General features: G+C 37.9%; 3 protein-coding genes and 1 long non-coding RNA gene across 15 annotated transcripts; 1 reads left to right on the plus strand and 3 right to left on the minus strand.

Annotated features, from left to right (window-relative positions):
- Positions 1-104,904: 104,904 nt before the first annotated feature.
- lpl.S (lipoprotein lipase S homeolog) lies at positions 104,905-131,227 on the plus strand. The gene is made up of 10 exons (XM_018243561.2): positions 104,905-105,175; positions 115,365-115,540; positions 116,658-116,837; positions 117,660-117,771; positions 119,488-119,721; positions 119,848-120,090; positions 122,335-122,455; positions 126,126-126,308; positions 127,184-127,288; positions 128,642-131,227. Coding segments are annotated over exons 1-10 (1,452 nt in total). The 5' UTR covers positions 104,905-105,078; the 3' UTR covers positions 128,643-131,227.
- Positions 131,228-253,882: 122,655 nt separating this feature from the next.
- LOC121398573 lies at positions 253,883-260,081 on the minus strand. Its single transcript, XR_005964398.1, has 3 exons — positions 259,956-260,081; positions 259,429-259,502; positions 253,883-254,961 (listed from the first exon to the last, which is right to left on the minus strand). It is a non-coding gene; the product is annotated as an uncharacterized LOC121398573 (long non-coding RNA).
- Positions 260,082-313,096: 53,015 nt separating this feature from the next.
- On the minus strand, positions 313,097-829,121 carry LOC108706826 (pro-neuregulin-1, membrane-bound isoform-like). Of its 12 annotated transcripts, none has more exons than XM_041579861.1 (11): positions 827,385-829,121; positions 379,810-379,996; positions 378,983-379,101; positions 339,487-339,610; positions 335,907-335,965; positions 327,004-327,027; positions 320,466-320,568; positions 319,290-319,416; positions 318,239-318,366; positions 317,093-317,293; positions 313,097-316,274 (listed from the first exon to the last, which is right to left on the minus strand). In XM_041579861.1, the coding sequence occupies exons 1-11, from the start codon at positions 828,403-828,405 to the stop codon at positions 315,602-315,604; spliced, it is 2,766 nt and encodes a 921-aa protein (XP_041435795.1). In that variant the 5' UTR covers positions 828,406-829,121; the 3' UTR covers positions 313,097-315,601. The 12 variants fall into 12 exon arrangements, with proteins under 12 accessions (XP_041435795.1, XP_041435794.1, XP_041435793.1 ...); XM_041579860.1 differs by having other exon boundaries at positions 318,239-318,369; XM_041579859.1 differs by lacking the exon at positions 335,907-335,965 and adding an exon at positions 336,402-336,469 and having other exon boundaries at positions 318,239-318,369; positions 319,296-319,416.
- LOC121399360 lies at positions 583,776-588,114 on the minus strand. Its single transcript, XM_041579866.1, has 2 exons — positions 584,796-588,114; positions 583,776-584,658 (listed from the first exon to the last, which is right to left on the minus strand). The coding sequence occupies exon 1, from the start codon at positions 586,905-586,907 to the stop codon at positions 584,883-584,885; it is 2,025 nt and encodes a 674-aa protein (XP_041435800.1). The 5' UTR covers positions 586,908-588,114; the 3' UTR covers positions 583,776-584,658; positions 584,796-584,882.
- Positions 829,122-852,130: the final 23,009 nt, after the last annotated feature.

Here is an 852,130-nt window from a genome sequence, read left to right on the forward strand (position 1 = left end):
TAAATGCACTATACCTGATCCAAAGCCTGCCTCGCTAACCCCTCCCCACTTCTGTTTTGAAGATATTGGTTAATGGTGTTTTATCATGTTGCAGAAATATGTAAAATGTTACACTTAAAAAAATAATAGGAAAGCTCCTTCCATAGAAGGTCTGCTCTGTTAATTAGAGAAGAATACTTGGCTGCAAGCAGCACCCAAAGCATATGGCAAATGGGTAGTGATTTGGCTTGTATAACAAACTTTTGTGATCTTTATTTAACTAAGATCAATGTAGCTATAGTTGATAAAGAGAAACGGTACAAAGAATAGCAGACAGCAAACCTAAGTCTATAGGTGGTATCCCTAGAGTCAATTTTAGTAGTTAGAAGAGAACAAGGTGCTCCAGAATAAACTGTAAATGACTCACTGAGTGGAAAATGTGATCCGGTGCACCAGCCCCAGACCCCCAGCTTTAGGAGCGGTACGGCAAAAGAAGAAGCAGGAGCTTAGTCATGGGCTCTCTCTCTCTCTCTGAGAGCCCATGACTAAGCGCCCTGAATGGGTGCGAAACGCGTAGGGTGGATGGAGATTGAGATTTAAATTTTGAAACTTTGTATAATTAAAAATGTTTTTTAATTGAATATCTCTGGTCCTGTGGATCCGTCTGAGTGCCGGTCGGCCCTGCTTCTTCTTTTATCCCTAGAGTCTAACTGTAGGCACTTGTGTTATCTAGTGCTGCTGTACAAATAAACAAAGAGTGGGCTAATTACCACCCGTCCAAAAGAAATCACTCTGATTACTATTGGTTACTACTAAAGGCGCCCATATATCTTCATTGGTGCAATGCTAGTGTAAAAATAACTCAATGTTCTCAGACCTGACGGGCCAAATTTACTTTTAGATGCTGAAAGGTTTTGATCAGTTGTATCAGTAAAATTCTAAAGTGTTAATTAGATCTGTAATAATTCTGGATATGTTTAATATGCCGTCTCCCTCTAAGAATTGTTTTATAACTAACTAATTGAGAATGTACTGTAAGGTTTGCAATCGCTAAGCAAATTTGAACACTGATTATTTCACATCTCAAAATGTATGATCTTCCTTCAAGTATTTTATATTAGCTTTTATTTTTCTTGCATATAAAGCAAACACTAAGCTGATTTTCAGCTGGCTGAGAAGCACCCAAGATCTTCCCCTGATGCCACCCACTTGAATGGGAAATGTCTGACACAAGCACGACTGGCACTTTTCAGAGGTTGTTATATTTTACATTCTGTATAGAAGGATGAATATGTCAGATATACTTTCATTTTGTCCTGAGAGACCACTTGACAGGCCTTTTATATATTCTGTGGGATTATCCTGCACTCCACTGATGTGGACTACATCAGTAGTGCTCCCATTTTATTTATTCCATAAAATATTGTACATCAATTTTTGTATATTTGACATAAATTGCATTTAAAGTACATTTTACAATAGTAACCCATTTCACTTACAAAGCGTGACAATTTCATAGAAATTAATTTGTTGTTTCCCAGTTGGCTCCCCTAGAAAACGGTGTTGGTAACACAAGTAATACTGTTAGTACTTGGGTACATTAGGTAATGTATTTATGAGACAATTACAAGCAAATCAGACATTTCTTCTGCTGTTCTAAGTGGAAATGTGTTGCATATAAGTATATTTACAGTGACTATTTAATTAGTATAGCAAATATCCATTACATACCAAATATTTAAATTCTTTTAAAATATTACATTTGAGTAATTAATCCTGCTTACTATATACTGTATGCTTATAATTGTTAATGCTTCCTAGTATGTAGTATATGGCTACAGTTACATGCCCTCCTTTAAAAATGTTATATATGCTTAGGAGAAAGCATTTAAGTTTGAATATCTTTAGCTTTTGAGAACAATGACTGCTTCCTTTGTGTCTTTTGTGGTCAATGTCAATACTACACATAGAGAAAACAATTTGCTATAATATAAAGGTAGCTGGGACTCAATTAATCTACGAAATGTACAGCTTTAAAAGATATATCCTGAGAGAATCTGGCTAGTGCTATTTCAAATGTATTTTTTCTTTAGTCTTCTGCTTTACTGGCCCCTTGACAAAACGGAAATCTTAAATAATAATTTGCTGTTTTTTTGTGTTTGTGTGAAATGCCCGTAAAGCTGCCTTAGCACATTGAATCCAACACTTGTTGAGGAGGCAACTGCATATAGAGTAAAGCTGGCCATACCATGCAAAATCCTCTCATAAGGAAACGTAACCAAACAAGAGGTAGTAGGGGTAAATGATTAGATTATACAGCAGGGCCTACAGAGACCCATCAAACAAGGACCACACTAAAGCAGCAACAGGATTTTCAAACCTGCTTGATTGATATCTGACTGATTTTCAGTGCAGTGCAGTGTAAGTGCTATTCCAGGCACTTTTGCTGTTTTACTTTACTCTCTCTCCACCCCCCAGATATTCCATTTATTTGCCTATTTTATATTCATACAGATTATCCAGTCAGTAACCCATTTTTCGTTTCCAGTTTCATAGTCTAGCAGGTTTTATTTTCTTTAAAAGTATCTATTTATTTTTATTTATATGCCATTACCTCTACTAGTAAAAGTGAAGTGCTAATTCTACAAATAATTATTTGTCTTCCTATTTTTTTTTCAAAACCTTAGGCTTTGGCAATCAGCGATTTTGAAAGGAAAACTAAGGCTTAATTTAAGAAGTAAGGCAGAAATATGATACATTATGTTTGGGATTCTATACAAGCCCAAGGCAACCATAGCCTTTTAGCAGTGAAGGTGTGTGCCTTCATAGATGCTGCAGTAGCTTCCCATCTTTTTTTCTGCTGATTCACTGCTCTGTGCCTCTGTTACATACCAACACACACAATATTTAATATATATATAATATAAATGTAACAATATAAGGCTGATTAGTAAATAATTCAGATTATTGGTACATCACAGCTCAGAAACTAGCACAATTAGCATCAGAGTGTAATAATCAGCCTGGTAGCATCAGCTTAGTTGCCAAGATATAAATCTTTGCTATTGTTGGAGACTAATCTCCCCGAAATGCCATCCCATCTGCATTCACATTCTTGTCGATGGGAAGGTGTCGCTTCGGTTTTCTGAAGACGCCCCGAAGTTGCCTCACAAGGAAACTTTGGGTAATTTAGAAAAACGAAGTGACAAGCATTCTATCCCACTGGCAATTCACATTCTTGCCGGTGGGAAGCCATTTTGGGGAGATTAGTTGCCCTCAGTAGCAAAGATTTATTGATTGGCGACTAAGGTCTCCGTGTGCCACCACCCTTTAGGGGAAAACACCAATTTTTCGTGGAAAAAAACAAATAAAAATATGTATCGAGATTTATTAAACCCTGAGGCTGCTAAAAGTCTGAGTAAAAAAATACTCCATCTCAAACCTGCAGAGGTTATGTAGAAGTAGATGGCAGATGATCCATTTATGAATGGAAGATACCATGATCTGCTCTTGGTTTCATCCGATAATCCGAATTTGTGGTTTTAGGGCGATAATCCAAATTTTTTCACACACCAGATTTTTATTTATTTTAGTGATAAATAAGGCAAAATTATGGAAGGGAGTTTGGTCAAAGTTGTTTTAATAAAATAATGAGATCATTTCCAGTTTTAGTAAGTAACCCCCTAAATGATATAAGTACTTTGACTAGACCTAGGAGGAGACCTAGACTAGATTTAAAGCTTCAATGATTGATAATGTTCATAAATTGTATATGCTAGATAAGAAAAGCATTTCTTGTGCAGCTTTACAGTAACACATATTTCTAATGACATAAGATAGTAGGAAAGGGTGCAGATGAAATTGGCCTTCTGTGGTTATGGGCATTGCCCTTAACATTTACAAGGTACAAATGTCAAATTGTACACAGCTTGGTTTCTGCACACTTGCTTCATTTTATTCCCAAACTACATAAAACTATAGTTCTTTCTATAAACCTACTCGCTTGTTTAATCTGACTACACTGAAAACAGCAAATTAAATTATGAGATTGTTGTTCAGCCAAGGCCAAACATTTATTTAAAAAAACATATATTATGTAGAAATATATTTGCAATAACCACAATCTATATAGTAAGGTAAAGCATAATTCCAGATACAGGTACTACATAATATACTGCTCATTTATAAAGCAGTGAATTCCCTTTCACACCATATATCTATCTATTGATCTATAATCTATTTTATTGTGATGTATCCATAGGGCTTAGATCATGGACTCATACTGTTTATAATGACAATCTGTACAATGTAGAGATGGAAACTGTAAATACCAGTGTATATATGTTGTGTGATTAATTTTTGTTTTTTAATGTACGTCTCCTCAATTCAATATTGAAGACCATAGGGAAAAATCAGTTTACATAGTATTTTAAAGGTTTTTTTTTTCTTTTTTCTTGTGTGCAGTGAAACATTTTTCCATCTCATTCATGATAGTATACAATATTTGTTACCTGGAAGTTCTTGAGATTCTTTGTATTGCTGCAAAATAGTGCTTTGCTTGGATTTGTGAGATATTTCTGATGCTGTATCTACTTTGTTTGTTGAAGACGAGTGTAAAAGGAGTCCTTGTTCAAGAATGGGATTTAAAGTGCAAGGAATAATTTCAGGTTACCCCATTAGATGTTTGGTGTCCCCCTAACACAATATAACTGAGATGTAATACTGTCAGACAGCTCAAAACATAAGGGGTCATTTACTGACACCCTGGACACAAATGCGAGAGAACTAAGCAACAGCTCCTATGTGCCTCTCCTGTGTCTATGTGCCGATCCCCACATTTCCTTTATGAATACAGTGCTAACAAACACAGACAGCACTGTATTCACTGGGGGATGCAGGTTTTTCTCTCCATTTTAGCGCACAAAGGCTTGTTGCAATTAATCTATGTAGTGGCAGGGCACAAAAGTATGGAGGATGGTGCCAATTTTGGACATACATAATGACCCAGTTATTTACTTAAAGATTTCTAATGCATTGAAAAGGTTATCCTGATACTTAATATACTTTGTCTTCCCACCTTCCATGATCACCTTAATAGGAGGAAGAGATCACAATTGTTTTTTCTACTTATTTTTACTTAAAAAAATTAGATCCCACCAAAATAAAGTACCTTAACCTACTGTGTTCCCATTTACGACTGAATACTGAATACAACAGTCCTTTAATATCCAAAGCTGTTCTTTAAATATTAGCATACAAAAAAAAGCAATTCCAATTTTTGGGTCGAATAGGTCTGCATTCACCAGAATTTGAATCGATTGAATTAATAACACATTCAATCAAATTCGATTGAATTGGTGGACTTTGAAAAATCGATGTTTTTTTGGGGAAAAACTTCGATTTTTCAAAGTCCACCAATTCACTCCAAATAGGTTCTAGGAGGTCCTCCATACGCTAAAACAGCAATTAGAATTTTTAAAGAGACAGTACATGATAAATTTCGACATTCAAATTTTCGATTTTTTTTCAAATTCGAATTTAATTCAAAGTACACAAAAAATAGCTCGAAATTCTAATTTTTTTCATTCCAAAATTCACCTCGACCTTTGATAAATCTGCCCCTTAACGTAGTTAGGTTTTTCTTTGGCTTTTGTTATTAGGCTTAATGTGCTGTAGGTACAGATCAATTACTAAATAGACTTTGGTACCAAGATATTTATTGTATATGTGAGTACAAAGTTATTATAGCACAAGTATAGCATAGTATAATATTATTAGTTATCATATCTGAGTTTATTATTTAGAAGATACTCATTTTTGGCCTTGTTAAAATAAAACTAGCGAACGCTGAAACCATTGGCCTAATATAATAAATGGCCCATGAATATTTGCGCTTATGTGTCCTGGAGATAAATGCAGCTTCTTAGTTATCGGCCTCTGTTTCCTACCTCATTAAGTAGAAGATTTATTAGCCTTTCTGTATAATATTTGCATGCAAAATAAAAGTATATATGCATGCAAATGTTATCTGTTTTCTAGTAAAGGCATGGCTTTGTTTACAACATATTAATAAGGGTTTGCAACAACAGATTAAATAATATTGCTACATACTATTTTCTATCTGCCATCAAAATCCTACCTGTAGTCCCCATTGACAGTTTGAGTATTCTTTATAAAATATTTACTTAAAGGCTAGGGCCCCATTCTCATGACCTTCCAATTTCTTGATTCACCGTAAGTAACCCCTTAAGGAGAACTGTATTAATTAGTATGGTAGTTTGTGTCATATTTGCATGTTCTATGTATCTTAGTGTATTTCACAGGAGAGCATTGAAATCTTGTTAAATATTGTTAAATATCTCATGTAAGCTATGGTGTTGCTCAGCACTTTTATTTAATTTATTTCAAAGCACCACAAAGCTATATGAAATGGTACAATATTGTTAATACATGATTTTTTTGGGAGAATTCACAGTTCATAATTTATTTGCCTGAACCTTGCTTACTGTCATTTTTACTATATGGTAAGTGCCATATTCTGCTTCAAGCTGAACAAGTGGTTGTAAAAAGCTCCTACTGTGCCAAAGGAAGCATTTCCTAGAGCAGACATCACTTTTGGTGCATTAATCAACTAAAAGTTTTTTAGTAACAAAAAGCAAGGGGTAACATATGGTTTAGCTGGGTTTGTACTGTACAGTTAAGACAAAGTACATTGTCCATATGGGCATTGCATCAAGTATCCTGCAGTTGTAAGGCTAAACCTTTTTCTGAGATGTTCTTTTAGCCCTAGAATAAAGAATCATAAAATCCTCAAAACATGATTTTTATTCCCTCTTTTTTCTGCAAGCAAATTAATGGTACTTTTTCTGGTACATTATCAGTTTTGTTAGGCAGTCATATTGTTCTGAACCCACACGGAGGCATATAGTTATTTCTTAAAGTAAGTATAACCTGCTTTTATGTCCTTGAACATACTGTATATAGACTTCTTGCTGTACTTTAAGAACTGTAGAAATACAAACCTGAGTTTGCATTTCTTACAGAGGCATTCTGTTAGAATATACTTTTTATGCAAATATCCCTTATTCTGTTGTATTAGTTATAGTATAATATTACTAGTTATTACACCACAAAAAATTGTGGTTTGTTGTAACAATATTCTTTTTTTATAGAGACATTTCTAGCTAGAACAGAGCTTCATAAAGGGTCTCCACAGGGCAGATGATGTTTATCTGTTTAATTTTCCATACAGCTATCTTACATAATCTATCAGCTTCATCATTAACATGAACAGTATTGATTTTAAAGACGTTGCTTTTTTTCTCCCATGTAATTGTTATTTTAGATACAGTAGATCAAAAATTTGTGCTGGGATAGAATTTGAAGTGTGTTGTCTTTGCTAAATATCAGCAATCAAGTAATGAAAGCTTGTCTGGTACATCTTTGATTACTAAAACTTCTGCAGTTTTTGCAGTTTTTAACTAAATAGCCATTAAGTATTTTTAATTTTTTTTCTTTTCCTTATGTATTTCACAAATTTTATTTAAAAGAAATGGTGTAGTGTATTGGGTTGAAGGAGCAAGTACAGTACTACAATTTTATCTGTGTTCTCTTTGTGTGCATTGTAAGACTGTACAGTTTAGACTGTTTAGATTGATTAAGAGTTGGATGTATGATTATTTTCCCTGTGTTTTATCCTGCAGTTTTTGTCATGCCTATACTATATACAACAGCTTCCCAGTGGTGTTATATTCTTATTAAAGGGTATCTATCACTTAAATGAGAATTTAATATAAGCTTCATCTGGCTGAAATAAGAATATTTCTAAATATAATCAATTAAAAATTCTGTACCATTTATAAAATAATCAAGTTACTCTTCACTCTCCCCCTCTGAACAACCTGTCTCTCTTCATTCTGTCTTCATGCAGAAGGTGGAGTCATTTTCTGATTGTCAGTTAGGTCTAATACATACTTTAGGGGGGGTTGCACCCTTAACCTAGGTGCTCACTCTTTACCGGCTCTGATGGAAATACTGTTTCTCTACATGCAGGGTGTATGCTAGAGTCTGTTATTTTGTTACTTTTTTGCTTGTGATGGAGTTGGTTATTTGAGTTAGCATCTGCTAGGAAAGGGAACCCCCCTAAAAGACAGACCTCAGCATGAAGAATGGCAGGTTGTGGAGAGTGAGATACTGAAGACTAACAGCTTTATAGATTAAATAACATGTCAGGATAAATACTGTATGCCCCAATGCCAGAATAATAATAAATATAAAAGACTTGTGTGCATCCGATTGACTATATGAGAGTTCTGATATACTCTGCTTTAGAAAAATCTGTTTGTGCCATTTTAGTAAATGGGAGAAATTCTAAATATTTCTGTTTCATGTCTGTATATTTGAAAGAATTCCATTTCCACAATATTGTCATATGAATGATTAACACAGTAGTGTCAGGTGAATATATTACTCAAATGAATAACCACAACAGGTATTAGAAAATATAACTGGTGTATAAGTTTCAGTTCCTGTTGAAGATGATCATACTTGGTAGCATGTGGAAGTTACAATATATCCAGCTAAGGGTGTTATAGGAATTTACCTGTGTTCATTAAAAATTTGTTAGAATACATTCGTCACATTCTTTCTTTAGTATATGCTTGCTAATTACCTAATTGGCTTACCCTGTGAGATGTACTGTAAACGTAATAATATTCTCTCTTGGTTTACTGGAAGGAACTCTAGTTTAGGAATTGGATACATCTATTAAAAGGTTATGGAACACATAATCATCTGGATTGGTGATTGAGTTTGAGTTTACATTTTATTTGCTTTTAATTTAAATATGTATATTATAAAATGTTCTCTTTTCTTTTTAAGTTTGATGTAAATTAGAAAAAGAAAAAACTGTGATATAGTACATTTTCTCTATTGTGTAAATGTTTATTAAATATTTCATTTCTTTGTGTTTTTATAGGTTGGGATATTGTTGCTTATAAAAAAAATATTTGCAGCATCAATTTTTTTGTAATGTAAATCATCCAAATTAATGAAGGATTAAAGAAACATTAAATGTATATGACATGTACATGTACAAACTTTAGCAGGAAATAAAACAAATGTATTGAGCCTGCAGAGATGGTTGTCGTTATTATCGGTTCTCACTTGAAAAGGTTTGTTGCAAACTAAAGCTACCAGCAATCATGATAAAGGAATGAGACACAACTCCTATATACTGTATATGGATGTTAATACAGTCCAAGGAACAATGTTAGGATAGAATATAACATTTATTATTATATAATTTTATTAATATGGAACAATTCACAAGAAAGATCAAATTGGATCAATCATGCTTCCCAGATAGTGGAAGTGATTATTATTAATTTATTGATATTTATGAACTTGGTGTTATCATTGCCCATAGCCTTTTATGGAATTCAACATGAAATGGCTCGTATGGAATAACAAATCCAGAAGGCTGGTACAATGATAAATATTGATTCCTATTGATCAGCCAATTGGATAAATCCATCATCTTTGGATGTGGAAAATGTGCTATACAGTGTTAAATTATCCCCTCAGCAGCACTTCAGAAATCTTTGTTTCACTGACCGAACCTTTGCTCATATGCCATGTGCTCCTGCTTTGACTCATATTATGCAATGGACACCTTAACGCCATTGGCTCTGACTCCCTAAAGAAAGGGACTATTTAAGCAAAATATTTGAGCACATACCTATAGTAGTAGATTAAAATAGACATCTATGAAGTTTAGCTGTTCTAAAATAGTCAAAAACCCTGCAAATTGATGCAAGGAAAAGCTGGCCAAATATAGGGCAAATAACATGGGAAAATGTTACACTAGCCTGGAGTCTCAATAGAAAATGTGATGTGATATACAATAATAATAATAATAATTATTATTATGCACAACAAGTGCATTAAAAGTACATGGATAGTTAGGGTCCCTAACACAAAGAAAGCTGAAAGCCTGCCTAACGAGTGCCTCCAGTGTTTCTAACTAGTTGAATGGTCAGGGAGAAACACCCGGGACTCGGTTTGATCTGATGTTTGATGTGGGAAAAAAAATTGTGATTTATTGCGACGTTTCGGCTCCTAAACTCTAGCCATCTGTGTGTGTGTGTGTGTATATATATATATATATATATATATATATATATAGAACAGGGAGAAGAAAAAAAAAACTTGCACTCACAGGTCTTAGCGATGAAAATAATATAGGTGTTTATTAGCAAAAATTGACTAACGTTTCGGCAAACACTCAAGCCTTTCTCAAAGTGCAAAAACAAACAATTAGCAACCCTTTATACCCCCAGTGGCGGGAAACTGTTAGTGGTGACATCACAACAATGTGGGTGAGGGGTAAATCCACTTTCATTGGTCAAACGACAATAGGGAAAATAATTAAATGCAACAATATATACAATAATACATCATAATACAATTGGATTGCAGCGGAGTTTGGGGAGGCACGCTCGCCTTGGCACATGAATACAGTGACCGCACAGCTATAATGTGTCCGCTCCACACCCAATTACCTATGAACAAGGTTGGTACATACGGCAAGGCTCTAGCCGCCATTACACAGCTGGATGCTGCTAGATGGGATAGGTCTGTACGCGGCAGATATATATATATATATAGATCATAAACAGATAATAATTTTTTGGTAATATATATCTTCAGTAACTTTTCACTGTACACAAGTTGAAAAAGATCTGAAACATTACAATAGAGAACAGTTACATAAATAGGGGGCGCAGGTGCAGGCCATGAAGCCGGGCTCCCCACCCCCCTCTGGAGGAGATTTTCGTGGGCATCCGCACGAACTGCCGAGGGGGTTCAGACCAGACCCTGGTGCATTTGCACCCCTGCACCCTCGGTAGTTCTGCCACTAATAGGGAACACTGAACTGGTGGAATCTGCTACAAACTGAATGAGGGACTGAAGCATACATATATGATTGGAATCTGCCCCTAATGCAATCAATTATTGCTTGAATGGCAAAGGCTAGATAGGCACAATGGTTCTGTTATGCTCATCTAACAACCAAGCAGTATGTGGGATCCTACAATGTCACAAGTGTCATCACATGATGTCAGCCTCCACCAGGGAGAGGTTTCATGTAGGATTAGCCTCTGACATGAAATCTTGTTGTGGTATATACTTGTTTTAGAATTCGATTTTAACAACCTTACTAATAAAATAGGAAACAAGTAACGGAATACTCACAAGTCAGCTTACCTCATACAAATTGTAGTGCTTTTATTTGCATACATTCTAATGCACAAATAATGGCAACACTCTATAAGCAGTAACAAGGACTATCCATCTTTAAAGAACTCAACAGAAATGATTTGGAACCACACTCAAAATCATCCAGACAAAGGAATATAGACTATTACAACTAGAAATTGTTGTAAAATAAATGAAATATGAATCATGAATACACTATTTAAACCTCAGGAATCATATGACAATTCTATTAATCTGACACAGCTGCTTCAAAACTTAATATAGCATATTAACTGTTGCCAAAGACCCATACGATGCAGGAGGATGAAACTCAGCAGTCAGACTATATTTAATTTAAAAATTGAAAAGTTTGTTACTGTCACAGGATTTTGAACTATTCCTGTCCTCTGCAATAAGATGTAATATGTACATGCTGATGCCAAAGCATTTTGATTATGCGTTGCTAAAAAATGCTCACCTTTTATGAACATTTTGGAGCCATGCCAATGAGCTTTGTCACCTAAGGTAAGGGGGGGTATTTCTGCCCCCCATGGCCCCACTGCACAATTACCTCCTTTTAGAGTAGAATTAGTGAAAGATCAGCCGACACAGAAGGATCAGTAGAGACAAAATAAGCGTGTTTCTGGACTTACTCCAATAAACATATTTTCTGTAATTATGTCTCCCCTTTCCCAAAAGTAAATGCACCCTAGACAGATGCCTCTGCTGGCTACCACTAATTTCTGACCTGCATGTGGGTACTGTGTGCCCATACATAGCTACGTTTTTAAATGTTTGGTCTTGTATTTAGAGAAGGACCCCAATGGCTGGACACAGTATGATTACTCTCAGTCTGCTAATGCAACAATTTCCCAGCCTTCTTCCTGATATCTGGACTATTACCCACACAAACAAGTGCCCTTAGTAGACACGCAGAGGAGAATCTGCAGATCAGTACCTGCTGCTGTAATGAAGAAGGGCAAGCAATGCTTAAGGGACATAACAAAAGCAAGGTCAGGTCAATTACTGAAATCAATAACAATCATGGGAAATCACCAAGGTAAACTTTGCAGGGGTAACCAAATACACTAAGAGGCCTATTTATCATGCTGTGTAAAACCACCACAATTCCTTTTTCTCTGTAAAAATAAAACAGTACGGTAGCTTGTACTTGATCCAAATTAAGATATAATTAATCCTTGGAAGAAGAACCAGCCTGTTGGGTTTATTAAATGTTTACATGATTTTCAAGTAAACTTAAGGTATGAATATTCATATTATTGGATTATCTGTAAAGCCCTAGGTCCTAATCATTCTGGATAACAGGTCCCATTCCTGTACTATAATGTTACCGCATGCATTGTCCTACCATCTTAGAACACAGGGTGGATATTACAAGTTTTTTTCTTAATTGCCCTTCCAAGGGCTTCCTCACTTACCCGACACTGCCATGGTGTTCCTGCCATCACGCTCATCTTTTTTGTATATTTGTTCCAGACTTTACTATGACACCAGATAGATGGGAACTATTTCAACCAGAAGGTTTAATGGTTAAATTTGTTTGGTATTTTGCAGATTTTCCCTCATATGTAATATAAGACACTAAGTTTGCCCAGGAGCAGTAGCCAATAACAACCAATAACATGTTTGCTTTTAAACAGGTGACTAGTTAATAATACCTGCTGATTGGTTGCTATTGGTTACTGCACCTAGGCAAACTTAGTGCCTTTTATTACACAACCCCATTCATGTTTTATTATATGAATGTTCATACTTGAATTGCAGAACTATAACTTTTTTATGGTGAGCTGGCTATGTGGGTCATGGAGGTCATCTGTCCAATGCTCTGAGGAGTTAGAATGCTTACATTACTTATATTTTAATATGCCTAAAATTTACATTAAACATTAACAGATTAAGTTCCCTGATTAAAACGAACATTACTTGATTGGGGATAAAAATCACTAGGTTCATCATATATTTATTTTTTTACAAGAAACCACAGATCATTGTTATGATAAACATTGAGACTTCCCGACTTGCTATCGAGCCTAAGGCCCCAGGAAGAAAGTAGAAGTGGCCATTATAATGCAGAAAAAAGGTTCAATTTACTTTAGGTTTACTTTTAGGTTCAAATTACTACTCTTGTTGTTGACCCACCAGGGCACTATTTAATAAATCCGTGAACCTAATTAATTTATATGTTTCAATTTAAGATACCTTTGTCCAAAATTAAAAAGTATTAGTTTAAGCTGTTTCTTTCAACACTACAAATCAGATACTAGAGGATTAAACATGAAACATCACCCTACAAAGGACAGACAAGCACTCACCCACTCCCTCTCTCTTTCTGTCAATGACCAAACTTTCACTCAATTCCAGACCATTTTGCCTTCTTACCAAATAGTTTTTCTTACAAACCCCAAAGTACAAAGATAAAAATTATGTTCTGAAGGACATGCCAACAAACAAAAACCTGTCCCAGATGGCCTTCTTAATGGATAATATAAGAGTTTCAGTGATTAACTCCATATATGGTAACATTATTTAATGATTGGCTCTCAGATTTGCCTGTTCCGAATACAGTTCTTAACTCATTCATTGCCCTTATCTAATGCCAGGAAAATGAAGTACAGTCTTTTCCAATTACCATCCCATTGCCTTGCATAATTCATTAAATTATTGGTCCCATGTCTAAATGAATCCGTGTCTCTTGGTAAATCCCAAAAAGGTAGGGTTTGCGTTATGGAGGAGGGCAAGAGATGATATACTCAGAGCAGTAAGTATAACTGATTTTATAAAAATAACTAAAACACCAGCAATGATTTGCAGTTTTGATGCTAAAAAAAGCATTTGATCACCCATGATGGAGCTTTATGTTTCAAACATCAAATTCAAAAAGGGTTTTTATTATACAATTACACTCATTATACTTATAACCCTCAGAGCAAGTAAGGCTTCCTGGGGCATCTTCAGGTTCAAATACACAATAGTTCAAGACAGTGCCATTAGTGATGGGCGAATAAATTTGTCTATCACAAATTCGCAGCAAATTTCCGCGTTTCGCCGCAGGAGAATAAATTAGCGAAAAATTCGCCTTTGTCAAAAAATTTTGGATGCGTGCCTGAAAAGTCACTCGCGGCAAAATCGCCGCACATCAACACTATTTGGACGCCCATTGACTTTAACACCAACGTCAAAATTGATGCAAGTGATTTTTCAAGAGCGCGTCCAAAATTGGACGTGGGAGTCAATTTCGATTTTCACGATTTTTTTAAATTTTTTTTTGTTGTTTTGCGAATTTCACAAGACGGGAGAAATTCACCCATCACTGTGTGCCATTAGTATCTAGCCATTAGCAGCAATCATATGACATTTACCTGATATACATGGTATTACAATGCCTACTTTTAACATAAACCTCCCCACAAACACCTTTACCCAATGTTCTAAAACTTCTATGAGAATATGAAAATGCCTCTAACTACAAATTTAGCAATGGTAAGTCTGATGCACTCCCATTATATATTACAGGGCCTAACTTGAAATAATTACAGATTAACTCCTCATATTTTAGACCATCTGACTCAATTAAATATTTAAGAATCAGACTTACTACTGACTATTATACCTTATATAAACAGGATAACCTCCCATTTTGTAATCTCACATGACATACAAACATGGCGCACCTATGGCCTCTACTGGTTTGGCAGGAATGACATTATTAAATTGGACTTTCTCCCATGATACTTTTTTGATGTGTTCCTACTACTTGTATCAAAACAGTCTTGGATATATTACAGACTACTATGCTGAACTTTATTTGGGCAGGTAAAAAACATGGTATAAACACTATTTGTGCACCAAATCAGGGTAGGCTTGTGGATTCCAAACCTGTGCCATTACTATAAAGAAGTTCAACTCAAGCATGCAATGATGTGGGGCGAATACATCCCACATATACAATCAAATGGGCAAGGTTGGTACTTTCATATGGACAAATTCCACATCTAGCATTTTACCTCTTGCCCAAACATATGTGAATCCCCCACAATAACATGCTTTGCTGAATCCCACTTTTTTATAATCATGGCAAAGGAGAATAGCAAATCAAAAAATGCTTACAAATTCTTTACTAATGATGAAAATCTGGGGAAACTCAGATTTTCCTGCAGGATCGATTTACAATTGTCACAAAATATTCCTTTGAATTAATTGTTTAGTGACAATTCTTCTTTGTGCATATTAGAGTATTTTTTTCACCTATAATTTGTGAACTCTAAAAGGTTGGATATCATTTTTGTGCACTGATAATTTCTGTGCCTTATATTTTGTAGGTTTCACTGTTCTGCACTGATGAGTGCAAGGAAGACCACCGCTATTATGGGATGATGTGGCTAGGTCATTATAGGAAAAAGCAAGCTTTGGAACCTTCCCCATAGTTTTTCAGGACACAGGATACTAGTGATATGTACCATGCCGTCTACAAATGTATTATTTTGCTATTTAGATATTAAAGTCCAGTCTCAGGCCATGACACAAGTCCAAGCACTTTCAGTCAGGCAACACAAGAGAAAGCTGCATGTGAAAGTTATACTCAAAAGTATGATAAAGGTATATGGCCTACTCAATCACACAAATCTGGCTATATTTCTGTAGACTCAACCCACAGGTATTGGTAGGCTACAGTAAAAATGAATTCATTTTAATGTCTTTTGCAACTGTTAGAGTGCAATAGGAAGGACAACAATGTTTAAATCCTCGGGATACAGGAAATATCATCTTTCAGATATTATTTTATATTGTAGAAAAATAAAGTTTTACTGACCTCAAAATAGATTAATAAATGAAGTATTGTAGTATTTTATCTTTTCCAAAGAGCGCATATAATAACTGTAATTACAGGTGCTTGCTGGAATTTTCAGAACTCTCAGTTCTGCAGCATACAGCTAACATCTGTGAAAGGTCATCTTTTTCACTCTTTGAAAAAAGAATGCATTATGGAAAATTTGAGCATACATACTGCATGTACAGTAATCATCTAAAAAGGGCACTTTTGAGTCATGTGCCTGTTTTCATTTTTGTATGTAAGGTAGTACAAATATGCATGTGTTTGAATTCTGTGAATTTTCTGACTTTTGTGTCCTCACTATTTAGTGGTAGGGCAAGATGTACCGAATTTATGGACAATGTTTTCAGCCAGTTACTATACATAGTGTAACATATAACAAATCTCCTAGGGTGAGTTATTAGAACACAATATGTAACTTCTGTCTCTGTTCCTCAGCAACATAAGAAGATACCATTATCTACTGCAAATATACCTTTGTACGTTGGATGGAAAATCACAGGAGCTTTTTTTTAATTTTTTTAATTAAGGAAAAGACCCATTATCTAGAAAACCTCTGGTCCTGCGCATTCTGGATAACAGGTTGAATACTTTTAATTTAAATGTATGCATCATAATTTATAAACCTTTTTCTTTACTTTACATGAACTTTTTATCTACCATGGCTACTCTTCCCCTCTAAAAACTATATGTCCCTTCATTCATGATTTACAGAATGAATAAGTGCCCCCCCTCCCAGTTATAAACAGGAGAATTAGAAGCAAGCCAGGCCAGGTTAAGGTATTACACACTGCTGAATGGATTCTAAGTAGTAACGGGCCAAATGCATGGATTCACGTCAAAAAATCTGCCGCAAATCTTGCGTGTCAGAATTTTCCCATTGACTTTAATGCATGTGGACAAAATAGTCGCACGTATAAAAATTGTTGCCCGTGTCAGAATTTCCGCCCATCAAAATTATTTTGACGCAATGCTTTTGCGAATTTTTGCCGTTTTGTGAATTTTTTCGCCATTTTGCAAATTATTGAGTGAAAAGGGAACAGATTCGCCCATCACTAATTCTTAGATGTAAAGCATATGCATTAAGTAACTGAAACAGTCAGTCACTAAAATAAATTCATTTTATATACACACGTATGCATAATATGTTTCTGTCAATTTTGTTGTTAATGATTATTGTGTTCACCTGTAAAGAAATTTAAAAGCAAGTATAATTTTTTTTTTACTAAAGAATAAATGAGAAAAAAAATGAACAGCTTCCTTCCAATCTCTTTAGTTCCCTATATCTGGAAATAATTATGAAAGAACATTTGGTGAGACATTAATTCAGCCATGTTGCTTTCAGTAGAAGCACAAAGTACTGCTAACCACTCTGCAGGGGCAGCGCTTGTTTCCATGGATGTTTCTATGACAACCGTACCGGATCAAAGTTGCACCCACACTATTGTGTGGGGGCACAAACCAACTGTAAAGCCTAAGACATGAGTATTGAAGCAATATGTGTGGGAAGTAAAGTACTGCACAAGAGAATTGGTTTAATTTACATAAGTTTTATGTATTCACAAAAGTTGTTATATTAAAGAGAAATAATTAATTTGTATTACTGTATCTTTATAATCCCAAAATTTAATGTAGTACTATCTAGTAAAGTGAAAAAAGGGGAACCCCCTCCCCCGTAACAAACACTAAATAAATGAATTCTGTTAAATTATGTAATGTAAATACACATCTAAAGTAATCACTGCATTAGTGGCATAGAATCAACGATGAGACCTCACTTTGCATATTGGGCTCTGCTTTGACTCAACCGATAATCAAACATATTAGCAGTTTGACAACTAGAACAATTGGCTGTTCTAATGCCAGACCGGGCAACAAAAGTTTTGACATTATTAAGGAAATTATTAAGAATTTTAGTTATAACCTTAATGTCAAAATAAAGTTACACTGGCACTTTCAGGGTTGTTGGTTGACAGTTATTTTAAGGTTTTAAACATGTCTAGTAACCCAAAGCATAGGCTCTCCTAGTGGGATGTTCTTTCTTTGATAACACATTTTATTTTTTTAAAATGGCAATTTTCTAATTATGAAAATGGCACATACTACTAAAAAAAGTATATTATTATTATGAAAATGGTTTATTTACATGAAACAGGGTTTTACATATGAGCTGTTTTATGCAATATTTTTTTTTATAGAAAACTGCATTGCTCGGGGGGGTATATAATGTATTTATATGATAAAGTTAAAATGTTATGTTTTCTGTTGTAGCCTAATTATCTTGATAATGATCATGTACGGTTTAACATTTCTAAATCCTTCTGCTGTGAGATGAAACTTGGCCTGCATAAACTTTTAACAGATGGTTGCCATCTGTCTATAAACAATACACCAAATCAAAAAGTGGAGATCAGGGTCTGAAATTTCTATATATTAAGTTTTAATGATGATATTTGTTTTGCTAAATCCAATAGCTTCTAAATTCATGTGTGCTTCCTGATACATATCATCAGAATGGTCACATGTCCTCAAAGAATATGTCAATAAAACATTTACCTTCTAGCTTCAAACTTGTTTGCTATTCTTGATGTGATAAGGAATAAGGCAAGACAACAACAGAGTATGTTTGGGCATTTGCAATAAGTGAATTCCCCATCTAACGTTTTCTATCACAGATTCACCGATATGGTAGCAAAAAAATCAAGAATAAAGAAACAGGTTAATCAATAAAAGAATCAGGCTACATATCAACCACCGATAGACACAGGAACTCACACTTGTCAGGTAGAACTTTTTAAAACTTAACCTTAGTAAACATCAAGTAAAGCAAACAGGCCTAGACTGGCAATCTGTGGGTTTTGGCAAATGCCAGAGGGGCTGCTATAAGGTCCCATAGAAAGTCAGTATTTAGTGGGCTGGTGTGGGCTGATTGAGCCTCTGTGTACCAGAAATGGCAGGGCCTATTTTAATTCTCAGTCTGGACCTGAAAGCAACGTTCCCCAAGTATTTGCAGTTTAACTTTAAGAACAATCCATATAAATGATTATGAAAGGAAGATTATGAAAAGAAGAGACCTTTCTTTAGAAACACTATTTACTTTTGTGCAGCTTCAGAGATGATTAGTTAGGTAGCTGGGGGCAATTGATTATTTTGCTATTCCAAACAAAATATAAATACATATTTGCTTATGAAAGTGTCTGCCATTGTTGCCTTAGTTAATATTACAGCATACATGTATGGGTCCCTGTATTCAGAACCCATTATACAGAAAGATCAGAATTGTGGGAAAGTCATCTCCCAGAGAGTCCATTTATGCAAATAAATATAATGTTTAAAAAAGATTTGAATTCCCTCTGTGTAGTTTGAAGGAAAATATTTATAAAATACTCCTTGGTTGGTATTATAACTCCCTGTTATTATCACAACTCTTTCTAGCTACTGCCTCAGTGACATGCTGCAGGTGTAGGTTAGACATAGGCATGCTACTCCACATGTTCTGGATATGCCCCAAGTTAACTGGGTTCTGGGAAACTTTCCAACAATGGGTGATAAGAGTGACCTTTAAAGATATCCCATGGAGCCCAATGGTGTGCATTCTGGTAGATGTAGTACCTAATGTGCATAATGCAGCCCTGTGTTTAATCAATAGCATACTCACAGTAGTAAGAGGGACAATTGCAAAAGCCTGGAAATCTACAAAACCTTCTACAGAAATATACCGTATATACTCGAGTATAAACCGACCCGAGTATAAGCCGAGGTACCTAATTTTACCTACGAAAACTGGGAAAACTTATTGACTCTAGTATAAGCTTAGACACAACTACAGCCCTGTCTCCCAGCAGCGCACATTCTGCCAAAGCGACCCCCCCAGCGATCAACCGAACTTCTTTGCAAAGTTGATGGTGACAGAGAATTGCCAAACGGATTACTGTGTGCATTGTCCCACTGTCCCACTACCATGTGCAGATGGCGCTGTGTGATATTGCAGTCACTGTTATTCTTTCATATAACCAACAGAGGGTGCTGTGTGATATTGCAGTCACTGTTATTCTTTCATATAACCAACAGAGGGCGCACTGTTATTCTTTCATATAACCAACAGAGGGTGCTGTGTGATATTGCAGTCACTGTTATTCTTTAATATAACCAACAGAGGGCGCACTGTTATTCTTTCATACAACCAACAGATGGCGCTGTGTGATATTGCAGTCACTGTTAATCTTTCATATAACCAACAGAGGGCGCACTGTTATTCTTTCATACAACCAACAGAGGGTGCTGTGTGATATTGCAGTCACTGTTATTCTTTAATATAACCAACAGAGGGCGCACTGTTATTCTTTCATACAACCAACAGATGGCGCTGTGTGATATTGCAGTCACTGTTAATCTTTCATATAACCAACAGAGGGCGCACTGTTATTCTTTCATACAACCAACAGATGGCGCTGTGTGATATTGCAGTCACTGTTATTCTTTCATATAACCAACAGATGGTGCTGTGTGATATTGCAGTCACTGTTATTCTTTCATATAACCAACAGAGGGCGCACTGTTATTCTTTCATATAACCAACAGAGGGCATTGTGGGATATTGCAGTCTCTCCCCAAGTGTACTGTTGGTATAGGAATGATTAAAAGTGACTGCAATCTCAGCTACTCGGGTCGGGTACTGCTGACCCGAGTATAAGCCGAGGTAGACTTTTTCAGCACATTTTGGATGCTGAAAAACTCGGCTTATACTCGGGTATATACAGTAATGCCTAGATAGGATACCATATATTTGTCGAATAAAATATCCTATGTCCCTTAGACATGATACAATGGTAAATTTTGATAAACTGTGAGTGAATTGGGATTATGTGGATAATACTCTGGAACACTATCCCAGGCCCTAAGACTGGCATGAGATGTGGTTGTGGTTAGTTATTGTCTCTGAAATATGACTTATCTAAATTGATCCACAACTCAATGGTGTTTACTTGGATTAAGTTAGGCCCATTTTTACTGTAGAACAGGCACACAGACAGTTGGGGACAGATTTATTAAGGGTAGAATAGTAAATTTGAATTTGCATTTTCAATTTTTTTTTTGGTGTCAATATTCACAAATTCAAATTTAAATCCCCCAATTTGAATGTAAATTCGAATGTGAAATTTATCACAACTCGACCATGGAAACATTTCTAATTGGAATATTCACCACCTAAAACCTGTTTATTTACAAGTCAATGGCAGAGGTCCGTAGAGCCATTTGAATATGTTAATTGCCTTCATGCCATTCAAGTTTTTTTCAGAGGGAAAATTCTACTTGAATTCGATTACAATTTTCAGGTCAGGATTATTCGATTGAATATTTGACATTCACATTTTTTCTTGATTAAACTTCCATTAAAGTTGTGAGTATATTCAAATTTATTAGAGTAAAAAAAATTCACCTACTGTTCATTCGAAATTCAACCTTTGATAAATCTGCCCATTTATGTAGAGCTTGGATATCTCTTCATGAACCCTGATGTTTCTAATCTTGATTGACCTTTTCCTTTAATTCTTGGTTTTGTCCATGTTAGACTCAAAAATTAAAACTCAAAAAGATCATGGGAACTAAGATGTATAAATCAATATTGGTGGCATAACAATCCTGTTGGGTTTATGTGGAGGCACATTTATCAAGGGTCGAATTTTCGAATTCATTTGAGTTTTTTAAAACTCCCATAAACTCCCATAAATTGGAAATTTGGCTAGTCAAAATTTATTAATAAGATCCAATTTTTTATACTCATATTTTTAAAAATGAATTTAAATGACCCAAAAATTCTAATTCGATCAAACATGATTCAAGTTTTTTATCCAAAAAAACTTGACTGTCAGGAAGGCTCCAAATTGATCCCTGCACCTCTCCCATTGACTCAAACAGTAATTCGGCAGGTTTTAGGTGGCAAATAGTCGAATTCAAATTCTCCAAGGGCCAGAGTATCATACATCTCGAAAATCAAATGGTTTTTAAAAAAAAAAAAAAAAACTCAGATTGAATTTGAATAACTCCCTAGTTGAATTTGACAGTTTTGACCATAAAAAATATTTGAAAACTCAAATTCGGATTTCGACCCTTCTGTCAAACTAAAAGGAGTTAAAAGTAGTCCCCTCCTTTTTAGAGGGACTCTTTTTAACATTACTGCAAGATGTTTAGTGTTTACAGTTAGAACAAGTGACAGCTTCCAGGCTGATGCTAATGATCTAATTGAAATCTATGAAAAATACTTTATTTTTAAAGTATTGTCAAAGCTATCAATTTCACCCTTTGCCTGCAACACATTTTAAAGAAGAAGCTCTCAGAATGCCAGATTGCCATTCTACAACTGGAAGAACTAAATATAGGAAAAATGTAATTATAGTAAAATATATAACATAGGGAAAACATAATTAATAACAATGGACAAAACACCCCCTTTCAAAGTTTTATACAAAAATAATCACACATATTTCATCTTAAAATGTAACCAAAGTACTTATAAAGCAAAACAAGTTTAGTAACGCCCTCTATAATCCATATTTAACAGTCAACTTTCTGCTAATTACATGCTACTTGATTGCAAAGATTATTATTTACTCTGAAATTGCAGGGTTTATATCGCTATACAGCAAATGACTAAAGCTGGCTTTTTGTTTCCTGGCAGCTCTGGAAACAAGTCTTTTGCTAATATTTCCTTAGCTATGGATAATTACCAATTATGGCCAATGCCTCCTTCCAACTAGATGCAGGAGTAAATTCAGCATTTATATATTATTGTACTTGATTGATTGTTAATGTCATGAGATAACCCCCATAAAAAAAAAATTGATTTCGATAAAAATAATTAGAAACCGAAATTGTGATACAGAAATTGATACTGGAAAGCACTACGCAGAGGGATCTATGAAATAATGTAGCTCATATTTCGCCTTTCTATTGCCTTGGGATAACCACGACAGAGAAGTCAGCTGTTCCAAGATTGTGACCAGTTGTTTTATGCTCTCACATATATCTCTTGGTAAGCCAGGCTTGGTGTTAGAAATAAAAGTACTGACAACCTGAATTTGTTGTGTTAAAAAAAATCATCTATACTAAATGATTGCCGAAAATATTGACAACCTAGAGTACACAAAAGCACCGACCTCAGGGATTTTGGAAATTAGTTTGATCTGGGTCAAAAATAAATTACAATTAGAGCACAGGTATGAGATCACTTATTCAGATACCCATTATCCAGAAATCACTAAGTTTTAATTAAATCAGTTCCTTTTTCACTAATAAAACAGTGCCTTGCAATTGATCCTAAGTAAGCTATATGAATCCACATTGGTGGCAAAAATATATTCATTAAATATTTCAAAATTCTTTGTAACACACATGAGTTAGACAACGCAAGCTGAAATGCTCAGACAAACATGCTAAGCCTGCACAAGTATGAGGTGTCAGGTAGTAGCCTACTTATTTGTATTTGATGTAATTTATTTTCTCTTCCCTTGTATAAGCAAAGATAATGTAAGCTGTATGTTAAAGGGCACCTGTTGGCAAAAAAACATTTTCCCCAGTTGCGGGCTAATAGAGCATGCACTCTGGTTGGGGGTAACGGTAGATTTTTTTTAAAAAAAATGCTGTCACCCACCAGTGCTAGGGAGGGAGGAGGGCAGCTACCTATATGAACGGCTAGGTTGGGGCACGTGCATGTGCATAATGCTGCGACTTGCTCATTATGCACATGATGTCAGAAGCGTATTATGTCAGAAGCATATTATGTGCAAGTGATATGTACGACATGGACACTCGCACCAGGAGCTCCATCCCGGTTCAAGTGTCCTATCGCTTGCAGGGGGCAATTTATAAAAAAAAACTACTGTCATCCCTAACTGGCGTGCGGTCTCTTTTAGCCCTTTCGTTGGGGATAATATTTTTGGCCAACATGTGCCTTTTAAGCTTTAGTAGAACCTAATATTGATATTACAGATGCTATTCTGCATCTGAATAGACTACTCCCATCTTTATACCTTAAAGGAATTGTTCAGTATAAAAATAAAAACTGTGTAAATAGATAGGCTGTGCAAAATAAAAAATGTCTCTAATATAGTTAGTTAGCCAAAAATGTAATGTATAAAGGCTGGAGTGATTTGATGTATAACAAGTCAGTCAGGACTCTACTTCCTGCTTTTCAGCTCTCTTGGTTTACACTGACTGGTTACCGTGGTTACCAGGCAGTAACCAATCCGAGACTTGAGGGGAGGCCACATAGGTCATATCTGTTGCTTTTGAATCTGAGCTGAATGCTGAGGATCAATTACAAACTCAGTGAACAGAAATGTACCATGTGGCCCCCCTTCAAGTCGCTGACTAGCTCAGAGTTATAGAGCTGAAAAGCAGGAAGTTGGATTCTGGCTGTTTTATTAGACATCTGTTCACTCCAGCCTTTATATATTACATTTTTGGCTAACTAACTATATTAGAAACATTTTTTATTTTGCACAGCCTATCTATTTACCCAGTTTTTATTTTCACATTGAACTCTTCCTTTAAGGGTTCATTTAAGAAAAAGTGCAAAGTTTGCTACAAGACTTGAAACCACCAATACTAATCAGAAGGTAGCCTTTTCTACTAGTAAGCTTTGAATTGGAATTGTTGGGTAAGCATGAAACGTGTTAGGATCCATGTGGGGATATGATATGTAATTTTAAATGATGTAATAAATTTATACTTTTTAATAGCATGATTATAGAGTAGTGGATTTATTGTACTTTACTGAGTTGAACTTGTGTTAAGTTGAATAGGGCAAACAAGGAAACCGATGCTACGCCATGTTTGGTCTGTCTCAGGTAAATAATTAGATTACAAGTTTATGTTTGGCACTTAACTTTAATTTAACAGGGGTTTACTGTCCATTTAAAAAAATGAAACTCCAACAATATACTCTATGTCCAAATGCAAATTGTATCAGAATGCTACCATCTTAGTAAACCAACCTACAATTTAAGTCAAACTAAAAGTATTTTTTTTAAGTTCATTTGAAGATGAACTTCTACTTTAACACACAGGCAACTGTATGCACAGCTCTGGGTGCAAGTGCTAATACACCAAGGTAAGTATTTATTAACATTGGAGACAACATATGGTGATGTTGTCCATAACAACCAATCAGCAATTACATTTCAACAGTCATCTGCAAGTTGGAAAACAAGATTGGTTTCTATGGGCAACATCACCTGTGATGTTTGTCTCCAATGTTAATACTTGCTGATGACTGCTATGGGCATTTTTTTCTTCAAGAACTATAGTGATATCTTTAGTTACATTTCTGAAACATCATTTCAAAATGTGCTTATAAGTTTCACTTTTATGTGATTGGAGTTCTGTTCTCATTATTGACAACCATCTGTTCTCTGCATGCTTCTCAAAAATATTTTCTAAACGTTCATAAGCAAACCTGTATAAACATTTAGTGAAATTATAAAGTGAAATTAAGCACAGCATCTGATGCTTTATTAAAATCCAGTGTGCATGGGATGAATTGAAAATGGCACATTTAGGGGGGTTATTTATCAAAATCCGAATGTATCTGATTTTTTAAAATAAAAAAGTCAGACTAAACTAGAATCCACTATGTGACCTTATTTATTATTAACAAAGCACAAATTAATTGGATCAGGGACAATCTCGATAAAAATTTTTTCTGATTTTTCAGATTTTTGCACAAAAAGTCAGAAATAGTCTGATTTTAGGGCTAATTCCAGCACAGCATGTGTATAGAAAACGGATCCGCACACAGTCGGGGAGTATCCCCTTTTATTTAGCTACCAACCAATGTTTGGTGGCTAAATAAAAGGGGATACTCCCCGACTGCATTAATCAGAGTGTTTGCAGAACCGTTTTCTGTACACATGCGTTGCTAAGGGACCCGGCCGGGTCAACGGAAGAAACGCACCACCAGTTGCAGGATTGGTGAACTACAGGTGTGCAGTAGGAGAAATTACATTGTAATTCCAGCACAGGCCACAGAAACTTACAAATAGGATAGGGACACTGACTTATATACAACCTCGGCAGTAGTGATGTGCGGGTCGGGTTTTACTTTTATAGACGCGCGCTACCGTGCCGATAATGTACCGTGCCGATAATGTCACAAAAGGGGTGGGGCAAGCAGGCACGCATCTATAAAAGTTGAACCCGGGAGTCAGAAGCCGGCATTGTAAATATGAAAAGGGGGGTGTGAGGTCGGCCCGACTCGTGGGTATCGGGCTGGCGCGCACATCACTACTCGGCAGGTCTGAGATGCCGTATTTTCAATTTCTTTTTTTTGTAACTTAAATTTTATTTGGTTTAGCATTTAAGTTTCCAAGCATAATAAAAGCACAAGGTACAGACATAACAGGAAAAAAAGTCATGTATATCGTTTTCACAAAGTTCTCAGTTGGTAAAAAAGAAGGAGTGTGGGAGTTAACATGGATGTCAGAGTAAACGTACAGAGTTACAGAGATGGTTGGAAAACATTGAACGACCAGAGGGCTTGAAGTATAGGTCAATGAAGCAATAGAGATGCAAGAGGCCTGCAATAGACAATCATCAGCAATACAATTATCAACATCCTTATTCTCATTCCCCCCCTTCCACCATACGCGTTTGAGATACATAATAGACCCATTTCGACCAAACAGCGTCATGCTTAGGTAAGGATCCGCGATGTTTGGCCGTCATTTCTTCCATTAATTTCATATCCCTGATACGGGAAATTGTCTCGCCTATGGATGGGGCACGAGAAGACTTCCAATTGGAAGTAATAGACAATCTGGCCGCAGTGTAAATGAAATTCAGAAGCTTCTGTTCTGGGGGGGAGATGCCTACATGTGGTAGGCCTAGTATTGCATTAGAGGCCTGAATTGGGATCTCATAGAAAAAGAGTTTCGTCACCAGATCCCTAACCGCTTTCCAAAATGCAGATAGTCTCGGACAGGACCACAATATATGGGAGAGAGAGCCCTCCTGTCCACAAGCCCTCCAGCACAGCGCTGAGGTAGTTGGATACATTTTGCTTAATTTCACCGGGGTATAGTACCAATGGAAGATAGCCTTGTAAACGCTCTCTTTCTGTCTTACACAAGTGACACTTCTCCTGGCATTCTCCCATATGTCCTGCCATTGTTCCAAGGTGTAAGTGGTGGAGAGCTCTCTTTCCCATTGTAGCATATACCTGTGTTTAGGAAACGGTTCCTCTAATACAGTGTTAAGTACAGAATAAATAGTCGAGATCAACGCTTTCTGTGGCAGACCCCGGAGACACGTGCTTTCAAAGAACGTCAGTGAGCGAGATGGAGGACGCCCCTGGAACACCCCCTTAATGAAATGTAGAATTTGCAAAAAGTCATAACACCAGGTCTGGGGGATTTGATACTTCTCTTGAAGTTCTGCGAACGAGTGGACTCTATTCTCCAATGGCTTGAGAAAATCATATATTCTAAAGAGGCCCTTGGAACCCCAACGGTTCTGGAAGGCGGGAGACATCCCCGGGATAAAGCGAGGATTAGCCAGAACGGATTGCATAGGGGACGGGAAATTGGTCAAGGGAGATTTCTTGGAGCAATGTTCCCAGAGTCTAATAGTGAATTTAGTTGCCTGCAAAACATTGGGAGGTAACTTCACCGGTTTAGGGGTCTGCCACAGAAGAGCATTCGGGTGAATAGGGGCCAGAGAAAGCGATTCAATGAGTGCCCATCTAGAGGTAGGGTGATATGTGGTCCAGCCTAACACCTGTCTAAGTTGTGCCGCTTCGTAGTATCTGCGGATATTGGGTACTGCCAATCCCCCCTGAGATCTATTCATAGACATTACCTTTCTGGAGACTCTGTGTCTCGACTTCGCCCAAATGAACTTAAAAAACATGGTTTGAATATTCTGCAGGACAGCATTAGGCACCGTCACAGGGAGGGTCTCAAAAAGGTATAACAGTTTAGGCAGGATAGACATCTTAACAGCTGATATCCTACCCAGCCAGGATATCGTGTAAGTGCCCCATTTTTCCAGGAGCGAAGAAATGGATTGCAGAAGGGGGGTATAGTTGTATTTAAATAGTTGAGAATAGGAGGCCGTCAACTGTACCCCAAGATAACGGAGCGAATGTTCCCTCCATTTATATTTAAAGTTGGCTTTCAACAGTTCCCTCACATGGGAGGGAGTATTCAAAGCTAAGGCCTCTGATTTCTGGAGATTCAGCTTATAACCCGAATAGGTGCCGTATAGAGTAAGCAATTTGTGCAGATTTGGGAGAGAGATTATGGGGTTGGTAATGGTTAGAATGACATCATCTGCGAACAGGGCCACCCGGAACTCACTATCCCCCAGCCTCGGACCCGTGATGTCAGGATGTTCCCGTACAGCTGTAGCCAGCGGCTCGATACTAAGGGCATAAAGAAGGGGAGAGAGTGGGCAACCCTGCCTGGTACCATTTGAGATAGAGATAGATTGGCTAGGAGCCCCAGGTAATTTAAGGGTCGCCGTAGGTATGGAGTAAAGAGCCTTTATTGCCGTCAGGAATGGGCCATCGAACCCCATGGTATGTAGCAGATTGAACAAAAAGCCCCAATCCAAGCGGTCAAACGCTTTTTCGGCGTCCAAACTAAGGACGACCGCTGGGATTTGGGCTCTATTAATAAGATCAATTACATCAATAGCTCTACGGGTGTTGTCACCTGCTTGTCTGCCCTGAATGAACCCAACTTGATCAGGGTGGACAAGTCCAGGCATTAAGGGGGCAAGTCTATTGGCCAAAATTTTCGTAAATAATTTAAGGTCCGAATTCAGTAGAGCAATGGGGCGGTAGCTGCCACACTGGTTGGGGTCCTTTCCCTCTTTAAGCAGTAAGGTAATATACGAGGTCAGCATTGTCGGTGGAATAGGAGAACCAGTGAGAAAGGAGTTAAAGAGTTGGGTCAGGTAAGGAAGAAGGACACCATGAAACGCCTTATAATATGCATACGTAAAGCCATCTGGGCCTGGGGCCTTCATTGAGGGAAAGGCTTTTATGGTAGCTGCAATCTCCTCCGCAGATATGGGAGCATTGAGAGTCTCTAAATCAGATTGGGAGAGCCGAGTTTTAACATTATCCCTCAAAAACGCCTCTCTTAGCTGATCCACGGGCCTCCCTGACACAGAAGGACGGGTACCTATGTTGTACAATTTGGAATAATAATTACTAAACGTCTCAGCTATGGCCTCAGGAGAATATACTAGCTGGTTATCTCCTGTATCTATCGATGAGATAGCCATCTGGGCCAGTTGTTCCCGCAATTTCTTGGCTAATAAAGTGTGAGCCTTATCTCCACTCTCGTAGTATCTCTGTTTGAGCCATCGGAGGGCCTTTTCCGTGTCAGCTAAAAGTAGGGTTTTAAGGTCTCTACGTGTCTGGGATATTTTTAGTCTGATCAGTCTGGTAGGAGTATGACTATAGGACTTCTCCCAATGTACCAGCTGACGCTCCAGCTGCGATATGCGGAGTGTTCTCTGTTTTTTAAGCTTAGAGGAGACGGAAATAAAGTGGCCTCTGAGGACTGCTTTATGAGCTTCCCATAAACATGTTATATCCTCTACCGACCCTCGGTTAGTGTCAAAGTATTCCGTAATGGTTTCTAAGGCCTTCTGTTTAAACTCTGGGTTATTCAGGAGAGTTTCATTTAAGCGCCAATGGGAGGACCTCTTAGGCGGGTGTGTTACCTCTAATTCTAGCATCACTGCAGAGTGATCAGTCCAAGATGTGGGGATAATAGTGGAAGTGGCCGGGACTAAGAGAAGGTCTCTAGACACAAGAAAGTAATCTATTCTAGTGGAGAGACTATGTCTAGCGGAAAAAAACGTATATTCTCTCTCAGTGGGGTGGTGCACCCTCCAAATGTCCCTAAGGTCAAGTTTACGGAGTAATTGGCGGAGTCCTTTGGAGTGCTCCGCCGTGTCCCTGGCAGTGGGCGGGAAGGACCGATCTCTCAACTCCGAACACACTAAGTTAAAGTCTCCGCCAATTACCGTGGGAACCGAATAGTCCCCTCTAGCTTTGCTCAACCTGGAGCGTAAAAACTTCAATTGCCTTCTATTCGGTGCATAGACATTCATAACGGTCAAAGGCTTGCCCCCCAGTGATCCCCTGAGAATCAGATATCTGCCGGCCGGGTCAGTATCCACCTGAGAAACCTGGAACGGACAATCCCTATGTATCAGAGTCAGCAAACCTGCCTTCTTAGAGTCTGCCGAGGCCTGATAAACCCTTGGGTAGAGATTAGACTTCAAGACGGGGCTAGGACCATCAGCACGCTTAATATGCGTCTCCTGTATCAAGGCAATATCAGGCCTGAGCCGATGAATCTCTCGGATGGTTAAATACCGTTTAACCACACTATTTAAACCATTAACATTAATCGTGAGAAGCTTAACCATTATGTACAATCAAGATAGGGATGCTCATATGAAACACTGACATTGTAACTCGTGCTATAGACCAAGCGTAGCAGTGAGAAGTATATAACCATTTGAGGAAAAACCAGCAACATATAGGCAGTGTAACAACAAAGTAAACCCACATGTAGCAAAAAAATAAGTGCAATAGAGAACCGGGGAGAAAAATAAAAAATAAAAAGTAAAAAAGATATAAAGTCAATAAAAAAGAAAAATAAAGAAAAAATTCCAAAAATAACGAACCCAAAGTCACGCAGAAAATCTGCAGGTGTATGTCAATGGGGTCAAGGTAGACCGTACACAGCCTTACTGGGTAGCGTCCCACAGGTGGTGGAAGTACACAAATATGAAGAACAGAGATAGTACTCACGGATCCTCCATGGCAACGGGAACCACCACATCTGCAGGCATGGGATAAGGCACAAAGAGAATGGGAAAAAATCTGCCGAATGGATGGACGGCAGGCTCACACAGATGCAGGTGAGGACGGAACATTCTTTGGCGATGATCCTCCCACCTTCGTCCAGACTGGATGAAGCTTGTCCTGGGGTCCAGAATCTGCAACCGAAGCCTCCTGCTGATGGTCTTTGGAGGAAATACCCAGATCCTTAAGAAAACGTGCGCCATCGGAGGGATCTTGGAGTATGTATTGGCGGTTCCCTTTCGTAGCCATCAATTTAAAGGGGAACCCCAGCGATATATTATCTTGTGGGCCCGGAGGGCCTGAGTAACAGGGCGCAGCTCCCTTCTTTTCCGCAAGGTGATTGGGGAAATATCATTAAAGATTTGGAGCTGATGACCCTGGTGTTCAATGTGGGGGGTATTGCGAGTCTTACCGGTAATAGCGTCCTTGCTTTCAAAATAATGGAGGCACACCACCACATCCCTGGGCCTGGTCGCACCTGGTAGCCTAGGTGCCAGGGCCCGATGGGCTCTATCAAACCGCCAGGCCTCCGCTGGGAGATCAGGGCAAATGCTGGAGAAGAGGGAGCGTAGGAAAGCTCTGATTAGTGATGGGCGAATTTATTCGCCAGGCGCGAATTCGCGGCGAATTTGCGCGTTTCGCCGCCAGCGAATAAATTCACGAATCGCCAGCGAAAATTCGCGTCAAAAAATTCGCCGGCGTCAAAATTTTTTTTTCGAAAAACGGACGCCGGCGCAAAAAACGGGCGCCGGCGTCGAAAAAACGGGCGCCGGCGTCAAAAACGGGCGCCGGCGTCAAAAACGAGACGCCGGTGCCGTTTCGCAAATTCGCCCATCACTAGCTCTGATGTCTTGAGGGCCTACCTCCTCCGAAATGCCTCTAATGCGTAGGTTTTGGCGCCTGGACCTGTTTTCCACATCCTCAGCGTGGGCTTTGAGAAACACTACTTCTTCTTGCAAAGTAGCATGGCTGTCTTCCAGAGCATTATAACGCATGATTAAATCGTCCAAGGCCGCCTCCAGCTTGTCTGTCCGGTCCCCCAGGCCGTTAACATCAGTGCGTATGTCATGGAGGGCAGCGCGTATCGTGCTTGCGACAGACTCAGCGATCTTTTCATGCAGCTGAGAAAGCTGTTGTGTGAGCACTGGTACAGTCACTAAGTCAGGTGAGGGTAGAACTTGCCTCAATCCCCTTGCGTCGCCAGACAGATCCCCCTCTGAACCTGGGTGCGCTGGCGATGAGGCCTGCGAAGGCGGGCGAGGATCCGCATCGGAGTCATCGGCGCCATCTTGGAGCGCACGTTGCGAGGCCGAGGGAGTTTTCTGCAAAAAAGGCGACATCGTGCCTGCCTGGTCCTTATTTTTGCGTTTTCGCATGCTGGGGATATTGTCCCACACTGGCTGCTGGACCTGGTGCAAAACAAAAACGGCTCAGTCACGCTAATTACCAGGGTTAGCTGTCCCGGTACACGGAGCTCCGTGAACTTGCGACTGCACTACTCCATGCCGCGCATGCGCCCCCCGTATTTTCAATTTCTGACTTTTTGCAGCATCAGGCTTTAAAAAATCATGAAAAATTTGAGGGTTTTTTTAATAAAAATTCAGATTTTATAGTTAAAAAACTTGAATTTTTAGCATTTAGATTTTAATAAATAACCCAATAAATGTTGCTTTGAAATTTTGGATTCACCAATCACCAGACAATTCCTTATAAAATCAGAGATATTTCTTTCTAAATAAGATTTGGATCTAAGGGTTATATCTATGGGTAAGGACCATTATTTCTCTAGAGCACCCATTTGATGTCAATATTAATGATAATTATTAGATTAATCAGCACAAATATTTGCAGTAGGTGGGTCTCATGTTTTTGCAGCAGGATTTGTCAAGAATGAAGGGTTATGTGATGACAGAATGTCATTTGTCGAGCAGGCACTCAAATGAAAGCCATCTTCCACCAGGTGAATGAAAACAAGTGAAGAAATGTATTTATGTAATGCCGCCTGCAAGCCCATGTTTAAATTGTCACATTGCTCAGGGAAGCGGTTCATGTCTCTTATATAGTCTTGGTTGCGCTTCCCTTTTTTTGCAATATGCCACCTTGAACCTATTTTTAAAACAATGGTGCAGCAAGGAAAACAGAGTGGCAATTTCTTTGTGAGCATTGTCTTTAATTTTGTCTCCATATAAATGTACATTTAAGTCATTTGTGTGATGTTCTGCATGACAGAATCCATTTTATGTGCCTGAACATAAATATAAAAATAAATGTGCTCATCTTTTTCAGGAACCACATTTTGCTATACAGACCATTGCAACAGAACGATAGATGGCAGTGATGTTTCACTAATCGTTAAATCACTGCAGCAAGAGATCACATGCAACCTGCTCCCTATTTTGCCTGTAAAAATAATGCGCACTTTCATGTGCATGGGATGGAGAAATCATTGAGACAAGGACACATTTTAATTTTTACATTTCAGCTGTCATGTTCTGTATGAAAAGTCATGTATTCATTACTTTAATTGTATGTAGCATGTATATTGCTTACAAATGCATGTATATGCAGTTCATTTATGTATGAACTAGATTTTAGAAATGTAACTGGTATACACAGCACATCATTGGGGAAAGGATATGGCTATTTCTGACAGATGACTATTTCTGTATCCTTAATACAATATGTATATGTAATATAAGAGAGGAGAACAGCAAGTGTATTGGTGCCAGTATATAAAAAATAAAAATATATGCTGCAAAAAGCATATATTTTACTTACATTACATTTCAGTCAGCAACAGTGATGTTCTTCAGGGACAAACAAACCTTTTTGACCATTCAAAACTAAAGGGTGATTTAGCATCAATGTTAATAAATAACCTAAATTAGCATTTAGAATGCAACAGCGAGACAGAGCTGCACCCATGAAGGTTATGTAGAAACAGGCAAATAGTTTCATACAGATTGTGAACTTTAAATCAAGCACATATAGAATATTTATTATATCTCTATCAGGGTTCCTAGGTCTGATCTGATGATTAATAGCCTCCCCTATGCCTCTCACTGGAACTCAGAGCCCAAAATGTAAACAGGAATAAGCCCATATGCAGAGTAACAGAGGTGACGGAATACAGTCTGTTAACCGCAGGCAGGATAGCAAAAATGGATTTGAGAAGCAGAGTCAGCCAGGCTGAGGTCAGAATCAGAACAACCAGGGAAATCTGAAAAATAGTCAAACAACAAGCCAAAATCAAGCAGAAATCACAATCAGGAAGAAACGCTCACTGTAAGTCTGTAAAACGATAACCTCGCACTGGAGTGAGGGCCTCATCATCTATTTACGTGCTGTGCACATGGGTTTGAATATGCGTGGATGTGTGTCAAATCGCTCGCAGCTAGACGTGAGATTGTTGAAGTGTATGCAAACACAAAGAAGAGTGCACACATGCACAAACTGCTTTGATTGACATGGCAAGCAAGAAGTGACTGACAATCTCTGAGAAAATGCTCCTGTTCAATACCATAATAACATTTAAGTTAAGCAATGTTCTACACATCCAGTCTCCCTTTTGACATGTATCTCTTCTGGGGAAAAAATTGAGATTTACATGGATGCAACCAGTCTAGGGAATCCTCAGTATAATCCCCCATTTTTTCCATTCTGCCCATTAAGAGTCCTTGGGGATTATTTAATAAAAGGTGTAATGTTGGCTACAAGCCTAATCACTTATAGCAACCAATGAACATGTGACATTAATGGTTGCTATGGTATAAGCTTTGTGCCTTTTATTACTGTTATGTTTTGGGTAGCCGAGGATGAGTACAGTATAACAGTGCTTTATTAGCAGAGATTCATGCAGCCATTACACAACAGTAACTTTCACTTTTAAGCTGTATAAGTCTGGGCACAGTGACATCTACAGGCCATTTGTATAAACACCACATATTTCCCCTATAGTAGCATGTAGCATTTGGACAACTATAATAACAGCAACAATTAAACAGTATGCATTTTAAACAATATTATACATAGGGATGGGTGAATTCTTTCGCCTTGTTTCCCTGCAAAAATGACAGCCATAGACTTGTATGGCGTCGTGCGTCAAAAAATGTTTTGGCGCTCGTCAAAATTTTTTTGACGCCCGTAGACTTTAATGGGCGTCGGCAACATTTTGCCGGTGGCAAATTTTAGGCGAAACGAAATGGGTCAAATTCGCCCATCCCAATTATACATTCTTCATACCACAAAGTCCTTGGTCCATGCAGGTAGTTTTCTGATTCTCTCAGTACTCCTTATAATTTCTTCAGGCCTATTGCAGTTGACATCAGGAGTAGGAAAATATCCTTCATCAAATGGAGCTTCTCCAAAGTCATATCTAACAGGAGCAAGACGACTAGCATTCCATATGCATCCATCAGACAATTCATATGTGTATGGTCCTCGCTGGCGTCTCACTTCAAGTGGTGTAGTAAATTTAGATTGTTCTTGTTTCATTATTCCTGGTTTCTTAATTCTAACTAAAGATCCAGGCTGAAAGTGTACTTCTCTAATCTCTGGCACCACGTTTTCTGTCAGTATAAGCCTTGCATTTGGCTTGTTGACGTTTCACAATGTCAGCAGTAGATGATTTTGTTGTAAGCATAGTATTTTGTGGAAGTTTGATGTCTGCAACATGTAACTTAGTGTAGGGATTGGATCCTTTAAGTAACTGACCAGTTTCAGGGCAGGTGCAACAAGCAGATCTTTTGCAAAGTATTTCAAGAAAATATCCTTTGGTAGTATAGAAACAGCAGAACCTGTATCAAGCATCAGGTTAATGGAGTGTCCCTTTTCAGCAGAAGCAGTATTGACACTGACAGTGCATATAATATTGGCTGGAATAAATGTCAGCTTTATCCAGACTTAACACTGTAACACTTGTAGTAGGGACTTCATGAACATCTTTAGCAGAACTACGGCAGATCTTAGCAAAATGTCCTACTTTTGTGCAGTTGCGGCACCGTTTAGCTTTTGCAGGACAGCGAAAGTATTTTTTATTTGTATTTGCTGCATGGTTTTGCAGTGTAGGTGAATCCCTTTCCTTAGCACTGTATTTTGCCTGTGACTGTGCATTATTAGGCCATAGTGTTGAATTCACAATCTGTACATTCCCAGAGTTTCAGCCTCTGCCAATGCTGTTTCAATTTGGCTAGCAACTGTAATAGCTTTTGCAAGGGTTAAATCCTGCTCTAGGAGGAGTCTCTCTCTAATGCGAGGTTAATTTAAAAAAAAAAGTAAAAAGTAACAACCAGCTCTCTCAAAGCTGCTACAAATTGTTCTGTGGATTCGCCATTATGTTGTCCACGTTAGCGGAATTTATATCTTTCAGCAAACACATTTACTCTTGGCACGAAAAAGTTCTTTATAGCAGTAAGAGCAGTTTCACAAGTATCATCAGGTAATGGTAATGTATAAATTATACGCTGTCCCTCTGCTCCCAGGCAGTGAATAAGTAAAGCACGCTTTCTAGCAGCAGAAATCTCCCCTTGGCCAGCAGCAATAATGTAATTTTCAAACATACAGATCCAAGCAGTAAAAGGTATGGTAGGCTCACCAGGGTTTGGAAGAAAAGGTGCAGGCTGCTGCAGAGTTAGAAGAGCCATCTCGTCGTCAATCTGTTATGTTTTGGGTAGCTGAGGATGAGTAGAGTATAACAGTGCTTTATTAGACGAGATTCATGCAGCCATTACACAACAGTAACTTTCACTTTTAAGCTGTCCAGGAAGTAAGCACAGTATAAGTCTGGGCACAGTGACATCTACAGGCCATTTGTATAAACACCACAGATTTTCTGTTGCCAACTTTAGCTTGTATGAGGCAGACTCCGAAAGGATGGGTTTTGGGATCTGTCGTTGTTGCTTGCTCATAAGAACTGAAAGATACAGTAGCTAGTTAGAAAGTTTTTCCACGTAAGAAATTATTACATTCACTGAGGGTTCATGAAAATATGTCTATGGTATGTTAAAATGAGAGACATGAGGGTGCATGTATGTCCACTTGTGCAGTTGCAGTCCCCACACTTTGACCACAGTCAGTTACACATGACACTTTCATTAAAGGTACTTTCATCAAAATACACTCCTTGTACTTCTGCATCGCTGTGCTTGGCACTGACTCGGTCCTTTCTGCTTTCCATTCCTTTATGCTGCTGCACATATTGACGCAGTGGAAGCCTAGAGATACCTCTGGACCAGATTTGAGCTCCAAGGTTCCCTCAGCACCCTGCATCAATTGCCACAGTTCAGTTGTGTGGAAAGGAGAGGGCACGCACATCACTTGCAGACCAATTACCAGAAATTAAGCCTGCAAACATTGCCTGGCAGACTTAGAAAATATTTTACATAACTGCACTCGATTTGTGACAAAGTGCATTAATCTTGGCCAATAGAATGCAATTGTCATAGGCACAGCACAATTGCATCAATCACTTTGTGATTGCAATAATGCTGGAATTCTGGAAAAATAATGATGTATTTTTGGGGGAAAACATGGTGATTATGCTCAAAATCATGCTTTGCTTACTGCATTTACAGATTATAAAATTTGTCATGCTAATCCAATGCAAGTAACTAACAGTTTAGCACATGGTTTGGGGGTGATTTTGTTTCTTTTCTCTGGCAGATGATCTTCATGCTATTCAGGTGCTGTAAGTCAGATGGCACTTGTACACTTACACTTACTTATCAAACAATCCACAGATTCTAAACTGATCTAAGATAAGGTCTTTACCTGGGCCTTTGTAGGTCCTTTGGCCTTGTGGTTGAGATCATTGTCCTGCTAAAAGAATGAAGCTGCCACCACCTTGCTTTTCTGTAGGTATGGGCACCTTACCAAAATGTCAACATAAAGCAGCCTGTAAAGTAGAGTGGGAAAATTACTCAAAAGAACCATGTCTGGATGTTGGCTACAAAGGTATTCCGCAAAGCTTCCAAGATAGTTACTGTACATTGTAGAATATGTTTTTGGTCACATTAGACTAAGACAGAGCATTTAATCAAAGTTCAATATATGTGTGTCTCCAACCCACACCTACTACCACCCCCACAACCTACAGTGCAGTACGGTGGCGGTTGCATTTTTATGTTTGGCTGATTTTTATTGCAGGTTCTGGGCACACTTTTACAAGGCACTGTAGTGGAGTTAGGTTCTAGTTAGAGTACTTGTTGGGCTAAACTTAATATCATTAAAGACAAATGTGTTGTAACTGTATCCCTATAAAAATATTTGAACATTGAAAGCATAAAGTTAACTAGACTGTATGAAATACAAATGCATTATATGTGACTTTATATCCATGGAACATGTGGGGAATCAGAAGCTGGAGAAACACAAATAAACTGACAGGTTGTAAAGAAGAACTAAGAAAAAGACACATTGGGTCAAAAGGAGGGAAGTAAACTGAAGGAGAAAAAGAACACAGACATCCTGAAATGAATGTTTTGTCTTGGGAAAAGTCCTCTTGTATTTTCACAGTGATGAACAATTGATCAGATGTCTGCCAACCCACATCCAGGTATTTGTTGTGAAGTTCAGTCATCTTTCCAAGCTTGTTTATCGGATGTAACAGGTGATTTGTTCAGTGACAGTGAGAAAACTGTTCTCAGTAAATGGGCTGTTAAATGAAACAGAAGGGGTGGGCTGCATATGATTTGCCACCTGGAAGCACAATAACCAATAATAATTCATGAGAGCTTTCCCCTGTTAAAATTAAATCAGTTATCAGATGAATGTTTGCTTTATATTGCTTGACCTATAAAGGTGAACCTTATTATTCTCCTCAGACAACATTCTCCTCCAGAGTACGTCAAGACATATTTTATTCTATTCTTCGAAGTACACAATTCCACTTATATTTTTTCTTGCTTCAGGCACATTCTATCTGATAAAAAAAGGATTAAAAGAAAATATTGAAATAACCAGTTACCATGGAGGTAGTGTAGGATTCTCATTGTTTTTGAAGCAGGTGCTGATATTGAAAAATGGAAAACAATCAGAACACGTACTGTATTTTCACTCATCCACTTCTGTTTATGCTGCTCTATGATCAGAATTTTTTAATGAAAGGGTAGTTCACCTTTCCATTAACCTTTAGTATGTTATAGAATGACCATTTCTAAGTAACTTTTTCGATCAGTCTTCATTATTTATTTTTACATATTTTTTAATTATTTGCCGACATCTTCTGACACTTTCCAGCTTTCACTGACCCCAGCTAAAAATAAATGCTCTGTAAGGATACAACGGGGGAATATAATAAAAGTTGTTAACGGAAAAACTATTTGCAATGCGCAAAGTTATGTCTTTGCGCAAACAAATTTTGCTTTATGCAAATTTAATATAGCTTTTGTGAACACAGAACCTGTTTAGTGACCTCTTCCGACAGTGGAAGACCGTTTGCGAATTTTATAATTTGCGCCAATGCGCAGTCAATATAATAAAACTTCTTACTGAAAAAGTCGTTATGTTTGCTCCAAAAGATTACGACATCTTCAAGCACTTCTTAAGAGTGCGCAATTATAATTCGCAATGCGTAATTATAATTCGCAATGCGCAAATACAATTCGCAATACAATAACAGTTTAAGGAACAATATTACATTGCGAGATGTGGATTTTTATTCTCATTGGGGCGAATTGTTTTGCTCTTTGCAACTTTAATTACATTCCCCGGCAAATGTAGTATTATTGTTACTTTTTATTTGCTATCTTTCTATTCAGACCCTCTCTTATTCATATTCCAGTCTCTTATTCAAATCAATGCATGTTTGCTAAGATAATTTGGACCCTAGAAACCATATTGCTGAAATTGCAAACTGGAGAGCTGCTTAATAAAAAGATAAATAACTCCACAAATACTAAAAAATGAAAACCAATTGCAAATTGTCTCAGAATATCACTCTCTACATCAAACTTAAAGTTAATTCAAAAGTTAAGAACCCCTTTAAAGGCAATTTATACTGTTGCTTAAGCACAAAACATTAATTTACTATATTATTAAGAGTTTAAGTGGAAATGAGGAAATGAGGTCCAGCAATATCAGAGCTTTATAAAGCAAAATTGCTTGGTAAAAAACTTTCACTTTCACTTTTTCATTCTTTAGGGCCAGTGGTCACATTAAAATGCAACAGAATCCTCCATTGAGAATGCCATCTCATCTTTGTAAAACAGTCTCCATGATCTTTGCCTCTGCAAAGCTGAAAATGTTTTAATATCTCAGGACTTAACAGAAGTACGTGCTCCTTCCTTATGTTTGATTATAGTTTAATAGCATGAAGCCTTCAAATACAAACAGCAGCTATTTTTTATACAGTTTGCTTGTTGCTAATACATTTCTGTAGATACTGTAGTACATGTACAGGATCTGTTATCTAGAATGTCTGGGACCTGTGGTTTTCTGGATAATGGATCTTTCCATAATATGGATCTCCACACTGTTACCCCGGTATGGGACTTGTTATTCAGAATGCTCGGGACCTGAGGTTTTCCAGATAATGGATCTTTCTGTCATATCTTAAGTCTACTTAAAAGACCATGTAAACATTAAATAAAACCAATAAGCTGATTTTGCTTCCAATAAGGATTAATTATATTTTAATTTGGATCATGTACAAGGTACTGTTTTATTATTTCAGGGAAAAATATTACATTTTAAAGTGTATTATAATGAACTCTATGGGAGACAGTCCGTAATTTGGAGCTTTATGGATAGTGGGTTTCTGGATAATGGATCCCATACCCAAATTATATAATCCCTGCACACACACTCGTAAAGACTAACCTGAATTCATTTGATAAACGTAAACAGCTAAAAAATACCATTTTGCACTCACCTGAATGTTTTAACTCTCTACATGAGTGTCCAGTAAATCTTTTGGTAATCTGTCAAAATACCTATCTCCCCTTTCATTCTTCAGGATACATCCATTTAAAACAAACAGTTATAGATTAAAATAAATAAATAAATAATTGAATAAAATAAGTCAACTGTTGAATATAGTATGGTTTACAGAACACTTACAGAATGTAAATGTAAACTTACTTTACACAAATTAACATGCCCTTTAATTTTTTCAAGCATGCTAACAATTCCAAATACAGGAACTGTTATGGCCTCAGGGACAATGTAAGAAGGTTAAAGAGATGCAGACAGTAACAAAAAACTTTCTTACATAATAAGAATAAAGTGTATTTTTGTGACTATGGCTGATGCATGCCTTTAAGTGCCCTTGATCACAATCAAGTGTATAAAGTACTGTGCTCAAATGTAAAATAAAAAGGTAGACAAAACATACCCTGGCTGATACACTGAAGCCATAATTGTTTAATTGAGCCAAAAAACATATCCTTTAAGATTCAAGAAAGAAAAGATTTAGCTGAATACCAAACTCAATCCAAAACCTAATTTGAATACTGTATTAAAATTTGGGACACATAATTGTCACATAATATTGTACATTTGCATTCAGTATCAGAGTAAGCCTTTCTAAGACTTGTGACCAGCGCCGGATTTCATTGGGGGGCCGCCCGGGGCTTGCGCCCACCTCACCTCCCCTTCCCAGCGCGCCGGCGAAAAAACACTGGCGCAGCTGCTGTAATTGAATGGGGGACGCACACGCCCCCATAATGCGGCTGGGCGGCATGCCGCCCCTATTTTTTTGCCGCCCTAGGCCCGGGCCTATGCGGCCTTGCTGCAAATCCGGGCCTGCTTGTGACACGATTAGTTCCTACCAGCCACAGAGTATGGCACACACAGGGAGCATAGGGCAGGCAGAATATGGCACACACAGGGAGCACAGGGAAAGCAGACTAGAGCTGGAGCTAGGTAAACCTATAAGGATAACTTTAAGATGAACAGTATATTCTGCGCTACGTACAGTGACACAGTGCTGGTGCCCAGATAAACTATGTGGGCACTTATAGTTTGGGTCTGAGTTGTGAACAGTCCAGGGCTTGACAGGTGTAAACAATGCAGGATAATTACAATTGTGAACAATGCAGGAGTTTACAGTCTGAATTTGAGGTGTAAACAATGCAGGAACCAGTTAATCCCAGTACTGATACCTTTTAAGAGCTGAACTCCACGGCGCGTTGATGTCCGATTCATCGCCATTTGATGACACTCATGCGACATGTTGGTTGTGCAGAAGGTAATGGAACTGAACGTAATAATGCAGGTACAATCTACAGGGCCGGATTTACATAGTGGGCACCCCTAGGCCTGCTGACGTTCATCACACCCGTCCCCTCCCTTTTATTTTTGGGCAAATTGTCATAATCAGGACCAGAACAATGGGGATTAGCACATGGAAAATTAGAAAAACGATTGTATCTTCTGCTCATTCCCATGTGTGTGTGGCTGGGCAGCATGCGCCCCAGTAAAATCCTGCCGCCCTAGGCCCGGGCCTTGGTGGCCTTTCCAGAAATCCGAGCCTGACAATCTACATGCAGTGTTCACATCTGACAGTCGGATACATGTAGTTTGTACCTGCGATTTCACGTTCAATTCCATTACCTTCTGCACATAGGACAGGTTGCATTCATGGCAACGAATCTGACATCAACGCACCGTGGAGTTCAGCTCTAAAGCTTGCAGGTAAGCAATCACAGCAGCAAGACTTTCAAGTGGGGGGGGGGGCAAGTAGGGTATGAGCTTTCTTATTTAGCTGACTATGATATTTTGGAAACAAATTCCTTTAGCACATCAAGAACATTTTTTGCATTTTCATTGCATTGCATTTTCAATCATATGTGAAGAAACTTGATGTGTTTATTGCTAAGTAAAGGAAAATCAGCTTTGAACTAGTTCCCTGTAGCTCACAGTTCTGCCTTTTAACATTCCAACTGCAACTGAAAACATCATAATGTTCCAGCACCCTGTGCTGTTAGCTCTCAGCAAAGAAACAGAATTAGCATTTTGTCTTGGTGCTACAGTAATTCTGCAACACAAATGTATTCAATTGTGTGTAGGAATTTCACACACACACACACACAACAAAATGATTCCCTTGTCTTTTAAAGCTTGCCATTGTCAGAAACAAAGGGGCCTGAATGTATCACCAGGGGCTACTAGCTCTTAGGAGTTTAAAGAAGGGATCAAATAACTAGTGATGAAAATAAGTTCTATAAACTTCCTCAATTTCAAATGATCACAAAGGGAACCTGTGGTGTTTATACAAATGGCCTGTAGATGTCACTGTGCTCAAGACTTATACTTTGCATACTTTCTATACAGTGTGTGTTGTTAGAGTTGCTTACTGTTGTGTAATGGCTGTATGAGCCTGCTAATAAAGCACTGTTATACTCTACTCATCCTCGGCTACCAAAACATTGTGAATTCAACACTGTGGCCTAATAATGCACAGTCACAGGCAAAACACAGTGCTAAGGAAAGGGATTCACCTACACTGCAAAACCATACAGCAAATACAAATAAAAAATACTGCTTTCGCTGCAACACAACACACTGCAAATTATATTACATGTCCTGCAAAAGCTGTACAGTGCCGCAAATGCAAAAAGCTAGGACATTTTGGTAAGATCTGCCGTAGTTCGGTTAAAAATGTTCATGAAGTCACTACTACAAATGTCACAGTATTGAGTGTGGATAAAGCTGGTACATTTATTCCAGACAAGTTTATATGCACTGCCAATGTCAATACTGCTTCTGCTGACAAGGGACACTCCATTAACCTGATGCTTGATACAGGTTCAGCTGTTTCTATACTACCAAAGGATATGTTCTTGGAATACTTTGCAAAAGATCCGCTTGTTGCACCTGCCCTTAAACTGGTCAGTTACTTAAAGGATCCAATCCCTGTGCTTGGCTGCTTGCCAGTGACTGTACAATTTGAATCAGATACTGCAAAATATGACTTTTACATTGTGAATAAGGGTACTGCTATACTTGGAAGGATCTCTTTGCTGCATTAAACCTACAATTAATTGATGGTCTCATTACTACAGCACCAGTGCCTGCCACACTGCCGGTGTCTAAAATTTCACCACAAAGCAACACTTCACTGGGCTGTGCAAAGAACTTTGTACACAAAGCTAAGTTGAGACCAGATGTAAAACCAGTACACCAGAAATTGAGGGGGATCGCCCTGCTCTATAAGGGAGACTGTCTCACAGGAACTAAAGAAACTGATAGAGCAAGATGTGATTGAAAATCAGAATGCTCTGAATGGGTTTCACCAATTGTTGTAACAATGAAGAAAACTGGAGGTATTCGATTTTGTTTTGCTCTCTGTGAACCTAATAAAGCAGTTGTTATGGATAATCATGCCTTGCCACACATAGAGGAAATATTTTCAGAGCTCCGAGGAGCTTCATCATACTGAAAATCTCTAAATACAATGAATTAAAAATTCTGTACTGTTTCTGAAATAATCAGCATCTGTTTCTTATCATTCAGTCTTAATTCAGGAGTTGGGTGTCAGATATTCATTGACAGTTAGATCCAATATGTCTTATAGGAGAGCTCCTTTTGCCTAGAATATGTATGAGAGATTAGGAAAGGGAGCCCCCCTATAAGATACTGTACATAGTAAGTTAGTGACATAGTAAGTTAGGTTGAAAAAAGACACACATCCAGTTCAACCTTTTGACTCTTTCTTTAACATGCCTAACTGCCAGTTGATCCAGAGGAAGGCAAACCAACCCATCTGAAGCCTCTCCAATTTGCCTCAGAGGGGGAAAAAGCCTTCCTTGGACTAGTCCCTGGATCAGCTTGTACTATGAGCTATCTTCCATAACCCTGTTCCCTCACGTGCTAAAAGCCATCCAACCCCTTCTTAAAGCTATCTAATGTATCAGCCTGTACAACTGATTCAGGGCGAGAATTCTTCACAGCTCTCACTGTAAAAAAACTCCTGAATATTTAGGCGGAACCTCTTTTCTTCTAATCGGAATGGGTCACCTTGTGTCAGCTGGAAAGACCTACTGGTAAATAAAGCATTAGAGAGATTATTATATGATCCCCATGTTTATTTACACATAGGTATCATATCACCTCTTAAGTGCCTCTTCTCCAGCGTGAACATCCCTAATTTGGCCAGTCTTTCCTCATAGCTAAGATTTCCCATACCTTTTACCAGCTTATTTGCCCTTCTCTGTACCCTCTTTAATACAATAATGTCCTGTTTGAGTGATGGAGACCAAAACTGAACGGCATATTCTAGATGGGGCCTTACAAGTGCTCTATACACCCCTTCCTGCCGTGAATTATACCCATTTAAATACAGCTCTTTGCCCTTGATGCTGCTGACTGGCATTGCTTGCAACATCCAAGTTTATCATCTACAAGGACTCCAAGATTCTTGGAGTGGCTTGAAAATGTTTACATCCCAGGTGCATGACTTTACATTAATCAAGATTGAATCTCATTTGCAGCATCGTACTTACCTCATCATAAAAAGCAATCGAATTTGTCATGACATGACCTATCCTTCATAAAGCCATGCTGATTGCTGCTCATATTGCCATTCATATATTGGATCTAACTGTCAATGACTATCTGATACCCAACTCCTCTTTGATGTTCTTGCATATATTCTACCCTTTACCCAGTTATATTTCATGTTCCTTCCCTATTTTATGCTGTAGCCTACATTTTACATTTTCTGTATTATCCCCTTTTATTGTATATTTTCTTTTTTCCTTTTTCTAAGGGGTATGCTGAAACCTGGTCCCCTTTCCCCCACTGAAGGAGGTTCCAGACAAACATGATAATTATTTTTGCTGATTTGTAACCTTGGGTTATCTGTTAATTTTTTTTTAAAAAAAACTGTAAAACACTAATAAAAAAAGTTTAAAAAAGAAACAATTTAATCCCATGTGATCTGTAATAAAGTAGCATGTTTGCCATTATACACAATGACTTGCCTTAAAGTGCATGTGTTCAGATATATCTGCAGCAGAATATATGGTGCACAATATGTACCCTGAGCACAAAGAAGACATTTTTATTAAATGCAATCCTTAAAATGATTTAACTGCTACAGTGAAATAACATATTAGTCTAACCTCTCCTGTACTAAAAAGAACTTTTAATGCGTTAGCAGGTCACACTGAGCAACGGCACTGCTTTTTTTTTTGAAACAGAAATTTCTGTGTAGAGATAAGAGTTCATTTTTCAGCATTCTGGAGAATATAACAGAAATGTGATAGGTGAGCATCCAATCTTCAAAGTCAAGCTGGATATTAGTGTTATCTTCATGCATGACTGAGATGTGGTAGTAAGGTTGCTATGACAATCAGGTAATCCTGATTTCTCATTGCAACTGTCTAAGAAGAGAAAGGACTAAAGTCTATAACTGATGTACATGAAAAATCTGTCCTTAAAAGGGAAATCCACCCACTTTTTCCCTAATAATATAAAATGTAATTGTAATCGACTTTCACAGTATATAGTAATAAAACAAAATTCTAATGATTTTTTAAATTATTTGGAGATGTAATTGCAATTGAAGGCAGTATTTGCCTTATACTCTCTTTCTTGTTCTGACTCCTAGGGGCAAATTCACTAAGCAACGAAGCGCCGAACGCTAGCGTTACTTCGCTAGTGTTTGGCATTTTCGTTACTGCGCAAATTCACTAACGAACGCTGGCATAGTTTCGCTAGTGTTACTTCGCACCCTTACGCCTGGCGAAGTTTCGCTAGCGACGTAACTACGCAAATTCACTAACGCGCGCAGTGTACTGAACGCTACCTTTTACGCTAGACTTCCTTCTCCACCTCAGACCAGGCAAAGCGCAATAGAGTAGATAGGGATTGCTTCAAAAAAAGTCAACATTTTTTCTAAGTCCCAAAGAACGCTGGCGTGTTTTCTACATTATGGGTGATAGGCTGAAAAAGATCAAAATTTTTTTGGGGCTCCCCTCTTTCCCCCCTACATCTCCTGACTCATGGCAACTTACCTAGACAGTGGGCACATGTGTAGGGCAAAATAAAATTTTTATTTGATGTTTTGAAGCTTTTCTAGCCATTTGTAGTGCAGATTTTTTTATATTCAGTTTTGAATCTGACATGGGGCTAGACATATTGTCAATTTCCCAGCTGCCCCAAGTCATGTGACTTGTGCTCTGATAAACTTCAATCACTCTTTACTGCTGTACTGCAAGTTGCAGTGATATGCAGTGAAAGGTAACCAGATAGCAGCTCCCTAACACAAGATAACAGCTGCCTGGTAGATCTAAGAACAACACTCAATAGTAAAAACCCATGTCTCACTGAGACACATTCAGTTACATTGAGAAGGAAAAACAACAGCCTGCCAGAAAGCATTTCTCTCCTAAAGTGCAGGCACAAGTCACATGACCAGGGGCAACTGAGAAATTGACAAAATGTCTAGTCCCATGTCAGATTTCAAAACTGAATATAAAAAAATCTGTTTGCTCTTTTGAGAAATGGATTTCAGTGCAGAATTCTGTTGGAGTGCACTATTAACTGATTCATTTTGAAAATTATCTTTTTTTCCCATGACAGTATCCCTTTAAGGGTAAACCAAGCCCTTTGAATTAACCTTTAGTATGATGCAGAGAATGATATTCTGAAACACATTCAAACTGGTTTTCATTTTGTATTACTTGTGGTTTTTATGCTATTTAGCATTTCATTCAGAAGCTCTTTAGTTTGTAGTATGAGCAATCTAATTGCTAGGGTCCAAATGTAACCATAAATTCATTTGAATAAGAGACTGGAATATGCATAGGAAAGGGTCCTAATGAAAAGAGTAGTAATTAAAAGTAGCAACAACAATACATTTGTAACCTTAACCTTAAAGAGCATTTCTTTTTAGGTGGGGTCAGTGACCCCCATTTAAAATCGAGAAAGTGTCATAAGAAAAGTTAAATTATTTAAAAAAATATAAAAAAGAAAAAAAGAAGACCACTTGGAAAGTTGATTAGAATTAGCCATTCTATCACATGCTATGGGGCACATTTACTAAAGGGTGATTTTTTTTTTTTTAAAGAAAATTCGGCAAAATGACAATTTGCTGCAAATTCACCAATTTACAAAAAGGCGAAAAAGATAATTTGCTAGCGAAAAAGCTCCTTGCTAGAGAACTTTCATCCTGCAAATGTTTCGCTTGGACGAATGATCATTAATCAAAGTGTAAACTATCAAATACGTTACCCTTTTCGCCAGAGTCTACTTTGCCTAGTTCTACCTGGTGAACTGTTAAGATGAAGCAACATTCTTGTCAATGACATCATATCCTGTATTCAAAAAAGTCATAGAAAAAGACAAAACACTGGCGTTTTTTCATATTTTAATGTGGGATTTTGTTTAAAAGTTGTAACTGTTAAATATAGTTAATTACGACAATAGAGAATCACTTTTGTCTTTATTTTACTTCCTTGGGCATTTTTAATAATAGGTGGCCACTTCCAGCAATTTGACTGCTAATATGTACTGTATGTAACCGGCATATTTAATTTGATTTAAACGTAAGCATGTCAACAAAATTTCTCTAGGAAGAAAGTAACACTAGAGAAAATTTGCTAAGAAACTTTTACTTTTTTGAATTTTTGCTGATGATTTTTCACTAAGCGTATTTATTTTGATGAATGTGTGTAATCGTAGCAAAATAATGTCTGATTAAGTTGCACGAAGTATGGTGCAGATTTCCGAAGTTAAAATTCAGACCTAAGTAAATTTGCCCTAAAAATTAACTGAAACGTGAATCACCCCTTCATCAGACCTGGAGGTCAGAACTGGCTTCTGCTAAATATATTTGAAGAGTGAGAACCAGAAAGGTACAAACAAATTATGCTTTTAGTTACATTTACACATACAAATAACTTTTAAACCAGTGAACAATTATAATTAATGTATATGTAAAACAAGCTTAGAATTACACTTTTAGGTGGACATGCTTTTTATTGATTTTGTATTTTGCACCCTTTATTTAAAGTTAACAGAAAAGGTAAAATGTAAAAAAAAGCCTCTGCCTTTACACTGCATTGAGCTGCTTTACAAAATTCATACCCGCTGTATATGCATGTAACGTATCTAAATCCTTTTATTTTAGGGTAATCTCTTGGGCATCTGTCATTGCCCTTATACTTGCTTTCTCTGCCTACTCAAGCATATGCTGATCAGTGGCTGGGGACATGGCCAGTGTGCATATGTAAAGCTAGAGGAAGTGACTGCTTTCAGCATATGACCATACATAGGAGGGAGGTTGAATATGGAATGTGAAAGTGAGGGTAAGGATAAGGATGGTTTTCTCAGCATGCATAATATGCACTTGTTTATCGCAAGACTCATCTTCAATTGTAAGGGACTGGTAAATTAGCTAAGAGAATAAAAATGTGTATCTTGCTATGTAATGTTCTTTATTAGACTTGTATTGCATTGCAAATGTTAATTGCACATTGCTGACTTTTAAGACCTGTTTGAAAGTGGTGTAAACTTTTATACAAGCTTAACAACTTTTCAGTAAGATGTTTTATTACATACACTGCACACTATCGCAAACTATAAAATTTGCAATCGCTATCCTACTGTCATGTGAGGAGCAAAGGATTTGTAAAATGTTTGTTACATGTGTGCAAAGGCAAAAACATTTTTCATTGGCATACTCTTTAATAAGTTGTTCTAGGAGCAGAAGACAAGTATAGGGTTATTTAGTGGAGCAGTATTAGTGGTGGAGCCTTAGTTGCTCTGCTAAATAACCCTATTATTATTATTTGAGTGTACAGACTCAGGAAATAGAAAGGTACCCCTGGTTTTCACTTAGGATAAGGCCTGAAAGCTGGGTGTGCCAATGTATAAGCTGCCCTGTAGGGATATGTCTGGCAACATCCTAACTTGCCGAGTTCCCCTCTTTATATACCCCCACCCTTTGTGACATCACGGAAGAGGGTGGGGCAATTCGTCTCAAGTTTATAAAATGGCATGCACGGAGGGGGAAGTAAAAGGGCCCAAGAACAACATGTGGAAGTTGGCCCGAACCCATGGGTCCTGCAGGCCTCAGACAAACCTGCACATCAATACTGCCCTGGTTCTCACTGCTAACCCTGTGGGGATATATGTTAACTGTTGTGTGCTGTGAATATATGCCTAACCACCATGTTCTGCTTTCCTCCAACATTGTGCACTATGTTTAATAAACCTTGTCTTGGTGGCACGCATTTACTGTGTACTACCTTACAATTCTAGTACAACACCACCCTGCCTCCACTACTTGCAAGGGCCTACTCCTGAATATAGAGAATCTCATCCGGGACAATTATCAGTAAGCTAAGGGTTTGGGAGCCCCGTGTAGTCCTATTTTACTATAGCCTTAAACAATCATAGGTGCTAAATACGGTTGCCACCTGGCCAGTATTTTACCGGCCTAAACTGAAAAGATTATGCTTTATTATTATGGAAGAAAGATTAACATATAGGAAGCCTAGTATTTTTGCAGATAAGGTGCCAACCTTAGTCATAAATGTCACAACTGCAGTTGACCAGAGCAATCAATGAGCAATTAGCTTTGATCAGTCTACTACTAGTTAGAGAATGAAAGTAAAGTTCTGACTGGCTGCCACAGGCTACTGCCCTGGCTGTACAGTACTACAAACCCTGCTATCTTCTGCTGTACCTCAGCTCTATAAAATGCAGGGAAGGCACATTCTGTTTGCCATTTTTTTCTCAGTTAAACATACTGAATTTTTTTTTAGCTTATGAAAAGTTTTCATAAGAGCACTATATCTTTTTTTGTATTTAGAGGATGGCCTTTGAAAGTAAAGTGTTACATTTACTCTAATGTATATTCCTTTGACAAGTACATTTTATTTCCATCTACTGACCATCTGAATTCCCTCAATTTTCTGTTACTTTTGTTTTTCTCATCTCCACACTCTACTAAGATTCTGCTTTGAGCATTTGTGAGCTTCCCTTTCACAGCCCAGTGATGGTTATTGGTTACTGTGTGTTCACAGCAATAGTAAGCTCACAATCATGGTGAAATAATCTTATTATTTTTACTATTATTCTTATTCTTATTAATAATAATAGTAATAATGTGCTGTATTTATATGGTAAACATAATTTACCTCAGTCTTTGTGGTCTTGAATATCCTTTAAATTACACCTTTATAGAGTATAGATTTATACATGCTAAGTAATAGTTATCTCTGATGTAATGTGAGTCACGGGACTCAATAAAACTTCTGTAATAGTGATGTCATGTATATTAGTAGTGATGTCAATAATTCCATGACCTAGTAATTTATAATCCTTATATTTTATACTAAGGGGTACATGTTTCCTTACACCTTTACTGCAAAAAGATGGCAATCGTTTTATACATAAATTACCTGCAATCTCCTTATTCATGGTAAAATACTTTTTCTGTCAATTTCTATCATATTCTGCCTTTGGTTTTGGCTCAGCTTAGACAAACAGGAAGTCCACAATATTCAGACAGAATTAAACAAAATTGAGCCAGCACCTCCCTCTGACACACTTGATTATAATATTTTTTACATTTGTAGATTTATGTAAAGAATGCAATGTTGTCATTGGTCTAGAGCAGTATTGCAAACTTTTAAAAAGACACCACTGGTCTGGATGTGGTGGACGGGCAGAGTGATGACAAGAATGGGTGGGTTGTTTACATAAATAAGTGGATCAATGTCATAAATGGATGGGTCATGGGGTGGATGCTGGGCCATACTGCCCATTAAGAGCAGAGAAGAGGTAAAATGTTCCTAGATTTGGATTAGATCATCTTACATAGGCAGGCCACAGGGCATATCAAGAGGATACTACAAATGTACCAGCAAGTAGCTAGGCTTACCATACCTCCAATGGACACTCTTTCTAATTATTGAAACTTGTTATTTAGGCCATAACCTTTATTTCCAATACCTGTTGTGTATTTTAAACAATTATATTGTAGATAATTTTGTGACACAAGTTTGCAGAAGGCTATTTCTAATTTCAGCAGGATATGAAGCCTATGCATAAGTATCCATAACTAACGGATTTGCGGAGATGGAAGTGGAAAAACTTACCTTGCTTGCACAGATACCTGACCTCAACCTAACTGAACACCTCAGCATAGGTGGAAATGTGGACTGTGAGACAGGCCTGATTGCCCAACCCAACCTTTTATTTATGAATGGAAGCAAATCCAGCCAACAATGTTTCTAAATCTGGTGGAAAGCCTTCACAAAAGAGTAGAGAGTAATACTGTAGATGTTTCAGTAGCAAAGAGAAGACAACAAAAGATGTTGGACGGTTACCCATAACACATTTGACCATTTAATAAATTTAAAATGTGAAACATTAATTTGACAAACAAACCACAGAACTCCATAGGAACTTTTAATAGCCTTATTATTTATATGTTGGTTTACTAAATGATTTCATGTATAATATGCTGTAAATACTGTTGTTTTAAATATTGTAAACCACAGTATATTAGAATCATTACAGGAATATACAAGCCCCATTTCTTATTTTGTATTTCAAGAAATAAAGAATAAACAGGTTTACAATAGATATGTAAGTATTATTTCAGACTGTTATACAGGCTTGTAAACTTTTGCAATTTCAAGATCACTTTTCTTAAAACAAACATATGAAGATAACGGGTAGTAAGGAGGATAAGAAAAGGGTGGAAAGGAAGTGGAAATAAGGGGGAGGGGGAGCTTTGAAGGCATATATCTTGCAAAACAGTAATATATTACAGAATCTGATGTGTCAAGCCCTATTTCTATGTAGGTAGTTGTACCCAACTACCTGTGCTGCCATTTACCAATAGTCTGTATTAATTACTAAACCTTATATTTTACATGTATATACAGTATATTTTGAGTATCACAAAAGCAGGCCATCTATCACACAGATATTGATTGTGAAAGCAGCACCAGTAGTTTTTGCTAAGAAAGTATTTTTCTATATGTAGTACTATATATTTAATTTTGTTAAAAGATAAAACATTTAAAAAATATTAAAAAAAACAACAAAACATATTAATATTATATTATACCAAAGTCAACCTTTGTCTGTCCTGATTAATTTAGTAGTGCTATGTTTTATTAATCATTTATTGGGAATATAGTAACCCTGTATGAAGGGCAAAAAATATGTTGCCGAACAATAGGAAAGGGGTAGTAGATGGGACCCTTACATCAGCACTATATTCGTACGTGGAGCTTCAGGTGTCTGCACTCCAAAATGGAGCAAAGAGACCTGCAGCAATTTGCACACAACAGAATGCAGTATGCAAACTATGTTTAGGTTCTTAAATAACGCCTAAAAAGTTTCCATTTAATATTTTTCTTGTGGTGTGTTGATTTTTATTTATTTAAATAAATGAAATCTGATTAACACTAATCATCTTCCCCCTCTCAGGAATGATCTGAAGGTCCCATCACACCCCAAGCTTTCTTGGCTACAGCATTAGGAATCATACTGATGATATGAACTACAGCAAAGCTCCCATGCATAATCGATAATAATGCCTTATGCTATTTTAATTTTAAAGTTTTGCAAGTTTTTGCTTGTATAATAAACCATATCTTCATGCAAGGACAGTTTGTGATCCAATGGGGGGGGCATTTATTTGTCTAAAGAAACAAATTTGTTATATGCAAATAAAGACTAAAGTGGAATACAATCCAAATAGAAACAAAACAAAATACTGTATGCTGTATAATGTGTTTTTGAATAGTACAGAACTGAATGATGAACCATTTACTGTATGTATTTATTTTTTAATTATACATATCTGTTAAATCTTTAACCTGAGAATGGAAGATAAATAGTATGAAATAACTAATGCCATGAAAAATACCAGCTGTATAAGTAAAGTAAAGAAAAAAACAGTAATCACTTTGGATACTCACTTCAGAACTTCAGCTTGGAAATTTATTATATACTGTATTGTAACAGTTTTTATAAAGGCACTTCTGAATAAATGAGGTGCCTAGGGTCACAGCAGGGCCCTAGGATCCATAGAGCAGGCGGTAAGGACAGGGCTGTCTTGCACCTGTCGGCCCTGCTGACTCCACCTAGTGCCAGCCTTCCAGTTAGGTAATAAGTGCACAGTACAGCCAGACCCCAGGTACAAATGTTTATAAAGTGAGCAAGTAGTGCCAGTTTAATTGTACTGCAGCAGACTGCCACAATCTGTCTCACTGTGTTGCTCTTTCATAACAGATAACAAAAGGGAAATGGCTTTCATGTACAGTATGTAGCACTGAATGTGTAATTGTTTTATGTGTTAATCAACCAAATACATCTTCTGTTCTTTATAGCATTATTAATTAACAGTATCTGAACATACATTTATTTGGACAATGAAATTATTCCATGTTTTTGTTAAAAAACAACTGCTACAGGAAAGATACTTGCTTCATTTACATAGTTGTCAAGTACGGTAGAATGCTATCCATCTGGCTTCGAGGAACAAGAGAATTCAGTATATTACTCAGATTACTATAATAGCTGTATCTATAGATTTAATATGTGTAAATATCAATGACCTATAGAATCTGTAATGTAAAATAAATTATGAATGTCAAAAGACAAATACTACCTTCACTACAGAAATGTTGTTTATTACATAATACACCTGTACATCCTCCACTGCTATGGGCACAGCTTGGCACTTGTGTAACTACTGACTGCATCCATCCCTGTCTCCCCCACAGGACCACTGGGGACACTGCAAGCGAGACATAAAGCTTGAAAGGTAGAAGCATGTGTGTTGGTGGAGGTGGCAGATAAGGGAGAAATGTGGGTGCCACCTCCTGCAGCCTGGAATAAATATTTTTCTTTTTGAACAAGAAACAAAGAAGGCTTTGTTCCAAAGAACCCAACTTGAATTACTGTGTGTGTCAATACAGTGCCAATCATGGTTTGTATTCTAGTGCATACAGACCTTGAGCCAGCTGGCTGCCACCTGGCTGTTAACATTTAGATGGTAAGAAAAATAAATTGTGATGTCACTGCTATTAGCAGGGAAAAATACTATAAACATATTTTCCCCTGAATGGTGGCACCCATTCCAGCCTGGAACTGGAACATCTCACTGCTCAGGAGTAAAGGGAGGGAGGTAGTACCCTAATACAAGCAGGATCCAAAAGTTATGGATAGGTTAAGACTAGCATTAGCCTTTTCATTATTATTATTGTCAGGCCAGATCTGGATAGAGACCTTATTATCATTATTATATTATTAGTTTCTATAGCCTTAATGTGCTAGCAGAGTGAGCAATACATACCTCTGCTATATACATATATCAGTAATTTTTCAGCTGCTTTTATGATATGTGGGCTGAAATGTGAAAGCAACGATTTGTTGTATCGCTGCCTCTCGAGAAAAGCCATTTTCTGACAGTAGGTGGCATTCTAAACACACACTTCCAAATCCTTCAGCATTTAGTTAACAAAAACTGACAAGCTGAATCAAAGGGCACAAATCAATAGCGTTTACACATTTTTTGAAGAGTTGATGCACTTAGAGTTGATTCCTTATTTTGATTAACCGAAAGTGTTTTGTGCCAAAAGACAATCTGCAATGCAGTGGCTTTCCTATGAAGACCCTTATGTAGGAAAGCTTAAAGGTCTAATTTATGCACCTGTGTAAAATTATTTGTCTCAGAGAAGGGCAATAAGAATGGATGTAAAACAAATGGTGTATTTATAGATGTGTATTTCTCCTTATGCTGTGTCTCTCTTTCACTGAAAATAGTCAGTGAATTTGACTGGGGTTACAAAGCAATTCACAATTATTTATATCAAATTGGGGTCTTACGATAATTTTACTGAGATTGGTGGGCCCTGCTCACAAGAGCATAGAAGCAAAAGGCATTTATAAATGTCTGTATTTTTTGCCATCAAATATCTATAATTTATGCCATTATTTTACACTCCCAGAGAACTGGTGTAAATGCACAGGACAAATCTGCACACCCTCTGAATTTCATGCAACAACACTTCCCTTGTTCAGACGGCAATTATAAAATTGATAAACTGGCCACTTTCAAGATACAGTTATATGAATACTCTACCGCCTATAGTTTAAAGACTTTGAATGCACCTTGGCCTTCAAAGAGAGCTGTAGAATTGGTTTGCCTACCTGTCTAAAACTGTTAATGCTTTAGAAAAGTGTGTAAATGGCAAATGTGCTCAAAGATCTACATTTGAGGACACCTGAATGGGTTCTTTCTTATGGTGAGGTTAAATTCACCTGTAGGGCTCTCACACACATTGGCGTTTGCTTGTACTTTTTTAAAGGCACGCTGAGTCCATAAAATGCATATATTGATCTTAAACACCTTTTTTTCCATTACAAACTCAACCCTCTGTTTTATTCATAGCTGAATGTGCATGAAGCTCAAGAAAATACAGTATGCTGCGTATAATCAACACACTCGAATGTAAACAAAGTAAAACACAACTCAGAATTCTAATGAATCCAGAACATAATGGAATCAATTAGCAAATGCATTTTTTCTGGTGCTCTGTGGTGTTTATACAAATGGACTGTAGTGCTTCTTTCAGACTTCTGTTGAATCGCTCGATTTCTCCATTTGAAACCTGTGTTTTAACACTCATCAAAAAAATAAAAAAACACAGGAAAAAACTCAGTTAGTGTATAAGTGCCCTTAAGAACTAAAGAACAACACTTGCCCATGTGTGGTAATCCACTTACTACCACCACTTAAGAACTGTAGCAAACTTTGCACTTTGTATATCATAACCCCCATATCCCTAAACTCTAAATAGACGAAAGAGACCTAAGGGGCCATTAACAGGGGCCATCCACAAGAGCAGTGTGCCAAGTGCCATGTCTTTTTCCCTATGCTCCTGGCTCTTTAGATGCAAGTGTGCTCCAGCAAATGATGCAAGGTCCTGGAAGAACACCGAAGCTACTATGTGGTCCGGAAGTGGCAGTAGCTCCAGGGTTCCTCTGTAACTGCACCTATTCACCCTCTAAGGTGTAATTTACAACCACAAGTGCAGTGAGCAAAGTGCAATTTCAAGTACAATCGTGTTTTTTTTCTCATTGCACCTGGCCTAGTTACAGCTCAGAATTCATAATTAACACATTTTTTCAAGTTTGGCTGACATCATTTCAAGTGTTCAGCGCGAGAGTGACAGGCATGCCCCTATTATTTAGAAGCAGGTACTCTGCACCTATTGGTGCAGGGTGCTAAGGGAACAATGCAGCTAACACCTGGTCTGGAGGTATCCAATTTGTCAGAATACTGAGAGAAAGCAATCAGAGCAGAGCTTGCTGCTAAGTGTTCTTTATTGGACACAACATGTTTCGGGCAGGTGCCCTTTATCAAGTGTACAAATAGTCAGTGTTAACAAACATTTAAAGGGTAAAACAGGAAGTGAGGTCATGTAACAAGATAAGCATTAGGGGTAATTAGTGAGTCCTTTATGCAAAATGTCCTTGATTTATTCAGTCCACAGTGTGACATTTCTGGAAACATTTCCAAATAGTCTCTTCAAACAAATGTTGAAAAAATGAAAAAATTGAAAGTAATGGGCATATCTTTTCCTTCCATAATAATTGAGTAATTTATCAAGATATGTTTGTGGTAGGCCCAGAAATGGGCAGTTCCTTGAGTATTATACACTTTTTTTAAATTTTTTCATTTTTTCAACATTTGTTTGAAGAGACTATTTGGAAATGTTTCCAGAAAATGTCACACTGTGGACTGTGGATCGCAATACTGTATATCAATACGGTCAGTTTTCCAATATTGTCAGTGTATTTGCAATTCAGTAATCTCAAAAATAGAATTGATTTCTGGGAATTCTTTGATCTTTTATTAGGGTTGGGCGAATTTGACTCATTTTGTTTCGCCAAAATTGTGCCGCCGGCGAAATGACGCTGACACCCATTAAAGTCTATGGGCTTCAAATATACTGGAACAGGTATTTACAATTTACAGAAATATCTGTTCCACTTAGATGAAAGTATATCTTTTATAAATATAAATAAATGTACATTATTTGAAAGACAGTGTGAAATGGAATTATTCCCATAATTGCTATACAGTTATATGGTTCATTATCCGAAAACCCGTATCCAGAAAACTCGGAAATATGGGAAGGCCATCTCCCATAGACTACATTTTAACCAAATCATTCAGATTTTTAAAATTGATTTCCTTTTTTTCTCTGTAATAATTAAAAGGTACTTGTAATTAATCCCAGCTAAAATATACTTAATCCTTATTGGAGGCAAAACAATCCTACTGGTTTAAATATATATTTATATTGAGATAATGTATAGAGATTCAAATTACAGAAAGACACCAGAAAAGCCCAAGTCATGAGCATTCTGAATAAAAGGTCCCATACCTGTAACTGTAAAACAATATCTAAACATACTTTACTTCACTCATTAACTCCCTTTCTAAAAAACCAGCACAACTTTTCTCCACCTTTAACACTCTCCTTTCTCCTTCTCCACCCCCTCCATGCACATCTGTCTCTGCTCAAGATATTGCTGAGCAATTCAAAAACAAAATTGACACTATCAGAAGGGACATTACACTACTCAACCCCCCTAGACCTCCACCACCCTCCCTCCACACGTCCCAGTCTCTCTTGTGCTCCTTCACCCCTGTCACTGATGAGGAAGTCTCAAAACTTTTGGCCTCTTCTCACCTTATCACCTGCCCGCTTGATACAATTCCCTCAAAACTTCTCCGCAATACCAATCCTTGTCTAATCAAAGCCTTAACTCACCTATTTAATCTCTCGTTCTCAACTGGACTGTTTCCTTCTCAACGAAAACATGCTCTTGTCACCCCCATTCTGAAAAAACCCTCTCTTGATCCCTCCAATCTTGACAACCTCCGACCAATCTCTCTGCTACCTTTCATCTCGAAACTACTTGAGCGCCTAGTCTACAATCGACTAACCTCGTTCCTCTCTGACAATACCCTTCTGGACCCCCTACAATCTGGTTTTAAGCTACAACACCCCACTGAAAATGCCCTGACCGTCTAACTAATGACCTTTTAAAGGAAAACTATACCCCCCAAACAATGTAGGTCTCTATTAAAAGATACTGAGTAAAACAGCTCATGTGTAAAACCCTGCTTCATGTAAATGAACCATTATCATAATAATATACTTTTTTAGTAGTATGTGCCATTGGGTAATCATAAATAGAAAATTGCCATTTTAAAAAATAAGGGCCGCCCCCTGAGATCGTAAGATTCACTGTGCACACATACAAACCACATGCAAGGTCACATGAGCCAATTAACAGACAGAGTTCTGCCGTTTGCTTCCTCACTTCTTCCTGTTACAGCTGGGGGCCGATTCACTAACTTCGAGTGAAGGATTCGAAGTAAAAAAACTTCGACTTTCGAAGGTTTTTTTGGGCTACTTCGACCATCGAATGGGCTACTTCGACCTTCGACTACGACTTCGAATCGAAGGATTCGTAGTAAAAATCGTTCAACTATTCGACCATTCGATAGTCGAAGTACAGTCTCTTTAAAAAAAAACTTCGACCCCCTAGTTCGGCATCTAAAAGCTACCGAAGTCAATGTTAGCCTATGGGGAAGGTCCCCATAGGCTTGCCTAACTTTTTTTGATCGAAGGATATTCCTTCGATCGTTGGATTTAAATCCTTCGATTCGAAGGATTTTATCGTTCGATCGAAGGAATAATCCTTTGATCGTACAATCGTACTATCTGCGCTAAATTCTTCGACTTCGATATTCGAAGTCGAAGGATTTCAATTCCCAGTCGAATATCGAGGGTTAATTAACCCTCGATATTCGACCCTTAGTGAATCAGCCCCCTAATGTTGTAGTATTTCTGGTCAGGTGATCTCTGAGGCAGCACAGATAGAGTCACGAAATGGTGGTTCAAGGCAAGAGATGTAAAAGGGCAATATTTATGTAAATATATATTCCAGTTTGGTTAGATTCTTTAATATGTCATTCAATTTGATATAAACTATCTGTTGCTTAAGTATTCATTTTGGGGGTATAGTTTTCCTTTAACCGCTAAAGCCAACAATCATTTCTCACTATTAATACTGCTTGATCTCTCAGCTGCCTCTTGGTCTCTTGACACTGTAGATCATCCTCTCCTCCTCCAGTCCCTCCATTCGCTTGGCCTTCATGACACAGCCCTGTCCTGTTTCTCTTCTTACATCACCAATCGTTCCTTCAGTGTCTCCTACAATGGAGTAGCATCTTCTCCCCTACTTCTTTCTGTTGGGGTTCCTCAAGGCTCTGTCCTAGGACCCTTACTATTCTCCCTCTAAACCTCGTCCCTCGGCAAATTAATCAACTCATATGGTTTCCACTACCACCTCTATGCTGACGATACTCAGATCTATCTCTCATCTCCTGATCTCAACCCAGAACTCCTAACTCGCGTCTCCTCCTGCCTGTCTGCTATGTCTACCTGGATGTTGCAACGCTACCTTAAATGAATCCCTTCCCTTTAGAGAGTAAGCTCTTTCTGCATAGGGCCTTCCTCACCTTTTGTTCCGGTATCGATTGTGATGTATGAAACTCCATATATTCTATGTATGTAATTAATGTGATTTAGTTGTATAATCACATTTACTTTACAGTGCTACGCAATATGTTAGCGCAATATAAATACATGTTAATTATATAAAAATAATCTAATGTATTTGTTTATACATTACTAAACCTGCATCCAAATGTTGTTTAGTGTGCCATTTAACTAAATAGCAGACAATACATACAGGTTTTCTATGCATCTAGAGGTAGCACAAATCGGGAGGCTAATTTTGGAACATAATGGATCATATACTACAGACTGGGGGAAAAATGCACCAAGGGGATCAACAGCACACCCATTCAAACTAATTCAGCAAGCACTTCTTCCCCTGGCTGTGGTCTCCACCTTGTGCAGATAAAAAAAATCCACCCCCAATGCCAACCCCACAACTCCCTTGAATACAGTGCTAGCTAATGGGGACATTGTTGTATTCAAGGGGATGGCTACAGGTTTCAGTGCTCTGAAGTGGATCGCAGAAACCTATGACTATTCTGCATAATAAGAAGTACATAATCTTGGACCTGGAGCTATTTCAGTAGAACAAAAATAAAACAAGTTAATAACCTTAGATAATTTATTGTTCTCTAAAAAAAACAGTATGAAGAAGAATATAATTTAACTGAATCTTGCCAGAACTGAAACTGAACCTAAGTTGACAGTCTGGCCCACAGTTTGAGAAACAGTGCATTGGTCCAGATTTGTTAAGTGATGCAATCTATTCTTCATATTTAATTTTTGCCATCCATTGGCAATAATTATAGGACCTAAATGTTATGCCCTCCAACTTTTCAATATCTTTCTTTTTTCCTATGAACTTCCTAACATCTGAATTGTCACAAATATTGATTTGTTTCCTCGAAGGATAAATTGAAACAGTAATTATTCAATAGCATTTTTACATGCTTTTAACCACATAAAGGGCAATGCAAATTCTGGAAAAGAAGAACTATGCAAATGCTGGAAAAGAAGACCTTTCCATTTTATCTGTGAAGTTGTTATAATTTATTCTGGGCAAATGTCATTTCAGTTAAAGAAAATGCATCCTGTAAATCAGTCCGATCTTGGCATTCAAACGGACTGGCAGAAAAGTGGAGGACCTCAAGAGAAAAGGGTCAGTAGAACCAAGGTCCAAGGGATATTTTTTCTGAAGAAAAGAGGATTAAAAGAAAATGACATGCATTCCCCAGGAACACATGCTCCCACTGTGATTCTAAGGTATTTAATAGAATGAAACAGGATTGTATATATCAAGGTTCATCTATGACTGCAAGTGCAGTGTGCCAAGTGCAATTTCTGGTGCAAATAACCACGTTTTGTGACCCACAATGTAATATTTTGTCCCATAATTCCAGCATTATTGAATCTGCAGTACTGGCATCTTCAAGGCAGTAGCTCCAGGGCTCCCCATCGCCAATACTTAAAGTATACATGATTCATCCAAACAGACTTTGGCACTTCTTCCAGTTATGCACGGAGTGTCATTAGACCAGTTGACCAGATGATAAGTCATATGTTTCCTCCACTAATGGGGTAAATTAGTGTAAGTGCTATACAAGTTATAACATTCCCTATTTGAGGGGACGGTATAAAAAAGCAGTGTGTAACAGAACAAGTGGTTGGGTTTCCCCCCAAAAGCTTGTGTTTTCACACACAACAATAACTGTAGAAGGGTTTCATGGCCCGTATCTTGGTAAAGGACTGATGCAGATATCACTATGTATGAATGAATATATATATATATATATATATATATAGGGCAAAGGCGCTCTTCTGTGCTTTATATAGGGTTCACCAATCCTAATTTACACTGCACATAATGCCATTTAACCACATCCCTGCATGTCATGCATATATGTGTGTATGTGGATAAAAGCTGCATGACCTTTATCATTTTCATTGAAGCCTATGTTAACTAAAAACTAATTTTCTTATTATTTCAGCTATTTATGGCTTGATATGTATTGGGATTATAAAAACCTGATGTAAGCACAGATATTATTATCTAAATAAACTCTTCCCCTTAGGGATATAGGGAAAGAAAAGTCATGTTTTTGAAATCTTGCCTCTCTTGCAAAACTTTTGTTCTTTTATAGAAACTTCTGTCTCAATTCTGCAATAGACAGAAAGTTCAATTTTTCTCTCCTTTCTGTATGCTTCTTCAGCAGTGCTATTAATAGGCATTTATATTTGATTAGCCCCTTGAGTGTAAGGATGGCGTGGAATAATCATTGGTAGAAAAGTGTTTGTAAACAACAAATGTTATTAAATATTGACATATTTTTTGTTGGGCTGTGAAGTCTGAAGATTCCATTATTGACTTAATAATTATGCAGTATTCAGTGTTTGCACATGTCGTAATGAAAAATGATTTGCCCAATATACAATGCTGCCCTAGGTACAATTTTAGATCCTAATGTATTGTCTGTCTTATAATATCTATAATGAGACCATGTCTAAAATAATGTAAAAAAGTAAAATTATTACTTTTGGCCTCATTTGTTTGTATTGCACTATGCAATGTATAAGTTAATGTATAGAACATATTAAGGTACTTTTACACCCACAAATGCATTACTATATATTTTAACCATAATATATTGGCATAGCCTTGCATCCTTCTAAGCTCAGGCAGTCTTTCAATATCAAACACAGAAAGAAATCGCCAGTGCTCTGTCTTACCCATACTGTGGAGTTGTCCTGCTGCTAGAAGCACCCTTCTGCAAGCACTCGGCCTAACCCACATTCTGAAGTTGTCCAGCTGCTAGAAACGATAAAAAGGCAATATTTGTACACAAAAAGAATGAATGGGGAGAGACTTAGCCTCCCCTACCATGGGAGTGCGGCAGCTCCCCCCCCTGTTTGCTGTATTTTCCTTACCTCGTGTATTTTCTGTTGAAAAACTTACCTGACTTCCGATTGGTCAATTTTCAATCCCAGGCCTTCGGATTGGTCGATTCAAAAAAGGGGCGTGGCTTCGCTGGAAAAGCCGCGAAAGCCGGCTATAAAAGAACGAACCAGCGAACACTCTTCATTCTTCACCGGCAGCCGACGCGAGAGGATCGTCTTGAAAATCCCACCCACCCACCCTGTTATTGTATAAAATATATGAATGCATATATAAAAAAAAAAATATTGTTGCAGTGGTTAATTGTTGTTTATAGTGAAGTTTCATGTGGAGGTATGCTCCTGGCTAGGTGGTAAATTGGCGGGGCTTAAGGATATTTGTGGTTAAGCTTTAAGGCGGTCCGCTGCAGAGATCTGATGCAGAGGCTGGCTGGGAAGATATGTATGAACAGGTATTAGTATCATTAGCAATATTAATGTTCTGATTGATATGATATTTAATAAACAACAGCTGCGGCCATTCTCCACCATGCAAGTGTCCGTGTCTATGATTGGTTGTTATAATTGGGTTTTGTAAGTAAGTAATGCTGTCTGCAACATGAGAAAAAAATTGCCAGCGCAATGAGGCGTAAGTAGCAAACTTTGGCCAAAATATGTAAGCTCACGTTCCACGTTAAGGCCCCTCATTGTACGTGAGTCCTACACTATCCATTAGCATTCTAAATATGTAGTGCATTTAAAATCAAATCCCTCAGCAAACAGGGTGACTGAGTAGTAAGGCCATGGGCTAGTGCGAGCTCTAGTGAGAAAGCAGGGAGTTTTTACAACGAGACAGAAGTAGACAGAAGCCCAAACAGCTAGACCCCCACCAGCCCACTAAATATTGACTTTCTATGGTGGCAGCTTACAACAGACCCTCTGGCATTTGCCAGAACCCACAGAGTTCGGGCCTGGGGCCCTGTTTAACCTTTCTAGAATGGTTTCCTGTTTAATAAAGGGAACACCTGTTAATTCAAGAATGACCTTGATAAGGATAATAAGTAATTTAACATATGCATATAGGAATGTAATCAATCCACTGAATCCTGAATCCTTTGTGAAAGCTTCAGCAGAATACCAAACCAAATCAGAACCCTCATTTATATATGGAAATTAAGTCAAGGAATTACATTTCTTTTACATTTTTTGTCTGTGTGACAAAGGGGCATGCAATTTTTAGAAATCGGATTTGGCACTTGAATTCTGCCAAATCCTGCTGAAAAAATCTGAATCCTGACCATATGCCGAACCAAATCCTGCATTTTGTGCATCTCTACAATCTGGTAATGCTATACATTCGCGCACACACAAATGTATAGAATTAGTTTACTTGCTCAACGTAAGGTCTGAGCTGTCTGTGCAATCCTCTGCTGCAGCTGTTGAGTGTATCCATTGTTTCATACTCTCACACAGCTTTTACTTAAATATAGAACACAGTACAACAAATACACATGAGAACACAACTGCCCCACGTTGCATTAGTCCTGTATATATATTTTTGGAAGCTGCCACACTGGTTCAGGGCCAGAAATAGGGGTAGGCAGAAAAGGCAAGTTTTTTTGGGTGTGCTAAGCACATACCTCTTCTGTTGCCTGCACATAATTTGGGCTTTTTTCCCACCACAACCCACAAGTTCCACTAGCGGCATCACCATTTGCACACTGGGGAGGTGGTTGGCTTGACACAGCACTGCACTGGTTGCTATAAGATCTCTATGTATAACATGTTTCATAGATTTTAGTGACCTGGGATCTTTTGGGCAAATTGTTTTGAAAAACAGTGCCTACTTGGATATATTAAGCAATTACATTTGAACAATGAACCTCTCAGACATTTTCCAGAGTTTTATTCAGCTTGAAGAAAAGGTTTTTGGACTCCTTAGTAGCTGTTGCCCCTTGATATCTGATTCTCTGGTCTGCCTTTGGTGCTCCAGTCCAATACATATCTATAAATTTGAGATTCTAGTGAATGTCAGTATTATCATATTAGCTGCAATAATATCCATGTCAGCTGGAATATTGTATACTCATTAATGAGTATAAACAAATGGAATCCCTCATCTCTGCAAGCAGGTGTAACCTGATTGGTGATGAAGCCAGCACTCATGCACTTTTTTAATGGCATGTCTTTAGTGTTTACATGTAGTTGCTACCGGTGCCCTTATTTACCAACATATGGGTCAGAGTGACCCACCAGGATACCAGGTAAAATACTGTTGTCCCTAGTTCGTCCATTACAGCCACTACATAGTTTTCCCCATTTTTGATGTGCATGATACACCTTATAAGGCAGTCAACCTCCCCCTTGGTTACGTTAATTCATGTTCAGATTGTCTGCACCTCTCCTACTGCTGGAGCATAAGTCTCAGAGGCAATGCAGCATTGCACAACAGCAGCCCTTAAAGGGGTGGTTCACCTTTAGGGCCAATTCTAAGCAACTTTTCAATTGGTCTTCATTATCTATTTTTTATAGTTTTATGTTTTTTTTGCCTTTTTGTTCTGACTCTTTACAGCTTTCAAATGGGCGTCGCTGATTCCCTTCTAAAAAACAAATGCTCTGTAATGTATTGTTATTGTTACTTTGTATTCCTCATCATTCTATTCAGGCCTCTCCTATTCATATTCCAGTCTCTTATTCACATCAGTGCATGGTTGCTAGGGTAATTTGCTCCCTAGTTACCAGAATGCTTACAATACAAATTAAAGAGCTGCTGAATAAAAAGCTAAATTACTCAAAAACATCACTCTCTACTTTATATTAAAAGTTATTTTAAAGGTGAACTACCCCTTTAAGTAATCCGCTATGTTAGTATAAGAGGCTTTTGAGTTCACTTTCTCTGCTGGGTCCCTGATACCAGTCTGATACTGTAAGTGCAGTAACTTATGCCAGCTATTCAACAATGCCCTCTCACTATCTAACCGTCACTAGATCAGCCAAACTAATTGATGGTAGGTTACTATGCAGATCAGGACCACCATCAGAAATCGCAGGGCCCCATACAACAAAATTTCCTGGGCCCCCTGGGCTGCACCCACTGCAAGCCCCACCTACAAGTCCGCCCTCCCCACCCCACAGGTCCGCCCCCCACCTCACAGTAAAAAAAAACAAAAAAAATATTGGTGGCTAGGGTTCCCACATGTTAATAAAAAGATATTGGTGGTCAGGGCCCCGAATAAAAAAAAAACATTTGTGGCCAGCCCCCCCCCCATTAAAAATTAATGGTGGCTAGGACCCCACATGAGAAAAAAAATTGGTGGCCAAAATTGGTGGCCAGGGACCTCCCCCCCCACATTATGAGAAAATTGGTGGCCAGGGCCCCTTAAACGTCCATGCCTTCCTGAAGTCAGCAGCTCTCAGAAAGATGGGGGGGCCGGGCTAATCAAGTAAGTGTGGCGTGGCCGGGCCCCCCTTACCCTCAGGGCCCCCTACAACTCTCCCCCCTGTCCCCCCCTGATGGCTGCCCTGATGCAGATTAGCATCTGTGTTAGTAAATGTAGTAATGTAATGACTCGTAGAGTGAGAAGCAGCTGCATGAGAAATACTTGATTATTTGGGGTATATTGTGCCTTTATATTGGGGTTCAAGTTGCTTTTTTAATGCTGCTAGGGCAGCCTGTACCTTAGTTGCTACTGGTTGTAGTTGAGTAACATATATCAAGGTTTAATCTATGAGTGATGCACTTCATTTGATCTTCACCGGAGCACCACTTCTACTGCAAGAGCCCATCATGAGTTGCATATAATTTCTACTCTGTGAGTAGTTGCTGGGAGCTGCTCCTTACCTGGACAGATTGAGCCAGGGGTTCAGTGAAACACAGGAAACGGCAATACATTTACAAATAGCATTACAGTTGCAATACAATTCTCTCATAGCAGCAGCAGCCTATAGAAGAACCCATATAATCCTCCTGAATATCCCTTCAGTATTGTAAGACTGAGATAACCGTTCTCTCTCTAAATAAAAGATCAGGATAGATACAGTATTTAGTGACACAGTATTTAGCCCCACTAGGTACCAGGGACAGCAAAAATGCCGCTCCTGGTACTTTAAGAGCCAAATTTCCGGCTCTTCTAGCACAGAGAGCGCGGTTAGGCTCTCTGTGCTAGTGTACTGGCCCTCTCTGCCGCCCTCGTGGACCCCCCTGGACCTCCTCAGGTGCAAAAAGGTAAGCCCATGGGGGAGGGGGGGCGGCGGCAACTGCTGCTGCCTCAGATGGTGGAGGGGTCAGGATCGTCCCTGCCTACTGGTAAATAAAGCATTAGAGAGATTATTATATGTTCCCTTATATATTTATACATAGTTATCATATCACCCCTTAAGCGCCTCTTCTCCAGCATGAACATCCCCAATTTGGCCAGTCTTTCCTCATAGCTAAGATTTTCCATACCTTTCACCAGCTTAGTTGCCCTTCTCTGTACCTTCTCTAATACATTAATGTCCTGTTTGAATGATGGAGACCAAAACTGTACGGCATATTCTAGATGGGGCCTTACAAGTGCTCTATACAGTGGAAGAATGACCCCCTCCTCCCGTGACTCTATGCCTCTTTTAATACAGCTCAAGACCTTATTTGCCCTTGATGCTGCTGACTGGCATTGCTTGCTACAGCCAAGTTTATCATCTACAAGGACTCCAAGGTCCTTTTCAATAATGGATTTGCCTAGTGCAGTCCCATTAAGGGGATAAGTGGCTTGGATATTCTTACATCCCAGGTGCATGACTTTACATTTATCAACATTGAATCTCATTTGCCACTTAGCTGCCTAGATTGCCAGTTTATCAAGATCGTGTTGCAAGGATGACACATCCTGGATAGGGATGTAGCGAACGTCGGAAAAAATGTTTGCGAACATGTTCGCGAACTTCCGGACAAAAATGCGAACGGTTCGCGAACGTCGCGAACCCCATAGACTTCAATGGGAAGGCGAATTTTAAAAGCTAGAAAAGACATTTCTGGCCAGAAAAATGATTTTAAAGTTGTTTAAAGGGTGCAACGACCTGGACAGTGGCATGCCAGAGGGGGATCAAGGGCAAAAATGTTTCTGAAAAATACATTGTTGACACAGCGCTGCGTTTTGTGCTGTAAAGGGCAGAAATCACACTACATTTCTAAACTTGTGTAATAAACTGCTTTAAAACGTCCGGCGTCTACATGCCAATCAAGTCGTGTAAAGGTTACAGCCTGTTCACACGCAAAGACAAAATGCGGCGCTTACTGCAACGCAAAAAAACGCAAAGAGCTTTCATGAATGATACCGTCAATATATTATTGCAATATATTATTGCTGCTTGAAAAACGTCACTCAGGTGGTGTTTCTGGAGACGGTATTATTATTGATATTTAGACAGAATGTGAACAAGCTCACACAGCTAGGTGGCCGTTGTTTGAAAATGAAGAACACACTGGGCAAACAAATTGAAACAATGCCTGCAAGGTCAACGTATACACTACAGCAGTGGATACGGAATATATTATTGCTGCTTGAAAAACGTCACTCAGGTGGTGTTTCTGGAGACGGTATTATTATTGATATTTAGACAGAATGTGAACAAGCTCACACAGCTAGGTGGCCGTTGTTTGAAGAACACACTGGGCAAATAATGCCTGCAAGTGCACTACTATTGGTGCACTACTATGAAGAACAGCAAACAGCACTGGACACGTTAAAGAACAGTGAGATAAGTAAAATAAAAAAAAATATATATATATTAAAAAAAAAAAAATTACTCTGGTTGGTGCTGAACTACTAGGAGCAGCACACCAGTCCCACTCCCCACCCCAACACAGCTAGACTATTAGCACTGGGCTCTTATAGTAGCAACTAGCAAAGTAAAAAAATAAAAAAGAAAATAAAAGCAGTCCTTACAAGGACTATTGGGTTATTACAGCAGTCAGCAGATGAGAGATCAGCAGCAGTGCCCACAGCAGCTACACACAGAGCACTGCAGTAGAAGGTAGATTACTAGCCAGCAAAGCTACCTAACCTAAAATGTCCCTCAAATCCCTGCAGAGTTCTGTCCCTACAATACAGAGCAGTATCAAGTAGATTACTAGCCAGCAAAGTTACTATCAACTGTCCCTCAAATCACTAACAACTCTCTCCCTACACTAGCTCTTCCAAGCACACACAGGCAGAATGAAAAAACGCTGCAGGGCTTCAGTTTATATATGGAAGGGGAGTGGTCCAGGGGGTGTGGGGGTGGTCCAGGAGGGAGAGCTTCCTGATTGGCTGCCATGTATCTGCTGGTCTGGGGTGAGAGGTCAAAAATAAGCGCCAGCTATGGCGAACCCAAATTGGCGAACGTCGCGCGACGTTCGCGAACATTCGGTGGACGCGAACACCCGATGTTCGCGCGAACTAGTTCGCGGGCGAACAGTCCGCGACATCCCTAATCCTGGATGGAATTAATTGGGCTGGATAGTTTTGTGTCATCTGCAAACACTGATACATTACTTACAACACCCTCCCCTAAGTCATTAATGAACAAGTTAAATAAAAGTGGACCCAATACCAAGCCCTCGGGGACCCCACTAAGAACCTTACTCCAAGTAGAGAATGTACCATTAACCCAGTTTCCTATCCATGTGCAAACGACTTCATTAAGCCCAACAGACCTTAGTTTAGAAAGCAGTCGTTTGTGGGGCACAGTATCAAACGCTTTGGCAAAATCCAAATAGATCACATCTACTGCCCCCCCCCACTGTCCAGCATCTTACTTACCTCATCATAAAAAGCAATCAAATTTATCTGACATGACCTATCCTTCATAAAGCCATGCTGATTGCTGCTCATAATGCCATTCACAAAATTTTGAAGGTGATCCCTTAACAAGCCTTCAAATAATTTGCCCACCACAGATGTCAAGATTACTGGCCTATAATTGCCAAGCTGGGATCGTAATCCCTTTTTAAATATTGGAATAACATCAGCTTTTCTCCAATCCATAGGCACCATACCAGATGAAAGTGAATCTGATTATCTGCTACTGTTTCCCCTTAGTGAGATGTCATCTCACTCTATAACAAAACATGACAAATCTGACAATGATGACAACAACACAAGAGGTTTACAATGCACACATCTGTACCAAGGTACTTACCTCTTTCCCTTCTCAGATGAATGATTGCTGCTCTAGTTGGAATATGGCATCCCAGGTGAAGGTGGGGCTGATGGTGCCATCAGAAGTCACAGAAGAAGGAATGGCCTTCTTGAAGCAGGTGGATATGCTCTTCAGTCCACTGCTATACCCTATATCTGACGATGTTATATACCTGTGCTAGATGGAATAACATGTTGTTATTATTAGTTGGTTTACACACTTAGATATACACTTACTTTAGCGGGATGTAACTTAGAAATGAGAAGTTGGGAATGATGTTTCTGTCCCCTGGTGCAGCTTCATCCTCCTGGGTGGTTAGGATTGATGGTGGTAGCTCCCCTTATATTGTTTGAATAGCTCCTTTGATGGCTGCATTTAAAAGGGAATAAAAAATATAGTCAACATGAAATACAAATTATCTACTATGAGCAATAAAATAATTAGTTTCTTTCCTTTAAAGGGATCCTGTCATCGGCAAACATGTTTTTATTCAAAACGCATCAGTTAATAGTGCTACTCCAGCAGAATTATGCACTGAAATCCATTTCTCAAAAGAGAAAACAGATTTTTTTATTTTCAATTTTGAAATCTGACATGGTGCTAGACATTTTGTCAATTTCCCAGCTGCCCCTGGTCATGTGACTTGTGCCTGCACTTTAGGAGAGAAATGGTTTCTGGCAGGCTGCTGTTTTTCCTTCTCAATGTAACTGAATGTGTCTCAGTGGGACATGGGTTTTTACTATTGAGTGTTGTTCTTATATCTACCAGGCAGCTGTTATCTTGTGTTAGGGAGCTGTTATCTGGTTACCTTCCCATTGTTCTTTTGTTTGGCTGCTGGGGGGAAAAGGGAGGGGGGTTATATCACTCCAACTTGCAGTACAGCAGTAAAGAGTGATTGAAGTTTATCAGAGCACAAGTCACATGACTGAAGGCAGCTGGGAAATTGACAATATGTCTAGCCCCATGTCAGATTTCAAAATTGAATATAAAAAAATCTGTTTGCTCTTTTGAGAAATGGATTTCAGCGCAAAATTCTGCTGGAGCAGCACTATTAACTGATTCATTTTGAAAAAAATTTTTTTTCCCCATGACAGTATCCCTTTAACAGGCCCACATAAAGGATTTTAATTTTACAGTTTGTGTTTCAGTCAGCTATTTATTTCACATCACTATAAAATAATGATCACAAAGGAAATATGCAACCTTTAGCGATGGAAGTGCCTTTGCAGAAACCAATGTTACATTACCCCTAGGGAACAGTTCTTGTTCTTGTAAGAGATATGGCAAAACTTTGTTCTCATTTTGTGACATACAGATTTATTGGCTTATCTTATTATATGCTTTCCTTCTTTTAGGAAATTGAGAAATTTTAAAAATATATAAGGTATTATATTATTCCATCTCATCCTCAAGGCTTCCTCTACTCAGGAACACCATTACATAGAAGGCATGATGCTGGTTACACAGAAAATAGAAAGAGTGAAAGAGAGGAAGAAATATCACAACACTTACAACATAGGGCAGTACTTATTTTATTAACTACATGACTAGAGTATGCTTTGATTCCGATTCAATCCCCAAACACCCCATAAATTACACTTGGTGAAAAGGCCGCAGCTTGTTTTATTAAATAACATTTGCATTAACTTAATTTATTTAACTAATAAAACATACGAGCATAAAATAATACTGCATAACATTTTGACATTTTTGGGTAAAACCAGTAGCCGCTGATGGCTGCACATAACCTTTAACAATGTTTACATAACTTAGCAAACCCGTCTTAATCAAAAAACAATTCAACCCGCCTAAGGCTAAGACTCCGCCACTTACATCCTCACTTACGGTACCTCCTTACCCCCTAAGTCTTGCCCCAGGCCTATCCAACCAACCTCAATTTACCTTCAATCCACTCTTTTTGGCTACCTATGCTAAAGCTGCGACAGAACCATACACCCCCCCACCTTCACAGGGTGGGAGGGAGAGACGTTGTTTCCCCTATGCCGTCTCCAGGTAATATGACTTTTTCTCCCTTATTTAAAGGTTAGGCCCTGTCCCCCCTTCTCAACTTCTTTCCCCACTACAACTCCCACAATGCATGTCACCACTACTCCTAACTTTCCTCTACTCTCCCCTCAGTCATGTGCCCCTTCCACTCCACCTGTCCCAGGCTTGCTATTTGGGCTTCTTTATTGCAAAGCCAAATAGTATGCAGTAAAAAAAAATATATATATATAATATGAATATATAACATCAGCTAATTAATATTATTGGTAGTTTATGCGTATCCTACATGGAGCAATTAATCTCTGCTGTACTAAAAATAATACAGAATATCGGGATCAGATGTAAGACTAAGCTATCAGCTAGGGGACACAGGAGAACAGTATTACAAACTAGACAGCAATATGGAACTAGTGTTGTACCTGAGTTTGAAAAGTGGCATAGTCTTGGCAGAGAATTTGGCAGTCCCTGGCAACTCATTCCTATTCCTTCCTGGGTTTTTTAAACCCAAAAAAGAGAACAAACAACCAAGGGCTGCACCTAATTAAATGGATAGTCCCTAGGTAAAACATTGTGATCCACTTGGACAAAACAATATTAAGATAACTAGTTTAATCTGATGCTATCAGATAAATTGTTAATCACAGGAGAGCAGAGGAGTGTATTGGATATCAGTTAATGGTCCAAGTAATCATTCAGTGTACTGTATGTATGATTGAGATATACTTCTTTATTTTGATAAACCAATTGCAGTCTCAACCCATCCAAAACATTTCAGCTGTTAGGCAATGATTACAAGTTTTTATTTTCATAGTTTGAACAGTTCTACTGGCATGTGATACTATGCTAATGTATTAGCATAGTGTATTTTTTTCAATCCCTGGGCAGTTTCTAAAAGGTGCACCCCTAGGATGCTCGCCCCCCCCTCGCCACTGACCTGCTCGCACCCTACTCTGACTTGCTTGCACACCCACTGCCCCCCACCTGTTCACATCCCTCCACACACCTCCTGCACACCCTGACCCTGTCGCAAAGCACCACCGCTTATCTCCTTCACTGTTCCTCTAATTGCTGGTACTGGCGACAGTCCAAAGTTAAGATGCAGCCAGCGGACGGAAAGCCACCTGGGCCTTTGTGGCCTTCTCACAAATCCAGGTCTAATTGTAAGACAATAACTGATGCCAACTGTGACAGAGAATACCATGTTATTTTGTGTAAACATGCAGATCTTTCATTATTAAAGGGATGGTTTAACTTTCAGTATGTTATTGAATGGGTAATTCTAAGCAACTTTTCAGTTCTTGTAGTTTTGTATTCTTCATCTTCCGACTATTTCCAGCTTTAAAATCGGGGGGCGCTGACCCCATCTAAAATAAAAATACTCTTTAAGGTTACACATTTAGAGGGTTATTTACTAAAATCTGAATTTATCGGATTATTTAAATAAAAAGAGGTTTTTCCCGAATCGCTCGATTTTTTCAGGCTTTTTCCTGAAAAGCCCTGATTTTTTGGATTTTTGCTTGAAAAGCTCAAAATAGTCAGATTTTTAGGCTAATTCCAACGCAGACCACAGAAACTTCCAAATAGGATAGGGACCTCTCCCATTGGCTTATATACAACCTTGGCAGATCTGAGATGATGCATTTTCGGATTCAGCTTTTTTGCAGAATGGAACTTTAATGAATCCCGAAAAAATCTAGTTTTTAACCAGTTTTGCATCAAAAAGCCAGACTGGACTTAGTAAATAACCCCCTTATTGTTACTACTACTTTTTATTACTCATCTTTCTATTCAGACCCTCTCCTATTAATATTCTAGTCTCTTATTCAAATCAATGTATGGTTGCTAGGGTAATTTAGACCCTAGCAACCAGATTGCTGAAATTGCAAACTAATAAACGAAAACCAGTTGAAAATTGTCTCAGAATATCACTCTTTACATCATACTAAAAGTTCATTTAAAGGTGAACAACACCTTTAATTGTATATAATCAGCTAAAAGTAACTTGCCATATATATTAATATGAAGGATTTCAAACGGTGATATGGTATAACTACATTTTTCAAAAATCAGTAATACAAGTAGAGGATCTGTTATCAGAATGCTTGGAAACTGGGGTTTTCCAGATAAGGGATCCTTCTGTCATTTGAATCACCAAACCTTAAGTTTGCATAAGATAAGGATTAAAGGGGTTGTTAACCTTTAAACGTTAACTTTCATTATGATGTAGAGAATTTGCATTGGCCTTCATTTTTTATTTGCAGTTTTTCAGTTATTTAGCTTTTTGTTCAGCAACTCTCTAGTTTGGAATTTAGCCAGCTATCTGGCTGCTAGGGTCAAATTTAACCTAGAAACCAGGCAGTGGTTTATAAGAGAGATAAGTATATGAAAAGAGAAGGGTCTAAATAGAAAGATAAGTAATAAAAAGTAATAATAACAATAAAATTGTAGCCTCACAGAGCAACAGTTTTGGCTGCCAGGGTCAGTGAAAGCTGGAAAGAGTCAGAAGAGGAAGGCAAATAAATTCTAATTGACCAATTAAAATGTTGCTAAGAATAGACCATTCTATAACATATTTAAGTTAAAATAGCATACTTTATTTAAACTGGGAAATGGCCTTCCTGTACTGCTGAGCTTCCTTGATAACAGGTTTTTGGATAAGGGATCCCATACCTGTACTTAGTGTGCACATGGGGGGTATTTATTTATTCAATAATAATAACAACAATAACAATTCTTTGAAAAAAACAGATAAAAAATACTCCAACAGCTATACAAGTAAAATCATTCCTTCAGGGCGAATTTATTCGCTGGCGGCGAATCGTGCAAATTCGCCGCGAATTCGCGCCTGGCGAATAAATTCGCCCATCACAACTTATACTGATGGACATTCTGCCCTGCTCTCTACTTGCGATTGCATTGGATGCGTCTTTGTGAGTACAGCACTATAGGGAAATACAGAGCAGTGTTCCTTTCTGTGCTTTCTTGTGGTGACACGCAGGAAAACTGACAACAGGGGAAATCGGAGTGAAACGCCTGTCAGCATGAGCCCTTATGGTCCATTTTATTTTCAACTCTTGGTATATAAGTAGCAAATATTGTTGATTGCAGCTGTTGAGTATGGGAGATTTAACAGCAGGAGATCACTGCAGGTTATTTCCAGTTGAGAAACACAGGAAGTTGTGGCAGCACTTGATCCTTTTCCCATGATAAATTAGACCTATGATTTACACCTAAGCTAAGCTGTACACTGCAACATCTGGCCTGATCTGACTTGAGTGATATTATTTGATTTGCTTGTTATTTCTATGTAAAATAAGGGCCACATTTTCTGTATGCATCATTACTTTCCAGCATTCTCAGATGAACAGCATTAGCATAGTATTACATTTCTGAAGAAATGGAAACTGCTCCATTTAGATTTTAATATCAAACATTTCAGACTTTCAAACATAATAAAATCATATTTTATCCCCAAGGCAAACTGAGTCCTGTGAAAAATAGATCATAGTTCATTGCAGCGAATGCTTTGGGGGTAGGGGAATGAAAGAAATCTTTAAATATAATTTCATAAACTGAAATCATTTCTCATCCAAGGATTTTTTTTTATCAGCTGCAGACTGTCTGTCCTTTTTATGTCTTGTCTTCATATGTCTGCATATTTCATGAACTCTTAAACATTAATAAACCCAAAATATTTTTTAAATCTAAGCTTAAACTTATAATTGGAGATTCTATTTGGATGATGACCAACTAGGATCAGCATTCCACTAACATTCAGTTGTCGGGTACAGTCACAAATGAAAAGGAGAGGTAAATTTCCAAAAAAAAACACATACATAAGTGCATAACATGCACTTTATTATATGTAGAATGCATATAAACGCGAATAACAAGTCATTGACTGATTTACAAAAAAGCCATGAGTGAGAGCAAAACATGTTGAGATGGAAGGGGATATCGTTTTTACTGAGTCTCTATTTTCTAATACATTGTACATGTATTTTTACAAGTCTAATAAACAGTTTGTTTACATCAGAAGAAGCAAATATGGAGTGGCTTCAGTTTCCCTGCTTAGCACAGGGACATAGAAATTTCAAAACATTTTAATTTTCTTCCTTTCCATGGGTGTAAGATAGCCTTTCTGATTTGCATTGTGAGCCCTCCAAATTTGGATGTTACTATTCTGTACACTTGATGCTGGTTTCATTGTTTAGTTAGTAGTAACAGGACCTCACGACAGCAAAAGACAGTTTGATATTTTCCTCCTGCCAACCTAAGGATAATGCCAGATGTGGAAACAGTTGACGCAATCCCATCCACTTTGTCCTGTATCTGAACTGACAGGCACTGTGTGCACACAGGGTGGATTTTAGAGCAGAAATGCATACGCTAGCAGTTCCGTCCTGAAATCTGCTTCTTGTGGCTGCACATAAGCCAATGCAGTGCCGATACATGACAACGTGGATGTGATATGGCTGTTTCTCTGCCTGTCGTTAAACAAATAACAATTGGGATGCCTCCTGGCTACATTCATTTATTACAAGCAAAATAAATGCACATGTTATTTTAAATGATGCATAAGTTGTGTCATTATACCAGGGGTGTCCAAACTTTTTTCACCAAGGGCCATATGCGGTAAAATATACAAACAGCCGGGCCACTCACTGTGGACACGCCCATTTTGTGGCCACACCCCCCGATTACCATGTTCATTTTACAAATTTTAAATAAGTAACACACACATACAAACACACAGACAGATACACACACACACACACACAGTGACACACACAGTGAAACACATACATATAGTAACACACATAGACACACACACACACATACAGACAGATATACACACACACACATACAGTGACACACACACATACACAATGACATACACACACACACAGTGACACATACAGACAGACACACACACATACAGTGAGGCACACAAACATACAGTGACACACACACACACAGTGAAACACATACAGACAGATATATACACACACACACACATACAATGACACACACACACACACAGTGGCACACATACAGATAGACACACACACAGTAACTCACACACTCGATCTGTAACTGACTCCCTTGCCCGACTGCAGCCTCACTAAATCCACCCCTCCCCCAAGCCAAGCACCGAACAGTTTTACTCACAGTTCATGAGATCATGCAGGAAATCCAGGCCAGGTTAGGCAGCAGTTGGAGCCATGCTTTCAGTTTGTTTACTGGCTCCCCCTCCCTCCCCGCACTACACTAAACTCCAGTCACGGGGAGGGGAGGGCGGAGTTTAGGACAGGCTTCTGTAGCTTCTGTGAAGCACTGTAGGTTCCGCCCCTCAATGACGCCGTGGAAGGAAACTTTTTTTTTTATGGATGCTGAGAGGGGGGAGGGATTTCTGCACTCTGCGGGCCAATTAAAAATGGATATCGGGCCGCATTTGGCCCGCGGGCCGTAGTTTGGACACCCCTGCATTATACTATAGTTACATGTTAAGCATATCTGTAGATTTAATATTTTTGAATGTATGTAATGCATCATTCTTTAGAGCTCATTCACTTATGGGTCCCATAAAATGCTCTATGCATGTGCCTACCCACCACACAGAGCAAGCTGGGCTCTGCCACTTCCATCGGACTGAAAAATAACCTATTTGCCTGGCTACCCAGGCTGAACATGCTGTCAGACAGAGGACATGGTGCTTTTAGAAGCACCAAGAGCAGCAAGTTACCGTAATTGGCCCAATGCAGATTACTAGATACAGTCATATAAAAAAGTTTGGGAATCCCTCTCAGCCTGCATAATAATTTACTCAATTTTCAACAAAAAATAACAGTGGTATGTCTTTCATTTCCCAGGAACATCTAAGTACGGGGGTGTTTTCTGAACAAAGATTTTTAGTAAAGCAGTATTCAGTTGTATTACATTAATTCAAATGGGAAAAACAGGCTGTGCAAAAATGTGGATACCCTTGCAATTTTGCTAATTTTTGAATGCATCAATATTGATTACTGGCAACACCAAATTGGTTGGATTAGCTCCTTAAGCCTTGAACCTCATAGGCAGGTGTGTCCAATCATGAGAAAAGGTATTGCAAGTTGTGCTTCTGTTTGACTCTCCTCTAAATAGTGACAGCATGGGATCCTCAAAGCAACTCTCAAAAGATCTGAAAACAAAGATTATTCAATATCATGGTTTAGGGGAAAGCTATAAAAAGCTATCTCAGAGGTTTAAACTGTCAGTTTCAACTGTAAGGGATGTAAGCAGGAAATGGAAGGCCACAGGCACGGATGCTGTGAAACCCAGGTCTGGCAGGCCATGAAAAATGCAGGAGCGGCAGGACCTGCAAGAAAATCTTGCTGCAGATGGTGTATCTGTACATCGTTCTACAATTCAGCGCAATTTGCACAAAAAACATCTGTATGGCAGGGTGATGAGAAAGAAGCCCTTTCTGCACTCACGCAAACACAAACAGATTCGCTTGTTGTATGCAAAAGCTCATTTAGACAAGCCACAATCATTTTGGAACAAAGTACTTTGGACTGATGAGACAAAAATTTTATTATTTGGTCATAACAAAAAGCGCTTTGCATAGCAGAAGAAGAACACTGCATTCCAAGAAAAGCACCTGCTACCTACTGTCAAATTTGGTGGAGGTTCTATCATGATGTGGGGTTGTGTGGCTAGTTCAGGGACTGGGGCCCTTGTTCAGTGTCAGACTGGGATGCCAGGGGCCCACCAGAAAACCCTAGACTGTGGGCCCACTTTTCAATTATTATTCCACCTTTCCTCACTCAACCTCTTTATTCTCCTAGTCTTTTATATCTACTTACTATATTCTTGCATTATTAAGCTTTTCCCCCCATAAAGAAATAGGGAATGACAATGAAATAGGCTAAATGGTTAGAAGCAAGAGGCCCACTGACACCCAGGCCCACCGGGATTTTCCTGGTATCCCAGTGGGCCAGTCATACACTGCCCTTGTTAAAGTCGAGGGTCGGATAAATTCAACCCAATATAGACAAATTCTCCAGGATAATGTTCAAGCATCAGTCACAAGTTGAAGTTACCCAGGGGTTGGATATTTCAACAAGACAATGACCCTAAACATCTACAAAGGCATTTATGCAGAGGGAGAAGTACAATATTCTGGAATGGCCATCACAGTCCCCCGACTTGAATATCATTGATAATCTATGGGATGATTTGAAGCAGGCTATCCATGTTCGGAGAGATTTTGAGAGATTTGGTATAGATGAAAAATACCTCCATCCAGAATCCAGACACTCATCAAGGAACAGTCTCAAGGCACTCAAAAATCTAAAGTACACTTAACTGTACTGCCGGCACATTGAACCTTCTCTGATGGCAAGCATATCATTAGTTCAAGCACAAAAATATCTGAAGTTCATGTGATCTGTATTACAGCCCAGTCACCTGATCACCACACTATGCAGTTAGCCAACTGGAAACCACAGATTAGCAACCCACTATAGGAGGTGTCTAGAGGCTGTTACATTTGCAGAAGGAGGCTCAACTAAGTGTTGATGTAATATCTTTGTTGGGGTGCCCAAATCTATGAACCTGTCTAATTTTGTTATGATGCATATTTTCTGTTAATCCAATAAACTTTAAGTCACTGCTGAAAAAATACTGTTTACATAGGGCATGTTACATATTAAAAAGAAGTTGCTACTTTGAAAGCTCAGTCAATGATAAACAAAACTGTAAAGAATTAAGAGGGGTTCCCAAACTTTTTCATATGACTGTATATTATAAAACACAAAAAGCCATGAATATCTTGTAAATTATATCCTTATAAATGGCTCTTAGTGATGTAATTTTTATCACATGCCTCACTTAAATGTGTGTATATAATAAAAAAGTACCCCTTCTTGGAAAATATGAGGATATTAGAAGTAACCTCAGAGTTCCATGACCTGTATGGAAGCACTTGACCTTCAGCCTAGTACGTTTATATGGTTATGGAACTCCTCTGTGACTTATAATATCCTTATATTTTACAACAGGGGTACTTTATTCACTAAACACACCTTAACTTTGACCTTAACTTGTATAATATATAAAAATAGTGACACACTGACACTACTTGCTTAATCTTGAATGTATTTAATGACCAGTGAATTCCCAGTGAAAAACCCTATGTAAAGAAGGCAATTTATTAATGTTTCAGCATTGTATTTTTTACAAAGCATTTTCAAGTAGCTGCTGCATTTTATTTTTTTGCCCACAATTTACACACAAATTGCAATACATTGCAGCAAATTTTAGTTGTAGCAATTTCAATTCAAATTAAATGTCTTTTTTTCAAATTCACAACATAATATGCACTAATTTCACACCAGTCCTGTGTTCGCAGGCTTTACTGCAGCAGACATAGACTGCTGACAAGGAACAGTCTCAAGGCACTTAAAATCTAAAGTACACTTAACTGTACTGCCGGCACATTGAAAATGTTTGCCTTCTCTGATGGCAAGCATATCATTAGTTCAAGCACAAAAATAGCTGAAGTTCATGTGATCTGTATTACAGCCCAGTCACCTGATCACCACACTATGCAGTTAGCCAACTGGAAACCACAGATTACCAACACACACCCACTTTCCACCCACTAATGGAATGCAGCCAAGTTGAGCTGGTCATAATAACATTTACTTCACTCAATAAGTGATAAGTATATGATTCAAGTACAGAAAAGGCATATCATACACATTCTGTATATAGTGCATTGTCTACACTATTTTGCACACGTGTACACTTCTCTTTAAGATTCTTCTGACCTGTTCTTTCACTGAGGAAATAATGCAAAGTTTATCATTAACATTTTATTACTTAGACAAATGCAGTAGGACGTAGGAAATTATAAGGGTAAATTGTAGTATATTAATCTTCTATAGACAGGATAATTCTTAGATTTTACAGATCTACAGGTGTAGTTTCAAAGGCTATTACAACTGCACAATCTCTTGTATTTTATTGTGGCAAATTGTTACAATAAAAACCTACTGATATCATACACATTTCACTAAAATATTTCAGTTTTGTAAAACTGGGCACTTTTCTGGCATGATTATAAATTTAAAAGAATACTTCAATCAAGTTCAACTATACTAAATTATTTTAAGTGGTCACCCTGTGAAATAAAATAAAATAAGAAACCCTTTTCTATCTAAAAAAAAACAAAAGCACTGCTTTTTTTTCAGGCAAGTGATACAGTGTTTTATATTTATGTTCATTTGCAGAAAATGGTAGCTCTTCCTAAATATAACACGTGAAGGCCTATTTATCAAAGGTATCAATTTAGTGGTTTTAGAGGTTTTTGAAACCACAGCTAAACTCGCTTCCTCTAAAACCATGAATGCCATGAAATTTATTAAAAGATCTGAACTGAAAAAGCATGAATGGGAAAAGTCGCAAAAAAGTCACAAAAAACACAATTTTTTTGATATGTTGCACAATTTTCGTTTTTTTTCATATAAAAAATAGAATAGGATAAAATAAAGAGAATTCCTTTTTTATCTGCATTTATTGGCACTCGCATAAATGCTTTTATACTGCATGGCTACACAATAGGGTTGCCACCTTTCGTGTTCCCATAAAACAGGCAGGGTGGATGATGTGGGGGGGCGGGTCAGTAATGGTGGGGACGGAGCTGGTGACATCGGGGAGGGGTTGATGACATCAGGGGCAGGGCTGGTGACTGTTGCACAGCCCTCATTTGCCTGCCTAGTATACTAAACAGTATGCTTTTTAATGTAGATTCTAATGCAGAATATTTATTATTGCTTTCACCCAGGCAAAGTGTATCTAATTGGAAAACAGAATTGCTTTTCTAAAGTATTTCCTTCCTCTGGCACCAGCCCAATTAATGAAGAAGATGTAGGGCCAACCAGCACTCAGACGGATCCACAGGACCAGAGAAAATTAGTTAAAAAGTAAATATTTTATTTGTACACAGCTAAAAAATGTATCATTTGCATCTCCATCCGCTTTACGTGTTTCGCACCCACTCGGGGCACTTAGTCATGGGCTCTGATTAAACCAGTAAGAAGTTAAACCAGTAAGAAGTTAAACTATTCTTTAAAAGAAATTAGTACCATTTACAGACAGTTTTCAAAGTGCATACAATAATATAAAAGGCATTTACAAATGCTTAGGGGCAGATTTAAAAAAAGGTTGAGGTGAATTTTTGAATGAAAAAAATTTGAATTTTGAGCTATTTTTTGTGTACTTCAACTAGGGAATAATCCAAATTCGATTTGAATTTGAAAAAAATTCGAAAATTCCAATATCAAAATGTATCATGTACTGTCTCTTTAAAAATTCAACTTTGACCATTCGCCATCTAAAACCTGCCGAATTGCTGTTTTAGCCTATAGAACCTATTTGGAGTCAATTGGTTGACTTTTGGGAAAAACTTTAATCGGTCGAATGCACTATTCCTTCAATTCGTAAGATTTGAATTCGGACGAATACAGACCTATTCGTTCGAAAACTGACCTATTCAACCAAAAAAACTTAGACTTAATTTAGGTTGGTCTTTTTGAATTCGAATTTCTAAGTTTTTTCAATTCGAAATTCGACCCTTGATAAATATGCCTCTAAGAGTTGCAGTTTTTTATAGTGAGCCCATTGTGATTTTAATCACAGCTGGGAAGTTGTTCAACATTACATATTTAGAGGCCACTTTCTGCATAAATGTGTTTTCATGCCAGAAGGATGGGTCTTTTCATGTGTGAAAAACTTATAATGTTCATCATAGAATAAAAAATCTTCAAATGATGAGGGCTATTAACACATCAGGAAAACTTGCGACGGCAGGAAAAGGAAACCTGCAAACAGATGTGTGAGATTATGCTAATTTTAATCAAAACTGAAACTGAAGAGTTGCACATAAGCGAAAATAACATTGTTCCATTCATTTTCAAAGAGGCTGAAAATCTTGAATGTTTAGGAAAATAAAAAACATTGTTAAAGACAATTCCCAATGACTTCTATTGAAACTCTCCAGCATTTACTTTTCTGTAGACTTTTTGTTTTTTTGTAATTATTAAATATTGGCTCTTACATTACTGGTGAAACTGCAACTATGCAACCAAATACTTACTTTTCATGTAATGACACAGAACTTCCTTAAAGATAATTAACGTTAGGGGTTTGCTCTTTCACATGAAGACTTACAGTAACTGCACCAAATCAAAGGTGGCTTTTTGGTTCTCTAAAGTCAAGATCTGAAAATTAACCCGGATCACACATGTAGGCATTGCACTTTCACCTACAAATTCAAGCTGTACTTCTTCCTGGGAAAGAGACATATAACTTGTGTAAAATTTGATGGGTTCAGTTTATAAGACAATAAGATCATAATTACTTTCCTTTCTTGGGTTTGATGATGTGCTGAAAGGACAGGCACAAAAACGTCTTTTAACTGCCTCATGAATGAATATTTGAATAATTAAAAGGGCACAAATAAGATCCAGCACCTGGTAGTGCAGGGAACAAAGCTGTCTCTGAGTGAAATGTAGTTTCAAAATACAGAAGGAACAGGCACAGGTTTCTATGCAAGACCTCGCCATTTTTGTCAATGCCAAGTACATTGAAGTGTGTGGTTTTGGCATAACCATGAAATACGCCGAGTATCCAGAGCTCTGAAATCCAGAGTTTTAAAGGACAAACTTTAGAAAAAAAGTTTTGCTTTTTTTTGTATACCCGCTTTTATACATTTGCACAATGAAGAAGCACATCATTCTTAGGCTTGCTGTGAATTTACAGTAATTTCCAGATGTACTCAGGGTCAGACTGGGGGGCCTGGAGCCCACAGAGGCTGCTGTCTCAGGGTCCCCCCTCTGACCCCGCAAAGCCCCCTCTGGGCTCCGGGACACACATACACCCCGCACACCCGCACGCTCGTACGCGCCCCCACACGCAACTTAACTATGTAACTATGTAACAAAGTTAAGTAGGGTTTAAAAAAGACCATCAGTAAATTCAATATGAGGGAATGCACAAGGAGATAAGGCATAACTGAATAAAAAAACTTGATTAAAATATTTGCAATGTTATTAAATTTACTTTTAGTATGGTACTTTTATGGATGATACATTAGATACTGTAGCTTTAATAAGTGGTTGGATCACTTTTTAGCAAGTGAGATAATACAGGGTTATGGAAGATAGCTCATAGTACAAGTTGATCCAGGGACTAGTCCGACTTTGGAGTCAGGCAGGAATCCCCCTCTGAGGCAAATTGGAGAGGCTTCAGATGGGGTTTTTTGCCTTCCTCTGGATCAACTGGCAGATAGGTTAAAATAGAGTTAGAAGGTTGAACTAGATGGATGTGTGTCTTTTTTCAACTTAACTTACTATGCGGTGCGGGCGGCCCAGCCTAGGGGCGCCCGCCACTGAAGTTCGGCTCTGCATGAGCGCCTAGCAAGTTTATGTGCATGTGCTGACCTGGTGTATTGATTTATTTTCAGTGACCATGTACCTCTGTGTAAGAATTCAGCATAAAAGTAAGCAGCTGCTCAAAATCATTTTGGGAAAATATTACATACATTCATCACCCTGTTGATGCGTTTTTTTCCAGAGTGACTCCTGCCAGAATTTACTCTGCTTGTGAATTTTTCCCATTGACTTTATAAATAAATTTGCTGTTTATTTAAGTTTTTTTACACAGTTTTGTTGCCGTTAATCATTTGACGCAGTATAGTTAATAGGCCCCTATAGCTAAGTTTAGGTATTCTGGACTTAGCTGTAAGTGACATTATCCAAGCAGCTTTGATTTACAGTTGCTGGAAAAAGGATGCACACTGAAACACTTAGTAAAAGGATCTGCATTGGTTTTTATTTACCCTATATGGTGGCTAGCATTCATAATTTGTTTTACCTTGTCCTCTAAAGGGGTGGTTCACCTTTAGGTTAACTTTTAGTAAATTATATAATGGCTAATTCTAATCAACTTCTCAATTGGCCTTCATTTTTTAATTTTTTTATTGTTTTTGAATTATTTGCCTTTTTCTTTCTTTTCTTTCAAGCTTTCAAAGGGTCAAACCCCATCTAAAAAACAAATGCTCTGTAAGGCTACATATATATTGTTATTGCTTTTTATTACTCATCTTTCTAATCAGGCCTCTCCTATTCATATCCCAGTCTCTTATTCTAATCAGAGCATGGTTGCTAGGGTAATTTGGACCCTAGCAACCAGATTGCTGAAATTTCAAACTGGAGAGCTGCTGAATAAAAAGCTAAATAACTCAAAAATCACAAATAATACAATTGTCTCTGAATATCGCTCTGTACATCATAATACAAGTTAATTTAAAGGTGAACATCCCCTTTAATATAGAACCTCCTTTCTTCAAACCAAGACCTTTTTAGCTAAAACTCACAATCTGAACTAGAGTATCAAAAATTCTAATTTTAGAGATTGCAATTTGAAAATCTCAAAATTTATAGGAATTTGGCATCTAAACCAAATGCTGCTGGGGTTTGATCCTGGGACCTTCTGTTTACTGGCTGCTTGCACTAAGAACCGGGCCAAGAGAGCAGAACATTCTTATTTTTACTTTGGCTGGGTTTTAGGATTAGCCTTCTAACCCCAGTATCCATGTTGATAGGTTGCTGTCAGCCAATCAGGGATGACCCTGCCCTATATAAGGCCAGCCCTCCTCATAACCAGTGACTGAGCATTAGCCTGACCTGAGCACTGTGGCATTGTCCCTGGCTCAGGTTCGCCAGTCCTGTTTGGTCATGTTCCTATTTCTGTCTGACTCTCTTCCTGCTCCTGTTTCTTTGCTCACACCATTTTGTTCCTGAGGCTTTGCACACTCCGTCCTGTCCTGATCTTCGTCAGCTCCAAACTCTTGACTCTTCATCCTTGTCACCCTATTCCTTCCGTTCACAATACTGGCTCTTGCCCAAAAGACTCACCCTTCCCTCCTCTACCTCCACAGTGCCCCCTACCTATCCTGGACAGGAAGTTGTCCTAGACAAAATGTATTTGATTTTTTTTCAATTCCAGTTTTTAGATTCAACATTTTAATGTATAACCAGACCCCGATTTGTGGAAAGGCCACAAAGGCCCGGGCCTTGGACGGCAGAATTTTAGGGGGGCAGCATGCCACCCAACCACACCTGCATTGGTACTTTTTAAAATTTCCTGTGCACCAATCCCCAGTACTCCAGACTCAATGCTGAAAATTTGCGCATGCACACAAATGAAGGGGAGGGGATGGGGGGAATGAACAGTGGCGGGCCTACGGCACCTGCTATGTAAATCCAGCCCTGTATATAAGTTTATTTAAATTAAAAAAGACTCTAAATTTAACAATTTCGAATTTTGATCTATAGGCCTCTGTGCCATGGCCTACAAACAAAAATGCATTGCAAAAAAAAACCCCATATTATATGAGTCTTAAAAAATGCATTGCAAAAAAAAAAGAGTTCCTCTTGAACTCTCAACATTGTGATTACCTGGGTGTTCTTATTTAGGAAACATGCATGGGCAGTTATGTTCCTGGTAACTTTAAGAGCTGAATTTCCGATTATCAAGCTGGAAATTTTTCTCCAATATACAGCGCCGATTCTGGGGCTGCTGCTGCCTGAGGCAGCAGCCCAGATGCCGCCCCCCTCCTCTCCTGCTCCGCGCTTAAAAATTAGAGTTGGAGCGGGTTTCAGGGGGCAGTATCGCTAGTGCAATAGCGCTCTTTGCACTAGCGGAGCCGAATTTCCGGGTTAAAACCCGGAAGTTCGGCTTTTTGCCGCCCCTTGTAACTGGCCGCTCGCTGCTGCCTGAGGCAAGGGTTTCACCTTGCCTCATGGCAGAAGCGGCCCTGCCAATATAAGACCCCCCCGGACCCCTTCTGGTGCTGGAAAGGTAAATGCTGAGGGAGGGGGAGACAGGAATAAAGCTGTCTTAGTGCCGTCTCCGGCAGCATCGAATTCAAGATGGCGGCGCCCATGACGCCTTGACGCTATCGCACAGACGGAGTGAAAATTTATAATAAAAGGACTTCCAGGTCATGGGTTCAATGCCCGATTTTAGGAATTGCTGATTCTTGCTGCCTTATGGAACTCTTGCCTGAATTTGACTAAGCTTACGCCTGACCCGTTTGGATACCATGAACTTGGACTTTAAGCCCTAAGCTTCCTCCTTGGTCCGGACATCTCCGCTAGTAAATAGGTCCCTGACACTCAGGGAGGCAGGGGGGTTAGAATACCTGTCCCATGGTAGGGAATCTTGTTTATTGTAGCAGTGACTTATTAGTCTATATAGCAATTTAATGTTTGACTAAACCTGTTTCATCTATTTATGGAAGGCATGTGTAGCAATAGTAACCATCTGTCAGGTCCCCTTTAACTGTTACTTATTGTTGAATAAATAGCATTCAAAGGCAAAGGAAGAAGTGATGATCTTGAAACCAGCATGGCAATTGTTACTGCTCTTCACTGTATTCATTGTCCTTTGCGGTCTAATCTTTACTTCAAGTTCCTGAATCCTAAATTAATTTCTGATACAATAGTGCCAATATCCTTTCTTATTTGTGCTTAATGAAGCACAATATCACAAAAGCATTTTAACTTTAGAGACACACATTCCTAGAGAAGCATTTATTTTAGTCAAGTTCAAGTTACTTATCAAAATTATGTTGTTGTGCAGTTTCCAATGTTTATATTGACCGGTTTATTATTCCCTCTGTGGAAATGAACACAAATTTAGTGTCTTCAGACTTCCCTCTTTACTTATGTCAGCTACACCATTAGTATGCAAGCTCTTGAACCTGTTAGACAAACTATGAATATGACATGTTGCATCCACATAGTATTTCACAGCACATATCCTGTGTTGGTACACCAATTTCTTAAAAGCAGCAGCTTAATTTACTACCTCAAATTTTACTCATCTGTAGGAATATGAGTGCTGAAGTGATGTGAGAATGAAAAAAATAAGACACTTTGGGACTCCAAGATATCACTATTTATTAATTTTTTTTAAGTTTTGATTTTCAAGGGAAGGGGTAGGGGAGTACAAACAACAACTTGATTCACAAATATCTGTAACAGATAACACTTGGTGTTTCTTTTGCACATTCAATAAAGATTACATAGTCATTACAGCATCTATAACCAGATTGTCAGCCCATTTTCTGAAGCTTTATGGGGGTAATATATAATTGATGAATGAATTTATATTGGATAAGTTTATCACGTAGGGAAATCAGGTCACAGTAGAGGACCTCAGTAGCTTCCTCCTATTGCTTCTTGCTCAGGGCTGGTAGGAGCTAATGCCCCCCCCCTCAAATTGAAGGGTGGGGGGGGCCACGGACATGAGTGCATGATACAATCTAGATATCGGTTTTGGGGGATCAGGGTTATGTAGAATAAGCTCAACTGGAGGGGTAGTATATGGAACCTCTAGAGAAGAAAACTGTGCACGAAATGCATGACGAAGTTGAAGATACCTAAACAGGTGCAGGTTCGGCTCATTCAGTTTTGTCTTTAGTTGCTGGTTTGAGAGAACTACCTGGTCTATTACAATATCCCCTAGAGATTTCAGGTCTAATCGTGGCTAGTATGCAAAATCCTGCAGAGATTTCAAATAGTTCAGATTAGAGTTTCTCAAGAGTGGTAAGTGGGGGGAGAGTATTGGCGGCTTGTGCCCTGAGTATGAACATACTATCTTCCAGGCTCTGAATGGGGTAGATATTGTTGATGGGTAACTGCTATAGTCTGCTAATTGTCTATATGGCAGATTCCTGATTGCCATATAGACGTATGGGGCCAGGATCATCTATATTTTCTGTAGGGTATACCAAACAGCCGCAAACCCATCTGGGCCTGGGGTTTTGCCTGGGGTTTTTTTCAGAGCGATAGCCTGCAAAAGTCCTTAAATTTTTTTTTTTGGCTAATTGGTTTCCCCCATACATTTTCTAACATATGGAACACTAACAATACATTGGGCTCATGTGTAGGGCATTATAACAACTCTAATGTCTTATTGTCTAATTAACAGTGGAAATGTAATGTATTTGCTGCTACATATAACATAAAGACGTCCATTCAGCTTTAAATTTCCCGCCGTATGCAAATTAACCTGAGCACATGATAAATTCGCTAGGCATAAATGAACGCTAGCGTATCTTCGCTTTGAATTGCTCACATTGGCGAAGTAACGCTAGAGAAATGTTGCCAGCGCTTGGCACCCACGATAAAACTCTGCACTTTAGTGAATTAGCGTTGTCTGAGTGAGTTTTCAACTTGTGTAGTGTGGCGATGGGTGTGAAGCGGTCGCTGGTGACTTTTTGCCGGTTAGTGAATCTGCCCCTAAAGAGTTTGTGAATCTCTGGTGGAAGCCAGTCTGTCCAGTAATTCCAGTAAAATTCACCCTGGTCAAATATTCTCTGTTTTCCGTATACAACAATCGTTTCCTAGTGAATGTGGTCTAACCAAGCTCCAGAGTCCTCTGTGCATGATAGTAAGGGCCTGATATGAGGATGTGGTAGGCGTGTGATTGTGTGTCTCCTCAGCTTCCACAAAAGCTGATTTGGCCATTGTAAACTCCTCTTTTGCCTGCTTCCTAGCATTTGCTATTACACTTATTAGTATGCCCCTAGCCACTGCCTTGGAAGCTACCCATAATACATTGGGGCTGCGGCACCTTGATTTTGGGCCCAGTTTGCAGTATACTCCTCTTGAAATCGTTCTCTGACCGGGGCATTGGCTAACCAGAGGGGGCATAGCGTCCAACTCACCATGCATCCATCTCCCTGGTCCCTGAAAGATATAGCTAAGGGGGAGTGGTCCGAGAAGGCTCCTGGGAGATATTCCGCAGTAACTACATGTTGGGCAAAGTCTGCAAAGGCTAGATCTATTCAGGAGAAGGGTGCTTGACCGGCAGAAGGGCAGGAGACTTGCCTTTCCTCCAAGATATCACTATTGAATTGAAAACACTGGTGCTGCAAAATCAGATCCTTCCCATCCTGTAGGACGGGAGGGGAGGGGCAAACTTTTTTACCCTCGAGTAACATTCATGTTGAGGAGCAACACAAGCAAGAGTTGAGAAGCAATGCAAGCATGTACCTGCTTGGTGCAAAATAAGTGCTTTGATAGCCCCCTATGTGGACTATTTGGCAGTACAGGTTGGAGTGGATATATCTTAAAATGCATATATATATCACTCTTTTATAGGTTTGAGTCATCCCTTTAAGGGCCACCAGAGGCTTAATCGGCCAGAGGTTTGGGCTGGACATCTAAGGTTTGTTTTAAGTAATTGAGCAGCAGGTGAAGGTGTGTGAGAAGGATTTTCACATGGTTGTAATTTGCTGTTTACCTGGTGAAAGAGCCTCTGAAAGACCAAACTATGCTCTGTGCATCCTAAATGAAGCAAAATGAAGACATGAAAATTTCCTAATATGTATTTACACATACGTTTGGCTTAGTATGCACTTTCCTAACAAGGATACAGTTGCATTTTTACTGACATCCATCAGTGATTCATATAAGATAGAAATAAAACTGAAAAAAATACAGGAATTAGAAAAAGGCTATAAAGCAATATCTAAGTTTCTGGATGTTCCAGGTGCTGCATAGAAAAGGCTGATTCTCTAAATCATCTGTGCAAACAAGAAAGATGTTTGAGAGAACTACAGAGAGGTCAACAATAATTTGAAATGAGTTCAGCAAATTATACTGGAGGAAATGGGCTCCAGTCAACCATATCAAGAGCTCTGCATAACACTGGTCTATACATGCAAATGGCACACTAGAATGCATTACAGAAAAAGATCTATGTGGATGTTTGCCAAAAGCATGATAGTGACCCAGCTGCTGTGTGGGAAAGATTTATAATCAGATCAAGATTGGTAGTTTTGGCCAAATTTCCAAGTAATATGTGCTCTGCAAATCTAACATTGCCTACAAACACCACAACTGTAATGAAGTAACGTGGTGGTAATTTAATGCTTTTCATCAAAAGGGACTGATAATTCTATTAAAGCAGAAGGAGCAAAGAGTTGGAGCAAAATACAGGCTGAGTAGGCTGTACTCATTAAGGCACATGTATGCACCAAACGCAGATGGAACACAACTTAATGTGTTCCACCTGCTTCAGCGTTTGCATGTGCCTTATTGAGATGAGGAAGCATGGGCTGTGTTTGTACCTGAATTCCCCAGTGGTAGAATGCATGAAGGACTGACTGCAGGGGGGTTGTAGAAATAAGGCCCTTATAGAAACCAATTAATGTTTGCCTTAACTCGGGAGCAAAACAGAATTTCATTGTGATATAGTACAAGGCCTTGTGGAACAAAAAGGAATGTGCTTTTCAGAACCAAATCTCAATATTAACCTGGGACTTGAGTGTAAATTCCCTAACAATACTTATTGGTATATAAAATGACACAAACAACACAATTTTATTGGTATTGTTTTATTGTTTTCACTTACAGTGCACTATATTTAGAGGTATAAACCACATCTTGAGAGATATGATACAGTCGGGACATCATCGGCTTTTGACATGGCAGCATGGCCGTCTGTCTCCTGAAGATTTTTTAACGTATATTAATAACAACATAATGTTGTCCTTTAAAATGAGTTAGAGTAATTGTAGTATTGACTTTTTGAATACTTTATGAAAAGGTGAACATTGGAATGGAGAGTGAGATCTATAGGAAACCTATATCAGGTAACACCTTGTTGCATGCTAGGTGTTGTCATCCATATCATACAACAAAAGCTATAGCATATGCTCAATTTCACTGTTAGGAGAAACTATATGAATGATAATACATAGTATTGACATGCTGATGACCCTAAAAATAGACTCCTACAAAGATCTTATCCCCAGGCAGTCACTTAACAGGCTTATGGAAGGACAACTATGTTTAATCAAAATACTATTTTAAATGTAAAAACAAATTAAAAGGACAACATACGAAATGTGGGGTGAAGGATATACTTTATTTTTCCACTGAATATAGTAAAGAATTTAATTAGCTGAAAGCAGTTTTGTACACAACTTCCAAATTACAAAATTTTCTACCTATTTCATATGAAGATTCTAAACTAAAAATAATTTTAGAAAGCACTGAAATTAAGTCACAGAAGGCTCCAACTCCAAAAAGTCTGTCCCCAGTACTTTGTGTTACAGATAGGTGGCCTAGTAAGCAGGTTATGATGGGGAATACATGGCTAGATATAACTGGTACTTTTAGATGTGGCAGCTGAAGATTTCTTTGTTGTAAAACCATTAATAGCAACATCAATTTTGTATCTCATACTACTGAGAGAGATATGATATTAAGGGACACTTTAACTGTAATAGTAGATCCAGCATAGAATAGCAGATCCAGCACATGAATGGAGAAGGGCCCTTGTATGCAGACACAGCTTTGTTGAAAAATCGGAAGTGTTTGAAGGCGCATGGCCATAGACTGAGCCTGGTGTTACAATGTTTGGGATATGATAAAAGGGGACCTATCTGGCTATGGGACAGATTTATCCTATGATGGAATTAAGCTACGTAACACCAAATTGTGATATTTTTGTTCCAAATAAGTTGGTTTGGATACACTGTAAAGGAGATTTCTACTAAATAAAACATGTTACACAGAAGCCAGTTTTTTCAGTATTCCTAGGAGCTCCTGGGAACGGTCCGTTAAAGGTGTATAATGATTTAAAACAATATGATACCCACCACCAATTAATAACTGCACAGTACCAAATGCAGCTATTAAAATAATGATTTAACAATTTTCCCAGGCCTTATGAAATTGCAATATGATATATGTATTAACCTGAAGGGCCCCTCCAAATATTGTTGTTTATTTTTTATGTAATAGGGTATTTTAACATGATTGGTGTAAAAAATAAATTCTGTATTACATCTTATGGGTTTGGTGCATATAGTCAGTTACTATGCTAAGATTTCCAAGATGGTAGTTGCTTTAGAGTTGTGACTGGGACTAGTACAAAATGCCAGATCTAGCATGTGTGCCATCAGCCAATGTAATAGAATGTAAAATATAGGGGGTCATTTACTAAAATCCAAAAATTTCTCACTATTCTCTAAAAACCACTTTGACCAAACTCCCATACACATTTTTACAATTTTTAAATTATCAATAAATTAACTTGATGAAATCCAAATCATACGATTTTTTTTGATTTCCCGCCGAAAACTAAAATTTTTTCAGATTAACCCCTAACTATAAATTAATCTCATTAATGTACGAATCCCAGCGCAGATCATGATATCTTCCAATTGTAAACAGGACATTTGACATTGATTTATATATCACCTCGGCAGGTTTGAGATGGAGTACTTTTTTTATTCTGACTTTTAGCAGCATTGGTCTTTAATAAATCACGAAAAAAGTATTTTTCCCCCTTTAAATGTCCAACCAATAGTATTTGTTATTAATAATAATCATCGTGTTTCTATAGAATGGTGCATGCTATGGTGTTCTTTGATGTAAAGGGTTAAGCTTTAAAGATTATGCACGACTTTGAGAATTGTCTTAGTAAAATTGTGTGTAGATCTGAAACAGACGTGATTTTATTGTTTTGCATTTATTCATGTTCCAGGATAAGCCGCATTATTTCTATGACTAAGGATCAGATGGGTCCAAAACACGTCAATAAAAAATTGATTTTTAATTCATCTTCTGAGTAATATTTTTTAGTTTGTTGCCTGGATTTGACTGAGGCCAACACTCCTATACAGAGCTGCACAGGAAGTGACAAGTTGGGACTTTGACTGTACTGCATGGCTGGAGAGTCGTTTGCTTGTAGCATGGCAATCTTGTGATTTAGCCAATTAGTTGCTCCTTCTTGTGCACAGCTCATGTACAGCTTTGCGCTATATTTCAGCAAACCTGAAACTTAGAAAATGCACCTGCTTTAAGCTTTTTAATTATATTAGTAACAGGAGATGTAAAGTGTTAATTCTCATCTGACTTGATTTGCCTGATTTGATTATTGTGTATTATTTTCGTGTGTAATATATTACACACGTGCAGATTTTTATTTAAACAAACAAAAACTGTTTCATATACAGTATTGCCATATACACGTACACTATATAATAAAACGAAAAAATTGTTGTAGTAAGGGCTTTTTTTTTGTTATGCCAATCTAATTGCCAATATTGTAGTGCTCAAAAGCTGCTTTGCAGTGGGGAGGTATTGATACTTATGAACCCTTTTTCAAAGGACTGTGAATGAAATTACTTATTAGTTCCTAACTAAGCATATGACCCACTGTCTTTGTTTGTAAGCTATAGGCATTTTCTTCCTCATACGGTATGCTCCTTAACAAATGGCACTTACTCTTGAATGTATTTCAATGTATTCAATGTATTATTTGTGTTTAATTTATTGTATTGATCTCCCACCTGTAGCATTAACGTATTGTTTAGAAAGTACAGTACTGTACAATAGCACTATATAAATAATAGTATGCATACATTTAGTGCAAATCAAATGTGTTTAGGTGTGCTCAAACCTGCATTTCAAAAGTGCATCAACGGCATAAGAAATACATGTGTGTATGAGCCCTAAATGAAATACAGCCTCCTGTGAAATTTTTCTTTGTTTGAATTCTTAATGGTTGCATGCATTTTCAACTTACATTCACTGAACAACATGGTTAAAATTCACACCAGCTGAATTGCAATGTATGGACAAATTTCCCTGTTTAATAGGTTAGCAGAGCACTATACAAATAAGGTTTCATTCTAAAATATATAAATAGATATTCCATCATCTGTGTTATAGTACAGTTGTCTTTCAGTTATTTCAGTTATCCCATCAGAACAATGTTATTGTGAACATGTTAAACTTGTTGTACTGCATCACTTTATGAATCTGGCTTAAAACTCCAAAAAATAAACCTGCCACTTTAACGTGAACAAGAGAAAGCTGTTATTTGTGTACCAATGTTGTAAAATACCCAGCAGCAACAAAAACTGAAATTGAATGGCGGTGACATTGAGACAAACATTCCAGTCTTATGTAGTGCCTGGCAAGGCTAAATTCACGTTATATCTACAATACTTTGGCTACTGAAATATTTAGTAAGAAAATGTAATAACTATAGACCTAATGTTCACATAAGTTCAAGTTACATGACAGAGACTTTGTTTTATTGGGAGACACTTCTGAATTTTATGTTTGTAGGCTTTGCAAAACCATAAATGTGGTAGGACTTTTATCCATTCATTGAGAACTTAGTGATATATTATTGCTGTGGGACTAAAATTCCAAAGGTTACTTTACAAAATACTTGTTTTTAATTCATGGCCAGTTTTGCAGATGAGGGATTTAACAATCTAACAGCTATGTACTAAATACTGTTGCAGGAAGTCTTGCTGAAATGATAAGCTCTCATTGTGTGTGTGTGTAATGGCTCTTACTCACTGGTGGTTTTTCCTGTGCTCATCTGCATACAGGTTAAATGCATTCAACTATAGGGGAGCGCAGGCCCAAAGGCAGCTGACCCTTCCTTAAACGATGCGTGTTAGTGTCAAACACAGGTGGAACGCAGAATGTTGTGTTCCACCTGCATTCTGTGCTTACATCAGATGTTGTGAGTACAGGCTGCTTTAAAATTAATTAATTGAGTTGACTGTTAAATGCATGACCCATATATACGGCTACATGCTCACCTAACTGATCAATGATCAAAAAAAAAAGCGTAACGACATCATTGTTGGATGATGATGGCCACAGCTTTATTAGAGATACAACAGTGCAAACATCAATAAAATGCAAAATATAAATAATCCATAATAACATCCATATATTGTTAAATACAAAAAATTATTGTACACAAGATTGTCTATTGAGTCCCCTGTCAGTCTGCCCTTCCACAGCCACCCTGAGCAACGATATCCTCCAGCCGCCAAAAGCTAGCTCAAAAGATACCTGCTGCCAACCTCGAGCCTCATTTAGTGCACATTTTAGCACTCCATCTCCCCCCATGGTCACCCACCTTAGGGGTTAAACCATCCACTCGACCTGATCTAGCATACAAGACCAGGTCGCCTCACCGGCAGACTGACAAGGAACCGTCATAGTATGCAGAGCTGGACCTCTTCAATTCTGCATACTCTGCCATGACTTCCACGCCAACGTAATGGCTTTCTGCATATTGAAATTGAATAAGTATAGCCCTACCTTATTTAGGTGCACCCTGTCTGGGAGAAAAAAAGGCGTTGTTGTACTCAAATTCCCTTTGTCTCACTATTACCCCCCCCCCCCCATTTGCCTCCACGAACATTGAGACTGCCTTATTTGTTTTAACTCTGGCCCTGTTTACCGCCTGATGTGAATGGGCCCCCCTTCAGTGCGCCCTTGGGATAATCTTAGACCATATGAGGCAGACCCCCAGAAACAAAGACCACAACCTAAGGCAGTCGATCCTGATGTTCTTTATCAGAATTTTCATGGGACACTGACCGAAGTCGTTTCCCCCGGCGTGTAAGAGCAAAATGTTAGGCAGACCTACCTCCTTAGCTTCCTGCACTACCATAGGTATAATCTCCTCCCACCTGAGGCCTCTCCTACTGACCCAGCTTAACATCACCTGATTCTCTTGGAAACCCAACTGACCGTTCATGTGGCAAATTGTGGCCCGCCGTTCAGCCCAGTGTATGAAAGAATGTCCTAGCAGCCAAACCTTGCAAGGACAAACACATGAAAAAGAAAAAAAGTCACCAACCAACCCACTGACCTGTTTTACCAACAATTTTTATTTTTTATTGTTCGACTCTGTTGGGCTTAATATAAGACATAAACCTGTTTGACTCCCATCTGTCAATTCTTTTAGTCACCTCCTCCCCCAAGCCCCATCTGGCTGCCTCTGTGGCAGCCCTGATTCTAAAAGAGTGGCTCCCGTATTCTGCCGCGGCGAGGTTTAACCCCTACAGCGCCTTTTTCAATATTGCAACAAACTGAAAGCAGGACAAGGCAGAACAATCCTGATGTATCAGACAGCTGCCTTGGTACTCGGCCTAACCCTGCAGTAATCCTCAAAACATTTTACTGTCAGCCCACTCCTTTCTTGTCAGTTTTTGACTCCCGTAGCCTTATTTTCACCATGCCTTCTCCTTTTGTTAATGTCCTCCCAATGAATCCCCCCCTGCCCCTACCCTGCTGGGGCTCACTAACTCCGATAGTGAGTTAGAGCCCATGAGAAGGCCAGTCTGAACAGTGTGAATACACCATCTTGTCCAACTGAGCATATAAAACTTCTAGCAGATTTAAAGTGACAGGCCTCCTGGTGTCCCTCACTTTCTTCCTCTTTTTGAAACCCTTCACTGCTTGTCTAATTACAAACTCCTTTATGAGATCAGGCCACCCACGGAATTTAAATAGGAAGGATAATACTGCCAATTTTCTTTCAATCCCACTGATGGACACATTGTTACTGAAGTCTGTGGCCAATTGCCAGGCCAATAGTCCTAGCCTGTCCTCCTTATACTCTTCCACCCCCATATCCAGCTCAAGCTGGCACCATTACCTCCATGTTGTAACTAGTGCAAGTGCTCGGGGCTATGGACCGCTGTATCCATTCCATCATACCTGACCCACCAGCTTCCACACGAGGTCCAAGCATCATTCTCCCTTCTGGTCCGATTCAGGTGCCAGCCCCCAAAATCTGGCCCACTGAAAGCGAGACAGAGCATCAGCAATTTCGTTAATTTCCCCTGGAATGTGCTTTGCCCTAAAATTCACATTAAGCTGCAGGCAGTGCAAGACCAGATGCCGCAGGGCAAGCACTGGTCGGGATGAAGAGGTCAGATTGATGACCGCTGAAACCACTGCTGTATTGTCCGAGCGGAACAAAACAGACTTTTTGGCCAAGAACTGCCCCCAAAGCTTCATGGCCACCACAATCAGGAATAGTTACAAAAAGGCCAAATTGCAGATGTTTCTGCCCACTCAGGGGGCCAACCAGCCGTGCACCACTTCCCCTGGAAGTACGCTCCAAACCTTGTGGACCCTGTGGCATCCATGAATAAGGTGATCTCTGAGTTCTCCACTGTTTCCCCAAGCCAATATACCCTCCCATTGAAGTCCTGGAGAAATATGCTCCAGAGCGCCAGCGAGCTTTGTGCTCTGCTGCTAGTCTAGTCTAGTTTTTGACGCTCCCGCTGTCGCAGGGCCAAAACTCTGGAGAAAACCACGGCCATGGGGATTATTTGGCATGCAAAACTGAGCTTGCCAAAAAGTGATTGAAGCTGTTTTAGGGTCATCTTTTTGGTCCTCATCGCATAGCCAATGTCTTCCCCCAGCTGCGCAACCTTATCCTTTGGCAGCCTGCATTCCTGCATAATGGTGTCTACTTCAATGCCCGAAAACTTCAGGCATGTTATTGGTACCCCAAATTGTCCCGCATCATCCTGCAATATCTGAAGGAGTACTGCGCAAATGTTAGACTAGCATGGACCCACACAAAGGAAATTATCCAGGTAATGACTCCACACCCGCTTTTTCGTGGACTACCCACTCCAGGAACGTGCTAAACGTCTCGAAATATCAAAGAGATTGAGAAACCCATGGGTAAGCTCCTACCCACATAATAGTTCCCATTGAAATAGCAGCGCAGCCGATGTAATGACTTGGGATGCACTGTAAGTAGTCTAAATGTGGACACTACATCCATCTTTGCCATCAACACCCCTTTCCTGCTTTTCAAGCTGCACGGCTTAATCAAAAGAGGTGTAATCTACCCTTACCAACCCCTTGTCTATCTAGTCATTGACCGAGTTCGCCTTGGGGTAAGACAGGTGATGAATGAGCCTGTACTTTTTCACCTCCTTCTTGGGCACTAGACCTTGGGGCGATGTCCTGAGATTCGGTAGGGGGGGTTCCCTGAAGGGGCCCGCCATGCGGCCCAAGACAACTTCCTTCTGTAATTTTTCCAGGACCAAGGCTGGATTTTCCATGGCTGTTTTTTCACGGCTGATTCTTGGCCCCACTCCCTCCTTTTGACCCTCCCCCCCTGAATCCTAAACCCTTTCTGAAACCCTTCAGTCAACAGAGCTGCTTTTTCCGGTAATTTACCGGAAATTTACTTAGCCATGGGAGCATCGCCTCTAGAATCACCTGTGTCAGTCCCTTTTCCAGGCCCCCTCCTGAACTCGCTCCCTGCACAGTGGCGTAACTACCGGGGGAGCAGGGGGGTGCGATTGGGCCAGGGCCCGCACCCCTTCAAGGCCCCCGGCAGCTCAATCGCCACTGCACACACGCAGAAAACAGCGTACGGAGGGGAGCGTGAGGGGGGGGGGTCCCTGCACCTTTTCTCTTTCTAAAGCATCTACTGAGGGGGTGATTCCCTGCTCATAATGAGCATTCGTGACGAAAACGGCAGGATGCCCCCCATTTGCATTGGCTGTCGTTAAACAGCCAACACGCTCTCTTTTTTGAGTGCTCCAGTCGGACTGAAAGCCAGCTTACTGGAGCTCCCGGGAAAGGGTTGATGCTCCCACCGACCCCTGGGTACCATAGCCCAAGTAACCCTTGCTTTTCATCAGCCTCATCCACAGGCCAATGTCCCTGTGGCCCCAGTTCAACTCCTGCCTAATCGGAATTCTTTGACAGAACTGCTCGTCGTACCGGAGCCAGCCTGCCCCCCGTAAACCCGGTGAGCCTTCCAGAAATTATCCAAGTATCAGAAGAGGGCCAAGCATTTCCCCGGGTGTTTTTATCCCACTATACTGGCCAGTATATCAAAAATGCCTGGGGTATGAGCCTAAAGCACCTCCTATCCTCCTCTTTCCTATGCTCCTTGCCTTTTTCAAACTTCTCTATGTTGAACCTCTCCAGGGGGAGCAATGTGAAAATATTCACGTACTCCCGCTTCCATATTTTCTCTCATACTTCCGGTTTCAAATGTGCGCATATCAGATGTACACATGCCCTTTAGCCGAGTCAGACATTGGGGCCGGCCAATCCCCATGTTTCCTTACTCACCTCTGCTGTCTCAGATGGCCCCCCCTGGCGTTGCCGCCGTGGCAGCCACTGCATCCTTGGGCCCTGCATTCGCTGGATTCCCCCTCCCTTTCCACTGCCCCAGCAGCTGGCACAGGCTACCAATAAACTCCACAAAGGAATCCCCCCCTGTCTGGCTGCTGCCTGGTATGCTAGTGGGGACACTGGGTATTGCTGGCTGCCCCTGCATGGGATGCATACCTTGTCCGGTGGCACTGGTAGAATAGTTTCTTGAGGCTCTGTTTGAGCCATTGCTGTCTTGGGTGATCCCCGTCTGGTCCCGCGCTCCTCCATCTTCCCTCTAGCTGGGTCCGGGTTCTGTTGGAAAACAAGTGGGGGGGCATACCTTGGCCGGCTGAGCCTAGAGCCGCCGCTGCTCTTTCCCTGCCCAATGTGGCACTGCTAGGCCCTGCCCAGCTGCCCGCTGCTACTGTCCCTGGGGCCCAGATCTGAAGCCCCGCCAAATTGCCCCCTGCTTGAAGCCCCTGCTACAACGGTGGTCCCTGACCAGGCAGACCAGTATCCCATGCTGCTCCCTGGCAGTTACCATCCAGCCCTCCCACCCATTCTTCCCGCCCTGTGCTGCTGTGCCCCGGCCGCCCCACTGTAGACCCTTGCCGCTTCCCCTGATGAGCTCTGCTCCCTCACTGCTCCTTCTAGAGGCCCACCTGACCGGTGCTCTCCCTGCTGGCTCCCCTCTGCCCCCCCTCTCAGTGACCCAGGCACTTCTCCCTGCCACTCTGTATTACTGCCGTCACCCCATGGCCCTCCATACTGGCCTACCTAAGGACCTGTGATGAGGTCACAGGATCAATGCTTCTGAGGGGAGAGGTGCTCCTCCCTGCAGCTGCTGTGCCGTCTCCTCTGCCACTGATCAGCCACCTCGACAACCCCCTGCTGCGCTAAAGAGGTGCTGGTGAGGGAGGGGGAGTCTTGTCTCCGCGTTGTGGCACCGCTGGTCACTGGTCTGCTGCTTCCTGCTGTCTTCTGAGGCCCGGGTCTCCTGCTGCGCATGGCCCTTGTCGCCTGGGGGGTTTGGGACTGGGCCATAGCTGACTGGGGGCTCTGGGACATGGCCCTTCTACACCGCATAGGGGGGAAAGGGCTGAGCCTGGGGGGTGGTCTGGACCTGCCGGGGGCTGAGGATCCTATTCGAGAATGAGCTGCCTAAGCCATTCGTCCCCCCTGTGCTCTGCCTCTCCCCTGATGTGGGCGGTTAGTGGTCATTCCTGTCACCCTGCTCTCACTCACAAAAGGTGCCTGACCTTTCTATTGTGCTATCCACCTAAAATGGTGGCAAGCCAAACCCTTCCTAATGCTTTTCTATGCCCTCTTATCCCCCCCTTTTGCTATGCCCCCTCCTCCCCCCGTTTGCTATCTATGCCCTTCCCATCATTCCACCTAACCTATCCCTCCTCCAACCTTGCTGCTCTGGGGCTCTCATTTAGGAAACACAGGAAAAACTGGGTAAGAACCATTACAAAGATCTGTACTAAATCCAAACACACCAGTGATTCCCTTGTATAATTGTACAGATTTTTATCCCTATAGTAACGCAGAGGTCTGACCTACAGTAAATCAGTGGTAATTCAGTTGAAATTTCAGAAAGAAAGAGAAAAAGTACCCCGCTTAATCACTCAAATAACAGCAGTCACAGATTGGACTTAAATGTAGCCTTATTCAATTACCTTATAAATAAAGATTTAAATTAAAAAGTGCAGTGCTATGATTGCATTTCATTCATTTAAAAAACAATTACTAAAGTTGATTCTTAATAAATTAATAAAGTGCAGTGCAGTATAATTCATTCAGTGCTTCGATTTTAAAAGGCAAAATAACCACAAATCCACGGCCTCCTGGGAAATTAGATATGCAGAGAGAAAGATACAGTTATGAACTGAGCAATTTCCACCACCCCTCCAATAGTTGACCAATAAGTTAAATAAGTTTACAAGACTAAAAAGATCTGTAGACACAGGAACATCGACGCGCGTATCGCAATGTCAGCTTTTTCAAGGCGTAATGCATTTACGCCTTGAAAAAGCTGACATTTTAATTTCCCAGGAGGCCGTGGTTTTGTGTTTTTTTAGGATATCTTAGCCTTCAACACCATTAGGGCCTAGCTAAAATTTGAGACCACAGTCCCGGTTGCTCTGCCTTCTAAGTCTATGTGGTGTCCCAGGGATAGAAAATATTAAGCAGTAGATTTGGGACAACTCCACCTTCCTTTTTTCCAGTTTGTCTCTTTCCTCATGAACTTGAGCATTGATTATAATTTTTATCCCAGTAATTGTGGTCACTCTTATTAACTGAATTACCTTTTACTATATTTAATTATTCAGCACTACTAAGCACTTTAAATCCAATGAATTAATTCCTCAAGCTTAATTGGATGAAGTATCCAATTTTCAAGCAATGTTGCTATTTACAATATTTTAGTGGGTTATATCCCAGCTAAGGGTATTTGGTGGCTTATAATTGGTTCAAGCTTGGGCATAAGCATCAATTTTTGCCTTTTAAAATCGAATCACTGAATGAATTATACTGCACTGCACTTTATTAATTTATTAAGAATCAGCTTTAGTAATTGTTTTTAAATGAATGAAATGCAATCATAGCACTGCACTTTATAATTTAAATTTTTATTTATAAAGTAATGGAATAAGGCTACAGGTTAGCCCAATCTGTGACTGCTGTTATTTGAGTGATTAAGCGGGGTACTTTTTCTCTTTCTTTCTAAAATTTCAAAGATCTGTACTAATAATACATCCCCTCATGCTGCAGATGAGGATGTGCAGTAAACTTAAAATATGTGGTATTATTTTTTTAATAGATTGCAATGGCTTTTCTCCAAAGAGGTGACTGCAAACTGCTACCAAATATAGCAACTTAAGTAAGGGGTCATCAAAAATTCTGATTGCAGGCTGATTGTACAAGTGGCATTTTCTCTGTCAGCATATTTCAATCAGAAGGAGAAGTGCCCAAAACTGGCCATGCAAAAACAAGAAAAAATGGGGCACAAGTGGAGGATTCAGGTACCCCCCCCCAGATGCAAAGCACCCTTTGGCCTCCCCAGCTGCTACACCCCTCCAGCCTCCCCATCCCAGCTTCAGCCCCCCTCTGCCCCCCCCCCATGTTGACTTGTTCTTTCACTCTGCAGCAACCAGGGGTCAGGGAGGTCGGGGCAGTGACCCGGGCCAGGCAGGGAGGTAAGGAGAGCGCAGTAGGAAGAAGAGAGCCGGGCCCTAACCAGATTTTTTTCAGATGCCCCACCGGCCCAGTTCAACCCTGTTCCAGCCAGTAAACCAGGAACCTGATGAAGGGATTGGGGGTTACACAACTCCCCAAAACATTGTGTATGTGAAATTTGGTGCCATGCTGAACCACATGAAATAAAACACACCTTTTTTTATTGCAAGTGTGCCTACGTAATTTTTTTATCCAGGTATCCACTTGACAGTACCAATGCTGGTGTTTTTTGAGTCAATAATGCACATATTCAAGCTAAAAATTTGGGCAGTAACCCATAGCAACCAGTGAGTGAATAACTTTTTTTCAGCCAGCTTAAGGAAGAACAAAATCTAACTGGTAGCAATGGGCTATTCCCCACGAGCAAATTTGTTTGTTTAACACTCACCGCTGCAGCTGTGTGCCACTAGAATAAGGCATTGGGCATTAGTCCTATTTAGCTTACAATGAGGTGTTTATTTTTTCCCTTTTCATTGTGCAAAAAAAATAAATAAATCATAGGTTTGCCGAAAGTGTCTGTAATGATAAACTGTAAAGGTATTACATTTGCAGGGCTACTTTTAGGGGAAGGAACATTTACTATTTAACCTGTGCCCCCAACCACAGAGGGGTCCCTTTGGTAACAGACCAAACCATACAATTTAGTGTATATAATAATATACTACACTTGCTTAATATTCCTAACATCATGCTAGCATTGTATAACATACTACTATTTCCCAGCTAAAGCCCAGCCAACAGCTGAAAGGATCATGGACGTTGTAGTTTATTATTCAGGTTGTGGCTACATTAACTAGAGCCCCTTTTCTCTAAAGGTTGCCCACTTATTAGAATTGAGACAAATCAGATATAACATTCTGCACCAGAAAAATAGCTCACATTATTTTTTTATAGCACTACAAAACTGAACTTATGTAACAAAAGAAATTCTTATGTTTTAAATTAATACCAGTCCACCTCTTACTTTATAAAAAAAAGTTTTGATTCTGATTTTGTGTTTTTTATAATATTCCTGGAAGTATTGCTTTAGACTTAACTTTGGGAACCTCCTTCTTGTGGGAGGTAAGAATTTGCATATCAATCACAACATAAGGAGACTACAGACGGCAGAGCAGACTCCTTCTGTAACAGGGAAATACTTTCATTCAGTGCACCGTTGTTTCTGCAGCATTAATCAAAGACTGCTTTCCCACATTGAACTATTAGGGAAATCTAGAGAACAGGACCATTGTCATTCAAATTCAAGTGAAGCTTGGAAAAAACATGAGCAGTGGGGAATTCCTTACATTGTTTTTGTGGATACACTGGCTGCTGACCTGCTGCAGCGGAACTTTAGCAACTACTGAACCACCTAAAACAAGTAAGTTATATTGTGCACATTTTTCATTTGCTATGTAGTTAATTCGATTTTCTTTACTTTTTATTATGGATTTAATGTACTTTTTAAACCATATTTCAAAATGATTATTACAGTCTTAGTACTCTCAGTTAAAATAGCATTTTAAAGTTTAAAGCCAATCCAGCGTATTTGTGCGGAAGTGAATTGTGTGCATATTTTAGAGAAGGCAGCAGAGATTTTCCTTTGAAACATGAGCTCTAACAGAGCCGTTTCTTTTTCCCTTACATGTTTTATTGGCAGTAACTCAAAAAGAGTGCATAGCTTAAGAACTTCTACAATGGAAGTTTTCCCTTTTTCATATGGGAAGCTTTGACAACCCAAGCCTTTCTGGGGCATGATGTAGCATGTACATGTCTGTTCTTGAAAGAACAGAGAGGAATGAATGAAACATGTTGTTTCATGTGTTTTATATAAATATTATATATATATATATATATATATATATATATATATATATATATATATATATATATACACATACTAATTTAGCAGTATTTTGAAATGGTAGAGAATAAAGTTAAGGCAAATGCAGAAACTAAGAGCAGACCAAGAAATATTACTTGAATGCATCTTAGGGAAATGTGCCTTGTGCAGACTGGTGGGAGGGGGAGTGACACGTGCTCGCAAATTGGGAGGATTTTTGCCAATGAATGAAGTTGCTCTTATTCCCTCTAAGGGTAGTACTCCACGAGCTATTTTGTCGAAATCCGACGCGCTCCAACAGTCAGATAGCGTCGGATCAACGCTGCGACACCATGCGACAATTCTATCTCTTGCCTTATTTTTGTCGCATGCGACAATTAGCATGCGTTTTGTCGCAGCGTGTCGGATTGCGACAAAATCGCTCGTGGAGTCCTACCCTAACACACTGTGCTCAGTTCATATATAGACACACACACATATATATATATGTAATATTATATTACAAACATTTTTCAAGGATAGGTTGCAACTTTATGTGTGTGGGTAACCACTGCATGCAAACAACTGATATTCAACTGTAAGCAAACAATAGAACCATTGAAAGCAAACAGAAAGTTCTGAGTGCTGTTGCACGTGTATTTATAGTGCCATGCACGCAACTTCGGTGTGGGCTGCCTTTTTAGCCACTGAAGTCAGGTTGACCGATTGTTACCTCTCTACAGCCTACAACTATGAGAAAGATTTAAACTTGCAAGAAGGTCAATGTGGCTCCACCTACATCACCCACCCCCTTTTTGGACATTCCGATTGGCTCTCTGCATCATCAGCTTGTGGGCTGGTTGCAAAAAAAAAAAAAAAAAAAAGAATACAGCAGATAGCTTGTTACTGTTGGCAGCTTTTTTGACATTTGTAAAATTGTTCAGCCTGGAAGCTTTACCAGTGTTATTGCCTCAGGACTGTTTATCTTTGACATGTTAATATGTTCATATTTCATACACTTTGTATTTATAAGGGTGTTATTTATTAAACAGTATTTTTTCTTTTACAATATATTGATTTCCTGTGCACACACTATATTAATATGATTGTTAGGAAACATTCACATTAGTCAGATGATATGGCAGTTTTTGCAGACAGTGCTGCTTTCATTCTCTCTATTATGTGTGTGCCACGTGTATGATATATTCCTTTTCATTGTTTATATATTGGGGAAAGAAGATGTGTAAGCAAATAGTGAATAAACACTTTCATTTAGCAGATGAAGGAACAAGATTCGATTCAAAGTTTGATTCTATTAAAATAAACTAAATTTTCTGTTTCAGACTATGAAAGCATAAACATTTACATTATTTTCTAAGTGAATAGCTTTTTTAAAATATAATACAGGTATGGGACCTGTTATCCAGAATGCTTGGGACTTGAGGTCTTCCAGATAACGGATATTTCCGGTATTTGGATCTTCATACCTTAAGTCTACTAGAAAATCCTTTAAACATTAAATAAACCCAATAGGCTGGTTTTACTTCCAGTGAGGATTAATTATATCTTAGTTGGGATCAAGTACAAGGTACTGTTTTATTATTACACAGAAAAAGGAAATCTTTTTTAAAAATGTGGATTATTTGAATAAAATGGAGTCTATGGGAGACAACCATTCCTTAATTTGGAGCTTTCTGGATAACAGGTTTCCAGAAAACCGATTCCATACCTGTATACAAAACATAATAACGTTAAAGGTTAAGTAAAGTGATATTCAGTGATATACACTTTTCAATGTACAGGAGTGGAGTGGCGACCCAGGGTCTAAGGTTGGCAATTCTATCCACAGAGGGGTGCCCACGTTTGCACCCTGAAGTGAATATCAGTTTATCCTTTAACCTTTGTACACTAGGATATTTTTTTACAAGATACATATGTATCCTATAATAAATTATTGTGAATAAACTATTTTTTTACAAAAGTTCCACTGTGCAATATGATAGGGATAATATGAAATATAATGATCAGTGTTTGTATTATCTTATATAATTTACCCTAAATACCACTTGTTAGATAAGTAACAGATATGGCCCACAGGTCCTTTAAAATAATTATGTATTATAAAGGATAATGCATCCCTATTACATTTTTTAAGGATACCACAACCAAAACATCTTCTGGATCTTAAGCTTTGATAGTCCCAAATAAGATGACCGACTAACATCCTTGCAAATCCTAGCAAGCTGTTTAATATAGTTATGCCCATCCATGCCATTGTTTACAGAATGCAATGTGAAGTGATTCTAAAGTTAGTTTTCTGAATCCAGATCTGTTCATCTTTAAAACACATCTAGAAGCAACATACTGTCAAGCTCAATGAACAGAGAATATGGCCTGCCTAAAAACATGGAGTTTATTTTTGGTTTGCATTTGGGGGCTTGTTGTATTCTAATTTAATAAATGTGTATTTCTTCAAACCTCTGCTTAAATCCAACTTTATTCGGATTTTTATTCTTAAAGTTTCTCATTTAAATAAATCACACAGGTACAGGATCCTTTATCTGGAAACCAGTTATCCATCATCTCACATAGAGTACATTTTACCAAAATAATTCTATTTTTTTTTTTTTTAAAAATTCCTTTTTTTTCTGTAATAATAAACCAGTTACATATAATTGATGGTAATTAAGTTGCCTGAACCCCTATTGGTGACATAAAAATAATTTTGTGTATATTTAACAATCATTTTGTGTATATTTAATGTGCTTGTGATTTTCTGCAGACATAAGATATGGTGATACAAATTATGGAAAGGTTACTTATACGGAAAATCCCAGCTCCCAGGAATTCTAGATAATAATAACTCCTATACCTGTATCTTATTTATAAATATACAAATACAGTATCTTTATAGAGCACATTTTGGATAATGGCTTTTTTCTCATCCCATTTATAGACTTTTGTAGAACAGATACACGTTGTCTAGATATATTAGATTAAATTTGTCTTGGACATAAATACACACATAGATACTTTTGTTCCCTATTCATTAGCACTATAAAAATTGGACAGCAACATCAAACAGTTATAAGACTCTTGAGTAACTTATTGAGTGTTATTGAATTTATTTTATTCTAAATATATGTGGGTTCTGATTGAGGGACCAATCTGCATTTTTCAAACTTATTTTCTCTGAACACAGATGCTTGACTTTCTTGGACAGATGTTTTATTAATGTAAGCTTATGGTAAATAAAAGCATTAGACAGAAGACCTTTTGTGTTATTATAGTTGTCGCTTTCCATTTTGATAACATCAACAGTTGTGAATATTCTACTGTGAACTAATGTTACTGGTTGTTCTTGGAAAGTGAACTTTGTTGGGATCTACCCAGCCAAGTTAAATACTAAGTAAGTGCATATTTTTCAGAAATATCCTGACTGCCTTTAATATTCAGAAACCATAAAACAGCTCTTTGTAGAACATGGTAGACACAATACATGTAAAACAAAGTACCTTTACATATAGAATAGACATATATCAATAATATAACTGTATTATTTTCATACAGATGATAAATGGTGTATTCATTTGAAGTGTGTATTTCTCCTTTCATGTTATTTTATGAAATCCATCACAATCCTTGCAATCATCCATTAAAAAGAACTAGTTGAGGTATTTGTACAGGTGTGTGTTTTAAACCACCTGGTCCTTGTAATTTTATTATTTTACACCACTTCAGGCACGGCATAATCCATTCATTCAAACAGGGAAAGTAAAAAAAGTAGTCTAAAAAGGGATGGCATGTGGTGATGCTTCTCTTAAACATTGACCTCTCAATGTTCCCACTTCAGATAAAGATATAGTTAAACTCCCCACATCTTACCTAGTATCTTGAATATGCATTTGAGAAATGTACTAATAATTTGGAACAACTTCTCAAACTATTCAATTTTAGACACATCAGAAGGGACAGTAACTCATTAATTGGGAGATTTATCAATCGTCGAATTTCAAGTTTATGGAAGTTTCTATAAACTCCCATAATGAAATTCGAAAAAAAAATGACCATTTGAACTTTATTAAATTTGGGTGAATAGGATAGACCCCCAAACTCGAATTGAATTCGATTTGAATTTTTTTCTCCAAAAAAAACTAGTTTTTCAAAAGTCCACCAACGACTCCAAATTGACTTTAGGACGTCCCGCCTTAGGTTAAAACACCAATTTGGCAGGCTTTAGATGGCGAATAGTCAAATTTTTTTATAATGTGGCTTTTTAACATTAAGCTGGCAGGAAAGTTACTGCTAGTAACATGTTTGACGTAGTTAGGAAAATTCTTCCCTTAGCCAATGGAAAATAATCATCTGAAACTCGATATAGGGTGTCTAGCATTCTGCTGTGTTATGCAAGCCTTTTAAATATATTACAAAATGATCCTTAAAATAGCACAACATATTTTGGTATCAGTGCCCATTTAATTTGGAGGACTTAATTGAAAGTATCCTTTATATAGTAGGTGCTTGTTTAATTTTTTACATTGTACTGAACATACCAATTTAAGCAAACATTTTTTTTTTTTGTAACTTAGATTTTTATTGGTTTTACAAAAGTCACATTAAACATTGCAACATTACACTTCTGTAGGTCAGCATATACAATGGATACAGATAAAGGTACAGACAAGCAAATAAATGAAACCAGGAGAGAAACCCAGTACACCACAGCAGTTGTCAGAGTGATTAGATGTGTGCTAAATCGAAATAGAACCGGTACTCTATTTCCGGGACAGACTGTACTAGTGCATTAAATCACCTTCACTAAGTAAAATTATATAACGGCACACCAAGCCTCTCACGCCTAGCTGGTAGATGGGGGGTGGATTCCTTGCGTCCCATTGGCAGCTAAATCTCTCAAATCCCAAATGTCCCAAATATCAGTGAACCGATCCATAGTATTAGATAGCATTGCAATACCTGCTTCGAAGGCTCTATTTGCATTAATTCTAGTAACTATCTCAGATAGAGTCGGTGGCATAGAGTTCTTCCAGTGCGAAGATATGGCTAGGCGGGTTGCAGTCAGAATTTGATTAACCAAGGCTTGACCACATTTACGCAGCCGTGGTATAGGTTTACCTAACAGCAAGATGATGGGGTCCATCGGTATTGGACTATGTAGTATACGGCCCAAAAGTTGAGAGATTTCAGTCCACAATGGTTGGATTCCCAAAAAATGTGGAGCATGGTGCCCCGAGCTCCACAATTCCTCCAACATAGGGGTGAATGTTGTGGAAACAATTTGTGCAATCTGTCGGGGGTGTAGTACCAACAGGTCAAAATCTTATAGATGTGTTCCTTCTGTCTCACACAAGTGACCATACGTTTTGCGTTGTCCCATATCAAGGGCCAGTCCCTGGCCTGAACTGGTTGTGGGAGGTCTCGGTCCCACTTATCCATATCTTTATGCCTGGGTTGATCCAAGTCTGGAGGGGTAGTCAGTATACCATAAATCCTGGAAATGAGGCCTTTCTGCGGCAATCCCTGGATCGCTACAGTCTCAAACATCGTGGGAGGATTTGACTTGAGGTACGTGACATATGGTGCAAGAAAATGTCGTACTTGAAAGTATTCAAATAGTTTTATGTCCGTTAGAGGTTGTTTCTCCCTGATCGCTTGAAAAGGTATCATCACTTGAGTGAGCGGAGTGAGCAAGTCTTTGACCGTAAAAAATTGTAGCTTGGACCACTTTGCACAGAATGATGACTCAGTGCCTGGTGGAAACGCCGGGTTATTTAAAAAGGTTGTCACCAGTGATTTAGCAGAAATCATTTTGTATTTAAGCCTGGTCTTCAGCCAAATGGAGTAAGAAAGCCCCGTTGCTGAGAGGGCGGATGGTGGAATCCGTTTAAAGGAGGTAAGGTCCCAGATGAGTGCGTTTAAGTGATAGTCTTTCACCATACAGTTTTCAATGTGACCCCAAGTGGTGGATGGAAGATGATGAGACCATGCTAGAAGTTGCCTCAACTGTGCGGCCTCATAGTACCTTTGAAGGTTGGGGACCCCCAAACCTCCCATTTTCGTATGTGTCATCATCACCGATTTGGCCACTCTGTGGCCCCGTTGGGCCCATATAAAATTATGAAATAAAGCCTGTAGCTCCCTAAAGACTTTGGGGGAAACCTGAATCGGCAAAGTTTCAAATAAATAGAGGTATTTGGGTAAAACAGACATTTTTAAAGCTGCTATCCTCCCGAGCCAAGAAATAGGATAATTAGTCCATTGCATGAGAGAGGCCTTTGTTTGCTGGATAAGCGGTTTGAAATTAAGATTGTACAACTGATCATGAGCTGCTGCCATCTGGGTCCCTAGGTATGTCAAGGAATCCACCCTCCATCTGAACTTAAGTTGCAATGCTTCAAGTTCTCTGGGTGGTATGTTGAGTGGGAGAGCTTCCGTTTTATTAATGTTTAATTTATAGCCCGAGATCTTACTATATCTGTCTAAGATGTGGTGGAGGTTTGGGAGGGAGATATGAGGGTTAGTCAAGGTGAGTAGGACGTCGTCCGCAAATAGGGATATCTTATAGTGCATGGAGTCCACCAAAACCCCTCCTATATCCGGGTGCATCCGTATGGCTGCCGCCAGTGGTTCTATGCTAAGAGCATAAAGAAGTGGAGAGAGGGGACATCCCTGTCTAGTGCCATTCCGTATTGGGATCGCCCTACGTGACTGTCCTGGGAGTTTAAGGTGAGTGGATGGGGTACTATATAGATTACGGAGAGCGAACAAATAGGGGCCAGAGAAATTCAAGTGTTCCAAAAGCTTAAATAGGTATGTCCAGTCCAATCTATCAAACGCCTTTTCGGCATCTAGGCTAAGAACTAACGAGCTAGCTTTACGTCTTTGAAGTATTTCAATTAAATCCACAGTACGCCTAGTGTTGTCACCAGCCTGGCGTCCCAAAATGAAACCAACCTGATCTCTGTTTATAAGTCTTGGTAGGATTGGGGCCAAACGGTTCGCAAGAATTTTAGCGAACAGTTTCAAGTCCGAATTCAGAAGGGCAATAGGCCTGTAGTTAGTACATAGTGTAGGGTCTTTTCCATCCTTGGGTAGCAATGTCAGGTAAGAGGTTAGTACAGAATAGGGGATGGGTTCACCGTGTAAATATTGATTAAACAGCTTTAACAAATAAGGTTGTAGAATATGTTGGTATAACTGATAATACTTATACGGCAACCCATCTGGACCTGGAGTTTTGCCAATAGGCATAGTTTTAAGAGTGGCTGTCAATTCCTCCATCGTAACGTCTTTATTCAGAATTCCCAAGTCGTCCTCTGTAAGACCTGGAAGTTCCAAATTCCCTAAAAAGTCAGTGATTGAGTCAGCATGTAGCCTATTGTCAGCTAAGGGCGGGGGCAAGTTGTATAATTTGTGGTAGTAGTTATAGAACAAAGAGCCTATCTGGTTGGGGTCGTAGGTTAATTGGCCGGTAGGCGACATCAGAGAAGTTATTCGAGATTGGGCTTGTTGGTCCTTCAATTTTTTGGCAAGCAACGTATGCTGTCTATCTGCCTTTTCATAAAATCGCTGTCGAGTCCAAAGTATGGCCTTCTCAGCTTGCTTTTGCCGCAAGGCGGCCAGCTCTTTACGCACTTGGCTAATCTGGGCCAGTAAAGAGTCAGTATGTCCTTGGTTATATTGCGATTCTAAATCCCTAAGTTGTCTATGTAGTGTAAGGTAGTTAACATTAGCTATTCTTTTTTTGTGCGCTGTCAGAGCTATCATTTGGCCCCTCAACGTGGCTTTATGGGCTTCCCACAATGTGGTTAAGGAGGCTACTGAACCCTCATTTATAGCAAAATATTCTTTCAGGTTATCTTTAATCTTAGTAAATGTGTCTTTGTCATGTAAAAGCGATTCATTGAGACGCCAATGCGGTTCTCGGGGAGGGGATTTAAACAATTCAATAGACAGGGTGATTGGAGCATGGTCCGACCAAGTGATTGGCATAATGTCTGAATCATAAGGCAAGTGTAGGCAAGGGTAGGATATAAAAAAGTAATCAATGCGCGAATGCGTTTTATGAGTAGGAGAATAGAATGTGTATTGCCTATCCCGAGGATGTTTAGTTCGCCAAGCATCAATTAGCTGAGATTGGCGCATAACCTGCCTAAAAGATGTAGACAGGCTATGGGCCATCTGATTTGGTGAGGGTTCTGATCTATCAGTCCCCTGAGAATACGTTAAGTTAAAATCTCCCCCTACTATTACGTAGGAGGAGTGTAACTGTTGGGTCTTAGTGATGACTTTTCGCAGGAAGCTGATTTGCCGTTTGTTAGGTGAGTACACATTGACCAACAACAGCTGCACATTAGCGTACATCCCTTTTAGTATCAAAAAATGACCATTTGGGTCTTCAAGAGTCTGGTCGACTAGAAAAGGGCAATCCTTATAAATAAGTATGGCAACCCCTGCCCTTTTATAGGGGCCGGAGGAGTAGTAGGCCTTCGGGTAAATTTTGGAACTAAGCTTGCTATGATTATCTTTATGAAAATGGGTTTCCTGAATAAGGGCTATGTCTGCCTGGGAGTTTTTGAGCTCTTTTAAGGTTAGATACCTTTTATGTTTACTATTAAGGCCCTTGACATTTATAGATATAAACTTAGCCATAATGCTTTAAAGATAAACTGAGCTCATCTGCATTGCGGCCCTGAAGCGGGAAAAAAAGGATAATTAGACGACCAGAGTCCTTCATCCCTCCGTAATACATCACATACCACTTAATGACATTATAAACAACCTGGCAACCGGGAATGAAAGCAATATAAACATTATGTACACATAGTAAGCACTCAAGTGAAAATTGCAAGTTAAGCAAACATTTTTGATAAATATCCAAAGAGAAAAATAAATACTCTTTACAGGCTATTTCTATATAAAATCATGTAATTATTGCTACATTATAGGGAACAACCATAAGTCATCTATACTTGCTGTATAAGCTAATTGGGCTCTGTATGCAAAAGTTTCACAGTTGGATTTATGAATCATATAAGTAGTGATACCGGAATATTTTCGCCACAAGTGAAATCGCTGCTAATTTCTGCATTTCGCCACCTGCAAACTTTTTTACAAAACTGCTGCAAAAATTTGCCGCTGAGAAAATTTGATGCAAGCAGTTACATTGTGTAAATATATTGTGTAAAAAATATTTTGACGCCTGTTTCTCAAAAACTCTTGAGAAAATGGCTTAGTCCACGAAACGCGTCAATCGTGCTTTTGTGATATATATCATCTGCTTAACCTTTTAATGAAGATTCAATAAAATATGGATCTTAACCACTGCTGGTGCTCCGTGTTCAATATATCCACATACAGTATCAGAAGCCCTGTTTTGTTAAAGGTAACTATTATAGAGCAGGGATGAAGTCAAAAAGCACATACAGTCTCACTTTTAACTGGTGCTGACATCTGTCATGCAGACACCCTAGCTTGTATTACCCTGGACTGCATACATAGAAAATGGAAAGTTTCCATCTGATGACTAGTTATTTTGTTCTAGCTGTCTGCAAAATGGGAGAGGGGGTGGGGCAGCAGGAGTAGGGAAAAGTTTGGCAAGAGCAGCTGTGCTTTTTTAACTAATGTACTCGTGTCCACTATGTGACCAAATAACATAAGCTTCTTTATGATTCAGACATTTTATACAGTATAAATTAGTGAATCCACATTTCACTTCTGTTTAATTTAGGTGCAACTACGTTAAAGAAAACTGACTTTAACAATATTGAGAGCAAATTTTCCCTAAGGACTTCAGAAGAGCCGGATGATGACACCTGCTATTTAGTACCTGGCCAAGAACACACCGTTGATCAATGTAATTTCAACCACACAAGCAAAACATTTGTTGTAATTCATGGATGGACGGTAAGATATTTATTAATCTCTTGGGAAGAGGGGGTAGCCCTCCTTTTAATCTATCATGATACTCTACCAGAAAACTGTGAACTGTAATGTAAAATTTGGGAACACAAATGAAAAGTTATTTTATTATCTATATCTGCCCCCTCTCATTTTTCAAAAAAAAAAACCTGTTTAAGGTCTCAAAAAGACCTATACTAAATAAGTCACATAATAAAACACTACCATGTAATTCAGTCCTCCGTAAAGACTGGGCACTGATTTTTTATAATGAGCAATTACTTCAATGTTACTTCACTACAAACAGGATCTACGAAGAGGGATGTGCAAGGCTGCTATTTTATAATGTGAATGCTAGGAAAAGGGTTTAAGCATTTGTGTATGTGCTTTTGTTCAATATTTCCCATCATCTTACAAAGTACAATGGGAAACGACTTGAACTATTGATATTTTAACCAAAACACCCCATAAGTTATTGCTGTAAAATAAGCCTTATTTATCATCTAAACACTAAAGCTTAGTGAAAATAAAATATGTACATTGTAAAAAGGACTAATTCCCATTTGGCGAATATTATCTACTGGAATACTACCATGGTTCTGTACATATTAATTTAATCTCACATTTTATAATAATTTAACTTTTGGCAATTACATTTTTACTTTTAATTTTTCTTTACTTTTAATCAGTATAAATAATGTACAGATGTAGGACAGTGTGCCTTATAGCAGCAGAATGTGGTATGTGAGACGTTTGTAATAGTTTTATTGAAAAGGAAAAAAAATACTATAAAATAGTTTCATATAAAAATTATGGTTTGGAAGCCCACATACAGTGATCCTAGGTGCAATGCCTAATAAAATTTATGAGTAGCCAACACAAATAAAGCTGCACTTACATGTCTTAAATGCTGTGCTAGAGCCCCTGTTTTGGCTGTAAAGGAGACCAAAACTGTCGGGTTCTCTACAATAAAGTATTACTTTAAAGTTTATAAGACCTGCAAGCTCAGCTTTAACTGAGCTTTTTTGCTACCTAAACATGTATTTAAATACATAAATATGGTATAATACACCTACTACTGGAAAATATGTTATATAGTAAATATTGCAAATTTGTATTTTAGGTTACGGGCATGTTTGAGAGTTGGGTTCCTAAACTAGTAGATGCCTTGTACAAAAGAGAACCAGATTCCAATGTTATTGTTGTTGACTGGCTGACTAGAGCCCAACAACACTACCCTGTCTCTGCAGAATATACTCAGCTGGTTGGACAAGATGTTGCAAGTTTTATAGACTGGATGGATGTAAGTATGATCTGAAACAGCTAAATGGTCTCAGTATATTTATATATATCTTAATATCTTTACATGACTATTTAGATATATTTTGAGCGATCAAACATTTGCACAAAATTATTTTGATTTCCTTAACCACTACAGGTTTATATTACATAAGGGGTTACAACACCTTGGCCTAGTTGTAACTTTGTAGGCACAACTGATGCAAGGTGCAGTGTTCAGAGAAAGGATACGCTATAGTTAACTGCAACTTTGAGGATGTCTTTATAATGACTGTTATAAGGTTTGGGGCATGTTGGGTCCTTAACAAGGTCATTTTTTTTTTTAAAAAAACAATTTTTATTTGAGCAAAAGTTAGATACAATTTCTACATCTCCGAAAGTGTACATTGATATTTCCGTTACAACAGTTGGCATAATTCAGGTGAACAGAATAACATTGTTATACAACAAATACATATACATGAAGCATTGTACATTGACATTGATGTTAGTTACTATCTTGTACAGTTAAAGTTACCAAAACGTCAAGTAGAAATGGAGATGTAGGCATTGATGCATGACATGAAGCCATACGAATGGTTTAACAAGGTCATTTAAAGGCACTTGTTCCCCATACTGGGGGCTCAAAAACAGTGGGGCCACAACTGATGTTCTTTTGAATATTTTTGATATAAGCTTATCTAGAACTGCCCGTGATAATCAATACTATTGCAAGTAGTTATTGTATCAGTCACATATTGGTGAAGGAGCTGCAGGCAAGTTTTTGCTATTTTGTCTGTGTAAAAAATGCAGATCAAAGATTGAGAAAATGTGTTTTTTTTAACAGGACACAATACAATATCCAGTAGATAACATTCATGTCCTTGGATACAGCCTGGGGGCTCATGCAGCCGGTGTTGCTGGAAGTTTGACCAATAAAAAAGTCAACAGGATAACTGGTGAGACACAATTTGTCATCTAAAAAGGGCACAAGGGATGAAGAAATATAGTTTCTTATATAAAGCAGGGCATCTGCTTTGTTCAAATTTTTTCTTACAAGTTTTTTTTAAATGCTTAAGTACTATATGAAGCCATTTGAATAACTCAGTTCATGGTAGCTAGAATGCTGACATTTAGCAATAGTATATGCTAGTCATACCACTGATGTTTTCTAGACTCTTTAATGCTAACTGTTGGTAGGATTATCTTCATTTAATGAACACTGCGGTCTGTGCAGTGTATGGAGCTGTTTTACCTTTTTTTGTGTTTATTGGTATTTTTACCATACTTAAAAAATGTACCCTGTATTTTCTCCAGGATTTGCAATTATGTACACCCATTTTTTTTCACAACAAAAGAAAATTGTTCAAAGAAAAACTATACCCCCGAACAATGTGGGTCTCTATAAAAAAAATATATTGCATTTCATAATAATATACTTTTTTTACTAGTGCCATTGGGTAATCCTAAATAGAAAATTGGCATTTTAAGAAATAAGGGTCACCACCTTGGCTCCTACAATTCATGGTGCACACAAACAAATCATACATGTTAGGTCACATGAGCCAGTTAAAGGACAAATTTCTGTCTTTTGCTTCCACACTTCTTCCTGTTACAGTTAGAGCTGTTGTATTATTAATGGTTAGGTGATCTCTGATGGAGCACTCACAAAATGGGGGCTCAAGTAAAAGATATAAAACACCAATATTCACTTAATATACATTAAAGCTTGCTTAAATGAGATGTAGTTAGGTACAGAGAAGTTAAGGGATTTGAAGGTTATGAGGAGGAGTTTGTAAGTTTTTTTATGGGAAACCATAAGGACTTCAGCGGGCGAGTGGTCTGTACCCTTTTGGATAAGAGAAGGCGAATTCTGGCAGCTGTATTTAACAGGCCCGGATTTGTGGCGAGATTGTGTTGGAGATTGCTAGGAAGCAGTTAGAGATTTGAATCTGCATCAGGAAAGAGTGATCAACCATATCAAATGCAGATGATGGGTCAAGGAGAATAAAGATAGAGACGTGACCTTTGGCAACTTCTAGAAAAGAGTTAATATGTTGATGACTTCTAATGTTGATAGATTTTTCAAACAAATGCAAGCACCTATGTTTTCAGATAAAGGTCTGTGGACTGCAGGTCCAGCAGTACTTATATTGTTGCAGTGCTAGGTAAAGCAAGTTAACATTTCCATAGCCTGCTGGATAAACAAGCCCACTGGCAGAATGCATTTAATAATTAAAGAAAAGTTGTATATTGCTGTATAGTGGTAGGTTATGGGTAGTGTGTTTCAACAATATGAGCTTTTGCACCACAAAACTTTGGCATGTAGAAAGTCACTTTACTGTTTGCCTTCACTGCCCCCCCCCCCAGAGGGCAGGCACATGGCTTTGATATACCTGTAGCTATAATCTAATCTCATCTAATAGGGCCATGTTGGGTAACATAGTTGTAACCTTCATATGCAGCATGCTAATGTTTCTTTATTGTTCATCTTACGTATTCACGTATTCTGTACTAACTGCTTGTAAGGGAAGTATATTATAATAGAAGACGAAATATAGTTCTTTTTTAGTCCAAATAATTATTCTGCTATAATTACTGAAACAATTATTATTTCATGCTTGAGCTTTATAATATATTAAACATGCATCTTTTCAATTTTCAATCTTACACAGGCTTGGATCCTGCAGGTCCTACCTTTGAATATGCAGAGAAAGATATTATCTTGTCCCCTGATGACGCAGAATTTGTAGATGTCCTCCATACTTACACCAGGGGCTCTCCAGACCGTAGTATTGGTATTCAGAAGCCTGTAGGACATGTTGACATTTATCCGAATGGTGGGAGCTTTCAGCCTGGATGCAATCTTGGGGAAGCACTTCGACTTATTGCAGAAAAAGGATTTGGAGGTAATATATTTAAATATGTCTGAAAATGTTGTAGCACTAATGCAATGTTAAAGCCTTGAAAGTGGCAGGTATAAAGTGACATTTATGTTAATAGACTCTTTTCCACTTTTAATTCTTTTTTCCCAGATGTGGATCAACTTGTGAAATGTTCTCATGAACGCTCCATTCATCTCTTCATTGATTCTCTCTTGTATGAAGATAAGCCAAGCATGGCCTATCGCTGCAGTTCTAAAGAAGCCTTTGAAAAGGGACTTTGCTTAAGCTGCAGGAAAAATCGTTGCAATAAACTGGGTTATAAGGTCAGCAAAGTTCGGGGAAAGAGAAGCAGCAGGATGTTCTTGAAAACAAGAGCCCAGATGCCTTTTAAAGGTGTGTGTGAATTGGGATATTTTATTTTTATACTTTTGGTAGAACAGTAAAATAAACTGCTTTATTTGGTCACAAGGCAGAAAAAGAAACATTAAACTTCATATGAGAAGATTTTATAGAAATATAAGAACTAGCAGAAAAATTTAAATATTAGCAACAGAATTGAACACAGTAATTTAGATATTCTGCACCAGCCTAAAGTTTCAGCTTGTCAATAGCAGCAATGATCCAGGACTTCAAACTTGTCACAGGGGGTCACCATCTTGGAAAGTGTCTGTGACACTCACATGCTCAGTGGGCTCTGAGCAGCTGTTGAGAAGCTAAGCTTAACTGTCATCACTAATTATTCAGCAGAAAATGAGGTTGGTCTGTAATATAAGCTGATGCTACAGGGCTGATTATTAAATTCTGATGCTAATTGCACTGGTTTCTGTGCCGCCATGTAGTAATTATCTGTATTAATTACTAATCAGCCATATATTGTGACATTTCTATTCTGTATATACTGTATATTGTGAGTGGGTTCCTAAGCTCAGTAAGTGACAGCAGCACAGAGCATGTGCAGTGAATCAGCAGAAAAGAAGATGGGGAGCTATTGGGGCATCTTTGGAGACACAGATCTTTACTGCTAAAGGGCTGTGGTTGCCTTGGGCTGGTACAGAAGCACAAAACACAATGTACAACATTTCTAATCTACTTCTTTAATTAGGCTTTAGTTCTCCTTTATTCCAGTTTTACTTAATTTAAAAAAATGATTAATCGAACATAACATAAAGTACCTTAAGGCCTCAGTTCAGCCCTTTTCAGCCAAAATATCCTGTTTCATAAGCCCAAAGGTATATGTAGTAGTTTTGAGTGTTTTGCCTGCCATGCTATTGTCCATTCCAAAACACACAGCATTAACATTACCCCATTGTTGCACCGATTATCAGAGACTAGAACTCATTTTGCAAAAATAACTAATGTCAAATCATAACAGACCTTTTAATGCAGAACTTTTTGTGTGGAAAAAATAACCAAACCTAGGCAGTGGCAGTGAGACAATTTCTGTGCTGTAATAGTCTGTCCAGTTTGTAGGAACATAGTTCCCAAAGATGCATCATTTGACACAGGATATATTATAATCTTTGGATGTGGAAAGACTTTTGGTTACACACATTTTTCGGTCATTTACCGTTTATACTGACAGGTATTAAGGAAATCTCAATTAAATGTTTGTCCTAGTATTTAAAGCCCATTGCAATGTAAAGTTGCTTTTAATATTCAAATTGCACTAGGCTAGCAATACTCATTCCTGATTGGATTATATGGGATATTGTAATTAGAACTCAATGTTTACCCAAGTCTAGTAATTCTAGTAAAGAACAAATCTGACCCTTGCTTTCAAACTACTGACCAGTAAATGCAGTCTGCCTAATGGACACTAATGTAAGTGTGGCATTTTTATTATAGAGCTAGGCAACCTTTATCTGAAACGTAATTCTAAAATACAGCTTTTATTAGCTGGTAAAACATTCTTAAAGAAATATGTGTAGAACAATATTTTTCTAAACTCTTTATTTTTGGATGTATAGTTGACATTACTAGCACTGTATTTCAATTATTGTCTGCTGCGTGTTGTGTTTCTACATACCGGCTGCAACTTTGTTGCTCTGCAGGGTCGGATTCTGTTTTTTCTTGTACATAACTTCAGACTGCATAACGTTATGGTAATACAGAATTTGCAGCAAAAACCATATAACCTCCATGGATCAGGGGTACTCACCCCAAAAGCCAAACAGTGTAGGAATCGAATTATAGTTTTCCTGCACAATCACAGGTTTTGTTGAAGATAATCATATTTCAGGGACTTATTTTGAGCTGATTAACATAATCTATATCTTTGTTTAAATCTAGTGGTAATTATTTTTAAAGATGGCATAAAAACTGTAAACAGAAAATATAAAATAATAATTTTTTAATTAGGTTCAACCAAATTAGAGCCATTATTGGCAGGATTCAGGCTCTGCTGAATCGCAGTGCTTGGTCAAACCAAATCCAAATCCTTAAAGTCATGTGACTTTAAGTCATACGACGAAAGATGGTGTATATTTTTTCCCCTGGTTTCACTAATTTGCATATGCAATGTATGGTTCAGGTTTAGACTGAATTGAATTGAATAAGTGAGTTTTTAGCGAAGCTATTAAATGTATTTTTAAATGGCTGGCTAGATATTTAATATACTATTTCTCAACTTATTTTCAGTTTTCCATTACCAAGTTAAAGCGCACTTCTTCGCAAAGAAGAACTTGACTGTAACCGATCAACCTTTATTAGTTTCTTTGTATGGAACCCGAGGAGAAAGTCTAAACATGCCAATTACAGTGTAAGTATTATGCTACACAGCATAATGATAACTGATAATGAAACCTATATATATATATATATTTATATATATATATATATATATATATACAGGTATATATATATATATATATATATATATATACATATATACACATATATACATACAGGTATGGGCAGGGCCGCCATCAGGGGGGACAGGGGGGACAAGCGTACCGGGCCCGGGCATGAAGGGGGGCCCGGCAGTGCTGCATTTTTTGAAGATCCGGGCCCCCCTTACGAGCGCCCGAGCCGTACGTCTGCCTCTTGCGTTGCCGAATGCGGAAGTGCCGAAAAGCCGAAGCCGATGCGCCGAAAAGACCCGAAGTCACGGAAAAAGCCGAAGTCCCGAAGCGCCGAAAAGACCCGAAGTACCGAAGCGCCGAAAAGACCCGAAGTCACGAAAACAGCCGAAGCCGAAGTCCTGAAGCAGCGCAAAGACCCGAAGTCACGAAAACAGCCGAAATTGAAGTCCTGAAGCTGTGAAAAGACCCGAAGTCACGAAAGGAGGCGAAGTTGAAGTACTGAAGCCATGAGTTCAATTCTACTGAACACCAGTTTGTGTTTTTTTTTTTTTTTAATCCTCTGGCCACCAATGTATTATTTTAATATTCTATAGGCCCCTGCCACCGATCTTTTTTTTTAAAACATTTTTTTTTGGGGCCCCAATTTTTTTTTTAACTCGTACGGGGCCCCTTGCCACCATTGTTTTTTTTGTTTTTTTTAAAAAAAAAATAATTATTTTTTTTGGCGGCCCCAATTTTTTTTAACTTGTAAGGGGGCCCCTTACAAAATTTGTTTTGGGGTCCCAATTTGTTTTTAACTGATAAGGGGGCCCCTGCCGCCAATGGTTTTTTTTTTCAAAAAAAAAAATTATTTATTTTTCAAATTTTTTTTTGGGGCCCCAATTTGTTTTTAACTTATAAGGGGGCCCCTGCCACCAATGTTTGTTTTTTTTTGTTTTTTTTTACATTTTTTTTTTTTGGGGCCCCAAGTTTTTTTTAACTTATAAGGGGGCCCCTGCCACCAATGTTTTTTTTTACGGGCGCCCTGATCATCAATAGATTTTTACAACTTGTGTGGGGGGCTTACTTTTTTAGCGCTGATGTCTGTGTGGTCTTTTAACTGCGATGTGGAGTGGGCGGGATATGGGGTGGAGCTTGGTCGTCAGTGTGGGCGGGGCCCAGGGGGCCCCAAAAATATAGTTGTACGGGGCCCCGTGATTTCTAATGGCGGCCCTGGGTATGGGACCTGTTATCCAGAATGCTCGGGACCTGGGGTTTTCTGGATAATGGATCTTTTCATGCCTTAAGTCTACTAGAAATTAATTTAAACATTAAATAAACCAATAGGCTGGTTTTGCTTCCAATAAGGATTAATTATATCTTAGTTGGGATCAAGTACAAGCTACTGTTTTATTGTTACAGAGAAAAAGGAAATCATTTTTAAAAATTTGGATTATTTGGATAAAATGGAGTCTATGGGAGCCATTACATAATTCGGAGCGAGCCCTCAACATACCTGAGCGAGCCCTCATTATGGGATTATTTCTTGTTATTACAAACAAACCTGTATTGCATACCTCACAAATATGCAATTATGTCACACCGTCATCCATCCACATATAATTGGTCAGAATATACAACCAGGGCCTGGAACTAGGGGTAGGCAGAAGAGACCGCTGCCTAGGGTGCAATAATAGGGGGGTTCATTCTACGTTGTGCCCACACGGGGGGGGGGGTTGCCGGCCAAATTTTCTAGGGCACCCACGCGGCCTGGCCCAGCCCTGCATACAACAAATAAATTATATCAGAGAAGCCAAATCACATTCTCATCTGGGATCCATTATCTAGAAACCCATTATCCTGAAAGATCCAAATTGCAGAAAGACCATTTTAAAATTATTTCCTTTTTTTCTGTGATAATAAATATTTGTACTTTATCTTACCTAAGCTGAATGAATCCATATTGGTGGCAAAACAATGTATTGGGTTTCAGTTCTCCCCTACCTCTTTCTGTTGGAGTTCCTCAAGGCTCTGTCCTGGGACCATTACTATTCTCCCTCTATACTTCCTCCCTCTGCAAATTAATCAACTCATATGGTTTCCACTACCACTTCTATGCTGACGATACTCAGATCTATCTCTCATCTCCTGATCTCAACCCAGAACTCCTAACTCGCGTCTCCTCCTGCCTGTCCGCTATCTCTACCTGGATGTCGCAACGCTACCTTAAATTGAACCTCTCTAAAACTGAAATGGTTCTCTTTCCTCCAACTAACACCAGTAACATCCCGGAAGTATCCATCATAGTTAACAATTCCACTATCACCCCCTCTCCCCAGGCCCGGTGCCTTGAGGTTATCCTAGATTCTGCTCTGTCATTCACTCCTCATATCCAGTCACTTATTAAATCATGTCAATTCCACCTAAGGAACATATCCAAAATACGATCATTTATCACCCAAGATGCTGCCAAAATTCTTATTCACTCTCTCATCATATCACGTCTAGACTACTGTAACTCCCTTTTAATTGGCCTTCCACTCCAGAGACTGTCACCTCTCCAGTCCATAATGAACACTGCTGCGAGGCTCATATACCTCAGCAACCGCTCCTCCTCTGCCTCGCCATTCTGTCAATCCCTGCACTGGCTTCCGTTACCTTTCAGAATCAAATTCAAATTAATGACACTGACTTTCAAAGCACTTCATAACTCTGCCCCACCCTACATCTCCGAACTCATCTCTATATACTCACCCAACTGCTTACTACGCTCCTCTACTGACCTGCTACTCAACATTTCTCTCGTTACCTCCTCACATGCTCGCATTCAAGACCTTGCAAGGGCTGCAACCCTCCTCTGGAACTCTCTCCCATGGTCTGTCCGACTTTCTCCCAACCTTTCTTCTTTCAAGAAATCTCTTAAAACGCACTTCTTCCGAGAAGCCTACCCTCACTCTGCTTAACTACCAAACGCAACACCACATACAGTACCACATTTCTCACCCACTTAATTCAATCTTGCCCACTCCCACACCTTGTGTATTACTCCCCTCCCTTTAGAGTGTATGCCTATGCATAGGGCCTTTCCTCACCTTTTGTACCTGTATTGATTGTGATATGTAACTCCATATGTTCTATGTATATAATTCATGTGATTTAGTTGTATAATCACATTTACTTTACAGTGCTACGCAATATGTTGGCGCTATATAAATACATGTTAATAATTATAATAATAATAATTGGGTTTATGAAATGATTAAATGATTTGTGACAGACAAGCTATTGTTATCAAAATTACAGAAAGATCAGCAGATTTAAGGTATTGTTATCCTTTGTCCAGAAAACCATGAATCCCTAGCATTTTGTATAATAGATCCTATACCTGTACTGCCAAATACAGCGACTTCCCACTCATAAACAAAAAGAGGCCATATCCATGTAAAATGCATCTCATAGACTCCTACAGAACACCTACTATCATCTCAGGCACAGAGATGGTAGCTGTCACCTCCACATTTTTTTCGGAATAAATTAGCTACTTGTTGTTTTGCTGAAAACCCCAGTTTGTATAACAGAGTGTAACAAAAAAGTATTATAAAATGTACATTTTGTCTAATTTTATATGTTTTCACTACTAATCTGCAGACCTCAAATTTCTACCAACAAGACTTATTCATACTTGATCTACACTGAATTAGATATTGGAGATCTTCTGATGTTGAAAATAAAGTGGGAAAAAGACTCCTATTTCAGTTGGTCTGATTGGTTTACCACTTATTCATTCGACATCCAAAAGATTCGAGTGAAATCCGGAGAATTCCAAAAAAAGTAAGAACCTGTGTATCGGTTACATATTTCATTGTATGCACTCAGTTTATCTGTAAAAAAATTGAATGATCATATAGGAAATTAAAATAAACTAACATGAAAATAAAGAAATATTTAATTTATAAAGGTAAAGGCATATAGTAACTTTTTAATTGCAAAGTTGCATTTATAGGGGGAGTCGTGATATGCCCATGTGCACATAAACTTTAGCTATCTATTTGGTTTGAAGCTTACCTATACCATCCATTGAGGCATGTCAATGGAGGTGCAACCTGAAAACAAATGTCTTCTTTATGCCTGGGGGGTCAGAAGGGGAGCATGGATATATCACTCTCTAGCTTCAAAAGTCAACAGACATCCTTCCCACCCTCAAACGAGTTGGTGCCATTTGTTAGTATGAATGCAAATATGTAGAAAAGTAACATTGAACTGGCCTCATTTTCAGTCTTATTTACTAAATTAAAATGCTCTTCTTGAGAGTGGATTATTTTCTCTTCTTTGTCATCATTTTTCATAACACAGACATGTTCTACAATTTTTTAAATAGATTATTCTAAATAGATTGTTCATTATTCATGTCCTTTAAACATTTTACGAGACCATGAGCCTGAAAAGCATGCTATAGGACCCATGTTCCTATGACGAATAATTTTGTAGTATTCCCTTTGTGGAGCAGTATAGATAATACCACACTCTGGACAGAGTGCCATTTTGAGCAGCAGTCCATGTGCAAAATATACTGTAGATGTATGTTATCAATACAGCTATAAGGAGGGACTTTGTAAAGGACCACAGAATGCTGTGCATGCAATATATTCCATTATATGCTTTAAGACTTTAACTATGTCTTTGATATGTTCAAATGATTTTTACAGGTTAGTTTTCTGTGCTAAAGAAGGCAATTTTGCCTCACTACAGAGAGGAAAGCGACAAGTGGTGTTTGTGAAATGTAATGAACACTCCAGAAAGAAGCAAGAATGGTAAGAACTTTCATTTAGAAATGTTTTCATGCAATCGTGTACTTTTCCCACAATTTTTAAAACTTTGGTAAAAAATCTCAAATAGGTTAATTAAGAATATGTTAAGTCTGTAATGGAAAAAGATTATAAACTTGCTTGATTGGTAGTGATACAATTACCATTGACTTCTATGGTAGCTAACCTAAACAGGTTCTTAATTTTTAATTCAATACATTGTCTCCTAAGTCAAATGCTGCATTCTGACAAAGAAATACAATGGGCTCCAAAATGCTAATAAATAAAAAACAGATTGAACGTCTTACACAAAAGTGTGTTCATGTGATTTCTTGCTGTGCATCTTTCATGTGTTCTACCACAAAGAACCACATGAAGAAATGCAGCCTGTTCATTACAATGAGCATGTACTCACTCCTCCACAAATAGAGGTGGAATGCAACTTGATGTTCTCCAGCTGTGTAATGCGTAAAAAAATCGACTGCAGGAAAAACACTCGTCTGTAAGAGCCCTTAATCAATACAGTATGCTTTATTAATGTGATGAAAAGAAAGCCTGGGGTAAATATAAGGTCATGAGTAACATAAGGTCAGGCATTAAAAGCCTGATCCTTTCAAAGAGGAAACCATACCAGATCAGGCTTAGTATCAAAACTTAGTATCATTATGAATTTTAACATTTTTATCTTAAAGGTTTGTAAGTAATTAAAAAACAAAATGTTATGCATAATTTTAAAATCAATTTAACAATCACAGTCCTTAAACAGCCAGTGCTAGGAGTAGGGCTGGCTAACTCTAGTACTGCCTTGTAGTACCTGTAGTAAACTTGTGCACAGCTGTTCTGAGTCTTCTGGTTTTCTGGAAAAGGTTTTTTTTTTTTTTAGCAATTTGGATTACCGCACCACTACTATGGATTTATGCAGCTTAGTTACCAAGTACAAATTACTGTTTTATTACAGAGAAAAAGGAAATATATATTTTTTAAAAATGTATAAATGTATATGGAGTCTATGGGAGATGGTCTTCCTATAATTGAAAGCTTTCTGGATATTGGGTTTACAGATCAGATATCAGTCTAATTACTCTAGTACGTAACTGTAAATGTATCAGTTCTCAGCATCCTATGTTTATTCTCCTTCTCTTGTAACACTAAACATATTTTAATAACCTTTGCCTGATATATACACAATTATATTTTCTATATGAAGTAATTCTGTTTCCTTTGTTCCTCCAAACCAGTGCTACTTTAGTACATCTGTGTTTAAAATTAATATCAACCATATATTTTATTTTAGTAGAATCACCTTATTCCAAGTTTATATTTACTTTTGGTTTACATAAATACTTGTTTGTTTTACAGATGTGAAACGGTTTTGCACAAAATATTTGCCAATACTGAAAAAGCCATCTTTGCAACTGGACCTACAATCTCTCTTTCTCTACTGAAAGAAGACATGAGTCTTGAATTTTAACCCTATATTTTTATGCCACTTACTGCAAATATTTATTATCTAAAATATTTATATAGTTAGAATATATACATATATTCATGTGGAAAATCTAGATATACATGCACTTAGTATAAGGAGGTGACTTGAAACTGCAGTCTTGCACTCCATGTAATTATTTGGAGATATTTGAGAATACACTGTGACAAAATACCTTCATGCTGGGCAGAATAAATACCATCTTTTAGTGGAGAAATATTTAAACAGGTTTTAAATACTTAACACATCCTTAGTGCACTTTCACCATTCCTATTTATTTAAACATTTGCAGTATTTGATTTTGGAGGCAGAATTATGCAGGGGATAGACAAGAACAAAAATTAATTCTCAGCTTAAGAGATGTTACTACTTGTTGCAAGTTTATTCTTTAAGCTTGAGTCATGTATACCCTTTAGACAGTGAAATGAGAATTGTGCTAACAATTGTAGATTTACATTGGTACACCAATTTTATTTGTGGTTTCCTTCATAGTTGCATTATTTATAGCGGGCATGATTTAATGTTTTTTGAAGAGAAAATATACTCTCTTGTTTGCATAAAAGTTTTTACCCTCCATTTAGTTTCTCTAAGACATCTAAGGCAATACTGAGGCAACAGGGTTTATTTACTAAAGGAGTACAAAATGCAAAAATCTAAGCAATTAACTATGTATTTTTTACTTTTAATGCAACATTCCATTTATGAAGTCCAACATAACAACTAGTTGAAATCAGGGACTACATTTAGTAGCAGATAATAAATGGAACAAGCATTAGCAAGAGTTAGTAAACTGTGCACAAATGGGTGAAAGCTGCACCTACGAGGAAATTTCTATGGTGAAACATTGAGAGCTTATTAGTACCAAAGGCAAAGGGAGTCCTGTATTAATTTCCTGCTCAAGGCACATGTTAGGTACAGAGCACCCTAGAGTTAAGTGCATTTTGTTCCCTGTACCTGATGCACAAAATGGCATATTGTACTGTACAGAACCAAAGCAGTCACAAGTGCAATCTGCATGGTGTATTTCTGCACTTATTTCAGTGCCTTGTGATAGTAAATGAGTCCTTTTATTTATGTGAACAGAAATGTATTTAACTCTATACTGTATATCTATATTAATGGTGAAATTTGGGCATTTTCTCAGATGAAATAAAATGAGAGCTCTGAAAAAATGCATCTGAAATTTCCCTTTTAAACAAATGGTCAATTTCCATATTTGCACTGGAGAAATGTAACATGCTTATAGTTACTGTTGTAAAACTGGCAATGCAATGATTCCCTGCATCCCTCCAACCTCCCTTAAGTTGTTCAACATATCACACTAGCTTTAAATTGGCTGATTACCATGTTAACTATGTATTAGCCTGTGTACGGGGCAAGGATCACATCAGGGAATGTAGTGCCTCTTGTAGGGCATGCACAAGCACCTTTTGTGATAAGATCGTGGGCCTGGGTGGTACATATCACATAGTAATTAAAGTAGAAAACAGACACACATACATAAAATACATTTTTTAATCTAACAAAAACCTACCTAACTACTAGTTTGTACAGCTACCTTACATAGTTTTTTTTTTTCTACTACACATAAAAAGGCTGCATTTGCACAGTTAATTATCAACTCGCTCTTTCCGTTATCAGACCCCATGATGTGTAACTGACAGTACATACTGTTTTTTGGTCAATGAATAAGATAAAATCTTTCAGTTGTTTCAGGTTACATGCAGTAATGGTACTAAAGGTTAGCAAATCAGTTCATTCATATCTCATTTAAGTTCAATTCAAGTTCACAATTCATTTGCATTTAGTGTATTAGCAAACAGAAATTACTGAGGACAGATTTGCATTTGATGAATCTGAGATTTAGATAAATTAATTGCTTTATGTTGCATTTCTTCTTTAATGTGGATGAGCCTTGAACAAATGCAGAATGCTGACACTTCCTGCATTTTCTTTTATATTGTTTATTTTTCAGATGATATTTTAGAATTTAATCATGAAGCAGCACAATGGGTATAGTTTATTACAAGATGCTGGAAATGATCACTCAATAGACTGTTGCTAAAGTCATGCACTTTTTAAAATGGAGCATGATCTATTATCTTGTGTTGATATTTGTAAAGTAGAATGAATAATGATCTTTCTATAATTGTATTTTTAAAGTCAAATAATAAACATAATTGTGTAGTATAAATGTTTTGTGTGTCTTCAGGCAAATTAATGATGAAAATAAATACAGAGGAGTTTATAACAAGTGTTATAAAGCGCCTTCAAGTCCAAATACTTGTATTCATAAGATTTAAGATTTGAGAAATAAGTGTTAAATAAAAAGGCACATTTACAAATGCAAGTGCAAAGAAGAGAATCAAATTGTTTTTTTACCTCAACGCACTTTGTTTTTTTGAATTCCATTGTTCTAGCTGGTGCCTGCTACACAGCATACAGCTCAAGTTGCAGCACAAGTATGTTAGTGTGCTTGGCATCACCGTGGATATCGACAACAATAACAACATTAGCAGCAAATAAGTGCCAAATTTCACTTTGTGAAATGAACCATTAGGTTATGATTAAATTCTGTATCACCAAAACAAATTGTGTTCTGTATATGTAATTTCAAAAATTGGAACTTGCTTTTGTAGTTAGAAATATAGATAACAGAATTAAACTGATTACATATATATCTACTTAAATGAAATGGTCTGACTGTTACGCAGCAATGAAACACTTGTTATTTATTTACTGTTTATATGTAGTTTAGTGTAAGATGCATTTGTATATATTGTAGAACTATGAAAACATGTTTTATCCTCTTGTATATATGTATAAATATATATTTAGTTATTTTCAAATCCCTGCATATATAATTACATATTTTATTATAATGTTTTTTTTGCTCTTTGGAAAACAACAAAAAAACAAATAAAGAATACCCGAAAAATAATTTATTTTGTTCTAATTCTATTTTGCCCAAGCTAAGATAATTCCTTCCCCATGAGGCCAGATATTTGAGCAAGTGTCTGATGGGAACATGTTGTTTATGAGTCAAAAAGAAATCACTTCTCATCAGAGTATGTAACTAGCGACTTAAATGAAAGGAAAATTGCTAACAATCATCAACCTATATATGAATATGCATTTTGATGCAATAAATATACAGAATATTAATTATCAATAAAACCAGAGTTTCATAGCAGTTGTGACATGAATTACAAAAAAGGCACATGCCCATAGACCAGCCTGCCTACTTTCTAACAGGGTAATCATCCTAAGAAATTTCAAAAATGCTCTGTTGAACACAGAATACCTAGAGACACACTTGCTAATGAAAATGTTTTAAGATCTGCTTTAAAGTGGACCTGTCACCCAGACACAAAAATCTGTATAATAAAAGTATTTTTTTAAATTAATCCATGAAATCCAATTTCTATTTTTTTATTAAAGCATTCATTGCTGTTGTAAGCTCTCTTAAAAATCTCTATGTCTTAGGCATAGAGGGGGGGGGGCAGACAATTACTTTCACTTTCTATTCAGCACTTCCTAGATGTCACTGCTCACCTCACATTCCCTCAGTTCTCTTCACCATTTAATTGTGTAGCCAGGGTATGGGGATGGACACCAGGTCCCCCATTCTGGTGCACAAACAAGATTCTGAGAGGATGCAAGGCTTGTCTTAATAACCATGTCCACAAAATGGCTCCTTCAATGGCTGCTTGCTATAATTCTTAATTCCCAGACTGAAGGAAACAAGATTCAGATAATTGATATAGTGTAATAAATGTTCATTTTGCTTGAATAATGTGATAAAATAGGATTTTGAATATTTTTTTGGGTGATGTGTCCCCTTTAAGAAGATTTTAATTCAAAATAATCACTTAAGAGGTTCTACTATACACACTGTGCCTTAATGTAACCTGAAAAAATAACAGTGGATGAGTTATTAAACACTAATGTATGCAAAATAAACACTTTTCACACAGAGAAACATTTTTCATAACAATTATGTTTCTGAATTTAACATCACAATGTGTCTCTGAAGAGTATGGAAATCAGGGTAATTTTGTGCACGGATGTTAATATTTGATTCTTCGACTCTTTATCAGAAGAGTATGCATATTTCTCTTAATAATACTATTGCACTTTCCACAACTATAACAGGATACTGCTAAACACAGAGCTCAGAGCTCATACTGTCAAAACACCCAATAAACTATTTATAATTTTTTTAATGTAATGTAAAGCCTTGTGAAGGAATTAAGGGAATCTCCCAGTAGGACAACCCACTCTCGTGGTCCAAAAGATCCCCTAATATCTATCTACAATATCTCCAAGATCAGTTATTAATAAATTAAGTCATAAATGTAGAAATCTAATAGACTAAATGCCTTTCTGTACTCAGGGCTGGGCCTAGGCCCACTGCTGTTCATCACTCCTGTCCCTCCCCTTTATTGGTGCAGATTGTCATCATCGGGACCGGTGCAATGGGGATTGGCACACGGGAAATATAAAAAATGATTGTATCTCCTGCGCATCTGGTGGGTTTAAACCAATGTGGGTGTGGTTGGGCAGAATGCCGCCCCCTAAAATCCTGCCGCCCTAGGCCCACAAATCTGGGCTTGTCTGTACTCCGCGTCCATTGGTAAAAATTTGAACAGCTGTACAAAACACTGTCAACATTTGCCCTTGTGTATAACAACACTGAAAATCCAACCCATTAGAAAAAAGTCTCTAGAAAAATTGTTTCTATAGCAAGTGACAAATGTACATGTGTGAAAAGGTTGTGAATTCTACAATACTTGCGAACATAACAGTCGAGTATCTATGACATATATATATATATACATGCACTAGAATAAATACAAATGCCTTCAGTATTTTATGGATGCAATGCTGGCTAGAACTCACTTACTGTACCAGACCATGACAAGACAATCCATAATTTGGAAAGCTATTGCCGGTGGAAGTCCACCTGGATATCTACACTATAACATTTAGAGGCACATTTATTAAAGGTCGGATTTCAAATTCATGCGAGTTTTTTTAAAACACTATTAAATTTGAATATACTCGAAATTCGACTGGGGGGTTATTTATAGTTTTTTTTCTCCAAAAAACACTTGAATGTCAGGAAGGCTACTAACGTCCAGATTGGTCCCTGCACCTCTCTCATTGACTTATACATGAACTTGGCAGGTTTTATGTGGCAAATCGTCGAATTCGGGTTCTTAAAGGACAAGAGTATGATAAATCTCGAAATTCTAATTTAAAACTCAAACCGAGTTTGGATAATTCACAATTAGAATTTCAGAGTTTTAACCATAAAAAAATTCGAAAAAATCTGAATTCGAATTTTCAATTCGACCCTTAAGGTAAGGTCACACTGGGAGATTCGGAGAGATTTAGTCGCCTCTTCTTTGGGGCCACTAATCTTCCCGAACTACTTCCCCCTGTCTTCCATCTGCTAGAATGAAAAATCACCTGTGACATGGCACTCACGTCATTTTCTGAAGTCACCCGAAGTTTCCTCGTGAGGCAACTTTGGAAAACGAAGAGCCACGAGTGCCATGCCACAGGTGATTTTTCATTCTAGCAGGTGAAAGACAGGGGGAAGCAGTTTGGGGAGATTAGTCACCCCAAAGAAGAGGAGATTAGTCGCCGGGCGACTAAATCTCCCCGAATCTCCCGGTGTGACCTTACCCTTAACATATCTGCCCCATAATTTAGCAAGGAAGAAATCTGGATAAACTTTGATAATCGAATTAATCAGTTACATTTTCGAGGAACTTTGAACATCTCAATACCTGTAGCACGTTGTATGCTCATAAATTACAACTGTTATAATTACTTATGACTGAATCATAGCAGATTTGCCTGTGAGTTCATGAAATCAAGGAAACTGACATGGAAATTGCATGTTGTTTCTGTCCACAGTCCTTGTGCTAGGCACAAGCATTGCTGTCATTTCTGTCTTCAATGCCAGGCTTTGCAGACAAGTGGCACATGCACATGCAGGAAATGCGATCCTGAACTTTTTCCTTGCACTTCCCGGGAAAATATTGCCAGAATTGTTGCAGTCACTGTCAAGCTTACAGATTCCCCTGCAAATTAATTTGTGGTAATTTTATTTGCTCATCCCTAGTTATAATTAGTCAATGGTTACTTTGGGATGATTTGTATACAATGTATTTTATCTCATAATAAGTATTAGATAATTCATTTTTGCCATACATAAAAAGTGGTTTGTGCTTTTGATGACATTTTTTTAGTTGATGATTGTTAAAAACGTAGCTAAATGATTTGGTGCAGAGATTGTAAATAATCATGTAGCGCATACAGTTAACTCAATGAGTTAATTTTAAACTTTACTATTTGAATATTTCTGTACTAATAGGTGAATACCAAGAAAGACTTGTCAAGGACTACAAGGGCATTGTGTTTATTTGAAAAAAGGCACATTTTACAGTATTACAATGGGTTGCTCTATTTGCATTTAAAACCTTGTTGCTCAAATCTTCCTTACTTAATAAAATTGGTTTTCGAATAAAACAAGCCTGAGATGCCTGTACGTGCAATCTCCAAACTTGTATTTGCAAAGCGTAAACATGGATAATGAAATGTGAAGTTAAAGGACTTGGCGTCATTGTATTCCTGACAAATATTGCATGTATCAAGTTTGACAGTGAACACGACTAATACAGATCAGTTATGTAACATAACTATAAATATTTTGTTATAAATGAACATTTACTGTAATAGACCAGTTTAACCAATAGGCCAAGTAAGTTAAACGTAAGTTTATTTAGCAATCAGCACAAGATGGTAGCATTTTTAAGACATTTGTTTTTCTTATTATTCTTAATATTGTTATTGTTTTTTTTAAGGAGACATTTTAGGACATACTCATCTTTTAATATAATATTCTACTTCTTAGAATGCATAATGATGCAAAATGAAAACTTTTTAGAAACATTTTACCTTTATTTATTGGAGCATTTATTTATTTAATTTATTAGAGCTGCAGAGAGATCCTCTCTCTTCAGTGTCTAGGGTGATTGTCTCTTTCTCCCATAGGAAGTGGCCATAAACCGTTTCCAAACTGCAAGTAGAGACATGAGTGTTCAGGCTGTGAAGGAACAATCAACTCTTTTTATCTGCTTCAAAAGAAACTCTTGGTGGTGGTGGAAAGCAGGGGAAAAAAGTATGTGTCAGACAATCACCCCTTTTTATCTGCTTCAAAAGAAACTCTTGGTGGTGGTGGAAGGCAGGGAAAAAAAGTATGTGTGCAGGAACCAGTGCTGAGGAGGACAGCCTTTACAGCTTCCCACTGGTATCCCCTTATTGTGAACAAGGGCTATCTAGTTTTGGTTAGGGTGTGAGAGCCAAAGGTCTTCGTGATAATAACAAGTCCACAAGGCTCTGCAGAAATAGCCATAGTCGGGAAAATTCAGGCTTGGGTCAGGACAGGCAGCAGACAAGGGGAGACAAGACAGGCCAGAGGTCAATAATGAACGTCAAAATAATACATTTACAAGGTAGGGAGACAGCAGCAGAGAAATAAGTGAGTCCAGGTTAAGGCCATGGCTCAAAAGCATGGTCAAGAATAATATGAGGTATCATGTGGGGTAAAATATTGGAAATGCTGTTTAGTAAAGAACATAAGTAGAATGTTGCACAACTGTACAAATATCTGCCATTATATTGTAAATAGTTTACTTGCATTTCCAGGGAGATGCATACTAATTGTTTTTGGGTAAACAATAGGTATAGAGAACAATTGCTATTGAGTGTAAAACATGTTGAGGCTGAAGGGGATTTTCAAATGTTGATGAGTCTTTTATTCATTTGCTTTGATGTAAGTGTATTTTTAACATTGAAAAAACAAATTTTTATAGTATCACACATGCAGCGTTCCTCTTTTGCTGTTTTTTTGGAGTTGTAAAAGTAAAACATCTGTTCTTATGCTGGAAGGAGTGGTTTCCCAAGGTTAATTGTGTATAAGAGATTCTAGATATCTTGACTTAGTGAGTAGTAGGGTTTTAAGGAACATCACTTAATATCTATCTGTGCTATCTGCCTGTCCATCTAAGGACAGTGCTACTGTTTATTTACTTAAACCTGTATTGACCATCTCTGATGTACCCTGTTCATTGGACTCAGCAATAGATATACTTAATTTTTGTATTAAAATATAGCCTGAAAATGATTATAACACCCCATGACATACACAAGTGAGTCAACACTAGCATTAGTAGTTGTACTATACTCCTAAATCTGTAAGCAGCAACCAGCTATTCCAACACAAGGGAGGCCCAAAAGCCAAATCATCAGCATCATCAATATATTTTGGCATGCCTTCACCAAGGTTGTAATACCCCTGCCTAGGAACTTCTCTGATCCACAATTTCACACAGAGATGGAAAGATGGATATGGTTATTTGCAGAACACTGTACATTTAAATAACCCTAAAACCTTTACAAAATAATGATTCTATCTCTGAGCTGATAGGGCCTGGGGGGAATCCTACAGAGTCCAGAGAAGGGCTCCTTTTGGCTTTCCATGCCCTGAGAAGAGCATGCCTTGCTATTCACAGCCCTAACAAATAGAGTGTGTTGTTTTGCCGTTTGGGTTCCTTACTGACTTTACATACAAAGTTTTCTCTGGGACCATGCATAGCCTTTCTTCCAGTCTACTGCTTCTCTCTCCTATCCCAGCACTTCCTGTTCAGGCCTTCCTGTCAGCCAACAGAGATGGGGACTACTCCCCCTCCTTGCACAGAACAACACACGAGTGACAACTATAAATAGCTCCCCTAGACAATACATAACGTATTACTTCACCCCTTTTATGACCCTTGAATCACACTTTATACCCCCTGGGCCCCTGCCTTCAGTACTTGCTGGTTCTCAATCAAGCAACAAATGCAAATGTTTGTTCTCATTTCTGCAACATTGTTGCTGTTCACAGCTTTTTATAATATCCCCTTATATGTGGGGTATTTCTCATTATTACAGAGCGAGAGTCATATAATCGTAATATTTGAACAAAAATGTTTTAAAAGTACAATTCAATATTGTCCTGTTCATACAAAGAGCTATTCCCTTTTGCAAAGGTCATTACTGAAGACATTCTTTAACTGACCACATGACTAATAAACACATGTCACTGGCACCAAGACAAAATGGTTGTAATTTATATAGTTAAAGACCTTGACTTTCAGGTATACTGTACATTACAGAGGAATTTTAAACAAAACAATGTTAGAAAAAAGATTGGATATGAATCAACCTTTTGTAAATGCATGTGGTACTGGCTAAAAATGGAAAAACATTCTTGTTTGCTGTGGCTTCTGACCCTAGTTTTACACTATATCATACTCCATGTGTGGAAATAAAGTAGAAAGAACCCTTTACCTTTCCAGAGAAGAAAGGGCCACACTAATATGTGGCAGCATGGTGTGTTTGGTCACTGATGTAGTGAACTGCTGTAAAGAAAGCTAGAAGTTTCTAGCTAGAGGGAAGCTATTGAAATGTAAATATGGTTAAATACTCATGTCTTTGTTTAAAACCCATTTTATTCTTAGCCCCAGTGGCGTAACTACCGGGGGAGCAGGGGGAGCGATTGGGCCAGGGCCCATTACCCTCAGGGCCCCCGGCAGCTCAATCGCCACGATTCCCTGCCGTTTACGGGTTTACGGAGGGGGGCGGGGGGCCCGGCAGCGCGTCCCGCGCCAGGGCCCGCCCCCCTCTAGTTACGTCACTGCTTAGCCCTATCCCACTCAGCCTCTTTAAAAATGATACTTTCTGTTAATGTTCTAAAGCATAATAAAAAGGAGTCTATGAAATCAAGTTATTGTGAGTTATGTGTTTTCTATTTCTACTTCAATTTGTCATAGTTTATTTTAGTGGTCCTTTCTTTCTAAGGGTGATATGAGAATTTTACCCTTTTTTTTTCCTTGCAGGTTAAACTACCACTCATGTACAAGTAGAATTATTTTATTTAGTGTTCTGGCATCATTTTCACTAATCACTAATCTAATCACTCATTTTCTTGTTGAAATGAATGATTTGAGTGCAAAGAGATGAGAAAATTATGTGAGCACTCTATGTAATAAGGCATAATGTTAACTTCTGACAATGAAAAAAGTACATAAGGTTTCATAGAGAAGTTGTACTCACAAGGATATTGCAACTTCAATTATTTTCAATTTAAAGATATGTTGGAACATTTCATGTAGGTGGTAAAATGCCCCGTGTATAATTATGCTTAAAGGGATCCTGTCATCGGAAAAAATGTTTTTTTCCCAAAACGCATCAGTTAACAGTGCTACTCCAGCAGAATTCTGCACTGAAATACATTTCTCAAAAGAGCAAACAGATTTTTTTATATTCAGTTTTGAAATCTGACATGGGGCTAGAAATTTTGTCAATTTCCCAGCTGCCCCTGGTCATGTGACTTGTGCCCACACTTTAGGAGAGAAATGCTTTCTGGCAGGCTGCTGTTTTTCCTTCTCAATGTAACTGAAGGAGTCTCAGTGGGATATGGGTTTTTACTATTGAGAGTTGTTCTTAGATCTACCAGGCAGCTGTGTTAGGGAGCTGTTATCTGGTTACCTTCCCATTGTTCTTTTGTTTGGCTGCTGGGGGGGGGAAGGGAGGGGGGTGGTATCACTCCAACTTGCAGTACAGCAGTAAAGAGTGATTGAAGTTTATCAGAGCACAAGTCACATGAATTGGGGCAGCTGGGAAATTGACAATATGTCTTTTCCTATGTCAGATTTCAAAATTGAATATAAAAAAATCTGTTTGCTCTTTTGAGAAATGGATTTCAGTGCAGAATTCTGCTGGAGCAGCACTATTAACTGATTCATTTTGAAAAAAAATGTTTTTTCCCATGACAGTATCCCTTTAATATGCACTTATAGTATGCAGTAAAGGATATATTGTCTGCTGTGTAACAAAAGTTGGCAGATGAGTTAGATTCATTTTGAAACTGGAACAGGGTGCATCTTAAAACATGTAGACTATTCTTAATACAAACAACTGACACAGCAGATAAAAGCACTTGAGATTAGAAGGAATGTGTACTCTACATATTGTTCTCAGTCCCAGTTCTATCCAACTATGACATTATTTAGGAGTTCATTTAAAGTACTTGTAACACAAGAGTGAACCCTCTTTAAGGCAGTATAGCCAAAATCATGTTTGTAATTGTAAATCTTTGGATTTTAAAAATGATTTTATTTTTCAAAAGCAAAAGAGTTTGTGTCAATACAGGCAAATTTTTGTACATAAGCACAGGACCATGCTTGATTTTATCCAAGTCACTTGGGAAGTTGCAGCACCCAGTAAAACATGTGTTACATGGAACGCTCTCAAACTGGATAATCTCTGGTTTAGAAGAATTAAAGGACCATTAACATCAAATTTTTTTTAAAAAAAAATTCGTTAGTACACAATGAAAAAAAACACCAAAACAAATTATACTTTAAAAAAGCAAAGTCTTTATTAAGAAATAACTTACAGAAACTCTGCTTCCTGTCTTGTACAGAAACGGCGAAAGGGCGACCATCCATTGAGCGGCACTTGATTTCTCCTCCCTGGCTCTCTGCTGCTGGATCATTTAGCTGCCAATTCTGTGCTTTCTGTAGTACAGCAGCGCTTCCAGCATGAACTTTCTGCAGATCTGCGGTGCCTTGCTCATCGGTTCCAGCCGCGGTGCAATTACCAACATCCCCGAGGCGCCTTCTTCATTCGCTAATTATTCCAGATCTATGGGTACAGGATGGGAAGGTCCGGACATTAAAAGCCGGCTCTGGATGCTGCTGCTGCCCTTCACCTCTTGAGCGGTTGATCTCTTACTGCTGCCCCTGCGCACCGGCACCATATCTTCCTGGCCCAGTCTCCCCTCTTGCTGGCTGCCCGGGAACAACTGCCAGCGAATTGCTTTGTTTGAATTCCATTTCCGACGCATTCCATTTCCCTGCGCACCGGAACATGCATTGAGTTGTGCACAGATATTATACACACGGTGGAAGATACGATGCCGGTGCGCAGGGAAATGGAATGCGTCGGAAATGGAATTCAAACAAAGCAATTTGCCGGCAGTTGTTCCCGGGCAGCCAGCAAGAGGGTAGACTGGGCCAGGAAGATACGGTGCCGGTGCGCAGGGGCAGCAGTAAGAGATCAACCGGCTCAAGAGGCGAAGGGCAGCAGCAGCATCCAGAGCCATCTTTTAATGTCCGGACCTTCCCATCCTGTACCCATACATCTGGGATAATTAGCGAATGCAGAAGGCGCCTAAGGGATGCTGGTAATTGCACCGCGGCTGGAACCGATGAGCAAGGCACCGCAGATCTGCAGAAAGTTCATGCTGGAAGCGCTGCTGTACTACAGAAAGCACAGAATGTGGCAGCTAAAAGATCCAGCAGCAGAGAGCCAGGGAGGAGAAATCAAGTGCCGCTCAATGGATGGTCGCCCTTTCGCCGTTTCTGTACAAGACAGGAAGCAGAGTTTCTGTAAGTTATTTCTTAATAAAGACTTTGCTTTTTTAAAGTATAATTTGTGTTGGTGTTTTTTTTTCGTTGTGTACTAACGAATTTTTTAAAAATATTTTTTGATGTTACTGGTCCTTTAAGACCCTAGAGTGAAGTTTATGTGGAGAGAGAGGCAGGAACTGAGCCTAGGGTTGCCACCTTTTCTGGAAAAAAATACCGGCCTTCCTATATATTTACCTTTTTCCCTATTAATAACATTGGGATCAACCATCATTTTTACCCACCAGGCCGGTAAAATACCGGCCAGGTGGCAACCCTAACTGCGCCCCAGAGTCAAGCATTAAGAAGAACTGGGCGAGCCACAAAAGATAAATATGTACCTTCTGTAGGAGTCACTGAAGGAGTTTAGGAAAAAAAGACAGGGGAAGAATTAAGGACAGGGCTTAAAACACTTCTAGGGGACACATCTGAAGGAGGGAAACACCTGAGAGTAAAAGGAAATTTAACACTTTTTTAGTAAAAATCTATTCTACCCTGCACTAAGATAAACTCTGTCCTGCACAAAGTTTACCACTTGCAATGCTTTATTTAAAAAAACCCATGATATAACTCTGCTTCCGGTCTTCTGCATAAAGGCGATGGGGTGACAATCTCTTTGCAAGATCAAACATGCAGCACTCAACATCTCCTCCTAGCCGACTTCTGCCCAAACCGGAAGTTCAATGTTCCTGCTTTATGGAGGATTTTTTCATCTGCCTAGTAATATATCTCTGTCTTCATTTAATTCAGATACTGGGAGATGGTGCGTCTGGGTAGTGTTTTTCTTTCTGCAAAGACTGTGCTGACCTGTGTGCTTCAGAGATAAATCAGTCTGACGCATGAAACAGGACAACCGAAAAATTCTCTGTACAGCTGTAACAATTGACGTCTGGTTTGAGCAGAGTTCAGGCTAGGAGGAGATGTTAAGTGCCAGCATGTTTGATCTTGCAGAGGGAATGTCGCCCCATTGCCTTTATGCAGAAGACCGGAAACAGGGTTATAACGCTTTTTTTAATAAAGCATTGCAAGTGGTAAACTTTGTGCAGGATAGAGCTTATCTTAGTACAGGGTAGAATAGATTTTTTACTAAACAATTACACACCTAAATCATCATCATCATCTTTTATTTATATAACGGTGTCAAGATACGCAGTGCTTTACTGCAGTTATAGCAAACAGGGAATAAATGGTGGATAACAAACAAGGATTACAGAGTACAATAGGGTTAGAAGGACCTAGAGATTAGAGTTTACAAACTAAAGGTTAGGGTACAATTGAGACATTAGGATTATATAAACACTTTGTAATTTTTGATACAGCAATGATTAATTAAGGTACATTGAATAAGCCTCTTTAAACAGGTGGGTCTTTAAGGAGCGATTGAAAGTTCGGAAAGAAGGAGAAAGTCTGACAGCTTGTGGCAGAGAGTTCCAGAGAAAAGCAGAAGCCAGAGAGAAGTCCTGTAGACGAGAATGGGTAGAAGTGATCAGAGGAGAAGCGAGGCGAAGATCAGAAGCAGAGCGAAGGTTTCGTGAAGGAGTGTATTTGGAGATTAGAGATGAAATATAGGGAGGGGTTTCATCATTAAGGGCCTTGAATGTGAGTGTAAGTGATTTGAATTTGATTCTAGAAGAGATTGGGAGCTAGTGAAGCTGATGTTGAGCGGCAAGATAGATGAATGAGTCTAGCGGCCGCTTTTGGAACAGATTGGAGTTGTGAAAGTTGACTTGTTGGAATACCTGTGAGGAGTAAGTTGCAGTAATCAAGGCGGGAGAGTGTTTTAGTTGATTCTGAACTGAGATATGGTCGTATTCGAGCAATGTTGCGCAGTTGAATATGGCAAGATTTTGCAAGTGTTTAAATGTGTGGTGAAAAAGACAGATGTGAGTCTTAGATAACTCCTAGGCAGCGTGCCTGTGTGGTGGAATGAAAGGTGGTGTTGTTTACGGTGAGTGATATCTGAGGGACAGGGGAAGATCTTGGAGGAAATATAATGAGTTCTGTTTTTGAAAGGTTGAGTTTCAGGTGGCGCTGTGACATCCAGGAGGAGACAGCAGAGAGACAGTCTGTGACTTGGTAAAGGACAGAATTAGAAAGATCAGGAGTAGACAAGTAGAGTTGGGTGTCATCAGTATAAAGGTAATAGTGAAGTCCAAATGACTGAATAAGTTTTCCTAGTGAAGTTGTATAGACCGAGAACAGCAGGGGGCCAAGAACAGAGCCTTGAGGAACTCCAACAGAGAGTGGGAAAGTAGTAGAAGTAGAGTTAGAGAAGGTCAGACAGATAAAATGTAAACCATGAAAGAGCAGTGTCCCGAATGCCTAAATAATGATTTATTTAGACTGCTGTCCCACATTCATTTTAACACGTTTACAAATCAGACTTAGATACTTATGGGCAGATTTATAATACTTACGTGTACCTGTCCGGGGTCGAGTCTATCGGCAGAAAAACGGAGTGACCCCACTCTGCTGACAAGCTTGACTAATCGAGTGTAGTAAAACAGATTGAGTTCAGGAAGTCACTCGTTTTTTCTGCAACCAAAATAACCTTTCTTTTTTTCTAATCTTTTTAAGTGTCTCCTACAGTAAATATCTTTCTTTTGAGGCTCACCTAGTCCTTCTTAGGGCTGGTCCTGGGGTACAGTTTCTGACTTTCTCTCCACCTAAAACTCCACTCTAGGGTCTTAATCCTTTTAACCCAGAGATTATCCAATATTTGGAGTTTATACCAAGTGGATTAAACAACTGGCACCTTCTCTTGTGCTGAAGACTTTTTTGAGGAGGAAGCTTTCTTGTGGTAAGGTATTTAACATTTGAAACAATATTCTTACCAGCAGTAGCTTCAAGTTGAATAGTGACTGAGCTGCAAGCTCTGGTAGCTGATCCTCCCCCACAGTTTTTAGCTCTCAGGGTGTTACCCTCTGACCAAGTTTTAGTTTTTTTTAGTTTTTTTGCCAAAAGTGGTTTCCAAATTTCATTTGAACAAACTAAAATTTTTCCCAGTTGTTGATTTAGAGGAGTCAAGTATACAGGAAAATATTCTCAGTACACTTGGGGGCCGATTCACTAAGCTCGAGTGAAGGATTCGAATGAAAAAAATTAGAATTTCGAAGTATTTTTTGGGTACTTCGACCATCGAATTGGTTAAATTCGTTCGAATTCGAACGAAATCGAACGAATCGAACGAAAATTCGTTCGACTATTCGACCATTCGATAGTCGAAGTACTTTCCCTTTAAAAAAAACTTCGACCCCCTACTTCGGCAGATAAAACCTACCGAAGTCAATGTTAGCCTATGGGGAAGGTCCCCATAGGCTTGCTAAACTTTTTTTGATCGAAGGATTTTCCTTCGATCGTTGGATTAAAATCCTTCGAATCGTTCGATTCGAACGATTTAATCGTTCGATCGAACGAAAAATCCTTCGATCGATCGAACGAACGTTTAGCGCTAAATTTCAATTCGAGGGTCGAATTTCGAAGTATTTTTAACTTCGAAATTCGACCCTTAGTGAATCTGCCCCTTGGTGTCAAGACATGTCTGGGTGTATTTAGATGCTTCTAAATCATCCTGAATGTCTGTTTTCCTTCCCTTAAAACAGACTGCTGTCGCTTGATAAAAAGTCTTCTCCTTCTCCCTATAATTTTATAATAAACACTTTTAACTGCAGGTTGGATTGCATGCTTTTTGGAATGCAGATCTGTGGTTTTGCATTCATGAAAGTAAGAGGTCCAAGCAACTGCCAAAAGTGTTTTATTATCAGCAGGTTTAGCAGGCAGATAGTGTGGCACAGCAGTTAGAGAACCTCCAGATCCACTACAAGATCTCTATAAGGGGGAGGCTTGCTTTCAACCGGGCAGACCAGGCAAACTAGTACAGCACAGTGTTCTAAACTTACATCACTGCAAAGCACTCCCATGTTTGCCCACCCCATCCACATTGGATGCACAGCTACTTTCTAAATGAGAAAGTGCAAGTGGTGCCACAGGTCATCAGTAAGCAGGACAAGAGCAGAAGTAAGAGAAAGGGACAGGACAAGAGCTCTTTTCAGTGACAACCAAAGGTTATGTTAAATAATGTGTTACTTTCAGCAATAGATTATTTATTTCAGCAATGTACAAAATTATGGTACTGGTATGGGATCCATTATCCAGAAATCTGTTATCCAGAAAGTTCCGGATTACGGAAAGGCCTTCTTCCATAGACTCCATTATAATCAAATAATCCAGATTTATTTATTAAAACGATTTCCTTTTTCTGTGTAATAATAAAACAGTATCTTGTACTTGATCCCAACTAAGATATAATTAATCCTTATTGGAAGCAAAACCAGCCTATTGGGTTTATTTAATGTTTATATGATTTTCTAATAGACTTAAGGTATGAATTTGGATCTTTTCCAAATTATGGAAAGATCTGTTATCCGGAAAACCACAGGTCCCAAGCATTCTGGAAAACAGGTCCCATAGCTGTATTTGTTTCCTTTAAAGGGCTCTTCACCTTTAAATTAATATTTAACTTGAGGTAAAAAACGACATTCTGAGACAATTAGCAATTTTTATATTTTGTATGTGTTTTTTTAGTTATTTTGTTTTTTGTTCAGTAATCTTAGCTTTTATCACTCTCAGCACTGTATCAAATATAAAAAATATGAGGTGAGCATAGCCAGAAACCAGCATTGCATAAGTATATTAATCACCTTGGAAACAATTTAAAGAAAAACATTCCATTTGTCACAAATAATGTGATAACCAGATCAGAGATACAATATCTGTTTTCACTCAGATATTCACTATGGAAAGCATACGTTTTCAGAATAGAATCAATACAAAGATCAATGTGAACAGTATATATTATTTATTAATATATATTATTTAGCACTTGGAGAAAATGTATTTCTTTACCAGGAAAAGTTATTGGTACAGGGTAGAAAAAATTTTCTGCCATTTGTTTGGCTACCTTTATTTCCTTTCTGGCAAACAACAGAAGCCTTGGCTTGGCAATTGATTCAAGATATGCAGAGCATATCTAGAATCCCACTGCAAGGTACAGTGGTGTACCAGGGGAGTGGGGGGTGCTGGTGACTACATCCAGGGGCGATCCTGGCCCCTCCGCCCAGTGTCGGACTGGCCCGGCGGGATACCGGGAAAATACCCGGTGGGCCCCGACCCTAGTGGGCCCCCGCCGGGCCAGTCCCCCTCTCCCAAACAGTTTTAAAATAAATAATTAAAAAAATTTCGGCGCATCGCAGCGCCGTTTGCGCATGCGCGCCGAGCACCGTTTCCGTTTGCGCATGCGCGCCGTTTCCATTTGCGCATGCGCGCCGTTTGCGCATGCGCGATGCGCCGCCTGGGCGCCGAGCAGGGATTCGCCTAACAAGTAGGTAGCGGGGGCCAGAGGGGGGCCCTGGACACCAGTCCCGGTGGGCCCCGGACCCCCTAGTCCGACCCTGCCTCCGCCGCCTGAGGCAGCAGCAGTTGCTGCTGCCCCCCCCCTCCCCCGGAAATTCGCTCTTAAAGTACCAGGAGCAGCATTTTTGCTGCCCCTGGTACCTAGTGGGGCTCTGCCGCCTCATTGGTGAAGCACCCCTGACTACATCCCAGCAGAAAGTAAGATAACTTTTTTAGCACAGGCAATAATGGTAAGAAATGTAGATCTTGAGGGGTGCACATCTTGCACCTGGGCTCAGGTGAAGATAGTTACATTACTAACAACATCTGAATGAATAATTTAACATATGTTACTACGATGCTTGGCAGTTTATTATCAGATATAACAAAGATAGAAAAAGATAAATCTGTTTAGCTGAGGTAAGGTAAATAAAAGCATTGCACTTATAAACGACATAAAATATAAAATCAGAATTCGGGCACTATTAAACCCTGTATACAATATTAAATACTACTCTAATACAAGATGGTAACTGTGTAATGTCAATTTAATACTAGAAAAAATGGTGATGAAAAAATACTTTAGAGGGACCCAGAGCAAAACAAATGGCCTGAACCATTATCCTCCACATTTCCAAAGCACAATAATCACCCTTGTTCCAGAAACAGAAGGCTCCTGAGTCATTGAACTGGCCAGATTTTGAGTAGGGCTGCCCTTGTACAACACTTTTGGACAAATAACCAGTTGATATCCTTTGAGACACTGCTGTCAAGCTGGCTGGCTACAACCTCACTTAATATGACAAAGCATAAATGTCCTTGTTCATTAATTATTTTAAAAGTCCCAATTGTGACTGGCATACGTGATGTACAGTATGTAAGTTATTTTGCAGGCTAGACAAATGACATAAATTAGGCAACATCTTTAGCAAAGTATCACACATTATTACAGCAAAGTGTGAAAGGAGCCAGACATTCAGGCTTTTTGAGACACTGATAGACACATATTTAATAGTTGGCACTTGGGACAATGTGAAATGTCAAGGCACAGATATGTAGGTTATACGATGTTTGGCATTTTAGATATAATTTTTTATATTTCATGCTGACAATATCAGCCATGGTGTCTGAATGGCCTTGTATTCAACAAAATACTGTGACAGGCTGAGACTGAATACTAGCTCTGGCATTTAAAGGCATTGTCCACTCAAAAACTACTTTTGTTTATAACACAGTATGTAATACTCAACAACTTGTTAGTATACAGTATTAACATTTTTTAAACAACATTTTAAAGGCAGCATGGTGGCACAGTGGGTAGCACATGTGCCTAACCTTGGGCTCCGAGTTCACTCCTAGACAGGGCACTATCTGCAAGAAGTTTATACAAGCAGAATAACTGGCTTCTGTGTGATAGGGTTCTTAGACTTTAAGCTTTGGGGCAAGGACTGATGCGAATGATGTATAATCTCTGTAAAGTGCTGCGAAAATGTGTCAGCGATATATATCAGAAAATTAATAAAAATCATTTTTTTCTAACTACTAGGTTTTCTCCAGCCAAGGACCTGCAAAGAAGCATAGCAAAAGTCATTGTCATTGGACAAGTAATTGTGGTATCAGGAGTCTTGGATGGAGTAGAGCTGTGTATGTGATAAATTATTTTACAGAGAATGCCAAGGGCAGACAGAAACTGCTTTCAGTTGCGATTTTACATACAAATAACTTTAAAAACATTATAATATATTGCACAAAGTTTAATTTCTACTATATTATTATACTAATTAATTTTTAGGACAATAACTAGCTAGCGGGCAGTTTTTCTGGCTAGAGGAACACCCAGTGTGAATTGTTGTTTTAGTGTTTTATATGTGTTATATGTGTCTTTGTTGAAACACCATTTTATTCTTGGTCCCTCTAAAACAGAGGGCTATGTACAGGCTACAGAGTGAATGGGGAGGATGCATCTGGCATGGCTAGCAAGAGCAGGAGGTGACATGTGATAAGAACCAGGAAAGCAGTGCTATCACAGCAGCTTGTTGGAACAATGTCCCTTTCTCTCGCCCCTTGTTGGGTTGACTGTTGGTTATGCTATAGTGCAGGAGTGCCCATACTTTACTAATTTGAGGTCTACTTTTGTTGATGTTGTCCCTTTATGATCTACAAAAGCATTGTTAGCATTCTTATCCTTGGAAAGTATTACTCAAATATTATACAGGTATAGGATGCCTTATCCGGAAACCCGATATCCATAAAGCTTCCGATTTACGTAATGGCTCCCATAGACCCCCATTTTATCTAAATAATCCAAATTTTTAAAAATGATTTCCTTTTACTCTGTAATAATAAAACAGTAGTTTGTACTTGATCCCAACTAAGATATAATTAATCCTTATTGGAAGCAAAACCAGCCTATTGGGTTTATTTAATGTTTAAATTAAGACTTAAGGCATGAAGACCCAAATTACGGAAAGATCCGTTACACGGAAAACCCCAGGTCCCAAGCATTCTGGATAACAGGTCCCATACCTGTATTGATTTGAGAGAATTTATATTGTTATATTTAAAAAACAACTATTTCTTATGTAACCTTAACATAATAAATATCTGAATGAAAAGCATGAAACAGTAGGGTGAATAAGACAACACCAGATTTTTGCCTGCAAATCATTAGGAATTCTGAGAAATCATCACAAATCGGAGCAATGAATCAAAGTGACGGGAGACCAGGGGACAGGGTGGAAAATCTGGTAACAGAGTTTGGGGCCATCCTCTCTGTGGGTAGAGGCAGCCTAATGGTGGCCATAGACGCACAGATAATATCGTACTACACGAATTTTCGTCCGATATTCGTTGCGTGTATGGTGGAAAAAGAGCCGACCAATATCGGCAGAAGACTTGGATATCGGTCGGCTCGTCGATCGGGCTGGATGGAAAATTTTGATCGGGTGCCTTTGAAGGGACCCAAACATCACCCATTGTTAGTGCTGAATCGTCAGATACAGGTAGAATTCTATTGTTTCTTCCCGTATATCTACCTGTATATCTGACGATTTAGCTCTACACGTGTGTATTGAAACGAACGATCTTTCTTGGAAAGATCTTTTCCAAGAAAGATCGTAATTGTTACGTCTATGGCCACCTTAAGACTCAGTGCTGGATATCTCAAATCTTCACTGATGAACTGTAGAGCATAGTAGTGGTCTCTTATGGAATTTTGTCTTTGGAATATTGCCTTGGGTGCACATGCGCACTTCGCTCCACTGACATCACTGAAATGTTCTGTGCACACAGGAGTTTTGCAAATCATTTGAAATCATCAGAAATGGAGTGGAAAATCTGGTAGAGATTGTCAGAATCAGATGTAGCTGTGATTAGGTGAGAATGAATGAGTTAAAGGGGCTGTTCACATTTGAGTTTACTTTTAGTATGTTGTAGAGAGTGATATTCTGAGACAATTTGTAATTGGTTTTCATTTTTTATTATTAAAGGTTTTGAGTTATTTAACTTTTTATTAAGTAGCTCTTCAATTTGCATTATAAACAATCTGGTAGCTAGGGTCCATATTACCCTAGCAACCATGCATTGATTTGAAGAGACTGGAATATGAATAGGAGAGGACCTTACTTGAAAGATGAGCAATAAAAAGTAGCAGTAATAATGTGTGTAGTCTTACAGAGCATTTGCTTTTTAGATGGGGTCAGCAACGGCCATTTGAAAGTTGGAAAGAGTCAAAAGAAAAAGGCAAATAATTATACCAATGGAAAAGTTGCTTAGAATTGGCCATACTATTACATACTAAGGGGCAAATTCACAAGCCTGCGCTGGCTTCGATCACATCACAACACTTCGCCAGGCGTAGATTCGCCAGGACAACTCTAATAGCTAGCGTTACTGCGCCAAGCGAAGCGAAGTTGCACTAGCATTGGCTAATTTGCATACGGCGGGAAGTTAAAGCTGAATGGACGTATATGTTGCAGCAAAAACATTACACTGCACAAGCCCCGGAAACCTTAATAAAATTAAATAAAGTTGTTATATTGCCCTACACATGTGCCCAGTTTATGTGCCATATGTTCGGAAATGTATGTGGGAGCCCGGGTACCCAAAAAAAAATTTATGGACTTTTGCAGCCTATCACCCTGAAAAGGTAAAAGACGCCAGTGTTTTTTGGGACTTCTTTTTAGGGATGCACCAAATCCAGGATTTGGTTCGGGATTTGGCCAGGATTCGGCCTTTTTCAGCAGGATTCGGCCAAATCCTGGTGTCAGATTTTTTTTCTTTCCTACCCCTTATTTGCATATGCAAATTAGGGTTCGGATTCGGTTCGGTATTCGGCCGAATCTTTCACGAAGGATTCGGGGATTCGGCCGAATCCCAAATAGTGGATTCGGTGCATCCCTACTTTTTTTCAACTAAAAGTTGAAGAAGCCCTATATAGGGTCGGACTGGGGGGCCCAGGGCCCACCAGGGCTTCTGCCTCAGGGCCCCCCCTTCTGGACCCTGGGGGCTGCTGCCTCAGGGCCACCCATTCGGCAACCCCCCATCGCGCATGTGCGCAATCACGAACTCGCACACATGCATCACAGCGCGAGCACTCACGGTCGTGGCAGGAAGAAAACCAGGATGCGGATCTGGGTCGGCGGGGCCCACTAGAGCTGGTGTCCCACCAGCCCAGTCCGACCCTGGTCCTATACATTCCATTGCACTTCCCCTGGTCTGAGCTGGCGAAGGCAAGTCCGGCAGAACAGGTAACGTTGAGTAAAAGGCACATCTTAGTGAATTAGTGAAGTAACAATCTTATGCCAGAGCGAAACTTCGTCTGGCATAAGAGTGTAAAGTAGCGCTAGAGTCTATCTCCTTCACTAGCGAAGTTACACCTGCGCCTACTAGTAAATTGACAAAGTCCCGAAATTACGTCATGCTGGCGAATTTTCACTAACGTTAGTCATTTCGCCCTTTAGTGCATTTCCCCCTAAAAGTTTACTATAAGGTGAACTACCCCTTTAAGGAAGGAGATGGCTGGGCCCAGGGGCGGAGAAATGCTTCTGAGGAAGTGGCGAGATGCCACGAAACGCGTCAAGTGTGGGGGATGTCATATCCACATGTACATTGATCTGATGATTTTAAAACCATTTTTTCAATAAAGAAGATTTGATTTTTCCACAACCACCTGTGTGCTCCATAGTACAATTGCTGAATCTATATTAATTCGTCTGGATCCGGGGACGCTCACTATGTTGTAGCACGGTGGATTAGTACCCGTGGATCTTAGAGGGTGAGTGCACGCAACTTGTTAATCCAGTACAGGGGCGGAGAAAGAAAGGATTGTTATGTCAGGGAAAGAAGGAGTTCACTTCCTAAAGCTGGCCATAAACGCAAAGATCCGATCATATGAATCCTCGATTCATATGATTTTCGGACTGTTTGTGGAGAGTCCCCACATTTTTTGTCCCATGGAGATCAGTCGTTTGGACGATCGGGCAGGTTAAAAGATTTCTGTCAGCTGACACTAATATCTCTGCAGGTATTGCCGATCTGATGATATCGCTGTGAGCTTCCCAGCAGAATTTGTCGGGCATACTTTCGCACGATTGCTGTGACAAGCAGGACATCGCTGGTTTGTTGTCTTTGCTGCTTTTTTTTTATCTGAATGGTTAGTGGCAGGTAGTGAAAGGGCACCGATCGTTCATCCAATATTCTGTTCGTCTATGGCCAGCTTTATCGTCTGAGCAGGTAAAAACATCTCACCCATTCTTCCCCTTCTTTCATATTCCCCAAAATATCAGGAGTTTTCTTCTTTATGTTCTCCTATAAACTAAATGTGGATGTTATATTAATTTTTTTGTATTTTTATACAGTTATGGGACCTGTTATCTAGAATGCTTGAGACCTGGGGTTTCAGATCTTTCCGTAATTTGGATCATGCAAAATTTAAACAAACCCAGTATCTGTTATTGCTTCCACTAAGGATTAATTATATCTTAGTTTGGTTCAAGTACAAGGAACTGTTTCATTATTACAAAGAAAAAGGAAATCATTTTTAAAAATTGTGGATTATTTGATTATAATGGAGTACATGGGAGATGGCTTTTCTGTAATTCAGAGCTTTCTGGATAACGGGTTTTCAGATAACAGATCCCATAACTGTACAGTAAAAACATGAGAGTCAGCATTGTATTCATTTATGTTAATTCCAAATGCTTGATTGAGCGAATGTTTCCAATCACCATTGGAAGAAAGGAATTTTTTCCCTCTTGAGGCTGCTGAACTTCTCTCATGGATCCTGCTAGCAGAGTTTGGGGTCATCCTCTGTGTAGGTAGAAATAGCCTAAGACTCAGTGGCATGTTAACATATTTGGTATCTGTTAACAATAAAAGCAATGGCCTTTCAATCCCAATAACAAATGTGTAGTGGTTCTTTGGTACTTGGAGGGGAGTGATCAGGATTTTCAGTGGGACTGGTATATGTTTTTTTTTCCTGCATCTTGACGATGCCCCTTTCAAATAGGTTCTGTTAAAATTCTAAAGAATGATAAAAAGGAGTCTATGAGATCCATTTAGTGTGAGCTATGTGATTGGTTTTTTTTCAATTTAAGTTACTGTTTAATTCTTTCAAAGAGGGATATGAGGTCTCCTGCTTCCCCTGGTTGTCATTTCTGTCACTAATGCTTGTGCCAAAAAGAAGAGATCTCTGGCTTGGTAAAGGTTTTGCTGGTAGAAATGACTGGTAGCGCCAGCAAGAGATGCATCAGTTAAAATTGATATGGCTTCCAGCACTGACCACATGCTTTACATACTTATTTGTGTGATATAATCATTTTACTACAACTCACAAGCACAACCATAGATATACTGGCTATTTGGCCCTATATGTGCAGGCATAACCAACAGTATTGTAGAACAAACATTGCAGTTTACATGAGGAAAACATATTCTGCAGTTGTTTCTTTAATTTGCCTCATATATTTTGCAACGATCAGTATTATGACTGCCAGGACAAATAACCTCCAAATTAAGTTTTTTTCACTCAGACATTGCTGCAAAGCTTTCGGACTACAAACAACAAAGCACAATAACAGTCCTTGGCATTTTTAATGTGTGAACTCAGAACCCTACTTGGCATAGACTTTGCATTTTTTATTCTGGTTTAACAATTTGAAGGAATTAGGTACAATGCTTAGGGGCTGATTCATTAAGGGTCGAATATCGAGGGTTAATTAACCCTCAATATTCGACTAGGAATTGAAATCCTTCGAATATCGAAGTCGAAGGATTTAGCCCAAATTCTGCGATCGTACGATCGAAGGATTATTCCTTCGATCGAACGATAAAATTCTTCGAATCGAACGATTCAAAGGATTTTAATCCAACGATCGAAGGAATATCCTTCGATCAAAAAAACGTAGGAAAGCCTATGGAGAAGGTCCCCATAGGCTAACATTGACTTCGGTAGCTTTTAGCTGCCGAACTAGGGGGTCTAAGTTTTTTTTAAAGAGACAGTACTTAGACTATCGAATGGTCGAATAGTCGAACAAATTTTAGTTCGAATCCTTCGATTCGAAGTCGTAGTCGAAGGTTGAAGTAGCCCATTCGATGGTCGAAGTAGCCCAAAAAATACTTCGAAATTCAACGTTTTTTTACTTCGAATCCTTCACTCGAATTTAGTGAATCGGCCCCTTAGTGTTGTATCAATTCTGATGATGACAGAAGAAAATTAGTCTATATATGTTTATGACTTTTTTAGAATAAGCAGTTAATAGCGTCTTACGTTACTCAGTATTTGCCATTTCTATATCTTTATCTTGCCATCAGCTCTGGTGTTTGTACAATATTGTTTTAATAAATCTAGGGAGTGCATTATACTGAGGTATAATAATCATTCTTGGATTTACAGTCTCTTTTACAGGCCATAAACTATATCTATTTTAACACTCATTTGTTCAAACATCTTTACTACACATCCTAGTTGTACTGGCAGGCATTCACCCCTATGCTTACACTGGCCGCTCCTACATTTACTGCAAGCAAATATTAACTTGTTGGGCACAGGTACAGTAAGTAATACTGTACATGATTATGGGGAAAATTCCAATGTAAGAATCAGTTTTCATATGTAGCTTAAATTGACAATACTGTATGTATTCTTCCTACATACATTAACCAGTGTTAGAACACATTGTAGATTGCAAGGCAATCACAGGCATCACCTGATCTTGAATGTGTGCTTATTTAAAGGATAAGGAAACCTTTAAAATTAGTGAATGTAAAATTGATGAGAATGCCATTCTAATCATGTTTGCAATGTACATTGTCTTTTTTTTTTTTTAAATATATAAATAATGAATATACATTGCAACATTTCTTAGAATAACACTTTCATCAATTTTACATTCACTTATTTTAAAGGTTTACTAATCATTTTAAAAAAATTAAAAGCTTAAAAGATGGTCGCTTAAAAAAATAAAACTGAAACACGTTCTACCCTTCATTTTCAATTCCAAATTATTCTCACAACCCCAAAATGGAAAAATTGCTTGAAATTTAAAAATACAACTCCTTTTGACATCTTTATTAATCACAAACTTTAAGTGTAAATATTTTTTGAGCCTGATAAATTGCAAAACTCAAATTTAATTTGGGAACTGATAAATCGGCCTCAAGTGTCATACTCAGTCAACTGCTATTGACTCGTTGCTGGGTCTTGATTTACTGAAGCTAATCGGGTATGGGTTACTGCCCACGTGCAAAATTGCCCGATGTTAGTAATTGTGTCTTAGTATGTCTTTTGTTTCCAAAGTGTAAATCATACAGAGAAAGAATATGAATGTTATTTGTAGGTAGTGTGCATGGTTAGGATCAATTCATGTTTGCATATATCTCTCCCTTTTGCTTATGTCTTTCTAAAACTTCTGCAGCTGACTGTTCATATTCTTCCCCCCCACTCTACTTCTTCACCCATTTCCCTTCTACCCCTATGATTCTCCTCCCTCGTCACTCTCCTATACAATACCCAATTTCCCATTAAAATATTTAGTTTGGTACCTTAAACACTTCAAATGCAATATACAATCCTACCGAAGCTGTGACAATTATGTTCTGTTTTGATGACTAATGTATCATGGTTAATTTCTTATTTTGCTTTTATACAAAAAAGTACCTGGTTAGTGCATGGGATCAGAAGCTTGTATGAGGGACAAACACTCACTTATGCCTTCTACTGTCCTGGACAACCACTTTAAAAGTTTTTATAATTTCTTTATGATTTTAAAGAATTTTGAACCTGACATAACATCTCATATAAATATAAGTGAACCTGATATTGTAAAGTACTGTATGTCATATCTGGCAAATCCCATTATTTCCCTTGGAAGGAGGAAGAACTTGTTGGTGACATAATGAAAAAAGAAATCATAGCCTGACAGCTCTTACAGGTGTTGAAGTCATGACCAGGGGCGTAACTATAGAGGAAGCAGACCCTGCGGTTGCAGGGGGGCCCAGGAGTGTAGGGGGCCCAGTGAGACCCTAATTAATTAGCAATTTTAGTATATCTTGGTAAAATAGGCCAACTTATAAATATTTTGGGGCCCTAAATTGAATTTGCTATGGGGCCCAGTAACAACTAGTTACACCACTGGTCATGACCAAGGAGTAAGCTGCAATACAGACAGATAAGAACAGTCCTAAATGCAGTACACAAGGGGTTAAGAGTCTCAAAGTTGGAATCCAGACAAAGGTCAGAGGCAAGAAGCAATCACCATAGTCAGTATCAAAGCAGAAGAAATCAATCAAAATAGGAATATTAGTGTACCCAGGAACTCACAGAAGCAAGATGTATATTCAGGCATTGAACACGGCTCTCTTGCATCCCTTTATTTAGAATTTTCTCACAAACGTTACAATGTCAGGTGGCAATACATCACTTAACGGTGAGCCAATGGGATGTTGTCGCCAAGGGTGCTGCTATCTTGAAAACAAAGAGATGCACTCATCAACAGAGCACACTCCCGACATTCTCTAACCTTTCATTTAATTTGTCCTTCTCTCTTTCTTTCCTTTTTTTATTTTCAGTCACTTCTCTTGTCCCTTATTTTCTTACCCTCATTCTTCTTTTGTTTCCACTGGCCACTTTTGCGCACACACCTTTTTTCTGCTTTGCTCTGCTTAGAGGTTTTTTAATCCACTATTAAACATTTGAAACAATATTTCATGCCAATGTTATTCATATATTCATATAGAAGTAATGACAGTGGCAGAAGATGTTACAGTATTTAAGGGAAAAAAAGTGGGAACACTAACTAGTCATGACATTACTGTATCCTATTTTAAGTTCTCTGTATCCTATTTTAAGTCCTCTAAGTATTGGGGAAATATTGTGTGGAATATGAAGCTAGCATCCATTAGCTTGTGCATTTAGCCTCATAGTTAGTTTTTCTCACAAGGCAATATTTCAGCTAGGTGCAGTCAGTATATAAATACATATATCATTATAGGAGATTATAAAGTAAAAGTCAAAAAATTCAAAAACTTACTTACTTACAAAAACTGTTTTTTTTAGATTTTACACTGGAAAATTATTATTTTTTTTGTTTCTTGTTCGAAAACCACAATTTTTTTACAGGATTATTGGACAAAACCCACAATATTCACAGCACCACCTTGTGACCATTTCACTGCAGCACACAAAGTTTAATCACAAATGCTGTTGCATATATTTCAACATTAACATCACAAGGTATTGTCTGCAGATAGGAAATGTGCTCAAGACCATCCATGCCACCTTCCATGGATTTGTATGGAAAGCACCCACTGCAACAGGCAGTTTGAGTGTTTTGGGGTAAAATCCATCTGTACCAGTGGTAACTGGAATTTAATGGGAGGAAGCATTGCTAATTCAGAATTGCAGATTCAGGTGTTTCTCTGCCAGAGGAGTATTCATCTGATATAGCAACCTAATTTGTACTGTGAAGTCTGCCATTTGTTTTGCACTTCCTTCCCCTCAAAATGGAGGAAACTGTCCTGGATTTTCTATGGTCTTTACAAAGTCCTGTAAACCTCAAAACATAAGTTTTAGCAAGTAAAAAAAATGAAGAGACTGGCAATATGTTACTTAGTATTCTATTGATTAGGCAACTGCCAATGTGCAGTCAAAAAGCCTTTGCAGAAAAATCTAGAGGCCACTTCAAATGGAGTTTTACCCTTTTCCTGACTTATATAGAAACTACATAGAAAGTATTTTGGCAAAGGATTACATTTGATTAACATGCATTTTTGTCAACTTCAAGTACTATGCTACAGCTATTGATTAGTTAATTCACCACACAACAGCAATAACATATCTGGTTGGCTCTAAACTGTAGCTAGGCACAAAGGTTATTATTAAGAATTAAGAATAGTAAATGAATGTCTGTCTGCTTAATTAAACATTTAACTTTGAAATCATTAAGAAACACAAATGTTTGTTAGGTTACAAGTCAGGCTATAATTAAAATTATATAAATTAATGAGGGAAGGAGGCATCTTTTTGAATGCTAGCATAAATACTGTATATACTCTAATAGGCTTTTAAAACTGGGATGTTTGAAATAACTCTTCATTACAATGAACAGCTTATTATAAAAGTGCTCAGCATAATCACGCTACTATCAAACAAAATAGGCTTTTTATGTAGAGGGAAGTCAGACCCTGAACGGAAGTTGGCAGACTAATCCAAAACTAACACTGAATTTGGAGATTTGGTTGTTATAAGCATGCCAGAGAGACATTTCTAAACCCTATTTAATAATACTCCTAAACTAATCACGTCACATAAAAGCTGATCTAGACCTGTGGGAGATAAACAACTTCCCCAGCTGAAGGAATGCATTCATTGAAGCAGCTTGGTGTAAAGTATACTCCAATGCCCTTGCTCTTGTATGCAGAAAAAGGGTGTTGATTGTCCAGAGTATTGTCCAGGAATAAGCAAAAAAAAATGGAGATTATATTTACTTTACTTGTTTGCATTTGTCTACTCTAATCTATATGTCTGAGATGTTTCTTTTTCTTTGTCATTCCCTCTGTTGCCATAGTGCTTGAGAGAATGCATATAAAATACATTGTTCATTGTAAATGAATTACATTGCTAATAAATATAAACCGATTATAAATATTGTGATAGGCATTCAGGTACTTTAGGTGATCCATACAAAGTACAGAAAACAAAACCATGTCTCATCAAAGTCAAATACCTGGTTTGTTTTGGAAACTAGTTTACGTGTGAATTGACTGTTCTGAATGCATTGGCAACCACTTAGAACAACATTCCTGGCACAAAGACATGTGCTGTACTATGACCTTCATAGATTAAAGAGAAGAGAACAAACGTAAGATAAATGTTTCTTAATTCCTGCTCCAATAAATGTAAACAGAATGTGCTTGTGCTTGGAAATTGCAACTAAAATGTCACTGAAATCAGATATTGTTTATCACAATTAGAAACACATATAAAAGGGACCACTCGAATTCAGTGCCCTACATCTGCCCTAATAATAATATTCAAAGACTTTCCATAAAAAAGCAATAGGGGCCACAGTAAGTAAAAGTTCTCTGGTAGGCTGAAGTCTAATTGCACTGACAATGGTTTAGACCCAGAGCTAGAACTACCTGGTAAATAATAAAAGTGTAATTAAAACAAAAATCAAATAAATACATAAATAAATAATGTGTAAGACCCTTTAATGTATATCCAGATCTAAGAAAGGGTTTAAGATATGAACTAGATCAGAAAGGAATAAAGCATGGGATGTAGGAAGGTTGATGGCAATATCGGGACTTCTTGGTCCTCCACTCTACCTTCCACAGAGTTGGGGGTTACCAAAGCCACTGAGAACTACCAACAACTACCAACAACCCCCTGGCTAAGGGCAGGAGTAAATATAAGTCTCCTACTTTTGACAACCAGAACACTGGACACAAAAAGTTTAGCCCCCCCCATGACAACAGGGTAGTAGGTGAGTCAAGGACATAACCCCTGTTACTTCTGGTTTGATAACCAATCTTAACAAAACAGCAAACATTAGGAATGTTAATTTGTACAGATTATCCCCAATACTGGTCTAGCCATTAATCCCACTAATAGTATAAAGTAGCACATTTATTGGCTGACAATAAGTTTACTGTATTCTAAATGAATTAATGAACCTCCTCTACTTCATACAATTACCACCAAAACAGGGAGCTTAGATTTCTATATATATATATTTCCAGCTGGACTTCAAGTCCTAAAACCTCTGGTGTAACAATATCATTTTTTTTAATTTGTTGTGTTTGCGTTATTTAGATTTATATTCAGCAGCTCTTCAGTTTGCAATTTCAGAAATCTGGTTGCTGGGGTCCAAGCTAACCTAGCATCCATGCACTGATTTGAATAAACGACTGAAAATTGTATGACTTTTTTCTCCTTTACGAAACAAAACCCTGTCTATGTAATACCATTTATCAACAATGCCAGCACATTAATCTCAAAAAATACATCTAGGACACAACATAATATGCCTACAATTAAAAGTAATAAGAGTCCACTGAAGTAAATCAGTTTCTTACAGGCATGTAATGAATTCCTAATTAGGCATGCTAATTTATACAGTGTGATATATTAAAGATTAAAAAAACAAAAAGAGTAAGTTTAATAAATGATATTATTGCAACTGAAAAAAATGAGGTGCAAAATGGAAAGTTTAAAAAAAAACTTGTATTTACTTTGCACTTGTTTTTTCTATTGTGTCAGGATAGCCTACAATGTTAAAGAGATATGTGCACAAATATGTGCATACACCACAGCATTGATATTTTTATGACTGGTAATTTGTGGCGTACTTAGATCTTGCAATAGAAAATGCGGTTTCCTGCGACACAAATGTAAGCATCCAAAGTAGCACATTAATTGCACATTTGTGCACTACATTATTAAATATACGCATGTGCTGGGCAAAAGTTCACTGCTTTAATAAATGAGCCATTGTGAGTTACTGTATACCAGGGGTCCCCAACCTTTTTTACCCATGAGCCACATTCAAACGTAAAAAGAGTTGGGGAGCAACACAAGCATAAAAAAGTCCCTTGGGTGCCAAATTTGGGCTGTGATTGGCTATTTGGTATCCCCTATGTGGACTGGCAGTCTACAGGAGACTCTACTTGGCAGTATACTTAGTTGTGAGAGCAACATCCAAGGGGTTGGAGAGCAACATGTTGCTCACGAGCTACTGGTTGGGGATCACTGCTGTATACAGTAGAAGAAGCTGTGTGGGTTTTTGTAGGGGCTTGAGAAATAGGCCGGCCAGCCTTAGGATATTATGTTCTATATTTTTTCAGCCTTGCATTAACTGATTCTGAAATGTGTTCCTACATGCTTTCTCTACTTATGAAAGGTAAAAACCCTAATCAACTGTGTGTGGAAATTTAGAAGGTTTGCATCCTTAATACAGATATGGGATTCGTTATCCAGAAACTCATTGTCCAAAAAGCTCTGCATTACGGAAAGGCTGTCTCAAATAGACTCCATTTTATCCAAATAAACTATTTTTTTTTTAAATGTATTTCCCATTTCTCTATAATAATAAAATATACTGTTGTGTTGTGTTCACAGTAAAAGTTGTGTCAGGACTCTTTGGTTATACTTAAACAACTGGTAGTAGGAAGAATATCAAAACATAGAGGGGAAAAGAGAAAATGAAGCTATAAAAGCACATCAGAGAGACTACATATCAATCAGTAGAGAATACATATCAATGAAAGACCATTTTGACCAGCAGCTCCCTCTAGTGGTAAACAACAAGTACTTTCTAAACTAAGATGCTGTATAATTAATCCTTATTGGAAGCAGAACCAACATATTGGGTTTATTTAGTAGGCTGATTCTGCTAGTTTCTAGTTTACATGATTTTATAGTAGACGTAAGGTACGAAGATCCAAATTACGTAAAGACCCATTATCCAGAAAGCCTCAGGTTCCTAGAATTCTGGATAACAGGTCTAATATCTGTAATAGTTTTATTACAAATTCACATAGCATAAGTATAACATTTCTCAGAACACCAAATATTCAGAGGAATGCAACACGCCATGTTTATCACATGCCTGCAACATAAACAGCGTAAATATGAAGCTATTCTGCCATAATCTGAAAAGTTTACATGGCCAAGCCAATGCTTCACCATCTACCCAAATTGCAGGCGAGCAAAAAGCTCATGCGCTGGTAGATCGTGGCAACAGCTCCTAATAATAGGTAAAAGCTGGTATATAGAACCATTTGACTATGCAGCACGAGTAAAGCTGTGCATCCTAGAATGCATTTAATTTGATTTGAACCTATTTTACTTTATACTTCCTGGCATATACCTACTGGATGTACAACCATTGTGTGGCAGTGGCTTAATTTATTGTTTCTTAATTTTAATGTTTCCTCTGTTCCTTTTGGTCTTAAATTGTGTCTATACCAAAAAATATTCAGGTCAGTAAGAACTGCCAAGCATTTCAGCACATATAATTTATACAGTATATATAGACAATTGTTAATTATTAATTTTTAACTCTGCTTACCGTGAACCATGTAATTATATTTTTTACATTTGTAACTTCATTCTTTATTCTATAAATATATATGACATTCTCTAGTGTGAATGTAAAGTACTACCAACTAGATAGCAACAAATTCTAAATATAACTGCAGAGAAACCTTATGAAACCTTACATCCAGGAAATGTAGCAGGCACAAGGCTTTACAGCAGTGTGGGAAACTTAGAAAAAGCTTTTAAGCTTGAAACAACACAATTGTGTTAGATAATACATCATGGCACTTTATGTCTGCATCTTGGCCCTTTTCTGTGTTTTTCTTTCTTAGTGATTCAACTTAGTAGCAGTGATTTGCAGTTAGCCAGATACCAGGGATGGCAAGAAATATTTCATATCTAGAGCATTTTTCAGTAGAACATGAAACATACATACATTTCCAGACTCTACAGACTTTGCAGTGTGACACAACAGCCTCTGCAACTTTCCATTTATTCTTATATACATCTATATTTCAAGTGAAAGATCCATGACATTTTATAAAGTAATTGCAGTTTCAATTGGAAAACCCATTGTTACTTCAGTTTAGGGAAAGTTCAGTACTTTGTGGATTTATTTGGTAAAAAAATATTTCCACCTAAAACAGATAAATATTTGGCATATATATGCTCATGTTCCAACAATGTTTTTGCATAGCTTATATCTGAAATGAACTAAGCATATTATCAGCTATTCGACATACCTATCCACACATAGCTTAATATGTACTTAAAAATAAAAGAGGTTCTTATGTAACTTCTTCATTAATGACTTAGGGGAGGGAATTGTAAGTAATGTATCAGTGTTTGCAGATGACACAAAACTATTCAGCCCAATTAATTCCACCCAGGATGTGGCATCCTTGCAGAAGGATCTTGACAAATTGGCAACCACAGCAGCTAAGTGGCAGATGAGATTCAATGTTGATAAATGTAAAGTCATGCACCTGGGATGTAAAAATATCCAAGCCACTTATACCAATGGGACTGCACTAGGAAAATCCATAATAGAGATGGACTTTGGAGTCCTTGTAGATAATAAACTTTGGCAAGGGCAAATAAAGTCTTGAGCTTTATTAAAAGGGGCATAGATTTATGGGAGGAGGGAGTTATTCTTCCACTGTACAGAGCATTGGTAAGGCCCCCGTCTAGAATATGCTGTACAGTTTTAGACATTTTTGTAATTAGAGAGGGTGCAGAGAAGGTCAATTTAGCCGGTAAAAGGAATGGAAAATCTTAGCTATGAGAAAAAGGCTGGCCAAGTTGGGGCTGTTCACGCTAAAGAAGAGGCGATTAAGGGGTGATATGATAACTATGTACAGTTAGGGCCATAAATATTTGGACAGAGACAATTTTTTTTCTAATTTTGGTTCTGTGCATTACCAAAATTAATTTTAAATGAAACAACTCAGATGCAGTTGAACTGCAGACTTTCAGCTTTAATTCAGTGGGGCAAATTTACTAAAGGGTGCAGTGACTAACACTGGCGAAAATTCGCCAGCATGATGTAATTTCTGGGCTTGTGTAATGTAATGTATTTGCTGCAACATATACCTCCATTCAACTTTAACTTCCCGCTGTATGCAAATTAGGCAACGCTAGCGCAACTTCGCTCTGCTTGCAAACTTGCAACTTTCGCTCTGCTTGCAACTTTGCCATCCTTCTGTGCCCTGGACGCAACTTTGCATGTTAGTGAATTAGAGTTGTCTGAGCGAATTTTCGCCTGGCGAAGTGTTGTGCTGCCTGCGAAGCCGTCGCTGGTGAATTTTTGCCACTTAGTAAATTTGCCCCAGTCGGTTGGACAAAAAGATTGCATAAAAGTGTCAGAAACGAAAGCGTTTTTTTAACACAATCATTTAATTCTAGGGGCTCAAAAGTAAATGGATAAATTAAAAAACTGAAAATAAAGTACTTGGTTGAAAACCCTTTGCTGGCAATGACAGCAAAGGGAACTCATGGGCATCACTAGATTCTGGGTTTCCTCCTTTTTAATGCTTGCCTCACACTGTCACTCACAATGCCTCTCACTGCCACTTTGTGAATGGAACCAGTGGTAACAGTTGAAATATACACAAATATATAAAATGTTCACCCCTGACAGGACTACTAAGAACAATTAGCTCCACAATGCAGATGACCATATTTAAAGGAGAAATAAACCCCCACAGAGACAAAAGCCCCCATGCAGTGCATGCCATCTCAGTTCATTTTGCCTGTTCATGTGCTTTTAGAAAGAACCAGTGCTGCACTATGGAATTGCTTTCTGATAGGCTATTGTTTATCCTACTCAATGTAACTGAAGGAGTGTCATAGATTTTTTACTATTGAGCGCTCTTCTTATATCTACCAGGGAGCTCTTACCTGGTTATCTTGCCATTGTTCTGCTGTTTGGCTGCTGGGGGAAGAAGGGAGGGCATGATATCACTCCAACTTGCAGTGACGGAGTAAAGAGTGACTGAAGGGGACATGATTACATTTTACAAGTACATTAGAGGACATTATAGACAAATGGCAGGGGACCTTTTTACCCATAAAGCGGATCACCGTACCAGAGGCCACCCCTTTAGACTAGAAGAAAAGAACTTTCATTTGAAGCAACGTAGAGGGTTCTTCAGAGTCAGGACAGTGAGGTTGTGGAATGCACTGCCTGGTGATGTTGTGATGGCTGATTCAGTTAATGCCTTTAAGAATGGCTTGGATGATTTTTTGGACAGACATAATATCAAAGGCTATTGTGATACTAAACTCTATAGTTAGTATAGGTATGGGTATATAGAATTTTAATTAAAAGTAGGGAGGGGTGTGTGTATGGATGCTGGGTTTTCATTTGGAGGGGTTGAACTTGATGGACTTTGTCTTTTTTCAACCCAATTTAACTATGTAACTATTTAACTATGTAACTTTGAAGTTTATCAAAGCGCAAGTCACATGACTGGGGGGACCTGAGAAACTGACAATATGTCTAAGACCATGTCAGATTTCACAATTAAATATAAAAAAAATCTGTTTGCTCTTTTGAAAAGTGGATTTCAGTGCAGAAGTCTGCTGGATCAGCACGATTAACTGAGGCATTTTGAAAAAAAACATGTTATCCCATGACAGTATTCCTTTAAGATCGCATTCACATATTGGTGGTAGCACACAGGGATAGCACTCATGACTCGTATGTGAAAAAAGTTTATTAAATTCTATTAAGACATATCCTTAATCCACATGCCTCATCCTCCCCTGTGGATAGCATGGCATCTCCCAGCACATAATGAAACACCCTAGGGGTCCATAACTATTTCCAAATGCTAGCAGACCCCAGAACAAACCATCACCAGGCTTACATCCCACAGACAGCTTAGGGCAGGAGTATGGCACACATAGACAGAGCATTGCACAGGCAGATCCAAGCAGGCACCAACAGCATACAGCAGGACCACCCAAGTAACAAGTCAGCACCAGTAAGAAATAATTAAGTATGACCTAATTTGAATGCCCTGAAACATAATACTGTATGTTGTTGCAAAAATAAGAGGCTTGGTTCATGTAGGCTGATTCTTGGATAACATTTTATATATGGAATATCCAAAGATGGTACCAATTTATGGGTATAGGCCCACTGTAGCAGCTGTCTGGGCAACAAAACCTTTACCCCAATTTCTGGACTATGAGTTAGTTAGAAAATTGTCATCTTATGTAAAGAACACTCAAAACTTTTTAACTAAATTAAAACATATTTCAACACATCCTATTGACAAATTGGTGGTGATGGATATCTCATGTTTATATACTAACATTGAGACAGAGATGGGCATTAATGTAATTTGATATTGTTTATGCATGAGAAAAGGTGATAATATTCTGGCATCATTTTTGATTGAAATGTTTTGTTTAACATTAGAATGTAACTGTTTTGGGTTTAAAAATTGCTATTATGCCCAATTAACTGGTACAGAGATGGGAAGTCCGGTAGCCCCAACATATGCAAATTTGTATGTTTTTTTTTTAGAAATTAATTTTACTAATACTTCTTAATTTTGCCAATGTGACGCCACATGCTAGTTGTACTATATTGGCATGGCATAGCAATGATAAAGATTTAGACATCATTGTTTTTGTCCCAAAAATTATTTTTAATCCTGAGGTGTCATCTGATTCCATATGCAGTATTTTCTGGATGTTTGCATAAAGAAACAGGAAAAAAAAACAGAAAAAAAGGCATTTTTTTTATAAATTTTTTATTATTTGTGCCTCTGAGGAAGACCACTAGGTGGAAACGCGTTGGGCTCACTTATTGTTTTGTAATTTTTGATAACCCCCTTTTTTTTATGTAATAAACAGTTTGGGGCAAATTTAGTAAAGCGCGAAGTGGCTAACACTAGCGCAAATTCGCCAGCGTGACGTCAATTCGTTACTTTACCAATTTACTAACGGGCACTGGCGTAAATTCGCTAGCGAAGTGGACCTACTCTAGCGCAACTTTGCACCCTAACGCCAGGCGAAGTTGCGCTATGGCGAAGGGACGTAACTACACTAATTCACTAACTTGCGGATTTTCATGAACGTTAACTCTTGCGCCAGACTTGCCTTCGCCAACTGAGACCAGAGTAGATAGGGCTTGCTTGAAAAAAAGTTGAAACTTTTTCTAAGTCCCGAAAAACGCTGGTGTCTTTTCCTTTTTTAAGGGTGATAGGCTGAAAAAGATCATTTTTTTTGGGGTACCCTCCTTCCCCCCTACATTTCCTAACATATGGCACCTAAACTATACAGTGGGCACATGTATAGGGCAAAATAACAACTCTATTTTATTTTATGAAGCTTCCCAGCTTGTGTAGTGTAATGTATTTGGTGCTACACATACGTCCATTGTACTTTAACTTGGCACCGTATGCAAATTAGGCATCACTAGCGTAACTTCGCTTTGCTTGACAAATTAATGCTAGTGCAACTTTGCTACCGTTCGCCTCCCTGAGCGCAACTTTGCATTTTAGTGAATTTGCGTAGCGCTGTCGAAACGACACCTGGCGAAGTGCGGCGGAGTGTGGCGAAGCTGTCGCCGGCGCAACTTCGGATCTTAGTGAATTTGCCTCTTTATTTTTTTGCTAACTGAGTGTGCAATCCTTTTTTGATTATTTAAATGTTTAATTTGTCTTTGTGTTTTTTACTAACGATTTTTTTTTTAAAAAAAATTATGTTACTGATCCTTTAAGTTCAGAGTGCATACCAGGGATTATTTTTGTTTTTTGTAAAAGAATATGCCATGCCATTATTATATGCTAGGGCAAAAATACACAACTGCTACAAAGAAATTCCTGTGACGAATGGGGGAGGGGTATTATATTAGTAGAGACTGCACACCTTAAATCCCCAAGGTCCTATTGGGATAAAAACAATTACGAAAAATAAGTAGAAGGTGGACTGCAAAACCAATATATTAAAAGTACAATTTATTACATAATCACAAAAACACTGGCTGGCCAGGAAATACAATGAATAAATTATGAATAAATAATTCGAAATTCAGTAATAAATACTATCCATGTGGGCAATCACTTTTCCTGTGGAGAAAATTCAAATGATTGTTCCTTGGTGTTGGTATATGCTTATAATTTAAAAAAGAAGATGGTTGCGAGTTGTAATTCAACAAGACAGAAAAGTTATTTCCCAGAAGTTAAAGCTGGAATTTTTGAAGCAGTGGAGGATGGTTGTGAGTTGTAGATCAACAAGACAGAAAAGTTATTTCCCAGAAGTTGGAGCTGGGATTTTGAAGCAGTGGAGTGTGCAGAGTATTTAATTAGATATAACAAACAGGCCGACCAGTAGATGGCTGAATTTAGAGAGCAGATTATATTGGGGTGTCCCCAACTCCCTCCTCCTTGCCACTTGCACAGGCCCCCCAAAAAGAAGTTGGAATAATCTCACCAGATACACAGTTCCGGAATTTCTCAGGGGCACAGCCGGATTTGAACTCTCAGCAGCCTTAAGCCTGTTTCACAAATTTCTTTGCAGATGCCCTTTTCACAATGATCCAAGATGGCACACTGTCTGTTTCAGTGCGTGCGCTCCATAGCGGAATGCAACCTCCGATTTCTTTTCACGAGCTCCCGCTGCTTCACCAATTTCATGATTTCACGAACTGGTGGATCACAAAGAACCAACAACTTGTACCTTTTCACGATTTTTTCGTATTTTTGATTAAAAGCATAAAAAAATGAAAGTCCACACCAAGGAATGATCCCACCTTTATTCATAATTTATTCACTGTGTTTCCTGGCCAGCCAGTGTTTTTGTGATTATATAATAAATTGTACTTTTAATATATTGGTTTTGCAGTCAACCTTCAAAATACGCAACTGAACACAATATGTTTCATAATCTCGCCCCAATGTCCCGGCATTAGTAGTGCCCATATAACTGCATGCCCATGATCCAATCCACCAAACAGCAATCCCCAGTGAATTTGGGGGGGGGGGGGGGGTTAGAAAAGAAATAGCAATTTCCTTGTTTGTGTGTTAAAAAGTCACATGACTTTGGATTCAGTTCAGCCTGGCACTTGGATTTGGCCAAATCCTGCTGAATAAGGCAGAACACTGTCCAAATCCCAAACTGGATTCTGGATTTGGTGCATCCCATTCTGACACAAACTTTCTTCCCTTATCATGAAAAGATTATGGTTATACTAATTTGACATGTGCCTGCTCATGTTACCCCACACCACAAGCCATTCAAATGGACACACAGAAACTCACATTTACATATATATATATATATATATATATATATATATATATATATATATATATATATATATATATATATATATATATATATATATATATATATATATATATATATATATATATATATATATAGTGATAGAATGCTGATGCACACCAGGATTTTCTTTTCAAAGTTACTTTATTTAATCGACGTTTCGGTCCACGTCTGGGACCTATATATATATATACACACACATATATACAGTATATATATATATCCATACCTCCATGGTCTCCCTGCAGACACATGTAGGGATAAATCAACCTTTTTTGACTGGTACAGTTTTGTGGTGAAATTCGCAGTTTCTCTAGCAATGGAAAATGATGTTGACATATGTTCTGTTTTGCTGGAAACAGAATGCATCATCACTAGACACATGGGTATTTTCTAAGAATGAGACAAGCACAATTGACTCTGTTGCAATTTGAATTGGCAGTTTCCATTATTATGAACTGGTATGTTGGCTCCACTTAACTACTCGGTTTCAGCTGCCAAATGCACCTTATTCATATGTTATGAACAGTTTAGAATTTCCTGTTAGCAAGGTATACATCAAATAACTTATTGGGTTCATTTATTTTTAAATTAGTAGTGTTACCAAAGCCAAGGACATTTATGGGACAGAGAGATTGTAGTCTAAATAATTTTATAACAAACACACAGCATGACATCAACACAGACAGCTGTACAGAATATCAAATTCAGTAAGGTCTTTGTAACCTTGACTCAGTCACAGTGAGCATATTTGTTCTGGAAGGTGTTATTTATATCTAGTGATAGTTCAATGTAAATTTAAATTAATTTAAAATGCATTTTTCAAATTTATATTAATAAAGGGGACATGTGGCATATATTTTTATAATGGCCATGTAAAGTAGTGTAAAATTTAAAAAACTGTTTTAATACTACTATGTTTTGGGTAAAAAATCTCTTAATTGGCTTGAAAACCATGCTCGACCCTAACCTTTCACATATTTCTGGTCCAGGAGTCTCCACTGTAATTAGGTGCTGCTGGCACTCAAGTGAGGGAGGACTGGGAGTGCAGGCATGGGTAATGCTGTGAGTAATGTCACTTTGGCTCAGTCCTTCCTTGAAGTTCAGTACTCCATCCCGCCCAACTTGCACTCCTGGGTGAAAGGAAAGGAAAGAAGGTCTTACTGTGTCCCTGCCCTGCCACAAAATCGTCTGATCTGCTTGCTAGAATCCTGCACTAAACCAATATTTTAAACCTGGACATAAGGACTTACAACCTGCATTTTTACCCGCTAGCCAACCTGCAACTGCCTTATCCGCAACCCGATCCATGACCCACTGACCACCATTAAACAGGAAGTGCTGTTGCTGCAAACCATGACATCCTCATTTAGGTGGGGACAGAAAAATCATCTAAAAATTGTATGAAGGAGTAAAACTTGCTTAGAGCCAGTGGTGATCCTGGGTATTTTGTCACCTGCGGCGGCCTTCCTTTTGCCACCCCCCACCCCTCCCCACGGCACTCCCCTTTTCAGCGCCAGAGGGGGTGGGAAGCGGTCCACGTCAAGCCAGAGGGGGCCCTGGGCAGTCCATGTCACACTGGAGGGGGTCGGGGTGGTCCAGGTTGCTAGTGCAGAGAGCATAATTTCGCTCTCTGCACTAGAAGACCTGAATTTCTGGGTTGAAAAATGGAAATTATGCTCTTAGTTATCAGGAGCATCATTTTTGCCGCCCCTAGCAACCAGGGGGGCACTGCAGCCTGAGGCGAGTGTATGTGAGTATATGTAGGCTGGAAACAGAGACACCCAGGCAAGAAGGTGGGAGGGATTTTTCCTGCTACTGCAGAGTTTAGTCTTCCAGCAAACCGTATATCCCAACAGTTCTTGATTTTTGCGGGACTGTCCCGATTCTTACAACTTAGTCAGCTGTCCAGAATTCTTATTCAAATGTCCCACAATTTTAATAAATATACCATATTATGGCTTATGGGTCCAGAAGGCCTGTTACACAATGGCCCTATGGATGAGGTATGCAGATAGTGATAGTTGAGCTCTCACTCAGTCTATCTGACATACACTCTAGGAGTGTAAAGCTGGCATTGATGCAAAGATCCAATCATTCGAATCTTCCCCATCTCCCTACCTGCCACTAACCATTCAGATCAAATAAATTAGTAAAAGAACAGATCAGACAATGTTCTGCCCCTGACATTAATCGTACGAAACTTATGTCCGACAAAGCTGGTGACAGTCTCCCACTGAAAATCGTACGATCAGCAATGAGGTCCGGACTGAGAATTGAAATAGGCCTTGGCATTTCAGGTACACAGAGGCCCAATCAACCCACATAGAGGCCCAAACAGCCCCCACCAGCCCATTAAATAAAACTTTCTATGGAACCTTATAGCAGCCCCTCTGGTATCTGCCACAACCCACAGATTGCCATTCGGGCATGTCGGCAATACATGCAGCCATCAGAAAACTTTTAACCTGGCTGATCGACCAAATGAGCGATCTCCGTGGGACGAAAAATGTTGTGACTCTCCACACACAGTCCGAAAATTGTACTAATCGAGGATTCATACGATCGAATCTTTGTGTCTATGGTCAGCTTAAGTCAGGTAGTTTGAGCTACAAATACCAGATCTATGATCCATTGTAGGCATAATAGATTGGATCTAGCTCTCCAGGTGATATGCCTGTTAGTGTAGGGATAATAGTGTAAACGAAAGCCCTGGAGCTATAAACGCAGGGGCTGCATGACAAGGGATCCGAATGACCAGCAGCCAAATTACACTGGTTTATGTTTAACCAGTCTCTGCATACTTTGGCGGGCCCTTGTCAGTCTGCCAGGGAGGCAAGCTGGTCTTGTATACCAGATCAGGTCGAGTGGATGGTTTAACCCCTAAGGTGGGTGAGTATGGGGGTGAGATGGAGCGCTAAAAGGTGCGCTAAATGAGACTGGGGGGTTGGGGCAGGTATCCTCTGAGCTAGACTGACAGGAGGCTCAAGAGATAATCTTGTGTACAGTAATTTGTTGTATTACCATTATATATATATATGAAGGTCATGTTTGGATTATTCATGTTTACAATTTACTGAATATTGATATTTGCACTGTTTGTATTTCTAATAAAGCTGTGGCCATCATCATTCCAATAGTGATGTCATCACACAGTTTTTATTGGTTAGTCAGGTGAGTCATCTATTGATAACTAAATGTGTATCAAGCAAATAATGGATATATGATAATGAATGTAGGGGATCAGACAAATCCTTCCCCTTTTTTTCTATCTGTGACATCATTCAGTCCAGTTACAGGCTGGAGAATCATCCGATTGGCTGGGCACCCTAGTGCATCCTTGGGAGAGGGGGGGGTGCCTGACGTTGGAGCCAAATGTACAGGATTTCTGACAGAACTTATAAAGGGATCTCTGCTGCAGCAGCCAGAGAGATTCAGATCTGTGGAGAGTGACAGTGCTGCTTGAAAGGAGTTTCCAAGAAAAAGGAGAAGGAAAGGCTGAGTTTTGCTCTGCTTGAGAAAGTATTCGAGCATCAGGTACCGACAGTTTCTATCTCCTGCCTGTGGATACTTTGGCCACTGTGTGTTTCCCCAGGGTGAGGACAGGTCTTGCTCGTGTACCTGCCACAAGGGAGCGGCTAGTACTTTCAAAGGGAAAGGTACCTTGGGGCAGGTAGCACTACCTGGAGACATAAGAGCTCTTGGGGAGGGGACATTGAACTGACCAGATTTTTTCTACATTTATCCACCCGTGTGGAGTGTGGGATTATAGCATTGAGAGAATGTGCCAGGGGTTGATAGTCCATACAGGTTCCCCAGAGTAAAGTTATACTGTGTGATTTGCATTTACAGTCACTAAACACAGTTTTACATAAAATATGTTTTATTGCAAACTGTGTGTGTTTTATTTTTCCTAGTGGAAATCCCCTGAGCTGTGCACCTCAGTGTTCCCTAGGTGGAGGTACTGCGCTGTAAATTCCAGTTCCTAGTACTTTTCATACGCAAAAGGGACTCAGGGACCTGGATTGCCATGGGTTAATTGCTATTTAAACAGACAGTAGCCAAATTAGGGTTAGATGTATTTAAACTTTTATTTGTCACAGCAGCGGTAAGACCTTGACAGAGTACTGTACAGGAAAATTTAGAAGAGGGACAAAGGAGGTTCTCTCCTGTGACTGCACAGTGTTTTAAATGATACAGATGCTACTACTGCTTGTGCTAGGTGACAGCCTGCTTGGATTTCCTATCATCGAGACACTGCAGATTCAGTACCAACAGCGAGGCTACTAAACGTCTCTCATGGTGGGAGATGCAGCAACTGCTGGTAGCAGAGTTTGGGGGGCCATCCTCTCTGTTGGTAGAGGCAGCCTAATACTCAGTGGTGGATATAATGACATAGTGCTAATCTCAAGTGAGGAATAGCAGAGCATAGTAGCAATCTCTTATGGAATTCTGGCTTTGAATATTGCCTTGGGGTGAGGCTGGTAAGGCCCTTTTTATTTGATAGAATGTGAATAAATTCTGTGGCCATTTTTCCCATTGCTTGCTCCTGGTGTTTTCCTTAAAATATGTAACAATGGGGTTCAGTGGGATGGCTAAAAGCAAAGGGTCAATTGAGAAATCCACTTATGAAGGGAATCGGGTTAGACGATTTCCCTGGAGGTTCTAATGGAGGTGATCCAGGTCGCTAAGTGGTGTCATGCCAAGTCTGACTGAGGAGTGTCTGTGTGTGATATGCTCTGCAGTAGTATTGCTGTGACCACTTTACCCCATCTCCATCTGTGGTAGTATGTGAGTACTTGTTATTGGTTTGAAAATGCTGGTGTTGTGCTGTTTGTGCAGATACATGTCTCAAAATGTCTCCAAGCATGAGAGATGAGAAGGCCCAGCTGAGACTGAGGGTCTAATGTGAGAAAACCCTGTGAGAAAAAATTATGGATGATGAAGTACCAAAAAAATTCTGTACAAACAAACTTTTAAAAAGTATGCACATTTAAATAGCTTGGTGAAAAAGAAAAACAGATGAAAAACAACTAATTTTATCAAGTAACTATTGAAAGGTCATCCGAAAAGTGCAGAAATGTATATAGACTGCAGTTATAACCGCATGCCTTTTTAATCAGCACAGTTTTCTTTGCTAAGTATCTGCATTGTTAAGAAATCAAGACACAACAGGAGGGTTTCAACAATGAAATCTCAGTGGCCAATTACAAACCTTCAGTCTAATCAAAACAGGAAAAAGCTTTCCGTAGTGTTGCAGCACCAGCTCGTGGTGATTTGGAAAAAGCTTTTCTCAAGCACTTTAATCATATCAATGCAGTACAATGCATATTACATACATAATATGTCCTACTGTATGTGCATAATATTCCCCAAGGACAAAGATGTTTTGCTGTGTGATGTTTACATTCTCTGGATAATACATGCAAAGTATTCAACTGTGTATCAACAGAGGAATATAAAGTAGTTTACATGTTTGCCATAATATACTGTTTTTTTTACAAGCTCACCATGTGATCCATATGAGTGCAACAATTATTTAATATAATAGCAAGGATTTGAAAATGTAAGCAAACAGATTTTTCATATTTAATTTAGAAATCTGACATGGGGCCAGACATATTGTCAGTTTCTCAGGTGCCCCCAGTCATGTGACTTGTACTCTGATAAACTTTAGTCACTCTTTACTGCTGTACTGCAAGTTGGAGTGATATCACTCCTCCCTTTTCCCTCAAGTAGCCTAACAATAGAACAATGGGAAGGTAACCAGGTAATAGTTCCCTGACACAAGATAACAGTTCCCTGGTAGATATAATAAGAGCACTCAATAGTAAAAATCCAAGTTCCACAGCGACTCCTCCAGTTACATTGAAGAGAAAATAGGAAGAGCAATGGCCTGCCTGAAAGCAGTTCCATTATGAAGTGGCTCTTTCTGAAAGCACAGGATCAGGCAAAAAGACTTGAGATGGCTGCCTACACACCAACATAACCAGTAAAAAATCTACAATTCTTGGTTCAGGAATAAACCTTTATATGGTAGAGTGAATTATTTCAGTGTAAACTATGTCATTTAGAAATAAAAACTACACTATAAAAATCATGAAAATCATAAGCTGTGCTGAAGCCCATTTGCAGTCTCGGCAATATGAAGGAGAAAATGGCGAAATTCCGCACACCAGACACCTGACTGTACTTTTAAAAATTGCAAATCGCGTTTCGGGCACGGCTGCCCTTAATCATAATCTTATGATTAAGGACAGCTGAGCCCGAAATGCGTCAAGCCAGCAGCGTGTTTTAATATGGATTGAATAAAGATTGGCAATTTTTAAACGTAATTTTTAAACGTACAGTCTGGTGTGTGGTGTGTAGAATTTCCTCGCTTTCGACTTCATACTTTGTACAGCATGGGATGCTGAAAGATTCCTTCACCCGACCGGATGCCTGAGGCTTCCAAACGTTAACTTTCCACTTGCAGTGAGTCTGAGCGTTTCTTTTGAACTCTCATATGCAATACACCAAAGCAGAGGCATAATAAATGTCTACCATGAAATTAGCTCCTAATCTTACACCAATGAAACATATTGGAATATCTGGATGTCATCGCCAACTGGCCAACCTGCTAGGGCCTTTATCTAGGTCTTCAGATTGCTTTTGCTCTCCTGGTGTGTGCCTAATTAGCAACATATCCATTCCTTTGGTGATCAGTCGGAACAGTCAGTGTACTGTCAGTTTCAGTTGTGTAATCTTGTGCTGGGATTATGAGGGTTATTTTCTATTCTGTATGTTTATCAGGACTTGTGTGGTGCTTTGTGCTGCAGAACTAAAACAGATGATAAAATTGGCAAGCTAGGCAGCAATCACACTAGGCAGGAGCAAAGTTAAAACAAAAAAATCTGGTTTGTTGTAAAAGGTAGAGAAATCCAACTTAGTAGACAGGGCTGTGGTCCAAATGTCTAGATTTTCACATTACTGCACAGTGGTATGGTTATAGTTAAGAATTTCTGTATGTTGGAGCATAATCGAAATAGACAGGATTAGTACTAATGTGGCCATATGGATGGCTGGAATTGTGAAAATGAAAACAATTACATAGTAACATAATAGCAGGTTAAAAAAAGGCACGTTTATCAATTTCAGCCTTTTATGTCTATTGAAAAGCTCTCTAACCTCTCTAAAGGAAGGCAAAAACCCCATCTGAAACATAGAAAATCCTTCATGTAGCCAAGATAGCAATGGGACCATTTTCTGTATCAACTTGGTCCTAAGAGCTAATTTAAATAACCCTTTATTTTCTCACTTGCTTAAAAGCCATCCAACCCCTTCATAAAGGAAATCGATACCCCCAAAATGAAACCTTAAGCAACAGATTTACAGGTTATATCAAATTAATTGGCATATGAAAGAATCTTACCAAACTGGTATATATATTTAAGTAAATAATACTCTGTTACATCTCTTACCTTGAACCACCATTTTGTGATGGTCTGTGTGCTGCCTCAGAGAAATAGACCAGAAATACTACAACTGTAACAGGAAGAAGTGTGGAAGCAAAAGACAGAGCTCTGTCTGTTAATTGGCTCATGTGACCTAACATGTATGGTTTGTTTGGTGTGTTTATGTGCACCGGGAATCCTAGGATCCCAGGGTGGCGGCTCCTATTTTTAAAATGGCAATTTTCTATTTAGGATTACCTAAATAATCTAATATTTAAAAGGAGCCTCCTTTCCTCTAATTGAACTACTGGTAAATAAAGCATTAGAGAAACTTTCAATACATCCAAGCCCTTCTTAAAGGAAAATTATACCTTCAAAATGAATACTTAAGCAACAGTTTATATCAAATTAAGGGGCATATGAAAGAATCTTACCAAACTGGTATATATATTTAAGTAAATATTGCCCTTTTACATCTCTTACCTTGAACCACCATTTAGTGATGGTCTGTGTGCTGCCTCAGAGAAATAGACCAGAAATACTACAATTGTGTCACGAATTGGCACACAAAATCCAGAACCATTTCTAGGCTCCCTGGTCTCGGCTCTTGCTTCCACCTTTAAAAGTCGCCTGGGGAGCCCTCAGCTAATCGGATGCCGCCAGGTCTTAATAAGAGAGGAGCCAAGCGAGGGTTCTGGACAAGCAGAGGGGCATGATCGTTAGCAAAGTCTTTTGGGCAGAAGGTCACAATACAAGGAATGGACAAAGACGTAGTCAAACAGGCCAGGTCGGTGCAGGCAGATTTCAAGCGGAGTCAGACAGGCAAAAGGTCAAAACCAGGAGATCAATCAGAAGAGTCAAGCAGGCACAGGTCGGATTACAGAAGTCAGAATAGTCAGTTACCAGGCAGGCTTCAGGATCACAGAAGTCAGAATAGACAATCAAGCAGGGGTCAAACAGGATTCAGATAACAGGAATACAGAGATAGCACCCAGGAACTCACTAGGAGGAACCAAATAACGGAAAATGAATACAGTACTGAAGTCCCTTTAAATAAGCTTTGAATTTTGCGCCATTGCGCGCTGGTGCAAGCACGTCCCAGCCAAAGAGGCGGCGGGCATCCCCGCCGGCCCACTGGACCACTAGGGTGAGTTTTTGTTACAAATTGTAACTGTAACAGGAAGAAGTGTGGGAAGCAAAAGACAGAACTCTGTCTGTTAATTGGCTCATGTGATATAACATGCATGGTTTGTTTAGTGTGTAGGTTTGGAATCGTAGGACACCGGGGGCAGCCCTTATTTTTTAAAATGGCAATTTCTATTTAGGATTACCAAATGGCACATACTACTAAAAAAGTATATTATTATGAAAATAGTTTATGTACATGAAGCAGGGTTTTACATATGAGCTGTTTTATATCTTTTTATAGAGATGTAAATTGTTCGGGCGGTATAGTTTTCCTTTAAAGCTATCTAATGTATCTGCAAGTACAACTGATTCAGGGAGTCCACAACTCACTGTAAAAAAAATACTATTCTAATATTTAAAAGGAGCCTCCTTTCCTCTAATTGAAATGGGTCCCTTGTGTCTGCTGGAAGGAACTACTGGTAAATAAAGCATCAGAGAAACTTTCAAAACCCTTTACCCATGGCATATTTCATGGTCATTCCCTATTTCTTTAAGGGGCTTATTAATGGTCTAAGGTTTTCTGGTGGGCCCCTGGCATCCCAGTCCGACACTCCTTTAAAGCTATGTAATGTATCTGCAAGTACAACTGATTCAGGGAGTCAACAACGTCACAGCTCTCACTGTAGAAAAAGTCCTATTCTAATATTTAAAAGGAGCCTCCTTTCCTCTAATTGAAATGGGTCCCTTGTGTCTGCTGGAAGGAACTACTGGTAAATAAAGCATTAGAGAAACTTTCAAAACCCTTTACCATTGGCATATTTCATGGCATATATTATATTAAGTGGCATATTAAAAAATCTTACCAAATTAGAATATATATTTAAGTAAATATAAATGAATAATGAATATAAACACTGTAATAAATGTTGTAAATCAGCAATTCGGAAGGCAAAGAAAGGAAATGAAGAGTTAATTGCAGTGGAGGTGAAAACTAGCCCTAACAAGTTTTTTAAAAATATTAATAGTAAAAAGATGCAGGTTAAGAGTGTTGCTCCATTAAATAATGGTACCAGTATGGTTGTAACAGATACAGAAAAGGCAAATGTGCTAAATCAGTTCTTTTCTTTAGTGTATACAATAGAGGAGTCTGAGTTCCCAGGCTCACTTCATAGCTGCACTAATGGCTCAGCTCAATCTAGTCAGTGGCTGACTCAGGATATAGTCTTGAGCTGTATTAAAAGAGGCATAGAGTCACGGGAGGAGGGGGTCATTCTTCCACTGTATAGAGCACTTGTAAGGCCTAGAATATGCCGTACAGTTTTGGTCTCCATCATCCAAACAGGACATTATTGTATTAGAGAGGGTACAGAGAAGGGCAACTAAGCTGGTAAAAGGTATGGAAAATCTTAGCTATGAGGAAAGACTGGCCAAATTGGGGATGTTCACGCTGGAGAAGAGGCGCTTAAGGGGTGATATGATAGCTATGTATAAATATATAAGGGGATCATATAATAATCTCTCTAATGCTTTATTTACCAGTAGGTCTTTCCAGCTGACACAAGGTCACCCATTCCGATTAGAAGAAAATAGGTTCCGCCTAAATATTCGGAAGGGGTTTTTTACAGTGAGAGCTGTACAACTGATTCAGGGGGAATTCTCTCCCTGAATCAGTTGTACAGGCTGATACATTAGATAGCTTTAAGAAGGGGTTGGATTGCTTTTTAGCGAGTGAGGGAATACAGGGTTATACAGGGAGATAGCTCATAGTACAAGTTGATCCAGGGACTAGTCCGATTGCCATTTTGGAGCCAGGAAGGAATTTTTTCCCCCTCTGAGGCAAATTGGAGAGGCTTCATATGGGTTTTTTTTTTTGCCTTCCTCTGGATCAACTGGCAGCTGGCAGATTAAAAAAAAAATTAAAAGGTTGAACTTGATGGACGTGTGTCTTTTTTCAACTTTACTTAATATGTTACTATGTTACCCTTTTACATTCTTGCCTTTAGCCACCATTTGTAATGGTTTGTGTGCTGCCTCAAAGATCACCTGACCAGAAATACTGCATCTCTAACTGTAACAGGAAGAAGTGTGGAAGCAAACGACAGAACTCTGTCTTTAAATTGGCTGACATTCTACGTTCTCCTACGGTGAAACTCAGGAAAACTCACTGCAGGTAAATGCATGGTGAAACGCCTTCTGCAAGAGCTCTAAATCTGAATCAATGGATTTGATTGGAATGGAAAAATAGAAAAAAATTCTATAATTTGTAATGACAGAGGATAGGTCATTTGCAAAGATTTTCTAAAAATAAATTCACTGCATACAGGCATCTACTTGAGGGGTTCAGAAAAACCAGAAAACAAAATGGCTCATCTGCCTTTACAAGTAAGATTTATTTTTCCACTTTTAATGATTCTGAAAGCAGTATTGTGAAAGACCCCTTATTGAGGGGCAAGATGGTAAGGAGGCACAAGGTGTGGGAATAGACAAGATCAGGAGATCAAGAGGTGCATGCATGTGAAGAGGTAATAATAAGTGAAAAAAGTCTGGGTTGAGATACATTTATGTATCATCAGCATAGAGGTGGTATTGGAAACCATATACAATGATTACTTTGCCAAGGTAGGAAGGACAAAGAGAAAATAATGAGGAGCTAGGAGAAAGACTTAAGCAACCGCAGTGGAAAGAGGTAAGGGTGAAGATGATCTCCCTTGTAGGAGACACTGAAAGACCAGTTTGAATGAAAAAAGGAAGACAGGGCAGTGTTGTTTATTAAACCCTGTTCATTAAAGATACTTAGAGGTACAGTAGCACCAAAAAATTCAAGTGTTTTAAAGAAATGACAATATCAGTTATCCTGCACCAGTTGCCCAGACAATACCAGTTCCCCTGAACTGGTAAAACTGGGGTGTTTGCTTTAGAAACACTACTATAGCAGTGCTATCCAACTGGCGACCCTAGTATGAAAGTCTGCCGGCTGTGACTGCTTTCCTTGTTAAAGCTCTAAATGTTATCAGTACTGAGACTAACTGGTCTCTGCATTGTTTCATTTCAAATTCAGACTGTAAACTGTTCACAACTTTAATGCCCCTGCATTGTTCACACCTGTAACATCTCAATTGTTCACACATGTAAAGCCCTGTACTGTAATTCGCAAAAGTAAAGCCCTGAATTGTTCACACCTCAGACCCAGACTAAAAATGCCCACATTGTTCAATATTTGAAACCCCAGACAAACTGCTGGGGGGGGGCAGCATTGTATTACTTTATGTAGCACAGTATGAACTGTTTATCTTAGAGTAGTCCTTATAGGTTTCCCTGTCTCCTGCTGTATTCTGGTTGCCCTATGCTCCTAGGGTGCCATACTCTGACTGCCCTATGCTACTTGCTGGGGGGGGGGTTGCTGTATTATTCACAGTGGAGGAGGAGGCAAATAGATTTAGGGGTATGTTTTAATCTAACAAATGTTCCTGCAGTGAGCACCAACCATTGTTTTTTTTTGGCGTGCTACCACCATTAATGTGGGCATGGCCAGGCCCGGATTTACATAGTGGGCGCCCCTAGGCCCCCTACTGTTCGTCGCCCTTGTCCCCTCCAGGGGCACAGCAGCAATGGAGATTGCCGCACAGGAAATTTAAAAATGATGGTATCTCCAGCGTATCCCCATTGTTTTTGAACCAATGTGGGTGTGGTTGGGCAGCATGCCGCCCCCCCTAAAATCCTGCCACCCTAGGCCCGGGCCTAGGTGGCCTTTGTACAAATCCGGGCCTGGGCATGGCCTTAAAGGACAAGTTACATCAAAACATTTATATTAAAAAACTCGTTAGTACACATCGAAAAAAAAAACACCAAGCCAAAGTAAACTTTAAAATCATAAAGTCTTTATTAAGAAATAACTTACTGAAACTCCGCTTGCGATCGGGTGGTCCATCGTGCGGCACTTGATTTCTCCAACCTGTCTTCTTTCCTTCCTTCTTTTGAGCACTTTACAATGGATCATCACCGGAAACAGTTTTGGTAAGTTATTTCTTAATAAAGGCTTTGTGATTTTAAAGTTTAATTTGTCTTGCTGTTTTTTTTCTATGTATACTAACAACATTTTTTAAACATTTTTTTTGATGTTACTGGTCCTTTAAAAGTACTTGTGGTAATATGGATGTGGTTTAAAGCGGGTGTGGGAGTGGTCAAGGTTGGTCTCCATTTTCGGCCCATCACTGTTTAGGCCAGAAAAATTCCGGCCCTCAGTACCACAGAAGTTGGACAGCACTGGTTTATATGAACAAGCTGCTGTGTAGCCAAGGGAGCACCCATTCAAGAACAGGACACACAGTAGATAACAGATAAGTTCTGAAGAATCCCATTGTATACCACAGATCTTATTTGTTATCTGCTGTGTATCCTGTGTGTTATTAAAGTTTGAAAACATAAATAAAAGGTATGGGACCTGTTATCCAGAATGTTCTGGACCTGGAGTTTTCCAAATAACTGTTATTTTCGTAATTTGAATCTTCATACCTTAAGTCTACTAGAATAAGTATTCTTCTTCCAATAATGATTAATTATATCTTAGTTTGGATCAAGTACAAAATACTGTTTTATTATTACATAGAAACATTTTAAAAATTGAGAGTATTTGGCTAAAATTAAGTCTATGGGATACAGCCTTTCCATAATTCTGAGCTTTCTGGATAAAGGCTTTCTGGATCTCACACTTGTATCAAGAAAATATGAAAAAACATCACAGTACAATGGTCACATTGAATGTACAGATATAGAGCAATATGGACAGTTTGTTATTCTGGAGAAAATCCCTATGTAGTTTAACAGTTGATACAAATGGATTGTAATTGTTTTTATTTATGCATTTATTATGTCTTATTGTAGACTGGCCAGTCTAAATGAGCTTAACAGACTAATGAGAATTCAGGAAAATAATTTCTGAGACATATAGAGAAGCAATGGAATGTGCAATACCTTATTTTGATGCTGGGCTTTGTATTGGTTTTCAGAACAAACAGAAAAGAATATTTTTACATTATCATTGGAATCAGAGAAGGAAACAACGTTCCGGAAGCCCATTTTTAGTTTAACGTGTAATGCATAAAAAATGTAATACATTGTTGCATTGCAGCTAAATCCTAGACATGATAAAACACTGTATCCCCGTTCTGTCTAAGAGCAGACAACTAAATATTATAAAGAAATGTACTGTAAGTACAGTGTATGTAGGCAGTATATTTTGCATTTTTTTGTAACAATTACAGATTTGTCCTCAATTCTCAACGGGAAGCATAATCAGTATGTTTCAGCTTTCTCTGCAGCGACATCTGGTGGTCAAATTTTAACATTTACATTTGAAAAAAAACACCTAAAATCTATAGTTGCTTTTTTTTTGTTTTAACATCAGTATCTTAAAGATAGTAAAAAAACAAACATAATAAAAACATGACAACATAACATAAACTTTTAAGACCATGTCCACATTAATGATGGTAGCACACCAATAAACCAAATAGTTGGTGCTCACTGCAGGAACATCGCTCATATGTAAAAAATTTGTCAGATTAAAACATACCCTTAAATCAATTTGCCTCCTCCTCCCCTGTGAATAGCAACCCCCCCCAGCACTTAAACCCCTTAGGGGGCCCTACCAAAAATTTCCAAATTCTAACAAATCCCGAGAACAAACCTAGCTTTAGGGGTGTGAACAATTGCTGCAAGTAAAAACTGGAAAGGTTCAATATAAGTCAAGGGGAACTGCCTCTAACAACTGGATTTATTTATTTTTTTCAGTTCATTAAAATGTGTTTCAGTTTCATTGAAAAAGAATTTCGCGGGTGTGCGGCTTTTTTATTTTTAAATGTTTAATGTTTGAGAAAAAAAAGTTCTGTGAGTTTTGCCGCATTTTGGGGGATCTCAAGAGCACTTGAGAGAGGGGGTAGAGCCCCCTAAATGCTGTGTGTGGAGATCTCAATAAAACAAGTATATTAAACACATTCTGCAGTGGTGAGTGCCATCTGACTCAGGATCATCATCATCATCATCATTTATTTAAATAGCGCTGTCAAGATACGCAGTGCTTTACGGTTCATAAAGATTTAAAAAATATTCATTTGAACAAGGTTCTATGGGCCAGATGGAATACATCTCCAGGTTCTAAGAGAACTTAGTGTAATTTAAATAGAGAATTTTGGGAAGTAAAGCATGAACTACAACTTCTAGAAATAAGAAAAAATCCAAATCAAATTAGTACATAATTTGATTAATCATAAATTAATTCAGTCTTAGAATAAAATTCATGAATGGACACCAGGACCTTATGCAATATTTAAATAAATTAATACTTATCAAATTAAATATTAACCAATTCATTTACACTGTAATGAGTATTTTTAATTCATTAAAGGATAATAATTCATAATATGCAGGGATAAGCAAATAGTGAACCTTTCAAAAACAGAACTCATTATATTTCCTTCAAGATCTTCCCCTGTCTCTCAGATATCACTCACAGTAAACAACACCACCTTTCATTCCACAACACAAGCACGCTGCCTAGGAGTTATCTTAGACTCTCATCTGTCTTTTTCACCACACATTCAAACACTTGCAAAATCTTGTCGCATTCAACTGCGCAACATTGCCTGAATACGACCACATCTCAGTTCAGAATCAACTAAAACACTGATTCAGTCTCTCATCATCTCCTGCCTTGATTACTGCAACCTACTCCTCGCAGGTATTCCAACAAGTCACCTTTCACAACTCCAATCTGTTCTAAATGCTGCTGCTAGACTCTTTCATCTATCTTGCCGCTCAACATCAGCTGCTCCCATATGCATGTCCCTTCACTGGCTCCCAATCTCCTCTTGAATCAAATTCAAATTACTAACACTCACTTTCAATGCCTATAATAATGAAGCCCATTTTCGTCTACAAGACTTCTCTCTGTCTTCTGCTTTTCTCTGGAACTCTCTGCCTCGAGCTGTCAAACTTTTTCCTTCTTTCCAAACTTTCAATCGCTCCTTAAAGTCCCACCTGTTTAAAGAAGTTTATTCAATATACCTTAATTAATCAATCATTGCTGTATCAAAAATCACAAATTGTTTCTAAAATCCTAATATCTCAATTGTACCCTAACCTTTACTTTGTAAACTCTAATTTCTCTAATCCTATTGTACTCTGTAACCGTTGTTTGTTATCCACCATTTGTTATAACTAAGGTAAAGCACTGCGTATCTTGTCGGCGCTATATAAATAAATGATGATGATAAATGATGATGAATAGTGGGGAGAATGAGAAGGCTGATTCCAAAAGAATGGGCCTATATATATCAACTGATCATAACAATAAGAGAATAGATAAGGCCAGGGAAAAGAAATACAAATCCAGGAGTATACAAATTAAATATGATTTTTAACTTTTTTTAACCTATTTATAATGATATTAACAGAAAGGAAATACTAAAGAAGCCAAGAGAGCGGAGGAACGAGCGGTTTCCATGGAAACCCGACTTCTGTCAGAGGAACCCGGAAATGTTTGAAAGCAGCAGACAGGTTTTGGAACGCAGTAATGAAGCACAGGGAACTGGAGTGCTGGGGTTTCCATGACAACCACTTGTGGAAGGCCCTTAAAGGAGAAGGAAAGCTCCAAGACAGTTTATTGTAAACAGATTAGCCGCAGTAGTGCAAGCTAGAACCCTATATTTATTCTGCAGAATGTTTTACCTTACCTGAGTAAACAGCTCTAGACACTGTCTCTGTTTGTTTAGGATAGAAGCTGCCACATAAGCTTGGTGTGACATCACTTCCTGCCTGAGTCTCTCCCTTCTCACTCATAGCTCTGGGCTCAGATTACAGCAGGGATGGGAGGAGGGAGGGGGAGAGGAGCAAACTGAGCATGCTCAAGCCCTGCCCTGGAGGTTTATGCTCAAAACAGGAAGTCTGATACAGAAGCCCATGTGTGCACAATAAAAGGAAAGAAATGCTGTGTTTCTTTTGACAGAGGGCTAAGAGCAGCATTACTTTGAAGGTTTACTGGTGTATTTATATAGACCTTTCTGATAAAGCTTACTTAATTTAAGCCTTTCCTTCTACTTTAAGAAAGGGGAACACATAGGCAGAGCAACATGCCTCTGAGGAAGCCGATTGGTAGGTGAAACGCTTCAGACAGGAAGTGACATCACACCCGAACACAGGGGAACCATGAGGGGAAACATATACGAAGGCAGGATCCCTTCATAGGAGTACTCAACTTGGGATACTTCTGTATTCATGTGACTAACTTCAAACAGCCAAATGTGAGTGCAAATTTGTTTTTTTTAACTTTTTAAACGTAATAAATTGACTTTTTTTTGTATTTGTATTTTCTGTACTGGAGTACAAGATCAGACCCAGAGGGAGAATGAAAACTGCAGCTAACACTGCGAGCAATATACTCAATGTTTGTCTTTTGAGTAGGAATTTTACATAAAGGTGGTGGCAATTGCTTGGAGGTAAAGAAATAACTGCATGTAATCTACCACAAACCTAAATTTTAAAGGGGAAATACACCTGAAAGAATATTTTCCAACACTGGGTGCTTTAACAATATCTCAACTTGCTGCACAATTTTTTGGTTTCTGCTTTCTCTGTTGCCATAGGCGCTGATCTATATACAATTTTCTAGATACCTTTGGATGCAGCTGAGAGACTGTGGGAAGATCGGCAAGAGAGAGAGTAAAACTAAAGGACTGACTTTTTTCCTAAAAAACAACTTTCTTTTACCTTGCATTGATAGATGCAGAGCACTTGCACCTAAAAAATTGGGTGTACACATAACTCTCACAGCAAACACAGAAAAGTAGTCAAACCAGACTTAAACACAATGCACTGATAGTTGTGTTAAATTTTATGCATTTGATGCATGTGCAAAAGGTTCAACTATCACTTGTAAGAATGCAATGCTGTTTTAACAACTCTCCCTGTATGGTTTATTAACACCTCATAGCTCTAATCATGCAATCAACACCTTACCTCCATGAAGTCTCTGACCCCATGCCGGTTCTGATAAACAGATTATGCTGATTGGATTGAGTAAGATTCCAGAGAATATAACACAAATGTTTTTGCACAGGTCATTCTGTCGAATAACAAGGTGAAAAAAAAATACAGATAGTCCAGATGATTTTTACCATAGATATGTGAGGATTGTTTTTTTTAACAAAAATGGCAAAAGTATTAATTCATGAAACATATCCAGTCCCCCTAGCCACATCCATAAAGTTAATTTCCCTTCTATGCTTATACTCCTGTGCCCACACCCAACCTTGCCATCAAACCCTCACCTTTACAACATGCCGCCAAAGATATTCTTTCTTCAGCGTTGCAGTGTGAGAAAAATTCCCTTTTTGCTGTCCACTTTTTTTCACCCCATGCATGTAACAGGGGTATCTCTGTTTGTAACATGCCTTTTCACAATTTGACCTACTCTGTCATTTAGTGAGGAAAAACAATGCAAATGTAGTCAGTTTACAAATTTTATATGCCAGTAACCTTGTTATACCAAAATCAAATATGTAATATTTTTGCTATGTATTTTCTCTTGTGTACTTTTGACAGGGCCTAAGAACTGATTCAGCGCACCTAAATTGTCCAGCCCCTGAAGCGTTTTCATTTTTTCCAGGTCATTCAGCGAAGTCCAGCATGAGGGAAATGTGGAAGCCTAGCATTGATCAATCCAAGAAAGAGGCAAAGGCACTGCGTACACAGGAAGAAAAATTTTACTACTATTGAATTCTGGAATCGTTCTTTATGCCATTTACAAGCATTTTCCTTCCTGTGGTTCCTGGTCAATTTTTTCTATGTCAAATTGTAGTTTATTTTTCAGAATAAACACTGCAAATTAGTGCCACCATCATGACTTGTGTATCATTCCAGTAGTGCAGTTTTTTTCTATAGAAGTCTTCTCACTTCTCGCAGATATCCTATGAGGCACTGGACCAATAGATCTAATTGTCTGAAACTACTCGTTAGAGTACAGATTTGTGCTTCTATTGCTACTCAACAGTCCTTTGCCTAAATCACTGGTGGCCGTGGCCTTGTCTACAAAGTAAACTATAATAATCTAACCCTGTGTCCAACTACCAAAGGCCTTACTAAAAGTACTAAATTACATCTTCATAGCAGAAGTAGTATAATAGTATCGGTTTATCAAAAAACCATAGGAATGATGATAGGCTGTATCTTCACTAATGTGGTCACAGTTTGGTAATTCAATCAGGTAATGTGCAAGCATGTGAACATGTTGGGTAACTTTTCCCTTTACATCTGCTCTCATAAAAAGTTAAACTGCAGTGCACAATATTTTGTACAGGTGTGGATCCTGGGGTTTTCCAGATTAGGGGTCCTTCTGTAATTTGGATCTGTAATTTGTGACCCATACAGTCTGGTTTCCTGTAGTAAATGTGATTTTACTAGTATAGTAGAACCATCCAAAAAACCCAAAATGTATCCAGCATTATTCATTTTTTCCCCTCTCTACAAAGATAGTTATCATGTAATGTCATAGTTATCATAATATTTGTTTTTTTACTTGCTTAACCATACTGATGTTAAAACAACAAAATGCAACTATAGATTTTAGGGTTTTTTTTTTTCAAATGTAAATGTGAAATTTTTCCACCAGATGTCACTACAGAGAAAGCTGAAATATACTGATTATGCATCCTGTTGAGAATTGGGGACAAATCTGTGATTGTTACAGAAGTCAAAAATGCAAAATATACTGCCTACATACACTGTACTTACAGTACATTTTATTTCTATTATTTAGTTGTCTGCTTTTAGACAGAAGTGGGATACAGTGTTTTATCATGTCTGGGATTTAGCCGCAATGCAACAATGTATCACATTTTTTATGCATTACACGTTAAGCTAAAAATGGGCTTCTGGGATGTTGTGTCCTTCTCCTTTCTGTAGACATTGATTTAATGATAATGTAAAAATATTCTCTTCTGTTTGTTCTGAAAACCAAATTAAAACCCAGTATCAAAATAAGGTTTGGCACATTCCATTGCTTCTCTATATGTCTCAAAAATAATTTTCCTAAACTTTCATTAGTTCAATGTTAAACTCATTTAGACTGACCATTCTACCATTAATACGCAACATAATAAATGCATAAATAAAAAACAATTACAGTTCATTTGTATTAAATGTAAAACTACAATTGGATTTTCTCCAGAATAACAAACTGTCCATATTCCTCTATTGTACTGTGATGTTTTTTCGCATTTTCTTGGTACAGGTATGAGATCTGTTATCCAGATATCCGTTATCCAGAAAGCTCAGAATTATGGAAAGGCTGTCTCCATAGACTTCATTTTTAGGGATGTAGCGAACGGCGGAAAAAATGTTCGCGAACTTGCGTCAAAAATGCGAACGGTTCGCGAACGTCGCGAACCCCATAGACTTCAATGGGAAGGCGAATTTTAAAAGCTAGAGAAGACATTTCTGGCCAGAAAAATGATTTTAAAGTTGTTTAAAGGGTGCAACGACCTGGACAGTGGCATGCCAGAGGGGGATCAAGGGCAAAAATGTATCTGAAAAATACATTGTTGACACATCGCTGCGTTTTGTGCTGTAAAGGGCAGAAATCACACTACGTCACTCAGGTGATGTTTCTGGACACGGAATGTGAAAAAGCTCACACAGCTAGGTGGCACTTGGTTAAAGACTGGGCAAACAATGCCTGCAAGGGCAACGTATACAGTAGTGGGTACGGAATATATTATTGCTGCTGTAAAAACATCACTCAGGTGATGTTTACGGACACGGAATTATTATTGTTATTTAGACAGAATGTGAAAAAGCTCACACAGCTAGGTGGCACTTGCATACCTCCCAACTGTCCCTCTTTTGACCACTCAACCCCCTGTCCCTCTTTTGTACTGGAAAGTCCCTCTTTTCTCTGAACTGAACAGCCAGAAAAAAAAACAGTTTCTAACTTAATTTTGGCAGAGAGCTCAGAACAGCTAACAGGTGCAAATAAGATACTTTGTAACAATTTTGACTCTGGTTGGTGCTGGTAGTGGTGAACTACTAGGAGGAGCAGCACACCAGTCCCACTCCCCAACACAGCTAGACTAATAGCACTGGGCTCTTACAGTAGCAAAGTAAAAAAAACAAAAAAGAAAATAAAAGCAGTCCTTACAAGGACTATTGGGTTACAGGCAGCAGTCAGCAGATGAGAGATCAGCAGCAGGACAGCTGCCCACAGCAGCTACATACAGAGCACTGCAGTAGAAGGTAGATTACTAGCCAGCAAAGCTACCTAACCTAAAATGTCCCTCAAATCCCTGCAGAGTTCTGTCCCTACAATACAGAGCAGTATCAAGTAGATTACTAGCCAGCAAAGTTACATCAACTGTCCCTCAAATCACTAAACAGCTCTCTCCCTACACTAGCTCTTCCAAGCACACACAGGCAGAATGAAAAAACGCTGCAGGGCTTCAGTTTATATATGGAAGGGGAGTGGTCCAGGGGGTGTGGGGGTGGTCCAGGAGGGAGAGCTTCCTGATTGGCTGCCATGTATCTGCTGCTCTGGGGTGAGAGGGCAAAAATAAGTGCCAGCTAAGGCGAACCCAAATTGGCTGGCGAACGTCGCGCGACGTTCGCGAACATTCGGCGGACGCGAACGGTCGATGTTCGCGCGAATTAGTTCGCGGGCGAACAGTCCGCGACATCCCAATTCATTTTAGCCAAATAATCCGAATTTTTAAAAATGATTTTTCTATGTAATAATAAAACAGTACTTTGTACTTGATATAAACTAAGCTATAAGTAATCCTTATTGGAAGAAGAATTCTTATTCTAGTAGATTTATGGTATGAAGATCCAAATTATGGAAAGATCAGTTATTTGGAAATGTTTTCAAACTTTAATAACTACCATTCTATTTTCAGCTAGTGGCTTTGACTCATAGCAACTGATATAACAACATTATTACAACATGTATAGCTTGCGTCTTACTGGATCATCCAAGTATACTTTGCAGTGGAGTAGGTATTACTTAATATTAAATGAATTGTTCAGTATGAGAATAAAAACTGGGTAAATAGATAGTGTGGGGGGAATCACTCTTTAGGTAGTAGCAGCAGCTCCTTTCACACAGATAAAAGACAGTACAACAGGTTTCCAGCTGATCTTTGCATATGATTTTATTAAACACAGCAGCTTACACACAAAAATGCAAGGCAGTAAAGCAAAATAGCAATCACATTTGTCTGACGTGACCTAAACTTCATAAAGCCATGCTGATTGCTGCTCATAATGTCATTCACTAGAACAAAATTTTGAATGTGATCCCTTAACAAGTCTTCAAATAATTTGCCCACCACAGATGTTGAAAGTTACTGGCCTAAAATTGCCAGGCTGAGATTATAATCCCTTTTTAAATATTGTAATGACATCAGCTTTTCTCCAACCCATAGGTACCATACCAGATGAAATTGAATCTGAGAAAATCAGAAATAGAGGCTGGTCTAAAACTGAACTAAGCTCTTTTAGAACCCGGTGGCGTATTCCATCTGGCCCTTAGAACCTTGTTCATATTCGTTTTTATTTAAGCTTTATGAACCATATCCTGAGTCAGATGGCACTCACCACTGCAAAATGTGTTTAATATTCTTAGTTTATTGAGATCTCCACACACAGCATTTAGGGGGCTCTACCCCCTTTTTCAATAAAGCTGAAACACATTTTAATGAACTGAAAAAATAAATAAATCAAGTTGTTAAGAGGCAATTACCTATTGAACCTCTCCAGTTTTTACTTGCAGAGTTTTTTCCAACATTAATTTTTTCTTCAATAAATATGAACTATTCAAAATTCTGAAGACTATTCTCAGGTATCTACTGTCTGTGGGGTTTTTTTTGTAAAATCGTGGTAAAAACTTTAATTTTATAATAATTCGGGCCCTAAGTACTCTTGCATTGGGGCTATATGTTAATGACTGTAGAGTAAAGAGGCCCACAAACTGCTAGTACCAACCTCTTAGGTGAAACAGAAGAGCCCTGGCAATACTGGTCTTCACCAATGCCGTTTTCGGGCTTTGGAACTTTCTGCTGCGATGTTGACAAGGATCCTACACACAGCTGAGGTTAAACCAAAAACATAGGGTTAGGCAGAGACAATGTGAGGGGCAGGTAGAAAAGTCAGAGGCAGGAAGTGATGATTCAACATCAGAAAAGGTAAGACGTCAAAAACCAGCAGGCAACAACAGTAAGGTTTAGCCCGGGACTGAAAATCACAGAGCTAGCTTAGGCAACCAAAATAAGAAAGGAATTTGGCACATCAGTTGGTATCACTATGCGACGCTAAATGGTGCCAAATGTCATTGCACGAACCTCTGAAGAAGGGATTGGTGTGCTTGGAGGTCAGAACAAGTGCCAGCAACTCCAGGCCAAGCCAGCCGGGCGCCCAAGGCAACCCGGCCGGCTGCTTCGCCCCCTTGCTCGCTGAGCATCTGGAAATGTGTATGCATCTGAGTCTAGAAATGTGCCTGCGCGCACGTCTGGACCTTTGCATGTGTACGTGTCCGGAACTGATATTTCAATTCACTCTGGAAAGCCGGTGGGAGAGAAAGGGTCTGGACCAGGGGTAAGCTGAAAGAAGAGGTACATGCTTGGCACCCCCACTTTGTTGCGCCCTATTCACATGCCTCTTCTGCCTACCCCTAGTTACAGCCCTGAGTGCCAGTCTCCCAGAGCCTATAATATTATAATAAATGTTCCATCAGACATATCCAAATAGGAAACCACATTGATATTAATTACTATAGATCAGTGGCTCACAAGCAACATGTTGCTCACCAACCCCTTGAATGTTGCTTCCAGTGGTTTCAAAGCAGGTGCTTATTTTTGAATTTCTGGCTTGGAGGCAAGTTTTGGTCATATAAAAACAAGGTATACTGCCAAACGCTTTTTTCATTGTTGTGTTACTCGCCAATTATTTTTACATTTGAATGTGGCTTACGGGTAAAAAAGGTTGGGGACCCCAGCTACAGATTATTAACTAGTACCAAACAGTTAAATTTTTATTACATTACCCCATATATATTTAATAATTACAAAAAATGTTTAGAAAGTGTCAGCTGCAATTCATCAACATGCATCTGTTTTGCCAAAATGTATATCACTTGTTCTGTAGCTTGCCAGCTTGACTTCAAGAGGTAAAAAATGCTTTCTGAATCCTTACTTAATGGTAATCAGATGTTTTTATTTTCTGGATCGATGTGTTAACTTGTTAAAATAGTTATTGCATCCCTGGATATTTTGATTATCCAAGAAAATAACTAAACCTTTGTGAAAGCTGTAAAGGAATCTGGTATAACAGCTTCACCTGCCAAAGCATTACATAACGTTAAAGCTCTCATGGCGAAGAATGCTTTACATTGTTGAAGGTGAAAATTCCTGGCTTCTAATCCAAAGAGTTTTGTTTTTTGTGAATTTCTTTGTGCAAAATTGCCCACCAGGATTTGGCCATAGGCCCCCTAATTTATTGAACTCTATTATCAATTTAATTACAAATCTCAATATTGTTTTCATGGCTATAATGGAGTTATAAAGAAGCTTAATACATGTGTATCTTTCCATGGTTTATTCCACTTTCATACAGAAAATACTGTGCACCAAAGTGCATTTGCTTACAAAAAATGTTATGTATAATAATACTCTAGTCATTCTTTGCTCAGCATTGTTTACTTAAATATTAAAATAAAAATGCTTTTTCTTGCCTTGCCTCTGATTTCAAGAAATTCAAACTTCATAGTTACAAGGCTATCACAAAGCTGGACAATCAAGATGAAGTAGTGCAGTTAAAAAAAAGTAAAGAAAAGGACAGTCTTGTGCTTTTCGCACCAAAGGGGCCTATAATTATGCCCCTTTGGCATAAAACGTGTTAGGCTGTCCCTTTTTTTGCTGCAATGTTTTCTCGCTAAAATAAATATTTTTTTTACTGGGCTACTTCATATTGATGGTCCAGCTTTGTGCCATTCTGGAAACTACGAAGTTAGATTTTCCGGGAAACCTCCCTTAAGTTGAAGATTTGAGGCAGGTGCAACTTGACCCACCACATATTTTGGTGCATTTACCCACTGAGTTATATTGGAATCTTTTTGAGCTTAATCCTTACCTCTGATTTGCCTTCTTTTCTTAGTAGTTCTTCCTCCATGTGTCATAACCTCTGCTGGCCATGCTGTCTCTTTGACCTGTGACCCTGTGCTGTGATGCAGTGCACTGTGTGCGGTGATTTATAGTGATTACTGATCATGTCTGCTTGGCCTTTCTATTTCTGATTGCACATATCTAATTTTTCTTTTGCTGTTAACATCACCCAACCAGGAAATCCCTTATCTCTATTAACTCTAGCATGGTTATATGTAAAATTACAAGAGTATTAGTTTACTATGAACTATTACATTTATGTGAACATTATTAAAATATTATTCATTCCCTTTGTATGTTATTTTATTTATATATGTCTAATTTTTAAGAGGTAAGATGGCACCATTAAGTCCATGGGCTAGATGGGTATTCAAGTAAAATATATACAGGGGAATGTAATAAAAGTCGCAAAGAGCAAAACAATTCGCACCAATAAGACTAAAAATCCATATAATTTTATTGTGTTGCACTAGCTGAGGTATTGCTATACAATGCCATCGCATTTGATGTTAGGTGTCTTAGAGAGTTTAAAAGTCCATGGTGCTTTCTTTCTACCTGGCATAAGATTTAAAGCTTTACCTTTTATTTCTTAAGGTTTTATAAATCTGAATCTATTACAACCATGTTTATTAGACATAATAATAACACTGAGAAATAAGAGTGTTAACTATAAATATTTCGTACAATGCATCTTTTTTATTTATTTTTTATTACTTTAGTCTTTTTTGGTTATATCTCTTTTTCAGCTATTAGGATTCCTTCAAGTATGATAAATGTATCTTTAGGTCAGATTGTCATCTGAAAAAAATTTCAGTAATACAGTTTTGCTGCCTCTTTCATTAGAACTATTATGATGAAATGATGCAATGGCAACTTCAGTGTGGGTAAATAGATTAGACTCCCTGGTGCCAGTTCTTGTGATGAATTTCTTCAGTATAGATTTTATTTCTTTAGATAAGTCTCTTTTGTCTGGGCTTTCTAACTACAGACAATGCACATCACAGGCTGAACTTAGTTATAAAGTGCACTGCATGTGGAAAGCAAAACCATCTAGAATATATTTCCTCTTTATGCTGAAAAATGTACAATACTTTTTCAGGCCATTAAATATTTATAAAGGTTTTTGAAGAGCAAAGTAAAATATCTGCACTGTTGTAGTCTATAACTAGTTTTATATTTTAAAGGGTTCATATAAATTTTAGGGTTTGGTTAATAAACTTGCAAAACAATTGTAAGATATCGCCTTTTTTTACACAGAGTGCACCATTATTGTTAAGAATTACAGCGTAACTGCAATAGTTAATAGTGTCAAGCTCTGCTGGGGTTTGATTCCTGGACTTTCTAGTTGCTGGCTGCTCACCCAAACCACTGGGCCAGAGCAGAGCAGCTGGCAATTCTCATTGCCTTGTCATCTGGGTCCCAGGTTTAGCTATTTCACCCTAGCACCATTATTTGTGGGTTGGGGTCAGCCAATCAAGACTCAGCCCTCCTCACAGGCCCTGCCTGAGCAGTGGCCTTACTTGAGCACTGAGGCACGGTCCCTGCCTCTCATTCCCTGCTCTGGCTTCCTTCTGTGCCCTGCCTTGCTCTGCTTTGTCTTGCCTTGTCTAGTTACCTTCATGTTTACCACTCTTCTGGTTCCTGCTGTAACAATAAGCTACCCTGGTGGTCCAGTGGCTTACCCTGGTGCTCTAGTGGCCTGCGGGGATGCCCATCGCGCCTCCTCGCATGCCGCACACGTCCTTCTCCTCTGTGTGCCAGTTTCCTCTATGGCGCACACTTCCGGGTTTCATAGGCGCAACGACTTTATTGCGCAATGGCACGAAATTCAAATAGTACTTAGAGGGAATTCAGTGCTATAGACATTGCGCAATGGCACGAAATTCAAATAGTACTTAGAGGGAATTCAGTGCTATAGACATTGCCCGTTGTTAGGTTCAATTCAGCTTGTTCGTGGGTGTTTATTCCTTGTGAATTCTACTTGATTTATTGTTATTGACCCTTGCCTGCCTGCTTAACTACTCTAACCTCTCCAATCCTGACCCTAGCCTGCCTGATTACTCCAAACTCTCCAATCTGACCTTTTGCCTATCTGCTGACTATTCTACGTTCTCCACTCCTGATCCCGGCCTGTCTGACTATTCTCTACTCTGCTTGTGCTGGCCTGCCTGTTCCACGCTTGTTGCTGGCCTGTCTTCCAAGTGGCGTTCTTCCATCCAGTATCCTTGGTGAGACGATTGTGCCCCTTTGCTCGTCCAGAACCTATAGCTGTGCTCCTCTCTTAGTAAGACCTGGCGGCATCCAATTAGCCAAAGGCTCTTCCCGAGGTGAAAGGCGTCTGTTAAAGGCAGAAGCAAGAGCCGAGACCAGGGAGCTTAGTGCTGGTTCTGGATTTAGGGTGCCGTTCGTGACACCTACACCTATTCCTGTCCTTGTCCTGCTCCTTGTTCCAGTCCTGTCTGTCCTGCTTTAGTCCTCCTGTTCACCCCCCACCCTGACCTGGTTTTGAACCCACCTCATCCTGCTCCTGTCCTGCTCCAGATTCTGCCACTTTGCCTGACACCGTCCCACTACTGTCCTGTCTCTGATTCAGTCCAGTCCTCTTTGACCCTGTCTTTATGCCCCCACCGCTCCTGTCAGCACAGTATCAGCTCCTGACTGAAGGACTCACCTTCCTACCTCTGTCTCAATAGCGCTCCCTACCTATCATTGACAAGCTGCAAAATATTTAAAGGGATACTGTCATGGGAAAAAAAAAATTTTTCAAAATGAATCAGCTAATAGTGCTGCTCCAGCAAATTCTGCACTGGAATCCATTTCTCAAAAGAGAAAACAGATTTTTCTATATTCAATTTTGAAATCTGACATGGGGCTAGACATATTGTCAATTTTCCAGCTGCCCCAAGTCATGTGACTTGTGCTCTGATAAACTTCAATCACTCTTTACTGCTGTACTGCAAGTTGGAGTGATATCACCCCCTCCCTTTTCCCTCCCAGCAGCCAAACAAAAGAACAATGGGAAGGTAACCAGATAGCAGCTTCCTAACACAAGATAACAGCTGCCTGGTAGATCTAAGAACAACACTCAATAGTAAAAACCCATGTCTCACTGAGACACATTCAGTTACATTGAGAAGGAAAAACAGCAGCCTGCCAGAAAGCATTTCTCTCCTAAAGTGCAGGCACAAGTCACATGACCAGGGGTAGCTGAGAAATTGACAAAATGTCTAGCCCCATGTCAGATTTCAAAATTGAATATAAAAAAATCTGTTTGCTCTTTTGAGAAATGGATTGCAGTGCAGAATTCTGCTGGAGTAGCACTTTTAACTGATGCGTTTTGAAAAAAACATGTTTCCCATGACAGTATCCCTTTAAGCACTGTAACTTGTGGATGTTGTGCCATTAGTGGCCACCATAATATAAATTAAGTACACATTCCACCTGTTGTAATGTGAGTGTGCCAAAGCATGCAGTAATTCCATTTGTGCATGATTTAGTTTGCAGAACACTCAACACTCAAGTTGTATATTTACCTCCTTCACATGTAGTTGTAAAGTACAGTGTTCTCCTTTAGGAGTGGTGATTTATAGGGCATGATTCAGCACAACATTTTTGAACCATGTGTTGTGCTTGGGATCATAAGTGAGCCATTTAAACCTGGTTTATGTTTAGTCTTGAGGCCCATATATTTTTGGTGTACATCTTCCTGCATCCTCTGATACACCAGAGAGTACGAACATTCAGTACATATCTTAACATCGTATAATGGCCTTCACATGCTGTGATTTTCATTAAAGTGGTAGTATACCCCCTTATCAACCTACATTAAATGAATGAGGCTTGTATTGAACATACTTTATGCCTACTATTTCAATAATGAAATTTTAAGCTACTCCATGTTTTCAGTGCACAGAAATTCCCCTTATGTAATGGACTTCTGCTAATAAAGCAGTCACAAAAAAGGGTGAATGTAGGGGTTGTGTTTTGGTAATATACTCATTTACTTCACAAGGACCAAACATGGAGCATATTCTGTTTCCCTGTTTAGCTCAAGAAATAACAAAAACAGATTTTTAAAGATTAAAACAATAGGCAGTTAGTGTGTTTAGCACTAGCCACATTTATTGAACTTATGTGGAACAAGGGGGGCATCAGCAGAGCAAAACACTCTAGTATTGTTAGAATTACAATTAAAATATAATATGCAAACTGTGCCCACTTCTTTGGCTAAAACACAAGTATACAACAATAGTAACATTTATGTACTGAAGACAGGATAAAGTCTTGTTTACAGCTACATCTGCACAACCTATGGGAGAGGAAAGTTGTATTAGAGGGTAAAGAATTGGTGCATAATATTTACTGTCAAAAATGGTGGTAGAAATCATCAGATAGGGATATTTTGCTTACTCTGTAGTTTTGACCATTAGCATATACTCTTCATGTAGTGTTGCTTTGGTTGCAAACTAGCAATACTTACATAAAATTGGGGCAAAAAATTATTTAACTACAGTCTCAGAAACCTACAAATTTGAAAGGAACAATCTGTTCATACAGACTAAATGATATATGCATTTTGGTTTAGATACAGTAGAAGTGGATGACACTTACAAGCTGCTTAAAAATGGTCTTCCATGCCACTAGCTAGAGTTATAGAATATACTGCCCTATTCAAAATAGACTTAAAATTCTAACCATGAATCTTGGATTATTGCCATTTTTCATTTTATTTTGCAAATGTAGTAAATTGAACCATATTTCTGGCCAGCAGACCAAAATCCGACAATATGCGGTGTCACGTAAATCTGTTCCAGTTTAATCAATTGGCTTTTACAGTTAATTTATTTTACTCTGGCCTTCACCCAAATATTATTCAGCAAAATAATTTAAACTGCAATTAATTTAATACTAGGTGGAATTAGGAATGGATAGTTTTGTTTTTTTTAAAGTAAATCCCCTTTTTTTACTTTTTAACATATCCCTGTGAAGGAATACTATAAAATCATACAATGTATATAAAATGTACATTATAATAAGATATAAATGTAAGGAGTATAAACCCTATGCATAATTACAAATAGTACAAAGACAACACATCAAATATTGAAACTGAGAAATGTTATTGTTTTCTTAAAAAATATGCTGATTTTGAATTTGATTCTAGAAACATGTTTCAAAAAGTTGGAGCATGGGCATGCAACCACTATGTTGCACCACCTCTTCTATTAACACTATTATTAATGTAAAATGTAAATAAAAGGAGTCTTGCATAGAGTGCTAATTTTGATTTTGATACTAGCAACATGTTTTACAAAAGTTGCTGTTACAGCAACTACAGCAATGCTGTAGTGTTTCTACAAATGTCCTGTAGGTGTCACTGTGCACATGAGTTGTGCTGTGCATGCACAGTACTTTCTATACAGCTTGGGATGTTAGAGTGAAGCTACTGTTGATGTATAATGGCTGCATGAATCTGCTATTAAAGCACTGTTATACTCTACTCATCCTCGGCTACCAAAAACACAACAAATTGGCAACAAGATGTCTCTTCTACCTCTGCAGCAGCCTGCACCTTTTCTCCCAAACCCTGGTGAGCCTACCATACGTTTTACTGCTTGGATCCGTATGTTTGAAAATTACATTATTGCTGATGACAAAGGGGAGATATTTGCTGCTAGAAAGCATGCTTTACTTATTCACTGCCTCTGAGCAGAGGGATAGCGTATATTCTATACATTACCATTACCTGATGAGACTTATGAAACTGCACTTACTGCTATAAAGAACTTTTTCATGCCAAGAGTAAATGTGCTTGCTGAAAGATATAAATTCCGCCAATGTGGACAGCGTAATGGTGAATCCACAGAACAATTTTTTAGCAGCTTTGAGAGAGCTGGTTGTTACCTGTGACTTTGGTAATCTAACAGATTAAATGCTAAGAGACCAAATAGTGGAAAAAACAAACTCACCTCGCATTGGAGAGAGACTGCTCCTAGAGCAGGATTTAACCCTTGTAAAGGCTATTACTGTTGCTAGACAAATTGAAAGAGCAGTGGCAGAGGCTAAAACTCTCAGTCAGAGAACTGCTGGGAATATACAGACTGTGAATCAAGCACTGGGGCCTAATAATGCACAGTCACAGGCAAAATACAATGCTAAGGAAAGGGATTCACTGCAAAACCGTGCAGCAAATACAAATAAAAAATACTGCTTTCGCTGTGGTTCAACACAACACACTGCAAATTATGCTACATGTCCTGCAAAAGCTGTACAGTGCCGCAAATGCAAAAAAGTAGGACACTTTGCTAAGATCTTCTATAGTTATGCTAAAGATGTTCATGAAGTAACTACTACAAATGTCACAGTATTAAATGTGGATAAAGCTGGTACATTTATTCCAGACAAGTTTATATGCACTGTCAATGTCAATACTGCTTCTGCTGACATGGGACACTCCATTAACCTGATGCTTGATACAGGTTCAGCTGTTTCTATACTACCAAAGAATGTTTTCTTGAAATACTTTGCAAAGATCTGGTTGTTGTACCTGCCCTGAGACTGGTCAGTTATTTAAAGGATCCAATCCCTGTGCTTGGTTGCTTGCCAGTGACTGTACAATTTGAATCAAATACTGCAAAATGTGACTTTTACATTGTGAATAAGGGTACTGCTATACTTGGAAGGGATCTCTTTGCTGCATTAAATCTACAATTAGTTGATGGTCTCATTACTAAAGCACCAGTGCCTGCTACACAGCCAGTGTCTAAAATTTAACCACAAAGCAATACTTCACTGGGTTGTGCATAGAACTTTGTACACAAAGTTTAGTTGAGTCCAGATGTAAAACAGTACACGAGAAATTGATTGGTCCTTTTAGAGATGCTCCTATAGACTGTAGATTTGCTTTAACCTTTATAGAATATTACAGTGAATGGCCTGAAATTGCATTTGTTTGTCATATAACATCAGTTACAGTAATAACATTTCTGTCTACAGTCTTCAGCAGAGAAGGTAATCCAAAGGAGTTAATATCAGACAACGGACCACAGTTTGTCTCATCTGAGTTTGAATTCTTTCTGAGAGAGAGGAATATTGTGCATCGTAAATCAGTGTATTACCCACAAGCAAATGGAGAAATCGAGCAATTCAACAGAAGTCTGAAAGAAACACTATAGAAAACAAATCTTACTGGGAAATTGTCACGGCCTGCACCCAATACCAGAACAAGTGCCAAGTACCCTGGTCTCGACTCGGCTTCACCAGTAGTGTGACCACCGTTGGGCTTCGGGAGGAGCCCTCGGCTTACTTGGATGCCACCTGGACATAACGAGGGGTACAAGGCGAGATGTTCTGGCTGGCGAAGGGGCGCGGCTGGTAGCAAAGTCTTTTGGGCCGAAGGTCACAGTACAAGAGGATTAGGCAGAAGGATGGTCAGACAGGCTGGGTCGAGGCAGGCGGATATCAGAATCATCAGGCAGGCAAGGGTCAAAACCGGGTAGCCAATCAAGGGGTTAAGCAGGAGGCAAGAGTCAGGATACAGAATGCAGAATAGTCAGGAACAGGCAGGGTCAAACACAGATAATCAGATCAGAATTTCAAAGACAGACACACAAGGCTCAGGAAAACCACTAGAACAAGTTCTATCACGGGCACTGGCTGGGGGTCAGAAAGACAAAGTTCGCGCCCAAACTTGCGCCAATCATGCCAACGTGCCTGTACCTTTAAGAGGCGCGCAGGCGCGACGCGCGCAACCTAATCATCCAAGATGGCGCTGGCCTAAGAACCACGCGGCGGGCGTCCCCGCCGATGGTGCGGCGGTCGCCCCGCCGCACAGGTTATTTTATTACAGAAATCTTGGAAAGTACTTACAACTGAGTTCCTACATAACTACAGAGTAAGGCACCATGCAATAACCCAATCATCTTCAGCTGAATTATTACATGGCAGACAGATGCACACTAAGTTACATGTTGCAAATATCAAACTTCCACAAAATACTGTGCTTACAAAATCATCTGCTGCTATTGTCAAACGTCAACAAGCCAAATGCAAGGCTTATACGGACAGAAAACGTGGTGCAAGAGCACTTTCGGCCTGGATCTTTAGTCAGAATTAAGAAACCAGGAATACTGAAACAAGGACAATCTAAATTTACTACACCACTTGAAGTGAGATGCCAGCAAGGACCATACACATATGAACTGTCTGATGGATGCATATAGAATGCAAGTCATCTTGCTGCTGTTAGATGTGACTTTGGAGAAGCTCTATTTGATGAAGGACATTTTCCTACTCCTGATGCCAACTGCAATAGGCCTGAAGAAAGTGAACCTATAGGGCATACTGAAAGAATCAGAAAACTACCTGCATGGACCAAGGACTATGTGAAAAATGTATATTATTGCTCTAAGATGCCTTGTTAATTTGCCCAAATGCTTTCCTATAGTGATGGGCGAATTTATTTGGCAGGTGCAAATTCGTGGTGAATTCCGCGGTTCGCTGCCGGCGAATAAATTTGCGAAACCGCTGCGAAAATCGCCGGCGTAAAATATTTTTTCCCTGTTTCACGAATTTTCGGAGAAGCGAAATTCCCCAAATTCGCCCATCACTACTTTCCTACTATAGGAAGAATATCTGGTGTTTATACAAATGGCCTGTAGGTGTCACTGTGCACATAAGTTCTGATATGCATGCACGGTACTTTCTATACAGCTTGGGGTGTTAAAGTGAAGCTACTGTTGATGTGTAATGGCTGCTTGAATCTGTTAATAAACCACTGTTATACTCTACTCATCCTCGGCTACCAAAAATAGAATAGTTGGGACAAGGCAACAAAGATTTAAAAACTTGTGCATTGCTAAAAACAGTGAATCCCAGGGAGGTGGGGTCTACCAGAATTAAAGATGGGGAGGAGAAGCCCACTCTGTAAAACACTGAACAGGCAAATGTTACAACAATATAACATAACTAAATAAGAAATGTAAAATTGCTAAGAATTTGTGAATTTCATAATCTATAGTACATAAAACTTTAAAAAGAAAAAAAAAAAGAATTTGGTCTATAGTCCATAATATCATTAAAAGATTTAGAGAACCTGGAGAAATCTCTGTATGCAAGGATGAAAGCCAGAACTGGATAGCCACAATCTATGGACAAACACAATTTTGGAAGTTGAAGTCTGCATAGGCTCTGGATAACTTCCCAAAACCATTGTTGTGAACACAGTTTGTCATTATATCCACAAATGCAAGTTAAAAACACTACAGTGCATTAAGGTGGACTGAAGTGGAAAAGTTCCCTCTGGTCTGACAAATCAAGATGCTAAATTTGTTATGGTAATAATGGGTGCAAGGCCTTCCGAGTTATAGAGGCGAAAGACCATCAGGCTCGATATCAGCGCACAGGTAAAATATTATCTATGATGCAATGGGGATGCATTAGTGCACATGGCATGGGTAGCTTGCACAGTTGGGAAGGCTCCTATATAAATGATACATACAGGTTTTGAAGCAGGGAGGCCTTGCTTATTTCAGCAGGAAAATGCTAAACTGCATTCTTCACTTATTACAACAACATGGCTCCATGCTAAAATAGTCTGGGTGGCAGTTTGGCCTAACTGATCTTCTCAGTTCCCAAACATTACAGAGTGTTGTTAAAAGAAGAGGTGATGGAACACAGTGGTAAGCATGCCCTGTTGCAACTTTTTTTAAAGCTATATTTATAAATTCATTAATTAATTTTTTCCAAGGATGGGTTGCCACTTGAGCAGAGAGACTTGTGTATTCCTCATGAACACAGCAGCACTGCTTGCGTTCAGCAGCTCTGTATTCATAAAGCATGGGCAGTGGGAGGCACATAGATTTCTTGTGGCACATAAAGAAACTATATGACTATAAAATATGTGACAGTGAGTTGAGCATAATGTATTTTGATAATTTTAGAATTTAATTAACTAGTATGACTATTGTACAGAGTAAAATCCAAGGGCAGTCTGGCAAAGAATTACATGTCACTTTACACCAGACTATTTCTATCCCAATTTTTTTAAATACAGGACAAGTAAAAGACATGCTAATTGGTCAAGTTTTATTGTGATGTCAACAACCTTCTGATGATGTCATAAACTGACCCAACCTTTTTGGCATAATCAAATTAGTTGCAGCTAACAAACCTAGTATACAAAACTACACTGAAATTTATACTTTTTTTTTTATCTGTCCGCAGGATTTAATTATTATTATGACTCACTCTTAGCTTTCTGTTCTCTCTAAGTTGTTGTTACACAGCCCACTTTTGGTTTTCTTCCTTCCAATTTATTCATACAATGTTTTTCTATAATGGAGCTTGTGTTCTGAAAGTTACTGAAAGTTCTGTATTCATGAAAGCAGCCAATATAAATTATTTTCCATTCTGCTCTGGAAAAGGAAGTGCAAACAGCTCTCTAGTACTGTTTTGTGTTCCTGAGCACACCTGTTTTGACACATACGAGATTTCGTTTAAGTCCGATAGATACAAAGCCTGATTTAAGTTGATTGTGCCAAGGAAGAAAATGTTTCACAGACTGTTTCTGCTAGTCCCTCATGTACATACTAAAAAGAAAAATGTACAGAGGGTGAATTGAAAGGGGGTGAATTTTTTTTTGTGGTGAGCTACACCCTCACATTTTCATAAAGCTGCACCTAATCAAACCTCTAACCTAAATCCATCTGAGAATCTTGGGTGCTATTTAAAAAATTACGTACGCTGTTATTGCTGCATATGGTGGCTCTACAAATTATTAAAGTCCTAGGTCTGGATACTTTTCAGTTCTGTGGTTTCTTAAGCTTTTTTCTAACATAAAATTATGTAATTGTAAAAAAATAACATTAAAATAACATTAAAATAAATGTATTATTCATTTGAAATTAGAGGACTGGTCAAGTCTCTGAATACATCAGGGTGCTGTATGTGATACTAACCCATCTCAAGTCAAAAAACGTATTGTTATGTTCCTCAGATCTCTTGCTGTACTAATCAAGTGGGTTCACAAATGTTCAGTCTGCCTTAGTTGGTTGATTACTATTATTACAATGACAATGATTTTTTGCCGAAAAATTCTCGAAAAATTTGTGAAACAGCAACAATTTGAGGTGCATTAAAGTAAATGGCGTGTTTAATTGTCGCCGGTGTCGGAATTGTCGCTGGCAAATTTTCACGGCAATTTTGCGAATTTATTCGCCGGCTCCGAGGTGCGGAAATGTGCCATGAATTCACGCCTGCCAAATAAATTCGCCCATCACTATAGCATTCTATTAAAGCTGGTGACAAGCTCATTCTTCCCTTCACTATTATTTTTCTTCTATAGCAGTTGTGGTTATGAAATGCCAGCAGTCAAGTGCACTGCATAATGTTCTTTTATTGTCCAAATAATATGCTTTATTGGACATAAATTTGTTTTAAAAACATTTATTTGTTTTGTGAGGATGATGTATTATGGCACTTTTATACCTAAATAAAAAAAACTAACAAGGTTTGATTCTTTCATTTTTATATTTCTATATATTCAGAGACTAAATTAAGTAATCATTCTTTGTAGTCATAAAGCTGAAGGATTAGCAGCACTTTACAGCAAACTGGTTTCATTACAATGGATATAGTCATAATTGCTATGATACATATCTCTCTCTCCTAGCTTTACTGGCTAAATACAATTTTTATACAGGTATAGGACCCCTTATGCAGAAACCTGTTATGCAGAAAGCTCCAAATTATTGGTAGGTCATCTCCCATAGACTCCATTCCATATGCAAATAATTCTATTATTTGTAATTATTTCTTATACTTATACTAATACTTTTTATGTAATAATAAAACTGTACCTTGTGCTTGACCTAACTAAGCTGCATGACTCCATACTAGTGGTAAAACAATCCTATTGGGTATATTTAGGGGCAGATTTATCAAGGATAAAAAAGAATAAAATAATAAAAAAAAGACCAACCGAAATGTATTTAAAAAATCAAATTTTTTTAACTTTGAGTAAATAGGCTGTATTCGATCGTTTGAATCAAATTAGAATCATTGTATTTTCAAAAAAAAAACTTTGATTTATCAAAGTCCACCAAATGACTCCAAATTGGTTCTAGGGAGGTCCCCCATAGGCTATAACAACAATTCGGAAGGTTTTACATGGCGCATAGTGGAAGTTGATTTTTTAAATAGACAGTACGGGGCAGTTTTACTAAGCTCGAGTGAAATTTTGAAGTTAAAAAAGTTCGAATTTCGAAGTAAGTTTTTGGGTACTTCGACCATCGAATAGGCTATATTCGACCATTCGACTTCGATTCAAACGATTTGATGTAAAAATCGCTCGACTATTCGACCATTCAATATTAAAAAAAACTTTGACTCCATAGTTCTCCAAATTAAAGCTACGGAAGTGCAATGTTATCCTATGCGGACCTTCCACAGCACAGTTTTTTTTGATCGAATAGAAATCCTTCGATCGATCGCTAAAAATCGTTCGAACTATTTAATCGTTCGATCAACCGATTTCTATTCGATGGAACATGCTAAAAATCCTTCGACTTCGATATTCGAAGTCGCAAAGATTTCAATCCGAGGGTCGAATTTCAAAGTTTTTTAACTTCGAAATTCGACCCTTGATAAATCTTGCCCCTACATTTTCGATATTTGAATTTCCGAATTTTTTTCAGATTTGAATCGAATTTGGACTACTCCCTAGTCAAAGTACACTAAAATTAGCTCAAAGTTCTAATTTAAAAATTTGATTTTTCAATTCGACCCTTGATAAATTTGCTCCTATATGTTTAAATGATTTTCAGCATACTTAAGGTATCAAGATCTACATTATGGAAAGATCCCTTACCTAGAAAACCCTAGGCGTTCTGGATAATAGCTCTATACCTGTATTTTATGAAGTTAGTAAATTAACCGGTTAGTAAATTTACAGTACTGTTTTATCATTACAAAAAGAAAGGAGGTTATTTTTAAAAATTTGGATTATTTAGATACATGGAGTCTATGGGAGACAGCCTTTCTATATTTCGGAGCTTTCTAAATAAGGATTTCTGGATAACGGATCCCATACCTGTACAGCATTGTCTGTAATTGTGTGCATTTCCACTTCAAGTTAATTCTGTCCAAAAGGAGTTGGTTGGTTACATTAAATTTTTGTTTACAATGTGCAAAGGTTTTAAGATCAAGAAAAGTGCAGTATTTGTGAGTCAACCCTGGGGAGTAATGCTGGTGGACTTAGTCCAACCCCACCCCATATCATTCCAGAATCCCAGAACATTCTGGACCTAGAACACAAGGGGGCAGATTTATCAAGGGTCGAATTCCGAGGGTTAAAAAACCCTCAAATTCGACCCTCGAAGTAAAATCCTTAGATCCTTAGCGCAAAAGCTTTGATCGAATAAAAATCGTTAGATTGAACAATAAAATGCTTCGAATCAAACGATTTTAAGCGATCGATCGCAGGATTTTTATTCGATCAAAAAAAAAACTTAGAAAAGTGCTCTGGAGGGTCCCCATAGGCTAACATTGTACTTCGGTAGCTTTAATGTGGTAAAGTATGAAGTTGAAGCTTTTTTTAAAGAGACAGTACTTTGATTATCGAATGGACGAATAGTCGAACGATTTTTACTTTGAATCATTCGATTCGATCGAATTTGACCAATTCGATGGTCGAAGTACCCAAAAAAATACTTCGAAATTCGAATATTTTTGCATTTGAACTATTCATTTGAGCTTAGTAAATCTGCCCCAATGTCTACTTGCTGCTGAATTTGAACTCTTCTTAACAAAGGTATGGTCTGCACAGCTTCACTTTTATTATACATTTTGTATGGTTCACAGTAAAAGCTGTGGTTAGAACCATTAGCAGCAACACAGTGGCAGAAGATCACTTACATTTTACATTTGCAGAGGAAGTGAATTAATACGATATTAAAAAATAATTTAAAAAAACGGAAGCATCCAAATATTTTTTCACTTAATATGACTGTTTTCCTGTTTAACGACAATGTAATCATTAGACCAGAAGTGAATCAAAATTTATGTCATAGTCTTGGCATCAAAGCTCCCATTCAGTGCATTTTGGGTTGGGTAAAGGTTTAATCTATTCGATTCATTCATACTCATTTGTTCAAATAACGTTTTGACATTAAAACACAAAAGCAACCGAAAGCACAAAAGCATCTTGAGTATGTGCCATGTTATGTCATGATTCAGTCTGCAAAGCAATATCATACAATGCAAGAATTGTCATTTGTTGACATTTGATTATTGACTCAGAGCTGAAGCATTTGGAGAGGAAGCTTGATCCCACAAACATGGAAAATCCAAAATACTTTTATAAAATGCCTTTATTAATAGTATCTTTGTTAATTTTGTTAGAAGATGTTGTGTAAGTTCAGTTACATCGCTTGCTTCTCTGTAAATTCTAATGAAGGACTTTTAGGGGCAGATTTATCAAAGGTCGAGGTGAATTTGCGAATGAAAAAATTCGAATTTAGAGCTATTTTTTGTGTACTTCGACTAGGGAATAGTCCAAATTCAATTCAAGTTTGAAAAAAATTAGAAAATTCTAAATTTATCGTGTACTGTCTCTTTAAAAATTCGCCATCTAAAACCTGCTAAATTGCTGTTTTAGCCTATGGGGGACCTCCTAGAACCAATTTGAAATCAATTGGTGGACTTGGAAAAATCAAAGTTTTTTTTGAGAAAAACTTTGATTAGAATTTGATCGAATGCGCAGCTATTCCTTTGATTCGAACGATTCAAATTCGGCCGAATACGGACCTATTAGATCGAAAACTGACCTATTCAACCCAAAAAAAACCTTTGACTTAATTTCGGTTGTTCTTTGTGAATTTCGAAGTTTTTTCAATTCAGAATTCGACCCTTGATAAATATGCCCCTTACTGTGAACTGCATGTTAATTTTTTGTGCAATTTTTAACACAAGCTTGTAAAATAATGTAACCCAGTCCAGTTATATTTAAATATATTTTGTGCTATTCCAAATAATTTATGGATATTTGATTATACAACACAGAATAATTCTCTGGTTTTAGGAAGAAAAAAAAAGGAAAACTGTTAAGATATGTACAGTATTAATGGATGTGCTCTCATACAGATCCCATACTGATCTGATACTGATACAGGTTATACCATATCTTAAAGGAAAAACAAACCCTTTACCAAAAAAAACCCTCTACCCCTCCCTCCCCCAGCCTAGCTCCCCCCCCCCCCGAACTAACTTTTTACTTACCCCGCGGTGCAGATTCAGGGATCGCAATTCACGGCAGCCATCTTACAGTCTTCTTCCGGTGCTTCGGCAATTTTCCGTCCATTTCGGCGCATGAGCAGTTGTCGCAAACCAGTAAATTTCTACAACTGCATATGCGCCGCTTCGCCAATCTCTGTCTCAGTTTACCGAAGACTCGGAAGATGACTGCGGTGAACTGCAATCCATGAATCTGCACCGAGGGGTAAGTATAAAATTAGGAGCATTTCCTCGGGGGGGGGGAGCTAGGCTGGGGGGGAGGGAGGGGTAGGGGTTTTTTGGTAAAGGGTTTGTTTCTCCTATAAGCAGAATGGCAACAAAAACACTGTGCCAGTATATAAATAATGTTGAATGTGTTGTTAATTGGCATCTGTTTTATATTTACAAGGTATTCCTCTTATCCATTAATCTTTGCAACAAGGGTTTTATTTGTATTTATGAAGCACGTGGAACATTACTGCAATGTATTTGTACAGGAAAACAAATTGCATTTTTTTCAAACTTGTTTTTTATTAAAGGATCTTCACATAATAGTTACATAGATATAGTTACATAGTTACATAGTTACATAGTTAAATTGGGTTGAAAAAAGACAAAGTCCATCAAGTTCAACCCCTCCAAATGAAAACCCAGCATCCATACACACACCCCTCCCTACTTTTAATTAAAATTCTATATACCCATACCTATATTAACTATAGAGTTTAGTATCACAATAGCCTTTAATATTATGTCTGTCCAAAAAATCATCCAAGCCATTCTTAAAGGCATTAACTGAATCAGCCATCACAACATCACCCGGCAGTGCATTCCACAACCTCACTGTCCTGACTGTGAAGAACCCTCTACGTTGCTTCAAATGAAAGTTCTTTTCTTCTAGTCTAAAGGGGTGGCCTCTGGTACGGTGATCCACTTTATGGGTAAAAAGGTCCCCTGCCATTTGTCTATAATGTCCTCTAATGTACTTGTAAAGTGTAATCATGTCCCCTCGCAAGCGCCTTTTTTCCAGAGAAAACAACCCCAACCTTGACAGTCTACCCTCATAATTTAAGTCTTCCGTCCCTCTAACCAATTTAGTTGCACGTCTCTGCACTCTCTCCAGCTCATTTATATCCCTCTTAAGGACTGGAGTCCAAAACTGAACTGCATACTCCAGATGAGGCCTTACCAGGGACCTATAAAGAGGCATAATTATGTTTTCATCCCTTGAGTTAATGCCCTTTTTTATGCAAGACAGAACTTTATTTGCTTTAGTAGCCACAGAATGACACTGCCCAGAATGATCAAAAATAGAAAGTATATGTCAGTTTTGTAACATTATGTTCATGTAATAGACATGTTGTAATTAGTGATGGGCGAAAAATTCGCGAAACGGCGCCGGCGTCTCGTTTTCGACGCCGGCGCCCGTTTTTTCCGACGCCGGCGCCCGTTTTTGACTTTTTTACGCGAATTTTCATGGGCGTTTTGCGAATTTATTCGCTGGCGGCGAATCGCGCAAATTCGCCGTGAATTCGCGCCTGGCGAATAAATTCGCCCATCACTAGTTGTAATAAGAGTAGCAATAACAAATTAAACTAAACAAACAGCTCAGACAAAGTACTTTGATAATCAGAGAGAGTCCCTATATAGGATTCCGTGTATAAGAGCCTAATAACCTGTTGGTGAGATGGCTCCCGGGGGGCGCTTGACTGGTGCGTAGTTGGTCTAGTTGTTGATCACTAAGATACTGGGACGACTCCATGACCCTTGGATGTTCCGTAAGTAGCGCTGTATCGTACCAGGTTGTGTAACGAAATGTGTTTACTGTAAGGTGCCTAAGTAACATAGGTAAAGATTCTATATATGTCGAACATAACATAAAACATTTTTCAGTGTTCAGTTCCTTTTTAATCGTAGTTTCTAACCAGTCCATGTGAAAAATGAAATGTAATTTTTGTTTTACTACTACCATGGAGGGGGAATCGTTATTAAGCCACTGTTGCAGAATCGTTTTACGGGCCGCCGCAGCCATTTTCCCCATGAAATCTTTGTCAGATTTCGAAAAACGTGCCAAAGTAGTAACGTCACTAAATAGTGCCCATTCTAATTGCGCATTAACTGGTTTACCAGTCATCTGAGCACCATAGTTAGCAACCTCCTTCCAGAAGGTCTGTAAGAAAGGGCAAGACCACAGATTATGTAATAAATCTGCGTTGGGGGAATGGCATCGGAGGCAGTTAGCAGAGGGCAGATATCCCATTTTGTGTCTTCTGATTGGAGTTAAATATGAATTATGCAATATTTGCAGAGACATTTCCTGGTACCTACTGACTGGAAGCAACTTCATAATTTTTGCATGTTGTTGGAAAATAGCGGAAGTTGTGTAATTTGGAATATCTAGGGTCCAGGCAAAACCTGGTCTTTGTATATCATCTAAGTTTATCAGTGTTCTGATCGTTTGGTACAGTTGTGACGTTGTCCGGTTCACCCGTCTATTATTCCAAAGTGAATTAAGCGGGTTAGTTTTATCAATGTCTGACATTTTCGTAATCACAGTCGTTGCGAAGTGAAGAAGTTGCAAAGTTAGGAAGACATGATGTGCTGTAAATGGAAATTTGTCCAGCAATTTAGCCTGGGAAAGGACAGTGTGATCAGTATCCATTATGTCGTGTAAATTTTGTAGCCCTTGTAGCCCTTTCCATTGCGATAAAATAGGATTTCGGACTCCTATAGGGAAATTTTCATTATCCAACCATGACAGGTAGGGAGAAACAGTCAGAGACAACTTTTGTTTATTCCTGACCGCCCGCCAAGCCTTGTATGTGTCAATAAACATAGGATTATCACGTAATGAGATAGGGATTTTGTGAAGTGGCAAATGTAGGGCATAATTGAGGGAGTGATTATGCGCTGTGTAGGAATCTAGAGATGTTGTGGTATAAAGATCCCTGTTTAGAACCCAATCTCCAGCATAACGGAGGAGTGCTGCTTCATTATACTCCCTGATATTCGGGAGGTTAGTTCCACCTAAATGTTTAGGCTGCTGTAGTTTAAAGAGACTAATCCTTGAGCGCTTTTTATTCCAAATGAACAGTCGAAATGCTTGATGCAGTTTTTTTTAGATCTGCATTCTTTATATGATAAGGTAACATCTGCAGCGGATATAGCAATTTGGGAAAAAGGATCATTTTGATAAAGTGTATCTTACCTAGAAACGTTAGGTTAGTATGTTTCCATTGATTTATCTCCCGCAGAATGGTATCTATTATCGACTGTATATTCAAGGCATAGGTATCTTTATGATGTGATGGCAATCTAATACCGAGATATTTGATACTATGCGTGGTTTTCTTAAAAGGGAAGTGAGAGAGCCAATCTGCCGGGTCCGAATGACACAGCTGCAAAGCTTCGGTTTTATCTAAATTAATCTGAAAACCTGCATGGTACCAAACCTTTCGATTAGTTGCAAGATTATTGGGATATCCGTTTTAGGCTGTCCAAGGAACAGTAGGATATCGTCAGCAAATGCCGTGACCTGCAATCTTGAATGGCCTATTACGACACCATGCAGGTCTTGGTGTCGCAACAAGTGCCTTAGTAATGGGTCAAGTGCCACATTAAAGAGGAGAGGCGATAACGGACAGCCTTGGCGTGTACCCCTATGAATTTGGAATCTGTCCGAATTGACATTGTTCACAGTCACAAATGTAGTAGGTGTCAAATATAAATTTTTAAACAGGTTAAGCATATGTATGCCAAAATGTTGGAACTTGAGTAATCGACGCAGGTGCATATGTGTTATTCTATCAAAAGCCTTATCCGCATCTAAATTGACTAACATGCCATGTTTTCTCTTTTCCAGGTTATGAACGTAGATTGTTGTAAGGATTTGCCGGAGGGCCCGGACTGGATATCTATGTTTCAAAAAGCCTACCTGATTTTCGGTGAGTATGGAAGGTAATATTCTTTGTAATCTATCAGCCATGATTTTGTTTAGAATTTTTAAGTCCTGATTCAAAAGCGAGATTGGGCAATATGATTTTGGATTAGTTGGGTCCCTGCCTTCTTTAGGAATTAAGATAATCCTGGCCACATTAGCTTCATGCCATAAAGGGTTACCCTGTAACGTATCTGAGTATAAAGTGTTGAGAAGGGGGACAACGTCTGGCAATAAAAGTTTATAAAACTCCGCGGTGAAACCATCAGGTCCCGGCGTTTTCCCATTTTTTAGGTGACGAATTGTATCAGATATTTCTTTTTCCGTTATAGGTGCGTCTAGAATTTCACGGTCATGGACTGTTAATTTTGACAAGTTGGCTTCCTGCAAGAATTTGAGACCATCATCTGGATCATCAATCGGAGCTTCATAAAGGTTTTTAAAATGGTCAGTCAGTATACATCCAATCTCATTAGAATCATGTGTCCAACCGTTAGCTGATCTAAGTTTTTGGATATACGTAGTTCTGGTCTGTTTTTTCATTATATATGCCAGTAATTTCCCGGATTTGTTACCATATCTATAAAATTGGTTCGCCGTATGGCTCAACGTGTTATAAGCTTTTCCGGTCAATAAAGTATCAAAAAGCGATTTTGTCTCCTTGTATTTATTTTTGTCCTCCTCTGCATTTGTTCTTTTAAAAATTGTGTAGTGTTCTGTCAATTGTTTCTGTAAAAGAATATATTTGTCTTGGTATGATTTTTTTTGTTTAATCAGATATGAGATTATCTGCCCTCTCAGTACTGGTTTAGCCGCTGCCCATAAGAGTTGCGGATTATCCCAATGATCAATGTTGTCGTCAACATAGTTAGCCCAACTCGTTTTAAGAAATAATTTAAAATCCGCATTAGTGCTCAGATAGGCTGGGAACCGCCAGTTCAATGATCTTATATAGGGAGTTTTCAGTTTAAGAACAATCGATATCGGGGCATGATCGGAAATATCAATATTTCCAATTGTGGCTTTAGTCAGTGTCTGCAGTATCGGCTGAGAAATGAAAAAATAATCCAATCGCGAATGCGTTTTGTGGACACCCGAGTAAAATGTATAGTCTTTTGTGATAGGATATGCATGTCTGTAAGTATCATACAATTGCAAAGTGTCGCATAGTGTGTGTAAAGGCCTAGCCCTATTCCGTGAATGAATAGTGGAATTACCCGATTTGTCCATGGAATCGTCCCAGACCACATTGACGTCACCTCCCAAGATAATGTTTTCTGACCCCCAGGAGCTCATCGTCTGTAAGACATTCATAATAAAGGGTTTATTTTCATCATTAGGTGCATATACATTTACTATCGAATAAACCGTGCCATTCAGGTCTAGATCAAATAACCGTCCACTTTTGTCTTTATGGGTACGTAATATGGAACATTGGAGATCTTTACTAATTAAAATTGCTACACCCTGTGATTTAGATTCGTAAGATGATTCTACAACAAATTGTAACCATTTACTTTTCAACGTTTGTTTATCTTTCCTCCGCCAGTGGGTTTCCTGCAAAAGAATTATCTGGGCCTGTTCCCGTCTTAAGCGGTCAAGCACTTTACGTCTTTTTATAGGGGTGTTAAGCCCTCCTACATTCCATGAGAGTATCCGAAAATGTGTAATGGACCTAGCATTCAAATCTACATTTCCATCAGTGTTTGACATTATCGTGGTTTAACCCACCCCCTGTTTTCGATGAGTAACAACTAGGAGTATAGAAATTGTAGGATGCGGCCTGTCCCAGCGAGCAGGCCAGCTTCCCTGGATCGAGCCTACATAAGGGAAAACAATGATCATTAAATTGCTGAGATTCCGCAGGTACGGAGTCTGAGCCATTGCAAACATTCGTAAGAAAAACAGTAATATAAACATGTTAAACACAAGTATAGTCAAACTTGTAAGTAAGTGAGAAAGGTAAGTAATTAGATCAGGTGAAATAAAAAAAAAAAAGAAGAGAAAACAGAAATCCAAAGATACTTCTCCAACTGCCCAGTCTTTCCAGTCCGAAGCAATATAGCACGACATGAGAGTCAATAGGTACAATTGAAGCCATTATGAGTGTTCAGAGCCAGCATATTCAGGGTTGACCAGATTTTTCTCTATGATACTCCATGGCAAGTTTCGGGTCCTCAAAGAACACGGATCTACCAGTGTCCTTTTCAATAATTTTCAGTTTCGCTGGGAACAACAAGGAAAATCTGTATCCCGAATTAAAAAGGGCTGTACAGACCGAGGAAAACTCCTTCCGTTTCGAAGTGACAGAAGCTGAAAAGTCCTGGAAGAGAAGCAGGCGGTGATCTTCGTACTGTACCGCTTTCATTCTTCTGTAAGCCGTTAAAATATTGACTTTATCAGAGTAGTTGAGCAGCCTCAAAATGACCTGCCGCGGTCTCGTAGAATCTGTGGCAGGAGGAGGACCGATTCTGTGAAACCTTTCTATGACAATGTTGGATTGAGATTCCGTCATTTTTAGTAGAATCGGTAGTTCTTTGGTTAACAATTGTTCCAATTCAGCACCCTTCACCGATTCCGGAATGCCAACTATTCGAAGGTTATTACGTCTGCTTCGATTTTCTAAATCATCCACTTTGTCAGCAAGAATAGTGATCTCTCTCTGCTGTGTGTCTACAGTCCGCTGCGTTTTATCCAGTTCGTCCTCCAAGGTGCTGATTCTTTGTTCTGCATCCGTTATTCTTTGAGTCTGGGCGGTCAGCTGTTGCAAAACTTCAGTTATAGACTCCTTAATTCCCGCCAGTTTTTGATCTAGCAGAGGTCCTAACGTTTGTGTTAGGTCTCGTAGGTGTATTTTAGGTGATGCAGGTGAATTGGACAGTTCAGATTCTGATTCCATTGGATCATAATCGGGCAGTTCTTTTTTGTCTTTTGGTTTTTGTTTCAATTGTTTCTGAGGTTTTGAGGTAGAACGGCCCACATATTTATCCATGGTGTGCAAGAGTTAACAGAGTAATCCCCGTTGCAATATGTGTTCGTCCCTCTTTAGCACTATCAGTACTAGGAAGGTAGAAGATATGTTGACTCTACGTAGGGGGTAGTAGAGAAGTATCAATGTGTTGTGTTACATTAAGGCATGAGTGAAGTAGAGCCTCGGTAAAATGATAGCGGCCACGGCCAGAAAGTATCAAGGAGTGTTGAAAAACCGCCTCAAAGCCCTGAGGTCAAGTTAATGCCAGTTACTAAGTACACAATAACGTCAAGCGGCCAACCGATACCGCTAGCCAGTAAATATAGTAGGGGCGGGGCCCGTAATAGTGTTGCGATAGCCTGGACACATCCTGGAATTGTCACCCGGTATATAGAGGCCGTCTCTGGTTGTGGCGTTGTACAAGTAGAAAACAGAGGTACAAGTCATAAGAAACAAGCCCAAGTCCACGAGGTGAAGATAGTGGCACCCCAAGTCAATGAAAACGATATGGCAACAGCGATCAGCTCGAATTAAAAGAGCGCCATTTGTTGCACTGCCCTCCCGTGACCAGTGTTGGGGCCTAGGAAACTCAAGGTGGGGATCTCCACTCACCAGCCCTGCGTCTCAGTGATGCGCTGCCTGGTCCGGGTCCGCGGGTAGGAATGCCGCCGGCCTTTGTGACAGGCAATGCGCGGCCTTACTGCGTACGTGGGCAGAAGCGCCGCGTGGTAGCTCCGCTGTCGCAGCGTATGATGCTTTAAAGATCCGGATCGGTAGGTTTCTCCGGTGAGATGATCAGCCCGCACCTCAATCTGCCCGAACCGGCTGAGCAGGCAAGGCAGGCACCGCTGGCGTGTAGCCGACAGAAGCGTGGTCTAGGCCCGTAGGGAAGTGTAAGGGCCACCTTCCGGGGTCGCTGATGGGAGGGGAGCCCGATGCTGGTAACAATCGTTACCCCTCTGTATCCTGTTATCCCGTCAATGTAATAAAGCCGCTTGGAGCAAAGGCAACTTTGTAATTACGGCAGATAGGTAATCCCCGTCAGGAGCTCAAATAAAATGCGGCCATCTTTGGGTCCGCCCCCCGGAAGTCTGACAAATTGCATTTTTAATAATGTCTAACATTGGGTAGAGACATAAAAGAGCACTTATTATTCCCTGTATTATTGATGTCGATGTTACCAAAATATAACTCTTGCCATTTTGACCATAGTTACTGCCATATGTAATAATAGGCAGGGTAGCAGCAACCCATAGCAACTAATCAAATATTTTCTTATACACAAGCAAATGTTACATGCTCATTGGCAGATATTGGTAATAAGACTTACTTTACTACCTAACCCCCATTTTAATATATATCTGCACTAGTAGGTTATGGTGTACCAATATCACAGAGCTGTACTTTTCCTTGTTTTTAAATTCTTGCCCCTCCACTGTAAAAAACTTCACTACAGTCTTGACCGTCTAATACCTACATATAGTACTTATCACTATGGCACCTCTCATGTCCCCAGAATGTATGACTACAATTGTGCTTGTGTGTAGTGCACAACTTTGAGCAGAGCTGAAAAAAATACAGTTTGCTGAATAAGGTGCAAATAAAGCCCATGGAATTAACACTTGACTTGAAAAGGTGTTACTTCTCGGGTTCTTTTTGTTATCTCTGTACATGAAACTAAATACTCCTACAGTAATGCTCCTATCAGCACTGCAAGTATTTCAGTGCAGGAAGAATGGCAATTTACATATACTGGTAAGATTCTTCACTTTACCACATACTGCATAGTGCACACTCAGCTTATGCTGAAATTATTGAGAAAATCCTGCATTGTGGGTAAAACAACATACAGATTTGCATATGATTTTGTTCTTTGCATTATGCACTTGTATTTGAAAAATAGTAAAATAAGCCTCTATTACAGCACTTGGTGGTGAATGGAATCTGATAATTTGAAATAAACAAAGCTCTTGCAACAGGTTTGGCATCAAAATATACTGCCTATACCAATATAGGCAATCTAAGGGATCTTTCCATAAGATTGGATCAAAAAACTAAACTAAAAACTAATGAAAAATAATTTAAACATTAAATTAACCCAAAAAGATTATTTTGCCTCCAATAAGGATTGATAGTACCTAGTACTTGATCCCAAGTAGGATATTGTTTTATTATGACACAGAAAAAGGATACTTTTTAAAATTTTATTTCTAAAATAATTATTTATTAATAAACATTATTTATTATAGGTTTTCTGGATATCAAATCCCATACCTACATTGCTAAAAAATACGACAATTTTTAAAAGCATTTTCAAGTGTACGGAATAATATATATAAACAGTGGCATTGGTTTTACATCAGTTTGCCTCCAATTTTTTCTGGGATTAAAATGCTTTGCTGCTATGAAATAAAAAAGATATTTACTTTCATGAAATGTTAAATTTTATTTTCGCATTGCTTAAACAATATTATTGTACGTTGCTTCATTAATTTTGGTTAAGCAATGCCAAACTTAATTTGTGTGCACAGAGCTGTTGAAAAAGGAAAATTACTCTTGGCCACATACTGGATATACAGTATGCTAAATAAACTGCATGTTTATCAGAGCATTAAAATAAAAAGTGGATAGAAATTAACTGAATGAATATGTATATATTTCATGCAGGTGGAAAGGTACTTTTATAGGGCTAAACTTTGATAAATGTTGTATAGCTGGATGTTGCACTTGTAATAATGGGTCCTGTTTACACTGGTTATTTAAAAAGATATGCCATGGTTCACCTAAAAATGGATTTCATGACATGGCTCATATAGCAAATGCATTCTGAGAAACTGTTTGATGTGGCTTTGCAGGGTAAGTGTATAGCATTAAACTTCTTTTGATAACTGCAAATATGGTTAGTTCTCAAATTGGCTGTTTCTGTCTTGGATTCTGCAGGAATCTTGGCACTTAAAAATACATTTAAAAAGAGTAAAGAAAGGGAGGTGAAAAAGCAAATGTTCTGTTTCACTGTAATGGATGTCTGAAGGGACATCTGTAGTTTGTCTTGCTTCCTTTCTTGGAAAAGCCTTAAACTGGCATAGGGCCAATTACCTTTGATAATAGCTTATTGCCGAAACATTGCTTTGGCTTTCTATTGTTACCTGATGAATCAATAGTTGTGCTTAAATGTACAGTGGCAGAGCACAAATGCTTTCTGCATGACGTTTATGGACATACTGTATATATATATATATATATATATATATATATATATATATATATATATATATATATATATATATATATATATATATATATATATATATATATATTGTGGTAGAGTGACTAGGAAAAGGTGGAAAAAGGTCACTCTAGCGTCTAGCCTTTAATTTCTCCCCAGGTACTGAGATAGGCTCCAGGAAGGGAGTTATTAAACAGAGAATCAGTGCTCTGTTTAAAGATTTCAGTAGCCAGGGACTCCATTCCATACAGCCAGTCCAGAGATTGGAGTTCACCTTCCACAGGAAAGCTGTCCTGTGGAAAGACTATTTAAAGTTAATTGGAATGGGAGAGTGTGTCTCTCAACAGGGCACAGCAGGTAGGAGACCTGGCTGTGTGAGGAACTCCCAGAGGAGCTGGGAGTGCTGCCTGTTACTGCAAGAAGCAGAGGGAGCCCGAGACTCTCACAAAGATATTGTGAAGAGAGTGAGGAAGCCAGAAGGCTGAATATTACCCGGGAGAAAGTCCTGTGAGTACAGGGGTGAGCCAAACTATTTTGTTGTGCTGGTTATCCACAAGGGGCCCAGTCTAGTCAGGGACTGCTTCAAAGTGTGAAGGTAGTGCCCAGTGGGCTAGGATTTATTTTTATGATTTATTTTGTATCCTGAAAATGGTCACCCCTGTGTATGTGGATTAATGACTGTTTGTGCAAAGTGGGAAAATAAACGTGTGTTTTCCTTGAAGAAGCTGTGTGTCCCTGTCTATATACTCCTTTTTCCTATGCTGCCTGCTTACCATTGACTAATCCCCCCCTAAAAGTTACGTGTCCAAGCCGCCAGCTTGTCACAATATATATATATATATATATATATATATATATATATATATATATATATATATGCATAGTAAAGATCGCACTCGCAGGACTTACTCTTAATAAAGTAGATTTATTGTGGACAGGTGCTGACGTTTCGGCTGAGACAACAGCCTTTCTCAAAGTGAAAAAAATGTCACAAACACGGATATAAATACACAGTGTGGCGGGAACAAAATCAAATTACAAAAAACACACCAGAGACAGAGGAAGTGACGTGTCAACAGGGAAATAAAAAAGGCTACAACAACTTCGGTGAAAGGCAAACTGTTACATGAATCCAAAAAGAAGGACATAAATCACAGCCAGGAATATCGAAAATAAAAAGTAAAAAATAAAAATAAAAATAAACTAAACAAATAAACAATAAAAATAAAAATAAATAAACAAAAACGGGATCACAATATATAACTCAGCGCAACCATTATACACCCGCGTGAATATACATACTGAGATGCAAGGACTGTTAAGCCCTATAACAGCGCTAATTGTGTGTTGCCTAATATAGAACTACATAGCAACGTGTTGAAAGAAGAGTGGACACAATGTAAAAACAATTACAAAATTACTAGGGAATATGTCAGTTACGAAAAACTGTTACATAACTACCGGGAGAGCGACTAGGTATGCTCAGGGATCTACACGGAGGTATAAAAGCAAAAGATCAGTGGAGGAACAACGAGTAACACAAAGTTGAAGAGACACGGAACAAGCGGACAAATAGAACATATAAAAGATATGAAAAAGAAAAAATATATAGAAAACAAGAAACGAAAAATCACAGAAAAGCAAAAATAAAGATAAAGATAGCGAGTGTTCCACTCAACCACCTCATACAAAAATAAATCATGAAGTGGCACGAGGCGAAAAAAATCAGAGGTATATTAACCTAAATTCGAATAAATGAAGTAAAGCCTTCATTGAGTGGTGGTGGCCCAGTCGAAACTTAGACACGGAAAAACATCAGACACGGGAAAACATCAGCCTCCTGTGGGACTTACCGTGTCCGTAGAAAAATGTTCATCAGATCAGTGTTGAAACAGCCAGTTTGACAGCAATCACAATGTTGTGGGGCTGAACAGAGGCCGTACACTGACCTAGTGGTCAGTAAGCTAGGTCAAGATCAATTCCAACGATATGGCTACCATGTAGCTCGTCTTTAGGATGCCAACGAAATCAAGTTCACAAAGTTCAGGAGGCATGCAAATCAATCAGATCCCATCGTTCCAGAATGATGCCGCACCACTGTCAGGGAAGCCGTTGGACCATACCAGGCTGGATGACAAGCTTGGACCCATAGGCCGGTGGAACGCTATAGGGATCATTGTTAGCACAGAACGACCGATCAAGTATAATGCCCAATCGTTGTCACTGTAGCAGTCGAACCATACTAAAATGGATGTCGAGCTGGAACAAGTCATCCGATGGATCACTGGTGGAATCAATACGTAGGTCCCGAACTGAGTGGAACCCGGTTACTACACCAAGGAGGAGTCCGTAGACGGTGTCATGCACCCTTTTTCTTTTCAATCTAGGACCCCACTGTAGGTGCGGAATAATGCGGGGCAAATAAGGGTCACCAGCCAGACGGGGCAAATCGCCAGATAGCGCTACCAGCAATGCGATGTATCTCATTCGTTCTGGTTAGAGCGCCGGACCACCGAGCTGGATATTTTCAAACTCATCCAAAGAGTGAGAGGGTACGTCTGCCTTTAATTGCTAGGCTGGCAGGGACGCCACAGGGTTCTTCCGTCAATGGAGCATCAAAGGTGGCTCATAAGTACATGTCCAAGTTTGGCACAACTTGGGAGTCAATACATGTGTTTCGTAGTGGGCCAAACGTTGGGAGTCCTCCGTCCAGGCTAGGGGGTGTTATCACTGTCCACCGACAGAGAATCAAAAAGCAAAACATATGAAAAATGAAAAAATAAAAAATAAAAAATATACAAAAAACAGAAATAAAAAATAAAACAGCAAAAATAAGACCAAAAATAAATCCAACTGAGGTTACATACATAGTAATAGGACACAAGAGAAAAGACAACATACGACAAGAAGAGAAAGTGTGGAGCGGTAGTAAAAACAGCAGCTTAAGACAGGGGAATATGTTCGCAAACGAATTTAGTAGCCCACCACATACATAAGTACGGGTAAAGTAATAAGGAAGCTCTACAAGGGGAGATAGAAGAACAGGGAAAAAGGACTATGCGTAAATATAATCACTGTGCTATAGTCAAAATTATTGAAAAACCAGGCTGTATATTACGTGTTCCAATAAATCAGAACATCACATATAAGTTAGATCAGAGCTTCAAAAATACAACATGGATCAGTGGGAGAGACAGGCAGCCACTAACTACATTGGATTGGTTAGAATTACTTATAAATGAATGGAGCATACGATATAAGTTCATTCAGTCCATATGGATTAATCGTATTAAGTCTGTGTATCCATCCTAGTTCACACTGGAGTAACATCTTTTCACGATTGCCACCCCGTGCTGGTTGAGGAACATGGTCTATCATCATACAGCGTAAGCTTGCCAATGTGTGTCTGTGGAGTAAAAAGTGAGCAGCCACCGGTGTGTCCGCTTTGCCAGATGACAGTGCTGTCTAATCGCGGACCGATGGTTGGCCATCCGTTCCCGAAATGTGGTTATTGTCTTGCCTACATAGAGCTGTCCGCACGGGCATTTAATAAAATAGACCAGAAATTTAGAGGTACAAGTCGATTTGTAATTGATAGCAATGGGCTTGCCCGAATGTGGATGATTAAATGTAGAGCCGGTGATGAGAGAGTTGCAGGTGATGCACGATGGACAGCGAAAGCAGCCCTTCCTCTCAGCGTTGAGCCATGTGCCCGTGTTACCCTGTTGGTAGCAGTGGGTAGGGTCCGTCTTTACCAGGATATCCCTGAGATTTCTTCCTCTCCTGTATGCAATCCGGGGCCTAGCACGAAAAATGGGCGGGAGTGTGGTATCTCTTTCAAGTACCGTCCAATGATTATGTATAGCCTGAGTCAGAGGTTTTACATCCGGGGTATAGGTAATCAAAAACACCAAGGATTCTGTATCAATGTCCTTTGATGTTGGTGTATTTGCTGTACCATGAAGTAAATTGTATTGTGTATGTAGTAAGGCTCTTTCTTTGCAGGAGAGTAGTTCATGCAAAGGGTAACCTCTCTGGGATAATCTCGATATCAGGTCATCAAGCTGTATACGAAGTTGCACCGGGTCAGAATTGTTCCTCGCCATCCGTATCATCTGTGAATAGGGGACACTTTTTTTGATATGTGGTGGGTGACAAGAAGTATGGTGTAACAGAGTGTTGCGATCTGTTGGTTTTCTATATGTCGTAGTGTTGAATCCATTGTCGGTCAGCGCTTAGGGATGTAGTGAACTGCCGATTTGGTGTTCGCGAACGCCGGCAAAAAATGCGAACGTTCGCGAACAGTTCGCGAACTTCGAACACCCGCTAAAATTCGAACGATCGAAGGATTTTAATCGTTCGATCGAAGGATTTTCATTCGAATCGAACGATCGAAGCCATTCGATCGAATGCTTTTCATTCGATCGAATGCTTACAATCGTTCGAACGAATGGAAATCGTTCGATTTTTAGCGGTCGAAGGAATTCGAATGGTCGAACGATCGAACGCGAACTCAAAATGCGAACGTTCCCAAATGTTCGCGAACATTCGGCGGACGTGAACGGTCGAAGTTCGCGCGAACTAGTTCGCGGGCGAACAGTTCGCTACATCCCTAGTCAGCGTTACCGTCAGATCTAGAAAGGAAATCTGCTTGTCATCAATGGTGGCCGTAAACCATATAGTTGTTGGTAGAGTGTTGAGTTCATCGACCATGGCAGTAAATTGTTCCGTGGAGCCAGTCCATAACAGGAACAGATCGTCTATGAAACGATATAATTTATGAATAAAAGAACCATACTTGGACAAAATGTATGTTTCTTCATATTTGTCCATATACAGATTCGCAAACGCTGGCGCGACATTGGAACCCATACTTGTCCCACTTATCTGTAAGAAATAGGAGAGTTCGAATTTAAAATAATTACAAGTAAGGCAGAGTCGAAGAAGTTGCACCAGGAACTCAGTAGGAGGTTGTAAGGAAAACCGTAAGTCCTTCCCAAGATGGCGTCCAAGATGGCAGCCCCCTGGATCCTGCTGGTCGCAGCACGATGACGTCAGCGTCTTTCCGTCCCCGGATTGGTCGCCGGCGTCGGAACGGACGCCGGCGTCAGAATGTGCGTCAACGTCAGGACGCTGGCGTCAGTGCGTCAGCGTCATGACGTCAGCGCGTCCAAAATTGGCGCCGAAACCTGGCCTATTTAAAGCAACTCCGGGATTCCCTCAATGCCCGATTATAGGTTTAGTTTACTACTCCTGGGTGTGATTCATTGCGAACTTCTTGATATTTGTGTACCGACCTTTGCCTGAAAACTTCGACCTTGAACCTCTTCTGCCTGGACTGATCTTGTTGCCTGTTTGACCATTCTTCTGTTTCATCCTTATCTGTACTGCGAACTTGGACATTGTTATTTCCTCCCTTGGTCCTCACTACTCCTGAGGCCTTTGGCCTTACATTATAATCGGGCCATGGACCCTTCGGAGGAGAATCCAGCGCCTCCTGATGACGGTGGAGCGCTTCGTGGTCTGGCTTCCCGGATGCAGTCCTATGAGGTACAGCAGTCTCACTTTGGCCAGGCTCTGGAGACCATTCTTGCTAAACTGTCGGCTTTAACACCCGCCGATCCTATTCCTGCACCTGTACCTGCGGCCCCGCTTCACGTCTCCGAGCCCCGCATTCCGGCCCCTCCACTCTACAGTGGTGATCCTGCAGCCTGCCGTGGGTTTATCAACCAGTGCGAGGTCCACTTTGCACTCGCACCCAGCCAGTTCGTGTCTGAACGTGCCAAGGTGGGCTTCATATTCTCCCGTCTGCAAGGGAAGGCACTGGAATGGGCTTCGCCTCTATGGGAGAAGGAGGATCCCATTATCGATGATGCTAGAGCCTTCGTTCGAGAACTTCGAGTGGTCTTTGATGCTCCGGGTCGTGCCACTGCTTCCTCCGCACGCCTGTTCCATCTTCAACAGGGAACTCGCTCAGTCTCGGAGTACGCCATTGAATTCCGCACCCTGGTTGCAGAGACTTCGTGGAACAATGACGGGTATCACGCTGCCTTTTACAACGGCCTGGCGATACGTATAAAGACTGATCTGGTGTCCAGGGAAATTCCATCCCGTTGGGAAGATCTAGTCGCCCTGGCCATAAAGGTAGATACTCGGCAGAGGGAGTTTCAAGCTGAACTCGACAGAGAGCGCTCCCCAACCAAAAGATTCCACAGGTTCCAACCTACTCTGGCTCCTCGTTTTCAAAGACCCTTTCTTCTCAACCCGGCTTCCACCTTGTCTTCTCCAAATCCTGCTGCTCCTGCTTCTTCTTCCCTGCCTTCGGAAGAACCAATGCAGATCGGACGGGCTCGTCTGACCGAACAGGAAAAGCTTCGGAGAAGGGCTGCTGGACTTTGCCTCTATTGTGGTGGAAAATCCCACTTCGCCTATGAGTGCCCAGTGAAGCCAGGAAACGCCAACACCTAGGTAAGACTGGGGAGACTTACCTGGGTGGAATTGGTCCCTCTCCCCATTCTTCTGCTCAACGCTTCCTCCTTCCTGTGCAGATTCGTTTTGGAACCCGGACGATTTCTTCTGAAGCTTTCCTTGACTCCGGCGCAGCTGGGAATTTCATGGATAAAGTCTTCGCTGAAAGCCACTCTATTCCCCTGCGACCTCTGGCTGTTCCTCTTCGTGCATTGGCAATTGACGATCGTCCACTTTCCTCTGCTACAATTTCCCACTCCACCGATGAACTTTCCGTTATTGTGGGATCCATGCACCTTGAAAGATTGTCCTTCCTTCTAATTGATTGTCCTTCTACCCCCATTGTACTTGGTTTGCCCTGGTTGAATATTCATAACCCAGTAATCGATTGGGCTTCGTCTCAGATCTCCCGATGGAGTTCCTTCTGCCAACAAAATTGTTTACCCACCAAATCCATCATTAAAGCTTCATCTGTGTCTTCCAATTCTTCTTTGCCCTTTGTTTATCAAGCCTTCTCTGATGTCTTCAATAAAAAGTCTGCCGAAGTCCTGCCTCCCCATCGTCCCTATGATTGCCCCATCGAACTTCTTCCTGGAACCATGCCTCCCAGGGGTCGCACCTATCCGCTTTCTCCTTCTGAAACCTGTGCCATGAAGGAGTACATTCAAGAGAACCTGCAAAGAGGTTTTATTCGTCCTTCCTCTTCCCCGGCTGGAGCCGGCTTCTTCTTTGTTGAGAAGAAAGATGGAGGTTTGCGGCCCTGCATTGATTATAGAGGTTTAAATAAAATCACAATTAAAAACCGTTATCCCCTTCCTCTCATCTCCAAACTGTTCGACCAACTCAAAGGGGCTTGTCTTTTCACCAAGTTGGATCTTCGTGGGGCTTATAATTTAATCCGGGTCAGAGAGGGAGATGAATGGAAGACCGCTTTCAACACACGGGACGGGCATTATGAACACCTTGTCATGCCTTTCGGTCTCTGTAACGCCCCCGCGGTCTTCCAAGAATTTGTGAATGACATTTTCAGGGATTTACTGGGCCAGTATGTGGTGGTGTACTTGGACGATATCCTTATTTTTTCCAAGAATCTTGCTGAGCATCGTCTTCAAGTTCAAGAAGTACTTTCTCGTCTTCGAAAGAACAACCTGTTTGCCAAGTTGGAGAAATGTTCCTTTGAAGTATCATCCATCTCCTTCCTAGGATACATCATTTCCCAACAAGGCTTCAAGATGGACCCAGCCAAGGTTTCGGCAATTCAAGATTGGCCTCTCCCCACCAGTGTCAAGGCTGTTCAAAGATTCATCGGCTTTGCTAACTATTATTGACAGTTTATTAAAGGTTTTTCGTCAAAAATTGCTCCAATTCTTGCTCTTATACAAAAAGGGGGTAAACCACAGCATTGGCCTCCTCTAGCCTTGGAAGCCTTCAAGACTCTTAAAGAATCCTTTTCATCTGCCCCAATCCTCAGGCACCCTGAACCTCTCCAACCTTTCTTCATCGAAGTAGATGCCTCGGACATCGGAGCAGGAGCAATATTATCCCAAAGATCCTCTTCTGATGGTAAACTGCATCCGTGTGCCTTCTTTTCCAAAAAGTTTTCCTCCTCCGAAAGGAATTATGACGTTGGGAACCGTGAGTTACTGGCCGTCAAGCTTGCTCTAGACGAGTGGAGACACTTTCTTGAAGGGTCATTGGTCCCTGTGACCATCTTCACCGACCACAAAAACCTAGAATATATCCAGACCCTTAAGCGCCTCAATCCCCGACAAGCCAGATGGGCATTGTTCTTCTCACGTTTTAACTTCATCTTAACTTTTCGTCCTGGTTCAAGAAACAAGAAAGCGGATGCTCTTTCCAGAAGTTTTATCCCTGAAGATCCCATCTCCGAAGACCCAGAATCCATTTTGCCTCCTACAAAGATCATTGCTGCCCTGTTCCCTTCCCTTGCTTCGCATCTCTTGTCCATTCAATCTTCTGCTCCTGTGGAAACTCCTGTGGGCGTAGCCTTTGTTCCTCCTGAGCTTCGTCAGTCCATTTTGATCCAGTCTCACAGTTCTAAGCAGGCCGGTCATCCGGGAATTCAAAAGACGACTGAACTTTTATCTCGTCCCGTCTGGTGGCCTTCCTTAAGAAAGGATGTTAAAGATTTTGTTTCTTCCTGCTCCACTTGTGCTGTATCCAAATCCGGACATTCTCCTCCTAAAGGCCTACTTTTACCTTTGCCTGTTCCATCCCGCCCTTGGACCCATTTGGCAATGGATTTCATCGTGGATCTTCCTGCTTCCTCTGGCTACACCGTTATCTGGGTGGTGATTGACAGGTTTAGTAAGATGGCACACTTTATCCCTCTCCGGAAACTCCCTTCAGCTCCAGAACTTTCTTCGTTATTTATTAAACACATTTTCCGTCTCCATGGTTTTCCTGCTGAGATTGTCTCTGACCGGGGGTCCCAATTTGTTTCAAAGTTTTGGAGGTCCCTTTGTAAAGCCCTGGACATTTCTCTCCAATTTTCTTCTTCTTATCATCCCCAGTCTAATGGAGCGGCAGAAAGAGTTAACCAGGCTCTTGAACAGTTCCTTCGGTGTCATGTGTCCCTGTGTCAGGATGATTGGGCTGACCTCCTCCCTTGGGCCAAATTTGCACATAATAATGCCATACACTCTTCCTCTGAAAAGTCTCCTTTTTTTTGTGTTTATGGTCTTAACCCCCTGGCCTTTCCTCAAGATCTACTGCTCACAAATGTCCCTGCCGCCAACGATCAGGCTGCCCACATGCTGGCCAACTGGCAGGCTACTACTGTCAACCTGGAGAAGAGCTCGCTTGCACAGAAGAAGTTCGCTGACAAGAGAAGGGTTTCTTCCCCTCTGTATGTTCCTGGTGACAAGGTCTGGCTGTCTACCCGCAATATCCGCCTCAAAGTTCCCTCACCTAAACTTGGTCCCAAGTTTATTGGTCCCTTCCCTATCACCGAGATCATCAACCCTGTGGCTGTGCGCCTGCAACTTCCTCCTGAGATGCGGATCCCCAATGCCTTCCATGTTTTTACTTAAACCTGCAGTTTCGTCTTCTTCTTCTGCTTCTTCCCCAGCTCCTGTCATTGTGGATGGGCATCAAGAGTTCGAGGTAAAGAAGATTTTGGATTCTCGAATTTCTAGAGGCACCCTGCAGTATCTTATTGAATGGAAAGGATTCGGTCCTGAGGAGTGCTCCTGGGTAAAAAGCTCCGATGTCCATGCTCCTCTCTTGGTCCAAAAATTTCATCGGAGATTCCCGTCCAGCCCAGGTGGTCCTGAGGCCCCCCCTGAGGAGGGGGGTACTGTAAGGAAAACCGTAAGTCTTTCCCAAGATGGCGTCCAAGATGGCAGCCCCCTGGATCCTGCTGGTCGCAGCACGATGACGTCAGCGTCTTTCCGTCCCCGGATTGGTCGCCGGCGTCGGAACGGACGCCGGCGTCAGAACGTGCATCAACGTCAGGACGCTGGCGTCAGTGCGTCAACGTCAGGACGCTGGCGTCAGTGCGTCAGCGTCGGCGTCATGACGTCAGCGCGTCAAAAATTGGCGCCGAAACCTGGCCTATTTAAAGCAACTCCGGGATTCCCTCAATGCCCGATTATAGGTTTAGTTTACTACTCCTGGGTGTGATTCATTGCGAACTTCTTGATATTTGTGTACCGACCTTTGCCTGAAAACTTCGACCTTGAACCTCTTCTGCCTGGACTGATCTTGTTGCCTGTTTGACCATTCTTCTGTTTCATCCTTATCTGTACTGCGAACTTGGACATTGTTATTTCCTCCCTTGGTCCTCACTACTCCTGAGGCCTTTGGCCTTACAGAGGTCTGCCGTGTTCAGGATATTTTACTAGGAAGTCCCTGATGTTTTCAATGCCCTCCTCTGTGGGGATGACAGTATACAAGGATGATACATCCATGGTGGCTAGTTTAGTTCCCCTTGGAAATGGTGATGCCGCATGTAGTTTAGTGAGGAAATCACCAGAATCTTGGATATAGGTGGACGTCTTCTTCACAATAGGTTGTAAAAAGTGGTCAACAAAAATGGCAAGGGGCTGCAGGAGCGATTCCCTTGCGCTAACAATGGGGTGACCAGGGGGTGATGTCAGGCCTTTGTGAATCTTCGGAAGGGTATAAATTATTGGACAGATAGGAAATTCCTGTATCAAGAAATCTCTGGTATCAGTGGTAAGTATTCCACTGGTGTGACCGGCTTGTATGATGACATCTATTTGACATTTGAATACGGAGGTGGGGTCACTGGGGAGCTGTTTGTAAACTGCTGTGTCAGATAACTGTCGGATGATCTCAATACGATAGTCTTTATAATCCTGTATCACCACAGCCCCACCTTTGTCAGCTGGTCTGATGGTAATGTTGGGATTCTTAGACAGGCTACAAAATGCTTCTTTTTCAGCTTTCGTCAAGTTAGGATGTATATACTGAGACCTCTTCAGTTTGTATGTTTCATCGATCAATAGCCTGGTGTAAGCTTCAATGGATTTAGGTGTATTAGTGGGCTCAAAACGACTCGGTCTCTTAAACAAGGATGATTGTCCACACGTGATCCTAAAATACTCTTTTAGCTTCAGAGACCTTTGAAATCGATGTATATCCGTCAAAATCCACAGTGATTGTGTATGATTGGTCGGAACAAAGGATAGACCTTTAGAAAGTAGGCACATTTCAGTTGATGATAGTGGATAAGTACTGAGGTTAAACACTACTTCCTCGGGGGTCTGTGTTGTTTTGTGGAACGGGTGCCACCTGCCACCCCTTCTTTTGTGCGGGCGTCCCGATCCCTGGAGTGAGGGCCTGATCCTAAAAAGGAGAGCTGCTTGAGAGAGGGGTGGTGATCGTGGAATGCGCGTCAATGTTAGTACTATGATGCGCGTACTGGCGACCTCGGCGACCCCTACTGTAGCCTCGTCCTCTGATCGGAGTGTCAATATCAGAAGAATTACTAGTGTAAGGTGAGGAATCAACTTGTGTTGCAAAAAAGGCTCCCCTCTGTCTTGACGTTCTGTTATAATTTGTGTCTCCCCCCGTCAACCACCTGTACACCTTCCTGTTCTGGTAGTCAGCATTAACAATGGTTACCTTGTGTTGTTTGAATTTATGCAGCTCGGACGTGTAGCGAGTAAGTTGTTGTTGTAGCTTATCCAGCCAGTTGGTATCACTGTCCAGCCTCAGATTAGGAAGATGTGCACTTTCGAAAGCCGCAATTTCGTTCCTGGTAGCAGAAAGACTCTTTGTGACCTCCTCGATGACAAGTAGCATCAAGTCCATAGAACACTTATTGAGGATCTGGCACCACCGCTTACAGAATTCAATGTTGTTACGTCCAATGGTGGGGATATTACGAATGCGAAATCCCCTGGGGATGTGCTGTTTCTTGTAGAAATCAGAAAGATAGATGCCGTGTAGTTTCAAGTCCGTTTCCCGTTCACGTAGTCTCAGTAGTTCATGGAAAAGGTCTGCGTGTGAAGCTGCTGGGGTGACGGTATCAGCTGTTTCAGTTAACAGTATATCATATATACAGTATATATGGTTGAATGTGCCTAGAATCTTGCCTGCTGGTAAGTGAATCCCCATGGTGAATACATTGTGTATAGTGGTGTAGCACTTACTTATAGTCTGTCACCATTGATCTGTTAAATGTAATAGTCCCATATTTTCTGAAAATGTAATTGGAATAAAAACAAGAAACAAAAAACTGATCGCACCTCCATGTAGATAATTAAAAAATGTAGCTTTATGTATATCACAGATAAGGGATAGTTTTGATTAATCTGCTTCAGATTAGTTACAAGTAGCCTAATGGTTTAGGTATTTCTCTTAGATACCAAAGGTTTTGCGTTCAATCCCCTTTTCCTCCTCAAGTTTTATTCAATACACATTAAGGTGTTGAGTATTGAAAATATATAGTGGAACCATATAACTTGATTTTTTATAACTGGAATTTTATTGGTGTCACTGAATGTCATGATATTGCTGTAGGCAGTCTGGTAAATTGACGGTGCCACTGTTTTTTCATTCATTATTTGCTTTAAAATAGAACATGATTGGGCTTAATGTGCTATAAAATTTAAAGTTCACGTTTAGGTAACAATTAGAGAATATTATAAAACTACAGGGGAATAGCGGGATTAAACTCTAGCTCACTAAGACATCACTGCCCTGGTATAAGTGTGGGGTTCAAAATATTTCCTTATCTCTGATTTACTTGAAGGCATGGTTTTAAAAAAAAAAACTGAAGGGGGCGTGGCCTGACACGGTGCTGGATGGTCGAATGAGCGCATAGCTCCGTGCAGACTGACCTGTTCCAGCTTATTGCAGCAAGTTTTCAAATGGGGAAAACCCACAGAACCAAGTCCAAAAAGGACAAACCATCTGGGCTCAAGTCTTAAGCATCTGGCAGCGATATAGCTCCTCTGTTCTTGAAGAAAAAAACGTTCCATGTGGATTCCAAGATGGCGGCCCCAGACCTCGAGGAAGAGGCAGAGTCCCACAGAGAGCAGTCGGATGCAGACAGTGAAGGAGAGGAGGGTATAGATATTCAATCATACATCTCTAATATCCCTTCGAAATCTGATATTAAAGAAATGCTGCATGAAGTCACTGCAGTGATTAAAGAGGAGATTCATGATATAAAGAGGGACTTATTAACCCTTGCAGCCTGCACAGATGGTCTGGAACACAACCAAAGTAAGTGCAATAGCAATCAAAAAGCTATATACCATAGCCAATCATATACAACAGCAGGATAATATTATACAGGAGCTCCAAAGATGATTAGAAGACCAGGAGCAGGAGAAATAATATTAGAATAAGTGGTGTCCTAGAATCTGTTCAATCTGAGGAAATATTCTATAATTCTATACTAAAAAGAGACACAGACATAAAGATTGAGAGGGCGCACAGGGTCCAAAAACCTAAATCAGCCCCACTATAAATGCGCCTATTTTATGCTGCATGCACTTCAGTGAAAGAGAACATCTTAAACAAGGCTAAAGAAGTGAAGCAACTTTCTTATGAGGATAGCACTATAAAACTGTTTCAAGACCACTCTAGAACAACATTGGTCAAGAGGAGAATGCTAAAACCTCTGACAGACATATTGAGAGAACAAAATATTCTCTATAGATGGGGATTTCCCTTCTCTCTCTCGGCTAGTAAAGATGGCGTTACTGCATTTATAAGAAACCCAAGCGACACAGAAAATTTCCGCAAAAGATTTCATCTACCTCCTGTGGAAATACCACCCCAACTCCAAAAAAATACCGTGGACCCCAAGGACCCAGAGAGACAGATCAAGATAACCTAACGATTATTTCCATATTTTTTGTTGAGCTCTTCACGGAAAAAACGCTGAACTATATCCAGTACTCAAGTAATATTTCAAATACTACACTAGCTTTTTGAGCTAGAATGTAAATGTTTATTGAATGAGTATTTTTTCAAACATTTTCCTCATGGTTATACCTCTATCGATATGGTTATTGAATGTTTCTCTTTCTAAAAGACTTTTTCAAGGTTGTATCTCTATCAAGATTGTGATTTTAATCAGTTATAAAACTTATTTCTAGTTACTTGTTAATTATCCCCACTTAAACATAAGGTGTATAGTATAGGTTAGTTAAAGCTGGCACGGGCCCAGCTAAAATGCTCGTTTACACACACTTATGGTGACCCATCTGAGCCCCGCTCATCCACTTACCCCGTAAAGAATAGTGCGGCTGCTCCCACACCATCACAGCAATGGGCTATCCCCATAATAAGTCTATGGCGGCAAATATTATTCCCCAACATCCCCCTTTTCCAGGGTTCCGAGATGACCCTCTTCTACTTCTATTCCCCGAAACTCTCCCCATTTTGCAAGCAAACAGTATGGGGCAGATTTACCTAGGGTTGAATATCGAGGGTTAATTAACCCTCGATATTCGACTGTCGAATGTAAATCCTTCGACTTCGAATATCGAAGTCGAAGGATTTAGCGCAAATAGTTTGAGCGAAAAGTCGAACGATTTTTCTTCGACCAAAAAAACATTAGAAAGCCTATAGGGACCATTCCCATAGGCTAACATTGCACTTCGGTAGGTTTTAGGTGGCGAAGTAGGGGGTCGAAGTTTTTTTTAAAGAGACAGTACTTCGACTAACGAATGGTCAAATAGATGAACGATTTTTAGTTTGAATCGTTCGTTTCGAAGTCGAAGTCGTAGGTCGAAGTAGCCAATTCGATGGTCGAAGTAGCCAAAAAAACATTCGAAATTCGAAGTTTTTTTTATTCTATTCCTTCACTCTAAGTAAATGGGCCCCTAAGTGTACAACAAATACTGTTATTCTTTCCAACACCATTGCAAGAATATGGCTAATACAAAGAGCATAGAAGGATTGATTTATTCTCTAAATGTAAACGGTATCAACGGACCGATCAAAAGGTCTCAAATCTTCCACCAATGCATAAAACATAAGGCTAAGATTGTAATGTTACAGAAATCTCACTTTAAAGAAAAGCATGTCCCAGTTTTGAACCTAAGACAATACCCTCAAATATACTGTAGAAACAACCCAAGGAAGAAAGCTACCGGGGTTATTACCGTGATACACAAGGATCTCCCATTTACATATGTTGACTCTATTACTGATAAAGAAGGCCGTTATGTTATAATAAAGGGTAAATTAGCAGATCAAATCTGTACGGTTGCAAACGTATATGTACCAAATACTGGCCAGGTTGCATATTTAAAAAAATTCTTGAATATTTTGGACAATTTTAGAGGGACCTTATAATCCTAGGGGGAGACTTTAACTTAACTTTGAACCCTTTAATTGACTCTTCCTCTAAAAAAACTACTATTTCATATAAGGGTTTGAAAGAAATCAAAAAATTGCTTGCAGAGTTGCAAGTAGTTGATATCTGTAAAGTCCTAAAACCAACAACGAAGGACTTCACACACTTTTCAAAAGTTCATTCAGTTTATTCGAGAATAGACTACATATTTATCTCACAACATTGATTACGGTTATTTACAAATGCAGAAATTGGTAGTACTGTCCTATCAGATCACTCTCCAGTACTTACTAAATTCTCAATTCCTGGCACATTAAGGGCGGAGTTCTCGCTCCCAAAAATAATTTCACTGATGGGAAGGTTTAGAGAGTTCTCAAACTTTAAGGTGAATTATTCTAAATCAGAGATTCTAAATATAAAGATTCTAGATGATAATAAAGCAACCAAAATCCAAAGGAGGAATTAAAATAAGGGCTGACCTCACTAAATTATATCTAGACAATTACTTACCCCTCTTAGTATCCTTTCAGAAACTAATAAAGAACTAAGAGAAAGCACAACTATCATGGTTTGGGAGGATACAAGCTGTCAAAATGACATTGATGCCTAAATTACTGTATTTCCTCCAAGTGGTTCCTATAATGGTACCTCAGTCTTTTTTCACCTCTGTGAAATCAACAATTTCTAAGTTTGTTTGGGGGGGAAAAAAACCCACACTGAAACATAAATTACTTATTTCTCAAAAAGATAAAGGAGCCTTAGGCCTTCCGGATTCATACCTGGTATTACGTGTCGGTTCATCTAGTGAGAATTCTGGACTGGGCAAAAAAGGAATCTGGGAAAGACTGGCGCATGCTGGAGAAGTCGATGGTTGACTTCCCATTACTCAATAACCTATGGATCGATAAAGAAACTACTCCGAAAAATCTTCTACAACAACAACTAGTTGGGGCTACCCTAAAAATATGGCATAGAAATAAAATAAAACTAGGTCTAACACGACTTCCGTATATATACCAACCTTTAATGTTTAACCCCGATTTCCAACCAAGCATGGAAAAAGGGGCCTTTAAGAGATGGGGAAAGTGGGACAACAACAAAATGAAAATTGTAGGCTTTATTAGAAACAACAAAATGATCCCCTTAGCTGATATCCAAAAGAAGTGCGGTATTCATCCAAGAGACACTTGGGAGTATAACCAATTACACGGTTTTATTCAATCTTGTGAAAATAAAGAATGGAACAGGCCTGATACGAGTTGGGAAACACTCCTGTTTAGTATACAGGATATAAATAAACCCCTTTCAAAACGTACAAACTGTTAATTGAGAATCAATTCCAAAGCCTTAGATCTATAGGTTTGGAATGAGAAAAATAATTAAAATTGGAATTGTCTGACAACATATGGCTTATGGCTTCTTAAATCAGTACATAAGTCATCCAGGGCAGTGAGAAATAGAGAGGCAATGTACAAATTAATTATGAGGTGGCATTATACACCTATAAAACTAAAAAAAATGTATCCTGCTAGTTCAGGATTGTGTTGGAGATGTAACATCTCAGATGGAACTCATACACACATATGGTTGACCTGCCCAGTAATGCAAGACTATTGGAATAAAATCCTAGCAGTAATAAACAAGGTGACTGATAGTAATGTTAAGGCGAATAATGAGGAGGTGATAATGTTGAATTATTCTCGAGAATCAAAAACAATAATATCAGAGTCTCTCGCTTTACACTTACTCCAGGCAGCAAAGTCACTGATTCCAAAAAAATGGAAAGCTCAGGAACCCCCTTTGTTCAATGAATGATTAACATATGTAGAAGAAGTTAGACAATTGGAGGAAATTTCCTACTTAATAAACAACCACAGCGCACAATATTGGAAAATTTGGAACCCTTGGCCAATGTATCTGAAATCTATAAAGTAAAACATGACTTTATGCATAGGGTTACACTTAATAAATAGAGTCATAACATCCAGATCTATGATTTACTTTGACGGTACCAGGTGCTTCTTAGATAACAAACACCAGACAATATCTTATTTGTCAATTTATGATATTGATACCATGAGCTAGTTCTTGTATTCTTTAATGGAAGACTCTCTATTACCTCGTTAGTTGGCTGATTTGTCATGTCATAGAGATATATGCTTATTGCCAAATACTGAGTCATGACTTACTGTTTCATGCTTGCTCTTTGTGATACATTTATTTTATTGTTTTTATATGCTTCCCTCCCCCTGTCCCCCCTTTCCTTCTTGCTTTCTGTTTCCCCTTCCTCATAAAACTCTTAAATAAATAAAGAATTTACAAAAATAAATAAATAAATAAAAAATTAGGGAAATAACCAAACCATCTGTAAAATCACTGAGTTTATAGTCTTTCAGCCCAATATAATTTAAGAGTGGAGGATAGTGGAGGCTGTAGAGTTAAATGTGAACGTATAATTTTATTTAATTTGTTTTACACATAGTTTTATTTAAATCACATTTAAATTGCTCTCCCATCAGAACTCAAGCTAAGAAGAGCCCCCTTTCTTCAGCTGCTTCCTGGGATTGCAGGATTCGTGGAAGCCTGTAGCTATACCAACAGCTAATGCTTGGCCTCTAGTGGTCAGAACCAGTATTGCATGCATACAACTGCAATAAAAGTGATGGGACATTAGATATCTCACTTGCTGCTACTTATCTAACATTACAGACAGTTAAATGCACAAAAAAGTGGCTCCACCTGTACTTCCCAGTCAGCTTCACTGCTGCACTTTCTCCAAATGCTGCCTTTGTCCAGACACTCTCTCTGTCTCAGACTTCTCGAGGCCCTTGGTTCTCTTATATATAGGCTTAATTCCACTCACTAGGAACAGCCAGGACCATTTGTTAGCCTCCACACTAACAAGAGAGACCTATCTCTCCGAGACATTCAAGAAAGAGCTCTTAGCTGTGGGACTACACCCCTTCTACCTCCAATAGCATCTCTGCTCTCAGCTGCTACCTAATTACCTGATTAGGAGGGAATATTAACTCTATCTCCACTAGATATCTCCCTGCAGCCAATATCATGCACCTTAAATGTAAACAGATAAGCAACAGTAAAGCATTCCCTGTACATGTTTAGGCAAGACAGATATGTTTTCTGTCAGAACATACAGTATAACCCTTAACAGCAACATTTAGGATAAAGGTCTCTATAGAGTAATGGAAATCACATTTAAATGATTTCGAAGCACTTCATTTGATTTTAGAATCCTGCCACCAACACCCACTGCCACTATTAGTAAAGTTGACTGACAATATATTGCATAATAGATTGATTTTCACTGCATATCTCTGTCCATATATCCCTAAATAAGTTGTGACAGGCTGCAGCTCAGCTTCTTGCCAGGGTAGTTGCTTTAATGTTTTTTCCATAGAACACGGTCTATACACACATTAGTTGTACATGAGAGACAGCTGGACACATTTGAGCTTGGTTGTTTGAGTACCAAGTTCTAAAACAGTGCTCCAAAGTGACCCAGCTATCACGAACTTAGCAAACTGCTCACTGAACTTTGCCACATTATTTGACTTGGGCAGTGTTAAGGCCACCATCTTACCTTCATTCCACTTGACCTTCCTCTTTATAACCGATCAAACCCAATAAAGACACTTGGAGCCAGGATGGAATTTAAAGGCTGCAGCTTTATTAAACATTAATAAATGTAAATAACCACACGTAACTGTAACATAACAGTAACCCAAACAAATGCTTGTCTAAACAGTTGCTCCACTGAGTGACCAAGCCACTGCCATGCTTCCTTTTTTTGCTTCACACAAACCTCTGGGTGGTATGCATATTATTGCTATGTAAACTGAATTTTTGCTAATACTATTTTAAAATGCCAAATTGTTTTTTAAACAGTAAAAGATTTTTTCGATACCACCCGATTTTATGATTGAATTTTATTTCTGAGAGTGCATAACCTACTCTGTGGTATATTGATTATGGTTACTCTATGTAGGGGTGACCTTAGTTTTTGCACCTGTAACGCATATTTTTGCTAAATATCTAATTGTATGGTGTGCCTCCGTTAATCCATATTTCTGTAATAAATAAGCTATGGTGTATTACTTTGAGGGGGATAACTCAGAATATATTTATATGCATTTCAAGCTAAAGTTGAGAAAGTTTGACAGAATATACAGATGATATTTCTTTGCATATTGGTTGTGTGCACTAATTAATGTTCACATTCACTAAAATAAGGCAGCCCTTATTTTTTTAAAATGGCAAATTTCTATGTATGATTACCCAATGGCAATTATGAAAATGGTTTATTTACATGAATCAGGATTTTACATATGAGCTGTTTTATGCAATATCTTTTTATAGAGACCTACATTGTTTGGGGGGTATAGTTTTCCTTTAATAACTGAATATGGATGTTTCCTGAAAGTGCTGTTATATTGTGGTTTCTGTATCCAGGGCCACCGTTAGAAATCACAGGGCCCCGTACAACAAAAAAAATTTTGGGCCCCGCCTATTGCCACCTTTTCTGGAAAAAATACCGGCCTTCTTATATATTTATCTTTATTTCCTATGAATAACATTGGGATCATATCACTGGCCTTCCTATATATTTATCTTTATTCCCTATTAAAAACATAATTTTTACCTGCCAGGTGGCAACCCTACCCCCAGCTGCAATACAGCATATTAACCCCTTAAAATAGCAATAATCCTATATACTAACCGAAGGCCTATCTATGTCCCGAGTGGAGGGGAGGCAGATGCGCACGCAACTTCGGTTAGGATCTATGAGATGCGCGCGCAACTTCAGCCGAAAGACATAGATGCGGCCTTCGATTAGCAGATGTGCTGGAAGGTTAGGATCAGAACAGGTTAGGATCGGGGAGGCAGATGCGCTGGAAGGTTAGGATCTAGGGAGGCAGATGCGCTCACCGTCTCCTTCTGCCTCCCGCCGCCTCTTCTTTCCTGCTCACTCAGGCGGCGACCGCTGGAAGGTTAGGATCTAGGGAGGCAGATGCGCTCACCGTCACACTAGGGGAACCGGTTGCGTACCTGCACGAAAGTCTGTATAAGCGTCGGCCATCTTGCTACTCCTCTGCGACTTTGTCATCCGCCCACTGCCAAATCCGCCCACTAAAGTCTGTATAAGCGTCGGCCATCTTGCTACTCCTCTGCGAGTTTGTCATCCGCCCACTAAAGTCTGTATAAGCATCGGCCATCTTGCTACTCCTTTGCAAGTTTGTCTAATGGCGGCGCTAGCGTCACTCTAGGAGGGGAACCGGTTGCGTACCTGCACGAAAGTCTGTATAAGCGTCGGCCATCTTGCTACTCCTCTGCGACTTTGTCATCCGCCCACTGCCAAATCCGCCCACTAAAGTCTGTATAAGCGTCGGCCATCTTGCTACTCCTCTGCGAGTTTGTCATCCGCCCACTAAAGTCTGTATAAGCATCGGCCATCTTGCTACTCCTTTGCAAGTTTGTCTAATGGCGGCGCTAGCGTCACTCTAGGAGGGGAACCGGTTGCGTACCTGCGTGGGTGGCCATTTTTAGCAAAACGGGCTATATTATCTCCAAAAAATATTGATGTTGACATGATAAACAACCAAGTGATTGCATTACTTCCTGGACAAAGCTGTGTCTTTCTGAGTACTGACTGTATTGATTCTGAAGACGAAAGTGAGAAACTTAACTTCCCATTAGAATATTTAAACACTATCAACAATGCTGGATTACCACAACACAATCTTATACTCAAAGTAGGAACAATAGTCATGCTGTTAAGAAACCTTAAGGGTAGGGGCACACGGCGCGATTTCGCCGCGATTCTGCGCTAAGCGAGTTGTCGCTGCGTTTTTTAAGCCGAAATAGCTTTGCTAACTTTGGCGCTGGCGTCAATGCAAATCGCGGCAAAATCGCTGCGCTAATTCACACGCGGCGATTCGTTTTCTATTGTCGTCCGAAGTTGCCTCGCTGAGCGTTTCCGGGCGACAGTAGAAAAAGAATCGCCGCGTGTGAATTAGCGCAGCGATTTCGCCGCGATTTGCATTGACGCCAGCGCCAAAGTTAGCAAAGCTATTTCGGCTTAAAAAACGCAGCGACAACTCGCCCAGCGCAGAATCGCGGCGAAATCGCGCCGTGTGCCCCTACCCTAACACTAAGCAAGGTTTATGTAACGGTACGCGGTTGGTTGTGAAGAGCATGAGACAAAATGTTATCAAGGCAGAAGTGCTTACAGGATCCCATAGCGGTGATACTGTTTTGATTCCCAGAATTGACCTTACCAGTTCTGACCAGGAATTACCTTTTAAACTTAAACGACGACAATTCCCCATTAAGGCTGCATTTGCCATGACAATCAACAAATCACAAGGACAAACATTGGATAAAGTCGGCATTTACCTATCTGAGCCTGTGTTTGGTCATGGTCAACTTTATGTTGCATTTTCAAGAGTGCAGCGTTCATCTGATGTTAAAGTCAAGATTTTAAGTACAGCTCACCAGGGAGAACTCATTCAAGGACAGGAGAACATTTTCACAAAAAATGTTGTTTATAAAGAAATTTTTCAGTAACACTTTACTACCAATAAACTCAAAATTTAAGAATTCTAATAGCAGATAGGTAATAACAAGCAATAGGCACAGATTCACTCTACATCCCCACAAATTAGCGTCGCCAGTTGCTGCCTGGGGATGCCGAGTGAATCAGCACCCATCGCATTTTGCTGCCTCACTGTTGTTACCATTCTTTCATTAACGATTCTTTAGAGAATCGGGGGTTTACTGGTGCTCACTAACCCAAAGCCACTACAACTGCCACTACCCTGCAAGCCACTAAACACACATCACATACAACACAGCACATGAACTCCCCGTATATTACAAAACATCACAACACCCCCTTTACAAAACTACACAAACCTCCTCCCACAACAAAATAACATTAGGCCCAACCCACAATAATAAATGACACCCCTTCCCTATAAAATAAATACCAGTGTAACGCAATACTCCCCCCCCACAATTACCCCACGTAAACTAACACCTCACACTACACTAAACCTACTAACAACCACCTCCCCCTCTCTCCCTGGCACTATAATAAAGGCACAATCCTGAGCTATAACACAATTCCCCTCTCCCTGGCAGCCCCAGTGCAACATTACCATACTCACCCTAGCAGTGCCTCCCCTCAGGGCCACAGCTCACCAGCCAAAGGGGTTTCCATGGTGACAGTCGGATCCACGCACACTCTCAGCGCAGCTTCCCCTGGATATGAGGTCAGAATGCAGGGCTCTCACTGAGCTTTATCAGTAACTGACACGGAACTCATTAGAGCGGCAGCGGAATCTTATGCATCTTATGTCGGGGAGGGATCACGGGCTGGGCACACTCCCTGCATATTATAAACGTGTATTCTCTGGCCAAATATTAACTCTCGCCAGTCAAGGGGGGCCCGGCTATTTTGAAAAGTGCAGCACGGCCGGGCCCCCCTTCAGGCCCAGGCCCGGTACAGCAGTGCCGCCTTGATGGCTGCCCTGTCTGTATCTTTACGCATTATAATTGTGAGAGCCTGTATTGAATTAATTTATGTTACATGAATGTAAAATGCTTGATCCGGGGAATATTTCCGATCGCCATTGGGGTCAGGAAAGAATTTTTTCCCTCTTGAAACATCAATTGCCACTTGCTTCACGCTGGGCTTTTTGCCTTCCTCTGGAACAGTGCACATATGATATTATATTTTAAGTTTTAATTGTCACAGCAGTGGTAGGACCTTGCCAGAGTACTGCACAGGTAAGTTTAGAAGAAGGAGAAAGGAGGTTCTCTCCTGTGACTGCACCGTGGATTGATTGATACAGATGCTACTACTGCTTGTGCTATGGGGCAGCCTGCTTGGATTTCCTATCATTGGACTATCAGGACTGCTGAACTTCTTTTATGTTTGTGGCAAAGCATAGTAGCAATCTCTTGTTAAATTGTGGCTTTAAAATATTGCCTTTGGTTAAGCTGGCAAGGTCTTATTTATTTGATAAAATGTGAATAAATGCTGTGGCCATTTTACACCCACCTCTGTGTCCTGGTTTTATTAAAGTATATAATAATGGGGTTCAGTGGGCTGGCTCAAGGCAAAGGGTCAAATTGAGGAGCCCCTTTGTCATGTCCAAACTACGGTAATTGCATTTTTACATATGTTTTTTTCATAATTACCACTGGATGTCACTGTTTTACAAAACTGGACTTGAATGTATCATTCCTATAATATAAGGTTAACTTAGAAAATATAGCAATAAGGGTTGAAGAGATTCAAATGGCAACTGATTTGAAAAGTAGCCACATTACATTTGGACCTATCTGGTGTGATTTTAAAATAAAATATTTTAGGGACATGCTTGAAGCTTGGAGAAGGATTGGAGAAGAATCTTGGGAATACAAAAAATTTAAGGGAGGTGGATAACTTTTATTGAGTGTGTGATATTATCTATTTCTTCCTGCTGTCCATCATAAATTTATTTTACAGGAAAAAAAAAATGTATTTTACTGTGTAATACTGAAATAATGTTTAGGAAAAAATCAAAGACTATCAGGTCTATTTATATATGGATAGAGATGCACATGCTGTAAAAAGGCTATGAGTCTTTAAGCAGTCCAGTAAAAGTCTAGGGAGTATATTTAAAGGTTTTACTGAACGCTTAACAAAAGGACTTTAATAAATAATACAACTTACATTCATGGGAGAGTTTTAACTCCAGCACTTAAGTATCATACAGACCAAAAGAACATACTGTAACAATAAGGATGTAAAGGTTCTGTGAAGTCATTATGCATCTTGCAAAGCATTACTGAGGGAAGAGAATCATTTTGCTTGGTGAAGTGCAGATGACCCCAATATTCAGAATGAAAAAAAACTGAGAAAATTCCATTAGACATACAGCAATAAAAAACATGTTTTTATGATGTTCTATGTACTCACTGAAAAAAATCTAGTTTCTAACAGAAAGAAATATGATAGCCTCTCTGTATTCATCAGCATCTATATGTGCCCATGGTTTGCCTGTGAGCAGAGCACAGAGCTTCAGATGAGCCAGAGAGATAAACATTAAAATGGCAGATTACTATCTTGGTGCCTACTTCCTGGTATTTTTCTGCTGGGGTGGATCCTGCTTATCTGCCCCAGGGATTCTACTTTAGTGGACATTTTTGACCTTCCAAGAATGTTTATCCCAGCACATACTACAGTGACTACCAAAAGCTGTTTCAAGGGCCTTGCTCTCCCTGCCCATGTCTCTTTTATCCATGTACTCACTGATAGTGATGGGCGAATAAATTTGCCTGGCTTGAATTCGCTGCGAATTTCCGTGTTTTGCCGCCAATGAATAAATTCTCGAATCTCCCGCTCAAATTTGCCGGTGAAAATTCGCCGGCATCAATTTCCAATTTTCATGAATTTTTTGCCAAAATGTCAGATTTACACGATTTTTTGTGAAAAACTTCAAATTTCACCATTTTTTTATGAAAACCTTCAAATTTCAACATTTTTGAGTGAAATGTCCGATTTTCATGATTTTTTTGTGAAAACCTTCAAATTTCATGATTTTTGAGTGAAATCCTTCAAATTTCACTATTTTTTAGTGGAATCCTTCAAATTTCCAATTTTTTGTGTGAAAACGTCAGATTTGCACGATATTTTCGTGAAAACTGTCGAATTCCACAATTTTTTGGGGGAACTTTCCAATTGCACGATTTTTCGTGAATTTTTCGCTGTTTTGCGAATTTCCATCAAAATTCGCGAAACAGTGAAAAATTCACAAAAAATCATTTCGACGAACCGAAACGTGAGAAATTCGCCCATCACTACTCACTGAGTGGCACTTATTTCCTAAGTGGAGCCCATGTTGCTCATCTAGCTGACTAACTTGTGTTACTATAGCCCTAGTACACACTTGTAACAATCTAAAGTAAAGTTAAAGTAACTACCCTAACTACTCAGAAGTACTGTGCTATCACCTAGGTATTGTGAATGAGGTATGTTCTCTCAGACCCTTGGAATTTTACTACTCTCTAGTTTACTACTCCCTACTACAAATTTTTCTACTCCCTAGTCTTCTCTTATCCTTTTATCCTCTCAGGGCAATCCATTTTCTCGGTCTGTCACTCGGGATCGACTATTTCTGTGACCTTTCAGGCACTGCCCATAAAATACTGGCCTTTAGTAATCCAAAAAAATATAACTAATATATAACAAATATGTAACTCAATTTAGCTAATAAAAAAACTGCTGTTACCCCTGTTACAAACTCTAAGGAAAAACAGTACACTAGGAGATTAATCGCCAGTGATACATCTCTGCTTCTGTGAGCGACTAATCATCTGTAACAGTTTTCCTAACAGCAATAATCTGAATTGCTGCTGGTAAAACCCATGTGTCACTTCAGTCTCCCAAAATCGCATTGCCTCTTGACTTTGACAAATAGGCAAGTTTTAAACACATAAACATTAGTAGACAGGAAGGAAGACGTAGAATAACAAATCCAGTTAAATTAAACTGAATGAGAACTAATTGTTCTGAACTGATCTACTCCTGATCAGTCATCTAGGAAAACTTCAATTTAGTCAATATTTATCAATATGGTAACTGAATCAACAACAAAAAACTAATAAATAAATAACATTGACTATTTTAAATGATTCAACATTTAGAGCTTTCACTTTTGAGGAAGTGAGATTAGGCATCACTAAAAACTTTGAAGACAAGGACAGACAATGATAAATATCTAATTTAATATTCCACCAATTAAATTGGTTGGATTGAAGGTACATTTGCATCAATTTTAGGGAAATTATTTAATATCTAGGAATCCTACAGGAAACCTGTATAATTTCTAGTCTGACCTTTGATAAATCTCTGCCTGTGTTTCCTTTTCCTAGGGTCACATTTACCTAGGGTAGAATATCGAGGGTTAATTAACCCTTGATATTCGACCGTTGAAGTAAAATCCTTCGACTTCGAATATTGAAGTCGAAGAATTTACCGCTATTCCTACGATCGAACGATCAAAGGAATAATCTTTCGATCAAACGATTAAATCCTTCGAATCGAACGATTCGAAGAATTTTAATCCATTGATCGAAGGATATTCCTTCGATCAGGAAATTATTAGGAAGCCTATGGGGACCTTCCCCATAGGCTAACATTGGCCTTGGCAGGTTTTAGGTGGCAAACTAGGGGGTCGAAGAATTTTTTAAAGAGACAGTACTTCGACTATCGAATGGTCGAATAGTCGAACAATTTTTAGTTTGAATCGTTCGATTCTAAGTCGAAGGTCGAAGTAGCCCATTCGATGGTCGAAGTAGCCATATTCGACCATTCGAAATTCAAACTTTTTTTCCTCTATTCCTTCACTCGAACTAAGTAAATGTGCCCCCTAATTTTTCTTTACCTTATGGTTTTGTTGCTTAACCAAATTTGTTCAGTGTAGCTGCATTCTGGGTCTTGCACTTACTGACTGGCCTGTCTAAACTGTTAGGCATCTATTTTGATAGATTTTAACATGAATGATTTCCAAATACATAGCAAAAATGTTAATTCATTATACAACAGATAATATTATAAAAGCAAGGACAAGCCACATATCTAATATTTAGGGAAAACTTATATAAATAGAAACACGGAGCTGTGTTTTTGGTAATGTTCAAAAAACCTAAAGCTGGCCTGTAGCTATTCAACAGGAGAGCAAAAAAAAGTAAAAATAAAAGTTACAGGGATAAAAAAAATAAGGTGATAAGGGAGTTTTGAAAAGAATGGAGTTGGGATAAAAAAGGTGAAAGCTAAGGATTATAGATAAGGAGATCAAAATGGGCACATCTTGTATTTTTTGGTATTGAAGTCATACTTTTCATCCTTGTCTTTGGAGGCTGACAACAGACATCACAAATTTATAAATTTTAAACCTTTTCAGGACTTTTCAGAAAAGACTACAAATTCAAAATGGACTGGGAAAAAGCACATTATGTGCAAACTTTTTAATCATATATTTATTGCCAATGTCATTGCTTGCACAAATAAACAATCCTTACCTTATATTCTACTGTACAAGTTGCAATAGAACATGGGCTAAAATAACATCACAGAGGAAATATCGTAGAGCCAATATAGGACACTATGAAGGAATGTTGGGGAAGTAGAAATTGAATGTGAGTAACCACACTACACAGGTATCTACATCTCTTACTAGGTAAAGTTAAGCAGTCAGAGTTACTTTTTTCTGCTGGATCAGTTTCATTATAATTTAATCCGAGCACAAGTAATGATGACAGCATAGCTTTCTGGTAATGTGAGAGTCAAAATTATCAGAGAAAGAGTTTTAATAGTTATACTTACGGTATTGGATTATTTGATTTAGAGATCTTTATTTTCTGCAACAAACTTCTCTGAACTGAGAGATAGCTGAGTCTAAAAAGTATCATCTGCCATCATTTTGTTAGAATTCCTCACACTAATGTTCAAATCTTGATCTTTAATTATTTTCCATTACATTATATTTATAGAAGACTTAGCCACTATTTGTATTTAATTTTGGACATTTAATATGATCACTACAAAGTCAGCATCTGAAATACTTTTAATCATTTAGACCAGTGCTGTCCAAGTTCTGTGGTACCGAGGGCCAACATTTTACTGACCTATGTAGAGGAGGGCCGATAATGGAAGTCAGTGTTGGCCACTCCCCCTTTTAAACCACACCCACTGTAAACCACACCCATATTACCACAAGAACTTTTAAGATCATATCCACATTAATTAACAGAATGGCACACACAGGGAGGCAGGGCCAGGCCAAGATATTGTTGCACCCTAGGCAAAGGTTTCAATCAGTGCCCCCCACATAGTCCTGCATTACCATTTCCCACCTTACCAGTCATATAGCCCCCTGTACCTGTGCCAGCACCTATCATATTGCCTCCATTTGTAGCTATACCAATGGCAGTCAATCCCTCAGATTGCCCCCAGGCCCCAATCTGTACCTGTGCAAGCATAAGACAAAACATCCATCATATTTTTACCCCCAATCTGTACCTATGCCAGTGGCAACCAAAAGAATCCATCATATTGCCCCAATTTGTATCTGTTCCAGCAGTAGCCAAAATTCCATCATATTTCCCCTAATTTGTATCTGTTCCAGCAGTAGCCAAAAATCCATCATATTGCCCTCAAACATCTGTGTACCTGTGCCAGCAGCCACCATATTTCCCCATGTACCTGAGCCAGCAGCAGCCAATCCCTTATATTGCCCCCAATCTGTACCTGTGCCAGCATCAGCCAAAAAATACACACTATTGCCTCCATATTTGTACTTGTGCCATCTGTTTACCTGTGCAAGTAGCAGCCAAGATATTGCCCACAAATGTGTGCCTGTGCCAGCAGCTGCCAAAAGGGAGCTGGGAGTAATTGTCTGGAACAGGGAGTTTATAAAGTTAAAAAAACGATTAAAGGCCAAGCAAATCAGGGTTTAAAAAAGAAAGAAAGGAAATTCCCCTTAAAAGTGTGCCCCCCCCATGATTGCGCCCTAGGTGGCCTACTCTGCCTGCCCCTAGTTCCAGCCCTGCAGGGAAAGCTATCATTCTAATATGTACTACATACAGTGACACAGTGCTGGTGCTCATTAGCATTTTGAATAAGGTGTGAACAATGTGGGCAGTTTCAATCTGGGTCTCAGGTGTGAACAGTACTGGGCTTTAGGATATAAACAATAGAGGTGTCACAAATGTGAACAATGCAGGGGGATCACAGGTGTGAACAATACAGGGGATTAGTCTGGATTTGAGGTTTAAACAATGCAGGGTGCAGTTTATCTCTACAGTGATACTTTTAAAATTTACATATGGTAAACAGAAACAGCATCTGGAGGGGGCCAAAGAAGGGGGGGCCGCCAGTTGGACAGCCCTAATTTAGACGATTAAGACCTAACACACTGATTGTTCTAGTTTGAAAAACTATTCCGAAAATACAAATATATCTACAGTATCTATCTATCTATCTATCTATCTATCTATCTATCTATCTATCCAGTGTCGGACTGGCCCACTGGGATACCAGGAAAACTCCCGGTGGGCCCAGGTGTGAGTGGGCCCTTTTGCCTCTAACCATTTGGTCTATTTCATGGACATTCCATATTTATTTATGGGAAAAATAGGCTTAATAATGGAAGAATAGAGTATAGTATGTAGAGATAAAAGACTAGGCGAATAAAGAGGTTGAGTGAGGAGAGTATAAGTGGCTTGGATATTTTTACATCCCAGGTGCATGACTTTACATTTATAAACATTGAATCTCATTTGACACTTAGCAGCCCAGGTTGCCAGTTTGTCAAGATCCTGTTGCAAGGATGCTGCATCCTGGATGGAATTAATTGGGCTGGATAGTTTTTTGTCATCTGCAAACACTTATACATTACTTACCCTCCCCTAAGTCATTAATGAACAAGTTAAATAAAAGTGAACCCATTACCGAGCCCTGAGGGACCCCACTAAGAACCTTACTCCAAGTAGAGAATGTACCATTAACAATCACCCTCTGTACCCGATCCTGTAGCCAGTTTCCTATCCTTGTGCAAATGACTTCATTAAGCCCAACAGACCTTAGTTTAGAAAGCAGTCATTTGTGGGGCACGGTATGAAACGCTTTGGCAAAATCCAAATACATCACATCTACTGCTCCCCCACTGTCCAGCATTTTACTTACCTCATCATAAAAAGCAATCAAATTTGTCTGACATGATCTAACCTTCATAAAGCCATGCTGATTGCTGTTCATAATGCCATTCACTAGGACAAAATTTAAAATGTGATCCCTTTACAAGCCTTTAAATAATTTGCCCACCACATATGTCAAATTTACTGGCCTATAATTGCTAGGCTGAGATCGCAATCCCTTTTTAAGTATTGGAATGACATCAGCTTTTCTCCAATCAATAGGTACCATACCAGATGAAAGCGAATCTGAGAAATTCACATGCATGTATCTTTCTTGTCTGCTAGGCTGAAAGTGTTTTTTCAAAATACAAAAGGCTCCCATTTTGCCAGTTTCTTAAAAACATGTCTGTGATTTTTTTCATTACCTCTGCTCGTAATGGTACAGTATCTACCAGCGGGACACCGGGAAAAAACCTGGTGGGCCCTGGCTCTTGTGGGCCCCACCGACCCAGATCCGTGATTCGGAGGCTTCTTCCAGCATCATCACCCAGCTTTTGAGCTCCTGGATACCAGAGTCCCCATGGGAATATTATATCCTGCCCTGAGCAGGAAACTTGTCATTTGGTTGGTTGATACTATTTTAATAATATTTCACTGGTTTTATCTTGGTGATTTTATTGTATTACATTTTACACAGTCACATGGCTATTCACGACACAATTTTAACATGGTTTTTGCAAATAAGAGTAACAAAGTTTTATTGTTTTAATAATTGTTAACTACTGTATTAACTAAGTGCTTCAAGAACTTGCACACGGTCATGGCGCTATTGAAGTATTGAAACAATTTTACTGACGCTAGAATACTTTTATGAAATTATGCACAATGATTTGCACTATTAAATGATTTATACAAGTTGTTTCACGACATTAATGTTAGTCACATACATGGTTTGTGCTACGTCACAGAGTGGGTCATGTGAAGGGTTACCGCCACACATTATTTATTTAGGGGTTGACTATTCTATACACTTTGTAACTTTGATTAAGGCTGGGGTAACAGCATTTAGAAGTGGCATTTTACTTAATCAATAATCTTGGTTTGAATAAACTATTTTATATCTGAAAAATATCAAAATATTATAAATGACAAAATTTATGGAATCCAAGAACAGAAAAAGTACCTTGACTTTTCAAAAATCAATCATGAAAATGTCATTGCCCATATAAAGGATGCAAAAGAATACAACAGTCTAAAATAAAATGATAATGACAGTAATTTGATAAAGAGAGCAAAAGTACTTATAGTTTGTAGTTTGTCTTGATCTTCAATAACTTAAATTGTATCTGTTTATAGCAATCAATAAAGGATGGTTGATGTATTGTTGGACACAACCGAGCTGTCAAGGGGTAAGCAATGAATAACAAATAACATAAGCATACCTATGGTAATGCTACTTTAAACTCTAAAAAGTAGTAATTAAAAGATAAACATATAAATAAAACATATAATTTTCCTTATGCCTTTGCTATTAATAAAAAAATTAAAACCAAATTACCCTGACACATAGGTCCACATGGGTTCCATCGTGAACATAAAAAAAATTAGATCCACCTCCTGCATTTTTTATATATATACATATTGGAGCTCATTTATAAACATATCACATTTTTGCATTTATTGTTCAACCAGCAGCTGCCCATGCAGGGGTATTTCAGCCTCCTTTGCTGGTGCCATATGGTAGGCAGGCTGATTGGGAGATACTGCAGGTCAGGAGCTCCCTTACTTTACTAATGCGAGGTCTACTTCTAGTGATGTTGGCCGGTTATGATCTACATCCATTGTTAATATTCTGTTCTATGGAAAATATTACTTAAATATTGATTACTGAGAAAATGTATATTGCTATATTTAACAAACAACTATTTCTTATGTAACCTTAACATAATAATTATCTGAATGAAAAGCATGAAATTCTAGGCTAATTTAGACAAGCTGTTTGTGGACAGTGTCTTGAGATCTAGTGATCATCAGCTAAAAGTCTACTGGTATTCCCGATCTACCTTTTGGGCACCCCTGCTGTAGGTTAAAGTTGCTTTAACTATTTGAGATGAGCTCCGTGAATAATTAGCATCCCCCAGGGGGTTGTACTAGACTTTTCAGTCTTACCTATTACTAATTTAAATTAAAACATTTTTGCATGATTGCAGATTTCTAATACCAACATATGTGTGTATGTGTGTGTGCGTGTGTGCGCACGCATTGCTTTTTATCATTCTATGCAGAGATCTTTGTATTAAAAGTATTTTAATTTGAATAGAAAATACAAGGGGTTCCCAAACCTCACGCAGCAGAAACCCAAAACCATAACCTTAATATTTCAGTGGAGGTGGTAGGCTTAATATAGTTTATTCTACCATATAAAAGAGGAATATACTGTAAAGTAATACAGAATATATTCTGCGGAATATAATCAGGAAGGAATAAAAATGTCACAAATAATTAAGATATTCAAAGTGGGATGACATTGTAAATTCTCTGCAGTAACTAACATACATTATTGTATATTATATTGCTCTGTGATCAGAGCTTTTAATCTGCATGTGTGTGTTTGACTTTTTAATATCCATATGTATGTATAGCACAAGAGGTTGCATTTGTTACATCTGGAATCATGTTATACTTGAATGTTACATGATTGGAACAGGTTTTTATTCCTCAGGAAGACACAAGTTGTTGAAAACTACTACTACTATTTCCCACTATTGAACTCATAAGCAGAGTGCCTTTAGTGTGACAGTCCTGCTTTACAGCATGAGAAAAAAACATTGTGCCAGTTAATGATTGAATACAGGCTGTCATTTGACATTTCTATTTAAATCCGTCCAAGGTTCATGCATTCTTTAAAAGAAATGGCATTCACCAGCAGTCATGTGAGCAGGTTTGCAATGAGCTAAGATATGACTACAGCAAATCACAAGTGTTCTCCATTCAGGTAGTTTCTGATGATTTCAGGTGATAGGCATTTCGAAAATGTACCTTACATAGTTATTGAATTAACCTTTAAAGCATGCCCAGACAAGAGCAAATGGATTGAATTTGAAAACTAGAGGGAGCAGCTTTACAATCAATGTACAGTATTTTGAGATTGAAAGTAGCCTGAAAATACTACAGTAGTTTGCATATGCAAATTAGGGGTGGGAAAACATTTTTTACTTCCTTGTTTTGTGACAAAAATTAGGATTCGGTTCCGCCGGGTAGAAGGATTTGGCCGAATCCAAATCCTGCTGAAAAGGAATTCCCGAATGTATAATATACACAATCTAAGGGCAGCACAGCGGTATAATGCTTGCCTCAGGTACACGGCAAATGGTTTAAATACCTCAAAAAAGACCAGCAAAAACAAGATATTTTGTGAAAAGTTCAAAGTGTATTCAAAATACTCTTTGAAGGAAAGCATTTCTAACATTTTGGATTATTTGATTATAACTGAGTCTATGTTAAAATGCCTGTCTGTAATTCTGAGCTTTCTAGATAATGGGTTTCCAGATAAGGGATCCCATACCTGTATTCTGTATTTGGCTTGTTTAAATTGTGGTTTGATCTATAGTGTAGAATAGATAGCTATGTAGATTAACATTTGGGCCCCCAGTAGATGGATTTACCAGCCTGCGCAGCGCATTTGTTTTTACATATTTCCATGTTTTTTATACTAGCACATATATACTATTTTACACATTTTATGAAGGAATATGTATGCATTATGATCATTTATAATTAATAACATATATTTTATACAATGGGTTGCATTTATGTGAACTTTATAAAAGCACTTGATCACTTTACATCACTTTGCACTTGCTTTACTGCAGCAGTCACTTCCTATTAATTGGTCTGTTGTGGGTATGTATATTTGTTTGTGTCATAAGCATGGTTGCCTTGAGAATGGTCCGAGCCGGGACCGAAACATTATGTTGAACTTTTTGCATAATATCTCGGTGTTTGCTGGTCTTTTTTGAAGTATGTATGTGTGTGTATGTATAGTATATATATACATACAAAGGAAAGTTGTGCTCTCCAATAATTTTAAATGCAGTGAGGCTCTCAGGTTTCCTGTTGTTTTGGAGGTAAAACAGCCATATAGGATTAAAATTTACATTTAACTTAAACATTTGTTTTTCAGCAGTGTAATATTTTTCCAGAAAAGAATTTCTTTCTTTTCTTTTAAATTATGTACAAGTTGGATTTTAAAGGAACAATTCAGTGTAAAATAAAAACTGGGCAAATAGCTAGACTGTGTAAAATAAAAAATGTTTCTAATTTAGTTAACCTAATCTATAAAGGCTGGAGTGACCGGATGTCAAACATAACAGAACACAAGTTCCTGCTTTTTAGCTCTCTAACTCTGAGTTAGTCAGCGACTATGAGAGGGGCCACATGGGACTTTACTGTTCAGTGAGTTTGCAATGATCCTTAACATGCAGCTCAGATTCAAAGGCAACTGTTTTAACCCATGTGCCCCCCCTCTCAAGTCACTGATTGGTTGCTGCCTGGTAACGAATCAGTGGAAACCAAGAGAGCTGCAAAGCAGGAAGTAGTGTTCTGTTCTGTTATGTTAGACATCCAGTCACTCCAGCCTTTATACATTCCATTTTTGTCTAACTAACTATATTGACATTTTTTTTATTTTGTACAGGCTATCTATTTAACCAGTTTTTATTTTTATACTGAACAATTCCTTTAAGTAAAGGAGTGAAGAATAATTACGGTATTACTCTGCAAGTAGATTTGATGGAAAGCACCTAGCATTATAGTGACACTATTGTGTTACAATCAGCAGTTGTGAAAGGGGGCAGTAAAGCAGTGGAAATTCCAATGATCTTTTAGAGAAGTTAGAACATGTTTTCAGCAAATAAACAGTCAGAAGGCGACAGTGGATTCTGACCTTAAAATATTTGTCCAGCACTATGTTTATTCTGTTTTCTTTTTTTGAAGACAGGAAAAGAATTTGAGATCAATAGAATTAATTGCATTATAAAAACATTTTGGGAACATGGTGAAGTAAGTACTCCAAATCATTAAATATTGGAATTTCTTTTAGTACCCATTATGTATTGATTTAAGTGTATGTAAAACTTCTCCATTCTTCCTATATCAAGTACTTGGCTTGAAATTTTCATAGTCAGTGCAGATTTTTTTTTGTCTCTCTAATACATTTATATATTCTGGTGACTAAAGCAATGCTGTTTACCAGATTCAGCTTTGGAAATCTCTAAATGTTGCATGCAGGAATATAATTACAGAACATTACTTATATTATATTTTTTTTACAATACCATCATTGTACCCTTTACACATTTAGGTCTACATTCCCATCAGCCCCTGTCCTATTGGGGTGTTCCTAACCACTCAAACATGTAAAAACTATAGCCAATATCATCTGGAGCCTTTTGACTTATCTGTAGGTTTTATGAATGTGAACATGAGAAATTTCTCAACTACCTATTAGGAGCATGTATTGTAGCACTTGTTATTTGCACTAACATCAACATGCTGACCATTTCCCTTCCTATGGTATGTCTTGTTTTTTATGTTACCTATTAAAATAAAAAGCACTTGCATCTGGGAAATCCAACAATATCAAGTGTTAGCCAGGAATAAATCTGTTGGCTCTACACACGCTGCACAGTGGTGTAACTGCCAGAGGAGCAGGTTTTGCACCCAGGCTCAAGGTCCCCAGTACTCCACTGAGACTGCTGAAATAAGTATGGCAAGGTAGGATCCTGCAAGAAAACAGGAGTAAAAAATGTCAGGATTTTCAAACAAGGCAAGACTTAAACATAGCAGAACTCAAATTATCGATAATATAATAGACTAGCAGTTATGGGGAAAAATGACCACCTTTATGGATCTCTAGCAATGTTGAATCAATTAGCTCAGTAGAATAACTTCACAGCATACCTCTTTCTCTACCTAACTCATGGTATATGCACAGATGCTTACTCTAATATCTACTACCGTGAAGGCTTATTTATTGAAGGTTGGATTTTAGAGGTTTTTGAAACAACAACTAAACTCACAGGAGTTTATAAAAGGGTTTATAAAAGTTTGTGAAGCGCATATTTATTTGCAAATGGTTGTATTGGAATGCTAACATATTGAACTGCAGTGCCCATCTTTCTGTTTTTTGAGAATTCACATTACAAAATATTTTTCCAGATGGCTCGCAAATGAGGGTGTTTGCTTTAGTGCGGCATCTGTGCGAGGGTGTTGTGCGCGAAATCAGCAGTTTAAATTTGCGAATATATTCTCCGCCACCAAAGTCGTTGGCGTAAATATGTGCATAAATATTCTCAATTTGCAATGTTTGCCATATTTTAAAAAATTCGCAATTCTGTTTGCACATTCTTATTCCTCTTATAAATATAACCATGCGCAGGGCAAATATATTCACTGTGTGAATCATTCTGCGATGTGCAAAGTTTATAAATGAGCCCCCCAAACTCTTAAACCACTATTGTCATTGAATTTATTAAATAAATATGATTATAAAAAGTACAGAAAAAAAGTGATGGAAGATCCAGAAAAAAATTTGAATACCAAAAAAACTCTAAAAATTCTAGTTTTTGGAGAATTTGTAGTTAAAAAAATCAGAAAACTTTTAAAATTTTGATTGGTTTAAAATCGTCCAATAGGATCTGCGCAACTCCTATTGAATTCTATAGCACCTCGCAACTTTTACTTGGTGAAGTTTGGCATGAAAGTCTTTAATGTTTTTTTCACTTTATAAATCTTGAATTTTTAGAGCTTTTTATAAAAATAGGAAGACTGCAAATTTTTCATGGGTTGTGGGAAAAATCTCAATTTCGATTAGTAAATGTGCCCCTAACTGTCTGTCTAAATTTATGCTATCCGCTCCTGCAGAACTGCCACATCCCCTTCATGCACAGCTACTAGTAATTGCAGCAATGTAAGTAATTCGAAAGAGGCACCTAATGTATGTTTCCCTCAGCAGATCTGAGATTTCTTACAATGAATCTACTCTATGCAATGAAAGCAAGGGCTTGTGTGGGTTTCTTCCCAAAACATGCAGACACATTAATTAGCTTGTGATAAAAATTACACTAATGACAAAAAAAGTATAACCAATGGAGAAAATTATTTGGTGAACATGTATAACCTTTTCAGAAAACTTCATATTCAAAGTTTTCATAAACTTTCAAAAAGTTATATGTCTAGTATCTGAGCCCCGTAATTGAGAATTGAATATGGATAAAACTGTCCATAGTGTTTGTGATAAAGAAACTGTAAGCTCCTTGCCTGACCACAATTCTTAAGGTACTATAAATATGCCCCCTATAGGGTATGTACTGTATATTATTTTAATGCTTAAAGTTGTGAAAAGTGTTGTACCTAGTAAAGCTGCTGCTGCTACTATTAGGCCACATACGTGTACATTATTAGCATCTCTGCAAATGCTTTTTAGTCCACAACATGATTAACCAGTGGAATCACAGTATCTCTTTCAGTTGTAACACAGCAGACAAAACATAATTTATTGCTGGTGTTTCTCAGAAATTAGCCTCAAGTTATTTGATGTGGCCTATTGTCTAGCTAGTGATATATGTTAGCAGACATAAACAACAGAATTACAGCAGAGCTACTTCTACATCAAACAGCACCCATGTGCATTTTATCTGGGAGCCCATGAGCATGCTCCAGTGAACACAAACATTGCCATAACTCATAGTTAAAATACCATCCCACTATTTCTTCCAAAAACAATTTCTGCAGTGATGCTGAAAATGCCTTGGGACTTAATTAAGAACACAAATTTGAAACCCTCTCTGTTTCCCTTCTGAAAAGTAACATTGTTATGGCAGCAACTTCTCAATTGCCAGTATCCTGAGACATGTTAAAGTTAACAATTTAATTGATTTAAGCCTTTGCTTTTGCTGCTGGGAGCAGAAAACTAATTATACTAGATTTAGATTAAGGGATTCACACAAGATGATGAGTAAACCCCAAAAGTTCAGCCTGCTCAAAGATTGAGCTATTTCTATTGTGTTTATATAAATTATGCATCTTGTTTCATCGCCACACATGCATTATTAATATATGGTTCTAATGTAGTTTTAACCCTTTGTTGGCTTTTCTATTCTTGCTCCATCTATCCATTCAGTAGAAATGCTGTACTGTATAAGTGTGAAATTGTTGGGGGATTGTACAGCAGTATATATTATGCATCCTTTAAACCAAGTTTATTGCCAGTGTTTTATCCAAATTCACTAAATTATCATTATCATAGGGCTAATTCAGCACTAAGATATAATTTTGAAGATCATTTATATTTGGCTTTGTCACACCAAGTTCCCACTTCAGAGGTGCTATAGGAACTTCAAAATGTATAAGGTTACCAATTAGTCACAGACTGATTTGTTACAACACACAAATTACTCAGCGAATGACTTTTTGCAAAACTGAGAAAAAAAGAGAGAACCATAGTCCTATGTTCTTGAAATACAGATACAAAATCCGTATTTACCAATACAGGAATGTGTAGAATCTTGACGCACACACACACACACAGAAGGCTTTGGTTGTAGGCTTTATTCAACAGGTTGTAGAACTGCCTAGCCAGCTCCACGTGGAAAGTGTCATAACCATAGAATCTTAGGATACTCTCTAGGATACTCTCTGGATTGCTATAGAGGGTGCCCTCTAGCGCCAGCAGTGCTGCATAGCAATAAACATAAACAAGGCATAATAAACATGTCCTTAAAAGGGCTGTTACTAAACAGTACAGAATGGGATGCCTTATCTGGAAACCCATTATCCAGAAAGCTATGAATTATGGGAAGGTCATCTTCGACAGACTCCATTTTAAGCAAAGCAAATTTTACTATTTAGAATTGATTTAAATTTTTTCTGTCATAAAACTGTACCTTGTACTTGATGGTAAAACAATCATTTAGGGTTTATTTTATGTTTAAATTAAGTTTAGCAGATGGTGATCCAAATTATGGAAAGATTCCTTATCTGGAAAAAGACATGGCTAAAGCATTCTGTATAATATAATCAATACCTGTAATAAATCTTCATATTGTAGGCCACCAGGACTACAGCTCTACAGTTCTAAGCACAGTTAGGGGGGGGGGGGTTGGACTATGTAAAAGAAATGTGGTTGTATGAGGGGGCAAAGGGGCCTGTTCACTGGAAGTGAAAGGTTCACCATAGAGACTTTACATGGTCAGACACACAGATTTTTACAGAGTGCATTTGATTTCTGTATGCTCTTTTACACATACATGGGTGCTTACAATTAACAGTTTACAGAGCTATCAACTCCCTTCGATTTTATCTGGAGTTACCAGACTTCCGGCTCTGTCCCTGGTCGCCCATCACTCTGATGCATTCCCCCAATTTCTGCCCAACACAATATCTAGTGATTTGTGGCACAAAATCCGGCATGTGCATGAGCAAACACTTCAGTGATGTCAGCGGAGCGAAGTGCGGTTTCAGCTACAGGAATGTTGCACATGTGCACATCACATCCAGTGACGTCACAAACCCAGAAATATTTTGCCACCTATTCAAAAAGTTGACTGCACTGAGTTTGGTCAATCAGGTAATGGTGCAATCACATCAATGTTGATTAGTCAAAAACATATAAATATGGGAGAAATCAATGACCTAATAAAGCATGTCACAAACTGTCCATGCCACGCAAGCTGAAAAATCAGCAAAATCATATGGCAATTCACATATGTAGCTATATTGCACTTATACACAGGCATTTTTTTAACATGTTTACAAATGCATGCTGAGCACATAAAATGCATATATTGCATTTATGTGTATTTTTAACCACAACTAAGTTTTTGTGAGTTACAAATACAACCAGTGTTGGACTGGGGAGGGGTCCAGGCCGACCGAAACAGCTGCATTAGGCCCCACCCCCTGCCCCGGTTTCAACCCCCCCCCCACTGTATTTTGAATGTGGGTCAAGCGTAAGAAAATGCAGAATGTTGAATTAAAAAAAACAATGACACCAAATACAGTAAAACACAACCCTGAACCCTAAGGCAGAATATAATGGAAACAATTATATAAACAATTATATAAATATAATGGTCTGAAAAAAAATATTTATATTCACAATTTATGAACATTTTTAAGCTCTTAAAATGTTTTTATTTTAAGAGCTTAAAGTAGGAACTTTCACACAGATATTTTATGAGATTACTTACATATGACTTGCAGACAGACTCTCCCAAAGGAATAAGATTAATGATGCTGCAATGCAGACTGCGCCGATTTTGATCTTTACATGAAAAAAGGTTAAATGACTTTATGATAAAAGGCAGCATCGTGATATTATAAAATGCCCACAGATCTAAAGATCAAAAGTCCCCTTGTAAATTATTTCTAGGATTATCATATTAAAGCAGAAAAAACATTTTACAGGGAAAGATTAATTTAGAATATAGGGCAACTATTTTAAGTACGATGGATTCAGACCTAAAGAGTAACTAATGTTCTCATTAATTATTTGGCAGTGGTGATACTATTTTGATATATTAATAATAATATTCCCCCTCTTACTAGGGTTTATGGTTCTTTTGAGCAAGCATACAAATAATCCACACCAATAAGTGTATAACAAAATGAACATATTGAATAATAAATAAATGGATTGTTACAGTACAACAACTGCACTAAAACAATATGTACACTATTTACAATTACAGATGATTTACACAGTTTACATTGTTACCATTAGAAGGCCATTATTGCATCTCACTCTGAGTCATCTGATGGTTCCTGCAACCATTTTGCTCCCAGGTTACTTTGTCATCTGTCCCAGGTTGCTTTTATCTTCATCTCTCTCTCTCCTCCAGGCTCCTCTTGTTTCTATTGAAAAAAAGGTATGGCTACCTTTTCACTATATGGAAGTGACGTTACAGATTCTGATTCAAATCATTTTCTTATGTTCACAGCCACTATGGGATACACATGGAAGATTTTACAATTGTATACCGCATTGCTAATAATTTGGTGAATGTCACAGGCAGGTACTTAATTGTTTATCATTGGGGGTATGTACTTTGCAAATGTTGGTTGTTAATTGAGGGGTGTGGAGTTTCTTCCTACATTACCTATTTATACCTGTTTCCATTTTACTTTTGTGAAAACACATGAGAAAGGGAGTATATCCCCTGAAACCAAAATTATTCAGCACATTTTGCATGTGTGAGTGCCATCTGATTTCCTTCTTGTTCTGGCTGTATTTGGAACCCCTGAGCAACAGAGTTCCCAGATAAAGCATCACCTAGGTTGCCACACAGAATCAGGATTTGCCTAAAAGTAAGATGGGGGAAAAAAAGTAAATGTCATACCCAAAATGGCTATTTCTTACAAAAGCAGTGGCAAAGTGCCAAATTATAAAAAAATAATAATAATTTGTCTTCCTGCATTGCAATATTTTCCCTTGATTTCTGATGCCATTCTTGGCACCCACTAAATATCATGCTCCATAATTACACATGATTCACCAATGGCAATAAAAATTTGGTAAATCACACACATGTTACGTCACCTGTTTTTCTTATTGGAATAGGTATCTCCCTGGCACTGATGCAAACAAGGTCAATCATAGCATTAGCATTAAGTGTACAGTGAAACCTATGTCAGATGCATGTGCAGGTGCAATGCTGCTTTATTAAAATCCACATTTAGAGGCGTGACTACAGAAGAAGCAGACCCTGTGTGCAGCAGCGGGGACCCAGGCCCATTACAGATCAGCAATGAAAAAAACTATAATGCGGAGACAGATTTCGTAATACAGATTTTGGCTGTTGTAACCTAGCATGCACACATGACCTTGGTGTGAGCACAAAGCCTCATACAGGGGCGGGACTATATTATTTGAAATGGCAACATTTCATTTTGATCTACTCCAATTATATCTTAGTTGGGATGAAGTACAAGGTACTGTTGTATTATTACAGAGAAAAAGGAAATCATTTTTTAAAATTTGGATTATTTAATTATAATGACGTCTATGGGAGACAGCCTTTCCGTAATTCGGAACTTTCTGGATAACGGGTTTCCGGATAAGAGATTCCATATATATATATATATATATATATATATATATATATATATATATATATATATATATATATATAATAATTTATAAAGATATATATTTAAAGGGCAGAATTTGGCTAAAAGGGGTTATTCATCCTTGAGTTAACTACAGGTATGGGACCTGTGAACCATCCCTTTTAATAAAACTATACCCAGCAGTACAGTTGCACATCCAAAAACACAGAGGTCTATTTTATTTCAAGCTATTAAAATCATATAAAGGGGACAGAGTATAGTCAGGTCTGACATTACCTTATACATTTCAGACCCTATAGGTTCTTGCATGTGTGGCTTTACTACAGAATATAGTGCGGTAATGTTTAGTAAATCCTTTCTAAGGCGCTAGAAACACATGGTTTGACTTTCAAAATCCAGAGAAAGTATTTCTGAATAACTGTAAGGACTGATGTAGGGACTGTGTAGAAAACATCACAGACCCTGTAAAGTGAGTCACTAGAACATACTGGGTTACTCTGACACAAGAATGTGACCCAACCTTAATGTATAGTTTTTCTTTAAAACCATTAACTCAAGAAAACTAATTTACAGTTACAGAACAATGAATGTTTTATCATAGGAAATGCCCTCACTGTTGGACTGTTTTTACGTTTTATCTAAAGTACACAGAAAAATCCACTCAGAGAAATGTGAAGTATGCTCTGCAGAAGCTGCATTCTTGACGAATGACTGTTTTGGGTATTGTCCATTAAGAGAAAACAAACAGATAAGCTATTTGCATTTATTTATTACAGAAGTGGAATAGCATGATGAATGTGTTGGAATATCTATTATCACTATTTTTTCAGAAAAGGTTTATACTAAAATCATACATTATATTTCATTGTGCTACTGATTTAATCACTGAAAAGATTTCTTTCTCATTTCTATGTTGTAATAAGTTGAAGCAGAACAATCAATAATCACCGGGCCGGGGTAATTTATTTTTTAAAATTTTCACAGTGTAATCTCCTTCCATTCCTATTTACTGAAAAAAATACTGGTCTGGGGTCCTATTCTTCTTTCTAACCCTTTCTATCCCTGGTATATTTGATATGGCCCTGGGCTGTACATTTTGACTTTTTGCATCAAAGTTCTGGTTGTATAAATGAAAATATGGTAGTGCAAAATTCACTACAATAGAGCATTTTTTTAATGAAGATGGGTATGGCCCAGGTTCTAAGGTAAGATATTATAATCACTGGGGGGATCCTAACAGATTGGTATACCCAGTCATTAATCCTTTTGTTCTACTTTTAGTTGTCAGTAAACAAGAATGTCTCCCATTTAAGGCAACTATGGAAATACAAATATGACCTTTGGCTCCTTTGTTATACCCAGCTAGATTTCTCAGGTAGCTCTGACCATATCTGCCCTAAAAATGATAAATAAAGTGTGAAATCAAAGGTTTAAGGAGCCAGTGACTCTTTGGGGTCTGGGTGATTTGGTCAGGAGGTAAATTATACCATAATATATTTGAGCAGGCACTCAAGCAGATCCTAAGATTTAAAGGTAAAGTAAATCTATTTCAATCAACTGTAGGACACGTCATAGACTTGATGATTTGGTCAGGAGGTAAATTATACCATAATATATTTGAGCAGGCACTCAAGCAGATCCTAAGATTTAAAGGTAAAGTAAATCTATTTCAATCAACTGTAGGACACGTCATAGACTTATGCAGTTTATGCACATGGGGACTTAAGCATAGCCATAACAGAACAAAGGGGAGGAAAAGGGAAGTATAATAACAGAGTAGATATATAATGTTAAAAAGGCAATTTTTGTATAACAGTCTAGTCATAGTAAAAAGATACATTGAAGTCAGGGGGTAATTTATCAAAACTGAGCAAATTTACCCATGGGCAGTAACCCATGGTAACCAATTGGATTGCTACAGTCATTGTTCTACTTGCAGCTGGCTTTAAAAAGAAGTTGCTGCTGCCCCCCCCCTCCCCGGTGTGCTTACCTTTCTGCACCTGAGAGGGTCCAGGGGGGTCCACGAGGGCGGCAGAGAGGGCCAGTATTCTAGCGCAGAGACTAACTGCGCTCTCTGCGATAGAAGAGACAAATTTCCAGTTTGAAAACCAGAAATTCGGCTCCTAAAGTACCAGGAGCACCATTTTTGCCACCCCTGGCACCTATTGGGGTGCTGCCGTCTGAGGTGACAGCCTCAACTCGCCTCATTGGCGAAGCGCCTCTGCTCAAAATTTAGACACTCCATTCGAGCTATCAGTTCTGTAATTCCAGATACTGCAAAATCAACACATTTTTTTGGTGGGCAAAGGTAGAAAAAAGTACATTCACCCCAGAAAACCATATGTTTTCAGAAAGTATACATTCTCCCAAATCCAAATTGGGTATGTGTGTCTTTCTACTTCAAAGCACCAAGCCACAAACTTTTCCTAAATTTGGTGACATTTACAAAAATCACCTTCCAACTTGCTACATCTTAACTCCCACATACTATTAGGTACCAAAATAAAACACCTCAAATATGAACACCTGGGGTCCACTGAGCAGTTTTATGTCCAATATGTATAGATTTACCTAATCATGTAGCATTTAGGGGCCCCAAAATGTAGATAACTCCACACGGTCTGTCATTTCAGGTACTGCAAAATCAACACATTTACAGCATTCAAATATAGAAAAAAGTATGTTCACCCCAGAAAATCATATATTTTTGGAAAGTAGACATTCTGCTGTATCCAAATTGGGTATGCATGTCTTTCTACTCCAAAGCACCAAGCTGCAGAATCCTGAAAACCATATATTTTTGGAAAGTACACATGATGATGAATCCAAAGTGGGTTTCTTTCTATTCCAAACTACCCAACTGCAAAGCTACGCTAAAGGCAGTGGTTTTTATAACATTACTGAAAATTGCCTAAAAAAATTGCAATTGACCACATTTAAATCACTCAAATTCTTACATACAATGGTAAAACACCCAAAATATGAACGCCAAGGGTCTACTGAACAGTTTGATGCCCAGTATGCATAGATATACCAAAGCAGCTGGCATGTGCGGAAAAAATTAAAATAGTGCATATGAATTTTCACGGCTGTCGTTTCACCTTCTGCAAACAAACTGCTACCTGCATATTATGCATCACAAGACCCCCCTAAAAGCAACAAGGCCCCAAAAAGCCATATATATATATATATATATATATATATATATATGTCTTTTTACACGAAAAAAATTGCAAAGCTATACTAAAAACTTATTAGGCAAAAACAATAATCAAAATGGAACATAAAAAATAGTGTGCTTTTGTGTACTCGTGAGAAAAGTGTGTGTGTGTACTCATGAGAAAAGGGTGTAAGTGTGTGTGTCTATGTGTGAGTGTGCAAATTTAAGTAGAAATAAAAACTTGGTGGAACAAATTAAATAAAAACAAATATAATAAAAGAATGTGAAATATGTGTGTGGGGTGTGCAAAACGTGTGCAGAATAGTGCAAATGTCAAACTTGGGAGCAGGCAAGGCAGATAAATCAGCAGGCAGACTACCAGACTTTCCAGGAGCAGCTCAGCAGGAAGGAGTCAGTGCTGGGGGTCTGCACTCACATTGCACAGCAGTAGACAAGTGGTTGTGTTGTGGGGTCATCTGACATCTGATCTGATCCGAGGGAAGAAGCCTCTGTTCAGCACCTAGAGCAGGGGTGCCTAAAAGATAGATCAGGATCTACCAGTAGATCTTTAGCTGGTGATCAGATCTCAAGACACTGTCAAACATCTTGTCTAAATCACCCTCCTGTTTCATGCTTTTTATTCAGATATTTATTACTATTATTTGTTATTGTTAAGGTTACATAAGAAATAGTTGTTCGTTAAATGTAGCAATATACATATTCTCAATATTTAAGTAACATTTTCCATGGAACAGAATGCTAACAATGCTTTTATGAATGTAGATCATGAGTAAAGTATGGGCAATCCTGGCCTAGGTTCCAAGGACCTGCCAGTGGCTGCCTGCAGCTCAGGGACAAGGTGGCAGCGCTGGGAGTCCATGATTTTCTTCCCCAACTGCAGACACATATTTATTACGTGTCTTGCTGTTTGGGGGGGTCGGGCTGCGACTGGGTGGGCAGGAGGGTTAACGAGTAGCCTTTGCTCATTACCTAGTGGTTTCTGTAAGCTCTGATACTCTGACTCGGTATTACAGTATATGCGTACTTAGCATTTAGAGCCTTTATATGCCAGCGCGTTTATGACCTGGAGGTGGACATTGAAAGTACTGTCTATTTCTGCTGATTATACTAAATTGTGCAGAACTATAAGTTCCACGCAGGATGCTGACACTTTGCAGTGTGATTTCACTAAAGTGAAAAACTGGGCAGCAAAATGGAAAGTGAATAGTGATGGGCGAATAAATTCACCAGGCATGGATTCACAGCAAATTTCTGCATTTCGCCACCGACGAACATTACGTTGAAAATTTGCTAGCGAAAAATCTGGTGCGTCAAAATTGGCGCACAAATAAAAATTGTCGCATGTCAAAATTATTTGGACACCCATTTTCATAGTTTAATACATTTGGACAAAATAGTTGCGCATATAAAAATTGTAGTTTGCTTCAAAAATTGTCATTGACCTCACTGCGTTTCGCGAATTTTCAGCATTTCAAAAATTATTCGGGACAGATTCACCCTTCACTAAAAATGAGGTTCAATATATAATATAAATACAAGTTATACACTAAATGGCAGTGTATTGGGAGTTTCCTTAAATGAGAAGGATCTTGGGTTTTTTATTGATAACAAGTTGTCTAATTCTGGGCAGTGTCATTCTGTGGCTACTAAAGCAAATAAAGTTCTGTCTTGCATAAAAAAAGGCATTAACTCAAGGGATGAAAACATCATTTTGCCTCTTTATACTGTAGGTCCCTGGTAGTGTGCAGTGCAGTTTTGATCTTCAGTCCTTAAGAGAGATATAAATGTGCTGGAGAGAGTGCAGAGATGTGCAACTAAACTGGTTAGAGGTCTGAAAAACTTAAATTATGAGGGTAGACTGTCAAGGTTGGGGTTGTTTCCTTTGGAAAAGAGAAAATAACTTTCATTTGAAGCAGAGTAGGTGATTCTTCATAGTGAGGGCAGTGAGTTTGTGGAATGCACTGCCAGATGATGTTGTGATGGCTGATTCTGTTAATGCTTTTAAAAAAGCACTAAACCGTAAAAATGAATATGGCTAAAAATGCCATATGTTATGTACTGAACATATAGCACCAGCCTAAAGCAATGATCCAGGACTTCAAACTTGTCACAGGGGGTCACCATCCTGAAAAGTGTCTGCGATACTCATGCTCAGAGGGCTCTGAGTAGCTGTTGAGAAGCTAAGCTTAGGGGTAATTCAGCCTATGACTAAGTGTCCGTGGTAGACATAAAACGCATCAGGCCGTAGTTCTTAATTATGGAAAATAAAATGTGAGCTTTTTTTAATCCTTTTACAATCTGACTCTGGCTTTACTATTTGGTGGGTCCAGGCTTGTGCCAGCCTCTTTTCAAGTTTCCTTAGGGGTCATTGCAAATCAAAGAAAAAATGAGGTTTGTCTGTAATATAGACTGATGCTGCAGGACAAATTATTAAATTTGAATGTTAGTTGCATTAGTTGTTTCTGTGCTGTCATAGTAATTATCTGTATTAATTACTAATCCAGTCTTTTCTTGTAACATTTATATTCTATGTGTACTTTATAGTGTAAGCTCTGTAACTGAGCATGTGCAGTGAATCAGCAGAAAAGAAGATGGGGAATTACTGGGGCATTTTGGAGGCACAGATCTTTGCTGCTAAAGTGCTTTGGGCTGGTGCAGAAGCCCAAAACATAATGTACAACATTTCTAGCCTACTTCTGAAGTTAAACTTTAGGTAGGTATCATTTAAGGGGGGCTTGGATGATTTCTTGGACAAGCATGATATCCATTGCTATTGTGATACTAAAATTTACAGTTAATATAGATATTTGTATGTACAGTTTAGGTAAGTGTATGGACGGCCAGTGTGAGTATGTGTATGTATGGACACTGGGTTTCATTTGGAGGGGTTGAACTTCATGGACTCAATTTAATTATAACTATTTTTTTTTTAGCACATAATAGATTTGTTTTTCATAATTTATGTCTTCATTGTATCTAATATTTTTGTAAAATGATTACAATGATTAAAAGTATCAGTATCAAGAGTTGGAGAAATATCACACAACAGAGATACAATTCCAAACAGACTCTGTTTCCACTACCTCTGCACTGATTAGATATTACAATAATACGGTTAAAAGTTTTATACCAACAGGGGAATGTAATAAAAGTCACAAAGAGCAAAACAATTCGCACCAATAAGACTAAAAACCCACATCTCGCAATGTAATATTGTTCCTTAAACTGTTATTGCATTGCGAATTTTAATTGCGCATTGCGAATTTTAATTGCGCACTCATAAGAAGTGCTTGAAGGTGTCGTAATCTTTTGGAGCAAACATAACGACTTTTTCAGTAAGCAGTTTTATTACATTTTATTGCATTGGCGCAAACAATAAAATTCGCAAACGGTCTTTCACTGTCGGAAGTGGTCGTTAAACAGTTTCCGGGCTCGCAAAAGCTATATTAAATTCGCACAAAGCAAAATTTGTTCGCGCAAAGGCATACCTTTTCGCATTGCGAATAGTTTTTCCGTTAGCGATTTTTATTACATTCCCCCGCAAATGTATTCTCCAGTTCGGTAACAGCGAAGGTTCTCTACAACCCCCAAAACAATAGTTCATAATTTCCAGAAGAAAGTCACCGATCGTACCTCAAAAGAGCATATGGAGAAAAAAACAAGAAAAAATGTATAGTGTAGCGTTCTTGGGTATATTTACACTTTTTCTTGTTTTTTTTCTCCATATCCTCTTTCGGAGTTCGATCGGTGACTTTCTTCTGGAACTTTTGAACTACTGACTAGATATTAGTTGCAAGTTCATCCTATACCAGTAAGCTGATGAATTGGACTGACTATATTGGTTATCAATGTGAGTCTGTTTATGACTTTATATGATATGTTTTATATGATATGTTATATGAAATGTTGTACAGGTATGGGACCTGTTATCCAGAATGCTCGGGACCTGGGGTTTTCTGGATAACAGATCTTTCCGTAATTTGGTTCTGTATGCCTTAAATCTACTAGAAATTCATTTAAACGTTAAATAAACCCAATAGGCTGTTTTTGCTTCCAATAAGGATTAATTATGTTTTAGTTGGGATTAAGTACAAGCTACTGTTTTATTATTACAGAGAAAAGGGAAATCATTTTTAAAAATTTGGATTATTAGAGAAAAGGGAAATCATTTTTAAAAATTTGGATTATTTGGATAAAATGGAGTCTATGGGAGAGCTTTCTGGATATTGGGTTTCCAAGTGCAATAATTGCCTCAAATGAAAATGCTCCGCCAGCGGAACTGAGTACTTACTTATAAGGTCCTGGGGGGTATAAGGTTTTGTTAAGGTATATAGGTGTCCCAAGTTCTGTATATTAGCAAGAGACCACCATGCAAAGGCCGTATTCTGCACACCAGGGTTAAATAAAGGGTTACCCAATAACGGCATGGCAGGGGAATGGGGTGCTTGTAACTTAAATTTTTTACTAACCGAGTCCCACAATTTTAACGTATGACGTAAACAGACGCTCCCTGTAGGTGGACGAAATTTAGGAGGGCACCAAATAAAAGCGGCCGGGGAATATGGAGCAGAATAAGCCTCTTCTAGAGAAACCCAAAGGGGGGTATCAGTATTAGAATGAAGTGCAAGAATCTGGGATACTTGGGCCGCTTTATAATAAAATAACCAGTTAGGGAGACCAAGTCCCCCTCTATTCCTAGGGCACATCAGTATCGACTGGCGAACTCTGGATGGCTTCTGAGCCCAAACAAATCGGAGAATTTTAGCGTTAAAACGGGATAAGTCATCCAAAGAGATTTGTACAGGAAGCGTCCGGAAAAAGTACAACATTTTTGGCAGAATCGTCTTCTTAATCCAATGGATTCTGCCTATCCACGAAATATGGTGGTGTTTCCATTTATCAAGTAGAGCGAACAGAGTTTTAAATAATGGGGGGTAATTATATTTGTACAATGTATCATGCGTAGCCGTCAATTTAACTCCCAAAATCGAAATAAAGTGTGGATGCCAAGTAAACTCAAAGTTAAGCTGCAATAATTTAACAGCTCCAGGGGACAGATTGATATTTAGAGCTTCAGTCTTATTATGATTAACTTGGAGACCCGATATGGCACCAAAAATATCCAACAGTCTAAACAAGTTTGGGAGGGAGGTGAGTGGGTTAGAGATCGCCAGGGTTAAGTCGTCCGCAAATAAGCTAACTTTGTGCTGAACACCAGCTACCTCCACACCTTTTATATCTGTATTAGCCCTAATCGCTGCAGCCAATGGCTCTATAGCCAAATTAAACAGGATCGGGGAGAGGGGGCATCCCTGGCGTGTTCCCCGGTAGATTGGAAAGACAGGTGAAGCAAATCCCATAATATTGACTATCGCTGACGGATTGTGATATAAGGACTTGACCCAAGTCATAAAATTCCCCCCGAAACCCCATCTCCCTAGTGTATAATACAAATAGTCCCAATGGATGGAGTCGAAAGCCTTACGAATATCCAATTTTAGCAGCATCGTTTTAAGACCAGATAATTTAGCATGAGCCAACAAGATAAGGTGCCTAATCGCATCAGCTGCCTGAAGACCAGGAACGAAGCCCACTTGATCCTTATGGACTATCTGGGGGAGAAAGGAATTAATTCTAATGGCTAGGATTTTCCCCAAAAGCTTAACGTCAGTGTTTAAAACCGAAATAGGCCGGTAGTTTTTGCAATCAGACAAATCCGAATCAGGCTTAGGGATAGCAGAGATTTTAGCTTTCAATGTTTCCTTTTGTAATTCCCCTCTTACTTTAAGCTCATTCAGCATGGTAGTTAAATGAGGGCCTAACTCAGTGAGGAATTTTTTATAGTAGACATTGGGGAGGCTGTCAAGTCCTGGAGCTTTACAAGTGTCTAATTGTTTTACGGCCTGTTGGACTTCCTCCAACGTAATATCGTCTTCCATGAACTGGACTTGATCAGGAGTCAAAGATGGAATAGTAAATCCCCTAAAGAATTTGTCATATTTCTCTACAGACACATGTCCAGGGTCAGAATACAATCTCCGGTAAAAATTAGCAAATTCAGTGGCTATCGTACTCGGATTTCCCGTCAAGGGACCTTGAGAGGACCTGTTCCTATGAATCTGAGGGGGGGTATTACGCTCATTCAACTTGCGGGCCAGCATCCTACCCGGTTTGTCAATACAACAATACATTTTATTTTTAGCCCATCTTAATTTTTTCTCAGCATTAGTTGTCATCAGTAAATCCAAATCTTTCTGGAGCTGTCTAATTTGCACGGAGTAGTCTAACAAGGGGGAGTCGGTCTGCTGGGAGATCAATTTATCTAATTCCTGTGTCAAGGCTTTTAGTTTGGATTCTCTGTCCCTCTTTCGCCTAGAACTAAGCTGGATAAATTTACCCCGGATGACTGGTTTATGAGCTTCCCATAACAGTACACTTGAGGAAACTGAACGCTCATTCTCAACAAAGTATGCACCTAAAGATTCCCGGATTGTAGAGACTACTTCAGGAATACTCAACAAAGATTCGTTAAGTCTCCAAAACCTAGATCTTGGTCTCTCCATGATACAAGACAATGTAATCAGAACCGGACAATGGTCAGACCACCCAATATTCAACATTTTGGCGGAGCGAATAGATGGCACCAAAGTGGAGGAGAGAAAAATGTGATCAATTCTAGTGGACACTTTGTGCGGAGCAGAATAGTGGGAAAATTGGAGAACCTCCGGATTACGTTCTCTCCATGCATCAATCAAGTTATGTACATTTAACAGGGATCTAAATGCTATTGGCTCTTTACGATATTTAGAACAGTCTGACTCCTGAACTCTAGTAACCACAAAACGATCCCGAGCTTGGTCCCAAATTAAGTTAGAGTCACCACACAAGAGCAATTGCCCTTTCTGCAGCTCCTGACATTTATGAAACAAGTTGTCTAGAAAATCTAATTGGTGCGTATTTGGAGCATAATAGGAAACAATAGTAAGCGGGGAATCAGCAATCAAAACCAAGGCAATTATATAGCGACCCTCTGGGTCAACAAAAGTTTTCTCAATAGTAACTGCTAGGCTAGAGTGAAAAGCAATAGCGACACCTTTAGATTTCGTTTGACTAGTAGCCAGAAGCACCCGTGGGTATCGTTTATGGAAGTATTTAGGGTAGGAGGAGTGGGAAAAATGAGTCTCCTGCAGGCACAAAATATCCACATGCAGTGAGGCGAAATATGTAAAGGCTTTGGTCCGTTTAACTGGCGAATTTAACCCCTGAGCATTAACACTAAGAATTTTAGTAGTCATGATGGGACTGGATAGAGAGCATTAGGTGAAAAACCATATAGCAGGGAGACTCAGCAGGAATATAAATCAGTGGGACTGTCACAGATAAAGCAAGCAGCGTGCAAACACATGGTAAGAAAGCATTCAGTGGGACCCAGAGTAGGCTGTCAACAAGATTAATAAACATATAAAAACAAATAAACCAACATTTTACAAAATACCAAAAATTTCCATAATATAAGGAGGATAAGAGAAACCATATTAGAAAGTCTCCTGGCCAGCCTGGGAACCTTCTCATGGCTCACTCCCATTGAGGGGGGAAGCAAAAACCAGCTGGCACTTACTGGTATAATATATAAACAGTGATCCAAAATGCGTAAACACCGCAAAAAACACCTGGCACGGTGAAACAAGAAAACAGCAAGCTGGAAACATCCCGAAGTAGTGCAGGCTTACACTTCAAGTTAAAACCTCTCGACGAGCCCGCAATTCTTGAGATCTAGACTTCATTTTTCCCAGAAAGGGGTCAATTTAGACTGGGATCTCTGAGCTGGCGAAGAGACTGTAGAAGATGCTTCCAATAGGCCTAGTTTAAGAAGCAAGTTGTGACCCTCTTCTGGGGTGGAGATAGTGTGCTGTTTGTTATGGAAAGTAAATAGCAGGCGGAATGGAAATAACCATCGATAAGGAATCTTTTGTTGCGACAAAACCTTCGTAGTAGGAGCCATGTTGCGTCTCTTCTGCAGGGTTAGAGGTGAAAGATCAGCGAAGACTTGATATGGATGTGATCGGAACTCCAACTTACTGCCACTTGCGTTTGATGAAAATGGAACCGCAGGATAATATCCCTGGGGGGGTCTTCCGGACGCCGTGGGCGTAAAGCACGGTGGACCCTGTCCATTTCCAACCGAGCCACTGGAGTGTCTGGCAATAGGGCCTGGATTAACTCCGTAACAGACTGTGGAAGATCCGTAATAGTCTCTGGTAAACCCCGAATCCGTATGTTATTGCGCCGTGATCTATTATCAGAATCCTCAATCTTTTCCTGCATCTCCAGGACCTGTGATTGTAGTGAGACAATATCTTGCTCATGAGAGTCTACAACTGTGATGAGATCATCAACCTTAGACTCGATATCAGAAGTACGTTGGCCTAATTCTGCCACCTGCTTTGTGAGGTCTGATGTAATTTTAGCTGCAGTAGCGTCGAGCTCCTGCTGTAATAAGAGCTTAAATTTGCCCAACAGTACCTCATCTGATGTCCGAGCCGTTTCCTCGCCCTCCTGGGCTAACGGAGGTTGACTGTCGAATAGGCTAGGTTGCGAAGCCATCGGAGAGGCCTGTTGAGCAGTAGCCGGAGGATCAGGCCACAATAGAAAGTCCGACACAGATCGTGACGCAGCAGGTGATGGTTGAGCTTTAGCCCGTTTGCGCCTGGATCGTCTGGACCGCTGACTGGCCATATAACAGAACAGAGTCGAGGGGTAAAAAAAAAGTTGTTGGAGGCTGTTGCGGCACGGTATGAACGCCACCGGATGCTGAAAAGTGCCAAGCTGGTGCGGAGCTGCCTCAAGGTGCGGCCATCTTGGACAGCGCGCGCATGCGCCCCATACCTGTATATATTTATATATATTTTATATGATATGCTTATGGCTTTACTGTTGTGAATTCTGGAACATTCCTGATGATTTTACAGACCTTTTACAGATGTAGTACAAGATATATTAAACTATATCTCAGGTTATTCTGGATTATATTCTAGACAAGAATACTGGGGTTAATTGGTCTGGATGAAGATAACATAAGGAAACAGCAGTGCACCAGCAGTAGTTACAGTAAGACAGGCTAGACTTGCAAACTCTGCAGTAGTAAACTCACCAGTAAAAAATACATTTTAATTTTGAAAAGTTTTAATGATTAGTTCTGAACTTTTAAAGTCATGTATACAGTATGTTGAAAAGGGGGATTGCTTTTATCACAAATATATGAATTTACCCACAAAGCTTTTCTTTTGCCAAAAATATTTTGCATAAGAAAAACTGAATGTAAAAAATTGTTGCCTGCACTGAAAATAAATCAGACTGAAAGAGGCTACTGACACATTTTAGAGTGAAGGAAAAGTGACTGATGAGATTGCATCCTGGTGCTGATGTGATATATCAGGTTATCTTGGGGCACCAGATATTTATGTTTTGTCTCACTGCTCTTGCTAGCTTATTTTCTTGTGATGGGTTGTTTTTGCTGAATATGAACATGACTGCTTACTGCAGTTTGCACAATTTAAAAACCCTTAAACAATTCTTAGTTTTATGGCATGAAGTCAAATGATGTCTTGAAAACAAGGATGTTTTATTCTGACACACAGTGTCTCGGTTTCCTTTATTCTAATGCAAAAATCCATGCATTCGCACAAGCCATAAGAAATGAGCACACCTTGTGTTTCAAGGCCATGCATTTTAAGGTCATTAATCTATGAGCGAGTTTGGAATTAGACGCTACTAAAAATAATGAATCATTATCAAAGTTTAAAATAATTACATTTCTGAAACAAATTATTATGCTGGTTTAAAGTGACATTTAAAACTGAACCAGCATGAACAGCACTTCTGCTTTCTTATTTGTTTAGAAGTACAGTATTGCATATTGATTTGAGCAAATCTGCAGCATGGTGAGGGTGTTTGGCAGATATTTTATTAACATAATCAATGTGCTTCCACACAGCTCAGCATGGGCTTCCTTGGCAATTTTTCAATATCAAAAACAATGTGTTGCTTTCATAACGTAGCCATATTGTGCTAAAGGGACTAACTGCACAGTGGGATAATGTCAGGTGTTGCTGGGATTCGAGCCGAGGACCTTTGGGTTTCTGGCTCGATACCTTAACCATTTGGCCAGGTGAGCAGCCTGTAGGGTTGCTTGCTATGTGTAACCTGGCCTCTGCAGTCCCAGCCCAGCTGCCGCCTGATTGGCCTCTCCAGCCCCAGCTCAGCTGCAGCCTGTTTGGCATCTACAGCCCCAACCCAGCTGCTGCTTAGTTTAATCAGCCAATCAGGGCTGACTCTTCCCTATTTAAGGGCAGCACTCAGCCCATTCCTGGCCAGAGCATTGTATGGTTTTCCTAGTACTGCGGCAGCGCCCCTAACTAGGTAGTTCTAGCTCTTGCCCCTTTTCCCTTATTTTTCTGCCTTGTCTGCCTGTCCTTGTCTTGTCCTGCTTTACCTTATCTTGTACCTTCCCAGCCTTGACCTTGATCCGATCCTGCCTTGCTTGTTCCTGACTTCTGCTTCCTGTTCCACCTTGTACCTTGCCCTGACTTCACCTTGTACTGATCTTGTCTTGCCTATTCCTGATTCTTGCTTTCCGACCCTGCCTTGTACCCCTCTCTTGCTATCCTGCTCCAGTCTCCTCTTGCTATATCTTGCTCCAGCCCCCTCTTGCTATATCTTGCTCCAGCCCCCTCTTGCTATATCTTGCTCCAGCCCCCTCTTGCTATATCTTGCTCCAGTCTCCTTCTGCACTCTATCCCCAGTTTGATCTGATCTACGCCCGCACCGTCCTGTCCCTTCCAGTCTGTTCCTGTTGAGTCGTCGCCCTCTTCTTCCTTCCTAGTCCAGTCCTGATCTTCGCCCTCTCCGTCCTGTTCTGCACCTGATCCAGACTGACTCTTCGCCCTCATCAACCTGTTCCTGCATTCCCTTCAAGTGTTCCCTAGGCACATACAGCTCCTGCCTCAAGGACTCGCCCTTTCCCTTCAGTCTCTACAGCGCCCCCTACCTAATCCTTGACAGATAACTATACAGAAGTGTGTCCCACTACTGCTCAAGGTCAACTAATGGCTCTTTAATTTAGTTACAATAATCTTTATTAAATCAACACTTTGGTCCTCACCTGGGTATCTTGGTAAAGGTCCCAGGTGAGGACCAAAACGTCAATTTAATAAAGCTTAAGCTTGAAGAAAAGTTTCCTATATATATATATATATATATCTCATAACACAAAAAGGTATTTGGTGAACCATCTATTATGTATAAAGTAATGGTAAAGACCAAAGTCTGAACCCAAATGCCCTCTCTGTATATAGGTAAAGTTAATTCATGATAATTTTTCCAGCGTCTAGGGATGAGAAATTTTTTAGGCAATACAAATCTCCCATCTCACATAGGGGCAAATTTATTAAAGGGTGAAGTGACCAATGCTGGTGACAATTCGCTAGCGAAGGAGATAGACTGTAGCGCTACTTCGCACTCTAATGCCAGGTGGATCTTCGCTCTGGCGAAAGGACGTAACAACGCAAATTCACTAAAATGCGTATTTTAATGAACGTTACCTCTTGTGCAAGATTTGCCTTTGCCACCTCAGACCAGATGAAGTGCAATAGAGTAGATAGGAGTTCCTCCAAAAAAATTTGAAAAAAAGTCACAAAAAACGCTGGCGACTTTTCGGTTTTTCAGGGTGATAGGCTGCAAAAGATCGTCAATTTTATTCAGGGTACCTGGCTTCCCCCCTACATTTCCTAACATATGGCACATAAACTATACATTTATATAGTTTATATAAACTATACATTTATATATGGGCACATGTATGGGGCAATATAACAACTCTATTTTATTTTATTAAGGTTTTCCAGGCTTGTGTAGTGTAATTTATTTGCTGCAACATATACGTCCATTGAAATTTAACTTCCCACCGTATGCAAATTAGCCAATGCTAGCTTTGCTTGCCGAATAAATGCTAGTGAAACTTCATCATCGTTCGGTGCCATGGATGCAACTTCGCATTTAAGTGAATTAGCGTTGTCCTGGCAAATTTTCGCCTGGCGAAGTGTGGAGAATTTCCACAGGTTAGTGAATTTGCCCCATAGACTCCATTTAATCAAATAATTCACCTTTTTTTTTAAATATTCAATTTTTCTCTGTAATACTAAAATAGCACCTTGTAAATAAACCCAATAGGCTGGTTTTGCTTCCAGTAAATATTAATTATATCATAGTTTGGATCAAGTACAAGATACTGTTTTATTATAGGAAAAATTTTTATAATTTTTAAAAACTTGGATTATTTGGATAAAATTAAGTCTATAGGAGATTACCTTTCCGTAATTTGGAGCTTTCTGGATAGGTTTCTGGATACCTGTGCTTTATATTATGATTTAAGTTCCGGGGCTGTATAAATGGGTCTACAATTATCTGTTATATTAGCTTATGGTATTTCAGTTGGCTGGTTGGTTGGGGATGCTATTTTTCACTTGACTTAAGTATCTAGTCATTATTATTTCATAATGCAGTTCACATGATTTCTGTAAATATGTTCTTTTATAAATTCAGCATTTCAGCCAACTGAGTAGGAGATTAATCACAAAGGGTTGCATTGATATATTTCTGACTATAAATAAGTCTACTATTTGGATTAACAAAAATGTAACAAGATTATAAAAAGCCCTTGACTAAATCAAGAAAGACCTCCCATGTGCCTTAATGGTTAAATAATATTTGTATGGTTGTTTTCTCCCTGGAATGCTTCATTATACACTAGTCATGGTGGCTAAATATCAGTCTACTACTGACAAAAGGGAATCCAGCTGTTGTAATGAATCCTGTTTCCAAACAGCATTACACAGTTAGTTGTTGCAGTTCTCATTCTGTCATTTAGTACAAGCATTTTCCACAGATTCATTTCAAACAAACATGGAGATAACTTAGGTCTCAACTTGCTGTGTGTTAAGAATCTGAAGCCTTCTTAAAAGAAATGGGGTCATCTATATGCTACAAATAAAATTTAGAAAATAATAAGAAATAGTGTTGTTAGAATAGTGGGGACTGAACCAAAGCAATAAAAAGAGGATTCTATTTTCCTGACAATTTATAAGCTTTATCAAATGTTCCCTTTGTAAACAAGAACTAATAATTCAACTATGAACTGTGATTAGTGTTAGCTTTCAAATACTGTTACTTTTTTGATTCCTTTACCTATAATTAGGTAATTACCTTTAAAGTGATACTGAGTGGAGTAAAACCGCAAAACTTTTGAGGTTCTGGGACTGGAGCAATGACTCCTGCTTGTAGTAGAGAGGATATTGCTAGATCTAATGCCTCCCTTCTTAGTGGGGATGGCACACACAAAACAAATTGCTTTGGAAAGGGGGCTGAGAAGGGGATTTTGTATCGAGAGGAAATAGGTTTTGAGGTGGCTGGTATCCTGGCTTGCCTCATTGGTTGTTGCCATTGTGGCCTATTTCTCCTTGAGCCTTGGTCAGTATTGGAATTGCGAAAGGAGGATCGAAAGTCCTGTATTTTCTATGTGGAGTAGACTATGGTTTCTTGTTTGAAAACCTAAGCGTCCTTTCTTTCCAATTGGAAGAAATGTGCTTTTACCTCCTGTAACCTCTGTGATAATCTGTTTTAAATCCGGTCCAAAGAGGTAGTCTCCTGAAAACTTGAGGTTGATTAGTTTGTTCTTAGAAGCCGTGTCACCTGACCAGTGATATAGCCAGAGAGCCCTTCTGGCAACAACTGTACTAGCTGTGGATTTTGAGGCTAGTCTAGCAATGTCCAATGCTGAATCTGCTAAGAAGGCAAGAGTAGTATGAAGTTTGTCCACCTCTGCAGCTAATTGTTGTGCTGATTCAGGTGGGTGATACATCAGTTCCTGAGCCCAGTGTTTTGCCGTACGTGCGAGTCCTGCAGCTGCGGTTGTTGGGCGGAGGATTGCTGCTGATTGTGTATAAGCCCTTTTGAGAGCTAATTCTACTTTTTTTGTCCATGGGATCTTTAAATGCTGCTTCCTCTGTTGAGAGGGTAGTTTGTTTTGACAGGTGTGCAACTGTAGAATCGACTTTGGGGGGGTCTATCCCATGTTTTGCCCTGTTCTTCCGGAATAGGGTATGTATTGTAAAATCGCTTGGTCAATTCTGCTTTACGCTCTGGCTGTGACCATTCAGTGTCTAAAGTTTGAGTAATTTGAAAACTGGAAAAGAGCGTGACTTTTTCTGTTGTACTCCTAGCACTTCATCTGCTTTTGAAACTGCTACGGACTCATCTTTAATTTCTACAGTCTCCATCATTGCCTTTAATAGTTTTGAAGAGACCTCTGGTCTGGCAAAAGTATGCAAGTCTGAAATATTGTTACAAAAAAGATACATTGATATTCACACTTTCTTAACAATAAGGCCTTTCACTTGTTAATTATTCTCTTAATGTCGCCTCCACGTGGTCCCAAATTGGGACCACGTGGAGGCGACATTAAGAGAATAATTGACCAAAGGGAAACATTTTGGATATTCACCCTAAGGACTAGGCAACAATGACTGGGAGGTAACATGCTTTTTTCAGCCATAATGTGTATATATGTATATTGAATGATTAACAAGTGAAAGGCCTTATTGTTAAGAAAGTGTGAATATCAATGTATCTTTTTTGTAACATTATATAATGAGAATATCAGCTGTGACCAATATGACTTGTAACAAACAAAATACATGTTGTTTGTTTATTTTATATTTGAGATTTTTTTAATGAACACAGGTATATAAGGCACAGGATATCCTGTGACCTCACCTCTGATGAAGTGCCAGAAGGAGGCATGAAACGCGTAAGGTGACCTAACATGTCATAGGGTAGGAGTACATCTGTAATAGATGCCTGTTTGTTGTTTTAATTATTCGAATAAAGCTGGACAGTGAATTTTATCCCACGTGTGTAGAATGGTTTTCTCACCTACCAAACCCCCTACATGTGATGTCTACTGGACTGGAGACCAGTATGAGGGAACCAACACACTACTGAGATTGGACACAATGGAAGAGTGGCCACAGTATGGGCACGTGAGTTTTTTTCTTCCTTCAAGTCTGAAATATTGCCTACTGCCCCATCCTCTCCTGGGAAGGAAGTTTCGGGCTCTGAGGAATCAGACATGGTGTCTTGGGCCCTCCTCTCCCTAGCATGTGGTGTTTGCTGAGGTGGAGGTTGGAAAGTGGCTTTTATCCATTCCAAAAAGTCCCCTAATTGCGGGGGCATTTGGGATGTGGATGTTTGTTCCCGTAGATTTGCACTGGGTTGTTGAGTTAACTCTGTAGGGGAGCTGGTAGTACCCTGCTCTTGCCCTTCATCATGGCAGGGAGAGAACAGGGAGTTAATATCTGGAGTAGCCATGATCTGTGGTGATAAGATTGGTGCATCTGTTGTAATACAGTCAGACCAATAGTCTACAATAGTCTCAGATGTCCTTATGGCGTGTTTGCATTTTTTGCACTTCACCACTTTCTCTGCCCTTTTTGTGGTTCTCTTAGAGGATTTGGCAGACTGACTGAATGTGCTCCCTGAGCTCCCTTAGGGAATCTGATCTTTCCATAGTGCTGTTATTATCAAGCTCCTATGGCACACTGGTAACTCACTTGTATGTAGGGTCTTGTTGTGCTTTGGTGCAAAGTGTAATATACTCTGTGCATTTTTGCTGCACTTCTCTGTGGTGTGTGACACAGCGTTGAGAAGTCCATGCAGTTTGTGCTGCAACATACACGCGACGTGCGTCATGACATTGCGATGTTTGACAAGAAACTGTATTTAGTTTTACTCTCACCTTAATAGTGTTGGCCATAAGGAGTAATAATAGGTAGCACAGCATAACTTTTACTCTTATGTAAGTGCTGCTGAATGGTATTAGGCCTACCAACAGCATGTTATGCACTGATTCCACTTGCTGTGTGTATGCAAGGAGGGAAATGCTGGCCTCTCTGGATCTCCTCTGTTCCATCCAGGGCTGATATCTTCAGGTCATTCCACTTGCTGCATCTTTGCTGCACTTCTCTGTAGTGTGTGACACAGTGTTGAGAAGTCCATGCAGTTTGTGCTGCATCATACACGCGACGTGCGTCATGACGTCACAGCGTTCGGATGCTCGCGCGCCAAGGTTTGACACCCACGTCAGGAGAAAATGGACGCCTGTGTCCATACTGATGCTGGTTTCGAAGTCGAGACGCCCACGTCCTGAATTGACACCTGAGTGACGCACGTGGCACCAAAAGCTCTGTGAGAGAGGGCGCCAAAACACACGTACCACACTGGTCGCCTTAAGGGTTAGGGGAGTAATTATAAGAAACTGTAGTTCGTTTTACTCTCACCTTATTAGTGTTGGCCATAGGGAGTAATAATAGGTAGCACAGCATAACTTTTATTCTAATGTAAGTGCTGCTGAATGGTATTGGGCCTACCAACAGCATGATATGCACTGATTCCACTTGCTGTGTGTAAGTAAGAAGGGAATTACTGGCCTCTCTGGATCTCCTCTGTTCCATCCAGGGCTGATATCTTCAGGTCATTCCACTTGCTGCACAACGCACTGCAAAGAGGGAAAGTCACCATACGTTGGGAGACAACAAAGCATGTCCCCATATTCCATGAATAACTGCCGAGCTGCAGTAATCTTCGGGTGATTTCACTTGCTGCACAACTCACTGCAAGGAGAGAAAGTCACCATACGTTGGGAGACAGCAAAGCATGTCCCCATCCTTGAATGTAGAAGTTGGAAGCTAAATAAAAAGAATTAAGAAAGAAAGAAAACTTTTCTGTCCTTCACCTCCGAGGCAGGACAAAGAACTGGCAAGGGGAGGTGGAGACACAACTGATATACCAGGGGAGGGGTCAAGAGTACTTTTCTTCTGTCCTGCCTCCAGAGATGAGATTGACATTAACCCACACGTTTGCACTGACAGGAGGGCCGACTAGAGAAATTGCTTTTTATCGTTTATAGCAGCTGGTCAACTCCAGGATGTGGGTTAGGTCGAGTGCTGGCACAATGGTGTTTATAGCAGCTGGTCAATGCGTGAGTTAGACTGATTGCTGGTGATTTCTTTCTATATTTTTATAGAGACCTACATTGTTCAGGGGTATAGATTTCCTTTAAAATGAGGATCAGATTTGTCAGACATGACCTATTCTTCATAAAGTCATGTTGTCAATGGTACATAGTTACATAGTTAAATGGGGTTGAAAAAAGACAAAGTTCATCAAGTTCAACCCCTTCATATGAAAACCCAGCATCCATGCACACAACCCTCCCTATGTTCACATAAATTATATATTCACATACCTATACTAACTATATAGCTTAGTATCACAATAGCCTTTGATATTATGTTTGTCCAAAAAATCATCCAAGCAATTCTTAAAGGCATTAACTGAATCAGCCATCACAACATCACCCGGCAGTGCATTCCATCAACATTGAACCTCATTTTCCAGTTTGCTGCCCAGTTTCCAAACTTAGACAAACCACTCTGCAAAGTGGCAGCATCCTGTTTGGAACCTATAGTTCTGCACAATTTAGTATCATCTGCAAAAAAAGAAACTATAAAAAATAGAAAATAGATAACTGCTCATAATGCCATTCTCCAGGACATCATTTTGAATGTGATCCCTTAACAAGCTTCTAAATAAATTGCCCACCACAGATGTTATTAGCCTAATCAGGCTGATGGTGGGTCTTGATTTCTTAATTGTAGGCAGTGAATAAAAGATTAGGAACATTTGCCTTTTCTGTATCCTTTAAAACGTCATTATTACAATCTTTTAACTATTTATATAGTAAACACTTTTGGGGGTTAGTATTAGCCTCTGCCACAATGTGATCCTCATTTTCTATCTTAGATATGATACATTTGATATGAAGGCCTATTTACAAATTTCGTGACTATTTCTGTGCGTGTTTATTCACAGAAAAAGTCACACACCAGTAGGGATGTAGCGAACCGCCGATAATGTGTTCGCGAACGCCGTTCGCGAACACCGGCACAAATTGCGAACAGTTCGCGAACTTCGAACATCCGAAAATCGTTCGATTCGAACGATCGAAGGATTTTAATCGTTCGATCGAACGATTTTCGTTCGAATAGAACGAAAATCGTTAGATTTTAGCGATCGAATGGTCGAATGGTCGAATGATTTTGACGCGAACGCCTATTGGCGAACGTCGCGCGACGTTCACGAACTTGCGGCGGACGCGAACAGCCGATGTTCGCGCGAACAAGTTCGCCGGCGAACAGTCCGCGACATCCCTACACACCAGTGAGAATCACATTGTTCCATTTATTTTCAATGAGACTAAAAATAAATATATAATTACAGCTGTTAGACAATTCCCATTGACCCTTATTGAATCTCGCCAGTTTTTTTTATAACTTCTCTTTATTTAATGTAGCAGTTATTTGAAATAGCAAAGGTTTTGCACACCCAACATAACACTGTTCTCACACTGTGTGATTGAATAAAGCCGAATTTGCTACTTAAACATTGTCGTCTCAGCGATGAAAGTGAAGAGCTCCGCCATCACCGCTTCTTAATTTTTGCCAGTATCCAATACAAACCCAACCTGATCTGGGTTAAATTGTGTTAATACACTGTGCTAATATTTTAGAGTAACGTTTTAGGTCCGTGTTCAGCAGGGATATTGGTCTCTAATTTTGGCAGGTGTCTGAGGGTTTCCCTAATTTGGGGATCATTGAGATGTGTGTCTGTAGGAATTCTGGATCAATATGGCCTGTTTCCATTATATTCTGAAAGAGATATATTGAATATCGAATTCGAAGGATTTACCGCATTTCGTTCGATCGAACGATTCAAAGGATTTTAATTCATCGATCGAACGATTTTCCTTCGATAAAAAAATACTTAGAAGGCTTATGGGGACCTTCCACATAGGCTAACATTGGTGCTCGGTAGGTTTTAGGTGGCGAAGTAGGTGGTCGAAGTTTTTTTTAAAGAGACAGTACTTCAACTATCGAATGGTCGAATAGTCGAATGATTTTTAGTTCAAATTGTTTGATTCCAAGTCGAAGTCATAGTCAAAGGTCGAAGTAGCCAATTCGATGGTCGAATTAGCCAAAAAAAACTTCAAAATTTCCTTCACTCGAGCTAAGTAAATGTGCCCCATTATGTGTACTGTATATTTTGAATGGGTCCCTAAGCTAAGTAACCGACAGCAGTGCAGAACATGTGCTATGAATCAGCAGAAAAAAAGATGTGGAGCTATAGGGACATTTTTGGAGGCAATTATCTTTATTGCTAAAGGGTTGTGGTTCCCTTGGGCTAATACAGAAGCCTAAACATAATGTACAACATTTCTAGCTACTATTTTAGTTAAGCTTTAGTTCTCCTTTAAATTTCTTCTTCAACACTATCCTTTCACATGTTTAGTACTACTTCAAGGTGTTGGCATAACAACAAATGTGTTAGTGCACACAAAGTGCTAAACAGCAGTGCATGAGGTGCAAAGACTAGTGTTTAGCACTCAAAATGATCCCTCATTGCAGCTCTAACCTTGAGTGCTTGGCACACCCACTATTTACATGGCATTGCAAATATTATGTTGTTTGTGAAAGGGTTAAACTATGCACTGCACCAATATGATTAATGACCCTTGCTAAGTTAAAACAAAGGACAACTCTTTCCCTAACAGTACTCTGCACAGTTGCATATGAAGCACACATGACATATTACTGTAATCATCTGTATTCTCATATGCTTAATATATTTTATTGGAAAAAAAATGACGTTTAAATGTATGATTTTTACTTACCATTTTCTGGGATATTGCATTAATAATGATTTATAGAAATATAAAACTGATGTTTCAAATCATTTGTTGTTGTGTTCAGAGAAACAATTTAGAGGCTAATGCGGCATAAATATTCATGCATTTTCCCCACTGATTCATCTTTGCTGTTATGCCTCACGCTGAATTAGGCCATTATGCACATTATGACTGTGGAGTATTAAAAGAGAAAACAAGATTTCCAGCATAGGACACAGGATTTAAATATCACTGAGAATTGACGATTCTTTAACAGATATCTTTTATATATTTTAATGCCTTTTGCAGAAAACTGTTCACTGTGATTTAGTGATGTGCAAATGATATTGATGAGTAAGGCTGCTGACGAAGAATGACCCTTTACACTTTCCATAATTATCAGCCCAGCATCTGGTAACAATTTGGCACATGCCTATGGAAATATCAAGTACATAACACTGCTTCAGAAAAAAATAGAATAAAGAAGATTATTAGAAAGTTTGGCAGAAAGTTTGGCACTTGTATGCCCAGTTTTGTTTTGTTTAATTGGAGGTGATGACTCATATTCAGTTTAACCGTAGTACTGTGGCAAATATTGAGCTGGAAATTCTATAAATAAATATAAAAATCCTGACAATGTTTAAACAGTTTGTAACAGAAAATTAAAATACATTGCTAAAGTGGAGCACTTTGATCATCATTTATTATAGACTGTTAGGGGGTTATTTATCAAACTCAGAAAATGTCTCACTATTTCTCCGTCCAAATTCCTGAGGACTTTTTTACCGTATTTATCAATAAATTTTCACCAAAAAAATATGATGCGGGAAAAGACTCAATAAAATCTTTTAAAAATCTGACTATTTGTTGCCTGAAAACTCCAACTTTTTCTGATTTTCGCCTGAAAATCCACAAAATCTTTTTTTACGAAACCCAGCTATCAGACCAAGATATCTTCCACTTGTTAATGGGACATCTGGCATTGACTTCAACATGACCTCGGCAGGTCTGAGTTGGAGTACTTTTTTATTTGGACTTTTAACACCATCAGGGTTTAATAAATCACATTTTTCCTCTGAAAAAATTGAGTTTTCCCCTTTAAAAGTCCAACCAGAAAAAATCTTGGTAAATAACCCCCTAAGTGATGGGCAAATCTGACCTGTTTCGCTTTGCTGAAAATTTGCAAAACGGCAAATAATTCTTCATGGGTGACAAATTTTTTAAAACACATGACAATTTCTTGAGGCACAACATTTTTTTCACCCTATATGGGTGTCTTTTTCACATTGAAACCTGGCAAAATATTTTGCTCATCACTGTAGAATATACATCCCCATAATGACATAATCATCTGCTGAATAATCCTGTGTACTCCAGAGCAATTAAATACAGTAGATAAAAAGTATTAGGTAAGGACATTAAGGGGTGGTCAATCTGTAAGTTAACTTTTAGTATGTTATAGAATGGCATATTCCTTACAACTTTGCAATTGGTCTGCGTTGTTTATTTTTATAGTTTGTATTATTTGCGTCCATCTTCTGCTTCTTTCAAGTTTTCAAATAGGGGTCACTGACCCTAGCATCCAAAAATCTATTGCTCTGTGAGGCTACTCTGTGAGGTACCATTATTTATATTTTTATTGCTTATCTGTCTATGCAGTCCCTCTCCTAGTCATATTCAAATCTCTTATTGTAACCATCAGCAGACAACATTTTCTTGTCACCTGTTTTAAAGCACACATCTTGTTGGTTGATATGTGTTACTGTGCCCAGCCAGACTTTGTGTCTTTTATTACATATGAGGGTTATTGTTTATTATAATTTTATATAATTATTTACAGTTACAGTTGTCCCCGTTTAAGGCTTGTGAGTGAGAGATGCAAGCTACTTTTTTCGCCAAATGTTTTGTTTTGCCAGAAAAAAAACATTTTGGCAAAAAAATTTAACAAAGATACATGAATATATTCCTTGTGGCTCAAAATCTTATGACATCAAGCATAAAGTAAATCTATGTAAGACTTAAATTCATTCAATGGTATGTTTTCTACCCAGCTACTATTTTACTCTGTAAGTGCCCAACATTTTATTTTAAAGTAGGCATATTTAAAACTTAAAGAGCATTTCATATAAAAATAACTTATTAAATTAAAACATTGTATGTTAGCATGTTGTGCTTTTTTATTACCAAATGTTAAAGCTACAAAAACAATAAATTATGTAACATAGACTTCCCTGATATCAGCACAAGTATTTTACATTTATAATACACTAGCCTGTAAAGCTGCCAACAGTCCTTAACATGTAGGGGGCGGGGCACAGTTATTAAAGTGAATTTTCAAATGTCAAAAACTTTGAATTTCGAAGTAATTTTTGGATACTTCCACCATCGAATAGGCCAAATTGGACTTTGACTTTGATTCTAAATGAAAAACTTTGACTTCGTAAATCGAAGTACTGTCTCTTTAAAAAAGTTTGACTTCGACACTTCGCCATCTTAAACCTGCTGAATTGCTGTTTAGCTTATGGGGGACCTCCTATAACCTATCTTGAGTGTTTGGGCAAGTTTTGAGAAATCAAAGGATTTTTGGTAAAATCGTTCGAACCAAACTATTTAATCGTACGATTTTAAAAATCCTTTGACTTCAAATGTCGACTACCCTATTCGATGGTCGAATTTTGAAGTTTTTTGCACTTCAAAATTCGACCCTTAAATCTGCCTCGTAAAGTACACTTCTGATGAAAGGTTGGATAGCTTAAAATGTTATCAATCAATCCAAGTAGATGGGTAAAGAAACCAATCAGCGCAGGTGTACTGCTGCAAGGTGCTTTTATTGAATACACGACATGTTTTGAGCTTAAAAGCTCTTTATCAAGTGTTAAGCTCGAAACATGTCGTGTATTCAATAAAAGCACCTTGCAGCAGTACACCTGCGCTGATTGGTTTCTTTACCCATCTACTTGGATTGATTGATTACGTTGTTTTGGATGGAAACAAGGGTTCGGAGATCAGAAATATAAAACAAGGGTAAATATACCAGTTTATGTGACTTTAGCTTAAAATGTTGTTGTTACTCAGCACATTGCCTTCATGAAAACAATTAAAGAGAAGTATACTGATTCTTACTTTTTTGGTTTGTGTATTTTGAAACTGCTGTCAGAATAAAACTCAAACAAATCCAGCTGAAAAATTTTGGACAATGGTCTATACTTTCTGTAGTAGACACAGTGTGATTAGTTGGTGAAGAATGTGGGGTTCTGTAAACAATGCTAGCACAAACAGAGAGAGGGGTTGGTGGGTGGAGTCAAAGATGTTTAGAGCAGTGTCAGGTATATAGCAAATCAGGTTTTCATACAATATGGCAAGGGAGCTGTCCAGCATCTGAAATAGCTAACTTAGTTAAGCTGCCTTCTTCAACTGCTGCAAACATGGATAATTTTGATGCTGGCTTTTCTAAGTTTCTCTGACAACAAAAAATGTTGATCTTCAGGGATATTTGTTAATATGCCTAAGATTATTCTTTGATCCATACCAATTTCGATATGTAAAATATATGCTACTTTTAAAGCATTTTTAATTCAAATCAACTTTCTATGTTTGGCAGATGTGGAATCACAGTATCCACCAGATAGATTCTTTTTACAACATGGATGTACTGGTATGGCATCCTTTAGGGGCCAATTTATTAACATTCATATTTTTTTTTGTCAGTCAAACTGTAGCTAAAAAAAATCTGAAAACCTATAAAAGTCCGAATTGATTTAAAGCGGTCAAATAAGATCGGCGCAGCTCCTGTTGACTTCTATAGTACATTACAGGTTTTTGTAGGTTTTACACTTAATACAGTTTAAATTTAGGAAAGCCACAAACTTTTCCAGATTGGTGGAAAAAAAACCACAATTCGGTTTGTTGTAAACGGGCCCCAAATGGGATCATAGAGGCCAGTTTGACAGGATAGGTGATGAATGGAGCAAATGTATTCATACTTAAAACACTATGTAAATAAAAAGAAGGGCACACTCCCTGGTGTAGTATTTTCACACAAATGTATTAAAGTAATAAAAATGCACCAGGGGATGCTATTTACCAATTGTGGCAAAACAGCTTGCAGACAGAATCTCCACCAATCTATATTATGTGCGGCCAAAAGAAGGGTAGGCAAGGGGAAGGTACCCCCCTATTAGCCTCTCAGAGATACTGTCTGAACTGGGCTGCACAGCAGAACCATCCAATAAAATTAGATGCGCAAACCCCGTTATGGTTCAACAAACAATTGGCCCCACTGGATAAAGTAATGCCCCCAAGGGAATGGCTCCAAGCAGGAATATGGGTGCTGGGCCAGGTGTGGTCGGGAACTGGCACAATACCATACAATGACCTAAAACAAACATACAATCTACCAGCTTCCCAATGGCTACTATATCACCAACTGAGATCCACACTAAATGGGGTGATAAGAGCTAAAGGTGTACAATTTGGGAGCTCCCCAATTACGGAACTGGTACACACGGAGGGCAGTAAGCACTCTATCTCCCTTTTTTACAAGGAGCTACTTAGCATTAACTCTGAAGAAAAAAACGGTGAAAGCAAGGGCAGTGTGGGAGCTCTCTATAGAGGGTATTACAGATGATCAATGGTCCCAGGTGTTGCAAATTCCCCTGAACATCTCCCCTATATGCAAATATAGAATACTGCAATTATTTCTGATTCACAGAGCTTACTACACCAGAGAAAGGTTACACAAAATTAATCCCGAGATCCCAGCAACTTGTTTGAGATGTGGGGTAGAGGGGGGTACCCTAATACATACATTCTGGTCCTGTTCTGTACTCAAACCTTTCTGGGTCTCCATACGAGACCGCATTACGAAAATGCTAGGCTTTGAGCTGGAACTGGATCCTAGGTGGTATGTCCTGGGAATGGACCCTCCAACCCAATTGACCCGTCCGACTCACAAAATGCTGCAGAAAATTCTTTTCCAAGCCAGAAGGCTAATAGCACAACAGTGGAAATCCACTCTTCCACCATCATATGCAGAATGGGTAAAAGCAATGCAATACATGTACAGGGTGGAACAGCTGATTGCGATAAAGAAGGGCAGAACTGAACAGTGTGGGAAAATGTGGCAATTGTGGATTTTGGAAAATGATAAGTAAAGAAGGTATAAGAAATGTTCACAAAAGCATTGTATAAAACTGTATTTGGATGTGAAGTGAAATGCCTTGTATGTATAAATTTTTGTTTTTATGCACAAATAAAGAACTTACCTGAGTTAAAAAAAAAAAAAGTAATAAAAATGCAGTTACAAGATTGTAGTGACAAATTTGCTCATTAAAAGTCAATGCAGCAATGCTTCGGCCATGGTAGACTTCATCAGGGGCAGAAAATGTTCTTCAAAGCTTGAATCTTGTATCATTAAGCATCACATAACATCTACATGTAAACTACTTTTTACAGTAACTCACCACCTTGTTCACTTTTTTTTAAAAAAAAATGCTCATCTTCTTTCTGCTCATATGGGATTTTGGGTGCATAAATAATAAAATGCTTTACATACAGTACTGCATAGTTAGCCCTATTGCAAACTACTCTTTGCAGCACAAATAGGAAGGGATTACAGTACAGTACAGATTATAGTCCATGAATAAATATTTCCAGATAAATGGAGAGAATGTTGTATAATTTAGCTGCAGGCTAAATTTCCATGTGGTTTGTAGCACCCCCACACCCGCCCCTTAAACAAATGTTGGTCCTATGCTTTTAAAAAAATGGGTTTTGGTTTGGGCAGTCTCTCTCTCTTAAAAGCTGCCAAATATAATGGTGGGGGAGGATCTAGCCTTAGACTGAAACCAATGCCAAAGTCAGGAGACCCTTATCCCAAGAAATGCTACTATGCAGGGAGGTACAAGTCTTTTTTATACTATGACCAGAGGTAAACAGTTAGGGACCACCATATGGGGTTAACCTTGACGTGGTATAGTGGCTTATACATTTTATGAACATAACTTTGTAACTTAAAACCCTGTTTTTGTAAATATATGCACTTGCATATATATACTGAATTACTTATGAGACAGGGGGCCAGGGAATGTGCATTGATTAATTGGCCAAATCAGTAGCACTTCCATTGTACTTAAACACATTTTTACCTAACCTTGGAGTGCACCCACAACCCTTTTCTTTTGCATTTTGTTAGATAATTTATGCTATTTTGTGTGTGATCTAATCCCCCAGAGTTATAATTGCAATTCACTGTCCTGTTCAAATTACAAAATTGATAAATGACTGAATTGATGCATTACTGTAACCAAGTAAAATTTAGATGCTATACCTTGCTATATCCTGCACTCTTTCTGTTAGACAAAGCACCATATATAGTAGAATAGAGCCCCAACAATAAAATAAACTGTACAGATCATTGCACAGGAATATCCAACTCTATTGTCCTTTAGAAGAAAATCACATTTAGATAATTTACTAATAAAGCACAGGTAACCCAGACCAATCACTTCCTTAAAGGCATTGGTTTTGGTCAGTAACATCGGGACATTTGTAAAATATTACTTTTTTATACATTACTTTTTCTGGGGTTTCTTGGCTATTTATAGCCATTCATTTACATTTTGCTATTTCATTTTATTTACTTACTTTCTTTTAGGACAGATGCTGTTGTCACCAGATGACTGCAAAATACATCAGTTACTAATGGAACATATGAAACATCAAGAAATTCTAAATCAGTAGTTTTTCCACCTGTCTACATACAGAAAAGCAATCAGAGCACAATCCTGAAAGTGAGGAATTTTTTTTGTGGGAACAACCATTTAGCACAATGACATCTGCTTCACATCTTGTCAGCAAGAGACCAGTGGAAAACAATATTCATTATCAAACTATAATTAAAATATACACTACCTCAATGGACAAAAATGTTACAATATTCATTCTTTCAATGTAATTATTTGTAATTTCTGGGTAAAAAAACATACAGCTACCCCAATAAAAACAACAGAAGCACCAGCTAAAACAATGTTTAATTCACTGTATTAAAAGTAGGGTCCAGGTACACAAGCCCCAAGTTCAGCAAAGGGAAAAGATAGACAATTTAACAAAGGGGCGAGCAGTCACAGAATCCATGCTCAGACAAAAACAAAAAAAACTGAAAAAAGATTTTATTTACTAAACAAAACATCCTGGAAATACCTTACACGTTTTGTGCTTAAGGTATTTCATCTTGGAAATAACTTCCCTTAACACTGGGGAGTGGTCTTAAATAACACCAGTCAGCAACATACAGTGTTATTAGCATGTTAATCCTACTGGTATTGCCCCAATAACACCAGCAATTAACATACACCTCAATAAATAATAAATGTTTTGAATGAATTGTAATATCTTCTTGATATCAGCCAGAGAAAACATTCGTTAGGACTAGATCTAGGCAACTGCAAGTAATGCAGCTGATATATATATATATTAGATCTAGATGTATTGTAACTGGTCTATGGCACAAAATCATCACTTAAACATTTTAGCATTTTATTTCCTGCATATTATTTTCAATTATAACTTTAGTAAGCAAATAACCCAGTATTGTTATTACTGTTTCTCAATGTTATTTCCATTTTGTACAACACAGCAAACTATGACAATTTTACTGCTATATAAATGATGATCCCTTATTGTAGCCAGAATGAAATAGAACTTCAACTAGCCCAATATCCCTAGGAGCTAGTTCAAAGTGCCCCATGTGCCCCTTGAACTGCAAGGGTTCTAATTGGCCATGGCTCTCCTTACAAACACCATTCCAAATTGACTTCAATGCGTTTTGCGAATTTTCACAGTTTCAATTTTTTTTTTGCCGTTTCGCTAATTATTCAGCGAACCAAAGGCCCAGATTTGACCATCACTACTCAACTGACTTCAGTGTCATTATTTCTTGTGCAGCTGATGCTTGATTGTGTAGTACATTGAACATTGGTGCTCTATATGATAAGAGTTGAGTAGCACTGGAATACACTATGTACAATGTGTCCCTTATCCAATGCTATACAGATATAACAATCCTGGCCACACTTTATGATTGTGTATTGTAATACTAAAAATTCAGATTTTATAGTAAAAAAAGACTCACATATTTGGCATTCAGACTTTAATAAATAACTCATAAGAGTTAATCCACTCTTTAATATTCTAAAATATTGTTTTGTTTAAGCAATACTTGTCAATACTAAAATGCAAATAGTGCATATTTTTGGCTGACCAAAAACAAATATTAGAAGTGAGAATTTTGTGAAATTGCATGCTTTGTGTTCAGTTTGCTAATCCTTTAATGCTACAAATAAAGCAAAGAAACAGGTGAGCTCTATTGTACATATGCTGAAAAATCAATTGAGTCATCAGATTGTCTTCCGTTTTATTGCACATGTAAAATAAAGTTTTGTATATGCTCATTTAATTTTGCAAAGAATCCTTTACATATGATTGTCCAGCTCTCAAATATAGACTGTAGTTAAAAGTAGAGCAGAGCCATCTATTTCTAGCAAATAGAAGCCTTCCTGTGGTTGGTAGTGATGGGCGAATTTGCGCCATTTCGCTTTGCCGAAAAATTCACGAATTTCCCACAAAATTTGCGAAACGTCGAAAAATTCGCGAAATGGCGCCGGCGTCTCGTTTTTTACGCTGGCGTCCGTTTTTTTGCTGCCGACGCCTGTTTTTTTGCCGCCCATGACATTTTTTTTTTTTTACGCCGGCGAACTTTCGCCAGCGAATTTTTGTGAATTTATTTGCCGGCGGCGAATCGCGAAAATTCGCCGCAAATTCGTGCCTTGCGAATAAATTCACCCATCACTAGTGGTTGGACCTTGGAAATTAGATACACAGAGCACTTTCAGCTTTTTATAAGTTTCATAGCACAGATCCCACTGTATACAGTAATACAATTTGTTATACTTCTTTAAGTACTATGAAACACAAGTATGGGGGATTTGCAATGTTGTCCATTTCTGCATTATGAGCCACTCAGTAGCAAGTTTACTAGTATCTGTTGCTAAAATAAACTCACCAAATGATTGGCAGAAACTCAGAGAATGCTAAGTTTAATGTATTAACAAGTTTGCATGTGAGAATTAACCCATAGAAGCCAATCAAATGTTTGCATACTAGCAGCTGCCTAAACACAGCTTATCACTAATTGGTTAACATGGGTTACTGCCCTGGTGCAAATTAGCTTGAAGTGTTTCTAAATGAGGCCAACTATATGCATTAAAAGGACTTTTTTTTAGTGTCTAGAACTGTAGTCTTTATTGAACATCCCCTCTACCAAGGTAATTGGTAAAAAAAAACACTATATTGCCATGGTTTTGATTTTGATTGCCCTCTTCAGAAATCCAAATGACACGTGTGCCATATTTTTAAGGGATCGTGAGCAATTAAGAGTGGTCTCTAATCATTGCTTGGTTTATATACACAATCTAAAATTTGCAGCAATATGTGAAGGTTTGCACCAAAAACACATTTTTTACTGAACCTGCAAAATGTTGTGGACACATTATACAGTATAGTGTTTGTAACTAGAGGCTGGACCAAAGAACTGTGAATCATTCTTGGATTTAGAATGTTTGACTTTTAGCTGAACTATTCAAACAATTTAAAGATATTTAAATATGATACTAGAAGGAAGCAGTTAGGAATAAACCAAACTCCATGAGGAAATACAGTGATATGTTCTGCTGCAATGGCAGAATATTCTATTTACTTATATTGTAATTGCAGTAAAACTGAAAGAAAATGTAGAAAAATTTATCAGCAAGACAGAGGATTTACAGTAAAATTTAGATCAAGCTACAAGGCTGCTGTTTCATAGCGTTCATGATTAATTAAACCTTTGATCATTTGCCAAATACAATCTAACCTATTAAGAGAGGGAAGGACCATGGAGTTCTATTTCATACTAATTAATCCTACTCTATAAGAAAGTAAAAAGAAGGCTTACACTGTACAAAAGAAGGGTTTACTAACATTAAACCCCACTAAATCTTTTAGTCTTTATGTAATACAGTATATATTGGTTTTGGCAATTTTGGTCATTCGAAGGCACAATTATAGTTCAAATGTATTTGCTTTGTTATTTTAATTTTACTCATTGATAGATGTACACATTTGCTGTATTGTGTTCCTATTCCCCATCTGATACACTCCAATATAGACATCATCCAAAGCTGATTCAGTGATTTGAATCATTGGCATTTATCCTCAGTTTGCTTTATTAATAGGATGCAGAACAGAAAACAGTATAACCTGAGCATTACATTAACAGTGTCTCTTCCCAATAAGGCAGCCAACTAAACCACACATCCACAACCAAACCTCCACTAATGATACACTAATGAGCTAGACCTGAGCTCAAAATATTTAATAAAATCGATAATGATTTTGGAAATCGTATATATATATATATATATATATATATATATATATATATATATATATACACAGTTCAAAAGGTGCACACCGTTTACTTCGGTACATACCTGGGTGCCTGCCAAGTTAGGTAAGTACATATATGCAGAAAGGCGGCACTCACAGGGTTTTTTGGTCAAAGGTAAAGAATCTTTATTAATCTCAACGTTTCGATCCCCCACAGGGATCTTCGTCAGGAGTACACAAACAAACAACCAGAGGGCCCCTCCACCCGCACCATTTAAAGCCATGTGTGAACAAACGGCGCCAAAACCAGTGCAAGTGGTTGCTAGGCAACCAGGGTAGTTGTCAAATTACCTGTGTAACATATATAGTAGAGGTGCAGGGTATGAAGGACATAGAGGACACAAGAAAAGAAGAAATAAAGCACAATAGTACAGAACCGTATCCAAAACGGTATCACCGTGCCCTTTAAAAGCCACATTGTTTCCCTTCATAAACCGTCCAATCAGGACACTCGCCTGGGACATTCAGTCCAATCCCGATGCAGCAGAGAGGTGGGCGTGCACATCCGTGCGCATCTGACTTCAGTATACCGCTATGTTGTTAGGGTCCCGTTGCCTAGATACCCTTGGCAGTAGAGAAGCCGAGCACCGGTTGTGACAGCCTGCGCAGCTCCCTGCGCCAGCTGTCACTCCTTAAAGCGCTGGATCCCTAGTCGCAGGATTGACAGCTATGGCTGTCTTACAGGTAGGGCTTGTTTGCAGGGACAAAGACATAGTACCTTGAGGCAAAATAGCAGTAAAACTTTAATATAAAAGCGGCATACTTCACTTGTGACTGCTGGCGAGGTCAAGGCTGCGCGCACAGCTTATAGTCAGACCATACGTTTGGGGTGATGAGTAGGCACAGGGCATGTACGGTGTCAGAAGAGCAAAGTGGAGAAGGTTAAAACAAAGTAGGCAGGAAGCAAAAGAGGGTATATGGAGGACTGCACACACATATGTACACCAATATATTGCATATTATGCTCTAATAATACAAACGGATGTTAGGGTCTGTATTACAACAGTTCAAATCAGGGGACAAAGGCCAAGATTATTGTCCATTAGTTCACATTACTGGTTAGAGGAAGCAGCCCAGTGGGAGAGTTTCGTTCAGCCCCCGTGGGGTAACAGTGTCAAGTCGATGGATCCATTTGGATTTCCGTCTTAGTAGGGCTAAGTCTCGATTCCCCCCTCTAGGAAGTGGGGGCTGGTGGTCGACTGCCATGCAGCGAAATGTGGGCAAAGTGTGGCCCATCTGTAGGAAGTGTCTGGCAACCGGTTGTTTGGCTGTATTTTCTCTTAGAGCCTTACTGATTGCCGATCTGTGGTTAGCGATCCTGTCTCTCAATACAGTGGTGGTCTTCCCCACATAATACAGACCACATGGACATGTGATAATATAGATCACAAAAGAGGAGGTACAGGTAAGTCTATATTGTATTTTTCCTACAGATGGGCCACACTTTGCCCACATTTCGCTGCATGGCAGAATAAACAGAAGGGGAAAACCGCCAAGAGGGAGACGCATGTGATATTTAACCTTAGTCAACACATTCTGACCCCGGGAGAACAAACTTTACTGAACAGAGGACTATCTTTTATCCCTAGCAGAACACCTGAACCAATAGAAATACTAAGTGACATTCGCAAATTCCAACGTAAACTCAAACTTAAAGAACACTTTAGACACAGTCCCAGGACAGACATCGCTCAGTTTAAATCTGCCAGTAAATTTGATCCTCCTAACACACCGGCATCTATCCGAACCTTCAGCAATATCGTTTCTAAAGAAATGGAACAGACCTTACAACAGACTAAACCTTATCATAACCTCTCCCCGGATGAAAGGAAGGCTATTAGGACATTACGATCGGACACTGACTTGGTAATTAGGCCCGCTGATAAGGGTGGAGGTATAGTACTCTTAAGTTATGACTACTACAGACAAGAGTTACTTAGTCAATTATCGGACACTTCTACTTACCGACCTTTACCGGGTGACCCTACCAGGACCTTTAAAAAGGAATTAGACAACAGACTGAACCTTGCTCTATCTATTGGCTGGATAGACCTTGATACTTTTAATTTTTTGACATGTGACTTCCCAAGGACCCCTATTATATACACACTACCTAAAATACATAAATCTCAATCTGCACCACCAGGAAGACCGATAATTTCGGCAGTGGGCTCTTTATTCCAACCTGTGGCGACCTACATTGACTCTTTCTTACAACCCCTGGTGTGTCTTATGCCTTCCTTTACCCGTGATGCTACACATGTCATCCAGATGCTGCAGACTCTCAACAACCTACCTGAGAAGTATCTTCTGGCCACCATGGATGTCAAAAGTTTATATACAGTGATACCCCATGACCCGGGCATACAGGCATGTAAAAAAGCACTTGAAACTAGAACGGACAAGACCGTCCCAACAGCATTCCTAATTGAACTACTTGAACTTACGCTCACCAGGAATTATTTCCGTTTTGAAAATTGCTTCTATCTACAGACATCGGGCACAGCAATGGGCAGTGCCCTGGCACCGTCTTATGCCAATCTATTCATGCTACAGTTTGAGCAAGAAAACATCATAGAGAGGGTGGCGGATAAGCTCATACTATACCTTCGCTATATCGATGACCTCCTGATAATTTGGGCAGGCGATACTGAAAGCTTAAACATATTTTTTGACACACTTAACAGCTTAGATTCCCCTATAAAACTGACTTTGAATTTTGATGACAATTGTATTGAATTTTTGGACTTACAAATATTCAAAACTAGGGATGGCTTGGGGACGAGTCTATATAGAAAACACACAGACCGAAACACAATCCTACATGCTAAAAGTGAACATCCACCTACCACTATTAGAGCCATACCCTACTCGCAATTTCTACGCATTATACGGTATAACAGCGACCGAAAGAAATCGGAGATTCAACTTAAGGAGGGATTCAACAGATTTCTGGAGCGGGGTTACAAAGAAGAGTTACTTATTCAACAACTCGAGAGGGCCTTATCCCACTCCCAGACCGACCTATTAGCAGGGAAAACTAAAGATGGACAACAACCAACTAACATGATCTTTACCACAAAGTTCTCTCACTTCTCCAGGAATCTAAAGAAATGTGTAGCACGGAATTGGCCGATCGTCGCTATGGATACCTCTTTATCCTTACACCAGGCACCCTGCCCCATGTTTGGCCACAGAAGAAACCAGAACTTGAGAGACATGCTGGTACAGACTGATTTTGTAAACAAAGTAAGCGGAACACCTAATTGGCTCTCTGGACAACAAAAACTGGGCTGCTTTCGTTGCCCTGACTGTACGACTTGCCGTTCAATGCTGACAGGTAAAGACTTCCCACATCCTCACACTGTTAAGCGGTTTAAAATACAATATAGACTTACCTGTACCTCCTCTTTTGTGATCTATATTATCACATGTCCATGTGGTCTGTATTATGTGGGGAAGACCACCACTGTATTGAGAGACAGTATCGCTAACCACAGATCGGCAATCAGTAAGGCTCTAAGAGAAAATACAGCCAAACAACCGGTTGTCAGACACTTCCTACAGATGGGCCACACTTTGCCCACATTTCGCTGCATGGCAGTCGACCACCAGCCCCCACTTCCTAGAGGGGGGAATCGAGACTTAGCCCTACTAAGACGGGAATCCAAATGGATCCATCGACTTGACACTGTTACCCCACGGGGGCTGAACGAAACTCTCCCACTGGGCTGCTTCCTCTAACCAGTAATGTGAACTAATGGACAATAATCTTGGCCTTTGTCCCCTGATTTGAACTGTTGTAATACAGACCCTAACATCCCTTTGTATTATTAGAGCATAATATGCAATATATTGGTGTACATATGTGTGTGCAGTCCTCCATATACCCTCTTTTGCTTCCTGCCTACTTTGTTTTAACCTTCTCCACTTTGCTCTTCTGACACCGTACATGCCCTGTGCCTACTCATCACCCCAAACGTATGGTCTGACTATAAGCTGCGCGCGCAGCCTTGACCTCACCCGCAGTCACAAGTGAAGTATGCCGCTTTTATATTAAAGTTTTACTGCCATTTTGCCTCGAGGTACTATGTCCTTGTCCCTGCAAACAAGCCCTACCTGTAAGACAGCCGTAGCTGTCAATCCTGCGACTAGGGATCCAGCGCTTTAAGGAGTGACAGCTGGCACAGGGAGCTGCGCAGGCTGTCACAACCGGCGCTCGGCTTCTCTGCTGCCAAGGGTATCTAGGCAACGGGACCCTAACAACATAGCGGTATACTGAAGTCAGATGCGCACGGATGCGCACACCCACCTCTCTGCTGCTTCGGGATTGGACTGAATGTCCCAGACGAGTGTCCTGATTGGACGGTTTATGAAGGGAAACGATGTGGCTTTTAAAGGGCACGGTGATACCGTTTTGGATACGGTTCTGTACTATTGTGCTTTATTTCTTCTTTTCTTGTGTCCTCTATGTCCTTCATACCCTGCACCTCTACTATATATGTTACACAGGTAATTTGACAACTACCCTGGTTGCCTAGCAACCACTTGTGCTGGTTTTGGCGCCGTTTGTTCACACATGGCTTTAAATGGTGGGGGTGGAGGGGCCCTCTGGTTGTTTGTTTGTGTACTCCTGACGAAGATCCCTGTGGGGGATCGAAACGTTGAGATTAATAAAGATTCTTTACCTTTGACCAAAAAACCCTGTGAGTGCCGCCTTTCTGCATATATATATATATATATATATATATATATATATATATATATATATATATATATATATATATATATATATATATATATATATATATATAATAGACAGGTTACCGGCACTCACGAAAATGTAGTATGTTCTGCCTAGGTGCCAACCTCAGTGTTAGTAGTAATGGTCATCGGAAGAAGCTGCACTCGCAGGTTTTAGCTTGAATAAAGTGAAATGTTTATTGTGAACGCCCTCAAAGCGCTGACTCCTCAGCCTTTATCATATACTGTATATATATATATATATATATATATATATATATATATATATATATATATATATATATATATATATATATATATATACACACACAGTGGTGTGAAAAACTATTTGCCCCCTTCCTGATTTCTTATTCTTTTGCATGTTTGTCACACTTAAATGTTTCTGCTCATCAAAAACCGTTAACTATTAGTCAAAGATAACATAATTGAACACAAAATGCAGTTTTTAAATGAAGGTTTACGTTATTAAGGGAGAAAAAAAACTCCAAATCTACATGGGCCTGTGTGAAAAAGTGATTGCCCCCCTTGTTAAAAAATAACTTAACTGTGGTTTATCACACCTGAGTTCAATTTCAAAGGTTATAAAGCCATTTCTAAAGCTTTGGGACTCCAGCGAACCACAGTGAGAGCCATTATCCACAAATGGCAAAAACATGGAACAGTGGTGAACCTTCCCAGGAGTGGCCGGCCGACCAAAATTACCCCAAGAGCGCAGAGACAACTCATCCGAGAGGCCACAGAAGACCCCAGGACAACATCTAAAGAACTGCAGGCCTCACTTGCCTCAATTAAGGTCAGTGTTCACGACTCCACCATAAGAAAGAGACTGGGCAAAAAGGGCTGCATGGCAGATTTCCAAGGCGCAAACCACTTTTAAGCAAAAAGAACATTAAGGCTTGTCTCAATTTTGCTAAAAAACATCTCAATGATTGCCAAGACTTTTGGGAAAATACCTTGTGGACCGACGAGACAAAAGTTGAACTTTTTGGAAGGTGCGCGTCCCGTTACATCTGGCGTAAAAGTAACACAGCATTTCAGAAAAAGAACATCATACCAACAGTAAAATATGGTGGTGGTAGTGTGATGGTCTGGGGTTGTTTTGCTGCTTCCGGACCTGGAAGACTTGCTGTGATAGATGGAACCATGAATTCTACTGTCTACCAAAAAATCCTGAAGGAGAATGTCCGGCCATCTGTTCGTCAACTCAAGCTGAAGCGATCTTGGGTGCTGCAGCAGGACAATGACCCAAAACACACCAGCAAATCCACCTCTGAATGGCTGAAGAAAAACAAAATGAAGACTTTGGAGTGGCCTAGTCAAAGTCCTGACCTGAATCCTATTGAGATGTTGTGGCATGACATTAAAAAGGCGGTTCATGCTAGAAAACCCTCAAATAAAGCTGAATTACAACAATTCTGCAAAGATGAGTGGGCCAAAATTCCTCCAGAGCGCTGTAAAAGACTCGTTGCAAGTTATTGCAAACGCTTGATTGCAGTTATTGCTGCTAAGTAGTGATGGGCGAATTTATTCGCCAGGCGTGAATTTGCGGCGAATTTGCGCGTTTCGCCGCCAGCGAATAAATTCGCGAAACGCCCGCGAAAATTCGCAGCAAAAATTCGCAGGCGTCAAAATTTTTTTCCCGAAAAAACGGACGCCGACGTAAAAAACGGGCGCCGGCGTCAAAAATGGGCGCCGGCGTCGAAAAAACGGGCGCCGGCGTCAAAAACGAGACGCCGGCGCGTTTCACAATTTTTTCGCCGTTTCGCGAATTTCGCGCGAAATTCGCGAATTTTTCGGCGAAACGGCGCAAATTCGCCCATCACTACTGCTAAGGGTGGCCCAACCAGTTATTAGATTCAGGGGGCAACTACTTTTTCACACAGGTTTGGATTTCTTTTCTCCCTAAATAATAAAAACCCTCATTTAAAAACTGCATTTTGTGTTTACTTGTGTTATCTTTGACTAATAGTTAAATGTGTTTGATGATCAGAAACATTTTGTGTGACAAACATGCAAAAGAATAAGAAATCAGGAAGGGGGCAAATAGTTTTTCACACCACTGTATATATATATATATATGTTGCAATACAGATATGGGATCTGTTATCTGGAAACCCATAATTCAGAAAGTCTGAATTACAGGCCATCTCCTAAAGACTCCACAACCATATACTGTATTTTCTAAAAGTACAATTTCCACAGAATCCAATATGGATAAATATGCCTTTCTACTGCAATTATCAAAGAATATAAACATGGTAATATTATGGTTTGGGGGTCTTCGTGTCTAAGTTGTCTTATCTAAACCACTTACCTACAGTACTTAAAACATTCATTGAGCACTACTGTACATTTAGCATGGAATAATCCAGAGAACCCCTGAATAGTACAACGTAAATTGTTTCTCAGTCCACTGTTATGCCTGCCTTTCTTCACTCATAGTCTATTGTGCCCACAAGACTGCTATTGCATTACCACATTTAGGGGCAGATTTATCAAGGGTCGAATTTCGAGGGTTAAAAAACCCTCGAAATCGACCCTCGAAGTAAAATCCTTTGAATTCGAATATCGAATTCGAAGTATTTTATAGCAAAAGCTTTGATCGAAAGATCAAATAAAAATCGTTCGATCAAACAATAAAATTAGTTCGATCTTACGATAATATCGTTCGATCAAACGATAAAATCGTTCGAATCGTTCGAATCGAACGATTTTAAGCGATCGATCGAAGGATTTTTATTCGACCAAAAAAAGCTTCAAAAAGTGCTGGGGAAGGTCCCCATAGGCTAACATTGGCAACAAGTATGAAGTCGAAGTTTTTTTTGAAGAGACAGTACTTCGATTATGGAATGGTCGAATAGTCAAACGATTTTTCTTCGAATCATTAGATTCGATCGAATTCGATCGAATTTGACCATTTCGATGGTCGAAGTACCCAAAAAATTACTTTGAAATTCGAATATTTTTTCATTAGAATTATTCACTCGAGCTTAGTAAATCTGCCCCTTCGAGTTTATTACAATTCACCTGGTGCCTCCATAAAATAAAGTATGTAGTCAATATATTGTCCACACTAATTTCATTTGCAGAATGTAATTTTGTTAAAACAAGTTTTATTTGGTGAACAAGGATGCAAAGGATTTTAACAAAAATAGGCAGGCAAGCACCAGGGGGCATTTATTGTGTTTCTGCTTATAAAGTTTGGAATGATTCGATTTCCCTCAGCATGTGTATCCTATATAATGTATAGAGCCATCAAAATTCTGGATTCATTACTAAGGACACCGAGGTGATTACAGCTGAGTAATTAGTGATGTGTGATTGTGAACTTAAATAAATTCAGCAAATGCATTGAGTTCTATGGGCAACAATTTCATTTTGACACAAAACAATCTTTTTCACCCTTTGGAGTCTATGGGCATCTTTTTTCACAGCGAAACCTGCCAAAAATTTTGCTATGAGTATTCAAAAAATTGATCACCCAGCTAAATCAAAGGATCAGATAAGTGCAAGAGTAAAGATATTTGTTAAGACAGCAGAGTGTTTTAACTACAAAGTTTGCAGAGGTTTTTATTAAAAAGCCATTAAATGTTGTAAGAACAGAGAAACACATACCAAAAATTCTTCCTGCAGAGGCACAGGATGTATTCAATATTTAAATGAGGCAGAAATATTATGAATAAATGTGCAAACATACATTGCTGGGCAGAAAAGCTCAATTATTATAACAAGTTGTCCAAGTTGGTACTGTTTACACAGGCGTAGAGATACTTACGATCAATATGTATAAAAATATATGGGGATCATATAAAAAACTTTCTTATGCTCTAATCACCAGTAGATATTTCGATATCCATAAGGGTAACCATTGAGCTTAGAACAGTGTTTCTGTAGGGTTGTCCCTCCTGTGGGGCTAGAGTTATGGATGAGGGTACCTGGACTGAAGGCTATTTAGGAAGAGGCATGGAAAGAATGCCTATTTCCTTTCATACAGTAGATACTCCCAGATGATGTCTGATCACTCAGGGTAGGATTTGGGTTGAGAGATTCTTGTGACTGTATAGATGCTACAGATGCAACATTTTTAATTTATACATTATAATTGGTTAATAGCAGCCAGATGATTTTTAGAGTATACATGGCATATTGACAAGCTGCATTGGTCATTGGCACGGCAATGATAACATTACAGTACATATTTTTCCATTGTCTTTTGTAAGGGGTTATTTATCAACATGTATATTTCTGCAATTTAAAATCATGAATGTGAATAATGGTTTCAAAAACACAAATTTTCCATATTTAATAAGATAAAAAAAAAAAAAAAAGTGGAGCTTGTGAGTTTATGTAAAAGTCAATAGGACCAGTCCAAGCCAAAATGTGAAATTTTGAGCTTGTATATTCACTTAAAATGATGAGTAAAACACAAATTCAAGGTATTTAAGTATTTTTTCTATTATTTTATTCATATAAGGTTTTTTATATATGTTTTTTTAAATTGTGAGTTTATTCCAAGTAGAAAAAACCCTTGATTTACACAAAATCCATTGTCTGGAGTGACCAGACAACATAATAGCCAGTCCAGAAGAGCTTTGGAGAAGCCGCACACCACACAAACCCAAAGATTCTTATCCTGTTGCCCAGCCATAGAGGAATCGGCCACCTCACAACAAGGGTAAGAAGAATTTCACTGGCACACAGGAGTTGCGGTAGCAGGGCAAGCCCTTGCAATTTTATTATGCAATTGTGCAACATTTCGGGGACACGCCCCTTTGTCACGTTTCGGGGACACGCCCCTTTGTCAAACAACATGCTTGACAAAGGGGCATGTCCCCGAAACATTGCACAATTCCATAATAAAATTGCAAGGGCTTGCCCTGCTACCACAACTCTTGTGTGCCAGTGAAATTCTTCTTAATATAATAGCCAGAACACTACTTCCTGCTTTGCAGTTCTCTTGGTTTCCACTGATTGGTTACCAAGCAGTAACCTTCAGTGACTTGAGGGGGGGGGGGCACATGGATTATAACTGTTTGCTTTTGAATATGACCTGCATGCTAAGGATCAATAGCAAACTCACTGAACAGTTATGTCCCATGTGCCCCCCCCTTAAAGTTGCGGACTAGCTCAGATTTAGAGAGCTGAAAAACAGAAAGTTGTGTTCTGTTCTGTTACATTAGACATCCGGTCACTTCAGCCTTTATAGATTAAATTTTGGGCTAGCCAACTATAATAGAAACATTTTTTATTTTGCCCAGCCTATCTATTTACCCATTTTTTATTTTTACACTGAACCGTGCCTTTAAGTGCTTAGCAACTGGAAATAATGGTCATTATCTGGATTGTAAAATGCCAGGCTACTGAAATGCATTTCTTTGGAACATTATTGAATTTCTTGGAGGGGGGAAACTGATTCATACATTAATAGATCAAGCATATTTCTATCAAGAAATAGCTTGTGTAGTTATCATATATAAGAGGGTTGATGGAATGCCATTAATTGACATGAAAGCACTATATTGGAGGTAATACTGCTGAGAAGATTCACGGAAACCCAGAGAAGGCAGATTTCCCATAGATTCAATTTTGAATCAAATAAACCACTTTTTTTCTCTGTAATAATAAAACAGAATCTTGTACTTGATGGCAACTAAGTTACATGAATCTACATTGGTGGTAAAACATTATAAATGAATTAGTATTATTATTTAAAGTTTAAATGTTTTTGATTACAGTGATTCTAAAGGCCCAAACATACTCCTACAGGGGGCAAACACCAACACTTCTCATATTCCATTGCTGGTGTGCTAGTGATTTAAGAAATATTACACCTTGTTTCACTGCCTACTCCCTTTGTATGGACATAAATATAAAAATGGGATGGGGTGCAGTGAACCAAGTGAATTGGATGTATTTTTTGATTCACCATCATTTTATTTGCCAATAATGGTCCAGTGAAACATAAATGGATAGGGCATTCTACAGAGAGATGTGTTTATCTCCAGACTTTTATTAATTAACAGCAGTGTTAGCTGCCTCCTGCATTGAGGTAAAATAGAATATCATAAATCGACAATGTCCCTGTTACCTAATTAAAATAAAAAATGGGTGCTTTATTAATTAATATATTTTTATCCAAGCAACTTTCAGAAACACAAACTATTTAGTATTACAATGAAGGAAAAGAAACATAAATATTATTTTAAAATCCATCCCTTTAGCTTGGGATTCTTAGAAACCCCAAACCCTATTGTGTGGTAGGTAGGTACTCAAATATATACTGCCATTTTTTTATCCCCTCCCCAGATCTAACCTTTTTCTTATGAGTCCCACAGCACTGGCAATGTGGCTTACATCCACTAGGCTACAAAATGCGTTAAAGTCAATGGGCGTCCAAATAATGTTGAAGCGCGGCGGTTTTGATGTGAACGACTTTCCCAACGTGTGTCCAAAACAATTTTTCACGGGAACTTCTAGAATTTATTCGCTGGTGCCGAAACATGCAAATTCACCACAAATTCACGCCTGGCGAATTTAGTCGCTCATCACTAGTCACAGTGTCTAAGTTTCTCTATTCAAGATATATATTATTCTTTATTGAAATAAATAAAATGTTTAGAATTTAGCACTTTTATACTGTACATTACGAAGGAATATGAGAAACAAATAAAATTGTCCCATATTGGTTTGCAAGCATTATGTACAGAAATAGTAAGTTAAATGTATAACTGTAACATAGAGACACAGAAGCTTATTTATTAAGGTCGAATTTTGTGGTTTAGTGATTTTGGAAACCACGAATAATCTCAAAAACTCTAAAACCACTGTTGTTGTTTAAATTATTAAAATTTCCAATTACGAATGAAGAAAAAACGCTGACTGATCTGAAAATTAAAATACCTCTAAAACCTTTAGCCATTTCAGTTTTTTGGACAGTTCGTACTGAAAAAGATCTGAAAAAAACTCTAACATTCTGATTGGATTAAAAAGGATCAGTCCTGCTCCCATTGACTGCTATAGCACCGCGACAAAACATTCTGATTGGATTAAAAAGGATCAGTGCTGCTCCCATTGACTGCTATAGCACCTCGACAATTTTTACTTGGCAAAGTTTTGTCTTAAAGGTTTCTATGGTTTTTACACTTACTAATCTAAAATTTTTTGAGCTTTTTAGAACTATAGGAAAACCACAAATTATTAGAGAATTTTTGAAAAAGTAAAAAGGCCCAGTGGAGGCTTATTTATTAAAGGTCAGATCTTTTAATAAATTCAATGACAGTTGTGCTTTTAGAGAATGTGAGTTTAATTGTGGTTTCAAAAACTTCTAAAACCACTAAAATACGAACTTTAATAAATAGGTCTCTTAGGGGGTTATTTATCAAAATCCGAATTTATCTCACTATTTTTCCCCTCCCCACTATTTATCATTAAAGTTTCTCCAAAAACTCTTGTGCGGAAAAATCTGAATCTGCAACTTTTTCGGATTTGACCCCCGTATACCAATACTTTTTCAAAAAGCCAGCGCAAATCTTCGGGGCATCTTCCACTGGTGAGCCTGATGTTGGATTTTATCATTCTCCGTTATTATCCTGATGTCTAGAGACTGAGTTTGGATAGTTTTTGGTTGATGGTGCACTAAGATGGCACTCGATTGCAGCTCTAGATCAGGAGCTCAGCTAAAATGCGGTCATCTTGGGTCCCTAAAAGTATTTTTAGTATTTTTAGTAATATGAAATAAACTTAAATTTTAACTTCATGGGTTGGCTCCAGGAGTGCGTGTTTGTTTTTTCTGGTTGTATCCTCACCTCAAGCTACGGGTTCGGAACATGGCACCCAAGCCACCTGCCGCCATTGATGAGTGTGAAATAAGCTGATTTTACCTTTATTTATTATATTGTGTAAATGATGTCCCAAAGACGGTGGACCTGGGGATTACACACCCAGGTCATCCTCCCCGTCGGGTGAGCTGCAGTTTAACTTTATTTACTGCATCTTGCTTAAAGGAGAAGGAAAGGTTAAAACTAAGTAAGCCTTATCAGAAAGGTCCATCTAAATATACCAGTAAACCCCCAAAGTAGTGCTGCTCTGAAGTCCCCTGTCAAAAGGAACACTGCATTTCTTTCCTTCTATTGTGTACACATGGGCTTCTGTATCAGACTTCCTGCCTTCAACTTAAACCTCATTGCCCTGGGCAAGAGCATGCTCAGTTTGCTCCTCTTCCCCCTCCCCCTCCCTTCTTTACTGTAATCTGAGCCCAGAGCAGGGAGAGAGAGTCGGGCAGGAAGTGATGTCATTAATACTGCAGCTCCTATCCTAAACAAACAGAGAGTTTCTCGGGCCTTTTACTCAGGTATGGTAAAACATTCTACAGAATAAATATAGCATTTTAGCTTGCACTATTTACAGCTAATCTATTGGCAATAAAATGCCTCCGTAGCTTTCCTTCTCCTTTAAAGGGGAAGGAAACCTAGTTGGCGCAAAAACCCTCCCGTTTGTTGCCCACCCTGCCTCCTCCCCCCTGTCCTACCCGTCCCGCTGGGCAAATGCCCCTAACTTGTTACTTACCCTTCTGCGCAGGTCCAGTCCAGGGAGTTCACAGACGACATCTTCTTCCACGCGATCTTCTTCCTGCTTTGACCGGCGCATGCGCAGTAGGAGCATTTCGCCGGTATGATCTACTGCACATGCGCCAAAAGTATATTGTGACTTTTGGCGCATGCGCAGTAGATACGTAGCGGCGAAATGCTCCTACTGCGCATGCGCCAAAACGCCGTTCAAAGCAGGAAGAAGATCGCATGGAAGAAGATGTCGTCTGTGAACTCCCTGGACTGGACCTGCGCAGAAGGGTAAGTAACAAGTTAGGGGCATTTGCCCAGCGGGACGGGTAGGCCAGGGGGGAGGAGAGAGGGTGGGCAACACACGGGGGGGAGAGTTTTTGCGCCAACTAGGTTTCCTTCCCCTTTAATGCTCGGAATGTTCATGTCTCTGTGCAAAAATTTTAATTAATTAGCCTGCACTTTCTTAGGGATTGGAGCTGGTTATGTATTTAGTTGTTAAGGTCCCTGGTAAGACCTCAACTGTATGTAGTGCAGTTTTGGGCTCCAATGCTTAAAGTGATACTGACAGTAAAAAACTACTCTTCAAAATATTAATGTGCATTAAAACTAGTTACCTATAGGCCATGTTTTTCAAAAATAGATCTGCTTTTGTAAGTAATTGTGGTTTAAAGTTCCTACATCTGACTGTTTTGCCAACCTGACTGCCCCTTCTCACCCTGTCAGTTAGAGTAACAGACAACTGCTGTACAAATATGGCAGCTCCCCAATAGAGGAACACAGGTGATCAGAAAGTTAATGTAAAAGCATTGAGCAAATATTTTTATGGCAAAATAATAAATAGCCTGCAAACACAATGTTATGATAAATGTTAAAAATGTTTAATTACTAGTGTCAGTATCTCTTTAAGCAGGATATTAATGAGTTGGAGAGAGTGCAGAGACGTGCAACTAAGCTGGTTAAGGGGATGGAAGGTTGAAATTATGAGGGTAGATTGTCAAGGTTGGTTGTTCTCTCTGGAAAGTGGACATGATTACTCCTTATAAGTACTCTTTATAAGTACATAGGGCTGCCACTCATCCAGTGCCCAGTTTTCAGAAGGGCTGCCCTGGGTCAAGAATGCCTGCCTGGTTTTCCAAATAAGAAAAATCAGGCATCAGCTGATCGCCACATCAAAGCCCACCTCCGTGACTGCACTTGCCACTTACCCATCCCTGTGGGGATGTCAGTTTTAACTCAAACTGAATAAGAAAGTTTAACTAGACAACTGAATAACATACACAAATAATGGACACATTAGTAACAAAAAAAGAGTAAAAGCTGGATTTCTATTTGCAAGTGTGAATTATTATTAGCAAATTATCCCATATATACATTTTTAAACAGTCTGACAACCATTGAATGCGTATGTTGGATGCTGCATGCAACTAGTAGTTTATATTTTGCAGAGTCTTATCAATAACCAGGTTGTTGCAGGTAAAAATGTGTCTGTTTCCATCTTGCACTGTACCTCTGAGCACTTCACTTGTGCGACAATTAGAAGAGCCTGCAAACTAAAAACCACCAAGTTGCATACACAGTTTCCATTTAGATATTTCCTATATTGCTCTTTTTTACATCCTTACCAAGGAGTCATCAAAAGCTCCCCTGCTAAGGATGCTGTGTGTGCAAGAGAAAAGGTAGTTATAGAGAATTTTTGAAAAAGTAAAAAGGCCCAGTGGAGGCTTATTTATTAAAGGTCAGATCTTTTAATAAATTCAATGACAGTTGTGCTTTTAGAGAATGTGAGTTTAATTGTGGTTTCAAAAACTTCTAAAACCACTAAAATACGAACTTTAATAAATAGGTCTCTTAGGGGGTTATTTATCAAAATCCGAATTTATCTCACTATTTTTCCCCTCCCCACTATTTATCATTAAAGTTTCTCCAAAAACTCTTGTGCGGAAAAATCTGAATCTGCAACTTTTTCGGATTTGACCCCCGTATACCAATACTTTTTCAAAAAGCCAGCGCAAATCTTCGGGGCATCTTCCACTGGTGAGCCCGATGTTGGATTTTATCATTCTCCGTTATTATCCTGATGTCTAGAGACTGAGTTTGGATAGTTTTTGGTTGATGGTGCACTAAGATGGCACTCGATTGCAGCTCTAGATCAGGAGCTCAGCTAAAATGCGGTCATCTTGGGTCCCTAAAAGTATTTTTAGTATTTTTAGTAATATGAAATAAACTTAAATTTTAACTTCATGGGTTGGCTCCAGGAGTGCGTGTTTGTTTTTTCTGGTTGTATCCTCACCTCAAGCTACGGGTTCGGAACATGGCACCCAAGCCACCTGCCGCCATTGATGAGTGTGAAATAAGCTGATTTTACCTTTATTTATTATATTGTGTAAATGATGTCCCAAAGACGGTGGACCTGGGGATTACACACCCAGGTCATCCTCCCCGTCGGGTAAGCTGCAGTTTAACTTTATTTACTGCATCTTGCTTAAAGGAGAAGGAAAGGTTAAAACTAAGTAAGCCTTATCAGAAAGGTCCATCTAAATATACCAGTAAACCCCCAAAGTAGTGCTGCTCTGAAGTCCCCTGTCAAAAGGAACACTGCATTTCTTTCCTTCTATTGTGTACACATGGGCTTCTGTATCAGACTTCCTGCCTTCAACTTAAACCTCATTGCCCTGTGCAAGAGCATGCTCAGTTTGCTCCTCTTCCCCCTCCCCCTCCCTTCTTTACTGTAATCTGAGCCCAGAGCAGGGAGAGAGAGTCGGGCAGGAAGTGATGTCACACCACATTAATACTGCAGCTCCTATCCTAAACAAACAGAGAGTTTCTCGGGCCTTTTACTCAGGTATGGTAAAACATTCTACAGAATAAATATAGCATTTTAGCTTGCACTATTTACAGCTAATCTATTGGCAATAAAATGCCTCCGTAGCTTTCCTTCTCCTTTAAAGGGGAAGGAAACCTAGTTGGCGCAAAAACCCTCCCGTTTGTTGCCCACCCTGCCTCCTCCCCCCTGTCCTACCCGTCCCGCTGGGCAAATGCCCCTAACTTGTTACTTACCCTTCTGCGCAGGTCCAGTCCAGGGAGTTCACAGACGACATCTTCTTCCACGCGATCTTCTTCCTGCTTTGACCGGCGCATGCGCAGTAGGAGCATTTCGCCGGTATGATCTACTGCACATGCGCCAAAAGTATATTGTGACTTTTGGCGCATGCGCAGTAGATACGTAGCGGCGAAATGCTCCTACTGCGCATGCGCCAAAACGCCGTTCAAAGCAGGAAGAAGATCGCATGGAAGAAGATGTCGTCTGTGAACTCCCTGGACTGGACCTGCGCAGAAGGGTAAGTAACAAGTTAGGAGCATTTGCCCAGCGGGACGGGTAGGCCAGGGGGGAGGAGAGAGGGTGGGCAACACACGGGGGGGAGAGTTTTTGCGCCAACTAGGTTTCCTTCCCCTTTAATGCTCGGAATGTTCATGTCTCTGTGCAAAAATTTTAATTAATTAGCCTGCACTTTCTTAGGGATTGGAGCTGGTTATGTATTTAGTTGTTAAGGTCCCTGGTAAGACCTCAACTGTATGTAGTGCAGTTTTGGGCTCCAATGCTTAAAGTGATACTGACAGTAAAAAACTACTCTTCAAAATATTAATGTGCATTAAAACTAGTTACCTATAGGCCATGTTTTTCAAAAATAGATCTGCTTTTGTAAGTAATTGTGGTTTAAAGTTCCTACATCTGACTGTTTTGCCAACCTGACTGCCCCTTCTCACCCTGTCAGTTAGAGTAACAGACAACTGCTGTACAAATATGGCAGCTCCCCAATAGAGGAACACAGGTGATCAGAAAGTTAATGTAAAAGCATTGAGCAAATATTTTTATGGCAAAATAATAAATAGCCTGCAAACACAATGTTATGATAAATGTTAAAAATGTTTAATTACTAGTGTCAGTATCTCTTTAAGCAGGATATTAATGAGTTGGAGAGAGTGCAGAGACGTGCAACTAAGCTGGTTAAGGGGATGGAAGGTTGAAATTATGAGGGTAGATTGTCAAGGTTGGTTGTTCTCTCTGGAAAGTGGACATGATTACTCCTTATAAGTACTCTTTATAAGTACATAGGGCTGCCACTCATCCAGTGCCCAGTTTTCAGAAGGGCTGCCCTGGGTCAAGAATGCCTGCCTGGTTTTCCAAATAAGAAAAATCAGGCATCAGCTGATCGCCACATCAAAGCCCACCTCCGTGACTGCACTTGCCACTTACCCATCCCTGTGGGGATGTCAGTTTTAACTCAAACTGAATAAGAAAGTTTAACTAGACAACTGAATAACATACACAAATAATGGACACATTAGTAACAAAAAAAAGAGTAAAAGCTGGATTTCTATTTGCAAGTGTGAATTATTATTAGCAAATTATCCCATATATACATTTTTAAACAGTCTGACAACCATTGAATGCGTATGTTGGATGCTGCATGCAACTAGTAGTTTATATTTTGCAGAGTCTTATCAATAACCAGGTTGTTGCAGGTAAAAATGTGTCTGTTTCCATCTTGCACTGTACCTCTGAGCACTTCACTTGTGCGACAATTAGAAGAGCCTGCAAACTAAAAACCACCAAGTTGCATACACAGTTTCCATTTAGATATTTCCTATATTGCTCTTTTTTACATCCTTACCAAGGAGTCATCAAAAGCTCCCCTGCTAAGGATGCTGTGTGTGCAAGAGAAAAGGTAGTTATAAAGCAAACAGCTCTTATTATGTTTACAAGTGAGGATTCAGAATGGCAAAACCACAAGACTTAGCAAGTCGGGAAAGAGGCACAGTTTATTCAGACATATTTTCACATGCAAGGCTTGTACAAATTGCAGTATCAGAGATTCACAGCATGACCAGAAATGTTTTCTTTTGCAGGGGAGAACAATTATATAGATTATTGTTTCTATATAAGGTAACCTGTTTTAATATCAAATATTTGAAAACTAGACCTATATTCATGTAGGACCTATTTTATGCTGACAAGTCAGCACTTTCTAATGAAATGCTTGGTTAAATATACGGCAGCATTTTATTGCATCGTCAGCTCCTTTTCAGAATTGAAAAAAAGAACAAAAATCATAATTAGTTATTGCTTAGTATTTGGGATAATAAATTTAGTTTTTTCCAGTACCTTGCAACAAATGACTTTCTTTTGCCAATTTCCAATACATTCTTCTCAACAATAAATTACTTTAAACAGAAAATAAAGATACATTATGTTCTGAACAGAAAAAATGTTGAACTATAAAAAAAAAATTAAAAAAAATAGACATTTAGCATAAATTGAAATTTCTCTTCCTAGCTTAAAGGCTAAAATATAAATAATAAGAACATATATTTAACTTTTTACACAAAAAACTAGAAGAGAGCTAATGACACAAAACTTCTTATAGACGGTAACTGAATAAGTAAAATATTCATTAATATGTATTTACACACACAGTTGGGAAAAAAACAACATACTGTATATTGGATTTTGTGATATGTGCCAATTGTGTTGTAACCATATACTCTGCAGCATTTTCCTTAAAGTACAATTAACAGAAGCCAATGTGGCTGATGAGGCAGGAATTGCCACTACGCACTAGAATGGGATATTCCCTTCAAAACTACAGGTGCAGATTGTTAAGAAGCAGACTTTTTTAATCCATAAAAGTTTTGCAGAGAGTCCCACAAATGCAATTGTAACATACTTTTCATGGCATAAAAAACAGAAAGAAAGGGGGGAAATTAAAAATGTTAGTTATGCAAAGCAAGACACTAAAAAACTTACTAACACCAAAGTTGCTGACATTTTAGTATGTCTCATTCTTTCAAAAAGCAAGCATTCAAAATGTGTTTTATCTGGAATTAGATTGCATTCTAGTTTTGTTGGCAAACAGAGGAAACGTAAACTGAATAGCATCATTCCCCAGCGACTCACAGTGAAAATGGTATGAAGACCAAGAGCCAGATGTTGCTGTCTATAAAATAATCATATTTTTGAGTTCTTCCAAAAATTTCCAGAGAAATTGTCTTTCAATCTGGAATGTTTCCTTTGATACAGGGAATCAAAGTAGTGGGACCTGATATAATAACACTAATGGTAGATTCATGCTTAGTCATTCTGGGAAAATAAAAATGCAAAATAATGATCCTCCTTAGTGTAAATATACAATATTTGCAGCATGGATCAAAAACTATAGAAACTAACAGTCACCAAGTCTCATTTAATCACTGTTTCATGCACATTCCTAAACAGATGCTCATGCACTTTGACAGCCTAACTAATGCAAACGTGCATTATACAGTAAAAGGGCTTTTCAAATAAATACATTTTCTTTATCAAAATAGGATCCCCAATTCTGACTTTATAAGGTTTTGCAATAATCAAAAAAAAAAACAATATTTACGTCTCCCCTATAAAAATTTAGAAGGAATACCTACATAAAATAATTTTTTTCCCATTTCATGTTTTTTTCTATTTTTTTGTATTTTCTAATATAGGGTATAACTGCTACATCTGTAATGTTTTTGTCTCTTACATACACCCTGTGATATGGAAAGTATTAAAAATCTAAGTTAAAGAGGATCAGTGGTCAAAGTGATTGCACCAATCATATATATGTTCCAGTCTCCTACTATGACTCTAATTTATCAGGTTAATTTATGGTTCTGTAAAATTATTTAGTGTTCTGAAATGCACATTTTGATTGCAGTTTGGAAAACATTATATCGGGGGGTTGATGCCTTCAGTGAACATGAACCTGTTTTCAAGGCTAACTAGAACAATTGACAGCCCTGCAATTGTAGATTTTTTCATAAAAGCCAGTTTTCACAGTAGCAGGTGTATTTCCATTATGTATTCTATATTAGTTATTTGCATTATCCTGATGTAGTTAGTTAACAGTAGCATGCTCTTCAACTACTCATTTAATTTACCCATAAAGCAAAATTTTGTCTGGCAGTGCAGATATTATGTTTTATATACTGTACTGAAAGCAAATGACTACCCATTGCAGAAGAACAGTATTTTTTAGAAGTACTGTATTCCAGGGATAGCTAATCAGGAAACTACAGTACAACAAGCAAATATAGGGAATAGTTGCAACTCTTGAAAACCACACATTCAGTCAACACCATAGATGCAATGCAAAGAAAGCCAAGAAAAAGGAAAAGTCGAAAAGTTCAGCAAAAATACAGTGGGACAGCAATTACTGGGACATACAAAATTGTTATCAACATAACATAACATAAAGGCACCATTGATGTCTCTTAGTTTGAAATACTGTAAAAAATTGCTACATATGGCACATAACACATTTGTACATATACTTAATTTATAAAATGTTTCCTGTTCTAATTGCGGAACTGTTAAAATAAAATAAATTGTTTAAGTTAAGGTGGAATACTTCATTATATAAAATAAAGTTTTACAGGTCATTCTTTGTCTTGTTTTATACAGCAATGGGGTCTTGATTCGTTATTACACTGGACAGTCTTGCTTGTAACTCTTCCTGTGTTGAGAATCGGCTAGGTGGGTTAGTCCTGCTGTCAGCATGTCGGTATATACTGGCTGACTCTAGGCTAGCTGCCAGTGGATTCTGTATACTCAGGAAAGGTGTTTCCTCGCCTATTCTTTCATCTTCTGTCTCACTCTCAGATGTACTGCTCTCTGAGCTTGTGTCAGTGTCCAGTTCTAATCTATTTGAAATGTGGCCATTGGGTTTTGTTCTTTTTGCCCTTCGGCTGTTGACTAATTTCTTTGCAGGCTCTTGTGATGGTTCATACTCCTGTGTGGTTTCATACTCCTCATCTTCTACTATTCTTAAAGGACTTGGTGGTAAGCTGCTGCTGTCATGGGCAGGATTGTAATGGTAGGAATTGTACTGCTGGCTATAGTGGTGATGGTGGTAATATAAGTCATATCTCTTGTCTCGTAACCTTGGTGGAGACACTAAAAGCAGAGGTCTTTCTTCTTCTATAAAGGGGCTTACAGCCACTGATGGAACAGATACAGCTAAACTAGATTCCGGTGGTGACATTTCCAAAAAATGTGATTTAGGAGAAATTGGTGTCTGGAATTCTACTGGTGACATGCGAGCTGGTGTTGTCATAGCTGAAACATATCTGCAACAAAACAGAAAAAACAATCCAGTAAGGTATTCGTTTAATAACTATATAATGCTACTGTTTTGTTCTAAGTTATTACACTTTGAAGAATGTGTTTCCATGTTTACAGAAGAACTATATACTACTGGCATGGAAAAATATTGATTGAAGAAAAATAAATTATTATTCATTTATATAGTAAAGGAATTAGAAGCTGTCTTTATTTTTATGCAAAAGGGTCAATAACTACAATGCTTATGAAAAACACACACTGCTGAGCTAAACTGTACTTTTATGTGGAGGCTTATTTATTAAAGGACAGATATTAATGTTTTATAGAGATTTTTGAAACCACAACTAAACTCACAAACTCTAAAACCATGATTGTAATTGAATTTATTAAAACACTGAATATAAAAAGTACAAACAACAAAAAAAGCACTGAATGATGTGCTAAAAATATAAATACTTTAAAACCAATTCATAGCAGATAAAAAAATCTGAAAACCTCTAAAAGTCTGAATTGATTTAAAGTGGTCCAATCAGATCACCGCAGCTCCATTGACTTCTATAGGACCTTGACAGCTTTTACTTGGCACATTTTGCATTGGAGGTTTTCGTGGTTTTTACACTTAAATTTAGAATTAGAGTTTTTTTAGAAATATAGGAAAACCACAAATGTTTCCAGATTCATGGAAATAAAATCAAAATTCAATTGTAAATGGGCCCCTAAGTGTTCCCTTCAAAGTGAAAAACTATAGGAGCCATATCCAACTAAATAATAATTTAACAACAATTATAAATGTGTAAAAGTTGTAAAACAATTATAGTATTACCTTTCACTGTGTGGTGAATCTCTGTATGAATCTGGAGTATCTCTAGCATGCCTGAGATAGCTACAGTCTCTAGGTCCTCCAATACCATTAAGACGCCCCCTTGGCCCTGTTGGGCTTGTGTGCCTGCTGTTTTCCACCGACGATGTAACTATTACTGAGTGGCTTTCTGATATAATGCTTTCTGAATGACCATTACTCCAGCTAAAAGAGAAAAAAAACCCAGAAAAGTAATATGCATTCATCATTATATCACTGAACATGATAATCTTAAATGTTAGATTGACAATAGTGACATTGATTTAATTTTGCTTACATGTCACAATTATGAGTTTATCTTAATAAGCATTATGGTGCACTTTTTTTTCTGTATTTATATAAGTATACTGTAATTTGCATCACCATATCTTAAGTCCACTAAAAAGCATTTAAACATCAAATAAACCTAATATGATTGTTTTGCCACCATTATAGATTCATGCATCTTAGTTACAGTCAAAGTGTTCTATCATTACAGAGAGAAAGAGGTTTGGAAAATAGAGTCTATAGGATGCCCTTCTTGTAACTATATATATATCAGGATTCTGGATGAGAGATCCCATATATGTACTTTTAAAATTACAAACAGGGCTTACTGAATCTGTAAGTAAACACAAAAAAACTGGTATTTTGCATTAGGAAAAAGCAGAAAAACCACAGTCATTCTTATTTGATCCTTGCCTTCCACACAAACCAATGGATCGGAGATCTCCCCAGCCCTCCCCACTATAAGGATCTATCTAAGGAGCTTTCTGTGCTCCATGTTTGACAGAAATTAGCAACACGGGAGCCTTTTTTTCTAACAATTAAAGTTGTAGCATAATGGAAAGGAGCTTCTCAACAAGGTAATACAATGTATATGCTATTGCAGAGCCAAGAATGCAATGTACGTGTAAGAAATGTTTCCATTGTTTTGCATATGTTTTTGGAGATGTAAAAACATCAGTTAATACACTACTGATAATTATAATTATTGATAATTATAAATGTGATAATTTTGTAGAGGGGCAGCTACAACTCAACAATTCTGTACTTTGGACAGATGTTATATCTGTATAAGGAAATGCTGCAAAGAAAATAAATTAACTTTACAGTAAAAAACTCACAAACCTGTGACTTGGTGTTGGTGTAACTGTTGTTGAGTGATGTGTTGTCGAAGTATAATGGCTTGTAGAGAAAGATGTTTCTGTTTCCCGTTCAATCACGTGTTCACTGGATATAACATTTTTTGAGACATACTGCTGGAAAAATAAAGATAAATATTATGCGGGGTAGCTATTTTACAACATTGCCAACACCATATTCAAGAACTAACTGCCATGAAGATTAAAGCAGTCATTCATAGTTCAATATGAACTCAAATATTTTCATGCAAAAGCTTTAGCTTGTGTGTTTTCAGATTTTCTAGCTGCAATTCAATCAGCTTGGAAAGGGCAAAACACATTGCATAAAATAGTTTCAGAGATGCTTGATATTGTGTCATTTATATGATGTAGGCTTTAACAAAAAAAATTAATCCATTTGAAACCTACTACAGGTATGGGACCTGTTATCCAGAATGCTTGGAACCTGGGGTTTTCCGCAAGGGCCTTTCTGTAATTTGGATCTCCATGCCTTAAGTCTACTAGAAAATCATTGAAACATTAATTAAAACAATAGGATTGTTTTGCCTCCAGTAAGGATTAATTATATCTCAGTTAGGATCAAGTACATAGTACTGTTTTATTCAAGAGAAAAAGGAGATCATTTATAAAAATTGCAATATTTGATTAAAATTGAGTCTATGGGAAATGGGCTTTACATAATTTGGAGCTTTGTGCATAATGGGTTTTCGGATAATAGATCCCATACCTTGACAAGAAGCTATATAAAGGCAAAGGAATAATTATTACATTTACATTTATGTTGTTGCAATTTTTAGCTACTTCAGCAATATCATGTACGGACATTCATTTGCTCTGTATACATAATTGTGAGTTATTTTTTAGCCTATTAGAAACTTCTGTCATGATAATGCTCTTTCACACTGTGACAGAGGAAAGAGAAAGCATATCCCTTAAGCGTGTATTGCAAAAACAGGGCCATTTTTGCACAACAGTCATGCTCCTGTGATGCTCACAGAACGGCACACAGACCACAAGAAAATCTCTTAATGACCTACATTTACCAGCTGGACATTTTCTGGAGGTGGGTTTGGATGGTGAGGTCCATTTGCCATGTTCACCATGTTGTTCCTTTCTGATCGGAGGCTTTGTCTTAAACGGTCATGCAACTTTTTTCTCTGTTTTCTGGAGAGGAAAAAAAAGACACAAATTCCAAAACAGTACATATCTACAGCTATATTAATGTTTGTATGGATTTGGTCACCATGTATTCTAAATACAATGTACTTTGATAGGGACAGTTTAAATGCATAGAGGCTTATCATGTAAACTAGACAAACTGTAAGCACTAAGGGAAAACTCAATAGTCAGGGCTGAACAATATTTTCAGCTTTATTGAAAATGAAATATACCAGTAAATCCTCAAAATAGTGCTGCTCTGAGTCCCCTGTCAAAAGAAACACTGCATTTCTTTCCTTCTATTGTGTACATATGGGCTTCTGTATCAGACTTCCTGCCTTCAGCTTAAACCTTCTTGCCCCGGGCGTGAGCATGCTCAGTTTGCTCCTCTTCCTCTCCCCCCCCCTTCTCTGCTGTAATCTGAGCCCAGAGCTATAAATGAGCAGGGAGAGACTAAGGCAGGAAGTGGTGTCACACCAAGCTAATACTGCAGCTGCTATCCTAAACAAACAGAGAGCTTCTAGAATAAATATAGCATTCTACAGAATAAATATAGCATTCTAGCTTGCACTATTGCAGCCAATATATTGGCAATAAAATGCCTCCATAGCTTTCCTTCTCCTTTAACCCTAATAGAACTATTCAATATTAATATTCTTGAGTATATTTCTATTTGTGTTTTTTGCCTCATTTTTTCTCAGATTGCAAGAAAAAAAACCCCAATCTTGAAGTTTAAAATATATGTCCCAAAGTGTTAAGCAATTACAGCTGCATAGTTGATTTCTGTTGAAAAAAGGCAAAGGCATAAATTCAATTTCTCCATTACTCCATGCAGTTAGAACAATTATACAAAAGCATTTATCATAATTATGGTTGAGGTCACTTAAGGCAATATCAATAACAGCAATTTAAAATTATTATTTTTTAAATTAGAATAAAGCAACTGTGCTATATTGCTATGTATAAAGACTGTAAAATACAAATATATCACTGATGTGTGTTTGCCTTGATTTTTATTTTGTAAAAAGTAGAAATATAATAAGGTGAAAGTTTACTTGGTTTTGCAGTAGGCCACAACACACATGATGCCAACTACAAGAAGTGCAATGCAGATGCCGGTTATGGTCAACACTCTTTTCTGGTACAACTCCTCAGCTTCTAGAAATAGAAGAAAAGAAAGGAATATACTCAACTCCTTCAACTTGACATATATCTAAATTAATGTTTTTCTAGGGTGTATATATATTTAAAATGATATTTTAATTTCTATAGTTTAAATTGTACATCAGACTGATAAAAAACAGCCACACAGTGTATATATATATATATATATATATATATATATATATATATATATATATATATATATATGCATTTAGACAATTTTAACACTTATGCGTTGAAAATGGGATTTCTGCTGTTGATCCTGTTAAGACAGCTGTTTTTTCAGTTTATTTGCAATATTAATATAACGTGAGATGACTTAAGCTACTTAAACAGAACACACATGCCACTGGTAATATCACACTGGAAAATGTACAGGTATGCCAGTTTCCCTAAAATAGTTCAAAGAAGATAAGTGATTGTCAATTATGACACTTGCTTGAAAAAAATAAGTCAATAAGTCAAAATTGTCAATGGGTTTTGCTAAAAAAAACTACTCTATAGAACAGGGTAATTTCATACATATATAAGACCAATAATCAGATTAAATCTAGCTTTCCTTTATTCTTCCCTGATACTTTATTGTAAAAAGGGAATAAAATATAATAAATTGCTACTTTTATTTATACAATTATTAAATTCTAGTTAATGATTTCTTCTCTTTGAATTTATTGTATCTACTATACTTTCATATAGGGGATAAATAAATAACAGTGTTGGGCTCATTTATCAAAGTTGAGTATCTGGATAGTAGCTCATGGAAACCAATACATTTTTGCTTTTATTATTCTGTCGGCAGGTAAAAAATGCACATTTATGTGTTGCTAGTAAATTAAAAAATTAAGACAAAAGTGCACTCACATATAAAGTAAATAATGGTTAAATGTATATAAAATGTGTAACTGTCATTTGTTTCATCTTTGTTAAAATAGCATTTAATGGCAAAAGTTGGGAGTAAATGGGGTGCACTTTACATTTTACTGTCTATGAATATATATTGCATCCTGCGGGTTTATAAGAGATGCCCTGGCTCACTTGCCTGCTGATTATGATGGGCTCCCATAACAACATGCAATGTAAGGATTTCATACCAGCATTGTTTTATATTTAAGTGAAAGATTTTGTCACAATGCATCCTGGAAATAAATCATTTACTTGTGGCGGTTTTCTATCTTTCCGTATGTAATGTGTAATTCCAGGCTCCCTGACACCACATATAACAAATATGGTGACTGTAAGCCCTACTGTGCTACTTCTATACTGAGCAAGTTATGTGACTGAGGAGTTGGGGAACTGTGCAAGTGGGGCTAATACTTAAAAACTGAACACAGGTTAGTCGTGAAAAAATGAACACAACAAATATTTTTTCTCATATAAAAAGGTTTGGGGTTTTATTAAATTAGAGTTCTGATTTAGTTTGGTATTAGGCAATTTGTTTTGTGACAAATTAGGTATTAGAATGAATCCAAACATTAAGGCACAAGGTTACATCCTTAAAATGAGTTTTTTTAAACACTGCTACATTTTTTTTTTGCACACTCTGCACAGTCATTCTGTACAGGTGATGTGGATGAAACTTATGTTTTGTAAATTCATTTTTTGAAATTGTATGAAGAAAATAAAAAGTCTAATCATATCAAAATGCTTTATAAATAAAATACTAAAAAAACTAATGCTGCACAAACTGATTTCTTTCAACCTACTTGTAAAACTAATATCTGAACAGTTTATATTACATTCAAATTACATTTCAGCAGTCTTTACAGGACAACTTCAGAAGTAAACAAGGACATTTGCACATTTGAAATTGGCTTGCACAAATCGCAGGAAATCAAAATACATTTGTGTCTATACAGAATCTTACAATGTGATCTTGCCTTCTCTGGCCCTTCTCTTAAGATTTTTTTCCAGTGTACTGGAAAATACAAAAATGCCAGACGTTACCAGGGCAAAATAACCCCAGAAATCTGATTCCAGAGCCCAAGTAATTTTTTCTTTCATAGCATGAAAATAAATAGTAAGGAAATGTTACATTAACATTTTAAACTGCTCTGCTTGTGTTAATGAAGGCAATAATATATTAAGCTTTAGATACAATGTTTTTTATTTTATTCCAAATAAATGTTATAACAGGAGACACAAATCTTTAATTTAAAGGAACAACTTATTGAGCAATTTTATTTTCATGCTGAGTAAAACAATTTAAATTAAACGTATTATTATTGTAAACATTATTTTTTTTAAACCAAATAAGCAGGCTAATATAGTAACTTGGTCAGAAGTTTGCCGTAATAGTTGATGATTTTTCAGGTCAGAGGAACCATGACTAATTTTTTGTGAAATATGCAGTCACAAGACTCGGTGCAAAATAATCTATATATGTTAATATTACTGAATAATTAAAGAAGGATTTCACTGTTATGATTTTGTTTATGATGATCTATCTTAAAACAAGACCATAAGCAGTACAATTAAAAGCACCAAGAGGGCTATAGCTTAGGAAACTATTCTTCATATACCTGAAGAGCTTAACTATTACTTGCTAATTATTTCAAATACATTGGCCTTATTGTAAAAACAGCTTAAGTAATTGTCAATGGTCTAAACTGTCAAGAAGCATTTTCTCAATCACACTATCCTATCATTAATAAATATTCCACATTCGACACTAATACATAGTTTCCTGTCTTCACTGATGCTATTAGCCCTAACCAATTTTACCTATTATTATTATCTTAAAATTAAGTACAATATTGTAACCTAATTGGCAGCTATAGATAGACATTAATTTTGCAACATAATCATTATGTTAATAATGAGGATTGTTACTGGACACAGTGCACTTTTATATTAAAAAAGGATTTGTTGCTAGCCAATGTCAAGAATATGAAACATACAGTTAACAATCATGAACAATATCAAACAAAATGAATAGTTAAGTTCATTAAGAAAGTAAGAGGTTAGCTTGTAATAAGGAAGCTTTGCATTGATTAACAGAAACATAAAGAAAACATGAATAGGGACACAGAGTTAGAAAGGGAAAGGTAAAAAGAGGAATATATAGGGCCAGAGGTTAAAGGTGAAGGAGTCAACTGTAGGCCTGGCACAGCATGCTTGATACTGGAAAAAACAGAGTGAAGGAATGCTTGAAAAAAAGGTTAAAGCAGAATTTGAAGGGATTTCTCATACAGCATAACGCCTGGCCTTTTCTTAGAAATAGTTCACTTATAGGCTAGCAGGTAATTATCACACTTTTTGTTATATAATTATTCAGACAGTGGTAGCTAAGAAGAATTCTAAGAATAATTAAACATATATTGCTCACACTCTAAACTGAAATCAAATTGGTATGATAGATGAACTGATAAACCTCATGTCAAGAAAATACTTTGAAATGTGTTTGTGCAAGGATACATCAGAACAGTACATTAGTTTTCTAAAATATTGCAGTTTTAAAGAACATACATATATTGTACTAATAAACAAATACTATTGATTTAGGTAATTTAAAAAATAAATATCAATAAACGTTCACCTACTACCAAAATAAATTATTTGTTTGTTACCATATAATATTGTTTTGTATAGCTGGAATACCACTGGTCAATTGCTATAATGAAGCAATAGAATTCTTAATTAATCAGATGAAAGTAAATGTAGGACTGGCCAGACCAGGGATGATTTGTTTGCACATCTTGAATATATTGCAATATATGGACAAATACTCCAAATTTTGTTTAAAGGGGAGGGCATATTTTAGTATCTTTATGCACGTCTTATATAGATAGATAATGGGTAAGTGCAGAAGATCACTTATTTTTGTCTTATGAATCTGAATGAATATGAATTTTGTGATCAAAGCCTCATTGTGCCCAAAATAATGGTTAGCAATTTAGTGATAAGCATAACGTCACCTTTTTTCCTATAATTGTTCTAGATTCTTAAATCTAATTTCAGACTCTACTGTACTAGTAGAAAAAACTTTTTTACTATTTACAGGTATTTGACCTGTTATCCAGAATGTTCGGGACCTGGGGGTTTCTGGATAATGGATATTTACGTAATTTGCATCTTCATACATTGTCTACTATGAAATCATGTAATCATTAAATAAACCCAATAGGCTGGGTTTGCTTCCAATAAGGATTAATTATATCTCAGTTTGGATCAAGTGCAAGGTACTGTTTTATTAATATAGAGAAAAAGGAAATCCTTTTGAAAAATTTTGATTATTTGATTTTTATGGACTCTATGGGAGATGGTCTTTCTATAATTCGGATATTTCTGGATAACAGGTTTCCTGATAACGGGTCCTTTACCTGTACTAGTTTGCTAAGGATATTTCCAAATGTACATAATGGATTTTTTTGCCTAAAAATGTTCACCTGCTCTAAGGTAATGTAAACCATTACAATCTTTGTCAAACTGTGCAAAATGTTCCAACTTACTATAAAAACCATCAACTGAAAATCATATTATATTTTTTAGCCCACAGTAAACATTCTTATTACAGGTGGTGTATAATAAAAATGTATCACTGTTCTAAATAAAAGATAAGTCATCCTTTTTGGTCTAATATTGTTATTTGTCTAGGACATTTATGCTTTAATATTCAGTTGTTGCCATCCTTTTTTACATTTTTGAAAATAAAAGTGTCAGACTAGCAGATAGCAAAACCTTTGTGAAGACTACCCCTTCCTAGAAACAGACAAGAGAAAATGAAGTGTAAAAGCCTCAAAGGGGGTTGTGAAATAAAAGGCACTTAGTTTGCACAGGAGCAGTAATCCATATCATCACATCAGCAGGCAGCATTTGCTGTTAGCATGTTTAAAAGCATACATCTTGTAAACATTGCTATGCGTTACTGCTTCTGGGCAAACTTAGTGCCTTTTATTACATATGGGGTAGAGGGTGTAAAATAACTACATTCTTAGTACAGAAGATAAATGACAATAGATTTTCTTATCATATAAGGGCAGCTCTAAAAAAGTTTGTAGCACTAAAGCACTAAGTAGCACCACTCCTTTGCTAAAAAAGCTAAGATCTCCACTAGTGTCTTTAGTATGTGGTCAATCACACTTAGGGGTTATTTACTAAACTCCGAATGCAAAAATCAGGAAACATTTGTGATTTTTTTAAATAAAATTTGACTTTTAAAAAATCACGAAAAGTGATGGAAAAGTCAGAATCTGAAAATCCAGCATCTCAGACCTGTCGATGTTGCATATAATTCAAGAGGAGAAGTCTCAATGATTTTTTAATGTGCTCTGGGTTTTCTGGAGTGTGACAAGTTCTGGTTCATTGCTGCTAGGGGTTTTTTTAGTTAAGGGTTGAATTCTGCTTTAAGTTACACCAAAGATTGGATTTTAACGTTTATTATTCGATATATTTAGAAGGTAATAAAATAACATTTTACCTGTCAAAATAGTATATTGGGGTCTGAAAAAGCATTATATATATTTATCTATATTAACTTAACAAGCAATATGAATGTCTGATGGCACTAAACAAATAGGGGCACATTTACTAAGGGTCGAATATGGAGGGTTAATTAACCCTCGATATTTGACCATCAAAGTAAAATCCTTCAACTTCGAATATCGAAGTCGAAGGATTTACCGCAAATACAAATCAAAGGAAAAAACGTTTGATCGAACGATTTTAATCCATCGATCGAAGGATTTTCCTTCTAACATTGATGCTCGGTAGTGCCGAGGTAGGTAGTCAAAGTTTTTTTTAAAGAGACAGTACTTCAACTATCGAATGGTCGAATAGTAGAACGAATAGGTGAATGATTTTTAGTTTGAATCGTTCGATTCAAAGTCGTAGTCGAAGGCCAAAGTAGCCTATTCGATGGTCGAAGTACCCCAAAAAAAACTTCGAAATTCAACGTTTTTTTAACTTCGAATCCTTCACTCGAGCCTAGTAAATGTGCCCCTACGTGTTCATAAAAAATGTCAATGTCACATTTGTCTTTATCGTTTAACTTTGAGATCAATATTTTTTCAGACACTATTTGATTCAATAAAGTTTATTCTCATCTTTAATCAATGAGAACAGGTACAATTAATCTATGTCAAAATGTAAAAGCAACATTTAAGGTAGACATACCTGCCCTTACATTCTTTCTTATTATAAGGATGTGTTTTTATGTATTGTCTATCAGTTCACTTTATTCAAAATATTACTTGCAGTATAAACAATTCGAATGTATGCTAGCATTAACTCAGTTTAGAAAAAGTGCAAGCAAATGCAAGGATATTTTAAGTCTAATCTAATTATTTTCAGCTATGAACTCTAGAAAAGTGTTATAGCTGTATGATCCCTTTCAAAGCACAAGGAAATTGGTTAGGAATTGAAGGAAAAAAAGAAGGTTTTAAGCTTTTCGGCTCTAATATCTGCAGGCTAAAAGGAATGATTGGTCCATACCCATAAATTCAATTCCAAGATGCTCTGCCAATGCAGAAAGTTGACAAAAAGAAAGAAAAGGGAAAAGTTTCAGAAAAGAGCAATACACTGTACTCAAAAACAAATTATACATAAATAATATGCCTAATCTATGTCTGCACATTGAAACAACACATATGATGAATGGTTAATGGCAATTTTAAAGGGGAAGGAAACCTCCTCGGCGCTAACCCCCCACCCCCCCTCCCGTGTATTGCCCCCCTCCCTCCTCCCCCCTGGCCTACCCCTCCCATTGGGCAAATGCCCCTAACTTGTTACTTACCCTTCTGCGCAGGTCCCGTCCAGGGAGTTCACAGCCGACATCTTCTTCCACGCGATCTTCTTCCTCCTTTGACCGGCGCATGCGCAGTAGGATCATTTCGCCGGTACGATCTACTGCGCATGCGCGTGACTTTTGGCGCATGCGCAGAAGATCCGTACCAGCGAAATGCTCCTACTGCGCATGCGCCAAAACGCCGGTCAAAGGAGGAAGAAGATCGCGTGGAAGAAGATGTCGGCTGTGAACTCCCTGGACGGGACCTGCGCAGAAGGGTAAGTAACAAGTTAGGGGCATTTGCCCAGCGGGAGGGGTAGGCCAGGGGGGAGGAGGGAGGGGGGGCAATACACGGGAGGGGGGGAGGGGGGTTAGCGCCGACGAGGTTTCCTTCCCCTTTAAATGTCCATGTTCTCTTGGGCTTATTAAGTGGTAACACAGACATAATATGTCAGAATGAACGCATGAAGAAATCTAAATGTATGCATTAAGATACAAGCAGAAATTCTTCTTCGATATACAGTATAACTAGTAATTTCTTTTCAACTACATGCAGAAAACCTACTGATGTGAAATCATGACATATATTTCAAGAATTTCATAAATGTTCTATAGTATAGTATTCTATATAAAATGGTCTTGCAATTTTTCTACATTACAAAACATTTATAAATATAAATTTGAATAAATAAGTAATATTTTACAAAATTATATACAAATTGTTTCCATAATAAATACAATGAAAATACATCTTGTTTTAGACAAATATAATTAAAGAAAATAGCTAGATCAGCTAGCTAGACTTCTAAGAAAAACATATATAAAGATAATTAATATATACACAGAAATACAGTTCACTTTTTTAAACTAGGGACTACTTATTAAATAATTAACACAAAATAAGTCAATGCCAATAAAACATAACCAACAACAAACAAAAAAAAGAAACTTTACTGTAAGGGGCATATTTATCAAAGGTCGAATTTCGAATTGAAAAAACTTAGAAATTCGAATTCAAAAAGACCAACCGAAATTAAGTCAAAGTTTTTTTTTGTCAAATAGGTCAGTTTTCGATCAAATAGGTCCATATTCAGCCAATTGGAATTGTACGAATGGAAGGAATAGCGCATTCAATTCGATTAGAAGTTTTTCCAAAAAAACTTTGATTTTTCCACCAATTGACTCCATATAGGTTCTAGGAGGTCCCCCATAGGCTAAAACAGCAATTTGGCAGGTTTTAGATGGCGAATGGTTGAAGTTGAATTTTTAAAGAGACAGAACATGATAAATTTTGATATTCGAATTTTCTAATTTTTTTCAAACTCGAATAAAATTTGGACTATTACCTAGTTGAAGTAGACTAAAAATAGCTAGAAATTCGATTTTTTTTTTCATTCGAAAATTCACCTCGACCTTTGATAAATCTGCCACTAAATGTAATTTTGTAAATTAGCTGAATTTTCTGGGGTTCAATCAGTAACACTTCAAGGTTATAAAATCAAATGGAATCCATCCAGATTTCTTCCAAAGAGAGCCATTATTAGAAGCCTACATTAACATTGCTAATGAAAATATTAGTTGCACAGAAAGCTTAGTTAGTGACATGCCCATGCATACATATTTTTGTATTTATGCTGAATATTTATCCTATTTGATTAATGTCATAGTATTTATTAGGTAGCTTCCATTTTAAATGAATTCCAAGAAAACATGCTGACAATACATGCATTAATTAAAATGCTTAGTATAATTGATCTTTTCTATCTAGATAATAACTTTACTATAAACTTAAATAATGAATGCTACACTTTTACTTTATTAGTTTTACTACAGACAAGTGGAGGTTTATTTATTAAAAGTCAGATTGTAGTGGTTTTAGAGGTTTTTGAAACCACGACTAAACTCACATACTCTAAAAACACGATTGTTATCGGATTTTTTAAAAGATCCTTCTATTGTCCCTAAGTTAAACAATAAAGCTCTAAGGTAGTGTAATTGATCATTCTGTTTGCTTTAGATATGTAAAAGGCCATTAAAAAATAGAAAGATTTTATTTTTTATCTAGACTACTATTCAGAAAAAGGTAGAAAATGAGCATCCATGGATTTTAGGTTGCACACATTTATATTGTAATAAACTATTTTGGTATGGGACCTGTTATCCAGAATGCTCAGGACCTGGGGTGTTCCAGATAATGGATCTTTCTGTAATTTGGTTCTTCTTACCTCAAGTCTACTAGAGAATCATGTAAACATTAAATAAACCCAATAGGCTGGTTTTCCTTCCAATAATTATCAATTGTATCTTGGTTTGGATCAAGCTACTGTTTTATTATTACAGAGAAAAGGGAAATAATTTAAAAAAATGTGGATTATTTGGATAAAATGGAGACAGACTTTCTGTAATTCAGAGCTTTCTGGATAACTGGTTTCCAGATAACGGATCCCATATCTGTAATTCATTTGTTTAATTAAAATGCTATACATTTTAAGGAGCTGTCTATTCAGCATCTGCATTAGGTATTTTTAATATAAAAAGGAGACTAAAAAGGTGACTTTCTTGTATTATCTGGTACATCTTGATTACTAAAATGCAATTTAATAAAATAGTAATTAAAAAAACATATTTTTCTCATAATTTGTAATATAAAACAAACATTATAAAGTAATATCTAGAATACATTGTAATACATTTACAAAAACAAAGGTATAACATATGGATTTAAAGTAACTTACATCGGTCTAAGGAAAGAAGATATTTAACAGATTTGTACTCATCACTGTAAATGTATTCCTATTAGGGATGGCTGAATTTTTTCGCCTTGTTTCGCAGCAAAAATGGCGCCCATAAAAATATTTTTGACGCCCATAGACTTTAATGGGCGTCTGCGACATTTCGCTGGCGGCGAATTTTTGTCGAAACGGGTCAAATTTGCCCAACCCTAATTCCTATCTTTATTGTTCCAAACAGTTGGACCTGAAAGTAAGGTCCAGCTGTTTATATTTACATGTAGACTACATGACAAGACATTAACATAAAATAGATATATTTTATTTCTGTGGAGTATTTTAAACATGAAAAGATACAGTACACGTAGAATAAGAGTAATTATGAATTTCTCTGAGTCTTCTTTAAAACGTTTCACCACTCATCCAAGTGGCTTCTTCAACTTAACTGACTGGTATGGAATTCCAAAGCATTTAAACACTTAGGGCAGATTTATCAAGGGTCGAATTCCGAATTAAAAAAACTTCAAAATTCGAATTAAAAAAAGACCAAACAACATTTATTAAAAAAATCTACGTTTTTTTTTCTCCCAGTGAATAGGCCATTTTTGGTTGAATTCAATCAAAGTAACAGCTCAACCGATCAAATTTGATTCTAAGTTTTTCCAAAAAAAACTTTGATTTTTCAAAGTTCAACAATTAACTCCAAATAGGTTCTAGGAGGTCCCCCATAGGCTAAAACAGCAATTCAGCAGGTTTTAGATGGTGAATGGTCAACGTCGAATATTCTAATGATAAATTTCAATATTCTAATTTTTGAATTTCTTTCAAATCAAATTTGGACTATTCCTGAGTTGAAGTACACAAAAATTTGCTTGGAATTCAATTTTTTTTTTGATAAATCTGCCCCTTAGTGGAAGCAAAGCCACATACATCCAATTACAATTGTTGTACAGTTGTTCAAGAATAAATATATGTGAAAGTGTGAGCCAGTCATGATGGTAACATGATCCTCATTGAGGCAGGTGTATTTTTTTCAATGCACATAACTGGAATTGTGAATTGCTGTGAAACCACCAGGGTAAGGAAATCAAAGCGGCACTGTACGTTGATCACAAGCAGTGTCACTGGACCCCTCCTCTGTTCACAGCTGATTTTTCCAGTTTGGCTTAAATGGCCTCCTTCACACCTCTTTCAAACCATCTGTCATCTCAGTCCAGCTGAACTGAAGAACTGCTCAGATGAGTTGTAAAACATTTTCAATAAAACTCAGAAGAGTCAAGTTGTCTAAGACTTTTTTACTAACTACTGTATATAATGACCTGGATAAATGAAAATCTTTATAGACAACATGAGAAGAAAAACAAAAATGAATATTAATCTAAATGTAAATTGCCCCACATTTAAAGGCCTATTTAGAAAAATTTTAATTTGTTTTTCTACTTGGAAAAAAATGCTAATATTAAAAAATAATGCTTGCTTATTTATAAAGATATCTGAATTTAAAAAATTTGATAGAATTAAAATCATGAAAAAAACTTGAATACCTCAGATCTGTACTCTATTTAAAATGTGAAAAACTCACATTAAAAAAATGTTAAATATTCTATAGACAGCTCACATTGACTTTTAAATGAACTTGCCAGCTTTTAGATGCCAAAGTTTTACATTTAAATTTTTTGCACTTATTTAATATCGAACACTTAGGTTTTTGAAAGCATAATAAGAATTCAGCATAAAATAAGAATTACAAACTGAATTCAAATTCAAAAAAATCTCCTCCAACATGTCAGTTCCACATGCCACAGAACTGGTGTGGTGCTTTTTTACAGCAGATCTGTGCACAACAATGTGAAATTACACTAAATACACTTCTACAAATCCCATAGGAATATATTGAAAGTGGGTGAGTTTTTCTGTGGTGAGCTCTAATCTCACATTTCTGTAACTCTAATTCGAATTTGTTAATTTTAGTGCAAAAAAATCTTGAAATTCATATTTGAACATTGATAAAGTTATTATAAATAGCCCACATTATTTGCCATTGTGAACTCAAATTAGTCCATCTCCATTTTATCAGATGGGGCAGATTTATCAAAGGTCGAGGTGAATTTTCGAATGAAAAAAATTAGAATTTCGGGCTATTTTTTGTGTACTTCGACTAGGGAATATGATTTGAATTTGAAAAAAATTCTAAAATTCAAATATCAAAATTTATCATGTACTGTCTCTTTAAAATTTCGACTTCAACCATTCAACACTGTTTTAGCCTATGGGGAACCTCCTAGAAGCTATTTGGAGTCAAATCGCAGTTTTTTTGGGAAAAATTTTGAATCGAATTCGATCAAATGCGCTATTCCTTTGATTCGTACAATTAGAATTCGGCCAAATACGGAACTATCCGATGGAAAATGGACCTATTAGTCCAAAAAAATTTCGGTTGGTCTTTTTGAATTTCAAGGTTTTTTCAATTCGAAATTCGACCCTTGATAAATATGCCCCTTAATATTGGTATAGTAGCCATAAATCATGTCCCTACATCCTGTAGTTTGCTCTATTACAAAGCTGATTGGGCCAATAATTTGCACATTTTGGGGGTCATTAACTAACAATTGAATTTTGATTTTTTTTCCACGAATCTCTAATTATTGGTGGTTTTCTCATTTTTTTTAAAAAAAAGCTCTAACAATTCAATATTTATTAAGTGTAAAAACCACGAAAACCACTAATACAAAACTCTAACAGGTAAAAGTTGTGGAGGTCCTATAGAAGCTGCTCTGATCCTATTGGTGGTTTTTATGCTAGTAATTGTCGAAAAGAATTGTTAGAGGTTTTCGAGGTATTTATCTTTTTTGTGCATAATTTTCCTTTCATACTGTTTCTATTTTGATTTTGTAAAAAATCTCATGATGTTCATAGTTTTGGAGTTTGAGAGTTTGTTTGTGGTTTCAAAATATGCTAAAAACACTACCTTAGTGTGTCACTTTACCTGTCAGGATTAAATCAGTGCTTCATTAGAGGCAACAACTAGAAACAGGTGAGCAAATTGCTGGATAAATATGAATGTATCTTACAAATGAATTAAAGCCATTCTTGCAAAATTGAGTATTGCATCCCAATTAAAAAATATATAAATGATAAGCAAGAAGATTTAATGATCAAATAGATAATGTGAAAAAAGTACATTTACCTGCTACTACCAATAATAATTTACTTATTTAAATCAATGTGTATTATTGCACAACATTTACGCATTTGCTGTTAATGCCACATATTTGAACATTACATATATAAACAATTCTCCTGACATTATTAGAATGGTAAGTGCTGTGGAAATATTGTTGCTATCTATATTTTTTGCCAGTTTTGGAATTGTTTTCATGGAACAGTGTTGGAGTTCTGCTGATTTAACAGAGCTGTTGGATTATCAAAAACAGGGACAAACCTATTCAAAGTGGCAACAGTCTTACAGTGTTCAAAAAGTAACTTCTAATACTGCACATGGCTCATTAGCATAGCATTAATAATATTGGCAAGCAATATGATTAACACTATGCAAAGAAAAAAGATGGAACATGAACAGCAGTACAAAAAGTTTCCCGATTATTGCTGGAAGAATTGCAAGGAAACTAGTACAGTCAAAGGCCAGTGACCATTCTCTCATTCTAAAAAAGTTAGAAGAAAAGCACCCAACTTATCAAGTTATAGTTCAAATCCAGTCACTATTAAACCACAATATTGTCATTTAGTCATCTTAATTAGTAGTCTATGTGATTTGTTGCATAAAATCATATAGACAACTATTAAGTGACAATATTAGTATTCACAACATATTTAATGAACTACTCCTGCACAGTTGAGTTAAATAGAAGGTGGCTTAATAGTCACCGGATTTGAACTGTAACTTGATAAGTGGGGTACTTTTCCTCAGACCTCAACTATAATCAAGAGGATATAATAAGAATTATAATTAGACATATCAAGGGCAAATCAAGGGCATTTTATCTTGACCTTTTTTAACATTCTCGCATTCTGATTTTTATTACATTGACAAAATGTTTATTTTTTCAAAAGAGACAGCATAGCGAACTACCACTAATAGTGCCCTAAGAATGCATTTTCTCCTATGTTTTGTACTCCTGATATTTGTTGATATACTGTATATGTATTTTGGAAAAGTTAAGCATAACCATTTATCCCAATCCAATGTCAAGTCATAGTAAAAATCCTGATTGGAAGTAAAGAAAACATTGTATTCATGGACATTAATACAGTAATGCTCCCCAGTACTTAAATATACATATATAATGTGATGGGCTATACAACTATCTGTCACAATATCTAATACAAGTAATTAAAAAAACAACTGGACTTGCTGAGTAATTATTGAAGGCGTTTCACTGCTCATCCGAGCAGCTTCTTCAGTTCAACTGACTGGTGTGGGAAGTTCTCGGCATGTAGACTCTTCCACCAATCCAATCGCAACGGCACACTGCAACTCTTCAGAGAGGTGACATCTGAAATTCACAGGTGTTGATTCTGTGTACTTACTGTGATAGGATTACCAATGTGTCATGCAACTCCTAGAAACAGGTGTTACTTGTGAGTTGCATGAATGTATATGTGAAGTGTTCTCAAATCGCCGGGGTACAGATGTTAGAACAGCATTGTATGTAGCAGACAGGTGGTGTCGAAGGCCCCCACCTCTGTTCACGGATGGTTTCTCCGACTTGACATGAATCGCCTCTTTCACGCCTCTTTCAAACCAGCGATCTTTATCCAAGATTTGGACATTGCTATATTTAAAGGAGTGCCCTTGTAGGTGTAGAAAGACAGCCAAGTCTAGCCCTGTTGAGTTCGCCCTCCTATGCTGATCCATTCGCTTGGTGAGCAGTTGTTTACCCAATGTAGAGATCAGTGCACTCCTCGCTACACTGGACTGCGTATACCACATTGCTTTGTTTTTCTTTAGGCATTGGATCCTTTGGGTGTACCAGTTTTTGTCTCAGTGTGTTGCTAGGTTTGAAAAACACAGGGACATGGTGTTTGTTACAAATCCTCCTGAGTTTCTCCGACACTCCAGCTACATATGGCATGACTATGTTTCGCCTATGTGTCTCTAGGCTGTTATTTCTTTTGGTGTTCCTGTTGGGTTTGGTTGCTGTTTTGACAAAGGCACAGTCTGGGTTGAACTGTTTTGACAAAGGCACAGTCTGGGTTGAACTGAAGAAGCTGCTCGGATGAGCAGTGAAATGTCTTCAATAATTGCTCAGCAAGTCCAGTTGTTTTTTTAACTACATGTCCTGGATGAATGGAAATCTTCATAGTCATATCTGTCACAATGTTTTATATAACAATATTCTCAGAAAAAAATTGCAAATATTTTCACAAATAATACATTTTAATTTGTATGGGGTGTATTCAGCTTTGCAATATCCGTAAACAGATAAAAGCAGAGAAGTATGATACAAATGAACTTTGTATTTCATTTTCTTATTAAATACATTTTTTTGTTTTGTCTATTTTTAAGTTTGCATCCTATTTTATATTATTTTAAAGTTTGCATCCTTATTTTATTTGTACTCTATACTCAAGTATTAACCATATGTTTTTTATTTTCTTACCTCCAAATCACTACAGTTTAAAAAACATCCTGTAATACCACATGCATGCCCACTGACAAAGTCAAAGAAGAATAGTAATAATAATAGTAAATATTATTATTATGTGGTGTCATGCTACAGGCAGAGGCAAACAGTACTAAACCTAGTAGAGAATGATAAATCAAGTACTAGATGAGATCGGAGAAAAGATTCAGCAACGAGAAAGCAGCACCAATTGAGCATGCTCCTATTCAGGCAGAGACAGAAAGGAAGTAGACGTACTGTAGAAGCTGGCCATTACGTAGTTTTGGCAGCGATCACCAGTAAATTCATTTGGGCACCTGAGAGTAAAGACAAAAAGGTAGAGAAAACAGAGAAAAGAGAAGAGTTGAATATATGCCAAGAAAGAAATCCTTCAAGTGTAAACTGATTGTTCTTGGAGGTTCACTATCAAGACACTGCATTTCATCTCTTTGTACTAGCATGACTTTAAATATATCAAAATAGGAACAGAATTTTCCAGTTTCCACCAGATTTTAACTTTTGCTTGCTGATGAAGATCACCTTCTAAAATATGTCCATGACAATATTATTAACTAAGATTTTTAGATTAAAAAGATTTTTTTGTCAAGATTTTTCCCCAGTCATGTGTATAACAAAAAGAGAGGTAACTGTCCTTGATAAGTGATGGCACCAAGCATAAGAGCTTTTGATTTTTTTTTATTTGTTGCTGTATTTGGGAAGGAAGAAATCAAAGATCAGATTATTGTGACATACTTTCTGATCTTACGACTCTCAATGGATCAGTTTCAGTGCATCTTGCTCCAGTGAATCCAGGTTTGCACCTAAAGGGTAAAAATTTCATGAGCAAAATAAAGCAAAAATAATATCTTAAAAATCCACCTGAATTTTAGCTTCTTTGGGGCATTAGAAGCTCTTTTTAGGTTCTGACACCAAGGTGGAAAAAAAATTTAAAAGGTGAACATCATGGCTACAGAATCCAGCACATTAAATCAAATGGACAAATCAGCAATATATATATATATATATATATATATATATTCAATAGTTTGGTTATAAAAAATAATGAGCAAAAAGGCAATGTGGTTGAATATGGGGTATAATGCATTTAAAAAAAAAAAAGAAAAGTCAGTGCAGAGCACTGTAATTACTCCGTTGGTTAGAATAATTGTGAATAGCTTTTATATACTCAGGCAATAAGTAGATGGTGCAAATACCTGAGCTAATTATATACATAATGCAAACAGCAGCTTAATAAGGTATAAAATACATGCTCAAATATGAAGCTTGAGTTGTGAAAAGAATCAATGAATATATCATAAATAGATTCCTGAGTTTATTGTCTGAAATGATACTGGCAAAAAAACATGTGACTTTCTTGACAGGAATCCCACTCTACCACTGGGATCCTTAATCAGCTGATAAAATCCACTGTGATCATGAATACATTTATAAAATCATGTTCATAAAAAAAAAGATAAACAATGAGTAGTACTTATGCAATATAAACATTAAATTAGTTAAAATAAATACAAGTCATTGTAAAAGTTTAAAACAAACATCTATTGGTTAACAAAAAATTAGATATGTTTGGTATAGATGGAGTCTACTGCTTTATAAAAAGGTTGCATAGCTCATAGCACTTTATATCAATAGTCTCTGTATTAAAATGGGTCACTTTAATAGGATTGTGGAGGTGCCTAATATGCATTAAAGAAGAAATGATTTTAACACTTACAATATTGAGTTGTTTTTCCTATAACTACTACAAGTGAGTTCAAACAATATAGGAATTTAAATGCACATCATTCTGCATGGTAGCATTAATTTAAAGGGTCTAGTTAAAAATCTCTCTCAAAAAAACACCATGGACAATCAACCTTGGCTCTGCATCTTTTGCAGAGAGCTGAAATGTAGTTAAGGACAGTTGGATAACGTAACTATAACTGTATTATATCTAATACAATATATATATAAAAAAATACAGTTTTGAATGATCACAGTGCCATGTAGGACATAGGAAATAAGAAAACACAAGAAAGTAATATCAAAGACATCAAAGTACTGCGCTTTTGTTACAGAAAGAAATTAGTATAGAAGGTTTACCACCTTATTTATACATGCTAGTATGGTTTTTATTACATGATTAGGTAATATTTGCTCCTAAATTAGGAAAGTTTTCTGAGACTTCTGAGTGTCAAATAGTCCACCTTCAGGAAAGGAGTACCAAGGTGCTGAAAGTTTAGCAGTCAATACATATGCTCATCAAATATGATGTACCTTATATTATCGAATCTGCAGTATTATTAAAAGGAAAAATATGCAATTATATGTAGAATGTAATTATCTGTTTTACATTTTACATTTCCTATATTCAATGGATATGAAAGTGAAGTGATTAAAATTGGATGGATTGGGAAGGGATCTCAGGGAATTTGCTGTTATTTTGTGAAATTCTAATGTATACAGTATAATGTATTCAGATATACTGTAATGGGGTTATTTACTAAAGTCGAATGCAAAAATCACAAGAAATTCGTCATTTTTTTTATAAAATCAGACTTTTAAAAAAATCACAAATTTTTTGGAATTTATTAAACTCAGAGGATGGAAAAGTTCCGAATCTAAAAATCCGGCATCTCAGACCTGTCAAGGTTGCATATAAGTCAATGGGAGAAGTCCCAATGACTTTTTGATGTGTGCTGGGTTTCGTGCAAAACCCCAAAGTTTTCGGGTGATTTTTCCATAAACACACATAATTTGAATTTATCCAAGTAACAACTTTGACAAATTCGATTCTTGATAAATATGTCCCTTTTTTTTTTTTAATTATAGCTATTCAGGTTCTATCAAAATGTGCTAAAATGATCTCTTAAAGTGACACTAACACTAAAAAACTACTTTTTAAAATATGAATGTACATATAGGGGCAAATTCATCAAGGGTCGTATATTGAGCCAATGAATTGGCCCCTACAAGTTACCCATAGGTCATGTTGATTGTTGTTTCCTGAGAGGTTTTTTTTGTAAGTTATTGTTAGTTGAAGTTTCTAAACCTGACTGTTTTGCCAACCTGACTGTCCAATCTTAGCCTGTCAGTTAAAGTTTCTAATGCTAACAGACTCCTGCTGCACAAATATGGCAGCCCCCTCATAAAGGAACATGAGGCATTAGACAGGTAATGTAAAAGCTAGGGATGTAGCGAACCGCCGAGTATGTGTTCGCGAACGCCGTTCGCGAACAACGGCAAAAAATGCGAACAGTTCGCGAACTGTTCGCGAACTTCGAACATCCGAAAATCGTTCGATTCGAACGATCGAAGGATTTTAATCGTTCGATCGAACGATTTTCGTTCGAATCGAACGAAAATCGTTCGATTTTAACGATCGAATGGTCGAATGGTCGAACGATTTTGACGCGAACGCCTATTGGCGAACGTCGCGCGACGTTCGCGAACTTGCGGCGGACGCGAACAGTCGAAGTTCGCGCGAACTAAAAGCATTGTGCAAATACTTTATGGCAAAATTATAAGTTGCTTTCAAAGGCAATATTATGATAGATGTAAAAAAGTGTTTAATTTCTGGTGTCAGTATCTCTTCAACTATAAAATGCAGTAGTACAGTAAAACTTATAAAAGAAAATGTAGTATGATAATTTCATAATACAGCATTACTCGACAATGTATTGGAACATGTCATTCAATAGGCCACGGTCAAGAAAAGCCTTGAAACATTAATACCAAGAAACTTCAAAGAGCAAAAGACTATAGGTTGGGTAATATCTTTACAGCCAAAATAAACATGTAATTCAAAGTAGTAATGCAGTCTGTAAACTTGTCTTACTTGCACATGAACTGGTTGCTGCTTGTTATACCGTTGAGTACATAACACTCTCCTCCATTGACACAGTAGGTCTTCTCTTTGTCTGAACACTTAATAAGGTGACCTGGCCCAGCTGTGGTGTCACCTGACAAAACAGAAAATACCATTAGTATACTAGTATACAGATTTATTAGTGATGGCATTTATGCTACTAGAATAGTCTCCCAGGCAATCCCTTAAAAATGATCAAAATAAGGATAATTTTATTACAAATTTTGTTTGTTGTATGCATGGGAGTTTTTTTGCACACATTGAGATTTGCAATGTCAGTTGCACAAACAGGTTTGGCATTACACTCACTATAACAATCATGTTAAACCTTAATTAATTACCTTTTCTTTGTATAACAAAAGTGTACTATAAAATTAAAAGGACTGTATCTTAGTTGGGACTGTCAAATATTATACTCTGTAACATAGTTATACACTCCTGCAATAGTCATATCAAAGCTATGGACCACTGTACTTGGGAAAATGTGCCCACTGTTAGAAAATGAGCAGAAATAGTCATACCACATCATACCACATGGTTGTATGTTTTGGTTTTTTTTTTAACAAAAACACGTTCTTTGAAAATAGATTAGTACAGGTATAGGATCTATTATCCGGAATGCTCGGGACCTGGGCCATTCCGGATAAGGGGTTTTTCCGTAATTTGGAGCACTATCTACCAGTTTCTTTAAAAGTTAGAAAAAAACACAGTACAACAGTTTTGGTAGCTACAATTAGCTTATATTGTATATTTAATACAAAATATTTTATCAGGAATGCAGCTTGGGGATTTTTGTTAATGATGGTCCACTTGAAAAAATGTTTTGGTTCACAGCATTGTTTCAACAGCATTGAATAAAGCTGGCTCACATGTTTAATTTATTAGCGGGGGGTAGAGACGGAGATGAAAGAGAGAGAGAGCAAAAAATAAATTTCATAGAAACTTACAAGCAAGCGGGAGGCTCTAACCTGTGACCTGCAGACGCAAGACGCACAGCTACACCAACAGTGTCACAAGTGAGAGGTGTCAGAGGGGAACCGGAACTAAGCGCATATCACAAGCAGCGAGAGGAAAGTCCAGTAATGATTTGTCGAATATGTAATTTCTTTACTAAGTAGGAAGTAGGAAGGAACGGATGTCCGGTTTTGGAGCGGGTTGCCGGACCTTTTTTTTGAGAGACCTAATTCCGGATTTTGGAGCGGGTGCTCCAGAGTGCCGGTTTTTGGAGCGTGCCGGATGTTGGGACACCGGATAAGGGGTCCAATACCTGTATATAAACATTTGACTCTTACAAAAGTAAATCTATTAGGATATAGCCTGAGTGATTTTCGAAATATTAATTGACCTAGATATTTATAGTGATGTGCTCTACAAGTAAGAAACACAAAATCGACTGCTGCAGAACCTAACAGAAACATTTCTAAAAATATTATCTTTTAATATTCATTGAGACGATGTTCTCACTTCTGAATACTGTTGATTAGAAAAAATAATTTATGCATCAAGTGAAATTATTAAAATTGTTTTTTAACATCTGAGACACGCTGCTTAAACAATGAAATTTCACAACAATTGAAGACATTGGTTCATGTTAAATTAACTTTGTTTTGAACCATTTTCCCGCTTGGGATTAATGGCTGCACAAGCCAAAGATAACATATCAAGATGACAGCATTCAGCAGATACTGTAGGACAATGTATTGCCTGAGAGCATGTTCAAGAAAAAAATATGTATTTACTACAAGAGACATTTTATTTTGTGATAATACAGTACCAAATGTCACAGAGAGAATGTTTTCTAGATAAAAATGTACAAACTAAAACGTAAATGCTGTAGTTTATTTACAGTAACGTACTGTTATGTCAGCAGAAGCACACACTACATTTTCTAGTTTGACACAGGGGCTCCTACCACACTGATGATTTTTTAACAACTAGTACAGTTGCCAGACCTTTTGTTTGCTCCAGAGAGCAAAATTAGCACACTATTTTGTTTTTTCAAAATGAATCAGTTAATAGTGCTGCTCCAGCAGAATTCTGCACTGAAATCCATTTCTCAAAAGAGCAAACAGATTTTTTTATATTCAATTTTGAAATCTGACATGGAGCTAGACATATTGTCAATTTCCCAGCTGCTCCAAGTCATGACTTGTGCTCTGATAAACTTCAATCACTCTTTACTGCTGTACTGCAAGTTGGAGTGATATCACCCCCCTCCCTTTCCCCCCCAGCAGCCAAACAAAAGAACAATGGGAGGGTAACCAGATAACAGCTCCCTAACACAAGATAACAACTGCCTGGTAGATCTAAGAACAACACTCAATAGTAGAAACCCATGTCCCACTGAGACACATTCTGTTTGCTCTTTTGAGAAATGGATTTCAGTGCAGAAGTCTGCTGGAGTAGCACTATTAACTGATGCGTTTTGAAGAAAACATGTTTTCTGATGACAAGATCCCTTTAAAGATGACTGCAAATGCATACTGTACATACACAAGGAACTACACAATATTAAAAAATACTTGACCAGAGATAGTATATGATACTATAGACTCATGCTGTTCATAAAGCATGAAGAATAAAAGCAAGCAAACCTAAATACCTAAAATACCTATGTGTGTATAGAACAAATATTCATATATTATTCCAAAGAGAATGTTTTTATAAAATATATCATGTTAGGACTGACAATCTTCTATTATAATTTTCTTTTTTCCTTATTGATAAATCAGGCAGTACTTTTACTGAAAAGTCCAATAAAACATCAACCATAGAAATCCCAGGGGATAATAGCAAATTAATTCAAAATCCAATTTTTTAGTGGAAAAAAAACTCTAATGTTTTTAGATTTATTATGCTCCTAAACTGCTAAAAATCCAAATCAGAAAATACTCCTAAAACCTGTCAAAATCATGTAGAAGTCAATGGGAGATGGTCCCTTTAACAGTTGGAACATTTTACCTTGAGGATTCTCAATAATTTCCGGCTGTTTGAGCTGGCTTTCATTGCATAATCTGATAAATTCCAGTTTTTGAGACAACAACTTGATAAATTTGAGTTTTCAGAGCGACAATTCCAAAAAGTCACATGATTCAAATTGACGCTCGATTTTGTTGCGACTTGTTTCTCTCACAGATTTTATCGAGAATAATTATTGGTAAATTAAGGGCATTCAGGTTTGGGAGTTTGGTTGAAAAACAACAGACTTTGAGAAAAAGTCAAGTTTTAGTAAATATGCCACACATTAGTTTTGTTAAAAAAAAAAATTTTTTTCATTTGAGGGGTTGGAAAAAAAGACATTTAAACTTTTTATAATTTCCAAGTGGTAAACATATTCAACATCCCCTGAAACAGTAACTTCTGTTAATGGAGATTAGCCAAATCTTTTATCACAGGATTTCCTGTGCAAAGAATAATGCTCGGCATCAAGCTTCTGTTATCAAACTGCCTCATGCATTCCTTGGTAACTTCAGCATAGCAGGTATGAACAGATTTAGCACCCATATTGTTTCCTAATTAGAGCTTATGTCTAATTTCTAAGTAATTCAATAGGGCACCTATCAAAATAACATTGTTTTCACTATCAGATATGATGTCTAACAAAGTCTGCACTCTCATTGGGAGAAATAATTCTTGGGCTAGAAATTTTTCCTAGCAAATAATATGCCATATGAGGACTCTGTGAATAATGTGAATACCTCAGCTCACTCATTATGCACATGCCTGCGACACAATCTTATGCACATGCAAATAATGAGTGAGCTGGAAGATTTGGTCAGCCCTCACCAGAAGACACTATGGGGCACATTTACTTAGCTCGAGTGAAGGAATAGAATAAAAAAAACTTCAAATTTCAAATGATTTTTTTGGCTACTTCGACCATCATATTGGCTACTTCGACCTTCGACTACAACTTCAAATCAAACGATTCGAACTAAAAATCGTTCGACTATTCGACCATTCTAAAGTCGAAGTACTGTCTCTTTTAAAAAAACTTCGACCCCCTACTTCGCCACCTAAAACCTACTGAGGTGCAATGTTAGCCTAAGGGGAAGGTCCCCATAGGCTTCCTAACAATTTTCTGATCGAAGGAAAATCGTTTGATCGAAGGATTAAAATCCTCCGAATTGTTCGATTTGAAGGATTTAATCTTTCCATCAAACGATTTTTCCTTTGATCGTTCGATCGTAGGAAATGCGGTAAATCCTTCGACTTCGATATTCGAAGTCGAAGGATTTTACTTCGATGGTCAAATATTGAGGGTTAATAAACCCTCGATATTCGACCCTAAGTAAATGTGCCCCTATGGGTCTTTTTTTATCAAAATCCAATTTTTTCTGATTATTTTAATTTAAAAAGTCAGACAAAACTAGAATCCACAATTGGACCTTATTTGTTATTAAAAAATCATGATTTAATCGGATCAGGGACAAACAGGAAAACAATAGAGAGAAAAGCCGAATTATAAGTTTTTGTAAGAAAAAAATCCTGAATCGCTTGATTTTTTTCTCTCTTTTTAGTTTTCAGTAGTAAGGAAATTGTCTGATTTACCAAAGGAAATATATGAAACCAAAGTCAGTATAAAATGTATTGTACTAAGGTGAGACAGAAATAGATTTGACTTTGCTATTATTTGGAGTATTTATTACAATCCTTTAAAGCTGACTTAGAATTTTCCTAGCTTTGCAAGAAATCAGCACTTCAATCAATGTATACACCTAAACCAACTCTGGGAACTCAATGTGATTAACAAGGGCAACCAATTATGCACACGTAAATCGACACAAATGTAATACATTAACATTGGTTTCTTACTTGTCCTTCATATATCTGCCTTGAAAACATAATAATAATAGACAATATTTGGAGCCACATGTATTATTTAACCAATATTAGAAGATTTGCAAGAAAACAATTGAACATTTTTGGTACTATTTATTACTCTATTATGTTTTATTGAATATTTTTTCCATGTCATTTCAAGTTGCATTTATTCATTTATATATTTTTAGCTGAATTGGTAACATACTATATTCTTAATATGTTTTTAACTGATACTGCAAAATCCTTGAAAAATGGCAAAGCTGCAAACACTCCAGACAACAATCCCTCTGTGTAGCACAATACTTATGTACAAACTAATACTACTGTACAAAAAAAGCTTATTTTCTGACATAAACATATTGTAGATTTAGTTTTTACCATTTTTTAAAATTAAAATTTGAAATATCAATTAGTTTAATTTTCACTCTCTTGTGTTTTACTATCAGCAAATCATTAAAAAGGCAATTGGTTGGTATAATTCGCGAATTATGCAATTTTGCACATCCATTTATCAATCTGGCTACTGCTAATGTTGCAATCATATTTCCACCTGCTATACAAAGTAAATGATCCATGTCATGAAGATTCTTGGAAATTTTTTTTAAATCAGTACAGCCAACACTGATTCAGTTTCTAGAGATAACAAAAAAGAACATTGTACATCCTTAGGAATTCATTGTTCAAGAATGTAGGCTCCTGAAAAACTAAAGACACACTATACATAACTATAGAGGATAAGCAACTTTCTGATTTCTTATTTTCCAGCAACTAGTTGGAAATGGTGTAATGTAATTTGTAATTAGAAATTAAAGATTGCAACATACTTTGGTTATCAAATTTTAAATTGATTATTTGGTCTATTTAAAAGTCATGCATTATGTATTATTTTGTATTCTTATATCACTTGTATATTAAACAAAAAATATTTGCTCTAATGGTAAGAAAACATGGCAACAAATGGGATATTTGATATCAATAATCTAACAAAATTTACTAAATTACTGAAAATTTGCATAGAAAATTGTACTTGCGGGAAAAGTCTTGATAAAGTTGTGCGACAATTTGAATGATGCGACTTTTTCACCCAAAACTCTCGACAATCATGAACAAAAAAAAAAGGTTTCAATTTTTAAATGGACCATCTGCCATTAAGTTTTAAATGTCTTAGAAAGGTTTTAGCTGGAATATTAAATATAACATTTTTATAGTTTTTCTCTTTTAATAATTCAAATTTTCCTCTTTCAAACTCTTTCAAACTCTACCAGAAAAATCTGAGGCTTAATAAATAGGTCCCTTTGATTTCTGTGATACTTTAAATATAATGAATCAGAGGGTTATTTACTAAAATCCAAAAAATTTCCAGTTTTCCCAATTTTATTAAAACAGCTACGACCACACTCCTGTCCACATTTTTACTTCAGATTCTAGTACGAAATCCAGCGTACTAGAAAAAAAGGCTTGAATTTTGCCTAGGACAACTTCCGTTGACTTCTACATAAACTTGTCAGATTTTAGATGTTGAATATTTGACATTTGAGTTTTCGAGTATTCTTTGCTTTATAAATACCAGACATTCAAGTTTTTGGAATATAATTTGAATTTGTGAATTTTTGAGCAAATAAAATTCAAATTGTGGCAAGAATTCAAATTCAAACTTTGATAAATCACTTCCTAAAGGGCACATTTACTTAGCTCAAGTGAAGGATTCGAAGGAAAAAAAACTTAAAATTTCGAAGTTTTTTTTGGCTACTTCGACCTTCGACTAAGACTTGGAATTGAACGATTCGAACTAAAAATCGTTTGACTATTCCATAGTCAAAGTACTGTCTCTTTAAAAAAAACTTCGACCACCTACTTCACCACCTAAAACCTACCGAGCACCAATGTTAGCCTATGGGAAGGTACCCATAGGTTTTTCTTGCAATTTCTGATCGAAGGAAAATCGTTCGATCGATGAATTAAAATCCTTCGAATCGTACGATTCGATTGATAGTAAATATTCGACCAATAGTAAATGTGCCCCTCTGTGTTGTGTTTTTATATTACAGAAGATATCTTTAAAAAAACTAGTATGCTGTTAGTATGTATTTAATCCCTACACTATGAATGCAAGATATGTAAGCTATGCAGTCTAAATTGTGATTTGTCCATGTAGATTTGCTTGGCATTGTTCCAATTAGTAAGATGACCCTTCACTTCCATCCTGCAAATGAGGAAGGAGAGGAACACCAATAGCAAATAAGGGAAAACTTGTGTGCTAAGGATTTTGCATAAGGGGTTTCCTTTAAGTTTGGATAATTTTCAATAAATAGCTATTTAGCTATGTATGCTCATATATGTCATATTTACTTGCATTTTAGGATAATTTTGATTTTGTTTTTTTGAAAGTGATTTGTCTTAATGTCAGTTTAATCGCCACCAAATAGCAAGTTGTTCTGGGTCCTTACAACTGACCTTATTTAATGATTTCATTTTGTATCAACACAGCCATGGAAAGCTACTCCATCAATGTCACCTAGAGACCAGGGCCAGTTTTATTTTTAATAATTACTTAATTTTCCCAATTGGTTAAGGAACAGAAATTTAAGGGGCCGATTCACTAACTTCAAGTGAAGGATTCGAAGGTAAAAAACTTCAAATTTCTAAGTTTTTTTTTGGCTACTTCGACCATCGAATGGGCTACTTCGACCTTCGACTACGACTTTGATAGTCGAAGTACTGTCTCTTTAAAAAAAACTTCGACCCCCTAGTTCGCCATCTAAAAGCTACCGAAGTCAATGTTAGCCTATGGGGAAGGTCCCCATAGGCTTGGCTAACTTTTTTTGATCGAAGGCTATTCCTTCGATCGTTGGATTAAAATCCTTTGAATCGTTCGATTTGAAGGATTTTATCGTTCGATCGAAGGAATTATCCTTCGATCATTCGATCGAACGATATTCGAAGTCGAAGGATTTTAATTCTTAGTCGAATATCGAGGGTTAATTAGTGAATCGGCCCCTAAGTGTTAAGTTCATAAATAAAGATACACATTTAAACATATAAGGGCATATTTATCAAGGGTCCAATTTTGAGTTGAAAAAACTTCAAATTCGAATTCAAAAAGACCAACCGAATTTAAGTCGAAGTTTCTTTTTAATCGAATAGGTCCGTATTCGATCGAATTCGATTTGAAGTTTTTCCCCAAAAAAACTTTGATTTTTTAAAGTCCACCAGTTGACTCCAAATGGGTTCTAGGAGGTCTCCCATAGGCTAAAACAGAAATTCTGCAGGGTTTTAGATGGCAAATGGTCGAAGTTGAATTTTTAAAGAGACAGTACATGATTAATTTCGATATTCGAATTTTTGAAAATTTCAGAACATTTTGTCTCCTTTTCAGAATCATAAATATCTGGAGGCACATTTATCAAGATTCAAATTTCTAATTCATGTGAGTTCTTTTTTAACTCACATGAATTTGTATTTTACTCGAAATTCAATTGGGGGGTAATTTATATAAAAAATCAAATATGTCAAAATCAGCTGAATTTTACCGACCCGAAACTTGAATCAAATTAGATTTGAATTCGACCAAACTCAATTCTAGTTTTTTCTCCCAAAAAACATGAATGTCAGGCAGGCTACAAACATCTAAAGGGCCAGAGTATGATAACGCTTGAAAATCAAATTTGAATATTTAAAAATACTCTAATCGAGTTTGGGTAATTCCCAAGTCGAATTTGACAGTTTTGACCATAAAAAAAATTAGAACATTCTAATTTTCAATTTGACCCTTAATAAATTTGCCCCATAGTGTATATGTAGCATTAATTTGTTGCCTTGTTGATAGGAAATAGCATTAACTTTATTGGCGATGTATATGTGTATATAATACACAAAAGCCATGAACATCTTGTAAATTATATCCTTATAAACGGTGAGTTCTGATGTCATCAGTTATAAACGGTGAGTTCTGATGTCATTTCTGTCACATGACTCACTGAAACTTGTGTATTATAATAAATAAAGTACCCCCAGTTGCAAAATATGAGGATATTAGAAGTTACCTCGGAGTTCCATGACCTGTATAAAAACACTCGGCCTTCGGCCTCGTGTTTTTATATGGTCATGAAACTCCTCGGTAACTTATAATATCCTTATATTTTACAAGAGGGGGTACTTTATTCACTATATATTTATATATATATATATATATATATATATATATATATATAGTCTGACAATGGGAAACGGCAAAGCTTCATTGCATGGGATGTCACTGAAAATAAACCTCTGCTGAGAAACTGTAGCATAGACAAATTGTTTACAAATTATTACTGATCCAGGGCATTATCTGCAAGGGCTTCCATGTCTACACTTGTCTATGTAGATGTCCTCCGGATACTCTAGTTTTCTTCCATACTACAAAAAATATATATAGGCAGGATAAGTGCTCCTCCCCTAAGAAATATACTGCTGAAGATGCAAAGTTGTGCATGCAAAAGGAACAGCCAGCAAGAAACTCAATTTACATTGGACACTTTGTGATACAGATTGGAGCAATTGTTGGGGGTGCATACATCCATCTGGTCATGTCATTTCCTATAGTGTATTTTTGAACAAACTACTCTTTATTTTTTACCGTTTGCTTTTTTTCTGTAATAAGAAAATCATATGGTTTTGTACTGGATTTTTTGAATCACGAAATCAAGTACATTTAATTTGAGTAATATTTATCAATTAAGATTTACTTATCATGAATCATTTTATGCAATATTTTTTTACAATTAAATTTCAAAACTACAGCTCAACATACAGTAGCAGTATTCAGTGAAGAAATTCCCATAAAAGCAATTAGGTACCATCACCCAGATTGACTTTGCAAAGAAGCTGAATGAAATTGACTCATGAGCCATTAGGCAGCTGGCATCAGGCCAACCTGCTAACAAATAGCTTCACATAGTAACTCTTTCAGACCACTGTATAAATAAATTTTGGCACATAAAAAAATATATACACTATATATATATATATATATATATATATATATATATATATATATATATATATATATATATACACAAACACATATTAGAGCATACTGAATTAGTAGGAATTAGTATGTCTCATAATTCAGCATTTATTTATTACAATATTAAGACTAAGCATATTTGATATTACAAATATTATTGTGATTGCTGTTATATTTAACAATGTATCATTATATAAAAATTATATAAAAATCTACATTTCAAATTTTGCAAGAAAAACATACTTTTTTCAGTTGAAACTTTAATTAAATATTTATTTGTTCATTAAAACTGAACTATTTTTTTCAATTAATTATTTAAATACATTCATCTAGCTTTTTAATCTAGATTTGTTCTAGTATAAGAAATGCTCATTATTGTTGAAAACTGTAAAAATGTATACATTAAAAAGAAAAAAGGAAAACCTTTCAGTATTTCTGCACTCTGTTGTCAAAAAAGGATATTCTCTGCAAAAATAGATTGCCACATGCAGCTCCAGAAATGCAGACATCACAAATGCTGTACATGAAACTGATATTCATACCTTATAGGGGCAAATTTACTTAAGGTCGAATAGCGAGGGTTAATTAACCCTCGATATTCGACTGTCGACGTTAAATCCTTCGACTTCGAATATCGAAGTCAAAGGATTTAGCGCTATTCGTTCGATCGATAGATTAAAATCCTTTGAATCCTTTTTCTTCAACCTTAAAAAGCTAGCTAAGCCTATGGGGACCTTCCCCATAGGCTAACATTGACTTCGGTAGCTTTTAGGTGGAGAAGTAGGGGGTCGAAGTTTTTTCTTAAAGAGACAGTACTTCAACTATCGAATGGTCGAATAGTCAAAGATTTTTAGTTTGAATCATTCGATTCAAAGTCGTAGTCGAAGTAGCCCATTCGATGGTCGAAGTAGCCAAAAAAAACATTCGAAATTCGAAGTTTTTTTTATTCATTCCTTCACTTGAGCTAAGTAAATGGTCCCCATAATGTTGGACTGGTTGTAAAAAATATATTCCCCCAAAACAGAGGAATTCCAGACAGATGATTTAATACATTTCAATTCCTCATGCAGTTTAAAGATTATATCTAACAACTATGCCCTTAAATTCCATTTGAATATACATCTTAGACATAAAACACAAGCTTGTTGACTTAACTTGCATATGGAAACAATGTTCATGCAGAAAACTGAAAGAAATCCAAACAGAGAATAATATGTTTACATTCTGGTTTGCCATTGATATAACACTTTTTGCCCTAAGAATTCCAGTAGTACTCTACAATGCTCACACAGCAAAGATGAGTAGAACATAAATGTTGGATAAAGTATATTAGTGATAAGTAATACCAAAACCAATTGGGGGATACCAATCATTAGAAATTTCTGCAAAGTGTGGAACAGATAAAATGTCTCTACAGTAGACATGTTTGTTCAGAGCTACATGAATGCTCAACAAGGTCAAAATCAAGAAATTAATACATGTTAGAATTTTCAATAACATGAGCATATATTAACTTCACATCTGACAGCAGGACCGGAACTAGGGGTATGGGGGGCGCATGGGGGCACCAGGCACATACCTTTTACTGCTGCCTACCCTAGTCGGTCTGCAGAGTCCTGCACTTTTCTGCAGAGTCCTGTGCTTGTTCATGCATATGGACCACAACATCAAGTTTACACGAGAAGATGTGCAAGATAACATAGTGGCGCTCATTTATAAAAACTGGGCAAATTTGCACATGGGCAGTTACCTATAGCAATCAGTGACTGGCTTTTTTAGCCAGCTGCAGGTTGAACAATAAAAGCAAACATTTGATCGGTTGCCATGGGTTACTGCCCAGGTGCAAATTTGCCCAGTGTTTATAGATGAGCCCCACTGGCTTTTTGGACTGTTTTGGTAGTAGTCAGAGAGGGTGTAAAGCTGGAAATAGAGGTCTACAGGAAACCTACCCACACAGACCAGTACCTGCTGTTTGACTCCCACCATCCACTAGATCACAAACTGGGGGTCATCAAAACTACATCACAGAACAGACAAGATCCCACCAGCACAGAAGCTAAGTTGAAAGAGATGAAACATCTCAGAGGGGCCCTGAAGACATGTGGGTATCTAGATTGGGCTTTTGTGAAAACCAGTGGAAAAAGAAGGAATAATACCACGACTACCAGTAAAGGTGGAAAACAGGACAGGAGAAATAACTTGGTCCTCCCATATGTAGCTGGGGTGTCTGAAAAATTTAGAACGATGTTTAATAAACACCACAACCCTATCTGCTTTAAACCCAGCAACACACTGAGGCAGCAACTAGTTCACCAAAAACCCCCACCCCAAAGCACAAGAAGACTAACATTGTGTATGCAGTGCAGTGAGGAATGCTCTGATTTGTATGTGGGGGAAACCAAACAACAGTTACACCAGTGTACGGAGCAGCTCCTCTGGTCAGAACTAAGCCGTGTACCTACATCTAAAAGAAAAAGGACACACGTTTGAAGACTGCCAAGTCCAGATTCTAGACCGGGAAAGTGACTGGTTCAAAAGGTGTTAAAGAAGCCATATATGTAAAAATGGACAACCCAAGTCTGAATAGAAGCGGGGGGGGGGGGGGGTTGCGACATCTATTGTCTGCCACATATAATGCTGTTTTGGCACCCCTCCCATCAAAGCTCCAATCTTGGTAATACATCAACACCTAATTTAATCGCATCAATGTGGATTATGATAAACAGATTATGCTGATTAGAGCAACATTTCAGAGGATATATATTCTCGAAGGAAGATTTACAAATTATTGTGAATTGAGCAAGCCAGTTGGATGACTGGTGAAACGTCTTCAAGGAAAAAACCACAGCAAGTCCAGTTGATTTGACTTATTTCTATAGATGTACAAAAGTTATGTTCAACAAATAGTAGTGACAGTCACCCACTGATATCATCAGATAAGCAACACATGCAGAGATCTTATCTGCAGCTGACATAAATCTATTAACCTGTCCGATCAATTTAACAAACTATTCCCATTGTAAGAGAAATGTCTGGACACAACACATGCAATCCAAACATTTTACAAATCTTTGATTCATTTAACTATATCTTTGCATCTATGGCTAGCTTTACTTGGAGCTTCTAGCAAGTGTAACTATCAGTTGTCCTTTTCCTGAGAGAAAAAATATTCACCAACCATATATTCTGAACCGCAGCCAATGGCTTAGGTCAAAGTCACACTATGTGACAAATGGCACATGCACAGCTTCAGCCTAAGTGCAACTACACAAAGCAGAGATCATCCAGAAAAAGCATGAAAGAAGGCAGGTAAATCTACTGTGTAGCTAATACACTGGCTAAAGCTGTGCCTGTAAGAGCAGCTACACAGAGCTACAGAAGATTGCAGATCTGCTTCTTTCCACCTGTCTACAAAATGAAGGCACAGAGACGCAGAGTGATGTAGAGCCAGTGTTTGGTGGGAGATTTATGAAGGTGTGAAACTAAAGCTCCTCCCAATAATTTAGAGGCATATTTATCAATGGGTGAAAGTTACACAAAAATCCCATAGGAATCAGTAAAGAGTGGTGGAACTTTACTTTTGTGAGCTTTAATTTCATACCTTGATAAATATGCCCCTTAGTATGACTTTGGCCTTAAATGTATTGTCATGAAGAGGTATAATACAAGAGTGATTGTTGCATTAATGTCATAAACAATGGGTGTCAACATCTGCAAATGATAATCCATGGCTTCCCCTAATGGAACTGCCCAAAGGGAATTTAAATATGCTTAGAAAAACCAAAATATATTAAAGTAATTTACAATAAAAGAAACTGTGTGTAATGGCAGAGAGCATCACCACTAATTTTAAAAATGAAACATAATTTAGGACCTTATCAAGTAACCCACATCCTGGTGCCATGGGAAAACATGCAACACTTCTTACTATAATCAGTGGGAAGCAAATAATGGTTATTGGAAATATTTTATCTGTAATTGAACTGTAAGCAAAGGTGTACCTCAGCCAAATCTGTACTTTTCACACAGGACTATTTTATAATTCAATCTTGATTTTTTTTTTTTTTTAATTTTTTACCTTGTTCTAATAAAAGCTGCTTGTAATATTTATTAAGCTTTGAGCCAGACAGACTGCATGTCAGCTATTGCAAAAATCAGGAACTGAACTTTAATATATTATGCCTACATGACTATTATGATTTCTCTTTTTCTTTTCACATCTAAGCAGTTAAATGCTGCCTGTCTTTAAATGGTGAGTCTGTACAGACACAATAAATCTCTTGATATTAAAGTAACATGGCAGCATCTCATTGACCTCTAGCATTACAATCAAAGACTGAAAAAAGAACGTAAGCCTTTTTCACATGATTTTTTTGTTCTGTGAAAACAACACAGATTTCAACATAACATCTCCATGTAAAAAACATATTGCTCATACCAGAGAAGCATGTTAAATATTAAAACATATGTATAAATGGGTTAACGTGTAATTATTACTGCATATTTTATCATATTGGTGTCCTTCTTGACATACCCTTTATATACAGGCATAGCAAATCCTACAGTCTGCAAAATCTGTTTAGTCTTCATAAACGCCACCAATTTAGGTTATTCAAATCAGGGATTCCATTAAGAAACAGATGGATGGATATACATTTCTGCATGGCTCTTTTAGTTCTTGAAAGAGGGCATTTCAAAGACTAATATTTATTGCCCCCAAATAACTATATCGGATCTGTCAGTAAAAAAAATATTACTGGAAACCTATTTAACTGCCATATCAAATCATATCAAAGGCTTACTTTCATTTTTTTTACATTTTGTTTCTTGGTTTACATTTTGTCTTCTCTGTGTAGGGGCCCATAGGGGTTAATTTGCCCCTATGGCTTTAAGTCCCTACCCTTTTCCTTAGTTACTAGGCAAAAGCCTGTGTATCCATTTGAGTTTAAGCTTAGTGTTATTGGCCAATAGGTGTAATGACAATTGCATTGTAAGGATTGGCATCTTCCTCTTTGGCTGCTGGATGCTGATCCAGCTGGGTGTGCCAAGGGGAGCCTGGGTACAGCAAGGCCCAGAGAAGCAAGTGTTCTGGAGAGAAGTCAGGTACCAGGAAGTCCCGTGAATGAGGTTTAGCTATAGTAAGGCAGACTTGTAATAGTCTCTCTAGGAGAGAAAGGTTGATAGCAGTTGATGCTCCAACAAGGATTTGCAGTAGGGAGTAACTTCCCAGAGGCTCTGTGTGAATGCCTCCAGTGCAAGGACCTCAGTGAAGAGGGTGTTAGGTTAGCTGTCAACTTCCTGAACAGTGCACTGGATGGGAATGGCATACTGAATACTGCAATTGCCTATTACCTGATGTGACTGTGTGTCATGTGCTAACACTTCATCTTTGTACGTGAGTAAACCTGGGGATATTGTCTTCGGACTAATAAACAGTTTATTGTTTGGATCATAAGAACCTCCTGGCGCCCAATCATTTTGTATGTTTTGTAAGCACAGTAGCCTGAGTGTTGTAGTTGCACTACACCTTCGAGGGAATGCTTCCACTTAGCGAAGGCTCTGATCCTGAAGTCTGAGTCCAAATGTAACCATGCTCTGCTAACTAGCTGGAAAGTGGATAGCCCAGAAAGGCGTTACATCTGCATTTCCAGATCTTGCAATGAGCATTTACATTTGGCTCAGGACAATATCATTCCAGTCCCACCTCTAAGGGCTGCATTTTACAGCTCCACATTTCCATTACACATCTCACTTCTCTTATTTCTCCTTCTTTTTCTGTTCGGTCTCCTCTACCTAAGATTTTTAAATTAGGAATAGGGTCTCTTTCCTGTGTGATAATGAGTTCTTAGCACTTATTTACTTAATTTTATTTACTGAACTATTTAATACATTTTTTCAAGCTCCCCCATCTCCCACTAAGCTGCCATTTTTATTTTATTATTTATTTAATTATACATGCTTATGAAGCCGGCATTGACATGTATTCACAGAACACGCTCTAAGTGGCGTGTGCCACAATGACAGCCGACAGCAGTGGTAACTGGTGGGTTTTCTTAGGCAGAGCTAATATATACCACTACAGCTGAAAAAGACTGAATTAAACACACATCAAAGCATGATAGCATATAATCATGTTTAACTGGAAGTGTGAAATAAATAACTTGGCTTCTTGCATTACAGCATCATGATTCATTTGGAATAAACTGCACCTTTATCATCAAGCAAATCATGTTAAACATGAAAAATAAAAAGTTCATGTAGAAAAAACCCACACTGTGATTTTTTTAACTTTTATGCTTCTGCATACTACACAAATACAGAATTTTCTGGTAAACTATTTGAAAGCATATTTGTGATTGCTACAGGTTACAAGACCTAGTGCAGCTTTACATTACCTAAATCCCAGTTGATTAATTTCTTCTCATTATATAGTAATCAACATTACGGGAGTTATTTACTAAACTCTGGTCTGGCTTTTTGGCCCAAAACTCAAATTTTTTGAGATTTATTCAAGCTTGACGCAGCCCGAATCTGAAATCCGCCATCTCAGACCTGCCGGAGTAGTGTATAAATCAATGGCAGAGGTCCCTATCATATTTTGTAGTTTATGTGGTCCACGCTGGAATTTTCTGGCAAAAATCTGAAAAATTTGGGCTTTTCAGGAAATTGCCCAAAAATCATACGATTCAGGTTTTCACTCAATTTTATTGAGTTTTTGCCCATATAGATTAAATCTATGATTTTTTTTAATAAAAAATAAGGTCAAATTGTGGATTCTAGTTTAAAACTTTTTATATTTAAAAAATCTGAAACATTCAGATTTTGATTAATACTAAGATAATATTATGTAAAAATCCTTCCAACTTGCATTTCGTTAACATAGAAAAGTATCCTTATGTGAAACGCATGTGATCCTTCCCAAGGGAGCAAAGGGTTGATTTAAATAAAACAACACCTGGATAGGACATATGAGCATTTTATTGGTCTATGGGGAAATATGTTACATCAGTTTCTCTAGCTACTATTTAATTCTTTGTTGGCACATGTATTGCAGCTAAAATCAAGCGGATACAATCAAATTCTGGAATTACCACTTGTTAAAGAAAAAAAATGTATTTATTATGAAAAAGAATGCAAGTACAAGTTTTCATAAAAGGTAACTTCTCAGATATGCATCAAGGGCACTGACTGTCCACTTCCTGAATTCTGCCTCCAGCCACTAATTAGCCAGATTGATTTGATGCTCACAAGCACTTACACCAGTCAGTAGGGGTGTCAGCATTCACAGCAAGCACCCATGCACATTCTATCTGAAAGTCAACCCAAATACAGCACAAACCAGACTATAACTATCTTGGAAATCTAAACAATTATGTAGATACTCTTATTAGGAATAAGAATTTGAAATTGTTAAATTGTATAAGAAATGTAAATTGTTTCATGGTGCAGGCTTAGCTATAACAGCTCTTACAGACAAGCATTTCTTCATGAGGTTCGTTGTGATGGAACGCATGAAAGATTCACCACAAGGAACCACTTGATGAAAGCAATCTTATATTAATGCAAGTGAGTTTGGAGCAGCCAGAAAAACAATGGGGATCATTTATAAATTTCTCCCAGCACATATTTATTCGCAGATGGTCGTATTACCCATGTTTTTTCCTTAATGCTAAAATATTGCATTGCTGTGCCCATCTTTCTGTTTTTTGTGAAAACAAATTTTCACAAATGAGATGTGTGTTTGCATGATTTATACTCTACTAAATGCTTCTACTTGGAAAAACATGCAAGTATTGTTGCAATGTATTGTTGCAATGTTAAAATAATTAAGCCAATAGACACGTTTGAGTCCATGATGTTTCAATACATGAGCTACTAACCATTTACATAAAAATGAGTAGCTAAAAAGCAAGTACAGGCAGCAAGTAAATACATGATATTGTCAATGACCAGTTATAAGAAAAAGTTTATGTAAATACTATTTAGGAATGAATCTAAACTCTAATCCCCATATGTAACAAAAGGCACTAAGTTTGCCCAGGAGCAGAACCCATAGCAACCAATAAGATGTATGCTTTTAATCAGGTGACCAGAAAATACTACCTCTGATTGGTTGATATGGTAAACTTAGTGTATTTTATTACATAACCCCCTAAAACTGTATAGACCAAATACTTTTGTAAAGAAAAACAGCGATCCCGCACATCTATTTGCACAATTAATGCAGCTTCCAAAAAGGTCAAAATAAAGCATGATGAGTTTCAGTTCAACTGCTGTATGTAAATTATTGATCTGGCTGGAGGAAACAGCATATCAATATTTTGTAATGAATGTCCTGCTTACTGAACTGTGCTGTGAAATATAATAGTACTTAAAAATTAAAGATAATATTGTCCAACATCCCATCTGTGTCTAATTAGACAAATGTGCTTGTTATCTTAATAGCTGGTAAACAAGAATGAGAACATTGATAAAAAAAATTGCCTCTACAGGATATAGAACATGGCTGATATATATGTGATATATATATGTGATCTATATATGTGATATATATATGTGATATATATATATGTGATATATATATATATATATATATATATATATATATATATATATATATATATATACATATATATAGATATTTATAGATATGTACTTGATTATATACAAAATTGATCAATAGGAACCACATTTCACATTACACTAGCCAACATCCACCCCATACTATAAAATCAATCCCTATCAGCCAACTTTCAAGGGTACAGATATTAGTAAGTGAGAAAAAAATAAAGGATAAACAAGAACAGGTTATGTGTCATACATTTAGGGAAAGGGGATACCCAGAAAAGGTAATTCAACAAGCCCAGTATAAGGTGAGATATCTCCAGAAAAATTAAGAAATTTTAATAGGATACCTTTGGTCACCCAGTTTCACACAAATAGTGAGTCTGTTGGTAAAGTATTACAAAAGCACTGGTTTACCAGTGGTACTGCATACCCATCGATACAAGAATTCAGAACACCACTTTTAATTTCATACCACAGGGCCAGATAATTGGGGCCCATTTTACTTCATCCCAGATGAAAGTTAAATCCATGGAGGTTAATACCTTTTGGGGTGGTAGGTCAAAAGGCATGTTCCCCTGTCTGGGATGTGTACAATGCCCATATGTACTAAAGGGTAAAGAATTTACTCATCCCCATACTGGACAAACTATACAGTTACGGGGACATTATACTTGTGTTTCCAAATTTGCAATCTGTGTGCTGACATGTCCGTGTGGTCTCATCTATATAGGTGAGACCACACTTATGGTTAAGTCACGCATTTCTCAACACTGCTCGATATAAATGTAGGCAACACTACATTACCTGTATCAAAACATTTCCTAGATAAAGGGTATACTGTGTATTATGATTAATGATACTGGAAACGGTGCCTATTTTATAAAAAGGGGGAGATAGAGAACTTAAGTTAAAGAGAAGGGAGGTAAATAAACTCAAATCTTTACATCCATTAGGTTTAAATAGGGATTATGACCTTTTTTGTATTTATGAATGCTCATATATCAATTGATTTGAAGTAATTGTAATGCAAGCTTTGAGGCCATTTCCCTTTTACTGCCTTAAACATGTTTCACCTGTGTAATGCTGTTGTTCATTTGGCTTGAGAAAGGACACACAGTCTGTCGCTGCTACGTGATGTATTAACTTTTGATACACTTTTTGCATTAATCGAGTGCTGCTTCCTTTGTTTTAATTTTTTGATATATATAGATATAGATATATATATACAAAATTACAAAAAAGTACTGCACTCAGTTACAGTAACTGATTTTAATAAACAAACAAAAGAAATCAGAATGTTTTGATCACATCATAGAGATCTTCCTCGGGATTGAGGAAGTCTATCAAATTTATAGCTATGAGCATTCATGAAAGTCAGAAGTCAGAAAACTCACCAAATCCAAATGTGAGCATATTAATGAAAAAAACGCAAACCTTGAAAACTTTATTCTGAGTTCCTGAGTTTTCAACATATTTGAATTGTGGAAAAATTTGAACATTGATAAATGTGTGCCATAGTCAATTAAAATAGTCTGTTAAAATAATTTGTTGAAATTTCTGGAGCAGAATACTGGGATTTGCATTCAGTGATAGAATGCCACTAAAAAGCTTTGGAAATACTAAGTGGATTAGTCTGCAGCTAAGATAATTGATCTTTTGAAGACATCAATCACTATAATAGAATTGTACATTTCAACGTTCACTAAAGATTTTCAAAGGATTTATTATTAGTGTTTCTTAATAGGACTAAATTTAACAGAAGTGAACATTTCAAACTTTAATAGAAAAACACATGTATGTGTACTTTATAATTTTAACAGCTGGAACTATGCATGCTCAGTTTTCCTAGATAATCCAGACAGGACATAAGTAGCTATGTATCTTGGTGAGCAAGTACAATTACATTAGCAGACCATTAAACCTGTAACCAAATAATAACATTACTCCCCAAAGGCCAGCTTTAATCTTTATTGCTATCTTCTTATATTCATCCCTTCCGGTGTGATAGCAACCCATCCAAGAATATGATTAATAGACTGGAAGAGGTTATACTTTAAGGGCTGTATATTTACAAAGTGAATGTTACCAGACTATAGGGCTCATTTACTGAATGAATGTGGAAAAATGTATCAAAAACTCGAAATCTGTGAACAGGCATGCTATGGATATGCATGCACTGGCCAGAGTGGGGGAAAGGGAAAGAATATGAGGCTGCAATACTAATAAAAGAAGCCTGTATTTATTTGGGAGTTTACTTGCACTTTAAGTAAAATGTATTTACAAGCTTGTAAAAAGATATGCACACAGCAAGCTTATATGGTGCATTTAGCAAAAAATGTGCAACATGATACACCCTTATTACCCTGTAAGGGAAATTTTCCAGTTCAATATGTTGCACTATATCAAGCCATTATGCACTCTATCGCTATCTCTCTCTCATGGGCTATATTCTAAACAGCAGACTTCAGAAAAATTATCTATATAGTTATATGTAAATTAACCATGTTACAAGTGTGCATTGACATTAGGACTATTATGTATTTTTAGATTATGGTGACATAAGAGGGTACCAAAATAAAAGGTAGTACTCATGTTGAAGGGTTATAATAAGAACTGCAGAAAATGCAACTGTTTTGGAAAATATTTATTATTAAAAGAGTAAATTTAGCTTGCAAGGTTTGTAAAAAAAAACATCTGAATTCAACACCCACAGCTAAAATTATTTCTTACCAGGAATAAACAGTTTGGCTCAACAATAGTAACTGTTTGCGTGGAAAAATGCTAAATTAGCAAAAACGCTAAATTAGCAAACTTCACTTTTTCTCATAGTGTAAATGATTTTATTAATCTATTCACATTAAAAAAAGTAAACCTGACCACTAAAACAGCTAAAACAAAAGATCTTCAAATGTCTTATTATAGAGGTCTGATGATATAAGAAATGATCATTAATTAATGTCCATTCATTAACATTAATGTACTAAATTATAATAAATGCAAACTATAATCCCTTCAGTCTAAAAATGAAATGCATTTTGTTAAAACAAACAAAAAAAAAAAGTACACATACCTCTTCTAAAATCCAGCTGCCAGCAAGGAATCAACTATTGAGTCATATGGGAACAAAGCTAATTATGGCATGCAAAGTGTAACAGAAGGGATGCAAAGTGCTGAATGCTTTTAATGGTTTTGTTAACAATGAACAAGTACTAAATCAGTGTAGGATACAATCCAGAAACTGAGCCCTCCTGGTATTGTTACAACAAATACCAAATGTGAATTTGTTTTGCCAAAGATATAGTATATGTAAAGTAAAGCTAAGTCAAAAAATTGTTTGTCCAGAGAGCCAAGGCTTCAGATTTGTGCATTTAAGTTTCAGTTACTATATATACTTAATTCATTCTTTCTGTGGCAGTGCAATTCACATAAATAAGAAAAAAAAATATGCCTGACTACTTGGGCTAATTTTGACATTTTAATAGTGCACTATTGCTTAAAAATAGCAAATATTTTATATGCCTTTTCTTAAATAAGTGAAGTGTACATCAATGTTGGAGACATACTTTTTGTAAGGGTAAAAACCAAACTGAAATTCTATCACATACCAGGATTCATTTACTCCAGTAATCTGGGATCCATAGATGAACTAAGAAGAATGAAGTTTTCAATACTGATTGATAAATATATATAAATTGTATGTGACTTTTTGTGTACCCAGGCATTCATTCTACTATACTATAGTGTGTTTGTTACGGGACTATGGCAGTGGGATGTTATATGTAATCCTATGCCCATACATGCTAACTAAACCCTTTGGGGAAATTTATACAGTGCTGTGCTTTAAAGGGGTGCTTCATCTTCAAGTTAACTTTTAGTATGTTATAGAATGGCAAATTCTAAGCAACTTTTCAATTGGTTTTCATGGTTTTTATGTTTTATAGTTTTTTTATTTGCCTTCTTCTTAAGACTCTTTTCAGATTTCAAATGGGGGTCACTCTGTAAGGTTACAAATGTATTGTTGTTGCTACTTTTTATTACTCATATTCCTATTCATATTCCAGTCTCTCTTTTTAATCAGTACATAGTTACTAGGATAATTTGGACCCTGAAGGTGAACAACCACTTTAACAAAGTTATGCTGTAGCAACATACTTGTGATTTTATAGAGAGAGAGAGAGTCAGAAACAGAGAAAAACAGTAATATTGTAGTAAGACTGTCACAGACTGTTATTGACTCTGGAGCCTGAGATCGTAATAGTTATTAGTTGTCCCTGTTCCTTCCACCTTTTGGATTCCACTTGCACGTGAATATTTTATAAAATCTTTTCAATGTTCAGCAGATTAATAATCATTTCTATCCCTGAGAATTGGCCATATTACTATATATATATATATATATATATATATATATATATATATATATATATATATATATATATATATATATATATATATATATATATATATATATATATGTAGCACACTCTCAGTATAATAGAATGAATGCCTGGGTGTACAAAAAGTCACATAGAATTTATATTGAAGGATATATATATATATATATATATATTAATTAAACCACTTTCATATATTCAATAAGCAGAAGAGAAACAGATACAACATATAATACCCTTAACTGATAAATATTTATACATCTGTATAGTAATATGGCCAATTCTTGTAATAACAGGGATAACTATGTTTATTAATCTGCTGAACATTGGAAAGATTTAAGATAATATTCATGTGCAAGTGAAAGGCAAAAGGTGGAAGGAACAGAGACAACTAATGACTATTATGATCTTAGGCTCCAGGGTCAATAACAGTCTGTGACTTACTACAATATATCAGTCTTTCTCTGTCTCTGACTCTCTCTCTCTATAAAATCACAAGTATGTTGCTACAGCATAACTTTGTTAAAGCACAGCACTGTATTAATTTCCCCAAAGGGTTTAGTTAGCATGTATGGGTAAAGGATTACATATAACACCCTACTGCCATAGTCAGAGAAAATTATAAAGCCCAATATATATGTTCTACCAAGCCTTCCGACTGATTTACAAGAGCCAGCTGTCCCACCAAATGAATATAGATTCAATATTAAGTTTCTGAAAGAAATATTGATTATCCATTTGACTGCACAGGAAGAAAGAAAGAAAAGAAAGGGAAAGGAAACATATCAAATACTAGTAATAAGGGCCCCAACATTTGAAAGCAATGTAATGAGAGCCTGTTTGAATTCTTTAAAGGTTTTTTTTTTTTTAGAAGAATTACATGTTCCTTTTTAAATCAAAATGCAATCTCCTAAAATCTCTCCAAGCCATGCAAAGACACCCAAGGTACACTGTCTAGAAGATTACTTAAAATTGCCCCACACATTGCTTTTACAAGTTTGGAGAACTTGGAGAATGTTGAAAAGTATGAGTCCTTTCCCACTAGCTATGTCAGTATTTGATGCTATATCAGACATTAGAAATTATTGTTGGACATTTATATAATACAAAAAAATAATACAAAATAAGCATTTTGTGAGCTCCATTTGAATATTTTTATGGCTTTTGTGAAGAAGCTGTTTTATGAACCCCACTACCAGTCCCTGAACTGCTATGAATACCCTCTTACTGAGTCATTCACCTTACAAAAATATAGCAAACACCACAAATGTAAGCACTGCTTTCTCTGCATCCTTTCTGGGGTATTAATAATGCATGCATGCAGGAGCATTAGGCAAAGACAGAAAGTAGACACTGCAATGATATATAATATAAAACCACATGTACTGCACCACTGTTCAACACCTTACAAAAAAAAATATATATATTTATATATATATATATATATATATATATATATATATATATATATATATATATATATATATATATATATATATATACATACACACACACATGTATGGTGTGCAGTATCTGTTAATGTTCTATTGTAGGAATATACTGATGAACACTTTTAGCTGAGTTCTCTTCCTATGCCTTTCTTCGACCACAGTCTCTATCTTTGGCTCCCCCCTCCACTCCCAGTCTTGACGATAAAGTAAAATCAATTATACATTATCAGGCTATGACCTTGAAGGATATATTTACAAGGAATCTGCTAAATATGTACTGTACAGAATAATTTAAGATAAACAGAAAGATATATTTTGTTTCTGCAACTAAAGTGTGTTACTTACCCATTACCTATAAATTCAATTTAAAGTACCTTGAATATTACATGTAAACTGATCACAAATGTTTCTGTTTAACTGTGCTTTCATAGCTTTCAAAAAAAGAACAATTGGATGTTTTCACTTCACCATATAATATTCTTTTGGCCAATACCAAAGTAAAAAAGTATTTTTACATAACTATCTAGTTTGGTTCCTTGGTTTGAAACAGACAAGGTCATCCTTTGGCCATCTATAATGTGTTTTTCAGCATCACTTCAATAGATGAAGGCAGAGAAGGAGGGATGGGTTGCCATTTCGGATTAAACAAAAGCATATTGGTTTCTCTATTTCAAAATGTGGATAAAACTTTGTGAAACTGGCATATGCTATCCACCCATTTCTAAAAATGGGTGGGTAAAACATCTCACGAGGTAATCAATTAAAAAAATATATGGACACACAGCCACACATACAAATGAAAAACAGAGTTAACTATTCACAATATAATTATTAGCCTAAAAGAAATTCCAGAGCTTGGTACAGTTAATGCACATGGTGCCTTGCACCAAAAGTGTCCCATCTTCAAAAAGTTGTGTACCAAATAAATTACATAGTTACATAGTTAAATCGGGTTGAAAAAAGACAAAGTCCATCAAGTTCAACCCCTCCAAATGAAAACCCAGCATCCATACACACACCCATACACACACCCCTCCATACTTTCACATAAATTATATATACACATATCTGTACTAACTATAGAGTTTAGTATCACAATAGCCTTTGATCTTATGTCTGAAAATACTGTATATTTAACCAGTTTATAAAGATCAAGCAGAATGGGTAATGCAAACTAATGCTGTATTACCTGATCTTTAACCTGTTGTAGGTGACAGAAAACAAAAGCCTGCCATCACCTCTGAAATCTGTGTGTATATGTGAGGGTTTGCAACATACCCATCAAAATCTAATTGTCATGCCCCTGTGCAGTAATACATACAATGGTTCAGGAGTATTCTACCATTTAACTATATGTTGCTCCTTAAATCAATGCCTAAAGGGCAACAGTCCTGTATTTAAACCTGGTCAAAGGCAATATAATACAAAAGGGCTTTTTGTCATTTCTCTTCAGTATGCTAAATATATATTTAATAAATATAAGGGCTGCAAATCCACACTCAGGAATACTGATTACTTTTATGGGTATGCACTGTGACTGCAGATTTGTGGCATGTTCTCAATAAGTGATGAAGCCCTTAGTGTCTTTATAGATCCAGCCTTTGTCTTAGTCCTAAACTGGATTTAAGCAGAGGGGAGACTGCAAATGAATAGCACTTACAGTACTTAACGTTGTAAAGCTGGTAATCTATTAACTGGACAAAAATATGCATTACACACCCTTTCTTAAAGTGCAAGTGTGCAAGTATAGATCAGTCATTAAAAAGATAGCTAGATACACGTGTTCCAAAACAAAGACAATTACAGTATATTAGGAGTAAATCCATTGATACATACCCCTTTTGGTTGTAGCAAAATGACCTCTTTCTGTGATTCCAATTAGGTTTAGGGTAGAAGGCTCAACTGATTTTTCTACTGATGTAACTTTTAGTAAAATTTCATCAGAAGTAAATGGTTGTAAAGTGGGTTCTGTGGGTAAAAGAGAAGTTCCAAATTTGAATGTAACTGCAGCCTTAGAATCAGTTGTAGGAATAATGACAGGTAAAGTACGAACAGAGGATGGCACCAAAGTAGATGGAGCTGTGTCAGTATAAAGGATAAGATCTTGGCCTCTATGGCCAGGGTCCAAATGTGTAGGAGAGTCATACTCAAATATTTTATCTACAAACACCCATTTAAGGCCCGCGATGCAGAGACACAGACTAATCAGACATGCCAAGATAGGGATTATGCAAATCTTCTCAGAGTTAAGGCAGATTCTCAGCCTGTCTGCCTCAAGACATACACAGCAGGTAATAGCAAGGCCTGTAATCCCATGGGTCGTTTCCTCCTCATCTTGAGTCTCTGGCATGCTTTCTTCATTCTGAAGTTCAGCAGAGGGGGGGTCTGAGCTCTGCTCAGAGCACTGGTTCTGCAAACCCTCTGCAGTATCTTCAGACATCTTAAAGGCATAAATTTCAAGCAGCTTGCTTTATTGAAGCTTGGATCTTTATGTGTTCCATTACCAGAAAAAGCAGGGCTACATGTTCTAAAAACGATATCTGCATTTTATCCAGTAAATCAGAAAGTCGTCTCAGCAGGTTGTTGAAAAGTGTAACTAAATTATATTCTTTACAAAAAGAATATAGCAGCTATAATATCAGATTATCTTCTTTAGTTTTTGTTAATTAGGAGACTCTCCCTTTCAGACATGTTTTCTATGAGGTTGCAGGATACAGCTAGCTGTCATTTAGTTAGGTAAACCAATAGCCAAGAGTAAATTGCTGTTCTCTCACCTGCAGCATCTGAAGATGGTATCTGTTTGGTAGAAAATAACTGTCATGAAGCAGCAACAATAAAAAAGCAAGTAACAACGGAAACAGCAGTAAACGAGGCAGCAGTGACAGCAGCAATACCATCCTGTTGTGTTGAGGCTGCGAGTGAAAGAGGCTGAATCATTACAGAGCAGCAGGTGCCTGCACAGTGAACATCACTGCACACAGTACTATTATAAGCTGGTTCCAGAAAATAAGGATACCAGTTACTGGGTGGTCACTCCCTTTGTCTTCACTCCCTCTTTAGTCTTCTTCAGTGCGCCTGTATCTTCTCTCCCATTTTGCACAGAAGCCCTATGTCCTTTCATTCTCTGTCACGTACCATTTCACTTAGTTTCCCCTTTCTCTTCTGACTGCTCTCCCCCACCCACTGCAGGGTTGGACAGAATAAAATCCAGCAACAGAGTGCTACCAGTGACTTCCTACTTTATCCAATTAGAAGAAATGAAGAGCATCAAATCAAAGAGAAGACAGCAGGCAACATTTATGATCTTTCATTCTCTCTCTTCGTTTTTAGCTTCCACTGTGTTTAATTACGGAAAGGCACAGTAATCGATTACAGCAATGTAACTAGACTAAGGATAAAGAGGTGAAGAAGGTAGCATTATGGGCAGAACCTAGAGCTTAGTGAGTCTGATATCTGATTCCTCCCAAGAGGCAAACTGTTGTTTCTATCATCCTGCTGTTCTAGGGAGTTTATCCATCAGTGAAATAATACTATTCATGGTGTGGACAGTACAAGGACAAATGAAAAAAAAAAATACACACACACACAATTGAGACAGAGAGGAAGTAATAGATCAATTCAGACTTAGCAGAAACTGCTTAATTATTCCACAAAACAATTATACATTACTGGACTATTTAGTGAATGTTCTAGAGTGGAGACGTATGACCTCCAATGTTTAATAAACAACGCCCAGCATTCACCTAACAGCCTTTAAGGTTCATTTCCCATCATGATTTGTAGAATACACTAAAAGCATTAGTAGTCATCAACGAGATGGCAGGAGCATGCACAATAGTATCTTTTTGCAAAGATTTAAAAATGTCTTTTGAAAAACGAAAAAAGAAGAAAGGATTGTTTCTAAAAAGTATGAAATGTCAAGATAGCATTGAATTCAGGGAGAGGTGTGTTCATCGGTGCAGTTTGGTTTCACTTCTAGAAGGAAGGTGTGGCAAGGATTCTGCACAGTCATGTTACATTTACTCTGCGCTGATTTCTGCTGTGTATAATTTTCTACATGTGGGATGCTGAGGCAATTGTTGCTATCATAAAACTGCCTTAAGAAAGTAGCTGCTTATTTGATTATATGTGCTGGTGATTAATTGAGAGGCAATCATAGTTTTACTGCTAAGGAAACAGGCATGGCTAACGGTTTTGTTATTTTTACAAGATTGCAGGCTGTGATATGTTTAATTATCCAGAAATTAAGCATGTGAAGAACAGTTCTGTAACATATTTAACTCAGTTTGTACCACAGAACATTTATATGTATCAATACTGCTTTTGAATATATGTATCAAGGAATTTAATTTACAGAAAACTGTTACTGCAACCTGCTAAAACATCATAGACAAATACATATAATATGCAGCATATTAATGATAGTCTGTGTCTGCAGGCTGTCTGTAGGCTGTGGAGAAGTTGTTACAATTTGTAACATCATTGTTTTAGTCCCTCCTTCCCTCCCAGGATTTCAAATGATGCAGAAAGAGAAGAACTGTTAACCAGCTGGATTGCAGCATAGAAAATTGCATAAATTCATTCTTTTTGAAGAAACCAATAACGGTGATGGGTATATTAGGGGTTTCTGTGTTATGTGGGCCTGTTTAACAAATTTTGGTTTGGAAGCCGGGGTTCCCCTTTAAATATTAAATAAACCCAATAGGCTGGTTTAACTTCCAATAAGGATGAATTATATTTTAGTTTGGATCTAGTACAAGGTACTGTTTTATTATAACAGAGAGAAAGTAAATTATTTTTTAAATATTTGGATTATTTGGATAAATTGGAGTATATGGGAGACATCTTTGCATAATACAGAGTTTTCTGGATAATAGGTTTCCGGATAATGGATCATATACCTGAATTAATTGAATTTTCTGAGTGCTGTCTGAAAGGAGTATTTATGAGTGCTCCTGCATATTTGTAAGTTTCAATGAATGGGTAGCAGAGCTGTTAAATATTCAAAAAGTCAAAACGTGCCACCTCTTTCTGACCCTATACAAGTCTATTTGCCTTTGATTTCATCAATAGTCACTGCCAGAAAATACATTTTATGATGTTCAAAGTCTTGTATACATTGTAAACAAAAAAAGGGAAATAAAATAACTACAGTACTGCCACATTAGATTATGACAACCTGGCCAATACATTCGTCAATTTTTGTACTTCATATTAAATTTTCATTTACTTTGTATGTTAATTTATGTTACTTCAGCTACTACCAATCAAGCAACAAATGTAACATTTAACAGGGAACCATGCATTTTAAGTTAATTCCATGTGGGATAAGCAGGTCTGGTGGTGTGTACTCAATAAAAACTGCCAAACACAAGGTTATTGCTAAATGTTTAGAAAGATATAAGTGAGGCTGCAAATAACATGGCAAATGTAAATGAAAACTAACATTATGTCTTAAAAAAATCCTAAAGATCCTGTAAAAAATAAATTTTAACATTTAAACATTTTAACATTATTTAGATCTTTGACCCAATTATTTAGATCATGACCCCAAGCTGTGCTTATGTAAGAACACAGGCAACAATGAGCTTGGCTGCAGTTATCCTGCAATGGGATGATTTGATAGGGTCTGTTCTTTCAACAAGGTCACTAAATGCATTCAGCCTCGTCATTTTGACCTCTCATATGGGCCTTGTATGGTTAGTTTGTTTTATAAAAATTGTGTTTATAAAACTAGGAAGAGGTAGTATTTCCATATTCTAAGATATACATTGAAGTACTGACCCATATGCACCATAACAGTTTGTATGTATTACTTGGCAGAATAGCTACAAAGATATTCATTAAATCATTATTATCTTATATCAGAGATTGTTCATTATATTTTATTGGGCAGAATAGTTAAACAGATATTTTTACACATTCACATCTAGATATGTTTCAGACTAAGTAGTGGAATGACACTTATTGAGATGCTATCAACACACCCACACAAGCAATTAATAGAATATAGTGTCAGTTCCACCTCAAGGTACAAAAATCTTTCTTTTGCACCTACTTGGAATGAAAATGCAAATTATGAATATCAGGAATTCTTAAATGCACTGCAACAAACTGCTCACTCACTAAGCTTTGGGAACTAGATGCATTATTTTAGAGTGAAGAAACCCACATTTCAGTACAACAACACTGCAAAACTAACTTCAACATTAGTGTCACAAAGGGTAAAAAAATCAATACTGACAACCTGAGATACTAACTACTGTGCCACCAAGTTTCTGACATACTTCACAATTTCACCATCTTACCATTACATATCAATTAATATATATATTGGGGGGTTGCCTTGGTTTCCACATGAATCTGAACAGACTGCAGACATAAGAATTTTCTTCAGTCCTTCCATGTTATGAAGTCAGACCACATGAAAGATTCTGCAAAAAGGTTTGTAGACCCCTAAACTACTGGGGTGGTCAATATCCCAAGCAGTAAACTTTCATTTAAAGGAAGTTCAGAAATGGCATTGTTACCATATGAGGGAAGCAATTGACTGACCAATATCCTTGAAATTAAATGTAGACAGGACATTTGATTTGAAGTATTGCTGGCTGTGAAACCATAAATATTTAGAACTTTCTTGACTTCTGCTATGTTAGATCCAAATTATTATTTTTACCCATTTTCTACCTGCAGCCAATTAAGAAAACTCCCTGCATCTCATCACTTTAAGTTCTGTAGATACTGCAGATGTAAATTCCTTTTCTGGCACAGAGCCAGACATTTCACTAGCAAGCTGACTGCTGAGCAACCAGAAAAACTGCTGTCAGAAGATGATATTCATATTACTAAGTGAGCAATCAATCTAAGAAAGCCAGCATTTAGTTGCAGATACATGCAAATATTGGAGGAATCCATACAAATTCTTGAACACATTGTATGTTAACATGCAGCTCACTTCATAGGGGGCATGGTGGATGAACTACATCTGAATTCCCTAATGACTGCTGCATCATATAAGCAAAGCTCAAACAACAACTATGCCATTTGCAAATTACTACAAATGCTTTGACAATCTTTGCCAAAGTGTCCAACAATGAATGTAGAGAACCCATTTTACATGTTCACAAATCATAAAGAACTTAATGAGATCTATTTTATTCTGATGTACAGAAAATGTACACATCCCAGAGATTAAAAAAATACATTAATAAACAGATTATAATCTATATTATACCTTTGAGTGAGGAAATAGGTTTGTAATGTCAGAAATATAAAATATAACCAATATTTTCCCTAGGGGTTCAGCAACATATTTACCCCTAAATATATGAGCTGCTGTAATATGATACAGTGATATTTTAGAATGATCATAACTACCACATTACCACACTCTATACTCTACGCTCTATAAAATTGTGCAATGTCTGCTAGTTACTGTTAACAAAATGAATCCCTTCTGGATTCAAGAAATATCCTAACTTCAGCATAAATATGATACTTTTCAGATTAATAATGAAACCCTTTAGGGCAATGAGTAAAAGAAGTAGCCAGAATTTTGCTCATAAAGCAGATATTAGTGAGCAAATATAACTTTGCTTTGCCCATGTTTATTGAATGTTACAAGCAACGAAAGTGCTGGGATTGCAGACAATGGAGGTCAATGGAATTACTATTCTCTGTATAGAATTAATGCATTCTCCTGTGAAATATAACAACCTACAGTTAATGATCAATCATGTGTGAGTTATAAAAGATGCTAATCAAATGAAATATAGGCTTCAGCATGCAAATTGTATTTCTAATCTACAATTCAGTCAGACATTGATATAAATATTGTCTTGCTTATTGTACCCTGCTATGTTGTATTTTCCAGCTGATAAAAAAACTAGAAAAGAGGGAGCTTTTTCAAATTATTAAGAAAGATAGTCTAAAATGGGACACATGTATACAGTTAAATACACAAAGAAAATTACACCATGATTGTTAATATGATTTGTCTGCCACACTGCATTCTGAAAATTCATTTATACTGTAATAAAATATTGAAATTAGTCTGCAAGCTCGTGTAGTTACAGGAAGTGGGATGCATAATTTAAATGGCTGCAGAGGCTATCTTACTTACCACTGCAGTGGTGAGATTCAGCTATTGGCAGAAGGAAGATTGCCAGTGCATTAATACCGTAGATGGGATACAGCAGAAACATGCCAGAAAAATGCATAGTAGTAATAATAATTCTATAAAAAGTGCAGCTCTCACCTCAAATATGGCCAGTACAATGCAGTTTGCTTGAAAAGAAAAACTGCAAGTCATTGTTAACTCTGTATCGTATATATATCCTGTTAAATTATGTGTAAAACACATAGAAAATGATGTCTGCTGGAACAGGGGATTCACAAATATACATCTATTTAGATCTATTTGGTAAAGTTTTCAGCCACCGTAAACATAACTGAATAAATGTAACTGTATTAAATAAATTGGCTTAATGAATCTACTTCAGAAATTTAAAATAATTTAGCAGTAGCAGTATAATTAGATGCAGTTTGCTTTAATGCACAAATAAGGATACTACACCATCACTTTAAAAGAGCTGTATATGAAATATACATGTTGCAGGTCTGATTATTTACCAGAAATAAAAATAGCTATTGCAGGCTGGCTTGTAAAAGCAGGCAGTATCTGAACAGATTACTAATCAGCTATGCAGCAAGCAGCATTCATTAGTGATGAGTATTAGAACAAGGAACTTCTGTACAAAAGTATCAAATAACAAGTGGCACAAATATATGGTTAAGAATAATATATATATATATACAGTGTATATAAACACACACATATATAAGAAGAATGTTACATTTTACAGAATCAAATGACATGTGACATAAATATATGGTTAAGAAGCACGGGTATATATATATATATATATATATATATATATATATATATATATATATATATATATATATATATATATATATATATATATATATATATATATATATATATATATAAACAGTGTATATATACACACATACAAACACATTTATAAGAAGGTTACATGTTACAGTAACATCCAGTTGCCTATATAATTGCTGAGTATCATTTTAATTGTTTGCCTTGCTATCTGCCCTTAATGGATTTCCTGGCAGGAAGAGCAGTAGCCACAAATCTGCAGGCAGCTCCATCTGTACCAACTAGTTATCAATTAAAGGGAACCTTATTAAGACAATTCTATTGTTTGGCAGCTTTGCCCTTCAGCACCACAATGATGAACAGCACCCAGCAGACCTATATATCCTTTTTAAATGAGTTAAAATAACAGGGAATGGGAAGATCATGCTTTCTATCTGGTACTGTCAACAGTATGGCAATATCAGAGCAGATTCACTGATTTTACAAACACAGACGGGCTATCGGTGACAAAGGTATACAGAATATAAATGAAACCACACATAGTAATAATTAAAATTACTATTACTAATAACAATATATAAAATATAATATATTAGGGGGTGTAACACCTACAGCCCTAAAAAAACCTGTTGAACTATAATTCTTTGCATCCCAGTGCTAAGAGTAGAATGACAACATGGCTGAGGGTGGTGCAGAGATCCCTGAACTGTTGGACCAGTATTGTTTATCACTATTGGCATGGTTTTATTGTGAGACAAAATCATTCTGAGATATTTTTATACAAACAAATTAAAAGAGGCCCACAACTTACAGCAATTCATAAATGTATTTACAATGTATTGGCACAATTTCTTTTTTACATTTGCAGCTTAAGCACTGCAGTGACACTTCATTGCAGTGCATAAAAAGCCTTATCGTCTCATTTCCCAGATTGCTTCCGGAAAAGCTTTTGTCCTGTCAAGGTTAGAAAGTAGATGATGTGGGAGTTTGATAGGTCTCTAGTTACTCAGCATCATCAATTCCTAGGAGCTAGGAGCTGAATAACTCTTGTACCTTCACAATGAGCCAGAGTAAAAATAAAACTATCTTTGATATTTAGGCTGTTTACCATTGTTCTGTTAAATAACCTAAAGATCCAGTTTTATTTACTAATATAAAAGCAGCATTACAGTAAGTATTTAATAACTGTTACACCACCAATGAAGTTTCAAAAGCATTATATAAAACATGTTACAGTTGAAGATTCAGACTGGGTACATCAGTGGCACTGGAGACAGAATCTACTTGTACTTATCTATTATTAATGGTGACGTCCCTTTTTGAAACTATATGACCCACTATGTTTTATCAGTATGAGTAGAATTAAGATTCTAACATAACACATCTATCTCTTTTCACCATTTTACAGGAAAACTATCCCCCCCCAACAATGTAGGTCTCTATAAAAATATATTTAATAAAACTGCTCATATGTAAAACCCTGTTTCATGTGAACAAACCATTTTTATAATAATATACATTTGTAGTAGTACATGTTTCATTGGGTAATCCTAAATTGAAAATTGCCATTTTAAGAACTAAGGGCCGTCCTCTGGGATCCTATGATTCTCAGTGCACACAAACAAATGATACGTGTTAGGTCACATGAGCCTATTAACTGACAAAGTTCTGTTTTTTTCTCCCACACTTCCTGGTAAAGCTGCAGTATTTCTGCTCAGGTGATCTCCAAGGCAGCACAGAGAATATCATTAAATGGGGGCTCAAGGTAGAGTCCTGCGCGGAACCAGTTTGTTAAACCCGAACCTGACCAGTGACCCGCAACCCACATACTAACCCGCTTGGACCCGCTACCCGACACGACGCCATCAAGAAACAGGAAGTGCTGTCATAGTAAACCAGAAGTGACATCATTAGAAGTAGGCGTGATCAGAAAAAAAGGAGTAAAACAGGAAGTGCTCAGAAAAAAAGGTGTTAAACTCGCTATTGAGAAGACACGCAACCCGACCCACAACCCCAAAACACGGGAAGCCGCCGACTTGTGTCTATACCCTTGTGTCTATATGTCTAACTTCTACCTGCAACCCACAGGGTACTGCAGGTTTTTGCGGGTACCCAAACCGCTGCAGGACTCTAGCTCAAGGGAAAAGATGTAAAAGGGCAATATTTACTTAAATATATATTCCAGTTTGGTAAGAATCTTTAATATGCCACTTAATATGATGTAAACTATCTGTTGCATATGTATTAACAGTGTTATGGAACCCTGATGAAACTCTTCAAAACATATGTTAGCATGTAGGGCATGTTTAATTGCTTATAATATAAAATGACAAAGACTATGCAGACTTTTCAAAATTATGAAAATGTTTAACATGCTATTGCTATTTGTATTTAACATCTGGTAATCAAAAAGGAAAAATAAAATAACCTATGGGCACAGTTCCTAATTAAAATGTATAACTGAAACAAATCAGCTTTGCAATGTGGCAGTTCCAAATTCATTTGTCAGTGTACTTCATGCCAACACACCATTAGTAAAAATAAAGAACCTCCTACTTTAATCTGTTGAGAAGTCTAGCAATGAAATAGTGAAAGAGATTTTAGGGTTCATTTGCCATGGTCAAATGTGCAAATGTTTCTCTTAGAGCCCATGCACAAAGCACTTACAACCTACCTGCAGTGAGAACTGTGCTTTGGATTGAAATTTGGTGTAAAGGGCATAGCAAAGCACTCACGGTGAGCCCTGTTCTTAACACCTGCCTTGACAGTTATCAAAGAGCCAGTATATTGCCTTGTCTATTAGTAGATTAAGGAATACTGCTTGTGTTGAGGATGCAAATGTATGGATTTTGTCATTTTTGAACTCAACAGGGCAAACAAGTGAATGAAAGAAATCTACTTAATGTTTGGTCCTTGCAAATGATGTGGTTAGATTGCCAGTATCAACACCCCCCCCCCTTCACATACAGTTTTGTCTTACAGCTAGGCAGGTGTCCATTATGTTGAGGGATTATTTGTACATTGGTAATCTAATTATCTACATCAAACGTAGGTCACCCTCATGCACAAATGGAAGGTTGTCACAAAACTGCTGCCATGCAAAACTCTGCATTCCATCTGGGGTGTAAAGAGTTTTGCCTAAAGTGTATTGTGGGTAAAAATTGTGGTGATTTACACCAGTCATTTGGACTTTGGACTCCAATTCAGTTTATATCTACTGTTGTTTTACTTGACCTCTGCTGTTCCTATAAACTGTTGTAGCAAGGGTGTCAATTACCAAATACTTCTTTCCTTACTTCATTGAATTATGTAAGGAAATATTTTTTCCACTGACATAAACAAAACACAAATCAATAATCATTATAATGTGCCTCCTTTAGATGTTATAGCATTATTGACCAATATATTTAAAGGGATACTGTCATGGGGAAAAAAAATTTTTTCAAAATGAATCAGTTAATAGTGCTGCTCCAGCAGAATTCTGCACTGAAATCCATTTCTCAAAAAAGCAAACAGATTTTTTTATATTCAATTTTGAAATCTGACATGGGGCTAGACATTTTGTCAATTTCCCAGCTGCCCCTGGTCATGTGACTTGTGCCTGCACTTTAGGAGAGAAATGCTTTCTGGCAGGCTGCTGTTTTTTCTTCTCAATGTAACTGAATGTGTCTCAGTGGGACATGGGTTTTTACTATTGAGTGATGTTCTTAGATCTACCAGGCAGCTGTTATCTTGTGTTAGGGAGCTGTTATCTGGTTACCTTCCCATTGTTCTTTTGTTTGGCTGCTGGGGGGAAAAGGGAGGGGGGTGATATCACTCCAACTTGCAGTACAGCAGTAAAGAGTGATTGAAGTTTATCAGAGCACAAGTCACATGACTTGGGGCAGCTGGGAAATTGACAATATGTCTAGCCCCATGTCAGATTTCAAAATTGAATATAAAAAAATCTGTTTGCTCTTTTGAGAAATGGATTTCAGTGCAGAATTCTGCTGGCGCAGCACTATTAACTGATTTATTTTGAAAAAATGTTTTTTCCCCATGACAGTATCCCTTTAAGTAATTATAATCTGTAATGTCCCTTAGTATAATACCAGCACCTCAAAGTCCATGGTAGATGTAGAAAATACATCTTGTTTAGCAGAGACTGAGTGAGTTGATATGGCTATTCAGACTGAAGTCTGTCCCTTGACAGCTTTACTCACTTAACAATAAAAAGTGCAAAGTTTGCTTCAGGTCAGCAGGTAGTCTTTACTGATCCCCATCTGATTGTGTATTTTATTACATTACCATGCATGCCACTGATTCTGAGGACTTAGCATAGTTAAAACAAGCTGACTTAACCGGTTGGAGGGATATTTGAACATTTACTGTGGTATAGCATCACAAACTGAATGGGGTATGGGATTTATTATACGGATATGCTTGAGAACTGGGGGGTTCTTCTGTAATTTGGATTACAATACCTCATCTACTAAAAATCATTTAAATATTAAATACTGTCAATATCATTAGTTTGCTATTACAGAGGAAAAGGAAATTGTTTAAAGTGATACTGACACAAAAAAAATAGTATTCAAAATATTAATGTACATCAAAATGTACCTATAGCTCATGTTGATATTTTCTCACTCATAGGGCTGCTTTTGTAAGTAATTGTCACTTGAAATTCCTAACCTGACAACCTAACAAACTATTGAAGCTCAAATATGACAGCCCCTCATAGAGGAACATGGGAGATCAGATGGGTAATGTAAAAGCATCTGTTAATACTTTTATGACAAAATTATAGATAGCATGTGAAGACAATATTATGATAGATGTAAAAAAGGTTTAATTTCTGGTGTCAGTATCTCTTTAAAAATACCTGTACAATTATTTGCATACAATGGATGTCATATAAGAAAACCTTCCTTTAATTTGGAGCATTTTGGATATTGGATTTCCAGTACTTCTGACCAACATATGACATGATATCATATAATATATTGAAACATTAAAATAATCTTAAAATATGTTTTTAGCATACTGTATTTGTGATTCATGTACTGTAGATTTGGGGGTCTGTTATTTTTTTCATAATTGTTACTTTTATCTTTTATTTAACAAACTGTTCAGTCCATTACTTTAAAGTATTACTGAAGAAATACAATATCAGTTTTGGATGAAAAAACTTTTTTACTAGATCATACTGCATGCATCTCACAATGCAGGAGTTTTAAAATTGCTCTTTAAATTTGATGAATATTTCTACTAGTTCTAAACTAAAACTAGTTCTTATCTGAAAAATAAGCTCCTGCGTTCATGATTTCCAGTAGTTAACATGCAGAGTTAAATCATAAGGTATGGTCACTCATGAATTATGTGTATTATTGGTAAACTTTGGTCTCATGCCAGAAGTTTTTCTTAGGTGTAGACTGAAAACTCCCCCCCCCCCCAAATTATATTTTTGCATGTAGTTTTGCCTTGAAAGCATTTTAAAATCTCACATATAAATAAAACTTATTTTATAGATAAACCATCAGTGCTGTAATATTAAAAAGCATTTCTTATCTTCACAGATAAGCTATTAGTACAGGTATGGGATTCCTTATCCAAAAACCAAATTACAATGCAATATACTGTAGTTTGTGAATTACAAGTGACATATATTTATTATATTAATTTAACTAATATACTACAGATGTTACAGTTAAGCAAACACAGACCAACGCACATTGCAAAATTTGAATAGCATATGCTCAAACAGCATTATTTATTTGAGGTTTTCAAAAGGTTGATGGTATTATACAATACAACTATAATATTATATACCACTCTAACAGGGGAATGTAATAAAAGTCGCAAAGAGCAAAACAATTCGCACTAATAAGACTAAAAATCCACATCTCGCAATGTAATATTGTTCCTTAAACTGTTATTGCATTGTGAATTTTAATTGCGCATTGCGAATTTTAATTGCGCACTCATAAGAAGTGCTTGAAGGTGTTGTAATATTTTGGAGCAAATACAACGACTTTTTCAGTAAGAAGTTTTATTACATTGACTGCGCATTGGCGCAAACTATAAAATTCGCAAACGGTCTTTCACTGTCGGAAGTGGTCGCTAAATAGTTTCCGGGCTCGCAAAAGCTATATTAAATTCGCACAAAGCAAAATTTGTTCGCGCAAAGGCATAACTTTTCGCATTGTGAATAGTTTTTCCGTTAGCGATTTTTATTACATTCCCCCGTAAATATATATATAACATTAAAAAAATGAGCTGTAGTGGAGAGTGGCAAATTATGCAAAATGAAATAAAATGTCCTTACTTGGGACTATGGTGACATTGACGGTCACGGTGTCATTTCCAAGCTGGTTTGACACCATACATTTGTATTCACCATTATCTGCACTGGAAGCTTTGCTAATTTGGAGTTCTGAAGACTTTCTGTGGAACAAACAGCAAATGCTTACTTTTTCAGCCAAAAAGTGTGATCTATTCCTGAAAAATGTAAAACTGTATCATGGGGTATTGTACATAAAAATATATAGATACACAGCCTGCACAATCGCACTGTGGTTCTAGATGTTTAACAGCTTGATAAGTTAATAGGCTGATAATGTATAAACCAGGCAGTTTTGAGGTACTGTTAAAATAAAATAAGTATCAAGAACAAAAAACATCTGCCTAATAGCAAGTGGGCATCCAGGGATCAGTGAGAGAGAATAAAATTCTGTGTATGCAGATTCCCCCAGGAGCCCCCCCCTGACTATGGGGCAAATAAACACCACCTAACGCTCCGCCACACTTCGTGCCACTTCGCCAGACGTAAATTCGTTACCAGTGCGCCAATTCACTAAAGTGTGAAGTTGCGTCTCAGCAGCTGAATGCTGGCGAAGTTTCACTAGCGTTAATTCGTCAGCGCGAGCATTTCTTAGCGATCTTTATCCTTTATCCTATTTCTATCCATTTTTACTTTTCACTAGATAATTGTAACATATTTTTGCTGCTACATTACATACATTTCTCTTGTATCTCTACCTGTTCAATCCTGTTATTCTATTATGGTGCTATCATTTTCACAGCACATATGCAAATATATTAACAACATTTTGTATATGCATTTTACCTCAAACAACAAAATAGAAAACTTACTTTTTCCCCCTTATTTTAATGTGCTCAGGCTTGCTGTCTGGCTTGTTTTTTGCTCCAATTTCTTTTTCTCCTTTAAACCATCTAAATTTCAAAGATGGTTGTTCAGAAACTGCTTGACACTTCAGCACCAGCTTTTTTCCCTCTTGTACACTCTGAGTCTTGATTTCTTTTAGTTTTGGAGATGCAGCTGAGGAAATAATAAAAAATATATTCAGTATTCAAATGTAAAAATTCACTATATCTATCTATCTATCTATCTATCTATCTATCTATCTATCTATCTATCTATCTATCTATCTATAGTCCATAGAGGCGCACTCGTAATCCTTGATGGGCAAATGCCTGGGTGGTGGTAATAACATCTTATATGAAACCAGAAAAGAAAAACTGCACTCCAAGGTCTTGATATGGTGAAAAAATTTAATTTTCACCTTTTTTCACCATATCAAGACCTTGGAGTGCGTTTTTTTCTTTTCTGGTTTTATATATATATATATATATATATATATATATATATATATATATATATATATATATATATATATATATATATATATATATATATATATATATATATATATATATATATACACAATTGCCCCAAAAAAGCTTCCCTGCTATTAACAGCACCAGGGTACCCAGTAGTAAATACTTTATAACTTGTATTGACACAAACCACAAATGAAATAAAAATAGCAAGCACATGAGTATGAAAACACCTCCTCACTTGTTTTATATCATACTGCCCCATTCATTACATGGAAACAAAAGCACATCACTTATATCATTACAAATGTAGAAAGAAGACAACAATAGCCTACAGTGAGTTGCTGCTGACCCGCTTTTTAAGGGGTGGTTCAATATGTTATAGGATGTCCTATTCCTAGCAACTTTCGTTATTTATTTTTTATAGTTCTGCAATTATTTGCCTTCCTAGTATGCTTCTTGTTTCTTGTTTGCCTAGCTTTCAAATGGGGTTCAGTGATCCTAGCAGCCAAAAACCTAAAAAAATAGCTCTGTACGTTTTATTACTTATCTTTGTAATCACACCCTCTGCTAATCATGTTACAGTCTCTGATTCAAACCACAGCTGGTTGCTAGGTTGAATGAGATCCTAGCCACCAGATAGGTTCTGTAATACCAAACTGGTGAGCTGCTGAACAAAAGGTAAATAACTGAATAAAAACACAAAAAAATTAAATAAAAACAAATTGCACATTGTCTCAAAATATCAGTGTCTACATCATACTAAAAGTTAATTCAAATGTAAATACCATTTAATGTATAAACAGAAGATAACAAAACTGAAATGGGGTTATGTAGTAACAGACGCTGGGGTAATTTCTAATGTAATACCTGGACTAACAAATGCCACTTTTCATAAGAGATGCAAGGCACTGTTCATTTTCAGTTAATAATGAGTTATGGAAATGGAATCTGCTCTTGCCAGTTTAGTGATATAAAGTGCATAATACACTATGAAGTTGAAATTATATGAAAGCATGAAAGCTTATTCAGTAATGGTTTCTATTACAAAATAACCTTTCAGAAATGAACAAGTTGTATTTAGCCTTCCTCTTCTTTTATTGTCATTCAATTGTAGCATGGTGGTTTAGTCCATCATAATGATCACTGTTCTTGTATTTTTAGACATTAAAAAGAAAATAGAATGTATGAAGGCAATCTTGGAGCAAAAGCAAAGGCAATCAATATATCAATATCTAATTTCATTGACTCTTCTTTTTAATATATACAGATTAGTAAACCTACATGGGCACCAAGGACTCCTGATATGCAATTTAATTGCCAAATCTTCTACTGTGTTTCTGCTTTCCTATATAGTTTAGATGCAGATTTTAAAGGTAATATCAAGCAAAACAGGCTGCATAACAAAAACATTAATGCAGACTGGAAGGTGTGTATTGATGCATATTGTACTATGAAGAAACTATGGTACTGTGCAAGATGAATTTTGTACTGTGCTACCACAACTAATCCCAATCTTGTGAGCAGCTCAAAAGACATGGCATTAATCTGATGTGCAGTATATCATTCCGTTATTTCACAGAGCTGTGATTGGTTACCCATATCTTACTTTGCTCCTGGGGAATAACACATCCACTGCTTATCTGCAAAGGAGCTTTGATACATTTTTATAAAGTAATGATTCTTTTTTTAGCTCAAATTTAGGCACCTTATATGAGTATTATTTAATAAGGGTTACATAAGTGTAATTTTCAAAAAGCGCTGTATTTTACCTTTACTGCATAAGAGTAAGGCACTCTTTACTTAAAACATATACTATTTTTTTTAACAACAAAACATAAAAAGAACACCAATTTTAAAAAAAAGTACTCTCTTCTTTGGATAAGTTATTTTTAGTCTAATAATGAGTAATGACACCAGAATAGGGATGTAGCGAACCGCCGAGTATGTGTTCGCGAACGCCGTTCGCGAACACCGGCAAAAAATGCGAACAGTTCGCGAACTGTTCGCGAACTTCAAACAACCGAAAATCGTTTGATTCGAACGATCGAAGGATTTTGATCGTTCGATTTTAGCGACCGAATGGTCGAATGGTCGAACGATTTTGACGCGAACGCCTATTGGCGAACGTCGCGCGACGTTCGCGAACTTGCGGCAGACGCGAACAGTCGAAGTTCGCGCGAACTAGTTCGCCGGCGAACAGTTCGCTACATCCCTACACCAGAAAATGGCCCATTGTGGGTGGTTTGTACCTCCACCAATCTGTATATGTTTATGCATGTTGTGCTTAAACAATCTACACCATGGCATCTAAGCATGTAAGTCTAATCATCTAAACATGCTGGAAGTAAAATCAAATGTATTTATTTTTCAAAAAAAGACAGAATGCTTTTCTTCTTAATATACTGCCATTAAATGTGTTAAGATAGTAGATCAAGAATACATGAAATTATATTGTCTTCATTTACAAATTTGCTATGTTTTTACTAGGAAATACTGTGCCAATTTTTATCTCTCTCCCTAACAATCAGTTTATCTTTTCAGTTTTAGCTACTTAGGCCTAATTAACTTGCCATCTCACATTTGCAATGATATATTTTTCAATCTATTAAAGAAGCATACATTTTAGTTCAATAAATATAAGCAGTATTGTAGATACTTTTTATTAAGGTATTTCAACAACACATACTATAGCATGGGTCCAACAATCCATTTAAAATTACAGGCAAAACTCACATCTGACTAAAGTAAATCAATGTTTAACAAACACTTTGTAACGTTCAAGCCAAACATTCAATGGGTCAGTGATACTCAATGTCCACCCCATCATTTTATTCACAAGTAGATGATTGTTCATTAAGACATAGGTATTAATTAATCCATTGTAACAGAGTTCAGCATATAAAATAATGTTTCTAGGCAAATGTCCTGCTACAAAGGTACAGCAGCTAAACAAACTAAGCAAGATTACTTCCATTATGTAAGCAACAGATTGCTGATGAGTGCAAGGTATCCCTGCAATGTTGCAACAGTCTTGGTTCCTCAGCAAAGACAGGTCTGTTAACCAGTTGCTTTGTCTTATGTTGTATCAACAGTCTTAGACATCAGGGCAGAGAATAGAAAGGGACAAACACAGCTTTCAATAGTAATACATATACAAATAACTTAAAAACCATAGAAAATTTGTAATGAGTGTATATTGAAGAGTTGCTTAGAATAATGTTTTCTTTTATTAGACAAATTTTTATTTTGGGGTTGCCTTGCCCTTTAAAAATCTCAAAGATACTTGCAGGCTCATGTAGTAATATAGCAAGCATTTTCTCTGTTCATTAGTTTTGTAACAGGGTGTTACAGTTCTCAGTACAACAGTTATTAATATACTGTGTATTACTAGAAAGCGGAATAGCTTTTCCTTTAGATTATTACAGGTATAGAATCTATGCTACGATTTTGCGGATTAGGAATCTTTCTATAATTTGGATTACATAACAAATGGAATGTCAACCCAAAAAATTATTTCTGCCTAATACCTAATAAAAGAAAACATAATTCTAAGTAACTTTGCAATAATTTAATACAAATGTTCTATAGTTTTAAGATATGTGTATATGTCTTGCTATTGAAAGCATTGTTTGTTTGTCCTTTTCTATTCTCTGCTGTGATGGCTCAGACTGTAGAAACAATGTAAGACTAGGCAACTGATTAACAGACCTGTCTTTTGCTGGGGAGACTTTTGCAATATTGTTTGAAAACAGTTAAGCACAACCATGAGTTAAGCAAATGCTACTTTCAATAGCAATTGTTTTTACAAATAACGTTAAAAGCACTGAAGATTTTTAATACATGTATATTGGAATGTTGCTTAGAATTATGTTTTTGTTTATTAAAGACATTTTTATTTTGGGGTTTACTTGCCCTTTAAGGCAACTAAAAACATGTAGCTTACAAGGTAGTACACAAGTAAAATGCACTGTCTTGTTATTACATAGAAAAAGAAAATCATAAGAAATAACACTTATTTGCTTAAAATGGACTATATGTGAGATAAATTAGAGCTTACAGGATAACAGGTTGCAGAAAATAGCCACTATACCTACACTTTTACTGTATTATTGGAAATCTAATTAACACCTAACTGATATTGCAAGTGATAGCCTAGCAGTTTTTCCAATTGCAGATCTCACAAAGGTGCTGCACAATAGTGATGTGTAGGTTTACCTATATTTTTTTTTTTCTTCATGAAAGTTCTGAACTACACCAAACTGAACAGATTGCTGTTTCAGCCAGCTAAGATAATTTTAAGACTGGATTTTGGTTTGATTTTGGTTTGGGGAGGCTAAGCCTCCCATAGATTATAAAAAAAAAAAAACATGTCCTGTACCCAAAAATTTTAAGTTCATCTATATGTGCTTTAATAGAAGGTTCCCAACTTTTACTACAAAGTTGACAAATACAGTACTTGCACCACATTTTGTGTTACACAATAATGTAGGGTTTATCCACATGGGCCAACTGTTCATTACCTAAAGTAATAGATATCAAAGCATTATAAGGACACAATATGCTCCCTCAAAGCTCATACCCTTTCACTAAGAATGTTCAGTGTGGTTTAATTCCAAAACAATTTATTTATGGGGAAATAGCAAGACTTAACCATATTTATTACTAACAGATTAAAGGCAAATGTGGAATTAACAGAATATTCATTTTCTTTGGCATTTTCGTTACTAAATTCAAAGCAGTAAACCAATTTAATTCTAATTCTTCCTGGATGCCTAACCTTCAAACAAAAAAAATGGAAAGCATTTAGAGCTATTGATTTTCAAGACCTCTAAAAGATGTAGTACTATATTTCATCTGCATTTTCTTTAGATGTACTGCCTGTGCAGTATGTAATTAAGCCTCAGATGTCTATGCTGCAAGCAGAGAAATAGAAACATAAAGTGAATAAGTCCTGACACTACTTATTATAAGCCATTTACACGTATATGTTTAAGAGAATGTAACCCTTTTGTCCTTGGGGGTGTTTGGGGTCATGGATTCTTTTAAAAAAAATAGTTGAAGTTCAGTAAAAATGCGAAGAGAACCCCTACAGCATCAATAGTGGTCTAAGTTGAGTAACAACCATTGCTTCTCCTACCAATGCTGTGGTGCTTCTGGACATTTTGTTAACAATTTTTGTTTAACAATGCAGCATTACTATTTCCAAGTACAGGCCATTATAATATAATTTCATCAGTTAATCAGTTAAACGATATCACTTCCAGAAGATTTTGATTTAACTTTACTTACATCCAGCACTTCAAGAATAATTGCAATTTTATAAATGTACCCATTTTCGATACCTCCCAACATTTGAAAAATGTAAAGAGGGACAAAAACATCAGCCGAGCATAATGCGACAACATTTTTGTGACTATGCCCATTTTATGGCCACACCCCCTAATTACCATGTCCGTTTTACAAATTTTGGCAAGTTATGAAAGTTTGAACACATTTCAATTTTAAGGCCATGTTTTATGTGTTATAACATAATGCTAATGAAGCTAAAATTGAGTCATAGTTTCCCCAAGAGACTTGTGTATCTTAAATAGTTACAATTGTTTCTTTGCTTATCTTAAATTGTTACAAATGTATCTAAGTGCAGCTTTGCAATTTTGTGGGTTCTCTGCTATTGATTCTCTCTTTAATTAATTACTAGGCAGAGAGTCTGAACTCTTTCAAGGGGGAATAGTGGTGGAAGGGCGGGCTCCGGGTGGAGGGAGGTCGCGGCACTGTCTAAGGAGGGGTGAAAATAGACCGTTAGCCAAGCTACCACCGATTCAGCAGATTGTGCTCTGGTTAATAAGGGGACAATTTACTGGTAGAAGGGCGGGCTCCAGGTGGATTAGGGCTGTGGATAGGTCCATTGGTGTGGTGGATTAAACCAAGAGCCTCCGAGGTACACCTTCATAACTGCCGATATAGCAGAAACGGCTTTGTAAGAGCTGGTCAGCCTCAATACTGATTGTAACACAGCAGAACTGATTACGGTGAACTGCTGTCTCCTCTTGTGGTGGATGTGGGCTGTGGGTAAATCCAGTGTTAGGGTGAATTAGACTAAGAGCCTCCGAGATACACCAACTAGTAGATTTGGCAGAAACAGTTTTGCAAGAGTTGATCAGGCTCAATACCGATTGCAACACAGCAGACCCGGTTCCGGTGAACTGCTGTCTCCTCTTGTGGTGGATGAGGGCTGTGGGTAAATCCAGTGTTAAGGTGAATTAGACTAAGAGCCTCCGAGATACACCAACTAGTAGATTTGGCAGAAACAGTTTTGCAGGAGTTGATCAGGCTCAATACCTATTGCAACACAGCAGACCCGGTTACGGTAATTTGCTGTTTCTTTGTGTTCCATAACACGTAACTGTCTATGGTTGTTTAATTAAATGTATTGGACATTGGTTATTTTACATCATTATTAAAAGTTACATTTTATCCATTCAATAGAGTGTTGGGATACACACGGTGGCATGGTGCAGCATTACTAGGGTCGCTCCTCTCTGCTTTTCATTTACAATTAGGGATGTAGCGAACGTCGGAAAAAAAGTTCGCGAACATATTCGCGAACTTGCGCAAAAACGCGAGCGGTTCGCGAACGGTTCGCGAACCCCATAGACTTCAATGGGAAGGCGAACTTTAACATCTAAAAAAGACATTTCTGGCCAGAAAAATGATTTTAAAGTTGTTTAAAGGGTGCAACGACCTGGACAGTGGCATGCCAGAGGGGGATCAAGGGCAAAAATGTATCTGAAAAATCTGCCTGTGTGTGCTTGGAAGAGATAGTGTAGGGGGAGAGCTGTTAGTGATTTCAGGGACAGATGATAGTAAGTTTGCTGGCTAGTAATCTGCTTGATACTGCTCTGTATTGGAGGGACAGAAGTCTGCAGGGATTTGAGGGACATTTTAGCTTAGGTAGCTTTGCTGGCTAGTAATCTACTGTTCTCTTTAAACAACTGCCATACGTTGACCTTGTAGGCATTGTTTGCCCAGTTTTTTTGGACGCAGCCACTGAAGCACAGTTGCCAGAAAAAATATGCCATATAAATGCTGAAAATAGTAATTTTTCGCCACTTTTCGTCACTTGTGGTATGTTGGTAACATTTCTGACACTTTATGCTTGTACCGAGGGTCTAGTAGCGTTGCGACCCAGTACAGGTCCTTCTCCTTAAGCCTCTTGATACGGGGGTCCTTCAACAGGCATGACAGCATGAAAGACCCCATTCTCACAAGGTTGGATGCAGAGCTATCCATCTCCGCTTCCTCATTATCAAGGACTGCATCATCCACGGTCTCCTCCCCCCAGCCACGTACAAGACCAGGGGTCCCCAAAAGGTCACCACTAGCCCCCTGGGAAGCCTGCTCCTGTTGGTCCTCCTCCTCCACAAAGCCACCTTCCTCCTCTGACTCCACTTCTGGCACCTCTCCCTGCGTTGCAGCAGGTGCCTGGGTTCGTTCTGGTGATTCCGACCAGAAATCGCGCGCTTCCAGCTCCTCGTCACGCTGGTCTACAGCCTCATCTGTCACTCGTCGCACGGCACGCTCCAGGAAGAAAGCGAAGGGTATTAGGTCGCTGATGGTGCCTTCGGTGCGACTGACCATATTTGTCACCTCTTCAAAAGGTCGCATGAGCCTGCAGGCATCGCGCATAAGCACCCAGTAACGGGGGGAAAAAATCCCCAGCTCTGCAGATCCAGTCCTACCACCCAGTTCAAAAAGGTACTCGTTGACGGCCCTTTGTTGTTGCAGCAGACGTTCCAACATAAGGAGCGTTGAATTCCAGCGAGTCTGGCTGTCAGAAATCAAACGCCTGACTGGCATGTTGTAGCGCTGCTGAATGTCAGCAAGGCGTGCCATGGCTGTGTAGGAACGTCTGAAATGGGCCGACACCTTTCTGGACTGGGTGAGAACGTCCTGGAATCCTGGGTACTTGGAGACAAAACGTTGGACTATTAAATTTAACACATGTGCCATGCAGGGCACATGTGTTAAATTGCCCAGTCTCAACGCTGCCAACAGATTGCTTCCATTGTCACACACCACTTTTCCGATCTGCAGTTGGTGTGGGGTCAGCCACCGATCGGCCTGTGACTGCAGAGATGACAGGAGTACAGATCCGGTATGGTTTTTGCTTTCCAGGCACGTCATCCCCAAGACAGCGTGACAACGGCGTACCTGGCACGTCGAATAGCCTAGGGGGAGCTGGGGGTGCACAGGTGTGGAGGAGGAGAAGGAGGACCCAGCAGCAGAGTAAGAAGAAGAAGAGGAAGAAGACGAGGTAGAGAGCGATGGAGGAGTAGAGGTGGTGGCAGAACCGCGTGCAATCCGTGGCGGTGACACCAACTCCACTGTTGTTGTTGAGCTACCCATTCCCTGCTTCCCAGCCATTACCAAGTTCACCCAGTGGGCAGTGTAGGTGACATACCTGCCCTGACCATGCTTGGAGGACCATGCGTCAGTAGTCATATGGACCTTTGGCCCAACACTAAGTGACAGAGATGCGGTAACTTGGCTCTGCACATGTTGGTACAGGTGTGGTATTCCCTTTTTAGAAAAAAAATTGCGGCTGGGTACCTTCCACTGCGGTGTCCCAATTGCTACAAATTTGCGGAAGGCCTCAGAGTCCACCAGCTGGTATGGTAAAAGCTGGCGGGCTAAGAGTGCAGACAAGCCAGCTGTCAGACGCCGGGCAAGGGGGTGACAGTCAGACATTGGCTTCTTACGCTCAAACATGGCCTTCACAGAAACTTGGCTGGTGGCAGATGACTGGGAATGGGAACAGGTGGTCAAGGTGGAAGGCGGAGTGGAGGGTGGTTCAGACGGGTCAAGGAGAGCAGAGGTAGAGCAGTAAGATGCTGGACCAGAAGGAGTGTGGCTTTTAGTTTGCCTGTTGCCTTTGAGGTGTTGCTCCCAAAGTGCTTTGTGCTTGCCGCTCATGTGCCTTCGCATAGAAGTTGTACCTATGTGGCTGTTGGGCTTACCAAGGCTCAGTTTCTGACTGCACTCATTGCAAATTACAATGCTTTTGTCAGAGGCACACACATTAAAAAAATCCCACACTGCTGACTTTTTGGAAGTGTGCGATCTGGCGGTAACAGTAGAAGTTGGCGGCATTGGCGGCAATGGCGGGTGCGTTGGCCGGCTGAACACAGGTGCCGATACATGTTGTTGCCCTACTGATCCCTGCGGGCTGTCCTCCCTGCTTCTTCTAAGTCTTATTCTCCTACTGCCTCTCTGACTCTCCGTCTCTCCATCTGAACTACCCTCCTCTTGCTCTCTTCTACTAGGCACCCACAAAACATCAATCTCCTCATCATCATTCTCCTCAGATGCATCAATTTCTTCTGACACATCACAGAAGGAAGCAGCAGCGGGGACCTCCTCCTCATCACTCATTATGTCCATCTCTATCGTGTTCTCTGCCAGAATTAAATCTGGTGTAAGGTCCTCATCTCCTTCATCTTCTTCTGGCAATAATGGTTGCGCATTACTCAGTTCAAGAAACTCATGGGAAAATAACTCCTCTGACTCCAGTGAAGAAGGGGCACCGGTGGTGGAGGAAGTGTTACGTGGGGTGGCCATAGCAGTGGAGGATGAGGAGGATGTTGTGGTAAAGTTAGAAACGGTAGAGGATGGGGTGTGCTGTGTAAGCCAGTCAACTACCTCTTCAGCATTTTGGGAGTTCAGGGTCATTGGCTTTTTAAAACTGGGCAATTTGCTAGGGCCACAGGATTGCATAGCAGCACGGCCCTAGCACGGCCTCTGCGTGGCGGCCTGCCTTTGCCTGGCATTATTTTTAAAAAAACAACAACAACAAAAACTCAGTTGGTTTTTCTGGAAACGATAATACACACAGCTAGATGGCAGTTTGAAGAAAACAGTGTGCAAATAATGCCTACAAGGTCAACGTATACACTACTACAGCGGTGGATACGGATTACGTAAAATATATGAATGCTGCTTGAAAAAAAGTAACTCAAGTGGTTTTTCTAGAGACGATAATATTATCAATATTTAGACAAAATGTGAACAAGCTCACACAGCTTGATGGCGGGTTGAAGAAAACACTGTGCAAATAATGCCTACAAGGTCAACGTATACACTACTACAGCGGTGGATACGGATTACGTAAAATATATGAATGCTGCTTGAAAAAAAGTAACTCAAGTGGTTTTTCTAGAGACGATAATATTATCAATATTTAGACAAAATGTGAACAAGCTCACACAGCTAGATGGCGGGTTGAAGAAAACACTGTGCAAATACTGCCCACAAGATCAACGTATACACTACTACAGCGGTGGATACGGATCTCGTAAAATTTATTATGGCTGCTTGAAAAAAGTCACTCCGGTGTTTTTTCTGGAGACAGTAATATTATGGATATTTAGACAGAATGTGAACAAGGTCACACAGCTAGATGGCAGTTGGTTGAATAACACACTGGGCAAAAAATGCCTACAGGGCAAATAATGCCTAAAAGGTCAACTTATACACTACTACAGCGATGGATACGGATTACGTAAAATATATTATGGCTGCTTGAAAAAAGTCACTAGGAGCAGCAGATTAGCACACCAGTCCCACTCCCCAACACTGCTAGACTAATAGCACTGGGCTCTTATAGTAGTAGTAGTAGTAGTAGTAGTAAAACAACAAAAAAATAAATAAAAGCAGTCCTTACAAGGACTACTGTTATTGCAGCAGTCAGCAGATGAGATCAGAAGCAGGACAGCTGCCCACTGCAGCTACATACAGAGCACTGCAGTAGAAGGTAGATTACTAGCCAGCAAAGCTACCTAAGCTTAAATGTCCCTCAAACCCCTGCAGACTTCTGTCCCTCCAATAACAGAGCAGTATCAAAACGATTACTAGCCAGCAAACTTTCAACTGTCCCTGAAATCACTAACAGGCAGCAGCTCTCTCCCTACACTATCTCTTCAGCACACACAGGCAGAGTGAAAAAACGCTGCAGGGCTTCGGTTTTTATAGGGAAGGGGAGTGGTCCAGGGGAGAGCTTCCTGATTGGCTGCCATGTACCTGCTGGTCTGGGGTGAGAGGGCAAAAAAAAGCGCCAACAATGGCGAACCCAAAATGGCGAACGTCGCGCGACGTTCGCGAACTTCCGGCGAGCGCGAACACCCGATGTTCGCGCGAACAAGTTCGCCGGCGAACAGTTCGCGACATCTCTATTTACAATTAGTATACATGACCCTGCACATGCTTCTCCTGATGGTTTGTCCTCCCACATACACTTTTTTCCTCTCTGTCAAAAAGCTTCTTATTTTAATTTTCAGAATTTTCAGAAGCTTTGTATCTTTTGGGTGATAGTGATATTAATTCCGAGATTAAATCCGAGATAATGTATCAATTATTTTTATAATTTTTATAAAGGCACCTGAGGACCCTTTAAAGCTGCCGACCTAAACACTGGCCCTCAGATGCCTATATATAAATACAGCCTTGGTCATTAAGAATTCCGTTTGAATGTGCAGTCTCTGCTCAGTACAGTATACAAATTTTCTTTAGGACACCAACATTTGCTCAGCTACAACTAGTAAAGCACTTATACTGTACGTATACATTAAAAATCTATTTGTAATGTATTCATTGGATCACTACAACACTACAACCAGATAGAAAATATCCATCCACCTACACAAAAGATTGTTAAAACTGTGTGTTTATGTTTATGGTGCTCTTTTAATTTCTAAATTACACTAAATTACAAATAATTAATTCTATACATTTTATATACAGTTGTAATATTGGTGTGTACAAAGCCATCTCAGGTCATTGTGCCTGATCCTTTCAGCAAGAGCCAACACAATGGAACTGCTTTCAGATAAGCTATTGTTCCTCCGACTGAAGGAATCCTGGTGGGGCTTGGGGTGTTTTACTTTTGAGAGCTATGTACCACAAGGTGAGGCATGGGAGCATTTTTAGAAATGCAGGTGTCAGGGAACTGTTAACCTGTTACATTCCCATTGTTCAGTAAATCGGCTGCTCAGGTGGATGGGAGGGGGTGATATTACTCTAACTTGCAGTGCAGCAATAACTGAAGCAGAGTAACTGAAGTTTATTAAAGGTTTATCAGAGGTTTATCTACAATTTTTTGTTATTGTTACTTTGTACAATATCTTTCTATTCAGGCCCTCTACTATTCATATTCCAGTCTCTCATTTAATCATGCCTGTTTGCTAAGGTAAATAAGCTCCTGGCAGATAACTGCTGAATTTCTAAGCTGCTCAAAAAAAAGCTAAATACCTCAAAGCCTTCAAGCAATAAAACTTAATACCAAATGCAAATTGTCTCAGAATATCACTGTCTATCATCCTAAACTTAATTCAAAGGTAACCTCTTTTAAGTTGCTAAAGAAAAATTATGCATTGTGAACATTGGTTTGTAAATGTGTATTGATCTAGTTAAGACTTCACAGACCAAGGGTCATTACACTAGAATAGTTACAGTTTGGCCTTTAGGTCATTTAAGTAACAATACATTTAGAGACTAACATTTGGTCAATAATAGACATGGAACACTATGCAGCCACCTAAACTAATACAAGCCATTTAAGAAAGCAAAATCTTCTGGGATAATAATACTTTAAATTGTAACTTGGATTGCATCTTAAGATTTCTTTGATTCTACCATACATAGGGCCTCCATATGTACCATTTCTCTGGGTCTGCCTCACCTTTTAAACATTATCCAGACAGTTTGTCCTCAGGACACTGTAATGTCTCAGATTACCATGTGCTCCATTGTAAGGGGTTATTTTAATAACTGTGAATGTTGGTAAACGATACAATTCACAATCGCTATCTTAATGTCATGGGGCAAAGTGTTCGCAAAGGCAAAAGTTTTCACATTGCGAACATTTATTCGCATTGAAAATGAATTGCAAATGATTTTTGCACTAGCGACCAATATTACATTCGCCCCTTGGTAGGCTGCTTGGCAGGGCAATGCTAAATTCTTCTATTTTATTCATTAATTGTTCTTGTTCTTCAAAAATGTGAATATGAAAGTATGAATTCATGAAAACAGGAAATTTTATGTAAAGGAAACCTTAAAGAACTAAGTTAGGGTGCAAATGTACACAGGGACATTAAAAAAGGATATATTAAGTTATGTCACTGTTTCTAAGCTCTAAACTAAAAGGACATCCATGTCATGGAAAAACCTTTATATTTGAACTAATTACATATTTATTTATATATGTGGCATAAGCAGGTATTGGTCGCATATGGATCACTTATTTACAAAGTTGCAGAAATAGAAAACAAATGACAAACATAGGAAATCAGGAAGCTCATCACTTAGAAATGTGTCATTTTGGATAATCACTTAAGAACTTGGCAGGGCAACACAAAAGCTGGGTTAAAAATACACTACATTTCTTGCTTTCTAAACAAAGTCTTCTCTGGATAGCAACTTTACACAAAATCTTTGCCATCCAGCTGTTGCAAAATTTCACAGTGTCATTCTCTAAACACTCTGTAAAATTAAATAAGGAATGATAAATTAGCCCCCTAGTATTTAGGAAATATTGTTTATATATGTATTATGCTATCTCACCAGAATTATGGTCCTGTTTTGGTACAGCTTTGTAACATATACTTTACATGTGCATTACAGTGATGAAATTGAGACCACTCATCCTTTTCTTCAAATTGCACAGAATTAGAGAAAGGCCAGTCTCCTCCTACTTTTATATCTAGAACCCAGATTTATAGATGACACCACATTTATCCTTTTATTCATATTTAGAACTTAGATAGGGATAAATCTATCAGCTGTGTTTTGGTATTGCAAATCAATTCATCTAGATGTAAATCTAAAAAATGACTCGGTATACCACATAAATCACTGCAAAACAATGTGCAGCAGTTCAAAATCAATCACAACCCTGGTCCGTATTGTGAATTGAATGCTTTATTTAAAATATGTATCTTAATAAAACAAAAATGTTTTTTTGCAAATGTTAGCGAATGCTCATTTGTGAATGGTAGCAACCATGTTTGCATCCTTTTTGACTTATAACCACCACCTTGCAAAGTTTGCTACCAAATGGCTTTTGTGAACATTCGCAGTGTATGTAATAAAATTTCTCAATCACAAAGTGTATTTTACAACTAAATATTGAACAATATTTTACAACAGGTGCTAACCTTTGCTTCTCAATGTAAAATTCACCAGCAATTGATTTTACATTGCGAGCAGCACTAAACATTTGCAAAAACACAATTTTTTCTTGCGATTTTTTATTACATTCCCCCTTATATGTCTTAAAATCTTGTACTTCTCAACCATATAATATAGAAGCTTAAAAGGCCATTTCCTTTATTTTTATGGCATTCCTGTATGTCTATCCTATGGCCAAAGGATATCGACACAGACACAAATATATATGTTCATACTGAAGGCTACCACACTGTCTAATTTAACAGTTCATAAATAGCCTGAACATTGTGTATAGAGGCCGGGATTAATGTCTTACAGGTATGGGACCTGTTATCCCTGTTTGGGATCTGGGATTTTTTGATAATGGGTCTTCCAATAATTTGGATCTCCATACTTTAAGTCTACTTAAAATAATTTAAATATTAATTTAACCCAATAAGATAGTTTTGCCTCCAATAAGGATGAATTCTATCTAGTTGCGATCAGTTTAAGGTTATTTCATTATTATGGAGAAAAGAGAAAATCATTTTTAAAAGAATAAATTAATGTTTAAATAAGTTGATTATAAAAATAAACAGGTTTCCAGATAACAGATCATATACCTGCTTTATACAAAGTCATTGTGCATACTATAGAATATTCCTACATACAAAACAATACCCCTTGCTGTCACCGGAGTATAAAGCACAATAAGTGAGCAAAGCACGCTAACATCACACTAGATTTCTATATGACACAGTAGCAGCCTTGAGTATTTTTATTTCCAAAAACAAGCAGATGTAATTGTAGGTTGATCCTTGAATTCCTGTAAGAATATTTTCATCAGTTCATCAGCACTCCTATACACTTGAGGCCTCTGTTCCCAGAGCGCAAGCAGCACATTTCTTTATCACTCATACTGTAACACCACAAAAGGTGTTCTTAATTCATTCTATTTTTGTAACATAATAAGTAACATAGACACAGCAGCTATTTTAGGAATCTAATAACAAAGAATTTTAAAGCTGGCTCTAATTTCTAAATGGCATGTGTCAATGTGGATTGGATTTATTGGTGAATACTGTAGTGCAGGATGTATTTCTATAGCATGATGTGACGGGTTAATGCATAATGCACCTTTAACCCGATAAGTGCTAAATATAACAGTTTGAATTGCAACCTACTGGAGCGTGGGTTCTTTTGAAGAAATACTGCATGTTTATTTAACCCTGCACCCATAACCATTGAAGACAAATCTGAGTGTGACTACTTATATGATCAAGTATGGGAGATTTGGGTGTTATTCGGGAGTGTGGGTGGTGAAGCTTGGGATGAAAACCTCTGCAGGTACCATATGATGTAAACAGCACTTCTATTCACCTTTAGGCTGTGTCATACCAGGAGAGGATTTTGGCGCAGAAACACAAGAATATTAATTTTTGTGCAGAAATCTTCCTCTTGTGTCTACCATTATGACGCTATGCCTGTAGGTGCAGAACCATCATGGAAAGATGTTAAAAAAAGTCTCAAAAGAGCAAACACTGTTGTATTAATTACTTTATTTATGAATTAATCCATAAAATAATTAAAAACTATTTTAAATTATATAGTAAACTATAAAAATATATAGTAAAAATGTGCAGTGAATTTGTACAATGCATACATTATATATATATGTGTATATGTGTGTATATATATATATATATATATATATATATATATAATATAATATACACAAAAGCCATGAATATCTTGTAAATTATATCCTTATAAACGGTGAGTTCTGATGTCATCAGTTATAAACGGTGAGTTCTGATGTCATTTCTGTCACATGACTCCCTAAAACTTGTGTATTATAATAAATAAAGTACCCCCAGTTGCAAAATATGAGGATATTAGAAGTTATCTCGGAGTTCCATGACCAGTATAAAAACACTCGACCTTCGGCCTCGTGTTTTTATATGGTCATGAAACTCCTCTGTAACTTATAATATCCTTATATTTTACAAGAGGGGGTACTTTATTCACTATATTTGTACTGTATATATCATACCTCCCAACATTTTGAAAATAAAAAGAGGGACATGTTTGACCATGCCCATTTTTGTGGCCACACCCCCATAATTACCATGTTCATTTTACAAAATTTGGCAGGTTATGAAAGTTTGAACATATTTTTGTGGTTTTCTTGAGTTATTACAGTTTTGCTAATGAAGGTGAACTGCCCTTTAAGCTGTGAGTCTAACTTTTCCCAAGGGACCTGTTATCTTATATTGTTACAATTACATATTTGCTTATCTAGAAATTGTTACAAAAGTATCTTATCTGCTGCTGTGGCTGTTCTGGGCTCTCTGCCAAAAGCCAATTAAGTTAGAAACATTGTATTTTTTTTCTGGCTGTTCAGTGCAGTGAAAAACTGGACTTTCCAGTACAAATGAGGGACTACGAGTTGAGCTGTCAAAAGCGGGACTGCCCCTCTGAAAACGGGACAGTTGAGAGGTATGATATATTATATATATATATATGTATGAAAAAGAGAAGATATTGCCGCACAACCCTCTTAGTTTTTGGGTGCAAGTAGTCAAAAAGGCACTGCCAAAGTAGCCAATATCATAGAAAAAAAAAAACTGACACAGCACTCCAAATTTTGTATGCAAAAAAGATATATATTGTAGAAAAACATACCAAAGCCCATAGGGCGACGTTTCGGGGTATACGAACCCCTTTCTCAAGCCAAGGGCATCATTCAAGTAACAAGCATTAGTTTACACGCTCTCTGCACAAGTGAAGCGCCCCCCTCAACCCGCTCTGGTGCATGGAAAGTTAAGGTGCGAGGGCGGCATCCGAAAGGCCGGCTCAGGCTGCAAAGACCACAGAAGCTCCCCTGATGTTAAAAGAGAACTGTCATGAACAATAAACCATACCACTTTTCTCACTACATAGAAATAATGATGTAAAATGTAGGGTTCACTTAAGTGTTCTTGGGCCAGGAGATAATGAAACCAATAATAGAACTCAAGGCACCTGGGAAATCTCTTGAATTTTTAAATATCTCCATAAAGCATTTTTTATTGGTTAGTTCATTTATTGCACTAGTGCAGCTGTGTTTCATCTGTATGCTGTGACAAAACGGAACATAGCAGGTGCAGATGGTCCTTTACGTGGCTTGTGATGTACAAGAGGCTTTTTTACAATAAGCTGAGTGTTGACCCCCCCCCAGAGTACACCGGATGCATTGTTAGCACACTTGTAGCCTGCTGCCGGAAGAGACATCTGTCAAATATCCTTCTCCAGAAAAATGTTCTGCCACCAACAAAGCTATACTTTTCACATCACTTGGCCTGGCAAAGCAGTTTTATAGGTGAAAAACCTTTGTAACTAGACTGATTTTATAAATGTCCCCAATGTGTCTTTTTTGTAGCCTTTGTTTTTTACTGCAGGAGCTGCATACGGACATGCACTGTACTAAACTGACATATGGTAAGATTTTGATCAGGGCAAATTAAATGCCCATATGTAGCAAACCTAAGAGGCATTCTTGGAGTTACATGAGCCGGACATATGGGTATACCTTCCTTTATCTAGTGGTATAGGTAGAAGGAGCCTTAATAATTACTGAATATACAGATAAAGCCAGCTTGGTTCATGTGTTTAACAGAGAATATCTTAACACATTTAACTCATTTATCCCATTTAACACCGAAAACTGCGTCACAGCATACCATCTAATTGAAGCATTCACCATTTTTAACAATGGTGCTTTGGTATGCTAAAAGGTTAAATGCATTAAATGAGTTTAGATCACTTTAGATAATTTCTTCAGTTAATTCTGAGCTATGACGCATTTAACACACAAATCCAAGTGGTTTCATCTGTATATGTTCTATACAAATTTTGATGGAATTTTTGATGATAAACAAATTGCTTGCATTTTAAAGTAAAATAACATGAAATGCAATGTGCCTTCTAATTATAGGCAAGTTATTTTACTAGTAATTACATGAATGTAGAGTCCTGCGTGGAACCGATTTCTAAGACCCAGACCCGACCAGAAGCGCGACCCGCATATTTTCCCACTTTGAATTGCTACCTAACCTGCAACTGCCTTATCTGCAACCCGACCAGTGACCCGCCGACCGCCATCAAACCGGAAGTGACGTTGTGGCAAACTGGAATTGACATCATCAAATGTGCCCGATAGCCAAGAGGGAGAGGGACAGAAGTGTGCCGTGTGATGTAAGAGAGCTGTGCCTAGGGTTGCCTTCCTATATATGTGTCTTTTTTTCCCTATTAATAACATTGGGATCAACCATCATTTTTACTGGCCAGGCCGGTAAAATATCTGCCAGGTGGCAACCCTAGCTGTGCCTGAAGTCAGATGGGAGGAGAGTGGAGGAAAAGCTGCAGGGAGAGAGCTGCAGCAGGAAGAGACCCGCAACCCGACCCACGTCCCTCAGACCCGCGACCCCTGCATCTATACCCGCACCTGAAAAGCTTACCTTCGTTCCGCAGGGTACCCGCTTTTTTTTGCGTACCTACGGGTATCCGACTCACTGCAGGACTCTACATGACTGTATCTACTTTCCTCCTGTCAATAAAACAGCAGTCCTGTAATGCTTTATGACTGTGATTATAGATATCCTAACAACAAAGCATGAGTCCTAATAAACTAATGGCAAAATCAATAATTCTATCTTTACAACACTCCTGGCTTCTAATGTTTAACTTTACACTCTGTGTAATGACATTGGGCAGTTTCTCAGTGGTGGTAAAAAAAAAGCGATTGTTTTCTGAAATTCAAACAATTATTCCCAATGGTATATGTACACAAATGATTGTCTATGGTAACACTTTCGTGCCTTTTAGCTTTTGTAGCACATGGCCTGAAACATCTATTCTTTAAATGTACCATTTTTTTGATCAGAGGGCAGCTATTATATAATACGACATGGAGAAAAGGTCAGTATAGATGTACAGCCTCTAGTCCCTAGTGTGACATTTGCTTAAAGGTAATTAAGTAGAATAGATGACTTTGATTTAGTTGAGCACACAGTAGACAATAGACAGATATCTGACTAACCCTCATGTCAGCCAGTGACACAACACATTAAATCTGGTTTTCCTTTCAGACTGATCAGGTCAAAAGTGATGTTTGGCCAAGGGGTGTTTACATATACCCAAAGATCATACAATGTAGTTAGTTAGTATAAAAAATGATTGTGTGTTACCAGCATTTAGCTGAAACAAATCAAATTGCCTGTGGTATTTTAGAAATAATTATGAAACCACAGTACTAACCAAACCTGTGTTCAAACGAAATGGCATGATAAAACATCTTATAGCATCTTAGAATCTTTAATATTTTAAAAAAACAATTATTACTGAATTTAAACAATGTATATTGCAATAAATGCATTTTGAATTGTGCCCATTTGCCCAAGGCATTTGTGTTAATATTTACTAAATATAACTTAATAGTACCAGAAAAAAAAACATATATATATATATACTGTATCAAGTCATATTTTTTCTGGGTATGCTCCCATCATTCCAGAGTGGTATGCAGTGCTGCACATATGGCTCTGTTAGAAAGCATAATGTTACCAGTCAGAAAGTAAGCAGACAAATACGAGTCCTTTGTAAAATCAAAAGTGCCCAATACAGATCACTTAGCCTGTTTACAGTATGGACCTGAAAAGATGTGTACCGCCTTAAAAGCTATGTATCATTTTTCATTGTTTTAACACCCTGAAATAACACTAATCAAAGCATTTTAAAAGTTGTTAAGCTGTTATTACTCATGGTTCATTGCAATATATCTAAGGTGCTAAAAAATAGCTCTTCTCCCACGTATCAATGCATAAAGAGCAACAGCTGTCTGAAGGGAGCAGCTGCATTTGCTAGCTGTGAAATGAAAAAGTTATGGGAATTCAAAAGAAAGTTTCTTTCACTAGGATTCCTCTCGGAATCTACCATGTTCAACCAAGAAACGGATGGACAGAAAGAAGCTAATTATTTCTTTGAACTTGATTTGTTTGCCCACAATGGCATGACAAGATGTGCCATGGAGCACATTGTGTACCACATAATGTCAAAACATAGTCTGCTTCATCTAAATAGGATATGTTGGAATTTTTTTTGTAATAAAAACCAAGTTTGTAATACTTGAATCCATATATATTTCTCTGTGCCTGATAGATCCAGTGTGTTCTATGTGGTATGCTATGTGGCATATGTCTTTTAATTATATAGTGCTTTTGATAAAAAATTAAAAACATAATTATGAACATGCCCCTTAGTATAATGCCCACATTTTGAGAACCACTGCTCTAAGGTGTTATGAAAAGATGATATAACAGATATAATACATTTTACTATGTAAACTAAAAAGACTATGCAGGCTAACACAAACATCAAGGAAGAAATCAAATGTAAAATGTAAATGTCTTATTTTTCCTACTGTGTGGAAAATGCATATAATTTAATATGCTTCCTTCATCAACCTTTTCAAAATCAACATATTAATGCATGTGAAGTTATCAACTGCTGCTCCTCTTAAGATGTGAGTATGATATGGTGAAAATATGCACTTATGAAGTCATGGTACATAAACTCAATAACACAGAAGGAAATAACAAGCAGTGCAGAAGTACAAATATGTGTTTTGCCTGTTACAAAGTAACTTTCTTATTTTGTACTGGGTGTAGCATAAAACCCAGGGCCAGTTTTGAGCTTATGTCTATGGACTTTGCAAACTCCATCGAAGTGTATGATTTTGCAAACCACACGGTATCCCCCCCAGCCACTCTCCTATTGGAGAGCGGGGACAAAGATGTTTTGTGGGGGGAAGGCACACAGTTGTTACGCCACTGATAACTAGGGTCAGGTAAAGAGCATTCTGAGGATTGTCAGTGGCACTTACAGGTGCCTAGAGGAAAAACTAAACATGACATCAGAACTAAAGAGGAAAGGATTTTCTGGGATGCTCAGTTTTATAGTAGAATATATACAAGTAGAAAGACAAATAAAGGTGATGGACATAGAGCATGCATACATTATTTGGAACAGCTGGAACAGCTCACACAATTGTGACATGTGTTTTGTTTTCCTCAACCCGAACGGAACCCGATAAAGTATCAACTCTGTTAATGTAGCATAGAATCTTTAATTTCTAACAAAACAATGACTTGGGGTAAAAGTTCTTATGCTTTCATGGGCCAGGATTATTGCAAGCTTTACTATTGTTTAAGCTAAGTTTTCATTTAATATAATATTAAGGAAGAAAATGCTGCTGACTTTACAAACTGTACTTCCTTTTATTGGTTCACCTTTTTGGTTCAATAGAAGTGTTGGTATTGAGGTGGGTAAGCAAAGATGTGATTTTAAGGCTTTCAAGTTAGCTGGGACAGCCAAATCATTTATAAGGTACAAAGAGGCCAATAAATCATGCAAAGAAACTACAAGGAAAGCTACAATGGATATGGAAAAGGATATTGCAGCAAGCAGTAAATAGAATCCAAAATTATTTTTTCTCTCTAGAACGTGTTAAGATAAACAAAGGTCTGGGCCAGATGGTATTCACCCCAGAGCTAAGCTCTGTGATTGCCAAACCTCTTTACTTAATTTTTCAGGATTCAATGAGGTCTGGCATAGTGCAGAGAGACTGGCGAATTGCTAATGTAGTGCCTCTATTCAAAAAAAGCACCCAGTTCTCAGCCTCAAAACTACAGGCCATTTAGTCTGACGTCAGTGGTAGGAAAGCTTTTCAAAGGGTTAATAAAGAATAAGATACTGGACTTCATAGCAAATCATAATACCATGAGTGTGTGCCAGCATGGTTTTATGCATAATAGATCTTGCCAGACTAACTTAATTTCTTTTCATGAGAATGTAAGCAGGGACCTCCATTCTGGGATGGCAGAGGATGTGATTTACTTAGACTTTGCTAAAGCATTTGATACAGTGCCACACAAAAGGTTACTGGTTAAATTAAGGAACGTTGGCCTGGAACATAGTATTTGTACCTTGATAGAGAACTGGCTAAAAGATAGACTACAAAGAGTGGTGGTAAATAGAACATTTTCTAATTGGACCAGTGTTGTTAGTGGAGTACCGCAGGGCTCTGTACTAGGTCCCTTGCTTTTCAACTTGTTTATTAATGACCTGGAGGTGGGCATTGAAAGTACTGTTTCTATTTTTGCAGATGATACTAAATTATGCAGAACTATAGGTTCCATGCAGGATGCTGCCACTTTGCAGAGTGATTTGTCTAAGTTGGGAAACTGGGCAGCAAATGGAAAATGAGGTTCAATGTTGATAAATGCATGGTTATGCACTTTGGCAAAAATAATATAAAAACAAGTTATACACTAAATGGCAGTGTGTTGGGAGTTTCCTTAAATGAGAAGGATCTTGGGGTTTTTGTAGATAACAAGTTTTCTAATTCTGGGCAGTGTCATTCTGTGGCTATTACAGCAAATAAAGTTCTGTCTTGCATAAAAAAGGGCATTAACTCAAGGGATGAAAAGATACTTATGTCTCTTTATAGGTCCCTGGTGAGGCCTCATTGGGAGTATGCAGTGCAGTTTTGGACTCCAGTCCTTAAGAGGGATATAAATGAGCTGGAGAGAGTGCAGAGATGTGCAACTAAACTGGTTAGAGGGATGGAAGACTTAAATTATGAAGGGCGACTGTCAAGGTTGGGGTTGTTTTCTTTGGAAAAAAGGAGCTTGCGAGGGGACATGATTACACTTAACAAGTACATTAGAGGACATTATAGACAAATAGCAGAGGACCTTTTTACCCATAAAGTGGATCACCGTACCAGAGGCCACCCCTTTAAACTAGAAGAAAAGAAATTTAATTTGAAGCAGCGAAGGTGGTTCTTCACAGTCAGGACAGTGAGGTTGTGGAATGCACTGCCGGGTGATGTTGTGATGGCTGATTCAGTTAATGCCTTCAAGAATGGCTTGGATGATTTTTTGGACAGACATAATATAAAAGGCTATTGTGATACTAAACTCTGTATTTAGTATAGGTATGGGTATATATAATTTATGTGAAAGTATGGAGGGATGTGTATGGATGCTGGGTTTTCATTTGGAGGGGTTGAACTTGATGGTCTTTGTATTTTTTCAACATGAATTAACTATGTAACTATTTATGGGTATGGGTTCTATCACCTAGAACGACCTAGGTTTTTCATAAATGTATGCATGCTACAAAACAATATTTTAGCATTTTGTGATCAGCATCTGTTCATGCTAGCTTGATATTACTTTCATTTACTTTTCAATGAAGTTGTTGTGTTTTGAAGCTTTGATATAATGTTTTCTAGATATATATGTCATCCTTGTATATTAAAAAGCAACGTAGACCTACAGTTCTTTAAACGTGAAAATTAACATTTTATCAGCATAAAACATAACTGAACAGAAAACACCAAAACAGTAAGACATGTTTAGCATTACATCAAAACAACATATTAATTAGATATTTTATTGTATAGAATGCTTCACTTTACTTAATCAACATTAGAAATCCAACCTATATGTGTATACAAATGACCCTAAAGTTACAGTTGGCTTTCCTCAAGTTTATTCTTGGAAAACCTGATTACAATTTTCCATAAAATTCACCATAAACATCATTCAAATATGCACCATGTAGCTCCACATTGAGGCCAAGAAGCACACTGCTGGTGTCCCAGGATGCTAGCCAAAAATGTTGGCTTTCTTATTTGCTAGATTTATTTAGCATAGTAGCATCATGATGTCATGTGGATAGCCTGTTGTCAGATTTCAGTAATTTGCAATGCTGACTTTCTCACTTTTTCCACCACCTGTACTGGCAATGTCTTCAAGTACCATATGAAATGAAGACACAATAATTATGGAATTGGGACAAGAAGGAAAAAAGCAATTTGTTCCACATCATTTAAAAGTGAGAATATTGTTCCTTTCTGGGGAGTTGGTCATACTAAAGCTATACCAACTACACTAACAACCTAATAACTAGTGTTTAGTTCTTAGTAAGGCCTGAAAAAATGTTTTCATCGTTCTCAATCAAGAAAAGGTTGGATTCTAGACGTAGTTTTCTTTTAAGGCAACAGGTTTAAATACTGGACATAAGTTAATTTTCAAAGTTGTTTCAAAAAGGTGTTAACACCTCTCAAAAGCTAATGGGTGTTTGTCTGAGCATCTTTCACAGCAGATAGGTGTTAACAGTTACAATTTTCAGGAACTTCAAACGCCTTCCCTAATTAGATAGTAAACAATTTTACTTTGAGATATGTTAAAAGTCTTTTCAACCTGTCTGTTATAGTTACCTTTATGACCCTAATCTGGGGCAAAGCATAATACTTATACAATATAAAATAACTATTCTTAAGAAAGATTAATGAAAGAGCTATTATAAAAGGTTTCCTGAAATTTTAAAGAAGCTTCATTTGTAATTGTAAAAAGCAGAACAAATGCATAATTACTTTAGGTTTGTGTCACATGGGAAGATTAATGACTGCTATTTGTGCTAGAGCTAGCCAGAAATAGGTTCCAGCGCTTCCTTTAGGGGCATAATAGACTACTTATTGCACACAAAATGTACTATTAGTAGTATTCGCTAAAACTTTTTGTGCAATATAAATTAATTTAAAGTGAAGGAAGAAAGGAACCGTTTGGAAGCAGTACATAATTTTCTTTGATCCATAAAAAATATGCATATATATAGAGAGAGAGAGAGAGAGAGAGAGAGAGAGAGAGAGAGAGAGAGAGAGAGAGAGAGAGAGAGAGAGAGAGAGAGAGAGAGTATATAGGGGAATTGAGAGAAAGATAGAGAGTGTCAACACGAGAGGGCACATACAACCAAATTGCCTGCCTTACTCATCCTGTCATGCTGTTTTTTCATCCTTGAAGTCCTCTCTCAGCAGCTCACCACATATATTTACATTAGGGATGCACCGAATCCACTATTTTGGGATTCGGCCCAACACTGAACCCTTTGTGAAAGATTAAACTGAATTCCTATCTGAATCCAAACCCTAATTTTCATATGTAAATTAGCGGAATGGGGGAGGGAAGAGGGAGCACAGCATGAGGTTAAAACATTTTTTTACTTCCTTGTCTGTGTGACAAAAAGTCATATGAGTTTTTGGATTTGTTTGGCCAGGCATCTGAAAAAGGCTGAAACTTGACTGAATCTTGAAACAATTGCTGGATTTGGTACATCCCTAATTTACAGGACAGTTCATCAAACACCCCTTATAACTGCTCCGCCAATAATAAAGCATAATTTCTCACCTTCAACATCTGGGAGGCAGAGATAACAGTCACATTTTCAAATTCAATACTATTTTAGTAATACAGAGTACACAGAAAAATGCGCTCTCCAATAATAAAGCTAATGTTGTACCAGCAATGTAGCTTTGGGTGGTCACTACTGAAGACAATTGTACAATTGGTTTCTTGCTGAGCAGTTAATCTCTTGTGTAACTAAGTGATTTTGCATGATACCATGTACCTAATGGATCATTGCAAATGGTTGTCTTTGTGAAAAAGGGGTTGTGGGATCACATGCACACATGTGTTGCAAGCAGGTGTTATTTATACATATTGATTAATGTAATTAAATATTTTTTTCCATGTAAGGTAAGCTTGAGGTATAGTACCCCCTTTAACAAAGAAACTAAACTAAAATGTTGTTAAATTGGTACTAAACCAGCCAACACAGATCTTGATAGCAGTAAACAAGCATTAAAAGGAAAGAACTGCAATTAGAAAGGACCCTGGCCCGTCTCTCTCACATTTCATAAGCAGGTCATTGTCCACTGGAATGCTAGCCCTGGAGGCTACTGCTCATGTTTTGTCCTGACTGAATTACTGTCAACATCTTTGGGACTGAGATAATTCTGATAAGCCACTGAAACATAAGAGTCAGGAGCAATAAAGGAAGTAACAACTATCAAAGACTTAAAAGCAAGGACTCAAGTAAGAACTCACACTCACTTAATAGTTGTAGGCCAGCAAAAATAACAATGAAGTGTTTTGTGCTATACACACAAACCAAACTGAAATACAGTTTGAGGTTCTGTGTTTCTGCGGTAAAAAATATTATCAGTGCTCATAATGGGAATGCTTAACTGACTATAGTTTAACCTAGCAGTGCCACCTACTCAGCAGGCAGCTTTATTGCATGCAATAAAATGACTAGCATCTCATCTGAAGATGCCTACTTGGAGACATATGGAAGAGCAGTTCTGAAAGCCACCTAAAAATAGTTGTTCCCTGAGCAATTAGAAAAGGCACCCAAAAGCCATTGAAGTGAAGAGTGCAATTAACTATCATAACATTGTACAACACAGGACGCAGCCCTGACTTCTATTTAGTTAAACATGCATCTCTAGCTACACTATTCACAAATTTGGATAATGAAAATCCATCAAAATACTAGCACTGTCTGGTTACAGTGGTGAATTAAACAGTTGTAAGTGATTTCATATTGTTTTCCACAAGGAAATAAAGTGTAAAAAGAAAATGAAAATAAAACAGGGTTTTCCTGAAGTTTGAGCACATGCTCTTACTGCTCCAACAACTCATATGTTTTCTAAAATAAAAGCTATACACTGTAAGCTCTTTGCTACAGAGAATCCTGTCTGTGAAGAAATGATTCAATTTAAATTTACATTGCCTCGGTCCGTTACTCTTTTAATTATTTTGGCTCTGTAAAGTGCTGTGTAATTTATGGCACTTTAGAAACCACCAGAATCTATATACGCACTAGCAGTATCACTACTAATGCAATGAAAACATGCTGATGCATTAGAAACATATATGTAAGTGCTGGCTAATGCAATTGAATGAGTCTTTTTCAACGGTAAAGAGTTACAACATTGCATACTACAAAAATTGTAGTATGCAAGGTTTTCCAACTTTCCCCAAATTACAGCTCCAGAAATCATTAGCTAGCAGATGGGGGAAGCAGCAGAGCAAAAGATGACCATTGATAAATTTCAGATATCCGGCACTAGAGAATATAGGTGAAAAAACATATGTCAGTGGATAATCAAATTAACTGCATTCCATCAATTGGGAGTCAATTCAGCCATATCCATCAGGTATATAGTATTCTGCCTGAATACACACAATTTACACTTTAAGATGAAAAAAGGCACCGGTATATCATTTATATTGTATCAAGCCTGCTAGCATCCCTGATTCTGTCCTAGGATATTACATACAGCCCTGTGCATAAATCAGTGGTTTTACTTGTCTGTGATAAATGACTCCACCATGGATTTTCCACAAAGTGAAATGTCACCCTTGAATTAATATTCTTTAAGTCCTCCCTAACCAAATGGACCTGTCTCAGATGTAAACCATCATTAAATGACCCGGGCTACAAATCTTGATTTCTATGACTGCTACAGCATCCACCCTACAAAGGCATGATCGCTCCCTGTTACGACTGATCCCTAAGCAAAATATTCTTGGACACGCTCTAAAAATATATGTTGAAAATAAATATTTGAACAGTAGCGGACAGAAATATCCCCAATGAATTGGCAGCAAGCAGCAGCAGACACAGGAATGATATACTAGAGGTGAAAGCATAAACCATGCGTATGGGTGTGTTTGTGCAGGGCAGGGCTGCAACTATCAAATGCCTTGGGTAAATACAGAGAAATACAGAGATCCCTGAGCACCCCCCCTTTTTTTTTTTAAAGGAAAGCAGCCATTGCATAAATAATGTTCACCCTATGAGCCAATATTGATCCTACAGTCAGACATATCTAGCTCAAAAAAAAGCAGTGCCTGCACATGTTTAAACTAGCAATAACGTAACAAAGGCTGGTGGGTGACTGGGAGTTGTAGTTCATGAGCATATGACTCTTTTATGAATATAGACGTATCTATCAGCTTCTTTCTATCGCTCGTTGCTGATGTTTCTATGCCTTTCCAGCCACTCATGATAAAAGTACCTAGGCAACCACTTACACACACACACACACACAAAAAGAACACACACACACACCAGGTAATTGCTGACGTCAGTAAGCGTGCCTCTGGGTTTCACTTGATTTAGCGCAACAGCAGGGAAATCCCTCTTTTCAGCTTCTCTTTCCCCCGTGACGTCGCTAGGGGGCAGCCTGAGAATAGAGATTGAAGCCTGAGCTCCGAGAGCCGGATGGGTTTCTTTTTGCCTGTAAAGAGGCAGGAAAAGCTGTCAAAGTAACTGACCTAATCGGAACACGCTAAAATGGTCATGAGAACTGCTTTTAAATACCTTCCGCTGAAACAAAAGAGAGGCGAGAGGCATTCGCATGCTCGGCTATTGCTGTGTTCCATGCTAACCTGAATAAGTACTGCGCCTTTCAGGCAGGGTTGTTGAGGGTGGTGGTACTGGTAAGCGGCATGCCCTCACTCACACTGGAATAAGAAACCCCAGCTATGATTAGATGAAGTGGAAAGTGCCACATTACAGACATCAAAGCAGAGAGACACTCACCTGCACCTTGGTCACTGCCCTCCGCTTTTTTTCCTTTCCTGTCCTTTTTCCCTTTGCCCTTTCTTCCCTTCCCTTCTTTTTCTTTCTTCTTCTCAGCCATGGTGACGGACTTTAAACTTCTCGAGTGAAACCTTTGCCAAATAAAATCCAGTTTTTTCCTTTTCTGCCTCTAGTTCTCCCCCACTGAAACGTGGTATTTCCTTATGCAGTTGTGGGAGCCGACTCGCCGCGTGACCCGAGGCTCTGGGGACTGACCCCAAACTCGTTATCCCTGGTGTGTCAGCAGCGCCTGGACTCACACTGTCATTAGCCTCCCCCTCTTCCCTCGGCCAGATCACTAGGACACGGCTAATTAGATCAGGCCACGAGAACAGACTACGGACAAGTAGCAGATAACAATCCAAAAGCAAATCCCATATTCCTTTTCTCTGAAATCTCAATTATACATAAAAATGATATATACGTGTTTTTTTTTAAAAAAAAAAAAAAAAAAGCTAAAGTCAAAAAAAAAGTTCCTATTGTGCCCTTGTATGTGGAATGGTTGCTTTTTCTGGGTCTTCTTACTTAGTTCCTCCAAGTTTTCTAGTTCTGTCAGTGGTGGGCTTCCTCCTCAGTACGCTCTCTCAGAGAGGAGGGAACTTTCTCCCATGCTGGGTTCCTGTCACTTTTGTAAGCTGCGGCACCCACCCACATAGGTATTTCTTTTACCACACCCTTTCTCTAGGTGGAGCAAAGGCACTCTATGCACTGCCAACTGAGAAATGCTTTGCAGCTCCCCAAGAGTCCCTAATCATTTACTTTAATAGACTGCACACAGCTTAACTGCTTTTTAACCTGGATGTATTGGAGCAGTATCATGGCAGGCAGATACTCCACATGGCATATGCTATTTATATGTATTGTAATGCTTTCTCTCTGATATTTTTTATATGGGAAGGATTTTATTTATTACATGAATGTGATACTCACCTTCAGAATACTTACTTCAAAGCTACCAATTTTGAGAGGCAGAACTGTATTCCTGGTGCGATTCACTATGAGTAGGGTTGCCACCTTTTTTAGAAAAAATACCAGCCTTTGTTTCTTTATATCTTTCTTCCCTATTAATAACATTGGCATCAAATAGCAACCACATGGCAGCCCAGCTATGGGGCACTTAGGAACAGTGGCATGACATAACAACAAAAAATCATTGGAGGTGCCCGGGCACACAGCAACGCTACCCACCCTCCCACCACCCATCTGCAGGCACATAACCACCTCGCTCCAGTGAATTGTGTTGAAATAGGTAAGAAGGCAATTGGGAATAGCAGATATTTAAGAGAACGTAGAACTATAGAGGAAGCAGAGCCTGCAGTCCAGCCCCCCTGCTAGAGTTCTGCATCGGGTCGGGTACCTGCAAAGTGGTCAGGTTTCGGCCAAAAAGTAACTTGGCCATGCGGGCAGTCCACAGGTAACCTGGCTTGGTACCCAACAAAGGTGTGGGCTTGATCCCTCTCACCCACCCTTTCTTCCAGTTTTTAATTTTTTTTGGAAGATTTGGCACATTGACGTCACTTCCAGGCAAATGTGGCATCACTTCCAATTGCTAGTGTCCCCCGGGTAGAAAGGTTAGTTGGCCATTTGTGGGTTGGGCAGCGGGAACATGCAGTTCAAATTTCAGGTTGCTGGTTCGGGTTGCGGGTACGAGTTGGGTATGGGTTTCAAAAAATGGACTCACACAGGACTCTACCCCCTCTGCAACCACGAGGTCTGCTTTCTCTATAGTTACACTACTGTTTAGGGAGCTAAGTTGCTGTTTACTTCCATAGTGCTTCTTAGGGCATAATGTTCTTTAAAAAATCACATTTTAGTCAGATTTTAGGGATGTACATTATAAAGGTTTCAGTCCTTAAGAACTGTCCTGAGGTCTTGTGGAGACTTACGTTTAAGGAATATTGTTAATGTATGTAAGGAAGATGTAAATTAGTGATGAGCCAAATTTTTCGCCATGTATGGTTTTAGGGTGAATTTCTGTCCTGAGGTCTTGTGGAGACTTACGTTTAAGGAATATTGTTAATGTATGTAAGGAAGATGTAAATTAGTGATGAGCCAAATTTTTCGCCACGTATGGTTTTAGGGTGAATTTCTGAGTTTCCTCGCCAGCTAAAAGTTTAGTGGAATGGCGCCAAAAATTCACCACACGGTCAATTTCACGCTCGACAAAAAAATGTCACACATGCATCAAAAATGTTGTGCGGTGGGGGTGTGGTCTGGATGGCAACCTAGCAGGACGTGCGCACTAGGTGCTCCGCACTACATTCATCCTGAACTTTACTTTAAAGTACACTGAAGGGCTGCAAGAGGCTCATCCTCTCTTCCCCAACGTTCCTTGGACTACGCTGCTGAGGATATGGGGAAAAGTACCCAGAGAGTGCGCTCAGAAGCCGCTACTAAGTTGGAACAATTTGCACGGCAGCAGGCCCAAGATGGCGGCGGGCCCTCGCAGAGTCCTACGCACCAACCCTCCATGGAACAGCCGACAGACGCAGGCGCGATAGAGTCTGACCTGCAGCCAGCGCCAACACCGTCTGACTTAATGACGGCTATTTTGCAATGCCAGACCACCCTGACTACCACCTTTACTTGCAAGACAGAAGAGCTGCGGGTGGACCTCTCCCTGATTAAGCAGGATCTACAAAATGTCCGTGAATGAACCAACAGAGCCGAAAGCAGAATCGGCGACCTAGAGGACCACACTGCCTCTTTGCCAGAGGATCTGAGGCTTCTACGCCGCCAATTCCAAGCCAACACAGACCGCCTTGATGATATGGAGAACAGGCTGCGTAGGTCTAACATTAGAGTGGTCGGGCTGCCGGAACGGAGCGAAGGGACATCTCCTGAGCAGTTTGCGGAGGCCTGGCTCAAAGATCTTCTAGGCCCAGCTATCTTCTCGGCGCAATTCGTGGTAGAGAGGGCGCACCGTGTCCCTACTAGGCCCAGTACACCTGGAGCGCCACCATGCCCTTTCCTGATCAAGCTACTGAACTACAGGGACCGGGACGCAGCCCTAAGAGAGGCTCGGAACAGGGAAGCCCTGCAATACTCGGGAGCCCGTATATCGCTATACCCTGACTTCTCCGCTGCAGTGCAGAAGAAAAGAGGCTCCTTTATCGAAGTCAAGAGAAAATTGAGAGATCGGGGCCTCAAATACGCGATGCTGTTCCCGGCCAAACTGAAAGTGGTGGAGGGCGACAGATCCCTGTTTTTTGAGCACCCAGCGGATGCCCATGACTGGCTGGAAGCCAGGCCCAGCAGGAGCCGCTCGCCTCGCGATCCGTGAGTACTCGTTTCACTATGACATGGATGTGTGTGCCTCGCTACCTACCATGTCTTTCTATACCCAGTTTCCACCCGGTTATACCTAGGGGCTCCCCCTCCTCTCACGATGGTGTTTTGCTGGACCTACTCTCATCACGCAGAGCCGCGACACAGTCGCTTGATACCGCTTTTTCTGCGACCAGTCATTTGTGTGATACTACCATTATTGGGAGCCCTACTGTGTATTACATCGGCTGCTGTTTTGCCGTAACCCTCTTATTACTCTTATCCTCTGCTGCATCCGCGGCATTGCGTAACTTTGATCGACCCTGGGCCTCTGCTCTGGATTTTTCTCCTGAGTTCAGGATGTGTCACTAATCCTGCTCGTCGGCCCTGTTTTTTGCTGAATGGCTTTCTGAGCGCGCCAGAGGCTTCCTGAGCTGACCCCCTAATTCACAGCCTCCTTTTTCCAGCACACGAGAAGCTTCAGCGGCCTGTCACTCTGTTTTACCCAGGCCCCTATGGAGCCCGTAATAGTGCGTGCACCTAGATGCTTTTTCTCTATTTACAACGCCCTTGTTTGACGACAGACTAGAGACTGGAACTGCCTTAACCACGTTCTGAGTTTGAAACTTCTTCTGTTATGGGATACAGGTATCCCCAAGTTGGGGAGGGGATGCGGGGAGGGGGGAAAATGTGGGTGATATGTATGTATTTTTTGTCCTTTCTTTTCTTTTCTTTTCTTTTTCTCTCTTCTGGGAGCAGGTAATGAGTACCATGCCTATGTCTTGTATATGCAACTGCTATGATGTGCATGCACCGGGGGGGCGAACTGCCCTGGGCCTGAAACCCATGGCTACATACCGCACATTACAGAAAGATACCACAGCTTCTGGGTGGCGGCTCCCGGGTTGCGACCCCCCACCGGTGCTGGTTTATTTTATACCGTAACTTATGTCAGTGAAATTCACAGTGTTGCCCTGGAATACCCGGGGGCTCAATAACAAGATTAAATGCTCTGTAGTAATGGGTCAACTACGGAAATCTGGAGCAGATCTAATCTTGCTTCAGGAAACGCATCTTATAGGTCAGCGAGTGCTAGCTCTGAAACGTAACTGGGTGGCGGCTGTATATCACTCGGAATATTCCACATACTCAAGAGGTGTGGCTGTTTTGGTTAGGAAGTCCCTCAATTTTGCTTTGGAGCGTGTGATCACTGATCGGATGGGCAGATATGTAATTGTTAAATGTAGACTGAATGGCCTGTTATACATTTTGGTGACTGTGTATATCCCCCCCCCCCAGCAGAGACTACTCTCCTTAACGACATTTTCCAAAAAGTGGCCACCCTTGGCCCTTATCCCACTATTTGGGGGGGTGATTTCAATATGGTACCTGACCCTAGCCTGGACAGGTTAAAGCCAAGTGTTCATGACTCCCAGGCGTTTGGAAATTGGCTCGATTCCACGCATTATATAGACGTTTGGAGATGGAAATATCCACACCTCCGACAATATACATGTTACTCAGTTGCTACATCTGCCCTATCCAGAATTGATCTCATTCTGACCACGTCAGATCTTCTAGCAATGGTTTCTAACATTCACTTTGGCACCCGGGTATGCTCAGACCATTCACCAGTGCTTATGACTATTGAGAAAGGTGGGGACACCCACGCCCAAGCCTGGAGACTCCCCACAAAGTGGATCTCCAACCCTAAAGTAAAGGATAGGTATACTGCCCAGTTAAAAAATTATTGGGAGATTAATGCGCACACAGCCTCTGACCAATCGGTTTGGGACGCCTGCAAGGCACATACCCGAGGCCTGTACACCTCATTAATCTCTGCAGCCAGGAGGGAGGTCGAGGCGGACCTGACTGTGGCTAAATCCAAGTTAGGAGAGGCAGAACAAGACCTGACCAATAACCCCAGTGAGACCGCTAAGCAGGCTATGGCAGCTGCACAGAGAGATGTAGACCTGATACACATAGACAAATACTCTCAAAAAGAATTATACCGTTCTGCGACATGGTTTAGCCAGGGAGACAAAAATGGGAAACTTCTCGCCATCCTGGCCAGGGATGATACCCCGGCTTAGCAATTGCAGGAGTCAGGGATGTCTCTGGGGCCCTTCTCACTGATAAGACTCAAGTCACCAAGAGATTTGGGGAATACTTTCAGGAAATTTATGCTGCCCTACCTCCTCTGCCTGGCCAACTGCTCACGGACTATCTGGGACAAATAGATTTCCCATCTATCCCCCTAGACATGAGATACTATTTAGATTCCGACATCACGGAGGATGAGATAGGGGAAGCCATAGCGGCCATGCTGACCGGCCGATGCCCAGGGCCCGACGGCCTACCGACTGAGTGGTACAAGGCACACACCCAAATACTAACCCCCCAGCTTCAGCCCATTTTGAACAACGTCTCTGAGGCATACCCACTCCCTGATACATGTTATATGGTGCATGTCACACTCATTCATAAAGAAGGCAAGCCCCCGGAGAATTGTGACTCTTACCGCCCCATCTCGCTCCTAAACTGTGATGTTAAGATCTTTGCTAAGGTGTTGGCCAATAGGCTTAAGAGAGTGGTGAGGGGGATAGTCCACCCAGACCAGACAGGTTTTATGCCAAACAATGTGTCACATGGGAAGATTAATGACTGCTATTTGTGCTAGAGCTAGCCAGAAATAGGTTCCAGCGCTTCCTTTAGGGGCATAATAGACTACTTATTCCACACAAAATGTACTATTAGTAGTATTCGCTAAAACTTTTTGTGCAATATAAATTAATTTAAAGTGAAGGAAGAAAGGAACCATTTGGAAGCAGTACATAATTTTCTTTGATCCATAAAAAATATGCATATATAGAGAGAGAGAGAGAGAGAGAGAGAGAGAGAGAGAGAGAGAGAGAGAGTATATAGGGGAATTGAGAGAAAGATAGAGAGTGTCAACACGAGAGGGCACATACAACCAAATTGCCTGTCTTACTCATCCTGTCATGCTGTTTTTTCATCCTTGAAGTCCTCTCTCAGCAGCTCACCACATATATTTACATTAGGGATGCACCGAATGCACTATTTTGGGATTCGGCCCAACACTGAATCCTTTGTGAAAGATTAAACTGAATTCCTAGCTGAATCCAAACCCTAATTTTCATATGTAAATCAGCGGAATGGGGGAGGGAAGAGGGAGCACAGCATGAGGTTAAAACATTTTTTTACTTCCTTGTCTGTGTGACAAAAAGTCATATGAGTTTTTGGATTTGTTTGGCCAGGCATCTGAAAAAGGCTGAAACTTGACTGAATCTTGAAACAATTGCTGGATTTGGTACATCCCTAATTTACAGGACAGTTCATCAAACACCCGTTATAACTGCTCCGCCAATAATAAAGCATAATTTCTCTCCTTCTACATCTGGGAGGCAGAGATAACAGTCACATTTTCAAATTCAATACTATTTTATTAATACAGAGTACACAGAAAAATGCGCTCTCCAATAATAAAGCTAATGTTGTACCAGCAATGTAGCTTTGGGTGGTCACTACTGAAGACATTGTACAATTGGTTTCTTGCTGAGCAGTTAATCTCTTGTGTAACTAAGTGATTTTGCATGATACCATGTACCTAATGGATCATTGCAAATGGTTGTCTTTGTGAAAAAGGGGTTGTGGGATCACATGCACACATGTGTTGCAAGCAGGTGTTATTTATACATATTGATTAATGTAATTAAATATTTTTTTCAATGTAAGGTAAGCTTGAGGTATAGTACCCCCTTTAACAAAGAAACTAAACTAAAATGTTGTTAAATTGGTACTAAACCAGCCAACAAAGATCTTGATATCAGTAAACAAGCATTAAAAGGAAAGAGCTGCAATTAGAAAGGACCCTGGCCCGTCTCTCTCACATTTCATAAGCAGGTCATTGTCCACTGGAATGCTAGCCCTGGAGGCTACTGCTCATGTTTTGTCTTGCCTGAATTACTGTCAACATCTTTGGGACTGAGATAATTCTGATAAGCCACTGAAACATAAGAGTCAGGAGCAATAAAGGAAGTAACAACTATCAAAGACTTAAAAGCAAGGACTCAAGTAAGAACTCACACCCACTTAATAGTTGTAGGCCAGCAAAAATAACAATGAAGTGTTTTGTGCTATACACACAAACCAAACTGAAATACAGTTTGAGGTTCTTTGTTTCTGCGGTAAAAAATATCATCAGTGCTCATAATGGGAATGCTTAACTGACTATAGTTTAACCTAGCAGTGCCACCTACTCAGCAGGCAGCTTTATTGCATGCAATAAAATGACTAGCATCTCATCTGAAGATGCCTACTTGGAGACAGATGGAAGAGCAGTTCTGAAAGCAACCTAAAAATAGTTGTTCCCCGAGCAATTAGAAAAGGCACCCAAAAGCCATTGAAGTGAAGAGTGCAATTAACTATCATAACATTGTACAACACAGGACGCAGCCCTGACTTCTATTTAGTTAAACATGCATCTCTAGCTACACTATTCACAAATTTGGATAATGAAAATCCATCAAAATACTAGCACTGTCTGGTTATGCAACAAACCTGTACCTGAGGGTAGTTTTATACTGGACAGTGGTGAATTAAACAGTTGTAAGTGATTTGATATTGTTTTCCACAAGGAAATAAAGTGTAAAAAGAAAATGAAAAGAAAACAGGGTTTTCCTGAAGTTTGAGCACATGCTCTTACTGCTCCAACAACTCATATATGTTTTCTAAAATAAAAGCTATACACTGTAAGCTCTTTGCTACAGAGAATCCTGTCTGTGAAGAAATGATTCAATTTAAATTTACATTGCCTCGGTCTGTTACTCTTTTAATTATTTTGGCTCTGTAAAGTGCTGTGTAATTTATGGCACTTTAGAAACCACCAGAATCTATATACGCACTAGCAGTATCACTACTAATGCAATGAAAACATGCTGATGCATTAGAAACATATATGTAAGTGCTGGCTAATGCAATTGAATGAGTCTTTTTCAACGGTAAAGAGCTACAACATTGCATACTACAAAAATTGTAGTATGCAAGGTTTTCCAACTTTCCCCAAATTACAGCTCCAGAAATCATTAGCTAGCAGATGGGGGAAGCAGCAGAGCAAAAGATGACCATTGATAAATTTCAGATATCCGGCACTAGAGAATATAGGTGAAAAAACATATGTCAGTGGATAATCAAATTAACTGCATTCCATCAATTGGGAGTCAATTCAGCCATATCCATCAGGTATATAGTATTCTGCCTGAATACACACAATTTACACTTTAAGATGAAAAAAGGCACCGGTATATCATTTATATTGTATCAAGCCTGCTAGCATCCCTGATTCTGTCCTAGGATATTACATACAGCCCTGTGCATAAATCAGTGGTTTTACTTGTCTGTGATAAATGACTCCACCATGGATTTTCCACAAAGTGAAATGTCACCCTTGAATTAATATTCTTTAAGTCCTCCCTAACCAAATGGACCTGTCTCAGATGTAAACCATCATTAAATGACCCGGGCTACAAATCTTGATTTCTATGACTGCTACAGCATCCACCCTACAAAGGCATGATCGCTCCCTGTTACGACTGATCCCTAAGCAAAATATTCTTGGACACGCTCTAAAAATATATGTTGAAAATAAATATTTGAACAGTAGCGGGCAGAAATATCCCCAATGAATTGGCAGCAAGCAGCAGCAGACACAGGAATGATAAACTAGAGGTGAAAGCATAAACCATGTGTATGGGTGTGTTTGTGCAGGGCAGGGCTGCAACTATCAAATGCCTTGGGTAAATACAGAGAAATACAGAGATCCCTGAGCCCCCCCCCCCTTTTTTTTTTTTAAAGGAAAGCAGCCATTGCATAAATAATGTTCACCCTATGAGCCAATATTGATCCTACAGTCAGACATATCTAGCACAAAAAAAGCAGTGCCTGCACATGTTTAAACTAGCAATAACGTAACAAAGGCTGGTGGGTGACTGGGAGTTGTAGTTCATGAGCATATGACTCTTTTATGAATATAGACGTATCTATCAGCTTCTTTCTATCGCTCGTTGCTGATGTTTCTATGCCTTTCCAGCCACTCATGATAAAAGTACCTAGGCAACCACTTACACACACACACACACACACACACACACACACACACAAAAAGAACACACACACACCAGGTAATTGCTGACGTCAGTAAGCGTGCCTCTGGGTTTCACTTGATTTAGCGCAACAGCAGGGAAATCCCTCTTTTCAGCTTCTCTTTCCCCCGTGACGTCGCTAGGGGGCAGCCTGAGAATAGAGATTGAAGCCTGAGCTCCGAGAGCCAGATGGGTTTCTTTTTGCCTGTAAAGAGGCAGGAAAAGCTGTCAAAGTAACTGACCTAATCGGAACACGCTGAAATGGTCATGAGAACTGCTTTTAAATACCTTCCGCTGAAACAAAAGAGAGGCGAGAGGCATTCGCATGCTCGGCTATTGCTGTGTTCCATGCTAACCTGAATAAGTACTGCGCCTTTCAGGCAGGGTTGTTGAGGGTGGTGGTACTGGTAAGCGGCATGCCCTCACTCACACTGGAATAAGAAACCCCAGCTATGATTAGATGAAGTGGAAAGTGCCACATTACAGACATCAAAGCAGAGAGACACTCACCTGCACCTTGGTCACTGCCCTCCGCTTTTTTTCCTTTCCTGTCCTTTTTCCCTTTGCCCTTTCTTCCCTTCCCTTCTTTTTCTTTCTTCTTCTCAGCCATGGTGACGGACTTTAAACTTCTCGAGTGAAACCTTTGCCAAATAAAATCCAGTTTTTTTCCTTTTCTGCCTCTAGTTCTCCCCCACTGAAACTTGGTATTTCCTTATGCAGTTGTGGGAGCCGACTCGCCGCGTGACCCGAGGCTCTGGGGACTGACCCCAAACTCGTTATCCCTGGTGTGTCAGCAGCGCCTGGACTCACACTGTCATTAGCCTCCCCCTCTTCCCTCGGCCAGATCACTAGGACACGGCTAATTAGATCAGGCCACGAGAACAGACTACAGACAAGTAGCAGATAACAATCCAAAAGCAAATCCCATATTCCTTTTCTCTGAAATCTGAATTATACATAAAAATGATATATACGTGTTGTTTTTTTTTTAAAAAAAAAACTAAAGTCAAAAAAAAAGTTCCTATTGTGCCCTTGTATGTGGAATGGTTGCTTTTTCTGGGTCTTCTTACTTAGTTCCTCCAAGTTTTCTAGTTCTGTCAGTGGTGGGCTTCCTCCTCAGTACGCTCTCTCAGAGAGGAGGGAACTTTCTCCCATGCTGGGTTCCTGTCAGTTTTGTAAGCTGCGGCACCCACCCACATAGGTATTTCTTTTACCACACCCTTTCTCTAGGTGGAGCAAAGGCACTCTATGCACTGCCAACTGAGAAATGCTTTGCAGCTCCCCAAGAGGTCGCTAATCATTTACTTTAATAGACTGCACACAGCTTAACTGCTTTTTAACCTGGATGTATTGGAGCAGTATCATGGCAGGCAGATACTCCACATGGCATATGCTATTTATATGTATTGTAATGCTTTCTCTCTGATTTTATATTTTTTATATGGGAAGGATTTTATTTATTACATGAATGTGATACTCACCTTCAGAATACTTACTTCAAAGCTACCAATTTTGAGAGGCAGAACTGTATTCCAGGTGCGATTCACTATGAGTAGGGTTGCCACCTTTTTTAGAAAAAATACCAGCATTTCTTTCTTTATATCTTTCTTCCCTATTAATAACATTGGCATCAAATAGCAACCACATGGCAGCCCAGCTATGGGGCACTTAGGAACAGTGGCATAACATAACAACAAAAAATCATTGGAGGTGCCCGGGCACACAGCAACGCTACCCACCCTCCCACCACCCATCTGCAGGCACATAACCACCTCGCTCCAGTGAATTGTGTTGAAATAGGTAAGAAGGCAATTGGGAATAGCAGATATTTAAGAGAACTTAGAACTATAGAGGAAGCAGAGCCTGCAGTCCAGCCCCCCTGCTAGAGTTCTGCATCGGGTCGGGTACCTGCAAAGTGGTCAGGTTTCGGCCAAAAAGTAACTTGGCCATGCGGGCAGTCCACAGGTAACCTGGCTTGGTACCCAACAAAGGTGTGGGCTTGATCCCTCTCACCCACCCTTTCTTCCAGTTTTTAAATTTTTTTGGAAGATTTGGCACATTGACGTCACTTCCAGGCAAATGTGGCATCACTTCCGATTGCTAGTGTCCCCCGGGTAGAAAGGTTAGTTGGCCTATTGTGGGTTGGGCAGCGGGAACATGCAGTTCAAATTTCAGGTTGCTGGTTCGGGTTGCGGGTACGAGTTGGGTATGGGTTTCAAAAAATGGACTCACACAGGACTCTACCCCCTCTGCAACCACAAGGTCTGCTTTCTCTATAGTTACACTACTGTTTAGGGAGCTAAGTTGCTGTTTACTTCCATAGTGCTTCTTAGTGGCATAATGTTCTTTAAAAAATCACATTTTAGTCAGATTTTAGGGATGTACATTATAAAGGTTTCAGTCCTTAAGAACTGTCCTGAGGTCTTGTGGAGACTTACGTTTAAGGAATATTGTTAATGTATGTAAGGAAGATGTAAATTAGTGATGAGCCAAATTTTTCGCCATGTATGGTTTTAGGGTGAATTTCTGTCCTGAGGTCTTGTGGAGACTTACGTTTAAGGAATATTGTTAATGTATGTAAGGAAGATGTAAATTAGTGATGAGCCAAATTTTTCGCCATGTATGGTTTTAGGGTGAATTTCTGAGTTTCATCGCCAGCTAAAAGTTTAGTGGAATGGCGCCAAAAATTCACCACACGGTCAATTTCACGCTCGACAAAAAAATGTCACACATGCATCAAAAATGTTGTGCGGTGGGGGTGTGGTCTGGATGGCAACCTAGCAGGACGTGCGCACTAGGTGCTCCGCACTACATTCATCCTGAACTTTACTTTAAAGTACACTGAAGGGCTGCAAGAGGCTCATCCTCTCTTCCCCAACGTTCCTTGGACTACGCTGCTGAGGATATGGGGAAAAGTACCCAGAGAGTGCGCTCAGAAGCCGCTACTAAGTTGGAACAATTTGCACGGCAGCAGGCCCAAGATGGCGGCGGGCCCTCGCAGAGTCTTACGCACCAACCCTCCATGGAACAGCCGACAGACGCAGGCGCGATAGAGTCTGACCTGCAGCCAGCGCCAACACCGTCTGACTTAATGACGGCTATTTTGCAATGCCAGACCACCCTGACTACCACCTTTACTTGCAAGATAGAAGAGCTGCGGGTGGACCTCTCCCTGATTAAGCAGGATCTACAAAATGTCAGCGAACGAACCAACAGAGCCGAAAGCAGAATCGGCGACCTAGAGGACCGCACTGCCTCTTTGCCAGAGGATCTGAGGCTTCTACGCCGCCAAGTCCAAGCCAACACAGACCGCCTTGATGATATGGAGAACAGGCTGCGTAGGTCTAACATTAGAGTGGTCGGGCTGCCGGAACGGAGCGAAGGGACATCTCCTGAGCAGTTTGTGGAGGCCTGGCTCAAAGATCTTCTAGGCCCAGCTATCTTCTTGGCGCAATTCGTGGAAGAGAGGGCGCACCGTGTCCCTACTAGGCCCAGTACACCTGGAGCGCCACCACGCCCTTTCCTGATCAAGCTACTGAACTACAGGGGACGGGACTCAGCCCTAAGAGAGGCTCGGAACAGGGAAGCCCTGCAATACTCGGGAGCCCGTATATCGCTATACCCTGACTTCTCCGCTGCAGTGCAGAAGAAAAGAGGCTCCTTTATCGAAGTCAAGAGAAAATTGAGAGATCGGGGCCTCAAATACGCGATGCTGTTCCCGGCCAAATTGAAAGTGGTGGAGGGCGACAGATCCCTGTTTTTTGAGCACCCAGCGGATGCCCATGACTGGCTGGAAGCCAGGCCCAGCAGGAGCCGCTCGCCTCGCGATCCGTGAGTACTCGTTTCACTATGACATGGATGCGTGCGCCTCGCTGCCTACCATGTCTTTCTATACCCAGTTTCCACCCGGTTATACCTAGGGGCTCCCCCTCCTCTCACGATGGTGTTTTGCTGGCCCTACTCTCATCACGCAGAGCCGCGACACAGTCGCTTGATAACGCTTTTTCTGCGACCAGTCATTTGTGTGATACTACCATTATTGGGAGCCCTACTGTGTATTACATCGGCTGCTGTTTTGCTGTAACCCTCTTATTACTCTTATCCTCTGCTGCATCCGCTGCATTGCGTAACTTTGATCGACCCTGGGCCTCTGCTCTGGATTTTTCTCCTGAGTTCCGGATGTGTCACTAATCCTGCTCGTCGGCCCTGTTTTTTGCTGAATGGCTTTCTGAGCGCGCCAGAGGCTTCCTGAGCTGACCCCCTAATTCACAGCCTCCTTTTTCCAGCACACGAGAAGCTTCAGCGGCCTGTCACTCTGTTTTGCCCAGGCCCCTATGGAGCCCGTAATAGTGCGTGCACCTAGATGCTTTTTCTCTATTTACAACGCCCTTGTTTGACGACAGACTAGAGACTGGAACTGCCTTAATCACGTTCTGAGTTTGAAACTTCTTCTGTTATGGGATACAGGTATCCCCAAGTTGGGGAGGGGATGCGGGGAGGGGGGAAAATGTGGGTGATATGTATGTATTTTTTGTCCTTTCTTTTCTTTTCTTTTTCTCTCTTCTGGGAGCAGGTAATGAGTACCATGCCTATGTCTTGTATATGCAACTGCTATGATGTGCATGCACCGGGGGGGGGGCGAACTGCCCTGGGCCTGAAACCCATGGCTACATACCACACATAACAGAAAGATACCACAGCTTCTGGGTGGCGGCTCCCGGGTTGCGACCCCCCACCGGTGCTGGTTTATTTTATACCGTAACTTATGTCAGTGAAATTCACAGTGTTGCCCTGGAATACCCGGGGGCTCAATAACAAGATTAAACGCTCTGTAGTAATGGGTCAACTACGGAAATCTGGAGCAGATCTAATCTTGCTTCAGGAAACGCATCTTATAGGTCAGCGAGTGCTAGCTCTGAAACGTAACTGGGTGGCGGCTGTATATCACTCGGAATATTCCACATACTCAAGAGGTGTGGCTGTTTTGGTTAGGAAGTCCCTCAATTTTGCTTTGGAGCGTGTGATCACTGATCGGATGGGCAGATATGTAATTGTTAAATGTAGACTGAATGGCCTGTTATACATTTTGGTGACTGTGTATATCCCCCCCCCCCCCAGCAGAGACTACTCTCCTTAACGACATTTTCCAAAAAGTGGCCACCCTTGGCCCTTATCCCACTATTTGGGGGGGGTGATTTCAATATGGTACCTGACCCTAGCCTGGACAGGTTAAAGCCAAGTGTTCATGACTCCCAGGCGTTTGGAAATTGGCTCGATTCCACGCATTATATAGACGTTTGGAGATGGAAATATCCACACCTCCGACAATATACCTGTTACTCAGTTGCTACATCTGCCCTATCCAGAATTGATCTCATTCTGACCACGTCAGATCTCCTAGCAATGGTTTCTAACATTCACTTTGGCACCCGGGTATGCTCAGACCATTCACCAGTGCTTATGACTATTGAGAAAGGTGGGGACACCCACGCCCAAGCCTGGAGACTCCCCACAAAGTGGATCTCCAACCCTAAAGTAAAGGATAGGTATACTGCCCAGTTAAAAAATTATTAGGAGATTAATGCGCACACAGCCTCTGACCAATCGGTTTGGGACGCCTGCAAGGCACATACCCGAGGCCTGTACACCTCATTAATCTCTGCAGCCAGGAGGGAGGTCGAGGCGGACCTGACTGTGGCTAAATCCAAGTTAGGAGAAGCAGAACAAGACCTGACCAATAACCCCAGTGAGACCGCTAAGCAGGCTATGGCAGCTGCACAGAGAGATGTAGACCTGATACACATAGACAAATACTCTCAAAAAGAATTATACCGTTCTGCGACATGGTTTAGCCAGGGAGACAAAAATGGGAAACTTCTCGCCATCCTGGCCAGGGATGATACCCCCCGCTTAGCAATTGCAGGAGTCAGGTATGTCTCTGGGGCCCTTCTCACTGATAAGACTCAAGTCACCAAGAGATTTGGGGAATACTTTCAGGAAATTTATGCTGCCCTACCTCCTCTGCCTGGCCAACTGCTCACGGACTATCTGGGACAAATAGATTTCCCATCTATCCCCCTAGACATGAGATACTATTTAGATTCCGACATCATGGAGGATGAGATAGGGGAAGCCATAGCGGCCATGCCGACCGGCCGATGCCCAGGGCCCAACGGCCTACCGACTGAGTGGTACAAGGCACACACCCAAATACTAACCCCCCAGCTTCAGCCCATTTTGAACAATGTCTCTGAGGCATACCCACTCCCTGATACATGTTATATGGCGCATGTCACACTCTTTCATAAAGAAGGCAAGCCCCCGGAGAATTGTGACTCTTACCGCCCATTCTCGCTCCTAAACTGTGATGTTAAGATCTTTGCTAAGGTGTTGGCCAATAGGCTTAAGAGAGTGGTGAGGGGGATAGTCCACCCAGACCAGACAGGTTTTATGCCAAACAATGCCACGGACATAAACATCCGGCACCTTTTTAATAACCTTGAGGTTCCCCATGACAATGCAGGGAGTAGGTTAGTCGTGTCCTTAGATACTGCGAAAGCATTCGATACGGTCTCCTGGGCCTATCTTTGGGAAGTCCTCCATCACTTTGGTATAGGTCCTCGATACATCTCCTGGGTGAAGGCACTTTACCTGAAACCACAGGCCAAGATAATCGTAAATGGTAACCTCTCAGAAGCCATCCAGCTGGGAAGGGGAACTAGGCAGGGTTGCCCCCTCTCACCCCTGCTCTTTGCACTTGCAATCGAGCCACTGGCAATACAGATTAGGGACTCCCCGACCATACTTGGGTTGCAAATAGGTAGGCTTGAGGAAAAGGTCTCCCTGTACGCAGACGACATGTTATTAAATTTGGCCAATCCTAGGGGGGCCTTTGATGCTGCCTTAGACCTCATCGACAACTTTGGAAGGTTCTCTGGTTTAAAGGTTAACCGCGATAAGTCTGTGATTTTCCCCATTGATCCCCTCCCTGTTGAGTTTGCTGCAAACATTGGCCGTCTCAGGGTGGTGCAATCCTTTAAGTACTTAGGGATCACCATAGCGAAAGATTGCAAAGGCTTTGAGGAGGCTAATTTGTCCCCAATAACCAAGGCACTGGCCAACAAAATAGATGTATGGACGCAGTTACCACTTACCCTCCCTGGCAGGGTGAACCTATTTAAAATGGTATTCCTCCCTAAATTTTTGTATGCCCTCCACAACTCCCCCATCACACCTAGATCCCAGTGGTTCAAATATGTGGACCGGCTTATCAGGAGACTTGTATGGGCTGGAGATCGCCCCCGTTTAAATTTTAGAACTCTACAAGCCCCGGCTGCTAGAGGAGGACTAGCCCTTCCCAACCTAAAGCTGTATTTCCTCGCAGGCCAGTTGACATACTCGCATTGGTGGCTGGTTCCCTGCCGGGACAACACGGCTAGAACCCTGGAAGCTAATATAGTGGGATCATTGGAGGCCCTAGCAAACCTCCTCTATAGGGGACCTTCTATAAGACATAACACCACGACCCCCATGCGAACAGTGCTCGATGCATTTCAGAAAGCACTTAAACTGGCACACGGGTCTCGGACAACATGGTCCAAGTGGACGCCACTCTGGGGTAATAGCCATCTTCCTCAATTTCTCACTATTCCTGATGTCTCTCAATGGGCTGCTAGTGGTATCAAACAATTGCAGGATGTAGTAGTGGGAGGGGACTTAAAGCCATTCCAAGCTTTGAAGGATGAATTTCACCTGCCCCAAAGTATGTTTTTCAGGTACCTCCAGCTTTCCCACGCCTTTCGTTCCCAATTCCCTGAGAGACCGATAGAAGTGTCAGGTACTACTCTAGAGAAATATCTACGTAAAGATGGTCTAAACAAACCTCTCTCCCACTCGTATACACTGCTGTGGTTGACCTCCCCTGACCCACTTGTCCATGTTCTAAGAAAATGGAAAAGGGATATCCCTGAACTAACCGATGATATGTGGCAGGACAGCTTAAGGCAGATCCCCGAGATAACTATACCTGCTAGGGATCGGTATATTCAAATGACATTCCTGAATAGGGTCTATTTGACTCCCTATAGGCTGGGCAAAATGTTCCCTAATGCATCCGATGTTTGCTTTAGATGTGGAGGGGATGTTGGTTCCTATATGCACATATTTTGGCATTGTCCAATTATACAGAAATTCTGGAAGGACATTGTGTTTTATTCCTCTGAAGCCTTAGACCTGCCTCGTATTTTGTCCCCACTGATCTGCCTACTGGGTATATTTGAGGATCTGGATCTGGACCACTGCACCAAAATCTGCTATCTCCAACTTCTCTACTTCGCAAAGAAAGCCATACTTCTGAATTGGAAATCTACTGCCCCTCCGTCCCTGCCATTCTGGCTGAACCTAGTCAACGGTTCTCTGTCAAACCAGAAATTGACATACCTTTCCCGCGGCTGTCCGCAAAAATTTACTAATATCTGGGGCACGTGGCTGACCTACAGAGAAAACCCGGTCACTCCGCTGAGAAATGTGAATTGTTAAAATGTGGTATTCCTGATTGCTAGATGTGTTAGCATGCCCTGCTCCCTTTGCCTTTGCTCTCCTATCTTTTCCTTTCTTTCTCTGTCTCTCTCTTACCCTATTTTCTTTTGAAAACCTGAAAATAAAAACTTTAAAAAAAAAAAATAAAAAAAATGTTGTGCGGTAGACAAAATTGATGCTCGGTAGACTCAATTGTTGTTGGCCATAGACACTAATATATTTTGCTACAAAAAGTTGCTGTGACAAAAATCTCGACCATAAACTTTAATGTGTCTCGCAAAATTTTCGTTGTTTTGTGCATTTTCTTGGAATTTTGCGAATTTTGGCGAAACAGGACAAATTTTCTCATCACTAGTATAAATTTACAGTATAAGGAGATCATATAATAAATTCTCTAATGCTTTATTTATCAGTAGGTCTTTCCAGCTGACATGAGGACACCCATTCCAGTTAGAGGGAAGGAAATTCCATCTAATTATCCGGAAAGGATTTATTACAGTAAGAGCTATGACATTGTGGAATTCTCTCTTTGAATCAGTTGTACTGGCTGATACATTAGGTAGCCTTAAGAAGGGGGTTAAATGGTTATTTAGCAAGTGTGGAAATACAGGGTAATGGAAGCTAGCTGCTGATAAAACTGTAAACCATGGGTGATTTGATGCCATAGGGCGAGAACACACGGGTATTTTTAAAAATGCACGGTTAAGCATAAATATACCAGTGAAACCACATGTGCATGTTTTCTTTTCCCAACATGCGTTTCTGTTTTTTCTCGTTCCCCAAAATTCCGCTCAGAAGAGTTTTATTAAACTTTTGTGAGATAATCCAAGCAGAAAAACAATTCACATGCAAAATGTAGCCGGACTGATTGTCAATACGTATAATTACATCACCAGCAGACAACACTGCAAATACATATATATGTGCATTCCATTTGGCGAGAGTTTGGACGCCATATTGAAAATACACAGCGTACTTCAGTGGTGTATTTCATAGAGTTCAATAATATGGTGTTTCCTTGGAGTATAGGCATTTCTTCTGAAAACCGCAAATACTGGCATCCTTTGGTGGATGTTGGCTCGCAAATGCTCAGTGGGAATTGATATAGTTTGTAGTTCATTATTTTCATAATGCTCATGACTGACATACAATTAAAAAAAACTCTAATTAGAAACTATAAATTTACTTCATTCAGTTCATCAGTGTACTGTCACTCTTGAAAAATCAAAAACAATAAAGTAGAATTTTGTTGTTTTTCTATAAGTAGAGTATACAGTTAAATTAGTATCTAGTTTAGTTACTTAATGAATGGGCATATCATCTGATGGTGAAGGATGCACTTTTCAGACACAAATAAGAATTTGTATTTGAGTACTGATTTACAAACTAATATGCAAAATTTACATGTGCTCCACCATGTTTTCACCTAAAAACAAATGGGCTTCTAATAGCCTCATATTTTACAACAGGGGTTACTTATTATATTATAATATACAAGTCAAGTCACGTAATATAAATGACATCACTAAGCACAGATTATAACTAATGACATCACTAAGCACCTTTTATTAGGATATAATACACAAAAGCCATGAATACTCTGTAAATCATATCCTTATAAACGACTCTTAGTGATGTCATCAGTTATAAATGGAGCTTAGTGATGTAATTTTTGTCACATGACTCACTACAACTTCGACCTCGTGCTTTTATATGGTCATGGAAGTGACTTATAATATCCTTATAGTTAACAATAGAGGGTACATTATTCACTATATAATTTACAGGATATTCATGGCATGGCATGTATTATAATCGCATTAGTTATCACTAGTGATGAGCGAATATCCGGCAGGCGCAAATTCACCTTTCACACCAGCTAATAAATTTGCGAAACTGTGACAAAAATTCACCGGCTAGAAATTTACCACAGCAAAAAATCTTGGGCGATCGTCAGAATAGTTTTGCGCATAAAAAATGTCACGCATCAAAATTATTCAGGCACCCATGTTCATGGCGTGCATATAAAAATTGTCACGGGCATCGAAAATTGAAGGGCGTCAGAATTATTTTGACAGCCATTGACTTTAATGTGGTTAGCAAATTTTTCGCCGATCAATTTTTCATTAAAGAGTTCTGTGACGTGTAAAGTCACAGTTACACAGAGGGTAAATGTATTAAAAAGGTGCAAAGTTTGCCCAAGTCAAGCAGCCAATAATATAGTTTCTTTTTAACAGCTTGTCTTAACATTATTATTATTATTTTAATAAAAAATGATATTATACTCCACCAATGTTGAATGTCATTTCACCCTTAGCCTGGTTAGATAACCCAGTTAATATAGTTGGGTGATGAGCTACACTCTAAGGTTAGCTGCTGAGTTATTTATCAAAGTCCGAATTTATCTCAGTATTTTCTGCTACAAACTCCGATCAAATCCGCTCTGGTTTTTTATGCTTATTTATTATTACATTTTCCCAAAAATTTGCTTTGCGGGGAAAAAAAAATCGAATTTTCAAAATGTTTGGGATATTGCACGAAACCCAGCACACATCAAAAAATCATTGGGACTTCACCCTTTGACTTATATGCAACCTTGACAGGTCTGAGATGCCGGATTTTCTGATTCTGATTTTTCCTTCCTCAGGGTTTAATAAATTCTGAAAAATTTGTGATTTTATTTAAAAAAATTGCGACTTTTTTTTGCATTCGGAGTTTAGTAAATAACCCCTAGGTGTCAAGTTACACTCTTTACTTATTCCATTAGCTGCAGTATATTGCATTATGGAATTCAAAGCCATCCACCTTATCATGCTTTAATTACCAGAAAAAACCAAGCAATCAAAATATTGCCCTTTTTGTCAATCGTTCACTGGTATTTTGTGGTTTCATTTGCTAATGTTTATAGTGCCACAGCTGCAAGTTTATGTTTGCTCTGTTTTCTCTCACTATCCCATGTCAAATATGTCCTTGGTCTTTTAGGGACGTCCTTGATTTTATGTCCAACTTTTGCTATGCCTTATTATGATTGGTGACATTCATCATGCAGTTGAAAACAAATGCAAAAGAATGTCTAATTATAAAAAAAAGTTGGAATTTTTATTACCAGCCTCTCATTGTGGACATCAGTTTTTCAGCTTCAAGCATATCAATTTATTATGTTTACGGTTAGGGTGGTAATATTGTTTCTGAGCAGAAATGATCTGTTGCCAAAATAAACTTATTCTCATTATTTGGAAGCATATCAGTAAATGGTCTTATATAATTGGGCCAATCATTTAATTCACTAAGATTTCCCTGCAATTTTTTACTCTTTGCAATGCATGTTTGCACTAGCCCAACAATTAAATAGGAATAAAGGCACTCACCAAAGAATTAAAGCTGGGAAATTGCCAGTCAAATAAGAAGACATTTTTTCAGTATATAACTTTTGCCTACAGCTTTTATGAGCTCCTACAAGCAACATTTGTATAGTCACAGGAATTACAAAGGTATGAACTATCATTTACAACCACAGCCACATGAATTGATGCCACTCATTGAAGGCACTAAAGGTGTCCAAACACACTCATTGCACACTCTGTGTTATTTTGCTTTATCCTGTTTTTTCCACCGTACTAGATCCACCTACTGACACAAATGGACCCTAGTGCTAACATGAAGGTGGCATTATTATGTGTAACAAACATGGCAAATTGTACACTGCATTTACAGTACTAAATTACCTTTATAGTATTGGACTTTTGAGTGCCACAACCACTGCCCTAATCTAATTTGCATCTTATATATTTTTTTTAATTTGTTTTTATTGAAAAATCACATGGTACACTTGTACATTTTTCCATAAATTGAAAATCATTATGACATCAAATATAGAACATTTTAATAACTTGTAGAACTTTCAGATCAATTGTGGTTAAAAAGTGTGAGGATATCGATCCTATGAGGATTAGTTTAGATAGGAGGTTAGCAATCTGTTAATCTGATGATTCCTGGGAGGCACATGATCAGGTTGTAGTTGTTCTTGTTGTAGAGTTTCTAGGTATTGGGATGATTCCATGATCAAAGGGTGTTCTTTCAATGTTTCCATATCGTACCATGATGTATGTCTAAAGGTATAAATCGTAAGATGTTTGATTTGTTGTGGAAGGTGTGTTATGTAGGTTGTCTATGTATTGAAGAATTTCAGTGTATTATGTTCTTTTCTGGTTATTGTTTGTAGCCAGTCCATATGAAAAATATGATGTAGTTTTTGTTTTACCAATGTTAATGGTGGAGGGTCTGTATGTAGCCATTGTTGCAGTATTGTTTTCCTGGCTGCTGCCGCTAGTCTTCCCATTAAATGTTTTTTGTTTTTTGTGATTTGTGTGAAGGAGATTGTGTTACTGAATAGTGCCCATTCTATATGTGTTTGGAGGGGTTGTCCAACCATCTGTGCACCGTATGAAATAACCTCCTTCCAGAAGATTTGTATTACAGGACATGACCATAGGGCATGTATTAGTTCTGCTTTAGGAGTCCGGCATTTTAAGCATTCATCTGAGGAGAGGTTACCCATCTTAAATCTTCTAATTGGAGTTAGATATGAGTTATGGAGAATTTGTAGTGACATTTCCTGATACCTGCTTGCTGGAAGTGATGTCATGATTTTAGTATGTTGTTTTAAAATGTCTAACTCTGTTGTGTTAGGTATCTCAGTAATCCCTTTGAAGTTAAGTTTATCTTCGTTATTTATTTCTATTAATGGTTTTATGGTTTGGTATATGTGTGAGGTTGTGAGTTTTTTGTTCTTTTCTTTCCAGAGTTGATTTAACAAGTTGTTTTTGTCTTTTTGTGTTAAGAGTCTTATTGTGGTATTTTCAAAGTGAATGATTTGTAGACTTAAATATATATGGGTTCTTGTGAATGGAAACTTTTCTGCAAGTTTATTTTGGGAGAAAACTAAGTATTTATCGGACTCTAGTATGTCATGTATGTTATGAAGACCATTTTCACTCCATTGATAGAGAATAGGATTTCGTATACCTGTTGGGAAGTTTTTGTTGTCTATCCATGATAAGTAAGGGGAAGTGTGTTGTGATATATTTTGTTTTTTTCCTGACTGAGTGCCATGCTTTATATGTATCTAAGAATAACGGATTATTTCTTACGTGTGTTGGAATGTTTTGTATGGATGTATGTAATAGATAATTTAAAGTATCGGTTTGATATTGATCTAAAGACAATGATGTGTATAAATCTCTATTAAAAACCCAGTCTCCTGCATACCTAAGAAGTGCTGCTTCATTGTATGATTTAATGTTGGAGAAATCGAGTCCACCTAGAGTTTTGGGTTGTTGTAATTCGTGGGCATTTTTTATTCCATATAAAAGTTCTGAATATTTGGTTTAATCTTTTCTGATCAGTTGGCTTAATGCAGTATGGCAGCATCTGTATTGGATATAAAAGTTTGGGGAATAAAATAATTTTAATGAAATAAACTCTACCTTAGAATGATAAGTTGATGTGTTTCCATTGCTGTGTTTCTTGTTGTATAATGTCTATTGTCTTTGTAGTGTGAAGGTATTTTGATTCTTAAGTACTTAGGGGAACATTTACACAGGGTCGAATATCGAGGGTAAATTAACCCTCAATATTCAACTGCCGAATGTAAATCCTTCGACTTCAAATATCGAGGATTTTAATCCATCGATCTAACGATTTTTCTTCGACCTAAAAAACATTAGAAAGCCTATGGGGACCTTCCCCATAGGCTAACATTGCACTTCGGTAGGTTTTAGGTGGCGAAGTAGGGGCTCAAAGTTTTCTTTAAAGAGACAGTACTTTGACTATCGAATGGTCGAATATTCGAATGATTTTTAGTTCGAATCGTTCGGATCGAAATTGAAGACGTACTTGAAGGCCGAAGTAGCCAATTCGATGGTCGAAGTAGCCAAAAAAATCATTCAAAATTCAAAGTTTTTTTTTATTCTATTCCTTCACTCGAGTAAATGGGCCCCTTAATGTTTTGTTTCGTTTTTTGAAAGGGGATGTGTGGGAGCCAGTCCGTGTTTTCTGTATGATGTAGTTGGAGGGCTTCTGATTTAGAGAACGGGTTGGTTGACAAAAGCATGATATAATCAGCAAAGGCTGCCACTTTAAAGGGATCCTGTCATCGGATAACGTTTTTTTCAAAACGCATCAGTTAATAGTGCTGCTCCAGCAGAATTCTGCACTGAAATCCATTTCTCAAAAGAACAAACACATTTTTTTATATTCAATTTTGAAATCTGACATGGGGCTAGATATTTTGTCAATTTCCAAGCTGCCCCTGGTCATGTGACTTGTGCCTGCACTTTAGGAGAGAAATGCTTTCTGGCAGGCTGCTGGTTTTCCTTCTCAATGTAACTGAAGTAGTCTCAGCGGGACATGGGTTTTTACTATTGAGTGTTGTTCTTAGATCTACCAGGCAGCTGTTATCTTGTGTTAGGGAGCTACTATCTGGTTACCTTCACATTGTTCTTTTGTTTGGCTGCTGGGTAGGGATGTAGCGAACTGCCGAGTATGTGTTCGCGAACGCCGTTCGCGAACACCGGCAAAAAATGCGAACAGTTCGCGAACAGTTTGCGAACTTCGAACATCCGAAAATCGTTCGATTCGAACGATCGAAGGATTTTAATCGTTCCATCGAACGATTTTCGTTCGAATCGAACGATCGAAGCCATTCGATCGAATGTTTTGGGCATTTTTTATTCCATATAAAAGTTCTGAATATTTGGTTTAATCTTTTCTGATCAGTTGGCTTAATGCAGTATGGCAGCATCTGTATTGGATATAAAAGTTTGGGGAATAAAATAATTTTAATGAAATAAACTCTACCTTAGAATGATAAGTTGATGTGTTTCCATTGCTGTGTTTCTTGTTGTATAATGTCTATTGTCTTTGTAGTGTGAAGGTATTTTGATTCTTCAGTACTTAGGGGAACATTTACATAGGGTCGAATATCGAGGGTAAATTAACCCTCAATATTCAACTGCCGAATGTAAATCCTTCGACTTCAAATATCGAGGATTTTAATCCATCGATCTAACGATTTTTCTTCGACCTAAAAAACATTAGAAAGCCTATGGGGACCTTCCCCATAGGCTAACATTGCACTTCGGTAGGTTTTAGGTGGCGAAGTAGGGGCTCAAAGTTTTCTTTAAAGAGACAGTACTTTGACTATCGAATGGTCGAATATTCGAATGATTTTTAGTTCGAATCGTTCGGATCGAAATTGAAGACGTACTTGAAGGCCGAAGTAGCCAATTCGATGGTCGAAGTAGCCAAAAAAATCATTCAAAATTCAAAGTTTTTTTTTATTCTATTCCTTCACTCGAGTAAATGGGCCCCTTAATGTTTTGTTTCGTTTTTTGAAAGGGGATGTGTGGGAGCCAGTCCGTGTTTTCTGTATGATGTAGTTGGAGGGCTTCTGATTTAGAGAACGGGTTGGTTGACAAAAGCATGATATAATCAGCAAAGGCTGCCACTTTAAAGGGATCCTGTCATCGGATAACATGTTTTTTTCAAAACGCATCAGTTAATAGTGCTGCTCCAGCAGAATTCTGCACTGAAATCCATTTCTCAAAAGAACAAACACATTTTTTTATATTCAATTTTGAAATCTGACATGGGGCTAGATATTTTGTCAATTTCCAAGCTGCCCCTGGTCATGTGACTTGTGCCTGCACTTTAAGAGAGAAATGCTTTCTGGCAGGCTGCTGGTTTTCCTTCTCAATGTAACTGAAGTAGTCTCAGCGGGACATGGGTTTTTACTATTGAGTGTTGTTCTTAGATCTACCAGGCAGCTGTTATCTTGTGTTAGGGAGCTGCTATCTGGTTACCTTCACATTGTTCTTTTGTTTGGCTGCTGGGTAGGGATGTAGCGAACTGCCGAGTATGTGTTCGCGAACGCCGTTCGCGAACACCGGCAAAAAATGCGAACAGTTCGCGAACAGTTCGCGAACTTCGAACATCCGAAAATCGTTCGATTCGAACGATCGAATGATTTTAATCGTTCGATCGAACGATTTTCGTTCGAATCGAACGATCGAAGCCATTCGATCGAATGATTTCATTCAATCCAATGGCTTCGATCGTTCGATTCAAACGAAAATCGTTCGATTTTAGCGATCGAATGGTCGAATGGTCGAACGATTTTGACGCGAACGTCGCGAACTTGCGGCGGACGCGAACAGTCGAAGTTCGCGCGAACTAGTTCGCCGGCGAACAGTTCGCTACATCCCTACTGCTGGGGTGGGGGGGAAAGGGAGGGGGTGATATCACTCCAACTTGCAGTACAGCAGTAAAGAGTGATTGAAGTTTATCAGAGCACAAGTCACATGACTTGGAGTGCAACACATCAGAGTGCTGAAGGAAACTGGTGTGAACATTTAAAGCAATAACAAGCCAGTGTTGTTTAAACTTAACACATGAGCAGAATGCAAGTTTAAGATTGTTTCTTACTATGGCCACCACATATCACCATTAGGCAGAATATCACTGTTTTGTGAATACAAAAAGCAAGAGCATAATATCAGATTTGAAATCATATAGCAAGATGCTTCAGCAATACTTGGTAGAGCTGCATGTATCAAATTAAATGTAATTAAAAAACGGTATGATGTTACAAAAAGGGATTAAAGTGATATATTTAGTGATCTTGGCTGCTTACTGGGACAGCACCATATAGAAATTGATCACACTATCAAGCCTGTGGTACATGCTCCTAGGAAAATTCCTGTAGCTCTCAAAGGTAAAGTGATTGAAGAGTTATACATAATGAAAGAAATGGGAGTTATAGCAAGGCAATCTGCACCAACTGAATTAGTTAATAGCATGGTAACAGTGATTTCACTGAAGAAGATCAGAATTTGCATGGCCCCAAGAGACTTAAACAAAGCAATCAGCCAAAAGCACTATCCACTGTTAACCGAGGAGGAAGTTGCGTCATGCATGCCAAATATTCTCAATGTTTGATGCCAAAGTTTCTGAAAAAGGAGAATTCCAAGCTATGTACTATCAACACAACGATTACCTTTTGGTATTTCATCAGCATCAGTGTTTCAAAAAGCAGATAATAGAAGGTCTAGATGGTCATCATAATTGATGACGTACTAGACTGGGGAGATTCCATTGAAGAGCATGATGCCAGACTAAGAAAAGTGCTGGAGAGCAAGTAAATGCAACTTAAAAATGAACAAAAGTAAATGTAAAATCAGAACAAATGAAATCAAATACATAGGTCACATACTCAGTTCTGAAACCAGATGAACAAAAAGTGAGAGCCATCGCTCAGCTTCCACAGCCAACCAATAAGCAAGAGCTAATGAGATACATGGAAATGGTGCAATCCCTAGTTAAATTCATACACAAACTAGCTAATCTAGAGCAGGAAGGACTGCGCCAAATGCAGGTGGAATGCAACATATTGCGCTTGACATATTGCGTAAAGACACACAGAGCTACTAGTAGCAGCTACTTGTCATGGCTATAAAACATGGGAGCCTTATTTATCAAAATCCGAATTTTTCTCAGTATTTAAATTAAAAAAGTCAGACCAAACTAGAATCCATGATTGGGCCTTATTTATTATTAAAAAAGCATGATTTAATCAGATCGGGGACAAACTCAATAAAATTGAGTGAAAACCCCAAATCGTATGTTTTTCCCAAATCGCCTTATTTTATCGGGCTTGTTGCCAAAAAGCCAGAATTTTTCAGATTTTTGCCTGAAATGTCCAAAATAGTCGGATGTTCGGGCTAATTTCACACAGAAAGTTCCAAATAGGATAGGGACCTCTCCCATTGACTTATATACAACCTCGGCAGGTCTGAAATGCCAGATTTTCAGATTCTGATTTTTTCCATCCAATAATATAAATATGAAAAAGGAATTTCCAAAAAATTTGGATTTTGTAGTAAAAAAAATATTTTTTTTGAGTTTTTAGCATTCGAATTTAAAAAAATAACCCCCTAAGTGTGTGAGACAATTCTCAGTATTGTCTATGGCATGGTATTTTTTGCCTTTTTGTAGCCACGACTAGTAACTCTGTGTGTCTTCACCCACAGTGCGGCTCGAGCAGACATGTCGCTATGTGACGTATCGGGTGTTCTGCAGGTACAGGAAGTGAAGGAGGAATCGCAGGTAAGAACTACATTTATCCGACTGTCGGATAAAAACGCAGCGTGCATAGTTTTCATCTGACAGACGTATAAATGTAGTTCCTCCCTTAGGTAGCTAAGTGGGAAAAAAAACTGACAGGACAGGTACTGTACCTTTTTAAAATTAGTGAGTGGCCACCTCACTATTTTTCATACAGGTAAACTAGATATAGTTACATCTCTAAATGCTTCCTAAAGCACAAGCTGTGAGAAAGCCATGGGAACCATAAAATTGTGCACACAATATATGTGAACAGGGAACTGTAAAGTTGCAGATGGTGATATTTGCTGGAATAATACCACTTGAATAATATATTTTGTGGAGGAGCATACATGCTGGCATACATGCTTATCTAAGTTTCCCTAAAAAAAGCTTTATCAGTTACCCCTTACTTCCACTCAGTGGCAGAATTCCTTTTAGCACTGCCTTAAGATTTATTGAAAAGCAACCTGTATAACACCTATAGCAACACACTTCTGTATGCATTATATTTTTTATATTTGCAACATAAATCCTAATATTTAGCATTATACATCAATATCTGCATGTGTCAGTACTGGTGGAGTATGACACTGCAAGATATCAGCAAAAACCTCAAAGTACCCCACTCCAGACTTCCCCACAGGGTCACCTAGTTACCTCACCTGAATAGTTTCCTATTCAAGTGCCAAATATTTGAACATGTTGTGAACACTTCTGAGGTTCCCAGAGCACTTTTAATGACGTGTTCACCAGACTCGGCACTCATGGAGAGAAAGCCTAAAGGGATATAGTGCAGATGAAGATCAGTGTTCAGAAAGAAGTGTTCTGGCACATCTACTGCTAAAATAAAACTCATTTTTATAAAAAGAAAAAAACGAATATAATGGACTGACTTTAGAGGTATGAAATAGTAGTGTGCTTATCTGATTTTAGAGAGGGTTGCTTTTTTAACCTGTTACCTAACTCTTGGCGTAGTTGAAAATAGGAATTATTGGTTAAAAACCTAAAGGAACCTTAACATAAATATCAATAGAATAGATGACATCACTGACAATGTCTGTCAGTTAAATGTGTAATTATTATTTGACCAAATAAAGTATACTAATACTATTCTTGTATTTAAGCACTAACGCTAAACAATAGCAAGCAAAAATGTATCTAGGGGTAAAGAGACTAATCAAGAAATCTCTCATATGAGCTAATGATCTGCCCAATGGCAAATAGAATGTTTTAATTTTTAGGACAAGTGGCTCATAGGATTTAAGCAGAATTCAACCTCTTTGTAGGCTGTATCTTAAGTACTGGGGACAGTTTTTTGAGCACTCACCTTCAATCATATTTAGGATATATACAGTGTATGGAATGTTTGACCATGTCTAGTAACCCATAGGAACCATTAGACAAAAAGTTGTTTCAGAAAATGCTCCCTGCTGATTGATAACTGGTGAAGAACAGAAGCAAAACTTTACTATATTTTATTACATTAACACAATGGTATAATATAATAACTCCTACCAGCCAATAAAGTAGGGCAATTAAAGGTATAAATAATGTTAAGGGTTCTTACACACGGGCGTTTTTTCGTGCTCTCCCCTGCTTTGCAATTTCTTCCGTTCAGCCGCAAGGGAGTCCAGGAGTATACGCACAATTATTGTGAAGGGGGCTGTACTCACACAGACGCATGTAAGCACCAAAGGCAGGTGGGACGCAGTATGTTGCATTCCACCTGCGTTCGGCACTTATATGCGTTTGTGTGAGTACAGCCCCCTTCACAATAATTGAGTGCGCAACGCAGGGGAGCGCACGGAAAATGCACATGTGTAAGAGCCCTTAGGCTTGACATGTATATAGTAGGTTATTCACTCAAGGTCTATGCAAGGTCATTATACAAATTTGTCTGATACATAGGTGCAGGTGACAAAAGGACATTCATTTTAGAAAAAAGGGAACATACATAATCTTGATTTAAATTGGTTGTACACCTTAAAAATGTTACTTTAATATAGCATAGATTGAATAATTGTAACTGGTCTTTATTTTTTTGCAGGATTTCACATAATTCATTTAATGTTTCAAAACATTTACAATAGTAATTTTAATGGTTAACTGATTGCTACAGGTTGGTGCTTTGGAAAATGAGAAATAAAAACTAGCATACATTGCGGAGGTCAATCTATAACATACTAAAACCTTATTTATCAGTTAACTTCCCCTTTAACCATGTAGTAATTTATCATGGGAACATGTACTGCTAAACTGACAGCTGGCCTGCTAGCAATTTTACTTGCCTTTAAGGGATAAACTTACACTTTTTTTCAGCCAAAGTACTAGATTAGAAAAAATAAATGAAAACTGCAAAACATTTTGTTGAAATATTAATAAAGATCTCTTGATTTATGTAATTACTTATTTGTTCATTGTTGTTTTGATATTTTAATCAAGTAGACATTTGTGTTATTGCCTTACTGTATTTCTGAGAATGAATATAAGAATAAATTGTGTATGTATCCAAACTTCTACTGCACACAAGCCTAGCTTGCAGATGTAAAATCAGGAACAGACCGGGAATGGAAGTGAATTCTAAGACTAAATGTATTCAGAGATTAGAATATTTCTCTTTAATGGAACAGTAACACCAACAAACAAAAGTGTTTTAAAGTAATTCTAATATAATTTAAGGTTGCTACACATTGGTAAAAGTTATGTTTGCTTCATAAAAACGACTATATTTTACATACCTCCCAACAGTCCCTCTTTTGACAGCTCAACCTGCAGTCCCATGCTGTACTGGAAAGTCCCTATTTTCTCTGCACTGAACAAAGTTTCTCACTTAATTGGCTTTTAGCAGAGAGCACAGAACAGTTAACAGGTGCAAATACGATACTTTGTAACAATTTTGAGACACAAAAAAAACTGTTTAGAAATATTTTCAAACTTTCATAACCTGCCAAATTTTGTAAAATTAACATGGCAATTAGGGGGTGTGGCCACAGAAAGGGCTTGGTCAACATTTTTTGCTGTTCTACGTATGAAAAAAATTTTTTGTCCCTCTTTTTACTTCCAAAAGGTTGGGAGGTATGATTTTATATAAATAGACTTCTGTATAGCCATGTGAGCAGCTATTCAAGCTAAAAAAGAAGAAAAGGCACAGGCTACTTAAGATCTGTTATAGAATACAGTGGGATTCTTCAGAGTGCATATGTTATTTGCTATTTAACCTGTGCTTTAAATGGCTGCCCTCAGCAGCTTGTTGACATAAACTATAGTAATGTTTCTAAAGTAAACACATAAGTTGTACCACTGCTGGGAAACACTACCTCATATTTTAATTACTTTAAAGCAATCACATTTTTTGGAGTTACTGTTCCTTTAATGCACGAGTGACACACCTGTTTCAGGAGAGTTTAATGTGGTGGTATTACCCCAATGGCAGGAAGCCAGGTTTCTGTATCAACATATTTTAAAACAGCCTTGATCCATCAAGTACCTGAGCTATTTGTTTTCATAACCTAGTTTCCTGAGAGTAATTTTCCTCTTTACAAATGCAGAAATATGATAAAAATGCTATGGATATGGATGAAAACACAGAAAGCAAAATACTTTTCCGATAGAATTTGCACAGTGACTAGAAATATTTAGTTTTTTCCTCCAACTTATATCTTAAAAAATAAGAATATAACCCAAGATACAACTCTCAAATTTGGCCCTGAAACCTATGAAATTTACCTACAATATATGGAGGCCGTGCCAAAGAAAATATGGGATTAGCAAACATCCATCGGCCCTAACATTACTCCGGGGGGAACCCAGATTTCCAACCTGGTCAGATACAAACATACCAATCTCATTGGGAGGCTTATAACTTTGTGAGAATGATCGATTTCATAAACCAACTTAGATGGAGGTTTTATACCTACCAGGAACTAGCCAACAAATGTAACTGAGAGTCAGGGAAGGAGATGGAATTTCTTCAAATCAAACACTACATCACCACACTCCTTGGGCAACAATACCAGACGCAACTTACACCGTTTGAAAACTTTCCATATAAGGGCCTAATTTCACAATTATATACTTTAATGAACACCCTACCAGAGGACCCCTTTCCTGACCATACATACATGCATTATTGGGATTCGGTATGGGACCGTGGTTTTACTATATCCCAATGGAGCAAAATATGGGAGAACGCTCGTACAATAACAACATGTGTCCAACAAAAAGAGAGTGTTTACAAAACTATGATGAAGTGGTACCTAACCCCTGATAGACTCTCCAAAATGTACAAAGCAGTCCACTATGCTGGAGAGGATGTAACCACAAAGGTACATTACATCACATTCTTTGGGCTTGCCCCAAACTGATAAAGTTCTGGCAGGATATTGTGGACCTAATAATAGCGGTCTTTAAAACCCCAATGAATATAGAAATGCCTCACTTACTATTAGCTCTTCCTATTCCTAGATTGAAAAAAAGCAGCCCAGAAATGGGTTAACCAGATATCCACGGTAGCCAGATTAGCAATTACTTCCAAATGGAAGACTCCGACAATCCCAATCATCCAAGAAATAATCCTTAGACTAGAGAGCAACAAGAAATTTGAGGAAATGACTGCTTGCATCAACAATACATTACAATTGCATGGCAATATCTGGGGCAACTGGGACTATTACATGTCGACTAGAATCGACCGCTCTTAAATTATCTGGTAATTACTGATAGGCCAAAGCTATGACATATGACCACGAGCTACATCTTCCCCTCCCTATGACTTTTCATTTGTTTATATTGTATTTTCTCCCCCCCTCTTTTTTTTATATTCCTTTTTCTTTATTTCTCTTTGTACAATTGCTGTACTACCTTACAATCATTGTCAAATCCAATACTTAGGCACAGTCTATTACTGTATTTGGAAGTATTGGAAGGAACAGCTTGGACCTTGAGTAATGATGATGTACACCTTAATCTGTTATGTCTACTTGTTTATTCTGAAAATAAATAAAAATTTAAGTTACAAAAAAAAAAAAATTAGAATATTTTTCATGCAGAACTAACAGTATTATCATTTAGGATCACTAACTCAAACAGTCACTCTCAGCCTGTGGCTCTTTTTACAGCTTTTGCTTGACTACAACTCCCATCATTCCCAACTACCCTGGCATGTCTGTATTAAACTAATGTTCAGCTAACATGAACTGCAGATCACACAGCGTACTACTGAAAATCTGATCTGCAGTAGATGAAAACAGGTGACAAGGTTGATTAATCAACCTGCTGCTCATCAAATTTAACTAAACCTAAAAACAATACATTCCATTATTGTTTACACTATTGGATATACAGGTATGGGATCTGTTATACGGAAACCCATTATCCAGAAGGCTCCGAATTACGGAATGGCCATCTCCCATAGACCCCATTTTAGTCAAATAATCTAAAATTTTTTTAAATTATTTCCTTTTTCTCTGTAACAATAAACCAGTAGTTTGTACTTGATCCCAACTAAGATATAATTAATCCTTATTGGAAGCAAAACCAGCCTATTGGGTTTATTTAATGTTTAAATTACTTTTTTGTAGACTTAAGGTATGAAAATCCATATTACAGAAACATCCATTATCCGGAAAACCCCAGGTCCCTAGCATTCTGTATAACAGGTCCCTTACCTGTATATTGATAAGGCTAATGTTTTTGTGAATGATGGAATGGGAGTAGTTTAAAGGTGTGGCTAGAATAGGTGTGCAAGACTTTGGGATGATGCTTTCAATGTATTTATAAGGTATAATTTTCCTTAATGGCATTGTGCAGCACAATCTATGAATGTATCCTTTGTAATAAGTAGAAATCTGTAGTTAAAAATAAAAGCGCAAAGAGAAAAGAAATCTTTTCTAAGTGCAGTATTTAGTTGTAGTTCAACATATCCCCGCATACAAAATTACACTCACAGGATAAGTATCGCATATAAATTTCTTATATGTCCGTGTGTTTCGCTCTCTGTTCTATTCCGTGTGTGTTCAATGCTCAGAACCAGTCCCATGCTGGCAATCAGTCCCTCTGTGGTCCAGATTTCGAGCTCTCTCAATTCACACTTGTTTTTAGGTAGTTTTGGGTGAACGGACAGACTCCTCACTCTTATCCCTTATCTGTCTGTGTGTTTTGCTCTCTGTATTTTAAAACAATATTATACATTCTTCACATCACAAAGTCCTTGGCCCATGCAGGTAGTTTTCTGATTCTCTCAGTACGCCTTATAGGTTCACTTTCCTCAGGCCAATTGCAGTTGACATCAGGAGTAGGAAAATGTCCTTCATCAAATGGAGCTTCTCCTGGCATCTCACTTCAAGTGGTGTAGTACATTTAGATTGTCCTTGTTTCAGTATTCCTGGTTTCTTAATTCTGACTAAAGATCCAGGATGAAAGTGCACATCTCTGGCACCACGTTTTCTGTCAGTATAAGCCTTGCATTTGGCTTTTTGACGTTTCACAATGTCAGCAGTAGATTATTTTGTAGGCACAGTATTTTGTGGAAGTTTCATGTCTGCAATATGTAACTTAGTGGGCATCTGTCTGCCATGTAATAATTCAGCTGGAGATGACTGGTTTGTTGCATGGCACGTTGCTCTGTAGTTATGTAGGAACTCTGTTGTAATTACTTTCCAAGATTTCCCAGTAAGATTTGCTGTCTGTAATGCTTCTTTCAGACTGTTGAATTGTTCGATTTCTCCATTTGCGTGTGTGTAATACAAGATTTCCTATGCACAATATTCCTCTCTCTCAGAAAAAATTCCAACTCATATGAGACAAACTGTGGTCCGTTGTCTGATATTAACTCTTTTGGATTACCTTCTCTACTGAAGACTGTAGACAGAAACATTTTTACTGTAGCTGATGTTATATGAGAAACAAATGCAATTTCTGGCCATTTACTGTAATAGTCTATCAATGTTATAGCAAATCTGCAGTCTATAGAAGCATCTGCAAAAGGGCCGACAATATCAATAGCAAGTTTTTCCCATGCTGAATCAGGAAATGGAACTGGTTTTACATCTGGTCTCAACTTAACTTTGTGTACAAAGTTCTTTGCACAGCCCAGTGAAGTGTTGCTTTGTGGTGACATTTTAGACACTGGCTGTGTGGCAGGCACTGGTGCTGTAGTAATGAGACCATCAACTAATTGTAGGTTTAATGCAGCAAAGAGATCCCTTCCAAGTGTAGCAGTACCCTTATTCACAATGTAAAAGTCACATTTTGCAGCATTTGATCGAATTTGTACAGTTGTTGGCAAGCAACCAAGCACAGGGATTGGATCCTTTATGTAACTGGCCAGTCTCGGGGCAGGTGCAACAAGCTGATCTTTGCAAAGTTTTTCAAGAAAACATCCTTTGGTAGTATAGAAACAGCTGAACCTGTATAGAGCATCAGGTTAATGGAGTGTCCTTTGTCAGCAAACACAGTACTGACACTGACAGTGCATATAAACGTACCAGCTTTATCCACACTTAATACATTTGTAGTAGTGACTTCATGAACATCTTTAGCAGAACTACGGCAGATCTTAGCAAAATGTCCTACCTTTGTGCATCTGCGGCACCGTATAGCCTTTGCAGAACATGTAACATGATTTGCAGTGTGTTGTGTTGAACCACAGCGAAAGCAGTATTTTCTATTTGTATTTGCTGCACGGTTTTGCAGTGTAGGTTAATCCGTTTCCTTAGCACTGTATTTTGCCTGTGACTGTGCATTATTAGGCCACAGTGCTGAATTCACAGTCTGTACATTCCCAGCAGTTCCTTACTGAGAGTTTTAGCCTCTGCCACTGCTGTTTCAATTTGGCTTGCAACTGTAATAGCCTTTGCAAGGGTTAAATCCTGCTCTAGGAGCAGTCTCTCTCTAATTCCACTATTTGGTCTCTTAGCATTTCAACTGTTAGATTCCCAACTCACAGGTAACAACTAGCTCTCTCAAAACTGCTACAAATTGTTCTGTGGATTCGCCATTACGTTGTCCACGTTGGCGGAATTTATATCTTTCAGCAACCACATTTACACTTGGCATGAAAAAATTCTTTATAGCAATAAGTGCAGTTTCATAAGTCTTATCAGGTAATGGTAATGTATAGAACATACGCTGTCCCTCTGCTCCCAGGCAGTGAATAAGTAAAGCAAGCTTTCTAGCAGCAGAAATCTCCCGTTGGTCAGCAGCAATAATGTAATTTTCAAACATACGGATCCAAGCAGTAAAAGGTATGGTAGGCTCATCAGGGTTTGGAAGAAAAGCTGCCGGCTGCTGCAGAGGTAGAAGAGACATCTTGTCGCCAATTTGTTATGTTTTGGATGAGTAGATTAGAACAGTGCTTTATTAGCAGGCTCATGCAGCCATTACACAACAGTAACTTTAGCTCTAACACCACAGGCTGTTTAGAAAGTATGCACAGTATAAGTCTTGAGCACAGTGATATCTACAGGCCATTTGTATAAACACCACAGTTCAGTTTTTTCTTAAGATTCTGTACTACTGTGTAACACATTGAAAGGATGATTGATCCTAGTTAATATATATATATATATATATATATATATATATATATATATATATATATATATATATATATATATATATATATATATATATATATATATATATATATATATATATATATATATATATATATATAGGTATTGAACCGGTTATCCAGAATGTTTGGGACCTGGGGTTTTCCATATAATGAATATTTCTGTAATTTGGATCTCCATACCTTATGTCTACTAGAAAATCATGTAAACATTACACAAACCCAATAGGCTGGCTTTGCTTCCAATAACGATTAATTATATCTTAGTTGGGATCAAGTACAAGCTACTCTTTTATTACTACAGAGAAAAAGGAAAATAAAAATTAAAACATTTTAATTATTTGGATAAAATAGAGTCTATGAGAGACTTCGGAGCTTTCCGGATAACAGATACCAAACCTGTATATATTTTTTAATTCTTAAACATAGATTAAATAACAACCACCTTGTAGATCAATTTCTCCAATTTTTCATTTAAAAGCAACCAAAATATTTCTAATTAAAAAAAAAGCTCAGCATTCTTTTGACATAGTAGTATAAGCTAATGATTATAAGCGGTTTGAAACCTCAGGCAAAAAAAGGTGGAAGCTATATAGACACTAACTACAGACACTGAAATGCATTAGATTTTATCCTAATTTCTCAGTTTCATCATGTGGATGCTTGGGAGTTTAAATGCTTGCCTTTGAGATCCCAGAAGAGGTCACTGCTCAGCAAGAAGGGAATTCTGTACAGCTGTTATATAAAATCTCTCGACCATTAACAATAATTTGCTTCTGTTAACCCTTTCACAAAATTTATTTTAAGAAGATTCCCTATGTAAGGCTTTACAAATTACTTTTGATTTAGATGCATTTTAAAATGTTGATAGTAGGAATCAGTAATAGTGATGGGCGAATCTGTCTCATTTCGCTTCACTGAAAAATTTGCGAAACGCTGAAAAAATTTGTGAAACAGCCAAAAATGTGCGAAATGCATTGAAGTCAATGGGCGTCAAAAATATTTAGATATGTGACAATTTTTACACTAGTGACAATTTTTACATGTGCGACTTTTTGTCCAAATGAATTGAAGTCAACGGTGTCAAAATAATTTTGACGCACAACAATTTTAATGCGCTGGACAATTTTTACACTTCCAACTTTTTTGTTCAAATGAGTTTAAAGTCAATGGGGCTCATTTATAAACAGTGGGCAAATTTGCACCTGGGCAGTAACCCATAGCAACCAATCAGTGATTAGTTTTAATCAGCCAGCTGCAAGTTGAACAGTGAAAGCAATGGTCTGATTGGTTGCCATGGGTTACTTCCCAGGTGCAAATTTGCCCACTGTTTATAAATGAGCCCCAATGTGCGTCTAAATTATTTTGATACGAGACAATTTTCACACAAGTGACTTTTTAGTCGCAGCTAATTTTTTTATTGACAAATTTTGCCCAAAAACCACAAATTATTTGGATTATCACACAAAACCCAACACAGATCATCTCTCCCAATTTTAAAAAGGACATCTGCCATTGACTTCTACATGACCGCGACAGGTTTGAGATGAAGTATTTCTTATTCTGACTTTTAGCAGCCCCAGGGTATAATAAATCTAAAAAAATTTCAGTTATTTTTTATTTCCACGAAAAAATGGTGTTTTCCCCAACCAGCAATAATCAGACCTTGGTAAATAACCCCCTAAATGTACTGCTGACAGCCATGGACGTGTGGGTGTTATTAGTAAATTGCATACCAAGTTTATTCCTGTTATAATATTCACTTCCTGTTCCACAATCTTAGAAGTTGTATGTACATGTTGGTTTTTAATCCCATAAGTGCAGAAATCTATTTTCTCCAGTTTAAATCAGTGGTGTACAACCTGTAACTCTCATAATTACAAAGAGCTGAAAGTCAGTAAACTGTGGACTCAGTGGCAAAGAGTGAAATACAACATCTAGGAAAGAATACTTTACCATAACATAACATGTATCAAAAGACTTGTCTGCTTACATATAATTCCCCTAATAGATGTCATACATACTAAAACCATTTAAAGGTTGGACCCACATATAATTATTAGTAGTACATAGTTATAAAGGGCCAACGTATTTAAAGGAGGAGGAAAAATAGAATTACGGGGTGCTTAATTTTTAGGCCACCCTCCAATGATTATAGTTAGTGTAATAAAAAGTTGTTTCTTTACAGGAGGACACATTACAGTTTACACATCTGCAGTTTAGACAGGAATGGTTCAATCCAAGAGTTAATATAGGTCAGCAAGGTACAAGACAGTATCAGTTGGTGGTAACTTAATAAAAGTTCACTGTTACAGTGAGAGACAGGATATTAAGCATAGGCAGTTTAATGCTACAGCCACGACCAAGAGAAGGGTTAATTCCCTGGCAGACATCCTGCCAGTACATGAAAAAAAGTGGGGTTCCGCTGCGGAGGCCCAAAATGTGAAGGTCCCAGAAATACCTTCTAGACACCAGTTGGTGAGAAATGCTTCAAAGTGATGTTGTAAAGCACATTGTAAAGCCTGAATGAGGGAAAACAAAAGAATATTGTCAGTCTCACTGGCTTGATAAAGGCATGATAAAAGGCACAATAGTGCCAGAAATATTACCTGTTGACATTTCAATTTGAGCTAAATAAATAACTTTTTTCATAAGAAAATATTTATCAGTTTGTTGCTAGATTATTTTGCTGGTATACAGTGACCCCCATAAAAAGTAGGGCAATTCTAGTACAAGTACCTCACACCTACCTAAGTGCACTTACAGTGGGTTAAACTTGTCATTCTTATGAACTGCAAAAGTATAGAAAAAAGCATTCTGAGCAAGGATACTTTAAGTAAGCAATGATTTTTCTATTTAACACAATTAAACCCTTTAAACCTTTAAAACCATTGTAATGGTATTGTCATTCCTTTAAGACTCTTTCATTTTTTGATGTTACTGTTCCTTTAAAGGGCAGTATACACCTGTGTGCATGAATTTTATGAGCAGGGCTTGTGCTGAACATAATTATTGCATATTTTTCTAATCAGGAAAAAATATATAATTTTTTTGTTATTTCTCAAGATAAGCATGGCATACAGGGAAGTTCAAGATACTCCATTTTTGGTCCTAGTGAGGCAGATAATTAGATTACCAGTATACAACCCCATCCTTTCAGCTGTGATTGTTCTGTTAGCAGGAGTCCATTATGCAGGGGAATATCTGTGCACTGATAATCTAATCCAAATAAGGAGTACCGTATATACCCGAGTATAAGCCGAGTTTTTCAGCATCCAAAATGTGCTGAAAAAGTCTACCTCAGCTTATACTCGGGTCAGCGGCAGCCGACCCGAGTAGTTGAGATTGCAGTCCCTTTTAATCATTCCTATACCAACAGTACACTTGGGGAGAGACTGCAATATCCCACAATGCCTTCTGTTGGTTATATGAAAGAATAACAGTGCGCCCTCTGTTGGTTATATGAAAGAATAACAGTGACTGCAATATCACACAGCGCCATCTGTTGGTTATATGAAAGTATAACAGTGACTGCAATATCACACAGCACCATCTTTTGTTTGTATGAAAGAATAACAGTGACTGCAATATTACACAGCACCCTCTGTTGGTTATATGAAAGAATAACAGTGACTGCAATATCACACAACGCCATCTGTTGGTTATATGAAAGAATAACAGTGACTGCAATATCACACAGCGCCATCTGTTGGTTAAATGAAAGAATAACAGTGACTGCAATATCACACAGCGCCATCTGTTGGTTGTATGAAAGAATAACAGTGCGCCCTCTGTTGGTTATATGAAAGATTGACAGTGACTGCAATATCACACAGCGCCATCTCTTGGTTGTATGAAAGAATAACAGTGCGCCCTCTGTTGGTTATATGAAAGATTAACAGTGACTGCAATATCACACAGCGCCCTCTGTTGGTTATACGAAAGATTAACAGTGATGGCAATATCAAACAGCACCCTCTGCACATGGTAGTGGGACAGTGGGACAATGCACACAGTAATCCGTTTGGCAATTCTCTGTCACCATCAACTTTGCAAAGAAGTCCGGTTGATCGCTGGGGGGGTCGCTTTGGCAGAATGTGCGCTGCTGGGAGACAGGGCTGTAGTTGTGTCTAGGCTTATACTAGAGTCAATAAGTTTTCCCAGTTTTCGTAGGTAAAATTAGGTACCTCGGCTTATACTCGGGTCGGCTTATACTCGAGTATATACGGTAGTTTCAGTTTTCCTGTTTAATTTGATAATTGTAAAAAGTGTAGTGAAACATTACAGTGATGTTGCTCATAGCAACCCATCAGATCTTTGCATTTGCTCTGGGCAACATCACCAGTAATACTTCACTTCACTTTTTACACAGCATGATAAATAGGCCCCTTAATCCAAGGAAAATAGTTGAATCAAAACAGCTCCAGGCAGTAATTTTAAACTGCGATTTGTTTATTTAGCAGTGTAGGCACACTACATGTTTTGGGCAGAGCCCTTTATCAAGTGGCTAAAGTGATCAAGTATCAAGTGATAAAGGGCTCTGCCCGAAACATGTAGTGTGCCTAGAGAGGAAAAACAAACAGTACATACCAATTGAGACAGGAGAAATGTACAAAATTTCTAGCTAACTTTTTAGTGAGGCTCTAGTTCTCCTTTAAGTTTTTATTTAATATATTTCTTTATGTATTATATTAACATATTATATCTTGCATAAATTTAAAACATAAATGGGGGAATGTAATGAAATTCGCGAAGAGCAAAACAATTAGTACAAATTAGGGATGCACTGAATCCAGGATTCGGTTGGGGATTCGGCCAGGATTCGGCTTTTTTCAGGAGGATTCGGATTCAGCCGAATCTTTCATGAAGGATTCGGGGGTTCGGCTAAATCCAAAAAAGTGGATTTGGTGCATCCCTAGTACAAATAAGAATTAAAAGTCTCATTTCGCAATGTAATACTCTTCCTTAAACTGTTATTACATTTCGAATTTTAATTGCGCATTGCGAATTTTAATTGTGCATTGCTTACTTTTAAGAAGTGCTTGAAGGTGTCGCAATCTTTTAGAGCAAACATAACAACTTTTTTAGTAAGAAGTTTTATTGCATTCACTGCGCACTGGAGCTAACTATAACATTCGCAAACCTTCTTCCACTATTGGAAGTGGTCGCTAAACAGTTTGCGTGTTAGCAAAAGCTATGTTAAATTCACACAAAGGCAAATTTGTTCACACAGAGGCATAACTTTTCGCATTGTAAATATTTTTCCATTACCGACTTTTATTGCATTCCCCAAAAAGTGATTAATTGGCCGTTAAAGGAAAAGGGAAATCATTCTAAAAAAAAATGGTTGGCAGACCTTATATATCCGACCTATGTTATATGACATCATCAGTGTTCTAGAGTGTTGTTGCCATCATCTGCAACTGGCTCATTCCAATCCACTGATCTCAAAAGCATTAACAGCAGCTTTGGTCTGTTAGCAGGGTGTGTGAGCTCCCAGGCTTTAGGAAAAGATGAGCAAATGATCTGTAATTTCACTGTCAGTGAAAAATGTATACTAGTTCATAAAATTAATGTTAGATCAGCGAAGAATTTGCCATGGGTAACCATTTAAACAATTAAATAATTATGTAAGCTGTTTTCTGGTGGATAAGTCAATTTTGTTCAAATGCACATATGTTTTCCTATAACAAGTTTTATCTGTCCCCATTAGATTCTTTGGAATCCATTCAATCATCTCTAGCTTTAAGCTATATTGAGCCGGCTCCATCTAACAAAAGACATAAGAACAGGGATGGGCGAATTTGACCCGTTTCGTTTCGCCAAAAATTCACCGCCGGCGAAATGTCGCAGATGCCCATTAAAGTCTATGGGCGTCAAAAAAAATTTGCGAAATTATTTTGTCGCGCATCTTCTTTTTTTTTGACGCACGTCTCCATACAAGTCTATGGGCGTCATTTTTTCGGCGAAACGAGGTGAAAAAATTCGCCCATCCCTACATAAGAATGCTACCAGTAAGATCCAGACATCTAAGTTCCAGTGAGTGTTTTTAAATGCTATAGTAGTAAATTAGCAAACATAACAATGTACAAAATATATGATAAATGAGTCTTCCCTAGAAGAATAATGCAGAAAATACAATGCAAAGTGCAAAAATCAGGCACAAATAGTTTTTTCCTTTCTGTGTAAATTAATATTTGTATGCATATACTCTTCTATAATATGGCACTGCAGAATACATAGGTGCTTTATAAATATATGTTAATATTAATAATAATGATAATACATTATATATCTAAGACACAGACATATTTAGCAGCAGTTTTCAGAGATTATACATCATTTCATATTGCAGTGGACTAGGGTCCCTAAGTACATCCACTATAGTCAATTAACCTTCTATGTTTTTTAAGTGTTGGTGAGAAAACCCTGCCTCCTTACAGATAGTCCCATACCCGCACATAGCACCCCAGCACTGCAAGCTAGCAATACTATACATTGTGCCACTGTGCACCTTTTTGCACTTCTGTTCAAGGGTGGCATTTAAAGGGGAAGGAAACCTCGTCGGCGCTAACCCCCCTCCCCCCTCCCGTGTATTGCCCCCCCTCCCTCCTCCCCCCTGGCCTACCCCTCCCGCTGGGCAAATGCCCCTAACTTGTTACTTACCCTTCTGCGCAGGTCCAGTCCAGGGAGTTCACAGGCGACATCTTCTTCCACGCGATCTTCTTCCTCCTTTGACCGGCGTTTTGGCGCATGCGCAGTAGGAGCATTCGCCGGTACGGATCTACTGCGCATGCGCCAAAAGTCACGCACATTCGCAGTAGATCGTACCGGCGAAACGATCCTACTGCGCATGCGCCGGTCAAAGCAGGAAGAAGATCGCGTGGAAGAAGATGTTGCCTATGAACTCCCTGGACTGGACCTGCGCAGAAGGGTAAGTAACAAGTTAGGGGCATTTGCCCAGCGGGAGGGGTAGGCCAGGGGGGAGGAGGGAGGGGGGGCAATACACGGGAGGGGGGGTGGGGGGTTAGCGCCGAGGAGGTTTCCTTCCCCTTTAAGTATATGGCTCCCTTGCCATACTACATGACCTCAGGAGACGGCCCTTAGTACTTAAAATGGCAATTTTCTAATTAGGATTACCAAATGGCACATACTGCTAAGAAAGTGTATTTTATGAAAATGGTTTATATAGATGAAGCAGGGTTCATGCAGGGTTCATGAGCTGTTTTATTATCTATTTTTATAGGCAATATCATTGTTCAGGGGGTATAGCTTTCCTTTAAATATATTATAGAATGTCCTATTCGGAGGAACTATTCAGTTCCTTTTTATTTTTAATGTTTTTCATAGTTTTCAAATGATTTGTAATTGTTTTCTGCTTCTTTCTAGCTTTCAAATGCGGGTCATCAACAAAATCTGTTTGCAATATATAGGCCCACTTATATTCATACACCAGTGTCTTATTCAGAATCACTGTCTACATTATACGAGTAAAAGTTAATTTAAAGGTGAAGTAACCTCCAACAGCTACTGTGAATAATTTATGTTCCTTTCAATATTCTGATGTCCGTTTGTGGCTGTTTTTTAAAAATACTTTTTCACATAAGAAGATGACATTTCAACAAACCCGTTGACCTGCTGCATCTCAAAAGTGTTCCCATATGCAAGCCTTTGAAGATAGAGATGTGGAAGGCTATACATGTGTTATACATGTGTGTGCTAAAATTATGCCTTTTGTTCAATAGTTTTTCTTTTGGGTACAGGAGTCCTAGTGAAAGAGCACAGCTTCAGCACACTATGTACACTGGTTTAAGTTGCCTGATCAGATACTCTAGACCAATTCCATTTATCGTACTCTTTAGGCCCAAGCATTTGCACTTTGTCATAAATATGAATACCTTTAGTTTATTAATTAGCATTTATATCTACCTATAATGCTGCATAGCAAGATTACACAGGACAGGATTTTAATTTCCCTTTCATTATTTTCCCTCAGCATGATCAGATCTATGTATATATATATATGTCTACCCTAGTTGTTATCATAATTATATAGATGTAGGAAGTATAGGAAGTGCAGAGTCCATTTTGTGACCCTTATCGCAGCTACTTAGACTAATTTACTTAAAATGCAGCCCCCTACAGCTAACTGGCTAAGCTTCATGCTGAAGCAGAGCATGAATACTACAGCTTATAGGGATGCTTTCAATAAGATGTTTTACACGTCATAGTTTTTCAACGATAAAAAAGGTTTTTTATTAGTTTTTTTTTTTTGATAGATATTGATTGCAGCTTGTACACCTTTGGTCAAAAGTGGTGATTTAAACATGTTTTCAATATCTGAAAACGTTTTCACACAGTTTGAGGCAATTTCAATATAAACAGCTACTCATAAAAATGTAATTCAATAGACTAATGGTATCTCTAGCATGTCTTATTATACATTGCATTAATCTTTTTATAATTCAGAAAAATATCCATTGAAATAAGCAAACAAAAATGAGTGAGAGTTTCATGACGCAGAACAGTTATGTTTGTTGTAATTTTCTATGATAAATTTTCATAACATTTACTTTTAATAATCTACTTGTTGTCGTGTTGTTTAAGATAACTATTACGCATGATATGCAATGATAAACGTGCTTTAGGTGCAGAATACTTCAGCCTTTTCTTGTAATGTAAATTCTCAATATTATTGTATTTACTTCATTGTTATTATTTTTATGTTGTTGTTTTTGGATGTAAGTTGCAAAGGGTCATGTATATGTTTAAAAACAAAAATGCCATTTAATTTCTTATATGTTTTATATGTGTTTTATATATTTTATATAATATAATATTCACCTTTAAACAAAGTTCGAAGGTGAAGAAAGAGCAGGTTTATTAGAATCCAACGTTTCAGTTCCTATCTGGAACTTTCATCAGGGAATACCCTATATATGCCTATATATCCTTATTTTGGTTCAAGCTCCCAGGTTTTGTTTATATATATATATATATATATATATATATATATATATATATATATATATATATATATATATATAGTTTCTCCAAAGTAAGTGCACTCAAAACACAAAAACATCAATGTCTAGGTGCAGTAGGTGCAGATTAAAAAATGTTATACAATCTCAATGATCACAAACCGCACTCCAAGGACTTCATATAAACACGAAAAAAGTTTATTTCAACATTTCAGTTCCTCTACTCTACTCCTGAAGACGGCTCGAGTAGAGGAGCTGAAACGTTGAAATAAACTTTTTTCCTGTTTATATGAAGTCCTTGGAGTGCGGTTTGTGATCATTGAGATTATATATATATATATATATATATATATATATATATATATATATATATATATATATATATATATACACTTTTGATAAAGGTCAGATTGCAGGTCTCCCTTCATTTTGAATAAAACTCCATGGAGGATGGCCCCAAACTCTGCTACAAGTCGGAGCTGCATCTCCCACCATGAGAGAGGTTCAGCAGCCCTGTGACATTTCACAAAATATGCAAAAAAGGGGAGGGTGGGATGTTTGTACCTGCTCAGAAGATAAGGAAGTGAACTGCTTCTTCCCCTGCTTCTCCACCCCCAGCCTGGCATTTCCCTGCCTTAACTCATTCCTTCTCACCCACCCACTCACAGCTACATCTGATTTTGCCAGGCTTTAAATATAAACCAGTGTAATTTGGCTGCTGGTCATTCGGATCCCTTGTCATGTAGCCCCTGCATTTATAGCTCCAGGGCTTTCCTATAGTAAAGTAGATATTTATGCCAGGAATAGCGACACTCATCTGTATATGTTTCTGCATTATCATTCTTTGTATTCATCGCATTTCCCTTTATTTCTATTACAGTTTCACCTCTACTCTATTCCACTTGCCTATCCAGTAAAATCTACAGACTCCACGCTCAGTCTCTTTATTGGATTGTGGCGAGGTTTAGCTGCATGTCGAACTACACACTGCCCCAGGGTTATACGTAGGGAGGACAGAACACACATCAATGTACATGTGCTGCAGCAATTGAACCCACCTGTACTCTGACTTTTGCTGACATTATACAGTATTTTATCAGCTAGGCTTATGTAGATAATTTAATGAAAACCAGAGACTTCTTAAAATAAATTACAACCGCTACAATACTGTTGTTTGCTCTATGAGAACAGCACGAAATTCCTGAGTCTGACAGAAGTGACATCTTACAGGCAATTTACAACAAAATAACTATGCACTTTGCTGTAAATCTGTGAAGTATTGTCTCTAATTTAAGTCCCTTCCTTCTGCAAAGGTAGAAATGTATAAATCAAGGTAACAATTGCAGAGAACAAACTCCCCTTGCATCAGAGAGCAACTGTTCCTAGAGCAAGATTTAGCCCTTGCAAAGGCTATTACAGTTGCTAGCCAAATTGAAACAGCAGTGGCAGAGGCTAAAACGCTCAGTCAGGGAACTGCTGGGAATGTACAGACTGTGAATTCAGCACTGTGGCCTAATAATGCACAGTCACAGTGCAAAAATACAGTGTTAAGGAAAGGGATTCACCTACACTTTCCAAACCGTGCAGCAAATACAAATAGAAAGTACTGGTGGTTCAACACAACACACTGCAAATCATGCAATGTCCTGCAAAGGCTATATGGTGCCGCAGGTGCACAAAGGTAGGACATTTTGCTAAGATCTGCCGTAGTTCTGCTAAAGATGTTCATGAAGTCACTACTACAAATGTCACAGTATTAAGTGTGGATAAAGCTGGTACATTTATTACAGACAAGTTTATATGCACTGTCAGTGTCAGTACTGTGTTTGCTGACAAAGGACACTCCATTAACCTGATGCTTGATACAGGTTCAGCTGTTTCCATACTACCAAAGGATATTTTCTTGAAATATTTTGCAAAAGATCCGCTTGTTGCAACTGCCCTGAAACTGGTCAGTTATGGGTACTGCTATACTTGGAAGGGATCTCTTTGCTGAATTAAACCTACAATTAGTTGATGGTCTCATTACTACAGTACCAGTGTCTGCCACACAGCCAATGTCTAAAATTTCACCACAAAGCAACACTTGGTACACTGGGTTGCGCAAAGAACTTTGTACACAAAGTTAAGTTGAGACCAGATGTAAAACCGGTACCATTTCCTGATTCAGCATGGGAAAAACTTTCTATTGATATTGTCGGTCCTTTTACAGATGCTCCTATAGATTGTAGATTTGCTATAACTTTGATAGACTATTACAGTAAATGGCCTGAAATTGCATTTGTTATAACATCAGCTACAGTAATAACATTTCTGTCTACATTCTTCAGCAGAGAAGGTAATCCAAAGGAGTTAATATCAGACAACGGACCACAGTTTGTCTCATATGAGTTTGAATCCTTTCTGAGAGAGAGGAATATTGTGCATAGGAAATCTTCAGTGTATTACCAGCAAGCAAATGGAAAAATCGAGCGATTCAACAGAAGTCTGAAAGAAGCACTACAGACAGCAAATCTTACTGGGAAATCTTGAAAGTATTTACAACAGAGTTCCTACATAACTACAGAGCAACATGACATGCAACAACCCAATCATCTCCAGCTGAATTATTACATGGCAGATAGATGCGCAATAAGTTACATGTTGCAGACATCAAACTTCCACAAAATACTGTGCCTACAAAATCATCTACTGCTGACTTTGTGAAACGTCAACAAGCCAAATGCAAGGCTTATACTGACAGAAATGCGGTGCAAGAGAAGTACACTTTCAGCCTGGAATACTGAAACAAGGACAATCTAAATTTACTACACCACTTGAAGTGAGATGCCAGCGAGGACCATACTCATATGAACTGTCTGATGGACGCATATGGAATGCAAGTCGTCTTGTTCCTGTTAGCTATGACTTTGGAGAAGCTCCATTTGATGAAGGACATTTTCCTACTCCTGATGTCAACTGCAATAGGCCTGAAGAAAGTGAACCTATAGGGCGTACTGAGAGAATCAGAAAGCTACCTGCATGGACCCAGGACTATGTAATGTGAAGAATGTATATTATTGCTTTAAGATGCTTTGTTTATTATAGTTGTCCAAATGCTTTTCCTACTATAGGGGGAATATGTGGTGTGGTACAAATGGCCTTTAGATGTCACTGTGCCCAGACTTATACTGTGCATACTTCCTGGTAGCTTAAAAGTGAAAGTTACTGTTGTGTAATGCCTGCATGACTCTGCTAATAAAGCACTGTTATACTCTACTCATCCTCGGCTACCCAGAACATAACAATACACAAAAACACACAATGAAGAAATTAATATCTGGCATAAACAGTAGCATTGTAGATTATAAAAGGCCAGGAACTTCTGAGCTGGTGCTTCACTAGTGGCTATGACTGACATCAAGACCATCTAAAGCATAAAGAAGCCCTTTGCAAGAAATGGATACCCCCATTTCTGAACTGTTGCTGTGTTTACATTATTTCTCCACCACCAATCCTACATTTTTCTGTGGTCCATTACCAGCTTACTCTGCTGCTTTCCTGCCTCTGCTCCACTGCAGATATTTCTGACATAAAGTTATTATTGTGTTGTGTAAGTAGTGGATAAGTACCTACATTTTGGGTTATATATATATATGTCCCAAAGGTGCACTCACTTACTATGAATATGCTGGGTGCCAGCATGACAGTAGGACGCCTCAATTGACCCTTCGCCTTCAGCTATTCCATTGAACCCCATTGTTCATACCGTAATGAGACACCAGGAGTCAGAAATTGTGAAAATGGCCACAGAATTTATTCACATTTTATCAAATAAATAGGACCTTGCCAGCCTCGCCCCAAAGAAATATTCAAAGCCAGAATTGCATGAGATCGCTACTATGATTTCAACTTTCATTGAATTTTTTGTAATTTTTTTGTATATTATACGGATAAAAATTCTACAACATGGGTTTCCTGTGCAAACATTCGTTAACATTTTCTATTCTTATAGTCAGGCTTTTAAAGGCTGTAATATTTTTGATATTAAACTTAATTTTTATGAAAAAAAAGAGAGAATATTTTACATGTTTTCAAAAATTTAATGCAAAATGTTAATTCCAGCTCAAGTTCAATGACAAATTAAATGTGTATGACAAAGACCAACTTGTAATGGATAAAGCAATATATGATTTTCACTTGAAGCTTTCAAAAAAACAACCAAAAAAAACCAGATGCAACTATCGTGCAGGTCTCTTGACAATTGGCACCTAAGAAAAGAGTTAAACTCAATGATATTAAAATGTTTCTGTTGACCCTTTATGAAAATTTTTACACATATTTCTACTTAATAAATTGCCAACATAAAATGCAGAAAGCCTGACCATTTTCATCTCCTTAGCTGTAATAGGTACCTTCCTATGTGTAGAATGCTGAACATCTAAAGTTTGTCTTGCTGCACAGGAGCACAAAACATCAGCTTTAGCTCTGCTGATACTTTAGATGTTACATTTCCAGATTAAACAGTGTCCAAACAGAGGGATTCTAAGGTTAAACTTGACAGGCTGGACAATCTGACAACAGTTCCTTAGTGGCAGCAATGACTTTTTTTATGTTTATTTCTGCTGCAACCAAGATTTCAACTGTTTGTATATGTATGTGTTTGTATATACACAAGAGTGAGCAGTATCTGACAACATTTGATTTGTCACAGGCTTTATGGCCTCCAAAAAAGTCCAGGAAAATGTCAAGATGTGGGAATGTAATGCATTGGTGTTTATTATTTTTGTGCTTTTACGTCTTACAAACAGCAAACCAGTAGTCACGTTAACAAGCAGGAAATTGAGACATCACATGGTATGAACGTGGGAGGAAGTAAATGGCATTACATGACAAAACTGTAACATTACAAAAAAGTGGATTTCTTTTAGAAATGTGGTGCTTTTGGTGCACAGTATATTAATTGCAGCTGTTAAAGCTACTGAATGCATTGCATTTAATATAAATGGTTAAAAAAAGAGTAAATGGTATTTTCTAATTAAAAAGTTACCTTTATATATAGCACTACATCTTATATAATGTGGTATTGCATTGAACAGCTAGTAACATTGCTAAGAAAAGCCTGTCGGATTTTATGTGAAGCAAATCCCTCACAATTGCTGTATAATGGTAATACTTTGTAAGGGCTTAGGTAGCTGGGATCAGTTTTCTGGGGGTAAAGCAGCCCACGGCACAATCAGAATTCATAAGGGGGTTGTTTCTTTCTGGCAGTTTATTTTCACTTGCAGCAAAACAACATAAATAATTCAAAATAAAATCCTTGCCACTTAATGGGCTTCTAACTAATACAGGTCAGTTTTCCTAACTACCAGGAGAAGGCCTACCGCCTGTCTCCCCAAAACAAAGTACATACAGGAATATATAAAATCCCACACCTTTTGGTGATTTCAATCCCTCTCACACAGGCAGCTTTCCTGTGTCTTTTCCCCAGCCAGAAACTCCCCACTCTGGCTTGAGCTGCCATTTTAATTAACCACCTGAGATACTTCAGGACAACTCAAAACACCCTGGCTGGACTAGCAGTCCCGGAACCACTCTGTTAGGAACCTGGGGCATAAATAAGCTCCGTCCTGGACTTTCCCAGGTATCCTGGTAGTGACCTCACCACATACCCCCCCTCCTTGTTTCAACCCAATGGTTGGAACAACTGAGGCCCAACAGAAATGAACCCGGGACAGGGCATCAACATTGCTCATTTCTGACCCGGCCTATGTTTCACTGTGAAACAATAGTCCTGCAGCGTGAGGAACCAACGATTCACTCGTCTATTGGTCTCCTTCTTTTGGGCCATCCATTTTAGAGGTGCATGGTCAGTAATAATGTCAAATTTTGTGCCTAAGAGGTAATACCTTAAGGCACCTAGGGCCCATTTTATGGCCAAACACTCCTTTTCAATTGTGGCATACTTCCTCTCACAGTCATTGAGCTTTCTGCTTAAGTACACCACTGGATGCTCTTCCCCATTATAAAGCTGGGATAATACTGCCCCTAATCCCACATCTGATGCATCTGTCTGGACCACAAAGTCCTTTGAAAAATCTGGGGAATACAAGACTGGTTGTGCACATAACGCATCTTTGAGGGCCTGAAAAGATTTTTCTGCCTCGGGGGACCACTTGACCATGACAGAGTTTTGCCCCTTTGTTAAGTCTGTTAAGGGAGCAGCCAGGGTGGCAAAATGAGGAATAAACCTCCTGTAGTAGCCAGTGATACCCAGAAAAGCTCTAACCTGCTTCTTATTAAGAGGGTGTGGCCACTGTTGAATAGCTGCTGTTTTATTTACCTGGGGTTTTAAACACACCTCTGCCAATGGTGTAACCTAAATACTTGGCCTCCTCCAAACCAATGGCACATTTCTTGGAGTTGGCAGTAAGGCCTGCTTTACAGAGGGAATCCAACACAGCCTGAACTCTGTGCAGGTGAGACTCCCAATCTGTACTGTGTATCACCACATCATCTAAATATGCAGCCGCATACTGTTGGTGAGGTCTTAATATTCTATCCATAGCCCTTTGAAACGTGGCAGGGGCATTTTGAGGCCAAAGGGCATTACTCTGGTAATGGAAAGAACCGCCTGGAGTGACAAAAGCAGTTTTTTCTTTGGCCTGTTCCGATAATGGTATCTGCCAATACCCTTTTGTTAAATCCAATGTTGTCAGATAACGAGCAGTACCCAGCCTTTCTATGAGCTCGTCTACCCTAGGCATTGGGTAAGTGTCAAACTTGGATACCGAATTAAGCTTGCAAAAATCATTACAGAACCTCCAGCTACCATCAAGCATTTTTGCCACTTCATCAGCCACAGCTTTTCGTCTAGCTTCGGGAATCCTATAGGGTTTGAGTTTAACACGAACTCCTGGCTCGGTTACAATCTCATGCTCAACAAAGGGAGTCTTTCCTGGGAGGTCAGAGAAAGTATCCCTATTCCTGTAAAGAATTATTTTACCTCCTGTTTTTGGGAGGTGGACAAAGTTTCTGCAATGGTAACCTCAGGGACCAGATGGGTCTCGTGAGTGTCCTTAGAAACAGCATAGGCTGGTACTGCAATTAATGATGTCCTGTCTTTCCAGGGTTTAAGTAAATTAACATGATAAATTTGTTCTGGCTTCCTCTTGCCAGGTTGGTGTACCTTGTAATTTACCTCCCCAACTCTCTCAATTATTCCAAAGGGTCTCTGCCATTTTGCAAGGAACTTACTCTCCACCATGGGGACCAAAACTAGTACTTTGTCTCCAGGTGAAAAGACACGTATTTTAGCATTACGGTTGTATAGCCTTTGTTGGGCAGCCTGGGCCTGGGCCAAGTTTTCTCTTACAATGGGCATAATTGAAGCAATTCTGTCTTGCATTTGTGATATGTGTTCAATTACACTCCTGTGAGGTGTCACTTCCCCTTCCCAGGTTTCCTTAGCTATGTCTAAGAGCCCCCTAGGATGTCTCCCATAGAGTAACTCAAATGGAGAATAACCTGTAGAGGATTGTGGAACTTCCCTAATAGCAAACATAAGATAGGGTAAAAGGCAGTCCCAGTCTTTCCCATCTTTTCCCACTACCTTTTTCAACATACTTTTTAGTGTCTTGTTAAAACGTTCCACAAGACCAACTGTCTGAGGGTGGTAGACAGAGGTTCGCAATTGTGAAATTTTAAACAATTTACAGAGTTCCTTAGTTACTCTGGACATAAAAGGGGTACCCTGATCGGTGAGGATTTCTTTAGGGATCCCTACTCTACTGAACACATGAAGCAATTCTTTGGGCAATGGTTTTAGCAGAAGTGTTGCACAAAGGAATAGCTTCCGGATAGCGAGTGGCATAGTCCGTGATCACTAATATATATTGGTGACCCCGGGCAGATTTTAATAAAGGGCCCACGAGATCCATGGCTATCCGCTCAAAGGGTATTTCAATAATTGGTAATGGGATTAAGGGACTACGAAAATGTGGCCTTGGAGTGGAAATCTGGCAAACAGGACAGGACTCACAGTAATCCTTTACCTGCTGATATACACCAGGCCAAAAAAATCTCTGCAAAACTCTTTCTGTAGTTTTTTTCACACTAAAATGTCCCCCCATTACATGACCATGGGCAAGATCCAACACCATTTTTCTGTATGGTTTGGGTACCACTAATTGTTCAGTCACCTCATTTGATTTTTTTGATACTTGGTACAGAAGATCCCCTTTTAAAGCCATATGAGGATAGGACAACCTGAGCCCTGGCTCAATAGGTTCCCCATCAATTATTTTCACATTTTCTCTAGCTTTTATAAGGATAGGGTCTTTTAACTGTTCTGTACCGAAATTCTCTTTGTGTACATTCAAATCAGAGAAATCCACAACATTGTCAATATTACCTGACTCACTGGTTTCCCCACTAGGGTTTTGACCATCTTCAGGGGGCCTCCAAGTCTGCTAATACAGAGAAAGGGAAAGCTGGGGTTTCCTGAGGAGGATCCTCTGAACCTGTCAGCTCTGAATTTTCTATGGGCACAGGTCCTTCAACCAATGCATCAGAGCAGGGAGAAACTGATTGATTCCAGAGATCCCAAAACTGGGGAAAATCCCTCCCAATTATTGCATCATGCAGAAGGTGTGGTACTACCCCTGCAGACTGAGTCACTGTACCAAGGCCCATTTTAAACTTTAGGGTTGCCACAGGATACTCCCGTGTGTCACCATGAATACAAACCACACCAACCCTTTTTGACTGGAACTTAACAGGGCCTACTGAGTCTAACTTTACCAAAGTGACTAAACTACCGGAGTCTAGCAATGCAAGCAATTGTTTCTCATTCACACTCACGTTACACATTTGCTTTTCTTGAACCGGCACAGCAGTGCAGGCAACTGTAGCAAACAGGGATTGGCGTCTATTCCTGGAAGAAAAATCACATTGCATGGGATCATCAAGCAAAGGGCAATTTGCCGCAATATGACCAAAATCATGGCAACGGAAACATTTAACAGTCTCAGAATTAAACCTAAGAGTCTCAGACTTTCCAGTCTTAGATGGCCAGCCTCCCAGGTTTTTTCCAAAAGTCTCTCCCTTTAAGGGTGATTTACTTTTACCACCACCCGTTTCCACATGAACAGTCTTACCAGGTGCCAGAGGGTACCTCCCTTTTAGGTGTGGAGCCCTAAATGATGAGGAAGAGGTGCCAAAATTCTCAGAGGCAAAGTACCTTTCCAATAACTCCACAAGGTCATCTGCTGTTTTAGGGTCTCCATGGGTTACCCATTTGTGCAGGGCCCCAGGAAGGGACCTCAGGTAGGGACCCTCTCAATAATCTCCGGTCCAGTCAGGGACTCCGGTTGCAACCATTTTCTCACCAGGTGGATCAGGTCAAACATCTGGGAGCGTGGAGGCTTGTCTGGGTGATAAGCCCAGCTGTAGACTTATTGGGCACGAAGTGCCAGGGTAACTCCAAGGCGGGCCAGAATCTCTTTTTTCAGTTTCTCATAATCCCTGGCAGTAACAGAGTCAAGATCAAAATATGCTTTTTGCAATTCACCGGTTAGCAGGGGTGCCAAAAGACCTGCCCACTGCTCTTTAAACCAACCCTCTCTTTCGGCGGTCCGCTCAAATGTAGTGAGATATGCCTCCGGATCATCCTCTGATTTCATCTTTTGGAGGAAGCGGCTTACATTGATTTTGGGTCCATTGCTATGTACTACTGCAGGTGGCTCCTGGGGTCTCTGTGCCAACTGTTGGACCAATCCTTACAGTACCTGCCGATCTTCCTCTGCATCTTCTGCCAGCTTTTTAAACAAGGCCATCACCTGCTGTTGCTGTGCCTGTTGCTGAGCCATTGTCTGTTGCTGCAACTGTAGGACCAGCTCCTTATGGCGGACTTGCGCTTGCTGCTGTGCATGATGATGGGAGGCATTTGTTGCCTTCTGTTCAGCATTGGTTTGCTGAAGTGCAGCATTAGACAGCATTAACTGTTTCACAATCTCCTCCATGCTGCACAGTTCTTAAGGGATCACCACCCCTTTATTTTCACAGTCTCTGCAATATTATACTGCCTTTTGTTGCTTTATTTTGTGCCAGAGCACCCTCCACCATATGTAAGGGCTTAGGTAGCTGGGATCAGCTTTCTGGGGGTAAAGCAGCCCGCGGCACAATCAGAATTCATAAGGGGGTTGTTTCTTTCTGGCAGTTTATTTTCACTTGCAGCAAAACAACATAAACAATTCAAAATTAAATCCTTACCACTTAATGGGCTTCTAACTAATACAGGTCAGTTTTCCTAACTACCAGGAGAAGGCCTACCGCCTGTCTCCCCAAAACAAAGTACATGCAGGAATATATAAAATCCCAAACCTTTTGGTGATCTCAATCCCTCTCACACAGGCAGCTTTCCTGTGTCTTTTCCCCAGCCAGGAACTCCCCACTCTGGCTTGAGCTGCCTTTTTAATTAACCACCTGAGATACCTCAGGACAACTCAAAACACCCGGGCTGGACTAGCAGTCCCGGAACCACTCTGTTAGGAACCTGGGGCATAAATAAGCTCCGTCCTGGACTTTCCCAGGTATCCTGGTAGTGACCTCACCACAACGTGTAATAACATCTATTATACAATGTTAAATATTTACTATACTATGAAGCAAAAGATACATACGTATTTTAATCTTTACAAAATGCATTGCTATTTCAGATAAACGTGTATCTTATGCTTACTTGTTCTTTAACCTTTACTTCAACTTACTTTAACTTACTTATGGGAAACTGGTTTTATGATTGAAACTGATTGAAATGATTAACTACCCCAATTTAATTTGTTTGAAGGCTTATTCTACAAATATTTTTTATTACTATTATACAGTAATATCTATAACAGGTAGGAAGGACAGGGTGCAGTTTAGGGCCTGTGTCCTCTACTGCTCCCTAACTTGCATGTCTGAAAGATTAATAAGTTTGGAGAGGGAGTGGAGGGGGGATGCCTACTTTGCACACTGCCCTGGTGGTCATAAATGACCCCTACTGAATTTATATGGAGGGCTCATTTTAAGAAAGTTTTGCTTGTATATTGTCTTTGTTTCTTTTTTTCTGATTTGAAGCCCTGTCTTTAAATCACCTCAAAAATAAGTATGGATTATTTGAGCAAAGGGTTAATGGCATGTTCATCTTTTACCATAACTAAGCTAATATTGTTATATGTTATTATAAATTAAGCTAAAAAAAAGCAAAATAAAAATAATTCATTTCAATTATTGACTTGGCATTGTCAATACATGGGTTGGTTATTTAAAACCTGAGAGTAATGCCGGCCATAGACACAAGGATACAGTTGTATGAAATGAAGATTTGTGCAATTTTCTGATCATGTATGGAGTGTGTCAACATTTTTTATACCATGGCAATCAGTCATTTAGTCAGTTGGACAGGTTAAAATATATGTGTTGGCTACAGATAAGATCTCTTCATGTATTCATTGAGTTGCCTATCTGACAATATCAATGAATGTCATTACTATTTGTCTCGCATGACTTTTGTACAATTGCTGTCTGTCAATTAATGGCCAGAACATCATCTGATTTTTTATTCTTCCTACTTATTTTAATCTGGATAGTTAATGATAGATTGTTAAGCCTGAAACAAACAACCGTTTGTTGCACAACGAATAAAATCTGCACGTCTATGGTCAGCTTCAAGTATACAGAAGTATAAGTAAGTAATAGGAATTAGGAGTAGTGATGAGTGAAATTTTTCTCCAGGTTTCACTGCAAAAAACACACCCATAGATTTCAATGGGTAATAGAAATTGTCTCACATCAAAAAAAAATTGTTGCCTAATTAGGAGTAATACAGTAGTTGCACAGCCACTTCTCATACAAACAGGTGCCGTCTACCATGCAGATTCCCTGAAAATAACAACACTTTACTTTTATTATCAACAGGTATTTATTAAGTGCCAACTTATCCTGCAGCTTCTATAATGGCCACATTTTAGCAGCTTTCATTCTGTTTCCTCCAGAGGCAGAAGTGTGCTTTTACCATGAGGCAAGTAGAGAATCGGCTCAAGCAACAGTGCTCAACATTTTTTTGAGGAGTGGCTTTTTGCTGAATTTTTAAATTGGAATTTCTGCAACTGCACTCTCTGCACTAGCAATGTGCCACCCTTGATCCACACCAAAGCTCTGAAAGGTAAGTGTGAGCGGTGAAGAGGGGATGGCATCGGAAAGGCTGCCTCAGGCCAGACAGGTGCCCAGAATTGACCCTGCAGTGCCCAGATTGTCCTCTATAGTGTTTGCTATAGTTTAAATTCTCCATAGCATAAAGCTATTTCCTGTAAACATTTCATCAGGCCTGGACTGGCTGTGGGTTCTGGCAAATGCCAGAGGGGCTGCTGTAAGATGCCATAGACACTCACTATTTAGTGGGCTGGTGGGGGCTGTTTGGGCCTCTGTGTGGCCTGTTGGAGCCTCTGGGTACCTGAAATGCCAGGGCCTATTTTGATACACAATCCAGACCTGCATTTTATGTTAACATTCTAACCAGCAGCGTGAATCACAATTACACCTCTTGCTTTATCTATACTTGGAAATTACCTAATTGCTTCAGTTAAAGGTTTTAGAGTCTGTATAATGTTGTTTACTATACACTAACTTAAATATGGGAGAACAATTCATCACTTAATAATTCAATTAAATCAGATAAACTAACTGATAGACATTCTTATTCCTTTAAAATAATTGAATATAAGTAATTGCATTAATGTGACAGTAAACAAAATGCATTAGAACTAAACTACTGTATATTTCTATGTAAAAATGTAAAAAGAGATGTGGAATTAGCAATACAGACAAAACAGAATTTAGTAAACATTCTTCTTAATTCTTATGGAGTTAAAAGTTTATTTCTTCGTTGTTTGAATAAAGAAATAAATATACATTAAAGATATATTTATTTCTAAGCATTGGTGGAACATATCAGTGTGGTTTAAACCTTTAAAGCCACGTTTTATTTGTTTAAAGAAATAGGAAATATGTCAGGAATTTCTGGGCATGTTGCAGCAAAGAAATTTCCTAAATGTGCCATGAAATCTTTTTTGGACTTTTCTAAGGATTTTAAAAAAAATTGTATTAAATCTCATTCAAAAAATTACAAAAGATGAGCCACAAATTTCACATCATATTACACTGAAGAGAAGTTCATAACCCTACATATTGTATACATTTTCTAACATATTCTAACTTATTGTAAACTCATCAAAATAATGACTGCATGTATAAACTGTGTGCTGGAGCATTATTTGTCCTGCTCATGCTCTTTTAAAAAGGGGGGGGAGGAAATACACACAAAAACAATATTATATATATATATATATATATATATATATATATATATATATATATATACAGATCATTTGTCATTAACATTGCTTTAAGACTGTGTTAATTGAAAAGATTTAAAGAGCAAATCAAATTAACTTGAGATTTTTACACATGCATCGGAAGTTGGCCACCTTATAAAATAAACACAACTGTCTCCCCCTCTGCACACAGACACTGCAATATTTTCCTGCCCAAGGCAGTTCTGAACTAATCTATAACTGGAGTAAAGAATGATGTAATGGCAGCTGTAAGAGACTGTATTTATGAAACTAATAGTGAAAAAAAGAATTTTCAAGATGAAAATTTAGTTTTAATTTTAAAAAAGTATTTACTTTTTTTTTGTAGTAATGATACAGTACCTTGTACTTCTTCCTGGCTAAGAGATAATTAATCTTCATTAGATGCAAAACAATCAGGGCTGGGTCAAGGGGTAGGCAGGGTAGGCAACTGCCTAGGGCGCAATCACTGGGGGGTCGCACTTCTCAGGGGAATTTTTTTTTCATTTTTACTATTCAGTTCAATTGGTTTGTTGGCCTCTGGGGTTTGTTTTAGCCTGGCAATATTCGCCCCCCCCTCCCCCACTCTGGAGCGAGAGTTGGCGCCTTCCATGCTGAAACGTTGGGGCGCATGTGCAGTAGGCTGCGGCGTGGGCGCAAGACATCAGTCACGTCAGTACAAAGGATCATTGGAGCGTTGGGCAGCTGCAGAGAGGACTGCTGTGCGTGCTAGAGAGGAGCACTCAAAGTCGTACTGAAGAGACCTGTCTGTCCTGCTGTCTGGGGCACTTTTGGCAGCTGCACCTACCTTTTACATTTTTACTTCTGTCTTTGACGCTTGCTGCTGGCACAGGTACAGATCATGGGGGCTTGGGTTAGGCACAGCCTGGTGCAGGTTGGGGAGTGGGCTTGGGCCTGCAGTATTAAAGGTGGGAATGGCTGGGCCTGGGCTCATTGTTGTCTGCTGGTAGTGGCACAGGTACAGATGGGGGGGGGGCTTGGCCTGCTGCCTTGAGGCAATATTGATGGCTAATGGCTGCTGGGCTGGCACAGGTACAGGTGGGGCTTGGTCAGTATTGATGGACATGGGCTCAAGCCTCATTGGCTGCTGGTATATGTACAGATGAGGGGGACTTAGGGACAATTATTGATACATAATTGCTGCGGGCACAGGTACTGATGGGGGGCTTGAGGCAATATTGATGGCTAATAGCTGCTGGCACAGTTCTGGGGGCAAATATAGGATGGGGGCACTGGTTGGAACCCTTGCCTAGGGTGACAAACTACCTTTGTCTGGCCCTGAAAACAATCCTATTGGGTTTAATTAATGTTTAATTGATGTTTAAGTAGACTTAAGGTATGGAGATCCAAATTACAGAAAGATCCCTTATATGGAAACCCCAGGTCCCGAGCATTCTGGATAACAGGTCCAATACCTGTAACATATTAATATTATAATATATAATAAATTATAAATGCAAATATAATCCTTTACTACATGCCTTTGGTGATCTCGGTAAAAGTCCTAAGCCTGTGCCTTTATATGATTAAAAAGTAACGATATCATACATGACAGGGCTATATTAGAACATCTTATATTATATCACTAATAATTATATGCAGTGTTAGGTATTAAATGTTTTGTAAACTACAATCTATTAACCATGTTTTGATGTATAAAGCTCCCATAGGCTCCATATTTTATCCATATAATCCAATTTTTAAAAAATAATTTCCTTTTTCTCTGTAATAATAAAACAGTACCTGGTAACTTCTTACTAAGATATAATTAATCCTTATTGGAAGCAAAACAGTCCTATTGGGTTTATTTAATTATTTAATGTTTCAATTATTTTCTAGTAGACTTAGGGTATGAAGATCCAAATTACAGAAATATCCCTTATCTTACCAGGCCCCAGGTCCTGAACATTCTAGATAAGAGGTTCCATACCTGTAGTAAAAGCAAATAAGATACACTGTAGGTATTATACCTTTACAGAATATGTTATCAGGAAGCAAAAAACCGTTTTATGTTCAAGAAAATAAACTTTGTATTGCATTTTGGCACCTAGTAGTGCCACCTATTTTGGTAAATTAAGGCAAGAATTTTCAAATTTTGGTTCTCCTGGGGCATGATTCAGGTTGATAATAGGGCATGGGGCATTGCTGCCATGAGGCGAGCTGAGATACTCAACTCAGGTGGCAGCAGCACGCAAGTCACCAAGGAAAGCAAAAAGCCACTCTTTAAGAGCCCAAATTTTGATTTTTGAATTGCAATTTCATCTCTTCTAGTACAGAAGGAACTATTGCACTTACTGCACTAGTAATGAGGCCCCACTCTGATGCTCAGAAAAAGGGAGGCAGCATCTGAAAGGCTGCTTCAGAGCGGCAAAGTCACGAGAAACGCCCATGTACAGAAGTACATTTGGTATATAAGATATAAATGTATACACAGCGCCAAAACATACTGTACTGTATATTATCAAATAATAATGAATCACTTTATAAAGAGCAGGCAACCTATGGTGGCACTTCATGTGTAACTGGCCAGTGTAGTCGCCAAGTCAGCAAATCCAAGCTCCAAGCAGAGAATAACTTAATGGTTTCATGTTTTTTTTTAAAGGATATTTCATCACTGTGTCTGTAAATGTTTAGAAAGGCAATATTCAAAACACAGTAACTGGTTGTAAACAGTTGGATACAAGTTTTATTTTCTGATTTTGTGTATTTCACAAAGCACTTTTTACAATCAATCAATAATTTTGGTCAGTGTCAGACTGGGGTGTCAGGGGCACAACCTCCAAATTACGAGTGCCACTAACAACCCTCCCCATTGGGAATTAAAAAAAAACCCAACCCCGCTGCACACACACATACCTTACATGATCGTGCACACAGGGGTGAGCACCTTGGTCAGCACCTGGAAGCTGCAGTTTCCAGGGGAAGAGGTGGACTTGGGTCAGTGGGGGCCCATCAGCTCTGGGGCCCATTGGGTTTTTTCCTGGTACCCCCCGGCCCAGTCTGACCTCCCACATTTAGTTTATTAATAACCAGTTTTTCATGCTCTTTTTTCAGTTTGTGTTCCAAAGCAAAAGCCAAGAGGTTCCACACCACCTGTTAGCTGCTTGGCCATTGATCTAACTCTAGCTGTGTGATCCAATCTGCAATTTGTACAAATTGTTGTGGTTCAATATAGAGACATTGGGGCAGTGTAAATTCCTTACCACTACGCTAATTCACAGCAGGAACGTTTGGAAAGTGGTGAACAATTTTTAAAATACATTAAAAGCGCTGACTTTTTCAGTGCAACATACATTGGAGTCAATAGGAATATTTAGCAGCAACTTCTTCCTTGCATAATATATTGGTTAATATGTGGGTGGTTTTGCGGTGACTTGTTCACATAAAATACATTATAGATGTTGGCTTTTTTTTTTTTTGCAAAATACATTGGGTCAATAGATTTTCTGTCACAGCGTTTTTTTGTAGAATTTATCTGGCAGTAAAGGAGTGTGGAGTTAAGAGGTTTCTATAAAAATGAGGCTCTCTTAAACCCATTTCATTTTCCTTCTTTCAATTAAACAACTCCTTATGTTTTATGGTGAAATATGATGGATTTTTTTTAGTTTTGACAATTACTGATTCTAGCTTTGGGCTGGTACAGAAGCACAAAACATCATGTATAACATTTCTAGCCTACTTCTTTAGTTTAATTAACTTTCCTTGTCCTTTAAAGGGGAGCATTTTAGTAGCAAAATGGATAAAATGTCTTAATGTGAATTTTGAGATCACAGCCTTGCTGCATCCTGCCTAATAAATGTGTGCTGAGTACAACTTTCACTTTTTATTACAAAAGACATGTTCACACATAAAAATGTCAATAGTGTTCTCTTACTGTCAAGTTGTAGGTTTATGCTTCCCCTTCCTGTGTCTATCTGCCATTATACCCCATCATCTGCCAGACAGTTGCTGCACAAATAATGTGAAGCCATGCAATACAAGGAGGGCACATATAAAGCCTAAATAAAAACACATGCATGTTTGAGCCCATTCCTAATGTAAAAAATAACCTTCACATAATTGTAAGCATACCAAAAAAAAAATACAAAAGCACACCAAAATGTAATTCAGGGTATTTTAATGCCATGGTACTACGATCTTAAACATTGAAGGAGATTATTAAATGGAAGACTTCGAATCAGCTCATTAACTACATAGATTAAATTCTTTAAAATCTGATTTTAAGTAACTTTGACATATACTGTAAACTACACTAAACAAAAGAGAAAGTCAGTTTAGTTGTGGTTCAAAAAACCTCTAAAACCACTAGAATGAGAATGCTGATAAACCATGTATGACCAAAACCAATTAGGGACCATCCTCTCATCCAAGAAGAAGTCATCAACTTATTTCATGTTACCACATATAATTTGGGGTTTTTTGGACAGAAAAACAAATCCTTTATGGACCATCCTGTCAACTAAGCGGGGTTAAATGGACCTTTTTGCTTACAAGACATTGGTCCTTAGTTAACAAAGGCCCACCAATCTGTCTGGCATTGCATAGGAGACAAATAAATACAAAAAAATTGTCACAATTCGCTAAAAATCTCATCCGCAGGGACATCACCAATACACTAACAGGCGTAGAGGACAATTGCTAAATATAAACCAAAGCTACATCATCCTTAATCTTATGTCAGTGACATCATATCCTGTATGCCGGAAATGCATTAAAGTTGTAAAAAATGCTGGTGACTTTTTTTTATGTGTGAACACTTTTTAAAACTAATCTGAGGGGCATGCCACATTTGTTTAAGGGTGGGCTCATGTCTAGGGCGTTAGAGCATCTCTTCTGTCTTTATTATGGCTCATTGCACATGTGTTTGAAAAAGTGGCCACTTCAAGCATTTGCACCAACATTGCTATTAAAGATGTCTATATTTATATATATATATATATAGGCACAACAGAGGCTCACACTCACAGGACTTACAAAAAAATAAAGGTGTTTATTAGGCAAAAACAACTGACATTTTGGCTAGATCCCTAGTCCTGTAAGTGCGATCCTCTGTTGTGCATAAATATATTCAAGAATAAATCGCACTCACAGGACTTATAATGGAAAAATGACAATAGTTTAATATCATGTGTGTGTATATATATATATATATATATATATATATATATATATATATATATATATATATATATATATATATATATATATATATATATATATATATATATATATATATATATATATATATATATATATAGGTACAAAAGAGGAAGGAACCGCACTCACAGGTTTTTTTTGAAAAATTCAGTGGAGATCTTTGATTGTTTGTATACCATCCCCAATAGCTTATATATATATATATATATATATATATATATATGTAAGTTGCCCAATACTCGATCACTATATCATCGGATTGTCGTACCTGATGCGTGCCCATATGGTTTTCCCTTCCCAGACTTTATCAATTGGGCACGTACAAGACTATCATGTTCCCACACTACGATGTGTTATTTACTGTTTGGACACTATGTTACCACCCTAATTGATAATGTGTCACTATCGGGTTATCTCCCCTATTTGTTACATAACAGTTACTTGTTACCATGTTACATTATAACTACGTGCGGTCAGAGACTCATTCCACTTTCCCTAATTGATTACTTTTGTGATGTTTTTATTGTTTGTTTACTTATATATACACAAATTGCACTGTATATTGTTTTTCACTCCCCCTGTTGCCTGATGACGTCAGCACTGATGTTTTCAAGCCACTGGGTGTTTAAAAGATTGGTTTACATAATGTGTTGTACTTTGAAAAAGGCTAGAGGGCTAGCCGAAACGTCAGTTACTTTTTTGTTCAAATAAACTTCACTTTTTCATCTTTAAGACCTGAGAGTGCCTTTTCCTGTGGATACCTATTCTTTATGCTGTTAGCACCCAGGCACTGTACACCTTCTACATACGGACTTATATATATATATATATATATATATATATATATATAGAAGTATTCATAAATTCCGGATGCACACAAGGATTTTTAGAAAGGTAAAAACTTAACTTTTATTTAATATATAATTAAAAGAAAACAGGCCAACGTTTCGGTCCCCATCTTGGACCTTTATCAAGACATTGTTTTCAGATTAAAATCACAATAAATAGGTAAAAGCAAATTGGTAAACCAATCAGCATACAACAGCGTCAAATGACATCACTGGACCACGTCCATTCAAATCATTAGAAAATACTATTAAACTTAATGGGTGTGTCATTATTACAATGTGGCAAAATATGTTAATAATGGATCTCAGTTAGTTGCAAAAAATAAGTTATATATATATATATATATATATATATATATATATATATATATATATATATAAAAAGTCTGTGTGTAGAAGGTGTACGGTGCCTGGGTACTAACAGCATAAATATTTATATATATATGTCGAATTGTCCAGAAGTGTCCGCACTTTGAGTTGCCAGAGGCGCACGATCAAGGATTTATAATATAAACAAACGAAGGATCAGCACTCTCTGTAATTTGTGAAATTATGCTCTTTTATTGATACAGAATCTCATGCTCATCCTATATAAATATATATATATATATATATATATATGTGTGTGTGTGTGTACACCAAGTGCCATGTGGTAAGCAAGACAGTAGGAAGGATGTGCTTGACCCGTAGAACTTGCAGTCTAAGTCTAATATTCCCACAACACAGGTGGGATAAATATAAATGCATTTATCAAGTGCTCCCAGAATACATGGCACAGTGCATACACAGTGCAGATTTCATTTATTACAGCCCAGAACACACGAAAAAATAACATTGATGCTTGTTCCATGTGTATTACAATCTCTCTCTCTCTCCATTACTAACCTAGTTATATATATATATATAGTAGTTTGCAGACAATAGTGTAACTATAGAGGAAGCAGACCCAGCAATTTGGGGAGCCCAATTGACTGGAGGCTGGGACTTCGTCGTCTGCTTCCTTTATAGTTGTTGAAATCCTCCCTACCCATCCTCTCTCCTACCGATTGCAATGCAGGCAGGGAGCAGGTTAAGGCAGGGTAGGGTGTGCTGTTCATGCTTAGCCTCTTCAATGATTTTTTTTCAGGTGGGGTGGTGCATTGTAGTTAGACTGCTGTTTTCAGGGGTCTTTGTACTGTTAGAAGGGCTTACGACACATAATTTGCAGGCAGGGGGCTTATTAGCCAACAAAATTCACATGCACAATTTTCATTTCCGGGTCCCCATACCACAAATCTACACACACTAGGCATAAAACTGTTCAGTGGACCTTTGGCATTAATATTTAGGGTGTTGAAACGTGGGTGATAAGATGCTGCAAAGAAGAAACTTTGTGGTTATTTTTTAAACATTTCAGTTGCAGTTGAATAGTTTGGAGTAGAAAGACATATTTACCAATTTTGGATTTGCCAGAATGTGTTCTTTCCAAAAGTTTATGGTTTGCTGAGGTACACACGGGGGCCGATTCATCAATAGTCGAATATCGAGGGTTAATTAACCCTCGATATTCGACTGGGAACTAAAATCGTTTGACTTCGAATATCGAAGTCGAACGATTTAGCGCTAATCCTACGTTCGATCGATCGAAGGATTTTTCATTCGATCGAACGATTAAATCGTTCGAATCGAACGATTCGAACGATTTTAATCCAACGATCGAAGGAAAATCCTTCGATCAAAAAAAGGTTAGCAAGCCTATGGGGACCTTCCCCATAGGCTAACATTGACTTCGGTAGCTTTTAGCTGCCGAAGTAGGGGGTCGAAGTTTTTTTTAAAGGGAAAGTACTTCGACTATCGAATGGTCGAATAGTCGAACGATTTTTAGTTCGAATCGTTCGATTTCGTTCGATTTCGATCGAATTCGAACGAATTTAACCAATTCGATGGTCGAAGTACCCAAAAAATACTTCGAAATTCGAATTTTTTTAATTCGAATCCTTCACTCGAGCTTAGTGAATCGGCCCCCTACTGTTAATGGGATTGTTGTCCTTGATATCTTAAGAATGCTGAGTTCTGGAATGGTGGAATTTGGTACTGTGAATTTTTAACCCATACAAGTAAGAGATTCCTATAAAACTAAACATAGCACTTTTTTATTTGTCTAAATCTTGTCACAGAATTGAAATTACACAACAATTCCAAAATTTTTTCAAGTATAGGGTGCCCTGAAAATAAAACAAACAAAAAAATATATACATTTTCCTTTGTAAAGTAAAAGCGCCCCCCTGGAAATGCTGCTATAGAGAACAAAAAAATGTTAATTGCCTGACAATGCAAGTACCAGAAGCACCAAATTGTTTTGGCAATAAAAGGGTTAATATTGTTAAACCTTTTTACATGAAACGTCTTCTATATTAGATCAGTGTTATTGCAACATCAGTTGAGATAACATCAGTGAGACACAAGATTACAGCTAATTAAATTTATCATGAAGATATTACACAATAGATACATCAAGGAATCAAATATATTTTATCACACAGTATATCTAATTAATTGTCTAAGGTAGGTTAAACTACTCATAAGTCTGTGTTTTAGTACATTAATATATTGCACTTTTAAGAGTGCAAATGCATAATATATGGAAAATGCTATATTATACTAATAAGAATCGAACTTTATCATTTATAAGAGACAGAGAGAGTGAGGAAATTCTGACAGAATCATTTGCAGTGAAATGTAAAACCAATTTGTTGTGATGCTATGATATGAAGAGGTCAGTTTGACCTTATGATGAGCCAGGTTGGCTGGAAACTATGTCTATCTGTCCACTTTTTGTTCTTTCTGACTACACAGCAATTTTTTTGGTATGTTTTCATTTTCTTCCTCCTTTTCCCAGAAATGGCTTGTTTTACAATTGTAGCTGCTATCAGATTCTAATTGTCAGAACATGACAGCACCCAAGGAACAACCTGTGCAACGACAGATTTGGCTCATATACTGATTATTAAACAAAGGCAAAATATGCTTGGGGTCAGTCTACTATTATGTTGCAGAAAGATGAGCTTGTTTGCTTTCATAAATATCTTTTATGCAAGTAGCTGTATCCTTTATTCCATACACAGACATTATATTGTGTTTGACAACATAACTAGTCAAAGTAATGTGGATAAAGTACACTGAAGCAAGCATATTGATTGTACTGCATTTATAACAGGTATTTCAGCTTGTGGCGCTGTAGCTACCATTGAGTGACATTTGCCAATTACAGCTATCATCACATGTTGTACTTCATCAGCGGTTGAAGGGTTTTAGGTTGAACATCCCTGATTTATCAGTCTTTAGAAGAAAGCTCTAAGCAGTTAGACTGACAATTTCAGACAAGCAGTAAAATGCTGATCTCTCCCTGTCTTAAAAGAAGGACATGCCATACAACAACTTGTTTTTACATTGTTGGGTAGATTCAATTTCTTTGTTCTTCTCTGTTAAGGGGTTATTTATTAAAGTCCGAATGCCAAAAACTTTTTACTTTAAAATTCAAATTTTTAGTGAAAAAAAAAACCCTTGAATGTTTCGGAATTTATTAAACCCAGATGGTGTTGAAAATCGGAATAAAAAAGTACTCCATCTCAGACCTGCCGAGTTCATGTAGAAGTCAATGTGAGAAGTCTCAAAGATCTGATCTGCACTGGGTTTTGTGCAATAATATGAAGAATATGAAAATCCGCTCTCCCTAATATTTTGTTAGAGCTTCATTCATATGGGAAATTGTCTAATTATAAGATCAATATGGGGAAGTCGGAAGCTTTATCCATTAATCTTACCCCGACCCTCCAGAAGCAGCTCCAAAGTTCCTTCCCGTTTAAATGGCAAAAATCTAGCTTAAAATATCTGGGTATCCATATTTCAGCAGATCCCAAACTCCTCTTTGAATTGAACTATGTGCCACTTCTTAAGGAAACTAAACAGTCTCTTTTGAGCTGGGGTAAGAAAACTCTAACATGGAAGGGAAGGATTAATAGTATTAAAATGAACATTCTGCCTAAATTTATCTACCTCTTCTCTACGCTTCCAATAGCTATCTCAAAAATGTTTTTTAAAGACTTAAATGGGGCTTTGTTTTCCTTTATTTGGCAATCAAAGAAAGGGAGGTTACGTAGGGACGCTTTATACAAACCTATCTCGTTGGGTGGCCTAGCCATGCCAGATTTTGAATCCTATTATCACGCAGCAATCCTTTCTCTGATACTAGAATATAGTGCCCCATCTTCGCCGATTCAATGGCGTGCCATGGCGAACGTGTGGACTGACAATATCTTAGCCTGCTTGCCATGGCTACATAAAGACAACATCACTCCACTGGCAAAGGCACATGTTTTTATTGGTAATAGCTTGACTGTATGGCATAAACTCAATAGTAAATACTTATTAGCGCCCTATCCCTCGCCATTGATGCCCCTATATGATAATATAGAATTCCCACCTAGTCGCCTGGACAAAGGTTATGTTACAGCCTTTGGGCTAATCCCTTAATTAAGTGTTTCCTACGATTACAAGCTCAGGGAGAGGAGATAAGGGATACTTGGGACAGCAAGGATTCATGGAGATACTTTCAAGTGAGCCATTTCTTACAATCACTCCAATCTAAAGGTTCTCTCACTAGACCTTTAACTGATTTCGAACGAATCTGCTCTATATCGGCTCCATTAAAACATGTTTTATCGCTTCTATATAAAATCATTATCAATAAAAAGTATCCTACCTTCCCTGCCTTTACTACGAGATGGGAATCAGATCTTGCCATTTCACTGACTGATGAGGAATGGGGTAAAATCATCCGGACTGTATCTAAGTGTTCCATTAGTAACAGGATGCAGGAATCATCTTACAAATTACTATCTAGGTGGTATAGGACGCCTGTTGTTCTTAAAAACATGGGCCTTATAGACAATGCATTATGTTGGAGGTGTAATAGTGAAGTTGGCACATTGGAACATCTATGGTTCACATGCTCTTTAATAAAACCCTATTGGATAGATGTAATGGAGGTTTGTTCTGAAATTATTGGGGAACAAGTTCGATGGAATGCTCCTGCTGTCCTCTTATTCCACAAGTTTGAACCTAAAGATTTTTCAAAGACAGACTTATTGAGACAATTACTTATGGCAGCTAAAGCCCAAATTCCCAAGTTATGGAGGCTGAGGGATATCCCAAGTCGTGACACTTGGTTCCGCATAGTTAGTGATATTTGCCTCATGGAAGAACTGACAGCCTTTCTGAATAATAAATATGGTACTTATATGGCTATCTGGTTACCTTGGCGGGATTATATTGCGAAGCTTGGTTAATTTGGATTATATATGCATCAGACGTTTATCTTCATACTTGCTCTTCTGCAATATCTCATTATTGGACTTTTTGCTTTATTGACTTACCTGTATATATGTGTATGCAATCCGCTCCTGAAAATGGCAATCCAAATACTAAGGCAATTTTATCTTTATATATGGTTCTGATATTGGACACTTGAAGCAGCGACAAAATAATGTTTGTTCTACAAATTAGTTCGATCTATGATACGTGATGATGATAACATAGGAGGTTTGCTGCAATTATGGTACATTTGAACCTGCTATTTCTATGCTTATTTTCTGTACTTATCGATGTTATTTGATTGTCCACTTGATACGTATTGTATTGCACTTTTGTTTAATAAACAAAACTTGATTACGAAAAAGAATATGAAAATCCGAAAAAATCTGAGTTTTTGGACATCAAATCCCAAAAATTTGTGCAACTCAAATTTTCTCATGATTTTTTCGAGTTTTTTCCTGCACAGGAAATTTTGTGGAAAATGTATTGACAAATAAGGGGAAAAAACCCATGTGAATTTGGTCAGAGTAGCTTTCAGAAAATAATGAGATATTTTGAGATTTTGATAAATAACCCCCTTAATCTTTATGTGATTTATGTGAACTATCCCCCCTACAGCTAAAAGCCCCCATTTGCCTTCTCCACTGGCCCCCTTCCCTGTTTCCTTCCCACATAGTATTCTACAAGAATAAGTGTCCCATCGGGCAACACTGACCTAAATGTGCAGAGTAGTGAAGCAGAGCTCATGGCCGTGTTCAGGTGCTTTGGTGTCATCCAGATCCTCTTCTTTCTTTTCGGTAATATACAGAGCTTTCCGACTCCAACTGTGCATGTGTCAAAATCTGAATTGTTGGCGCTAACTTTACGAAGATATCGAACATGGTGCCTCTGAGCTTCGCTGCTAAAGGGAGGAATCTATATTTTCTTTTATTTTCTCATGTATAATATGGCTCTAATCCCTCTAGACTGTAAGCTTTTATGCAGAGAGCATCTATAGAATTCTGTATAATACAGTAGAATGTAGAAATGTTTTATCCCATGTACCATCTATACCATGACCACAGGTATTGCACTTTTGAGTTATGAAACCATATCATATATGTATATAAATCTATATATTTTCTATATAGGGTTTGCACTCCTTACACTTCTCCATGTATCTATCTATCTATCTATCTATCTATCTATCTATCTATCTATCCATATATATAGTTACCATAAAAGTGCTATGCCTCACAATGGCACGGCCATCCTATGGTATTGGCTTAAGCTATATGTATTGGTTGCTAACAGCTCTGTATTGCAATACAAGATTTAGATTCCATTGATTGTCATGTACAGGTAAATATACCCAGTAGTAGATGTTTGTGTTCTTTTATGCATATTCATATCTATGCCTTTTTTTGGGGCTTGCCACCATTTTACATATTGCCTGATTCTAAATAGACAGCAATTCTGACCACAGAAAAAACATTTTTAACAGATAAAATTCACATTTGTAATGCAGTCTAAGCAACATAAACGCATATCTGCATTTCCCTTCCTTGGATGGATATATTAACAATACAAGATTATATAAATATTGTTAAATATATTTTAGCACAACTTTGGACATTGCATTGTCCCATGCTTCCCTATTTAAACGGGATTCATCAATCAGGTCTCTAAAAAGCAGTAGATGTTAAATAAATCTGTTTCACAAATTATTTTTATTAATCATTTTTATTATGTTATTCTTCAGTTTTATTATGTTTTTCTTCAGTTGTTTATATAGTCAGCAATTTATTGTTCCTAAATTGAACATTTTTTCCAGCTGCAACCAACCCCCTAATGCTGCGATGTCACTAGTTTATTGGCTTGCTCTAACTGGCTTATGAATCAGCAATTTGTCATGTACTACTGACAAACTGCATAGTTCGGTAGTTTGATGTAGGGAAAAAATGTTAGGTTGAGAAAGTGTACTACAGACCATTATTATGTCGAAAACTATAAGAAAAATAATAAAATTTGTTTGTCAATAGAAGAGTTGTTAAATATTCATTAAAGTAGTTGAGTGTCACACCTATTATTATGTCTCCTTTGTCTGTATGTGATACTTTATACTTTTATCCAGTGCAAATTGCAGTTTGTGTCTGCTTTGATGCTTGTGATGCCTTGGGGCTTGCAAAAGTGCAATGGGTGAATGTAATATGTGTCGTTGGTGTAAAAACTTTCACGGATACCTTTGCAAATGTTAGCGACCATGTTTGCGTCCTTTTTGACCAATTACGGACCTTTCTCAATTGCAAAGCAGTTGTTAACGCTAACCTTAACGATAATGCATGATTTAATATTTGCTCAGGAATGTTTTTTCATTGCGAGCACCACTTAACATTTGCAAAACACCATTTTAAATAATGCTTGCAATTTTTATTACATTCTCCCCTGTGTAAGCATTTGAATTACTGCCTGTCTATAGAGGATAGTACTGATCTTTTGCCCTTATATAGGTCAGTACTTTGCTTTTTTATTGTAAAGGAAGTACAGTAAGTGAAAAAAGTGCCAGATAGAAAATGTTTGAATGTAGCAAAAGTATGATGTTATAATATGCCTTTGGTATAATATAATAAAAAAATTGCTAGCTTGCACCTTATATATGAGTATGTCATTTGGCTGGTACATATCAGACAAGGTTATACTAATAACAGCAATATGATGATGTTCTTAGATACTAAACATGTAACATGTCTAAAGGATCTCTGTTAGCCGTGGGACATTTGTTTCATTGGTGTAAGCTGTCTAGATATTTAAAGTCTGACAATAGCAGCCACCCACTGCATTTTTTCAGCATAAATGCAAACATATGGAAACTGATTCAGAATGTAAGCACAGATGCAAGAAAAAAAGGTTAGTGTACATCACTGCACACATTACTCAGTTACATTTTGGCCACATGTTGTTTTTCCAAAATTGTACCAACCACAAGCTGGAAGCTTTTAAAATTTGTTAATGTGAGAATTGCATTTGAAGAGAAACACAGATTCAAGCTACTCTTATATATTAATCCTCAGGCACGCAAAGGCCATACTTCACACAGCATCTGAGCTAACTTCACTGCCTAGGGCAGATGGTGGTAAAGGTCAAAATTACCTAGTTTAGGGATTTAAATTGGGTTTCTTTTCTTGAGGCACTTTCAGCAAAGCACCTGATATTTTTTCCTTGAACACTGTAAAAATGAGCAATCCATTGTAATGCATTGTGGCAAACTTACAAAATATTGTGCAAGAAAGTCAGATGAAGACCAAAGTAAACTACTGTAGATATAATATAATGGCATGGATGTAGTGATAATGCGGTAGTCACTGGGGGATAACTAGGGTTCAAATGGATGCTTCTGGTGTGAGTAATATTTTTCATTGAAGAATGATTCAAAAAGTTCAAAGCGTATGGGCCATCATGCAACTTTCCCAAGGTTGTAAAGTTCATAAATCTAAGATTACTTAATTTCAAATCTTAATTACCTAATTAATAGTATATACAGTATTTATTAACATAAGTTAGTAGTTCGCTCTACCTGCTTCCCTTGTATGGTAACACATCCTTTCCTCTAAAAAAAATTCAGTACTGGCAGTTTAGATGGGTGCTGTATGTCTATGCTGTATGTTCCTTCAAGTTTTCCCTATTCATGTCTTGCACAAATATAATTATAAATCATAAATGTTTAATTTTTATTGCAGACTTTGAACAGCCCTGCTCTAAGGCATGATATTTTTAGTGAAGGTAGAATTTTACCAGTACTGAGGATAATGCCAGAGAACCTGAAGAGGAAACAGGTCCAGGGTAGTGTATGCAGTATATTACATGTGGCAAATAAAGAGATTGTGCTCAAAATTCACATTCACACAGACATGCAGGCCCCCAATTTACATTATGACCACCAACAGTATTAATGTACAAATACATAGATAATTTTCTGTTAATTTTACCGGGTAAAAAACATAAACACATCTGTTGAATAAATGGTAATAACATAAAAGGCCTAATGTTTACAAGACACTTAAATGCTGGATTTATTAAAAACTGCCCTTTGTTTGGCAGAATCAAGAGACATCCATGGTTTTGCGCTTGTGTTCTGGAAATGACAGCTGTTTGCATTTTACTGTTTCTCCTCTGGGCAAGCTGAGACCTGATAATGCTTTTCTTTCGTCTTTCTTATGCTTAGAAAGGAAACCTACTTTAAACAGGCATGACAGATAGATTACATTATTTTCCTACCAGAATTCAAAAACACGAAGGCTTATGAAACAATCAGAAGTATTTTTCTGTACTGATGAAACTACAAAATGGAGTCTAAGTTTCACCTGGAAAAGGTAGAAACTAGCATTTAAAGTGTTACATAGTTCAAGGTTTTTAAGTTCCATGTAAGTTATGTGGCATAAAACTGCAAATTGGTTAAAATATTTTTGTCATTGGCTTGATTCTCCATATTGGTTGAATTGTTCAGTGCAAAAATTAAACTGGATAAATAGATGGACTGTGTAAAATAGAAAAATGTTTCTAATATAGTGAGTTAGCCAAAAATGTAATCTATAAAGCCTGGAGTAACAATAATAATTCTGAAGTTACTCACCACATCAGGGAAGAGGCCCAGGTGCACCGCCCTGAGCCCTCAGCACTGGGAGCAGACAATCCGAGAAATCTTTGGCATATTTTAGACATCGGTTTACTCCAGCCTTTCAAGAAATCTTTGGAGCAAGCACTCAAAGAAGGCAAACTTCCACTAGGCAATATATTCAAAGTGAAAAGAGTTGATTGTGTCCACAGCCTTACGCGTTTCGTGTCATAAATACTTAATCATAGCCTATGATTAAGTGTTTATGACACTAAACGCATAAGACTGTATACACAATAAACTCTTTTCACTTTGAATATATTGCCTGGTGGATGTTTGCCTTCTTTGAGTGCTTGCTCCAAAGATTTCTTGAAAGGCTGGAGTAAACCGATGTCTAAAATAATAGCCAGAACTTTCGCCTTTGCTCTCGCTAACCTTCTATCAGTCAGTAACCAATCATTGACTTGCATATGGGACATAAATATTCTGTTAGTTTGCTTTTGAGCTGAATGCTGAGGATCTAAAGCAAACTAACTGAACATTTATGTCCCATGTGGCCCCCCTTCAAGTCACTGACTAACTCAGAGTTAGAGAGCTGCAAAGCAGGAAGTTGTGCTCTGGCTCTTACATTAAACATCTAGTCACTCCAGCCTTTATAGATTACATTTTTGGCTGACTAACTAATTAGTCATTTTTACTGAACAAAAACATGATAAAAATGATTTGTGAAACAGATTTAACCATGATTTCTGGGGGACTTACAGTATATAGTGATGATGATTCCCATTTAGATAAGGAGGCATGTGCCAATGCAGTGCCCAAAATTTAAATTATGCAGCCTTGTATTTAATAATATTTATGTATCATTAATATATTTTCCCATCCATGTAAGTAATATGCAGATATGTATTTATATGCTTAGATTGAGTTACAACTGTTGGTTTTATCTGTTAAAAAGTAAATGGTTCTGTATTGCTGTCTATGTAGAATGCATCAGAAGAGAAAAGGAAATTATCACTCATGTGTAAAATGGTGGCAGGCCCCTAAAACACAAATATGCACAAAGAAGAAAACAAACAGCTGCTGTGTGCTTAAAAGAATATTACATTACAATTAATGGAATTAAAATAGTCTACCATTTCATGCCAAAATAGAGACTGGGAAATAGTTTAATTGGAATCCATACGATTAATTTTTGCCTCATTGGACAGCAATATGAGAGCTACCAATAATAGTAATTAGCATAATGGGTTTAAAAATTAGCCATACACATACAGTACATATATATCAGCAGACATAAATGTAGGCACTCATGTATATCCACAAAAATCTTTCCTGAAAGTTAAATGATGACATAGTCTGCACTAAAGGGTCTTAACAATAAACAGCTAATTGTATTAAATTGAAGACTGACTTTTGGCTGGGTACTGAACAGGCATCTTCATTTCATAACTAAATTTAAAAGTAAGAATCTGTGTTGTAAAAATACATTTGTATTTTTTTGCATTTTGCTGCCAGCTGTCCCCATTTTGTCCTTGAAGGCAACTTTGTTTTTCTGAAATTGCATAATGAAATACTAGAACTGTAAATGATGAACAACAGGGCTGGCTTTTTAGTAGCTGGATAACTGGAATGTGTTGCAATATATGGACAAACCATTCTGAGCATTTTAGTAGTCTTTGCATGGGCTTTAATCCACTTAATTTCTTGACATTAGTGTTTGCAGAGGATCTCTTTTTCTGTCTGTATGTAATAAGTACAGGTATAAGATCCATTATCTGGAAACCTGTTATCCAGAAACTCCATTTTATCCAAATAACCCAAATTTAAAAAGAGTTATTTAATATAGATATAATTAATCCTTATTGGAAGCAAAACCAGTCTGTTGGTTTTATTAAGGGGCCGATTCACTAAGCTCGAGTGAAGGATTCGAATGAAAAATACTTCGAATTTCGAAGTATTTTTTGGGTACTTCGACCATCGAATTGGTTAAATTCGTTCGAATTCGAACGAAATCGAACGAATCGAAGTAAAAATCGTTCGACTATTCGACCATTCGATAGTCAAAGTACTTTCCCTTTAAAATAAACTTCGACCCCCTACTTCGGCAGATAAAACCTACCGAAGTCAATGTTAGCCTATGGGGAAGGTCCCCATAGGTTTGCTAACCTTTTTTTGATCGAAGGATTTTCCTTCGATCGTTGGATTAAAATCGTTCGAATCGTTCGATTCGAAGGATTTAATCGTTCGATCGAACGAAAAATCCTTCGATCGATCGATCGCAGGATTAGCGCTAAATCCTTCGACTTCGATATTCGAAGTCGAAGGATTTCAATTCGAGGGTCGAATTTCTAAGTATTTTTAACTTCGAAATTCGACCCTTAATGAATCTGCCCCTAAATGTTTACATGATTATCTAGTAGACTTAAGGTATGAAGATCCTAATTAGAGAAAGATCTGTTATCCGGAAAACCCCTGGTCCTGAAATTTCTGGATAACAGGTTGCATACCTGTACTTGTGATCTGATCTTGTCAAAGAATTAGGCCTGCCAGGCCTTTTATGATCTTTTATGTTCATTTCCAGATTCTTGATGCCATTTGATATGTAAGTAACATCAAAGTATCATTTCTCAGCTGACATATATTTATTCGCTAATTACATTTTGAAATGTAAGGGTACATTGGTTAAGATTTAAAAATCAGAAATGCTAAAATGATTGTGCATTTTTTCTTACTGCTTAATTTTAATTTAATTGACTTACAGAAAAATACTAGCCCCCAACTTATGAATATTTTTAAAACGAAGAGAGAAAGAAAAGGAGATAGATTAATTGTATCCAAGACAGTACCAAGACTGAATATACTGGAACACCTAAGGAGTTATGACATAAAAAGTGCAAAGATTGCAACATGTTTAATCACCCATAGCAATGATTTAGAAAGTAGCATTTACAGTTGACCTTTTAGTATAATATGGGTTACTGCACCTTTTATTAAATATACGGACTAATTGTCTTGTGGGCTTTATTTGTGCAGTGTCAAAAAAGTATACAGCATATTCAAATAATAACAAAGAGGGGACTTAAAATAAATTAATAAATAAGGCTTATAAAATGAAGGTAGAGGTCCCTGCTAGAAGAGCTTACAATCTAAAGGGTTGGGGGACCACTGATTTAAGGTTGTTGGAGAATATTAGTGCCTATCCATTATAGAATGTTAACTTTTTTTCTGGCCAAATCTATTACATTCCCAACATTGGGTTTCCCTATACATGATGTACAGTAGGGCTTTCCTCATCAGTAGAGAGATATAAAAGCACAGTTATACAGGTATGCGATCCGTTATCCGGAAACACATTATCCAGAAAGCTCCAAATTATGGAATGGCCATCTACCATAGACTCCATTATAATGAAATAATCCAAATTTTTTAAAATGATTTCTTTTTTCTCTGTACCGGTAATAATAAAACAGTACCTTGTACTTGATACAAACTAAGATATAATTAATCCTTATTGGAGGCATAACCAGCCTACTGTTCTTTTTTAATGTTTACATAATTTTCTAGTAGACTTAAGGTATGAAGATCCAAATTACAAAAAAGATCCATTATCCGGAAAACCCCAGCTCCTACCTGTACTTAATCAGAACCATATTTTTCCCAAAGCTTCCTAATTTTTTTTAAGCATCACTGGCTATCACTGGCTCTAAAATTCACATGGCGTTCACATGGTGAAAAGTAAAACACACCTTGATACATTTTCCATTTCCATTACACAGCTTCTTATACCATTTTTCAGCAAATTTCTTTTTACTCGATTTTGGGCTATTTAAGACAATGGGATTAACAACCAGCTAGTATACTAGAGCATGGGTTACATTTGACTCTAACACTTAAGGCTGGGCCTTCACAAAGTGGAAGAAAAGGAAAACGTGGTGTAGTGCTACTTCCAATCCAACAGGCTACTGTGCATAAACTGAAAATCAAACAGGTTCTTGCAAATCCCACAGAATATTTTATTTGTCAGAGACAAATGATCCATAGGGTTACTTACAGTGCAGAGTAGATATGCATAAGGCTAGGACAGTCCTCAGAGATAACAGCATGCAGATAACCTGAGGTTGTAGTCAAGGGAGTACAGCATACCTCCAGGCAGAAATACCTCACATGTGGTCTGGATCTCACCCAGTGGAGTGGTCAGGGAGAAGAACCTAAAGCCTGACACCCTATCCACAGTGTCCCTTCACTGTAGGCAAATCTTATAGCCTGTGAAGCTATTCCCTGCAACAATCCTTGATGTGTTTACAAAGCTGCTCTTTCTCTCTTCCCTCACTGTCTTACTCTCCTACAGAGTACTATAACAGATAGTAACCCTGTCACTAACTAGCCTAGACGAACCCTGCTCCCTGACTTATCTCTCTTTAGAGGTACAGGTCCCTCTAGGCCAACTTGGCTTTACTTGGCCTTGGTGTACCCAGGCTCAATGGAAACATCCAGATGGGTCAGACACCAGAATGAGTAAGCTCCACCCCTTCTCACTCACTATACCAAAGTGTGACAGGAAGTGGTCACAACACCTCTTGGCCAATTACTGGGATATGTAAATTACAACTAGCTACATGGGCATATGCCCAGCAACTAGTGATATCAGGAAGTGTGGGGATTTAAAATCATAGGGACACATTAACCATATGGGAACCTACAAAGCATAATACTGTAATTAGGCCCCTATATCTTCTTGTATTCACACCCATGGAAAAGACCAGCGTTACCGCTCTGCAGGGACATCAATGTTTTTACATAGGCGCCAATTCGCTAGAGAAAGAGATATGCGCTGGCGCTCATTCGGCTTCTATCACCAGGTTTCAATTCGCTCTGGCGAATGGACGTTACTCCTCAAATTCACTAAAATGCTAATTTTACTGAACGTTACCTCTTTCGCCAAACTTCGTTTGATTTGATAGTGAAAATGTGCTTTCATTCATTTCTGCCTAGTAAAACTTTGCTAGGGATCTTGCACTCAGGTCAATTTGCATAGGGCAGGAAATTTAAAGTTGTATGGACGTCTTTATGTTAACTGTTGGTACATATACTTACAAATGACACTTTTTAAAACATATGTCCAGGGAACCTAAATAAAGACAATAGAGTTGTTATAATGCCCTAAACATGAACCCACTGTATAATTAATGTTCCATATGTATGGGGGAAACCGGTTAACCCAAAAAAAAACTTTTAAGGACTTTTGCAGGCTATCACTCTGAAAAAAGGAAAAGACACCAGTGTTTTTTGAACAAACACATTTTTTTTCCACAAAAAAAGATGTACGTAACAGAAGATTAAGGAAGAGTTATGCACAACAAGTGCACTGTGCCTGGTCTGAGCTGACGAAGGCAAGTCTGGCAAAAGTGGTAATGTTCTGTAAAATCCGCATTTTAGTGACTATGCAGAATAACGGGCATTCACCAGAGTGAATTATCGCCGGTGATAGAGTGTGAATGAACACTAGCGCCTATCTCTTTCGCTAACGAATTGGTGCCTGCGCCCATTAGTAAATCTGCGATGTCCTGCCCTGCAGGCGGTAACACTTGTGAATTGTCACCAGAGTTTGCCACTTCGCTCTTTGGTAATTCTGCCCCAAAGTGAGAGTGAGTGATCCCCCCCATTCCTAGCTCATTTCTAAAAATAAAAGACTCTCCAATGATCTTCCTTCAGTAACTTCGGTAACCTGAATCCACTTACCTCCCTGCTTCCTAACCCTGTCAAAGCTCATCTCTATATGCCTAGCTACAGTGGAGGACTCAACTTCAATTAAATCCTGGTTTCTGTTCGTTTTATGGCTGCTCCAAAACACACCAATTATAGCATACATATATATATATATATATATATATATATATATATATATATATATATATATATATATATATTTATTTTTTTTACAGGAAATTCGTAATATTTCGTAATGTATTACTGTATATACGGTGTATTTGATCTGAATCATTCTATAAAATAAACAAATATAGTATGGACCATTGCATCATAACTTCATTGCAAAATGTTTTGTTTATAGATAGTTATATTCAATTCTATTTCAGAACTTCTGTTTTACTTTTGAGGCATTTATTGATCAAGTAATATTTTCCTTTGGTAGTAATATTAACTAACACTAGTTACCTACCCACTTAGACTGTAACCTCCTTTCTCTTGTCCTTCCTTTTGTCTCTTTAATACTTAACTATTTATCAAAGTTTAAATTTGTGAAATTCTTTGAATAAACATTTAAAAAATCAAATAATGAAACACTTGATTAAATAAAATCATGAAAAATAACTTGAATACCTCAAATTTGTATTCCATTTATCATTTTCAATGGGTTCAATTCGATAAACTTCAAATAAGAAATTTTAAAAAATGCTTTAAATTTGCCATAGACAGCTCCCATTGACTTTTACGTGAACCTGATAGCTTTTTAATACAATAGTTTTACATTCAAAAATTTTGATTTTTTAACTCAACAAATATTTTGCAATCAAGTTTTTGCAAATATAATTTGAGTTCAGGAATTTTAGCACAAAACAAAAATTGAATTGGGACTAATATTTAGATTTGAAAAGTTATAAATCACCACCTTAGCACTTAACATTCAGGGCCTTATTTATCAAAGTCCGAATTAAATAAAAAAAAAAAAAGTTTGACCAAACTAGAATCCACAATTGGACCTTATTTATTATTAAAAAATCACGATTTAAATCAGATTGGGGACAAACGTGAAAAAAATCAAGCAAAAATCCAAATCATACGTTTTTTTCCTGAATCGCTTGAATTTTTCGGGCTTTTTCCCGAAAAAGTTATTTTGATTGTTGCCCAAAAAGTCAGAAATAGTCGGATTTTTGGATTTTCAGGCTAATTCCAGCGCAGACCGCAGAAACGTCCAAATAGGATAGGGACCTCTCCCAATGACATATACAACCTCTGTAGGTCTGAGATGCTGGATTTTCGGATTTGGACTTTTTCCATCCTCGTGGTATAATAAATTTTGAAACATTCTAGTTTTTTCCACTAAAAATTCAGATTTTATAGTAAAAAAAATAAAATTTTTATAGTTTTTGGCGTCCGGACTTTAATAAATAACCCCCTCAATGTAAAAGTGCTTTATATTTATGTTAATTTATTATTGTATTGAACTCTGGTTGTTCCATTAATGTATTGTTCTACTGTACAATGCTGTATACACAAGTAGCATGTAATATATGAATATACATACATTCAAACTCCTGTGGGACCTAAGAGATTTGTTATTTTTATTTGTACATTATTTGTATTTATTGTAGTTAAAATCTGTGTCTATAAATACTCTCTCCCCCACAATTGGATTTGGTGCATGTTTGTACACAATTTTTGCATGCAGGTTACTCTTAAATTTGTACTACATTTTTATTTAATAGAAATCATTTCTGAAACATTTATCATTTTAAAATGCCTGTTCTAAAAGTTCGTCCTCCAGAGCTAATATTAATACAATGTAAAACTAGGTAGCTAATTTGCTTAAACTCACTCGCATATATACCTTTCAGAATTATTGAGGGGGTCACAGAAAAAGTTTGACTCCCACAAAACAAAATTGCCATGCCACTTGCATGACATGAGCCTATGGCACAACACCGCCAGGGACTCAGTGTTTCCGAGTCCAGTATCCTTTGCCCATTAACCGAGCTCAGAAAATGCTGACATCAGGAAGTAACCTGGAAATTGTTTCATTTCATCCCATCCCAACTTCAGAGCAGTGGGAGAAGTAAAAATGAGTGACTGTCATGCTAAATACTGGCCTTTTAGTTGCTCATGCTACCTGCTATGAATGTTTATTCACCAAGTACATCTTGGCATAACAGAATGACTTAGCATTGTTTTTAGCTAGCTAGATTCATCTATCCATACATACATAGAGAGATAGATAGATACCAGTAGATACACCCAATCCTTTATCCTTTAAAATGATCTCCCTTGAGTAAAATCAAAACAAATCATATTTGTAGAAAAGGAATTCACATGCAATGTGGACATATGCATAGACACTGCTATAAAGATTCCCCTAGTTTCTTATTAAAAAGCATGTTTATTTTTGCAGCAGCGGTAAACATGTTTTTATCCTTCTTCTTTCCTATAATCAATATGTACCTTGCAATTTGTCTTCCTTGAGAAAGTGTTCTAATACCATATTCAGTGTTATTTTCGTTTAGGATGTTATTGTTCCAGTGTGTTCCAGTGTGAGCACAAAGTTTATAGGGGAGTTTCACATACATTCTGTGAATTGATTAATCTGCTCCGTCGTGACCGGTACAACATCTGGATTCCTTCATTGTTAATTCCTCTAAATCTGTGATCTTTCATAGTAACGAAGGCATGATTTTGCTCTGAGGAAAATATCAGTTCAACCGACAGCATATGTGAAATGTTCTCAAACCTTTGTGGCAGTGAAGTATTGGATACATATCCTTATTGTTCATAAAGGAAGTATTATATTTTGTTATGGTTGTTGTTTTGTTACTTTTCTCTTGGCCTTGAATACAGAAAGCAAATAAACTCACCCTGAACTATGAAAAAAAATCTTAAACATAGTCCCTTCAAAAGAGCCTATTCCATCCTCTAAAGTTTCATTTAATGTTTAAGCTGCAGGTATTCAGACCGCAGGTACTAACATGTGAAAGGTGCATACTGAAAGTGTCCACAACCTGAAAGAGAAGCTGAAAAAAGCACAGTGGCTTAACCCCTTGGACATTAATCTGGATATAATTCACAGTATAAGCAGCACAAGCTGAAATACATATGCAGGAACAATAATAAGGAATATATACTGTAATCAATGCTTGTTGACGGAACTGTGGACAGTGACTTTTACAATTTCGGAAAGGTGCTATAGTGTGAGCATTGAGCATGTTCCAGAGGCCTCAGAGGAAAACAGAAGTGTCTTTTTTTGTTGTTAAACAGGCTTGTGTGGTCCAGGGAGACCTTTAAAGGCGTATATCTTACCTATAAAAAAACTACAAATTCAAATCTCCTGTTTTAATCGGATATATTTATATATATATATATATATATATATATATATATATCACTATTTTGGGCTAAATTAGACCAAAAGGAGTAATGTACATCTATAGCAATAGAGCATAGGATACACTGGACTCTTAAAGGAGAAGGAAAGACTAAAACTAAGTAAGCTTTATCAGAAATGTCTATATAAATACACCAGTAAACCCTCAAAGTAATGCTGCTCTGAGTCCTCTGTCAAAAGAAACATCACATTTCTTTCCTTCTATTGTGTACTCATGGGCTTCTGTATTAGACTTCCTGTTTTCAGCATAAACCTCCAGGGCAGGGCTTGAGCATGCTCAGTTTGTTCCTCTCCCCCTCCCTCCTCCCATCCCTTCTGTAATCTGAGCTCAGAGCTGTAAGTGAGCAGGGAGAGCCTCAGACAGGAAGTGATGTCACACCGTTTATATGGCAGCTTCTAGCCTAAACAAACAGAGACAGTGTCTAGAGCTGTTTACGCAGGTATGGTAAAGCATTCTGCAGAATAAATATAGCGTTCTAGCTTGCACTATTGTGGCTAATCTGTTGGCAATAAACTGTCTTGGAGCTTTCCTTCTCTAAAAAGACAGGTGGGGCCTTCACTATGTGGACGTTATGAAGGAATGGTGTAATTGAAATACAACTCACTTAGGCTACTGCGCAATAAAGTAAAGAAAGGACACCAGGAGGTTCTTGCAGCAAACAATAGAACAAGTTTATTTTCAGAGACAAATAATCCACAGGGTTAATACTCACAAACACACAGTTCAGTTTAGTGGTTAAAGGTATAGGCACTGGCCTAGCTACACACCAGCAATGAATCCAACAAGAAAAAAGAATGCTAATACCTTATTTTGCTGCGATCGGGGTGTTCCCAAAGTTTATTCCATGGTGCTGTAGACACTTTAATCAGTGAGGAAGGGCCATGTGCTCCCAAAACGTTTGATCTTTGTAAAGTGTCTACAGCACTGTGGAATAAACTTTGGGAACTCCCTGATTGCAGCAAAATAAGGTATTGGCATTCTTTTTTTCTTGTTTAATATTTACAAATCCACAGAGGCAAGGCATTTCAGATAAGCACCTTACCAGGACAGTTGAATGGAGACAGCACAATGTGGTACCATGTGTATGTAGTCTGGCTAGTTTAAGATACACCTCTAAGATGGAATGCCAAGACATAGTCTAGATTCCTTCACTTTAGGTAGACTCAGTGGGATAGCTACTCCATACTACACTCCTGGTTGGTACATAGGCTGCTCGTGCTATTTAATCTCTCTATCTCAAACTCTTAGAGAGTGCTATTAAAGAGTTAACCTGTCACTGGCTAAGCCTCATTCATGGGGTCCCTGCTCCCAGACTTTCCTTAAAGGTACAGATCCCTCTAGGGCAGAACAACTTTACTGGACCGTGTTGATCCCAGGCTCAGTGGAACAGATCCAGCTGGGTCAGCAACCAAAGGCCAAAGAGGAATATCCACCACTAACCAGACAGGGTGGCAGGAAGTGGTCATAGGCCAGTGAATATATGCTATTTTATTTAATGTGATAGCATAGCACCTTAATAAGATGTTTCTTGAATGGAACGTCAGATCAAGATGCTATACTATCACGTTAAATGAAAAAAGCATATATTCACAACAAACTGAGAGTGCAGATCCTTCATATGTATATATCATATTTATATTTTTATATTTTCCAATGCGGGTACTATCTTTCTGCAGCAAAGAATGAAAGCTTTTGACTAACCTTTACACATTTAACTGTAAATTATAATGAATAATGTAACCTGCTAAACTTTATAAGTGTATGCTGCCTAATTAAGGAAGCCAGGAAGGTAAATGTCAAAAAAATATGTGCATGGTCTGCATCTGAGTGGTATTTTAGCATAAATGATGTCTTGATCTCTTTGTTAGTGTGAGATAATTAGAGTGGCCAAAACAGTCCAAGCACTTTGTCTTAGCAAACAAAAGGTATGGCAATGAAATGAAAATATTTGAAATAACTGTTATGTGGGTAACATCCTGCATGAAAAATGCAGAAAAAAAACTCAGACACTGGGGGAGATTTACTAAAGGGCAAAGTGACTAATGCTGGCACGTCATTTCTGAACTTCACCAATTTACTAACGGGCGCTGGCGTAACCTTGCTAGCAAAGGAGATAGACTCTAGCAGTACTTCACACCCTAACGCCAGACGAAGTTGCGCTTTGACGAACGAATGTAACTACGCTAATTCACTAAGATTGAGATTAAGGAAGCCAGAAAGGCAAAAAAAATGTGCATGGTCTTGCATCTGAGTGGTATTTTAGCATAAATGATGTCCTGTTAGTGAAATAACTGTTATGTGGGTAACATCCTGCATCTTTGCTATACACAAATGTAGGGATTAGGGAATTTTTTGAATCCGTGCTAGAATTTGACATTCTAGCAATGAAAAATGCAGAAAAAAACTCAGACACTGGGGGAAATTTACGCAAAGTGACTAATGCTGGCACGTCATTTCGGAACTTCACCAATTTACTAACGGGCGCTGGTGTTACCTCGCTAGCGAAGGAGATAGACTCTAGCGGTACTTCGCACCCTAACGCCAGACGAAGTTGCGCTCTGGCGAACGAACATAACTACGCTAATTCACTAAGATTGAGATTTGACTGAACGTTACCTCTGGCACCAGACTTGCCTTCGCCAGCTCAGACCAGGCGAATTGCAATAGAGTAGATAGGACTTGGTCAAAAAATAGTTGAAATTTTTCTAAGTCCCAAAAAACACTGACGTCTTTTACTTTTTACAGGGTGATAGGCTGCAAAAGATCGTAATTTTTTTGTGGGTACCCGGCTTCCCACCTACATTTCCTAACATATGGCACATAAACTACATGTATACAGTGGGCACATGTGTAGGGCAATATAACAACTCTAGTTTATTAGGGTTCCCTCGGCTTGTGTAGTGTAATGTATTGGCTGCAACATATATGTCCATTTTTAGATAGAAAGAGGTATAATTAATTTATACCAATACCGCGCCACTGCACAAGCAGTTTGATTTATTCATTGATCACGGATATTGGAGCAGTTTGATTTATTCATCGATCACAGACGCAACAGGAGAAACTTTCCTGGACCCAGAGAATTCTGGACTTTTATTTTGCTTTGGGTACTACGTGCTTTATTATCTGGTGATCCTTGTGAGTAGAAAATCGTTTGTTTTATGGTGATTTTTAATATTTATTAAAGCAATATTATACTATATTTTGCTTATATCTTCATTATATTACTTGGTGGATGACTGGAGAAAACTTATAAGGTGAAGAACGAACATTACTATTAGGGATGTAGCGAACTGCCGATTTGGTGTTCGCGAACGCCGTTCGCGAACACCGGCAAAAAATGCGAACGTTCGCGAACAGTTCGCGAACTTCGAACACCCGCTAAAATCGTTCGATTCGAACGATCGAAGGATTTTAATCGTTCGATCGAACGATTTTCATTCGAATCGAACGATCGAAGCATTCGATCGAATGCTTTTCATTCGATCGAATGCTTACAATCGTTCGAACGAATGGAAATCGTTCGATTTTTAGCGGTCGAAGGAATTCGAATGGTCGAATGGTCGAACGATTTGTATTCGAATCGAACGCGAACTCAAAATGCGAACGTCGCGCGACGTTCGCGAACATTCGGCGGACGCGAACGGTCGAAGTTCGAGCGAACAAGTTCGCCGGCGAACAGTTCTCTACATCCCTAATTACTATATGCATCAAAAATCCAAGAAATCTTGTGAGTATATACCCGAAAGGGGGAATCTTGAAGAATATCACACTGGTGGATCTTCTGCAATATAGCTCTCCAGGCACCATTTTTAAACACTCTGTGGCTCTAGGGGCTTAATTGCTTATCTTAATTGAGACAATACTACTCTATGTGTGCGCTTCCTTTTGCATTCTATTTCAGATTTCCTATATATGTCCATTTAACTTTAACTTCCCGCCATATGCAAATTAACCAACGCTAGCGTAACTTCGCTTTGCTTGCTGCAGTAACGCTAGCGCAACTTCGCAAGCGTTCAGCGCCCTGGACGCAACTTCAGATTTTCATGACTTAGCGCTGTCCTGGCGAACCTAATCCTGGCGAAGTGTTGCGATGTCAGCGAAGCCGTCACTGGCGCAATTTTGGAGGTAAGTAAATTTGCCCCAGTTTGTTTCTATGCAGAATAGTTATAGCATAGTGGAGTGCTTTTGAACTTTCTACTGGGGCATACACGAGTCCTACAATGGGAACAGTCATTGTATCAAACTGAGAATATCACCTATCTGCATAATGATTTGTAGTAAAACAAGTAGGCTTATGTAACGCTATTTTGGTTACTGTCCCTTTAAATAATAGCTTCCTTGGCAATTCAGGGGCCCTGAGTCCCTTTTGCAAGTCGAAAAGTACTGGGAACTAGGAATCACAGCGCAGTGCCTCCACCTAGGGAGCACTGAGGAACTTACCTCAGAGGAATCCCCTAGGAAATAATAAACACACACTTTGCGGATAACAATATTTAACTTTATATAAACTGTAAAGTAGTAACTAATACACAAGTCACGCCTGTATGGGAATATAAGGGACACCACCTAAATCCCTATTAGGTTTTAACTATCGGTTCAAACACAGTTCTTATAGTATCACAGTCCCACTTGTCTGGAAGGGTTAAAAGCACACAGTTCAAATTGCAATGTCCCTTTCCCCAGAGCTCTTATTCCCCTGGTAGCGCTACCTTTCCCCAGAGTACCTTTTCCCTTGGAAAATAGCAGCTTCCCACGTAGCAGGCAAAATCACACAAGGCCTGTCTTCCTGTTAGGCTCAGTACTGTGGCAAATCCTCTCTTCAAGGGATTTATTCAGCAATCTCTCTCAGAGGCAGATCACAGTGGAAACTCTTCTCAAATGGCACTTTCCTCCTCTGAAGCTTTAGCGGCCTACACACACAGATCCAGCAGGGCCTACACACACAGCTTCACAGTCTGGCACACCCTCTCCTCCCAGGATGCACTGCGGTGTCCAGCCAATCAGGTCGCTCTCCAGCCTGTTACTGGGCTGAATGATGTCACAGACAGAAAAGCAGGGGAAGGATTTCTCTTCTCCCCTACATTCTCCCCTTGGACAAATCGGCAACGTCCTCGCTTGCCGTATGCCCTGGCATGCCTGGACAGCAAAACAGTCAAAAATGTCTTTATCACTATTGTTACCTGGGACCCTAACATTGGCCTTACCTGGAGACCTGCGCTCACCCAGACCCAGTACTTTAGATCTATCGGGGGTATCAAAGGTTTCAGGGGCCACCTTCATGCCAATAGGGTTCTCCACAGTAGTCTTCTCTCGACTCAACACCCTATCCTCTTCAGGGGAGTCACTCTCACAGACAGAAGGCTCATAATAAGACTTCTGTATGGTGGAAATTTTGTAAGTCTTACAACTTCGGGCCTGATGACCCATCACTTGGCACTTGTAACATCTCCCATGGAATCTTCTACGCCTACGGCGTACTTTACACAGTGCAGATTGGGTTTCACCTTCATCAGGAACTGGGCAGTTTGACTGGATGTGGCCAAGCTTTCCACACCGGTAACACGTAGGAACTCTCTTAGTTTCAGCTGGGGGTTTGGCTCTCTCAGACAGTTGAGCTTTTAACTCCTCCAACTCTTTGCGAAGCTTCTTGTTTTCCTCCAACAGTTTAGCATCAGCAGTGGATTTCTCTGTATGCCCTGAAGTGGGACTTCGTCTGACCCTCACATAGGCATCCGCCTCTTCTCGCCGCACTCTCTCCATCAGAGCAATGTACCCAGGGGGGAGCTTATCCTGGTAGTGTGCTCTAATTGTCATGGCAACAGGGTCACTATTCAGGGTCCCTCTCTTCAATTGGCGAATTCTCAGAGGATCCATTTCACTGTCTGTAATTGCACCACGGCTCACTAGCAGTCTCAGGCCTTGTTCTAGCCGCACAAGATAAGCAGACAAATCTTCCTTCTCTTTCTGGACGGTAGAGTGGAAGCGATAGAGCATCTCTGTAGCACTCTCTACAGGGCCAAACGTCACCTCCAGGACTTCAATCAGATCACCCGAAGTAGCATCGGGGTGACCGACCATATAGGACTTAACAACATCCACGGCAGGGCTGCGAAGACTTTCAAGGATCTTCCTTCTCATAGTAGTCTCGGGCCCAGTCCAATCTCTCACGGACACAACAGTGGAGTCTCTCCAACACTCAAAGGACTCTTCACCTGAGGGTACAGGATTGGTACCTGAAAACACTTTAAGTCTCTTAAAATTACCATTCCAGGCTAGCTGTGTCAGTTGGTCAGTAAGTTGTCCCAGCGCGCTCACAATCTCTGGGGTATCCAGCCGGCCACCAGAACTATGGCGACTCCCCTTGGAGACCACGCTCTCACAGGATGGACATCTCTTTATGTGACTCTTTTCAGCTGGCGAATCAAACAACGTCTTGTTCAGCTGCACACTCTCCGGTGCCTTCACTGCATACTGGGTAGTAAGGGCATCACCCTGGGAAGTTAACTCATCTGCGTCATCAGACATATCAGGCAGAACAATCTTCCAGGGCCCTTCACTTTCAGCATCAATATCAGGGGGAACACGGTCACGATCTATCTCTCTGGGGCTGTCTATAAGAACATTCAACAGGACCCCGGCAGAATCCCGCCGTGACGCAGCCACCCTTGGGCGGTAAAAAATCTGTTCCCCATCCAGAACTTGATAAATAAATTCTTCCTTCACTCTGGGCACCATGGGCCCAACAGCGGCAACCTTTCGGGGGTTAAGTCCCAATGCAGTACACCATTGGCGAACACTTTGTGGAGTTTCAAAGGCAGACATATTTTCATCAAACATCCCCAGCTTCCCAGTCGACATCTCAGCAGTGCCTCCAATGTAACGCTATTTTGGTTACTGTCCCTTTAAATAATAGCTTCCTTGGCAATTCAGGGGCCCTGAGTCCCTTTTGCAAGTCGAAAAGTACTGGGAACTAGGAATCACAGCGCAGTGCCTCCACCTAGGGAGCACTGAGGAACTTACCTCAGAGGAATCCCCTAGGAAATAATAAACACACACTTTGCGGATAACAATATTTAACTTTATATAAACTGTAAAGTAGTAACTAATACACAAGTCACGCCTGTATGGGAATATAAGGGACACCACCTAAATCCCTATTAGGTTTTAACTATCGGTTCAAACACAGTTCTTATAGTATCACAGTCCCACTTGTCTGGAAGGGTTAAAAGCACACAGTTCAAATTGCAATGTCCCTTTCCCCAGAGCTCTTATTCCCCTGGTAGCGCTACCTTTCCCCAGAGTACCTTTTCCCTTGGAAAATAGCAGCTTCCCACGTAGCAGGCAAAATCACACAAGGCCTGTCTTCCTGTTAGGCTCAGTACTGTGGCAAATCCTCTCTTCAAGGGATTTATTCAGCAATCTCTCTCAGAGGCAGATCACAGTGGAAACTCTTCTCAAATGGCACTTTCCTCCTCTGAAGCTTTAGCGGCCTACACACACAGATCCAGCAGGGCCTACACACACAGCTTCACAGTCTGGCACACCCTCTCCTCCCAGGATGCACTGCGGTGTCCAGCCAATCAGGTCGCTCTCCAGCCTGTTACTGGGCTGAATGATGTCACAGACAGAAAAGCAGGGGAAGGATTTCTCTTCTCCCCTACACTTACTTTTAGTTTTTTCATTATTTGAGAAACGAGAAACCATTAATATACTTGAAAATACTGTATTCTTTGGAAAATCAAATAGTCTGGATTTATTAAAGAATAAAACCATGAAATGTCACCAGAAAAAACTTGGCAAATAAAAGCTAGCGAGGTTCAGTATATGAGTCTATCATGAGTGTAGGCAAGGATTAATAATCTGACTCAAAAAATGTTTTCCCTGCATTTCCTTATAAGAAGATTCTGTAATGGAATTTATTGATTTTAAAATGACCAGTTAATAGTGCTGCTCCAGCACTGAAATCCATTTTTCAAAAGAGCAGATCTTTTCATATTTAATTTTGACATTTGACATGGGACTAGAAATGTTGTTAGTTTCCCAGGTGCCCTCAGTTACGCAACATGTGCTCTGATAAATTCTAGTCAGCCTTTACTGCTGCACGGAAGCAAAAACTGGTGTGTTTGCTTTAGAAGTACAACTACAGTTCATTAAAAAAGCTGCGATTTAGTCATGGAGTCAGCATTCAAGCACAGGATATATAGTACTTTAACAGTTTCCTGACACCTAAAAATGATGCCATGCTCTCATATCTACACCTAATGGTAGATATGAGAAAAGCACTCCACCGTGACGCCTTCAGTTATATTGCGTAAGGGAAACAATAACTTATTTGATAGCAGTTCCAATTTTTTTAAACAATACTGTTTTAAACAGATTCCCAGCTGCCAACTGAGGCAGGGACTACTGCCAACTGAGGCAGTAGCCCTGATGCTGCCCCCTCCCGCTCCACACTTTCAACTTTTAGCGTCAGAGCGGGTCCAGGGGAGGCCTCATCGCTAGTTCAGTGAGCACTATTGCGCTCACCGCACTAGCAGAGTCGAATTTCCATATTAAAAAATGGTAATTTGGCTCAAAGTTACCAGAGGCAGATTTTTGCTGCCCCTGGTAACTGGCTCCATGCCGCCTGAGGCAAGGTTCTCACAACTGCCACGAGCGGCGCTGCAGATTCGACATGCAGCAATAGAAAAACAGAGGTTAGATTAAACCTATTAGAACAGTCTTGGTTGAATGATAATAAAAGTTCTAAAACAGGGTTGGTCTTAGGTCAATTTTACCTACTGGGCTCAATTGAGCTCATCATCCATGCTGCCCTGCACAGTTGGCAAAATCATCAACATTATGATTCCCACATCCCTCTCTCTTTGCAGTGGTAGGTAACTATAGTGGTACCCATTATAAAACTAATCTGCCTGTCAATTATCTGACCGTGATGATTGACAGGCTAGTGGTGAGCAGCTTACAGGAGCTGATTCGCTCATTTTGCATTTTTTCTGCTTTTTTCCCACACCCTTAACAATAATTCTAGGTTCAATGGTGACCTATATGCTTTCTAGTAGGTGCCAATGCACGAATAGGGAAAAGACCACTAATTCATTTATTGTTGTTCTAATAGGAATTCAGAACAGTGCAGTGCAGATTTTTCTAGATTTTTCTGAGTTCAGAAAATGCCCCCAAATCCCAAGACAAATATACAAATAGATAGTACAGGATTCTTTAAAGGGAATTTTTGTTTTCTTAAGCATCTGCATTAATTCCTTTTTAATCCTTTCCATATTTGTGTGCTTTTACGTATTAAATTGAAGAGAGAGGTAGGGCTCTTGATTTTAAAGGGCTTACCTTTGATACGCCAATATCCATAACAGGTGTGAACTGTGCAAGACCTCTCTTGAAATCTATTTATAATATGTAGTCTTTCGGCAGAAGGAGGTTATTATGCGTGAGCAATGAAAAGGGTATGGTTTTCCCACACACGCCACCTACATGAGTCTTGCATGAGTAGGTGGGGACTACCTTTCCATCTCAACAAAACTTGTACTTAATCTACTCTTCAAATTTCTGCAAAGCTCTGAAGGTGAGCAGCGGAATCAAGTTTAGGCAAGCATCTCTCTGAGGTGTTGTTCAAGTTCAATTATGTTTTTAATAGTGCCCATACAGATGCACGCACTCAAAGCACACACACACAGTTTCTGTATGTGGGTGTGAAATGAAACCTGGAGTAGATGATTGATTTTCACATTCTTATATTTCTATATCTAGACTTGTTCTCCACCTTTATTTGTTGCATCATTTTGGGCGTACATTCTAACTGTTAGTGTGCATTACGCTTTCCTGTTGTAATATTATATTACCAGAAAGATAAATAAAACTTGTATTTGAAGTTATACGTTAGATAACTCCTTCAGAGTTCTGTTCTGTGTTTATTTATACACTAAAAGAATAAAGGTATAGGAGAGAGAGTGCACATACCCTTACAATACATGCTAACAATGTGGGTTTTTTATTGCAATAATAATAATAATAATATTTCCGCCATTTTTTAATCCCACTGGTATTTTCCAATGAGATAGGCTAGCTCACAGTTAGCATAAACCACCTGAGTTTACATGATTTCCTGCTGTAATTTGGTATCATTGTTTTCCTTGCTTATTGTTTACAAGCTGTACTGGGGAATACAGCATTGAGCTAATAAATGACTGATGCTTATGATACAATCTTAAGAGCTTGTTTGTACCTGCTGCATTCAAAATGCAGATGGTTTGCGTACATGTATCCAGGAATTCAGTTATATTAAGGTTTACAGAAGCAATTAGATCGAAAGTCAGGTTCCTGAAATAGCTACAGTCTAAAGACGAACATAAATAAAAGGATAAAAACCCTCATTTACCCTGATATTGTACTGTAGAGTAAATGAGACTCCATAAAGTAGAACTAAAGCTTAACCAAATAAGTAGCTTAGAAATATTGTACATTATGGAGCATATTTATCAAGGGTCGAATTTCGAATTTGAAAAACTTCGAAATTCTAATTCAAAAAGACCAACCGAAATTAAGTCAAAGTTTTTTTGGCCGAATAGGTCAGTTTTCAATCTAATTGGTCAGTTTTTGATAGAATTCGAATTGAAGTAATAGCGCAGTCAATCGAATTTGAATCAAAGTTTTTCCCCAAAAAAACTTTTTATTTCAAAGTTCACCAATTGACTCCAAATGGGTTCTAGGAGGTCCCCCATAGGCTAAAACAGCAATTCGGCAGGTTTTTAATGGCGAATGGTCAAATTAGAATTTTTAAAGAGACAGTACATGATACATTTCGATATTCTAATTTTTGATTTTTTTTCAAATTCGTATCAAATTTTGACTATTCCGTAGTCGAGGTACACAAAAAATAGCTCGAAATTCAAATTTTTGGAATTCGAAAATTCACCTCGACCTTTGATAAATCTGCCCCTATGTGTTGGGCCAGTAGCTCCCCATCTTCTTTTCTGCTGATTTACTGCACATGCTCTGTGCTGCTGTCACTTACTGAGCTTAGTGACTGACTCAAAATATATATCTTTCCCGAGAAAGACGATGGTGAAACATCTTCAAGAAAAACACAGCAAGTCCAGTTGATTGACTACTGCTACAGATAAACAATACACAAGATGAATGAGAATCTTGACAGACTCAAAATATACAGTATTCAAGAATATAAATGTCATAGTTTAAGGCTGGTTATTAATTAATACAGATAATTACTACATGGCAGCAGAGAAACCAGTGCAACTAGCATCAGAATGTAATAATCAGCAAAATAGGATCAGTTTATATTACAGGCCAACCTCATTTTCTGCTTGAAAATTATCAACAACCCCTAAGCTTAGCTTCTCAACAGTTGTTCAGAGCCCACTAAGCATGTGAGTGTTGCACACCTTTCAAGATGGTGACTCCCTGTGACACGTTTCAAGTCCTGAATCATTGCTGCTATTGAGAAACTGTAGCTTTAAACTGGTAGAATAAGTCCATGTATAACTACACTTATAAAATGTTGTAGTTTTAGCCATATCCATTTTTTAGGGGTTAGTTCTCCTTTAAGGACTAATTGAGAAACTCTGGAAATGTTTATGTAGGCTTCTCTTATATTTATGAAGATTTTTAAAGAATGAATTTGGATAAACTGAACAAAATGTTGGTTTACGTTACTTGCTGTTAAAGGATAAGTAAGCCTTTTATTTTAATATCCTTTAAAATGATTCTAAACAGACCCCAGAATAACATACATTTCTCCCTCCATTTAGTCTTATTTTGATTCTCTCATGCAGCTATTTTACCATACTACCTAGTATTTAATCTAGTGTGAAGCTTCACCCCTGAGCTTCCCTTCTTTTTCCAGTTATGAACTGGCATATCTTATTGATTTCTTATTGATCTGAAGCAAAGGCAATGAGTATGTGCAATAAGCACCTCTTTGAGGTGGAAGGAGAAAAGTATGTCATGTTGGGGTCTGTTTAGAGTGATTTTAAAGGATATTTTAAAAATGGTTACACTGATAATAGCTAATTCATCGTAAGCAGAGGTAAAAGAAAAAAAAAGTAGCAGTTTTTTTAACTATGCGGAAGTGACGTCACGTGTGCGGCATGCTGATGTCATATCACATCACAGCATGTGACATCACGCACACAACTAAAGGGGCATGTTTATGTCCGGTGCCTTGGGCAGCGTCGGACCTAAATACAGCCCTGTTTATGACTGAAAATGGATACCAAACTGAGTGCATATTGACCTGCTTTTAATCTCTCTAAAAGTTACCTTCTGTATTTACATTACTTGCAGTTACTTCTGACGAGCAATTGCATGCTGTGTTAGGATAAGGATAAGTAAGCCTTTTATTTTCTGTTCATAGTAGCTACTATTCCAAGGTCTGCATAAAACAATATTGCACCATTGCAATCTCTTTTCTGTTTTACATATAAAGTACCATTTTTTGGAGAAATAGTGGTTACCATAGGGACAGATAAAAGTCACTAGTTATGAAATATTGTGCTGTGTGCATGTATTCCATTAAGGTTTTTGAGTATCCACTTTCACGGACAAAGTATGTTTTATATTACAAATTGCATTCCATGTTGATGAATGTGCATCACAATAAATTTACCATTGCAATAAATTCTCCTACTGTCTATATATTTTGATCCTATGTCATCCATGAATGCCTAACCATACACACAGCTCTTTCATTGACACAGAAACCTGGACATACAATAGTTTTGTTTCTTTGCTTTATACAGAAGCCCTATATTGAAGTGCATAAAACAAATTTCCCCTGAGTATAATTAGTGATGGGCGAATTTATTCGCCAGGCGCGAATTTGCGGCGAATTTGCGTGATTCGCCGCCAGCGAATAAATTCGCGAAACGTCCGCGCCAAAAATCCGCCGGCGTCAAAAAATTTTTTTCAGAAAAACATTGACATCTATAGCAGCTCAACAACTTATACTTTTGGTATTTAAGGTTTTCAAGCTCTTTTTTACTTAATAAATATCACATTTTTAGAGCTTCTAAGAAATCTAGGAAAACCACACATTTTATGAAATTCGAGGAAAAATTTGCAATTTTATTGTTAATAAAAGGGCCACTTATTTATCAGAGTGAAAGTTACAGTTTGCCATTTGAACAGTGATGGAATTTTATTGATGATTTGTAATTACACACATAAATATAATAAATTTGCCTCTGGAGAATAAATTTGCGAATCTCCTGCGAAAATTTGCCGGTGAAAATTCGCCAGCGTCAATTTCCGATTTTCATGATTTTTTTCGTGAAAACTTTCTAATTGCTAGATTTTTTCGTGAAAACGTTCGAATTGCTAGATTTTTTCGAGAAAATGTTTGAATTGCTCAATTTTTTTGTGAAAACTTTCGAATTGTTTGATTTTAGCGAAAACGTTCGAATTGCTCGATTTTTCCATGAAAACATTTGAATTGCTCGATTTTTTTCATGAAAACGTTCGAATTGCATGATTCTTTCGTGAACTTTCTGATTTCATGATTTTTCGCTAATTTTTCACCGTTTTGCAAATTTTTTCACTATTACACACTTTGATAAATCCGTCCCCAAGGTTAATAACAGTAAAGAAAATGCAGACATTTTCTAGATGTTACACCAACACTTCCTTCGCCACCTCAGACCAGGCTAAAATGAAGCTACTCTTCCTCTATCTTATGTCAGTTACATCATATCCTGTCTGCTGTAAATGCATTAAAGTTGTAAAAACACTGGTGACTTATTCTTTTTTTAAGCGAGATTGTCTGCAAAAGTCCTATCTATTAAAATTTTTTGTGTTAACATTTTTCCACAGACATTTGAGGTTCAATGAACATTCATTTTAGGGTGGGCTCGTGTGTAGGGCATTAGAGGATCTCTGTTGTCTTTATTCAGGTTCTTTGGACATTTGTAATAAAAAGTGGCCAGTTCAAGTATTGGTACCAATATATCTAGTAAAGAAGTCCATATGAAGTGGCACGAAGTTTGGCGTTTGCGTTTGCTGCCAACAATTCACCCTTTAGTGAATTTGCCCTTTGGAGTCTTGTTAGAGAAGTATACATGGATCAAAACACAGAAAAACACTGCTGGGCAACCAGTTGGTGTCTGCTAAAAAGGTCACCTTAAAGTGGGGCAATGATCCCAACTAGGCCACTGGAGTGGCTCAAGAACAAAATAATGCATGTCCTACAATAGTCCAATCATTGGCTCTCAATCCATGTGTCCTAGTATGCAAAGTGAGGTGCACACGCATCATCTGATTAATCTAAATAAACCTAGAGCAAATTTGATTGGAAGAATGTGTCACAATTACTCACAAATAGTGTGCCAATACTTATCCCAAAGTCTGTTTTTGCTGCAAAAGGCAATAACAATACTACATTTAAAAGAAATATTTTGAGTTTAGTGCTTTGAAATAACAAATATCGCAGTGAACACAATTTGTAATTCATTTTAATGAGACAACTGGTCAACCATATACATGCCTATGTTTCAGTATGACTAACATGCTATTTTTACAATACAGATGCCTTATTAGAATGCGTTTTCCTTAAAATTCACAAATAAGCATGGCTCCCTCACACAAGAACAAGCTGCACTTTGCATATTGGGCTTTATTCTACAAGAACATTTATTCATGGTTATATGGAGGATGCAATTATGTGCTAATTTGTTTGACAGTTTTTGCCCTAATGATATTCCTTCTTTTGTAAAAATTTTGTGAGCTCTTCATCTTTTTCATTCTATCTTCAACAATACAAAATGATGCATGTCCAAATCAATATATAGGAAAAGTGTATAGGTCAGTGTATGCATGGCTAAAAGAGTCAAACACCTGCCATTTATTCTATTTAACATTACTGGTCCTAATCCCTAAACACGTACTATGCAGGAAGAAATGTTTCAAAAATAACAAAAGCCTGGTATGAATGCCACAGTGAAAAATAATAGAAGACAGCGGCAATCAATCTTGTTGCATTATTCTGAAGGTCAATAATTTTCTAAGCAAGCTGGCTAATCAATTATCCCCTTAAATTGACCAGAATTAAGACTCGTAATTCTTAACACTTGCAAGTTGTTGTTGCAAATCATTTATCAGATCTCAGCTCTTCCCTTGTAGAGGCATAGTGATAGAGTGCCACATACAATATTTAGAACTGTAATTGAGAGATGCTGTTTTCAAGAAAAGAATTTGTCCTATTTGCCATTAGCTTGACATTGGATGTGCTTTATTGCAAACCCCTAATGCTAACCTAACAACTTTCTTTCTAATCCACCATATCTCATCACAAAGACCTCCAGTTTGTCACAAAACTATCAGAGCATGTTACATTACACTCAATAGAGTTTTTATTTTTTTAAATTTTTTACAGTTAGGTAACTGGGATACATGATAAGTATGGGATAGACAGTCAGAGTAAGTGCAGGTTGTTACTCCCTTGTTTCTATCATCCGTACTTCAATTGATCTCAAATACACAGGAGGGAGCATGCCATTCCTTAGTCATAAAAAGAGCAGTTACTGTACTTTAGATGAACCCTTTGTCTTCATTATGGCAGACAAAATGTCATGCCTTATAATCTCTAATATAATAAAAACATCCTTAAGTGTATTTCTTTTAAAACAACAATGGCAAAGACAACACAATTTGAATATCTAACATAAGTTGAATATTCACTTCTTAAATGTGGTATACTGTAAAATAGCATAAGGGTAATTTACTGTGACAAAGCTAAAGCACTATGGGGCCGGATGTGCTTCCCTCCACCCCCACCCCTGAATACAGCACTCCAGAACACCATGTTTTTTGCACTGTGTACCTTGCCTTGTACTTTGTAAATGACCCTTCATGTCTTACTGCTCTGGACTATGTAGAAATTAGAATACTTCAGATTTAACCATAATTCAAAGCTCTCGGAGAGCATGCAATAAGTTTTAACCTCAATTTAACCAACTATAATTTGAAACAAATAGATAATCTTTACTCGCTATTACAAGTCCTGTATATAGTGAAGTACTAGTAAAATGCTTTCCCCCTTAAATAAAATAGGAATTGTTTATCCATATATTGCAATATATTTAAGCCAGCCAAACACATAAAAGTTATCCCTGGTCTGACTATACCTATACTCAGTTTTATCTGATTCATTTAAAATGGCAATATTTCATTGTGGATTTAATAGGGTCTATGTTTTTTGCTTTACCAGTATTAAAACTCTCAAATGATTGCTCTTTTTAATGGGCATCACAGGGAACCAAAATAATGGGCTAATATAGGAATTATGTGATCAAACCTTCATTTCATCTATCTTTTATAATTATAAACATGGAGTGCAAAAAAGCAGGGCTTTACTGTGAATGTTGTGTGGGTGAGTACTTGTTGTGTCCATCATCCAAAGGCTGGTATGAGTGAGGGATGTAGTCATCCCCTTGCACACCCCTTCATTGTGCAAGATTTATCTGGTAAAAAAAAGAGCATGAGTGGGCAGAAGGTACAACAGCAGTCCTGTATTTATCTATTTTCTTTTCATTTAGTATATCACACACAACGACTTTTTCAATAGCCTTCCATCTACCATTTTCCTATTTTTCTTAAATGCATGTTTTAAAAATGAGTCTGATTGCTCCCTAACCTGTTAAACTTTGATATATTTATTACTTTACACATTATACTGCAGCATCATAAAATTGCAATCAAATTGCAGCAGTTCAGTGGAAAGGTATAGGAGCATGCTAAGCATGGGGACATGGCTCAGATTGAAGTTTGCACAGAGTAGATGCAACTGCTATGTGTATGCCTCTCAAAGGACTGCAATATTGTGCCCATTCTTCACTGCATCACATACACACACTTAATGCTCAATAAAAGCCACACATAAAAACTCACACACATATACATATACATTGAGACAAACGGGTCAGTTTAGTTAGGCCATTTTGTGTTGACAAGATGCATTAGATTAAAAACAGTCAAACCAAGATCTTAACTTTCATTCTTTTTTCTTTATTGCTACTTTTAACTGAAACTTTCACAATTTGAAAATTACAGTTTTTAGGGTGGTCCAAATGCCAAAAACTTTAATAATTTGAGGGTTTTTTTACTATAAAATCCAAATTTTTAGTGGAAACAGAAAAAAAAAATTTTTCAGGATATATACCGAGGATGGAAAAAGTCAGAATCCGAAAATCAAGCATATCAGACCTACCAAAGTTATATATAAGTCAATTGGAAAGGTCCCTATACCATTTGAAAAGTTTCTGTGGTCTGAGCTGGAATTAGCCTAAAAATCTGACTTTTTCTGACTTTTTAGGCAAAAATCTGAAAAATGGAGCGATTTGGGAAAAAACTTTTTTGTGTTTGTCCCCAATCTGATTAAATCATGATTTTATATTAATAAATAAGATCCAATCATAGATTCTAGTTTGATTAAAATAGTCAGAAAAATTCAGACTTTGCTAAATAAAGCCCTTAATCTCTGGAAATTGCAAATAAAAATTCAGATTGTACTGGACTGTCGTTTCCAGTGTCCAATGCAACATTAAAATGTTCACTTATCTGTAACACCCTCACAGACACAGCTGTAACTGCTTCATCATTCCAGTCATAAAAAAAGAAACAAAAAAAAAGTGAAGGAGAAAAATTGCCTTTTTTTTTGCCAGTCCTACTACATATTAACGTCACAGAGCCTCAGCATTTCAAGTGTGTAATCAGCTGTCACCGAAACACAACCTGCAATGAATCTTCTGTGTTAGGAAAAAGGACATGTCAGTTCCTGCCACTGAAATCTTGTTAATAAATACTTCAGAATATCAAAGAAAAGACTTCTGTAAAGATGGTTATCTTCCCTTTCCATTTGTACTAAAAACTAAAAACAGGTAACAAATATATAAAGCACTGCGTATCTTGACAGCGCTATATAAATAAATGATGATGATGATGATGATATATATATATATATATGTGTATATATATATATATATATATATATATATATATATATATATATATATATATATATATAGACAAATACAAGTGTCCTCTGCACTCAACCCATTATCAATATATTTAAGACAGAGACATTTTGTGCATACTGCACAAAGTATGCACAAAATGTCTCTGTCTTAAATATACTGATAATGGGTTGAGTGCAGAGGACTCTTGTATTTGTCTATATGTATTTTGTGGTCACACCCTCATTGGACCCCCGCCTAATGGTTTTAAAAATTAGTGGTGAGCACAACTTTCCCTTGTTTGTTATATATATTTTATATATATTGTTATACACCCTCTCTCATGCAATGTGGCCACCTAATATATAAAATGGCTCCGAATTTCCTGTTTGGCTTCCAATGCAATAGTATTTCTGCTGTGAAAATTCTAGGGGAATCTTTTAACAGCTCAGTTTTATTTTAGAATGTGATGGATGGGTTTATGGTGATTGATTTGACAGATGAAGAAAAGAGCACAGAAAGCTCTGTCTGAGGGACTCTATACTTATATAGTGAGCTTATTCAATATTAGACTTGACTCTTATTTTAACAATTACAATTTAAAAACTTTGGTTTACTCAACTCAGCATGTTTACTCACCACTTGCTTTGAAGAATCAAATATTTGTAGTCTGTGCACGTTTTATGGCAATTTAAAATCATTCTTCCTTAGGGTAAAGCCACACTGGGCGTTTTGGGGAGATTTGGTCGCCAATCTCCCCAAACGCCTTCCCTCACTCTGCGCCGGCTAAATTGAAAAAACGCCGGCACTAATCACACGCGGCGATTCATTTTCCAAAGTCGTCCGAAGTTTCCTCGTGAGCCAACTTCGGGCGACTTTGGAAAACGAACCGCTGCATGTGATTAGCGCCGGCATTTTTTCATTTTAGCCAGCGAGTGAGGGAAGCTGTTTGGGGAGATTGTTTGCTGCAAAGACGAGGTGATTAGTCGCCAGGCGACCAGATGTCCACAAAACGCCCAGTGTGGCCTTACCCTTAATTCTGTTTTCAAGATTGTAATATTTTTTTTTAACTTTAAGACCAATTACTTGAAGATATATACAATTTTACATACATACCTAGCAGCGCATACTAGCAGTGAAAAGTTATTCTAAACCTTCTTGAAGCTAGCTATTATGTGACTAAGATTTTTTGGGAAGGAAATAGGATGTAATACTGCCTGGTGCATATCTGAATCTCCATACAAGCTAAATGAGCCTGGTATTTAGTTGTGCAGCTGCAAATACTCAAACCTTTTTCCTGCTTGCATGAACAGACCTCTTTAGAACTAATGGAGCATTATTGCTACTAATACAAAAGTGCATTTGTAGCAATTCAAGTCATATAAGGTCTATGGCACAAGCATTTTAGTTAAAACGCTGGTGAAAAAAATACCTTGACTCACAGGCTCAAAGGACCAAGTATTTGTTTCAAATAAATATGGGCGCCAGCTTTTTGCATTTTAATGATTTCAGAGTGCAATAGACTGCATACCCTCCATGCACTATAATGATAAGCAGCTGCCAGTGGCTCAAGGCAGTTTGCCTTGATGACCATAAAGCAGCAAGAATGAGGGTCACAGTAAAAATTGGCTTCTTGCTTCACACTAAGCCTTCATAGATTTTAACACAACCCCTCACATTGCATTGTATAACAAATGTTAGCAATAAAAGGCACATGCTTTGTTTTTTTTAAAGCAACATATGATTTTATGCACTTAGAAATAACTTGGTTGCATATGATGAGTACCGGGAAAACCCCAACTGTATCACATTGCCTTATATGTTTGTCTTCTCTCTACTTATAAGTGCTTAACAGGCCTGAAAATATTAGTTGTTTCTAAATAGGCAGAACAATATTTTCTGGTGGCAATTGGTGTTTGTAAGACAATCTGTGCCCAAGTTGAAATTTAAACACAACATATTTACATTTAAATCCTTTGGACAGGGGTAAGATGTTGCACATAAAAAGCAGGAAGAATTCTTGTCAGCCATGCTGCTTGCTGCCATTCAACTGCACATATAGTCACACATGCACACCATTCTAGTCCAAGCTGGATCAGCAAAAGTAAAAGCAACAATCATGTACAAAATGCATAAAATGTAATCTACTGAGCAGATGTGCTATATTTAGAAACCTTTTTGTACAGAACGGTGTACAGTGTAAAGCCCCACAGGAAATGTTCCAAATGGAATATTTTAAAAATGTAAGGGTATTTAAAGTAAGTATGATGGTGGAGTGTTCATCTTGGATATGCAGGAAACACAGTTATCTAAATGCACAGACAATGTTACATCTTTGGTTACAGAAATAAAATCTGCTCATAAAGGTTTTATTATCTGGAAACCCGTTAGCCAGAAAGCTCAGAATTATGGAAAGGCTGTCTCCCATAGACTCAAATGAATCAAATAATTTAAATGTGTAAAAATAATAAAAAAAATAAAACAGTACATTGTACTTGATTCAATCTAATATATAGTTAATCCTTATTGGATGTAAAAGAAATGTATTGGGTTTATTTAACATTTAAAATATTTTTTTTAGCAGACTTAAGGTATAGACATCCAAATTACAGAAAGATCCCTTATCCAGAAAACCTCAGGTCTCAAGCATTGTGGAAAACAGGTTCCATACCTGTAAATTTTTTATGTGTGTGGTATCAGGAAACAATTTTTTTGGAACTTTTTACAGAACATAATATATGGTTGGTTGATGCCTTCACACCCCATGCAATTTCATCATCTAATCATGTTTGGGTCACTTTTCTATGTACATTGAAATTGCAGGACATGTGACAAAAAATCCTTTCCTGCTACAGTACATTACTTATCCTTCAGTAAAGATCACAATAGTATATCATAAATAATACTTATGCAACTAGATAAACTTTGAAATCTGTTTTTGAAATATAAAAGAATGCTGTTCAAATTTAAATCTAGTTTTTTTTATGAAGATCCTGCAAAAGCAACAACTTTCAAACCAATCTATGTTTTCTAGTAGGTTTTTTTTTTCTCACCATATGGTTCTGTCCAACAACTCAGGGTCATTAATGTGCTCTCCAATATATAAACAATTTAAATATGCCTCGATAAACATCCAAGGTTAAACCTAAACTTGCATTAGCTATGCTCCTGTGGGTTATTAGTGACAATGCTGAAATGTTTATCAGTACAACCGCACAGTTTATATAAAAGACCCCCACACAGTTACCTCTTGCACAATGATTAATTGCTAGTTTATGTAGAAAAAGAAGAACAGCGAGAAATGTTTTTTTTTTGTAGAAGTTTAATACATTCTCTGACTCCAGTTCCAGAATAGTGTGCGTTGGTGAAAAATGTAAATGTAATATGCTTCCTGTATCTTAGGCCATGACATTTACCCCTGTAGTAGTGACATGTAAACAGGAAGCTATTACTTTATGTACAAGATACTACCTACCAATTAAAAAATACAACTGCTGCAAAGGACAGTACTAGCTGACAGTTGTAGATGGTTCTGCTTTCAAACACATAATAGCTAAAGGCGTACCAAATAATACTGTGGGAAAAAGTTGTCAAAGTCTTTTTAGTAAAGTTGGTCAAAGAGCAGCGCATTCGATTCATGAGTCTATCTATTGAAGGATGCTGATATAGATGTGATAGATGAGCCAAATCTATATATATGTTATGCTTTCTGAAACAAGCTTTCCGCACTTCTTTTAACATTGTATCTCACAACCACTACTACTGCACTTTAATTACTACTCCCTTGCTTTTAAAACTAGTACTGTACTAATCAATAATCAAACTGTCAATATTGTGCCATAGATCTGTAATATTTTAATTCTAATCAGAAAAAGATGATTTCTTTGCTTTATGAGTGTAAAACTCTCAACCTCCTAAACCTCTTTAGAGCTTTGTAAAGCTCCAAGCAATCCTAGACACCTTGACATTCACTCTATTGCTCTACATTTTTCCTACTAGTACTAGGAGGGGGTTATTCTGCCACTGTACAAACAGGACATTATTGAATTAGAGAGGGTACAGAGAAGGGCAACTACGCTGGTAAAAGGTATGGAAAATATTAGCAATGAGGAAAGTCTGGCCAAGTTGGTGTTGTTCACGCTGGAGAAGAGGCATTCAAGGGGTGATATGATAATAATGTATATATATATATATTAGGGGATCATATAGTAATCTCTATAATGCTTTATTTATCAGTAGGTCTTTCCAGCTGACACAAGGTCACCCATTGTGATTAGAAGAAAGGAGGTTCTGCCTAAATATTCTGAAGGGGTTTTTTTTACAGTGAGAGCTGTGAATATGTGGAATTCTCTCTTTGAATCATTCGTACTGGCTGATACATTAGATACATAGATATATAATGAAACATCATGATCCCATGCACCTATGTATCCAAAAAATACGTTAAGGTATCTCCATGACTAAAACCAGCATCTGCTTTCAAGCACAGCCAGTTTAGGCTTGGAAATTTTATTGTTCCTAAAAAAGTGTAACCTGATGTGAACCGAGTCTTTGATCCTGCTTCAGCTCTAAAACAGAAGACTTATGAATGGCACTACATATGTCAAACTTCAGGTTTCTAGAAAAATCCATGTTCTGTTTTTGAATTTAGCTGTTTCTTTTACCATTTATTACCCCATAGCTCAAAATGCTTTGTTTGAACTGCTGTCCAGAAACTATGACTTTGACATAGTTGGTCATCTTGAATATACATTATTGCAATATATGGAAGAACAATCCCTGTTTTGTTTAAAGGGAAGGGCATTTTTTAGTAGTTTCAGGCACGAAATGTGTCAATGCCCTTAATAAATTCATAAAGGCTTCAGTCCAGGCGACCTCTTGTATTTGTCAATATGATTAAAATTTAGTGGGGAACACGACTTCCCATTTTTTTGCTATGTTGAATTATCCATTCATTTTATTTTTGAGATGAGATAGCTAGATATTGCCATCTACCTAATCATGGCTATGAGGGTGACCACATCTTGAGAATATAAATGGATTAGGCACATAGCCCATTCAGGCAAATAATTTAACTGGATTTTCTGCATCCCATTCCGGCAGTATTCTAGTGTAGGGATCTGAAGCGACAGCGTCCTGCCAAACGTTAAAACATCAATATGCAGTTTATTATGGAGGCTGCAATACTACTGCTGCTTTTAAGCAGACAGGTAGGCATGTAGTGCAAGGCTTTGTTATGCTTTATTTTTCAGGTAAGCATAGTGTTCTCATTGTAGGTCAATTCTTCTTGTTCCTAGGCTATCTGATTCATGTTTCCAGAATCCTGCTGCAATATTCTAGCTCCTGATTCCTAACCTGCTCTGATCTTGTCTTTTGTATTGATTTTCTGGTTTTGATCTTGCTCTTTTCCAGGTCTTCCTGGTTCCAAGTTTACAACTATTTGTCTATTTATCTGGTTTTACCCTAGCCCATCCAACTATACCTAGTTCTATCCTTAACAGCTCCTTTTCTGAGTTTATAATGGACTACCTTGCTTGCCCAAGTTGGAGACTTTGGATTCTTGTGTGGTAAGACTTGGGGGTGGGGGTACAAGTAAATCATGACCAGAACCATAGACAAAGGTGTCTTAAGCATGCCTAGACTGAAATCTAATTACTCCCCAGGGGTTTTGGTTTGCCTTTTGACAGCGTCATTCCTAAATGAAAAATTCCTTTTAATTTTTGGTTAAATTAATATGGCAGCAATATTTCTAGTGGACAACCATTAGACTTTATCAGATTAACAAGCCACACAGGTGAGCTGCTTCTTATACAAAAGAGCATAGCACCATCTAGCGGTTGACATACACAATTCATAATCACAATTCAAATAAATTATAGCTTATAGGCATATTTATAAAAACAATGATGTTTTTTAGCTACTGTTAATATAACTTTGCCATTCTGGTAAATAGGGAGCTAATGTGGTTTTTCCCCAGTGCAGTAGTAACACATGTCATTATATATTATATTTTATTAGAGGAAAACCCTATTATCTGCAGCCTCCTGTCATGCTTATATAAAGACAATATTTAAGAAAAGTGTTTGGCTCTCTGTTGGTTTGTAGCTTCTTGTTACACAGCATATTTATGATTTTAAATGTAGCATTTAGCCATACATGTAGCCTACCTACATCTAGACTAGGTAGAAATTCTGTTTGATAGTTGTCAGTTATGTTTTCCTGTGGTCTTTGGTTGGTTAGCAAGAGAAGTAGAAAAGGTTATCACAGCATGAGTTATGCTCCAGTAAAACCCTATACATGTTTGTTCTAAATAATTGACTTGAACAATAAAAAAATTCTAAATTTGGATGTATGTAGATGTATCTAAACTCTATTGTCTAATTGTGAAAATATGGTATTGGTATATGTGAATGTGTCCATAAGTGCTGTTGTCCATTTACATACTACAAGCTAATTGTGACTTTTAAAAAGTCCTCTTAAACCTAAACTAGATTTAAAGCTGTAAATGCTGCATATCGAGGATTCAGGTAAAAGGCTCATTCAAAGGAATGGAATGAACCAAACATAAGATATAATTAATGCTTATTGGAGGCAACATCAGCCTATTGGGCTTATTTATTGTTTACATGATTTTCTTGTCGACTTGAGGTATGAAGATCCAAATTAAAAAAAGATCCATTATCCAGAAAACCCCAGGTCCAGTGAGAGAGAGAGAAAGAGAGATGTATAATCTCCACCCCCCCCCCCCTCTCTCTCTCTCTCTCTCACTGCACACCAAAAAGTCCAAAATTAAATCCTGGGTGCCAGTCCAAGAAAATTGTTAACATAGACAGCAGCTGACAGCACACCAAGGGAATTTCCAACCAGGTAAGTAAATGAAGTGTAAGGCTTACATTTCATTTACTTACCTGGTTTGAAATTCCCTTGGTGTGCTGTCAACTGTCTCTCTCTCTCTCTCTCTCTCTCTCTCTCTCTCTCTCTCTCTCTCTCTCTCTCTCTATATTTCTATTGTAAAGATATATATTTCTATTTGTAAAGATTCTTTAATAGGGTAATTTTTATCATAAAAATAATGTGTTGGTTCTTGACAAATAGAAATATATATCAGTAAATATTTGTCTCTAGAAGAATTAACAGTATGGAAACCAAACAGCATTCTTGTTCATCACAATGCAGTCAGTTAACTGACAATTAACTGTCACCTTTACATCCACTGGACAGCCTATGGAGAGCCTCTTGTCAATGCAACAGTTTTAGTGCATACACAACATGTTTCCAGCAGAAACTTCCTTAGGGAATTTTACATTATTGTCTCAAATCATATAACCTACATAAAATTATTTTTTGTTTGATGGTCTGAACTTTTATGTATTCTATTATTCTGAAGGTGTATTTGTCAAGAACCAACACATTATTTTTATGATAAAAATTACCCTATTAAAGAATCTTTACAAATAGAAATATATATCAGTAAATATTTGTCTCTAGAAGAATTAACAGTATGGAAACCAAACAGCATTCTTGTTCATCACCATTCCTCTAAATGCAGTCAGTTAACTGACAATTAACTGTCACCTTTAAATCCACTGGACAGCCTATGGAGAGCCTCCACAAAAATTCCAAGTTAGAAATAAAGAAAAAAATTGTTCCATTATGTGATCTAGATTGTTGCAGAATTTCTGTGTTATGTATTGGTGGGCAAGCCCTTACATGTTTCATGTTTCAGCATAAAGCCATTTATTCTGGACTTAAAGAAATTCACACCCACTGATTCCACAACTCTGCAAAACCAACAGCTTTAAATACATTTAAATACTCATATTATAAATTAATTAATGGGAAAAACACGATATAACAAAGCTTATGTGTTCCTGCTGCACATTAGAAGAGTTCCAATGTTCAGGTTAATTCTGTATAAAATCTGAGATATTTACAGCCTGAGTATCTATGATCTATCTTCTGCCAGGTGAAGGGCAATGTTTTCTTTCAAATGGGCAATAAAAAAGCAGCAGTGCTGGGAAAAAGAGAGGTAATGTTTACACGTATTTAAAGCTTAAATGTTCATTGTTTTAAATTTAAAAATCCCAACCCAGGTCTTTACACAAGAAACAAAATAATTTTCCAAATAATTGGAGTCTAGTGTAATAGATTTGGTGATGCACTGGGGCTCATCTATCAACACTGGCCACATTTGCTAGTCAGTAGTAACCCATAGCAACCAATCAGTGACTTTTTTTAGCCAGTTGAAGGTACCACAGAATAATGAATGCAAATTTTCATTGGTTGCAATGGGTCACTACACAATTTTGCACAGGGTTGATAAATGATCCACAATGTGTATTGCATGTATATCTGCATTCTGTGATCTACTGTAGCAAGAATGCCAACACAAATTTTTGCATTTCATGCTTATACATCAATTAATAAAAGAATTACTTTTTTGTCTCTTAATGGCAATAAAACAGCAGTTGTTTGCACAACATGCGATTAATGTTTAGCTGTTGAAAAAAGGGTTCTCCTTGAAAAGAGAGTACACCGTTTCTGAGAATATGAACAGTGTCAATATGTGCCTGCTTAAAGGATTAGTTTCAAAAAAGTAAAGTTTAAATGTTACTTATCTGTTTACAGTCACTCCAGATGTGCAGGAGGAACAGATGAGTTGCCTTATATGTTTTGTGTGCTTGATAATAAAATGACCTCACGGTCTATTTAGAGAACAAGAGCTGCTACACTTTGGCTGTTTATAGCTCTGGTAACATCCTGATAAGCAAACCCAGACAGTTCAAAGCAAAGATAAAATTAACAAGTGGATAAATAATGGCCAATCTTTGCTTTAAAAAAAAAAAAAAATACTGTGACTGTTGTATTGTAATGTAAACACTGATGACCTTTATATTTGTTTAACTTTTTGTTAGTCACAGGAAACAGAAATTGATACTTGGGGTGAAACACAATCTTCCACTAGGGTCACCATTTTGTATTCATTTCTGTGAAAATGTAATTTAAAAGAACCTTTTACTTATCTTGTTACCTAAATAACCATCGTGTCAAACTACTGGAAAAATCCATTTGTGACCCCAAGTTCTGACTAACGTACATAGCAGACTGGACAGAGAATATGTTCCTTAATTAAATAAAAGAATCAGCTTTACACTGTTCAGATCCAGAAAATATTAATCATCAGTGTGTTGCATCTGTGATATTATTTGTGGTGCAATGTTTGTTTGATCATACTGCTCTTAGACAGCCAGTAAAATGCCTTAATACAATAAGTAATGGATAACCATTATGACCTGCTGATGTTTTATTTTATGTATTTTGGGCCACAGTGCTGTTTTCTTAGCAGAATGAAGTAACATTAATGCCACCATGTTCATGTATTTTACAACATATTTTTTGGTGAGTCATTACCTCAGAAATTCAGTTTGTTGAAAGGCCTTATTGATGTCCTGTGTGTTTTAAAATTCACGTTCCTGCTTTGCCAGATCCATTGGTTTGTTACATTGCCCTTTTGCCTTGATTATAGCTTTGGTCTTGCTACAATGTATTATGTATCAGCTTTGCTGCATTTCTCTTGTGCAGTCTTCAATTATACAGATGTGGTTAGTCTATACTTGCCTTTCTACGATCTTGCCAGCAATAGTCTGAGTCTTTCCTGAGAAAACCTACTGTTTTATTCACATCTTCTTCTTAAATCCCTAGGATTCCTCCACATACTACCTTATCTGCTTTGATACTAATCATTATCCCATTGTCAATAGGTGTCAATTATTTTTTTTACGTTCTCAAATTTTTATGTGCTCTACTATTTTTTCTCACTCCAAATGCATTAAAGAGATACTGACACCAGAAATTTAACCTTTTCCTAACAAAATGAATACAAAAAAATCTAGGTGCTTACATTTTGCTGAGTGTTTAAAATCATCATACCTTTCATAGCATGTTCATGGGAAAAAAGCCATGGGACATATTGTCAACAGGACTTAAAATATCTTCTGATTAACAAGTCTTTTATAGATGAAAAGAAAAGAATGATTTTTTTCAAAGGGATTTTTAAAGGAATATTATCAACTAATAGCAACATTCTGTGCCATTCTGTTGACAGTAACCCTTTAATAGAGAAATATTGACAATCTCCTCCTACCTCTGGCCTGTTCTATCATGTTAGTTTCTGTTGCAATAACGGCAAATATTCCTATAGTCCTACAGATGCAGTAATTTCATTCAAATAAGCAATTTCTTCATTCTATCCTATCGTCCTGCTGCCATTCGTATCCAAATATCTCCTCAATTCTTTGATTTCTCTCTGTATAGCTAATACAAACTCTGAGTCAGTTGTTTAGTCTTGTCCTTGCTGCTGGAATACATTTTTGGATATAAACATGAAACATGTACATCTGATCACACAAAAATCATGATCCCATGTTCATTATTTGGCTAAATAAATGCACTGTACAGATACCATATGTGTGTAAGCTTATATTGGCAGAAATGGTTTTGATAAAGTTACCCTGCCTAATCATTACTCACTTGCAGCAATGTAATCTATATCTGTATAAATATCACACTGATTTCCTGTTCTGACTTGGTTTATGGTCTGGACAATGAAATCATAATATGTGCATTGTGGAAGGGCTGTTTTATGTCAAAGTGGGGTGAGGTTCATTTGCTAGTAAATCAGTAGCTTAGGGAAAAAAAAAGCTTAGAAAAAAAAACTTTGAAAAAATGAAAAATACTTTATTAGTACATACAAGAAGCCTAATGCATTTCGTGCTTAAATGGGCACTTACTCATAGTCCTATACGTAAATGCACATTAGGCACAAAACGCATTAGGCTTCTTGTATGTTCTGATAAAGTCTTTTTTACTTTTTCAAAACCTGAGCTACTGATTTACTAGCAAATGGAGCTCACCCCACTTTGAATTCTACAGTTTGAAAAATTGCTTGACAACCCTTGGACTGGGGGCTGTCCCAGTGAGGAACCGTTTATCAAGACTTTTCTTTTTTTCTTTTCCTTTGATTTTTGATTTACAATCTTTTTTTTCAAGTAAAGAGGCATGCACCACTATTTGTATGTTTACCTGTTTTATGTCAATACATGTTTAAGGAATCATATAGTGTTTTTTGGGTGGGGAATCTCCTGAATGGCTGGTAAATGACTAGGATTCGTGACAAACATTCTGGCTCACACACTAATTGTTTATCACTGTTGAATGTCCTTGCTGTAAATAATCTAAAATAACCTCTAATGCATAATTCGTGGTTGTAATTAGACAAAAAAAAAATAGGATATTTAAGAACTTTTATCATACATGTTCACCCTAAATTGAAAAAAACACATGTCCTTGATCAACTTTTGAACTTTATCCATCCAGCTGATCTGCCAGCACCCAAAACCACAGGCTCCTTCTTACATTCAGGGAAACCAAGCCACAATCCAAAATTTATAAAACAGCAGCCCTTGCAATGCCGCCCCACAGTGCTTACCTTTCCTGTGTGGCTGGGGGCGCATTGGTAGTGTGCGATTGCACACTCTCGCACTAGAAAAGCCACATTTCCTGTTTAAAAAGGTACTAGGAGCAGCTTTTTTGCCAGCCCCGGTAACCTGCTGGGCACTGTTGCCTGAGGTGAGTTTTCAAACGGGACTCATTGGCCCCTGTTTATAAGAAATGCGAACTACTGTAAGTCTTTGTTTCCAAGAATGTTATTTAAAGGAAAACTATAGCTCTCAAACAATGTAGGTCTCTATAAAAAGATATTGCATAAAACAGCTCATATGTATAACCCTGTTTCATGTAAAGAAACCATTTTCATAATAATATACTTTCTTAGTAGTATGTGCCATTGGGTAATCATAAAAAGAAAACTGCCATTTTAAAAAATAAGGGCCACCCCCGGGATCTTACAATTCACGGTGCACACAAACATACCAAACAAACTATACATGTTAGGTTACATGAGCCAACTAACAGAGTTCTGTCTTTTTCTTCCACGCTTCTTCCTGTTGTTACAGTTAGAGCTGCAGTATTTATAGTCAGGTGATCTTTGAGGCAACACACAGAACATCACAAAATGGTGGTTCAAGGCATGTGATGTAAAAGGGCAATATTTACTTAAATATATATTACAGTTTGGTAAGATTCTTTAATATGCCACTTAATTTGATATAAACTATCTGTTGCTTAAATGTTCATTTTGGGGGTAAAGTTTTCCTTTAAGGCAAGGTTTGCTGCCATAGATATTCTTGAAATAACAGGTGACATGTTAAATGCATAATTGTTTTCCTATTTAAGTATCCTTATTTTGTTTTAAGGGGAGGGTATTTTTAGCAGTTTAATGCACAAAATGTCTCAATGTCCCATATATATATTGATAATAAGTGAATGCAGAAAACTTTTGTTTTTCTTTGTATGAACCAAGTGAGGCCCTGATGAATGTTTATTTATCTGCCTTTTTGTCTTGTCTGTGAAGTTTAGGGGGATCCCAGCAGGATTTTTCACCATAAATGCAGGCCACTCCAACGTGAAAGGAAAACAGTCAGTTTATTTTGAAAACAAAATGCTTCCAGCAGTAATCAAATTGTAACAGAAAAAAACAGCTTCAGTCAGCAACATAAAGTCCAGCAATAAACAAAATAGCTTTCTTCAGCCTTAGCCTTCAGTACCCCCAAAATATTAACCAGGCTTGGTCTCTGGGGAAAAACCACTGGCAAAATATCCAACGGGTTATCAGGCTCCCCCAGGTCTCTGAAAGTTTTGCCGGTGAAAACCAATACAGGGCAGCTCTCCTGTGCAGCTCCTGCTCGATTTCTGCACACCTGCTGCTCACTCCCTTAAACACCTCTTGGATGTCCAGCCCACCCTCTGGCTGCTTAACCTTCTAGTGTTTCTTAAAGGGATCAATCTAAACTGGATGGCTCAGAACCTAAAAACAAGGGATATATATCTGCCATCCACAATGTATTCCCTCCGGCTTGTACAGTCTTCAGAAAGAAAATCTTTTTTTTTTCCTTCAAATATGCTTCAAGCTCTTCTTGTTAGGCTGTCCCACCACATGTAAATAATGTATTTAAAAAAAACTAGACAAAAAGCTTTACAGCAGTAGAAAGAGTAAGGATTTATTTTGACATCAACATTAATTAATTGCACATAAAATGGAAGCTCTGAGGATAAGATATGTTTTTTTATTATTTTACTATGGAAACATTTTGTATTGAACCCAGGACCCTGTCACTCAGTAGCCGAAGATTTGTCCGCGACACAGAATAGCTTGCTTTTTACATGTTGGCAGCAGATATAAACCAGAATATTTCTTTTAATTTGCAGAAACAACTTTTGTCTGTATAATTTCCCTCTTGGCAAAAGTCCTGCATATGGCACCTCAATTTACCAAGTTGCCTTCTGGCACAAAGCTTAAATTGGGCACTGTTTTGAAAAGCTTAGTCGTCAATTTAACCACAAATGGTGTACCTTCCTTTGTCCTCTCATTAAGCCTAGGGTTTCATAAAAGTGGACACAATATCGTGGGGGGGGGGGGGGGGGTGCAAGACAGTCCTTGGCTTTCCTGCATTTTAAACCTGATGGCATGCCCTAGCTGACAATTCTGAATAACGCACAAGCTGGGGGTGCCCAAGGTGATAACCACATGCCGCCCACTGCCTTATGTTTAAGAATACAACACTGTAGAATGCAGGCAGCATTGTATGCATAGGAAGACACAGATCCTTTCTGCTCCATTGTAGAAAAGCTAAGAGATGTGCCTTCAGTCACAAACCTTGGGGCAGCGTATACATAGCATTGAATTTTTCGCACATTTGCACCCTGCCCTGCACTTTGCAAAACAGGCATTTTTTCACATCTACTGTAGTTAGGGAATGCAGCTGGACAGGGCTGCCTTGCTCCCACTGGCTCTATGCACCTCACACCACATTTTGAATCTTATTTTGCATCTGCTCTTTTAGCAAAAGCAAAAGTAAATACTTGGTACCCATTTTTGGGACCTTGCACCATGCCCATTTGGGACCTTGCACCATGCCCAGTGGTTTGTAAATTATGCTTCATTGCTGATATAGCAAATCTTCTTCCGACATTCCACATAAAAAGATGGTCATATTTTTATTATATGGGAAATATAATTTTAGTTTCTTTAAGGTGCATCATTTCAGTTTACAGCACATAAGCCTTCTTTCCTCACCTAATTCTCACAGGAAGGTAATTAAGAAATATTTAGAGGGTTGGATAAATCATTCTCTTACAATATTAAAACCATGGCTTCCTAGGAGTGCAGTTGCTAAACCAGTCGATTCTTGCTGAAGTTTCATAGATTTAATTATATTAAAAAAAAAAGATGTAACCACTTTGACAATTCTATGTCTGCACTTGAAAGAAGAAAGGGTTGCAACTTCTCTTTTCTGACAGCACTGACTGCTTTGTGCATTGTACAATCAAAACCTCCACCTGCTCTGAGAGATATAATTTGCCTGAGACAGAAGAGCAGTGGCCTTTCATGGTTCCTAATGCTTGTTCTGCCCAGGGAGAGACTGGTAAGGAATAACAGCAAGATGATGCAGCCACAGTGGGTCCATATAATAGAAAGGTATTTTTTAATAAGACATTAGCAGTCATGACATTTTAAACTTAGTTAGTAAAAACTAATGACAGAGGAAATTCTTATTGTTACCATTTTTTAGCAAATTCGGAAATTAATAATTCATAACTTCAAAGAGTGTTGATTGAATGCAGTTTAATAACACCATTAATGCCAGAGGTGTCAGCAATACTCGGTGATGCATTGTTTACCCCTCTGACACTCAAGGGGTTAATACAATAGACGCTTCAAGATCCCAAGAAACGCATGTTACCTACTCACATACAGAAGCAGACACTCATTTAGTTAAATACAGAATGCAGTTATATACAAAGAATGATAATATGTAGGCTGTTTTGACTAGTTATGTTAAAACCGTGATTACTTTTACATTTACCCTTCTGGTATTATTTCTTTATTTCAAATTGAAGGATACATAAATGAAGAAACAGCTTACCTTGACACAGTACATGTGTTATCTCTCCTACTTCTGAGATGCTGAATAGGGATGTAGCGAACGTCGGAAAAAAAGTTCGCGAACATATTCGCGAACTTGCGCAAAAACGCGAGCGGTTCGCGAACGGTTCGCGAACCCCATAGACTTCAATGGGAAGGCGAACTTTAACATCTAGAAAAGACATTTCTGGCCAGAAAAATGATTTTAAAGTTGTTTAAAGGGTGCAACGACCTGGACAGTGGCATGCCAGAGGGGGATCAAGGGCAAAAATGTATCTGAAAAATCTGCCTGTGTGTGCTTGGAAGAGATAGTGTAGGGGGAGAGCTGTTAGTGATTTCAGGGACAGATGATAGTAAGTTTGCTGGCTAGTAATCTGCTTGATACTGCTCTGTATTGGAGGGACAGAAGTCTGCAGGGATTTGAGGGACATTTTAGCTTAGGTAGCTTTGCTGGCTAGTAATCTACTGTTCTCTTTAAACAACTGCCATACGTTGACCTTGTAGGCATTGTTTGCCCAGTTTTTTTGGACGCAGCCACTGAAGCACAGTTGCCAGAAAAAATATGCCATATAAATGCTGAAAATAGTCATTTTTCGCCATACGTTGACCTTGTAGACATTGTTTGCCCAGTTTTTTTGGACGCAGCCACTGAAGCACAGTTGCCAGAAAAATTATGCCATATAAATGCTGAAAATATAAATTTTTTTGGTTGCAGCCACTGAAGCACAGAGGCCAGAAAAATTATGCCATATAAATGCAGAAAATATGCATTTTTTTGGTCGCAGCCACTGAAGCACAGTTGACAGAAAAATTATGCCATATAAATGCTGAAAATATAAACTTTTTTGGTTGCAGCCACTGAAGCACAGAGGCCAGAAAAATTATGCCATATAAATGCAGAAAACATGCATTTTTTTGGTCGCAGCCACTGAAGCACAGTTGACAGAAAAATTATGCCATATAAATGCTGAAAATATAAATTTTTTTGGTTGCAGCCACTGAAGCACAGAGGCCAGAAAAATTATGCCATATAAATGCAGAAAATATGCATTTTTTGGTCGCAGCCACTGAAGCACAGTTGCCAGAAAAAATATGCCATATAAATGCTGAAAATAGTCATTTTTTGCCATATACGTTGAGTCAACGTATGGCAAAAAATGACTATTTTCAGCATTTATATGGCATATTTTTTCTGGCCTCTGTGCTTCAGTGGCTGCGGCCAAAAAAACTGGGCAAACAATGCCTACAAGGTCAACGTCGTTGACCTTGTAGGCATTGTTTGCCCAGTTTTTTTGGCCGCAGCCACTGAAGCACAGAGGCCAGAAAAATATGCCATATAAATGCTGAAAATAGTCATTTTTTTGGTCGCAGCCACTGAAGCACAGTTGCCAGTAAAATTATGCCATATAAATGCTGAAAATATAAATTTTTTTGGTTGCAGCCACTGAAGCACAGAGGCCAGAAAAATTATGCCATATAAATGCAGAAAATATGCATTTTTTTGGTTGCAGCCACTGAAGCACAGAGGCCAGAAAAATTATGCCATATAAATGCAGAAAATATGCATTTTTTTGGATGCAGCCACTGAAGCACAGTTGCCAGAAAAAATATGCCATATAAATGCTGAAAATAGTCATTTTTTGCCATACGTTGACCTTGTAGACATTGTTTGCCCAGTTTTTTTGGTTGCAGCCACTGAAGCACAGAGGCCAGAAAAAATTAAACCAGTAGGGTTTGCACCCTAGTTTGTAACGGTGGCGGAGGGAGGAGGAGGACGCTAAAGGACAGCTGTGTGTGGAGTCATGAGGCTTGAAGAGAAGGACAGCTGCATAGAAGTCAGAACAAGTCTTCCGGCGTGCAGTAACCCTCCGAGATCCACCCCTCATTCATTTTAATAAAGGTCAGGTAATCGACACTTTTGTGACCTAGGCGAGTTCTCTTCTCAGTTACAATCCTCCTGCTGCACTGAAGGTCCTTTCTGAGAGCACACTTGAGGCTGGGCAAGACAAGAGGTTCATGGCAAATTGTGACAGCTCTGGCCACAGATCAAGCCTGCGCACCCAGTAGTCCAGGGGTTCATCGCTCCTCAGAGTGTCGATATCTGCAGTTAATGCCAGGTAGTCCGCTACCTGCCGGTCGAGGCGTTCTTTGAGGGTGGATCCAGAAGGGTTGTGGCGCTGCCTTGGACAGAAAAACATTTGCATGTCTGACGTTACAGACTGGCCAAAGGGCTTTGTCCTTGCAGGTGTGCTCGTGGCAGGATTACTGGCACCTCTGCCCCTGGAATGTTGATGAGTTCCTGAAGTGACATCACCCTTAAAAGCATTGTACAACATGTTTTGCAGGCTGGTTTGTAAATGCCGCATCTTTTCGGACTTGTGGTATGTTGGTAACATTTCTGACACTTTATGCTTGTACCGAGGGTCTAGTAGCGTTGCGACCCAGTACAGGTCCTTCTCCTTAAGCCTCTTGATACGGGGGTCCTTCAACAGGCATGACAGCATGAAAGACCCCATTCTCACAAGGTTGGATGCAGAGCTATCCATCTCCGCTTCCTCATTATCAAGGACTGCATCATCCACGGTCTCCTCCCCCCAGCCACGTACAAGACCAGGGGTCCCCAAAAGGTCACCACTAGCCCCCTGGGAAGCCTGCTCCTGTTGGTCCTCCTCCTCCTCCTCCACAAAGCCACCTTCCTCCTCTGACTCCACTTCTGGCACCTCTCCCTGCGTTGCAGCAGGTGCCTGGGTTCGTTCTGGTGATTCCGACCAGAAATCGTGCGCTTCCAGCTCCTCGTCACGCTGGTCTACAGCCTCATCTGTCACTCGTCGCACGGCACGCTCCAGGAAGAAAGCGAAGGGTATTAGGTCGCTGATGGTGCCTTCGGTGCGACTGACCATATTTGTCACCTCTTCAAAAGGTCGCATGAGCCTGCAGGCATCGCGCATAAGCACCCAGTAACGGGGGAAAAAAATCCCCAGCTGTGCAGATCCAGTCCTACCACCCAGTTCAAAAAGGTACTCGTTGACGGCCCTTTGTTGTTGCAGCAGACGTTCCAACATAAGGAGCGTTGAATTCCAGCGAGTCTGGCTGTCAGAAATCAAACGCCTGACTGGCATGTTGTAGCGCTGCTGAATGTCAGCAAGGCGTGCCATGGCTGTGTAGGAACGTCTGAAATGGGCCGACACCTTTCTGGACTGGGTGAGAACGTCCTGGAATCCTGGGTACTTGGAGACAAAACGTTGGACTATTAAATTTAACACATGTGCCATGCAGGGCACATGTGTTAAATTGCCTAGTCTCAACGCTGCCAACAGATTGCTTCCATTGTCACACACCACTTTTCCGATCTGCAGTTGGTGTGGGGTCAGCCACCGATCGGCCTGTGACTGCAGAGATGACAGGAGTACAGATCCGGTATGGTTTTTGCTTTCCAGGCACGTCATCCCCAAGACAGCGTGACAACGGCGTACCTGGCACGTCGAATAGCCTAGGGGGAGCTGGGGGTGCACAGGTGTGGAGGAGGAGAAGGAGGACCCAGCAGCAGAGTAAGAAGAAGAAGAAGACGAGGTAGAGAGCGATGGAGGAGTAGAGGTGGTGGCAGAACCGCGTGCAATCCGTGGCGGTGACACCAACTCCACTGTTGTTGTTGAGCTACCCATTCCCTGCTTCCCAGCCATTACCAAGTTCACCCAGTGGGCAGTGTAGGTGACATACCTGCCCTGACCATGCTTGGAGGACCATGCGTCAGTAGTCATATGGACCTTTGGCCCAACACTAAGTGACAGAGATGCGGTAACTTGGCTCTGCACATGTTGGTACAGGTGTGGTATTCCCTTTTTAGAAAAAAAATTGCGGCTGGGTACCTTCCACTGCGGTGTCCCAATTGCTACAAATTTGCGGAAGGCCTCAGAGTCCACCAGCTGGTATGGTAAAAGCTGGCGGGCTAAGAGTGCAGACAAGCCAGCTGTCAGACGCCGGGCAAGGGGGTGACAGTCAGACATTGGCTTCTTACGCTCAAACATGGCCTTCACAGAAACTTGGCTGGTGGCAGATGACTGGGAATGGGAACAGGTGGTCAAGGTGGAAGGCGGAGTGGAGGGTGGTTCAGACGGGTCAAGGAGAGCAGAGGTAGAGCAGTAAGATGCTGGACCAGAAGGAGTGTGGCTTTTAGTTTGCCTGTTGCCTTTGAGGTGTTGCTCCCAAAGTGCTTTGTGCTTGCCGCTCATGTGCCTTCGCATAGAAGTTGTACCTATGTGGCTGTTGGGCTTACCAAGGCTCAGTTTCTGACTGCACTCATTGCAAATTACAATGCTTTTGTCAGAGGCACACACATTAAAAAAATCCCACACTGCTGACTTTTTGGAAGTGTGCGATCTGGCGGTAACAGTAGAAGTTGGCGGAGTTGGCGGTATTGGCGGCAATGGCGGGTGCGTTGGCCGGCTGAACACAGGTGCCGATACATGTTGTTGCCCTGCTGATCCCTGCGGGCTGTCCTCCCTGCTTCTTCTAAGTCTTATTCTCCTACTGCCTCTCTGACTCTCCGTCTCTCCATCTGAACTACCCTCCTCTTGCTCTCTTCTACTAGGCACCCACAAAACATCAATCTCCTCATCATCATTCTCCTCAGATGCATCAATTTCTTCTGACACATCACAGAAGGAAGCAGCAGCGGGGACCTCCTCCTCATCACTCATTATGTCCATCTCTATCGTGTTCTCTGCCAGAATTAAATCTGGTGTAAGGTCCTCATCTCCTTCATCTTCTTCTGGCAATAATGGTTGCGCATTACTCAGTTCAAGAAACTCATTGGAAAATAACTCCTCTGACCCCAGTGAAGAAGGGGCACCGGTGGTGGAGGAAGTGTTACGTGGGGTGGCCATAGCAGTGGAGGATGAGGAGGATGTTGTGGTAAAGTTAGAAACGGTAGAGGATGGGGTGTGCTGTGTAAGCCAGTCAACTACCTCTTCAGCATTTTGGGAGTTCAGGGTCATTGGCTTTTTAAAACTGGGCAATTTGCTAGGGCCACAGGATTGCATAGCAGCACGGCCCCTAGCACGGCCTCTGCGTGGCGGCCTGCCTTTGCCTGGCATTATTTTTAAAAAAACAACAACAACAACAAAAACTCAGTTGGTTTTTCTGGAAACGATAATACACACAGCTAGATGGCGGGTTGAAGAAAACACTGTGCAAATAATGCCTACAAAGTCAACGTATACACTACTACAGCGGTGGATACGGATTACGTAAAATATATGAATGCTGCTTGAAAAAAAGTAACTCAAGTGGTTTTTCTAGAGACGATAATATTATCAATATTTAGACAAAATGTGAACAAGGTCACACAGCTCGATGGCGGGTTGAAGAAAACAGTGTGCAAATAATGCCTACAAGGTCAACGTATACACTACTACAGCGGTGGATACGGATTACGTAAAATATATGAATGCTGCTTGAAAAAAAGTAACTCAAGTGGTTTTTCTAGAGACGATAATATTATCAATATTTAGACAAAATGTGAACAAGGTCACACAGCTCGATGGCGGGTTGAAGAAAACAGTGTGCAAATAATGCCTACAAGGTCAACGTATACACTACTACAGCGGTGGATACGGATTACGTAAAATATATGAATGCTGCTTGAAAAAAAGTAACTCAAGTGGTTTTTCTAGAGACGATAATATTATCAATATTTAGACAAAATGTGAACAAGCTCACACAGCTCGATGGCGGGTTGAAGAAAACACTGTGCAAATAATGCCTACAAGGTCAACGTATACACTACTACAGCGGTGGATACGGATTACGTAAAATATATGAATGCTGCTTGAAAAAAGTAACTCAAGTGGTTTTTCTAGAGACGATAATATTATCAATATTTAGACAAAATGTGAACAAGGTCACACAGCTCGATGGCGGGTTGAAGAAAACAGTGTGCAAATAATGCCTACAAGGTCAACGTATACACTACTACAGCGGTGGATACGGATTACGTAAAATATATGAATGCTGCTTGAAAAAAAGTAACTCAAGTGGTTTTTCTAGAGACGATAATATTATCAATATTTAGACAAAATGTGAACAAGCTCACACAGCTCGATGGCGGGTTGAAGAAAACACTGTGCAAATAATGCCTACAAGGCCAACGTATACACTACTACAGCGGTGGATACGGATTACGTAAAATATATGAATGCTGCTTGAAAAAAGTGACTCCGGTGTTTTTTCTGGAGACGGTAATATTATGGATATTTAGACAGAATGGGAACAAGGTCACACAGCTCGATGGCGGGTTGAAGAAAACAGTGTGCAAATAATGCCTACAAGGCCAACGTATACACTACTACAGCGGTGGATACGGATTACGTAAAATATATGAATGCTGCTTGAAAAAAGTGACTCCGGTGTTTTTTCTGGAGACGGTAATATTATGGATATTTAGACAGAATGGGAACAAGGTCACACAGCTCGATGGCGGGTTGAAGAAAACAGTGTGCAAATAATGCCTACAAGGCCAACGTATACACTACTACAGCGGTGGATACGGATTACGTAAAATATATGAATGCTGCTTGAAAAAAGTGACTCCGGTGTTTTTTCTGGAGACGGTAATATTATGGATATTTAGACAGAATGGGAACAAGGTCACACAGCTCGATGGCGGGTTGAAGAAAACAGTGTGCAAATAATGCCTACAAGGCCAACGTATACACTACTACAGCGGTGGATACGGATTACGTAAATATATTATGGCTGCTTGAAAAAAGTGACTCCGGTGTTTTTTCTGGAGACGGTAATATTATGGATATTTAGACAGAATGTGAACAAGGTCACACAGCTCGATGGCGGGTTGAAGAAAACAGTGTGCAAATAATGCCTACAGGGCAAATAATGCCTAAAAGGTCAACTTATACACTACTACAGCGGTAGTAAAATAAAAAAAAGTAAAATAAAAAAAAAATGAATATTAAAAAAAAAAATTAAAGTTGGTGCTGCTGAACTACTAGGAGCAGCAGATTAGCACACCAGTCCACTCCCCAACACTGCTAGACTAATAGCACTGGGCTCTTATAGTAGTAGTAGTAGTAGTAGTAGTAAAACAACAAAAAAATAAATAAAAAGCAGTCCTTACAAGGACTACTGTTATTGCAGCAGTCAGCAGATGAGATCAGAAGCAGGACAGCTGCCCACTGCAGCTACATACAGAGCACTGCAGTAGAAGGTAGATTACTAGCCAGCAAAGCTACCTAAGCTTAAATGTCCCTCAAACCCCTGCAGACTTCTGTCCCTCCAATAACAGAGCAGTATCAAAACGATTACTAGCCAGCAAACTTTCAACTGTCCCTGAAATCACTAACAGGCAGCAGCTCTCTCCCTACACTATCTCTTCAGCACACACAGGCAGAGTGAAAAAACGCTGCAGGGCTTCGGTTTTTATAGGGAAGGGGAGTGGTCCAGGGGAGAGCTTCCTGATTGGCTGCCATGTACCTGCTGGTCTGGGGTGAGAGGGCAAAAAAAAGCGCCAACAATGGCGAACCCAAAATGGCGAACGTCGCGCGACGTTCGCGAACTTCCGGCGAGCGCGAACACCCGATGTTCGCGCGAACAAGTTCGCCGGCGAACAGTTCGCGACATCTCTAATGCTGAATTGCATTAGAAAATAATTTTATTCAAGCAGTCCATATTTCCTTTTTTGTAGCCTCCAGTGAGCAAATTGCCTCTTAAAAGCACAATACGCTATAACTTCATACATTGATGGACAATACAATTACCCTATACTGAAGGTGAGTACAACATTTTTTAAAAAGTTACAAAATGAAATACTGTACGAAATAAAGCTATTTGTAAGCAACTTTCCAATATATATCAATACAATATACCTCATAGGCATACTTGCCTACCTGATTGGTATGAAATAGCAGCTTGACCCAAGGACCATAATAAACCAATTAGAGTAATGTTAAATGGTTAGATTTTTACAGGTATGAAATCGTAGTACAATTAGTCAAAATGAATGTTTTTCCCTGTAGATCAAATCGGAAATATAAAAAACAGCGGAATACACTATTCTAAAACAACTAACTCTAACTGCCCAGGGAAAAATGTTTAGAGGCATCTCTGTACCATGTGAATGTGCAGCAGCCAATCTATAGGAGCTTGTCTCTCTGTACACAATTGTCTCTATAAAGTGTATTACAGAAGAGGCAAGCAATATGTACCAATTATCCACTAACTTAAATTAATTTAGTCAGGATTAATTTGTAAAAACTACTGACAATAATGCAAACACTGTCTTTCAGCTGAACAGCTACCTGCATGTGCTGGAATTTCCTAAATAAAGATAATTTTAACATAATCAATTTAAACATTCATATAATGTGAGTAATAAAGGTGTTTTTAAAAAGCCTTACTAAATGAAAACAATCTAATAATAATATTGTCTTAGCCAAGAGATAATTGTCCATGAGACAACTCATCACTAAAGTAATAATGGCCATGAAATAACAGAAATGCACTTGTTTCCTGTGACCGAGGTCAAAAGTCTGTGCCTGTGCAGTATACCTTCATAAACAAAATATGAATTCATTATTTTAGGGGGTTATTTATTAAAGTCCAAATCCAAAAAAACCCAAAAATGTTGTGTTTTTAACTATAAAATCAGAAATTTTAATGCAAAAAAACATGAATTTTTCGAGATTTATTATACCCCCAGGATGGAAAAAGCCTGAATTCGAATATATTCCATTTCAGACCTGCCGAGGTTGTATATAAGTCAGTGAGAGAGGTCCCTATTCTATTTGGAAGTTTCTATGGCCTACGCTGGAATTAGCCTGAAAATCCGACTATTTAAGGCATTTTGGGCAAAAATTCGAAAAAAGTCGGGAAAAAAAAACCTGGCGATTCGGGAAAAATGTGAAAAGAACCTACGTTTTGGATTTTTGCTCAGTTTTATTGAGTTTTTACCTGATCCGTTAAATTGAGCATTTTAATAATAAATAAGGTCCAATTGTGGATTCTAGTTTGGTCAGACTTTTTATTTTTAATTTAAATTTGGATTTTGATAAATAAGGCCCCCCATGTGTATAAAATAATATTCTTCCTTTTCTTGTTTGTATTTATAGACTTTTTTTTAGATTTTTTAGATCAGTGTATATGTTTTTGAGAAAATGAAAGACTGCAATTTAAATGAACAACTATGATATGTTTTTATTTTTTGTTACAAACAATTCTTTGGCTATCCGAATGCCATCAAACAGTGAATTCCCACTTTGTGTATAAGAAAAAAATATGGAAACAAAACAAGTGTCAATGGCCTGCAGTCGCTTTATGTTCAAACCCATGTCTTAATAAAAGTCCTATTTTTTTCCCTCAAAAAGTTTTTATTAGGAGAAGGTATGTTTTCCTAGTGTTGCTTTATGTCATGTAAAGTATTCCATCAAAGGCAATACAAAGGCAACAATAAGCAAATAACTGACTAAAGGTAAATGCAATAGTGGGGAAGGAATTATTGCAGTAAAAAGGCCAAACATGCTGATTCTTGTCAATTGTTGATCATTACGCTCAATGACCATAGTTCTGTTTCCATGAATGGAGCAAATCATTTCAGAGGACCAACGCCCTCTTTTAAAAATCATGTTACATGACACTGTATCAGTATCAGATTACTATGGGATCTGTATGAGAGCCTATCCATTAATGCATATCTAAACACCCTTACTTGCTCTCATATTACAGAAAGACATATTTAGCATAAATGTATAGTACACTGGTTTATACCCCAAATATGTAATGTACAAATTCTCCCAGTCTAAACTTTGTTACTGGCTTAGTCATAACATCTGCTCTCATTTTATTTGTGGAAGAGTACTCAAGAGTTATCTTTCCCTCACTCAGTACAGATCTAAATGGTAAATGGTATTTGATATCAACATGTTTGCACCTTTGACGGCAAACTGGGTTCTTTGTGAGAGCTATTGCACTCTTGCACTTTTTACTGTCTCATATTGACATTCACTGTCAATTTCTTTGAGTAACTGCACAAGGTATAGACTCTAGGGACTCTAGGGATGGGCAAATTTTTTTGCCTTGTTTTGCCTCAAAAATGACGCCCATAGACTTGTATGGTGTCGTGCGTAGAAAAAAAAATATGCGCGTCAAAAACAATTTCGGCGCGTGACAACATTTTTTTTGATGCCCATAGACTTTAATGGGCGTTGGCGTCATTTCACCAGCGGCGAATCTTTGGTGAAACGAAACGGGTCAAATTCGCCCATACCTAGACTCTTCTGGTAGCAGCCAGTGCTATATTTTCAGCCTGACTTCCAAGAAATCAGTGCACCATTCGTGAATAGACTAAAACAATATCCTGTTGTGCTTCTTCTGTCTTTTAGGTCTGAGGCCCAACTAGCATCACTATATGCCTCAAGTTTAAAGTTCTCCTTACATTTTCTGTATCTTAACTCAAAATCAATAGTACTTTTCACAACATATCTAGTTTTGTATGTTTCAGATCCATCTGTATTGCTTTTTATTGCATAGACCCATCTAACCCCGACTGCATTTTTACTTCTGGTAGAGTGGTCAATGTGAACGTAGCATTCTCTTTTAATGAACCTATTTAATTTTTTTTGCATTATGCCATATCTGTGACTGCGGTGAATTTATGGCTTCTCTAAAAGTTTTTGATACATCATTTGCTCTGTAACAGTGGTCAATGTTTGTCAGTATCTGATCATTACAATTTGCCTTTTGTACATATTCATCTAAGTACTGAGGGCTTTTCTCTCCCTTTTGGGGTATCTTGTACAATGGCTGTCCTGTATTTGGCCATTTGGCCATTATCATTGTCCCTGCACTCTCAACTTCAGATACTGGGACCTCCCCTGGATTTGGGTTTAATATAGAGTATAGATATAGAAATACCTTTGTATTTCTATATAAATATAGAAAGTCAAAAGGTAAAGTGCCACACTCACACAACTCACTGTTTGTAGTCTCGGGTGCACGCTGGACTCCTCTCTGCACAGGTTCTATACACGTAGATAAACAATTGCAGCAGCACTCCGATATGTGAAAAAAACTTTTTATTCGTGCAACAACGGCAACATTTCGGACTATTCCAGTCCTTTATCAAGCCAGGCTTGATAAAGGACTGGAATAGTCCGAAACGTTGCCGTTGTTGCACGAATAAAAAGTTTTTTTCACATATCGGAGTGCTGCTGCAATTGTTTATCTATATAAATATAGAATACCTTTGCCTGAAAATGTTAATATCAGTATCTAACACTAGGGATGGGCGAATTTGACCCGTTTCAATTTGCCGCCGGTGAAATGACGCCGACGCCCATTAAAGTCTATGGGCGTCAAAAATTTTTTGGTGTCATTTCCGCAGTGAAACAAGGTGAAAAAAACAGTTTGAGTTTGTCTCTCAGTCACACTCTTTGTAATGAACTTTACTAGCCTGTGTTTAAATACATTTCCAGTGCTTGGGTAATACACCAGTTATGAGAGACTATTTATTGTCATATCCTACAAAAATTCCCTTTTTACACGTTGAGTCTATTTTCTTTCTGTCATACTGGTATGCAAAGCATTCTGACCCAAAAGTTTTTATCTTTGATAGATCAGGCTTTCTCCCAGTTAGCATGTAGTATGGTGTTTGCCTTAAACGATGGTTAAAACAGCTATTGCAAATAATAGCAGCAGTCATTACTGCATATGTGTCAGGGCCGAAGGCTCAGTTTGGAGTTGCAGACCAAGGAGGAAGCTGTAGGCTCCAATACACAGTTTGTGGTAACAAGGGGTTAAGAAGAAGAGTAGTCAATCCAGGCAAAAGGTCAGTTCAAGCAGCAAAGGTTCAAAGTCAGGATACAAGCCGAAGTCAAGATCAAGAATCAGAATATCACAAAATCTCACCCAGGAACACAATGAAGTAGAACGTATAATCGGGCAATGACTGTAGGCCTCTGGCGTCCATTTATAGGAGAGTTTTCACGCCAAAGTATGTGTGAGGACATCACGTGTCACGTGCTTACGTTGCGTGATGACGCTGCACTTTTTGATACCGGCATCATGATGCTGCATCCGTTCTGATGCGCTGGCGTCCTACGTCCACGTGGTTCCCCCTGAGTGCTGCCATGTTGGAGAGGACGCCGGCGAGTAAGGACATGCCGCCGAGTGCTCCTTACAGTACCCCCTCCTCCACGGGGGCCTCCAGACCACCAAGACTGGGTTTAAAAGAAAATCTCTTATGGAACCTCCATACAAAAAGTGGAGCGTGGATGTCAGAATGTTTGATCTAAGAGCATTCCTCTGGTCCGAAACCTCTCCATTCCACCAAATATTGAAGGGAACCTCTGGAAAAGTGACAGTCCAAAATCTTGCAGGCTTAATAAGGGACACATGGAATCTGAATCTCTGGTGGTAACTGAAGACGAACTGCTACTGGGTTGATGAGATTGATTATGGTAAAAGAACCAATGATTTTGATAATTTAATAAAGATATTTTTTAACTAAAAATAATTTGGTCCTGTGGATCCCTTTAAATGCCGGACAGCCCTGTTCTTTTTGACTTGTATTTTGAATATCAAAACAACCATGACAACTGTCACCATTCTCATCAAGAGTGTTCTGATAATACAGTCAATTATATTTCTTGATGGTCAATTTGGCACCATTCTAATGGATCAGTTCACTCCCATCTTGTCGAAATTTAAAGCTGTTGCTTGATGCTGCTTCACCAGAGAAAATGTCCTGTGGATATGTGGGGATATACAATGCATTTAGTACCATTGACTTTACTCTGTTCCCCTTGCTGTCAGTCAGGCACATTTCTGTGTCACTTCTTCTCAGCGCTACACTAGAAGTCTTTTCACCATCTGCCAACTCCATGCAGTGGTTTTATGGGTTGAATGTCTCATCAAATCTTTTAAACTTTTTAATGTTTGTAATTATATGTGATGTTGTTCCTGTATCCACCATTAATTCCTTTGGTGTTAAACTGTTTGACTGCCTCTCACTTATTTTGAAGGCAAATGTTTGCTCTGTGTCATCAGCTGCTTGCTTTACATTGTCCTGCCCCTTGCGTTTATAGCCCTTTTTGTTGCAGTTGTATTATACAGGGTTATTGATGCTTCTCTCCCTTACTATTGTACAGTGGTGCTGATCTGCATCACATTATCAGTGTTTGGGCTGACATGGTATTTTTCAGTGTCCTCAAAACTCCTTAAATGCGTTTTAAACTCAGTAAAAGTCACTTTTCCATCACCTTGTGTGATATGTATAGCAAAGGGTTTAAATGATTCAGGTAGGCCCTTAAGAAACATTACAATCAACAGTCCATCACTAAATGTATCTCCAGCATTTCTCAGTGCTGTAATGGCTGTCCCTGCATGTATTATATAGTCTGTGACACTTTCATTTGCAGCTTTCTGAAGAGATGTTAACTATGTATAAGCTAATTATTCGTGGCTTACCTTTGCCAGCATAATGGTTTCTCAGGATTTGAAGCGTTTTCCTTTCATCATTAGCTGCTTCTCTCATAATCAGAGACAGACTTTTAACATCCAAAAATGTAATTAACTCAGCATAAGCCTCCTCTTTCTTACTTCTGTCCTCATCCAAGTCTGTGTCCTCTGTGGGTTCATGCAGGATGGTTTCTTTAAGATTCATCAGGCGCATGTGGCCTTTTAACTTTGTCTCCCATAGCTCATAGTTCTTTTCATAAGTGATACACTGTTGCATCTGAATAAACCATTGTCGTATAAATATACTGTTCTAGTAGAATATGCCATTGGATAATTCTAAGCTGAAACTGCCATTGTAAGTACTAAGGGCCATCCTCTGGCTCATATGATTTACGGTGCTCACACAAAATCCAAGGGCATATATACATGCTAGGTTACATCAGCCAATAACAGGGCTGCTTCTGCCATAAGGCAAGGTGAGAACATAGTAAGTTAGGTTGAAAAAAGACACACGTCCATCAAGTCCAACTTTTTAACTCTTAACTCTTTTTAACTATTTTAACCTGCCTAACTGCTTATTGATATAGAGGAAGGCAAAAAAAAATACCCATTTGAAGCCTCTCTAATTTGCCTCCGAGGGTGAAAAAATTCCTTCCTGACTCCAAAATGGCAATCGGACTAGTCCCTGGATCAACTTGTACTATGAGCTATCTTCCTTAACCCTGTATTTCCCTCACTTGCTAAAAAGCCATCCAACCCCTTCTTAAAGCTATCTAATGTACCAGCCTGTATGAATGATTCAGGGAGAGAATTAAACATCTTCACAGCTCTCACTGTAAAAAACCCCTTCCGAATATTTAATCCCTTTATAAGTTTATACATAGTAATCATATCAACCCTTAAGCACCTCTTCTCCAGTGTGAGCAACCCCAATTTGGCAAGTCTTTCTTCATATCTAAGATTTTCCATACCTTTTAAAAGCTTAGTTGCCCTTCTCTGCACCCTCTCTAATTCAATAAAGTGTTTGAGCACTGGAGACCAAAACTGTACGGCATATTCTAGATTCTTTCCAGTGTGCTATACAGTGACAGAATGACCAATTCCTGCTGTGAATCAATGCCCCTTTTTTATATAGCTTAAGACCTTATTTGCCCTTGATGCTGCTGACTGGCATTGCATGCTACAGCCAAGTTTTTTATCTACATTATGGATTTGCCTAGTGCAGTCCCATTAAGGGTATAAGTGGCTTGGATAGTTTTTCATACCAGATGCATGACTTTACATTTATCAACATTGAATCTCATTTGACACTTAGCAGCCCAGATTACCAGTTTGTCAGGATTCTGTTGCAAGGATGCGTCTCCCTGTAAGGAATAAATTGGGCTGGATAGTTTTGTGTCATCTGCAAACACAGATACATTACTTAAAATACCCTCCCCTAAGTCAGTACTGGACAAGTTAAATAAAAGTGTACCAAATACCGAGCCCTGAGGGTCCCCACTAACAACCTTACTCCAAGTAGAGAATGTACCATTTAAACCACCCTCTGTACCTGATCCTGTAGCCAGTTTCCTATCCATGAGCAAACGACTTTAAGCCCAACAGGTCGTTTAGTAAGCAGTCGTTTGTGGGAAATGGTATCAAATGCTTTGGAAAAATCTACTGCTCCCCCACTGTCCAGCATCTTACTTATCTCATCATAAAAAGCAATCACATTTGTCTGACATGACTTATGCTTCATAAAGCCATGCTGATTGCTGCTCATAATGCCATTCACTAGGACAAATTTTTGAATGTGAACCCTTTACAAGCCTTAAAATAATTGGCAAGCCTATAATTGCCAGGCTGAGATTGTAATCCATTTTTAAATATTGGAATGACATCAGCTTTTCTCCAATTCATAGGTATCATACCAGATGAAAGTGAATCTAGCCCTGGCACCATTAATTAATTTTTATTAAAGCTTTATGAATCATATCCTGAGTCAGCCACTGACTAGACTGAGCTGAGCTATCAGTGCAGCCGTAAAGTTAGCTCGGGAACTGATTTAGCACATTTGCCTTTTCTGTATCTGTTACAAACATACTGGTACCATTACTTAAAGGAGAAACACTCTCAACACACATTTTTTACTATTAATATACTTAAAAAGTTTTCTGGGGTTAGTCTTAGCCTCAGCTGCAATGCACTCCTTATTTCCTTTCTTTGTTTTTTGGATTGCTGTTTTACAACATTTATTATAGTGTTTATATTCATTAAATGCAGCTTCTGTCCCAACAGACTAGTTTTTAAATGCCTTTCTTCCGATTAACTTCTTTCCTTCTATTTTAAGCCACATAGGGTTTATTCTTAGCGCGTCTACATTTACTCCTTAAGGGAATAAATTGAGAACAGTAATGATTTAATATAATTTTAAATGACAACCATTTATTTTCTGTGTTTTTAGCTGAAAACATAATGCCCCAATCTATGCTCTGAAGGCCAGCCCTCAAGGCACTAAAAAGAGCTTTTCTGAAATTCATGGTTTTTGTTACCCCAGGGTATATTTGTTTTTTGCACCAGACATTAAGGGGCAGATTTATCAAGGGTCGAATTGAAAATTCGAATTTTGGATTTTTGAGTTTTCTATGGCCAAAACGTTCAAATTAGACTAGGGAATTGTTACAATTCGATTCGAGTTTTTTTAAAAAAAAATCTAATTTGATTTTAGAGATTTATCATACTCTGGCCCTTTAAGAACCCAAATTTGACTATTCGCCACCTAAAAATTGCCAAATTGCTGTTTTAGTCACTGGGAGATGTCCTGGGTTCAATTTGGAGTTGTTTGCATCCTTCTTGACATTCAAGTTTTTTTTCAGGAAAAAACTCGAATCGAATATTAAAACTCGGATTGAATTTGAGTTTTTGGGTCGATCCTATTGAGTTTTACAAATATGATTTTTTTTTATAAATTTCGATTGGTTGAATTTAGTTCAGTTGAATTTAATTCATTGTAGTTTATGAGAGTTTTTAAAAATCGACATGAATTAGAAATTCGAATTTCGAATTTTGATGGAAATTCTCCATCAAAAAATTACTTCGAAATTCAAACTTTTTTAACTTCGAAAATTCAATCGAACCTTAGTAAATCTGCCCCTAACTGTCCAGTCATGCAACTCATTCAGCAATGTTTCAGCCACACCAATCACATTTTCCCTCCGGCACCAGCACCTTCAGTGGTCATGTGGTCCTCCATATCCTTAACAGTACCAACAATATAATATTTGGAGATAACGTCCCTACTATTTTTACTTTTCTGAATGTTTTCCTTGATTCTGACATCAAGCATTATGATAGCACAGCTAAACAAATCATGCTATTTAAACACTTCTTCCTTTTGTTGAGTGAAACTATGAATAGGGACCATTTTAGCATGTTATTCCTATCCTGTCATATGTCATTTGGAGGCATGTGTTCATGTCACAGGACAGTCATCATTTATAGCCCAAAGTCAATCTTTGTAGTGTACACAGCAAACATGGTTATCTCTGTAAAATAAGCATGCACCATCAAAATATAATGAAAATGGAATAAATGAATCAAATGCTGATTTGATAATTTTTAATGGAGACCTAAAGCTTAAGTAAAGATGTAGGGCAGAAATGTTGCATACCTCCCAACATCTAGGAAATGGAAAGAGGAACAAAAATATCTGCTGCCCGAAAATATTTGACTACACTCATTTAATGGCAACACCATCTAATGAAAATGAAATTGGCCTTTAAGCTGTAAGTCTTAGTTTTCCCATGAGACTTGCTTATCTTAAATAGTTACAATTGTATTTGAGAAGCTGAAACTTAGTCTGGTACAATAAGTTCAATATATAAAATATGGTATTTTTAACCTCATTTTTAGGGTTTAGTTCTCCTTTAAGCTACTAACAATTCTTGTTTCTGGAAAACAAAGGATTGACAAAAGTAACACAGAAGGGCAAACAAGGGTTAAACAATGTTAAGGGACTTTCAAGGGACTATATTAATTTCTTTCAATAGTGTTTTAAGCAATTTTTTGAAGATTGAAAAGTATGCTAGGAATAGGCTGTTGACGGTAGGACAGATGAAAGACTGGCTCTTAATTGGTGCTGAGCAAGATATTAATAGGGAAATTAATAGGAATCTGATGTCAGGTAATTTCTTATATGGATTTTAGATGTCAGATAGGCAATATTGTAGACTGTGATGTCTGGGGACCTTTTCTACAAAATGCAGGGTTTCATGGAAAGTTATTTCTCAGGTACTTAGATGTCAAGAAGATGCTAGAAATCTTTATTACAGCATCAGTGTATCTGTGATCTTTTGGTGGTTTCACAGCTACCACATACTAGGAGCAAGATCATTATCAGACTAGCCAACTCCTTGGCCATTAAGTGTCAGTTGCATTCACTTTCCCTTAAATCATATTAAGGTAATGATGACTGTTTCTAGACTGCATAATGTTTATTATCAATGGTGAAAACAAAGAAAGTGATATATCTGCAGTGATGGTTTAGATGTAACTGTTTTAGAATCTTGTTAAGGATTATTTGAAAATATGGCACACAACAAAGAAAATTCAGCCCTCACTACAGTCACAGAACTTTTGAGATTATATATGCAGGGACCCCGCAGGGTTAATTTCCCCTTCAGTCAGACCTCATGGCTGAGATACAGGGTTTCTTAAGGGGCAGAGCCCTTGTGATTGGTGCAGCATGGCTGATCCCAAAGGCGGCCACAAGGTGTCGCTGTGCACCAATATAAAAGGAGTATGCCCTGTGCTCACAGCCATTACAGTTTTACAGTTTTGCTGCTGAACCCTGTTTCACTGTGGAAATAGTAAATCCTATCCAGCAAAATGTAGGCAAAAAGGGAGTTTGATAGGCCTGCCAAGGCTGGGCATGATCCTCCAGTGCCTGAAAGCTCAACCAAGGAGGGTTTGGAGTGCCGGATTTTCATGTTCACACTATGGAGAGTGTTGAGAGCTGCAGTTCAGCAATGAATGTTGCATGCCTGTCAGCTCTGTGTGAGACTACCCATCTGTGTGACTCCTTCGGGGTGAGTGTTACCTGAGAGAAGGGGTATGAAAGGATGAGGATCTAGCGATCTCCTGTTTGGAGAAACAGGCTGTGTGTGTACCTGCCACGTGGGAGCAGCACATTTTACTCTTTGGGGAAAGGGAATTAAGACTCTTGTCTGCCAAAGGAGTTACAGGACTTTGCCTGGCAAGGAGGGCCAGGTAATGAGAAATGTAAATGTGTTTACTTGACCTTTAATGTTATATAAAGTTATTTGTTACGTCGTACAAGTGTGTAAGTGAATGTTTTTCCTAATGGGCCAACCGCAGGTTTATTCCTGGATCCCATTAGGTGGAGGCACTGCCACCTTGGCACCAGGGGGTTGGCCAAAAATGTGTTACATATTGATCAATATTATCTATAAACTTCAAGGCTAAGTAGACAATATAAACCTGTGGAAGTAATTTTATCAGACCAAATATATTTATCTATATTTAAAGCAAAGCATAGTTTTATAAAGTAGACTAGATTCATGTACTCATACAGGGTCGCTGTGACAATGAGGTGAGTTGAGAAACAGTACCTTGTACCTCATGGTAAACCTATATTATCAGAAGGCAATCCTATTGGGTTTACTTAATGGTTATATATTTTTTAGTAGATTATGCAAGTTATGTAAAAAAAACTTGCATAGAAAACCCTCAGTCCCAAGTGTTGTGGACATAGATCCTATAACCCAAATAAATAGCTGTTTATCTATTAAATTGACTATAAATACAGTATATGAAAGTATATGAAAAAGGGTCGAATCCCAAACCGAATCCTGGATTCGGTGCATCCCTAGTAATGACATTGTTTTGCAAAAGCTGAAACATAAACGTTGTAAAAGAGTGTATAGCTGCGTACAAGAAAATAGCAAGAGGGAAGATGTTAAGCTGTAAAACAGAAGTCAAAGAGAAGAGATCAGAAGCCTGATGAAAGTGAAAAGACACAACTCACTGAAAACCCATCTCTTTATACTATTTTGCATGGGCAGATTCAAACTTTCCTGACAGTTCAAAAAAAAGAAAAAGGGGAAAAAAAGACTGCTTTACTAACTGCTGATCTGTCTCAAGACTCCAGCTGGGGTGAAGGATAATACTAGCAGCCAATTGTGGGATATGTGTTACTGCTTACCTCTTTAAAAATTACTTTGGAGCAGGTCAACTAGCAGCTTTGTTTTTCATCTTCTACAGCTTCCGGTTCCCTTTAAAGCTTAATTCCCAGCCAGTATAGTTTTGGAGAACAATATTGGCTGAAGTCAGCACTCTGAAGTTCTCTCCAGCCAATCAAATTTCTGCTCTCCTGGGAGTTCAACTTTCTGGGCAGAATCGGAAGAGACACGCAGTAACAGTCCCACTGCTCATATCTCTTACACATATAACTACAGCAATCAAATTACTGCCATCAGCACCCCTTTAACACTACCACCTTGAAACAGCATTTGCAGGTCAGTAAGAGAGCTTTTTGTGTAAAATTAGAATCTAGACAGTGGGACAGAATATACAAAAAATTAAAAAGGGCAGAAAAAAGTATTAAACTGAAGAGGAATAAAATGGGTTAGGGAAAGTTATAGAAAAGCTGAAATACACAGTAATGGAGAGTAAATAAATGTCCAGAGAACCTGAAATTGAGAGGCAGTGGATTTGGGAAAGATGGCTGACAAACTGGCAGATGTGAGAGGAGTGGGAACAAGAAAAATTTAAGAATGAGATATGAATAAGTGTAGCACAAAAATTAACTAGACAGATGCTGGATGAAGATAAACCAGGACATGAGAAAATGGGAGAGAGGTTATATATAGAAGGCAAATAATGTACTTAAAAACAAAATTGAATATGAATAGTGTTTGGTATATAATGCAGTATGCATATATATATATATATATATATATATATATATATATATATATATATATATATATATATATATATATATATATATATATATATATATATATATATATATATATATATATATAAAGTCTTTGTGTGTATGCACTCTTACCAGATTTAAGATCACTTCGGGTGCGTAGGTCAATTTTCGTCATACAAGTAGATAGAAGGACTCGCACACCATTTTTAGTGAATAAAACAGTGTTATTTTATTCTAATGCATCTAAGAATAAAATAACACTGTTTTATTCACTAAAAATGGTGTGTGAGTCCTTCTATCTACTAATATATATATATATATATATATATATATATATATATATATATATATATATATATATATATATATATATATATATATATATATATATATATATGTATACACACACATCGTAAAACTCTGCACACGTCGTCGTGTAATCATTCACCGGGTGCTGTGTATAGATTGTAAATTATGGCATCTTGAGAAAGGTTCTAAACCAAGAACCGAAACGTCGATGCAATGTTTATTACCTTTTCTAAATAAATTATGACTAAAGAAACAGTGTGCGTGTACCTACTGGAGTTCTATATATATATATATATATATATATATACAAATAAGGACCTTTGTAAAATGTATAATGAAGCAACAGCATTCTTAATGAATCATATGAAAATTGAGCATAGGACTGGCCAGATATGGGATGACTTTGACGTAGTTGGCCAGCTTAAATATATTGCAATATATGGACAAACAATCCCTGTTTTGTTTAAAGGGTAAGGCATTTTTCAGTAGCAGTATGCACAAAATGTCTCTGTCTTAAATATATTGATAATGGGTTGAGTGCAGAGGACTCTTGTATTTGTCTATATGTATTTTTTGGCACAGCCTCATTGCTCCCCGTCTAATGGTTTTAAAAATTAGTGGTGAGCACAACTTTCCCTTGTTTGTTATATATATATATATATATAGATAGATGATAGATGATAGATAGATAGATGATAGATAGATAGATAGATAGATAGATAGATAGATAGATAGATAGATAGATGATAGATGGTTGTGAACTTGTGTTGCTTTGTGCATAGCAGAGGCCATGTTAACAGTGGCACAGTGGTTAAAGGAAAACTAAAGCTTAACTAAAGAAGTAGCTATCTTGCCCTTTAGCAGGGAAGATATGTGCCTCCAAAGATGCCCCAGTATCTCACCATCTTGTTTCTACAGATTCACTGCACATGTTCTGTGCTGCTGTCAGTTACTTAGGAACCCATTCACAATATACAGTACCTCCCAACTGTCCTGTTTTTAGAGGGACAGTCCCTCTTTTGACAGCTCAACCCGCAGTCCATTGTTTGTACTGGAAAGTCCTTTTTTTCTCTGCACTGAAGAGCCGGAAAAAGAAACAAAGAGTCTAACTTAATTGGCTTATGGCAGAGAGCCCAGAACAGCCAGAGCAACAGAAAAGAAGATACTTTTGTAACAATTTCGAGATAAGCAAACAAGTAATTGTAACAATATAAGATAACAGGTCCCGTGGGAAAAGTTAAGCTCCCCATAGATGCGATGATTCTTCTTGCCAACGACCGATTTTAGGGAAGCCCGACCAATCCTTCGAAATTATCGTGCGGTTAGTGGGATTCGAACAATCGTACATCTTACGATTTTTCGGCTGACATCTGTCAGGAAATTGATCGGCCAGGTCAAAAAATCTGTGTCGGTCCCAGTGCAATCTATCTATGTTTGCAGGGCCAAGCAGGCAGCTCCCCTTTGTTTTCCTGGCAAATTGGTCTTTTTAGTTGATGGTAAATTCGTACGATCGTACGATCATTCTGAGAAGATCGTGGTCTCATGATCAGGATCTGATCTTTTAAAAATCTCAACATCTATGGCCAGCTTTAGACTCACAGCTTAAAGGGCAAAACTGTAATAACAGAAAAAAACCACAGAACTATGTTTAAACTTTCACAACCTGCCAAATTTTGTAAAATGAACATGGTAAATAGGGGGTGTGGCCACAAAAATGGCTCTATAATTTTACGCGCTGCAACTTTTTGTCCCTCTTTTTATTTCCAAAATGTTGGGAGGTATGAGTACACATAGAATATAAATGTTACAATATAAGGCTGATTAGTAATTAATACAGATAATTACTACATGGCAGTACAGAAACCAGTGCAATTAGCATCAGAATTTGATAATCAGTCTTGTAGATCATCTTAAATTACAGACAAACCTTAATTCTCTGCTTGTAAATTTGCTACGACCCCTAAGCTTAGCTTCTCAACAGCTGCTCAAAGCCCACTGAGTGAGTGTCGCAGGCACTTTCCAAGATGGTGACCCCCTGTGACACTTTAGGCTGATGCAATAAGTTCAATATATAAAATATGGCATATTTAGCCACATTCATTTTTAGGGTTTAGTTCTCCTTTAAACTGTACCTTAATTATAACCTAACAGCATTGTGTTGGGGTGCGTTGGGTGCCAGTATCTACTGTCTTTCACTGTATAACATGCTTGTGGTGTCACTGCAGCACAAGCAACATGAATAATTATACCCTATGGGTATACTCTACTTGTGTTGCCAGTACTCGCTGACTTTTATTATAAAGAATGTGCTTAGGACAGTACCTCAAACCCTTACTGAAAAAAATGTGTATGATACCTATTAAGAGTGCTACGCAATATGTTGGCGCTATATAAATACATGTTAATAAAATGTTAATATTAAATCTCAGTACACACATGGCCTGCATCCACTTTATACATTTCCACTGCTCCCTGCTTCTGGGGATGAGGGACTGTTCACGCCAGGTCCACTCCGAAGATTTTTTGTGGGTGGGGGGGGGGGTGGCATGTCCGGATTAAAAATGATGTAAAATGTATTTGGCTACTTTTAGCCTCCACAAACAAAAAAATATTAAACTGACCATAGCAAACTTTTCAAAAAAGAAACAGAGGAACGTCTAGTCACTATAATGCAATATAATAGCTGTAGGTGTCTCAGGTTCAGAGAATGATTGAAAGTAAATCAGCTAAGAGGTCAGTTCAGTGAACAACCAATTTATTGTTTCACATTTCACAGCAGAAGGAGCAAGGCACATTCTGAGAACGGCTTATCCTTCCTCTGACCCCCCACACTGATTGAGGGAGGTAAACAATGCAATGCATATTAACTGCATATTCCAGCAGATACTTGGCAAGATACAGTTACTTCTAAGGTACAGAAAAGTAAAGAATGTGAAGCCTGTGCAGAAATGCAGATAACATTTTTCGGAAGAGTATTGCTGTAAATGGATTATTCCTAATACATCAAGTGTGATTAAATGTTATAATATTAATATGAAAAACATTTCCAGTTGTTTGACCATACAGAATCTTTTCAATCCTAGTAATGTATATACATTTGTGTAAGACAATATGAGCCACATTCAAATGAAAAAAAGCAACACGTACCTGGGATACCAAGGTACATAAAGACTGTGATTGGTTATTTGTTAGGCCCTATGTGAGCTAGCAGCATGTAGGAGGCTTTTTTTGGCAGTACAATTGTTTTTTATGCAACTCAAATTTGACTCCAAACTAGGAATTCAAAAATAAGCTCCACTGGAAGCAACATCCAAGGGGTTGGTGAGCAACATGTTGCTTGTAAGCCACTTGTTGAGTTACATTAATAATGCAAGCTAAAATACAGATCGTGAAGCTGGCTTGACAAGCGAACTCCTCGATTTGGCCCTTTGCCTTGAACCATCCCACTGAACCCCATTGTTACATCCCTTAAAGGAACACCAGGGGACAGAGATGGGTAAAATGGCCACAGCATTTATTCACATTTTATCAAATAAATAGGACCTTGCCAGCCTCATCCCAAGGCAATATTCTAAAGCCAGAATTACATAGGAGATCACTACTATGCTTTGCTGTTCCTCAGTGAAGACTTGTTCACTTGTAATTATATCGACCACTAAGTATTAGGCTGCCTCTACAAAAGGAAAGAATGGCAGAAAACTTTACTACCAGTAGGAGCTGCATCTCCCACCATGAGAGAAATTCTGACTCAGCAGTGTCTCGATGATAGGAAATTCAAGCAGGCTATCACCTAGCACAAGCAGTAGTAGTGTTTGTATCAATCAACCCACCATGCAGGAGAGAACTTCCTTTCTCCCTCTTCTAAATTTACCTGTGCAGTACTCTAAGCAAGGTCCTACCACCACAACGAGCCTCTCAGCCCCACTATACCTTTATAATTATTGCTTAATAAACAATAACATAGAAAATGAATTCAAAACAAAAAGTCATACAATATACAAAAACATTCTCTTTGGAATCAAATTGACCAATAGCCATATGATATAAATATTTTTAACCTATTTATGAAAAAAACAAATTCCTTTGTTTAAAATAAACAATGACTGCGTGTAACTGCTTGCAAAGCTAGCCATCTCCTGTGGATGTACAGTATATGGGTTGGGTGAATTAAAGCAATGCGAACTGCCATGCCAGACCAAAAAGTTCCCTGCTAGAGAACTGGAAAAGCACAAAAAGGCAAAGCAACTAAAACCTTCCATTGGACAGGAGACTTGGCCTAGGAAATTGTAGTATTATCTTGCTACAAATTACTATTTACTCTGCCCATGTAGTAGACTAGGATTCTTACATGGGCAGGAGTGACCCTGCTCTATAGGGCGATTTATGAACATTTGTAGAATGTTTGCTTCTTCAAATCTTTTACGCACTTTTTAGCCCAAGCAAATTTTTGGTATAGTTACATAATCCACAATTTGTTACTAATTTATCAAGCATAAAAATCATAAAATCTATGAATACAAAAGTACTGCATGTAAAAGCTGTCAAGGCCATGTCCAAGTCAATGAAAACCGCCTCTTGTAACTTTAAGAGTCAAATTTCCAGGTTTTAACTGGGAAATTCGGCTACACTAGTGCAGAGAGCGCTATTGCTCTCATTGCACTAGCAATGAGGCCATCAGGCAGCAGCATCCCCAGGATCAACCCCTGCTGTAGAGTCACCAACCAAATGACAATTTAGCTTTACCAATACTCTTGGCCTTCAAAAAGAGCGTCATACCCTAAGTCTACTAGAAAATCAAGTAACCTGTAAATAAATCCAATAAGATGGTTTTGCTTCCAAAAAGGATTACTTTTATCTTTGGACTATTTAAAATTGGACTATTTAATTATAAGGGAGTCCATGGGAGGTGGCCTTTTCATAATTCAGAGCTTTCTGGATAACGGGGTTCTGGATAAAGGATGCCATACATGTACTGTTGAAAACTACTAATAACACAGATACCACTTAAAATAGGAAATGTAAATTGGAAATTGCTCACAGAAGCACCCTGATTAAGTTTGCAGCAATTTCATTTAATAGCCTTAGCAGAGTCTACGTTTTCTATGCTAATTTTACCAGATATGTTTTTTTGTTATCTTAGGTAGAGCACACATGATTTATGAATCTGGCACATACCACAACTTCATAGCTCAGAGTTTGTTTTAGAAGGGAAAAGGGTTTGGCAGTGTCATATGCACAAACCATATACTGTATGTCTATTCTGTTGGTTCCTCTCATCTTTAAGCATTGCAATTTGAATTGATGCCAGTTTCATGCATTTCAAACCCATATAACCATCTGCTCTGCTGATCTTTCTGTACAGTTGGTAAGCGCTCTTAAATTTGTAAATGAATTAGATAAAGGTGTCAGATGCTTGAAAGCACAACCCATATATAATCATACAATTGTTATTCACTTTTCTATGCTACATTTTATATTGTGATTATTTTTCAATTGATGGACTGAGTTTCAGAGCATCAAATAAGGTATTATGGTAGCTCATGAAAATAAATTTCTTGGCACATCTTTCAGAATTCCATAACTGTCCATGTTCATGATAAGCAGCACTAAGAAGGTATATTATGACTCATTTAGATCACCTGAACTTTTAGCCTTATGTATATTTGACTGTTCCAAATAGCAGATGGTATCTATGGCCTGAAGGGGTTGGAAGCTGCTTGAGAAATCACTTTAAGCATTAGATTATATCCTTTGCCAAAACATGAAAGATGAAATAAAAAACTGTCAAAATGAAATAAGGAAAATAATGAAAAAATACTATCAATACAAATGATGCGTGCCCAGGACACAAATACAAAAGTTTTAAGGGGTGCTTAAAAACCTAAATTTTGAACTCCATTCTAGGAGTGTAAAGAGTTGCACCTCTGGGCACAGCCCCAAGGGGCAAGGTGCAAAGTGCAAAAAACACGGTTTTTCACTCACAATAAGGGATTAGTGAAATATGCTGCTGCATTTCAATAATAAAAAACACGCTTAGACTCTAATTGATAGTAAAAAATGTTGTGCGGTTTCCTCTGTAGTTACACCCCTGGTTTCACCAAATATTTGTTGTCAACCTTTTATAGAAGACATCTTTTATAAATCAAATTAGTCCACCAATAGATTATTCACTGTTTAAAATAATTTTAATATAATGTCATTTAATACAATTTTATAAAATAGCCATTACTAACTAAACAAGTTAAGATGATTTCAGTGTTTTGGCCATGCGGTAGCATAGAAATATACTGGCAAGTTACTGAAAAATTTCCTTCTGCTCAGTTTTAAATGCCATTCATCTCTCCCCCAAATGTTTAATATTTAGTTTGATAACTGATCTTCATGACTGCCCTAGGGCCATTAAAAGTCTTCTAAATATGTCTGCAATAACCCACAACATGTTGTATGTGTATCAAACTATTCCCACTAACTGTATTTCACAAAATACAACCACACATTAACCCAAGAAAGTACAGTATAATTTATTTATGACTTTTATACATGGTAAGCATGATTGACAGCCATTTTACTTTTTGTTATATGTATTTCTATATAGAGAAACATGGCAACATCCTACATTTAAATGACCACTTTAAAATACCACTTTACCCTCCCTACTGAATTATGCTTTCTACAGTGGGTATCATTATAAACCAGAATAAAAAAACATAGTGGTTATCCATTTTTAAGAGAGTACAATTGTTATGTTTGGGTAGCCGAGGATGAGTAGAGTATAACAGTGCTTTATTAGCAGAGTCATGCAGGCATTACACAACAGTAACTTTTACTTTCACTTTTAAGCTACTTTCACTTTTAAGTATGGTCACAGTGACATCTACAGGCCATTTGCATAAACACCACACATTCCCCCTATAACAGGAAAGCATTTGGGCAAATGTAATAAACAACAACAATGCATCTTAAAGCAATAATATACATTATTCACATCACATAGTTCTGGGTCCATCTAGGTAGTTTTCAGATTCTCTCAGTACGCATTATAGGTTCACTTTCTTTAGGCCTATTGTAGTCATCAGGAGTAGGAAAATGTCCTTCATCAAATAGAGCTTCTCCAAAGTCATATCTAATAGGAGCAAGACAACTTGCATTCCATATGCGTCCATCAGACAGTTCATATGTGTATGGTCCTCGTTTCAGTATTCCTGGTTTCTTAATTCTGACTAAAGATCCAGGCTGAAAGTACATTTCTCTTGCACGTTTTCTGTCTGTATAAGCCTTGCATTTGGCTTGTTGACATTTAACAATGTCAGCAGTAGAACAATGTCACAGTTTTGTGGAAGTTTGATGTCTGCAACATGTTACTTAGTGCACATCTGTCTGCCATATTATAATTTAGCAGGAGATGATTGGGTTGTTGCATGGCACATTGCTCTGTAGTTATGTAGGAACTCTGTTGTAAATACTTTCAGATTTCCTAGTAAGATTTGCTGTCTGTAGTGTTTCTTTCAGACTTCTGTTGAATCACTCGATTTCTCCGTTTGCTTATGGGTAATACACTGAAGATTTCCTATGCACAATATTCCTCTCTCTCAGAAAGGATTCGAACTCATATGAGACAAACTGTGGTCCATTGTCTGATATTAACTCCTTTGATTTACCTTCTCTGCTGAAGACTGTAGATAATGTTATTACTGTAGCTGATATAATATCAGAAACAAATCTAATTTCTGTCCATTTTCTGTAATAGTCCATCAAGTTTATAACAAATCTGCAGTCTATAGGAGCATCTGTAAAAGGACCAACAATATCAATAGCAAGTTTTTCCCATGCGGAATCAGGAAATGGTATTGGTTTTACATCTGGTATCCACTTAACTTTGTGTACAAAGTTCTTTGCACAGCCCAGCGAAGTGTTGCTTTGTGGTGACATTTTAGACACTGGCTGTGTGGCAGGCACTGGTTTTGTAGTAATGAGACCATCAATTAATTAATTTCATTAATTTAATGCAGCAAAGAGATCCCTTCCAAGTGTAGCACCCCCATTTTTCTATGTTACTGTTCTACTTTGGACTAATAGCACTGCCATGAAAGAGATACCATCCTATATTATTGAGTTGGGAAATGGGTAAAACTGCCCATACTACCTCCCATTCATTTTAAAGGGGAAGGAAACCTAGTCGGCGCAAACCCCCCACCCCCATCCCGTTTGTTGCCCACCCTCCTTCCTCCCCCTGGCCTACCCGTCCCGCTGGGCAAATGCCCCTAACTTGTTACTTACCCTTCTGTGCAGGTCCAGTCCAGGGAGTTCACTGACGACATATTCTTCCATGCGATCTTCTTCCTGCTGTGAACGGCATTTTGGCGCATGCGCAGTAGGATCATTTCGCCGGTACGGATCTACTGCGCATGCGCCAAAAGCCACGCGCATGCGCAGTAGATCATACCTGCGAAATGATCCTACTGCGCATGCGCCGTTCAAAGCAGGAAGAAGATCGCGTGGAAGAAGATGTTGTCGGTGAACTCCCTGGACTGGACCTGCGCAGAAGGGTAAGTAACAAGTTAGGGGCATTTGCCCAGCGGGACGGGTAGGCCAGGGGGGAGGAGGGAGGGTGGGCAACAAACGGGAGGGGGGGTGGGGGGTTTGCGCCGACTAGGTTTCCTTCCCCTTTAAGGGCAACAGAAGATGGGTCACCATATAACAAACACAATTATGTGCAAAGTTACTTACAGAATAAATTATGCAGACTGCATGTTGGTCCCCAGTCTCTGGAGTGAAGAAGTCACCAAAAGAACAGCTGCTTTTCCCAATAGGTCCTCTTTGATTGGCATTTTTTTAAGGAAAAAAACACGGAGATTGTGCTTGAAACTGCTTTTTGCATTGTCTTAATGTCACAGTTGAATTGTCTGTGGAACTGGATTCTAAATCTTAATCATCTGAATACTGCAGTGTTTTACAAATGGCTTTAGAATTTAATTAGTGCTTATAAATAGGGATGAACCAAATCCAGGATTCCTTGTGCCAGGCCAAACCGAATCCTAATTTGCATATGCAATTTTTTGAACTACCTGTTGCTAATTTGCATATGCAAAGGATTTGGCTCTGTATTTGGCTGAATCTTCTATGAAGGATTCGGGGATTCAGCCGAATCCAAAATAGTGGATTCTGTGCATCTCTACTTGTAAACTAAAGTTACCCCTTCACTTTTCACACCACAGTTCTATTTGTAAATGTTTCCCTTTTCCACCTTGTAAAAGAAGGGCTTATTTAGTAATAAAGTAGAAACTGCAAAAACAAGCATAGTTCACAATAGTTTCCTTAACATTAATCCAGCATAACTGCTTATTGTAAAATCTGTTTGCACCAGACACTGCACCAGGTAGTAATTGCGCCCAGATGAAAATGCTGCCGCAGTGTACAAATGGGACAGTAATCAGACCTTTATCTGAGTGCAGTTCAGGTGGCACATCAGATAAAGAGAGTGAGAGTGATTGGTGCAATGTTCCTTTGCACATGCAAATCTTTCACTTTGTGCTTCATATACCCACGGTGCAGCCAGAACATGGGGCTTGTATAGGTAAACTCAAATAGCTGTAAGAACTTTTACAGATGACATTTTACTCGATACAATTTAGTCTCTACTACTGTTCCAGCCACAATTTTGTGAACTTTAGTGGAGGAAGATCCCCCAGGAATGGACATGGGAATTTTTACCTTTGGGATATAGCACAAAATAACCATTGTCACCACAAACAAACATACAGTATAAATCATACAGAATCATCTTGGAATTAATTTATTATGGAATGAACATCAGAAAATCCCACCCAAATTGGAGAGGCTTCAAATGTTTGTTTTGCCTTCCTCTGGATCAACTAGCAGTTAGGCAGATTATATGTAGACTTAAAAGGTTGAACTTGATGAATGTCTGTCTTTTTTCAACCTAACTTACTATGTAACTATGTAATAAACTTGTAATGCTAGGGACATATATAGTGGAGAAATGCAGGTCAAGAATCTGCTCCTCCACTGTTTTATGTGCCTGCACCGGAATACAGTGCCTCCACTTGGGCAGGCAGACGTGGAGGATTTCAGTGCCAAAATGTGCAAGTTGCAGTTTGGTGCAGAAATCCCCTGTATCTGCCAGGCTGTGATCCTCTACATCTATCCCTAGCCTTAGGGGCCTATTTATTGTGCTGTGTAAAATTTAATTTGCCCCAAAAAATGGTGCAAAAAGCTGTGTAGCATAAATGGCGAATTTATCAAGGTGTGTGATATTTTACACCATGCGAACGCCAGATTTACCTCCATTATTTGCCTCCATTATTTTACACTGCTTCAGACTTTTGCAGTTCTGGTGGAAGTTGCTCAATGAAAGAGCATGTAAAAAAAAAATATTTTTATGCAATTTTTTACACAGTGATGCCTGGCGATGTGTAGCAAATTATTCTGCAGTTTTTTACACCACCACCATTTGCCCCTTAGTGTCTCTTATTTCTTAACTTTATCCATAATATTTTTTCTTTATTTTGTTCCCACATATTGTTTGATTATTTATTACTCTTTCATGCCCTTTCATCTTCCTTACCTATATGTTATTCTTACCTTATCTCCTTTCCATCATCACTAAATCTTTCCTGAAAAATATTTTTTAGAAGGCGCACACCCTATATTAATTTGTGGGGTGCTTATCCCAAGGAGACCGCCCAAATGAAGCCTCCTAAAAACGAATACAAATATATAATATAAGGATCACACACCCAATTTTAAAAAAGCAGTCGTAGTATCCTATTCGATGGTCAAAGTATCCAAAAAATTACTTTGAATTTCAAATAAACAGAACTACATATATCATAATTGTTCTTCTATAAAGTGTTTTCACTATTAGGGGGTTATTCCCTAAAACTTGTTTTTTCTCATATTTTACCAGAAACAAACTTGACCTAACTCCCATTCATGAATTTGGCTTATCTACTAATATTTCAGGTCAAAAAAATTGGATAAAAAAACTCACATTTTTCAAGTTTATTTTTTTAAAAAAGTAGAAAATTTCAAGTTTCAATTTGAATTGTACAATATCAAATTGCCAACTGAAAAACTTGAATTTATCAAGTTTTACAGTGAAAAGCTGTTTCAAACACCCTAAAACTTTTACACAAATTCGACAAGTTTTTGATGGAGTATTTACAGATTCAGACTTTTAGAAGCTTCGGGACATAATAAATCTCAAAGAAATTCAAGTTTTGTGTACATTAAGCACCATTCAAAACATCAGTAAAAAAAATTAAAATTGTTTGTTTCAGCTGATATGATTTCAATAAATTACCTCAAAAAATGTATCTGCCTTCCTTCCATCTTACTCTGTATGAATAACACCCTGCATATTATACTTTCTAGAGTTGCAGACTGGCAGCATATTTTTCAGCACAGAGATTATACTGATACATCAGTTACATTAGTCTCTGTCCAAGTGAAACTTGAAACAATTCAAGATCCCTATTCAAGGTCCCTACTTATAATCATTCTATGCTATTTATATATTGTCTCACTTTTCCTTACCATTTTATAGATATAATGCTTAGACTATACTTAGACTACATTATAAACAATACATTTCTCCAGAAACATTGGCTGAGCTATCTTGTTAAAAGTGACCAAAAGACCTAATTAAAAGTCACACAGCTGCTGAGAGATTGTTAGTCTTTAAAGAAAATAAATCTTTATGACAAGCCACTGACATTTGTTGTAAGACAAGATGATGACAGGACATACAGTATGTATATGGTATATAAATAACTTTGCGTTTATACATTAGTCCTCATGCTGTGCATATGCACTATGCTGAGCACAATGAGAAAAAGCTATCATTCTTTTAAACAAATAAACATTGGGGCACACTTGAAGTATAGCAGTTGTCTTGACTCTAATGTTTTAGATCTGTATAGAAATGACTTTTATAAATATTTTATCCAGCCACAGTATTGCCAAATATTAAGAATCAGCCTTTTTTTTTAAAAAAATAAGAACTATGCAAACAATTCTATAGCAGTATTTGTATAATGCCAAATGCCAACTTTGGCACTACTTTATATTATAAAAGTCAATAGTATAGGTAGAAAGCATAGGTCAATGGCACACCAGGACATTTCTCTGTCTGTGTGGAAATCATGGTGAAGAAAAAGCGGATCAAAGATGATAATCTCCCATTCATCTGTTCCTTGCTGTGCACTGACAGGCATGGTTTAGCCTGGTTGCACTCACATGGAGCAGATTATGGAACGAAAATTTATACAGCACTTTTGACTTTCTGCACCACCATTCTGGTATGCCATTGGCCTTGGACTAATAGTCAAAAAGAGTATCAGAAATACTGTAACCTTTGTACATTTTGTCTGCTTAGGCTATGATTATAGATCAGATCTTTAGTTACTGAGAAACCAATTTACTCAAATAATCACTACCAAAACCCATTCTGAAGTTATGGGTTTAAGATACTTATTCCCCCTCTGAGGCAAATTAGAGAGGCTTTAAAGGCCTTTTTAACTTCCTATGGATTAACTAGCAATTAGGCAGGTTTTATATAGACATAAAAGTTTGTACTGACTGTATTTGTGCCCCATGTAAGAAAACTAGTATTGAGCAAATTATTACCCTGTATATGGTCTCACTATCAATTTCAGAGTTTTCAATCCGGTGAAAAGTATCTTGAAACATTGCCATGAAGTCAGTTGCATGACAAAAATGATGCATATTAAACAGAAAAGTTGTGCATAGTGATTGGCGAATCTGACCCATTCCTGCTTCTCCTAAAATTCGAAGAAATGCATTAAAATGCATTTTTTAATGTGCGAGACTGAGCAACACATTTTTCTGACGGGCAACAATTTTTTTAACCCATTGGAAATTCTATGATCGTATTTTTGTGGAGAAACTTGGCAAATAATTTTGCTCATCGCTAGTTCTGCATCATATTATCCTCCCCTCTCCTTCCACATTAACCAATGTTTTCCAATTATATGCAAGAAATTGGGTGAGATAAAAGTGGCCAATTGCAATATTTGTAGGCGATTTTCAGAAATGTCATAAAAACTGCTGCCTTTAATGTAGCTTTGCAGTATTGTGGTTTGGAGTAAAAAGACATAATTACCTATTTTGGATTCGTCAGAATGTGTACTTTACAAAAATATAAGGTTTTGGGGGGCTTTGTGCTGTTAGGTGGTCTTGTGGCACATAATACGCAGTCAGGGTTCTTGTTCACGGAGGGTGAATTGGCAGCAGAGAAAATTCAAATGTACTATTTGTATTTGGGGTCCACACATGCCAGCTGCTTCGGTATATCTATGCATATTGAGCATCAAACTGTTCAGTAGACCATTGGCATCAAAATTGAGGGTGTTTTACAATTGTATTTAAGAAATTGGGTGAGATAAATGTGGCCAATTGCAATATTTGTAGACGATTTTCAGAAATGTCATAAAAACAGCTGCCTTTAGCGTAGTTTTGCAGTTGTGTAGTTTGTAAAAGAAAGACATAATTAACCATTTTGGATTCATCAGAATGTGTACTTTACAAAGATATATATTTTTTTGCACCTTTTATCCCACATAAAAGTGGCATTGTTTTTACATTAGTGTAAATGTAGATTCTGGGGTCTTTACATGCCATGTACTTCGATAAACCAATGTACATTGGGTATCTAACTGTTCGGTGGACCCCAGGCTTTCATATTTGGGGTGATTTATCTTGTTACCTAATAGTATATGGGAAATAAGATGCTGCAGGGTGGAAGTTTTGAGGTGATTTTTGGAAATGTCACCAAAATCGCCAAATTTAGGAAAGGTTTGCGGCTTGGTGCTTTGGAGGACAAAAAAATGCATATCCAATTTGGATTCAGGGGAATGTGTACCTTCCAAAAATATATGGTTTTCTGGAGTGAACTTACTTTTTTCTACCTTTGCCCCCCTCAAAATTATGTAAATGTGTTGATTTTGCAGTACCTGAAATGACAGACCATATAGGGGTCTTCATTTTAGGGCCCCTATATGCCACGTGCTTAGGTAAACCTATACATATTGGACATAAAACTGTTCAGAGGACCCAAGACTATCATATTTGGAGTGATTTATCTTGATACCTAATAGTATATGGGAAATAAGATGCAGCAGGTTGGAAGTGTTGAGGTGATTTTTGGAAATTGGAAAATTTAGGAAAGGTTTGCAGCTTAGTGCTTTGGAGGAGAAAGAGATACATACCCAATTTGGCTTTGGGGGAATGTGTACTTTCCAAAAATACATGGTTTCCTGGAGTGAATTTACTTTTTTCTACCTTTGCCCCCCCCAAATGATATAAATGTATTGCGTTTACAGTATCTGGAATTACAGAACTATAGCTTGAATGAGGAGTCTACATTTTAGGGCCCCTATATGCGACATACATAATATGTATTGGTAAACCAATACATATTGGGCATCAAACTGGCATTCATATTTAGGTGTTTTACATTGGTACCTAATGATGTGTGGGAGATATGATGCTGTAGATTGGAAGCTTTGAGGTAATTCTCGTACATAAAATAAATTATGTTTCTGCTATATGTGATTGTACTATGTGAAACATGATTTTTTTCATTTTATTAGACACTATAGTTTATTTACAGATGGATGGAATATTTTGAAATCTCAGGTTGTCTGGGTAAACTAAAATACCCACCCCCCCAGGAAAGGCCCTTAAAGTAAAATGGTCTGGCACTAAAATGACCAAATCAGCCAAATCGGCTGGCAGGGAAAGGGTTAATACACTTTGCAAAGTTTTTAACTGAACTGGGCAGATTTGCTCATCACAAAAGATTGGTTTCTATGGACTACCAAAACTGCCTAAATTTATTAGGCAACTAGACACAGAAAGATTAAAAAAAATCAAGTATCTCTTAAATTCAAGTAATCCATAATATGTATTTAATCACATTTGTATGCTTGATAATGTTTGGTAATGTATCTGAATTCAACTCTTTTATGACTAAAGTGAAAAATTATACTTCATGAGCTTTCTATCCATAAATATATTTTGAATGTCTGTGAAATAATATGTACATGGTAAAAAGGTATACAAATATCATACAAAGCATAATGGGCTTGGATCACAAAAATATTAAACACTTACGTGGCATGTGAAGCGATATTTCTTTCAATTATATTATGATTTCTAGGACAAAAAGTCCATTAGAGATGTGAAATATCTAGCTGATGAGGATGCTGATTTTGTAGATAATGCACATTAATGTATTAGACTGGTTTTCAGCAGCTAAAGCTTCTCAAGGTTACACCTGGTTAAAATAATCATATGGTGATCGGTCCTTTGGAAAAAAATGGCCCTGGCTGGAATCAGAAAAATCTTTTCTTTTTTTTTTTTTAAGAAAAGTGGCTTAATTGCTTTATGTTTCAAAGTGGTTTTGTCTTCTTTGGATCTATATAAGGTTGATCTTAAAAAGCTTTCTTTGTTACCTGCTTTCCCTAAAACTTCAAATTAAGCGTTATTTTTGGTCTTAAATGTTCATTTCAAGGTTGTAAATGGGGAATATTATTTATAGGTTTCTAATTACAGTTTTTATCTTTTTTATGGGCATTCTAATATAGAAGTTTGTTAGCATGAGACTCTGCAAATAGACTCTCTTTCATCTTTACTTATATATCCAAACACTTTTGTCAGTTAAATTGTTTAGTACTGTATGCCCAATTTGTTAAAGCTTCTACTTTTTTCTATGGTTTAAGTCTAAAGTTACATTTTTCTCATCTTTCCAAGGACTATATCAGTAATGATGGGGGGGAGGGGTAGGAGTTTGAAAATTGTCTGGAGCTGTTTATCTTCTAAACGCCACAAATAAATCCTTTTTTGCTAAACATTTTCTATTTATAACCATTTTTCTAAGAAGTAAGTAGAGTGTTGCATTTTCCACCCTTTCATGTTTCCCAAGAGCAGCTACATAAGGGTGAATGCGATGGTTGATGACTCTCTAAACATTTTTCGGCATCAGCTTCAGCCCCTACTTTGCATGTTCCCCAAGCTGGGTTAAAATTAAATTACACTAATACACTAATACATTAGTTGGTGGTAGAAATCGTATGCTGGCAAGAATCTGCTATCATACCAAGTTGTGGGAGTGTAGAGTCAGCAACCTGGTCTGCTACTGGAAAACAATAAATGTATAGAAAAACAACTGAAATGGGCTAAAAACTAGAAAAATTGTTGTTGTGGAGCAGTTCAGGATATCATGCACATATTGAAAAGTTTCTAAATAATGTGGCTATAGGTTTATAAATTAGGTTTACATTTTATAATCAAAATTATATAAAGAAAGAAAATTACATTGATTCACCATACCTAGTACTTTCTTTAGCATCTTAAATGTGTAAGGTAGAGTAAGTACAATAATTAATGTTTTTATGTCCCTTTTCTAGTGCTCTGTCATTATCCTTTTGCTTCTTGTTTTATATTAAAACTAAATACAAATACTTTAAAGAAAAAAAATAATATAGCTAACTATTATTGCAACAAAGTCTTATTGTAATAATGTATAAAATTATATAGCACCCTCTGCTGCTTTTCAAGCAAAAAGTGTTCACCTTTTATAATAAAAGAACCTGTTATCATTACAAGCACCATGTTAAGATACAGTCTTTCATTTAATATGATGGACAGTTGTCTTTTTCAATCTAACTATGTAACTTGTTGAGTGTCTAATACTTCTTTTGAACATACACACTACCACCATACACAAACTAATATATTCTACTTGATTAATGTAAACATATTTCAGTTCATTCAGTGGGTATAGGTGGATTTAAATGAATATCTGAGGAGGCTAAGTTTTCCCAAATTTAGCTTAACTAGCTCACTGATACATATGAGGGAAGCAGCAGGTATATAGGGGATTTGTTAGACAATCACTACAGTTTATATTCCCCATTCCTTTGGGGATCCAAAGATAGGAAGAGGCTAAATGTGGGGAGGTATAGGAGCTCTCCAAGTCAACCCGGAAATTCAGCTCAATAAGAGCGCTCTCTGCACTAGCGAAGTGCACCGACCCCCTCCAGCGCTGAAAAGGTGAGCGCCGCGAGGAGGGTTGGGGGCGGCAACGGAAGGCCGCCTCAGGCGGCATAAAGGCAAGGATCGCCGCTGCCCCCAGTGTCAGCTTATTGGTACTGTGAAGTAAAACATGACTATTCGACTATTCGATAGTCAAAGTACTGTCTCTTTAAAAAATACTTTGACTTCATACTTCGCCACTTTAAACCTACCGAGGTGCAATGTTAGCCTATGGGGACCTTCCCCAGCACTTTTCTAAGTTTTTTTTGATCGAATAAAAATCCTTCGATCAATTGCTTAAAATCGTTCGATTCAAACTATTTTATCGTTCGATCGAATGATTTTTATCAAAGCATTTGCACTAAATCCTATGAATTCGATATTTGAATTCTAAGGATTTTACTTCGAGGGTCGAATTCGAGGATTTATTAACCCTCGAAATTCGACCCTTGATAAATCTGCCCCTTAATAAAATATATGGCATTTACATGCAGAAAGAGTGGTTATCTGCATATAATACAGAAGAGCCGTGAATATCCTGTAAAGGATATCCTTATAAACAGTGCTTAGTGATATCATCGGTTATAATCGGAGCTTAGTGATGTCATTTCTGTCACATGACTCACTGAAACTTGTGTATTATAATAAATAAAGTACCCCTTGTTGGAAAATATGAGGATATTAGATGTAACCTCGGAGTTCCATGACCTGTAAAAAAAAGCACTCAGTCTTTGGCCTCGGTAACTTATAATATCCTTATATTTTACAATAGGGAGTATTTTATTCACTATATTATTACTTTGATATTAATAAAATCTGAAAGTCTGAAATTTTAGCCAGGCAGTGGTTTGTTTTCATCCAGGGCTTTGCAAATCACTTGAAGAAATTCAAAAAAAAAATTCTACTCTAATATTTGAAGCTTAAGAATCAATTTAATTGGAAATAAAACTAAAAAGTAAAAATTATTTTAAAAAACATACAATTATTAGTGATGGGCGAATTTATTTGCCAGGCACGAATTCGCAGCGAACTATCCAAAAAGTCCCAGAATATGAGCTAAGCAAATTAAAAACCACAACTACAGTCAGTTAATAGCTGTTAATTATAAATAGAATATGAAAACCAAGATCAGGTGCAGTAAAGTTTGCTTTGCCTTCCATAAGGATTGATTATATCTTAGGATAAATTATAAGGTATTGTTTTATTTTTATTATTACAGTGAAAAAGGAAAAAAAAAATTAACATTTTATTAATTTGGTTAAAATTTAGTCTGCCTGAACAACAGAATTCGGGTCATATTGTACATGTATTTATGGCCAGTTGTGTGATATATAGCAATTAGCAACTAATCAGATATTTGATTTCAATATCCTAATTTTACAAAAATGTAGAAATGGTGTCATTGTTGTCATTACTAACTACAAAAACAAAAAAAAGTTATAGACAGTTACTTAATCAAAAAAGTCATTAGATTAGTTGAATAACTTTACATGAAAGAAATTAAAGCACTCTCAGCAAAATTACACAACTGTACCTGTAGCCCACAAGCTTTACAACTACAAATTAAAATGTAATCTCTTTTAATTTATTGGGCACATAAAATGAAATGGCTAAGTTGCTTTCATGTTTGCGTTAATTAAATATTATTGCTACAGCAATTATTTTTTTTATGATTATATTATCCATTACTGGATGAATATGGTACATCTACTTATTAAGCATTTACATATAAATAATCACAACATAAGTTCTAAATGTCAAAACATCCAATTTCAGTGGTAAAATTTACTTTGGGGAAGTATTTAGGAGATGGATTTATGTGTAATTAAGCAAGTTAACTGCCACACATTTTTGATAGTAAAATTACAGAAGAGCTATATAGCAATTAATTTGTAAGGACATGAAGTCTACCCCTGTTCTACGTACTGCTTGGAAAAATAAGGTATGATAAAACCTGTTTTTATTTTTTCTGTTTACATCTTTGTAAATATGCATTGCACTATGAAGCCAATATTATATATTAACACATCTCCTTCCTTTACCCCCACCCCAGCAACCGAATACATGCAATCATGCATTGCTGCTATCACCTATAACTGTCACAAGAAGCTTCAAATGCTGTCCCTGCTTTAGTAAGAACACCAAAACTGTGGAGTCAAGTGATGGGCGAATTTGGGCCGAAAAATTCGCGAAAATGCGCCGGGGTAAAAAAAACAGACGCCGGCGTCCAATTTTTTTTTTTGATGTCGAATTTTCGTGCCAGTTTCGCAAATCGCGGAAATTCACTGTGAATTCACTCCTGGCGAATAAATTTGCTTGTCACTAGTGGAGTCAGGATCCTGCTCCAGGAAACACGTACAAACAAAATCTTGCACTAAATGTACATGTCTTTGAATGTCGAAGTGAGAAATATTAGGACAAAACACATTAAATCCATTAGTCAAAATAGAACCTGAGCTTGCTAGTGGGAAATATACAAAAGTACAATACCTTTCTAATTTCAGTCATGCCAATGTGATTCATTACAAAGCTATGCTTACTACACTGACTGTGCCCACCTATTTGGCACTACAGAACAGTAGTTCCCATGCTTTGACTTTATTATTTCTGAAACAGTTCAGTGATTTCATTAAGGTAAAGCTAGTGGAAATAGAAAAAAAGCATGAATGTGAGAAAACACACCTTTAGGAAGGCATGTTTGGACAGATAGACTACCAATGTATTTTACAGATAAGGTTCCTTCCAACTTTTATTTTTTCCCTAAAGAAGTATTATGCTATATACAATAAAAGTATCATATTACACAGCTGTTTTTTTTTTGGGGGGGGACGGGACATGCCTTTATTGTGTCCCTCTACAATACAGGTTGTTTCTATTCAGTTTTAAGTGGCAGCTACTAATCTGCTTGTGTTATATAAGACTAAGAACCCCACTCACACAAAACCACGTGTGCAATTCATGAATATGAAACTGGTGGAACAGAACTACATTCCCACTAGTCTACTTTTCATATTGTTTATATGTGTCAGTAGGCAAGCATAAAGCACGTGTTGGATTTGTCTCTGGTTATTGATACAATTTCGAAAATAGCCAAATAAGTAGGGATGGGCGAATTTGACCCGTTTCGACAAAAATTTGCCGCCGGCCATTAAAGTCTATGGGTATCAAAAAAATGTTTGACGCGTCTTTTTATTTTGACGCACAACACCATACAAGTCTATGGGCGTCATTTTTTCGCCGAAACAAGGCGAAAGAATTCGCCCATCCCTACAAATAAATTCGTTCTGATTATCTTACATTTGATCCATGTCTGTAATTAGAGCTAATTAATTTCCAATGCATGTTATTAATTTTGGGAAAGGAATTTTTATTGCAATAAATAAATTATTTGCAAGAGGAAGCCACTTAAATCTGTGGGCAGACACCTAGGCAGTTACATGTTAAACAATTTGTTTTGTGACTAATACATTCAGCCCAAAATTAATTCACACGCACCAACAGAAAATATTTCCTTTTCATCCCACATTTTCAGGTCTTGACATGATTTACCAATACAACACTTTCCAAAACAGTCATCAGATCTTGCAGTGAAAAATAACCCTGAGCTTCAAAACACCTTTTATGCACAACATGATGATGGGCATCAGTTCAATGTAATATCTATGAATGCAGCTTATACACCAAATAAATTGAATCATGGCAATAAGGGTAACTGCTCATCTGGAGTATGCAGTGCAGTTTTGGACTCCAGTCCTTAAGAGGGATATAAATGAGCTGAAGAGAGTGAAGAGACGTGCAACTAAACTGGTTAGGGGGATGGAAGAGTTAAATTATGAGGGTAGACTGTCATGGTTGGGTTTGGTTTCTCTGGAAAAAAGGCACTTGCATGACATGATTACACTTTACAAGTACATTAGAGGACATTATAGACAAATAGCAGGGAACCTTTTTACCCGTAAAGAGGATCATCGTACCAGATGCCACCACTTTAGACTAGAAGAAAAGAACTTTCATTTGAAGCAACGTAGGTGGTTCTTTACAGTGAGAACAGTGAGGTTGTTGGCTGATTTTGTTAATGCCTTTAAGAGAGGCTTGGGTGATTTCTTGCATAGATATAATATCAAACGCTATTGTAATACTAAATTCTATAGTTAGTATAGATATGGGTATATATACAGTAAATTATCTGAGAGTTGGGAGGGGTGTGTGTATGGATGCTGGGTTTTCATTTGGAGGGGTTGTACTTGATGGACTTTGTCTTTTTTCAACCTGATTTAACTATGTAACTATGTAACGATGCTAATCTTTGGCACAAAATGCCCCTAAATAACTAGTGATTTAATTATGTAAAATGCAACCACCCCTACATATGCAATTACATTTTTTATTGTAAATAAGGATCTTTGCAAAGTTAATAATAGGAAGAAATTATGCTATTGGTCTAGTATACCATACCAAATCAGATGTTTGCTATAAAATAGCAGTTACTACTGATTGGTTGCTAGTTACTAGTCCTCACACTGGAAGTAAGAACTTCATTATAATGCTATAATACTGTATACTATATGTACTTTTTATGTTAAAGGAATTGTTCAGTATAAAAATAAAAACTGGGTAGAGTAAAAACAAAAAGGTTTCTAATATAGTAAGTTAGCCAAAAAGGTATTCTATAAAGGTTGGAGTGACTGGCTATCTAACGTAATAGCCAGCACACTACTTCCTGCTTTGAAGCCCTCTTGGTTTCCACTGATTGTTTACCAGGCAGTAACCAATCAGTGACTTGAGGGGGACTACATGGGTCATAACTGTTTGCTTTTGAATCTGACCTGCATGCTAAGGATCAATTGCAAACTCACTGTTGCAAACAATTATGTCCCATGCGGGCCCCCTTAAAGTCAATGACTAACTCAGAGCAGGAAGATGTGTTCTGTTATGTTATGTTAGACATCCGCTCACTCCAGCCTTTATGGATTACATTTTTGGCTAACTACTGTAAATATATTAGAAACATTTTTTTATTTTGCACAGCCTATTTACCCAGGGTTTTTTTTTTACACTGAACTGTTCCTTTAATCTGGTGAAATTGCTTCTTCTAATTATTTTTTATTAATGTTTCCATCTTAATAAACTGACCTGTGTAAATGAACAAATTAGCTTAGTGCGTGCATCTACTCTATAAGTACCCACTGTCAGCACTGTATTGGTCACAATATAAAAGAGAATATAGCTCTTAAATATCTTGAGAATATCTTCTTTATTTCCTTAAAAAAGAGAAGAAATACACGGAACAATTTGAATGAATGTCAGTCTCCATTCATAATTTTTGTCATGCATGTTTTACTATGGGGGATTGAAGGATTGCCGAGAAAGGAAGACAGTATGATTCATTTCAAATAAGTTCCTAACAGGGATAGAATGTGGATAATGTTTCAGATGAGTCTGTGTGATGTATATCCCCTGCTATTATGTGAAGTGCCAGCACTGAAAGCATTAAGGTGTGGAAGTGCATTTTATGATGAAAGATTCATATTTTAAAGTTTCACTTACATAGCTGGCATAGCATTTGATTTGCTTCATCAGATGCCTTACAATTGGGAAGCCCTGTTGTAATTTAGTTTTTTTTTTTTTTCAAATAATGTTAAAATTTCCTACAGGAAAAGTACAAATGTTGGTTTAGAGTTTTAGACTCTGGGGCTTGCTTCCCATGTTCAATCCAGTAAATCCAGCACCAACCATTCAAAGGTAAATGTATATACTCACACCTGAAGGGAAAAAAACTTCAGTTGTATTGGTTAGGCATAGTCAGAATATCCGTGCCATACCCATCATAGAATATCAGTTCCATTTTAACAGGTTGAAGTTTAGCCATCCCTATTTACCCCCCTACAATTATTGTCTCTCCCATAATGGAAGATCAGGCTTGACTACCTGATTGAATCTGCTGGCAACCTGGGTTAAAAATGAATAACTGTACCACACAAACACCTTGGGTACTATGTCCCTTTATTAATAAACCCATCTGTTCCCTGAGTCCCTTGGCTGGACCTTGAACAAGCACAACAATTACAAGCACAAGGTCCTCGTGTATATTTTAAATACTGAAAATATTTTTAAAACTAGGAGATATTTAACTGGCAATGGCATATAAAATAATCTGTAACATTTGTAAAACATACTGTAAGTGGTTCATCTTGTAGCCATATGAGATTCAAATTTGTTTACACTGTGATAATTATGATATTTAATTAAAAGTGAATAGAAAATGTAAAAGGAAATAAAATCTTTGGAAAAGCATAGTTTAAGCACCTTCAGAATTGTATATTTAAGCAAGAATGATTTCTTGGGTTTGGCTTCCAAGTCTCCACCTTTCATTACCTTTCATCAGTCATTGCATCTATCAGTCACCAAACTTATTTTCTTAGGCAATCAAAACCATCTAGGAAACCTATTTGAAACTGAAGCCTTTCCCTATCATGGTAATAAAGTTACATATTCCCACAGCAGGAAGTTTACTAAGTATTCATTTTCTCAACCTATTTCTGCCTCTTCTAATACACACTTTGACTGCTAGAGCCTTAGGAACAGCTACTCTCTAATAGCCCATTTATCTTGTAGACAAGTGGAAAAAAAAAAGGAAAAAAGAATTGGTTTTGGTGACAGTGGTCATGATATGTTACTTATAATGCCAATTCAGTTTTGTTTACTTTGCCTAGAAGCAGTGCATCTTTTAAAAAATCTGTAGCGAAATTGTATTTGGCTATAATAACTATAAGGTCTATCAGTATTATACATCATTAAATTATCATTTTAAAGGGCCACTTACCTCAATGTTTTATGTTCCCTGTGGTTCTGCCACATGCATATATTTGATGCTGGGTGTATACATGTGTTTTCATGTGTTTTCAATGTTTTCAATGTGCTTTATCACTACATGTTTCAGCCTTGTCTGAGCTGCAAGCTTCTTAAATCTGCTCATAGTGATTATGTTTAATATCCCACAAAAATATAACAGGAGTGACCATGGTCTACCAGTACAGTATTTCAAATATGAGTTTATCTTTTTTTTAAATTTTATTTGCAATTGCTAAAATAAACAACACAACACAACAGCTGCAGACAGGTGTGAAATGCAAAATCCACCATGTCTGCTTGCACGAGTGGTGAGTAATGTTTTCTGGTGCAGGCACATTGGGCAGAAGGGCAGCCAATTCTCATTCTGCATTTCTCTGCAGGCCAAGATCCAACCCGACTGGCCCTAGTGACAGGAATACCCTCATGGGGAAATATCCTGTTTTCAAATTACTTAAATAAGTAATTTACTTATAACTAGGAAACCTGCAGTACATATTAATGTATGCATACATTTATGTTACTAAATAATCATACACCATGGGATCTAAAGCAGTGAAAAGCTATAGTAGCATCAAACGCTGTTTCTAGAAGTTCTTTTATTAATACTACTTTCGTGTGCATTGGGTGGCACACGCTTGTTGACCACAATCATGCTTGCAGTTTTTCATTTATAGAATTAAATAAAATGATTTTTTTTAAAAAAAAATTAAATTTAGTGTTAAGCATGCTTCAAGGGTTAAACCAAGCTTACTAAAACACATCTCCCAGTTAATAAATCAAGGTATTAAAAGCACACGTATTACACTCTTGCATGAAAATGATATATCTAGACATGTTCCAACCCATAGCTGCTGTCTCACAAATCGAAATCCCAGTTCCTACACCTCCACAGAAAAATTGTGCAATAGAGATATTCAACAGTATCATGATGTTTAATATGTGTCCAATGAGTGTCATGTACATTTAACAACTGTCTAAAAGTTAGCAAAATTTTCTGTTTATGATTGACTAGTAAATATTGACTAAGAGAATAGACTACCAGCATTTTGTTTTTTTGAATCCTAGTCCTTTAACCCTTCAAGTGTCCCACAGTGTAGAATCTGTACCCCATGCTCTAAAGCTAATGACACTTGGGGGCTAATTCACTAAAGGGCGAATTTTCGCCTCTGAAGGCTTTGTCACACATCGCGCAACTTCGTCAGGCGTGAGGGGCCGACCGCTAGCGAAGTTTCGCTAGGGTAAATTCGTCAGCGCAAGCATTTTATATCAAATTTCACTAACGTTCATTTCTGCCTAGAGAAACTTTGTTAATACACTTACCCTTACGTCAATTTGAATAGGGCATAAACAAATGCATTGCCATCACAAACCTAATTTAGTACTTGTGTTGAACAGAGTTGAACAGAGTTGAACAGATGTGCATATTCCATTTTAAGTTGGCCTACTTCATGATATTTGTATGAGTGAGAGGAAGCCACATGATTTTCGTATAGTGACCTACTTGTCCTGCCAGCATCTCTTTTCTAGACACATCTACTAAAAACTGTCTAGACACTTCTACTAAACTGCTTCCTGAAGGTTCCCATAGATGCACCAATGGTCAGGAATTTCAAATTCAATAAAACTGGCTGAACATATTGGTCCTTCTATGGTCACCATAACACTTATTCAGGTGTATAAATGTGTACATAGCCCTCAACACCCACACAGATGGATCAATCACTGACGCAGGATGAACAGTAGCAATAACCGTTAGTGATGAGCTAATCTGTCCCATTTCTATTTGCCAAAAAACAGAAATAGACAATTTAAGAAACCTTTTGTCATATTTTGTTGTGCGATTTTTTTGTCATGCATCATTTTTGAAGCAAGCTGCTTTAGAATTTATGTGCATTTTTTTTAATGGCATCTTGTTTCTGTTTTGAGGCTACCACTAATAACTGGGAAGGTAAAATCACATGCAATTTTTCACTCAGTATATTACTACACGCATACCCTAAATCTTTAGAGAACCTTTAATCCACTAGGCTACAACGGATTGGCATCATTTTCCATGATGCCAATTTCTTAAAAATGTGTCTGAGTTTTGACATTACCACTGGCTGACTGATTATGGTATCTACTACACTTAGTAACTCTGTTGCTATTTAAGCAACAATTATCTTTAGTTTATATACAGTATTACTACTAGCTTAATAACACAGGCATGAGTAAAAATAAATCTGACCACAAACAGATAATATCTTGATGCTTTGTATCCCACACTAAAGGGGAAAATGAAAAGCTTCAACATACTGAAATGAGATTTGTAAATACAATCAATTAAATATTCTGCATAATTTCTGAAATAATCAAGTTTATCTTCACTATCCCTCTCTCAGCATCTGTTTTTCTTCATTAGAGTTACAGTTAGATCCAATATATCTTATAGGGGGGCTTCCTTTCCTAGCAACTGCATTCAAGCTCACTCAGATAACTGAATCCAGTACAAACAAAATCTAACAAAATAACTGCCTTTTGCACAAATTCTGCATGTAGAGAGACAGGATTTCTGGTGATTTTAATAGAGTGAGCTCTAATATTTCTAGGCAAAAGGAGCCCCCCTATAAGATACATTGGATCTAACTGCCAATGACACCCAACTCCTGCATGAAGACAGAATGAAGTAAAACAGATGCTGAGAAGAATAGTGAAGATGAACTTGATTATTTCAGAAACACTACAGAATTTTTAATTGATTGTATTTAAAAAGTTTCTTATTTCAGTATGCTGAAGTTTATATAATATTCAAATTTTCTCAATAATATAATATGTCCTTATAAAGACAGTAGGATGCCCCAGATCCCTTTGGCTGACGTGGAAGGAGAGGGGAAGAATAAAATGACGAACGTGTTTGTTGAGTCTTTTCTTTTTTTGTTGTGCGAAATGAGCCACTTGGTAAATTTTTTACACAGTTTTGCGAGAATTTTCTCCACCAACGAAACACAGAAATTCCCACCAAATCTATACATGGTGACATGACTAATAATCAATGCACTTACTCAGGGCCAGATTTACAAGCAGGTGCCCCTAGGCCTGCTCTTAAATTCTCTCAAATTTTCATTATCGGGACCAGAGCAATGGGGATTGGCGCACGGGAAATTAAAAAAACGATTGTATCTCCTGCGCATACCCAGTGTTTCTGAACTAATGTGTGGGAGGTTGGGCAGCATGCCACCCCCTAAAATCCTGCAGCCCTAGGCCTGGGCCTTGGTGGCCTCTCCACAAATCCGGGCCTGCACTTACTAATTCTCCTGAGCAGCATTGAGGATATACAGACAAAATGCTCCTTTGAACTGGGCCTTGAGAAAGGTTAAAAACACAGCAGTTTTTACTCTGTTGGTAAAATTTCCGTCATTCGTATTTGATGCATTTAAATGCATTAACATTAATCTTTGGGAAAATATCTCTTTTGTGTAATTTTAAGTAAAGATTATATATAAAAAGGAAAGATTCATTGTTTGTTTCATATATGTAATGACGTCAGACCTTTTCTGTCTAATTGTAATATTTACTTATAAGAATTTCTTTGTATACCCTGTAAGGATTCTTTAGTGTAAAACGATAAGCAAAACATGTTTAAATGAATGTTGGGACCCTGACTCCTTGAAAATATTTAGCTGATGCTTTTCCTAAGGACTAATGCATATGCTTGTTTAGCAGAATGCTTTTGACTTTGTAAAATATGTGAATTCTAAGTACCCTGAGCCCCTTTCTCACTATGCTCCCTTTTTTTGAACCAGTGAAGCAGAATTTCAGAGGAGTCATTTATAATGGTGGACTACCCCCTGCCTGTCTGTTTTGATACATTCTGCTTATCTGGTAAATGCAATAAATCTCCAGGGTAACTTGTTATTCACACTTGATTTCTTTTGTTTAATAGCTTGTACAGTATCTTGTAACTGCTGTCCTGACCTTGTAGACATTGTCATATACGGTCATTAAATCAATAAATTATATATATATAATAATATATATATATATATAATATATATATATATAAATATATATTTGTTGAGCGATTTGCACAAGGAAAATGTTTGGTGTACTGATATATTAAAACTAAAACTTAAGTCTACATATTAACAGGTTTTGGCCACATATGTATGTCAGATACTATAATGTATGGGGCAGATATATTAAGGGTCGAATAGTAAATTCGAATTTTTTAATTTTTTAGTTGGTTAAAACTCTCAAATTCGAATTGTGAATTATCCAAACTCAATTTAAATTTTAGTTAAAATTCGAATTCCGAGATTTATCAGACATATACCCTGGGAATCATTTGAATTCGACTATTCGCCACCTAAAACCTGCCGAGTTCATGAGCTCATAAGTCAATGGGAGAGGACCAGTGACCCATTTGAAGATGTTAATAGCCTTCCCGACATTCGAGTTAAAAAAAACTCACATGAAATCGAGATTCAACCTTTGATAATTGGGCCTCCCCATGTAGAATATACTGTATGTATGTGTGCTTGAGTATTATAAAAAAAATAATATATTCCTATTTACGAATTGGGTATAACATATTCCAAACAGACAGCATTCCATCTACAGTTGCCACCCATTAACAGGGTAAAAATAAATTAGAAATTTAAAAGACCGGCAACTCCCGGAATCTAATCTTCAACTTGATGTTTCTTAGTACAGGTATGGGATCAGTTATCTGGAAACCCATTATCCAGAAAGCTCCAAATTATGGAAAGGCCATCTCCCATAGACTCCATTTTATCCAAATTTTAAAAAATGATTTTCTTTTTCTCTGAAATAACAGTACCTTGTACTTGATGCAAACCAAGATATAACTGAACCTTATTGGAAGCAGAACCAGCTTATTGGGTTTAAATAATGTTTACATGATTTTCTAGTAGACTTAAGGTATGAAGATCCAAATTAGAAAAAAGATCCTTTACGTGGAAAGCCCCAGGTCCTGAGCATTCTGGATAACAGGTCCCATACCTGTAGTAGGCTGGCAACAAGTGCCTTATCACTTCCCTGAAATATCCAATTATTAATATAATTTTATCAAGTGAAATCACAGGAGTGTGTGTCCAAGGTGCAAAGTGTGATGTCATTTAGGCTGTCACTTGATGAGCGGTGTCTTAAATGACTCTTTTCATGGCTCGGACAACTAGCTAGGTTTTTTGTATTAACCTGTATTTGCCCTATACTGCTGAACAATTTGATAAATAAGATAAAATATTTTGACCACAGAATTAGTGGTCTGAATTTTATTGTTTGCATTACTCCAGGATTTTGGGCCCCTAAAATGTATGATTAGAAAAGTGATTAAGAGAAGAAAACTAAGCAACCATAGGAAATAATACCATTGGTGTTTTAAAAATTAATTTTTGTTAAATCTTATAAAAAACACATTTGTAACATACATCTTAGAGCCTTTGCAGTGCCGGGCTAAGGACTCCTGGCCGACCACTTCGCCCTTACTCCCCGGTGTAAACGGACGCATACGCGAATATGTGCTTCTACGTATGGTTGGAATATGGGGGAGCAGAACACAGTCAGGGATATGGGACCAGACTAGGGTTAGGTGACAGTGTAGGTAAGCCTCCTAGCATTGCACCCTAGGCATGTGCCTTTTCTGCCTACCCCTAGTTCTGGCCCTTAGAGAATGAAAATGATTGCTTGCCCATCTTGACACCATGGTCTGTGTGTTCAGTAGTGCACTTTTTATTCATTTCTATTTCTATGAACAATGAGAAGAGGACCATGTGACTGTGTTTTGATAATCTCTATTTAAAGCCAGATGACAGAAGCAGTCAAACCGCAAGTGTTCTAAAGTCCTTGAAGCAGAATACAGGTATGGGATCTGTTATCCAGAATGCTTGGGACCTGGGGCTATCTAGATAACAGATCTTTCTGTAATTTGGATCTTCATGCCTTAAGTTTATTAGAAAATAAGTTAACATAAAATATACCTAATGTTCAGGTTCTGCTTCCAATAAGGATTGATTATATTTTAGTTTGGATCAAGTACAGGTATGAGACCTGTTATCCAGAATGCTGGGGACCTGGAGTTTTCCAGATAACAGATCTTTCCATAATTTGGATCTTCATACCTTAAGTCTACTAGAAAGTCATGTGAACATTAAATAAACCCAATAGGCCAGTTTTGTTTCCAATATGGATTTATCACATCTTAGTTTGGATCAAGTATAAGGTACTGTTTAATTATTACAGAGAAAAAGGAAATCATTTTCAAAAATGTGATTATTTGCATAATATGGAGTATATGGGAGATGGCCTTTCCGTAATTTGGATCTTTCTGGATAACTGGTTTCTGTATAATGGATCCCATACCTGTACAAGATACTGTTTTATTATCACAGCGAAAAAATGAAAATAGTTTTTTTTAAATTTTGAATGTTTGGATAAAACAGAATCTATGGGAGACGGCCTTTCAGTAATTCCGAGCTTTCAGGATAACGGGTTTTCGAATAACGGATTCTATACCTGTATTGATAATTACGAATATCTACAGTACCCACATATATGGATTTGTACCAAAAATTAAGCAAGTCTTATTCCAGAAACATATGGTATAACATATTATAACAGTAATATAAAATACACCTATTTAGAGTCAGGTATCTCCACAGCATATAATTATATCACTCCCAGCTTATATGTTATTTATTTCATATAATATGACCTTGCTGCTTTACCATGCAAACTACCTTTCTAATAATAGTGTTGGCTCAATATAGGATCACGTTGGCTGCAGAAACATCACATGGCTTTCTGATCTCTAACAATGCACTTACCAATCTTAACTTTCTGACCTATTTACTATGTCTGTATCTGTGGCAGTGACATGTTCATCTTTACAACCGTGACACTCCCTTTTTTAAAGGAAGTAACTGTGCTGGGGTTATACTGTATATGATGTGTAGCAACAAACCCATCAATCCAGCAAGTTCAGACAGCAGGGAAACACACCCTGCTGGGAAGAACAAAGACTTGACAATAATACTGTAGTATCGCTGATTCGGTCAAGTTAGGGCAGAACACTATAGATGAGTATGACCTGTCTGTTGCAACATGTTCTGGCCCTTTTCAACTAAGACATTTATAGTTCTGCTGGAACTATGAAACAGAACATCTAACAAATGAAATGGCTTCTGCAACATCAAATCAATAGACCTTCAAAATGCTGCATAGTTGATATAGCCGCATTAGAATTTGAATGTTGGTATTGGTTACTGCCCACATTTAAACATTGATACCTAACAGGAGCTGTTAACTGGAAATGATTGAGTAACTCCATGTTATTCCTGCCAAATCCAAATCCAGTTAATAGGTAAATATTGGGAGATTCTATACTTATGGGAATGTAAGGGGAAAAAGCATTGTGCAGTTCATACCACCAAAGTAGTTCTTCCTCGCAGGACCTTCATGAGCAAAATTTTTCAGGGTGATATCTGTTGGCAGATGGTTCCTCTGACAGGCAGCTAACTGGCCCATGTGTGATATAAAATGCTTTCCTTTGCCATAATACTAGATTAACATCATTCTGATATAAATGTGGCCAAGTAGAAAATTAAGTTAGCCTAGAATAACATTGAGCTGCACACACAGTCCCCATACAATCACTTCAACCCGTTCAACACTTGGGCAGCCAAATCAAAGATTTATTCTTTTGGCTACAGAATTCCTGTATATTAATACTAAAATATGTGCCAACAGCCATATAGCTAATGTTTAAGGAGAGCTTTGAAACAGCCAAGGTATGAAGTACAGGTGTTCAGAAATGAGAAACTGAAATTCACTAGAGTCTAATTAATATATATCACTAGATCACTAGAGTCTAATTAATAGATATATATATATATATATACATATATATATATATATATATATATATATATATATTTATATATATATCTAATGATGAGTGAAATTACGCATTTTGCCATTGGTGGAATTTTTCTCTAAACTGTAGCAAAAAATTTTCATGAAAAATAGAACACATTTTGCATTTTCAATGCATTTGGAGTGAGAAAGAACTTGAAAGAAAACACACACATTGACATAGTGAGAAAACAAGCTTTGCTTATACACATATATTTTGTAACAAAAAATTTGCCCATAGACTTTCGTGAGTTTTTCGCCATTTTGCAAATTTTCAGCAGTTTGCGAATTTTTCACCGAAGTAAAACATGACAGATTCCATCATCACTAAGGGGCACATTTATTAACAATTGAATCCTGAAAAAAGCATTTTTTTTTTCATACGAATATCGAAAAATTTGTGGTTTTCCTATATTTCTACAATAGCTCTAAAAATGTGAAGTGAAAAAAACGACACAAATCTTTTATACCAAACTTGGCCAAGTAAAAGTTTTCGAGATCCTATAAGATTTTATTTTTTGCTAGGGATTTGCTAGGCACATTTTTAGAGGTTTTCAAGGTATTCGTATTCTTCAGTGCTTTTTTTTCATTCACACTTTTTTTATTCAGATGTTTTAATAAATGCAATGACAATCATACTTTTAGGGGCAGATTAATCAAAGGTCGAAGTGAAAATTCAAATTTAGAAAATTCGAATTTTGAGCTAATTTTTGTGTTCTTCAACTAAAAAATAGTCCAAATTTGATTTTCAAATATCGAAATTTATCATGTACTGTCTCTTTAAAAATTCGACCTTGACCATTCTCCATCTAAAACCTGCCGAATTGCTGTTTTAGCCTATGGGGGACCTCCTAGATTCTATTTGGAGTTAATTGGTGGTCTTTGAAAAATCAAAGGGTTTTTTTTGGAAAAACTTTGAATCTTATGATTCCAATGCACTGTTACTTCGAATCGTACGAATGAATACGGACCTATTCACCCGGAAAAAAACCTTGATTTTTTGATAAATTGCGATTGGTCTTTTTTAAATAGAATTTCGAAGTTATGGGAGTACAAAAAAATCCCATTACTTTGAAATTTAGATAAATCTGCCCCTTAGAGTTAGTAAATTCAGTTGTGGTTTCAAAAACCTGACCTTTACTAAATAAGCCTCTAACTTTATCTTATTTAGAGTGACAAAGCACAAAAGTCCAATTGTGTGGAATTGTGATGGGCTTTTGTGAAGCATGACATGCAGACACTCTTTGGCAGTTTTGATTCATTTGAGTTTTATTTGATCTGTGTGTTCCTGCCATAAGTGACTAATGTTAAAGTGTTCATCATTTACACAAGAAGCAAAAGTGCCTCCTTGTGTCAAGTTAAATTAAATATGCATTCATGGGCTAAATCAGTGGAAAATACAGGTATCCTCCATTTACCCTGAATATCTAAAGTGTTTTATGCAGTGATTAACATTATTGTAGTATGGCTATTATTATGAATAAATTATATATTTTATAATTTAGAGTTCAAGTGGCTAAGTATGCGGCTATAGTACTTGGCTTATTTCATTTTTGATCACTTCTCTCTGTTCATGAAATTGTCTATTATATATTTTTTTTCCCTACACATACGTAGCATAATAGACAATGGGGGGAATGTAATATAAGTCCGTAACGGAAAAACTATTCGCAATGCGAAAAGTTATGCCTTTGCGCGAACAAATTTTGCTTTGAGCAAATTTAATTTAGCTTTTGCGAACGCGGAAACTGTTTAGCGACCACTTCCGACAGCTGAAGACCATTTTATAATTTTATAGTTTGCGACAATGCGCAATGTAATAAAACTACTTACTGAAAAAGTCACTTTGTTTGCTCCAAAAGATTACGACACCTTCAAGCACTTCTTAAGAGTGCGCAATTACAATTCGCAATGCAATAACAGTTTAAGGAACAATATTACATTGCAAAATGTGGCTTTTTAGTCTTATCGGCGCAAATTGTTTTGCGCTTTGCGACTTTAATTACATTCCTCTGATAAGCTTTAAACCAAAACATATATTCTTTCAAACAGTGCTTAGTGATGCCACCTGATATTCAGTGCCTGGTTATTTAATGAATCAATTAAACATATAACTTGCCTTGTTTGCACTGTAGCAGACCAAGCATTTATGTTAACTAAAATAATCATCCACTTTTTGAAGGGATCTACAATAGGGAAAAGGCATAATAACTATATAACAATTGTTGATGTTGGACATGCAATGTATTTTATTATGCAACAAACTGTTTTTGAAGACATACAGTAGTTGTAAAGCAAATTAGCAATTTTCCCTTTATATAATTGCTTCTGTAATATATATATATATATGACTAATATTGAAAGTTATTTAATCATCTCTTATAAGAAGATACTTGTTTCATAAATATTAATACAGTATTCAAGCTTGCAGCTGCATCACGCATTGTCCAACCAAGCAATACAGTAACTCATGCTGGCTTGGTCTGGAAAATGGCTCCTATGTGACTGAACCCCTTTTTAAATTGCATTGCTGGAATGGTTTTTCTTGTTACAGAGAATGGTGTAATTTCTGTTTTTAAGCATTAAAGTAAATGCTTTGGACTGGTTTGTTATCTGGATATCATCAATGACAGTTCTCTGTATACATATGAAAAAGGGATTAGCCTATTGTCACATTATCAGATAGGACAGACAGATTGAACACAGACAGATAGATAAACTGAAATGTTATTGGACTACAATTACTACTACAGGTCTGGAATCTGTTAGCCGGAAACCTGTTATCCAGAAAACTCCTCATTATGGGAAGACCATCTGCCATAGGCTCCATTTTATCCACAATTTTCTTTTTCTCTGTAGTAATTAAACAGGACCTTGTACATGAGCCAAACTATGATATAAACAATCCAATTGAGTTCATGTATTTATGGAGTTATTTATCAAAACCCAAACTTTTCTGATTATTTTATTGAAAAAAAAATTCCAACCATGCTACAATCCACAATTTGACTTTATTTATTATTAAAAAAGCACAATTTAAAAGGATCAGGGAAAAACTCGATAAAACCAAACAAAAATCCGAATGGTATGATTTTTTCTGAATTTTTTCCTGGCTCGATTTATGCAGCTGCTACTGATATTGCACACTCTGACTTTCAGTTTCTGCTCTCCTTTAGTGGGAGCAGCATTAATTTCAATGTATGGAGCTCCCAGATAACAGGTGATACTCAAGCATTTTATTCTAATTGTCCATGGTGTACTTACATGTCTTCCTTCATGGGATTTAACAGGCATGAAAAAGTGACACCAAATTGTTCAACAAAGGTATATTTGCCTAAGCCATGGGTGCCCTAGAGCTCTTCCTGCTTGGGTAATCTTTCCTCGAAGCATTTTACTTACTCTATGGAATTGAAGCATTTAGCATTTCTTTGAAAACTGCCACATGCACGGCTTATGCAAACCACTTCTTTTTTTCCCTGACATGCCTCATTAAAGCAATGGGGATTGTGAACACCTTGAGAATTCCCACAGGTAAGTGAAAAATTACAATGTCTTTTGTACAATACAATGGCTTGAAAATCAGAGTATGCTTAAGGAGACAGCAAATCTCTCCCTTCACTTTGAAGGTTTGCTTGTTCAACGATGAGCACATTAACTAGAGACAAAAAACATTATTGAACGTGCTTTAATTTATCAGTGTAATGTTTTTTCTGCGTTTGCTGTTTTGCACTATATACAGATACTACGTTGACAAATGGGTTTAAAAAAACACCACATTTTAATAAGGTCATTTTTTTAAAGGTGAAACTGCATTCCATTGATGATATCTGTTACCTCAGTTTCCCCCATGAGTGAAAATGCTTTATGTCTACACTATCTCCATTTTATGTCTTGTGAAGTGCTGCAATTGCATCAAAGCCTTTCAGGGAGGGCATGTGTGCACTACATATCCCATGATACATTGCTCATAAATCTTGTTACTGCTAGTAAACAATTTATATTGATGCACACTCCTTTTTGTAATCTTCCATGACTAATGTGCAGAAAGCCTACAAAGGTCATTTACAACTGCAAGTGCCGTGTGCACAGTCAAATTTTGGAAGCAAATTGCCATGTGGTTTACCCAGAATTCCAGCATCATTGCATCCACCAGAATTGCAACTGGAATAAGACTCAAGTACCTTTAATGAAAGAGACTGCAGTTGTCATTAATGCACTTTCAGTTGGGCTCATAAATGTACCCATAGTGCATTAAAACAAACACAACTGTGGATGTGTGTCTTGACAAACGTCTTTTGCACCTATTCAAATAGCCAGCAGAGGGAACCCTGGAATTAGCACCAACCTGAAGGTAGCAATAGCTCCAGGGTTCCGAAGTGTCAGTAGGTGCACTTAATAATTAGGAGGCATGACAGATGCAGTGGTGCCAAACACAACTCAATGGATGTACATGGAGCATCTTTGGGTGCAAGTACTATGGCATGTCCACAATGACTGCATCTATTAATTTTTCATGAAATTAATAAATTTCCCAAATAATTTTTAAGTTAATTTGTTACATAGTTTGTGTTTCAGCTAGTAATGATGTCATACTTTTATGTCACAATGTTTTCTAATTGAGTTTTATCGACCAATCATGCAATACATTGTAGCAAAGTCATTAAAGCAAAGTCATGTGCGTGCAAATGAGGTTTAAAAGTGTTGAAGACAAAATGGAACTGGATAAAACAGTGATACCATTGCCAGAATATTAATGAAATTATAATGATGCAATTAAGTAAATAAAGGTAGAGTAAACAACAATAAAACAAAGCACAATTCAGTGGATTACAAAGGTTTTACAAGAAGTTTGAATCAGACAATGAAAAATCACCATATACATTAGATGTAACTATATATCTGTATCAAACCAAAAACTTAAGATGTATACCTAGAATCCACATGGTCTAGAAATGGGGACCTGGTGTCTATAAAGACCTGTTTTAAATGAGGTTTTGCAATGTTTACCCTAATTGTTTCTTGCCAGCATAGAAGTATGTCATACTTTTTGAAATGTGAAATGTGATAAAGGTTAAGTATTTAAGTCAGTTTAAGTCAATGTTAAGCTCTTATGAAATATAACTTATAGCACCAAATAGAATGTATGGAACCTGGAGTTCCCATAGATTTAATGAGTGAATACATATTAAGGTTTCCTTATACCCAACAGTTCAATATTTATTTTTCAATATTTTTCCCCCGTTATCAACAGTTTTCTGACTGTCAAGACAGCATTCCATAAGCTGAAACATTCTTCAGACTTTATTCAACTGCTTTGAGCATCCTAACACCCTTGTGTCATATGGGCAGTAGCTCTAACATACCTCCAAATCAAAAGCAACCAAAAGCAATTGGAAATTAATGAGGGCTGAAAAGTATGTATGTTTTTCTGCTGAGAGATAAACATCATAACTGCTTGACTAAAAGTTGAAAAAGAGGAGAGCACTCATACGCAGATTAACCGCTTGTGATTATTTATTATTCATGCTGCTTTACACGACATGTTTCGGGCAGGTGTTGCCCTTTCTCAAGTGTAAACATACAGGTACACAGTGAACCTTATAAACACACCCCTCACACCCATGTGATCTTCAACATCCAATCTTGGATAATTAGATACAATTAAAGGTAAAAATCTAAAAAACATTTTCCATAAAAAACTTATAAAAGATACTTTTCTCCATGTCTTTTACTTGTGGGTTAATGTCCAATCTTATTCATAAGTGCTGTTCTGTGCAATGTTGCCAAAGAATGATACAATTAGTATCAGCTGTGCAAAAATTCAGTTTCAAAGTGTCCATTGTGCATATGTCATTCAATAAATACATAATATGATACAATCCACACGAAAACAACACCTGTTAAAAATACAGATACATAGTATCAAAACAACTGATAATATTCTCCATTGTAATTTATTACCTTTAAAAACTTTAAAATCTAATAGAAAACCACTTGAGACTATAACAAGTTACTTAGAACATTAGATTCTTACCCTACTTCTGCCGTTAATGTAGTATTTTGTTCCCTTTAAATTTTCTAGTTTCAAGGTCTGCAAAGTAAAAGATTCCATTAAGCAAATTTACAAAAACGGTTTTAAACTCCAAAAATCATTTAAACCGTCTGGGTGGAGTGTACCTAATTTTTTGATCCATCTCCCTTCAATTTGTAACAATCTGTTAATTCTATTGTCTCCCCGTTTATCTATAGCTGCTTCATCAAGGACACACCAACGCAGTTGCATCGAATTGTGTTTACAAATAAAAAAATGTTTGGAGATAGAAGTATCTGTCTGTGTGTTTTCCTTGTAATTTTTAATGTTCCTTTTATGCTCTTGAATTCTCATTTTTACTTCCCTTGAGGTTTGGCCTACATACCCTAAACCGCAAGGGCATTTCAACAAGTAAACCACGTGAGTAGATTTACATGTTGCGTACACGTTTAGGTTAATTTCATATCCCTTACTAGGGTGATTAATCTTAGAGCCTTTTATTATAGACGAGCAACAATTGCAGCTCAGACAGGGATAGGTACCTTTCTTTTTCCTGCCTTGGAAAAGTGACTTCTTTTGGCGTGTGTCCGATGGGCAGAGTATATCTTTGAGACTACGACCTCTTTTGTAACAAAAACGAGGCTGCTCAGTAAATAGATGGCCAAATTGTCTATCTGCCTGTATTAAAGGCCAGTATTTTTTAATAATATTCTCCATTTTATTACTATTAGAGTTAAACGTAGAAACAAATGTTATTTTCTGATTACTACAATCTTTCTTTTTTTGGCATAGTAATTCACTGCGAGGGATAGTGTCAACCTCTTTCATGGCATTATTTATGGTATTAGACTCATATCCTCTTTCTTTAAATCGTTTAGTTAAACTTAATTTTACTTCATTATATTTTGCTGTACGTGAGGTAATTCTTTTTGCACGGATAAACTGTCCTTTCGGAATTGCCTTTTTAACTTTTGGACTATGGAAGCTGCGTACATGTAACATATTGTTCTTTTCCACACTCTTTCTATATAAATCGGTGTTTATTATCCCATTAGTTAGACTTATTGTTACATCTAAAAAATTAATTTCAGAGAGAGAATATTCGTATGTAAACTTAATTGTACTATGACTCTCATTTGCTTCATCTATCATTTGTTTAAGCAATTCTACAGGGCCTGTCCATAATAGCAATATGTCATCGACAAATCTAAAGTAGGCCGAAATATATTGGCAAAAGGGCTCTTTTTTAAGGAAAAATTTTTTCTCCAAATAATTAACAAATAAATTTGCATAAGAGGGAGCTACCGTAGCTCCCATTGACGTCCCTTGCGTTTGCCAGTAAAAATTATCTTCAAATGAAAAATAATTTTTAGTGAGCACCATATTTAGACAATCCATGATAAAGTAAATTTTTGAAGTGGATAAATTGGTATCCAGCAGCACTTCCTCTATGCAATCTAATCCTTCATTATGGGGAATGGAAGTATATAAACTCTGAATATCAATTCCACATAAAACAGTTTCCGGTTGAAGAGTCCCCATATCATTAAGTTTACAGAGTAAATCAGTAGTATCTCTAAGACATACATCTATTTTTAACATTTCTTCCTGTAAAAATGAATCTACAAATATTGATAAAGGTTCCAGTGCTGACCCTATACCTGAGACGATCGGTCGCCCCGGAGGATTAATAAGCGTCTTATGTACTTTAGGTAATAAGTACAGCACTGGAACCCTTGGAAAATCCGTAGTCAAAAACTCTTTCTCTATAGCATCAATAGTTGAGTTTAGCCATGCTTCTTCAACCATATTGTCTATTTGTTTTTTAATGTCTAGGGTGGGATCATGATCTATTCTAGCATAATGCCCTGGCATCTCAAGTTGTCTTATTACCTCTGTATTATAATCTATTTTATCTAATACCACAATACTGCCCCCCTTATCCGCTTTCCGAATGATGACATCATTGTTAAATTGTAGAGATTTTAATGCAGTATACTCGTTATAGTTAAGATTAGTGGCCCTGGGTAATTTGCTATCCCATATTTTCTTTGCCTCAGTTAACACTATATGTTCAAAGGATTGTACAGCATCATTATTTACATCTGGAATCATTTTGCTTGGTTTTTTATATTTATTAGCAGGTAGTATACTAGGGCTCTCTGCAAAATTTATCTTAAGTTTAAGTTTACGTGTGAATTTCAAAAAGTCAATCTCCCAATTTTCAGTAGGTAGCGTATGTGTGGGTACAAAGTTCAACCCCTTATTAAGTAAGGAAAGTTCACTGGCCGATAGTTCATGTGATGAAAGGTTAATAACCAGGTTATTTACCTTGGCAGACGTCTGTCCCTCCTCGGGTAATGATCCCGATTGATCGGGTCCCTGGGGTTGTTGCGCTGTTTTGCTCTTCCTTCGTCTCTTTCCTCTGTGTATGAGACGTATGTCTTAGAGATACTACTGATTTACTCTGTAAACTTAATGATATGGGGACTCTTCAACCGGAAACTGTTTTATGTGGAATTGATATTCAGAGTTTATATACTTCCATTCCCCATAATGAAGGATTAGATTGCATAGAGGAAGTGCTGCTGGATACCAATTTATCCACTTCAAAAATTTACTTTATCATGGATTGTCTAAATATGGTGCTCACTAAAAATTATTTTTCATTTGAAGATAATTTTTACTGGCAAACGCAAGGGACGTCAATGGGAGCTACGGTAGCTCCCTCTTATGCAAATTTATTTGTTAATTATTTGGAGAAAAAATTTTTCCTTAAAAAAGAGCCCTTTTGCCAATATATTTCGGCCTACTTTAGATTTGTCGATGACATATTGCTATTATGGACAGGCCCTGTAGAATTGCTTAAACAAATGATAGATGAAGCAAATGAGAGTCATAGTACAATTAAGTTTACATACGAATATTCTCTCTCTGAAATTAATTTTTTAGATGTAACAATAAGTCTAACTAATGGGATAATAAACACCGATTTATATAGAAAGAGTGTGGAAAAGAACAATATGTTACATGTACGCAGCTTCCATAGTCCAAAAGTTAAAAAGGCAATTCCGAAAGGACAGTTTATCCGTGCAAAAAGAATTACCTCACGTACAGCAAAATATAATGAAGTAAAATTAAGTTTAACTAAACGATTTAAAGAAAGAGGATATGAGTCTAATACCATAAATAATGCCATGAAAGAGGTTGACACTATCCCTCGCAGTGAATTACTATGCCAAAAAAAGAAAGATTGTAGTAATCAGAAAATAACATTTGTTTCTACGTTTAACTCTAATAGTAATAAAATGGAGAATATTATTAAAAATACTGGCCTTTAATACAGGCAGATAGACAATTTGGCCATCTATTTACTGAGCAGCCTCGTTTTTGTTACAAAAGAGGTCGTAGTCTCAAAGATATACTCTGCCCATCGGACACACGCCAAAAGAAGTCACTTTTCCAAGGCAGGAAAAAGAAAGGTACCTATCCCTGTCTGAGCTGCAATTGTTGCTCGTCTATAATAAAAGGCTCTAAGATTAATCACCCTAGTAAGGGATATGAAATTAACCTAAACGTGTACGCAACATGTAAATCTACTCACGTGGTTTACTTGTTGAAATGCCCTTGCGGTTTAGGGTATGTAGGCCAAACCTCAAGGGAAGTAAAAATGAGAATTCAAGAGCATAAAAGGAACATTAAAAATTACAAGGAAAACACACAGACAGATACTTCTATCTCCAAACATTTTTTTATTTGTAAACACAATTCGATGCAACTGCGTTGGTGTGTCCTTGATGAAGCAGCTATAGATAAACGGGGAGACAATAGAATTAACAGATTGTTACAAATTGAAGGGAGATGGATCAAAAAATTAGGTACACTCCACCCAGACGGTTTAAATGATTTTTGGAGTTTAAAACCGTTTTTGTAAATTTGCTTAATGGAATCTTTTACTTTGCAGACCTTGAAACTAGAAAATTTAAAGGGAACAAAATACTACATTAACGGCAGAAGTAGGGTAAGAATCTAATGTTCTAAGTAACTTGTTATAGTCTCAAGTGGTTTTCTATTAGATTTTAAAGTTTTTAAAGGTAATAAATTACAATGGAGAATATTATCAGTTGTTTTGATACTATGTATCTGTATTTTTAACAGGTGTTGTTTTCGTGTGGATTGTATCATATTATGTATTTATTGAATGACATATGCACAATGGACACTTTGAAACTGAATTTTTGCACAGCTGATACTAATTGTATCATTCTTTGGCAACATTGCACAGAACAGCACTTATGAATAAGATTGGACATTAACCCACAAGTAAAAGACATGGAGAAAAGTATCTTTTATAAGTTTTTTATGGAAAATGTTTTTTAGATTTTTACCTTTAATTGTATCTAATTATCCAAGATTGGATGTTGAAGATCACATGGGTGTGAGGGGTGTGTTTATAAGGTTCACTGTGTACCTGTATGTTTACACTTGAGAAAGGGCAACACCTGCCCGAAACATGTCGTGTAAAGCAGCATGAATAATAAATAATCACAAGCGGTTAATCTGCGTATGAGTGCTCTCCTCTTTTTCAACTTTTAGTGGATATCCTGGGATGATTGGTACATCTCTGTGAGAGGATTGATGCATACAACTGAGAAGGAAGTAAGGCAGAGCGCAAATCTACACAGTTTCTACTTTGAAATCATAACTGCTTGGTTAAGAATACAGATCCTTCCTAAATATAATCCAATGCGTTTCCATTGTGTTGTTTCTAAACCTGGCATTTAGATGGAGTGAAGAGGGTCTTTTTTCACCTGAGATATCTGGTTTCAAAGGCAAAACATAACCTGAGGGCTATTTTGGACCGTGGCAAGCTGTTTTAATCAACTCATTACTGAGATTTGGAGGACAATGAGTAGATTAGCTGTCCAAATCTTTCCATGTTTTCCATGGGTTGAAAGCAATTTCTGTCAGCGATGGTGATAAATCTGTTACATTCGAAATGGGACAGAATGCTGAATACTGATTTTCTGTTGTTTTTGTGGAGAGGAAAAAGCAACATTGGTGCTGTCTCTGTAACTGAAAAGAAATGAATTGGAAAAAAAAGAATGTCTACAAACTGGTTGGAGCAGATACACTTATCAAAATACTCACCAGGATTAGATGTTTAGGTGGTTGTACAACCAAAAATGTTTTGTTTGTTCATTAATGCGGCCATGACTTTAAAGAATATATCCAGTATCCCTTTAAATTTTTTAAGTGTTATTGTACGTTTGTTCATATGGTACTATGATACAGAATTGTTATTGTTTTATACATTTAGATCTGCATAAAGTTATTAACACAATTAATTGCAACATATAAAAGTATGAGAAGAGGATTTTCTCCCCTGGAAGAAAACATTTCTTGTCTTGTTTTACTGGGTTGCTTTCCACAGTATCATCAATATCATCATGTAGCGATGCTTCAGTGGTTACAGTGCAATGTCACAGAACAGAGATAATCACAATGCTTAACATTTATGCCAATAGGAAATAACCTATGATGACTAACAAGCATTTGCTGCAAAATAATTGATTTTTTTTTTCTGGTGAGTACTGTAAAGTTGTGGTAGTATAAAATAAATAGATTGGTGCACTCTTTTGGCAAAATGTAAGGCTAAACTTAATTGAAAAGATGCAAATTACAACACAATGTAACATTTTCCCCAAAAATAGAAAATAATTATGGGGTCACTCTAATGTTTAGCCACTGTAACTTGCACTATGTCCTTTAACATGGAAGCAAATTAGTATCTGTTCTGGAGAAATTTGTGGCATCTTTCATGTTACCTATGGTAAACATTAGATTTTAAGGGGAATTCAATGTTACAACAAAGAATTGGTACAACTGCAAAACAGGGGTTCCAAGATTAAATAATTTAAGTCTTATTTACTGTGCTATAGCTCTATGATGGTTTCAACATGCAAACATTGTTTTCCTTATGTGGTTTGCCACTCCAAGAGAGCAACCAGTTATTTACCAATAAATTAATGTATGGTTGTGTTACTTTCACTGGAAAGAACAATTCAGTGGCATAATATAAAATATTTCTGTGGGATTTTTTCAAATACACTTGTAAATTTTGCATCAAATGGTGGTTGAATGTGCAAATGTTTTGAAAAGTGGTTTGCATAATAGTTCACTGTAATAATAAACATTGTTTAGGGGGAGTAGTGATTTCACCTATCCTTTCCCTTCCCGCTGTAAAATATATCTCCATCCAGGCTGAATCTGTAGAGGCTTAGATAGGAGCAACCCATTCAGATGTAAAGCATGCCCTGCGGGAAGTGGACATTTCCTAATGTTGGCCCTGATATTTTAATTTATAATGACATGGACTAGCTAGTGTAAGGGATATGCCCTTCAAACTGTATAGTTCACTCTAAGACTGTGAGAGGGATTTGGGTAATAAGCATTTTGAAGTATAGTGCATGCAATGCTGATAAATCTAGATGACCCTGAACACCGAGATACATATTCTAGGAAATAAAGGAATTTGTTAGAATCTCTACTTCATTGTATGTACTACCAGGCACAGATTTGTGGAAAGGCCACCTAGGCCCAGGCCTAGGGCAGCAGGATTTAAGGGCTGCGGCATGCTGCCCAACCACACTCACGTTGGTTCAAAAACACAGGTGATGCACTGGAGATACAATAATTTTTTAAATATCCCATGCGCCAATCTCCATTGCTCCAATCCAGATGATGAAAATTTGCACGAATAAAGGGGAGGGGACAGGGGCGATGAACGGCAGAGGGCCTAGGGGCGCCCACTAGGGATAGGCGAATTTGACCTGTTTGGTTTCACCAAAAATTTGCCGCCGGAAAAATGTCGCAAACGGCCATTAAAGTCTATGGGTGTCAAAACATTTTTGTTGTGAGGCAAAAATTTTTTGATGCGCATCCTTTTTTTTGACGCACAACGCCATACAAGTCTATGGACATAATTTCCGCGGTAAAACAAGGTTAAAAAATTCCATCCCTAGCGCCCACTATGTAAATCTGGCCCTTTGTACCATGCCAATATTTTTGCAAATTTGCTCAGGGTTATGATTTAAAACTTTGTTCACGAAGTGCCTAAATCAATTCACATGTTTTTTTATCTAGGATACATGACCAAATATGTATTAAAAGGCACAAGTATGCCCAAGTCAGGTAACAAGCAAAAACTCAGATTTTTGTATAGTAAGTTGTGATATTGTGAGCAGTTTATCACTGGAGGGTCCACATGCAGCCAGACAATCAGTTAGCCTTTATTTATATAAACCAACATGTTGTACAATGTTTTTTAGAAACTGTTCATTATTCACATCAATCATTGCCACAGTGGACCTTAAAATCTAAGGTCCCTATCACATAATACACTTGGGTCAATTTCATCAGAATCCAATCCTTATGTGAGAGTTAAAATCTAATTTTTGGTATTAAGGCAGCACTATGTATATAGCATGAGGCAAGTAAATACATTCTGTTTTCAGAAGGCTTTATGCTGCATATCTTGCGTAAACTAGGGCATTTTGGCTTCTTTAAGACCATCTCACCCTCACCAGATTAGGTTCTCTGCTTCGCTCTTCACAAGTCCTACCCACTCAAAAGCCATGTTCCAATATCTTGCACTGATGAGATCTAACAAAATCAAAACAGTCTGTCTGCAAGTTTGGATATATGGCTCTGGAAAAATGTAGTTGTTATTTTTCAAATGATTTCTAATTAAGGTAAGCAATATGTGATAGTAAATTTACAGTCAAAAGTAATTTTAAAAATCCAAAAATAGATTTTTAAAGCAAAATCTAATGAACGATATTCAGGGGGTTATTTATTAAAGTCCAATTTTTTTATGGTCCCAAAAAAATGTTTTTTTGTTATGCCACTGAATTGTTCATGGGAAAAATGTATTATATCCCAAGGCTGCAAAAAGTCAGAATTAAAAAATACTCCATCTCAAACCTGCCGAGGTCATGTAGAAGTCAATGGCAGATGTCCCTGTTACAATTGGATGATACCGTGATCTGTGTTGGCTTGCTTACGATAATCTGAAAAATTCATGGTTTTTGGGAGATAATCTGAAAAAGTCTGAGTTTTTGGGCATCAAATCAGAAAAGTCATACAATTCAAATTTTTCACAATTTTATTGAGCATTTATAGAGTCTTTATAGTCTTTATAGAGTCTTTTCCTGCCGCAAGATGTTTAAAAACTGGTAATCTCTTGTTTGGGAATAAATATATAGCTATGTAAAATGTGGTACAGGAATACAGGTTTTGACAATGCTTTTTGCATCACCATCTAATGCACAGTGTATTCAATGTAATGCATAGCAGCTGTGAAAAATATTTAAGATGCACTTTTATAAATAGTGCTTCCAGAGCTTTAACATACAAAATTTGCCCTAAAAACGGGGGATCATTTTTACCATTAAAAAGATCTATGCACCAGAGGCCACTCCCAGAGCTTTAACATACAAAATTTGCACCAAAAGTGAGCATACATTTTTTGGCATAATCTTAAAAACATATTTTTTCTCTCTCTCTCTCTCTATATTGTGACAACTAGACCTGTAGGGGTACCTGGGTCAGTGTCTTGGGGCCGCTTTCCACAGTCTTTTAGGGTAAAAACAGTCACAGTAGTCGCTCCTCTTAACCCTTTACCTGCCAGCCGTTTTGTCCTAGATGCGAACATCTACTGCCAAGCAGTTTTTAGATATTTTGCACTCTTTCACTTTAAGGGCCTTTCCTGGGGCGGTCTTTTAGTTTACCCAGCAAAACAATATATTGTTTTTTTCAGGACAACCTGAACTTTCAAAATATGCAGGAATTTTGGTGTAATCCTACTTCTGTAAAAAAATATTGGCTTCTAAGTGTCCAATAAAATGAAAAAAATCATGTTTCACAAAGAACAATCACATATATCAGAAACATCATTAACTTTATGTATGAGAACACATCCTATTTGGAAAGGTCTATGTCTCCTGAACGCGGCAATACCAAATATATATAGTTTTATGGAGATTTCTCACTTGTATAGATCAAAATCTACAAGCAGTACACAACCAAATTTCCAAAGCTCCGCTCCCCAAACGGCATACTTCTGCTTTCAAGGCCAAACATTCCACTAACAGTAGGTTTACCCAAGAAAACTACCCATTATTAGAAAGAACAGATTCTGGTGAATCAAAAATGGGTAAATATATCGTTGTACTCCAAACTACCAAGTTGCAATTGTTTCCTAAAGTTATAATGTTTTATAGAAATTGGTGAATTTTTTGAAAAATTACCTCAAAGCTTCCAATCTACAGAATCATATCTCCCACAAATCATTAGGTATCAATGTAAAACACCCCAAATATGAAAGCCTGGGGTCCGCTGAACAATTTGATGCCCAATATATATAGGTGTACCCAAACATGTGGCATATAGGGGCCCTAAAATGTAGACACCTCATTTGAGCTATCAGTTCTGTAATTCCAGATACTGCAAAATCAACACATTTGCATCGTTTTGGGGGGGTAAAAGTAGAAAAAAGTAAGTTCACCCCAGAAAACCGTATATTTTCTGAAAGTACACATTCCCACGAATCTAAATTGGGTATGCATGTCTTTGTACTACAAAGTACCAAGCTGCAAATCATTCCTAAATGTGGTGATTTCGGTGACATTTCCAAAAATCACCTCAAAATTTCTACCCTGCAGCATCGTATTACCCACATACTTTTAGGTATCAAGAGAAATCACCCCAAATATGAAAGCCTAGGGTCCTCTGAACACTTTGATGCCCAATATGTATAGGTGTACTCAAGCACGTGGCATACAGGGGCCCCAAAACGAAGACCCCCATATGGTCTGTCATTTCAGGTACAGCAAAATCAACACATTTACATCGTTTTGGGGGGGGTCAAAAGTAGAAAAAAGTAAGTTCACCCCAGAAATCCATATATTTTCGGAAAGTACACATTCCCACGAATCTAAATTGGGTATGCATGTCTTTGTACTCCACAATAACAAGCAGCAAACCATTCCTAAATATGGTGATTTTGGCAACATTTCCAAAAATCACCTCAAAATTTCTACCCTGCAGCATCGTATTGCCCACATACTTTTAGGTATCAAGAGAAATCACCCCAAATATGAAAGCCTAGGGTCCTCTGAACAGTTTGATGCCCAATATGTATAGGTGTACCCACGCACGTGGCATATAGGGGCCCCAAAAGGAAGACCCCCATATGGTCTGTCATTTCAGACACTGCAAAATCAAGCCATTTACATTGTTTTGGGGGGGTAAAAGTAGAAAAGGGTAAGTTCACCCCAGAAAACCATATATTTTCGGAAAGTACACATTCCCACGAATCTAAATTGGGTATGCATGTCTTTGTACTCCAAAGTACCAAGCCGCAAACCATTCCTAAATTTGGTGATTTTGGCGACATTTCCAAAAATCACCTCAAAATTTCTACCCTGCAGCATCGTATTACCCACATACTTTTAGGTATCAAGAGAAATCACCCCAAATATGAAAGCCTAGGGTCCTCTGAACAGTTTGATGCCCAATATGTATAGGTGTACCCACGCACGTGGCATATAGGGGCCCCAAAAGGAAGACCCCCATATGGTCTGTCATTTCAGACACTGCAAAATCAAGCCATTTACATTGTTTTGGGGGGGTAAAAGTAGAAAAGGGTAAGTTCACCCCAGAAAACCATATATTTTCGGAAAGTACACATTCCCACGAATCTAAATTGGGTATGCATGTCTTTGTACTTCAAAGTACCAAGCCGCAAACCATTCCTAAATTTGGTGATTTTGGCGACATTTCCAAAAATCACCTCAAAATTTCTACCCTGCAGCATCGTATTACCCACATACTTTTAGGTATCAAGATAAATCGCCCCAAATATGAAAGCCTAGGTTCCTCTGAACAGGTTGATGCCCAATATGTATAGGTGTACCCAAGCACGTGGCATATAGGGGCCCCGAAAGGAAGACACCCATATGGTCTGTCATTTCAGATACTGCAAAATCAAGACATTTACATCGTTTTGGGGGGGTCAAAAGTAGAAAAAAGTAAGTTCACCCCAGAAAACCATATATTTTCTGAAAGTACACATTCCCACAAATCTAAATTGGGTATGCATGTCTTTGTACTCCAAAGTACCAAGCCGCAAACCATTCCTAAATTTGGTGATTTTGGCGACATTTCCAAAAACCACCTCAAAATATCTACCCTGCAGCATCGTATTGCCCGCATACTTTTAGGTATCAAGAGAAATCACCCCAAATATGAAAGCCTAGGGTCCTTTGAACAGTTTGATGCCCAATATGTATAGGTGTACCCACGCACGTGGCATATAGGGGCCCCAAAACGAAGACCCCTATATGGTCTGTCATTTCAGATACTGCAAAATCAAGACATTTACATCGTTTTGGGGGGGTCAAAAGTAGAAAAAAGTAAGTTCACCCCAGAAAACCATATATTTTCCGAAAGTACACATTCCCACGAATCTAAATTGGGTATGCATGTCTTTGTACTCCAAAGTACCAAGCCGCAAACCATTCCTAAATTTGGTGATTTTGGCGACATTTCCAAAAACCACCTCAAAATATCTACCCTGCAGCATCGTATTGCCCGCATACTTTTAGGTATCAAGAGAAATCACCCCAAATATGAAAGCCTAGGGTCCTTTGAACAGTTTGATGCCCAATATGTATAGGTGTACCTAAGCATGTGGCATATAAGGGCCCTAAAATTAAGACTCCCCCCCATATGGTTTGTCATTTCAGGTACTGCAAAATCAAGACATTTACATTGTTTTGGGGGGGCAAAAGTAGAAAAGGGTAAGTTCACCCCAGAAAACCATATATTTTTCGAAAGTACACATTCCCACGAATCTAAATTGGGTATGCATGTCTTTGTACTCCAAAGTACCAAGCCGCAAACCATTCCTAAATTTGGTGATTTTGGCGACATTTCCAAAAACCACCTCAAAATATCTACCCTGCAGCATCGTATTGCCCGCATACTTTTAGGTATCAAGAGAAATCACCCCAAATATGAAAGCCTAGGGTCCTTTGAACAGTTTGATGCCCAATATGTATAGGTGTACCCACGCACGTGGCATATAGGGGCCCCAAAACGAAGACCCCTATATGGTCTGTCATTTCAGATACTGCAAAATCAAGACATTTACATCGTTTTGGGGGGGGGGCAAAAGTAGAAAAGGGTAAATTCACCCCAGAAAACCATATATTTTCCGAAAGTACACATTCCCACGAATCTAAATTGGGTATGCATGTCTTTGTACTCCAAAGTACCAAGCCGCAAACCATTCCTAAATTTGGTGATTTTGGCAACATTTCCAAAAATCACCTCAAAATATCTACCCTGCAGCATCGCATTACCCACATACTTTTAGGTATCAAGAGAAATCACCCCAAATATGAAAGCATAGGGTCCTCTGAACAGTTTGATGTCCAATATGTATAGGTGTACCCAAGCACGTGGCATACAGGGGCCCCAAAAGGAAGACCCCCATATGGTCTGTCATTTCAGGTACTGCAAAATCAACACATTTACATTGTTTTGGGGGGGGGCAAAAGTAGAAAAAAGTAAGTTCACCCCAGAAAACCATATATTTTCGGAAAGTACACATTCCCAGGAATCTAAATTGGGTATGCATGTCTTTGTACTTCAAAGTACCAAGCCGCAAACCATTCCTAAATTTGGTATTTTGCCGACATTTCCAATAACCACCTCAAAATTTCTACCCTGCAGCATCGTATTATCCACATACTTTTAGGTATCAAGAGAAATCACCCCAAATATAAAAGCCTAGGGTCCCCTGAACAGTTTGATGCCAAATATGTATAGGTGTACCTAAGCATGTGGCATATAAGGGCCCTAAAATTAAGACCCCCCCCCATATGGTTTGTCATTTCAGGTACTGCAAAATCAAGACATTTACATTGTTTTGGGGGGGCAAAAGTAGAAAAGGGTAAGTTCACCCCAGAAAACCATATATTTTCGGAAAGTACACATTCCCACAAATCTAAATTGGGTATGCATGTCTTTGTACTCCAAAGTAGCAAGCCGCAAACCATTCCTAAATTTGGTGATTTTGGCGACATTTCCAAAAACCACCTCAAAATATCTACCCTGCAGCATCGTATTGCCCACATACTTTTAGGTATCAAGAGAAATCACCCCAAATATGAAAGCCTAGGGTCCTCTGAACAGTTTCATGCCCAATATGTATAGGTGTACCCACGCACGTGGCATATAGGGGCCCCAAATAGAAGACCCCCATATGGTCTGTCATTTCAGATACTGCAAAATCAAGACATTTACATCGTTTTGGGGGGGGGGGGGGCAAAAGTAGAAAAGGGTAAGTTCACCCCAGAAAACCATATATTTTCGGAAAGTACACATTCCCACGAATCTAAATTGGGTATGCATGTCTTTGTACTCCAACGTACCAAGCTGCAAATCATTCCTAAATGTGGTGATTTCGGTGACATTTCCAAAAATCACCTCAAAATTTCTACCCTGCAGCATCGTATTACCCACATACTTTTAGGTATCAAGAGAAATCACCCCAAATATAAAAGCTTAGGGTCCTCTGAACAGTTTCATGCCCAATATGTATAGGTGTACCCAAGCACGTGGCATATAGGGGCCCCAAAAGAAGACCCCCATATTGTCTGCCATTTCAGATACTGCAAAATCAAGACATTTACATTGTTTGGGGGGGGGGCAAAAGTAGAAAAGGGTAAATTCACCCCAGAAAACCATATATTTTCGGAAAGTACACATTCCCACGAATCTAAATTGGGTATGCATGTCTTTGTTCTACAAAGTACCAAGCTGCAAATCATTCCTAAATGTGGTGATTTTGGTGACATTTCCAAAAATCACCTCAAAATTTCTACCCTGCAGCATCGTATTACCCACATACTTTTAGGTATCAAGAGAAATCACCCCAAATATGAAAGCATAGGGTCCTCTGAACAGTTTGATGCCCAATATGTATAGGTGTACCCAAGCACGTGGCATATAGGGGCCCCAAAAGGAAGACCCCCATATGGTCTGTCATTTCAGATACTGCAAAATCAAGACATTTACATCGTTTTGGGGGGGGCAAAAGTAGAAAAGGGTAAATTCACCCCAGAAAACCATATATTTTCGGAAAGTTACACATTCCCACGAATCTAAATTGGGTATGCATGTCTTTGTACTACAAAGTACCAAGCCGCAAATCATTCCTAAATGTGGTGATTTCGGTGACATTTCCAAAAATCACCTCAAAATTTCTACCCTGCAGCATCGTATTACCCACATACTTTTAGGTATCAAGAGAAATCACCCCAAATATGAAAGCTTAGGGTCCTCTGAACAGTTTGATGCCCAATATGTATAGGTGTACCTAAGCATGTGGCATATAGGGGCCCCAAAAGAAGACCCCCATATGGTCTGTCATTTCAGATACTGCAAAATCAACACATTTATATTGTTTTGAGGGGGGCAAATGTAGAAAAAAGTAAGTTCACCCCAGAAAACCATATATTTTTGGAAAGTACACATTCCCACAAACCCAAATTGGGTATACATGTCCTTGTACTCCAAAGTACCAAGTCGCAAGTCTTTCCTAAATTTGGCGATAAAAGCAACGGTTTTTACATTTTTGTAAATCGCCTAAAAATATTGCAATTGGCCACATTTATCTCACCCAATTTCTTGCATACAATTGTAAAATAACATAAATATTGATGCCAAGGGACGACTGAACAGTTTGATGCCCAATATGCATAGATACACCAAGGCAGCTGGCATGTGCAGACCCCAAATAAAATAGTGCATATGAGTTTTCTCCGCTGCCGATTCGCCTTCTGTGAACATAGACCATTGACTTCATATTATGTGCCTCAAGACCCTCGTTACAGCAAAGACCCCCCAAAACCATATGTTTTTGGAAAGTACACATTCTGACGAATCCAACAAAGATAAAGACGTCTTTCTACACCAAACTACCAAACTGCAAAGCTTTTCTAAACTTAGAGGTTTTTACAACATTTCTGTAAATTGCCTAAAAATGCTGCAGTTTGCCGCATTTTTCGCACACAATGTTTTACGTACAAAGAAAAATCACCCTAAATATGGACGTCAGAGGTCTGATGAATAGCTTGATGCCCAATATGCATAGATTTACCAAAGTATGTGGTGTGTACGGACCCCAAATGAAAAACATGCATATGAATTTTCACACTAGCCAACTAAGCTGCTGAAAACAGTACCCCAACTTTGCGTTATGTGTTGTAAGACCCCCAAACTGTATAAAGCCCCCAGAACAGCATACATTTTTGGAAAGTACATATTCTGACGGATCAAACAAAGTAAAATCTATCATTCTATACCAAAGCACCAAACAGCAAAACTATACTAAAGATACATAAGGAAAAATAATGCAGGGATAAAATTGCAATAAAACCACAAAAATTGTGTAAATCAATGAAATAACAAAATTACTGATCCAACAGCATAATTAGTGGCCAAAATCGATTACCCAATAGTCATGCTGCCAAAACAAATGGTTTTTAGGGGTAAAAAAACACAAATTAGTAAAATGAAAAAGTAAAAAAAAAAATCCCTCTTTGTGAGTTTTTTGTGTATACATGTGTATACACTTCTAAAAGTGGTGTGACAGTGTGTATATAAGTGTGAAATAAGTGCAAATAAGTGTACATAACTTTCCAAAAAAAATTAAAAAAAAAAAAAAAAAAATCTTTACTAAAATGATTGTGTAACTGTGTACAGATCTATACAATGTAGTGTAGTGTGTATGTAGTGTGTAATTTAGCAAATAAAGTCCACTTACCATTGCTGGAGCAGGGGAGAGAGTCTAATCCTCTTTCAGCAGCGTGTGTGCTGAGTCACTGCAGTCAGGAAGTGCGTGGGCGTCGCCAGAGCAGCAGAGAGCAGAAGGAAGACGGAGGAGCTGGTAAGTTGCTTCTTTTTGCGATTTTAAGTCGATCCTGCAACAATCCTGTTGCAGGACCGACATGACAGCCCCCCAGCCTTGTTGCCCAGGGGGCTGTCAGCACTGCTAAGTCTCTGCAGAGGCGGCTAAAGCCGCTGATGCAGAGTACAGCATGTTAAACTGCAAGAACGTACAATGTACGTGCTTGGCAGTTAAAGCCCTTGCCTGCCAGAACGTACAGCGTACGTGCTTGGCAGGCAAAGGGTTAAAGGCAAGTGCCTGCAGTTTATTCTGTTACACAGTCTTTAGTAACAAGCAAAACAAAACAAGGAAAAATAAACCCTTGCACCAGAGCGCTGACTAAACACAGTTGGCAGCCTAACTACAGTTGGATGGCTTGCCCAACACCAACTTAAAACAAAAGAATCAAAATATAACACAAAAGTTTGGTAATCAGTACCTTCCTTGTGCAGTGCAGCTTCTGCTCTCTCTCTCACTCTCAGGTGGGAGGGGTCCCTCCTCCCAAGGTCAGTCAGGTACTTTAGCTGCAGCAATTACCTTGCAGCTTTGGTCTGTATTAATTAATCCATGTTCCAGGGTGTTGTATTATATAACACCCTGGGAGAAACATATCGCCCATCTATAACTAACCCAGCTGCTTTGTTACACATCCTCCCCCCCCAGCTCAGACCTAGAGGGGTGAGCGACCATGGACATTAAAGAGTATAACCTTGACAGCCCATCAGCATTGCCTTGTTTTATTCCAGCCCGGTGTTCCACAGTGAAACTGTACGGCTGCAAGCTCAGAAACCATCTGGTAACCCTTGCATTTTTGTCTTTGTTCTGGCTCATCCATGTAAGTGGGGCATGATCTGTAATAAGCCTGAACTGTCTGCCCAAGAGATAATATCTCAACGATTCCAGAGCCCATTTTATGGCTAAGCATTCTTTCTCCACAATTGAATAGTTCCTCTCCTGGGAACTAAGTTTTCTACTCAAATAGTTCACTGGGTGCTCCTCCCCATTCACTTCTTGTGACAGAACCGCCCCTAAGCCAACATCCGAGGCATCTGTTTGCACGACAAATCGTTTTGTGAAATCAGGCGCCACCAAGACTGGATGTGCACAGAGGGCTTCTTTTAACCTAACAAAAGCTTCTTCAGCTTCTGCTGACCAACGTACTATTACAGGAGCTTTTGCTTTAGTAAGGTCAGTTAAAGGACTGGCAATAGTAGCAAAATCAGGTATGAACCTTCTGTAGTAGCTTGTTAAGCCCAGAAAGGTCCTAACTTGTTTCTTAGTGGAAGGTCATGGTCAGCTCTGAATAGATTCCACCTTTGTGATTTGTGGTTTAACTAGACCCCTTCCTATGGAAAATCCCAAGTATTTGGCTTCCTCAAGCCCAATAGTACATTTTTTTGGATTGGCCGTTAAGCCAGCTTTCCTAACTGAATCTAGAACGGCTTGAACTTTTGGTAGGTGGGATTCCCAATCTGGGCTGTGAATGACTATGTCATCAAGGTAAGCAGCAGCATACCTACCATGTGGCTTTAGGATTCGGTCTATCATTCTTTGAAAAGTTGCAGGGGCCCCATGTAAGCCAAAAGGTAAATACTTTATACTGGAACAGCCCCTCGGGGGTGGAAAATGCAGTTTTCTCTTTTGCTTGTTTCGTAAGAGGAACCTGCCAATAACCTTTTGTCAGATCAATAGTTGTGAGGTACCTTGCTTTCCCTAACCGCTCTACCAGCTCATCAACCCTGGGCATGGGATAAGCATCAAATTTAGATACAGCGTTTAACTTGCGATAGTCATTGCAAAATCGAATTTCCCCATTGGGTTTTGGGACAAGGACAATGGGACTACACCATTCACTTTGGGATTCCTCAATCACATCAAGCTCCAGCATTTTTTTTACCTCCCTATTAACAACCTCTCTACGAGCTTCTGGTATTCTATATGGTTTGAGATGTACACGTTGCCCTGGCTCTGTAACAATGTCATGTTCAATTATTTTAGTTCGCCCGGGCATTGTTGAGAACACATCTTTATTACGGTTCACAAAATCTTTGACTTCACGTTTCTGGGGAGTGGACAGGGTATCGGCTATGTTTACCTCTGGTGCTTTCTCCACTTCAAGAGGAGATTGGGATGCCATTAACACCTCCCTGTCCTTCCACGGCTTTAGCAGGTTAACGTGATATATCTGTTCCGGCTTCCGTTTACCAGGTTGTCGTATTTTATAATTAACCTCTCCAATTCTCTCCATTACTTCATATGGGCCATGCCAAGTTGCTAGAAACTTATTTTCTACTGTAGGGACTAGAACAAGTACTCTGTCCCCTGGCTGAAATACACGCAATCTAGCATTCCTATTGTATGAGTCTCTTTGAGCTCTCTGGGCTTTTAGCAAATGCTCACGTACAATCGGCATAACGGCCTCAATCCTATCCTGCATCTGAGCCACATGTTCTATAACGCTTCGGAAAGGGGTAGTTTCATGCTCCCAGGTTTCCTTCGCTATATCCAACAACCCTCTGGGGTGCCGGCCATATAATAATTCAAATGGAGAAAACCCTGTTGAAGACTGGGGAACTTCCCTGATTGAGAACATTAAATAAGGCAACAGGAAGTCCCAGTTTTTCCCATCTTTGTCATTTACTCTGCGGAGCATGGTTTTTAGAGTTTTATTGAACCTTTCGACAAGGCCATCTGACTGAGGGTGGTAAACAGATGTCCTGAGATGTTTTATTTGCAACAACTTGCACAACTCTTTCATGACCCTAGACATAAATGGTGTCCCTTGGTCAGTTAGAATTTCCTTTGGGATACCCACCCTACTAAACATTAACATTAACTCCTTTGCAATAGTCTTTGCTGATGAATTGCGTAGGGGAATAGCCTCAGGGTATCGTGTGGCATAGTCCACAATAACTAGAATATATAGGTGTCCCCTAGCAGATTTTATAAGTGGGCCGACGAGGTCCATGCCTATCCTATCAAAAGGAACATCAATTATTGGAAGAGGCACAAGGGGGCTTCTATAAACTTTCAGGGGGGCAGTATGCTGGCAATCAGGACATGAGGAACAATAGTTGCTAATGGAGGCAAATACACCAGGCCAGTAAAACCTCCTTAAAACCCGTTCCTTTGTTTTCTCTACCCCTAAATGTCCTCCCAATACATGACTATGTGCCAGCCTTAGAACAGCATTACGGAACACCTGGGGAACCAGCAACTGTTGGTGTACAACATCATTTCTCTTTTCTACACAATACAGGAGATCATTAGACACTTCAAAATAAGGATATGAAAGTGAGACACCTGGGTTATTCACAACCCCATTTGTCACCTGAACATTATGCCTTGGTTCCACCAAAGTGGGATCCTCCCACTGAGCACTTTTAAAATTAAGAGGACTGACTTCTAGGTCAGCTAATTCCTTATTTGTCTCATCAGAAGTATGGGGCTCAGTATCACTACTTGTGTTATCCCCTACCAAAGCAGGGAGAGGGGTTGGGGCCTCATCACACTGTACATCAGCAAAGGGAAATACATACTCGAGGTTATCTGCAACCCCCACTGATTCTTGTGACTTACTATTAACAAAAGCCCATAAATCAAGGAAATAAGGGAAATCTCTTCCTAACACAACTTCATGTGCAAGTTGGGGAACCACTCCGACTTGGTATTCCACAGACCCACATGGGGTTGCCAGGGTGACTTGCGCAGTAGGATAATCCTGTCTATCCCCATGAACACAGACAACTCCCACACTTTTTGTATGATCAATTTCACACTGGGGTACAAGGGACCGGGTTACTAAGGTTACCATACTCCCGGAATCCAGTAACGCTTGTACCTTTTTCCCATTTACTTTTACAGTACACCATTGTGGTTTCTCAGCATAACAGCAAACAACATCCGCCTCTGCTCTTTTTGAAAGCAAAGAGTAAGGTTTACCCCTGTTACTCATATCACATTGCATAGGTTCAACATTTAAAGGGCAGTCTTTAGACATGTGTCCATACTCAAAACATTTAAAACATTTTACTGTATTATCAGACCACTGTCTATTGTCTTTGCCACCCTGATCTTCATCGCCCTTTAACCTTGGGGCAGTCTTAACAGACCTTGTGCGAAATTTGGAGCTGGGGAATCTCTCAGCACTCGGTGGATTAACTAGCTCTCCAGCAGCAACATATCTTTCAACCAAGGCAACAAGCTGGTCAACATCCTGGGGGTCACTCTGACTTACCCACCGTCGCAATGAAGCTGGTAAAGCCCTCAGGAAACGATCCATCACAAGCGACTCTACCACACGTACAGCGGAGTTGAGGTCAGGCCGTAACCACTTCCGTGCCAGATGTATCAGATCAAACATCTGCGACCGGACAGCCTTGTCTGGAACATAAATCCACGAGTGGAATCTTTGGGCCCGAACAGCAGCTGTCACTCCCAGACGTGCAAGTATTTCCGCCTTCAACTTGCTGTAGTCACTGGCATCTGCTGGCTCCAAATCATGATAGGCCTTTTGTGGTTCTCCACTCAGGAAAGGGGCCAGTAAACTTGCCCATTCACCAGTTGGCCACCCTTCTCGCTCAGCGGTGCGTTCAAAGGCTAGTAGATATGCCTCAACATCATCAGTAGCCGCCATCTTTTGCAGGTAATGGCTTGCACGTATGAGCTTTTTCCCATGCTGGGTGAATTCAGGGTTTAGACTGACTTTGTCTGACAAGGCCTGTATTTCCTGCTGCACCATTCTGGTAGCCGCATGCTGTTCCTGACGGGCCTCGGCCTGTACCTCTGCCAGCTGTCGCACTAGTGTTTCAGTACTTTCTTGCTGGATTTTGGCAAGAGTAGCAACACTTTCTCCTTGTTGTAGAACCAGCTGCTGCAAAGCAGCAACACTCTGGGAAGCATGTCTGTTTGTCTCAGCAGCATGTCTGTTCGTTTCTTGCTGCACTGCAGTAGACTGAATGAGAGCTTTTATCACATCCTCCATTTTGGAAACTGCTGTACTTTTACCCTCAGACTTTAGTGTGGTGCCCAATGCATCCTCCACCACGTGTGACAACTAGACCTGTAGGGGTACCTGGGTCAGTGTCTTGGGGCCGCTTTCCACAGTCTTTTAGGGTAAAAACAGTCACAGTAGTCGCTCCTCTTAAAGGCAAGTGCCTGCAGTTTATTCTGTTACACAGTCTTTAGTAACAAGCAAAACAAAACAAGGAAAAATAAACCCTTGCACCAGAGCGCTGACTAAACACAGTTGGCAGCCTAACTACAGTTTGGTGGCTTGCCCAACACCAACTTAAAACAAAAGAATCAAAATATAACACAAAAGTTTGGTAATCAGTACCTTCCTTGTGCAGTGCAGCTTCTGCTCTCTCTCTCACTCTCAGGTGGGAGGGGTCCCTCCTCCCAAGGTCAGTCAGGTACTTTAGCTGCAGCAATTACCTTGCAGCTTTGGTCTGTATTAATTAATCCATGTTCCAGGGTGTTGTATTATATAACACCCTGGGAGAAACATATCGCCCATCTATAACTAACCCAGCTGCTTTGTTACAATATATATATATATATATATATATGTCTTGAGAAAGGTCCAGACTGGACTGAAACGTTGACAAATAAACTTCACTTTGCTTGATCTCATTATGAAGTCCTGGAGTGCGTCATTCCTTGGAACACGACTATCTGCACTACTGTATATATGACAGCACCCAGGCAGTAAAACTCTGCTGGATTGGAGTGCACCACAGCCTGAACTGTGTATATATATATATATATCTTTTTTTAACTCCTTTAAATTCGAATATTCAAATCAGATTCGAATCGAATTAGACTAAACTCAATTCGAGTTTTTTCTCAGAGAAAAACTTGAATGTCCGGAAGGGTACTAACATGTCCAAATTGGTCCCTGGACCTCTCCCATTGACATCTACATGAACTTGGCTGGTTTTAGGTGGAGAATAGTCAAATTTGAGTTCTTAAAGGGTCAGAGTATGATACATATTGAAATTCTAATTCGAATTAAAACTCAAATCGAGTTTGGATAATTCACAATTTGAATTTGAGTTTTGACCATAAAAAAATGTAAAATTCAAATTACAATTTTCAATTCCGCCCTTAATAAATTTGCCCTTTAATGTAATGCAATACTTAGGGGGTTAGGTGAGTTTTGACCCACAAAAATTTAACAATTCAAATTCGAACTTACTATTCGAACCTTAGTAAATCTGCCCCTGAATTTTCGCATTGTGAGGACACCCTGGGGCAGATTTATCATGGGTCGAATTGAAAATTTGAATTTTTAGATTTGAATTTTGAGTTTATTTTAGTGTGATTTGACTAAGGAATAGTCCAAATTAGAAATTGGAATTTTGAAATTTATTGTGTACTGTCCCTTTAAGAATTCAAAGTCAACTATTTGCCATATAAATCCTGCCAAATTTGTGTTTTAGCCTATGGGGGAACCTCCTACAATCAATTTGGAGTCATTTAGGTGACTTTTGAAAAAAAAAATGTTTTAAATATTTTTTTTTTATTTTTTTGGTGAAAAAAATAGAATCGAATTCTATCGAATTTGATATGAATTCGATTTGAGTTTGCAGCTTAATCCTCGATCCTATTCACCCAAATAATTTTTTTAAAAAAAATCTATTAAATACATTTCGATCGGTCGTTTTTGATTCTAGTTTATGGGAGTTGATGGGCGTTTTTAGAAACTCCCGTGAACTCGAAATTCGACTCCTGATCTGCCCCCCTATGTACACTTTTTTAATTGCACGTGTGCAACTTGACCAATTTGGGCAATTGCATCCAAAACCTTTTTTTGTAAGTTGGGGATTTCCAGCGCTTGGTCTTATAATAATGTTTTTGCATGATTTTATGAGCAAAAAAAAAAGTTTTTTCAGCAAAATTCTTAAAAAAAACTTAAAAATTCTTGAGTTGCATTAACAAAGACAGAAACAAAGACAGACCTGGTGGTAGGAAAAAAAAGTATTACAGTTTATTTGCTATTTTATGGCCAAACACATTCTGCTGTGTTGGTCAATGATAAAAAATATAAACAGTGCCATTTGAATGGTATGCGTAATGGCAAGAGTTTGCTAAAAAGCACAAAAGCACAAAAGCACAAAAGTAAAAACACACAAACACACAAGCATACACGCAGAAGAATTTAAGCAGCAACAAGTTAAGACTATACAGAATTCTTAGTGAACATGCCAGTATGCCATATGTAATTATTTTCTTATTCTCTTTCATATTCTAATTATTTTACTCATAATTTATAATGAATCATACATTTCTTTTACACCCTGTATCACATTCCTGGAATCGATTTAAGACTGATAAAAAAGATATAAACATGCTTTTCCCAGCTGCTGCCTATGACTCAGTTTAATGGATAAGGGGGACTTCACTGTAGAAAAACCAAGCATGCAGGATCTCAAGTGTAAAACAAAAGAAAGAAGAGGTCATCCCAAATCTCGCACGTACTGGAATAGAAGGTGATTAATGGATGTAAGGCTTAGGGCTATTCCACACGGGGAGATAGCGACGCGTTTGCGGTCGCGGCGACAAAGCGCCGCGACAGTCGCCGCGACCGGCGCAGGCGACAGTTTTGTATGGGCGCCTATGTAAAAACGCCTGTGCTAACCACACGAGGCGATGCGCTTTTCAACAGTCGCCTGAAAATGCCTCGCCAGGCTTTTTCAGGCGACTGTTGAAAAGCGCATCGCCTCGTGTGGTTAGCACAGGCGTTTTTACATAGGCGCCCATACAAAACTGTCGCCTGCGCCGGTCGCGGCGACTGTCGCGGCGCTTTGTCGCCGCGACCGCAAACGCGTCGCTATCTCCCCGTGTGGACTAGCCCTTAGTCTTCACCAAAAGAAACATACAGTACAGTACTACTGCTTGTAAGTATATATAGTTATAAGCTCTCCACTGGAAGCCTTCTACTGGTAGCCTCCCCAAACAACATTTCACAGTGCTTAGTGGCATTCAGGCTGGATTTCCAGGAATATCTAGGACAGTAAATAACCTTTGACCACAAACAGAGACCTGATGAGTTTTTAAACTGTATTCCAAGTCAATGCCTTAGGCTAAGTACTAGGTAACCCCACACTCTAGAAACCATATAATTGCTGCCAATAGTATTATTTTTTAATGACAGTGTTATGACATTGCTAAACAATGAATAAGTCAGGAAAAATAATAGCTTACATAAAAAGATTTCTGAATATTAATTAACTAACTGCTTATAAAAATCCTGAATACATTCAGTTGCAAAAGAGCAGAGTTATACTGCTATGACACATCCATACATTGTTGCAGGGTGCTTTTTTATGCCGGATTAATTGAAAAGGTATAATTGCTGTCTGGATGCTTGCCACAATAATAATTATTTGACATGCCAACAAAAGTAAAAACATATACAGGTCTGGGTATGCTAAGGGGTGAATCACTAGCAATTAAAATGATTGTAACATGAAGCTAATTTTAATAAGCATCACCTATAGATTACCTAGTTTCATAGTTACAGATTAATAATTTATGTTTTTGTGTTTGGGGTTGAAAAAAAAATCAAAAGCATTGATATGCTTGAAAATGTTTATGCATAACTGAAGGAAGCAATATTTTGTCTAACTTTTGAATTCATTGCTTCCTCCTTTATTATGTCAAATAGTGATGGGCGAATTTATTCGGCAGGCGCGAATTCCTGCGATTCGCCGCCGGCGAATAAATCTGCGAAACCGCTGCGAAAATTTGCCTGCATTAAAAAAAATGGATGCTGGCGCCGTTTCGCAAATTTTTACGCCGTTTCGTGAAATTCACGGGAAATTCACAAATTTTTCAGCTAATCAAAACGCCCCAAATTCGCCCATCACTAATGGTAAACCACAGTATTGCATATTCACTAGAAGGCTAAAATGTATCTTTGGAATAGCTGACTCTGAGCCTCTGAAACACAGGTACATTGGAGAGGAGAGGAAATGATCAGTATTGATATCTGGGTATTTATTATCTTATTACATACAACACAGTGAGCTTTTCTTGCCTGGAACCCCCTACACTTAATGCAATAAAAATTAAATTTTTATAGCAATAAACCTAAAAATACATGCTAATACATAAAATCAGGGCCATGATTTCTTTAACTGACATATTCCAGTACATGGCAAGAAGACAGAGGTAAAAAGAATGTTTCACCACCACCAAAGTCACCTTGATTTCTATCATCTTTACTGATTAGGTAGCCGTTCAAGGCCATATTTACTATACGTTGTGAAGTCACATGTGTAATGGAAAGTGTAGAACTTTCCCCACGGGACATCCAAGATGGCGACCTCCTGCCCCACCATGCGGCTCTTCCTGGTCGTAATATGACTGCGTCATATTACGAAAGCTCTGGAGGGAAAGCTCTGGAGTGGGCTTCTCCTCTTTGGGAGAAGGAGGATCCGGTAATCGACGATGCCAAAGCCTTCATCCGGGACCTTCGCACAGTGTTCGATGCTCCAGGTCGGGCTACTTCTGCCTCGGCTCGTTTATTCCAGCTGCAGCAAGGGACTCGTTCTGTTCCTGAATATGCCATCGAATTCCGAACTCTCGTGGCAGAAACTTCGTGGAATAATGATGGATACCATGCTGCCTTCTACAACGGTCTGGCGATGCGCATCAAGAATGATCTTGTATCTCGTGAGATTCCTTCTCGATGGGAGGACCTTGTTGCGTTGGCTGTGAAGGTTGACACCCGACAGAGGGAGTTCCAAGTCGAACTTGACAGGGAACGTGCTAGGAAGTTTTCCAGGTTCCAACCCACCCTGGCTCCACACTTCCAAAGACCCTTACTCCCCAGTCCGGCTTCCAACCTTTTTCCTCCTCCTCCTGCGGCACCTGCTACTTCTTCTTTACCACCTGAAGAACCAATGCAGATCGGTCGGGCACGCCTTTTCGAACAGGAGAAGCTCCGGAGAAGGGCTGCTGGGTTATGCCTCTACTGTGGGGGAAAAGCCCACTTCGCCCAGGAATGCCCAGTGAAGCCGGGAAACTCCAAAACCTAGGTAAGCTTGGGGAGACTTACCTGGGTGGAATTTGTTCTCCTCCCCATTCCTCTGCTCAACGTTTTCTTCTTCCTGTTCAAATCCAGTTCGGCTCCAAGAAGATCTCTTCTCAGGCCTTCCTCGATTCTGGTGCTGCAGGCAACTTCATGGATCGTGCCTTTGCTGATAACCATGCCGTTCCGCTCCAACCCTTGGCAACCCCTCTTCGAGTCCTGGTGATTGATGATCGTCCTCTTTCTTCTGCCATCATCTCGCAGTCTACTCAGGAACTTTCCTTCAAGGTGGGCACTATGCATTTGGAAAGACTGTCTTTTCTTCTTATCGATTGCCCTTCAACTCCCGTTGTCCTGGGATTGCCTTGGCTGTGTGTTCATTAACCGGTCATTGACTGGTCCTTCTCACAAATTTCCCGTTGGAGTCCATTTTGTGTACACAACTGTTTACCTGCTGTTCCTGTTGTCAAAGTTTCTTCAGTGTCTTCAAGTTCTTCTCTCCCTCCTGTGTACCAAGCCTTTTCCGATGTCTTTGATAAGAAGTCCGCTGAGACTCTCCCACCTCATCGTCCCTATGATTGTCCTATCAAACTTTTACCCGGCTCTATGCCTCCCCGAGGCCGCACTTATCCGCTTTCTCCCTCCGAAACTTCTGCTATGAAGTCTTATATCCAGGAGAATCTTCAAAGAGGTTTTATTCGTCCTTCTACCTCCCCTGCTGGAGCAGGGTTCTTCTTTGTTGAAAAGAAAGACGGTAGTTTGCGGCCCTGCATTGACTACAGGGGGTTAAATAAAATCACCGTAAAGAACAGATATCCTCTTCCTCTCATCTCTGAACTTTTTGATCAGCTCAAGGGGGCTAGTTTCTTTACTAAGCTGGATCTACGTGGGGCCTACAATCTTATTCGGATTCGTGAGGGAGACGAATGGAAGACCGCTTTCAATACTCGTGATGGCCATTACGAGTATCTCGTCATGCCATTCGGTTTTTGCAATGCTCCTGCGGTCTTCCAAGAATTAGTCAATGACATTTTTCGTGATCTTTTGGGACAGTGTGTGGTCGTGTACTTAGACGACATTCTTATTTTTTCCAAAAACCTTTTTGATCATCGTTGCCAAGTGCGTGAAGTTCTTTCCAGGTTGAGGAAAAACAATCTCTTTGCCAAATTGGAAAAATGCACCTTCGAAGTTTCTTCCATTCCTTTTCTTGGCTAAATCATTTCTCCACAAGGTTTTAAGATGGATCCCGCCAAAGTTTCTGCAATTTTGGATTGGCCCCTTCCTAACAGCGTCAAGGCTGTTCAGAGATTTATTGGCTTCGCCAACTATTATAGACAATTTATCAAAAACTTTTCTTCCAAGATCCATCCAATTCTTGCCCTGATCCGTAAAGGGAGTAAACCTCAACTCTGGCCTCCTCAAGCTCTCGAAGCCTTCAAGACCCTCAAGGAAGCCTTTTCTTCTGCTCCAATTCTTAGACACCCTGAACCCCTTCAACCCTTCTTCATTGAAGTCGATGCCTCTGATGTAGGAGCTGGAGCAGTCCTGTCTCAAAGATCTTCTTCTGACGGTAAACTCCACCCTTGTGCTTTTTTTTCCAAAAAATTTTCTTCCCCTGAGCAGAACTACGATGTGGGCAATCGGGAGCTACTTGCCGTTAAGTTGGCCTTGGAAGAATGGAGACATTTGCTTGAAGGTTCATCTATTCCGGTGACAATCTTTACCGACCACAAGAACCTTGAATTTATTCAATCCCTCAAGCGCCTCAATCCCCGGCAAGCCAGGTGGGCACTTTTCTTTTCTCGTTTTAATTTTATTATCACCTTTCGTCCTGGCTCCAGAAACAGGAAGGCTGACGCTTTGTCCAGAAGCTTTGCTCCTGAAGATTCCTGCCCCAAAGATCCTGTACCCATTGTGCCCTCTACCAAGATCATTGCTGCCTTGTTTCCCTCATGTGCCTCTCAGTTACTTTCTGCTCAGTCTTCGGCTCCTGTAGAGACTCCTCTTGGTGTTGCCTTTGTCCCTCCGGAATTTCGTCATGCCATTTTATCCCAATCTCACAGTTCCAAACAGGCCGGTCATCCAGGGATTAAGAAGACAACCGAGCTCCTGTCTCGTTTGGTCTGGTGGCCGACCCTAAGGAAAGATGTCAAAGACTTTGTTTTGTCCTGTTCCACTTGTGCTGTTTCTAAGTCCGGACATTCCCCCCCCCCAAGGGTTTACTCTTGCCACTTCCCATTCCATCTTGACCTTGGACTCACTTGGCGATGGATTTCATTGTCGATCTCCCTGTTTCGTCTGGTCACACTGTCATCTGGGTGGTGATCGACAGATTCAGCAAAATGGCTCACTTCACGCCTCTTCGGAAACTGCCTTCTGCTCCCGAACTCTCTGAACTTTTCATCAAACATATATTTCGTCTCCATGGTTTTCCTGCCGAGATTGTGTCTGATCGGGGTTCCCAGTTTATTTCCAAGTTCTGGAGATCTCTTTGCAAAGCTCTTAACATTTCTCTTCAATTTTCTTCTGCCTACCACCCACAGTCTAATGGAGCCGCAGAACGGGTCAATCAGGCCTTGGAACAGTTTCTTCGTTGTCATGTGTCCTTGTGCCAGGATGATTGGTCGGATCTTCTTCCCTGGGCTGAATTTGCCCACAACAACGCTCTGCACTCTTCTTCCCAGAAGTCTCCTTTCTTCTGTGTTTATGGTCTCAATCCTTTGTGTATTTCCCAGGATTTTCTTCTTACTAATGTGCCTGCGGCCAATGACCAAGCTGCTCACATGTTGGCTATTTGGCATGCTACTGCGGCAAACTTAGAGAAGAGTTCCCTGGTGCAGAAAAAGTTTGCTGATAAAAGAAGGATTTCTTCCCCTCCATATATTCCTGGTGATAAAGTTTTTCTTTCCACACGCAACATTCGTCTCAAGATTCCTACACCCAAGCTTGGTCCTAAATTCATCGGCCCCTTCCCTATCATCGAAATCATCAACCCTGTGGCTGTTCGTCTTCAACTTCCTCCTGAGCTGCGGATACCCAATGTTTTTCATGTTTCCCTGCTTAAACCTGCTATGTCTTGCCCCTCTTCTTCTTCCTCTCCAGCTCCTGTTTTGGTTGACGATCATAAGGAATTTGAAGTCAAAAGAATCTTGGACTCTCGTATTTCCAGGGGCTTTCTTCAATATCTTATCGAGTGGAAGGGGTTCGGTCCAGAGGAGTGTTCTTGGGTGAGAAGCTCTGACGTACATGCACCTGTCCTGGTTCGTAAGTTCCACAGACTTTTTCCTTCTTCCCCTAGCCTCGGTGGTCCTGAGGCCCCCCCTAAGGAGGGGGGTACTGTAATGGAAAGTGTAGAACTTACCCCACGGGACATCCAAGATGGCGACCTCCTGCCCCACCATGCGGCTCTTCCTGGTCGTAATATGACTGCGTCAGAAACGTGTCGCCTCAGGATTGGTCGCCGGCGACGGAATGGACGCCGGCGTCAGAATGTGCGTCGGCGTCAGGACGTCAACGTGAGGACGCCGGCGTTGGCGTCATGACGTCACCGCGTCAAGTTTTGGCGCCAACCTTGGACTATTTATTCCCAATTGCCCTTTCTGTCTTTGCCCAATTATAGGTCTATCTTGTATAGTTCCTGGGTGTGATTTCTTGCTATTCTGATTATCCGTGTACCGACTTCTTGCCTGTTTAACGATTCTGATCCTTGCTGCCTGTATTGACCATTTGCCTGCTTACGACTATTCTCCTGATAAATCCTTTTGTACCGCGAACTTGGTGTTGTTGTCTCCTCCTTGGTCCACACTACAACAGAGCCTTCGGGCCCTGACAACATGAATGTGCGATGGGTGGCACCAGACCAGAATACACCCCTGTAGTCGTTCCATGTTGTTATTCAAAGTAAATGTGAAAATTGTACAATTTTACACTAATGAAGACATTACTTCATATTAAAAATAATACCAAACACAATAACCCTAGATTTTACTTAATAAACCTCTCTTATATTGGCCAGAAAATAAACACAGGCATTCATTCTTCCCATATAATGTAAAGATTTTATCCAGACATTTAACTCTTTCTGAGGGCAGTAAATATAGTAAGCATTTGGACAAGGAAATTAAAAAAGGAATTGTGTGTGTATGTCTTTTTGTGTATATGTGTGTGTGTCAGTGATGCTTTGCAAACAAAATTATTTTAAAGAACATGAGAGCTCTTACATTATATCTGATTCTCTCAAGACTGAAAAATAAATACATATAGTTACATAGTTACATAGTTAAATCGGGTTGAAAAAAGACCCTAGTCCATCAAGATCAACCCCTCCACATGAAACCCAGCATCCATACATACAGTACACACACTCACACTGACCCCTACATACACTCACATAAATTATATATATACCCATATCAATGCTAACTATAGATTTTAGAATCACAATAGCCTTTGATAATATGCGTGTCAAAGAAATCATCCAAGCCATTCTTAAAGGCATTAACTGAATCAGCCATCACAACATCACCCGGCAGTGCATTCCACAACCTCACTGCCCTGACTGTGAAGAACCACCTACGCTTCTACAAATTAAAGTTTTTTTCCTCTAGTCTAAAGGGGTGGCCTCTGGTGCAGTGATCCTCTTTATGGGTAAAAAGGTCCCCTGCTATTTGTCTATCATGTTCTCTAATGTACTTGTAAAGTGTAATCATGTCCCCTCTCAAGCATCTTGAGGAAACTCCCAACAAACTGCCATTTAGTGCATAGCTTGCATTTATATTATTTCTGCCAATGTGCATAACCTTGCATTTATCAACATTGAACCTCGTTTTCCATTTTGCTTCCCAGTTTTCCAATTTAGTCAAATCAATTTGCAAAGTGGCAGCATCCTGCATAGAACCTATAGTTCTGCACAATTTGTATCATCAGCAAAAATAGAATCAGTACTTTCAATGCTCTCCTTCAGGTCATTACACATAAACAAGTTGAAAAAGGACCATGTGCAGACCTCTGCAGTACGCTACTTCTCCAATTAGAAAATGTTCCATTTACCACCACTCTCTGTAGTCTATCTTTCATTCAGTTCTCCAGGTACAAATACTATATTCTAGGGCAACATTCCTTAATTTAACCAGTAACCTTCTGTGTGGCATTGTATCAAATGCTTTAGCAAAGTCTAAGTAGATCACATTCACTGCCATACCAGAATCAAGGTCCCTGCTCACCTTCTCATAAAAAGAAATTAAATTAGTCTTGCAAGATCTGTTACGCATAACGCCATGCTGGCACAAATCATAGTATTATGATTTGCAATGAAGTTCAGTATCTTATCCCTTAATAGCCCTTAGAAAAGCTTTCCTAACACTTATGTCAGACTAACCGGCCTATAGTTTTGAGGCTGATAATGGGATCCCTTTTTGAATAGTGGCACCACATTAGCAATTTGCCAGTCTCTTAACACCATGCCAAACCTCAATGAATCCTGAAAAATTAAGTAAAGAGGTTTGGTAACCACAAAGCTAAGATAGCTAATTATCCAAGGATGAATACCATCCGCCCTGGACCATTGTATATGTTAACATGTTCTAGTCTTTATGTACATTTGGTACATAAATACATACCCTGAGCACCACTAAACAATTGTTTGCTGTTCAGCTGGTTGTGTATTGTATGTGACCTGCTCTGTGGAATTCCATGCAGCAGCATTGCTGTCAAACTAAGGATTTTCTCTCTTCTCTGATTGCAGGTTGTGTGCAGGGTAGGGCAGTCGTCGACATCTGAAAAATCAGAGCTGTGACTGGGAACTTCTGGGAGATTACAAACACATACTGCAGCAGCAACTGGGTTGCGTGTAGAGTGTATGGGAAAAGATTGCTTCTGTGCTTTATATAAGGTTGTTTCCATGTTTTGTATATCACTGTAGCTGTATCGAGCACAATGTATGCAATAAATTAATTTCTTTGTGACTATTATTTGTGACTATCCATTAACAGAAATATGTTCACAGCGGTTCTGGTTTGTATCAACTGGCTTGCTCTATGCGATCAAAAGATCAATATTACATCATTACACATGCTAACTATTCAGTATCTATTTAGAAATGGAAGATGTCAGTACTTCTATTTAAGCATGTAGTAAATGGAATGCTGGCCTCTGCATGTAATATGAAATTGACAGTGTTGTACTTAAATTTGTGTCCTCCCATATTGGTGGAGACTTCACTCATGTAAATATGTTATCCCTCTTCCATAAATAATATCACAAGTAATGGGGTCCCAGATATCCCTGCAGTTTTCCTAATAAATCGTGTCTGATACTAATAGGCAGGGTACCTTTCTGTTTTCTGTATTTGATTGCTAGCACATATTTGTACCAAGAACTGTGCAGATATTGTGTGCGCTACCTGCAAAAGGTCATAGCTGCTAAAAAAAATAGCTCAAGGTGCTTTGCTTCACAAATGACATTCTAAGGCGAACATTTACTTAGCTCGAGTGAAGGAACAGAATAAAAAATACTTCGAATTTCGACCATCGAATTGGCTACTTCGACCTTCGACTACGACTTCAACTTCAAATCGAACGATTCGAACTAAAAACCGTTTGACTATTCGACCATTCGATAGTCAAAGTTCTGTCTCTTTAAAATAAAACTTCGACCACCTACTTCGCCACTTAAAACCTACCGAGCATCAATGTTAGCCTATGGGGAAGGTCCCCATAAGCTTTCTAGCCAATTTCTGATCGAATGAAAATCGTTCAATTCGAAGGATTAAATCGTTCGATCGAGCGATTATTCCTTCGATCATTCAATTGCACCGATAGCGCTAAATCCTTCGACTTCGATATTCGAAGGATTTTACTTCGACTGTCGAATATCGAGGGTTGATTAACCCTCGATATTCGACCCTAAGTAAATGTGCCCCTTTGTGTATGGCTGTGCTGTGCATCACACACTCTGCTTCCACAAGGAACCAACAGTACAATTGCAAATCATTCTGTGTCTCGCTGGTTTGTCTTCTCTGCAGCCTTGCTTTATAAGCATAGGAAATCAGGAGAAATATAATGGAACAATCTAAGGTTTAAGAAAAAAATTTAAACAGTTCTTAATTGAGACATCCACACTGTACCCTAGTCCTGGGATATTTAGTTTAGCCACAGCTGGAGAATATATCCTTGATCAATAAGAGGAAAAAAAGGCTATAGATAATTTCTAACCCTCTGAAGCTAAAAGCCTTCACATACAGACCCTATCCTAAGCATTTATGATTAAGGCAGACTGGGCATTTGTGGCCTCCCCCCATATATACGAAGAAAACAGAAGCCATATCAAATCATAGATGTAACAAGCAGCTTCCCCTCTGAAACGCATGAGTGCAGCAGCGGTCAAACTGTGCCATAGGCCAAATGTCTTGTAAACATGATTCAGCTGTCAGAGCAGCATTTATTGATTTTACAGACCCATGTCTGTGGTAGATTCCCTTTATCACCAATAAAAACTACAAGGGTGCCTTGCAAATACAAACACGTATGGGAGCCGTTATCTAGAAACCTGTTATCCAGAAAGTTTTAAAACACAGTAAGGTTTTTTAAAACTGTACAGATTTCTGAATTTTATTTTTGAATTTTGAACAATGCATTCTGTGTTATGTAAGTTGCCACAGGCCTCTGCACTGCATTGTCCCTTGGGTAGAGCTCTGTCTGTATTAGATCCAATGATGGGTGGAACATGTAGGCAGGCAGTAAGGACATTGCTCTGCTGCGCCTCATGATGGTTCTCTATGCATTAAGGACTGCATTATTGATCCAGTGCTTGATGGAGAGGCAACATTTCCTGGGGTGCAAGTGCTCAGTAAGTGAGTACTAAGAGGCATGTTTTACACCTCTAAGTCCATGGGGATTAATAATGACCTCTACTATCTTGTCCTTCAACCTAACTAAGCAGCATATTTGGTTGCAAAAGAATCCAACTGTGTTTTTTTTATTTTAAATCTAATGTAATTGTTATCAGAGAAAGATATTTCATTAAAAAAACACCAGAGTGACAAAGATTACAGATAATAGATCCCATATCTGTATATTAATTACAATTAATACTAATAGTAATAATCGTACTCTATTTACTGCTGTCTTCCTTAAAGGGGCTGTTCACCTTTGAGATAACCTTTAGTATGAAGTGATATTCTAAGACAATTTGCATTTGGTTTTCATTTTTTATTATTTGTGGTTTTTGAGTTATTTCGCTTTTTATTCAGCAGCTCTCCAGTTTGCATCTTAAGCAATCTGGTAACTAGGGTCCAAATTACCCTAGCACCCATGCATTGATTTGAACAAGAGACTGGGATATGAATAGAAGAGGGACTGAATAGAAGTATCAGTAATTAAAAGTAACAATAACAATACATTTGTAGCCTTACAGAGCATATGAAAGCTGCAAATAGTCAGAAGAAAAAGGCAGATAACTATAGAACTATAAAAAAAATAATAATGAAAACCAATTGAAAATTTGCTTAGAATTGGCCATTCTATAACACAACAAAAGTTACCTTAAAGGTGAACCACACCTTTAAATACTAGTATGGGTAATCACCTCTAAGGGCATTGCTTATTTAATATTGTGTGACAAGTATCTACAGGGATAGAGAGCAGATAGGGATAAAGTGTCTCTGCTCTGTGGAGTAAACATATGCATACATATTTACGTTTGTCAATATAGTGCTATTTGTGTACAGTATATTTCAACTGATGCTATCCATTGCTGGGTAAGACTAATGAAGTGATCTCTACCTTACCAGTACCACTCAATCCATTCTAAAGCATAAGTGCTATGAAGAATGAATCCTGACCCTACCTTGTATGTAAAGGCATCAACTATTCTATGTATTTGTTTGTCTTAAATTTGTCTATTTATTTCATAAATGCAATTCCCACACTGCATGTCCTTTGCATGACAGATAAGCAATCTCATTGGTTTAAACAAATATTTTATTGTTGTATCTGTTCCTTTTTTAAAATAATGTTGTCTGTAGTTTGTCATCTATCCCCATTATTTTATGCTGCTTATAGGTCACATTCTATTCTGCCTTAGAGAGAACAGAAGCAGAACAGAGAAAAGCAGGACAATTGTGTTAAGATAAGTTAATTGTGAAGGAGGGTTGATGGTCACAGACAGATATAAGACATATGAAACATAAAACATGGGGTTGTCAGGTTTGCCTTTGTGAAGAACCAATTAAATATTAAGTCTTATTTCTATGCAGAAAGGGTATGGTGTATTTATTTGTACACATTGCAATGCTATGTCATCAATTTGCTCCTGTCTTCTTTATGAACATTCAGACGCTTCTTGTCTAGCTGAAAAACTTCAGAAGAGTATATGCCATGTGCATAACAAGTTGACAGTGTTATGGGAAGTGCCATTTATATCCCTTATCATTCAGTTTCTAGAGTCCTGTGAGGTTTCTTATATAGCTTCAGTGAACTATTAACTGGAAGAATATACCACATGGTAAAGAAAGCAGCTGTTTGTTCCTTGTAGGACCCAAGTCTGTAATATGGTGACATGCTCATGTTATACTGTGCCTTGCACTGCAGAAGTAAAACTTTGTTCCGTCATGTGCTAATATTACTATTTGAAAACAGCTGCAACATGATAAATATTAGTAGAGAAAAGTCAAAGGATACATTAAAATTGATAAAATGCTGACATATCAGTGAAATAAAGGCCTGGCATATGTATAGATTCATTGCATGCAATAATGGCAAAAACAGCCAAATGCAAACATAAACATGTACATTAAGAATGTGAAAGCAGGCCAAATACTATCATCTGTGTTTAAATAAAAGTACTGTACACATCTTTCAAAGAAGCTAAGCATAAAAGGAATCTAAAAGTCAAATTTGTTACAGCCTGTAAAGTTTTTAACACAGTTGGTAGAGCGTTTCTATGAAAACATACAGAGACGTTTAATATGTCTGACCCCAATTTTGACAGAAGAACAGGATCCAATAAATGTGTTCAGTGGCAAAGAATTGATCTTCGTGTATTATTGGATAGGATAAAACAAACTGTTTTTAAAAGGGGAAGCAAAGCCTGAAGAAAAGAGCAAGAAATACTGTGTTATATATATATATATACAAACATGCTGTAGTAGCCCAGGTTCATATCCAGTTTCATATAGCTCAGTAATGATCCATCCATGTCCATTACAGCATATTTCCAACAACAACAAAAACGCACTACCAGGACTTTATCTCAAAAAACAAACTCAGGTTTTATTCAACGTTTCGGCTCTATCCATATGTGTTTTTTGGTGATACTTTGCACACTTTTTGTGTGATAATTTATGACTCACTTTCAAACATATAATCTGGCCCTTGGGTTGTAGGTTGTAGCTTGTAGATGCTCATAGCAAACAGTCGGTATTTTTTAAAATATCCAAGAGTGACAAACTGTGTTTTTATATCTGCTAACTTTTATGACTCATAAAAGTTAGCAGATATAAAAACACTGTAACAGGTTGTCACTCATGGATATTTAAAATCATTCATTTTAATGTGACATGGTGAGATGTATCTCAAGAGATCATGCAAAGAGAACACTACAAGCTACCAGCCCCACAATATACTGATAAACGATTAGGAAAAAAAAACTTTTTTTATAAAGGTCTGTCTAGAACATGAAGCCAAGTGCAAAAGAGAAAGTTTGGAAAAGCCAGAATTTTAAAACCACTTGTCAAACTAAAAATTATATAACACCTGAAATGGTCCTTTTAGGTTAAATGTGTGATGCTAGGCGTAGAGTGGTGTAAATTGCAGTGATCACGAGGCATGCTATTAATTTTCAACATATATTATCTCACTTAATTTATGTTGACTTTACACCTGTTTTAGTATAAAATATTTTACTCAACTTTATATGCCATAAAGACGTTTCCGTAAAGAACTTACAAAAGGGGACCTATTTACCCATAAAGAGGATCACTGCACCAGAGGCCACCCCTTTAGACTAGAAGAAAATAACTTTCATTTTGAAGCAACGTAGGTGGTTCTTCACGTCAGGACAGTGAGGTTGTGGAATGCACTGCCGGGTGATGTTGTGATGGCTGATTTTGTTGATGCCTTTAAGAATGGCTTGGATGATTTCTTGGACAGACATAATATCAAAGGTAATTATGATACTAAAATCTATAGTTAGTATAGATATTGGTAAATTTAGTTTATGTGACTTTACAGAGTGGTCAGTAGGAGTATGTGTGTATGGATGCTGGGTTTTATTTGGAGGGGTTGAACTTGATGGACTTTGGACTTTTTTCAACCCGATGTAACTATGTAGATACTACTTATGTACTGCTTATAGGCCTGTAAAGATAATGATTGTCTGCTTAAAACAGACATGGTAATCCATTACTTTAATAGAACTGTAATTTCTACTTACTATGTGGTTCTTTGACTTATAAGAGTATCATAAATTTCACTGGCAACAGATGTTCGATGAAATATAAATATTTAAACAAAAAAACACGATCATGCAGATATATTTACACTGAATATTTATAGAAAACCATATAAGGAATTCATGTTTTCTAAAAATATTTTTTTCTAAAGAATCATTGACGTTAAAAATCATACCGTTATTTATAGCAAAAAAACCAAAAACCAGTTTGGCTAGTTGAACTTTTGAAGTAACCCATAGCAACACATACGACTCACATAAGACACTTCTGGAGTCCTAACTGGACCATGTACCCCTCATCCCCAGCTGCCACCTGATTTCAGTGGGAAGTCGTGGGGGATTTTTAAAATTTTATTTAAAAAAAAAAGTCAAATATATAGGCACCCAAGGGCCGGCCCCCAAAAGTTGCCTATATATAAATACAGCCCTGGTGACTAGGCCTGTAACTTTTTTCTCTTTTTATCATCCATTCAAGTACATTTTTACACTTATTTACATGTATTTATGTTAAATGTGTTGAAAACTATTAAAATTGGGACTTAACCCCGAAGCAAGTCAACTCTTGAAAAATGTCATAATATAAATAGTCCAAAACTCAAATGCTAAAAAGGCAATATTTATTCACAACCATGCCATGAAATAAGAGTTAAAAACATATTAAAATCAAGCAGTACTGCATCCTGAAGGAGGGATCCCTCTCTTATATGTGCTTAATTACACCACCTGAATTGTGTATCAGGTGTGTGAAAAGCAAATAGTTGGAATGGACACTGACTAACGTGCTAAAATGGGCACTATATGTTAGATAGCTAAGGACAGATCTGTCATATGCATGTTATTCACATCTGAATGGTGCCTTAGAAGATTGAATCCACATACGTCATGTTAGTCAAATGTTAGGTAACTTGGAGGTAGTCCCAAAATGGGGAATCATGCGATGTTTAGGCACTGGTATAACTTATCACATCAAAGACTGTTGAATAAATGGGACTAATTAGGCACAGCGGAACCTGTGATATCCAAAACAGTATTGGTAGTGGTGGTATAATGAGACCAGATATGCTGTCTAGGTGGGAGTTCAAGCCACAAAGTCAATATATAATGACCAATGTACAATCCAAAAGTATACGTGTGTGAGCAAATGTCTAGTCCAACGACATAATAAGCGATACAGCGATCGCAGTACAGCAAAAGTTATTTCAACACACTGGTATGGATGATGTAAGTGCTAGGCCACAGAAACTCACAATATTATCCAGACTCCCACTAGGGTCGGAGAGAATAAATAGGATTTTATACCGACCGTGCGTGGAGATGCGTCACCACGCGTCATTGGTTTTCTTGGCTTAAAATTTTTTTTTGTTTTTCTTATGTTAAATGTGTGCGTTGTATAAACATTAATTTTGAACAGATGCTTTCTTACATATGCTTTATGGCCAATATAATTACTGACTGTCCAACATCTCAGTTGCACATCATTTGGGATTAGGAAATGCAACAGGCATTCATTTGAAATTTCTCTTCTATTTTCTTCTATAACTGCTACTAGTCTTCTGCTAGGGTGTTGCTCCTATATTCTGGAACATTGTTGCTAGGATTTGTTTCCATTCAGCCACTAGAGCATTAGTGAGGTAGGACAGTGATGCCCGCAATCAGGACTAGCCCACAATCTTTTCACTATGTTGGGTTGAAGTCTGTACTCTATGCAGGCCAGTCAAGTTATTCTACCCTTTTCAGAAAACCCATTTGAAATAGGCAGAGAAAGCAGATCAATCTTCGGAATGCCATTGTATGCTGTAGCCTTATTGTTTCACCAGAAGCCTTAGTCCAAAGAATGGAAAATATGCCAAAACCACCATTCCTCCTCCACTACATTTGTCAGTATTATACATTCAGTATGATAATGAGTAGTGAAATATTTCAGAATTACTCAGAAAGTCCAGTTGCTTTCAGCTTAACATCACTGAATGCTTTGTATCATTCTCTGGATAAATGAAAGCCTTTTTAGCAGCTCTTATAATTCCATTTTGCTTAGCATTTCTGATGGACAATGGTTGTTTGACAACTTTGTATTTTAAAGATATAATGCTGACAGAAAATATTAACTTTTGACCAAAACAATGTAAATATTATTCATTTATATTAGAATAACAGAGTCCAGGGAGGGGGGCAAATGATTTATTTAATATAGGAAAAGGTATTGGTATTTTGTGCTGCCTGGGTGAATCCATTTCCTGGCACTGATATCTCACTTTGAAACAGGTATTCTTTTTTCTCAAAGGCTCATGAATATTTACTACACTGCTGCTTGGAATGTCTGTAGCTGATTTAACGATGAGAGTGAGAGAGTCACAGTCAGATACTGTAGAGTGAAATACCGCCTCTCTCCATTCATTTCTATGGGATTTTTAAAGGTGTATTTATCAAATGGTGAAAGTGAAAGTTCACCCTTTGATAAATACGCCTTTAAGAATCCCATAGAAATTAATGGAGAGAGTCTGTATTTCACTGTATCGGACTGTGTGATTGAGTCCAGCCAAACTTATTCACTACTTTTGTTGTCTTATATCCCTGCATAACATATATAGATACTGTAGTATAGTGTGTATTTCCTGGGTGATACATTTTATATAATTGCTGCAATTTGGGTGCTTGTTGTTTTGCATTGTTGCTAACAGTCCTCATATTGATGAACATATTTTATGTTGCACCATATTTTCATAATTATTCTTCCACTTTTGTCTTATTGATCTAGACAACAAGGAATGTACTTAACCTGAACTGACAAAATCATACAAAATATATTTCACATATTCCAAACAGATGTTATGTGATTTTCAAAAGCCTTTAGGTTTCCAGTCTTGTGTGCAGATGTGCTGAAATTCCCATATGGATTTTTGCGAACCGAAAATCTAAGCACGTATGATATTATTGAATGTATAAAAAAGTTGAGGGGTTGGAAAGGATAAATAAGAAATATGGTTGAGGAGGTGCAGAAATGGTATTGGGATTGCGTGAGCAAAAGTAATGCAGGAACAGCCATACCTGGGAATTGGTGAAGTACTGTAAGTGAGCATTGTTGTTTTTTAGTTCAAAACCACCTTGAAACTCCCTTAGTTCATCAAGCTGACCTTTCAGATGCATTTTTCAGGCTATCACCACAAAATTTACCTAAGTTAGTCTTTAGGCTGAGCTCTGCCTACAAGTGTTCCAGGATTGCCTATAAGAGGGCAGTCTTACATTTTTAAAACCACTGAGATCTGTAAGTGTGGGCACAAAGGAGAGACTGAGATTGTCTCTAGGGTAATGGACTTTCTTTATACAGATCTGAAGGGGGTAGCTAAAGTAATACATTTGACATAATCTCATCTTAATAAAAGGACTATCCTTGAAGGTATTTTTGCATATTGTGTATGCAGGGTCGCCATCAGAAATGACTTGGCCCCATACGACAAAATTTCCTGGGCTGCTCCGACCCCAACACAAGCCCCACCCACTGGTCCACCCACCTCACAGTAAAAAAAGAACATTAGTGGTCATGACATCCCATACATTAATAAAAAATAAAAACATTGGTCGTCAGGGCCCCCATAAAAAAAACATTAGTGGCTAGGGCCCCCACATGTTAATTAAAAAAATTGTGGTCAGGGCCACCCAATAAAAAATATTCGTGGCTAGGACCACCAAAAGTTACAGAAAAAAATCGGTGGCCAGGGCCCCCCAAATGTTAAAAAACATGAGCCCCCTCAGACATTTGTTTAAAAAAATTGTGGCCAACCTACCCCCAAAAGTTAAAAAAAAATTGGCAGCCAGGGTTCCCCCCATACAATAACAGGGACCACTGGGTTAAATTTAGGGGGACCCTGCCATGTTGCACTTACTTTATTAGCAGGGCCCCCTGCTGTCAATGAGCTGCCAACTTCAGAAGGCAGGGGTAGCACAAGTGAATGCATCTTCTGTCTAGTAACAGCAATCTTCCCTTATTCACAGTCACAGAATATTATGTCCCAGTCAAGCCGCATGTGGATTGGATGAGCTGAAGGGGAAGCTATCCAATCCCTGAGCAGGACTTTAACTTTTCTGACCAATCAGGGAAGAGTATGGACAAAATGCAGTCATCTGTGCTCCCGCCCTCCCTTCTGAAGTCGGCAGATTTATGACAGGAGGGGGGCCCAGATAATCAAGTAAGTGCAGCACAGCCGGGCCCCCCTTAAGACCTAAAGCCCTCCAGGTCCGGGACAACACTCCCCCCCTGTCCCCCCCTGATGGCGGCCCTGTGTGTATGTACAATACACTAAGGGAAGTAACACTGAAACTAACACCTTTGGTGTTAATGCCAGAACTCCCTTGCATCCATGGACTCAGTACCTGCATGCAGTTCACCACAGCAAACTGAACTGTTGCATACCTCCCAACTGTCCCGTATTTTGACAGCTCAACATGCAGTCCTGGATTGTTACTGAAATGGCCCTACTTTCTGCTGCATTGGGCCCAGAACACACCTCATAAATATTAGCATGCACATTTTACATTGTTGTTTCTATCTGTATTACTTTTTTCATACCAAATAACACCATTTGCTGTGCAGATGCTGTTGTTTTATTCATTCCTCTAGGTAAATCAAACTTGATGACTTGTATCTAATAACCATTTGTAGATACCTATACATATTATTGGTTAATATATAACACAACAATGAAGCCTTTCATTTTTATATCGATACATTTCAAGTAGAAAACAACATCATTTGTAAATGTTCAAACAAATCTTATTTCCTCCAGAGTAGTGAAGGAACGTAATTGGGTAGAAAAGCACACCCTATCTCAAAAGGCACATAAAAGGCATAGTCGAGTGACTTCTGAATAGCTTCTACTGTCTTATTTATGTTTCATATGAACCAACACATTCTAAAGTGCTGTTTCATGCATCATATGGACATCCAGCAACATCTGTTCTAAATATAAATAACTTTTTTTTATTTGGAGGCTTTTAACTTTTCAGTAATATATTACTATTCAGAGACAAACCAAGCACATGCTTTATACAGATACAGACACATACAAACAGTATGAACAGAGTTAAGGGTGTCTGCACCTGCAATGTACATTAGATATCACTGATCTTCTAAAACTATATTTAAGCGATTACTTCATTGAAAACCAATCGCAAACTAAGATCAGTCAGTGATTGGCTGGATAATCTTATCCATCACATCTCTATCTAAGTTAAATCAAAAACTTGTGTATTTGGCCCTAACCATTTAAACTTTGGCGTTAATTGCTACAAGACAATCCTTTCTCTGTGTTGCTTACTGAAGTATAAGAAAATTGCACATTACTATATTGACCTCAGTTTGGCATTTGCAGAAACCAAAGTAAACACATCTTATGCAAAACAACTGCATCTCAAATGAAGCAGAATAATAACAGGACAGATACATATATACAAAGTAACACACAGTAAAGAAAAGTATGTTGGATAACAATTTTTTTACATTAAAAGGAATCATTTCACATAGGAATAATACATTTCCTGTTCTGCGCACATCTTTATATGTAACCTCAGATTAGATTACAAAAGGCAATTTTATATTATCAACTTCCAAAATTAAATTCAGTGTATTTCAGGACAAAATTAAGGTATAATGGGACATTTTAAGTAAATTCAACATTTTGTTGCATTCATGATTAGTTTTTACATCTAACACTAATGAAACACCACTACTCTGAATGCTTGGTTTTTCCAGGCCAAGTCTGTGCATAGTTTATTATTATTATTGTATCACGGTTTTGAAAGCTGTGCCATTTCTTGGTACACTGCCTTTTCCTTCTCTACACTGGCCTGGCAAGTTACAACTCTATGTAACTTTCAGCAGAGCATATGTTACACAGGACTCCTTCTCTTTTGTAAGCTGTTGCTGTAGAAATGGAGGAAAGGGGATTTTACACATAATGATCAGATCCTTTAATAACATGAGTGCCAGTCATTCTTTAACAAACCAGTTAACCATGGTACCGTATTACAAAATTTTATTGACCCTGCTGAAAAAAACAGCATCTTGAATACTGATAAATAAACCCTTAATGATTTTCATTAAAAAACTCCATCAGTTTTTTTGGCCCTCTGTAGTTTTTTTTTCCAGCAACAAAGATTCTACACTGATCACCTGAATACATAAGCCGAGGGGTTACAAATACAAGTCTGGTTGCACTTAGGGGGCTCCTCAGTGACACCAACACTGAGGGGCAGAAAATAATTGCCCAATTCTTCTTCACTGCAGGGTGGTGTTATGATTACTTTACTTACTAAATTGTATAGCGTTTTTAGCCAGTATGGTTTTTTAATAGCCCATTTCTATGCTATTTTTGGTTTTTGAATAAATAAGGCTGAACCAATTTGACAAATGGATATCTAAAGGGGTTGTTCGCCTTCTAAATGCTTTTTTCAGTTAAATAGTTTTTAGATTGTTTACCAGAAACAAAGACTTTTTTCAATTGATTTCCTCATTTTGTTTTTGACCGTTATTCCAAAATTGAAGTTTAATGTTCCTGTCACTGGTGTTTCAGTCAGGCAGCTCAGCAATCCAGGTGCAGATTCCCAACTGCTACTGTTGATACATTTCAGCATCTATTAAATATCAGCAAATATTGCACACATTATAAATTAATGAAACTCAGGGATTCAGCAGGACCAAAAGTACCGTAAGAAATGTATCAGTATCAATTTAGAACAGTTACAGAGTCTAAGACTAGTAACGCAACTACCCCCGCGGGGCAGTGGTGCAGGCCGTGCAGCCCCCCCTCCAAAAGCGCCCCCCCCCCGGACCTATTTCAGAAAGATACAAGCAGGTGTAAAATGAAACGTTAAAATGTAATATTTGAAAATGGTCACAAACAGAAAATAGAAAGTGGTTGCAAAAGTGCAGCACCAAGGAATATATTCATAGTAATATTGAGAAACTGGGATATGCTTAACATCACTTTTGTGCTTTTGTATACTTACATTTCGCCATTTACCTGCACAAGAGTAGTCATTTACTGTGACTCCAGGCAGAAGCACAAGCACACTAAGGGATGCAACAGGGTCCCCCTTAGATTATCTGGTGCGTCTGTAGGTTTGCTCCAAAGCAAATGTAAACAAGGGTGGGTTGCACCCATTTTTTGTACTGCCTTCCATATCAAAAATGAACCCTGTGGTCTTCAGGCAGCAGCAGCATGTTACTATTAAGTATTGCAGCTTTTTCCTAAGCAACAGAGCAGTGTTTTCACCTTAGAACTAATTGATATAATTTAAAGTACAGAGAGTGACAAATTTCAGTTTGAGTTTTCGCTTGCAATAACACTTAAGGAATACAGTGACACATTTACTATTAACACAAGCACCTAAATTAGGGTCAGGAGGACAGGTTCATTTAGTCTGCTATATATTTGTAATGTTCTAATAGTCTAGCAAAGCAAAGTGGCTATTGAGCTTGTCACTGAGCCAGCTGTTCTCTAAGGGAAATTGAATTCAGCCCAGAACCTGACTGTGAATTCCTTGGGGAATGCGGGGTCTAAAAGCTTCTGTAGAATGTTTTCCCAGCTGCTGCCGTCAGATCTGAGAGGCAGCATAATATTCCTGATGATTTGCACAAGATATGATCATTTCTCTGAGAATAGTAGTCCGAGAGGTTTCAAAAGTAGTAATAATATTGCTCTTAAGTTTCCTGCACAAGGGCTCTACATATAATATTGCACTGATACTTACAGAGAAATAGCTGAATCCTTCCACAGCCACAGACAATGCACATTTCTGCTCCTGGGTTTGATTATTATTGCTATTATTAATAAGGGATATTAGTGTTATCTTATACATCATCGCAATCTAGTATGCCCAGTTACACTCTGGTCTTGAATTTTTATGTTTAGGCCAGAAGCAGTTCTTCTGTATTGCAATATTTTAACATAGATGTATATTTTTCATTATGCTTTGGCTTTAAACTGGGAGATATAAGCATTTAAAGGCCAAGTTGTCCATAACTCTAAGCTCAGACATCCATGCACTTTTCATAAAGTGTATCCTTTTGGTCCTTAACATATGGCCAGGCCCTGCAGTATCATGGCTTTCTATAAAGCTGTGATTCTCATTCAAGACAAGACACTGTCAATAACTCTTCATAACACCAAGCACACTTTGCAACACAAAGCAAGACTGCCCCCAGGTGGCCAATGAATTTCAAGAATTGCTATATATGCTACAAAGAGAGACTGGAATATGCTACAAGTGCCTAATAACTGGTCTTGAGTATTTTGCAGGTTCATTGCTTTTAATATTGCATTATTGTTACTCATAGAAATGGCTGATATCCACATGCTTCCTCTCCTATTTAGAGGTTAATATTTAATGGAAGAATATGTCCTATTTATAAGAAGGGTTTACATGTATTTTTTGATTATTTAAAAAAAAGTATTGCTGTAGTATGCTACACCATGCTCTAAGTCTTGTTTATGAGCATGTTGATTCATATACTGTATATACATATTATATATTTATTTTTTTCACTTAGGATAGGACTGACGCATGTACAAACTTTGTAACTAAAAGTGTCTCTTTAAAGAAAGTTACAGTTCACTTGTGCAAGAATATTTTTTCAGGGGGGTTATATATTGCTGGGGCTACCTTGTTTAGTATGTAAATTAAGCCTTGCCCACGTGCACTCAATAAGAAAGGTGAGGAGCGGCATTTCAGCTTGTTTGTTTAAAAATTATATATATATATATATATATATATATATATATATATATATATATATATATATATATATATATATATATATATATTGCTCTTAGAAGACTCCAGTGGCCAAATATGCATGAAAATTGGCAAAGAAAAGATGCGTTTACATGATTTATAAGTTACACTTACCGGAAACAGTCACTGACTTCAATTTATCATATAGAAAAAATAACATAAACCACAATGTTTCTTGGGGTCAGTTCTGTAAGTCCCTATAACTATCATGATAAATCCAATTGTTAGAGCACCTACTAGTGAAAGTCCATATTTAGGGTCGAGTTTTTTTAAGTGAAATTCGACTAGAGAATAGTTAAAATTCGATCAGAGTTAAAAAAAAAAAAAGAATTTTAATTTTCGAAATTTATCATGTACTGGCCCTTTAAGAATTCAAATTTGAATTAAATCTGCCAAATTGCTGTTTTAGCCTATGGGGGACATCCTGGAATCAATTTGGAGTTGTGTGCAGCCTTCTTGAAAATCTAATTAAATTCAAGCTTGTGGGTCAATCCCATTCACCCGAATTTTAAAAATTAGATTTATTTAAAAAAAAAAATTTTAACTTGAATTTCTAGTTCATTGGAGCTTATAGTTGTTTTTATAAACTGCCATGAACTCTAAATTCGACCCTTAATAAATCTGCACCTTATTGTTAACTGAATCAATCATAATTGGTTAGAATAATGTCCATATGAGGTTGAGCCTTGCAGGTTGTGTGGTGCATTAATTATCACAAGAACAAATTATACATGGGGTCATAGAAGGTTTATTGCCCAGGCCAGATGATCAGCACTATACATTCAAAGTAAAACCATCTTCATTTGCTTGTGAAACTGCAGGTATTATTAGTTTTACAGCTGGAGATGCTTTTGATGTTGTTCTTTCATGTTATTTTTGGTTGTACCTAACAACTCAGTCTACAACTGTTAGCACACCTTCCTATATATTTTTTTCTCCACAATCCAATCATTGAAGACTGTATAAGACAAAAAAATTAAAATTAAATAAAAACATATAAAGAAAAGCGCTAATACAACTGTGTGTGTCACAATCACAGATTTTCAATGTCTACTTTCTTTTTTCTTATTTTTTTAGTTAAAAAACATATATAAGCAGTAAATTAAATAGTTTGCCTTAAATGGATATTACCACAGAAACAGAAGGCTAATGCCATAGTAGTTTCCTAATTTATTTTATAGACTGCTATGAGGTCAGACCGATGAGCCAGTTTCAACTAACACTCCTTGCCCTGAACATGGCCACAGGAAACTTCCCAGAATATTTAATTCACTGTAATAAACAGCCTAGTCTGCATTTAGTCTCATGAACAAGTGATTAGTGAATTCTAACGCAGCCACATGCAATCCGTTCTAATGCAGGCATCTGATATGAGGCCCTATGGGCCCTTGTCTGTGTCAGGGCCAGGCCAAGCCAACCGAGTGCCCTATGCATAGCCTGGCTTCGTCACTCTCCCTTCCGTTGCGCACTTGCTTGAACAAGCATGCTCTTTGTGGAGCGTGCAGAAACAAGCACTCTTGCTAGTGATACCTAGGGGAGTACGCCATTGCTCTTAATAAGTGGGAGCAAGGTCCCGTGCTAAGGCTAGGCGACAGAAGAGATATGTGCCTGGCACCAACCCCACCATTGCGCCTTAGCCACATGTCTCTTCTGCCATACCTCTAGTTCCGGCCTTGGTCTATGTTGTATAATACTGACCTGTGGGGTCTCCCATTTTTACCCCAGTCCCTCCATAAAGTAATGAACTCTGACCCTTAAAGAAGGCAACCTCTGATTGAAAAAGCCAGAATCATCCCAGCCACAGGTCTACACTAGCAAGCTAATGACCTCTACTAAAGAGCTTAAAGGAGCTGGTAGTCGTCTTTAAGGAAACTGCTACAGAAGAGTGCTAGGGAAAAAAAACCTCTATGTATGTATGTATGTTTTATTTGTATATTATATTTGTATAGCACTCCTTGAGGGCAAAGCAATGTACACGAAAATAATAAATTAGTAGTAACAAACAAAGGGTCACTGCAATAATAAGTAACAATAAATGCATTATTACAAAAACAATTCACATAAACATAAAATATAATTACACTAAGGCTAAATGGAAGGGTAACTTACAGACACAATTCGGTGTGGTTTATTAAAGTGATGTAGGTTACAGTGTGTAACACTGTCCTATAAGTTAGTGTTATCCAGGTGATGCCAGAGGTAGTCTTTGAGTTTAGTTCTAAAGACATTGAAGAAGGATTCTCCCCAGAGAGATTCAGGAATGAAATTTCAAACATAAGTAGCAGCAAGACAGAAGGGTTTGACAGTAGTAGTAGTGGGGGGTGCAACCAAGCTGTTGCTGTGCAAAGGAGAGGAGGTTTCGGCCAGGAACAAATACAGAAACAAGAGATGAGATGTAGTTACTGTAGGTGCAGAGAAATGAAGGGCTTTGAAGATTATGAGGTTTATAATCAAGATTATTGTTTTATAGGAAGCCATGATAAGGACTTCAGCAGGAACCCTTTTGGATAAGAGGAGGAGAATTCTGGCAGCAGTGTTTAATACAGGCTGTAGAGGGGAGAGATGGGAGCTAGAGAGGCCAGTTAGTAGAAGGTTACAGTAATCTCGTAAGGATAGGATGAGAGCATGCACAAGCATCTTGGCCATAGCAGGTGAAAGAAAGATATGGATTTTGGCAATATTGTGTAAGAAAAAGTGACAGGTTTTAACAGTGGTATTAATATAATCAGAGAAGGAGAGAGAGGAGTCAAAGATTACCCCAGACAGCGTGCTAAATTGACAGGGTTAATGAGCATGACATCAATAGAGATAGTAAATAGGGGAGTAGGACCAGGCTTAGGTGGAAAGCTTAGGACCTGGGGTTTACTGGATAAGGGATTGTTCTGTAATTTGGATTGCACACATTCTGCTAAATTCTGTAATTCTGCTAAAAAAATATTTAAACATATTATTTTTTTATATTAGCTCCATTTTGGAAGTATGGAGTTAAATTATTTTGTGATCCTGCAAATGAAAAATACAGTTTAGCACATGATACAGCATAATTCAGAAACACATTGCATTCCATAGTTCTTTTATTGTGTAGCATCTATCCGATTTCCCTGTAACATTGAGGATTTTTCATGAATCAATTTGAAATGCTGCCCAGGAATATCTGGTTGTTGTTGTTTCATTAAGGTATATAAACTTATTTTATTTTTAAGATTCGTCCATCATATGAAGCAGCTACACAAATTGATTGCAATTTTGTGCATGAAATCATTTACATATACAAAAGGTGGTGGTAGGTACTAAATATAGATCCTGTTTTTCATTCAAACATATTTTTTTCCCCCTTCCTTTAAACCTAAACGTGAGAATGTGAAGTGAAAAACAGCCATCACATAAATAAATTTGTTTGCAACCAAAATATTATGATGTAGGACTTGCAGCTGGGACTCAGATGTGGCAGCTGTTGCCAAAAAATATCTACACAAGAAATGTCAAGAAGAAATAAATTTGCTCATTTAGTAAAGTAAATTTTTTTTCCTGCTAGCCATTTACATAATTCTTTAAAATGTCCCTGAAGAAATAAAGTCACTTTGTGCAATTAGTCTTCAGGGCAATACGTGATCGCATTAAGACTCCTGGGGTCACTTGTGTGAAATGCGTTGATTAAAATGCTCCTTTTAAACTTCTTGATGATAAGTGGATAAGGGAAGAACTCATCATCGGTCGATGGAATACATAAAATATTTATGACTTCTTATATCTTTATATCTTTCCTTATCCTCTCTTTGCCCTCTACAACAGTGTCCTCTAAATGTTTTGCCACTTTGACTATTTATTTTCAAACTGAGACCATCAGCACTGCCCTTTGATGCCTTAACCTGCCTGCACTTCACGGACTTATTCCCTACTCTGATTGGAAACAGGTCATACTGTGTCACTCTATACATATGCGGTCCCTACATCTCAAATATTCCGTGCAATCTTTCTAAAATAAATACACGTGCTGTTTCTATATTTTCAACACGTGCTTTAAATTTAGAAAATTAACCAAGGATCGAATGCTGTTTTATTGTAAACGTAAACCACAAAAATATGTATTTACATTTGAATACTTTGAATGTTTAATTACGTGTAACGGATTTTTATAACAATGTACGAAACTGATACAATGGCAGTATACATGGATAATTCTCACCATACTCTTCTTTAAGTAAGTTAGTTCCTTTATTTTAATATCACTCTAGGCATCTCTGTTGAAGAACAAAAAGTAAGGGCATTTGAGCAAATTAAGATCTTAAATATAGATACATTTGCTGGTGGCCATTTACACATCTTAGAAGGATGCCCAGTTTTCCATACTACTGTTATTCTTGCATAAAGTGGAGTGATTTTAATCTTTCAGCAGTATTGCATCTGTATTTTTGGACTGGACATAACACTACTGTGATAAATCAGTATATTGTAAGTTATTTTGTAGGCCTTTAATCCTCTTGCCCATAATGATTTAGTTACTTCAAACTAATTTTAGCGTAATGGGAATCAAGCATTATTATAGAAGCTCACTCCTTTCAATGGCAAAAGAGAAAGTGGAGATTTTAACCGTCTGTAGTATATATTTATCATTGCTACTTAAGCCAAGCCACAGTTAAATAACAGAAACATGAGAGACAATTTTGACTCTTATTTCTCAAATACTTCCCATTAGTTCTCCATTACATTCCTCTTAAAAGCTTACTAATTGCCAACTAATGTTTTTGTTATGCTAAATATCCATTAAATCAGTGTTAAGTCAATTCTAAATGAATGTACCCATTTGGCACAAGCCACAGGAATCAGAGGCAGTTCACAAGGAAAGGAGTAACTTATGCTCTGAGGATAGTAAGGATTGGTAGCTATTTATAAAGCATGCTAGAAAAGGCATGTTATAATGAATTTCTTCATCAACTACAACTACCTTACAGGTCCCTTGCAATGGTAAGGTCGTTCTACAATGTCTGTGATGGTATTTCTAAGCATGTCAAAAAAAACATTTCTAAGCAAGAATAAGATCAAAGTAAGGTAAGGGGAAATAGCTTAAAACAAAAATGGGTGACTGAAGTAACACACCTAGTAATTATATCCAAGAAGTTTAAAGTTCAACAAGGAAATGACAGTATGGGGCACATTTACTAAGCTCGAGTGAAGGATTCGAAGTAAAAAAAATTCAAATTTCGAAGTTTTTTTGGGGGTACTTCGACCATCGAATAGGCTACTTCGACCTTTCGACTTTGACTCAAACGATTCGAAGTAAAAATAGTTCGACTATTCGACCATTCGATAGTCGAAGTACTGTCTCTTTAAAAAAAACTTTGACTACCTACTTTGCCACTTTAAACCTACCGAGCTACAATGTTAGCCTATGGGGACCTTCCCCATAAGTTTTCTAAGCTATTTCTGATCGAAGAAAAATCTTTGATCGATGGATTAAAATAGTTCGATTCGAAGGATTTAATCGTTCGATCGAACGATTTTTACTTTGATCGATCGATCAAAGTATTTGCGGTAAATCCTTCGACTTCGATATTCTTAGTAAATGTGCCCCTATGTATAGCTCTATAACTAAAATCTAGCATACCGATTATAAAAAAATTGAACAGAAATGGGGATCTACAGGAAGCCCATCTACCATAGAGTCCATTTAAAGCAAATCATTCTTAACTTAATTTCCTTAATATTTCTTTTTCTGTAATGATAAAACAGTAACTTCAATAATCAAAACAGCTTCATGAATCCATATTAGTTGCATATGCAGAAAACAAGAGTGTATTTAGGAATTCACTTGATTTTCTGCAATTGATTTGCCTGACATGGATGCCCAAGGCATATTGAATCAGCCCAAAAGTGTTCCATGTGTGCTGCTTAATGTAACAAAAAAGTTTGCTCCATCTGTACTAATGGCCAATCTGGCTTCCTGTAATGGAATGTATTGTCATTGTCTTTGGTTTCCCCTCCGTGCTTTTAACCTTAGAACAACATATTTACGAAACAGCAAAAACAAATATGCATGCATATGCTGTTACAATTTTCCATTTTCTTCATATTAGGGATTAATGTTTATAGAGATTGAAAAATATTTATACTGTAGGCACATTTTATGATAAATTCTGCTAACCAAAGTTAACACCAGAGGAGTGCCAGAAAACACTTCTACATCTGTATTTCAAAAGCATATTGGTGAATGAACTGTTCTAAGCTTAGACTGCATTAGGATCTCACCATATTTTCACTGCATCAAATAAAAAATTATAATCAATATCAGTATGTGTCAACAAGTTTGACAACTTTTGAGATTGATAATTTATTATCTTTTGAGATTGGGTAATTTAATGACAGACACGTAGTTTGCACTAGGTCTAATAACTAGTGATGGGCGAATTTATTCGCCAGGCGCAAATTCACGCAATTCGCCGCCAGCGAATAAATTCGCGAAACGCCCGCGAAAATTCGCTGAAAAAAATTTCGAAGTGTTTTTTGGGCTACTTAGACCATCGAATGGGCTACTTCGACCTTCGACTACGACTTCGAATCTAAGGATTCGAACTAAAAATCGTTCGACTATTCGACCATTCGATAGTCGAAGTACTGTCTCTTTAAGAAAAAACTTCGACCCCCTAGTTCGCCATCTCAAAGCTACCGTACTCAATGTTAGCCTATGGGGAAGGTCCGCATAGGCTTTCCTAAGTTTTTTTGATCGAAGGATATTCCTTTGATCGTTGGATTAAAATCCTTCGAAGGATTTAATCGTTCGATCGAAGGAATAATCCTTCGTCGTTCGATTGAACTATCTGCGCTAAAATCCTTCGACTTCGATATTCGAAGACGAAGGATTTTAATTCCCAGTCGAATTCCCAGTCGAATATCGAGGGTTAATTAATCCTCGACATTCGACCCTTGATGAATCGGCCCCTAATTAATGAAATCCAATAGGATGGTTTTGCCTCCATTTAGGATTTGTCATATCTAAGTTGAAATCGAGTACAAGGCAGGTCCGGACTGAGAATTAAAATAGGCCCTGGCATTTCAGGTACACAGAGGCCCAATTAGCCCACATAGAGGCCCAAACAGCCCCCAACAGCCCACTAAATACTGACTTTCTATGGCACCTTATAGCAGCCCCTCTGGCATTTGCCAGAACCCACAGATTGCCAGTCTGGGCCTGGTACAAGGTACTGTTTTATTATTGCAGACAAAAAGTAAATCATTATTAATAATTGCAATTGCTGTATTTGATTAAAATGGAGTCTATGGGGGATGGCCTTCCCGTAATTTGGAGCTTTCTGAATAACTGATTTCCAGATGACTGATCCTTTACCTGCACTAGAAAACATTTAAGAAAACAAAGTCCACCCCTGCAAAAATTAGTCTACTGTATCTTTATATGTTCCTGTTATATTTATGAACTAAAATACACTTGCCAGATATAATGTAAACTAATAGCATTTTGTAAACATGTACATCTAATTGTGATGGAGCTTCCTTAAAGCGGTTCAATATGGGTTTTTTTCAAGTGCAGTCTAGTAAAAGCTTAAAAATCCAATTATACAGCCTGAAAAAAGACAGCATGGGCTAAAAATATCGAAGTGTTTGAGTCAGCACAGGAGAGAATGGTTTATAGAGCAATCATTCATTGTGAATAGGACCTGCATGGCATAACCATAGCTTCTCCAACCCATTAGAATAATCAGCTTTCAATGTTTTAACTGCGGCTAATGCTTTCTACTTAATTGTACATTTTTTTAAATCTCTAGGCCAGTCATTGTTATTGAAATTCTATTTTTAACTATAAGAATTTTTTGTAAAATTAATTTACCCTTACGCTGATTATAGAACTGCACAATCAATTAGTTAGACTATGCTGCTTGTACTTAGGGACAGAGTTCGAGTATAGTGCTCATGTTATATAGTGCTATGCCATAGAGTTAAATATCACTTCCTGGGAAGTTGCAGAGTTAGCCAGAAAAAAGCAATTGCTAAAGCTAATATGGACTAAGCAATAACCCACTAAAAAAAATCAGTCTCATAGTATTTAAATCACACCACATGGGATTTATTTAACAACAACCACATTACCACAAGCTGCATTGACCTGTCTTTGGTTCCAAACAACTCTGTAATACTTTCATTATTTATTTACTTCCTTGTTATTGGAACTATTTCCTGAAGCAACAGCTTTTTTCCATGGGAAAAACTATAGCCTGAGGTATTTACAGTACTTAAGAACCAAGCAAAATTAAAATCAATTATGTAGGGGTCATTTATCATTCATGGGGCAACATGCCATGTTTTCTGTTCTTTGGACCCTGCTCCATGGATAGGCCCCCACAGATGGGGGTCCCTGCGTCCCTTTGTGCTCTAACACCTGGGGTCATCCTAAATGGTTACTTATGTGTGGTGACCTGTATAGCTTCACTTAATGACAGAGCTTCAACTGTAGGTGCAGTAAAGGAGGCACAATTCAAGTAATAAAATAAGTAGCAGAGGTTACAGAGTCAAATGGAGCCAAGTAATGCATTACACATCAAAGTTATTTGGGTTTTCCACAGAACAATCATATCCTCTACTTTAAGTTATCCTAAAATCCATAAAGCATAAAAATCTATTATTTCATTTCCTTAATGCTCACCTAGAGATCCTCAGCTACCATATGTTCACAATTACTGCTGCCAATCATGAAAAGGAAATAAAGCCAGACAAGTGCAGGACATGAGCAAAGTCTCAAGCCTCCCTAGAAGCAGCCTATACAGGCAATGGGTTTTTTACTTTTTTGTTTCTTTGTGATGGCAAAATTAGGGTCAGCTAAATGCATTCATAACAAGACTGAAAACAATATTTTACAGCACACTAAAAATTATTTGAACACTAAAAATTGGATTTGACTTTGTATATGTCCTGATTAAAATCTCTATTTATAGCAGTATGGATTTTTATGCAGCTTCTTAAATGGCGACTTTCCGGTTTATGAAACAGCATACAGTCAGCTACTTAAGTCAAACTTAACACAATCATTTGATGTTGGAAAAACACAGCACATAAAATTATGCAATAGAGAGATAGTTACAGTATGAATGGTTTAAGTAGGAATACAACTGACAATTAGTTACTGCAAAGGAAATTCCAGCACAGATTATTAAAAACATAGGGCAAATGCAATAAAGGGAGAATTTTTGCCTGCAAAGGCTTTGCCACCCTTCGTGCCACTTCGTCAGGTGCAAATTTGCTACCAACTACACTAATTCACTAAAATGCAAAGTTGCGTCTCTGCAGCTGAACACTGGTGAAGTTTTCATCAGCGCAAGCATTTCCTAGCCAACTTTTCCCCAACTTTTCGTGAAACTTTGTTAGTACACTTATTCTTAGGTCAATTTGAATAGGGCGGGTACATATAGGTCATATATTTGTCTTTATTAAAGATGTTGGTGCAAATGCTTGAAGTGGCCACTTATTATTAAAAATGTCCAAGGAAGCAAAATAAAGACAAAACAGATCCTCTAATGCCCTAGACATGAGCCCACCCTAAAATAAATGTCCCTCAACTGGTTAAAAAAATGTTCAAACAAAAATTTTTAATAGTTACAACTTTTAAAGATAATATGAAAAGAAGTTAGGGACCTCCATATGGGGTTTACCTTGACGTGGTATGGTGGCTTTTCAACTTTATGATCATAACTTTGTAACTAAAACCCCTGTTTTGTAAACTTTTGAGACAGGGGACTAGGGCATGTGCATTAAAACTAGCACTTCCATTATACTTAAATATACTATTACTTAGCCTTTAGAGTGTTTCCACACCCCCTATTTTGTACATTGTAATATGAAAAGACAATATAAAAACATGCCAGTGTTATTTTTATAATTTTTATGACTTTTCGGCATATAGGATATGATGTTACTGACATAAGATTGAGGAGGATGTAGCTTCATTTCACCAGGTCTAAGGTGTCGAAGGAGACTCTGGCGAAAGAGGTAACGTTGTGTAAAATTCACACTAGTGAATTTGCGGAGTAATCATCGCTCGGTATTGATAGGACTTGAAACTAGAAACAGTTTAATGTATTGTTTTATTACCACTGAGGACTATGTTGGAGGCTAAACTGGGAATCTTGTGAACTTATGCAGATGGTACAAATTCTTGAAGGCTTTGTAGACACAAGTTCAGATATTTTCACCAGAACTATCCTGTGAAAGGCAACAAAACCTGTTAAAAATGTATGCAAATCTAGTATAGCTGATCTAATCATGTATTGCCATATCCACACAAGAAAAGCTCTGTCACAAAGTTAAATGGAAACTATGGATATATATACTATGAATATCTTTTGGACCAGTCACCTTTATTACAGTATTTCCCACCATTCACCATGCTACTTGGAATCCACATGTTTTATCTGTCATTACTGCAGAGACAGTGAGGTAGTACTCACTTAACAGTTTTGTGCAATGAATAATGTCCTTGATTGAATGTCCATGCTTTTGCTTTCTTCTTGCATGATTCAGAAAAAAGAGTATACCATTGGCACACATTAAAGCCTTGGAAATGCAAATGGGATCATAGTATTTTAAATAAGCAGTATATTTTATACTTGTCTATTATAGCTCTTTATATATTTAGTGGTTCTGTACATTATCCCATGTCTGTTCTGTAAAATAAATATCTACTTAACACCAAACAGGGGGTCTACTATTTTTCTCACTATTTGATCCTTTCAAGAACAGAGAGACACTTGATAAGATCAGATACTGCCTTCTTATATTGTCTATTTATCTTTTATTCCACTATTATAGCTCCTTCTGTGAAAGAAGCAATTCTGCTGCAAAGTGATTTCTGTTCGAGAGCATACCTCAAGAAAGAAATTAAGAGACAAATTCAACATCACAGAGTTTTGTATATATTTTAGAGCTAGATTGCCATCCTATAAACCCTTTAGCCAAGTAGCTAACATAATAAACGATCATATCTATATCCTTTCATGTTCAGTCGTTGTTTATGAAAACAAGTAAAATGTACCTGTAAGGCTACATTTAACACACATTTAACTGAATATTTTATCCATTTGGAAAAAAGACTATTTTTGTTGGGAGACCATAGGGGTTTATTTGCTATGATTACAGATTTATGCAATCTGAAACTGCAGCAATTGATTTTTGCAAGAAGGCAGTATGGAAAATGCACCAAAAAAAATGGCTTCCTCCCTGCTTGTAAAGGACTCCTACTGTACCTGTAAGGAATACACTCACTTTGACTGTAAACTCTATTTTAATTTTTATCACAGTGTAACTATATATATATATATATTATTTATCTGTACTGGGATTCTGTTTCACAGTCTAATCAATATACTGTAGAAAATCATTTTGGCTATCTACATTAGCAACATTGTATATATACTATTTACGTACAATACAGGACACTCGGTTCCTTCCACTAATGCCACTTCAATTTTAAATTCTATAAACTTAATTTGGAAGGAAAAAAAGCTAAGTATCTTGGGAATATGGCATTGTGTATTTATAATTATCTCATAGCAACCAACACAGACACCAATGTGTTCGATTGATCCATGCATAAATATAAATCAAGCAAGATTCTTTATGCTCTATTTATTTTAAGCATATAAAGCATAAGCAAATTCCCATAGGGTATAAAATCTATTGAACTCAATCTTTTATGATTCACAGATCTCCAGTTTTAGAACAACATATGTAAATTATCACATTAAGGGACAACCTATAGATGTTTAAATTACAAGGCATTTTATCTTTTCCCACAGAGTAAAGTGCAACACACCTTATTGTGCATTGAGATCACCCTCTCCTCCTCCAGTCCACCCATTCGCTTGGCCTTCGTGACACAGCCCTGTCCTGGTTCAATTCTTACCTCTCTAATCGATCCTTCAGTGTCTCCAATGGATTAACATCTTCTCCCCTACCTCATTATGTTGGGGTTCCTCAAGGCTCTGTCCTGGGCCCCTTATAATTCTCCTTCTATACTTCCTCCCTCTGCAAACCAATCAGCTCGCATGGTTTCCACTACCACCTCTATGCTGACGATACTCAGATCTATCTCTCCTCTCCTGATCTCAACCCAGAACTCCTAACTTGGTTCTCTTCCTGTCTGTCTGCTATCTCTTATTGGATGTTGCAAAGCTACCTTAAATTAAACCTCTCTAAAACGGAAATGGTTCTCCTTCCTCCCAACTAACACCAGTAACATCCCGGAAGTATCCATCATAGCTAACAATTTCACTATCATCCCATCTCACAAGGCCCGGTGCTTTGGGGTTATCCTAGATTCTGCCCTGTCCTTCACTCCTCATATCCATTCACTTATTACATCATGTCACTTCCACCTAAGGAACATATCCAAAATACGATAATTAATCACCCAAGATGCTGGCAAAATTTTTATTCACTCTCATGTCATATCACGTCTAGACTACTGTAACTCTCTTTTAATTGGCCTTACCCGCCAGAGACTGTCACCTCTCCAGTCCATAATGAACACTGCTGCAAGGCTTATACACTTCAGCAACTGCTCCTCCTCTGCCATGCCACTCTGTCAATCTCTGCACTGGCTTCCACTACCTTTCAGAATTAAATTAAAATTAAAGACCCTGATATTCAAAGCACTTCATAACTCTGCACCACCCTACATCTCTAAACTCATCTCTATATATTCACACAACCGCTTACTACGCTCCTCTACTGACCTGCTAAGCAACTCTCACTCTGCTTAACTACCAAATGCAATACCATATACAGTACCACATTTCTCACCCACTTCATTCTGATCTTGCCAACTCCCACACCCTGTTTATTATTCCCTTCCCTTTAGATTGTAAGCTTTTTTTGCACAGGGCCTTCCTCACCTTGTGTACCGGTATTGGTTGTGATGTATGTAACTCCAGATGTTCTTTGTATGTAATTCATGTGATTTAGTTGTATAAACACATTTACTTTATAGTGCTGCAAAATATGTTGGCGCTATATAAATACATGTTAATAATAAAATGCATTACGCCAAAAATATTCCTCATTGAGCACGTCCTTCTCAAAAAAATGTAGAAAAGGGCTTTTAGCAACATTTAGAAACATTATGAAAGATAAAAAGCATAAAGGGGAACTATTATGAAAATATAAACTTCAGCATAACAAAATAAGACATTCGCTAAATATAATCAATTAAAAATGATGTACTGTTTCTGAAATAAGCAAGCATCTGTCTCTGTCTCATGCAGGAGTGGGGAGTCTGATTTTGATTGACAGTTAGGTCTAACACAGCATTTGGCCTTTCATTTTGCCTAGAGGTTGTATTAAATCTCACTCTTTCAACATTAATAGAAATCCTGTTCCTCTACATAAAATTTGTGCCAAAGTCAGTTATTTTGTTAGATTTTTTTGTACTGGAATACTAGGAAAGGGAGCCCCCCAAAAGATATATTATATCTAACTGTCAATGAAAATCTCACTCCCGACTCCTGCATAAGGAGAAAATGAAGAGAGGGAGATAACTGAAAGGGGAATAGTAAAGATAACTTGGTTATTTTAGAAACGGTACAGAATTTTAATTCAGTATGTTTCTTATTTCAGTACAATATGAAGCTTACATTACATTTTTATTATAGTTTCCTTTTAAGATTCTTTACAATTCTTAAAATATTGTAAGAAAAAAAAAAGTGGTGATAGATTGGAGTGGAGGATTTAGGAAAAATTAGGATTTATAAATTATTATAAATACATATAAAAATTATAAACTTTCAAAAAAAAAAAAACATTACCCATAGTGGTCATAAATAATATTGTGTTATGTGTTAATAGTTGAAATAGCCAATGCAGATACTGTCTTATATCTTTATTTCTCTCTACTTTATCCTTCCACTTGCTTTTTTTCACTAAAACTAACGCAAAATGATCTGACATTAAAATAAAGCAAAAAAGTCAACCAAAATGAATAAGAATCTGATAAATAGCCATAATGTTTTTACCATATACATGTCACTCATCTAATATAGCAGTAAAAATGAGAATTACAAGTCATTAATGTACATCACAACCTGGCAGTATTTAATACGTTTAAAGCATAATGATGTCCTTAGCTGCCATAAATATGCCTAATGGTACTCTACTTAATTAGACACAGAATCTTCCCAGAAATTGTAATGTTTTCTTTTATATAGTGAATTATTTGGAGATTGACTTAAGCCTCTAATGCAAATGGGAAGCACATCTGACACAATAACCAGTTTATAGTAAATGTTCACAGCCACTGAGAAAAACAGTTGCTGAACTGTTTTCAGAAAATTGCAAAGAAACAGCTATATGTCCTAAATATTTAAATGCCCAGGGTCTGACTAGACCACTGGGGACTCCAGGAAATATTCCAGGATGCCCCAGGCCTTTTAGGCCCTGCTGCTGCCAAAAGACCTCTGCTGCTGCTGAAAAGAAACTGGCACCTTATTTTCTGAAACGCTGAAATAAAATCAAAGATGGTCAGGCGTTCGACTGTGGAACACATATGTCCAACTTTTGCGTAGAGTTTCAGTAGAGGGAAGCAGAGAATCCGAATGAGAGTGCTCAGAGTTAAGTAAAAGTTGTTGGCTTATGCAACTGTTAGTAAGGTAATCCTTCCATTCATTGCTATATATTTTCTGCACTAATCTTTCTAACATGTCTAACAGGTAATGTGCTCATATTACCCATAATGTGCAGCGATCTTACTACCATATCTGGGTAATTTTTAGCCAAGGGCAGCGACAAAGGTCCAAAATATGATGGAACTGCACTATGTTCTGTTAAATTTCCGGGCCATAAGCTTCACTTTCACTTTAGTCTCCATATTTGTTAAAATGCCCCATTCATCCATATGCATAATGGGTGGTGCATGACAGCAACTAGTAGGTGCACTTATGTGATTGGTTCAAGGTGTTAGGTTCTTTGGTGGTCCCCAGAAAACCCAGTCCAGCACTGCCTGGCTTTCCTAAGGGGAGCAACTATCAGTGAAGAATTATATAAGGTGCTGAAAATAATTATTGGTCATTCATAAAGGTCCTCAAAAATTTCATTCTCTGGGGCTCAGTGATGCTAAATGTCTACTGGAGTTCCACTCCCATTTTATGAGATATAATTATGCTTAAACCTTACTGAACTTGCATGAACACAAGGAAACAAGGGTGTGACTCATAAGGAGGAATGTGATGAAAAATTGCAAGTGTTATTTAAAATGGCATTCTTGTAAATGTTGAACGCTGCTCGCAACGTACAAGCATTTGCTGGCAAATATTAGATTGCTAAGAAAAAGTTAGCATTAACACCTGCTTTTGTTAAATATTTTGTTACAAAATATGTTTTGCGATTGTGAAATTTTATTACATCCACTGTGACTGTTCACAAAAGCCATTTGGTCAGAAACTTTGCGAGGAAGTAATTGAAGTCTGTAATAGGGCAAAAAGTATGCAAACAGAGTCACTAACATTAGCAATGATCTTTGTGAACATTTTTTGCACTTACGAAACATATTATATTCCCTCATTAGTGCTCTAGCAAACAACACTTCTGCTTGGTATTGCTCTGCACTTTGTGTTTGCAGCATGAGTTGTAGAGCAAAGGATTTGTGGACACAGGTAAGCCCAGGCCTTAGGACATGTGGTAAGTGCAAGGCCTCATTGCAACAGGATGCATTCCACTTGCACTGGCACTATAGGGGAATACCGCTGTTTTTTATTCTGCCTGTGGCTGATTGTAGGAAAACTAACCATAAAGGGATGCAGGGCGAAACTCGCATTATTATGAGCCCTTCCTGTTCCTTTAAAGGTAATCCATACTACCAGAAAAACTGATATCAGTGCCAATCCCTCCACACAGTATGATTCCCTATATGGCAGAAATGGATGCGTAATTAGCAAGAACAACATCTGTTTTATTTGTAATGTAATGTACATTTTATGCTGATTTGAACTAATTTATGGATTTATTGGATTGGAAAGATTTCATGGTTGAAAAATATGTTATTTCAGGTTATAAGATTTCAGAAATGTGATTAAATCTGGAAAATAAGCTTGAAGAGAAAATGTTTTGTATTTGTTTGGGTTCAAATACATACTAGGATAGGTTGATGAAATATATTTTGGAGACAAAACAACATTAATACTCTGCTTGGATTATTCAGTGCTGTGTTTCTTTATTATATGCTTATTTGTAGTTTAAGAAGAAAGAACACTAATAAGACAACATTTTAGGAGTTTTTACCTTAAAAGCAAGTTGAGGGTAAAACTTGGTCCCTGTGTAAAATTAATAAAGTAAGATAATTTTTCATGAATCAGATGAAAGTGAGTGTAGGACTGGACAGACCAGGGATGACTTTGATGTAGTTGGCCACAGGGGCGTAACTATAGAGGAAGCAGACCCTGCGGCTGCAGGTTGGCGCAGGAGGCATAGGGGCCCAATGAGGCCCAAATAATGAGCAATCTCACTCTGTATATGTTGGGGTACCTAAAATGAATGTGCTATGGGGCCCAGTAACTTCTAGTTACGCCACTGATTGGCCATCTTGAATATACTGCAATATATGGACAAACAATACCTGTTTTGTTTAAAGGGGTAGACATTTTTAGGTAGCTTGATGCACAAACCCCCTTATTGTACCTGGGCACAATTGGCACTTACTATTACATATTCCTACAGTTTATTGTTTTTCTTTAGGGGTATAATAGGAACTTGACATATATATTTCATCACATTTGAAGTGTGGGGAAGTCAGTTAGATACAAAGACCTTACAACTAACAGGGGATTATTATTTATTTTTAAATTTTGTTTTATATACAAATTTGTTTTTGATGCCATTTGGCTGGATATGTACCGTGTTTATTTTTTGATGGTTGACGAGTCCCTAGGACAAGGTGATGATGAAGTATACAAGTGTGTCTTACTCCATAGGTTCTTTGGAGACGGGGCCAAAGTAGATTATTATTCTCCTTGTTCAATGGGGGTTGGGATACCAAGTGATTGTGTCATGTGATACCTTTAGTGTTTAAATGTTTGATACACTTCTTAGTCAGGAAAGCTTGAGGGGGGGATACCTAAAACATTAATTTTGCCTGGATTGAATGAATTGTACATAAATATATATAGATATATATATATATATAGATATATATATATATATATATATATATATATATATATATATATATATATATATATATATCTATATATATATATATATATAAACCATCACCCCCACACCTCCTTCAGTAATACTACAAACATAACACTGTCTATATCATTAAAGTTTATATAATTTTTTTGAACACAGACTGGTCTGGATGTATTTTGTTTTCAAAATGAATAAAATCATATACAGTAACTGAGACTTGGTTGATCCTTCACTGCAATTGTGTCATTTAGTGACTAGGTACAGTTTCTCTAAATAAATTTATCCTAATTTATAGTATGTACTTTTCAAGTTATTCAGTCTGGTCTGTTATTATACATTGAATGTATGCACTGAAACATTTGAAGTTTGCTTACAGTATTTCCATCTTCTGGAAATGTGACTTTTCCACTTTATGAATATTTATAATATCTTACATATGCTACTTGTCATGCCTTCTGATAGATGGTATCATAACATGATACCATCTATCAGATATTATTCTGCATTTTGGCATATTAGTTGATAAATACACAGCTGGATCTAGGCTACTTTATGCAATTGTTTTATCCTTTATTTGAATAACTCCAACATTTTGTGCAGCACCTTACAATGTTTTATAGAGATTGTTCATCATTCACTTTGTCATGTCTATTAAAAAAAAAGTTAGATATAAAAAAATCCACTATTTATTTAGTTTCTACATGACTGAAAAGCTTAGTCTTTATAATGTGTAAAGCCCAGTAAATCCTGAAAATCCTATCCATTTTAGGTCTCTGCTGCAGATTGTATGCACATGATATATTGTTGCAAAATAACAGTACATTCAGATTATAACAGAATCCAGTCCACAATGTAAGGTATAAAAGATAATGAGCTCTATAAATAGAAGAAATGGGACAGTGTAGTTATCTTGCAGAGTAACAGACTTCTGATGGAAATAAATTGTCTTTAGGTTATGTACAGTTGGCCCTATATTTAAGCAACTGTTTGTTCCAGTGTGCTTTACAGAGAACTAGCTGCCAGGTGAATGCAGGGGTTTTACCTAACATGGTGAATGCAGGTTTTCTGCAACATGAACACATATTTATGTACTGTTGAATATTGCATATTAGCCACCCAATGGACCTGAAGTAATATACTTTGACATTTTAAATCCGCAGTGTCATAATCTGGAAAACTATTTGTAATTATATTGTCTAATTGAGCTGTTTAAAAAATATATGATTGCAAAAATTACATATTTTGTGGACCAAAGAAGAAACCGTAGAATACTTTAAAAAAAAAAAAACTATATTACACTTCCTACACTCAGAGAAGATTGTTTTAGAAAATGCTGCTTGCAGTACACAAGTCCCATGAGGAACAAAAACAATTGCGAATAACTAAAGTCTAAATATCATTAATTTCATGCTTCACATAAACACCTTGCAGCTAGCCTGAAGAGAAGAGTTCTACAGGTAAAACACTCATAAGATTTATGTGTTTGACATATTAATCATTAGAAAGTTCCTACTTGAAATCTTTGCTTTGCTTTTCTATGCGGCAGTATTCATACACTTTAAGTGCATATTGAGCTACCTCAAAGTGTTGGCAAATGAGCCTTGAAACATTGTACAATGTATTCTCCAGTCATTTATCATCTTTATTTCCAGTGTCTTTATGCAGAGAATATATGGTGTCTACCCTGCAGACTGCATTTCTATAGTAAAAGCATACACTAAAAGTACATTTTTTTCAGGTGACACTTCTAGACTGATGAATAAGTATAGGGTGCTTACAGCAGAATACATAAATTAACAGGCAAGTATGAGATCTTTTATATGGAATGCTCTGGACATGGGGTTCTCTGTTTTTTTCCCTGAACGCGGTGTTATTTGCCAGGGTAAATCTCCCATGTAACATTCTGTAAAGAATTTATAGATGTCAGAATACGTACAGTATCCTTCTGGTTAATGCAGTGCACAAAATTAATTTTTGGTATCTTTTTACAATAAGCTTCCCAAACTTTAGTAGTTGGGGGGGGCAGGTCCTATCATACACAATGATCATTTCAATGATAAAAAAAAAAAAAAAATTTATGCTACAATATGCAATTTATTACTGTTTAAAAACTGAAGAGTCATTTCAATATAAAGTTTATACTGGTGCGCCATTGATGTTTTTCCACATTATTTTCCATTGCTATTTTATGCCTACCTTACTTCTCATCTGTGCTTCATGTATGTGTAGCTCTATTCTGCTACTGCAGGAAATGCAGCACTCATTCTCTTTCTTGTGGTGCTACAGGAGTTGTATGTCTCCTACAGGGTAGAATAGGTACACTGTGGTTTGGTGTGCCTCCACCCAGGATCAGGACAAGTTGGGATGTAATACCCATCTCTGGGAACTTTCCTGATCCAGGAAAGGTTGATGACATTTTTTGCAGGACACTGCACCTTTAAATAATCATGATACATACAGCCTGCCAGCCAGGATCAACTTTACATTATATTTTAGATGGTTTTATTTCTGTCCTGCTGGGGGAATCCCTACTTATGTGACATTTTCTCCTGAGGAGGACTCCTTTTGGCTTTCTGTGCCCTGAGACGAGCATGCTTTGCTGTTCACAGTCCTGAAAGGGATGCCCTTTCCTTACACACCCTAAACAGAGCACACTTTTCTGTCACTGGGGATTTCCTACTGACTTTACATACACAGTTCTCTCTGGGACCTTGCAGCACTTCATGAGCAGGCCTACCTTTCTGTCAGCTCACAGGGGGTAGGACTCCTCATGCAAAACAATACAGAGGAGAGACAAATATGCATAGCTTTCCTACATATGGAAGTTGAAAGTGTATTATGGATAGTCCTTAAATTCCTTACGTTTCTAATTTAAGTAAAAGCCCAAAGGACTAGGACACAGGACATTTGCCAGACAAAAATGCCCAAAAATCAAGCATGACACTATAACTATGTTTATTCTATTAGAGCCTTGCACTCTGGATTCTAATGCCTTTTGTATTATACCTACTACCATGTACCATAGGACACAATATCCTACTAACGGTAATAGGAAGTTAGATGTATGTGGCTATTGATAGACATACAGTATAGTAATTAGGGATGCACCGAATCCAGGATTCGGTTCAGGATTCGGCCTAGGATTCGGCCTTTTTTTAGGCCAAAGCGAATCGGAATCCTAATTTGCATATGCAAATTAGGGGCGGGGAGGGAAATCGTGTGACTTTTGTCACAAAACAAGAAAGTAAAAAATGGCTTTCCCTTCCCGCTCCCTAATTTGCATATGCATATGCAAATTAGGGTTCAGATTCGGTTCGGGATTCAGCCGAACCCCCGAATCCTTCTTGGAAGATTCGACCGAATCCCGAACCTAATCCATACATTTTTTACTTTCTTGTTTTGTGACAAAAGTCACACAATTTCCCTCCCCGTCCCTAATTTGCATATGCAAATTAGGATTTGGTTTGGCCTTGCAGAAGGATTCGGTGCATCCCTAATAGTAATAATCCCTAAAAAACTACCTTTTATGCAGTGGATGTTATTTTAGTAATTTTATAAGGTACTATTAGCACTGAGCAGTTTTCTATACCTGTATTACTAATGAATATTTTGATGTATGTTCCCTATACAATTTGACATCCAATAACAACTAGAAAATAGCATAAGGTGTGCTGTATGTGTTTATATAGGCATTCCATGGCATTCAAAATTGACCTTACTGAACAATCACTGTAAAATAACACATGCATCTGGAAGAACTAAATACTTTCAACAGAGATACTTGCCATAAAGACAAGCTTTGCTCTGCATTCCAAAGGAAATCAATGGCATTGTGTAAATTATATATTTAGATATTTTTGCCATTGTTTCCCCTTTACCCAACAAGTATAGGCATCCTGAAATGATTTCCTTCAATGGTATGCAGAAGTGGAAAGTTCCAAAGACAAGTCCAAACGGAGCAGTTGCTTCCTCTTGCGAAGCTGCTGTTGTGTTATCATTTTGTGCTGAGTATTCCAGCCCCTCCCTGTGAAATACCTTTCCCTTGTCATTCTTCTATGCAAAGTGCTTACTAGTCAGCATGCGTGCAGCATTTTATTTGTTTAAGGTGATGAAAAACAGAGTCAGATTTCAGGCACATAAAATTGCATAGTTCAGTTAAAGGAAAATGCTCTCGGTTTTCATAAGCAAACAACAAATAGAATTCCTTATGAAGTGCTAATATATTTATGCACGACACTCTATAGAAGTTAAAATCTTTGTAAAGATTGTAAAAAGCATGTAAAATAAAATGGTAAAGGTATGTACAGATATGGTAGTTTAGACAACGAGGTACAATACAGTGAATGTGAAAGGAATGAGAGATACAAAATATATTTAGATATGACATTGTCTATAAAGCTTATGAACATAAGCATGTGTAGATAGAATAGCTTTGTCATATGAATAAAAGTACCACATATTCTGGGCTTGTTACAGGTATAATTTTCTTATAGTGGTTAAGCTGATGTGTCCATAAAATGTAGTTTTCATTCCATGTTGTATGATTGTAACAGTTAAGAATCCTACAAAAATTCACTGAGCGTGATTTGGTAGTTTAGTTGTTGGTTTTGGTTTCATTTACTTGTTTGCAATCTAGTAAATTGTTTAGGTGGCATCACCAATTATAAACTAGATTTTTCTTTCTGTGCATTTAGCCACAACACGTAGTATAGGTGTGCCTCATTGTATAGCTTTTGTTCTTTGATCTTTGGTTTGAAATCCTGCTTGTTTAATATGAAAAACAATAAAAACATTTAAACAGTAAAAATATAAAAAATAAAACAGAGTATATGTACTAGGAGTGAAATGGTTTGGGTAGAAAAGGCCAAGGATAACTCTTTAATACCATATCAAATTAGGAATGACAGACTTGAATGTCATTTGCAGGGTTTATATTTGCCGTGGGCCCAGGGCAAAGACTCATTGGTGGGCCCCCACAGCTGCCTCAAGGATTCTGTGTCAATGTGCATGTCTCTTTAAGTTATTAATGGCATGTTCTGAGGTTAGACTGTAAAGTTTATAAGGAACTAATTTACAGCTTTGCCTATAGGAAAATAGAAAAACTGATGATTACATAGGATGAATCAACTTGGTCTGTTTTTAAACAGAACCAAGCTTACCGCAATTGCTTTTGTTTGCATTATATTTAATATTACACATTAAACCTTGCAGTTATAACCTCCATCAAACTTTTAGCAAAGAAAATTGCATCTTTCAGTGAATAACATTACAGTTTTAATATAGCTGCTTTGTTAGGATATGTGCTGTTTTTAAACGAGTTCTTCTAGGTCTTATTTATTCCTCAAGCTATGTTTCTGTCTAGGGGCGTGCGGACATGTGGACTTTCCCTCTCAATGGGATGCAGAGGTCATTAGCTGGAAAAAGTGTTCTACATACTGATTTAATTCAAGGTGAATTTGCAGCTTCTCAAAAGACTTAGGCCTGCAATTAGGGCTATGTGTCAAATAAATGCCCCTCTTCTAGATTGACCTCCTATGCATACACTACCTTTTCAGTTCAGCTGTCATGGAATACTAAAGTGGTAAGCCCCAACAATAATAGTGCTGACTTAACAGTTAGTCTCAAGGCAATTTTCCTATGACACCAATTATTGCAGTATAATCATCCTCTAGTGTAGATGGGTAATTACAGTAAAAGCATACCCTGCGACTGCAGGGGGGCCCAGGGTTATAGGGGGCCTGACAAGGCCATACTTAATGAGCAGTTTTAACATATATTTTTAAATAGGGGCAACCTCTGGATATTTTGGGAGCCATAAAATTAATTTGCTGTGGGGCCCAGTAACATCTACATCTACAGCTGCAGTCATAAGGGAAAGCTGCAGGTAACGCCATACAATCAAAAAGCAGTGGACTGCAAAGAGTATGCAAACTAGAATTTGTCGCCATTTGATTGTCAAGAGGAAACCTCGCAATACATGCCCCCTTGCAAGGAGGAGCAGCAGGTTTATATAGGCCAAGTTACACATTTGTTTTTTTTTAACCCAGAACACATCACTATCCATTTAAATGTCCATAACAGCTTTTTAAATTATTCCTGTGTTAAAAGTATATGTTGTACTCATTTTCTTACCAGTCATCCAGTCATATATAACTGCAAAATGATTCAGGTTCTTTCCTGCTAACATGATAATGCCACAGATACTTTTGCTTAATATCCTATAATCATCATAAAAAAAAGGGCCAACAAATTTCTAAAATGTCTGTTAAACTAAAAATGGATACAAGGTTCAGTGGGTTAATATATGTAAAATCCATTTTATCCAGTTTCTTATTCTTATTAGGATACAGGGATGCCTAAGACATATTTCTTTATGGCACATTCTTTGTGCTTCTAACCTGCGCACTTCTAAAGATCAAAATGAAACAATGTTGTGCAATAAATCTAGGAGAAGAAATAAGTTATAATACTCAAGTTTATCATCTTTCCTGGAAGATATTACAATTTAAATTTTAAATAAAAGCAGTGTTTAGGATGTGCTACAATCAGAATAGCAAGTGTTGTCTGTAGTTTTCAGATTCGAGATGATGACACAAAAATATAACACCCAGAAATTCACTAGTATCATAAATAGTTCTGGCAGTTGTAACCAGCTTGTAATCTCCGGAGAGGCCTTGTTGGGAAAATGTCAGTGACGTAACTACCTGGGGTACAGGGGGTGCACCACCCCCGTGTCCTCATCCAAGGGTACAGCTGTACTAGTTACCACACCGGCATTACATAAATGAGTGTATTTATTTATACATATACCTTTTGCAAATATTACTTTTCTTTCACCACAAAGTTAAATGAGTTCAGAGCCCTGCCGTCTATAGGAGAGCGTCAGTCTCCCTCTCACATGACCTACTGCAATCCCCGCCCACTCGTAGGCGGAAACGGAAGAGTTGCTGTAAAGTGCCGTCTGTAGGACATCGTCAGCCTCCCTCTCTCATCACCTACAGCGATCCCCGCCCACTCGTATGCGGAAGCGGAAGAGTTGCTATATCAGTGTGAGGCGTGGGGAATTGTTGTCATCTGACTCATACACAGGCACTCAGGTGTGAGGGACTAGTCTAATCGATAACTGCTGAACTATATCCCTGTCCCTGCAGCATGGCCAACCCTTTGTCCCCACTACTGCAGCAGTTCAGATCTCTGCAACATCAATTGAGGACTGCCCAGTAGGGATGTAGCGAACTGTTCGCCCGCGAACTAGTTCGCGCGAACTTCGACCGTTCGCGTCCGCCGAATGTTCGCGAACGTTTGGGAACGTTCGCAGTTTGAGTTCGCGTTCGATCGTTCGACCATTCGACCATTCGAATTCCTTCGACCGCTAAAAATCGAACGATTTCCATTCGTTCGAACGATTGTAAGCATTCGATCCAATGAAAAGCATTCGATCGAATGGCTTCGATCATTCGATTCGAATGAAAATCCTTCGATCGAACGATTAAAATCCTTCGATCGTTCGAATCGAACGATTTTAGCGGTGTTCGAAGTTCGCGAACTGTTCGCGAACGTTCGCATTTTTTGCCGGTGTTCGCGAACGGCGTTCGCGAACACCAAATCGGCAGTTCGCTACATCCCTACTGCCCAGGAGCATGAGAAGAGGGACCAAGTGGTGTCATATTACTGTGAGTGCTCCTTATCTACTGTGACGCCTAGGTTACACGAAACACTCACTCACCTCCAGTACTTCTCACTCACCTCCTGTCGCTCTCACTCGCCTCCTGTCCCTCTCATTCACCTTCTGTACCCCTCTCTCAGCTAGTGTACCTTTCACTATTCTCCTGTACATTTCTCTTACTCCCTGTACCTCTCACCCACCACCTGTAGCTCTTGCTCACCTCCTGTACCTTTCTCTCTCCTCCTGTAACTCTCATTCACCTCCTCACTCTCCTCCTGTCCCTCTAACTCGCCTCCTGTCCCTCTAACCCTCCTGTCCCTCTCACTCACCTCTTGTCCCTCTCACTCACTTCCATGCCCCCTCACTTACCTCCTGTCCCTTTCACTCACCTCCTTCCCCCTCACTCACCTCCTGTCCCTCTTACTCGCCTCTTGTCCCTCTCACTCGCCTCCTGTCCCTCTCACCTCCTGTCCCTCTCACTCATCTCCTGTCCCTCTCATTCACCTCCAACCCTTCTCACATGGAATTGTAACTGTGCCACCCTTCTATTAGTTTTGGGGTATTTATACATGGAATTGTGACTGTGCCATCCTCCTATTAGTTTTAGGGTATTTATACATGGAAAAGCCACCGCGCCATCCTTCTGTGAATTTTGGGGTATTTATACATGGAATTGCCACTGTGCCATCCTTCTATTAGTTTTGGGGTATTTATACATGGAATTGCCACTCTGCTACCCCTCTATTAGTTTTGGGGTATTTATACATGGAATTGCCACTGTGCCATCCATAGTTTTTATGTCTGTATACATGGTTGTGGCCCTGGTCTGCTTTTTGCCTATTGTTTCTGGTATTATACATGAAATTAATGTGTAATAATATTTGGACTGTATACAAGAATACCATATAGAGTAAAACTTCAGTTTTATATACCCTTATTCCCAGGCTTATTTCACATTGTGAGTAATAGGCGAGTTGTAAAAATGTTTAGATGTGCCTTGCAGGGCCGGGCCGCGCCGCACAGGCGCCCAAGGCAAGCCGGCGGACGCGGCGCCGGCTGAGACCAAGTGCGCATGCGCAAGGTGGCGTTCGCGTGCGCATGCGCAATAAAAGCTGCAGTTTTTACTTCTTTTGCGCTTCTGCGCATGTGCGAACTGGCGCGAATGTGCGCATGCCGAGAGATACATTCGCGCGCATGCGCAGGAGCGCAAGAAGCCATAAAAACTTCAAAGAGTCGGGCACCGGACTGGGGGTAGGCGACAGAGGAGGTGCGTGCCTGGCGCCCACCCGGCTTTGCGCCCTAGGCACGTGCCTACTCTGCCTACCCCTAGTTCCGGCCCTGGTGCCTTGTCATAAAAGTAACTGAGAATTAATATCTGGCCACCACTAAAGGTGTTTGCAGACCATCCCAGCTTCCATGATTTTTTATCACTGCAGTTTGTACCAGATTGTTTTGACAATACCGTTACAGTGTTATAAAATTTTAAATTTAGTTGTACAGCACTTAAAAAGTGTACCAGTTTCAGTAATTAAAATAACTTTTTAAATTCAGTTCTAGGACATTAGATCAGTAAATGTGGTTAACTGCCCACAACACGGGCTGGGGGGGCAGTTGCAAAATTTTGCACCAGGGCCCCTAGGTGTCTAGTTACACCACTGGAAAATGTATATTTACAACTGCTACTGATCCTCAAAACAGCGGCATTGCTTATCAGGTTAGGCTTGTACCCTGCAACTCCATCATGAATGTACAATGTAATTACTGTATGTATAGTATAGATGCAATTAACATGGGATGATGGGGGCAGGAAGGACTGATCAGTGCTGAACGCAAATATACAGAAGTCTTGATGAATGAACATTTAAAGAATGGGTTTAATATGCAACTCACTGCGGGAAAATGTGCAGGAGCACAGTTGCACTTATGAACATAAATTACCCTTCTAGATGAGAACTGTTATATTGGTTTAAGGCCTTAACAACAGAACAGAACAATATACAAATACTGCATTCAATGACAATTATATTTACACATAACTTTAAAACAGTATAAAACGTTACTAAATATACACTGAAAAGTTGTTTGAATTAGATTTTCTTTCATTTTACAACGTTTTTGGGTACAGGCGCTCCTTTAAAATACTTCCAATCATATTTAAGATAGATTAACAGATACACACCTGTTCTGGACCTGGCATAATTGGCTGTCCAGAATCCCTGATTGGCTGCTTTACTGACTGTCCTGTTGTCTATTTTGTTGGCACCTTAACCAGCACAGCCATGTGATACTGCACGTATCTACACTAAAATCTAAGAAGATGATCAGCTGCTGCCATTGGCTGTAGCTACATTAGTGTGCATGGCATACAACAGCATAATGTGATCTTTCCTTCTACACATGAATATTTTGCTAATAACTTACTTCCATAAATAGAAAAGATGTTGCCTAATAATCAAAATATTCTTATTTTTAAGACATATTCTATGCAGTGCTATTTAGGAGCTGTACATTGCTGACATTGCCTTGTCCTTTCCCTTGCAGGCCTGGCAAGTTATCACCTGCAGAGCACACATTACACAAGATTCTGTCTCTAAATTGGACCCTCACTGTAGGAAGGATGGGTTTTCTGTGCTGACTTCATAACTGTGCTGACTTCGATAACTTGGGCACCAGGGGTTTTGAATCACAGTAAACTGATTAACAGCAGACTCTCAAATGTTACATCAGGATGTTACAATACAATTAGACAGAGTTAGGGCATTAGTTACTTCCAACGGTAACGCTCACTACTAGTGGGATCTCTCTGTTGTTGAGCCTATCTAGTTGGTGGGTGACACTCAGGGTACTAACCCTTGGCCTCCTACCACATGCTATTCAGCAGCATACACCTGCTCCAGCAGGTGTGGTACAAACAAAGAACATCATGGTGTCTCCCATTTTAAAAACTAAGTACACATAACACCCTAGACCAGTGATCCCCAACCAGTGGCTCAAGAGCAACATGTAAAACTTGAAAGTTGCACCCAGTGGCTCAAAAGTAGTTTCTTATTTTTGAATTCCTGGTTTAGAGACACATTTTGGTTGCATAAAAACAGATCTACTGCCAAACAGAGCCTCCTGCCAGTCTACATAGGGACTACCAAATGGTCTGCCAGCACTTATTTTGCACCACCATGAAACGTTTTTCATGCTTGTGTTGCTGTCCCTAACTCTTTTTAGACATGAATGTTGCTCACCGATAAAAAAGGGTTGGGGACCCCTGCCCTAGACCAACTAATAATTCAAAGAGGATACCATTTCATGCAAAGGGTAACAGCTCGCTCCCAACTCTAAACTAACCCAGCTCACTTGTGCACAATTCATCAGACAATCTGGACTGGAGCATCAGCAATCCATCAAGTACAAAGATGTGAAAGGAGCATATTTGGTCATACTTGCTGTTGTGCCACACTTTCATAAATGTTTTCCCCTCTGGTGAAAGCTAGAAAGGCTTCAGTGTGTTTTTCCCTACCTAGCTGCAGAAGCAGGCAATAGGGCATTCGGCAATCATACTGTATGCAGACAAGAAAATTAATGTCATTCGAACTAATGTGCTAATTATAAATTAATTAGAATAAAGGAATGACTGGGGAATTATACAGTTCTACTTTTTCTCCTGTTACAAAAAAACATGTCAAATGTCCCTTTATATTGTTCCAGAGCAAGCATTATTATTGTTTCCAGAATTGTCAGGGGCTATCTCTCCTCATCCATCGGCAAACAGTTAATATATCCAAGTCAACCACAAAGGGAATTTAGCATCTTTCATTGGTTACTTACCTTGACCACTAAACATACGCCCCACCCACATGTTTTTAAATGATCCCCTTATATAATCTAATTGTTGTAGCCCATTTTCAGTCTACATTACCTTATATAAAACTCACAATGCCACTTTATTAACCTCTACATTTTTATCTGCTTCTGCACTTTAAACTTAGTGCATTTGAATTTAATTAGCCATTGAATTTCATTCACGGGAGCTTTTAAAAAACTGACCAGAGAATGGGTTTTATTGAACCCTTAGCTTAAGAATCCTAACAAGATAAATGATAACTTACATTGAAGTCTCTGTTCCTTTCAAAGACCTTTAAATTCGACCCTCCTGACAGTATAATTTATTACAACCACAGCTGTTATAAAAACCTTGCAAAGGTTTATACACATTGACTTAAAAGCACGAGCATCATCCTTTATCCCATGTAGATTACATTATTTCTCTTGTTTTCTGTTATTTGGATGTGGAAGAATATTTATTCTCACCTGGGAAATGGGATAGCAGGACCATAATAGTGTATGTTCTTTTCATTTAATAATCTATTATGATTATGGTGGGGGTGTGTGAGTAGAATCAAGGGGAAATCAATTAGGTAAAGAAAGAAGGGTAAAAGTGGAGATTCTGAATTATGTGTCTTCTGTCTACACAACTGAGGAACAGTTGATGAAGGTTTCCCTTTTAATAGACTCAATTCTAACAATACAACTATTGATGTATGGGTGACTCAGGACGAAAAATTCAAAAGCGACTAGAACATTTAAACATTAAATAAAACCAATTGGCTGGTTTTGCTCCCAATAAGGATAAATGAGATCTTAGTTTGGATCAAGTACAAGGTACAGGTATGGGACCTCTTATCCAGAATGCTCAGGACCTGGGGTTTTCCGAATAACAGATCTTTCTATAATTTGGATCTTCATACCTTAAGGGGCAGATGTATCAAGGCTCGATATTCGACTGGCAAATTAAAATCCTTCGAGTTCGAATATCGAAGTCGAAGGATTTTGCGCAATTCGTTCGATCGAACGATTCAAAGGATTTTAATCCATCGATCGAAGGATTATCCTTCGATCAGAAAAAACTTGGAAAGCCTATGGGGACCTTCCCCATAGGCTAACATTGACTTCGGTAGCTTTTAGGTGGCGAACTAGGCGGTCGAAGTTTTTTCTTAAAGAGACAGTACTTCGACTATCGAATGGTCGAATAATCGAACGATTTTTAGTTCGAATCATTCGATTCGAAGTCGAAGGTCGTAGTCAAAGGCCGAAGTAGCCAATTCGATGGTTGAAGTAGCCAAAAAAAACATTCGAAAATCGAACTATTTTTCCTCTATTCCTTCACTCGAACTTAATGAATGGGCCCCCAAGTTTGCTAGAAAATCATGTAAACATTAAAAAAAAAACAAAAGTTCAGTTTTGCCTCCAATAAGGATTGATTATATCTTAGTGTGGATCAAGTGCAAGGTACTGTTTAATTAATACAGAGAAAAAGGAAATGATTATAAATAATTTGGATTATTTGGCAAAAATATAGTCTATGGAAGACAGCCTTTCCGTAATTCGGAACTTTCTAGATAATGGGTTTCCTGATAATGGATCCCATACCTGTACTATTTTATTATTACAGAGAGAAAGGAAATAATCTTTTTTTAAATTTTGATAAAATGGAGTCTATAGGAGATAACCTGTAATTTAGAGCTTTCTGGATAATGGTTTTTCAGATAACACATCCCATACTTGTATTTGACATCAATAAAGACAAAGCTGTGTTTTTAAATGTATTGTTATGGCTTGAAATCAAAATAAATTATTTCTGAAATCATTATATGTACCCCATGCTATTAATAGAAACAGTCATAACACATTAATAGATGCATTTCACTCAGGAGTACAAATATCATTTGATCAATTATAAGTTACAAGGAAGTATTTATTATTCTTGAAACAATATTGTGTTAATGTGTCTATAAGTTCAAATGTGTCTCAATTTTTAAACTTTTTATTATGATTCAGATGGAAATGGCAAAGGTGTTTTTCTTTATCTTTAAAAATAAGCATTATATTTTTGAGTCTTAAAAACCAAGTTGACCATATAATCATTTGTACATGATATTAGCCCCTCTATATGATAAAAAGGTCCAATGTTTGCCCAGGTGCACTAAGCCATAACAACTAATAGGATGTTCGCTTTTTAAAAAATGACAAGTAAATGCAACTTGCTGATTGGTTGCTCTGGGTGATTAGACCTGTAGCAAACTTTGCACTTTTGATTACATAGCCCAGTTAATAGTTTTGCTAAATTACCAATGGAATAAAATCCACAATAATTTAAACTTACTTTGCTAAATTTATTATCTTATCATTTGTCCAAGTGCATACACTCTGGACCTTGGCTCAGGTTTAAATTCTAACTCCTCTCCTTGTGAGCCTGGAAAATTATCTTAAAGAGATACTGACACCAGAAATAAAAGTATTTTTTACATCTATCATAATATTGCCTTTGAAAGCAAATTATAACTTTGCCAAAAAGTATTTGCACAATGCTTTTACATTACCTGTCTGATGCACCATGTTCCTGTATGAGGGGGCTGCCATATTTGTGCAGCAGGAGTCTGTTAGCATTAGAAACTTTAACTGACAGGCTGAGATGGGACAGTCAGGTTGGCAAAGCAGTCAGGTTTAGAAACTTCAACTAACAATTGCTTACAAAAACAAACCTCTCAGCAAAAAACGATCAACATGACCTATAGGTAGCTTTTAATGCACATTCATATTTTAAAAAGTAGTTTTTTAGTGTCAGTATCACTTTAAAAAAACCTCAACTTATTCACGCCATAAATTGATTAAATTGTAATACATTATTATATCATTATTTAAATATAAATGAATACTGTAAATCTCATTTAATGCACAAATTCACTGGTATGTCCACCTTTTAAAGTAACATTAACAAAACCATCTCAATTAAATCATAACTATTTGTTTTAAGCAATTACTTTTTTTTACTACTTACAATTTTCGTTGATTCTGCTGCATTCATGGGGCAGAGAAGCCCTCAAAAATCCTGAAAACCCACATAAAGAAAAAGTTTATTTTTGTATGTTCTAATAAACGATAGAAGAACTGTATGGACTACATACTAGATTAATTGTATAATTAGGTTATTGAATTCCAGTTGTTGCTTTTGTTTATGTATCAAACTTAAAGGAACATGCAACAAGGTCAGGCTCACCTCACCTCACCTGGCTTGTAAACTGTTGCCTGGCAGCCTGATTACCTACAGAGCAAGGTCCTCTGTGGCAGCCAATCTCCAACAACAAAGTATCTCAGTAATGTGCAAACTAAGTTTCAGGGGTATGCACTAAACAGTGTAAATGATTTGGGTTGAATTTGGATAGGAAATTATTTACTAAATTGGCAAATTAATTAAACCAGATAAATACGTCAGTTGTTTGGAATGTGTGTGACTCCATTCAGGAGAGAAACCTCATTCTGTTCAATTAGGTGTTAGAGCTCAGTGACAATGCTAAACACTTAACACACTTGCAAATACCTCATCCCAACTGATGTTTTATTAATTATATTTCTTTATTCTATACAAAATTTTTTAAATAGCATTGCTTTACATACTATGGACAGAGAAAAACATGAAATGGCAACCATGGAATGCAAATATGCATGCTAATTTTACTTGAATTTTACTAATTTATTAACAGTAAAAAGAAAACAACTCACTGGGGGTCATTTATAAAGTTCGCACAGCGCATATTTATTCGCAATGGTTGTATTGCCCATGTTTCTTACTGAATGCTAAAAAATTGCACTGCTGTGCCCGCCTTCCCGGTTTTTGCAAATTCGCATTGAGAATACGTTTTCGCAAATGAGATGGGTGTTTGCATGAGTGCGCCCACTGTGCGAGGTTGTTGTGCGCAAAATTAACATTTGACAGTAACTTGAATTCGATATTTGCGAAAGGGTTTTGAACGGTTTTCTCCGCCACCAAAGTTGTGGCGTAATTTAATCGCAGAATGTGCACATAAATATTGGCAATTAGTGATTTTTGACATATTTAAAAAGCTCTTATAGATATTCACTTTGCGAACCAATCTGCCTTGCGTGAAGTTTATAAATGCGCCCCACTGTGACAATAAAAACACAGGAAAAAATGAATGTCAGCACTTTATTAAATGAAAGGTGAAAATCACCAATTATACAAAAAATATTTTTATACAAAAAATACCAAGTGAAATTTGGTTTCTGAATCAGGAAGAAGGTGAATGATAAGGAAACATTTGAAGACATCATTTAATTCCCTTATTAATGGAAGATACAAAGTGTGCTTCTTGTGTTAATATATAATAAATCAAATAACTTTTCAATATGCATTCATTATGCTTCTTTACAGTTTCATAATTTAACAGCTCATTATTGAATGGATTTTAAAAAAAAATGGTTGTGATCCACTGTATGTGAAGGAGGACAGTCATACAACATATACTAACCATTGCATTAACCAAGATGAAATTTTATTAGTCATGACAATTCGCTACATGATCTATCTATAGAGACACCTTCTTAGTTTATATAAGTTTCTGCTTCAGTAATTACAGAGTATGGCCACCAGCTGTCCTACCAGTTCACATTTTTGCCCTCAGCAAATATTCGTGCAAAATATCTCAGGATTTTGCAGTGAAAAAACACAGGGACAAAATGCCCCTTGACCACAAAAAAGTTGCTGTGAAATAAAGACCAAGCAATGACTTAAATGCATTTCTCATATTCTCCCATCATCATGTAAACATTAAATAACCCAATAGGCTGGTTTTGCTTCCAATAAGGATTAATTATATCTTAGTTGGGATCAAGTACAAGGTACTGTTTTATCATTACAGAGAAAAAGGTAATCATTTTTAAATATTTGGATTGTTTGCATAGAATGGAGTCTATGGGAGACGGTCATTCCGTAATTCAGAGCTTTCTGTATAATGGGTTTCCGGATAACGGATCCTATGCCTGTACTGTATATTTGGGGAAAAAAAACACCTCCCGTTGGTGGTAAAATCAGAATTCTGTATGTCTGAGTGTGAAGTATGAATCAACAAAATATGTTTGTATTTTATGCTATTTACTCTAGTTCATAAAAAAAACAATGAGAAATATCATTAAAATGACATTGCACAAATACTTAAGACCTCCTGGAATGTATAGTAGACAGGTCTGGAAATAGCTGCATTACTCCCTGATTAACTATGCAGTTCACGAAAAAGTGTTTACTATAGAAGGTATGCAATAAGTTGAGAGTGATATCAGTCTATCACTTGTTTGCAATGGTATATATATATATATATATATATATTCCAGTTATACTTCCAGCCAAAACATATTTATAAAATAATTACAAGTACGAATTAAAATGTCACAACTGTACTGTAACAATAGCAATAGGAACCATATACTCAAGTGTTTATCCAGTTAACATTTAAAATCTATGTATTAATGTATTATTTTCTCCAAAATCGTCAACATTTATCATCAAGTAAAATTTCAGTGAGCTATTTTGTATGAAAGCACTACCACTGGGGAAATTAAAAAGAAAAATGATTCGCCGTTACATAAATAAATGTTCAGTCGGCAAACTATATATTGTATTTTATTTCATTATACACTGTAATAGCATCATGAGTGCTCGGTATCTGGATCATGACAAGTTTCAACTTTAATTAAAAAAATAGCTTTAATTAGCCAAAGCAGTCACATCTACATAAATATATTTTTTAAATTATACATTTATTATTTATCTGGCTAAAACAATTGGATTTAGCAATTCCAGTCTCCTGTGGAATTACTTATTATCTATGTGTGATGAGGTATATTCATAAACATGGATCCATTATTACTATCTCAGATGAATTAACATTTTTCTGGCTTAAACACCCACATCCTCCATTCTTACTCATCCCTTCATTTCATCACTTTGTCATCCAAAATCAATTTATCACATTTACTGAACCCTATCTCCAGCTCCAAATTGCACTTCTTGTCATTGAAATAAAATGCAGAAAACGTACTAGCCTTTTCTTCTCTGCCTCAGTGCAGCAGCCTTATATGGGAAAACCAGCCCAAAAAACTTAGATCTATGATGGCTGTCAGCATAATTTTAGAAGTTATTCCATTGTTCTTGTTAGTATATTTTTAGGGGTTATTACAATGGTCTTGCTACTGTAAGGCTAAAGTAGATTGAGTGGCACCAATACTCCAATTCATAGCTTTACCCCAATATCCAGATAAGACCTATTGCTCTCAGGGGGTGAGTTCTTACAGTGTGGAGGCAGGATGTTGTACAGCTGTAACTGTATGCAGTGCACAATAATTGGGTGCCAGTTGTTCTTACAACTTAATCATAGATCTTATTTATTAAAGAACATAATCCACATAGGAGTTAAATTAGAGATAAGCAGCAACATAGATCATCAATGGATAGGCATATAATCACAGCACCAATGGTCAGTATATATCCCCGCAGTGTACAAGAGAATATATAGCATCCACTTAAGTACTCCCAACTTTCAGCCTTTACCCTAAGCTCCAAGGGTGTCTCTCTAAACACTAGCTCTAACACTTAGTCCCTACTTCTGGGCAATTAGTACCTACGATAATTACCCCACTCAATACTCCTCAGTGGAGATTGTGCTCCTTGGATAAATAGCCCTTACTATCTATCACTCCTAGGGTGACCTATTAAAGTGAGTAGCCTATTCTTACTATACCTGACCTTGTCTAGGTTCCACTTAATCTTTCCTGCTTGCTCAGGTTAGTGGACAGACAAAATTAAACCTGAGCACATGTGTGCTCAACTTATATATTATTATACACTGCCATCTAGTGGCTAAACTTGGGAAAGCTAGGAGTCATGCTTTGAACCAGGAAATGTATAAAGTAGGGGGGGAGTTAATAGCTCTTTATTAGGGTTAAGGACATTGTTCTTATTAGCATACATACTATTAGGGGCTTTAAGAATGTCCTCCTATTACAGAATCACAAGAGAAGCGTGCAAACCATCTCATTGACCATTGTCATTGTAGATTCACCACAAAATCACAATGATAATACTTTAGACCTTGGTCCAATTGATTTGGTTGCTTTGCTGCAAAGATGTGCAGTAAACATGCATTTTCAGGCTGACTTGTGACCTCGTATCATGTCAATATGTCATACAAAGGGGAACAGCTGGAATTTCTTTTTGGGTAATAAACAATGGAGTTATTACTTCATATTTTGTTCACCCAAACACTAGTTCAGAGCTGACACTATATTAACTAGATTAACTATTAATTAATAGGGTTTGAGTAACTGTAGTAAAAGTGTGTAGTAAGCTTAAAAAAATGTAATGTTCTCAAAAATAAACCAGAGTAAGAGGAAATGTGCTATATAAAAAGAAGGATTAAGAAATAATAGCAAATGATTTACTCTAAATTAACAATATATGCTGATGAACTACAGAGAGTAGAATCCTTATACAGGAAGTGAATGGAGGTTACAGGATGAAAACTTGTATTGATTATTGGTTGTTGTTTTTCGTATGTAATCTATATTTTCAGTGTACACAGCCAATTACTATACAGTTATGTAGAATATGTTGGCACTTTATACATTTTAAAAATAATATTAGTAATAATAATAATTGTACCTAGGGGGTGAAAGGCAAGGCAATAGCTCAACTTCAGTGGATAATTTTGTACATATACATTACAGAAGGTTTTGACCCATATGGGTCAAGTGGAGCCACATGAATAACAGCCTTAGGTAGAATTTAATTATATCAGACTGTGATTTTAACCTTATAGGGATAGCAGTGTTTTAAGAAAATATTGTACAAGTGTGCTGCAGCTTGAAGTATTTTGTTCTGTGTTACTAAAGTTCACAACATCAGACAATGGAATACAGGTCTTACATGCTTCACAGATTCATCTTTCACCAAACCCAATTTATATTGCATTGCATAATATTTTTTCACTAATTCCAATTACACACATTATACTGTGCTAAACACTGTGAAATATGCTGGTGTTCATAAAAAAATGATTGTCTTTAGCAACAAACATGACTCTTTAATTGGCAGTGTGGATAGCCTTTTGTAATTGTTCTTTGCTAACATTTGCTTGAATTTAAACTGCAATTCTTAAATAACCATAATGAGCTTGAAATACAAATGATGCATGCTCAGGGAAAGTGACATTTAAAATGTTAAATAAATGTTTCTAGGTAAAAACAACATAAGTCAATGACTATTTAATTGGAGCAATTTGTGATGTGTATATCTCCCTGACTTGACCGATTTAGAAAATGAATGGTCTTATTTTCCTCTACTGTATAAACGAAACCTCCTTTGGGCAATCTTCCAATATAGTATTGATCTCGATCAAACAATTTTCTTCCAAATGAGTATTCTTCATGGGTGGCTTTTAGTGATGGGCGAATTTATTCGCCAGGCGCGAATTCGCGGCGAATTTGCGCGTTTCGCCGCGAGCGAATAAATTCGCGAATCGTCCGCGAAAATTCGCGTCAAAAAAATTCGCCGGCGTCAAAATTTTTTTTTCGAAAAACGGACGCCGGCGCCAAAAACGGGCGCCGGCGCCAAAAACGGGCGCCGGCGCCGAAAAAACGGGCGCCGGCGTCAAAAACGAGACGCCGGCGCCGTTTCGCGAATTTTTCGCCGTTTCGCGAATTTCGCGCGAAATTCGCGAATTTTTCGGCGAAGCGAAACGGCGCAAATTCGCCCATCACTAGTGGCTTTATTAATGCCATTGCAGTGAAATAGTACACTAAACATTAAAGTGTAAATGTAACATTGCGTATTAGGTATTAGAGAAAGAAACATATAAAACAAATTAAAGCCAAAAAAAGTTCAAATATTTTGTTGTTCTATAGCTGAACTTTATTAAAGGGGTGGTTCACCTTAAAGTTAACGTTTAATATGTTAGAGAGTGACCAATTCTAAGCAACTTCTCAATTGGTCTTCTTTATTTTTTTATAGTTTTTGAATTATTTGCCTTTGTCTCCTGATTCTTTCCAGCTTTCAAAACGGGGATACGAACCCCATCAAAATAACAAATGCTCTGTAATGAAACACATTTATTGTTATTGCTATTTTTTATTACTCATCTTTCCTATTCATATTCCATTCATTAAAGTCAGTGCATGGTTGCTAGGGTGATTTGGACCCTAGCAATCAGATTGTTGAAATTGCAAACTGCAGAGCTGCTGAATAAAAAGCTCAATAACTCAAAAACCACAAATAATAAAAAATGAAAACCAATTGCAAATTGTCTCAGAATATCACTCTCTAGATCAGGGATCCCCAACTTTTTCTACCTGTGAGCAAAAATCGGATGTTAAAAGAGTTGGGGAGCAACACAAGCATGAACAATGTTCCTGGAGGTACTAAATAAGTGCTGTGATTGACCATTTAGTAGCCTCCATGAAGACTGGCAGTCTACAGGGGACTCTGTTTGGCAGTAAACCTGGTTTTATGCAACCAAAACTTGCCTCCACGCCTGAAATTCAAAAATAAGCACCTGCTTTGAGGCCGTGGGGATCAACATCCAAGGGGTCGGAGAGCAACATGTTGCTGACGAGCTACTGGTTGGGGACTACTGCTCTAGATCATACCAAAAGTTAATTTATAGGTGAACGACCCCTTTAATATTTGCTGCTGTGAAATATAGGTGCCTTCAATAGGTAAAATCCATGTTCTGAGCTCCACATTTTGCACACCTACAGCTTCACTAGATCCCCTGGCTAGATGGCACTGGTAATGGTAGTTCTGCAAGTGCTAGAGGAAAATCTATGTTTTAATCTCTTTATTAGCAGATGTGCATTCTACTGCAACAGTTTAATTATGCTTTATACTGTTTTCGAAACGTATTTGAATGTACAGATAGTATACTTTAACATTACGGGTTAAGTAATTTTAAATGTAGCTCAATGCAATATAATAAAAATAGAAACAATCACACATTATATTTTTAGCTATGTTTAATAAAACTTTGATTCATGCCTCTGCTGTTGAAAATAAATCCTAAAAACAAAAAGAAGTTTACATATTGCCCTTCAGTTCAACATTATATATATGATGTATTGCCATCTAGATTAAATAGATGATACATTGCACTTCACAAAGCAATGATATTGTGTCTGTGTGAGGGATTAAAACCATACACATCTGCACTGAGGCTGCAGTGGAGGAACAATGCCTTCCAATGTAAGGTTTTGTGTATACAGAATGGAAATAATAGTGGTCCTATTTTTCTTATTGGCAGTAACTGCTCCCTAGGGTTGTACATGACATTACTCAATTTGCTGACTCTCAAAAACACTAATGAAAGAAAATTGGGAAATGATGGATAATCACTATTAACATTCCATATTGTTCAATATATATATATATATATATATATATATATATATATATATATATATATATATATATATATATATATATATATATATATATATATATATATAGTGATATACTATATATACACACACACACATATATATATGCATATAGGGTAATTGTATTGAAACTATAGTAAGTTTCACGTTGTGTTGCTGCATTGTGACAGCTATTTACAGCATTCAATTCGCAATGAATATAGAGCAGCCCAATGCATGCAACTTTAAGGGGGTTATTTATTAATGTCGGAATGCTAAAAACTAGAAATATTTGAGGTTTTTTTTACTATAAAATCCAATTTTTTAGCGAACAAAAAAACTAGAATTTTTTGAGATTCATTATCCCCCGAGGCTGCAAAAAGTCAAAATCCGAAAATCTTCAACATGTCAAGGTCCTGTAGAAGTCAGAGGTCCTATTAGTAATTTGAAGATGTTGTCTGCACTAGGTTTCGTATGATAATCTAAACATTTTGGGTTTTCCAACAATTTCACGAAAAATTCTGACTTTTCAGGTGTCAATTCCGAAAAAAAATTGAGCAACAATACAAAAAATCCATGCAACAATCTGAAAAAGTTGCAGTTTTTGTCAATCCAATTTTTCATGGTTTTTTTTATTGATAAATATGGGTAATTGTGGATTCTAGTTTGGTCTGACTTTTTTTATTTAAAAATTTGAAACCTATTCCCCAAGCTCCATTAATTGTCGATATCCACTTGACCTTCATTCTGCATTTGTGGCCATCTGCATGATGAGAATGATGGGAATTTGGGGCAATACATATAATTCACTGCTTTACACTGAACTCTAAAGGCAGTTTCTACAGGAAAGCTATGTCTCAGAAATATCAGAAAATCTTCTTTAAAAAACCTGAAAGAAGTCACTCATGAATTGTTATCCACCATCAACTAAGGCAAAATCCTTTCCTCACTAACTTAAAAACATATTGTAGGTGGGATCCTGTTTCAGACAATGTTTCTAATTTTCTCATAACATTAAAGCATTCAGGTCCTCTACCTTAAACTTGGTGAAAGCCAATATTTCCTGAAAGAAATAAATCAACATTTACCAACCATTTAATAATGTTGATAGGGATTGGGTTTCAACAATATTTTAATATGTTGATGTCATTTTCATTCCAATATTAATGATTGTTTCATTTTCTTTTCTTTTGTTTTACAAATATTTTATAAACAATTAACGTATAACTTTATAAATGAGCCATTTTACTTATTTTTATGTGTTATAATTAAGCCACAAATGTAAGCCTTATTTTCAATTGTCTGTTCATTTGTTCTAAAAAATAGCATTTCCCACTGCTGTAGACACATATCATTAATTTGGTAACATGTCACCCATAGAATGTACATGGCTTAAAAAAAATCTAATTTGTTGCTGATTACAGAACATGGGCAAATTTAGGAGCATAATTATTATGCTGTGTAAAATGAAATTCACCAAAAGAAAACAGGGTAAAACGCTGTGTAAAATAAATGGCGAGTTTATCAAGGTGTGTATAATTTTACGCCATGTGAACGCCAGAATTGAGGCCGCTATTCTATATTGCTTCTGACATAAAAAAGATGTGAACATTTGTTAAGCTGTTTTTACATTGCGTTGTGTGTGGTGTATAGTGATTGCCTAATTGTACCTATTTTGCTTTGATGAAATTTGTGAAATGTCGAAAACTCTTCTAAATGCATTGATGTCCATTGGCAACAATTTTTTTTTTTTTTGATGCGAGACAATTTTTTTTACCCATTAGAATCTATGGAAGTCATTTTCGCTGTGAAACTTTCCAAAAAAAAATTCACTCATCACTAGTGGAATATTGTCCCACTGTTTTTTACACAGCATAATATGCCCCCTAATGTCTTTATTACATATTATTGTTAGTGCCTTTATTACATATTATATTACTTATTACATTATATGACTAAGAAGAACTTCTGACAAAATTAGTTTTCAATTCATATAAATTAATGCTGGGTGACCTGCTAATCAGTTTCTGGTCAATCAAATCTCTCCTGTTTCAAAATTTGTAAAATGGTGCAAATGTCAGGAGCGCTCTGCAATGGGCAAGATGATGGCACCCATGGGTGTGCACTGTCATTGACCTGGGTCAACCTGGGTGTTTTCCTCCGGATTTTGACCTTCTGCTTCGACTGCCATCTGCCTGTCTTGATCTTTTTGCCTGGATAATAAACTTTTAGCCTTCTTATCCCTTTGGACACCTTGAATTAGACTTTTTTTGCTAGTGGCTTCCTCCTTGGTCCCTCCTTAATGAGACATTGAAGTCAATGAGCGTTTTTGTGCAGCTTTCATGCAAAATGCATTAAAGTCAATGTCCATTTTTGTCTTGTGCTTTTTTTTTGCACAAAATGCATTAAAGACATGAAATCATCATGAAGTATTGTTTATATAGTGCCACAAGGGTATTCAACAGTTTACAAAATATAAAAATATATATTCGAATTGGGTATTAAAATTCAAATGTGTGAATTTTATATACATGCAAAAAGTATGTAATCATAAGCCCTGTTTAAACAAATACTGAACCTTTTATAACAAATACAATAAAAAAAGAAATTGTTAAATAACGAACAATTAAAGGGTGCCTGTACGCATATCATGATAAATACCCTTTAAAGACCCTTTAAAATAATACGATTTCTGTCACAAAGACGCCATACAGGGGAGAGTATGGTGCATATTTATCAAAGTGTAATATTAAAGCTCACCAGAGTACAATTCCACCACTATCTGGGATTGAGGGGCATTCATCAAATTGTGAACTGTAACTTTCACCCAATAACTTTCAGAGCAGAAACTTGCAGATTGCAGCTAGAACCTAGTGTAGTGTATTAGGCTGCACATCGGGCCAGAAATAAGGGAAGGCAGAAGAGCACCTGCCTAGGGCGCAAAGAGGTGGGGGTGCTGGGCAGGTACCTATTCAAAAGTTTTCTGCCTACCCCTAGTCCAGGTGACTTGTTCTGCTGCTGCTTTCATCCTCCCCTCTAGCACCCCCCGTCACTAACTCCCCTTCCCTCCCTCCTTCACTCCCTCGTCTGGCCTTTCCCTTCGTTACTGTGCCTTGTCTTCTTTTGGCAATTGTGCACTCGCGCATGTGCACAGTTGCGAGTGCGCGCACGCGGGGAGGGGTATCCGACCAGGTGCCTAGGATGCCCTGTCGCCATGGCCTGGCCCTGCTGCACATGATTCTAAAGGGATTTGTGTGTAAGAGGCACACAGGTGCCCTCCCCCCACCCCTAACTTGTGCTTCATTTGTAAGTTAGGGAGAAGAAGCAGATGCAGCCCACAGTGAGCTAAGTGCCTATATACAGGGCTGGGCTGCATCTCCAAACACTACTCTCTGCAACAAGCCTGGGGGAACAAGTGCTGTTCAATGAGCCCTGAGTTGTGTGTTCTTTCAGGTTGTAAAGGACCTCTGAGGCCTATTTATTAAACCTCAAATTTTTCTGGTTAAGTTTTAAAGGGGGAAAACTTAATTTTTTTTAGATTTATTATGCTCTGAGGCTGCTAAAATCCGAATCCGAAAATACTCCAGCTAAAACCTAGTGCATGTGTGTGCTCCAACATGGCTGGTGTTCCCATCTTGGTGTGTGTTGTCTAGTGCTGGAGGGGGGAATTTTTTTTAAAAAACTATGTAGTATGGGCTCTATTAGCCCGTTCCTTTGGTTGGGGATAATATTTTCGCTCTTTAAGGGAATTTAAGTATGGGAGATTGTCAGTTTTTTTAGTAAAGAGAGAAAAAGTCGAGTTTTAGTAAATAACACCTAGCAGTTTGTAATAAAATGGAAAATGTTTAACAAAAAAATAAAACATGATAGTGCTATGGGATTTTTTTTATGCATATCATTGGGAACCTTGTTTTTCAGTTCAGAAAAATCACCCTGCCTTCAGGATACTAAATGGTATTAAAACAACAACAGTTTTGTTACCAAACTATTTTGGCTTATGTCAAAATGTCAACTTTATTATTACACAGAAGAAGCAAATGAGTCTGAAATATACATTTTACAATGGTTTATGGATAATAAATCCCATTTCATCAAGTAGTGTAATGTGATCAGTTAATGTGTGCCTTTACTTTATAAGTATCAACTTTATCATAGATTGAGCTACCTATACATACAGTAGCTTGTATAGTAATTATTTTATATACTACAATATAGAGAAGAATAAAGTCAGTGCAGTCTTATCTCCAGCACCATGGACAGTGCATCTTTTTGCACATTGCTGCCTATAGAAAGCACTTCTGCATGCTTTGCAGCATCTTTATTATACTGGACATGGCAAGGCTAGGGATATGTTCTTACAAGAGACTCTCTCATATGTATTTTATTTTTAGCTTTCATTGAAATAGCTTTCCCTCAGGTTGAGTTCATCCTTTCAACTTATGTTTAACATCTTTTTTCTTGTTATTTTTCCTCTGGCAACTTAATCTTATCTTTAAATAGTTTATAAATACAAATTGCTTATTGGTAGTGATAAGCAGCTTATTTGCCAGAGTTGAAAAAAATTGATCACAGCTTTAGAATGATATATGTCATGGACAAACAAAGGAATGTATTAAATCAAGTCATGTGATTGTCTATGACAGGGGTGTCCAAACTTTTGGCTCGCCGGGCCACATTGGAAAAAGAAAAATTGTCTGGGGCCACACATGAAATACACAAACACGTTTGATTTGTAAAAGTAAAGGAAATACACAGAAAAGAACTACAATGCCAGTTGGATAACCAGATGGAGCTATACACTGGAATATGGGACACCTGGATATTAAATAGGCGTATTATTATATTATTATGACTAACTGGGCAATGGGCAGAGTCCCCCCTCCTCCTATTTCCTCAGGAACTAAGCATTTCAAGCTGGGCCACATGTGGCCATCGGGCCGCAGTTTGGACACCCCTGGTCTATGATATACTGTATATACTGTATAATACACAAAAGCCATGAACATCTTACATAGTAACATAGTAACATAGTAAGTAAGGTTGAAAAAAGACACATGTCCATTTTTATTAACTACCTATCTGCCAGTTGATCCAGAGGAAGGCAAAAAACCCATCTGAAGCCTCTCCAATTTGCCTTAGAGGGCGAAAAATTCCTTCCTGACTCCAAAATGGCAATCGGACTAGTCCCTGGATCAACTTGGACTATGAGCTATTTCCCATAACCCTGTATTCCCTTACTTGCTAAAAAGCCATCCAACCCCTTCTTAAAGCTATCTAATGTATCAGCCTGTACAACTGATTCAGGGAGAGAATTCCACATCTTCACAGCTCTCACTGTAAAAAACCCCTTCCGAATATTTAGGCGGAACCTCTTTTCTTCTAATCGGAATGGGTGACCTCGTGTCAGCTGGAAGGACCTACTGGTAAATAAAGCATTAGAGAGATTATTATATGATCCCCTTATATATTTATACATAGTCATCATATCACCCCTTAAGCGCCTCTTGTAAATTATATATTTGTAAACGGTGACTACTGATGTCATCAGTTACAGTAATATGAAAAGGTTTGGGAACCCCTCTCAGCCTACATAATAATTTACTCCACTTTCAACAAAAGAGATAACAGTGGTATGTCTTTCATTTCCCAAGAACATCTGAGTACTGGGGTGTTTGTGAACAAAGTTATTTAGTGAAGCAGTATTCAGTTGTATGAAATTAAATCAAATGTGAAAACTGCCAGTGCAAAAAAATGGGTACCCTTGTAATTTTGCTAATTTGAATGCATGTAACTGCTCAATACTGATTACTGGCAACATCAAATTGGTTGGATTAGCTTGTTAAACCTCGAAATTCATAGGCAGGTGTGTCCAATCATGACATCCAATCCAATCATCAAAGGTATTTAAGGTGGCCAATTGTAAGTTGTGCTTCTGTTTGACTCTCCTCTGAAGAGTGACAGATGGGATCCTCAAAAGATCTGAAAACAAAGATCGTTCAATATCATTGTTTAGGGGAAGGCTACAAAAAGCTATCTCAGAGGTTTAAACTGTCAGTTTCAACTGTAAAGAATGTAATCAGCAAATGAAAGGCCACAGGCCCAGTTGCTGTAAAAGCTAGGTCTGGCAGGCCAAAAAAAATACAGGAGTGGCATATGCGGAGGATTGTTAAAGGCAACCCAATGAACACCTCCAAAGACCTGCAAGAACATTTTGCTGCCGATGGTGTATCTGTACATCGTTCTACAATTCAGTGCACATATTCTATTGCACAAAAAACATCTGTTTGGCAGAGTGATGAGATAGAAGCCCTTTCTGCACTCGCGCCACAAACAGAGTTGCTTGTTGTATGTAAAAGCTAATTTAGACAAGCCACAGTCATTTTGGAACAAAGTGCTTTGGACTGATGAGACAAAAATTTAGCTATTTGGTCATAACAAAAAGCGATTTGCATAGCGGAAGAAGAACACCGCATTCCAAGAAAAACACCTGGTACCTACTGCCAAATTTAGTGGCGGTTCCATCATGCTGTGGGGCTGTGGGGCTTTGGGGCTGTGTGGCTAGTTCAGGGACTGGGGCCCTTGTTAAAGTCGAAGAGTCAGATGAATTCAACCCTACACAAAGTAACCTTTGACAATTAACATTCCTTTTCCCTTCCCCCTTTCTTTGATTCTTTGGTTTCACAGTTTTTGATACATTGTTTAGACACATTGCTAATTCTGGAACTGTCACCTCTGACTTAATACTGAAAGGACGGTGGGTGGTAGAACGTTACATATTGTGAGACCATGAACTTCTGCAATGCTGCCTTTTTTCCTTACAACATACGCTTTATCAGATGAAAAGAGGGGGTTATTGAGCCTGATCGTTTAGCAATATGAAGACATTAAGGCTACTTATTAATTATGTTCACGTGACCAGTTTTTATGCTTTTGCCATTCTATTACAGGATCTGCTCTAAATACCCCGATTGAGAGATGATCTCACCTTATTACACATCCAGGTCCCTATGCAAAAGTGCGGTACAATGTGCGGGCTACCCTAGGACGGATAAAAGGTACATCAGCCAGAAGTCCTTCCTTGGTATAATATCGATGGGACTGAGTGTGAGTCTGGGATGTGGTTTGACCACTAGGTGAGTGGCTGAGGCACGGAGAATTTGGCACCAGAAAGTACTTGAGCGACGGGTGCACTCCAATAGACTACCCCATAAGCATTGGTTACAACCTACAGTAGGAGCGCTGCCTGAGGTGGGACTACCTGTACACGGGGGGGGAGCGGCGCAACGTGTTATGCATCACGAATGGCCAAGTCTTGACACAGAACTACCGCTAGTTACCATGGGGACCACACATGCAATTGACAGGGAAGTCTGCGCAGACTCCAGGACGCAATGGCAAGCTGAAGCGCAACAGGTAGCTCGCCATGTACGTTGGATCGCACCGGCACTGAAGTGTTACAATGGCGAATACGGTAAGGGGAGTCTCCCTAATGATGGTAAGGAGAGATACTATGCAATTCCTGTTTAACAATAGATGGATGTTCTTTTAAATAAGAAGGAGGCCCTTGTTTTATGTTTTTATCCCACATTTTTTCACGGTGAAGGATGGATATTATTCACAATAGAAAGTATTGGGTTGTCTGATAATTACATAGCACATAGGGATAGGTCGATCACGAAGGAGGGGATGACATCATGAATGCAGCACGCCCACAGATCACGTCACTATGGGGGCTTTTTGGTGCCACTTGGGGGTTTAAGAGTCACTGTTTGTTTTTGGTTTGTAACTCCCGAAGACAGCCCGAGTGAGGGGCAGAAACGTTGAGTGAATAAAAACTTTTTTTTCTACCACTATACAAGACTTTTCAGCACCAATCGGCGCAGCACACAGTTCCCATCCAGTCACCATTCTTATGACATCAATGTAGGGACCACTCACTTTTTCATACATATCTTGTAGGGCACATAATTAGGGAGCTTGCTTGAAAGTCTGGGCCATAATCGTCAGCTTCACCTGGGTCGGGCCCGCACAAGACCATTACAGACCTCGAAAGAGAGAGGTGATAACGTCCTTCCACTATGAGACTTTTCAGCGCCAATCGTAGTATTCATTTTGTCTAAATAAATCATGAGATAGATGTTACAGAAATGCTTTAAAGTATATTACTATAATGGCTACAAGTGATATACTGAATGAGTGTACAGTTTTTTAGGATGTGTATGCTAATTTTGTGACGTATACTGATGATTATGCTGACACGTCTATTCCAACTTTGACCTTTTTTCCCCCGCCTTTCTGTGTATTTAAAGCATTTCTGTAATATCTATCAGTACTTTGAGAAAGGCCTCTGAAGAGGTCGAAACGTCAGTCTCCTTTGTGAACATGAGACGCTACTTTTAACATGATGGAAACCTCAATTGCCATGGCTGCAGGAGTGCGTGCATATTAATTTTCGAGGATTTGTTTCGCCTAAAGCTATGGGTTCGGGGGTTCGGGGGTTCGGGGGTTATAAGCAAAATTTTTCTTCATGGAAAATTCCCATTATGCATCACTCCATCAAGACCAAGACTTTCTGGCATGTGTGGAATGCCTGAGGACAGGCAGCACATGCGCATTTAACAAACAATCTTTGTGAGAGCATCTTCTAGTTCTCAAGAAGGCACACTGAACCCTAGAAAGCCCTGCCTTCAAGTGCGCACAAATGGCAGCAGCCTATGTATGAAGGTTGCCATAGTGACACGAAACTCTACAGAAGAAATACACACCAATCGTTAAGTTCTTAAAAGCAAGTTGTTGTGTTTCAATGCTGCTTCTGCATCCTGCTGCTGTCCTGCCCTGTTCTGCTAGTGCTGCTGTCCTCCGCTCCCCTATAGTTTTACGCATTAAGTTCCGCAGCAACATATTGATGATGTATTAATAAATAAAATGGCAGCTGTGACAAAGGGGAAATTGTGTGAACTTTGAAAAAACACTGCATAATTAAAAAAAAATAAAGTTAGCGAACAGGTACAGGAAAAGGGGCTGTATGATATTGCGTGGGATGCAGTTGAAGCCTTTCCTTGTCCTTTAAAATTTTACCCCTCTTAATTCTTTGGAGTTTTGTTTATCATTGACTGAGCTTTCAAAGTAGCAACTTCCTTTAACTATATAATATGCCTTATGGAAACAGTAATACACGTATTTCAGCAGTGACATAAAGTTTATTGGATTAACAGAAAATATGCAATATGCATAACAAAATTAGACAAGTGCATAATTTTGGGTACCCCAACAGAGATATTACATCAATACTTGAGCCTCCTTTTGCAAATGGAACAGATGTTCCTGGGAAATGAAAGACGTACCACTGTTATCTTTTTTGTTAAAGTGGAGTAAATTATTATGTAGGCTAAGAGGGGTTCCCAAATGTTTTCATATGACTGTATTTGGTGGGATAATATCACATTGTGGAAATAAAAAGAAGTGTTACTTTGTGAGAAAGTAAGTGGGTTTTGGGGATTGTGGGTGTTGGGTAGAGAACTAAGCTTGGATGGGGTGGAACAGGGAACTGACCCAATTTGTCTCTTTGTTTAGTCAAATGTTGTGATATGGATATAGGTTCTAAAAGATAGAGGAAAACACCAGAAAGCTTATTTATTAGCATAAGTCATAGCATGACAAAATAGTGTACACAAATGTGTAAATTGTGCAAGCAAAGTTGCAGATTAGCAGATTCCTGAATTCTGGATTCCTTCTGTTTGAAAATAAGCCTTCAGACCTCTTTTTCTAAAGCTGGCCATAGACGCAAAGATCTCATCATACGGATCAAGGATTCGTACGATTCTTGAGAAAGGGTCCTGCGAGGCCCGAAACGTTGCCACATGTCTGCTTGTATTTGAGCCAATAAAGCACATCTTTATATTTACACAAATTACAGTGTGCTGCAGTATATTGGATTTCTATTGATCTGAATGGTTAGTGGCAGGTCGGAGGTGGGAAAGTTCGCTTGTACATTGATTCGTACGATCGGATCTTTGCATCTGTGGCCAGCTTAAGGTACTATTGTCTGTAAGTAAAAAGAATATATTTTGCACTAACAAGTGTTAGAAGATCCATCCACTGCCTGAGAAAGCACCAAATGTTAGCAAAAAAGTTGTCTCAGGAGTGATGTGGCTCTCCTGTTACTTGGACTACCAATGCATGTTAACACACACACAGTTCAAAGGATTTAGGATCTGATCATGTGAGTGGGTTCATAACAGACCAGCCTCAGGTCTAAGAAGAATATATATACATATACAGAAACAATGAAATTTAATACAAGGTATATTTTAATGGGCAGAGGAAATTCGAAAATATGTGCCTAAAACCAAACAACATCATAGTACAGTAGGTTTATAACATTATAAAACATATGACTTAAACAGAGGGTTGCTTATTTAAAGCATTTAAAATGAATAAAGCATATTGTAAAAAGAAAACACATTTTCGTACTATATTTCTAAAACACAAGTATAGATTAATGTAACATCAACAGATCAGTATGAGTAGATCATGTGCAATGTCATAATGCATGCTTGGTCTCTGGAAGCTTAGATAACAGACTGATTTAATACTGTAAATCTTATTTTTCAGAGCTTATTATATTAACCTTTGATGCCTCGTATTCTTCACATAAGTCGCTAAAGCATTTGATAACTTGTAAAATAATACACCATAAAATATGGACTTCAGAAAGCTTTAAACTGGGGTGTAGTTTATACGCTTACTTCTTATTTATCTGAATTCTGACAAACCAGTCTTCCCTTTGTATATTTCAAGAGACATGCAAGTATACTGTATATGTACTAATCTAATATTTGCCTACTACTAAAGATCAGCAAACAAAAAGTTACATTGTTGCAGTGACTGTAGTACGTTTTGCACATTTTTGGTGATTCACAATTTTTAGCGAAGTGAAACGGTGCAGATTTGCTCATCAACTACCTACAAGATACACAGAGACTGTCTGCTTAAGACATCTGAAGGAGGGGGTGGGCAATCTATTCCCCTGAAGAAGCTAATGATCTAGCATACATGTCTTGGAAAAGCTTGCGATCCAATACGGCTAGTTGTGTAAAATAAGTGACCATATTTGATTTCAGAAAATGAGAGGTTTAATAAAATTACTGATACACTGATAGCCAAAATAATCCAAATGGAAAAACTCGTCTCAGGTATTGGTCTGTAAGTGTTCAGTGAACAGGTTACAGGTATGAACTAATATAACTGCATGTCAGCAAAAAATAGATGGAAAAATAGATTAATAAAAACACCTATTATTTGTCCACTGAAGGAACAGGCATAGGGAGGAAATGTATAAATACCATTTGTCTGTTTGTCTGAAACCTGTCAGTGTGCTTAGGTTAGCTCTTGGATGTAGTGAGCCTGGTTATAAAAGGGAGTAGATGTAAGATGAACATGATATTTAACCCTAATTCACTAATGCATTGTTTTAGCACTGTACTAATGAAATCATGGACTCTGTATCCTTTTTAAGTGATATAAATTATGTTTGTCCACTATGAATTTTGGATTTGCAATGAATAATTGAGGGGAATAAAATTACATGCATTTTTTTCACTAGAACTAACCAGGCATGAAGCCAATCTTGTAAACTGTTCTACCCAGTAAATCAAGTAGGTTAAAATATTGGTCAAATCCACACATGCATGCACCAATGTTTAAGTCTCTTTCACCAAATGATCTATTGTGTGAGGAGAGAAGCCTCATCCTCTTGCTGGTTAAAGCTAGAATGCCCAGCATTGGTTGGGATCTTCATCTAACCACATGTGTTGCTTGAGAAATCCCACACATTGCAATCACAACACTGTTAGCTCTACATGGAGATTGGTGTTTAGTAATTTGTTCAAATTCACCACAATGGCCAACCATGCAGATGTGGTCTGTCTAATGCCAAAAAATGTATAACATTTTTATTACTGTAGAACAGTGCTGTCAAACTCCTGTGGTACCGAGGGCCGGACTTTTTCAGGCCAACATGGTGGAGGGCTGATAATGGAAGTCAGTGTTGACTACTCCCTGTTTTTAAACCACACCAACTTTAAACCACACCCATGTTACCACAAGACCAAGTCCACATTATTGGTGCTCGCTGTAGGGATTATCACTCATATGTGAAAAGTTAAGTCATATTAAGACATATCATATAATCCAAATGCCTCCTCCCCTGTGGATAACACAGCACCCCCCCCCAGCACATGATTAAACACCTTAGAGGCCTCTAACAATAATTTTCAAATGCAAACTAACCCCCAGAACAAACCCTACCAGGCTTATATTCCATAGGCTGAGCAGGGCACACATAGGAAAAATATGGCACACCCAAGAAGAATAGGGCAGGCATAGTATGGCACACCCAGGGAGCATAGGGCGGGTAGAGTATGGCACACACAGGGAGCATAGGACTAGCAGAGTATGGCACATACACAGGGAGCATAGGACAGGCAGAGTATGGCACATACACAGGTAGCATAGGCCAAGCAGAGTATGACACACACAGGGAGCATAGGGCAGGCAGATTATGGCACAGATGCGGAGCATAGGGCAGGCAGAGTAGAACACACACAGGGAGCATAGGGCAAGCAGAGTATGGCACATACACAGGGAGCATAGGGCAGGCAGAGTATGGCACGCATGCAGCCAAGTTGGACAGCCCTGCTGTAGAAGATTGCTATTTGTTTTGTGAGGGGAGAAAGATGTACACTATGTATGTTCTAAGGTTCTTCCCATCTCTTACCTTTATAAGTCCCTATCAGACATACTGTATATGTACATTATGCATAGCTTGAAAATTACAGAATGGTAGCAAGTAAATCAAAATGCATCAAATATTATCATAGCTGCAAAAATCCCACATAGGAAGTGACCTTACAAGTAAAGTATTTTTTTCTCCTTTTTGCTTTAAAAAATGTTTAATATCCCTAAAACCACTTCACAACAAAATATATTTCTTTGATTGTGGCTATGCTGTCTCTCTATTGTAATGTATTTTTAGCAACAGTTATGACAGTGCACTAATGTTGGGGCTTTACAACTTTTCTCATCAATATTTAACACTGGATGTCTGGTCTCTTGCCAATTTTCTTGTTATTTTTACAGGTCCTTGAAGTGATGGCTGGTTTTATTTACACATGCACTTGTAAGCATGCAGTAGTAGCGGTGTGGTATAAATAGTGTACTTCTTTATTTGAAGTGACAGGTACAAATGTGAGGGATAGATCTACTTTGGCAGAAGTTCTGTTCTCAAGTTCAGTGTAGGCCAGAAGTAGTAATCATACAAACAGAGATAGGAAGGGAAAAAATAAGTATATATTGCAGCAGCTTTTTAAGATTTTCAGGTTTTCATTGAAAGTGTTATGGGAAGTTGTGTTGTAAGTGTTAATATGTGTTGGTCTGTTGACAAAATGGCTATGAAATCTCTTACTCATTTTGTATTCATATGGCTTAATTTGCCACTTAGCTTTGTTATGAACCAGGGTAATTAGCGTAAACATTCAGAAAGATTCAAGAATACTTTCTTTTGTTCTCCAGGAAGGCCTATTTATCAGAATTCTTTTAATACAATCAAATATTTATAAAAAACTTGAAGGTTGCTTGATTATTTAAAAATCTGAATATAAAAAATATATTGAATACCCCAAATTTGTCAGTTTACAAGCTCATAAAACATTTAAAAAATTTGAAAAAACTTGAATTAAAAAAATCTCACTTTAATTTTGCCTAGGCCAGAACCTACTGACTTCTGCATAAACTAAGCATGTTATGATGCTGAATTTTAAAACTAGATTTTTAAAAATGTAATAAAAAGTAATTAATCATTTTGAATTTGTGAATTGTAGCTTATAAAAAATCGATGGAATGGAAAAAATATGAATCTGAGTGAGTTTATTTTGCTCCAGGGAGCAGTGAACAGAGTCTGATGTCAGTTCTTGAGGGGGTGGTACCGGCCTAGGTTCCCTTATCCAGAAAGCTCCGAATTACAGAAAGGTCATCTCCCATTTTAGGCAAATAATTCTAATTTAAGTATGATTTTCTTCTCTGTAATAATAAACAGAACCTTGCACTTGACCATTGCATGAATCCATATTAGTGGCAAAACAATCCTTTACAGTAAATCATGTATAACAAATCTATCGGACAAGCTAAAATCGATATTGAAATTATTTTTTAAATATTTATCCCTCGCATTTGCAACTTCAGAATAGTGTGTGTGCATGCACGCTGACTTTCAGAAAGTGGCGGAAAAATTTCTGCAGTTCTTCCAGTATATCCTACCAGGGTATTTTTGGTGATTTTCAGATTTTAGATTTTAATGAATGTTATTTGCAGTGTGGTATAAATCCCTGTGATCTCAATTCCCCATGAAATATACACAAAACTCTGCTAATGCTGCAAATGGTAGAATAAATAAATGGTAGTTTTTCTATAGCAAATTCTATGGACATACTGTAGATTATTCAGCGAAGAGAACTGTATATATTAACATATTTGTGTTGAAAGGGGTGCTGCCATATTGATTCTACTGTTAAGGTCAATTGAAGTATTATGTTTTGAATTAAATAAAAAATAATCCTATATAGCCAGATTATTAAAAACATTTTTTTTTACTTCTGTGGACTTCTTAGTTCCTAAAGGTGAGTGTAGTAGTAGTTACTGATAATATACAGTATATCAGGAGTACAATTTAATAAATTCTAACCACAGTCTAGCACTTTTAGAGAATAAACTTAATTTCCACTTAATATGGAAACCATTTTGGAATTACATATATATACATATAGTGTCTTAAAGTAATAGATTCACTTGAAAATTGAAATATTGTATACATATTGCATGTGTCCCACATTATTCTTCATATACAATATGACATGGATTTGCTGTGAAACTAATACTATACAGTATTTGACAATTATGATGTGAATATTATTAAGAACATTATATACCATATATTTATTCAATACTCATACAGCTATACATCATACTAAGTTCTAATGAATGTACTGAGCAGACGGATGGCCTGCATGTTCAATATCCTGTGTAATATCAAAAAGATGAAGCTAAAGGATGAGAATAACAAACAACAAAATGAGATTCCAATGGAAACATGCCAGATAAGAACTGTGGAATAATAATGCGAAACAGACACTGGCCACTATGAGGTCATTTCCCTCATCCTGTTTCTAAAATAGATTAGTCTGGCCTATTTTTCCCCTTAAAAAACTAGGCTGATGCCAAGATATGCAGTTGATCAATTCTTAGTCTTTTTTCCAGTTTCCTTAAAGTTAAAATTGCTTAAAATAGCATATGTGTACATATGTGATTGTCTTTGTTATCAAACTCTCATTAGCTCTGCCTATCCCATTGTGAAAAAGATACAATAAATATCATCAGGGTGGAACAGAGTCTGGTGTTAACTATTTTTAAATACATCATTCTGCTGTCCTGTTTGTATTACGAATGTGTTACTAGAGCATTATGCAATATAAATGTAATAATACCTATAAACTAAATTTCATATTTCATTATGGGGAAAGTGCCAATTTACAGTTAATAGTGCCGAGGATAAGCCCTGCTAAAATGATAACTGTTGCATTCTGATTTACATAGTAACATAGTAAGTAAGGTTGAAAAAAGACACATGTCCATCGAGTTCAACCTTTTTTTTTTTTTTTTTTTATTATTAACTACCTATCTGCCAGTTGATCCAGAGGAAGGCAAAAAACCCATCTGAAGCCTCTCCAATTTGCCTTAGAGGGGGAAAAATTCCTTCCTGACTCCAAAATGGCAATCGGACTAGTCCCTGGATCAACTTGGACTATGAGCTATTTCCCATAACCCTGTATTCCCTTACTTGCTAAAAAGCCATCCAACCCCTTCTTAAAGCTATCTAATGTATCAGCCTGTACAACTGATTCAGGGAGAGAATTCCACATCTTTTTACTGGTGCTATGTGCTAATACCGCCTGATTAAAACCATAAGAGTTGTTATGTATGTTAAATGAGAATGAATTAATATTTTCAGTTTGTCAGCAAATATTTGGGGCCATTCAAGATTCCCATGTCTCTGATTTCTGTGGTGCCGCTTTATGTGACATTATTCTATCTGGTATTGCACAAATCCTAACTGTGTATCAGGGTTCGAATTGGCTTTACATTATTTTACATATAGGGTCAATAATGAAAGAATTAAGGAACAGTAGTAGCAATCAGGTAACTTTCATGCTAGTTGTGTGTGGGTGGAGAAAAATGCAACCCACAACCGTCTGCACCCGACTTCCGCCCTCCATTTATAGACTGCCCGCCCCGCTGATGATGTTACAAATGGGGAGGGGAAGGCACACGCCTATAACACCAGAAGTCAGCAGTTTAAGGTCGACCCGAACTCACCCAACACATGGGTAAACCTATTTCATACTATAGTGAACCGTGCAATAGACCAGCTCATCCATAGGTATGGTGGTCCACCAATCAATAAAAAAGGCAATACAAACCAAAGAAGAACCTGGCTTTCTCCTGATTCTATTTAAATCACTTGTTTGTTCCATTGGTTGAAGAAAATGGTGATTGCAATAGTTAAGTAACACCTGAAAGACTTCTCTGATACAGTAAGTAGCATATACGTATATATATAAATATATCATAATTTGTCTTTTTTGAATATTACTTTTACTATAATTAGATATACCAGCCATTGCACACTCTTTTAGATTTGTGGAATCCTTTATTTAGAAGCATCTCCTAGGATAACTGGAAGGAGCATTGCACTCTCTCACTTGCCACTCTTGCTTTCCCTGTGCAGTGCAAGTCACTATGATAGGCAGTCTGAAGAGCTGCTAGAAGTGTGACTGGCTCTAAGCATCAGCTGCTAAGCAGTAGGAGATAAATTCACAGCACAGCACATCTTTAGCAAATATCATCCAAATTAGTGGTTTTCTTCAACTGTGTTTGAACTTTAGAAACAGTAAGAACAATGTAACCCCTCGGCTCAGTTACAAGTGGAACACAGGCATCAGTCTCTTCTTCCACATGAATAAAGGGACAATTACAATCACCCCAACTGGCAGTTTCAACCAAACTCATAGAGAAGAGGTCTGAGAATACCTACCATACTACCAGTGGGTAGTATGCATGAATAAGCTGAAAATATCAGAGAAACCTTCAAGCTAACTTGAAACTGGCTTGAAACTGGAGTTGCAGCTATGGTGGTGGTATTGGGTGGTGTAAGGTTATCTGAGAGAAGACAAGGAAAGAAGAACAAAGACGGTACATCAGTGGGCACAGGGTGTAAATAAATATCAGGGTAATCATGCCCAACACTGAGACCCTCCTAGCCCCTATGGTGAATTACAGATCACATTTGAATCTGCTTTGCAAAAAACTCAGAGGAGGGAGTATCACAGTGGTTTGACCTAGCATGGCTCATGCGAGGAGACAGTGGGGCTCATTTATTAACGCAGCGCAGCGCTAAAAAGAGCGCAGTGGCCTTACATTTGCCCAGCGCATGCGAGTATTTAATAATGTAGTGCACGATACCTTAACAGTGCAATTTGTGCGCTAATGTAGACACAGACAGGTGCGACGTGTGAAACTGCGTATCAGCTGTCGCAGTGCTTATAATAAATTGTGCGCACAGGAAGATACCGCAAAGGTAAGGATTAGTTGTGCTCATGTATGAATGCGCTGCTTTAATTAGTTGCGTCACATATTGCGCATATTGCGTTCACTTAGACGCATCTGCATTTGTTTCTGTGCTAATATTTGTTTGGTTGCAAAGGTGTTTAGCCTACCTGATACCCTTAAAGGAACCTTGGTCAATATAAACATGTTGGGTGGAAGGCGTGGTTAATATGCACTTTAAAGGGGTTGTTCTTTGAGTTAACAAACATCCCCACCAACAGCAGCACCATTGTATTTGCCAGAACCCAGTTTAGCAGTGTGGCTCTGCACACATATATAAAATTCTCTTTTAAGCAACATGAAACGCAAAAATGTGAATATACTAGCGCAGCTGGGCAGGAATGCGCATTTTGAAGAGCGTTACTATTACGCCACGAAGAGGCAGTCGTAAAAATTGTGGTGCTGTTGCCCGAGTGCAGTTTTGCACATATACAGACGTAAATCTGCGACGGCCGCAGTGCAAGCGCATTGTAGCCACGCCCACAGCCACGCCCCTAACAACCACGGCATCGTTTGCAACATAAATGCCCAATCTTTTGCGCAATGCGCATAAACAAAACCGTCGCAAAAGCTCTGTGTTATGCGCAATATCACGCAAATATATTAGCGATCACGCTTGTGATGGCGCAGACAATCTTTTGCGTCCACTTATGCGCTGCGTTGCTTTAATAAATGAGCCCCAGTATTATTATGCTTGTGTAATTGAGAATGAAGAAAAGACCAAGGGCTGTCTTGGTAAACAAGGAGATTGTTGGCCATATCCTACCTCCCTATCCCTAAAGGGAGGTAGGCTATGGCCACAATCTCCTTGTTTACCAAGAAAGCCCTTGGTATTTTCTTCATTCACAATTACACAAGCACAATTACTAGCCAGCAGTTTGGAAAAAAAATTTCCTCTAGGTTTCTAGTTAAAGCTGGATAAATACAGTGAAGCCTCCATTTTACATACTCTAATTTTAAGTTTTTCCATATTTTATACCATTTTTTTCTGGTCCCATTCATATATAATGCATAATACATTTCCCTGACTTCACCATTTTTTCTGGTCCCCTGAAAAACTTAAAAATGGTGGTTCTACTGTACATAAAGTAGAGTATAAATTGCAGGAAGAGGCTGTGCACAAAAAAATATCACTTGCATAGAATATATATTTATACATTATATTTCAATTTAGGGGAAAGTTGCTTTATTTCCAAAATGGCAGAAGGGCTAAAAAATTAGAGCCGTCCAAAAAGAAGCAATGAGGTGGATACAGGACATTAGCAGGAGGGGGGGGGGTGAGGTACAAAGAAAATATATAATATTATAAATATTTCTATCTATTCAAATATACAGAGTGAGGCAGAGGGTTATTAGAAACAGAGAGGTGAGGAAATAAAGAAGGCCAATTACTTTCTATTTTCTATGTGCAACCGTTTCTCTAATATTGAAGTGCAATGTTTCATTTTTCACCTTCTAAAGCAGCTCTGGGAGGGGGGGGTTGCCGACCCTGTAAACTGTTCTAAATGGATACATTTAGTTGATACATTTCTTATCTTTATCCCTGCTGAGCAGAATCCCTGAGTTTCATTAAAGGCAGCTGTTAGAATTGATACAATAGTTGCTAATATTCCACAGATACTGCTGAGAAATGTATCAACTAATTGTATCAACTAAATGTTGCAAAAATTGAAGTCTAAAGTCTGCACCTGAATTACTGAGCTGCCAGACAAACACCAGAGACAGAGACATTAAAGGGATCTTGTCATCATCATTTTTTTTTCAAAACACATCAGTTAATAGTGCTACTCCAGCAGAATTCTGCACTGAAATCCATTTCTCAAAAGAGCAAACAGATTTTTTTATATTCAATTTTTAAATCTGATATGGGGCTAGACATTTTGTCAATTTCCCAGCTGCCCCTGGTCATGTGACTTGTGCCTGCACTTTAGGAGAATAATGCTTTCTGGCAGGCTGCTGTTTTTCCTTCTCAATGCAACTGAATGTGTCTCAGTGGGACATGGGTTTTTACTATTGAGTGTTGTTCTTAGATCTACCAGGCAGTTGCTATCTTGTGTTAGGGAGCTGCTATCTGGTTACCTTCACATTGTTCTGCTGTTGGGCTGTTGGGGGGAAAGGGAGGGGGTGATATTACTCCAACTTGCAGTACAGCAGTAAAGAGTGATTGAAGTTTATCAGAGCACAAGTCACATGAATTGGGGAAGCTGGGAAATTGACAATATGTCTAGCCCCATGTCAGATTTCAAAATTGAATATAAAAAAATCTGTTTACTCTTTTGATAAATGGATTTCAGTGCAGAAGTCTGCTGGAGCAGCACTATTAACTGATTCATTTTGAAAAAAAAAAATATTTTCCCATGACAGTATCCCTTTAAACTTAGATACGGAAAATCTGTAAAAAATAAATAATGGAAAGTAATTGAAAAAAGTCTTTATTTTTGGTAAACAATCTGAAAAGAATTGAACTGAAAAATGTATTTGGAAGGTTAACGACCCCTTTAAGAACAATAATGCTGAACTTGCACAGAGTTCACCAAAGTTGTGCATGCTGACATTCTAATAAGTGTCCCTATTTATACAGAAACATTAGTAATCCTAACTCCTCACACCAGCCCAGATGCATCAGTGGATGTGCCAGACAGCTCCACCTGTGCATATGACAACTACTTCTCAACTTGTCAGCCTATTCTCTTATGGTCCCTGGAGTGTAACGATGAAAACTCTGCTCTGTCGTGTCAAAGACTCAACATGAAGAAAAAAATAACAAGGAAGATTGTTTCTCTGCCAAAAGAAAAAAACAATAAGAATGTTACATTAACATATATTGTAAGTTTTTTTTTTTTTTTAAATAGAAGGTTGTACTAAATATAAACATTCAAAGGTCCTCAAGTATGTTAGGGAGTTGCTGGCAGGCTGCATTTGTGGGAAGGCCACAAAGGCCTGGGCCTAGGGAAGCAAGAATTTAGGGGCAGTATACTGCCCCTAAAATAAAAATAACATAAATATTCTATTATTTGACTAAACAATTATAGCTCATTGCATTGGCAATTAGCCAATTAGGGTATGACTTCAAGGAAAATTTCCACGCGATCTGACGCGCTGCACAAAAACGCAGGCGTCACGTCGGATGTGACAGAAATAAGGTAAGTAATAGTTTTGTTGGATGGTGTCGCAGCGTTGATCCGACGCGGCAAGACTGTCGGATGCAGACGCTGCACTACATTTCGATTACTTACCTTATTTCTGTCACATCCTACATGACGCCTGCGTTTTTGTGCAGTGCGTCGGATCACTGGAAATCGTCTGTGAAGTCCTACCATAATAAGAGCTAAGTCGCCATTAGCACAAAACAGAGCCAGCTGCCTTACAACCAGATGAAAATATAACTTTTTTCAAAAATGGTGCCCAAATCTGAGTATAAAATCATGCATGTAGTTTTTTTTCCTGCTATTAATACACATTTTACTTGCAAAACCAGGCATCATAAGTCCATTGTGTTGTTTTTTCTTTCACCTGTTTTTATTCAGCATCTTTTTTATGCCATTGTAAATAACCTTTAGCTATTCCCCCCCAAGGAATGAAACTTATGTAAACATTTGGCATGCTATATTAAAAAAAAAATCCTTTTATGACAGGGAATTATTTTGCTTTATCATTAATGTTTCTGTCTTACCTTGCTTAATATTCATATGGAATACATTATAAGACTGGCTAACAGATTAATGATAGATGTAGCTAATAAGTGTTTACAAGTTTCTAGACAGTTTTTCTACAAGGAAATAAAGGTCAGCAACAGACCCACCACACCTGAGTAAATCCAGCAGAGAGTAATATGCCTGTGGTCAAGTCTATGTTGTATAAATTCCCTGCACATTATAGATTTTCAGCTGTATGGGTAAGTGGATCCATGTGTGGGCTTAAGGAGCCATTCCAAGCTTGGCTTCAGTACAATCAGTCCCTCAAAAAAAACAAAAAACTTCAACATAAAACCCATTGGGGGCTTCAGTATAATCAATCCTTCAAAAAAACAAAACTTGAAAATAAAACCCATTGGGGTTCTGTGACCTGCTGAATACACTGCTAAGGCCTCCTGTAGTCACAGTCAATGCATAGCCCATTATTTACACACAGTGTAAGGCACCATTTACCATGACATTTCAAATTAAAACAGGGTTATATTTCAAGCACAGGTATTTCTGTGTTGTTTTAGAGTTCTCACTCAACATAGTTCACTGAAATTCTGTGGAATCTTTACAGGAGAACAGTTAAATTAGCACGGCAAGGCAAGCTGAAACTTGGACTCGTTTTTCTTGCCAGCATGATGTAGAAATCTAAGGGACATGATGAACCCAGCAGCTTATTCATGTAAAAGGAAATGATGTACAGGTGAAATGTAATATGCAAACTGTATTTGGAAAATTAGCTTACACTGTCTTCTGATATTAATTGATATCAAATCAGTTCGAACAGGCCTTATATTATAAATAGTAGTCTGAAAAACTGCTTCACAGCACTAAGACATTCTGTGCTATGGAAAGGTAGCACAGATATGGGATCTGTTAGCTAGATTACTAGCTAAAAGGAGAATCCTTATAATTTGAATCGCCATATATTATGTCAGCTGAAAATCATTTAAACATTAAATATACCCAGCAGGATTCTTTTCCTACCAGTAAATATTTATCATACCTTAACTGGGATCAAATAAAATGTACTATTTATCACAGAGAAAAAGAAAATATGTTTTGAATTTGAATTATTTGATTTGAATTGATTCTATGGAAGATGAACTTCCTGTAATTTTTTTTTTTGTCGCGCAACAATTTTTTTCACCCATTGGAGCCTATGGGAGTCATTTTTGCAACTAAACTGTCGGAAAATATCGCTTATCACTAATAATAACAGGTTCTTTTTAAAGGAATTGTAAGCTGTCGGGTCAGGTGCTTTCTCTTGGATCTTCAATACTCAACACAGTAATTACTTAATATTTCGTATTTATCTTTTATTGTATCACTTTATTAATCTCTGTTTGTTCTATTAATGTATTGTTTTGCTGTATAGCAGAAGAGCTTTAAAAAATAAAAATATACAATTATGCTTTTAATTAGTTAGCCCAGAACTAGAACACAGAATGCATTCAAAAGAAATGGGGAGGGGCACAAGTTATACATGGCATAGAAAGCTCATTATTAAAACCACAGTGTAGGTTTTAAGTGTTCAGGTGTCTTCTAATTAATTGTGTTTAACCAAGCTGACCCTTAGAGGGATCGGCAGGTTACATTAACTGAACTACCATGTATCCCTTTGTTTTTGTTATTTAAATGTTCCTGTAATTTTCTGAATTGTTCCATCCTGACATAGCACAACACAACTGGTTGTGTTACGGTAAGGAAATGTGATTTGTGTCATCCAGACAAACCCACCTATTCTCCCATGGAAAGTATCATATTGCAGCCGATGTTAGAATCCCAGCCACGAAAATAAGGGGAATAATAAAGTAAAGATAAAAAGAGCTGACAATTAAATAGACTGATGGAAAGGCAATGACAGAACAATGAAAAGAATCACAGAGAGGCAAACTGTGTGTAGTGTAATTGGGGGTTGGAATCATATATTTATACCCAAGGTCACCCACGGAAACTGAATGCGCATTGCTACTGTATAGTTGTGTAACTTACAGAACCGAGAAGGTAACAAGTTGACCTTTCAAGCACAATGCAATCCCATGGCAGCTTTTTTTAGTAAAGATTGTGAACTAAGATTTTCTGTAAAATCTATATCTATATCTATACGGAATCATGTGCATCAAAGTCACAGCATAAATGAATTGTACCAAGTCAATAAATTACAGTTAGTCTTACTGCATCAGCAAGAACAACCAGAGCACATTCTATTTAAGTTTTCCCTTCAGGCACCAGACTTCCAGTATATCTTCCCATTAATTTACTTGCTATGACTATTAGCTGTTTTATAACTCATGGAGCTATTTTCCTGGCTTGACAAGCTTAAACGGATCCACTTGAAGCTTGCATTTTACCTCACTTGCTTTATTTGTCATTCTTTTCACTCCAATTTCTGTAAAAAAAAAAAAAAACTGACATATTATTTCATGGCAGGCAAACTAAGACATTCCTCTGGAAAAAAAATTAAAGTTTTTCTTCTGACTCCCCTGACTGATACTAGAAATGGCAAACATAAATTTGACACTTTTAGTTTTCAGTGCAGTAGTGTAGCTTACTATCAGAGCAGAGCAACTGGAGAAGTAACCATTACCAGCCACTGTGATGTATAGAAATTTAAAATAACTTAATAACTTAATGCCCCCTAACCTCCAAAATCCAAGACTAAAGCCCCAGTTGCCAAAAGTAAACCCATTGGGTTTAGTTAATGTTTAAATGATTGTTGAGGAGACTTAAGGTATGCAGATTCAAATTCAAGGAAGATCCATTATAAGGAAAACCCCAGGTCTCGAGCAGCCTGGATAACAGATCCTATACCTGTACCAGCAACTCATGTCTACAGAGGCCTAACTAAAGCAAAATAAGTTAGAGGGGTCTGTTGGAGATGCCTTGGCTGCAGTTATCAGTGAATCTGTTTTACTTTGCTGAAAAATTGCAAAACAAAATTGTGAAATTGAAGTCAATAAGCGACAACATTTTTTTTATGCAAGCAATTTTTTTCTCACTCTAAATGTCAATGGGTGCTTTTTCTTGTGGCCACATGTTTGCCTTGTTTTGGACTTTTTGTCCAAAAGCATTAAGGCAATGGGCATTTTTTCTTATGGCGACTTTTTTTCTTGCAGCACTATTTTTTTCTTGAAATCTCTTTCCGCAGTGACCTTTTACCCGTAGTCTCACAAAAATCTTTGCACAAATCCATGGCTGCTTGTCTTGGTACCAATATGGGCTCTCGCTGTACACTTGTGCACATAACCTCCACTAATCTGTTACTTTGCATTTGATCCTTGCTCTCCATGTGCATATATAATATTGGCTATTTGTCTGAGTTGATTAAACTTGTGTATATTTTTTTTTGAGAGGTTGCTAGCAAACCATTTTTATAGCAGTTTTACAACACCTGTAAGGCTGGTAGTTAAAAAGCTTAGAACCAATGCATTGATATCTTAGGTTATGTAACCACTAGAGGTCACATGATTTCAAGATCACAGGAGGCTGGAGGAGTTGAAAATGTTAATCCATTCTAAGCACATTTGGGAGAGATTTGGAGGTTGAGGTACCACCCAAAAATTGCATTTTCCTGTACACCTGACACAAAAACCACCCTCTACCATCAACTTGCATTGTTTACTTATGTTTAATGCTGTTGTTGGCTTGGAATGCTCTGCTTTTAGGACTACTCTAGTGTATCCCTTGTAAACCCCATTGTCAGTCCCACCCTACAGTTCCCATGGGAGCAGAAGGAAAATGCTCTTGACTGATTTGGTAAACTGGTTGAGAAAGGAAATCTGCTGAGGCAGTTTTTTGTATGTGGTTCTGATCAAGACCTGCAATCATGGATGTAACTACAGAGGAAGCAGACCTTGCGGCTACAGGGGGCCCCTGAGGCCCGAATGATCAATCAATCAATTAATTTCAACATCTGGATATGTTGGGGGTCCTAAAATTAATTTGCTGTGGGGCCTAGTTGCATCTAGTTGCACATCAAGTTAACAGAAGGAATAAAGGCTGGTGAAAAATTCAGGGGACCCTAGGTGAAAGTTCATCTTTAACACAAATAAGAACAAAAAGGTGAATGTCCTAGATTGGCCCAGTTGAAGCCTTGATCTTTATTCAGTTGGGTATCTGCAGCAAACATAGCATTTAACTAACATGAATCCTATGTAGAGACCCTGGGGAGTTGCCCGTAGCCTTAGGGTGTCCGGGATACACTGGCAGCAAGTAACACTATTTCCACATTTCTCAGGCTCATCTACAGGTGTGCTATACATATATGCCTGGAAAAATTTAAAACTTATTCCTAAACAGTATGTAGAGTTGATATGTACTTTCTCAAACAGACCTGAAGCTGATATTGCTACAAATAATTTATTTACAAAATACTAAAGTTCATAGATTTTGTAGGATTGTAGGTTGTAGAATTTGCTATTCAGTAAGAATGTAAAATATTTTTTTAAATACTAACTAAACTGAAGATTTGTTAACTGTAATTTTTTACAATTACAGTTTTTAACAATGGATTTATAATCATTAGTCCATGTATATACTGTAAGTATAAGTGCCAAAGAAATCCTGTTGAAAAGGGCTGCTACAATGTAAAAATGATCTTTTGATTATACACAACCATTTAAGAGTACAGATTAAATGAGTGCACACCTAAGCTCTGCTTTACAGAGTATTCCCTCTAAAATTAGTCCATTTAGACCCAGCCAGGTTATTAAGTCCAATGCCACCATAACAGCTCCCCCCAACATACAGAATAATGTCACTTGCTCAGGTGCACTTGACGTCACTTCTCTAAAAAATCAGTTCTGGATTTAATGCAATGGGCCCTCCAGATCCATAGTAAGCAGTAAGTCTCCCATGGCAGCTGAAGGGGGATTTTTTTCTTTGAAAAATGTATTCACCCAAGTGCCGCCCTCAAAAGCTGCCACAGACTCTTGGGTGTTTATATATAAATAGGACTCAACCCATTATCAATATATTTAAGACAGCGACATTTTGTGCATACTGCTACTAAAAAATGCCTTACCCTTTAAACAAAACAGGGATTGTTTGTCCATATATTGCAATATATTTAAGCTGGCCAACTACGTCAAAGTCATCCCATATCTGGCCAGTCCTATGCTCAATTTTATCTGATTCATTAAGAATTCTGTTGCTTCATTATACATTTTACAAAGGGACTTGGTTTTACCAGCAACTTAACTTGCTGCTTTCAAAGTAAACCTCCATACTTGGCTGCCCTTTTATTAGACACCAGTGGGATCACCTGACTATAGCTGGGAAGGGTGGGAGCTACAACATGGAGCTGGTCACTGCTCCTGAATAAACTATAACAAACAAGGGAAAGTTGTGCTCACCACTATTTTTTTTTTTTATTTTTTAAAGTCAAGTCCCTTTGTAAAATGTATAATGAAGCAACAGAATTCTTAATGAATCAGATAAAATTGAGCATAGGACTGGCCAGATATGGGATGACTTTGACGTAGTTGGCCAGCTTAAATATATTGCAATATATGGACAAACAATCCCTGTTTTGTTTAAAGGGTAAGGCATTTTTTAGTAGCAGTATGCACAAAATGTCGCTGTCTTAAATATATTGATAATGGGTTGAGTGCAGAGGACTCTTGTATTTGACTATATGTATTTTGTGGTCACAGCCTCATTATTTTTAAAAAATAGTGGTGAGCACAACTTTCCCTTGTTTGTTATATATATAAATAGGACCCTGGGCCGCGTTCTGAATTTTAAAAACAAATTTGGTGGCTTCCTGCAATCATCAATCACTATAGGGAAATGTTATCAGGAATCGTCAATATACCAATTGTTAAAAATTAGTAGTACCTAGATATGTAGAATACAGCCACTTCATAAAACAAGCTGTTCTGAAAAATGAAGAGGCTTAAACAATCACTTCATGGCTATGACAGTGGTCTACAAAAATCTATCTTTATTAAAGTCATGAATAATGATCTACACCATATTCAATGTCTTTGCTAGGGATGTAGCGAACTGCCGATTTGGTGTTCACGAACGCCGTTCGCGAACACCGGCAAAAAATGCGAACGTTTGCGAACAGTTCGCGAACTTCGAACACCCGCTAAAATCGAAGGATTTTAATCGTTCGATCGAAGGATTTTCATTCGAATCGAACGATCGAAGCCATTCGATCGAATGATTTTCATTCGATCGAATGCTTACAATCGTTCGAACGAATGGAAATCGTTCGATTTTTAGCGGTCGAAGGAATTCAAATGGTCGAATGGTCGAACGATCGAACGCAAACTCAAAATGCGAACGTTCCCAAACGTTCGCGAACATTCGGCGGACGCGAACGGTCGAAGTTCGCGCGAACTAGTTCGCGGGCGAACAGTTCGCTACATCCCTAGTCTTTGCATACAATGGCTGTGCATGCAAAGTCCAAGGAATTGTCTGTTATCCATAATGATTCATACAAATGTTGCCTCCTCAAATAAACATTTCTACAAATTCTCTGCGGGGGCAGTTTTTTAAGCAAACAAACAAACAAAAAAAAAAGACGTCAGACATATTACGCAATTTGGTCAACAGTGCTAATATTTTGGAAGTCTTTAAAAAGTAAGTTTTGCCTGGTGCATTATACTTACACACAGTGAATTGATGCATTAAAATTATACAAAACAGCTCTGCCTCTAACAGGGCTGTTAGGCAGATCTCACTCATATGCTTAAACCAAACAATTGAGACACAAATTGTAACTACTCTAAGACAACTTCCAGAACACACAGAACTTGTATAAATACAGTAGGCTACAAACATACACAGCAGCTGAGATTAATGGGCATATTTATCAAAATCCAAATTTTTCTGAGTATTTTAATAAAAAAAAGTCTGACCAAACTAGAATCTACGATGTGACCTTATTTCTTATTAAAAAAAAGCACTATTTACGAAAAGTCGAATTGTACGACTTTTTCGGCCTTTATTCCCGAAAAGCCCAAATTTTTCAGATTTTTGCCTAAAAAGTCCAAATAGTCAGATTTCTGGGCTAATTCCAGCACAGACCACAGAAACTTCCAAAGAGGATAGGGACCTCTCCCATTGACTTATAAACAACCTCGGTAGGTTTGAGATGCCGGAGTTTCAGATTCAGGCTTTCTCCATCCTATGGGTATAATAAATAAAACTCAAAATTTTGGCTTTTGGACTTAAATAAATAACCCCCTAAAAACTTCACTACTTCAGCCATTTACTCAAATAATTCCTACTTCAATTTCACTCATACAGAGTAATGTGAAACCCCCATATGAGGCTCAAAAACAGCAACTAGACCCATCCACACCCTTTCCATATGTAATTGGGTTGCGTTGCCTAAAAGGTGTCCAACACAAGTGTATCAACTGTTCGGGGGGGGGGGAATATTTTTCCACCTTAAGATGAAGGCTCTTTGATGATATTTTTGACTGCTCTAAAGCTTGATCAGAAACAAAATAAGTCATCAAAAAAGATTGAAGCAGTATTAACAGTATGGTGTAATCTAATGTTTGAGCTAATTGTGCCTACAAATTAATATGTGAACTAAATGCAGAACAGATTGGATTGACAGAATGGATAGAAAGGGGGTAATCAAAAAAGAAGGTGACTATGAGAAAGAAAAAAATATAGAAGACAAAAAAATTACAACAACGTTTCTTTACCAACACAGCAGCCTGAGTGTTTTTTGGTGCAAAGTCTATTCATATAGACTCAAATTAAGTCTGGATATGAACTTTGCAAAGCAAAACATGTGGGTTCATTTATTAATGCAAATGCAATTCCAGATTTAAATCTCCATTTTTATCTATATATATATATATATATATATATATTTTTATCTATAATGCTGTGTTTCCACTATTAAGCCTAATGCATAAAAACAGGAGCAGTTAAACCTTCCATTTTGATGGAAATCAGCTGTAAGTTGCAGCTAGTATTGAATCAAGCGCAGGAGTGTATTTGAATACCAGTGCCTTAATTAATTATGTCAATATGTAATCTCAACTGTATTTCATTAATAAACATTTTGTAGGCATTTGTAAATTACCCCTATAGTCTAATTATAAGTTCTATTTCAGGAGAACATTTCATAAGAATGGGGACTATAACCCTATAGAGCAGAATATTGGATTTAAGGGTTCCAACTCATGAAATTGAAATGTAATGTAATGAAAATGTAAGCTTACAATGTACAATACTGAATTCATTCTCTTCATATTCCAGTTTAGCTCAGTCTCTAAAACTATACGTTTTTTTTTTTTTTTTTTACATCAAAAACAATGTTTTCAAACAAAGATCAATAAAGCAAAAGTGAGTTGCAGGCTGTTACATTAAATTACAATGAATTACAGAACAGCACTTCATGGAAAAATGTTTTTGGACCTGTTGGCTTTATACCCATTAAATAAGTATTGTGATGGATAAGTTATTTGTTTAGCTAATGAGTTTTGTAACATTTTTGAAAGTTGTAACAAATCTACAACTTTATTTATATAGTGCTACTTGTATACATCATCATCATCATCATTTATTTATATAGCGCCGACAAGATACGCAGTGCTTTATACACAGCAATATTCAATATTTTTAATACTCAGTATAAGCACAACGACATTATAAGTATACTTAAGATTCTGATGGCTTAGGTAAATAATGCTATACATACATCATGGGTTTATAATTACTAACTTGCCTTGTCATATACAGTATATATAGCAGAGCTCCCTTATGTTGACTTCTTCTTTATGGGTCATCAGCTACTGAGTCTTTGTATAATGATAAATGCATTAGGGAAGTCATCACATTTTTATTTTGTTGTTTTGTGATATTGATTGGAAGAAAGTGTTGTATTATTCTAATGTTGTATACTACATCTTGTCTATGTGAAGATAAATCCGCCATGATATGCTTGGCTGAAAAGATTTTTTTTTATTATGCCTAGAAAAGCTGAGAGCAGTCAATATCCTATTAGTATTCAGTATGCTATAAAACAAAATAGAGCAATGAACAGTTTAGTCTTCAATATAAGGTGATCTATTATGCCAGGCACAGGCTCAAGTTAAGAGAGTATAATATAATGTTTTTCTACTTTTAAATGCTCTTTTAAAACTGATGTATGTGCTTAGACAGCATACAGCATGCCCTTTTAAGAAAGGATTTATATAAGGCCTTGGGACACATGACTTTGTAGTCACACTAAGGGGCAGATTTATCAAGGGTCGAAGTGAAAATTCAAATAAAAAAATTTGAATTTTAAGCTATTTTTTGTGTACTTTGACTATCGAATAGTCCAAAATTCGATTTTTAAAAAAATTAGACTATTCGAATATCGAAATTTATCATGTACTATCTCTTTAAAACTTCGCCTTCAACCATTCACCATCTAATACCTGTTGAATTGCTGTTTTTGCTATGGGGGACCTCCTAGAACCTATATGGAGTCATTTGGTGGAAAAATCGAAGTTTTTTGGGCCAAATTCTTCAATTTGAATTAGATCGAATGTGGTAAAACTTTTGATTACAGCCTATTCACCTGAAGTTAAAAACTTTTATTAAAAATATTTTTTAATACATTTCTATTGGTCTTTTTTATTTGAATTTTGAGTTGATGGGAGTTTAAAATAACTCCCATCACCTTGAAATTCAACCCTTGATACATCTACCCCTAAGGGATTTTTTTTATTTAGGCGTGAAAACCTGAAAAAGTTGCAGTAAAAAAAGACGCAATTTTTTGTGATTTATTATGCCCCCAATCTGTTCCAAGTCCGGATCCGAAAATACCCCATCTAAAACCTGCCGAATTCATGTAAAAGTCAATGAAAGATGTCCCCTTAACCATTTGAAGATGTTTTAATCTATACAAGTTTTTGGGGTTGCAACGCTGGTTTTTCCTCAGAAACTCAATTTTTTAGTGGTCTTCCGGCATTCACTCGACAATCCTGAAAAAATGGTGACTTTTCTCAATCTGATTTTTTTTTCGGTCTCACTTTTTTTTATTTAAAAAATCTGAAAACTTTGGATTGTGATAAATAACCCCCTTAATGTTCTATTGCAGTATAGCACAGAAACGTTTCTCCTAGTCTGGTATTAAGTACCACAGTGAAAATATGGCCAGGCATCTGCACCATCTTTGATGGTTTAGTGTTCACAAAGTCGTCTGGAAACTATGGACTGCTGGAACAACACATTCTTTCCAAAAAGCTCATGTCTTATATTTGTACACACACAAGTTCACACAATAATACATTATTATTATTATACGGGCTCTGTATTCATTCCATTGCCTGGAATCATATTAATAAAAAAGATGTTTGTAAGCTGTATGTAAGGGACTGGTGATCTAGTGGGGGTGTGACGGGGACACCCATTTCACCCACGGGTAGCGGAGGGCTCCTCCCAAAGCAAGAGGTGGCTGTTAAAGGCAGAAGACTGAGCTGCGACTGGGACCTTGTGGATTGTTCTGGGTTTGGTATACTTAGTTCTTCTGTTTATTTTGTAGTTTAATGCACTGCTCCTATATTTGAACCTAAAGTAACTCTTAGGGTTATGACACACGGCCAGATTTGGGGAGATTTAGTCGCCTGGAAAACACGCAAAGGTAGTTCGGGGAGATTGTCGCCCAGAAGAGGATTCTCCCTGAATCTGCCCGTGTGTCACAACCCTTAGAAAGCAGTTAATATATAATATGTAGATATATATTTGTTAAAATGACCACTGCTAAACTTAAAAGTAAAACTACTTGTAATCATAAAGCCAAAAAAAACAGGTAATCCCATTAAGATGCCACTTGTTATATTTTAACATATACTTTTATTAGGTCACAGATGAACAGCAAGTCATGTAAATGGGCAAACAACAATATATTTTATTGACCAAGCACCAAGAGTATTTTCCATCAGGACAGAGATTACATTTTTGGGTAGATTTCCTATTTATTGGTTTTGATACTCTCATTTAATTTCCCATATGTATATGACGGCTAATATTTGTAGGCATACACAAATTATTAGTGATGAAATTACCTTATAAAAAGGTACTGGTTAAGAAAGATGATTGATATTATTGATAAGGATTTCAGAAACAATACAGCATTCACGCATAAAGAGAAGGCATAAAATTGCTGATATTCCTCTTAGCAAATGATGCAGGTTATTGATCAGTTCTACAATAGCTGAAGCCTGAGAGTAATTTTCTCATTTGGGCCCACCTTCTTGTGTTTCCTGACATGGCATAGCTATTAAGTTCCTAAAATCTATGTGTTAAAATTCATCCATGTGTCTGTAGACTCATTTTTGTTCTATATTTGTATAGTGGCTATACTTTTAATGCAGAAAATATTCAATATTAACATCAGTTCATGGACCAGTGGAGGTTACAGCCTAAGGTGCCTATCACATTAAAGGAACTGTAACGTCAAAAAAATAAAAGTGTTTTAAAGTAATGAAAATATAATTCAGTGTTGCCCTGCAATGGTAAAACTGCTGTGTTTGCTTCAGAAACACTACTATTGTTTATATAAATAAGCTGATGTGTAGCAATGGGGGCAGCCATTCAAAGGAGAAAAGGCTCAGGTTACACAGCAGATAGCAGATAAGCTCTGTCTGTCTAATGGTGTTGTCTGTTATCCATTCATTAACCTGTGCCATATAGCCGTTTTTCAATTTCCGCCATTGCTCCACAGAAGCTTGTTTATATGAACTATAGTAGAGTTTCTGAAGCAAACACATCAGTTTTACCAGTGCAGGGCAACAGTACATGAACTTTTCATTACTTTAAAACACTTACAACTTTTGGTGTTACTGTTCCTTTAAAACAACATGCTAGAGTTCATTTAATTTTTTTATCTCACAGCTAGTTTCAAAAGTTGTATTTCATAGCAGCTACACACCTGCAAATCTAACACCAGTAGGGTGAATAAATAACAACAGAGTGAGTGCTGGACGCCAGACATACTGTAGAGGGGGGTGGCTAGAGAAAGTCTTGCCTGATGCAATATACAGTATAGTGTAAATGTTTAAAAACTGATTTCTGACTTCCTAAATGTTTTAGCAGAAGTAGGGCCCTAAAATGGTTTGTTGTGGGGCTCAGTCAAACAAATGTAGTAGCACTCTAAAGGGGGAGAAGGTTAAGTGCAATTATTCTGCACTTACACATGGGGTCAGTGTGCATATGCCCCAGACCTGCATCTTAAGGAGGAAAACAACACCAACAAGGTTTTCTGGCAGGTAAAAACAGATTGAGCAATTTAGCTCCATACACACCCCATTTAAAAAAAGAGTCAGCATACAATGTTATTTAGCTTGTGGCTTACAATACATATCTGTTGGCTTTTTGGACACTTTAGCCTCTAGTAGCAGCTACCTAGGAGTCAGGACTGTCCAACAACTGATTATTTTCCGCAAAAGAATATAGCTTAATGAAATGACTTTAAAAATGAGTGGAAACAAAAATGTTTTGTAAACTCATTGAGTCAAGATGATCTATAAAAACTATTGTACCATTTAAACATGTAAATATATGTACTGTATATGTGTGTTAGTGTACAGTGTTTTCCTAACCTAGGAAGTTGTATTGTATTTCTAAAGGTACAGGTCAGTTAGTAATCATAAAAACACAGATACTGTATATACAGAAAGAATTCTGAAAAACTGACATCTGAAAAATCCTTACGTTGTGTAAGAAAATTCTTTTGGATTTTAACTTTATTTAAGTGCCTTTATTTGAGTCAAACCATGCAGAGGCAATAAAAGATTTCTTAATCAAACCAATTGCATGTCTTGACATTTTCAGCAGGGAGTCTGGACAGCTGGCCAGATACTTAGATTTATAATTTAGGTTTATTGTTGCTTCTCTGCCAAGAAGCCACAACAGACTGAAAAAAAATTGTAAAGGTTTTTGCTTCAAATCCTCATGGTGTAAAGAGTTCAAAACAAATGTGTATACTAAGAAGAGAAAAGGGTCTTCAGTGTTTTAAATTAATTTGCCAGTTCTGTTCCAATATTTTCTTTCTTATGCAATAATATGTGCAAAGTTTGTCACAGGTCTAGTCACTTACTGCAACAATACAACAGATAATACTTGGAGGCACATTTATCAAAGGTCAAATTTCGAATTCATGTGAGTTTTTAAAATCTCCCTCAAACTCCCATAAATTTGAAATTCAACTAATCAAAATTTATTGATAAAATATAATTTTTTAAACTAGGGTGATCATGTAATGTAATATGTGATTGCATAGTCCCGACCCAAAAAATCATATCGAATTTGAATGAGTTTTCCCTCTGGAAAAAACTTGAACATCAAAAAGGCAATTATTATATTTAAATGGTTTACAGGACCTCTGCCATTGACTTGTAAATTAACTCACCATATTCATATTCGAATTAGAACTGTTTCCATGGTCGAGTTGTGATAAATCTCACATTCTAATTTACATTCGAACTGAGGGATTACAATTTCGAATGTGTAATTTTGAGACCAAAAAATTTGAATTGACTATTCGACCCTTAAAAAATCTGCCCCTGAAATTTCCATAATAATGTAATAATAATAATAATAATAATAATAATAATAGCACATAAGGGTCAAATCTGAAATTCCAGATGAAGTTTTTTCCAGGATTTCATAAAACTGCAGCAAGAAAATGTGCTCTCTAATTTTTTTGAATGAAAGTTTTCAGAATATTTTCAATATTATATTCGGCAGTAGTGATGTGTGAATAAATTCGGCAGGCATGGATTCACAGCAAATTTCCACGTTTGGCCGCAAGCAAATACATTCGCGAAACTCAGATAAAAATTCACAGGGGAAAAATCCGTCACAGCAAAAAAAATTGGTGCGCATCAGAATAGACTCTTGCATAAAAATTGTCACACGTCAAAATTAGTCGGACGCCCATTGACTGTAATGCATTTGGACAAAATAGTCACCATAATTGTCATGCATCAAAATTATTTTGACGCCCCTTGACTTCATTGCGGTTCCTAAATTCTTAGCCGTTTCACAAATTTTTCTGTAAATTTGCGGATTTTTCATCGGATTGAAACGCCACAGATTCCCCATCACTAGTATATTTAATCTCTTTCATTCTTCATGTTTTTTAAAACAAATTTTTCCATTTATGAACAAAGTATGAACAAGTATGAAAAGGACACTGCAGACAAAGAAATAGTTACGCCAGCAATACTAGTTTAAAATATGCGGTCATACCTTCCAATAATCAAAAATTATCTCTGGTTTGCTTCAGTTTGAGACCAAGTTAGGGATCAGGTTGGGGTTGTTGGATGCACTAAACATTCACTGTCAGTGACAAAAAAAGCATTCATGGAAGCTATAACATTGGACCAGGCAGAACTTCAGGTTTCTGGGACTTACCCCTCCCTGGAGTTTGTAAAAATGTTCCCATATGCAGTCCATGCTGTATGCTGCTGGATTACTGGGAGACAAGCAGCAGATGGGGACTTTAATGACGGTTTTAGAATAAAGCAGAGATCTGATTAACTATTGGTTAAGATGGTGCAATGTACCAACAAAAAAATTAGCTCTGCTTCCTGCTGTGGCGTTAGAGCGCTGTTACATCACACTTAAGACTCGTATTGGTTGTGTGCATGCAAAATTATATTTGCCGCCAATATGAAAGACTTTCTGCAGCTGTTTGCCTGCTAAATCTCAGTTCACCTCTGTAGCGCTGCCTCAACTTCAGCCTAGAGTAGTCTCTAGACATGACCTCTGCAGCTTCCTGAGGTAATTAAGTTTCTTGCAGTTGGTGGGTGGGGGTTAGGAAAGCAGGGGCTTCGAGTTCACACCCCATGATTTACAGGTCTGCATCAGTTCCTTATCTTTCTGTGTTGTGCAAACACGATCCACACAAGAAATGGATAAAGGGTTCCAAAGTTAAACCAGGCAGGCTAAGGGGCTATCTGAACTGTAAACTATAATGGGAGAGGTAGAAACTATGCACCAGCCCATTACCTTTCCTTAATTTAACCCTTTGTTTGATTTCATACTACTACAGAACTATTCCACATTAAGTCATTGTGAACTATAATAAAAAATGAATGCCTGCACTTTATATGCAGCTGGAAACTTGTTCAAAACTAAATGAACTGCTGACCACATAAATACATTCCTAAACAGTTTTACTGTATTAATAGATTTGTCGGTCAGCAATTTGCTTACATGTGATTAACTGTCCACAGAGCAAACTGTGCAATTTGATTTGATACATCATTTATGAGGATTGGTTATACCAAGGATGCCATTGTGTTAATATCTGAATTGTATATTTAAAATTCAGCTTGAGCAATTTTTAAAAAATGGCAAGATGAGAATAGGAAGGTGCACATAGTTAGAGGGACCATTGTAGTAAGACATTGTGAAGAAGGATGCAGGGAGTAATCATCCAGAGAGCTGGATGGTTGTCGGCAACGTTATGTGTTTTGGGCCATTTGGGTTTCTAGATGTGCTTCACACAGATTGGATTACATTGCAGCCTCTCTAGGAAATATGCACATTACATTTTTATTATAACAGAGGAATATTTGTGTGTGTGTTTGTAAATTCATGTGTGTTAGTGTCTATGTGTGTGAGAGAACCTGTCAAACTCATACTATTCATGTGTGTCTGTGAGAGACAGAGTATAATTGATCTTGTGCATCTGTATAGTTATTCATTATATCCCACCAAACAAATTGGCGATCCTTAAGTGCTACATGTGCAATTTATTACCCTCTAGATTTGTGTCTTTGTCACCAAAATATTCGTAGAAGTATTACTTTTAATACTCCCCCCTCCCGGAAAATTTTCTGCTGGCTCCCATGCCCCCCCCCCACAAAAAAATTGGAGGGTCTCTGCTCAAACCTCTATACCTAACTGCCTACTCCCTGTCCTCCGGCCTGGCTGCTTGTGCCCTTAACTTCCAGCCCACTGCTCAAGAGGAGGAAGGGAAGGGGGATTTCACTACTGGTACAGTATAGAGGAACCAGACTGCTTGAGTGCCACCCCTTTCCACCGTGGCAAAGAATGCATGTCATATATCACCTAGATCCCTAGATGAAGCAGTGATCACTGGAGGGCTCCTTTACTAATGGAGGGGCAGAATGCATAGTTAAAAAAACACAAGTACATGACACCTTGTTTTTTACACTCTTCAACCTTCCTCACCATGAGGGCCTGCAGCCTTGGGTATCTGCACTCAAGAATAGAGCACTAAGAAATTGGTTTTCCCCATGAATATAGGACTGTCCATGTTGAGCTGCACTGTGTGCAGAGGGACATTATCCCTACCTGTCATATAACTTGCACATCATTCAACTCTAGAGTTACCCAGTATTACACAAGTTGGAAATTGAAACAAAGATAGGAATGGTTTTCTATAAAATCCATTTCAGCTTTAATATAAAGGGCACACTCAGGGCACAAATAGCTTTTTGTGGGGCACAATTTCTTTTTATTTTAGCTCTACAACTATTATTGATATAGTACCCCCTGTTTTCCCCTGACAGGTTGTAGTTGATGAAACACATGGAAACTGCACAAAATTGATATTAATATGGTGTTCCAGAAATAATGTTCCATTAAGGAAGGTGGCAGACACATTAATACAATTCTCTAAGAATATTTTATAACCCACATGTCTAAGGCTATATTATAACCCACAAACTGTAAGAGGGTATTCAATGCTTATAGCAAAATAAAACATCAAATATACTATACTACAGTCTTGTCTCTCACATTTACTTTTATTATCTGAAAACCCAGAACTGAGATCTCACCCACCCCACTTCCAGTAGTTACCACATACAATGTCCTACTTGTGAACAATCAATCGAAAGCCTATTTTGTTTTCTCTTGTATGTATTTACAACACTCGTCTTATCTTTTAAAACATCGACATGTCATGTACATCAGCACATTAAGCAAAATAAATACTATTTTGTAGTATGCATTATGCCATCTGTGGTTAGACCTGCAATATAATGATGTAAACCTGTACTTTGCATACAGTGCAAAGAAAATGTAAATAGATGGCTTTTTGATGAATGTTATATATACCATATAAATAGGGCATGTCTGTCGGTATATCCTTTTATAGGCTTTCATTGATAAACTTTAGTTTGATACCTATACACACCATTAATATCAATGATACTTCTCTGCCTTTTTAACTCTCTTATAAACAACTGAAAAAAATCTAATTTAACAGATTGTATTTGCAACACAGAATGACCAATCTCTAATCTCAATCTCTTGATAAGTGTTCCATCAAAACTCAAAGAATCACAATAGTTATTGATATCAAAATCAAAAAAAGACATCGAAGCAAAGTTGTGTTACTGGTCCACTTACTTTTATATATCTTAACAATAAAAGTTGAAGATCAACTCATGCAATTGCAGCAGAATTCTGTGAGAAAATGTTTATCAACAGCATCAACCTATTTTATGAGAAGTATCACCTCAGCAGGACAAACACAAAACGTGAATCGAGTAATCTAGTTAGCTATTTTCAAGCAACATAGCCCTTTCAACTTGATTGAATTTTCATTAACAAATAGAAAACCCACTTGGCAGATGAACCAATTCAATGCTAGGATTTTTAGCCAACTTGAAATACTGAATATCCCTGTAGTTGCATTTCAACTGTCTTTTATTTACCTGAACCAATTATTGACTACATCACCATCTCTCTTATGGTTAAACAGATAATGGTTTGTATGCACAATTCATGTCTATCTATCTATATGTCTCAGAGTTTCTTGGTGCATTTGTCAAGTTAGTTTATTTGGCTTTGACTTATTTCCTGCCCCCTTTTTCCTTGTTTGGACTACCAGTCCTTACACTTACATCAAGAGATGACTGTTGGTCTTATAATGGCACCTTTAAAAAAGATGAAAAACATATACACATAGAGGAAGCGAATCAAGCCAAAAGACATAATGGGTCACAATGTCATAATAATTGCAAGGGCAGTGTGCAAAATTATTTCAGATGGAGTTCAACATATTTTATATCCAAAATGCAACATTTCCTCCCACAATTCCAACATAATTGCAGGAGCAAATAATAATTATTTCTGCCATAATTGCTGAATCCTCACTGTAAATCACTGATATCAACTATAAACATATAGTAACATGAAATCTTAAACTATTGCGACATCTTAGATACTATAATACTTAGATTTTGTGCCAAAAGCTGTGGAACATCTTGACTTTATGATTAATGTGGAGAATTAAGTAGGAGACTAATCATCACTGATTAGTTTGCAATAAATCATCACAAGAAGCAAAAATATAATGTATGTAACAAATTATTGGGTGCTTTTTTTTCTTTGGTTTTCAAACGAAAAGTAATGGTGTTTTTAGGATGAAAAAATAACCTTGGGGCTTTTATAAGTAGTTTATTACATCAATGAACAGTTAGCAGGTAAGAGAATTATCAAAATAAATATATGACAAGCTTATAATACAACTTGTCAGGATTCACCTTCATGCTCAAAAAGTACGCAGAAGCAAACCACTTGATGTCCAAAAGTTCACCGAATGGAATCAAAAAGACCTACTTCTCAGTTTCTTATTTTCAGAACTGACAAAAACATTTACTTTAGGATTTTCAAACAACAATACAAATTGGTAGGTAGATTTCTGAATTATAAAATGATATAGTCCTACAGGTACGGTATCTAATATGTGGAATGCTTCAAATCGGGGGTTTTCCAGATAAAAGTTCTCTTAATGTTAAGCACCATGGCTTAGGGGTTGATTTATCAAAGGTCGAGGTGAATTTTTGAATGAAAAAAATTCAAATTTCAAGCTATTTTTTTTGTACTTCGACTAGGGAATAGTCCAAATTCTATTTGAATTTGAAAAAAATTAAAAAATTCGAAAAGATTGAAATTCATCATGTACTGTTTCTTTAAAAATTCTACTTCGACCATTCGTCATCTAAAACCTGCCGAATTGCTGTTTTAGCTTATGGGGGACCTCCTAGAACCTATTTGGAGTCAATTGGTGGACTTTGAAAAATCAAAGGTTTTTTTGGGGAAAAACTTTGAATCGGATTTGATCGAATGCACTATTCCTTCGATTCGTACGATTCAAATTCTGCCTAATACGAACCTATTAGATCGAAAACTGACCTATTTGACCAAAAAAACAACCTTCATTTCGGTTGGTCTTTTTGAATTCGAATTTCAAAGTTGTTTCAATTCCAAATTCGACCCTTCATTAATATGCCCCTTACTTTCACTATAAACAATGAAAAAAAACAGGATTGTTTTGTCATTAGTATTATATACTTCAACTAGTTTACTTAAGATCACCTAAAGTTACTTTCCTAACAAAGAAAAAACAATCAGTCTAAAATGAGTAATTGTTTCTGAAATAGGACATTATGGCAAATGCCATTTTTTGGGTGTTTGAAGCTTTCTGGACAAAGGGCACTATTTTCCATCTATACAGCACTTGTCTAGTAGGTTTGTGTAATTTATGTACATAAACCATGGGAATTTTTCCCCACGGGAATTTTTCACCACAGAAATTTTTCACCACGGTTTGTGAAAAAATCAGGTTGGTGTATGCCTCCATTTTAATAATACCTGTAGAAGACCGTATTTTTCAACTTCATGCACACATTTAAATGCATGAAAATTCACCATGTCATCCCCATTTTACTAATACACAAGTATAACAAGTATTAGCTTAATAACTTTACATTGATAAACATTAAAGTATTAATACAGGGCACCAATCATAGCCTTTCATTATATTTCCTTCTTGGTATTATCCCACATACGTTATTTTTTATATGGGTGTGCAGGCCAACCCTGACCCGTGTATTGGGCGGGGATCAGTGCAGGTGGTAAGCCAAACTGTAATGACAAATAGTTTCCCTGGTGGTCTAGTGGCTTACCTGTTGGCATGCGGGGGCGCCCGTCATGCCTTCGGCGGGGACGCCCACCGCATGCGTCTGTTCCCTTCCAGCGCCGGTTCTCCTATGGCATGCACTGCCGCGCGCTTCCATGTTTATGCGCCGGCATGATGACGTCTTTGCACAACGGCGCAAAATTCCAATTATTTAAAGGGGCTTTGTAGTTAAACTCATGGCCCATTGTTAGGTTCAATTATGGTGTTATTGCTACTTGTACTTGCTTAGCCTGACTATTCTGAACTCTGTATCCTGACACTTGCCTGCCTGGTTATCCTAAACTCTCTTAGCTGACCTTTGCCTATCTGACTATTCTACTCTCTCCAATCCTGATTCAGGCCTGTCTGACTATTCCACTCTGCTTGTGCTAGCCCTGCCTGCCTTCCTGGTGGTATTCTTCGATCCAGTATCCTTGATGAGACGATCATGCCCCTTTGCTCGTCCAGAACCTGTAGCTTTGCTCCTCTCTTAATAAGACCTGGCGGCATCCAATCAGCCGAGGGCTCCTCCCGAGGTGAAAGGTGGCTGTTAAAGGCAGAAGCAAGAGCCGAGACCAGGGAGCCTAGCACTGGTTCTGGATTTAGGGTGTCATTCGTAACACAAACTTTTCTATTGACAGTTTAGCTGCTTTATGGCATTAATTCAACAGTATTAATTCCATCTTGCTAACACAGTGCTGGAACCAATATAGCCATTTGAACAACACTAGAGGCCCATTTATCAAAGTCCGAATTCAGTTCATTATTTTCTGAAAACGACTTCGACCAAATGTGCACAGGTTTTTTCCACTTATTTATCATTACATTTTCCTGAAAATTTCCTGGGTGGGAAAAAACCTGAATTGTACACATTTTTCGGATTTTCCACCCGAAAGGTCAGATTTTTTCCGATTGTTGCATGAAAACCACAAGATCTTTGCATTATTGCACGAAACCCAGCACAGATCAAGATATCTGTGGGACTTCTCCCATTGACTTATGTGCAACCTCTGCGCATCTGAGATGCCAGATTTTCAAATTCTGACTTTTTCCATCCTCGGGGTATAATAAATCCCGAAAAAAAAATCAAGTTTTTTTTGCCACTAAAAATTCTTTATAGTAAAAAAACACAAATTTTTCATGTTTTTGCCATTCAGACTTTAATAATTAACCCCCTATAATTTTCCTAGCAATATTTTTGAAGATTGCACTCACAATATTTACTAAATACACATTATTTCATTGCATATTATGTACAGATATAGCAGCATAGCTGCAAAGATCAGATGATCAGATTAAGGAAAAGTTGGAAAATTGCTGAGAGCTTTTTGCCTTTGAAAACTTGCATCAAACATAGAGTAATTAATTAAGTATTGATTTATGGTAAGAAAAAAAATAAAAAAATAAAAGTCTCTTTAATCTGTGGTAGTTTAGAAGAAGGATTAGAAAGTGATGTTAAATTAGAGGAGAATGGATTCTTAACTATTTCAATTAAGTAAGAGTGAGGTGATTTACAAGCAGTGAAAAAAGAAACGGAAATACTTATATCATCTAGCCTTGTAACAGCAAGCCTGGAACTCCTGCACATTTAGGGGCACATTTACTTTGCTCGAGTGAAGGAACAGAATAAAAAAAAACTTTGAATTTCGAATGTTTTTTTTTTTGGCTACTTCGACCATTGAATTAGCTACATGGACCGTCGACTATGACTTCGACTTCGAATCGAACTAAAAATAGTTTGAATATTTGACCATTTGATAGTCGAAGTACTGTCTCTTTAAAAAAAACTTCGACTCTCTACTTGGCCACCTAAAACCTACCGAGGTGCAATGTTAGCCTATGGGGAAGGTCTACATAGGCTTTCTAACAATTTTTTGGTCTAAGATTTTGATCGTTCGATTGAACTATTTGCGGTAAATCCTTCGACTTCAATATTCGAAGTCGAAGGATTTACGTTCGGCAGCCGAATATCGAGGGTTAATTAACCCTCGATATTCGACCATATGTAAATCTGCCCTTAATTGTCCCAAGTAAGCTATTAAGTAATAAAAAATTCTAATTAATCAGATGCAATATTGGTCTCAGCTTCATTCAAATACAGGTACTGGTCACAAATATTTTGGATGTAATAAAAGATTTTTTTAAGGTACTGCAAAAAGTGTGTATTTTTAAATGTGTCTGGTTTTACCAGAGCTCATTGACAGTGATGATCTAGATTTGTCACCAGGTTTCGCCGCAAAAATAACACCCATAGAGTCCAATGAGTGAAAAAAACTGTTATAAAAAAGTGTAGCCCATAGACTGCACTGTATTTTGCGAATTCTTTCGTGAATTTTCGGTGCAACTGGTCAGATTTGCCCATTTGCCCAAATATGCCCAGCATATTTATTATTCTGTGTAAAATGAAATTTGCAGAAAAAACAGTGTAAATGTAAACAGTGAATTTATCAAGGTTTATGTAATTTTACTCCATGCAAATGCCAGATTTGATGCTGTTTTTTTACATTGCTGCTGCCGGAAGTCACTCTAAGAAAAAAATACAGTAAAAACTGATGCCGATTTTTACACCTTTTCTTTTTTACACGGAGAAACCTGTATTATCCCACTGTTTTTTACACAGCATATTGCAATGCCAACATAAAAACGTTCACTATTTCTTTCAGCCAAACATCATATTTGGGGAGGCTGCCAGTTTTGTAATCAGCTGCAGCAGGTGCTATAAATGAATGCTGGAATCTTTTCATTCCTCTGGGATGAAAAGCTTTTTAAACAGATTATCTTGAATGAGTAACTGGGTGGCAAAACAGCAGCACAAGCACATAGCACTAATTCCACCTTATTATAACATCGTTATTGTCCATCCAAAAATAAATCATGGCTCATCACCAAAGAGCATTCTAGCAAGAATGGACCACCACGACTGCTGCAGTGTACAGGAAGTGTCACTAACTACAATAGAGAACGCATTCTATTACGTATTATATTTGCATTCCAAAGTGGAATGCAAAGACAAGGCAATTAGATTAAACACAGGCATACAGTAAAAGTGGCCATTGCTTAATGTGTTTATTTTTATTAAGATCAAGCTGTTGTCCCAAAATAACCTAGGGTCAATTGATACAGAAATGAAAGACGTTTGTCACAGCATTGATTTTGCCAGCAGCTATGTACAAAGGGAGACATTTACAGAGCTTTATTTTTATTTTAGACATCATTCACAATAAAAAAGTTTGACCATTTACAAATATAGGTTTTGTAGCTCTCTTTAATAAACAACAGGGCCTTGACTCATACAAGGAAAAAATATCTTCCCCCCTTATACAAAACAAACAACTGGCCTAGAGTTAACTGGGAACTACACATTAACACTTCCTATAGAATAAATATAATGGCCGCAGCTGTATTAAATAATGGTAACAATTAAATATATGACATAAATATTAACACATTATAAATATTAATTCATTAAATGATAACAACAACTCAAAATTAACTTATTTAACCCTTACGTCCCTGTCATTGTGTGAAACTCATACACATGCCAACTGTACCATGCCACCAGACACTTATTTCTCCAGTATGCCGGGTACACAGGATTACATCCCTGAAATATATATATATAGCCATACCATCTGGACATCAAACTCAGACAGAGATGAAACTGAGTCAGATTGTATGCTAACCAAATTGTTAAAGGAGAACTAAACATCTTAAAATGAATATAGATAGAAATGCCTTATGTTATATATAGTGAATAAAGTACCCCCTCTTGTAAAATATAAGGATATTATAAGTTACCGAGGAGTTTCATGACCATATAAAAACACGAGGCCGAAGGCAATGTATATGCCCAGTGGGCTCTGGGCAACTGTTGAGAAACTTAGCATAGGGACTGTCGCAAATCATCAAGCAAAAATGAGGTTTGCCACATGGCAGATAAAAATCAAATTTCTTTAAAAAAATTTTTGACATGCAGTTCTAATAAAGTATTGTCCTTTTTCTACTTGAGTGCCCGGCTACTACAGGTATAGGACCGGTTATCCAGAACGCTCGGGACCAGGGGTTTGCCGGATAATGGATCTTTCTGTAATTTTGATCTTCATACCTTAAGTCAACAAGAAAATCATGTAAGCATTAAATAAACTCAATAGGATTGTTTTGACGCCAATAAGGATTAATTATATCTTCGTTGGGATCCAATACAAGGCACTGTTTAATTATTACAGAGAAAGCATTTTTAAAAATGTGGATTATTTGGATGAAATGGAGTCAATGGGAAACAGCCTTTCTGTAATTTGGAAATTTCTGGATAACTGGTTTCTGGATAACGGATCCAATACCTGTACTTTATTTTGCTTTACTACTAAAGGACTGTGGTTGCCTTGGTGTGGTAAAGAATCCCAAAACACAGGGGAAGATTTATCAAAGTTTTAAATTAGAACTCACTACAGAAAAACTCATGCACTTTCTTTTCATTCCTATGGGAATTTTAGAACCAAATATATTACTGGGGGAAAGTTAGAGTTCACATTTGATAAATATGCTATTTATTAATGGGTGAAAGAGTTGAGCAGGTCCAATAATCTATCTTTGTGGTTAAATATGTTTTTCAAGGAAAAAAAAAGAATTACCGACCTTTTCAGTACTTAATCTTTTAACACTGACCTTCCACTGCCAAGGATAATCTGCCTGCTCTCAGCACTCCCCTATTTTCTATTCCAACCTTTTGTCATTTATACATTTTACACCCATGTCCTATGGAATATTCATTACACCGATATGCCTAAATCTAGATATGATTGATTTCCTGAGTCCCTGCAGATATGCGGAATGACATTCTAGGCAGTGGCCACTTGTTTTCGGAAAAGTTATTTCGCTGCTGTGCTGCTGTACATTAAACATTTACACGGTCATTGGGTATGAGTGTTAAATTATTCAAAGCATTTTCTAAGCTTTTCCACAGGAGTAATGGAGCAAATGGTATGGTTGTAACAGGTTTCTATTTCAAGAAACACTGATAGAGGAAATCCGTAGCATGAAGGTTGCCTTGAGTTGTGAGCCTAAATTGTTTCCCATACTATATGAGCTGACTTTAAGTGGCACCTGTTGGGTAAAAATGTTATCCCCAACCAAAGGTGCGTGCTAATAGAGCCCACATTCCGGTTTAAAAAAAAAGATGCCCCCTGCCAACGCTACACTACCCGCACCTGGAGGGAGCTCCTGGTGCGAGCAGCCATGTCCAGTCACTCGCATGCGCATAATGAAAATGTGCCACAAATTGCTCATTATGCGCATGCGTGTGATGTCACTTGTGCTTTATGCGCATGCGAGTGGCACAACATGGCTGCTCACACTGGGAGCTCCCTCCCGGTGCGGGTAGCGAAGCGTTGTTGGGGGTCGCATTTTTAAAAAAAATAAAACTACTGTTATCTCCAACCAGAATGTGGTTTCTATAAGCCCACACCTTTGGCTGGGGATAACATTTTTATCCAACAGATACCCTTTAAGCCTCATATATTCCATAAATTAATTGAAAGAGCTGGACATTTTATCCATACCAGATCATACTACAGTATATTATCTGAACTTAAGCTTCATATATTCCGTAAATTAATGGAGAGAATTGGGCATTTTACCCATTCTCATTTATTTTTTTATTCTACAGCCTTGCATACTTTTAACTTTAACAAAGCAGGAGCATTATATGATCATTAGTCACTATGGTTAAATAATTATTGTTATTTCGTGGTAGTGATCATTTAAAAAAAAATAAAACATAGTAAAGGCAAAAAGATTTTTGAACCGTTGAATGCTATAAATGAAAATAAGGTTACATGGGTTGCTTAGTACATGATGCCAAGGTGCAACGTGCAAGGTCAAATTTTTTCATTCCTTAGGATTTGTACCCATCAGCTGTGAATATTAGAGGGTCTAATAGAGGGTTTGCTGTAGATCAACATTTCATTTGAAACCTGGAAGAAAAATTGTTGCTTATTACTGATTACTGATGAAATGTTGACTTAAATTGAAACTTGAATTGAATAGGTCAGCTTCCATTGACTTGTGCATAACCTTACAAGCTTTTAGTTGCAGAAGTTTTAAATTAATTCTTCCAATTTTTTATGTAATAAATGTTATTATTATTATTAATATATTAATGTAGACCATTATTCAAATTCACAATATAGCACAAAAACTAATTATAAAGTCCAAAAAAAAGAATTAAAAAAAAAAACCCAAGCATTGAAAAATAACCCCTAGGTGTACAAAAATGAAGGTACAAGAATTAATCAGTAAAAGGCAAAGTAGGCATTTTCTGTATCAAACCAAAAGCTCTTGGTGCTGCAGCCAAGATACAGGCTGTAGAGTGCCAACAGGTTGTTTCATGCCCCCCAGTAAAAAAAATAAGAGACATTGAATTTTACAATTTCTGGTTAAATTTGTGATTTTACTTAAATTATATTAAATTACACAACATTGGCAGAGAGCGCCCTGTTTTATAGCCAAAAAAAGTGTGAAAGCCCATTATCAGCCTTAAGATAAGCAGAAAACAGTTGATAATGATAGATGATAAATAGATAGATAGATAGATGATAGATAGATAGATAGATAGATAGATAGATAGATAGATAGACGTAAACAGTTGTACAGACAAGTAGACAGGTAGAATGTAGATACTGGGACCCAATGACTAGTAGGGGAAGCAGGGACTTGACGGGGCCTAGGAGTAGCGCCAAGCCCCGCCCCCTTCTTTTTTGTTGCAGGGTCCTGATTGGATGAAAAAGGTTCCCGGGCTTGCGGAAGGATCAAGGCAGTGATTGTACTCACCATTCGGCTCCGGGACGTAGAGGCAGCAGGACGCAGCATCCCGCCCGCCCTCCCTGTATACGGGTTGGTTTTGTCGCAGTTGTCGGAGGGTAACTTTACAAGGGGAAGTTAAAAGAGGGTGTTTCATAGGGAGTGGAAGTAGCCTGGTAGACCTGGGCCCCATGGTAAGGTTGACAGCCCAGTTTGGGGCTTGGGAGAAATGGAACAGGAACCTACCTTGGCAGTTTGGGTACAGCCATCCCCACCCCCATTCCTCTTTCCCCCAGATGGGGGAGTAATATTATAAAGAATGTTAAAAGTTTGTTATACAAACGGTGTGTAAAATGTTAAAATGTTATACAGGTTAATTATTATTATTCTGTTTAATAAACAACTGCGGCCATCTCTGTCCAAACCAGTGGCGTGCCTGTGTGTTATTGGGGTAGGGAAAATGGAGTGGTGCAGAAACAACACTGCACCCGTCATGTAATTACATGAATAGAAAGCAGTGCTTGAATTGTAGTAAAAAAAAGTGGTGGGATGCCATGTGCATTTTATTCTGCTATCCACCCCACTTATCTTTATTTATTATCTCTGCTTTCAGTCTTATGTTTTAAACCCCCTCCCCTTCATCTACTTCAGTCTCTGTTTTTATTTTTGTATTGCACTTTTAATTTTCTTTGGTTGTTGCTTCATTAAGAATACAATATTACCTGGAGCATTAGCATTATGTTTCTCTCCTCAGACTCAGATATGGCTCTTTTCTCAGAGTCCAGGTACTGCCGCATGGGAATTCAATAGGCTGGAGGGTGATTCAAAGTTTACTTTCCAGCCTATCCAATCTCTTACACTTAAAAAAAAACAAGCAATTTGGGAATTGGTAGAAAGAAAGAAAATGGCAGTGCTGCAGGTTATATATTCTAGTAAGCAGAAGTGGAGAGTTTCAGTATTCGCCACAATTCCAGCACTGATCGAAAGATAATAAACATGAAAGTTGTTGGGGGTGAAATTATTTTACAACACATTACTAACAAATATATTATAAATTTAGCATAACAGAATACGGTTTTATAAATAAAAAAAAATAATAATATATGTAGTGATGGGCGAATTTGCGCTGTTTCGCTTTGCCGAAAAAATTTGCTAATTTCCCAAGAAATTCGCAAAATGGCGAAAATTCCCCGAACCGGCGCCGGCGTCTGGTTTTTGACGCCAGCGCCTGTTTTTCCGATGCCAGCGTCCGTTTTTTTCCGAAATTATTTTGACACCGGTGAATTTTCACCAGCGAATTTTTTCGCCGGCGGAGAATCGCGAATTCACGCCTGGTGAATAAATTCGCCCATCACTAAATATATGCCTTAAACCTACAGATATAACGATTTCAATGATTTTATACAGTCTCATCATACATTAAAATATAATAGATCATAAATCCTGCTGCTCATGTGTTGCAAAAAGCTACTGACACGTTGCTTTAGGCTAATAAAAAAATTATATGTTAGTGTAATAGAGAAGGTTCTTATGATGCCATTTGCAATTGTTCCATGTCATGAACTGTATGTATACTGATTGGTGTCTGACCTCTTGTGAAGCTTTCAACTCAGCCAAAGCCGAAGGAACACAGAACAGTTGAAACTGCATTATTTATATTTGATGACTAATGAGATATTCCTCAGCTGTAATGCTACGTACACAAGGTTAATATATTCAAAGGAAAACTGTCAAGAATGTGGCTTGTTATATAAAGTATATTCATGTGAAGGTTGTATTTATTCAAAACAGTATGTCAGTTGAAACTAAAAGAACATGCAATCATTTATACCAGTAATACTGAATATCAACATTCTCATTTATTTAGATATTTTTTAATTTTTCCAAAATCTAAGTTTAAAGTTGAACGTTCCTGTCTGTGGTGTTTGAGTCTGGCAGCTCAGTAATTCAGGTGCAGACTCTCTAAACTGTTACGATTTTGCAACATTTAGGGGGTTATCAAAGTCCGAATTTATCGCAATATTTTCTGAAAAAAACTCAGACCAAATTCGCATGGGTTTTTTTCGACTTATTTATTAATACACTTTCCTGAAAATTTTGTTTGCAGGAGAAAAATCCGAAAAAATCTGGAAAAATCTGATTTTCACGATTTTTCCGGATTTTTCATTTGATTTTCACGATTTCAAGATTTTTTCTGAATTTTCATCCAAAAACTTCACGGTATTGCACGAAACTCAGCGCACATCAAAAAATCATTGGGACTTCTCCCATTGACTTATATGCAACCTCGACAGGTCTGAAATGCTGGATTTTCAGATTCGGACTTCTCCCTCCTCAGGGTTTAATAAATTCTGAAAAATTAATGATTTTTTAAAAATCCGATTTTATAAAAAAATTCACGAATTTTTCATGATTTTTGCATTTTGAATTTATTAAATAATTCCCTTAGATGATACATTTTTCAGGAGTATCTCTGGAGTATTAGCAACTATTGTATCAATTCCAACAGCTGCCTGTAATCAAACCCAGAGATTCTGCTCAGCAGGGACAAAGATGTATCAATTTAGAATGTTTTACAGGGACGGAGACACCCCCCCCCCCCCCAGAGCTGCTTTAGAAGGTGAAAAAAAGACACTTTACACTTCAATATTAGAAAAACAGTGACACATAGAAAATACTAAGTAATTGGAAAAAGTCATTATTTCTGGTGATCTATCTAGTTGTTTCAAGGTGAACAACCCCTTTAAGGTCTTTTCAGCATCACTAAATTTTGCAATGGCTGCCGAAAAAATGTTCTGAGCATTTGTTTTGTCTCAATATATCACAAATGCCTCATATAAATGATTATATCAATGTGCCATGTTTGCATTTGATCAAACTGTTTCTGTTATTCTCAGTCTACATAACAACCTTTGTATATAAAATTCAGTCATATTTTTGCAGCCTGTCATCCCACCCATATTGTGTTTGTCACTCATATTTATACCCTGATGGAGAATATGCTGATACTATCCACTTAAGTGTGCACTAACTGGAATGAATGGCATCTGTCTGTCGCTTCACACACAGGACAGATTTTGGGCTGAAAATATATGCCAACATGTTTGTCACTCATTTTTCAACCAAGAAAACCATTCCCTTTTTTAAGTTAAATTTCAATGTGGATTTAAGGGCTCATTTATTAACAAAGGTGCTAAACTGCACGTGTGTATTTGCCAATAGCTACCGAACAGGTTGGTAGACTTTTCAAAATACAAATTGGTCACAGTTGCAATGTGGCAAGTTTTTATTCTTTACACATAGACATTTGAAGCAATATTACTGTAATAGTTATGTAGCTTAATTCTTGACATGCTAAACTAAAACAGTAAAACAATAATATTTCAGTTACATAAAAATTACAATAGCCTGAATTACAACTATTTTCATTGTAGAAAAGAGAAGTACCTATTTATTAAACCTCAAATTTTTTATGCTCTGAAGCTGCTAAAAATTAGAATTTGAGAATACTCGCTAAAACCTGTCAAAATCATATAGAATTCAATAGCAGATGGTCCCTTGAACAAATGGAACCATTTTTTACCTTCAGGATTCTCAACAAAGTTTTTGGGGTGATAATTCAATAAAATCGAGTTTTCGGAGAGAATTAAAGAAAGTGACATTATTCGAATTGATGCTTGACTTTTTGACACACCGATTTTTTTGGAGTTTGGTTGAATATTTTTTTAATAAAATGAATTTTAGTAAATAACCCCCAAAATGTGGAGTAAACATCAACTGAAACCCTTTGAGAGCATTGGGCTGAATGCTAGTGGCAACAAATTAATCACTGCTCCCAATTCAGATTTGTGCTTATACTTGCTTCTCAACAATATCAAGAATATCAATATCTATCAATAACAATTTATTAACATTTGTGTGCATACCTGTTTGAGTGTGAACTCCAGGAGCTAGCGTTTTACCTTAAGGGGAAGGACATTTTTTAGAATTACGACTTCTTAATATTAAATAAAATATTTTTAAAAGCTGAAAAAAGTTTTTTTTAAATGTATGGTATGTTTATTATTTGCATTTTAAAATTGCATAATGTAGAATGTCCTTCACTGTACCTGCTTTCCCATGCCTTGCTTAATCTAGGTGAGTGACCTTGCTAATAAACTCACTTTGACAGCAGTGTGCTTGAGTGGCTAATTCAAAAAACATAAAAAAAAATCTACAGAATCTCTTCTCATAGCTGCTGCCTGAGGTTCTAACCATGAGGAGCACTGTGAATGTTTCCATTTCGTTGGTGCTCTTACACAGGCCTTTAAGGCCCATATCACAGTCAGGGTGAGTTTGTTTGCAAGGTGCTGATGTCGATTCAGTGGGAAAGTGGGGAGTGGGGAAAAAGGTACAATGAAAGTGAACCTGCATTTTGTGATTCTACACAAATGGTAGATACTAATTTACCAATTACAAATGTTTGTTCTAAGTGTTTACCAAAACCACTACTATAAAAAAAACCTAGTGCAGTGGTGCATTGGGTCAAAAAAATAAATATAAACCAATGTAGAAAATAGGGCTCTAAAAATACAGTAGAGAAACAGATCCTGAGAGAGAGATAGTGAATATAAACTTGATTATTTCAGAAACAATGCACAATATTTAATTATTGTATTAAGAAAGTTTCTTATTTCAGTAGATGAAGCTTTGATTATATTTTCATTTCCGCAATCGTCCCCCTTTAAGTTGAGTAGTATACTGTATGTTCAATAAGTGTGCAATAACAATATTGCCTTTAATGCTCTTTTTCTTTTGCTTGTTTTGGGAACTCCAACAATCCTTCAAGTCTATTTTTATTATTTTTTTTTTTTAACAATCCTTTTATTGAAACAAACATATATCCAGTTAACACAGCTGTTGTAAACACAATGTTTGTTCCTTTTTACTATTCGTTACATGTAAGCATTTCAGTTTTAACAATAAAACTTAAACAAATAACAATAACATGGTGTCTTTGTCGTTCTTCAGATTCTTGTCATTGTCTTGTCTTTATTTTATTATTAATATTTTCCCTATGTTTTCCTTGTCATATTTATTAACAAATAGTACAATACAGTTCTATCTTGATACATCCAGTAAATCACAGTGTATCTACAACATTACATAGTACTGCCATAGTTTCACAATTTATTACCGTATAAAGATATTGTTATATTCCTACCTCACTTGTTTCTCACACATTATTGACCTCTATCCACGTTAAGGGTTAAATTCTGCAAAGTAGTATTAAACCAATAGATTATCCCCTGACACTCCCACATCTCATTAGAATATTATGGACAGATAAAGGATAACGGGAACTCAGTGTTTTCAGTTAGAGAGTCAAGGGGGATCTAGGTCAGGGTCCTCCTCAAGCCACAAGCCCCATATCTTATTAAATTTCTCAGGGCAGCCCCTTTTCATGTATGTAAATTTGTACAATGGTAGGGATTTTTCCACTAACTGTTCCCAGTCTGTAACATTGGGTCCCTCCCCAGACTTCCATTTAATTGCAATCGATTTTTTTGCATACATACAGAGTACAGATAGTAATGTACGATGTGCCCTCCTCGGGGACAGGTCCTCTAACTGACCCAATAAAAGTACTCTAGTCTCTAACGGCACGAAAAGGTCAGTTTTAGCTTCAATGAGCTGTACAACCGCCCTCCAATACGATTTAATCACAGGGCAATCCCACACCATATGAAAAAAGTCCGCTGGGGAGTGGTGACATCTGGGGCACTCTGAGCTAATGGCCGGATTCATTTTATGCAGTCGTTGTGGGGTAAAATAAACTCTATGCAAGTAGTTAATTTGTGTCATTCTGTCTTTACTACTGATTACTCCTTCGAAGATGGAAGTCAGTGATTCTTCCCAGTGCTCCTGCGTGATCTCAGGGATGTCCTGCTGCCGCTTTGTTCGTATTTTATTTAGAGGGGCACCCCTAACAGTCTGTAATTGTGCATAAAAATATGAAAGAGGCTTGCCCAACACCTGTTTATGTATCCCTACTTGTAAGCCATTCGGCGTGGTGTCTACCGTGTCACCCTTAAACTGAGTCACAAACGCGTGTCTCAATTGCAAATATCTGAAAAACATATTATTCGGTAAAGTATAAGTTTCTTTTAGGGCTTGAAAACCAATGAGTTTACCCTCCTCTGTAATATCCGACATATATTTTATATTATACCTTGCCCAGAGCTGAGGGTCAGGGATCAACTCTAACTGCTTTAGATAGGGGTTACACCATAGCGGGGCAAAGCTGGAGCATTGAGGTTGTAGCTTAGGGTAATATTGATTAGCCAAACGCCAGGCCTTAAGTGTTTCTTTCATCAGGAAGGAGACCCTAACATTATAAGTGGCTCCTCGGTAAGGTAGATTCTTTAGTCCTTCAAAAGACCCTGCCAGTTGAGCCTCAAGTATTACAGACGCATTGGTGTCATCAGATGTGGCCCAATTCCGCACAACTACCAACTGAGACGCTAAGTAATAAAGGAAAAGGTTAGGGGCCGCCAATCCTCCCTGTTGGGACGGGAGTTGTAAAGTAGTGAGAGCTAGTCTAGGAGTAGTATTATTCCAGTACATCATAAGTGTGAGGCTTTTGAGTTTAGAGAAGATCGTATGAGGAATTATTGTGGGGGATTGTCTAAAGATATAGGTTAATTTCGGTAGTATCACCATTTTAAAAAGGTTTATTCTACCCATTAGAGATAGTGGTAGATTAGCCCATGCATTTCTTTTCTGTTCCATATACCTTATTTGAGGCAGAATATTAAGGTCTGTGTATTTATTTAGATCCGCATGGATCCAAATCCCTAGATATTTGAAGGTGTTCACCCAAACAAGTCCCAAAGTCCTTTGAGGGTTATCCGGTGGGAGAGTATCTATAGGAAAGAGAACTGACTTGGACCAGTTTATCTTGAGCCCAGAGTAGTTAGTGTGATCGTTTATAATGTTTAGAGCTTGTGTTAGTGCCAGTTGGGAGTTAGGCAGGTATAACAGAGTGTCATCAGCATACATTGAAATGACCTCAGTTAGGTTCCCAACCCGGAGCCCCTCAATGTCCTGGGAGGCCCTGATGCGGCAGGCCATAGGTTCCATGGCCAGTGCAAACAAAAATGGGGAAAGGGGGCAACCCTGCCTGGTGCCTCGGAGGATTGGAAATGGGGTGGATAATTTGTTGTTTGTACGGATTTTCGCTACAGGCAGCTCATATATTGCTCTTATCCAGTTAATGTACGATGTGGGTATACCTACTCTGTTCAATGTGGCCCACAAATATTCCCATTCAACTGAGTCAAAAGCCTTTTCGTTATCCAAAGAGGCAATCAGTCTACTACCTGAGTTATCATGTGTAATGGAGATATTTGTGAACAGTCTCCTGATGTTTATATCCGTGGAGCGTCCAGGCATAAAACCTGTCTGGTCCGGAGAGATTAAGTGAGAGAGCAAGGGCGCCAGGCGGGTTGCCAGGACTTTGGCTAAAATCTTTGCATCAGCATTAATGAGTGCTATGGGCCGGTACGAAGTACAGTCTAGCGGGTCTTTACCTGATTTCAATAATAAAATTATTAGAGATTCTCTCATCGAGGTTGGCAATAGCGTCCCTTTTTGTACCCCATTATATAGGTCCGTCAGGAGAGGTGCAAGTAACTTAACATGTTGCTTGTACCACTCCATTGGCAAACCATCTGTACCTGGAGTTTTCCCTGTTGGGAATGAAGCTATAGCAGCCTCAACTTCTGCTAATGTGATATTCTCAGCCAGTCCCATAGAGAGGTGGGGTGCCAGTTTTGGGATATTTATGTCACGTAGATATGCTCTTATTTCTTCTGGAGTAGTGCATATTTTGGGGCTATATAAGGCAGAGTAGAAATTCGCAAATCTCTGATTTATTTCTTCTAGTGAGGATACTACCGTGCCATCCGATAACCTAACAGCAGGAATTGCCATGGTAGTTGTCTCATCCTTTGCAAGCATTGCCAGTAGCTTCCCATTTTTATCCCCATGCTCAAAAACATTGCCTTTCTGATAGAGTATATGCTTTTTGGTGAGCTCTACTTGGGCGAGTTTCAAGGCACTCTGACTAGCTTGCCATCTCGGGAATGATTGGTTTGTAGGACATTTGATATAGGCCTCTTCCTCTATCTGAGCTGCTAACGTTTTTTGGGCTATGTCTACTTGTGTTAATTTGGTTAAAGCTGCAATATTACAGATAAACTCACCCCTGACATAGGCTTTTAGTGCATCCCACTTTACATTTAAGGGAGTTTCGGTGCCATTCACAGCCAAAAAATTTATTATACTGGCATTGATGATGTCGTTTAAATGGGTATTTTTCGCCCAGTAAGGACTCAGCCTCCACACTCTATCTATGGGAGCTTGTGAGTATACGAAAGTAAGTAGCAGGGGGGAATGCGTCTCAACCGTTTTTACCCATTTATTCATCTCTGAACAACCCAGTGCGAGATCTATTCTTGACATGCTGTTGCAACCAGGGGAGTAACACGTAAATTGCCTGACGTTAGGGTTGCGCACTCTCCATAGATCCACGGCAGAGACCCATCTATTGAAATGCGCCGAGGAAACTCGAGGGGGATGTAGTTTATCTATTTCCGCATCGGATACTGCATTAAAATCCCCGATAAGGAGAAATGGCGCCATGGGCAGACTTAGCAGTTTCCCAGTTACTTTGTTGAAAAATTCAGCCGTAGGTGGAGGAGGGGCATATATGTTCGCTATATTATATTTTTTGCCATACACGTTACCATGTAAGAGGATAAATCTACCATGTTTATCAGAAATTACCTTTTCTACCATTAAAGGGCAAGTTTTGGCTAATAAAATAGACACTCCCCTAGAGTAACTGGAGAAGGATGAGTGATTTATTGAACCAATCCAGGGCTTTTTTAAGGATAACAGCTTAGTACCCACTAGATGGGTCTCTTGAAGAAAAATCATCTGTGGTTTGTACCTTCTGATAAAGTCAAAAACCAGTCTACGTTTTATCCCATCCCCCATACCTCTAACATTCCATGACATTACACTAATGGCAGCCATCAGACATACAGATAGGAAATGTGACGGATTTGGGGGGAGGCATATTAAGAATAAAACTGCACATTGACATGAAAACACAAGAGATCATGAATCGTAAAACACCAGAAAAATTAACATTACTAGCAATACCCATAACTTTAACCCCTACCCAGACCCATCCTACCCACTCCATAACCTTGGAAGAGTGAGTTTCGTCTTTTCCCCTAATAAAAGTAAAATGAACTATGAAGGGAGGTTAGTGTGTACACTTCGTCCTTACTAGACAGAACTAAATGTCCATGGGCCTGTCGCTTCCGCACAGGGATAAAAGGGTTAGTCAACAACTGTCCCGCATAACAACATATGCTGCATCATTACCTGCCCGGAGAAGTTTCTTCTTATAGAGTCAGTGGGAAAGTGTCAGTGTTCAGGCCATAACCTCCAGGGCGGCATAAGAAACCTAAGGATAGGCTTGCGTCAGACCAGCCAGATGTAGTGTAGAAAAGTTCATTGCTCTCTCCGCGGAGACTGTCTGGGTCTCTCCTCTAGCCAAGTGATGACCTCCTCCGGTGTAGTAAAGAAACTGGCCTTGCCTTTGTCTGTTACTCTCAGTCTTGCCGGAAACATCATAGCGTAAGGGATTTGCCTTTGTCTGAGTTGCAGCTTGGCTTCATTAAATTTTGCTCTCTGCTTCCGAATTTCCGTAGAGAAGTCTGGATAAAGCGATATCCTGTGATTTTCAAAAAATATTTCTCCAGCCCTTCTAGCCGCTTGTAAGGCCGAGTCTCTGTCACGGTAATTCAGAAGGCGGGCAATTAATGGGCGTGGAGGGGCCCCCGGTGGCGGCGGTCTTCCCGGCACCCTGTGCGCCCTCTCCACGTCTATTTTTATTATAATTATTATTATTATTAATATAATTACATGTATTATGATTTTTATTGAGCCACCATAAACAATAGTTGCACATGGGAGGTATAAAGGTAATTACTTATTGTTTGTTAAGGATTAGAGTCCTGGTGTAAATCTGAGCAGTGTTTTATCAACTGAGAAGCTGCAAATAGCAACTCAAAAATACTGTACCTAGCTAAACTAAAGCTCCCCATAGACGCAACGATTTTTCTTGCCGAACGACCGATTTTACCGAAGTCCGACCAATCCTTCGAAATTATTGTGAAGTTAGTGGGATTCGAACGATCGAACATCTTACGATTTTTGGCTGACATCTGTCAGGAAATTGATCGTCCAGGTTAAAAAATCTTTATTGGTCCCAGTACAATCTATCTATGTTTGCAAGGCCAAGCAGGCCACTACCCTTTGTTTTCCTGGCAAATTGGTCTTTTTAGTTGATGGACAATTTGAACGATCGTACAATCATTCCGAGATAATCGTGATCTCACATTATGTTTTGGTATTTCTCTGGTATTGCTGCCATAACAATAGCTGTAATTTAAGTAAAGCTATATATAGCAATATTGTCAATGTACTGCATCTGTGTGACAATTTATATAATGAAGGGCAAGTTTCTAACTATTGACCCTAACATTGGCTGAGAATTTGAATCCAACTTTACAATGTAAGCTCGATTGGGACATGGTAAATAATGAACAACAGGCCTGCACAATATCACACCTTCCAACTTTCCCAGTTGGTGACCTATTAATTGGTTACTATGGGTTACTAGGCAACTAGCAAACTTAAAGCAATTTAATACATTACCCCCTTAATCTCCTCGATTCCCAAATTTAGTGCACCAATTATGTTTGCCTTGATTGCTGTAAAACTGTTTTGAGCTTCATGAGTGAAAAATGCTACATAAGAAATTCCCATTCCATATTGCACACCATTTTGCATATCAAATGAAAAAAAGTTCAAAAAGAGCCTAAAATTATTTAATGGACCACAAAATCTGGGTGGTAATCTAATTACTGGAATTTAGAAGAAAAATAAAATCAAATAAACGAATGCTGACTATGCAGGCATTAAGTACAAGGCTAATGAGTGTTTTCTAATCTTCCAAAATCCAGCACAGAGAATAAGAACAAAATGTAGCCTCCTTTCTAACACATTTTAATTGAATGGGTTTATTTTAAATGTTTCATACCTGAGCACACTTGAACTTCTACATGCTTGTAGCTTTTTAATACTGACAATTTTACCTTGAGAAAAAGCACTTAAGAATAAACAATGAAAAATTTCATGAACCATTATGCAAAAAAAAATAATCATCTTCAAATGCCATTGTTTCATACTATCAAAAAATAACAAGGAAAAGTTGTGCTTAACACTAAATTTTAAAACCATTAGGTGGTGGTGCAATGAGGCTGTGACCACAAAATACATATAGACAAATGCAAGAGTCCTCTGCACTCAACCCATTATCAATATATTTAAGACAGAGACATTTTGTGCATACTGCTACTGAAAAATGCCTTACCCTTTAACAAAACAGAGATTGTCCATATATTGCAATATATTTAAGCTGGCCAACTACGTCAAAGTCATCCCATATCTGCTCAATTTTCATCTGATTCATTAAGAATTTTATATATATATATATATATATATATATATATATATATATATATATATATATATATACCATGAAATATTTTACTTGAGTCATTTATCTAATTTTGTAAAAACATCACTGAGCTGAGTAACATATTAGAAATGAGAATCAAACAGAGAGCAGAAAGCAGATGGGACACAGGAAGTACCTTACCAGATGTCGGCATGCATAATATACAAAGTTTTTCCAGTTTCTTGAAATTGCCTATGTGTACTATTTCTTAATCGGTGATGTTAACAAACTTGGCAGATGCAGTTCACAAGAGTTTGTGTTTATTGTTGTGGTGTCTTTAGACTGTAAGCTCAACTGCTGCTTTCCCATTACGAGATTTCCTTTGACCTAAGTGATTGAGCAAGAATTACACGTACATGCTTGCATCCCTTTTTCATCAATCAAAAAAACATTTTTAGAATTTTTATAAAAAAATTCATATTCACACACTATGGATCATTGTGTAGCAGTAAGCCATAGTAACCAATAAAATGTTTGGTTTAAACAGGTGACCAGTAAGCGCTACCGCTGATTTGTTGGGTTGAGTTACTGCTTCTGGGTAAATGCGGAGGCTTATTTATTAAAGATCAAATTTTAGTGGTTTTAGAGGTTTTTCAAACTTCGACTAAACTCTTTTTCTCTAAAACCACAAATGGCATTGAACGTTATTTAAAGATCATAAAAAGTAAGAACAAAAATAAAGTTGAATGGTGGGCTAAAATATGAAAACCTCCAAAAATTTCAGTTTTTTGGACAATTACTAGTGAAATCTACAAATCTGTAAAATTCCGAATTGATTAAAAATGACCAATAGGATCAGCACAACTCCCACTGACTTCTGACTTCTCAACAGCTTTTACATTATAAAGTTTGGTATTAGAATTTTCATGGTTTTTACACTTAATATATCTCAAATTTTTTGAGTATTAGAGAAATACAAAACACTTTTAGAATTTTTAGAACACAAATCATATCTACTATGGGGCAGATTTATCAAGGGTTTTATCATACGCTGGCCCTTCAAGAACTTGAATTTGACTATTTGCCACCTAAAACCTGCTGATTTGCTGTTTAAGTCAATGGGAGATGTCCATTGATCAATTTGGAGTTGTTTGCAGCTTTCCTGACATTCGAGTTTTTTTCCGAGAAAAAACTCGAATTGGGTTTTTTGAATTTGAATTAAATTCAATTCAAACTTGAATCAAGTTTTCGTGACGATTTAATTTAATTTGAAAATTTCTATTTTTTTAATAAATTTTGATTGGATGAATTTCAAATTTATGGGAATTTAGGAGAGTTTTTAAAAACTCAAATGAATTTGAAATTTTTGATGAATGTGCCTCTATGTATCACTGCGATCCAACTAACCTGGGTGGGACAGAACCCAGGACCTAATGCTGCCCAGAAATTAGATTTCTGATCTTTTTACTTAGGAAACAAAACTAAGGAATACTGGTTATAGCATGTGAAGCAACATCAATTATACTTTGGTACTTTTTATAAATCCTCTCCTTTAGTTTTTGCTTAACTCTGAAATCAAGCCATTACTTTTACCATTAACAGACAACTACACATAAGAGAATGTATTCTGATGAAAACCAATTATTTTCTGTTGCATGTTTTCAAGGACAGACAAAGCAAATTATGGATGCCTACAGGAAATGTGAATTATTTTTTGACATTATAATAAGCTTTCTTGTACAGACACTGTTTGCTGAATGCTCACTGACAAGTGAGGAGCATCAATCACAGACACCACTGACAGGATAATAGAAAAATGATGATAATGTATATGGTGTGTTGAATAAATGCTATACAATTTGAGCATGATATTATAGGTAGCTCTAGGTGAAGTGTCCAGAGCTTCTTCATTTTGACTTACATAAAGGCTATAGTGCTGGTGATTAAAAGGCTGTCTACACAGCTACAGCTACAGGTTGCTTTCCACTGATGTCAAAGTGGAAAGCAAAACCATGTCTGGTGAAAAAATTCACTCATTACTATATATATATATTTATGATTTATTTTTAAAAAAAATGTCAAAATTATTCCAGTTCCTCTTGAAGAAACTGCTGTCAAATACTTACAGAAACTGTAAGGCTAGTACTGAAAAAATCACTCTTTGAATTGCAGTGGATACCTTGGATATCTATGGACCCATGGTTATTATTTAAAAATGTAAATTGTCTGGACCTTGATTGTAGATCATTTAGACAATTTACATTTTTAAATAATAACTATGGGTCCATAGATATCCAAGGTATCCACTGCAATTCACAGTGTGACTTTGTCAGTACTAGCCTTATAGTTTCTGTAAGTATTTGACAGCAGTTTCTTCAAGAGGAACTGGAATAATTTTGACATTTTTTTTAAATAAATCATATATATATATATATATATATATATATATATATATATATATATATATATATATATATATATATATATAGACAATTACAATATATATAGTAATGAGTGAATTTTGTCGCCAGACATGGTTTTGCGGCAAAATTCCACACATAAAAAAGTCACCAAGACAAAAAAAGTCTCAGAGACAAAAAAAAAGTCATCACAAGAAAAAAGCCTATTGATTTTAATGCATTTGGAGTGAGAAAAATTGTTGCCTACGTAAAATAAAATTTGTACACCTATTGACTTAATAATTTCACAAATTTTTTATTGTTTTGCAAATTTTTCCACAGTTTTGTGAATTTTTGTGGGAACTGAAACGGAACAGATTTGCTCATCACTAATTATATGTATCAAATCTATGCTTTTTTTTATTAAAACATTGTCTAAATTTATAGATTCTAGATTATAGCAAATCAACTGAAAACCTTTCTTGTATAAATTAAAAAATTCATAGTCCCCACAAGAATTTACATAAAGGAGCTTTTTAGCTGTTAATAGATGCCAAGCTCATGAATTATGGTGGAAAGTGTCAGTCTACAATGATTAATCCTAGTTAATAAAGAAGTATTGACTTAGCATTGACAAGAAAAAGCAAGTGCAAATTGCTAAAATGGATGCAAAATTTAGCAAACGCTGAAAGGGTAGAACACACAGGGGCCTATTAAAGATTGATTGTGCCTTTCAGCTCATGCAATCTTTTAGGAAACCCTGCGTTAGTTTTCTAACTCATGCTGGATTTCGGACTGAAAACCCTCAGCAATTTTTGTAATTTTACCTGAACAGATTTTTAGGCATGAAACTCAGCATGAGTTAGAGAACTTACGTGGGGTCTCCTTAAAGGAACAGTAACACCAGCAAATGAAAGTGAATTAAATGAATTAAAATATAATGCACTGTTGGCCTGCACTGGTAAAACTGGGATGTTTGCTTCTGAAACTCTACTATAGTTTATATAAACAAGCTGCTGGGTAGCTGTGGGGGCAAAATCCAAATATATCAGGTTCACCAAAGTCCAAGGTTACTGAGGAGAGAACAAAATCCAAATATATCACCACTTTCATTTTTTTGGGCACCACTTTCATTTTTTTGGGCTCTCTTCTTCTAAGTTAAATAAAAGAACACTATTATCACTGTTAATAATCACGGTGGGTCTTAACAATTTTTTAAAAAAACAAAAAACAAAAAATTTTTTAAAAAAAAATACTATACTATATTTTATTCTTTCTGTTAAATCCCCCTCCTCAATGAATTTTTGAGGATTCTAGCACTTTATTTTCTGAGCTGTGGGGGCAGCCAAAGCTGAAAATGGAAAAAAGGCACAGGTTACACAGCTGATAACAGATAAGCCCTACAGTACACAATGCAATTCTACATGGCTTATCTGTTATCTACTATTTGTGTTGTACTGCTCCCTTGGCTATACAGCAACTTGTTTATATAAACTATAATAGTCTTTCTGAAAAAAACACCCCCGTTTTACCATTGCAGGGCAACACTACATTTTTTATTTAATACTTAAAAACACTGTAATTTTCTGATGTTACTGTTCCTTTAAAGAAATTGTTCAGTATTAAAATAAAACTGGGTAGATAGGCTGTGCAAAGAAAAATATTTTCAATATAGTTAATTCATGTAATCTGTAAAGGCTGGCGTGACTGGATGTCTAACATAATAGCCAGAACACTACTTCCTGCTTTGATAGAGGCGGGTCAGATGCAGACCAAGCTGGTTGGGTGCCTTAGGCAACCCGGCTGGCCAGCTCTCTGCCCCTGCCTTGTGTGCACGCAAGTGCATGATTGGCTGTGCGCTGTCAATCTGCCTGCTGCGAATGCACACATGACTGAGCGTGTACACTCATTAGTAGTGATGGGCAAATTCATTCGGCAGACGCAAATTTGCACCGAATTTGTGCGTTTCACTGCCGACGAATACATTTGCGAATTTGCAGCGCAAAACTTGTCGTAGAAAAACTTTTGACAGAGGCAACGGTTCTGAAGCCGACACCAATTGTGCCGTCTGCGCCAATTAACGGACGCCCATGGACAATGGGCGCCGGCGTCAACTTTGCGGGAAATTTGCAAAATTTGCGGTGAATCGAAACAGGACAAATTCGCCCATCACTACTCACGAGCAAGCAGTGAGGGGACAACGGCTTGGAACAAGGGTAGGTGGCAGAAGAGATATGTGTCAATCTGCCTGCTGTGCATGCGCATATGACTCAGCTCGTACACTCACGAGAGAGCAGTGAGGGGACAAGGGCCTGGAACAGGGGTATGTGGCAGAAGAGGTATGTGCTTGGTGCCCCCCTGCCACTGTGCTCTAGACCATACCTCCCAACAATTTGTAAATAAAAAGAGGGACAAAAAAAGTTGCTGCACGTAGTGTGGTCACACCGCCTAATTACCATGTTCATTTTGCAAAATTTTGTAAGTTTTTTGTGGTTTTTTTCAGTTGAAATTTCCCTTTAAGCTGTGAGTCTAACTTTTCCCAAGGGACCTCCTTATATAAATTGTTACAATTACTTATTTGCTTATCTCACAATTGTTACACAAGTATCTTAGCTGCACCTGGTGGCTGTTCTGTGCTCTCTGCCAAAAGCCAATTACGTTAGAAACTTTGTATCTTTTTCTGGCTGTTCAGTGTAGAGAAAGTCGGGACTTTTCTGTACAAATGCAGGACTGTGGGTTGAGCTGTCAAAAGTGGGACTGTCCCACTGAAAACTGGACAGTTGGGAGGTATGCTCTAGACACATGCCTCTTCTGCCTACCGCTAGTTCCAGCCCTGCTCTTGCTGACTTGAGGAGGGGCCACATGGGTTATAACAGTTTGCTTTTGAATCTGAGCTGCATGCTAAGGATTAATTGCAAACTCACTGAACAGTTCTGCCTTTTTATTCTGACTCTTTCCAGCTTTCAAATGGGGGGTCACTGACCCCATCTAAAAACTGCTACTTTTTATTACTCATCTTTCTATTTGGGACCTCTCCTATTCATATTTCAGTCTTTTATTCAAATCAATACATGGTTGCTAGGGTAATTTGGACCCTAGTAACCAGATTGCTGAAAGTGCAAACTGGAGAGCTGCCAAATAAAAGGCTAAATAACTTAAACCCCACAAAAATTAAAAAATTAAACCAATTGCAAATTGTCTCAGAATATCACTCTCTACATCATGCTAGTAGTTAACTTTTAAGGTGAACAACCACTTTAAGATGTATGACTGTATCCCAGAATCACCCTTTATCGTACGCTATACTGATGTCTATTTAACAGTTTTGAAGGTCTAAGCAACTTTTCATTATACTTTCATTACACATTTACAATACAGTAGAACGGTTTTTACGTTTTTCAGGGGACCAGAAAAAAATGGTTTTAAATCCAGAAAAATGTAAAAGCAGGGAAATGTATTATACATAATATATAGGTGGGACCACAAAACAACAATGTAAAATAAGGGAAAACTTAAAATCGGGGGATGTAAAATGGGAGTTCTACTGTATTTGAAAATGGGATTGTAAATGTAATTGCTAAAAAAACAGCATGTTTCTGACTGATTACATGCTGTGCACTCATGACTCCTGAAACAATGTGGCAGAATGCAGCTGATTAACAGACCAAACACTTGCTGAACTATGTTACCTATCAAACTTTTTCAGGAACCAGAAACAAAGTAATTCTAGAGCTAGATTTATTGTTATTGTTATTTTCTATGTCTCTGTTTAGGTGTCTGGATAACAGTATAACTCCAACATGGAGTGATTCCAAATTAAGAAAATAATTTAGAACCAAGGCCAGTTCTTCCATAACCCTGGAATATTTTCATTTGAAGGTGGACTGTCCCAGAAATGCAAATTCTACAGAGATTTAAAAAAATGTAGTTCTCTTTTCCTTAAAACTTCTTTGTGCATTCAACTGCAAAGGTATTTTAAATGTTTGAAAGTGCTGGATGGTTGAGTGATCATACCATATCAAAGGCCCCACACAATGCTGCTAATTTGCACATTTCTGTTCTGTTTCAGGCAGTTTTCTTTTCACCCTATTTATAGGATGATTAATTTTTTCCCATTCCCTTGTGGGAACAGCCTTAATTAAAGAGTAAATGTTTGAAGTTACTCCCCTCTAGAGTAAATACTTTAGAACTACAGTTAACAATCTCCAGTTTTGGTCAATATTTTATATGATTTGTTTTTCTTTTACAAAATATTATCACTACCCACAGCTTTCTATGAGATTTGTAATCCCAGACCAGTTGTTCTCTGCACTGGTCTGTGATAACAAGTACATAAGACTCAGACAGTGATACATATTGATCTTGAACAAAATTTATCGAATCAATCTTTATGTTCACAGGGTTTAGTAAATCTTTTTTGTATTAATTGTACTCTACTTTTTCTGTATTTTAAATACATTAAATACTTGCAATAGCTGGTGAATTAGATGGCCTAGATGTTAAGTGATGAGCCTTTGATGTGGCATCTCATACCAGACTTCCTGTTTCGATCCCTGGATAAGTCACTTAATCTGGCTATCCTAGCATTTTTAAGATACTGTATTCCTGCCTATACGGCCTGCGTTGTTCAAGTCCTTTGAGAAAAGCATTATAGAAATACTTTCATTAGTGCCTCTTATATGTAACTATTCCCATTTCTAAAATTCTCAATTCTATACTGTGAAATGTAAGGTAATTCACAAATTCTAAAAAATACTGCTTTGCTTTAAATTAGACCATCAGCGGTGATTAACTTGGGTTCCATTCGCTATAAGCCAGTATAATACTTAAGGTGAGTTGATTGTTAAATATTTATGGCCACTAGAGTGTGGTAAAAACAATCCTCAGCACTAAAAAGGAATGGCCAGTAAATGATAGTAATTAAGAATGTCCCTAGTTAGTAGGGAAGGTTCCAGAAGTCATAAGTTCCATAGACCCAGCTCAAGGGATGGGAGACTGCAGGGCTGGATTTAATCTGAGGGCACTGAAGGCCAGCTTCCTCCTTCGCGTTTGTCTGCCCATAGGATCGAGCACATGCACATCCTTTATTTCAACAGAAGTGGCCTTACTGTACAATTTCTAAAAACAGATTATGAAATATGGGAGATGCAGTTTAGCAAAAGTTATAGGTCTTCTGAATCACTATCTATGATTTATTTACTGTTTTTTTTTTTCAATCCCAGTATTTCATAAAACATGCCTGATTGCTCAAAGTATGTCAAAGTCGCAAAAAAATGGTTAGCAGAAATGAAAAATTGTTCATGTTGCACGCTTCTTTTTTTCTTCAAAGCATGTGTTACATCCCTCCAGCAGTATGATCATCAACTACAGTAGCCTTCTGTTATTAATCGGGAATTTCATGGTTATCCAGGTAGGCCAAAATGACATGGCTGGTAAAGGAATTCACGCAGCAACCTGAAAATGCACTTGCACTGCAGATATGAAATATTACAGCTGCTGATCTGAAGGCCAAACATTTTTCTTAAAATTGTGGTTAATAGCAGGTACTATTTATCAAAATGGCTGTGACAGCTTAATAAATGATACAGTCTCAGAAGGTAATTGCCAGACTATACAAACACCCCAGGGGTTTGAGGAAAATTACCCTTTTTAATCACTGAGGTAATTAATCACTAGTGATTTGGCCACCAAACAGTTACATAGATGTAACGTACATAGATGTTGTCTGACGCAATTTTCCTTTTTCATCAATGTGGTAAGGCAGAAGAAGTGTTGATACATAAGCCCCCCGAGGGTGGCAGCTATTAAGGGGCAGCCATTGGGTGCCTATATCAAACTGTAATTTGTAATTACTATCCCCCCAGCTACCGCCAGTTAATCCAGCAGCAGAGCTGGGTAGTGAGGGTAGCCCTGGTCTTTGGCACATATGAGGTTCAATGTTGATAAATGCAAGGTTATGCACTTTGGCAGTAATAATATAAATGCAAGTTATACACTAAATGGTAGGGTTTTTTGTAGATAACAAGTTCTGGGCAGTGTTATTCTGTGGCCACTAAAGCAAATAAAGTTCTGTCTTGCATAAAAAAGGGCATTATGAAATGAAAACATAATTTTGCCTCTGTATATGTCCCTGGTAAGGCCTCATCTGGAGTATGCAGTGCAGTTTTGGACTCCTGTCCTTAAGAGGGATATAAATGAGCTGGAGAGAGTGCAGAGATGTGCAACTAAACAGGTTAGAGGGATGGAAGACTTAAGTTAGACTGTCACGGTTGGGGGGGGCATATGATTACACTTTACAAGTACATTAGAGGACATTTTAGAGTTAGACAAATAGGGGATGTTTTATCCATAAAAAGAATCACCGCACCAGAGGCCACCCCTTTCGACTAGAGAACTTTCAATTGAAGCAGCGTAGGTGACAGTGAGGTTGTGGAATGCCCTGCCGGATGATGTTGTGATGGCTTATTATATATATATAGTTTATGTGAGTGCGTGGAGGGGTCAGTGTGTGTATGTATGGATGCTGAGTTTCATTTGGAGGGATTGCACTTAATAGACTTTTTTAGATCTTTTTTCAATCCCTTTTAACTATGTAACTGTGTAACTATATGAAAGTGATGTTATGTGCATGCAAGTGACGTCACATACACATGAGCAGTTGGCAGACTGGGGGTGTCCATAGGTACGGTGCCTAGGGTGGCATGAGACTGAAATACCACACTGGTAATCATCTATAGGGTTAACTCCTCTACTTGTCTGGGAAATTCTCTATTTGGTTTTCCTCGGTTTTTTAACCTATATACCGGGATGGGATGTGTTCCCTGTTGGTCTGGTGGGTGGTGACCACATTGTGTGGTTTGATATAATAAGTGATAGCAGGATCTGTTGGTATAGGAGTCCAACTACTGACAGAATACCCTTTTGGTGCAGTAGGAGAGCCTCACCTTATTCTGGTTTTTACAGATGCTTTTTTGGGGCCCCGGACTTTCTGCTGTGGAACACACGAAGATCCTAAACATGGCCAAGGTATTCGGAGTAAAGGTACAAGGATCAGGGAGAGACGAGTCGTGGACAGGCAAAAAGGTCAAAAGGCAGGCATCAAGATGTGGAGGTCAAGAAACAGGCAAAAGGTCAATATCAGAAGATCCAAACAGAATTAAGGCTTGACTGAGTCAGAAAAACTGAGTCAGAGAACCAGCTTGGGCACTCAGTTCAAGCAAAAAAAAAAAAAAGCCTTTTAATTTCAAATTTGGAGCCCTACGTGACGTCAGCGTGTCCACCGACATCACATTGCATCATAAATGCGCATGTGCATAGACGCACATGCGCGTTTCCTAATTGTGGCCAGAGGAACCCAGGGACCTGCACGTCTAAAGGTAGGAATGCGCGACGGTCTCCCAGAGCGAATTACATTTACACTTCCACTTCAGGTGAGAGTAGATGGAACTGGGGAGTTCCATCCCACGTTCAATTCCCACGACAGGCAGACAACCAAGAGTGTTTTGTGAGTAGAACCGGTTATGTACATTTACCCCTGAAAAGAGCGTATTACACCATATATAGTATATCTTTTATTCAGGAACTTGGGAAGGAGCGTAACGAGTATCAGCACACTAAAATCCTGAACACATTGTCTCTTTTACCTGTGGACAAGTGGGTCCACAATCACTATTGGTGCTGCTAATCATAACGTAAATTGGACTTTGCGCAGAGTTCACATCCAACTGTTACCCAGCAAAGGAATGCCCCAAGAAATGGCGTAACTTTAGAGGAAGCATGAGGAGGAGGCCCAGAGAATGGGGGGAGGGGGCCATGGGGGGATGGGGCCCAGTTAGGCGGGTTTATTTTAATTTAGACAAAAAATGTAACCCCCGATTTTAAAATTATCAGGGGACCAGAAAAAAATGTACAAAAACTTTAAATTCACATAGAAAACAAATGCTTTTAAGGAAAATGGGGCAAAATTATTAAGTAAAATGCAGAAAAACATTCACAGGGAAAACAGGTGGTTTTAAGGACAGTAGGGCAAAACTATGATGTAAAATAAAGTTCCCCTGTCACAGAAGCTAGATATTAATGTAAATTGCACTGTTCTTCTGGGAGAGGGATGTAACTGGAGGGATTAATGGGTTGCCATCCTCTTTGCAGATAGTACTTCCCTACCCCAATATTGGTAAACCAAATGAAAGTACTATCCTTGTACTTGCTATTTGGAAATCTACTGTATTAGTTCTTGCTCTCCCATCTCCACTGTGCAAAATCTTCCTGAGAAACTCCTCATGCCAGCTCTGTATATTAAACAGCCTCCTTTGATTCTCCTTCTTATCTGTGACTATAAATTTGGCTTTGGCCATTTCCCTGCCACATTGGAAAACTCCTAATCTAACTCTCTCCTATCTTTCCCACTGCTGCAAATAAATGAAACACAACAGAACTTGGACAATATAGAAAGAGTTGGATCTCACGCCACAGACCTTTGTTTGGTTCACTGTTCCTTGAGTCTTAAACAGTGTATAACCTTAAGGGTACCTAGTGAAAAATTGTATATTGTACTGTACACTGCATTCCTAATATCCTGTAGCTGCAGCTCAGCTTATCTGGTTATGCACATCACAAAGTATAAATTGGTATCCTCAATTAAACAATCACAATGCATGTTTTTCTTTCAGAACATATAACTGTGTATGTTTAAATGACACCCAAATGCATTTTCAGGTTATAGCAGGGCATTAGCATGCCACTTACAGAGCAGTATTCAGTTTTATTTTGGCACTGTTCCGCACAAGATATGCAGTGTTTAAAACAACTAGTGAGCTACTACCTAATTAATATATGCCGGGTTATCCTTTCCCTTTAGCAACCAATAAGAGTTTTGATTTCATAATTTTTAATGCACTAGGCCAGCAAATGTTACTGCAGACATGTTAGAGAGTTAAAGCAAATATGTTTAATTTTTGTGTATTCAGGCTCGGAAACAGGGAAAAAACCCGGGTCTACGGCGGCAAAATTTGAGGGATGGCATGCCATCCAGCTTCATCTAAAGGAGCACTGGGGAGTGCACAATCGTGGGGGGGATGTGCACACATTCACGGACGGGCACTAGGACCTGGCATCCTAGGGTTGCCAAAGGAGGAAATCCTGCCCTGCATTTACATAACTAACACTAACCTATGCAGAGATATTGTTACTGTTTTTTTTTCATTACAGATATAGAAGTGTCTCCTTTAGGTCTAAATCACAAAGGGAATCATTTATTTTACCATGTTTAGCATACAAAACACTATGTACTGTCTGAACAGAATGTTATTCTGTAATTCAGTTAGACTGACAAAAAGTTGTAATTGCCTAAGGAACTCTGTAATGTTAGGTGGTTAGCGGTTTGTTTCATGCTGCAATATATCAATTCTTCTGGGTAATAGAGATATTGATGCCTTCAGTATAATATTTGTGGTTTTACAATGCACAAATTCCCAAAAGAGTCATTTGAAAACTGAAAAGACAGTAGAATGAAGTACAAGCTGTGTTAGTGCCAGAACATACTGTATATTTAGAACTGATCTTTGTGGAAAAAAGATAACTTTGAATTATTTTAAGTGAATATTTTGATGGGCATGAAATGTAGCTTACTGTTTGCCTGAGGTTTGTAGGGTGCCTTAGATTTTAATGCTAAACACCACAAAATTTAGAATGCATGTTCTGGAACAGGGATCCCCAACCTTTTGAACCCATGAGCAACATTCAGAAGTAAAAGGAGTTGGGGAGCAACACTAGCATAAAAAATGTTCTTGGAGTGCCAAATAAGTGTTGTGATTGGCCATTTGGTAGCCCCTATGTGGATTGTCAACCTACATTGAGGCTCTGTTTGGCAGTGCACCTGGTATATATGCAGCCAAAACTTCTCCTCCAGGTCACCAAGCCTGGAATTCGAAAAAAAGCACCTGCTTTAAGGCCACTGGGAGCAACATCCAAGGGGTTGGAGAGCAACATGTTGCTCACGAGCTACTGGTTGGGGACCACTGTTCTGGAATATTCTGAGCTTTATTTTTTCAAAGAATGTCTCACTATGATCAAGATGAGATCATCTATGTGTCCATATGTAATGCAATGATAATGGTAGTTCGACATTCATAGCTGGGAGATATTGGCTACATGTACTGGTGTAGCTATTGCTCAGCCATACAGACATACAGTATGCACAGTTGCAAATAGCAAACAGCATGTGAGTGCACCTAAGCAGAGATGGAGATATAGGCCTTAAAGGAGAAGGAAACCCCCTGGGCGCAAAACCCCTCCCCCCTCCCCTGTGTTGCCCCCCTCCCTCCTCCCCCCTGGCCTACCTGTCCCCCTGGGACTTCGTGACATTCGGCACATGCGTAGTAGAGCCGTACCGGTAAATGTTCCTACTGCGCATGCGCCAGAAGACGCCAGGCAAAACAGGAAGAAGACGCGCGTGGGAGAAGATGGCGAGAAGTGAACTCCATAGACAGGACCTGCGCAGAGGGGTAAGTAACAAGTTAGGGGCATTTTCCCAGGGGGACAGGTAGGCCAGGGGGGAGGGGGGTTTGCGTCCAGGGGGTTTCCTTCTCCTTTAAAAGTGTCGATCTCCGCTCCATATAGTTGCACTCAGGCCAATGCTGGGCCTATTAGTGCAGCTACACATAAAAGCATTTAGGTGCAGATCCGCTTTTCTCTGCCTGCCTGCAAAATATAGGGGGAGAGAAGCGAGACATATGCCCAGTGTGCCCTGGCATTAAAATGTTGTCATTATCATAGAGAAAATATGTTAAGAAACACAAATTACTGCACACAAGCTCTGAATTGAATGTTAGACATCCATCCAGCAACTATGTAGCAAGCCAGCCAGTTCAGGTTATGATCGCAACAGTATATTAAAACTTAACCTTTAATAGTAACTATGCTTAGTAAAAACCAAATAGGCTCAAACCGACATAAACACACGCAGCATGTTCCAATCACAGCTGTGCAGGACAATGTCCTTAAAAATAACACATATTAAAAACTGAATGTGTAGGCGGATTAGGTAGGCTAGTGGTAACCAAATGTTTAAATGCACTTCACTGTTCACACAGCGTTAATGCCAGTAGCGCTCTTAAATGTATTCCACACCTTCCAATGAGCCACCTTTGAGCCCCCCACCATTCCCTCCCAATGCTATAGTTTCTGCCTAGCTACGTTGGGAAGCGTGGGAACTAGCCTCACCACCTTCCACCTACACCACCCAACGCGTTTCACTGCTTGGCAGCTACGTCAGGGGCATAAGTCTAAGGTTTCACTGCTTGGCAGCTTCGTCAGGGGCATAAGTCTTCTTAGACTTATGCCCCTGACGAAGCTGCCAAGCAGTGAAACGCGTTGGGTGGTGTAGACAATTCTTCAAATCTAGATATTTTGATTATTATAAACACCCATTCTTTTGTGGTGGGGAGGTCAGTTTATTTCCATCTGGAGGGAATAAGAATCTTTGCAGCATTGAGAAGTAGTAATCAGCGAACCTGTCCCGTTTCACTTTGCTGAAAAAATTGCAAAACTGCGAAAAAAAATTGCGAAATTACGAAATTTTGCGAAACACATTGAAGTCAATGGCCATTTTTACGTGTGACAAACAATTTTTCTCACTCCAAATGCATTGAAGTCAATAGGCGTTGTTTCTTAACGTGATTTTTTTTTGTCCTAATGCATTAAAGTCTATGGGCGTTTCTTCTTGTAGCGACTTTTTTTTCCTAATGCATTAACGTCAATGGGGGTTTTTTCTCTGCAAATTTTCCCACAGCGAATTTTCGCAGCAGTTTTGTGAAAAAATTAGCACATGGTGAAATTCGAAATTTCGCTGCAAATCCATGGCTGGCTGACTATTGAGAAGGTGTCACTCAGTGCTTTGTCTGAAACAAATATGTCACTTTCACTATCCTTAAATAATAAAATTATTGTAAGATCCTCTATATAGAGCATAATTATTGAGTACCCTTTGCGAATATGTCTTAAAATATGTATAAGGGTGCCTATTTTTTCATACATCTCCACCAGACCAGGTTATTAGAGGGAATATCTGTTTAAGTCTGTACTCAGTATAATACTATTTAGGTATTATTTTAAGCTACTGGATTCTGTAACACTGAGAGCAACCGAGGAAATGTAAGAGTCCCTGAGGTCAATTTCTTTGAGGTTTAGTCCTTTTTCTCTTTCCCATTCTCTGATAAATGGGAGTCTTTTGAGATCCTTGTGTGGGGTAAGGAGCTCGTACAGCATAGATATGATGGGTTGAGGCAATGGTTTAGCAGCAGAGTTTTTCAGATGGAAAAAGATCTCCCCCCAAGCTGTTGACCATGTTTATTAACACCTTCCTGACTATAGGCGAAATGTTTCTGTGTTTTTAATGAATTTGCACATACAAATGTGCAAATGTCCTCAACTGCTTTGAGCAATTATATTAAATTATTTTCCATAGGGTGTCTGAGTACAGCTACAATGATGAATTTTATCACTCACAAAGGAACAAGCACTTTGTTTAAAGCTTGTTAATAGGGACTTACCAGATTGATGCAAATCATTTTTCTCATTATTATAATTGAGTATTAAGGCTGAAGATGACTTGTGAATAAGAACTGCTTTTAAATTTTTTTATGCTAATGTCTTAAAAAGATGAGAAGTGATAAATCTGTACCTAGATTTTGTATTTATGTTCAGCATAAAGACAGCTCTGTATGGCATAGACACTGACATTATGTCACTTATTGGCAGAGGCATCTGTCTGTGTGACTAGCAGTTCTTTGCTCATGCCCTTTTTTCGAAAGCACTGATACAAAACATCTCCATATCTTTAAAACCATAACAGATAATGTTAACCTTTCTAGAAATAGGAACACAAATTGGTATAACCTTATGTATATATATATGTATATAATCCTTATTTAACCTGAACTATAGGTAGAGGTCTGACAAAGTCAGGTGAGATAACGGATTAACAATTTTTTAGAGAAAATTGGTCTCCTAATAGGATATTCTTATTCTGATGAAATACTTCCCTTAGGGAAACAAACTGGTTATAATATACTGGATGTGGGTTGCAATTCTGGTCTAATCCTCTTTTCTTTACTACTTCTTAATCTTCCTTCCGTTCTAAGGGGCCGTGGGTTTGTGACTTTTTAGGTTTATTTAGCCTCTTTTAAATTACTAGGGCAATTTAAATACCAAGGCCACAGCTCCGGTTACCCTGTCCTGCCTTTACTTTGTGGTGTCCCAGGCCTTAGAAACAAAAATAGGCAGTTAGTTTTTGGGACAACTCCACCCTCTATTTTTTCAATTTTCAATGAATTTTATTTATGGATTGTGACCGGATGACTTTTTAACCCACACTGAATTTTTGGTCATTTTTTAATTCCTCCTTTTTAACTAGTTAATTAATTACCAAGTTTAATTTTTACCCTATTTATTGCACTGCACTTTACCGGTAGAATTCAATTGCAACATTAACTTGCTCACTCTGTTGATTAATTGAGCCTTGCTAATTAATTAATTAATTAATTTGCATCAAGGGGTGAAATTTGAATGAATTGGTGGGGTAATATTCACTTTTAGTTTAGAAACAATCAACTATTTTTTATTGATTTCACAGTATTTAGTTGCACTAGCACTTTACTTAATTTATTACATAGCACTTCCTTATCAATTACCATTATTATTATTAACTACCTCAGTCTTTCAACTTAAGGTTTGAATTAACTTGGTTTTGATATAGTATTAACTATTTGGTGGGGTTTCTTTCTCTAAAAAATTGTTAATGTCAACCTTTCTGTTATATCTAGGAATATTAGAAGTCATGAAGTTCTGTGATCTGTCTAAACACATTAGAACTGTGGATTTAACATGACCATTTTGCCTCTTCCTGACCAATATTGGTCTTAAAAGAACTGAATTTCAAAAAACATAAAATCCTTTTAATCCTATTATAAATAACATTCTCAGTAGCTGGTTCACATTTGTTAATGTGTTTTAACCTTGGAACTCTCTGTCCTTGGTTCTATTCCTATGTATTATTCTAATTTGGCAATAATATATGACTTCTTCTAAAGCACTAATCTCATTTTCACTCTAAAGTCATGTTTTAACAAGTAGCAGAAATAAAATCCTGCTTCTCTTAATAGTTTAATGGGGTAGTTCGCATTCCAAACACGACATCCCTTTTCTGAACTGCTCCTGTGAAACACATGAGAGTGAAAAAATGAAACTTAAATCTTAAAAAACAGTCAAAATAAGATAGAAAGCAATTGAAATGTTTTTGTGGTGTACTTTTTAGTGAAAAAGTGGTCTGAAAGCAAATTATCCCAATAAATGCCAACTCATAGTTTTTAAAATATCTAAATCTATTCATCTATTGGGTTCGATTCAAACGATAAGAAAATATATCTCCTAATTCTGTTCCAGATTTTCCAGATGAAGAGACTGACCAATATGTTTTTCATCACGTTTCACTACAGCCCCATAGACTTTAATGCATGAAAAAAAATTAAATGAAAAACATTTGTAGCGTGTCAAAAAGAATTTGATGCCCAAAGACTAACGCATTTGGTGATTTTCTCGCTGTTTTGCGAATGTTGGTTAAGCAAAATGGGTCAGATTTGCCCATCACTACTAGAGAGTCATTTGCCAATAAAATACACATTTGATTTCACTTATTTTTGTTTAAGTTTTAAATCAAAATACTACGAAAATAAATAGAGCAAATAAACAAGAAATAGACCCTGATTTATTAGCTACATATGCCATTCAAATTCATTAAAATCAATATTTATGGTGATTCATGAGTGTGGGCCTTTTATTTTCTGGATTCATTACTAACTATAAATAATCATGATTTTGGTAATTGTTTTCTTCCAATTGTGAAAACACATCCACTAAATGATATGCAATTTATCCAACGGCTCCTGTGGGATGTAATTCTGAACAAAAAAAACGAAGAAACAATAATTAAAACTCCTCCTTTATATTATTGTCTTTGTTTGTAAGTTGCAATAACGTGTTTACATTTGTGTAAAAACATAAACCAATATTGTGTAATTATTCTGTTTTTTCCAGTTGGACCAATATATAATATATAATATATAATAATGTGTATGCAAATAAAGCAAAGCTTTACAAATGTTTTTGTGGTTCTTGTCTTCATCTACTTTATACCTTACATTTGCAATTTAACACAGTTTTTACAATATTTTTTTGTGACAGCAAGCTTATGAATTCAAAGCACAGCATGTAAATCAAGCAACACAATACAGTATGCACTGGGATATTGCATAGGACTCTCAGTGACCTATTTATTAAACCTCAAATTTTTCTGGTTGAGTTTTTAAGGGGGAAAACCCCAAATTTTTGGAGGGAAAAACTTGAAATCTTTTGAGATGTATTATGCTCTGAAGCTGCTAAAAATTCAAATCCAAAAATACTCCAGCTAAAATCTGTAGAAATCATATAGAAGTTAAACGCAGATGGTCCATTTAATAATTGGTTTTTTGACCTTCATGATTATACTTTCAGGCTGTTTGTGCTGGTTTTCATTCGACAATCTAATAAGTGTGAGTTGTCGGGGCAATAATTCTATAAAGGCAAGTTTTCATAGAGACAATTAGAAAAAGTTGCACGATTAGAATTGACACTCAATTTTTTTAGTAAATAAGTAAGTTTTATCGGTAAAATGAAAGGGTTTTGGGTTTAACCTCTTCAGACATCTTGACTGAAAACCTTATGAACTAGATGCATTCTTAAAGTTAACACACAGTTTGTACAAATCTGCTAGTACACAAATAAGTGGTATACTCAGTGTGTCACAATGACATACTTTAGCAGTTTTTCTAAGGCTGATTTGTAATTAATACAGCTAATTACTACATGGCAGCATAGAAACTAGTGCAACGAGCATTAGAATTTAATTATCAGCCTTGTAGCAACAGCTTATATTACAAGCCAACTTTTCTGCTTCTCAACAGCTGATCAGAGCCCACCGTTTTTGCCGCCGGCGTCCGTTTTTTCTAAAAAAAAATTTTGACGCCGGCGAATTTTTTCCGCGAATTTTCACGGGCGTTTGGCGAATTTATTCGCTAGCGGCGAATCGCGCAAATTCGCCGCGAATTTGCGCCTGGCGAATAAATTCGCCCATCACTAGTCTTATCTAACTGAATCAACCCCTTTAAATGATATTTGTCCTCAATGTTAACACCTACATGTATATGCTTACTCAAAAACAAAATCTAATCATCAATAGCAATGTGGGCCAAACCCTTTCTACCCAAATGCATACATCTATGTATCCCCTATTTTAAAAAAATTCAAATACATTTAGAATTTTTAATTCAATTAGCAGAAAATACCAAATGTTAAAGCATATTAGAGCTACGAAAATTGAATTTTGGTTACAGTAGATATCAACCTTGAGGAAAGAAAGCATTTGATAAGCCAATAATTATAGCTGTTCTAGCCAGCTGACAATGCATGCCTAGAAGCTAAGACACTGGAAAAAAAATAACATTTAATCAATAACTGCTTTTCCAAGCTTCAAGGTTATAGTTGCTGTAGCGATGACCTATCTTTCCTTGTTTTGTTATTTAATCCTATCTTCCACATACAGTGTGTCACTCCAGTGGCACAGTCTGAAGATCAAAGAATCTCAAAAAATCAGAGGATATACCTGCCTTATTATCATGTACTTCATTAAACCTGTTGGGCTTTGCTGATTTGCTTATCCTTCCTTTTCCTAGAAGCCAATAATTAGTGAACGGATTTCTAAATAATACATTAGAACTCCCATTTTACGATTTCAGGGGACCAGGAAAAAATTATGTAAAATCCAGGAAAATATAAAATCAGGGAAATGTGTTAAAGTAACTTTTTCTTCACGTACTAAAAGGATATAAGCACAGGAGTCTGTTTTACTTTTAGATACAATATTTACTATGTTAATAACAAGTGTTAAGCATTGCAGCATTATTGTTACACTATGGGGGGCATATGCAAGGCCTCTCTGTAAGTCACATACACAACCTAAAGCAATAAGTGATTGGAGCAGGACTGTATAAGGGGCAGACTTATTGGAACTGACCATTTACAGATTACCTTTGACAGAACCATGGCAAAATATACATCTGGTTAGTATTTTAAACCTATTTATTTCACAAATTTTTGAGCACATCAGGACAAAATTGTAATGTAAAATCCGGGGAAACATAACTTAAAATCAGGGAAATGCACCCATTGAAATGCATTAGAAAATTGGTGGAACCACAAATAAAAAATGTACAATGCGGGAAAACTTAAAATCAGGGTATAAAAATTCAGTATAAAAATAAAAACTGAGTAAATGGATAGGCTGTGCAAAATAAAAAAATTGTTAGTTAGGCAAAAATGTAATGTATAAAGGCTGGAGTCACTGGATGTCTAACATAATAGCAAGGACACAACTTCCTGCTTTCCAGCGCTCTTGTTTCCACTGATGGTTATCCTAATGACCAAGCAGTAACCAATGAGTGACTTTAGGGGGGACCACATGAGACATAACTGTTGCGTTTGAATCTGAGCTGAATGCTGAGGATCAATTACAAACTCACTGAACAGTTATGTCCCATGTGGTCCCCCTTCAAGTCGCTGACTATTTCAGAGCTAGAGAGCTGAAAAGCAGGAAGTTGGATTCTGGCTATTATTTTAGACATCAGGTCACTCCAGCCTTTACGTAATATTTCCATGGAACAGAATGTTAACAATGCTTTTATGGATGTAGATCATAATGAAACAAGATCACTAAAGGTAGACCTCCCATTATTAAAGTATGGGCACTCCTAATTTAGCAAGACATATTGAAGGGTCCCTTATAAGACAAGTGATAACAGTAACAACAATGTCTGCTTAGACTTGCCAGTAAATATTGCACTCACTAAACAGAAAGATCCAAAATTTATCATCATCATTTATTTATATAGGGCCGCCCTTTACAATCATTTAAATCAAACAGGGGTCCTACAGCAGTAAAAAGTAGAAGAGCTTACAATCTAAAGGGTTAGGGTACATTTAAAACATAAGGAATATGAAAAATTTGGTAATTTGTGATCTAGGGGCCCATTTACTTAGCTCGAGTGAAGGAATAGAGGAAAAAAAACTTCGAATTTCGAATGTTTTTTTTGGCTACTTCGACCTTCGACTACGACTTTGACTTTGAATCGAACGTTTCAAACTAAAAATCGTTCGACTATTCGACCATTCGATAGTCGAAGTACTGTCTCTTTAAGAAAAAACTTCGACCCCCTAGTTCGCCACCTAAAAGCTACCGACGTCAATGTTAGCCTACGGGGAATTTCCCCATAGGCTTAGCAATCTTTTTTTGGTCGAAGGATTTAACTTCGACAGTCGAATATCGAGGGTTAATATCAATATTCGACCTTAAAGGAAAACTATACCCCCAAAATGAATACTTAAGCAACAGATAGTTTATATCAAATTGAATGACATATTAAAGAATCTTACCAAACTGGAATATATATTTACATAAATATTGCCCTTTTACATCTCTTGCCTTGAACCACCATTTCGTGACTCTATCTGTGCTGCCTCAGAGATCACCTGACCGGAAATACTACAACTCTAACTGTAACAGGAAGAAGTGAGGAAGCAAAAGGCAGAACTCTGTCTGTTAATTGGCTCATGTGACCTTACATGTGGTTTGTATGTGTGCACAGTGAATCTTACGATCTCAGGGGGCGGCCCTTATTTTTTAAAATGGCAATTTTCTATTTATGATTACCCAATGGCACATACTACTAAAAAAGTATATTATTATGATAATGGTTCATTTACATGAAGCAGGGTTTTACACATGAGCTGTTTTACTCAGTATCTTTTAATAGAGACCTACATTGTTTGGGGGGTATAGTTTTCCTTTAAGTAAATTTGCCCCTCAATGTCTGATTAATCACGATATATGCATAAATAGGTGAGTGTTTGAAAGTTTGGAAGGAAGGGGAGTTTGCTCCTACGATGTACATATGTTGATTGTCTTGAGTTCTATTTGACTTTTTGTTCCTAAATTATAACTTTAATAATCTTTGAGTTTGGCCAAAGAACGTTAAACTGCAATTACTAAAGCATTTTGAGATTAAGGGGCCCATTCGAGTGAAGGAATAAAGGAAAAATAGTTCGAATTTCGAATGTTTTTTTTGGCTACTTCAACCATCGAATTGGCTACTTCGACTGCGACCTTCGACTTCGAATCGAACGGTTCGAAATAAAAGTCGTTCGACAGTCGAAGTACTGTCTCTTTAAAAATTTCTTCGACCTCCTAGTTCGCCACCTAAAACCTACCGAGGCCAATGTTAGCCTAGGGGGAAGGACCCCATAAGCCTGCTAACAATTTTATGATCGAAGGATAATCCTTCGATCGATGGATTTAAAATCCTTCGAAGGATTTAATAGTTCGATCAAACGATTATTCCTTCAATCGTTCGATCGAACGAATTGCGCAAAATCCTTCGACTTCGATATTCGAAGTTGAAGGATTTTTATTCGGCAGGCGAATATGGAGGGTTAATTAACCCTCCATATTCGACCCTTGATACATCTGCCCCTAAATGTTTGGCAATTTTAACAGCAACAGTGTTGACCGGTTCAACGGCTCATTTAGAAGCCCAGATTTAAACATTCTATTAACCAGGGTTGTCCAGACTTAAGGGGCAGATTTACTACAGGGCGAAGTGGCTAATGCTAGCGACTTTTTGGCAGCGTTGCCACCTGCAGGAACATCGGCAATTCACTAACAGGCGCAGGCACCAATTCGCTAGTGAACGGGACCATCACTACTGTTCATTCGCACACTATCGCCAGGCGACTTTTTGCTCTGGCGAACGATCATTCACTAAAGTGCAGATTGTATTGAATGTTAACTTTTTCACCAGAGTTGACTTTGCCATCTCAGACCAGGCGAAGTGCTAAAAAGAATCTAGATCTTCCTCAATCTTCTGTTACTTACATCATAAGTGCCGAAAATGCATTAAAGTTTAAAAACGCTGGCGACTTTTCCTTTTTTTAAAACGGGATTGTCTGCAAAAGTCCTAACAAACTTTTTTTGGGTAACCGGTTTTCTCCAGATTTCCTAACATATGGAACATTCATTTTACAGTGGGCTCATGTGTGGGGCATTATATAAATTCTCTTATCTTTATTAAGGTTCCCTGGACATTTGCAATAAAGCATTTGCACCAACATTTATAATAAAGACCTCCATACAACTTTAAATTACCTGCGGTATGCAAATTGACTTAACTGCCGAAGAAACGCTAGCGAAAAATCACCAGTGTTCGTCGCCAAGGGCTCAACTTCACATATTAGCGTAGTGGTAGAGAATTTGCACCTGGCAAGTGGTGAGATGTGTGCGTAGCGGTCGCTGGTGACAATACGCCCTTTAGTAAATCTGCCCCTAAGTGTTACGCTGATTTGGTAAATGTACCTTCTTTGCATCATTCTGAGAAAAGACAGGAGGTGCACAACTAGCTTGTGAATTTACAGCACCCATTTCTCACGTCATTGTTTCAAAAATCTGAATAGGAGTTACCCAGAAGGGTGATATAATGATACTCTATGTGGACAATACAGATTTTTTGTGGTCTACTGCTCAACAGAGATCTACATTTTGGGCATCAAAATGTGGTAGTCCACACAGAACCAAAGCTGTATGTAACATTTCGTTATTTTAAAAATGCTGCCAATGTTTAATCTTCTGATCATTTACATATTTTTTCAGCCCAAAATAACTAATGCTGCACTAAATATTTTGGTTTCTCATTTTCATAAAGCTAATATGTTCATGTACAATGTTCAGTAGGAAAAAGGTATACATTGATTTGTAAGCATACAAATAAGCCACAATGTTGAAATATCAGGGCCTGCTTACAAGCTGGCATACACAATGTGATTTTTTTTCCCAGCATTATAAATGCCCTGAGCTACAACAATTAAATAACACAGAAATACGTAGGTAAAGAAAACAACAGCTGAGCTTTAAACACTTATAAATAAAATATATGTTGCCTTGCAGACACCAAACAAAGAAAAAATTAATAAGGATATGTAGGATCTAACAATCATAATCCTATAAAGGATGAATGTTTATAAGCCCTGTCACTGAGGTAATTTGGAATGTATTATTTAAGTAGAGAAATAACATTGTAGGTTGTTAGTAGAAGTAATTAAAACTACGAGGCCTATTTATTAGAGGCTGTATTTTAGTGGTTTTTGGAGGTTTTTGAAACCACAAACTAACTCTATTTCTAGTGATAGGCGAATAATTTTGGCAGACATGGATTTGCCTCGAATATCTGTGGTTCGCAGCCTGCCAATGTTTTCGTGAAAATGCGCTGAAAATCCTCAGGTGAAAAAACCCGATGCGACAAAAAATTTTCCGCGTGTCAAAATTGTCACACGCATAAAAATTGTTGTGTGTCAAAATTATTAGGACACCCATTGACTTTAATGCATTTGGACAAAATAGTCGCCCGTATAAAAATTGTCACTCAAGTCAAATATTGTCCTGCGTCAAAATTATTTTGATGCCCATTGACTTCAATGCATTTTGTGAATTTTTCACCCATCGCTATCTTTTTTTCTAAAACCATGAAAGCCATTAAAATTATTAAAAGATTCAAACATAAAAAGTACAAACAAATGTTGAACGGTGCCCTAAAAAATACAAAAATCTCTAAAACTAAATTTTAGTTTTTAGGAAAATTACTAGCAAAAAAATCTGAAATCCTCTAAAAGTCCGAATGATTATTTAAAACGTTTTTGTGGTTTTTAAATTTCATAAATCTCAAATAAATTTTTACAGTTTTAGAAGAATAAAAAACATGAATTTTTAGAGAAAAAATACAATTTGTGAAAAAATAGAAATCCAAATATTAGTAAATTGTCCCCAAAGTGTTACAAATGCCGTAGTACTTTTTAAAGGAACAGTTCAGTGTCAAAATAAAAACTGTGTAAATAGATAGAAAATGTTTCTAATATAGTTAGGCAAAAATGTAATGTATAAAGGCTGGAATGACTGGACGTGTAACATAATAGCCAGAACACTACTTCCTGCTTTTCAGCTCTCTAACTAGTCAGCAACTTGAAGGGGGGCCACATGGGACACAACAGTTCAGTGAGTTTGTAATTGATCCTCAGCATTCAGCTCAGATTCAAAAGCAACAAATATGAACCATGTGGCCTCTCCTCAAGTCTCTGATTGGTTACTGCCTGGTAACCAGGGTAACCAGTCAATTGATGCTGTCGGCAAGTGTTTTTTTTTTGCCCTCGGATTTAACATTTTCCCAGAATTTATACCATTTGAAGCTGCCCCATGGAAAAATGTAAAATTGGGTTCAACTATATTTTCTTAAGATTTGTTGATATTAGCAATTCTTTTACTGCAAATATCATAAAATCTATCCAGGACACCATCTGCAGCTTAGTCCAGACAACAGCCAGGCAGACCAGTTAAAGCTGATTTCCCTACTAAAGGAAACATCTCTTTACATTTATCTGATTTGTTCTAGTACTTCACAAGTAATTAAGGTTTTGTTAATATACATTGCAAAAGTGCTTTAAAGAGAACCATAAACAATTTTACAGTAATTCAGTAATAATTTAACCTATATCTCTCCTTTAAGATGTATTAGATATGCATATGCATACATATCTATATAACACTGTCTGTCAATTGAGGGGCAACGTTCCCTTCAGTAATAATCATTATGAACTTTCCTTCAATTTGCAATGGAGCTGAAAAAATCAGCATCACAGTGTGTCAAAGGGGGCACCATCACTAGTGCAGTGAGCACAATAGTGCTCTCTGCAGTAGCGGAGCCAAATTTCCAAGTTAAAACCCAGAAATTCGGCTCTTAAAGTTACAAGAGGTGGCTTTTTGCCGCCCCTTGTAACTGGCTGCTCGCTGCTGACTGAGGCAAGGTTCGCACCTTGTCTCACGGCAGGAGCAGCCCTGGTAATAAGGCACTGGTTTGGGAAATGTATTAATGAATTATGTATCATGATTTATTTATTGTGAGAATTAATAATTTCTGGCTACTGATGAATTTAGTACTCAGTTTGTGGTATGGAAATGGAATTAGTGATTCTATGGAAATTTTGAGTAATGTGCTTATAAAGGGCTCTTGTGTCTGGTTAGTTAGGTTACGAACAACCCAACTTCTCAATATTTTATTAAATTATATTAAATGAAATACAGTGCTCATACAGGTTAATGTTCTTTGACTTTTGCTTTTCAAATAATAATAATAATGTATGCTTTGGTCCACCTCTTTTGATTTCCACTTTGCTCCCTATGTGGACTGCTGTAAAAACTAGAGATGTCGCGAACTGTTCGCCGGCGAACTTGTTCGCGCTCGCCGGAAGTTCGCGAACGTCGCGCGACGTTCGCCATTTTGGGTTCGCCATTGTTGGCGCTTTTTTTTGCCCTCTCACCCCAGACCAGCAGGTACATGGCAGCCAATCAGGAAGCTCTCCCCTGGACCACTCCCCTTCCCTATAAAAACCGAAGCCCTGCAGCGTTTTTTCACTCTGCCTGTGTGTGCTGAAGAGATAGTGTAGGGAGAGAGCTGCTGCCTGTTAGTGATTTCAGGGACAGTTGAAAGTTTGCTGGCTAGTAATCGTTTTGATACTGCTCTGTTATTGGAGGGACAGAAGTCTGCAGGGGTTTGAGGGACATTTAAGCTTAGGTAGCTTTGCTGGCTAGTAATCTACCTTCTACTGCAGTGCTCTGTATGTAGCTGCAGTGGGCAGCTGTCCTGCTTCTGATCTCATCTGCTGACTGCTGCAATAACAGTAGTCCTTGTAAGGACTGCTTTTATTTATTTTTTTGTTGTTTTACTACTACTACTACTACTACTACTATAAGAGCCCAGTGCTATTAGTCTAGCAGTGTTGGGGAGTGGGACTGGTGTGCTAATCTGCTGCTCCTAGTAGTTCAGCAGCACCAACTTTAATTTTTTTTTTTTAATATTCATTTTTTTTTTATTTTACTTTTTTTTATTTTACTACCGCTGTAGTAGTGTATAAGTTGACCTTTTAGGCATTATTTGCCCTGTAGGCATTATTTGCACACTGTTTTCTTCAACCCGCCATCGAGCTGTGTGACCTTGTTCACATTCTGTCTAAATATCCATAATATTACCGTCTCCAGAAAAAACACCGGAGTCACTTTTTTCAAGCAGCATTCATATATTTTACGTAATCCGTATCCACCGCTGTAGTAGTGTATACGTTGGCCTTGTAGGCATTATTTGCACACTGTTTTCTTCAACCCGCCATCGAGCTGTGTGACCTTGTTCCCATTCTGTCTAAATATCCATAATATTACCGTCTCCAGAAAAAACACCGGAGTCACTTTTTTCAAGCAGCATTCATATATTTTACGTAATCCGTATCCACCGCTGTAGTAGTGTATACGTTGGCCTTGTAGGCATTATTTGCACAGTGTTTTCTTCAACCCGCCATCGAGCTGTGTGAGCTTGTTCACATTTTGTCTAAATATTGATAATATTATCGTCTCTAGAAAAACCACTTGAGTTACTTTTTTTCAAGCAGCATTCATATATTTTACGTAATCCGTATCCACCGCTGTAGTAGTGTATACGTTGACCTTGTAGGCATTATTTGCACACTGTTTTCTTCAACCCGCCATCGAGCTGTGTGAGCTTGTTCACATTTTGTCTAAATATTGATAATATTATCGTCTCTAGAAAAACCACTTGAGTTACTTTTTTTCAAGCAGCATTCATATATTTTACGTAATCCGTATCCACCGCTGTAGTAGTGTATACGTTGACCTTGTAGGCATTATTTGCACACTGTTTTCTTCAACCGCCATCGAGCTGTGTGAGCTTGTTCACATTTTGTCTAAATATTGATAATATTATCGTCTCTAGAAAAAACCACTTGAGTTACTTTTTTTCAAGCAGCATTCATATATTTTACGTAATCCGTATCCACCGCTGTAGTAGTGTATACGTTGACCTTGTAGGCATTATTTGCACAGTGTTTTCTTCAACCCGCCATCGAGCTGTGTGAGCTTGTTCACATTTTGTCTAAATATTGATAATATTATCGTCTCTAGAAAAAAGCACTTGAGTTACTTTTTTTCAAGCAGCATTCATATATTTTACGTAATCCGTATCCACCGCTGTAGTAGTGTATACGTTGACCTTGTAGGCATTATTTGCACACTGTTTTTCTTCAACCCGCCATCGAGCTGTGTGAGCTTGTTCCATTTTGTCTAAATATTGATAATATTATCGTCTCTAGAAAAACCACTTGAGTTTACTTTTTTTCAAGCAGCATTCATATATTTACGTAATCCGTATCCACCGCTGTAGTAGTGTATACGTTGACCTTGTAGGCATTATTTGCACAGTGTTTTCTTCAACCCGCCATCGAGCTGTGTGAGCTTGTTCACATTTTGTCTAAATATTGATAATATTATCGTCTCTAGAAAACCACTTGAGTTACTTTTTTTTCAAGCAGCATTCATATATTTTTACGTAATCCGTATCCACCGCTGTAGTAGTGTAATACGTTGCCTTGTAGGCATTATTTGCACACTGTTTTCTCAACCCGCCATCGAGCTGTGTGAGCTTGTTCACATTTTGTCTAAAATATTGATAATATTATCGTCTCTAGAAAAACCACTTGAGTTACTTTTTTTCAAGCAGCATTCATATATTTTACGTAATCCGTATCCACCGCTGTAGTAGTGTATACGTTGACCTTGTAGGCATTATTTGCACACTGTTTTTTCAACCCGCCATCGAGCTGTGTGACCTTGTTCACATTTTGTCTAAATATTGATAATATTATCGTCTCTAGAAAAACCACTTGGAGTTACTTTTTTTCAAGCAGCATTCATATATTTTACGTAATCCGTATCCACGCTGTAGTAGTGTATACGTTGACTTTGTAGGCATTATTTGCACAGTGTTTTCTTCAACCCGCCATCTAGCTGTGTGTATTATCGTTTCCCAGAAAAACCAACTGAGTTTTTGTTGTTGTTGTTGTTTTTTTTAAAATAATGCAGGCAAAGGCAGGCCGCCACGCAGAGGCCGTGCTAGGGGCCGTGCTGCTATGCAATCCTGTGGCCCTAGCAAATTTCCCAGTTTTAAAAAGCCAATGACCCTGAACTCCCCAAAATGCTGAAGAGGTAGTTGACTGGCTTAACAGCACACCCCATCCTTACCGTTTCTAACTTTACCACAACATCCTCCTCATCCTCCACTGCTATGGCCACCCCACGTAACACTTCCTCCACCACGCGCTGCCCCTTCTTCACTGGGGTCAGAGGAGTTATTTTCCCAATGAGTTTCTTGAACTGAGTAATGCGCAACCATTATTGCCAGAAGAAGATGAAGGAGATGAGGACCTTACACCAGATTTAATTCTGGCAGAGAACACGATAGAGTGGACATAATGAGTGATGAGGAGGAGGTCCCCGCTGCTGCTTCCTTCTGTGATGTGTCAGAAGAAATTGATGCATCTGAGGAGAATGATGATGAGGAGATTGATGTTTTGTGGGTGCCTAGTAGAAGAGAGCAAGAGGAGGGTAGTTCAGATGGAGAGACGGAGAGTCAGAGAGGCAGTAGGAGAATAAGACTTAGAAGAAGCAGGGAGGACAGCCGCAGGGATCAGCAGGGCAACAACATGTATCGGCACCTGTGTTCAGCCGGCAACGCACCCGCCTTGCCGCCAATACCGCCAACTCCGCCAACTTCTACTGTTACCCGCCAGATCGCACACTTCCAAAAAGTCAGCAGTGTGGGATTTTTTTAATGTGTGTGCCTCTGACAAAAGCATTGTAATTTGCAATGAGTGCAGTCAGAAACTGAGCCTTGGTAAGCCCAACAGCCACATAGGTAAACTTCTATGCGAAGGCACATGAGCGGCAAGCCACAAAGCACTTTGGGAGCAAACCTCAAAGGCAACAGGCAAACTAAAAGCACACTCCTTCTGGTCCAGCATCTTACTGCTCTACCTCTGCTCTCCTTGACCCGTCTGAACCACCCTCCACTCCGCCTTCCACCTTGACCACCTGTTCCCATTCCCAGTCATCTGCCACCAGCCAAGTTTCTGTGAAGGCCATGTTTGAGCGTAAGAAGCCAATGTCTGACTGTCACCCCTTGCCCGGCGTCTGACAGCTGGCTTGTCTGCACTCTTAGCCCGCCAGCTTTTACCATACCAGCTGGTGGACTCTGAGGCCTTCCGCAAATTTGTAGCAATTGGACACCGCAGTGGAAGGTACCAGCCGCAATTTTTTTTTCTAAAAAAGGGAATACCACACTGTACCAACATGTGCAGAGGCCAAGTTACCGCATCTCTGTCACTTAGTGTTGGGCCAAAGGTCCATATGACTACTGACGCATGGTCCTCCAAGCATGGTCAGGGCAGGTATGTCACCTACACTGCCCACTGGGTGAACTTGGTAATGGCTGGGAAGCAGGGAATGGGTAGCTCAACAACAACAGTGGAGTTGGTGTCACCGCCACGGATTGCACGCGGTTCTGCCACCACCTCTACTCCTCCATCGCTCTCTACCTCGTCTTCTTCTTCTTCTTACTCTGCTGCTGGGTCCTCCTTCTCCTCCTCCACACCTGTGCACCCCCAGCTCCCCCTAGGCTATTCGACGTGCCAGGTACGCCGTTGTCACGCTGTCTTGGGGATGACGTGCCTGGAAAGCAAAAACCATACCGGATCTGTACTCCTGTCATCTCTGCAGTCACAGGCCGATCGGTGGCTGACCCCACACCAACTGCAGATCGGAAAAGTGGTGTGTGACAATGGAAGCAATCTGTTGGCAGCGTTGAGACTAGGCAATTTAACACATGTGCCCTGCATGGCACATGTGTTAAATTTAATAGTCCAACGTTTTGTCTCCAAGTACCCAGGATTCCAGGACGTTCTCACCCAGTCCAGAAAGGTGTCGGCCCATTTCAGACGTTCCTACACAGCCATGGCACGCCTTGCTGACATTCAGCAGCGCTACAACATGCCAGTCAGGCGTTTGATTTCTGACAGCCAGACTCGCTGGAATTCAACGCTCCTTATGTTGGAACGTCTGCTGCAACAACAAAGGGCCGTCAACGAGTACCTTTTTGAACTGGGTGGTAGGACTGGATCTGCACAGCTGGGGATTTTTTTCCCCCGTTACTGGGTGCTTATGCGCGATGCCTGCAGGCTCATGCGACCTTTTGAAGAGGTGACAAATATGGTCAGTCGCACCGAAGGCACCATCAGCGACCTAATACCCTTCGCTTTCTTCCTGGAGCGTGCCGTGCGACGAGTGACAGATGAGGCTGTAGACCAGCGTGACGAGGAGCTGGAAGCGCACGATTTCTGGTCGGAATCACCAGAACGAACCCAGGCACCTGCTGCAACGCAGGGAGAGGTGCCAGAAGTGGAGTCAGAGGAGGAAGGTGGCTTTGTGGAGGAGGAGGAGGAGGACCAACAGGAGCAGGCTTCCCAGGGGGCTAGTGGTGACCTTTTGGGGACCCCTGGTCTTGTACGTGGCTGGGGGGAGGAGACCGTGGATGATGCAGTCCTTGATAATGAGGAAGCGGAGATGGATAGCTCTGCATCCAACCTTGTGAGAATGGGGTCTTTCATGCTGTCATGCCTGTTGAAGGACCCCCGTATCAAGAGGCTTAAGGAGAAGGACCTGTACTGGGTCGCAACGCTACTAGACCCTCGGTACAAGCATAAAGTGTCAGAAATGTTACCAACATACCACAAGTCCGAAAAGATGCGGCATTTACAAACCAGCCTGCAAAACATGTTGTACAATGCTTTTAAGGGTGATGTCACTTCAGGAACTCATCAACATTCCAGGGGCAGAGGTGCCAGTAATCCTGCCACGAGCACACCTGCAAGGACAAAGCCCTTTGGCCAGTCTGTAACGTCAGACATGCAAATGTTTTTCTGTCCAAGGCAGCGCCACAACCCTTCTGGATCCACCCTCAAAGAACGCCTCGACCGGCAGGTAGCGGACTACCTGGCATTAACTGCAGATATCGACACTCTGAGGAGCGATGAACCCCTGGACTACTGGGTGCGCAGGCTTGATCTGTGGCCAGAGCTGTCACAATTTGCCATGAACCTCTTGTCTTGCCCAGCCTCAAGTGTGCTCTCAGAAAGGACCTTCAGTGCAGCAGGAGGGATTGTAACTGAGAAGAGAACTCGCCTAGGTCACAAAAGTGTCGATTACCTGACCTTTATTAAAATGAATGAGGGGTGGATCTCGGAGGGTTACTGCACGCCGGAAGACTTGTTCTGACTTCTATGCAGCTGTCCTTCTCTTCAAGCCTCATGACTCCACACACAGCTGTCCTTTAGCGTCCTCCTCCTCCCTCCGCCACCGTTACAAACTAGGGTGCAAACCCTACTGGTTTAATTTTTTCTGGCCTCTGTGCTTCAGTGGCTGCAACCAAAAAAACTGGGCAAACAATGTCTACAAGGTCAACGTATGGCAAAAAATGACTATTTTCAGCATTTATATGGCATATTTTTTCTGGCAACTGTGCTTCAGTGGCTGCGTCCAAAAAAATGCATATTTTCTGCATTTATATGGCATAATTTTTCTGGCAACTGTGCTTCAGTGGCTGCGACCAAAAAAATGCATATTTTCTGCATTTATATGGCATAATTTTTCTGGCCTCTGTGCTTCAGTGGCTGCAACCAAAAAAATTTATATTTTCAGCATTTATATGGCATAATTTTTCTGGCCTCTGTGCTTCAGTGGCTGCAACCAAAAAAATTTATATTTTCAGCATTTATATGGCATAATTTTTCTGGCAACTGTGCTTCAGTGGCTGCGACCAAAAAAATTACTATTTTCAGCATTTATATGGCATATTTTTTCTGGCCTCTGTGCTTCAGTGGCTGCGGCCAAAAAAACTGGGCAAACAATGCCTACAAGGTCAACGACGTTGACCTTGTAGGCATTGTTTGCCCAGTTTTTTTGGCCGCAGCCACTGAAGCACAGAGGCCAGAAAAAATATGCCATATAAATGCTGAAAATAGTAATTTTTTGCCATACGTTGACTCAACGTATATGGCAAAAAATGACTATTTTCAGCATTTATATGGCATATTTTTTCTGGCAACTGTGCTTCAGTGGCTGCGACCAAAAAAATGCATATTTTCTGCATTTATATGGCATAATTTTTCTGGCCTCTGTGCTTCAGTGGCTGCAACCAAAAAAATTTATATTTTCAGCATTTATATGGCATAATTTTTCTGGCAACTGTGCTTCAGTGGCTGCGACCAAAAAAATGCATATTTTCTGCATTTATATGGCATAATTTTTCTGGCCTCTGTGCTTCAGTGGCTGCAACCAAAAAAATTTATATTTTCAGCATTTATATGGCATAATTTTTCTGGCAACTGTGCTTCAGTGGCTGCGTCCAAAAAAACTGGGCAAACAATGTCTACAAGGTCAACGTATGGCGAAAAATTACTATTTTCAGCATTTATATGGCATATTTTTTCTGGCAACTGTGCTTCAGTGGCTGCGTCCAAAAAAACTGGGCAAACAATGCCTACAAGGTCAACGTATGGCAGTTGTTTAAAGAGAACAGTAGATTACTAGCCAGCAAAGCTACCTAAGCTAAAATGTCCCTCAAATCCCTGCAGACTTCTGTCCCTCCAATACAGAGCAGTATCAAGCAGATTACTAGCCAGCAAGCTTACTATCATCTGTCCCTGAAATCACTAACAGCTCTCCCCCTACACTATCTCTTCCAAGCACACACAGGCAGATTTTTCAGATACATTTTTGCCCTTGATCCCCCTCTGGCATGCCACTGTCCAGGTCGTTGCACCCTTTAAACAACTTTAAAATCATTTTTCTGGCCAGAAATGTCTTTTCTAGATGTTAAAGTTCGCCTTCCCATTGAAGTCTATGGGGTTCGCGAACCGTTCGCGAACCGCTCGCATTTTTGCGCAAGTTCGCGAATATGTTCGCGAACTTTTTTTCCGACGTTCGCTACATCCCTAGTAAAAACAAATGACTGTGTTGCTTGGCCTTAAGCTGGCCATACATTCCGAGATTTAGTCAGGCAATTCAACCATACTACCCCACCATCTGGGATGATTGGCTGGATTTTATGAAAGAATAGCCACTTTATCATCATAATCTTGGTTGAGAGCTGTGCGAGATTGGTGAAGACAAAGGACCAAGGTTCAAAATGCTGCTATTTTACACTAAAATTGTGTAGAGATGAACATACTGTATTTCCATGTTTCACAGTGTTAAAGTTTATAAATTCTTCTAAGGCTACCCTTTACTGGCTACTTTATATATTCAGTTGGTTTACAATTCTTTCATTATTTTCATGGAATTAATATACATTTTGTGTATGTAATTTCCTTCCCTAGTAGTTGCCAAGTCATCTGTAAACGAAACTACCACATACCCTTATCTATATATGACAGTAAGATTGCTCTTATTCTGTGCATTGATCCAACTAAGCACAGGTTCAGAATCAACAAATTCAAACACCATACATTTAAGTCTTATATTTAATGGTTATGCATCTGAAGTAAATTACGTTGTTGTAATTTAACAGTTGCTTTTGAACAGCAGCACTAAGGCTAATATCACATGGAATTGAATGCAGTGTTTATTAACATTCAAATAATATTTGGAATCATATTTACTAAATAAAATATGCATAATTTTTAGATTAGGGAATAGAGTAAGAATATAAAAGTCATATCATGCCATATAGAAAGAAGCTCACACAAGATTTAAATACCTAATCATATTATAAATATTAATCCCACATGGTGCAACAGTAATAATAAAATCAATATCCAAGATGACTATTAATACCATTTTATATGTAGAGGTATGGGATCCGTTTTCCGGAAACCCATTATCAAGAAAGCTCCAAAATTATGGTATGGCCATCTTCCATAGACTCCATTTTATCCAAATAACCCAAATTTTTCAAATTGATTTTGTTTTACTCTGTAATAATAAAAGTGTACCTTGTACTTGCTTCAAACGAAGATATAATTATTTATGGACTGCATTATCTATGGCCATCATTGTGAAAAAGTATGAAATTGATTTTTCCAGTACACTTTAGGGTGCAGTGATCCTGTGTCTGTCAGCAGAATACAGCAGACCCGTATGCCATTAGCCTTTAAATCCACCATTTTTTAGATATTGCAGATAAAGAAAAACACAAGATAGATAAAAGCAAATTCACTTTTCCATGTTCTTTGTATGAATTTTTGTCTAAAGTTTATGTCTAAACCTCCATTCTAAAACTACACAGGGACTGGTCAGAACACAGTCACTAGGATATCCTCTAACTGATCACGAGTAAGTGACTGTAAGGATACCTGGCGGTCCAGTGGGCGGCAAGGACACCATACAGTATCTGTGTCTTCTTCTTCTTCTTGACGTGCAAGTCAAATGTGCGCATGTTCTTTTATATTTAGCGTGCCGCATTATGTATATGTATGTATGTATATCAAATATTTAAAGGTGGTACGACCTAATTACCATCACCCAAAGTAGGTCTATTTCTAGATAGTTTCTGGGTTTATTTCAAGTATGATTATCTGTTCTTTGACCTTTGCCTGTCCCTCACTTCTGCTTGTCTGCTGCCTTTACTGACTTTTGCCTGTTACTGACTATTCTCTCGGATCCTGACTTTGTACTTCGTTACTGATGAAGTTGTGTGTCCTCGACTATGTCTCTGTCTCCTGATTCTGTACTGTACTGTCTGATTGCTTTTGACCTTAGCCTGTCTCTCGCCTAAGCTTCCTGTTCTCTGTCCCACATTAAAGGTTTCCTGTCTGCCCAGAGTTCTCTCCTTAGTTCTCTCACTTTAAGACCTGGCGGCATCCGAGTAGCAGAAAGCTGCTCCTGAAGCTAAAGGCAGTCGGTATAGGCAGAAGTGTGAGCCATTACCCGGACCTTGGCATTTGTACTGGGTTTAGGGATACCAAGAAACTGTATTTCTGAAGGGATACACAGATCTTTGGAGACATGAGGATCAGTGTAAGCAAAAATCTAATAAAAAAATGCCTTTAAACTTGCAGAACCGTTACATGTTTTTGAAATATTAGTATAATTTTAAAACTGAAGATATTTTACTAGACTGCAGTTTACCTCTGAAGTATATGGATATATGTTTTATAGCTTTTTCCATTTTTATTACAAAATACATATAAATACATTTCTCTGGATTTTGCCACTTCTTGATCAATATGTTTGAGTTTAATACTAAAACACTGTCCTGTAGGGATACCTTTCAGCCTGAATCTTTGTGAATTTTAGTGAAAGAATGCTCTGCATTTATTAATCTTTTTTCCAGGGGCTTACTTGTTTAAGAATACATTTCTGTGATTGTCTCCATTGGAAGAACATGTTTCAGTAAAAAATATCGTGTTTTTGCATTACATTGTAATAGTTATGGGGTGTGTTGTTTGTCAAATATACATTCTCTATTTTTTGACATATAAGAAACTTTTATCAGGGTACATATGTAATATACCAAAGCCGTATTTTTACTCAAATCCCTGTAGTGATGATTATACTATATTGATATATATCTTTCTTACCATTCTATAGAATTCTTTTGTGCAGTTAGTTAGTGGGGGTGCTTTTGGTACATAAATGACTCAGGGGCTCCTTTATGATTGGACCAAATATTTAAAAGAATGAACTACTACTATATTACATTTTATTTCAAGTGTACTGTATATATCATATCTAGAAGGAAACCAAGCCCACAACAATTTGCATATTACTGTATTAAAAGAGAATTAAAGTCAATTTTTTTCAAAATTTAGACCTCATTCTATTAACCCCCTGGCATGTGTGTGCATCACTACAAATTTAGAAATACTTGCTGTGCCTCTGCATTATAGAAAAAAATATATATCTTAAGTATTATTGGCCACAATCTTGGCCTTCATCACTTTGGTTGCCTGCTTGCATCTCCTGATTAGTGACCCAAGTGCATGCTCTAGACTAGAGGCTGATCTAGTCTTTAGCTTCAGTGTGCAAGCTCTGGTCACATATTATGGCAATTCAAGCAGGTAACCTGGAACTTAAGTGAAATCAATGGTTGACTAAAACTTTGCATTATTTCTTCAATTCAGGGGCATAGTGAAGATTCAGGAGGGCACCTAGGGGTCAAAATGTTGGGGATGCTTTAGTTCTGAATTAAAACACCACACAATTTTATCAGAACAAGAATACCTAGGCAGAACACTAACCTATGATGAAGGAACCACAAAACTCTGGTTAAACTCTTTTTCACAAAGGGAGCACGGAATTTATTTGTGTGATGTGCATCTAATTCATGTAAATAGTTTGGTATTTGTGATATAACACATACATAAGAGCTCATTATATCAGAAGTAATTGATTAGCTGTATGACTCAAACTAACCAAATTATGAGCAGAAGACACATTTACCCTGCCTTATTCTGCAGCATATGCACTAATGTAGGGGATGGAAAGCTACTGTATGCACTGTAAGGTTAAAGGTCTTAACATATCAGCTGCAGGAATCAATGAAGGTACTAAAATGACCTATAGCTTTGAGGTTCCTTGTTAAAAACAAGTGTTCAGGAATATGACACCAAAAAAAGGGGGAAGGGCAACAGTGTACTTGCTTTGCAGTGGTGCTGTATGATACACTTCAGCTAAAGTAACACTTCTACTTCCGACCTTGATCATACATGTAATAACTGTTACAAAAGTCTCCCTATTGAAGAGCAGAGAGGTTTAGCTTTGAAATATGTAAGGATTGCCTTCTATGGCTGATAAGCTAATAATTAATTTATGTAATTTATGTCATACATAGGGTAGTGCTACAGAAAGGCATAATTACTTTTATTTATTTCTAACTTTACTAGTAATTGGATTGATTGTGGGCTTCTTCAAATGGTTTCCTTATGGAAGTCTGCCACCCGAGTGACCTTTTACTAGATTCTGCTTTAAGATCCTGCTAACACATTTTTTTTTGCTGAACCAGTAATGGATTTGACATGGAAGTTTCTTACAGGACTTACGCTTGGCTAGGAAGACAGAAATAAATACATGCATACATATAAAATCCATATTCTGCTATTCTCAAGGAGGGTCTAGTTTATGTCTTATAGCCTGTGTCATATCAAAAAGCACTGTATTATGCACACACTTGCAGGCAAATCACATAGGTTCTCCTGTTCAGTATGTTGCTTAAAGATTTCCCTGATTGCACTGGAGTTACTGACAGCCTATTTCCCAGACAGTATTTAACACTGTGACCTGTGCCTGGTGGTCAAACCAACATGTGAATTGATATTATTCTGAACTAAAACAGGAGGGAATATGGAATGATTTAGACCGAACAGAAAAGCAAGAGATGTTTTACAAAATATTTCCAACCCATTTATTTCTAGTTATGGCAATCCCAGAAGTGCACTTCTTGTTTACAGTACTGACAGCAACAGGAAGAGACTAACCATTTCGGTTTTACAACTAGCAATATACATTTAAAATATACTTACGATGATTATTTCAAAATCTACAGTAATAAATCCATGTTTTCCTAATGTTATATTCTATTTAGGTTCAAGGACAAAGGAATTAGAGCAATCCATTTCCATTTTTCAGTTACAGGTAAAATTACATGATTGCACCCAAGTTATTAGAACATACACAAATAGGCAAGTGAATCCCCAACATTTTGACCCCTAGGTGCCCTCCTGAATCTTCACTAGTGTTAAAATGATTTTTTTTTTTTTTGCAAATTGATCCCCTTAAAATAAACAAGTTAATGAAAAAAGTATACACTCACAGCTTCTGTCATACAAAATGAAATATTTCGGAAAAAGATACAGGCTCTCTTTCTGTGCCTCACACAGGAGTCATTTACAACCGCAAGTATTTTGCACCTGCGCACACTTTCCTGTAGTGAGTTGCACGTAAAACTGTAGGTCATTCTGTCCTGTTTCACCAAAAATCTACAAAATAATGAAAATTCATGCAATGGGTGTTTTTTCATGCAATAATACATTTTTAAATACATGGGCATTTTTTATAGCAAAACTGAGTGATCATCACTACAAAAACCCAGAAATGACCCAGCCAAAGTTTCAGTGCAATTGTGATCAATTTATGGTGAAAGACGAGTGTAATCGTGTTAGTTTTTTGACGCATCAGATGCTAGAATTTTTGGGGAAAATGTTACATTATGAGGGGAAAACACATGCCAATTGCACTGGAAAAAGTTTTATTAAATACACTGCACTATAAAATTTACAATCGCTACCTTAATGTCACTTGAGGGGCAAAGCGTTCACAAAGGCAAATGTCTTCACTTTGCGAACATTTATCCGGATTGCGAATGAATTTGAACATTCTTTGTGTTATCGAACAATATTACATTCCCCCATATGACTTTTAGCCTACAACCCTAATCCTCCTCAACAATTCCCTATCTATCGCAGTAATCCCTTTATCAGTCCCCATTGTTGGACATTCCACCCCTTTTGCTGCCAGTCCTAGCAAATTTTAGATGCTTCAGGAATAAGGAAATTAGCAATATAAGAATCTCTTGCTCTACTTGCAAATGTCTGCCATATACAGAACTTTTAATGGTATAGTGTTGTGTTATATTGAGATAACCCTACCAATCAAAAAACTCAAGTGACACTGGATATATCAACAGCTATAAAATGCAGATGTTTGGAAGGTTTAATTTGCTTGCAAAATACATGGAATGGTAAAATATATGATACATTGCATTTAATATTGCTTCTAGTATGGTAAAAGCTAGTAGACTATATGTATAGCTGTACCAATTGTACTCAGTTTATGAGACGTGCCCTTGTTTTTTTAAATTAATCAATTGAATAAGACATGGAATCAACAGCATTCGGCATGAACTATTCAGTAGCAGTGCCACAGTGAACTACCATATTGCTATTTGCTGGGCAGATGATGCTGACGAACAGAGCATGACAAGAGTTCATGCCAGCAGAGACCATCTGGAGACACAATCAGAACTGAGAGCTATGGGGGATTACAAGAGCTAGCAGAGCATGAAAAAGAAAGATTTCTGCTTGCAGCTATTTGATTTGGTCGTGACCTTAGGTCTCTGCAGGATAATTCTGAACTATCAATCGAACAACATCTATTAGAGGAAGGGTGGCTGGCTGCATTTTGTAATACACCCATATATACTGATTATACATATAACTACTGTATATAGTGGCCATCCTTCTCTTGAAAATTCTGGAAATCCCAAATTCTACATCTAATATGAACTATCTTTTTGTCAAATGTTCAATTTCCTGTATTTAAAAATATGTCACAGTCAATATTCTAAAACAAAATAATTTTACAGTACCTTTTTTATTCGCTGGTGTGCATTAAAGCTGTGCCAAATTTAGTTTTTGTGATCACTTTTTTATTTACAGTAGCTTTTAGTTTAAGAACTGGCTCTTACCATTACATCTATCCTCATTGTTTAAAAGAATAAACAGACAGAAACATTACCTCTACTTAGATTTTGATGAAGCTTTCAAACTAAAAGCCTATAGGGTAGTATAATTGATTCTGTAGAAGAATCACATACCCTGTTGCTTATATCAGTGTTTCCACCCTCTAACAAAACACAGTGTGATGGCTAAACTGAAAAATGTGATTGCAGTGTAATGGAGATACACAATTGCAGTTTGTAGCCATTTCTATCACATTACACCTGCCATCTGATTGTTACCAACCATGCTACCACATGCAAAGTTGAGTTAAAGGGCCAATCACACCCAAAATCAAACACATATTAACAATCTGACCAGTACAACATTAACACATTTAATCAAACTACATATATAGTTTTTTTTTAAAAAAAAACTGCAGGTTTTAAAAAATCCCTTACATTGTCAAATAGGTTCTTTCACTGAGGGAGGCCATACTGAGACTATAACAGAGACTATAATATGCAAATTTCAGGAGCATGCTCAGATTGTAACAATGCTTTGAGTATTCTACCCAGAATGCCTTGTTTTAGTAAACTCCTCCACTAGAAATATCACGAGATTTCCCTATCTTGTCCCATGCTGGTGATGTTATTATGCAAATGAAGGGCACACACTAACTTCCAGCAGGTGGCAGCACTACTGTACAGCAGCTAACACAGAGGTTTGGCTGATTTGAAAATAGCTTAAGTCAGGAAACAGTTTCAACTGTGCATACAAATTGGTGTTGAGAATTTTTAAAAGGGTTTTTTTAACACTGAAGCACATCGCGGGGAGGGAGAGGGGAGGTGGGCAATGCCTGCAAGATAAGGGAGGGGGCTTTTGGTAGGGGGGGTTAGTTCTCCTTTAAGGGGGATCGACTGTTACTATGGGGCCCATTTACTAAGGAAATCTCGAAAAAATTGATGGTTTTTCTGTATATCTAAAAATCTCTAAAAATTTTAGATTTATTAAGTGTAAATACCACAAAAACCTCTAAAGCAAATTTCGCCAAGTAAAAGCTGTGGAGGTGCTATAGAAGTCAATGGGAGTTGCGATGATCCCATTGGACCATTTCTAATCCAATCAGAATGTTAAAGGTTTTCAGATTTTTTTTTTCAGTATGAATTTTTTTTGGATAGTTCTAGCACTCTTTTTCATTCATACTTTTTAGAATCAGAAGTTTGTTACTTTAGTTGTAGTTTTAAAAAACCTCCAAAACCAAAAACATTTTACCTTTAATAAATAAGCCTGCACGTGTTAAGCTGAAAATAAGATATCCCAGATTAATAGAACTGCAGTTCGCTGTGTGTTTTTCTGATAAGGATACCTAGATCAGATTCAAATCTGTCTAACAACAGCCTACTGTATGTGGCATTTAATTAACAATTAATATTGAAGGCTTAGGTAATATAAATATACCGTATACAGACAATTACCTATTATTATACAGTAACCTGTTCAGCATGGAAAAATTACAATGTACTGTAGACTGAAGACTGTACATGACAATTATTTACTTTACGGAAATGCATCTATCTTGCAGTCTGGGTCCTGTTTAAAGAAAAAAATCTCTTTTGTTTGGTGTAGAATAGATGTTCATAACCTGTGAAACTGGTTCCTAGAGTGGAGTGACCACCAATACCCGGGGGGGGGGGGGATCAGCCAGATATTTGGCAGGTTTAAAAATGACATAATGAAATCAAATATCAAATCAAATATCATCCACAAAGAATCGTTTCATAACACTAGATACAGTTCAAAGTTCAAAATGGCTATCCATTCAGATGCCCTTGTTGTATGTGCACTTTTCACTTGGCACTTGCTTTGTAAATGTTCAGCAAAAGTCACCACTCAAAGTTCCCACAACAACCAGATTATGGATAATCAATACTTGTGCTAAGTATCTCTTAATGATAAGTTCCTATTCTCACTCAGCCAGAAGAACAGTAATATAGTAAATGTTAATATTTAAAAATTCTAATTTGGTCAATGTTAAATAAATGAAGTTGGTTAGTCTGTTTATTAACATATGGAATATGTGTAGTTCCTGTTACAAGAGAAAAATATGCAATTTATAGATGTAACTAACTGTACTTTTTTATACCCTGTTATTATTATGTATAAAAAGTACTTCCTGCCATGGAAACACTGGAATCCCAATAGCATTAAAAATCCCTTGGAGGCCTTCCTCCAGAAACATGTAAACACAGTCATTCTCAAACAGTAAGGTGGCAGCTTATTTTTGAATCACTTTTTATTCCTCAGGAGACATACCTTCAAGAAAAGACAAAGATGTGTCCTCACAGCCCTATATTATTATGCCCAAGGAATTATTTTTGTACTGGTATTCTTGTTTATTGCAATAAAAATAGGTGTACATTTTTGCATCATGGAATAATTATACCCTTGGCTGCTGTACACATTTAACAACCCAGTTTTAGGATAATTGCAGTCTATAGTAGATAAGTGATTACTTATTATAAACTACAAACTGCAAAAAGTCTGCCTCATTTTGAAAGTAAAAACAGATTTGTATGCTTTTATGGGTGCATTTTTAGTTGAAAATGTTTTGCTGATCTATTCTGACTGATTTGAAAATGTTTTATATTCAGGCGCCTATATTCAGGGTTTCTAGTACAACTTTTAGGCAAGCTGAATTTAGCAAAGTTTGCCTTTATATTAGATGGACGTTATCTAAGAAGTGTGCTGTTACACCATAGGTAAACAACACAGTGATCCCTGTTGTTTGTGTTAACTGTATATTACTGAACTATAAACTTAGCTAGTCATAAATAGAAATAATGAATAATATAGTAAAGCAACAAATCTTTGCCCAACCAAGTATTCATTCCATAACACTAAGCAAAACATATCAAGTATACTGTAAAGTATAAACACCCTTGTAAGTACTTTATTTATTTTACTGTAATTTTGATAAAGTCTCTCTGGTCTGCAATAATTTAATATTTGAGAAAAAAATCAGATTCTTTTTCTTTTAGTTACAAAGGTATCTTTAGCTAGAATCTCATATTCAACACAACAGAAGGAAAGTGGAAATTGTCAACTCACTAATGTCAAATATACATTACATCCTAATGCAAAATGCAATATAGTAATTATCCCCATAGTCCATCAACTGGCTGGAATCTGCTAAGTATACAAAGTCTGAAGGTAGTATACCCTTTAAACAGGTAATGGGAAGAGACAATTGCTGGTTTTGCATTACCACAAAGACAAAAATTGATACATGCTTATTTTTACATGGGAATTTGTTAAAAAATGTCCTGCTTTCATTGACCAAGAAAGCAATAAGCAAGGAGCTTCATATCTAAAGCAAAATAATTGAAAAGGCCTATTTATCACACAGCCAGTTAAAATGCCCTATACTGGGGTTTTTTGGAAGTGTAAAGATTACCACAATAACCCTTACATTTTGTTTTGCTTGTATTCCTGTATTTCAGGGAATTGGTTTAAGAGATTTATGGCTGAGATTAACTACCCCATTCAGTTTACCTAGCATGTTACTTCAAACATAGAAAAATGAAAGCACTGTGATTTAAGATCATGTTGACTAATGCTTATTTCAGGTAATAAATATAATTAGCCTCTACAAAAGATGGATATTCATTCCCACAGTATGTGGCAGGCACTGGAGTGAGACTACTGCAGAAACAGCATTTACATAGCAGTGGTTGGAAAATAAATGATTAAGATTTGATATTTATTTCAAATATATAATTATGTATCAGGATCATTAAGATTAAACAAATGCGGATGGTTACATTATCGTAGATGCTGAATATTTAAAGGAACAGTTCAGTGTAAAAATAAAAACTGGGTTAATAGATAGGCTGCGTAAAATAAAAAATGTTTCCAATATAGTTAGTTAGCCAAAAATGTCATCTTTAAAGGATGGATGTCTAACATAATAGGTCAGGTCAGATTCAAAAGCAAACACTTATGACCCATGTGGCCCCCCTCAAGTCACTGAGTGGTTAATGCCTGATAACCAATCAGTGAAACCAAGAGAGCTGCAGTTTTTATTTTTTTTAAGTCCTTTAAAAACAGCAAATAAAGAAACAGGCCATTTATGCCTATATATATTATATTATCGGCTGTTGTCCAGGGCTTTGAAATATGTTAATATGTTAATATTATTATTAATAATTATAATAATAATAGTAATAATAATAATGAATTGTGTTGAATAATCGATACAGTATACTGACAAATATCTATGCACACATCAAACACATTCAAGTCGTTACATATGGATCATCATAAATATGCCTTTAGCTTAGTGTCACAAGGATCACAAGGTAAGATCAGCTTATTGACATATATTTACATGCACACCATACAAATCAGCATACATGGACACATATTTCTAGTTCTCATACAACATTACTTATTTGCAGTGGCGTAACTAGATATTACAGGGCCCCACAGCAAATTATTTTTCAGGCCCCCAAAATTTTTAGCAGTTGACTTGTTTTACCAATATTTATTGAAACTGTATATGAATTAGGGCCTCGTGGGGCCCCTATACCTCCTGGGCCCCCCTGCAGGCGCAGGGTCTGCTTTCTCTATAGTTACGCCCCTGCTTATTTGTAAAACCAACTGTAAAGTAAAATAAGGGTATTAATTAACATTAATGAATGATATTTTTCATTGATATAAATATAACTATGTAATGTTAAACAAACAAAAATAAGGTACACTAAGGGGCCGATTCACTAAGCTCGAGTGAAGGATTCGAATGAAAAATACTTCGAATTTCGAAGTATTTTTTGGGTACTTCGACCATCGAACGGGCTACTTCGACCTTCGACTACGACCTTCGACTTCGATTCGAACGAAAAATCGTTCGACTATTCGACCATTCGATAGTCGAAGTACTTTCCCTTTAAAAAAAACTTCGACCCCCTACTTCGGCAGATAAAACCTACCGAAGTCAATGTTAGCCTATGGGGAAGGTCCCCATAGGCTTGCTAAACTTTTTTTGATCGAAGGATTTTCCTTCGATCGTTGGATTAAAATCCTTTGATTCGAAGGATTTAATCGTTCGATCGAACGAAAAATCCTTCGATCGAACGAACGAACGTTTAGCGCTAAATCCTTCGACTTCGATATTCGAAGTCGAAGGATTTCAATTCGAGGGTCGAATTTCGAAGTATTTTTTACTTCGAAATTCGACCCTTAGTGAATCTGCCCCTAAAAAATGTCAGAAAAACCAAAACAGTACGATAGTTTTATCCTGTTAAACAAACAAAGAGCAAATGAAGGGTTTACTTAACACAGGAATGTCCACACTTTTAACGCAACTCTCAAGAAAAGTGCAATATATATGTCTAAGCTGAACCTCATCATCAATAAGGTAGCCCTTCCACTGCCAGCATGCCCATTTTTTTGAGGTAGCTTGATATGTAGCTGCAGAGTTTTCAGCCAATTTATCTGCCACTATTTATACATTGAACTGTGCAAATAAGAAAAGTGCTGTGGCAAAAAAACAAAAAGTAAAAGAGATAACAAATACAGTAAAATATTAAGACGTAAATTAAAGTGCAATTTTTCTTGCTTTTATGGCAGTAACGTGATCTATAACATCATCAAAGTCTATTTTCTTTGCAATATCATGCTCCATTAAAAAGATGCTTACTGAAACTTCTTTTGCATGATGCTACAGTTACAGGTAAAGTCAGGAATATATGAAGTGCGGTATCGATGTTTGGATAGCAATCTGCAAGTGAATAGTTCTGTATCATCTGGCAATATGGCTTCCACTTAATGTCTAAAGCTTTCAATCTCTGAGCACAATTCAGGAGCAAGCAAATCCTTGCTGTATTTTAAATCAAGGTCAGCTGTAGCTTTCTGTAATTGTGGCAACTCAAATGTGACAAGGGCAGGGCAAGAAAGAAACTCAAAATCCACTGAGGTGTCTATTGGTGTTTTTGATTTCCAGGTCAAGTCAGAGATCAGAACATCAAAAATGTGATTAAGGCTCATTCTAAAGGTATCTCCAACAGAAAGGATTGCTCCTTCATCAGCTGATTCATAGGATGCTCTGGCTTTGACTTTTCCTTTTCTCTTTTGGGGAAATGTTGTTGGAATGGTATATTACATCAGCACTGATGCCTTGCATTTTTTGTAATGTTCTTCTCAGGCCATCAATAATTTTTGAAGCATCAAGGATGGATATGTCTTTGGCTTGCAAGGCTTGGTTAACTCTATAAACCTGACCTAAAATCTTATTCCATACAAAAAAAGTGCAGAGAAAATGATTGTCAACTTGCAAGAGAAGAGATTGTCCTGTAGACACAGAATCCGAGTTTAAAGAGTTTTCTCTGATATCCGAGTTTAAAGAGTTTTCTCTGATATCTTTATCATGCTTGATAAAGAGTGGAGTGCCACTCGAAACGTTGCACTATGTTGCTGTACGGCTATGCAAAGTTTTGCAAACAATAAAGGTGGTTTTAATTAAAATTGTAGTGCTATCGATGGATTTGTATTTACGTGATATGAAGAAGCCTTTGTGAACAGGCTGAAGGACTTGCACCCACAAAGAAAATTGGGCCTAGATAGTAAGTGCGGTTTTGACTGGAAGTGTTTATACATCTGGTGTACAGTCAAAGAGCAATGAGTAGTATTTAGCTTCTTTTATTTTTACAAAAAGCTGAAAATAGAGGTGAAAATGTGTGGGTATCCAGATTGGGCCTTTGTGAAAACGTTAGAAAGAGGAGCAATAACACCATGACCACCAGTGAAGGTGGTAAACAAGAAAGAGGAGAGAACTTGGTCCTCCCATATGTAGCTGGGGTGTCGGAAAAGCTTAGAAGGCTTTTTAATAAACACCACATCCTATCTGCTTTAAACCCAGTAGGGATGGGCATTTTTTTTCCGGAGTTTCCCACAAAAAAAAACACCCATAGACTCCAATGGAAGAAAAAAAATTACACACACCAAAAAAGTTTGTCGCCCATAGACTTTGGTGAATTTTCGCAGACGAACGGGTCAGATTTGCTTATCCCTAAAACCCAGCAGCACACTGAGACAGCAACTAGTTCACTTAAAAGACCCAACCCCTACACAGCTAAACAGCTACACCCGCATATGGTGCAGCACAGCAGAGCCAGCTCCTCTGGTCAGGACTTGTACTTACTTCTAAAAGAAAAAGGACACGTTTGTAGACTTCCAGGTCCAGATTCTACACCGGGGAGAGGGACTGGTTCAAAGGAGGTGTTAAACAAGCCATACAGTATATGTAAAAATTGAAAAACCAAGTTTGAATAGAGGGGGTGTGCGACATCTATTGTTTGACTTATTTCTAAAGCTATACCGAATGAGAATCTTCACAAAAATATCGATCAATATTGTCCCCAAGTCCCAAGCCACCCATCTGTACTTGTGCCAGCAGCCAATATCCATCAATATTGCCCCCAATGTCCAAGCCCCCCATCTGTACCTGTGCCAGAAGGCAATGTCTATCAATATTGCACCCAAAGCCCAAGCCTGTGCCAGGCAGAAGCCAATATCCATCAATACTGCCCAGGGCCCAAGCCCCCCATCTGTACCTGTGCCACACTCTGCTTACCCCTTGTTCTGGCCCTGAAAGAGATAGTCCCAGATGCTGCTCCTCTATTCATTCAGCTGCAAGTTGATACTTCTAGAAGCAAAGCAGTTTAGGGGTCAGAATAGTAATTCATGGCTTAATCAAAATTGCTTCGTTCACCCCTGTTAAGCCATTGTTCTCAATTAATGAAAATTTACTTAAATGTATGTGCTGCTGCTGCATAAAAGCAGTGAAATCATGTTATTTGGCTGACTCATTGCAATAGCAAGTAGATTCATTGTACAGTAAATAAAAATCAAGTTGTCAAACTGCCCTATGATGGCTTAAAGGTCACCTGATCACAAAATATATAATCCCCAACCAAAGGTGTGGTACATAAAGCCTGCTTTCCAGTTGGGGATAACATTTGTTTTTGTTAATTTTTTTTTTAAATGACCCCCACTAGTGCTAGGCCACCCATGAGGGAGCTCTTGGTTCGAGTGACCATGTTGAGGCACATGCATGCTCATAATGAGTGAATGCCGTAACTTGCTCATTATTGCGCATGCGCTCTGACCGACATGACCACTCACACTGTTACCCCCTACCGGAGGGCAGGCTCTATTAGCCCACACCTTTGGTTGATAATATATTTTGGCAATTGATGCCTTTTAGCATCAGGCCACACAGGGCATTCTGGGGAGATCTGGTCACCTGGTGACTAATCGCCTCGTTTTTGCGGCGACCAATCTTCCCAAATGCCTTCCCTGACTTCCCTGGGCGTTTTGCAGAGATTTGGTCACCTGGCGATTAACAACCTAGTTTTTGCGGCGATGAATCTCCCCAAATGCCTTCCCTGACTCTGCGCCAGCTAAAATGAAAAAACACCAGAGCTAATCACACGCGGCGATTCGTTTTCCGAAGTCCCTGAGCAACTTCGGGTGACTTTGGAAAACAAACCGCCGCGTGTGATTAGCGCCGGCGTTTTTTCATTTTAGGCGCAGAGTCAGGGAAGGCATTTGGGGAGATTCTTCGCCGCAAAAGCTAGGTGATTAGTCGCCAGGTGACCAAATCTCCTCAAAACGCCCAGTGTGGACATACCCTAAAGCATATGGTAAGAAGAGGTTACCACCTCATATTTCAGATATTGTGATAAATAAACTTAAATATACACAGTTACAAAAAGTCAGAGAACCCCTGTCATAATCCTTCTCTTACAGTTTCAGTTTACAGTAAATGCTAATTTATATGTCAGTTAATTTAAGTTTAGGACTGGATTGGATATGATAGGACAGAACAGCATATTTGTCAAATGCAACTGCAAGAAAAGAAATACATTTTTGGTCAGAAATATTCTACAGGAAATTCTCAACAGCTCTGTTCATTTTCTAGATAAAAATAACTGAAAGTATGAGCAACTTTTTATTGACCATGGCGGATGACTTTAAAGAGCTGTGTCAAATAACAGATAGATAGAAAGATAGATAGATAGATAGATAGATAGATAGATAGATAGATAGATTGATAGATGATAGATAGAAAGATAGATAGATAGATAGATAGATAGATAGATAGATAGATGTAAGATATAAATTAAAAGAAAAACCCTTTTAACTTTCAGTTATTTGATTTCTTGTGAATTCCCATGGCCCTTCTGTCAAAGCAAAAAAGAAGGAATGTAGAGCAAGTTTATTTAATAAATACTGTATTTTGGACTCACAATTTAATCTTCTTACGTATAGAAGATTACAGAAAGCTTTTCTGAATTATATAGCATCTCATCACAAAAACTGAATCCTCTTCAGAATATCAAGTAGCTTCTTCTGCATTACAAAAAAGTTAAGAACAGTAGAGATTGGGCTTTTCGAATACTGCTTTTATTTAGTAGATTTACTGTACTTGTGAATGCAACAGCAATGTTTTGGACAGCTGTTAGGAGCCTGTTGGCTCATGGTTTCAACTTACTTAAAATAAAACCTGTGTTGCTTGGCCATCCATTGGCAAAGTGTGTAAGGACGAGTTATACAGTATTTATAATAAGATTGTTTTCATTTATTTCTGTTTCTTTCCCCCCTGTAAATATTTAAATAAAGTTGTTAGCTTCTATACAACCTTGGCAGCTTTTGTTTACTAAGCATCTTTTTGGTGACATTGTGCAGTTATTTTCTCAACTATTTGAGGCATCGGAAAATATTTTCCTGTATTCCTCTGTATCTAAAGATCATTTACATGATATAAAGAAATGTATATACTGTGGGTGCTATAGGCCATACTGCTTTTAAAAACTTTGATTAAAATGTATCAGCAGGCTATAGGTACCAAAGATTTGCTGTATTTAAGTATTTCCTCTCTAATCATTAAAAAGTACTTTTTTGTCTAAGCCTCACCACTGCCATTTTGCTACCTGTTCTTAATATCCTCTACACTGCCTGGGTGATAGGGTTGTCACCTTTGTGCGGCTCACGATCTGGGCAGAGGGTGGGGCCATGATGTCACAGGGGTGGGTCAGTGACATTGTTGGTGGGGCATGATGCATCACATGGGCGGGGCTATGAGCAATTGGCTAATGTCAGTCAAGGGAAATACTGTCGGGTTTTCCTTTTTTGTCTTGACCTGGGCAGCCCTTATGAAAACTGGCTGTCTGAGTCAAATCCAGACAGATGGGAGAATCTAGCTCGCCAATCCACCCAAAGCAATCCCAACCTGTGTTTATTTTAATAAAGCGGAGCACTGGCTCCTTCACAAATTTGCTCCCCAGTGATTTGGGGTTTAGTTCTCATTTAAGGTTGAGAGAATTTCAGTTTTGTTCCCTCTACCCTATCCAATAACAGCTCAAATTAGTTAATTCAGAAGAACCATATATTGGATAGAAATGCAATTAATTTGCATTGTTAGACACCAAAGACAATTTTGAAGTAATTTTATTTTAGGCAGCCACACACCAAATCCATGGGAAAAAAACTGAAGCAGCGAGATCAAGTAAAAGATATAACATATCCAAAATGGAAAACAATTGCAGTAATATATATATATATATATCTATATATCTATATATATATATATATATATATATATATATATATATATATATATATATATATAAATATATATCTATATATATATATATAGATATATATATATATATATATATATATATATACATATTTATATATATATATATATATAAATTGCAGAACCCTACACATAGCAGTGTTTCAATTGTCTACAAAGTTTTGCTTACAAAATTCAATAATAATCCCTTCGTAAACATTTTTTTATAATATGCTACAGCCTATTGTGATTATTCTGCTTTCTGTATTTCTCCAGTGTAATGTAAACCCTTTTTTCTTCTGTACATTATAAACTGTCAAGCAGGGTTTTCTGCCAAAATGTTTCAGTCTACTATATGTAGCATTACATGTACAGGTATGGGATCCATTATCCAGAAACCCATTATCCAGAAAGCTCTGAATTACGGAAAGGCCTTCTCCCATAGACTCCATTATAATGAAATAATCCAAAAAAAAAAAATGATTTCCTTTTTCTGTGTAATAATAGAACAATAGCTGGTACTTGATCCCAACTTAGATATAATTAATCCTGATTTGAAGCAATACTAGCCTTTTGGGTTTATTTAATGTCTACACGATTTTCTAGTAGACTTAAGGTATGAAGATCCAAGATCCGCTATCCGGAAAATCCCAGGTCCCAAGCATTCTGGATAAAAGGTGCCATAACTGTACTGCGATTGAAGTCAGGCATGGCATTTGTAGGCCCAGTTGTGCAGCCATGCTCTAACATGCTCTAACACAGTAATTTGTAATACTTTTAGTGATGTTGTCCCATGAGGATCTACATCCATAAAAGCATTGTTAGAATTCTGTTTCATGGAAAATATTACTTAAATACTGATTTATGAGAAAATGTATATTGTTATATTTAACAAACAATATTTCTTATGTAACCTTAACGTAACAACGTAACTGAATAAAAAGCATAAAATAGGAGGGTAATTTGTAGAAGCTGTTTGTTGACAGTGCCTTGAGATCTACTGATCACCAGCTAAAGGTCTACTGGTAGATCCCGATCTACCTTTTGGGCACAAATTCAGATAGATGACTTTTATCTTAACTATATACATTATTCATTGATATAGCTATAACCTACCTGGGCTTTTTGTTAAAGGGAACATTAACAAGGCAGATGATTAGCAGACCTGTCTTTGCTGGGAAACTAAAGACTTTTGCAACATTCTTTAAAAAGTAACAGCCAGGAGTTAAGCAAATGCTACTTTCAATAACAATTGTTTTATATATAACTTTAAAAGCACTGAAAATTAGGGATGTAGCGAACTGTTCGCCGACGAACTTGTTCGCGCGAACTTCGACCGTTCGCGTCCGCCGAATGTTCGCGAACGTCGCGCGACGTTCGCATTTTGAGTTCGCGTTCGATTCGAATACAAATCGTTCGACCATTCGACCATTCGAATTCCTTCGACCGCTAAAAATCGAACGATTTCCATTCGTTCGAACGATTGTAAGCATTCGATCGAATGAAAAGCATTCGATCGAATGCTTCGATCATTCGAATCGAATGAAAATCGTTCGATCGAACGATTAAAATCCTTCGATCGTTCGAATCGAACGATTTTAGCGGGTGTTCGAAGTTCGCGAACACCAAATCGGCAGTTCGCTACATCCCTACTGAAAATATTCAATACATGTATATTGGACAGTTGCTTCAAAATTATGTTTTCTTTTATTAGGCAAATGTGACTTGGCCTTTAAGTACAGGCCCTGTGTAGAGTATGTACACATGGCCACAACACAAGACATCCACATGCCTGTGTGCTAGAATTGGATCTTTAATAACTCATACAGAAAGTTCCTAAAAATTATCATATCCCTGCCCAAGATTCAACTATGCAGGCAGTGCACACCTGTGACATGTTCATGATCAGGACTTTTAAATCAAGTCTCATGAAGTCAGAAGTTCTTGCAGTTAGAAGAACCAAAACACATTAATGTAGTGATGGGTGAATAAATTCGCCAGGCATGGATCTGTGGCAAATTTCCGAGTTTCGCCAGCTGCAAATGTTTTCATGAAAATGCGTAGAAAATTAGTCTACGAAAAATCAACCGCACGTCTTCTGGCACTTTGGTAATCTTCGGGTCTTCTTCCTTTCCTTCGGCTATTTCCGTAACTTCTGGCACATGTGCAGTTGTTCAGGAGCAGAATATTGCTACAACTGCACATATGCCGATACGGCGCTTATTTACTGAAGATTCCCGAAGCACAGAAGATGGCCCCCTATGAGCGCCGCTGTGCTGAATCTGCAAATAGAGTTAAGTAAAGACTTTGGTGCAATTACCGGAGTTACACCTAGGCTGGGGGGGAGCAGGGGGGGACTATGTAGGGTAGGGGTTTTTATGAATAAGGATTTTGGTTCTCTTTTTGCATTTGGACAAAATAGTCATGCATATAAAAATGGTCGCTCGCATCAAAAATTGTCGCTCGTCAAAATTATTTTGATGCCCATTGACTTCAATGCGTTTCACAAATTTTTGGGACAGATTTGCCCATCACTAATTAAATGGAAGTAGGGCCAACAGATCCTATTGGGCCCATGGGGCTCCACACAGTGGCATTCCTTTTGGTTATTTCTTCCAAGTGCTTATCACAGTCTCCCTAAATGAGATGTCACTCCCCACATTGTATAAACCATCAAGGCCTGGGAATAGCTAATATTAAAGTATGTGCAGGGGGGCTACAGTGTGCCATAAAGTAATGCATCACAGTGTTGTAAATCTTCCTTTGAGAACATATATATCCTCTGGAACGTTGCTCCAATCAGCATAATCTATTTATCATAATCCACAATGATGTCATTAAATTAGGTGTTTAGTGTATTAGCAAAATTTGATCTTTGATGTGTTATTAAACCTTCCAGAAATAGGTGCCAAAACAGCATTGTAAATCCTGGATGAATGAGAATATTCACAAACAAGCATACAAAATCTTTACAATTTCAATAATTCAATTAAGATAAGTCTGTGTAATGTGCAATGCTGTCACTAAGCTGAATAGCTGGAGAAGATCAATAAATGATCAATAAATGTTCAATAAATGTTCATCACAATGGATTATCCCAGACAACATAGGGTTTTGGGTTTTCTTTTTTATAGATAAGCATTACTAACTGCCAAATCAAGTAATGTGTTTGTAAACTAAAAGGAACAATTTTACATGACAAAGTTTATAATATACAGTATACTGAAGTTTGTTATAAATGTGGAAGGAATTAGGTGGGCAAAGGTATAAAGAGCACTAGAGATGTCGCGAACTGTTCGCCGGCGAACTTGTTCGCGCGAACATCGGGTGTTCGCGCTCGCCGGAAGTTCGCGAACGTCGCGCGACGTTCGCCATTTTGGGTTCGCCATTGTTGGCGCTTTTTTTTGCCCTCTCACCCCAGACCAGCAGGTACATGGCAGCCAATCAGGAAGCTCTCCCCTGGACCACTCCCCTTCCCTATAAAAACCGAAGCCCTGCAGCGTTTTTTCACTCTGCCTGTGTGTGCTGAAGAGATAGTGTAGGGAGAGAGCTGCTGCCTGTTAGTGATTTCAGGGACAGTTGAAAGTTTGCTGGCTAGTAATCGTTTTGATACTGCTCTGTTATTGGAGGGACAGAAGTCTGCAGGGGTTTGAGGGACATTTTAGCTTAGGTAGCTTTGCTGGCTAGTAATCTACCTTCTACTGCAGTGCTCTGTATGTAGCTGCAGTGGGCAGCTGTCCTGCTTCTGATCTCATCTGCTGACTGCTGCAATAACAGTAGTCCTTGTAAGGACTGCTTTTATTTATTTTTTTGTTGTTTTACTACTACTACTACTACTACTATAAGAGCCCAGTGCTATTAGTCTAGCAGTGTTGGGGAGTGGGACTGGTGTGCTAATCTGCTGCTCCTAGTAGTTCAGCAGCACCAACTTTAATTTTTTTTTTTTAATATTCATTTTTTTTTTATTTTACTTTTTTTATTTTACTACCGCTGTAGTAGTGTATAAGTTGACCTTTTAGGCATTATTTGCCCTGTAGGCATTATTTGCACACTGTTTTCTTCAACCCGCCATCTAGCTGTGTGACCTTGTTCACATTCTGTCTAAATATCCATAATATTACCGTCTCCAGAAAAAACACCGGAGTGACTTTTTTCAAGCAGCATTCATATATTTTACGTAATCCGTATCCACCGCTGTAGTAGTGTATACGTTGACCTTGTAGGCATTATTTGCACAGTGTTTTCTTCAACCCGCCATCTAGCTGTGTGACCTTGTTCACATTCTGTCTAAATATCCATAATATTACCGTCTCCAGAAAAAACACCGGAGTGACTTTTTTCAAGCAGCCATAATATATTTTACGTAATCCGTATCCACCGCTGTAGTAGTGTATACGTTGACCTTGTAGGCATTATTTGCACACTGTTTTCTTCAACCCGCCATCTAGCTGTGTGACCTTGTTCACATTCTGTCTAAATATCCATAATATTACCGTCTCCAGAAAAAACACCGGAGTGACTTTTTTCAAGCAGCCATAATATATTTTACGTAATCCGTATCCACCGCTGTAGTAGTGTATACGTTGACCTTGTAGGCATTATTTGCACACTGTTTTCTTCAACCCGCCATCTAGCTGTGTGACCTTGTTCACATTTTGTCTAAATATTGATAATATTATCGTCTCTAGAAAAACCACTTGAGTTACTTTTTTTTCAAGCAGCATTCATATATTTTACGTAATCCGTATCCACCGCTGTAGTAGTGTATACGTTGACCTTGTAGGCATTGTTTGCCCAGTTTTTTTGGCCGCAGCCACTGAAGCACAGAGGCCAGAAAAAATATGCCATATAAATGCTGAAAATAGTCATTTTTTGCCATACGTTGACTCAACGTATATGGCAAAAAATGACTATTTTCAGCATTTATATGGCATATTTTTTCTGGCAACTGTGCTTCAGTGGCTGCAACCAAAAAAACTGGGCAAACAATGTCTACAAGGTCAACGTATGGCGAAAAATGACTATTTTCAGCATTTATATGGCATATTTTTTCTGGCAACTGTGCTTCAGTGGCTGCAACCAAAAAAACTGGGCAAACAATGTCTACAAGGTCAACGTATGGCGAAAAATGACTATTTTCAGCATTTATATGGCATATTTTTTCTGGCAACTGTGCTTCAGTGGCTGCGTCCAAAAAAACTGGGCAAACAATGCCTACAAGGTCAACGTATGGCAGTTGTTTAAAGAGAACAGTAGATTACTAGCCAGCAAAGCTACCTAAGCTAAAATGTCCCTCAAATCCCTGCAGACTTCTGTCCCTCCAATACAGAGCAGTATCAAGCAGATTACTAGCCAGCAAACTTACTATCATCTGTCCCTGAAATCACTAACAGCTCTCCCCCTACACTATCTCTTCCAAGCACACACAGGCAGATTTTTCAGATACATTTTTGCCCTTGATCCCCCTCTGGCATGCCACTGTCCAGGTCGTTGCACCCTTTAAACAACTTTAAAATCATTTTTCTGGCCAGAAATTTTTTTTTAGATGTTAAAGTTCGCCTTCCCATTGAAGTCTATGGGGTTCGCGAACCGTTCGCGAACCGCTCGCGTTTTTGCGCAAGTTCGCGAATATGTTCGCGAACTTTTTTTCCGACGTTCGCTACATCCCTAAAGAGCACCCTGTAGCTATTTCTACTGACCGTTGGGAGCAGTTCCGCTAAGAAACTGCATGGACTGGAATTAGGGATCTACAAAAGCAATAGTAGAGTGGTTCCAACCATGAGCTTATACATTTTGCAGGGGGGGGGGGACCACGCCTGCCACAGGGGTCAGTGGCATACTGAATTTTGAAAAAGTGCAAGGTTTATTCGCCTCAAAAACATACAGAGAAAAGGCAACATTTTGGGCCACCGGGCCCTTTATCAAGCCTTCTGTATGTTTTTGGAGTGAATGAACCTTGCACTTTTTCAAATTTCAGTGTACCACTGGTATTTTTCTGCATGCAATTAGGGATCTGAGACTTTCTATAACAGAGGGTGATTTGTGGTCAAATATAAAGGCTTAGAAAACCTGCAAAGGTCAAACAAAAAAGTGACAGCAAGGGAGGCATCAGCCCTAGGATTATACACAAAAGGGCTTCTGATTGCTGCCACAACAAATAGGATCGACTAGGATTACTTAAGATTACTGTGATATAAATGGGAAGTACTGTAATTAACTTGGGAAATAAGATCTGGATTTTTTTTTACCATTTAAAAAGAAAAATAATTGGATCTGACCTGTGAATAAAACCTTTGATAAAACTGCTAAGTAACCACTAGATTGGAAAGTTGCCTTTGTGTGAACTGCATGTTTATATTTTAGTAAAATGGCAGAAAGGAGAAAAAATTTAATTCCTTAATATTTTAGTTTTTATATATTTAGTTATTCATATTTTGCAGTGTTGCTTAGGGCACATTGATTTCTTTCATGGTTATCAAGCTAACTGAGAAGAGGCACTTTAATTAAATGTCAGTCTGTTTCCTTTGTCAGCAAAACAAAGGCTTTTAAAGACAATGGCTATTATCCCTTGTTATTATTATAAAAGATAAAGTGAAAAACTTTTTTTTTAAAGCAAACCATCTGAATCAGTAAATATATACGATTCATATGCCGAATGAGCTGTTCAAAATCTAAAAAGGTTCATTAAAAAGAACTTACATAAAATAGCATATCCAATAAACATTCCATTGTGTACTGTAATGTCATATTAGTATTTGTTAATTTTATTATTCCTTACCTAACAATGGGGAAAAAATTATACACATTCCAATGTACTCAGTTTTGCAGAAAAGTTAAACCCATGTCCTGGGTCACATGCTAATACAGGTGCAGGACCCATTATCTGGAACCTGTTATACAAAAAGTTACAAATTACAGGAAAGTCATCTCCAGTAGACTCCATTTTAAACAAATAATTCTAATTTTTAGAAAGAATTTCCTTTTTCTCTGTAATAATAGAACGATACCTTGTACTTGATCATATATAGTGAATAAAGTACCCCCTCTTGTAAAATATAAGGATATTATAAGTTACCGAGGAGTTTCATGACCATATAAAAACACGAGGCCGAAGGCCGAGTGTTTTTATACAGGTCATGGAACTCCGAGGTAACTTATAATATCCTCATATTTTACAATTGGGGGTACTTTATTTATTATAATACACAAATTTTAGTGAGTCATGCGACAGAAATTACATCACTACTCACCGTTTATAACTGATGACATCACTACTCACCGATTATAAGGATATAATTTACAAGATATTCATGGCTTTTGTGTATTATATAATGAATAACAATCTTTTTTAGTTTATTTTATGTTTCCATGATTTTTTACTAGATATAAAGTATGCATATTCTGGAAACGGAAAGATTCCCTATCCAGAAGACCCCAAGTCCCAAGCATTCTGAATAATGGGTCTCATCCCTATATGAGGAACTGGCAAACCAGGATTTATTCTGTACCATTTACGCCATGCGGGGCAATAGCCTCAACTGATATATATATTTCATCAGTTTATAAAACTGGATTTGTGCATTTTTGCATCCATGTTGAAAGTTTATAGCTAAAGGGACATTGCATAACTATGTATATTTTTGTATCGCCGTTATGAAGTCTCCTGTTGTAAGTGAAAGGCAAGTGATTCAAGCTCTTGACTTGTCTTTTGTTTAATCTATAGTCCTATAATGATTTTTATGGTTCACTTTTTATTTCTAGGATTTCAGTGCAGAATTCTTCTGTAGCAGCACTATTAACTGATGTGTTTTGAAAAAAAAAAAAACATGTTTTTCCCATGACAGTATCCCTTTAAGTTCCTGAGGGGTAAATGTAATAAAAATTTCAAACAGAGAAAAAAAGTGGACAAATAAAGATAATGTAAATGATAATAATAATGTAAATACTCACGTTTCACATACTTTGTTATACATTTGCCAGTACCCTGACTATATGGAGATTTCTGGTATATGTTTACAAATTATATAGATTTAGATTATATTATATTTAATTATTTGGCTAATGTGGTTCTCTTAGCTATCTACTGTAAATAAATGACATGTCACAACCTAAAAAGAATTTTATGTATCTATACTAAATTAATACAGCTAATAGAGAGTGTTCTGTTCACATTTAAACTATGGGAGCAAGCATGATAAAGGACTCACTTCTGAAAATTCTGCCATCAAAGTTCTGTGTTTTATCATTGTTGATTTTGTCAAAGCTTTTCTTTCTTTCAAAAACAGAAGAGTAGGTAGTTAGGAGGAGCAAGGGAATCTTATTGGGCCAGATAGTTTTGATATGCATAGAAAGTGGTGCGCAAGCGGGGGGGTTTGTGTATTGTAAAAAGATATGGAGAGACCACGGGTTAACGGAGACATGGTGTAGAGTTCGGGTTTAAGGGAGGTTAATAAGTATATTCTAAAACTAAATATTGCTACTGTGTGTCTTTGTTTTTAACTTGCGATTTTAACCATTTATTAGTTGCACAAATAATAGATGAACTGGTTTTAATGTAATCTATTTAGGAGCTTTGGGTATATAAATAGTTATGGGACTTATGCAAGATTGAGGAAAGGATGTATAAAACGTAGTATATTTATTGGCAGTCGCCTATTTGTGACGATTGCCATCACTACTGCTATTTTCCCACAAGATCATGTATATATTGCATGTTCAGTGTTAAGTAGTTACTTTGAGAAAGGCCTTAGGGTAGGCCGAAACGTCAGTCTGTAGTTCTGCAATAAAAAACATTTTTTAACTCAAAAAGACCTGTGAGTGCGGATCTCTTTGGAATTGGAATGGATGATTATGTGGATGCTGCACCTAGGCACATAAACTATCTTTCAAGAGTACCGGCATTACGTGGTATTAGTTTTATATATATATATATATATATATATATATATATATATATATATATATATATATATATATATATATATATATATATATATATATATATATATATATATGTGTGACATCACATGAAGGGGAGTAGCTGAATGGGGGAAATTTAAATCCGTGCCTGCTCATGGAGGATGTAATACCTTTATTTGTGATAAATCGTTTGGCATTGTCATTTCATGTCTCCCTGATAAAGGAAGATGATTTAATGTATTGTACATATGCATTTTTTGCATATTTTCCTGATATGCAGAAATAAATTGCATGTTACATTTACCTACTTCAGCTGCCATTTTGGATAATCAGGCCCAACCAACAAATATAATGACTTCATTTCTGTCAACCTTCTACTTCAAGTGACGAAGGCTAACGACTCCGCCCATATTAATTAATGTAAAACAAGAAGGCCTAGATAATAAATTCTTGCCATCAACATAATTCCCGAACTGGCAATTTGTGGATTCTGACAGATGCCAGAGGGGTTGCTGTAAAATGGGATAGACAGTCACTATTGACTGGGCATGTGAGGGCTGTTTAGGCTTCTGTATACATGACATGGCAGGCCCTCTTTGTCGCCTAGTTCAGACCTGCTTGTAACTCTTATTACTTCCTAATTAGCTCTAGAGAGCAGCTCTATTTATTGGCCAAACCTTTAACCATGTGACCAGCCTAAGCAGATTTCACCACAGCTGCACTAGCTGACCTAGCCTGAAAATCTCTTCTAATGCTATATCCTCCCACTGTACATGTTTGTGTCAAATTTCATCCATGAAGTCAGGGCTGGATGTAAGGCTAAGAAATCCTTTTGCGGACATTAATGCTAAACCTCACTTTATGTAGCACTTTAGTAAATATGGTTGTTGTAAAAGAGCCCAGGACACAATCCACAACTTCAGTTTCTGCCATTGTCACCTTCTCTAAGAAAAAAACAGGGAAGATTATTCAGGATAGTAAAAAATGGGTCTGCCCCTTTCTTTACTCATATTTCCTGTAAATCTAACTGTATTTCACCCCTCTTGTGCAAAAAATTTAGACAATTTATTAAATGAGGTAACTTTAGGAGATCCCACGGAGGAGATCTCTTAAATAGAAGCTTGGTCGCTTCCCTGTTTTTTGTGGAAAAGGTCAGCGAGTGCTGAATGTGAAAAATACATATTACCTGCACCCAGACAACCTGTTGGACCTGTCATGTGCATGCAAATCCTTCTTGAGATATATATATATATATATATATATATATATATATATATATATATATATATAGACCAAATACTGTACAAAAACCGCACTCTCAGGACTTCTTAAAGGTGCAAAAAAGATCTGTTTATTTCAACGTTTCGGCTTCTATACTGAAGCCTTCCTCAAGAGGTGGAAGGCTTCAGTATAGAAGCCGAAACGTCGAAATAAACAGATCTTTTTTGCACCTTTAAGAAGTCCTGAGAGTGCGGTTTTTGTACAGTATTTGGTCTACATAATTTTTGAATACTGCACCCAGGCAGCTGTTTTTGTATACATGAGTGCTCCAGTCTCGTGGAGATATATATATATATATATATATATATATATATATATATATATATATATATATATATATATATATATATATATATAAAACAACAAAATGGAGTGGAGATTAACCCTGGTCTGTGACCTAGTCCAAAGGACAAATTATATATCAACCAAAAAAGTCCAGACAACTTGCTTGTTCATCAAGAAAAAACTTTTATCAAGCAAGTAATAAGTACAACGTTTCGAAGCTCCCGCTTCTTTATCAAGCAATCATATAGCACAATTCAGAATAAAATGCTTTATAGATCTTAATAGATCTTCCAATTGCTACCCAATGAGCAATAAAAATAGAATTGCCATTAGACAACACTAGCTACAAAGCTTCTATTGGAATATATATCTATACAGATGGTATGTCATGTTATTCACCTCTCAAACTTTCAAGGATTATTAAAGCAGTAGTGGATCAACTACACCAATGGGCATTTCTTATCTGTGTTACTGGGATTATCTTTCAGTATTTGATCATTCCAGAGGGTCCTTGATAACTGTAGATCAGACCAACAGCAGCCATTTATGAAGCACAATTGTAACAGGTTGATCGTAACAATACATAGTTACAATATTCTAGAAGCAATTTAAATCAATCTAAAATGACTTGTGGCATTGCCTATCTTCTGGAGGTAGCCCAGTTTTCTACAAAGACCCACTGCAGTGCAGAGATTTCCAAGTTCTCCTGAACGTTCTACTTAATGAGTGAGGCTAGGGAAAGAATATATAGAATCTAGATACTGTAGTCAAAAACAAAATGAAACAAACATGTGACAGTCCCCTTCCATCATAGATGGATCACTAACATCACCTTGTAGTTTCAAGCAGATCGAGCCAGATCATTGAAAGAAAACTATTCCTCAGATCCAAAAGGCATACCAGAAATGCAATCTATAGTAATCTATAAACATATAGAATATATATATATATATATATATATATATATATATACGTTGAAAATTAGCAGCGCACACTGGAGATTTTTAAAAGGATTAATTTATTTATCAAATATTAAAATTAAAATCAGGTATATGGCATACTATATGTAGTGTAAAAATCTAGAGTCTAGTCTATCCTCACTATGGATACATATAGGACTAAAGTTCTCTTTCCTATGAAAGGTGTCTAATAACCCTACAGATTTGAGCTCATTGTCCATTAAATTTGCTTGTCTTCTAGCCACAGTTCAACACAGTTGGCACTGCAGATTGTTATCCATTCAAACATAATCCCATTTCCATGACTTTTGTGCCTTGGAATTGAGGCCAGTACAGTTTACTCTCTGCATTTAGAACATGTGTAGCAGTAACATGTATCTGGAAAAGATGCAGAGACAAATCAGAGGGCCTGGCATGTCTGGAATGGTGGTGTGGCAGTGGTGGAAAGGATGTATGGTATGGCTGGGGGGGCAAGAAGTACCCAAATCTGAAGGAATCCAGGTTCAGGAGAACATTGCCTACATTTGGGCTCCTAAACCTGTACAGTAAGTTCAGCACATAAAATTCAACATTGCTACCCATACTCATTTTTAAGATTGACTTCTCTTTTAACATGATATTGTTGTGAACATCAGTTCCTAATAGCACTAGAATATATTTACACACCGGCTTTATTTACAAATCCCATGGGTACAAAAGCAATCCATGCAAGGGCTGTAGGAGTTTGGTATTGGCTTTACTTAGTACTTTCCAGCAAAGTGGCACACGGTGCAGGACACAAAACAGAGGCCTGCATCTTACACCCTAATGCTTTCTAGCTTATGTATTCTGAATGAATACAGAACTGCTAGTCGTGAAAGTTGCTTGGAATTACATTTCCTTTCTTTAGGCATTTTTGGTTGTATATTTCTTTGCATAGAAATTAAGCATGATTGCCCGAAATCCCATCATACTGTATACCCACTAGACTAATTTCATATAATATATTGCAGCCACAAAAAATGTTCTAATTAAAAAAACAATAGAGAGTTCTAATTTTAAAGCACCTTGATGATCTCATGACATCCATGTCTTGTTTTTTTTTTTTTTACTTCTGACAGGCTTTTTATAAAGCCTAAATATTTTATCTTAGAGACAAGAAAAAACCTTGGGACATGACTTTATGACTTTGGATACTGTTTAACATATTACCTGTATTTAAAGTTTGCGTCAATCCCACCAACTTTTTGTATTTCACACCAAAAAAATACATAGGTGCAATAAGCATCAGATGATTAATTGTTAAACAGTACCCATTATTTAAAAAAAAAAAAGGAATTTGTTATCTGCTCCCCAGCTCCCTGTCCCCCCCCCCCCACACAGTTACTTCTTGGTAAAGGCTTTGATTAAAGTGAGTAATTTTCTTGCAAATTTTAAAAGTTCAATAACAATGTCTTCATTATTAGGTTCGTTAGATAATGTAACCCTTTCTGTGCTGCAGGGTTTGGTAATAGAGACCAGGCAACACCTTATCCACAATAGGTTGTAATATACCTTGTAATATGGAAATGTAAAATCTATGTCTGCCATACTTATACTTTCATGTCGAAACCATAGCTTCAACGGCATAGTACAGGATAAAATCAGATGAAAAATAAGGTCAGTTAAAAAAAACTAGAAAAACGAAAAATGTGAACATTTGAAAATAACATAGTAAATGCAAATGATACACAGACACCCCTTCACTAAACATTAACATTCAGACCCAGATCTCTAACTACCTCAAAGCTATTTCATCCTAGCTAAACAAAGCTCATAGTCTTTCCTCCCAAACTGGGCTCTTTACCTTCTATACATTGAATAATCCTTAACCCTGCTGATTCAGCACACTATCTCGGGTTTTTACCAAAACATATCCTTTTCTAACCAAATCAATGCCACTGCCAAAACCTTCTGCATTTTCCTCCATAATATTGCAAAAATATACCCATTTCCTTCACAAGTAACTGCTAAAACATTAATGCACCTCTCTCAGACTAACCCTCACCCTTGAAATCAGTTTTCAAATCTGCTACTAGAATCCTCTTGATGTCTCCTCAGAGGGAACCCAACTCATTCCCTGGTAAAATTAGCCCTTCACTCCTCAGCTCCTTACTACATTTCTTCACTTATCTCCCAGTTCATTCCTGTCTCTTCTGCTCCTCTCCAAAATTCTTTCACACCATCCACACAAACGGCTTATTGTTACTGTCTAGTGTGGTGACATTTTTTGATCATGCCCATTTTGTGGTCTCAGCACCTAAAAACCACATCCGTTTTACAAAATTTGGCAGATTATATATATTGTATGTGTTATTACAGTTTTGCTAATAAAGCTGAAATTGCCCTTTAATTGTCCAGTCAATGCTATATTCACAGGGTTTAGTGGGCGAGAAAAACATTCCGCAAGTAGGAGTTAAATTTAAAAAAAAGACTTTATTTTGTATTATTAAAATAACAAACAGGCATCAGTAAAAGAAGTACTTCCTATTCTATGACATGTGTGGACAACTGATGCGTTTCATGCCTCTTTCTGGCACTTCATCAGAGGTGAGGTGACAGGATATCCTATGCCTTACATACCTGTATCCATTAAAAATAGTAGCAAAACCCAATTTGCATATTACATGTCATATAATTTACAACAGCTGTTATAATAAGTTATCTGACACTTAGAATATGATAAGCATATTTTAAAGTATATGTATTTGTAATCAGAAGAAACAAGTTACTTCCCCATCATTATTAAGACCATATGGGTGCCGTGTTAAATATATCCAATATACTTCTCTTTGATCAATGATCCTTTTGACATCTCCTCCCCTTGGTCCTAATTTAACGCTCTCTATGCCTTGAAATTTAACCTGATTAAAGTCACCCTCATGTTTATACATGATATGTTTACCTATGGCTGAAATTCTTTTATTATTGGAATTTGTTTCCTCTATTTTATACACGTCTAACAGTGTAAGGTGCTCTCTGGCTCTTTCTTTGAGGGATCTATATGTCCTACCCACATATTGTTTACCAGAATTACAGGTGGCTAAATAGATATAATTATATAATTGATATAATTATTTATGGGAAATATCTCTACTATTATATTACTTTTAAAGTTGCTTTGAACCAATATGTGTTTGCACACTTTACACCTATTTTCCCACATCTATAAAATCCTTTCTTTTCTAACCAGTTTTTCTCCATCTCTTTCTGTTTTAGGTCGATTTAGGCTAGGAGATACATCATTGGAGATGGTCCTTCCCTGTTTAATTACGTACTTCAATTCTTCTAACACCGTATTATCCAATAAACGATCCATTTTAAGAATATCTTGCCTTTTGTCAATTATCTTTCTTTTCTGTTTAGGTTGGTTACTATATTTTGTAATAAAAAGCATATTTTGTGTATCTTGTGTTTTATTGGGCCTTTTTATGTCTACCATTCATTGGATATAATAACTCTTGTCTAGAGGTTCCCACTGCCCTTTCATATGCCTTTTTGATCACCACAATCATATTTTCTCTCTAACAATTTGTCCCAAAGTATCATTGCTTGGCACTGGAGGGTATCCCACATGGTACATATGCTTCTAAGTCTCAAGAACTGACCCACTAGAACCAAGCGCAGCTCTTAGTATTGTGTTTCTGGTTTTATGTAAAGATCACATTTTATCTTAACTTATCCATGATATGCAAGATGTGTATTATACAAATCAACCCCCCCCCGCCAGCTAGACCACCAATTTTTTTAATAAAATCTTCATTTTATTCATATTTTCCACAAAAAAGAAAAATAAAATATGGATACAGAATCCAAATAAGAGCCACAGCAAGTCTCTGGCTCCAATTTTTATTGCAAAAAATGTAATATAATTTATGTAATATATGCACCCAAGGGCTGCTTTATAAAGCTATAACAAACAAGGGAAAGTTGTGCTCACCACTAGTTTTTAAAAACATTAGGCGGGGGTGCAATGAGGGTGTGACCACAAAATACATATAGACAAATACAAGATTCCTCTGCACTCAACCCATTATCAATATATTTAAGACAGCGACATTTTGTGCATACTGCTACTGAAAAATGCCTTACCCTTTAAACAAAACAGGGATTGTTTGTCCATATATTGCAATATATTTAAGCTGGCCAACTACGTCAAAGTCATCCCATATCTGGCCAGTCCTATGCTCAATTTTCATCTGATTCATTAAGAATTCTATGGTTTAATTATACATTTTATAAAAGGGACGAATACGTTTTACCTGCAACTTACTAGCTGCTTTCAAAGTAAAACTCCCAAACTTGGCTGCCCTTTTATTAGACACCAGTGGGATCACCTGACTATAGTTGGAGGGGGTGGGAGCTACAACATGGAGCTGGTCACTGCTCCTGTATACAGGAGCAGTGACCAGCTCCATGTTGTAGCTCCCACCCCCTCCAACTATAGTCAGGTGATCCCACTGGTGTCTAATAAAAGGGCAGCCAAGTTTGGGAGTTTTACTTTGAAAGCAGCTAGTAAGTTGCAGGTAAAACGTATTCGTCCCTTTTATAAAATGTATAATTAAACCATAGAATTCTTAATGAATCAGATGAAAATTGAGCATAGGACTGGCCAGATATGGGATGACTTTGACGTAGTTGGCCAGCTTAAATATATTGCAATATATGGACAAACAATCCCTGTTTTGTTTAAAGGGTAAGGCATTTTTCAGTAGCAGTATGCACAAAATGTCGCTGTCTTAAATATATTGATAATGGGTTGAGTGCAGAGGAATCTTGTATTTGTCTGCTTTATAAAGCTGCCACACTAGGCACGAGCCCTGGAACGTAAGGGCTCCCTTTGTCCTCGGAATGTGCATGTATGTTACCCACCCACTAAGAATGTGAGCTTTACCACCAGGTTGAAAGTAAAGTGTAAATCACTTGGGGGTAGGCTTTTTATTCTAATGCACATGTACACCAGTGCAAAGAAAATGCAGGATTGCTCTGTGGTGCTCGGTGAGAAGTATCCCTACTATTTACTATTTATGATAATATTGTTCTCCCTGTGTGTTATTCTCTATATTTTAAAATTATACAGTGCGACATATCCTAGTAGCACATTATAAAGAAAGTTATACATACATGCATTTTCATGAAGATGTACTGCTTTGAAAATAGCTATGGTTGATTTATGCATTTTCAGTATAACTGAACTGAACCATACTCTTGTTTATGTACATATAGGGCCAGATGGTATAAAATGGATAAACAATCACTGAACTGAACAGCGCTGTTTGTTTTCTGTTTAGAAAAAGATTACAACTTTGCATCTTTTATACTAACGTAAATAAGACAAATATTAAGCCAGATAAAACATAACACATAGTTACTTAGTCAAATTGGGTTAAAAAAAGACCAAAGTCCATCAAATTCAACCCCTCCAAATGAAACCCAGCACACATACAGTACCTACACACACCCACTGAAACTATATATAAAATTATCTATATTAATTGTAGATTTTAGTATCACTATGGCCTTGGATATTATGATTGTCCAAAAAATCATCCAATCCACTCTTAAAGGCATTAACAGAGTCAGCCATCACAGCATCATCCAACAGGGCATTCCACAACCTCACTGTTCACCTACATTGCTCCAAATACTAATAATTTTACTCTAGTCTACAGGGGTGGCCTCTAGTCTTATGATCCAGTTTATGGAAAAATAGATCTTCTGCTAGGGGTCTATAGTGCCCTCTAATGTAATCTCAAGTGTTTTTTCTCCAGAGAAAAACAATCCCAACCTTAACAATCTACCCTCATAATTTAAATCTTCCATCCCCTTAAACAGTTTAGTTGCATGTCTCTGCACTCTCTCCAGCTCATTGATATCCTTCTTGAGAATTGGAGCCCAAAACTGTGCTACATACTCCAGAGGAGTCCTTACTAGGGTCCTATAAAAAGGCAAAATTATGTTTTCATACCTTGAGTTTATTCCCTTTTTTATGCAAGACAACACTTTATTTGCTTTAGTGGTCACAGAATGACACTGCCAGAAATTAGACAACTTATCTACAAAACCACTAGATCCTTCTCAATTAAGGAAACCTGCAACACACTGCCAGTTAGTGTATAACTTGCATTTATATTATTTCTGCCAAAGCGCATAACCTTGCATTTATCAACATTGAACCTCATTTTCCAGTTTGCAGAGTGAAGGCAAAGTGGCAGCATCCTGCATGTAACCTAAAGTTCTAAACAATTTAGCATCATCAGCAAAAAGGAAACAGTACTTTCATTGCCCGCCTCTAGGTCATTAATAAACAAGTTAAAAAGAAAAGGACCAAGTGCAGACTTCTGCAGTGTTCTACATACAACACTGTTCCATTTAGAAAATGTCCCATTAATCACCACTCTTTGTAACCTACCCTTCAGCCGATTCTCTATCCAAGTACTAATACTATGTTCCAGGCCAATGTTCCTTAATTTAACCATTAACCTTCTCTGTAGTCCTGTATCAAAAGCTTTAGCAAAGTTCAAGTACATCGACTGCCATTGCAGAGTTGAGTTTCCTGCTCACCTACTCATAAAAGGCAATTACTGGCAATATTTTTTATGCATAAAACCACGCTGGCACAAACTCATAGTATTATGACCTGCAATTAAGTCAAGTATTTTATCTCCTAGTACCCCCTTGAGAAGCTTTCCAACCACTGATGTCAGACTAACTGGCCTATAGTTTTGAGGCTGAGAACAGGATCCCTTTTTGAATAGCGGCACCACATTGGCAATTTGAAGTCTCTTGGCACCATGCCAGATGTCAATGAATACTGAATAATTAAGTAAAGAGGTTTGACAATCACAGAGCTAAGCTTGTTTAGTACAGTGGGATCAATTCCATTGGGTCCTGTACCCTTCTTTATATTTACATGTTCTAATCTCTTTAAATTTCTGTTTGCATGAACCATGCATCATTTGTTGCAATAATATAATTGGGACTATTTAAAAGGAAACCTTCATTACTTGGTTTCTCATTTGTGTAGACAGATAACAGTTAAATAACAGTTCAGAATCTCTGCTTTATTTCTGTTCTCATCAAACAACTGACCCCCTCTGGAAACAAGGGTCCCACCCCATCCTGCTTCATGTTTTTTCTTTTTCATATTTAAAAATAATTGTGTGTTAATTTTAATCCTTGCTGCAACACCCTTTTGCATATTGATTTAAGATTGTCTTTTTTGCATGATCTATTGGCCTCCTTATCCGTGACAAAGTTTTAGCTGTCCCGCTAACATGAAAGCCTTAAAAAGCAACCTACACCTCAACACAAACACTTCTGTCAAACCACACAGGTTTTGTTTGCGACGACGTCCCTTGCTTACAAGGGGAATATACTGGCATGTATATTTATTAAGCATCTTTTTAATCCACCACTGACTGTAGAAATCAATTAAAAAAAATTCTGAGCTACAAAAGTGAATTAAGCTGAACAGCACAATGTACAGTATTATATGGGACAGAGAAGAGTTGATAGTATGGATTAGCTTACTTTAGTACAAGAAAAACCTGTTTTAATTTTTAGGTCAGTTTAGACTGACCTTGTTATTTTCCCTAAATGCCTTAGGCACTAAAAGCATACCTCCCAACATTCTGGAAATCAAAATAGGGACAAAAAATTTTTTGGCCATGCCCATTTTTGTGGCCACACCCCCTAATTACCATGTTCATTTTACAAATTGTATGGTATGTTACACACACACACACTAACACACACTAACACACATACAGTATAGTAACACACATGCAGTAACACACACAAACTAACACACACACAGTAACACACACACTAACACAAGCACACCCACAGTAACACACACACAGTAACACACACTCTAACACAAACACACACACAGTAACACACACACAGTAACACATACACACTAACACACACACATACTAACACACACGAACAGACACAGCGCATGATGCAAGTGCACCGGCCCAGTATCCCTGCCAGTCAGGTTCGCACAGCTGCAGAACACGTGTTCGTTGAATTACCTGAAGGCTCGGCATGTTGGATAGTGGGGGGCATGGTATGGGCTCTGCAGGCTCTCACGGCCCTCTGGTAGCGCTGGACTCGGCAAAGCAGGAGGCGGATCGGTGGCGGTAGCAGCAGCGCTCTCTCTCAGTGCAGATCTGGCTGGCTCACACACTAACTGCTTCCTATAAGATTCACCGCTTGACTTTCCCCAAGTTCCTCTGCGTATGCTCACTACTATCCTTCTACGTCGGCTGCCCTTAACTTGACTATAGCCCGCTGCACTGCGCCGTAGGGTGGACTTGCTTTAGCGCCCTTACTCATGCCCAGTAGTGGGAAATTAAGGCCACATTCCGGGACAGCAGAAACTGAGGTGGAGAGCTTAAGGCCTTGGACACATACCTTTGCGGTACCAGGTGCTGTACTGAAGGACCCACGCCTGTTACAGGGTCAAGTTATCCAATCAGAGCAGATATCAGCAGCACACCATAGATATGAATAAACGTGTATTTTATTGCATCAAATTATTTCAAACAGGGCAACGTTTCGGGCAGGGCAACGTTTCAGGCCACCCGGGCCCTTTATCAAGCCACATTCCGGGACAGGCGGATAAAAGCGGGACTGTCCCGCGAAAAACGGGACAATTGGGGGGTATGCTAAAAGGTAAAACTGAAAAACTTGATAAATAATGTGCACTGAGCTACAAAAAAACACAAACAAATTTTCAGCACCTTGGGCAGTACTGCAGAGTAAACTGTCAATAACTTGTCTGCAGTATTTTGTGCTATTGGACATTATTGCCATAAGGCAACCTAATAACCTAGTAAACCCCAATTCCACTATTTCATCTCTGGTTACTTTCGTTAGCAGTTAGGGTCCCTATGGTTGGAATTTGGACAAGGATTAATAGTGTCAACCTCTTTGCTTTGTGTGCCCTGAATACTAGATACAAAGGGACTAATAGGGTTATGATCCAGTAGTGTCTGTCTATATTACTTGAAAGGACCTATTGTTATTTTTATTTCTATACTTGTGCATAGGAACATTCCATTAGTTGTTTAAGTAAAGAGGAACTGCACAATGTCTTCACTTGCCTATCTGATAACATGCGTCCACCAACATGGTACAATGTGTACAGATCATATTCAATCTGGCAGCTTTGCAGCATGGTCTACAAAAATCTACTCTTAACCAACCATAAATGTCCAGATAGTAGAGATGAATGTGCAAAATCAACTAGGCTCCCACACCAAATATTTGCATGCAAGGCCATCTTAGGTATCTACCGAGCCCAGTAGACCCAGTGGGTCATTGTTAAGACAAAATATATAATGGGTACAGAACACATGATCTGAGAAGAGTAACTTGTGATTTTTACCATTGACTTTTCTGGGTAAGAGAAACAATAACCACTAAACATTTGGGGGACGATTTTAGCTCAAACCCTCAGCTACTAAAAACATTTTCTTTAAATTGTGTTGTGCAATTGAATGATAATAGTGCTTTTTTACTTTTTTTACAGTATGCATATATTTTTTAGAAATGGTGTCAGTTAGGTAAAACGTGGCTGTTATTACCATACCACAATAACTCACCCTACTTTACTTATTTTCTTCCTCCACTGAACTCTTCCTTACTCTCCAGTCTGCAATAAATAAGGCTTTGCTTGTACTCTATGCATTTGTTTGTTTGGTAATGCTTTAGTAATAGAGTGTTGTATTCTGTCATTAAACAAGAGATTGTAGAGAAAGTTATACCTTTTATTAGCTAGTTGATTGTATTTTAGATTCTACTAAATTAGGCAATAAATGTTAAAACTCTTTGTTTTTCTTTAGTCTACATTTTTATAGTATGTCTCTCTAAAAATTTAATGGTTATCTAGCCTTTTGATGCACGTAATATATACTGTTTCATATGGAAAAAAAGAGATGCTATTCGTTCAGTAAGTTGTCAACAACTGTGACACTATAAATACATTATTTATATTCCATTACTTCAGCAGCTATATATTAATGCAAATCAGGGCATAGTATAGCAGACTGCTGACTAACAATATTACATTTTTACACATTATTATAGAACAAAGATAAAGAAAGTTAAAGAAAGTAAAGATTGGAGGAATTATTTTTGCATTGCGAACATTTTTCCATTACTGACTATTATTACTATTAATATAAATGATGTTATATATATATATATACTGTATATTACATTATTATTATAATAATGTATATTATTTATTATAATATTATCTTTTATATATATATATATATATATATAAACCAACAAAATGGAGTGGAGATTAACCCTGGTCTGTGACCTAGTCCAAAGGACAAATTATATATCTATCAAAAAAGTCCAGACAACTTGCTTGTTCATCAAGAAAAAACTTTTATCAAGCAAGTAATAAGTACAACGTTTCGAAGCTCCCGCTTCTTTATCAAGCAATAAAGATTTAAATGACATCACATCCTTTTAAAGCCATAAGTTCAAGCCACACCCATAAGTGGGATGTGGTTTATCATGTAATACATATAGACCAATGACCATATACTTAAACAATATAACACATCAGTGTCAGTTAGACCATAGTAATAGAATCATTCAATATAAAGAAACACATTGGTCAGAAATAACAATATGATAAGTGAAACGAAAGTTTTAAAGGTTATAAGGACTGTGCGTGAGGTCATATTCAATTAGCCCCAACAACCCAAAAGAAATGTGTTACAGAAATTCTTTGCAATCACATGAAAGCATACAGATCATACTCTCTGTTAAGCCCCTTGGGGGACAATGTTTGCAATGTATGTATCCAAAATTTTTCTCTTTTCTGGAGTTGTAGAAGTCTATTGCCCCCCCGACGTGGGGGGGCAATAGACTCCAATACAAGAAACCTGAGGGTTGCCACGGAATGTCGTGCCGAATGGAAATGGGCTGGTACTGGTAATTTTAGTACCTCCTTTCTGATCGTGGATTTATGCTGACTAATACGATCCTGTATTGGTTGAACCGTCTCCCCAACGTATGCAAGCCCACACGGGCACTTAAGCATATAGACCACATATTCGGTATCACATGTGTAGTGGCCTCGTAATTCAAACTTCCTTCCTGTATGTGGGTGGGTAAAGACGTTAGTGCGTATAACACTTGAACATTGATTACACCTGCCACATGGGAACATACCATTTGTCAGTGGTGCTAGGACCCTTTGTGTATTGACCCGTTGAGTGCCCAGATCGGCTTTGACAAGCCTATCCCTGAGATTTCGTGGCCGTTTATAGGACAGCAGTGGGGGTTCCTGAAATTCTGGGATATCTGGATATACTGTGCGTAATAGGGGCCAATGTTTGTAGATTACATGGTGAATTTTCCTAGTACAGGGATGGTAAGAATGTACAAATGGTATACGGGAACTTTTTGTCCTATCTGGTAATTTGTCCTGTATAATGGACTCACGATCAAGCCCTTGCACACGCATCACTTCCTGTGCAAGCATCTGTCGTGGATACCCTCTTTGTTTGAATTTTGTGGACATCTCTGTCAAGCGTGTAGAGAGCCGTTCCTCCTCCATGACTATGCGTCTAACACGTAACATCTGCGATCTAGGGAGAGAGGAAATATTAGCCCTTGGGTGTGCACTATCAAACCTCAATAAATTATTGCGGTCGGTGGGTTTAACAAACAAATCCGTGTACAAGGATCTGTCTCTGCGATACACAGTAGTATCTAAGAACGTAACTGATTCTTCACTATGTGTGAGAGTAAACCCAATGGTGGGAATACAGGAGTCTAGGTAGGTTTTAAACTCCAATAGGGAGCCAACGTCACCCCTCCACATGACCAACAAATCATCGATATACCGCCACCATTTTAGGCAATTTTGTTTGTACAGTACATGGCCATATACATACATGTTCTCAAAGAAATTCATGAAGATGTTGGCATAGGTAGGGGCGACGTTGGACCCCATGGCAGTCCCCTGTATCTGGAGGAAGAATTTATCCTGAAACAAGAAGTAATTCTTATGCAAAACTAGGTATAACAATTCCATAAAGAAATCAATCTGTGCCGAATCGTAGTTTGATTCCTCCAGGGCCAGTCTTACTGCTGCCATTCCCAATTTGTGGGGTATAGAGGTGTATAAGCTGTTAACATCGAATGCCGCTAGTAATACCCTGTCATCGCCCAGGTCCAGACCTTGAATACACCGTAGGAAGTGAGAGGTATCCTTGATGTATGAGGTTCCTGACGTGACAAAGGGGGCTAGTACTTTATCAAGAAAAATTGACAAAGGGGATAGAACAGAGTTAAGGTGGCCATACACGGGCCGATAAAAGCTGCCGACAGACCGTGTCGGCAGCTTATTGGCCCGTGTATGGGGGCCCCCGACGGGCTTCCCCGATCGAGATCTGGCCGAAAATCGGCCAGATCTCGATCGGATGGGATTAAAAATCCCGTCGGATCGCGGCCGCATCTGTTCGTTGATGCGGTCCCGCGATCCGACCGCCCGTTTGGCGAACGCTAGGATTCGATCGTTGGGCCCTAGGGCCCACGATCGGATCAGCCCGATATTGCCCACCTCAAGGTGGGCATATCGGAGGGAGATCCGCTCGTTTGGCGACATCGCCAAACGAGCGGATCTATCCGTGTATGGCCACCTTTAACCCCTGCTACAATTGGCCGCCCTGGGGGAAATTGGAGATTTTTATGCACCTTGGGCAGGATATAAAACACAGGTATGCATGGAAATTCCTGCACAAGATACTCTTTCAGACCGTCTGTGATGGTGCCCTGTTCTAGGTATTGATTTAAAACTCCCAATATAAAGTTTGTAATTTCACCTGTGGGGTCCCTGTCGAGTGGAACATATGTGCTGCTATTATTCAATTGACCCAAAATCTCCTGGATATAGTAATCCTTATCAAGGATTACTAAAGCTCCCCCTTTGTCAGCAGGCTTGTAAATTACACTTCTATCACCCATTAAAGCATTAAGTGATTCACGTTCTATTTTGGACAAATTGTTATTATAACGCATATGCTTAAGTCCTTTAGAATCATTCACAAAATGGTTAATGTCTCTGGAAATAAAGTTTATCACTGTTTCCACAGGATGAAAGGAAGTAGGAGGAAGATATTTACTTTTTTTATGTAAATTGAACCGTTGAGGAGTTAACCCCCTCATCTGGGACTGCGTGTCAGCAATTCCTTTATCCTTAAACTGCACCTTAAGTCGCAGCAATCTGAAAAACCGTTGCAAGTCTATATCCAGGGAAAACGTGTCTAGTTTGGCAAAGGGGCAAAAAGATAAACCCTTCTGCAAAACACTTAGTTCAGAAGGTGACAGTACCTTTTTGGAGATATTAATCACAGACGATGTGCCTTCCTGGGCGCTGCCTTGCTGTTGTTGCGAACCTGCCGTGTCTGGATGGGTCCTAGCACCACTGACAAATGGTATGTTCCCATGTGGCAGGTGTAATCAATGTTCAAGTGTTATACGCACTAACGTCTTTACCCACCCACATACAGGAAGGAAGTTTGAATTACGAGGCCACTACACATGTGATACCGAATATGTGGTCTATATGCTTAAGTGCCCGTGTGGGCTTGCATACGTTGGGGAGATGGTTCAACCAATACGGGATCGTATTAGTCAGCATAAATCCACGATCAGAAAGGAGGTTCTAAAATTACCAGTACCAGCCCATTTCCATTCGGCACGACATTCTGTGGCAACCCTCAGGTTTCTTGTATTGGAGTCTATTGCCCCCCCACGTTGGGGGGGCAATAGACTTCTACAACTCCAGAAAAGAGAAAAATTTTGGATACATACATTGCAAACATTGTCCCCCAAGGGGCTTAACAGAGAGTATGATCTGTATGCTTTCATATGATTGCAAAGAATTTCTGTAACACATTTCTTTTGGGTTGTTGGGGCTAATTGAATATGGCATCACGCACAGTCCTTATAACCTTTAAAACTTTTGTTTCACTTATCATATTGTTATTTCTGACCAATGTGTTTCTTTATATTGAATGATTCTATTACTATGGTCTAACTGACACTGATGTTTTATATTGTTTAAGTATATGGTCATTGGTCTATATGTATTACATGATAAACCACATCCCACTTATGGGTGTGGCTTGAACTTATTGCTTTAAAAGGATGTGATGTCATTTAAATCTTTATTGCTTGATAAAGAAGCGGGAGCTTCGAAACGTTGTACTTATTACTTGCTTGATAAAAGTTTTTTCTTGATGAACAAGCAAGTTGTCTGGACTTTTTTGATATATATATATATATATATATATATATATATATATATATATATATATATATATATATATATATCTTGAGACGGGCAGCACTCCACATCAAATTTATTACCCGGATGCACGGTAAAAAGTCCATAGAGCAACGCCAGGATTTCATATAACCAGTTCAAGTGTATTAAATAGTGCACATACAGCCAATGTGATGTTTCGGTCCCATCTGGACCTTTCTCAAGGCAAAGTGTTAAAAATCAAATCACATACATATACCCTAAGTAAACCAATCACAGAATAGTGACATCAGAAACATCTATGGTTACTGCTTTTAAACAAGTTAAAGTGACATGTGCCATTTAAAATAATCAATTTAAAGTGCATTTAGTCTTAAAAAGTTGTTGCAATAAATGCTATTAATCAAATTTGTGTACTTGTCTGACTTCCATATTTTTTGTGTATTTAAGGTGCTAGTATTAGTGCAAAGGTTAAAACTAGTTGCTTTATTATCTAAAAGTTCACATATCTCTCATTGATTAATAACAAATCTACTGACTCTATCAATGGGGAGTATCTATGGCTACATAATCACACTGTTACCCTTCCTATCAATATATCTTGGGGGACGGGCATTCCATGTGCCTCGTCTTCCACCTGTTTTTTACTATTCACATTAAATAATAAACCATTCTCAAGTCCCGGATAAACCTAATGGAAACAGACTTTTATTTTGTTGCCATGGATGTACATAGTTTGTATACAAGCATCCCTCACGAGGCAGGTTTAGAAGTGGTGAGGGATCTAAATGGCAATGGGGAATACGATGGCCCACCGGCAGAATTTGTAATCTCACTTTTGGAGTTCATACTGTATAAGAATTATTTTAAATTTGAGGATACATTTTACATACAGAGGTCAGGGACTGCAATGGGCTCTAATGTCGCCCCCACATATGCCAACATTTTCATGTACTGGTATGAGACACTGCATATATACAATCATCCTCTGTTTCGGAAACATGGTGCATATTACAGATGGTATATAGATGATTTGTTTTTTCTATGGTATGGAACTGATGAGGAACTAGATAACTTTGTAACAGACCTTAATGCAATACCTTCAACCATTAGGTTTACGGTGCACAGAGATCCACAAAGTATTAACTTTCTTGATGTACCAGTGTATAAAGACATGGATAAGCAACATTTGCATACTAAGACTTTTCAAAAGCCCACTGTTGCACTATACCAGAAGCCATTCCCGGCACTTATTGAACTTTCTGCCCAGGTCACATATGTTGAGGGTGGTCCGGTTAACTAGCATGGAAACTGAGAGACATGCCGCTCTGGAGGTTATGGCACAGAGCTTTTTGGAAAGAGGGTACCCTGTGGAACCTATTATGGAAATTAAAAATTGGGCTATGACATTGGACTGAGAGGAAGTTCGTAAGGGTCACAGAAACTGGATGCACACAGGGAGGATTCTTTATACTATGTAATTACACATGATGCACAAACCCCACTGGTAAAGAAATCTGTAATTCAGCATTGGCCCATTATTAAATCGGATGTGGAATTGACATCAATTAATCACAAACAGATCCGTTTTGGACATAGGAGAAATAGCAATTTGAAGGAACTTCTTTCACCTACTGATCCGGTGAGCAAGTATACTACGCATATGGGAATGGAAAAGCTGGGAGTGTTTATATGTGGTGGCTGCACGATGTGCAATTCGCTCATTACGGGTGATTTGTTTAATCATCCACATACAGGTAAATCATATACAATTAAGCACAGACTTACATGTACATCCAGAATGTCATATATATCATAAAGTGTCCATGCGGACTGTTGTATTGTGGAAAAACCACCAGGCAACTAGAAGAAAGAATTAGTATGCATCGCTCCACCATCAGGGCTGCTTTGGATCCAAAACCAAAAAAGGAAAATAAACAACCTGTGGCACAGCACTTGCTTTTGGCCAAATACACAGCTTCTACTTTCAAATGCATGCCTATTGATTGTATTTCAGGTTTACCAAGAGGGAATCGTTTTGGACAAATGAACTTAATTGTGTCGCTCCCAGGGGCCTTAATAGCTCATTATCCCTGAATTGTTTTTTGTAAGGATAAAGAATCCAGGACTTGAGAATGGTTTATTATTTAATGTGAATAGTAAAAAACAGGGGGAAGACGAGGCACATGGAATGCCCGTCCCCCAAGATATATTGATAGGAAGGGTAACAGTGTGATTATGTAGCCATAGATACTCCCCATTGGTAGAGCCAGTAGATTTGTTTTTAATCAATGAGAGATATGTGAATTTTTAGATAATAAAGCAACTAGTTTTAACCTTTGCACTAATACTAGCATCTTAAGTACACTAAATATTCGTAAGTCAGGCAAGTACACAAATTTGATTAATAGTATTTATTGCAACAACTTTTTCAGAATAAATGCACATTAAATTGATTATTTTAAATGGCATATGTCACTTTAACGCGTTTAAAAGCAGTAACCATAGATGTTGCTGATGTCACTATTCTGTGATTGGTTCACTTAGGGTATATGTATGTGATTTGATTTTTAACACTTTGCCTTGAGAAAAGTTCCAGATGGGACCGAAACGTCACGTATGTGTATGTGCACTATTTAATACACTTGAACTGGTTATATGAAATCCCGGTGTTGCTGGTCTTTTCTTGATATATATATATATATATATATATATATATATATATATATTCTTATGATTAAATTATTACTATTATTATTATTTATTACTTTTATAATAATACCCCCCTGAGGCCTGTTAATTGCACTTTGCCGTCTTCCTTGCCATTGTAAATAAGCAATATTTTCAACAACTTTTTTGCGACATCTTTTCTTAATCTATTAATTTGTATTGAGGAAATGATCCAGAGAAACACTGTATTATTGTGCGACGCATATTGGTTGATTTTACAACTGGAAAGGGTTAAATATTTCTGATTTATGATTCATCTACTACCAAACAATCGGTCTTACTACAGATAATATGTTAAGGACAATATCTTCATATCCATGGCCATATAAAAACATACTGCCAAACCCATTGTTACCCATTAGCAATTATACATACGTTTCTGTGTGTGTGCCATGTGTTTTGGTGATTCCCATAGATTATAATTGGAAGCAAACAACAATTCTCAGTGATTAATTATTCCAAAGAAAAATCTCAGTTCTCAGTAAATAGCTAGGAAATCTCTTGCTATGACATTGCCCTCCCTAAGGGCAATGAGAACAAAATAATGTAAACATCTTTCTTTACTTCCAGCACTAAAGTTTAGTTTTTAGTGTCTGCAAGTTAAAAAAACTATGTATTCAACATAGTAGAGTATTAGTAGAACTTAGCTATGAATACTCATAAAAATAGCAGTCATAGATGAATATAATTTCAAATTCCCTGTGATATTGACATAAATATATTTATTTCTATATGTGTTTGCAGCACAAATGTAAGCACTTCATATTTTTTAACAAATGTATTCATTTGCTCATTTCACTTACTTATGTAGCATGCAGTTCTTGATTCTATGGAGCACGTCAGCACGATATTATTAAAGATTGTGTATATACCTTTTATCTTTCTATTTATGCTAATTAAGGCTAATTGGTTTATTTCTGGAAGATAAGACATTAAGTCACTTATGATAGAAAAATATTTGGCTAAAGGGTTTGAGAGAAACAAATTCTTAAAAATTGTATAGAAAAGGCACATTAATAATCAACTTTCAAACTGTGCAGGTTTATTTGAATAAATAGACATACAGTATGTAATCTGGAAATAAGTAAATGAATAAACCTAACAAACTCATAATTCATGCATGTATGCTTTAGGGTTATAGATAAGTCACTCGTATGGGGAGGCTAAAAAAAAAAATCTTAAAGGAGAAGGAAAGTTGTTTAGCACTTGGGGGTGCCAAATGTTAGGCACCCCAAGTGAATGTATTTACTTACCTGAAACCCTGGGCCAGAGCTCCTATCAGCAGAAAACTCCCCGGGGTTATTTCAGTGAGCACCACTTAGCGCTCCTCTTCCAGCTTCTTCTTTCTTCAAATTTCCTGGGGCAAACGCATGCACAGTAGAAAGAAAAAGCCAACTTTTTAGTTAAAGTTCGGATTTTCACTCTAATGCGCAGCTGCGCGAAGAAAGAAAAAGCCGAAAGAGGAGCGTTCCGTGGTGCTTGTTGGAAGAACCCCAGGCCAGTACAGTTATTTGCTGATAGGAGCACTGGCGTTTCAGGTAAGTAAATACATTCACTTGGGGGTACCTAACATTAGGCACCCTCAAGTGCTAAACTATTTTCTTTCTTCTTTAATGCTTCCTCTCTGTTGTTTTAAAAATGTCAAATGCCAAGAAATTGAATTAATCAAACTGTCAATGCCAGATCTGGACCAAGAAAGAACTCTGGAAATACTGCGTATACACTTGGCATACAAAGTAAAACACCCATATAATTGTTCAGGACTAGCTGATACTCAAAGGAAAACTATACCCCCAAAATGAATACTTAAGCAACTGATCGTATCCATCATATTTAGTGGCATAATAATGAATCATACCAAACTGGAATATATATATATATTTGAGTTAATATTGCCTTTTTGCATCTTTTACCTTGAGCCCCCCATTTTGTGATGGCCAGTGATCACCAGATATACTGCAGCTCTCATTGTAATAGGGTAAGTGTGGAAGCAAAGGATGGGACTTTTTTGGCTCATGTGACCTATGTATGGTTTGTTTGTGTGCACCATGAATTGTAGGATATGGCCCTTATTTCTTAAAATGGCAATTTTCTATTTAGGATTACCAAATGGCAGATATAAAAAAGCAAATCATTATAAAAATTATGTATTTACATGAAGCAGGGTTTTACATATGTGCTGTTTTATGCAATATATTTTTATAGACACCTACATTATTCTGGGGGTATAGTTGGCATAACAGAAGTACGGTACTGCACCACTCCATTGTGCAGAGTTTTGTCATCAGAAGGAAACCTTGCCTGCAAATTACAAACAGTTTGAAATATGCAAGCAAAGAACAACAAAAAAGCCTTTGAAACAATGGTGATGAAAAGTTTTAGCTGCCTACAACAAAAATTAGAGGCTGTGATTCTTGTTAAAGGGGACATTAATAAGTTCTGACTTATTTGTGGGAAGACCACAAAGGCCTGGGCCTAGGGCGGAAGAACTTTAGGGGTGCGGCATGCCACCCAACCACACCCACTTGGTTCAGAAGCCCCAGGGATTTGCAGTAGATACAATATTTTTCAAAATGTCCTGTGCACCAATCCCAAGTACTCCAGACTCAATGGGATAATTTGCACATGTGCACAAAGGAAGGGGAGGGGATGGGGCAATGATCGGCAGTGGGCCTAGGGGCACCTGCTTTGTAAATCTAGCCCTGCGTATTAACTTTTTCACTTAGAATTTTTTTTAAAAGTATCTAATTCGACCAGGGGTAAACACAATTTAGAACACAGACGTATTTGTATTATATTATGATAATAAATATATTTATATTATTGTATTTTATTATTCCTACAATGTTTGCCATGACATACACTGATCTACACCATCTAATACATCAACAAGTACAACCTAACACCCCATACACCAGTATCTCGCTCACAGATCACATCCATATCGTACTCTACCTTTCTAGTTTTACTGAACATAGCATTGAACAGCTATTTTGCTATATAAGAAATATGGAAATACAGTACAGGCATTAGAGTGAGTGCTCATTTGCATGACTCAATGCAGACATACCAACTTTACATAGTAACATAGTAATTTAGGTTGAAAAATGACACGTTCATCAAGTTCAACTTTTTAACGCTTTTTTTAACCTAACTGCTAGTTGATCCAGAGGAAGGAAAAAAAACCCATCTGAAGACTCCTCCAATTTGCCTCAGAGGGGGAAAAAATTCCTTCCTACTCCAAAATGTACTAGTCCCTGGATCAACTTGTACTATGAGCTATCTTCCATAACCCTGTATTCCATCACTTGCTAAAAAGCCCTCCAACCCCTTTTTAAAGCTACCTAATATATCCGCCTGTACAACTGATTCAGGGAGTGAATTCTATATCTTCACAGCTCTCACTGTAAAAAAACGCTTCTGAATATTTAGGCAGAACCTCTTTTCTGACAATCGGAATGGGTGACCTCGTATCAGCTGTAAAGACCTGCTGGTAAATAAAGCATTAGAGAGATTATTATATGATCCCCTTATATATTTATACATAGTTATCATACCACCCCTTGAACACTTCTTCTTCAGCGTGAACAACCCCAACTTGGCCAGTCTTTCCTCACAGCTAAGATTTTCCATACATTTTACAAGCTTAAAATGACCTGTTTGAGCACTGGAGACCAAGACTTCCACCAGTGCTCTATACAGTGGAAGAATAAGCCCTTCCGGCCGTGAATCAATGCCCCTTTTAATACAGCTCAATACCTTATTTGCCCATTTATGCTGCTGAATGGCATTGCTTGCTACAGCCAAGTTTATCATCTACAAGGACTCCAAGGTCCTTTTCCATAATGGATTTGCCTAGTGCAGTCCCATTAAGGGTATAAGTGGCTTGGATATCTTTACATCCCAGGTGCATGACTTTACATTTATCAACATTGAATCTCATTTGCCACTTAGCTGCCCAGATTGCTAGTTGTCAAGATCCTGTTGCAAGGATGCCACATCCTGGATGGAATTAATTGGGCTGGAAAGTTTTGTATCATCTGTATAAAAATGAATACATTACTTACAATACCCTCCCCTTAGTCATTAATGAACAAGCTAAATAAAAGTGGACCCAAAGCCAAGCCCTGAGGGACCCCACTAAGAACCTTATTCCAAGTAGAGAATGTACAGTACCATTAACAACCACCCTCTGTACCTGATCATGTAGCCAGTTTCCTATCCATGTGCAAACGACTTAATTAAACCCAACAGACCTTAGTTTAGAAAGCAGTACGGTATTAAAGGGGCACGGTATCCAACGATTTGGCAAAATAGAAATAGATCACATCTACTGCCCACCCCCCACTGTCCAGCACCTTACTTACCTCATCATAAAAAGATTTGTCTGACATGACCTATCCTTCATAAAGCCATGCTGATTGCTGCTCATAATGCCATTCACTAGGACAAAATTTTGAATGATCACTTAACAAACTTTCGAAAAATGTGCCCACCACCGATGTCAAATTTACTGTCCTATAATTGCCAAGCTGACATCATAATCCATTTTTAAATATTGAAATGAAATCATATTTTCTCCAATCCATAGGTACCATACCAGATGAAAGTGAATCTGAGAAAATCAGGGGCTGGTCTAAAACTGGACTAAGCTCTCTTAGAACCCGGGCCATCTGACCCTGGTGACTTGTTTACATTCATTTTTATTAAAGCTTTATTAATCATATCCTGAGTCAGCCACTGACTATATTGAGCTGAGCCATCAGTGCAGCTATGAAGTGAGCCTGGGAACCCAGACTCCTCTATTGTATACACTGAAGAAAAGAACTGATTTAGCACATTTGCCTTTTCTGTATTGGTTACAGTTATACTGGTACCATTATTTAAAGCAGAAATACTCTCAATCCGCATCTTTTTACTATTACTATACTTAAAAAACTTTTTAGGGTTAGTCTTAGCCTCAGCCGCAATGCACTCTTCATTTCCTTCCCTTGCATTCCGGATTGCTGTTTTACAACATTTATTATAGTGTTTATATTTATTAAATGCAGCTTCTGTCCCAACAGACTTGTAGTTTTTAAATGCAATTCTCTTCTTTCCTATTAACTTCTTTCCTTTTATATTAAGCCACATAGTGTGATTCCTAGTGCTCCTACATTTAGAACACTTCTACAATTGAAAACAGTAACAATTTAATATCATTTTAAATGACAACCATTTCTGTCCTGTGTTTTAGCTGTGTTTAATCAAAGCACTATATATGTCCATTATTTTATAGATTACTTTAAAGGGTTGTGTACCAATCAGCATGTAGTATTTATTAGTCACCTGTTCAAAAGCATCTTATTGGTTGTTATTGGTTACTGCACCTGGGCAAACATTGTGTCTTTTTTTTACATATAGAGGTTAAACTTTCATTCTCAAGAATTTGACCAATGTTTTTTAACTGAAAAATAAAATTCAGATGTTTTCTAATGCACCTAGTCTTCTTTTACTTGAATGCTTGGAAAATTCTGAATTTTTGGAAAACAATATCATGATGCATTGCACCTACAGCTAGTAAAAGCATTCTTTGTCCCCCAGAAAATGTCTCTAGCTACTCTTATTTTTATAGTCAAATATATAGCATATATACACAGCTTTTTGAGTTCTCCCCTCCCCAAATAATTGTTAAATAAATTACACAGATGACATATCAACACAGGAAATAGGGGAAATTGTAATTTAATTTGTATGTTTCTTAATATTTGGTTTAAAACCACATTACATTTCTGATGCTTCAAAACTGTAGTTAGTCCCCATTGTAGTTGCATAATATACTGTTTGGCATTTATTAACTAGTTGCAAGAGAAGACCATTCCTTATTGAAAAAAATACACAATCCTATTTGATGTCACTATACCAGGCCGATGGGCCTACTAACTGCCTGTATTAAGTCAGATTATCGATCTGGTCAATTGATGATCCCAAGTGACTCAATTTTATGCAATGTAACACATGTTCATGTCAGTCATCAGGATATTTAGCCACAGATGCATGCTGTGAGTGGTCCCAGAGAGCAAAATGCACAAAGGAACTGCAGTTGAAAGAAGCTGATTACATACTATGGATTAGGACTGGCAAGTATTTTATGATAACTGTTGTGCTATTGCTCTCAAACAATCTTCTGTACCTAATTACTATAGGTAAAAGAAGATTTAATTTGAAAGTGCATGTGGTTGTTGCAAAAAGAAGTACTGCATTTATCGCATTTATAATATAAGTTATATGCATGCACTTTTAAACACGTTTAAAATGCATTCTATTTTATATCTCTCTTTATGGAAAACCCTTAACTTTATATATAGGAACAACGTCACAGCAAATAAACTCAACGAGATTGGAAGACACAAAAAGTTTATTGTCCATTTTTTCAGTTGCATTTTCTGCACTATGCGTACAATAGAGAGCTAATCAAGTTACCTTGTGTATCAAACTTATACCTGAAAAGGAACTGAAAGAAACCTTGCTATGATATTGTTTTCTGGGGTGATTTTAATCCAAGCAGCATGTATGGAGCTTAAAGCTCACTTAGAGAATATTGAATAAGGACAACAGAGTCACTTACAGTTGTAATTATATAATGGTTATAAAATGTGCATTTAAAATAGAAAATATATGTTTATGCATCTATGGAAATAATCTGCATTTTTGATACAATGGTTATCATTATATATATAAATTATAGTTTTGTAATATTTACTCATATTGACATCTCCTAAATGCTTTCTTTTATACAAACCACTCTTTTTCATACAACTTTAAGAGGATTTAAAATCTCATTTATGAACACAATCGTAAGTTTGTTCACGCAAACATGGACGCAGGCATTGCATGTACACCATTGCTTAATGGCACTTTGTATGAATTTTCCCCAAACCCTATGTTGTCAACCCAATGGTATATTGTTAAAAGTAGATGCAACTCTAGGAGCCACATTAATTAAGCATTCAGACTTGAGTTTTCTGCCAGGAAATGAAGCGGAATGCTCGAGCTTGAAGGCTTCATGAATAGCATGCAAACAAGAGCACACAGGTAAATATCCCTGTGCAACCATGTATCACCACTTATATAACAGGCACTACCTAGTGCAAATGATCCCAAGTTGGAGCAGGTGCAATTAAACTGGGAGGGTGATTCATCGTCTAGAAAGCATCACTGTGATGGCACTCTGGCCTGGGGGTAGTAAAATGACCCTGCAATGTTTTTTGTATTATATTTTAAGACCATTAAATATAATTTTTGCCAAATATTATTCACGCTACACCACAAACAATGTTTTGTTAAAAATGTTGATGGTAATTTCAAGGTAATTATAATTGTAGCTGTCAGTACCCAGGCAATAATATAATCAATGCAAATAATGTTTAGCCATTTAAGATTATGAGTAACAGATACATCATGAAATTTGAAGATCAAATAAATCTTATAAAATATTTAGCATTTTATGTCAAATCTAGTGCGTGGAAAAGCCAGGCGTTTTCTAGCAATGTCAGTTTGGTTTAACATTCGGCTAGGGGCTATTTATTACTGTATTATACAACATTACAATGCCTCTCTCCACTGTAGTCAAGGGTAGGAGAAATGGGAAAAATGTACTTATCATGCTATGGATCAAGCTTTACAAGGTAATTTGCAAAACCTGGCCTCCATCTGTAAGCATGGTTAGTTTTAATTTATCAACTTGTCTTCAAATAGGAATTCAAGAATCAGCTAAGCATGCATTGTTCCAGTTTTCTCACATTAGTACTAATGACATCTATACTTGGAATAATTATATAAAAAAGATAAGCCCTTACAGATGAAGATTGCAAAAATAAAATCATCCAGATGGAAAGAATCTTCTTCTGTAGATTGCAATAGTACATCCATATCTACATTTAATTCAAAAACTGGTAATGGTGCTTAACATTTGCTAGTTAAGAAAGCCAAGCTATATGGCATCTTTTATCCACTCTATAAAAATGTTGGAATGCCAAGAATGAATGTTATGCGAACATTTTTTAAAAAAAATGTATTTTTAAACCTGTAGCTAGCTGAAAAAAATTAGCCCAGAGTGATTATATGTCACCTTTAATATGACTTTAACATCTTTATGTAATATTACCACTTTATAATATCTCTCAAAATAAGGTGCAGCATATAGAAATGGAATGTGATCATTCAATTAGTTCATAATATATTGCAGTTCGGGGGTATAACAGATGACCATTAGACATCAAATAAATAGCCCATCCCCATGGAAAACCTTAGTTTTATAGATATGTTTATAAATTGGATTAATGTTGCTCTGATATTTCATTACAAACTATTAATAACCAGGGGATGCTTTAAGGTTTCTTAATGAGAGGTTACATCCTCACCTATGATACAGTACAGATTGCTCTCAGAGTGCTTTTTCAGGGATTTCCAGATTTCCAAATGTCTTAACCATAATATGTTTTGGCTACCTCTGGCTTCCTGCCATACCAACATAAAGATTACAGGTTTTATTGAGTTAGCAGTATTGTATGTGTCCATATGCACATATTAACCACAAACAGTCTAATATAACATATACTCTTATACCAATCCATAGGTCCTTCCTATTGAAATGTTGTCCTATTGTTTACTAAGCTGTTAAATGGCACACCGCAGAACGTCAAGATACTGGAAAAATAACAACCTACAAGCAAAAACATTTTTTACGTTTCCCTTCAAGGGACCCATAAATAGCTAATGTGTGTAAAAAAAGAACTACTTTTATGAGAATTTTCTCTCAGTCTGTATTATGAATTGTTTTATTTCATTTGGTGGTTATTCTATCACCTGTTTATTGCACAGGTCATGTTTCATAAAGATCCTCTCCTTCAGCATTTTTCTTCAGTAAGCGAGTGCATATCAAGAAAACAAAATAATAAATCTTACTACAATATAGCACTTGACAGCTCCAGTAAATAATACATTTGGGACAGTTTAAGTATCATTAGAGAACATTTTCCCCAACAATATCTGCATAGATTAATGTGGTTGTTTTATTTTAATACTGCATTTCATGTATAGTTTAAAATATCCTCCATTTTATCACAAATGAAAAGCTAACTTCTGACATCCTGCCTTAGCACATACAGGGGGCAGTAGCGAAAGAGTTGAGTTCCATTCAGATATCTAAACAGAGCCTGCATAGGTTAACTCTAATTTCCTTCACACACTATAACACACAGGGTGGTTATGTGCTTATTGGTAAAATTGACCAAAGTTGGTAAGAATGTAATTCAGACTGTAGATTATAAAATTCACTTGAGAAGGAAATGATTTATAATCTCTGTTAAGTGCTTTAAAATACAGTATGAATAAACAATTATAATCGAGGCACTAATGGGGGAATATAATTAAAGTCGGTAACAGAAAAAATATTCGCAATGCGAAAAGTTATGCCTCTATGTGAACAAATTTGCCTTTGTGTGAATTTAATATAGCTTTTGCGAACCCGGAAACTGTTTAGCGACCACTTCTGACAATGGAAGAAGGTTTATGTAGACAATAATCCAGAAGCACACCAGAATCTTGCTCAATGAAATAGGTACTTTATTTAGCCCATGTGTATCCGAAAAGAAGGCAACTTTTCAGGCCCCTCTGGACCCTTTGTCAAGCCTTGAAATAAAAAGCTAAATAAAGCACCTATTTCATTGAGCAAGATTCTGGTGTGCTTCTGGATTATTGTCTACATGTACCTCTGACCCCGTGCACGGGAAGGGTGTTCCGGGTGAGCACCAAGCACTTTCAACAAGTGGATTTCGAAACAGGTAGAGCACGATTATGCAGAGTGGAAGAAGGTTTGCGAATTTTATAGTTAGCACTTGTGCGCAGTGAATGTAATAAAACTTCTTACTGAAAAAGTTATGTTCGCTCCAAAAGATTAAGACACCTTCAAGCATTTCTTAAAAGTGGGCAATGCGCAATCAAAATTCGTAATGTGCAATTACAATTCGCAATTACAGTTTAAGGAAGAGCATTACAGTTTGAAATTAGACTTTTTATTCTTATTTGTGCTAATTTTTTTGCTCTTTTCGAATTTTATTACATTCCCCAATAAAGCTCTTAAGGGGTGATATGACAACTGCATAGGTGCACTCAGAAAACAATGGAAATGCCTAGGTGCTTGAACATATCTCAATATCAATAGAGAAAAGAAATCCGCACTCATCTTTTGTGATGAAAAAAATGGGTTTATTCATCATTTTTTTCATCACAAAAGACCTATGAGTGCGGATATATATGGGATTAAATAATAATCTCTCTAATGCTATATTTACACGTAGGTCTATCCAGCTGAAAAGAGGTTCCGCCTAAATATTTGGAAGGGGTTTTTTACAGTGAGAGCTGTGAAGATGTCTCTCCCGGAATCAGTTATACAGGCTGATATATTAGATAGCTTTAAGTAGTGCTTGGATGGCTATTTAGCAAGCGATGGAATACAGGGTTATAGAAGATAGCTCATAGTACAAGGTGATCCAGGGACTGGTCTAATATTGGAGTCAGGACGGAATTTTCCCCCCTCAAATTGGTCAGGTTTCAAATGGCATTTTTTTAATATATATAGACTTAAGGTTGAACTTGATGGCCGTATGCCTTTTTTCAACCTAACTTACAATGTTGCTATATTAAAGATATGGCCAAATCTAAATATTAAAAAGTGGCGGGATTCAGCTGAATTCTGGATTTGGTGCATCCATAGAAGGGCCCAGTGGTTAAAACTTACTAGACTGTGTTTGGATTTGGTTTCTGTTGTATGTCTGCTTCATATGCATGAGCTAAGATATTTTCCTGAACCTCAGGCCAAACAATTGCTAAAGATATCCTCCAAACATCTTCAAGATTAGTGGGGTGATAGAAAAATGCATAACAGTATCAAGGAGAAACCATGAACTGGTTCTAACCACTCTGTGGAATAACCTACTGCCACCACACTGGTATCTGTGTTGTGGAAAATTCATACCGTCCAAAACCGATATTTGTATCTCAGTTTAGCCACCAGGCTTTTGTTCAGTAGAAAAAATGCTTAAGTACTCTGTACCCTATTAAAAAAAATAGTTCATTTTAGCAAATCGTCCCCTGAAGTAACACAAATGTGTTTTTATAAACTTTTTCCCCAGAGTGTATATGAGAGATTTAAATGTATTATGTGAACTTGCTACAAAAGATTAGTTAACAGAAACATAGTATTACCATGATGAAGCTGTCAGGACTCTTTGTCACAATTTGACAACGCTGTCTCTATCACTCGGGATTGGATTGTCTCTGTTTAATCAGGAAACAATGAGCCTAATTCAGCAGTTTTCAAAACCTACTGTCTCTACTGATATATATGCAGACATCAATCACCAACGCCTCCTATAGCCAATTAAATGTACGGTGGCTCCTTTCCAATCCACCACACAGAGTGGGAGAGGAAGGCAGATTCACCGATTGTGTGGCTAAATATGAACTGTGAAGTGTTGTATGAACTTTTGCTAAAATGCCCAAAGAAGAACAAATGTTTTAGTAGAAGTGCCTAGCAATTTAATTAATACTATAATAAACAGTATGGTGTTAATTCACCCACCTAAGTACCAAGTATAGCAGAAACATAAAAACTCATATACTGTAGTACACGCTGTTTCCCAAGAGTATACTCCGGGAATTGTTTTATTAATCGGGACCCATTAGGCATTTCTGTGCAACAAAGTAGAAAATGGAAAAAAGAAACTAAGGCTCATTCCATTTAGAATGGAATACAAAAAGCTATGCATTGTTTGTAATATGAAGCTGTCTGCATGTGGCAGCACTGCATTGAGTGGGAAAGAGTGATGAACACACCATGGAATACTCCCTAATCTGCACCTCATTCAGGTGTGAAGGCAAGGTAGAATAAGGGACAACAATACACAGGTGATGCTTATATTAATTCCTTAAAGGAAAACTGTACCCCCCAAATGAATACTTAAGCAACAGATCATTTAATATTAAGTGGCATATTAAAGAATCTTACCAAACTGGAACATAAATATCAATAAATATTGCCCTTTTACATCTTTTTTCCCTTGAGCCCGCTTTGTATGATATTATCTTTGCTCCCTCAGAGATCACCTGACCAGAAATACTGCAGCTCTAACTGTAACAAGAAGAAGTGTGGGAGTAAAAGACAGAATCTTGTCCAGTAATTGGCTCACGTGACCTTACATGTGTACCCTTAGTTTGTTGGCATGCACTGAGAATAGTAGGATCCCAGGGAGCGGCCTCTAGTTCTTAAAATGGCAATTTTCTATATAGGATTACCAAATTACTAATAAAAAAGCATGTTATTTATTTTATATATGAAATGTTGAAAGCAATATTTTTCTATAGAGTCCTACATTGTTTGGGGTTAGAGTTTTCCTTTTAGTTTTAATGTTTCCCTGTATCCAACAATGATGCATTCTGCAGTTTCTGCCAGATTTTTTATCCTGTATGCCTGCACAGACTATTGCCTCAGTTTAAGTACTGCATGGACTCAAACAGGTACAAGCCTTTACTGCTTTTTCACATGGGTAATATTAAATTACTTATTATAAGTTATACATACGGGGTCCTATCTACCAAAATTCCCCAGTATTTTGTTTACTTCATCTATAGGAAGATATCCTAGTGACTTATCCAGTATATATAAAATGATGTTGGAATGGGTGTTATAGTGAAAAATGTCACAAGTTAGCAAGTAAATACATAAATAAAAGTACATTTTCTGCATCCCATCACAGCACAAGTTGCCCAGCCATGCAGATTTTACAGATAGCAGTAAAATAATTCAGCTACATGGCTCCCAATGTAGCCCCAACTGAAGCTGAAGCTTAGGGACACCACTTGAGCATAAATGAGGTTTCCTAAAAATATATTGGTGTACTTAATTTCAACTAAATGTTATGTAGAATGGGTTTACAGCATTACTTTATGTTAAGTGTGCTATTATACAAAAGGCATTTTAACTGTCAAAGTTTGCATTGGGAGAACAGTTGTAATCAATTTCCATTTGGTAGCCAACAGTCAGTTATCATTTGTCAGAATGAGAAACATTATCTATGGGACAAACTTGGACGGGGCTGCTCAGAAATATAGAATTCAGTTAAATGCATGCATCATCATGGCGAGTTACCATTCACATCTTACTGTCAACCCAAAGCATATTTTGTTGTTTGCATTTGGCTGGTAATCATATCTGGAATTACCCTTTGTACTTTTATGAGTGTTGCATATATTTTACTACAAGCAGTGACTGTTAAAAATCTTTGTAAGCCACAGACAATAGTATTCCAAGATGTTTGCACTACATGCAAAGAAGATGTACAATACAAAATATTGTCTCCATAACAGTGATCACATTTTATTGCTGTGCATTTTGAAATAAAGTTTAATAAATTAAAAACAAATGACTTTATATATACAATTATTTTTGTATGCTGAAAATATCCCAAATATGCAATAATTTTCAAATTTGCACTTTAGGCACAATTTCTGTCATTCTGTTAATGAAGTGGGGACCCTTCTAATAAACACAATCAAACTATATGATACATGAACATATTATTCAGGAAGTTACTATCATTACTTCTGATTTAACTATTTATTTACAGGTGCTTACATGTATTATGCTGATCTTTTAGAAAAGAAGATCCCTGTGTAATAGAGGTTAATGAGATGCATTGTTCCTGCAGCACAGAAGGTCAGAATCCCTACTTGTTATAAAACAGCAGTTTTATGGCATCTCCCTAGAGGTGTTTGGGTTATGGTGTGCTGTTTGGGAGTTTGCTTGGATCAACACTTAAGTGAATGGGTTAGTAATGTCATTTAGTGAAAAAGCAATAGTGAGTTAACTAAAATAGATGAGGTCATTTTTGAGAAGAGGTAAATCAATCAATGGCTCGATCTGCCTTGGCATAAGAAGGGATATTATTGTAGGACTGTAGGTCTCCAGATTCTTTTCCCTGCAGATAACAAGAATCATTTGCCTTTGGGTTTTTACTACAAATGGGATATTATGTCTCTACTGGTGTTCTAAACTCCTACAATACAAAACGAATACAAAACAGTTCTAGCTAATTGTAAAAAGACAAATGTATATCCATTAACATTATCATATAAAGTATTTTTTCTTATATACCTGTTATATAAAAATGGAGCTAAGTTAGAAAAAAAAAATCCACACTACTTCTAGTACCTGAAGACTACTAGGTAGTCTTGTGTGTTTTTATGCCAGCCATGTATAACTATGAGTATCTCCTCACTTTAATGCCTGACTTGCACCTGAGTACAGCCAAATATATTCAGGGTCTACCATTATATGCACACAGCCTGGGTGCAAATCTGTGTATTTTACACGTGTTTGTTTTAAGTGATAAACCAACAAAGTGGTAGGCCCTATTTTTGAGGTTTCTCAACTGTTCTGTAGCAAAACCTTTTTTTCTTAACTGTGCCACTAATTACAGTTAGCATTTTAACCTGATGGTGTTGTTTCACCAACAGGATGTTCACCAGTAATTTAGATCCCTTCCAGTGAGTGAAAGCCCCTCGGGGATTAATAGATGCTGAGTCCTTTTCCAACTGTAGTCTTTAAAATAAGATGGATGTCATCTAGGAGAGTACAAAACCCACTACTTCTCCTTAGTGGAGCTCACTAGAACCTACTCTGTCACTTACTACTTATTACATTTATAAAAGTGATCAAACAAAATTGCCCACCCTCCACTGGATAAGTAGAAGTTCCAATATGCTAGATATATTTTATACATGTGTGCTCGAGCCTATGAAATCTTTCCACTTTTATCCAACCAATGATCATTAAATGTTTAGTGTGGCAGCTGAAGGTGAAAGTGGGTTTAGCGCCTGGCATGTATTGGAGAGCCCTTTATAGTTCACATACTGTGTTTTTCACATTTTACACAAAAAAAAGCAATTAGCTAGTTAACGAATACATTAAAGATCTGTTAAGATATGCATGACGACTGCATATTTAAACATCTGCTGATTTTGAAGTCTAAAAGCATATCAGGATGACAAAAACCAGATTGGCTTTATTTATGGCATAAATCATATAACATGCATTGACTGCAGTTACATATATAAACAATCAAAATTATGCCCGACAGAGTAACAATCCCTGTCCCTACAGCAGACCCAGTAGATTGAGGGGCCTAGAAGTAGTACATATCCTGTAGGGAGCACTGACATCTACAAAATAAAGGTTATGGGCAACACTTGAAAGTTTTTGCTGATTTACTGATCTGATTATCAGCACCACATCCTCCCTACAACCCAACAGTGACAGGTTTATGTTTCATACAGAACTAGACCCAGCAGTAACAAAAAATCGGCTCGGTTTATTCATAGAAAAATGTAAATGACATACACAAAAAATGCAACTTAACCAAAAATGTTCATGTAGACAACACTGCACTATATTGTATTCTAATAGTATAATGTCCAGTACTATTAAACCTATACCTTCTAGCAGAGTTAATGCATATTATTTTGTATATTTGCAGCTAGATGATGATGAGAATATATATAAAAATATGCTTCATCATTTTCATTTGCCATAAAAATGCCATAAGACCTGCTCACCAGCAATGTTTTCAGAAAATAAATGCTTCCCATGGATCTCAAGCTGCTAAACTACATACCCCAGGATACTCTAGCAGCCAGTGGGTAGTTTAGAGACAGCCAGAAATATTCTTAAACATCCCTGATTATACAGTACCTTAGTACAATGTGTTAAATCAAACAAATACCTCAGTTCAGTCATAAGAGAATGATAATACAGGTACGGGACCTGTTATCCAGAATGCTCGGGACCTGGGGTTTTCCGGATAACGGATCTTTCCGTAATTTGGGTCTTCATGCCTTAAGTCTACTAGAAATTAATTTAAACATTAAATAAACCCAATAGGCTGGTTTTGCTTCCAATAAGGATTAATTATATCTTAGTTGGGATCAAGTACAAGCTACTGTTTTATTATTACAGAGAAAAAGGAAATCATTTTTAAAAATTTGGATTATTTGGATAAAATGGAGTCTATGGGAGACAGCCATTCCATAATTCTGAGCTTTCTGGATATCGGGTTTCCGCATAAGGTATCCTATACCTGTACTTCCAATGCGAAATATTATCTAGGGTCATACACACTGTTGCCTGTGTTCTTTCTTAGCACTGATTATTTTGTATTAGCTTTTTACTGTGTACTCTATGCTGCCAGTATTAAAAAAAACACTATTCTTTTGGATTTTTATCATCACGTAAACAATTTGCCCCAACTGGATAGAATAATGGCAAGAACTAACAGCAATTGTGGACATATGCCCTATAGAAAAACTGCTGCATTTAATTTCAATCCATTCATTACTTTTAGAAAAAAAATGGAGCACAAACAAAATAACAATTTGAATCCAAAAATACTCCAGTCAATGTCAGATGGTCCCTTTAACCTTTGGAACATGTGCATTGCCTTTATGGTTCTTAAAAATTTTGGGCTTTTAATGGTGGTTTTTGTTCGATAATCCAAATAATTAGAGTTTTCTGGGTGTCAATTCGAAAACGTTTTATGATTTGATCGTCAATTGAAAAAGTTGCATGATTTGAATAGCCGCTCATATTTGTGTTGCAAAATCAAGTTATAGTAGTTTTATATAGCATATGAACTAATGACATACATGTATGTGTTGGTTAACTGTGTGGTAGCACCAAACCTTAATGCCCCATTATTTTAGTCCACTGCATATTCTCTTTATTGACCTTTAAATGACACAACCCTATTTCAGAGGCCCATTTATATTATTTCCATGAGAAAAACTTATCTCGTGATTTATCTTCTATTAGTATTTATCATTTTTGACATAAACACAAGATAGATGATCAGTAAAGATATATATCCAAACATATATAAATAACCAATCAATCATAAAAGATCATAAAAGTAAATAAAAAGCTTGGCTCCTTAAGGCAATATAATATAATAATTTATATCTAAATAAGGATATAGCAATAACAATCTCTATCTGCTTGTAGGAACCAAAACAACATTTAATAGACGCTTAATGGATACTTTAGCCATCAATTCTATTTTTCATGTGAAATATGTATGGAGTGTTGGGTTATATAACGTAAATATAAGTAAAAGTTTATTTTTTCTGTGCTAGCAAGCTGTATAATTCGAAGACTTCGCTGCTGTTATTTTGCCATAATATTTTCATTAGTTTGTAAGTATGAATAAACTACAACCAGGTCTATGTTCAGTATATACACACATACTGTATATATATATTGTAAAAGATAAATAAAATGCTGCATAGATAAAAACATTATTGTCATTCACTTATTAACCTACACCTATAGTTCTTGTGTTGGTACCCCTGTATATTATTGTTATTTTGCAAATACACAGAGCTTACTACAGTACATATGATATACATTATTTGACAGTAAGAAACCAGGAAGAAAAGAAACATAATTTTTTGTCAATATTCCAAAATCTCTGCTTGCCAAACAACATGTTGAGTTTTTATGTTTGCTATTAAGTGAGGTCCCTGAAGGGTATTTTCTGTGTTTTACACTGACATCTATACGCTAGAGCCTGGTAATCCCTACTCGTACTGACACTTTTCAGCACCTCACTTACTGAACAGCTCACACCAGCCAACAGGACTGTCTAATGCTCAAGACTCCAGCACCTTATTCTCATCTTTGTCACAGGAATGGCTTTATGTTTTAACATTTTTATATATCTCATTTGTCCTTTGGGTGTAATGAAAGCTATATTACTCAATACAATGCTTTATCAGAGACACAGAATGCCATAGTGTTTGGTGTTATCTGCTTTGTGAAACTTAAATATAAATTCAAAAGAATATCGATATCATATCAAACTACAAATAATCTTGTAGGATGCATATACAATGCCAGATTCATCCAATCAGGGAGAAGCCCACTGCACTTATGACAAGCAAGCTTCATCCTATAACAGTGGCTCAGGCATTGCATGAAAAGTACTACTTACAGGACTCAGATCCTTTGCTTCCCAAAGAACACACTGGTGCCTGCTACATGCAAAGCAATGCAACAACAAGAACAACTGCAATCGAAGCCTCTTTTAAGGTGAGAAAACTTCCAAATGTGTGAAATATAAAGTTCTCATCACTTCCCACACAGAAGTAGCACAAGTATCCAAGAAATGAAGCAGTTATTTAGATACATGTCCAACACCAACAAATAACAAGCTGAGCATGAAAGAATTCAACATTGCTATCCTGTTGCAAGGTTGTCAGCACTGTATCAACAATGTGCTAAACTTGAAAGGAAAACAGACACTGTGCATCATTTTGAACCCACAAGTGAAACTTAATACAACAAGACTTACCACATCCCCTGCAGAGCACCCTGCCAACATCCTTCTTCAGGTTCCTGCCAGTCTCTAGGGGTGGAAAGGTGGTTCTGAAGACAGAACTGCTGTTGGTGGGATCCATGAAGAATATGTACCTGCTGTCCTCCTTCAGCTTCAGGCAACTGGAAGCGAAATATCCCAACACTGTTATAAGGGAGTCCTTGGCCAAACTGCCTGTTTTTACAGCCCACACCTGGTGCACTTTAACCAAGTAAGATTCAGGGCCACTTGAGACGGCAGACTTTGTCGGACTGGCGATTGTAACAAAGTCAGAAGCAGCACCAGTAGGGACTGTTGCAATTGTAGTAGTGGCAGTGGCTGAAAATGGTGTTATCCAGCTTGTTGCAGGGACTTGTTCTTCCCTGAATGTGGTGCTCACCACCGATGAAGGCAATTCCTTGTCTGTTTCTCCTTTCACCTGCTCTCTGGCCAGATGTCCTCTTCCCCTGTGGGATGTAACAGACTCCAGCTCCTGTATCCCCTTCTTCCTGCGCTCTTCTGCTCCTTGCTGTTGCTGCACTTTGCCTTCGATCACTACCTTGGAGCGCTGGGCCAGCTCCTGCACAGAACCAACAGTGGGGGAAGAGTAGCACCCAGGTGCAGCTGCGCCGAAAGGAAGCACCCTGCCACCGGCACCTGCTGCAAGAGCAGCCACAAGCGCCCCACCAGCTACCACTGCAGCAGGGAGAGGAGGAGTCGCCGAATGAGAAGCTGCTGCTGCTGCAGCACCAGAAGCACCAACAGCATTACCAGGAGCACCGGTTACTGCAGCAGTAGCACCTGCACCTCCAGCAGTAGAAGACGAGGAGGAAGAGGAGGAAGCAGTCACTGCAGCCGAGGTCCACAGGAAAAACAGGAGAGCTCCGTAGCAACAACCCCAACAGTAAGAGCAGCCACCACCTGCAAGAGCAGAGCCCGGGCCAGGCAGCAAACAAGGGCTAAATCCAGCAGCTAGAGACGTAGAGGAGGAAGAACAAGATGTGTATTGCAATCTCATGGTAAGCTGACTGTCCGGCTGGCTCCCCTCTTCTCTCAGCTTGCGGCCCCCTGGATCCCTCTTTCCCCCCACCCCCGTGGTGGGCTTCTTGTTAGTGTAGCAATAGGTATCACTGGGTAAAGGGGTTTCTCTTTTTTTAGGGAGGGGGTAGTGGAGGTTATTTGTTGGCGCAGCAACAAGAGGTTGATGGGGCGGAGGTTTTGCAGGACCCAGTAGACCTGAGGTGATGATGATGAGAAGAGCAAGGGAGGGGGGAGAATTAGGGTATAGCCTATTTCCAAAAGGCAAGAGGAAAACAAAATGAAGAATAATCAATTGTTGGTTTTTAAAGAAGGCAATGCTGTGGCCAAATACTGGCGATTCTGCATGGAGGAGGAGGATGAGAAGATCCTATTGCTGAATGGTTTAACAAGACCAAACCTCCTGTGTGAAGTGAAGGGATGTGCTGCGGCTGCTGCTACAGACTGTGAGAGGCAGCGACACACAAACGTACACACACACACGCACACACACAGACAAGCCAGGAGGAGGAGGAGTTGCGTCCTGATCATCGCTCCCTAAAGCCATGTGTGCTGTCAATACTGTTTCCAACCAGGCTTTCACTTTCCATTTTCACCAATATTTCAGTAAATGTCACTAGTCTTGTGCCTTTTAATCTCTCCCCCATCCTACGTGCTATAATATCACGAGACTTTCTTTCCTCAACAGCAGACGAGTTTGGGTTACCCAGTCTATTCATCAGCTGCATTACAAGAACGTATGTTCCAGCTGACTGGCTTGGCAGAGCTGCAGACTATGATGCGTGTGACTCCCAGTAAAATCATGTCCTATATTTCTCTTCTTGTTAGATTCCATCTATTCATTGAAAATAGGGTGCACCTTGGGCAGTTGGATAGTCACATTCACCTGTACCTAGTAAAGGTGATTTAGGACAACTTCCATTGGATCAATGTCTTGCTTGGCACTCTCTCACATCATAAACTTTTAAAAATGTATTGCACAAACCATTGCCCTATGCCTGCTAGGAGTGATTGATACAAACCTGCAGGCCGTCACTTTGTACTGAAACAGCCATTAAAATAGATCTTGAGCAGCATACCGGTTACAAATCACATTTAGGGGCAGATTTACATAGGGTCGAATATCGAGGGTTAATTAACCCTTGATATTCAACTGCTGAATGTAAATCCTTCGACTTTGAATATCGAAGTTGAGGATTTACCGCAAATAGTTCGATCGAATGATTAAATCCTTCGAGTCATTCGATTCGAAGGATTTTAATCCATCGATCGAACGATTTTTCTTCAACCTAAAAAACATTAGAAAGCCTATGGGGACCTTCCCCTTAGGCTAACATTGCACTTCGGTAGGTTTTAGGTGGCGAAGAAGGGGGTCGAAGTTTTTTTTTTAAATCGTTCGAAATTCGAAGATTTTTTTATTCTATTCCTTCACTTGAGCTAAGTAAATGGGCCCCTAATTGTATTAGGTGGGGCTACACAAAGGCATATATATATATATATATATATAAAAGCCATAGGGTCGGTGCACACAGAACACAAAATGGATGCCTAGGTGCTGGAGCAATTGAACATTGTATGGAAGTAACAAAAAGGGTCCGCACACACAGGACTTGAGTGAGAAAATAAGTTGGTCGTTTATTCAACGTTTCGGCCCAGTCACATGAGCCGTCACTTCCTGAAGACGGCTCATGTGACTGGGCCGAAACGTTGAATAAACGACCAACTTATTTTCTCACTCAAGTCCTGTGTGTGCGGACCCTTTTTGTTACTTCTATATATATATATATATATATATATATATAAATATATATATATATATATATATATATATATATATATATATATATATATATAATATCAAAACAGGGGGGTTGTGGGAGCACTCTAAAGGCTTTAAAGTATATATATAAGTATAATAAATGCTATTGCATATGTACCCAAAACGGGTTATTTTGTTACAAAGTTATGATCATAAAATTGATAAGCCACCATACCACGTCAAGGTAAACCCCGAATGGCGGTCCCTAACTTGTTTTATATTTTATGTGCATTTTAGCATTACCTGTAATCAATGTCCATTGAACGCTGTTTTTTCACTGAGGGCTAAATCCTCCCCAGCCAGCAATCAGGCTTTTAAAGGAGAGATATTCCCAAAACAAACGCCCAATTTTAAAAGCATAGGATCACCACTAGTTTAAAGGGGGGGTATGGGGTGCTACAACCACTGAAGCTATGCCACAGCTCCTGGCTAAATATACAATATCAAAACAGGGGGGTTGTGGGAGCACTCTAAAGGCTTTAAAGTATATATATAAGTATAATAAATGCTATTGCATATGTACCCAAAACAGGGGTTATTTTGTTACAAAGTTATGATCATAAAATTGATAAGCCACCATACCACGTCAAGGTAAACCCCGAATGGCGGTCCCTAACTTGTTTTATATTTTATGTGCATTTTAGCATTACCTGTAATCAATGTCCATTGAACGCTGTTTTTTCACTGAGGGCTAAATCCTCCCCAGCCAGCAATCAGGCTTTAAACTAGTGGTGATCCTATGCTTTTAAAATTGGGCGTTTGTTTTGGGAATATCTCTCCTTTAAAAGCCTGATTGCTGGCTGGGGAGGATTTAGCCCTTAGTGAAAAAACAGCGTTCAACGGACATTGATTACAGGTAATGCTAAAATGCACATAAAATATAAAACAAGTTAGGGACCGCCATTCGGGGTTTACCTTGACGTGGTATGGTGGCTTATCAATTTTATGATCATAACTTTGTAACAAAATAACCCCTGTTTTGGGTACATATGCAATAGCATTTATTATACTTATATATACTTTAAAGCCTTTTAGAGTGCTCCCACAACCCCCCTGTTTTGATATTATATATATATATATATATATATATATATATATATATATATATATATATATATATATATATATTGCCATCTTGCATTGCATTGTGTGCAACAGATAACTATTAGACATTTCAGCTCATCGCAATCGCAATGCCTATTGTAGTACGTACTTCCCTGGACTGGCTCCAAATTAGCATGTAAAGCAGTGCATAGTCTTAGTATACCTGAGGGATGGAGAATCTGTCAGGCTTCTAATGACTGAAATGATTACAAATATAAAAAAAAATAAAGACCTGATGTTATTTGGTAAGTGAAAGGGCCATAGGATGATCATAGAATAAAATATGTTTTTTGGCTGTTGTGTACAAACACAAGTCATTCTTTCTTTTCCTCACTTTCCCCTTATATCTCAGTCAAGCAATTTTAAATTTTTGAATTGGTAGTGGACAGCAGTCACAGTTTTCTGAGAAGCGTAGAAATAATTTTAGTGCCACCTTCTTACTTCATTCCCTATGAGGGAAATTGTGGTTCACCTCAGATAGTTTCGGTGGTTTGAGTGTGCCTTACTCTGATTCTATCATGTACAATGAATGTTGAGCATTCTTCTGTATCCATGCCACATCCTGTCCATTACACGTCACAGACAGTCATATCTTTTTCTCATAAAGTGTCATCCAGATCAAACACAACCCAAGGTGCTTTCTTGCCACTATACTATGTCCAAGTTTCTGTCTGTGAACAGATTTCAGGTAACATAAACTTGATGATGATTTGTCCATTTAAAGACTTGATCATGCTTTGTGTCTCTGTACTGGCTGCTTCATGGCCGGTGAACAGAGAGATGAGACTGATCAGAGGCCACAGCTGACTCACTATAGTTGTTAAACAATTCATATCATAGGCTGTAATGTCATTACCTCTGAGCTTATACCACCTGATGTCTATACACTGCTATTTGTGCTGCACAGAGTTCATCCCCTGCATTATAATCAGTTGTATGTATGGCTGATATAGTGTACAGAGCCTGTATGCCAGTATGCATGAGGTAAGTGAACATTAGTTTATTACAGTAACCGTAAATTAGTCTACTATAGAGATTTGTTTATTTAAATGGTATACTGCTCTATGCATGTGTCCAGTTTTCAAGGCATAATCATCTAATTTGTTGGATGCAGATTCTGAAATATTATAAGGATTATATTTTTACTAATGTAAAAACAAGAGTGTCCAAAGTTATTTTTGTGCTAGACAGAGGTTTGATAATAGTGAAAGTATTTTTAATATAAATGTATTAACCTCCTGCAGATTAGACATATAAGGACCTTAACAAATGTATTAACCTCCTGCAGATTAGACATATAAGGACCTTAACAATGTTGGTGGTCATTATGTTCTTCTTGTGCTTTCCCCCTACAATCTGAAATCACAAAATAAAGGTATATCATGCATACACTATATATCTCATCAAAAGGGTTGATTAATTTCTTCATTGCTCACTTATAATCCAACTGGGCCACATTTCATAAGTTAATAAGCACTGAAAACATAGAACTTAAGAGTAAAGTTATCTGGGACATATACATAATGTTTCAGGTAGCATGTCTACCCTTTCTCAAACTCTTCCCTGAATCAGCAACAGCAAAATGGCTGCCATATTTGTGCAGCAACAGTTTGTTAGCATTGGAAACTCTAACAGACAGGTTGAGAAGGGACAGTCAGGTTTAGGAACTTAAGTAAAAATTACTTACAAAACCAGATCTATCAGCAAAAAATGATAACCATGACATATATGTAACTTTTCATGAATAATGCTATTTTGAAGAGTAGTTTTTTAGATGTTAGTATCAGTTTCAGGAATACAATCCATCTATACATTTGTGCAATTTGACAACACACTGTGCAAAGCATAATTGTGTGATTCTGGTTCTGGACCTCTTGTTTATTAGATAACGCTTCACTCCTACTAGTTACCTCTATCTCAGAGTTCTACAAACCATGCCTGCCTGTTACCGTATGCCGGTTCTAAAACTGCTTCTGGAACTTAGTTTAATGACCATGGCCCACATAGTCCAAAACAATCATTTGGTTACTAGCTCTTAAACAGGAGGTTGGGTCTTATCTACGTTAGAGTTCTGCACCGAAATACGTCACGTGTGTCTGCACCCAAGCTGAGGCAATGCATCTGGCTGCAGACACATCAAGCAGTGGAGGAGCGGATTCTTGGCCTGAGTTTTTCCACAGGCCAAGCTTCACTATATCTGGCACTAGCCTTAAACAAAGGGCTTCACTGTTCTCAACCTGGTTAAATTTGTTTTCAGTCTGTGAGAATCAGATCCGCTCCATGCCCCATCTCGATTTACTTAAAAGGGTTGTCCACCTTTGAATTTACTTCTAGGGGGTTATTTACTAAACTCCAGTATACCTTTTTGGTGCAAAACTCACATTTTATTTTAATAACTCAAATTTCTAGCTTCTTTTTAGTAACAGATTTTTCAAGATTTATTAAACTCCGATGCAGCAAAAAGTCTGAATTCAGTAACCAGTGCTCCTGTAGTTTCTGTGGTCTGCGCTGGAATATTTTCTGGAAAAAGTCCAAAAAAAAAACCAAGCAATCTGGGAAAAATTCAGAAAAAATCGTACAATTCGGGTTTTCGATCAGTTTTATTGAGTTTTTTTTTAAATAATCAGAGAACTTTGAATTCCGATAAATGTCCCCCCTAATATGACACAGAGATTGATATTCTGAGATTATTTGTGTTTTTTTAGTTATTAACCTTTATATTCAGCTGCTCTCCACAGTTTCAGCAATCTGGTTGCTAGGGTCCAAATTACCCCAGCAACCATGCATTAATATGAATAAAAAAACTGAAATATGAATAGGAGAGGCCCTGAATGGAAAAATTAGTAAATAAAAGTAGCAATAATTGTACATTTGTAGCCTTACAGAGCATTTGTTTTTAGATGGGGTCACGTAAAGCTGGAAAGAGTCAGAAGAAGACAAATAAAAAAGTTAAAAAAAAAGAAAAAAATTTAGGACAATTGAAAAGTCGCTTAGAATTTGTTATTCTATAACATATTACAAGTTAACTTAAAGTTGAACCATCCCTTTAAATACAACCCACTTGGATTCAAGTCGTCTGAAAATGCCTGCTCTCTGCTCCACTGTGTGACTGCAAGTAAGAGGAAGCAATTCAGTTGTACAGACAGGGGCAGAGAATACGTCTGCTTATCTGAGCCTGAAAAAAAACACGCAGGCTGACAGCAATGGAGGCAACAATTTGTTTGGCCTTGGCCTTTCAAGAAGCACTCATGTCTTGATACTTTGTGCCCTTTTCAATTCATGTAAAGATGTGGCCTGGTGCCTTCCAGCATGCTCCTACAAATAAAATGTGGCTGTTACCCTTTTACTAGGACCAGCTTGAGGCGGTTATGGATAGAGCGGGTGGAAACGTTTACTAGTATTTCTCAGGCAAAGATGCAGCATAAAATCTAAACCTAATTATAGGTATAGATTATTTTTTTAATTTTGTATAGTCATGGTAATAAAAGGCAATGATCTTTGAAAACTGCAGTATTTTATCAACAATTTTTACAGACAGAAACAATGCATTTTTATGTGTGCTATGTGTACCTGGCCATGGGTATAGCAGGCTTTATACAGTAGGTGGGAAGTTAAGGAGTTGTCCCCAAATAACATTTGGTTGTTGCTCATATGCAGAGTCTGCTCGGCTTCTGCACAACATCTCTAGTCAGGGCTGCTTTCATATTATATTTAATATATAAAGGGTCATTTAACCATTACTTATTTGCACTGTGCATTAAATTAAGCAGGAACTGCCTGTACTGTAGCCCATCAATTTAGACTTATTGTACCTCAGGCTGTAGGGTTGATCGTAAGCCTTTCTGATGTTTAATACTAACTGCACTCAGGGCTGGATTTACATAGTGGGAGCCCCTAGGCCCACTGCCGTTCATCGCCCCTGTCCCCTCCCCTTTATCCGAGCAAATTTTCATCATCTGGACCGGAGCAATGGGGATTGGTGTATGGGAAATTTAAAAAAACGTATCTCCAGCGCATCCCCAGTGTTTTTGAACCAATGTGGGTGTGGTTGGACAGCATGCCGCCCCTCTAAAATTCCGCCGCCTTAGGCCTGGGACTAGGTGGCCTTTCCACAAATCCGGGCCTGACTGCACTGCATCCCATACAGCTATGAAAGGCACATCTGAACTGAATTATTGATCAGCCTTTCACAACATATGATTACACAGAAGTCAGTGCAGTCTACAGCATGAATCTGAAATGATACTAGTTTATATGGCAAGTGTTTTATAATGGGATAACTTTAAAAAAAATCTGATAAAGGCAGCAGTTTTGTATTATTTGTGAAAAAGGTCATTTGCTGAGATCTGGTATGGAAGTCCAGAAAAATGTGTCAACTCTTGTTATTTTGTACTTTGAGTACTGTACTATTCCATTGAAACAGTGCTCTTCAAAGCACCAATTAAAATTCTCAATGCAATAACAGTTTACGAAGCAAAATGCTCATTTTATTCTTATTTATGCAAATTGTTTAATAATTGTAATATTACGCATGGAGTAAAAGGTGCAATATGGTAATAACAAATATATATATATATTGCTGAATTCACAAAAAGGTATATAGAAGTAAATTCGTGTACAGCTGTTTATTTTTGCTGTATATGCAGAAGCCTAAAACCCTCCAACTTGTTCATAAATTTTGGGTTCCACAATTCAATGCATGGAAATGAGAAATGCTGAAATATTTGCATCAGGCTGTGCCTTTGGCTTCCAATAAATGTTTTACATCAAGTCTTCCTCTCTGTTCCTGAGAAATCACTGATGCACTCATGCGCAGATGCGCTAATAGATGCTCACATACACGCTAATTGCACTCCTGCGCACAAATAGAAGGGCCGGCACAGCCAGCATGTGAGTTCAGCATGTGAGTTCAGAGAGGGGACCGTACTAGGGGTCAGAGGCTGGGAAGGTATGTGCCTGGTGCCCCCCCCCCCAGCTTTGTGCCCTAGGCACGTGGCTACTCTGCCTACCTCTAGTTCCAGCCCTGTCTGTTACATTGACAGAGCAGGTGCTGTAAAAAAAGATGACTTCCTTAACAGACATTAATTTCACAGATGTAAACAGATGGAACCTTGATATGAAAGATTTATTGATAGCAGACAAACTGTTGCACAGGGGTACTGTTTTTTGTGGGAAATAATATAAAAGAATATTTGAGGGAGCTGGCAGAAAATGCTGGTAATCACAGAGTTATGTCACACAAATCATTTCCTGAATTTAAGAGCACCATCAGGTCTTGGGAGTGACTGTTATTGTCAGGACCTGAATTAATGGGCTAAAACCCTTAAACTAAGAAGACTCAATATAGATGCAAATTTGAAATCTTTCTTGGAATAACTGTAGCCCTAATTTTTGTCTATGTTTTATCTCTTTTGTATTGTTCTTATCTTTGGCCAAAATAGATTGATTGACTTTTTTCAAAACCTCTATATGGCAGTAGGCTGTGAAATAGAGAAAACAATGAATGGACTCTCTCCTATATAAAGGCCACTAAAATGTAGAAGAGGGAAAAAGTTTGAGCCTCAAAGAAAGTGTACCAAGTACATAAAACTTGCGTTAGGCTGCTACCCAATGTGTAAAGTAAGATATGTTTTTATTTGCTTGTTTGGGAAAAAACACTGATTGTCTCATTAGAAATTCCTTTTGGGCTGTGTAAATTATTCACTGCATAAGACCTCCATATACTTCTATGCTGGGATTGTGCATCTCCAAAATGTCCTAGTAAGGCATCCATAGAGAGAGCATGTGGCCAGCTGACCGGAAGAGTCAGGGAGAGACAGAGGAGCAACAATATGGATTGCAACTATGTGTCTGATATTCATGGATTTCTTGTGAGTAGTTACAAGCAGGGGTATTTATTTATTGTGTGTATTTATTTACTGCACCGCAATTGGTTTCTTTTTCTTTTGGGGTAAACTAAACTACATTGAGACCATACGTGGGCATTTCCAGACACAAATTTATTGTTTGATATACAAGTGTGTGAATTCTGAACTGCAATTCTATGTGGATTTTTTTGCTGCACAAACACTAGGGGCAGTTGTGCATGGCTGTGTACTCTCACTCACTTTAGCACCTGTTTTGTCTGTAGTAAGCTGCATTCATCTGCGACGTGTAGTTATACTTACACTGAAAAGAGCGGCACTATTTTTGTCTATTTTGTTTGCACCTATTGTGTTTCCTTGCATTTCAATAAGAATGACACACATGGTTGTATTTGAAGCTATTATTATGTTGACTGCATCCAGGCACATTGCATATTTACAGTATAACAATGCTTATTTCCCATGATCTCTTTCAACTTAATACCTTATATGCACAGTACATGAGAACTCTGATATGGTTAACACTTCCACTTATTTAATTGATCAGTATATAACAGTACTGCAGGTCCTATTTATCAAACTCAAATTCATCAATCGTTAATGCATACAACTTCAAAATCACTAACATTTTGTCTCCTATTGACTTCTACATGAACTCGTGAACTTGACAAGCATGTTAGGCATTATACTTTTTATCTCAACCGTAGACACCAGGTCTTCTTGCAAGATGGAAGTTAGTTCTTTGTAATTCCTTGTGATCTAAACTAAGGATTAAGTTCATCCACTTTTGTGAAATGTGTGTTTATATTTACCTTACTGGTCTTGGTCATAAATCTCCCTGGATTTTATTACTTAATTTACACTCAAAAGGTTTTTCCACTATAATCATAATTATGGATTGCTTCACTAAATGTGCACATTTTATTTCCTTAGTTGGTCCACCTTCTGCTGGTCAAACTGCTGATGTGTTTGTCTAGGAAGTTATTTGCACCTGGTTTTACAAAAACATAGTTTCAGATTGAGGAGTACAGTTTACTTATAAGCTTTAAAAGGCATTTTGTAGAGACCTTTAAATTGGCTTATTTTTATCTGCTGAACACTAGCTGGGTTAACTTCTGCCAATGATGGAGTTTTTCGACAACAGTGCTTTCCAACCTTCTGTACCGAGGGCCGAAATTTTTCTGGCCTACATAGTGGAGGGCCGATAATGGAAGCCAGTGTTGACCACTATCTGTTTTTAAACCACACGTAAGACATACCTTTAAATCCATGTGCCTCCTCATCCCCATGGATAACACAGCACCCCCAGCACATGATTAAACACCTTAGGGGCCTCTAACAATAATTTATTTTCAAATGCTAACAAACCCCCCAAAAAAATACCAAGCTTATGATCCACATGGAAGAGCAGGGCACACACAGGCAGAGCATGTCACACACAGGCAGAGTAGGGCACACTCAGATAGAGAAGCTTGACAAAGGGGACATCCCTGAAATGTTGCACCTTTCTGCCAATAAAGTGCAAGGGTATATCCCTGCATTTATCTGCCTTTGAGTGCAAGTGAAATTCTTGGTTCTACGTTGGATTTGGAGGGTGCCGATCCCTCCTTCACTGTGCACCAGGCGCTCAGGATAGTGTGCGATCGGTTCTCCTCTTCTAAAGGCCCAATGTGGCCAGATCCAGAATCCATAATTTAAAGTAGGCAGGGTCGATTCTAACGCACGAGCCACCTGGGTAGTCTCCTGCAATGCCACCCCTCTTGCCCATCAGCGCTTACCTTTCCTTTGCCAGAGGGGGTCCAGGAGTCCACATCCCTAGTGCAGAGAGCGACCTTGCACTTTTTACTGCGTCTGGTAACTTGCTCGGCACTGACCCCTGAGGTGAATTTTTCTAACTTCCCTCTTTGGATCAGCACCCATGAAAGTAGAAGACAAAGGGGGAAATTCACAAAAGTAGTAATATTGGAACAAAAAGTGGAGATAAAATTGAAAGATTTCCCATCATATTCACAAACCTCTACTTCTTTGAATTTGTCTATTCCAGATTTTGTCTTTCACAGGACATTTTAAACATCGTTTTACCAATAATTTTTCTGAATTTGATGCATGAATCTGACCCATTTCAATTCACCAAAAATTTGTGAAACTGTAAAAAAGTAGGCAAACGCACTGAAGTCAATTCACACAAGATTTTTTTTTGATATCCATTATAGTCTATGGGCATTATTTCTTGGCGAAAGGAAGCAAAATATTTCGCTCATACATACTGTCAGTCTATCAGGTGACTCTCAGTTGTACATTTGGCTTATACTAATGATTTGACACTTTAAAAGGCCAAAATGGCAGAACACATACGTTATCACATATCCATTCTCATCATTTACCTCAATTAGGAACATGTGTGGTAGCGCAAGTTTGGCTTCCAGTGTGTATATGCCTGCTCACTGATCAGCAAGATGGATGCTGGAAACAGAAGTGGCACAGCTGAGAATGGGGCCAACATTGCTGGGCAGATCTGTACTTCAGGCATGGTGGAGAATGTACTGTGTACTGCTACAAAAAACTAAAATTTAAAGGGGGGGACCTGTCACCTGAAAAAACTGCATAAGGTACCACACTTAGTTTAGTTAATTCCCACTCAAAGTTTCACCATAGTACTGGAATTCACCAGATTTTGTATTAAAGAGCTAGTGCAATTAATAAATAAATAAATAACTAAGTAGGATACAATTGATAGTACCTTAAAAAACAATATACATTAAAGTGCTGGTATAATAGTTTTATGAGCAATTATTACAGTGTTAACTCAATTGATGATTCTTAAAGTGCAGTGCTATAAAATAAATAAATTCATAAATTGTCATTAAATTAATTCGTTTCTTGTTACTAGATATCAATTATTAAAGTGCAGTGCTAACAGATGAATTGTACCCACATATTGGTAATTCATTAATTAATAAAAAGACAATGTGACCAAATATTGTTGGAGGATAAATTCATTCAAATGGACTCGGTTCAAATCGAAAAAAGTAGGAAAATGGAAGAAAGAGAAGGTGGAGCTGTCCCAAAAACTTCTGCCTAAACTGTTTCTAATCCTGGGACACCACAAAGAGGGAGGAAGGCAGGGTAACCAAGACTGTGGTAACCAGGGTAACCAAGACTGTGGTCACTGTTGTCACATTGTCTTTAAAGGAAACTATACCCCCAAAATGAATACTTAAGCAACAGATAGTTTATATCAAATTGAATGACATATTAAAGAATCTTACCAAACTGGAATGAATATATATTTACATAAAATTGCCCTTTTACATCTCATGCCTTGAACCACCATTTCGTGACTCTATCTGTGCTGCCTCAGAGATCACCTGACCAGAAATACTACAACAGTAACTGTAACAGGAAGAAGTGAGGAAGCAAAAGGCAGAGCTCTGTCTGTTAATGGGCTCATGTGACCTTACATGTGGTTTGTATGTGTGCACAGTGAATCTTACGATCTCAGGGGGCGGCCCTTATTTTTTAAAATGGCAATTTTCTATTTATGATTACCCAATGGCACATACTACTAAAAAAGTATATTATTATGATAATGGTTCATTTACATGAAGCAGGGTTTTACACATGAGCTGTTTTACTCAGTATCTTTTAATAGAGACCTACATTGTTTGGGGGGTATAGTTTTCCTTTAATTAATGAATTACCAATATATGGCTACAATTCATCTGTTAGCACTGCACTTTAATAATTGAGATCTAGTAACAAGAAACTAATTAATTTAATGAAAATCTTATGAATCTATTTATTTTATAGAAGCAGATATAAAGTATTTCTTAAGATGACTACATGTCTTGCAATTTCATTTACCATCAATATTTATTTATATTTCCTATCACAGCCATTACTATTCAGTTACATCAGTATGTGAAGAAATTTTCTATGGAATGAGACAAAATTATGAAATTGAAGCTTTTTCAATATTTACAACCATTTTTTATATAATCCTAATGACATATAGCAATTTCAATTGACATAAATTGATAAAGTATTTAATTTAGACGATTAAAGATTGAAAACCAAACAACATATGTCATAGCAAATAGGATAGGAGAGATGAATTAAACAAATTAACTATATATAACAGGTTAGAAAATATAAGAGCCTGTCTGTGTTATTAATTTACAAAAATTATATACAATAAGCATAATCAGAACAGTACATAAATTGAAATTGATATATGAAAATGAATTAATTAATTGAAATTGAATACTGAATTGATCAATTTAAAATATAACCAAAAATAATAATTTTTACTATATTGTTCCTGCTCAAAAGATGACATTAGACAAAAAGCAATGGTTAAAAAGTTGCAACTGGTTATAAACAGAAGAAGAATGTTACAATATACACTGATTAAAACGTTACATGAATTGATACAATTGAACATGAATTTATAACCAGTCCTCTAAAGAGAATACATATGGTTTTAAAGAATTTTCTTATTTACATCTATTTAATGATCTTATACGTTCACTTTAAAGTACAGATACGAACACAATGGTTTGTTTAATATAAGGCTTTGTAAAAAACACGTTTATATAACAAATATTTGATTTGACTATTTAAATTAATCACCACAATATGACATACATTTCCACTGCTGTTTGTTTCAGTTTATTGTATAAATAATATGAAAAGCAAGGTTATATCAAGTAATTTTTAAATTTTCAATTTTTAATCGTGTTACCACTATTTCAAACGATATCTGAATAATAAGTATTAATCATTAATGGAATTTGAATGCACCTGTATTTTTGAGCACTGATGTCAGTCACTGTTGCTATTTAAGTCTAGAGTCATGTGATACTCACTGACTCTGAGGAAGTGCCGGTGGATCCACAAGAAAAGGCGAGAGTGTGATGAATTCTATTTATTTTATAGCACTGCACTTTAAGAATCATCAATTAAGTGGGAATTAACTGATTCACAAAAATAACAAGCATAAGCCTTCATCCAGATATCGTGCTCATCCTTTTAAGCAGGTGACCTGGGTGTTTATACCCCAGGTCCTACGCTCCTGGATTCGCACAATCTTGACACAATTACTTCAAATTAGGGAAAAGTCGCACTCACCAAAATTGACGAGTGGCCCGAGAGCATCGCCCCGAACCCGTAGCTGAAGGTGGTGTGCAATCAAATCATGTATGTTGGCAATCACTTCACAGTCCACTCGTCGAGTAAAAACTTCAAGTTTATTTCAGTAGATTAAAAACATATCAATCCTGACGCGTTTCGTATCCCAGATACGTAGTCATAGGTATAACAAACATTGTATCCAACGGCTATTTGGAAATTACCTCATTAAACTAATTGAAATTAACTAAGAGCAAGACCCAAAACATTCGTTTACAACCCCTTATCTTTCCAATCAACTGAAACAACTCGTAACATTTTGTTAAAACTGATCGCTTTCTTACAATTTAAACATATTAAAACTTTTTTCAAGAGGATTGACAGGGAGCTTCGCCGCAATAACTTTTAACATAACCGCATACTTGCACTCCTCTCTTTCTACTCAAATATTAATTTGTTTGCGATCAGCATATCTTTGTTTTACCCTGGACAGAGGAAGTGGTCAGTAAAATGGAAAATGTACTTAATTCAAATGCATTTCATATCACTATTTTCCCCTTTTATTAAAGGGACACATTTTTTAACCATAGTAATTTAATCAAATGTAATTTAATTAATTTGGTTTTATTTCATTCTTGTTCAAATTACCATCCTATTTCGTTTAAATATAATTTTACAAAATATAATTAATAAATAATAAACTTTGAATCTTATTTTTTTTCTTTCCACTAGTGTAATAATTAAACAGTTAAACTATTTATTTCATTTACAATCAAAACAAAAAGAAAGAGAAAAAGAAAAGGAAAAATACATGGGGAGAATAGGGAAATGTTTTTCTTAATCGTTATCTATCTTTAAATGCAGCAGGCTATATCAAACTTCAAATTTAACCCTGCTGGTTGTCGCATCCCCAATGTGAATATCCAAAAAGCTTCCCTATAAAACAGTTTTGCTGTCAGATCGCCACCCCTAACAGATGATTCGATTTTTTCAATCCCCTGCATTTTCAATTTTGTAATATCACTTCTACTGCATTCTAAAAAATGCCTAGACACCATGGTACTCTCACTACCTGAAGTTATCTGATTAATATGCTCCCTCATTCGGCACTTTAGGCTGCGTGTGGTACAGCCTACATATTGTATTTCACATTTTGAACAGGTTAGCAAGTACACCACAAACTTATTATAATTGATGTAACTATTTATATCAAAAGTCCTCCCTGTGCTGCTACTTACAAAATCTGATGAAACATATATGCTCTCACAGGTAACACACCTGCTTGACCCACATTTATAAGTTCCTTTAGTGTGTAACCAGGGCCTCCTTTCCCTTTCCGTTTTAATAACACTAGGGGCCAAAATGTTTCCCAAAGTCCCTGCTCTTCTTGTTGCAAATTTACACCCGGATTGCAGTACCTTCCAAAGACTTTCATTGCCATATAGGACCGGTAAATATTTATTTATAATTTTCTTCACTTGTGGATATTGCCTACTGTACGATTTTATAAACATGGGCATGTCAATCGATTTCTCATCTCCTATTTCCATATTGTCACTTATTAGTGTTGACCTATCCTGTTTCAAGGCCTTTACAAATGCAGTCCTCAGGGATTCCAAAGGATAGCCCCTTTCCAAAAACCGATCTCTCAGGCTTAAAGATTTTATTACAAAGTCAGCTTCTGTACTACAATTTCTGCGAAGCCTTTGAAACTGGCCAAAAGGTATAGCCTTAAAAACATGCAGAGGATTGCAAGATTCGGCTCTTAACAAAGAATTGCCTGCTAACTCTTTCCGATAAACTGTGCTCACAACCTTCTCATTTATATGTATCAACTCCAAATCTAAAAAGCTAATTTTTTCTGCGTCATACGTGCTAGTAAAGACTAAATTAGAATCATTTGTATTTAGGTCCTTAATGAACCCATTAAAATCATCCTCAGTGCCGTTCCATATAAACAACAAATCGTCCACATATCTTTTATAAAAATGTACTTTACTTAAATATTGTGTGACCCCCTCCAAAGATGTGGGACTCCTCCCCCCACCCCATAAAGAGGTTGGCGTAGGTAGGTACGAATTACGCACCCATGGAGGTAGAATGTGGAATCAAACCTAAAAAAATTATGTGTTAATAGATATTCCAATGCTTCTAATATGAAGCTATTTACAGAGTCATCATAATTCCCATACATTAGAAGGTGATATTTAATGGCTTCTAGTCCTTTCTCATGCGGAATGCATGAATATAAACTAACCATGTCAACTGTAGCCCAACATAATTGTCGACTGCCCCACACTACATGTTCCAATAATTGTAATACATGCTTGGTATCCCTTATGTATGAATCAAGGAATTAACTAAACTAAGGGTGGTACCTTATGCAGTGTTATTTCGGACGAACACTGTGGAAATTTTAGTTTTGGTGGAGGAGGGGTTCTTTTTCTCTTTTAAAATTAAAAAAATCCTATTTTATCACATTAGTCAAGCAAAATTAGCTTTAATTACACTATATAAATTATTTGAATCTTGTTTTCTTCGGTCTGGAAAGTCATAATTATAGCAAGCAGGCAGGAGCCATTTTGTGGACACTATTATTAAGGCAAGTCTTGCATCATCTCAAAATCTTGTTTGTGCACCAGAATGGGGGACCTGATGTCCATCCCCATGCCCTGGCTACACAATTAAATGGTGTAGCGACGGGGAATGTAGGGAGAGCAGTGGCAACTAGTAAGTGCAGAATGGAAAGTGAAAGTAATTGCCTGCCCCGCCCCTATGCCTAAGGCATACAGGAGGGGCAGGCAATAGTTGATTGACAGCTAAGATTTTTAGATGCATTTACAACAGCTAGGAATGATGTAATAAAAAAAAGAATCTGGATTTCATGTTTAATTTGAAAAGGACTTTTATTATAAAGCTTTTTATGTCTGGGTGACATGTCCCCTTTAAATAAAGATCCATATTATATATATTTACTCAAAATGCTAGCATTGCTTCATTCATTTAGCAAAAATAGTAAAATATTGCAAATGTGAGGTAAAAACATGTTTTATTCACCACTTTTATGTTGGCAGTAATCCACTTTTATATATATTTTATCTTGTTTATAACCTATAAGCCACTGTTCTTAAAGGGATACTGTCATGGGAAAAACATTTTTTTTCAAAATGAATCAGTTAATAGTGCTGCTTCAGCAGAAGTCTGCACTGTAATACATTTCTCAAAAGAGCAAACAGATTTTGTTATATTCAATTTTGAAATCTGACATGGGGCTAGACATTTTTTCAATTTCCCAGCTGCCCCAAATCATGTGACTTGTGCTCTGATAAACTTCAATCACTCTTTACTGCTGTACTGCAAGTTGGAGTGATATAACCCCCCTCCCCTTTCCCCCCAGCAGCCAAACAAAAGAACAATGGGAAGGTAACCAGATAACAGCTCCCTAACACAAGATAACAGCTGATGGTAGATCTAAGAACAGCACTCAATAGTAAAAACCCATGTCCCCTGAGACACATTCAGTTACATTGAGAATGAAAAACAGCAGCCTGCCAGAAAGCATTTCTCTCCTAAAGTGCAGGCACAAGTCACATGACATGGGCAGCTGGGAAATTGACAAAATGTCTAGCCCCATGTCAGATTTCAAAATTGAATATAAAAAAATCTGTTTGCTCTTTTGAGAAATGGATTTTAGTACAGAATTCTGCTGGAGCAGCACTATTAACTGATTCATTTTGAAAAAATTTTTTTTTCCCATGACAGTATCCCTTTAATTTCTGGATATAGAGAAAACAGGTCTTGTACCCTGATAATAGACTTCTAATCCCCATAAGTATGCTAATGAGCCCCCATACTGTGTCAAGTGGAATGGCTGAGTTACCATGAGCTTTAGTCCATTTTAAAAATGACAGAAGAAGATGTTGTTATAAATGTTGTTTTTCTTCTTCGTTTTATAGCATATTAACAAAATGTTATAAAATGTCCATAAAATGTTTTCTTTCACAAAAAAATGAAAAGTGGCGGTTGTAGCAGGTCTGTATTTTGGAGGATTCCTGAGAATATGGAGAATGTATTGACACCTTATTTAACACCATTTTTACACCAAAATTATTCCTCCAAAGTGTGACTTTCTACATTAAATCTAAGACTTACATGTCCTTTGTTCCACTTTGTGTGTTGTTTTAGGATCTGTTGACTAATCAGTCCAATGGCTTTTGAGCTTCAACTTCTTCAGGCTCAATTGGGCTGATTTACTAGCAATCACATTTCATTTTTTTCCACAAATCTTTAAAAATTCATGTTTTTTCTATATTTCTTAAAAGCTCTAAAAATTTTAGATTAATTGAGTGTAAAAACCACAAAAACCTGCCTGGTAAAAGTTGTCAAGGTCCTATAGAAATCAATAGGAGCTGCGCTGATCTAATTCGGACCAATTCTGACTTTTAGAGATTTGCAGATTTTTTCACAAGCCTTATTCTGAACAAAAAACTTCCATCCTCATTTTGATAAGAAGCCACAGGCATACCTTGTACTTGATTCCAACTAAGATATAATTAAACCTTATAGGAGGCAAAACAATCCTAATGGTTTATTTGAGGTTTAAATCATTTTTTAGTAGACTTAAAAGACTAGTAACATAAAAAAAATGTAAAAAAAATTAGTTTGTACTTAAATTGCAAAGTCTTTATTAAAAAAAGAACTTACCGATTCTCCGCTTGTGCTCCTTTTCAGAAACCGAGCGATCCATCATGCAGTGCTCGATTTCTCCTCCCTGGCTATCTCCTATAGAAGCAAAGATGCAGGGGATACAGGTATATATGGCCCTGGCCTAGCCACTCGCCAGTAGTAAATTCAAGAAAAATTCGTAATCCAGGGTGTCTCTCCTATACTTCTGTAGTTTCTTCTGCACCAGATCAGCGCGGAAGTCTGCAAGAGAGGCTTGTAATTCAGCGTTGTACTTATTGAAGTTTTCAGAGGTAATTCTTGATTTCAATTCGGCTGTTGCAATCGTCAAGTCTTGCTGTGTGCTTTTAATGTTGCTTTGCAGCCCTTGTATTGTGTGAAGTGTTAGAAGAAGTTAGCCCCAGACATATTAATTCGGAGAAAAAACTATTACAGCGGGAATGTTTTTGGATATGGAAGCTGGGGACCCTAGCCCCTAAGGGGCTGAACGAGAGTTGGGGTCTTAACTGTTTTCTTTAAGCCTATAACAGGGTGCTAGTGGTGTTAATCTGTCAGTGCCATTATTAATTTGTCTATATTTTCCTTACAGCCTTAAAATAAGGAACATCTACAATAAGAAGTGAGATATATGCATCTTCCAGCTAATTGTACTATAGTCAGTGAGTAACAAGCATCAGTACGTTTTTGAAACTATGATATTGTAAAGTGTAAATAGTGTTTTTGTAAGCATGGATCATATCACTCAGGTTGATTAATAATTGGTTAATGTTACCACTGGTAAAATAGAGAATAATAACTCACGTACACACGATTTAAGGAGGGTTTTTAGTAATTTTAATCAATTTGTATGATATTTATAAAGACAGTCACATTGTTAAACAGGTTGTGAAATTGATATTGATACTTTTGTTATGCTTTTAACATTGTTGCACTACCATTTAAATAATTTTAAAGTATTTTGTATCGACCACCACAAGAGGTCGCTGTTTAAATGTCTATAAATATGCACATGCTCTATGGTTGGGTATCACTGAGGAAGGGCCATGCGGTCCCGAAACGTTTGATCAATTGTAAAGTGTCTGGAAGCACCTTGAATAAATGTGGGAGCACCCCTTTTGAAAGCAAGCACAGGTATTGGCAATTTTTTTCTTGTATCTCCTATAGAAGGCAGGTGAGGAGAAATCGAGCACTGCGAGGTGGATTTAAAGTTAAATGTGTATTGGTGGGTTTTTTTTGTTATGTAGAAACATTTTTTTTTACATTTTTTTTTATGTTACTGGTCTTTTAAGCTATTGAGATCCTAATTTTGAAGACACCTCATCCATAAAAAACAGGTTCTGAGCATTCTGGATAACCGGCTCATACCAGGTTTTCCCGTTCACTATTCAGTTATTTTCCAAGTTTGTATGCTTCTGTAAAGCAAATATAACGACCTGCACATTTTCTTGCTCCAAAGGGTTATAAACTAAATGTGGACCTCAACAGCAGCACCTTCAACACCTCCACTCTTGGAAAGAAATTAAATAAATCGATTGATCACAGAAAATGCCCAAATCTCAGTTATCACAATGTGGATGCCAAGACACATTTTTTTGAAAGGGAAAATATTTATAGAAAACCCATTGTTTTAGCTGCAAGTTATAGTAGTTTGTTTTAAAGGACAAAACAATTGTAAATTAAACTATGTACAATATAGGCACTTAGAGAACGGTACTGTTCATTGACAGAGAGGTTCCAGTAAAACATTTCATTCGTTTTTAAACAATGTAAAATTATAGTAGAGTACCCATTATAGTATATAAATAAAGTGATGATAGGGTAAATAATTGGGATGGCTCATTTACTAAAATGTTTGCTAACTTGTTCCTTAACAATAAAGGAGAAACACTCAGAGGATACGTTTGAATGATTACTGTGATATATTGTATTAATGCTATTTAACACCTATGTTTGCCAGTGAGCAGAGCACTGTACTGGTATCAAGATGAAGCATTAAGAGTGGATGTGGTAAAGCTGTATATTCAAACGCCAATACAGGACTTGTACAGACAGACCCTGTGGAATTTCTTTGGAGTAATTGATCCTCTACATAACTGCAGGATATGCCTTTGAGTGTTATTATCCATCTCTTCATCAGGTCCCATGGAATCTGTAAGCTGATCACATTTTACAATTCTCTTTGTCAGACTGGCTATTCAGGTCACCCTTATAAGAGCCAAACACTAAAAACATAAAAATGATTAAAATGTACATTTTTATAAATAGTATCGGTGTACACAAGACTCACCAATCAATTATCATCTGCTTTTTGAATTATGAAATGTGTATTTGGAGGCAGTAAATGATATTGATTAAAAACTGTTTTATACTTCTCAGGCTGAACAGCCTTCTAATAAATTAAAACTGAGCCATGCTGAGATCTTGCTGGTGGTGGTGGTGGGGGGGGGGGGGGGGGTAGTTATGAAAGGAGGTGGGCTAGAGGGATGCAGGAAGAATCAATTCACATATTGAGAAAAAAGTTATGAAAATCTGGGATGTTTAGTCTCTTCATCTGCGGCTAAACTACAACTTCCAGAAACAACCCTGCATCATCATGGTGTTCTTTTACTAACATCTGCTATTTTGCTACTTGACATACACATAGTAAAAATATAGAAGTTGTTAAAGCAACAAAAAAAAGTTTTCCTGTAAAGGTCTTGCAATAAAAAAGCTGCAAAATTTTCATTATGCCCTATCTGACATATCAAAGCATACATGCATATACTGTATATCATAACATAAGCCCTTTCTCTGTTGTTGGCTGCTATTCTCAGCTGATGTTTCACGAGAATCATATCCTGTATTTTCAAAGCAGTGCTAATGAGAAAAAGAGGTAAACATTGTGCTCCTTTTATGGAATTATATGAACCTCAGAAAGATATGCCCAGACAATATATTAAAAACAGTGGCAGAAATGCTGCAGAACAAGATTATTGTATTAACTATAACGGGAGGCATTGCTCTCAAGAGTATTGAAAAGAATGCTTTGAGCAATTACCAACAGTACATTTCATTTCTTTGACTACAATCCTCTTTATGGCCTTCTTTTTACTAGATACTATTTAACAATTTTCAAAACTACTACTATTTAGTTAAGCAATCTCTACATATGTTATATATGTAGACCCTTGCATCAATAAGCCTAAAGCTAAGTCTATAAGCACCATATCTCATTAATGAACACAAGAACAATGTTCAAAGACCAAATTTGGATGCAAGTTTTTTAACCACAATGCAGTTTTCTCCCCACAATTCCATTGTAATTGTGTGAAGGCCGGATTTACATAGTGGGCGCCCCTAGGCCCGCTCCCATTTGTCATCCCTGTCCTCCCCCCTTCATTTGTGCACATGCACAAAATCAGGTTGGAAGCACTGGGGATTGGCGCATGTGATATTAAATAAAACTATTGTATCGCATGATCAGCTCCAGAGCTTCTCAACCAATGCGGGTCCAGGCCTTGGTGGCCTTTCCAAAAATCTGGGCCTGATTGTGCACATAAAAGGGAGATGCATCCAATGCAGTTGATGTATTAAAGAGGTGGTTCACCTTTTAAAGGCGTTGTTCACCTTTGAGATAACTTTTAGCATGATGTAGAGAGTGGTATTCTGAAAAAATTTGCAATTTACTTTCATTTTTTCTTATTTGTGGTTTTTAAATCATTTAGCTTTTTATTCATCAGATCTTCAATTTACATATTAACCAATCTGGTAACTAAGATCCAAATTACCCTAGCAACCATGCATTGATTTGAATAAGAGACTGGAATATGAATAGGAGAGGCCTGAATAGAAGGATTAATGATAAAAAGTAGCAATAGCAATACATTTGAATCCTTACAGAGCATTTGTTTTTTAGAAGGGGACAGTGACGCCCTTTTGAAAGCTGCAAAGAATCAGAAGACAAAGACAAATAACTATAAAAAATAAATGATGAAAACCAATTGAAAAGTTGCTTAGAATTGGTCTTTCTATATAATAATAAACGTTACTTTAAAGATGAACCACCCCTTTAAGTTCACATAAAGTATGTTATAGAATGGTGAATTCTAAGCAATTAAATTGGTCTTAATTTTTTTAAACATTTTTTATTTATTTGCCTTCTTCTTCTGACTCCAGCTTTCAAATGGGGTCACTTACCCCATCAAAAATGCTCTACAAGGCTCCAAATGTATTGTTAGTGCTGCTTTTCATTATTTTTTATTCTATTCAGGCCCTGTGCTATTCATATTCCAGTCTCTTATTAAAATCCATGCATGGTTGCTAGTGTAATTTGGACCCTAGCAACCAGATTGCTGAAATTGCAAACTGGAGAGCTGCTGAATAGTCATAGGTGAATCTGTGGTGTTTCGCTTTGCTGAAAAATTTGCCAATTTACCGCAAAATTCTTGAAATGGAGAAATATTCACAAAACGCATTAAAGTCAATCAGCGAATTTTCCCTGCAGTTTAGCAAATTTATTCGCTGTCGGTGAAACATGGAAATTCCCCGTAAATACATGCCTGCTGAATTTATTCTCCCATCACTACTGCTGAATACAAAGCTAAATAACTCAGAAATCACAAATAATAAAAAATTAAAACCAGTTGCAAGTTGTCTCAGAATATCACTCCCTACATCATACTAAAGCTAAATTTAAGGATGAACAACCCCTTTTAGTGTCTGACCAGTGGCGTAACTAGATATTACTGGGCCCCACAGCAAATTATTTTTCAGGCCCCCAAAATGTTTAGAGGTTGACTTGTTTCTCCTATATTTATTGAAATTGTATATGAATTAGGGCCTCATGGGGCCCCTATACCTCCTGGGCCCCTCTGCAGCCGCAGGGTCTGCTTCCTCTATAGTTACGCCCCTGTGTCTGACATTATTAAAATTATGTCTGCAACCAATTCTTTAAAGGAGTTCACCTTAGAAACACTTTTTTTCAGTTGAGTTGTTTTCACATTGCTCACCATAAACAAAGAGTTTTTTCAATTGCTTTCCATCTTTTATTTTTTACAGTTTTCCCGAAATTTAATCTAATGTTCCAGTTTCTAGTGTTTCAGTCTGGCAACTCAGTGATCCAGAAG

The sequence above is a fragment of the Xenopus laevis genome, chromosome 1S (genome assembly GCF_017654675.1).
Source record: "Xenopus laevis strain J_2021 chromosome 1S, Xenopus_laevis_v10.1, whole genome shotgun sequence".
Taxonomy (NCBI): Eukaryota; Metazoa; Chordata; class Amphibia; order Anura; family Pipidae; genus Xenopus; species Xenopus laevis.

What these genes read in the sequence shown, in the direction of transcription:
- lpl.S (XM_018243561.2), top strand. Translation starts at nt 105,079, where the DNA reads ATGAGCAGTGGGGAATTCCTTACATTGTTTTTGTGGATACACTGGCTG. An exon ending in TTGTAATTCATGGATGGACG is followed by an intron (nt 115,541 to 116,657) that starts GTAAGATATTTA and finishes TTTGTATTTTAG; the next exon opens with GTTACGGGCATGTTTGAGAG. An exon ending in TCCGGAGAATTCCAAAAAAA is followed by an intron (nt 126,309 to 127,183) that starts GTAAGAACCTGT and finishes TGATTTTTACAG; the next exon opens with GTTAGTTTTCTGTGCTAAAG.
- LOC121399360 (XM_041579866.1), bottom strand. Translation starts at nt 586,907, where the DNA reads ATGATTCCAGATGTAAATAATGATGCTGTACAATCCTTTGAACATATA.
- LOC108706826 (XM_041579857.1), bottom strand. Translation starts at nt 828,405, where the DNA reads ATGAGATTGCAATACACATCTTGTTCTTCCTCCTCTACGTCTCTAGCT. An exon ending in GTGGCCTACTGCAAAACCAA is followed by an intron (nt 319,417 to 320,465) that starts GTAAACTTTCAC and finishes TTTCCTCTCCAG; the next exon opens with AAAACAGAGAAAAAAGTTGC. An exon ending in GATTCACCACACAGTGAAAG is followed by an intron (nt 316,275 to 317,092) that starts GTAATACTATAA and finishes GTTTTGTTGCAG; the next exon opens with ATATGTTTCAGCTATGACAA.